Source organism: Balaenoptera physalus (genome assembly GCF_965194825.1).
Source record: "Balaenoptera physalus genome assembly, chromosome: 4".
NCBI lineage: Eukaryota > Metazoa > Chordata > Mammalia > Artiodactyla > Balaenopteridae > Balaenoptera > Balaenoptera physalus.
Genome location: NC_138891.1, coordinates 56918327 through 57967977, shown reverse-complemented (window position 1 = coordinate 57967977; position 1049651 = coordinate 56918327). Strand labels below are relative to the sequence as shown.

The 1049651-nt window shown below is 38.5% G+C and overlaps 5 protein-coding genes and 2 long non-coding RNA genes across 16 annotated transcripts; 4 read left to right on the top strand and 3 right to left on the bottom strand.

Moving 5' to 3' along the window:
• Positions 1–181383: 181383 nt before the first annotated feature.
• LOC309659369 (uncharacterized protein) lies at positions 181384–995047 on the bottom strand. Of its 8 annotated transcripts, XR_014262752.1 has the most exons (7): positions 984558–995047; positions 597310–597376; positions 514782–514841; positions 396355–398827; positions 287839–287907; positions 227225–227391; positions 181384–189343 (listed from the first exon to the last, which is right to left on the bottom strand). XR_014262752.1 is itself a non-coding variant. In XM_082459080.1 (6 exons), the coding sequence occupies exons 3-6, from the start codon at positions 398761–398763 to the stop codon at positions 227302–227304; spliced, it is 303 nt and encodes a 100-aa protein (XP_082315206.1). In that variant the 5' UTR covers positions 398764–398827; positions 597310–597376; positions 817908–818370; the 3' UTR covers positions 222304–227301. The 8 variants fall into 8 exon arrangements, 2 of the variants coding, with proteins under 2 accessions (XP_082315206.1, XP_082315207.1); XM_082459080.1 differs by lacking the exons at positions 181384–189343; positions 514782–514841; positions 984558–995047 and adding an exon at positions 817908–818370 and having other exon boundaries at positions 222304–227391; positions 396355–396416; positions 398682–398827; XR_014262753.1 differs by lacking the exons at positions 181384–189343; positions 514782–514841 and having other exon boundaries at positions 222304–227391; positions 396355–396416.
• Positions 724479–771936, top strand: LOC309659380. Its single transcript, XR_014262762.1, has 2 exons — positions 724479–745219; positions 756794–771936. It is a non-coding gene; the product is annotated as an uncharacterized lncRNA (long non-coding RNA).
• On the top strand, positions 780592–811520 carry LOC309659382. Its single transcript, XR_014262764.1, has 2 exons — positions 780592–786735; positions 786877–811520. It is a non-coding gene; the product is annotated as an uncharacterized lncRNA (long non-coding RNA).
• On the bottom strand, positions 804621–835177 carry LOC309659367 (uncharacterized protein). The gene is made up of 4 exons (XM_082459079.1): positions 835063–835177; positions 834570–834633; positions 831655–831713; positions 804621–806822 (listed from the first exon to the last, which is right to left on the bottom strand). The coding sequence occupies exons 1-4, from the start codon at positions 835064–835066 to the stop codon at positions 806581–806583; spliced, it is 369 nt and encodes a 122-aa protein (XP_082315205.1). The 5' UTR covers positions 835067–835177; the 3' UTR covers positions 804621–806580.
• LOC309659361 (uncharacterized protein) lies at positions 844346–853756 on the top strand. 2 transcript variants are annotated; one of them, XM_082459065.1, is made up of 3 exons: positions 844354–844485; positions 845069–845138; positions 849476–853756. In XM_082459065.1, the coding sequence occupies exons 1-3, from the start codon at positions 844422–844424 to the stop codon at positions 849816–849818; spliced, it is 477 nt and encodes a 158-aa protein (XP_082315191.1). In that variant the 5' UTR covers positions 844354–844421; the 3' UTR covers positions 849819–853756. The 2 variants fall into 2 exon arrangements, 1 of the variants encoding a protein (XP_082315191.1); XR_014262749.1 differs by lacking the exon at positions 845069–845138 and having other exon boundaries at positions 844346–844485.
• LOC309659365 (RAD52 motif-containing protein 1-like) lies at positions 941795–946615 on the top strand. The gene is made up of 2 exons (XM_082459077.1): positions 941795–943692; positions 944068–946615. Exons 1-2 carry the CDS (start codon positions 943513–943515, stop codon positions 944260–944262), a joined length of 375 nt encoding a protein of 124 aa, XP_082315203.1. The 5' UTR covers positions 941795–943512; the 3' UTR covers positions 944263–946615.
• Positions 949335–956684, bottom strand: LOC309659624 (leucine-rich repeat-containing protein 37B-like). Of its 2 annotated transcripts, none has more exons than XM_082459475.1 (3): positions 951861–956684; positions 950168–951180; positions 949335–950108 (listed from the first exon to the last, which is right to left on the bottom strand). In XM_082459475.1, the coding sequence occupies exons 1-3, from the start codon at positions 951865–951867 to the stop codon at positions 949350–949352; spliced, it is 1779 nt and encodes a 592-aa protein (XP_082315601.1). In that variant the 5' UTR covers positions 951868–956684; the 3' UTR covers positions 949335–949349. The 2 variants fall into 2 exon arrangements, with proteins under 2 accessions (XP_082315601.1, XP_082315602.1); XM_082459476.1 differs by having other exon boundaries at positions 950168–951175.
• Positions 995048–1049651: the final 54604 nt, after the last annotated feature.

Sequence of the window (1049651 nt, the reverse complement as noted above, 5' to 3'; positions counted from 1 at the left end):
ATTTGTGTGTTATTTGATTTTAAACTCAGTGAGACTAGGAATTGTTTCTGTTTTCACTGCCTATTATGTCAGGTACATAGCATGGTTCCTGGTAAAATGTCGTTGAATTAATATATAAATGAATTGGCAAGAGACTTGGTAAAAAAAAATTTCCAGCAACTATCAGTAATTTCAATTGTATTCACAGGAAATAAAATAACTTCACCTTTAATATCTTATAGCTAGAAGCATAGATTTTGTCTGCAAGAGAAGACCCTTTGATACTTTATTATATATTTAAAAGAAAGGTGTAAGTTGGAGAACACTTCTCCAAACAATTATAATAAGGCTATCCCTTAGTTTAGAAAATATTTTAAAAAAGAGATTCAGAATTACATTGGCTTACTCCTCCTACTTATTATATAAGTGCTTAACTAGCTCTTCAATTTATGTTGGATGAATAAACACTGGCAGGGAGAGGTTTGCATAATAGAAAGTGCTTTGGCACCCAGCCAGCTGTGTCAAGATTCAATTCTATTTAATTATTGTCAATACACACATCAAGTAGGGGCAGTGGAGGGGGAGAGGTTGCCTGGAGAGGAATTTGGGACTGTGTCTTGGGGCATATAAGGTGATTTAACTCACAGAAGCTATTACTAGGGTGAGAGACAAAAGTGATTCCTGCCATTAACCTAAAATCCTTTTTAAGGAAGGTGTCATTTGCTTTCTTTCTTGAATACGTCATTTTCTGACACACACCTTATGCTCCAGCCACACTGAATTCCTTACCTTACCCTAAACAGAGGCCTTGGCACACTCAAGGACTTTGTACATGCCTGTCTCCCAACTTGCTTTTCCTTCTCTTTCTGGATGAAACAAGACATGAATTCAGTCTTTGAAGAGTCAGTGTTGGTCAAACTTCATTAGTGCTTCTCAACAGATTTTTTTATGGGTCCCTTTGGTAGGCACTCTGTTTTATCTATCTTCATATTATATGTACGTTTTTTTCTATCTTCATCATCATTTACATCGGATAGCTGCTCTTGGCTTTTTAAAACAAAGCATAGTTTTTTCTAAGCCCCCGTATGTTTCGTCATTTCTGTGTTCTATGCCCCTTCCCCTCTGAAGCTAACCATATTGTTCATGCTCTTTCTACAGACCCCATCTGTCTCTTTCTCTGATGGACATTCCATTCATACTTTTCTTCCTCTCTTTATAACTACCAATCTTCCTTTGTTGTTTCCTGATCTCATTGTTTATATATTAAAAACCCAATTTTCCATCCAAGTAAAAACAAAGACTCTTTACTACCTCTGCAGTGCTTTGTCGTCATTGACCTGCCTTATATTGTTTTCTCAGCAGCCAAACTGCTAGGATCCAGCTTCTGATCACCTCTCCCTCTGCTTCTGCCTCTGTCATTGAATTAGACCCAGTTTTTTCAGTGGCATTATGATGCCCTCTTAATCAGATGTAAGCGCTTCTCCTCAGTCCTCTTATTCCTTGACATCTCAGTGATATTGTTCTGTTGACAAATGCAGTCCTTCCCACACTTCCCTTTGCCCTTCTCCTCACTTTTTCTTCTGCTTTTCCACTATCTCCAACTCGTCTTTCTCCAGTCCATCGACCATCAGAAGCTCCCAAATTCATTTCTTGGTCCTCTGTTCTAAAACTTTATTTTGTGGAAGCGACTATCCTCTACTTCTGTTTTAAATCTTCATCTATATATAAATCAATTCCTCCTAAGTCCTAATCGTTTGCCAAATCTCTCCATCAAGCTCCAGCCCTTTAGTTCAAACATCCTACAAGAAAGCTTCCCTGGAGGTTTCTTCAAAACTGAAAAATTCAGTGTGACTATAACCAAACTTCTCAGTTTTGTCTTTAAAATGCTCCATTTCTCCTCCTCCTCATTTCAGGTTGTATCACCAGTCCTCCTGTAAGTACGAATGCATGAAGTTAATGACAAAGCTCGGTGCACTTTCAGATAGGTCTCCCCATGATTTTACTGTCTTCCTCTGTCATTACCCTACATGTGTGAATTTAACTTCCTCCTAGCTTCATTTTCTATCTCTCATATCTCCTGTTTTTCCCAGACCAATAGCTTACCTTTCTCTACCTCTTTTTGCACTGAGTAACTGTGCTATATAATTGGGTCCTTCTATTATTAATAGATAGTTATCTGAAAGACTATTCAGGAATCCATTTACTAAATCATAATAACACTGTTAGTACCTCCTCCTACAACTTAACAATATTTTACTGCCTTTTTAAAATTGAGGTATAGTTGACTTACAATATTATAATAGTTTCAGGTGTACAGCATAGCGATTCAAAATTTTCATAGATTATATTATTTTATAGTTATTATAAAATATTGGCTATATTTCCTGTGCTGCACAATATATCTTTGTAGCTTATTTATTGTATACATAGTAGTTACTGTACCTTATAAAAATGTTAATGATGTTTGTAACATACCACCCAAAATAAACACAAATACAGCAGGCATATAGGCCATTAGGTAAATAAACAGAGAGGTGAAAATTATTAGGTACAACTGCATAGACATCTGTCGGTGATGGACATAGTTGCGCTGGTACTCAGATCTGTTTCCATCTAAGGAAATTTATAGGTGGAGAGTCTGTGAATGAAGCTTTGCTACTATTTTATTCTCTAGTGGTACTGCAAGGCTTAGCATTTTGCTTGCCATTATTTTATGACTTTTATTCTCACTAATACCTCCATATGGTTAAAAAATTATAATGTCTACCAGTTTTTCTTAGCATCTCTAGCTTCACAGTAAGAGAAAATAAAAAACTAAAACAAAACAACTATAACTCCACTGACTAATTTTTATTTTAAGCAATGTGAATAACAGGTAACAAGTCAAGATTCCATCATTAGGTGATTGGAAACAAGTCCTTGTTAGTTTTGTCTGTCTTTAAATATGAGCCCTTTGGAGAGAATTCAAGTTGCACACTGGTATTTTTTTAATGAACAATAAGTAGTCTCCTTCAATCTAAAAAATCTGATCTAAAATGTCTTTTGCATGTAATTTAAAAAATTTAATAATTATATTACACCATCAAAAAAGTTTGGTAAGTACTGAAAAGAAAAAAAGGTACATAATCCCACTAATCCAATCAATTTGTTAACAGTTTTCTGTATTTTCTTCCAGTCTTTTTTCACACTTATGTCCTTGCATGCCTGTCATCATAGTGTATATGCTATTTTTTCCTCTGGAATTTTAAAAACAACATTGTATCATAAATATTTCCTCTGCATATGCTACATAACTTCCATGCTTCTCTGATTTTTTTTTTTTTTTTTTTAATAGGATCTAACAAGTGAGCTGGATAAAGTCTAAGAACTCAGGCCAAAGGCTTTCTTCCTTCACTGGTAATAGGCCAGCTGCCCATTAACTCTTCCCAGCAGCCGGTCCCTGTGGCACACACTACTGCATGCTATTTTTTTAATAAAATAATTAATTTACAGGGAATAATTAAGACTCATTGCCTTGAGATTAAGAAAATTAGAATTGGCCCTATATGAGAGATTCTCCCTTGCTTAATGCCAACTGAGAAAAAAGGATTGTATTTATATCTGTGAAATAAATTCTCAGACATCTAAACATGCTCAGGCTGAGAAGGAAACAGTCAGCCATTTCAGTGTTTAGAGATGCAAGAAATTTGAGCTTTTTCCTTTGGCATTTCTGTCATATTCAGCTGTCATCTTGGGCTGTCAGAACAATCCCATTACTTATAAATCCTTTTGATCTGTGTTCATCAATTACTGCATCAGAAGCCCTAACTCTCAGTTAGTTTGGAATTTAAATAGAAAAAAATAGATCTGGGTTAAATACAGAACTTGGTTTCCTTTATTTTGTGTAGTGCCTAACTATTACTTTCCCCTTATATTTAAATCAATTCTTTTCTTTGCCTTATTTATTTGTATTCTTCAATAATGCCCTGTACCATCTGTGTATTCCAAATTATATTTTGGTTCTTATTTAGGGATTATTATGAGAGAAACAGTTTTGTTGTTATTCTTATTCTATATTTAATTTCTAATTTAATTATAGATTTAATTTAATTTCTAATTGAACTTGAAGATGTATTCACCTTCATATATCCATCCATGCATCCATCCATTCTTGCGTTCTTCCATTTACTTATTTATTCATTTATTAAGAGTCCTCCTTTCTGGCAGGCTTACACTAGTTGGTTTTCAATTCAAAGAAAGGGCCAATTTAGGCAAATAACAGTTTGTGACCTATCGATTTTTCCAAAACATCTGTGCATGAAGTCAGTATCTGTTTGTTTCCTTGAAATCAAGTTTTAATGTAGCATCTCCTGTTGATAATATAAAATACATATTTTACCAACTATCATTTAAGATTTTCTTTTCCATATCTTTATTTTAAAAGCTCACAAGTTTTGTTTCCTAAACTCATATATTGGGATTAAAACTTATTTAGAAAATAAGTTTTTTTTTTTCACATGCTAGTTGTCATTACATTTCATTGTCTTTCCCAATGCTGATAATTAGTCTATGAATGTCCTTTGAAATTTTGGCTGTTTGAATGCATTTGGCTTATGCGGGTGTACTAGAACTTATTTTCTTTCTTTCTTTTTTTTCTGGACTTGGTTTCATTAATCTTTTTTTTTTTTTTCCTGCTCTGTGTATAGAGGCAAATAATTATTTTATTTTCTTATGCTCTCAATCCTTTTCTCAAAATACCTTTGACGTTTTCTTTCTTTAAGATTATTCTCTAATAGTCCTCAAATACAGATTCAAGCAATAGTAAACAGTTATTTTGATGTAATAATGACTGACTAATTAACTAGTTCTTTGATGCCTGGTTATTACATTTTAAATGAGACAATGATGAATTGAAGCCAGGTAAATTTTTTTTTTTTTTTTTTTTTTTTTTTTGCTGCTCTGGGTCTTCATTGCTGCACGTGGACTTTCTCTAGTTGCGGCGAGTAGGGTCTACTCTGCATTGCAGTGCACGGGCTTCTCATTGCAGTGGCTTCTCTTGTTGTGGTGGTTTCTCTTGTTGCGGTGGTTTCTCTTGTTGCAGAGCACAGACTCTAGGCACGTGGGCTTCAGTAGTTGTGGCTTGTGGGCTCTAGAGCGCAGGCTCAGTAGTTGTGGCACACGGGGCTTAGTTGCTCTGCAGCACGTGGGATCTTCCTGGACCAGGGTTCGATCTGGTGTCCCCTGCATTGGCAGGCGGATTCTTAACCACTGCGCCACCAGGGAAGCCCCTTGAAACCAAGTAAATATTGTTAGTGATATTACAATTTATTTTCTTCTCTGGATCACTGCTTGTGGCACGTCTCCTAAAGATTTTTTCATGTATTTTACAGGGGAAAATGGGTTTCTTCACAAGAATATTTTGAATCTAATACCAACCATCCTTTGCCACTCTTCCTAGAGACATATCCCCTTTGCCTAGTAAACGTTGGTTGAAGATGCTGCCATTAATAATTGTCTCTGGGACTTCCCTTGTGGTTCAGTGGTTAAGAATCCGCCTGCCAATGCAGGAGACGTGGGTTAGAGCCCTGGTCCGGGAAGATCCCGCATGCCGCGGAGCAACTAAACCTGTGCACCACAACTACTGACCCTGCACTCTAGAGCCCATGAGCCACACTACTGAGCCTGCGTGCTGCAACTACTGAATCCCGCACACCTAGAGCCTGTGCTCCGCAACAAGAGAAGCCACTGCAATGATAAGCCCATGCACCGCATCGAAGAGTAGCCCCCGCTCGCCGCAACTAGAGAGAGCTCGCGGGCAGCAATGAAGACCCAACGCAGCCAATAAATAAATAAATAAATTAATTAATTAAAAAAAAATTGTCTCTTCCTATGTTAATCACTCAAACTCTTTCAAAGTTATTCATGTACAGCCAATCAACTAAGACTAAAACCCTATTTTAGAAATTATTTGGGCATCTTCAGAGCAATGAGTAATTCCTGCTAAAGAGTATTTACTGGGAACATAATCATTCCAAATTTCACTGGATTTGTGTAGCATGAAGTCGGAGGCATTCCATTTCTTAAAAGAACCCTTCCCCACCCTACTCCTTCAAAATGCATTTATGCTATAACTTATATGTATTTACTAATTGTACAAATCTTTTGTTTTACTGACATCAATTTTAATCTTTTATAAATTGATTTTTGTGTCTATAGCAAATGAGTTTGATTTAACACAGCTTGATGTGCAACCATTAACCAGAAAACATTTGGATGATGTCAGGGATCATCGGTACTAACAAATTTCCTTCTCTTATATCAATTTACACTTCCACAATTTATGAAAACACCTCTTTCTCCACACTCTTGCCAATACAGACCTTTCTATTTTTTCTGCTGCAACATCCTGCCATTACCCAGGGACGTCTACATTCTCTTCTTCTCTATCTCTGTTATATACATTATATTTAAATACTTTCTTATCATAAAAAATCTCAAACAATGCTTATGCATGTGAATAAAATGTAAATCTTTTCCTTGCCCTTTCTCAAGGGTAATTATTCTCAATAGTTTGGTTAGCATGTGTTTTATAAATCCATTTTTCAAACATATTTTGTTGATATGTGTGTCTGTGTGATTTTTTTACATACACATGTTAAACTATATGCATTGTTCTGTCTTCATTTTTTCTTCACTTAAAAATATTGAAACAGTATAAGTTTATTTTTACTAGTGGATGTATGTTTTTTATCTTGTTTCTTTTCGGTGAACTTTTAGGTTGTTTCAATTTTTTCTTTATTATAATAGTCAAATGAATACCCATTTGGTAGTTCTGGGTAGGAAACTATGAATACGCTTGATCCTTGGACTACATGGGTTCCAACGCTGTGGGTCCACTTATAATCAGATTTTTTTCAATAGGAAATACTACAGTCCTACATGGTGTTGAATCTGAGAGGGTGGAGGAATCACAGGTGCAGAGGGCTGACTCTAATTTGTAGGTGTACTTTCAGCTGCTCAGAGGGTCAGCACCCCAACCTGCACGTTGTTCAAGGGTCAACTGTACATCTAATTTTATTAGGTATTACCAAATGTATTAAAACTTGCTTATTAATAGTGTTGATCACTTTTCCGATGTCCTTAATTATTTTTAACTTGTTTTATCTGTCAGTTTCAGAAAGAGGGATGTAAAAAATTTGCATTTTGTGGATTTCTCACTTTCTCCATTGTGTTAATTTTCCTTCATACATTTCAAGACCATAGTTTCAGTGATACACATTTGTGATTATTATATCTTCTTTATGGGTTATTCTGTTATCATGATTTTATGTTCCTCTTTATTTCTATTAACAATTTTTCTTAAATTCTATTTTGTCTAACATTGGTATTATTATACCAGCTTTTTGTTTTCTTTTGGTTATTATTTGCTTGGAGTACTTTTCTTTCTTCTCTATGAACTCCTAATGAACTATCATCATTGATAGTCTTTTTATTTGTATTTACATAATTTTATTTAATTTATCTACTTTTAAATAATTAAGAACACTGATGAATATGCTGTATATAGTTGTTTTATATATATATCTCTTTAACGTTTCAAATAGAGTATGTACATTTTAGGGTTAGATTCATCATCCTTCATTATCAAATAGTCTTTTTGATACCTTTGAACATTTTTGACTGACTTCTTATCATATTTGATTAGTTCATCACTGATTTTAACCTAATAGCTTGACAAATGATGAGCTCACTTCAGGAGTACAAGTGCCAGCTCTACCATTTAAGTTTGGGTTACTTGTGTTTTCTTTATTAGTTTTAGCCTCTTGTTTCTTGGCAGAAATATTTAAAGGTCTTTGACCATTTTTGTGGGGATTAGCCTAGCTCAAAAGCATTATAGAATAGGCAAATCCACTTGACGTCATAAATCAAAATATAAAAGAACAAACGAGTAAGGTCACCACTGTCAACCTCTTTGGACTGAGGAAATCTCGTTCTTCCTTTAGTATATTTTACCTATTATGTGTGATAGATAATCATTTGACATGCAGAAATGAGGGTTCTGGTGTCCATTTGTATATTAACTATTTAGTAAAGGTTAATTTCTTTATTTGTTTTAAATACAAATTACATTTAAAAGAATGTATGATATTTTTTCCACCTCACAAACCAATCAGCTAGTGTAGTTATTCTCAGTGTGGTCTGTGGACCTCTGGAGGCACCAGAGACCCTCTTTCTAGAGGTCCATGTGATCAAAATTGTTATCATAATAATACTAAGAAATTATTTACTTTTTTTTTTTTTTTTTACTGTGTTGACATTTATACAGATGATGCAAATGCCATGGCAGGACAAACTGCTAAAGTCTTAACAGGAATCACAGTAGTAGCAATAAGCCATACTGGTAGACATTTCTTCATTGTCATACATGTACAGGAAAGGGGAAAAAAAGCCTTGGATGGAGCAGTAAAAATTATTAATTTTATTCAATCTAAATTTTTTAAAAAATAATTAATTAATTTGGTTGAATCGGGTCTTAGTTGTGGCAGGTGGGGCTGGCCGGCTCCTTAGTTGCGGCACATGGGCTCCTTAGTTGTGGCATGCGAACTCTTAGTTGCGGCATGCGTGTGGGATCTAGTTCCTGGACCAGGGATTGAACCCGGGCCCTCTGCATTGGGAGCGTGCAGTCTTAACCAGTGCACCACCAAGGAAGTCCCCTCAATCTCGATTTTTGAGTACCAGTCTTTTTAATATTGTGTGGGACAAAATATGCACAAAGCACTTCTGCTGTATACAAGGTGATGGCTGTCTCATTGTGCATTTGTTGAGCGCTGAACTCTCCCCTTTTTTTCAAAATGAAATACTGTTTTTGCTTGAAAGAAACTATGGTTATTCAGACTTGAGTGTTCAGCAGACATTTTCTCAAAAAAGAATGAAGTGAGCCTGTCACTTCAAGGCAAACAACTGACAGTATTTGTGGCCAATGATAAAAACTGAGCTTTCAAGTTAAAATCAGAATTTTGAAAACACGTATCCACTACCATAAACTTGACAGCTTCTCAGTACTTAAAGACAGGGCTGGCTACATAATTTGCAGACCTCAATGCAAAGTGAAAATATAAGGCTCCTTGTTCAAAAAGCAGGAAAAAAGTGCCATTGAGGGTACTAAAATAGAAAGCATTTTCTTTTTTTATTTGCTGCTTAATGTTGTTCTAAGTAAAGAAAATTAAAATTTTAAGTTACTAGTATGAATTTCACTGTTTATATTATGCAATGCCAGTTTTATATACAAATATAAGAACATTTGATTTATATGCAACTCACAAAAATTGCACAATATGTATTTCCATCGTTCATACATGCATTTTTTGTTGTTTTTACCAGAAGGGTGAAAATGATGCACAACCCTAAGCAACTGTTTTTATTTCATTTCTTGACATTTGTACATTCTGTCAACACCATCTTCAGTTTATTTATGACTAAGGAAGGACTAAAAAGAAAAGGAACTATGGGTTGCCCTATCTTTTGTTTCTTATGGTCATGATTTTCAGTGAAAATGGTTGGATATTACAGGAAAGGAACACTGATAAGAAAGGATATGACAGAGTTCCTACGTGGTTCGTCTTTCTTAGAACGTACTGCCTTCTTTCTGCATTTGAAGCAAATTCTGATTTGATTGAAAGATGTGGTTTCTCAGGGCTGTTAGCATCCCCACTCACGCAGGCATAAGCTTAGCGGCTTTACCTTTACCTTGAATCTCACAGAGCTCCTACACATTGAGGGTGCATCAAAACTTTGTGCTCATAGGACACTGTGAACACTATGTACAAATGAGGGCCCAAGGAATTTCGGACACGCTACCTTTCGCTCTTATCTCTTTTGCTTGATTGTCCCATTGGACTTCACTTACAAAACACAAGGTCAAAAATGAAGTTATTAAAAATTTGAAGACGGCAACAGCAGAGCATTAAACCAAACACTGTAACATTTTGCGTGTGCGGTCCTCTACAGCTGCACAGTGTCCACTCCCATAAATGAATGGACTTTTCCATTCTATTCTTAGATTATTTTTCATGAAGTATTCTCCCAGTATTGTAGATACTAGAGCAAGATTGGTGAACAATGTAGTATAAATTTACATAATCTTTTTTAAAACAATATGTCCAAAAATATAAAGAGAAAAAAATCCATATTCTTAAACCCAGGATTCTAATTAGTGGAAATGTATCATAAAGAATTATTCAAACAAAATAAAAAAAGCTATATTCACAAATTGTTTATTATTGTATTAAATATCCAATATTAGTGGAATAAGGAATAAATCATTGTCCAACAAAGTGATTAAATATACAATCATAAAAATAGTAAAAAGCATTTGCAAAAACATGGTTACATGTTCAAGTCAAAATGATAATAAAAACAAGCAGACATTGGGATTAAGGCTGCATAAAATTATGAATGCTTTTGGATAAATATCATTGGGGAATACACGCAAAAACATAGAAAAGTTATACCAAAGTAATAGGATTATATTTGATTTGTTTTCATTTTGCTGAACATTTTTTAATATTGCTTTTTCTTGGTAAAAACAAACACATAAACAAAATACCCAAGAGGCTTTCTGAGGCAATTATAGTATTAATGCATTGCACTTGGAATTGAAATTCAAGTTGGAAACTTAGCTCTCTCACTTCTATGTATGTGATTGTAGACAAATAACTTAATTTTGTGAACCTTAATTTCATCAGAAGTTAAATATAAATTCCACTTGTCCTACAGAGTTATAAAATTAACTAAGATTATGTGTGTAAAAGTGTCCCTTAAAGTCCCTAAAACATAGTTGATATTCAGTACATTTTAATTGAATCTGAAATCAGGTACACTTTTCTTTTTTTCATTCTAGTGTTTTTAAAGTGCTAATAAACTCCACCAAAAGGCCTTAACATACTGGCCTAGACAAGGTTATACACTTTGGGAATTTTACTTGATAAGTGAACTTATTACTTTCAACACATTTTGATTGTGTGTGGTTGAATGATTTAAGTAGGAAATCCATTTTTATCTCCAAAGGCCATGTATTGTCCTACCCACAATGATCAAAAGGAGTCAATGAGGTGTGGATATAGTTCAGGCAAAATGCTTGGCTGTATCAAAAAAGCAACTAATCTGTAATGATCTCCTATAAGTAGACTTACAAATTCAAATTCTTTAAATGTTTTTTGTTGTACAAAGAGTTGCAAAGGATTATAAATTCTTTGGTGTTATTTGATTGCAGGATTCTATGGAGACATCTACAGACCACCTACTGGCATAGTGGAAATAGCACAGGAATGGAATTTGGGAAAACTGTGTTCTTGTAAATTCAGCTTCATCCCTCCCCGCTCCATCTGTAAATTTAGGGGTTGCATTACAAATTATTTCAGGTCTTTTTCATTTTCAAATTTTGTGATCTTATGATTTTATCTATCTATCCATCTCTCTCTCTATCTCTCTATCTAGTGGCCATTATGCATTTCTTGACAATAGAGCACACATTTAATAACAGGTGGTTATACATTATTCATGAGCCAACTGTGTGTCCACAAATACCTGAAGTACACCCTGTTAAAAGGGCTGCATAATTCCCTAAATATGGTTGTTTTGCAGCTGAATTCCCTTCTTGTATATTTAATGACAGAGAAAATATCTACCTCATTATTATAGAAAAGCCTATAATATTACAGTGTAGTTGGCAAACCAACTTTTTTTGGGGGAAGCGGGGCTGATACTTATCAAGCATTTATTATATTCCAGGCTCTTTTTAAAGCACTTACCATACATTATTGCATTTAAAACTCAAAGCAATATCATAGGTAAATACCATTTAATATGTAAGGAGTCTGATACTCAGAAAGCATTTAAAACTTCCCCTAAGGCCACACAATTAAATAGCAGAATTGGAGTGAAAACCCAGGTCCTCCTGTGTCAAAGCCTGAGCGCTTTTGTAGTATGCCCTACTGCCTTTTGGGAGCAACTGGCTAATGAACGTTTCCCCAAATACTTCTCTTGTTTACAATCGCACATCTATAGATATTCATAGGTGGCCTTTTACAAATGGAAATAAAAGTGTCTATTCTGGGCTTCAGGATCCTTCCTTTGCCAAGTGAAGAGAATGAAAGCAGAGAGGGAAGGAAGCTTTATGTCAATTTTTCAAAAGGCACCAGAATTGGGAGCAGCTACACTAAAATGAAAAATTGGAGCAAAGCAGAATAAGCAGAGAAAAGACAACAAAGATGTGATTGAGAAAGTACGCTTATTGAATTATTAGACAGGATGAGGCAGGAAGAAAAAAAGATGTTTCCACTAATGATGACTGATAGTTGGCAAAGATATTTTTGAAACAAGATAACCCATTCTCTACAAGTCAAGTGACAGGACCAAATCCAAATTTTAACAGGAAAAATGTGGCTATGATAGAGTGCACTGGTATGAACATCACAGGCATAGCTCCGTCAATTGATGTTGCCTATGACTAAAGCAAGATATTACTAAAGTTGCACGTTCATCACTTTCTAAACTAGATGTCAGAGATCTTAAAACACTCCAGAAGGAAAAAAATCCCATCTTTTATATTGTGAAAGAGATAAAGCACACGGCAGGAAATGTAATTCTCTTGAGGATTCTTCCCAAAGGACTTGATAGAGCATAGCACTTCATGTGTGGTTTTAACTAAATATCCTTCACAGAAATTTTAGCTTTTGGACCCAATTAAAATCATAATTCCTGATAAATACATGTAAGGACAAAACAGATTGGAATACAGAGCACTGCCATGAACCTGAAGCTCAATTGCAGAGCAGATGTCAATCGGCAGTCTGTAAGGAAGCCAGACACTTCCATGATACAGATCACTGAGACATAGGATTGTGAAGGTGAGGCTATGGCCATGGATTTGGTTCCTGTGTAGAGCAGTGTTTTGGGGGCCATAGACTATGCACTTGACTCCATTAATCTCCTCTAGTTCCCAGCATTGGATCTTCTCTTCCCGATCACAGGGACAGGTAGCCAGGGTTCTTATCGCCTCCTCTTAGGAGACCAGTACGTCTGATTTCTCTACTTAAAGACAGTTGAGACTTGACCATAATTTTGTTTTAACCATACTTGGTTTAGTCTTATTCTCTTTTTCCCATACATTGCCTTATCACTTGGGATTTTTTTTTTATTATTATTTGATATTTGTTAAAAAGAAATGGGAGGTGTTCTAGTTATCTATTTCTGAGTAACAAATTACTCTAAAACTGAAGTGGCTTGAAGCAACAAACATTCTTTATGTCATAGATTGTGTGAGTCAGTAAGAGGTTGTAATCAAGGTGTTGGCCAGGTCTGCAGTCATTTCGAAGCTCAAATGCAGGAAGATCCACTTTCGAGCTCACTTTTGTGGCTGTTGGAAGGTCTCAGATCCACTTCTAAGCTCACTTATGACATTGCAACTGGCTTCACCAAGAGCAAGCAATATAAAAGAGCAAAATAAAAATAGCCCTGGAGGGTGAAAGGTTGAAGTAAACATTTTACCCTCTAAACAAAATGATGCATTTACTTCCAAAAGATAATCCCAAATCTCATGCCTATTGTGTGTAGTCATAGGTCAGGAGTGTCAGAATATGAAGAACATGATTTTTAATACCTCATCAAAAATCGCAAGTAACTTGTATGTTTTAGTTGTGCCTGAAAAATGGGAAAAAAAATACCCACTCTAAACTTAACCTAACCTCAGGTTAAAGAGTAAACCAGACACAATTGTAATTGTAGAATATTTAGAAATGAACATATAAACATAAGATATAACATATAACATGATGAATTATATTAGGAATTAACAACATGGATATGATGTGACCATGACAAAGTTGTGGCCTTAAAAACTTTTGTATAAATTTAAAAAGTAAATATATGTGAATCAAGCAGTTAAGATGTAATGTTAGAAAAAATAACCAGTCAAACTTATGGGAAAACAAAAGGATGATAATAATAATGATAAAAGTGTAAATTAACAAGTAAGAATAGAGCAATGGAAATATGCTGACTTTGTTAAGTTATTCCAAGAGCAATTTTTCTACAAGAAGAAAAAATCTATAAAACAAACTATTAGCAAATCTAATAACAATTTATGTATGAGAATATTTATTGTAAAAGTTGGGTACTGGGGGTAAGTTGTGATACATCTACATCAAAAAATTCTCTCTAGTATTTAGAAATAATGCTTTGGAAAATATCCTTTCTTATGAGAATAATAAATAGTATATATGTCAAAATAATAAAAATGTGCTGAAGTACATAATATAATTAATTTGATTGGAATAGGTAATATTTGATTGTTTCTCTGACTTTCTGGAATTAACCATTGAATGATAATACTATAGTTAAATGTTATGTTGTCCTCTTATAAGCTTAACAAATTATGCAACTTTTGATGTCTTCCAGTACGACAGACTAGGTAAATCTTTCCAAACCACTTTTTGAGGTTAAACAAAAAGCTGGGCAAAATATAAACACTTGTTTGAAAACAATAAAGAGACAGCATGATAGTGAAAAATGATTAGGCTAGGATATATTGGAAGACTGAGGCCTGGAAATTAAGACTGGCATTTGAGCTATATTTCACCTGGGAGCAGGTGTAAAATCTATAGGGCAGCCAAAAGCGTGAGAGAATGGACGGCCCATTTGACAGCCTCATAGTGCTGGGTTCCCTTACTCTGAGTCAGTACCTGGAAGAGTTGCATTGAAAAGTAAGAGTGAGCCAGAAGACCTATAAAGAAAAAGCCAGCAGAATTAAAGGAAGAAATACACAATTTGACAATCATTTAAACACTTCTCTCTCAAAAACTGGTGGGAAAGCTGGATAAAAATACCATTAAAACCTTAGATGATTTGAACAACACCATCAACCATCCTGACTTAATTGATACATGTAGTACACAGCACCCAACAAACCCTAGAATATACTTTTTTTCAAGAACACATGGTACAATCACTAAGATAGATCATGTGCTGGGCTATCAAACAAGCCTCAATAAATAGAAATGAATTGAAATCATACAGCATAACTTCTCTGACTACAATGGAATTAAATTAGAAATCCATAGTAAAAACTTTAGGAAACCGCAAATATTTGGAACTAAAACAATATAATATAATAATCTGTGGGTCAAGGAAAAAATCACAAAGGAATATAGAAGATATTTCAAATTGAAATCATAATAACAGATCTTATAGCCATTGTAAGGATAATGTGTAAATACTTTGAGCAGCTTTCTGCTATCAAATTTGAGAACTTAGATGACATGGGACAAATTCCTTGAAAGATATAAACTATCTAAGCTTACTCAGGAAGAAACAGATAACCTGAATAGCTCTTTATCTGTTAAAGAAAACCTTCAATAGAATATTTAAGTGGTTGATCCACAGCCTTTACTATATATTTGCCTTTACTAGTGGAATTTTTTTCCTTTCTTGTAAATCTTATTTCTTGTTGTAGCCTTTTCTTTACCACTTAGATAAGACCCTTTAACATTTCTTACAGGGTCAGTTTAGGACTTTTTGCTTGTCTAGGAAATTCTTTATCTCTCCTTCAATTCTGAATGATAACCTTGCTGGGTAGAGTATCCTAGGTTGCCGGCTTTTCCCTTTTAGCACTTTAAATATATCATGGCCTGCAGAATTTCTGTAGAAAAATCAGTTGATGGCCTCAGGAGGGTTCATTTATGTGTGACTCTTTATTTTTCTCTTGCTGAATTTAAAATTCTCTCTTTAACTTTTGTAATTTTAATTATGTCTTGGTGTGGGTCTCTTTGGGTTCATCTTGTTTCAGACTTTTTTTCTTTTTGCTTCCTCTACCTGGAAATCTGATTCCTTCTTCAGCTTTGTGAAGTTTTCAGCCATAATTTCATCGAATACATTTTCTACCCTTTTCTTTCTCTCTTCTCCTTTTGGGATACCCTGTAGTGTGAATATTAGTATGCTTGATGTTGTCCTAGAGGTCCCTTAAATTATCCTCATTAAAAGAATTGTTTTTCTTTTTGCTGTTCTATTAATAATTGGGTGATTTCCATTATTCTATCTTCCAGATCACTTATGTGTTATTCTGTATCACTTAGTCTGCTGTTAATTTTTCTAGTGTGTTTGTCATTTGTTATTGTATTTTTCAGCTCCGACAGGTTCTTTTTTATAGTTTCTAGTTCCTCATTAAAATTTCCACTCTGTTCATCTATTCTTTTCCCAAGTTCAGTTAGTACTCTTATTAATAATGCTTTTAACTCTTTTTATGGTAAATTATTTACATCTGTTTCATTAGGGGGTTTTTTTTCAGGTTTTTTTTCCTTGTTCTTTCATTTGAAACAAATACCTGTCTTCTCATTTTGTTTAACTTTCTCCGTCTCTATGAAGTTTGGTAAATCATTTACCTATCCTGATCTTGAATGGGTGTCCCTGTGTGGGAATGCTCCTGTACCGTCTGCATGTGCCCAGCGGCTTTGGTGGGAGAGCTGGATCTGAAGTGAGCATGGGCCACCTCTCCCCCCAGGGTGTGCTGGCAACCACCGCCTCGGTGGAGGGTGTGACTGGAGATGAGGGGGCTAGAGCCACAGCCAGGTACGAGTGCTTCTCCTGTGCTCAAGGGCCATCACTGCCCTATTGGGGGCGGGGTCTGGACCCAAGGTGCTGAAACAGAAGCCCTGAGGGTTGGGTCCGAGCTGGTTCCATTTTCTCTAAGCGTGCACTCTCCCGCCTGGAAAGATACCTCCACAGTAGCGGAGAGCAGTGATTTGCCACACTAGAAGGCTAGAGGTGAAATATGACAGAATTTAAACAGGCAGATATAAATGTAGCACCTATGTTTAAAAAAATAGTTGGAAAAACCAAAGCAAGAGAGGCTGGAGCTGGCGACAGGTGAGGGCTGTGGTGCACGCGGGGACAGTCCCAGCGAGCCCGTCAGAGCCCCGGGCTGTTTCTGATCCACTGCCCTCTCCCGGTGCAGAGACTGGATGTCCGAGCTGGCTCTGCTTCCTCCAAGTGCGTGCACCTCCCCTAGCATTGGCACCTTTACCCCTGTAGGGAGCAGGACTGGAGCAGGAGAGGCTGGAGCAGGCACCCGAGGTGCACGCGGCTGTGCACTCAGCCGTCCTGGCACACTGTCCGCTCAGAGCCCCAGGCTGCTCTCCAGCCACCACCTCCACCCACACTGGCAAGGGCTTCCCTGGTCCTATTCAGATGCAGGGCTGGGTCCCAGCCAGCTCCATCCCTCTCAAGCATGCACTTTCCTAGTCAATGGCAGCCTTTGCCCTAATGCAGAGTTGGGCTGGATCAAGAGGGGCTGGAGCAGGCTCCCTTTGGGGGTCGGGGTGTGCACTGGGGCGGTTGCAGGAAACTGGAGCCCCAAGCCATTTTCAATCTGCTTCCTCCTCTTTGTTCCTGGGAGTAAGCGTGTGTGTGTGTGTGTGTGTGTGTGTGTGTGCGTGCACGCACGCGCACGTACGCACATGCTTTTCACAAATGGAGTCTGGGTTTCTTACAGCCCCAGGTAAGTCTCACTGGTTTTCAAACCAGCTAAAGGGACTCATCATCCTGATGTTGGATCCCAGGGATGGGATCCCAACATGCGATTCGAACCCCTCACTTCGTGGGAGAATCTTGGCGCCCTTGTAATCCCTCTCCTCTTGTGTGTCCCCTGCTAGGGGTGCAGGTCCTCGCCTGATATTTCTTTTCCCTTCTTAGCCAACTCCGTGATCTTTCTTTATAGCCTTTGCTGTCGAAGAGCCTTTCTGCCCATTTTCAGTTTGTTTTCTGCAAGCGTTTCTCACATGTAGATATATTTTTGATGTGTTGTCGGGGAGTTGAGCTCTGCCATCTTGATTTTCACAGCTTAGTGGTGGTCTTAAGACTCAGGCCACATTCACAGCGGGGCATCTTGCTTCTGGGTTCTGGAGGAACCAGAGCAGGTCCTATTCTCCGATTAGTGTGAACTTTTTATTAGGGATATACATTTTATTGACTTGAAATTCTTTTAACTTGAAAGTAATATCCAGGGCCCACAGAAATAAGACTTTCTGAATTTGCTTACAGTAAATACTTCTACATCAAAAGTGCTTTCTCTGGCTTTTGATGGTGTAACGATCACTGTGAATGTGCACTTTTACACTGTGATAGTTAAGAGGAGGAGAATTTATCTCATCCTTATTCATTTTAGAAACCCTAAACACCCAAAGAAAATGCCTTTAACCCTTGACCAAAGAGGAGCAGAGTTAAAAATGAAAAAAAAAAAAAAAGAGGATGTAATGGCCATTGCACTCTCTTTCCTTCTCTACTGGGTTTGAAGCCCTTTCTCTGTATTTCCTCTTCCACTTCAGAGATTCATACTCTTTAATTGCCAGGGACTTCTGTCAGATGGCTTGGTTTGAAGTTTAATAAGAATCTATTATCACCAAAGCAATCACTTTGCAAATTGATAAAACTTATATTTATATTTTGAAATATTTTCTTATCTTTGAAGCTTCATTTGTATGGGATAAGGTAGGCAGAAACAGCAATGCTTTCTCTATACTTAAGAAATGAATAATATATAAAGTAAAAGAAATGTTTATGCATTAATTCTAGCTATGAACTGACCTCTAATATTCCTAAAGAAACAGAAAATGCTCTCCTATGGGATCCATGAAAGATCTTAATTACTTTGAACTGAGGAATTTACTATCTAGAAAAATGAGTTAAATATGCATAATATGTCACAGCAAACCCCGCAATCATACCTGTTATGTCTTTTCACATACATTCTCATTCTTTAATTAACAAAAATATAAAATTATGAAATTTGGAAATAAGTTGTATGGAATCCATTTTATAGGTATTTTGAAATTGTGCCATCTATGTAATGAGATGAAAACTCATGTATCTTGACAACTAAGGAACATATAATACTGTTTTAAAATTTCTCTCATTCTCAGCACATCTAGCCTTTAATGCTATGCTCGTGGCATAAAATTTTTATTTTGTGATCACAAAACTCATTGCTTTAATCTCATGTTTCAAAGTATGCTTTTTTGGGGGAAAAAAACCATTCACAAGAGTACCTCTCTTTCCTCTATGTCACTCTCACTTTGACATTTCCTAAAGGTCATTGTTCAGGTTTCAAGATCGTGTTACTGATTTTTCTGCTTTTTTTTTTTTTGCACTATCAGGGAAAGGGAATATTCTGCAAAGGTTTTCTGGGCTCCTCTGTTCCCACTGGAGATTAAATAGAAGAAAACCGATTCCTTCAGCTTCAGAATCTCTAGGCTAGCTTCAGATTCTTATTTAGATATAAACACTCATGGCTTTCAGAGATCCAAAGAATCTTAGACATGAAGCACTAACAGATTATAAAATCTTTTCGGATGCTACAGTCTCTGCTGCAAAAAATCAGAATGAAAAAGTATCACTACCAATGTAAACTCCTCTCCCCTGCCCCCCCATCCCCCTCAGTATGCAGTGTTTAGAGCATTCAGTTTCTGATGGAGGCAAAACTCATCATCATACCAAGGCATTTGGCTGAAATTCAGTGACAATATTCTCAAGTGATGATCCCGAGTATCAAGAAAAATGAAACAAAGAGGGTCCTGGACATTTACTGGGTACCACACATGCTTTCACTTAATCTTCACAACTCCACAAGGTGAATAGACATCAAGACCCTTGTTTTAAAGAAAGGGAATTGGATTTAGAGATGAGAAGCAGTTTGCTCAAATATACAGAAAGATCAATCTGATTGGTTTTTGTTGCACGCCTGGTCATCAGCTGCAGAATCCTCAAACGTTTCTGGACCAATTCTGTTTGGGTTTTATTTTCCAAAGGGCCTCAGTCTTGTTACCAATTTTTAAAAGATTACAGTTGATGTTCTCATTAAAGTCATTTAAAACTCAGCCTAGTGATCTCTTCCTCCTCCTGGAGAACTTTGACAACAGAAGCAGGATCTGACTCCAAGTAACTAAAGCAGGTCAGGGCTATATCCCTTCAGCAGGTGAATGTTGTCAATAACATCAGCGTCGGGGACCAATTTGTCCACTGCTTGTTTCAGCCATTCAGGGGCATTCAGCTTAATCCATAAGCAGTGGACAAAAGGATCATTCAGTTTAATAGGATCTGTAGACTGTGCATTCTTTAAGGAACAGCAAATATTGTTTGGAGTCTAATGTGAAGGGAAACAGAAGAAAGACTGCTGAAAAATGGAAATGCAATAATTTGTCTCCCTTCTGAAATGTTGAGAGAGTAATGAGACTGTGCCCATAACTTAGTTATACTCCTTAGAAGAAAGGGGCTATATATTCCCAAACCTTTTCCTGCTTAGTCACTGCTGTCATTGCTGGAAATAGCACAGATTTAAGCCTAAAGGTCTAGCCCTGAGTCCTGGCTCTGTCTATAATTACTTGTGAGACTTTGGGCAAATTATTTAACCTTTCTCAGTTTTTGTTTCTATATCTTTGAAATTAATATTTAATATTGACCCAGTAGGGTAATTTTGAGAATTAAATGAGCAAAAGCACGTGAAAATGAGTGGTAAGCCCTAAAAGTATACAAAGAGTTGTTATTTTATACTCACATATCACTAGAAATTTAATATCATAGTCACATAACAATATACCAGTGGTTCCCAAAGTGTGCTCCATGGAAACCTAATGCCGCAGATATTCTCTGAAAAGTGGGCTTTAGGTCTTTTGGGGCACATTTATTTATTCCAAAATAGTCACTGAGCCTTGCTAGATGCTCTTCTTGGTCAATAATGGCATACGGCTCATAATTTTCTGTTTTGTGAGGCTCACGGTCCTACAACATGACTTACTATATCTCTTTGTATTCAACTCCAATTGCAAAAGTATATATGTTGCCTTTCCTGAATGTCTCCTGGATTAACTTCCATCTGGTTTATTCTTTTCATTCTTCTCTCTTGAACCTCAGCCTATACCATGGCACCTTTCTCCTCTAGGTGTACACGCACAGTACAAGGAATAATAATGGTTATGAAACAATTTGGTTTTTTCCTAGTCTTGGAAAAAGAAGTAGAAAGAGCAACTAAAGCTGTAGTCTATTGATTTGTTTTTTATCCAAACAGCTCAGTTTATTGCTGGATTCTTTTTTTTTATAGCATTTTCAATAATTTTCTCTAACGTTGCTCATAAGAGACTTTTCTAAATTCCCATATTTTCCCAAATCCCTTCAATCTAAGGTCTTTATTTACATCATGAGTCTGAAACTTATATATCTTCTAGGTAGAGATCTTTTTTCTCTTTTGAAAAATATATGCCTCCCTCTGAAACTAACTTGACAACTTTTCAGAGGTGGAAGACAAAGCTCAAAGGCTAGAAAAGATGATTTTTATTTTTGTACTGAAAACTCAATACTCTGGCTTGAACTTACTGTGGACAAGCCACATGTTTGATGTTCTAAAGGTGAACTACATGGCTCTGCTTCTATGCACAATGCCATGTCCAACATCCCACAAACAGGTTCCATTTGGAGTGACTGATTGAAGTAAAACATGTTCCAATCTTAGAGTCATAGAATTTTAGAACTGCAGATCCACTTGGCCTATTACACTGTATGCTAAGAAAGAGATTGCATCTTTTTAAACACTTTATTGGAGTATAATTGCTTTACAATGGTGTGTTAGTTTCTGGTGTATAACAAAGTGAATCAGCTATACATACACACATCTCCCCATATCTCCTCCCTCTTGCGTCTCCCTCCCACTCTCCCTATCCCACCCCTCTAGGTGGTCACAAAGCACGGAGCTGATCTCGCTGTGCCATGTGGCTGCTTCCCACTAGCTAAGGAGATTGCATTTTAAAAATGCCTTTCCTCTGAGGTCTACTGAAGTTTTAGAGAAAGTGTTTGCTGTGAGCTGTTATTAGGAAGCTGAGAAATAGGCGTCAGGAGAGACTAAGTTCAGCTAATATAGGATCCGTACTAGGCAGGTCTTATAGTGATTCCCTAATTCATTTATCTATTTACTTGATTCAATCATTTATTTATTTTTTCAAAGCACAATTTTGTGCAAAACACTAGGAGAGATAGTCATCACCTAGGTCCAGGAAAGCCTATTTGCTGAACACTTGGTGTTTTCAGCCCTATTCCTGCTCCGAGGGCAGAATCAGGCACATCACTCTTTCCCCAGAGGCCTCCTGTGAATTCTTAGCACGATATTCCTGCAGCCACTCCACTCAGTCAGACTTAGCATGTGAAAAAGCCAACAGATCACCCCTGACCTAGGGGTAATGGTCATGATATCTAAGTTATTGAGCCTCCATGCCAATCATTTCATGTGGTTTATAGCAATTAATCCTCACAACAACCTCATAAAGTGGGTAGAATTATCACTCCTTTCTTACAAAAAATGGGGTCTGAGTCTCAAAGAGGTTAAGTACCTTGCCCAGAGTCATGCCAGTTTAGCTGGGGCTGAACCCAGGAAGTTTGAGTCTAGAACCAATACTCTGGAAGATCGTGCTGAGATTTTTCAGATGCAAGGATATCAACAGAGAAACCCACTAGTTCACTTATAGGTGGCATTAGTGAAAACAGGGTTGACAACCATTTTGAATTTCATTTCCAACTCTGACATTCAAACCCCACATGGTTCTGAAAAATTACAACAAGATAAATTACTTCTATCACAGGATTTGAAAGAAGAGCAAAATGAGATGAATCAGATAGCACATATGGGAGAGTTATTAGTGTGAGTGACCTATAACAGGCACCCAATAAATATTGGGTTTCTCTTTTTTTCCCCCTGAAGTATATAGGGCAAAACTGGGGGATTCTTATCTTTCATTTGTCTTCTAACTCTCAGTTTAGAAAATAAGATCTTTTCTTTTTTGGACATTTTTTGGGATAGAGCTCTTATGTCCCATTGGAATCATTGAGATAATGGGAGAGAGCCTGCCCTGTAGAAGATGACATTAAGGCTTGTCATCTCCATAAAAATGCCACAATCACCATGATTTTTTTTTCCCTTTTGCTTAAAAGAATTGATACCTGTAAGATATAGATTCTTCTGGGTTGAGTAGTAGTTGATGCTGTTGTCTGCCATTTACATTTTAGCATAAATCGAAACTTTGGTGAGAATCAGAATGCATTGGTTTATGAGACCTTGTATGATATCAATATGGAAGAAAAGAAGAGAAAATGTAGGTGGTAGAGGGTCAAGACAAATGTTACCCACTTCAGCTCATGCCCAGGGTTGACCCTGCATCCATAGTTGCCCAGTCTGAGGATGCGGTGAATGATTTCAAGGTATACATGTGTGGGGAAGTAACAGTCCGGGTGCAAGGATATGAACGGTGTGCTATTTGATGGTTGAAGGGAAAGAAAGAGTAAGATCAGTCTGTGGTTTTACTTAAATCAAATACGCTTTAAAATGATGTCTCACTTTGAGACTGACATCATTTTGAAAGACTGGCTTCCTACTGCCAAACTTCTGGAACAGCCTTGGGGTATACCCATGGGAAATTACTTCATACTGATAGTCATCCCTGTATCCCGTCAAGACCAATAAATGACCCAGTGGTTTAGGAGTTCATCTGGTGGGTGATTTCAAACCTAGTAAATATGAAAGATAGTTCAGAAAAGAAACAGAACTCACCACTAAACATATCATCATTAGTCATAAGTCTTGCTTGAGTGTTGAAATACTCTCAACGAGAGATATTCCCTGCTAAAGGTAGAGTGGGTAGATGAGACTTAAAAACAAGATAGCATGGGTTCAATTGCCAGTTTTATCATTTCAAATCAGTGTGAAGCCTATATTATTTAACTCCTTTAAATTTTCATTTGTAAGACAGGGATATCAATACTTAGCTTTTTGATTCTTGAGAAGGCTAAATTAAATGTATGTGAATATGTTTGGTATACTAAGATGGTATGATTTGGCCTTTTTAGCTAAATGGCACTTGAAATTTTCTGGTTTGTTGTAGGGGCATCTGGTATAGGAGTATATAAGCCATTTCTATTATCTCTTCATGGCCCTGGGGCTCCCTGAGAAAAAGGGCTTTGCCGGGCAGCTGAGTTCAGAAAGCATATGGTTGGCCCTAGTTCTATCTTGAAGTGGTATTTTCACAGAGCATCATGAAGCTTAAGCTGGACATATATACACCTTCTCATTGTCATTGGGACTACCTCTTGTCAATGGGAAGCTCAGCAGTTCTTCTCCCAATTCTCTTTCTAGAAGGAGAGGCTACATTATACAAGGAAAACACTGAATTAGGAGTCAGGAGATCTGAGTTTGCAAATCCTAAAGTCTTCTCTGGGCCTCTAATTTCATATTTATAAAATGAGAGATAGAAATGGTGATAGAATCTACTTTTTAGCTCTCTTTTTCTATTATTAAATCTTGATTCTACGTGACTGTCCTAACTCCCTTTTTTCTATCATTCTTCATATCTCTGTAAAATTGGACAATTTTTCTTCCTTTCTTGTTTTGCTTTTTAAGACCTTGAATTCCTTTAGAGAAAAGACACTGTGTAAATGTGAAATAGAATGCTATGCTATTTATTCCTAAGCCAATCTTGTTCTAAAATATTATAGTGTGGCTAAGACTATGTAGAGATTCTCTTGGTATGTTTCCTATGTGACCATGTATGAAAATTCAAGTATTTATTTCAGTTATGTATTTAAGTAAAAAAAATGTTCTCCTAAATGCATCCCTTAATAAGGATTACTAGAGTTTTAAAAATAAGGCTTTCCATGTCGATGCCAATTATCTTGCTGGGTTTTTTTTTCTTTTTTTTTCTGTTAGTGATATTCAAGTTTCGCACTCTAGAGGTCAGTATAATATTAAAAATGGAAGATTTTTTTCATGATAAGATCTTTAAAAACAAGGCCTTTAAATCTGAATCTAGCATAAGACTGAAAAAAAGAACTCTCCAACCACAAAAAGTCACTTGTAAAATGATGATAATCCAAAACAGAATATCCAGGGGGAATTAAGAAATGATTGAGATTGGTGACTGAATTACATGAACAAAATAATTCCCTAAAGTTATATAATCTTGGGAACAGTAACATATGATAAGCAGAAGGTGGAAAATAATGTATGAAAAAAGACAAAACGAAAGAAAGTCATGAAGAAGCATCAGATTAAATAGGAACAAATATTTGAGGTCATGGTGAGAAAGTCACTTTTGAGATTCTAGGATGCTTACATGGTGTTTAAATGATAGTGACAGGAGAATAAAGGAAGGAAATGCTTGACTCCACATTGGGAGTATCTACACTTTACAAAAATCACTGGTCTTCTCAAACCCCCATTCACCCTCTACATCTTATTTTTAGTCTAGAAAACCAAGGCCATAGCTATGATAGACTCTGAGTCACTCTCATATAAAGCCCTACAGGCTAATTTATATCTGCCATCAAAATCACTTCCTCTCTCAAGTATCAGAAGAGAGGATTCCCCACTTTTTGTTCAAATCCAAATTCTGTCAGTGTTTATGGCTCCACCTTCTCCCCCTTCTACTAAGACTTGCTCTATTAGGCTGTACAAAAGTAGGCAGTGGGCAGGTGAGTATTGGAATCAAGTGGTCTGGAATCAAACCTGGACTCTATAATAAATTCCAGGACTCTGAATAAGCCATTTAGCCTTTCTGGGTTTTTTTCCCTTGACTTTAAAGTGGAGCTGATAATATCTATCACACAGTGTATTGGTGAGAATTGAAAGATAACGCTTGAGGATATGTGGACACAAAATATGTTTGTCTTACCTCAAATGGTAATCCCCAGTGGAGAGAATACATGTCCACCTTCTTTTAGCATCAATAACAATGGACCTTTTAAATATAATTAAACCCATTATGTTTTTCTTAATCTTCACTGGGTTTTGCTCTTTTTAGTGTCCCTCAGCATTCACACACAGATGATATTTACCTCTGTTCGTGTGTTTCATCTTGTGGTGTTCTCCTGTTTCTTTGGAAAACACTTATTGAATGGTTTATGGGATGTGACAAAAAAAGTTACTGGGAAACTTTACAACTTCATTTTTGGTTTAAAGTATTAGAATGGTCAACAGTAACTTTTTGTCTACTTTGAGGAGTTTTCTTTCACATTTTAAAAAGGAATTGCAATTTTTATCACTTTTTGAAATGTTTTCTGATATTGTTAAGCTTTAAAAATAAGTTTATAAAAGTATTTTGAACAACCGATTCATTTAGAAACAGTGGAATGGCAACACCTGATCTAATAATATTCACCAATTAACTTCCAGGGTTGGAAATCTGGAAGCTGGAAGGGGCACAGTCTTGTGGAGGAATCTTAAAACTGGGCACCTTTCTGACATGTGGGCACCATCACCATTCAGATTGTTTTCACAGAGGGTAGGCTCTGTTTGGTCTGCCATGGGGAGAAGGAGGAAGCAGCAAAATGTCAATTTCTCCTATCCCCTGTTATTCTTTATGTCATGTTTATAGCAGGAGGGGTGGATGGGACAGAGCAGCATCTCTCCTGATGCCACCTCCCTCCGTGGAGCCCCCCCTGCCAAGATGTACTGGCAGCTCTGTGAGATGAAGATTTTATCCTGGTGTCCTGGCCAGCTTCCATCTGGCTAAAGGCATTTTATCTAAATATTTCCAAGGCGCCTATCTCTGCAGTATTGAAGTGCTCAATTAGATATGGCCTAAGTCTTTGTAGCATATCAGTGTGCACTGCTGAACAGCTGCTGCATTCCAATAGAGGGTGAAGTCATCTCTATATATAGAGCATGGCAAGCTGTTTGGAACAGTGGCAGATTTAAGCAGGCAAATGCACACCTGAGCTATAAGTCAGTCACTGGTCCAGTGTGATAGAGGGTCTGGAAAAACCTTACTTCCTTAAGGGGCAAGTGGCATGGAGGCCACAGGGTCTGTTTTCAGATTTTTTAAAATAGCTTATAGCCTCTCCTAACTATTTTTTTCTGTCAGTTCCACAAATAGTGAAAATCATTGTCCGCAAAGGGGATTATATTTTCTTCTGTGATTTTCTCTTACAACTTGGGGTTTGTTTATTGATAAGAAGTTCATCACATATTGGCCAGTATCCAGGACATTGCTATTTATTAAATATCATTTTTGGAGTTAAGTCATTGTTCACTTATTCATTCAGTGCTTGTCTTCCCTGCTATACCATAAGCTCCTCACTCCTGGCACATAGTACTTGAATAAACAAATAAATATTGAGTGTTATGACAATTCATAATTCCTCATGGAGTATGATGTCTTGGTCCCCACCAAAAGGCCCTAATTGTTGCTCTTTCCAAAGTGATCTGGAAAAGATGTGGAAACACATTTCCTAAATTCTTGGGTTGGTTCTCAGAGGGCTCTAGCTACCAGTGTGGTGATGGATATCTGGCACTGAAACGATCCCAAGAGGTCATTTAGATCTCTCTCTCATTTGATAGAACATAGGTTGCTTTGATTTGGAGAAAAGAACAGGATGAATAGCTAATTGCACAGACATGCCTGGGCATAGAAACAAGGTGGCGTCATTGGAAGTTCTGAAATTCCATCCTGGCTCAACCACTAACTACCTATACAACTCTGGGAAAGTCACAGAATGCTAATGGGCCTTAGTTTCTTCATCTAACAAATGGAGATAATAATCCCTGCCCTGCTCCCCTCACAGGGTTGTAAAGAGGATCTTCTGCAAGAATGTGTCTGAAAGTGCTGTGCAAACTGTGACACTCTTAGACATGGAAGGCATAATCTCATTTTTGCCATCCCTATCTAATCTGTCAGCAAGAGTCATATAACTATATGAGCGTCCCACCTCTGGCCACCTGGAGGCAACAGCTCCATCTTATCCATTTCTCCCTTTAGTGACTGTGAAGGTGTGTCAAGTGAGCAGTCAAGTGAGAGGGATACTCTGAGGAGAGTCAGCTACCTGGCTTCTTATATTATTGCAAATCACCTGAACAGAAAGCCGCTGTGACTTCCTTTCAGGTCCCTTCACTCTGCCCCTCTAGTGATTCCACCTCATGTCACAGAATCAGAAACCACTGAAAGTTAAATAGTGCCCAAAAGAGGAACACCAGAAGAGAACATTTCATTTATGGCTAATGCTCTCCTTATCCCACAGCTCTGTTATCAGCTGTTAAAGCCAGAGCATGTCTGTGGGAAGATAAATTACTTCCTGGGGATATAGGCTGTCCTTGCTATCAGAACTCGTTTCCCTCAATGATGAATTTGTAAAATGAACTTTTGACTTATGTGAGGCAAGGAAGATGCAAACTCTTGTCTAGGGCTGATTTGTAGGACACACCTAGTTTTTCATTGGTTAGTCATTAAACAGTCAGTGACATAAGCACATGCTACCAGGAATGTGAATCCAGGAGCCTAGAGCAAAGAAGACCTCCTGGATGAACAACTTCCTTAAATCGGTTCTAAAATTCTGCCATGGGTCATAAAACACTATTCTCAGTGTACAGAATAACCCAAAGTAGGTAAATGCCTTGCTAGTGCTAATACTTTTTTTAAGTTCCCCAAAGGCACAGATGAGAGCATATATAAGACCTCTCTGTCCCTTAATTTTTCTCTTGCCCCCTCTATCACTATTCAGCCTGTGTTGGTCCCTCAAGTCACCTAAACTGCTGGTCTGACAGCCAGATACTCATGGGCAGGAGGGGGAGGAATTGAGCTGATTACCTATTAACTTCAACCTAAGTGAAATAGATTTCCATATTGCTTTAAAATTCATGGTTCTCTCTTCTGCACCCCCCTCCCGGGTTTCCATGCTTTCTCTATAAAAAGGCAATGTGACAAATTCCTTTGCCAAGGCTTGGATGTTGGGAACTCAGAGTTTTTATTTAATCATGGTGCTGAGTTCCTGTCTGGCCTTGAATATGCTATTTTACATTTCAAATATTCCATCTGTAAAGGCAGAATGATTATTCTTCCCCATCTTGCAGGGAGTTGGGAGATGATCGATTATTTAGTGTTTTAAAGAGCTTTAGAGACAACAAGTGCTAAATGACTAGTGTTATTAAACACTCTCTGAACTGGTTAAGGATACTGGGAAAAGTTTGAAGCTGAAACATTGGCCAGCTGACCTGTTATGGCATCAAATCTCCTCAGGTTTCTCTTTCTATAACACTCACTGAGTGATGAAGTTCTGTGTATCTAGTAATAAAAGGAATCTGGGTCATTAACTCGCATTGTCAAAACCGCACAGTTCTTTATTCCTTGTCCTGTTTTATTTTATGAGAACACAATTCTAAACCTTCATATTAGTAGACATTCCATTATCAAAATAAGCTATTTTATCATGAAATGTGCTATGTTTTATCTTAAAACAATAGCTGGTGATTGGGGTAAGAGGATCCTTGGCCAATGCAATCTTTTGAAAGCGAACTATAGTTATCCTTGAGGTTTACGACTTCTGTGATGCTGACTGAATCTCTGAGATTTGGGGGAATTCCTCCTCAATTTTGGTACATTTTATGTAGATTATTTTATTTGTAAGCTAAATATATATTGCATTTCTATAATGAGTCAGGCCCTAGGTTAGGACACAGATTTAAATATCTCTATTACACATGTTGTCTTAATCACAGAGGGCTTTATAATGTTGGGGAAACATAAATATTTATGATAACTAAAATGCAAAGTGAGATATAAGGTAGTGTATGAATACAAACGAGGGTAACTATTGCCTTAGAGAATCAGAAAAGAGTTCTCAGACATTGGAGACATTTAAATTAGGCTTTAAAAGAAGAATATTTTACTGGGTAAATAAAAAAGGGTTAAGAAATAGAAGAGTATTCTTTGCAGAGGGTGTAGTAAATGTACTGAATATTTTAGGTTTACCATTTTGTAACAGGAAATGAGAGAGTGATGCGTAGATTTACCTACTGAGTTCCACTTAAACTTTCTGGAAGAGGCACTTTTACCTTTATTGATCACAAATTAACATCTCTTGCGAGAAAGAGCTCCTCTTTTGCAAATGCCGCGCAACACACGGTTTACTCGACTTCTCATACAGTTCATATGGGGAAGGGGGGATGAGAATCTGTTGAGAGTCACATTCCTCACAGTGATCCAGAATTGCTCCCCCTTGCCCTTGTGCCTCCCAGTGATGACTAGAATCATAAGAAACTCTCTTCACAGTGAGTGGCTGCTCTTCAGCAAGCACCTACTCCTCCAGCTTAAAGACCATGTATTAATGTGGGTTGCAGGGAGCCATAGAGGTCTTGGGGAACACCCGTACTCAACCCTCTAGAGTGGAGGAAGTGGGGGAGCTGTCAAGGTACCATAACATTATGTGATTCTTTCCAGACTTCATTAGTCTCCAAGGGCCAGATATTACATAGATTGTTTGGGCAGTCTTCTGCTACTTACAGAGGGCCATAACATCATAAATATTATCAATAATCAAAAGGTAATAAGGGTTGGTGTGGATGTGGAGAAACTGGAACCCTTGTACACTGTTGGTGGGAACATAATATGGGGCAATTGCTATGGAAAACAGTACGGAGTTTCCTCAAAAAATTAAAAATAGAGCTCAAATATGATCCAGCAATCCTACTTCTGGATATATATCCAAAATAATTGAAATCAGGATCTGGAAGAGATAACAAAGACCTTTTTACTAGAAGTACATTGTAGCTGCTGCTCTAGATTCTTTAAAAGTTTGTATTTATATTCCTTAGACAACTAGGCAAACTTTTTCTACTCTTTGTACAGAACTTATTGGTACTAATTTGGATACCAGAGCCAAAGGCTGGGATGACTCTGAGAGAAATATGGAAATAATTATTTTCTCTGTTCTTCTGCTTTTGCACCCCAACAAAGGAGGAGTGAATGCAGAAAACTTCCAACCGCTCCCCCACTACCTTGCTGACATTTGGCACCCTGAAGTTCTTTTCATCCTATTGATAAATATTGATTTTTGGGTACCTGTATGCTGGCCCCTAACTTTGATGATCTCATTTAGTTTCCATATTATTTGGTAAGGTGGATTCTACTATTTGAGTCTCATTTAGGACTTTAGGAAATGCCAAATCCAGAGAAGACAAGATAAATTGCAAGGAGACAGCCCAAGAGTCAAGGACCAAAAGTGAAACATAGGAGACAAAGGATGACTGAATCAAAGGAGCTTCAGATATGGGAAGAAAGGTTTTAGGATTCAGGACCTGAGAAAGGAGGCAAGCTCCAGGCTCCAGCAGAGAAGTGAGGAAAAGGGCTCAGTGATCGTCTGGGATATTCACAGTTATATGTGACTCGCTTTGCTTTTATGTCCCAACTAGGGGACAGTACGGGGGCAGAGTGAGGTGTGAGCAGGCTTAATTTAAAAAAAAATGTAATGGATACATTTAAATCACAGGTGAAGGTGAAGGTTTTAAATTTTTTACTGATACACAGTCTTCATTTTAGGAAGGGAAATTGAAACCAGAAGTACGAAGCTCTAATTATTAAAATATATGGATCTGTGATCATTAGTTTGAAGAGGCTTGAGGAGATTGGAGGGAGGTACAGCATATTTTGGGAGTCACTAAATCACACCTTACATGGACAAATGTCTTTGTCTATCACAGAGTTCCACAGACTAGGCAGCGGGCCAAATTCTACCCTAAAAGACAGTTTCAGACCTATGACCTGGCTCTGTTCTTCTGCTTATCTAGTAGCTTCCAGACAGCTACTGTATTACATGGTTTGTGTTAGGCTCATCCAGTATGTCATTAAAAAATGCACAGAAGATATTCTTACCTGTCCCTCTATTTGGTTGTTTGGTAGAATATTGATTTGTTCTGGTTAGTATTGTAGTGGATTTACATATGGAGCTAACTCTCATGACCTGTTTCTATAGGACTTCTGGCTAAGAATGGTTCTTATATTTTGAAAGGGCTGTAAAAAACACACACATACACAGCAGGGGTGGGGGGTGGAGAGAGAGAGAGAGAGAATGAATATGGGACAGAGGCTATATGTTGCCTATAAAGCCTAAACTCATTACCATCTGGCCCTTCACAGAAAAAGCTTGCCACCCCCTGGTCTGTAAGACAGGCCCCCCCCAGAGATGACCTTGTTTATTCCTCAGCCCCAGGCAGCCTGACTTGGCAGAAGTCCTTCCATTCCAGGGCTTACTCTGTCTCACTGTTGCTATGCAGCCTTGTCCCGCAGCCTATAAAGCACATTGGCAGACTCCATTTCAACTCTTAATGGGTTGTGACGTGAAAACCACTGGTGCAAATGAGGCCCTTTCTAGGCATCCCTGCAGAATTAAACAGCCCGTGGAGACCAGACCACCGTCTTTCTGTTGTGAGGCGGTGCTTCACCAAGGCCTTTAGAAGTTTTAATTGCTGATGTCTTTTCCTGAAGATAAACAGTTACTGGCACTGTCAATCTCTCTCCTTTCATGAGCACTAAAATCATACAGAATTTATAGGAAGCTGCTCGAAATCTCATAGATTTTTGAAAGAAAGCTTTTTAATCCATTAAAAAAATGTATACAAATCAAAACTCATAATATTTGCATAATATCTTCCCTCATCGATATCAAGAACACTATTATTGATGCTCAATTACTTCAGTTTTAAAGTGCTAGAGTCTACAATGATAAATATCTGTAGTTCAGAAACCAAAGATAATTTGGAAACTTAAGTTTCTCATTTTACACTTAATAATGATAATAATAATAATGACAATAACAGTATTATCATCTTACATGTCTATGAAAATTTACAGCTTTTCATGCACTTTCATATTTACATTTCACCTAATCCACATAGTTACTATATGAGTTGTGAATGGCACAGCCAGTTTATATTTATTTTTTTTACTACACGAAACTATTAGCAAGATTAAGTAAATAATCCAAGGGGATCAAGCCAGAAAATGGCAGAATGACAAGAAAAAGATTATTTGGACTTCTGGTCTGTGATACTTCTACCATATCAACATAACATTTACTTAATACCATGAAGAATTTTAATGTTTAAAAATTATAATTATAGAATTATCATTCTATGATTAATGATTAAAAATAAAATAATGATTAAAAATGCCTAATGGTTAAAAAATATCTTAACCGATAGCTATAACTACTGTTAATGTTCCCATTCCTGACTTTGAGCAAATTCTATATGTCTAAAAGATAAAAAATAGATTCTAAAAATGTTCCATGTGGATCAATTCCAATTATTTATCCCCAGTAAATATTTTTTCTCCTTCCATTCCAATCCTTCGAAAGATGGAAAAACAACCCTTTTATTACTTCCCTCTCTAGATTCCTCATAGTCTAGTCATCTTTCTCACAATCACCTAAGGCCGTGATCCTGGATTAAGAGATTCCTTTCCAATAAACTTCAAAAACAGTTTTCAAATCCTGTCAGATTCCTTTGGAATTTGTTTTTGAGTTGACTGCTCTGTTCCTTGTTTAATGAGAAAAGCAAATGTATCATGATCAAAATGTATCAAAATCAACCCTAAAGCTAAACCTGAAAAAAAGTATTATTATTTGAAGAACTGCCCACAGTTAATTAAAAATAAAGTTATTTTCTATGAAATATTCTAGTAATCAATTGGTATTTAACAAAAGATACATTTTAAAGATGAAAAAAAGCTGTACTTTATTGTATCTCAACTTAGCAGTGAAACTTTTAAATGAAAGGTTAACATGCTGGTTGCAAAATAAAACATCACATTTCAATTGTACATTAAAAACAAAAGAAAAAAGAACAGCTTGGGAACATATAAGAGAAATGGCAAAGGAATTATTAATGAGGCATTTTATGTAGTACTGATTTTAGACAAAAGAATAACCTCCATCATTAAAAGAATATAATAGATTTTTTGATGATGGCCATTCTGATCAGTGTGAGGTGATACCTCATTGTAGTTTTGATTTGCATTTCTCTAATAATTAGTGATGCTGAGCATCTTTTCATGTGTCTGTTGGCCATCTGTATGTCTTCTTTGGAGAAATGTCTATTTAGATCTTCTGCCCATTTTTTGATTGGGTTGTTTGTTTTTTTGATATTGAGCTGCATGAGCTGTTTGTATATTTTGGAGGTTAATCCTTTGTCAGTTGCTTCGTTTGCATTTGCAAATATTTTCTCCCATTCTGAAGATTGTCTTTTTGTCATGTTTATGGTTTCCTTTTGTTATGACCTAGATGGGTGGGATGGGGAGGTCCAAGAGAGAAGGGACATATGTGTACATATAGCTGATTCACTTCATTGTACAGCAGGAACTAACACAACATTGTAAAGCAATTATGCTCCAATAATAAAAAAAAGAATATAATAAATATGGGTTTCCACATTCAGGAATATGCTTGATTGGTGAGTTTTAGGGAAAGCAAGGAATAAACACAACTCCTACCTAAGCCTGCCTTGCTCTGTTCCATGAACCATTCTTTTAAAATAAATTAATGTTACTTTTCTGAAAACAAAATAATACTCAATGTACGAAACTTGGAAACAGAAAAAATAAGGAAGAAAACAAGTATTATCACATTAATTCCTTTATTTTCTTGGGGGGTGGTGGTGGTGGTTTCCAGTTGTTTCATAAAACAAAACAAAACAAAACTTTGTTCATAATACACTGGATTGATAGAACTGCCAGTGAAGTTTCTCTAGCCAAGTGAAAGATGCTTGACTCAGACTGCACCAATCTGACTCTTTCCTCACACTTTGAATACAGCGATTCAAAGACAAAAAAAAATGATTTGAGCCATGTAGTGGTAAACAGATGCAGCTGACAATTAGCTTTCACTCCCTGGTTTCCAAAACTGCTTCTTCTGAGTCTGATTCTTTAGCTCCCCTTTGCCTATCCCTCCTCCTCCACCTCCTCCTCCTCCTCCTCCTCCTTCTTGCTCTCCAACTCTCCCCACCCCCTTGCTCTCTTTTCTGCATCATAATCTTTGGCTTAAATTAGCTAACATTTGTTTCTGTTGCTTGCAAGCAAAGAAACATAACTCATGCATATGCTATTTTATATCCTGTTTTTGTTATTATTATATCATTTTATTACATAGTATAAAAATGTTTAATGCTTTAATAATATCCCATCACATGGATGTATCAGAATTTTTTAAAACCAAACCTCTAGTGTTAGTTATTAAATAACACATCAGTGAATATCTTTTTATATAGATCCATGTCTGCATGTCTTATTATTTTCTAAGGTTACAACCTGAGGTAAAATTACTGGATTGAACATTATAGACTTAAGAAAATTGCTCTTCCAAAAAAAGTGTTAATTACACTTTAACCAGGATTGTATTTGTGTATATTTCTCATGTTCTTACATTATTATGATTTAAAATATTTTGCTAATTCAATAGGAAAAATGATATCTTTATATATGATTTTAAATATTTCTTTTATTCAAATAAATGCTCCCTTTTTATCCTTTACATTGAGTCTGAGCTACAACAGGAAAAGGCATGAAATATTTTATCTCCAATTGGCAATGTGATCCAGTGATTTATAAATCAATTAGTTTATAAAAAGTTAAAAATGCAGTTGAGTGTTACATTTTGAATTGGTTTAGCCTCATGCATTTTTCTAGATTTGGAATTGTTACTATATAAATACCTTGTATGTTTCATCTTTTTATTCATATAGTGGGAATGCTTATATTCATTTCCTACATCTCTTGAAAAAGACTTAGTTAAGTTGAGTGAAAAAAAATTGCCTTGAATTCTTTGGAGAAATATCTTAATATTACTTTGTGTGACCAACTTGCTCTAGAAATTACTTCTACAAGTTAGTACCCTTGACCTAACATACACATTTAAAATTATAATGTAGTCATATTAAAGTATGACTCAGGAACTCAGAAACATGTTTTTCTATTTCCTATGTGTTGTAGTTTATTTGTTTCTGATTGTCATGTTAAGAAAAAGATACTACAATTTATCTACTTAAAGCCATATGTCACTGAGGTATTTGTTAGACTGTGGTCAGTAAATATTACACAGCAGAGAGTAATTTTAAACATAGTCATCCTGAATTCAGTCATTTTTTTTATATCAACACAGTTACCAAATTTAATTCACCAAATAACTAGTGGGGGTAAAGAAAATTCCTTTCACAGAATGAAGTACAGGATAGCTTTAGAACCAATTTTCAAACTGGTGTTTATAGATGGTGACTATGGTCAGCTATAAGACAGAAAGGGGACCTATAAAACTCTAAAGAAAAATATAAAGAAATTGAGGTTAAGGGAAAGGTAATCCTAGGTGCAAATGTATACACAGACACATATCCACATGACTTGTGTATAAGATAGAGATAGATTTATGAATGGGTGCCATTCTTTGGCACAATGATTTAGACACAAAGCTGTGACGGTAGAGCAAGCTAAATCCCACCTATCTGAGCGTATACTTTGTCCTGGGGCTTGTCTCAGGCAGTTCTATTGCCAGGAACCCTCCTCTTTTCTTAAACCTCAGCTCACCTCCCCCTTCTTATTGTTGTACTGCAGTTCTAGTTCCTGGACTTTTGTCTCATAACTCTTCATTTAAGACCTTGTTCTATACCTTTCTGATGCCCAGTCCTTACGAGATGTGCAGCAAAAGCCTCTGTCTCAGACCTGCATTCTGCCCTCCGTCAGCCTGATGACTGGCCTACGGCTGCATGCTTGTCACAAGTGCAGTGCTCTGCCCTCCTGTCTGAAAGGTCTTCTAAGAATAGTGTTGCCAGCTAAAGTCTCCATCAATATTTCCTGTCCACATGCAAGGCATTCTGCTACTTTATCTTGAGTTTTTGTTGTTGTTGTTGTTGTTCACTTTAGCATGTCAACTTTCAGAATGGCTTTTGTCTAACAGCAATTACAAACAATTTACATGTCCATACTTTGGACAGATCCAGTGTCTTCCTTTTCCTGCATTGAAGAATGCTACTTCCACTTATTCCATGCTACTTCCACTTATTCCATGCAACAATAAAGATGGGCCAAATAACCTGCTGAAATGTTGTATGGCCAAAAACAAGAACCAAAACACAAAAATTATGATCCTCTGGCTTTCATGATAGCCATCAAAAGACATGATTTAACTACTCAGTTTAGAAAATTACAATAACTATTTTTCTACACATGGCAATACAATAATTTCATTTCCTTGCAAACTGCTCATTATAGCATGCAGGCAGACAGATAGATGGACAGATAGAGAGGTAGATAGATATAGAGTACTCAAGAACATTGATATCTCTGACTTCCCGTCAGTTTTGTCCATTTCCTATTCGTCAATGATGGGACATAAGATATCTTTGCAATGACTCTCAAACATTTTTGTAACTATACTCGTATCAACAAAGGTCAAAACCAATGATCAACATGATTTGAGTTTTCTTTAGTTGTGCTTTGTTATCTTTTCTGCTGTTATATACAAACTATACAAACAGACATGCATTCAAAATGGTGGAAGAATCATTTAAAAGTCTGCTTGGAAATATTTTTAACTTTATGTGAAACATAAAGCTGGTAGTATTGTGACTCCCAACAACTAGATATTGAGTCAAGATATGTGAGTTGTCTCAACATTACTGTTAACCAGTACTGTGAGCTTAGTTATGTCATTCATTTCTGAACCTCAGTCATCTCATTTATAAAATGAGAGAGTTGACCTTAAAAAATGTTACATCCAACTTTGACATTCTATAATTTTTACAAATTTGTTAATATTCTGAAGGGTCATTCTAGGATTTTAAAGTCAAATATTTTGAACAATATTAATAATTTGAGGTATATGTTAAAAATATAATTCCCTTTGTACATATCATTTTGTGATTTGTGTTAACTGTACTCTCTTTCCCTGACTGTAATCCTTGGTGTTGAGCTGGGATTGTCCATTATTCAGAAAAGAAATTTTAAATTTAGATTTGACTTTTTAAAATTAATCAGTTAGATTTGCACTATGCTACATAATATTTCCAACAGATGTTATGTAAAATATAGTACTATAACTACTGAATATTCAGACATATAGTGCAAACTTGCAAAAATTCTTAGTGACACTTTGAAAAAAATTAGAATGTTTATAAGAAGCAATACAAATTAACATGAATTCTTTGTTTCAAACACTGCAGAAAGAAATATAAGACTCTGTGTTTTTATGGTATGTATATAAACTGTATAATAAGCTGATGTCTTTAAGGTAAACAGAAAAGTATATGATGTAACTAGCATCTGTACTTCAAACACATTTTTTCCCCCCAGCATTGGCAATGAAAATTTTCCCTTCCATCCACATTCTCTTAGGCCATCTTTCTTACGACAGAGTTATGATCACAGATTGCATACTTGGGACAGGGGAAAACATCATCACTTAAGAATGCAATCAAATTTCTGACTTTGAAAGTGCATCATATTCTAACCAATCTAGTTAAGTAGGTAGAGGAGAGCTCAGGTTAGAATCTAGACATTCACAATGGTACATCCTGAGACCATCACAAATTCCTAAATTTATAAACACTATTATTATACTATGTTCTTTCCCCAATAAAGCAGTAAAGCAAAACCAAAAATGAAACATATTATTTTGCCCTCCTCTCTTTAAACTGCCCAACTTCTGTTTATTCTTCATGTCTCAGCTTTCCCAAGGGAGAAATTTCCTGGTCAATACCTAGGTTAGATCTCACAGAACCCTGAAAATCACCTCTTATAATTCTTATTATGCTTTGTTACTAATTTCTTACCTAATGGCTGGTCCTTAGCTGCAGGCTCCTTCAATTCAGAGACTGAGTCAGCCTTGCTCACTACTGCATCTCCCACATCTAGCACAGCCTTGGTACAGAGTCTACTTTTGGAGAATGAATGACCCAAAGTATGTATTTGATTTATTCGGAGCCTTATGAAATTAGCAGCAAATAACAGAAAATAAAATATTAAATTGAGATGCAGCTTCTGGGCAGTAACTCGGTCCAATGACTAGTAACCAACTTACACCTGTCTTAGCACACACAGTGTTTTCAAAGTTTTAACCAAGAAATTTATAAATTTGTACAAATTGTGTCTTTTCTTGAGGACCTGTGAATAGTTAAAACAGTGATTGTTATATGCCAGTGTCCACAACCTATTATAAAATAAGTAGATTCATTTCATTTGCTAGTTTTATGGTCAGGAACAAGTTGTTCATCATTTATAAAGCTCAGTTTCTTCATCTGCAAAATGGATATTATAATGCCTTTCATATTTAAGTCACATGTATTGTTCTTGAGAGTTGGGTGAATTAATTAGAGCATGATGCTATAGTTATTTCAAAGAGAGTTATAAGCTACAATGGTGTCTGCTTGAAGAAAGATAAAACAAGTATCTGTTATTTCATAGCTATTTCATTCCAGTTTTTAGTAGACTCTTGATGGTTGCAATCAATAGATCTACAAAGACGTTTGCCTTAGAACATGTGATGCAGCTTTACCTGGCTGAGAGCCACCATGAGAAGCAGAATTTTTCACAGGCTTGTATATCCAAAGGTTTTGAAGCGAGGAAAATCTCTTTAGAAATACAATAATACTGTTCATATTAAAAACTGTGATGTCTCCCATGGCATCAATTTTAACTGAGCACAATTCTTTTAAAAATTCTTTTAACATTTATGCAGTTAATTCAAATGCAAAAACCAATTAACCGTATATCCCATAATCAAATCAGTTTCAAGCCAGTGCCCCAAAATTCAAGAGGACTTTGAAAGTACGACCAAAGTGAAATGGAAAAAAATGAAGTACTTAGTGCTAGCATAGGCAGTGTTTTCATTATTTTTTTTCAGGCCCAAATACAGCTTCACAATATTATGTAACTTACTAAATATGTCAGGGTCACTCTAATTATGCTATTTTAATACACCAGGATGATTGTATCTTGGTATGTATCAAAGGTAAGGGACTTTGGAGAAAGACATCAAGAAGCCTTGGTTCCCATAGGTATTAAAGTCAGATAGACAAGGTTTTTAAATGCCTCTTAAAATTAGCTGTGGGTTCTTAGGTAAATTAATTAAACCTATCAGGTTTAGGGTTGTTTTGAGGAAAATGCCAGATGTGGGGTCTGCACTGACCAGCAGGGGCTCTTAATTGTGTGTACTCTGGGTCAGGAGTCATCTTTGCTCACACTCCTGTGTCCTGTCTTCATACATCCACTTGTGGGCTGGACAGAGGCAACTCCCCTGTCAGAGGCAAACACATGGGCAATGAAACTGCTTATTGTCATAATGATCTTTTAATAATAGATGTCATCTTTAATTATAACATTAGTTCCCTATTGTGGGGTGTGACACAGTAACGCTGAGGTGTTAGCCAACTGAATGTGTAGGTCAAGGATTGTAGGTTAAGCATGTGATTTCAGAAGCCCTGGAAATGTCCCTTTCCCATGGATAATCATGGATGCTCTTCCCTACCTCATCTGTTAGTATTTAAAACTACACTGATTATATCCAAGCACTTTTTCTTTTTCTTGATAATGCAAATACCTTGAGAGGGGTTCTTGTAGAAATTTATCAGTACAGATAGAGAATCTTTGAGGAGGTTTTGGAAGGAGTATGAGACATAAGGCTGGGGGTCATATGGGCAGGAAGAAGAGATCTTACCCAAGGGACTACTAGTGTACAACACAAGAGGCTAGACTGGCAATGAAAATTTATTCCTTTTTTAAAATGAACATTATTAATATTTGTTTATTAATAGCTATTAATTAACAGCTCCATGATTTCTTAGCCATGGGACTTCACGCAGGAAGTGATCCTCTTTGTTTGTCAGTTTCCAAATCTTAAAATGGAAATAATAATACCTATATTCCATAGGTGGTTGTAAGCATTAAATGAATTAATAGGTGTAAGATAATTAGAATAGTGCCTGGCACATAGTAAGCATGGGGACAATTACTCATTTTTAAAGTGGCACAACCAATTTTTTTTAGAAGGGTTAATTTTCACAGTTGTTAAGTCCTCAAGTTACCCTCATTAAGAACTATTTTCACATCCACATTGTTGGGTAAACAGGTAAAGTTTTGCTTATACTTAATCTTTGGTCCCCAAGCCTCATTACTTTTGTAGCTACATTTAACACATGTTAGTTGATAATAGTCCTCATCAGTTCATTAAAATAAGTGACATCTTGGAGATAAAACTTTTAACAGAACCGTTTACTAATTTACTGATCTTTGTCAGGCAATATTTAGTTACCAGACTTTAGCTAGCTATGCACGATTTGGTGTTTTTAAAAGTGAATTTATTTTGGTATTTGATATTGAGTCACCTAAAATTAAGCAGTTGTCACCTTCCTGTCTAAATATATTGAAACAATTCCTTCTGTTGTTGGGAAATATTTTGTAATTTATACTGATGAGAAGTCATTAACAAGGGATTTTAAGTGGTATGATATGCAAAACACTTTCTTAAATGGAAAGATCAATGCTCATTATTGCAAAAACCTAAAAATTAAATTATCTAAAGAAAGATAGCAAAATTAGTCTGTAGTTAGATAGTTATCACTTCGAAAGAACCCGCAGACAATACAGTAGAATGCCTATTTCTTTCATTATCTCACAGCTTCCAAACAATGAAATGGGAAAATCACAACTTAAACTACTTTGAACATAATAATTTCCACCCTTCAGGGTGGGAGATTGGTTCAAGATGGTGGAGTAGAAGGACATGTGCTCACTCCCTCTTGTGAGAGCATCAGAATCATAACTAACTGCTGAACAATCATCAAAAGGAAGACTCTGGAATTGAACAAAAAAGATATCCCACATCAAAAGACAAAGGGGAAGCCTCAATGAGATGGTAGGAGGTACGCAATCACAATAAAATCAAATCCCATAACTGCTTGGTGTGTGACTCACAAACTGGAGAACAATTATACTACAGAAGTCCACCCACTGGAGTGAAGGTTCTGAGCCTCACATCAGGCTTCCCAACCCGGGGGTCCGGCAACAGGAGGAGGAATTCCCAGAGAATCAGACTTTGAAGGCTAGCGGGATTTGATTGCAGGACTTCGACAGGACTGGGGGAAACAGAGACTCCACTATTGGAGGGCACACACAAAGTAGTGTGCACATCAGGATCCAGGGGGAAAGAGCAGTGACCCCATAGGAGACTGAACCAGACCTACCAGCTAGTGTTGGAGGGTCTCCTGCAGAGGTGGGTGGTGGCTATGGCTCACCCAGGAGAGAAGGACACTGGCAGCAGAAGTTTTCGGAAGTACTCCTTGGCATGAGGCCTCCCAGAGTCCACCACTAGCCCCACCAAAGAGCCTGTAGCCTCCAGTGCTGGGTGGCCTCAGGACAAACAACCAACAGGGAGGGAACTCAGCCCCACCTATCAGCAGACAAGTGGATTAAAGTTTTACTGAGCTCTGCCCACCAGAGCAACACCCAGCTCTACCCACCACCAGTCCCTCCCATCAGGAAGCTTGCACAAGCCTCTTAGATAGCCTCATCCACCAGAGGGCAGAGAGCAGAAGCAAGGAGAACTACTATCCTGCAGCCTGTGGACCGAAAACCACATTCACAGAAAGATAGACAAAATGAAAAGTCGGAGGACTATGTACCAGATGAAGGAACAAGATAAAACCCCAGAAAAACAACTAAATGAAGTGGAGATAGGCAACCTTCCAGAAAAAGAATTCAGAATAATGACAGTGAAGATGATCCAGGACCTTGGAAAAAGAATGGATGCAAAGATCGAGAAGATGCAAGAAATGTTTAACAAAGACCTAGAAGGATTAAATAACAAACACCTAGCAGAATTGAAGAACAAACAAACAGAGATGAACAATACAATAACTGAAATGAAAAATACACTAGAAGGAATCAATAGCAGAATAACTGAGGCAGAAGAACAGATAAGTGATCAGGAAGACAGAATGGTGGAATTCACTACTGCAGAACAGAATTAAAAAAAGAAGAATGAAAAGAAATGAAGACAGCCTAAGAAACCTCTGGGACAACATTAAATGCAACAACATTCACATTATAGGCGTCCCAGAAGGAGAAGAGAGAGAGAAGGGACCCAAGAAAATATTTGAAGAGATTATAGTCAAAAACTTCCCTAACATGGGAAAGGAAATAGCCACCCAAGTCCAGGAAGCACAGAGAGTCCCAGGCAGGATAAACCCAAGGAGAAACATGCAGAGACACATAGTAATCAAACTGACAAAAATTAAAGACAAAGAAAAATAATTAAAAACAACAAGGGAAAAACAACAAATAACATACAAGGGAACTCCCATAAGGTTAACAGCTGAATTCTCAGCAGAAAGTCTACAAGCCAGAAAGGAGTGGCACAATATATTTAAAGTGATGAAAAGGAAGAACCTACAACCAAGATTACTGTACCTGGCAATGATCTCATTCAGATTTGACGGAGAAATCAAAACCTTTACAGACAAGCAAAAGCTAAGAGAATTCAGCACCACCAAACCAGCTCTACAAGAAATGCTAAGGAACTTGTCTAAGTGGGAAACACAAGAGAAGAAAAGGACCTACAAGAACAAACCAAAAACAATTAAGAAAATGGTAATAGGAACATACATACAGATAATTACCTTAAACGTGAATGGATTAAATGCTCCAACCAAAAGACACAGGCTTGCTGAATGGATACAAAAATAAGACCCATATATATGCTGTCTACAGGAGACCCACTTTAGACCTAGTGACACATACAGACTGAAAGTGAGGGGATGGAAAAAGATATTCCATGCCAATGGAAATCAAAAGAAAGCTGGAGTAGCAATACTCATATCAGATAAAATAGACTTTAAAATAAAGAATGTTACAAGAGACAAGGAAGGACACTACATAATGATCAAGGGATCAACCCAAGAAGAAGATATAACAATTATAAATATATATGCACCCAACATAGGAGCACCTCAATACATAAGGCAAATTCTAACAGCTATAGAAGAAGAAATTGACAGTGACACAGTAATAGTGGGGAACTTTAACACCTCACTTACACCAATGGACAGATCATCCAGACAGAAAATTAATAAGGAAACACAAGCTTTAAATGACACAATGAACCAGATAGATTTAATTGATATTTATAGGACATTCCATCCAAAAACAGCAGATTACACTTTCTCCTCAAGTAGACATGGACCATTCTCCAGGATAGGTCACATCTTGGGTCACAAATCAAGCCTCAGTAAATTTAAGAAAATTGAAATCATATCAAGCATCTTCTCAAATCACAATGCTATGAGATTAGAAATCAGTTACAGGGAAAAAAACGTAAAAAACACAAACACATGGAGGCTAAACAATACGTTACTAAATAACCAAGAGATCATTGAAGGAATCAAAGAGGAAATTAAAAAATACCTAGAAACAAATGACAATGAAACCACGATGATCCAAAACCTATGGGATGCAGCAAAAACAGTTCTAAGAAGGAAGTTTATAGCAATACAATCCTACCTCAAGAAACAAGAAACATCTCAAATAAATAATCTAAACTTACACTTAAAGGAACTAGAGGAAGAAGGACAAACAAAACCTAAAGTTAGTGGAAGGAAAGAAATCATAAATCAGAGCAGAAATAAATGAAATAGAAATAAAGAAAACAGTAGCAAAGATCAATAAAACTAAAAGCTAGTTCTTTGAGAAGATAAACAAAACTGATAAACCTTTAGCCAGACTCACCAAGAAAAAGAGGGAGAGGACTCAAATCAGTAAAATTAGAAATGAAAAAGGAGAAGTTACAATGGACACTGCAGAACTATAAAGCATCCTAAGAGACTACTACAAGCAACTATATGCCAATCAAATGGACAACTTGGAAGAAATGAACAAATTCTTAGAAAGGTATAAACTTCCAAGACTGAACCAGAAAGAAATAGAAAATATGAACAGACCAATCACAAGTAATGAAATTGAAACTGTGATTAAAAATCTTCCAACAAACAAAAGCCCAGGGCCAGATGGCTTCACAGGTGAATTCTATCAAACATTTAGAGAAGAGCTAACACCCATCCCTCTGAAACTCTTCCAAAAAATTGCAGAGGAAGGAACACTCCCAAACTCATTCTACAAGGCCACCATCACCCTGATACCAAAACCAGACAAAGATACTACAAAAAAATAAAATTACAGACCAATATCACTGATGAATATAGATGTAAAAATCCTCAACAAAATACTAGCAAACAGAATTCAACAGCACATTAAAAGGATCATACACCATGATCAAGTGGGATTTATCCCAGGGATGCAAGGATTCTTCAATATACACAAATCAATCAATGTGATACACCATATTAACAAATTGAAGAATAAAAACCATATGATCATCTCAATAGATGCAAAGATCTTTTGACAAAATTCAATACCCATTTATGAGAAAAACTCTCCAGGGGCTTCCCTGGTGGTGCAGTGGTTGAGAGTCTGCCTGCCAATGCAGGGGACACGGGTTCAAGCCCTGGTCTGGGAAGATCCCACGTGTCGCGGAGCAACTAGGCCCGTGAGCCACAGTTTACTGAGCCTGCGCGTCTGGAGCCTGTGCTCCGCAACAAGAGAGGCCACGACGGTGAGAGGCTCGTGCACCGCGATGAAGAGTGGCCCCCACTTGCCACAACTGGAGGAAGCCCTCGCACAGAAACGAAGACCCAACACAGCCATAAATAAATAAACCCCCCCCCAAAAAAAAGTAAAAAAAAAAAAAAAAAACTCTCCAGAAAGTGGGCATAGAGGGAACCTACCTCAACATAATAAAGGCCATATACGACAAACCCACAGCAAACATCGTTCTCAATGGTGAAAAACAGAAAGCATATCCGCTAAGATCAGGAACAAGACAAAGATGTTCACCCTTGCCACTATTATTCAACATAGTTTTTGAAGTCCTAGCCATGGCAATCAGAAGAAAAAGAAATAAAAGGAATACAAATTGGAAAAGAGGAAGTAAAACTGTCACTGTTTGCAGATGACATGACACTATCCATAGATCATCCTAAAGATGCCACCAGAAAACTACTAGAGCTAATCAATGAATTTGGTAAATTTGCAGGATACAAAATTAATGCACAGAAATCTCTTGCATTCCTATACACTAACAATGAAAGATCAGAAAGAGAAATTAAGGAAACAATCCCATTCACCACTGCAACAAAAAGAATAAAATACCTAGGAATAAACCTACTTAAGGTGGTAAAAGACCTATACTCAGAAAACTATAAAGAAATTTCTGATTAAAGAAATTAAAGATGATACAAACAGATGGAGAGATATACCATGTTCTTGGATTGGTAGAATCAACATTGTGTAAATGACTATACTACCCAATGCAACCTACACATTCAATGCAATCCCTATCAAATTACCAATGGCATTTTTTACAGAACTAGAAGAAAAAATCTTAAAATTTGTATGGAGACACAAAAGACCCCGAATAACCAAAGCAATCTTGAGGGAAGAAAACGGAGCTAGAGGAATCAGACTCCCTGACTTCAGACTATACTACAAAGCTATAGTAATCAAGACAATATGGTACTGGCACAAAAACAGAAATATAGATCAATGGAACAGGATAGAAAGCCCAGAGATAAACTCACATACCTATGGTCAACTAATCTATGACAAAGGAGGCAAGGATATACAATGGAGAAAAGACTGTCTCTTCAATAAGTGGTGCTGGGAAAACTGGACAGCTACATGTAAAAGAATGAAATTAGAACACTCCCTAACAGCATACACAAAAATAAACTCAAAATGGATTATGGAACTAAATGTAAGATTGGACACTATAAAACTCTTGGAGGAAAACATAGGAAGAACATTCTATGACATAAATCACAGCAAGATCTTTTTGACCCACCTCCTAGAGTAATGGAAATAAAAACAAAAATAAACAAATGGGACCTAATGAAACTTAAAACTTTTGCACAGCAAAGGAAACTATAAACAAGATGGAAAGACAACCCTCAAAATGGGAGAAAATATTTTGCCAGCAAATCAACGGACAAAGGATTAATCTCCAAAATATATAAACAGCTCATGCAGCTCAATACTGAAAAAAACAAACCACCCAATAAAAAATGGGCAGAAAACCTAAATAGACATTTCTCCACAGGAGACATACAGATGGCCAAGAGGCACATGAAAAGCTGCTCAACATCACTAATTATTAGAGAAATGCAAATCAAAACTACAATGAGGTATCACCTCACACCAGTTAGAATGGGCATCATCAGAAAATCTACAAACAACCAATTCTGGAGAGGGTGTGGAGAAAAGGGAACCCTCTTGCACTGTTGGTGGGAATGTAAATTGATACAGCCACTATGGAGACATTATGGAAGTTCCTTAAAAAACTAAGAATAGAATTACCATATGACCCAGCAATCCCACTACTGGGCATATACCCAGAGAAATCCATAACTCAAAAAGACACATGCACCCCAATGTTCATTGCAGCACTATTTACAATAGTCAGGACATGGAAGCAACCTTAATGCCGATCAACAGACGAATGGGTAAAGAAGATGTGGTACATATATACAATGGAATATTGCTCAGCCATAAAAAGGAACGAAATTGGGTCATTTGTTGAGATGTGGGTGGACCTAGAGACTGTCATACAGAGTGAAGTAAGTCAGAAAGAGAAAAACAAATATCATGTATTAACGCATATATGTGGAATCTAGAAAAATGATACAGATGAACCGGTTTGCAAGACAGAAATAGAGACAGATATAGAGAACAAACGTATGGACACCACGGGGAGAAAGTGGGGGTGGGGTCGTGGTGGTGTGATGAACTGGGAGATTGAGATTGACATATAAACCTTAATATGTATTATGTATAAAATATGTAACTAATAAGAACCTGCTGTATAAAAATAATAATAATAAAATAAAATTTTTTAAAAAAAGTTAAAAAGAAAATTTCCACCATTCAAACAGAACAAAAGGGTACATACTGGGGAATGAAACAACCAGGTAAATGTTGTTAGTATTATATATATATTTAAATTCTGTTTTCTTTTGGCTCTATTCTAATAATTTTTTGGTATTTATACATTCATTTTTATTCATTCATTTATTCATTCATTCTTCTGTAATAAAACTTTTTTTAAACCAGGAGCTCTATATGGTAATGAAAATAACAATACCTCTTCACATCAAGATCAGTCATACAGTTCCTGCTCTGAAAGAGTAATTTAGTAGAAAGACATAATTTAGCAGACAGACACATAAATAAACAAAATAACACACGAAAAGAGGTATAATCTCTAATCACGATACATCATAAGAGAGATACAGGGAACTCTATAAAGAGGTCAGAGAAAGGATATGAATTTAGTATGGGATTGTGGGAAGGGTGATATTTCTACTGGTATTGTAGAAGTTTGTATGGTTCAAACATGTGGATATGGCATGATAATGGGAAAGGAGATTCTGGAAAAGTTAAACACAATTATCACATCGACAGAGGTGTTAAATTAAGATGTGTATAAAGTGAGAAGCTCATTTTGAGTGACATTGGTGTATATGAACGATTTGTGAGGAATAGAGGTAGGAAGCCCAATGGGACAAATTTATGGGCAGACTTGAATGTCCCGGTAAGAATTTGGACAAATTTTTCCATATGCAATGGAGAGTCCTATAGCCATTTAAACCAGAGGAGTAGAGTGATCCAAGTTGAGCTTTATTTTCTTCCAAAAATTAAGTCATTCACCTAAAATTTTATTTCTTTAAAGCCTGTTTCCTTGAATCTGTTTTTTAAAGGTCTTTTGATTTACTCAATCAATGTTCATTTAATAATGAGCAAAATAGGGACTTCCCTGGTAGCACAGTGGTTAAGAATCTGCCTGCTAGTGCAGGGGACATGGGTTCGAGCCCTAGTCTGGGAAGGTCCCACATGCCGCGGAGCAAGTAAGCCCGTGCGCCACAACTACTGAGCCCACGCGCCTAGAGCCCGTGCTCCGTAACGCGAGAAGCCCCCACAATGAGAAGCCCGCTCACCGCAACAGAGAGTAACCCCTGCTCACCACAACTAGAGAAAGCCTGCACACAGCAACGAAGACTCAACGCAGCCAAAAATAAATAAATAAAAATAAATTTATTAAAAAAAAATAATGAGCAAAATACCTTTTTATCTAATTTTGAATTTAGGTTTCAAGCTATTGGTCTCAGAAAGATTCAGGTTGTATTTATAGCACACAAAGAGCTAGTGAATCAGCAAATATGTTACATTATTAACTTAAGAATCGTAATTTGGTCAACATTATTTCACCTCAAGTTGACAATTTTTTTTATGATAGAAAAAATAGAAATCACAAATTGATCCACTTAATAAATTGTAATGTTTTTTCCAAGCTGTACAAGGTAGGCAGAACGAAAAACAAGTATATGGTTCTTTATAGATGATAATACATAATAGGAAGCATTTATCAAGTGCATTCAATAATCTAGTCCTGTGAGAAAAGCCTCACTTACGTTGTTGCTGAGTTTCATGGTGATCCTATAAGGTGATATTATTACTGCTGTTCCAGATGAAGAAATGAAATCCCAGGAGGCAAAGTGATTCACCCAGTTCTCATTGTTGATGAATGGCAGAACTGGGATCAACACCCCTGTGCATCTGATTTCAAAGATAACGCTTTAGTCCCTTTTTCACCCAGCCTCATGTTTATTATTTGAAATATTTTCTACTTCATATTTTCTGTGTAACGCATACAGCCATGTTGACAGACAAAGACTATCTTATAAAGGCTAAATTCTAACAACCAAATTCTCACCATTTTTAAGATGTCTGAATTCCATGTTTCAATGTAAGAAAAAATTCATCTTAGTGTATAGCCATAGTCTGATTTTATTTTGACTATTGTCACCTTGAATTTCTAATAAAACAGAAGGCAGAAGTAACCACAAATTTATAATCTTTGAGAGATGTCAGTATGTATTTTAAAACCACCTTACTTGATGTTACAAGGAACTTTAGATTAGGTATGAAAAATATATATTGTTATGCCCTGTGGCGTTTTCTGACCTGTCATGATGCCACTCAGCTTCAGAGTAACTATTCACAGATGTTGAGAATATATTTGAAAATAAAGAGGCCATTTTGGAAGTGCGTGGAGGTTAATATTATGCACATGAAGCTGTGTGTTTCAGCTTTCTCACATCCTGTCAAATCTGAGCAATTATTCTACCAACTCACTGCCTGTCCCCGCCCCCAGAAGCTTTCCTTAAATTGCTATGGAAATTAAATCGTGAGAGACACTCTTCTTGCAAAGATGCCTCCTTCAGAATCCTCCCTGCTTTGCTCTAGCCAATTTGGAATGAAAAATCAGCCCACATTTCCATGGAACTTAGAAAGTCCTGGGCCAGATCTAAAGGCATAATTTGCCTGACATCTGTGTTCCAGCGTCATGTTGCAGCAAAACAATCCGTGATGCTCAGATGAAAGTAAGCATCCTGTTGTATTAACCAAAGCATTTAACAAGATAATGGCAGTCACCTTCTATTCTCAAATTCATGGAATCACATCTCATAAGGACAATTATACTCGTAAAAGTATCCAACTCCCATTACATTATTTCATGATCACATTGATATGTTGGATATATTTTTCTACATTTTTTTTTCATCTTTTTCCCAATGGGTGTGGTGTGTAACACAGCTGAGGAGGCCAGAATTTTTTTGGTTTTTGTTTTTAGTCTTTATTAAAAGAGAAAGATGTCTAATTAATGGAGGCAAGAGCTTACTGATAACTTGCAGGTGCTTTCCCTTTGCCATTCCTACTCGCTGTCAGAATCAGGTGATTAGTCAGGCCTGCTCTGTGGCTATGTAGTTAGCCAACAATGACTTAACACAAAGTGTTGAAATGGCCATTGGGAGCCAAACATCTGGGTAGACCACTTTTTATTGCTCTGTTTATAGGCAAGACATTGTTTCTGAAGTTTTGGGAACCCTTACATCTGCTCCTTTTATAGTCACTGGCAGTGTACTCAGATTTCTAAATGCCCTAATGGTCTTGAAGTTTCAAATCTCCTCCCTTTCTTAAAAAAATCTACTATATGTGAGTTAGACGGAAGTAATTTATAACTTGAATATTAGAGGAGGGATGTCTGTGAAAGTAGAGATTGGGACCCTCAGACTCTGTAGCTCCTTAAGATAAACAGCTGTATTAAGAAGATATTAAAAGTGTTGCATGGTAGAGATATAGAGTAGCAGAAGAGCCTACCTTAGGAAAGTACCTGAATCCAGGAAACTAAAAATGAGAGAATGCGATAACGCAAGTTTTCCTGATTGACTCTTCCAGAGCAGTAACTACTGAACATTCTGCGGTGCCCTGTTTCTACCCAAAATCTTTGTCCTTTTGGGAAGGTGGTGCAGCTAAGTGCTCTCTGAGTTCCAAGTTGGAAGTTTCTAGCTTCAGCTATGACTGAAAAATAACTTTCTTCTTCATAAATACAGTACAACGAAAAGTAAAGTTAGATAATGGATCCTCACGTTTTGCAGCACAGATCACAACCAAATTTGACCCTGGTATTTTGGCTATGTTTTCCCCTACAAATTATCAAATTACAGCCTTATAAAGTTAGAGCTTGGTTTCATTGAGGATTCTGCGTCCCGGTTTAATTGGACTCTTCATAGCCTTAATTATATCCGCTCTTATACCTTTTTGTACTTAGTTTCTCTATTTCTTAAACAAAACACACCAAAAACAGTGCCTTTCAACATGCGCTTTTAGGTCCACCAAACTCAGTGAGCTGAAAAGAAAGATATGCCTAATTGTGATAGGCAATTTTATAGTTCAGTCCCCTTTTTGTCTTGAAATCTTTCTCATCTCTCCTATTCCAATTTTCCATGCCCAATCACAGAACTCTTGTGGTTGCCTGTTTCTTTGTTATCTGTCAGACTTTCAATAATAGGATGAAATAACTGCTTATTTTCAGTCTGGAAGACCAATACGTGCATTTATTATATCCTTGGTGTTTTAGCAGTGGCGTTTTCAGAAGCCTCTGGAAAGCCTCTTTTCCCATCAAATACCCACTGTTGGGTAACCATGTGAATCCCAAGCAGCCGAAGCTTTGGGCTAATTGAGCACTCCAGGACTCGTCCCGCTGGTGCGCATCCAGCAAGATGGTTACGGAGACTCATGATTTATGACTTCACATCCTGGTTCCTTAAATTGAAATTGGAAACAAATGTTGCACATAGATTCTACCACTTTTTTTTGGTAATTGCACAATGAGCAAGAGTCTTGTGGGAGGTTTCGTTCTTTCCAACACAGTGTGTTTTGATGATACTTCATGGGAATTGTGTGAGGAAAAAGAAAAAAATAATGAGGCTCATACTTCTAGTAGATAGAACAAAGTCTTCTTTTAGTAGCTTTGAAAATTCTTTAAGCACAACAGAATCATGAACGTAATAGAGATAGTGTCATTTAATGTTAGTAATGGAACTAGTTTAATACTAAACATTTATTAGTAAATATTAATGCCAATTTTACATAATTTTTCTCATACTTTCTTTGATTACTATGGCTTCCTCTTTATCATGAAGAATATCTAAATTGACAAGCACTGCCCTATTATTTCTCCCAATTTCTATAATTTCTTGATTTTGACTTTAGTGTATTTATGTTATCAAAAAAGTTCTAAAATTAGTATTTTATTTTTCACTTGAGACCGTAAAGTGGAAAAAAGGGCAGATATTATTTGTGATATAGTTTCAGATTTGTTAATAATTAGTTTTATACATTTGGAAAAATTATTTCAAATCTCTAAGCTTCAGTTTCCTTATCTGTAAAATAAGAAGTTTATAAGAACCATAAACTTTTTCCTATTGCCTACAATTTATGATTCTGTGTTGAAGAGCTTTGTTTTTACTCTACCACATTTATGCATTCTGAAAACTTAATGGCAAAAAGTAACGGATTCAAATGAGTGGAAGATATCCAAATATAGAAAACAGAAGACACAAGATAAACAAACAGAGAAAGTATATATATACAACTCCTCCCGTCCTAGACGAGTGAACAACGGCAAAATGTTTGTAATGAAGTAAAGGATAAACTCTAAATAGAATGAGAATTGGTTCCTTGCATTAGCTGACGTATGAGTTGAGCATTATTTTAATAAATATTGCTCACTTCTATATTATGGTATAGCGAAAAGAATAGTGGATCTACTTTCCCAAATGTGTTACTTATAGACCTATGTGACCTTAGCTAAATCACTTACCACAGTTTTCTTTTATAAAGTTAGCAAGTTTGGACTTATTTACCTCTAAAGTGCATTACACTTGTGAAACGTTTATGTTACGACTTACAGGGACATATGGGGTGGATTGGTAGTGTCTCGATTTTGGAGCTAGGCAAATCTGGGTCAAAATCCTAGTCCCCTCCCCCGCTTTTCTTTTCCTCGATGTGTGCACGTGGTCAAGTTATTGGAGTCACGGAGGTCACTGGTTTTATAATCGGTAAAACTTCAGGAGCTTAACTAAGTCCTCACATTCCAAGGCAAGTTCCTGTTAAAGAGGCTGCTTTTCACTCCGTGTGATTTGGGAACTTTGCTTCTTCCACCTTGCAGCTATACTATCTTAGGGTCTTGGAATCCCCTGCACTCTGGTCTAGGGAAAAGAAGACAGCAGAGAAGCCTTATCTTCTTTTTAGAAGTCTTGGACTGGAGGTAGCACGTATCACTTTTGTTCACATTCTTCTGCTGAGAATCAACATCTGCTTATTCTTGGATACAAGGAGGGCTACCAAATACAGCCCTTGTCTCACCAACAGAGGCCATTCCAGAAAACAAAACCTTTTTGTGGACTAACAACAGACCCTGCCACAGTAGGCATTCAACATTTTTTCATTACCACTTCCCCCCTTTCCTGATTAGAACTCCATCTTTCAGATCCTAGCAGCGGAATGAGAAAAAACATCAAAAACACTCTGCTAGGCAAAGTTGCTTCTTTCTTAGACATCATATTCTGAAAGGCATGTATAAGACATTGGTACATGGGTATATATTAATATCTAGGAAGTGCTTGAAAAATACTGTTCTAGTATGGAGTGGAGTAGAAGTATTTAAGTATGATACCAATAATAATATTTTTCCTTGAAAATGTTTCTGACAATCCATTCATTTCATTGTTATAGCAAAATAATTTCTTGATTTATTATAATATCACAAATCATTCTGTATTTATCATCTTTATACCTTTTTATGAAGTTTGCTATTCATCCAAGTGCTCTTGGAAGTGAATTGACAAAAGAATACTTCAGTCCTATAGGAATGAATTCAGAAGCATGGTACATGACTATTTTAGGATGCTTCTGAGCCAAAGCTATGTTCTTGTGTGTGTGTGTGTGTGTGTGTGTGTGTATTTGGGTGTGTGTTTAATATGTCGCTAGAGCAATAATATGCTTCAAGAATTTCATTACATTTCTTGGGAATTACTGCATACAAATAAAACAGCCTTTAGCATACAGCTTCACGCTGTTTTTAAGGAAATGAATACCCTTTGTTATTCCCTGGAAGTTGTGTTTTACTTTCTGATTAGTGTCCACATTATGGTTGTCTGTAGTATCTATTAGCAAAAGTCTAGATGACTGAAATAAAATTGATAAAAACAACTTGAAACTTTTATCTCATATGCAAGTTTTTGCTCTGCAGTATATGTCTAAATATTAGGCAGAGTAGACTGCCAGCCCGTATCTGTCTTCAGTGGGAACATACCATGCTGCTTTTCCCCACTGTGACTGTCATTCTTCTCTGTACTCATACTGTCACTGGCCAACTGATCCCCTAAAAAACGAAGAGAAGGGGAGAGAGAGGCTTCCATGCTGGCTTCTACACTGATAGAATTGCCAGCAGAAACATGTTTGATTCAATTAAATTAAACCAGCATCTATTGAACACAGTCACTGGGCTGAATGCTATGAAAAAATAAAGAACAATGCAACATGGCTCCTGTCTATAAGGAGTTTATGCTAGGTGAGGAGACAAATTTATAGACTAACAATTGCAATCTTCTGTTAAAAGTGCTATAATATTGTTTTATGAGTGTTATGAAAGGTTACCTTCTGATACCAAAAAATAAACACCCACCCCCCAAATTGTCAGCACAATGGGATACTACTATACACCCAGCTGAATAGCAAGACCAAAAATGTCAAATAAGGGAGAGGATTTGGAGAAAGTGGATTTATTTTAATCAATAACATTCATGATACAGCTTTTAGGGGAAAGCACTTTACTTTGAAATGTATCAAAAATAAATGGAAGAATTGAGGGGGTAGAAGGATGGACAGCCGTGTAAACAACAGGGTAAAATGTTAGTTGTAGAAACAGTGGTGAGTATACAGATATACACTGAAAAAATTCTTTCATTTTCACTATATGTTTAAAAAGTTCATAATAAGATAGTTGGTATCCATAGAATAGAGCAGAAATGATCCTGTTCTTTCCACCCATGTCATTGAAACTCCTGTGAGAACTAGTTCCATCATAAACTCCCTTATTTTTTACCTCTCAATCTTTCTATTGTTTTTGTTTTCCTCAATTTAAAAATTTGCTTAGTTTTCCACCACCTTAAAAACATTCATCCTTAAATCTGGTGTTTCTTCGAATTACTCTTTTTTTCTCTTTCTCTTAGCAAATTTTCTTTACAGTGAAAGAGTGTCTAAATTTGCCATCCTGCTAGCTTCCCTTTCTCACCCCATAGCAGTTTGGTGTTCATCCTTATTACTCAATTAAAACTGCTCTCTCCATGGTCACCAGTAACTGCCTAATTGCCAAATCTAATGTTCCTTTCTCAGTCCTCATCTGTTGCATTCGAGGTCACAGCAACAGGCCGAGGCAGCTGGTTTGTCTCAGAACATTATTATGGCTATAAAATGACATAATCCACCAAACTGCTTCCTGTGACAGACAAATAAACCGACAGCTACAGAAATGCCTAGAAGTCACATTGCAACATCTCATAGAACACATTTTTTCCTGCTTCTCCTCTCTGAATATTTACTGCTGCTGACCATCTGCAAGTGGAAAACCTTTCTTCTTCCAGTTTCTATGATTTAGATTTGAGTTAGTATTTTTCCTTCTCTGTTTCTCCATTTGCTGACCATTATCATGCTTTTATTAGCTCCCCTTTTCTTCCTTTTTTAATTTCTACTTTTAAATGAATCTGTTTCATTAATTTTAATAGCACCTACATATATTTTAAAATTAGTGTAAGATATTAAGCATCAAGACTCCAGACAAAACAGGTGTAGATATATTTGGATCTATCCACCAGGAGCTCCAGGCTGCAGGTTGGGAAACACTCCAGGGTGAATTTGGACTCACCATGGTTCTGATTGCCACGCTGAGTGATGGTTTTCATATTTTCTCTAAGCAAGAGATAACCTTTTAAAAGTTTAACATAAAACATCAACACTTAAAACAATCAGACCAAAGCTAAACTGTTCTGGTGTTGAGTTAGACAATCCATCCCTGCCTGGGGTCTTCCATAGGCCTTCACTGTCCCCAAGGTAGGCCCTGAGGTTGCTCTTCAGTACTCTGCAATAAAGCTCCTTAAAAATATGTGTGCGTTCTAATCACTTGGGAATTTTATAAAGATGAAGATCCTGATTCAGTAGGTCTCGGATGGGATCTGGGAGTCAGTAGTTCTAACAAGCTCCCAGGTGATACCAGTGCTACTAGCCCACAGATCACACTTAGGGAGCAAAGCCAGGGAGATTTCCTCTGTGCCAAGTCTGAATGCAAGGTTTAAGCTGACTATATTCTAGAGAACATTCTGATTGTTTTGTCTCTCAGGAGGTGAATATCTGTTTCTTTGGCGATCAAGACAGCAGATATTTTATTCTCTGTAATGTGTAATTATTCCTCTAATGTGTCTTCAATTTTGAATATTCCATTTGGAGTTGGACACTGGCCAGGTAGGATGATCAAGGAGATTGTACCATAAATCCTCTTTCAGGAATCAAAGTGAATAGGGGATGTAGAGACAACAAGGTTTAAGAATAAAAACAAAATGAAAACTCTTCAAGGAAACTCAAACCGTATTTGGGACTGGTAACCTGCAAATTCAGTCACAGGAAGACTCAGTAGAGGCACTAAGATTATAATGGGTGGTTAACAGCGCCACTTGGATTCAGATGTTTCTTCCCTGTCTTACCATGGCAGCCAAGAAAATCTGTTCAGTGGAGAATGACTCAATGCAAATAGTTTCCATGAATCAGAGGTTAGAGCAAGAGCCAGCCTGATGGTCAAATCAGCAGAACTGGTGGATTCTGTACGGGCAATGCCGAACACGGAGTCTTTCCCTTCCCCAACCTGAAGGCCCCCTTCCTCATCCCAGGGTGGCCTTTTCCTCTTTATCTGCAACTCATTTTAAATTCTAGGTAGATGACCTCCATATCTGTATCTTCAGCTTTGATCTTTCTTGAGTCTCTGTTTCTGTTCCAGAGGTTATTTATTCCTCTCATTCATTCATTCATTTATTCATGATATATCAATACAGAGACATAAGGAGAGAGCAAGGATAAACAGTCCTTAGGGTTCCAGTGAGGAAGATAGAAAAACCAGTATTTTCAATTCGCTGTGTAATTGTCAGTCCCTAATTCCCCTAGAACTTTGGAGCCTCACTCACACTTTCCTTTAATCTCTAGACAATATGGCTTCAGCCCTCATCCTACATACTGTGGGATGTTTGGTAACCCCCACTCAGGCCCCAGTTTTGAGAGGTCCTAGGGCTCTTTCATATACCTGGTAAGTACTTGCTCCAAATTCCCTCCTAGTGTTAATGACCTCATGTTCCCTCCTGAAGCTGCTGTCCTGTTTCCACACAGCTTTGTCCTAGGGATCATTACTGCCTCTCCTCTCCTATTTTATTTCCCTAAGGCCTACAAACACAGGCTCTTGCCAGTAACAGACTTTTACACAAGTGTTAGGTATAAATGGGGCAGAAGTGAAGAAGGCTAGAAGGGGAAACAGTGAGCTATGGTGCTTTGCAGATGTTTTCTCCTTGGTATCTTTCTCCACAGGTCTCAGCCTGCAGCTTAGTGCTGGGGACTTCCTCTCTTCTACGGTGCTATCCCTCTCCAGCCTCGGTCCACAGCCCCTACCTTCCCATCCCAGCACAAGCAAAGCAATGTAGCGCCTTTGTCTCAGTCTCCCCTTTCCTGATCTTGCACAGAGGTCTCTCTTTTCATAATTAACAAAGGTCAGTCAGAGTATCCTCCTACAGAAAAGTAAGTTTTTTTCTCCCTAAGAAGAATTCCTATCTTTCTAGGGCAATCACCTTAAGCTTAATTATAACTTGTTTCTCTTCTGTCATGTGTGAAAAATGCTATGGAAACAACAGTAAAAATGAAAGTACTATAGCTATCTACAACTCAGGTAAGTCTTGGCAACATCACATTCAGTATAAAAGGGAGGAAAAGCATGTGATTCCCTTTTCTACAGGCTGAAATGAACTTAAAAAACATTATAGAGGCAGACATACATATATGATAAAGTTATTTTAAATTTTATTTAAAAAGTAGCTCTGAATGACAAGATAGGACATTGTTATCACTAGGAGCTGGGAAAAGCAGCAGGCTGAGATGGGACAGGAGCCTGCCTCAGGCACGCTGACTGCTAATGGTGATGTTCCAATTCAGAACTTGGGTAAGAGTAATAAAGTTTTATTTTATTTTTATGCCTCATATATGTTACCAAGCCACATAGATTCTTTGTAAAATGATATGATGAGGTATGCACAGGGTTCTCTGTTTCCACAGATACTAAACTCAGATTTGGAGTAGGGGATTAGAGGAAGCTCCATCATTCTTGAGATAACTTTGAAAGGCAAATAACCATTTCTATCTGTAAGTTCCACCTGGAACTCAAATTCAGTATCTCTGAAATAAACTCATGTTTTCTTCTGGTTTAACCTAAGTCAACTTCCCCTGTCTGTCAAAATCTAGCTGCCCAAAATATCAACAAAATAACCTGCTGATAAGACAGAATTGTTTATTGCTTACCATGGTAAGGGAGAATACCACCTCAACAATTTTAGTAGCATCTCAGAGGGGAGAAGAACAACATTGGGATATTTACTGAGATTCTGAAGTCTGGTGCATTATTCTGAAATCATATTGAAAGACTTGTCTTTCCATGTGGAAAGAGGTGTGGAGGAGGCATATTTTGTTAGGATTCAGTTAAGATCATGATTAATAGCTTAGAATTGGTAGACACAGGAAGAAGAGGATTTTGCATTGCAGTGACTCAGATTCAGAGTACAAACTGTTGTTTGATGCTTTCTATTGAAAACTCGAAGTTCTTGGAATGAACAATAAAGGTATGTACAACTTTTATCTTCCTGAGTAAGAGTTTGCTAGAATACTAAAGTTTCCTTGATGAGGACAATGAAATAGTAAAGTCATGTTAACGTAGACAGTAGGCTGTGTAGATGGTTTTGATTCTCAATTATCCTTTCTGTGTTATTCAAAGACAGGATTAGTTATCCAGTGGGGAGGGTGTGATTACATTTAGAATAAGAAATACTGCATCTGCTTCCTGTTTCTGCCTTTGGCAACTTGGATGAGTCACTGCACCTCTTTAAATCTCACTTCTGATGCCTCTAGAAAGGGAAACCATGTTTCTCTTTAAGGATTGGCACTGGAATTAAATGAGACAGGGTTTTAGCATTTCAGTATTAGTTTATCCTAGATCATATAGGGGAGAAAACTATCTTTTTCTTCTACTTTTCTAAGTTCTCGGCTTAGAAAGGGGCCCCGTAACAAAAGACAAATTAATAAGAGAAAGCATACAAATTTATTTAATATAAATTTTGTGTGACATGGGAGCCTTCATAAGGAAATGAAGAACCAAAGAATTGGTTAAGCCTGAGTGTTTTTATGCTAGGTTTGATAAAGAGTGGAAATTTGTGGGAAAATGTGATAGGACAAATAAAAGGGTATGAGTTAAGTGCAGTAAACTGGGGAAAACAGCAAGGCCTGTTTGTTCAGATTCCTCTTGGCATCTTGGAGATGAGGCTGCTCCCTTCTTCTAGGCATAAGAAGGGCACCTCTTACAGGAGGGTTTTATGATCTGCTTCAGGGGAAGTTCAGAAAGTCCCTCCTTTACATGCCATTTCTCAAATTCCTTCAGCTTAAAATATTCAGTATGCCAAAATGCCGTATTTTGGGGTAGTGTATCCTGAACCCCATCAAGCCCATTCACCTACCACCTCTAAACTGGTCAGAAATTCAACCTTTAGTGTAGACACCTTTCCCAGCATGGTGTAATGTAGGCAAGTTTCATGCTACAGTGTTCAAAGCTTTTTACATAGTGATGAAAATTGTGTGAAAAAAATTAGTCTACTTACAACAGAATTAAAAGCAAAATATATTGATCTTAGATTTAAGTTCTGCCTGGAATTTGGCATTTCTGCCAATGCACTCAGCTACCTCAATATTTTAATTGACTGAGATTCTGTGTATTGCTCTTCTTGCTTCTGTGTGTGTGTGTGTGTGTGTGTGTGTGTGTGTAGTTTTAGCATTCAGAATGAGCTAATTCTGCTTCAGTCATGCTTGATGGGAACTGGTGATTCAACTGTTGCAAAACTTTGAAAGTGTTCATTAATTCATGCTTAATTAATGCAGAACGACAAACTTTTATGGAGTATATGTCATCAACATGAATACCATGCATTTATTATACTCCTGAATATTGAGATGAATACAAATGAATTCCAATGACCAAAGAACTTTAAAAGTTACCCCAACTGGATAGCTGTGGATATATATGCAATGTACCTAAAGTTACTGAAAGAGATTTGAAACTACATTTTATAATCTATGATGTAAATGCAGAGAAGCATTATATTTTTATTAATGTGGTGATGACTTTTCTTATAAAATCAGCTTCTGGAAAAGAGGCATAGATAATTTCCTTAAATTCTTGCTCAATAATTTATATGCCCTAAAATGCTAGATTCATGACATTAAAAATTAAGTCTGTGATTTCAAGAATATTTAGTGTTTCTTAAACTCAAATGTCTGTTCTTTTGTGTGAAATGGAATAGCTGTACATTCTAGAATCTAAACCAACATAAGGTGAATGACTGTAAAATATGCCTGTTTGTTTCAAAATTACATAGTTTCATCAAATCCTAGGCTTATACATCAGCTTCCAGTATTCAACAGAGCCAGAATTTTGCCATGGCAACTGCTGTATCCTTTTTTTATATATAAAGCTACAGACTGACAGGAAAGAACCATCATGTCAGCTCTTTCAATTCATATATAGATAGATTTTTATCAATGTTCATTTCTTAAAGACAATTTAGGTTGACTCTCCAAAATCTTTGTTTTTGATCAGAGTTTATAATCATAAACTGATACTATCCTAGGTTAAGAATGTAGTACATAACTTTTTAAATAACTGTGGAATATTGTGTTCTGTGTAGCTTAATATTTCATTTAATTGGTGACCAATACACTTTTTATAGGAAAACAAAGGGTCTGGAATCTCTACCTTAGTTTCCTCCTAAAACATTCAAGTGCCTACAAACACCTTGATCTCTTTGTTACTTTTTTGCATCAATATCAGTCACACATATACCATCTAGTAACAGGATCATAAATCATTTTATCAACAGACTTTTAAAGAGACTTGGGCAAAATTAATAGTTGTTATAGAAAAATTCATCACAGCAGAATAGACTTGTAAAAGAAACTAAAGCATTTTCCTGAAAATTCACACAGGTAGAAAACCATTTCACAAAAGAAAATATAAATCATTTCAGAAATAAATTTTTATTAGAAATATATGAAATAAGATATGTTGAATGATTGCCAAGAGTAATGCCCATATTAAAACAATTGTTTAAAATAACATCTTTCAAAATTCAACTCTGAAGATAATACTGGATCTCCAGTTACAAATGGTAAAAATCACTATTTTGTCCCAGCTTACCCTTCCCCCTCCCCATGCCCTCAAGTCCATTCTATAGTAGGTCTGTGTCTTTATTCCCGTCCTGCCCCTAGGTTATTCATGACCAATTTTTTTTTTTTTTTTTTTTTTTTAGATTCCATATATATATGACAAAGTGAGAGAGTGGCATGGACATATATACACTACCAAATGTAAAACTGATAGCTAGTGGGAAGCAGCCTCATAGCACAGGGAGATCAGCTCGGTGCTTTGTGACCACCTAGAGGGCTGGGATAAGGAGGGTAGGAGGGAGATGCAAGAGGGAGGAAATATGGGGATACATGTATATGTATAGCTGATTCACTTTGTTATAAAGCAGAAATTAACACAACATTCTAAAGCAATTATACTCCAATAAAGTTGTTAAAAAAAAAAAGAAAAAAAAATCACTATTTTGAGTCCCCTCTCAACGTTCCTGTTCAACATCACATTATAAGTTCTAGCTAGCACAATGGACAAAAATAGAAAGTAAAAGGTATATATATTAGAAAGAAATAACATTGTCTTTGTTCACAGATGGCAGATTGTCTATACAGAAAATCTGAAAGAACTGACAAAAAAACTCCTGCAACTAAGTGATTATAGCAAGGTTGTAGGATATAAGGTTAATATACAAAAGTTAATTGTTTTTCTATATGCCAGAAATGAACAATTGGAATTTGAAATAAAAAATGCCTTATGATTTACAATAGCACCCAAAAAAATTAACTACTCAGGTATAAACCTAATAAAATATGTACAGAATCTATATGTTAATAAATATAAAACTCTGATGAAAGAAACCAAAGGTCTAAATAAGTGGAGAGATTTTCTGTATTCATGATTAGGAAGATTCAATATTTTCAAGATGTCAGTTTTTTTCCAACTTGATGTATTGATTCAATGCAATTCCAATCAAAATTCCAGAAAGCTAGTTTGTGGATATTGACACACTTATCCTAAAGTTTATATGGAGAGGCAAAAGATCTTGAATAGACAGCACAATACTGAAGAAAAACAAAGATGGAGGGCAGATACTATCTGACTTCAAGACTTATTATAAAGCAGCAGTGATTAAGAGAGCATGCTATTGGCAAAAGAGTAGATAAATTAGATTAGTAGATTAAATTAAATTAGTAGACTAATGGAAGAAATATACACACAAATATATTCAAATGATCTTTGGCAAAGCAGCAAAGGCAATTCAATGGAGAAACAAAATAAATGATGCTGGAATAACTGGAATGTCCATACCAAACAAAGAAACAAACAAAAGACCAGAACAAAGAATCTTGACACAGACTTTACACCTTTCCAAAAATTAACTCAAAGTGTACTGTAGGCGTCAATATAAAAATCAGTACTACAAAACTTCTAGAAGGAAAAAAAAGAAGAAAATTTGTAACTTAGGGTTTGACAGTGATTTTAGATACAACACTTACAGTATAACCCATGAGAGATAAGATGGATACATTAGACTTTATTAAAATAAAAAATTCTGTTCTATAAAAGATACTGTTAGGAGAATAAAGACAAGACACAGTCTGGGAGAAAATGTGTGCACGCCAAACTTCTGATAAAGAATTTTTACACAAAATATACAAAGAAGACTTAAAACTCAACAATAAAAAACCAAACAACTCAATTTAGAAACAGGCAAAAGATCTTGACATTGCACCAAAGATATATAGATGCAAATAAGCATATAAAAAGATGATCAATATCATGTCATGCATCAATTGCAATCTTAAAGCAATAAGATAACACCACTTACCTATCAGAATGGCTAAAATTTAAAAAAAAACCCCTACAATACTAAATGTTAACAAGGATGAAGGGTAACAAGAACATTCATTCATTTCTGAAGCAAATGCAAAGTGGTGCAGCCACTTTGGAAGATGGTTTGGCAGTTTCTTGTAAAATTAAACATAGTCTTTCCATATGATCCAGCAATTATTCTCCTTGGTATTTACCCAAGTGAAATGAAAATTTATGTCTACACAAAAACCTACACACAAATGTGTAAAGAAGCTTTATTAATAATTGCCAAAACTTGGAAGCAATCAAGATGTCTTTCAGTAGGTGAATGGATAAACGAACTGTGATATATCCAGACAATGAAATATTATTCAATAATAAGAAGAAATGAGCTATTGAGCCATGAAAAAACATGGAGAAATCTTAAATGCGTACTGTTATTGAAAGAAGCTAGTTTGAAAAGGCTACATATTGTGTGATTCCAATTATGTGACATTCTGTAAAAGACAAAATTATGGAGACAGTAAAATAATGAGTAGTTCCCATGGTTCAAGGGGAGTCAGAAGAGAGATTTGTAAATAACACACAGGGGATTTTTTAGGGTGGTGAAAGTATTCTGTATGATACTGCCACAGTGGATGAATGACATGCATTTGTCAAAACCTATACAACTTTACAGCACAAACAGTGAACCTTAATGTATGCAATTTAAGAAAAAATCATGTAGGAAGTCAGAGGATCTCAGGAAGGAGTGCAGCGTGTAACAAGACAATCTAACTGTATTACAAATGTATAAAACAATCTGTCTTTCTCCCAAAAACCAATAACTCCAGTCTTATCATGAGAAAAAACATCAAACAAATTCCAATAGTGGGGGCATCCTACAGAATACCTTACCAGTATGCCTCAAAACTGGTAAGCTTATCAGATGCAAGGAAAGTCTGAGAAACTTTTACAGCCAAGAGGAGCTAAGGAGACGCAAAAACTAAATGTAATGTAGAAACCTAGATGGGATGCTGAACAAAATAAGAACATTAGATTAAAACTAAGGAAATTTGGATAAATAATGGATTTAACAATAATGTTTCATATTGGTTTATTAATTATAACAAATGTACCATAGTAATCTAAGATGTTAATTGTTGGGGGAATCTCAGTGTGGAATATATGGAAATTCTCTGAAATATGTTCTCAATTTTTCTGTAAATCTAAAACTATTCTAAAATATAAAACCTATTTAAAGAGAAAACTATTTTGATGCAGTAAAGCCTTTGCAAGTCACAAAGTGCTTTGCATGTATCAAAAAATTATTATTTTTATAATAATTCTCCAAAGTAATTTTTAAAATTTTCATAGAATAATTATTGGGTTTTTTTTTAACATCTTTATTGGAGTATAATTGCTTGACAATGGTGTGTTAGTTTCATTTTATAACAGAGTGAATCAGCTATACATATACATATATCCCCGTATCTCCTCCCTCTTGCATCTCCCTCCCACCCTTCCTATCCTACCCCTCTAGGTGGTCACAAAGCACCGAAATGATCTCCCTGTGCTATGCGGCTGCTTCCCACTAGCTATTTTATATTTGGTAGTGTATATATGTCCATGCCACTCTCTCACTTCGTCCCAGCTTACCCTTCCCCCTCCCCATGTCTTCAAGTCCATTCTCTATGTCTGCGTCTTTATTCCTGTCCTGCCCCTAGGTTCTTCAGAACCTTTTTTTTTTTTTTTTTTTAGATTCCATATATATGTGTTAGCATACAGTATTTCTTTTTCTATTTCTGACTTACTTCACTCTGTATGACAGACTCTAGGTCCATCCACCTCACTACAAATAACTCAATTTCTTTTTTTTTATGGCTGAGTAATATTCCATTGTATATATGTGCCACATCTTCTTTATCCATTCATCTGTTGATGGACACTTAGGTTGCTTCCATGTCCTGGCTATTGTAAATAGAGCTGCAATGAACATTGTGGTACATGACACTTTTTGAATTACGGTTTACTCAGGGTATACGCCCAGTAATGGGATTGCTGGGTCATGTGTTAGTTCTATTTTTAGTTTTATAAGGAACCTCCATACTGTTGTCAATAGTGGCTGTATCAATTTACATTCCCACCAACAGTGCAAGAGGGTTCCCAATTCTCCACACCCTCTCCAGGATTTATTGTTTGTAAATTTTTTGATGATTGCCATTCTGACTGGTGTGAGGTGATACCTCATTGTAGTGTCTTTTCATCTTGTTTATGGTTTCCTTTGCTGTGCAAAAGCTTTTAAGTTTCATTAGGTCCCATTTGTTTATTTTTGTTTTTATTTCCATTTCTCTAGGAGTTGGGTCAAAAAGGATCTTGCTGTGATTTATGTCATAGAGTGTTCTGCCTAGGTTTTCCTCTAAGAATTTTATAGTGTCTGACCTTACATTTAGGTCTTTAATCCATTTTGAGTTAATTTTTGTGTATGGTGTTAGGGAGTGCTCTAATTTCATTCTTTTACATGTAGTTGTCCAGTTTTCCCAGTACAACTTATTGAAGAGACTGTCTTTCTCCATTGTATATTCTTGCCTCCTTTATCAAAAATATGGTGACCATATGTATGTGGGTTTATCTGTGGGCTTTCTATCCTGTTCCATTGATCTATATTTCTGTTTTTGTGCCAGTACCGTACTGTCTTGATTAGCTTTGTAGTATAGTCTGAAATCTGGGAGCCTGATTCCTCCAGCTCCGTTTTTCTTTCTCAAGATTGCTTGGCTATTTGGGGTCTTTTGTGTTTCCATACAAGTGTTGAAATTTTTTGTTCTAGTTCTGTGAAAAATGCCATTGGTAGTTTGATAGGGATTGCATTGAATCTGTAGATTGCTTTGGATAGTATAGTCATTTTCACAATGTTGATTCATCCAATCCAGGAACGTGGTATATCTCTCCATCTATTGGTATCTTTAATTTTTTTCATCAGTGTCTTATAGTTTTCTGAGTACAGGTCTTTTGTCTCCTTAGGTAGGTTTATTCCTAGGTATTTTATTCGCTTTGTTGCAATGGTAAATGGGAGTGTTTCCTCTATTTCTCTTTCAGATTTTTCATCGTTAGTGTATAGGAATGCAAGAGATTTCTGTGCATTAATTTTGTATCCTGCTAGTTTACTAAATTCATTGATTAGCTCTAGTAGTTTTCTGGTGGCATCTTTCAGATTCTCTATGTATATTATCATGTAATCTGCAAACAGTGACAGCTTTACTTCTTCTTTCCGATTTGGATTCCTTTCTTTTCTTTTTTCTTCTCTGATTGCTGTGGCTAAAACTTCCAAAACTATGTTGAATAATAGTGGTGAGAGTGGACAACCTTGTCTTTCTCCTGATCTTAGAGGAAACGCTTTCAGTTTTTCACCATTGACAACGATGTTGGCTGTGGGTTTGTTATATATGGCCTTTATTATGTTGAGGTAAGTTCCCTCTATGCCTACTTTCTGGAGGGTTTTTATCAGAAATCGGTGTTGAATTTTGTGGAAAGCTTTTTCTGCATCTATTGAGATGATCATATGGTTTTTCTTCTTCAGTTTGTTTATATGGTTTATCACATTGATTAATTTGTGTATATTGAAGAATCCTTGCATTCCTGGGATAAACCCCACTTGATCATGGTGTATGATCCTTTTAACGTGCTGTTGGATTCTGTTTGCTAGTATTTTGTTGAGGATTTTTGCATCTATGTTCATCAGTGATATTGGCCTGTAGTTTTCTTTCTTTGTGACATCTTTGTCTGGTTTTGGTATCAGGGTGATGGTGGCCTCGTAGAATGAGTTTGAGAGTGTTCCTCCGTCTGCTATATTTCGGAAGAGTTTGAGAAGGATAGGTGTTAGCTCTTCTCTAAATGTTTGGTAGAATTCGCCTGTGAAGCCATCTGGTCCTGGGCTTTTGTTTGTTGGAAGATTTTTAATCACAGTCTCAATTTCAGTGCTTGTGATTGGTCTGTTTATATTTTCTATTTCTTCCTGGTTCAGTCTCAGAAGGTTGTGCTTTTCTCAGAATTTGTCCATTTCTTCCAGGTTGTCCATTTTATTGGCATATAGTTGCTTGTAGTAATGTCTCCTGATCCTTTGTATTTCTGCAGTGTCAGTTGTTACTTCTCCCTTTTTATTTCTAATTCTATTGATTTGAGTCTTCTCCCTTTTTTTCTTGATTAGTCTGGCTAATGGTTTATCAATTTTGTTTATCTTCTCAAAGAATCAGCTTTTAGTTTTATTGATCTTTGCTGCTGTTTCCTTCATTTCTTTTTCATTTATTTCTTATCTGATCTTCATGATTTCTTTCCTTCTGCTAACTTTGGGTTTTTTTGGTTCTTCTTTCTCTAATTGCTTTAGGTGTAAGGTTAGGTTGTTTACTTGAGATGTTTGTTGTTTCTTGAGGTAGGGTTGTATTGCTATAAACTTCCCTCTTAGAACTGCTTTTGCTGCATCCCATAGGTTTTGGGTCGTCATGTTTTCATTGTCATTTTTTTCTATGTATTTTTTAATTTCCTCTTTGATTTCTTCAGTGATCTCTTGGTTATTGAGTAGTGTATTGTTAAGCCTCCATGTGTTTGTATTTTTTACAGATTTTTTCCTATAATTGATATCCAGTCTCATAGTGTTGTGGCAGATAAGATACTTGATACAATTTCAATTTTCTTAAATTTACCGAGGCTTGATTTGTGACCCAAGATATGATCTATCCTGGAGTGTTCCATGAGCACTTGAGAAGAAAGTATATTCTGTTGTTTTTGGATGAAATATTCTATAAATATCAATTAAGTCCATCTTGTTTAATGTATCATTTAAAGCTTGTGTTTCCTTATTTATTTTCATTTTGGATGATCTGTCCATTGGTTAAAGTCGGGTGTTAAAGTCCCCTACTATGATTGTGTTACTGTCACTTTCCCCTTTTATGGCTGTTAGCTTTTGCCTTATTTATGGAGGCGCTTCTATGTTGGGTGCATAAATATTTACAATTTTTATATCTTCTTCTTGGATTGATCCGTTGATCATTATGTCGTGTTCTTCCTTGTCTCTTGTAACATTCTTTATTTTAAAGCCTATTTTATCTGTTATGAGAATTGCTACTCCAGCTTTCTTTTGATTTCCATTTCCATAGAATATCATTTTCCATCTCCTCACTTTCAGTTTGTTTGTATCCCTAAGTCTGAAATGGGTCTCTTGTAGACAACATATATATGGGTCTTATTTTTGTATCCATTCAACCAGTCTTTGTCTTTTGGTTGGAGCATTTAATCCATTTACATTTAAGGTAGTTATCGATATGTATGTTCCTATTACCATTTTCTTAATTGTTTTGGGTTTGTTATTGTAGGCCTTTTCCTTCTCCTGTGTTTCTTGCCTAGAGAAGTTCCTTTAGCATTTGTTGTAAAGCTGGTTTTGTGGTGCTGAATTCTCTTAGGTGTTGCTTGTCTGTAAAGGTTTTAATTTCTCCATTGAATCTGAGTGAGATCCTTGCTGGGTAGAATAATCTTGGTTGTAGGTTTTTCCCTTTCTTCACTTTAAATATGTCCTGCCACTCCCTTCTGGCTTGTACAGTTTGTGCTGAAATATCAGCTGTTAACCTCATGGGGATTCCCTTGTATGTTATTTGTTGTTTTTCCTTTGGTGCTTTTAATATTTTTTCTTTGTATTTAATTTTTGATAGTTTGATTAATATGTGTCTTGGCATGTTTCTCCTCAGATTTATCCCGTATGGGACTCTCTGCACTTCCTGGACTTGACTGACTATTTCCTTTCCCATAATAGGGAAATTTTCAACTATTATCTCTTCAAATATTTTTTCAGTCCCTTTCTTTTTCTCTTCTTCTTCTGGTACCCCTATAATTCCAATGTTGGTGCATTTAATGTTGTCCCAGAGGTCTCTGAGACTGTCCTCAATTCTTTTCATTCTTTTTTCTTTATTCCACTCTGTGGTAGTTATTTCCATTCTTTTATCTTCCAGGTCACTTATCCGTTCTTCTGACTTAGTTATTCTGCTATTGATTCGTTCTAGAGAATTTTTAATTTCATTTATTGTGTTGTTCATCATTGTTTGTTTGCTCTTTAGTTCTTCTAGGTCCTTGTTAAATGTTTCTTGTATTTTCTCCATTCTATTTCCTAGATTTTTGATCATGTTTACTATCATTACTCTGAATTCTTTTTCAGGTAGACTGCCTATTTCCTCTTCATTTGTTTGATCTGATGGGTTTTTACCTTGCTCCTTCACCTGCTGTGTGTTTCTCTGTCTTCTCATTTTGCTTAACTTACTGTGTTTGGGGTCTCCTTTTCGCAAACTGTAGGTTTGTAGTTCCTGTTGTTTTTGGTGTCTGCCCCTGGTGGCTAACGTTTGTTCAGTGGGTTGTGTAGGCTTACTGGTGGAGGGGACTGGTGCCTGTGTTCTGGTGGATGACGCTGGATCTTGTCTTTCTGGTGGGCAGGACCGCGTCCAGTGGTGTTTTTGGTGTGCCTGTGATCTTATCATGATTTTAGGCAGCCTCTCTGCTAATGGGTGGGGTTGTGTTCCTATCTTGCTAGTTGTTTGGCATAAGGTATCCAGCACTGTAGCTTGCTGGTCGTTGAGTGGAGCTGGATCTTAGCATTGAGTTGGAGATCTCTGGGAGAGCTTTCACTGTTTGTTATTATGTGGAGCTGGGAGGTCTCTGGTGGACCAATGTCCTGAACTCGGCTCTCCCTCCTCAGAGGCACAGGCCTGACACCTGGCTGGAGCACCAAGACCCTGTCAGCCACACAGCTCAGAAGAAAAGGGAGAAAAAAAGAAAGAAAGAAAGAAAAAAAAAAAATCAAGTTATTAAAATAAAAAATAAAAGAAAAATTTTAAAAATTGAAAAGTAATAAAGAAAGAAAGAAGAGAGCAACCAAACCAAAAAACAAATCCACCAATGATAACAAGTGCTAAAAACTATACTAAAAAAAAAAAAAAAACCAACAAAAAAAACCGGATAGACAGAACCCTAGGAGAAATGGTAAAAACAAAGCTATACAGGCAAAATCACACAAGAATCATACACATACACACTCACAAAAAGAGAAAAAGGAAAAAAATATATATATCTTTTGGGAAGTCTGAAGTCTTCTACCAGCGTTCAGCAGGTGTTCTGTAGGAGTTGTTCCACATGTAGATGTATTTCTGATGTATTTGTGGGGAAGAAGGTGATCTCCACATCTTACTCCTCTGCCATCTTGAAGGTCTCCTTCACAATAAGTATTGATTAAAACCCAGATCAATTTCTTTTTTCACAGTTACCCTTTCTGTAGTTTAGAGGCCTAGCGGTAGAAATAACCTCAAACACTTTTCAGAAATAAGTAAAACTGTGTTCAGTTCTGGAATTTTGTGGTTGCCCTATGTGCTTCTCTTCCCTCATCTCCTCCTTCAGTGTTTTTAACAGATCTCTTTTCCCCATCACCAGGGCTGCTGAAATAATGTCCCTTTGGGGTAGCCAGACTTGATAGCTCACCATCTCAAGGACTTAGATGTAACAACACTCTATCATGGTTTCCTATTAATTGTCTGTATCACGCACCACACTGTCAGTGCCTTGAAGACAGGGACGCTCTTTATGGTGATGGCAATTGAGTCCCCATGGACTCACATGAGCATATCACATAGTACTCATTCAATATACATTTGAGGAAAGTACCACAAACCATACCTCTAACTGCAACCTGCTGGGGGAATTGTGAACTAGTACAATTAGAGAGGCTTTCCTGTACCTGTTAAATGCCACATACAAGTGGGTGGCACACAGGAATGTCGATTCTCATTCTTTGCAATAGTTTTGTTCTGTAAAGTCACTGCAAACACTGAATTAGTGGATACTGAAATATTGGTCTTGGAAAAAATACAGGTTTAGATTCCTGAGAGACTCTGGTCACAGTGTTTTCATTTCATTTCAACCAATTAATATATAACCTTGTTTTATGTGTTTCTGTTTCAGTACACCTTATTTAATAAAAGTTGTGATTCATTAACATTGAACTCATAATACACAGCACTATAATTGATGTCTGAACAATAGTTATTTAACAAGGATATTTTCTCTGTTAGGCACATCAAAGCCTTGTGCTTAGAAACAATAGACAGCAGTTCCGAACTGTGCATGGGGGCCACTTTAAACAGCAAAGTAACCAACAAAAAGCATGAAGATGTGAAAAACATGGCACTAAATAGACAATGTAAGAGCTGAAACAAGAAGGCAGATCATCGTCCTGTCCTAGGTCACCTGGGAATGTACCAGTTAGGTGACTTAAGTTTTTCACCAGTGTACGCACTTCTGCAAAGGACCTCAATATCTCACGCATATTGATTTTGAGGTCACAATACATTTTAGTGAGTAGATAAATTTGCAAATACAGAATCTGTTAATGATGAAGATTGACTGTATTTCACAGGTCCTAGAGCCTGACTGCCCAGAAAGTAATTTCCTGGTTGCTATTTAATGGACCTTTGGAAGACAACCATGCTGTGGATAGTAGAAAGCACCAGGACTAGGCACCGGGGTGGCTGGGATCTGATCCTTTGCCACATATTTCCTAAGTAGATTAGACAGCTCTAAGATATTCTATCTCCTATATCCCAGTTTGTGTATGCCCTCCTCATGTCCTAGAGATTTATGGAGGAGAGAAAATATGGTGCAGCACTATTCACACAGTATATTGTTAAGCCATAGAATCTTATAACTGGACAGGATCTCAGAGTTCTTCTGGTTTATTCCCAATATATTCCAAATGTGGAAACTGAGACTCAGACATTTTAAGTGACTTGCCCCAAATTAGTAGCAATGCCAGGATGATAGCCCATCTCACTGGTTTCAATTTACCATTACACTGTTGTGTATTGATTTCTTAGTTAGCTTGTTTGATTATATTTACTGAGAGTTTACCATATGCAAGGAAACATGCAGGGAATTATATGGCTGCCTGTCCTCAAAAAGCCTACAGTCTAGAGATTCTATGCATAAACTCTTCTTAGATTCAGATTTTGACTTTTTATACTCTGCCAGATTGTTGGCTTTAGAGTTCTAGTTAACTGGTTTAATTCATATGTCTTGGGTAATATGCATCAGGTAGCTAAAGTGTTTTAAATGTTAGCAGGTAGCTACTTTTACCCATGTATTGATTATAGGCCTTCTTCCATTTTCACTTCATTACCCCTCCCCACTTAGGGTAACAACTTGAAAATTTATATTCCAATTCAGATTTCTCTTTTGAGCTCCAAACTCATCTATCCAACTGTCTACTTGGCTCTCCACTTAGATTTCTTAAGAGCATCTCAAATTTAACATATATCAAACTAAAATTGTACTTTCCACCCCTCACCCACTTCCAATGCACTCCAGAAACCTTGGGCTCCTTAACTCTTATGTTTCCCTTACCACCCACATTCAATCACCAAGAGCTATTGAGCATACCTCCAAAACATATTTTAAGTTCATCTAGATCTCTCCATCTCTACGTCAAACACCCTAATTCAAATTCAAGCCACTAATAATATTGCCTACGATACTACATAGCTTCTTAATTGCTCTTCCCTCTCCATTATTGTTTTTTCTCCAAAATAGTCTCTAGCCAGTGGCCAGAGTGAATTTTTTTAACTGTTAACTATATAATATTACTTTCCAGCTTTAAAAACCTTCAACAGTGCCTGTTAAGTTAGAAAAAGTCCTTAAACTCCTTATGATAATGATCTTCAAACATTTGTAGGTGCTGGTCCCCTGCCTACCTCTTCAACATCAGCTCTGGCCATTCTCTCCTTACTCACTGTACTTTACATATCATGGCCTTCTTATGTGTGCACAAATGCCCCACACCTTCTCCCAACTCAGCACCCGCAAAAATGTCACTCCTTTTGCTGGAAAAATTATTTCCTAGACTATTCATCAAGATAATTCCTGTTTATATCTTAGATCTCATTTTAAATGTCATTTCTTCAGTGAGACCTTTTCTGACTCTCTCAATCTAAATTAGAACTTCTTGTTACACGCTGTATATATGTTCTTTCCTTTCATAGCACTTATTCCAATTATAATTATAAACTTGTTTTATAATATTTTGTGTGTTACCTTTCTCCCTTTCCTGACAATATATTCCATGAGGAAAGGCCTCCTCTTTCTCCATATCTCTCTCTTTCTCCCCCTCCCTCCCTCTCTTTCTTTAGCGCTTAAACCTCAGTGTCTAGCACAAGACTCTTTCAGCATACACACTCTGAAAAGAATTGTTTAGTTAATAAATATGCTGACAGATCTATTATTTTGATTTATATACATACATGATAAAGTCATAAAGTGACACACATATATATATATATATAACCACTACCAAGATCAAGATATAAAATCTTATAAATTTTTATTATAATATCCATTCCTTAACTTGGCATTTTTAGCTAAGAATCCCAGTTGTGTAGTATAGTGGTTTAGAACAGTGTTTCTCAAATTTTAGTGAGCAAGTGAAATCACCTGGGGATCTTGTTAAAATATAGATTCCGATTCATTACATTTGAGGTTTGGTTTAAGACACTGAATCTCTAACAAGCTTTCTGGTGTTGCCAGTCTATGAACCACATCATGAAGAGCACCCCTTTAGATAAGGAACATATGAATCAGAGAAAGACTGGGTTCAAGTCTTGGTTCTGCTATTTAGTAGCTCTGTGAACCTAGATCAATTACTTAACTTCTCCATGTCCCACTTATTTGCCAGGATTGTTGTAGTGTAAAATGAGATGATGTAGCACATAGTATTTGGTGCACAATATGATTAAGTGTCACTACTGTTGTATCTGGCCATGGAACTTTGATGAGTGCTCAACACCACTGGATGAAATTTCTCATCTTCAAATTTAGATTGGCCTTCAATCACTAAACCTCTGTAATTCTCTTCTAGAACCCACCCCCCTCTTCTTTTATTTCACTTGCCTTTTATACTTAAAAAGAAATTGTGGAGAAAATCAAGAGCACTGCTGAGTAGAGGGAGGTGTGGATAGAGATGATGAATAATCTTAAAACAATAGTGAAAGAAGTAGAGCATTCAATCAATAACTGTTTAATGAATGCCTTCTCTGAGTCAGGCCTGGGCCCAACTTTGAAAGAGGTCACAGCCTAATGGGGGGATAAATGAAAAATATTTGAGCTAGTAGTAGTTTGCTGAGGGAACTCAAAACTTCAGGAAATCATTCCTGTTGACTTTGATTTGAAAAGCTTTTTATAACGCAGGCTCAGCAGAACCAGTAATATCCCGAGACCTGTGTAGAGCCAATTTACTTTTGGCTTTTTGCCTATTTGTGTCAGTTAAATACAAGGTCTTAAATTCTTTTTTATCTTACTAATTAGGTTAGTAGAGACAGCACTCTGTGGTCTTTGGGGTAAAGTACATATTCCTCAGGCTGGCACAGATGGACTACTGCCCTCCTTGGTTGATTAACCCTACTGCTCAATCTACAGGTCTTTGCTTCAGCTTTATCATCCAGATTCATTCCCACAACAGGATCATTCTCTCTAATATTCCTGGGCCTTTGGGCTTAAAGTTCCCTTTGCTTGGAAGTCCCTTTACCCTAAATCCTATTTATTCTTCAGGAGTCATATTAAGCATCTTCTGCTCAGGAAATGTTCCCATATTCCCAATTTGAGTTAATTGTGCACCTTCCTTTTGCTTTTGTGTATATTTATATCATGGCACTTATATTCCCTTCTAACCGATGGTTTATTGGCTGACTCTCCACTAACTATAACCTTTCAAGAATAGGCTTGAGTCTTATATTTCCATGACACCTGTACAGGTGGCAGTGGATCTCACACACGGGGGTCCCATAATGTCTGTAGAAAGCGTGAATAAAAACTTACTGCTCAGTCAGCATGGAAAGACTTGGAACTTAATAATTTTTTTACATTCAATTAAATTCTACAAAAATTTGTTTTGGCAGGTTACTATGTTATGAAGAGCCAAGACAAATGGAATGGTAAAATTTAAGAAGACTGGCATTTAAAAAATTAAAAAGTGGAGGAAAATATACAAGGGGAGTTATGAGATAAAATAGCAAAGTTGGAAGAATTCTATAACTAAGTGTACTGAAAGAGCTGGAGATCTGTAAATTGGGCTGATGAGCAAGTGAAAGTAAAGGATACAGTTGTATTAGAAGGTATATTGAACAGTCTTCTGTGGGCATGGGCCCAGGATTTTTTTGAAAGCTTTTGGTTTAAAGGTATTTGTTGTAGAGAGCTGAGTCCCAGAGGAGCTATCCAGGTGGAGTCCAGTGGAGAGCTAACTAATGAGCAGAACGTGAGACAACATTGTGTTCCCTTCCAGGTTGTTGAGACTAGACATCCAGAGAAACACAGTCTAATATTAAGTAAAGTAATTCTCTGAGTTTCATTTTGCTGGGTCATTCATCACCCTGAGATTCATATATGAGGAGTCCCATATTTTATTGCAGAGATTGTCAACTATGACTTGCTGGCTTAATGCTGCCTGTAGCATCTTCTCATAAGTAGAATTTTATCGGAACACAGCCACCCCCATTTGTTTACATGCTGTCTGTGGCTACTTCACTTTTACAGGACAACGGTAGAGTTGGGTAGGAATGAGAAAGATCGTGTTGCCTCTGAAACCTAAAATATCGATTTGGCCCCTTGCAGAAAAGTTTGCTGACCCCTGTTCTAATCTCACACACTATCTTTTCTGTCACAACACAGACAAGATGCCGCAATCCCATAAAAGTGCTAAAATACAAATCGAGTTGCTGTCCATATACTGTCTGGTGTGTTTTTGTCTCTCAGATTATTGAAAAATATTCATTAATTCATTAAAACTGTGTTACATGTAAATTGCCACTAAAAACAAATGCTACGCTGTTTCATTTTACCAGTATGGGGAATGTAGATAAAATGAAGATGGGTACAGGTGATTCTTACATACCAGTGTAAGGAGAATTCATGGCTTGGGTATTTTGAGAAGATAATTTCCAACAGATAACAGAACCTTAATGTGCACATATACTCAGACCTAGTAAAGTTGAATCTACCTATTTATCCTAAGGAAACAAATATGGCTATGCAAGAAGATTTAGCCATCAGAACATTTTTATATAATAAAAAAGATTTGAAATAATCTAAGTATCTAACAACAGAGTCAATCAGTAAATTAGAGTTCACCCACATACTGAAATTGAAATGCTATGCGTGCATTAAAATATTTTTAAATGATTATTTATGAACATGAAAAGATTACTTATCAACTTGCCATCTACTATTAAGGAAGGTATAAAACTGGAGGGAATATAGCAAAAGACTAATAAGTGTTATTAGCAGATGGAAAATTACAAATGAATTATCTTTCTTTTTTCTAATGTGTACTCCCATAATTAATATGTATGATATATTTGAAAAATAATGGAATATTACCCCGCTCCCACCACACACTTCTATGCCACGACATTTTTTTTCATAAACATAATGGATAGCCTTGAGCAGAGACAATGTCCAAAAAAGGTACTCTGAAGTTTGTACCAATCCCACCAACTCCCAAGGTTTACACTCTTTAATAATATGAACGTTGAATACACACAAACACACACAGACACACACGGGAGGCAGTACCACTTCTTTTTTTGCTCTCCCTTTCTCTAGAGTTCTGACCCTTGGATTCTTTTGTTACCTATCTTTCCTATTACACGACCTACCCCTGACTAAAAAAATAAAAAGACTAAATATGATTTAGTCACATTTTTGTCTATAAATAGTCATGAGTAAAGCCAGATTTCCTATTTCCATACTTTCTAAAACCTATATGAGTTATTATTTACTTTCCACCATTGATGAGATAAATCTCATGAGTTATTATCTCATTTCCATATAAAAAACATCTGATATATAACTAAAGATTTAAAATATCAGGGGAAAAGGAAGCAGTTTGGGGTGAAACTTTTCCACTTTTTTCCACTTTTTTTCTCATGAATCAGCATCATGAGATAGTTATTAAACTTTTCATGACATTCTGTGCTTTCAAAAATTTCTTTGACATCAAGCAAGGCATAGTATAATTTCCTCATCCCAACTGTCTTGACATTTTAGTGATAAAACAATGTTCTCTTTATGTTTAGTTTCATAGAAGCCTCTCTATAAAATATTTGTTCCAAGTAAAAGTTTAAAGGGCCTTCTTAAAAGTTCAGCAAATTTTCATGAGATAGCATTATATCTCTACTGCACCACATTCTGAAACTTCGTTGTCATTTATGCTGTAAAGTTATTCTGAGGATTAAGTTAAATAATGTATTTAAGATGCCAAGGTTGTTGCCTGGCAAGCTAGGTCACTCAACATACAGTTGCTAATCTTGCTGCTCCTTATTTTTGAACAAACACTGGCAAAATAAAAACAAAGCAGTTAGTATGTTGACCAACATTTTCATTTTCAGCTGATTATTGTGGGCAGCATAGAAAACAACTTTAATCTAAGGTATTTAGTTGGCTTCTAGGGAACAATTTCTAGGTGGCAATTTTAAAGCTAAGACTCAGCTTAGTTTCCTCTTCATCTTTTTCTATTTCTCTCCAAGGTAAACATGAAAAGTCACCCATCTCTTACAATAGGCCAGGAAGATTGAAATAAGAAGCAGGACATGATTCTAAGTAATACAATATTATTAGTTTCTGAGGGAGTGTGATTTATGTATGACTTTGAAGGTCTGTGCGTTTTCAGACATCTGCAGCAGAATTCCTGCAAGGCACTGTCACCAGTGTCTATTTAATGCAGGAGCAAACTTGTTTACCAAATTCTGAAATGAAAAACAAGATGTTCTTGTGCAGGATTGCAGAGAATTGCAGTTCCTGTTCAGCCTGAACCTCTGCTTTTTCCACCCACATGGAGTTTAGAGAGAGTCTTACAACACCAAGTTCAAAACAGGAACACTAATTACCTCCACACTTTTCAATGCCTTGTTTTTCTCTACCACAAAAATGTTGACCTGAAGTACTTTTTCTCCTGAAGCTCAGACTTGGTATTTGCTTCCTAAATCTCTGTGTTAAATGATTTCTTACGATCCTTGGATGAATATGAGCATGGTTGCATAATACAAAGGTCATTTAAAGGTTAAGCAGAAAGTTTTATGTGGCTCTACATAAAAGGCTTATTTCCTTTAAGGCTCATCTCTTGGTATATAGAATCAGATGAATCAAGTACCCTGATTATTCTAAAATTTTTTGTAGCTTTGAAGCATTTATCAAGTTTCACTTTTATCTGTACATTTAGACTGATCTTTCCATTAAATGAATTAAGGGACTGAATAATATGCCACCTACATACTACATACAAGTATTGTCACTATGGCTTACAAGGTACCTAAGAGTCAAGCAGGGCACTGTAAGTGGCTCATAGAATACTATCTAGAAGGGTAATATATATTCATTCAATAAATACTCACCCAAGTAGATACATTTTGAAAGAAAAGAGGACTCAAGAACAAAAGGTCCTGAACTGGAAAAGAGGTACCAGTAAACGTATTAAGGAAGAGATACCAGATATGAAGATTTTACATTGTCTGAAGAGGGAATGTCTGATTGCAAAAGAAAAATGTGAAATACAAAGACTGTCTTTTTATTAAATAATTTTGCTACAAATGAATAAATCTACTTACCATTCATTTTTTTTAAATGTAGAAATTGGACATAATGATTCATGATTCTCTGAGAGCTGTTAACCAAGGTGGAGTAAAGGGAGCTCAGTTTGGGGCATGTGAAGTTTGAGATGCCTGTGAAACTTCCAAGCAGTAATGAATGCCAAGTTAAGTAGCTGTGATGGGAGCTCAAAGGCAATATTTGGGCTGCAGGTAGCCATTTTCAAGTCATTGGCATAGAGAAAGTTTTTAAAGCCAACAAAATGGATAGAAAGCATAGAATACAGGCTCAGACTCTCCGTCATTGAGAGGAGAGTAGTAAAATCTCTCAGGTGCATGCCTGGAAGAGTGAGTGCCTGATCTGGAGACTGATGCAAAAACGTGTTTGAGGTCCAAGGATTCAAAATAATACCAGGAATTTGTGAATTAGGATAACAGGGGAAAGCTTTTCTGATTCTTTCTCTAAGAAGCAATGGATTTGTCAAGACTCTATTATTATCTGTGTGACACTAAAAAATGGAATATTTCCAGGAATCAATAGTCAAGTGAATTCAGTATTCAAGCCTCAGTATTCTGCAAAATGAGAAGTCTGGACTAAAAGGTCCTAATGTTCTCTGCTCCCCTCTCTTCGACCTTAAAATGTGTAAAATTTAGATGTCTCATACACTTCCTCAATTTACTAGACAGAACATTCTGTTCCCATTGTGCATAGAGCCTGCAGAGGAGAACCAGACTAACTGCAAAACAATCTACTAAGCTAATTTTTAATAAACATATTTTACTTGAGGAAGAGTCTCTTGCCTTATTTGCTTCCCCCTGGTCACATGAATCAGGATTAGCCCACCTGCCTCAAAACTATTCTATTTTCTGGATGACTTTATTCTCTTTGCCTGCTCAGAACATTATGTACTCATGAGATGCACACAGTATTATATAACTAATTTAGACTGTAATTACTGTTAATTTCCTCCTCCTATTACAGCAGAAGCAATGCTGAAGTTCAGAAGACACGAATTCAGCCTGTGTCTATGCCATGGTTCTGTAAATTTCCAGCCCTGTAATATGGTGACGGATTTTGCTGAAATTAGAAGACCTCAGGAACTGTCAGATAGCAGAAATTTGTTACCAGTTTCACTGAAAACAGCACAGAGGGATTGAAAAAGAGAGAAAGATGAATATTATAGACAGTTTGTTACCTAGCAGGATAGATAGATAATAAACTTGGCTTCTTTTCTAGCTGCACTGTAAAAATCATAATCTCTCCCTTGACAGAGATTCACCAAATCAGTCTGGCAGTCTTTGGATAGCCTTGAACCCAGGGTTACTGGCAAGGATAAATGAAAATTGCATGTGGCTGGGATTGATCTATTGACCCTCTTTCCAAATCCTCATTCTGAGGAGGAAGATGCTTTTACTTTTATCAAGAAAAAAAATGCAGCCTTTCAAGAACCATCTTCATGCAGAAAGACCCTGATGTTGATCAAGTCAGAAGCCCCATATGCCTTATGCAGAGGAGATACTTGTAATAAAACTTATATTCTAAAGTATAATTGAGATTGAACTTTGAAAGGAATGAGATGAATATTAATACTTTGTTTTGGTGTATAACCTATTAAATTACTTTGTATCCATTCTGAGTGTATCAGTAGTATCTCAGTAGCATCATTTGCATTGTGATACTGGGCATATAGTTGGGAATGGATGTGAGGACTCTCTTTGAATGCTTAACCTAAGTTCACAGATAACTAATATGCAGGCTGCTATGAGACAGACTTTTAAGGTTGTGCAAAAGCATACATATGGTGATTTCTGAATGTAGTTGTAATTTAATGTGCATATGCACTTGAACTGTTTTAGGCACCAACTCCTTCTGTCAATGTTTCATGACTTCTGCTTTCATAAAAGCTCTAGCCCAGATCACCTTTTGCTTCATATTAAATATCAACAGGCATGGGCACTACTGCGTAAGTTTCATCATGTAAAGAAGTGGTTGCCGCTTAAATTTTTTTTTTTTGAAAATAAAAAGAAAGCTGTCTTTATTTGCATACAATATAATCTTCTAGATAGAAAATTCTAAGAAATCTATTTTTAAAAACCCTATTAGAACTAATAAGTAAGTTTATAGTAATGTTGCAAGATAAAAATCAATACACAGATTTCAGTTGTATTGGTTGTCCCTTAAATCTTAATGAATGCACACAAAAGAGAAACCTTACACTGCACATGGGCTACTGCCTATAGCTAATGTTTATAGGAGGGGTGCTGTTACCGTGCAGCATATCAGTCAGATTAAGGAATCTGACTACTCTTTATAGCCAGTAAGTAGTGGAGCCATTACCTGGGGGAGCCTGGCAGCTGGTCTCTCTGGAACTCGTGCCCTTAACCAGTATGTTACAATGTTTCTCATACAATATGCAGATCAGATCCCTACCTCAGGATAAATGAAACACTCTCTTAATTTTCCTCCTACTTCAATTCCAAGAACATCTTTATTTAATGCATACTTTATGGGCCATAAATGTAGAAAGAATTCTCTTAAAGCCCTCCAATGAGGCTTTCTTCCTTTGCTCCATCAAATCTGCTCTCAAAAATGACATCATTACCTCCATGATGCTAAAGACAAAGGTCATTTCTTAGCTTTCATCTTACTTTAATTCAAAAGCAGCCTTTAACATAGTTAATTTCTCCTTTCTCCATGGAGTGCTTGTGACTCAGTACTCAGCCCTCTTCTCTTCTCTGCCCTCACCTGATAGGTGTATACACACAAGTCATATGAGAAATAGTTACAAATTTTTGTTTCTAACCCAGCCCTCTTTCTTGAACTCTAGACTTGAATATTCACCAGCCTGCTTGATACCTCCACTTGGGTGTATAGTAGGCAGCTCAAACTTAAGTCCAAAACTGACTCTGATTTTTATCTAAAACTTGTAGCCTTCACCATCTAATCAACAGAAACTCCTCCCTTTAGTTGCTCAGGCCTTGAAGTCATCTTGTAGTTTCCTATCTTGCATCCACCAGGAAATCATGTTGGTTCCACTTTCAAATATAACCAGGATCCAAACATGTCTCCTGCTATCATCCTGGTCCTAGAAGTCATCACCTCTCACCTCATATAAAACTTAAGATGGTTCATGTTAATGTGTCTGCTCAAAACCCTGCAAGTTCTCCATTTACCGCAGAGTAAAAGCAAAACCCTTACTTATGAAGGCTTACACAGCCCTGTGTCATCTTCCCTCCCCTCCCACTGTCCTCCTTTCCTACTACCTGCCTTGCTCACGGATATCTTGCGCCAGCCACTCTCGCCTCCTAGTTCTCTTCCAACACACTAGGTATGTCCTGTCTTAGGACATTTGCCCTAGCTCTTCCTTCTGCCTGGCACACAATTCTCCCAGATGTCCTCTCGGCTTCTTCCCTCACTTCTTTCACGTTCTAGTCAAATCTTCCTTCTTACTCCTGATCATCCTTACCCTGTTCTACAATGATTTTTTTTCCCATAGCACTACTACCTCTGACATACTACATAATGTACTTAAGTTTATGATTTATTACCTAAGATCCACAAGAGCAGGGGCTTTTGATTATCTTTTCTGCTCATTAATGTAGTGTAGGTACCTAGAACAGGTGAACTACAGGAATGAATGCCTACTCATTTATAAGATAATTCATGTAAAGTATTTTCCCTGGCATTAAGTAAGTACTCAATGAAAGCTATTTATTATGACTTAGCTTTTATAAGTGGGATTTTTTTTGTTTTTTCCCCCTGAGAATTCTGTGAGACTTAGTTTATAGAAAAAGCAATATATTCCAAGGAAATGAATTTTAAAGCACATTACTGTTACTGTTTGTTTATAAGAAGATTGGCTGCTAGTAGGATTGTAAAATAGTAGAAGTTTATCAAAGCCCTCCTCCTACATTTTCACCCCTTCTTTCCTCCCCTCTGCAGAGTATGTTCATCTCATCTCGTTTTGCTGGGAATTTGATGCGATTGTATGGTCTTCATACTTTTATCATCAAGAGTAGTTCTCATAAAATTGTGTGAAAGAGTAATGCCTAAAGAAAGTATAAAACACTGATAAGGCTTAATTTGTCCCCTCTTCCAGAGCCATTCACTTTTTAAAGGGGAATTGAGTGTGAACTATGAATGTAGTGCAAAGAGACTGGAGAGAAAAGGTGTCTTCCCTTCTATGCAGAATTCACTCTACTTAGATAACCACATCACCTTCTCTTAAGACCTGCCCTGAAAACCAGCATTTAAGAGAGAAAATAGACAGATATTTGGGGGCATTTCTGGTTATAACTTCATCTGTGTTTCACTCAGTATTTCTCCTTTATATGTAGGTTCACATTGCTATGTCTATTTAAGAGAATCAGCTTTATGAAAAAAAATGGTCAGCAACCCATTCTAAGCAGGATGGAAATGATGCTTGTTGGCAATAGGGAGTTATCTAATGACATGGAAAATGGCCATGTCTTCTTAAAGATGCTTCATATCTTCGTTGAATCCATCACCCTTTGGCAAGCGAACTCTTCTTTCTGTTAACTGCCAGTCACCCAGGAAAGACTGAAACATCACTTGAGATTTAAATTTTAGAAGCTGTTCATATTCAGAGGAGCACAAAAGCAGTTGCCACCTGTCTAGTAATGCAAAAAGAACTTAACCCAAAGTTAATAGATGCAAATACATCTTAGCCCATGTCCTGGCTGATTTAGAAGAATATTTTTCACGTGAATCTTATCACTATAGTAACCACAATATAGAGAGATTGTTCCATTTTCTCATTAGAGTCAAGATTTAAGAGCAAAACCAAAGTTCTATTATTTATGTAGCAAAAATGAACATCAGCAACACAGGGAAGCATGTGTTAATTATGGGTAAGTTGTTTTCTAGTGACTACTAAAACATTTTACCTTTCTTCCAAGCTTCATGTAATAAATTTTAGTGAAGCATCCACTACATACAATGCACAGAGCTGGGTGTGTGTTTTACACAAAGATACTCATTTCAATTCAGTAGACACGTGTGAGTACCTACCATATTCCAGGAATTTTGCCCAGTACTAGCAATGCAGTAGTGAATGAAATGGTCCCTTTACCCCAGAAACTGACAGCTTAGTGGGACATTGACATATAATTAAATAATTAACATAAAATATGATATTCCACCAATTGATGCATATCCAAGATATAGCTGTGGTACACGGGGAAGGGATGTTAACTTAGGTTCTAGAGATGGCTTTACAGAGGAGGACAAATGTGATTATATTTTGAAGGATCTGTAAGAGTTTGCCAGGCAAGAATGGGAAGGAAGAGAATTCTATTTTGTTTTGGGACAGTTGCCTTTCAGTCTTGAAAAAGATCATGTACAAAAGGAAAAGTACAAGGAAGGAAAGGCATAGATGTCCAAATCAAAAGTTATAGTGATACAATATTTACAGAGGTGCAGAACAATGTTTATGGCACACCAATTGTATGAAACACACTGAACCAAGTACCTCGACATATCCAAAGTTGAGTGAGACATAGACCCTTTCTTATTCTTGCACTTTAGTGCAAGAGATATGGAAAGAATCATTTTTAAAACACAGACAGAATAATGTAGTGCTATAATAGTCAGAAATGTAAATTGCAATGGGACTAGGTTGTCTGTTGTAACTTGGAAATTGATCAGGGACAACAGGCTTAGATGTGACTGGTACATTAGAAGTGGGATGTTAGTGTTTGATCAAGTCTAGGATCCTTATCCTTTGGAGTACCCCTATAGAGCCCTTCTGCCTGCCTTGCACACACACACCTCATTGTGTTCGTGGGCTCTCCCAAGCACAGGAATTCCTTCCCAGCTCCTACACTGCTCCCTTCTCTCCATCAACTAGCTGACATTCTGGACCTTCTTGCTCTTACAACTTAGTTTCCCTTCTTTTCTTATAGCATTTGTATTTAGTACTTGATATATTTCATGACTAACCACAGAAATCTATAAGACGACAGCTAACTGTGATCCATGTTCCATGTTCCATGACTAACTCCACGAGATACTGCACTCTACAAGGGAATCTGGAAGCTATTCATAGTCTGGGAGTCATTGCTGGGCCACAGAATAACATAATATAGAAAGGTGGCTGGTACTATTTTGTAATCTCTTGCAAGGATTGGTATAGTCTTGTCCTTTCCACCCCTCTTTCCTTTCTTTAAAAATAACTTTTATTAACAACTTAAAAAAATCTTGATTTCTTACAAAATGTAATAAATTGTAAACTCTAGAGGTGCGTCCAGGCATGCAGCTGAATGTGCTAAATGCTCAACAGACAATTCTAATGTCTGTAGAGTGTATGAACCTTACCTTAACCACCATGATATACTACTGTGAAAAGGTCTTTCCAAACACCAAGACTGGAATCTAAACCAAGATTAGTGTGGTCACATAGACTAATCAATTTATCTTAATCTTGGCTTCACATTTGAATCAGTGAAAGTTTTTTTTTTTTTTTAAAGTATCAATGTCTGTGCTTTATTCCATACCTAGCTATTAAACCGGACTTTGCAGGATGGGTCCTGGATTTATGTTTTAAAGAACTCTAATAAGAAGCCAGAGCTGAGAACCACTCATCATCTGAACCTCCTGCTTGTAGAACAGTCTGGAGATTAGCTAGATAACTAACCTGAGCAGACTTTTCAGGTGAATCACATACAAATGTAGGAAGTTGTTAGGGTCAGTATGAATATTTTTATGGAGAAATGACCAAGAAATGCACCCATGGACAAATGGTGTTGGATAATTGGATGGATAGATGGATGGATAGATGAATGATTGGATGGATGGATGGAATTTCAATAAGTCGAAGTCAAGATAGAGGGCATTCAAGTTGGAGGTCATGGAAAACCCTTGTGGAAGGTAAGAAGTCAGAGCCTGGCATGTAGAAAAATTATAGGTAAGTTGTAAGGCTTTGCTATTCAGAGTACTGTCCTCACCTCTGCAGCATCAGTTTCTTGTTAGAAATGCAGAATCTCAGATCCCATAGAGTAATTCTGCATGCTAGCCCATTACAATTTAAGTTTTCCTATTTCATCAGCCAGATTGTAATTTAAATTTGGTGCTAAATAGGAATTAATTTAAATTCAATAAGACATTTATTACATAGTGTGCTAGCCAAATGTTATCCAGTTATTTAAAACATATTTAGGGCTTCCCTGGTGACGCAGTGGTTGAGAGTCTGCCTGCCAATGCAGGGGACACGGGTTCGAGCCCTGGTCTGGGGGGATCCCACATGCCGCGGAGCAACTAGGCCCGTGAGCCACAACTACTGAGCCTGCGCGTCTGGAGCCTGTGCTCCGCAACAGGAGAGGCCGCGACAGTGAGAGGCCCGCGCACCGCGATGAAGAGTGGCCCCCGCTTGCCGCAACTAGAGAAAGCCCTTGCACAGAAACGAAGACCCAACACAGCCAAAAATAAAATATAAATAAATAAATAAATTTATAAAAAAAAAAAAAACATATTTAATGAAGTTTGTCATCCAAGTAATTATTACAGTATATTGCTTAAACTAGAAAATATGCACATGCAAATCATCTTTTAACATGGAATTATGGCAATTAGATGCATCTCCTTAGATTTACTTTAAAATAATTTTATCCATCTAGATATTTATTGATCCAAACATACCTGTTTTAGACCATTAAAACTAGTATTTATATAACTTTGTGACCAAAATCTGGTAGTACTAACACTTCCTCCAAGGAGAGGAAACATGACATTGGACAGAGACTCTGGTTTTTAAATCAGGTCAGAACAACATGGATTCAAGTCCAGATCTGATGTTTACTAGTCAAATGAACTTAAGTGAGAGTCTTAAATCTCTGCATGTCCATTTTCTCAGCCATAAAGTAGGGATGTTACTTCCTACCTAATAGAATTGATAGCTGGAGATTAAATAAAACATATATAAAGTATATAACATACACAACAGACAAAAAAGAAGGGAATATTGTTATCTGTATCATAAATATTGTACAAAATCTAAGCTAAACAAAAATGTTGTTAAGCACAAATAAATTAACTGATTCATGATGTTTAAAATATATTTTTGAGGTGTGTGTGTGTGTATGCATCATTTAATTTAAATATTATTTAATAATTAGAGAAAAACTCAAAAAATATTTGTTGATTTATTTATTCAATCTGACTTCTAATAAATCCTTGTGCTCATGACCCCATCATGGTATCTAAAAGTGACATTTCCCAATGCCAATAAAGATCTCTACTTTTTATCTGTTTTGCAATTTAGATTTTCATATAATAGTTTTACGCAATGTAAAACACAACCAAATACCTAGTATTCCTTTTCTTGTTTCCCTTTAATGTAACGAACTATTTTTACTTCTAATTCTAATTTCAATTTCTAATCCATACCTGCTGAAAATGCCTCAGTGCAACTCACTTGTCCCTAAGCACCTTTCCTGAATTACTTCCTCACTCTCAGTTCATGAATAAGAAGCAAAATCATTTTTTTTTACCAAGTTGCCGCCTTTCCTCTGAAATCAACAATTAATTCCTTTTTGTAGAATAAGAATCACATCGCTCTCCCCCACCACTGCTATGAGACCGTGTTGAGGAGACAAGTAGGAAAAGAGACAATTTGACTTTCAGAACTCAGTCCCTATAAAAATAGGCAGATTAAACTGGTTGAAAAAGGAAACATTTAATCAGTCACCTGCTTGATGAGGAACGTGATGTTAAATGCCCTGTTCTGACCCATTCTGTTCCAGAGGGAAACCAAAGAGTAACCGTTTATAGGTTTTATTCATTTCTGGTATAGTGAATTATAATTTATTCATCCTATTTGTTTATTCATATATCACAAATGTATGGAGCTTTACTTAACTGTTGAACTCTTACTATACCTTAAAATAACTAGTCTAAGCTGGAGGGAGGTTAGATTTTAGAAAGAAGGAGCTAAATATATAGATCTAATCTTTGCCCTTCCAGAGTGTTATGGTAAAGAAAGATATATAACTGGAGAACGACATGTAGAGGGAAATGATACCTATCTCAAATAAACAGTACAATTGGCTAACCATTTGATAGCAGAGGAAAGGCTTGTGGTTTGGTCTAGCTAAGTGTGAATATGTGGAATGGAAGAAGATAAGGCTGGTAAGGAAATGTGAAACCAGGCTGTGTAAACCTTTAAATCACTCACAATTTAAAGGCACAATTTTCAGGAATAGGTTTTAATAATGAGTCATCAAAAGAAGTTACCATCAACATCATTAAGCACAGGAAGAACCATATCCTCCTTCCTAGAGATAAGGCAACTCACTGACCCTCAAGATTCCGCCAAATTGAATGTTTAAGATACACATTAACTGATGAAAACCTTAAACCTTTGTGCCTACAAGTAGCCTGAAAGAATCCTGTGCTTTTTATTGTTTAAATAGTCCAGTTCCATGTCTGTAATATTTACAATCTCATTTTTAAAATTCGGTGTTTAATTTTTTTAAATAGCTCTTCATATTATTTAATGTTCAGTCCATAGACTGGTATTCAGGAAGGACTGCACGCACACATAGACAACACGAATAGGTAATTGCTGAAGATATGAAATTGTATCTAAAATTCCTGTAAGTAAAGAAATTTCTAGAAAAAAAGGCCTATAAAAGATACATCTCCAAGAATTATACATATCAGACTTCAAATACTATAATATCCACTACTTCTTAGGCATATGCAGGCATTTGGCAATCCTATGATTAAATCTTTATCTTTCTCCCCTTTTGGTTGGATCTAAATCAAAATATTGACAGAAACAATTTCAGAAGGGAAAATGGAAAAGTACATAGGATAGTTGGCGTTGCATGCGTGTCAGGGCATTTGCATGATTTATATGCTTTTTGACTTCTGTAGTGCAAAATAAATAAGAATTCCAAACCCCCTTTTACTCTAAACTGTGATTTTGGCAAAGTAGAGAAAAAAATATTTTATCATATAAAGTGATGATGTTTTATTTGGTAACATTTTATGTTATCCTGTAACCATTCACCATATAATTGCAGTGACCTCTACAACAGCATCTTAAGGACAAATAGTAATTACTGAATCAGAGTAAGAGCACCTGATCCTTAAGCATCTGAATAAACACATGAACTACCTGTTATATATTTATATTCATCCATCCATTTGTTTTCTGTTTTTTTTTCTTTCAGCAAACACATATCCAGGGTTTCTGGTGTGCCAGGACAGTTATAGAGACCAAGTCTGTAATGAAAGGAGGAGTGGGGTCATGAGGTCAAAAGGTGACGTGTTGAAAATATTAGATTCAAGCAAACCAAAGAAGTCAGTGGAATAACAGCATAGCTGAGCTGTACCTACAAAGTTTCTAGGTTCCCATCGTAGCCAGGCGACTCCTTATAAAAACAAGGAAACAAAAACCATGCAAACAAACAGAAGACACAGAAGGAGATGTGGGATCTTAGGTAAGTGGCTCGACATCTCTACTCCCTCAGTTTCCTCATCTGTTAAATTAGATAATAGGTCCCAGTTCACAGTTGCAGGGGGGATAAGACAGGATAGTGCACATGAAAGCAGTTTGTAAAGGACCAAGCATTATTCAAATATAGGTTATCATATCCTTAACATTGGTATTTATGGATGACTAAACCTGAGCAGGCCTAGGATATGTGGAAAGAGTTTCCTTTTGTAGGACAGACTGAGGTCAGAAGTCATGATTTGGTTAGAGTAAAATGGAGTGTGGCTTTATCAGGAAGGACATAGGGATGACAATAATTCCTATCATCGTGAAAAATAAGTGTTCCCAAAGCAATGTAGAAACAGAAAGCTGAGAATCTGTTTATCAAACTTGTTTTTTATCAATAGCCATTTCGGAGACCTATCAGTTTGTCAGTGCATTTATTTAACCAACTGCATAAAATTCTCCCTTCAGACCTAACAAAAGCATGAACAGAATCAGTATTCTGGGAGTATTAGTGGCATTCCGCTTGATAAGCTGTGTGGGAAGCTACTTGTCAAGGCCCTGTGATAATGAAAATGTCTCTCTTCACATTACAAAGATATTACTTATCTCTTATAGTTTGAAAGCTATAAAAATTCTTACACTTTTCATATTTACATTCTAGGCTTCCACATACCGGTTAAGTGCATGACATTTTGTTTCTGCTATTCTTGCCAGAATATATGAAAGGATGTGTGGGTTGCTGTTACGTTTTGTTTTAGGAATGTGGTTGCCTGTAACTTTAAAAGACTTTTAAGAACTTCAAACTTAGCTGTTACTGTTGACCATTTTTCCTCAGCCTGGAGACAATGATAATACAGTCCAGGCATTTACTGTGGCACTGATAAAGAGGCTTCCAGATAATAGACTTCTGCGAAAGCCCAGTCTCACCATGAACAGGGGCTGAAAGGGCATCTGCTGGTTTATTTGAAAGTAAGCAACCATAAGAAACAAGGTGTAGTTAATGGTTTTTTAAAGCAACATCAAAGGAATGGACCCATAGAAGAGACTGTCTGTTGGAGAATTTTGTTCTTTTTGAGGAGAGCTTTTTATTTCACATGGTCACCATTTCTCTAACGGTAGAGAAGTATATTATTTGAAATAATATAACTTAACTCAATACAGCCCATGTTATGTTTGCAGAAACTGCTAGTGTCCCAAGCTGTGAAAATCATTGTCAAAAATAAATACATAAGCAAATAAATAAAAAGAACAAAGATCATTAAAAAATACTGTCATATTTGTCTACTTCTTTTCTATATGAAAAGTAAATTAGTGAATGTATTACATATTAAATTACATATTAAATTTCCTTAATAGGGCTATTTAAGTTATCTATTTCAAATTGGGTGAGATATAGTAGTTAGTATTTTTTGAGGAATTGGCTCATTTTGTCTAAGTTGTCAAATTTATTTATGTGGAGTTGTTCATAGCCTTCCTTTTTTGTCTGAAGAATCTGTAGTGTTTCATTCCTGAAATTAACTTGTGTATTCTCTCTTTTTTTCTTTGTCAGTCTTGGTAGAAGTTTGTCAATTTATTGATCTTTTCAAAGTACCATTTGTTTCATGATTTTCTCTGATATTTTTCTGCTATAAATTTTATTGATTTCTGCTCTTATGTTTATTATTTCCTTGCTTTGGCTTTAGTTTGCTCTTCTTTTTCTAGGTTCTTGAGGTGGGAGGTTAGATTATTGATTTGAGCCTTTTCTTCTTGTCTAATGTATGCATTTATTGCTATAAATTTTCCTCTCAGCACTACTTTAGCTGTGTCCTGCACACTGAAATTTTCATTCATTCAAAGTATTTTATTTCCCTTGAGACTTCCTCTTTGAGCTATGGATTACTTAAGAGTGTGTTGTTTTGTTTCCAAGTGTTTGTTTCCTGTTATCTTTACCCTATTGATATCTAGTTTGATTCTATGATAGTTGGAGAACACACTTGTTTGAGATTTGTTTTATGATCCAGCATATAGTCTATCTTGGGATATGTTCCATGGAACTTGAAAAGAATGTGTATTTTGCTGTTGTTGGGTAGAATGTTCTATGTCAATTAGATGTTGTTTGATGGTGTTGTTGAGTTATTCCATATTCTTGCTGATTATCTCTCTATTTGTTCTATCAATTCTTGAGTGAAGGGTATTGAAGTCTCTAACTATAATTGTAAACTTTTATATTTCTCCTTCCAGTTATATCAGTATTTATTTCATATATTTTACAGCTCTATGTTTGGTGCATACAGATTTAAGATTGCTGTGTATTTTCAGTGGATTAACATTTTTATTATATATTCTGCCTCTCTCTGTATTTGGTAATTTTCATACTCTGAAGTCACTTTGTCTGGTTTTAATATAGCCACTCCTACTTTCCTTTGATTAATGTTTGTGTGATATATCTTTTTGCATTCTTTACTTTTAAACCTACCTATATTGTTATATTTGAAGTGAGTTTCTTAGAGGCAACATATAGATGAGCCATGTCACTCTAATCTGCTCTGTCAATCTCTGTCTTTTAATTGGTGTATTTAGGTGATTTACATTGGTAATTATTGGGATGTTAGGGTTTATGCCTGCTTTTTTTATTTTTTTCTACTTTTCATCTCTATTTTCTCTTTTCTGTCTTACCCTGGGTAACTTGAATATTTTTTACAATTACATTTTCATTTATCTATATTGCTTTTGAGTGTGTCTCTATAGTGGGGGTGCTATTGCATTAATGTCAGATGGCAAAAGAAGTGCAGATTCCCTACTCAACCTCCATTAATACCTAAGAAATTCAGTGGGTGGGAGTTTTGGCCTCCTTTGTGGTCTCCACTGACAATGTGGTCAGGGTGGCCTCATTACCACTGAGTGATGGGGAAAGTCCTGACCATTTACCAGGCTTCCTGTGGCACAAACCCACAGTGAGTATCAGATTACTCCTGGGTGATGGTGGAATTCCAGGCTCCCCACATGGTCCCACTAATACTAGAGAAAGGGAATGTTGCCTTGCTACCAGCTGAAAAGGATGAAAGCCCAGGCTTCCTATTTGGTCTTCTCTTATACCAACTTGGCAAGGTATTGGGTGCCTTATTACAGCTTCCTTGAAAGTAGAAGTCTGAACTTCACACTTGGCCTTTGCTGGTAAGGGTGCAGGTAGGTACACAGCTGTTTCAGTGTTGTTTGCTTAAAGTAGAGTGGTTATAATTTTGAAGTTTTCTGTCTTGCTAGGTTATCCATTTCCTGTCCTTTTGTTAGAAGGAACAGCCTCTCATGGAAGCTTTTATTTTTGTTGGTGCTTTTAGATATTTCCAGGTTACTGGCTTCCAAGACTTTTTATGGGTTATAAAGGAAACCCAGGGAACTCCTTACTGTGTTGTTCCTCAGGTCCCGAGGTACCCAGCCTGTCTGCCTTCTTCTCTCCACCTTTCAGAGTCTCTTAAGTTTCTTTTATAAATTATGTCTAGTGTTTTCAGTTATACTTAGCAGAAGGAAAAGGAAAAAGTCCATCTATTCCATTTCCTAGAAGTGAAAGTTCCAATTTCTCATGTGCATATTTGCCATTTGTATATCTTCTTTGGTTCAGTGTCTGATCAAATCTTTTGTCCATTTTTTAATTTGGTTGTTAGTTTTCCATTGTTTGCTTTTGGAGTGTTCTTTACATATTCTGAATAGAAGTCATTTGCTTTATATATGCTAGATAAGATATCTGGCTTATCTTTTCATTCCCTTAAGAAAGTCTTTTGAAGAGCAGAAATTTCGTATTTTGATAAAGTTCAATTTTCAGTTAGTTTTTATGTATTATGATTTTGCTGTTGCATTTAATAAATTGTTGTCTAATTCAAGGTCAGGATGATTTTGTCCTGTTTTATTCTGGAAATTTGGTTTTAGATTTTATATTTAGGTCTGTTATCCAATTTGAGCTAATTTTTGGATATGGTGTGAGGTATAAATTGAGCTTCATTTTTTTTATAGTGCTATATAAATATTATATTTACAGTCAGTTGACTATTCTTCCTCTAGCGATTTGATTTATTATTTTTGTCAAAAATTAATTGTCCAGAAATGTGTCAGCATACTTCTGAACTCTCAATTCTGTGCCATTCATCTTTTTTCTGTCTTTTGCCAAGATCACACTATTTTTTTTTTTTTTTTTTTTTTAAATTATTTATTTATTTATTTATTTATTTATTTATTTATGGCTGTGTTGGGTCTTCGTTGCTGTGCGAGGGCTTTCTCTAGTTGCGGCAAGTGGGGGCCACTCTTCATCGCGGTGCGCGGGCCTCTCACTATCGTGGCCTCTCTTGTTGTGGAGCACAGGCTCCAGATGTGCAGGCTCAGCAACTGTGGCTCACGGGTCTAGTCGCTCCACGGCATGTGGGATCCTCCCAGACCAGGGCTCGAACCCGTGTCCCCCGCATTGGCAGGCAGACTCTCAACCACTGCACCACCAGGGAAGCCCGAGATCACACTATTTTTATTACCATCATTATTTTAAAATAAATTTTGAAATCAGGGCTTCCCTGGTGGCGCAGTGGTTGAGAATCTGCCTGCCAGTGCAGGGGACACGGGTTCGAGCCGTGGTCTGGGAGGATCCCACATGCCGCGGAGCAACTGGGCCCATGAGCCACAACTACTGAGCCTGCGCGTCTGGAGCCTGTGCTCTGCAACAGGAGAGGCTGCGATAGTGAGGGGCCCGTGCACCGCGATGAAGAGTTTCCCACGCTCGCCGCAACTAGAGAAAGCCCTCGCACAGAAACGAAGACCCAACACAGCTAAAAATAAATAATAAATTAATTAATTAATTAAAAAAAAATTTTTGAAATCAGTTGTTAGCCATTCAACATTGTTCTTGTGTTTCAAAATTGTTTTGTCTATTCTTTGTCCTTTATATCAATATATGACTTTTAGAATTAGATTGTTTCCAAATTTAGTTCCAGCCTATTGTCACACACATTGACACACACAGAAAGAGACAGGCAGAGAGAGAGTGAGAGAGAGACTTAACTATACCAACAATATAAAATTGTTTCTCTGTTTACTATTGTAATTTGCATCATAGTCTTCCTTTTTGGCTTTTTTTCCCTCATTATAGATGTAAGTTCTTTAGTAGTTCATACAGTAAGAGTCTATTTTTAATAACATTTTCTAGTTTTTGAATGTTAGAAAATATTTTTATTCATTCTCAAAATATAATTTAGCTTGGCATACAATTTGATGTTGATGGCTAATTTGTTTAAACATCTTTATTGGAGTATAATTGCTTTACAATGATATGTTAGTTTCTGCTGTATAACAAAGTGAATCAGCTATACATTTACATATATCCCCATATCTCCTCCCTCTTGCATCTCCCTCCCACTCTTCCTATCCCACCCCTGTAGATGGTCACAAAGCACCGAGCTGATCTCCCTGTGCTATGTGGCTACTTCCCACTAGCTATCTATTTTACATTTGGTAGTGTATATATGTCCATGCCACTCTCTCACTTTGTCCCAGCTTACCCTTCCCCCTCCCCATGTCCTCAAATCCATTCTCTACGTCTGCATCTTTATTCCTGTCCTGCCCCTAGGTTCTTCAGAACCTTTTTTTTTTTTTTTAGATTCCATATATAGGTGTCAGCATACAGTATTTGTTTTTCTCTTTCTGACTTACTTCATTCTGTATGACAGATTCTAGGTCCATCCACCTCACTACAAATAACTCAATTTCATTTTTTTTATGGCTGAGTAATATTCCATTGTATAGATGTGCCACATCTTCTTTATCCATTCATCTGTCGATGGACACTTAGGTTGCTTCCATGTCCTGGCTATTGTAAATAGCGCTGCAATGAACATTTTGGTACATGACTCTTTTGGAATTGTGGTTTCCTCAGAGTATATGTCCAGTAATGGGATTGCTGGGTCATATGGTAGTTCTGTTTTTAGATTTTTAAGGAACCTCCATACTGTTCTCCATAGTGGCTGTATCAGTTTACATTCCCACCAACAGTGCAAGAGGGTTCCCATTTCTCCACACCCGCTCCAGCATTTATTGTTTGTAGAGTTTTTGAGGATGGCCATTCTGACTGCTGTGAGGGGATACCTCATTGCAGTTTTGATTTGCATTTCTCTAATGATTAGTGATGTTGATCATCCTTTCATGTGTTTGCTGTCAATCTGTATATCTTCTTTGGAGAAATGTCTATTTAGGTCTTCTGCACATTTTTGGATTGGGTTGTTTGTTCATTCGATATTGAGCTGCTGGTAAGTTTTGGAGATTAATCCTTTGTCAGTTGCTTCATTTGCAAATATTTTCTCCCATTCTGAGGGTTGTCTTTTCATCTTGTTTATGGTTTCCTTTGCTGTGCAAAAGCTTTTAAGTTTCATTAGGTCCCATTTGTTTATTTTTGTTTTTATTTCCATTTCTCTAGGAGTTGGGTCAAAAAGGATCGTGCTGTGATATATGTCATAGAGTGTTCTGCCTATGTTTTCCTCTAAGAATTTTATAATGTCTGGCCTTACATTTAGGTCTTTAATCCATTTTGAGTTTATTTTTGTATATGGTATTAGGGAGTGTTCTGATTTCATTCTTTTACATGTAGCTGTCCAGTTTTCCCAGCACCACTTATTGAAGAGACTGTCTTTTCTCCATTGTATATTCTTGCCTCCTTTATCAAAGATAAGGTGACCATATGTGCGTGGGTTTATCTCTGGGCTTCCTATACTGTTCCATTGATCTATATTTCTGTTTTTGTGCCAGTACCATACTTCTTGATTACTGTAGCTTTGTAGTATAGTCTGAAGTCAAGGAGCCTGATTCCTCCAGCTCCGTTTTTCTTTCTCAAGATTGCTTGGCTATTTGGGGTCTTTTGTGTTTCCATACAAATTGTGAAATTTTTTGTTCTAGTTCTATGAAAAATGCCATTGGTAGTTTGATAGGGATTGCATTGAATCTGTAGATTGCTTTGGGTAGTATAGTCATTTTCACAATGTTGATTCTTCAATCCAAGAACATGGTATATCTCTTCATCTGTTTGTATCATCTTTAATTTCTTTCATCAGTGTCTTATAGTTTTCTGCATACAGGTATTTTGTCTCCTTAGGTAGGTTTATTCCTAGGTATTTTATTCTTTTTGTTGCAATGGTAAATGGGAGTGTTTCCTTAATTTCTCATTCAGATTTTTCATCATTAGTGTATAGGAATGCAAGAGATTTCTGTGCCTTAATTTTGTATCCTGCTACTTTAGCAAATTCATTGATTAGCTGTAGTAGTTTTCTGGTAGCATGTTTTGGATTCTTTATGTATATTATCATACCATGTGCAAACAGTGATGGCTTTACTTCTTCTTTCCAATTTGGATTCCTTTTATTTCTTTTTCTTCGCTGATTGCTATGGCTAAAACTTCCAAAATTGTGTTGAATAATAGTGGTGAGAGTGGACAACTTTGTCTTGTTCCTGATCTTAGAGGAAATGGTTTCAGTTTTTCACCATTGAGAACGATTTTGGTTGTGTATTTGTCATATATGGCCTTCATTATGTTGAGGTAAGTTCCCTCTATGCCTACTTTCTGGAGGGTTTTTATCATAAATGGGTATTGAATTTTGTTGAAAGCTTTTCCTGCATCTGTTGAGTTGATCATACGGTTTTTCTCCTTCAGTTTGTTAATATGGTTTATCACATTGATTGATTTGCATATGTTGAAGAATCTTTGCATTCCTTGATGGCTAATTTTAATTTTAATTAGCATTTTGAAAATATTTTCCACTCTCTTCTGGAGGCTTTTATTACAGATATGTAGTCTGTACTTAATCAGTACTTCATATATCCTCAGGATCCAGAACCCACATAGCAATTTAAATAGGGAAAGTTTAATATAAAGAGTCATTAACTTTGACAAGGGATTGGAATATCAAGGGATTGAATAGTGAGAAGAAAAGCAAAGTAAAAAAAAAAAAGAAAAGAAATCCCATAATAGCAAATAAGAAGCAGTTTCTAGTGCTAGGTTGACATTCAGAACTTTGTTGAAATGTGCACACCCATGACTCATTGAATGACAGAGAAGTTCCTTTTTTTTTTTTTTTGGCTGTGCTATGCAGGTTGCAGGTTCTCAGTTCCCCTACCAAGGATTGAACCTGGGCCACCGCAGTGAAAGCCTGGAATCCTAACCCCTATCCCACCAGGGAACTCCTGACAGAGAAGTTTTAACAGTGCCACATGGTGGAACTTTCTGGAAATCTACTTTCTAGAGTGCTGGAGAAAGCTGTTCATAGGAATTATGTCATCAGTGGTACTCTGCTATGAAACAATCAATGTAGTAAAAATTTAACCTTACGAAAGGTCTGGTTTGCTCTTAGTTCTTGGGATATATTCGCTAAGACTTTAGAATGTGCTGCCTGACAAAAGTGTCTTTGTTTACCGTAATGGGTAGTCTAACAATGTGAAGTATGGTGGGGCTTTGGGCCATGTGTTATCAGCTTCAAGCCTAGAAGTTCAGTCACACAGATGATCAACTATGTCTATGTGACCCAGTAAAATCTCTGGTCACCAAGGCTTGAGTAAACTTCCCTGGTTGGCGATACTCACAGCATATATTACACATCATTGCTGAGAAGAGGTAACAGTGACCACGACTTTACTAGGAGAGGACCCTGGAATATCTGTGTTTAGAGCTCTCCTGGAATCTGCCCCATGCATGTCTTCCCTTGGCTGATCTAATCTGTATCCTTTTGTTGCAATAAGCCATAGTTGTGAGTTTAACAGCTTTTAGTGCGTTCTGTGAGTACTTCTTGTGAATGATCATATCTGAAGGTGGTCTTGGAGATCCCCAGACTGACTTCCAGTTGGTATAAGAAGTGAGGGTGGTCTTGGGGGCCCCAAATTCTGCAGTTGCTATCAGAAGTGAGAATAGTCTTGTGAATTGTTCCCTAACTTTGCACCACCAAAGAGGCATACCAAGGGAAGCATCTGGCTGCTGGGTGCTGCTGACAACTGGACACTGTAGAAGCTGGGTGCTGGTGAAGCCATCTGTGATGTAGGAGTGCAACACTGAAGAAGGTACCTACACTGCACTGCAGAATCTGGGATCTGGGGAAGCTGCAGCTGTTGCAGGGGCCAGTTTCTGGGGAAGCCCTCTGCATTGCAGGACTTGGGCTGTACTACAGAAGCCTGACAAGATAGCACAGTGAACCAAGAAGCAAACCTCTATTTCCTGCCATACCTCTCCAGTGCCTTTACTGACAACTTTTAGTATCATGCCAGCTGGCAAAGAAAACTATTTAAAGAGTCCATCTCTATTTTTACATATCAGGTGATGAAGAGTGAGTTTGGAGCTGAGAGAGCATCAATATATATATAACAAGATTTTAACTTCTCTTTAGATTATATGTCTTTTTTCTTTAAGATTTTTCTTAAAATTCTACAGTTTTACTGTAATATGTCTAGGCCCCTCTTTTTTCCTTCCTTCCTTCCTTCCTTTCTTCCTCCCTTCCTTTGTTGTTCAGTCTTGCTTGACACATGATAAGACAGTTCAATTTGAGATACATATTTTGATTTATCTCAAGAAAATTAATATATATTCTCTTTTTACTTCAATCCCATTCTTTCTATTCATATCTTCGGGGACTGCCTCTAGAAGGATCTAAAACTTCTCTTTTTATCTTCAGTGTCTCAAATTTTTCTTTATTTTTCCCTAGTATTTTATCTCTCTGTGATGCATTTTGAAAGATTTTTTCAGTCTTTTGGTCCAAGTATAACTTTTCTTTTTATATGTGCCATTCTCCTATGTATAGTCTACTGAAGTCTTATTTTTATGACTATTTTTTCCACTGGATTTCACATTGATTCTTTTGAAAACGAATTATTTTTGTTTATACATCTAATTTTGTGTTCTTGGTTGTATTCATTAATTAGGGATTTAAAATACATATAATAGCTCCATTCCATTGTTGTGAGTTCTTCAAATTATTGCTGTGAGGTTTTGTTTTTTCGTTTTTTTTTCTTCGGCATTTGTCTTCATTCTGTGCTCTATAATTTTTGTTTTAGGGCTGAGTTTCAAAACATGTTTCCCAATAGTGAAGCTTCCTTTAGGATAATTACCTATTGGCTTCTATCTTGACCCACAAGATGCTATGCTCTTAATAAGCTCTTATGCTTAAAGTTTAAGCAGGAGCTCCAATTGCATGTGCAGAGTAGTGGTTGTTAAACTTTTTTTTTCTCACTGGAAAATCAATTTATTCAAATGCATATAGGAAACCCCAGTAATCAAATATCTGAGCTTTCCTTTATAAAGAGAAAGGAACAAGACTAAGAGCTTTTTTTTTTAACCTCTTTGCTTTTCTATTTTACCTCCAGTAAATTTTGAGGCACTTCTCCCCAAACATAAGTTCTAAGGAAGAAAACTTGTAAACTACTGTCTAAAGAATTTTGAGTATCTTGCAATAAATTTTACTAAATATATATATGTATACATGTTTAGTGTGTTGACATGACTGAAATATTCTGAGATCTTAGGATGACAGGCATCACACTGAAATACATGCAGAGAATAGTTGTTAGGAAATCATATCAAGATAGACAATTTTTCAGATGTAAAGTGTGCTATTTAAAATGAAATGTTGGTAAAAAAGATGTATCCAGATATTGAGTTTACAGATGATATTAATGAAGTCTCACTTCTCAGGGCTATATATTAGAGAAAGAAAAACATGCAGAAAAAGTTTTTTAGTTGCCAAAATTGTGACTCAAATATTCAGCAAAAGTTAAGCTTTCATCAAATCTACTACACTGATATGTTTTCTCATTGCTACTTTGTGTGAACATTACATAAATAACTCTGTGGTTTGTTTAGTTATAAAAACTGATGATAGGTGAGTGCTGTTATATAGGCTTTCAACAAGATGAGGTGATAGGTGCTCCTTTTGTCTGATAATGAGGGAAGTGTAGCCTCAGTCTGAGGATATTCATATAATGAAGAGCGATACATTTGCTCATCAAGTATGAGATCTCTAACACATTAGATTCAACTGGTAAATTTTTTTGAAAAAAAGTAGGATTTAGATCTCAGCTCTATAATTTTCTAGTTCAAGTGATCTTATCTTGCGACGACAGATGTAATAGCCTCCTGACTATTCTCCCTTCTATGATATGACTCCTTCCCTGATTGCATCGGCACCCTTCAAAAAAAATCACTGTGCTGAATTCAGTATTTATTATTACAACTTTATGGATTTGTTGATAATTTTACTATAGATATAAGGACACACGTACAATATACAGTTGACCCTGGAACAACGCAGGGGTTAGGGGTGCTGACTCCTGTACAGTTGAAAGTCCACATATAACTTTTGAGTCCCCCGAGACTTAACCATTAATAGCCTACGATTGACTGGAAACCATAATGATAACATAAACAGTCTATTAACACATATTTTGTATGTTATATGTATTATATACTGTATTCTTATAATAAAGTAAGCTAGAGAAAAGAAAATGTTATTAAGAAAATCATAAAGAAAATACATTTACAATACTGTATTGTATTTATTGATATAAGTTTACATCATGTGTTTATAAGATGAATTGTCTGTCAATACTTACATCAGTATCATCTTACATGGTACAAACATTATAGATGTTACACACATTACTAACACTAGACATCAAAAATGAAAAGATAATGTGAAAAAGAAATTCATGTTTATTTACAAGTATAATGATTCATGCATTGACAGTGAAGAAACAACGTGATTATTTTATGGTAGCCTAGCCTATACATTAATGAATGAGTTGTTATAAAATTTTTATGGAATACAGTATTAGAAACATTGTTACATTAAAAGAAACCCCACTTACCTATAATGATAGGCTGATATGTAGTCTCTCCATTGCAAGAGAGAGAGGCATGCTGTACAGTAATGTAATTCTTTGAAAGCAAAATTACAAAACAGTAAGAAAAATAACACATTACTAATTTATATTAAATATCACTCACCTTACACCTATGGAACGATAGGCTATCCACTTCAATGCAAATCTTGCACACAGTGTTCTACATGATGAATACTTAGGTGATAATGATGACGATGCAAAAATGCCTCATACTGCTCTTGCCATACAGTTATTAGATTTTTACATGAACACACACATATACATGACAGATAATTTTATTAACTGTATGGCATGATAATTTTTTATTATCCATTAAGTGGAAGTGGATCATCATAAAGGCCTTCAACCTCATCATCTTCATTTTGAGTAGGCCGAGGAGGAGGAGGGAGAGGAGGGGTTGGTCTTGCTGTCTCAGGGGTGGCAGAGTGGAAGAGGTGGGAAGGAAGGCAGGAGAGGCAGGCACACTTGGTATAACTTTATGGAAATAGATGGTAATTTCTGTCTGACTTTTTGCTTTTTCAGTTCTCTAAAAATGTCTCTAGATGGTACCAATTCTCCTTCCATTATTTGCTTTAGTTTCAGTGCCCATATCACAGAAGGGTCCATGTCATAAAAAAAAGTCAAAAGCAGTCTTGAATAATTGGAACCCTTCTGCCTGATTGTCTAATGTCAATTTGTTTTCTGGCACTGCTTCTTCTACATCTTCTTCCTCATTGTCTGGCACTGGTTCAGAAGCCCTCATCTCCATCAAGTCATCGTCTATTAATTCCTCTAGAGTGATTTCTATTTGATCTTGAATTTCTCCAAGATGCATATCTTGAAACCCTTCCCTCAAACACACACTTTTTTTTTTTTTTTAATACCATATCCACAATCTCTTTCATGAGCTCCTTGATTGGGTCTGCCATAAATCCTGTGAAGTCATGCACAACATCTGGACACAGTTTTCTCCAGCAGGAATTTATTGTTTTAGGCTTGATGGCTTTCACAGCTTTTTCTATAAAAATGATGGCATCTTCAGTGATGGTGTAATCCTTTCAGAATTTCATATATTCTGTCAGTGTTCTCTTCCATAACGCTGACAATGTTTTCCATAGAGTACCATGTGTAATGAGCCTTAAAGGTCCTTATGACCCCCTGATCTAGAGGCTAAATTAGAGGTCGTTTTGGGGGCAAGTAGACCACTTTGATGGCTTTGGTGTTGAACTCATGGGATTCTGGATGGGCAGGGGCATTGTCCAATGTCAAAAGAACTTTAAAGGGCAGTGCCTTACTGGCAAGATGCTTCCTGACTTCAGGGACAAAGCATTAATGGAACCATTCGAGAAAAAGGGTTCTCATTGGCCAGGCCTTCTTGTTGTACAACCAATAGACTCGCAGCTGTTGTTTAATTTTTTCCTTCAAGGCTCAGGCGTTAGTTAGCAGCTTTATAGATAAGGGTGGTCTGGATCATAAACCCAACTGTACGTTCACAAAACAGCCAAGTTAGCCTATCCCTTCCTGCCTTAAATCCTGGTGTGCACTTCTCTTCCTTACTAACAAATGTCCTTGTGGCAATTTTTTTTCCAGAATAGGGCACTTTCATCTACCTTAGAACTCTGTTCATGCAGATATCCTTTCCCTCAATGATATTTTTATTAGTTATCTATTTTATACATATTAGTGTATATATGTCAATCCCAATCTCCCAATTCATCCCACCACCACCTGCCCCCCCCGCCCCCGCTTTCCCCTCTTGTCCTCAATGATTTTTTTAATGGCGTCTGGGAACTCTTCTGCTGCCTCTTTTTTTTTTTTTTTCCCAGGTTTTTTTAGCTGTTTGCTCTTCCATATACATTTTATTATTATTTTTTAAACATCTTTATTGGAGTATAATTGCTTTACAATGGTGTGTTAGTTTCTGCTTTATAACAAAGTGAATCAGTTATACATATACATATGTTCCCCTATCTCTTCCCTCTTGCATCTCCCTCCCTCCCACCCTCCCTATCCCACCCCTCTAGGTGGTCACAAAGCACCGAGCTGATCTCCCTGTGCTATGTGGCTGCTTCCCACTAGCTATCTATTTTACATTTGGTAGTGTATATATGTCTATGCCACTCTCTCACCCTGTCTCTTCTGCTGCCTCTTATTCGACAGAAGATGCTTCTATTATCTTGACATTTTCTAAGCCAAACCTCTTTCTAAAATGATCAAACCATCCTCTGGTAGCATTAAATTCCCCAGCTTTATATCCCTCTCTTTCCTTTTGCTGTTTGTCATATAATGACTTCACTTTTTCTCAAATTATATTAGAGTCCATAGGTATGTCTTTCTTATAGCAATCCTGCCCCCACATAAATGTTGCACTTTCAGTACAAGATAAAAATGTATTTCACAAAAAATGCAAAGTTTTCACATGTGCTGGAGTAGCTACAGTGATGGCTTCATGAATTTCCTTTTCTTTTTTTACCGTGGTCCTCACACTGGATTTATTTATCTTGAAATGGTGGGCAAACGCAACTGCAGACCTCTATCTATATTACATATCAAGCAACTCAACTTTTTCTTGTAATGTCATGACTTGTCTCTGCTTTTTGGTAACACCGGCATCACTAGTGGCACTTCGTATGGGTTCCATGGTGTTATTCAAGATTTATGGTATTGCACCAAACATAATGAAAAATATGCAAGAACCACGAGAGATCACTTTTTACTGCCATATGCAATTTCCTGGAGAGACAAACTGCTCACATGGAGATTGTTAGAGTCACACCACGCTATAAGCAGTTACTCCCAAAACTTGAGCTCACCACAATAGCAACAGAAGGTGGCTACAAAATTATTACAGTGGTACAGTATGGACTACAGTTACTTTATGCAGCTATGATTTAATACTGCATCTTTACACTTGTTTACACTTCTCTTGAGTGTTAATGGCATCACGTACAGTCTGTGTTTGTGTGCATGTTTTGATAAAGTTTAACTTTTTATAACAGATTTGTGTATATTTTATAGTAGCAAATGATAAAACAGACTAGTATCTACATATATTTTATGCATTCATGACATACCTAACTTTTTCTTAATTTTTTTTTTTATATTTCTAGACTACACCAATTCATCTATGAGGTTTTTTTTTAAGTTGTTGCAAATGTCCAAAAATTTTTCCAATGAATTTATTGAAAAAAATTCACATATAAGTGGACCTATGCAGTTCAAGCCCATGTTGTTCAAGGGCCAACTGTATGGTTTTACTATACGTGTTTTGAAATTTTATATAAATGCAGTTGTGTTTTTGTTTAACATTATGCTTGTGAGATACACCTATGTTGAGCTATAAAAGCACCTGTTTTAATTTTCACTGTCATATAATTTTTTTTGTGAAGATACCATAATAGATTAATCCACTTCAATGATGTTTTTCTATTATCAACAATCTGGTAATAATTATTCTTATGCATATGACTTTATGCATTTGTAAAAGAATTTTTCTAGGTATACGTCTGGAAATAAAATTGCTAAAGAGTAGCATATTATCATCTTTAATATTGCAAAACTGCTATCTGATGTGGTTTTACCAATTTACCTCTCACAGCAATATCTGAGTTCCATTAATCTTCATCCTTACTAAAATATGGTATTGCCAGGTATTTTAATTTTTGCTAATCTGATGGGAATAAAATGTTATCTTACTGTGGTCTAATTTGAATCTCCTTGATTGTTAATAAATAACATATATTTGCCCTTTATTGACCATTTTTTGTTTTCTCTTCTGTGAATATCTGTTCATATCTTTTCCTTTGAACTATTTTTCTTTTACTTGCTGATTTTAAGGAATAGGTTTAGTTTTCTTCTCTTAGTTTGTGAATTACCTTTTATGTATTTTATAATATTTTTTGATGCAAAAACATTCTAATTTAAATGCTTGTTTATCCATTATTTCTTAATTCATTTCATTTTTAGTGCTGTGTCTCATTTTAAAACAAGACATGTTTTCATTTGAAAGGTAGAAAATTTCCATCCCTTCTCATACGCTTTTAATCTGGCTGGTATTGATGTGTGTGTGTGTGTGTGTGTGAGATTTGGGAGAATCCAAATATATATATTTTTCCATTAGTATTTGTAAATTATTAAATTATTTGTAAATGTGTTATCCTTGCCCAAAAGTTAGGAAAATTACCATTGTATCACTAGAATTTTAGGGTATATGCCGATGGAGCACACACAATTTTAAAATGAAATAAAACACAAATGTATTAAATGTGGGTGGAAACTTCTAAAATCATGTTGGTAAATGGATGAATATTTTAGTGAGGAAAACTCTACTTTCACTCAAAATATTTTCTCTAGTTGGAGTTAAAACAAACATGAAAGGTAGAAACTTTGAAATTTAGACCATTTCTTCCCTACCCTTCTGATGTCCATTATAAATTTGCTTTAAATAGTCATGTGTATTTTAAAGAAATTAAGCTAAAGAAATAGCCTGTTATTTACTAAGATATTTACCATTTCTGGTGCTCTTCATTTATTCCTTAAGATCTGAGTTTCTCCTCAGCTTCATATCCTTTCAGCCTGAAGAACTTGCTTTTAAAATTTCTTCCAGTATAGGTTTACTGGTGATTAATTCTCTTAGTTTTCCTTTATATAAAATGTGTTTGTCTTTCATTCTTGGGAGATATTTTTGCTGGATATAGAATTCTGCATTTGTTGTTGTTGTTTTGTTTGTTTTGCTTTGATAAGCTAAAGATATTGTTCAATGTCTTTGTCCTCCAAAGTTTCTGATGAAAATTCTATGGTATTTTTAACCACAATTCCTTCTTTGTATGCATGTTTTCGGTTCTCAAGATTTATTTTCTTATCTGTCATTTGCCACCAGTTTGACTATGATGTACTTGGCAGGTGGGGAGTGGTGGGGTTTTTTTTTTGTACTCATTCTGCTTGGAATTTGCTGAGCTTCTAGAATCTGCCATTCACCAAATTTTTGAACTTTTCGATCATTATTTTTTAGACATTTTTCTGTCCACTTCAGTCTCCTTTTCTTTTGGGACTAAAACTTCACATATATTAGATATTTTGATCTACTACAGGTCTTCGTGTGTCTGTTTATTTTTATTTTTAACCTATTTTCTCTCTTTTCTTTAGATTGAATAACTTCTATTGCCTTATCTTCAAGTTCACTGAATTTTTATTCTCTGTAATCTTCATTCTATTATTAAGTTCAATTAGTGACATTTGAATTTCTAACTTATTTTTTGTCTTTAAGATTTCTATTTAGTTGTTTTTTATGTATTGTATTTCTCTGCTAATATTTCCTATCTTTGCATTTATTACAAGAGTATTTTCTTTTACCTCGTTGAATATATATTTATATCACCTGCTTTAAAGTCATAGTCTGATAATTCCAACTTTGAATCATCTCAGGATTGGGCCCTGTTGATTGTCTTTACCCATGAAAATGGCTCATATTTTCTTGTTTATCTGTACATAACATAATTTGGATTGCATCTTAAACATTGTAAATGTAGGCTCTAGATTCTGCTATATCCCTTAAAGTATATTGGTGTTTTTGTTGTTGCAGGTAATTAAGTTGGTCAGATTCAAAGGGCAAACTCTGGCTCAACCATGGTGGGTGGCATCTCAAATCTAATTTTAATTCTTTTATATTTGGCTGGTCTGCTGGTAGCTTTCCCCATGCATACACAGTTCAGGATCTTCCAGAGACGTGGGCAGAGTTTATTCACACAATTTGAAGATTCCCTTGTCCAGCTCTCTCTTTTCCATGATTCCCTCCTATTCTCCATCATCTCTGGCTTCTGGCTTTATTCCCTGATTTTTCAGGGCATAAAGACAGTGGACTTTCTATCAGAATATTAGAATTTTAGCCACTCCTCACTGAGCCAAATCCATAGGGACAGAAAACATACACAGTATTATTTCCATTTTTCTAGTGACAACTTCTTTTCAGAATCTGCCTGCCTTATTTCTTCTCCAGAGCCCTCAAGATATTGCTTTTAGTATTTTGTCCAGAGTTTATAGTTGTTATTAGCAGAGGGGCATCAACATTTTTTCTATGGAATAATGAAGCATTGGTAGGGTATGACTTTTTTTAAATGAACAAATAAAAATGATTAATTCTTATAACTTATTCTCTCTAGATAAGAATATAGTCATCTTAGGAAGCTATTTATTTAATCTGGCAAATGCTACATTTTTCAACACATGTCTAGAACTTCTTTGGAAATTGCCTTAAGAGCCTGTAATATATTTTTTAATTTACTAAGAACTGACACTTATCTAAATAGTGAGTGGCATCTTTGTCAAGAGGAAATTTGATATTTTTTATACAGGCAAAATAAATTTGGGGAGATTAAGTCAAATAAATAAGATGGCTACTATGAACTGTGGTCTCCTAAAATTCATTTTATAGTCCTAACCCCCCAGTGTAACTATATTTGGTGGTAGGACCTTTAAGGAGGTAATTAATATTAAATGATGTTATAAGAGTGGAGTCCTAATCTGAGTAGAAGAAGAAGAGACACCAGAGTTCACTCTCTCTCTGTGCACACACAGAGGAAAGACCATGTGAGAACACAGTAAGAAGGTGACCATCTGCAAAGCAGGAAGAGAGACCTCACTAGAAACCAACTCTGCTGGAACCTTGATCTCAGACTGCCAGCCTCTAGAACTGTGAGAAAATAGCTTCTGTTGTTTAAGCTACCCAGTCTGTGCTATTTTGTTATGGCAGCATGAGCACACTAGTACAATAACATAACTTGCTTATACCATGTTTTGAGGGTAAAAATGCTGTAAATACATAAAACAATGAAAAAAAGGAATTTGGGGAAGGAGAGAAATAAGTTCAAAAGCATTTTGTACAATGGCAACATGCACAGAGTCAGTAGTATGTCCCAATGTAGTTCCATTTAAGAGGAGCAATCTCCATGATGACCATCTGGGCTCTGGGGAGGAAACAGTTTCATGATTTTAGAGCTATATCTTGTACATTATTTACCCTTTTGATAACACTATGTTAGACTACTCCAAAATTACGCGCCTCAAATTTGTTTTAGACTATAGAATGCTCAAAAAAGCATTTTGCAAGCTTTCAATATGTATGTGTTTCTATTTTAAGCAGATATTTATTACCATGTTTAGGAACCCTTGGACCTTAGAGTGAGAAGATATTATTTATTTGGTTTAAATCTGCAGGACTGTCATGAATCCACAAGAGAAGTTACTTAGAGAGCTTAGGAGAGATAAAAAAATAATCACTCATTACTCTGCCATCTAGCAGCTGTGACCCGGTGGTGAGGGTTTATATGTGTGCATGTGTGTTTAAATTTGCTAAAGGAGTGGAACAGTAAATCACCAACAATAACAGGCAGATCAATACTCTCTCTCACCTCTTTTGTGAGATCTGAAGCATGGCCTGAATCTGTCAGACAGAATTAAAGGGCTCAGGATGTCAGGGAGAATGCCAACAAATAGACCTGCCATGCTGTCCATTAACAAAAGCCCCCAATCACCACCATTGCCATTGTTACCACTTTAAAAGGGTGACATTTTGGGACCGGCCACTTTTAAATGAAAGGTGGTCTGGATATTCACAGCAGAGATTACTTGCATTTCTAACAAATAAAGTATACACTAATTCCGTGATAACACTGAATCAACTCTGCAGAAAAGAAGAATCATTGTGTTTTACCATGATGGGGGAAATGCCATTTGATCAAAAAACAGATAGGGAAGGGTACTGTGAGACTCACAAGCACAGATCATGGCTGGCTTGAAAGTTTCCATCACGTGCACAATCCTTCCTTTGGCAAAGGCTAATGCCTAAGGCTTTCTGGGTTCTTTTGTCTTTATACAACTACAGCACATCATGCATCTGGCCAATTGTGCAGTGGGACACCACAGGGAGGGTTTCCATCCCAGCACCAGCTGGTGATGATTTTATGGCTACCAGCATGAGGACTGATAGCTTCCATAAATTCACATCCAGCTAGTGTACCCACAGATGCCATTCTTATTCTTATCTTGAAAATTTACTAAATTTTAGCCTGAGAAATATCCTGCAGCAGTGAATTCTGAAAGCTGATTATGCACCACATAAAAAGTCTTTTTATCCATTTTCAATCTGCTGCCTTTTGAATTCCATCCAGTTTCTGCTTTTTCTCAAATTAAGGTGAATGGTAGTATGGTATATAATTAGGCCGCGTTGTACTATATATTACTACATTCACCTTAATCTTATTATCTCTGCAGACATGCTAGGTCAATTCCAGCAGCATTTGAACAGAAGATGTGGTTAATTTTAAATGAACTGAATACAACTAATAATATGTTTGATTGAGATAAACTCCAAATTGAAAGAAATTGTCATAGGGACTTTATTCTGTTATTAACATTGGCAGGAGGGAAGTAGGTATTTTACAGGCGCAATACTGGGGCCAGGGTGCCTCTCTGTATTTGTGAAAAGCTGTGAAGACATGGGAAAATATCTATAGATACTTTATTCACTTTGCATTAGTTGTAGGTGAATAATAGATTGTAAATTTTCAGTTGTGTGATTGTGAGCCTTCCAAAGGATGAATTTGTAGCAGACCTTTGTGATAGATCAAGAGTTTGTAGTCAGCAAGTTCTAATACTTGGCACTTCTAAAATAGAATGTTAGCAAGGAAATAATTGGAAGTATTTTAGAGAACTGCAGTCTGAAAAATATAGTAAATGTCTGTACACTCCCATAATGGAAATAGAATATAGATTGTTCTGCTGAAAAATAAAAGGAATGTTTTATAGATAATAAGCATTGTATTTACTACAGATACATATAATCTAGGGTTTAACATATCCTTCTTTCATTTATAATAACATTTTAGATCATAAGCTTGTGAATAAACTACGTTACAGATCTGTAGAGTCCCAGTGCCCTGATTTCTGCACTGGTTTGCTCCTTTATCCAACAATTTTCAGGGACCCTTAAGCTCATTCTCTCTCTTTTTCTTTCTCTCCCCTCCCCCCTTTCTTCTCTGATGTAGGCTATGCAAGAGATTACTGAAATACACACCCCCTCTTTATCCTTTCTTGTTGGGTTTGCTAATCTACCTGCTTTTCTATATGGACTCTGGACTGGCCACATCCTCAGACTGGTTTCTATTCTAACCCAAAGCACATATGAAGTCTTTGTGGAGGAAACTCACCCTCAACATCTCTTTGCCTCTCCTTGCCCCCTCCTTGTGATTTTTATTCTTTTCTTGTTTCTGGCTTTCCCCTTGAATATATGACCACCTATCCTGTTTTATCCATCTGATTTTCCTTTGCTTATATATTTTTGGTCCATGACTGACAGTTTTCTGCTTTCCCTAAATCATGGGTGTCCTGACTCTTACATTACTAGCAGTATATGCCTGCATTTTTGATTCCCTGTCTAGTTGCTGACCCACTGTTGCATCTGACTCCAACTTCCCACTCACACCCCATTACTTCAGTTGCAGCTCACAGATAGACACACTGTTGGTTTTTCTAGGAATCAAGTTTATTTTTTTATACCTTTCTTCTTTTTTTAACATTATAAAATAATACATGGTTCTTGTGAAATATTTGCAAATTACCCATGAAGTAGAAAGAATCAGAACTAAACAAAGCCAAACAATAAATCCACAACCCAGAGACAAGCAGTATGGACATTTTGGCATTTTCTTTCCAGTTTTTTTTTAAACATAATTCAGACAATGTTAACGGGAAGTTTTTAAAAAATTCAACTTTATGTCATAAACATTTTCAGATATCATGAAAAAACTTTGACACACATGATTTTTTAGTGGTAGGTTATTTCACTTTGTAAATCTCCCATAGTCATTTAATCATGCCTGTACTTCTGCCATTAATATTATGCCTAAAAAAATTGTATAGGTAAAGCTCTGATGAATATCCTGTGTGTAAATACTTGGCTGCATTTCATATAATTTTCTTGGACTAAATTAATCAAATTGAAATTATTGTGTTAAAACACATAAATATTTTAGAGGCTTTTGAAATACATAGCTATATTATAAAAATGGAGCAGAACTAGGGTTAGAGAACTACTCCTATTAGATAGATGACAGTGCTTGTACAGTTTGGGAAGCGGAGCAGGTGCAGAAACATGGGCTTTTTAATCGGTACTACACATGGGAGAAACATAGTTTGTGCAAGTTCAAATTCAGATATGACTGTATCATAATATATGCATATTACCCTATGATAATATGTGCCACAATAATATGCATCACTCTCTATTTTATTTTATGACTCATGGTGAAATTTCCTCTCATATCTCATCTTTGTCTGTAATGTTTGATTGCAGCATACAATCTTGAGTGTCCAGTATTTTCTCCATTATCACCTCTATGACTGTTAAATTATTGTATTTTCTTTTATTCTCACTCCCATGTCTGTTTCTGGACCATCTTCTGCACATGTCAGCTATCTTTGGGTCTCAGTTTTTTCTGATAAGAAGCTAGTATTTGATTGAACTTCTGTTTTTCTGTACTCAATGTGTCATTTCTCTCTGGCTGCTTTCAAGGTTTTGTTTTTTCTTTATCTTTGGTCATTAGCAGTATGACTGATGTACTTGGAGGCATTTGTTGGTACTTACTCTGCTTAAATCTTTATAAATATGTCTTTCACCAAATTTGGGAGATCTTTGGCTCTTATATCTTCAAATATTTTATCTGAAAGTCCCTCTAGGACTCCAATAATATGTATTTCATATATTTTGGTATTCTCGCATAGACTCCTGAGACACTATTAACTTACTAATCTTTTTTTCTCTTGCACTTCTTCATATCAGATAATTTCTATTAGCATATCTTTGAATTCAATGACTCTTTCTTTAGAAATTTTTATTCTGCTATTAAGCACATTCATTGAATGTTTTATATTAGATACTGTGTTTCTGTTTTTATTTCAGAAATTCCATTTGGTTCTTTTTTTTAACATCTTTATTGAAATATAATTGCTTTACAATGGTGTGTTAGTTTCTGCTTTATAACAAAGTGAATCAGCTATACGTATACATATATCCCCATATACCCTCCCTCTTGCGTCTCCTTCCCACCCTCCCTGTCTGCCCCTCCAGGTGGACACAAAGCACTGAGCTGATCTCCCAGTATTATGCGGCTGCTTCCCACTAGCTATCTATTTTACATTTGGTAGTGTATATATGTCCATGCCACTTTCTCATTTCGTCCCAGGTTGCCCTTCCCCCTCCCTGTGTCCTCAAGTCCATTCTCTACGTCTACCTCTTTATTGCTGTCCTGCCCCTAGATTCTTCAGAACCATTTTTTTCCCCTTAGATTCCATATATATGTGTTAGCATACGGTATTTGTTTCTCTCTTTCTGACTTACTTTACTCTGTATACGGGCTCTAGGTCCATCCACCTCGCTACAAATAACTCAATTTCGTTTCTTTTTATGGCTGAGTAATAGTCCATTGTATATATGTGCCACATCTTCTTTATCCATTCATCTGTCAATGGACACATAGGTTGCTTCCATGTCCTGGCTATTGTAAATAGAGCTGCAATGAACATTGTGGTACATGACTCTTTTTGGATTACGGTTTTCTCAGGGTATATGCCCAGTAGTGGGATTGCTGGGCCGTATGGTAGTTCTATTTTTAGTTTTTAAAGGAACCTCCATACTGTTTTCCATAGTGGTTGTATCAATTTACATTCCCACCAAGAGTGCAAGAGGGTTCCCTTTTCTCCACACCCTCTCCAGCATTTATAGTTTGTAGACTTCTTGATGATGGCCATTCTGACTGGTGTGAGGTGACAGCTCATTGTAGTTTTGATTTGCATTTCTCTAATGATTAGTGATGTTGAGCATCCTTTCATATGTTTGCTGGCAGTCTGTATATCTCCTTTGGAGAAATGTCTATTTAGGTCTTCTGCCCATTTTTGGATTGGGTTGTTTGTTTATTCGATATTGAGCTACATGAGCTGCTTGTATATTTTGGAGATTAATCCTTTGTCAGTTGCTTCATTTGCAAATATTTTCTCCCATTCTGAGTGTTGTCTTGTCATCTTGTTTATGCTTTCCTTTGCTGTGCAAAAGCTTTTAAGTTTCATTAGGTCCCATTTGTTTATTTTTGTTTTTATTTCCATTTCTCTAGCAGTTGGGTCAAAAGGATCTTGCTGTGATTTATGTCAGAGAGTGTTCTCCCTATGTTTTCCTCTAAGAGTTTTATAGTGTCTGGCCTTACATTTAGGTCTTTAATCCACTTTGAGTTTATTTTTGTGTATGCTGTTAGGGAGTGTTCTGATTTCATTCTTTTACATGTAGCTGTCCACTTTCCCCAGCACCACTTATTGAAGAGGCTGTCTTTTCTCCATTGTATATTCTTGCCTCCTTTATCAAAGATAAGCTGACCATATGTGTGTGGGTTTATCTCTGGGCTTTCTATCCTGTTCCATTGATCTATATTTCTGTTTTTGTGCCAGTACCATACTTCTTGATTACTATAGCTTTGTAGTATAGTCTGGAGTCAGTCCTGATTCCTCCAGCTCTGTTTTTCTTTCTCAAGATTGCTTTGGCTATCCGGGTCTTTTGTGTTTCCAACAAATTGTGAAATTTTTTGTTCTAGTTCTGTGAAAAATGCCATTGGTAGTTTGATAGGGATTGCATTGAATCTATAGATTGCTTTGGGTAGTATAGTCATTTTTACATGTTGATACTTCCAATCTAAGAACATGGTATATCTCTCCATCTGTTTGTATCATCTTTAATTTCTTTCATCAGTGTCTTATGGTTTTCTGCATACAGGTCTTTTGTCTCCTTATGTAAGTTTATTTCTAGGCATTTTATTCGTTTTGTTGCAATGGTAAATGGGATAGTTTCCTTAATTTCTCTTTCAGATATTTCAACATTAGTCTATAGAAATGCAAGAGATTTCTGTGCCTTAATTTTGTATCCTGCTACTTTACCAAATTCATTGATTAGCTCTAGTAGTTTCTTGGTGGAATCTTTAGGATGCTCTATGTATAGCATCATGTCATCTGCAAACAGTGACAGCTTTACTTCTTCTTTTCTGATTTGGATTCCTTTTATTTCTTTTTCTTCTCTGATTGCTGTGGCTAAAACTTCCAATACTATGTTGAATAATAGTGGTGAGAGTGGACAACCTTGTCTTGCTCCTGATCTTAGAGGAAATGGTTTCAGTTTTTCACCATTGAGAATGATGTTGTCTGTGGGTTTGTTATATATGGCCTTTATTATGTTGAGGTAAGTTCCCTCTGTGCTTACTTTCTGGAGGGTTTTTTTCATAAATGGGTGTTGAATTTTGTTGAAAGCTTTTTCTGCATCTATTGAGATGATCATATGATTTTTCTCCTTCAATTTGTTAATATGGTTTATCACATTGATTGATTTGTGTATATTGAAGAATCCTTGCATTTCCGTGATAAACCCCACTTGATCATGGTGTATGATCCTTTTAATGTGCTGTTGGATTCTGTTTGCTAGTATTTTGTTGAGGATTTTTGCATCTATGTACATCAGTGGTATTGGCCTGTAGAGTTCTTTTTTTGTGACATCTTTGTCAGGTTTTGGTATTAGGGTGATGGTGGCCTCATAGAATGAGTTTGGGGGTGTTTCTCCCTCTGCTATATTTTGGAAGAGTTTGAGAAGGATAGCTGTTAGCTCTTCTCTAAATTTTTGATAGAATTCGCCTGTGAAGCCATCTGGTTCTGGGCTTTTGTTTGTTGGAAGATTTTTAATCACAGTCTCAATTTCAGTGCTTGTGATTGGTCTGTTTATATTTTCTATTTCTTCCTGGTTCAGTCTCAGAAGGTGGTGCTTTTCTCAGAATTTGTCCATTTCTTCCAGGTTGTCCATTTTATTGGCATATAGTTGCTTGTAGTAATCTCTCATGATCCTTCATATTTCTACAGTGTCTGTTGTTACTTCTCTTTTATTTCTAATACTATTGATTGGGGTCTTCTCCCTTTTTTCTTGATGAGTCTGGCTAATGGTTTATCAACTTTGTTTATCTTCTCAAAGAACCAGCTTTTAGTTTTTTTGATCTTTGCTATCATTTCCTTCATTTCTTTTTCATTTCTTTCTGATCTGATCTTTATGATTTCTTTCCTTCTGCTAACTTTGGGGTTTTTTGGTTCTTCTTTCTCTAATTGCTTTAGGTGTAAGGTTAGGTTTTTTATTTGAGATGTTTCTTGTTTTTTATGTAGGATTGTATTGCTATAAACTTCCCTCTTAGAACTGCTTTTGCTGCAAACCATAGGTTTTAGGTTGTCGTGTTTGCATTATTTATTTCTAGGTATTTTTTTATTTCCTCTTTGATTCCTTCAGTGATCTCTTGATTATTGAGTAGTGTATTGTTTAGCCTCCATGTGTTTGTATTTTTTACAGATTTTTTTCCTGTAATTGATATCTAGTCTCTTAGCGTTGTGGTCGGAAAAGACACCTGATACAATTTCAATTTTCTTAAATTTACCAAGGCTTGATTTGTGACCCCAGATATGATCTGTCCTGGAGAACGTTCCATCAGCACTTGAGAAGAAAGTGTATTCTGTTGTTTTTGGATAGAATATCCTGTAAATATCAATTAAGTCCATCTTGTTTAATGTGTCATTTAAAGCTTGTGTTTCCTTATTTATTTTCATTTTTGATGATCTGTCCATTGGTCAAAGCGGGGTGTTAAAGTCCCCTACTCTGATTGTGTTACTGTCACTTTCCTCTTTTATGGATGTTAGCATTTGCCTTATTTATTGAGGTGCTCCTATGTTGGGTGCATAAATATTTACAATTGTTATATCTTCTTCTTGGATTGATCCCTTGATCATTATGTAGTGTCCTACTTTGTCTCTTGTAATAGTCTTTACTTTAAAGCCTATTTTGTCTGATATGGGAACTGCTTCCCAGCTTTCTTTTGATTTCCATTTGCATGGAATATCTTTTTCCATCCCCTCACTTTCAATCTGTATGTGTCCCTAGGTCTGAAGTGGGTCTCTTGTAGACAGCATATATATAGGTCTGGTTTTTATATCCATTCAGCCAGTCTATGTCTTTTGCTTAGAGCGTTTAATCCATTTACGTTTAAGGTAGTTATCGGTATGTATGTTCCTATTACCATTTTGTTAATTGTTTTGGGTTTGTTAGTGTAGGTCTTTTCCTTCTCTTGTGTTTCCTGCCTAGAGAAGTTCCTTTAGCATTTGTTGTAAAGCTGGTTTGGTGGTGCTGAATTCTCTTAGGTTTTGCTTGTCTGTAAAGTGTTTAATATCTCCATAGAATCTGAATGAGATCCTTGCTGGGTAGAGTAATCTTGGTTGTAGGTTTTTCCCTTTCACCACTTTAAATATGTCCTGCCACTCCCTTCTGGCTTGTAGAGTTTCTTCTGAAAGATCAGCTGTTAACCTTATGGGGATTCCCTTGTATGTTATTTGTTGTTTTTCCCTTGCTGCTTTTAATAAATTTTTCTTTGTATTTAATTTTTGATAGTTTGATTAATATGTGTCTTGGCATGTTTTTCCTTAGATGTATCCTGTATGGGACTCTCTGTGCTTCCTGGACTTGACTGAGTCTTTCCTTCTCCATATTAGGGAAGTTTTCAACTATAATTTCTTCAAATATTTTCTCAGTCCCTTTTTTTTTCTCTTCTTCTTCTGGGATCACTATAATTCCAATGTTGGTGCATTTAATGTTGTCCCAGAGGTCTGTGAGCCTGTCCTCAATTCTTTTCATTCTTTTTTCTTTATTCTACTCTGCGGTAGCATTTCCACTATTTTATCTTCTAGGTCACTTATCTGTTCTTCTGCCTCAGTTATTCTGCTATTGATTCCTTCTAGAGAATTTTTAATTTCATTTATTGTGTTGTTCATCATTGTTTGTTTGCTCTTTAGTTCTTCTAGATACTTATTGCACGTTTCTTGTATTTTCTCCATTCTATTTCCAAGATTTTGGATCATCTTTACTATCATTACTCTGAATTCTTTTTCAGGTAGACTGCCTATTTCCTCTTCATGTGTTTGGTCTGATGGGTTTTTACCTTGCTCCTTCATCTGCTGTGTGTTTCTCTGTCTTCTCCTTTTGCTTAACTTACTGTGTCTGGGGTCTCCTTTCTACAGGCTGCAGGTTTGAATTTCCTGTTGTTTTTGGTGTCTGCCCCCAGTGGTTAAGGTTGGTTCAGTGGGTGTGTAGGCTTCCTAGTGGAGGGGACTGGTGCCTGTGTTCTGGTGGATGAGGCTGGATCTTGTCTTTCTGGTGGCCATGACTGTGTCTGGTGGTGTGTTTTGGGGTGTCTGTGATCTTATTATGGTTTTAGGCAGCCTCTCTGCTAATGGGTGGGGTTGTATTCCTGTCTTGCTATTTGTTTGGCACGCGGTGTCCAGCCCTGGAGCTTGCTGGTTGTTGAGTGGAGCTGGGTCTTAGCATTGAGATGGAGATCTCTGGGAGAGCTCTCAGCAATTGATATTACAAGGGGCTGGCAGGTCTCTGGTGGACCAATGTCCTGAACTTGGCTCTCCCACCTCAGAGGCTCATGCCTGACACCTGGCCGGAGCACCAAGACCCTGTCAGCCACACGGCTCTATAACTCTGTCCAGTGCAGTTTTTACTTTGACGATTCCTATCCAAATGGAAAATGAATTATGTCCCACTGGATTCCACTGGAGGTGCCACTCACGCAAGTCACAGGTAGAAAGATGGTTCTTTTTTATATGTCTATTTCTCTGCTGAGATTTCCTAGTTTTTCACACAATACAAGCATATTTTTCCTTACTTTGTTGAGCATATTCAAAGTAGCTGCTTAAAAACCCTTGACTGGTAATAACAACATCTGCATTATCTTGAGTTTGGGCTCTGTTGATTGTTCTCCCCTTGAAAATTGGTCATATATTCCTACTTTTAATATATCATGTAGTTTTGGAATATATACTGGATATTATGAATCATGTGTGGTACAGACTTAGGATTCTGTTATATTCCTATAAAGAGAACTCAAACTCAAGCTCTGAATTCATAGTTTAGTTTTTGTTTGTTTGTTTTTGTTTTTAGCCTTAAATGTGCTGCTTAGAAGCTGCCCTTTTGAATGTGTAGTTCAGGGGTGAGCCAGAGTTTTGAGCAGAGTTATTTACAGAATTTGGACCTCTTCTGTCCCTCTCTTCTTCCTAAGATTCTCCACTTCACTGTCCAGTTACTATGGATGCCCCGTATTCTGTATTCTGGTTCCTCAATAAGCTGGTATATCCTTGTGGGCTTTAGCCACTTTGCATGCCAACTGTATCCTACTCTTAGGCTAAAAGCCGTTAAAATGGGAAAGTTACCTCATACTATTTCTTTTTTCTATTGACTATTGACTGCCCTCTGGTATCTGGCAAATGTGGTTTTCTCTCTGGTGCCTTGGGTAGTTGTTTTATATTATTCTGTCCAGAGTTTATAGTTGTTATTTATAGGAGCTTGGTCTGATAGGAGCTACTCAGTCATTACTAAGAGTGGAAGTTTAGCCACGTTTTCTGATAGAAATTCATATTTGTGTATGTCTGACTTTCCCTCATTTGTGACTGACATGTAAAGAAGGTATTTTACAGGTGGAGTAAGTGCCCTGAGACACCAGATTTATGAACTGTCAAGGGAAAAAACTCCAATAGTGGCTGGGCTTTCCTTCCTGCAGCTTTCAGCTGCTGAAGGGTAGTTTGCTCACCTCCATCCAAAGTTTTGCCAGAGACATGTAAAATGGGTCAGGATATTGCTCTCAGAATTTAAAAGTAATTTAAAACCCCTTGTGTCTGAAAATAGAGGTGGATTAGGGAGTACCATGGGTAGAATTGGAATATTACTGTTTTCTAGAAGATAGGATTCTTGATTAACTGTCATGAAGCAGGTAGAATGGTAGATTCAGCTCATATCAGTGTGTCTCAAAGTGTGGCCATTGAGGTCATCTCAAACTGCATCAGGATCATCTGGAGTATTTGTGTTAAAAAAAGATTTCTAGCCCACCCCAGACCTGCTGAATAATAAGCTTTGCAGACATCTGCATTCATATGCAGGTGATGCCTGCATTCATTAAAGTTGGAGAACCACTGCTCTGTGTCAGTGGTTCTTAAACCTGGCTGCACATTAGAGTCACCTGGGAAGCTTTTAAATCTTACAAATTCCCAGACATCCTCAGAGGCTCTCTTAAATGGTGTGGTTTGGGGCACTTTTATTTTTTTAAGTTGCCTGGGTGATTCTCATGTTCTGTCAACGTTGAAAAGCACTGCTTTTTGTGAATAGTAGTTGCTTTCTAGGGTCAATAGAATGACTTCTAAGACTGAGGACAATGGGCCAAAAGATAACACTAACTAGTAACTCTTCCTGGACATTTAGGCAGAAAATATACCTATGAATATGGCACTAATTTCTGGGTGTTCTTTGGCACATCTCAGAGGACAAAAAAAAAGATGCTATGAACTCATTCTACAATGGTATTTCTAATTTGTAAATCCTAAATCAAAATTGAACATGTTTCTTTACTATAGAGGTTTGGAGAACCCAGTTCGTACATATCCCAGAGAGAGATGTGGTATGCCCCATTTCTCAAACTTATTTAATTATGTGACCCTTTTACTTATGCAACACTTATTAACATCTTGCATGAACAATCTGGGAAGTATTTGTTCTAGGAGGCATTCATGTAGAGCAAACATACTGGCTAGTCAGACCTTGGAATTCTATTGTTTATAATATAACTGGTAAGTTTTTAATATCTTCATTTTTAATGCTGGAGGTTTCTGCATCAGAGAAAAGCAAATTATTTTACTCACAAAGCAATCTCAGCATTAGTACTCTTTCCTCCACTTGGGGAAGATGTTACCTGCATGTGCAGAAGGGGATTTTACACTATAGATGAGGAATTCCAAAACTATAGATTTCAGAGCTTCTATAGGAACTTCTCTCCCAGAGACAAGGGGAGAAAATTTTGCTCTCTAATGGAAACAAATTCTGCCTTGGAGGAGATGGGGAAGATCCCCAGGTATTTGTAACAACAACGCTTTAAAATGTAAACAAATGGCTCTAGATTTTATCACTCTATGAATTGTAAATACAAGCGTTCAGGAAAATAAATCTCTATATTTTTCTAGTGGATTTTATCTATTTTTCTATAGGATTGCTATTCAATTCTTTAACACGTGTTGCTGGCAATCTTTGTTCACAAATTCCTGAGCAGGCAAAAACATGAAAATACGAATATTTTCCTCACAATGCCATCTGCTATCAACTGGGAACAACCTCACTCCCTCCAACTATGTTCCTGATTCAACAATAGTTCTAGTATCAATCCTAGCAATGCACTCCCTTTATGAGGTGACTACCCAGAATAACTCCAAGACATGAAGGCAGACTTACAAAGCACCTTGCTATATGAAAAACATAAGTAAAAATTGATTGCCCACTGTCTTAGTCCGTTTGGGCCACTGTAAACAAAATATCATAGACAGGGTGCCTTATAAACAGCAGAAATTTGTCGCTCAAAGTTCTGGAGGCTGGACGTCCAAGGTTAGTGGCCCTTTTCTGAGTTGTGGACTACTGACTTCTCAGTTGTATCCTCACATGGTGGAAGGGGCAAGGGAGCTGTCTTGGTCTTCTTTTAATAAAGGCACTAATTTGGGACCTAATCACCTACCAAAGATCCTACTTCCTAATGCCATCTCATAAGGCATTAGGTTTTCAATATATGAATTTGGGGGGGACACAAGCACTCAAATCATACGAACCATCATGCAAAATGTTTACTTGTTTATGTCCAACTACATTTATTAACGTGCCCTTTCTCTAAGACTGTCCCTCATCCCTAGAAATTAGAATTGCTGCAAGGTATTTATACAATGAGCTACAATAATAATTAGTGATTAATTAATTTAAGGTTACTAATACCCGCCATATAACCTTGTTCTCTTGCTTGATTCAATGCAATGTTTCATTAGTACTTCCCTCATCAGTCAGATATGGTTTTTCACTATATGTAGCACAATAACACTGTCCATTCCTTTGCTATGAACAGGAATCCCAATTATATAACTAAACTATCCAATGGTCATATAATTTCTGTGGACATCTGCCTTGCTTTGAAACTTTGGATGGAATGGAGCTAAACCTACACCTGAAAAATAGACTGCCACTTCAATTTACTCAAAAGTTTGGAAGCTTTCTAGGATTCTACCTGTTGTTAGAGATTCTCTCATTCTATTCAATCTAGATATGAGGGACTACAGACTCATCAGTCTGTTACTCATTGTAGAATCTAATTTCCTAATGAGCACATAGATGGTTTGTTATATTAGTAATCCATAGATGTTCTTGAAAATTATAATTTGTAATGATAATTTACACATTCCTAATAGCAACCATGATTTTTTTTCTTCAAGTTTTTAAATTCTCAAGAAGATATCACACAGAATAATGGTTTAAAAGGTGAGCTCTGACCCCAAACTGCCTGGGATCAAATCCTAGGTCTGCTATTTTCTAGCAGCAGTAAGTGTATTAGTAGGTATATCATTTAACCTCTTTGTTCCTCAGTTTCTTCTTTAGTAAAATGAGGTTGTTGTTACTTAGGTCAAAGAGTTGTTATAGGATTAAATGAGTTAAAGTATGTAAAGTGTTGAAAACAGAGTTTCTCCCTTAGGACTCCATAATTATTTACCATTACAACACAGATTCTGTAAGTCTAGTTTGTTAATTTTATCTGAGTATACTGTGATTTTACTATTGTTGGCCCTGTATCTACAGCAGTTTTTCCAGATAGTGTGGAATGGGCTTTAACAGAGGCATAGTTAAGCAGTTTGAAATATAAATGGAAACCAGAAATGTAAATGACAATTTACATATTGGGTAACAGGTCTAATTCACAGTGTAAGTATTGGATAGGTGGGTGGTAGTAAAGCATGGGAGATGAGGTGGGGATCGAATAAGCTAGGCAGCAAGTCAGCAATAGATTTTTCCATGAAAAGAAATGAATAGGATTTAAACAATTTGAACCATAAATCTCAAGTCAGGGCCAAGAGTTAACCTGGGATGAAAGAGAATCAGTTATGACAGTGGCCGTGAGACAAGAGACTGTGTTGATAAATGCTGACAACTAAGAGTGCTGCTATTTCTGCTGGCTCTTATTGTCCTAATAGTACAGAAGGCACGTTGGCCCCTAAATTTCTGTACAGGCATTTCAAGGATTTAGAACTTGCTGGAAAGATAATTTGGTAGAGAGATCCTTGATAATATTTTCTCCCACGAGGAGAAAAGCGTTCGCATGCCTATCTACTTCCAGCTCACTGGTCCCCAAGGCACTTTGAATGCTCTGATCCTGAGGGTCCTCCCACATCTCTTCTGGAGCTGATATCCTCCCTTGGTTTCATTTAAAAACGCTTTACCCATTTCATTCCGTGAGTTCCTTCTGGGATAATTGTCAATTTTATCATGAGTCTTTGTATGTACATATGTACATGTATATGTATCTCTTGCTGTTTTAAATTTTAGTTTGCCTTTGATCTTGATGAATTTTGAGGTCTTCTTCTTCCTCATGGTAAGCACTCCTTCTGTGCTTTAAAGGCTTTGTCTCCGTGAAAGTCTCACTTGCTTTTATTGATAAGTCGTGCAAAGCTGATCCATTTATTTATATTTAGGTTTATTTATAGATGTCGTTTCAATTTGCATTTTGGTATTTCTAATTCATTAGCCACATATATGCTGGGCCTCCAATACAGAGACCTGGAAATAATCTCCAGTGCACAGTTTTCTGTGCATTTTTCACTTTGTAAATTACCGTCTTTTAGGTAATATAGTGCACCACTTTAAATTGCTGTTCAGTTGAATAATTTAATTGGTCCATTTTTCTCAAGTAAGAAGCTCACTATACACATAATAGGAATTTATTGACTTTACAAAAAGAGTTTACAATGCACCAGTATTCTATTTAATATCTATTGTAAGCTATCTTTAAACTTTATATGTAAACAGTTAATGATATAAATTAGAGTTAAGAAAGTACTTAAAAATTGTACTCTGGGCAGTGATAAGCAGAGTGTTTATTAACCAGATTTAATTCTGATAAGGAGTGAGCCATAGCAGCTATGGAGATGGCCAAAGACATGGCCAGAATATTCGATATCTTTGTGACACAGAAAGCCAGATTTCTGTACATTGATAAAAGCTACATAGGACTGCAGCTGCTACCTTAAAGACAGAGTCCAGAAAGGCTCCTGCTTCTGATGTAAGCCACCGACACATGCTGTGCATATTTCCACAGACCAGCCACAGGTGACCCAGATGGCTCCTAAGTAGTGTTAAATTTAAATTGCAGACCGGTTAGCAACTAGCAGCTATATGTGTAGGAAAATGTGTGCTGTGTGTGTGTGCATGTGTGAGTTTGCCCGTGAGCATGTGTGCGTCTCAGGGGAAAAGGGCATGGAAGAGATTATCGTACAGCTGGCCAAAGAAGTTGTATTTTCCAAGACTGCTTTCATTTGAGGGAAGGAGCTTTCAACCACACCCTCTAATGGATCTGGCTTGGCAATTTGCTGGATACAATTTTTGCATATCAGTTTAAACTCTGTATCCCAAAACATTTGTGCTTGTATCCTCTGGCTCTAAATACATCTCCTATTTTCATACCTCCACCACAGCAGTTGGCCAACTGATACTTGAGAATAGCATTAGATGGCCAAATAAGTAGCACCATCTGCTGCAATTTAGAGTAATCCTCAGTGGTGCTGTGACAGCTGTCTGGTTCTGAGTCCTGAACACCAGAATTCATTTGTCAAAGAGGACACATATCCAGTGTTAGAATGGCTATTTTCTATAAAAGGAATGCTTTTTCTAGTAATGCAATACCCTATTTTTATGGAGGTCAGACTTCTGGAAACCATTGTCTAGTCTTCAAAATACAGCCCCAAAGGTGGATGTTGACAAAATAGTCCTCCTAGGCAATTAGATTTAAAGCCCAAACTCTCAAGCCATGCTTTAATGTATGAAAAGTCATTATGCCCTCCCTAAGTGCCTAATTACATTTTTAATACATAGTCCTTAATAAGCTTGATTATCTGGCTTGTGAGCATAGAGCATCATAGAAGCTGCAAGCTAGAATTAGACGTGGTAGGGTTGTAAGCGACTCAAGTTCAATAATTAGAAGTATAGAATCTGGTGAATTATAGAATATTAACTGCGGACCATGATTTTATACATATTATCATGACATATTTATGTATTTATCATTTAATAAATATCTATTTACTATGACCCAGGTACTTTTCTAAATGCTGGAGTGCGTAGAAGAGTTAGTAAGGCAAGATCCTTACACTTAAAGAGTTTGCGGTCTAGTCAGATGTGCTACCTCATGAATAATGCAAGGTAGGTTAGACAAATACCATTAGAGGAGCAGATAATTTAACATGGGAGCTCAGACTAGGCTAACATTACTTCAAACACAGGAAGGATTCATGGGAGCTGTGGCATTTAAAATTGACTTTGAAAAATGTGTTTGTAATTTGAATATACAGATAGAGGAGCACAGCATTCTTTGTAAATAAAAGAGTGTGGGAAAACTCGAAAGCCCAAAGAATTATGAAACTAGGACCACCAGGGGACTGAAAGCTCTACAGGCAGAGGCTGTACCTGTCCTGTTTGTTGGTGGATCCCCAGTGAAAGAACTGGCATGTGGTAAGCATTTGATATTGTTGGAATGAATGCATGCATGCATGAATGAATGAATAAATGAGTAGCTTAGTTGTATTTTATACAAAATATCTAGCATTAGATTAATAACTAAAATGTATAGGAACAAAAGAAAAGTCTGCAAATGTAACAACCACCATAATCGAGACAGAGAACATATTCTTCTCCCCAAAATATTTCCACATGTCTCTTGATAGTCATTTCTCTCCACCTACCCTCGGCCATACACATCCAGCCACTGATCTATTATCACTATAGATTAGATTCTTTTTTAAAAAATACATTTATACATATATCAAAAACAGGCATATACGTGACCTATTTTTTTGGAGTAAACAGGAATGGACCTTCAAAGAACTCTAATTAATTTGTTCAAGAAAACATTTGACAAGACAAAATATTTCACCAGAGAAGAATTTATTTTAAAAGAGGTTAAGATGAAAGTTCTAGACATAAAAAGTAAATAATCTAAATTAAGAGCTCAAAATGGGTGTTAATAGCAGATTAAAACAGCAGAAGAAAAGATTAGCAAATAGGAAAATTAGTCAGTGGAAGATATCAGATGACTAGAAAGAAAAAAGAAGAGAAAACACAAAAAAGAGCTTAATAATAGGTGAGAAAGAGTAAAAAGTTTGGGTTTGTGATTTAGCCTTAACACATGAGGATTTGTGTGATCTTTCCTTTACTCCACCCTCATTCCCCTCAGAGGACTTCCCCTGGTAAGTGGCCTGCTCCCAAGATTGCCCCAAGCAGGAGTTCTAGTATCTTCTCCAGCATAAACTAAATTGGAGCCAGATGTTGAAGGTAGAGCTGAGGGAAGGATATACATAACCGTTTTTAGAAGATAAGACCAGTAACAGAAAGCTGGTATTGTAGTCATCCCTCAGTATCCACTGGGGAATTGGTTCCAGGACCCCCTGCAAACACCAAAATCTCAGAAGGTTTAAGTCCTTTATATAACATGGCTAGTGCAGTTGACCCTAAGTATTCACAGATTCCGTGGATGTGGAGGCCCAACTGTACCTTAAAAAGATCAAATAAGTAATTTTTTATACTTTTAGTTAATATTGAATCAACTTAGTAAAATTATTTTTTACATACAATAAAAGCACCGATTTTAACATGTAAGTCAACATGTTTCACAAATGTATAGAACATATCCATTATCTCAAAAAGTGATTTCCACATATTTGGGAATCTTTCATGTATCTTTCTTAAAATTTATAATTTATTTCCACCATGGTCAGATTAAATATTGTGTCAATTCAATTGTTTTAAAATTTATTGAGATTTGTTTTATGACTCATTGTCTACCTTAGTAAAGTTTTGTGTACACTTGAAAAGAATGTGTAATCTGCTATTTTTGGGTGAAGTGTTCTGTAATTGTCCATTAGGTCGTGCTTGGAGAGTGCTGTTATAATCATCTATACCCTTGTTGATATACTGGCTGCTTATTTTACTGAGAAAAGAGTGTTGAAGATCCACACTCTGTGTATTTGTTTATTTCTCCTTTCAGCTGTTCAGTATTTGCTTCACAAAGTTTGGAGGCTTTCTGTTAGGATTTTTATTCTTCTTAATTAATTGACCCTTTTATTGTTATTAAACATGTCTCTTTAAGAATGGTCAAATTCCTTGCCCTGGGGTCTACTTTTCTAATATTCAATAGCTACTGCCACTTTCCTATGAATAGTAAGTTGTATTATATATCATTTTTTATCATTTTACTTTAAAAAATGTCTTCTATATTTAAATGCATTTCTTGTAAACAGAACGTATTTGGATATTGCCTTTTTATCAGTCTAACAATCACTGCCTTTTATTTGGAGTACATAAACTGTTTATATTTATTTTTTGATCTGAATGTGTTTGTCTAGAACCATTCTACAGTATTTGTTTTATAGTTTTTGCATCTGTTCTTCATTCACTTTTCTCCTTTTCTTCTTTTTTTAGATTGAGTACTTTTAGTTATTTAGTTTTATGTCTATTCTTGAACTTATAAGCTGTATCTCTGTTTTGCTTTTTAGTGGTTGCTCTAAGATTTACAATATGCAATTTTAATATATCATTGTCTATCTTCAAATATTATTATAGCACTTCATGTATGATGTGTGAATCTTACAACAATATACTTCCATTTCCCCCTCCTATTCTTTGTGCTACTGTTATATATTTTATCATATATCTTATAATTCATTGTTATAAGTCTAATGCTATAGCCTCAAATCTAAAGAATTTTTAAAATGAGAAAAAATATGTTTTCACACTTTTAACATTTCTCACACTCTTTATTCCTTTATGAACATCCAGCTTCCATCTGAAGAACTTTCTCTGATACATCTTATAGTGCAAATCTGCTGACACCAAATTCTCTTAGGTATTGTTTGTATGACAATGTTTTTAGTTTAATTTTGAAGAAAATTTTTGCTGCATGTATAATTCTGAATGATTGTTTTTAGCAATTTAAAGATTGATTTTCCATTGTCTACAGATTTCGGTTTTTTTTTTTTTTCTTTTTGACAAAAAGTCAGAGATAATTCTTATCTTTATTCTCCACTATGTATCGTGACTTCTTTCCCTGGCAGCTTTGAAGTTTTCTGTGTACCGTATCACTGTTTTCCAGCACATTCATTGGTGTGGTTTTCTCTCTGTTTATCTTGCTTTGAGTGCCTCAAGCTTCCTGGATTTTCATCAAATTGAAAATAATTTAGCCATTATTTTTTTACACATTGTTTTGATCTTCTATTTCTTTTTTATCTGCACTTAAATGCCATGTATATTGACCACTTGATATTGCTCTACAAATCACTAAGGCTTTTTTCTTTTCTATTCTTCTTTTTCCTTTCTTTCTTCTCTTGTCTTATCTTTCCTTCCCTTTTCTTTTCATTTTATTTTTCTCTGCCTGTGTTTCAGTTTAGATGGTTTCTATTATGTGTTTAAGTTCACTGATCTGTTCAGTGTCAAATACAAGTGTGCTATTAAGTCCACACAGGTAATTTTTTCATCTTATATATACAACTTTAAAGTCCCTGTCTACTAATTCCCGTTTTTTTTTTTCTGTCATTTCTATGTCTGTTTTCATGTACAGATTTTGTTTTTTTATGTCTTCACATGTCTATTAATTTTGGATCAGATGCTGGCCATTATGATGTTGTATGGAGACAGATAGATAGATAGATAGATAGATGATAGATAGATAGATAGATGATAGATAGATAGATGATAGATAGATAGATAGATAGATAGATAGATAGATAGATAGATAGATAGATAAAAATCCATATAGACATATATGGATTTTGTTGTCTTCTTTTAAAAATTGTTGAAGTTTATTTTGGCAAGCAGGTAAGTTACTTGCCAGTCAACTTGATCATTTTAGATTAGTTTTAATCTTTGTTAGGAAGGTTTTAGAATATCCTTTTTTCCAGGACTAGTTCAGCATTACAATCAAGATCTGATCCTCTGCGGTCTCTAATGAGTACCCTGAGTTTTCACTCTGGCTAGTTGGAAGAGGAATCCCTCTTACCCCTGTGTGAGATCAGGAATTATGTAGCTGACTACCTCCCTGATAGCTGATAGTTTTTGGTTCAGTTGGCGCATTTTTGCTTGGCATCACGGAAGCTTTACTTGATGCACATACAGCTTGGTATTCAGCAACAGACCCAAGTAGACCCCTCCACAGATTTTTGGAGTACTTTCTCTGCATAACTCACTCCTTCCAGTTCCCTGGCCTGAAAATTCTTCCTGCCTCAACATTCTCACACTGGAATCTCTATTTCCTCAATCAACAAAACTACCTTGCTCAGCTTCATTCCATCCTCTCAGCACTGAGTTCTTAGAAGTACCTACTGAAGTAAAGCTGGGGAAATTCTAGGGCTCACTCTCTTTGTTCTTCTTCTGTGAAGGATAAGTACCTTAATTCAGTGCTTGATCATAGTTTCATATACTTTTTATTAAATTTTCCCAGTTTTTTAGTGAAAGAAAGGTAATTATTTTTTGAAATTTCAAGTTAAGTGTAATATATATGGTACCAATAAGAAAAGATACATACATTGCCTATTTGATTCAGAATTTTAAAAAATTATCTGGTTTTAAGAAATTAGTAATACAATATTTTATTCACCCCTATTACAACTTAGATACGTAAAGAAATGAGTCTCCTCTATCTTGCCTAAACCAATCTGGTCTTCCCCACTTTAACTCTTAATCCTATCTTGTTTAAAACTTTGATCTATGCAAGAGGGAGGAGATTAAAAACAGAAATTAGTAATACAATATTCTAATATAATAAAACAATAATTTGTAATAATAAAACAATAATATCGATTACTAATACAATATTTTAATTATAATGTCAAAAATTATGGACAAAAATAAATTGTAAATTTTATGTAATTCTGTTTTTAAAATCCCATTCTTTAACCATTGAATGTAGTGTCAGAACATAATCCCTGATTTTGGCTCTCAAATTTTATAGTGTTCAAGAATCAGATAGAATATTTGTTAAGGAGCAGATTCCTGAGTCCCAGCTCCGGATATTATAATTGATTAAGCTTTAAGTGGGGCCAAGCTATGACCATTTTTTAGCAATATTCCTGTTGATTCTGATAAAGGAGGTCCGTGGCTTCCCTGGTGGCGCAGTGGTTGAGAATCTGCCTGCCAAATGCAGGGGACACGGGTTCGAGCCCTGGTCTGGGAAGATCCCACATGCCACGGAGCAACTAGGCCCGTGAGCCACAACTACTGAGCCTGCGCGTCTGGAGCCTGTTCTCCGCAACGAGAGAGGCCGCGACGGTGAGAGGCCCGTGCACCGCGATGAAGAGTGGCCCCCACTTGCCACAACTAGAGAAAGCCCTCGCACAGAAACGAAGACCCAACACAGCCATAAATAAATAAATAAATAAATAATAAATAAATAAATAAATAAATAAATAAAAGATTAAAAACTTTAAAAAAAAAAAAAAAACGAGGTCCAAGAGAAAATTCAGATGAAATGTCCTTGTGCTGATGATATTTTCCTTTTGAGTGACTGGTTAATGACAAATGACCATACTGACCCTGCAAGATTGAAAGCATGATATATGTGTCGCAATGTCTTGGGGCTTTGTGGGTCTTGTGTTCAATCATTTCAAATAAGGGAACATGGAAACTAAAAGTTTTGGTTTCTTTCTCATTTGAACTTTTTTCCTCTCAATTCAGGAGACTAAAGAAGATGATATTTAAATTTGGCATGAATTACATATTATCACAAAGGTAGCTTGGAAGATGTTTTAAGTGCCTTATAATCACAATGAAGACATATTTGACATGTTTAATGGAGCTTAGCTGGAAGCCCAAACCATCTTACATCTAGAAAAATATGGAAAAAAGAAAATGCCATTTGTCACAAGATTTCATAGCACTTGAGTTCTGGTTTTAATTTTCTCCAAAAGGCAGTTGGCATCAGGCAATGTCATTTACTAGTTATTTACTCTCTGATTAATTACTTGGTAGACAAAATAAAGAACATTTTCTATGAAGTAAGTCTCTGAAGCTTGATGTGTTCAGGGAGGTGTGGGAGACTGAGAATGCTGTCCCCATATTGCAATCTCCTCTATCTTCTATCCAGTCAGACCCCTTGGTTGGAGGGGGTCACGGTGCCCCAGAAAAATCCTAAAGAATAAAAGCTGCAGTTTGATGAATCCACTGATACATTGAATACTGGGACACGCTGGTGTTCTTTTGACTTCTCCAAAGGTTCAGTTTAAAACTGTAACAGGACTAGGAGAAATATTCTGACAAATAGCCTTCTAAGGCAACCATTTCGTGCTTGGCTCATTTCATGGCTTTAGGAAAAATCTGAGAGAGGAATTGCTGATTTTGAGAAAGTTTTAGGGGGAAAAAGAGTTTCTCCTTGCAATATTGAGCTCATTTTTTTTTCTTCAAGCTGGAAATTTGACAGTCTACTCTGTGCTGGAGCAGCCTCTAAGCTTCAACTCAAACCCAAAGATTGGTTTCTGATTCATTAGAGGTGCTCAATATATCCTGGAAATTGCCTTTAGCAAAAGTTACTAAGTCCAAGAGTGTGGACTCTTGCCAAAGTAGGAAAGAGAATGTAAAAATGGGGCTTAGTGCTCCTAGGTTCGTGCTTCCAGAAATCTAGATGTGCTTTAACAAATACGAAGGTAAGAAATGCCAATCTCATATCCCTACTAGTTTTTTTCTTCCTAAAGTCTTTCCTTTATTGATCAGTTACTATATAGCCAGACATAAAACACTCTGCATATTTTTCTCAAGTCTTCACAGCAATCTTATGACATAGATACTATTATTATACCCATTTCACAAGAAAGCCAACTTAGGATAAATATGTTAAGTTAAGAGCTAAGCTAAATGTGGTAGAGTCAATAAGTGGCAGAGTCAACAGTCAAATCCAGGATTATCAGACTCTAAGGTCCATGATCTTAGTGATTATACTATATTTTAGTAACTCAACTTCTCAACCTCTATCCTAACTATTGGCTATATCCATAGGACATGTCTACAAACTCTGTTCATCCCTGATAATCAGCCCTGACAACTGTGATAATATATTATTGACTTTACTGAGTTTTGGAGCTAAGAATCTCTTCTAGGTTTAGAAGTCAGTGTTTCAGTCATGTCTAAAGGATCCCTTGTTTGACTTCCTTTGGATCCCCTCTAAATCCCATTTGTTATCAACCAGGTTAGGAATCCAGTACTGTAGACATAAAGTGCACGTGTTTTCCCAGGACACATTAATTCCTATGACTCTTCCTCTTTAGGTGCTGGCCTGATCTGCGTTCTGCCAGGATGTTTCCTCCTCATTTTATCTACTGCTCTAGCTAGCCCTCATTCTGAAGACTGAAATCCTATTCTTCACCCCAAGTTGTTCACAAGGTTCTGCTTGGCCTTTGTTTTTCTACTTTCTAGGACTAGACTCTGTTCTTATGTTGTCATCTTTTGAACTAAACATCTGCTACATGTAGACAAAATGTCTAATGATGACCACCACCTGAATCCCCTGTTGCTATGGTTGGATCGTATTCCTTGTTGCCACTTGATTGGATACCCTTGAACAAACATTTGTTAAGCATTTTCTGAGTGCAGGCTCTGTGTTGGGGCCTCAAATCTAAGAAGAGTTATATTTTGAAGTTTATAGCAATTTCCTTTGTAAGTACTCACTGGGAATGAAAGTTTTAGAGGAAAAGTGGTTGAAATTTTCTAAGACAAGGATTGGCAAACTATATTGCATAGGCCAAATCCAGCTCATCACTGATTTTTGTAACTAAAATTTTATTGCAACCCATCCACATTCACTTAGGTGTTGTCTAAGGCTCCTTTGTGCTACAATAGCATGAGAAGGTGGGTAGCTGTGAAAGAGAAACAATGGCTCACAAAGTCTAAAGTATTTACTATCTGATAGTTTACAGAACATTTACCCACATTTATTCTAAGACATTCTTAAACTCCTTAGGAAGCACAGTAAATAATACTACATGGTTATCTTAAGTACTCTTAGGGTTAAGAGAGTAAATTTAAATGGCTCTATAATGAAAAGGATACACTCTTATAATCCTTGTTTCTTTGGCCACACTCATAGCCTTAGTAGAAATCAAGAAGGCATTTGACTCAAATGCTTCTTTATATTTCTTAGGTTTCTGGCCACATCGACCCTCGATCCCACGTTGTTCTCATACATCTTCCAAAGGGGATGCCCAACAGTCTCTTCATAGCTTTTTATGAAAAAGTACCAGGTGTTTGGGGTCACAGGGTCTTGGTCAATGTCTTCTTATGTTGCCAAACAACATCTATGCAGCACTTAAACTCAGGTTTTCCAACCTTCTTCAACAACATATTCCACCACTTACCTGGCTCCCCAGTGGAAGAAAACCTCATTCTAAGCTTAGTGTTTTTGTATGTTGATCTTGGCTGATTTGTTTTCTAAGTATAAACAGTTTAGTGGTCCTTGAAAAGGTAGATTTGCTCTTTCAGGTTTGTGGCTCCCTCTTTTAACAAGTTCTCCAGGGACTAAACCACCTTTCTAATAATAATGATATTGATAATAACAATAGCTTTGAATGCTTATTATATATTATAATAATTATAATGATAATAAGCTATAATAGTTTTGAATGATTATTATATGTCATAGGTGGGAATGGTTCCAAGTTCTGCACATAAATTAACTTACTTAATAGTTAAATTTAATTAGTTGAATTTCTTTGAGAGGGGTTCCCTAAAAAAATGGGATACACACACATAGGCACACACGTACATACATACATATATACACATACATACGTATATACATATTTCATATACATATATGTAGTAAGTGGACAATAGACATTTGTTACTAAATGCATAGAAACTTTAATTTATTCATCAAAAATGTTATCAAATAGACATTGTCATAGTTTGGAAGGAATGCTTCAGTTACCAGATATATTCTGGTATTCATATTCTTATTCATATTCTTATTCTTATTCTTATTCATATTAATATTCTTTTAAGAATCATTTGCTGAGAGTAACAAACTCATGTAGACTGGATTAAAACACAGTAGGAAATAAAATAAGTTTTACTAGTATACAAGGGTAATTTGTGGAAGTTAAGTGCAAGAAATGCAAGAAGCCAGCCATTAGGGGCCAACTTAGTCTCCAGCAGTCGGTCTCCCACTCTTGCTCCTCTTCCCCAGCCCCTCCCTGTGCACATCTACCACCCAACCCCTCCCTGGCCTCTTTCTGAGCATCCACCTCTTCTCTGCCTTTCTGCTTCTGAGTGAATGTGGAAGGCAGCACGCTTCAAGCTCCTATGACACTAACTAGAACTTCTGGATCCAAATTACAGATTTCCAGGAAAGGAAATTAGTAAGTCACCTTGAACCAGATGTCCTCTTTCAGGCTCAAACAATTATGCCTGGCAACAGGGTTGGGGTGAGTTCACATGACCTGCTAAGGGAACAGAATCCCTAAGCCTGGGTCTTGAATAAGGCATGAAAACTGACTAAGGGGTTTTGTGTGTACAAAATATGTTGACTTTTTCCTCGCTCTCTCCCTCTCTCTTTGAATGCCTAGAAGCCATAGTAATGCTCCCTAAAACTATAACTATGCTTTTAATTGTCCTCAAAGGTTATGGGAAACATCTTCTCAAGAGATAAAGAATACATTAAATGTTAAAAAGGTACATTGTATTCCTAGACTTTCACTCCTTGGGTGATGCAACTCCCTGGGATATTTCTATATTCCTGTGTTTGCTTGTGATGCCAATAAAAGTTGCCATGGACACAAATGTCAGACTTTCTGATGCTACCTGTAGTCCCATCAATTACAGACTTCATCCTTTCCTCCAAATTGCCAGTGTGTGTATAATCCACAAAGATTAGCCAAAGGGTGTGGAAGGAGTAGAATGGGGTCATTTTGCATGGTGTCCTCCAGACCTGCAGAAATAAAAAAACTGGGCTACCCAAGTGAACTGACTGGCACTGACAGGCCAGGGACCATAAAAATTTTCCACTTCATTGGAAGAATTTCAACTACGAATTTCTTTCCTCATACCTCTCCATAGGTCAAAAGCTGGGTCTGAAAACCCATATAGCTACTAGGAAAGAGGAAGCATTGGAGATGCTCAAAGAGCCAATTGAATAGCTTGAGTCTTTCCAACATCAGCTCTCTTGGTGTAACAAGTCCTTTTTTTAACTAAAAGTTAAAATGATTCTCTTATTCTGATAGTTAAAATTATTCTTTGCTTTTGGCATATCCATATTGGGAAGATTTATTCACACAATGTAGAGATGGAAAATGGGACAGATGCTACAATTGAGCCTTAATTCCTTTCAAAATTAACAGGAATTAGAAGAGAGAGTTTGCCCTTGGGGTAGAGACTTCATAGACGTACCACAGAGACATACCCTTCACTTGCGCATGACCTGCTAGGTACAGAGGGTTCCCACGTAATTACACTGCCTAAATTCTGTTTGTCACAAAATTTTCACCAGGTCCGACAGCTCTCTCCTGCTGAAGTTTAAAGATGGTGTAAAAGAATAGATAGGATGCATATGGACCTCAGGATATCCTCTAGAATGTAATTTTTACATACCACTGTATGAATTTATTCTGTTTCTACTTTCCATTTTATTTTAAGTGTCTGTTACTAACATTTTGCAGAGCTGATTAATTCAAACTGAAAGAGATGTTTTCTCAAGAAACACAAAAATGGCTAATTGTTTCTGTACCAACTACCATGCAGACCAAGTGAAAGTTAGATTTCATGGGAAAGTCATTAATTTAGTACCATCTAAATCAGTGGTTCCCAAGTTTGACTGCACATGCGAATCATCTGGGGGCTTAAAACAATACCAACACCCAGGTTCTACCCCAGAGATTCTGATTTAATTTGTCTGTGGTGTTTCCTGGGCATTAATATTTTTAAAAGAAATGATTTTCTGGAATCTTTCAGATTTATAGAAAAGCTACAAAGATGGTACAGAGGGATCTCACATGCCCCTCACTCAGTTTCCCCTCTTATCTTATATTACCACCATGGTACATTTGTCACAACTATGAAACCAGCATTAGTACATTACTATTAACTCCAGACTTTATTTGATTTCATTATCGTTTCCACTCATGTCCTTGTTTGGTTCCAGAATCCCATCCAGGATACATTATATTTTGTCATCATGTCTCCTTCGTCTTATCAGGTCTTATGATAGTTTCTCAGTCTTTCCTTGTTTTTCATGACCTTGAAGCTTTTGGTGAGTATTGACCAGATATTTTGAACAATGTCCTTCAATTTGGGCTTTTTGATTGTTTTCTCATGGTTAGACTGGGGTCATTCATTTTGGGGAAGAATATCACAGAGGTAAAGTGCCTTCATCATATATCTGGAAGTAAATCCCATAAGCATGACTTCCCACTGAGGACAAGGACTGGATCTCGGATCACCTGCCCAAGGTGGTGTTGGTCAGTTTCTCTATTGTAAAGTTATTCTCGACCCCCTTCACCTTCCTGTATTCTAGTTTTTGAAGATAAGTCACTAAGAGTTGGGGGGGGGAGGAGTTTGGCTTCACTGCCTGCAGGGGGAATATCGAAATAAATTGTTTGCAGTTTTTTCACTAGGAGGATTTGTCTCTTCTCCCACATTCATTTACTTACTTAACCCTTTATTTATATAAATACAGACTCATGGATATGGGTCTTTATACTTTGGATTATAACCCAAAACTGTATTTTGTTACTCAAATTATTCTAGCTTTGGCCATTGGGACCTCTTTTAGGTTAGTTGCATTCGAATTTTAAAAGCCCTCCAGGTAATACTCAAGTGCAACAATAGTAGGGAACTCTGATTTATATGCAGCAGACCCATGTTTCTCAAAGTGTAGTTCCTAGACAAGCAGCATGACCTTCACCTGGAAATTTGTTAGAAATGCAAATTTGGGCTCCCCACCCCAAACCTACTGAATTAGGACGGGGTGGACCCCAGGTGAATCCGATGGACACTAATGTTTGAAAACCACGAAGTAGATAATATCAGGAATACCCTGTAGTCTTCAATAATGTACTTAAAATGTCACTGGGCATAGCTCCATGAAATGCACACACAGTTAAGGATAAGCATTATATTTTAGGTCTAGAGTTGCCAGGCTAGCACTTTAGAAGTGGCCTAATTTCTGCCAGGCAATATGCACTGATTTAGAAAGCCTTGACAGAGGAAATATCCCTACCCTGGCACAGAGATCTGTGTAGTCTTGGACGAATGTGAATAGAATATGCACACGATCGAACGTTTCCCCCCAAACATGCCTCTTTATTGTGATAACATAAATATTGATGTACTACTAATTATTAAAATGTGCAAAATTACTGTGAAGAAAGGGACCTCATCTAACCCCAGGCTTTTCTTATTATTCTCAAAGCAGAGCCATTATCTTTCTCTAACTTATGCTTCAGGTATTGAAAAGCTAATTCACAGCTCCCCAGCTGCTTACTTGTGGGGACAGCTTTCTTCTGCTACAGGCAGTAATTGCTTTACCGTTAGCCTAACTTGCCCTAGAGAAGAAAGCATAGCTTTGCTTGCTTTATCTTGTGGATTTAAAGCAGTGCCTATACTTGCTTTGCATCGAAGAGAATTTCTACAGATATTTTTACTCTAATCCATGTGACTGCTTCCAGTTGGGACATGAAAACAAGATTATGAAGACATGCACTTAAGTACATTTTGTTTTCACTGGTAATGCATTGAAAACAAGTCAGGGATTATCTTGTTGAGGGGAGGGGCCAGAAACTACCTTCACTGGTCCACTGGTCCAGGTTAGTGGAGATAGCTTAATAGGTGCTATAGATAAAAACTCACATTCAATTGAACGGATCAGTCAGAAATATCTGAATAGATAAGAATCAAACGTATGGACACCAAGGGGGGAAAGCGACGGGGGTGGGGTGGGGGGGGTGGGGGAGGGAGGGGTGGTGGTGGTGGTGGTGTGATGAATTGGGAGATTGGGATTGACATGTATACACTAATATGTATAAAATAGATAACTGATAAGAACTGCTGTATAAAAATATTAATTAAATAAATTTCAAAAATTCAAAAAAGAAATCATTTAATTTGGCCAAACAGATTAGATCAGAGAATTTAAGTATAAACTGTTTTTGCCAAAACAAAAATTCTGTAGGTAAAACTAGGCACATAACAAGATTAATGAAAAGTATTTCACTAGTTCTGTTCTGATGTAATGCACAGGATTGGGTTGTTAAACTAGACTCACAAATTTTACCCAATATCAAGCTTTACTATTAATTTCAGGGGTAAAGCTTATCAAGAGGCACAGAGAGGATAGGGAAGGACCTCGGACATCAAGGATGGCCAGCCAGGTCCTTTCTTCCTGCAGCAAACAGGTACCTCTGGCTCAGAAAAAGTGTGGTCTGTAAGTGTGACTGTTATTTCACACAGCAGAGAGCATGAAAACTATGAAAAATTCCCATTTTATACCTCAGGGTGGTAGAGCTTATGTGAAATTCTGTAGAGAGTCATGTCTTATAAATCCAGAGGTTCTGCTTTATTTATCATAGATAAATCTTTAGCTAGGGACATCCTATTAAGGACATTCTGAAGTCAAGTTCTCCTCCTCTTGGCATATATTTTTAGTCTATCTACTTGAATATTTAGTTAACAAGGAGATTAGACTGGTTGACATACCTTCTTTTCCTTCTTCTGAGGGTATGCCCCAGAAAAAAGTGTAAATAAATGTAAGGTAAGTTGCTGTAACTCCCTCCTCCCTATGCCTCAACAGTTTCTGAGGGAACATCAGCTCCATCTGTTAATCTCTACACCCCATACACACACACACACACACACACACACACACACACTCACTCACAATTGACCCTGTCAGTTTTTCAGGTAGACTTAGAAACCCAGAGTAATTTTGGTTCCTCTGTAGGGTTTACAATTTTTCTTTTCTTTTGCTCTGGCCTTTGGCAGTGGCATCAGCTGCTGAACCTTCACAAGGCCAGGGCACTGGTATTTATGTCCATACCAGAGATTTTGTAATTTAGTGCCTGACACTCAAGGGTACTGGTGCCCGTGTGAGGGCTTCCCTCCCACTACTACTCCAAGGCAGCAAGGCACTACCTCACCCTATTGTCTTTCTCAGCCTGGGTTACTGTAGGTTTAGTAACTGGTCTTCCTCCAAGTTCAAGCCCCTAGGTCTGTCTCACTGCAATCTATCTCACATATTGCATTCAAATGTTCCTTCTAAAATGCAAATATGATTGTACCCTTCTCAGAACTAGAAACTTTCAGTGGCTCCCCAGGGTCATCAGTATGAAAACATAAGCTTCTTATTCTATATGCCATATTTCGGAGTCGTATCATTGAATACTTACCCTACTTCACATATTTTCCACTCAACTTATATAACTCAGCTTTAGATCAGCTCTCCCTTGTTTTCAAGATTCTGTGCCATCATAATTTCTGCTCACTCTGCATGATGGTCTTTTCTCCCTTTTTTTAATCCAGATTAGTTCTTCCTTATCCTGCATTGTTTGGTTCAGGTATTATCTTCTCTGGGACAATTTTCTGGTCCCAGCATTCTAGAGTTGAAGAAAAAAAAAAAAAAAAAAAGAGCAAAATGACACATACTATGTATGTTACAGATGTCTGTTCTCTTGCCTGTCTCTCTTACTATCCTCGGAGTAAGCATTTTATAGTTTATTGGGTCGCAACTTCAGTGACTGGCATACAGAAAAATGCAAGGATGGATGTCATGAAGGGCACAGACGGGAGCTTTACTGTGACGAAGGGGTGTGACACCTTTTCCTCAGACTGAAGGGAGAGGTGTGGCTCTAGAGAGAGCTCTGGGAATTGGGAAGGAACCTTGAGGTGGTTCAGGCCTGATCTTGATACGAAGGTGGTTAAGTTATCTGATGAGAATGAGTATGGGGACGAGGACTTGAAGAGAAAGTTTGGATACGCAGAGAATGAGATAGGCTGCTGACTGAAGATAAATTAGAGGGTTTAAAAGAAGCAGGACTCCCCAGGGCAAATTGCAAGTGGTAACTTTGAGTGAATTTCTGCAGTGATGCTCTGTTGACTTTGTGTAGAAGCAGGTAACAGATTCTGAGACTATCTGCAGAGTTTGCATGAGGGGAGGACAAAGGGTTGAGGAGGTTGATGAGAGAACTCATGGCCTAAGGAGGTGAGCCTGGAGAAGGAAGGATGGGAGGTCAAGAAAGGGCTGAGACATTGTAAGGATAGTGTGGCATCACTTTACATCCTTGGCTTTTATTGTGGATAAACAAACTAAACTCTCATTGCCAATGAGAGTCATAAGATCCCCCAATATGGGAACAGTGTCATCCACTTCAATGCTGGAGATTTGAATGTTATGAAATGTTTAAGGCAAAAGGAATAACAAGACTTTTATTCCATGGATGGGAGAACAGGGGGAGCTGGAATTAAATCATTTCTCACTAAGAAAATTGATAACATCTTTAAAATCTAGTTGTTCTTTCTATCTGGGTATCATCTGGAAGAGAGAATTAAGTAAATCATAAAGCTTTCTCCTGTTCAGAATTACTTTCTTTGATTTAAAACATTTTCAGCTCTCTTGTCTCTTGGGCTAATTGTCGTTATAGCCAAGGGCCCTCGCTGCTAAGTTGTCTGCCCAGCACACTGTGTAGAGAAAGATTAAAAGAAAATTGGATCAAAAATTTCACAGGAAAAACACCAAGATGAAACATTTCTCTGTTAGGTCTATCCCCCGGAGGAACAGTGGCATTAAGTGAGCCACAAATAGTACACGATGACCTCACCAAATGCCACATTACCGAGCCTGACTAAGATGGTTGTATAATAATAAGAAGAAGCTGCTTTGCTTGTGATGAAAGAAAAAAAGGACTGTTCACACTCTTCCATCTGACATACCAGACAATCTGAGAGTTCTTTTTACCCTCATAAACAGGGTTGACTTTAATGTGGTCATCAGAGCCTTTTTAGGGCCTTTATAGGCCCAAAGCATTCTTACTGTTGGAGACACGCTCCCATCCCACATTACATAATAAATAAATTAAAATGCACCTTGGTCCCAGATCAATCCAAATTTACATATTTATTTCTGTAGTAATTGTTGTAGTTGTTTAGTTAACATGTTATATTTTATATTTAATTAGAATACTTATTACTTTAATTTTGCAATGTTCTTTTATTATTTTGTAGCTGGTAGTAGTTTTCCAAGTCTCAAACATTTTGTTGGCCTTTAAAAAGTTTATCAATCGTAGGCACTGTGCCTGATGATACCAAGGGATGAGTGGCTCTGAGCACAGGGGGAGAGGTTGGATTCTTTGAGGAGATACTGTAAGATGAAGTCAAGGTGACTGAGAGTTCAAGTCCAAGCTTTGCATCTAACTGGTGTGATGCAGGCAAGACCTTTGCCTCCCTCTCAGTCTCATTAACCAGAACCAACACTAGTTAATGCTGTGTTTCCCAGCTTTTAGTAGAAACAGATAAATAATCGGGCAAATACAATAAAGTGATAACACCTTTTAAAGACATATAACAGGTTGCTATGGGAACAAATAAAAGGGGTAGGAAGTTCAGGGAAGTCATGGTATTTTTCCTTAGTGAAAATATAAGTAATACCCATGTTGCCTTTCTTTTTAAAGGCTTTATACGGGGGATCAAATAAGAGTATGTTACATCAGAAAACTTTTTTTCATACTTTATAGTGCAGTAGAAACAACATAGAATTGGAGTCAGAAGACTTGGTTTTAAATTCCAGTTTGTTCCTCTGAATGATCTGAAAAAATTGCTTAGCCTATCTGGACCTCAGTCTGCACATCTCTAAAAGCAGGGTTTGCTGAGTTGAATAGTGTCCTCCTCAAATTCATATCTATCCAGAACCTGTGGATGTGACCTTATTTAGAAATAGGGTCTTTGCTGGTGTAATCAAGTTAAGATGAGCTCATACTGGATTAGAATGTATGCTCATCCAAGAACCGGTGTCCTTATAAGACAAGGGAAATTTGGACGTAGACATACAGGGGAAAGGGATCTGTGAGGATGGAGGGAGAAGTTGGAATGATGCATTTACAAGCCCAGGAAGCCCAAGGATTGCCAGCAACCACCAGAAGCTAGAAGAGGCAAGGAAGAACTCTTCCCTAGAGCCTTCAGAGGGAGCATGGCCCTGTCAACACCTTGATTTCAGACTGCTAGCCTCCAGAACTGTGAGAGAATACATTTTTGTTGTTTTAGGCCACTCAGTTTGTGGTAATTTATTATGGCAGCCCTAGAAAACTTATATGGGGTAATAACAGGACTTGCCCACCTCGCAGTGATGTAATATAAAGTCTAGAGAGGGCCTGACCAGGGTACAGCCATCAGAATCCAACGACCAGGAGATTCATTTTGGAGCAACCATACCACCTTATGACATGGCTGTCTGCCTTGTTCAGCATATGTCATTCTTCTCACTTCCATTTTTCCTCTACCAACTTCCAATCACCATGCTCTTCATTGACTCATGATTTATAACTTCCTTTTCTAGCTTAATATTTCATAGCCCAAGAAGCAGTGATTTTAGTTTTTGGAATTGGCCTCCAGAGTCTCTGTTTATATCTTCCTGGGTGATGGGAGGCTGTCCATTATTATCACAGGATGCCCTCCTGCAGCTATTCCTTCTCATAATCCCAAGTGGTGGAGAGATGGTGGACTGGATGGATGGGGTGGGGGCAGGGGACGGGGAAAGTAGAACAGGAAGAGTGTCACATGGGCAGAGGGAGCAGCATGCTTATATGTTCTTAATAGCATACATGCTTGTATGTCCTCAAGGTATAAGCATTTTTTAAAATTTGCTCTCTCTGCTATGGAAGGTCAAAAATCCCAGGAAGAAACATCCAGATGAAAGTCCAGTAGAGCAATGAAGACAAGGTGAGACGTAGGATTAAGGCCAGATGCTCCCCGCATGAGTACAAGTTAGGAAGATAGGAAAAGTCACTGACATTCCAGTACTTGTCAGTCCTCATGAGTAAACTTTCCTCCCAGGATCTCTTTTCTGTAGACCTCAGGTGAGACTGCACACCTGAGAGCAAGGGGGGCTGGGCCCCATTGGTTCTACTAACTAAGAGGAGTCCTAGAGAGGCAGCTTCTTGCTCCAATGGTGTGTACTGCTTACATAAAAGGCAGATGTTATCATGAGTTTCACCAAAGCTTTCTTATAATCCTTCCTGTTATGAATATGTAAGGAGAAGCTGGAAAATTATGCTCAAACAATAATGCTCTTCTAAAGAAAATAGCCTAGCTTTCTGATTTTATTTGAGTTAATCTTAGGCATTTTATAAATTATTAATTTAATGTTTTTTCTAAAATCCAGATGATAAGTATAATTCAGACAAGGGGTCAGTGATGAGGTATGGTAGCTACGTATAACATCTTTATATTGTGTTTTCAATCTGCGCAAAATTTAATTTATCTATGTATACACACACACACACACACACACACACTTGACATTCTTATCTAAAGTTTTAATTATTATGTTAGCATTTTTCTTTTTCCACAATCCTTTGTTTTTCCACAAAATTATTAACAAAAACATTTTAAAGAGCACCATTTAGTAGTTGTCCTAATCATGCCAATAGGGAGGTTTGTTTTTTTCCATATTATTTTTCCTTGATTATATTCTGTTTATCTCCATTGCTTTGTATAAATCATCCTGTAGAGACTTTTCAATTTTATTTAAAATTTAAATGTGATATTGTTGGAGGTATTATTACTCATAACTGTCTCTAATAGAGAAGATCTTGAAATCAACTCAGAATACCTTGATTTGAATCTAAATCCTGGCTCCACTATTTACTGATTTACCTTAGGCGTCTATAAAATGGGAATAAAAACATAGGTCCTAGGTACACTTACTTGATACTTGTGAATATCTGAAGGGCTAATGTATATTGAAATGACTTGAAAACTGTAAATAGCTATGTCTGTGAACACAATCAAATGATTTAATTCATGCTCAATTCTGGGGTAATAATAATACTAATAATAAAATAACAATAACACCAGCTCTCATTTGTTATTGAACAGCACTTTATATATATTTATTTACTTGTTCAGTTTTCATTGCCACAAAGTAGCATCCCATCTTACAGATGAAGAAGCTGAGGCACAGAGACTTTTCCAAGGACCCTCAGCAAGATGGAAGATGAACCTGGTGGAAGACGGACCTGGTGGTCAGTTCGGCTCCAGAGTCAGCACTCTTAACCAGGACGCGAATGTTGTAGAATGCAAGTATCTCTTAGCTATAGTTTCATGTGCCAAATATTTTTAAAATGTGTCCTGTTGAGGAAATAAAATAGGGAACCCAGAAGAGATCATTTCAAAATGGGACAGAGAGCCCATGGAACAATATTGCCGCTTAGTCCAAAAGTGTAAATTTTCTTCTCGAAGCAAGTGGGAACCTGAACGGACACATAGAAACCTGCTGTCCGTAAGGAATGTGTCCTCGGGCGTGGGAGTCAAGGAAAGGGCCCTCATGGCCGAAAGGGGTCAGCAGGGCTTAGATCAGAAATCTGCGCCCTGAGATGTTCTGTGTAACATGAAGATAACAGACGTGGTGGTGGTAACCAGTTTGAACTTTTAAAGAAAGTCTGAACTATGTCAAGCTCCTGATTTACCACCCTCCGCTTTCCCATAGGGAAGGCCTTCCAAGCAAAAGGCAGAGGGTGAGGCAAAAGCTGTGAAGTGAGTCTGCGACGGCAAATTACAGTCTAGAATGACTTTTCCCTGTGGTAGTATGTCTGCCTCTCTTTCCTTGCCAACAGCCCTCCTTCCCAGACTTACACGAGCACCAGCATTATTCACCATTGATGATTATTTTATCTGCATAGAGAACTAAACGCGTTGCTGTCATAAAAGGAAAGGAGCAGACTTTTAAAATTGCTTCATGAAGGAGCTCTCCTATATCAGTGCCGTTAAATTAAATTTCTGCTCTGGATGATGAATAAAAATGGCTTGTGATTTTTTTTTTCCTTGGGTGACTCATTTGGTTTGAACTTCAAGGCAATTCCTCAGAAATGGAAAGAGGCTGTTTAAAAATCAACTGCGAGGTTGTCATTTAAAAATCGTTTTTGAAAGTGAGGTGATCTCTGCCCACACTGAATGATAGAAGAGAAATTTGAAAATCCTGAACTCAGTTCTCAAAGACATCATCTTTGAAAAAGAAGCTTAAGAAATTTTAAGTAGCCTCTAAAAAAGAGCAATTTGAAGGGGGTGAAGGAACGAGAATAAAATCTTAATTTTTTACGTGAAAAATTATACCTTTTCTTGTATGAAGAGAAGAGTTTCTGGGTACCTCTGTCTTACATCTCCCTTAGGAAATTATTAGCATTCCTCAGCAAAATCTAAGACCTCTTCTTAAAAAAACAAAACTTAGTATAAGCCTAAAAACAATACTTTGTATATGTCATGGTTGCTATATCTTCAGTGGATGGTATAATAATATTTAAATCTTTTTATTAGGCATTAAGGTCTTTGAGATATTCTGGTGGCAGAATACAATGTTAAAAGTCACCAATAGAATTCATATTATGCAGTTTTTCTTCTTAAAATCTATTCTCTTTTTCTTCTAAAATGTAATTTTAAAAATGTTCCTCTGGGGAATGTCTTGGGCCATTGGGAGGACTTCAGACCGCTGGCGTTATCCCACGGATTCCTCACCTAGTTTACCACCTTCCAGCTCCACCCCCCACACACTCTTCCAAGTTCATCCATGACCCTGGAAAGACTTGCTCATGAAATTATCCCATAAAGCCTTTATCATTTTATTCAATCTGTGTTAAAATAAAAATAACCCTGCAAGAAGTGAGGCTTTAGGTGAATGACTTTCCAAATGTTCAAAACAATTTTTTTTTTTTTTCCAGCTGCACAATTCAAAGTTAAAGGAACTCTCTTTTGGAATTGCCACTAGGAGCAGATCAGGGGAGATGCAGATTGGGAAGATGCAGAAGGGCGGGGTGGGCTGCCAGCTTTCTGCCTCACATCCCACAATCCCAGAGAGAGACCTGATGGCCCAAGTTAAATCCTAAAGTTGTTGAGGTATCCAATCTGTGGCGATTAAAGCACAATGTGCTTAAACTCTTTGCTGTTGGTGGTAAAAAAAACCTTGTGAAAACCTGGTTCTTTCCAACCATTCAGGAAATTCCGGAGGAGGTGAAGTACTTAGTTACATTTTTTCTTAGTCATCTCTAGCTTCATAAGCCCATTTTCTCTGAATTAATTCAATTTACACATCATTTCACCTTCGTTCACCAGCTGTCCAGGTTCTCCTGTTGTGACCTAGACCTGCATCTCAGACCCATTTCTTTCATTTCCACACACAGATAAAAAACACCAAAGGCCTTGGTGCAGGTGGTTCTATAACACAATAATGTGAACAGCTTAAGAACGACTATTAGATATCTACGTTCTTACGGAGTATTTCTGTTATTCTACCAACCTGGATGCTGGCTCCCCTTTTTCTCCAGCCCTGTTTTCCTCTTCTCCTGCCTCCCCAATTCCTTCTTCACCTCACAAGGTCATTTCTTTGAAAAGTAGTTGTCTCCCTCCTACCTATTCTTGCCAGCTTCACCTTTCTTTCTACAATGTTAAACCAGAAATATTCTTTACTCAGAAAGAATTCTGGTGCCAGCTTATAAAATAGCACCCTTTTCGACTTACTACTTTAGCACAAATAAAGCATCGCAGAACAAGTTTTCAGCTCAGGGTGGCAAAGAGAAAGAGAGGAAGTCCTCAGTAGAATGGGGTACATGGAGGTAGAGGGAAGACGCAAAGGGGCAGAGGTCCTAGGAAGGGGTGCAGTGGCAGTGGAAACAAGCCTGCCACCTGCCACCGTATGGCTTAGCTTTTTCCCTGCTCCCTACAAAGGCTCTCCACGGACTATGTCTCCATTAACTCAAGTTCTTGATTCTAAGTTTTTAAACCAGAATTGTGATACTACAGATTTATTTTGTTACTGTCTCCAGATTTCCAAATGTTGCCTCTCAGAAGTAATTTTATCACCCCCTCTCTACCAGCTAATAATATATTCTCTCTACAGATTCTGGCATTAATGACTCAGGATCATAACCTCCTGTGAATTGTATATTATTAAATCTCCTTTCCAGCGGCTGAGATTAGAATAAAGAGAAGTTAATAAGTTGCTTAGAGTCACAAAATGAGTCATTAGAACTAGGGACAGATTTCAGACACTGAAGCCACACATCCTGCTTCTCAGTAGACCCGCTGGCTGCATATTAATTTAACTTCCCTGCAAAAAAGCTGAATCACGCTGTCCTCTTCTGTGTCATGCTCCCTGCCCAGAGAGGGTTCACTGCCTTCGATGCTTCATGCTAATTCTGTCATCTATCTTATCTGAATAATTTTAAAGGAATTTTACAAATATTTCTAGAACCTTCTACCTTACATAGTGATCTAATGTCAGTCTTTTCGAAGAAGTTGAAATGACCGCATTCTAAACAGCGAAGTACCATAACATTCTTCCCTACAAACTGCCCACAATGCATTCATTTAACTTCAGCCCATTATTCAGTGCTTTATACTTTAGATCATTTGAGCTAAAGGGTGTTTTCTTGAAAAAAGAAAAAAGGGTTTGGAAAGAAAAGTTGGAACAACAGTCTTGGGAATCTTCAGTACTTGGGGAAAGGTAGGGAAGAAAGGACTTCTGAATTAGAAAATAAGCATACTCATTGGTGCCAAAGCCAAGGTTTGTCAAGTCCAAAAGTTTGCTTGCAGGCATATTTTTGTTTGTTTGTTTTGCTTTGATTTTTTTGAAGTATAGTTGATTTACAATGTTGTGTTAATTTCTGCTGTATAGCAAAGTGATTCAGTTATACATATATATACATTCTTTTTTTAATATTCTTTTCATTATGGTTTATCATACTGAATATAATTCTCTGTACTATACAGTAAAACCTTGTTGTTTATCCATTCCATATATAATAGCGTACATCCACTAACCCCAACCTCCCACTCCATCCCTCCCCCAACCCCCTCCTCCTTGGCAACCGCCAATCTGTTCTCTATGTCCCTGAGTCTGTTTCTGTTTTGTAGATAGGTTCATTTGTGTCATATTTTAGAACCCACATGTAAGTAATATCATATGGTATTTGCCTTTCTCTTTCTGACTTATTTCACTTAGTATGATAATCTCTAGTTGCATCCATGTTGCTGCAAATGACATTATTTTGTTCTTTTTCATGGCTGAGTAGTATTCCATTGTATATAGGTAATACATCTTCTTTATCCATTTATCTGTCAGTGGACACTTAGGTTGCTTCCATGTCCTGGCTACTGTAAATAGTGCTGCAATGAATATTGTGGTACATGACTCTTTCTGAATTATGGTTTTGTCGGGTTATATACCCAGTAGTGGGATTGCTGGGTCATATGGTAGTTCTATTTTTAGTTTTTTAAGGAACCTCCGTACTGTTCTCCATAGTGGCTGTATCAATTTACATTCCCACTAACAGTGCAAGAGGGTTCCCTTCTCTCCACACCCTCTCCAGCATTTATTGTTTGTAGATATTTTGATGATGGCCATTCTGACTGGTGTGAGCTGATACCTCACTGTAGTTTTGATTTGCATTTCTCTAATGATTAGTGATGTTGAGCATCCTTTCATGTGTTTGTTGGCAATCTGTATATCTTCTTTGGAGAAATGTCTATTTAGATCTTCTGCCCATTTTTGGACTGGGTTGTTTGTTTTTTTGATATTGAGCTGCATGAGCTGCTTGTATATTTTGGAGATTAAGCCTTTGTCAGTTGCTTCATTTGCAAATATTTTCTCCCATTCTGAGGGTTGTCTTTTCATCTTGTTTATGGTTTCCTTTGCTGTGCAAAAGCTTTTAAGTTTCATTAGGTCCCATATAGATCCTCACCAGGTTGGGCTACCAGGCAGAATACAGGATACCCAGTTTAGTTTGAAGTTTAGATAAACAATGAATCATTTTTTCATATAAACATGCTCCAAATTATTTGCTATTTATCTGAAATTCAAATTTAATAGGTACTCTGTATTTTATCTACTGAATCTGGCAACCCTATCAACTAGGGAAATATACTTGTTTCAGAACTGACTGTCAAGATTGCAGCTCAGAAACCTGATGTTGTTGGCACAAACAGTGGGCCAAGTCATTTATTACTTGTTAGAAAAGTAGCTGTCAAGAGAGCCAGACAGCCATACCAGGCTATCTATACATTCTCCCCTGAAGGTAAGTTGAATATGAAACCATTTTAAACACCTAATGCTTTCTTGGTGAGCAAGTTCTCCCCTCCTATAGGGATGCTGAGCCAAGGAAATGGTAGAGTTCAGCTCCCTGGGATGGGCACTGCCAACATTTGCTTCTATAGTTCTCCTTTTTCTCAGTCGTTGTGGATTCTCTTCTGACTGGTACATTACATTTTATATTTAAAATGACCATTTAATTGAGGATAATCCATTCTTGCCTAACTTAGAACAAATCTGTCTGTTCAATTTGACTCTACACATCTTTGATTGATCTGTTATATCTTGATCTTAAAGTTTAACCTTTCACATTAATCTTATTTTGTAATATTTAATCTTCATGGTGGTAACCTTCCTATGGTCCATATTCTGAAAACAAATTCTAGGTATATGAATAAAAGACACACTGGTACAGAAAGGCACTTTTTTAGAGTTTCAAAGAAAATGAAGAAAAAATAAGATATTTTTGAGAATTTAAGATCTTTTTTTTTTTTTTTCTGGCTGACTTCCTTCAGGAAGCTAAGGAAGATGACCTTTAAATAGACTGAACAGACCCAGAAATATAATAAGTAGTCACACACAGTCCTACCTCCTTAATAAACAGTCTGCAGCAGAATCCCTCTGACCCCAATCTCAAACTCAGGAAACAGTTACAGTCATAAGCAAGAAGATGAGTGTTTCTTCAGAAGTCCTGCCAAGGCAAACCTCTGCCACCAAAGTAAGTGGTGGCCTCCTGAACCTCAGAGTTTTCAAGGAAGTTAGGAACAGTGAGTTTATTAGGTAATCTTCCTATTAGAGGGAAAGGCATTTGCTTTTTCTGTATATTCCTGACAGGCAGTAGTACTAATGGACAAATTCACACAATAGTCTGAGTGTGACTCAGGGGTTAGTTCAGACATCTTTGGATTGTTACCTCAAGGTTTGCCCATCCACGTAATAACAGTTAGGTTTCAAAAATTGAGACTGAGCATTTTTAATCCAAGTAATCTCCTTATCATTGAATGCTTTTAGATAACTTTTGGAAATGTAAACACATAGTACAATATCTAGAAAGTAAAGAACTTCTTACTTACAAATTATAATCATATATGGCAATTTTTCTACTTTCACATTCTTTGTGTGTCCCAAATTAATTCTTTATTCAAGAAGAAGAAATAATTTTAAATATTCAAATGATGGTATAAATTATAAAATGTTCTATCTGAAGAACTGAGAAATAGGAACCTCTTAAAGGAAAAGTCTAATTCAAGAGAAAAAAATAATTGCAAACAAAAACTTTGTTTAATTGTAGAGAATCTTAAAATGTATTCTCAGTGGACTGGAGCAGTAGATGTTATTTATATATCGGCCACACTTCTCTTTTACAAGGTTTAGGCAATTCAGAACTTCACACAAAAATCATTTCTTAGTGTTGCAAATGTTTTATTTGATTTCCTATAGGGGGAAAAAAAAACCCAGAAAGAATAATTGATGGAAAAAGAAAAAAAGCCTTCCAACCCTTTTAGAGTATTAAAATATATGGACATTGGAGGGATCATTCACTTTACAAATATTTACAGAGATCATATTATTTGCCAGACACGTGACAGAAGCTGGTAATGCAGAAATGGACTGCATTGTCAGTGTTCCTTTCCTTATGGAACTCACAGTCGAGCACTCTGCTGCCTGTATGGTAGCCATTAGTCACATGTAGATATTAAAATTAAATAAAACTTAAAATTCAGTTCTTAAGTCACATTATTCACATTCTTACGTGTTTTATATTACAAAACAATTCCATTATCACAGAAAATTCTATTAAGTAATGTTGGTAGTAAAAGAACGATATAGTAATCAAATCATCACATATATAAATACACGATTACAAACCGTGATAAATGCTCCGAAATAAAAGATAAAGGTGCTTCAAGAGCATAAAGCAAAGTGATTTGAACTAATCTAGGGCGTGATAGAAGGCTTTCCTAAGGAAATAATGGTTGACCTTATAGTGGAAGGATGAGTAGGAAAAAAAAGTAGCCATGGGTTGAAAGAGTGGTCATGCCAGAGGGAACAATGTGAGCAAAGGTCCTGAAGCAGGAGGGACCCCTAGATTCAGAGGGATCCAAGGAAGGCTGGGAAGCAGGAAAGGGGTGTGTGATGAGGCTGAAAATGTTGGCAAAGGCAAGTTATATGAAACATGAGTCTTTCTCCTGGGAGTAATCCGCAGCCATTGAAGGATTTTTAGCGAGGCAGTGGCTTGATCAGATGCTAATTTTAATGCAGCAGGATGGGGCTCTGACCCTTTCAATCCTTTAGCTCTTCTCATCCTCAGCCTTGCTGGGAGGTTGCTGTTTAACAGCAACATGTCAAACATTGCCTTCCATAGAAGGCAATCTCTAGTAGCAAGACAGCAGTTTGCGGATCTCCTAGATTCTCCATTCTGAAGAATGAGAAGATCCAGGGGAAAAGGAACCAGCCCATCTTCATCAAAAAGATGAAGACCCCACGAAGATGCAGTAGGAAAAGGGAGGAGGGGAGAATACCATGGGGGACTTTCCACCTGACCATTCAAAGTGAACTCAACACTCGCTGAAAGTTGCTTCTAGAGGATAGTAATAATAATAAAAAGTGACATTTATCCAATAAATATTATGTACCTATCACTGTGTTAAGTATTTTCCCTGTTTAAAGTCATTAATCTTTTAAATATATGTGCGTGTGTATGTCCTGTAAAATAACTCTTATTATTCTAATTATCTAAATCGTTGTTCTCTTTGAAGTGTGGTCTCCAGATTAGCAGAATCAGCATTACCTGGAAACCGGCTAGGAGATCAAAATCTTAGGCCCTATGTCAGACCCACTGAATCAGAAACTCTGGGGATGAACACAGCATTCTGAGTTTGAACAAGACCTCCAAGTGATTCTGTTGCACACACTAAAGTTTGAGAACCATTGATCAAGAGCAAAGCTGCCTGGATTAAATTTTAGCTCTGTCCATTTCAGCTGTGTAATCTTGGGAAAATCACTTAACAATTTTAGAGATAAATGACTAAATTGCTTCAATAGCGTAACTCTCATCTCCTTTGTTTTGTTTCATTATTTTTCTATCATTACAAAATGATTCTCATTACAAAATGATTCTCTTTATCTCAGATAATTTTTTTACATAAACTATAGTTTTTATGATAATAGGTTAACCAATGATAGCACATTAAAATGACAGCCTGAATTTATAATCTATAGATTTGTGAACTTCTTAAACAATATTGAGAACCTCAGAAGTGGTAATGGAAAAAAGCAAACATCAAGGGTGATTGATAAATAATATAGATTTATTTTGCCTGTTTTTAACTTTTTAAATGAAATTATACTCAATATTATGTCTTGCTTCTTTAGTTCAAAACTATGCTGTTAAGTACAGTTGAGGTTTGTTCACTGTTATGCTGTATAACATTCCATAGTATTACAATTCAATAGTGCAGCGTTTGACAATTTTTTTTTTTTTTTACTTTTACTAAGAAAACTTCTTTGAATGTACTGGAACATTTATTTTGCTTCAATGTGCAGGCATTTCTTGAGGATAGATATCTTGAAGTAGAATTACAGGGTCATAGGATATGCACACCTTTAGTTTTGCCAGGTAATACCAAACCTTATTGTATCAGATTATATTCTCACCACAAATGTATTTCTCATTATTTCACACCCTTACCAGCATTTTATTTGTTCTTTTCTGTCCATCATCTAAATACACTCCCATATTTCCTTATCTGCCTATTTCCTAAAATCTTCCTCTGGGACTTTAGCATCATGTTAATAATTTTTCTACATATTAATTAGTTCAGAGAGTCTTGACTTCCTCCTACTCAATGACCTTCTTCTCTATCACAGGTCATCTACTCACTGACCATCCATTGAATATCATCACTGCTCACACAATTTCTCCACCTCAAAACTTTTTTCACCATGGCTCTTGGTATTTAGGGAGGTAATAATTACATCCTGTTTTTCCAACCAACTTCAGAATCAGGTGAGAAATTTATAAAGGTATCAGACAGGTGAAGATTTATTTTTGTTGGTGCCAAAGGAGAATGAAGCATGGGCTTAGGCATAATGGGATCCCTCCTGCTTTCCCTCATGAATGAAAACCTTCCCTCCCAGAAATGAAGTCCTTCCAAATGAAAAAAGAATTCTCATTTCTCAAGAGCCCCATGGAAGGAGCTGTGCCAAAAGGCTATTTTCCTGATCTTACCATGAAATAAGTTGCTGTTCTTCCTTTGAGAGAAGAATAAAAAGTATTCCTTCTACAAGTTTTCCTTCTGTGACATGAGTTACCTCTCTTCCTGGGCAATGTGAGGAGAAGCCTACCCTTATAACGATAACTTTTTAATCTTCCACTTCTTCACCCTGTTGTCACTATCACAGAACCTGTTCTTCATCTTCATATAATCACAAGTCTTTGCTTATTCTATTTTTTTCCACATCTCTTCTAGGCTCACGTGTTCTCCAACCCAGGCACCTCACATCTACTCAGCTCAACAATCACCTGACATCACCCAAGAATTTTTTTCCTTGACTTACCTCCATTCCTGCTCTGTCAATTCCCACCTTTGAATCACCAACAATTTCTGCTCGTTCCCGTTTCCCTTCTTGGACTTTTAATTTTTTCCTGGCTTTACTGAGGAATAATTGACAAATAAAAATTGTGTATCTTTAAGGTGTACAATGTGATGTTTTGATGCAAAATGTTTACATTGTGATAATTATCACAATCAAGTTACTTAACATATCCATCCCCTCACATAGTTTCTAAGATACCATTTTTTGTTGTGGTGAGAACATCTGAGATCTACTCTACCAAATTTCAAGTATACAATATAGTACTATTGACTATAGTCCTAGGCTTCTGAATATTTTTTTAGATAGTCATAAGTTTACTAATTATAAATTCAAGCTGTCCTGATTTTAAATGTGCTCTGATAATTTTTAAACAAGTATTTAATCCAATTACTTTTTCACATTCATCACATCAATTGTTTTAAAACTCTATTGTTTTCATGTTCTATTTTTAATCCACCACTATCATCCAACAGAAGTCCTCTCACTCACCTAAATATCGACAGCACTTTAATTGTTCTTTTTTTCCTGTTTTTGCCTTGTATTGTGGCCCTACTTTCTTTCTTCTACTAGATTATATTATATCTGTGCCTTTTCTATATGAATTTTGCTGTCTCCATTTTTATGATGCCCATTGTCTTTTGTGCCTGGCCCATGAAATGCCTTTAGATTTTTTTAGTAAAAGATTGAGTGAAGAAAACAGTCCTTGAGCCCCTGGGGTTTTATAGATTCTATTGAGAAGGGGTTGGTGGTGATACAGAATCTAGCTGTACCCATGATATGTATATATGAAGTTCATACACATATATGAACAGTACTCATCATATATATATATATATGACATAGATCCCTAAATAGCAATTTTACTTCCTATTAATTCAGCTGCAGTTTCTGTATTTTACAAACACTATTATGTCCAACTTAAGATAAATATTAGTTTCTCTGTTCAATATTGCCCTCCTTTCAATCCTGATCCTCTCAACATGTGTATAATAGCAAGTCTATATAATAAAGGCGAGCTTGGCTTGTTGTCTATAGAAACTTACCAATGCTATATTCTGTTTATAGTTCTGTTGTGAAAAATAATCTACTGAAACTTAAGTGATTTCCTTGGCTTTGCTGGGGAAATATATGAAGGTATCAGAGAGACAATAACTGGTCACTACTGGGAGACTTTGAACGACAGATAGAATTCATATACACTTAGTAAAGCACATTTTCTTATTAGCAGGAAGTAATAACTAGCAAACCAAGAAAGACCTTAATTTCAGATAACTGAAATTAGAAAATAAACGAGTCAAATCAGCTTACTAAGAGTTGTTTCTTATTTGCAAACATATAAAAACATCCAAATCTTGACTAAGTTTTAAAAGTGTTATCTAGCTATTATTTGGCATTATGTAGACATTATCTCTGACCACTGTACCTTCAATCATTTTTGTTTCCATTATTTGGTATAAAGCAAAGTGGGTTGCCAATCATTTATGAACACTAATCTTGCCTTTGCTGTAAACTAAGTTTATGGTTTAGTGTAATATATTTTACCCTTTCTGTGCCTTTGATGCCTCAGAAAAAAGGCACAAACAGTTTAAAAATATTCCTCTCAATGTATCCTCATTGAAAAATAATATTAGACAGGCAGAAGACTTGGAAAGTTCAATTGTGACAAATAATATAACAAATCCTACTCTTCTGTCAAGAGAAACTATATAGATGCAAGATAGAAAATCTATTTCTGAGTTTTGGTCTAGAGTTTCGGGTAAATTACAAATCTCCTCACACCCTTCCTGAAGGGTTAGCACTTTCTTCATTGCAACGTTTGACAAATTGGGATCAACAAGATGGACCTGTAGTTACTTTTCAGAGAGCTATTTACTCTGGGTTGTTAAATCTGACAAATGATGTAGGGCGCTACAGAGGCTCAGCTGTTCAGTGAAAAAAAGGAATTAACATTCGAAAGGAGGAATTGCTCTCACTACATATAAATATTAGTCTTGTATTTAAATTCATATAAAATACAGCCTTAATTGCAAATTTACCCCTTATTAGTATCTCATAAACATTAAGAGAATTGTAGATGATTTGTCCTTTGAGAAGCTTCCTTAAATACACTACTTAACCAATTCAGTATTAAAAAAGATATTTATTACCAAATATCAAATTCAAATCAAATGTCATAGTGAAAGATTTCATGAGAAACTAGCTAAAGAGGTCATTTCAATTACAAATTTGAATTCTCGTGGTAGAGAGAGCCTGGACTCTCTCTGTATCTTTCCTTCTCTCTTCTTTCTATATCTCTTATTCAACCACAAATAAATTGTAGATTTTCTGAAAGTCAGCTATTATGTATCCAAAATTAAAATTAAACAGGCCTTTTCAGTTATCGTCTGTCTGCTGTACCTGCTCCAGAGAGAGAGAGAGAATACAGAATGTAGGGAAGGAACCAGGGGGAGCAGGGAATCTGTGAAACTACTGAGAATTCAGAGGTCTCTGAGTATGCCAGGATGCTGTCTGCTGGGGAGAATCTGAATGGGCCTGTTAAGGAGGATGCTGGCTTTCCTCCCCTTTCCTTATGTGCTAAGATTCCATGACTATGTACAGAGCCAAAGAAAAAAACGTGCAAATTTGGGTCCAGGGAAAGTAGTTAGTAACTAGATGGGAGAGGTGATTTCTAATTTGACACAGGAAGGAGACACATGTACTGTATTTTATTCCCATTGAACCTCAGCCGATTTTCTAAGACAGAAAGCTGAATTATATAGTGACTTAAATATGAGGGCTATATTACATGGGACAAGCGCTTTAATAAATGAAGAGTACAGGAAATAAACATATTTTTGAAGAGCACAGCCTTTGGAGTTAGAAGTATCTGAGTTCAAATTACAGCTCTCTCTTGAAGTAGCTGCATAAAAGCGGACAATTTACTTCATCTCTCCAACTCTCAGTTTTCCCTGGTGCTGAAGGAAATAACATGATGAACATGGCATTGTTTTCAGGTATAAATGGACTGTTATATAAAGAGCACTCAGAATTGGACGAAAAAACGGTATCTACTAAATTAATGCAGTAAGGGTAGTAATAATTCACCAGTATAAGGGGGGATATTTCTCCCTTTTATTATTGGTTCATTTGTTCATCATTTATTCATTGATTGAACTGGGCTAAGTGCTGGGAATATGAAGGCAAACTAAGATAGTTGTTATCTGTGACAGACTCATCATCCTATGCTAGAGATTACTGTGTCTCTGTTTAAGCCGACTGGTGTTACACAATCTGTGAAAGAACAATGCATGGTGAACACTGGGGCTAGGAAGGGTGTGGTCAATTTTATGATGTGAGAGAGAGGAGGTCAGGCAAGACTTCATAAAGGAGGTGCATGTTTTTTAATTGAGGTATAGTTGATTTACAATGTTTCAGGTGTACAGAAAACTGATCAGTTATATATATATATATGTACATACACACACACATATATATCTATATAAATATTCTTTTTTAGATTCCTTTCCATTATAGGTTATTACAAGACATTGAGTATAGTTCCCTGTGCTATACAGTAGGTCCTTGTTATTTATCTATTTTATATATAGTAGTGTGTATCTGTTAATCCCAAATTCCTAATTTATCTGCCCCCCCTTCCCATTTGGTAACCATTAGTTTGTTTTCTCTGTCTGTGAGTCTATTTCTGTTTGTAAATAAATTCATTTGTATCACTTTTTTAGATTCCACATATAAATATCTTATGATATTTGTCTTTCTCTGTATGACTTACTTTACTTAGTATGATAATTTCTAGGTCCATCCATGTTGCTGCAAATGGCATTATTTCATTCTTTTTTTATGGCTGAGTAGTATTCCATTGTATATATATACCACATCTTCTTTATCCATTCATCTGTCAATGGATATTTAAGTTGCTTCCATGTCTTGGCTATTGTAAATAGTGCTGCTATGAGCATTGGGGTGCATGTATCTTTTTGAATTAGAGTTTTTGTGTTTTCTGGATATATGCCCAGGGATTGCTGTATCATATGGTAATTCTGTTTTTAGTTTTTAAAGAACCTCCATACTGTTCTCCATAGTGGCTGCACCAATTTACACTCCCACCAACAGTGTAGGAGGGTTCCCATTTCAAGTAGGTGCATATTTGAGCACATCTTGGAAAATAACAAGGTATTTACTCAATGGAAAGTGTGGGAAAGATATTTCAGATGGACCTGGTAGGATCTCAGTGATTAGGACAAGAGCATCTGGAGGTATGGAAGACATTAAAAGGACAAGGAAAGCCTTAGAAAAGGAACTCAGTAAAGCAGAGAAGGAGGACCCTGGAAGGAATAGATCACTATTTATGAGCCACTACAGTCATGCCTTATACAGAAAGCAAAGAAATTGGAATCTAAAGTTCCTGTCATGTTACTGGTAGGTTTCAAACTCCAATGAACTGTGTGACATTAGAAAATATTTAATCACTTTAAGCCTTTACTTCCCTGAATATAAAATTAAGCTAAGATACCTACCCTGCAGAGTGATTGCGGTGACTAATTAGGTACGATATGTAAAGGATTTAGCAAAGGGTAAGTGTTCAAAATGATTGCAAATATGCCATTATAGCCAGAATAACATGCTGTGACTCAGATGGCTGGCAGGCAAGAAGGCAGGAGTGAATCATGAAGGTGCAAGTTTAGGAGGGAAGAGGGATTGGCAGCTCCCAGGGCTGTGAGAGTGGAGGTGTGGAAGAGGGGAAAAGGTACAGAATTGAAATCATAGTGTTCAAAGCAGGGTTGGCTGCATGATTTGCAGGACTCAGAGCAAAATGAAAATGTGGGCCCCTTGTTCAAAAAGCAGGAAAACAGTGCCATTAGAGATACTAGAATACAAAGCTTTTACCTTTAAAATATGTTGTTACTTATGTAACATAAGGGGGTAATAGTGATGCATGAATAACAGCATTAGCATATAAATAGCAAAATATATTTTATTTTATAATTTTATATAATACTATAAATACAGAAGCAACCTAAATGTCCATCAACAGAGGAATGGGTAAAGAAGTTGTGGTACACATATACAATGGAATATTACTCAGCCATAAAAAGGAACGAAACTGGGTCATTTGTAGAGACGTGCATGGACCTAGAGAGTGTCATACAGAGTGAAGTAAGTCAGAAGGAGAAAAACAATATCATATATTAATGCATATATGTGGAATCTAGAAGTATGGTACAGATGACCTTAATTGCCAAGAAGAAATAGAGACACAGACATAGAGAACAAATGTATGGAAACCAAGGGGGAAAGGGGTGGGGTGGGAGGAACTAGGAGATTGGGATTGACACATATATACTGTTGATACAATGCATAAAATAGACAACTGATGGGAATTGTACTGTATAGCACAGGGAATCTACTTAATGCACTGTAGTGTCCTAAATGGAGGGGATATATGTATATGTATGGCTGATTCATTTTGCTGCGCAGTAGAAGCGAACACAACATTGTAAAGCAATTATACTCCAATAAAAATTAATTAAAAAAATAAGACTTTTAAAATGTGTTATCTTCGTTTATCATAAGATTTTTCTGTCTTACATTTCTGCAAATTCTTTTGTAAAGCCATCAAAATATATACTTTTTGTTTCAAAAGTAATTATGAAAATTTTATTTTATTCCTGCATGCATACTAGTAATATTTATTGGATACCTACCATATGCAGAATGTGGTCCCGGAGAATGCCACATCTTGGAAGGAACATAAGATGAAGCCACTCCTAGTCTTGACAATATAACCACATAAATGCAAAAATAAATTTAAAATGATCAAAACCCCTCAGTAATTCTGACCTATTGGAGAGAAGTATTTTCTGAATTCAGAACAATTTTTCTGCTATAGATTATACACATAAACAAATACAATTTTAAGGCTAAGTGCCTTGTGGCTACATTTGGTTAAATGTTGTTTAGTAGACATTCTGCACTCAACAACAGATTTAAATGTGCCCAAATTATCTGCCTGTTAGCTTTAGTTTACATGGAATTCAATCATGTGTATGTAGACTTCCTAAAATGGTGAAACTTCCTAAATGGTGAAAGAGACTTCCTAAAATGGTGAAAAAACAGCTTTCTTAAGTAGGCACATATTTCCTTTTAAAGATTCCTGTAAATTTATTTTTTTTCTGTCTTAAAGCTTTATTTTTTTTTAATAATTTTGTTTTCAAATGACATAATTGAAAACTGTGTCAGTGCTCTTGTCAAATGCAAGATTATAAATAATTTTTAGTAATTTTTTAATTTTGAGAAGATTCTTCTGATGCAACATATTTTATAGATTGTGACAATGTTGGGATAAATTTCTAAGTTATTTTGAAATGTGAATTTTACTACATATAGAACTAATAATTCTTTTGGAGTAATTTTTCTAAAGAGATTTAATTCTTAGTAAAAATCACTTTTATATATAATCCTAACTTAATTTTAAATATAAATTTATACAATGGCATTTTAAAGTTTCCTCTGACATTTCTTATAACTGTCTTGCAAGAAATCTAAAGTGGCTTCATGGGCTTCCCTGGTGGCGCAGTGGTTGAGAGTCTGCCTGCCAATGCAGGGGACACGGGTTCGAGCCCTGGTCTGGGAGGATCCCACATGCCGCGGAGCAACTAGGCCCGTGAGCCACAACTACTGAGCCTGCGCGTCTGGAGCCTGTGCTCCGCAACAAGAGAGACCGCGATGGTGAGAGGCCCGCGCACCGCGATGAAGAGTGGCCTCCACTTGCCACAACTAGAGAAAGCCCTCGCACAGAAACGAAGACCCAACACAGCCAAAAATAAATAAATGAATAAATAAATAAATAAAATTAAAAAATAAAAAGTGGCTTCATGATTTGTGTAGAATTCAAAACACCTGTTTCCATATTCTATTATTGTATCTTCAGTTATAAGGAACACTTAATTATAAAATTATCTTCCGTGTTAAAATTAGTTCATTCAAAGCCTTGTATAACAATGGAGTTCTTTTCTTTCAAATGCAACAATCACACTGAATTTATATTTCTAGGCTTGTGGAAATTTGCTTTGCAATGTTGTGGCTGTTTTCAAAGCCGGAGATTCTAAACTCTTTGAAGAGTTCTAATAATTCCCTGAGTTATTTACTTCCTGAGTAATTGACACACACATGTCCATGTACCTGTTGTTATTCTGCAATAATTTACTGACAAAGTTTACTGCCCAAGCATCTGCCGCTCCTGGCGCTGCACAGTCTGCAGAGTTAATATTGGTACAGGTGCCGCAGAGACAGGCTTTGGGGCCAGCCTCCCACCGTGAGTCCCAGGGCTGCTCCCATGCAGAGCCCTTCCTGTGGCCCATGCCTGTTAGTGCTGCACTGCCTCTGCTTTTGTGGCCACTGCCACTGTTGTCACTCTGGACCCCTCTGTTCCCAGCGCATAAGCACGGCCCCTAGACAAGTGCATATGTGCTGGGCAGCCATGCCAATGCTCAGCGCTTGGTGCTGCCCGCGATGCCCTGGGCCTGAGCCTGCATGTCTGCTACCTGGGGTATGTCCCTGCTCACGTTCATGCCCCATTGCCCTATCAGACCTCATTTACAAAACCCAGGTTCAAAGACAGAATTATTCAAAATTTCAATAGGCTGGCCACACAGCTTTAAAGCAAGTGTGGGGCACTCCTGAGAACAGGGCCCTGTGTGACTGCACTTGTCACAGCCCATGAGGCTGGACTGGTCCAAAGGGAGAATGCTCCATGCATAACAAAGGGACCCAAGGCTACGAGAGAGATTTGCACTAAGTACAGAATCCAAATTTTGATAATTGTGTGAAGGAAAAAAGAGGATGCTACGAGAGAAGATAAGAAGATTCTCTCAGGTTTGGCAAAAATCTCGTTGTTCTGAAGCAGGTATATAGTGGGCGAGTCTCCTGCAAGCTCACTGAGTTGTAGCCCTGTTGCCATGCGACACTAATGTTCATTTAGGAAAAGTACTCCTACTTCTTTGACTTAGGTGGTTGGTTGGTGGCATGAGGGTTGTTAGGATATTTGCCAGATTTACTCAGGAACTTAGCAAGTGGTTCCAAGGTCTGGAGAGGAGGCAGGAGGGCAAACCTAGATAATTAGGTGAGCTTCAGCCTTAGGGGAATAGGGATACAAATCAGGAGTCTGGACCAGAGCACAGCCGTGAGGGATGAGGACATACTGCGCGGATCTTTAACTCTCTTGGAAAGTTTCCTAATTCAAGTGGATCGAGGTCTTTGACCCAGTACCTCACACATCCATTTTTTAATTGTTGTATAAGCAATTATTTTAAAAGAAATTCTTCCTAAACTAAGGAGAGCTATTTTCTTTGAAAATGCATTTGTGAAGCATGAAATTATACCTTTTCCAAAACATAGATATTTCTTTGTTTTAGTTCTGAGAGGACAATTTGGTCTCACAAAACTCTTTCTCTTCCCCATACACAACCCAAGCTTTATTAATCATTTCATTAATCATCTTTGTAAATCATCAAAACTTTTAAATAGGTTCCCTAGGGTATGATATGGGTATGCAAGTTACATATAAATGGTGATGCTAGCTTATTCCCTGAAAACATATGAAAACACAAATACTTTTTCTTTTTAGATTACTAACTAAAACAACTTTAGCAGAGGTAGAAAAAATCTTAATATACTCTTGAATTATTAACTAATCTTTTACCAACTCAGCACATTTTACAAAAATGCCCTTAGATTTTATTAAACTTAAACTTTAATTTAAAATATCAGTTTATTATAGGTTGGGAAAAACTGCTTTAAATGGAACAGTGTAGTTATTTGGTTGCTGTGTATGTAAATGATCCATTAATGTTTACTTGGAAAAAATGTTCCCTTTGAAATGTCACAGGAAAACAGAACTGCTATAATGCTATCATTAGCATTTAAAATATACCACTCTCCAAAAAATTACATCTGAAAAAGGGTCTGAGTCAGGTTTTCTGTAGAAAGTAAAACCAAATTATTCCATATTCAAATTGCTCTTTGAAACTAATAAAAAATAGATTTTCACCCTAATGTCAGATCGTGAGAGACACTGTCGGCAATTCCTATTGGTTTGGGGGAGTAAGAAAACATGGCTATGATACATGTTGCTCGTTGCCTACCCAATATCTGCTCACTCCTTCGTCGTCACCAAAAGAACCTAGTTTTGTTTGGAACAGCACTGAGCCCCAAAAATTAACACCTTTCTTCACTGCCTTACATTTGGGGCTGGGGCAGGAGACCCAGCAGAAGATGGTGAATTTCTGAGAAATTTTTTACTTTACTAATTCAGGAGTTCCCTCCATCCTCCTTCATTCTATATTCTTTTTCCTGCCTAGAACATGGATAAAAGACTGGATACTAAGGATTCAAGCATAAGAATGAAAGCATGTAAAGAGTTGTAATGTAAAAAGCTAGAAGGAAAACAGGACTTTGATAACTTCAGATGAAGCTTCTGCAGCAGCCCTGGACAGTCTTGCTTTGTCTGGACTTCCTGTTATGTGAGAAAAATAATGTCTATTTATTTTAGCCACTGTGGGTGGGTTTCTTTGACAGGATGTTAAAAAAATAATCTTAACTGATTAGAAATTTATATGCAGATAAACTTATTCCTAACATTCACAGTGGGAAAACAAAATCTGTGAACACCTAATGTCTGGTAAATTTATTTACCAATAAATTTAAGACTTCAGACTACATATTTCAACATCTATTAGCATAAATTAAAGCCTAAAGTTCTAAGTTAGTCTGACTAGTCTGCCCTACTTGGAAACTAATGGAAACATTTACCAAGAAGAGTATGAACTTAAATTTCCAATTCTTAAAATAGACCAGGACTTTCAACACGTGAGTTGAGACATCCAATTCATAATGGACTAGTTCCATACATAAGTAGGCAAAACAAATTGGGTATTTTTTTTTTTTAACAATAGGGTCACATGGAGTCTGATTCTTCTATTTTTAATAAACATTTTTATTAACATACGACACGTGCATGTGTGTGCGTACATGCCACAAGTATATAGCTTGATGAATTTTACAAAGCAAACATGGCTGTATAATGATCACCCTGACCAATAAGTACAACACTACTCAGCCATAAAAAAGAATAAAATAATGTTATTTGCAGCAACATGGATGGACCTAGAGATTATCATGCTAAGTGAAGTAAGTTAGAAAGAGAAAGACAAATATCATATGCTATCACTTATGTGGAATCTAAAATATGATACAAATGAACTTATTTACAAAACAGAAACAGATTCACAGATACAGAAGACAAATTTATGGTTACCAAAGGGGAAAAGGGGTGGGGGAGGGATAAACTAGGAGTTTGGGATTACCAGATACAAACTACTGTATATAAAATACATAAACAATAAGATCCTACAGCACAGGGAACTATATTCAATAACCTGTAAGAAACCATAATGGAAAAGAATATGAGAAAGAATATGTGTGTGTATACATATATATATAACTGATTCACTTTGCCGTACTCCAGAAACTAATACAACATTGTAAATCACCTATACTTCAATTAAAAAAAAATACAATACTGGCAGCACCACGGAATCTGCTTGTGTCCTTCCTGCTGTGAGGGGTTCACACTCCCTTCCTCCCCCAAGATAAACCATTATCCTGACTTCTAACTCCATCAGTTATGTGTACCTGTTTGTGAAACTTTTATAAATATAATCATAACAGTATATACTCTTTGAGTCTGGCTTCTTCTGTTCAACATTATTTTTGTGAAATTTATCCACATAGTTGCATACAGGAAATTTTATCTATTTTCATTTCTGTACAGTATTCTGTTGTTTGAGTAGACCATAACTTGTTTTTCCATTCTACTGCTGATTTACATTTGGATTGTTTCCTATTTGGGACAGTTATGATTAGTGCTGCTATGAACATTTTCATTCATGTATTTTGTGTAGAAATGTACACATTTCTTGTGGGCATATATTTTAAATGGAATTAAAGGGTGATAAAGTATGTATATATTTAGCTTTGGTAGATATAGCCAAACGATTTCCAATTTATGATCTCCACAGCATTGGATGAGAATTCTAGTTATGCCACATCCATTCTCACTAACACTTTTTTTTTTTACTTTAAAATAAAAAATTATTTTGGCTAGGGTGTGTATTGGTATCTTCTTTAGCTTTAATTTCCATTTCCCTGATTACTATAGTGGGCATTTTTCATAGGCTTACTGACCATTTGAATATCCTCATTCATAAAGTAGATGTCCAAGACTACTGTCCAGAATTATATTTGGCTGTCTTTTACTTATGAATTTTTATAGATTGTATATATTCTGAGTAGAAGGGCTTTGTTATTTAAACACATTGCATATGTCTTCTCCAAATCTGTGCCTTACCTATTTATTTCATAATTTTGTCTTTTAAAAAAAAGATTTAAATTTTAATGTATTCCAGTTTATTAAAATTTTATATTATGATTACTATTTATATGTCCTATTCAATAAATCTCTACTTACTCCAATGTCGTTCTTCTCTGATACCCACGTTCTTCTATGATAGCTATCATTTTTAATGTTTATTTTTGGATTCAGTGTGAGATACAGATAACTTTTATATAGATATTCAATTGATGCAATTTTATTTATTGATTAAAAAAACACACTAATTGTAACCTCCACTGTTTGAGTTGCCTTTGTCATAAATCAAGTTTTCACATATGCGTGGACATTTTTTCTGGACTTTTTTACTCTTCTCATTACAAAGGCTAGGAATTCACAGGAGGACAATTAATTTCAGCTGAATCTGGAGACTTCTTTTCAAAGGTAGAGAAATATAAGGACAAACTGCCTGCTAAGTAGTCAATAAGGTTAATTATTTAGCTTGAGATTGGTCGAGGCTGCTTAGTATCATGGGAAAACAGCTTGGACTTTAAATTCAGACTTGAGTTCACTCCTTGTCTCCAACACTTTCTAAACATTTGACACTAGGCAAGTTTCTAATCTCTCTTGTATGCAGTTTCCTCGTACATCAACAAGGAAAATAAATAATAGCTAAACCACAAGAATGATGTGAGAATTAGATACAGTTTACAGAAAACAACTAACGGACACCAAAGGGGAAAAGTGACGGGGGGGGGGGGGGTGGTGATGGTGGGATGAATTGGGAGATTGGGATTGACATATATTCACTAATATGTATAAAATAGATAACTAATAAGAACCTGCTGAATAAAAAAATAAATTAAATAAAATTCAAAATTCAAAAAAAAAAAAAAGAAAGAAAAGGAAACACTAACGGGCCCTGCCACAGAGCAGAGGCTGAAGAACAGTCGCTGTCTTTAGAATTATGAGTACACTCCTCTTGGACTTATCCCTCTGGCTGCCAATTAACACCATTTATATGTTATTCATTTATATGAATAAATAATTTTCTTTGTATTTCAAGAAAGTTATTTTATGTCATCCCCATAGAAGTCTGATGCATAGACAAAGTAGAGTGTTTTTATTACCTTACACAAGAGACTTTGATCCAGAGGCAACACTGAATAAAGGTTAGGCATTGCAATTATTGTGATTAGTGTTGCTGGAATTCCTTGAAAGCACTGTCCTTTACCAAATGACAGTGTGGTTAATCAGAGTACACAATCTGTGATGTTATAAAATATGGTTTAGGAAACTACATATTATTCAAACTTTATTTTTACTTTTAAGTCCTTTGCATAACCCCAAATATCCAAGAACTGGTTTTGTTTGTTTTTATTATTTCCTGTCACTGTCTAATTACCATTGCTCTCTGCAACAGTGTACTACACATAAAGGCATAAACCCACGGTTGGGATTAAGAGGTCTGGTGTCTAAACTTCACCCTGCCAATCATTAAAAGTCACAGAAACTGACTTTCTTTGTGTCTGGGTTTATATTCTCTTGTAGATTAAATGAGGGAAGTAAAGTCTTTTTCAGAACTACAATTTCATGATTATATGGACCCAATGGTTGTAATACTAACAATAAATCAATAGGAGAGTTCTGCCATAAATTACTTTTTGATACTATTGGATTTACTGTTAGGTAACTCATATTCAGAATGAATAAACAACAGCCTGCCTTGAGACCTCTGTAAATAACACATCGGACCACTGCAGAGTTCTCCCCAGTCTGCAGAATATTTTCTGCAGGAATGTTCAATAAATATTTACTGATATATCCTTGAGTACAGGAATGTTTTTGAAACCCCGATGCTTCTTTCTATTTCACAGTGGGAACAATTAGGATGGACTCTTGAAATTGCTTTTACAGTTTTATGACTTGTTTGGAACTCTTCATTCCTCTCTAAAAGAAAAACGGGCGTATTCAGGTTCACCTAAGATGAACTCCTGTAAAGATTTCCACTCAAATGATTGAATGATGTTTAGCAGTAACATGCACAAGAAATGTACTTTGGCAAGGTATTTGCATTGATCACCCTTGGAATGTAAAAAAGGTTAAGGCAATGAGCGAATAGAAAAGGAGTTGGGTTACTCGGCCACTGATAATTCCCACCGCATACAGAACAAGGCTGATGCAGCAAAATACAGTAGACAGTATTAAGTAGGTGTGGAACCTAGATAGGAACGGTTTCCTATTTAGCTTTATTTTTAAGTCAGTTTCGCATAGAACAGTAAAACACTGATTTGTGATAAAGTCAATCTGAATAAAGGAGCATATCAGGAATTTTTTTTAAAATTTTTTAATTTTTTGAATTTTTGAATTTTATTTTATTTATTTTTTATACAGCAGGTTCTTATTAGTTATCCATTTTATACACATCAGTGTGTACATGTCAATCCCAATCGCCCAGTTCATCACACCACCACCCCTACCCCCCGCTGCTTTCCCCCCTTGGTGTTTTTTAAAGGTGTAATGTTATTTCTTCAGGCTTTTACACTACCTAGAATAAAATGAAAACATAATAATTCATAATCATACAAATGTGAAAATGTGAAATTTTAAAAACTAAAAAGTCACAAGAGAAGATTTTGAGGATTTTTAACAAATAGGATCTAAGGTCGATATATTTCTGACAGAAAGACACAAAGAATTGAAGACCCAAAAGGTAGTTAAAGACCACCTAGGATTAATATAAAGACATTAATGTGAAAATGACTAGGAAGGAGTTGTAGCTCTGACTAGGTCACTAATTGTATAAACCTAGGATATTCATATAATTTGTGTGGCTCTCAGTTTCCTCATCTAAGAAATGTCAAGAGAATTGGTGTAGAACAATGGATCTCAAACTGTGGTCCATAAATTCCTTGGAGACCATGGAGCTATGATATAGTGACTGTGAATTTATCAATAAACTGAGCATTGTATATAAATACCATGTTTGTACACCTGTGAACTACAATGTGTCAAGATACATATTTACTATTGTAATAAATTAAATACATAATAATTCCTTGCTACTAGGTAACAGTGGGGAAAAGTTATTTAATCTTTCTGTGACTCACTTTCCTCATCTATAAAATGGGGATGATAATAACAATACCATCTTCATAAGTATGTTATGACTATTAAATAGCATAAATCAGGAAAGCTCTTGGAAGAGCACTTTGCAAATAAACAATATTAAACAAAGGTTAGCCATTACAATTGTCACAATTATTATTACTAGAATTTTTAAAAAACATTTCTTCTTTTTATTATGCATATTTTCAGTGAATGAGTGTTAAAAATACAAGGATCACGTAGGTCTGCAAGGTATATTTTGAACTTAGAAAAGTCATTGATCTGTTTTTGTTTTTTGTTTTTTTTCCTGCAAAACAAACCTTTCCAAAATCTACTAGCTTAAAACAACCATCTTATATTGCTCATGATTTTGTGGATCAGGTATTCAAGAAGGGCTCCAAGTGGCACCAGCTGAGGCAGCTGGGCTAGATACTCCACATCCCACTTGTGGGAGAGGACCACATAAGGTTGTAAATTCTAGGAGCCATGTTTTTTGATAAGGAGAGCATCTTTGGAAACTATCTCTCACACTCGTTATTCTCACGAAGGTTGAGAATGACTGCTGAGATTATCTTTATACCTTCTTTCATCTCAGATTCCATGAACCTAATTGGTACTTGCTTAATGGGCAGCAAAATGCTTTTACTAATACCAGGGCTTCCACCCTTCAGGCATTCTCCGTGCTATTTTTGTTGGCACATTTTTATTTCTTTCCCAGGATATGAAAGCAGCATGCTCTGCCCACTTCAGACACATTTGCCATTTATAAGCCTATAAGTGTTATTTCACCACTTATTTCCCTCTGTGTATTAGAGTGTGAACTCTCCTCCTATTTAAAATTTAAATATTGCCCTGGATTGCCCTCCAATATGTCAAATTTTGAAGATAAAATCAATGAAGATTTTTACTTTTTGGGTTTGTGGCAACAGACATCAGAAATAGACTGTGTAAATAGATGAATGTAATTTTTTAAAAACAAGCTTGTAGGGCTATGCTGAGTTGCTCATCATCTAAAAGTATTTTTAGAGCTCAAGTGATTTTTGTTTAAGAGGCTTAAACATCTTTAAAGTGTAACCTAATCTGCATAGAAAGAGAAGATGCCTTTGAGCATGACACAGACCTTCAGACCTTATGTCTCAGCTCGAGTCTATGCACAGTTTAAGATTCATTTTTTTTTCATGCATGGCTCTCAAATGTGAGAACTCAGCTCCCAGTTTTCAGAATAGAGTTTTCAAGTTTTGCTTCAGGGTTCCTTGAAGTCTCTAGGATCCTCCAAGTTCTCAGTGGGTTGTTCAAAGTTCTTGGTCATAAAATGCTTCTCCTTTTGTTTAAGGCTTGCGTTGCATGCTTATGCTGTTTCATATATACCAGGCATCCCTATTTGTGCTTTATCTTATCTATTGATAACCGTCCTATCAATACTGGTTAGATGTCTTTGTGGAATGCAGCTCATATTGCCTCACTGAATATGCCCATCATGACTTTGTTCTATAACCTTGGATGTTTATCACAGCACACAGATTTGTGACAATTGAAACTTATAAGTCAGACACAGGTGGTTGAGAAGATTTCCTGATTTACTGTTGGCTCATGATTATAGGGTTCAAACAAAATAAATGATTAAGCTCTTCTGAAGTCTTTTTTTTTCCCCCCCTGGGATTCTGAATAATTCCAGCCAATGCATTTTCCTGAAATTCAATTTCCATGATAACTTTTAGTATTTTGTCTGTTGCCACTGAAGATAACAACTCTTGTCAGGAACACATGCATCAAGTACACTCTTTTTTGGCATATTTGCACTATTTTAGATTTAATCTTTGCCTTACTATGATTATGAAGGGTAATTAAATCACAAAATGTAACTTCTGTTTGGCCCAATTATTTGGTAAAATGAAATGAGTATTTCTATTTCTCTCTAAAACTTTTAAGAGTTGACAGGGACAGTGTGTGGATCTATTTAAAAGGCATCATAAGTTTTGCTAGTTAGCTTCCTTTTCATTAATAGAAAGAGAGGTTAAATGAGTCATGTCAAGCGATCCGTGAGATTAATATAGACAAAAATGTCATGTCCTCATGAATGCAGCTGTGAATAACATATCTACTTTGCCATCTGTAAACTTAATGGACAAAATGTCCCAGTGACTGCTTCAGGGTTTAAAGTAACTCAGTTATCAGCAGCCACATTTCCTGTTACCTAATACCCAAATTCAATTCTATGAGGAACTTTAGTCTGGCTCTTGGAGTAGGTAGGAAAATCTGCTAACCACATTATGCTCTTTCATAACCAGATTGAATTGGACCATTAGCTAATACTGAGTAAAAGCAAATACTGTTTACTTGGAAAGAGTGCTGTGTTTTATATGGATTGATGTTCATTCTCACTGCATTTGTATCTTAGCTTAGTAGTAAAATTAAACAATGCATGGTAACGTAGCAACTATTATTTCTCTCTGTGTTAAATAGTGTCTGAAAATAAACCATTCTGTAAAGTAAGTATGTAGCATGTTTACTTTAAATGCTATTTATGTAAATTTTATAGTGACTGTTATTCTCTCCACATTGAAAAATATAGAGCATTTTTCTAAGAATAAATTTCACCTCTCATGTTATGTGCCAAATCAAAATCTTAATGTTTATGTTACTTCAGGTATAATTCTCTCCATTTATAGAATGATATTTCCCTACCAATTTTTTTAGTACATTTTATTGAAGAATTGCCGATTTACATAAAAATTAAGCAGATAGTACAGAGTATTCCCGTATACTTCCCCCAAAACACACACACACACACACACACACACACACACACACACACACACACACAGTTTCCCCTATTGTTAACTTCTAGCATTAGTATGGCAACACATTACAATTAATGAATCAATATTGATACATATTTATGAATTAAAGTTCATATTTTGCATTGTACTCTTTTTGCACTCTTTTTGTTGTATAGTTCTATGAGTTTTGACTCATGCATAATGTACTTTATCCACCATTACAATGATTATAGAGAATAGTTTTACTGCCCTAAAAACCCCTGTACTTTATCTCTCCATTTCCTCCCCACTTTACCTCCTCCCTGGACTCTGGGAAACTACTGATCTTATTATCTCTACAGTTTTTCCTTTTCCAGAATGTTGTATAGTTGGAGTCCTACAGTATGTATCCTTTCCACACTGCCTTCTTTCACTTAGCAAAAAGTATTTAAGATTCATGTCTTTTTGTTGCTTCATAGCGCATACCCTTTTATCTCTGAATAATATCCATTGTATGATATACCATAGTTTGTTTACCTGTTGAAGGACATCTTAGTTGCTTCCAAGTTTTGACAATTATGAATAAAATTACTGTAAAATTTTGTGTGCAGGTTTTTGTGTGAGCATAAGTTTTTAACTCATTTGGGTAGATACCAAGGAGAACGATTGCTGGATCATATGATAAACCTATATTTAGTGTTGTGAGAAACTGCCAAACTATCTTCCAAAATGGCTGTACCCTTTTGCATTCCCACCAGCAATAAATAGAAATCCTGTAGCTCCACATCTTCATTGGTGTTTTCAATGTTTTGGGTTTTGGCTATTCTAATAGTTGCGTAGTGGTGTCTGTTTGTTGTTTTATTTTGTAATTCCTTAAGGATGTATAATGTAGAGCATCTTTTCATATACTTATTTGCTATCCATATATCTTCTTTGGCTAGATGTTTGTTCAGGTCTTTTGCAAGTTTTTTTAATCAGGTTGTTCATTTTCCTATTGTTGAGTTTTAACTGTTCTTTTGATATTTTAGATAACAGTCCTTTATCAGATATGTGTTCTACAAGTATTTTCTCCAAATCTGTGGTTTCTCTTTTTATTCTTATAACAGTGTCCTTTACAGAGAAAAAGTTTTTAATTTTAATAAAGTCCAAATTATCATTATTTTCTTGCATGGATTATGCTTTTAGTATTATATCTAAAAACTCATCACCAAACCTGCTTGCTGTCTCTATCATTCCTCTTATGTTATCTTCTAGAAGTTTTATAGTTTTTAAATTTACATATAGGTCTGTAATCCATTTTGAGTTAATTTTTGTGAAAACTGTAGGTTCTTTATGGAGTTTTTTTTTTTTTTTGTATTGATGTCCAAATTGTTCCAGCACCATTTTTTGAAAAGTTCATCCTTTTACACTGAATTGCCTTTGCTTCTTTGTCAAAGATCACTTGATTGTATTTGTGTGGGTCTATTTCTGAGCTCACAATTCTGTTCCATTGACCTATTTGACCATTCTTTCCCCAATATCATGCTGTCTTGATTACTATAACATGGCAGTAAGTCTTGCAGTCAGGTAGTGTCAGTCTTCCCACACTATTCTTCTTCAGTATTACGCTGCGTATTCTGGGTTTTTGGTTTTTCCACATATGACTTAGAATCATTTTTTCCATATCCACAAAATAACTTGCTGGAATTTTGATTGAGTTTGCACTGAATCTATAGACTGGGAAGAATTGATATCTTAGTATGTACCTCTCCAATGTGTCCATATGGAGAATTCATATTTAGTCCATGAACATGGAATATCTCTCCAATTATTTAAATCCTCTTTGATTCCTTTCATTAGTTTGGAATTTTCCTCGTTATAGATTCTGTACATGTTTTGTTAGGTTTGTACCTAGGTATTTGTTTCTTTTTTTGGTGCTAATTTAAATGGTATAGTGCTTTTAATTTCCCAGTTGTTCGTTGCAGGTGTAAAGGAAAGTAACAGATTTTTGTATTTTAATCCTGTATCCTGCAAGGTTGGTATAATCACTTATTAGTAGCAGGGGTTCTTTTGTTGTTGCTAATTCTTTGTTATTTTCTACAATCATGTCATCTGCAAACAAAGACAGTTTTATTTCCTCTTTCCCAATATTTATACTTTTTACTTTATTTTCTTGTCTTACTGAATTTACCAGAACTTCCAGTTCAGTGTTGAATAAAGTGGTGAGAGGGGGATATCCTTGCCTTGTTCTTAATCATAGAGAGAAAGGATCTATTTTCTCATCACTAAGTATGATATAGCTGTAGGCTTTTGACCTTCTTTTTTTTATCAAGCTGAAGAAATTTCTTTCCATTCCTAATTCACTGAGGGTTTTTATCATGAATGGATGTTGGATTTTGTCAAATGCTTTTGCTGAATCTATTGATTATTGATCAAATGATTTTCTTCTTTATCATATGATCAGAAGACTTTTTTCTTTAAACTATTGATGTGATGGATTATGTTATTTGATTTTTGAATGTTGAACTAACCTTGAATACCTGGAATAAATCTCTGTTTGGCAGTAAATCTCTCATTTGGCATATTTTTTTAATATATTGTTGGATTTGATTTGATATTATTTTGTTGAGGAGTATTGCATCTATGTTCATGAGAGATATTGGTCTGCAGTTTTCATTGCTTATAAAGTCTTTATCTGATTTTGGTATTAGTAAAATGTTGACCTCATAGAATGTTAGGAAATGTTTTCCTTGCTTTTGTTTTCTAGAAGAGATTGTAGAGAATTGGTATAAATTCTTAAATGCTTCGTAGAATTCATTCATGAAACCATCTTAGCCTTGTGGATTCTTTTTGCAAAAGTTGTTAATTATCAATTCAATTTTGCTAGTAGATATAAGCCTACTCAGATTGTCTATTTCTCCTTGTGTAAGTTTTGGTGGTGTGTATTTTTTAAGGAATTTGTCTACTTCATCTATGTTATCAAATCAGTGGGCATAGAGTTGTTAATAACATTCTTTTATTATTATTTTAGTGTCCAGGTAATAAGTAGTGATGCTCCTTTTTCATTTCAGGTATTACTAATTTGTGTCTTTTGTTGTTGTTGATTAGCTTAGCTAGAGGTTTATCAATTTAAAAAAAAAATCTTTTTAAAGAAACAGCTTTTGATTTCACTGATTTTCCCCATTGATTTTTTTGTTTAAATTTCACTGGTTTCTTCTCTAATTATCTTTACATGGGGATTTTCCACCTATCTTTCCATTACTGATTTCTACCCATTGTGATCTGTCAGCACACTTTGTATGATTTCTGCTCTTTTAAATTTTTTAAGGTGTGTTTTGTGGCCCAGTATGTGGTCAAATCGTAGTGAATCTTTCCTGTGATTTTGAGATGAACTTACATTTTGTTGTGGTTGGATGTATTTTTTTATAAATGTCAATTATATCTAGTTGATTAATGATGCTGTTCAGTTCAACTATATTCTTACTGATTTTCTGCCTATGAATCAACTAATTATTGATAAATAGGTATTCAGGTGTCCAACTGTGAGTGGATTTGCCTTTCTATCTGCATTTTGTTTTTGCTACACTTATTTTGATGTTCTGTTGTTAGGCACGTACATATTAAAAATCATTGTGCCTTCTTGGAGAGTTGACCCCTTTACCGTTATGTAATGCCCCTATTTATCCCTGATAATTGTCCTCATTCTGAATTCTGCCTTGTCTGAAATTGATAGAGCCATTCTGGCTTTCTTTTAATTAGTGTTAACATGACAATATTTCTCCATTCCTTTATTTTCAATCTATTTCGTTTTTATATTTAAAGTGAATTTCTCATAGACAACCTGTAGGTGGGTTTTTTTTTTTTTTTGATCCACTATGGCAGTTTCAGTTTTTAAACTGATGTATTTAGACCATTCACATTTAAAGCGATTGATGTAGTTGGATTAATATCGACCATGTTGTAACTGTTTTCTATTCATTGCACTGCTAATTGTTTCTCTCTTTTTAATCTACTATCTTTCTAACTTCTCTGATTTTAATTAATCAATTTTTTAAACATCTTTATTGGAGTATAATTGCTTTACAATGTTGTGTTAATTTCTGCTGTATAACAAGGTGAGTCAGCTATATGTATACATATATCCCCATATCTCCTCCCTCTTGCATCACCCTCCCAACCTCCCTATCCCACCCCTCTAGGTGGTTACAAAACACCGAGCTAATCTCCCCATGCAATTCAGCTCCTTCCCACTAGCTATCTATTTTATGTTTGGTAGTGTATATATGTCAATGCTACTCTCTCACTTTGTCCCAGCTTCCCCTTCCCCTTCCCCGTGTCCTCAAGTCCATTCTCTATGTCTGTGTCTTTATTCCTGTCCTACCCCTAGGTTCATCAGAACCTTTTTTTTTTTTTAGATGCCATATATATGTGTTAGCATACGGTATTCGTTTTTCTCTTTCTGACTTACTTCACTCTGTATGACAGACTCTAGGTCCATCCAACTCATTACAAATAACTCAATTTCGTTTCTTTATATGGCTGAGTAATATTCCATTGTATATATGTGCCACATCTTCTTTATCCATTCATCTGTCGATGGACACTTAGGTTGCTTCCATGTCCTAGCTATTATAAATAGTGCTGCAATGAACATTGTGGTACATGACTCTTTTTGAATTATGGTTTTCTCAGAGTATATGCCTAGTAGTGGGATTGCTGGATCATATGGTAATTCTATTTTTAGTGTTCTGAGGAAACTCCATACTGTTCTCCATAGTGGCCATATCAATTTACATTCCCACCAACAGTGCAAGAGGGTTCCCTTTTCTCCACACCCTCTCCAGAGTTGGTTGTTTGTAGATTTTTTATGATGGCCATTCTGACCGGTGTGAGGTGATACCTCATTGTAGTTTTGATTTGCATTTCTCTTAGTTAATCACTTTATGTGATTCTATTTTCTCTCCCATTTTATGCTTTATTTTTGATTTTTAAGTGGTTGCCTTAGAGTTAGCGATACGCATTCACAACCAATCTGTGTTCACTTCCATGGAATACTATACTGTTTCATGGATGGAACAGGTACCTTATAACAAAGTAGTCTCAATTCTTCCTTCCTATCCCTTATATGATTGTGTCATTCCTGTCACTTATCCATATACTATAATCACCTAATACATTATTGCTACTATTACTTTGAACACACAGTTATCAGTCCAATTAAGAATAAAAAAAATAAAACATTGTATTTTACTTTCATTTATTCTAATACTTTTCCTTTTTTAAAAAATAGATCCATATTTCTTTTTTTAATTAATTAATTAATTAATTTATTTATTATTTTTGGCTGCACTGGGTCTTTGTTGCTACACGCAGGCTCTCTCCAACTGCGGTGAGCGGGGGCCACTCCTCGCCGCGGCGCGTGGGCTTCTCACTGCGGTGGCCTCTCTCGTTGTGGAGCATGGGCTCTAGGCGCGGGCCTCAGTAGTTGTGGCATGTGGGCCCAGCAGCCGTGGCTCATGGGCTCCAGAGCACAGGCTCAGCAGCTGTAGCGCACGGGCCTAGTTGCGTCGCGGCATGTGGAGCCCTCCCGGACCAGGGCGCGAACCCGTGTCCCCTGCATTGGCAGGCGGACTCTCAACCACTGCGTCACCAGGGAAGTCCTAGATCCATATTTCTGACATAATTTTCCTTCTCTCTGAAGAACTGTTTTAACATTTCTTGCAAAGCAGGTCTACTGGCAAAAAATGACCTCAGTTTTTGTTTGTTTGAGAAATTATTTATTTCTCATTCTTTTCTGAATTCTAGACTAGTGGCTTTTTTTCAACTCTTTAAATATTTGTCATTAGATATGATATGCCTAGATGTAAGTTTTTTTGGTATTTATCCTGCTTGATGTTCTCTGAGCTTTTGGACCTGTGGTTTGGGGTCTGCCATTAAAGAATTTGGAAAAACCTCCATTGTTATTATTCAAATAATTCTTCAGCTCTTTCCTCTCTTTCTTCTACTTCCAGTATTCCCATTGTGCATATTTTATACCTTTTGTAATTGTCCCACAATTCTTGAACATTCTATTCCTTTGTTTTCAATTTATATTTTTTCTCTTTGCATTTCACTTTGGGAAATTCTGTTGACATATCTTTAAGCTGATTCTTTCCTTGTCTATGTCCAGTTTACTTATGAGCCCATCAAATGTAGTCTTCATTTCGTTAGTTTTTTTTTATTTCTAACATTTTCTTTATATTCTTTCTTAGATCGTCCATCTCTCTGCTTATTTACTCACCTATTCTTGCATGTTGTCTACTTTTCTATTGAGGTCCTGAATATCTTAATCATACTTATTTTAAATCCCTTATCTGATAATTCCAAAATCTGTTTTATATTTGATTCTGGTTCTGATGCTTGCTTTATTTCTACAGATTGTGTTTTTTCTTGCCTTTTATATTATCTCTCAATTTTTTATTGAAAGCTGGACATGATGTATTGGGTAATAGAAACTGAGTTAATTAGACATTTAGTGAGAGGTTTATGCAAATCTGCCTAGGTTATAAGCTGTGTTTAATGTTTGTTATAGTTGTAGATACTAGAAGCTTTACTTTCCTCTAGCATCCTTATTGGGTTATTTTTCCCCTTCTCTATTGTCTTTGAGTTTCCCTAAGATCTCTTTCTTAAATAGTCTGTGTCTTGCAGCTCTCTCAGTTGTAAGCCACTATTATTACACTAATAACAAGCCCTGTTGATGTGGTGGTAAGGTGTTGGAGAATAAAAGCATCCTATAATCTTATAATTAAATCTGTTTTTTAGTGAACATGAGTCCCTGGGCAGTAACCTTCAATAGCATTTCTAAGTTTTTTACTTTTCTTCCCTTTACCTTAAACAGGAAATCTCAAGGGGGCTGGAGTTGACTAGCTGCCCTTCCTCCAGGTCAGAAAAGGCTCTGGTAGTCTCCTCTGAGGGCTGGCCTTTGTTTTGGAAAACACTCTGGGCATATTTTAAATGGCTAATTTTCCCCATCCCCTACCAGAAACAGGACAAAATGTTTTGGTCATTTGGACATTTCATGCTAAGAACAGTTTAAATGAATCCAAAAGCTTTTTGATATATTATTTTTATTATCATCCAATTAAAAAATATTTTTTAATTCATTGTAATTTCTTTGTTGATGATGCATTATTAAGAATTATGCTGCTTATTTTTCAAAGATTTGGGGATTTCAACTGTCAATGCCATCCAGCCAAAGACTCTCAGGTAAATATCTGTGATTGAACAAGTTGAGTTTATTATTCACTACAGCAAGGCAGAACTTACACCATGGGGAACCATGGGGCATCTTAGTAAGAAGGTGTTAAAAAGGACCAATTATAGGATTAGTGTTTGGTTGAGTAATTTTGGAGAAGGCTTAAGGAAGTGAGAGTTTATCCTAGATTAAGTACTATAGAAAAAGGAACAATTTTATGATTGGTTATTTCAATAAATCTCATCTATATGCAGGGCAGTCTGGAGAGGGGCTGCAGCTGTACTTGACAAAGTAGCAGTAATCACTCATATTAGCTGGAAGTGGGGGATGTTGGTGTTTTGTTGGTTGTACACTGACCTTGTTTTTAATCTGTATTTAGACAAAATTATGAAGTAGATTGCCTTGTTTCACTCCATCACAGTCTCATAGTGATCTTGTATGATGTTGGTATTCTGTGAGATTGTTTTTCTCCAATCAGAGAACCACATGGCCTAGCTGGGAGCACCAGGAGCTCTAACCCTGAGGCCTGCTGTGTCAGACCAGTCCTGGCTATCAAGGTCTGCTTTTGATTTTTTTCGTAAGTTATCTTTCAGTTGTGGGTTTCTAGTTTATCCCCACTGTGGTCGGGGAACACAACGTGCTCTGTATGATCTCAGCCCTTTATATTTGCTGAGATGCTTTATGACTTAGCATATGGTCTATTTTGGCAAACATTTCATGTACACTTGAATAGAATGTTTATTCTGTACTTGTTGGGTGTAGTGATCTATACATGTCATTGAGATCAAGTTTGCTAATAATTTTGTTCATATTTTCTATAGTGTTCTAATTATATTTTACCTTCTTATTCTAATAATTAAAGAAAAGAGTGTTTTAAAACCCCCATATGATTGTGGAAATGTATATTTCTCCTTTTGGTTCTGTCAATTATTTTTATATATGTTTTGAAACTATGTTATTAGGTATATATACATAAGAGAATGTTATATCTTCCTATTGAACTTACTATTGTGAAATGTATCTCTTTATTTCTGGTAATATTTTTGTGTCAAAAAATGTTTGTCTAATGTTAATACAGCCACTCCATCTGCCTTTTGGCTAGTTCTTGCAAGGTATATTTTTTCCATCATTATACTTTCAAGCTATGTGTGCTATATTTCAGTTGTGGCTTCCATAACTTCATATAGTGGTATTTTGTTTTTATCCTGCTGACAATCTTTGTTTATTAATTGGAATTTTATTCTGTCATATTTAATGTAGTGACAGTTATATTTGGGTCTAAGCCTTCCATGTTGTTAGTTGTTTTCTGTTTTTCTAATATCTTCTTTGCTTATTAATACTTCTTGCTTTTTCAACTTAACAGGGATTTTTTATTATTCCACTTTTTCTCTACTCTGTCACCATCTAATTTAAATATTCTTTTAGTATTCCCTTAGGAATTACTCTGGGGGTTACAATATTCATCCTTCATTTAATATAGTGTGCTGTAAATAACTACATTTGCTACTTCCTAAACGATAGAAAAACTTTATAACACTTTAACTCCATACCTTTTGCCTTTTAAGCTATTATTTTTGTTATCTAGTTCAAATTAACAAGTCTTCTCTTCTTATTAGTGCCTTGAAACAGTCCGTGCAGATAAATATTTACCTACTTATTTTCCCACTTCTGGTACTCTTCATTCCTTCCTGCAATGCCATGCTTTCATCTGAGATAATCATTCTTCCCAAAGAACTCCACTTAATATTAATTTATTTAACAGTTTTTGAAGTGCAGGTCTATTGTCAACAAATTCTCTGTAAAAATGTCTTTATTTTGCCTTCGTTGGAAAGACTCTTTGGACTTTGAATAAAATTTTAGATTGGCATTCCCCACTCCCCCTCCCACCCCACCCCACCCCAGAATTTGAAAGATATTGTTGCATTGTATTCTAGCTTCCATTGTCTTTGTTGGAAAATTAGCCTTCAGTTTTATTGTTACTTCTCTAAGGTAATATGAGGTTTTTTTCTCTCTCTGTCTATTCTGTTTAGCAGTTTGACTATGACATGCTTGTTTGGTTTTATTCACATTTACTTGTTTTCATAGGGGTTCTTAAATACATAGTTCAATGCCTTTGTTTAGTTTTTGGGTTTTTTTTTTTTTTTTGGCTACTCTATGCGGCATGTGGGATCTTAGTTCCCCGACCAGGATCGAACCTGTGCCCTCTGCAGTGGAAGCGTGGAGTCTTAACCACTGTACCTCCAGGGAAGTCCCTTTGTTTAGTTTTTAAAATTGGATATTCTAAACCAGTATCTCTTTCAATATTGCTTATTTCTCATTCTCTTTCACCTCTCTTTCTGAACTCAGATCTCTTTTTCCACAGCCTAGGAAGACTGCTGCTTTCTGCTTGGGTCCTAATCCTTCATGCTATTTGGAGTAGAAAATATTTTTTTAAATTTATCTCATAAAAAGTAAAGGAACTTATTCCTTCCCTTTACCACCCCAAAAACTTCCTGTGGTCCTACCAAGAGTAATTCTTGGCTCCCTTGGAATTACTGAGGAAAAATGATCTATCCTTCTTTCCATCTCTCTCCGGCTCTTCTTATAGGTGTGGTCATTTTTATCAAACTGGTGATGTAATGATAAATTGACATTTGCTTTTCCATTTGATACAGTTAAGGTGCTAAACATTGTGATAATTTAATAACAATAGACCAGATCATAGAACTTTCTAGGTGAAAGGAGTTTTTAAAAAAATTATCCAGTTAATTTAGGAAGTGAGGAGGGTAATGCCCAGAGAGACTCTGTCATTTATCTTTGGTCATACAGAGATAAAGTATTTGTACTAGATAAAATAGTTCCTTGCATTTTATACTTTTTCTTTTAAAACTAATGGCCATTGTCTGTGTCTTTGTTCTATATATACAAATCAGAGAAAACAGACGAAACCTTTTGTGAACAACCTTGCCTGTCAGTGTATCCAAAACTACCATTAACACTAATGAAACTCATCCATGTGATCCTGGTGTCATCAAACAGAGAATCACTTCTTTAGCTTTTTCAAGACTTCTGAGGGAGTTTTCCCTCTTAGAATATTTAATTTTTTCTCTTTCTGGTGGAAAGTGATTTTTTTCCCCTGATATTTCAGTGATCACGAGGCAGCTGGTCTCACCTAAAAACAACAACAATAAAAAGCAAGTGTCAATGTGACTGGGGGAAAATGCTAGTCTATGTCTGAGAGGGCTGTAGGTTGTCATCATTTTTAAAAAGCTAGCAAAAGCTAAATCAACGGATGTCAGTGATTGTCATCAAAAGATGGCGCTGTACATATTTTAATGTGTCTACCTCCTAATTCAAACGGTTGCTTTGGAAAAAGGATGAAATTCTGACAATACTTAGATGAGCTGAAAATACTTATGTGATCCTCTTGTTATAATAAAATCCACCAGTGTTGAAAAAATAGAAATAATCGATGCATGGCTTTTAAAAATTCAGTCTCACACATTTAGGAAGAGATTCTACTGCATTCCTTAGGCAACAGCCTTGTGGGTTCTGAGAAATAAGGAGAGAATAAGAAATATTATCCAGTTTTAGTAGATAGAATTGCTCATTACAAATAGTACAGGATAACGGGGAAGAAGCATTGATTAGAGAAAATCATTCTTTGGACTGGTCAAAATAGCTGAATGAGAGTTGAAAAATCAGTTAATCGACTACATAATTTAGATAGCTCATGACTAACAAACGACCTAATATTCTATAAAGCATGACAAATGTTAGGAAATTCACTAAAATCGCTGAAGCCAAATTACATATTTTAGTAGAAATATTTCAACCACAGAGTCTAGTGTAATACCTCAACTTTGATCCGCAAAGTTGGATCAGATATGTTCAGAATAAACATCAAGTTAGCTTTAGGCTAGAGACCTCTTTGGCTCTCCTAGAAACAACGGTGGGCAGTGGGGCACTAGATAATAACCTGTGCCCTGAAACATACCAGGTGCTAACTCTGTGCCCCCAAATGACAAAGCCAGACACCTTTTTGGTCCATTGGAATATTCCCTAATTTCTTCTCAAATGCTCCTTGAAAGGCAGGTCACCTTTCTGTTTTCTTTCTGTGTAGCTTTTTTTGGTACTTGGCATTTCTCAGGATCCCAAAAGACATTGACGTAAGACCTAGGAAAGCCTGTCTACTATTGGTTCCCAATTTCCTTCTTAGAAATGTCATAATTCAGTACCCAACATCCTTGTCATCATTGTTCTATGCTTTCCAGGCTCCTAATTTTCCACAGGTCAGAACCAACATTTCTCACCTCCTTTTCCTTTTTAACACAGTCACCCAGTAGATTTGAAGTCTTCGAATTTGCAAGAAACTATTTTGGACACTGTATATTCTGACTGAAATGATTAAGACCTACAAACTTCTTGTTCTTGTGGACTATACATTCTACATGAAAAGACAATAAACAAAAATAAATAAATAAATAGTTTTATGTAAGAAGTAATACAAAAATTAAGTAGGATAATTTGATACCAAGAAAGAACATTTTTATAGAATGGTTTCAGGGTGCCTGTTAGAGGAGCTAAGATTTCAGCTGGTGAGAAAGAGTCATCCAAGCAAAGATCAGGAGATACAGCATTTGGGAAGCTGACCAGCTAGTGCAAAGGCTCCGAGGCAGGAATGAAATTGACAAATTGGAGGAACAAAAAGAAGAATGAGTCTGGATAAGACAGAGAAATGGAGAGAGTAGATAATTCGAGGTAGGAAAGTCAGTAGGAGCCAAATTTTGTAGGTCCTTGTAGACCACAGCACAGAGGCTGTATTTTATCCGAAGGGCAATGCAAAGATGTTAGATAATTTTAGACAGAAAAGTAACACTATCTGATTAATATTTTTAGAGAATCCCCACGGCTTCTATGTGGCGAATAAAATGCAGGTGTGCTCTTGGGGCAATCATAAGGTCTTTTAGGATGCCGGTTACATGCATCCTAGCTGATGCCAGGCAACAGATGAGGGTGACATGACCAAAGCTAGTAATATTAAGATGGAGAATAACAGATAGATTCATGATAGAGTTTGGAGGCATAGTCCACAGGACTTGCTGATAGAAAGAAGGCAATCTTGAGGAAAAGAGAGAAATCAAGATTATTCATTTCCTGAAATGGAAATTCTGAAGGAGAAACATGTTTTTTGTTCATGGTTTGGATTACCCACATTTGTATTAAGATTTCAATTCTGGTGCTTGGCTCCTATTTTGCTAGTATGCAGCTAACTGCAATTCCTCTTGATCCACTCCCAGAATTCTTTATAGTGGAGACCTCCTGGCAGTGCACCCTAGACTGTCCAGAGACAAGTTCTCTCCAAGAAGCGTAATAAAATGTAACCTTTAGAACCTCTCACAGACATTGGCTCCTACTAAGGTCCAAAAAGGAGTCCTGGCAACGTGTTCATATGTTTCTGTAACATTTGAAGTTCTACCATATTGGTTAAAATTGTTTTTTAACTTCCTTAAGCTTTCCTTAAGTGGGTGGCCTTAGAGGGCCCTTGGATCCAGCTATTGTAAGTTGAGTTGGGGCTATATTTAATTTAAGTTTAGTGGGATATAGTGGCTTGTAGTAACTTCCATGAAGAATTCTGTTGGAGAGATATCTACTATGAATATTGCTGCTCACTGTACCACACCACGCAAGTGTAGGTTTGGTGGGTGCATTTCAACATGAAAGAGTTTTACTGGCAGTGGAGGCTCTGGAAGGAGGAGAATCAAGGTATAAAATACATGGAAACAGAAGTTAATCTGTGAAAAATGCTCCCAATTTTTACATAGGTTGAATTGATTCCCATTAATGCTTAGACAAAATAGAAGTTTCCTCCTAGCAGGAATATATTTGATAATGCAGCATACACAATCTAAATGCACCACACAATTGCTTTTTCTTTTTTGACAAGAATTAAGCACAATAGAATTTATCAGAATCTCTTTGTAAGGCACAAATATGCAGCTAATAATACAAACATGAAGGACATCTCTGTTATGTCATATGTTTTATGCATCCCCAAATTATCTACAATCAAACCAAAATTTGATCAGCTCATTAGAGGAAAAAGTGAGTTATCTTTATCTTCTGTCTATAGGAAATATTTCAAAACCATTGTCCTATGATAATTGTTATAATATCTTTTTTCTTCTAAATAAATATTCATTATTGAACATACTTTTGTTTCTGTAACCCTGTAATAAAAAATAGGGCCCTTCAAATTGTTAAACTTTAGGTTTCACAAAATCTTCAAACCCATGTTTCTGTTTGAAGTCAGAGATAATATTGATGAAATTCAAGAACATTACCTCTTTTCAGAGCCACACATGTTTGGATCTATTAAATAAACACCTGTCTGATGCCATAAAAAGGCAACTGCCAGGTAGTCCAAGAGACAAATCTTTCACTTTCCATCTTCTTAACATTGACTTGTGTATACAACTCCTTGAAGTTTGTGGTCTACTTTTCACTTAAGGATTTTCCTTAGCTCTTATATGAATCTCACATGTTCAGATAAGTTACCTTTGTGGTGACCCAGAAAATTAAAATGGCTATCTCAACAATATTTAAAATTTCCTTACTATTTGGAGTGGAGTGTATTTAACATGCATCTTGGGTTTTGTTTTGGTAGGATTGGGTTTTGTTCTTTGTTTTCCGGGGTTTTTTGTTGTTGTTGTTAAGAATATTTAAAAACAGTCTTGGTTTTAAGTTAGCCAAAGCTTTATTCCCTACTTAGAATCTAATAAGTGTACAAACATCTTTGTCTTTCAAATTCTACCCCTAAAGGTGTGAGGATAGTCTGTGGAAAAAATGGCTACAAAATGGTTTTGTATTTTTACTCCAGATGGGCTGGTGAAGCATAGCCTGTTCTCAAAGAAGATCTTAAAGTCAATACTGAAATAGAAAAACAACCGGATGCTATTCTGCCTTATGTTCTATCAAGCAAATTGACAGATTATGATTGTCAAAGCCTTATTACTGGCAGTGCCGAAAAGAACATAATTTAAATTTCAGATCCCTTGATGCAGTTCAGGAAAAGTTCTATAGATATTATAACAATTGGACTCAAAGAATATTAAGCTTAAAATACCTGGGTGTTTTGTTTATTTCACAAGTGTTACTGGGTATCTAAAAATATATTATCTTCATAATTTACTGTGTTGTTTTAAAAGATTTTAATCAATAAGAACAATAAGAACGATTATGAATAGAGAATACTGTCAGGCACCCTGCACACTTAAATACTGAAGAAGTAAAAATCTCCCAGTACACTTCTCCCAGAGAAGTAAAGTTCTTAAAGGATATGAATTTTGTGCTAGGTCTCATGAAACATGATGGGCAAAAGTTGCTCAAAGAACATAAATTCAAAGATTAAATGAATTAGTACAAATAAATAAATTTCATCAATTTAAAAGGATTTAATTTATCATCTGGAAAATGTTTATGATAAAAAAAATGCCAAAAAAAAAATGCAGCGAAATATTCAAGGATAAGTCAATTTGGCCTCCCCATACTTTAATCCATGTTCAAGTCATATCTCCCCAGTGGTGTGCTGGTAAATATTTAACAACCAGCTCTCTGGGGGAAAAAGCCCTGACTTACACTGTTGCAGATTCCCTTGGCATAAATAAAACCACATCACTGATGTGAAGCTACAACTGATGTCACTGAATGCAGAGTCGGGGAGAGACATGCAGCTGCACATTAATATATAGTATTTCTACCATACAAATACAATAAACTTAAATAACCTTAAGAACATAGGTAAGAGTCAAAGTAAAATAATTAGAGAGTGATGAATTCTGACTGTTCATTATCTTTCTTTTTACATGATTTATTTAATTGTAAGGCTATATAATTCTATTTTTAATGATGATGAGTTTAACCATCAGCTTACAAAATTTAACAATAATTTACCAATAATCTTGTAGCCCTGTACAAACCAGTCTCAACACAACACTACTTTAGGCCACATAACATATTAAGCTTTATCCAAGTGCAGTGTGGAAAGGAGGCTTTAAGAAGGGGAGAAAATGTATTATATTTTCACGTTTAAAAACTCATCCGTGCAGCTGTGTGGAGAATAGGTTGGAAGGAGACGAGAGACGAAACGCAGAGCCAGTGAGGAGATTACTGGTGTCTGCTCTCTAGAGGCACTCTGATCTCTGATGTAATATGGGCTTCAAAGGATATAAAGCCATTTTCTTCTGACTTCAGTAAAAGCATATTTAGACATTTACAAGAAAACCATAAGGGAAACACAAACAAAAAAGAAAATGCAGAATAATGGAAACTCGCTGTACTTCCAAGCTATAGATTGTCTCCTACCTCAGAACTAGCCACAGACGATTCAGCTGCTCAGGTTGGGTTCCAGAAAACACATCCCTAATCCTTAAAAAACACCAAAAAACAAACTTAATTCTTTCTTATTTGTTTGCCAGATGCATATTTACTCCCTGCTTCTGTAGTTATTATCCTGAAGTAACATCTTTGCTTGTACCCGTCAGCTGCCAAATGGTTTCCTAGAGCTTTTACCTCATTGCACAGGTCCTCCCGAGCAACCTGTGTTTCTTCTCCTTCATAAAGGAGGCCAATTCTTTCACGTCAGAGCACTTTTATGGTGCTTTGCAATTGACACAGCACTTCCACCCACTTACTTATCTCATACTAACGCTTTATGGTGGGGCAGTAGGTACTACATTCGATAGGGATACCTCCTAAGATTTGTGGGAATTTCATATTGAGAATCTCAAATAGCATCACATTTCAGCCATAAAATGCAAAGAAGCAGTAAAAATTTTTAAGCAATTCTATAAGTACAGAGTGAGTGCCACATATAAAGTTATTACAATATACTCTATTATTATTTAACTGATATTGGAGGTTTTCAAAATGCTGTGTGGAGACTTCCCAAGGAATGTGTGGGTACTTGATAGTTTTAGGAAAACAACTTCCAGACCGTAAACTTCCATAGACACCGTTTCCTAAAATTAATTTCCCTGACAACCGATAACTCAAACAAGTCTTCTCTCCAATTTCGTCTTTTATAATCACTCATTTTTCACTTTATGAAAGAAAAGCATGCCTCTCACTTACTCCTAATGTTATCATGATACATTGTCATAGAATAGAAAAATCTGAGTGTCTAATGTTAGGACAATTTGAAATATCATTGTAGGTATTGGGAAAGTGAATGATCTAAATTAATAGGCAATAATTCTTTTCAAATCCAGTACTTGTGTCTTTCAACAAAATTGAAGGAGATTCTGACTGAGTTGTTGGCTGATATGTTATTAAAATAATTTTTAATGATAAATCATTAGGCACATAACTTGGAAAGTGTTCTAAGACGTGTGTGTCAATACGTATAATAAAACTCTCGCCATTTCCTTCAATATTTTTATGTGGACAACATTTTTTACCACTTCCATCTATGAAAACAAAAATAGGAGTAGAGTTAATGCTGAATCTTGGCTCAGTCTAGTAGAAAGTCATATTCATCCACAGATATAAGCTTTGTATATCTTAAGATACAAATGCCCAATAATTTTTTTCTTTTTTGCTAATAACATATCAAACTATATTATATAGCTATGTTGTTTCTATCTATTGCATACTACTATAAGTTATAATGATAATTAAACTCAAAATATTTTTTAAACAGAACTTTATAGTCCCAGGAAGTTTACAAAAAATTAAGTGCAAACATTTTTGTTGTAAAGAAATATGATAGAGTGATCAGTAATTGACTTTCAAACATAAAATATAATTAAGATAAAATTCTGAGGGTACATGAAATGAAAATATGAGTTTAAGGAGGTAAAATTGATGCAACATCTTCTTACAAAGATCTTGTTCATGTATTTTTATAATGAATAATGGTGGTTATCAAGTCATTATGATATAAGGATTCTTCGGAACCAATTTAAGAATGACAATAATTTTATTTAAAATTGCCAATATTTATAGCTTGCTAAAAATTACAACATTTTTCAAGTATTTAAACTTATGACATAAAATTTTACATGTCAGTTTAAAATGTGTGAGGGGCACGTAATTTTTCAACATTCTTTTAGGGTATACATAGGAAAAAATTGCTGAAGATTTCTGCTTTTCATTGAAAGACATCATTAGATTGAACAGCTTCATGTATTTTTTCATTTCTATCCACCAGCATCAGCAGCTGGTTATGTTTTTTTCCTCCCAGAAAGCCACATACTTCTTTTTTAATTGCTTCAAGAGACTTACTGTGTACACAGGGTCAAGCAGAAAACAACGAACCATGTGGCTAGTTGCCTGCTGAGCAGTTAACGAGGCTCACGCCCCCAGCTAACTGGCTCTCTTCTGCACAACAGCTCCTTAGTACACAAGCCTCAATTTCTCAATTTCATGCCTCGGTAAGATTACAAATCACCACAGGTCATGGTCCGTCATGGTCACTTGCACAGGCTTGATTCCATGAACATTAAATTTGTAAATACTATGGAGCTACTGAAATTCCCCATTTACAGATGAAGAAACTGATATTCTGACAGGCTAAGTGATTGCCCAGATTTACACAATTGGTAAAAGGCGATCCAAGTCTCAAATCTATAACTCTGAATTTATAGTTAGTACACGCATAGCCAAGCACACATACGTACACATATGTGTGTATGTATATACACATATTATGTATATCTAGCACTGTGTTTGAGTATGTGTATAATATAAGCCCAAGCTCATATTACCCCAGTGGAACCGTTGCATCTCAACATGCCCTCGCCTCAGAGACTCTATTGCGTGAAACACAGAGAAGGGGCCCTTTGAGATGGGCTCTTTTGTGCTGCAGGAAGAGATAGAGAAGTGAGGAACTGGAGGACAACAGGCCTCTGCCGACCACAAGCTTTGATTTTCAAATCTCATAGTTAGGAAAAGTGGGTGTGTAGGCGGAGGCTGAGGGGGTGTTTTTTCACATAGGACTTTGTATGACATCAGGACACAGAAACGATGAGTAGGCCTTCCGGAAGCCCAGATTTGAACAAGGGGGGAAGAGGGTCATTTTTCTCATCTCTGCACAGAACACAAACTGGTCTGTGTTGTGGAGAGGCTGGAGGGCTGGCGGCTCTGGGGGTATCAGGAAAGGGCGCCTTGACCAGGATAGTTGTCGTTCTCATGGTGCACAGGAGCAGCAATGGCAAGGTTATCCTCAGAGAGGTCCGTAAGTCCTAGGAGACCAGTAATGAGCTAAGAGCGAAAAAGGAATACAGTATAAAAATGCACACCAGCTGGTGGGCTGGTTCAAGACAACATGTAAGACTCCAGAATGCTTTGGAATGCTTCCAGACAATTTTCACGGCCCTAGTGTTTTACCCAAATAGGTAGAGTTAATGACCAAGAAAAACTGTATTATTAATCTTGTTGTGATCTTATTTATATCCATACTCTAGCAAGGCCTAGGTATTTGGAGATTGCATATGCATTCACACACATGACACAAATCCTCATAAACTCATACATTCCAACAAATGTATATATATATATATATATATATATATATATATATATATATATAAAGTATTTTGATAAACCATAAATTCTTCTAACCTTCCTCCCTTTTTTACCTTATCTTTATCAGCCAGATGTTCATTCATTAAACAAATATTTATTGAGTAATTATTGTACTAGGAATAAAATTATGAGCAATACACAAAGTCCGTGCTAATATCAAACTAATATTCTAGTAGAGGAGATGAATAATAAACAAGTAAAAAAATAATGGTATGATTTCCAATAGTGATCATATTATGAGGTTGGAGTTTCTTTACATGGACATAAGAAAGATCTCTATGGGAAGCCATCTGAACAGAGACCTGAAACCCTTATTTGAAGATCTAGTGCAATGGTTTGCAACCTTGTCTATAGATTAGCATTACCTGGGAGACATTTTCTTCATGTGTAAAATACTTTTATTCTTTTTTTTTTTTCTAATTTTTGAATTTTATTTTATTTATTTTTTTATACAGCAGGTCATTATTAGTCATCAATTTTATACACATCAGTGTATACATGTCAATCCCAATCACCCAGTTCATCCCACCACCACCCCCACCTCCCCACTGCTTTCCCCCCTTGGTGTCCATACGTTTGTTCTCTACATCTGTGTCTCAATTTCTGCCCTGCAAACTGGTTGATCTGTACCATTTTTCTAGGTTCAACATATATATGCGCTAACATACGATATTTGTTTTTCTCTTTCTGACTTACTTCACTCTGTATGACAGTCTCTAGATCCATCCACGTCTCTACAAATGACCCAGTTTTGTTCCTTTTTATGGCTGAGTAATATTCCATTGTATATATGTACCACCTCTTCTTTATCCGTTCATCTGTCAATGGACATGTAGGTTGCTTCCATGACCTGGCTATTGTAGATAGTGCTGCAATGAACATTGGGGTGCATGTGTCTTTTTGAATTATGGTTTTCTCTGGGTATATGCCCAGTACTGGGATTGCTGGATCATATGGTAGTTCTATTTTTAGTTTTTTAAGGAACCTCCATACTGTTCTCCATAGTGGCTGTATCAATTTACATTCCCACCAACAGTGCAAGAGGGTTCCCTTTTCTCCACACCCTCTCCAGCATTTGTTGTTTGTAGATATTCTGATGATGTCCATTCTAACTGGTGTGAGGTGATACCTCACTGTACTTTTGATTTGCATTTCTCTAATAATTAGTGATGTTGAGAAGCTTTTCATGTGCTTCTTGGCCATCTGTATGTCTTCTGTGGAGAAATGTCTATTTAGGTCTTCTGCCCATTTTTGGATTGGGTTGTTTGTTTTTTTAATGTTGAGCTGCATGAGCTGTTTATATATTTTGGAGATTAATCCTTTGTCCGTTGATTCGTTTGCAAATATTTTCTCCCATTCTGAGGGTTGTCTTTTTGTCCTGTTTATGGTTTCCTTTGTTGTGCAAAAGCTTTGAAGTTTCATTAGGTCCCATTTGTTTATTTTTGTTTTTATTTCCATTACTCTAGGAGGTGGATCAAAAATGATCTTGCTGTGATTTATGTCAAAGACTTCTCTGCCTATGTTTTCCTCTAAGAGTTTTATAGTGTCCAGTCTTACATTTAGGTCTCTAACCCATTTTGAGTTTATTTTTGTGTATGGTGTTAGGGAGTGTTCTAATTTCATTCTTTTACATGTAGCTGTCCAGTTTTCCCAGCACCACTTATTGAAGAGACTGTCTTTTCTCCATTGTATATCCTTGCCTCCTTTGTCATAGATTAGTTGACCATAGGTGTGTGGGTTTATCTCTGGGCTTTCTATCTTGTTCCATTGATCTATGTTTCTGTTTTTGTGCCAGTACCATATTGTCTTGATTACTGTAGCTTTGTAGTATTGTCTGAAGTCAGGGAGTCTGATTCCTCCAGCTCCGTTTTTTCCCTCAAGACTGCTTTGGCTATTCGGGGTCTTTTGTGTCTCCAAACGAATTTAAGATTTTTTGCTCTAGTTCCGTAAAAAATGCCATTGGTAATTTGATAGGGATTGCATTGAATCTGTAGATTGCTTTGGGTAGTATAGTCAATTTCACAATAGTGATTCATCCAGTCTAAGAACATGGTATATCTCTCCATCTGTTGGTATCATCTTTAATTTCTTTCATCAGTGTCTTATAGTTTTCTGCATACATGTCTTTTGTCTCCCTAGGTAGGTTTATTCCTAGGTATTTTTTTCTTTTTGTTGCAATGGTAAGTGGGAGTGTTTCCTTAATATCTCTTTCAGATTTTTCACCATTAGTATATAGGAATGCAAGAGATTTCTGTGCATTAATTTTGTATTCTGCAACTTTACCAGATTCATTGGTTAGCTCTAGTAGTTTTCTGATGGCATCTTCAGGATTCTCTATGTATAGTATCATGTCATCTGCAAACAGTGACAGTTTTACTTCTTCTTTTCCAATTTGTATTCCTTTTATTTCTTTTTCTTCTCTGATTGTCGTGGCTAGGACTTCCAAAACTATGTTGAACAATAGTGGTGAGAGTGGATATCCTTGTCTTGTTCCTGATCTTAGAGGAAACGCTTTCAGTTTTTCACCATTGAGAATGATGTTTACTGTGGGTTTGTCATATTTGGCCTTTATTATGTTGAGGTAGGTTCCCTCTATGCCCACTTTCTGGAGAGTTTTTATCATAAATGGGTGTTGAATTGTGTCAAAAGCTTTTTCTGCATCTATTGAGATGATTGTATGGTTTTTATTCTTCAGTTTGTTAATATGGTGTATCACATTGATTGATTTGTGTATATTGAAGAATCCTTGCATCCCTGGGATACATCCCACTTGATCATAGTGTATGACCCTTTTAATGTGTTGTTGGTTTCTGTTTGCTAGTATTTTGTCGAGGATTTTTGCATCTATATTCATCAGTGATATTGGTCTGTAATTTTCTTTTTTTGTAGTATCTTTGTCTGGTTTTGGTATCAGGTTGATGGTGGCCTCATAGAATGAGTTTGGGAGTGTTCATTCCTCTACAATGTTTTGGAAGAGCTTGAGAAGGATGAGCGTTAGCTCTTCTCTAAATGTTTGATAGAAATCACCTGTGAAGCCATCTGGTTCTGGAATTTTGTTTGTTGGAAGATTTTTAATCACAGTTTCAATTTCGTTACTTGTGATTGTTCTGTTCATATTTTCTGTTTCTTCCTGGTTCAGTCTTGGAAGGTTATACCTTTCTGTGAATTTGTCCATTTCTTCCAGGTTGTCCATTTTATTGACATAGAGTTGCTTGTAGCAGTCTCTTAGGATGCTTTGTATTTCTGCGATGTCTGTTGTAACTTCTCCTTTTTCATTTCTAATTTTATTGATTTGAGTCCTCTCCCTCTTTTTCTTGATGAGCCTGGCTAATGGCTTATCAATTTTGTTTATCTTCTCAAAGAACCAGCTTTTAGTTTTATTGATCCTTGCTATTGTTTTCTTTGTTTCTATTTCATTTATTTCTGCTCTGATCTTTATGATTTTTTTCCTTCTGCTAACTTTGGGTTTTGTTTGTTCTTCTTTCTCTAGTTCCTTTACGTGTAAGGTTAGATTGTTTATTTGAGATTTTTCTTGTTTTTTGAGGTAGGCTTGTATAGCTATAAACTTCCTTCTTAGAATTGCTTTTGCTGCATCCCATAGGTTTTGGATTGTCATGTTTTCATTGTCATTTGTCTCTAGGTATTTTTTGATTTCCTCTTTGAATTCTTCAGTGATCTCTTGGTTATTTACTAACGTATTGTTTAGCCTCCGTGTGTTTGTGTTCTTTACGTTTTTTTCCCTGTAATTCATTTCTAATCTCATAACGTTGTGGTCAGAAAAGATGCTTGATATGATTTCAATTTTCTTAAATTTACTGTGGCTTGATTTGTGACCCAAGATGTGGTCTATCCTGGAGAATGTTCCGTGTGCATTTGAGAAGAAAGTGTATTCTGCTGTTTCTGGATGGAATGTCCTATAAATATCAATTAAATCTATCTGATTTATTGTGTCATTTAAAGCTTCTGTTTCCTTATTTATTTTCATTTTGGATGATCTGTCCATTGGTGTAAGTGAGGTGTTAAAGTCTCCCACTATTATTGTGTTACTGTCGATTCCCTCTTTTATAGCTGTTAGCAGTTGCCTTATGCATTGAGGTGCTCCTATGTTGGGTGCATATATATTTATAATTGTTACATCTTCTTCTTGGGTTGATCCCTTGATCATTATGTAGTGTCCTTCCTTGTCTCTTGTAACATTCTTTATTTTAAAGTCCATTTTATCTGATATGAGTATTGCTACTCCAGCTTTCTTTTGATTTCCATTGGCATGGAATATCTTTTTCCATCCCCTCACTTTCAGTCTGTATGTGTCCTTAGGTCTGAAGTGGGTCTCTTGTAGACAGCATATAGATGGGTCTTGCTTTTGTATCCATTCAGCAAGCCTGTGTCTTTTGGTTGAAGCATTTAATCCATTCACGTTTAAGGTAATTATTGATTTGTATGCTCCTCTGACCAATTTCTTAATTGTTTTGGGTTTGTTTTTGTAGGTCCTTTTCTTCTCTTGTGTTTCCCACTTAGAGAAGTTCCTTAAGCATTTGTTGTAGAGCGGGTTTGGTGGTGCTGAATTCTCGTAGCTTTTGCTTGTCTGTAAAGCTTTTGATTTCTCCATCAAATCTGAATGAGATCCTTGCCGGGTAGAGTAATCTTGGTTGTATTTTCTTCCCTTTCATCACTTTAAGTATGTCATGCCACTCCCTTCTGGCTTGTAGAGTTTCTGCTGAGAAATCAGCTGTTAACCTTATGGGAGTTCCCTTGTATGTTATTTGTCATTTTTCCCTTGCTGCTTTCAATAATTTTTCTTTGTCTTTAATTTTTGCCACTTTGATTACTATGTGTCTCGCCGTGTTTCTCCTTGGGTTTATCCTGTATGGGACTCTCTGCGCTTCCTGGACTTGGGTGGCTATTTCCTTTCCCATGTTAGGGAAGTTTTCGACTATAATCTCTTCAAATATTTTCTCAGGTCGTTTCTCTCTCTCTTCTCCTTCTGGGACCCTGATAATGCAAATGTTGTGTTTAATATTGTCCCAGAGGTCTCTTAGGCTGTCTTCAATTCTTTTCATTCTTTTTTCTTTATTCTGTTCTGCAGCAGTGAATTCCACCATTCTGTCTTCCAGGTCACTTATCCGTTCTTCTGCCTCAGTTATTCTGCTATTGTAAAATACTTTTCTTCTTAATATAAACACATAAAATGGTTAGGAAAAATAAGCATAGGGTGAATTACAGAGTGTTTAAAAAATTTTTTAATTGACATATAGTTGATGTACAATATTATGTAAGTTGCAGATGTACCATACAGTGATTCACAATTTTTAAAGTTACAGTTCATTTACAGTCATTATATAATATTGGCTATATTCCCTATGTTGTACATTATATTCTTGTAGCTTATTTTATACATAATAGTTTGTACTTCTTAAGGAGACTTTTAAAAACACTGATGCATAAGCCCCATTCAAAATCATTTAAACCAGAATGTCTGGTGATGGGGCTCAGACATTTGTATTTTGAATAGTTCTCAAGGTGATTCTAATGTGCAGTTACAGTAGACTTCTTACCTAGGGAAAGAGTGGAGCAAGCAAAGTAGATAGTAAGTCCACACATACGTGTCCATGTCCACATGTTTGGCTTGTTCAAGGAACAAGGAAAAGCAAAAAAGTAGATGAGGTCAAAAATATAAGTGGCGCCAGATCATATAGGGCTTTTAGGTCATGGTAGTAGGTTTAAATTTTATTTTAAGTGTAATGTGAAGCTATTATATTATACTTATTAGGTCATGTGATAAAATGGGGGAAATAAGACAGAAACAAAAAAGATTCTGCTTTCTCTAATTTTCTCAATGTAAAACATAAAGATACACTCTTTATGTTTTAATCATAGGGTCATGTTAATTATCCAATCTCTGGCAAAGGACTGAGGTGTTCCCATCAATTAAATCAGGGAGAAATGGAATAGTAATCTATTGGAGAAGATGAGTCAACATCACCCTGGAAAGAAAGAGAAATAGAATGACACTGAGTGCTGTCACACATGTGCATTTCCACACACACACATACCATTATTTATTTCACACCTATATCTTTATAATGAGTTTGTGTGACATATCTAAGCATTGGTTTTAAAATTTATTGTTAAAATACCAAAAAATGCCATCAGCTAATAACTACTAAAAATTTTTGTTACTTGACATGTTTTTTTTTAACTTCCTAACTTTTCCATCTTAGTGTATATCCTTTCCCTGCTGTCATATTCTGATTAATTCTGTCTGTTGGAAAGAGAAAAATAAAGAACTATCTATCCCTAAGATGAAATATTTAGACAATTAATGCCACAATTTCTGAAAATATATAAATTGCAATTTATGCCTTTTTGGAGAGCTTAATTAAGAAATAGCTTTCTTGCTTATCCAACATATATATTAACATATGTGTATATATATGACAATGCAGATATACAGTTTGCTGTGTTTTGTTATTTTATTGCAGTGATTGCAAAATGTTTTGAAGCAAGAAAGATTTTGTTTCCCTTGGAATAAAACAGAACACTCTTAAGGTCCAATCATTCCTGCGAGCTTCATGCAGCACGTTGGAAGATCTGTTAGAATTCCCACTATTATTTGAGTTCATAATTGTGTTTTCCTATAGGAAGAAGAGAAATATTTTCCTGCTTCCCACAAGCAAGTACTCCTGAACTTCCTATGCTATATGAAGCTGCCCAAGTGTGGTTGGAAAGCCTATTCCTTTGGTTATAGTTTGTAGGCTACTAGGGATGATGTTCAGGTGCCACCAACCAGGGCCTTGAGATCTTGCCTCCCAAATGACTCTCAGGGCATTGTTGTCACACTTCCTTTCAACTTCTGCAGAGGCAAACCTGCTCCATGATGTAGAGCATGGTCTTTGAATGAGACAGAATCTGAGTTTGCATCTTGGCTCTGCTACTTGGCAGGTAACTGACTTCTCTGACCCTCTGGGTCCCCTCCATTGCTCAGTATCATGAACAATACTTGCCCTAGGGGGGTCGTTGTGGTGATTAGAAAGAACTACTTTGCTTTAAGCTTCACACCTTGTATATAGCTATCTTTTTCTTTTTAATTTAGCACAATATGCTCAGTCATTTGACATATATATTTGATAAAAATTACAGAAACTGTAAGTGTTTATGACCTCTAAGCAGTACAATGACTTGCTGTTTCAAAGCTATGTTAATGAGTTTATTCTCCCTAAATAAACTCATTAACATAGAATTGAAAGATCTCTACCATCAGGACTTAACTTATCTCAGTATAACAGCATTTCTTACTATATTTTCCACCTTCTATTCTGAACTACTTAAGGTTTTGTTCAGACATACCAACGACATTTTTTATCTCTGTGTCTTTGATCATATTGTTTCTCCCTCCCTGGATTTCTTCCACATAATCCTCAAATCTATGAGAATTCTATTTATCTTTCAAAGTCCAAAGTAAGTACCTATTGGATGAAGTTATCCTTCATTCCTGTAGTGAGAATTAATATTGTCTATTTCCTATCCCTCTAGTATAGAACCACCTCATTACATTATAGGTATTTGTATAATTTTGTCTTGCACATCATATTGTAAATTCTTTGAGGAGAAAGAGTTGGCTTAGGTCATCTTTGCCTCAATATCTTTTGATGGATTGAATTGATATAAAATGTCTTTAAGTTATCAATGTTATTAAACAAAGATGTACATATAAATCAGGTTTTACACTCATGCTAATTCTCTCTTCATTATTTTCTTTCATTAGCACAATAATAGTAATAGTTTACCCAACTCTTTTAGCAAGGGTCTTCATATTTGTGTATCCAAATCAAACTTTGGGTCTGAAGACCAACTATTTGAAATTGAACTACATGTACCCAATGTAGGGTCTCACTGAAATTTCTTCCAGTAGAGCCCCTGTTCAAATCCTGAGTGTTAGCAGCTCTAAGACATCCATCTTGAAAGTCTCAAACCTGGTTTCTCTAATTCTGTATTTATTCCTGTCTTGTGGGAATGACTGAGGGTTTAGGCTCCAACTCTAGTGTTTTCACCAACAAGCATTAACATATCTTCAAACAAACTGTGTTCAAATTTTGGGGGTCCTGTTAAGACACAGTTTATTTTGAATCTACATATTTTGTAGGAAGGGAAAATTTTATCCTAATGTTGTCCCTTTCATAAACGGTTCATCCTGGCTAGGAAGCCAACTGTTAGAAAAAGGAAGAGGACTTTTTGATTAAGACTATTTCATCTCCCTTCTGGGCCAAGAAACATCAACAGACTACATTTTGGGAGTGTGACATGGGGAATATTACCATAAATTTTAAGGAATTATACCAACCAATGGAGCTCAATAGTGTGTTTCCTGCCTCAGCTTCAGCAACTGACAATTCCATTTGTGTCCTTTTCAGGAACACCTATTCAAGATATTTACAACTCATATGCAAGTTGGTTCTGGTATTATATGCTCTATATATTCTTTTCAATCTTTTCTGTCCCATGTAAAAGTGTAAAAATAGATATTTTATTGAGGTTTCAGGGCATCTTTGTTGACACAGTAGCTCAAGAAGAGCTTTTTATTTTTTTAAATAAAATTGTAAATGTCTTCAGACTGTCATGTACAGAAGAATAAGCTCTTACACTATTTAAAAATTTTATGTGATCATAAATCTGTTCCATAGGCAAGTTACTGTTTTACAATGCATTGTAACCTTTTTCTTTCTCACTTCCTCCATTTTTCCAAGGGATATATATGTGAATTCTGTTAGTTTTATTTTGTTTAGAAAAATCATGGTATTTTTAATTCAGAGTATATCTTTGCATTTGCTTCATTCATTAATGATATTTGCATGAATTAAGAGAAGAGCATGTTCATAAACTGGTCAGTCATCAATATTTGAACCAGAATTTAAGAACACAATGAATAAAAGCTTGGATAGAGCAGGGCTGCCAAGTAGTCCTGAGGTGTCCCCACCCATGGCTTACCTTACCATGTGTACACAAGCCCAGCAACACATCGGGACTGATTTCCCCAAGTCTGAGCTTTACTTCAGAGTGATGTGTCTCATGCAGTTCCATACTTCTGGCTTTTATAGAACCCTCTTTCACTTCAGCAAGCAAGTTCTAATATCTTGATGGAAAAATATTTTTAAGTTAAGAACTTTGAAGAAGTTACAAGACAGCATCTGTGCCTCAAAATTATAAAATGAGAAGCACTTTTCATTTGTCTTAGAGCACTTTTCTTTTAATTTGTAGGTGCACAAAATCATTGTGGCCATAAATCCTTCTAACCTCCCTGTTAGGGGGTGACCAGTAATAAAGTGCCTGTTTTCTAACTGAGGATTCACACAAGCTGGAGTGAGGTCATCTGCTCAGTCACATGGTACATTTCAGAATATGTATATATGTATGTGTATCTATGTTGGAAGATGAGGGAGATTAAGTTTCTTGAATTTTAAACTCTAGGTGTTTAACTTCACAAACAAGGAATTTATCAGATGTAAAAATTTGTTCTTTGTGAAAGTCATGGAATTTGTCTGTTTTTACTTTAACTTCCAACGATCTACTGTTTGATTCTTGATGAGGCCCCATCACACTAGAGAAAACAAAGAGGGTAAATTTCCACCCCTGCCCTCTTGGAAGCTAAAAAAGGAATATGTGATTTAGGATCAGACAAGGGGATCTTTCCACCCAGGATTTAGAACCTTGAAGGAGAGCTTTTAGAGGGACTTAGAGATTATTCATGCCACTAATGGTGGAGAACAGAGAACATGGTTGAGGTAGTAATCATCAATGGCTGTGCATCAGGCAGTGCTGTCCACACTACACAGTGCCTGAGGCATGACTCTGGTTTGGTTCTTGATTTGGTGGCTTTTGGTGGTTCCAGGCTATTTCCTGAGTCCAGTTCTTTATCCTTCCCTACTGTCTGTATCCTTCCAATACATTCTTCTTCCATTTAAATTAGAGCTGGTTCAGTTACTTAGAATCTAGACTCCTGACTGGAACTTTGTACAGAGCAGTATTACCAGCCAGGCATGACTATGACACATGCTTCTTGTAGACACCTTTTCAGGGGCTGGTTGGAAAAAGCTTCAGAATTAATGCATCCAAGAAATGGAATGGATTGGATGGTTATTCCTGGTCAACAGATAGAAGAGTGGGGATATGAAAAATAAATCTGAAAGCAGCTTGGTGTGATATGGTACAAAAGCAACTCTGGGCTCAGCCAGGGAACCTTCCTCCACCATGTAGTTATCCTGGTGACCTCAGGTGAAGTACTTTCTATCTCTAAACAATTGTTCCTTCATCTGTAAAAGACAGATAATACCAGCTGCATAGCCTATTTCACAGGGAAGTTAAGAAGAATAGAAAATAAATATATAAGGCACACAAATAAAGGATAGGATTAGAGTAACCTTATGGTTACTGTTACATTTATACTCTAGGATAGATGAGTATTAGGCACCTGAACTACTTTTTATTTTATAATGACTTTCCAGGGTTATTCATAAAAGCCCTACTGCTTTCATACAGGTTATAGGCTTGGCATGGTGGGAAAAGGGCCTGAGTCTGAATCCTGGTTTTACAATTTAAGATGTTTGTGACAGTGGCAAGTTACTCAAACTCTCTGAGAATAAGTATTCTGTATAATAGAACAGTGTGAAATAAAGATATTAATATTAATTTCAGGAATGCCATAAGGGTAACAGCATACATTTTATTACAAATTTATCTATGGATATTTAAATAATTATGCATAAGTGCGTGTATATGTGCTAGTTCTGCCATTTATTAGCTATGTAACATGGTAACGCTTATTAAACTCTCTGAAATTCAGTATTCTCAAATGTAAAATGACTGTAGTGACTGTAAAATTTTAAAAGGATAAAAATAATAAAAATAACCCCCAATCCCATGATCAACAGATAGGCATTTTTAGGGATGCTTTCCTTTGTGTGTGTGTGTGTGTGTGTGTGTGTGTGTGTGTGTGTTTACAAGCACACTTTACAGGATGTGATTTATATGGACTCTTGTGTTCTGGTTTTGTTCATAACATCATGTCATGAATATGGTTTTATGTCATTAAATAGTCTACAAAAATTAAAATTTAATTTGTGATCAATTTTTATAATTAGTTATAAGAAAATTATAATTATGAGACTTCTATGACAGGTTCATTTCAGCATGAGTTATAATAGAAAAATTATATCATCAAAATGGCCAACAGAAGAATGTTTAAAACTAAAATGACATACCATAACCTATTCCATTATTAATCCATTTGTAGTTACCTCGAAGCTTGACAAGAGCCATATTTAAACATTACTTATTTTTGGAGTTTAGAATGAAACTGTACCCCTTGACTACTCTGCAGACAAGGAATTTAATATGTATTTGTTTACCTCCTCTAAGTTTTTAAAGAAATTCAGGTGTGTTTTGTCTTTTCTGAGTTTTTATATATTGTTTGATGAATTTTTCCTGTTGCCTTACCACAAGGATCAAGTTAGTTTAAAATAAATGCTTGACTTGTGACTTTTATTCTTCAAATTCTGATTTTTCAGAATAGCTTCTGAACAGTAATATTTAGACATCTAGTAGCAAAGGAAAAAAACCTAGTCTAGGTGAACTGTTTTTTATTATTTGGTGGTGGTTGTTGTTTCTGTCTTTATTCTGTCTAGATATCTGTAGAATTTTATCTTTAACTTAATTATGCAAAAGTGTCCCGATGTGGTTCTCTTCTCATCAAATTTTCTTGAAAGGTATAACCTTCCAAGACTGAACCAGGAAGAAGCAAAATATGAACACACCAATCACAAGTAATGAAATTGAAACTGTGATTAAAATCTTCCAACAACAAAATTCCAGGACCAGATGGCTTCACAGGAGAATTCTATCAAACATTTACAGAAGAGCTAACACCCATCCTTCTCAAACTCTTCCAAAAAATTGCAGAGGAAGGAACACTCCCAAACTCATTCTGTGAGGCCACCATCACCCTGACACCAAAACCAGGCAAAGATACTACAAAAAAAGAAAATTACAGACCAATATCACTGATGAATATAGATGCAAAAATCCTCGACAAAATACTAGCAAACAGAATCCAACAACACATTAAAAGGATCATACACTATGATCAAGCGGGATGTATCCCAGGGATGCAAGGATTCTTCAATATACACAAATCAATCAATGTGATACACCATATTAACAAATTGAAGAATAAAAACCATATGATCATCTCAGTAGATGCAGAAAAAGCTTTTGACACAATTCAACACCCAGTTATGATAAAAACTCTCCAGAGACTGGGCATAGAGGGAAACTACCTCAACATAATAAAGGCCATATACGACAAACTGACAGCAAACATCATTCTCAATGGTGAAAAACTGAAAGTGTTTCCTCTAAGATCAGGAACAAGACAAGGATGTCCACTCTCACCACTATTTTTCAACATAGTTTGGAAGTCCTAGCCATGGCAATCAGAGAAGAAAAAGAAATAAAAGGAATACAAATTGGAAAAGAAGAAGTAAAACTGTCACTGTTTGCAGATGACATGATACTGTACATAGAGAATCCGGAAGATGCCACCAGAAAACTACTAGAGTTAATCAATGAATTTGGTAAAGTTGCAGGATACAAAATTAATGCACAGAAATCTCTTGCATTCCTATATACTAATAATGAAAAATCTGAAAGAGAAATTAAGGAAACACTCCCATTTACCACTGCAACAAAAAGAAAAAAATACCTAGGAATAAACCTACCTAGGGAGACAAAAGACCTGTATGCTGAAAACTATAAGACACTGATGAAAGAAATTAAAGATGATACCAACAGATGGAGAGATATACCAATTTCTTGGATTGGAAGAATCAGTTTTGTAAAAATTACCATACTACCCAAAGCAATCCATAGAGTCAGTGCAATCCCTATCAAATTACCAATGGCATTTTTTACAGAACTAGAACAAAAAACCTTAAAATTTGTATGGAGATACAAAAGACCCCAAATACCCAAAGCAGTCTTGAGAGAAAAAAGCAGAACTGGAGGAATCAGACTCCCTGACTTCAGACTATACTACAAAGCTACAGTAATCAAGACAATATGGTACTGGCACAGAAACATAAATCAATGGAACAAGATAGAAAGCCCAGAGATAAACCCACACACCTATGGTCAACTAATCTATGACAAAGGAGGCAAGGATATACAATGGAGAAAAGACAGTCCCTTCAATAAGTGGTGCTGGCAAAACTGGACAGCTACATGTAAAAGAATGAAATTAGAACACTCCCTAACACCATACACAAAAATAAACTCAAAATGGATTAGAGACCTAAATGTAAGACCAGACACTATAAAACTCTTAGAGGAAAACATAGGCAGAACAGTCTTTGACATAAATCACAGCAAGATATTTTTGATCCACCTCCTAGAGTAATGGAAATAAAAACAAAAATAAACAAATGGGACCTAATGAAACTTCAAAGCTTTTGCACAACAAAGGAAACCATAAACAGGACAAAAAGACAACCCTCAGAATGGGAGAAAATATTTGCAAACGAATCAACGGACAAAGGATTAATCTCCAAAATATATAAACAGCTCATGCAGCTCAATATTAAAAAAACAAATAACCAATCCAAAAATAGGCAGAAGACCTAAATAGACATTTCTCCAAAGAAGACATACAGGTGGCCAAGAAGCACATGAAAAGCTGCTCAACATCTCTAATTATTAGAGAATTGCAAATCAAAACTACAATGAGGTATCACCTCACACCAGTTAGAATGGACATCATCAGAATATCTACAAACAACAAATGCTGGAGAGGGTGTGGAGAAAAGGGAACCCTCTTGCACTGTTGGTGGGAATGTAAATTGATACAGCCACTATGGAGAACAGTATGGAGGTTCCTTAAAAAACTAAAAATAGAACTACCATATGATCCAGCAATCCCACTACTGGGCATATACCCAGAGAAAACCATAATTCAAAAAACACACGCACCCCAATGTTCATTGCAGCACTATTTACAATAGTCAGGTCATGGAGACAACCTAAATGCCCATCGACAGATGAATGGGTAAAGAAGAGGTGGTACATATATACAATGGAATATTACTCAGCCATCAAAAGGAATGAAATTGGATCATTTGTAGAGATGTGGATGGATCTAAAGACTGTCTTACAGAGTGAAGTAAGTCAGAAAGAGAAAAACAAATATTGTATATTGATGCATATATGTGGAACATAGAAAAATGGTACAGATGAACTGGTTTGCAGGGCAGAAAGTGAGACACAGATGTAGAGAACAAACCTATGGGCACGAAGGGAGGAAAGCAGCAGGGGGTGGGGGTGGGGTGGGATGAATTGGGCGATTGGGATTGACATGTATACACTGATGTGTATAATATGAATGACTAATTAAAAACAATGACATGCTTGAAAAAAAAAGAATATGACTCATGTGTGCAATCCGATTATCTCTTTCTCTCTTCAAAACTTTTAATTATAGTATCCAGTGTTTTAAATTTGTATTGTTATTCTTGGGTTGTGTCTTATTTTATCTGTCTTATATCTGGGGAACATCTACAATGTTTACACCTTAAAATTCTCTCTCCCTTTAATATTCTATTACTATTTTTATTCCTTTCTTCTTTTCTTCATTATTTTGAGATAGCATGCAAGTTATACTTTCACGTAACTCATTTTTTTTTTCTGTTATGCTGACTGGGTAACTTTTGCTTACACAGAGTTTTAGTGTCCTACTGAAAATTTCGTGCCAATATCTCTTAGCTTACCCTTCTCTCTCTTTTTAAGTGTTATTTTGAATCTCAGCATATTTACTTTGCCACTCTTCTTACTGTTTTTTCTCAATATGATTTCTTCTTATAACTGTCTCACTCTATTTTACCTACCATTTTTGCTTATTCTATTGTGAAGACCCAGAAGGGTTTCTTCTGGTTCTTTTAGTTGATCAGTTTCAGAGATCTGCTTTTCTCTTTGATTCTTCAGAATAATGTTTCTTCTTGCTTCATTTGCATTATTTTTCATAACTCTCATTTGCATTTTATCATTCTACTCATCTTAAAAAAGAGAAAGTCTATGCAAAAATGAGGTTGCTGATAGACAGGGGTTGTAGATGTTCCTGGGCTCCATTCACTGTCCCCTTAACCTTAGAACCTTTCTGTTCAGAAGCACAGTGTGGGGGATGACAGATGGCCAAACCCATAGAAATGTGTGTTGTCTCTCCTCAAATCACATTGTAAAACTTCTGCGCTACAGAAGTTTTGGATTTTGGATTCTCTGAAATTATAACATATTAAAAAAAAAAAAAGCCACCATTATGCGTATCTCAGTATTTACCAATTACCACGTTATATATAATATTTTGCTGGCATTTCATAGAATTAAGCATACTATCAACAGTTTCTCTCTCTCTCTCTCTTTCTCATGCACACACACACACCACACTTATACACACCTCTGGCCATTTTTTCTGAGCATTATGATATCCAGAAAACAGCACATACACAATAAAAGGATTGCTAAGTTTTATTGTTGATGTGGAAACCTGTTTAAGTAGATTTTCTTTTTTAATAAATAATATTTAATAGAATAGAAGTATCATAATTCTCAAACAAAAAACTATGCATTCTCAAACATTTTGACAGTTAGGTTTTTTCCAAGGTTTCCTTTAGCCACTTTCCATTCCTGCTAATCCTGTAGTAAATATCTTCATACATAGAGCTGTGGGTCTGGTTTAGATGATTTCCTTTAGATGGCCTCACTAGAGGGAAAGGTAGGGGACACTTTGGGAGTTGGCTTATATTGCCATGTTGCTTTCAAAAGGATTATCCTGGGTTTTAAAGGCATCAGCAGAAAATAAGCTCTCTTATTTTTGCAAAGTTACTACACCTAAAAAGACAATTTCAAACATCTTTCCTCCTCTTTCCTCACGAGAAATTGAGGAGCCATCATTTTGCTTTCTAGCCCTCTTTTAGGGGAAATACTATTAGCGCAAATACACGTGAATGCCTCTACAAATGCTGGTAAAAATCCTTTCTTGCTATTGGTTTCCTGTGGCTTAGACAAATTTCATAGAAATTTCGATGAGCCATTGGGAACAACCATCTTTGTGAGACTAGCATAAAGCTGAAAGGTTTAAAAAACACAGTACAGTATTTGGAGAAATGTCGTTGTTACTTTGGATCTGAGAAAATTAAGAGCATACACACAAGTGTTAGAGTATAAAGGTGAAAACAAGAGGCCTTTTTCTTATTCACTGACTAATCTCATCAGAAACATTATGTGTTCTGGTTTCTCATCTTCCCAAGTTTTGTTTATTTTATGTATCTGGTTGTCAGTAAAACTAGACTAAGGTGTTAATTGAAAATTAATTGATCCAAAAGAATAAAATGCAACAAAAGGCATGAAAGGTATTTTTGAACATGAAGCCTGTTTGCTCTCAGCGTCACTCTCCTGGTCACATAAAACATACTGTGTTGCTTGGAATTTGAATGGGTTTATAATTATTGAAGTTATGTATTTCAGCTGACTACATACTCAGATAACCAGAGGAATCTATTCTATTTTTTTAGATCACATTATTTAGGAAATTGCTTTCTCTGTTCATACTTTGAGTAGTTTCAAAGATAAAGTTGAATCTTTCTTGAAAGAAACAAAGAGATTCTTGAATGGAGGCAAACAAAATTATTCCATTTCATAGATAAAACCCAAGTCCCAGAAAATTGTTAAGTTCCTGAGTTAACACAGTTTGCACCATAAAAATGGCAGATTAGAAATCTACGTCTGTTGAATTGAGCTGATTTTTATTCTCAACATAATATTTTTCCAGGTAACTGTCACAGCCTCCCAGAGAATTACACATCTTCTTGAATACTAGCAGTAAACAAAATAAACTATTAAATAAAGTTTTGTGTACTCTGTTTTAAATTAAAATTCAAGTGATGGCAATGTGTTCAACTTCTCTCTCAGAAAAGAAACCTAAAATGATAAAAGCCCTCATTTGATCCTTTTTAATGGATCTTGGCTTGGTGTAAATATCTGGGCCTTTGCTTCCTTTGGGGAAAAGGCAATGTGTCTTTGTCTTGTCAACCCCTGCTGTTTGGGCAATTTCAAACATAGGAAGTAATTTCCTTCACAGTAGAGTTTGTAGTTTGTCCAGTCTCTGGAACAGAAAGTAACAAATTCCTTAATAGGGAGACTGGGCCCCAGATCAGACACAGTGATAGCACTTGTGTAAATTTAAGCTGCTGGTGGAACAGAGATCTTTCTTGCATGATTTTTCTTCCAATTTGTCCTCTAATTACAGACCAAACTGAATAATTTTACATCGGATATTAACGAGTTTCAAGCTGTGATTCTTTCTGTAGACAAAGAAGAAATACTTTAAATTCAGGTAAGGATATAAAGAAAAACTACTCTGACATAACACAAGAACATCTGATTCATAAATTGTGACATCCTATGAAGTCTAATGTGGTAACTTTAATAACAAGGGCATTTTATATTTTAACTTTTCACTCTGAGTTCAAAGGTTCAGAGCTAGTTCATGGATGAAAAAATGTGAGTGTTCTTTGCCATCACCTCATCCACCTCTTCAGGATTCTGGCTCTTCATGTATTTACTGCTCAAAACCCCCTCACAAGTTCTCTGTTCCTATAGAAAAGGTCTAAAACCCTTAGCACCATAGACATTGTCCTCTATAATTCACCTTTTCCCAGCACCATGGCTTCCTGTCTTATCACCTACCTGACAGCTTTATGCATATTAGTCACACCACACAACAGGTTATTTCTTTCCCGAACACCTGTGTTTCTTTATTTCCCATCGACCTTCTGCCCTCTTCCTCTTTCAATTCTAATGTGCAGGGGATTTAGTTATAGTGACTTGCAGGCCTTGTATAAACTATCAGTAGTGCATCATACTTTACTTGCCTTTGAAAAATCAAGTAGAGACTAGGTCAGCTCAACCCAGGCAATGTCAAACCTCACTTCCCAAGACAGGTTATAAGACATACATTAACCTCATTTCATAATTCACCTTGATCTTTTAATGAAAAAAAAAAGACAAAGATTTAGTTGATCAAGGGAAGAGTAAGACAAATATCTCCAGTTACCTCCTCTAATTTTATTCTCTTCTTCTTGCTAATTAACAGTGCCTTAATTCTATTTAGGGTATTCACAGACTCAGCTCTTTAGTCTTTCTTATTTTTTTCTGCTTAGAATGGAGACATAAAGTTTCTGAAGGTACAGCATCCATTTTGCAACCAAGAGGTGACCATCATGGGTCAAAGACCTATACTCTCAGGATGGCTGAGGGGAAAGGCAGAAATACCTTGGATCCCACATGGCATCACTGAACTGTCACCAGCCCTGGTTTGTCCACATTGGAGTTTGTGTTTATAGAGAGAAAGCAATTCCTGTTTGAGAGTTTCAGTTGTTACAACTGAATCCATTACTAACTGATATAAAGGACTAAACAGAAATTTGGATATTATAATTTTATTAAATTGTCAATAACATCCCATTGTGTTTTCTATAGACCACCAGCCATTTGCTTGCTCCTCTACCCCTCATTCTCAGATTTCCTCATTGCCCGCCTCCCCCTCATCCCCAGTTCCCTCAGTCATCAATATTCAGTCCCACCCAGGATCTAGCCCTTCACCTAATCCCAGCTGAAACTTGCTCTCCTTCCTTTGACTTCTCCCAGCTCCAGGAAACAACTTCTGAACCTGCCCTCTGTTCCTTGCCTCGCACCTCAACCTCATGTAAGAAGCACCTGCCCCTGCCTTCCTCTGACACTTGGGTTCTTGGGTCACTTCATCTCACTTAATTTTCTTCTGGCCAGAGAAAGGGAGCAGACAGATTTAGGGGTAAAAAAGCAATTTCCAATCATGCCTGAAACTAGCTGTCAAACCAAAGGACACTTAATGACCAAAATAACTTGTATTTAGAATAGACCAGTTTATCTTCCTTTTCAAAATTGTGGAATCCTACACTGGAGGTCCGTTGTCCTCTAGCTTATGGAAGAATAATGATTCTTTACACCTTGCTGGATGATTCTATCTTCATTTTAAGAGGAGGGGCTACTTCTGGAACTGGTTCAGTGACAAAAGTGATCTTCTGCCAATTTCAAAGATAAACAGCCTCAAGCAGTCAAAATGAATTCATGAGTTTTCATCAAAAGCTATAACTCTGACTTGAAATTTTCAATAGTAATGGCTCCAGTGATTGAATTAATGCTTCTGGAACAAAATACAAAGGGACAGGACTTCAGAAAAATATTTTTGGGGGACTAGCAGCCATGCAAAACTACAGAATAGTGGCTTATAAATTTCTACATTTTGTAGACTGCTTTAGAAGTCTAGCCACTGATGTGCCTACCCACTGGGTTGCTTGTGCATGCACACGCTATTCTGAAGGAGCTACTCATTCTTAAAAGATGCAAATGATTATAGACATTCCCGAGTGCAACGGGGCAACTTGGTACAAACTATAGTCATCTGCATTTTGGGAAAAGGGCAGTTCCTCCAGAAACATCTGATAATGTGGCTCTGCTCTCTAATCAAAAATGACAGGATTAAAGATGGGCACTTGATCCATGCCAGGTATATTAACGTCCTTCCCTAGGAATGTGGAATTATAACTAAGAGATTTGAGTTGCAGTATGGATATTCTTTAATAGAAGAAGTGAAAATTTGAAAGTTGTTGCAGCCAAGATCTGAACTATGGGCTGAGAAGAAAAAAAAAGTCAGTTTTCGGAGAGAGATCAAATAATATCAGACACTCAGAGAGAATCGTAAATGAGAGATGGAGAGAAATGATTTCCCAGCCTCCCCAAGTGTACCAGCCTTTGGTTACAGTTTATCCCTGAGTCCTGCTACTCACAGCCCATACAGTACTTGAAATGTCCTATACCTTCGTAATAAATTCACTCTTTTTGCCTAATTTAGCTCCACTGGGATTCTTTTATAGATGTAATAAATTTCTGTTTCCTGCAGCAAATAACCTTTCAGCAAAGTTTATGAGAAAATGTTTTGTTTTAATAAGACAGACCTATTTTCTTTCATTCATTTTTTGAAGAAATTATTTTCTATAAACCATTGTGCTATGTTTTTAGGCAGTCACAGCTGAATCATATATGGGTTCTGCAATCAAGGAATACATAGGGAGATAATACATCTATCTCAATAGATAGGTGCATGTGGAAAGTTGTAAGGGCCATGAAAGGGGCAGAACCAACATGCTGTGGAAAGAGATTATTTCCAGCAGTGATCCAAGAAAACTTCAGGAAGGGGTGGAATTTAAGCTTATATGTGACAAATGGGTATCATTTGGTCATGCGGAGTTAGGAGAAAAAGGATTCTTGGTAGAGAGGATGTGAACATGACTACAAAGATAGAAAGAAGGAAGGCATATAAGCAACAGTTCAGCTTGACTAAAATAAAAGATTTGCAAGTAGATATAGAGATTAAGATTAGAAAGGTAGATTTGGACCAGATTAATGGAGGCCTTTAAACTCATATAATAAATTTAGAGTTTCTCATGTTAGCCATAAGAAGTCAATAAAGGTCTTGAGCCAGGGAATGACATCAGGAGTGACTCAGGAATGAATCAAGGGCAATACAAATGATGGACTATAGGAAAATGGAGGATGCCAGTGAGAAAGCTAGTTCAGTGGTCCAGTTAAGTAGTAATAAGGACTGAGAAGGAAGAATTTTCTTCAGCAGTATTTTGAGGGTTTCAATGCCATCAAGGAATGGTGATATTCTGAGGGTACCAGTCAAGGTAGGCAGCAAAAATTCTTCAAGAAGAGTCTGAGGAAGTAGGATGGTTTGCCTGCAATAGTGGGGGCCACTGTTTTGGAGCTGGGAGCCTGTTGATGTAGTCGGGATATATATGAGTAGCCTGGATAGGGCATTAATGAGAACTCTTCCTTTATAGCGAGGCAATAAAGGAAGAGTTTTTCATCTAATAGAGCAATTATAAAGTGAAGGGATTAAGAAAACAGAAGGTAGGCGTTAGACTGAAGACAAGATGCAAATCCATATCCAAGTAATATTTATTGATTGCCTATAGAGTTCCAAGTATATTCACAAATGGAACTACATTTGAATGTTATCTACATATTACAGATATAAGGAGGTTGGGAAACTTGCCTAAAATAAGCCTATTTTAAGTGGTAGCAGTGAGATTTCAACTCCAGTTTTTTGGTGGCTTGATTTTTTAATTTTAATCCTTTGCATCATATCACATTATCTCTCATCAAAATTAGGAGAGGTGAGCATGTATTTTCCTGAATAAAATTTTGTCCATAGGAGCTATAGGAGTGGGATTGCTGGATCATATGGTAATTCTATTTTTATTTTTCTGAGGAACCTCCATACTGTGTTCTATAGTGGCTGTACCAGTTTACATTCCCCAATAGCCAAAACATGGAAACAACCTAAATGTCCATCGACAGATGAATGGATAAAGAAGATGTGGTACATATCTACAATGGAATATTACTCAACCATAAAAAAGAATGAAATAATGCCATTTGCAGCAATATGGATGCAACTAGAGATTATCATACTAAGTGAAGTAAATCAGAAAGAGAAAGGCAAATATCATATGATATCACTTATATGTGGAACCTAAAATATGGCACAAATGAACCTATCTACAGAACAGAAACAGACACATAGAGATAGAGAACAGACTTGCAGTTGTCAAGGGGGAAGGGGGAGGGAGAGGGATGGACTGGGAGTTTGGAGTTAACAGACGCAAACTATTACATTTAGAATGGATAAACAACAAGGTCCTAATGTATAGCACAGAGAACTATATTCAATAACCTGTGATAAACCATAATGGAAAAGAATATGAAAAATAATGTACATATGTATATAACTGAGTCACTTTGCTGTACAGCAGAGATAGGCACAACATGGTAAGTCAACTCTACTTCAATAAAAAAACAATTGAAGAGAAAGAAAAAAAATTTAGCAGAGGTGAGGGGCATAAACATGGAGCTAGATTATATGTTAATAGGAACGCTGATTTCACTGAGTACCCAGCCCTCTTAAAACAGCTTCTTCAAGTGTGGAACGTAGATCAAAATAATTTCCAGTTAGGCCATTGGCTGTTAATAAATAATTCATTACATGAAATTACTAAATAAATGCCAGAGGTAAGAAATTATATATTTTGATATTGTGACAAAATCAATAAAATGCAACTACCAGATTGTTTTTCCTGGTTTCATAGTTTGTTAATTTTGTGATTATTCATTTGAGTAACTTCATTTGAAATGTGAGAGTAAAAGGCTAGTGGCCATTAATTCATGTATTATAAATGCTAAATTCCAGAAGTGTGTGACATCTACATGAATATAAACCAAATTTATTGTAATTAAAGTTATTACCATGGATAAGAAATAAATTCATAGCATCCAATATGTAAATACTAAGCAAAGCATGTAATTTGTCTCTTTTTGAAATTAATCTCACATTCACATTAATATGATTTATGTTATTGTAATATACACTATGCCTCTGGAATCAGATTGGGAATGATTAGTTCTTTATGTGACCTTAATAACAAATAATGTGCTAACAGGAGAATAAATATCAACTAAAATTAATTTATTTTTCTAATATTCTTAAAATAGCTTCCTGAATTTGAACTTTGAATAGTAACATAATGAATGAAAACAAGCGTAAGTGCCATGACATATTAAAATGTCAAAGCAGAGGACACCTATGGTCACAGTTCCAGGGATGGATCATAGATCACAGAATGTTAGAAGGAGAAAGGGCCTTGGAGGTCATTCAGTTCAATCACTTCATTTTGTAAATGAGGAAAGGGAAGGCCAGAGACGCTGGGGACTTCTCCAGGGTTCAATGCACAGTTACAAAGTGCCAGTGCCAAGAACACAGTTCAGACCTCCTGACTTCAGTCTATTGTTCTTTTTGCTGCATCATGCTGCCTGAAAGAATCATTTTTCATCATCTTAAAATGCTACCTCATTATTACATAAGCGGGTGAAAAATTAATGGGTATATATTTTTTACTTATGCAACGAAAAGAAAGCCCTTTCGTTAACCACAGCAGAACAGTAGTATTTACCATAACCTAAGCTCGATGATAGGTTTGTTGCCTACACATAGGCTTTCTAGATTTAAGCACGTATTGTTACATTGATGACCTTTTAAAATGAGCTGCCTTTTTATTAAAATAAATTATTTGACTTATGATTATTAATTTTCATGACGCAAAAGAGGAAATCATTACAGAATGTTATTGTAGCAAATTTTTAGAAAGTAACACTTTTTTTCTATTCATGTACAGTTTACAAAAAGCGAGGCATAGATCTTAAGAGTATCATTTGTTGAGTTCTCACAATGGTGTACATGAATATAATCCACACAGATCGAGATGTAGACCATTTTAACACCCCATAAAAAACCTAGTTAATAATAAATTCACCATCCTCCAATGAAGACAACCACAAATATTTTATTCATGTTTTGATTGGACTAGTTGTCTTTATTTTTATTGAATTGTAGGAGTTTTGGGTATATTTTGGATATAAATTCTCTGTCAGATTTATGCACTGCAAATATTTTCTGCCAGGCTGTGGCTTATGTATACACTTACTGAACAGTGTCTCTTGATAAGCAGAAGTGTTTAATTTTGATGATGTGTACTTTAACAATTTTTCTTTTATGATTATTGCTTTTTATGTCCTGAGGAAGAAATATTTTGTCTCTCAAGTTATTGAAAATATTATTCAATTTTTTCCCAGAAGCTTCATAGTTTTAGCCTTTCTATTTAGTTCTGAGATCCATCTCAAGTTAGATTTTAAATATGAAGCGACGTATGAAGCAAAGCTTCTCCCCCATATCACAATCCTCTTATTTCAACGCCGTTTGTTGAAAAGACACTTCTATCCCCATTGGATTGATTTGGAGTCAGTGAAACTTCACAATGAAAGTATGACTTTGTTTCTGGGCTCTCCAATCTATTCCAGTGATCTGTCTATTCTTATATCAACAGCATACTCAACATATATACACTACCAAATGTAAAATAGTTAGCTAGTGGGAAGCAGCTGCATAGCACAGGGAGATCAGCTTGGTGCTTTGAGGCGACATAGAGGGGTCGGATAGGGAGGGTGGGAGGGAGGTCCAAGAGGGAGGGGATATGGGGATATATGTATATGTATAGCTGATTCACTTTGTTGTACAACAGAAACTAACACTGTATTGTGAAGCAATTATACTCCAGTAAAGATCTATTAAAAAAAAAAGCATACTCTCTTTTTAGTTTTTTAATGTCTCAAATCATTTGTAAGTACTCAAACTTTATTGTTGGTTTCTTTCTCAAGATTTAAAAGAATTCTAAGTCTTGCATTGCCATGTAAATTTTAAAAACAATTTGTTGATTTCCGTTTTAAAAAATGGATCGGATTTTGATTAAGATTGTGCTGAAACTATAGTTCAGTTTGGGGAGAAGTGACATCTTAACAGTTCTAAATTTTTCAAAACATATAAGCATAATATATATCTCTAAGTCTTCTTTAGTTTCTCTCAGTAGTGTTTTGCAGTTTTCAGAATAAAGCTATGAACTTACTTTAATGTTAAGTTTATCTTAAGTAGTTTATATTTTCTAATGCTAGTGTAAATAGTATATATTGTTAACCAATTTCCATTGGGTGCTACCATATAGAAATAAACTGACCTTGTATCCCATAATTTTGCTAAATTCACTTATTAGTTCAAGTAGCTGCTTTGTGCATCACTTAGAATTTCTACATATACTATCATATTGTCTAGAAATAAAAACAGTTTTACTTCTTCCTTCCAATCTACATGACTCTTTTTCTTCTAGGCTTATTTCACTGGCTACAACTTAAATTACAATGTAGAGCACAAGTGGTGAAAGCAGTTAGCCTGGCCTTATTCTTGATCTTAAGGGAAAAGTGTTCATCATTAGGTATGATGCAAGCTGTATTTTCTTCTTTTCATCAAAATGAAGTCATTTTTTTTTCATCCTAGTTTAGCGAGAGTTTTGATTCAAATGAGTTTTGGATTTTGTCAAATGTTTTCTATGCTTTTATTGTGTTGCTTATATATTTTCTAGATTGCTCTGAGTTGTTCTGTTTAAGTTGTGAATTACACTGACTTTTGAGTGTTGAACTGCATAAATAGGATAAATCCCACTGGTATGTGTGTGCATGCGTATATTGCTATTGTTTTGTTAAAGAATTTTTCTTATGAGGGATTTCAGTCTGTAGATTTATTTCATTGTAATGTCTTTATCTGTGTTAGGTATTGGGGTAATGCTGACTTTATGAAATAAATTGTTAAGTGTTCCCTTCTATTTTGTGAATGAATTTATATAGGATATGTATTATCCTTGCTTAAATTTTTGTGGACATTTAAGTGACACAAGGTGGGCCTGGAATTTTCTTTTTGGGAATGTTTTTAATTACCAATTATATTTCACTAATAGATACTTAGCTATTCAAATTTTATGTTTTTTTCTTTAATCTTTAATCTTATTTTTCCCCCCAATTTGTCTATTTCATCTAAATTGCTGAGCTTATTGGTTGAAATTGTTCTTAATATTTCTTTTAATCCTTTTAATACTTACAAGATTTACACTAGCATCCTTATTTTCATTCCAGACTTTGATAATTTGTGTATTCTCTTTTTTCTTGGTGAATATGGATAAGGAGTTTATCAATTTTAATAACGTTTTCAAAGAACCCCATTTGATTTCATTGATTTTCTCTATTGTTTGTTATCTATTTAATTAATTTCTGCTCCTCTCTTTATTATTTTCATTATTCTACTTACTTTGATTTGAATTTGCTTGTCTTTTTTTAAGCTTCTTATGTTGAAGTTTAAGTCAACTTAGAATATTTTGTATTTTCTTTCTGATTTCTTCTTTAACCCATATGTTTCTTGGACCTGGTTGCTTAATTTCCAAATATTTGAGGCTTTTCTAGATGCCATTTTTTATTGATTACTACTTTAATTCCAGAGCGGTAAGAAAACACATTTGGTATAATTTCAGTGTTTGGAATTGAGACTTTTAAAACGGCCTAGGATATGTTCTATTTTGATAAGTGTCCTGTGTGTACTTGAAAGAAATTTGTATTCTGCAGGTTGCTAGATGCAGCATTCCATAAATGTCAATTTGATCCAGTTGGTTGATAAGTTTTTCAACTTTTTTATGTTCTTACTGATTACTTCTCAATTAGTTCTATCATTTACTGAGAGTGGAGTTTTGAAATCTTCTACTATAACTGCAGATTAACCTGTTTTTCCATTACCTTCTGTCAATATTTGCTTCAATTATTCTGAAACTGCTATTAGGTACATACATATTTATTATTTTTAGGATTTCTTGATGAATTGTTATTTTTATCATTATGAAATATTCCTCTTTATCTCAAGTAATCCTCTTTTCCCTGGAATCTATTTTCTCTGATATATTAATATTGTTACTCTACCTTTCTTATAATTAGTATTTGCAAGGTGGTTTAAAAAATATATCTGTCCTTATACTTAATGTGTGACTCTTATAAGTGGAAAAATTGTTGTGTATACCTTCTTTATTGCATCTGATAATCTCTGTCCTATAATTAGAGTATTTAACTTACTCACATTTTTGGAAAGTAATTTCGATTTATCTTTTGACTTTTTAATTATACCTCTTTGCATTCACTTTAGTGGGTGTTCTAGGAATAGCAACATATATTTTTGACTTTGCACAGTCTACTCAGAGTGAATATTGTAATAGTTCTTGAAACCTTGCAGTGTATTTTATTGTAGATCTGTTTTCTTCTCCCTAGTCCCTCATACTATAGTTGTCATATGCATTACATCTAAATCCATTAAATACCCCACAGTGTTATATTTTTAATTTAATGAGTCCTAAGTATTTTAAGAAATTAAGCTAAAAAAGAATAGGCTTTTTAATTTACCAAGATATTTATCATTTGTGACAATCTCAATTCCTTCCTGAAGATCTGAGTTTTCATTTGTTTTTTTTTTTTTTAAGTTATACTCCATTTATAGTTATTATAAAATATTAGCTATAATCCCTGTGTTGTGCAATATATCCTTATAACTTATTTTATACATGATAGTTTGTATCTCTTATTACCATACCCCTATGTTGCCCCTTTCATCTTTCTTCTCCCCACTGGTAACCACTAGTGTTTTCTCTACATCTGTGAGTCTGTTTCTTTTTTGTTACATTTGGTATTATTTTATTTCATAATGAAGAACTTCCTTCACCATTTTTTTTGTAGTGCAGGTCTACTGAGGTTAAATTCTGTAAGTTTTTATTTTCCTGTGAAGATGTCTTTTTCTGTTTCTTTCTTGATAGGCATTTTGTTGGATACAGAATTTTGAGTGGACAGTTTCTGTTTTGGGGGTTTTTTTTCATATTTTAGCACTCTAAAGATGCTTCTCTACTGCATGGGTCTTCATTTGTCCAATTATTGTTCACTCTACAAAGTGTCATTTTTCTTTGGCTACTTCAAGATTGTCTCTTTATTTGGGGTTTTTAGATGTTTGTGAAGCTTCTAGGTATGATTTTCTTTGTATTTGTCCTGCTTGGGATTGATGGTTTTCTTGAATTTATAAATTATCCTTTTTACAAAATTTAGGCTTTTTAGCCATTATTTCATTAAATATTTTCTCTGTCCTCTTCTCACTCTCCCCTGCTTCTGGGATTCTACTTCCATATGTTAATCCTTTGATATTGTTCTAAAGGTCTGTGAAGGTCTGTTCTTTACATGTTATTTTTTTTCCTCTAGACTTCAAAATATATAATAATCTATTTCTCTATTTTCAAGTTTAGTGTCTGTTTACTCTGTCATCTTCTTTTTACTGATCATCCCATCAGTGACCTTTTTTTTATTTTAACATATTCTATTTTTCAGTTCTACAACTTCCCTTTATTATTTTACTTCTTTTTTTTTTTTCTGCTGAGAAGTCCTCTTTTCATTCACTTGAACATGCTTTTCTTTACATCCTTGAGGTTAATTATAATAGTCCTTTGACATCCATGTATGTTAATTCCAAGAGCTGAGTCATTTCAAGGTTGGTCTTCATTGATTGCTGTTTTATCTTGCTCATGGGTACGTTTTCCTGCATTCTTTTTTTTTTTTTCCTGCATTCTTTTAAGTCTTAGATATCGTGAATGTCATATTGTGGAAAATCTGGATCCTGGAATTTCCAAGTTTGTCTTAAATTACAAACTCTCTTTCTCGGTAGCACCTCAAATCTTAGTTCAGTTTTTTGTTCTTAACTGGTCTGTTTCACATACATGTTTCAGAGGTAAGTGAGAAGATCTGGGTAGAGTTCACACCAGCAAGTCAGGGCTTCTATATATCTCTCTTGATCAGAATTCACACTTTTTTCTAGGTAGCTGGGATTTCCCCAAACTCTATCTTCAGGTTGTTCAGGTTAGAAAGGCTATGTGTTTTTTAATTAAAGATTTAGTCACCCCATGCAGTGCCAAATTTCACCTACCCTCAAGATAAAAGATGTAAAACCCTGTAACTCACCCTGTACTATTGCCTTTTTCAAGTGTCTACTTGCCTGCAGAATCTGGCTACTTTTGTTGTTAGCTCTTCATTGCCTTCAGGCACTATTTTTTGTTTGTTTTGTATTTTGTCTAGAGCTTATAGAGGTTACCTATGAGGCAGCACCATCCTTTAGGAACTGCTCAGTCATACCAGAAGAGCCCCTAGTCTGTTTACTTTTAATACAATTGTTACTATGATTGGTTTAAGCCTGACAATTTATTTGTTTTCTATTTGTGTATGTGTTCTTTGCTATTTCTCTTCCTTTACAACATTATTTTGCATTGAGTGTTTTTCAATACTCCATTTCACTCCTCAGTTGCTATTTAGTTATACCTCTTTATCTTGCTTTGCCTTTTGTGTGTGTTTGAGTTTTCTCTAGTATTTACAACATGTATCTTTATCATATTTTATCTTCAAATATTATTGCATCACTTCAATTATAAAATACAAACCTTACAACAATATATGCTCTTTTCTTGCCTCACCTTTTTTGTGCATTTGTTGCACACATTCTATTTCTATATATATTTAAAGCCACAATATAGTTTTGTCAGTTTTGTTTTAAAAAAGTTAATTACCTTTTAAAGTAAAAAAAAATTTTTTTAACTATGCTTACTCATATATTTATCATTTCCAGAACTCCATGTTTCTTTTTGCAGATCCAAGTTTCCATCTACTATATCTTTTATTCTGCCTGAAAATTTTCCTTTAACATTTCTTTTAATGTTCACCTGCTATGAAGATTCTCCCAGCTTTTGTTTGTCTGAAAATGACTGTATTTTGCCTTCAGACTTGAGGAATATTTTCACTGGATATAGAATTCTAGGCTAACAGTTCCTCTTTTCATTCAACATTTTAAGATGTCATTCCATTGTATCTTGGCCTCCATTGTTTCACATAAGAATTCAGACCTCATTTGAATCATTGTCCCCTTGTATATAATATGTCTTTTTTTCTACAGGTATTTTAAAGATTTTGTTTTATATAGTTGTATTTCAGAAATTTGATAATGGATACCTTGGCTACTTTGTGTTATCTCAAATTGGGTTTTGTTTAGCCTCTTGGATTCATTTGTTAAAATTTTTCAGCAGATTTGGAAAATTACATCTACAATAGCTAAATCAGTCCTTGAATTCAAAATACAGAGTCCTGAGGGGTGTGGCCAAGACGGCAGAGTAGGAGGACCCTGAGCTCACCTCCTCCTACAGAAGCACCAAAATTATAACTATTTACAGAGAAACTATTGATGAAAAAACAAGAAGACCAGCAGAAAAGATCTTCTACAACTAAAGATATAAAAAAAGGAACCACAACAAGATGGGTAGGAGGGGCGGAGAGGCAGTATAATCAAGACCCATACCCACAGGTGGATGACTCACAAAAGGGAGAATAATTACAATTGCAGAGGTTCTCCCCAAGAAGCGAGTGGTCTGAGCCCCACATCAGGTGCTGGGACCCGTCCTCACCACCAGCCTCTCAGCCACCAGCACAGGGATGCCTCAGGCCAATCAACTAGCCAGGTAGAGACACAGCCCTGCCTATCAGCAGGCTTGCTGCCCTAAGATCCCTTGAACCCACAGCTGTCCCAGACTGGGACCTGGCCCTGTCCACCTGAGGGCCCAGGAACTGGCCCCGCCCACCAGTGGGCTGGCATTAGCTCCAGGACCCCCTGGGCCCTGGCCTGCCCACCATAGGGCCAAAATACCAACTCCGGGATCCCTAAGGCCCTGCAGCCAGAGTCAGACAGAGAAAGACAAATACTGCATGATTTGAATCTAAAGAACAAAACAAACAAATGTAACACACAGAAACAGAGTTCTAGATACAAAGAACAATCAGGTGTTTGCCAGAGGATAGGGAGGAAATAGGTGAGGGAGATTAAGAGGTACAAACTTCTAGTTGCAAAAGAAATGAGTCATGGGTATGAAATGTACAGTATAGGGAATATAGTCAATAACTAAGTCTTATTTTTCTATGGTGACATATAGTAACTAGACTTATGGTGACCATTTTGAAATGTATAGAAAAAAATCACTATGTTGTGTAACAGGAACTAACATGGTATTGTAGGTCAATTATATTTCAAAAGCAAATAAACAAACAAACTCATAGAAAAAGAGATCAGATTTGTGGTTACCAGAGGTGGGGGTGGGGGGAAGGGGAATTGGATGAAGGCAGTCAAAATTTACTACAAACTTCCAGTTATAAGATAAATAAGTACTAGAGATGTGATGTGCAACATGAAAACGTAATTAACATTGAAATGTGTTATATATGAAATTTGTTAAGAGAGTGAGTTCTCATCACACAATTTTTTTCCATTTCTGTGTATATCTATATGAAATGATAGATGTTCACTAAACTTATTGTGATAATCATCTCATGATGTATGTAAGTCAAATCATTATGTTGTACACCTTAAACTTATACAGTGCCATATGTCAGTTGTATCTCAATAAAACTGGAAGGAAAAATAAATAAATAAAAAATATTTTTTAAAAATCCAGAGTCCTTGTAAAAATGAGTTTTTACATATGGCTTAAAGCAGGACCACTGATTTCCTCCTCTTTCTAGCTGAGATGGTTGTGTCTGTAACACAGACCAAAGCTTAACTCACTATTCAGTTGTTAGCATGGAAGAGATAGCATAGAAAAAAGAGACACTTAGCCAAGCCTAACCCAAGACTTAATGCCCTGCCTAAGTATACTTGTCACATGAGACAAGTATGTACAAAAGGGAATACCTCTCAAAATGTCAATCTTTAGGACATAATAACCATGCTCATAATAACTGTGGCTGCAACAATGCCCTAAGCTCTGACCAATCACATCAGCGAATTTTCCCTCAAGTGATGGGCAAAATATCTAGAAGAGATAGAAATAGAGGTGGATGCTTGGTCAGAAAGGGCAGAAGACTCCATCCCAAAAAAACATCAGCAGAGGGACTTTGTACCCTGAGTCATAAAGGGAACACCACCAACAATCACAGGATCATATACAGATTAGAAAATGGTTTGAGAGCAATGTATATGGGAATGTCGGAGGGACTGAGGTTTATATCTAATCTTGGTGGGGAAAACTAATTCCAAAATTTTCTTGACAATCTGAGATAATAATGGTGCCACTTGTGTAATTAAGAAAATTATTATGAAAGGGAGTCTATACTGGAGGGATGGTAGAAAGGAAAGAGGTTGGCTTCATTGTTCAGGCATATATTCACTCACTTAGAAACTAGTTGGTGATGACCTGAACTGAGCTGAGGAGAGCCTCAAAAGAACAAACACAGGGAGAGAAATTGATACTGGAGAAAAGGAAATGCGATTAGCTCTGTATGATTGGAGAAATATCTAAAAAGCTGTTGGCTATTTGGGTGCAGAGTGGTTTGAGACAATGGTTTGAGATACAGAGTTGAGTTTCTGTGAGTAAATGAAGCTCCTGAATGAATGACCATTTGAGTAATGCGCCTAAGTTTTTAGGTAAACTGTAGCTGTTTGTGCATATTCACTAAATGTTTCTATAGGAGTCTTCTTGTGACTCAAAACTGTAATGCTGAAAAGAGAAATTATCCTTTAGAAAATAATAAGGTATCACTCCTTCTTGGCTCTATCCTTTGAAAATAGCATAACTAAGAGAGAATATTAGTACCAAAAAGGATCAGCTTGTCTATACAGCTTCATCTCCCTTGGGAGAATCGGGTAAGAAATTACAACAGCTGTTTCTCTGGTGATGAGCAGGATAGCACTTAGGTTTTCACTATTTTCTCATGAGTATTGACAGGTGTGTGATTACATATTCCATGCTCCTGTGTATATATTTTAGGAATATGCAGATTTTCAGAGAACAAGATTTTGCAAATGAATGCACACCTGGAAATACATCCATTCAACCTTGTGGAGTAGTGGAAAGAGATCTGGATGACACAAAAAACAAACTGTATTCCCTTTCTGGCTCTGCCCCTTCCCAGATTTGTGACTTAAGGCAAGTTACCCCTCTGTGTCTTCATTATCCTTATATGTAAGCTGAAGGATTTAGATTTACAGAACATATAGTTCTTTTTCAGCTTTAGACTGTGTCTCACTTCCATGCAAAATCAAGTATCTCGGTGAACATTATACAGTAATGCACCCATGAGAGTCAATTCACCATATATTTGTTATCTACTATATTTCGATATTGGAAATATAAAAACAAACAAGAAAACAATCTCTTTTTAAGAACCTCAGAATCTAATGAAGAAGACATTACGATAACTACTTACAAACTAATAGTATAATTGAAATAAATTAGGTCCATACCGGGCACAAAGAAACCAGAAATAAGGGAGAAACTCAGTGTGTCTGGGGGATTTGGAGGTTTCCCAGAAGAGGGGGTACATGAGCTGAGTCCAAAAAAGGTGACGAGTTCTTTAGACAAATGCACCAGTAGAAGTTTGGGAGTAGAATTACAGGCAGAGTAAAACTGTAGTAAATAAAAAGCATTCAAGAATCATTTATATTTAGATAACCACAAGCACTTTTGAATGTAAGTGTTCAGCCTGAGTGTGGCGGCATGGTGGCCCATGCGACTAGGGAGTCAGGAAGGGTCAGCCCATAAAGGGCCTTCATACTAAGGAGTTTAGACTTCATCATATAGACCCATAAATAAAATTCTTAAGCATACCATTATACATTTTAAAAAACTAAAAATAAAATTTTTAAGAATTTAGTAAGGTGCTAGACACAAATGAATATATAGAAATCAACAATTTTAAAAAACAGCAATGGATTAGAAGATATGATGGAAGAAAAACCCTATTTAAATATCAAAACAGCAACAAAAATACATAAGAATAGTTTGAACAAGAAATGTGAAAGATCTGTTTGAGGAAATAATTCTAAAATACTACTGGGGACTCAAAAGTTTTCGGCAAATAGAAGGGTGTACCTTCTTCTTGAATAAAAAAATTCAACATAGCCAATTCCCTTAAGTGAACCATTCCCTCAATGAAAATGCCAATAAGCCTTTTAAAAATATATTTTTTATTTTATTGTGGTAGGAACTCTTAGCATGAGATCTACCCTCTTAAAAAACTTTTAAGTATATAATACAGTAGTGCTGACTATAGGTACAGTGCTGTATAGCTGATCTCTAGAACTTATTCATCTTGCTTACCTGAAACTTTATGTCTGTTGATTAGTAATCTTCATTTCCCCCCCTCCCCAATCCTCTGGAAACCACCATTCCACTCTTCAATTCTATGAATATGACTATTTTAGATACGTCACATAAGTGACATCATGAAGCATTAGTCTTTCTGTGACTGGTTTTTTCACTTAGCATAGTGTCTGAAGTTCACACATATTGTTACATATTGAGAATTCCCTTCTTTTTTAAGGCTGAAAAAATATTCTATTGTATGCATATGCCACATTTTATCTATTCATCTGCTGATGGACATTAGGCTGGTTCCACATTTTGGCTATTCACACAAAGTGCTAGTATCTCTTCCAGATCCTGATTTCAATTTTTTTGGCTAAATACCTAGAAGTGGGATTGTTGGATCATATGGTAGTTCTACTTTTAATTTTTTGAGAAACCTCCATAATGTTTTCCATAGTGGCTGCACCATTTTGTATTCCTACCAAAAATGTACAGATTCTAACTTTTCCACATCCTTGCCAACAGTTATTATTTTATTTTATTTTTTTTTAGATAATAGCCATCCTGAAAGGTATGAGGACATATCTCATTGTGATTTTGATTTGCATTTCCATGATGATCAATGACATTAAGCATTTTTTCCTATACCTGTTAACTATATGTATTTGGAGAAATGTCTATTCAAGTTCTTAGCCCAGTTTTTTTCATTGGAGTCTAGTTGATTTACAATGTTGTGTTAGTTTCAGGTGTACAGCAAAGTGAATCAGTTATACATATACATATAGCCACTCTTTTTTAGACTTTTTCCCATATAGCCCATTACAGAGTATTGAGTATAGTTCCCTGTGCTGTGCAGTAGGTCTTTATTAGTTATCTATTTTATATATAGTAGTATGTATCTGTCAATCCCATTATTAGTTATCTTGCTATTGAATTGTAGGATTCCTTATATATTTTAGAGATTAATTTCTTATCAGATATATGGTTTGCAAATATTTTCTCCTATTCCATACGTTGCCTTTTACTCTGCTGATTGTTTTCTTTGCTATGCAGAAACTTTTTAAGTTGATACAGTACCACTTGTTTATTTTTGCTTTTGTTGCCTGTGTTTTTAGTGTCATATCCATGAAATCTTTGCTAAGCTCAATGTTATGTGATACACCATGTAACACTAACAGAATAAAGGATAAAAGTCATATGATAATCCTAGTAGTTGCAGAAAAAGCATTTGACAAAATTTAGCACATCTCATGATAAAACCTCTCAAGATTCCAGGAACAGAGAAGAAAAGTGCTTCAATATAACACAGGCCACATATGAAAAGCCCACAGCTAACATCATACCCAATGATGAAAAGTTGAAAATTTTTCTCTAAGATTAGGAACAAGGGACGAATGCTCACATCTATTCAACACAGTACTGGAAGGCCTAAACAGAACAATTAGACAAGAAATAGGAAAAAAAAAATCCAAATTGGAAAGGAAGAAGTAAAATTTTTCCTATTTGTAGACAGTATAATCTTATATATAAAAGCCCTAAAGACTCTGTAAGAAAACTGTTTAAAACTAATAAACATATTCAATAAATTTGCAAAATACAGAATCAATATATGAAAATCAATTGCACTTCTATACACTAACAACAAAGTACCTGAAAAGGAAATTAGGAAGCAATTGCATTTACACAGCACCAAAAAGAACAAATCATTTAGGAATAAACAACTATGGAGGAAAAGCCTTCTATACCGAAAAGTACAAAACATTGATAAAAGAAATTAAAGAAGACACAAGCAAATGGAAAGACATCCTGTGTTCATGGTTTGGAAGACTTAATATTGTTAAAATGTTCATACTATCCAAAGCAATCTACAAATTCAGTGTGTTCCCCTTCAAAATTCCAATGACATTTTTACAGAAATAGAAAATGAATTTCTAAATCTATACGAAACCAAAAGTACAATGAAAACCTCAAACAAGCCTGAAAAATAAGAACAAAGCTGGAGGCATCACATTTCCTTATTTCAAAATATATTACAAAGCTACAGTAATCAACTTAGTATGACACTGACATAAAGATAGACATAGAAACCAACGGAACAACATAGAGAGCCAGAAATAAATGTGTGCCTGTATGGTTAACTGATCTTTGACAAGAGCATCAGTACTACAAAATGTGGAAAAGATAGTCTCTCCAACAAATGGTGTTGGAAACCTGTAAATTTACATGCAAAAGAGTGAAACTGGACCCTTTCTTATACCATAGAGGAAAACCAATTCAAAATGGATTAATGACTTACACGGAAGACCTGAAACTCTAAAATGCCTAGGGAAAAAAAAAAAAAACATAGGTAAAAAAGCTTCCTAACATTGATTTTGAAAAACTTTTGAGAACATTGTATATATTTTTAAAGTATTGTGGTAGTCAGGGTTCTCCAGAGAGACAGAGCCAAAAGGATAGGTATACATAAGAAAAAGAGAGAGATTTATTTTAAGGAATTGACTCATATGATTGTGGAGACTGGCAAGTCCAAAATTTGCAGGGCAGACTGGCAGGCTAGATACTAGGGAAGATTTGATATTGTAGCAGTCTGCTGGCAGAATTCTCCCTCCTTCGGGAGAGGTCAATTTTTTTCTTAAAGCTTTCGATGGATTGGATGAGGATCACCCACATTATGGAGGGTAATCTGCTTGACTGTCAATCTACTAACTTAGATGTTAATTTTATCTAAAAAATACCTTCACAGTAACATCCAGACATATTTAATTAAATATCTGTGTACTGTGGCCTAGCCAAGGAGACACATAAAATTAACCATTATTCATGTGTACTATATCACATACATTATAAAATATACACTTTATAGACATCTACAAAATAATGTTAGACAGAATAAAATTAAAAAACAAAAAGAAAAACAGTATTTTCTTCTTAGCTCCCAGAAAATACTTTCATGTTCCATAAAATGTGTGCAACCCACAGGAGAATGGAGAGCCATTATAAGAAAGAGTAATAGAATTCGATATGTTGTAATTTTTATCTCTCTCATAGCAGAGTGGACAAAAGAGTGAAGCAAGGTGAGATTTGAGGCAGGAATTCCAGTCAAGAGGAAACAATGGGGCAGAATAGAGAAGCCTGGCATCTGACCTAAGGTTGTAGCAGTGGTGATAAAATAAATGAGTATTAGAAGTTAGAATCAAGCAGATGACTAATCATGGATGGGGGCTGAAGATAGTGAGGAGTTTAGATAACTGCCAGAACTTGGTCCCTTGGATGGATGGACTGTGGGTGTGACTGAATTTACTGGGTTCAGTTCTGGGCATGTTGAATTTGAGTACTTTAATCACCCACGTGGGGCTACCCTCTTGGCATTGAGAGATAATGGCTTTGAATGCAAGTTCCAGATTGGATATGGGAGACACATAGCAAATGCATTGACAATAGAAAAAGGGTGAGATTAGAGTCATAAGAAACACAAATGTTTAAAATTATATTGTTTTAAAAAACTGGCTACTATTTATTCAGGACTTATCATGTGCAAGGCACTGTGCTAAATGCTTTGCATACATTATCTTACTGATCTTTAAAACAACCCTGTGAGACAAGAATTGTAATCCCCTTTTTTAAAGGCCAAGAAACTGAAGCTTAGAAAAATTAAGTAACTCATTCAAGGTCAGAACCAGTAAGAAGAAGAGCTGGAATTCAAACCTAGGTTCAACCAAACTCCAAGCACCATGTCTTTACTCACTATGTGCTATTGTCACCCATTTGAAAGAAAGCTAAAGTGCTACACCTGTCACCAGGCATGCAGAAAGCTTGGGGATGAAGAGATGGAAGGCTTCCATCATTTAGCAGGATATTTTTTTATATTCAAACATTGTGGAGTGGATTATTAGAAGTCCAAGCTTTGGAGCCAGGCAGACTTCCATCAAATCTTTCTTTGAGACTCAGTTTCTCGATCTGTAAAACAGAGATAAAAAGTTGTGTCATATATGTGTTATTAGAATTAAATTAAGTAATGTATATACAGTGCCTGTTAAATAAATTGTAATAATTTTTATTATATTTCTTCATGTTGGTCTAACTGTGAAAAAGAAAGATAACGTCCTTTAAGGTAGAGCAGAGAATTATCAAGACTAGAATGAACACTACATTACCTCAAAGAGATTATTCCAAGCAACTCTATTTATACGTTGAAAATAATCTGTTTATTTAAAGGTGCTTCTTCCAACAAGCCCTTTTGTTTTGTGGTTTTAAAAAATATGTACATTGGCAGTGAACAGCTGAGTAGTCTCTTCAAGATTGCATAAATTCAAAACCAGATTTTCATTCCCCAAACTAACTGAAAACAAATTCTGAAAAATCACAAAGGCAAATGGGACTGAAAAATCTGTAAGTATTTAAACAGGCTCTCAGGACCTCTAAATAACATTTTAAAAGTCCCCCCAGAATGAATCAAAACAATATGATTGTTTGCCATTGCTGTGTACGTAAATATCGAATCGGTCCCGAAGGGCTCGATGGTTAACAAATATTTCTCTTTTATATGTCTGCTGGCTCTGACCCTGGAAATGCTCAGCTGGGAGCTGGTGTGTCTGTTGTGATGTCTGCGGGGACCACAGCTGGGTAACATCCATGCCTGTGCATGAGAAGGAATGATTCTCCCTCCTCCCTCTCACTCCATCTGATTTCGCTAATGAGGGCCAGAGGTTTGATTCTGCAGAGCCCAACCCTCCTGTAGAGGAGGGATATTTGGTGCAATGATAAATTGCCCACACCTAAGCTAAACAGACAAAAAGATATTAAATGTAGGTAGTTAAACAAAAAAAGCATAGAAATTAGAGCTGACATCAAAGTACCTCTTTTCTAGGTTACTCTGATGGAACACCACACCACTCATGAGATTTTTGCTAAGGAAACTTCCACTTGTGTTAATTAACAAAATATTTATCTACAAGAATTAGACGGTTGTCCAATGTATAACTTTTGGTTAAGTAGTGAATTTGTTAAATCTTTTCTTAACTATGGTGAAATTAATGTTCTTTTTAACGTTTGCTAACTCTGTATGTTTTTGTTTAAATACAATGGAACAATTCAGCAAGGTATTATAAGATTTCATCTAGTGAGGATAAAAGCTAATGCTGTCTAAAAAGCATGGCTTAAAATTTCTCTAAGCTGTGTTCACCATCCTGCCTAAATTATGCAGGCAGAGCTTATAAACTATTAGGGCCTTTAGATCTTTAGATTGGAAACATTTTCATATTTAGAACAGCTTCCTTGTTTGATTTGAACTTTTCAGTTTAAAATAATTAGGGGGGAATGGGAACATAATCATCTCACTAATGTATTTTTTTCCTCAGTGAAGGCTGAGGAATTTAGCATAAAGATGCAATCTGGAAAAAATAAAATAAAAGAAAGAAAAGGAAAGAACTTTCTCGCTTTTTGCTTAATTCCTAATAACAAAATTGCAAGATATAGAACTTAATGTTTAGTGTCATCTTTTATTGGAATATGTCAACTTCCCCAGAGACAATGCATTGCTGCAAGTACCTATTTGAAACAAATCTCTGTAATATTGGAAGACACTCCTCTTCGAGGCTTCATCTTCAGCATTCCCACAGCAGCCATCCTTCACCTTGCCTCCATCCAGGTAAATAAGCAAAACAAACAAAAGAGCTGTTCCTCTTTGGCATTTTACTTTTTGTCTGTTTTGTATCACTGCAATTGTGAAACAAAATAAGCTTTGTGAGAAAGAGTCCATCTTGTCTTTTACATTAAATGTTCATTCCTGAGCTAATCTTAGTTAGCTGTTCCTTTGAAACCACAAGACAGTCTTAAAATCACTTAAAGTGTTATTAATTTAGCTGTTGTACGATGATGGATTTTTCAGCTTGCTTATACATAGATCTCTTAATACTGAAAATGTGCAGATGTCATAGCTTTGCTTCCTCAGCTATCACTACCCTTATCTCCAAGAAGCATATTCTACAGCAAAATTGCTGGTAACCAAATGAACTGCCATTAGATAGTCCATTATTTGGGCTAATGCAAATTTCAGCTGGTCATATTGCTTTGTGAAAAGCTGATGTAAATATTTCCAAATAAAATTCTTTTCAGAATGTAGGTTTTGGTCTATGTATTTTAACCACTACCAAGCAAGCATAAATTCATTACAGATTTATAAAGTCAAATGTGGTTAATATTTCTCCACTAAATGAAAATGAATTTGAAAATGCATGGAGAACCATAATTATGCTTAATTCTGTTAACGTACTTCCCAAGTAAAGCAACCTCAGATTGTTATATATACCTTCACCCTTGGTTTTAAGACAGCAGTTCAGAGTAAAAATGGAGCAAAAAGCCATTTCATTAGTCCACTGCATTCTGAATGCATTTCAGGTCATTATTTTTATGAATAAAAAATGTGAAGCTCATTTCACCTTGTAAGGACAATCAACAACAATTGCTCTAAGTTCAAAGCTATGGGGATATCTGTTAATCTGTTTTGCTCAAGGAAGTTCTGGCTAGGAAAGAGAGGAGATAAAACAAATGGGCCTTCCTCATTTAAATTCCCGACTGAGTAAATACTACCACATTACCAGCTCTGAATAATTAACTTCCATCCACTATGCCAAAAATGATACACTGTATTTGAAATGCATCTTTTCAATAAATACTCCTTGAAAAAAACCACCACAGAAATCATGACAGCTGTCATTGCACTAAACTTTTACTTACTCAAATCATTTTCTGAAAACCATCATTAGAATCAAATTAAAATAAAGCTGAGGTTTTCTGAATAAAACTGTCAAAGAAGATAAAAGTTCTTACGTTGACAGTAAAGCAAATGATTTTTTCCACTCTGTTGAGGTTTCATAATAGTGCAGTATATCTGAATGACTTATGGTCCATTAATGACAGATTAACAGCTGGAGGAGGGGACATCTTTCCAAGAATAGTTTTCAAATGAATGAAACTTCAGGCCCAGAGGCAATGGGAAATGCAAAGTGTGGGAAGCTGGGGGAAGATGTGGGGGGAGGAGTCTTGTAAGATTAAACTTTCATAATTCATTAAAATCACTGAAAATGACAAGAGTGCAATCTGAAATAAATTTTCCATATTCACAGGGGGAAGAGGTCATAGTCAATACTAAGTTCTTGAAGATGACTGCAGGGGATAGAAAGTCAATGAGAGCATATCTGTGCAGCATACGTGAAAGAAAGAAGCTTTACTAAGATAAAACTTAGTGAAGGATTCTACCTATGTAGTTTTGCTCACCAGCCCTCTTGATATAATGAAATACCAAACATTCTATGCAGCTAGACCAAGGTGGGGAGTGGGAGTAGGTGTGCAGGAGGGAGTGTTGATACTAAAAAAGTATTTTATGTGTAAAAATGATTTATTTAGGTCTAATCCCACAATCTGGAATGATAATTACACCATATATATATTTATTTCAGCAAAATTATATAAAATAAATTCTAAAAAAAATAGCACTGAGAACTTTCTTTTCTTTTTTAAGTTGAATATTTTTGTAGCCTAATTTTAATTTTTTATCACAAAAGTAATTCATGCTTTTATAGCTGTTACAGAAAATCGGTAAAACAAATGAAGAAGAAAGTAAAAGTCACTTCCCAGTAACATCCACATTTAAATTTTAGTGCATTTCCTTCCACCATGTAATGTATTTATTCATAATATAAATTTTTTCAATAAAAGGAAATTATGTTGAATGCACATCACATTATGTCATGAGCAGAGGAGCCATTTAGCCTTGATTTTGAAGTCAGTGATCTATTTTGAGGTATATGATGCAGCCTTTGCAATCTATTATGGCTACTAGACCAAAGCATATTTATCTTTGTAGCTGGCGAGCACTGGATTTGTGTGCTCAGTACTCATTAAAGATATTATCAGTAATAGTGAAGGTAGCATATATTTTAAGTGCTTAAGGATGTGACTCTACTTAAAAGCCTAAAGCAAATGTAGAAATTGTATATAACCTCAGGATCTAAAAATCCAACAACTACTGTCTTCATCCAGCTTCTGAGGCTTTCTGGGGTTTCAGCTTGCATCAACAATAAGCTTTACTCTTCAAAAGGTAACAATTTTGACAGAGGTCAAACACATTGGTGGAACATAGCACCACCAACACCACCACCCCAAATGAATAACCTTCTTAAAAGGAATTAAGTCATCCTATAATGAAAAAATATAATGTGTTAGACTAAATATAATGGTAGCAGAAACACTGCAAAAATGATTAAATAGTTTCCATATGAATTATTTTTCCTTAAAATTGATAAATTTTATTATAATAAGTTCTTACACATTCGTATTTCTCTAATTCAGAATAAAGAATAATAGTTATAGAATATGCCTTTTACAGGAAGAAAGGTTGGAAATAATTTCTTAGGAAATTTTAGGCTTTATCATACTGCTTAAGTATAATACTTAGGCAAAATACCTGTCTCATTTAAACCGTCTTCAAAAATAGAGAGGCCTTTATGCTCTTGAGTCTTGGTACATTAATTTAAATGCTCGCTATACTTTATTGTTATAATAAATATTGTGATAATAATTTCTAGTTCCATAGCCCTAACACAACATTTTTTTTAAAAAATTCACTTTCCTGCCCATTTAAAATGCAAAATTTATACAAACTTTTGTTTATAGAGAAACATAAATCTATGGATTCCATTTTTCAAATTTTACATTAGACAGTACAATTTTACCCTGTTTTTACTTAATCTTCAAAATAGTAATTTTAATGGATACATAAAGTAGAAGCATCATTATTTATTTAATCATTCCCCTTTTTTAAAACACTTAGATTGTTTTAGATGTTTAAAATATGTTCATGGTTTATTGATAAACTTCCGCCCAACCTCGGATTTTTGCCTTTTTATTTATTTTTTCCTGGTTGGTTGATGTGTGACTTTAGTAAGCCACATTGTTGCTTTTTATGTTTAATTATTTCTCTTGATATATGAAGAGACTTTTTCCCCAGAAGTCTTCATTTCTTATACCTGAAAGATTACTTTAGTTAAATTTATTATTGTTCCACGTTTTTGTCTTTACCAGTCATTCTTATTTTTCACAAATTGTTTCCAGGTTCCATCTTCCATATTTGTCTTTGTGTCTTGCATTTTCGGGTGCTCTGTTGTTTTCATTGTTTTATGTCGTATTTCTAATAACTACTAAGTGCAACAATGATTTCAGTCGTCCAGTTGCTGTTTTCATTGCAGTTTGATCTCATTCAATGTTTGTCTTATTAGTTAGGATAGACTAGTTTATACTGCAGTAGCAAATACCAAAATTCCAATTTCTTAAAATAAAATTTATTTCTTGCCTACCGTGCATGACTGTCTTAGGTTGTTAGTGGGGTCTTGCTCATTGTAGCTACACAGGGACTCAGCCTGGCGAACCTGCCAACATTGCTAGATCTGTACTAAAGGAAAACGAGAGCTTGACAAGGTCTGTCATTGTCACTTAAATGGTTGAGCCCCCAAATAATGCATCTTCTGAGCAGAATTCATGGGCCCAACCTAGATACATGCCTCCATCCAAGTACAAAGAGTGGTAACTTAGACCTTTGGAGTGCACAGGAAGGTGGAGACCGGAAAATATCTGGCAAACAGTACTGGCAATTGCCACAAAACTCACCTCACTTTCTTCATTGCTGCAAGGTAAGATAACCTCTATTTTCTAAAAAGTTTCCATTTCATATGTAAAAGGTATTTGAGGGTAAAGTTTTGCCTACACTTACCTTGATTCTTTTGGCTTTTGGTTTTGTGTTTAAAAGTGTGTTTTTGTATGTTTGTTTGTTGTGGGTAGCTTTATACTTTCTGTCGCTTCATACTTCCATGTGATTAATTTGCTAATCTTTCCAAAGCAGACCAGATGGAGAATTGCTTTCAAGCATTGTCCTAGCAATCTGACTGTTTTCTGGCTCAGTGAGTTTCTTTGATCTTGAGTTGGAAATTAGGCTTTTTTTTTGTTTTTTTTTCCTGAGGCTCTTCATATCCCAATAGCTTATTTAATAATTTGTTGTCAGAGTGAGTTTTGATGAAGGATAAGGTGTAGAGCGGATTTTTCTCCAACTCAGGAAGCTCGTTTTACTATCTCATGTCCTTCCTGGACTTCGAGTTAAGAAGTAGCTCACATGGAGGGTTTATTTCTGTCAGCCAACATGAGGGCCGGGATGTTGACACAGAGTAGTACTTAACTCAGAGACTGGAGGACAATTCACCCGAGTGTCTCAGATGATGGCAGAGAGAATTATTTGAATTCTGAATGGGAGACAGGTTCATATTGTAACCACTTGCTATCACTGAACTTGGCTGCAGGAATTCCATTTAATATCTATAAAATGTCTATGTGCTCTGATTACTTCCAATAATGACTTTTATTTGGGCAATTCAAATGATTTCTTAGTAGTTAGAGAGAGTTTTCCTCTTACTCAAATCAAATATGTAGCTGAAATTTTAATTACTTTACTTTAAACAGCTTGACTGTTAATCACATCTTGTCATTAGAATGGGACTAAAAAGTAGTGTTAAAAATTGGCTTTCCGGGACTTCCCTGGTGGCACAGTGGTTGGGTGTCTGCCTGCCAATGCAGGGGACACGAGTTCGAGCCCCTGGTCCAGGGAGATCCCACATGCCGCGGAGCTACTAAGCCCGTGCGCCTAGAGCCTGTGCTCTGCAACTAGAGAGGCCACTGCAGAGAGAAGCCCGCGCGCTGCAATGAAGGGTGGCCCCTGCTCGCTGCAACTAGAGAAAGCCCGCGTGCAGCAATGAAGACCCAACACAGCCAAAAATAAATAAATAAAATAAATAAGTTTATAAAAAAAAAAAAAAAATTGGCTTTCCAAGCCATACCAATCTGGGTTTAAATCTTGGCCTGTTACTAACCAGCTGTGTGACCTTGGGTAAGTAACATAAGTGATTCTCAAACTTTGTTTTTTTTCCATCTGGAAGAAGTGGAGGATGACAATAGTACCTAACTCACAGGATTTTTTGGAGGATTAATTGTAAAACACTTACCATAGTTCTATTAGTAGGTCTTGAGAAATTGGCCAGTTTTGAGCTCAGAGGAAGGAAATGACATGAACAAAGATAAGAAGATGGGAAAACACAGCATGTATTCTAAGTTGATTGGCACTTTGGATATATGAGAGTAGGGTAGCTGTACAGAGTTGTGCATGTTGTTCACTGCACAAAAATGCCAGACCAAAGGGGCAAGTGAGGCTGAAAGCCAGGCCATATTCTGCTTGTATAGCCCTCCTCCCTGCAAGAAGAAGTGCATTTTTCTTTACATACTAGGGATGCTAGGGGTGACCCTGAGTACGTTGGAATCAGATAAGAAATTTGACTAAAAGTACATCTGTGACCCTAATCCTGAACGGGGAGGTGTAGAGTTCCAGAGGGCACTCACCATTATACACACCTGGGTCATCATCTCCTGTTCTTAAGTAAAGGGCCTCTGAGCCATTTTCATTTGTAGGTTTTTAAAAACTCACACCAAAATAGCTATTTGTTCCCTTGACATTGCAACCATTTTTCTTTCTTCCACTAAAGTTCCAATCTTTCTTCTGAGCCATCATTACAATAATTTGCAGGAGGTGGGGTACCTACCGACTCTTCACTTTGCTGTCAGTTGTGTTGTATTTGCTTTTCTTGCCAGGACTGTCTCAAAGATTGAAAGGGATTTTACATGGTTTGATCTTGATGGTTTAGCTGAGACTTGTGGGTTGGATGACCAGCTGCCTCAAATCACAGCCTCCTTTCCTGCTGAGTTCATCTCCAAAAAGGAGTGGGGGAAAGGGGAGGGAAACGCCATGAGGGGGAGGGATGGAACTGTGTAGCAAGATGCTGAAATCTGCCTCTATGGCGCTTCCTAGACTCTAGTCTACACACGTTTTCAGAACTTCTTCCACCTGCTGCCTACAGGTTTCTCAAGAGCAAAGACGCTTAAACTTGTGCATGTCCTCTATGATATGCAGCATATAGAGCTGCCAGAGAAGGCTTTGTAGCTTCAGGAAGGACGGAACATCTCTTCTGTCATTGCCTCTTCTAGCCCTCTTCTTTCCAGTTCTCTGATTTCTTTGTTAACTGGGGAGATGGGAAGGAGGAAAGGAGTTTGTATCAGGCAATAAAGGATTCTAATAAGAATTCATTTCATTGATCCATAGAATAAAACCAAGAGTATCTCATCTATCTTCATATAATGATTACAATTTATTAAATTTTGAATATGTTCCAGGTGCTTTACATACATTAATCTTTGCAACAGCACTGTGAGGTGGTTATTTTTATCTCTGTTCTATAGATAAGAAAACTTTAGTGAGAAAAGTCAATTAACTTATTCAAATATACAGAGCTAACAAGGAATAGGGTTAGGATAAATCCCAGTGCTATCTGACTCTGTAGCCCATGTTCTTTTTCTTTCTTTCTTTGTGTGTCTGAAATTATTTTTTTAATGACACAATGTAATGTCCTCACTGGGTACAATTAACACAATGCAAAGCATATATAATAAATGTAGAAATCCCTTTCATATCACTTCCCTCACCCAAATATCCAATCCTAATAGCTTTCCTGGTGGGAACCAGTTTCCAGAATTGTGAATACATTTCCAAATACACCTGACTATGTATTGCTCTATAAGATGTTTTTAAATGTGATACTATATTTTAAAAACATCTTTCAATATCAGTGTACTCATACCTTCATCTTTTTATAGTAGTTGAATAATATTTAAATTTGTATCTGCCATCTCATCCTGATTTCTTTTTACCCAGTTTCTTGCAACGTGGTTATTCTGAATCCCTGTTTTTTGTGTAAGTCAGCTTAGACTAGGAAGAATATATGGAGTAATTTCAAAGATCTGATTTTTTTCACACTATTTCACCCTTATTTTATAGATAAACATAAAATTATTGGAAATTTTCTTCAATTTGCTACATTAATGTAATTACATGGGTGTCAATCTTTCTGTTTGGTTGAATATGGTGCTTTTTTTTTTTTTCTCACAATGTGGATTTTCCTTAAATGTCTACTTTTTCTTGGCTGTTTGACATTTTGGCCCATCCCTCATTTTACCTCTACAGTACAATGCTGCAGTTCATTTTACAGCCGAGGAAACCAAGAACCAGAGAAAATAAATGACAGCCAAAAGCATGGGGCTATTTAGTGCTAGAACCAGTAATAAATCCAATTTATCTGCCGACTGCTGACCCAGCACCCGTTCTATAACACGACATATTATTAACTGGAAGTAGTATGTATATGCTTTAGCTTATTTGTAAATCTGTACTCCTTTCTCTTCACATTTTATATCCTATTTCCAGTCACATTTGTTTAGCTGAAAAAGTTTGACATGCTATGTGTTCTTGGCAGAGAACTCTGAGGAAAGCTCACTTATCCTTGTATTTAATTTGGAATAACATCTTCTGGAAGAATCTGGTACTTGGACATGTTCAAGAAATCCCAGTTAACAAAAAGTTAGAACATTATGGGTCCTTAGAAAAAAATCTAACCCAACTCATTATTCTACAAATTCATTTAACAACACGTATTGTGAATGCACTTAACTCTCATAAATGCTAATATATGTTAAAGCACATTTTCATATAGCATCTAAGAAAGTAAAGCCAAGAATGACAAATTCACTTGAAAAATCTGACCTTAATGGTGACAACAGGACTTTAGCCCAAGTCTCCTGACTCAAAGTTCAGTGCTAAACACCCAAGTGACTTGCCAGGGTACTATTCTGTATAACCAATAAAATACAGGCTAGTCTAACCTACCTACAGTATGTGCTAAGCTGCATCCATTATCTTTGTGGCTCGTAGAAAAAGACAGTACTAGCTGTGAAATGTATAATGCATTTATTCCTTTTAAAGCTTAAGGCTTTTATTTAGTTTGCTTTCAAATTTCTAATCACAGATACATAGCAACCTTTTGAAGTAGCTCCAGTGGCTTTGACTGATTTGCAACTCTCAATCTTTCTCTCTTTTTTTCCCTCTCATGTAAAAATACTTCTTAAGGTCACATTATGTGTTCCTGAAACTAGCATTTGTATTCAAGTTCAGTAAATCACACTTGTCAACATTTTGTGACCGTTCCTACTGAATCCTGTTGAAGGCTGGATGTTGCCTTATAATCCTTAACAGATACATGTGTTCTAACAGGGCTGTTCAAGGATAGTATTGTTCTGGATTAAAAGGGTAGAATATTTTTAGTGCATCACAAGGCACTTTGATCTCCTGATCAGGGGCAGCATTTACTGATCATGCATCTTCATTAGCACAGAGGATAAGTCAATGTAATGGAAAGGGCACTGGATTTGCCATCAGATGCCCTGGGTTTGGAGGCCCTACTATTCTTGGCTTTCTCAGATTCTTGACTTATGAATCTTAAAAATAGGGCAATAATATCCATTTCCTCTGGGTGGTTTTAAGTTTTAATTGAAATAATGCATGTGAGAGTACCCTGGCACATATAAGGAGTTTAATAAAGTTAATTTCCTTTCCAGTTTACTTAATGTTTGCTACCTTTGAAACCATTCTTTCCCAGTAATGTAATAACTGGCTTTGACAGCCGTAACAGAGCCGTACACAGCGCTCATGCTCTTTCCCTGAAGACCAGCTTTCTCCATTAGTATCTGAGCCTGGCAAGTCAAAATCCTTCCTAAAATCTGCTAAGTGACTTCGAAATCCCTGTGTGCATTAGTCTGGATCACTTGCGTGTATCTGGCACATTTAATTAAACCTGTTATTTCTGGAAACAAAAACAAAACATTTAAGGCGGAATGGCTGAGAGAAACCATTGCTTTTCCAGTAGTGTGGTATGTGAATAATATCAGAAATCTTTTAAAGCCATGCTTTATTTTAATTGGTTTCTGAATCCATTCATTTTCAGACTGTGCTTTTATTACCTTCATCTACCATTGTCTTTTGCCACTTCTCTTTGAGGATATCTGTTATCCTTAAAAAAGGGACTAGGTGGGAATTAACTTGCTTCTGACCATATCATTTATCCACTTGAAGATCACTGTGGCGAACTATGAAAAATGTGCTAGTTTTGAAAAATGACAAAGGCCCTGGATCGAAGAGGTGCTCATCCCCTCACAGGAATCTACATGTTCTGTTATTCTTGGTGGCTAGGGATGGATTCTTCAAAGGAAGATGCAGATTCCATTTTCTTTATTCTACCTACTCTGAAAATTATGTCTTCCTTCTGCATTGGAAAGGTTTTGGATGAAAAGTATTTTCCTATTTGCACTGCAAAAAAAAAAAAAAAAAAAAAAAAAACCACAGCCCCATTGTAAATTGTGTTAACTCCCTTTCGACAATCTAAACCTCATGAGGAAAGATATGCTATTATGTGTACATTACATGCACTGTGCACAGGTGTGTTTATAAGGAGGCTATGCAGTTGATCTCCTCTTCCATTCCTTAGTCCTTCCCTAAGCATTACTGGCATGTAGAAAATGGAATCTGTCTAACCTGTTCCAACTGAATTAAATCCATCAAATGGAATTCGCTTTGAATTTTAATTGGACCAAAACCTTTGTCCTAGTAATAGAAAGTTAGTAATTTGTCTTTTCCATCCTCCTGTGTTACTTCCTTCATGATCCAGGATGATGCCTCTGTTTTGCTTTGGAAAAATACGATGCCAAAAGCTGCTGCTCTCCAACACATGGCTTCCCAAACTCCAGGGAACACAGGTCCGTTTCCCCCAAGAATTCCCTCCTAATGTTCCGTTCCCGTGGTGATGTAAGTCTCATGGAACACTCTACATGGTTTGAGAAGAAGAATGGGGAAATGAAGGAGCAATGCTAGAAGATTCGCATTAGACAGTCTACTCTATTATAAAAACGGCCTCTTGTTATGTGAGCAATCTCTCGTATCTGGGCAGGACGTAGATGATGGTGCAAAGGTCACCGTATTGGGTTTTGACCACCTCTAGCAAGTCCTACGTATATCGTCTATCTTCTCTCATTAAAATATGGGGATTTTATCATCCATTGATCTTAACTTTGGGATCTCAAATGAGACTAGAAGTCCCCTTAACATTTTGTAACTCATGTGTAACTTTGATATAATAAAAACTAGATTTTAAATGATAAAATCTATACAGAGTACAAAATGAAGAAAGATTATAGACTTTGGTAGAAATTTCCATTGTGGCACCACTATGAGACTGACTAGAGAGTATTTTATCCTTTTACTTTGATTAAAAGTGCAATTTCACGTGAAATAGTGTGATATTTCATCTCCAGTTTCCAAGTAGGCTCTGCGGAGACCGTCATTAACCAGTGTGGTGGGGCGAACCAGCATCTTCCCTGATTAGTTTCTCCTGCTGGGCAGTATAGACAAAACCTCAATCACAGGACATTCCAGAGAGCTCGAGTGTCCACGCTCCAACTGTGCTGCCTAGAGAACTGTCAGGTGTCTATAAATGTTTTGCAGTTCCTTAGGAAAAAGTGTTGGCCTTCTGAGATACAGCAGCGAGAGCCTGTCCCTGCATCCAGCCCTGCTTCTCCAGTGGATTTGGTTTGTTTATTTTCAGTCATTTCATCTCTCTGATTAGTCCCACATCTGTATTTCCTTCTTATCTCTTTGTGTGGCTTATGCTAAAGAGTATTTTTCTTCTGACTCATGATCTTCCTCCTAGAATGTGCAGAAATATCACTGATTACCCTTGATTGATTCATCCACGACCTTAGATGGGATGAAAAAGCCAAGCCACTGAACAGGAGAAATAAGCCTGACCATGCAGTTGGGGGCCAGGGAGGGATCCCAGCTATTATTCCTCACAATCTTCAGAGTTGCTCGTCCTCATTTTACATCCCCCTCCCACCCCCACCTCCCACTGATAAAGCGAAAAAGAAACTTGGTCATCATTACATGAATCCAAGTTCATTCTGATCACCTTGCCATTTTAACATGCTTTGTCCCATTTTTTTTCTCCCAGATGCTGGGTTTGCATCTTCCGAGAAGCAACTTCAGAGGCTTAAAATGTGCATCCACCAAACAAAGCTATCCGTAAGTACATTGTTTGTTTTGAACAAACCTTCTGTTCTGGTTCTATTTGATTAACAAGAATAATCAAACATCTAAATAAAAATCATTGTCTGTTACCACTGGAGAGTGTCCAATTAGTTGTAGACAGCTTGGAAGGCTGGCAAAAGGCAAGACACATTGTGCTGGGGGACAACCAGGCCAGCATGCCGGGACCTGTATGCCATCTGCCCCCACCCCTCTGCTCAGATCCCAGTCCAATCTGGGATTAAAATGAGATTTTAATCTCATTAGAGCAAGAATCTTGTAAAGCCAAGAGATGCAATTTAGCTGCAGCTCCCAATTTCACCAGCTACAGAAAGGCTCACAATGAGAAGGCCAGCTTCTTGAGACACCTTGAATGACCTCCTGGCTCTTAGGCACAAAGAAGCTTCCCCAAGCTGCATATTCCATAAAAGATTGAGTATCTTTCTCTATGTTTTACTTTTCCACACTATGAGAGAAGTTGAAACCTTTCAAGTTATAATGTGTATGTTCCCCATATACAGTGCTGGAAGATACTACGCACTAATTGTTTGTTGCTTTAGAGCAAAGCAGGCCCCCTGAGAAGCCAGCCCTTTTATGATATTTGTAGAGCTGCGTTTACCAAGAAGCAAAGTTCCGTAGAAAAAAACAATCTGAAACCCTTTCTTCATAAAATAAGATACATTTCTGACACCCTATTTAATGACAACATTCAACTGTTTCTTTTCCATCTTTATTTCTCCTCTAAGGTTTAGCTTTTGTGCCTGGAACATGAAGGATGACAAGGGGATGGAATTCTAGCTCAGCAGATTCAGCCCCCAGCCCGCACCTGCTCAGCTCTCCTCCCTTCCTCCTCTCTTGCCTTCTCTCCTCTTCCCCCAGCTCTCCTGCCTCCTGCTGCAGATCTCTTTCTGCTGCCTGGCAACCGCTCCACAGGCAATGTCACACAGGATTGCTTATTACAGCTTCAGAGAAATAAACAGGAGGGGAAAAATTCTTGCTGTTACATTAGAACTGTTATGTACAAATGCACCAAAGCCAGGTAATTCCAGGACTGATATTATAGTAGAATTTTGCACCATGGTGCCTGGTCTTCCCTTACATGGATAGAGAGAAGGGTGAGGGGAAAAATAAAAGGGGACTCCTTAGATGGCTTTTAGCCAGTAATGTATTAAATCTATCCATTCTTTTGTCATAGACCTCAAATATAACTATTCCTGGGCTTTAAGGACTTCAGCGAGAAATTTTACAGTTGGCATTTGAAAAGTGTAGTGTGCATATGAAGAGCAAAGTTCTATTGCTTATCATTACCATCTTGGCTCATAATGATTGTGTAGATGGTCTTAACAAGACTTAAGGGCATCACATCTACTATTTGAGAACTGAGTCAGGACCTATCTTTTCTTCTATACAGTTTATTTGCTAATTTGTAGGTCTTTTGTTCCTTTAAACGTTCACTTATGCATTGCTTCCAGTAACTGACAATGAAAGAGCATATACTTTATATCCAGCACGGGATACAATGGTGCGGAAGAGACCTGATGCACTCCCAAGGTCACACCATCACATAGAAGGCTGACAATTAAACAAATCACTACAGTAAACTTTGCTAAAGGATAAAGGGGGGGAGGGGATGAAAAAATGGAAAAGACTTGTTCTACTTTCCATTCAGGATTCTATGCTTCTCTGCACCAGACGTAGTTCTATATCAGGATTTCCTTTGATGTCCTACCTATTTAGCCAGGCAATGGAAGGAAGCAGGTTTCTTCCCAACTCAGTTTCCTGAGTATGACATCCGGCTAGCTTTAAGCACTATTTGAAATGTATCTTATCCAGAAATCTGAACTCACCTTTAACTTGATTGTAAAATCCTTTCATGTTCCAGGTCCCTATCCTTGTTGGCCTAAGTCTTTGAAAGGAGTGAGACTGACCTATTTTCTCGGGCAAGTTAGCTATAAACAGTAACTCAAGACCCCATATTTGACCAGTTCTTGTCTACAAATCAGTCTTAAAGGCATAGGTGTCCCTAATGCAAATCACAGTAGTCCAGAAAGTGTAGGGAATCCTGTGCAGAGTGGGATAATGTCATATCTTGATAGAGTAGGATAAGGGTAGTGTCAGAATTTCTAGAAGGGCTAACTATTGGCAACCCATAGATGTCCAAGGTATAGATAAGGAAAGTCATTATGGAGTCATTGGTATTATATTGGAACCAGTGACTATCACCAAGGAAAATAACTATCAAGAACTGGGCAGGAGTGTCAGGTAACCAAAGTTCAACAACTGGAGTTCTGGGCTAGGCTCAGTTTTCAGAGTGGGAATGCGAGGGAATAAAGAGCCTGTCAAAAGTCCAATCAGACAGAGTGGCCAAGCACTGTGGGGCAGATGCAAGGCTTGAGTCTGATGCCCACATCACCAAGTGACCAGAATATTCACCTCCACAACCAAGGGGTACAGTCTCAGCACCTCTGACTATGTATAGCCACTCCTCACTCCTAGAACTCAACAGTTTCGTGACTAGATGGGACTTCTCCTGGGGGGGGTGGTGCTTCTGGCACCCCCAGCTTGCGGTGGAGGGCAAACTGGTAGTCGGCAGAGTGAGGAGGCAAGGCTGACTGCTAGCACTGAGTCCACGCAGCTCGTCCAAGGCACAGATTTTGATCAGACGGACCTAGTTTTGAATCCCAGTTCTGATATTTAATGGTTATACGACCCTGGGAAAATTATTCAAGTTCCCGAGCCTCAGTTTCCTCATCTGCAAGCTTTCAATGAATATCAGCAATAACTTTGATTAAAATTACTATTACACTGCAAAGGACCAAAAACAGATCATCAGGAAATTTTTTGCCATAATATGAAAGCAGAGATAAGAAGTAATTAAATTGTTCCATCTAAATTTATGGAATTGGAAAATGAGGATAAGTGTTATTAACAAAACTAAGATGGCATACTGTCAAGAATTAAAATGGCAGAATATATGTCAAGCTGAAAAATCCCCTTCCTCTGTCCCCCCCTGACTCCCAGTTTGCCTACTGCTTCACAGTATGTGTGCATGCTGCAAAACTCCATGACCTTGTCTAACTGGCTGAAACTCTTAGTCCAATTCTCACTCTGTGGACCTGGGAGTTAGGGTGGGTGGAGGGCTTTCCGACCATAACAGGGGTCTCTACTACATATCATTACAGCATATTTCTTATGCACTAACTGGGAGGTTTAACCTGCGCCTGCACTTTACCTATTAGTCTAAGTGAGGCTGACCCAGGCAATTTCTGAAGAACTCTAGTTCCATTCAGGAAAATCTCTGCTCCCATCCTAAGCTTCTCTTGTCCCCCTCTAATTGTCTTCCTGGTCTTCTGGCTTCTTTGGCTATGTCTCTACTTTCTTGCCTATGCTTTCCACTTGGTCTTGACAACAGAATGTCAAGAAGTTTTCAATATCAATTTACTCATCCCCTGGGCTTCCTCATGGTTGACAGATATCTCACAAGAGTGAGCTGTGATCTCCAGGAACCCAGCAACCGGCACCTAAGTGACAAAATCTGATTCTCTGTTAAAGGTAAGTCAGACAGGTAGGTATCTACTTTTCTCAAAGTTATGAAAGAAATTACAAAACTTGAAGCTCAATATTTCTCAAAGCAGTTCAAGGAGCAGCTGCATCAAGGTCACCTGGGGCTTTTTTTTTTTTTTTTTAACAAATCAGGATTTAGAAGCAAATACTAGGTTTACTATATAGCTGCCCTAGGTGATTGTTATAAACATTAAAGTTTAAGGCTCACTGCCATAATCCCTTGAAGATTTGTACAAAAAATAAAAAATTAAAAAACCTTTCATGTAAGTAAGTGACAATGTAAATCCAATTTTTCAGCGATGGTTTTTTAAAAATCACATCTACACAAACTTTTAATAAGGGTTTCTCTGTAAGAGTATAGATACATCCTTTTTTTAAGTGAGTAAACCACTGATATAAAAACAAAAACAAAAACGATGATTTGTCAAGGGCAACAAAACAAGTCATATGATGGATTAAATAATCCATTTACCCAGGACTCCTGACCGGTTATTCATTTATTCAACAGATACTATTAAGTGATTATTATATGTCAGGCACCATTCCTGGTGTTGGAGACACAGGGTCTTTGTGTGAACAAGACAGGCGAAGTCACTGTCCTCACTAAGCTCCCATTCTAGTGGAGAAGGCAGGCAGTGGACATCTTACAAAAATAAATAATATTTCCAAGCTGCAGTAATGCCATGAAGAAAAGTAAAGCCGCTTGTGGAGTTTGAGATTAACTGGAGAGACAAATTTAAAGGGGGTGGGAGCAGGAAAAACTTCTCAGAGATGGTATTTCAATAGGGTCCTGGATGACATGAAGGAGGAGCCACATGGAGACCAGAAGAAAGAGAGTAGTGAGTGTGAGTCCACGAGGCAGGGACAGCTTGGTGTGTTTGAAGAAAAGCAGGTAGGGCAAAGTGGCTGCAGCAGAGTGAGTGAGGGGAAAGTGGTAGGAGATGAGGGGCAGGGGATCATGCAGGGCTTTGTAGGCTACAATCAGGAGGTTATATTTTCCTTGACTGCTTGCTAATGGGAAGCTATTTTAGAGTTTTGAGCAGGAAAGTTACATCATCGTATGTACATTAATTTTTTAAACCGCTCTGTTGTGTAAAGTATAGATGATTGAGGGCAAAGACTGGGAGCTAGAAACCAGCCTTTGGGCTATTTCAGTAGTCTATGGGAAGAGACAACGGAGCCTGGGTGAAGGTCATATCAGTGGAGAAAGGGGGGGGCAACTTCAGGACACAATTTGGAAGTAGAGATGGCAAGATTTGTACTGTATATGGAAAACAAAGGAAATAGAGAAATCAAGGATGCCTATATGATTTGGCTTGACCACTTGGTTGAATGGTGGTGCATTTTATTAAAATTAGAAGTTTAGAGAAAGAGAACTTTTGGAGAAAATATCCAGAGTTCTCTTTTTGTCATGATAACTTTGTAAAACCTTACAGATAGCCTAGCTAAGATGTTGAATAAGGTGGTAGGTGTGATAATCTGGAGCTCAGAGCTCCAAATGAGATAAAAATTTGAGACCCATCAGCATTAGGATATGAGATGACATAAGAATGAGGAGCTCTCCCAAGGAGTGGATGTCCCTAGAGAAGAGAAGATATAGAATTGAGTGCTAACCCACTCTGACATTTAGAGGACAGAGAGAGAAGGAGAAGTCAGTTAAGGAGGCTGAAAAGGAAAAGCCAATGACGTCGCAGAAAAATGAGAGTGGCTACTTGGAAGCCAAGTGAATGTTTTCGCATAGGACTTACATCATGGTGTGTAGTGACAGAAATGGCTGTTCAGTAGCATGAAAGAACGCTGGATGCCAAGGGTAATAAGTATTTGGACATTAATAACTTGTGTTTATTTTGTATTGTAATAAATGAAAGACATGTGAATGGTACAAGTGAACTTTCCCGAAGGACTTCCAAAATGGGAAAACAACCATTGAAAACACCCTGACAAGCAGTGATATAAAATGCCATTTTCCCTAAGGGACTGACATACTTTCCAAAGCTGGCGGATTTTCTTTTTAAACTTCCTTTAGCAGCAAATCAACACCATCAAACAGCTTATGGAAAAGGGCAAAATCAAATATGCTGATTAGACCTGCTAGAACTTCTTGGCATTTGGGAGAGGAAAGGTTAAGGTTAAATAAGTGGTAACTGAGAGCTAATATTTTTAGATTTTCCGTAGGTTAAACAGCAATTTAGGTCATAAGGTAAAGAGGAGGTGGGAGAGCAAAAGGCTTATTTCAAGTGGTGGTGGGTTGTGTTTTCCTATGAGCTCACCAGCTCAGAGACTTTACAGAAGTAATGACACCCTGACTAGACAGGAAAGGAAATTGCTGCCCCTGCTTAGCACTTATTGAAGGCCCAGAATGAGAGGCATTTAGAGCATTTACAAACTGGTTGACTAGAAAGTCATGGGACTGTTTCCACATTTCATTTGTGGTGAAAGCTTGCTTGATTTCTTCTCCATAAGTTTAGTTTATAAGGCATCTTGAAAAACATGTCTCATACAGAGTTTTTATGTCCATTAGAATAACTCTTTTTCACACATAGTATTGATCACGCTTATGATTAATTTTGACTTTTTATTGACATTTAATTTAGTTCATTCGTTGTTTTTTTTTTTTTTTTAATGTGCTAACAGATTTGAAGTTAATCCCACAAAGGAGACCAACTACAGGCCAGATATTTTTCTGGGGGCTATTTTTTGTTTTTTAATCCATCTACTCATATTTTTAGGAAGGACTTTCTCTGTAAGAGTATGACTATATATATTTTAAATGAGCATACCACAAATTTACAGAATCAATAATAAAACATTCACTTCATGGGAAATGAAGCCATAAAAATAGGAAACAGTCTATACTGGCAAGTTGAAAAAAACAGACCAAACTAAACTCTGCAGCTATGGTAGGACCAGGTGTTTGGTAAAGTTGATCTCTTACTTTTTCTGATTTATCCTCTTTACAATTCAGAGTCCTCTGCAGTAAAATGCCTGGGCTGGATTAAATTGCATTCCCTGAAGTTACAGGAAATATGCGATTATCTTCACTAATAGAAAGGAACAAAAGTACAGGCATTCCAAAATGGTGGCAAACTCCCTGAATCATGCCCAGTTGGCTTTAGGATGTGTTTTGTATTTAAGTTTGGATATGGGTGTGTCTGATTTTCTGGGAATTTACTTCAAAGAGAATAATGAAATGACACAGTGAAAACTTGGCTGTCTTCAAACTGGGAAACTCTCCAGTTTTCCTATCCTAACCCTGTCCATTCAGGAAACAGACATGACCTTACTCAAAGCTCTCTCTGAACAAAAAACTGTGTACTGATCCTTTGTATTTCAAAGAGCTTCCTCACAGAGATATAAGTTCCCTTAAGGCCACAGCAATAATTAAGCAGAATGTTTGATAGTGCTTCTGCTGGGATGTTTGCGTGCATAGACAGATAGCAACATGTCTGCTTGATGGAGCTGAGAAAAAATTGCAGGAGGACAGATGACGCCCCTTCATGCAGCCAACATTGCCTTGCAAAGCACTATAGTATGTGATAAGCCCTCAAGATCATAGAGATTATTTCTTTTATTAACTCTGAAATCTTTAGCAAAATACTTAATTTGCCCAGTCTCTTCATCTATAAAATCGTATCCCATGGGCTTGTTGTGAAGATTAAATGAGCTAATACTCAGTGCTTGGCTCCACACCAGGTGCAAAATAAATGATGAAATCACATTAGCAATTATTAGAGTCTATAGACTGAACTTTAAAATGCCTCTCACACAGTAATATCTTATTGTTTTATAAATATATTCAGTTGCAGTTGTGCTTAGTAAAATGCAATGTCGACTAAAAACATTACTAAATTCATGTATGTAGCAAGGAAATGTTAAACAACTACCATGTACTAGGTATTCTTATTCACTAATTTTTTTTTGCCGTTATGCATTTTCTTAATCAACTGGTTCTGAATGAAAAATTACTGTCATGTTAAAGCCCATGCAATTTATGACACTACAAGTTGCCTTGAGTAATAATTACATGCAATGTGAGGAACATAATTAGATCCTTAGTGGGGGTGGGGGAAGGGAACTATAATATTCAATTTTGAGACAAATAGAGATATTTGAATATGACTTGGATAAGAGAAGCTTTTAGGTAATTATTTTTTAAAGTTGTGTATTATACTTTTTAAAGTTGTATATTACACTTTTAAAGTTGTGTATTATAGTTATGTTGAACAATGCCCTTAGTCTTAGAGGTTTCATGCTGAAATTCTCAAAAGTGTCACTATGTCTGCAAGTTACTTTCAAATGGTTCATAAAAATAAAGTGAGTATGGAATAATATTAATAGTTTTTGAGTCTATGTGAGGAGTATAAAAGTGATCATTGTATTATTCTTTTATCATCTTTACGAAGATTTTCTTAATAACATTTTTGGGGTGGAAGAGACAAAAATATGGTCCATACACAGTCTTTAAAAACATTCTATATGAAAATAGAATAATCTATTCCAAGTTACCCAGTTCAGAGGAGAAGACTGAGGGCTGACTGGTTAAGTGATCTATCCAAATAACTAGATAATATCAGAGCCTTATCACTTCCCAGCAGAGAACATGGCAGTGCTCAGCTATCTACACTGCTCCTTTACCTTGGTCAACATTTCAGAAATGGTGCCTTCAATCAAAAGGGAGGCAAAGTAGGAGAGTGCAAATGGGTCAATGTGAATCCATTCACAGTAATGGAAAAACAATAAGTATCTTCATGTGATGGGAAGGCAATCATGCCATTCTCTTCTAATGTAAAGGCCAGCAGAACTTTCTTCACCAGAGAGAAAGACAGTAGCTGTTGAGTGCTGAATGTAAGTGAATTTCAGCAGGAAGTGTGTTCAAATAGTCCCATAGTGTCAACACCAAAATTAATGGAATATATTCATTTTATGTTATCCTGCAGTAAAATATCCAATTAAAATCTTAGCTAATATCACAGGTCAAGAAATAAATTTGTATGTTTGAAACCTAAATGACTACTGCTATTACAAATTTCTAGAAGATATTCAAGGCATTTCCAAGCAGTGATAAAGGATGTTTATGACCTTTTATAAGTATAATTATAGAAAAGCATCAACTGTCTACAACTCAGCTAGAAAGAACTTTCAATAAGTCACGCTGGGATAATGGACACACTCAATCTGTAGTATGGAACAGCAAATTATAATACTAATAGTTAGTAAAAGCAAGCAAAAATGCCATGAGGTTAGCAAGCATTTTATGTAATCTTCCACAACTTTAAGTCTAGAGACCAATGTTTTTCAGATACCCAGATAATTTTACAATGTTGCACATCTTTTTCATTGCATCCACTCAGCACAACAGTTGTAGCTTGGTCTTTTTCCCAGTTCCTTTCATTTCCCAGGTCTGCTATGTAGTTTGGAAAGGGAAACTTGGATCTAGGCTACTGGATCCAGTTATTACCCTGAATAAATTCAAGTTTCCAAATCGTCAAAGATACAGACATAGGCTCTATATTGTATGCAATAAAGCAGCAGAGAAAACCAATACATTGTGTCTAACCATGTGTAAGGAGAGAGCACACACAACTCCATGAGGCCAATGAAATTCTCACCTACAATCTGGTGACTTACAAATTCAGTTAACCAATATACCCTACCTCCTCCCTGAATTGAAGACTCCATTTAATTGAAACTCTAGCATCTATATCTCTTAGAAATGATACTTACATACATCTACATATATAGGGTTATATATATACATGCACTTATACATATCTATATATATCTCTCCAGCATTTCAAAATACACCTATGGGGCTTCCCTGGTGGCGCAGTGGTTGAGAATCTGCCTGCCAATGCAGGGGACGTGGGTTCGAGCCCTGGTCTGGGAAGATCCCACATGCCGCGGAGCAACTAGGCCCGTGAGCCACAACTACTGAGCCTGCGCGTCTGGAGCCTGTGCTCCGCAGCGAGAGAGGCCGCGATAGTGAGAGGCCCGCACACCGCGATGAAGAGTGGCCCCCACTTGCCGAACTAGAGAAAGCCCTCGCACAGAAACGAAGACGCAACACGGCCAAAAATAAATAAATAAATTACTTAATTAAAAAACAAACAAAACCGCAAATGAGTTTTAAAAAAAAAATTAAAAAAAAAATACACCTATGTTTTTGCCTGTGTGTGGCAACAAGAACAAAATGCCTATTTGTGTTCTGTAATAGACTGTGTCCACCTCGCCACAACACTCATGCAATGGCCTCATGTTATAGACAGACCTCTCCCGGGTTTGTGTTCTTGTGTTGAATGTGGGTGCATTTGAAAATAATCACATATGCAGAATCTTGCTTAAATGGCAAAATAAAAGATGTTCTTTGACTCTCTTCTTTATTGATTAACCAGTGGCATTTTGGTGAGATAGATTTTTTTCCTGGAAGGATTTAATTTTACTTGATGAAAGTTTGCATCCCAAACAGTTCACATAAAAATATAAAAGAACTCTTATTTTTTGTCTCAGATTGGTTACTATTTTGAGATATTTTACATCAAAGAAATAAAAATCAAGATTTCAAACATCATGAAGAAATGTGTCTATGTAGTGATATGATTAAAATTAAACACATCAGATGCCATTTCTTATTCTATTGAACAAAATGAGAAAGGCTTCCATTTTTAATCATCCACTATAGAATATCTTTTATACAGAAATGTGGGAGCAGTGGCATGCTTTCTGCAAAGAGCTCTGAGCTCAACGTGGCTATTTTGGCTAGCAGTACAGTCCTGCATAACACAGCATTCTGCAACGTGTCAGCAGTTCAAAGCAATACTCTATTCTTTGGATCACTTATCCATTATTACTTCAGACAATGAGTATCTGATACAAAATAAAAGTGATGGATGCTGAGTGAACCAGTGAGTGTGTTCTGAGTAAAAACAAATGGGAAAGACACTGTGGTTCATTGCCTGATGAAATTACTTTTGGGTATTTAAATACATCTTATGTAATGTTATGCATGGACTGTTGATGTGAACTCGGGAAATCAGTCCTGGAGAATTAACTATTTCTACCCCATGAAAATATTACTTAAATTTCCTAAATTGCATATCAGAAATAATTATTAAATAAAGTTCCCTATGTTTGTACTGGAGGCATCAATAGTTTAGATTCATTATTTTAAAATCCATCTGGCACTCACTGATATCATTTTTCTTTCTCCTCCCCCCCTTTTTTAAAATAAAAAGGGCAAAGAGAACAAGGGTGGAAAGAGCAGATATGTCTACCAAGATACTGCATAATAAATATTCCTGTTTGAATTTGAAATAGTGAATTTAGGACAGTAAAATGATTCATCATTTCTTGGAAAAACATTTTTTTTGTAGACCTATGCTTTTCTTGGCATTTGGTTACATAGAAATGAATCTGTCTCCTGCAGTGAAAACTGTGTAGCTGACTGACTTGGCATGGCATTCATGTTCATTACCCCATGTTGTCAAGTTTGTGACATCCTCTGTAATCTTCTCCCAACCTGTCCAAAATCCGGTTTGATAATTTCACTTTTCTACTAAAAAATTCTCACATCCCCTACATAAGCCATTCTCGCAGAATGAAGATCCAACTCTGTAGTTTTATATCCTAGGTCTACCGTTATGGAACTCTGTACGAAAAGCGAATTCTCTGAGGAAAAAGTAACTTGCATCTGGCTCAACTCTTGATGTAGAAATTAATTTTTAATCAGAACAATATTCTAGCAGAGTTTGGACTAATTATAAACAAAAAAAAAGGAACGAAAGGAAAGATTTTTGGTGAATAATTGATGGCCTAGAAGCTGGATTTGGGGAGACTATTCTTATTTTACCTAACAAACTATCAGGTCCTTCCCAGGAATCCTCATATTCTTAGACGAATGGGGTGAGGGAGCAGGTTTCCTCTAAAATATGCCCCAAGCTGTAAAACACAAACTAGAATTCCTCTGAACTATACTCAGTTGTTAGAACATACTCTCTCATGAAGGTATTGATCACCTTTGAAACTCACTTCAGCGTCAGACTTCAGGACATTATCCGTAAAATCTACAGACAAACATATTTCAGTAAGCCTCTCGTATTTTGGGTACTAGTCCCTTGAAACTTATTCTGAAAGAACAAATAGATTCTTAAAGCTTTTTTTTTCCAAAATAAAAGGACAAATTTGCATCTTTTATTCACTCAATGAATGTTCTAAAGGGAGAAATTTCCTAAAATTTTCAACAAAAATATTAATTACTGATCATAATGAACCATTTCTAGAATGACTAATTAAAGCACTCTAAGAGGTAACTTAAATTTGGGGATTAACCTGACAAGGGAATCAATATGTGATGAATGTATTTCTATTTGCCAATTCAAAATAAATTTCCTCAAACATTGAAATTCTCTAGTGTCAGATTTATTAAGTACACTCATCTCAAGAGATAAATTATAATTAAACTATTGTTAAATGTCCAGCTTGTCTAGTTTTCTATTTAGAATAAAATATTTTGCTTCTTACAAGGGAAGGCTAGAAAAGTTTTGATAAATTTGTGTTTCAGGGATTTAAATGTGTTGTAGCTGAATTTCAGAGAATTTATCTACTAAGATCCAAGGTTCATACTTCTTGGTTATAGAAAATGAAGACTTGGGTATTATACAGAAAAGCAGACACTTTTTCTGAGCCTGAATCTGTTTTGATGGAGGTGTCCTGAGAGAAAGAGACAGACAACAGTGAAGTGGGGCCCTATAAAGAAAGAGGGAAGGGAGAAGAAATCCCCCCGTGAGTGACCTTAAAGAGGAGAGATTTAGGGGGAAAGTGTCAGGATCTTCTACTCCAAGTGATATGTGTACAGTAATCCTTACCTAACAACTCAGACATTAGTAAAACTCTTATGTTTGGTGTGATTTCATTGGTGGAAGATGGTGAAGATGATATGGGGATATACATAGTCAACTATTGGGAAAAAAGACTTGGCATAACATGATTTATCACTCATTTCTTCTGCTTGACCAAAGGCTGTTTGTGTTCAGGAACTGTGTCTTTTATTTCTATGGCCATAGTCCTTTATATCATGCTTAGTCTATAGAAGATGCTCAATAAATATTAGTTGAATTGAATTAAACATATAAATAAACACATGAGGGTGGCATCCTGTAGGCTGTTTTCATTTTCTGTTTTTCCTGAATGGGAGGTTCCTACTAAAAGACATCAAGGAATGCCTTTATGTCATACATTTGAATGGTGTCAGCTAAAATATGCAGAGACTATATCTTTCCCAGCTCCAATTTCCTGTCAGCTTTTCAAAACAGACAGATTGTCTTTCTCATTCAGGAGAAGTAGGAGGAGGTGGGGAACAGACTTCACCCTGTCTGAACTGTTCACCTTGGATTTGAGACCTACTAGATGGCTCGAGAGATGCCACAAGAATTCAGTGTTGATTCTGCCTGGTTGCTATAAAAGAAAAAAATGTATTTTTTCTGTGCTCTCTTCCCAAGTGTGAGGTCTAACATCTGGTACCAGCTAAACTGCAAAAAGATAATAAAATGTGTTTGGGGACTTAGAGGCCCAGAGATGAGGATAATTTGTAGACCCAATTTCTAATGGTACAGGGCGAAATGCTTTCATCTGAATCACTGATGTGATCAAATAAAAATGAGTGAATACTCGCCAATTGCTACAGCAATTTATCTCTCCAAATGTATTCGAAATGCTAATTTTATCAGGGTGCAAGCTGCTAAAATGCAGCTAGTAGATCATTAAATTTCAATAGGGAATAGACTTCATATTTAACATAAACAGTCAAGTCATTTTGGCTGCCTGCATCTTGTGCCACATTTAGAAAGCCTTCTGTGTAACCATAGGAACGGTTTTGCTTAAGCACTGTTGCTTGTGTAAATCCAATTCATTCTGAATTAGCTGAAAAAAAGGGGAAGCTTGCGTGATTTGTTTCTGTCCATTGCTTCCCAAGTTGCCTCATAGAAAATGTGAAGAGAAAATTAAAAATAAGGGTGTTTTTTTTTTTTCTTTCCTCTTTTTGGAGGATGGGATAGGAATGAGATTGGGAGTCAGAATTCTTTTCTCCTGGCAACATTGGCATGATGGGGAATAAAAATTAATGAAGTAGTCTTCTACAGCTCAGAATCTTTGCTGCTTAATTAAGCATTCTTCTCATTTGAAATATTTCCTATGCTGATTATTTTCTTAGTTTAGAGTAATCTTTTTAATACAAGTGATTTAGCAACACGCTCTTCCTGGATGTAATTTTACACATGGCATAAAATCCCAACAGAAATGTATTTATGTTAAGAAACTCCTCCTTTTGCTCTAGGAGATTTGAGGAGCTCTCAGCCACACGTACCATATAGTGAATTAGAGCAATCACATTATTTTCCTGTCAACACCTAGATTAAAGCAGCTGATTGGGGGGCTATTGAGAGAAGAGAATATTTTCCCATGTGGTGCACCGAAGAAAAAGCAGGATTGGATGGACTGATCCAGGGGGACTATTTAGGGCAGCCAGAGGGAAGCGGAAAGTTACTGATTTTCCAGAGAAAATAGAGAACACTCTCCTCTGTGCCTTCTTCCGTCTGGAAAATTCTTCCGTCATTATTAATCCATGGATATCCTTCTGATCTCAAGGCCCAGTTCATTGGCTTCAAGATAGTTTCTCTACCTCTCAATAACAATGACTAATTCTACAGTGCATTACTGATACTTCTGTGCAAATCATATACCTACTCTCCTTCCTTTATTACAAATGATTGTTTAACTATCCATCTCCCACACCAGAGTGTAAGCTACTTGTAGATAGAAAATGTTTCTTCTTTTTTTTTAATCCCCCAAAGTCAAGGGCACTGCATTTAGTAACTCATAAATAAATGTTTTTGACGAGTAATGGAAGGAAAGACTGAAAGGCAGTAGGGATGCCAGGGGCAGGCATAACCTGTTTCAGTTTTACAGAGCTTGGGGGTGGGAGGTGGTGCTATGGAAGATGGTTATGGAAACTTGGAGAAAGAGAGGGAAAAGGAAAAGGAACAGGAAAGGGAAGATTATGAAATTCATAAAATATGCCAGGCATTATAAAACAATCCTAAGAAGATCCCTGCAGTAGGCTGAAAAGTGGTCCCTCCAAACAGATCCACATCCTAATCCCTAGAACCTGTAAATGTTACCTTGTTTGGAAATAGGGTCTTTGCAGATTTGACTAAATGAAGGATTTTGAGATGATGAGATTATTCTAGATCATCTGAGTGACCCTAAAGGCAATCACATGCTTCTTTATAAGAGAGAAGAGGGAGATTATACAGACAAAAAGAAAGAAGGCAATATGAAGATAGAAGCAGACAATACAGTGAGGTGGCCACAAGCAATGGAATGCCAACAACCACAGGAAGCTGGAAGAGGCAGGAAACAATTCTATCCTAGAGTTCCAGAGACTGCATGGTCTTGTCAACACCTTGATTTCAGACCAGAAATAGTGATTTTGGGCTTCTGGCCTCCAAAACTGTGAGAGAATAAATTTCTTAATTTTGTAAAGCCATCAAGTTTGTAGTAGTTTGTTACAGCAGCCCTAGGTAGAAAAAACAGAAGTTAAGACAGGGCTATCAACTTAGTTACATTCACATAGATAATTACTGGCTGGGAATCAAACCCAATCTGACCAACTTCAAAGCTGCTTAGATAGTTTTTCTCATCTAGCATGTGTAGGGCAAAACTCCCTCCAAACCAAATTCTGATTTATTGAATCACTGTTGGCACTGTTCTGTGGACTGAGACACTGTAACTGTATTGGCTCCTGAAGCAAAATAGAAATAGAAATGTCAATTAGTTGACTTACTAATTTAGGTAGACCTGTAGGCCTCTCTCATAATTACACCCCAAAATAGGAAACTACATGAATATACTTTTTTTGAAATTTTAATTATAGATATTCAACCAGTGATCTTGCCTGTCCTGCTCCCCTCTGTCCATAGTTCCTTATAAATATCAAGTGAGAAATGGTAGGTTGCTTTCAGCTTCTGTTGAAAGAAGACTTGTTCCTCTATTAAGTATTCATCGACAAATGTCTACTGAGACCATACTATGTGCCAGGACCTGTTTTTATGCTTAAAAACATTATCTTACTAACAAGCTAGAAATTTCTACAATTCTTGGATTCATATTTTAGAAAGGAATAGAAAAGATAAAACAACACAAACAACCAAAAACAAGATAAATATATAATATATTTGATGTTAATATTATATTTTGAAAAGTACTAAGGAGGAAAATAAGGTCAAGGGAAATAAGAAATGGGAGGAGTCAGGGTGGAGGGTGGTTGTGTGAAACAGCCAAGGAAGTTGCCCTGAGAAAGGGACAGCTGACCAAGAACCTGAAAAAGATGAGAGAACAAGTCATGGGGACATCTTGGGGGGGTTGCGGGGAACAGCCCAGGCAGATGGATTAGCGAACTTGAAGATGCTAAGGGAGAGAAAAGGAGATCAGTGGGACATGAGATACACACTATATAGGACCTGTAAGGCCATTGAAAGGACTTTGGATTTTGTTCTGTGTGAGACTGAAAGCCATTGGAGGGTTTTAAGTTGACATGATCTGGTTTACATTTTAAAAGGGCCACTCAGGGGTCCTATAAAAGCCTAGACTTTACCAAAGCAAGTAGGCCATTTGGAAGGTCATAACTGTATCAACATTTCATAAAGAAAAACAGGCAAATTATCTGATTTACTCTTTATTGTGAAATTGTCTCACCATTGAGTATCTCAGAGACACTGATGATTCGTGTACTACACTCTACTTCTGCCCTTTTAGATTTTCATAATGAAATTTACAACACAAATGACCTACGCAGTTAAAATGTCTTGCTGCAATATTGAGCCTTTCTACTGGAAGAGAAGGAAAACATAGAGAAAATTAATTTTTAAAAAAGCTGGGACTTCCCTGGTGGCGCAGTGGTTAAGAATCCACCTGCCAATGCAGGGAACATGGGTTCGAGCCCTGGTCCAGGAGGATGCCACATGTCGCAGAGCAGCTAAGCCCGTGTGCCACAACTACCGAGCCTGTGCTCTAGAGCCCGTGAGCCACAACTACTGAGCCCACGTGCCACAGCTACTGAAGCCTGCATTCCTAGAGCCCATGCTCTGCAACAAGAGAAGCCACTGCAATGAAAAGCCCGCTTACCGCAATGAAAAGTAACTCCCACTAGCCGCAAATAGAGAAAGCCCATGCACAGCAAGGAAAACCCAATGCAGCTGAATTAATTAATTAATTAATTAATTATTAAAAAATCCCTTCTATCTGATCTAAAAAAAAAAAAAAAGAAAAAGCTGGCCTTTTCCTAATGCCCTACATTTCCTATAGCCTAAACCAGTAAGAACAGCTTTGACTTTGTTTTCTCTACAGTTCTGGGAATCCTTTAAAAATTATAAAATATAATGTTCACTCTGTCTTTCTGCTTCACCAAGGACCCTTACACTAAATGGATTTGTAATTCAGAATTTCTCTTACATATAAATATAGATAAATCTAAAATGTAATTATTAGTATTATTTTCATATGTGGCATGAATTCTTCACATATGGAAGGTGAGGCAGGGAACAAAAAAGAGTAGGAGAAAGACCAAGAGTGTTGAGAAGTGGGGGGAAGGGAAAAGGAGGGGCAGGAAGTAGATTCAAGATTCCAAAGTGCTATATTTTGTATCATTTATCTGTGACTTCAGAAGAACCTAATTATGTGGTTTATATTCCATAAACCCCATCACCAGTACCTCATAGCAGCTTCATCAATTGTAGACATAGTACCCTGAAATTTCTAAACAATCTCTCAGATATATAACATACACAATCTATCCAATTTTAGTGACAGAAACATCTCAGGTGGTTTGGAAATCTAATTTGGAGACATATTTGAAAATCAAGATGACAACTGTAAAACATCTTGGGACTTTAAGCTCATACCAACTAGTTTTCTTGTTGAGACTTCAAGAACATTCCAACTAGACTTTATCCCATTTTTCCTGTTCTCAATGAGGCAAAATACCACAAGCACCATTCTTAGGGCAGTGCCTCTCACTCAAGAGGAGAACACAAGAAGTTACTTCATAAATAAACAGAATAATAAGGAATTCTTCAAATTCAGTTTAGCAGCTTTTCTGTAACCCACATCAATTTGATTTCACATTTGAGAAGGAGCTGCTGGCCTTCATCTGTGTCAGATTATGCAACTTCAGAAATGTTTTTTGAAATAAAAATTCCAAAGTGCCCTTACAGTACAACAAGGTATTTTGTTTTTTACTAAAAGTACATTTTTTAAAAATAATTTGTCGTTGTTTATATTTTAAAATCCCATTTTCCTTCCTGCGTTTGAAACAAAATGGGGAATTCTGCATCACCATTTTTCTTTCATTTTTCCCTGACAACATTGCTAACATTGTTTCCTTCCACACTGCCTTCATTTTTCATGAATACTGCTGTGTTTATCCTATGAAACCAGGAAACAAACTTGAAAGGACAAATATTAAAAAAAAAAAAAAAAAGTTGATTCTAGTAGCCAGTCCCAAGCTCTGTTACTGGCTAATGACAATAGCATTGGAATTCCCCAGTGGATTCATGTGGTTCTTTTTTTTTTTTTTTTTTTTAAGCCCCTTGGGGAAGAGTTGTTTGGCAGGAAACAGGAAGGTCAAGGTGTCAACACTGAGAGCTTCAGCTTGTGTAACAGACTCCAAATTTAAAAAATAATGGGATGCTTTTTGATTCTTAAGTTGTATTTTCATGGACATGAGGGTTTTAATATGAATAATACATCAGACACATGATACCTAAAAAGAGGGATGTGTGGAAAGAGTCTCATTCCTACACTAGTTGAAATACCTTGGGATAACAGTGAGGAAAATGGGAAAATGTTCAATACTTTGCTAGACTTCGGCACACTGTAAATAACACAGTTCTCACAAAGGTTAATAGCACAACGTCTAGGGGTACATTGTCTGGGTTCAAATCCTAGCTACCAACTTACCAGCTTTGTGATTTTGAGCAAATCATTTAACCTGGCAATGTTTCAGGTTCCTTGTCTGTAAAATGGGAACAATAATACCTACCTCAAGGAGTTACTAAGGTAATTAAATGAGTTATAAGTTATTGAGGCAATGAGTAAAGTTATGTAAAGAGCTGAGATCAATGCCTACACTCAGAATCAGTACTCTCTAAGCATGAACAAGTATTTACCTTAAATATATGAAAATTTAGCTAAGTTTGTGTCTTCTTTGATGTTAAAAGTTATGGCCTTACAAAGTTACAAAAGTAACTCAATGGAGGAAAGATAGTTTTTTCAACAAATGGTTCTAGAAAATTCAATATTCATAGGCAAAAAGTGAACCCTCACCAAAACCTCACACCTTATACAAAAATTAACTCACAACAAATCATGGACTTAAATGTCAAATCTTACACTGTCAAACTTTTAGGAAAAAAATAAGAGAAAATCTTCAGGATCTAGAGCTAGACCAAGTGTTCATGGACATGGACCATAAAAGAAAAAATTGATAACCTGAATCACAGCAAAACTTTAAAACATTTGCACTCCAAAGACTCTATTAAGAGAATGAAAACAGGCCAACCACCTGGAGAAAATACTTTTAAATTACATATCTGACAGAGGATTAGTAGCTAGAATATATAAAGTACTCTAAAAACTCAGCAGTAAAAAACAAACAATCCAATCAGAAAGTAGGAAAAAGACGTGAACAAATATTTCGCCAGAAGATATACACATGGTGTTTCACATAAGCTAAAAATATATTCAACCTCATTAGCCATTAGGGAAGTGAGGACTAAAACCCCAGTGAGATATCACTATACCCCTGTGAGAATGGCTGAAAGAAAAAGTAGTGACAGCAGTAAATGTGGAGAAACAGGATCCCTCATACATTGCTGGTGAAAATTTAAATGGTACAGTCACCCTGGAAAACACTTTGGCAGTTTCTTGTAAAACTAAATGCCCAACTACTATACAACAATTGCTCTCCTGAGCATTTACCCCTGAGAAGTGAAAACTTATATTCATGTAAAAATCTGTAGTTGAATGTTCATAACAACTTTATTCATAATAGCCTAGAATTGTAAACAACCCAGATGTCCTTCGATGGGTGAATGGCTGTAAAAATTGTGGCACATCCACACCGCACAATATTACTCAGCAATAAGAAGGAACAAACAATTGATATACACATCAACTTGGATGAATCTCCAGGAAATCAAGCTGAGTGAAAAACACCAATATCCAAAGGCTACATCACGCATGATTCAATTTATGTAGCACTTTTGAAATCACAAAATTTTAGAAATGGAAAAGAAATTAGTGGTTGTCAGGGGTCAGGGACAGTAAGGGAGGAAAAGACAAATGTGGCTCTAAAAGTGCAACAGAGGGGGTCCTTGTGGTGATGTGACTGTTCTGCACCTTGACTGTATCAATATACGACCCTGGTTGTGATATTGGAGCACGGTTTTGCAAGATGTTACTTAACACTGGGGGACACTGGGTAAAGGGTGGTACCTCTGCATTATTTCTTACAACTGCATGTGAATCCATAATTACCTCAAAACAGAAAGATTAATTTTAAAAAGTGTTATGGGGCTAAAATATTCTTTTAAAAAAGGAGCTTCTTCATCCTTACTTAATTAGAACTGCAATTAGACCCATTCTAACAGAAAACATAGCCTATTTTTCAAAACTATGAGAGAAAATTTTTCCTAGTCATTTAATGTTCTCTCCTCATCAAGAAAGTCTTCCTTATTCTAATCTAAATAGCTCATGTTCTGTCAGCTTATTTTCTCTGAACCTAATGAGAGAGAAAAGGTCACCATCCTCAGAATGTTATTCCTCATATAGGAAATGACGTTTTAAAATGGAAATAATTTAATTATTGCTTTTCAACTGATATTTCATGAGCTGAATGTCTGAAAGCCTTCCTATCTAATCAAATGATAGCATTTTCATAGCCTTTTAGTTTCTTTGGACTTGTAAAGTGGAAACAAACCAATCAAAAACCTGGATACTCACTTTTACCTGTTCCTCTTTTAATGAAAGGTGATGCACCACCTTTCCTTTGTCAATATTTTTACTTCTTTACTAGAACTTGGGTGGTGGGGAATATTTTGGTGCTAATTGTACTGACGGATCATTCCTACTTTGGAGGAGAATATTCATTGTTGAGCAAGCATATGCCTTAACTTTCTGGCTTTCTTCCAAAATTTCTCTTTTTTTCCCAAGGTTGGTGAGTCAATTGCCATTTCACAAGATAAATGATTGGGCCTGGAGCCATCCTTAAATTTTAGACTGCATTATTATTAGGTGGGATACGGTTGCACTGACAGTGCTGTCACTGGAGTGTGTGACCCTCAGGGTACAACTGGTTGCAGAACTCATCTTTACTGTCTCTGTTCAATGAGTTATATCGTGCTTCCTTCTCGGGAGGAGGCTGGCACAGCCAGTCCTAAGAAGGCAAACATTAATCTCCTTTCACCCCTTCAGGCCTTAATAAAATTGACTCAACTGATCCTTGAAGCCATGTGCTGTTGTCTCAAATACAATCAACTTTTATCAATTAGAAGGAAACTGATTTTCGGGTGCCTTTATGATAGGAAAAAAAATGGATGTAAACATGCCATTTATCTGTAAAAGCTTTTTTCTGGTTGTCAAAGTTATTTGTCTTCTGCTTTTTCTTAAAAACAAAACAAAACAACAACCACAGTAAAAAAAAATCTTCTGTCCTGCTTTCTTGACTTTATTGATGACAGTTGGTTACAGTTGTGCAGGAGTGGCCTGAGGTGCAGCCTCTCAATAGGAAAACAGCAGCACAATGATAAGTTGTGACAGAGCATAAAAGGGTTGGTGTAGTTTCAATACTGGTGTTTTTTAAGGTAGGAAATATTTTATTTTTTCCTTTAGACTAAGAGCTAAAAATGGAACAAGGAACTGATTTATTACAATACAGAAGTCTAGCCTAAGACACGCTCCTTTAACGTCTATGACGAAAGCTCAGACTCTTCTCTTTGTCATCAGCATGATCTTAAATTAGCATGACCATCCACCCGTTGCCTCTAATTCCCAGTAACTGGATACAAGAAATAACAAAGTGTGTTCAGTCGTCAACATCAGCAGGATGCTGGTTGGGGGCCTATCTTGAACGTAAAATGAAACAATAAATTAGTGTGATAGTGCTTCATATACTGTCAAGTGTTATAAAAATAAAAAATTGCTTTTGTGATAAGTCAGAACAAAATAAATGCCAAATTTAGGTAGGAGCAAAATTCTGCATGTTTTCTGTAATAGAAAATGAGTCCTTTGAAAACAGGGACTTTTGCCGTTATGTTTGTCTTTGCAATTTACCTTTCCTGAAAACCACCTCAGTCTTCTGATTCCTATGCAACTTTTAGTGTGCAATATACAAATGATGTTTTTTGAATTAACGTCATTAATGCTTGAATTAACTACTTGAATTAACTGCTTGAATTAACTCTGGCAAGTATGAAAGATGAGGTGCTGGTCCATCAACAGCAGCAAGCCTTGTGCCTGTGGTACTTCTCTACACTACTGTGAATTTGAACACAGTTGTCCCTCGCCTGGTACCCATATGACAAATGACTCACCTGGGTAAAGGGACCTGGTCCGAGCTCAAATTATTTTACACAAATTAATCAATTGACTAAACCTTTGTTCTTTCCTTTTCTTAGGTACTTTAATTGTAAATAAAAACATCTAAATATATGAAACAGAAGCAAAATGTTTTAAATGAGATTTAACTCAGTTCTACAATCTCTCCTCACCCTGGAGCTGTCCTTTGGAAATGAAGCTACAAATAAGATATAGACTTTGCCCTCTAGAAATCTTAAAGAAGTACAGAGAAGAGAGGAAATAATATGCATAAAGTGTGGTGGTGAATATGCAGGAAAGAGTGCTTCATACTGAGTTTGGGGGTGAGGCTTCTTCTAGAAAAGTTTGCTCAGGAAGAGGACATTTCACTTGAGCCTGAAAATGTGGGTCAAATGCTGAGAGGCAAGGAATACAATCATGTCCTGCTGAAGAGCTTTCATGCCCAATCTCTTCCTTTCTCTGGAAAAAGAAAGGAGTCTACCAAATGGGTCTTAGCTTGAAGAAGCATGTTATAGTAAACCAGGACATTGAAGTATTGCCCAGAGAGACCTTAGTAACAAATTTTAGGTCTCTTTTGCTCCTTTACATTTTAAAGTAAAGCCAATATACTGTGGTTAAAAACATGGGAGTTGGCATCAGACAAGAATTGGGTTCAAATCTCAGCTCTGCTACTTGAGCAAGTTATTTAACCTTTATAAACCTCACTTTCTTTTTCATTAATATGAGGATTATAATGGTATTTAACTCACTAGAATTTTGTTAGGATTAAATGGCATCCTGCATGAAAGGGGCTTAACCAAATGCCTTGCACTCAGAAAGCATCTAATAAACATAAGCTATTGCCATTACCAGGAGTATCACCCTTCACTACTATATTTCTCATGCCTGCACTCTCCGTTGTGGAAGAAAACACAAATTATCTATGCTAGGGCAAAATGCTTGATTTTAAAACATGGATTTGGCTTACGAATGCTAATAAGAGGAAAAGGTGATTTGCACATACCCCACTTCACCGTGAATGGAATCACGCTGTAAGCCAAGTGGGGCGTACGGTGCCATCTTCAGTGTCACAGAGGAAAACCTACATGGGCTGCTTCTCCTCATTCCCAGCAGCAGCATTTATGGCAAGGGTTGATTTACGACGCCTCCCATGGCACCGACCATCTGGGATGACTAAGGAGATCATCAAGCTTGGGAGGGTCACTGTTTCGACTTGAACAATCTGTATAAGCTTGGACTCTCCACCAGAAACGTAGCTCATTATGCTGCTAAGCTATTAACTATCAATGTTCATTTTGAAATATAAATCCTGCTCTCTTGGCTACCCCACTGATCAAGTTATAATGTGCTGTGTGTAATGGAAAAGTACAAAGGGAAAAGGTGGACATTTAAAGACTTACTAAAACTACAACAGCAGTTGATGACAACCCGATTTCTTCATGCAAATGAATTCCTTTTGCCAAATATCAATGTTCCAATTTAACCCATTGCCCCAATTTTAAGGATCATGTTTAATTAGGTATGTAATGCTCCTGTTATTATTTCTTTGGCTTTTTTTCCTGTCCAGGAACTTATTCTTATTTGGGGTTTGTTTTGCTTTTCCTTTTGCTACTCTAATTTATTTTCCTTTTTTAAATTTAAATATTTCCCGTTTTAGTTTTTTGGGGGAGGAGGAGAAGCACAAAGAATGTTTTGAAGGATATTACACGAAGACTTCAACTTATCATTAACAAGAAACCATTATACTGGTCCGTCCTAGGGCATGCGCACACAAAACTCATTGCCCAACAAAACAAAACAAAACAAAACAAAAACCAAAATCTATGTACCATGCATTGCACTAGGCACCAAGGATAGTAAAGATGAATACAAATATTTATCTTGATAAGGTGGTTCTCACTGATGAGGCTTATGCTTCTTAGTCCCTTCCTATGAAAGCATTCTGGGGCTTTGCCTAGTTCCTTAATTTTAATGGAAGGTACCAACTATTGTTCTCAATGGCTCTGGCTTGCTAAGGACTATGTTAACCATTTACTGCTGATCCTCCCTGCAGAAAACTACCAATTAAATGTGGGGAACAATAGCAGATTTAAATAATGGCATGCAATAATTTTATATTATATAAAATACTCCATGCATTTAATATCATTTGCATACTTTAATAGAGCCGTGTAGCCTTGCAATGCAGCTTACTTTGTAGTAACTTTTTCATTCTCAGTTTCTTTATACGCCATGGGCCATAGCCTTAGTTGCTCATACTGACCTTAGATTGACTTCTCTTTTATCTCTCTCAAAAATGTTTAAACGTCCTCACCTTTAGGTCCCACACCTTAGGGTGAACATTGTGCATTACAACACGTCTCTGTCTTAAAGTATTCCCTATAACACATTGATATCCAACTATAGCTGGATATCCCAGAGCCATCTCACCCCCTGTTAGAAAAGATAAGTGTTACTATTTTCCAGAGGCCCCATTGCAACCATAACCCTAAGCAATTCTCTCTCTTGAAATTCAAAGAGTTCCTTGCTTCTGATTCTGGAACAATGTCAATAACTGTAGGAGAAACTCTACTTTTTTTTGCCAAGCTAATTTCTATATAACAGCTATCAAAATGTTCTAAATTTTTCTATGGATCTCAATCTCACTGCTCTGTTTCTTTTTGGATACTATCCAATCTTATCTTACTTTTATTTTTAAATTCATTCAGTAGGTCAATCTAATTCTAAGAACCTTCTAAACAAACCCAATCTAACTAAAAACCTAACTCTAGCTTCTTTTATCCAGGCTTCATTAAATCTACTCCTTACCCATATATTTCAAAAAAAAAAAAAAAAAAGAGTTTGCTTTATCTTCTGTATTGATCCAACTGATGCAGCAGATGTTCATATCTATAACTGGCGTGACCATGTTCTGTTCAGGAAGATTTCCCATTGCTACAATTTGAATAAAACCAGGTCAGCACAATCTACTGGGGTCCATTACGCATCTCTGATAACTAGGATACAAGGGCAGCTGAGAGGCCCAGAAAGAATTCACTCTTAAGCTCCCCACTGTTAGTCTACCTATAAACATAAACAATTGCTTGGAATGTGTACATCATAATGTTTTTAAAAATCCAAAAGGATAATGTGAGTGATCGTTCTGTGTGGGACCAGATATGGGCAAGGAAAAACATGTACCCTGGAAAATAAAAAGAAAACACTGTCTCTCTGCTTAGCCAAAATAAAACACAATTTCTTTAAAGCTGATCCAAAAATTTTAACAAAGGTACGCCAGAGGAAATGTCAATCTAAGCATTTCCCCAGCACCCCATGTGATTTTTACCAATCACATTACAAGGATTAGGGAAATTTGCTATAGTCCCTTGGATGTACTGTCACTAATCTTACTTTTAATAACCACCTCTTTATAGGAAAGTAAGCATGCTTTCCTGATGAGGACAGATCATGGGAACTGCTTTCTATTAACAACTAATGATGAAACAAATCCTTTCTCAGGGTTTATAGTCGCCTTCCTATATCTGTCCTTCCTTGTGACCCCCAGGTTTTTGACTCTGTCCTACATCGCTTCTTGTGGTGTCATCCGACTTTCATTATTTGCTACATTACCTGTAAGATAGCTTCCAGAATTGCCCGCATAGAATCTTGTGAATCGAATTGGATTTAAATGGAGAAGGGACCTTAAAGGTATTTGCATTTCCTCCAGATATAGAGATAGATAAATACTCAAAATTAATTCTTATATCCATAATTTCTGATTAAGTCTAGTGTTGAAGAAGATCCTATTCTCCAAAAGGAATCTCCAAAGCTAGCGCTAGCATCTCAAGTCAAATTTGCAATATGTGCCCCCAAGAGGTAATTTCAACATGGTTCAAATGCAAACATTCCCACTAGCCATGGTTTTACTTACCTGATGGAGCTTTCCTAGTGAACATAAAAGCCTTTTATATAGTAGTGTATATACAGAGGATTATTTAATCCTTTCATATAATATGTGCTACTAACTTTTGCTACTATATTTCTATTTCAACCTCCAAGTAACAGCCACTGCAAAATACATTTAGTCTTTCTGAAAGACACTTCTGTGTAAGCTGATGATTATTCAGCTTCTGTTTCTCAAGGAAGATGGGGAAGGTTATCTGCTATCTTTAAAATTGTACATTGTACTTCTATTAATGTCTTTTCTTCTTTGTACATCCACTTTTGAAAGACTTCTAATATATTTTACTGGTTACCTTGATTCTGGTGGCAAGAACAAGCAGTATGCTATGGCTATGAATTAACTATTTACTGCCCAACATACATAAAATAGCCTATACTGCTAGGTTAAGAATTACTTTAAAATTCTCCTCCCAGCATCGTGACATATCTAATTTTTTTCTAACTTTACCCTTCTCCTTTCCCTCAAAGTTATAAAAAGTTATAAATATTATAATAAATATTAGTGATCTTTGCCATTCTCATTGACTAGAAAGAGAGTAATTGATGGAAGTCACTCTCCTTCATTAATAAGCACTGCAATATGTTCTCTGCAGCCTCAGTCACTCTCACATGTTCTTTTCCAGAGCAGAGTTACAACATCAAACAGAGAGAGGGAGAAGAATATCAGGATGAGACCAGGAAGTGTTCTACAAAGGCTGACTTGGTGTATGTTTCCCGGCCTTTCTACACACCTGATGTATACCTCTATACCAGTGACCAAATACTCCTATCAATTAGCATGATTAGAGGGATAAGAAAGGGAAAGGGACTTTTTTTGTTGTTAACAAATGTTAGAGTATAATACCATTTTTCATAAACTATGGTCAGTGGACCACTTGCATAAGGAAAATCTTAAGTAATTGTGGAAAATTCAGATCCTTGGACGTCATCTTAGATCTAATGAATCCTTGTCTCTGTGAGTAGTCTCCTGAATTTTTGTCAGGCTTTCCAGGTGAGTCATAAACATACTAAAGTTTATGATTACTCTATGGGTGTGGTCAAAGAATAATATGTTTACTGAAGAAGGCTAGGCTTAGCACTTAGTTAATAGTGCTACTTAGTTAATAGTGTTAATAGGTATGAATATGTAATAACAATATTTGCAAATAGCATTTGTTATGAGTTATTAAAAGGTTAATAATCATTGGATGCAGTTAGAGGAAGAAAAGTGATTATGCAAAATGCTTCTCAAGCTTTACTGTACATACAGATCAGTTGGGAATCTTATTGAAATGAAGATCTTGATTCAGTAGATCTTGGGTATGACTTGAGACTCTCCATTTCTAACAAGCTCCCGGGGGATAGCGGAGCTGCTCGTCTGTGGATCATAGTTTGAGTAGCAAGGATTAAGAAGGTTTAAATGTAAGCTTAAAAGAAAGTTCCCAAGAACCTCTGGTGAAAAGTTACTTCAAATAACTATTTGAAGTATTAAAAAATACTATAAATAGCTATTTGAAGTATAAAAATGAATTTTACTGAGCAGACTCCAAAATTTCTAGTGGAGACCCAAAAAGTTATTGTTCAATTTGAGATCGAGGAAATATGAATACCTTTGGAACTGTTTCCTTAACCTGCCTGTGTTCCATTTGACTTTCTACCTGACATGATTTGGGTTGGGAAAGCTGTAAATATAAGCTGTTTTCCCTTCCAGAAGGGAAAATGAACCTGTTTCAAGGTCTGTATAAGTTGTAGCATTTTATGGAATTGGACATAACAGACAGTGTATGAAATAATCCAGGAAGAAGTGTGATTTCAAGAAGATGGAGGGTAATTGGCATCAATAAATTAATGAGTCGACCAATATAAACTAAAATAATTACTGGGGAATTAAACTTACATGAGAAGCATTGTGCTAAAAATTGCATAGGGATTTTAAAATGTAATCCCCAAACAGTCTTATGAACAAAGTATATTTTCCTACATTTTACTTTTGATGAAATAAAGCTCAGAGAAGTTTTCCTAAGATCACACAGCTGGTAATGGCAAAAGCAGGACTCCCATCTCTCTGACTCTCAAGTCTCTAATCATTCTATTATGTCAAACTGCCTTCCTCCAAAAAAGGAAAGTAAAGAAAAGATACTCAGCATTATCAGAGCTCTCCAGCACTCATGCCATTCTTTTCATAGAGCATGAATTCTACATGGGGATTGATATTGCCTCAATAGTAAAAATCAGTTCCGGAGCGGGGGCGTGAAAAAAACCTTAGTTATTACAGTAGTTGGAGGACCATGGTGCACAAACAGATAAACAGTATATCGGTTGTAATAAAATATCACAGAAGTTGGAGGAAGTAATTAGGAAAAAAAAAAAAAAACTGAACTAAAAAGCTCCTGGTGGTTGGAAGGCTGGAAGGGGAGTGTGATAATGAAAAAAAATTGAGAAACAGATCATAGAGCATGAAGTTCAACCTTAGAAAGAAACACCGACTTCCTTCAACATTATCGCAGACAATAGCGATGACCCACAGATTCTAGCATATGGGAGTTATCCATCACCAGCCAAGGGAAATGCAACTCACAGGGTGGTAGATGACTCCATATTGAGACAACATGTTAACCATTCATATCGCTGACACGGTTAATGTAGAATTCTGCTGCTTTCAACAAATAACTTATTCAGAGAAGAAAAAAGTAAGAAGGAAGGGAGGGAGGGAGGCAAGGAAGAAGGAAAGAAGGAAGGAAGGAAAAAGCTGATAGCATCATCCTTTAGTAGGCACTATTTACCCAGTATAACCAGAATATTGTCTACAGTTGTCATTTAGAGTTCTCTAAGCCAAATATCTACCCAAAACCACACAATAAATCATCTGTTAACTCAGCACTTTACAAGAAAACAAAAGGGATTAATTAGTTGTAGCAACTGATACCACATGATAGAATGTGAATTGCATATATCTTTTAAAACAGTTTAGTTAAATCTGAGGTGGAATGGCTGAGCGTGAATGGAAGGAGGGGCAGGGGGAGTCTTTGGTGCTGAGGAGCTTCTGACAAAGAACTCTTCCTAAGGGAATAGGACTTATGCATGTGGTCCATTCCCAGCACCACACTCTGGAAGAGGAAAATTGTGAGTGTAGGACATCATCTGTCCCTCTGCTTATTCTCCCAACCTGTATCCTCAGGGGGGGAAAAGTGATGGTCCACAGATTCTGAGTAAAGGAGTCTTGTCTGGGAAGAGAAAGATGTAAGTCAGGTGGAAAGAACTGTTTTCTTTAAGAAACTGGGAGTGTAGGATAAACTGTTTTAGGACCCAGATACAGGAGTATAACACATAGGTGAGGAAGAGGAATTCTTCCTACTTGAGCAGAAAATGCAGGCTGATCTTGCTGCATCAGGAGAACTGATGCATTAGTGGCACAGAAATATTTTGTTGACAGAGCAGAAGGGCTTCAGAACTTCATGACGCTGGCACAGCCTTGTTCTGGCCAGCTGTGGTGGAAAATGGTGTGAATAGTAATGATAGCACTTTCAAAGGGATTCAAAGGCAACAGACATCACCTAATGAAGGCAGAGCTAGCACAACAGAAGAGGAGAATAGCATATCCATTAGGACTGGGCCTGTGAACCCAATAAATGAGGTAATTTTGGGGCATTCTACAAGATAAATGGGGAGACATGGAGGGTAGCAGGAGATCCTGTCAAAAAAAGAAGGTAGAAATAAGACAGTCATACTGTAATTGCGATGTTACTTTTTATTCCCCCGCTGGTCAGGTTGGTCTGCCCTGGCCATGGGAAAAATCAATTGTATATAAAAACAAGATACAGATAACACAGAATGTGTTCCAGATGTTACACTACCCATCGTCTCTTTTGGGCTCATTCATTGTAAATGGGGTCATGTCTCTCTGGCTCTGGTCTATATCCTCTTCTTTAGTCATCCAGCTTTTTACCATCTTTTCTCACACTTCTGAGCCCCCGGCTCTCTAAGCTCTATCCCTTTTGAAATGGACTTGTAATTTCTTGTGCAAAAGAGGTGAAAGAAAAACAAAGTAGAAGCATATATAATCCTCCACTTTTCCCATTCCACCTTCCCTGCCTTTTAAAAAAGAAAACATCTTTTCTGGGTTTTGCTCCTACTAATATTTGTTTTGCTGATAGGTATTAGTGAAGAAGAGAAATAAGGTAGAAACTGAGATCAGACAAAGTGCTCTACTTTTCATGTGAACATACAAGAGAGAAAGGAGAACAAAGACATGAGGAAAAGAAGAGAAAATGAGAAAGAAAAAGAGATCATGAGAGAAACTGCTGTAAACATAAAAGCTACAATTGTAAAATTTCAGGAAGAAAACAGTGGAGAAACTTTTTGATACTATGAGTAGGCAAAAATTGTGCGAAGAAGACACAAAAGGAAAAAGTATAAACTGAATTTCATCAAAATTAAAACCTTCTGTTCTTCAAAAGACATTATTAAGAAAATTAAAAACTAAGCAACAGTAAGGGAAAAAATATTTGCAGCACACATACATGACAAAGGACTTATATACAAAATATATAAGGAAGACTTACAGTGCAATAGTTAGAAGACAACTTAATTTTTTAAAGGGAAAATTCTGCAACAGGCTTTTTGCAAAAGAAGATATACAAATAACCAATAAGCACTTTAAAGGGTATTCAACATTATTAGTCGTCAATCAAATGCAAATAAAAGTCCCAATAGGATACAACTAGAATGGCTAAAACAAAAAAAGCCGAAAACGCCAAGTACTGGAGAGGATGTGGAGCAACTAGAACTCTTGTACATTGCTGGAGGTAGTATAAACTGGATCACTTTGGAAGGCAGCTAGGCAGTTTCTGATAAACTTAAACATTAATTTATTGTATCACCTAAAAGAAATAAAAACGTGTTAAAAAGAGTTGTGCATGAAGGTTCATAGTAGCTTTTATCAAAACAGCTAAAATCTAGAAACAATGCAACATCAATAGGAGAATGGATAAACAAATTATTGTATTTTCATAAAATAAAATACTATCCATCAATGTAAAAAATGAACTATTGCTACATCAAGGACAAAACTCAAAAGCATTATGTTGAGCAAAAGGAAACAGACACTCTGGAGTCACGATGCTGTCTGGTCTTCTAGAACAAAGCTATATGAGCCACTAGAAAATTTTAAATTACCAAAGTGGTTCCCATTAAATTTCTATTTGACAGATGTTCTGGAGCAAGAAAACTGGTGAGATCAGTGTCTACAAAACATCAGATCAAAGGCTACCTGGGTGGTCATGCAGGCTTGACTGCCAAGAAGCATTTGTGAGCTTTCTGAGATGAAAATGTTAAACCTCTTAACTGAGGTTGTAGCTATTCAGGTGTATGTGTTTGTCCAAACTCATCAAATTGTGTACATAAAATACGTGTATTTTATTTTATGTAAAGTTCATTTCAGTGATACTGATATAAATAAACAAGATAGTGATTAGTGCTGTGAAGGAATTAAAAGAGAGTCATAAGACAGAGAATGAGAGTTGGGGTGGAGAAATCGACTTCAGATGGCAAGATCATGGTTGGGGAAGGGTTTGAGCTAAGACCTAATGACAACCATCAACCGACTATGTAAGGATCTGAGAAATGAGGGTTCCAGACAAAGTGCACAGGTCCTGAGGCAGGAGACAAGTTCGTCATGCTCCAGGAATAGACTGAAGCCTGGTGGTGTGGCTGAAACTCAGGGCAAGAGGAAGAGAGTGGTAGAAGCTGAAATCAAAGAGGTAGGTCCTGAGGAGCTTTCTAGCGGACTTTAAAAAAATGTAATGAGAAGCCACTGGAGGGCGTTAAACAGAGAAATAACATAATCTAATTCACTGTTTTAAAACATTACTGTGACTCTTTTGTAAGGATTTTTTAACAATGCCTGGTGAATGCTAGGGGATCAAGAGAGAAGTAGCAAGTGGAGTTAGGAAACTACTGACACCGTGGCTTAGTCTAGGCTGGCTGCAGTGGAGACAGTGAATTAATAAGTGAGGGTGTATATTAAGACCTTCAGATGGTTAGAGTTGGGGATAAAGAAATAAGTCAGATAAGACCACCAGATTTAGTTCTTGATCCGATGGGAGTGTGATGGTGCCATTTGTGGAAATAATGAAGATTTGGGGAAGAAAGGTGGGGAGAATGTAAATTAAGTAAGCCTTTGGGAATATGAGTTGAAATCTCAGAGAAGTCAAGGCTGGGGATATAAATGTGGGTGTAGAACTTTTCTTGGCTGTAGTTTGAGAGAGATGTGACTATGAAAGGAGGTTTGGAGAGAGATTTGAGAGATCTCTGAAGATGGGGGGAAAGTAAATGAGCTGGGATGCAGGCAACAAGCTGGAAAATATAAGAAAATGGTTCTCTTTGAGAGCCTTCAGAAAGGAACATGGCCCTGATGACATGTTGATTTTAGTCCGGGGAGACCTGTGTCAGACTTCTGAACAGTAAGATAAGACATTTATGCCGTCTTAAGCCACTAAGTTTGTGGTAATTATTTATAGCAGCAATAAAAATCTAATAGTGAAGGACTCAGTTCTGGGAACTTTCAACATTTAGAGGCCAACCTAAGGAAAAGTCAGCCAAAAAAGCTGTGAATAAGGAACCAACATGAGAATAAGAAGTCCAGGAGAGAATGGCATCATAAAAACCAAAAGGAGAAGAAAGTAAATAACTGCATCAAATGTGCCTAAGAGGTAACGTGTGGTGAGTACGGAAAAGTGACTGTTGGGTTTGCCAATATGGAAGTCGGTGATGCCCACAGGGGCAGTGTCAGTTTGGGTGATGAGGACAGAACCCTACTTGAGCAAAGAACAGTGTGTGAGAAGTGCAAATGGGTGTGGTGATAACCAACAACTATGTTAATATGTTTTCTTGTGAAGATGAGCAGAGAAATAGGACCAATATTTCCAGCTGGGACAACTGGGTAGATGGTAAACTTGGGATAAAAGAAGGAACAGTTAGGGACTTTCCTGGTGGTCCAGTGGTTAGGACTCCGAGGTTCCACTGCAGGGGGCACAGGTTCGATCCCTGGTTGGGTAACTAAGATCCTGCATGCTGTGTGGCCAAAAACAAAAAAAGATGAAAAAAAGTTATGGGGGAAAGATACATTTGAGATCCCTGAAGGTGGAGATGTTCAGGAGTCACTTGCACACACATGTTTGGAGCTTGGGATTCACCATGGACCCTGAGATAAAGAGATACAGATTTTTCAAATCAAGGAAATGGAAATGTTAGTTTAAGTCTTGAGTGAGCTTATGAGATTAGTCAGAGAAACTTAGAAGTAAAGGGAAAGAGAAGTAGCGTTGTATGTAAACACAGTACTAACCGAGATGGAAATTTACAATTTATAAAGTGGAAGTATATAATCTGGCTAAAATGAAAAAAAAAAAAAGATATTGATGCTGTTTTAGAAGCACACTTCAGAGCTTTGAGATTAAAAGTAAATGATCAATAAATAACAAAACTGGTGCTGAGGCAAGATAAAGTAGCTTCAGCTATCAATATAGCTGCTGGAAGCCTTATTCTGCTAAAGGCAGAGCATCAAATAGTTCTTGACATGCCCTGCTGATAGTTTCATTGCTCAAAAGGCAGAGGTGATAAAGGCAGCAGTGAGAGGAAATGCTGTTGTCACCTAATTCTGATCAACAATGGGAACTGATGAAGGTATAGAAGTGATGGGAACCTGGGGTGAGAATGATTATGCCATCTTTGAGTTTATAACAATGTAAGAAGAGAGAGATAATATTGTAGAGTTATTAAGGGTATACCTCTGGAGCCCAGCTTGCAAGATTCAAATTCTACCTCTGACACCAGCTGAATGGATAGCCTTGGACAGGTTACTTAATCACTCTATGCCTCAGTTTCCTCTTCTGTAAATAGGAATGATAAAAGTAATTAATTCATTGGGTTGCTGTGATAACTGAATGAACTACTACTTGTACAGCACTTAGGACAGTGGTTAGCACAATAAAAATATTTTTAAAATATGTTAATAATATAATAATAATATCAACTGTGTACCTTAAATTTCAGGAAAGTTATTTTTTAAAAATGTGTAGAGAAGGTGCATTTTATAATGTACAGGGAGTGGATAAATGAAGTTTTCAGGAGATGATCCCCCTTTACTGGGTGTCAGAGAATGGTCACTTACACTTTTCAGGTCATTCAGCACTGAACCAAGGTTGATGTAGTAACCTGCAGTAGTCAAGAGAAGGAAGCAAAAGGTGACTTAAAGTCTTTTTCTAAGGGAGGACTACACCTTAAAATGAGGGAGCCAAATTCAGTCAACAAGTTTCAGATGAGAAGTCAGGGTAGGGGCCTGGGATAAAGCCAAAATGATGGAGAAATGAGTGGGCTCTAGAGCAGAAGAGGAAGTGACAACAAGGGTGGGAGGGAAGCTGAAGGGCCCAAGACTGAACACCTGTGACCTCATGTTTCCAGAGTCTGTTGTTGTCTTTAGTCATATGGTATGACTGAGGACCATGCGGATTTTGACACCAATAATACTAAATTCTGACTATGTGATCACAAAAGATTCCAGACCAGAGCAGAGGACACTGTTGGGAAACAAGTGAAATATTTTATCTTTTGCTTCACAAATATTTGTAACCACATACACACAGTACACACACACACACACACACACACACACACACACACACACACACACACAGATCCACCACATAAATTGGTGACAGCAAGATTTTGGAGGATTTAGAGCTATGGAAGATAATTTTTAAGGAAGTTGGAATCCAAATGCCAAACATGAGAGGGGATGGTATGGGAAAATAAACTCATGGTATGTGTGATGGTTAATTTATGTGTCAATTTTGATGCCCAGATTAAAGAGTGTTTCTGGATGGGATTAGCATTTGAATTGGTGAACTCAATAAAGTAGATTAAGATCCCCAATGTGGATGGGCATCATCCAGTCTGTTCAGGGTCTGAATCGAACAACAGGAGGAGGAAGGGGGAATTAACCCCTTTCTTTCCTGCCTCACTGCTTAGCTGGGACATCTCATTTCATCTTCTTCAGTCCTCATACTGGGATGTACACCACTGACTGCACTGGTTCTCAGGCCATTGAACTTGGACTGAATTGCACCACTGGCTTTCTTGAATTTTCAGCTTGCAGATGGCAGGTTGTGGGACTTCTCAGCCTCCATAATTGTGTACACACACACACACACAGTGTATTTTCACCATCTTTTAAAACAATCAGAGGATTCTGGGAATTCCCTGGCGGTCCAGTGGTTAAGGACTCTGCATTTTCACTGCAGAGGGCCTGGGTTCAATCCCTGGTCAGGGAACTAAGATCCCACAAGCCGTGTGGTGCAATCAAAAAAATATATATATCAGAGGATTCTACCACAGTGGACCATCAATCCTGCATGGCGGTCAGTTGAAGATGGATGAGTAATGGCTGCTCTTTCTGTAGGTGTACTTTCGGTTCTCTAGTTCTGCACCTTTTACCAGCAGGGCCATTGTAGGATTTGAATTTGTGAACCATGGTCAAGCACCAAGAGTCAGGGAAAAGAGCACAACGCCCAAAGCAGTTGGCAAAAAAAAAAAAAAAAAATATTCGAAGAGAGAAAAGCAGTTAGCAACTGTGACTTTCATGCATGGACCAAAGTGTGTGTGATGGGTAAATGAACTGATCTGGTTTAAAGGGAGACAGATACAAAACCATTTATAGTTGCAAAGGACACTTCTTGATGAGCTCAGATTGTAAAGGAACATTGGAAGGGGATTCAAGGAAGAAGGGACATAAAATTAAAGATTAAATAAGAAGATTGGTTTGGATGTCTAAGAAAGAGGTTGAATACTCAAAATGAGCTTGTTTGCAAAAACTTTTTGAAAGTAAAATAGTGGACTTTTTTCTTTTTGCTAAGTTCATAGCAAGAAGGAGATGAAGGAAGGCGGTCTGCTGGTAAAAGATGGTACAATGCTAACGGATGACAAACAGCAAACAAGACTCAACTAACTCCTATTTAGCTTTCATCTTCTCCAACCAGAGAATGATCTGGAAAGTGGCAAAAGGAGAGCAAACGTGGTTAGGAGGAAATTGAAAAGCAAGATAGGCAAGGAGATAGTGTGAAAATATAAAGCCTTTTTAATCCTCCTCCAGTCTCAGAAAAAAATTACATCTCAGAGGAGTGAAAGAACTAGAGATTTGATTACAAAACTACCACAGTCTTTGAGAACACCTAAAGAATAGAAAAAATTGGAATTAGAATAAAAGAAATATTTTTTCTTTTCAATTATTATTTTGTTTTCTCTATTAAAATAATACATGTTGGAAATAGGAAATTTAGGACATACAGAAAGGTTACAGGAATTAAAAAAGAAATCATCTATAATTTCAGCTTTTAGAGACAAATGTGATTACCACTTTGGCATAGTTTCTTTCTGAAATTGTATATGCATTTTTATGTAGTTGTGATGCCATAGACTACACTATTGTTCATTGAGTTTTCCTGACTTCAGCATTAAATCATAAACATTTTTCAATGCAATGGTAACTCTTCAAAAACATCTCTTTAATAACTATATACATGACATGATATTATATATTAGTTATGAAATTATAGTAATATTTATACATTAATATTAATATTATATAGTTTTAAAATTATATATATATTTTTTCCTCCTAAGTAATATTTGTTTCCAGTATTTCACTGTTACAAATAAAGTGTGATGAACATCACTACATATAAATATTTGTTCCTTTTCCAGATTTTGCCTCAGGATTCATCCTTTATTAAAATTTGAGGTAAAATGACTCTGTAAAAGGTCTCCATGCACATTATTGAACTGATTTTCAGAGTTTGATTCAATGTACATATATGACAATGCTTTCCCATGGAATCCTCAAATGAATTTAGTATCACAATTACTTAAGATTTTGTAACTTAAGAGTAAAAAATGTTATCTTGTTATTTTGATTTGCATTCTTTTGAATCTCGGTGGGGTAAAAGAGTTTTGATATGTTTATTAGCCATTTGTATTTTCCCCTGTTATTATCTCCTTATATCAATTGTCATTTTTTGGTAAATGTCTTTATACAATGCTTGAAATTTTTATTCTGTTTTAGGGTAGAAAAGGTTATCAATGTAAAAAAAACCCAATCTCCATCAATTATTTTTGTTTTGGATATTTTATCTGATATCAGTAATTGAATTTCTTCTTTTTGTTCCTGATTTTCTGGTATATCCTTGGTCTATCTTCTCATAGTCATCCTTTAACATGATGTTATAAGCAGCACAGAGACCATTTTTTTTAACTTTATATTTATAACCATTACTGAAAGGATTGGTATTATACCTCATATTTTGTTTTACATCTTCTATTTTGATGTGTTTCCATACACTTGACTTTGTTTTTACTTTTATTTGTGCGAGTCTATTTTTTGTTTTATTCTGTAGTAGTTTGAGGAGTTATTGTTTTTCTTAATTTTACTAGTGATAACATTTCTCATATATTTCTAAACCTGTATTTCTCTATTTTCCAAGGACAAAAAGCAATTATGAACTTGAATCACTTCTCTACTATAGGAATTTATCACTCTTATGCCATTCTTTTTCCTCCCACTTCTCAGTTTTGTTTATTTTTTTAAATGAGAGTTATGGACCTGGCTTATTATTATATGTTGTTCTAATATATGAAATCCATTTTTAATAATTATTTGTCAATTTTGCATCCTATTGAATAATCACACTACTATAGCTATTTTTTATTCATCCAGTTAGGTTGTTTTAAATCCCAAAAGCATCCTTTTATGTTACCAAATTAATATTCTTAGCTTGTTAAGGGGACTGAAGAATGTGTTTTTTTGAAAGAGTACGTAAGTCTTATGTTTAATGGAGCTTTTAATACCTAAGAAAATTCTTCTGTGGTCTTTACATTTGAATGACATCTTAGATGGGCATATGAATCTTGAGTCCCTACCCCTTAACTTCAACAAAGTTAAATGTCAGACTTTTCTCTACCTTGAGTTATCCACTTAAGTATATCTTCAATTACAAGAAAAGGAAAATAAGGAATATATTTTCAGAGCCCTTAAACACAGCTATTATCTTGCTTTATCATAAAAAGCACAACTCTTAGTCACTATTCTCTGTCTTCTATAATTTTTTAACTTTCTAAAATTTCTTTGTCTTTTTATTCAGCATACTGGGAGAGCTTCTTAGCTTATTATTACCAGATCAATTTTCTCAATTTCATTCCTTTACTGTTTCTAATGTGAATTCTAATTTTTCTCTTTCAGGTAGTTTCCTTCTATAACCTACTACTTTATCCCGTCATTTTCTCTCCCTGTAGTCCTGAAATGGATGTCATAATCTACCCAGATAATTTGTCTAAACCAGTCATAGCTGTTTTATTTCCCATTTCAGTAATTGCCTGAGGATGTGAGGAGAAATTGACTAGGAGATGTTGCACAATGCTTTTCCCCCATAACTAAGAGACTTAGGACGAGTCATCTCTTTATCATGTTCACATTAATGTGTGTGGATGTGACACGTGGAACTGCTGCTTGAGACTATGAGGTAAGCCAGCTTGAAAACAAGGAATCGACACAATTAGGTTGGAAGAACACAGAGGCCCTGATGACAACTTGACCAGTGTAATGAGCCTACAATACTATCCACTTTGCCTCCATACTTCTAGTTATTTGAGAAAATAATGTATTTATTGTGTAAGCCATCCCACATCAAAATTGTTGATTACAGCCAAAGACATAATTAATACTGGCCTCTGTTTCTATTTCATTCTGGACACAGTATTAGACTTTCATTAGGAGAGTAAGAAAATATTGTCAAGCATTTTCCACCTCTTATAGAAAATTATTTCTGAAGTATGTTCTTTTCCTAAATCTTCAGGGTAATTCTTTTTTGCCTTTATACTGAAAAATCTTTCCATAAACCCTATGTCATGCTGTTTAATATTACCCTGCTTATTCATCCTTAATACTTCTATACTGATGCTTTATTTTATAGAATACAGAATACATGTATTACTCCTATCCAGATACTTAGCCTATTGTGTACTGGTGAATTCTTTTTTTAGACCAGACCTGCCTGTAGTAATGTGTTCAGTATGAGATAATGTGTTCAGCCTCTATTGTGTTGAAAGGGGAGGCGGGGAGAAGTGTTATCTGTCCCACTAAGGATATGCCTTTTCCTCTAATTAGTCTATTTAACTATGGTAAACAGTCAGAGGTATTGTAATTCTTTTTTGTGCAAGGGAAGTACATAAAACACTACATCTATCAGTGTGCACTACTTAAATGGTCCACATTATTGCTCACCCAGCACCACATACAAAGCTTTTCCTGAGATAAGTGCATAATACAAGATACAATGCAACACTTTCTCCTTTCTCTACTCTCCATCATGTTTTATTCTGGAAATTATAACTTCTGAATGAAATTAGAAAAAGAGGATTGCTGGAAAAATTGGAGGAAGGTGCATGATACTATTGTGTGGTGGAACATCACTCTCCTGGAATGTCAAGGACTTGACCTATTCCAGACTAATGACATTTCCAATTTTAATTTAATGTTAAAGAAGTAAAAATCATGAAAAAATAGATTGAGCATATAAATATGGGAAATGAGATAAAATATGGTAAGAAGTAAATGAAATTTAAAATCCACTGGACCACAAGGGAATTCCAGAAAGCTTGTTTTAATGGAAAAAAAATTGATCTCCCAAATCAATCATAGATTACATACCTTTTGTTTGTTGTACATGAAAAAGAAAAAATACCCAACAAAATATCAGGTATGTATATTCTGGGCTTATGTGTATCATCACAAATTGTTTATTTAGTCTGCCTATATCCTACCATCATTCATCATTCCAAATTTTTATTCAATTATTACATTGGTGTGATTTTACAAGCAGATATTCATTTAAACAAAAAAGACTCAGTAGATTGTCCCTTTTGTATATTTTGGCATTAGCAACCTGGATGTACTATTTTCTACCAAAGTTCTTGTGCATCAGGGTTTGGTTGGCTGCCAGATTTTCTGTTCAACATAATCCTTAAGTCACAAAGTTAGGAGCAGACATTGGGGATGCAGTTGTCCATGCAATTCTGGTACAGCATGTGGATTGTGTCTATACTAGAATGTATATTCCAAGTCAATGGAAATTCCCCTCACACAGTAGCATATGGTCTTTTCTTATTTTTAGTTTCCTGTGCCGTTGCAATTTTTGTCCTTTAACAGATCTTTTCAAGTATTTTATCTTAGAGTCGTAAGAGGACATAACAGACACCAGGATCTAGCCTTTGCGTTAATTATAACTTCTCTATTATAAAAGGAGAATGTATAAACCAGTAAGCTTGGAAGTATTTCTCTTAGACATTCTATTATCTAATAAAAGTAGTAAACAGGATCTAAGGAGTATTTCAAATAGAAGAGTGGATCCCAAAGCATGAGTATGTGTTCCTTTTGTTTATGCCATACCTACTTAGTCTCTTTTCCTTTATGGTGAAGCTGACTCTACCTATAGATATGATAGGATGCTAAACATCAGTGTCATCAAATGTTTTCCTTGCATCCCTGAGGTTTGTGGGGAGCCATGGTTTAGGAAGGGATTGAGAGGAATGGAGGTGATGAGTGTAGGTGTCCTATCTTCCTACCCTACCCATCTTTCAACCACAGCAGCTCCACATTTTTTATGTTCTATAAATTATGATTCCATATAAAACTACATTTGAAAAAACAAATTATGTTGCTTTTAAAAATAGAATCCAAAAACCTTCCTATTGATGAAGTATTTTTCTCATAGAAGGAAATTTAATAAAGTCTCTTATGATATTCTTGAGACTCACAATAAAGTATGGACTGGACAAGAGTACAGTGGAGCTAGGTTGTAGCTAGTTAAACAACCATGCCTACCATACCAACCTGCTCTTCTCTAGTGATATGGCAATAAGGTCCTGACCAATTAAATATTTTCGTTACCAACTTGAAAGGTTAAATGATATGCCATTTAAATTTGCAGGTAAATAAAAACTGAGTTAACCAGGTAATATGCTGAGTGTCAATCAATATTCAAAATTACTTCAACAGACTAAAAACTAATAAGACTAAGTCAGAGATATAGTTCAGATCCACCCTTGAGCCTTAAACATAATTTTCTCAATTGAAAAACAGATGAAGTATAACTTAAGTACTTCATTCGAAAAACACCAACATGTACTTATGAACAGCAAGCCCACATGAGCCAAAAACTATTCAAGAAAAGAAATGTAATTTTAAACTACATTATGTGTAGAATTTATAACTTTTCCAGCTGGCCTCTACAGTGGCTGGTCTATATCTGGAGACCATATTTGGGTTCGTGAAACTAAAGTATTTATCAAGGAAGGTGAAGAAAATATTGAGAGATGAGCTATGTTACATGAGAAGGGGTTGTAGGGGTTGAGGATGTTGGGACTAGAGATGAGATGGCTAAGGACAACATCAAACTGGCATCAAACACCCAGAGGCCTACTAGATGAAGTAACACTTTTCTATATTCAAAAGGACAAAACCAGGACCAATGGACAGAGAATATGGAAGCAAAGATTTGGTTCAGTACACAGGAAAAAATTATAACTAGGACTATCCTACAAGAAATGGTCAGCCTCACCAAACAGACTTACAGATCTTGGTAAATCTTCAAGCAGAAGCATTAGGTAAAAGATTAAATTACAAAATCCTGAAGCATTTCTTTTAGAATTTAAGCTTCTATGATTCCATATACAATAGAAGTGTGAGGGAAGATCTTAACTTTTCCGTAGCAGTTTACCCACATGGAAACATGGGAGGGCACCATGATTCATGGCTAAGGACATGGGATGGCCACAGGGAGAATAAGCTCATGGTAATTATTTATCACTTTATTTTTTTTTAATGAAAATAGAGCATTCCAAACTATATGACTTTAGAAGAAAAATGAACTCTTGGTTAATGTTTTCTGCATTATAAATTACTTATGACTGAACTTGCTGTTTTTTCATTTTTGTTGTGTTGAAAGATGATACATCAACTCTATGAGACATTTTAAGAGTAAGAAATATTATCTTCATCTCTAACACTATTTTTTCATGTCATCTATTTTGTCCTCATGTATTCATATTTTTAGGTTTGCCATTATCCAATACCAACATTTTCACACATATCATTAAAATTATTACCTTTTTCTACTGTTCTATAGCATTCATAATATGTCTCACTAACTGATTAATATTCTCTTTCCACAGTGTTTCATAATCAATCTTTAAGGTTTGGGTTTTTTGTTGTTGTTGTTGTTGTTGTTACTTTTATACATAATGTTAAAATAAATAGCTTGTTGAATTCTAAATGTTTCTTGGCTCTTATAAATAATTACACTTATAGAAAAAACTTTAGGATTGATTTATAAAGTTTAGAAAAGGCCATATTGTAATTTTTACTGAAGTTGCATTGAGTTTATATGGTAATTTGAGGTAATATCTTTACAATATTGAATCTTTCTCTTAAGAAACAACGCATTTGTCTTTGGTTAGTTAAGATTTTTAAAATATATTTTTGTATAGCGGTACAATTTTGTTCACATAGATCATACATATTTCTTAAGCTATTGTTATAGTTTTGATACTATTGTAAAAGATATCATTTTTAATGTAGTTTTCTAGTGGTTTCTTTGCAAAAGTACAAACCTAAAAGTCTTCGTAATCCAAGAAGGTAACATAAATGACTACCCTTTTTTAATCAATAAATAGAAAAATTATATTAATACACTTCCTACAGTTGAGCTGATCTAGCATTCCTGAAATAAAAATCAAGGTTGATTATGTTGTATTATTAATTTTAATTCCCTCTTAATATGTGTTTTTAATATTTATTTAAAATTTTACTTCTACATTCATAGGTGAGATTGCTCTAAGTTTTTCCTGCCTTGTTTTCGTATCAAGGCCACTCCTTTTCCTGAAAACTTTTAAAAATTTTAATCAAGCTTTCTTTCACCTTTTTGGTTTCTTTGAGTGATAGAGCAGTTCTATCTTATATTTACAGTATTATGTTGACTGTTTTTTTAAATTTATAGAAATGTATTTTAAATGTTTCCTCTTAATTGCAAAAGCAATCATATCATAACCTCTTACCATATTACAAAATAGAGGCTCCAGGAAACATTTTTCCTGCCTATTCTCCCATATTTTGTTAAATTCATGTAGAATTCTAACTTTTCTTTGATTGTAATTTTACTGTCTATTTTGCCTCATATATAAGAGTTACTTCTTAGCTATAATTTTAAATTTCATAGCCATATCATCGTCAACTACTTAAATTTAATTAAAGTTTTACTGGATTCTTCTCTTCCTCACCACTGCTTCTTATATCCTACGTATTCCCCTTGAATTCATTTATTTTTGCTCTTGTTTTGCTGGAATATTACCTTGAATAACTTTTTTTCCAGTAAGTACATATGTAGCATATTGATTTTAGTTTTTACCCATTTTGGCATAAAATTCTATGATCAAATCCTCTTATTAAATTGTAGACATTGCTCCATAATCCTTTAGCATTCAGTTTAACAAATAAGAATTCATTTATTCATTCCTCTTTCTCTTAGATTTTCTCTGCACTTTGGAATTCAAAAATTTTACCAAAATTTATCAGATTTGTGTCTTATTTTCCTCTTTAACAGTGTTATCTTAAAATGTTTGAAGAGCTCTTTCAATTTGAAAAAAGACTTGAATTTCTTCAGTGTAGGCAAATTTTCTTCTAATATACTATTTTTTTCTCACATATTTTCTTCTAGAATGTTTATTAAACTGATATCAGATATTTTAGATCTGTCCTTTGTCTCTTTTTCCATAAATTTAACATGTTTATTATTACACTAGTACTCAATACATTAGCTTCCAGATTAACAGTTTAGCTGTCAGCCATGTCCCTTTTGCCATTCAAACTTTCTATTGACCTCTTTAAATAATAATATGTTTTACATTTCCCAAAAGTTTTTCTATTCTCCATTTCTCCTCCCCACTTTCATACCAGCAGCCTATTCTTGCTCTATGGATGATATAAAAGCTCAATAAAACACTGCAAGAATATCAAATAGACTTACTTTAAGGTTTTCTTTTGTTTCCTGCATTAACTATGTTTTCAGAGATTAGATCTCTTATTTGTTTACATTACTACCTCCTTTTCCTTCAGGTGATTTTTGCTTATCTCTTCATTTTACTTATGAACATCTAGAATTAATCAGTTTAATAGCCTATGTTTCCTTAGCACTTGTGAAGAATCATTTTTCTCTTGTCAGTGAATATGCCTCAAAGTTGCATAAGCACTATGGCAGGAGGGAAAGGGAACATACAGAGATGAGCTTCCTTTCATGCTCAAGACACTTTTCTTGACATGAATTCTAAAAGCCACGAGTTACCAGTCCTGATTAGTTCTCCAGCCCTAATGCCCAGACAGGGAGTCCACTTTTGCAAACTCTATTTTATTTAGAGATCTATATTTTCTAGCTCTAATCTGGAGGCAAAACCTAATCTAGACACTCTGGAAAGAATGGTGAACTAAAAATCTTTCAGTGATTTACCTGCCAATTTTCCTGTGCTTAACAGCAGACTTTACTCTAATCTTAGTTTCTCACTGTTCTTTTAGGAAAAGCAACACTCACTTTTCCAGTAATGTCTTTCAACTATTACAGCTCCCTCCAAAATAAATCCTAACACATCTGTTTTTCTTTTCTAATTTTTTCGGAGTTTGTGATCTACTGATGGCATCCTTCCCAGTTCTTCAGAATTACTGTGGATTTCTTACATCACTTCAATGAGATTTGAGAACAGATTAGTGTTAAAGGTATGCGCTCAGTCCCTCAACTTGAACCTGAAGTCTCCCTTAAATTTAACCTTTAATCTGAAGAAGATTTTGCCAATGGTCCCAGCAACAATTACTTTCTATTTCCTGAATCCTACTAAAACTTTTCATATAACTCTATTCATATTCTGTCACATTGCATTGTAATTATGTACATGTTTTTCTCTTAAATTGACCATGAACTTTATGAGGATAGCAACAACTTATTTGTGTTTCATTTCCAGGGCCTAACACAGTGTCTCATGTAGAGTAGGTACATAACAGTTATTTAACAAACAGATGAAGGAATGCATACTTCAAATAGGGAAAGTGCTAGCATGAGATGCCAAGACACCAGTTTTGGAAGGTTTCTATGAGTGATTTTTGAAGCTTCTGCAGAGAGTAGAATTCAAACTTCATAAACGTGTTTATGTCATGATTCCTTATGATTTTAAATACTTATGAAACACAAGTATCAACTACAGTTGCCAGACTTTTTAAAAGAAACGGTGATTGCCTCAAGCCCTTTCCCTGTTGGTGGCTTGAGGGAAGACTAATGTCCCACCAAAGATTTCTGCAAACTTCTAGGGAGCTTGTTTCTTATGGACACCTCTAACCCTAGCCCTTGCTTCTCCAGAATTACTTTAAGGACTGTCTGGCTTTCCTGTGTGTGTTATACATTTTCTTCATTGTATCAACACATCAGGGCACTTGATCATGGTCATTAGTAAAAAAGGAAGCTAACAAGCAAACAAACATAACTCATAGAAAGCTTTTGTGTGAACATAAGTTGTTATAAAATGATAATGGATCAAAGTGGGATTTACCTACACGAGGCCAAGAACTGAAAATTGAACATTAGATTTTCCTGTTCCAGAAGCCCTTTCATTTAGCCAATAACTGGGAATTTTCTATCAGATAAATGACCCCATGGAGCATACAGGCTTTTGTGATATTGCTGGCTCCCCTCTCTCTTAGTCCTCATTCCTCTCTCCTTTGCCCATTCCTTCCCTCCCAGACTGCTCCTAAATCCAGCTTCTCCTCACTATAATATTCATCTTTCTTTGACACCGTCTTTTGAACTTAGCCCCAGGAACACCTTTGAATATCCAAAACTGATTCAAGTGTTTACATGAAGGAGCTCTATTAGCAGCCCAGTCAGCTATGACATTTAGATTTTATTTAAGGACCCATCTTCCTTAAAAGGAAGTTATGCTTTTAAGTAGTAAAGCTTTTATATTTGTATTAAATATTAAAATAACTAGGCATATTTAATTATCTGCCTTATTTCCAAAAATTCGAATTTTTGCCCAGAACATAAGCCCCTAAAATCAATCACTCACACACCAAAATCTGTGGACATTAATTCACTTAGCAGGCTATGTGACATAAAAAGACTAAGAAATATTGAAATAATCCACACATAAGAAAAGTAGCTATTTTAGAATATTTGTGTGCAATCTTTTCACAAGCTAATCCATCTGCAAATGCCATACATTCAAATAACTGCAGAAGAAAATATAAAAATTACATTGTTATGTCTTTATTTGATGATGATAATTCCAAAATGCCAATCCACAGGAAAAGAATGAGACAGCTATTTTATTATTTAGAACATGAATTCATTGGTGATATTTTTCTAACTAAAAATAAAATATATGACATACTTAGGTTTAGAAACATAAGTATGTTTAGAAACATACTTAGGTTTCTAAAGGAAAATATTCTTATCCACAAAGTGCTACTAGTCACTATAAAACAAAGAGTTCACCAGTGGTATTTACTGCTTAATTTTTTAAAAAACAAATTAACAAAAACAAAACATTACCCAGGTGTGAGCTGTAATAAATATTTTCTGCATCTGTTTACAATGAATACGACAGTGAAAGGAGTGTTTGCTCTCTGTCCATGGACCATTTGCTATCTCTAGAGAAAATAACAAATGGTATATTATTTCATTTCAGCACAGAAGAGAGGAAAGTTCAGCTAGCCTGTGCTTAAAGGTCCATTTTTTCCATTAAGCAGCAATTACTATTTTTATGTCTTAGAAATGCTACTATCTTTATTTTTACTGGTTATAAAGGTAATATTTGTTTCTTGCTGAATTTTCAAATAGTACAGAAGTAGATAAAATAAAAATTGTACCTACTTCTAACTTTATCTTACACTGTCTGTGTACCCTTATAATTCACAATTTGGGGGGAAATACATAGTTAACATACATACATAAAACATAGTTGTGACCACAACAGGAAAATGTTGGTTTATATCTACAAGAAAGGGTCTTCTTTAGTTAAGAGCAACATGCTCTTCTTCTTTTATTTTTTTAAGAAAGGATTAAGTAATCATCTATTACCTGGGACAAGCAGCAATTACTCTTAAGTCTCCTTCCCTCTTCCATCCTGATAAGCCCCTCCAGAAGATTCTAGAACCAATGAAAAACATCATAATAGGGTACCAAAACTATTGTCTCTCCTTGCATACCATCTTTGACTTTGAGATTTCCTTTGCATTTGATAAATCCAGTTTCAACACATGCATCCAAGAATTATTGGTATAATTTTCAACATTACATGCATTATAATAAAATTTCATTCTAATGTATATCTAATGTATACGTCATCCTATAGCACATTATATTGGAATTTGACAATTTTTTCCATTCATAAAATTTCTCCTATAGTTTGAAGAAATTTTTTAAAAAATAATTAATAATAAATAATTGTTACTGATCAATTTTTAAGGTTTAATTTATTATTCAACATTTCTTTTTAAGTCCTGGGCTTTTTTCCCTAATTAAGTCTGTAAGGAAATCCATTCCAAAAAGTTTCTTCTTCAAATGACAAATTAAATTTTAGAATTTAGAAAATAAAACATTTATTGTAATCTCCACTCAACTATATTTGCTGCAAATTTATGTCAGATGGGTAGAAAATGTATCTTTTTGTATTCATACAGCAACATGAGTGTATACACTTTTATACAAAAGGGAAAGTAGGTAATTAGTGGTATAGTTTTTTGGGGAGAATTTATTTAGTCGATCAACTATTATAACTAGGCAATTAAAATGCAGAACTTTGATCCACAATATGCACAAAATTAAATATGAAACAGGAAGACAAATCCATTTTATGAGAGCAAACAGAATTTTGGTATGACAAAGATATATCAAGTGTAACTAGTTTTTCCAGTTTTGTAATGAAGATTATGCTATAAAACTTTAGGGAACTAGTAACTGAGAATAATTCAAATCTATCTTCTTAACAGAAGCATCAAAATATATACTATACAATCCATCACTTAGTATCATCAAGGAAAAATAAAGGCTGTATAAATCTGCGGCTATATACAACGCACTCTGCTAAAAGTTGCATTTTCCTTTAATAAACTGTTATTTTAAACTGTCTTTGTGTGAAGCATAGACACCTCTTTTAAAGCACCCACAATTCTTTCTTTTTGTTTTGTGAATATCTAGGCACACAACCCCAAACAAGGCAATCAATGCATCTTTAAATAGAAAGATGAACAACAAATAACACTGAAAATTGCTGAAGAATATCTAATTGTGATGAAACAAACCAATTATGCTACAGAATTCCATCTTACTAAGCTGAATGTGACCAAGTTACAAACCTTTGATGAAGTCTTTCTATAGGTACACACCAATATTTGATTAGCCTCATGTTAAATTAAGAGACAAACGAGGGCCTGCCAGAGAGCAACCAATCTATCAAGCTGATAAATCATCCAGTGTAGGAAATAGCCCTGACCTATATAAGTAGTAGGTCTTTTACCCACATTTAAAGAGTCAGCCATGCTTTAACATTTTGCAATATTAAAGCATAAATAAAATTTGGGGAGAAAGATACCACTGCATAAAAAAATAGCATTTTTTTTTTCCTTAGAGGATCTCAGCTGTTTTCCAACCTCTAGGTGCATGCTTTGGTTCCAGGTCGATGGGGAGTAGCAACATACCTTTGAAAATCACCCCGGGGAACTGTACTTATTTATCTCATTTTTTCATGGAGAAACCCAGCTTCCACTTGCCGTCACTGGCAGGCCTTTCCAAATCCCTCCTTTGATCTTGACCAGTATAGCTCTTCTTAAAGTGACAGGATGAGTAGATCACACTCTAATAAATTGGCTGATTGCTACTATAGTCATCTTCATTTTACAGAATTGGAAAATGATAATTCACCTTTATCAAAAGGTGAGTTCATTATTGGATAAAGGAGAAAGGGGTTTAGCGAATACAGAATTTGTAAAAGTGAATTCTAGGTTACATGTTAATTTAGTAAGACCTGTTGGAGAGAGTGAGTCCGAATACGGAAGGTTACACCATAGAATGTTTGCAATCATAAAAGTGGGGTAAGTTAAGCACATAAATTTTATCTCTTGAAGCATAAAGTCCAACTGAAGATGAACTGCTCATGTTATCCTCCCAAGATAGTGACAATGGGGATCTTTACCCATTATGATGACAGAATATTTGTGATATTATAATGAGAAAAAAACACATGCAAAGAAATGAACACATAATAAGAGGCAGTAAGATACTTGATCTAGTAAACTTCTTGATAAAAGGTCTAGGGAAAAGTGGAGGAAAGGTTTGTGCCACAAAGAATGACATAATGAAGGATAAGAATTTGACATCTGTATAAAAGGGTTAATATAAACATTCAGCTCTGGGGAGTGCTGACCTCTTGGTTTTTCCATTGATTGTGGTCAAGTCAGTATGGGAACAGAGTTACGCAGTTTTGGGGTTTTTTTTTTCTCCACATCTAGCCTCTTCTACTTATCTGCTTGGGTGTCCAGAAATTCAGGACTGTGGTAAATGAGTGCTCATTAACTCCTCTGGTCCCCTGGGTAAGTTGGCCTGGGATGGTACTTGCCTCTAATATTGCCCTCAATATTGCTCAGAAGGGTTGGATACACCCATAGGGGCAATCAAACATATAGTCAATAGAAAATGACTCTAAAATTTATTATTCCAAAACAATTCAATAGTGAAACATTTACTTACAGTATGAAGTTTGATTTGTACATCATCCAGATTCTCCTGAAGCACAGCTCTGATCACAGAGCTTACAGAGAGTAGGGCACCTATGAGGGACTCAGTCAGGGTGTCCTAAATAAAAACTATCACTACGGGGCTTCCCTGGTGGCACAGTGGTTGAGAATCTGCCTGCCAATGCAGGGGACACGGGTTTGAGCCTTGGTCTGGGAAGATGCCACATGCCGCGGAGCAACTGGGCCCGTGAGCCACAATTACTGAGTCTGCGCGTCTGGAGCCTGTGCTCCGCAACAAGAGAGGCCACGACAGTGAGAGGCCCGCGCACCGCGATGAAGAGTGGCCCCCTCTCGCCACAACTAGAGAAAGCCCTTGCACAGAAACAAAGACCCAACACAGCCAAAAATTAATTAATTAATTAATTTTAAAAAACCAAAAAAAAAAAAACTATCACTACATTTCTCAAACTGTCTTCCGCTCACTCTTGCTTACTGAATACAATTTCTGTCTTTTCCCCAGCATGCTAAATTAAGCACTAAATTACCTTTCTAACATTGTCTCTCTCACCTTTGGTCTTGAAAATTTCTGTTCACAGATCCTCTAGAAGAGTGTTATAAAAACGTGTATCTTCTCATACATTTTTTTTTAACATCTTTATTGGAGTATAATTGCTTTACAATGGTGTGTTAGTTTCTGCTTTATAACAAAGTGAAGCAGTTATACATATACATATATCACCATATCTCTTCCCTCTTGCATCTCTCTCCCTCCCACCCTCCCTATCCCACCCCTCTAGGTGGTCATAAAGCACCGAGCTTATCTACCTGTGCTATGCGGCTGCTTCCCACTATCTATCTATTGTACATTTGGTAGTGTATATATGTCCATGCCACTCTCTCACTTTGTCCCAGCTTACCCTTCCCCCTCCCCGTATCCTCAAGTCCATTCTCTAGTAGGTCTGCGTCTTTATTCCTATCTTGCCACTAGGTTCTTCATGACCTTTTCTTTTTCTTTTTCTTTTTTTTTAGATTCCATATATATGTGTTAGCATACGGTATTTGTTCTTCTCTTTCTGACTTACCTCACTCCATATGACAGACTCTAGGTCCATCCACCTTACTACAAATAACTCAATTTCGTTTTTTTTATAGCTGAGTAATATTCCATTGTATATATGTGCACATCTTCTTTATCCATTCATCAGTTGATGTATACGTAGGTTGCTTCCATGTCCTGGCTACTGTAAATAGAGCTGCAATGAACACTGTGGTACAGGACTCTTTTTGAATTATGGTTTTCTCATGGTATACACCCAGTAGTGGGATTGCTGGGTTATATGGTAGCTCTATTTTTAGTTTTTTAAGGAACTTCCATACTGTTCTCCATAGTGGCTGTATCAATTTACATTCCCACCAACAGTGCAAGAGGATTCCCTTTTCTCCACACCCTCTCCAGCATTTACCGTTTGTAGATTTTTTGATGATGGCCATTCTGACCGGTGTGAGATGATATCTCATTGTAGTTTTGATTTGCATTTCTCTAATGATTAATGATGTTGAGCATTCTTTCATGTGTTTGTTGGCAATCTGTATATCTTCTTCGGAGAAATGTCTATTTAAGTCTTCTGCCCATTTTTGGATTGGTTTGTTTGTTTTTTTGTTATTGAGCTGCATGAGCTGCTTGTAAATCTTGGAGATTAATCCTTTGTCAGTTGCTTCATTTGCAAATATTTTCTCCCATTCTGAGGGTTGTCTTTTGGTCTTGTTTATGGTTTCCTTTGCTGTGCAAAAGCTTTCAAGTTTCATTAGGTCCCATTTGTTTGTTTGTGTTTTTATTTCCATTTCTCTAGGAGGTGGGTCAAAAAGGATCTTGCTGTGATTTATGTCATAGAGTGTTCTGCCTGTTTTCCTCTAAGAGTTTGATAGTGTCTGGCCTTACATTTAGGTCTTTAATCTATTTTGAGTTTATTTTTGTGTATGCTGTTAGGGAGTGTTCCAATTTCATTCTTTTACATGTAGCTGTCCAGTTTTCCCAGCACCACTTATTGAAGAGGCTGTCTTTTCTCCATTGTATATTCTTGCATACTTTATCAAAGATAAGGTGACCATATGTGTGTGGGTTTATCTCTGGGCTTTCTATCCTGTTCCATTGATCTATATTTCTGTTTTGGTGCCAGCACCATACTGTCTTGATTACTGTCGCTTTGTAGTATAGTCTGAAGACAGGGAGCCTGATTCCTCCAGCTCCATTTTTCTTTCTCAAGATTGCTTTGGCTCTTCAGGGTCTTTTGTGTTTCCATACCAATTGTGAAATTTTTTGTTCTAGTTCTGTGAAAAATGGCCTTGGTAGTTTGATAGGGATTGCATTGAATCTGTAGATTGCTTTGGGTAGTAGAGTCATTTTCACAATGTTGATCCTTCCAATCCAAGAACATGGTATATCTCTCCATTTATTTGTATCATCTTTAATTTCTTTCATCAGTGTCTTATAATTTTCTGCATGCAGGTCTTTTGTCTCCTTAGGTAGGTTTATTCCTAGATATTTTATTCTTTTTGTTGCAATGGAAAATGGGAGTGTTTTCTTAATTTCACTTTCAGATTTTTCATCATTAATGTATAGGAATGCAAGAGATTTCTGTGCATTAATTGTGTATCCTGCTACTTTACCAAATTCATTGATTAGCTCTAGTAGTTTTCTGGTAGCATCTTTAAGATTCTCTATGTCTAGTATCATGTCATCTGCAAACAGTGACAGCTTTATTTCTTCTTTTCCATTTTGGATTCTTTTATTTCTTTTTCTTCTCTGATTGTTGTGGCTAAAACTTCCAAAACTACGTTGAATAATAGTGGTGAGAGCGGGCAACCTTGTCTTGTTCCTGATCTTAGTTGAAATGGTTTCAGTTTTTCACCATTGAGGATGATGTTGGTTGTGGGTTTGTCAGATATGGCCTTTATTATGTTGAGGTAAGGCCCCTCTATGCCTACTTTCTGGAGGGTTTTTATCATAAAGAGGTGTTGAATTTTGTTGAAAGCTTTCTTGCATCTATTGAGATGATCATATGGTTTTTCTCCTTCAGTTTGTTAATATGGTGTATTTCATTGATTGATTTGCGTATATTGAAGAATCCTTGCATTCCTGGGATAAACCCCACTTGATCATGGTGTATGATCCTTTTAATGTGCTGTTGGATTCTGTTTGCTAGTATTTTGTTGAGGATTTCTGCATCTATATTCATCAGTGATATTGGCCTATAGTTTTCTTTCTTTGTGACATCTTTGTCTGCTTTTGGTATCAGGGTGATGGTGGCCTCGTAGAATGAGTTTGGGAGTGTTCCTCCCTCTGCTATGTTTTGGAAGAGTTTGAGAAGGATAGGTGTTAGCTCTTCTCTAAATGCTTGACAGAATTTGCCTGTGAAGCCATCTGGTCCTGGGCTTTTGTTTGTTGGAAGATTTTTAATCACGGTTTCAATTTCAGTGCTTGTGATTGGTCTGTTCATATTTTCTATTTCTTCCTGGTTCAGTCTCAGAAAGCTGTGCATTTCTAAGAATTTGTCCATTTCTTCCAGGTTCTCCATTTTATTGGCATAGAGTTGCTTGTAGTAATCTATCATGATCCTTTGTATTTCTGCAGTGTCAGTTGTTACTTATCCTTTTTCATCTCTAATTCTATTGACTTGAGCCTTCTCCCTTTTTTTCTTGATGAGTCTGGCTAACGGTTTATCAATTTTGTTTATCTTCTCAAAGAACCAGCTTTTAGTTTTATTGATCTTTGCTATCATTTCCTTTACTTCTTTTTCATTTATTCCTGATCTGATCTTTATGATTTCTTTCCTTCTGCTAACTTTGGGGTTTTTTTGTTCTTCTTTCTCTAATTGCTTTAGGTGTAAAGTTTGGTTGTTTATTTGAGATGTTTCTTGTTTCTTAAGGTAGGATTGTATTGCTATAAACTTCCCTCTTAGAACTGCTTTTGCTGCATCCCATACGTTTTGGGTCATAGTGTTTTCATTGTCATTTGTTTCTAGGTATTTTTTGATTTCCTCTTTGATTTCTTCAGTGATCTCTTGGTTATTAAGTAGTGTATTGTTTAGCCTCCATGTGTTTGTATTTTTTACAGAATTTTTCCTGTAATTGATATCTAGTCTCATAACGTTTTGGTCGGAAAAGATACTTGATATGATTTCAATTTTCGTAAATTTACCAAGGCTTGATTTGTGACCCAAGATATGATCTATCCTGGAGAATGTCCATGAGCACTTGAGAAGAAAGTGTATTCTGTTGTTTTTGGATGGAATGTCCTATGAACATCAATTAAGTCCATCTTGTTTAGTGTATCATTTAAAGCTTGTGTTTCCTTATTTATTTTAATTTTGGATTATCTGTCCAGTGGTGAAAGTGGGGTGTTAAATTCCGCATTCACCACTGGACAGATCATCTATGATTGTGTTACTGTCGATTTCCCTTTTCATGGCTGTTAGTATTTTCCTTATGTATTGAGGTGCTCCTATGTTGGGTGCATAAATATTTACAATTGTTATATCTTCTTCTTGGATTGATCCCTTGATCATTATGTAGTGTCCTTCTTTGTCTCTTGTAATAGTCTTTGTTTTAAAGTCTATTTTGTCTGAGAATTGCTACTCCAGCTTTCTTTTGATTTCCATTTGCATGGAATATCTTTTTCCATCCCCTCACTTTCAGTCTCTATGTGTCCCTAGGTCTGAAGTGGGTCTCTTGTAGACAGCATATATATGCGTCTTGTTTTTGTATCCATAAAGCCAGTCTATGACTTTTGGTTTTAATCCATTTACATTTAAGGTAGTTATTGATATGTATGTTCCTATTACCATTTTCTTAATTGTTTTGGGGTTGTTATTGTAGGTCTTTTCCATCTCTTGTGTTTCCTGCCTAGAGAAGTTCCTTTAGCATTTGTTGTAAAGCTTGTCTGGTGGTGCTGAATTCTCTTAGCTTTTGCTTGTCTATAAAGGTTTTAATTTCTCCATCAAATCTGAATGAGATCCTTGCTGGGTAGAGTAATCTTGGTTGTAGGTTTTCCCCCTTCATCACTTTAAATATGTCCTGCCACTCCCTTCTGGCTTGCAGAGTTTCTGCTGAAAGATCAGCTGTTAACCTTATGGGGATTGCCTTGTGTGTTATTTGTTGTTTTTCCCTTTCTGCTTTTAATATTTTTTCTTTGTATTTAATTTTTGGTAGTTTGACTAATATGTGTCTGGGAGTGTTTCTCCTTGGATTTACCCTGTATGGGACTCTCTGTGCTTCCTGGACTTGATTAACTATTTCCTTTCCCATATTAGGGAAGTTTTCAACGACAATCTCTTCAAATATTTTCTCAGTCCCCTTCCTTTTCTCTTCTTCTTCTGGGACCCCTATAATTCCAATGTTGGTGCATTTCATGTTGTCCCAGAGGTCTCTGAGCCTGTCCTCAATTCTTTACATTCTTTTTTCTTTATTCTGCTCTGCAGTAGTTATCTCCACTATTTTATATTCCAGGTCACTTATCCGTTCTTCTGCCTCAGTTATTCTGCTATTGATCCCTTCTAGAGAATTTTTAATTTCATTTATTGTGTTGTTCATCACTGTTTGTTTGCTCTTTAGTTCTTCTAGGTCCTTGTTAAACGTTTCTTGTATCTTCTTCTTTCTATTTCCAAGATTTGGATCATCTTTACTCTCATTATTCTGAATTCTTTTTCAGGTAGACTGCCTATATCCTATTCATTTGTTAGGTCTGGTGGGTTTTTACCTTTCTCCTTCATCTGCTGTGTGTTTCTCTGTCTTCTCATTTTGTTTAACTTACTGTGTTTGGGGTGTCCTTTTTACAGGCTGCAGGTTCGTAGTTCCTGTTGTTTTTGGTGTCTGCCCCCAGTGGCTAAGGTTGGTTCAGTGGCTTGTGTAGGCTTCCTGGTGGAGGGGACTAGTGCCTGTGTTCTGGTGGATGAGGCTGGATCTTGTCTTTCTGGTGGGTAGGTCCACGTCTGGTGGTGTGTTTTGGGGTGTCTGTGGCCTTATTATGATTTTAGGCAGCCTCTCTGCTAATGGGTAGGGTTGTGCTCCTGTCTTGCTAGTTGTTTGGCATAGAGTGTTCAGCACTGTAGCTTGCTGGTTGTTGAGTGGAGCCGGGTCTTGGTGTTGAGATTGAGATCTCTGGGAGATTTTTGCCATTTGATATTACATGGAGCTGGGAGGTCTCTTGTGGACCAACATCCTGAACTTGGCTCTCCCACCTCAGAGGCACAGCCCTGATGCCTGGCTGGAGCACCAATAGCCTGTCATTCACAGGGCTCACAATAAAAGGGAGAAAAACAAAGAAAGAAAGAAGAAGATAAAATAAAATAAAATATAGTTATTAAAATAAAAAATATTTATTAAAAAAGGTTTTTTTATGTAATAAAAAAAAAGGAAAGAAAGAAGAGAGCAACCAAACCAAAAAACAGATCCACCAATGATAACAAGCTCTAAAAACTATACTAAAACAAACAAACAAACAAAACGGACAGAGGGAAGCATAGGACAAATGGTAAAAGCAAAGCTATACAGAGAAAATCACACACAGAAGCATACACATACACACTCACAAAAAGAGAAGAAGGGGAAAAAATGTATATATCGTTGCTCCCAAAGCCCACCTCCTCAATTTGGGATGATTCGTTGTCTATTCAGTTATTCCACAGATACAGGGAACATCAAGTTGATTGTGGAGCTTTAATCCGCTGCTCCTGAGGCTGCTGGGAGAGATTTCCCTTTCTCTTCTTTGTTCGCAAAGCTTCTGTGGTTTAGCTTTGGATTTGGCCCTGTCTCTGAGTGTAGGTCGCCTGAGGGCGTCTGTTCTTCGCTTGGACAGGATGGGGTTAAAGGAGCAGCTGCTTCGGGGGCTCTGGCTCACTCAGGCCCGGGGGGAGGGAGGGGTACGGATGCGGGGCGAGCCTGCAGCGGCAGAGGCCAGCGTGACGTTGCAGCAGCCTGAGGCGCTGTGCGTTCTCCCGGGGAAGTTGTCCCTGGATCACGGGAGCCTGGCAGTGGCAGGCTGCACAGGCTCCCGGGAGGGGAGGTGTGGGGAGTGACCTGTGCTCGCACACAGGCTTCTTGGTGGCGGCAGCAGCAGCCTTAGCGTCTCATGCCCATCTCTGGGGTCCGCGCTGATGGCTGCGGCTCGCGCCCAACTCTGGAGCTCGTTTAGGCGGAGCTCTGAATCCCCTCTCCTTGCGCGCACCAGGAAACAAAGAGGGAAGAAAAAGTCTCTTGCCTCTTCGGCAGCTGCAGACTTTTTCCCGGACTCCCTCCCGGCTAGCTGTGGTGCACTAACCCCTTCAGGCTGTGTTCACACCGCCAACCCCAGTCCTCTGCCTGCGATCCGACCGAAGCCCGAGCCTCAGCTCCCAGCCCCGCCCGCCCCGGCGGGTGAGCAGACAAGCCTCTCGGGCTGGTGAGCGCTGCTCGGCGCCGAGCCTCTGTGCGGGAGTTTCTCCGCTTTGCCCTCCGCACCCCTGTGGCTGCGCTCTCCTCCGTGGCTCCGAAGCTTCCCCCCTCTGCCACCCGCAGTCTCTGCCCGCGAAGGGGCTTCCTAGTGTGTGGAAACCTTTCCTCCTTCACAGCTCCCTCCCACTGGTGCAGGTCCCGTCCCTATTCTTTTGTCTCTGTTTTTTCTTTTTTCTTTTGCCCTACCCAAGTACGTGGGGATTTTCTTGCCTTTTGGGAGGTCTGAGGTCTTCTGCCAGCGTTCAGTAGGTGTTCTGTAGGAGTTGTTCCACATGTAGATGTATTTCTGATGTATCTGTGGGGAGGAAGGTGATCTCTACGTCTTACTCTTCCGCCATCTTGATGCTCCTCCTTATACGTTTTTAAGTTGGTATTGAAAAAATTTTGTCACAAGTTTAAATTGTTATAAAAATGTAACCCTAAAATTTATGTCTTTAATAAACATTATAATAATGTTTATTATATAATTATTATACTACTGTATATATATTCAGTGAAATCTAAATAATATAATTTGATAATCACCATAGCCCATTTAAAGTGCACTTAAACATGACCTTCTTTAACAGTCAGAATTTTTACATCACTCACTTTTTTCCTTAAACTCATATCTCCATTATTCTCCCTCAGAATTTTATCCTAATGTAGTTTTATGCTTGAAAGTCTTTTATTGATCATTTCATTATATGTCGCTGCAACAACTACCTGTCTCTTTAGATATATAGTTTTCCTTGTGACCACAAAATATTAAACATTAAATATTAAAGTATTCAATAATCTGCTAATTTTTTGGCCAAGGTAGATGTCAGTACTCTTCTATGATTCTGAATAACTTTTCAATGAAATACAACATACCAATTTGCCTCCCATATGTGTTCCTTTTCTCAAATATTTAATAATCTTTTGGAAGTAAAGTTTCACATTCTCTCTTTCTTTGAAATAATGCAGAATACACCCTTGAAATGCAGACAGAAACACAGGTACATGAAAACGCTTACCAAGCTCTCAAGATTGAGAATGGCACAAGTGCAGCGAAAGCACTCTCAAGAGATTGGTCTTTACCAGCTTGCTTTTTACAAATCTTAATTATTCTAATTCTAAGGTAGAGAGAGATATTGAACACTGGCATGAGTTTATTGGCTGGATGAAGAAAAGATGCCACAACCTTCAGTACTTCTTACTACTAGGACCAATCCTCGGAGAAATGCAGTATTTGACAACGTTTAGGAGATGGAAGAAGCTAGCTTACTGAACAAAATGAGCCATCATCAATTCTGTTGGCCAATTTCTGAATTCCTATCACTTTGACCCAGGCCATAATATTCTGTTTCTTTTGCCAAGCTTTGCCTTAACCCAAATATGTATAAGATGAGAAAAGATGGAGAATCCTACCGCTACTGACCATGGCATAATTACTGGCAGACCGCAGTATTTCAAACATTTGTTTTGTTTTCTTTTTGGCACCTCAGAGTATTTTCACCTCAGGGCAGTTTACAGGAGTAAGACTCAGAATGGGTGAAAACTGAACTTTCTCTGTCGAAATAGAAGAAAAAGGAAGTGAAAAAGGAAAACCAGCACATTAACTCAAAGTCAACTAATTAAGGACCTTAGTTACATTGGCAAAAATCTCTTCATCTTTTCCCATGTCAGTAACCTAATCACAGAATGACAACTACTATATTTGCAGGCTCCTTTCATACTCTAAGGAGGGGATTATATGGGGCATGAATCCAGGAAGCAGGAATCTTGGTGGCCATCTCGGAATCTGCCTACCACACAAAACCAAACAGATCTTCCTAAATTTCAAAAATTGCTAACATTTACTAATGCTATTCATTTACAAATAGGCTCTACACACATTGTCTTTAACTAAATGCCCCTTTTCTATTTGACCCAGCTTTCAAGGCCTAGTTCAAATTCCTTCCTTCCACAGTCCTTGATCTGTATTTCCCTTATGGTAGTCTTATTATTTGTGTAAATATTTTACTCCCTTTATAGACAAGTAACTCCTTGAACCATATCTGATTTATCTCTACAACATTCACAGGATCAAGTCGTGCCTTGAAAGAGAAGGCACCAAAATATTTGATTAATGATTAAATGAAGAAGTAAAAATTTGCACTGTCTAAACCTGAGTATGTTTCTAGCTCCAACTTCTCAAACTCTCTCTATTCTTATCCTCAGTTATGTCTATGACTAGGTTGTAAAGATACAGAAAACAGGGCCGTAAGGTAGGCTCAAGGATGTATTGTACAATACAGAGAATATGGCCAGTATTTTGTAATAACTGTAAATGGAAAGTAACCTTTAATAATAGTATAAAAATAAACATTAAAAAAAATAGAAAACACGGTCAATGTGTTCTCTATCTTTCCTAATATGTTTCATTGTAAAACTTAGATGTAATTTCTACAGATATGTGTATTTATAACCAAGTGGCCTTAGCTCACTGATACAGACTGACTCTAAGAATAATCAAGCATGTGCCAGCTGTAGTTTATGGTAATATGTTTTCTCATTGTTTCCACCTATTTTGAAGTGGGGAAAATTAATATTGTTGAAATATCTGAAGAAGTCAGGGCTGTTCGGGATTCCAGGTTTCCAATATTTAGCAAGTATCTTCCTCCACCAGATTCCCATGGGAAATTTGAATAGAAGACCCACTACTTCAAAATATCTTCCTGTGACTATCACCACAAACCATTCTGTGGAACACCCCAGCTCCGGTAAGATGAACAAAATCACTGGAAAGCCACAGTGAAAATATTTGGCCTTTAGTCTAAAACCCAGGTGACATAAATAAATAAATAAATAGATAAATAAGAGGCTCCTTGGAAGGTCTATGACACACTCACATCTTAATCTTGACCCTGATGATCTTGCCACACAAATGGCCATAGGGAATCCCCCCACGAAAAAAAGCATCAGAGGAAAGGAAGCATTTTTCTCTTGGGCTAAGAGCAGAGTTAAACTAACTCTCACACTGTTGAGACTTTCTAATACAGGAAGGTCCCCTCCTTTGGGAAGTAGCCCAAGACCCATCTACCATACAAAAGATGGAGTAATTCCAAAAGGGAGAACTACAAGGGGAGCAAGTCATGCAGACATGCACACTTTGAAACTCTTTGTCAGGGGAGAAGGGACACCTACTTGCTCTGAATTTACAGAGTAATATTATACTTGATCTTGCCCCACAGCAGTCCTTGCCTTGTCAGGTAGAGAGAAGGTGTATGGGACATCACTGAGAGGGCTCCTACCTGTTTAGTGACCTGACATGATGAGAAATCTTCCTTCCTAGTATTCTGTGGATCATGTTTTATTAGATGCTTACTTGTTCTGGTGATTGGCCCTCTCCATTTCCTCTTTTCCTAAGTACCTGTCAAATACTGAAGAAAAGAAGTGAATAAGCTTGACATTTTAAAAAAAATCCCTGAAGTCCTTTAAGCTAAATAGGCCACTCTGCAATAGAGGAAGTTGCATAACAAGTAAAATTCCTTGAGAAAAAAAGAGAAGCATGCATGCAGGATTTAATTGCCAGAGTCTAATTAGTTTTTGACTAGTGCTATAAAACTTAGAGAGAAGCAAAGATAAATATTTCAGCTAATTTCCCAATGTACTGTGAATAAAAGAATGGAAATAATTCTCAAAATTGAATGTTATGAAGTCATTTGCAAAGTATATTAAGTCAGTTCTTCTTTGTAATGAAGTATCCTTTACAGTTTAAGAGACTTTCCAGAGCTGACATTTCTCTCATAAAGAACATGGATCTTGTGGCTTCATTATGACTTCTTGAAACAATCTGAACTTTAGACCTTTTCATCTGCCAGCTGAGGACACATCTACACACTAACTGGTGTTTAATAGCAGTGCAGGGCACCAAGGCTCAAAATTATTTCAACTCTCATGACCTAAAAATCTGGCCAGGCGACATGTTGAAAGCCTCCTTGCTAACACCTCATTTCTTTTTTCTCCCCACACTCAGTGAGAGAGTTGCACATTGTGCTGCTTTAAAAAAAAAAAAAAAATCAGATTGCATGGTGGAAGGTCACTGAGAAATGAATGTCATTATGAAACAATTCAATGCATCACTTCCTTTCCTTTGATCAATTTGATTCCCTTCACTGGAGGCCTGATAACTTCCCCCAAAGTGGTCTCCTGTGCATGATTACCTTGAGGCAATCTAGATGATGTTACACTAGGGAGGTGAGAAAGAGCAAATATGAAAACAGAAATTACTATGTATAAGTTTGCAAATGAGTCAGTAAGGCTCCCTTTGCCACCTTCACTGAGAAGCAAATACGTTGATCTCATTTTGAGTTATAGATTCTGATGCTCTTACCTTTAGCTTGATGACTGGTAAATCTATCCAACATGCGATTTCATTTTATATAATAGTTACCTTTTTAATGGCTCTTTAAATATCTTATATCAGTTTGTAGGGTTTATCCCTACATGTTTGCACAGCAAAAGAGCACATTTACTCTTCTAATTCAAAAGGCATCCATGGTGTATTTTATTCTGGAATGATGTTTGCTTTATAATGAGAGTGTTTTCTTTCATTATGTATTAATACATTTATAATTTGTTGATACCATATTTTTTCCAGTGCACAATTCATTATTTTCATCTGGAGAAGAAAACATAGGACAGAAGAACTTGCAACTAGGTTGTGAGCTCCTTAAGAGGAGAGAACTTAGTTCCTAGCACAGGAAGCAGCAAAATATGAGTAAATTATTTGTTAAATTAGTAAAAGAATTAGTGTAATAGCAATACTTATAATATATATGAATATATACAAATATATACAAAATTTTCACCAAGTGAATCCACTGTACTTAGGAATTAACTATGTAAATTACCTATTGATAGCAACTGACTCAAGATTAAGTCTCATATATTTGGAAGTATGAGATGCAATTTAGAGGCAATCAAATGCTATTTTTCATAAATATTTTAAGGAAATACAGAAAAAGTTGAATAAAGAAAATATGATATAGTTTCCAGTAATGGAAATGTACATAATCCTGGCATTTACCACCTAAAATATTTATAATTTCACGTCTAAGGCTATTGTAGACAATTATAAAAATTGTCATCAACTAAGTGGAAATATTTCATATTAACATTATTCATTCATTCATGCAACAATATTTGTTTTATAAATTGTATTAAATGGATTAAATTGTATTGAAGAAAATTATATTAAACTGCCTACAACCTTGTCTGTGATTCTTGGGTTCTGTGATTTTTTCCTCCAAAACAGATTCTGTCATTAAACAGGGAACTACTTAAAAGTCTGGAAATACATTTCCTTTATCTTGGTATTCTCTTCACCTTGCACCTAAATTTTTATGGAATGAGAAACAGTGAAATATACGTTAATTTCTGAGAATTGACAAAAATACTCTGGGCTTCTTATAACATGAAATTAGAAGATTTGTTCAACAATTTGTAAATATGAACTCCATATATTATTATTTATCAGAGAAGCATGAGGATTATGACTGCCATCATTCAACTGCCTGTGGAAACCATTTGATAGAATGAAGTTTGTGGGTCAGTGAGGAGAGTACTGGCTAGGAGTTGAGAGACTTTGGCCTTCTCATGATCTTAGCCACTTATCTTCTTTGGGTCCTATTTCCTCAAGTGGAGAATGATGGATTAAGCTAGGTCCATAGTTGTCAATATTTTTAATTCATGATAGCCTTTGTTCAAACAAAAATCTTTCTTGGAATTTACATGTGCAAAAGAGGTAATAGCTGAGATGCTCCCATTGGAATGGAGTGAGGGCTCTTCATCTCTCCTAGTTCACTCTTCATTTACCTGTCTTTCTCCTACCCTACCTTCCAGTGGTAGCTCCTTAGGGAGTGGGGCATCTCAAGGAATTCTCATGAACCAAATACTAGACCAGGTCACTGAATCACTAAAATCCCTTTCTAGTTCTAAAATTGTGACTTTAGCATTCAGTACTAATGGTAGCCTAGGATATATCTCTATAATTATGAGATAGAATATAGCCAAATATGCAACATAGATATTATTCATACTGTTGTTTTCTAAACTAAGTGTAATAATGAAGGCGTAAACAGGAATAAAGTGATAAACTTCAGATCCCTTTTATTAATTCTAGTGACTGGTCAGTAATGACTGAGCAGCTCCTCACTTTTACTTTGCAAACAGTGGCTAAAACTGACCAAGCCAAGCCACCCTTCTGGTTCTGAGATGATCTTCTGCAATCAGAAGTGGTGTCTGAAGTCCTGACCAAGAAAATAAGAGACAGACACAAACACATTAGAAATTAATAAGTAGAAACTGCAATAGTGCCAAGGCCCAAAGTGACAAGAGAAAGGGTCAGAAAGATTTAACTTTGGGAGACCAGAAGTTGAAATGTAACAGTAAATTGTGAAATCAAACTTCAGGGTCATAGAGACAAGAGTAAAGGTAAGTAAACCAGAAATAAAAGAATCAGAAGAAGTATCTAAGTTATTCCAAAGTCATGAGCTAGCATTTGTGAGTTATAAGCAGGCTGGGCATGTGAATAGGCCTGGTCTAAAGAACGAGGAATGAAGGGAACACTTTAATTTTGTGTGTGTGTAGCTAAGATTATTATCAAGGGATTTTAAATGTCTAAATTTCCCCCTTTCCCTGTTACCGCTGATAATTAAGAATTAGAGCTATTCACACCAATTTATAGTTCAGCAAAAACAGAGACAATCATGACTTAAACAGGGCTTACCAGTGGAGAAGGGGACCATGAAAAACGGCTTTATTTTTCTATCAAAGATCTTAAAAAGTAAAAATACACATAATTCTCTTAAAATACTGTCTCTAAGATCCAGAGACTTAGAATAGCTCAGTTCTGACCCTGGGTTATGAAATCTCACTTCTCAATATCCTGAACTTTTGCACTGGATTCAAACCTCACCTTTCCCTCTTTTGCTAATAACTACTCTGCAAAGTGCACACAGGGCTTCACCACCTTCAAACACCCCTATTCTCACAGGAATTTAACAAGCTCTGTCAAAAATGCATATTTTAGACTGGATCACTTATTTTCCCCCCCTCAAGTTAAAATGATGTATTAGAGATTGAAAATAAATAAAAGTAGATTGCACAAAATACAGCTCATTTCCCCAGAAGGTAAATGTTAAAGGCTGATTTTTTAACAGGCCAGATGACTACTTTCATGATATACATGTGCCTTAGCAAAAGCCTTTAATCTCTTCAAGTCCTGATTTTCTTGGTTGAAAAATGGAAAATCAAAATTAAAGTAGTAAAATCTCAGCTTCAATAAGGAGTGGAGATTTATGGCTTAATTTGGTACCAGGCTAGCCTGATAACTGCCTCTCCCCAACTTCCATTAGGCTTACACCCATACACAGATAGTCTGTGATGGTGTCCAAATGCAAACATCTACAAACAACCCCTGGAGACATTCCTTCCAAAAACAAAGCCAATGTCAACTGAGAAAAAAAACAACAACAAAAAACAGAATATATATATATTCTTTTTTTAAACTTCATAAAACAAAGCACTACAACATTCCTGAAAGAAAGGAGGGGAAATACCTACTGCTTATCTTCATAGATCAGAAATCCAAGGTCCGTACCAGTGATTCTCAACCCTGGTTACACATTAGAAGCCCCTGAAGATGGCTTGAGGTAGGTAGAATTCTAAAGATGCCCCCCACCACACACACACACACACACACACACACACACACACACATACATATCCACACAACATTCCCATGACCTGGTTATCTGATCAAACACTACTGTAAGTATGGTTGTAAAAAGATTTTTTAGATGAAATTAAGGCTAGTTACTAATCAACTAATTTTAAAATGAGAGATTATCCTGGATAATCCATGTGTTCCTACGTCATTACATGGGCCCTGAAAAGCAGATAAGGAAGGCAGAAGAGTCAGAGATACACTGCAGAAGAGAAGTCAGGACAGATGAGGCAGAAATGGAGATCGGAAAGAACTTAAGCACCAGAAGGACTCAACCCATCACTACTGGCTGTGAGGACCAAGGCCAAGAACCAAGGAATGCAGGAGGCCCCTAGAAATTGAGTATGATCCCCAGCCACAGCCAGCAGAGAAACAGGGTCCTTAGTTCCACAGCTGCATGGAAATGAGTTCTGCCAACAATGTGAATCAGCCCAGAAGTCATCTCCCCCCAGAGCCTCCAGAAAGGAACACAGCCCTGCCCACAACTTCACACAGACCTTGCAGACTTGGAGCAGAGGAGCCCACTGAGCCTGCTGGGCTTCTGATCTACAGAGCAATGAAATAATAAATCAGTGTTGTTGTAAGCCATTAAGTTTGTGGTAATTTGTTATGGCAGTAATAAAACACTAATACGTGGTTTCTCTCTAAAAAAACTTAGAGGATAAGGCGAGGCACCAATATTTTTCAAAAGTTTCCTAGGTCACTGCTATTCAAACTTTAATGTGTATAGGAATTCTAATCATCTTGTGAAAATTCTAGTCATCTTGTGAAAATTGGTGGAGTAGATGTAGAAGCTGGGTGATATAGACAGTGAAGGCAGAGGGGGGCAGAATACACACTCATGGGTGTGGACCCAACAAGCAAACCACAGCAGGTGAGATTTTTAAAAACTGAGCTGCAGGGTACAAGCAGAAATTCTAATTTTTGAGTCCTTTATTAGTTCATAGCACTACAGAAAGGCAGTGGGAATAATGAGAAAATCTCACCACTGTAGGGCAAAAAAGCAATAGATGAAGAATGGCTAGATTCTGTTGATGATCAGCAATGATGATGAGAAATGGATTTAACCAGCAGGCAGTTTCCTAATATGAAAAGCCATGGGAAATCCAGATACTTTATCTTAGCTAACTGTGAGTTTGGATAGATGTTTCCTCATTTCCTAAAATAAGGAGGGGGGCAATGATAAAACACTAATGAAAAGGAAAGGAAGCGTCACAACAATTGAGTAAAGGAGCACATCTCTGAAGACAACCTACTGCAGGAACCTGGAGAAAATTTTAGAATAATATTTTGCATCCTCCCTGGGATACAAGAAGACATAAAATCTATTAAAAAGAAGGAGAAGAGATGATAAGGAAATAAAAAACATCAAATTAAAAGGCTATATAGGGTGACCTTTGAGGGGAATAGTGACTGAAAAAGAGCATGAAGGGTATTTCTGAAGGCTGGTGATGTTCTGAATCTTGCACTTAGAGCTGGTTTCACAGGTGTGTGTATGGTGTAAAAATTCATCAGGATGTATTTTTTGATACATATACTTTTCTGTATATATATTTTAGTTCAATAACAACATTTAAAGGGACAGAAATCACTAATGAATCAGCAGAGGATAAAAAGCAATAGGAAGAGATAAAAAGAAGGCTCAGTGTGAAATGAAAAATTGCAATGAAACTAAAACTACAATAAGCAGAAATAAAACCTGAATATGAAACATTGAATAGTAAAGTTGGTACTCAGAAATCTAATAAGTTATGTAAAGTAGTTAATTTGTAGAGTCCTTAGAACACAAAAAGCACATGAAGAGTTTATAAAAAATTTTAGAGGAAAGATGACATTAATAGTGGAGAATAAAGATGCAACCAGAAGTCCTAGGTCTTCCCAGGGAGGAAATTTGAAAAGTTGAGGCATAAGTAGAAAGAACAGTCCAGAGTTTGAAAATACATTTGTTTTTGCCATTTTTAGAAAGCTACCTTAGCTTTAGTCCAAGGAAAATTGAAAAGATAGGTCAAAAAAGAGACCTCCAAGAATGGAAAATTAAACAATATTACAATGTTAAATCATGCAAGCATTTAAGAGAAAAAAATGGAGTCCCACAAGAACAGGAATGTTTGTCGACTTTATTCTGCAGCATTTTCTCAGTGACAAGAAAAAGAGCCTGGCATATATGAGTTGCTCAATAAATATTTGTTGAATAAGTGATTAGAAAAAAGAAAAATATACTTTAAAAACTGCTTATCATAAAAAAGAAAGAAAACTTCAAATTTTTCTTCAGTAAAATAAATGTAGAAGAAAATAAAATTATATGCACTCACATTTGAGGCAGAAAAAGACATCTCTTGGCAAGGAATTTCATATGCAGTTAAATTTCTCTTCATAGATTAAGACAATATAGACACATTTTCAGATATAGAAAGATTCAGCAAATAGATCCCCTATCAGCCCTGCTTGAAAGAAAAATGTCTTGAAGGTGTATCCCAGCTTACTGAAAGATGAGCAAGATAAGAGAGTGATGAGCACTCAAACATGTTAAACATAGAGCTAAAACTGATTAATAGTTTAATATGGGCTTCCCTGGTGGCACAGTGGTTGAGAATCTGCCTGCCAATGCAGGGGACACGGGTTCGAGCCCTGGTCTGGGAAGATCCCACGTGCTGCGGAACAACTGGGCCCGTGCGCCACCACTGCTGAGCCTGCGCGTCTGGAGCCTGTGCTCCGCAACAAGAGAGGCCGCGATAGTGAGAGGCCTGCGCACCGCGATGAAGAGTGGCCCCCGCTCGCCGCAACTAGAGAAAGCCCTCGCACAGAAACGAAGACCCAACACAGCCAAAAATAAATTAATTAATTAATTAATTTTTAAAAAAAGTTTAATATATGGTGATAAAGTAAATATCAAGGGATTTCTTAAAATAAAAGATAGGTAATGTAAGAATGATGTTGTACCAATCATCTGAGTTCTATTTATATAAACAGGTACTAAAAAGTGAGGCAAGGAAGTCATGGTAGAAGAATGAGAGAGAGTAAGAAGGAACTAAAGTGAAATCAATTCCTCATTTTCATTATGGAATATTTTTAAATGTATCATTTAATCCTTGAGATTGATTATTACAGAAATGTGGAAATTTGTAATACACAAAGGTGTTCCTTTTTTCAGAATTATAAAACACAGAGCTTGCTGTTGAAGTTACAGAAGAAAGTAAAAGCAAATAAAACATAATCCATACATAAAAAGAAAAAAATAAAGATATAAGGTACATGGCATTTGAAAAGATGAGCAAATTAAGACCAAAATATTAGATATAATAATAATTGCGAGTAGGCTGAGCCACCCCCATAAATGAACTTTTCACAGTGGGTAAAAGCAAAATCAAAACCATATGCCTCTTATAAAATAATGCATAAGAATTAATGTGAGAAAAAAGAAGAAAGGTTAAAATATTTCTCAACTAAACACAGAAAGAGAATGGACAGGGGATATTAATTTATAAAATATACAAATCAAGGCAAAATATCGTTAAATTTGAAAACAGTTATTGATGAAAAGAGGCAACCATGAATATTTTAAAGACATATAAAATACCAGCAAGTTTTTTAATTTAGAAACTCAAGAACATGTTGACAAGAAGCAACGGTACAAAACATTAAGTTAAAAATAAAACATTTCAGTTAACCTTGCACTCTGAAAATTAAACTCTGGCCCATGAAAAATTTAGGGTTCCTTATGACCTGGTTCCTAAAGCAAACCTCCCACTTCTGGCTGATGGATCATCTGGCAATGTTATCACTGTCACACCAGGCTTTGATATTCTATTACCTGGAACCTTCTTCAACGCATATTAATTTGGAAGCAAGGCTAATTTGCTACTCTCTTTTAATCACTGGATACTCATTCCAGGCCTGACTCACCATCTATAGCTATGTCACTTTCCTCAGAAAAGGTTCAGCTCAGCCTTTTCTTCCCCTGTGACCTGTGCGCTGAACTTCCAGCATGTCTCAAGCCTGAGTCTGCCTGTGTTATGATGCAGATACAAGAGGCTGGAGTTGTATATTTCTCAAAAGCAGATTTTGAGAGATGGGAAGAGCCAGCAGAAAGGTAAAGAGGTGCAATAGTCCCAGAAAGTGAGTTTGATTGATAACAAAACACTGGAATTGCCAAAGGTAAAGTTACTTATAACAATAAAGCTACTTTACATTGAATAAGCCATAACTCCTGCCTTTAAGGAACTTCCAGACAGGAAGCAAAAACACTTAACCTTATCACTTAAAGTTTATAATATATTCTTATGTGCATAATCTCATCCTTCACAATAATCCCGCCAGATAGGTCAATAGCTCTTGTAGTTCCCATTTTACAGATGAGGAAACTCAAGCTCATAATGGCTGCGTGATTGACTGTGATCACATGGCTAAGTGGCAGAGTCAGGAACTGGACCAGGTCTTCTATATTCAAATGTATCAATAGTACCCTATTGAGCCTTTCATAACAGTGGGAAAAATTCTTTTTCCTCTGCCACCTTAGGTTCTCCAGCTAGGACTCTGTAAATCAGACTTCAAAAGACAGATTAATAAGAGAAAAACAGTTTATTAACATGTGCATCTTGCATACACATGGGAGCATTTAGTGATGAGTGACTCAAAGGGTGGTTAGAACCTGGGCTGATATAGTATCTTAACAAAAGAACAGATTTTAAGAAAAGTCAAGACAAAGGAAAAACACTTTGGGCATCTTGAGGTGGCAAATTGTGGGAAGACAAATACGCTGGGAAAACAATGGTAGGTAAGGGCTAGTTTTAGCAAGGTCTATTATGTAGATTACTCTGGTGCTGTATCTGGGCTGATAAGAGTCTAGGGTTGTCTTCAGGGATTAACTTCTGTCCCTTCTGGTAGAGAGGGGAGTGGAGACAACTTTACAAATGTATGTCCTGCTTTTAGGTAAATAGAGGGAGTGCAGAGAGCTTTTCGTGTATCTGCTTCTCAATTACTTTCAGCTCAATATAATCCTTATGCCAAAGTGGTATGTTTTAGGATGGCATATTCTGCTACCCTTCACTTTCGTGCTACTTCTGAAATGTACCTCAGGTACACTGGCGCCTCTTTAGTTCCTTCTTGGCTTGCAAATTGGCATTTGGAGGAAATTCAGTGGGTTTATGGCAGACTATTGCTATAGCAGTAATAGGTCACGGACTTTTAGCTTTGTGACAGCTCAAGTCAATGACAGGCACAATACCATGAAATATTCCTCCATTTTCTTAATAAAGGGCCTTGTCCTAAACTTTGGGGACTACAAGGAATCCCACGAAGATTCAGCCCAGATTAGGATCAGTCTGCCAGCCTCTGGAGCAGCTGAACAAATAGCTATGCCCTGACTCTGCTTCTGCTGGGAGGACCGACTCTGCCTGATCTCTGTCTAGTAGCGCAGCAGAAATATTAACTCTAGGTTCCATTGCTGGCTCAATTCCCTGCCCTCAGTGTGTCAGCAGGAGGCTGGTAATGTGACGATGATGTTCTGTACACATTTGGATTCTGAATAATTCTTAACTTTTTCAAATTAGGAACATTATTAGAAATTTAAAATAATTACATGTATTAGTGACTGAGCCCCAGTGAGTTGGCAGTTTCTAAGAATGTGGAAATGACAGATCTCTTGGAGATCTGATTCCCAATTAAGATCAGTCAGTTCTCTTAAGCACTGACTCATTTGTAAATATCACCAAAAGTGGAGACTGTTTAACTAGGAGTTTGAAGTTCTAGAAAGGAAAGACATGAAAGAAATGAGCTCCAGCCAGGTTTTTTAACCTAACCAACAAATTCACTGTGTAAAGCACCTGGGAGAATAATTAACTGGTTTTAATTTTTCTTTTAAGGTTGCTGATACCTGAATACATCTTAAATAGAGAAGGTTTTTTTAATTTTTTAAGTTTTCTCCCTTCAGAGTTCTTTAAAATAATAGTCTTTCAGCTTTTACTTAAAGGGCCAGGGAACTTTTTGAAAGAGATAAAACATCACTAAATTCTTTGTTTTTATCCCTAAGTAAAACAAATTGCCTAATTAATAAACATTTTAGATCAAGAACATGAAAGTAGCTCTGTTGAGCTAATAAAATATACTATAAAATATTTGTTCCAAACTACAGTGTTAATTATCTGAAAAAAAAAGAAACATTGATTATTGAATGTGATTTCTTCCTCTCACATATTCAAAGTAAATGTCCACATATTTTCCAAAAGAATATAATCTAGTGAGAGAAGATGGGCAGGTGAGAACAATCCTGCTGTTCCATTAAAGGCAGCTTCCACAGAAAAGGAAGGAGCAATTCTTCCAGACCTCCTCCTCCTCCTGACAAGTATATGGAGTCAAAATAATTTTGAGAATGTTCTCTTCCCTTTATTCTCCATTACTGGGCTTAGGTCCAGGCAAGAGGCCCTGCTTTGAGCCCTACACTTTAGGGAGGCCCGTGACTGCAATGTACAACAGAAATGTACCAACATATAACGCCATTCTTGCAACTAATGCTGCTCAGACCCCAGGGAAGTGCTCCTCTGCATCTCGTCCCCTTGTCCTCAAAACGAAAAGCTGTTCGACCTGAATTCCATGAGTGAGTGCTGTGCTGCAGGCACAGGGGACAGACCCTGCTTCAGAGAACCAGGAAGAGTTGAGTGGTGGCCGCCCTCAGGTGAAAGAAAAGACAAATTCATCCTTCTTCTCAGAGAGCTTGAATGCTCTACATAATGAAGAATCAGTGTCCAAGTAGTGCCAAATGTCCATTTTTCAGCCTCTCTCGGTGTTCCAAATCATGTTTCTGAAATTACTGACAAATTAACGTGACATTTGCAACAGGCGCACATAGTGGTTGAAAAACATTTTGCAATATTAGACAATTTATGTCGTTATAATTTTGCATATGCATATGGAGATACCGATTCTTTACCTTGGAAAATAGAATTGCCAATAGTTTCATTTTTATAAAAGTATTTTACAAGAGTAAATTTTGTAATTAAACTCTAAAATTCAGATGTTAAAATTGTTTTGACTTAAAATTCTAATACACATTAAATATGAGTTAGTCTTTGACTTTAATAGAGATTTTAAATAGTTTGTGGTAAAGAGCTACTTTGAAAACAAAAAAATTCTTTGAAATTTTCACTTTCTTGCATTTGATTTAATTTACATTTTGAAGAAAAAATATTCATATTCTGTACACTTTTAATGAAACTGTGTTGTTATTTTCTAATCTTTCAGATCAATGTGAATTAATACATCAAATTATGGTTGAAGTAGAAGACACAATGGGGCTGAGAAAAGAAAAAATCTTGTAAAGAAAAATTTAAAACTTCAAAGAAATAATTTGTTGAACGTTTGAATAGCTGAATACAATGAAAATTAAGACCTTGTAAATGAACCACATACATATTTCAGCAGGACATTACACAATCTTTATTTCTTATTTAAAAAATTATGGATCAAAATGAGCAAAAAATTACTCTCATCAAATAAACAACTTGAATAGATCAAGTGATTTCTTCAATAAATATTTTAATTGCTGATCAGAATAGTGGGAAAATAAAAATAATTGCTCATATCAAATTTCCAACTCAGGAGCAACAAATGCAACTCTGGCCTGCCCAATAAAATGAATTACATTTATGAAATTTAAAAAATGGATAAAAATACAAAACTGGGGAGCTTTACTATGATTATTAGAAAATTACCCTAGAAAATTACCATCACGTCTTTGTGACAGTGGAATACTTTCTAGAAAAACACAACTTGCTTCAAATCATTCATTTTGATTTTTCATTTGATGAGCATTGCAGAAAACTTTGCTTGACACCACACGTTTTTTCAAATGGGCAAAGAGAGTATAAACTGCCCTTTCTATTCTAAGTGCAAAGACAAAGTATTTTACTATTACTCTTCCATGTTTCACAACCAATCTTACGAGATCAGTTTTGACCAATGCAATATCTGTGACTGAAAACATTTAGGTTCTTGATAACACATACACACACACACACATACACACACCACAAAACATAAAACATCATTTGTACCCACAAGAGTAAACATGCAATTACTAGAACTGAAACTATTTGAATAAATAGCAAACAAAAAATAGTTTTAAATAAAGACAAGTAAATGGTAATACTACAGAACACTGGAATGGCATTTTGTGGCACATTTATTTTGTGACCCTATTAGTACAACACTGCAAAAACTCTAGATTTGGTAGAAGTCATTTCAAACAGTGATACTAGAATGGCCAAATACGTAAAACAGTTTTAAAAATATTGTAATAAATGTCACTACTTAGGACTGACTACTTAGCAAATACTCTTAATTAAGAATTGTCAGTGCCTATTGATGGAATTGGTTCATTTTTTTTTTTCTTCCCTAGGACTGGCTTTGTGAATCATGAAAGTTAAGATATATACCTTTAAGATGTATCATTCAGTAAGAAAATAACAAGCCATTATCGGTAGTCTAATTATATAATTGCACTATTTATGGTCGCTGTGAAATGTATTTTATGGAGTTAAAAATCAGCATATAGGATTTGATAGTATATTTATCACATTTGGGGAAAAAAACAGAATATTTCAGTCCTCTATTTAAAAAGATGTCTAATCAATTCACAAGAAATCTATAAAAATAACCTTTAAACATATGAATAAAGGCTCACTTTACTCATGAGAAACGAGAAATGCAAATTAAAACTACACTAAGATGCCACCTCTCACCTGTCAGATTGGTAGAAATTAAAAAGAATAGCAACACTCTTTTGCAGGGCTGTGGGGACATAGGCGCTCTCCCATAATGCTGGTGCGAAAGAAGACTGACACAACCCTTTGGGGATGAAATTCAGCAATATCTAAAGCAATTACACATGTGTTTACATATTGACCCAGTGATCCCACTTCCAGGAATTTTTCCTGAAGATATATCTCCAATAATATGAAAATACGTATACACAAGATTGTTTTCACTGGCATTGAAAAATATTGAAAACATCCTAAATGCCATCCATAAGATAGTTGTTGAATAAACTATGGAACATCCACACAATGGACATTCTTTTATTTAAAAGGAATGAGGAAGATGTTTACGAACTAATAGAGAGGGATTTTCAGGATATTGTTAAGCACAGCACTATGTCAGGCAGATGTTTGCGGTTTAAAGCTTTCGTAAAATGTTTTTGTTATGATTACTTTTCCCATTCTTAGTAAATACTCTTTTTTAAAACTAATTTTGTCTTCATAATGATGTTTTCTTTTTCTTAAACAAACAAAAAGTCTCCTGATTTCTATAAACTTCTGGTTATACAAAACCAGCGTTCTCTGCAGACTTGCGGACTATGGTGTGTAAGTAAAACATGTATTGTCTTTTATTTGATTTTTCTGATCGGTTTTTCACCAAAATTACTCCAAAGCATTTTTCTAAAGCAGCAGTTCTCAAACTTACCTGAGCATCACAATCAGCTGTGGACCTTTAGGAAAACTGAGATTCCTGAGCAACACATAAGTCTAGGTTCTGCTCAGGAACCTGTATTGTCCGAAAGCCCTGGAGCGGATCCTGAGACTCACTTGGGTTTGGGAACCTCCACTAACATGTTTACAAAATAAGAAAGAATAAAATTATTTTTGCTCTGTATTTTTCTATCTAGTAGTTTGTGGTAATTATCAATAATTTTTAAATCAGAGCTTAACTAATTGGCCAAAAGTGTCTCATCCTGAAATTGGGCGATTTTAAAAACAAAATAAACGGTAGTGAAGAATTATGCTTGTTTCATGCAGCAGTTTAGTAGAATGATACCTGGACTAAAAGCCAGTCCCCAGGAATTGATTCCTGCCTCTGATACGTCCCTGGCCTGTGAGTTGGCAAGGCGGTTAATGTCAGTATCTGGTTTCTATTTTGTAAAATGTGTACAGTTTGGTCTTTTTCACATAGCGCTGAGGATCAATGAAGATACATGATATAAAGTGTTCTTATACACTAGTAAGTATTATAATTCTGAATATAGCTCTCATTATGTTTGAAAGCCTGTGTATTTATTATATTTTTTAAAAGTTTAATTGTATATTTAGACTGTACTATTTTGATATATTAACATCTATCATCTATCTATCATATATCTATCTCTTTCCATTCATTCATCTATTCCACCACCTTCCCTGTGAATTAAAACAAAACATGAACTTTGGTTACTTGGGAATACCATGTTTGCCTGTATGAATGCCAGTGTCAGCATCAGGCAACTCACAGAGGATCTGAGGTGGAGTCATATACCGAACATCTAAGGCAATATAGAAATAACTCTCCTGGTGATGAACAGGAGTTCCAGACTTCTTTAAAAGACAGATGAATGATTATGTTCCATATGATCTAATATAAACATTTACATCTGTTAAACATATATCTTTCATAAATTCTGGCAGAACCAAATACAATTCACAAACAGTTATTATATAATTGCCTTATTTTCTGATGCATATTGCATACCATTATTTCAGAAAACATACCAAGTAAAATCATATTTATCTTAGATAAATGCATCCTGTATATTTTCAATAAAGTGAGAGAAGTCACCACAATAACTTAAAAACCACATATGGCTGAGAAAAATGCCAAAGGGGGGGGAAAATTAATTTTGATTTTGGTGGTATGTTTCCTGAGCTGGAACAGAACCCTGAATTGCTGGTGGCATTCACACCTCTTCATTACTGCCGTTAGCAATTCTTTATCTACTTCTGCAGCCTATAAAAGCTTAGTGTATCAGAGAGATGCCAAATTCATATATAACTCCTGAGACAGTGTTATGAAAATGATTCATTAATAAGCAATATTCAGACCTCTGTGATGAACTGTGGAGTCCAAATCAATTCACAGAGGACATTTCTCAATCTTTTTTTCTTTTCACATTCTCTTATTTTGAATACATTCAAAGTAAAATCATGGCTACTGTAATTCTATAGCAACTTTCAAGCTGAGAACATTGTGTTAACTTACTTATCATACAATCATACTCTATATTCTGGTCCTTAGACAGGTGGCTTTCACATCTTTTTGATTGAAAGCAACTGTAAGAAATATATTTCATGTCCTGACGTGGCACACTCACCACCCTCCCTTGCAGCAAACACATACAGTTAAGAAACAAAATTTTTGAAATAACACATTTACTTATTATTACCATTTTTACTTGTTCTATTTTCTTCTATTCTGTGTCTTTGTGAAATACTGGTCACTCAATTAAATTGATTTAATGTTCCACCAATGTGCAGCTGAAAAAAACTGCCTTATTGGTACTGTCCAAAACTACGTGGAGTTCTGAGCTTGGCAACAGCATACTAAAATTGGAACAATTGGAGATTAGCATGGCACCTGGGCAAGGATGGCACACACATTTGTAAAGAATTTCATATTTTTAAAAAAGTCACTTGGGGAGTTGTCCAATCATGGATGAATGGACAAGCAAAATGTAATATATACAAACAATGGAATATTATTTAGCCTTTAACGGGAAGGAAATGCTGACACATGCTAAGACATGAAGGAATCTTGGAAACGTTATGCTAAGTGGAATAAGCCAGTCACAAAAGAACAAATACTTTATGATTCCACCTGTATAAGATAACTAGAGTAATCAAATTCATAGAGACAAAAAATAGAATAATAGTTGCCAGGGGCTGGAGGAAGGACGAATGAAGAGGTATTATTTCATGGGTATAGAGTTTCAGTTTTGCAAGATGAATAGAGTTCTGGAGATGGATGGTGGAATGGTTGCATGAAAATGTGAATGTACCTAATGCCACTGAACTTTACACTTAAAAATGGTTCAAATGGTAAGTTTTATGTTATGTATATTTTACCACAATTACAAAAACATCACTGGACAACACAAATTTCATTGATATATTTCAGATTTATTGAATCAGAGGTTGGGATCCTGAATCTGGGAATTTTTAAGAGCTATCCAGGTGAATTTGATGCAAAGTGGTTTGGAAATCACTGCTTTAGAATATAACTATGACTTTCCCTCCTAACACCCACATTCTTTTGCCATTTCTCTGAGAGAAACAAAAAGTGTGTGGTGAGACCCTGCAGATCCTAACTTTACTCTTGATCAGGATTATTTTTTAAAAAGATTAAAATTTACCCTCCCAAAGACCTCACCTCCAAATAGTATTAGAGTTGGTCATTAGGATTTAACATATGAACTTTGGGAAGACACAATCATTCAGAACATAGCAGCTATCTTTTTTTGTGTGTTTTATATACCAAGTCCTGTACATACATTAATTTATCTAACATGGCAGTGTTCCATTTAGGATTTATATTTTTATTTTATTGATGAGGCAATAGAAGCTCAGAGAAGTTAATACCTTGCCCAATGTCTGAAAGCCCATACCTGGTGGAAACTACGTCTATCTGGCCCCCAAACTTTTAGTATTTTCAACACTATCCTCCTTCTCTGCACAATTTTATTCCATTCTTCCACAGCACAGTGGAGGAGACCTCATTATTGTCATTTTAAAAATAAGAAAAGAACCTCAGGGAGATGACTTTATGAAGGTCACCCAGGAAGCCTTCCACGTTTTGATTCGATTTTCACCCATAAAATAGAGCTATTTTACCTCTGAGAAATATATTGAAGAAACCAAATAAAATTGAATGTCATAAAAATAATGCGAGAAGAGTAAAATCTTGATTAATACGAAAGTGCCAGGCAGCTACGGTTAATTGAAGGTTAACTAGAGGCTTCTTTTTGTTTTAACCTTTAATGTTGAAAATCCTTTCAGAATAGATTTAGCCACGTCCTGGTTTATGTAAGTTTAGTGTAATGAACACAGTTAAATCTTTCTTTGAGTGTTTTCTCTTTTTTTTTAACTTCTGTATATCCTTGTAGATGTGGATCATACAGGAAATTGATTTGAATTTTTATGGAGGCCAGGAAAAAAATGTAAAAGTGGCTCTTTAGACCAAGTCTTTCAAAGGACCTCATATGGTCTCTTGCTTTAAAATAAAGCACCAAAACAGTTCCAGGTCTAGTTCATTTTTTTGTTTTTGCTGTTTGTCTGTTTTGTTTTGTTTTTTCCTTTGGAAGGTGTTTTTTGTTTTTTTGGGTTTTTTTGTTTGTTTTTTCTTTTTTGTGAGACTGATTCAAGGAGGTTGGTCTGTGGAAGACAATTATACAATTGAATAGTACTTTAAGCTCCTCTCCCTCCAAATGGAATTTTAGGCTGAAGAACTATTACCATTTTTTCTGCTTATACAGGATATTCCCTTATATCGAGGAAAAAATGTATTTACAATTCTACAGATTGTTCAGAGATAATAAAAATCTGAACTTTTTCATTTATTAGGAAAAATATAAAGGTGTGGTTTTCTCACAGAAGCCAGTAAAGTCCCACTCTGAACAGTTGACCTCAATCTCCCTTTGCCTAGACTGACACCCATCATCCTTCCCTGTATGCATTATCCAGCGCCTTTACTATTTTCATTGAAATACATTTATTGAAACAGAGGGATGAATAATTTGACCTGGGAAAGAGTGAAGACAGAATCAAAGAGACACACACCAGAAATGGCTACTACAAGTGCTTTGGGTGTCTTTATTGGCTGGTCAACACTATAGAATTTAAAGATTAGCAAAATAAATTTAGAAATAGATTTTATTGTGTAAATTAGTGATTTTCAAAATAGAGACTAAAATATTTTTTAAAAATTAATAGAAAATTGGGGCCTTTTTAGGAGTTAATCTGTGGCAAGTATTTCTGGTTACAAAAAAACATTTAATTTATACACTTTTATTCTTATAAAAGATGCTAGTAGAGGAAAATAAAATACCAAACATCAATAAATGTTATATTAGCAAATATAAAAAAATAAAATTAAAAATATAAAATATTTTAGAAACATTTACTCTGTCATAAGACTATAGTTTAAAAGTCTAACCAAACATTTCCCTTTAAGAAGGGCCCCCTACGTTTGATTACTACAGAGGCCTCTGTCTAAACACTAGTTTGGAAGACTACTGTTGACCCAAGTCTGACAAGGTAGTCAGCTGAATCCTACTGCTATAATATTGCGTCGTCCAGTGAATCTTTCATGCTAGGTATAGTCTTAGCACCCTAAAGGAAAAACATAAAGCCGAGGAGTGGTAGAGTTTATAGGACGGTTTTGTGTATGCTGGCTACTAAATGACTATATTTGCAGAAGAATTTCATTTTTAATTACTTAGAAAGTTTGCTTTCTTGACTTAGAAAGATGCCACGAAAGCAGTATATAATCTTCTCCTGCTTACAACTATTGGCTATTGATTTCTACCCTAAGAAGCGTAAATATTTGTATATCCAGATTGGTTTAGGTCAGTTTATAACAAGATATATCAAAATAAAGCTTGAGTGAGATTCCTAAGGATATTCAGCCAGTGCATAGACTAAAGGATCAATAACATCCTTTCCACTTTAAAGACACAGAACTCTTCCTATGAGCCTACATTCGGAACATTCCTAGAAAAGGAATCAGTTCTCTGGAACATTTTGGTGATTAGAAATGACTTTGCCAAGAAGAATTTGCTCACACCTGTGTTCTTGGATTGATGGTTCTTTTATAGAAGTTGTTTTGCTATAACACAAGTAGACCTTAAATGAGAATATAGAAAGCGTGATGATAACATAGTCCCAGCATTTTATATGGAAGGGGTTGTAAGTAGGGAGTACACCTGAAGGGGCAGTGATTGAGTCTGGTTACCAGAAAAGAAGCTGAAAGCTGTCCCAGTCAGTGTGAAAAGTAACCTGAAGTTCTCATGCATATGATCTTCTTAAAGAAGAAGTAGAACCACCCTCTTTTCCCCTCTACATAGCCCTCTCAGCCTTCCTGCTGCAATTCAGAATCTCTGCTTTCAGGCTGAGCTTAATGTTTACCTGAGTCTTGCATTACAAGATTTAAAAATTGTGGGGGAAATGCCAAATGATCTAGCAGAGAGATCCACAACAAGACACATAATTCAAACAGGTTTGACAGACATAGGATTCATATTTCTAGTATATTGCCTGGAAAGTCAATTGCCTTTCATGTCTAGTTGCAAAGAGTTAACAAATCTATGTAAAACCCAAAACTTACATTTTCAGCAGAAAATCTGGCTCCATGTTTGTGAGAGTTATTTATGTTATTAAGAGGGCTAAATGTCACTTATACATATCACCACATTTGTGGAGATGGATACCAGCTATCTTAATCTTCAAAGCTGTTATATATTGTGGTTGGAGACATATTCTATCAAACTATCCCTTTTTCTAACACTTGCCAAGGTGATGACAGAGAGAGAGTTGCCTAACCTGATGAGATTTCATTTCCCAAATTCTTCTATCTCATCTAAGTTAGTTTGAGTCAGCATTTACCTTTCCTGCTTTCTTCCATCTGTTCTCTTTTCACACTTGTCTAATTTATCATTTGATTGATACTCTAGCTATCTACCATATTGTTCAAAAGACAAAGAAAACATTATATCTTTAGAATTTTAATAAAATAAATTTAAGTGATTTTAAACTTAGTGCCTTTCCAAGCCCACAGCCTTACTCTACCTTTACCATGATCCAGTTGCTCCATAGCTATTGTAAAGACAGTAAAATAAAAGGGTAGTACAAGCTTGAGGAGGGGGCTAGGGAAATAGTGAAAGTTTGTTATGCACCTCCCACTGTAATGGCATTAGCTGAAAGCTTACTTTTCCTTGAAGATGTTGAAAGATCCAAACAGCATTCCTTCCTTAACCCTGAGAAAAGCCATATAATATACAAAACAATCATTTTTCTTGAGCTCATTAGAGAGCTGAAGTCACAAGACAATCAAGTAAACTGAATTCTAAATAAGGACAAGCCTCATCCAAAAGAAGCCAAGACATACAAACTTATTCACCTTAGGCAGAGTATGGGACATACACCAAACAAGTGGGTAAAAAGAAATCAGCTAAATTTAACAAATTCTTAATACCAAGTGTGACTCTGCATTTCAGTTAAGAATAGCTGGTAGAATGAGACACAAGGGGAGTTCACACTCACTCATACCCTCTTTTCAACAGACCTCCATCAGGGGCTTACGAAAAAAATGGAGGCAGCGCAAGTGATGAGGTAGAGCCCCGCCAGTGGCACAGGTGTGAAGGCGGTGAACAGCAGCTGCTAATGACCAGGCTAAGGCTGTGCCTACTTCCCTGAAGTGTTCTTTCCTACAAAACAAAAGCCTTAACCTGCTATTGTGGGGAAATAAACTCTCTCCTCCCAGGGCATGAGTAGAGATTCATTGCTTCTGAGGTAGGAATAGACGTAAAACCTGTCTGCCTCTGGGAAAGGGGTAGGGGAGCCTATCATCCTGAGGACACAACCAGAGATCCATTCTTGCTGAGTTAGAAGTAGAAGCAAAACTCCTTCTCCTTGAACCTAGCATCCTACACTCTTCAAAAAAGAGATCTGCTATTACTGAAGGAAAGGCAGAAAACCTCTGCCTGAGAATACTGAAAAAAGGAGCAGGAATGGAGAAAAAGCCAAACCACAGAGACCCAGGCACACAAACCTGCCTAAAACTGACCAGGAAAGTAAAATGCCCTACTCCCCATGAGAAATCTAGTGGCAGGGACTACCAAAACCTGAGACTAGCATTAGAACACTGAGAAAGATCTTCCAACTTCCCAGGTAATACACTAAATACAAGCTAATGGAAGCCAGACACTGGAAGACCTGAAGCCTGTGCTATACCAGGAACAGCTTTACCAAGCCCAGCTCAGCTATGGAAATCCACTCCCCACACCAAGAGCTTTACTGAAGAAGAGGCAAGTAAAGAGGGGTGGGGGAAGGGGGGCTTTACCATTTACTGGCATATATGCTATTTATCTCAGATTCTATACTTCTTTTTAACAACGTTAATCATTTAGTTAAAAACTATAAGACACACACTGAAAGAAGAAAAAATCCATTTCAATAGTTAAAAGCAATTAATAGAACCAGAGGAATGACTCAGATAGTTGAACAATCAGATGGGTCTTTAAAATAGTCATGATTAATATGTTAAAGTATATAGTGGGAAAGATAGATCACATACAGGAACAGATAAAAATTATAGCAGAGAGAAAGAATTATTTTTTAAAAGTTGAGTACATGCTAGTAAAAAAAAAGAACCATCAAAGATGAAGAGTTCCTTCACTGAACTTATCAGAAGACCAGATACTACTGAAAAATATCCAGTGAATGAGAAGATAGGAAAATAAAAATATCCAAAATGAAAGGTAAATAGAAGGAACAGAAAGAGAGGGAAAGAAAGAAAGAGAGAGAGAGAGAGAAAGAAAGAAAGAAAGAAAGAAAGAAGGAAAGAAGAAAGGTGAAGGAAAAACAGGAGGGAGGAAGAAAGAGGAAGGGAAGGAAAGAAGAACAGAAAAAAAGAGAGAAAGAAAAGAGTATCCAACAGCTGTGGTACAATATCAGTTGGCCTAATATGCATGTGTCATGCACCTTCTCCCAAAAGAAGAAGAGAGACAGAGTGTGGTAGAAGACATATTTAAAGAGGTAATGAGAATTTTTCAAGATTAAAGGAAGAAAACAAACCACAGATCTAAGAATCAAAGGACACATACACACACACACACACATGCACACGCGTATATATATAACAGTCAAACTGCTTAAAACCAAAGAAAAAGAAAATATCTTGAAGGCAGAGGAAAGAGAAACATTACATGCAAAGAAACAAAGATAAGAATATAGCAAAGCAGAAGGCAATGGAGTGACATCTTAAAAGTGTTTAAAGATATAGAAATTGTCAACCCAGAATTGTACACCCAATAAAACTACCTTTCAAAAGTAAAGACAGAACAAGTTTTTTTCTTTTCATACCAACGACTGGAGAGATAATTCTTTGCCAGCAGAACTGTGCTAGAAGAAGCATTAAAGGAAGTTCTTCAGGAAGAAGTTTTGGTTCTACAAAAAACTAGATTTATACAAAGTAAAGAGGAGTACTAAAAATGGTAAAAATGAGCATAAATATAAAACATTTTTATTTTATTCAATTTAGAAGATAGTTGAAGATAATATTTGACAAGGGCCAGGAATACTCAATGGAAAAAGGATAGTCTCTTCAATAAATGGTGTTGAGAAAACTATATATTCACAAGCAGAATAATGAAATTGGACCCCTATCTTAAACCACTCACAAAAATTAGCTTGAAATAGGTTGAAGACTTAAACATGAGACCTGAAACCATAAAACTCCTAGAAGGAAGCACAGGGAAAATGCTTCTCAAGATGCATCTTGGCAAAAATTTTTGATATGACAAAAAAGCACAAGACACAATAGCAAAAATAAACAAGTGGGACTACATCAGACTAGAAAGCTTCTGCACAGCAAAAGAAACAATCAACAAAATAAAAAGGCAAATTAAGAAATGGGAGAAAATATCTGCTAACCATGTACCTGATAAGGGGTTAATATCAAAAGTATATAAGAAACTCATACAACTAAATAGCAAACAGACAAGCGAATAAACAAAACAACAACAATAATCCAATTACAAAACAGGCAGAAGAACTAAATAGACATTTTTCCAAAGAAGATATACAAATGACCAACAGTTACATGAAGAGATGCTCAACATCACTAATCATCAGGGAAATGCAAATTAAAACCACAATGAGATGGGCTTCTCTGGTGGCACAGTGGTTAAGGATCTGCCAGCCAATGCGGGGTACATGGGTTTGAGCCCTGGTCTGGGAAGATCCCACATGCCATGGAGCAACTGAGCCCGAGAGTCACAACTACTGAGTCTGCACTCTAGAGCCCGAGAGCCACAACTACTTAGCCCGCATGCTACAACTACTGAAGCCCACGCGCCTAGAGCCCGTGCCTCTCAACAAGAGAAGCCACCACAATGAGAAGCCCGCACACTGCAATAAGGAGTAGCCCCCACTCACCACAACTAGAGAAAGCCCACATGGAATAATGAAGACCCAATGCAGCCAAAAATAAAAATAAATAAATAAATAAAATTAAAACAAACAAAAAAAAACCCACAATGAGGTATCACCTCATATCTCTTAGAATGGCTATTATCAAAAAAAAAAGAGAGAGTGAAAGAGATAACAAGTGTTGCTGAGGATGTGGAGAAAAGGGAACTCCTGTGCACTGTTGGTGGGAATGGAACTATGGAAAACAGTATGAAGGTTCTTCAAAAAATTAAACATAGAACTACCACATGATCCAGCAGTCCCACTTCTGGGTAAATATCCAGTAGAAATAAAATGAGGATCTTGAAGAGCTGTCTGCACTCCCATGTTCACTGAAGCTTTATTCACAACAGCCAAGACACTAAAACAACTTAAGTGTCCATCACTGGAAGAATGGATAAAGAAGATGTAGTGTATAATATATATACTATATATATAATGGAATATTATTCAGCCATGAGAAAGAAGGAAATCCTGCCATTTGTGATACGGATGCATGGATGGACCTTGAGGGCATTATGCTAAGTGAATTAAGTCAGACAGAGAAAGACAAATACTGTATGCTATTACTTACATGTGGAATCTAAAAAAAGCTGAGCTCCTAGAAACAGAGAGTAGAATGGTGGTAGCCAGGGGCTGGGGGGTAGGGGTGGAGAATAGGGAGATGTCAGTCAAAGGGTACAAACTTCCAGTTATAAGATGAATAAGTTGTTTTACAGCATAGTGATTATAGTTAATATTATTTTACTATATACTTGAAAGTTGCTAAGAGTAGATCTTAAATGTTCTCACTATAAAAAAGTAATTATGTGAGGTAATAGAGGTGTTAACTAACCCTACTCTGGTAATCATTTCTCAATATAAAAGTGTATTAGGGCTTCCCTGGTGGCGCAGTGGTTGAGAATCTGCCTGCCAATGCAGGGGACATGGGTTCGAGCCCTGGTCTGGGAAGATCCCACATGCCGCGGAGCAACTGGGCCCGTGAGCGACAACTACTGAGCCTGCGCGTCTGGAGCCTGTGCTCCGCAACAAGAGAGGCCGCGATAGTGAGAGGCCCACGCACCGCGATGAAGAGTGGCCCCTGCTTGCCGCAACTAGAGAAAGTCCTCGCACAGAAAGGAAGACCCAACACAGCCAAAAATATAAATTAATTAATTAATTAATTTTTTAAAAAAGTGTATCAAATCATCACAATGTACACCTTCAACTTATACAATGTTTTATGTCAATTATATCTCAATAAAGCTGGAAAAAAATCAACTACAAAACCGTATGTGTTAACAAACAGTAAATGATATATGAGGTACTGGAAAGAGTGTGTAACGTACTCTTTCGAGAATCTTGGCTGTAAAATAAAGGAGAAAGTTAGGTGAACTAGAATGAGAAAATGAATCAATTGTCTTTTTTGGCTTTAGTTAAGGAGAAATTTGAATATGTTGAAGACAGTTGATGAAAATTTTAGTAAGAAGAAATAAAGATGGGAGAGAAAATGTGCTGGGGCTAGTTTTAGTGGGAAGAAATGTGATTCAGACCCATATGGAGGAATTAGTCTAACACTGATGGACAGACACCTCTTCTGTAGAAACAGCAAAAGCAGTAAGCGTGGGTATGAACTCAGATGACTGTAACTGTTTATTGTAAACTTTTATAGGGCTGAGTATTTAGATAGTATCCTGCTGCCTCCTTAAAGTTTTGGTTTTAAATGTTCCATAGCTTTTATAAAGTAAGTTCTGAAGAGCTGAAAGCAAAATGGAGGAGTTGCTGAGTAACAATTGCATAATAATATAATAATAAAAATAATGGCAGGCATTCCATTCTCAGAAGGCAAAGAGGAGGATGAGTACCCTTTATATCATCTGACACCCACTGGAACCAGAAATATAATATTTATCTGATGAATACATTTTTGTAATTAAAAAAATTCTTGAAAAAAATTAATGGACTTATGTACCTTAAGGGTCAACATCATAATGGAAAAAAAAATCTACATTTTATTCTGTTTCAAAGTCTGTCTTCCCAATCGAATAAGATGCTTGTGGCTAAGGTGTGTTAATAAAAATATCCCAGAACTCTACTCTGTAATGCGTATTTTTAATCACTTTCTCCAGATAACTTGATTTCTTTCTCAGATTTTTAAAATGAAGAATGACACATCATTGTTATGACACAATGAGGTAAGATTTCAAAGTGTGAGTGGATTTTAGGCAGAAGAATACTGCTAACAAATAAAAAAAATGTAGGTTGGAGTCCCACATACCATTTTAAAAAACAGTCATGTCTATGGCTCTCAATCACTTACTGCTAAAAATAAAATATCACAGGATATAAAGTGTCAAAGAGGCAGTCAAGAGACTTCCTTCAGATTTTTCATTGCATAAAATTAATTGGTTCAATTGAAGTTGGAGGATTGTCTGGGGGTTTCTGATAAATGCTCTTTAAAAACCTTGTAGCAGTAGGTTTTGAAGTGAGGGGAAATCTATTTATTAGTACAAGCTGTTCCATTGGAGGCATTTATAATTTGGTCAAACTAATTCTAGAAATAAATGTTCCCATCAGAAGTTGCATGCATTGCCAATAAAATAAATGTGAGATAGAACTAGTGCACAGAGAGAATGTTGCTCTTAGCAGAAATATAAATTTTTTTTTTTTTTTTTTAGGTGAGATCAAAAACTCTAAGTAAATCTATTTTCCTTGTTATGGTGCAGAGTACATATAAGGCTCTCATCCTGGTCTCAGAGTCTCCATTAAGGGGCACAGTCCTTAGTGTCATATTGTTCTCCTTGTGAATAGAGTTTGATAGAGACATGTTGTTTGTTTTCAACTGTTATACGAATGCTGGCCTGTGAAAACTCCAAGACAGATCACAGGGTAAGAAAGAGTTGGGTGAGTCATGCTTCCACCCTCTCACCAATAGTTTAGAGTATATTATACTACAGTATCTAAAATTGAAAACTTTAGAGTTTACTACCACTACAACAGCGTGAGTTGCTTGGGTTCAGTGGTGATGCAACGGAAAGGGCCTCAGTGCAGGGCTCACCTGGCCCAAGTTTGCACCTTGGCACTAAAACTTTTGAGTCAAGTTGGCCAAGTTACCTTCCTGGGGCTTAAGATATACTTGCATAAATGGAAATAATGAAAACTGCTTTCATCAAAAATTTGTTGAGTGAATTACCCAAGAAAATGTATGTTAGCGCAATCTGTAAATTTCAAAGAGCTATATAACTTTAAGGAATTTTTATTATTGCTAAGAGTAGCCAATGTCAAAGCTGCTACAGAAAGCAGGGCCAACAGTGAGTATTTGAAACTCCCTCTTGGTCCTGATTTGGGAAATCTTTTCATCAGTCACAACAGTTATTTATTTAACGGCTTTAGTTCTGTGTCTTTTTAAAAAGTGCTTGACCAATAATATCAAACCTTTTAAAGAGCAGATTTCCTATTTTAATGACTTGCTAGGACTTAATGAACCACAATGACTAAATGTGACTGATCACTGTCATGTTCATATGTTGCTGTGCATGTTCATATGTTGCTATGGGTGAGTGTCTAAAAAAAGCTTATTCATGAAGACAAAGAGAATTGCATGTGTTGCTTACAGAGCCTCACACCATGGTGGGAATGGAGCAGGAAGCACAAACAGCCAGGCTCACTAACTCAGAATGAGAGCTAGGAAATAATAAGGGTGCAGTTGTATTTTGTTTCCTAATAGAAATTGGGCATCTGTAGCCAAATATCGATAATTTTTAAAAACACTTTAAAATTCTTCCCCCACACTTTTCATTTTTCTACTTTTCTAAAGTTACATTCTTTTATATATGACTACTTTTCAAAATGCTTGTCAATGGATGTCACAGGATATAACAGGAAAAAATAAAACAGTGTTTCAGTATCTTTATGTATAAAAACACAGAGACATATTCTCCCATTTCGCCCACCTCCACACACACCCACTGTGGAAAGGATATGTGTTGGCTTATGAATGCGTTCTCACTCAAAGATTTCGTTACAACGAAACAGTTAACTGACTTCAGAGGTATGTTTCAGACTCCCTCTGAGGAAAAATTGTGCTGGTACATCAAATAAGCATTTGGCATTACCGAAGAGCACTGGAAAAGACCCAATGTCATAGTCAGAGTTTGGAGCATGCCCAGATACTACAGATGAGGGCTCAGAAAAAAGGAGTTCAATTCTGAGCATTCTGTGTTGGAAGAATTGGTTCCATTTCAGAAGCTTTCATTGCGTGGTGACCATGTGTCCACACTACTCTAGGCACTGGGACCTCACTGGAGAATAGGCACAAGTCCCTCCCTCAAAGAAATCACAGAGTCCCTGAGCAGGGATTTCTAATGTCCTGTGGTGTGACGGAGGGACAGAAGACGGATTCATTCTCAGCCTAACCTGAGCTGACTCAACTGAGTTGCCCATTAAATGATGACTAGAGATTGTCCCCGATTACAATGGCTCAACTTAACGATTTTTTGACTTCACTATGGTGTGAAAGCTCTATGCATTCAGTAGAAACTGTAATTCCGATTTTGAATTTTGCTCTTTTGCCTGGCAAGTAATATGCAGTAGATACTCTCTTGTGATGCTGGGCAGGGCAGCAAGTGGCAGCTCCTAGTCAGGAGGGGAAACAACCCTTACACATTTACAGCCATTCTGTACCCAGACAACCAACTGTTTTTCACTTTCAGTACAGTATTCAATTAATTGCATGAGATATTCAACACTTTATTATAAAACAGGTTTTGTGTTAGATGACGTTACCCAACTGTGGGCTAATGTGAATATTTTGAGCACATTTAAGGTAGGCTAAGCTAAGTTATGATGTTGGGTAGGTTAGGTGTTTTAAATGAATTTTCGACTAAGGATAGTTTCAACTTGTGATGGGTTTTTCTGAACATAACCCCATCATAAGAGGAGGAAGATCTGTAGATATCAGCCATATCTTGGGAGCACTGATAAAGCGAAAGCATTTAGACTGAGAGACAGCATACACCAAGGCAGTTCAGCATTGCAGGAACACAAAACATGGGATAGAAGGGCAAGCAATGAAGCTTGGAGAAATAAGCAAAAGTCTTTATGAAGGGATTGTTCTCTTTTTAAGGGTCAAGGAGCTTGGACTTCATTCTGCAGATATAGTTTCATAACCTCTCTTATCATCAACTTGACCTGGAAAGGTTCTCTTTCTTAACATAGATTCCTGCTCCACCTCTTAGCCTTTAAACAGCTATCAATTCAGTAGGCCCAGGATGGGTTCTGGAATATATCATTTACAAAGAAAAAAAAAATCCTTTTAAAGGAAAATAGAAAAACATAGTATAGAAATAAGTCTGTCAGGAATCACAAAAAAATATAATTAAATTTTGTTTTACTATGTTGATTTAATATTTGATATCATTTAATATTTTTTCATGATAAACCAACAAACTCTTAACAAGTAATAGATGAGAACTTTCCTAATCTATTAAAGGGTATCAATCAAATATATAGTAAAGAGCATGCCTTATATTGAAACGTTAGAAACTTTCCTACTAATGTCAAGGACAAACTGCGGCTCTTGCTGTCACTATTAAGCAACATCTTACTAGAATATTTGACAGAAGGAGGGGGAGGAGCAGGAGGTAGACGAAAGAAATAAGAAAAGGAGAGGTACAGAAAATGTGAATATTCATGAAAACAAGATTATCAACTTAGAAAATCAATAGGCATCTAGAATGAATTATTAGAACTAATTAGAACATTTTCCAGTATTGTTGAATACAGGATGAACGTAAAAATTAATAATGTTTCTATACACTGTTAATAATCATTTAGAAAATGAAACCTTAAAAAGGATTTGGCTGACATTAAAGAAACAAACAAACAACAAAAACACTGCAAGATATCTAGAAATAGATCTACCAAAATGTGTAAGACCTTTGGGGAGAGTATTCTGAAACTTTTAAAGGTCATAAAACAGACCTGAATAAATGGAAAATATATAAAATTCATGGATAGAAAAACTCATTATCATAGTGATATTAATTCCCACACACTATTAATTAAATAGAATTAATTGAATTAAAAGTCAATTATTTTTTCCAACTATGCCTAAGTTGCATGGAAAAAATCATGCATTTCTGTCCCATTTCAGGAAAAGTTTCCAATCAACACTAACTATCTGGTGACAAGTATCTGTAATTGTGACATCTTTGCGTTAAGACTAACAGAAATTCCTAGAGGACATTTTTATGGTACATGACAAAATGGTTTTAAAATTAGAGAAAAGTAAAGAATCTAGAAGAATCAAAAAAGTTTTGAAGAAAAAAATATGAGATGGGGGCTTGCCCTACAATATCAAAACATTATAAAGCTATGATAACAGAAACAGTGTTTTATTGGCATGATAAAATTGAGAAAAGTGTCTAGAAACAGACACATATGGGAACTTGGTATAGGACAGAAAAATTTAGTTGGAGAAAATTTGGGTAATTGCTGGAACAATCGAACATCCATATGCCAAAAAGGAACAAGAACAACAAAAAGAACCTGGACCCAATTTTCACACCTTTTATAAAAGTTAAGTAAAAATGAATCATAGACCTAAATATAAAAGAAAAAATATAAAATTTTTATAAGAAAACACAGTAGAAAATCTTTGCAGCATTTGGGTTAGGCAAAGAGTTCTTGGATACAGCACCAAAAGCATGGTCCATAGAATAAAAAAAGAGAGAGGGAGAGAGAAAGAGAGAGAGGGAAAGGAAGGAAGGAAGGAAGAAAGGAAGGAAGGAAGGAAGGAAAGAAGGAAGGAAGGAAGGAAGAAAGAACGAAAGACCTTATCAAAATGAAAAACTATTGCTCTACAAAAGAACGTGTTAAGCGAATGAGAAGATGAGCCACAGATGGAGGGAAAAAAAAAAAGACCATTTCTGCCCAACTTGGGACTCCTCTAATGGGATTTGTTTGCTCTGGAGCGCCATACTGAGTTGGCCAAGACTTTGTCAGATGCATCACAGTCTGAGGCTTTCCCTGCTCAATAATGTTTCCTTCCTTCTTTCCTTTCACAAGTTTCAGATCCATATCATGATCTGAATACTTTCCCTGCCCAATTCTGCTTCCTTCTATCTTCAGAGGTTTACCTACCAATAAACCCCTTGCTCTCTTCACTCTGTCTCATCATCTGCTTTCCAGAGGATATAAACTAACATTGTTCTAAATGCTAGAAGATAAGGGATTAAGGCCATGAGGTTTGGGACCCAAGAATTTCATAAACAATAAATTTGTCAAGTATAAAAGTAATAGAAGCACATTTTATAATATACAAGATCTAGAAAAATATACCCCAATATACATTTTTTCTAGATTTCTATTGTTTAATCTGCTCAACCTTTTCCTATGTATACTTGCAATAACTAGAGAAATTTAATCCATTATTGGGAAATACTACAACCACCCACACCACCACTACATCTTCCTGTCAAACCACATGGCTGATGGAATAAGTGAATGAATTAATGAAAGCCTGATGCATTTAGTACTATTTTTGTTGGTGTTATTGAGAATAGTCAAGAATATATTGAAAGAGAAGATTGATAAATGAGGACTATATATTAAAACATAATATAAAATAAAACTTAAAAGTATTGACATGCCAAAATAAATTATACAGATAAATTAATATGGGAAAAAATGTTTTTAATTTAATTACTTTATTTTTAAATTTTTATTTTTTTATTGAATGATTCTTTAAATTCCATAGTGCTTTACAATTTTAAAAAGAGAAAATATTTTTAAACTCATGATATTGGCAAAATATATAAAAATATAATACTCAGTGTGTTAATATTATAGAAATAAAGGCACTTTTTAAGCATCAGTAGTGAAGGGAACATTTTTACAATATTTATTGAGGGCAATTGGAAATATGAAATAAACTCCTTTTTTTATTGAAGTACAGTTGATATACAATTCTGTGCCAATCTCTGCTAGATAGCAAAATGACTCAGTTATACACTATCCATTTTTTAAATATTCTTTTCCATTATGGTTTATCCCAGGAGACTGGATATAGTTCCCTGTGCTCTACAGTAGGACCTTGTTGTGTATCCTTTCTAAATGTAATAGTTTGCATCTACCAACCCCAAACTCCCAGTCCATCTCTCTACCTCCCCCATTCCCCCTTGGCAACCACAAGTCAGATCTCTATGTCTGTGAATCTGTTTCTATTTTGTAGATAGGTTCATTTGTGCCATATTTTAGATTACACATATAAATGATAATATATGGTATTTGTCTTTCTCTTTCTGACTTACTTTGCTTGGTATGATCATCTCTAGTTGCATCCATGTTGCTGCAAATGGCATTATTTTGTTCTTTTCTATGGCTGAGTAGTATTCCATTGTATATATGTACCAAATCTACTTTATCCATTCCTCTGTCAGTGGACAGTTAGGTTGTTTCCATGTTTTGGCTGTTGTGAATAGTGCTGCTATGAACATTGGGGTGCATCTTTTTTGCATTGGGGTGTATCTTTTTGAATTATAGTTTTGTCCAGGTATATGCCCAGGGGTGGGGTTGCTGGATCATATAGTGATTCTATTTTTAGTTTACTGAGGAACTTCCATACTGTTTTCTATAGTGGCTGCACCACCTTACATTCCCAACAACAGTGTAGGAGGGTTCCCTTTTCTCCACACCCTCTCCAGCATTTGTTATTTGTAGACTTTTTAATATGGCCATTCTGACCAATGTGAGGTGATAGCGCATTGTAGTTTTTGTTTTGTTTTGTTTTGTTGGCCACGCAGCTTGTGGGATCCTAGTTCCCCCACCAGGGACTGAACCCGGGCCCTCAGCAGTGAAAGTGCAGAGTCCTAACCACTGGACCACCAGGGAATTCCCCGAAATAAACTCCTTAATAATGCACATATTATATGGTCTATGAATTCCGGTTCTAATGCTTAGTCCTGAAGTAATATTCCTAAGATATAAACCAAATTTATTTTTCAGAAAGTTTTTTATGACATTTTTTATAATTGCAAAAAAAATAATGGAAACTATGTCACTAAACTTAAGAGTATTGAATGAACAAATTCCGAATTGTATATAATGGGTTATTCCTTTGACACTTAAAAACAATGTCAAAAATTGTGTTTATTGGGCTTCCCTGGTGGCGCAGTGGTTGGGAGTCTGCCTGCCAATGCAGGGGACGCGGGTTCGGGCCCTGGTCTGGGAGGATCCCACATGCCGCGGGGCGGCTGGGCCCGTGAGCCGCAATTGCTGAGCCTGCGTGTCTGGAGCCTGTGCTCCGCAGCGGGAGAGGCCGCGATGGTGAGAGGCCCGCGCATCGCGATGAGGAGTGGCCCCCGCTTGCCGCAGCTGGAGAAAGCCCTCGCGCAGAGGCGAGGACCCAACACAGCCATAAATAAATAAATAAATAAATAAAATTTAAAAAAAAATTGTGTTTGTTGACAAAGAAATAATTTATACAATATTGTTAAGTAAAAAAAGATTATAAAATACATGAGGTATACTAACAGGTTCTGAATACTTATTTCAAATAACCTTTATAAGAACAACATTCTGCTCAGAAGTTTAAGTAACATAGTAAATGTCACCAATTAATAAGTGGTAGAGCAGGATTTGGACCCAGAGCTACCTGTTTCAAAGGCATGCACACTTTCAGCTATACCATGATTATGTGATTTTTAAATAATTTTAATAAAAACTTCAACGTTATAAAATGAACAAAGTCAAAAGAGCTTTTAATGAAAGCACAGTATTACATTCCACCTTCCCCCCACTCCAGTCTTCCACCCTAAAGTCAACTTTAAATTCTTTGGTTTTACTTCTAAGACTAATGATAAGTTCCGTTAGTCTCAATGGTCTTACTTATTTAATTAAATACAATATCTGTTGACTCTCTAATTTGATACAATGATTCACCTCACTCTACACCCATCTCTCTCCCATACTTTCCAATTTTTCATAGTTATGTTACTTTTTGATATCTCTATTGGAAAAATTGTGCCCAAACCTTTACTTTTTACTCCATCAATTTTTAGAAAGTATTTGACTTCACTAAGTCTTGTTGAGGATTTCCAGTGTGATGTTGCATAAAGTGGTGATAGCAGGGATCCTTATCTTCTCCACAACATCCAGAAGAAAACTAAACATTTCACAATTAAGTATGAAGTTCATCATGTGTTTGTTTTTGGTAGATTCTCTGTATCATACTATGGAAGTGAACTTTTATTTCTAGTTTTGTAATGTTTTATATCATAAAATATTTATTGAATTTTATCAAATTTTTTTCATTCTATTTAGCTAATTAAATTATTTTCTTCTTCATTCCATTAATGTGTTTAAATTGGTTAATTTCAAATGTGAAACCAAACATATTCTTGAAACAAATCCAACTTGTTCATAGTGTCTTATCTTCTTATATATTGCTGGATTTGGTCTGCTAATATTTCATTTGGATTTTAACATTTCTGTTCTTGAGAGATTAATTCATAATTTTCCTTTATTGGGACATCCTTATCAGGTTTAATATCAAGATTGTGCTTGCCTCATAAAAGAAATTGGAAAGTGTTCCTCTTTTCCTAATCTTTCAAAGATTTGTCTGTATAAGATCTGTGATGTTTGATGAATTTAACAGGTCAATCCATACGTGACTGAAATTTTCTTTGTGGGGTGATTTTTAATTACAAATTTCGTTTCTTTAATAGGTATAAGACTATCCAGGTTTTCTATTTCTTATTCTGTCAATTTTGGTGATCTGTATTTTTCTAAAAAGTTGTCTATATTATCCAAAATTTTTCACTGAGGTTGAACAAGTATTTATTTCTTCCCATAATTCTGTCCTTTTGTATTACGTATTTTGCTTCCATTTGAAAACATACACACGTTCATAATGTTTATGATGAATTGACCCTTTTATATTATGAAATGGAACAAATCCTTGGGTATTGACATCTATTTTATATGACATTATTATAATCACTCTAACCTTCTTACATTTACTGTTTGCATGATATATCTTTTCCATCCATATCCTTTTAATCTCTCTGTGTCACTACATTCAAAGTGCATCTCTTGTAGCATATAGTTGGTTCTTGCTATTTTACTGACTCTGATAATCTTTGTCTTTTAATTAGAGTGTTTACTCCATTAATATTTAACATAAGCATTGATATGGTTGGAATTAAATGTACCATTTTATTATTGGTTTTCTGATTGTAATATTTTCTTCATTCCTCTGTTTTCCTTTTCCTGATACTTTTGTATTGTTTATTTTTTAAACTTACATTGCAATATATCTACTAACTTTTTGCTCATATCTCTGCACATATTAACTTTTAATTATGTGTTTTTAGTATTCTGTTAGTTGTTTTCCTGGAAATGCTCACATATATTCTTGACTTATTAAAGTCTATATGGAAATTAGTACTGCTAAAACTTCAAAGACTTTAGATTATTGTAATTGCTTTATATCCTTTTCTCTAATTTTTTTTTGTTTCATTCTTGGATGTTATATATGTATATCCAACCTTATATGTAGTGCACTTATTATATATAACATATTATATATACTATATATCCCCATAAAATTATTTTTGTTTTTAAAAATCAACATTTATATTTACCCCCATATTTTCTATTGCTCTTGTTTTCTTTCGGAATCTCAATTACTTCTCTGTAGGGAGAATACCCCTTAGTATTTTCTTTAATGTGATTCTACTGCTACTGTATCATATCAGTATTTCTTTTGCTATTATCTAAGGCTTTATTTTCTCTCATTTTTGAACAATATTTTCAATGATTACAGAATTCCAGGTCAGAGGGCTTTTATTCTCTCCCATCAATACTTTGAAGATATCATTTCATTGTATTGTATTTTTATACAATACATTTTATCATGTTTGTTCAAAGTCATTTCCCATTTTTACTGTTCTTTAAATGTAATGTATCATTTTCCTCTGGCTGATTTAAGGTTTTCTTTATATTTGTTTTTCAACACTATGACTTTATAAGCTTAAGTGTTTTGTTTAGTCTTTTAATTTTGTTTAGGGTCACGGAAATGTTTGAATCTGTGATTTGATGTCCTTGAGCAGTTTTTGGAAAATTCTCAGCCATTACCTTTTCAAGTACTTCTTTTACTCTATTCTCTCTGTCTCTTCTCCTTGGACTCTATTTACACATATGTTTTAGACTTAAATCATACCCACTGTGCCTTGTGCTCCATCCTTTGATTTCCCTATGCTTTAGTCTGGGTAGTTTCTTCTGATATATCAGGATTACTAATTCTGTCACTAGTTTTCTTTTTTGCTATTTCTATTCTGGTGTTAAACAGATCCATTCAATTCTTAACTTCAGTCATGTTTTCCATTTCAGAATTTCCACTAGATTCTTTTTTATAATTTCTGCTTATCTGCCCAAAATTCTCCACCTCTTCATTTAAATTCTTTTAATCACATTTATTTTATGATACCTGAATTTTTTTCTCCAGATCTGTTTCAAAGCTCTCATTTTAGTATCATGATTGTTTCCTTCCAAGGCCAGTCCCTTTATTTCATAACATTTCTTTCTTGGCTTTATTCCGTTTTTCTGATATAGATTCTCAAATAACTTTCTCAGAAATGGTGGATAAAAAGTAAAATTTATGAATTCTTACATGTCTAAAATATCTCTTTTGCTCTTACCCTAGGTCAATACTTCAGCTGAGCCTCAAAAATTGTGTTTAAAAATGGTTTCCACATGAATGACTTTATCAACATCCAGTGAAGCTAATAGTAGGTATGATACTAGTCTTTTTTTTTTTTCATTTATAGGTGAATTAAGGATATGTGTGTGAGGCCAGCTGTAGCAGATGTTCAAAAAGACATAATCAATTAGTCCTATGTTTTCAAGCTTTTAGTTTCTCTGGCCTTTACTCAGGAAGCTAGACTTCTGACTCTATTGAAGTTTCATTGTGCATATTATGAAATATGGCTCTTTTTCCTTTGTTTTACCTTTCAACATGTCATCATGTCTTCAACTGACTTTAGTCTTCCAGAAATTTGTCTCTCTCCTTAACTCTGTCTCATGATTCACTTCATTATTTAGGGTTTATACGTTTTTTTAAACTTAATTTAATTTAATTTTTTTATACAGCAGGCTCCTGTTAGTTTTCTATTTTATACATATTAGTGGATATATGTCAATCTCAATCTCCCAATTCATACCACCACCACCCGCCCCCCAGTTTTCCCCCTTGGTGTCCATATGTTTGTTCTCTACATCTGTGTCTCTCTGCCTTGCAAACCGGTTCATCTGTACCATTTTTCTAGATTCCACATATATGTCTTAATATATGATATTTGTTTTTCTCTTTCTGACTTACTTCACTCTGTATGACAGTCTCTAGATACATCCACTTCTCTACAAATGACCCAATTTCGTTCCTTTTTATGGCTGAGTAATATTCCATTGTATATATGTACCACCTCTTCTTTATCCATTCATCTAACAATGGGCATTTAGGTTGTTTCCATGTCCTAGCTATTATAAACAGTGCTGCAATGAACATTGGGGTGCATGTGTCTTTTTGAATTATGGTTTTCTCTGGGTATAAGCCCAGTAGTGAGATTGCTGGGTTATATGGTGATTCTATTTTTAGTTTTTTAAGGAACTTCCATACTGTTCTCCATAGTGGCTGTATCAATTTACATTCCCACCAACAGTGCAAGAGGGTTCCTTTTTCTCCATACCCTTTCCAGCATCTGTTGTTTGTAGATTTTCTGATGATGCCCATTCTAACTGGTGTGAGGTGATACCTCATTGTAGTTTTGATTTGCATTTCTCTAATAATTAGTGATGTTGAGCAGCTTTTCATGTGCTTCTTGACCATCTGTATGTCTTTTCTGGAGAAAAGTCTATTTAGGTCTTCTGCCCATTTTTGGATTGGGTTGTTTGTTTTTTTAATATTGAGCTGTTTATATATTTTGGAGATTAATCCTTTGTCCGTTGATTCATTTGCAAATATTTTCTCCCATTCTGAGGGTTGTCTTTTCGTCTTGTTTGGGTTTGTACGTTTTTTTTAAAGTTTTTATTTCTATACATTGTCAGAGGGATGAAAAGTGAATTGAGTATTCTATATTTATTCTCTTGAGTCAGAACTCCACATCACTTTTAAAATGAATAAATGAGCAGGTAAATGAAGGGACATTTTATTTCAGCAATTTACTTATTTCACAAATTAATTGTAATATCATGACATATGTCAACTTTAGCCTTCAGGATTTCTCATTCTTTTTATTATGCTACTTTGTTTTCCATTTTTGGATATATACTTAATGCAGGTTAAATAAAATGATTGTGACCTGACACTTTCTAGGCCTACATTTTTTCATAATTCAGACCAGGAGCTTGTGTTTTCTAAAGAAGTTGGGATAAAAAGCATTGACCAGAGATTCACCAGCATAATTATAATTTTTTGAATCTCTATAAATTCTTCAATAGAGATGAATTTCAATGCCTTTAGTGATTGGCACCACAGAATTGAAAGAACTTCAAAAACCACTCTCATCAATCATGCATGGCAGTTCTTTACCCAGACACATGTTAAGGGATTTAATGGGTTCTTATGATGTGTGCACCTTGAAATTTCTGAGTTTGATTTAAGAGAGCTCACTAGGATATAATTAACTCAGAACTTAGAGCCTTGTGCATAATTTAGAGGCAATTACAGTTCAAGGAAATAATAAGCCAACTTTTCAAATTCAAACAAAAAACAATCTGGAAAAATAGAATTAATCACTGGCAATTACTGAGTTAAAATTTCTAACTTATTACCTGAAATACTCCTACGTAATCATGTATTCAACTTTAACTGAGCCAATAATTGTAATCATAATTAGGGATGTGCAGGCATTAAAAACTCAAAAGACCATAAAACACATGAAGCTCCTATTTTTAAAAAAATAACTGCTTAAACTTTCCACCCTCAAAGTTAGTAATGTAGTTTAAATCCTAGTAGTTGTACCTTACAAATCTGAAACTTGTGACAATTTTAAATGGTTTTTAGGCAAAATATAATTTGTACAATTTTGGAAAATAGGTTTGAAAAATCAATAGTAGAAATCCTGTTTGTTCTTTTAAGTAATTTTAACATGTCTTCTAGAATCTTATTTGATATTAATTGTATTTTAAAGCAACCAATACGCTAACTACAAACCCTCTTCTATGTCTCATTAATAGAGCCTGGAGTTAGACTGTTTTACTTACTGTTACACTTGAAAACAATAAAAATAATTTCAGACTTTTCATTACATTTAAAGTAGCTTAGCTTATTCTACCTGATTAGTCCAAATAAATGGAAATTTTACTATACCTATCAGTAGTTTTAAAGCCATCTCTCACATAAATACTCATTAAGACTATAACATCACATTTCTTCCTATAGCCCAATGATAAGGAAAATTAAAAGGTTTAAAGATAATTTGTGAAGATTTATTCATAAAGAGAGAACATTTATTTCATTTTAAATAAAAGTCAATTCCATGACTGCCACAAATTGAAGAAAGCAGCATCCTTGCTTACTTCTCATTTTCTGTGCAAGTAAATCGCCAGTGCAGGTGTATCCAAAATGCTGCCAACCAAGTCTGCACATTTTTCCTTCCTTTTCTCAGTCATTCTACAAACCTCCCTAAGTTGAATTTTGGAAGGTTACTTTTTGATTATCATAACAAGTAAGCATTAAAAACAACAACTATAACAATGAAATTGTCCTTCGTATATTAAAAAAATAGCCCAAACATAAAATGAAAAAACAGTGAAAAAACTCAGATATTTAATATTATGATAGTATTTGGCATATGGTAGACATCAGCAAATTTCTCCAGAATGAGAGTAGTAAAACCTTAACACAAGGAATGAGGTTAACTCTTAGTTAAAAGGCCAAATAATAGTAATAGTAATAACAACAATAAAAATACTATAAAATCAATCTGCAGAATTATGACTGAGAAGATTTAGAAAATGCCTAAGTCTAATAAGGAAAGATCAAGTTGTTTTCTTAGGACTTAATAGTCATAGCAATTTCAATCCAAGCAATAATCTGAAAAAAGAAAATAATAAACACAAACAAGTGGTCTGTATATTGTCTAGCAAAACATACACTATCACCATAAGGATGACTGGGTCAGAACAATCCACAGGGAGGTAATTCATCTACTATTGTATCCATAAAGGGAAGATGGCTGGATCACAATTTCCACAATTAGCCTACTGTCACTAATTACAAACTTCATCCAACTATTCCCTTTACTCTGATTTCATGACTAACAAATACATTTTCTATACTATTTTGGCTTTCATATAGACTTTCCTAGAAAAGAGAGGTGCTAATCAAAATATAAATTGTCATATATTATATAGTTAAATTTCTCTTTCTAAATCAATAAATTAGTATTCTTGTTTTTATAGCCATGTCTTGTGAGTCTAGTTATGGAAAACCAATATCCCTAAATGAGCTAATTCCAAATACTGCCAAAATTTGTGTTTCTTGGCCTGTAAGGCTGAGTTACACCTAAATCATCATCTTTTAAGACGCAAATACAGAAATCAGCTGAACTCCTTGTCAACATTTCAGATATTTACATTATCCTTTTAATTCCATGAGTATGAAATGGTATTCCATTGTGTAACTGAGTGTTCACTTTTGTACTTATACTATTTATTATTTGTTTACATAAAAATATTTATTGAGGAATTATACAATTGTGTCAGGCATCATGCAAGTCGCTGAAATGAGGAAACAGATTTTGATACATGCAATGATAGAATGTACATTCTATATCTAGCAGGTCTTATCTATTGAGCATGTTCTATGGATCAGGCATTGTTCTGAGAACTCTTGTGACTATTATTCCATTTAATCTGTTCAACCACTCAATTAGATTTTTTTTTTTTAAGATGAAGAAACTGAGATGGATAAAGTTCAAAGTTTAAAAGGTTAAATAATGTCTCAGAATCACAAAAGTAAGACACAAAGTCAGAGGCAGTGTCTAAATATTGATAGTACATGGATTCTCCTGGTAAGAAAGAGAAAAATTAATTACACAAAATATAAAAATGTAAATGACAATTAGTCTGATGAAAGACAATTTATAATGATATATGAAAATGGTGTGAAATAAGACCAGATATGTAGGCAGGGAACACATCATAAAGGATTTTTGTACTATGTTAAGGAGAAACCACTTAAGAGTTTTAGCAAAGAAGATTGGCTCTTTTAAAAGATCACTTTGGTTGCAAAATGGAGAACAGAATTAAGAGTCTGAATGGATGTAGAGAAACCATTTAGAAGTAATTTTAAGAATCCAGTGTGAAAAAGACTAGAGGTGGTGGGGATGTGGAGAAGTGGACTGCTTCCCAGCACTAGAACATAATGTCGACAGAACTCATGACATGCCAAGGACAGTTTCTAGGAATCTGACTTGCCCAGGTTAATGGATAGTACAGCCATTCCCTGAGACAAAGATAGAAAATAATCATGTCTTCTAAATTATGTTCACAAATCTTTACTAATATCACACTTCTTAAATGTGTCAAGCCATAGCCAATTGTTTCTTCACTTTCTGACAGTCACAATGTGTATTTCAATTACGTCTTCTTTACAGTCTCACTCTAGGTTTATGTTCGTACTAAAAGGATGCAGGGAAATGATCTCTCTGTCTAGAACTGTTCCCATTTGTCCCTTCCTGAATACTCTGAATACTCTCCCTTGTCTTTTCTTTGCCACTAGATTTTTCTTATTAAAAAAAACAAAAACAAAAAGCAACTAAAAAAAAGAAACTTTATTTTTTAGAGCAGTTTTAGGTTCACAGTAAAATTGAGAGGCAAGTACAGAGATTTCCCGTATATTCCCCAATGGTACACATGTACAGCCTCCCCCATTATCAGCATTTCCCAGCAGAGTGATACATTTGTTACAATTGATGAATTTACATTGACAAGTCATAATCACCTAAAGTCTGTAGTGTACATTATGGTTTACTCTTGGTGTTGTACAGTCTATGGGTTTGGACAAATGTATAATGTATCCAACATAATAGCATCATAAAGAATATTTTCACTGCCCTAAAAACCGTCTGTGCTACACCTATTCATCCCTCCCCTCACCCCTGGCAACCACTGATCTTTCCACTGTCTGTATAGTTTTACCTTTTCCTCAATGTCATATAGTTGGAATCATACAGTATGATACAGCTTTTTCAGATTTGTTTCTTTCACTTAGTACTATGCATTTAAGTTTCCCCCATGTATTTTCATGGCTTGATAGCTCATTTCTTTTCAGTGTTGAATAAGATTCCATTTTTGGATGTACCACCATTTATTTATCTATTCACCTAGTATAGGACATCTTGGTTGCTTCCAAGTTTTGGCAATTATGAATAAAGCTGCTATAAACATTCATGTACAGATTTTTGTGTAGACATAAGTTATCAACTCTTTGGGTAATGGCCAAGCAGTGCAATTGCTGGATTGTGTGGCAAGAGTATATTTCGTTATGTAAGAAACTGCCAAACTGTCTCCCAAAGTGGCTGTACCACCCACTAGATTTTTAACCATGTTCATATAGCCAAAATTTCACAAATATTTCTACAATATTTGCAGATATTGTACACTTGAAATCCAGATCATTATTCCAGATCCTACTTAATGGTACCTCCTCCAGGAAATTCCATCTCTCTTAACTCTACCTTCTTTGCAGCCCCTCGGACCTTTCCTTCAACCTATTTTATAAGAATCACTTCATTTGTTTCGAATTCTAACTACTTGTTGTTATAACTGCTCCCTGACCCCATGTTTAAAGATGTGCTGTATTTGTGTCTCTATTTCCCTCATGCCAAGCATAGTTTATTTTGCATATAATAGGGGCTATGTTAGTTGGCAGTGCAATGATTAGAGAACCATAGTAAATACAATAATGCCTGTGTAAGTATATAGATTACTAATAAAAAATATTCAGTTGGCTATGAGTTCAAATATATTAGAAATCATTACAAAGAAATCAAAAGGATAAAAATTATAATTATAGAAATTAAATATGTACTTTTTTTCTAAGTGCTGATGCCTCTTGTAACATGTTTTGTTTTTGAATGTTCCAAATATTTCCAAAACACGATTAAGTGGCTCCATTTTGCAGTGACTCGGGGAAGCATTCAACCAATGCAGAAAACCTTACTTCAATAAGGGAGAAAAGAGCTTAATCTTGATTTCAGATCTATGTGCTAATGACTATCTTCATGGCAGCTGTTTTCTATGGTTTCACCAGTTGATCTTAAGGAGTACAGTTCCTTGGAAATACACAAACTAAAATACATTTCCTGAAAACTATGAAAACATGATGAAACATTAATCAAAACTAAATCATCTATAAGAGTTGTACCATGTGCCTGGCACTAGAACTATTACTGGTCACTGAAAGGAATGAACAATCATATTAGTAATTCATCATTAGCCCTGAGGAATCCTACTAAAGTGTTCTCATAGCTGATTGAAGTGGAGTGGAAGCAAATCAGAGAAGGCTGTGAAGGACACAGTTTCTGCAATTTTACATTATTTGACTATGTCCTGATTCTGTTGTGAATGAAGCTGTGGCATTTTGAAAAATCAGCCCACTAATGGACAGTAATCCTGAAACTAAAATGAGGGGGAAAAATTGCAGTAGGAGCGGTACAAAGATAATAGAAAACATGACATTTACATAAATGCCACTTTCTAATTTAATGAACTTGGGCAAGTTCCCTAATCTCACTGTGCCTCACTTAATTCCTCTGTAAAGTGGGAAGAGTAATAGTTCCTACCCCTGAGTGTGGCTGCGGGGATTAATGTGTTAATACAGGCAAATTGCTTTGGACACATGGAAACTATCAGTAAGTGCTGTTATATTATAGTGGTTGTCATTTCCCCAAGATGCCTCCAATTCAAATTAGTTTTCTACAATCTCCAATCCGGATCAGCCCTACAGTGCTGTGGAGGCCAGAATGGCCCCTCCACTCTTCCAACGCATCCTCTTCGATGGCTCCTCAGTAAGTTGGAGTCCTTCTGTGTCTATTTTTCATGTCTGTTCTGGGGGCACGTCCCTCCCATTCATTACAAAACAACCCCCCATGGATGCCTTCTCTTTCCTTTAACCTCTGTTCTTCCAGCCCCCAGTCTCATCTTTTTCTCCTCATTTCCTGATTGCATATGCAGTGATGTTCACTTGATTCCATTGGGTTCCAATCTACCTAGATAGGCCTGGGGGATGGAAGTGGAGAGGGCAGGTGAAGATCAATTAGAAGACTGCCTCCATTGTCAAGTTGGCCTTTCTCTTACTGTTCCTAAAAGTATCTCTGTCTCTTCCTCATCTTGACTTTATTATCCTAGCTTCAGGGTCTGCCAGGACTCAAAAAATGGCCCTAGGAAAAGGAAGATGTTAAAGAGTGAAAAACTCACCTTCCACAAATTGCAAATGATCTTGTAAAATCCAAATCAAATCAGACCACTTCCTCTTTAAAACATACTCAGAACTTCTCATTGTATTTAGGATAGAAGCCAAACTCCACACTATGGCCAACCAGACCCTGCATGATCTGGCCTCTGCCTACTGTTTCTACCTCATCTCTCACCACTCTCCTCTCCTCTGCACATCACCAGCCTTCCTTAGTTTCTGCACAGTTTAATCTCTTTGCTGCTTCCATGCATCTTCTTGAAACCATCTTCTCTCACCTCTTTCCCTGAATAACTCCTTTGTCTCCATTAGGTTTCAGCTTGATTGTCACTTTCGTTGCAAGGCCTTTCCTTTCTGACTTTTCCACCTAAATTAACATTTTATGCATTTTCATAACACCATGCATTTCCCTCTGGAGCACTAGTCATCATTTATGATTGTATATTTATTACTTCGAAAGAGTTCTAATGTCAACTTTCTCCAGTAGGCTCTTCATGGACCATGTCTGTCTTGCTCACAGCTGATCCACATGGATTCAGGTGCGTATTTATTAAATAAATGTTTCTATGAATTCACAGTGTGGAAAACACCTAAATGCATGGTGTTTAGAGTTCTATAGACCTTACCAGCTGTGGGACAGGGGGCTTCACTTCTCTAAGCCTCAGGTTCCTCAGCAGTAAAATGGAGTCACATACCTCAAAGTCTTATGCAAATTTCACAGCGTTGGGACAGGTGCTTAGCAAACACTGAGGGACTTTCATCCAGTCTCCCTGCCACTATGCTTGCCTCCCACTGGCTGTTTTTACAGCCAGTGTGTTAAAAGAGAAGTTGGATCACACTGTTCCTCTGCTTGAAACTCCCAATATCTCCCCCATCCCATCCAAATTCCTTGGAAATACACAGCCCCATGAGCTGCCCCCTTTCCTCCTCCTCCCCTCCTTCCCTTTCCCAATCTCCTCTCCTATCACCCTCTCCCTCTCTCTCCTCCAGCCACATTGATCTCCTTTCTTATCTTTGAGCACACCAGGCATACTTCTGCCTCAGGTCTTTTTCATTGGCTGTTCTTTCCATTGGGAGAAGTTCCTTTCAGGAATCTGAATGGCTGCTTCCTCACTCTCTCCAGAGACTATTCTATTTTAATTACAATCACTCCTTGCCCTCAACAGTCCCCACCCACCTTAGCCTACTTTATTTTTTTGTCATCTCACTTATCAGCCTTCAAAACATTCTAAAAGTGACTTATTTTTTATGTTTATTGTCTGCCTTGCAGTACTAGAATGTAATGTAAAGTTTTTGAGAGAAGACATTTTTGTCTGTCATATTAATTGCGTATCCCTAATACCTAGAACAGGACTTGGCCTATAGAAGGCATTTAATAAATATTTTAAATTAATAAATGTAGCTATCTTATTAGGATTATTATTATCATTATATAAAGATGAAATCTATTTTCCTTAAGGCACCCTTCTATGGATTCTATCCCCATTTACATAATAAAAAAATAATCTAGTTACTTGTCCCCATGACACCTTCAAAACAATTTGACCCTTCAGAGAATTAATTAAGGACAAAGTCAAAAATTGCCTTGCATTGAGAGGCAACTTGGGATTTTTGCCATTTGGTCATTCTTGTTTGAAATGTCCTGTTTTGCAAAGTATTTTTCATATAATTTGGCATTTTGGCCTTTTCTCACCAATTTCTGTTTCTGATCAAAGCTGAATATCTGCATTAAGCCACAAATGGAGAAAGGATCAAGACCTTGTCATTTTCCCCTGTCCATCATTCCCTATCCTCAGGCTCCATTAGGTGATTACAAGGCCTGTCTCCCGTATTTGTGTGTCTGGTCCACTGTGCCCCTCTAGATCTTGATTTCTTGATTTTGCCTTACATAATCCTGCTGCTTCTCAGTTGCTCACACTGATTTAGCTACTTGGCCTGGTTAAGGCTTTGATTGACATCAGTATTTGTCTTTTAGAACTCTATTTGATCTAGCTTTTCCAATTTGGTCCTATTACATCTTGTTATAATTTCTAATTTCCCTTTGGGGTGTCTTGGTGCTTGAGATTGGGGGCAGGAACCAAGAAGGGACCATAATTGCAATGATGTGGGTGGTGGGAAAATGATATATACTTTCAATGGTTAATTTAGTAGGTAAAGCACCTCAAACCCTTTCCTGATGGGATTGTCACATGGGAGACACAGGAGAAAAAGACCCCCTTGGGATACAAAATTATGGAAGAGAATAAAAGCTAGTGAGAAATAAAGATTATCTGTTTGTTTAGTTCCTCCAGGGCAAGGAGACCATGTATTACCTTACTTTCGTATCCTGAGCACCTAGCATGCAGTCCAGTTCATACCAGGCATGAATAAATGTTTCTCATTGAATATGTTGGTAAAGATACACATAGGGCAGCAGCACTAACATAAATTGGCAATGGATTATTGTCATTATGTGGTTATTTTCCATCAGAAGTATATCATGACTAAGCAGTTAGCATAATCTAAGTATATGAGAAAAACATACAAACAATATTCAGAAGGTCGTTTTACCATGCTTTCTATGGCAGAAAAAGAAGTGGATATGGGTGAGATAGAGCAAACTAGCTCACCAGTGGCTAGATTCTTAGAAAAATCTCCCAGGGTTGCAGGGAGGATTAATTATGTGAATCCACTTATAGCACTTAGAAAAGGACTGCCATAAGTGCTCAACTTACTAGAAATGTTAGTTACTATTTTTACTACTTGTAGAACTTTTTAAGAATATATATTCCTGATTCTGGTACACAGGACCCATTAAGTCCAGGCTCAAGGAGCGATAGTTTTAAAGCTCCTCTGCTGATTCTAAAGCGAGTCGTTGACCTACCACCTCTATGTCCCAGGGAACCTGTGTGCTAGCAGAGTGAGAAAGACATGGCTGGAGAACTCCGTTCTCTCTTACACCAGTCCTGGAACCAGAGGGAGACAGGAGCCATATTCCTTTTCATGTTCTGTGTCACTAGTCGTAAAACCCTGGCCCTTAATGTATTTCAGAGGTGGACAATCATAATGTTTAAGGGCATTGTCATTCCTCTCACTTCAGACACCAGGTTTAGACCTTGGGAAAAAAAAATCAACATTTTCATGATTCTGGATAGTGTGAGCCTGAAAGTCAGTAAGCTTAAAGAAAGACATCCAAACGCTAACTGTCCTTAGTTCTTCATAAGAATTTCCAACTCAACTGTACAAAATGAATTTCATTATCTCTTCTTTTTATCTTGATTCTCCTATAGTATTTTCTCTCTTGGTTAAATGGTCTATAATTCAACCAGTCTCCCAACTTAGAAATCACGGTTTATCCCCATCTACTCTAGCTTATTCACCACCAAACAGTAGATATGAATATAGATATATAGATCTAGATGAATATAGACGAATATGATGTATATAGAAATGTATACATATGAATATATAATAATATATATAAATATAGATATATAGATACAGATAGCTCATGAAACAGTCCCCTGTCCCTTTGACTGCCACACTGTCCTCTATACCACATCACTTTCCTGCTTGAAGCCCTCCATTGATTTTTCCATGCCTGAAGGATAATATGCAAATAGCTTGGTACAGACCAGAAGGATCTCCACAGCATACTGGAAGCAATATACTAAGCAGTTAAGGAAATGGGCTTTGGAATCCCACAGAGCTGGGCTGAATTATGACTTCATCACTTACTAGCTGTGTGATCTTGGGGAAGTAATTTTTCTATGGCTCAGCTTCCTCACTCATCAAATGGAGATGTTAATAACGCCCTCACGAAGTGCTTAAGAATATTAAATTATATATGATGCTTATCATACCTAGTAGAATAAGTGCTAAATAAATAGTGGTAGTTGTCACTGATGTTGTTATGATTAGTTGCAGTAACATAATCTATCTCCAATTTATCCTTTTAGGCCTATCTTTCCACCCCCCACCTTCCCGTGTCTCTCCACTTCCATCTGTCCTCTGTAGCCCAATCACATCCGACTTCTCACCACTCTCTGAACATGCCCTTCTCTATCATAGCTCTGTGACTCTGCACATGTCCTTATTTCTTCCTGTATTTTGCCTTTTCAGATTCTCTGAGTATTATTCATCTTAAAGACCTGCTTCAAATCGCACCTCTTCTCTGAAGCCCTTTTAAGCTTTTCCTCTTTATAACAGCACTCAGTTCACATTTCCATTATAGGTATCCTTATACAAAAAAAAAAAAGTATGGTATTGTCAGGGATGCTCTATTTAATCAAAGATTAAATAAACTGTAAGTGGAAAAGAAATGTAATCATTTTCAAAAATAAAATACTCTGTAGAACTGCAAGAATTTCTGTTGCAATTCAGGAGAGTAAAGACCACTAAGAAAAATAATGAGCAGGCATGAAGTATTTTCATTATTTTTACTGAAGCTCCAAAATAGATTCTCCTCACTGCACTTTCTTTTGGTGGTCTGTGTGTAACAGTGCAGGGGCAGGTGCAACCTCTAGCAGTCCTGCTCAGCCATTGCTTGGTGTCACAGTGGGCCCCTCCCCCAAGCGAGCAACTGTCAACGAGGGACAATTAGTGGTCCTGCTAAGCCATTGGTCAGCACTGCACTGGGCCCCGCCCCCTCCCCTCCTCTGTATAAAAGGAGCCCAAATTCTGACTGGGAAAAGATGGGTTTTTCTGAGATAATAGTCTGCCATCCTCTCTGTCTGCTAGCTTTCTGATTAATGTCATTCTTCCTTGACCCAACAACTCATCTCCCAATTTATTGGCCTGTCGTGAGATGAGCACAGCGAGGTGCGGCCTGGTAACAAATTCGGCGAAGCCAGCCAGGAGCCTTGCTATTTGTGACCAGCAGGCTCTGCTTGGGGAATTTTTGGGTAAGGCCCTAGCACCTGCAGGGACCACTTGCCCTGATGATCTTCCCTTCAAAATTCCCTGAAGCAGCACCGGCTGCCCCAGCGCTTGGCAGTTGGAGCAAGGAATTGACATTTGGGAACGAACAGGATCCATATAGTAGGATAAGTCACTACGGTGTGTATAACCAGGAACATTTTCCCCTCTCAATTCGGGCTTTTTCCTTTAAGGGAAAAGACAATTTGTTCATTTGATTGGGGTACCCTGTTGAAGAGGGGACTTGCTGTTGGAGTCTACCTGATTTGTCAACCAGTTCATTGGCTTTTGTTTTGCATTCATTCATTCATGATAGAATCTGTTTGTGCTTTTGGCATTGGAATTTGCTTGTGCTTTTTGTGTTTTGTTGTTCTTGAACTTATAAACATGGGAAATACCCCATCTGTCCCTAAGGAAAGCCCTTTGGGGCGTATCTTAAATAAATGGGCAATATATAGCTGTAGTCTTATGACTAAGGAAGAGACGACATTCTATTGTAATAGTGTGTGGTCCCAATATATGTTAGGATCAGGAAAGCGATGGCCCTTGAATGGCTCACTAATTAATTATTATACGATCTTGCAATTAGAATTGTTTTGTGGAAGAGCAGGTAAAAATAATGCGATTCTGTATGTAGAAGCATTTATGCTATTGTATCAGGAGGAAAAGAAGTCAGACAGCTGTGGCCTATGGTACATCAGTATAAAGGGAAAACCTGTTCTACAAGAGGGAAGCAGAGAAAGTGAGAGCGAGGACATGTTATTTCAAAACTTAAACCCCCCTCCGGCCAACCTGGCTCCCCCACTGGCTGAGCAGGCTGCACCAGCAGTTGTTCTGACCACCCCCATGCCACCAACATATTCACCACCTCCTGTTTCCCCTACTTATGGGAATCAATTAGAAGTTTCTACATTAACCCCTGGGGCATATGGGCCTGGTTTGGTGTCACCATCTAAGACTCGACAGGGCACCCAATTTGGACAAGGAGCCACTTCAGGAGGAGGGCAATTTCCCATGCGCTGATATCCTGTAGGAGGCCTTAATGCAGATGGCCAACCAGCTGGGTTTCTATGGATGCACAAGCCATTCTCAACTTCATGTTTGTTTAATTAGAAAAACCATAACCCTACATACTGAGAGGACCCCCTCCACATGACTGAATTTTTCACTTTTTTCTTTGCCACTCACTATTCCTCTTGGGCAGACATTCACACTCTATGAATATGATACTTACTGGGGATGAAAGAACGATGGTCATTGACAAGGCTAGAGAGGAAGCACACCAGCTTCATCTTGCAGATCCAGATGGAACTCCAGAAGCAAATCTGGCAGTTCCTATTGCTGAGCCTGACTGGGATCCTAATAATGGAGATATGCCACTCCTAAAGCATTATAGGAAGTATATCTTAGCGGGTCTTTGAAAGGGAGTACCTAGGCAAAATAGCTTAAATAAAATTCAGGAGATACACCAAAAACCCAGTGAGGATCCATCAGAGTTTCTAGAAAGAATTTATCAAGCTTATAGGCACTACATTGATGCAGACCCTGAGGCCCCCGAAAATGTGAGAATGGTAAATATGACCTTCATTGGGCAAAGCATCCCAGATATAAGAAGAAAATTACAAAAGTTAGATGGTGCATTTGGAATGAATCATTCTCAGTTGGTAGATGTTGCTTTTAAAGTGTTCACCAACAGGGAACAATGACAGAAACAACAGGATGCAAGACAGAATGCCACTTTCCTGGCAGCAGCGTAGGATTCCCTGAAGGCAAGTAACTGAAGAGAGGTAAGTCACCATCAGGGAGGGAACAATGTGCTTACTGTAAGGAGAAAGGGCATTGGAAAAAAGATTGCCCTAGGCTAAAGAATAAGAAAGAAAACAACAAAAGAAAGATGGGAGCCTCTCATATGGTAGAAAGAGAAGAACACTCTAATGATGAATGGAGATGCCTGGGGGCACCCTTGGGCTTGAGGCATCCAATTCCAATTTCTCCACAGGAGCCCCGGGTAACTTTGACAGTGGGGGACAAGTTGATTGACTTTCTGATAGATACGGGTGCAACATACTCTGTGGTAAACACCAAGGTGGCACAGAAAACATCTCAATCCATCACGGTCACGGGAGTTTCAGGAGAAGTACAAAATCATTCTTTCTTACGACCTCTAGACTCCTGTAGATTGACTTGTCAAAATACCAGCCAGTGTATTCAGAAAAGAACAAGGAAAGGGGCCAAAGAGTGGGGATTCACTCTCTATCACACCTTGCCTGCCTGGAAATGTAGTGCACAAGGAATTGTTTTGATTCTTGAGGCCCTCTTGGACACTGTGCTACAGCACTTTCATAATAGTATCCATTACGGGAGAGATGCCACCTTATAATGGATTCAAAAATATATAATGGGGCCTAACCTACAAAGGACCATCCAGTGAGTCTCTCAAAATTGCATGATTTGTGCTAAAAATAACCCAAAGACTGCTGTCACACCTCCCCAGGTGGGCACTCAACACAGAGGAGCCTGTCCCACCAAGGACGGGCAAATAGACTTTACTCAAATACCTCGAGCTACAGGAAATTTCAGATACCTGCTAGTACTTGTGGACACTTTTTCAGGATGGGTGGATGCATATCCAACCAGGACAGAAAAAGCCTCCAAAGCGGTTAAAGTCCTCCTTAAGGAAATTATCCCCTGATTTGGACTGCCTAACTTCCTTCAAAGTGATAATGGGCCTGCTTTTGTCTGTAGCATAATCCAACAAATGTCTAAAGCACTGCAAATTAATTGGAAGCTACATTCATTCTGGAGACCACAATCAACAGGAAAAACTGAGAAAATGAATTAGACACTGAAAAAGAGCATTGCTAAAATATGTCAACAGACTAATTTAACTTGGGAAAAGGCCTTACCAGTTGCCCTGCTACGGATCAGAGTGACTCCCAGAAACAGGATTAAATTAAGCCTCTTTGAAATAGTATATGGTAGGCCATTACAGGTGTCTGCCACACGGGAGAATCTATAAATGCTCTGAAAGATCTTGCTGTTGCCAGTTATGTTAAAACTCTGGGCACTATACTAACCTCTGTTCATGAGTTTGCTTCCAGCAGGTCTGTCTATCCAACTGAGGTAGCCTTATACCCTTTCCAGCCTGGAGACTGAGTCCTCCTTAAAACCTGGAGAGAACAAGGGCCTGAGCAACAGCTGACTACAAGGTGGACAGGACCACATATGGTATTACTTACCACGCACTTATCTGTCAAGTTAGCTGGAGTAAAGCCATGGATACATCACACTTGGGTTAAAGTAGCCCCAGTGTCATCAGAAAATGACCCAACTCCTGAGAGGCTTAGAGAGCAATGGGTTTGTGAACACTTAGAAGGGTTAAGGTTGCTCTTCAAAAAGAATAAGTACTGAGATTAAAAGTTCATTGTAGAAGGAGTTTCATCTGGTTCAAATAGTTGTAGATAAAGAAAGAGAACTGTATTGCTAAAAATTACTACAGATGTTAAGGAATATTCCCGACCCAAAGCTGATCAATTCCATTTCACAATCACCCCCTCATTGTCCCTGTTCAGCAGGAAGTCGCCAGAAAGATCATCACCCCTTTTTCCCCACAAGACTGTGGAATGGACACTGACAGTGGGGAGTTGTAATAGGGGCGGGGGAGACACAACCTATAACAGCCCTGCTCAGCCATTTTCAGTGCCACAGTGGGCCTCTCCCCCCTCCCTCCTCTGTATAAAAGGAGCCTGAATTCAGACTGGGATTAGATGGTTTTTTTGACACACTAGTCTTCCATCTTCTCAGTCTGCTAGCTTTCCAATTAAAGTTGTTCTTCCTTGTCCCAACAGCTCATCATCTCCCGATTTATTGGCCTGTCGTGCGGCGAGCAGAGTGAGCTTGGGCTGGGTAACATGTACACGGTATTGGAATCTGATTCATCAGTAATAGTTACTCTACAAATATTATCTGCAAGACAAGTTTCCAAGTCCTAATCAGATCATTAAAGGCGCTATGCCTAATAAAACTGCATCCTGTCATATGACACTGACAGATGGTTTTCCCATAGGAAATGAGAACTATCAATAACATTCTTCATAGACACAGATTTTGGATAATGATATGGTGTCAACAGACCCATTAATATATTTTTTCATTTTGGTGGCATGATAATAAAATTTAGCATTAATGACACAGTTTGAGCTCAATAAGCTATTCCATAAAATCCTTACTTACAAGTAATTGACAACAATTGTGAAAAAACATTCTGTTTGGTTGTTGGCCATCTGTAGCAGTGTATGGAACAAACTCAGAGATACATGGTGCTGTTTCTCCCTCCACCTGTATTGGTGGACAGGTTACTGCCTACAGGTATTTGCCTTCTGGAAACCGTCAAAGATGGGCACTAATCAGGACTATTCCCCATGACAGAAAAGACCTTCTCAGTCATCCAGCAGGAGGATATTGTAGAGCAGTTCCAATGTAGCCACTTTTCCCCTCAAATATCATCTTAATATAACTGTTTTCCTTCCTTCCCTCCCTCCTTCCAGAATTAATAAATATTTATGTATGGTGATAATAATAATGTTTTAATGAGATGACACCAGAAAGGACATTTACTGAATACATTATTTTAAAATGTCTTGGTATATATATACTATCTCTTTTAGTATTGTAACAATTCTAACAGCAAGGCACTGCCATTTGATTCTTACATATAAGAAAACTAACTCGGGCTTCCCTGGTGGCGCAGTGGTTGAGAATCTGCCTGCCAATGCGGGGGACACAGGTTCGAGCCCTGGTCTGGGAAGATCCCCCATGCCGCAGAGCAACTAGGCCTGTGAGCCACACCTACTGAGCCTGCGCGTCTGGAGCTTGTGCTCCGCAACAAAAGAGGCCGCGATAGTGAGAGGCCCGCACACCACGATGAAGAGTGGGCCCCGCTTGCCGCAACTAGAGAAAGCCCTTGCACAGAAACGAAGACCCAACACAGCCAAAAATAAATTTAAAAAAAAATAAATAAATAAAAAGTAAATAAAAATAAAAGGAATTCCTTTAAAAAAAAGAAAGAAAGAAAGAAAGAAAACTAACTCATCAGTAAAATAACTTGTCCAGGATCACATGGTTAATAAGAGGCAGAATTGGAACTTGAATCAAGGTGTGTCTGACGCCAAAGATTCTCTTTCTGTAATATTAAATGGCCTGTCCAAAGAAAAGGAAAAATTAGTAAATTGGTTTAGCAGTGCCTTCAGTTATAGGTAACAGAAACTCAACCATGATAACTCAGCCAAATAGTGATTGTTGTTTGCATAGACCAAGAAATCCAGCACTGGCATGGCTGCTCAAGGATATCATGGAGGAATGAGGCTTCCAATAACTTCTGATCTACTCTCTTTAGAATGTGCTTAATTCCCTTGATTGCAGATGTGACTCCCTTCTACTGGTCATCAATCCTTTACTCCAAACAAGAAGAAGTGGTAAAATGTGAAGGACAAAAGGCTCATGTGAGCTGAATCTATCCTGTCTTATCAAGAAAATAATAACTGGCCAGCAGTGTTTCCTGGTGACTTCCACTTAGTCATTAGGACAGTGTTGTATGAGCGCCCTTTATTATAAGGTAACCTGGGGAATTAATGTGGATTTTAGCTGCATACATTGACAGAATGAACAAAGTGGGGTTCTATGAAAAAGCAAGGATAGATTTCTGCCAGGCAGCAGTATCTGGCAACAAAACTATAGCTGGGAAAATGAGAATGGGAGCTCAGTAAAATATTGAAAGAAATCTATGAAGCCAGAAAGAGATGATTCATTATTTCTCACCAAAAAATATATTGGACAACTAGATAAAAAGGATTGTGAGGGAGTCGTTTACCCAAACACTTAAGTACATTCTCTGTTAACCTCCCTATTGGTCTAATGACTTAGGTACCAAAGAGCAGTATCCTCTGATAGCTAGACAATCCCATTAACACTGCAAGAAAAGGGCCACTTAGGACACTCAAATGTAGCATAAAGATTCAATTGGAGAAGTGGTCTCTTAGCCTTTAGGGTTATTTCAGAAGGAATCTATGGCCCTATCCATACCCAACTCTTCAATAAATAAACAAATCAAGGCTGTAGACCCCAGACATTTTAAGATAGAAATCACTGTCACCGTGCTTTGGGAATCAAACATTTGTACCTCTGAGCTTGACGAAAAATAGAAAGAAAAGAAAAGAAACTTTCAGATGACAGAGTTCATTTAATCAACTCTTGCTAAGTTAGGCCTGGTTACACTGATAAGCTGCTGAGTCTTCAAACTTGAGACATGTTGAATATTGCCTGTTGATGAAAATAAGCCCCTTTCTTTTCCTCTCCAGCACAGACCTAAAAATTCATTATAATTATTCTTTGTAACATGCATGGATATATATGCATCTATACACGTAAGGAATTTTATAAAGAGAAGTTGATGAGAGGAAATTAGTGCCTCTTCCCACCACAGCATCAAGCTTAACGACATAGAAAAAACAGGTGTTAAAGCCCATGTGCTAAAATTGGGAGGTTTACACCTCCCTTTGCATGGAGTACTTGCAAATTCATAAAGCTTTCCACATTTCCCCAAGATTCCCTTGTGATACTTTGTCTGACCCTTTGCTCTCAGAGCAGTTGCTACATCCCTGTATTAACATGTGCCTCACTGTATTTAATTATGAGTGTACATATTTGTCTTCTCCACAAGGCTGTGAGTTTCTTGAAGGCAAAAGCACTATATAGGAAATTGAACTTGAAAACAATATACAGGGACGTCCTGAATTCTCCATCTCTAGAATCTTTAAAACTAGTTGTTTGGTCATAGAAATGTGTAGGTGCAAGATGCTAAATCTAATGACCCTTTCAAGACTCCCAATCCAAAAATCTGTTTTAAAAAGAATCCTTTAAAAATAGACTCAGAAAGCATCTATTTGGTTATCTGGAATAAAACGTAATTTCATGTTCTCTGTACTACTTAATTGGCTCTTGCTAAAAGTACACTTAAATTCTGAGTCTCAATAAAGCTACAATGGTAATTATAAAAGATTTAAGAATAGTATTCATGTCTCATTTCATCACCATAAAACTACTGCCTAAATCCTACTTATTTCTATAGGCCAAAAACAGCTACCACAGGAGAAATATCTACTCTACTAATCATCACTAATAGCTTTTAACAGGACCGAGAGTTGAAACACCATCATTGCTATGTAGCTGGATACACAGAGAAATACTAGAAGTAATGTGTTAAATCATACATTTCAGGGACATTTTCTTAAAGAGATTAATGCCAAAGCCTGCTCTTATAAAGGAATAGAAAAAGAGCTCAAACTCTGATCGTTGTGAATACAGAGGGCTATAGAATGATGCCCCCAAGAACTTGGAAATGAGACAATAAGACTGGCTCTGAGAGTTAAACCAAGAGATCAAAGCAGAGCAGAAGTATGCAACGTTGCCTCAAAGAGACAGAATGACTCATAGGCCTCCAGGGCTTGAAGAAGTCCAGATTAACTGTATGAACATTTCTAAAGACAGAATATTTTATTCACAGAGTGTTTGTCAGTTATAGAAGCACAGAAAAAGTTAGAACCTGAAGGTCCCTGGGGTAACGTGGGCATCACTTCTTAGCTAGATTGTCCTTAGCTTCTCTTGTAAATTTAGTAGGTTGAGGAAATGTACTCACCATCCTCATCTTGATTCATCACTAAGTGTTGCTCTGCTGTACATTTCGGCCCTGTGCACTTAAGTCAAAATGAGTTCATCTGATGCAGGTCTATCTTGTTCACTGTGCTATCTCCAGTGCCCAGAATGGTGCCAAACGCAGTGCATCCTCAGTACTTTTTTCAATTGAGTTAATAGTCCTGAGACTTGACAAGGGAGAACGAATGGGCCTTTGAGTCCAAGATTCTGGAATGCAGAGCTAGAATTGACATATCGATTATTAAGATTATCAACTGGGGAGGATCTTCAGCAACCCCATTTTATTGGATCAAACAATTAAATTTCTGGCTTCACAAAAACTGTCTAAGCGAAATAGGAGCAGCTTAAAGAGAAAACTTTTTTACAAATTGAAGGTTTGTGGCAACCCTGCATTGTCAGCTGATGGTTTCTTTCAGCAATAAAGTATTTTTTAATTAAGGTATGTACATTTTTTTTTAGACATAATGTTATTGCTAACTTAATAGACTACAGTATAATGTGAACATAGTTTAATTTGCACTGGGAAACCAAAAATTTCATGTGACTTGCTTTATTGTGATATCCACTTTACTGTGGTGGTCTGGAACCAAAGCTGCAATATCTCCAAAGTATGCCTGTAGTTGACTCATGTTTTATTTATTTATTTTTAATCCAATATGGTGATCTATGCCTTTTACTTGGATATTTAGACCATTTATAAGATATGTGGTAAGGGTTTAAGTCTATCTTGCTATTTGTTTTCTATTTATCTATTCTGCTCTTTGTTCACTTTTCTTTTACTACTTATGGATTAAGTAATTTTTATAATTTTATTTTATACCTTTGCTTACTTATAACAATAACTGTTGTTATTTTACTCATTGCCTTAGGGTTCATAGAATGTATCTTTAACTTGTCACAATTTATCCTCAAGTGATATTATACTCCCTCACATATATTATAAGAACCTTACATCAATATCCTCGATTTCTCTCCTCCCAGCATTTGTATTATTGTTGTCATACATATAACTTCTACATATGTTATAAACTCCATAGTACTTTGTTACTACTTTTGCTTAAAATTCAATTATATTTTACTATTTTTGATGCTATTCATTCTTTGCGTATATCCAGATCCCCATCTGGCGTGATTTTCTTTTGCTTGATGAACTTCCTTTAACATTTCTTGTAGTGTGAGTCTGCTAGATGAATTCTTTTACCTTTTGTATGTCTGAGAAAGTATATTGCCTTCATTTTTGAAAAATATTTTTGCTTGGTTAGGAGTTCTATGTTGTCAGTTTTTATTTTCTGTACTTTAAAGATGTTGCTTGACTATCTTCTAGCTTGTACTGTTTTTGATGAGAGATTTGCTGTCTCCATTATATTTGTTCTTCTAAGTGTTATGTGTCTTCTCCAGCTGCTTTCATTTTTTTAATTGCTATTTTTAATCAATTTGATTACTATGATTTTTTTCTTCAAGTTTCTTGTTCTTGGGTTTGGTTGAGCTTCTTGAATCTGTGTTTATAATTTTATCAACTTTGTAAATACTTCAGCCATTATTTCTTCAAATATATTTTCTGTTTCACTCCCGTCCTTCAGAGACTACAATTACATGTATGGAGGGCTGTTTTAATTTCCCCTGCACTTCGCTGATTTGTAGGATGCTCTGTTCACTTTTGTATGTTTGTTTTCCCTACCTGTTTTGTTTGAATGGTTTCTATCCTTATGCATTCATGGTCAGTAATTTTTTTTTTTCTGCAATGTATAATCTGCCACTAATTCCATTCAGTGTATTTTTCATCTCAAATATTGTCATTTGCATCTCCAGAAGTTTGATGTGTATCTATTTTTTATATCTTTTATTTCTCTACTTAGCCTATTGAATTTTTTCTCTAGCTCCTTGAATGTCTAGTATTCAATTATATAATGATTTTAATGTCTTTGTCTACTATTTCCGCCATCTGTGTCCTGTGGGGTCAATGTCTCCTCTCTGCATTATGGACTCTAACCACCTTTACCTCCTCAAACCTCCAACTCAGGCCCCTCAACAAGGAGAGATTGTCATGCTCCTCTTGGGTCCCCGACCCTGTGCAGTGTCCTGGAAATTTTCTTAAAACAGTAAGCTAAGGCAATCAGAGGGCTCATCTAGTTTTCTTACTGTCTCTTAGGGAACAGTGTGCCTCATTGTCTATTGTCCAATGTTTCAAGAATCATTGTTTTATATATTTTGCCCACTTAAGTTGTGTTTCTGTTTTAGTAATTTCAGGTGGGAGGGTAAATCCTCTCCCTGTAATTCCATGTTGGCAGAAAGCAGAAATCCGAATTGATTTTTATTTTTTGTCTTTTAACTTTCATTTTAACTTTTAAATATACATAAGTCAAGTAATTTCTAGTGACACCAATTATTTGCCAGGCACTCTTCTAGGTACTGGAGATACAGCAGTGAATAAAGCAGCCAAATAGCCCTGTTTTTCATGGAGAAATGGCTGTCTCTTTTAGAGAAATGACTGATTCCTGAAACATTGTTAAAAATTCTGTACCCCATTCCAATATGTGTGTATCGGAGGGTTACCCACATTACCACACAATTCTCCCACACCAGCTGGGTATCCTATAATTCAACTCAATTCTGACGCCATCTACCTGAAGATAGAATCAGATTTCAAGAGTTAAAATCTCAGTCCTATAAGACTGCCCCCCTCCCCAACTTCAGACACCAATTACAAGTCCAGTTTGTCACCTGTGCTTCTGACCAACCTACTATCAGAGGTTCCAATGACCCCCCCTCCTGGTTAATCTGCTAGAGTGGCTCATAGAATTCAGAGAAACATTTTACTTACTAGATTACTGATTTATTTTAAAAGGATATAACTCAGGAACAGCCAGGCGAAAGAGATGCATAAGGCAAGGTTTGGGGAAAGGGTGTGGAAATTCCATGCCCTCTCCAAGTGGGCCACTCCCCCAGCACCTCCACGTATTCACAAACCCAGATGTTCTCTGAACACCCTCCTTTTGGGTTTTTATGGAGGCTCCATTACACAGGCATGATTGATTAAACCATTGACCATTGGTAATTGAACTCTATCTCCAGCCCCTTTACCCTCTCTGGAGGCCAGGGGGTGAGACTGAAAGTTTCAACCCCCTAATCATATTGTTGTTTCCTCTGGTGACCAGCCCCTATCCTTAGGTGACCTGTGACCAAGGAGCATTCCAAAAATAACCTCATTAACATAACAAAAGACATCTTAATAGCTCTCATCACTTAGGAAATTTCAAGGGTTTTAGGAGCTCTGTGACAGAAATAGGACGAAGACCAAATATATATTTCTTATTATAAATCACAGCATCACAATTGTGTTATAAGAGAAAGCAAGACGTCTACTGTAATCATGTCAAAAATATTCAGGAGCCAACTGAAGAAGTTTCCACTTGCCAAAGAGAGGACATTTGAGTATTAGTAAAATAATAACTGTGATGCATTGATGCATATCCAATATGCTTAAATCTATGAATTTATAATGACACTAAGAAAAGAATTAATTGGTTATCTTTGAAAAATGCTATGGGATTAAATTGTTATTTTGATAACTAAGAAATATAGAGAAAAACTTAAATATCTTTCCTGCCTTTCCTAGAACCAAATAGTAAATATAGGAAGTTTTTCTTTAGATAATTATTTCAACTAATAATAGAATTATACTATTAATATTTTGCAAACTCTAATGAAATATTTGCTCTAGTTTATGAACATCAGTGACTACTAACATCACACACTAAAAATAAAAGCCATACATTATGTGTCCCTGCTGGAATACCACCTAAGAACTATTCTTGCTAAAATCTCAAATACAACTCTAGTCAAGCTTCTAGAGTTAACTACCTAATTTACAGAAAGTATAGGAAACAAAAACATATTAAACAATACCATAGAGACACAGTCAGAAAATCCAGATTGTGGGAAACTCTACAGGACAAACATCCTGGTTTAGTCAACAAATAAATAGCATGGAGGAAACAATGAAGCAGGAGGAACCTATGCATTTAAGAGACATTTTGGGGTGGCAAATTTTGTTCCTCTATACCTTCAAGTTTTTCCCATCATGACTACAGACTTCATAATTTATTTGATGTCTTTCCTTTCCCAGAGGTGTTAGTATCTTGAACATAAAAGGCATTCAGTAACTATTATTGCTTAATTTGTTGCAAAACTCTGTAGTTAAGAGCTATAGAACTCCTTGAATGTGCTGAGGCATTTTATTGATAGCTAATGGTAATGAAATCAGTCATTCAATTAAATTTTTCAGGGAGCACCTACTACAAGCAAATCCTATGGTGGCAAATTTAATAGAGAGATAAATAACTACAGTCTCTGCCCTGAAGGATCCCACTAGATAAGGGAAAATATGGAAACATTGTGGTGAATGCCAAAAGAGAAGGAGATGTTATCTCCTTCTCTTTTGGCATTCTGTCCAAAAACGGAGATGGGGAGATGGAGAGAAAAGAGAAAGAGAGCATTCCAAAGGGTAAATCCAGGAAGACATCAATTTGGTGGGCAATGGGTCTATAGTGTCATTGCTCATGGCCTTGAAAGATGAGCAGGACTTCAATATTTGGGCAAAGATCTGCAGGCCAGGAGTGAATGAGGATGATTTCAGAGGAATGACTCTTTTCCTATGATTCTGTAATTAACTGTGAAGCTTTACTCCATCTCATTTCTACTTTATTTAAAATACGAAGAGCAAGGATAATATATCTCTTCTTTTGTAATTTGTTGCAGTAATATTTTTACTTTCATGGTAATATAATAATATTTTAGACTGTCACTAATTTCTTTTTTGCAAATATCACAATACTTGAGTCAAGGGTGACATTTGGTCTTTTGACATTTTGTATTCAGCCACCTAGAAAAAGACAGTTTGCATCATTAAATGTTGCCTTTTGAAGCACTCAGTAGGGAGTGGGGGCAGAAATCCTATGTTAATATGAAAAATGAACCATCAGATACATCCTAATTTTTGAAATAACATTTTTTTACAATTTAAATATATGTTTTGTGTTTTATTTTTATTTCTCTGTGGTATTATAAAATCCTTTAGAATGTACTGTAATTCACTTAATCGCTAGTATATTCTAAGAGGCCCTTCTGGGAATTCTTAACAGAAACAGCATGAAGTGGGCGCTAAGAACACTGCAGCTTGCTTTATAATTTACAGTGTAGGTGTAAATCCTTTCTCTTAAGAACAGCACAAAATTGCCATTAAATTCACTTCAGGAACATTTAAATTAAGTACAGTTATATTTTAAAATAACATTTTGTATTGTCCTCATTATACTCAAGTGAACTGTTCACCCGAAGAACAGCACATGTAGAATGTATAATCAGTATAACACCGCATAATGACGATTGTATAATAAATAAGAACAATGCTGTTAATTAAGATCTTGATTGAGCCCAGAATTACAGCTAGTGAAATATCTCATGTTGTCTCCAGGCCATTTGGTTCAAATTGTCAATATTAACCTCCTAAGCTTTCTTTCAAAAGATGGGTCCACACTGGCAAAGCCTGGGAAGTCAGATAGGAGATAAAGAAAAATGTTTCTGCTAATGTGCCCCTACTTCCAGATCATAGAGAGATGCTAAGAGAATGCATGTTTATATAGAGCCATGAAGGATGATGAAGAAAAAGAGTAACATTTGCGGAAAGTAGAAAATTGTGAGTGTAGCAAGGGTGACAAGTAAATTACGAACATCTGTGTGGCAGGAAATACATAGGAGGGGGTTTGTGGTAAAACCAGAAGCAGCAAAACGTATAGGCAGGTGTACTTCGAGTTAAGAGGTGTGGCCTCAGAAATGGGAGAAATGGTTTTGTGAATATTTCCTTAGTTAAGTTTTTTCTATGAAGGAATAAAATTGGAGCTAATCAAATATTTAATATTCAGGATTTGAACTGTGACATTTTCAATAATGTGACGATAAGGTATTCAAATAAAATTGAAAAATCTTATCCAGCCTAAGTATAAAACACAGACACTCAAATACAACATTAAAAAGTAGAAAGTCTGGTTTGATGTATTATTTGTTTATCCATTCCAAATATTTATTGTGACCCTTCTAATTATCAGGCACTGCTCTAAATACTAAGGATACAGCAGAGATTGAGACAAAGTCCCCACTTTTTTGGATCTGGTATTCTACTGAGGTAGGGAAGAGACTATACATATGCCCAAATAAATAATCTCATATAGTCATACTTTAATAAAGCTAGGAAACAAGTTAATGTGATGGAGAGTATGTGTAGGGGTGAGTCAGGGCAGACACTCTATGAGTTGGAATGATGAGTAAAGGCCCTTTGGGAAGGAGGCCGCTAAGGTAGAATCTAAAGGGAAAGGATTCCAGGCAGAAGGAAGAGCTGGCACACAGATATTGAGACTGAAGGGACCAGGCATTTCCAAGCGATGGAAGAACAGGAGTGGTTCTAAAGTCTCACTGCCAAGGTGAGAGTGATAAGAAATGATATCAGAGGCCTGACCAGTGGCTAGATCTTGTGTGTCTTCCTAGGCCACGGTGAAGAGCTCAGCTATGGGACACTATTGAGGGGTTTTAACAGGAGAGACAGAGAATTTGATATACATTTTAAAAGGATCAAGCTGCTTTAGGAAGACTGTAAGGGAATAGAGTGGAAACAGAACAGTTAGGAGACTGCTGCATTAGCTCAGAAATGTCTTACATTAAGGTAGTGGAAGTAGATATGGTGGAAGTGATGCATTCATTTTATAATTTGAAGGCCTATCTAAGAATATTTGCGGATAAATGGCGCTGTTTTTCATTCTAAACAACTGGGTGAATGGTAGAAATTAGTTTGGGGGTGAAATGAAATACTAGTTTGCATAGGTAAATATGTAGAATAGACAGTTGGATATTGTAGTCCAAGTTTAGAGGAGAGAACAAAGTTGAAGATAAATGATTGAGCGCCAATAACATGTAGATGATACTTAAAGGCATGGGACAAGATGAGCTCATATAAGGAAAGAGAATAATTAAAGAACAGGGCCAAGCACTAAGCCATGGGTGTAAGTCAATACTTCAGGGTCTGGAGGAGAAAGAGGAACCCAGCACAAAGGAGTGACGGTGAGGCAGGAGGGTTGAACATGATGAAGTCAAAGAATCAACTACAGGGGTTTGGTAGGATGGCGGTTATTGCTCCTGATGTTAATGAAAGTTGTTTGGGGGCAGCTCTGGGGATGCAAGCCTGGGTAAAGTGGGCAGAGAGGACTTGGGAATAAAGAAGTAGAAAGAGGAGGTGTAGATCATTGTTTCCAGGACAGTGGCTATAAAAGCAGAGAAAAAAACAGGTTAGTAGATGAAAGGAGCAAGACATAATGTCAAGGGACTGTTTTTTATTTCTTTGTTTTATTGTTTCTTTTAAAATAGCTAATATTAAGGCATGTGCACATGCCAAAGAGAATAACCCAGTAGTGAGGAAGAAATTAATGCTGCAGGAGAGAGAGGGAATAATTGCAGAAGCAAAGACCTTGAGGTACTGAGAAAGGATGACCCTAATTTCCTCAGTGATGCACTAAGTATTTGTTTACTGTAACTCTTAGCTAAGCCATTGAATAGAGTGATTCTAATTTAATTGTTCTGGGCTGGGTCCTGGGCATCAATATATTTTTTAAAAGCTCCCCAATTACATCTAATGTGCAGCCAGGGTGGAAAAGCAGTAATCTAAACAAAACTGTTTTGTGTTTAGCATTTTGGGGGCTTTTCTTTATAGTTTGATGACATCTATATCTGTCTCCAGCAGTTTACTGTTTACTTGTGCGTGAACTTTATATAAATATAATCATACTGTCTGTATCCTGTGTGTCTTACTTTCTTTTGGTTTCCATTGTGTTTATGGGATTCACACATGGTGATGCGTGCAGTTCCAGCTCATTCATTGTCACTACTCTAGATGGTCCCAGCAGATGAAAATGTATGATTTCTCCATTCCCCTGTTTAATGGTTATGGGAAACACTTTTTCTTCAGTTTTTGACTATTGCAAATCACATTGCCATGAGCATTCTTAAATATGTAATTGATTCACTATCACAATTGTTTCCTGGGAAAGGAAAATATAAACTGGTATAACTAATTTAGAAAATAATTTGACATTATGTATTTGTCTTTAAAAAAATGGTAATTATATTTTATGTTCAGTTCCATAATTGCATATCACAAACTATATTTTGAAATTGTTTTGAAAAGTAAATGGTTTACATTTGGTTGCAATTCAATTTGATCTTCCTCTTCATTATTTCTTTTATTATGTTTATACTTAAAAATAAATTAGCCACCATTAAATAGTAGTTCAAAATTCACCTAGAGTTTTCTTAGTTCCATTTATTCTACATTTAGCTTTTTAATATACCTGAAATTTTCTATTAAATTAAATTGAAAGACAAATTATAAATTGGCAAAAAAATTACAAAAAGAAATTGATAGCCAAAGACTCAATGGGAGGAAAATCTACTAATAAAAGTGACTTGAGACATGAACAGATAATTTACAAAAGAGACATAATTGCTAATTAAACACAAGGACAGTGTTCAATCTTAGTAATTAAAGAAACAAAATGTAAAACTATTATATAATGGTTTTCACATTTGTCAATATTTTGAAATAAAAATATCTAAGTCAAGTCATTCTTAAACACTGCTTGTAGTATTTATCAGTACCAAATTCTTGGAAAACAATTTTATAACATATATCAAGAGCTGTGAAGAAAAACAAGCTATAATTCTATGCCTAGGATTTTATTATAAGGAAGTAGTTTGAAATGTGGATGAGGATACATATTCAAGGATGTCCACTGAAGTGTGATTTATAATAGAAAAGGGAGAAAAAGGCTTGAAATAATGTAAATGCCCTCAAATAGGGCAAGCATTAAATTAGTTGTTTGCTCATACAATGGAATAGTATTAGTTTATTAAAAACATGTTTCCTAAGGATGATGACATGGGAAAATGCTAATAACTGAGAAAAAAAGATAATTGTGTATAACTATGAGCTCTATTTCATGAAATGTTTCCATTTCCATCTATCTTGCTACTTGGCTTGCCTGCTCTCCCTCCCTCCCTCACACTTCCTCTGTCAAAACATACACCAAAACATTGATGGAAAGAGAGGAAGTAAATTTTTTTTCTTTATAGTTTGTTTTTACATATGTTTAAAATGCTATTAAGATGCTTCTCTGTGTTTGATTTAGTTGAAAAGAGTGTTTGACCTCTTAAAATACAGCAGGTTAAGTGCTGAGAATAAAACCATCCTGGCTTGATTTGCTCAATTTTACTCTGTAAACACACATCCTTTTCTGGGTGCTCAGATCTGTCAAATCAACCTTTGTCCCTCATTGTCTATTTTGGTCTTTTCTTATTTTAAATAAGAAAAGAAAGACCTGTATACACCTTTCCAACAACCACCAAAACCAGCCATGATGATCAAGTCTAGGGGAGCTGATGGCCCAGCTTCCGACATTGTCAGCTCACGTTGCACAAAGGAGAGAAGGATAAGAAAAAACCAGCAGAGCTGCAGTCACATTGAGCACATACCTTGAGAAGCCTGTGTAAATGAGTGAACCACAGGGACTCTGGGGGTGGAGGAGGGGTGCACTGGGCAAATGCAGAGACCCCAGGGAACATCTTCTGATTAGTGTTGACTTTGACTACTGGTTCTCTTTGAGGTCTTTTCAACTGTAAAATGGGGGTGTTATGATTTCCCTTCCAGAGATGTTATGGAGTTAAATGAGAGTGACTTAAGCAGAATACTTGTACCACAGCAGTAGGTAATAAATGAATGTTGCTATCATTACTTACACCACTTCAAATCCTCAAGCAGAGAACTCAAGACATCTCTCCTCATTGAGACAGTTTAGACCTTTTAGCTAATACATTATAAATGATGAGATGAAGTCACAGTGTTGATTTCCCAAACAGGACATATCGATCCTCTCTTGTAACAATATCCTTTTTTGTAATAACTTCAGTTTTTTTTATGCCACATTATTGACACACAGATTTTGTGAGATGAATATTGATGCTGCAAATCTTGCTCCATTCTTTAAAATGTAACTAACCATTTTATTTTAATCTGATGCTCTAAAGGTGTCAGTAAGTGTTAGTAAAATGCTAGCATTTTTCTTTGGGGACTGGGAAGAATAACCTATGCCAAGCAACTTACTTGAGGTTGAAGGAGAAGCATGTGGCTGGAGTTGCAAGCTTTTTTCTCCTTTTTGCACACAGAAGAAAATGTCAGATCTGTGATGGAACTGGCAAAAGATTGGAGCTGATTTTGGGGCATAGAGGAGGAGACGTTTCCTCAGGCAAGTGAAGCAGAATTAGGGAAGGGGGGCAGCCTAGGTCAGATTTTCATACAGACGCCAGGAGGAAGGCAAAGCAGGGCTGCAATGGATGCAGCAAGATTGAATACAGAGATATCTGCAAAATACCTTTGTCCTAATGGGAGCATGGACAAGAGACATGAGTGAGGAGGACGCATCTCTACTCTAGGTTGGCAGGGATGACTGGAAAGGCCAGGCATGGCGAGAAGGCACACACTCTAGCTCTCTGACCCGTGTCCAGTAATGGCACAGCCTCTGCTGACGGTGTGAGGCCATACTTCTTCAGGACAATGTCCTTTGTGCAGCATCTGAGAGTCTCCCCCAAGGAAGATAACCCAGTAGGCAAAATCTGTCCTCAGCAACCTGAGACTTCCTGTCTGTGCCCCTTTGTCCCTTTTGAGGTGCTTTCTTCTTGTCTTCCTTCAGGATCACAGTATCAACCCCAGCTGTATAAAACATGGGCTCAGAAAGGGGATGGTCATGTATACCCTGATGCCCATTTTTACTTCCTCAAGAAGGAGGGATATCAAAGGCTTCATCACCCAATTAGAAAGATCAGTAAATAATTTTGGAAAACAGAAGATCAACACCTGGTAGGAGATCCACTGTAGCCAAGTCCCCAATTTACAGGCTTTCACAAAAACTTCTCTTCTCAAAACTCTGCCCAAAGCCTTTCAGTTGTAGGCGGGACTCTGGCTCCCTCTCAGTTGAAGACATCAAACCTCCCATAAAAGAACACATCAAGCCACCGTCACTCAGCCTCACCTTAGCATGATATACCATCCCTTTAGCAAACTCATAGCCAGCAGAGGAAGTTGTGCCAGTAAAAGAGTAGAAAGAAAGGTACAGAACCACAGTTTTTACCTTGGTCATATAGACAAGTTACCTGGGGAAGGGTAAAGAAAATGAAGTCTGACTCCATTCCAGACTTACTGAATCACAATTTTTTTATGGTTGGCCTTTAGCATCTTCATTTGTAAAAAGATTTCTGGATAATTTAATGCATAGTTCAGTTTTGGGAAGTCAACATGGGGTAAAAGACCTTGAGTAAAGCTCGTAGCAGCTAGAAAATCACAAGCTTATTGCTCGCTAATTCAACTTAAGCCCTGCTATTTTCAGCATTTGCGAGGTGTGGCAGGGCAACCTGATGGTTGATACCAGCACAAGGTAGTGTTGACCATCTCAGGACATCTTATCTGGAGGCTCTACTCCTTTTTGCATGGACATGGGCAAGAGAGAGAAACCACAGACACTGAATCTTATATTTGATTCCAAATCTGCAAAGTGCTTGAATAAAATGAGCACTGTTAGAAATAGCAAAAAATCAAGCAAAATCAAATCAAACAAAACCACCTAAATATTCTTCAGTTAGGAGGGGTTGATTAAGTTGTGGTATTTCCATCCAATGGAAATAATTTCAAGTGATACTGAATAAGTACATTTATAAACCTAAAAAAGATGTCATACTATCTTATAGACAGAAAAATAAACATTACATATAACATGTCTAATATCTGCTCAAAATTACACATTATCACATACATACAGATTCAGATTATGAACAAATCTTTAAAAAATGTAACAAAATGTTCATTATGGCTATCCCTGAGTAAGGAGGTTATGAGTAATTATTGTTGCTTCTGTTCCATAATTTTCTGATAGACTTGCAAGGAACACGCATTATTTGTTCGTTTTAAAAAAGTGAAAGAAAGTACCACAATGACACAATATTCTCAGCGTCTCTCCCCGTAGCTATCACAATAGCTTCTCCTCAAACCTGTCTGCTTCTGATCTCACAATGTTTGAATATAACTTTGATAATACCTTAAAATGCAGATCAAATTGTTTCCATCCTCTCCAACTTCAGTGGTTTCTCATTAGCTACCAAACGAGGTCCAGCTCCTACTTGGGTCATTTGAGTTTGCTCGTGATCTTTCTTCAGGTGTGTTTCTCACTTTAACTGCTCGGTCCATCCCTCCATGCTCCTTGTACTCTCATCCCATCAGAGCACTCCTGGTGCTACCAGCACACAGAATACTTTTAATGCTGGATGGCTTTCCTACTTTTTTTTTTTTCTCAACTTTTTCAATCATACTCACTCTTTGATGACTGCTCAGAAATTACTACCTACATCAGGCCTCCCATCGACACTCCCAGAATTAATGGTCCCTTCCACTACACCTACACTGCACATTGGCTGAACCTCCTTGTATCACCTATTTTTATTCTTTCGTGTTCATCACTTATAGGTTTGCTTCCACTGGCAAATGAAGGCTCCTGGAGCAAAGTCATATTCCTGTTCATCTTTGAATCTTTCATAGTTCCCAGCTCAGTGTACTGCAGATCGTGCTCACCAATAAAAAACACATTATAGTGACTTACATAAAAGCCTGAAATGTTAAAAACCCGTTTAACAATACACTTCTTGAAACCTACAGGTTTGGAGAAACTGAATCACCCCTACCTAGCTGGCGGTAATGTAAAATTGTTCAGCCTCTCTGGAAGTAGTTTGGCAGTTTCTCACAAACCTAAACATGCAAGTACTGTATGATCCAGCAATTGCAGTCCTGGGCATTCAGTGAAGAGAAATGAGAACTTAAGTTTACACAAAAACTTTGTATTAACCATGTTTTCTACTTTCTGTGTTTGATGGGGTGTTTTATGTTTTTTAAAAATTTTATTTATTTTGTATACAGCACGTTCTTATTAGTTATCTATTTTATACTCGTTAGTGTATACATGTCAATCCCAGTCTCCCAATTCATCACACACAACCCCCCAACCCCCCCACACCCACTCTCCCCCCCAAACCCACTCTCCCCCACACCCACTCTCCCCGCTTGGTGTCCAGACGTTTGTTCTCTACATCTGTGTCTCTATTTCTGCTCTGCAAACCGGTTCACCTGTACCATTTTTCTAGATTCCTCATATATGCATTAATATACAATATTGGTTTTTCTCTTTCTGACTTACTTCATTCTGTATGACAGTCTCTATGGAGAACAGTATGGAGGTTCCTTAAAAAACTAAAAATAGAATTACCATATGGCCCAGCAATCCCACTACTGGGCATATACTCAGAGAAAACCATAATTCAAAAAGACACATGCACCCCAGTGTTCATTGTGTCTGATGTTTTGACATCTGGGGCCTTGCTGACTAGTGATGGACTGCACCTCCAGTGGTTGGTTAATGGTTTGTAGCTTTCTCCAGAGACCAAAGCACTCTCCCTGGAGCCTGCCTTTCATATGCAAAGGAATTAATCCAAAAGCCAAATCCCCAATTTGGCTGCCTCCTTCATGGCAGCTCTTACATTTCTGAGACAATATTCCCCTGCCCTAATCACCCCAGGGCCAGGCATCAGGCAGCTTTTGTACCCTAGAGCTCACTGAAATTATTCAAATTACCCAATCCTAACTTGGTTCTCTTGCTTAAGATACCCTTCCCTTGAAAACTACCATAAAGGCCTTCCTGCAGTTTCCCTGCACTTTCTCTCTGCCTTCCACTGACCTTAGTGTTCTCTTGTGTGACCCTGCATGGCATGGGATGCTCTCTTCCTCCTGGGAACAGTGAGTAATAAACTATCATTTCAATGGCAATGTCTCCTGACCTGTTGGCCTCATCATACATGAATAAAATAAAACTCGGGTATGTTGTAGTGCAAATCTGTACATTAATGTTCATAGCAGCTTTATTCATAATAACTCAAAACTGGAAATAACCCAGATACCATTCAAAGAGTGAAAGGGTAAACAATCTGTACTATATCCACACCACAGAATATTACTCACCAATAAAAGGGAACAAACTATTGATACATGCAACAACTTGACAGAATTTTCAGAGAATTATGTTGAGTAAAAAATGCCAATCCCAAAAGGTTACTTCAAGATTCCATTTGTAATAGAATTTTGAAATGACTAAATTATAAAAAGTAGAACAGATTGGTGGTTGCCAGGGGTCAGGGTATGGAAGATGGGCAGGAAGTATTAGTATATTTTAGTAAATTAGGTTGTCTATCCAAAGTCACCCTCCTGCCAGGTAAATTCTGCTCCTTGTTACAACACCCATTTCTAGACCAGATGATAGTTATGCAATTAAAACACACACATGCACACACACTATAAAATATTGCTTGTCATAGCTTTCACAGGGCAGGAAAAAGAAATATAATGGAAATTATACACAGATCATCTGATGTTGAGGAAAGCTTAAGAAGAACAACAATATACAGAAGTGACTAATAGTATCAAAGTGATTATTTATTATACATTTACTTTAGAAGGAATCATTGGTGATGAGATTAATATATCGAACCAAAGATTTTAATTATGAAAGGATGTAATCACCATATCTGTAAATCAAGAGACCAAGTAAGGCCATGATACATAGGGAGTTACAAATAATGATCAAGGGCGAAATTATGTACAAGGAGACTATGCTTACACATCCAACACTCCATCAAAGTCATGTTCAAGGCGAAATGTGTGGTTGTAGGTATCAATCAAAACACATCCAAATGAACACCAGATGACTAAAATATGAAAGAACCACAGGAGGTAGCTGCAGGAAGTGGAGATAAGGCCACCAAACCATCCTATAAAACAGGAGCCTGAAGTGTGTGGAAGGCACAAGGATGAGGGGCTGCTGACAAGACTTGTCTTCCAAAATAGAAAGGATGAAGGCCTTGTGGGCCAATTAATGGGATATGAGGAAAGTTCATGGAAATCAGTAGAATACTGAATAAAAGGTATGGACAGGTGGGCAATAAATGGCCCCCCACTTTATTCCCTGCTAATTGCAGAAATGGGGAAGTGGGTGCAGGAGGAGTAACGGAAAGTAAGTTCAGTGACAGCTGTCCCGGTTGTTGTTTCCCCTCCTCTGGGAGGGGGACTTCTCTGCTAACTCTGACACATACCATTATAAGAAGTTTCCACCTCCTTCAGATAACAACTACAGAGACATACATCTACACGGCGTATAAAAGGAGGGAAATCTGTGACCATTTGGGGCAGAAACCAGGTGACTAGTTGGGAATTTGACTGGTTCAAGTGGGTGATGAGAGGGTGGGGATGGTAATGCTGATTAAGAAAGACTATCTCTTAAGGCTCACTTCCCTTCCACAGTCTATTATGCCAAGCTTGTATCTATTCAGAGAAAAGTAAAAATTCTTAAGAGTTATTTTACAGTGGATTTGGGCTACTATAAGGGATATTTGGCCCTCTTGAGGAGATTTTCTGGAGAAAGTCAAGTTCTCATGGTGTATTAGTCAGTGAGGGCTACTGTAACAAAGTACCAGAAACTGGGTGACTTAAACAATAGAAATGTATTGTCTTATGGTTGTGGAGGCCAAAAGAAGTCCAAAATTAAGGTATTGACAGGGTTGCTCCTTCTGAGGACTATGAGGGAAGGATCTCTTCCAGGTCTCTCTCCTTGGCTTGTAGATGTTCGTCTTCTCCCTGTGTCTCTTCATATCATCTTCCCTCTATGTGTGTCTCTATGTCCAAATTTTCTCTTTTTCTAAGGACACCAGTCATATTGGATTAAGCTCTATCCAAATAACCTCACTTTAACTTTGAATATACTTGTAAAGGCCCTACATACAAATAAGGTCACATTCTGAGGTATTAGGGGTTAGGACCTCAGCATATGAATTTCATGGGCATAACACATGTGAAACCATAGATGAGGTATTGACGGACAATTATTTAGGCACTCTATGTCCTAGATTGGGTTTACAATGTTGATGAAGATGACCTACTAGATAATAAAAAAAAACGGCTCCAAGATTGGAGAGAGAAGAGATTCAAACTATTTTAACTCTACTGGAGACAGGCAACTAAGTTACTGTCCTATTAGAGACCCTTGGAAGCTAAAGACACCCAGATTGGGCAGGGTGTACAGTGGGAAAGGGAAGATAGAGTAGTCTTGTGAGTGGGGCCTTTGAAATATTTTAATACACAGATGTTTTTGCTTCTACATATGAATGTAGAAAAACAATGTGTTATTTACTTTCCTACCTCATAAATGCCAGGTGGGAGCCTCCATTTCAGGAAGAGTGGCATGTACAGAAGTAGTAGTAGGGCATATACATTGCACCCTAACCACCTTTAGTATCAAGGTACTCCTCCAGAGGTATGTAAACGCTCCTGTCTTTTGCCACCAATAGGTGGACCAGGATTTAGTACAAGTGACCCTACCCAAAGGTTTCATTTGGATTATGCCCCACTGGCTAGAGAACCAAAAGCCTCAGTCACAATAGCCCTGACTTCCACCAGCAGGTAGGGGGAGAGGGATAATATTAACAAAACAATATTCAGGAGCATGCTTACCAAATAAAGTTTCTTGAGATTATGTGAGCAGATTTACAATGCTCAAATCTCTCTGGGAGTCAAGGAAAAGTTGTCTTTCTTCAAGCCTCACCATCCGAAGATAAGTTTAGCACCTTACTGCACTCTTTGGGTATTGAGACATCACATGCCTCATCTGGGCATTCTCCTGGGTCTTTTATGTCATCCAACCTCCAAATCAACATTTTTTGAAAGGAGCCCCAGGCAAGAGGCTATGTAGGAAGCGGTCCAGCAAGCTGTGGCTCAGTTTCCACCTTTGGGGCCCCATAGTCCTATTACCTCTTTGAGAAAAAAGTCTCTGTGACTGATGATTTCACCAACTGAAGCCATAGACAAGGGGAGGCAGTCTCCATGTGGAGGTTTCTCTGGGGGCCACCTTCCTGACAGAGCCACCAGATACTCCTTTGGAAGCTAACTATTAGTTTGCTTCTGGGCTTTCCTGGAGAGTTGACATCTGAATATCTGACAAATGGAAATCCATGCCTCCAGCCTGATAGTCTCATTTTGGAGTGGTTGAACTCAGACGCAATAGCAAACAAGGTGGGAAGGGCCCAACAAGCTTCCTGGCCAAATGGAAATGGTACTAGTGATATCTTGGCTTTACATGAAAAAGTGGCAGCAATCTCTTTGAGGGAAATTTTTTCTAAAAACTTGGGCTTAGTTCACTAATAGTTCAGCTAAGATCAAACGTGATGGTACCCACTGGCCTACTCTGACTGTTCCACCTCAGCACCAGCTATGGAACTCTGGGCTATTCTCAGAACTCTAGACAATCATCTCCTGGAGGAAACTTGTTATATTTTACTGACTCTTGTTTTGTTACCAGTAACCTATTTCATCTGCCACTGGGCAAACTAAGACTGGCAAGTTAAAAACACTCCTCTTTGGGGCCAGGCACTGTGGAAACGAATTACAGGGGCTGATTAAGTGTGTGGGTCACTCGGGTAGATGGCCACAGTAAACTCCTGCTCTTTGATGAGACTGACTGTCAGTACCACCCCAATTGCTACAACTTGACCATCATCAGACCTGGAAAGACATCCATCACTACAGACTGAGCACAAACTAAAGGAATCTATGTTTCTGGTGCAGAAGCTGCACTGTATGCCTGACTTTGGACTCCTTTCAAAATTGACCTGTTTGCCTTGGGATGAGGAAGCCCACATTACATGGGATATTGCCCCTGCCTGCTCCTGGTAGGTTGACCATATGGGACTTTTGACTCTCTTTCAAGGTTTTCAGTGCTGCTTCACTACTTTTGACAGTTTTTCTCCATCTGTTTCATACTCATAATGGCATTTTTTGATGAGTAGTGTGTTTACATTTGATGAAGTCCAGTTTATGAATGTTTCATGGTTAGCACTTTTGGTGTATTGCTTATTCAATAGTTTTTGACCACAAAAACATCAATTTTGTATGGTTCACCAAAACTAATAAGGTTCAACTGTATTAATATATGTCCCATATATTAATTCATTTAATTTTCACAATAAACTATCAGGATAGACATCCCCATTTTACAGATGATGAAACTGAAGAAAGAGAGATCAAGTAGCTTCCCTCTAAGGTCACACGGTTAACTAATGACTGAGATTCAAACACAGGCAGTCTGGCTCTGAAGGCTGTGCTCAATCATGATGCTGTATCTATTGCACATTCCACCTGGCACTGGAGTATCAATATATATGTCTCTCCCTCTAGTCTATGTGCTCCTTGAAGGAAAAACTGCTTACTTGTCTTTTTAACCCTTGCACCCAGCACCTTGCACATGGTGATGTCAATAATATTTGAGGAATGAATAGATAAATGAATGGAGAGGTCTACACCAGTGCCACCACCAGGGACTGCTGGTTGGACATTGCAGGGGCAATGGTCATGTTCTTTCAGCCTTGATGCGTTTGCATACTGTATCTGCTGACCTTTGAACATACATTTGGTTTCATGGAGCTCTCCCCTTTGAGATCTTCCCTCTTTAATTAAAGTATTTAATATCATAATATAGATACTCATAAGTAATATGGTAATTGCAAGTGGGGGTCTCTGACCTATATGGCTAAAGAAAATCCTATTGTACAAAATCTTAGGTATTAAAACACTGTCTCAAGGACAGAAAAATGGTGCATATAAAGGATTACAAAAATTAGATGTTATTCTCCCAATTCCACTGGAGAACCATTTCTACTCCTTCAAAAAAATTCTGCATATCTACTATTATATCCTCATATAACTATTATAACCACATATGACTATATACATAGTTCTATATATCTATATAATATAGTTATGTCTATAAATAGAATGCAATCCAGCCACAAAGAGACTAGTTTGTGGCATATTTGAAATATTATTATTATCATATTCATCAATAAATTTGGAAGAATCTCACTATCTCCCTTTATAATTTAACAACATCATTGTTTGAAAAAAATTAGTTAGTCACTCTTGGTATTGTTGCATGCTACACTAGCATACTTAGGTGAGAAAATTTATGAGAGTTTCTCTAGGCAGTTCAGTGACAATGCAGATGAGTTATGTTATAATTTTTGGTAATTAGCATTCATAAAAACAGAAACATCCTTTACATATAGTCAAGGTATAAAACTCCTTCCCAGATTTAAAACCTCTAAATAAATCACTTCTAATTTGTGCCTTAGAGTTGAATGCCCATTTTGATTTAACAATTCTAACTCATGTCAGCCCTGGTGCAAAGGATATTTTGCAGAAATTTTAGCTTTGCTGTATAACTTTAATATCACTGTAAGTGAGAATTGCTGAAGCCAGATCTGAGTGTTCTGCAATAACATAATTTTATTTGTTCTTAGTACTACCTATGAAGGTATTTTACAACTATTTGATCTGATGTAAAATAAAACCCTTATCCTAACTTTCTAATTTGTATTCAGCTTTGAGAGAACAATTTCTTCACCACATAGGTAGCATGTAGATAAATATATGTTTCTATAAATAAGCAACTGGAAGAACACACAGGAAATGTTTTTTCAAAACCTAACTCATTATTTTTCATCCTATTTTGGCCCTTTAAATAAAGTTGCCTTGAAAATTCCAGATGTTCTTCTTATTATTATAGTCATTTAAATTATAAGTAGTAATATATCATATTAATTGCTCTTAATGAGGATAATAAATAACTACAATAGTAATAATAAAAATTAATTGCCTTTCATAGAATGAGTTGCATTTTGTAATGTTTCTGGATGGGTATGGTTAGCAACACTATTAATTTTTCCCAGAATGTAATACAAAACATAATTTTGATTAGGGTATTAGAAGATCCTACAGCCCAAAATTTTATATGCATAATGTACCACCAGCCAAATTCAGGGGTGATATGTTATGAATGTCTCTGCTAAAAGAGGAATGTACAAATATTGTCCTATACTACACTCTCACCCAAAAGTCAAAATGATGATGACAATGAAAATGACCAGATATATAAGCTACAGAGAGATGTATAGAATTCCAGGATTTCTAGATTAAAGAATTTGTGAGACTCTTGACTGACCTCTTATTTTAAAATGCACTTATTGGAAATAGAATCTGTAAAACAAAACAAAACAAAACAAACAAACAAACAAAAAACCAACTACCTGAAAACAAAAGTCCAGGACCAGAAGTCTTCACTGGAGAATTCTACCAAACATACAAAGGAGAACTTATACTGATCCTTCTCAAACTCTTCCAAAATACTGAAAAAGAGGGAACACTCCCAAAGTCATTCTATGAAGCTACAATCACCCGTATACCAAAATCAGATAAAGACACGACCAAAGAAGAAAATTACAGGCCAATGTCTTTGATGAATATAGATACAAAAATTCTCAACAGAGTATTAGCAAACCAAATCCAACAACACATAAAAAAAGATCATACACCACAATCAAATTAGATTCATCCCAGGGTCACAAAGATGGTTAAATATATGCAAATCAATCAATGTGGTACACCACATTAACAAAAGAAAAGACAAAAATGACACGATCATCTCGATAGATGCAGAAAAAGCATTTGATAAAATTCAACATCTATTTAGGATAAAAACTCTTACCAAAGTGGGTATAGAGGGAACATATCTCAACATAGTAAAAGCTATTTATGACAAACCCACAGCCAATATAATACTCAATGGTGAAAAGCTGAAAGCCTTCCTGCTAAAATCTGGAACAAAACAAGGATGCCCACTCTAACCATTTCTATTCAAGATAGTATTGGAGGTCCTAGCCACTGCAATCAGACAAGAAAAAGAAATAAAAAGTATCCAAATTGGGAGGGAAGAGGCAAAAGTGTCATTAGGCAGATGACACGATACTATATATAGAAAACCCTAAAGACTCACACAAAAACTACTAGAACTGATAAATGAATTCAGCAAGGCAGTAGGATACAAGATTAACATGCAGAAATCTGTTCATTTCTTTACATTAACAATGAACTGTCAGAAAGGGAAAGTAAAAAAAGATCCCTTTTAAAATCACATCAAAAAAAATAAAATACTTATGAATAAACCTGACCAAGGTGGTGAAAGACTTATATGCTAAGAACTATAAAACATTGATAAAGGAAACTGAAGATGATTTAAAGAAATGGAAAGATATCCCATGCTCTTGGGTTGGAAGAATTAATATTGTTAAAATTGCCATACTACCCAAAGCAATTTACAGATTTAATGTGATCCTTATCAAATTACCCATGACAATTTTCAAAGAACTAGAACAAATAATCCTAAAATGTATACGGAACCATAAAAGACCCAGAATGGCCAAAGCAGTCTTGAGGAAAAAGAACAAAGTTGGGGCACAACCCTCCCAGACTTCAGACAATACTACAAATCTACAGTAGTCAAAACAGTGTGATATTGGCACAAAAAAAGACATATGGATCAATGGAACAGAATAGAGAGCCTAGAAATAAACCCACACACCTACAATCAATTAATGTTCAACAAAGGAGGCAATAATAAACAATGGAGAAAAGACAGTCTCTTCAGCAAGTGGTGTTGGGAAAGCTGAACAGCCACGTGTAAATCAGTGAAGTTAGAACACTCCCTCACACCATATACAAAAATAAACTCAAGATGGCATAAAGACTTAAATATAAGACATGACAGCATAAGATTCCTAGAAGAGAACATAGGCAAAACATTCGCTGACATAAATCATAGTAATGTTTTCTTAGGTCAGTTTTCCGAGGCAATAGAAATGAAAGCAAAAATAAACAAATGAGACCTAATCAAACTTAGAAGCTTTTGCATAGCAAAGAAAACCATAAATAAAATGAAAAGACAACCTACGGACTGGGAGAAAATATTTGCAAACAATGCGACTGACAAGGGCTTAATTTCGGAAATATACAAATAGCTCATATGACCCAATAACACATTGTGTGTGTGTGTGTGTGTATGTGTGTGTGTGTGTGTATACACACATACACACATAATGAAATACTACTTAGCCACAAAATAAGAATGAAATAATGCCATTTGCAGCAACATGGATGAACCTAGAGATTATCAAACTAAGTGAAGTAAGCCAGGAAGAAAAATACCATAGGATATCACTTATATGTGGAATCTAAAATATGATACAAGTGAACTTATTTACAAAACTGAAACAGACTCACAGACATAGAAAACTTACAGTTAGCAAAGGGGAAAAGGGGTGGGGGAGGGATAAATTAGGAGTTTGGGATTAGCAGATACAAACTACTATATATAAAATAGATAAACAGTAAGGTCCTACTATATAGCACAGGGAACTATATTCAATATCCTCTGATAAACCATAATGAAAAAGAATATATATATAAAACTGAATCACTTTGTTATACACCAGAAACACACCATTATAAATCAACTATACTTCAATTTTTTAAAAATGCATTTACTGAATTCCAGCCCTAGAGATTCTGACTCAATGGACCTAGACACAGGCCCATAATCTATATATATATTTTTAACATCTTTATTGGAGTATAATTGCTTTACAATGGTGTGTTAGTTTCTGCTTTATAACAAAGTGAATCAGATATACACATACATATATCCCCAAATCTCCTCCCCCTTGCATCTCCCTCCCACCTTCCCTATCCCACCCCTCTAGGTGGTCACAAATCACCGAGCTGATCTCCCTGTGCTATGCGGCTGCTTCCCACTAGCTATCTATTTTACATTTGGTAGTATATATATGTCCATGCCACTCTCTCACTTTGTCCCAGCTTACCTTTCCCTCTCCCTGTGTCCTCAAGTCCATTCTCTACATCTGCATCTTTATTCCTGTCCTGCCCCTATGTTCTTCAGAACCATTCTCTCTTTTTTTTTTTTTTTTAGATTCCATATATATGTCTTAGCATACGGTATTTATTTTTTTCCTTCTGACTTACTTCTCTCTGTATGACAGTCTCTAGGTCCATCCACCTCACTACAAATAACTCAATTTCATTTCTTTTTCTGGCTGAGTAATATTCCATTGTATATATGTGCCACATCTTCTTTATCCAATCATCTGTTGATGGACACTTAGGTTGCTTCCATGTCCTGGCTATTGTAAATAGAGCTGCAATGAACATTGTGGTACATGACTCTTCAACCCTCAGAATGGGAGAAAATATTTGCAAATGAAGCAACTGACAAAGGATTAATCTCCAAAATTTTCAAGCAGCTCATGTGGCTCAATATCAAAAAAACAAACAACCCAATCCAAAAATGGGCAGAAGACCTAAATAGATATTTCTCCAAAGAAGATATACAGATTGCCAGCGAACACATGAAAGGATGCTCAACATCACTAATCATTAGAGAAATGCAAATCAAAACTACAATGAGGTATCACCTCACACCAGTCAGACTGGCCATCATCAAAATATCTACAAACAATAAATGTTGGAGAGGGTGTGGAGAAAAGGGAACCCTCTTGCATTGTTGATGGGAATGTAAATTGATACAGCCACTATGGAGAACAGTATGGAGGTTCCTTAAAAAACTAAAAATAGAACTACCATATATGTATTTTTGATAGGTATCTCAGCAGACTTTGGTGAAGGATTTCCCATACCACACTTTTTGAAAAATGTGATCTGGAAACACTGAAGTATCAAGCAGGTTGCCAAGATAGACTCAGACATGTAGAGTGAGGCTGAAACCTGGTTATCAGAGTCAGATGACGTCAGGGCCAGGCTGGAAGTGATGTCCTAGAGGTTGGGTTAAATCTCCATCCTTGTTCATGTCCAAGATCAGATTGGTCTTATGAAGTGAGGTGGGGCTGAAGCTACAGGCAGGGATGCAAGTGGTCCTGGCTGAAGACAGGAAAAAGTCCCAGAGACTAGGAGACAGGCAGCCCCTGCCACTCGGCGCTCCTCTCAGTCTTACCCCATGGATACTCTGCAGCCAAGTGGAGTATAGTATGGCTCTCCTCTCTCAAGTCAGCCCAGACTCTGGGTGTGAAAAGGAGCCAGTCTCTCTCTTCTCAACCTTGCTGGAGTAGTCCCTGATATAAGAAGATTTTCTGAAAAGTTGTCAAGTGGAAACAAAGAAGAATGAGGAAGGCAGAACAAGCTGGGGCTGGGATTATGAGGATACACTGATGGGTAACTCTCTCTGGACTTACCAGTGAAGTTGACTTCTGCTTTGCCAATGCCACATCTATGAGTAAAATGACTTCCTGGAATTCACTTAAAGGCAGGAGTAGAGCTGCTATAGAAATCAGTGATTTCTAGTTTACCTGACCATCAAGATCTAGGGAGCATTAAAATCCCTCCCCCAAAGATTCTCATTCAATAGGTGTTGAGTAGAGTTTAAGAATCTGTTTTTTAAATAGTGTTCCAGTTAATTCTTAAATGCAGCCAGAATTGGGAACCACTGTACTAAAACATATCGGAAAGTTAACTTATGCCTGAATACTGTCTTAGTTTTAATGAGTTTATAGCTTGAAAATTCTAATAATTAATTCTGTGCTTATTAATTACTACAGCCAACTGTACAATTTTCCATGTGTGTTTGAAATATTGCTGAGTGTTTTCATGACTCTAATTATAATTCAAGTTAAGATATTTTAACTAGAGTTCATCAACAATTATTAAATTAGTATTTTGTGAGTATGTTGCTAGTTCTCTTTCACCTAATGATCCATGGAAGAAACAAGAGTGTGACTAAAATTTTAGCATCAGACAATAGTTTTCAGAAAATGAAAGGGCAAAGCCTAAAGAAGAAAAGGAAAAAAAAAAACAAAAACAAAAACTGATATCCTCAAAGCCCAGTGAAAGTGTAATCTTTAGCAAATTATAAAGTCTAGATTTCATATAATATACTTTCTTTGTGAGCAAGATTGACAACAGTAATGACTACAAGGTTTATTTAGAATTTTTCCTCAATTAAGAGGAGATGCTAAAGCAGAGGGAGAGAGAGACAAGACAGAAAACTGAGTTTTGTTTTACTGTCTAAAAGATAAAGAAATGTTAGCTGTGGAAGGTATCATTCTTGAGCTAGTCATAAAAGCTGAAGACACAAAAAATAATATTTCACTTTCAAAAGATAAGATAGATGTTAAAAATCCTACCTAGAAGACATTTAAAGCAAAGTAGCATCAAACTACTCAATTTTTGGTCACTTTTAGTATAGACTAGAAAGCTCTATGATTCTTGGAAAAATGATGTAGCAATTGAGAAAAAAGTGTCATAGAGAGCTGTTGTATAGGACACAGGATCTCCCCTGGAAACTGTCTCAATTTTTTCTGCAAACTACCAATTACCCCTCATCCTGCCAAAGCCATCTATATCCATATGGTTACTATAGGGCTTTCCCTCATAGTATAATGTAACCCCATCCCCTGGTTACATTTGATTGGTCTTGAGGTAGGCATCTGACCCAAGCTGAGCAAATCACTCTTCTCTGGGAATTTGGTATGGGTTTTAATAGATTCCTCCTCATTTTAGCTGCTTGCTTGAAAAAAATTGATGAATTCTTGGGAAATTACTACAGAAACTACTTCCTGTCACAACAACTAGAAAACAGAGAAGTCAAGTCTGCGATAAGAAAAAAGAAAGAAGTAAATGTGAAAAGAGAAGCAGAGACAAGAGGAAAAAGTGTCTGTGGCAATTTACATCCTGGTGCTGATTGTTCTTCAGGCTTGGATACACTCAGTTCTACTTCATGCTAGTCTAAATCAGGCTTTCATTATTGCAATCAAAAGATTTCTAAATAAGGTAGAGGGAGAATGCAATAGTATTGGCCAAAAGAGACAAAAGTCAAATGCCCAGAAAAGGAAGAGGACTCTGAAATTACCAGAGATTGCAGACTGGGGAGGGCTGAAATCAAATTGTTAGTAATGTTGTTACTGGAAAGGAAAAAGAAATAATCAGACTCAATCCAGGAACCCAGATAGAGGTAGTTGATACCTAAGAAGTTTGGTTACCAGGGGATTGGTCAGGTTGGAAAGGCTTTAAGTAGATAAATTTGGTGGAGGTAGACAAAGTTAGCGTCCACATCTGAAAATCAACCTCCAACTTCTGACTGGAGAAGAGGAAGAAGTGCTATGTTCACTTTCTAGAAGATCTTCATTCCAGTAAAACAGAAAGAAGAGGCTCCCATATTGGGGTTATATCCTGTTTTTGTTGTGGCTGATATCTTTTGGTTTATCTAGCTCTTTTAGATACTGTGAGGTTTTTCTACATACAAGTGAAAGATGTTTGTATCATATGTATTAATCTCTTAATGATCTTCATTTTTTAAGATTGAGTTAAATCTATCACTGAACATGGTAATACCTAAATTATAAGGATAATGAAAATACAGGCGTTATTAACAGCCTTCTAAGGATGGGCCTTGAAAATTCAAGCTAGTCATTGATGACATGTGTCTCTGAAGGCAAATGTCACAGATTATCCAGTTTAACTCATGTCATATAAGTTTATCTGCTACTAAGCATACCAAAATGGTTCTGTGAATTACAGCAAAATTAAAAATGGACATATATTTAATCTGCACTCCTACAGATTGCTATTATTTTAATCACTACGTTGATGTGCTAAGAATACTTAAGGAGCTCAGTTGCACTGACAAATCAATTAAATTTAAAAACTATTTAAAATTTAGATAAATGGACCTTAGTCTGTTGATAGATATGAAAATCTCTTAGATTTTAAGTGCAATAGGATCAGCGTGATAGTTACTGAACCAGTTCATTCCATAGTGTCTAATACTGGATACTTGACCTCAAAGTTTACTGAGAAAATATTCTAAGATGATAACATGCTATGTGAGGTTTTTATAGAATGAAAAAGTACTGAGTTGGGGGAATGAAGAGTAGGGATCAAAATTCTGGTGTTTTTTAGTCTTAATGAATTCAAGCAACTGAGTCTCTGAACTTCAATTTTTTAAAATGAAATAATGTAAATAGTACTTTTCCTGCCACCTTAAAAGGGTGGAAGTGAAGAAGCCAAATAGCACTGGAGAAAGCTCTTCGCAAAAAAAGAGAAAGAAATACAAATAAAATAAAGGAAGACCCATTCCACTCCTACTCCCAAAAGGTCTCTACTTTACCAGCTAATAACCAGGACTGAAACTGCTGGAAAGTGAGAGTGGAAACAAAAAATCGGGAATCCATGGATGGCTTTAGAAGTAGCAGAAGAGGAAGATGCATTTATGATGTGACTTTGGATGTGGCAAAATGGTTCCTCTGATTAAAACCAAAATAAGAAAAGAAGACCTTGTCTTCTTACTTACTAAGGCCCCAAGCCCCCAAGATGAAATCTATATCCACTTGTCAAAACGTATTACCAATTAAAAAAACGATCTTTGTTAGTAAGCTCATAGTCTAATGGCAGAATTAAATTCATATGTGAAAATTTGCAATATGTAATGTGATTAACTCCATAACAGAAGTGCAAACTTCAGTGAGAACAAGCAGAAGGGAGGTAGAATGGGGAAAAGCTTTTCTCAGAACAGGCTTTCTGGTTGAAGGTATGAGAAAAGAATTGGCATGAGAAAATTAGATACCTCAGAAAGGAATCCATAAAACGTAGGATTATTACAGAAAGAGAAAACAAAGGGTGTGAAAAAATAGATTGCTTTGCCAGTAGTATTATGATTGGTAATTTGGGGACAAATTCTGGACTATTTGGGTCATAATCTATTTGAGTTCTTTTTTTAGGTTCTACTGCTACCTAATCAACTGCAGAAGAAAATAGTGGCGAAAGAAGTTTCCAAAAGAAGAGTGGAGAAATTGTGGGTGACTATATTCCTGAAAGCTGAAAATTTTAGTTGGAATGAAGAAAGCCAATACCATTCTAATGGTAATACCATTCTAACACCATTCTGATTCTCTATGACATGAAGGGGATCTATGTACTTTGAGTGGTTTCATATGCCCAGATCTTCTTTTGTTTGAAATTCTCCCAGGTACATATTGTCAGAGCAGGAAAATAATATTCACAAATATAAAAATAATATGCTAATAAGCACCTCTGCTTACTTTTTCTTGAACATCTTAGAAGAATAACTACTATTTTTTTCCAGAATTACTTACAGTTAATTTTCACACTAGGTAGAAGCAACTCACATCATCTCAGTTTCACAGCTGGTCATATGCAAACCTGTTGCTATCAAAAACTAGCTGAGAATTCATGGAATTTCTCCTTAGTGGCCCAAATGCAAGTGTTCCAATTTCTATTCTTCTATAATAATTTCTTTGCTGAGTTGCCTTTCAATTTCACATGTAATTTTTCTTGGATAAAGAAGAAAGCCCTAGAGGATTTTCCTTGTTCTCTACTGCTTCAAGAAAATAGAATTTTAAAATAGCTATAGTTTGCCCAATGGAGAGAGAGAGAGATGAGTAACTTTCAGACAGTTACAGCTCTTCTAAATATCCTAGCAGCGTACTCATTATTTGCATTAAAGTTAAAAAAAAAAATCACACAGCAAACAGAACTTACATCCATCTGAGGTAACACATTTCATTATATTTTATTATCCCCAAATCAATTCCTAAAGCAGTGTGTGAATTAAAATGTTTTATCCAGCATTTTCAAGAAACAATTTAAAATTACACAGCTTATAACAAATTGCCAGAAATATTGCAAGCAGCCATTAATTCACTCTAAACCAATTAAACTCTACATTAATACACGCAGTAATATACATGTACTTGTTTCTAATTTCCTTTTTTAATGAAGCATGGGTACAAGGCATAGCCTCACTTGACAAAAAAATTTTAATCCTCTTATTTGATCTTTCCGTGTCCTCTCTGGCCCCTACTACCAAGTGGCAAAAGTCACTTTGTCCAGTATCACCTTCATTTTTCATGTATAAAAGAAATTTCTTTTAAACAGTCATCTATACTCTGTAGTGGGTTTCTAGGTATCCTGAAATTGCCTTATATTTCAGAGACATTTTATCCTCAAATCCATGGGGAGGGACTCCCAGAAGGTTAACGAAAAGTACCTAATAAGTGTTCCAGAATTTAAGGTCAACAGTATGGGAGAAACGAATGCAAATTTCACTAATTTATAGTCAAGATCAGTTATGTATTAGGCTTCTCCAGAGAAACAGAAACAATAGATTGAATTATTCCCATCTACACTTTTACAGATACACCCAGAAATAATATTTAATCTGGGCACTCCATGAGCAGTCAAGTTGACAAATAAAATTGGCCATCACAATTTCACCCCTTGCCAACTTGGCACCCATACACATCTTTTAAAACCATACTTAATCTCCAAATAAAGACAATAACAAGGTCATATTTGTGCCTAACATGCTATAACTATCCTTCATACAATCGAAAATTCACTCATCCCTTGCCCAGAAGAGGAGGTAAATTTCTTGAGTGATGTTTCCTGCTCTCCTTGATATCCCATAACTTAAATATTATGATGTAAAATTAGCAGTACTTAAATGTTATGATATAAAGCCAATGTTACATGATAAGTGAATAAAAGAGAAAACAATATTTCTACACACATATACACAAATGTACATGTGTACAAATGCATATGTGTGTAGAAATATAAGCAAAATAAGAAGGAATTACTCATGACAATTCTAGTTCTCATTTCTGTAACTGGTCGTGTGGTCATAGCTGGTATTTATAAGTACCTTCTTCCACTACTCATACATTCCCTTTACGTTCACCAACCATCTCAGCTGGTCATAGTTCTTTATCTTCTGGGGTGACCCAAACCTTTATTCCTAAAGGGTCTGGGCCATTGTAGTCCTGCTTGGACTGAGTTGTAGTTTCCATTGACCTTAATTCCAAGGCATGGTAATCCTTAGAGATGCCCTAAGGCATTGCCTGTATTTCAGACATACTCTTCCTTACCTTCAGAGTAGAGTAATAGTCCAAATTCCCCTTAGCTGGAATCAATCACCAGAGCCAACAGGTTGATTCCCCTCTTTGCCTTTGAATTTCCTTGTCTTTGCTTCCTTTTTTTGAATGCCTTCCTCTACATTAAACTGAGGCATATTATTTTCCCTGCTGATTCAGAGGCATGAGGAGCTTAAAATGGCCAAGTGGTAGTCTTAACTCCATTTCAAGGGAATCATTATTGTGTCTCCTGGTGGAAGGATTCCTCCCTCTGGAACTAAGACCCTTAAGCTACCAGGGCATAAAGTTGCTTGAATAGGATTTTGTTTGTGGGTCACTTAGGGTTAATAGTGAGTGGTGCCACTCCCATTTCCACCCCTTGAGTCATAGATTCCTGAATCCTGGCCATCAGAGAAATAGCCCCATATATTCGACACTGATTCAGAACAAATGCAGCCTTCTAGAAAACCTTGCCCCAGCCCTGCAAGGTATTGCCACATAGCTGGTACTGTAACTTAGTCTTCAAAAGAACATTTCACTGCTCTATTAAGCCAGCTGCTTCACAATGGTGAGGAACATGGCAAGACCAGGGAATCCCAGGAGCATGGGCCAATTACTGCACTTCTTTGGCTGTGACGTTTCTTTATCAGAGGAAATGCTGTGTGGAATTCCATTATGGTGGATAAGGCATTTTATAACTCCATGGATGGCAGTTTAGGCAGAGAAGGATTGTGTGCAGGGAAGACAAATCTGCAACCAGAATAAGCGTCTATTCTAGTAAGAACAAAATGCTGCCCCTTCCATAATGAAAGCTATCCAATGTAATCAACCTGCCACTAGGCAGCCAGCTGATCACCCTGGGAATGGTGCCATATCGGGTTACCAGTGTTGGTCTCTCTGCTACTGGGGAACTGGGCACTCTGGTGGCAGTAGCCAGGTCAGCCTTAATGAGTGGAAGTCCATGTTGCTGAGTCCATGCGTAACCTCCATCCTGCCACCATGTCCACTTTGTTCATAAGCCCATTGGATGATGACAAGAGTAGCTGGGGAAAGAGACTGACTGGTATCCACAAAACAGGTCATGCTACCCATTTGATTATTAAAGTTCTCCTGTGCTGATATTACCCCTTTGATGAGCATTCACATGGGAGACAAATATTTTCACGTTTCTTGCCCATTCAGAGAGGTCTATCCACATACATTTCCCAAATTTCTTTGTCACTAGTACTCTAATCATGGTGTTTCCAAGTCCCTGACTATCCAGCCAAATCACTGGCCACAGCGCATAAGCAGTATATAAACAAATTTCAAGCCATTTCTCTTTCCAAACAAAGTGAACAACCCAGTGCTCTGTTCTGTGTTCTAGAAGGAACTTCCACTGGAAGGATTTCCATTCAACCACTATCATTCAGGGATGTCCCAGAGAGGGACAATACTACAGCTGTCCATTTTCAGGTGGTACCTGCAGATTGTGCAGAACCATCTGTAAACCACGCCTAAGTCTTCTCTTCTTCTGTCAACTGATCTTAGAGAACTCCCCATGAAGTCACAGATGCAAGCTAGGTGAGAGAAGGCAGTGTAGCAGGAGTGGGGACCATGGGCATTTGGGCCACTTTTTCATGTCACTACTTTTTTGTGTCTTCAGGGTCTGCTTGGGCCCAATCACATATACACTACTTCCATTTGATGACAGATATTGCCATATGTGCCCAACTTTGTGGCTTGGAGGTCAAATAACATCCAGTTCATGATGGACAGCTTAAGTTGTGTAGTAATTTGGTGGTCCATGGTAAAGTATTCAGTCTCTACTAAGGTCCAGTAGCAGGCCAAGGGCTGTTTCTCCAAAAAAGAGTCATTATCTGCAGATAATGGTAGGGCCTTGCTCCAAAATCCTAAAGACCTGTATTACAATTCACCTCTAGGTATATGAGACCTCTCGCATCATGACTTGACCTCTAAAAGCCCTTTGTATCTATCATCTAGAGGAAAATATGATGCTGTAACTGATCTAATCAGTGACTGGAAATTGCAAGAACAGAAGATCCCAAAGTTTTAGTTACTTAAGTTGTGCACACTTTTAAATCTTGTATTGGCCTCAGCAAACCATTTGGAGAAGCAGCAACATGTATTAAGGAAATGCAAGAAGAATTCTAAAGCACAAGAAATACTGAGGTTGTAATTAATTATTTTTAGTGTAACATTTTAGCTTTTGTCCATTTAAAGCATAGTTATTAATTAAGTTAATTCTTTCCAGTATTCCATTTAAGTATTTCTTACTTAAATACTGCTCTAGTTTTATTTAGTACTCTGTGGTGTGAATCTTATTTGCTACTGGTTGGCATTGTTACCCATAGGAATTCCAGAAAATTATCAATCTGTGTTTCTTGTTGGTGATTCAGATGATCCAAGTTAACCATACTAGTGTTCTCATTTAGTATTAATTCTGGATTAGCATGCCCTTGTTCTTCCTAACTTGTCAAACTCCACATAAATATATTTCCAATTGTGAGATAATTGTATATAAATTATAATGATACATCTCTATCTTCATACCTTGAACGGCAAACAGCACCCCTGTCTGCCACTGATAATTCAAGCACCATTGGATCTTCTGGATCATATGGCATAAGTGGTAGAGCAGCTTGGGTGTGTTGCAGACTCTTCTCTTGTTCTGGATTCTATGCAAAACTAGTAGGTTTTTGGGTCACCTGGTAAATGGGCTGGAGTAGCACATCCAAATAAGAAATATGTTACCTCCAAAATTCAAAGATGCCTAATAGGTACTATGCCTCTTTGCGGGTTGCAGGAGTGGTCAGATGCAACAACTTATCCTTTACCTTAGAAAGGATATCTTTACATGCCCCACATCAATGGATCATTAGAAATTTCACTGAAGTAGATAGAAGGCCCATGAATTTTAGTCAGATTTATTTCCCACCCTCTGACATACAAATATCTTACCAATTAAGTGTAGATTGGTTGCTACTTCTTGCTCACTAGGTCCAACAGCATAATGTCGTCGGTGTAATTGACCAGTGTGATATCTTGTGGAAGGGAAAAATCAAGATTCCTACAAACTAAATTATGACATTGGTCTGGAGAGTTGATATACCCCAAGGTAGAGAAGTGAGTAAAGGTGTATTGCTTGCCTTGCTAGGTGGAAGCAAACTAGGATGGAGAAAAAGGCATTTGTCGTATCAATAGCAGCATACCAGGTACCAGGGAATGTGTTAATTTGCTTAAGCAATGAAACCACATCTGGTACGGCAGCTGCAATTTGGAGTCACACATCGTTAAACTTTTGATAATCCACTGTCATTCTCCAAAATCCATCTGCTTTCTGCACAGGTCAAATGGGAGAGTTGAATGGAGATGTGGTGGGAATCATTATCCCTGCATCCTTCAAGTCCTTGATAGTGGCACTAATTTTTGCAATCTCTACAGGAATGTAGTATTGCTTTTGATTTACTATTTTGCTCGATAGGGGAAGTTCTAAAGACTTCCACTTGGCCTTTCCCACCATAATAGCCCTTATTCCATAGGTCAGGGAACCAATGTGGAGATTCTATCAGCTACTCAGTATGTCTATTTTAATTATGCATCTTGGAACTGGGGAAATAACCACAGGATGGGTTCTGGGACCCAATGGACCCACTGAAAGGTGGACCTGAGCTAAAACCCCATTGATCATCTGAGCTCTATAAACTCCCCACTCAACTGATGAGGCACAGTGATGTTTTGAATCTCCTGGAATTAGTGTCAGTTTAGAGCCTGAGTCCAATAGTCCCCAAAAGGTCTGATTATTTCCTTTCCCCAATATAGAGCTGCCCTGGTGAAAGGTCATAGGTCCCTTTAGAAAAGCCTGGGAGAATGATTAGCAGTATAACTTTCTGGTAGTGTACCAGGGGTCTTACCTCAAGGTGACCCACCTTCCCCTTCACTCAAGGGGTTCTGAGTCTGTAAACTAGCTCACGTCTGTCGACTGACTGAGGGTCCATAACTCTCTGATTTTATAATTCAGGTTAGATTTGTTCACTTGACCAAGAACTTTTCTGATTCTACAGATCACGTAAGAATTTAGTAGGCTTTCTATCTATTTCGTACCTAGGAACACTATGATCAATTAGCCAACACTATAGACCTGAGTGAGTCAGATTATTCTGACTGCTGCTTTGACTCTGTTGTCCATTATGGTAATGGTACCCGCTTGCCTTTGGCAGTTGGAGCCACCACTTGGCCCCTGACACCCTGAGATCCAATTACTCCCGTTGCATTTAGGTTTCCCAGTTCAGTGATTGCAGTTACCCCGTGAGATCTGGTCTACAGAGAAGTGTGATCACAGACATTTTCAAGGATTCTGGGACTCCCTTCACAAATTTATTCCTCACAGTTTTGGTGAAAAGTGTGTCTCCTGGACCCTTCCAGTGTGCACAAGCAGGTCTTAAACCACAAATCCACTCTAACATTTCAATCTCCTTAAGCCTTTGAATCCCTTCCTCTCCATTCATTAAACCCAGGCATGTCCCGCATTTTCAGTTCACTTACAGTGGGTCATCTTTTGGTCCATATTTCAGTCAGCCAACCAAAGAAACTGTTAGAGCTCTTCTAACTCCCCAGGCTACAGCATCAAGGGCAGAATATTTACCTAGTGAGCCCATGTCAATGAATTCAGCCTGATCCAACTTTATGTTCTTTCTTCCATTATCCCATACCTTTAGTGTCCATTCCTATACATTTCCCCTATATTTCTGTCTTTATAAATTAGAAAACTCAAGTAGTTCTCTTGGAGTGTAATGCACCTTCTTATTGGTCACACATTGTACTTCACCTTTAGGGACCTACCAGGACTTGAGTCTAGTTATAAGTCTAGAAGCAAAAAGGGGTCATAGAAGTGGCTCCTAAAGAGAATCTGGTGAAGAGTCACTAGAATTTAGTGGTTCAATGTCCCCAGCTTCAGTAGAGTTTTCACACATGTCCCCATCCCAACTAATAATCCCATTACTTCCTAATAAATGCCCTCACTCCAACAGGAGACACCCTGTGAGTCTTGGAGTTCAACTTGCATTGTAATTCAGTAAGTTGCAGAATGAGGTTCTGCATTTGATTTTCAGCAATTTCAGCTCTGTAGGTACAAGAGGTAAATGTCCTTCAGGGCACACAGAAGTTCTTAGGTTATTTATGTATTGCTTGAGCTGGGAATTTGAATCCCTGTGCTCATCCTTTTCTTTTGCCACTTTGTCAGCAATATTAGGAGCCAACGTCATTATATTCATTAATTTTCCAAAAATGTTCAAAAGTAGCATATAAAGTGACACCTAGCTCCTTGCTTCTTATAAGTGATTGATTAGGAATATCCAATGCAGGTATTTTGCATATCTCTATAAACAGTTCACACTGTGGACCATCAGTGCTGTCTTTACTACTTAAAATAAAGTCATTAGCATCTTTAAATCTAATTAGATTAAAGAGATAATTCCTGACTCTCTACACCAAAACTTGTATTAGTCAGTGTTCTCCAGAGCAACAGACACTGTAGGAGGTATATATATATAAGTTGATTGATTATGAAAAATTGGCTCATACAATTATAGAGGCTGAGAAGTCCTATAATCTGTTATTTGCAAACTGGAGACCCAAGAAAGCTATGGTGTCATTCAGTCTAAGTCCAAATGCCTGAGAACCAGGGTAGCCTACGGTGAAAATTCCAGTCTGAGGGCCAGAGGAGATGAGAGGAGAGGAGAGGAGATATCCTAGTTTAAACAGTGAGGCAGATAAAAGAATTAAAAGAGATGAGTTCCTCCTTCCTCCATCTTTTGCTCTATTCAGGTCTTCAATGCACTGGATGATGGCCACCCACATTGAGGAGGGCAACCGACTTTACTGAGTTCACTGTTTCAAAAGCTAACCTCATCTAGATATACCCTCACAGATACACCCAGAAATACTATTTAATCTGGGCACCCCGTGGCCAGTGAAGCTGACACATAAAATTAACCATCACAATTAATATACCATTCTTACCTTTACATTTTCAATTGTATATAGAAACTGACCTCCAATCCAGAATATTAATATCTTTCTGAAATCCATTCAAAGATAAAGAATATTGGCTAATTGTATAAGAGTTACCACATTAATCATTAATTTCTAATAGCCTACTAAAAATTCTTATTTGTGTCCAAAACAAGGATATTAAAATTTCTATAAAAATCAATCAATTTGAATAAAATTTCTCATCCCTAGAAAGTTTCAAGTATTTAGTATAGGGAAAGGGAACTAATCTGACCCTTCTCCTGCCCTCCCATCATCACCTCAGGGAAAGGGAAATAATGGTACTGAGCTTCTATTACGTCCTAGACTTTTTAAGTGGATTTGATTATGAAATTTTTACCAAAAAACTTAGCTAATAAGGAAATGGATATTCAGAGTTTCCATAATTTGCCAGTGTCACACAGTTTGTGGCAGAGTTGAAATTCAAACCTACCTCTAATCCCAAGTCTGTGTTCTTCAGATAATATAAACCTTCTACTGAATGAGTCAACTCTTCCTATTTGAGAAATGTTACTGTCCATACATATATAAACATCGCATGCACTTGAGAATATTGCGTTCTGCTTTTTTTCCCTTGACTTTATGGCAAAAGTATTTTTCCGTGTGTATGTATAGGCTCTAAAATGCTAAATGTTAACATCTCTCTAATGTGTTTTACTGCTAGTACATTATAATTTCTTTAACCATTTCCCTGATATTAGGCATCTAAATTGTTTCCAAGTTCTTTTTATTATAGATAGGTCCAAGTAAGGTAGTCATTCCCTTAGATTTTTGTTTCTATTAAGCTATTTCTTTAAGACACAGTTTTAGTTGTGAAATTCATGAGAGTAAAGGAGAGAAACAGCCATATAGCTCTTACTATACACTGCTCCTTTTTTTCTCAAACAGATGCACTAATTTAAAATGAAATATTGCTACTTTTAAAAGGAGCCATTGTCAACACTCACATTCTACAACAGGGAGAAAAACATCAAGCTTCAGGAAGTTACCACTCAAAAGTGTTGTGAATTGCCCTTGAAAAAGATAGTGATAGACCTCCTCCCCTCCCCTGAATTATATTACATCCCAGAGGACTGAAATGGTCATTAATTTTTAATATTATCTCTTTTCAGTGAAAAGTATAATGAATTTTCCTTATATACTCTTATAGGATTGAAGTCCTAGAAATTCTGAGATTTCAGGGCATCTATAGTGAGGCCAGAAAATGTTAACCAGCTGCTGAGTTCCTGGAGAAGAGTATATAGTAAAAATAAGAGTAATTGTTAAATTACCTACAACATCAGTTCTTACCGTAATAAGAACGATAGATATCTGTACAATGTTTTCCTGTTTAGACAATATTTTCCCATTTGTTTGATCTTGGGGATGGGGTGGGGAGTAGATTACACTAGGCTGGGGTTTATGAGATACAGAGAACTGTGTGCCAGGAATAAAGGTAGTGCCTCTGTCCTTATTGAAGTTAACAGTTTCGTTGGATTAAAAAGATATCATCACATTAAAAGTTAGCTATATGCCAAAGAAGGTGATAATAAATACTTTACAAGCAAAATATATAATGTGTCAGAATATAAAAGAAAAAAGTTTATTCTTGATTTGAGCGATCAAGGTAGTTATTATTGCTGAGGTATGGAAATTCCTTTTCAGAAAAGTCATATATGATGAGTGTCCCAGTTACATTCTGGCCCTTCTCCTGCCCTCCCATCATCACCTCAGTGCACCAGATCCAGGCCTTTGGGAGCATCCCAAGGGGTTTCCTTTAGGAAGGTCAGCCAAGCTCTGGATCTCACACTTCCTTGCCATCTCTGGAATAGATCCTTTTAGCAACTTGAGAACAGAGGGCCGTGCCCAGTGATCCTCTACCACTCTGTAGCAAACGATTTCTCCTGCTTCAAACCCATCCATGTCTAGAAACTTTGGTCAAGTCTGAGTGTGAAAAATATCAAACTACAAGAATGGGCAGTGAAAGGAGCTGTTGACTGCAGGAGACAACTTACGTGCATCCATTCATTCAACAAATTCGTATGGAATACCTACAAGATATCTGGCTCTGGGTGCTTATACACATCATTAAAATATGAAGGAAGGGACTTCCCTGGTGGTCTAGTGGGTAAGACTCCATACTCCCAATGCAGGGGGTCCGGGTTCGATCCCTGGTCAGGGAACTAGATCCTGCATGCATGCCGCAACTAAGAAGCCCTCATGCTGCAACTAAAAAGTCCCGCATGCCACAACGAAGATCCCGCGTGCTGCAACTGAGACCCAGCACAGCCAAAATAAATAAATAAATAAATAAAATATGAAGGAAAAAAGTAGTATTTAATTCTGAATATAGGACAGAAAATATTCACATAATTTATCTACAGTAAGAACAAAGAAAATAATTTACTCCAGCCCCCTTATTAAGAATATCAAATAGCTAAGACCACCAGAAGTGACCTACTCCAAGTCAATAGGTGGTTAGGGTCAAAGCCAGATCTTAGAACTCAAATCATCTTATTCTTTGCTAATCCATCTTACCCAAAGGTTCCATGAAGACATTTTCATCACTTTTGCCTTGTTGAAATTTTCAATCCTCTTCCCTGAAAGAAATTGTGAAAAATGTTTCTCAGTGCAGAAGTAGTTTTTATCTTTCTTCTTATTATTATAACCCATGATTGTTAGTTCTTCACTATCTAATATTTATTCTTCAATGAAGTGACCTTGAGTAATTAGGTAAACATCTACAATGCTTCACAAACTATTACAGTGACTCAAATAATGGTATAAATATTAAAGCTGTGCTGTTCATCAAGATAGCCACTGGCCACATCTGGCTAATTGATTTAAATTTTGAATTTAAATTACCTAAAATTAATTATTCCTCAGTTGCATTAACTGCATTTCACATGTTCAATAGCCACAGATAGCCAGTGGCTACCATTTTGAACAGTGAAGATATACAACATTTCCATCATTGCAAAAGTTCTATTGTAATGTATTGTATTAAAGCAATGAACCCACTTTTCACCCTGCATTGTAAAGAATGAATTAACTTACAAAAATGCATTTTTTTCCAACACATTCTGCCTTGAGTAATAAGATATTTGCATAAGGATATGCAGGAAGAGGGATTTTACTGAGAAGCAGTACAAGCGAAACACAATCATCTCATGTTTTCCTGCTTCCCTACTTGCAAAACTGAATGCTTAAATGGTGTTCTTTGAATGCCACAGATGCTCAAAATCTTTCTCTTCATATAACCAGAGTTTGAAAGCTTTTCCATAAGTCCTGTGAAATGATTTATGGAGAAACAGCATTACCGTTCACTATGGTACTCACTCTCTTGCACATATATTAAATATAAAACAAATAAATAATATATACTAAAGAAAACACATATGATTATTTAGGAAGAAAAGTTGTTTCCAAATGGATATTCAAATGAAAAACCATAAGAGAAAAGATAATATTTTTGACTACGAATATTAAATTGGGCACATCCTTTTTCCAAAAGCAGAGAATTTTGAAGAAAATCATGGAAGCATAAAAATATTTTTATGTAATAACATTTATAGTAGTAAAAATTTTAGAAAACCTAAATGGCCATCAATACAATATTAACAAAACAAAATTGTCACTTCCATACAAAGTCATATTATATAGACATAAAAGAGAATGACCAGAACAACTGAAAATGCAGTCTTCTCCCAGGAAGGAGCAGTGTGATTTCACATAAAGGCAATAAAAAGTGTGCATATACAAAAAAAAAAAAAAAAAGGAAAGATAAACCTAAAGTACTAATGTTGGTTACTCTGGTCAATAGTATTTAATATTTTGGGTGTTTGCTATTCTCTATTTCTCTCTCTCTTTGTCTCTGTCTCTGTCTCATTCTCTCTCCTTACCTGTCTTTGCTAATTGTTTTTTTGATATTGAATATGTACTATTATTATAATGTAAAATGTATATTTTTAAATAAAAAACTATTTCTCTAACTGGATATCATTTTAGTACAGAGTTCAAATAACAAACACATGAATGTATAAACAAACAAATACAAAAATAAATATAGCTAACTTCCCCAACACACTTAAAATATAGTTTTGGGACATCTCTAGAAAATGAAACAGAGTTTACTTTTGAGTATACTGTAAGAAACAAATCTATAAGGAATCAAGTTTTACTTAGTTACTAGCCTTGATTAATAGTATAAAAGCGACAATGAAAAGAGCAAGGGGAGTTTAGAAATAAAAAATAGAACTGAGGATATATATATATATTTATACTGTGGCACTGTGTCCTGATAGTTATAGGACTATTCCCAAAGTTTGAGTTTTAATTGGATTTTTAAAACCTTGAAAGGCGAAACAAACAAACCAATAATGCTAAACAAAGCAGTCTACACGTTTATTAGTCTGTTTACCAGCTTTATGTATCTTTATTTTTTTCGAATATTTACTGTGCAAGTTGCAGGCAATAAGTGAATTTTCTAAAAGAACACCTTTTAAAAGAAACTCAAATATTGTAAGTTTTTCTTTCCTTTTCCTCTGAACCTTAATGAGATCAGGTTCACATAGTTATTACAAACTGGGGAGGGAAGAAAGAAGAATAGATGAAGGGGGTGGTGACGGGGGGGAAAAGTTCTAAACCATTTCAGTAAAGATCAATTTCATTTTAATATAATTTTTAATGGTTGTTCAAACTCCTATAATGCACCCACACACAAAAGGCTTCAGTTAATGTGTGTGTATTTTGAGCAGTTCCCCTCTTCGACCCTCCAGTTTAATTTCCGTCCTTCAAATGAGATGAATGGAGCGTGAAGCAGGTCATATCTCAATGCTGACACATGCGTTGCAGATAGAACTCACAGCCTGGAGAAGCAGCCAGTGTGGAGATTAAATCAAAGCAGCTCTGAATAGATGGGAGGTCAGCCAGGGCCAGCTTTGACATTTGATAGGACCTTGTGATCAATCAGACCTTTCTTCACTCTCCCAGTCTTCCTTATGACAGTGGCCTTAAAAAACAGATGGGATATGTTACAAAGTGCAGGAGAAGCACTAGATTGTGAAAGGAGATAGGTGTCAATACTATCAAAGGGACAACTGTTATTTGAAGCAGCCAGCAAATCAGAAGGCCCTGCTTTGCTGAAATTGCTATGTTAAAGTATGCCTTTCATGATGTGAAATCCGAGCCTTGAGAATGATGAGATAATTTTTAAACTGCTTTTTAAAATTTCTTACCTCCTATGCATTACACTGTAAACTCTGAACTTTCCTGATATCCTAAGATTAAATTTTAGCCAGTCTTTACTCTGTGAATAAGCTGTGTTTCCAGCAAAGCCAAGCTTAGTCTTTGCTCTATTTGTTTGTTTCTTTGTCTTCTGGGAAACACACACACACACACACACACAAATAAAACCAACACACGATAACCTTTGGAAGAAAGGAATCAGAGGGTATTAATGTGGAGCACTCACTGGGTGGGGACCTGAGCATAGTTGCAGGAAATCCCAGTCACGTCGCCAAGAGGGTCATGAAATATGAATGGCCCTGGGGCAGCACTGTGACAGACTGTTTTAGTGAGTGGTAATAGGCCATCTCTAGGATGAAAGGCCATGTTTTACAATTGTACGGGCTCCCGGCTATCACACCATTCATTATGCCTGCCAGATTTAAGGGAGATGCCTTTTATGGGGGTGACATGGGAGCAAATTATTTTCAGGAATACCACAGCTCCCTCTTCTCCCCCTCCAGCTACCTCTCCATCAGGCCCACCGTCATCCCAGCCACATAAATACGCTCTCATATTTACACAAGTACATCCTCTGAATTTCTCCTGTCATAGAGCATTTCATACTCATAGCTAACCTCTCCAAAATGTGTCACCTCAGGGTATATTGGGATGGGAAAGCTGTAATGTGGGAGCGTGGCCTAAGGAGGGTTGAGTTACGGAGGAATAGCACAGATTCACTTCGCTACCTCTCCTTATGAGATGTCTTGTTGGGAGACTGTGAGCCAAGGTCATTTGGCCTTAGAGACAACTATTGAACTAATTTGCAAAGTGAGTTTCCAAAGTCAGATTTTTACTTGACATGTATTCCAACTTCACAGAAAAGATAGCATTTGGGTCCCGTTTTGTTTCTTGGTTGCAGTGGTTTGTCATTAGCTAAATATGCAAAATTACTCAAACTCTGGACAGTTTCTGATGAGAAACCAATTGCACAAAATTTTCTCTAAGTTACTTTCCAACACTAATACTTTGTGATTGAAATTCTAAGATAGAAGCATAATACAACCAAAAATTTCTATCAGCAGATTAGATATACTGGTAAAAATAACTTCATAGAACTTGTTGATGAGCTAACTCACTTAATAGCAATATGCAAAATTCCATTTTGAAAAAAAAGGATATTTAAATCTATTCAGAAGAGTTATCATTAATTTGTTTATGATATATGATTTAGGTCCCTTAAGGTGTTAAGTGAAAAAAAAAAAAAACTATATTTCACACTAGACTATTGAGGAAAAGATACATATAACATACTTAGATTTTAACAAAGTTAATTCAGCTGCTTTCTTTTTTTTTTTTTTTTTGACATGGAGCTCAGCTGCTTTCTTAATACAGCTGCAGTACAATCAGTAGTTAAAATATGGTATCTACAACAGTGCTTTCACTGTCTGTGTCACAGGGTTTTCTGAAGAGATGGTATAGTTACTCTGATAAAATTTTCCAGAGAGAATCATAACACAACCGAGAGACCTTTGGATTATGAAATGCACTTGTGTTTATGTGTATATTTAATCTATGCAAATTGTGCCCTGATTCTGGCCCCCAAGAGCTCAGATGTTTGTGAGAATTTAGAGATTATTTACAGAGAGTATTTTTGGGGAATAATTTTATCACTGAAATGTGACACAAATCTTCCAAAATGGTAATTCTCTCTAGCAAGGTAATCCTTCAAGAGGTTTTTATGTCTCAGAGAAAACTGTGTGTAATCAGAAGACTCCATAAAATGCATGTTGGTTTGAATCATTCTCTATAATTCCATTTAAATATTGCCAGCTCCAGACACAGTCAAAATTGCCCTGTATCTTATGCACATCTGATAAAGAAGTCAGAAAGAGTTGGCAATTGGCAGTTGAGTAGCCAAAAGAGGAAGGAACAAAAGCTTTGTTGTTGTTTTCCAATTAACTTTCTTTTCAAGTGAAATTTTGAAAAGAAAAAAATAAGAAAACTGGAAATGACCTAAAAATTCTGGTGTGATAAGATAAACTTTGGCCTGACCATCACCCTGTTACTGAATACATAGTCTGAGTGTGAGAAAGTGGACCAAAAAACACAGACTGTATTTTCCAACAATTATTTTTAAAACTTAGGCTAAAACTTAAAAGTGAGTGATATAAGGGATTCAACTGTAAAGACATTAAGTTTGTTGGAAAATTACAGGAAAAAGCAAATAAAAAATAAATATTTAGTTAAGAATCTTAACCAAAATTCCATTTTTAAAAATGGAACTAATGCCAAGTTCTTAAAAAAGATCTACTTTCTCAAATAGAACAAAGACAGTTGTTAATATTGAGTCCATTGTATTTTATATTTCAATTGGCTTTAAAACATAACAAACATGTAAGCCAATGGCATTTGTGAGAAAGACCCTAGATGCATAAGGCATGTCATAAATGCTCTAGCACATAACAGTTTAAATTACATGCCAGCTCCCTTTTCCCTTGTGAGAAACAGAGAGGTGATAGTCTTGGTTACAGGCATGACATGGGGTTTTTGTTCTATTAAACCAAATGTCGCTGTAAACCCTGAGATGGAGCCCTTGGGATCATGTGCTCCTGATACTAAAAATCAATAAAATTGTCCAGTTCAAATATCTCCCACATTCTGGGCATTTAAGATCAGCCAAAGTTTTCTTAGGGGTAGAGGCTATAACCTGGTGACAGAGTTTATTTCAGCTTGGGTAATCACCCCTCCCTTCAAAAACATCATGGGCTCAGATTTGGCAAAGGGGCCTATTTAGATTCAAAACCCATCTCAGGGGCTTCCCTAGTGGCGCAGTGGTTGAGAATCTGCCTGCCAATGCAGGGGACACAGGTTCGAGCCCTGGTCTGGGAAGATCCCACATGCCGCGGAGCAACTGGGCCCGTGAGCCACGACTACTGAGCCTGCGCGTCTGGAGCCTGTGCTCCGCAACAAGAGAGGCCACGACAGTGAGAGGCCCGCGCACCGCGATGAAGAGTGGCCCCGCTTGCCGCAACTAGAGAAAGCCCTCGCACAGAAACAAAGACCCCCTCGCACAGAAACAAAGACCCAACACAGACAAAAATAAAATAAATAAATAAATAAATAATTAAAAAAAAAAAAAAACCATCTCAGGCTGCATCCATATAGACACTGAAAGGGCTAACCCTCGTTCTGTTTCATCAGCATTGTGCCATTAAGAGAATCCACCCTATTTATCTACGCTGTTTATTAGCCTGTTTATGCAAAGAGGCACAGGAGATCTTCTTTGCCTGGAGTGATTAAGAGTTCAGGCCTTGCAGACAAGGCAAGCCTGAGCTCAAATTTCAGATCCACCTCTTACCAATGTGTGACATTGGGCAAATCTCCCTAAAGTAGGAGTAATAATGATATCTACTCCAAAGGGTAGTTATGACAATTATCTAAAATGATTATATAAAGCAATTTTCACAGTTTTTGGTACAGATGAAGTATAACGTAAAGGTTAGCTATTGTTAAATATTAATCCAACCTATTTTACCTTTGAGCATTCTAACCTGGAAGAATTCCAAGGACACAAGGGAACATCATGCCCTAACGCCCTTTTTAGCTATCATTTTATAATTAAAGGAATTAATTAATCGAAATATAAAGTAAGATAGTGGAGAGGTAGGAGACCAGACTTGAAGTTGGTATACTTCAAATGGTGACTAAAGCTTTTTCATTAACAATGACATCTTATTAAATGGATTGGAATTGCCTCTTCATAAAATATTGCATAAGAGCAATTAGAACATTTTAGTACAGTTTGTCTTTTTGAACACAAATGTATTTTAATCCATTTCTGCATAATAAATTATCCTAACATTTACAGGCTAAAAACTGTGAAACATTTATTATCCAACAGGTTTGACAGATCAGGAATCCAGGATCAGATTACCTGGCTAGATTTGACTTAGATTTTCTTATGAAGTACATTCAGTTTTGGCTGGGGCTGCAGTCATCTCAAGGATTGACTGGGAGGATCCAGGCTTATTCACAAGGCTGTTGGCAGGCCTCAGAAGGTCTACTTTCAAGCTCACTCCCATGGAACTCCCCTCAGGGCTGCCTCCTGAATTGGCAGCTGGCTTCCCCCAGAGTGAGCCATTCGAAGACTGAGACAGCCTCGCAGATGGAAATCACGGTCTTTTTTTTTTTTTTTTTTAACATCTTTATTGCAGTATAATTGCTTTACAATGGTGTGTTAGTTTCTGCTTTATAACAAAGTGAATCAGTTATACATATACATATGTTCCCATATCTCTTCCCTCTAGTGTCTCCCTCCCTGCCACCCTCCCTATCCCACCCGTCTAGGTGGTCACAAAGCACCAAGCTGATCTCCCTGTGCTATGCGGCTGCTTCCCACTAGCTATTTTACATTTGGTAGTGTATATATACCCATGCCACTCTCTCACCCTGTCACATCTTACCCTTTCCCCTCCCCATATCCTCAAGTCCATTCTCTAGTAGGTCTGTGTCTTTATTCCCGTCTTGCCACTAGGTTCTTCATGACCTTTTTTTTTTTTTTCCCTTAGATTCCATATATATGTGTTAGCATACTGTATTTGTTTTTCTCTTTCTGACTTACTTCACTCTGTATGACAGACTCTAACTCCATCCACCTCACTACAAATACCTCCATTTCGTTTCTTTTTATGGCTGAGTAATATTCCATTGTATATATGTGCCACATCTTCTTTATCCATTCATCTGATGATGGACACTTAGGTTGCTTCCATGTTCTGGCTATTGTAAATAGAGCAGCAGTGAACATTTTGGTACATGACTCTTTTTGAATTATGGTTTTCTCAGGGTATATGCCCAGTAGTGGGATTGCTGGGTTGTATGGTAGTTCTCTTTATAGTTTTTTAAGGAACCTCCATACTGTTCTCCATAGTGGCTGTATCAATTTACATTCCCACCAACAGTGCAAGAGTGTTCCCTTTTCTCCACACCCTCTCCAGCATTTATTGTTTCTACGTCTTTTGTAACCTCACCTCAGAACTGAGATCCTATCACTTCTGCTGTATTCTACCTGTTAGAAGTGAGTCAAAAAGCCCAGACCACATTTAATAGGTAGAGATTACATAAGAAAGTGAATCCCAGGAGGCGGGGATCACTGGGGGGGCCACCTTAGAAACTACCTATAGTCTCTCCTCTGGCTCCCAATGGTTTATATCCCTCTGAGATGCAAAATATACTCACTGTCCCCAAAGACCTCAAAATTCTTATCCCACCTCAACATCAGCTCAAAGCCCTGAATCTCATCATCTAAATGAAGTCCAAGTATGGATGAGCTTCCTCAAGTGTAATCCCTTGGTATAGTTCCTTGAGACTTGTAGACCTGTGAAACAAAAGAAACAATCTGCCCTCCAACCCCCCCACACACACTCACCCAGCATGCAATGGTGGGACAGGCATGGAATAACCACTATAGACAGTCCTGTTCAAAGCAGTGGGTGGGAGACACAGAGGAATTAACTAGTCCATGGCAATTCTGAAATTCAGCCAGGCAAATGTTGGGAGATCCTTGATTAGGTCTCATATCTGAAATAATTCTTCATTTTCTCCACTCTGTCCTCTGGGCTCCTGGTTCCACCCTCTTCTGAGTCATCTCTCCACTCTCATAAAAGGTAGCACATGTTAAAATTCTAGTGATTCAAAGGACAGTCTCTCCTCTTTGCATGCTGTCTCTTCCCCCTCAGTCCAAGCTGGTGATGTTTCTGCCTATATTTCTTTTGAGAACATTGTGAGTCTCTTGTGTAACTTCTTGCTGTCAAATCCAATAGACAAAAACCATACCCACAAACCTCTTCTGGATAAATCCCTCCCTTTCTAGGCCTTCTGCTGAGTTAACTGAAGGGCAATGTCCTGAAACTTCCTAGAAGTCCTATTGTTTGAGAGACTCCTTGGCACACTCTTAATCTCTTTAAAGGGTCTTTAGTCTGATGGAAGGTTCTCTGAGGCACTACCTTAGATCTTTTCAAGATCTTAATAGAAGATTCTGTGGCTACACCCTGGACTTTATCTCTTACTTCATACAATGTTCTCCTAGTGTTGCCCTAGATTTGATATTTGTTCAGAGAAACGTTTTTTTTTTTTTTTTTTCAATTTTAGCATCCTGGACCTTTTGAAGAGTCTGAGAGCTTTCAAACCGTCATGTCGTGGCTTCTCTTTCTTTAACAGTCCTTCCCTGAGTTTCTCTCCCTCTCTTTCATCTCATACTTTACTTCAAGAAGCAAGAAGAAACCAGGCGTTATCTAAACACTTTGCTTGGAAATATCCTTAGATAGATCCCCAGTTCATTCAGTATATTTCCTACTTTTCATATTACCACAGGCAAAAGTATTGCTAAATGTCTGCCCTTTACTACAGCTTCCAATAAGATTTTTCTCCCATTCTTTTAAGTCTTCACTACCAGCCTCTACAAAATTCAAAATTCTACGAATAGTACATTCAAAGCATTTGAAGTTTTCATCAACACTCTCCTCAAAATTCTTACAGTGTTTCCAACTTCTACACACTGCCTGGTTCCGAAGCCACTGCCACATTTTAACTTTTGTTGTGCCAGGACCACTTGCAGATGCCAAAATCTGTATCAGTCGGGGTTAGAGTTCACGCAGCATTTAGACAAAGAGAACCATTAGAATAGATAGATCGATAGGTTAGATAGCTGACAGATCAACAGATCAATGATAGATAGATACATAGATAGATAGATAGTTTTTTTTTTAAAATAAGATTTGACATCATACAATTCTGGGAGATGGTTAATAAGCCTCCATAAGGCTGTTGTCTTTAGTCTGACGCTGAAGCTTGAAGTCCAATGTAAGCAGTTGGAAAGGGAAGAGTGATGTAAAGTGGATCAGATAAAAGAGAAGTTGAAATTCACAAGCATGACTTGAGCCCATGAAAACAAACTATTAGAAACTGTGTGTGTGGTTTTTTTTTGTTTGTTTGTTTTTTAACATCTTTATTGAAGTATAATTGCCTTACAATGGTGTGTTAGCTTCTGCTTTATAACAAAGTGAATCAGTTATACATATACAATATGTTCCCATTTCTCTTCCCTCTTGCATCTCCCTCCCTCCCACTCTCCCCATCCCATCCCTCTAGATGGTCACAAAGCACCGAGCTGATCTCCCTGTGCTATGCGGCTGCTTCCCACTAGTTATCTATTTTACATTTGGTAGTGTATATATGTCCATGACACTCTCTTACCCTGTCACATCTCACCCCACCCCCTCCCCATATCCTCAAGTCCATTCTCTAGTAGGTCTGTGTCTTTATTCCCGTCTTGCCACTAGGTTCTTCATGGCCTTTTTTTTTTTTTTTTTTTTTTTTTCCCCTTAGATTCCGTATATATGTGTTAGCATACTGTATTTGTTTTTCTCTTTCTGACTTACTTCACTCTGTATGACAGACTCTAACTCCATCCACCTCATTACAAATACCTCCATTTCATTTCTTTTTATGGCTGAGTAATATTCCATTGTATATATGTGCCACATCTTCTTTATCCATTCATCTGTCGATGGACATTTAGATTGCTTCCATGTCCTGGCTATTGTAAATAGAGCTGCAATGAACATTTTGGTACATGACTCTTTTTGACCTATGGTTTTCTCAGGGTATATGCCCAGTAGTGGGATTGCTGGGTCGTATGGTAGTTCTATTTGTAGTTTTTTAAGGAACCTCCATACTGTTCTCCATAGTGGCTGTATCAATTTACATTCCCACCAACAGTGCAAGAGTGTTCCCTTTCCTCCACACCCTCTCCAGCATTTATTGTTTCTAGATTTTTTGATGATGGCCATTCTGACCGGTGTGAGATGATATCTCATTGTAGTTTTGATTTGCATTTCTCTAATGATTAATGATGTTGAGCATTCTTTCATGTGTCTGTAGGCCATCTGTATATCTTCTTTGGAGAAATGTCTATTTAGGTCTTCGGCCCATTTTTGGATTGGGTTGTTCGTTTTTTTGTTATTGAGCTGCATGAGCTGCTTGTAAATCTTGGAGATTAATCCTTTGTCAGTTGCTTCATTTGCAAATATTTTCTCCCATTCTGATGGTTGTCTTTTGGTCTTGTTTATGGTTTCCTTTGCTGTGCAAAAGCTTTTAAGTTTCATTAGGTCCCATTTGTTTATTTGTGTTCTTATTTCCATTTCTCTGGGAGCTGGGTCAAAAAGAATCTTGCTGTGATGTATGTCATAGAGTGTTCTGCCTATGTTTTCCTCTAAGAGTTTGATAGTGTCTGCCCTTACACTTAGGTCTTTAATCCATTTTGAGTTTATTTTTGTGCATGGTGTCAGGGAGTGTTCTATTTTCATACTTTTACATGTACCTGTCCAATTTTCCCAGCACCACTTATTGAAGAGGCTGTCTTTTCTCCACTGTATATGCTTGCCTCCTTTATCAAAAATAAGGTTCCCATATGTGTGTGGGTTTATCTCTGGGCTTTCTATCCTGTTCCATTGATCTATATTTCTGTTTTTGTGCCAGTACCAAACTGTCTTGATTACTGAAGCTTTGTAATATAGTCTGAAGTCAGGGAGCCTGATTCCCCCAGCTCCATTTTTCGTTCTCAAGATTGCTTTGGCTATTCGGGGTCTTTTGTGTTTCCATACAAATTGTGAAATTTTTTGTTCTAGTTCTGTGAAAAGTGCCAGTGGTAGTTTGATAGGGATTGCATTGAATCTGTAGATTGCTTTGGGTAGTAGAGTCATTTTCACAATGTTGATTCTTCCAATCCAGGAACATGGTATATCTCTCCATCTATTTGTATCATCTTTAATTTCTTTAATCAGTGTCTTATAATTTTCTGCATACAGGTCTTTTGTCTCCTTAGGTAGGTTTATTCCTAGATATTTTATTCTTTTTGTTGCAATGGTAAATGGGAGTGTTTTCTTAATTTCACTTTCAGATTTTTCGTCATTAGTGTATAGAAATGCAAGAGATTTCTGTGCATTAATTTTGTATCCTGCTACTTTACCAAATTCATTGATTAGCTCTAGGAGTTTTCTGGTAGCATCTTTAGGATTCTCTATGTATAGTATCATGTCATCTGCAAATAGTGACAGCTTTACTTCTTCTTTTCCGATTTGGATTCCTTTTATTTCTTTGTCTTCTCTGATTGCTGTGGCTAACACTTCCAAAACTATGTTGAATAATAGTGGTGAGAGTGGGCAACCTTGTCTTGTTCCTGATCTTAGTGGAAATGGTTTCAGTTTTTCACCATTGAGGACAATGTTGGCTGTGGGTTTGTCATATATGGCCTTTATTATGTTGAGGAAAGTTCCCTCTATGCCTACTTTCTGCAGGGCTTTTATCATAAATGGGTGTTGAATTTTGTCGAAAGCTTTCTCTGCATCTATTGAGATGATCATATGGTTTTTCTCCTTCAGTTTGTTAATATGATGTATCACATTGATTGATTTGCGTATATTGAAGAATCCTTGCATTCCTGGGATAAACCCCACTTGATCATGGTGTATGATCCTTTTAATGTGCTGTTGGATTCTGTTTGCTAGTATTTTGTTGAGGATTTTTGCATCTATGTTCATCAGTGATATTGGCCTGTAGTTTTCTTTCTTTGTGACATCTTTGTCTGGTTTTGGTATCAGGGTGATGGTGGCCTCGTAGAATGAGTTTGGGAGTGTTCCTCCCTCTGCAATATTTTGGAAGAGTTTGAGAAGGATAGGTGTTAGCTCTTCTCTAAATGTTTGATAGAATTCACCTGTGAAGCCATCTGGTCCTGGGCTTTTGTTTGTTGGAAGGTTTTTAATCACAGTTTCAATTTCAGTGCTTGTGATTGGTCTGTTCATATTTTCTATTTCTTCCTGGTTCAGTCTCGGCAGTTTGTGCCTTTCTAAGAATCTGTCCATTTCTTCCAGGTTGTCCATTTTATTGGCATAGAGTTGCTTGTAGTAATCTCTCATGATCTTTTGTATTTCTGCAGTGTCAGTGGTTACTTCTCCTTTTTCATTTCTAATTCTATTGATCTGAGTCTTCTCCCTTTTTCTCTTGATGAGTCTGGCTAATGGTTTATCAATTTTGTTTATCTTCTCAAAGAACCAGCTTTTAGTTTCATTGATTTTTGCTATTGTTTCCTTCATTTCTTTTTCATTTATTTCTGACCTGATCTTTATAATTTCTTTCCTTCTGCTGGCTTTGGGGTTTTTTTGTTCTTCTTTCTCTAATTGCTTTAGGTGCAAGGTTAGGTTGTTTATTCGAGATGTTTCCTGTTTCTTGAGGTAGGCTTGTATTGCTATAAACTTCCCTCTTAGCACTGCTTTTGCTGCGTCCCATAGGTTTTGGGTCGTCGTATCTCCATTGTCATTTGTTTCTAGGTATTTTTTGATTTCCCCTTTGATTTCTTCAGTGATCACTTCGTTATTAAGTAATGTATTGTGTAGCCTCCATGTGTTTGTATTTTTTACAGGTCTTTTCCTGTAATTGATATCTAGTCTCATAGCGTTGTGGTCGGAAAAGATACTTGATACTATTTCAATTTTCTTAAATTTACCAAGGCTTGATTTGTGACCCAAGATATGATCTATCCTGGAGAATGTTCCATGAGCACTTGAGAAAAATGTGTATTCTGTTGTTTTTGGATGGAATGTCCTATAAATATCAATTAAGTCTATCTTGTTTAATGTATCATTTAAAGCTTGTGTTTCCTTATTTATTTTCATTTTGGATGATCTGTCCATTGGTGAGAGTGGGGTGTTAAAGTCCCCTACTATGATTGTGTTGCTGTCGATGTCCCCTTTTATGGCTGTTAGTATTTGCCTTATGTATTGAGGTGCTCCTATGTTGGGTGCATAAATATTTACAATTGTTATACCTTCCTCTTGTATCGATCCCTTGATCATTATATAGTGTCCTTCTTTGTCTCTTGTAATAGTCTTTATTTTAAAGTCTATTTTGTCTGATATGAGAATTGCTACTCCAGCTTTCTTTTGATTTCCATTTGCATGGAATATCTTTTTCCATCCCCTCACTTTCAGTCTATATGTGTCTCTAGGTCTGAAGTGGGTCTCTTGTAGACAGCATATATATGGGTCTTGTTTTTGTATCCATTCAGCCAGCCTGTGTCTTTTGGTGGGAGCATTTAATCCATTTACATTCAAGGTAATTATCGATATGTATGTTCCTATTCCCATTTTCTTAAATGTTTTGGGTTTGTTATTGTAGGTGTTTTCCTTCTCTTGTGTTTCTTGCCTAGAGAAGTTCCTTTAGCATTTGTTGTAAAGCTGGTTTGGTGGTGCTGAACTCTCTCAGCTTTTGCTTGTCTGTAAAGGTTTTAATTTCTCCATCGAATCTGAATGAGATCCTTGCTGGGTAGTGTAATCTTGGTTGCAGGTTTTTCTCCTTCATCACTTTAAGTATATCCTGCCACTCCCTTCTGGCTTGCAGAGTTTCTGCTGAAAGATCAGATGTTAACCTTATGGGGATTCCCTTGTGTGTTATTTGTTTTTTTTCCCTTGCTGCCTTTAATATGTTTTCCTTATATTTAATTTTTGATAGTTTGATTAATATGTGTCTTGGTGTGTTTCTCCTTGGGTTTATCCTGTATGGGACTCTCTGTGCTTCCAGGACTTGATTAACTATTTCCTTTCCCATATTAGGGAAGTTTTCAACTATAATCTCTTCAAATATCTTCTCAGTCCCTTTCTTTTTCTCTTCTTCTTCTGGGACCCCTATAATTCGAATGTTGGCGCGTTTAATGTTGTCCCAGAGGTCTCTGAGACTGTCCTCAGTTCTTTTCATTCTTTTTTCTTTATCCTGCTCTGCAGTAGTTATTTCCACCATTTTATCTTCCAGGTCACTTATCCTTTCTTCTGCCTCAGTTATTCTGCTATTGATCCCATCTAGAGTATTTTTAATTTCATTTATTGTGGTTTTCATCATTGCTTGGTTCCTCTTTAGTTCTTCTACGTCCTTGTTAAATGTTTCTTGCATTTTGTCTATTCTATTTCCAAGATTTTGGATCATCCTTACTATCATTATTCTGAATTCTTTTTCAGGTAGACTACCTATTTCCTCTTCATTTGTTAAGTCTGGTATGTTCTGACCCTGCTCCTTCATCTGCTGTGTGTTTTTCTGTCTTCTCATTTTGCTTATCTTACTGTGTTTGGGGTCTCCTTTTCACAGGCTGCAGGTTCGTAGTTCCTGTTGTTTTTGGTATCTGTCCCCAGTGGCTAAGGTTGGTTCAGTGGGTTGTGTAGGCTTCCTGGTGGAGGGAACTAGTGCCTGAGCTCTGGTGGATGAGGTTGGCTCTTGTCTTTCTGGTGGGCACGTCCACGTCTGATGGTGTATTTTGGGGTGTCTGTGGCCTTATTATGATTTTAGGTAGCCTCTCTGCTAATGGATGGGGCTGTGTTCCTGTCTTGCTAGTTGTTTGGCATAGGGTGTCCAGCACTGTAGCTTGTTGGTCGTTGAGTGAAGCTGGGTCTTGATGTTGAGATGGAGATCTCTGAGAGATTTTTGCCGTTTGGTATTACGTGAAGCTGGGAGGTCTCTTGTGGACCAGTGTCCTGAAGTTGGCTCTCCCACCTCAGAGGCACGGCCCTGATGCCTGGCTGGAGCACCAAGAGCCTTTCGTCCACACGGCTCAGAGTAGAAGGGAGAAAAAATAGAAAGAAAGAAAGAAAGAAAGAAAGAGGCTATAATATAGTGAAGTAAAATAAAGCTATTGTAAAGCAAAGCTATACAGACAAAATCGCACCCAGAAGCATATACATATACACTCACAAATAAAGGAAAAGGGGAAAAATTAATATATCCTGCTCCCAAAGTCCACCTCCTGAATTTGGGATGATTCGTTGTCTATTCAGGTATTCACCAGATGCAGGCACATCAAGTTGTTTGTGGAGTTTTAATCCGCTGCTTCTAAGGTTGCTGGGAGAGATTTCCCCTTATCTTCCCTGTTCGCACAGTTCCTGGGGTTCAGCTTTGGATTTGGACCCGCCTCTGCGTGTAGGTCGCCTGAGGGCGTCTATTCCCCGCACAGACAGGACGGGGTTAAAGGAGCAGCTGCTTCGGGGGCTCTGGCTCACTCAGGCCGCGGGGAGGGAGGTGTACAGAGGAGGCGGGGTGAGCCTGCGGCGGCCGAGGCCGGCGTGACGTTGCACCAGCCTGAGGCGGGCAGTGCGTTCTCCCGGGGAACTTGTCCCCGGATCACGGGACCCTGGCAGTGGCGGGCTGCACAGGCTCCCGGGAGGGGCGATGTGGAGAGTGACTTGTGCTCACACACAGGCTTTTTGGAGGCGGCAGCAGCAGCCCCAGCGTCTCACGCCCGTCTCTGGGGTCCGTGCTGATCGCCGCGGCTCACGCCTTTCTCTGGAGTTCGTTTAGGTGGCACTCTGAATCCCCTCTCCTTGCGCGCCGCGAAACAAAGAGGCAAGAAAAAGTCTCTTGCCTCTTCGGCAGCTGCAGACTTTTTCCCGGACTCCCTACCAGCCAGCTGTGGTGCGCTAACCCCTTCAGGCTGTGTTCACGCCGCCAGCCCCAGTCCTCTCCCTGCGATCCAACCGAAACCGAAACCCGAGCCTCAGCTCCCAGCCCCGCCCGCCCTGGCAGGTGAGCAGACAAGCCTCTCCGGCTGGTGAGTGCTGCTCGGCGCCGAGCCTCTGTGCGGGAATCTCTCCGTTTTTCCCTCTGCGCCCCTGTTGCTGTGGGATCCGCGTTGGTAGCTGCGGCTCGCGCCCGTCTCTGAAGTTCGTTTAGGCAGCGCTCTGAATCCCCTCTCCTCGCGCACCAGGAAACAAAGAGGGAAGAAAAAGTCTCTTGCCTCTTCGGCAGCTGCAGACTTTTTCCCGGACTCCCTCTTGGCTAGCTGTGGTGCACTAACGCCTTCAGGCTGTGTTCACGCCGCCAACCCCAGTCCTCTCCCTGCGATCCGACCGAAGCCCGAGCCTCAGCTCCCAGCCCCGCCCGCCCCGGCGGGTGAGCAGACAAGCCTCTCAGGCTGGAGAGTGCTGCTCGGCGCCGAGCCTCCGTGCGGGAACCTCTCCGCTTTGCCCTCCGCACCCCTGTGGCTGCGCTCTCCTCCGTGGCTCCGAAGCTTCCCCCCTCTGCCCCCCGCAGTCTCCGCCCGCGAAGGGGCTTCCTAGTGCGTGGAAATCTTTCCTCCTTCACAGCTCCCTCCCACTGGTGCAGGTGCCGTCCCTATTCTTTTGTCTCTGTTATTTCTTTTTTCTTTTGCCCTACCCAAGTACGGGGGGAGTTTCTTGCCTTTTTGGAGGTCGGACGTTTTCTGCCAGCGTTCAGTGGGTGTTCTGTGGGAGCAGTTCCACGTGTAGATGTATTTCTACTGTATCTGTGGGAAGGAAGGTGATCTCCGCGTCTTACTCTTCCGCCATCTTCCCGAGGACCCCCCTGTTTTTTTAGAAACTGTGTGTTCTTATTGCCTGTGACCTTGGTGGTGTGAGTGTCTTGAAGCAGCCGGGGGTCCCTGGTCATGAATCTAAAAATATGCACCTGGCCCAGGAGTCAGCAAAGCTAAAGGAAGATCCATTAGAAGGTAGAGCAGTTGCAGACATGGTTACTGTGCTTCTTCATACCAATGAAGAAGCCAGCAGAGAAGCAACACAGGTACTAGATATGAAAGAGGTGCTGCTACAGTTCCATCCCCCAAATCTCCCAAAGATTCCATCTCATGGCCCATCCTCATCAAAAACATACAGAAAAGGAAATTTTGAGGAATGTGGTTCAAGAGAGTCAAACTGATACATTAAAAAGCCACCACAATAAGCTCTTTTAATAATGTATGTATGTACTTTTAAAGAAACTTTAATCTATTTTATCTATTCGACAAATGCCAAGAACTATTCTGCATGCTAGGAATACAAAAATGAACAAAGCAGACAAAAATTCTTGTTTTCTTGGAGTTGATTCCCTATTTCAGGAAGATTGACAACAATCAAAACATAGTGAATAAGTAAATTATATAGTACCTGAGAAGGTGAAAAGTGCTATAAAAAAATCCAGGTAAGGAGATTGGGACTGTAGACTAAGGAAGGATGCCATAGGCCTCATTGAGAAGGCAAATTTATACAAAGACTTAAGGGAGATGAGAAAGTTGCATGCATTAACCATGCAGATATCTGAAGAGAATTTCCTTAGTACTTAGAAAATGGTATATAGTCCACAAATGAAGGGATCAAAGAGTATATAACTGAATAAATGAATGAATAAAACAGCCAAATATAATGGGAAGAAATAAGCCAGTGTAGGAGCATTGTCTCCCCACAAGCTTTTCAGATGAGTCGCACTGAGGAAATATTTCTGTTTCCTGTAGTTAGGATTTTTGCTGGCAAACATCCTGGACAATTTAAAAATCAAATTCATTGCAATAGTGTGAGGTAGCTGATGGAATCAAAGAAACTGATTAGCCAGGCCTTGGAAAGAAGAAATCAGGACAACTCACATAGTGCAGGTAAGAGGATTAATGGATCAGTGAGGATTCTCTTCAGAGTACCATTAACAAAATGAATCAAGGACCATGTTTCATTTTTGTGTCATTCCACTCAAGACTCAAATTCATGGGGGATTATCTCACTGTTCAAGCTTGGTCACATGTCTATAGACCAGTGGGAAGAAAGGCAGGACAGCGGGACTAACAGTGCCACCAAGATCACTTGGAACAAGGGTCATTAATTCTTCAAAGGAAAAGCATGTGTTACTAAATGAAGCAGGAAGGGATATTGGGCAGGTAAAAGCAACAGATAACCACCACCATCAAAACTCTTTGCAACTGGCTGGTGATCTACTATATGTACATAATAGGTAAAGAGACTCCAAAGAAGGTATGGATCCCAAAGGCGTCGGTGATTTAAATTTAAAGACAAAGCCAAGTGTGAGATTTTTCTACTCTGTCCCCAGCCCTAGGGCCATCTTCTTTATCAAGGGTGGCTCATGCTTTGCCTACTTGGCAATGGTGCATAGAAACAAGTAGTGGAAGGAATGGAAGGGAAGAAATGTCTTGAACTAAATAGGATGATTCGAAACACCTATCGCCTATAGATATGACCTTAGGTGAGGAATTATCATTCTGAGACCACACAAAAAGCCAGGAGCATTGCAAACAGGATAAACAGATAAACATTCAGACTTTGGGGCTGTCTTGACTGTAGAAAAGATTACTTGTTTCTTCTCAGTCTATTTGTCAATGTCTTCTTATTCTATTGCTAACATTTCACTGACTGGTATATTTAAAAAATATTAATTCAGAACATGAATCTTTCCTTTCTTCTCTAAAATGTCTTTGGCTATGTAATACTTTCACACAAAGGAGCTTATTTTTGGCATTCAAAAAATTCCTTTTCTTCCTGCTGGCAAGAAGAATTCACCCACTACCTGCTAGTGCAAAATACTTATTTTGCTTAAGAAAAGGAAAAAAAAGGAGGCTCCTCCAAATGACACAGGAAAAAAAAAAAGATATTAAATTTTAAAAAGGACAAAATGACTCCTCCTCTTTGAACATTTTCCAGAACAACACACTGCTGCCTGTCTATTGTTCCAGAGGCTAATAGTTATATAAATGCTTCTTGAACAGCATCTATTTCATAGCATCATTGCCTTTCCCACAAAAGGAGTAGGCAATGGATAATGACTCACTTTTTAACACACCCTTATTGATATCCAGAGCTCATCAAAGGAGAGATTACTGCATTATTTTTTCAATTTTCTTTCCTCGTTTTTGTCTTATTTTTCCTTTTTTTGTCTTTATTATGTTCTTCTTTGATGTGTGCATAGGACCCCTATGTTCACACTGGTGTTGTAAGGAGAAATTAGACTAAGAATCAAAAGGTTAGAAATCCCTTTGGTCTAGTAGTTTACTAGGTACTCTGAGGCTGATATTTTCTTGAAAGTGAGGGAGAAAAGTGGAGACTTTGTAAACAAGACTTGCGGAATTTGATGCTCAAATGGATATTATGGGGATTAGACTAAAAGGTCATTTTTTTAACTTCATTTAAATTCTTGGTTGCTTGGTAATTTAGAGCATATCACTCTTTGTTAGGAAACTATAAACTTAATTATATGATAAAAAATAAACTTGATTATCAAAAAATCAACATGGTGGAGTAGGAGACATGGTACTCACCACCCACCATGAATACATCAAAAATACATCTACATGTGGAAAAATCCTCACTAAAAAACTAACTGGAAACTGGCAGAAAGACTTCTGTACAACCAAGACTGTAAGAAAGATCCACATGGAATCAGGTGGGAAGGTAAGAGAAGCAATCAGGTTGAGACCTGTGCTCCTGGAAGATGACAGAGTAAAAGGGAGATTACATGGGTGGAGATCTACTCTGGGGCATGAGCTATTCCAGCCACATATTAGGCACCACAGGCTTGGGGTCTGACAAAGGGAAGTCACTTGGCTGGTTGGTGGGACAGTGGGACTAACAGGAGGGCTGTGTGAAGCATGGACTGTGCTTAGGAGGAGCACATGAACACTTGCTTATTCCAGAAGCAGGGTGAAAAGGGTGGATTGAGAATGCACAGGTGGCTACTGGTTTACTGCGATGGCCCTGGTGCACACCCCAGCCTGAGCCAAGCAAAAGCTCCAGCCCCTCTTACTTCACACTGCAGCTCCACACTGGAGCAAGGGCTGCCAGGGCCAAAGAAGGAGCTCAGCAGTGAAACACAGAGGGGACTCAGATAAGAAGTGACATCAGAGCACGGCAGGGGCAGCCATTACTAGCACTTACACAGGCAGTGCATCAGTAGCAGTCCTGATCTCTGACGACAGCTGGACCACCACACCCCACGTGCTGACACATGCAAAGAGCCCATAGGGGACCCACCTGCCTTGAAACATGGCTCCACAACAGGGCAGGAGTGGCAGAGGCTGAGGGGAGTGATTGGCAGTGAGAGACAAAAGACTCAGGCCCAAAACTGCCACTGAGCAAGGCAGAGACAACCATTACTGGTGTTTGCAAAGTAAGCACATCAACAGCAGCCCAGACCTCTGTCTGTGCCAGGCTTCCACAGCCTGCACCCCCTTACAAGTTGAGGGCATGCATATGCCACTCTTGCTCCAGCACTGCTTCCCTCTGGGGCAAGGGCGCCAGTGCTGAAAGAGGGGAGAGCACACACTTAAAGCAAACAGAGCCAACTTGGACCCAACCCTCAGGGTTTCAGCTCCAGCAACTTTGGATCAGATCCCAACTCCCAGAGGGCAGTGACAGCCACTGAGCAGAGGGGAAGCCCCACCTCAAACTGGGTTTGGACCTAGTTCCTCCATCTCAACCCCACCTCCTACCAAGGTGAGAGCTACCAGCACACCTTAAAGAAAGAAATGAATTGTGTTCATGTCAAATCCAACTCTCCCACCAAAGGTATTAGGCACATGCAGACTGAATAGGGACACTCCCACATAAGGACACCCCTTCAAAACAGCAATAGGTAACTGTTTCACCTAAGTTCATAGAGATAAAGTTAAGCAAAATGAGAAGACAGAGGAACTGGTCTCAGTTGAAAGAGCAATAAAAAAAAAACCCTGAATAATAAATAATGAAACAGAAATAAACAATTTACTAAATAAAGAATTTAAAGTATTAGTAATAAGAATTAACTGAACTTAGGAAAAGAAAGATGATGAACACAATGAGAATTTTAACAAGGAACTAGAAAATATAAAAAAGAACCAGTCAGAATGAAGAATACACTAACTCAAATGAAAAACATGCTAGCAGGAATTAACAGCAGACTAGGTGATGCAGAAGAACACATAAGTGATCTGGAAGATAGAATAACGGAAATCATCCAGTCAGAACAGCAAAAAGCAAAACAAATTTTAAAAAATGAGGACAGCTTAAGAGATCTCTGGGATAACATCAAGCATACCAACATTCACATTATAGGGGTCCCAGATGAAGGAAGAGGATCAAAAATGTATTTAATGAAATTATAGCTGAAACTTCCCAAACATGAAGAAGGCAACAGATATCCAGGTACAGGAATCACAGAGGATCCCTAATAAGATGAACCAAAACAGATCCAGACCAAAACATATCCTAACTAAAATGGCAAAAGTTAAAGATAAAGAGAGAATTCTACAGGCAGCAAGGGAAAAACAAAGAGTCATATCCAAGGAACCCCCATAAGGCTATCAGCTGACTTTTCTGCAGAAACTTCACAGGCCAGAAGGAAGTACAAAATATATTCAACAAGATGAAAGGGAAAACCCTGCAAACTAGGATACCCTACCCAGTGAGACCATCATTAGAACTGAAGGAGAGATAAAGAACTTCTCACACAAGCAAAGCTAAAAGAGTTCATCAATACTAAACCTACCTTAAAAGATATGTTAAAGTATCTTCTCTAAGTGGAAAAGAAAGAGCTATAGAAGAAGTAAGAATTTATAGGAAAGGAAAAATTCGACTAGGAAAGACGAATATATAGTAAGGACTGAGGATCAACCAGTTAAATAAACTAGTATGAAAATTAAAAGACAAAAAATTGTAAAAGCAACTATAACTACAATAAACAGTGAAAGGATAAACAGGAAGATGTAAAATATGATATCAAAAACACAAAATGTGGGGGAGGCAGTGAACACATAGGTCTTTTAGAATGTGTTTGAAATTAAACAACTACCAGCTTAAAACAAGTAGTTATAGTTGTAGGTCAACATATAGGAGCTCCATGGTAACCACAAATCTAAAACCTACAATAGATATACAAAAACTAGAAAGAAAGGAACACAAGCATATTACCAAAGAATATCATCAAACCACAAGGAAAGAAACAAACAGAAGAAGAAACAAACAGAGAAGAGCTACATAAATAACTAGAAAACAAGTAATAAAATGGCAATAAGTACATATCTATCAATATTATTTAAATGTCAAAGGACTAAATGATCAAATCAAAAGACAAACAGTGGCTGAATGGATTGAAAAAAAGAGAGAGAGACCCATCTATATGCTGCTTACAAGAGACTCACTTCATAGCTAAGAAAGATACAGACTGATAGTGAGGAGATGGAAAAGATATTATACGCAAATGTAAATGACAAGGAAGCAGGGTTAGTAATACTCATATCAAACAACGTAGACTTTAAAAGAAGTCTACAAAAAAAGACAAAGAAAGGCATTATATAATGATAAAGGGATCAATACAAAGAGAGGATATTACATTCATTAACACATATGCACCCAATACAGGAGCACCTATATATATAAAGCAAATATTATCAGACGTGAAGGGAGAAATTGACAACAGTGTATTAATAGTTGGTGACTTTAACATCCCACTCACATCAATGGACAGATCATCCACACAGAAAATCAATTAGGCAACAATGGTCTTAAATGACACAATAGATGATTGGACTTAATAGATATCTACTGGACCTTCCATCCCAAAACAGCAAAATACAAATTCTTTTCAAGTACACATGGAAGGTTCTCCAGGATAGATCACATGCTAGGCCACAGAATAAGTCTTAACAAATTTAAGAGGACAGAAATTATATCAAGCATTTTTTCTGACCAACAGTATGAAATTAGAACAGTATGAAACTAGAAATCAATTACAGAAAGAAAAATGGGAAACATGTGAAGACTAAACATGTGAAGACTAAACAACATGCTACTAAAAATACCAATGGGTCAATGAAGAAATCAAAGAGGAATTCAGAAAACACCTCAAGACAAATTAAAATGGAAACACAACTTTCCAAAATCTGTGGGATACAGCAAAAGCAGTTCTAAGAGGGAAGTTTACAGCAATACAGGCCTTCCTCAAGAAAGAAGAAAAATCTCAACCTAACCTACCATGTAAAGAAATTAGAAAAGAAGAACAAACAAAGCCCACGTTCATCAGAAGAAAGGTAATAATAAAGATCAGAGTGGAAATAAATGAAATAGAGACCAAAAAATGGAAAAGATCAATGAAACCAACAGCTTTTTTTTATTAAAGATAAACAAAATTGACAAACTTTTGGCCAGGTTCAAGAAGAGAGCAGACCCAAATAAACAAAATAAAAAAATGAAAGAGGAGAAATAACAACCAATACTGTAACGAAACAAAAAAATCATGAGAGAATACTATGAACAGTTACATGCCAACAAATTGGACAACCAAGAAGAAATGGAAAAATTTCTAGAAACATACAATTTTTAAGACTGAATCAGAAAGAAACAAACAATCTGAACAGACCAATCACTAGTAGTGAAATTGAATTTGTAATTTAAAAACTCTCAGGAAACAAAATCCAGGACTGGATAGCTTCACAGGGGAATTCTACTAAACATATAAAGAAAAGCTAATACCTATCCTTCTCAAACAATTCCAAAAAATTGAAGAGGAGGGAGCACTCCCAAATTTGTTCTATGAGGCCTCCATTACCCTGGTACCAAAAACAGACAAAGATACGATAAAAAAAAAAGAAAAAAGAAAAAAAGAAAATTATAAGCCTATACCTTTGATGAATATAGATGCAAAAATCCTTAACAAAACATTAGCAAACCAAATCCATCAATATATAAAAAGGATCATACACCGTGACCAGTGAGATTGAGTCTAGGGATGCAAGTTTGGTTCAATATTCTCAAATCAATCAGTGTGATACACCATATTAACAAACTGAAAAATAAAACCCTATGATCATCTCAATAGATGCAGAAAAAGCATTTGACAAAATTCAACAACATTCATGATAAGAACTCTCACCAGAGTGGGCATAAAAGGACCATATCTCAACATAATAAAGGACTTTTATGACAAACCCACAGCTAACATCATACTCAATGGTGAAAAGCTGAAATCCATTCCTCTAAAATCAGGAACAAGGATGCCCACTCTTGCCACTTCTATTTAATATAGTACTGGAAGTCCTAGCCACAGCAACAAGACAAGAAAAAGAAAATGCATCCAGATTGGAAAAGAAGAAGTAAAACTGTCACTGTTTGCAGATGACGTGACACTATACATAGAAAATCCTTGTCTCCACAAAAAAATTATTAGAACTAATAAATGAATTCAGCGAAGTTGCAGGATACAAGATTAATATACAGACATCTGTTGTTTTTCTATATACTAAAATTGCACTATCAAAAAGAAAAAGCAAAAAACCAATCCTGTTTAAAATGGCATCAAAAAGAATAAAATACCTAGGAATAAGCTTACCCAAGGACGTAAAAGACCTATAATTTGAAAACTATACAACATTGATGAAGGAAACTGAAGATGGTACAAAAAATGGAAAGATAGCCTATGCTCTTGGATTGGAAGAATTAATCCCCAAAATACCCATGACATTTTCCTCACAACTAGAACAAAGAATCCTAAAATTTATATGGAACCACAGAAGACTCTAAATAGCCAAATGATTCTTGAGAAAAAAGAACAAAGCTGGAGTTATCATGACCCCTGACTTCAGACTATACTACAAAACTGCAGTAATCTAAACAGTATGATACTGGCACAAAAACAGACACATAAATCAATGGAACAGAATAGAGAAACCAGAAATAAACTCAAACTCCTATGGTCAATTAATCTACAACAAAGGAGGCAAGAATATACAATGGAGAAGGAGAGTCTCTTCAATAAGTGGTACTGAGAAAACTGGACAGCTACATGTAAAAGAATGAGATTAAAACATTTCCTCACACCATATACAAAAATAAACTCAAAATGAATTAAATACTATTTTGTAAGACCTGAAACCATAAAACTCCTGAAAGAGAACATAGGTAGAACATTCTTTGATATAAACTGTAGCAATATCTTTGGATCTGTCTCCAAAGCAATAGAAATAAAAGCAAAAAAAACACAAATGGGACCTAATTAAATTTAAAGCTTTTTGCACAGCATAGGGAGCCACCAACAAAACAACCTACAAAATGGGAGAAAATATTTGAAAATGATATGACCTACAAGGGGTTAATACCCAAAAAATAAAAACAGCTCATACAACTCAATATCAGAAAGAAAAAAAAAAAAACAAATTATAAAATGGGCAGAAGATCAGAATAAACATTTTTCCAAAGAAGACATACAGATGGCTAACAGTCACATGAAAAGATGCTAAACATCACTAATTATTAGAGAAATGCAAATCGAAACCATAATGTCACCTGTCAAAATGGTTATAATCAAAAAGTATACAAATAACAAATGTTGGTGAGGATGTGGAGAAAAGGAAACCCTGGTGGGAATGTAAACTGGTGCTGTCACTTGGAAAACAATATGGAGGTTGCTCAAAAAAACTAAAAATAAAACTACCATATGATCCAACAATTTCACTGCTGAGTATATATCCAAAAGACAAAAAAAGAAAAGAAAAGAAAGGAAGGAAAGGAGAAGAAAAAACTAATTTGAAATGATGCATTCACTCCAGTGTTTACAGCAGCATTCTTTACAATAGCCAAGATATGGAAGCAATCCAAGTGTCCATCAACAGATGAATGGATAAAGGAGATGTGGTGTATATATATACACATATATATATTATATATTATATATAATATATTATTATTTCAATATTATAGTTTAATATAACAATTAATTTATTATCTTATATAATCAATATAATATATTAATTGTATAATATAATAAATATATTATATAATAATTATATTATATTATATATTAATACTCAATATTTATTGTGTATTAATATTATATATTATATGTAAATATTATATATATATTATTCAGCCATAAAAAAAAGAATCAAATTCTGTCATTGCAACAACATCTATGGACCTAGAGAGTATTATGCTTAGTGAAATAAGTCAGAGAAAGACAAATACTGTATGTTATCACTTATAGGTGGAATAAAATGAATGAATATAACAAAACAGAAACAGACTCATGGATATAGAAAACAAGCTAGTGGAAACCAGTGAAGAAAGGGAGGGGAATGGCGGGAAGATAGGGGTATGGGATTAAGAGACACAAACAACTATGTATAAAATAGATAAGCAATAAGGATATATTGCACAGCACAGAGAAATATATAAATTATTTTGTAATAGTTTTATCTGGAATAAAATCTATAAAAATATTGAATCACCATGCCATACATTTGAAACTAATATAATATTGCAAATCAACTATACTTCAATACAAAAATAAACAAAATATAAATAAAAATAAACTTGTTTAAATGTTTCTCACTGAAATTAGTCATAGAATGACATACAGTTTTGCTGGATTTTGGGGGGGACCTAAATTAGAAAATTCTGCAAGCTATCCTAGCTTTTAAAAATTAGCAAGATGCCATATAGAACACTTAACTCTTGGGATATTGATTAGTGAAAAACTGGTCTGGAAAATTAAAGATGCTTTCCAGAGAGTGTTATTAGAATAAGGATTGAAGAAAAGCCTTCATATAGAGAGAACTAGACACAACTATCAATAAAAAGCAGTTGAAAGGATAAATTATTATTCTAGGAGATTATGTTTATAATAGGGAATAAAAGGTATGCAACTATAGATGGCATCACAATACAATGAAAAAAATCCTGTAGGGAATAGGTAGTCACTAGTTTCCTGATGCCTTCCACTAACAAAATGAGGTCATCTGGAATTATACCAAAATCTTGGGAAGTCATTGAGAAGATCTAGTCCCCAGGGGACCATGACTCGCCCTATATCCCTGCAGGACCTCAGTTTTCTCTTATGGTAGATAAAGAATTGAGAGCAATATGGTTTTCCAAAGCTACAGGTTTATAACTTTGGTGGGTCACACCTTCATACTGACACTTCCAAATCACCTTGGTATTTCTACTTCAAATTCCACTTTACTTCTTTCACCCACCAGTTACTTATTACTTGTCCCAAACCCTTTTTCTCAGCTCCATTCTTGATCCCTCAACATGGCCTCTTATTTTAGACACTTGACCACCATGTTTTAGGCCAAAAACCATGTCTCACTCTACCCCATATCTCTAGCACTGACACCTAGCCAAATGCTTAGTAAGTGAGTGATGAATGAATGATGTATAAATATATAGAGAAAGATGTGGATGAATGTTAAAGGAATAAATGATAAATGTCTGGGTAAAAGATTCATCCTTCATATCACTGAAAATGTGGAAGATACATTTTTGATGACAATTTCAATTTTCTATGAAAACATAGAAACATAGAACTATAGAGAGCCACAATATTACAAAATAACTTAGTGCTCTACTTCATTAACATAATAGATAAAATAGGCTTTCTGTAGGCCTGTTTGCTCCTCCAGCGAGAACTAGACTCTTCTGTAAATTCTGAGTTGTGCTCTCAGCTCCAATCTGACTAATGCATGACTTGTATGTTCTTTAAGTTGGAGAACATCAGAAAAAGTAGAAATTAACTCTCAATACTCCAAATTTAACATGACTTGCAATGTTTTATGGAGGTTTTAAATGCTGACAGTCATGAGCTGACACACAGAATATAGCTCTCCATCCTTATCCAGGCATCAAGCACATTGCTTAGAGAAGTGTGACCGCATATCAAAGGGAGAACAAGTGCTCTGTGACTCTGAAGACAGGATCAGGATCCAAGACAGCAGTCACCAGTAACAACCTGAAGAAGACTAAGACTTCTAGTAATGGAATGGGGCTCCCCCTGAAGTAGGCAGCTCACACACCTTTGGGCATTTTTAAGAAACAGAAATACCTGGCATTTGTGCAAAAGTTTAAAACTGACAAAAAACTTTACACATTAAGCCTAAAGAATTCTGGGCCACCCTAAGGATTCCTTTGCCCATTGAGCAGCCACCCCAAGCTAGATCTTGACTAATGGCTTTCTTTAAAAGTTGGTGCAAAAGGCTTCCCTGGTGGTGCAGTGGTTGGGAGTCTGCCTGCCAACGCAGGGGACACATGTTCGAGCCCTGGTCTGGGAAGATCCCACATACCGAGGAGCAACTGGGCCCGTGAGCCACAACTACTGAGCCTGCACGTCTGGAGCCTGTGCTCCGCAACAAGAGAGGCCGCGATAGTGAGAGGCCCGCGCACCGCGATGAAGAGTGGCCCCCGCTCACCGCAACTAGAAAGAGCCCTCGCACAGAGGCGAAGACCCAACACAGCCATAAATAAATAAATAAATAAATAAATTAATTAATTAATTAATTAATTTAAAAAAAGTTGGTGCAAGGACTTACCTAATCTGTCTATCCATCTGCTGATCCTTCCATCCATCCATCCACCAACCATCCATCCATCCATTCATTTTACTCATAAAAATCCTCTAAACCTGTCTTTCCCAGGAGTGCTTATGCTCATGGCACCCGGGACATTCCCTTTCCCCCGTGTCCTCCCTTCCCTGGTATTCTTTGCTCTCCTTCCCTCCTGCTGCTCAGATATGATTGTCCCAATCCAGGACCCTCCCCTGCACACACTGTAGGATGTATATATTCTGCAGCCTAACCACTCACTATGACTTATTTCCTCTCCATGAGACAAACTCCTTAGAATTCTGGGGAATAAAATTTCTCCTCTTGTCACTCACATTGATTATTTTATTTTTATGACACCATGTGAAGAAGGCAACATTAGTATTAATGTTTCCAATTTGGAGCTAAAGAAACAGAGGCCCAGAGAAATTCTGTTACTGGCCTAAACTTACATAGGTAAAGTGATAGGACCATTACCCGAATCTGGATCCTCTGGCTCCAAGCTTGGTGGTCTTTCCACCACCATAAGTGGGACAAGTAGGAAATAATGATTTAAATGGGTAATTCTTTCTTAAGGCTCGAAGACTCTATGTATATATGATTCAATTTTTAAGTGTTATTTGTTGATAAACAAATATGGTGATCTATAAATGTTCCTAATACCAACCTCTTTTTTTTTTTTTTTAATTTTTATTTATTTATTTATTTATTATTTATGGCTGTGCTGGGTCTTCGTTTCTGTGCGAGGGCTTTCTCTAGTTGTGGCAAGTGGGGGCCACTCTTCATCGCGGTGCGCGGGCCTCTCATTATCGTGGCCTCTTTTGTTGCGGAGCACAGACTCCAGACGCGCAGGCTCAGTAGTTGTGGCTCACGGGCCTAGTTGCTCCGCGGCATGTGGGATCCTCCTAGACCAGGGCTCGAACCCGTGTCCCCTGCATTGGCAGGCAGATTCTCAACCACTGCGCCACCAAGGAAGCCCCCCAACCTCTTTTTATAGAGTACATTGCAGCAGTTATAAATTCAGGGTACTATTATTTAAGTTGGTTAAGATACTTTAAGCTTATACAAAAAGGCCAATTTTATCTCATTATTATTGCTATTGTGTCATTTTAACTCAGACAAGTTAATTTAAGGAAAAAAAGTATTTCAAAGGCAGTAAGCCACAATGGTACTTGGCCAGCTGGCTATAAAACTCTGAAAATTAATGATCACCCCTTAAAATTTTCTCTAGAGCTGCACTGTCAGAAACTTATTCTTTCTAAATTTAGCCGTTGGCAAACAGTCACCCTTAAATCTAATAAAATTTAGTAAGACTTTCCATACATATTAGGGTGTGTCTTCTTAGTAAAATTATTATCTAAACAACTGTTATTTTGTAGCATAAATGAATCAAGATGAGTTGTGCTGGGGAACTAGAAAAGAAACTCCAAGGAATGAGCCTCCAAATGTTTGTGGTAAACAGTTTAGCCTGGGTTGGAGGAAAATCAGTCTTATTTCAGCCCTATATTCACGTACTGTAAGTCTTCAAGTATCCAAGTAGGATGATGATAAATGTCACAAAAATCCAGGCAGAAGGAGGCTGCATAGATCCTCAGTCCTCAGTAAGATCTTGCTGAAGACCAACTTTTAGTGAATAAAATAGTTACAATTGCCATAAGTTTGGGGGTATAAAATGTGTTAAATTTGCATAAAATTTACATAAACCTACCTAAATGATTGCAGCTGCCAAAGAAAAATATATGGGCATCTTCTTACATTATCTTAAACTTCATATACCTTAAAAATGAGAGAAGGGTTTCGGAGAACTTGGTTGTAAGATTTTCTGAAGAATTCTATTACAAAATTTGATAGCTTGATTAAATAAAATAACTGGGTTAGGGGAAATCTGTTTGGCTAATTTTAATTCAAGTGAACCCATTTTTTAAAACCCTCATTGTTGAAAATGTGCCTAAAATATGTCCTTTTTTCCTCTCCTTAATTAGTTCAGTATATGTATCGAATATTATTAGAGGAGACAGGGTCATTTAGGCGAAAACTCAAATGGGTTCTACTCCTAGGCCTGACATCTGTGGCCCTGAGATATGAGGCAAATACTCGAAATTCTTGCATTTTCTATTTTCTCAGCTGTAGAACACAAGACAGGGTTCTCTAACCTGACTCTACAGAAGATCACCTGAGGGCTTTGATTAAAAATTACAGCCCCAGGACCTGCCCTGAGTTCCTGATTTGAAGGAGCCAGAAATCCATGTTAATAAGCAGCACTGTAGATGACACCAGCACAGTTTTGGTCAGAGCACCAGAGTCAGGAATTGCCTGACTAGAAAAAATCTAAAGGTCTCCAACAAATCTAACAGTTTATGTTTGCTTAATGCTTTGATGTTTAAGTACCTTGAAATTTCATAATCCCTGTGAAGGTCACGTACTTGAAGAATTTGAGGTCTTGAAATTAGCACTGGATCAGGAGTGAAGGGTTAGAATTCTGATGTCTTTCACTCACTGGATGCATTACATTTGCCATTCGTTGTAAGCTTTCCACATACCTATAAAGTGAAGACTAATTCATTTTAAAGGTCTCTCGAGTTTAAAACTCTACTAAGAACTTGATACGAATCTAAGTTATGTGACAGATACATTCCACAGAAACAGTCTCTGTGTAATTGACATGAATCTCATGAATGGAAGCTTCAGCACATTTGAAACCTGATTCAAACCAAGCTCTAGCCCTTCTCTACAGAGCATTTCCCCAAAATGTCTCATATTTCTATTTTAAGATAGAAATATGGAGCAAAGAAGGGAGAAAGTGTCTTTAGATGCTTTTGCTCAAAAAGCTAATTATTATGTAACATCTCCATTCAAGCTCTCAGTCTAATATTGTGCAAAATATTTGCAATAAAGCACAAATCTGGACTAACTTTCTCTACTTCGGGGCTTGCGGAAAGAATTGTGCAGTATATATGAAACATAAAACTGTTTGCAGTGGTCAATATTCTAGAGGCAGTAGAAAAATAGGTTTTCTGATAAGGCACCAGTTTTGCAGTGAACATAGTGAAATATGTTACTTTCAAGTTGAGTTCATTTTTGAAATTCCAGGCAAAGCCATCACAGCCCCTGTCATGGAGGCTGGATAATTGGGATTCGTTGCACAACCTATATTCTCTAAAAGATGATTGACATCACTGCAGTTTGTGCTGTGTAAAACTGGCCACACTGTCAAAACCTGGGCAAACACAATTATCGCAAAAGATTAATTGAAATTCATTTAAATACAAAGATAGAAGGAGGTTTTTTTTCATACCTTTTTAGCACATAATTTTTAAAGTCATGATTAGAATAAAATAAGTTATCTAGACTTACACTTTCCAATATGGTAGCCACTAGCCACATGTGAGTCTAATACAAGAGAAATGCAAATAAAAACTACAATGAGATATCACCTCACACCAGTCAGAATGGCCATCATCAAAAAATCTACAAACAATAAGTGCTGGAGAGGGTGTGGAGAAAAGGGAACCCTCTTGCACTGTTGGTGGAAATGTAAATTGATACAGCCACTATGAAGAACAGTATGGAGGTTCCTTAAAAAACTAAAAATAGAACTACCGTACAAACCAGCAATCCCACTACTGGGCATATACCCTGAGAAAACCATAATCCAAAAAGAGTTATGTACCACAATGTTCATTGCAGCTCTATTTACAATAGCCAGGACATGGAAGCAACCTAAGCGTCCATCAACAGATGAATGGATAAAGAAGGTGTGGCACATATATACAATGGAATATTACTCAGCCATAAAAAGAAATGAAATTGAGTTATTTGTAGTGAGGTAGATGGACCTAGAGTCTGTCATACAGAGTGAAGTAAGTCAGAAAGAGAAAAACAAATACCACATGCTAACACATATATATGGAATCTAAAAACAAATGGTTCTGAAGATCCTAGAGGAAGGACAGGAATAAAGACACAGACATAGAGAATGGATTTGACACGGGGAGGGGGAAGGGTAAGCTGGGACGAAGTGAGAGAGTGGCATGGACATATATACACTACCAAATGTAAAATAGCTAGCTAGTGGGAAGCAGCCGCATAGCACAGGGAGATCAGCTCAGTGCTTTGTGACCACCTAGAGGGGTGGGTTAGGGAGGATGGGAGGGAGACACAAGAGGGAGGAGATATGCGGATATATGCATCTGTATAGCTGATTCACTTTGTTATAAAGCAGAAACTAACACACCATTATAAAGCAATTATACTCCAATAAAGATGTTAAAAATAAATAAATTTTAAAAAAGAAAAAAAAATGAGTCTAATACTGATTTAGGTATGCTGTAAGTATATAGTATGCACCAGACTTCTAAGACTCAGTTTTTTTCCTTTATAAATGCAAAATATCTCATTAAAATTTTTATATTGATTACATGTTCAAGAAATTATATTTTGGATATATCAGGTTAAATAAAATAAATAGCAGAATTAATCTCATTAATTTTTATTTTAATGTGATTACTAAAAACTATAAATTATATACATGGCTCACATTATATTTATTGGATGGTATTGCTTTCAACAAAAGATGAGAGAATGCACCTTCTCAAAACAGCTTCATTGATGCTACTTGAAGCTCATTATAGCATATAATCGTACATACAACATATGAGTTCAAGATAGTAATGTTGCTCCATACCAGTTTATTTAATGCTAGGTGCATACTGATGCCTCTCTAAACTACACAACTGTAGTTTCAGAATATTTTTTATTTATGTTGAAAGGACTTTGATATATAACAGAGTGCCTTAGAGAGTCTTAGAACTGCTAGATATCCTAAAAAATCATTTAGTTCAGTCCCACCTTCTTGGGAAGGAAACTAAGAAATAGAGAGTTAAAGTGATCACCTTACTATCACTTAGGAGTAAAATTAGAACTGGAGCCTAGATCTCTGAATTCCAAACCACTTCTGTCATAGCAGTGTTACTTAAATTTGACTGTGTTTCAAAGTGAGAATAAAAATATTCCTTGCTTTTTCCCCACAGTAAATAGTTTTATTTTTACAAAAGAATTTCAATTCAAAAGCATTTTTTTCTGGTTTGTACCTTTTGGCTACCTCATCTAACTCCCTGCCCCTTCCCCACCTCTGGTAACCACAAATCTGATCTCTTTTTGTATAAGTTTGTTTGTTTGTTTGTTTGTTTTGGAAGTATAATTGACCTACAGCACTATGTTGGTTCCTGTTACCTGACATAGTGATTTTGTATTTCTATACATTTCAAAATGATCATCATGGTAAGTCTAGTTATACTATGGTACCATAGTTATTGACAATATTCCCCACATTGTACATTTCATACCTGTGACTCATTTATTTTGACTGGAAATTTGTACCTTTTAATCTTCCTCCTATTTCTTTCCTCCCCTCCACCCTCCTCTCCTCTGGTAACCACCTGTTTGTTCTCTGCACCTTTAACTGCTTCCGTTTTATTATGTTTGTTCATTTTTTTGTTTTTTGGATTTTACATATCTATATATGTGGAAGAAGATATAACAATTATAAATATATATGCAACCAACATAGAATCACTTAAATACATAAAGGAAATATTAACAATTATAAAGGGAGAAATTGACAGTAACACAATAATAGTAGGGGATTTTAACACTTTAACATCAATGAACAGATCAACCAGACAGAAAATCAATAAAGAAACACTGGCCTTAAATGACATTACACCAAATGGACTTAATAAATCTACATAGGACATTCCATCCAAAAGTGGCAGAATACACATTCTTTTCAAGTGCACATAGAACATTCTCCAGGATAGATGACATGCTAGGCCACAAAGAAAGTCTCAGTAAATTTAAGAAAACTCAAATCATATCAAGCATCTTTTCTGACCACAATGCCATGAAATTAGAAATCAACTGCAAGCAAAAAACTGCAGAAAACATAAACATGTGGAGGATAAACAATATGCTACTAAACAACCAATGGATCACTGAAAAAAATCAAAGATGAAATTTTAAAATACCTTAAGACAAATAAAAACAAAAACACAATGATCCAAAATCTATAAGATGCAACAAAAGCAGTTCTAAGAGGGAAGTTTATAGTGATACAAGCCTACCTCAGGAATCAAAGGAACAAATCTCAAATAAAGAACCTATTCTTGCACGTAAAGGTACTAGAAAAAGAAGAACATACAAAACTCAAAGTTAGTAGCAGGAAAGAAATAATAAAAATTAGAGCCAAAATAAATGAAAAGAAGACTAAAATAAAAATAGAAAAGATCAATGAAACTAAGAGCTGATTCTTTGAAAAGATAAACAAAATTGATGAACTTTTAGCCAGATTCATCAAGAAAACAGAGAGAGGGCCCAAATTAATAAAATCAGAAATGAAAAAGGAGAAGTTAAAACTGACACCACAGAAATACAAAAGATCATGAGAGATTACTATGAACAACTCTACACCAATAAAATGGACAACCTAGAAGAAATGGACAAATTCCTAGAAATATTCACTCTTCCGAGACTGAACTAGGAAGAAATAGAAAATATGAACAGACCAATTACCAGTAATGAAATTGAATCAGTAATAAAAAAATAAATAAATAAAACTCCCAACAAACAAAGGTCCAGGGGCAGATATCTTCACAGATTGATTGTACCAAACATTTAGAGGAGAGTTAACACCTACCCTTCTCAAATTGTTCCAAAAAATTGGAAGGAATGCTTCTAAACTCATTCTATGAGGCCAGAATCACCCTGATACCAAAACCAGACAAAGATACCACAAAAAAAGAAAATTACAGGCCAATATCACTGATGAACATAGATGCAAAAATCTGCAACAAAATATTAGCAAACTGAATTCAACAATATATTAAAAGGACTATACACCATGATCAAGTGGGATCTATCCCAGGGATGCAAGGCTGGTTCAGTATCTGCAAATCAATCAATGTAATAAGGCACATTAACAAACTGAAGAATAAAAATCATATGATCATTTCAGTAGATGCAGAAAAAGTTTTTGACAAAATTCTACATCCAGTCATGATAAAAACCCTAAACAAAGTGAGTATAGAAGGAACATACCTCAAGATAATAAAAGCCATATATCATAAACCCACAGCTAACATCATACTCAACAGTGAAAAGCTGAAAGGTTTTCCTCTAAGATCAGGAAAAAGATAAGGATGCCCACTCTTGCTACTTCTGTTTAACATAGTACTGGAAGTACTAGCCACAGCAACGAGACAAGAAAAACAAATAAAAGGAATCCAAATTGGAGAGGAAGGAGTAAAACTGTCACTGTTTGCAGATGACAGATACTATACGTAGAAAATCCTAAACATGCTAACAAAAAACTACTAGAGCTCATCAATGAATTCAGTAAGTTTGCAGGATACAAAATAAATATACAGAAATCTGTTGCATTTCTATACAGTAACAATGAACTAATAGAAAGTGAAATTAAGAAAACAATCTCAGTTGCAACCACATCAAAAATAATAAAATACCTAGTAATAAATCTAACTAAGGAGGTAAAAGACCTATACTCAGAACACTGATGAAAGAAATTGAAGATGACACAAACAGATGGAAAGATATACCATGTTCATGGCTTGGGAGAATTAATATTGTTAAAATGACCATAATACCCAAGGCAATCTACAGATTCAAAAGCTATGTTTTAAAAAATTGTCATAATTGAGACCATACTCATTAAGACAATTAGTCTGATTAAAGTCATTTAATAATGTCCTATTATTTGTCTCCTTCCCCAATAAATATAATTTGACCTAAAAGGATTTTGTGATACAAAATAATGAAAACATAAAACTCACAAATTACCAAGAAGGCAATCAGTATCTAAAATAGGATATGTCTAAATAGAAGAAGTAGGGTGGGAGGAAGAAACCAGCTTGGCTCAAAGAGAACCATAATGCCTGGAGCAAAGATGGACCTCCAGACAAACTGGCTGGACAGGCAGACTGCCTGCTATGAAACAAAGAACAACAGTACCCCTGGAAGGATCAAGTCACCTAAACAGAGGGAAGGAGGACACTGACCAAACTTGCAGGAGATATTTTTAAAACCTCATTAACTTAATAATTTGACACAGAAGAAGGGTAAATGAAAACTGTTACTTCTTTATTAGAAAGAGAGACAAAACTGTTCCTGCCTGAGGCTCTCGAGGTATTGACTTGGGCTCTTTAGTGAGTACTTAACCCCTTCGAGGGCTGTGTCAATTGAGGTGCTGCATCAGTCAATCCCTTGGAAAGTGAAGGATCCAGTCAGACATTTTACCGTTTTCCCATTGAAAAAAATAAAATAAGGTATTGCTATTCCATTTTGTGGGCATTAGGAAAGGAGAACTAAATTAATTAGTTCTTTTGAGGTCCATTTAAAAGATAGTCTCGGGGCTTCCCTGGTGGCACAGTTGTTGAGAATCTGCCTGCTAATGCAGGGGACACGGGTTCGAGCCCTGTCTGGGAAGATCCCACATGCCACGGAGCAACTAGGCCCGTGAGCCACAATTACTGAGCCTGCGCGTCTGGAGCCTGTGCTCCGCAACAAGAGAGGCCACGATAGTGAGAGGCCCGCGCACCGCGATGAAGAGTGGCCCCCGCTTGCCGCAACTACAGAAAGCCCTCGCACAGAAATGAAGACCCAACACAGCCAAAAATAAATAAATTAAAAAAAAAAAAAAACAGTGCCAGGATTTAAAAAAAAAAAAAAAAAAAAAAAGATAGTCTCAAGATTAAAGGACAATAGTCCTTCTAAATACTGCTTTGGCTAAACTGACCAGTTGTTTTGATCAAATTCTATGAAACGTAGTGTATAACATGCCAGTCATGGTACCTGTGCATGCTAGGTATCCAGTAAAAGTTAATTATATCTGAATCACTCAGGAGATGTCAGTGTAAATAGAAGGTTAGGATGATTAAGGACATGAAAGAATCAAGCAACAATATTCTATTTATTTCAGCATTCTGATTTTATTTAAATTTTGACATTCCAATTGCAATGTATTTTCATTACATGTAACCCAGAAAATATAAAAATATAATGTTGAAAGTATAAAGAATATAAAGTATAATAAAAATTCTTTTCTTCTTTTATTTTATCCAATGTTTTTTTGTCTCACAATGTCTTTTCCCTTAGCATTTGGTTTTTCTCAAACATAGTTTTATGTTACTTCAGTCTCTCTCTAAATCTGTTTTCTTCACTGCGAAACCACTTTACTGAGCTTGACAATACTTGATGCTCAGTGAAAGACTAAATAACACTAATATCAGGAAAGCCTCCTGGCCACCTAGGGAAGATCAAAGAGTGTTGGTATCTCTATGGGGTCACCAGCACTTTAACTGTAAAACTCAATGTTGTCATTGCACCTAGAAGTGATCTGGCTCAGGGGAACCAACTCCCACTAATCAAACCATTAACAGCTAGCAAGTTAACTGCCAACCTACGAAGACAAAAAGACCTAATGAAAAAAGACAACAAAGTTCACATCAGTCAGTGAGACATTCTTATCTATAAGAAAATATGCATGGGAAGCTAAATAATAATTAGTAACTTGATTGAGGTAGTTGGTCTTAATGTGTGCCAACAGACTATAAAGGTCAGATGCATTTATCCACACACTTGTATTTGCCTGCCAAAAGGTCTGGGGTATTTGAAGGACTAGCAAGAGCATTCTTTTCCCCTAGAGTACAGGAGATACTCTGACAAATGTTACTTCTTGACACTTCTTTTAAATTATTCCAGGATAACCATCTCTCTTCTTTTAATATTGTCTTTCTACAAAAGCGTATCATAAAATTGGTTAAATTTAAGATTACTACATCACAATCACATTCCAATTCTGCTTTTCTAAGAAGTCTCCTTGATTAGAGTTTTAGGTGTTATCAAGACTTTTCAGTGCTACATTTACAGGTGTCTTTTAGTTTACCCAGAGGGAGTGCTAATCAAATCTACTATGTGCAGATTTTATCAGGCCAACTCATTGAAGGTGATGCTATTTCCAACTTCTTGGTAGACATGTTACTATTGCACTCAGTATTGACTATATAAGGTCTCCTATATACCTTTCTTTAGTAATAGAAGTATTGAGCTTCTTTCTAAATAACTCAGGATATGTCTAAATCCATTTTCCATGGGGAATTTAGATTTACGTGACTCAGTCTCTTCAGAGAATACAGTATCATCATCTAAAAATTCCAGATCTAGACAACCAGATAATTTCCTTTGGAAGGGCGAATGCTTCTCAATTTTAATTCCTTCCCAGCCTTCCAAGGTAAATGGGTCTCTTATACTATTTTCCTAAGCCAAGTAAACATCATGAAGTGGGCCTTTGGCAAACTTGGCTTCATTAAGTGATGTTTCCATTTGAAATTACAAATATAAAAGCAATCCTTATGTTCCATTTGCCTCCACCATAAGGATAGACCTATTTACTTCAGATTTTAGTGTAGACTCAGGATTGTATATTCTGCTTTACTCTGCAGGAACATCCTGACTCAGATACCTATGTAATTTCTGTGAACTACTCAGAACAAATTTTCTAAAACAAAGTCACTATATAATATCTAAGAATGTTTAGTTCTTGCATTAACTATAGCTTTTAGGAAGAGTACAGATTATAATTTTTATAAATATTCCATTTGTTAGATCCCTGGGGATCTCTATTACATCAAACCAGGTGCCATCTTTTCCCCCTCACAGTCCATATTTTGACAATCATTCCTAGTACAGTTGTATTACAATGTTTATGAAAGGTAATAATACATAAAAATCCTAACTAAGAAGGAGGCAAAAGAAGATGAAAAGTACTCCTTCCTCATACTACCAAAGTCCCAATTTGGGGAATATTTTTTAATTTTTGCCCATGATGGCTAAATTTCTAAGGAAGCTTCTGGAACTGGATATGCCACCTCTCATTTTCCATCAGGTTATAAACCAAAAGTAGAGTGATGTACAAAGGGCAGGTGTGGTAGGAGAGGTAGGGCTGTGGGAGTTGGTGACAGGTCAGTACATAGACTCTCCCTTCCTTTGAACTTTCTAGAAGTCCAAAGTAAGTTGTAGTTGCAAACATGAGAGAAATTTCAAAAGCACATGAAATCAACTAAATAAACTGTGAAAGGTAAGTTATAATTGTTAATCTTGATTATTTTAAAATGCACCAGTTTTTTTTAATTGATATAGAAAAAGAAACAAGAAAAACTATGAGCACATTGACACACAGCATAGGTGATAATGCAGTGATGCTTACTACCATCACAGCTGTGATTGTATATGTTCATACTTTCTTATCTTTATATTACTTGGATAGGAAATCTCATAATTTTTGTCATAATTGTGATCATGATAAGTGATCATTAAATTTTTGTCTCCGTAACTGTGATTCCTTGAAAATGTCAAAAACTAAGATATTTTTCCCCTATTCCAACAGTCTCCAACCATTTTCCATTTCTCTCCCACTTCCTTCCTTCTCCCCTTCCTTCTCTCATGCTTCTGCATTTTCCTTCAGCAAGTTCAGAATTTCTATAAGAAGTTGGCCGCGGGGCTTCCCTGGTGGCGCAGCGGTTGAGAATCTGCCTGTCAATGCAGGGTACATGGGTTCGAGCCCTGGTCTGGGAAGATCCCACATGCCGCAGAGCAACTAGGCCCGTAAGCCACAACTACTGAGCCTGCGTGTCTGGCGCCTGTGCTCCACAACAAGACAGGCCGCGATAGTGAGAGGCCCGCACACCGCGATGAAGAGTGGCCCCTGCTCGCCGCAACTAGAGAAAGCCCTCGCACAGAAACGAAGACCCAACACAGCCAAAAATAAAAATAAATTAATTAATTTTAAAAAATAAATAATAATAATTCTTAAAAAAAAAAAAAAGTTGGCCGTGATTATCTCCGTCCAGCATAAGAAACAACTCTGCCATGATGAAGGGCAGATCCAAACTATGGTGCCTGATAAATTGGCTTGCTTCAGCCCCACCCAATTTAACAGACTTTAATCTCTGTGCAACTTTTTATGCCTTACTACGTTACTCGTTACTCCCACTAGTAATGCTCTCTCACTTAGTCTCCAACTTGGCCATGTGCCTTAGTGGAGGCACTGCAGCCCTGTTACAACACAGTTCTCCAGCTGGAGAGTGGTAGCTTGAGTTGTAGCAGTTATGTTAAGCAAACTAGCATGAGCTTTTAAGACCCCAAAACGTACCCTGGAAATCCACAAATATCTCTAGGATACAGGAGGCAAAATTAGGAGAAAACATGGAATTTGGAAAAGAACATAAGAGGAAAGCATGAGCAAAATAATTAAAATAATAACAATTTTGGGTAACAGCCAAAAACATAAGTGAAAGAGGGGAGGTATTTTTGACCCCCTAACTAATATATTAAAATGTGTCATTTCACATACTCACACTGCATGCATGGTTTGGCTTTCTTTTTCTCAGCCACAGCAACAGCTAGGAATACTTTGTTGACAGTTTTTACCTCATAAATTTGGTTCCCTGATCCAAATTTTCTTTACAAGGGGAAAAAAAAAGGGGGGGAAACTTAAAGATCTTTTCTCAAATGAGATTCTCTTTCCCCTGGAGTTTTCATTGATTTATAACTGCATCGATATTTCACATTTCTTTTAAAACACCGCGTTCTAATGTTCAGTCTGGCAGAGGCTTTCCTTTGTATTTGACATGATGTCCACCAAATCTTCCTATTACGGAGAGAGCTTGGGGTCCTGGGAAAATCAATAGACACTTAGCTACCAGGGAGACAGGGAGATGAAGCAACATACATGGTGGCCACTAGCAACTGCTGGGATAGGAATGTCTCAAAAGGCTGAAATGAAGCCACAAGTCTGCAAGTTGTGGAATGTAAGCAGTTACATAACCACTTTTTGGGTTAACTATTCAGTCTCTCTGCTCATATTTCCCTTTAGATGAGTTGCCCCTGGAAGCGAAGCATTGTCATTTCACTGTGACAATTACCTCTTCACTGGCCATCGTTTTGTCAGAAAAGGAATGGCCTTTCAGAGAAGCCATATTTGTTTAAGTTTCTAAATAACAAATCTTTGGTCTCTATGATTCACATTGCTTTGCCATCGGTTTTAGACAGTGTTCAATTATACATCGAGTGAAAGACAAGTCTTCCCTTTCAGGTCCGCCCTTGTCAAAAGCCTGCCTCCCCATGATTTGTGGTGGGTGTTCCATTGTAATGATTCTGCTAGCTGCCTCTTCCCTCATCTCTGCCCCAAAATCAAATCATCTGCTCAAAAGTCAGTGAAAGGTCCCAAGCTGCTAAGGCAGCTAAACAAATCTGCTAATAATAGTAGCCTTACTGAGGAGAAATGTAGAAGAAATTAGCTGTGGTCCTCAGAAGGCATTCTGGGAAACAGCATTTGACATCAAAGCCCAGCTCTGAAATGCGACCTATCGTGGGCTGGACAGATCATGCTTTGTGAGTCAATGGCTAACATGTAAACAGATGGCATTCTCCCCACCAACACTCCACCACACAGCTCCTGAGGGTGAGATCCTGCAATTAACTGTTTCACAGTGGTTGAGGCTATTGTTTAACAAGTTTCCATTCATCATGAAGGCAAGGACCTGAGTCTTACTTGGGAAATGTTTTGTATTAAAGCTTTCAAGCACAAACTTACCATCAAGGAGAAAGAACAGTCTCCTGTGGGAAATAGCCCAACTTAAAATAAAATTGACCAAGCAGAAAGTTATAAATAATATTATTTTAACAGGGTTTTGAGGTGCAGCCAAATATTTTGGAATGTTCTCAGTCCAAACAAAGCCAGCATACTTCTCATTTTTTCCAACCTCATGACTGAGACGAGAGATAAATGGAAAGGAAAAAAAGCCCACAGTTGCGAAATGTAAATTTAAAAGAAAAATCAATCTGGACAGTCATAAAAACCAGGTGGCAGGCAAAAATTGGACTCATTTATGAAGAAATGCACAACATTCTCTAAAACAGGCAATAATTAAGGTACAGTGAAAAGAGCAAAGAATTTGGAGGCAGAAAAAAGTTTAGATCCTAAGTCCATCACTCATAAAATGTGTGCATCTGGCTTCATTTCTTAGCTTCTCTGGGCCTCACATTCCTCATCTAGAAAATGGCGATGACTTTTATCTGACTTTCTCAGAGTTGTTACAAGGATTTCAAGTTCAGGAACGGAAGCACCTAGCACAGCATTCAATACAAACAGGATCACCAAATTTCCACTGCTTCCCCAGTCTCTCCTTCCCTCCCTACCCCCACCCAAGCACACAGGAAGCACTGAAGATGCCTTGGATTTAAATGTATTAAACAGCTTGTTTGTTATTAAGAGTGGTTGTGTAGTACTAAAAAAATGCAATTGGACTAGAAATCTAGTGAAATCAGTCTGTTACTGATTTTGTGACTAGTATTAGATTTGAGAAGTGGCCTCCCTTCTCTAGGCTCTCTTGTCTTTAAAGTGAGGCCACCGGAGTAGAAAATCTACAAGGACTCTTCCAATTTTCGCATTCAGGGAATTGCAGGGATCTATGCCTATATGAACCAAAAGTTTTGTTTTGTCTTGTTTTGTTTTTACCCTTTCTTGATATGTTATTTCAAAACAAGTTTTAATACAGCTAGAATTGGGATTTTTCTTTGGTATGTGGAAATCTTAGTGACAGCAAAGTGAGCCTTGTTTTCAGAAGTTCAATACGTGTTTGTGGGATGAATACGTTACACTAACTAGGATGAAACAGAATGCTGCTATTAATATAAAACCTTGGTTCAATCCTAGTGCATGGCTCCTCCTTAATTATAGCTCTCTTGCCCACTACTCCAATTTTATGGAAACATCAAAAGTGCTGCCCCTCAATGTTGTCAAATGAAGGAGCAAGTGGTTAAAAATCTTCTGCTTCTGAACCATGTTTATCCATAGTTCATGAATCCTTTATTGTTTTTATGAAGCTCAGGAAGTTCAAAAAAATAAAATAATTATCTCTCCCAAAATACATAAAATAATTATAAGCTATCCTTTCCCGATAATTCCTAAGGAAAAAAATAAAGGACCTAAACTTATGGACTCTGAGTGGTACATATGTATTTCCACCTCTACACCTTTATCCATGTCTGGAATTCCCTACTCCCATCTCTTTCTAGGCTTGGTAATTATCTACCTTTTCAAGATATAAGTGTAAGTCTTATACTTCTTTATATCCTCAAGACCTAGACCAGTCCAACACATAGAGGATATTCACTAAACATACATGGGTGGCATTTAGAGTACTTTCTTTTTTCTAGTGTGTCACTATGTAGCAGCCCTATTACATTTTTCTTTATTCGTTTTTTAAAGTTTCAATAGATTATATTTAGTCTATCATGCATACTATTTTGGAATATATACTAAACTTTAAGATTAGGATCTAAATGGCATGCTAAAAGACTTAGTGAACATTCCAAACGGTCTGATTTCTACACAGAAGTGGTTAATGTAGGTAGGATTTGGCATATATTATTGAAGATACAAAAAACTTTAAATATCGATGGCACTTTGAAATTCACTGTGCTTTCATTACATTCTATCAAAGTGAATCTGGGTATACCACAGATAGAAGCCCTGAATTCAGTATTTCTGACATCAAATCCAGGACTTTCTTGACTACACCACAGCTATTAAAGGCCCCATGATGTGATGGACAGACTCTGAGTGGGAGGGAAAAAAAAACCCTAAAGGAATATCAGAAACACCACTACCAAATAAATGAAATGGAACCACAGCGAATCACTCGACCATAAGAACTAGGAGAAAGAAAGACTACACTTAATTTTAGAAAAACGCTGCACATACCTAAAGCCATCTATAGCGATGCCACATATTAATATTTTCTAACTCAAAAAGGCAAAGTGAAAGGTTTTATATTCACACCTGGGATGATTTGAACACCCTTCAATGGTTCTTCTATCATAGACACCCCAGGGTAACACGATTACTGTCACTTCCCACCTGACACAGCCTTGTTCACCACTGTGGCTTCAGCCACAACAGAAAGAATGGCATCTGTACTATGAATACTTCATTGATTTTTTTCTACTATTAAAGCAATTTAACATTTATTACCTCATTTAATCCTAAAGCACCTGTAAGGGAGAGAGGATTGCCTTCTTTTCTATCTTTTTCAATTTACATATGAAGGAAAGAAACTCAAAGGAGTTAAGCATCAAGTTCCAAATCAGAGACAAGATTGTGACAAATAAAAAGTATTTACAAGAGTTTGATTTCCCAAGCATGGACATTCCCAGTTAAGTTCCCTGCTCCAAACTTTCTTATGCTTAGGATCCTTTCTTCCTGATGAACTAAGACCCAGGGGGAAGAGAAACCAGACAACAATTTAAAATATTGGTCAACCATTCAATTAAAAGCAAAATAAAAGAAAAACAAAAAATAAAATGTCTCACTGCAAGGACCAGGACTTGGCTGCTTTTGGGAGGAATCAGGCAATGGCCTTAATATAACAAGCAGATCGTCCATGGATTTTGATAATCCATATCAAGTTCCCCAGGAAAGTAACAAGGACAAAAATCTTATGATAAAATATTTGGGGGAAATCGGTTAAACATAGTTAAATAGGTTTCTTTATTTCAAGACTTTAATGTACTAATAAATAATGTAAATTTGCAAGAAAGAAGACAGTATGCAATTTTCCTCAAGTAATTTAAATTATTTGACTGTGGAACCCTTTCCCTCACACTTTTTTTCATGGAACATCTTAAGAGGTTAAAGTTTAATGGATACAGCTTTGGGGAGAAAGTGCTCTATCTACATCTCAGCAATTTAGCGATCCCCTGTATGAAAGCTGAGGTATGTAACCAAGTGGTTGAATGTTTTCAAATCCATATGTTTACAGTGTTAGCAATGTCTAGATTTATTTTAATGCCTTTCACGTATGCTGATTGCACAGAAAGTCATGGGCATATATTTGTAGAAACATAAAGGTCGAATCCAATCCTTGAGCTTACTAATTTGTGATTATTTCATACTGTTTTGATTTCTGTTATATAATATAATCTGTTATGTTTGAAGTAGAAGAAATAATTTTCATTTGGCCTTGATTATGTGAGAAGTCAAATTTCTAAATATGACAGGCCACATAGACAAGGAAGTAAGACAGTATCATATACCATAAAAAGTGACTCCACTACAGGAAGTGATAATAACTTATTGAGCACTTGCATGAGGCAGGCTTTGTTTCAAGATTTTTCTTAAATGGATTAATTCAATTAATGCCAATGAAGACCCTAAAAAGTAATTATTATTTTCTCTTTTTACAAGCTGAGAAATGCAGCAGAATTATGTAATTCGTCCAAAGTCATCCAACTAATTAATACATTGGTGTGGCAAAATTTGAGCTCACACAGTCATTTGCAGAGTTTGTGCATCTAACTATCACATTAAACTACTTTGCAAGCATTCACAATAGAAACGCAACCTTTTTGGAATTTCTATTCTTGCTCCTTAAAAATAGATATCACTCAAGTAATATGTCTCTTCCATAACTGCAGATTGAAAGAAACACATTTGTTCTCACATTGGAAATAGGGAAACAGTCCAACACTAAAGTTTAAATTACTTTTCTCCTTATATTTAAATCAGCTCCTTTGATATCTAGCCCTGGTTGAACCAATGAAAAATCACACAGGAAATACCAACAGGAGGCACCAGCTTGATTTTATAACAGACTTAATAGAAATGAAAATATAACTTTAAGGAAAATATATGTGGCTGACTTTTCTCCCTTTGTTCAATATTACCGATACACTTTCCTAAAGGAAAGTTTTCACTAAGCACATTGATATGTGGTTTAAGTATAACAGTTCTACGAACTAAAAAAGGTTAAAAGATCTTAGATAAAACTGTGGCAGTCAACCTGAAAATTATTGGTCTCTAAGATGTACCTTTTAATCATTTCTGAGAAGGAAACTTAAAGTGAGGAACATTTATTAGTAAATTGTTTTTAGCTTTGAACTGATCCCTAATGGCTCTGAGAGAAGTCCTGGTTTAACCTTGGGATATATTTCATTATCATGTCTACGGTCAGAGCTCTTTACCATGTAGACTGAAACTACAATTCTGAAAGAGATGTGCTCTATTTAATAAGATCAATCTCCTATATATGTTTAATTTCAAATTTTGGTGATGCTTTATGAAGCCTTGGCAATAAGAATAATACTAAGAGTACACAATCCAAGTTTAATAATACCCAATACTTACAAGGTTTTTCCCAACTATATGCAAAGACATTGTCTAATATTCTTCTTGACAATATCCTTGAAACCCAGGCGAGTGACAAGTCTTATTCTCCATATTTTATAGGAAAAACCTCTGAGTCAGAACAAAATGAAATGACTTATTTAAGGTCAGACTGAAGGTTCATGTTGATATCCTATATAGTAAAGTGATTTTTTTTAACTCTATTTCTTTGAACGACAAGTGAGGAGATAAATGTGATTGTGTCGTTTTCTTTTCCATAATTTAATGATGATCTATCTATATGTCCACCTACTTGTTTGCTTATGCTCCTCAGCCTTAAATAAAGAAACTGAGGATGTTACTGAAACAATAATGTTTCTCCTGTAGTCATATAATGAGGTTATAAAAATACTAAGTGCTGTGGTTTCTCTAAAGAAAATCATTTGCATTACGTTGCTTACTTCAACCATCATAACAAAGCCTGATTCTTCTAAAGCAGGTCTAAAAAATAGCTAGAATTTATCTAAAGAAAATAGCTAAAGGTCGTCATTTCTTTGATACCTTGATTTGTTTTAGAGTGTATTTAATAATCTGATATAACTTTCAGTCACCCCAGTAGAGGAAACCAAAACACTCCAAGTATTTTAAGCAAGAAGTTATCCAGTACAGGGAATAGGGTGTTTATAAAATTGTGGATTCTAGACTAGGTCTCCAGAAGTTGCTCCCAGAATACCACAGAACTCACCTACCAGGGACTCCAATCCTACCACTAGAACTATTGAGCACACTGCAGAGTAATGACAAGGAAGCTGGAATCAGGAACCCACCGAAGCTACGGCTCCTGCTTCCACAGATGTCTCCAGTCCCAGGGAGCTGAGAAAAAGCCATTGGAAGTGCTCTTGCAAAGGAGCATGTTGTCTTCAACACCCTTTTTGCCAGAAACACACACCCAAAGGGAACAGGAAGTCACCCTTTGTCTCATTTTCACCTGCCAAGTTTTGTGTGCTCATCTATTTTGCAAAACCCAATTTTCAGCCAGAACTCCAGCTACATGGAAGTCTGGAAAATTTTTAAGCATTGAAGCTTATGCAGTACAGAGAAGCACAGCAAAAGGCAAATGGAATGAGATTGAACAAGATATTACACAATATCTACCAAATATGAATTAAAAATATTAGCTTTGATTAGCTTTAAATCACTTTTCATCAATTATAAAGCACCATTAGTTGCATGATATACCATTTTCCTAAGAAAGAAAAAATACTATCCATTACTAAGATGCCTTCAGTTGTAAGATGCAGGTAATTTCAAAGAAAGTAACATGTAAAAAGATGTGCATGTTAGAATCGATGAAATACAAGTCATGATAGATTGTAATGGTATGATCTTTTCATGATGTTATGCATGGCCATATAGAGCAGTTTATAGTTTTTAGAGAAAAATTGAAAGTTTCAAACATATTAACATTTCCATTTTAACTGACATGCTAATGTGTAAAGAGAAAAGTACCAAAGGATAATAGAATGGTAAAAGACTGGAAGAGATATTTTATAATTTACCAATACATGGATGTTACCAAATTAAATAACTGAAAACTATTTATACCTCTCTATGTCAAGAATAGATTACATTGTAAATTTCCCTATTAAGAAGTTCTGACCTTGTTGAGAAGTGGAAAAAGATATTTTATGAGTGATGTTAAAATACATGAAATCAAGACACCCAGAGTGACTGTATTCCATCAATTCCAACGAACCACAATTGCTACCCAAAGCATCACCCTGGATAAAGTGCTTCCCGGGGAGGGTAGAGAGAGTCAGAGAGCCAGGAATATGTGCAAAACTATAACTTGTGAGCCAACTGGAAGCCTAGGAGACAACCAGGACCCTTGGCTAAGGCTCAGTGTAGATGGATACACAGCAGGGTCTTCACATGGTTCAGTACCCTGGAAGTCAAGTGCAGTTGCAAAAGGAGAAGCAATCAGTCAACAGCGCTGAGTTGGCTTATGATTGGAGCCTGAGGTAGATATTTGTTGTGTACTTACTACGTGCCAGGCACTATTCCAGGTGCTGTTAACAGAAGAAGCAACCAGGGTCCCATAAGATCTGTAAAGTAGTATTCAGAGACCGTAGTTCTCAGAACAAAGTGTGTTAGTTGGTCCTGACAAAATTATCTCAATGAAGGCTCAATTATTCCACTTCTGTTTTCACTTGTCAAATGGGCCTGGTGGCCTGAGGTCAGAACTTAAAGAGCTGTCCCCTGAGCTGCTGAGAGGGCTGGGCACGTTCTGCCATCACCAGAAAGCACAAGTGTTCTTCCATAGTAACAATCTGTTCCTGGGTACCAGCACCAAAATGTCTAGAAAATAAAAGTGGGCTTGTGATATTTATGGTACACAATATATTTTGCTGTCAGCTCAAAGGTTGCAGATGTCATTTGCCAACAAGTTGCTTATTTGATTTATGGAATAATTAATTATATGTAAGATAAGCCGTGCACTGAGGAATGGAAGCTATAATTAATCAACTCTCACAGCAAAGAAATCTTTATGCAATTGTGAGTGCAAATTTATGGACCCCAAAACCAGTGTCTCTCAAACTGCTTTACTTTTTCTTGATATCCCATTCTTCAGGTGTGGGCCAAGGAATGTATGTCTAATAATAACCCTTTATATTCTTTTGATGCTTTGTAATTTACTAGTGATTTCTGATGTGTGCTATTTGGTTGGGCCATCAGCGCACCCCTAGAGGGAACACAGAGGAGGCATTGTAACCTGTTCTGAGGGCTGAGGAAACAAACCCTGAGAGGTTAAGTGACTTGCCCAGTGCTACCTAGTCAATGTCAGAGCTGAAGGAAACCCTGGTACAGGGACCCCCAAGTCTGCTGTGGAAAATGCCACATGTTGTAGGAGGTAAGGAAGAGTACAGCTTCGAGTACCTGGATTTAAGCCCTGCCTTTGCCAAGCAAGTCCTGTGTGAACAAATCTCTCAACCTCCAGGAGCCTCTGTTTCTTCACGTATAAAAGGGAACAACACAATTTCTATTGCAAGCTTCTGGTGAGGATTACATAAAATGAAAGAAACCATGGGAAAGCCCCTCTCTCCTGGAGCCTGGGACATGAGAGGTACTTAAAACATCACCTTCTGGCTGCTTCCCATCTCTGTGCCCAGCCCTGACCGGCCATTCTTCTCCACCTCCACAGCTGCTGGGTGTTCAGTTCATCAAAGACTCCCCATAATTCTGCCACATCAGGGGAAGATCAGACAGCCTTAAAATGAATCCTTTTCGATACTTCAATAAAACCCTTTTTAAATAGATCCACTCCAAAACATGACTGTGCCTCAAACAAAACAATATTTGAGCCAGGTTCACACTTTTTTTACGATAACAAATGTCTCAGTCTAGACAAAGCCACTTACATGGGGAACAGAATTTTGACCAGTGCTGCACAGTAGCTATAGATACTTTCATGTCTGTCTTCAAGGAACCTAGACCCTAACGGGAAAGGACTTACCAAGAGAGATGACATATATAATAGCAAACATAAATCCTTAGTTATCTTTTTCTTAACTGAATGTGAGAGCTAGCTTCTTCATCGGTCAACCTTAACTCACTGCTAAGAATTACAGTTTTATTTCCTGACAAATGAGGCAACTGTTAATTATAATAATATCTTGTGTTCAAAATACCAACAGTGGTTTTCTTATTAATTAATGGTCAACTCAATCAAAAAAGCAACAGTTGCTTTCCCTAGTGTCACTTCTGACTGCAAGTTTCAGGGCTTTTATTAAAATAAAATCTCTGTTCTCACCATAGCCATCTCTCCTGGCTGGATTATTTCCTACTGAAATCTTGCTGGAGTGTGTCTGTGTGCGTGTACCTGTGCATATGAGTGTCCTGGAGAATGGGAGACGATGGCGAACACACGGAGGACTATTTACTGTAGAAACCTAACATGGAGTGCAGCTCATGAAGTGGGTCAAATAGCCCCTGATTTGTTGCTCTCTCTGAGAACATTTTCATCACCATCAGTAATACTTCTCGGAGCGCAGTCTCTAAGTACGCGATTTCCTCTCCAGGCTGTGGACTACGACGGCAGACTCAGCCACAGAACAATTTTCCGAGACATTCTTAAGGTAACTTGAGATTATATACTGAAGAGGTTAGACTACTTTTCATCAGAGACACACACGCACCAATTTTTCTGATCACCCCTCCATGGAGTGTAGTCTGTGCTGATCAATTTGATCGAAAGTAACAACTGAAATGAATTGATCAGAACGGTTCTGCTACTGAGCTCAGCGATATTTGCTGTGTATGAGAAAATGAAAAAAGTCACCTAAACGGTGAGTTGTTTATGGTCTTGTGCCCCATATAAACATGTTGAATATATTCCTCCTGGATGGTTAAAAAAAAAAAAACTCTTTTATTTGTTTTGAATTGGGTACAGAAGAGGGGTGGTTTAAAAGAGGAATGGTGGGGGAAGGGAGGATATTGTATAAAATGTACGAATTACTTTTAAGCAATTTAGAATGGAGCTTATGTTAACAAACACATATCAACCCGATTTTATGATGGTGCGAAAGCAATACACATTCAGTAGAAACAGTAATTTGAATTTTGAATTTTGATCTTTTTCCCAGGCTAGTGATATATGTATGGAAATGTCGTCTTTTGTGATGCTGGGCAGGGTAGCGAGCTGCAGCTCCCAGTCAGTGAACGATCATGAGGGGAAACAACTGATACACTTACAACCATTCTGTACCCATACAACTAGTTTGTTTATCACATTCAGTACAGTATTCAATAAATTACATGACACTTTACTGTAAAATAGGCTTTGTGATAGATGATTTTGCCCAACTGTAAGCTAATGTAAGTGTTCTAAGTATGTTTAAGGTAGACTAGCCTAAGCTGTGATGTTCAGCAGTTTAGGTATATTAAATGCTTTTTTGTCTTTAGATAGTTTCTCCTTACAATGGGTTTATCAGGATGTAACCCCATCGTAAGTCGAGGAAGATCTGTATAGCCTAATGTGCTGGTGATTAAAAAAGTAAAATCACCTTATAAATTCAATCTTGGTTTATTCTTCGCTCTCTCCTGGTCTCATTAGGCAGCTTAATACCTGGTCCCGGCATCAAGAACTTTTAGTTTTTATAGTGAATTCAGTATTTAGTTTGTTTTTGTTTTTATCAATAACAAAAATCTGCAAAGGCGAATCACTGACATACCTGGGATAACTGAAAGGAAGCCGCTTTAGCTCTTTCACTATTTCGTGCAGAAGATGTTAGAAATAGCATTTTCAGTTGTTAGCATTACACATCAAACACACTTGACATTTACTAGAACTAACATTAAAAGCAACACAAACAGCAGCAGCAATGGTAGTCGTCAAGGGGAAGTTTCCAGATGAGCCACGTCACTCAACCAGTGGAGTATTGCTGAGAGTTAAGTACCAGTAATTACAGGGGATGTAGTTACTGAGTTGCAGCTCTGCAAAAGGAGGAATAAAATACTCTGTCCAACATAAAACACTCATTTGCTATTTTGTCCCTAAAAGTTGCTCCTTGGATCCATCTCAAAAATGTGTCACAAAAGATGGATTGTTTTTCCAGCTTACTCTTTTTGTCCAGATGTCACTAAATGTTCAAATGTTCATAGTTTTGCCTTGTACAGAACAGAAGCTGTTCAGGCTTTTTTTCATCTTTTTTTGTTTTCAGTATGTCCAGATTACTTTTTATTTCACGTTCTACCAGGTATAACTGGAACACACTTTTTTTTCTTCTTAAATACACAATCATATATTTAAAATTTTTTTCAGCACACAGTTTTGTAGCACAGTAAAGGAATTATAACTGTTTGCTACACAGAAATGTTAATGATTTTTTTCTTCCTCACTAAATGCTATTTGCATGTAAATGATGTTAGATATATTTTTTTTGCCCACCTCAGAATAATCATAGTGAATTTAATCCTGCTTATCTTTCATGCTGAACAAAAGTCCCATCTATACACATGTGTGTGTGTAGTGAGTGTGTATATAGAGGTGTGAAGGTGACAACTGGTGCACGGGCAAAATAGAGAGTTTAGAGATCAAAATTATAAAGATAAAAGCCCTCTAAATATTATGTAGATAATTCCTGTGTCTCCCCATCAGTCCTCTTTTTTTAATACTTCAGATATATGAGAATGCATCTCATTCCTCTCAGCCTTAATCTTTTACTATACTTTAATGAAACATCTTAAATACTTGTGACACATCCACTGTGCTCAATTCACAGTGCTAGAGCCTCAAGGTATTTACCATTCAGGAAACACTGTAGGATAATTATAGATATTTATAAAATAAGCCAGATTGAGGGACCTGAGAGAAATACAAAGAAAATTCAATGAAGAGATTAGAGAAAGGGAGGAATCATGCTCATCTGTAGGAATTAGGGAAAGCTTCATGAAAGAGGTGATTTTGAACCCTTAAGGCTGGGTAAATGTTCTTGATGGGAATGCAGATGGTTCATAAGAAAGAAGTGGCAAGGACAAACCCAGGATGGAGTGTGCTATACAAAAAGTACACCAAGTAGGCACCTATAGGTGAGCGTTATGTAGTAGAAGTCAGTGAGATAAGGGTCTGGAAGGAAAATAGACTCAGATATGAGGTTCCTATAAATACCCAAGTCAGACAGACATATTTGGGTTATAAATAGAGAGCCACTGAAACATTTTGAGTAAGAAAATGACTATCATAACTATGTTTAAGAAAAATTTATCTGGCAGTTACATATTTTAAGAAGAGGGAAGACATGGTACATTAGGAAGTAGGGAAATTAGGAAGCGATCTCTTTAGAACAGTGGTATTGAGTAGGACCTGAAGAGAAATAGTGAGAATAGAAAAGAGAAGCTAGATGCAAGCTCATTCTTTCTGTGTCATGGCCAATGTATCATTTTACTGTGATTGGCAAAGCCACCGCTTTATGTGTGGAAGTAGGATGGTCCTTTTGAGTGATGTTCCATCATAGACTGTTTCAGAGGTAGATCAACTGGTCGATGCTGATATATTTCCTACAAGGGGTGACTCACTCATTAGAACTCAGGTATTTACTATAGAAAAAAATATATATACACTAAATTTTTCTTTTATTTTGGGAACCAGAATGAAGTAGGAGGATACTATGTTGGAAAGGCAGAAAGCTAATGAAAATTAAGTGTTCAAAAGGTTCGATCTTTCAATCAAATGCCACAAGTCTATGGAAACAGGATCCTGGGGTCCAGATGTCAAAGTGTTACTCAGAAGTCACATGTTGAAAAGACAGGCATAAAAGGGAAACAAAATAGGAACTATGTGCTGGGAAGTATGTAGGGTAATTTTCAATCAACGTTTAATAAATACATATCCAGCACTGTGCTAGGTGCCATCCAGACCTCACAAAGTCCACAGTCGAGTGTGATGAATTGTAACTAGGGCAGGGAATGGGGAGCACATGGTATGAATAAATGGATTTGAAGCATGGTTGAGTGTTAGAACAGTTTAAAAAGTTAAGATATACTGGCTTGGAAGTATTTATCTTTTGAGAGAAAAAGATTCCCCTGTGGGCACTTTTATTTATCCAATTTTTGGAGGAGGAGTTTTCATTTTGTTTCTTCTGACAGAATGTGGGATCTATTGTGAGGCAGAATTGATAGGACTTGCATGGTGAGGAGGCAGGACCCATTCAAGACTCCAGGAAGTCTTGATCCTGGAGAGTGATGGGGTGAGAGGGATATCACAGTGGCTTAGTCCTTCCCCACCATGCACTCTGAAAAAAGACCACCCACCAAGGCGATTCACTGTTTTTCTGTGTACTTATCCCATGTACACATTTGGTAGTTGATGGAAAGAAGGGGTAAAAGGAGTAGTTTTAGGTGAAATTTCCATACATTCACAATTCAAGCCAAAGACAGCCATTAGAAAAACCAAAGAACTGACTTCTCATTTCATTAACATTCCTTTGCTTCTTTAATCAAATTTCTCTCTCCTTACCTCAAACCCTGTCCTTTCTCATGGTGAGTTCTAGGGACTTGTCCTGTTACTGTAGTCACAAGTCTCCTTTGACTATCCCATTTTTTCATTTGTAAATGTAAATTTGATCCGTGACCCTTAACTTCTTGCACACGGGCTTAATAAGCATATTCTTTTAAATTCTCTGTGCTCCTTTGTAAGAATTACAGTACAGGATATTTCAGCCCAAGAAAATACAATTTATTTTCTTTTTTTTTTCTGCCTCATAGCCCCATCCTAAATATATTACCCTACAGAAGAGGTTCTCAACCTTGGCTGCATATTAGAATAATTTGAGGACCTTTTAAAAATCTCAGTGCATACGCCATAGCAACGACCAGTTAAATCAGGACCTCTTGGGGGTGAAACTCAGGCACCAGCATTCTTAAGACTCCCCAGGTGAGTCCATTGTGCAGCCAGGATTAAGAAGCACTGATCAACAGCAACACTTATTTATTGATACTTCTCAGTTCCATGAACTGGCATTTATTTTCATGATTCTTGTGCCCATGTTATTTTCCTAGCATCGACTTCCTTTCCCTACGTTACCTTCTAAAACAAAACAAGACAAAACCAAACCTGCACAGTCATCAAAGCCCAACTCAAATGCCCTCTTCTTTACAGAGTCCTCTTTTCTTCCCCATCACCAGTCTAAACTTAATTGTTTACCCCCCTCTCTCCCATCCAAACTGCTTGAAACCACATGAAACATTGAGCTTTGAACTCTGGGTGGCTGTGGACATGTATTTTTCCCAAACGGATTTTAAGCTATTTGAAATTAGGGACTTGGGCACATAGTGAACACTCAATAAATATTTTAAAATCAAATTAATATTGCCAAAAAAAAATATAAATCAATCTATACCCTTCCTATTAATAACGTGAGGGTGATGACTTGTGCCTTCTATTAAAACTGAGTTCTTTGAAAAGCCATAATACCATTTCTTTTAAAATCGTGGGATGTGATTTACTATTCCTGGCAACAGCTGCTGCTCATCAATGATAACTTCAAAGTCAGTGATAACATAATTCAGCAGACATGGTGATTCTCAACCTACGCATGATGCCATATGGGCTTCAATACAGCAATACTTCCTGCTCATACAAATACACTCCAGGTTTTGTTTTGTAAAACTGAACTTAGATTAAATGAGCACTGGCCAAAGCATCTAAAGTCCTCCCAGGATAATGGCTATAGACTAAATGGGGGTGGCAGGGAGGGAGAGAGAAAGAGAGAATTAGTTTTGAGTGTAACAGAGCACAAAACCCACTTCTTCTGGAAGAGACAACTTAGGCATGACCAAGGCATCTTTCCTGCATTCCAGGTGTCCCTGCCTTTCCTCCCTGCTCCCACTTAAACCCTGGATTTAATTTTATCTTTTTTTTTTTTTTAATTTATTTATTTATTTATTTTTGGCTGTGTTGGGTCTTCGTTTCTGTGCGAGGGCTTTCTCTAGTTGTGGCAAGTGGGGGCCACTCTTCATCGCGGTGCGCGGGCCTTTCACTGTCTTGGCCTCTCGTTGCGGGGCACAGGCTCCAGACGCGCAGGCTCAGTAGTTGTGGCTCACGGGCCTAGTTGCTCCGTGGCATGTGGGATCTTCCCAGACCAGGGCTCGAACCCGTGTCCCCTGCATTGGCAGGCAGATTCTCAACCACTGCGCCACCAGGGAAGCCCCTAATTTTATCTTAAGGTGACTGGCTCCACTATCAAATGGGGAGCAACTTGAAGGTAAATATTACTTATGTTATGTTTTACTCTTCTTTTCATACATAACACATACCTATCACAGTTCTTATCACACACAACAGGAGTTAAAACATTTCATAAGTCTGTAATTGAACAAAAGGAAGAACACTGAATTGATAAAGGTAAGTATGAATAGCTCTGTCTCAAAAATGGCCCCTTTTCTTGCCTATAGAAAGCAAGCACCAATTCCAGCCAACCCCACAAGTACAGTGATTTGAACAGGTGCCCGATTAGATAGGAACACCTAGAATAAAAATAATTAGATAGACAAGTGATAAATCAAGCAAATATTGAGTGAGTGATATTACTTAAAAGTGTACAAATTTTAAGTTATAAATTTCACTTACCCACCTAAAATCTTAAGAAGTTACAGTTAACCTATAGGACCAGAACTAGGGGGAGGGAAAAGAGGCACTCACTTTGGGTATACAATTTAAGGGGGTGCATAAAACCTTGATAATCAAGGTAAATAATATTTAATGCAATATTCTTAAAAATCAAAAAATGCAAAAAAATCCATGATAAACAATTATAAGGACACAATCCATATGGGATAGATTTGCAAAATATTATATGAGCATTTTTATATCATGAGAAATATTATATCAAAATATTATATGAGTGTTACTACATAATGCTGTTAATAAAGCTCTCAGTAAGATAATAGCCCACAGGTTTTGGTGCACACAGCTTTGAAACTATAACCAGATATGCACAGACATGGGCTGCTTTATAAAAGGAAATCATTTAACACCAAAGGCTGCTGTGGGTGATTTTCCATAAAAAGCAGCAAATAATTTCTCATGTTTGGGTTTTAATATGTGTTGGGTTTTAATATCAAAGTATCTATTGTGTTAGAAAAGAAATTGATACTGCCCCCATTATAGTGCTCTAACAAGTATTTATATATTGAAAGACATATGCTTTCATTTGACTGTTCACTCTTCTATCATTTCTTGAATGTCTAGCCTGGTGCTTGGCACTGAGGCTAATGCGTTGGCCAGCTAGGGGCAGACACACTTGTCAGAAAACACCAGTAATAGAATACTGAGAAAGATACAAGAGAAAGTGATGGGGTTACCATGGAGACGGGAATGACTGCTCCCTAGGGAAAGGATAAGGGGACAAGCTGAAAAATATTTCAGGTCAGGGTAATATAACTCAATAGTTAACACTCACTTTTCAAAACTACTTTTTTCCCCCCCTAACAGCTAGCTGGCAATATGTATGAAATGCCTTAAAATTCAGAATAATTTTCATGAAGCACTTCCATTTTAAGGAAATAACCTGAAAGAAATCTCAGTGGAGTTGTGTTAAGATTTCTCTTTATGAATGTTGCTCATAGTTCCTTCTATAATATAATAAAAATAAAGGAATAAACCTAACTAGACAATATGGCTTGTTGAGTTACATGTATGGTATAATGGAATACTTGCAGCAATTAAAAATCTGTTGGGGGCTTCCCTGGTGGCGCAGTGGTTGAGAGTCTGCCTGCTAGTGCAGGGGACACGGGTTCGAGCCCTGGTCTGGGAGGATCCCACATGCCGCGGAGCAACTGGGCCCGTGAGCCACAATTACTGAGCCTGCGCGTCTGGAGCCCGTGCTCCGCAGCAGGAGAGGCCGCGGCGGTGAGAGGCCCGCGCACCGCGATGAAGAGTGGCCCCTGCTTGCCACAACTAGAGAAAGCCCTCGCACAGAAACGAAGACCCATCACAGCCAAAAATACATAAATAAATAATTTTTAAAACAAATCTGTAGGTAGGGAATCAGTAATGCCACAGAGTGGTGTACACACCTGCTGCTTTCAAAGGGTGCTTCCTGGTCTGGCAGCACGGGCATTCCCTGGAGCTTGTTAGATAGGCCATATGCAGAGTTCCAGGCCCCAGCCCAGACCTGCTGAATCAGAATCTGCATTTTAACAAAGTCCCCAGATGATTCCTATGCACATTAAAGTTTGAGAAGTACTGGTGTATGCTATAATTTTTAAGCAAAATAAAAGTATGTGCGTTATGATTCCATTTCTGGCTCCTCCAGGTTTACTCAATGAGTTGATAGATACACACATCAAAGCGTACACAGTGATGATCTCTTGGGACTTTTTATTTTCTCTGTGCTTTTCATTTTCTCCTTTTCTTCATGTTTTCTAAATATCCAACTACAAATGTGTATTAGTTTTGTTACAAGAAAAAAGTAATTTCTATAAGCGTACTTTCTCTTGGCTATTTTTCTTTTAACATGATTGTTCATGACGAGTGAATTATCTTCTGTAAGATAAAAATTCAGGTCAATTGCACATTGAGGTTTGCAAAATTGAAAATATAATTTCACATCAATTGGTTCTAGGACCATATATCTAGTACACTTTTGATTTTAAATATTTCTTTACCTTGTTCCCATAAGAATATTTGTCTCTTTCTATTTATGTATCTTGGCTTTCTGCCTGTTAAAGACGACTATGTTTGTAGCATGTCAGCAGGTTATGTAATCTCTCAGTTCTTGGTTTCCTTTGAAGCTCACCCTCTCCCCTGTTGCCATCCTAAAACTACTAAGATACACAAGTTTTCTATTTTTCTCTTTCATTTTGTTTTAGGACTTGAAAAACCTCCTTTAAAAAAACAAGTGTAATTAGCATACCCAGCTGTTACTAGTATGAACCCCCTTTGGGGGCTATGTTAAATCCCATACTCTTCTTAGACAAGGACTCTGAGGTTAGAGGACACAGGAGGTGCCAGACTGGAAGCCAAGGCAAGAGGGAGGAAAGACCTCCACCTGGAGAGTTGCACAGGTGGGCCCTGGTAGCATAGAGTAAACATGGCAGAGAAAAGGGAGGTATCAGAGGAAAAAGAGAGCAGCCTACCTCTGAAGCTTGACTCCAGCAGTCCCAGCTCATTCCAAGACACTTAGGGAATACAAGAAAAATCCCATTCCAGTGCAAACTTTTTTTTTTTTTTTTTTTAATTTATTTATTTATTTATGACTGTGTTGAGTCTTCGTTTCTGTGCGAGGGCTTTCTCCAGTTGCGGCAAGTGGGGACCACTCTTCATCGCGGTGCGCAGGCCTCTCACCATCGCGGCCTCTCTTGTTGCGGAGCACAGGCTCCAGACGCGCAGGCTCAGTAATTGTGGCTCACGGGCCCAGTTGCTCCGTGGCATGTGGGATCTTCCCAGACCAGGGCTCGAACCCGTGTCCCCTGCATTGGCAGGCAGATTCTCAACCACTGCGCCACCAGGGAAGCCCCCAGTGCAAACTTTTTTAATGTAACACTTTGTTAATGAATCAGTGCACATGTCCTCTGAGAAGGGACACAGTAATTGTGCTTTGCTTATCCCATTCCAGGGATCTTATAAAACAAGTTGAGTAACAAGGCCCATCAATGGAGCAGCCTGATTAAGGCAAGCCTCGCCCTGTTGGGTATCTGTGCTCTTTTCTGTAGCAGGGACCTTAAGCAATAGCAATGGGAAGATAAGGAATTCAGAGAAGTCACAGGTAGAGGAGATGGGGAAGATTATTGAAAAAAATACTAGAAGAAATGTAGAGGAAGTAACAGTTATGGAGGATCTGAAGGGCAGGCTTTTTCTATATGATCTCATTTAATCCTCACAACAGATTGTGCTGTACGGGAGCTGGCTGAGATTCAGTGAGTTCATCACTTTCCCCAGTTGATTCAGCTAACAATGGTGCAATAGGAATCAATGTAGGTTTAGCTAGTTCCTTCCACATTAACACACTACCTCAAGAAACAATTCTGATTATGAGTCATTCACTGTATCCCAAAAAGCTTAAAACTTTAAAAAGTTCCCCAAAGCATCCCTTCCCTGATTCATAGACTATCTTCCATCAGAATATCCTAGGTATCTTGTCAAAATGCAGATTCCTGATTTCGTTCCCTGACTGGGGCATAGGAATTTGTATTTTAAACATTTCCCAGGTAGTTTTGATGCACAGATCACCCACAGGCGTACCTAGGAAGGGCATACGCTACACATTAGAAGGAGACCCTTTGTCATTCTTAGAGCAAATACTTAGACCCTTTTTCACCAACATGCCTTTGATAACACTACTCCCTCCTCTTGGTCTGCGCTCCATATTTTTCTGCCTGGTTCTAAGGCTCCCTAAGGTGGAGGAGAAGAATCTGAAGTGAGAAAAGTGGAGGTTGAGTCTTAAACCGCATCATTAACTAGTGATGCTAGGTAAGAAAGTAACAACCCCTCTGAAACTTAGTTTACTTTTCTGTGAAATGGAGAACATGATTCCTGCCTCAACCACCTCACATGAGGATTGTGAGGAACTAATAGGATTTCGCTAAAATGGACTCATAGACTGTTACTGATGTTTCATACACGTTAGTAATTGGGTGAGGAGTAGGGGCTGTGGAAAATGGAAACAGCCCTGGCCTTGACATCAGACACGAATCAGAGTTCTGGCTCTGCCTCTCACTAGCTCTCACCCTGAACACTTAACCTCTTGGAACCTGTTTCCTTTTGTATAAAAAGAGAATAACAAACATGTACGCCCAAGAGCAGGAATGGAAGTAACCGAAACATCCATCAGTAGGGGACTAGCTCAATTAAGGATATTTTGTTCATACTGTCAGAGAGGAGTGCCTTCTCCCCACTCCTGAGTTCCATGGAAAGGGATTTTTTTAAGCACCCCAATGGCCTCTCACCTGCCCTTCAGTCCCTCCACCCCTGGGAAAGTGGCATAACATATCTAAGTGGTAGGTCTTGGATCAGCTTTACTCTTCATTTGGAGAACTGTGCTAGGCTACACAGATGGGTTCTACATAGGCAGGTTAAGTATTAACAAGCCTACTTGACTAGTCACATAAAACCCCAGCCTCTGGTTCGGGCCTCTATCTGAAATAAAATTAAATCTGTGGCCTCAATGTGCCATCCATTTGTTTTGTTCTCAAATTATTCAGAATGTGGGAGCAGGGGGCAGGGGAAGAGGGGTGCTATTTATTGGATCCCCTCTAAGTTCCAACACATATATTGTAAACTGTGTAATGATTAAAATAAAAGAGGTGAAGCCATATGTACTTATTGTCATGAAAATTACCTTGGGATATATTGTTAAGTGAAAAATGTCAGATCCAGAACAGGGTATTTTAGTGTATTCCCCTTTGTATTAAAATAAAGGATGTATTCACAGAGAAATGCACATATATTTAATTAGGAAGTTACCAGAAAAATATAGAAGAAACCATTTACTCTGGTTGCTCTTGGGGATGGAAACTGGAGGTGTGCAGTGAGATGTATATGCTCTAACATGATTTTAACTTTTAGTTATACTTGTATTGTTTTTTTAATTAAAAAAAATTTAAAATGCCCATCTGTCACATTGTTGTGTTGAGGAGTAAACAGAAGTGCAATGGCAAATGAAGCCTGCATAACAGAGTCAATAAGTCCAGCTTCTTTTCTTCATTTTTCTACCAGGAAGTCAGCTCCCCTTTGCCAATAATATTCCTTTGGAGCTGTTGCAGGTCACTTTCTTATAGGACTGCCCTCTGACTTCTCTTAGCTTCAGCTGTGCCCTTAGTCATCAGAGGGTCTCCCCCCCCACCAGAAAGAAAGCTACAGGACAGCAAGGGACCAAGAACCTTAGCTCTCCCAGCACCTAACCCAGTATCTTAACACAGTAGAGAGCCAAAACATGTTTGTAACACTGCACAGAACACAAGGCTCGTAGAGCCCAAGCCAACCACCTACTCTAATTGTCAAGGAGATGGAGTTGGCATAAAGAAAGCCTTTGCATGACTCTGCTAAGCAGGAAGCACAGCTTCAAAGAGCAGCTGAGGCTCCCCAGCAGAACACAGACTCAGCATGTGACGTTATGTGCAAAATCACCACATGTGTGCTGCTCCCAACCAGCCTCATCATCTCACACGGGAATTTTAAATGGAAACACGTGGCTAACACAAAACAAATCTGACTTTTTTCTCCCTCTGTGTGTTTGGTAATTATTTATTGGAGTTTAAGAAAGTATAAATTAAAAATTACCGAAGCAAGGGAAAATGAGCTGAAAGCTCCTTTGAAGTTTTTTACCTTGGGCATGGTTTATAAAGTTCTGCATTGGTGTTATGGGCTGAGAAGTTTGGCTAAAGTCCATCTTGGATAATAGTGGACTCTCTTTGAAAGATCACAGACTAGGAAGTCACACAGAATATGTCCAAATCCTGACTCCACCCTTGCCGGGTCTGTGGCATATGCTCTCTAAGCCTTGGTTTCCACTGCTGTGGAATGAGAATACTTACCCTGAGGGTGTAAATGGTAAAATACCTATAAAGTACCAGATCCCTATTCATGGTAATAATTATTAATATAGAAATTAATTGATGGAAAATAATAGAACTAACTTTGACTAATCATCTGTTCAATCATTCATCTTGATTTTTTCCACTGGTCTGTGATCTCATAGAGTGTGGAACCCTCCTTTGTTCATTTTTATGACCCTTAGCACTGAGCACCTTGCTTATATTGGGTTGGCCAAAATGTTCGTTCGGTATTTTCTGTAAGGTGGGTTACTAAGTAAGTAGTACTTAGTTGTCTTTAACTTCATTCGAAACAATTTTGTTACATTGTATGTGACAGCTGTCATATCAGAGTGCATTTTTAAAAAAAGACATCAAAATTGGTGAATTTTTGTGTAGCCATTTTAATATTGAAGATGGAAGAAAAAAAGCAACATTTTCAGCATATTATGCTTAATTATTTCAAGAAAGGTAAAAACGCAGCTGAAAAGCCAAAGAAGATTTGTTCAGTGTATGGAGAAGGTGCTGTGACTGATCTGATGTGTCAAAAGTGGTTTGCGAAGTTTTGTGCTGGAGATTTCTTGCTGGACGATGCTCCACAGTCAGGTAGACCAATTGAAGTCGATGGCGATCAAATCCAAACAATAATTGAGAACAATCAACGTTATACCACGCAGGAGACAGCCGACATACTCAAAATATCCAAATCAAGCACTGAAAGTCACTTGCACCAGATTGGTTATGCGAATTACTTTGATGTTTGGGTTCCACATAAGTTAAGCACAAAAAACCTCGACCACATTTCCACATACGATTCTCTACTGAAACGTAATGCAAACGTTCCGTTTTTAAAACAAATTGTGACGGGCGATGAAAAGTGGATACTGTACAATAATGTGGAACAGAAGAGATCGTGGGGCAAACGAAATGAACCACCACCAACCACACTAAAGGTCAGTCTTCATCCAAAGAAGGTGATGTTGTGTATATGGTGGGATTGGAAGGGAGTCCTCTATTATGAGCTCCTTCCAAAAAACCAAACGATTAATTCCAAGTACTGCTCCCAGTTAGACCAACTGAAAGTGGCACTCGACAAAAAGCATCCAGAATTGGTCAACAGAAAACGCATAATCTTCCATCAGGATAATGCAAGATGGCACGTTTCTTTGATGACCAGGCAAAAACCGTTACAGCTTGGCTGGGAAGTTCTGATTCATCTGCAGTATCCATCAGACATTGCACCTTTGGATTTCCATTTATTTCGGTCTTTACAAAATTCTCTTAATGGAAAAAATTTCAATTCCCTTGAAGACTGTAAAAGGCACCTGGAACAGTTCTTTCCTCAAAAAGATAAAAAGTTTTGGGAAGATGGAATTATGAAGCTGCCTGAAAAATGGCAGAAGGTAGTGGAACAATACGTTGTTCAATAAAGTTCTTGGTGAAAATGAAAAATATGTCTTTTATTTTTACTTAAAAAACCAAAGGCACTTTTTGACCCACCCAATATACAGCTCACTCCTTAATAAACATGTATTGAATAAAGAGACAGAGAATTCGAAATAACTTCAAACCAGGCTAGCCAATGTCATTTCTACCCATATTCAACATGAACTTCTGTATCAGTGCACTTGGTCTCTTCCCACTTCCTTTTCACATACCATACTCAATTCTAAGAAAGGGAAAAACAGCAGGCCAATTGCGTGGAAACTGGTCCTAACTCATTTAAGATTTCCAAGAAAGAGGATAAGCTAAAGGCATGCTCCTTGATTTGAGAAACCAAATTATCAGACAGTGTTTCTTAGCAACATGCAATTTGAATTTCCCTACCTCAAACCTGGCCCTGTTGTTTTGGGGCTCAATTTATGTTTTAAGTAACTTGCTCTGGGACACAGAAAAGAAACTTTGCAAAAATAATTACAGTGTAAAATTTGGTCTTTATAAAACCATAGGGTTGCCATGGAAAGTTGGTTATTTCATATTCCCCCAAATATACACTAAACTTCTACTGTGTGCCAGGCAATATTAGATTCAGAAAAACCTCAACATGATTAAGACATGACCCTATTCCAAAATATTATGCTTGCCATCTAATAAAATAACTCTACATTTCCCTTCTCTCTCTCTTTTTCTTATATATATATTAAACATTTTCTTTATACATTCAGTCATCAATGGACATTTAGCTTGCTTCCATGTCTAAGTTTTGGGAATAATGTTGCAATGAACATGGGAGTTCAGAGATGTCTTTGACATCATGATTTCAATTTCTTTGCATATATATACAAAGTGGGATTGCTGAATCATATGGTAGTTCTATATTTAATTTTTTAAGGAACCTCCATACTATTTTCCATAGTGGCTACACCAATTTGCATTCCCACCAATAGTATACGAGGGTTTCCTATTTTCCACATCCTCCTCAACACTTATCTTTTTTTAAAAAAAAAAAATTCTTTTTAGGTAATAGCCATCCGAGCAGACATGAGGTGATATCTCATTGTGGTTTTGATTTGCATTTCTCTGATGAATAGAGATGTTGAGCATCTTTTCATACACCTATTGGCCACTTGTAGGTCTTCTTTAGAGAAACGTCTATTCAAGTTCTTTGCCCAATTTTTTTTTTTAAACAAGACCTCTAAAATGAAAACCATAAAAGATTGCTGAGAGATTGTTTTTCTGTGTGTGAGGTATCATTTTTTTTTCTTCTTTTATTTATTTTTTTATATAGCAGGTTCTTATTAGTCATCCATTTTATACACATCAGTGTATACATGTCAATCCCAATCTCCCAATTCATCACACCACCAGCACACCCCCCACTGCTTTCCCCCCTTGGTGTCCATATGTTTGTTCTCTACATCTGTGGCTCAATGTCTGCCCTGCAAACAGGTTCATCTGTACCAATTTTCTAGGTTCCACATATACGCATTAATATATGATATTTGTTTTTCTCTTTCTGACTTACTTCACTCTGTATGACAGTCTCTAGATACATCCACTTCTCTACAAATGACCCAATTTCGTTCCTTTTTATGGCTGAGTAATATTCCATTGTATATATGTACCACCTCTTCTTTTTTTTTTTTTTTTTTTTTTTATTTATGGCTGTGCTGGGTCTTCGTTTCTGTGCGAGGGCTTTCTCTAGTTGTGGCAAGTGGGGGCCCCTCTTCATCGCGGTGCGCGGGCCTCTCATTATCGCGGCCTCTCTTGTTGCGGAGCACAGGCTCCAGACGCGCAGGCTCAGTAATTGTGGCTCACGGGCCTAGTTGCTCCGTGGCATGTGGGATCCTCCCAGACCAGGGCTCGAACCCGTGTCCCCTGCATTGGCAGGCAGACTCTCAACCACTGCGTCACCAGTGAAGCCCCCACCTCTTCTTTATCCGTTCATCTGTCAATGGACATGTAGGTTGCTTCCATGACCTGGCTATTGTAGATAGTGCTGCAATGAACATTGGGGTGCATGTGTCTTTTTGAATTATGGTTTTCTCTGGGTATATGCCCAGTACTGGGAGTGCTGGGTCATATGGTAATTCTATTTTTAGTTTTCTAAGGAACCTCCATACTGTTCTCCATAGTGGCTGTATCAATTTACATTCCGACCAAGAGTGCAAGAGGGTTCCCTTTTCTCCACACCCTCTCCAGAATTTGTTGTTTGTAGATTTTCTGATGATGCCCATTCTGACTGGTGTGAGGTGATACCTCACTGTAGTTTTGATTTGCATCTCTCTAATGATTAGTGACGTTGAGCAGCTTTTCATGTGCTTCTTGGCCATCTGTATGTCTTCTCTGGAGAAAAGTCTAATTAGGTCTTCTGCCCATTTTTGGATTGGGTTTTTGTTTTTTTAATATTGAGCTGCATGAGCTGTTTATATATTTTGGAGACTAATCCTTTGTCTGTTGATTCACTTCCAAATATTTCCTCCCATTCTGAGGGTTGTCTCTTTGTCTTGTTTATGGTTTCCTTTGCTGTGCAAAACCTTTTAAGTTTCATTAGGTCCCATTTGTATATTTTTGTTTTTATTTCCATTACTCTAGGAGGTGGATCAAAAAAAGATCTTGCTGTGATTTATGTTAAAGAGTGTTCTTCCTATGTTTTCCTCTAAGAGTTTTATAATGTCCGGTCTTACATTTAGGTCTCTAATCCATTTTGAGTTTATTTTTGTATATGGTGTTAGAGAATGTTCTAATTTTATTCTTTTACATGTAGCTGTCCAGTTTTCCCAGCACCACTTACTGAAGAGACTGTCTTTTCTCCATTGTATATCCTTGCCTCCTTTGTCATAGATTAGTTGACCATACATGCATGGGTTTATCTCTGGGCTTTCTGTCTTGTTCCATTGATCTATATTTGTTTTTGTGCCATTACCGTATGGTCTTGATTACTATAGCTTCATAGTATAGTCTGAAGTCAGGGAGTGTGATTCCTCCAGCTCTGTTTATTTCCCTCAAGACTGCTTTGGCTATTCAGGGTCTTTTGTGGCTCCATACAAATTTTAAGATTTTTTGTTCTAGTTCTGTAAAAAATGCCATTGGTAATTTGATAGGGATTGCATTGAATCTGTAGATTGCTTTGGGTCGTATAGTCATTTTCACAATATTGATGCTTCCAATCCAAGAACATAGTATATCTCTCCATCTGTTTGTATCATCTTTAATTTCTTTCATCAGTGTCTTATAGTTTTCTGCATACAGGTCTTTTGTCTCCCTAGGTAGGTTTATTCCTAGGTATTTTATTCTTTTTGTTGCAATGGTAAATGGGAGTGTTTCCTTAATTTCTCTTTCAGATTTTTCATCATTAGTGTATAGGAATGCAAGAGATTTCTGTGCATTAATTTTGTATCCTACAACTTTACCAAATTCATTGATTAGCTCTAGTAGTTTTCTGGTGGCATCTTTAGGATTCTCTATGTATAGTATCACGTCATCTGCAAACAGTGACAGTTTTACTTCTTCTTTTCCAATTTGTATTCCTTTTATTTTTTTTTCTTCTCTGATTTCCAAGGCTAGGACTTCCAAAACTATGTTGAATAACAGTGGTGAGAGTGGACATCCTTGTCTTGTTCCTGATCTTAGAGGAAATGCTTTCAGTTTTTCACCATTGAGAATGATGTTTGCTGTGGGTTTGTCATATTGGCCTATATTATGTTGACGTAGGTTCCCTCTATGCCCACTTTCTGGAGAGTTTTTATCATAAATGGGTGTTGAATTTTGTCAAAAGCTTTTTCTGCATCTATTGAGATGATCATATGGTTTTTATTCTTCAATTTGTTAATATGGTGTATCATATTGATTGATTTGTGTTTATTGATGAATCCTTCCATCCCTGGGATAAATTCCACTGGATCATGGTGTATGATTCTTTTAATGTGTTTTTGGATTCTGTTTGCTAGCATTTTGTTGAGGATCTTTGTATCTATATTCATCAGTGATGCTGGTCTGTAATTTTCTTTTTTTGTAGTATCTTTGTCTGGTTTTGGTATCAGGGTGATGGTGGCCCCATAGAATGAGTTTGGGAGTGTTCCTTCCTCTGTAATTTTTTGGAAGAGTTTGAGAAGGATGGATGTTAGCTCTTCTCTAAATGTTTGATAGAATTCACCTGTGAACCCATAGGGTCCTGCACTTTGTTTGTTGGAAGATTTTTAATCACAATTTCTATTTCATTACTTGTGATTGGTCTGTTCATATTTTCTATTTCTTCCTGGTTCAGTCTTGGAAGGTTATACCTTTCTACGAATTGGTCCATTTCTTCCAGGTTGTCCATTTTATTGGCATAGAGTTGTTTGTAGTAGTCTTTTAGGATGTTTTGTATTTCTGCGGTGTCTGTTGTAACTTCTCCTTTTTCATTTCTAATTTTATTGATTTGAGTCCTCTCCCTCTTTTTCTTGATGAGTCTGGCTAATGGTTTATCAATTTTGTTTATCTTCTCAAAAAACCAACTTTTAGTTTTATTTATCTTTGCTATTGTTTGCTTTGTTTCTATTTCATTTATTTCTGCTCTGATCTTTATGATTTCTCTCCTTCTACTAACTTTGCATTTTGTTTGTTCTTCTTTCTCTAGTTCCTTTAAGTGTAAGGTTAGATTATTTGAGATTTTTCTTGTTTCTTGAGGTAGGCTTGTGTAGCTATAAACTTCCCTCTTAGAACTGCTTTTGCTTCATCCCATAGGTTTTGGATCATTGTGTTTTCATTATCATTTGTCTCTAGGTAATTTTTTTTTAACTTTTTTTAAAATTAATTAATTAATTAATTTTTTAATTTTATTTTATGGCTGTGTTGGGTCTTCATTTCTGTGTGAGGGCTTTCTCTAGTTGCGGCAAGTGGGGGCCACTCTTCATCACGGTGCGTGGGCCTCTCGTTATCGCGGCCCCTCTTGTTGCGGAGCACAGACTCCAGGCACACAGGCTCAGTAATTGTGGCTCACGGGCCTAGTTGCTCCGCGGCATGTGGGATCTTCCCAGACCAGGGCTTGAACCCGTGTCCCCTGCATTGGCAGGCGGATTCTCAACCACTGCGCCACCAGTGAAGCCCTATTTACTTTATTTTTGGCTGAATTGGGTCTTTGTTGCTGTTTGCAGGCTTTCTCTAGTTGTGGCAAGAGGAGGCTACTCCTCGCTGCGGTGCACGGGCTTCTCATTGTGGTGGCCTCTCCCGATGCGGAGCACTGGCTCCAGGCGCGCATTGTCTCTAGGTATTTTTTGATTTCCTCTTTGATTTCTTCAGTGATCTCTTGGTTATTTAGTAACATATTGTTTAGCCTCCATGTGTTTCTGGTTTTTACTTTTTTTTCCCTGCAATTGATTTCTAATCTCATAGCGTTGTGATCAGAAAAGATGCTTGATATGATTTCAATATTATCCTCATTTAGCTAAAATTCTCTCCTCATTTAGCTAAAATTTTATCTACAAAGTCTTCCTTTCAGCTCATGACCTTCTCATCTACAAGACTCACAATCTATTTAGAACTACTATTTGAGCAGTGTCTCTGCTAGAGGTAGGGCCACAGACCTGCCTTCCCCATCCTAACTTGTGAAGAGGATTCCCACTCTTTACCTGTACAGAATTGCTTTCTTTGTGTGGAAACTAACTTTAAAGGTAACTATTTGTTTGGTGTTAAAGATCTGAGATTTCTTTAAAGATTTACAGGATAGCTTTGATTTTGCTAAATGTTATTTACAATTTGACAGCTTTAGTACCGTTCTACTCAGTGTTTAATTTTGTTAATACTACCAATGTCAGCTAACACAGCCCGAGCACTTTCACGCAGCAAGAACTGTGATGTCTATAAGAATTATCTCATTGGATCTCTACAACAGCCCTATGAGGTAGGTTCTGTCATAATCATCCCCATTTCACAGATGAAGAAACTGAAGTTTCGAACACTTGAGTAACTTGTTCAAGAGCACACAGCAATAAATTGCTGTATAAAGAGCTGAACTCAGAAGTTCAAACACTTAAAGAAGACAAAACCCAATCTCCAAGTACACATAAAAGAGGTAAAAGTAATTTCTGTGAGGACTTCACATATGTCAAAGATCTTTAGAATCAGACATACATAAACTCGTATTATGGCTCTCCCTTTCTCTAGTTAGGGGACACTGGGAAAATTACTTATTCCTCGTTACCCGTGTTTCTTTATCTTTACAACTCCTTGAGATTAACACCTCTTGATGAGTTCATAATGATTAAATAAGATAGTATCTGTAAAGCACTTGGTACATAAAGGAGGGAATAATAATAGCACTATTATTATTCTAATGGGCTTCGCATATTGCATCAGATTTAAGATTCAGATTTCTCTGAAACGCAGTTCCACCATTTACTAGTTCCATGCACCTGGGTATTTTAGTTAAATTTTCTAGGCCTCAGTTTCCTCATCTGAAAAGGTGGGGATAATAATAGTTACCTACTCATAAAATTCCTATATAGCAGTCCCTGACACACCCTAAGTGTTCAGTGTGTTATCTGTCTAATGATTATGACAATGGCTAGACATAATGGTATAGTGGACTTGTTCAAAGTTCAGTACATATGAGGACCAGTGTGCATGAGAACTTGATTTGGAAAAAAAGAGACATAGTATTTGAACAAATCTGTTACTTGGAATTGTCTGCTGGCCCTGCCCGATCAGACTTGTGTCTGCATCCCATTAGAGCCATAAAGACCCATGGAAGAGCTGTGCCATATCAAGCCCACTGTGAACCCCCACTTACAGAGAGCAATCCAATTGGGAAAGAGCAATCCCTTGGGCACAGTGTTGGCACAATTCCTCAGAACAGTGGAACCACCCACAGTACTCAGGAGGATAGCAGCACACAGGACAGTGAAAGAGACGATGATTCTTAAGGAATCATCAATAGTAGAACAGCAGAAGGATACAGGATTTAGCAAGGGCAAGCTTGGAGGTGAGCACATCTAGGGAAATAACTGAGGAAGACTTTTCAGAGAGTTCTATTATACAGATGGAGGCAATGAGCCAGAGTAATTTGAATAATGACTAATAAGGTAACTTCATTTACATTCACAGGCTGATGAGGTCTGAAAAAATTCAGGTTACATTATAATAAAAACATGTAATTATTATTATTGTGGTGTAATTGCATTTGAAGCACAGACTTTGCTCAGAGCTGCTTGCTTGACACTTTGGATTGCACCAATTTTCTAATGGCACAGACCCAATTTTCTGGTGGTTTGAATTTTGACTTTCTCTTGACATTGCTTAGTGGGTCAACATGAGTAAGCTTTTAAGAAATTGTGTATTTGTTCCTTAAGTACATTTCCTTTTTTAAATGTTAACGTGTTTTTCCATGTGCCTAATTAAAGTTTACATAAACCTTCATGTTTGTGCTTTCCCTTGCATCCTATGAGAATATGTTTTAAATTGACTTAATTAACATAGGAACAATTAGAAATAGGAGGTCCTGCATTAGTAAATGTTTCATTATTCATTAAAACCTAAAACATATTCCTCTTAAGAATGCCCATTCAAGAGGCTACTATCTCAAATATACGTGTAACATGCTTATCCAGTCTGATTCACACTACAAATGCATCAGAAAGATTAGGGAATAGAATAAAATTTGTTTTTTACATTTTTTGTTCAGTTTAGTTTTCTTAATGTTTAATAAGAGAGCCACAAAGCTATAGTCATCTTGTTCAAGGTCTCGTAAATATTCAACATAACTAGGGACAAGAGATTAGTTTTCTTCAAAAGGCCAATTTATAAATTCAGTACTGCTGAAATTGAATTTTTTGCTTTAGTTAATTTCTCTGAAAAATAAACCCCTCCCGCCAACAAAAACTCTTTAAAAAGGTAAATAATCTGTGAACTGATAGTGAGGTAGCTCAAGGAAATGAAGCATATGTTTTCAGTAGAGGATAACAAAATATGAATGTCTTTTCAAATTTGCCCTCAAAAAAGTGATGTTTATTTGGCAAACTGTCTAAAGATTTAAGCTGCCTCATAGAGGTCTCTTTACTATGAAGCTGATCTTCATCCAATCCTATATTATAGGCATTAGTGAGAATGCTATCAGTTGCCTGGCTGGTTAAGAATGGACTTCCTTAAATATTTCTTATGTGACAACTAATCCTTCCAATACTTACATATGGAAAGTATGCCAACAAAAATATCTAACCAAAAGATAACTTCTGATTATTTCAAATGCACATTCAACATAAAGGAGCATAAAGCCTTTGAAGAAAGATAAATTTTTCAACACATCAGTAAGTATTTCTAAGCAGAATCAATACCATTATTACTTAACAATAACTTTTTATCAAACACTTAGAGTCACTATGCTAAACACTTTACACAGATTATATTACTTTTCTAATTATAACTATGGATTATTACATAATTATGAGGAGGTGCTATTATTATCCCTATTTTAGAGACGAAAAGTGAGGCTTGGAGAAGTGAAATAACTGAAGGTCAGATAATCAAATTACAGAGGCACAAGTCTAGCCCATAAAATTTACATTTTACAAGCTTTCTTTTATCCACCATATTAGGCACAAGATATTGTGATGAGAGCTAAGAGGGAGAGGGAAGATCTGTAAGCCTGAGTTTCTGCCTCAAGTTGTTTATAATCTCATATCTAATGTAAGGAGATAACACGACAGGGCATAACCATCCCAGGCGCACTGTGTTCATCTCAAGGCTCCCTCTCTCCAGCATTTTACTCATTCCAAGGAGAGATGCTTGGACACTTGAGGAAGGGAAGCATGAAAGCATTCAACTCCCTTGCCCTCAAAATAGGGCAAAAAATTTAAATTTGGCATCATGATCACAATACCTAGAAACTACCTAGTACTAAATCTTGAGATTCAGGAAAATACAGTGGGGTTTTGGAGGAAGAAGGTAGAGACCCCTGTCATAAGGGAGATCAACTGGCAACACAGAATTAGCTTAATGTGGGAAAGTTAGAATGTATCTTCTTTACGACACCAAATTCTTACGGTTCTGGTAGGGTCCAGGTGGCTGCAGTACCTGCTTAGAGAAAAGCTAGCAACTGAAATATCTATTTTCCATTTAACATTAGTGAGACTTGGCATTGACAAAATCATTTTCATAAAGCAGAAAACCAACTTGTTTCACAGGTCTTCCTATCCGCATGCTATTTTCTCATGGTGAGTAGTAGATTAATTCTCTAGCTTCTGAAGAAAATTTTTTCTTAGTTTATTTTGACTACCCTTGTGTAGAAGTGACCTGAATTAAAATTACCTAGTCTATTTTTAGTAGACTATTTTAGATTTTTCCCTCTAAAATTACAGTTGTGCTATAATGTGCAAATTTTCATTGCTTTTCAACATGAAATTAAAATTACATAGTTATAAAAAGAAGAACCTCAATTTACAATTTTTGAAAAGAAGTCTTGGACTTCAAAGTATAATTACCTAGAGCTCATTAAAATGCAGGATTATTAACCCAAGAGCTGAAGTTTCTAGTAATAGCAGATCTTTTATAAGAGTAATTATAAGAGTCATAAATATTAAGCATGACAGAAACACTCTACATTTAAAGGGAAAGTGTGTACTCACATCTTTACCAAATTTAATGTGAAAAAGAAGACAGTAAAGGAGCCATCAGATTGCTAAAGAGTCGAGCATAGCCCTATGTTTGGACTCCTTGTTAATGTAAAGCATTATAATAAAATGTTCCAAAATGTTCTATGTATGAAAAAAATATCAGTGGATAATATATATTAATTAGTAGGAAAGGTATCTAGTAGCACCTTAAAGTATCTTTTTCCTAAACTGTTCTGGGAAAAATAGTAGGTAGACATAATATACTCAGTATGCTATTTTGTAAATATGTGAAGAGAAAATGACTAGAAAGAAATTTGCTTAAACATTAACAGCAGTAATCTTTGAATGGTAAATTTATGGGTGATCTTTCCAGCTTTTTAATAACTTTCAGTAATTTCTCAGCTTTCTATAATAAGCACATATTTCTTGTAGCTCACCTACAACAACTTTCAACAATTACAGTTTTTATTTCCAAGATTTCTAGTTCTTTTTCATAACGATTTGTTCTTGTTTTATATTTAAAATGGTATCCTTTACATGTCTCTGGATATTAATTAAATTTATTGTGTTTTGTGGCTGCCTATCCCTTTTAAATTCTATTCTGAATCTATTTGCCCAGCTTGTCTGCAGGGAGGGGTTGAGACTTGCTGCAAACTTGCATAGCAGTGTTTTCCATATATGTTAGTGGGGTCACGGGAAAGGTGGATGTGCCACTGGGCTAAGTACCTCCATGGTTGGTCTTCTGGGAATGAAGTTTCTTTTCACTTCTAGTTCACCACCAGTCTCCAGGAGCACTGCCTTGTCTCTATACCCAAAGTCCCATACTCCTTGCTCCTACCTGGAGGTAGACAGTGTCATTGCTGTCCCTAGATTGCCTCCTGCCTGTTGCTCCCGCAAACTCTGCTATGAAGCATCCTGTTCTGTTTCCTCTTTGTTTATTACTTCCCTCCATAGATTATGATGTTTCCCTTCTCCTGGGATTGTTTTAAGTGTGTGCTATATATTTAATCACTAACACAAACAAACAAAAATCTCTCCTATTTTTCCTAAATATTTGGACTGAAGAGGCAGATCACAAATTGTATTTAGTCTGCCATCTTGAAACAGAAAAAGTAAACAAAAAACATTTTTTATATGTTACTGTAAAACTGTCATTTTAGTAAAGTTAGATTTCTGCTAATTAAAAAACTTTTAAAGTGCTGCAATGAACACTGGGGTGTTGATATCTCTTCGAGATCCTGATTTCCATTCTTTTGGATAAACACCCAGGAATGGGATTGCTGGATCATATGGTAGTTCTATTTTTAATTTTTTGAGGGACCTCCACAGTTTTTCCATAGCAGCTGCACCATTTTACATTCACACTAACTGTGTACAAGGATTCCAATTTCTCCACATCCTCACCAACATTTGTCTTTTGTTCTTTTGACAATAGCCATCCTAGCAGGTGTGAGTAGTATCTCATTGTGGTTTTGATTTGCATTTCCCTGAAAATCAGTGACATTGAACATCATATACTTGTTGTTCACCTGTTCATATACTTGTTGGCCACTTGTATGTCTTCTTTGGAGAAGTGACTATACAAGTCTTTAGCCGTAAATGTTGATAAATAGATGAATGGATAAAGAAAATGTGATTATATATATATAATATTATGTAGTGTGTATACGTATTACAATATAATGTGTGTGTGTGTGTATATATAATGTAGAATGGTGGTTATCAGGGGCTGAAGGGAAGGGGAGATGGGAAATTGCTAATCAATGGGTATAAAGTTTCAACTATACAAGATGAATAAGTTCTAGGGGTCGGCTGTACACCATTATGCCTATAGCTAACAATACTGTACTATACACTTTAAAAATTAAGAGAGTAGATCTCATATTAAGTATTCTTACCACAATAAAATAAATTTTTTTAAAAAGTAAAAAATACAGAAAGGATGGAAAATTCACTAAGTCATATTCACTAAGTTAATTGGTGCCTAAGGTATCCAGTTCCGAAGATGTGATAAAAGTACCAGCACCACCTGGTCCTGAGTTTTGCCTTTTAATATTGTTAATTGTAAGATTTTTTTTTTTTTTTTTTTTTTGCTTTTGAGGATTTCCTTTTATTTCTTTTGGTAAGTACATGAAGATTCATAGATTTCCACTTAAAGATTGACTCTTTAAGCATAAGTTTATTAAGAAACAGCAATATCATAGTCAAATAATCAAGTAATTAAACTAAGAAATATTAAAATATTAAGAATTCTAAGTGTATATCAGGGTTGCAAATGACTTGAAGTGCTATAACTAATGGAAATTTATTTATTCATCAAGTCTATTTGGGGACATGTCACAAAGCCTAAATCATTCAAATATCATCAGAATGTAACAAATGAAAATGTCAGCCAGTGTTTTGGAACAGGCCCCTTGAAAATGCTATTAATGATATAATTTCACTTCAGTTCTCTCAGAAGCCTCTTGAAAAATCAGAAGGTTCAGACTTTTAATTCTGACCTAATCTTTACGAATGGAATATAGTTCATCAATATGTTTCCTATAAAACTTTACTTTCTTCTTTTTTTAAATAAAAGCTGAGAATCAAATGAAAATAATAACTAGAAAAAGGAAAATGCCAAAATGGTTATTCTCTTAACTCATGAGTTTGAAATTTTCAAATTGAATTTTATCCTTTTGAGGTTCAAGTTCTATTTACAGCCAACAAAATGAGATTTCCTGGTTCTGTATAAAGGAGAAAGCCCTAAATTCTTTTCAGCACCAAGCCTGTCTTAATAAAATGCATTTGACAATTTAAGGGTAAAGGAATCAGATTCAGGCAGCTTAGATTTCTTTTTAAATACACAGCAGTTGGAATTTGAAGAGGGAGAGGCTCGGCGCAGAATACCTTTGGCTTTGCCTGAAACATTTAGGAAAAGAGATATAGTTGAAATAATTTGCCAAGTTCCAAATGTGGTTTGTTTCTCCAATATATAAAAATTATGGTATTAACTTTTCCTAAAATTACCTCCAGCAGTTAACTATAGGACAATCACAAGAGAGAATTTCTTAAATGGGCAAAAAAGGAGAAGTATAAGAATTGCAGTATATTCCTGCTGACTAATCTTTGGCTGTGTCTAACTTAAAGAGCCTGTCTTCCTAAACTTCTGAACTTAGATTTGGGCAGAACATTAGCAGAGAATTCACCTCACTCTTTTACATACTGTTTAGGTGGTGGGGTTGGTAAACAGCAAACTTGAAAGGAGAGGCCTTGCCAAGGCCAGTCATATTCACTGGAGATACAAAGGTGAAGACAGTTAGTGCATCTGATCCTGGTATTTACAGAATCGAGAGCCACCCTTAAGCTGAGCTGCACTGATGGAGGAAGGGAGAGGCAGAAAGCACTCTGTGGTCATCTTCACATATTACGACTGGGTCGCAGCTGAGAACCAAAAGAAATCATCTCTACGAATGGCCAATAAGCATGAAAAGATACTCAACTGCATTGCAAATCATAAAAAATAATAAACTGAAATAATAAAATTGTATATTTATCAATCATTTTCACCTCTCAGATTGGCAGAGATTACAAAGATTCATAGAAACTAATTCGGGGAAGGTGTAGAGAAATTGCATTTTCTTGTAATAATTTCTTGTTATAACTGTTCTGGAGAGAGAAATTTGATAAAATTCAACAAAAGATCTAACAATTCCACTTCTAGAAATGTATCCTAAAGAAATGAAGACATATTCTAATATGTATGTATAGGAATATTCATTTAACATACAAAAAACATGTTGTAATTTGGAAAAATTATAAGCAACTCAAAAGCCTGACAAAAGGAGATTGGTTGCACATGCTATGATGTATTCATAAGAGCCATTAAAAGTGATACTGTATCAACTCTCTGTTAAGAAAATTTTTAAAAAAAGAAAAGAAACTAATTTGTATTTTTTTAAAAGTAATATTGTAGAATATATACTAAAATGGGATAATGTTCATGATATAATTGCTAAGTGAAATAGAGCAACCTAAAACACCACATTAGAAGATGATTACATTAAAATAGGTATAAAGAAGTTGCTCTCACACCTTTGATCTCTCTCTCTTAGAGTGTTCAAGGACTCAGTACTTTCACCACACCCCTGTACCAGCTCATGGTGATGTCAACCAGACTCATGGGTTTAAATACTATATTTGGTTTCCTGGTCGATTTAAACTGGGAGTGCTGCTTGTGTGAGGCGCAGGCGGGAGCCGGTGTGCGTGTAGGCCCCTGCTTGTCTGGCAGCCTCCAACTGCCCAGTGGCCATGATAGCCGTGTGGCTGACAGGGTCTTGGTGCTCCATCTAGGTGTCAGACTTGTGTCTCTGAGGTGGGAGAGCTGAGTTCATGACGTTGGTCCACGAGAGACCTCCCGGCTCCACGTAATATCAAACAGCGAAAGCTCTCCCAGAGATCTCCATCTCAATGCTAAGACCCAGCTCCACTAAATGACCAGCAAGCTACAGGGTGGACACCCTATGCCAAACAACTAGTAAGACAGGAACACAACCCCACCCACTGGCAGAGAGGCTGCCTAAAATCATAATAAGTTCACAGACGCCCCAAAACACACCGAAAGATGAAGTTCTGCCCACCAGAAAGACAAGATCCAGCCTCATCCACAAGAACACAGGCACCAGTCCCCTTCACCAGGAAGCCTACACAACACACTGAGCCAACCCTACCCACTGGGAGCAGGCACCAAAAACAATGGGAACTACGAACCTGCAGCCTGTAGAAAGGAGACCCCAGACACAGTAAGTTAAGCAAAATGAGAAGACAGAGAAACAGACAGCGGATGAAAGAGCAAAGTAAAAACCCACCAGACGAAACAAATGAAGAGTAAATAGGCACACTACCTGAAAAAGAATTCAGAGTAATGGTAGTAAGGATGATCCAAAATTTTGTAAATAGAATGGAGAAAATACAAGAAAGTTTTAACAAGGACCTAGAAGAACTAAAGAGCAAACAAACAGTCATGAACAACACAATAAATGAAATTAAAAATTCTCTAGAAGGAATCAATAGCAGAATAACTGAGGCAGAAAAACGGAGAAGTGACCTGGAAGATAAAATAGTGGAAATAACTACCGCAAGGCAGAATAAAGAAAAAAGAATGAAAAGAATTGAAGATACTCTCAGAGACCTCTGGGATAACATTAAACACACCACCACTTGAATTAAGAGGTCCCAGAAGAAGAGAAAAAGAAAGAATCTGAGAAAATATTTGAAGAGATTAGAGTTGAAAGCATCCTTACTATGGGAAAGGAAATACACAATCAAATCCGGGAAGCAAAGAGAGTCCCATACAGGATAAATCCAATGACAAACATGCCAAAACACATATTAATAAACTATCAAAAATTAAATACAAACAAAAAATATTAAAAGCAGCAAGGGAAAAGCAACAAATAACATACAAGGGAATCCCCATAAGGTTAACAGCTGATCTTTCAGCAGAAACTCTGCAAGCCAGAAGGGAGTGGCAGGACATATTTAAAGTGATGAAAGGGAAAAACCTACAACCAAGATTACTCTACCCAGCAAGGATCTCATTCAGATTGGATGGAGAAATTAAAACCTTTACACACAAGCAAAAGCTAAGAGAATTCAGCACCACCTAACCAGCTTTACAACAAATGCTAAAGGAACTTCTCTAGGCAGGAAACACAACAGAAGGAAAAGACCTACAATAACAAACCCAAAACAATTAAGAAAATGGTAATAGGAACATATATATCAATAATTACCCTAAATGTAAATTGATTAAATGCTCCAACCAAAGACATAGACTGCCTGAACGGATACAAAAACAAGACCCATATACATGCTGTCTACAAGAGACCCACTTCAGACCTCTGGACACATACAGACTGAAAGCGAGGGGATGGAAAAAGATATTCCATGCAACTGGAAATCAAATGAAAGCTAGAGCAGCAATTCTCATATCAGACAAAATAGACTTTAAAATAAAGGCTATTACAAAAGAGAAAGAAGGACACTACACACTGATCAATGCAAGAGAAGATATAACAATTGTAAATATTTATGCACCCAACATAGGAGCACCTCAATACATAAGGCAAATGCTAACAGCCATAAAAGGGGAAATCGACAGTAACACAATCACAGTAGGGGACTTTAACACCCCACTTTCACCAATGGACAGATCATCCAAAATGTAAATAAATATGGAAACCAAGCTTTAAATGACACATTAAACAACATGGACTTAATTGATATTTACAGGACATTCCATCCAAAAACAACAGAATACACTTTCTTCTCAAGTGCTCATAGAACATTCTCGAGGATAGATCATATCTTGGGTCACAAATCAAGCTTTGGTAAATTTAAGAAAATTGAAATCGTAGCAAGTATCTTTTCCAACCACAAGGCTATGAGACTAGATATCAGTTATAGGAAAAAATCTGTAAGAAATCTGTAAGAGATTATAGTTGAAAGCTTCCCTACTATGGGAAAGGAAATAGGAGGCTAAACAATATACTAAATGGAGGCTAAACAACAGACTAAATGACCAAGAGATCACTGAAGAAATCAAAGAGAAAATCAAAAAATACCTAGAAATAAATGAGAATGAAAACACGATGACCCAAAACCTATGGATTGCTGCAAAAGCAGTTCTAAGAGGGAAGCTTATAGCAATACAATCCTATGTCAAAAACAAGAAACATCTCAAATAAACAACCTAACCTTACACCTAAAGCAATTAGAGAAAGAAGAACAAAAAAACCCCAAAGTTAGCAGAAGGAAAGAAATCATAAAGATCAGATCAGATAAAAATGAAAAAGAAATGAAGGAAACAATAGCAAAGATCAACAAAACTAAAAGCTGGTTCTTTGAGAAGATAAACAAAATTGATAATCCATTAGCTGGACTGATCAAGAAAAAAAAGGAAGAAGACTCAAATCAATAGAATTAGAAATGAAAAAGAAGTAACAACTGACACCACAGAAATACAAAGGATCATGAGAGAGTACTACAAGCAAATATATGCCAATAAAATGGACAACCTGGAAGAAATGGACAAATTCTTTGAAAAGCACAACCTTCCGAGACTGAAACAGGAAGAAACAGAAAATATAAACACACCAATCACAAGCACTGAAATTGAGACTGTGATGAAAAATCTTCCAACAAACAAAAGCTCAGGACCAGATGGCTTCACAGGTGAATTCTATCAAACATTTAGAGAAGAGCTAACACCTATCCTTCTCAAACTCTTCCAAAATATCACAGAGGGAGGAACACTCCCAAACTCAATGTACGAGGCCACCATCACCCCGACACCACTATTACTCAACATTGTTTTGGAAGTTTTAGCCATAGCAATCAGAGAAGAAAAAGAAATAAAAGGAATCCAAATCAGAAAAGAAGAAGTAAAGCAGTCACTCTTTGCAGATGACAGGATACTATACATAGCGAATCCTAAAGATGCTACCAGAAAACTACTAGAGCTAATCAATGAATTTTGTAAAGTTGTAGGATACAAAATTAATGTACAGAAATCTCTTGCATTCCTATACACTAATGAAGAAACATCTGAAAGAGAAATTAAGGAAACACTCCCATTTACCACTGCAACAAAAAGAATAAAATACTTAGGAATAAACCTACCTAGGGAGACAAAAGACCTGTATGCAGAAAACTATAAGACACTGTCGAAAGAAATTAAAGATGATACAAACAGATGGAGAGATATACCATATTCTTGGATTGGAAGAATCCACACTGTGAAAATGACTATACTACCCAAAGCAATCTACAGATTCAATGCAATCCCTATCAAAGCACCAAGGGCATTTTTCACAGAACTAGAACAAAAAATTTCACAATTTGTATGGAAACACAAAAGACCCCGAATAGCCAAAGCAATCTTGAGAAAGAAACACGGAGCTGGAGGAATCAGACTCCCGAACTTCAGACTCTACTACAAAGCTGCAGTAATCAAGACAGTTTGGTACTGGCACAAAAACAGAAATATAGATCAATAGAACAGGATAGAAAGCCCAGAGATAAACCCACAAACATATGGTCAACTTATCTTTGATAAAGGAGGCAAGAATATACAATGGAGAAAAGACAGCCTCTTCAATAAGTGGTGCTGGGAAAACCAGACAGCTACATGTAAAAGAATGAAATTAGAACACTCCCTAACACCATATATAAAAATAAATTCAAAATGGATTAAAGACCTAAATATAAGGCCAGACACTATAAAACTCTTAGAGGAAAACATAGCCAGAACACTCCATGACATAAATCACAGCAAGATTCTTTTTGACTCATCTCCTAGAGAAATGGAAATAAAAATAAACAAATGGGACCTAATGAAACTTAAAAGCTTTTGCATAGCAAAGGAAAACATAAACAAGACAAAAAGACACCCCTCAGAATGGGACAAAATATTTGCAAATGGAGCAAATGACAAAGGATTAATCTCCAAAATTTTCAAGCAGCTCATGCAGCTCAATATCAAAAAAACAAACAACCTAATCCAAATATGGGCAGAAGACCTAAATAGACATTTCTCCAAAGAAGATATACAGACACATGAAACAAACACATGAAAGGATGCTCAACATCACTAATCATTAGAGAAATGCAAATCAAAACTACAGTGAGGTATCACCTCGCACCAGTCAGAATGGACATCATCAAAATATCCACAAACAATAAATGCTGGAGAGGGTGTGGAGAAAAGGGAACCCTCTTGCACTGTTGGTAGGAATGTAAATTGATACAGCCACTATGGAGAACATGGAGGTTCCTTAAAAAACTAAAAATAGAACTACCATATGACTCAGCAATCCCACTAGTGGGCATATACCCGGATGAAGCCATAATTCAAAAAGAGTCATGTACCACAATGTTCATTGCAGCTCTATTTACGATAGCCAGGACATGGAAGCAACCTAAGTGTCCATCGACAGATGATTGGATAAAGAAGATGTGGCACATATATATAATGGAATATTACTCAGCCATAAAAGGAAATGAAATTGAGTTATTTGTAGTGAGGTGGATGGACCTAGAGACTGTCATACAGAGTGAAGTAAGTCAGAAAGAGATAAACAAATACCGTATGCTAACACATATATATGGAATCGAAAAAAGAAAAAAAAAAAAAGGTTCTAAAGAACCTAGGGGCAGGACAGGAATAAAGACCCAGACGTAGAGAATGGAGTTGAGGGCACGGAAGGGGGAATGGTAAGCTGTGACAAAGTGAGAGAGTGGCATGGACATATATACACTACCAAATGTAAAATAGATAGCTAGTGGGAAGCAGCCACATAGCACAGGGAGATCAGCTCGGTGCTTTGTGACCACCTAGAGGTATGGGATAGGGAGGGTGGGAGAGAGACACAAGAGGGAGGAGATATGGGGATATATGTATATGTATAGCTGACTCACTTTGTTATAAAGCAGAAACTAACACACCATTGTAAAGCAATTATACTCCAAAAAAGATGTTAAAAAATAAATAAATATTTTATTTACACTAACAACTACTAAATAAATATCTCTAGTCCAGATTTCTTCCTGTACTCCAAACCCATCTATCCAAATCTCCACCTGCATAGAAAATGTCTCAAACTTAACATTTCTAAAACCAAGCTCCTGAGTTCTTGGTTCCCATAAAACCTGATTCTTCCAGAGTCTACCTCATCTCAATTAATGCCAACTCCATTCTTTAAGATACTCACCCAAAAAACTTGGAATCATCCTGACTCCACACTGACTTTTATATCCCACGTTCAATCCACTAGCAAATCCCATCCGCCTTCCTTTCACAGTATAGACAGGATCTAATCACTGCTCCCTACCTCCACTGCTGTCATTCAAGTCCGAGCAAACATTGTGGCTCATCTGGGTTATTAAAATAGCTAAATCTCCCTGTTTAAACTCTCTGCCCTTATTGCCTCTTCTTCATGTTTTATTCCTCTCCACTTATTGTCTATTCTCTAAACAGCAACAGAGTGATCATATTAAAACATAAGTCAAAACATGTGACTCTTTTGCTCAAAACTCTCCAAAGACTTCCTACATCACTCCAAAGAAAAACCAAGTCATCCTAACGGCACACAAGGCCCTACCTGATCTAGCCAACTCATCATTATGACCAGCTTCCACCATCTCCCCCCTGTTCACTCTACTCCAACTATGCTTGCCTCCTTGTTGTTTCTTAAACCTCATAACCAACACTTGCTGTTCCATCTGCCCCAAATACCCTGCTCTGAAATATGTACGTGGCTCATTTTCTCACCTCCTTCAGGTTTGTCCATAAGTGTCAACAATGGGGCTTTCCTAAATGCCCTCTTTAAAATAGGAATACATCTTATCCCCCTCTCTTATTCCTTTCTCCTCACCTATGTCCTCCCTATTCCCCTTTCCTTGCATTTATTAATGCCTAAGATACTATATAATATACTTATTTACTTATTTTCTGAGTTTCTTCCCACCCCAGCTGGAACATAAGCTCCAAGGGGTAAGGATTTTAGGTTTGTTTGAGTCACTACTGTATCCTCAGTGCCTGAAACAATGTCTGAAACAAAGCAGGGGCTCCATGAATAATTGTTGAATGAATGATAAAGACATATACTAAAGTGTGCAGTACTTACCTTAACATTAGTTTAGACTAATGTATAATGACACGTATCCACCATTGTACCATCATACAGAATAGCTTCACTGCCCTAAAAATCTTCTGTGCTATACCAGTTCATACCTTCTTCCCCACCAACCCCTGGTAGCCACTGATCTTTTTACTCTCTCCATAGTGTAACCTTTTCCAGAAAGTCATATAGTCAAAATCATACAGTATGTAGCCTTTTCAGGTTGGCTTCTTTCACTTACTAATATGCATATAAGGTTCCTCCATGCCTTTTCATGGCTTGATGGCTCATATCTTTTTGTGCTAAATAATATTCCATTGTCTAGGTGTACCACAGTTTATTTATCTGTTCACTTACTAAAGGACAACTTCCAAGTTTTGGCAGTTGTTAATAAAGCCACTATAAACATTTGTGTGCAGGCTTTTTTTTTTTTTTTTGACCATGCCGCATGGCTTGCAGGATCTTAGTTCCCCGACCAGGGATTGAACCCGGACCCTGGCTGTGAAAGCGCAGAGTCCTAACCACTGTACTGCCAGGGAATTCCCCGTGTGCAGGTTTTCATATGGACATCAGTTTCTAACTCATTTGGGTAAATATCAAGGAGCACAACTGCTGAATCTTGTAGTAAGAATATGTTTCGTTTTGTAAGAAACTGCCAAACTGTCTTTCAAAGTGGCTGTAACACTGTGCATTTATGTCAGCAATAAATGAAAGTTCCTGTTGCTCCACATTCTAAACGGCATTTGGTGTCAATGTTCTCGATTTTGGCAATTCTAATAGGTAAGCAGTAGTATTTCATTGTTGTTTTAATTTGCATTTCTCTGATGACTTATGATGTGGAGCACCTTTGCATATGCTTATTGGCCATCTTTATATTTTGGTGAGGTGCGGGTTTACATCCTTTTCCTACTTTTTATTCAGATTATTTTCTTATTATTGAGTTTTAATAGTTCTTTGTATATTTTGGTAATAGTCCTTGACCAGATATGTCTTTCGCAAATATTTTCTCCTAGTCTGTGGCTTGTTTTCTCATTCTCTTCAGATTAATTTTATAATTGAATAGTTCACATTTTAAAATATATATATTATAGATCACATGCCAAATGAGTATTAAATTATTTCAACTTCGTCTGTGTACATAACAACTATTTTATGTTAGTTATACCACAGAGAATGCACATGAATCAATATAGCCTGAATCTATACAACTGAATATCCTTCTGTGTATCTTTCCTTTTTTTTAATATACACTTTAAAATAAACATAGCCATTGCTGGGATGCCTCATTCCACCGAGTCCAAGCCACATCTCACTTTTTATAGGCAGAGCAAAAGCAAATGCTTTATTTCTAGACAAAGCATCTGTCTTGAGTCCCAGATTTCCTACCTGGTGAATCAAGCAGCACTCTCTCTCTCTTTACCTTGTACAGGAATTGCCCCAAGCAGATGCTCCAGCCTGCCTTGTCTTTATACCTGTTCTGCTCTGCAGAACCAAGCAGGACTGCCTTGCCAGAAGTTTCCCTAGCCCCAAAGAAATCAGTCACCTAGGACCCACCTCAGCTGAAAAGTGTTCAAGGAGTTCACACTCCCAGAAGCCACAAAGCTTCCAATCCAACAATCTGTGATCAAAACCCTAAAAGGCCAAAGATCCCCAACAGCCAAAATTCTATCCTCCCTCTCAAATTTTCCAACCTCTTCAAATTTTTCACTTTCATTATCTTTTCCTTATCTCTACTAAGGCCTGCCATAGGGTAAGAGGGAGATAGATGGCATCTACCCCACTCTCTAGCCAAGAGTCTCCCCCTACCAATCCATGTCTGCTTCTAATAGAAAAAAAGGGCCCTCTTGATTACTACTAAGGGTGCTTAAGCACATTTCTTAACCTGCCTGAACCTCAGCTTCCATATCTGTCAAATAGAGATAAAATTGTCTTACTTTCAGGGCTATTACAAAGACTAGAAATGGTATGTAAAATGCATTACATATCTTAACTACTCAACAAAGCTGCTCTGGTTCCCACTGTTCATTCTATGCACATGTCTCAGTTAGTTCCCTGTCTGTCTGTTCATACCTTCCCAAACTCTCAAATCCATGTTGCATCCCAAGGCTCTTCCTTGAGAATGTACATGTGAGAAGACAGGATGTTCATTCCTGGTTTATGTAAGTAATATCTCTTGTGAGATGAACTTTTCCAATTTCTAATTCCTGGCTAAGTAAATAGGAAAAATAAGGCTTAGATCTGATGTTACACATTGAGCATATTCAGCAGTATCAATCTGAGGACTGGCTTCTGACTTTATAATCAGTAGGAAACATTTTACTGTTACATCATGGACTGTTAGAGATGAAAGGGAACTGAGGCTCAGAGAGGTCTCCTACCTCCCGGCCATAGCAACTTTCCCCGTGCCACTCAGTTACCCTTGTTGCCCTGTACTCACTACATTGCTCCAATGTACCATACTAGAATAATTACATGTCTACTTTTCCAGCCGCTTAACCCAGAGGTGGAGTTAGGCTGTACAGATCCAGCCCTGGAGTGACTGGGCAGGAACAGGCTGGAAGGGGGGGCCTGCAGGGTCTGAAGGTGGTAAGAAGGCCATACACTTTCACTACCTTCTCTTAATGCCCCTGGTGTTGCTGCCAGTTCAGCCTCTGAAATATCCTCATCATAATTTTGACAATTGTTGTGTTAACCATTTTTTAAAATTGTTGAGAGGTACCATTTTTAGAGATTATTCTTTCCTTGATTGCCTCCTAGCTATGTTTCTGATATATCCCCACTTCTACTTTTCTGATATGTTCATTTATAATCAAGGGAGATATTTAGAGATTGGTTAGCAATTTTCCCCTCAACCCATGTAGCACGAATGACCCTGAATCTCTCCAACAAAGAACCACACGGTATGGTTGAGTGGGCAGTCTCTAGAACCAAGACAAGGCTTAGAGACTCAGCTCTGAAATTACTTATTCCTGTTTATCTGCATTTATAAGTTATAAACTGAGGCTTAGTTTTTCATCTGTAAATGGGGACAATAATATCAGACTTATAGGATTATTGATATAACACTTTGCAAATGATAACCCCCATAAATCACACATGTCATCTGTGATTTTAGTTTATTTAATTCCAACTGAATAAATGAAGATAACAGGCACACTATTTGGTAGAAAAGGCTGGACACCACCAACAGAAAACCAGCATGGCCTTAAGAATAGGTTTTGACACCTTCTAAAATACACTGCCCAATTGAATGTTGCACCATGAGGATGGAGAAACGACTGAACTCTTAGCAAATGTGCAATGATACTGTAAAGATTGTGGTCATTACTAATGAAATGTTTGCAGAGGGTAAACATCTTCCAACTGTTAGCAAATCAAATTAAATACCAGAATGGCAGGAGGTCACCTGGTATTTGAAAGACAAACTAAGTGGTAATTATAAGGAAACCAATTAGAAGATTAACAAAACTGAAATGGCTTAATGTTATATAAGTTACTATTTAAAACTCACAGTTTTTAATTCAGAAAATATGAATCTTAGAAATTCTCTAGCCGTATCTTCCTTGTGGCCTAGAGTTGTGAAGTGATTTGCTCAAGGTCACACAAAAACTTTGAATGAGAATCTCTAGATAGTTCCAGGTGATATTTAAGCTCTTACATTAAAAAAAAAAAAAATTTAAACAAGATGGCTGTTATATATATGATAAGCGAATGAATTCTTTTTTCTGTTGTATATGAAAAACTCCTAATTATTCAGTGTTTATTAAGAGCCAAGCATTATAGATAGGATTTTATATACATCATCTCATGTTTTTCTCTCAACACCCAGTGAGGTGGGAACTACTATGTTTCCCATTTAAGCAGTGAGGAAACTGAAGCTCTGAGAGGTCAGTAAACTGGTTCAAAGTCACAGAACCGGTAAGTAGCAAGAGTCAGGCTTCAAATCCAGGTCTGCCTGACTCTACAGTTGGTGCTTTTTGCATTGTCTTTCTTTTTATTCTCAATCTTTGCAAAGATCAGTTATTAAAGATACCAGAGTAACGAATCATCTTGGTGTTTCACAAGAAAATTTAAGGCAGCCCAGGGTGGAGCCTTTCTGATGCATTATCGCTAAGCCTAAAATATAATCCCCAGCAAGGTCAATGGGCACTTTTCCCATTTTGACTCCTGTTTTGAGCTTCAGCAAGGCTATTCAAAAACACATCAAGACTACAGAACAAGACACAGCCCTCCCCAGACCACAGGAATATCCATTATGTTCCTACAAATATTGTTAGAAAGAAAATTGAGAACAAAGAGCCCCTCTGGTGGAGTGAAAGATGTCCCAGGATTAAAGTCGGGAAGTCTGACCCAGTGCGACCACTTCATACCTCTGTGACCTTAGAGCAAGACTCTTAACCTCACCTGTAAAATGAGACAAGGCTTTGAAAGAGTAAAATGGAATAATTTTAATATCCCTTGAAAAGTTATGAAAATAAATTATGAACAAATATTTATAGAATCTATCATTTTTTCAAATAATAATAGAAGGTAGAGGAACCTACTTGGTGCCAAGTTTACAAAAGAGTCCCTGCCTTTAAGGAGTTGATAAGCTAAGTGGTAAAAAGCTAGATATGCAAAAACAAAACAAAATAAAACAAAAATTAGACATCTGATTTTCTTTCCCCATTATTTTCAGGCTACAAATAATGTTGGCATATGTGGAATAAAGCATTTCTTTTGCCTTTCGAAATGTTTTCTTAGGATAACCTCTAATTTAAAATTATGTCTACATTTTACTGGTTTAAGGTATCTGTTGCTGTAATAATTAATCATCCCAAAACTAAGTGGCTTAAAACAATAATCACTTTTTCATTATTCTTTACAGTTGACTCGCCTCAGCCAGACAGTTCTTTCTGTGGGTCTCTTAGGTGGTTGCAGTCAGCCCATAGCTGGTGCTGGAATTATTTCCAAGACTTCCTCACTCACAAGTCTAGTGAGTCCACAGTTGATGCTGGCTGTGGACTGAGACCTCAGCTAGGGCTCTCGCCCATAACACCTATACATGGCCTCTCCGCATGGCTTCTCCATGTGTGCTCTGCTTCCTCATGACATGGTACCTGTATTCCAAAGGCAAACACCTGAGAAATCCATGCAAAAGCCATATTACTTTTCATGACCTCACATCAGAAGTCACATAGCATAACTTTGGCTATAGTCACGGACCCACCCAGATTCAAGGGGAGTGAACATTATCACTTCTCAATAGAAGGAGTGTAAATGTCATATTGGAAGAAGAGCATGACAAATAGAAGATCATGTTGCAGTTATCTTGCAAAATACAATCTACCACAAGGCATAATAAGCAGAATTCAAAGGTCTATTACACCTAATGAAAATTTATTAGGTATATGTGCATATGAGCAAAAGGAATACAGAGGAAGTTACTATCAGACTAGGGTATTAGGGTAAAAGAATTGTCATTCTCCCAAATGTATGTTTTTGCTACCCTGTGTTTTCTTTCAAAATGCTCACCATGATACCAGATTGTCTATGTTCTCCAGTGTGGACAGTAGGAAGAACTCAGGTGGGGAATAAGGATGTAAGCTCGCATGGTGGTTTAGGGCCTCGGTGGAAGATTAAGAGGTTGAGCCTTTGTTGTTTAGGTTACAGGAGGCCAAAGATATCCATTGAGAGGGTCAGCCTGTGTGAAAAAGTGTTTTAGGAAGGTGCATCTTAAACTGGGTGGGGAATGGAGGCCCCTACGGGCAAAGACAATAGTTCAGACTCCATTGTGATAGACCAATTGTAGAGGTGCAAAGTCCTCAAGAAGGATGGGAGAAAGAAGAAAGGAAAGGAAGTGGAAGAAGTCAAACACATTCCACAGGAAGAGGGACTGGCATTTGGAGACTGGAGAGTTGTGCAGTGAGCTAGAGAAGGGAGAGCCAAGGACACCTCTGAGTTTGCTGGCCCAGATAACTGAAAGAATCTGTGAATCACTCACTGACCTAAATGGGAAGGTTGAGTAAGGGGCAGGGCACAAGTTTCAGGGGAAACAATGGGAAAAATTCATACAGTTCCTCTTTTTTCCCACCCAGTTCTTTACAGATGAGTTTTAAAGATACAGGCATAGAGATGTGTTTGTGAATCTATGTTAATCTCGCTCAAGACATCAACTCTTCATTTTCAAACTTATAGGCTCGCCACATCCATGCCTTCATCTCTCATTTAATATTTTCTTGTGTACTCTTCACTGAATAATTTCTACTTGTATTTCAGGTCTCAGCTTAAAAATCCTTTCCTTGGGGAAAGCCTTCCTCTGCTCTGAGATGAAATTAGATTCTCCTGTTAGACGCACGCACAGCACGCTGCAGGGCTCCTTCACAGCACTTAGCACACTTGTCATTCTTTAAGTATTTGTGAAAAGATGTCAGTACCAGTGTTCCTCACTAGAACATGAGCTCCACTGTGGAGGAGCTGCATCCTAAGTGTCTTCCCTGCTATCCCCAGTGCCACCCACTGCGCCTGGCACATGGCCGGCGCTCAGTAACTTTTGCCTGACTGACCAGTTCCTGGGGCTGGATACTACCAATTTAAAACCTCCAGGGGAGACAGATCAAGTAAAGGAGGCCAAGTGGTGAGGACTCTGGTAAATTAGAGTATGAGCCAATAAAGCATTCAATTCCCACCAAAAGCAAAACAATAACAAATCAAAACAAAACAAAACAAAATAATACTGTGTACTAAATAAAACATATCTTCAGTTGTCTCCAGCTCACAGGCAACCTTGTAACTGTGATTCAACTTGTATTTTCTCAGGTAGAATTGCCCCATACTAGGTAAGAGTCAATCAACTGACATTCACAACCAATGCGGATCTTCCACAGCGTGCTCTGACTTAATACAATCACCTTCATTAACGCTGTTCTAATATGAATTCTGAACATCAGCAAAGGACGCTATTTAAATCCTGTTCCCACATGTCATCTACCACCCCTTTCTATAATCCTCTTCCATTCACTGAATGTAGCACCTGGAGAGAAACGTAAGCATCACCCATTCCAATCCACTCATTTTACAAATAAAGAAATTGGGACAAATGACTTACTTGGCAGGTCACACAATTGGTTATTAGAGACATGGAGATACACGATAAGAACCCAAACTCACCTGAGTGCCATCCAGTGCTTTTCCCATATCACCACATCATCTGAAATGAAGCTCAAGGTGACTTTTTTTTTTTTTTTTTAATTTATGGTTGTGTTGGGTCTTTGTGTCTGTGCGAGGGCGAGTGGCACAAGCGGGGGCCACTCTTCATCGCGGTGCGCGGGCCTCTCACTATCGTGGCCTCTCTTGCTGCGGAGCACAGGCTCCAGACGCGCAGGCTCAGTACAGTAATTATGGCTCACGGGCCTAGTTGCTCCGCGGCATGTGGGATCTTCCCAGACCAGGGCTCGAACCCGTGTCCCCTGCATTGGCAGGCAGACTCTCAACCACTGCGCCACCAGGGAAGCCCCTCAAGGTGACTTTTAAAACTGCAACACTATGAAAATGTTAGACACAAAACAATTTTCATCATGTACCTATTTTAATATAAAACATAAATATGCATATGGATAAACATTCTCACACATTGCTTTTCTTTAATTTTGGGCATGACCCAGACTGGGATCTGAAATTGATCCCTTGCTAATGAGGGACAACTAAAAGGCAAAGATTTAATGATAAAAATTGTTTATATTTGGCTATAAATAATGCAGTAATGGAATATTTATTGATCCCAGGTTCAATAGCTCAAATGAGTGATGGACTAGGAAAGGCCTGCCATTTTCTGAAGTCTTACACACAAGCGCAATCCACCCTATTAACACAATGTGCTAAAGCACAGAGCCAAAATTCGACTGAGCTATCTGGACACTCTAGGCTGACTCATTTGCAAGATGGTTCTTTTCTTAGATTCTCAGGATAGAAAAGACATAATATTAGTTTTTGTACATTGAAAAAAAAAATAGTGTGACCTTGCTTCCTGTTACTGCTGTAAAACTGAAGAAAACAGAGAGGTGTTAAAATGGCCTAAAATTTAAGTTGATTCTGTGACCCATCTGTCTCACCAACTACCAACACTCCTCCTCTGAAGACCTTCAGAATCCCTGTGCCACTGTGCTTTGTTCGCATTTTAATTTCCTCAGAACTCTAGAAAAGATCCAAACTTACAACCTTGATGCCTTCTTCCCTTCCCCATGCCTCCCTGGCACAAGTGCCAAAGAGAAACCACCTTGCTGCATCCGTTTACTCACAGAATGATAATATTTCAGCATAACAGAGGGGCTGTTTGTGCTTTATCTTTTACTGCATTTTTATGGGGAACAATATATTTTCTTCTTTTCCTCCCCCGATACCATAACAATCTTTCCTAAATTAAACATGTAACAAATTTCTCATACAACTTTATTCCCAGGTTCTTTATAAACCATCATTAAATATCTTCATGCTGTTTGACAGTTATTCCTCATCAGTGTGTTACCTTAGAGACTGTAGGCTGTAAACAGAGGTTTACAGTGTGCAGACTGAGAGGAAGAGCTTTGAGGACACGAGGGGGTGGTGACTGGACACCCCCCCCTCAACTGTAGGCAGGGATAGGCACCAGGGGACCAGAGAGGTGCACACTTGAGAAGCAGAGTTCATCCTATTTATCTTTGTATGCCCAGGACCTTTGTATATTCCAGGCACAGCAAGGTTATGTGGAGATATTTGGAGGAAGGAAAAGGGGGAGAGAGAGGAGGGGGATATAGGAGAAAAGGTAGAAGAGGGAAATGGGAAGTAGGGAAGAGGCTAAAGGTTGGGGAGATATTCAGTGGAGAATAAAGACAGGTGGAAAGTACCATACCAGAGAGAAATCTGGAGAAGTCTTCCACTTATTCACTGATTTGATCCAGGACAAAATGTACGTAGATGGCAAAGTGTTTCCTCAAGGGCCATAGGTCCTGAAGAAAATGACAATCTGCAAAGCAGACTGAGGCCTCCCCCAAGGTCTGAGACCACACTCTGCAGTGGACATAGGCAGCTGTGATCTAAGGGGCATTGTGACAGCCAGGAAGGTGGGCTCAGGGGGAGGGTACAGAGTTGAACCACACTGGCAAAGGTGGCAGTCACTGGATTGGGAGAAATGTGTATCATAGTAAAACTGAACTAACAGCCATGATATCTGAGAGGAAATTATATGGGCCAGAAAGAAACACATTTAACTTATCCAATAGTTGTAATTATCTGGATTTATGGATCATATCACTGAGCTTATCTGAAAGACAAGAAAACAGACTAGAATTAGATGTTGGCTCTAGTCAAGCAGCTGTGTGTCAGCTTTAATTTGCAACCATTCTCTTTGACACACTGTCTTTGTGGTGTTGAGCAAGAATTGGTAAGGTTTCTAAGTGCCTAATTCATATCACTTTTGCTGATGTGTGGACCTCATCTAAAGTACCATTAAAACAAACAAACAAACAAACAAAAAATCCCTGAACACTTGAGCTATATTTAAGTCCCTTAGGTAACAAACTTGTGTAGGATAGTGCTACTTTGGCACTTGTTATTTCTGGAGTCAATCCATACATGTAGATGGATATAAAATCAATCATAGAAGAGGGAAGGAATATTTTGATCAATTTTTAGTGAACAATCTAATTCAGCCAATATTTCTTGGCAGTCACATATATTGCTGACCACAGGGTTAATTTTTGTGTTAGACTTCCCAACAGGTTCTGATATTGTATATTGCAAATGGTGATGGTCTGCTTATAATAGAATGAACTGTCACCTGTGGAGACTTCTCAGCTATTTGAAGGGTCTAGGAAGTAGCTTGGAATAAAAAATATACCTCACTAGAAGTCAAAAGAGCTGGTTCTACCTCAGGCTTTCCCATTAACTGGGAATGTGATCTTGGACAAATCCCTTCATCTGGCCAGGCCTCAGTTTCCTCATCTGTGACATGAAAGAGCTGGACCAGATGATACTTAAGAGCTCTTCCAACATCAGCAGCCTGAGATCCAGACACAAAATAAGGAGCAACATCGAAATCCATAACCAAAATCCCAGGAAGTGTAGGAAAGGGATCATCTCCGTAAGGTCTCTACTCCTCTGCCTTGGAATTCATGGAATTGACCAAGACTACAATAGTAATCACTGGTTCTGATAATTATGTAACAGGTGCTCAGGAAGGTGGCTTTTGACATCTGAAAACATACAGTAGAATGGTAATGCACGCAAGCGGAAGTCTAACAACACTGCCTCAACCAGTAATATTCATAGGGATGAGGAAACAGAAGATTAAAGATGATATTAAAAAAAAAAAACAAAAAACACAGAAAACAGAAGGCAGAGTACAGCCAAGGCCAAATGTTTTGGGTTTGTTTAGCTTCATTTTTCAAAATAATTTTAGGCTGATAGAAGAGTTGCAAAAGAGTATAGAGTTTCCTTAGGCCCTTCACCCAGCTTCCCCAATGTTACCATCTTGCATAAACATAGTAAAATATCCAAACTAAGAAATTAACATTGCTACAATAATATACACTAAATTACAAATTTTATTCAGTTTTTATTAAATTACAAATTCCAGTTTTTCCACTAATGTCCTTTTTTATTCTGAGACCCAAACCCAAAGGCCTGATTTTAATTGGGACAATTTAAGATTTTCTTTGCAAGACCCAGAATTGCCAAAGGAATTCTGAGGAAAAAGAACAAAGCTGGAGGCACAACTCTCCAAGACTTTGGACAATACTACAAAACTACAAACAAATCAACACAATGTGGTATTGGCACAAAAACAGACATACAGATTAACAGAATAGAACACAGAGCCCAGAAATAAACCCACACACCTACAGTAAATTAATCTTCGACAAAGGAGGCAAGAAATATACAATGGAGAAAAGACAGTCTCTTCAGTAAGTGGTGTTAGGAAAGCTGGATAGTTACATGTAAATCAATGAAATTAGAACACTCCCTCATACCATATACAACAATACACTCGAAATGGTTCAAAGACCTAATTATAAGACATCACACCATAAAACTCCTAGAAGAGAACATAGGAAAAACATTCTCAGATATAAATTGTAGCAATATTTTCTTAGATCAGTCTCCCAAGGCAAAAGAATCAAAAGAAAAAATAAACAAATGGGACCTAATCAAACTTAAATGCTTTTGCACAGCAAATGAGACCATCAACAAATGAAAAGACAATCCACAGAGTGGGAAAAAATATTTGCAAACCATGCAACTGACAAGGGGTTAATATTCAAAATATACAAACAGCTCATATAACTCAATATAAAAAAACACAGGGAATACGGCCAATATTTTGTAATAACTGTAAATGGAGTGTAATCTTTAAAAATTGTGTAAAAATAAAAAATAAACAAAAAAATTAGAAGAAACACCCCAAGCAACTCAATCAAAAAATGGGCAGAAGATCTAAATTGACATTTCTCCAAAGAGGACACACAGATGGCCAACAGGCACATGAAAAGATGCTCAACATTGCTACTTATTAGAGAAATGCAAATCAAAACCACAATGAGGTATCACCTCACACCAGTCAGAATGGCCATCATCAAAAAGTCTACAAATAATAAATTCTGGAGGGTGTGGAGAAAAGGGAACCCTCTTGCACTGTTGGTGGGAATGTAAATTGATACAGCCACTATAGAGAACAGTATGGAGCTTCCTTAAAAACTAAAAAAAGAGCTACCATATGATCCAGCAATCCCACTCCTGGGCATATATCTAGGAAAAATGAAAACTCTAATTTGAAAAGAAACATGCACACCAATGTTCATAGCAGCACTGTTTACAATAGCCAAGACATGGAAGCAACCTAAATGTCCATTAACAGATGAATGGATAAAGAAGATGGATGACTAAGAGACCAATTTGATTATCTTACCTTTATTTTTACAGAACAAAAGCCAACATGATCAGTTTCAAGGGATTCTTCTAAATTTTCCATTAATTCCTGAATTCTCTTGGTTACTCCAAGATTTTCATATGGTATAATTTTACTAGAATTAGATTTGGACTATTAAGAATTCTGGAGACACAATTACTATGCCACTACTAACTACCTCTTGCTCCAACCCACAAAATTAGGCTAAATAGCCTCATCTGTGTTCCTTTAAGCATATTTCATAATTATACTTATTACACTATCTTATAATTGTGCAATCTACAATGAACTTCTGAGTGAGTTTTTTCATCCAATTATATCAAGTACCTGACAGATGTTAGGTACTTGGTAAACACTTGTTGAATAAATTCATGATAACTTTTCTTCAGTACACCAACATTATCTATACACCAATATTAAACACATAAAATTCTTTAAGTTAGCATTGTTGATGCTAGTCATTAACAAGCAAAATTGTTCGGTGGCATATATTGTCAAATTTCCTTATGAGAACACCAAATTTTAGGCCTACATTCTCCAACAAACCCTTAAGAGAAAATTTATTCTATAACCAACTAACAGATCTCTGACCTCCCTATTCCCTTCAAGGCATATTTCTGACTCACAACAAGTATATTTTTGTTCTTTCCATGTTTGGGAGATTTGTCCACTAACCAGAGCAAGAGCTGCTTTATTTTAACTGCGGCCTTAAAGTACTTAAAACACTGCCACTCGCTATATGCTACTCAATAAAAAACTGTCCTTAGTGTAATTAAAAAAGAGCAGAGACGATGAAAGCCATTCACTGCCATGCTTCCAATGCTTTATGACTACTTCTTCAAACCACCATTCACTCTCATACACGATGACTCATGCAAACCCATGTCCTTCTCAATGACAGGTCCCAACACCCTTCTGGCTTGACCTACTGGGAGGTAGGGCTTCATGATGAGAATAAAGGTTTTAAAAAGTTTTTGATCAGCCAGCTGGTGGGTAGGACAGAGCTCTGAGTAATTAAAGATAATTTACTCATTCATACATATGTATTCACACTGTAAGCCAATCTGCCTACAAACCACATCATTGTAGAGGAACAGAGCTCAGGAGGCCCTTGTAGAGGATCATGCAGTGTGCTAAGGAGGTAAAGTGGCTCACTAAGACCTCACTATTAAAATCCCAGTTTGCAGTCTACATATTTCACAATATAAATTGTTGGATTGATTCTTCTAAAAGCACTGCTTCAAAACCAGATGCCAAAAGTAGCAGCAGCAGGCATCGCAAATCAGACCATGTTTTTCCCTTGCTTGAAACCTTTTAATGGATTCTGATTGGGCTGGGGGTCCAGATTGTGGGCATGATTTACAAGTGTTGTAGTGTTGTGGGCCCTGCATACACTCCAGCCTCATCTCTCATCATCCCCTCTCTCACTGCACAGGCTCCCATCCCGCTGTCCTACTTGTGGTTGTTTTGAGCTGCTGGTCCACATTCCCATCGCTAGACCCCTGTTAGACCCCATCTTCTATGCTCCCGTCTCCTGCTATGACTCCCTACATTGGACTGTTTAGCCCAACATTAAAATTTGCCTGTTTTCTTTCCTGTTTTCTCTACAATATAATAAATAACTTGAGAGCAGCAATCATGTCTATATGATTCATTGCTTTATTCCCAGGACCTTGTACAGTGCCTGGTGCATTATAAGTAGTAAACGAATATTTTTTTCAATGAATTAATACATTTAAAGAAGGAAATAAACATTCCTGTTAGTTATCTTCAAATAATATCTAAATATCTCATTAATATCATTCCCCCCTAGAAAAATAACATTATATAAGTCTAAACCCAAACCATATGATATTTTATAAGGGTTAGTTTGCTATAAATAGAAAATCAATTATTACCATTATAATTATTACCAAAGCACCATACTATATCTATGCCCTTTAATCAATTAGATTACAAAATATAAAATTATATGTACCCACACTATTCCCTGCAAAATGATACCCAGTTTCAACATGCTGGGTCCCTAGAGCTCTGATCGACTAATTTTGGATTTACAGTCATTTCTATTATACCTAAAGGAGAGTGCTTTCAATGACTATTCCCTGAGTGCTGGTACCCAGGCACTGTGCCATTGGAACCCATAATCCTTGATAACCCTCAGAGTATGCAGCCTGCACCCCTCTGTATATGCATTCTGCTGGCTATAAAGATCTCCCATAAAAAATGCTTTATAGCACAGTGGCTGTTTTTTTTTTATAGTTTTATGGTTTTATATTCAGATCTATGATCCATTTTGAGTGGTTTTTTTGCATATGAATGGCCAATTGTTGCAACATTCTTATTTTTTGTGTTTCATTTTTTAAAAGATTTAATTTTATTTATTTTTGGCTGCGTTGGGTTTTCGTTGCTGCATGCAGGCTTACTCTAGTTGTGCAGGCTTCTCACTGCGGTGGTTTTCTTGTTGCAGAGCATGGGCTCTAGGTGTGCAGGCTTCAGTAGTTGTGGAGCACAGGCTTAGTTACTCTGCGGTATGTGGGATCTACCCAGACCAGGGCTCAAACCCATGTCCCCTGCACTGGCAGGCAGCTTCTTAACGACTGCGCCACCAGGGAAGTCCCTGGCATTTTATACATATAAAAGAGTTAAACTTATATTCTTGTAATATTCCAGAGTTTTTCAGAGGGGATCACATGACAATAAAGCGGTCTTTCCCACAAGTATTTAGTTTCCCGTCTTCTTCTGCATGTGAATAAAGGATTGCATTTGTATACCTGCTGAAATAAGCCTTAATTGATTTTTTTCAGGTGTCTCCCACTGCCATAGCAACCTTAATCAAATCTTTTCATGAATAGCTTTGTCAATTGCAATATAATATTCTCACTGAATAAGGTCTCCAGTTCTCTTTCTGCCAAGCCCTCTGGAGCTTTCTCTTTCTTTACCTAAACTTTCCTTGAGGTTCCTAAGCCCCATGGAAATAATATACTTAAATAGCATGCATGATTTTTAAAAATCAGAACCTCCTATGAGCTCCATAAGTAATGACACATACACAAAAGACAAAAATAGATCATGCTTTCGAGGGTAATAGATATTTTTAAATTAATTTTTATTAGAGTATAGTTGCTTTACAATGTTGTGTTAGTTTTTACTGTACAGCAAAGTGAATCAGCTATACGTGTACATATATCCCCTCTTTTTTGGATTTCCTTCCCATTTAGGTCGCTGGCATGATTTGTCAAATATCTGTAATCCTTCTCAAATCACCTTTGAAGGAATTGTTTTGTTTTTTCTTTTTTTCTCCCAAGAAAAGTCATCATTCATCTTAAGAGAGAACATCTTGTCGAGTGTTGCAGTTCAACAAAATAAGGAAAACATCTCTGCCAAAATGCAGCAAATATGATTACACAAGGCCAAGGAGAAGCCCATAATTAGATCATTACCATGGAAACAACCTAATTACATGTGTAAAGTAGTGAGGGCTGAGTCGCAGATCTGAATATGTTAATGCCATTGTCTATGTTATAATATTTCTGCTACTTAGCCTTCCTCAAATGTAATCATATAAGCCATATATTTAAATCCCAACTCAGTTTAAATGAATGAAAAAATACTGTGCAGTTATGTGAACGGAGTTTAGGAATATTCACTATCTTTGTTATAAACACACACCTATACACTTAAATGAGAAAAAAAATGTGTGTATTAATAATAAATGTACATTTAAAAATGTATATTAGCACATAGATAGCCTTAAGTATGCATTCTGTAATTTCACACTGTGCAAAAATTATAAGGACAACCAAAGTTAGGGCAAGGTAATTACATTTTTTAAATTTATACTAAGGAATAATTTTTTGTGGTCCTCTATTGGTTATTTAGAGTCCAGTTGCTTTTTAAGGTCTCATTTGATCCCTGAAGGCTAAAATGTGAGTGTCCAATTATTTATTGTTCAAGTCACAGTCAAAGGTATAAGCCACATCCCCAGGGGCAGTGGAGAGGCTACCCAGAACAATTTTATTAATATAAGAGCCAGTTAACTTTTCAAAATTATCAAATCTAAATACCTGTTCCTAACTTCCTTTTAACACTATTTACAAATATACTTGTGTTTGAATTTGTTAAACATCTTCCATTTTCTATCCTTGCTTGTCCCAACAGGACCCTCTTCTGTCAGTCATCTCGGACACTGGCTGTCACTTGCACTACAGGCAGGTATTTTTCCTTCCCTGCTGAAGTTATAAGCTGGGTTTTGGTGAAGTTGCTTTCGTCCTCCTGTGTGGTGCCATTTAGAAAAGTATCTTCCCCAGTAGCCCCAGATATTAGCTAGACCCTGACCTCCCCACCTCTCTTGGAAACAGCATGGCTTCAGAAGTGGAGAAGACAAGACAGGAGATAATGCTGATGGTCCTCACACCCTGACACACACACACACACATGATCAGACTCAGAGGAGTGGGTAAGGGCGTGAAGGGCCTTTTTATTTTCTCACTGGTCTATATTTCTCATGTCATCTGTGCCTCTGATTCTAGCAATGCTCCTCTCCTTCTGTCATTCCCTACTCTTCCCTACAGACATAAGGAACCGGTCTCCTGCTGGGGAGGAGGAAAGGAGAGCTGAATGGAGGAAATTGTGGCTCTTTTGGGATGGGGACGCAAACTCATTCTGGAGCTATCTTCTGTGTGCCTTCTGTAGCTTTCTTCTCCCAGTGCCCCATACACACATGCACACACAAACACACACACAGACACACACATCTGGGAACTGAGTGGGAGAAGTAGCCAGTTTATCAGCAGTTCAAGGATCCTGGTCCCCAATAACAACATCTTTTGTGTACTATAGATTCTACTGAAACATAATTTTCGCCATAAAATTATCCTCATTTCTACCAAAGATAGCCAAATTAAGACTAATTTGTTTCCAAAATAAGTCTATATTCAATCAACTTGGCCTGGTTATTTACATAAGTACAGTAAGAATAGTGATTGGCCATATAGGCTCTTTTAAATTTGCTTTGCTGGAACTTTTTACAAGCACTCTCCAGACTGAATTTTTAATAGCCTCTCAAGGCTAAGAAGCCAAGCCAAATATTTGCCATCAGACTTCACCTGCAGTACCTATAGATTTGAGTGAATTCTTCTCTTCTTGGGGGTCTCTCAAAAATCCTGAGGTTTTCCTGGGCCTGCAAGGAAGTGACCTTCCTTTTTCCCTGGCAGGTTGCTGGGAACCCTGTAAGCAAAGTAGCAGGCTACTTTTCCAAGGGACTTTGTTGTCTCCATAAAGCCAACCTTAGTTCCTTAAAGCTGTCTGGTCATATCTGAGTCTATTTATGTCTCTCTCATACATGACTTTCCAGTCAAAGTTTTGGTAATATAATCAATGTTTCTAATTGTGTCTTCTTATAGGAGAACAGATTCTTTTTGAACTTATACAAGTAACGTTCTCACCAAAAAAATAAGAATATTCATTGAGAGTTTCTGAATCCTGGAGGGATCGGTAAGGAGAAAAAGATAAATGTTTCAATTCTACTTACAAAGGTATAATTTACCAAATTGGTCTAAGTCACAGTTAGCTTAAAAAAAAAGAGAAAAAGGTTTTCTTAAATTTGGAGATGCAAAACATTTTAAAATGTTTCAAATTTTAAAAATCATAAAAATTATAATCATCTTCCTCAGTTCATTTAGTCCCATGTAATTAATTCTTTCTTTGCTTGACCTTTTGTTAGAAATTTTATGAAGCTATCAGTTTCTCCATTAGGGTTCTATAAATTCTTACCTAGTTCAGTGGTATGATTTGAAAGTCATCAGAACTCATATTCTAGAGCACTTATTCGGTTCTTTTCCATGAATTTCTCTGAAGATGATACATATTTGCAGGAAGATTTGTAAAGCATATGAGTAAAACAGTAACTGTAAAATGATAAAAGGCTTAAAATGTCCATTACTAAATGTCTGATTCATCATAATGGAACTGACAAGGAAATTTGGTTATCTCTGTGATGCACAACATTTTAAGATAATAACTAGAATTATGACTGATAACATTATATTAAGACATATCCAAATTTTAGAAATTCTATACAATTTTTAGAACATTTATAATAATAATATTTACCCATACAATATAAACTAATAAAGTTTATAATCATTTATTTGACAATGCTTCCCATGTAATTTTTTCCCATGTAATTTAATATATCAAATAACCCTAATTAGGTTAGTATCTCTTTTTTTTAAAGAACAAAAACAAATATTTTGAGATGTTCCAGGAGCCCTCTGGAAAACCCCTAAGTTATTTCTACGTCAATAAGACATCATCTAGAATTCAATTTTTTGGAAGTTTGTCAAAGATATCAAAACACTTGGTCAAAAAAATTCATAGGTCACTGTGAAATAATACTTAGTTATCCATTTAACCAAAGTGACACAGACTTCACAGGAAAATACAGAAAGTTAAATAGTTGTAAAAAGCTTTAGCTCTTTTAATATTGAGAAAACTCAGTTGTTTTTGTTTTCCTAAGTAATCAAAGATCTGATAAAGACAAAATATATAATCTTTGTTTTTATAGATAGATTACATTAAAAGTAAAGAAGACCTTTGTTTTCAATTTCTCATTAAGAGCAGACCAATAGTCTAAGAAAACTTCATCCCTTTAACAGAGAAAAAACAAATTTTAATTTTGTACCAGCTTACTTTTGATATTAAAACTCATTTACTTAATAAAATTTATTCCAGTCTCTGTCAGTTCTAACCACACATAAAATTCCTTTCTAAATATCACTTTAAAAAAAAAAAAAAAAAAAGATCACTTTTTCTACAAACCTTCTACAACTCTCTATGTTTATTTTAGTGTGTACTTTGTTCTCTTTCCCATTTAGAAATAACCAGCATTGCTTTAGGACAAAATCACTTTCCTTCCTCTCAAAATGTATTCCCATACCTCATGTCATTTTTCCCCAAAAAACACATATCTTATTTTTCCTTCTATAGATGTTTTCCTTATTATTTTTAGTAGCTTTAACTGCATACATTAATTAGAATTCTTAACCCTTAGAAATCTTAATTTATAATGAAAACTAAGAAGTAAGCCACTGTGAACTGTTACTGCATTCTTTAAATTGACAAATTCCATAATTTTTAGAACCATACATTTTCTCATAGCAGAATTTTTTAATGTGGCATAAAACGTGTTTGTTAACAGAACAAAACATCTTTAGTTCCTCTGTAATAAGAGGTCAAGGTAGGTAAAATTAAACTTGTTTAGCATTTAATATTCCAGTATTTTATCTTATTTGGAAATAATCTGGACATTCAATAAATCTTCGTCATTTAATTTAATTCTAAGGGTGTAAGTTACCAAAGAGATTTGAGAAAATATTTCAGTAGACATACCATAAAACAATCATTGCTAAAAAGCTCATCTAAAAACTTTTTTCACATTTACATCTATTTAACTCATTTGTTCTTAACAATCATACTTAAGATTACTCATGAAAATTTCATGAGACATTAAAACAATTAGTCATCATCTTAAGTTTCGTTGTTCTTGTTTCTGACAAACTTTGCAACAGAGACATGAGCCCATTTGACTAGTTAACCCAGGTAGAACAAAAGTTGTTTATCTGCATTATATTTGATGCTTATAACTCTGAAGATATTTCTGTATTAATTAAAGCAACAAGTTTAAAATTTGCTTTTATTTACCAAAAATTATCCTACATCATGTGAACTTGAAAAAAATTGGGGTTAGTTTTTATTATATCTCCAAGGTTTAGAAATACAGTTAACCCTTGAACAACGTGGAGGTTAGGGGTGCTGATGCCCCTTGAAATCAAAAATCCATGTAAAACTTTACTATAGGCCCTCCATATCCTTGGTTCCACATCTGTGGATTCAACGAACCATAGATCATGTAGTACTGTAGTATATACTTATTGAAAGAAATCTTCATATAAGGGGACCTGTACCGTTCAAATCTGTGTTGTTCAAGGATCAACTGTACTTAATTTATAGATGCTTATCTTTAAGCTAATTAAATACAACCTTTTACAAATTAATTTTGGCACTACCATTCAGAGGTAGAAAAATACCGTATCTACAATGTACATCCATAAATATACACAAATACAGGTAGACACAGACAGCGATGTCATAGTTTTCATTTTAAAACTTTAGTCATCAATCAGTAAAAACTCACTAGTTTATAAATAATGGTTGGAATAAATTAAGTTTACTCACTCAAATGACTAAAATCTTTTATTATTTGTGGAAGACTTCTAGGATCTATATTTGCCTTTGATAAATAATCTTAAGAAGTCTGTGATTTAGAGTTTGGGCAAGTGAGCTCTTTTAGCAGTTTGTGTTTAACAAGACCTCTTTCCCTCTTTTTTCTTTTTTTTTTTTCAGTTTCAGGTTCTACCAATTGAGTTAATCTGGGCTCAATCTCAGGTGATTGTGGTCTATGTTTACATTTCAAAGACGTGATAAAATTTATAACTTTAAGTGACAGAGAAAAAAAATTGTAAGTTTTCTCCTAGGAATTTTGGAATATATTTGTCTATTATCATAAGTCTTTGGGTAATTACTATAAAATTTTTTTCTTAACTACAGGCCAATTTTACTCCAATATCTTAATCTTTTAAAATATCTACAAGCAGTTTGAGAGGAATAGACAAGTTTTGGGTATTGGTAAAGATAGGTGGAACTTGACTTGTTTCTAGAGTTGCATTTGTGGTTCTGTAGAAATCTACAAGACAAAGACAGTTGTTTCTATTAGCCCTTGAATGTTGGCTTCCTGCTGATCTATCTCTTGATTATTTTTAGAAGAGCCTGGGGAATTGCTGAGAGGATGGAGAATTTTTTTCAAGAAGGGAAATTTACATTGGATCTTTGTTTTAAGTTTAATTTCTGTTCTTTCATCTTAATAAGGTATTCCCTAAAACTTGCTGTTATGCCTGTGTGTTTTCCTTTCAATTTGATCCTCCTATGAGTACCAATATGGCAGCTGTCTATTATGAGAGCTCTCAATTTTTTTTCCTTTCAAATATAGCTAATTTCAAGGATCTATCATTTGGCCATTGATGAGGAGGATCTTATATTAATTTCAAATAGCACTCAAACCAATAAGCTTTTTTTATGGCTTAACCAAAGATGCAAAAGACATCTCACAAGAGTGTATCTTTCCCTCATAAGATCTAGAAAGTTCACTCCCAAGTTAGTTTAAAAAAGTAAAAGCTCTTCATTGCTACAGGTGGTAAGAATGGTGTAGTGAAAATGGTGTCTCTAGTTGCCCATGAGAATGTGGTATGCCTCCAGTCGTAGACCTGCTAATCTGTGACACCAGGCAGGTGCTACTGGAATGGGACTTTTGCATCACTAACAAGCAACAAAGTTTGAGATGACAAAGGCTCCTTATGGACTAGGACCCCTTATGACAAATTCCCCTGAGAGCTAGAATAGCCAAAAAGAGAGAGTGCTGCTTATGACACTGTGTCATGAAACTCCAGTCTATTCAACTGGCTACTAGATGCATCCCAGTAAATATACCTTCTGGATGGCAAAGATCAGACAGAATATTCTCAATCATCACAAAGCCAAGCTCTCAGGACATAGAACAAGATGGAAGGAAAAACCTCATATAGTTTTTACATAGCGGACCCACAGCAAAGTTTGTCTAAACAGACGCACGTCCAGTGGAAACTGTTAACTCGCTAGTCTGTGAGGCCAGCTTGAACAGCAGATGTATAAAGGGCCTATGCCTGATGTTCTGCTCTATGGTTCTTCCTTCTTATGACAAACGACACATCAGACAGAGACAAACAGTGACCATCTCCAGGAAGAAAGGATCAATACAAATTGAGAGTACTCATTTACCAAATACCAGAGTTGCTAGGTCCCAAGGAACCAGTTCCACAAATATTGATATTTTCTCCTGCTAATCTAAATTTAGAAAGAGAGAAAAAGAACTCTGATGACTTTTCCCTTCCTTCAGACCCAGCAGGCAGAGAATGGGAAGCTGAGTGGTAAGAATTTGTACTTTCTACTGGCTTTTGTTAGTGGTCCCAGGATCTCTCAGCTGTAGCAGCCTGGGCTTGGGAAGGGGGGAGCAGGGTCCAGCCAATATCCTGCCAACTATGCCAACTACTGGGGAGGGAGAAATCCCCCCCATCCCTCTTGAGTTCCTTTAGCTGGTCTAATAATTAAATTGACATGAGACAGATTAGCAGGAGGAAAAAAATTTAATTTGTATGCAAGGAGATCTCATAGCAATGGGATCCCCGAAGTGGCCAAAGCAGGCTGTTTATATATCATTTTTAGACAAAGAAACAATTATTTGTGAAGATTTAACAAAACAAAGGGGCTTGTGCTTGGGGTAGCAGACTAATGAAGAACACAGTTTGTTTATACAGCTTTGTTAGCCTTGAATACCCTAACTCTGGTGATAAAGATGCTTTTTATCCTCCTGGTAGAAGGAAGACACCTTCACATGGAAGATTTAGTTCCCAATTTCAGTGTGAAACGGGGGGGTGGGGGAGTTGTTGTCAGATGAGGCTTTTGTTAAATATCGTTTTTTTCCATCAGCTGTTTCTCAAGTAACTAATTCAAAATAATCAATATGCCATTAAGGCACATTGGGGGCGGCTTGCCCTAGGCCCCAACAGCTGTAGCATAGGCTGAGTCTAGCCTTCACTCCCACATTCAGCCTGTGTGGTCCCAAACCAGGATGCTAGGTTCACTCAGGCTCCTCCTCCCTTTATCGTCCTGCCATCCAGCCTATAGCACACACACACTGCTGGGACAGAGAGAGGGAGCCTGAAACGGAGACAAGATGACTATATTTGGGCTTAAACACATCATATAACCTCTTTAGGCTTTAATTACTTTTTTCTTTTCATGGTGGCCGTGGGAAGGGAAACTGGAGGGGGTGGTGAGTGAAGGAATCTCTACAATCCCTTCCAGCTATTACATTCCATTAGGAAAATTAATTTTCTTTATGAACTTCTTTCATTAGCTTCCTCCCAGACTGAAACACCTTCAGTGACTCCCCATTTTCATAAATTACAAATGTGAAAGCCACTGCCTTTCATAATACACTTTAATCCAGCTACAGTTGCTTTGCCCAAACTTGTTTCTCTCTGTATTCTTTTCCTACAATTTCTCACCCCCAACTCACTGGCCTAGCAAGGTTTGCTCACAGATCCACACATCCTCAATCCCAGTTTTTTCTTGACCCCGACGCTGTTCCTTATTCATGAACCTGACACATGGTAGCCACTCGGTAGATGTTTGTGGCTGGACTGTTGAACCATGCTCTCCTCTACCATCCAAATCCCATCCCAGTTTTCAAGGAACAGATCAGGCCCTATCCTATCTGGGAAGCTTGCCCTGGTTCCTCTGAATTACATAATCATGCTCTCCTATAATCCACAGAATTAATGTTGTAACACACCATTTAGGACCTACAGTCATGACCTCTTAATCACTGTTAAAAGTCTGTGGAAAATTTAATCTACTCATTAAAAGTAGACACTCTGAAGACTAATAGCAAGTCTTCTATTTCTTCATAATTACCACACCACCTAACCCCACACTGAATCCTTGATAGGTACTCAGGAAATATTGAATTGATGGGCCGGGAGGCAGTCTGAGAACATTTCCTCTCCTGGGGATGAATATAATCCCTATCATACAATCTTCACTTGGTAAAATACTCATCTTTCAAAAAGAAACTCAAATGCCAGGTGAATGTAGCCTTTTCTCTTCTTGTATACGTCTATTGGCACTCATCATGTTGCCATAATTATTTGTTTATACATCTATCTTCCCATGTGAACAATGAATTCTTTCCCTTCAGAAAAGAACCAAATTTCACTTTTGTTGTAATTCTATGCCCAGTACTACCCCCACAACATAATAAATATCCAATAATGTTGAATAAATGTATAGAATGAATGCACATACCATGTACAAAAAGAGTGGATTTTTGCTTTGCTCTCTCTGAAAACTGTAGAAGCAATTTTTGACAATTTGTGATAAAGAATTAGTGTGACGCTTGAGACCCAGTTTATAAGTTCATGATCTAAGTCATATACAGGGTCAGGGGATAGAATTATCCATAGGTTTCTAGTATCTATACTAAATCTTGCCCCCAATTACCTTTAATAGTTCTGAGTTGACTGTGCATTATACTGCATTCTGTGGCTTTTGAAATCCCAATTGGAGAATCATTATTTAAAAACCACCTTTAAGAAATTAGCATAGTTAATACATTAGAAAGTACAAAGAATGTGCCTGTTCTTTTCCTGGGGTCATCCATAGATTGCTATGAGACTTAAATTGCTCCTTTTAACACCACATGTGTACCGCTCATCAGTACTATCTACCTTAAACTTAGTTTATTAATGTATTACATATACTCTACTGGATGCATATTCTCTGAGACCAGGGACAGTTTTAGACATCTCTCTGTTCCCCCTAGCACCTAACACAATAATTTCTATGGGTAGGGGCTAAGTAAACAGTTACTCTATGAACCTATTAATGACTATATTCCAAGATTCGGTTGAATTTTAAAACTCAGCAATTGGGGGGGGGACCTTCAAGATGGCAGAAGAGTAAGATGTGGAGATCAACTTCCTCCCCACAAATACATCAAAAATACATCTACATGTGGAACAACTCCTAAAGAACACCTACTGAATGCTGGCAGAAGACCTCAGACTTCCCAAAAGGCAAAAAACTCCCCACATACCTGGGTAGGGCAAAAGAAAAAACAGAGACAAAAGAATAAGGATGGGACCTGCATCTCTGGGAGGGAGCTATGAAGGAGGAAAAGTTTCCACACACTAGGAAGCCCCTTCGCTGGTGGAGACAGGGGGTGGAGGAGGAAGCTTCAGAGCCATGGAGGAGATTGCAGCAACAGGGGTGCAGAGGGCAAAGCGGAGAGATTACCGCACAGAGTATCAGGGCCGACCAGCACTCACCAGCCTGAGAGGCTTGTCTGCTCACCCACCCTGGCGGGTGAGGGCTGGGAGCTGAAGCTCGGGCTTTGGAGGTCAGATCCCAGGGAGAGAACTGGGGTTGGCTGTGTGAACACAGCCTGAAGGGGGCTAGTACATGACAGCTAGCCGGGAGGAAGTCCGGGGAAAAGTCTGGAACTGCCTAAGAGGCAAGAGACATTTGTTTTGGGGTGTGCGAGGAGAGGGGATTCAGAGCACCACCTAAATGAGCTCCACAGATGGGCATGAGCTGCAGCTATCAGCTTGGAAACCAGAGACGGGCATGAAACAGTAAGGCTGCTTCTGCAGCCACCAAAAAGCCTGTGTGCAAGCACAGATCACTATCCACGCCTCCCATTCCCAGGAGCCTGGGTAACCTACCACTGCCAGGGTCCTGAGATCCAGGGACAACTGCTCCGGGAGAACACACAGTGCACTTCAGGCTGTTGCAACATCATGCCGGCCTCTGCCACCAAAGGCTCATGCCGCATTCGGTACCACTCTCTCCCCACGGACTGAGTGAACCAGAGCCCCCTAGTCAGATGCTCGTTTAACCCCCTCCTGTCTGGGAAAAGAACAGATGCCAGAGGGTGACCTACATGCAGAGGCAGGGCCAAATCCAAAGCTGAACCCCAGAAGCTGTGCGAACAAAGAAGAGAAAGGGAAATCTCTCCCAGCAGCCACAGGAGCAGCAGATTAAATCTCCACAATCAATTTGATGTACCCTGCATCTGTGGAATACCTGAATAGACAACGAATCATCCCAAAATTGAGGCGGTGGACTTTGGGAGCAACTGCAGACTTGGGGTTTGCTTTCTGCATCTAATTTGTTTCTGGTTTTATGTTTATCTTAGTTTAGTATTTAGAGCTTATTATCATTGGTAGATTTGTTTATTGATTTGGTTGCTCTCTTCCTTTTTTATATATATATATATATATTTTTCCTTTTTCTCTTTTTGTGAGTGTGTATGTGTATGCTTCTTTGTGTGATTTTGTCTGTATAGATTTGTTTTCACCATTTGTCCTAGGGTTCTGTCTGTCCGATTTTTTTTTTTTTTAGTATAGTTTTTAGCACTTGTTATAATGTGTGGATTTGTTTGTTGGCTTGGTTGCTCTCTTCTTTCTTTCTTTTTTTAAATTACTTTTTAATATTTTTATTTTAATAATTTTTTTATTTTTTATTTTAATAACTTTATTTATTTATTTCTCCTTTCTTTCTTTTTTTCTCCCTTTTCTTCTGAGCCGAGTGGCTGACAGGGTCATGGTGCTCCCACCGGGTGTCAAGCCTGAGTCTCTGGGTTGGGAGAGCCAAGTTCACGAAATTGGTCCACCAGAAACCTCCCGGCCCCACATAATATCAATCAGCAAGAGCTCTCCCAGAGATCTCCATCTCAATGCTAAGAACGAGCTCCACTCACTGACCAGAAAGCTACAGTGCTGGACACCCCATGCCAAACAACAAGCAAGACAGGAACACAACCCCCCCCCCCTCCGATTAGAAGAGAGGCTGCATAAAATCATAAGTTCACAGACAGCCAAAAACATACCACCAGACATGGTCCTGCCCACCAGAAAGACAAGATCCAGCCTCATCCACCAGAACACAGGCACCAGTCCCCTCCAACAGGAAGCCTACACAACCAACTGAACAAAACCTACCCACTGGGGGCACACACCAAAACCAATGGGAACCACGAATGTGCAGCCTGAGAAAAGGAGACCCCAAACACAGTAAGTTAAGCAAAATGAGAAGACAGAGAAATATTCAGCAGATGAAGGAGCAAGGTAAAAACTAACCAGACCAAACAAATGAAGAGGAAATAGGCAGTCTAACTGAAAAAGAATTCAGAGTAATGATAGTAAAGATGATCCAAAATCTTGAAAATAGAATGGAGAAAACACAAGAAAGGATTAACAAGGATCTAGAAGAATTAAAGAGCAAACAAACAATGATGAACAGCACAATAAATGAAATTAAAAATTCCCAAGAAGGAATCAATAGCAGAATAACTGAGGCAGAAGAACGGATAAGTGACCTGGAAGATAAAAATAGTGGAAATAACTACCGCAGAGTAGAATAAAGAAAAAAGAATGAAAAGAATTGAGGAGAGTCTCAGAGACCTCTGGGACAACATTAAACGAACAAACCTTCAAATTATAGGGGTACCAGCAGAAGAAGAGAAAAAGAAAGGCTCTGAGAAAATATTTGAAGAGATTGTAGTAGAAAGCTTCCCTACTATGGGAAAGGAAATAGTCAATAAAGTCCAGGAAGCGCAGAGTCCCATACAGGATAAATCCAAGGAGAAACATGCCAAGACACATATTAATCAACTTATCAAAAACTAAATACAAAGGAAAAATATTAAAAGCAGCAAGGGAAAAGCAACAAATAACATAAAAGGGAATCCCCATAACGTTAACAGTTATCTTTCAGCAGAAATTCTGCAAGCCAGCAGGGAGTGGAAGGACATATTTAAAGTGATGAAAGGGAAAAATCTACAACAAAGATTACTCCACCCAGCAAGGAATTCATTCAGATTCAACAGAGAAATTAAAACCTTTACAGACAAGCAAAAGCTAAGAGAATTCAGCACCACCAAACCAGCTTAACAACAAATGCTAAAGGAACTTCTCTAGGCAGGAAACACAAGAGAAGGAAAAGACCTACAATAACAATCCCAAAACAATTAACAAAATAGTAATAGGAACATACATATCGATAATTACCTTAAATGTAAGTGGATTAAATGCTCCAACCAAAAGACACAGACTGGCTGAATGGATACAAAAACAACACCCATATATATGCTGTCCACAAGGACCCACTTCAGACCTAGGGACACATACACACTGAAAGTGAGGGGATGGAAAAATATATTCCATGCAAATGGAAATCAAATGAAAGCTGGAGTAGCAATTCTCATATCAGACAAAATAGACGTTAAAATAAAGACTATTACAAGAGAGAAAGAAGGACACTACATAATGATCAAGGGATCAATCCAAGAAATAGATATAACAATTGTAAATATTTATGCACCCAACATAGGAGCACCTCAATATATGAGGCAAATGCTAACAGCTATAAAAGGGGAAATCGACACTAACACAATCATAGTACAGGACTTTAACACCCCACTTTCACCAAAGGACAGATCATCAAAAATGAAAATAAATATGGGAACAAAAGCTTCAAATGACACATTAAATAAGATGGACTTAATTGATATTTATAGGACAATCCATCCAAAAAGAAGAGAATACACTTTCTTCTCAAGTGATCATGGAACATTCTCCAGGATACATCATATCGTGGGTCACAAATCAAGCCTTGGTAAATTTAAGAAAATTGAAATCATATCAAGTATCTTTTCTGACCACAACACTATGAAACTAGATATCAATTACAGGAAAAAATCTGTAAAAAATACAAACGTATGGAAGTTAAACAATACACTACTTAATGACCAAGAGATCACTGAAGAAATCAAAGAGGAAATCAAAGAATACCTAGAAACAAGTGACAATGAAAACACGATGACCCAGAAGCTATGGGATGCAGCAAAAGCAGTTCTAAGAGGGAAGTTTATAGCAATACATTCCTACCACAAGAAACAAGAAAAATCTCAAATAAACAACCTAATCTTACACCTAAAGCAATTGGAGAAAAAAGAACAAAAAAAACCCAAAGTTAGCAGAAGGAAAGAAATCATAAAGATCAGATCAAAAATAAATGAAAAAGAACTGAAGGAAACGATAGCAAAGATCAATAAAATTAAAAGCTGGTTCTTTGAGAGGATACACAAAATTGATAAACCATTAGCCAGACTCAACAAGAAAAATGGGAGAAGACTCAGATCAACAGAATTAGAAATGACAAAGGAAAAGTAACAACTGATAATGCAGAAATAAAAATGATCATAAGAGATTACTACAAGTAACTATATGCCAATAAAATGGACAACCTGGAAGAAATGGACAAAGTCTTAGGAAAGCACAACCTTCCAAGACTGAACCTGCAAGAAATAGAAAATATAAACAGACCAATCACAAGCACTGAAATTGAGACTGTGATTAAAAATCTTCCAACAAACAAAAGCCCAGGACCAGATGGCTTCACAGGCGAATTCTATCAAACATTTAGAGAAGAGCTAACACCTATCCTTCTCAAACTCTTCCAAAATATAGCAGAGGGAGGAACACTCCAAAACTCATTCTACGAGGTCACCATCACCCTGATACCAAAACAAGACAAAGATGTCACAAAAAAAGAAAACTACAGGCGAATATCACTGATGAACATAGATGCAAAAATTCTCAACAAAATACTAGCAAACAAAATCCAACAGCACATTAAAAGGATCATACATAATGATCAACTGGTGTTTATTGCAGGAAGGCAAGGATTCTTCAATATACAGAAGTCAATCAATGTGATAAACCATATTAACATATTGAAGGAGAAAAACCATATGATTATCTCAATAGATGCAGAAAAATCTTTTGATAAAATTCAACACCCATTTATGATAAAAACCCTCCAGACAGCAGGCATAGAGGGAACTTACCTCAACATAATAAAGGCCATATATGACAAACCTACAGCCAACATCGTTCTCAATGGTGAAAAACTGAAATCATTTCCACTAATATCAGGAACAAGACAATGTTACCAACTCTCACCACTATTACTCAACATAGTTTTGGAAGTTTTAGCCACAGCAATCAGAGAAGAAAAAGAAATAAAAGGAAGCCAAATCGGAAAAGAAGTTAAACTGTCAGTGTTTGCAGATGACATGATATTATACATAGAGAATCTTAAACATGTTACTAGAAAACTACTAGAGGTAATCAGTGAATTTGGTAAAGTAGCAGGATACAAAATTAATGCACGGAAACCTCTTGCATTACTATACACTAACGAAGAGAAATCTGAAACAGAAATTAAGGAAAGACTCCCATTTAACACTTCAACAAAAAGAATAAAATACCTAGGAATAAACCTACCTAAGGAGACAAAAGACCTGTATGCAGAAAGCTATAAGACACTGATAAAGTAAATTAAAGATGTTACAAACAGATGGAGAGATATATCATGTTCTTGTATTGGAAGAATCAACATTGTGAAAATGACCATATTACCCAAAACAATCTACAGATTCAATGCAATCCCTATCAAACTACCAAGGGCATTTTTCACAGAACTAGAACAGAAATTTCACAATTTGTATGGAAACACAAAAGAACACGAATAGCCAAAGCAATCTTGGGAAGGAAAAAGGAGCTGGAGGGAACAGGCTCCTGGACTTCAGACTCTACTACAAAGCTACAGTAATCAAGACAGTATGGTACTGGCACAAAAACAGAAATATAGATCAATGGAACAGGATAGAAAGCCCAGAGATAAACTCACACACATACGGTCACCTTATCTTTGATAAAGGAGGCAACAATATACAATGGAGAAAAGACTGCCTCTTTAATACGTGGTGCTGGGAAAACTGGACAGCTACATGTAAAAGAATGAAATTAGAACACTTCCTAACACCATACACAAAAATTAACTCAAAATGGATTAAAGACCTAAATGTAAGGCCAGATATTATAAAACTCTTAGAGGAAAACATAGGCTGAACACTCTATGACATAAATCACAGCAAGATCCTTTTTGACCCACCTCCTAGAGTAACAGAAATAAAAACAAAAATAAACAAATGGGACCTAATGAAGCTTAAAAGCTTTTGCACAGCAAAGGAAACCATAAACTAGAGAAAAAGACAACCCTCAGAATGGGAGAAAATATTTGCCAATGAAGCAACTGACAAAGGATTAATCTCCAAAATTTTCAAGCAGCTCATGCAGCTCAATATCAAAGAAACCAAACAACCCAATCCAAAAATGGTCAGAAGACCTAACTAGACATTTCTCCAAAGAAGATATACAGACTGCCAACAAACACATGAAATGATGCTCAACATCACTAATCATTAGAGAAATGCAAATCAAAACTACAATGAGGTATCACCTCACACCAGTCAGAATGGCCATCATCAAAAAACCTACAAACAATAAATGCTGGAGAGGGTGTGGAGAAAAGGGAACCCTCTTGCACTGTTGGTGGGAATGTAAATTGATACAGCCACTATGGAGAACAGTATGGAGGTTCCTTAAAAAACAAAAATAGAACTACCATATGACCCAGCAATCCAACTACTGGGCATATACCCTGAGAAAACCATAATTCAAAAAGAGTCTTGTACCAAAATGTTCATTGCAGATCATTTAGAATAGCCAGTGCATGGAAGCAACCTAAGCATCCATTGACAGATGAATGGATAAAGAAGATGTGGCACATATATACAATGGAATATTACTAAGCCATAAAAAGAAACGAAATTGAGTTATTTGTAGTGAGGTGGATGGACCTAGAGTCTGTCATACAGAGTGAAGTAAGTCAGAAAGAGAAAAACAAATACTGTATGTTAACACATATATATGGAATCTGAAAAAAAAAAAAGATGGTCATGACGAACCTTGGGGCAAGATGGGAATAAAGACACAGACTTATAGAGAATGGACTTGAGGATACGGGGAGGGGGAAGGGTAAGCTGGGACAAAGTGAGAGAGTGGCATGGACATATATACACTACCAAACATAAAATAGATAATTGTGGGAAGCAGCTGCATAGCACAGGGAGATCAGCTCGCTGCTTTGTGACCACCTAGAGGGGTGGGATAGGGAGGGTGGGAGGGAGGGAGACGCAAGAGGGAAGAGATATGGGGACATATGTATATGTATAACTGATTCACTTTGTTATAAAGCAGAAACTAACACACCATTGTAAAGCAATTATACTCCAATAAAGATGTTAAAAAAAAAAAGAGTCATGAACCACAATGTTCATTGCAGCTCTACTTACAATAGGCAGGACATGGAAGCAACCTATGTGTCCACTGACAGGTGAATAGATAAAGAAGATGTGGCACATATACACGATAGAATATTACTCAGCCAGAAAGAGAAATGAAATTGAGTTATTTGTAGTGAGGTGGATGGACCTAGAGTCTGTCATACAGAGTGAAGTAAGTCAGAAAGAGAAGAACAAATACCGTATGCCACCACATATATATGGAACCTAAAAAAAAAAAAAGTTCTGAAGAACCTAGGGGCAGGACAGCAATAAAGACGCAGACGTAGAGAATGGACTTGAGGACTTGGGGAGGGGGAACGGTAAGCTGAGACAAAGTGAGAGAGTGGCATGGACATACATACACTACCAAATGTAAAATAGATAGCTAGTGGGAAGCAGCTGCATCGCACAGGGAGATCAGCTCTGTGCTTTGTGTTCACCTAGAGCGGTGGTTTAGGGAGGGTGGGAGGGAGGTGCAAGAGGGAGGGGATATGGGGATATATGTATACATATAGCTGATTCACTTTGTTATACAGCAGAAATTAACACACCATTGTAAAGCAATTATACTCCAATAAAGTTGTTAAAAAATAACAAATTAATAAAATAAAATAAATGCACAAATTCTAAGAAAGGATTATGGGAAAATGAAGAGTAACCAAAAAATAGAAAAAAAACATTACAGTATATGACTATCAGAATAAATTTGAATTCAGGAAATGGGAGTTTCTAGGAAGGCAAGAAAAAAGAATAGTTTTCCAGAATCACTTGTTTTCTTAGTAAAAAATTTCTATGTGAACATGTAGATAAGATTGAAGGAACCCACTTGGACCCTCAGAGTTAATATGAAGAATATTTGAAACTAAAGACATTTGAGATTCAAAAGATGCAGAAAAAAGCCTTCTTGGAGCTTCCCTTATCTCACTAAATGCAGAAACTTATGGAAATGAAACGGTCATAGATTTCCATCCCGAGGAGAGTTTTATGGCCATGAAAATATGGAAAATACCACTTGTACCTGCATAAACAATGATTATCACAAGCTTTCTTATCTCCAATTTGGTCCACGAGAAACCCATTTATTCTTCCCATGCAAGCTTCTTATCCCCTCTCCCTTTCCTTTCTTAAGTTAGATATATAAGCATCTAATTTTAGCCATTTACCAACTACTTATTTTGTGAGTTTCCATATGCATATAAATAAATTCTGGTTTACTTTTAAAAAATAAATAAATAAAAATAAAACTGAGCCACATGGGAGAAACACTCTTATCACAGTTTCAATAATGATCATCTTTTGCCTGAGCAACTTACTTGTTTTACATGCTGATCTTAATGAATCGTATTATCACTTTGATTTCTTTTCTTAAATTTGTCCACTAGACATCTTAGAACCAACTTGATGGACCACAAATAGCAAGTGCATGGTGCTTCAAAGTACAATTTAGCATACAAAAGGCTGTCTCCTTATTTCCTAACTTTATTTTCCCTTTACCTAATTTTTCCTACTAATTTCAATTTAAGATTATCTTGTTACATAATATGCATCTTTGTAAGCTGTCTTAAATTATTTTCAGCCCAAACAGGTATTCATGAACATAAATAAACAGATATATGATATAATAAATATAAATAAATAAATATCAAATCTAAGATTTTCTTGATTAAATATCATTCCCAACTGTGTTAAACTGATAAATTTCCTTAAATTGTTATTACTAAATCACAATTTTAATTACCCTATAGATTATTCATAATTCTGCTCATGCTTGAGAAATACCTTTTATTTTCCATGTAATCATCTGGCCTCTTTATTACGTACTTCCAACTTAGGTAGTGGCTTTATGGGGAAAAGAAGAGAATGAGAAGGTGAATGATAACTGTCTTCAAGATTATCTTTGTACTTTAAGAGCTAAGATACAATAATAACTAACACTTATAGCACTTACCATAGGCTGGCATTGTACTAAGAATTTAACATCATCATTTAATCCTCACAACAACCCTAAAAGATAATACTATTATTATTATCCCATATTTATAATGAGAAAACTAGGCACTCAGAAGTTTGGTAAGTTGCCCAAGATCACACCTTGAGTACATGACACAACTGGGATTGGAGCCCAGGCCAACTGTCCCCAGAGTTGGGGTCCTAAAAATTTTGCCACACTGCGTCAACTATTCTGAGTCTCCAAGTCCTTAAAAGCCTTGAAATGTTAGCTTCCAGTATTGTCCAGAAACTATGACAAATAAAGGAGAAATGGCAAACCGGATGATCAGTTTTTCCACTGCAAGGAAAAGACGATTGTCCCCTCAAACCCACTCTGTTCCGCAAGATAACATTTCCCAGATCTGGCCCTTCTAAGCCAAATAAAGCATTAATGGATAGTGCTTTAATATAAACTTCGTGGATTTTTAAGAAATCCAAATGCTATTTAAGTGAAAGGGATTGAGAGAGAAAGGGGAATTTTCTTTCACTCTTGGTAGCAAAATTATTCATTGCCTCTTGCTATTAGAAGTCATTTGTTGCTTCAGTCAATACTGCCCAGGGCAGGCCTGGGCTTTATTTGCTATCTCTGTGTTTGAGCCCTGAAATGAGGTTATCGATTTATGATCAGTGTAACTCCTGGCTGACTCCTGAATGTTATGATACACTAATATAGGGTCTTGAGGAAATCACCTGCTATCCCTCAAGGCAGGATCTACATCTTGTTCATTTTCTGTCACTCCAGCATCTAGCACATAATAAACACTCAATAAATGTATGCTGAGTGATCTGATTCATAAATTATTCTTTGGGTATAGATTTTAAGTTTCTAATGAATAGACCCTGTTTAACACCTTATATGGTGCTGCTAACATTGAATAATATAGATATGATCAAGTGAATGAACTATTTACAGTTTCAAGTTCAATGGTAAAAATGGTTTATGTGTGACTGAAGTCATATGCTAGAAGACACGTGAAAATAAAATCTTTGCCAATAACAAAAATTTATTTTAAACACCATGAATACTATTTCACAAGGAACCAGCTTCTTCATAATTCATTATGAGTGATTCGGCTTTTTTTACTTCTTTGGCAACATAAAAGATTATTAAGCTTTCACATCCTCCCCATTTTATAACTTTTTAAAAAATTTTTATTTATTTATTTATGGCTGTGTTGGGTCTTCGTTTCTATGCGAGGGCTTTCTCTAGTTGCGGCAAGTGGGGGTCACTCTTCACTGCGGTGCGCGGGCCTCTCACTATCGCGGCCTCTCTTGTTGCGGAGCACAGGCTCCAGACGCACAGGCTCAGTAGTTGTGGCTCACAGGCCTAGTTGCTCCGCAGCATGTGGGATCTTCCCAGACCAGGGCTCGAACCCGTGTCCCCTGCATTGGCAGGCAGATTCTCAACCACTGCGCCACCAGGGAAGCCCACATCCTCCCCATTTTAAACCTTCATCGTGTTATACATAAACCCCTAGGGATATGGGTCTTAGAAAAATAAAAGACTTTATATATTTCTCTGGGACACTAATTAAAAGATTTCTGTTAATTTGTTTAACTGTAAAGAGCTCATTATGACGCCATTCAGAGGAGGTTTCACCACAATAAGTATGAATGGGGTGAGAGAAGACAGTCCCAGTTAACCTGGAACTTAGGTACAGATATATCTGGCATTTAGCTTTAGAAGAAATCGGTCCATTAAGCTGTTTGTATTAATCTGGTGACTTATGTGGTGGATGAAGAATCTCTTAAAAAACTTCACACTATATTCCCAGTTGAGGATCAAATGCATACAGAAGTGCATAGAGGACTAAGGGTGTAGGGAGGCGAAGGAAGCTATAATGCCGGAAGGATTTTGCAGAATTTCTGAGGGAAAGTGTTCCAGAGAGGAATGTGACATGACAAGCCTGCCTCAGCCATGGAACGGAGAGTGAGAGGTACAATGGCCAGTCCTAGTGCTACTGCAACAGCCCCACCCCCAGTGCTAGATGTGTGAACGACACCATGCTCCCCTGCACTACAGAGGGGCCCACTTAGCTAGGTGTAACAGCAAAACCAGGAAGCTCTTCCCTACTCACTTTCCAGAAGTCTGCCAACCTGTGGGCCTCAAGCATGGAGGGCTTTGGGGCCAGACTGCTGGGCAAGGCTCTACTCTTCAGATGGGTACAGGCTGGTGGGGAAGAGCAGCAGAAGCCCAAGACTGGATCTGTGAAGGCACATAAGGTATCAACTGCAGGGCACAGAAATGCCTGGGGTAAACTTTGTAGGGAATGACATGCCAGCAAAATATGTCTATCCACTACAGAATTCAAGTTTAACTCTACATTCAGTTTGTAAATTCCTCTGTAAGATAAAATAGAAATAAAATTATAAATCTATATATCCTTTACTGACATCATGTTTTATGGTTTCACAAACCTTGTCTCATTTCTTTCTTAAAACAACTTTGTGAGGAAAAGAGTGGGCATCATCCCTATCTAATAGATGTGGAAACTGAGGCTCAGAGAGACCAAGAGATCTGACATTGATCATACAGTTCATGGAACTCCAGTGGCCATAATGTTCCACAAATCAGGGATCTCTGTGTGGTGCTCATTCACTGAACCACAATGCACTAATCACTTGTTCTAGGAGTTCATGGGTATTGATAAGCCATGATGTTAAAGTTGGTGGACTAATTGGAGTAAAGACAAGACTGTCGTTCCAATAGCTATGTGCAGGGATTTACTCATTTCAAAGCTATTTGTTATGGCGTCTCTCCCTATCCTTTGCTTCCCCTGTCCTCTAGCTCTACTTCTCCTCCTCCTTCTCTCTTCAGATAGGCACCAAGGATGTCCTGCAGTGGTGGTGCTGGGAGCATAGTGGTTACTTGGGAAAGAAGGATGGGAAAAAGAGAGAGAACGAGGGAAAAGTATATGAGAAAAGGCAGAGAGCACGATGGAACTGGCAGAAGTCCTGCCCATCTCTACTCACTGTACGCTCTTTAAAAATATTCCCAGAGTCCTTCCCTTTTTAAAATCTCATTTAGCCAAAATGTGTAAATACAATGAACCAAATGCAGTAATGTACTTACTGGACAAAAAAAGCCATAGCAGCATTTTCTTTTTTTAAGTCAGCAAACAACACAACGTATCCCTAAGGCCAGCTGAAACGAAGAGCAGGGGGTGTAAGACACCCAAAACTTTTCAGTATTAAGTGGGTTTTTAGCACTTTCTTTTCTTTTTTCCCCATTTTCAGAGCCAGTTGCCTTTTGCCACATCTTCTCTATGTTCCTGTAGAAGCCTGTCCTCCAAGACAGCATACACAGGCCAGGCAGGGAACCGTGCAGGCAGTAAGGGCCACCCCGCGTGCCCCCAGTGCTCTCTCCAGGACTGGAAGACACCATGGAGGGGAAATACTTTCCAGCTGATTTTTCTGTCTTAGAGAGAAAAGCGGGTAAAATGAAGGTTGCCAGGGGCAGGTAGATTGGCAGAGACAGTTTGGTTTCTAAATACTTCAGTGAGAGTTCACACCAGGGTCAAGCAGAGCACTCCTAGTTTCTGAACAAAAGAAAAGTTGTCTCCATCCTGGCAGTCCATGACCAGGTGGAGGCCGCCTGTCTCTGTTCCCATAGAGCAGGTGATTGCACCCCCCATGTAATAAAGGTCAGAGGGGTTGGTTGCATATGCCTGATTAAAGAGTCCAAGCAAGCACGATGAGCTTTGGGGAGTGAATCAGAGCCAGCCCTGACCACAGCTCTTCGATGAATTCCGTTCCTCAGAGATTTATGAAGTGCCTGCCATTTGCAAGGCACTGTACTGTGAATTAAAATTTTAAAGAAATTCCCACAACCTCTATTACTTTTGAATAATAACCCTTGGGCAAGTAAAGTTACTATTGTTATCAAATGACGAGCTGAGGCCCAAAGAGGTTCTGTGACAGTGAAGAGGTACTGGAGTCACTGTGCCTGGCTGCAGGTGGCCCACTGTAGGAGCTAGGGTCAAGTCTCTCACTTGGGCTTCAGTTCTTCAGCTACAAAGGGGAGGGTTGACCAGTTGGTCTCTGTCAAATACTCCTGATAGTTTGTTTTTTTATCCATTGTGGCTAACATTTGTTGAGTACCTGTTGACATGAAGTGGGTACCCATGTTACACAAAAGGATATTTCTAACATGCTATGATTTGTTTAGGTCTCATTGTCTCAAAATAATACCACCCAAAGTTTGTACTTAATTATATTTATATTAATTTATTAGTGTAGAAGAAATAAGGGAAAAGTAAGCCGTATTTTCTTTCCTTCCTCATTGGCATTTTTTAAGGCAAAAACTGTGTCTCGTCTCACTCCTTGCTTTTAGTTTTACAAGGAATGTGGAGTCTGAGCCAGAGCATCAAGACTTGCAGAGTAATTTTTTGTGTTGTTGTTTTTGGTTTTAGCATGAAACATAGTTACAGAGAGAAGAGACTTTTTAGTTCATCCTAGGGGTGACTCAGAAGGTTATGGAAAGTAGGAATCTAAAATTCACCCTTTTGAAAATCCATTGTCAACAGGTTTTATGATATATATATTGTTCTCAGCTGTTACTATACATTTCTGTTGTGGTTTGCATTTTTTAAAGGATTTTATAATTATTTAGCTGACTCTGGTGATAACCTTCTAAATTAAAACTCAGCCTCAGTAATGGATGTTTTGACTCCACTTGCCAAGTCCACTAGCAGGAAATGAGTGAAGACCTCTGGTTGGGAAAGAACCTTTCTGTGTTTCTAGCAAGTAAACTGTCATCACATTTAATTGAGATTTGAGAAATGGGTAGCAAAACAGCAGTGAATGATGGTATTTGCAAATTAGTTGAAGCCAAGTGAATTTTTGCCTGGAGTGTTCAGACTGAAAAAATAAATATAAGGAAAATCAATGTTAGTGGAGAGAATCTTTCTTGTTTCCCTGCTGATTTTCCATGAATTAAGATGCACATATTTGATTAAGCTTGGAAGACCCTGTCTTTTTTGACCCTTTAAGGGAGACTGTCAAATTTGAAATAAGATGTAGATGTAAGATTACGATGTAGTGGAAACAATCTTTGAACTTACTATACTGATCAAAGTAATGGCTTAACTTGTACCTTCCCCTACTCAGCCCATAATATAGATTTCTATTTTTTCCAGGGAATTATTTCAAATGCTTCCTAAGGGGGGAAAAATGCTTTTCAATCTTCCTCACTTTCAACTGTGATATGGGCAAAGTCATCAATACCCATTTCTGCCAGTAACTGACATTCATGGTTATCAATGAGCCTACCTAGTGCTCTGTTCTCAGTGCATTCTTGTTGTACATTTATAAAATTTAGTATGTGAGGTTAGTGCAAAAGTAACAAGCTTTGAAAGAATGTTAGATAACAAAGACTTTACTTTAGACATAATCATCTCTAACATGTATGTCTAATAGTCTGAGTTATCGAACAATTCTCTCTATCCCAATTATAATACACATTTAATTTATATTTTTAGAGAAGTTGCCATATATTTAATGTTAATCTCTTTTTGAGAAAATGTTTTACATTTTCCAGATAATACAATAGAGTCTGTTTGGGCTTAATAATTAACTTAAAATCAGACAAACTCTATTTTTATATAGTAATATGACTAAAAACCAGTTTGGTTTTTTATGTTTGCATCTATGTAGATGATATCTATATCTATATCTATATCTATATATCTATATATCTATATATATATATATACACATATATGAAGGTTAAAATTTTCTTTGATCACTCTAAAATTTTCTCTGATCATCCTCTACTTCAGTAAGTTTTAGCAAATATTAAGCTTCAACAAATAGTGGGATTTTTTTCCTATGTCTAATTTGTGTTTGAATCCAATGGTAAATAAAGAGGAAAAAGAGAAGTTAATCCTTGTCATAAATGACAATTGATCTAACATTTTGTTTTCTTTCTTTCCAAGGTCTGTAGCTGGATTCTAGAAAGGGCTACATGGATAGTTTTCTGATCAAAAATTTCACTGTGATTCTATTCAACCCATTTTGTTTTTACATGGGGTATAAATATTTATAAAATCAAAATATGTTCTCATTCAAAATTAGGTTTATTTCCAATGCTGATATAAAAGGCCTCAAAATTTTTTCAGTGTAATTTTCAGCCATGAAGCATCAGGAAACACTCCTAAACTTGTGTGCCATGTCAGGTCTATGGACTGATTGTTTCCCCTTTATCGGGGAAGGAAAAAAGGAGTTTCGGGGAGGGGCGGGGAATGAAACAGAACTCTCATTTTTTACATGTCAAAAGTAATTTTTAGCCCCTACAAATGCTTTGAAAATGGTCTAGGCTTTAAATTACCATAATTCTAACCCACTCCCATGTAAGAAAATCTCAGTGTAGTATATTCAAGTACTTAAAGTATTACCTCAGTTGTTTCTAATTCCTGCATGACTTCCCAGACCTTTGGCATTACTCTTACCTTTATTCTTCTCTAATATGTTTTACATTGATTTTTTTCTAGTCTCTGCTGACTGCACAGTCTGAAAATGCTTTACCCTTAAAGTCAAGGTTAAGTTTGCATTACTGGAGTAAACAAGAAGGAAAGATGGAGAAGAGGAGAACTTAAAACAAAGCCATGAAACCAAGAAACATTATGGAGCAAAAATATGTCTTCTAAAAAATACAAAGAAAGAAAGAAAACAATGTCTCTCTTTTGGAATTTCTCTTTCTTCTATATTTGTCATTCAAGGTAAAGAATATTAATATAAGCTGCCAGTGAAAGGAGTGACATTTTTCCCCAAGCATTATTTGTGAAGAAACTAGTCTGGCATTAAATATTCCTATCACTGTGTAGAATAATAGATCTGATGGAATGAAATTTCCAACCATACTATTATGCTCAGGTACTATACTGGAAAAACAAGAACTACACATTATGGCTCCAAGAAAAGTTTAAATAAATTAGTGCTGGAAAAATATGCTAAGAAAACCCCGTAAGTTTGAATAATCTTGTAGAGTTGCTGCAGGTTTTATAAAGATTTCCTCTCTATCTCAGGGCATAACTATAGTAATTTGACAGTTAACCACTTAAAAAGATAGTATTTCTTGAAATGTTCATAACTTTCCATTTATAACAAAGACAGAAAAACAACAAACTCATAAAAACCTATTTCTTCTTTTCCTAGCCTAGTTCAAAGCAAAGGTTTCACACAACTAAAAGAAGGCATTTAAAAACTTCAGTGTGACACATCTAATGTGGACACGGTTATCCAATGCAAAGTTAATGCAATTAGGTATCTGAGACATCAACTTTTTCATAAAGACCCTCCACTGAAATAGTGTGTCTCCTTAGAGAGAGGCCTTTTAATTTAAAATCAGTCTAGGTATGACCCTTTTCATAATCTGTGCCCATTTTATGATGTGGTGTGATGTCATGTCATCCAGAAAGCAGTTTCAGTAACTGGTTTGCATTCACATAGACTGCCTAGTTCACCTTAGACATACATAAACCATCATACAGTGTGTCATAGATCTCTATCCACTGAAAGCACATTTTCACTAAGATTAGAAACCTACATATGGGCTTTGGTGAAAAATATCAGTACCTACCCAGCACCCATTCCCTCTTCTTTCTTTTCTTAGCAGAACCTAATTTTGTCTAAGTACCCACCTTTCTTCCCTATGAACCACAACTCCAGGGTCAGACTCAGTGGAATGTGGCTAATTCTATCTTCTTTGCCAAAAATTGATTTGGGAATGGGAATGTGATCCAATTCTGGACAAGAAGATGTGAGAAAAGGCTAATAGGGGGATTCTAGAAAAAAAGAGAAGCATGAGAAGAGACTCTTTCTTCCACATCTGGGTATTATTGCCCATAAATGGGCTACTCAGAACTGATTCAGCCTCCTTTCTGTCAGTCTTAAGATGAAACAAACTCAAAGGATAGGAGAGTAAAGATTATTTTTTTAAAAAGATACTTGATATCATTTTGATAACACTGAGGCATGGTATCAACCAGCCCTGAGGCCACCCTACTTAAGACTTAGCTATGTGAGACATTATTATTATGGTCATTTAAGACTTTTGGCACCTGGGTTTCTATTATTTGCAGCCAGAAGCATGCTAACCAATTTCTCTTGGCTTCCTTCACCAGTCTCTACCTTCTGAGCTCATGCCTTTCAGAAGAAGAGAGATTCCAAAGCTAATGGCTTACCCTCTTACTTAACTTGAAATTTTCTGCCATAAACAGGTAAACTTACAGAAAATTTTAAAAAGATAATTTAATGATACGGAAACATTAACTTCTGAAATGTATCTTGGAGGAGTTGCTTGGCATTTCCTAGCAATGTTTCTAGCCAGTGTCAGGCTGCTGAGTAAAGCTGTGACTGACAGAGCATTCAAGTGACCATCGTTTATGCAACATGAGCCAGTTTATTAAAACAGATCGGCATGACGGGGACAAACAAAATTCCAATTTGTCTTCACAACCTTTCTCAAACCTGCTGTCACGTTTATCTTCTCCACCACTCAGTGAATCTTGGGCATATTCCACAAATTTGCTTACTTTCAGGGACTATAGAACTTTTCAGGAACTAAAAAACCCCATCCAATCAAATACCAAAACTTCATCTCTCTTCCAATTCAAAGATTCTCTCCTTTCTCCCAGCTCGGATCTGTTTGTGGACCTTTCTTTGTAGTCAAATGCCCTGTGTAGGACAGATATTCTGAATATCAAGGACTCACACAGAGAGCTTTCCTCATGCTTGGAAAACATTATCTGGTTAATCTCTTGAAGACTCTTAACTCCTGCTGCCTGGAAAGTCCTTGGGATCCCTTGATTCCAGCAAGCATCCCTCTTGTGTGAGGTCTCTTCAAGATAACTTATGCTATCTTGCACAGCATCCACTCATTCCACAAGAAAAAGAACACATCTTTCTCTGCCATGTTTTCAAAGAGCTGCCCAAATTCTAGAGCTGCTGGCCAAACACTATAGCCATTAACCACATGTGGCTTTGAGCACTCGAAATGTGGCTATTGAGATCTCGAAGACTTAGTATAAAAAATTAAATTATAATGTGGCTCACATGATATTTCCATTGGTTGGTACTGCTGTTGAGTCTTGCAGCTCAAAATGTGCTCCAGACAACAGCACGGGCATCACCCAGCCACCTCTTAGAAATAAAGATGCTTGGCCTTATTGTAGAGCTCAGAATGGGCATTTTAACTGGATCTCCAGGTGAACCTCTGAACTACAGCAGTGCCACTTAATCTGAGGTCTGGGCACTCCATGCTGATCCTTGAACAGTCTGTTACCAATTCATGACAAAATAAATAGAAAAATTAAGAGTACTTTACTGTTTAGAAATTTTTATAACGATTTGACATGACTACACAGGGTGTGTGATCAGTGAAGTTTTATATTTCATTTTTTTAGAAATTCAGTTTTATTAAATTTTATCCAAGTAACGTAACAGTCCATTGTGAAACATTGCCCTAGAGGACACATTTCAAACTCTCCCAAGAAATTTCTCACACTCTGTATGACAGCAACTTCCCGGCTAGCAAGCATCTCTCTCCTCACTGTCATTTCTTGAAAGAGGTTTCCTGCAGTCTCCTCCCTTGACTTAAGACAAGGCCACATAGCTGCTTACCCTCCCACACTGCAGTGCTCTCTCTATTCCTACAAATTTCCTGTAAGAAATTATCCTCTAATGAATCTCCAGGCTGTTAAATGTGTTCTTTGAAGTGACAGTAGTTGACAACTAGAACAAATCTTAGCACATCCTATGAGAAACATATCTAGTGTCTCTCTTTAGAATGTGGAAAAACTGTCACTAGTTGCCCTCAGTTTTGGATTTAGCCCAAATTCCTAAGTAATGGGAAAATTCCCATTCTATATCCTATCAAGGCCAAGACTCCCAAATTCTCTGGGGAACTTATTTTGGGCTTTGGCAGTTTCTGCTTTTTTCCTGTTGAAACACTCTTCCAATTTCCCCATATTGGTTGAAGTAGTCATGGCAATCAATCCCACTTTGAAGGTTTTAGTTGGAATAATATATAATCTTTCTGAAATATTATATCCTATGTTTCTTCTAAAGTTTAAGGAAATTCTTGCAGGCATGACCAACACATTCTATTAAGATACAGATATACTTAACTTTGTGCATATCACATGTTCCTGGCAAATAGGCATTTTAAACTTCTTTTTGGTCGAGTTAATGTCCACAAGCAGTTCACCATTTAAAGCAATCTTATGCCTTATTTTGAAAAACAAAGACTCCTTTATTAAATGAAGAATCACTTCCAAATTTTCCATTTTAACCACATAAATACAAGATTTCCATATACCAAGTTTATTTAAAGAAAAATGTATCTGAGTTTTCACTTATATCTATTTTAATATTTTATTAATAATTTTAATATTTAGTGGAAACTACATTTTAAAAAAACTCTGAAATTCCGTAATTTCTTTATGGCTTTTTAAAAGTTTTGCTTCTTGCTACTGTACTTTCAACAGATTCATAAATATAAGCAATTCAACTCAATTTTTTAAAATTCAGTGGGTATTTATTGAGTCTTTAATATGCACTAGGTGCTCTACTACACCCTAAGGGTACAAAAAATGAATAAAATATGGTCCTTCCCTTGTGGAACTCAGAGTCTGCTAGATGGGACAGATTCTTACATAGACAATACAACACAATGTCAGGGACTATAAGACAGCATTCCATGCAGGATTCTGTGGGAGTAGAGGGGGGTGGGGAAGTTAGCTCTTGAGGAGATTCCGGAAAGGCTTCCTGAGGAAGAGGATGCCTGAACTAGAAATAGATGGAGTCACAATAGGTTTTCCAGATAAAACATTATGAAAAACATTCAGGGCACAGGGTACTGTATGATCACATACTCAAAAGGCATGAAACAGAGCCCAAAAGTTTTAGAGGTAAGTGGAGTAAATTGAAACTGGAGAACAGAAAGAGACCAGGTGATGGAGAGCCTGACTTACACTTAGGATCGTGAATAGGACTTAACAGTTTTCACAGGCCATGAAAGTGGCTCAGGTTCCTAACATTGTAGTAGCCAGTTAGTTTCTTTTCTGGTCTAATTTTGCAGTGATTTCCATAGGGGATCTTCATAGAACCTTTACTGAGTTCAAGATCATGTTTAAAAATCAGAGAGAATGACAGCGTCCATGAAACGAACAGTAAATAAAAAACAGAGGCAGGAATATTTTCTAGCTCCATTCATTGATGATCATAATTGCCATAACTTTTTTTGGCATTCAACATTTTAAACTCAGGTCGTGTTTCATTTAATAGAGCAACATTTTGGCATACATAAACCAGATATATTTTTCCTTTATGGATGATGAAATTGAAACCAAAAGAGAGAGTCATACCACTAGTGAGTGGCAGAGGGAAAAGGTGGAAGCAGGTCTTGAAGCAGCAAATACTTTGCTCTCTTCACCAGGAGATGGAATCTATGCTAATGAAATTTCTTGTCAAGTTTAAGAATGATCATTGATAATGAATACTACAAGTAACATTAACCTACTGTACAGGTACAATCTTGTGGAAATTTTTCTAAACTATGTTTGACAAACTTCCTATATAGACGATGCCATTAATAATGATTAAAAACTAATTTATTGAGCACCAGGAAGTAACTGATTTTTAATTTTTCTTTCTTGCTTTTGCTAGCATTTTTTTAACATATTTATTGGAGTATAATTGCTTTACAATGGTGTGTTAGTTTCTGCTGTATAACAAAGTGAATCAGCTATATGTATACCTATATCCCCATATCCCCTCCCTCTTGCATCTCCCTCCCTCCCACCCTCCCTATCCCACCCCTCTATGTGGTCACAAAGCACCAAGCTGATATCTCTGCGCTATGCAGCTGCTTCCCACTAGCTACCTATTTTACATTTGGTAGTGTATATATGTCCACGTCACTCTCTCACTTCAGCCCAGCTTACCCTTTGTTTTTGTCTTTCTCACTTATTTCACTATGTATGACAGACTCTAGGTCCATCCACCTCACTACAAATAACTCAATTTCATTTTTTTTATGGCTGAGTAATATTTCATTGTATATATGTGCCACATCTTCTTTATCCATTCATCTGTCAATGGACATTTAGGTTGCTTCCATATCCTGGCTATTGTAAATAGTGCTGTAATGAACACTGTGGTACACGACTCTTTTTGAATTATGGTTTTCTCAGGGTATATGCTCAGTAGTGGGATTCCTGGGTCGTATGGTAGTTCTATTTTTAGATTTTTAAGGAACTTCCATACTGTTCTCTATAGTGGCTGTATCATTTTACATTCCCACCAACAGTGCAAGAGGGTTCCCTTTTCTCCACACCCTCTCTAGCATTTATTGTTTGTAGATTTTTTGATGATGGCCATTCTGACTGGTGTGAGGTGATACTTCATTGTAGTTTTGATTTGCATTTCTCTAATGATTAGTGATGTTGAGCATCCTTTCATGTGTTTGCTGGCAATCTGTATATCTTCTTTGGAGAAATGTCTAGTTAGGTCTTCTGACCATTTTTGGATTGGGTTGTTTGTTTTTTTGATATTGAGCTGCATGAGCTGCTTGTATATTTTGGAGATTAATCCTTTGTCAGTTGCTTCATTGCCAATATTTTCTCCCATTCTGAGGATTGTCTTTTTGTCTTGTTTATGGTTTCCTTTGCTGTGCAAAAGCTTTTAAGTTTCATTAGGTCCCATTTGTTTATTTTTGTTTTTATTTCCATTTCTCTAGGAGGTGGGTCAAAAAGGATCTTGCTGTGATTTATGTCATAGAGTGTTCTGCCTATGTTCTCCTCTAAGAGTTTTAGAGTGTCTGGCCTTTCATTTAGGTCTTTAATCCATTTTGAGTTTATTTTTGTATATGCTGTTAGGGAGCATCCTAATTTCATTCTTTTACATGTAGCTGTCCCATTTTCCCAGTGCCACTTATTGAAGAGGCTGTCTTTTCTCCATTGTATATTCTTGCCTCCTTTATCAAAGATAAGTTGACCATATGTTTGTGGGTTTAACTCTGGGTTTTCTATCCTGTTCCATTGATCTATATTTCTGTTTTCATGCCAGTACCATACTGTCTTGATTACTGCAGCTTTGTAGTAAAGTCTGAAGTCCGGAAGCCTGATTCCTCCAGCTCCGTTTTTCTTTCTCAAGATTGTTTTGGCTATTTGGGGTCTTTTGTGTTTCCATACAAATTGTGAAATTTTTTGTTCTAGTTCTGTGAAAAATGCCCTTGGTGCTTTGATAGGGATTGCACTGAATCTGTAGATTGCTTTGGGTAGTATAGTCATTTTCACAATGTTGATTCTTCCAATCCAAGAACATGGTATATCTCTCCATCTGTTTACATCATCTTTAATTTCTTTCATCAGTGTCTTATAGTTTTCTGCATAAAGGTCTTCTATCTCCATAGGCAGGTTTATTCCGAGGTATTTTATTATTTTTGTTGCAATGGTAAATGGGAGTGTTTCCTTAATTTCTCTTTCAGATTTTTCATCATTAGTGTATAGGAATGCAAGAGATTTCTGTGCATTAATTTTGTATCCTGCTACTTTACCAAATTGATTGATTAGCTCTAGTAGTTTTCTGGTAGCATCTTTAGGGTTAGCACCTGTAGGATTCTCTATGTATAGTGTCATGTCATCTGCAAACAGTGACAGTTTTACTTCTTCTTTTCCGATTAGCATTCCTTTTATTTCTTTTTCTTCTGTTACTGCTGTGGCTAAAACTTCCAAAAGTATGTTGAATGATAGTGGTGAGAGTGGGCAACCTTGTCTTGTTCCTGATCTCGGTGGAAATGGTTTCAGTTTTTCACCATTGAGAATGATGTTGGCTGTGGGTTTGTCACATATGGCCTTTATTTTGTTGAGGTAAGTTCCCTCTATGCCTCATTCTGGAGGGGTTTTGTCATAAATGGGTGTTGAATTTTGTCGAAAGCTTTTTCGGCATCTTTGAAATGATCATATGGTTTTTCTCCTTTGAATTGTTAATATAGTTTATCACATTGATTGATTTGTGTATATTGAAGAATCCTTGCATTCCTGGGATAAACCCCACTTGATCATGGTGTATGATCCTTTTAATGTGCTGTTGGATTCTGTTTGCTAGTATTTTGTTGATGATTTTTGCATCTATGTTCATCAATGATACTGGGCTGTAATTTTCTTTCTTTGTGACATCTTTGTCCGGTTTTGGTATCAGGGTGATGGTGGCCTTGTAGAATCAGTTTGGGAGTGTTTCTCCCTCTGCTCTATTTTGGAAGAGTTTGAGAACGTTAGGTGTTAGCTCTTCTCTAAATATTTGATAGAATTCGCCTGTGAAGCCATCTGGTCCTGGGCTTTTGTTTGTTGGAAGATTTTTAATCACAGTCTCAATTTCAGTGCTTGTGATTGGTCTGTATATATTTTCTATTTCTTCCTGGTTCAGTCTCAGGAAGTTGTGCTTTTCTAAGAATTTTTCCATTTCTTCCAGGTTGTCCATTTTATTGGCATAGAGTTGCTTGTAGTAATCTCTCATGATCCTTTGTATTTCTTCATTGTCTGTTGTTACTTCTCCTTTTTCATTTCTAATTCTGTTGATTTGAGTCTTCTCCCTTTTTTTCTTGATGAGTCTGGCTAATGGTTTATCAATTAGTTTATCTTTTTAAAGAACCAGCTTTTAATTCTATTCATCTTTGCTATTCTTTCCTTCATTTCTTTTTCATTTATTTCTGATCTGATATTTGTGATTTCTTTCCTTCTGCTAACTTTGGGGGTTTTTTTTGTTCTTCTTTCTCTAATTGCTTTAGGTGTAAGGTTAGCTTGTTTATTTGATATATTTCTTGTTTCTTGAGGTAGGACTGTATTGCTATAAACTTCCCTCTTACAACTGCTTTTGCTGCATCCCATAGGTTTTGGGTTGTCATGTTTTCATTGTCATTTGTTTCTAGATATTTTTTGATTTCCTCTTTGATTTCTTCAGTGATCTCTTGGTTATTTAGTAGTGTATTGTTTAACCTTCATGTGTTTGTATCTTTTACAGATTTTTTCTTGTAATTGATATCTAGTCTCAAAGCGTTGTGGTTGGAAAAGATACTTAACACGATTTCAGTTTTCTTAAATTTACCAAGGCTTGAATTGTGACTCAAGATATGATCTGTCCTGGAGAATGTTCCATGAACACTTGAGAAGAAAGTGTATTCTGTTGTTTTTGGACGGAATGTCTTATAAATATCAATTAAGTCCATCTTGTTTAATGTGTCATTTAAAGCTTGCATTTCCTTATTTATTTTCATTTTGGATGATCGGTCCATTGGTGAAAGTGGGGTGTTAAAGTCCCCTACTATGATTGTGTTACTGTCGACTTCCCCTTTTATGGCTGTTAGCATTTGCCTTATGTATTGAGGGGCTCCTATGTTGGGTGCATAAATATTTACAATTGTTTTATCTATCTCTTGGATTGATCCCTTGATCATTATGTAGTGTACTTGTCTCTTGTAACAGTCTTTATTTTAACATCTATTTTGTCTGATATGAGAATTGTTACTCCATCTTTCTTTGATTTCCAGTTGCATGGAATATCTTTTTCCATCCACTCACTTTCAGTCTGTATGTGTCCAGAGGTCTGAAGTGGGTCTCTTGTAGACAGCATATATATATAGGTCTTGTTTTTGTATCCATTCATCCAGTCTATGTCTTTTGGTTGGAGCATTTAATCCACTTACATTTAAGGTAGTTATCGATATGTATGTTCCTATTACCTTTTTCTTATCTGTTTTGGGATTGTTATTGTAGGTCTTTTCCTTCTCTTTTTTTTCCTCCCTAGAGAAGTTCCTTTAGCATTTGTTGTAAAGCTGGTTTGGTGGTGCTGAATTCTCTTAGATTTTGCTTGTCTGTAAAGGTGTTAATTTCTCCGTTGAATCTGAATGAGATCCTTGCCTGGTAGAGTAATCTTGGTTGTAGGTTTTTCCCTTTCATCACTTTAAATATGTCCTGCCACTCCCTTCTGGCTTGCAGAGTTTCTGCTGATAGATCAGCTGTTAACCTTATGGGGATTCTCTTGTATGTTATTTGTTGTTTTCCCTTGCTGCTTTTAATATTTTTTCTTAGTATTTAATTTTTGATAGTTTGATTAATATGTGTCTTGGCATGTTTCTCCTTGGATTTATCCTGTATGGGATTCTCTGCACTTCCTGGACTTTATTGACTATTTCCTTTCCCGTATTAGGGAAGCTTTCAACTATAATTTCTTCAAGTATTTTCAGTCCCTTTCTTTTCTCTTCTTCTTCTGGGACCCTTATATTTGAATGTTGGTGCATTTAATGTTGTCCCAGTGGTCTCTGAGTCTGCCCTGAAGTTTATTCTTTCTTTATTCTGCTCTGCGGTAGTTATTTCCACTATTTTATCTTCCAGGTCCCTTATCCGTTCTTCTACCTCAGTTATTCTGCTACTGATTTCTTCTAGAGAATTTTTAATTTCATTTACTGTGGTGTCCATCATTGTTTGTTTTCTCTTTAGTTCTTCTAGGTCCTTGTTAAACCTTTCTTGAGTTTTCTCCATTCTATTTCCAAGATTTTGGATCATCTTTCTATCATTACTCTGAATTCTTTTTCAGGTAGACTGCCTATTTCCTCTTCATTTGTTTGCTCTGGTGGGTTTTTACCTTCCTCCTTCATCTGCTGAATATTTCTCTGTCTTCTCATTTTGCTTAACTTACTGTGTTTGGAGTCTCCTTTTTGCAGCCTGCAGGTTTGTAGTTCCCATTGTTTTTGGTGTCTGCCTCCAGTGGGTAGAGTTGGTTCAGTGTGTTGTGAAGGCTTCCTGGTGGAGCGGACTGGTGCCTGCGTTCTGGTGCATGCGGCTGGATCTTGTCTTTCTGGTGGGCAGGACCACGTCTGGTGGTGTGTTTTGGGGTGTCTGTGAACTTATTAAGATTTTAGGCAGCCTCTCTGTTAATGGGTGGGTTTGTGTTCCTGTCTTGCTAGATGTTTGGCATAGGGTGTCCAGCACTGTAGCTTGCTGGTTGTTGAGTGGAGCTGGGTCTTAGCATTGAGATGGAGATTGCTGTGAGAGCTTTTGCCGTTTGATATTATGTGGGGCCGGCAGGTCTCTGGTGGTCCAATGTCCGGGACTTGGCTCTCCTACTTCTGAGGCTCAGGCCTGACAAGAGGCCAGAGCACCAAGACCCTGTCAGCCACACGGCTCAGAAGAAAAGGGAGAAAAAAAGAAAGAAAGAAAGAAAAATTTAAAAATGATAAATAAAATAAAATAATTTTTTAAAATTAAAAAATAAAAAGGAAAAAAAGAAAAGAGAGCAACCAAACCAGTACACAAATCCACCAATGATTACAAGGACTAAAAACTAAACTAAGATAAACATAAAAATCAGAAATAAGTCAGTCGCAGACAGCAAACCCTAAGTCTACAGTTGCTCCCAAAGTTCACCGCCTCAATTTTGGGTTGATTCGTTGTCTATTCAGGTATTCCACGGATGCAGGGTACCTCAAGTTGATTTGGGGGATTTAATCCATTGCTCCTGAGTCTGCACCTAGAAATTTCCCTTTCTCTTCTTTGTTTGCACAGCTCCTGGGGTTCAGCTTTGGATTTGGCCCCACTTCTGCATGTAGGTTACCTGAGGGTGTCTGTTCCCCACCCAGACAGGAGGGGGTTAACATAGCAGCTGATTAGGGGGCTCTGGCTCACTCAGGCTGGGGGGAAAGATGGTACGGAATGTGGTGCAAGCCTGCAGCGGCACAGGACAGCATGATGTTGCAACAGCCTGAGGTGTGCCGTGTGTTCTCCTGGGGAAGTTGTCCCTGGATCACGGGACCCTGGCAGTGGCGGGCTGCACAGTCTCCCGGGAGGGCAGGTGTGGATAGTGACCTGTGCTTGCACACAGGCTTCTTGGTGCCTGCATCTTAGCGTTTCATGCCGGTCTCTGGTGTCCGTGTTGATAGCCATGGCTCGCACCCGTCTCTGGAGCTCATTTAGGCAGTGCTCTGAATCCCCTCTCCTCGTGCACCCCAAAACAATGGTCTCTTGCCTCTTAGACAGTTCCAGACGTTTTCCCGGGCTCTGTCCCGGGTAGCTGTGGTGCACTAGCCTCCTTCAGGATGTGTTCACGTAGCCAACCCCAGTCCTCTCCCTGGGATCTGACCTCTGAAGCCCGAGACTCAGCTCCCAGCCCCCACTCGCCCTGGTGGGTGAGCAGACAAGCCTCTCAGGTTGGTGAGTGATGGTCGGCACCAATCTCTGTGCAAGAATCTCTCTGCTTTGTTCTCTCCACCCCTGTTGCTGCGCTCTGCTCCGTGGCTCCGAAGCTTCCCCCCCACCCCGCCCACACCCCGTCTCCGCCAGTGAAGGGGCTTCCTAGTGTGTGGAAACTTTTCCTCCTTCACAGCTCCCTCCCAGAGATGCAGGTCCCATCCTTATTGTTTTGTATCTGTTTTTTCTTTTTTCTTTTGCCCTACCCAGGTATGTGGGGAGTTTCTTGCCTTTTGGGAGGTCTGAGGTCTTCTGCCAGCATTCAGTAGGTGTTCTTTAGGAGTTGTTCCACATGTAGATGTATTTTTGATGTATTTGTGGGGAGGGAGCTGATCTCCACATCTTACTCCTTCACCATCTTGAAGGTCCACCAGAAGTGTTTTGTTTAATTTCCAAATACATGAAAGTTTCCTTGATATAATGTTGTTACGGAGTTCTAATTTAGTTAAAACTGGTTAGGGAAACATACTCTGTAAACTTTGTATCCATTTAAATTGATTGAGATTTCTATTAAGGTCCAGCATGTAATCTAGGTGACTATTCCATGAGTACTTGAAAGGAGTGTGTATCCTACAATTATTGAGTGTAGGGGTCTATGAATAGTGATTAGGTTCAGGTGGTTGGTGATGTTGTCCAGATCTTCTGTAACTATACTCTTATTGAATTTTTCTGTCAGTCACTGAGAGAGGCTTCTAAAATATCTAACTGATATTATAGATTTGTCCATTTTCCCCTGTTACAGTTCTGCTAGATTTTTGCTTCATGTATTTTTAAGTTCTCTGATTAGGTGCCTACACATTAAAGGTTTTTATGCCTTACTGACAAAGTGGCCCCTTTGTCATTTAAAAGTACTCTCTTTACCTCTGGTCTTGCTCCTGATCTGAAAGTCCCCTTTGTGATGTTATTGTAGCCACACCAGCTTTCTTATGCTTTTGGCATGGATTCTCTTTTACCATCTTTTTACTTTCAATCTGTGCTATTGCATTTAAGGGGCATCTGTTGACTTCTAGATTCTACTCAGGATATAGAATTGGAAGAGTGTTACTCCCATCCTTACTACAGCGACAATAATAACAGCAACAAAGGACATATTTATGCTTTCCATGTTATTCATTCAATCCCATAGATTTTGTTTCTTTCCCCTTCACCAGGAAGAACTTCCTTTAGCCTGTCTTGTAGCTTATTTCTGCTGGTGACTAATTCTCTCACCTCTTGCTTTGTGAAAATGTCTTATAATGCAAGTGCTAAATATGTATTCTCTTCAATAGTTGATGGGTATTATATCAGTTTTCTGTTGCTACCATAACAAATTACCACAAACTGAATGGCTTAATGCAACAAAAATTATTTTACAGTTCAGAAGTCCCACATGAACCTCACTGGGCTAAAATCAAGCTGTCAGCAGGGCTGTGTTCTTTCTGGAGGCTCTAGGAGAGAATCCACTTCCTTGCCTTTTCAAGCTTCTGGAGGCTGCCAGCATTCCCTAGGCTCATGACCATCTTCAAAGCCAGCAACGTTCATTTCTCTGATCCTTTTTCCATAGTCATATCTCCCCATAGCTGGGAAAGTTTCTGCTTTTAAGGACGATGATCATATTTGATTATATGTGATTATATTTGGCTACCCAGATAGTTCAGGATAATCTCTCCCCATCACTAAGTCTGCAACCTTAATCACATCTGTAAAGTCCCTTTTGTCATGTAAAGTAACATATTCACAGGTTCTGGGGATTAGGGTTTGGGCATTTTGGGGAGGGGGTACATTATTCTGCTTCCCACAAATTTTAATCTAATTATAGAATTTTAGCTTCACAGATTTTTCCCTTTTTCAACACTTTGAAAATCGTATTTCATTGTATTCAGGCCTCCACAGTTTTGATGAAAAAGATTTATATCATTGTTCCCCAGTACTAATATTTTTTTCTCTTTAATTTTGGTTTTCAGCCGTTTGAATATGATAGGCGATGGTATGGTTTTACTTGTAGCTATTCTTTAGGATTTGTTCAGCTTCTTGGAGTTATAAATTGATAGGACCTTTGAAATTTGGGAATTTTTTGGCCATTACGTCTTCAAATATGTTTTCTACTCCATTCTCTATCTCTTCTCTCTCTCAGATTCCAATTCCACATATGTTAGGACCAGTCACTATGGAGACCAGTCACTGAGACTGCCACTCTACTTGGCTCCACCTCCCTGCTCAGTGGCAAGAAAGAAACACAGAGGAAAGCTGGGCCCACGATGAGGTCAACTTCTCAGGGCTTGCAGTCCTTCACTGACTATTTTTTAGTGACTGGAAAAAGTTGTCTTGTACATTTTGTTCAGTTTTATAGTTGTTTTTGGCAGGAGGGTTAAATTGGTACAAGTTACTCTGTCATGGATGGAAACAGAAGTTGCCAAGATTAGTTTTTAAAGAAAAAATGTACACCCTGATTTTAGGGGCAGAATAGGAAATCTTTTCTCTTTCATTGTTATCTTTGGTTCAATTAACCTAAGCAATCTCTCCATTTTGTAATACTGACAGGAAATTCTGTAGATAAGTGTAGGTTGAGTATTAGTCTAAATATAGTTATTTCATGGCAATAATACATTAAAATTTTGCATATATTTTATCCAACTCCAACATCAAAATTATTGCTGTTCTTTGTATTCCAAGACAAAAGATATTTTTACTAAAAATCTCTCATAAATTTAGAGACATTCGAATTGTTGGCTCATCTCATCTATAATTTGTATTTTATGCTGCCAACCTGGCAAACTACATTTTACTTCTTACTTTAACCAAAAGACAAATAAATAAAATGCAATGCCCACCTTCCAGATAGCTTGTGGAGGCAGTACAAAGATTTTATGAAGAGAAATTAATAACACAAAGTGGATCCATCTAATTTACCAACACTATGCTATCCTCCCCAGCTAAATGCTGTGACATTTGACTCAACATGCAATAGGGGAGCACCTATTTTTCCCAAAGCATTATTTTAGGGGTTGCAGTACAAACATGACTGAGTTTCTGCCTCAGCCAAAGAACAGTCTTTGAAAACAAATCTTAGTTTGGATACTGTTTCCATTATCCAATATAACCTAGGAATGTAACCTCCTTGAGCTTCCACTTTCACATCTGTTATATTGGCCTAAACAAAATGATCTTGCATGTATATCATACAGTTTAAACCTAATGACCTCTGTACCATGTCTGATGCACAACAGATGCTCTTTTAAGTCAGCTCATTCTCTCATTCTCTACCCTGCCCTCTTCATACCTCTACCCCCTTCCTAGCCTCAATCTCCTGGTAGACATGGTTAGGGTAGTGAATCTCAGTCTGTTCTCTGTTGAGTCCTCACATTCCTCTGCCAGTTCTTGGGTCACTGGCACTGAGGAATGGCAGAGGGTAACAGTGCTGTTTAAACCTTTTATCTCCTTTATATATTATGGGTTAACGTAAAATTTCCTCTGAAAACTAGGGTCTCGTCTTTTCTTTTTTTTTCTCTTTTTTGTAAAACAGATTTAGAGAAATAGTAAGTCCTACATCCTTTCCTCGTTATTATCCACTTCTCTTTAGAAGCAAATACTTGCAGGAAATTTAGAGATAAGGGAAAATAGCTCTCCTCCTCTTTTCCTCTGTTATAATCTTTCTAACCTCTGCTTCCTACATGGATAAGTTGGCTTCCAGAATCCTCCTGCCATCATAGGTGATTTACAGAGACGCTACTTGGATCCATTTGGAGTAAATGAGAGAGTAAAAGTTACTACAAGAAGAGTAAGGTAAACTATAGTATCATATTACTCAGCACTAACAATAAGTCCAATATAATTATATAGCGTGTCATGACTTTTAAGGTATCCATAGACATCATTTTGGGTGAGCCCTACAGCCAACATGACTGTGAAAAAATATAGAAAGCTTTATTATTGCCCTTGAAAAAACGGGGAAAATGAGGTTTAGTGGGATCAACTGCATAAAGAAAAGAGAAAATAGAGGAAGAAAGTCAGCCTTGTTCTCTAACAAATGATATACTATTTTTGTCATATCCACCAAAACATATGCCAATCCACTGAAGCATTATCAATGCATTATCAATACCAGGTAAATGCAAGAAATAAGTATGTCTAAGAAGTATTTCTCATCATATTTTAAGTATTTATCATTAAGCTGTAGTAAGTACAGATTCTTCACTCAGTTTCTCCAGAATGAGAATTATTCACAACAAATTTTTCCTCTAAAGTATTATTTAAAACAACTGAGTAACTTTCAACAGTATTTGTTGATACTCTTTTTGAGCTACTTTCCTTTGACTTCTCCATGTTAATCATAGCCTTTTAAGAAAAACAAATTTAAACCAAAATCCTTAATTTACCAAAGCATGAAAAGAATAAAAAGTATATTGTTCAAAATGACAACAACCAACCAAGAAACCACATTTAATGTTTAGAAGATGTTTACAGACTAAGAGGAAATGTTGTCTTTGGCATGAAGAGAGGTTAATGAAATGACCTAATTTCAGACAAGGTACATAACTAAAGTTTTGGGGCAAGTTTATTGTAGTTTGGTATCTTTTTAATTAAGTAATTTTAAGTTTATAGTTTTGAATCATCAGTAAAAAAAAAATTGCAACATAATCTGTTTAGAGCAAAGGCATGTTGCTGACACATTCAAAAAGTCCTGAACCTTTATTTCTGAAATAAACACGGGCAGTGTTTATTGAGAACAAGGGAAACATCTGAGAACAAGGGAAATACAATGACTCTCTGAATGTTTCAATTTGGAACTGTTTGTGCTGATTCATCATTATCTGTGGATCCCTTCTGAAATACAATGGAGTGTGTTCAGTACCTGCCAAATACACTACCCAGATATGAATAATTCTGGAAGGAGAATCACATTATAAAACTTATTTTTTCCTACCTAAAACACTGCCCAAAAATCTGGAAAAATAATTTTCTCTATAACTGACTATAGTGGCTTTTACTTTCAGTGCTCATGTAAATAACTTTTTCAAAGAGAAAAGTTATTTAAATTAAATCTGGAACCTGGTTTCATTTCTTTTGTATTTAAAGAGAAGAGATTTTTTTAGAACTTTCCAAGAATTTATAAATTAGGTTCATAAGACTATTTCACTCTGCCTTCATAGAAACTGATTTAGTGGTTTTCATCAAATAAATGAGGGTGATGATTTTGACATCACAGGACAATGGCAGAACATAACCTAGACTGGATAAGAGGGAAGATAGCAAACATTTTTCTGTTAATTATTTGCTGTTCCATAGGAAGGATTATTAAAGTTGCAAAGTTCGTCAATCTATAATTAGTAATTTAAAGTATTTTGACATTTAAGCATTTGCGTACAGTCTCATGAGTATTTTTAGTGTGATTGCTCGGTGTTTTTTCAGCTATTATGTCTCTGTCCAGGATTAAGCAGAAAATAACTCTCCAGACACCCTGAATTTTCACCTCTTAACTAAGCTCTGCAAAGGTAACATGCATTCCTCTTGGGGCTTCAGACTTGAAAGCAGTGTGTATGACTCTCTCATTTTCTTCATTCAATCCAGTCTTTTCACAAACATTTATTATCAGTTAATATGTGATAGATACCATACTAGGCCCCGGGGATGGAGAATGGGATATAATCACTGTCATCAAGATTGTCATTAACTTGCACATGGAGACAGACACATAAAGAAACAAGTTAAACATGCGTGATAAATATACAAGACACAACAGGGACCCAAAGGCGAGTCATTTTTATTAGTACAACCATTGATTCTAACTATAGTAGGCAGGGTCTTTTTTCCCCCCTCAATTAGTTTTAAAAAATCATTCTTTTTTTCACATCCTCAAAAAGATCATTTGAGTTAAAAATATTTGTAAATATGACAAACTATAACAAACTTAGATTAAAATTTTAGTGCTAATTCATAACATAAAATCAGATCATGTATTATCTCTATGCAAAAATAACACACCTCTTAGAAAATGTAAATTTATTTCATTTTTTTTAGTACAGGATGGCATTGTTTAGGGCCAGTCTTACAATTAGAGTCAGGAAATTTGCCCATAAGAAATAATACATGAGCTATGTCTAGGAGTTTGGAGAAGAGAGATCCTGGAACAGCAGGATCCAGCAGAGAGAACAGAGTGAGGAAAATCAAAGAATCAAAAAAAAGAATAATTAGTTAAAGTAAGTACAAATTGGCTTTTCTTTTTTCTAGCTAATGTTCTTCACACTAGATACTAACTTTTTGTGAAAAGTCCTAGATTGTCCTTTAATTTTCTTACTTTGTCTCAGTTCATGGCTAAAGGGAAAAATACAAGTTATGGTATGATTTTCAGATGTTAATTAAAGTCTTCAAATGTGAAACTTTTCTGTCCCAAACACAGTATTTTTTTCCTTTGACTCCTTCTTTGATGCTTAGCTCTTCCTTCTTTGATTTCAGTAACAGGTATGTAGTCTCAAGTACCTCAAAACATAAACATTCTTCCAACTAGAATAGCTACAATTAAAACTGACAATAGCAAGTGTTGGCAAGTATGAAAAGCATCTAGAACATTCTTCCATTGTGATAGAAGTATAAAACAGTACAACCACTTTGGAAAATGATTTGACAGTTTCCTAAAATGTTAAACACACCCTATGATCCAACAATTCCATTCTTAGGTATACAACCAAGGGAAATTAACGTTTATGTGCATTTATCTTTTACTAAGAATGTCTATAGCAGCTTATTTCATTGCCTAAAACTGGAAAAATCCAAATCTGGTTCATGAACTAGAGAATGGATAAATATCATGTATATCCACACAATGGAATACTATCAGCATAATTGTTAAACAAATGGAAAAGAGCAAATTACTAATGCACCAGTATAGATAAACCTCAAAAATGCTAAATTGGATGAAAGAAGTCAGAAAAATATATATATACTGTATTACTTTATTTAGTTCAAGAGGAGGTAAAACTAATCCATGGGGATGAAACTCAGAATGGTAGTTTCCTCTAAGATGGTGCATTGCCTGGAAAGGAGCATCATGGGACTTTCTGGGACAATGGAAATGATTTATATCTTCTATAAGTGGTTATAAGAAGATATAGATATGTTAGAACTCATCAACTTGTAATTTAAGATGTGAGCATTTTACTGTAGTATATTATATTTTAATAAAGTACTATTAAATATAAAATAATATCTTCTGTTAACTTCTTGTTAAAGTATCTTGTGACTGCAAAATTCCTAAATATTTTTAGAATATTTGAGATTATCTTAAACCTAACAACAAAATGTGACTAAAATTTTAATCAAAGAACATACAATTTCTTCATGTCAAGTAAATCCAATTGACCCAACTATAAAGGCTCCACTCTGGCTACTTCCTCTTTGAAATTAGATGGTTGAAAACTGGGAGAAAAAAAAATCAGTGTAAACAAAGGTAAATATTGGGTTAAATGTTCAATTTAAACCTTGACTGAATTTACAGTTAAACTGGTCTTGTTTCCAATCACAGAAATCAGCTAATTTCAAGTATGTTAAGAAAAGTGGCCCAAGATATCCAAGAAGAAAAAGTATCTGAGCTTTGTACAATAATCTGAAGAGGCCAGTGGTGGTACTCAGATGTGGCCATAAATTTTAGGACTCAAAAGAAGAGAAAGATAACCAGTACACAGAATTTCAAAATCATCAGTGTCCATTTTGCCTGAAATGAGATTTGGTTGAGATAAAGAGCCATACTTACATATTAGCAGAAGCTAATGGTTTGGAAAGGTCACTGTTAGTGACTTTAAAGAAGCAAGATTGAAGGGCTGGTGACAAAGAGGTTTTATCTCCCCATTAGATAAAATTTACCACTGGATATGGTAGTCTGTGTAACATCCCAGAGCAATTCCTCCATTTCATTTATGCTGCCCAATACAATTCTATCATTCCCTGAAAATTCAGGCCTATTGTCCCAAGCAAGAATGGAAACATTTTCCTTCCCCTTTTTTTTTTTTTTCTATTTGGACTAGTGACATGAAAACCAGACGGCCAGGAGGGAATCTCAACTCTCCTGTGAACTGAGCCTTAATTCTAACTCCTGGTGACAGCATTCTTCTACTAGGTAGAAAGATCATTAAAATAGAGAACCCTGGTGCCACAGGAATGGAAAAAATAATTGGAAGTAGGTTATTAGGTGTTATGAGTAAACACATCACCCACTGCTCCATCTCTTATTCCCAGATCTATCCTTTCTAGCTATGAGGAAAGCAGCCATACTACTACCACCTCGAGTTTAGGATGAGAGCAAAGTTAGGCAGTTCAGTCAAAGGAATGATAGGAAGTGACTGAGACTTGGGCAATGGAACATGCAGGCAAGACCCCCACTTCTGTATCTTTCCTGTGCCCTGCATTCCCATGCCACCATGTTTTTCCATTACAATCACACTGCAGTGCAACAGTCTGCTCCCTCTGCTGTTACAGCAAAAATAAACTGATGGAGATAGGGAGGAAGCAGAGAACCCTCAGCCTCTCTTGCAAGAGGGATATGGGAGGAAAGTCAGGAAGAAAAGAACCGTGGGGCTTCCCTGGTGGCGCAGTGGTTGAGAATCTGCCTGCTAATGCAGAGCACACGGGTTCGAACCCTGGTCCGGGAAGATCCACATGCCATGGAGCAACTGGGCCCGTGAGCCACAACTACTGAGCCTGCGCGTCTGGAGCCTGTGCTCCACAACAAGAGAGGCCGCGACAGTGAGAGGCCCGCGCACCGCGATGAGGAGTGGCCCCCGCTTGCCACAACTAAAGAAAGCCCTCGCACAGAAACGAAGACCCAACACAGTCAAAAATAAATAAATAAAAATTAAAAAAAAAAAAGAAAAGAAAAGAACCGTGGAGGTAGAAGCCCACGTGGCATGTGAAGAGCCACCACCTGCCTTTTCAGAGGGAGAGAGGACTAGGGGGTTCACTATTAAGCCCCTAAACTGGGGAGGAAAAAATGGACAGCAGCTAGAGTAAGAGACTGACAGAAAACCCTGCAGAAATACGTCCTGCTCCAGAACCCCAAAGTGGAGTACACAATTCAAAGTATCCAGGGGCTAGAGCACCAGCATGAGTGCAATGGAAAAAAAAAAGAAAAAAACAAAACAAAACATGGTTCACAAAGAAAGCCTGACCTCACTCTGTGATAACTGTCCAAGGAACTCCATCAGGACCATTTCACACGATCCTTCCTCAGATAACAATCCACCTACACCGGCAACAAGCAGAGAAATTGACTCTAGCCTCTGCCACTGACTCTACAGTGATCAACCCTCTGTTCTGATATGCATCACTCTCTGCTTTGCTCTAGCTTTTCATGTTCCCTCTGCTGAAATCCTCCTCCCCCAAATATCCATGTGGCTCATTCCTTCATTTCCTTGAGTCTCTGCTCAAATGTCATATTTCCAGGAAATTCTGCCCTGACTACCCTACTTAAAACTGCAAAGCCCACACAAAAACACACACTGAGCCCTCTTGATCCCTCTTCCCCTGCCCCACTATGTTCAAATAGCCCTTATCACATTCTAACATACTATAGAATTTACTTAATTATCTTGTTTATTGTCTGTCTCTCTCTACTAGAATGTAACCCCCATCTGATTTTTTCACTGACATACTCCTAGTCTCTATAACTCAGCCTAGGACACAGTTGAGGCTCAATACATATTTGTTGAACTATTTGATGAATAAATAAATGAAAACCATAGTTTGTTTGCTCTGAAGGTACAGGGATTAACATGCATTCATCTTTGTATTCCTTTCAGTCAGGACTGTGCTTGGCACATGCTAGACTCTTAATAAATGTTGTTAAATGAATTAATGGATGAAAAATATAATCTCAAGTTGACATAGCTGAATTTGTATCCTAGATTGGAGTGGAGATAAGTGGGGAATCAAAGGACAGAGGATATGATATAATAATAATGGTAGTAGTAATGATTATAATAATAATAATAATAATAGCCAGTTAGTGGTCATGTCAATTTGCCAAGTATGTTGTTTGGTATTTATTATATCTGGTCCTCACAATCATCCTGCAAGGGAAGCATTATTATCTTTGTCTTATAGATGAAGGTGTTAGGGCACAGAATATTTTAACAACTGTCTCACATCACAGAGATGGTAAAGATTGCTGGGACTTAAACCTAGGACCAACTGGACTGACCCTAAAACCAAGGTGCCATTCTGCTTATTCACATTTTGCTCCTCAACTATGGAAACCAAACAGTGGTTTTCTTCCCACCATGGGTTGTGCTGATATGGGAGAAATAACAACGCAAGCTGCTCTTACCACCCGGTTCTAAAGCGTATCAGGGCAGGGCCCTTGGAACATCAGGTAGCCTCATATGAAAGTGTTGCTATTCTCAACGACTAAGCAACATAAACAATAAACTGAGAATTGAGGGGGTTTGAACTCTATGTGGTAATTCAAGAAAAGCTTCCTAGAGGGAAGAGGTATCTAGGAAGTATTCAAAAGTACGTAAGACATATGGGAGGGAAAAGGCAGCAGCGTATCACCAGAAACAAACAAAAAAAAATAGACTAAGTAGAGAACAACAGTATTTAAGTAACAGAAATGCAATCTCTGCACTATATATTAATTTATTCAGTTACCTAACATATATAGTGCAATTTTTTTTATCTGTAAGGCATTTCTCTGGGCTCTGAACATACAGAAAGATGGTCAGAAAATCTCTTCCCTCATGGTGCTTCCATTCAACTTGGGGTGAAACAAAATAAAATTTATGTGAAATACATGGCATATTAGGTTGGGTTAATACTAAGTAGAAAAATAAAGCAGAGAAAAGAGGATGAGGGAGTTATAATTTAACAGTGGGCTATTTTAATACTATTTGAAGCTGTCAAAGAAGTCGACACGTGTGGGGCAAAATTGCCAGATTTTTGTAAAACAATTTAACCTTGAGCTCTTTTTGGCTATACTGTATAAGATTTTCTTGTTCTTCAATCAAAGATGGCAGTTCAAGAGGGCGATGTGTTCTGTCTCTCTATTGGAGGCTCTCTGACGATTGCTCTGACCCAAGAATAATAGCAGAGCTCCAGCCAATTTCCAGACTGGTGAGAATCTTGGAAAAAGGGATTTTAAAAAATATTATGCTCCATGGAGTCCCTACAGTTGGTGAAGAATAACAGTGCCTCATTTGGTGGCCAAAATTCTAGCCTGACCACTAAGTGTCATTGTGGTTGCAGAGCACAGATCTGGGGCAGCAAAAGAAGAAAAGAGGTGGAATAAAATGCAAATCATGAGCAAAAAGCTTTATCATACTTGATAGGTCATTTCTAGAGAATTACATGATTAAGGAACGTGAGAGAGCAGAGCATCAGGTGTATAAGGACTTCAGAAAAGCATCTTGTGTAGGGCTTTAAAATTACTTAGGAGCCTAATAAAAATTGACATCTATATGGACACTATCTCATGGTTGAAAAGCCGGCTGAAAGATTGAAAAGCCTGTGAACAAATGAAAATAAATGGCTTGCAATTCATACTGGGAGGAGTTCTCAGGGTTGGCATTTGAAGAGCACTTATTTAGCCTGAGAGCTGGATGACTAAGCTATTACATTGGGATAAACAGATTGGGAATGAAATGTGCAAATGAACTAACCTGGCAGGAGTCATTGGAAAGGTAGGGAACCTTATACCACCACGGAGTTGTTTATGTTCAGATTTAGAAAAGGGCTGCATTTGAACATCCGTTTTTCAGAATGCAAAAGTGGTATGCAGTCTGGAAATCCTGGAAGAGGCCACACTCATGATTGGTTCAAGAAGAGTGGCTGGTACAGGAGGGAAGATGAAAGGCTGTAAGTCAGATCAGGCAAACTGGTGATTAAGAATGAGACAATCCACAAATGCTTTAAGGATGTAAACACCAAGCAGATTTAAAATTATTTGTCCTGATACCCTAGGGAATACTAATAGGAGAGAATTAAGAAAGGGTAATCACAGCCAAATTCTTTCTTTCAAAAATCATGAACTGGATCAGTCATTTAGACTTAGAAATGATTCTTTTATACTTCATATTCTTATTTCAAGACCTTGCTCAAATGTCACATTTTTGGCTTTCTTTGACACCTCTCCTACACCTCCAAGGCAGAATTAATCACTTCCTGAAGTATTTTTCCATGGCATTTAAGAAATGCTTCTTTTATAGCACTAACCACACTGTATTTTAGTTATGTTTTGATCTCTACTAGTAGGATGTGAGTTTCTTAAGGACTGGGTTTATGTCTTCACATATTTTGTACCTCCAGCACCTAGAATATTGACTGTTATATTAAAAGTTTAGTGAATTGAATGGCACCTTACACATTCACTTGGGATTTAATTACTAATGTTATCATGTGTTACTTTGATGAGGCCACACTGTGTTAAAGAGAGAGAGAGAAGAAGTATTTTATGTATTGATATAAAAAGATTGCCAGTATATCCATTTTAAGTAAAAAAGGCAAGGTGCCAAGCAATATGTATATCTTGCTTCCTTATGTGTAGAATGAGAGAAAAATAAGGATATCCTCATATTTGCTATTATTTTCATAAATAAAATCTGGACAGCTACTTTAAAAGCTAATTACTGGTTACCTCTGGAGGAGATAGTATGATGGGGACAGTGATAAAAGCAAAAATTTTCACTGAGTACATTTTTATATGGTTTTGACTTTTTAAACATTTGCTCATAATCTACCACCCATTAAAAACATTTTAAAATATTTTTAAAAAACTAATCACATGGAGAATAAAAGCAACAGCAACAACAATGATGAAAAGGCTACAGAGGACTCATTCTATGGTTAATTGTTTAAGGAGAAAGGTACTGCTATATATTGGTTTGTTTGTTTGTTTTAACAAATGAACTCACTTCCACTTATGGACCAAGTAGTTGTTGAAGAAATTAAAGGAACTTTTATTTTCTCACTCAAGCCATGGTAATCAAAATTTTTTCAAAAATCTCACTGGATAAAGATGACTGCTTCACTCTGTTTCTGCTAATTGCACTACTAAGTGTAGCATGCCTTAAGGATCCTCCATCTGTCCCACTGAACCCAAGACAATTCCTTAACATACTGTTAGAAAATCAATATTTTAAATAATGAGATTTGGTCTGTCCTTGAAGTAGTACTGGGTACTAAAATAGATTTATATAAGGTTTTCATTTGTCTAAACTAATTAGTGATTGCTTCCCTTGACTGATTACTTTCAAGCAAAAACTATCACATTTTAAAAGTATATATTTATATGTATGCATCTTGAATGGCACATGTCAAAGTATAATTTTCAAGAAGTTATAAAACATAACTCATACAAATATAAAATAAGTTTGTATCAAAGAGTTATTCAACTCATTAACGAGAGAACCAGTCGGACAGTAAAGATGGTTCAAAGGAGAAATGAAGAACAAGGGTTATTCAGTCATGGAAGGAAAAATGGATGAATGGGGTTAGCTATAGAACCGGTTAATATCCTACAGAGCAATAAAGCCATCACCTTTGGGGTTATCTTTTCTACCTGGCAGAAATCGTTTGCATCTCTATCAGATAAAAATCTACAAATAAACATGCAACTTCACAGAAAATGGGTTTTTAAACAATAATTAGGTATAATCAAACAAAGGTAAATTTTCCTGAATGATCAAATAATCTTTGGGTTAGCCTGTTAAACAAGGCTCTGATACGACGTCAAAAGGGCATGCTGTGCTCTCTGCTTTACTTCCAAGTTAGGTGATGTTTCTTAGCATATGTTAGTGAAAGTAAAAATTAGTGAAAGAGTGGTGTAAGCTAAACTTCCTATCTTTGCCATCAGGCCTAAAGTGAAGAAGCAATTCAGAGATAGGGAACAATGGTGTATCAAATATTTTAAGATGTAGGCCTGTTCTAATAGGGTTCTCTTGACATAATGAGCAAAAAGAATTGTTAATTAATGTATTTTGCAACTTATATGATGATGCTGAGGATAAGGACAAGGTTAATACTACTAATAAAGATGATAGTAAATTTGACTTTATTCAATAGTAAAATGCATCAATAATCTTACATTTATTCCTTGAGAGGAGGAAACAACCTAACTCTCAAAACTGCCATGAATAGTAGAAGAGCATTTAATATTTATGCAAACTGAGGATGCAGCTGTAACACATGGAAATATCTCCACAAACCAACCTTGTCTTTCCTTGTCAGTTGGGAAGCTGAACAGCAAAACTTAAATCTGTGCTGCACCAGAGTAAATCACAGGGTTGGTCACCAGAAGACATATTTGTGATGCATTCAACCCAGCCAGTTAGTTCTCTAAACTGTAAGCAAAACAGTCTTGCAGTAAGTAGGAAAGGCTCATCCAGAGTTCTTCAGAAAAAATTAAAAATCATAGAGAAACCAGGAATATGAAGCTCATGTTGACAAAAAGATAATTTTTCAAGGAAAAATGCAATCTATATTTTTCCAGAAACTAATACAAGACATAATCTCAAGTATCACTAAGTGAGACTGTTCGGCTAATTTTTGTAATAATGAATTAGTCTAGGAAAATTCTTAGAAATTTTTAGAATTTTAAGAATTCTTAGAAGTCAAATGGGCAGTTCATAAGCAAACTTTTCACCCTGGAAACCCAGGGGCTAAGCCCAGAATGAGAACAATCCTATTTATCTTTGTCCAAAACACTGCCATTTTTTCTATATCCACTTCTTTCTGCTTTGTATAATATTCTAAGGAATTTTAACTTGGAAGGTTTACAGTTGGCATAAACATTTTTGTATTTCCCCATAGGAATATCAGAGATGCTGTGTTTATATAGGAAACTTGCCCTTTAAAAAAGAAGAACAGCTGGTTATCCAAATATTTTTCTTATAATGGCCAGATGATTTGGAAAGGGGAAAATGTTGTAAAGAGAAGCACATGCAATTTGAATTATTTAAAAGCCCTACAGCTACTATAGAAAAAAAATCTGGCCCAAATAGAAGTGTCTTCAATACTACCTACTATTTTCTTACTTACTCGTTAAAAGCTAATGTACTATTTGGGAAAAATAGGAACTGGAAAAAAGACCACTTAAGGGCTTCAAAGTAATGTCATCATCCTTTATATTTCTCTGTGCCTGAGGCAGACTTTTTCTTTGTTCTTTTCTCAACTGGTCTCTTAATAAAGCCTGAGGAGGACAGACTTAACTCCCATGAAGATAAGACTATTAATTAACTAGATTTGCTAACTATGACTGGAAAAGTAAAGTATTCAGTAGGGGTCAAACTCAAATGCTGAAAAGTCATAACTGTGACAGCAATGCAGAGAACTTTCAGTGTTAGAACTGTCTTTAGTGCTTAAACTTATATGTGGGAAAGTTCCAAGATTATTTTAACATCTGTTTGCTAGCAGTCAAAATGCAGGCTTTGGAATCTCCTTACGATGTACGGTAGAAAACCACATTTTTATTTATTGACTGATTGATTCTTGAAAAAGTCTCAGTATCTATTCTTGACTTAAAAACAAAAAACAAATTAACAAGAAAAAAAAGAAACTTTTTTGGAGAGACACTACAAAGGACCTAGGAAAACTACATAATAATTCTGGAGAAGAGCAATTTCCCCTCTTGCACGGATCTGACTGGATGGAAAAAGCCTTGGAAGAGGTAAACACTGGTTTGGGATAAAGCAGAAATAGAAAAGGAGAACTCTCCAAGAGAACCTTTATAGAAGCAGGTGGGACTAAGAGCTGCCTCTGGCAGATCCCCATTCTCAAAAAGGCTTCCAGGAACTCAAAAGCTATCAAGGAAGTCCACAAAAGAGGCAGAAAAGGCACGTCTTCATGGGGAACCAGGGAGGGGAAAATGTAGAGGCTCATCAGAAAGGAAAGTATGAAAACATAGCAAAGTTTTCACCTATAGTAGAGAATTCTTACATGCAAATGAGTACATTCAAACTAAGAGGTGGTACGCAAGGGACAAGCCACATGTAGAGGAAAGTAGTTCTCCTGGTCATACAAATGAAGTTCGAAAATTTGGCTTGTGACCCTGAAGATGAGAAATTGAAAGTATCCTAGACCATTAGAACTTTAAAATAACATATATGTCATGGGAGAGCAAAGGTTCCCAAATATATAAGGGATTTGATGTATTCTTTGAACTCCTAGTCAGAGTAATTTTATCATTCTTAGCTTAGTCTTCACCTATAAAATTTCATTCCTTTATCCTATTTGGTGGTCCAGCACACTATAGTGTTCAGTTAGAGGCAATGTCATTTGGTTGTCAAGTTAAAGAAACACAGACAGGGGTCAGATTCTTGCTCTGACTCTATCTTTCAAAGTAACCTCAGAAAACCAAATCTTAAGCACTTAACCTCTTTTCCAAATGCTAATCCTCTCTTATTTCCATAAATGGTCCACATTTTAAACAAGTATTTTGAATTCTCAAATTGAAAGATTTTCAGCAAAGAGAAAAGACAGACTAGAAATTGTTTTCAGAATCACTAAGGTTTACTAAAGGGAAAAACTATGACAAATGCATGGCAAAAGCTTCTAAAACAATATCAGATTAAGGTCTTTTGCCTTATTGAATCACTAATCTTGGAAAAACTGATGTCATAGTTGTTCTTTAAATGGAAAGAATGATCTTGGATCCTCTGTACAAATTCTGTTCTCACTTTTTTAAGGAGGAAAAGGAATTTATTCCATCATATTGGCTTTTCATATTTAAGTCTTCTTAAATCTGAAAGAAGCCTTTGAGAGAAGTGCTATTGTGTACCAGGAGACTGGAATTTGCCTGCTGTGAGGAACTGCATGGGTGTGGACATGATTTGTGAATGAAGGAAACTATATAACTAAATACACTAAAAAATCAATTGAGGTTTTCAGCTTTCTTTGGTTTTTGAACAGAGGAGAATTTTTCTTATAGGTTGTAGTTATAAATTAAATAATTTCCCTAAATTTTTATCTAAATATAAAGATTGACTTTGAAACAATAGAAGAAGAATGAAGAGGATGAGGAGAGAAGAAGGAAAGAAGAGGAGAGAAGAGGAAGAGGAGGAGAGAACAAAGGGGAAGAGAAGGAAACAAGAGGAGGGATCTGAAGCTTTTTATTTTCAAAAGACTGTGTGATTGAATTCCAATTTTCCTTTTCTAAACTGGCTTTTGTTGACATTGACATAACCAGAGGGTGAGAATGTGTAGTTTAAACATTGTTAATGAAGTATATCAATATCGACCTCTCATAAATCGGCATGGTTGACCAGGAAAAGTGTGGTTTGCAGTTATACCTGAAATGCCCACATATTTGGTGCATGCATAGAGCACTTACTTGGGACAAGGTCCTTTACACAGGTGACAGCATTTACCCCTACACTAACCTGATGAGGTTGTGATCTTTGTCCTTGTTTTGAAGAGAAGGATACGGAGGCTCAGAGATGGTGATTCTCCAACGTTTCATGGCCAGGGAGAGGAATAGTCACAGTGTAAGCCCGGCTCAGCTTGATGCCAGAGCTTCCTCTCTTTTGCTGACCATCAGCTGCCTCCAGGGGACTGACTGGCTCTGGTGGGCATTTGATGTTACCCAATTTTTGATAAGATCAGACCTTCTCCACTGGCCTCATAATAAAAAAAAAAAAATTGTATAGAATACCAAGAATTCTTATAAAATTCTCATAAAATACAGAAGTCTTTCATGTGAAGGACGCACACAAGGGTTTGTGGTTCCCACCAGCAGCATGTGCTAATAGAAATGCCCTCCACAAGGACACGGCTGCTCATTCTGACACATATAAAGCCTTCATCACATTGAAGGTAAACTTTCAAGTCAAAGACAGAACCAGTCCTGGGAACCATACAGCCATATATAGTTTAGTGTTTTTCACACAAAGGATAGCATCCAAACATTCTAAGTAATACGTAGTTTACAATCCTTAGCACTCTCTGTCAAACTGCTAATCAAATGGCTTGGTAACACCCAAGAGAATGGTCTTTCCTGTCCTGCCCATTTTATCACTCATCCTTTTTTATTCCAAATTGATTCAATCCGCTTACACTTCTTAGAAGTTTGGAAGAGTGTAGGTCACTCTTTTACCGTAACTCAAAAATCAAACTAAAGGCCAATGTATCTCATCAGGAATGGCCTAATGTGAAAGACCAAAGAGAATCTGGATTAAATGTGAATAATTCTGAAGAGCAATTTAAAAAAATATTGATTCCACCTTGGTATACAGGACTCACAGAGAAAAAAAGAAAGCATTTGCCCACCCTCACAAAAGAAGTTTTTAAAAAGCTATGGCTTCTTTAATTTCAAAACCAGAACGATGGCTGCTTCATAGATGTGATTGCTTTCAGTCTCTCTCACTTAACATCCCCACCCATCTGAGCGCCCAGACCAGCAGTATCAGCATCACTGTGGAACTGATGAGAAGTGCAGAATCTCATCCTGCCCCCTCCACAGACCTGATGAATCAGAATCAGCATATTAAGAAGTACTCTCCTCCCAAGTGATTCAGATACACATTTATAATCATTGATCTACTGAACCTCAGCACAGAGAAGAAGTATTCCTTTTCTTGGAGATTATACTAGAAATAATAGTTCCACTAAAAATAACAATAACGTAGTAGTAGAAATAATGATAGACTAATAATATAAACAATAATATCTCTAGAATAATAATTCCACTGGAGTTATATCTGAAAACAAAGACTGATCTTTTATAAAAAAATGGAGATGATTTTAAACGTATTATTTTCAAGATAAGCTGTATGATTACATTCAAATTTTTTTTCCTAAACTGTTTTGTTGACATTGATATAGCCAAAGGTTGAGTGAATGCATTTCTTCAAGTGTATGTAGGGATAACATTGCCTACGCCACAGAACTGTGATGAGAATTAAATAAGAAAATGTGTGAACAGTGCCTGGCATATGGCAGACAGTCAAAAGTAGTAGGCACTATTTGTAACCATCATTACTAATTTTTGTACCAGAGCCCAAGTAGATTAACTGGCCAATTTAACTGGCCTCCTAATCAATTTTGTTTTCTCCTCTGCCCTTTATCATAGGATGTGTGGATTTACAATCATAGCAAAGCTTGATTTTACCTTCCTTAAATTTCTAGATATGTAAACGGTGAGTCTAGAAAAAGGAAATTCTCCAAATATGCAAGACATTAAAATACTGATTCTACATTCTCCTGTGACTCAAAAATAAACAGTACAATATTCACCAGCACAATTATAATTAGAATAGGAAAGGCTTCAGTTAGACTCCTTCTCATGACAAAGATTATCAAGTTACCATTCCCTTAGCATTCTCTCTCATGAGACAAGCCCACCACAATCTATATCTGTCAACATTGTTGCCATTTCTAATCCTAGCCTCAGAACTGTGAGTCGTGTAATTATCACTATGCCATATTAGCATTTGTGGGTTCCCTCGATACTAATAGGATGCAAAAGGTGACATGTATATGGATTGTGTCAAGTTGTCACACTGCACAAAAACATGGTCCTAATCCCATAGGCTGTAATATTCACCTAATGATACACTTATGTCACAGAAGTACATAAACAGCATTCTGCTGCCCGTTAAGTCTTCCTTGCAGAAGGATGAGCTCAGTGAGATGTATGTGAATGAGTGATCTCATGTCATACGAGATGATTGAAAATGAGTGGGTCCCTTTTAGAGATTAGTGGTGGTTAAATTATTTCAGTCACTTGCTATTCATGATGAATAATAAATCACTCTCAGCAACTGCTGTTCTATTCCTTTATTACATGAGGATGTTTAGAAGCTAATTACTCTGAGGTAGCTTCCCCAACAAAAAAGGAGTGAGGGGATGAGGAATCCCAGTTCTGACTGCATTTTTATGCTGGGCCTGACATTTAGCCAGTTTTTTTTAGGGTTACTCATAGTTATATCTGGTTCCTAGTTTTCTTTCTGACTTCTGCTTAGAATTTCCTAGTGTTTTCAAGGCTGTTGGGGAGTGTTTGAAGATCAAAAAGCTATTAATCTAAACTGGTACTTCCTAGAACTGTGTAATATCAGCCTCTATTTGGTAGGTGTCTGGAGGACTCATTTCCTTACTGAGCATTTGTTAAACTCTTCACGGAACATACAACAGAATCAGCCACTTCCTTCTAAGTGTGCAATTAATCAATTCCTTCAGCCAGTGTTATTGAGTGCCTACTACATACTCAACACTCTGAGATGGTGGAAAAGGAGAATATAACTCATGTTTGTTGGCTCTGAAAGAACTTAAAATCAAATCAGGGAGATAATTAATATACATTAAAAAAATGATAAAAGATTCAATAAATATCTATTGTACCTGAACCTTGGGCCATGCATTGTGCTAGGCAATTTTGCAAACATTATGTCATCTAATTTAATCATAACAATACTTGGAAAGAATCTTCACAATTTTACAGATAAAGAAATTGAAGCTCAGAGAGGAGACTTGTTTATGTTCAAACAGCTGGTCAGTAGCAAAACTGAGACTCAAACCCCTCTGAACTCCAAGCCCAGTACACTTTCAAAACTCGTTATGCTCCTAACTGAATGAGGCTGTTCCTTTTTTTTTTTTTTTTTAAGTAACCCTTACTGAATAATTAGAGGGAAAAAAAGGAATAAAGGTCATAATTCTGGAAAAAAAACACAAAAAACAAAATTCCATATGTTCCAAACACAATATGTAAGATAATTAAGTGCTAATTTGTGTGGTGAGAAGACTAAGTTTTGTAGTTCATTAAAAAGAGCCTACAGATATCAAATAAGCCTCTGAAGATATAGGGCCTTCACTGAGTGAGTCTTTGAAGGGTGAAAACGATGCAAGGGGCAGGGGAGAAAGGGAACAACAGAAGTAAAAGCCCAGAGATAAAAATGGGAACAGGACATGGGAGGAGCTATTCCAAGTTGAACTTGAGTGACTGTACAAATTGTGTGGGAGATTAATTGATTAGGTTTCCCAGGCAGATAGGACCAGATTTTGAAGGATCTAGAAAATTAAGCAATGTGCCATTAGATGTCATACAGTAGGAAAGAGAGCTACAGAAGAGTACTCTTTCCTTGACCAAATTTTATTCAGGTTCTTCTGACCTGCCTCCTCAACTGGGCCTCAATCTTGGCCTGTGGGAACTGCAAACTCTCAGCACAAACAATTTTGTCCACCTCACACACTAAGAGACTTAAACTCTAGTATGGCTTCTATAAGCCTGAGGACATGTCCCTAGGATGACCCCAGTCCCCTTAAAATGCCTGGCTGAGAAGGCTCAACACTGTAACAAGAATTCACTGTTTCAGCCAAAATCTGACTACACACCCCTCACCTTCCTTTTCTTAGAGCATTTTCTTTAGAAAACATGGAATTATAAATCCTTTCTCTGTCCCTTTGAGATGTATCTTCCACAGCCCAGGGATATCTTTTTCAAGGAGCCATCCCTTTGAAATGAAATCATCAGGAAAGGCAGGGCCCCTGTTGCCTAGTCTCCGTGGAAGGGTAGGAGCCTAACTTTGATAAGCAACAGTTAGGGAGCACAGATGGCCTAATCACATCAACTAACACCACCCCCAACCCACATCCCCACCCCTACAATGTCTTTCAGTACTTTTCCTTTAGCACTCTCCAGCATTTAAAAAAGCCTCTCACCTTTAGTTTCAGTGGCACTGAGTTCAGTTTATAATTGAGTCTCTCCCCACTACTGCAGTAGCCTGAAAAAAAATCTGTCTTGCCATCTTTAACAAACATCCAGCTCTATTTCTCTTTGACAGTATTGGGCAGGAAAATGACAATAAAAGCAATGTTTAACTTAGCAGCAAGAGTAATTTTCTCCTTTAAAATACTTCAGTGGAACCCTTTCGCCTCCAGGTTAAAACCTAAAGAATTGAGCATGGCACATAGGGTCCTTCAGGTCCTGGCTCCTGCCTACCATTCCAGCCTCATATTTCACCACTGTGCAACCAATACCCAGTGTTATACCCAGCTATAATGTAAGCCTGCCCTTCCCAAAACAGATCATACTTGTTTCTCATCCCCATAATTTTTCAAAGGCTATACTCTTTGCCTGGAATAGTAGGAAGAATAGCTAGCATTTCTTGAGCATTTAAAGTGCAATAGGCGGTGGACCTTCAGGATGGCAGAAGAGTAAGATGTGGAGATCACCTTCCTCCCCACAAATACATCAAAATTACATCTACATGTGGAACAACTCCTACATAACACCTACTGAACGCTGGCAGAAGACCTCAGACTTCCCAAAAGGCAAGAAAATCCTCATGTACCTGGGTAGGGCAAAAGAAAAAAGAAAAAACAGAAACAAATGAATAGGGACAGGACCTGCACCTCTGGGAGGGAGCTGTGAAGGAGGAAAAGTTTCCATACACTAGGAAGCCCCTTCACTAGCGGAGATGGCGGGTGGGCAGGGGGGAAGCTTTGGAGCCATGGAGGAGAGCACAGCAACAGGGGTGCAGAGCGCAAAGCGGAGAGATTCCCGCACAGAGGAGCGGTGCCGAGCAGCACTCACCAGCCCGAGAGGCTTGTCTGCTCACCCACCGGGGTGGGTGGGGTCTGGGAGCTGAGGATCAGGCTTTGGAGGTCAGATCCCAGGGAAGGGACTGGGGTTGGCCGCGTGAACACAGCCTGAAGGGGGTTAGTGAGCCACAGCTAGCCGGAAAGGAGTCCGGGAAAAAGTCTGGAACTGCCTAAAAGGCAAGAGACCATTGTTCCAGGGTGCATGAGGAGAGAGGAGTCCTTCCCTGTCTGCCCACAGAAGGCAGAGCACCACCTAAATGAGCTCCAGATACGGGCGCAACCTGCGGTTATCAGCTTAGACACCAGAGATGGGCAAGAAACGTTAAGGCTGCTGATACAGCCACCAAGAATCCTGTGTGCAAGCACAGGTCACTATCTAATGCCCCGCAAAAACCCCCCCGGGAGCCTGTGCAGCCCGCCACTGCCAGGGTCCCGTGATCCAGGGACAACTGCTCCGGAAGAACACACGGCGTGCCTCAAGCTTTTGCAATGTCACATCAACCTCTGCCGCTGCAGGCTCGCCCCGTATTCCAATTATAACTACCGTACCTCTCCCTCCCCCCAGCATGATTAAACCAGAGCTCCCTAATCTGCCGCTGCTTTAACTCCGTCCTGTCTGGGCAGAAACAGAAGCCTGAGGGCAACCTACACACAGAGGTGGGGCCAAACCCAAAGCTGAACCCCAGGATCTGTGCGAACAAAGAAGAGAAAGGGAAATCTCTCCCAGCAGCCTCAGGAGCAGAAGATTAATTCCCCACAATCAACTTGAGACACGCTGCATCTGTGGAATACCTGAATACACAACGAATCAACCCAAAATTGAGTCAGTGGATTTTGGGAGCAACTGTAGACTTGGGGTTTGCTATCTGTGACTGACTTGATTCTGACTTTTATATTTATCTTAGTTTAGTTTTTGGCACTTGTTATAATTGGTGGATTTCTGCATTGGTTTGGTTGCTCTCCTTCCTTTTTTTTTTAAATTTTTTTAAAAATAGTTTATTTTTTAAATTATTTTATCTTATTTTATTTTATTAAAAAATTTTTTTTCATTCTTTCTTTTTTTCTCCCTTTTCTTCTGAGCCGTGTGGCTGAAAGGGTCTTGGTGCTCCAGCCTGCTGTCAGGCCTGAGCCTCTGAGGTGGGAGAGCCAAGTTTAGGACATTGGACCACCAGAGAACTCCTGGCGCCACGTAATATCAATCAGCAAGAGCTCTCCCAGAGATCTCCGTCTCAACGCTAATACCCAGGTTCACTCAACAGCCAGCAAGCTCCAGTGCTGGACGCCCCATGCCAAACAACTAGCAAGACAGGAGCACAGGCACACCCATTAGACGAGAGGCTGCCTAAAATCATACTAGGTTCACAGACACTCCAAAACACACTGCCAGACGCAGCCCTGCCGACCAGAAAGATAAGATCCAGCCTCATCCACCAGAACACAGGTACCAATCCCCTCCACCAGGAAGCTTACACAACCCACTGAACCAACCTTACCCACTGGGGGCAGACACCAAAAACAATAGGAACTATGAACCTGCAGCCTGCGAAAGGAGACCACAAAAAAAGTTAAGCAAAATGCAAAGACAGAAAAATATGCAGCACATGAAGGAGCAAGGTAAAAACCCACCAGACCAAACAAATGAAGAGGCAATAGGCAGTCTACCTGAAAAAGAATTCAGAGTAATGATAGTAAAGATGATCCAAAACCTTGGAAATAGAATGGAGAAAATATAAGGAACGTTTAACAAGGGCCTGGAAGAACTAAAGAGCAAACAAACAATGATGAACAACACAATAAATGAAATTTAAAATTCTATAGAAGGAATCAAAAGCAGAATAACTGAGGCAGAAGAACGGATAAGTGACCTGGAAGATAAAATAGTGGAAATAACTACAGTAGAGCAGAATGAAGAAAAAAGAATGAAAAGAATTGAAGACACTCTCAGAGACCTATGGGACAACATTAAATGCACCAATATTTAAATTAAGGGGTCCCAGAAGAAGAAGAGAAAAAGGAAGGGTCTGAGAAAATATTTGAAGAGATTATAGTTGAAAACTTCCCTACTATGGGAAAGGAAATAGTCAATCAAATCCAGGAAGCAAAGAGAGTCCCATACAGGATAAATCCAAGGAGAAACATGCCAAGACACATATTAATCAAACTATCAAAAATTAAACATAAAGAAAAAATATTAAAAGAAGCAAGGGGAAAGTAACAAATAACATACAAGGGAATCCCCATAAGGTTAACAGCTGATCTTTCAGCAGAAACTATGCAAGCCAGAAGGGAGTGAAAGGACATATTTAAAATGATGAAAGGGAAAATCCTACAACCAAGATTACTCAACCTGGCAAGGATCTCATTCAGATTCGATGGACAAATTAAAACCTTTACACACAAGCAAAAGCTAAGAGAATTCAGCACTACCAAACCAGCTTTACAACAAATGCTAAAGGATCTTCTCTAGGCAGGAAACAGAAGAGAAGGAAAAGACCTACAAAAACAAACCCAAAACAGATAAGAAAATGGTAATAGGAACATACATATCAATAATTACCTTAAATGTAACTGGATTAACTGCTCCAACCAAAGACATAGACTGGCTGAACAGATACAAAAACAAGACCTGCATATATGCTGTCTACAAGAGACAAACTTCAGACCTAGGGACACATACAGAATGAAAGTGAGGGGATGGAAAAACGATATTCCTGCAACTGGAAATCAAAAGAGAGCTGGAGGGCTTCCCTGGTGGCGCAGTGGTTGGGAGTCCGCCTGCCAGTGCAGGGAACACGGGTTCGTGCCCCGGTCCGGGAGGATCCCACATGCCGCGGAGCGGCTGGGCCCGTGAGCCACAACTGCTGAGCCTGCGCGTCTGGAGCCTGTGCTCCGCAACGGGGGAGGCTGCGGCGGTGGGAGGCCCGCGCACCGCGATGAGGAGTGGCCCCCGCTTGCCACAGCTGGAGAGGGCCCTCGCACAGAAACGAAGACCCAACACAGCCAAAAATAAATAAATTTATAAAAAAAAAAAAAAAAAAAAAAAAAAAGAGAGCTGGAGTAACAATTCTCATATCAGACAAAATAGACATTAAAATAAAGACTATTACAAGAGACAAAGAAGGACACTACATAACGATCAAGGGATCAATCCAAGAAGAAGATATAACAATTGTAACTATTTATGCACCCAACAAGGAGCACCTCAATACATAAGGCAAATAGTAACAGCCATAAAAGGGGAAATCAACAGTAACACAATCATACTAGGGGACTTCAGCACCACTCTTTCACCAATGGACAGATCATCCAAAATGAAAATAAATAAAGAAACACAAGCTTTAAATGACACATTAAACAAGATGGACTTAATTGATATTTATAGGACATTCCATCCAAAAACAACAGAATACAATTTCTTCTCAAGTGCTCATAGAACATTCTCCAGTATAGATCATATCTCGGGTGACAAACCAAGCCTTGGCAAATTTAAGAAAATTGAAATCATATCAAGTATTTTTTCCAACCACAACACTATGAGACTAGATATCAAATACAGGAAAAAAACTGTGAAAATAACCAAACACATGGAGGCTAAACAATGCACTACTAAATAACCAAGAGATCACTGAAGAAATCAACGAGGAAATCAAAAAATACCTAGAAACAAATGACAATGAAAACACGATGACCCCAAACCTATGGGAAGCAGCAAAAGCAGTTCTAAGAGGGAAATTTATAGCAATACAGTCCTACCTCAGGAAACAAGAAACATCTCAAATAAACAACCTAACCTTACACCTAAAGCAATTAGAGAAAGAAGAACAAAAAAACCCCAAAGTTAGCAAAAGGAAAGTAATCATGAAAATCAGATCAGAAATAAATGAAAAAGAAATGAAGGAAACAAAAGCAAAGATCAATAAAACCAAAAGCTGGTTCTTTGAGAAGATAAACACAATTGATAAACCACTAGCCAGACTCATCAAGAAAAAAAGGGAGAAGACTCAAATCAACAGAATTAGAAATGAAAAGGACATAACAACTGACAATGCAGAAATACAAAGGATCATGAGCGATTACTACAAGCAACTATATGCCAATAAAATGGACAACCTGGAAGAAATGGACAAATTCTTAGAAAAGCACAACCTTCGAGACTGAACTAGGAAGAAATAGAAAATGTAAACACACCTATCACAAGCACTGAAATTGAGACTGTGATGAAAAATCTTCCAACAAACAAAGGCCCAGGACCAGATGGCTTCACAGTCAAATTCTATCAAACATTTAGCATAGAGAAGAGTAAAACACCTATCCTTCTCAAACTCTCTGAAAATATTGCAGAGGGAGGAACACTCCCAAACTCATTCTATGAGGCCATCATCACCCTGATACCAGAACCAGACAAAGATGTCACAAAAAAAGAAAACTACAGACCAATAACACTGATGAACATAGATGCAAAACTCCTCAACAAAATACTAGCAAACAGAATCTAACAGCACATTAAAAGGATCATACACCATGATCAAGTGGGATTTATCCCAGGAATGCAAGGATTCTTCAATATATGCAAATAAATGTGATATACCATATTAACAAATTGAAGGAGAAAAACCATATGATCATCTCAATAGATGCAGAAAAACTTTCAGCAAAATTTAACACCCATTTATGATAAAAACTCTCCAGAAAGAGATATAGAGGGAACTTACCTCAACATAATAAAGGCCATATATAACAAACCCACAGCCAACATCATTCTCAATGGTGAAAAACAGAAACCATTTCCTCTAAGATCAGGAAAAAGACAAGGATGCCCATTTTCAACATTATTATTCAACATAGTTTGGGAAGTCTTAGCCACAGCAATCAGAGAAGAACAAGAAATAAAAGGAATCCAAATCGGAAAAGAAGAAGTAAAATTGTCACTGTTTGCAGATGACATGATACTATACATAGAGAATCCTAAAGATGCTACCAGAAAACTACTAGAGAGAACGAAATTGGTAAAGTAGCAGGATACAATATTAATGCACAGAAATCTCTTTCATTCCTATATACTAATGATGAAAAATCTGAAAGAGAAATTAAGGAAACACTCCCATTTGCCATTGCAACAAAAAGAATAAAATACCTCGGAATAAACCTACCTGTGGAGACAGAAGACCTTTATGCAGAAAACTATAAGACACTGAAATTAAAGATGATGTAAACAGATGGAGAGATATACCATGTTCTTGGTTTGGAAGAATAAACACTCTGAAAATGACTATACTACCCAAAATAATCTTCAGATTCAATGCAATCCCTATCAAACTACCAATGTCAGTTTTCACAGAACTAGAACAAAATATTTCACCATTTGTATGGAAACACAAAAGACCCTGAATAGCCAAAGCAATCTTGAGAAAGAAAAACTGCTGGAGGACTCAGGCTACCAGATGTCAGACTATACTACAAAGCTACAGTAATCAAGACAGTATGGTACTGGCACAGAAACAGAAATATAGATCAATGGAACAGGATAGAAAGCCCAGAGATAAACCCACGTACATATGGTCACCTTATCTTTGATAAAGGAGGCAAGAATATTCAATGGAGAAAAGACAGTCTCTTCAATAAGTGCTGCTGGGAAAACTGGACAGCTACATGTAAAAAATGAAATTAGAACATTTCCTAACACCATACACAAAAATTAACTCAAAATGGATTAAAGACCTAAATGTAAGGCCAGACACTATCAAACTCTTAGAGGAAAACATAGGCAGAATGCTCTTTGACATAAGTCACAGCAAGATCTTTTTTGACCCACCTCCTAGAGAAATGGGAATTAAAACAAAAATAAATAAATGGGACCTAATGAAACATAAAAGCTTTTGCACAGCAAAGGAAACCATAAACTAGACAAAAAGACAACCCTAAGAATGGGAGAAAATATTTGCAAACAAAGCAACTGACAAAGGATTAATCTCCAAAATATACAAGCAGCTCATGCAGCTCAATATCAAAAAAACAAACAACCCAATCCAAAAATGGGCAGAAGATCTAAATAGACATTTCTCCAAAGAAGATATGCAGATTGCCAGCAAACACACGAAAGGATGCTCAACATCATTAAACATTAGAGAAATGCAAATCAAAACTACAATGAGGTATTATCTCACAGGGGTCATAATGGCCATTATCAAAAAATCTACAAACAATAAATGCTAGAGAGGGTGTGGAGAAAAGGAAACCCTCTTGCACTGTTGGTGGGAATGTAAATTGATACACCTACTATGGAGAACAGTACGGAGATCCTTAAAAAAACTAAAAATAGAACTACTATAGGACCCAGGAATCCCACTACTGGGCATATATCCTGAGAAAACTATAATTCAAAAAGAGTCATGTACCACAAAGTTCACTGAAGCTCTATTTACAATAGCCAGGACATGGAAGCAACCGAAGTGTCCAATGACAGATGAATGGATAAAGAAGATGTGGCACATATATACAATGGAATATTACTCAGCCATAAGAAGGAACGAAATTGAGTTATTTGTAGTGAGGTGGATGGACTTAGAATCTGTCACAGAGAGCGAAGAAGTCAGAGAGAGAAAAACAAATACCGTACGCTAACACATATATATGGAATCTAAAAAAAAAGGTTCTGATGAACATAGGGGCAGGACAGGAATAAAGACATAGACATAGAGAATGGACTTCAGGACATGGGGAGGGGGAAAGGTAAGCTGGGATGACGTGAGAGAACAGCATTGACATATATACACTACCGAATGTAAAATAGATAGCTAGTCGGAAGCAGCCACATAGCACACTGAGATCAGCTTGGTGCTTTGCGACCACCTAGAGGGGTGGGATAGGGAGGGTGGGAGGGAGATGCAAGAGGGAGGCGATATGGGGATATATGTATACATATAGTTGATTCACTTTGCTATACAGCAGAAACTAACATACCATTGTAAAGCAATTATACTCCAATAAAGATGTTTTAAAAAAGGATTCATTCCTGGAAATAGTATTGTGGAGCCAAAGAAGAATGAAAAAATAATTTCTATTTCTTCATAGTTATTTCTAAAACACTTTTATTAATTACTTCTAACTCTTACTTTATGTACACTATATTCTTTTCTGATCTGTTGGGGGATCCCCCCTCATAATAAGGAAATGCAGTGAGGCTGCTGCCCTTTGTTTCCACACAAGTATAAAATTTTCATCTTAGATAAGTAAAAATTAAAGCTCTTTATTCTTTTATCTTTAAAGAAAATAAAGTGCGGTAGGCTCTATCATAAGAAATTGGTATTCATTAGCACCATTGATCCTCACAATTTTATAAGGTAGATGGTCCCCTTTTGCACATGAGGCAACTAAGGTGCAATGAGTTTAGGTAATTTGCTTGAGATCACTCAAAGAATGGCAAAGCAGAATTTAACTCAGAGAATCTGAATCTCCCTCCTGAGTGAGCTTTTACTCAAGACCAAATATACCATAATAGTTCCCCTTTTCTCAGGCTATTTTTTTTTCCTGTCTTGTTCTCACAGCAAAATTCAAGGCATACTATAAAACTCAGCTCAAGTCTCCCCACCACTTGAAATAATCCCAATCCCTCTCGCCTCTGTTTTTATAGTGTTCTATGTTTACCCTGGGTATAGCCCTTGTCATATTGCAGAGACAGTGTTTTTCATCTATTTTTGTCTCTCCCACCTTGAAGGTAAAATGTCTGGTTCATTTTCATCCCAAGCCCAGTACTTGCCACAAAACACACACTCAGTTAAAGCCTGTTGAATAAAAGCTTGGAAGTGGAAAGAGACAAGCATGAGACAAGTAGCTGGAAAAGCTCAATTAGTGTTGGCAGTGAAGGACAAGGGAACATTTGACAGAAAAATCTGCAGACTTGCTGATTTGTTGCATGGGATTATAAAGAAGAAGGAATTTTTAAAAATTGATCTGTTCAACATCTATTTACTGAACCTCTTTTGTGGGTCTAGCACAGTAGTGAGCACTTGGATGACACTGAAGTTTCCAGTGTGGTTACTAGGGAAACAGACCATTGTCAGGAATAGGGAAATCCTTCTTGAGAGCTGATTTGGTTGGGGATATGTACTGAAGAAAAAGAACTGGACATCTAAATTGGTGATTTACAAAATCTTTGAAATGAACACATCTGCATTTTTCTGTTCTTATTTGATTTTTGGTTTATTTTTTCCAACAAGAAAAAAAGATACATATTTGTCAATCATAGGAGTAAAGCTCATTTTAGCCCCATAGATTTTCTGTAGGTGGCAATGTAGGAAAGTGGTTTTGAATGAGCATTGGTTTGGTGGCTGCTAAATCAAGATTGCAGTGTTATTAGTGTTCCAAGGTTCTTACCATAAAACCCGAATTATTTGCTATTTTGCATAAATTTACATCCCAAATTAAGGGAATTTTAACCCACGTATGTGGGAGGAGAGGGAATGAAATTAATACAGTCTGTATAATTATATTCAAACCCAAATTAACAGGCTATTATGCATATCATATGCAGAATAATTTAGTAAATCCATCAACTTAATCAAGCCCAGGTGAAGGACAATGATCTACAGTCAGTGGTGTGCTGGTAAATGTTTAACAACTGGCTCTCTGGGAGAAAAACGGTTATGATGTGTAGGGTTTGCCAATTTCCGTGGTGAAAATACTCCCACCATGGACAACTTCCAGCTACCAGTCTGGTATCTCTGAACACTGAATTGGGAACAGATGTGTGTATTTGGCCCTCAGGAGCCAGTATACATGGGTTCTGGCATACGACTGACCTCATCTGACGATTAAAACTTCCCCCATCTTGCTTATTGAGTTTCTAAACTGAAGAGCTACTTCTAAGAGATGGACCCTCTAACTGGTGAAAGGAACGTCAGTACCTATGAGAAGTGGCATTGCTAAACAGTGAGCCACATCTCTTAAGTTTTGGAAACTTGTGGTTTTTTGGAAAAGAACTAAAGAGCAAAAGTACAGAAAAGCAATTATTTTCCCTCATGGAATGGTGTGTGAATAAAGAGATATTTGCTCCACTCTTGGAAAAATTTTGTCTGGTCTACCACTTCTGTGTGGTTCTAGATATGCGCCAGGTGTGGAGTAGACGCACAGGTCACTATGGTGAAAGAAAGCAAGTACCTGACAGCACTGTAATTATCTGCTTACATGTTTCCCTCGTCTAGATTCTGAGCCCCCAAAACGTCAACCATGTCTCATTCAGAATCATATCCCCAGTGAGACCATGACACATAGGGGGCTCTGGATTAATGTGTACACTGAATGAGGAAATGAGTGAACTTGCAGGGAAAACATTACTTTTATGGCACGTGCACTGCTTACTTAACAGGTACAATGACAGATGGAAAGCCTTTTGAAAAATGAAAGAATTAAACAAATGCTGGGTATTATTATTATTACATCTCAAAAGAATATGCTGTAAACTAATTAGAGCAGTATGTGCTTTTCCAGTCAAGGATATTGACAATAATCTCTTGTAGATATAGAAGCCTCCAGGTTGTTGTGTGGTAAATGCCTTGAAGTAACCACCTTCTAAATTATTGTCAAAATATGATAGATTACTAGCTCATATGTGTAAAGTACCTCAGCCCCTGGGAAAATAAGAAACTTTGTGATGGTGTTTCTAAGATCCATATTCTGACAGCAACTCTACCAGAATGGGTTACTTGTTACATTTTTCTGCTTAGCTTATTTTTCAGCTGTTTCTTTGAAGCTTCTACTGAACATTTAGTTAAGTTCTACTGTATTCATTTTATCAAAGAGCAGAATATCCACTGTGTGGACCATAATTTGTTGATCTGTCAATATGCATCACCTCAAAAATTTTCAAAAGTGGATGTCAAGCAGGTCAGAATCATCTAGGAAATCTCTTCACAGTACATGTTTACCCAGAAATTCTGATAGGTCCATAATGTGATGTGTCCCTTTCCTCCCTACAGGCTGCAAAATCACTGTTTCAGAGGAATGTGTGTTATATCCCTCAGATCCAATGGATAGAAAAACCAAAAGATTGAGAACCAGTGATCTGAAATAATTTGAGGTAAGTGTTTATTGAATACTAGTCTATATAAAGTTGAATATTAGAGCTGAAAGGGATCTTTAAGAAGATGAAATTGCCTTTCACCTTACCAGTGAGTAACTGAGGCCTAGAGAGGTCAGGTGGTGGTCAGTGGGAAGGCAGGGCTGACACCTAACTGGTCAGTGTTTTTACATCTGTTTACAGCTTCTCTCCTCACTGACAATTTTACCACAATAGGCATCTCAGTGCTAATTGTCAGGGTAAAATATTCAAAATGCCATTTTACCTGTTGGCACCATCTTAGTTGGTGCACAGTCCGTTTACAAATTTGTTGGATTAATAATTCTTTTATAATTTGGTATAAATTTCTTTGCCTTTCTCTGTGGTACTCATCTCCTTGACCTCATTTCCCACTTCTACATCAATGTCTGTGCCACATATTTTATAGAGCCCAACCTTCTATCATTATTCAGTGAGTGTTAACATATTTTATGTACCAAGTTCAGGGTTACTTGCTAAAGATATAGTAGCACACAAGACAGACAATGTCCCCATCTTCACAGAATATACAACCCAGCAAAGTGGTCAAAGAAATAACCAGATAATTACAACACTGAATGATAAGTGCTATGATGGAGGAACAATAGATTGCTATGGGAACACAGAGAAGGATATTTATTACCCATGCTGCAGAACAAATTCATTACCTATGCTGTATAACAAATTATCCCAAAACTTAGCAGCTCAAAACAGCAAAGATTTACTATCTCACAAATTATTTGTATCAAGAATCCAGGCATGGCTTAATTGGGTACCCCTGACTCAAGATCTCTCATAAGATTGTAGCCACGCAAAGGCTATAGTCTCATCTGAAGGCTCAACTGGGGATAACACGTCATGTGTTTCCAAGCTCATTTATATGATTTTTTACAGGCCTCAAAAGATTTGTTTCCAAGGTCACTGACATGGTTGCTGGCAGGCCTCAGTTCCTTACCATGTAGGCCTCTCTAGGGATCTTTGAGGGACTCCTGGCAATTGATGGTCCAAGAGAGAGTCAGAGGGTGAGAAAGGGTGCTGGAGGCAAGAGTCACCTTCTTTTCTGTAACCTTATCTTGGAAGTGACATCGTAAGTAAGGAATGCACATCTTTTGCTGTATCTCATTCATTACAAGTGAGTCACAGGTCCAGCTCACATTAAAGGAAAAAGATTGCACAAGGGCATGAATACCAGGAAGTGGGGATTCCCTGGGGCCAACTTAGAGACTTCCTACCTCCAGTACCCTAAATAAGCAGGGGTTGTGCGTGTTTGTCAAAGGAGCTCCTCACTCCCCCATCTCGAGGAAGTGGCATCTGAATGAACTTGGAAGAATAAAGGCTGAGCAGAAGAGGCCAGGATGGAGGGGTGTGTGTGTGTGTGTGTGTGTGTGTGTATGCACACTCACTCAAGGGGGTGGAGAGCTGTTCTGGGAAAAGGATAGTCTGTGCAAAAGAATGATGGCAAGAGAAAGCAAGTTTAATATTGCTGAAGCACAAAAGTATAGTAGGAGGTGGAGAACAGAAAAAGGTGAGGCTAATTGAAGAAGCAAGCCAAAGGATGGGTCATGACCTCACCCACTTGCTTTTCTTTGTTCCTCTATAATGGCTTCCATTGTTTTATCATTGGGTAATGATAATCATTGAAAGATGTATCAGTAAAACAATCCCCAACCCAAACTGACTTAAACAGTAAGAACATATATTAGCTTGCATAGGACTAGAAGATTTCCAAGGCTGACTCATTCAGTAGCTTAAGAAGAGTTTTCTTCATCTACTCTGCCATCTACTATTGACTTCATCCTCGTGCTCTCACATCACAATCAACAGTGTCCCACGAAAGGAGAGGCAGGCTGTCTTTCAGCATTTCCTACTTGAGATGGAGAAAGCCTTTCCCAGAAGTTCTCTAGATTTTCTCCTCTTGCTTCTCAGTGCCCACAATTAGGTCACAGCCCGAGTGAGGAGGAGTCATTGGCAAGCGGAGAGGAATTACCTTGATTGGCTTACACTAATCAACTGGAATGGAATGACACTAGCACACCAGCCACAAACTTCCACCACAGACAGCTTCAAACTCAGACTAGATTAGTTTAGTCCCTCAAAGAGTTCTTCTCAGGTTTGTGCATTAGCTTTCATGCCCACTTTGATCAAGGGCAGTTCTAGGAACAGCCACATAAAATCTGTTTCTACATTGACTGTAAAACTATTTTTGAAGGCATTTTTTTCTTATGTCCCTTGAGGTCTTTTGTGGGAAGATTTGCCTAAGACACTCCTTCCAGTGCTAAGTTTGGGAAAAAAATTTATTGAGGATAGTATGATCATTTTTTCTCAAAACAAGAGCTATGGAACTGATAATGCTTCCCTTTCTACCATGGCTGTTAAGAACTCTAAGCCAGAGTTGGAAGTAAATCACAGACATCTCTAAACAATTGTAAATTATTGGGGAATTTATTTCCTGCCTTTTCTTGGACTTCATTTTCTGTTTTGATATCTCTGTAGCCCAGATATCAGCTGATGCCGCCAAGCATCTCTGGCTCAGCACCCTCCTTTTCACCCTCTGTCACCCAGGTCCTCTTCCATCACTGGTTGCCACCATGGACCCCAACCCACAGTGTTAAGCATTTGGAAAAGTTTATTATCACAGATGGCTAGAAGATGATGGAGTCAGAGGGAAAGCCCAGGTCAGACAACACACATCACTGAAGACTTTCACTCACCTGTGTCATGAACTCTTGCCCTGTTTCCCCTCTCACATTCCTCCTGTCTCTTCAGGAGCAACACAAATTTTCTTCCTTGGCCTGTGCATGGCAGTTTAGGGGTCATCTTGGTTATTTATGTATGCTTTTTGGGATTTTTCTTTCTAATTTAGGCAGGTCATCAATGTCTTCCAAACAGTTCTCCCCCAAGAGAAAGGCTGGCAGATAAGATTTCTTCATTCTCTTATACACATATATTTTATTAACCTATTATGTGTGTCTTTTTAAACCACCCTAAATCCTTTTTGGAAAAGGCAAACTATAAATAAGTTTAGTGAAGCTTTCTAAACAATGTTATAAAGGACATCATTGGCTACAAAAATAAAATGCTTGAAATTAGAAAATCTGTAACTGACTAAAACATTTACAGTTGATCTGGTGCGTGGCTGTGTCACATATGGATCTTATTTTCCTGCTCTTCTCCTAATGCTTACAACCAAGATGAGAAATCAATTAAATAAAATACTAGACATTTCTGAATCCAAAACACACTTTTCAAGTGTTTAGAGATCATAACTGTAATTAATATTTTTATGTAATGAATATATTGTAATCTATTTGAAACATTCACCTACTTCACTCTGCTATCGTACAGCACTACAGTCAAGAAAGAATCCTTGACGTCATATTGAATAGCTATGTGATCCCACCATGGTAGAAAGAGAGGTTTTTAAAGATGCTGAAAAGGATACCTGATCCAAAACAATATTCTTGAATTATTCATTTTGCCATAACGTAATTGGAATCTGATCCCCACAGGTCTCCTTTCCACTGTGCTCCAACCCCCTTCATTGTTCCTTTGGAGAGTTCAGCTCAAGTCTTCACTATTCACAAACCTTTTCTGGACCCAGCATGAGTATGCAAAGCCATCAATAATTTATTTTTTTCCACTTTGGGTGGTGATGATGTTACTGTATCAGCATAAAAAATGATCCAGGTGAATAATAATAAGAGTGCTACCTTAGATGTCCTGAACACATTTCCCCCCTGGAGTGCAAAGTGTTCTCCTAACTATTGGCTCTTTTGTCTTTCAAAAGAGGCAGATGCTGTTATGTTAATAAATTAGTAGAGAAGCATAAAGGTTTAAGCCACAGTCAGCAGCTAAGAAGGTAGGACTAAATAAGAAAATGTATAGGGTCTAACTTTAAAATTGCCATATGTTAAAGACAAATCATATTTTCTCTCTCTTCCGAAAATCCTCAGTTGCACAGTGGAAAAATCAATAAATACAATAAATTAAACTAACATTGGCGTGCACTTTACAGTTTACCAGTATTCCCTCTATAGTACCACTTCTAATCCTCAACACTACCCTGGTCAAGGATATTTTTTAGCTCCATTTTCTAGATGAAATTGAGGCTCAGAGAAGAGAATTTACTTGCCTGAGATTGTGGAACTAGTAAGTGGTGAAGCCAAGATACAAATCAAGATCTTCTAACTCTAAAACACATTTTTTTGTTGTAATACTTCTGACTGGCAGCCGATGAGGGAATTTTATCTACATTTCAAATCAGACATGAACTCACTGTGCTTCATATTGTTGTAGAGGCTAAGAAGAAGATGGGAAATAATTCATACATACCATTAAGACTTTAGGCTCAACCGGAAACATGAAAACAATTACCACAAGGTCCGGTTTTATTGAAAATAACATATATATATTTTACATTATATATATCTTAATATATATATTTAAGTATATATAGACATATATATGTGTGTGTGTGTATATATATATATGTGTATATATATGAATGATAACATGAGACTTAATGAACCCTGAAAACATCTCTGAGTTTCTTATCTACTGAGGAGTGGTCAGTCTGACTCCTAGAAAAAGAAGTGAGGCTATTTCGAAGGCTAGAAAGAAATGTAAATCAGGTATGAGTATGATTTACCTAGATAACACTTTAAGCAGAGACATACTGAAGAAATGCCAAATATTAATTATGTCAGGAATGAGCAGGTTCGGCTGTGTTTGCTATTTCAGAGGGTTAGGACCATTAAAGCCACAAAGAAAAGGAGTTAGTACAAGTCATCCAGCTGATGGACCTCTGAGGATGAATTTATAGTCGCAGACCATGCTGGGACCTGGGAGGTGACCACAAGGCACTGAGTTATAAAGGGCAGGCTGTGTCCCTTCTCAGGTGGTAGAAGAAGGATGCTGACAATGATTCACTGGGCACCTAGGCTTGGTTCTTGACAATTCATGCTCCTCACCCCCTCTCATCCTCACAACAACCCTGGAGGAATTACCCCATTTGCAGCTGAGAAAACTGAGGTGCTGAGAGGCTAACCAATTCTCCCCAGGTCCCAAGCCAGTAAGCAGCTGAGCTGGGCACTTTCAGTTTAAGGCTGGGCCTCTTGCTCACCACACTGCTCTACCCAGGGGAGGGAGGGTTGTTCTACTGTATAACCTAATGCACCGGCTGAAAAGCTCAGGGGTGAAGTGAGGTGGCCGAAAGGAGGAGAAAGGCCCCATGGAGCAGTCTCGAATCCCTCATCCCCACACCCTCAGCCACAGACCAATGCCTTCCTCGTACTTCTGCCCTCTTCCACCAGCCCAAAGGACGGTGAGCACAGAGAACAGGAGTAAACAAGGGTTGTCAAGCCCCTGCCCCGGCCCCCACTAAGAGGCATTATTCACGGCTGGCCAGGGAAGCTGTGACTTGATCCAGGGTCACAGCAAGGTGGCTTTCCAGGGGGCCACCTTGGCAGTCATCACTAAAAACCCTGAAATTTGGCCTCTCAGGCTTCCAGGCACATGTGGAATGCATTATGTTTCTAATCATAACACTGCCAAAGCTGTCTTCAAATAAGGAGCTTGTGAGAGAAACTACCCAAATTAGGAAACCAACGTGGGCACAACAGAATCGGCCTTCAACCTCTCAAGCACACTGCCAACATTTTTCTCCTCTTGCCTGATACTGTCATTTAAGCATCCCATTAACTGACAGATTTTTTTTTACAAAGCAACCTCTGTCTTGGGAGAACTTGTACCAAGTTTATTTATAATTGTCCTTTTTCCAAGCACCAAATTTATTTTCACTGCTGCTTCTGTTATGGGGAAATATTCACCCTCTAAAGACTCTGGTCCTTTTGGACTAAATCTAGAAAAATCATAAGGCTCCTGAATCTCAGAATTTCTGACTAACTGATTACCACTTCTGCTGGGTTCAAAGTGAGTATTTACATACACTGACTCTTTATTTGTACCTCTAGCTGTAGCTCTAAATCTTTGAATTTGGGATGTAGATGTTCGGAATGAGCCTTTTCTCAGGGGTATCTCAAGCATCTTCAGCTTAAGTCCCAGGCTAGGGACCTCCCTCAATATCTTGCTTTGTGCCTCTCACCCCAAGCCTCACATACTTCCTAATATATCTCCCAAGGCTAAGACAACTCTTTAATGAAAAGACATCCAAATTAATAATAATAAATATTTTCATTACCCTTTTTATTTCCCACAAAAAAAACCAAGGGGAAGTGCTATTACTTTAACTTACCAGTTGAGGAAACTGAGGCACAGAGAGATTACATAACTTGCTTAAGATCACATAGCTAGTAAATAGCCAAATTTGGAGCTGCAATAATCAATGCTGGATATCTCTCTCTCCCTCTCTCTCCCTCCCCCACTTTCAATTTCTCTTCCAATTTTTGATTTGTAAATAATTTTAAACTTATAAAAATTATCAAGTATAGGAATAATACAAAAACACTTGCACATTCTTTACTCAAATTCACCTATTGTTAACAGTTACCCTATTTGCTTTTTTTGCATACCTTCTCTTTTTCATCTCTATCTACATATAAATATTTTATATTATATGTTATGCACAACAGATATTATATATAATATTTTTCTTGAACCATTTGGGAGAAAGTTGAGTACATCATGCCCCTTTGCCTTTAAATAATTCACTGCATCTTTCCTTAGAGAAATATTCTCTTATATAACAATATCACAGCTATCTAATTCAGTAAATTTAACATTAATACAAAATTTTAATCTAATCTATATTAATAATCCAATTTTTTCAGTTGACCCAAAAATGTCTTTCATAGCAAATTTTTTTTCTCTAGAGCAGAAGTTAGTCTAGGATTGGGTGCATTTAGTTGTCATGTTTCTTTAGCTTCCTTTAATCAGGAACATTTCCACAGCCTTTCTTTTTCTTTTATGACACTGACATTTTGAAAAGTATAGTTCCTTCCTCCTTTTTTTTTCTAGTAGAATATACCTGATTTGAGTGTTGTCAGATGTTTTCTCATAATTACATTTAGGTGATGCATTTCTGGACAGAATATCCATAAGTGATATTGTGATCTCCTGGTATCACATTCTGGAAGCTCACAATGTTTATTTGCTCTTCATTGGGGATTGCACTTTATTTGCCTATTACTGTCTGATTTCTACAATATATAGTTACAACTATTCCCTTTGAAACTAATAAGCAGTCAGTGGGGAGTCAGTTTAAGCACATGAAACTATCCTCCTCCTCCTTATCAGAACTCCCCTCTGAATTTAGTATCCGTTGATGATTTTTGCCTGAACCATTCTTGAAGATGATTATAAAATGATGATTTTCTAAGTCTTATGGTCCCTTCATTTACTGATCAGCTCTTGGCATTCTGCAGTAATACCTCTCCTTTTTCCTCCATTAATTACTTATCTATTTATTTATTATCAATACAGTTTCATGGATTTCTATTTTGTTCAGTGGCTTATATTCATACCCTCCTTATTTATTTTCAGATTGTTCCAGCTTTGGCCAGTGGGAGCTATTTCAAGCTTTCTCTTATCCTTATGATATATCCTCATCATTTTCTAAAACATTTCCTTATTTTCTGGAACATAACAAGATGTTCCAGGATCCTGTAGAACATTACCTGCCTCAGCCATAGATTCTTCCATTGCTCTGAGGAGTCCTTGGTCTTTTAGTGGAAAATGGTATTAGAAGCCAAGATCTGAGCACTGGGTGTATTCATTGCTACTGGGGTTTTTCTGCATCTAGTTCCTTTCAACAGACAGAGCTAGGAAATATATACATGTATATATACAAATACACGTGTATACTCATTTACATACATACACATATCTGCATAGATACATATACACATGGATGTGGGCACATATGCATGCATACACACATATAAATAGTTTGGAAATCATGAGCTCACACTGATACTTCCAGTTTGGAGCACACGCTCTTTATCACTACACAGTCTTTGTCCTGTGCTTCTGCACTAGCTAAAAAAAAAGATGCAAGCTAGAACCCAAAGTGACTTAGAGAATATTGCCTCTGCTCTACTTGTGATAGCTTTACATCTTTTGCTTAAAATTTCACCCCCAATTCTGGGGGCAACATTATGTGTCCTTGACTCAATTTTATCTTGGATTCTTATCCGAGCTCCTCTTCTTACAAGACTGTAGTGGGGGCTTGTGAGGGACAGGGCCTTGATTTTCTCCTGGAATTTAGAATTTGTGACTACCATCTGTCTTAGATACTTGGAAGTCATTCACATAAAATACATCAAATCCTAAGATAGCAGCTAGTATGTCCACCACAGGCAACTCCTGTTCTGAGAGGCTGACAAAGAAAAGTGAAGGTATGTGGGCAAAGCCTCTTCTGGGTGGGGATACAAGAATGGTGATGGCAAAGGAGGATGAGGTCCCCCAAATCTTTAGATATTGAGATGTGGGGGGAACATACAGTCCCCAGAGATGGTCACAAGGTGGCTCAGTGACCCTGTTCCCTGATGCTCCAGATGCTACGAGGAAGGAAGGAAGTATGTTCAAGAGTAGGCAGTCACTGAACATTACGGCAGCCCCCAGCCCATCTATGCAAGCCCACAACAGAACGTAGAACTAAATGCAATGAACCAGCCTCTAGAGTGATGACCTGGCCCCATGGACTCGACCCAGGTGCAACATAGGCCTTTAGAGGAGTCCTGCTTGCTAGTACTCATTGGCTTTGACTTTCCTTTATGGCAGTTGTGCTCAAGCAGAAGTATATGATGGCTCTGGAACCAGACAGAACCGAGTTCTAGTCCTAGCTCTGCTATTATTAGTGTGTAGCCTTGGATTGTAATAACTTCCCTGGGCCTCAGGTTCTTCACTTATAGAATAAAAAGAGTGTAAGACTGTTATGTGAATTTGAGGTAATAAAATTCTACACGGCATGTAGTTAGGTCTTAGATAAATATAGACTTTCTTAAGAACAATAAAGAGGTAATAATACCTTATGTAGATCCTTAGGTATGTCCCTAAGCAAAATAGTCTGAGGTGCCTTGCAGAAGGGCCTGATATCACAAGAGAACAGAAAGTGGCCAAATACATGCCATTTTTTTAAGGTTATCTCCAAGTGTGGATTGGCTAATAAGACTGCTTTCTATGTGCATCAGCCAGAATTTTACAGCAACGTAATGGTTTGGATTAATGTCCTTTGTTATTGAATTTTTAGCTGCTTTCATAACTGAAAACATACCAGCTCTTGGGCCATTGTTATCTTGAGAACACCTGCAATATTGCATTTCCTTTGGAAATTAAATGGTCAGATATGGTGCGGCCAAGGGCTGAAACTAAACACAAGTAGTCCCTTGCCAAGATATTCTCTACCTGGGCCTGCTGTCCTCACAGGCAGCATTGTCCCTCAAAGAGTATGCATTCCTCTAGTTTCCCCTGCCCAGGACTGCATGTTCACATACCACTCAGCATGGCTGAATTCCACCACTACCTGAGGATGATTGGCAGGTAAAATGTGACTTTTGTTCTTTCCCTACCCAGTAACACAAAGACCAGAGCCACTGATGGATGTTGCTATGACACATTCACATATCTCCTAGCACTGCTATGCAGGAAGACCATGTCTTGAGCGTGCAGCCTCAAAGCCTCTCTGCTCTCCAAGCACTGTTGCCCTGACCCAGATGTCTTTTCAAGCCATGCAGAACAAGTACCTCTGTCACCCAAGTGTAAGGAGATGGGGGTGGAAGGGACCATCTGAACAGCAGAAAGCATGCCCCACCTAAAAGTCTTGACATTGAGTTATTTTTTAAACACTGTGCTGGCCAAAACAAATCAATCAGCTTGTTTGTGACCCCTGCCTTTACCTGATGATGATGATGATAAGGAGGAGGAGGAGGGGGAGGGGGGAAGGGGAGGAGAAGGAGGAGAAGGCGAAGGAGAAGAAGACGTGACAGAGAAGCAAGAGTTGGGGTCCTGCTCTTGGATCTGCCACCAACAGACTCTGAGAACTTTGGAAGTCACTTGCCTTCTCTGGGCCAAGTTTCCTCTTCAATAAGAAGAGGATGTGAATATGAAGGTTTTCCAGCATTTCTTGAAGCTCAGATTCCAAACTGGTCCCAGTCTACCCCTCCCGTCTCTGCTCTTACCTAGAGGCTGACCCAGGTTTGGGGGGACCTGAAGCTTATACAATTTGAGGGGCCTTCTTTAAGAATAATAATACAAAATTATAACACAGAAATAGGGCAACTTGAATATTTAAAATGAGAAAAAAATCACAAAAATACCAATTTTCAAAACCGACACATACCAGAAATCCCACACACACAAAAAAACAAAACAGGAAAAAACAATGTAAGATTTGTTTTCATTATCTGTTTGACAAACCTCTATACATGCTTATATTCTACATTTTTGGCTGCCTAATCTTTGACTGTCTCTTCTTATGACAAAATTCTGTAATAGCCTTTTATATAGAGAGACTAGAAAGATAATTCAGTTTTCTCTATAACATAGTTGATCAAAATTTATTTATTGATAATAAATTTATTTATTATTAATGTGACTTGGAAAATTTCTTTCACCTTCACAACTTATTATTAGCAATATCATTTCATTTTTAGGACTTTTGTCAAATTCAGAGAAATCCTCTATCAAGTGTCTTTCATATGTGAGCTGTATGATTTCAAGCATTTATGTTTCCTTGGGCAGAGACTACTCTGAAATGCTCTTTAAATTGATGTCTCTCATTACCCAAGGCTGTGGGAGGGCCTCTGCTCTTATCACTTCACACCAGGTAGCCTATAGCTCCACCCTCACACACATGGAACTTCTCACGGGTCCCTGGCACAGGACAACCTTCCACAAGTCTGTGGCTTTGCAAATGCTGATCCCTCACTTTGAATTGCCCTTCCTCTCCTCTCCCTTATCACCCTTCTTCAAGGTGCAGGCAGACTCAGCCACCCCTCCTGTGTGTTTTCCTTGCCTTTGGCTCACACCACAAGAAGAGAATCCTTCCTGTGGTGCTTTAGTCCTCTGCTCATTTGTCTGCCTTCCCACTAGACTCAGATTCCCTTGAGGGAAGGCAGTGGATCTCTCCGTCTGCCTAACATAAGGCTTAGCTCAAAAAAGATGCTCAGTAAGTGTGTCACAAATAGAAATTGCTACACAACACAGATTCCAAGAAGTGTGACAATTCTTAACCTTTCTAAAACAAACCTTGTTCTGCTGTGATTTCTCAATTGTCAATTGATGATAAAAACAGCATAGTCACTTATTGCGGCATCTTCCTCCTTCCTTGGGCTCCAGGCTGTCCATGAAAATGGGGGGGCTCACTCTTGGCCATTCGTCAGCATTGCTTACCCTGGACACAGCTTCTTCTGCTCCTCTAGGAGGGTGAGGGAGCTGTCATCCTGTCTACTTGCCTTTGGCTCGCCCTCAGGGATCCCTTTCCCCTTGCTTTCAAGGTTGCAGCATTTGGGGGTAACCCCCTAAATCACCTAGGTGGCCATCCTCCTTCTGAGGTGTTATCACCTCTGGAAGGTGCAAATGTGAGCAGGGGACAGGCCTACGCCAAAGGCAGAATATTTCAGACTCATTTCCTTCAACTGCCTAGAAATATACCCAAAAGGATTAAGTAAAGAAGTCATCAAATATGTGTATTCCCACCAGCCTCAGAGGAAAAAGGAAATAAGAAAAGAAAGAAGGAGGAGGGGAGGCAAGGGGAGGGGAAAGGACAGGAGAAGAAAAGACTTTCCTGGGCAAAGAAGTCGGAACTCGAGAACACAGGAATCTGGTTGTCTTTCTTCTATGGGTGACGGATACAATTACTTCTTCATCCTCTTTCTAATGAGTCTGCTCAAGCAAGAAAATAATAATAATAATAAAGTAAGGCACAGGTTAATTTCTACATTAACTTATTAATACATTAGCCTGCCACAAACGTTTATTGAATGAATCAATCAGTGAATGAGTTCTCACGGTTACTTCATTATCATGAATCTGTTTTTTTTAAAAACTACATAAATATCAGCCAGGGAAATATAAACAGTGTCCTTTCTCTGTACACCTATGTAATTATATAGGTAAGAACAATGATTAGAAGCGATTCCCTTACTACACTGGGAAAATAGGCAAGACTTGTTCATTTCAGGCACAATGATGGAGTTTCCTCCCCTGCTTCAGAAAACGGCTTTAGGTTTCTTCCGTATTTTATAGAAAGTGGTTATGGCAAGTGAGACCTTGCATTTGGCTTCTGCTGGCAAACTTCACACTGCAGCTGTATTAGACTGGGAAAAAAAAAAATAAAGCAAAGCCATTTTTCCCTTAATCAGAACTTCTTTAAGAGAGGCTGGATTACAATGCCTTAACATCCTGTATCAAAAGGCAATAACAGATTTCCAGAGCAAAGTGCACTGCTGATCTAATGTATTTCTTCCAAGTAAAACTGATATTTGTAGTCTAAGAAGAAATGGAGACTTCACTTCCTCACATCATCTGGTCATTAACTTATGTAGTAAAATGGCCCACCAAGCTCTTTTCTAGTGCGGGACTCCTTTCCTTCCCTCCCCCCATCCTCCTTTCTATAACCAGTGGCAAATTACCAGTATTGATAAACCATAAGAAAATAAAATGAGACAATTTTATTGACAGCTAAACGAAGTAATGCCTGGGTTGTGTTGGTTTTCAGCAATTGATCTTTTTGTATTCATTAAAACTCTGCAAGCAGCATGTGTTAAATTTTTGATATATGCAGTGTGCACTGAAATCTTTATCTACATTAACCGAGACACCAATTTCCACCCCTGTTGCACCCTAATAGGCTGATTTATTGTGGTTTCCGAAGGCTTATTAATGAAAGAGCTTGGAGTTTTTTAGTGGCCTGAATCAATTTCATTTTTGGATGCGGCAGAACTTGTCAAGGTCCATGCCTCTCGCTTCCTCTTTTGTCAGCGTGGATGGAGAGTGTGAGCTCTCGTGTTGCATGCAGCAGCCAGGTGCTTGACAGACTGACGGGTAAGCTGGGGACTACTTGGACATCCGCACAAACTCAGAGTAGAATGACAAAGAAATGCCACGGGATTCCCCAACTGTCTCCAAGGGGAAGAAATGCCGATTAAAAGTTTTTACCAAAATCAATAAATACAAATTTAAAAAACCCCACAAAGCTGACAGTAAGCACCAATCTAGTGGCAATGTTCATTCTCCACCATTATTAGCAAGTTTTTGGCCCACTTTGATGGTTTCTAATTATCTTACTCCCCTGTTTGAATTTAAGCTTCTGGTGAGTCGGGGGTTAGAGGGACAGCAATCTAGTTTGTTCGCTGATGTATCCTAAGCACTTAGAATAGAGTCTGAGCTCATTAATATTATCAATGGATAGGCTTCCACACAACATGAGGAAAAGAGAAGTATTCATTAAATGAGTATTTTTTTAAACCAATGTTTGTTCCATTAGTGTCATGGGATCTTTGAGAATCTAGTGAAAGCTATGATCTCTCTCTCTCTCCAGAAATATGCTTAGCTGTTCATGAATGCTTAATTTTCCATACACTTTCAGACTTCCCTAAAATCCCATAGGCAGACCTCAGAGTAAGACACCCTCTGGTCCACACAGTGCCAAGAAGCAAGAGTGTTTAATTACTGGAGTTGGGGGCAACCGGCAGGGGATACACAGAGGCTGGGAGAGAAGGAACTGATCCAATTGGATTAGATGAGCCTTTGCTTACTGCTCCTAGAGATCCAAACTCAGTCAGCCAAGCAAACCATCCAAGAATTAATTTGATATACTAATCATTCTTAACAGCCCAGAAAATATTAAAGGGATAATGAGCAAATTTGTTAAAAGCCACATAAAAATTGTCCTCCTTTCTCTTCCAGATTTGTTAGTTGATGTGTTTCCTAGGGTGACCGAGTTACAGAGTTCTTCTTTAGTGTACCTTCCTCCTTATGGAGGGAGTTCAGAATATTCAAGAGCAGATCTTCCTATTCTGAAGCTGAGTGATCCCAGAATTAAATTATCCCATAATTTTGCCATCTTGGAATAGAATCCCAAAGACCTCTGAACACTCAGCTGAGTCTGAGGAATCACAGGAGGAATCAGCAGCTGTCCTGCCTGTCGGATGAAGACACTGCTGCAGAATTTGACAAATTTGGCCTATTTACATTGCTCTTGTTATTTTCAAGGCATTTCTCAGCGACTCCATCAATTGATCAGACCTATTGATTCCTGTACAAACATTGATGTTAGCATTTCCATATCACATACTGTATTAAGTTAGGTTTATTTTTGGTATATAGTTTCAGGTCCAAGAAGCCTGAAAGATGGCATACTACCCCACACAGCACTCTTAGGTGACTATTGTCATGTTTCATCTTGTACCAGGAAAATCTGATAGAGAGCCAAAAGTTTTCATCAGGATTATAAGACAGTCTATAATGAAATCCTGATACTATGGCAGAATTCCAACAAGAAATATACTGATCACAAATTTAGGAGAAAAGTTAATTTAGAAATTAACACAAAAAAACTGGTGTTAATATCTCAGATGTGGTAAAATTTGAAGTAAAATATGCCAAAATATCACAGATCAAATATGTGGAGAATTAAGCTCAAGGATATGGTCATTCTTGTGTTTCTGTGTCTGGAATATAAGGAAAGTGAAGTGGACTAGAAATGCCCCCTCCCCCCAAAATTAACACATTCTTTAGGAGGCTCTGAATATTACTTTCATAACAAGAGAGAGTTTTTCATAGTCAGGCAAATGAGGTTGTAAGCTTTAGCTTTACCACTAATTGGCTGGGTAACCTCAGGCTAGTTGTCTAATTACTTTGGTGTTTGGTTTCCTTACCTTTACAAGGATAATAATAGTTACCTTTAAGGCAGTTGGAAGGATTAAGTAGTATTATGTCTATAAGGCATTTAGGGCAGGGCCCAGGAGCGCCAAATATGTATTCAAGAAACAGAAGTTGCCCTCTTGCAATCATCAAGGGACCAAGGAAGAAATCAATAGGAGAAGCTAAAGGAGACCATAGGCCAGGTCAGAGGGACGGACAGGACACTGGTGGACTGTCCAGTCCTTAAAATCAATCAACTGTTAGCAAAAAATACAGAGATTTGTCTTTTAAGGCTGTCTCTTTTGAGGTACTGAGGAGAGGAGCAAATGTGGCTTCTAGATAGAGATGAGGGTGGCAGCAGGGAATACGGCAGCCTGAATTTATGACAGAAGAGGCTAAACAATTGACAGAAACTTCAAAATTAAAATAAAAACAAGGTCCTACTTGTTTGGCAATAATAAAATTTAGATAAGTCATTTTAGAAGGAAAGACAAATACTATCAAAGCCAACAAAGCCAACAATATGTGTTCTCAGAAGGACAAACACTGCAGGAAATGCTTACAGTGAATGAAAATACATCCAATTCACAACAAAAGAAACAACGTGGGCTCAAAGCCAGAAACTATTCTTGGACTGAATTTTTTTATGACACTAAATTTAACCAACTGGAATTCTTTTTTAAAATAGCATTCTATTCAACCTTTTCAAATGAAGAATTTGCATTTAATGGGAAATGTGCACTTTATCACAGGGATGGAGTTCCCAGTCCCCGGCTTAGTTACTCTTGAAGAAGTAAGACCCACGTTGCAGTGAATATTTCCCAGGCATGAGTGACTGGGGCATGCACAGGTTGAAAAGCAGGAATATTGCTTCTTCCAACAAGTAATGCCCCATGGTGAAGCTTCTTTGAAGGGAGGCAACTAATCTTGTCTATGAGGATGAAACACGTCAAAAGAAAAGGCATAGTGTAGAATAAATGAGTGGTACAATTAACACTATTGTTAAAGAAGGACCTAGTTATTAAGGGATAACAGAGTCAGCAGCAAGTTTAAGCAATGAAATAATGTGCCATGGGCGTTTTCTCAAATTCTTGCTTACTTCAGGAAATTATGATGGGCTAATCAAAGAGCACCATGATCCTATAATAGTCAGAGAGCATAAAGGGGGTACTGTGGGACAAAAGAACCCAAATAATTCATTTCTAACACAATAGCTAACTCAGTTGCTAAGAGTATCGGCAGGTTAATTAAGAAATCTGTTAGCAACGATGCTGGCACATTTTCATTTCCAGAAGATACTGCTCGTTAACACATGAGCACAACTTCTGGCTGTTGAATAGTGACAAGTCTTTGCAGAAGGGAGGATGTAGGGATGTCTTCTTAGCTCACAGAGAGACAAGTCTCCCCTTGCTCTCCCTACCCATCATATTCTTATACTAACAAGACAGTAGACCTGTCACTACTTATATCTATTGTCTATCTATGAAGAGACCAGATGGAGAACTCAGATTCCCACACTTCATGGATATTAATTTATTCTACTCCTTTTCCTTTAGGGAGCTAAAAAAGAAAGCTACTGCCTGTAAAATATTCATAAAATGTATGCTATTATCATTGTGGAAGCTTTTGACTGCGAGAAAGAGAAAGCTGCAACTTAAACAACAAAGAATTTACTGATTTTGTCAAATGTAAGACACCGATTGTAACACACACCATCATTTTATGAACCACTAAGAAAGAAAGAAAGAAGGAAAAAAAAAACACTGCTAGTTAGCATTGACACAATCCTTTCTAATGACTTAAAATTTTTATTTTATACCTATTGAAAGAGAATTGTAAAACTTATATAACATATATTTTATCATATCTCACACAGACAATATATGTTATACATCAGAAATATATGTATATATACAACCATAAATCATATAGTTCACATTCTTAAAACATTTTCACATTCAGAGTTTGAATCTTCTGAATTGCTTTTTAAAGTCAGAGCCATCAATATCCATATCTTTTCTACCCAATATTATCCTCTGTTACATCAAAAGTGTTGTTGATGCAGCACTTTTTAAAAGACTATTCCACTATTGCCTCTTGAAATTTCTTCCAAGCACTGATACTCATTAAGGAAGTTTCAGTGGTGATGCTTACTTTTATATTTCCAGAAGATGTCAATGGAAGGCGTTCAGACAGAGAACAAGATCCCTAACTTGAACATCCTTCAATGGTTTGTTGACTGAACTGTCAAGGGGCTGCAGCTGTCAGTCATGTCACTGGGAATAATGATCAAATTGACACATGCACAGGCAATGACAACTATGTCAGGACCACCCCTGGCCAGCAGTGATTGTAAGATATTATCATGGCAAAATACATTCTGATTTCAGAGATGTTGAACTATGAAAAGAAAGTGTAACGTAGAATCAACAAAATACGTTATCTTACTTAACGAGAACTCTGAAGATATGATGGCTCTAGGGCGGGTTAATTCGGTGGCTCAATGATGTCATCAGGGACCCAAGTTCTTTTCACCTTTCCACTCAACCATCCTCAGCATAGTATCTTGTGCTCAGTTCACTGCCTTCATGGACCCAGGTGATGTTAGAGTTTCAGAAGTCATGCAAACCTCACATCCAGAGGAGGAAGAAGAGGTGTTTGCTCGTAAGTGTCTCTGTGTATCAGTAAGCAAACAATCCCTTTGGAGAATAGTCCAGTCACGCAGGAAGAAGGAAATGAATGAACACCATTGTTTAGCTCTATCCTATAGTTACTTTGCAGGAATCGGGCCTAATGTTAACAGATTTTCTAGTTTGTCAAACAGTATCAGAAAGCTGGATTTTTTTCTGTGGAATACTCTGATTTTTAAAATATATCTCCAATCCATCAGTTTCTATACCATACCACCTTTCTCACATATAGCATGGAAGCTAAAAGAAATTCAGTCTGATGGTGTTCTACGGAAACCTAGGTTCAGGGGAAAAACTGAACTACAGCTTGTGCAGCAATTCTGGAAAAGTAGTCTACATCTAGTTAATGCATCTGAAGGATCATGTACTGCCAGCAGAGATGGCACAAATGAGACATGGGTGGCCTCCACCAGGAGAAACAGCACTCATATGGCTGGATCTGAACCTTTACCAACAGGCAGGGTGCTCTGAGGTGGTTCACCTAATGAAGGTCCCTTGAGGCTTCCCTTAGAAGTTCTAACTTGGCAAGGAGCCTCTGATGGCACCACAAGAAACACTAGGTGTCATTCCAGCAGATGATTCAGACCCCAAGGCTTACTTCAACTTGGCGGCCACTCTCCCACCCACTCCCTTCAATCCCATGGCATCCAGCCAGCCTTCCCTGAGCAATGCTCATACCCAGGCCTCTGTACTAGGCCCCATCCTCATCTACTTGTCACTTCCTGGCTCCAATCCCTTTCACTTGGACTTTCACTTGCTTTTAATTTATTTGGGACAACAGTTGCAAACTCAGCCTCCCGTTTGCTTTAACCGTTCCATCATTCTAACTTCTCCTATAGTACTCAGGTTAGATATCTTAAGCTCTGCCACATCTGGGAAAAACTTGACAACTTGCATATGCAAAAATGAGCAGCTGCGGGTTTATGGCCTAAACAGCCAGGGTTCTCAGAAGTGTGAGTGGCAGAAAGAAAAATATCCTTCCTCAAGCATGATTTATTTCCTTCCTTCCTCCCTCACCCCTCCCTTCCTCCCTCACTCCTCCCTGCCTTCCTTCCTCCTTCCCATCTTCACTAACTTTATTTCTGTCTTCCTCTCCTTCTTCCAAGGAATTTTTATATTTTAAAGTATACAGGAAATGTAGGCTTATTCTAAAATATAAATAAGAGTGAAAACCAAAATCACTCATGTTTCCACCACCATAAAAACATCACTGTGAACATTTTAGTGTACTCCCTCCCAGTTTTTTTGTATTTCCAGTTTTATTTATTTATTGAGTTTTTTTAAGTTTTGGTGGCTCTGTTTATTTTTGTAAGGTTAAAATCATCAAGTAGTTTTCTTACATACATACCTATGAAAATTTAGCTGTAAAAATTATACCATTAATAATTAGATATAGCATTCAATTAAAGCAGCAATATATATTCTGCCCTTCTAGACTATAATAAAAGGCAGAAACACTTTTAATCATTTTTTTATACCCTCCCAGTTCTTTTAACATAGTAGACACTCAACAGAAATATACTGAAGGTGAATATTCCGAAGTCTAAAAAACCTAATATAATTAAGCAAATTCCTTTTTCACTAATTTTGAATACTGCATAGTGTTGCTTAACCTAAATTAGATCTCTCATCTGCTCAGGTTTGAGTAGAAGACTCCATTTCACCCTAAAAGTATTTTATTTTTCTGTAAATTAGAACACCATCTGGGGGCATTGACAGAGCTCCAAGATTCCAGCCCCTTTACAAGTGTCAAAGCAGAACCTGGCATATAGTAGGTGCTTAAAACATGTTTGTCTTGGCAGCTGTCTGTTGCTACAGACTGTTACTTCCCTAGACAAGAATATCTTGATTTTGAAGTGTCTTTAGGAATCTGTGTTCTTGCTACTTAATTACTCAGATTCTCCCTAACTCCCAGTGTGAAAAAGAAAGGTGACTTTTGAATCCATGTTTGCAGTATTTTCTAGCAACAGAATAAACTCCCAAAGCAAGAGCGAATAAATTTATCTTCTCGAAAAAAAAAAAGGGGAAGACATCCTCCCAACACACACGCACATACACATACTCGCTCCTTGCGAGAGATATTGTCATATCCTGAGTGTTTACATTCCATTTCTCATGTTGAAATAGCCACCGAAAATAAATTGTTTCAAACACTGCTTAGTGTTGCAAAACCAAGTTTTCTAGAACTAATTTTTTAAAAATTCATCTAAATGGAAATTAATTCTATTTTTAAAAGAAATTAAAATCATTTTTACCCCAGCTTCCTTGTTTGGATTTTCTTGAGAGTTCTTAGTTTCGGAACTAGACACCTTTATAGATTTTTCCCTATATCTCTTATTTTACATATAACTAAATTCCCTCATATAGATAATGCCAATCAGTAATCAAGAGATTAGTAGATTGGGCTTGGAATGCCACCCCCCTTCCCTGTTCTCATCTTCATGGACTGTTTGCTAGTTTGTTTAGCTACTGGGTACTCTCTCCATTAAATTGTACTGGCAGACGAAAACAACTTTGCTACATCTGACAAGGCAGTAACGTGCATTTATTTGATCTGCGAATCCCAAAGCTAATACTTGAGGGTAGTGGGTTTTTAATCAAATCTTCAGTATGCGAAGTAGCCAGCCCAGTGCCTGCAATCCTTTCTGAGTCATAGAGGGCAGCTTTGGTTTGCAGCTACTGTCGTATTTCATGGAACCATAGAATTTTAGAGCTGGAAGGGACCTTAGATTATTTGTGACTTGACCTCCTAGCCACTTTAAAACCATTGCTTGAAAAACATTGCTCTCTGTAACTTTTCTGTTGTTAAACTCTTATGCTCTTTAAAAGAAATAATACATCTGTTCTAGATACTTTTATGGGACTGCTTGTTAAAGGGTTGTTTGGTGGAGTCCTTTTACCCTCATGAAGTTTGGGTGACTTTTAGAGCCTTTTGAAAAACACTGATAAAAAAATTATTTTCAAGTAAGGACACTTAGAAGAAAGAAAGAAGGACAGGAAACCAACCTTTGTTGCAAGACCAATGGGTGCCAGGTGACCCACTTACATCATCTCTTTTGGTACTTGTCTTCAAAGATAGCTATTGTCTCCATTTTACAGATGAAAAAACTGAGATCCAATGAGTTTAAAAGTAACTTGCTCAATGTCTCAGAGTTACTGAGTGACAAAGCTAGGATTTAAACATGTCTATCAGGCTCCATTTAGGGCCAATGTTCTGTTTATTATACCCAACTGTTTCCCTTGACTTTTATTCAAATATCTAAATAGAAAAGCGCTCCTGAGCCTCCACATGGCTACATGGTCATAGTAGACACTTACCCTCAGGTGAATCTTCAAAGTAGTTTGCTCAAAAATCTCTAGGAAAGGGGCTCATTTTCTTCTGTTTGGCTGTGTGATAATTATAAGTGAATGTGCTTTGTACAAAGGTTCCTTTATATCAGATAGCAACATTTACTCCTTTCAAAGCTGTCTAATGATCTTGCTGTTGAAGACTCTACCTGCAAATTCTAGGAGTACAAGGAACAAGGTTGACTGAGGGTAGGATGCTGAGTTGGCAAAGAGATTCCCTGCTGGTAGGCAGGTTGATGGCTGGAGGGCTTTCGGGCCACCCAAAACTCAGAAACAGGTTTTTCCTTAAGGTTCAAGATGACTCTGAAATCAGCTCTGCCAATGCAGTCTGGACATTCCTCAGCTCCAATTTACATAGAGGACAAAACGAAAGAGTGACACTCTCCCCTCCAGCCCCTGGAATTCCCCCAGAATCCAGAAACAAATAATAAGTAGCCCTCAAACTGACACAACCAAAACTCAAGGTTAGGTGCAGAAGGCTGCTCGGGAAATGTAAAGAGAAATCAGCCCAGATGTTGAAAATAACATAGCTGGTCTCCAAGGTGATACTGAAAATCAAAAGTTAGTAGTAGGGCTTCCCTGGTGGCGCAGTGGTTGAGAGTCTGCCTGCCAATGCAGGGGACACAGGTTCGAGCCCTGGTCTGGGAAGATCCCACATGCCGCGGAGCAACTAGGCCCGTGAGCCACAACTACTGAGCCTGCGCGTCTGGAGCCTGTGCTCCGCAACAAGAGAGGCCGCGACAGTGAGAGGCCCGCGCACCGCGATGAGGAGTGGCCCCCACTTCCCACAACTAAAGAAAGCCCTCGCACAGAAACGAAGACCCAACACAGCCATAAATTAAATAAATAAATAAATAAATAAAATTAAAAAAAAAAAAAAAGTTAGTAGTAAAGTTGATGTCAATGAGTATGGATTCTGTCCCAGTATTCTTTGTCAGATAGGCACTTCATCTCAATATTTCTTTAAGCTTCCTGCTCTACTGAGACAAAATCACACCTCATGGTGGCTCTTAACAGCATGGTTCTTAACAGCAAGGGCTCTGCAATACTCACAACTGATTGTGCTCTATCAGTGAAAAATGATTGTAGCTACCAAGAAAGGGGCCTCTTGTTTAATTATCTTTTTATTCCTAGGCACCTCCCTTCTCTGCCCTACTCAACAGCTCGGCTCTCCTCAAGCTGCCTCTTCCTGGGCTAAGTGCCTGACTATGTGACCATGCCAAAGCCTCATCTATTTCTTTCTTGCTATCTCGGGTCCCCAGTTCTTTGCCCACACGCCAGTTTAGTTCTGCTCGTCTCCTAGGAAGAGGAATCTCTGATGTTCTCACCCTGTAAGAGGGTTCAGTAAACACACGATTTCTACTTCTGGGATTCAGCGCTCACTGTCTCTGCAAGGGTTATCCTCTTTTACTTAGATGGGTAACTTAGTTTCCTTAGGATTACTTACTTTATTTTTCTTTCATCCTTTTAATTGCTTTTTCAATACATCCAGCCCAAGTCAGATCATGTTATTAAAGAACGTGGGGGGCTTCCCTGGTGGCGCAGTGGTTGAGAGTCTGCCTGCCAATTCAGGGCACACGGGTTCGAGCCCTTGTCTGGGAAGAGCCCACGTGCCGCGGAGCAGCTGGGCCTGTGAGCCACAATTACTGAGCCTGCGCGTCTGGAGCCTGTGCTCCGCAACGAGAGAGGCCGCGACAGTGAGAGGCCCGCGCACCGCGATGAAGAGTGGCCCCCGCTTGCCGCAACTAGAGAAAGCCCTCGCAAAGAAACGAAGACCCAACACAGCCATAAATAAATAAATAAATAAATAAATAAATAAATAAATAAATAAATAACAAATACTTTAAAAAAAAAAAAAAGAACGTGGGATATGGAGCAGATAAGCAGCAACTTATTTTTCTCACCCTTTGTAAATGTGTCTTTTTTTTTTTTAACATCTTTATTGGAGTATAATTGTTTTACAATGGTGTGTTACTTTCTGCTGTATAAGAAACTGAATAAGCTATACATATACATACATCCCCATATCTCCTCCCTCTTGCGTCTGCCTCCCACCCTCCCTATCCCATCCCTATAGGTGGACACAAAGCACCGAGCTGATCTCCCTGTGCTATGCGGCTGCTTCCGACTAGCTATTATATTTGGTAGTGTATATATGTCAGTGCTACTCTCTCACTTCGTCCCAGCTTACCCTTCCCCCTCCCCGTGTCCTCAAGTCCATTCTCTATGTGTCTGCATCTTTATTCCTGTCCTGCCCCTAGGTTCTTCAGAACTTTTTTTTTTTTTAAGATTCCATATATATGTGTTAGCATACAGTATTTGTTTTTCTCTTTCTGACTTACTTCACTCGGTATGATAGTCTCTAGGTCCATCCATCTCACTACAAATAACTCAATTTCGTTTCTTTTTCTGGCTGAGTAATATTCCATTGTATATATGTACCACATCTTCTTTATCCATTCATCTGTCAATGTACACTTAGGTTGCTTCCATATCCTGGCTATTGTAAATAGAGCTGCAATGAACATTGCGGTACATGTCTCTTTTTGAATTATGGTTTTCTCAGGGTATATGCCCAGTAGTGGTATTCCTGGGTCATATGGTAATTCTCTTTTTAGTTTTTTAAGGAACCTCCATACTGTTCTCCATAGTGGCTGTATCAATTTACATTCCCACCAACAGTGCAAGAGGGTTCCCTTTTCTCCACACCCTGTCCAGCATTTATTGTTTGTAGATTTTTTGATGATGGCCATTCTTGTAAATGTGTCTTGTTGATGGTTTTCGCCCAGTGACCCAAATAATAAGTGTTCCTGTTACGTGGTGGCTGAAACAAGCAGAGAAGGTTCTTGTCTAGGTAAACCATGGAGCCCACACAGAAGCAGTCACGGTCTTCATCAGGCAGAGTCAGCTTATGTTTTTATTTGACTACAGATGATAAAGTAAAGAAAATCAAGTAAAACTATAAAGGATGCCAGACAAGAAAAACCACTAATTAGGGAAAGGGAGAGAATTTCTTTCTAAACGTGCTCATTAAACTATTTTGACTTTGAAATGGAAACAGAATACTAAAATATGGAAATATTCACATTTGTGGTTTTATTAGGGCATATTTAGATTTTTCAAACACTAGGCTCTTTTTTGAAAGTTCTTGACTCAGCAAAATACGGATGCATTTGACCAACCACTTTTTCTTCCTCCAATTTAAACCCATTTGTATTCCAAGAGAAATTTAATCTGTACATTTATGATTCATTTGTGCTTAACTTGTCAAAATGTTAAGAGCTTGAAATAAAAGAAGCCTTTAGATTCTGATGCTTATATAGTTTTTATCCTTAGAATCAGAAAGCCACGCCTTTGCAGAGAATCAACAGTCTGATCCCCTATAGGCAAAGGCATCAGATATGAGAAATTGCAGGGCTCAAGCAGATAACAGATATGATGCTGTTACTTTGAATTTTAATATACAGACATACATATATAAGTAACAAAGTAAGCCTTAAGCTTAACTTTCTTTAAGCAAATCATATAATTTAAATGGTGATTTATTTTAAATTAAGTTTCTAATTATTCCTCTCCTTGCAGGGTCACTATGCAATGTTGTTTATGTTGTGTACTGCACAAGCCTGGGAAGCTCCATTCTCAAAAACAGCACAAACCTTCACAGTGAATCTGTTTCCTTGTATTCTTAAATTTTGTTTTTCTTTTCTCAACTCAAAATTCAGGCAAGAGCATCACCTAGAAATATCACCAAGCTGCAATATCTTTATTGACTAGACCAAAAATTCTATCTTGACTTGCCAAATTTGCAAGGACTTACAAGTGCTTCACGCATATTAACCTAAGATAGTTAGTGTCTGGTGAATTTATAATCAGGCTTTGGGTTTAACTCCATATTCAGTTAATTACGTCTAGATATATGTCTTTGGAAAAGATCTTTTACTTCTTGGAACCTCTGTGTCTTCAGATGAGAAACTGGGATAACTCTATCTACCTCAGAGAATGCCCGCTGTGTGGAACTAACAAATATACCATGATAGGGCACCTTGAAAGCTCAGTGTGAATGGCCCACAGAGTAAGTCAACATGGGTGGGGTCTCCTGTGCTTGGAGCCATCAGGCAGAAGGGGAGAGTAGGCTGGAAGCTCTGGGAGATGGCCAATTGGTACAACCAAACTGGACTGGTAAGTGGTGGAACAGACACTGGGGGAGGTCAGAAGAAAGAGATCAAGAGCAGTGTGTGAAATGGGAGCTGTGAATGCTTAGGAAGTAAGGGCTCTCCTTTTACATGAGGCCTAGTCCAGCCTGTTGGGCGATGTATGACTCCTAAGAGGGCTGAATCCAGTAAGAGCTAAGGATATGATGCATTTAATGTACTCAGCACAGGGCCTGAACTTAGTAAGAGATGTTAGCCCTTTAGCCCTTTCTAGGGCATGGATTCACTTTACCATGGCAAAGAAAGCGCTACAAAGGACCTAACTCATAAATTCCCACTTGCCAAACAGTGGGCATTGGTTGGGTTTTTTGCTCTTTGCTCCATTGCTTCATTTTGGAATCTGCCTTTTCCTCACTTCACGTGACTCTAGAGAGGTTCACAATCATAGGGTCCTGCACTGACAACTATAGAGGGAGACACATGATCCAAGCTGATCAGAGTCTATCTGTAGATACAACCCAAACAGTGGCAATCAGAGTACTTTTTTGGAATTAACAGGATGCTGAGATAAAAAGGGCCTCTCTGCCTCTGAGATTGCAAGATGAAAGGAGCACCCAAACCAGACATTGTTAGGGGCCAAAACAAAGGAAAACACAGTCAATAGATTTTTAAAAAAGAGTCAGATATCACCTGGATCCCACTGTGCCTGAAGCCCCAGACTTCGCAATTACATAGACAATTAGTTCTCTTCTTTTGCTGAAATTAATTTGAACTGAATTTCTATCCATTACAGCCAATAGACCTGACGGCTTTGTGGGGATTAACCCTGAGCATTAAACTTTGCCATAGAATATATAGGAAAGCGTACCGTTTCCTCCTTTTCACTATAGATATTAATCTAAACTGTTTTCTAATTAAAATAATTAAAATCAAATTGGACTTCTGTTCTTGAATGAATGGATAGTTACTGGGATTTATTCTGATGTCCCCAGTGTAATAATCCTTCTGTCCTGTGGGAAGATAAGGACACTGGTGAAGACAACCACAGGCTGATGAGGGCATAGGCACTGACTGTGCCCAGAGTCTCCCAAGACAATCAAGGGAACATGCAGAGTTGAGAGTCAATCCTCTGACAGGGCAGCAGGTCCTCCCAAAGTCAATGAGAAAAGTAAGGGTCTAAATGACATGTCTTAATAAAGGAGGAAGCCGAGGCCTATATCTAGAGCCTGGGCATGGAGTCAGAAAATTAGGAAATCAACAGTCAGGGAGGTGGGGGGACCAGTAGATTCTGTAGCTAGAGCAGGAGAAGCCTGCGATAGAGCCGCATCATTGCTGGATCTATATGCTCACCAGGGTATTGTATAGATTAGGGACAGTGGAGTTAAAAGGTCAGGGCAAGAGTAGATGTCTATGGGCTATACTATATTTTTAACTAGGGTATAATCACAGTCTAAACACAGAAATAGAACAAATGGTTATAGGGAGTAAACATTCATCCATTTACTAATTTATTTATTAACATATCATTTCTATTCTAATCAATCATATATTGAGCATTTGGCATGTACATAGTGTGGTACTAGTGAAAGAGATGGAGAAAAACATAAGAAATGGTCTTTGCCTTCTAAAAGCCACAGCCTAATTAGGGCTATCTTGACATGTGCACAGATAACTAGCATATAAAGCGGTGTGTGATGGTTAAATGTCATCCCAAAGGTTTGACCACAGCAAAGGCTGTGAAATTCCTAGGGAGGTAGACATTATTCTCAGGTGATAAGAAGAGGCTTCTTAGAAGTGGGAGGATAAAGCTGGGCAGGTAGTCACTATAATGAAGGGAGCCACATGGGTCTGGAAAACAGACTGTGCTCTACTAATATGGGCAAGGTCTTAGTTACTCTGAATCTCATTTTCCCTGCTTCATAATGGAAAACAATATTTCAAATACCCAGGGTTAGAGTCAAGATAAAATAAGTAGTTCTGGACTCCTACAGCATCACAGGGTCCCCACGCCCCAGAGTGGCTCAAAAGGAGCAAAATGACCAGGAGCAACAAAAAGAGACCTTGTGAATGGGAATAAGGGACAACCCAGCAGCTGGTTGGGTAGGTGGGTCACTTCGCTTTTCAGTCTGGTAGGACTTATATGGTGCTGAGGACCGAACACCAAACCCCTCTCCAACATCCAAGAGCCCCATGCTGGAAATATATCCACAATTGTTCCTCAAGAGCTTAGATATCACTCCAAGGAAAACGGGGTCAGAAACTCTGAATTAACTGAGACTAAGTTCTTGGCACTAGACAGGGGCCCAAAATAGGAATTAATCTATATTAGAATATGTGGAAAGTTATATCGCTTGGACAACGGGGTTCAGGAATTATAATTCACACCAACTAATTCTGTAAAGCACTCACAGACCATCAACATATATTTGTTCTCTTTTCCCATTCCCCAACATTTCAAGGAATGATATAATCCCGAATAGAATCAATAAAAGCAGAGCTATCAGGTACAGACAGCATTTTACAGATCTGCCTTTATGGTTATAAAAATAATTCAGAGCATACGTTTCTCCTGATGGTAGGAAAGTCATTTTACTGCCACATAGAAAGGACATCACATTAAAGAAATCATTTCTGTATCCTTCCATCTATGGCTTCTCATATCAGAGAAGCTGACAAAATTGTGACTCATCGGTGACCAATTTTTGGAAAGTGTGAAAATGGGATCAAGTGTCCACTTATCCATGAGTAGAGCATGTGTACTCCAGGGAAGAGAAAATGTCTTCCTCTGGTGACATTTAAGAAAACGGCAGGGACAGCTGTCATTCAGTGTGGGCTGGCTGCAGAGCAGCTCCAAGGCGGTGTCACTGTTGCCGAGATCAGGGAAAGGGACGGCGCCCGGGGATGAAGGAAACAGGTTAGAGCTGACAGCAGCCTCTGGTTAGCTTCCCTTCCCCACACCCCCCTTCCCCACCATGCCCTTCCAGTTCCCCAATCTCTGCTCTCCCCATCGCCGCCCCACCCCCCAGGACAGTGACCATTGGCTCCTTTTCCTTCCTTTGACTTTCTTCTTCAATCCCTCGCTCAAGTTGACAGGTACACAAATCTAAAATGCCTCCCCCAAATAAAAAAACTAGGAAGAGCTTTCCAGGTTGATAGATGATGGGAACACTGAAAGCCTTACTCCTGACTTCCCAGAAGTTCTTTAACCCTAGATGCTGATATTTTGTATTAGACTATAGGCAATGTGGAGTCTGCATTAGTTTCTTGAGCTTGACTTAATGCAGGCGGATAAGAAATGCTATTGCAATTCTGAAAATGTCTTAATTCCTTATTTATCTAGCAGCATCACAAATGAAATGTATATCTATTAGTTTTATGGACAAGTGATCATTACCCTTTAAGCATGAACACTTCTTTTTCATCTGAAATGTATTCTATAATTCCTTCACTTAATAAATACACCCTATTAAGAATTATTACCATGCTCCTTGTTCAGCCAGGCCCACTGAGCTGGACTTCAGTGGCTGAATTTTGCTGAACTGATTTTGTGCTGTCGAGGAGGGCTAGGATGTAGGTCCCCAAACAATGTCTTCAGACCCTTGTGCAACTCTAATCTGTGAGGCATCTTTCTGTCACATCCCATGCAATAGCATCTCACAGGCAGCGTCACCGCTGGGCAAAGCCAATATCAGGGTTTCTCTCTGATAGTAACAAACTATGAACAATTCCAGAGGAATAGTAGGAGAGCAAAGTCTGGAGCAAAAACAGTCTAACCAGGTAAGGAATGGAGGAAGCTATTGGGAAGAGGTGAGAGCAACATGCCTGGTGAAGTTTGGAAATCTGCTGAATTCAGTCTGCTAGATTAACTGTTTTTATTGGCCCTTCCACATGCAAGCTCACTTTTGCTCTAAAGGCTTCTTAGAGAGTGTCACGATTTTTGACACTAGCATTGACACCACCTTTATCCTCATCACAGGCTGTTGATTCGAGATGTTTGGTTCTCTATAGTCTCCCTCAGTCCTCACTGCTTCCAACCTGATGTCACTGTGATGGAGAAAGAATGAAGGGTGCCGGAAAAGCCACACACTACACACACCCACCAACAGCACAGATACCCCAGCTTGTTCCCTGTTGCCCTGATTCACCTGTCCTTCTGATTCAGTACGTCAGATGCTGGCTGGGGTGTTCTGTCCTCTCACATACTGAGGTGTATGGCATTGGAGAGAACTATCTCCCCTCACCACACCAAGGAATATTTCACTTGTTTATCAAGTCACAGCTGTAATCCAGGCAGTGTTTCCAGAAGTTCAAAACAACAGAAAACAAAATTTAAACATCTATTCTCGGGGCTTCCCTGGTGGCGCAATGGTTGAGAATCTGCCTGCCAATGCAGGGGACATGGGTTCGAGCCCTGGTCTGGGAAGATCGCACATGCTGCGGAGCAGCTGGGCCCGTGAGCCACAATTACTGAGCCTGCGCGTCTGAAGCCTGTTCTCCGCAGCAGGAGAGGCCGCGATAGTGAGAGGCCCGCGCACTGCGATGAAGAGTGGCTCCCGCTCGCCGCAACTAGAGAAAGCCCTCGCACAGAAACGAAGACCCAACACAGCCATAAATAAATAAATAAATAAATAAATAAATAAATAAATAAATAAATAAATAAATAGAAATCTGTAAATAAATAAATAAATAAATAAATAAAAATCTGTTCTCCACCCTACAACCAGAGTGTTTTCTTAGCATGCAAATCTGATCATGTAACTCCCTTTCAGCAGCTTCTCACCGTCCTTAGAATAAAGTTCAAAATGCTTAACAGGCCCTACAGGGTCCCGGGGAAACTGCTCACTCTTCTATTCAGCTTGCTCACCCATCACTCTCCTCTCACTCTCTATGCCCACCAGCCATGGGGTACCCAGTACAGGCCTCAAACCAGCCCTGCCCCCTCCTGGCCCAGGGCCTTGTCACCCACAGTCCTCCCCACCTGTTAATGAAGCTCCTTCCTTGACACACAAACAAAACCAAACATTCATCCTTCAGATCTCAGCTTAAATGGTCACCTGCCAAAAGACTAAATCCCCTTGCAGCAGCTACCCAGCCCTCCCCCAACCCTGAGATCCATCAGTCTTGCAACTACTCATCCATCAAATGTCAACCCTTCCTCACTAAGCTCCATGAGGATAGCGATGGGGCAGATGCAGGCCCCTGAGCTTCTACCCTTGGGGGAAGGGACTGGCTCTTTAAGAAAAACAATACAAAAGTACCTTACTGTGCACATTTTACAAAAAACTTACAATCGATTGTGTGAACACTTTCCTCAGGCCTCTCCCGGGACCTCAAAAGGGGCTGAGCTAGTGGGGACACAAAGCTTAATCTTCTTTAGCTTCATGCTGACTCTGCCTCTGGGCAAGGACTACATTTGTTTTGTTCACTGCTGTGCTTCTGGCACCTGATACAATTTTATTTGGGTGACTATTATCTATTAATTTTCTAATTACTAAATGAGGAAAAGTAGGAATTAGAAGATCTATATTTTTTGAATATTAATATATTGAATATAAAGTATAGTATATACATTTACTGGTAGAACTATGCAATCCCAACAGGAATGAAAGAAGCACATTAGCTCTCTGAGGGCTGAGCAGATCTTGTATGAAAAGAAGATAAATGATCCTTTCTCCTCCATGAGGGAAGGCTCGTGGACAGGCTGTCAGAGAACTGGGCTGTGGCCACACCACTTTCAGGCTGATTCCAATCTTCAGCCCTGACTCCATGGGAAGAAATCTGAACCCTAATCATGATGGATGCTTGATGAACCCACAGTGCTTGTAAATTGGGAATATTTCTTTCTACGTTCATGTTTCTGGGAGAGGAATCTTGCTTTCATCAAATTCTCAAAGTGATATGAGACCTCCCAAAACATGAACAATGACTTCAGATTAGTCCAGGAAGTCTGCATGGAATCAGTGGAATCAATTTCAGCTCAGACAGATGAGGGTTCATATCCCAGCCCTACTTCTTATTAGAAGAGGATCTTCACAATCCACTCGACCTCTGTGTCTATGCAAATGTATAATGGCACTACTAATGTTACTCACAAGGTGACTGCAATAGTATATATATACATATATATCTACATACATGTGTGTATATGTACGTAGACATATAATATATATTGTCTGGCCCAGTTCCTGTCTCATAGTGTGCAGTCAATCATATGTGTTCTCTTCCCTTCTAAATAAATAGTTTTTCAATCCTTAGTATAATCTCTATACTGGAGGTTAAATTATTTAAGAATAATATATACATTAAACCATGTATTCATTTAAAAAGTTTATTCAGCATCTACTCTGTGCCAAGCACTGTGCTTGGCACTGGGTAGGGGGTAGGATAGGAACCAAAGATTAATAAAATAATTAGGAGGCATAAAGACAAATCAAAAAGACTGAAAAAAGTCAAGAAGTAGTTTTGAAAATTTCCTACCTCATGATGATTATGTGTTCTCTCTTGGAGATGAGCCCCTTTGGCTGTCTACATTATTCCAAAATATCTGGGTAAAAATGGAAAAATATAGTCAGTCATGTGGCTTTTTATGCAAAGGATAGCAATCATCCAGATGTTTCCAAATATTCATGTGTCACTGTAATCGAGACGACCGTTTTGGAGGATTGAAATTTTCATTCTCAATGAGATGGCATTGCTTTGGGTATACACAGCTTTGCCAGTTTCATGTTACAAACCAACAAATATCCTGTCTCTGACGCAGGCCAAGTGCAACTTTGTGCTTGCAAAGCAAAACAAACCCCTCCCCCCCAAAAAGTAATGAGAAATTATGGAAATAAGTGGGTCTTAAAGCCAACATATAATTATTCAGGATTAGTCTCTTAGTCCCTCTTTCTTTCTCTCTCTGTCACACACATAGACACATGTTAGCCCTGCTCCATCTCACTCTCCCCACCACCAGCCTCCCTCCAGCCAGCCCCACCATCATTCCCAGATAAGTGAGGCTTCCTCAAGCACACAAGTGCTGACCAGTGTCCCCTCTACACACCTAGGGCTGCCAGATAAAATACAGGATGCCCAGGTAAATTTGAATTTCAGATAAGCAATAAATAAATTTTTAGTATGAGTAAGCCCAGATAGTGCATGGGACATACTGATTCTAAAAGTACTCTTCGTTTATCTGAAATTTGGATTTAACTCGATGTCCTGTATCTTTATTTGTTAAATCTGGCAACCCCACCCCACCCCTTCCTGGAGTTGTAGACTGGGACCAAGTTACTGCCACTCTTACTCCTTTGGGCCTTCGTGCCATTTCCACCCTGGCATGTCCCAGTTCCCAGGATGGTGCTTTTTCTCTGGACCCCATTTCAAATCCCTACGCTACCAAGCCCTACCTTTGGAACACCACCATTGTAATTACCCACCACTGTGCTTGGCAGGGCTGTCGCAACTCCCAGCTTTTCTTTCTCAGGTAGCCAAATCTTGGTCACTGGCCCCTTCTCTACTGGTGACCTCTGCTATCACTGGATCCCTTCTCCACCTGGGTCCCCTCCTACTTGGTGGGACTGTGACAGAACTCTGACCCCTGAGCAGCCTGCCCTGTGGCTGCCCTGACCCATTGCAAATAAATTTCCAGACTCCCTGATAGATCCCCAATAGGACACTACACCTAATTCATATTAGCCATGTTAAGGATTAGTTGCATTCACAAGCTAAAATGAACAAAAGAAGAAGGTCAAACAATGCAGTCAAGAAGAGATTGCTTATTTCCTAAGAAGAAATGTAACCAAATGGGAAAATATTTAATAAAGCAATAAATGAGTTAATAGTTGCACAAAATATAATTTATCTCAGAGCCTGCAGTTCAATCACATAAGCACTCATAATATCAAAGCTTTTTTTATTTCCTCTAAATTTATCAAGGTCTCATTTAATTGCTATAAACACCTAAAGACATGAGCAAATTAACACATAAAATTGCAGGATTTTAGCTGATACATATTCATGAACGCATGTTGTTGTGATCAGACAAATAATGACCTGAGACATTGATAAATTTGGTAGAAGCAAAAGAAAACCATAGCACACTGTTAGAATTCTCTGCAGATCACAGAATGGAATATTTGATAAGCCCTACTCTAAGAGATCATTCATAATAGTTATTGTATATCTCTAATTCTTCCAGGAGAGAGATCAGCAAATGTTTAATCAGTAAGCTTCATAAAAATACTGTCCCCAAAGCACTTGAAAGCCAGATCAGTGCTAAAGAATGCTGGCTTCTTGGAAGGCTAATCCAGGCCCTGTTTCTCAGAATCAGTCTTACATTCTTACTGGTATTCTTGCTTCTATAACTACTGCCACTCAGAAAGGACTGACAGTTTTCCAAGCATTTGTGGGAATCTCAAGTTACAGCTGTTCCAGAGTCTTCAAAATAAATGTCTTTTATTTGAATGGAAATATATAGCATGTGTTGCTCACCCAGAGTTGCTGCAGTGTAGTTATTTTCGAATCCCCAGCCTGCTAACCCCTCTTGTCAGAACCCATCCATACATAGCTCCTGTTCATTAAACTCTTTGCTCTCACCCAAGCAGGCAGTGCCCCTGTGAGCTGGAAACTGCACTTAGTCTGAACATAGCTGGACTGGTCCTGACAAAAAAAGTCTGAGCAAATGCCTAAGGCAGACAATCAGGCTGAGAAGCAAAGGCACAGACTGACAGATGCTGCAAATGAGTCTCAAGAAAGGGCGAAATTACACAGCACACATATAGGAACACTAATTAATTTCAGCTGATCTCAGAGTAAACATCAGAATCCTTCTCAACACAATATTCTAGTCAGCGATTTCCAATCAACATGGAGCAAAAAAGCACTTCAAAGTTATTTGCCTCCCCTGTTCAAATTGAGGTCAACATGAAAGTTGGGCTCTGGAATAAAACTACAAAAACACTGCCACCCAATAATACTTTTAAAGGATTTACTATGTTTCAGAAACTATGGCATATATGTGTTTGTGTGTATATCTATATGTATATGTACACATATATATTAATTCACTTATTCATTACAAAGCCCTATGATGTTTGTCCGTTTTTGTACTGTCCCAGTTTGTAATAATTTGCTCAAGGTCACATACAGGAGGTTAAAGATCAGTATTCAAATACAGCACTATCTCCCTTTACATCCTGTACTCTAAGCCATTGTGCTGACAGCTGGACTACCATTAAGTGGAGAGAACTGACAGCTGCTTATGTCGTGTGACTTCAAGGGATAATGGGAAAATCCTCTCCTCACATTTTCAAGCTCCCCCTCCCAACACAGATCTGTTTGCCTTATTCAGAGGGAACAACTGGTAGAGAGGTGAGAGCATGAAATGCAGAGTCCCAGCTCGTCCGCTACATAGTGGTCTGACTTTGGGTAAGTAGCTTAGCCCCCCTGGGGATGATTATAATGATAATACCCCACAAAGTTGTATGAGCATTAAATGAAACACTTAGAGAAGCACATTTTGAAAGTGGAGTTGAGTGTGCAAGGGTTAGTCACTATTATTAAGACCCAGAATTAGATAAAGTACATGAGTTCCCCCAAAAGTATTTGTATTTAGACAATGGTATTTACCCTGAGATTCTGAGCGGAGTCTAGAGCGGGGGTGTTAGTGGCATTTTGGGAGATGGAACACGTAGGGGTCATGAGGAAGGGGCATAAGGCTGCCTGACATGGCTGGAGGTGCAGAGAGGAAGCTGGGGCTCCTGCTTTCCACTTGTAACCTTGGGCAGTGATGTGGCTAGAACCAGCATCCCCAGATGCTCAATACATAGACTACCTTTGTCAGAAAATTCCCAGCTATCAGACACTTTTCAATTAGCTGTTGTAAAATACAGATGGGATCATTAGAGATTAGTTACTATCCATGGAAGTGAGGACACGAGCACAGGATCCCTCAGGAAGCACCTAGCAGCCTGAGAGGGAATCAGCACTAAGAACAAGTGTACATGCTCCAATCGCCAGGGCTTGGTCAGTGTAGAGCAACAAAGGGAAGTTGGAGGTTCTTCCATGTTCATCTCACCCCTTGCCCAATAACCTCAAAGGCACCCTATAGAGTCTTATCTCCATTTTTAGAAAAAGTCAGTCCAATCCTCTTGGAAGTCAGTCAAGCCTTCTGTAGGGGGCACTAACTGCTGTAGTCTGGCGACATTTCATCTCTTCTCTGTAGGCACTTTGCACTTTGTGTGGGGAGCTTCGGTTACGTGGGCAGCCACTGGTTGTGTGGCCAGTACAAGAGATGACCATGCAACCACCTTGAAAGCCACTCATACTTGTCTGGATCACTCACGGAGCCTTATTTCGTAGTTGCTCCACAAGATGAATCTAACTGAACTGGATAGGATGGAATGGCTCTGAGTTGAACCGAATTTGAATCAGTTGAACTGGCTGCCTTTTCTAACCCTGAACCAGGTAAGGTGAGAAGATCTCTGTTTCCTTTCAGCCAGTGTCTCAGACCAGCCCTATGGATGCACCCCTTTAGTGAATGGAACACTCATCTGCCGAGTTGCTGGAGTCGTCTTTGATAACACGTCCTCTCTTCCACCTTTACCTCCCATCTAATCCATCACCAAATCCTGCTCATTCTTTTCTCACACTCACTTTTAGGAAAGCTTCACTTCTCTCCATCTTTGCCACCACAATCCTTGCCCAAATCACTGCCATCTCTCACCCTGAGTACTCATGCAGCCTACAGAATGGTCTCCCTATGTCTATGCTTGCCCCACTCCCCAATCTAAACCCTGCGCTAAGGCTAAAATGATTTCATACACACACACACACACACACACACACACAAAACAGCAAAACACCAATATGATCGATTTCTCCCCTGGTAAAACCAAAGGGCTTCCCTCACCATTAGGAGGAATATAAAAGTCCTCTAGCACAGCCTGGAACCTCCCTCCTGGACTCATGCCACTCTGGCCATGCAATTCCTCAAATGCTCCCTCATGTTTCTGAGCCTTTGCTCACATCATCCCCTCAGCCTGAAACACCTTCCCTCTGAACTCCCATCCCTGCCCCACACTTTCCTATACCTGACGATACACAAAAACATGTTCTTCCTTCACACTATAGCAGGTATTACAGCTATCCACTCTCCTAGAGTACTTTTCTCTTTCTTCACAATGCCTATCAGACTTTATAAGTATATAGAGGTGATTATTTTTACTAATGTCATTTTCCCACTAAGCAACAATCACTGTAGAACCTGGAACTATGTCTTTTTGGCATATTATTTCTCCCCAGGGTCTAGCATTGGACTTGACAGATGATAGGAAACAAGAGCCATTGTTGTTGAATGTTGTGTGGAGGGATACCACTAGCTCTGCAAACTGCCAACGACGACTCAGAGAGTAGGAGAATGATGAAGCTGATATAACCCAGGAACCTCTCACTCCACCCCTCCTCCCATTTGGAGCTTACTCGTTTCTGCTTCGGAAATTCTGGGATTACAATTTACAGTGGCATTCAAAGGTGGGCAACAATACTGCAGGTCATACAAATACTCAGTATGACTGTTGACAAGTTTTTATTACTGTGTAGAGTATTTTAGAATAGTTCATTACTTATAGTGCATTGTTTAGAACAGTTCCTTTCATACAATCATTACATGCTGACCTTAAGTGCATGTCAGGGGCCAGTCTACCCACTGCATAAGCTGGATCTCATAGCAGGCCAAAAAGGAGCTACCTAGCTCTGTTTAAATGCGTCTTGTGATGGAGGAAGAGCCCGTGACCTCCATTCCACTGTGAAGCAGCTGCACTTGTTAGAAAGTTTTGCCTTATGTTGTGCTGATATGTGCCTCACTGTATCTCTTCCTCCCAATCTTGAACCAAATAACCCTAAACGTGCATCCACATGGCAACATTTCAGTTACTTGAAGACCCCTGACAAGCCACATCTGAAGTCTTCTCTTCTATATTTTATGCTTTTGCCAGCCTTGATTTTTTATTTATGGACCACATCTTGCTATTTTGCTGCATGCATTCTTGTAAGCTGCCTTATATCCTGTGTGGAATAAGGCCATATATAAATAAATCCTGTGTCTTTCCTCTAGGCAACAACTCAAGTTCCCCACCTGACCGTCTCCTTACCAACCTTGCGTTATTACCTCAGATTTATTCTCTGATCAGTCTGACACTAGAATAGGGAAAAGTATAGGGCTATCCCCAAACTCTGTCTTCGCCTTAGACAGACACTGTCAAGACCATGGGATGGTCTCTGGGTGCAGTGTCTTGGGACTAATAGGCAGACTTTGGATGAGAGCAGGTCCATCACTGCTGTTTCACAGTTTCATTTTGCAAAACAGTTCTTAGTGACATGCTCAGGCTTTGGAAACCCCTAAAACCACCCTCCCTTGGTACTTGAGGTGATAAGCTGGCCTCCTTCATGAACTAGAAGATTCAGGTCACGGGACTAAACTCCCCCAACGCCCCTCCACACTAATTCAGAGTCCACTCCCTCTCTTTCCTTCTTCACTGCTGTCTGTACCTTCCTTTGAAAGCTGTTCTCTCTCTCTACTCTGTCTAATCTATTCCTTTCCACAAAACGAGATCTGCTCCAACAAGTGTCCCTGTTATAGTGGTATTTCCATCTTTCCCTTACAGCTAGCTCCTTCCCTTCTGCATACAAAATGCTCGTCATCCCTAGCTAAAAATTACTAATAATGAAATATTTAATACCTACTTTAGCCAAAAGCTGACATCCTAGATATTTCTGTTCAAGCATGAGTAAACCTTCAGAAAAAAGCCCTGCAGTTATACGAGGGGGGATCCAGGTTTTGTGGGGCCTGCAGGTTATACAATTTGGGGGCAGGAGGGCTCTTTAAAATAAAGAATTCAAACTTATAAATAAAAAGTTAAGTACAAAAGTGAATATTTATTTAGAATGAGAAAAAACACAACAAATTATAATTTTTAAAAAACAAATACTACAAATATATTAAAAAATAATGTAATATTTTAATTTATTAACTGTCTGGCCTCTAAAACATTTCCTCCCTCGTTTTTTACCTGCATTCTCTTTGATTGCTTCTTTATTTGGCAAGGATTCAATCTGTTTTTCAGCATTGTTAATTTTTTAAAAATGCGTTCATTTTTATAGTTTAGAAAAGTTTTAGCTTCCCACACCATTATTGGTAATATGTAAATCTGTAGAATTTTTTTCCTCAAATTTATAAAAATCTCATCAAATTTCTTTCATTTCTGAGCTAAAAAATTTAGAACATTTTAAATTGTGTGTGTGTGTGTGTGTGCTATGATTAATCTTAAATCTTCTTTGAACTGACAACACCCATTAACCAGCTTGCCTTTGATGTCTCATCGCAGTGGTATATTATGAATTTTAGGTTGTCTTATCTGATAGGAAAGAATTTGCATTTTGACTGGGCCTTGACGAGAACCAGATCCTCTCCTTGCAATTTTACATATCTCATAATTAAAAGGACGTTTCACACACTAGCTTCTGGCTCTGTACATTTCAAACCTTTTCTCCTCCACATTTTTCCTAATGCCAGGTGTCAAAAGACACATTCACACTTGGTGTCATTGCTGGATGAGTCAGCCCCAGTGGCGGAGGGAGAACTCCCAAGACTATTAGTAGTAGCTTAACTATGTATTAACTCTATGTGAACCACACAGTATATCCCCCTTAAACCCTAACTCCAGTTCCCTAAGCAGATACTCAAATGCCATTCACAACCACAGGGGAACTGTGAGTAAAGGAGGGCCTGAATAGAAAGATACAGTAGTCTTAACTGACTGCACTTAAATATTGCTATGGACTGAATGTTTGTCTTCCTCCAAAATTCATATGTTGAAAGCCTAATCCTCAATATGATGGTATTTGGAGACTGGTCCTTTGGGAGTAATTAGGGCTAGATTAGGTCATGAGGGTGGGGACCTCCTGATGAAACTAATGCTTTTATACAAGAGGATCTCTCTTTCTCCCTTTCTCCTTCAACTCCCCCTGCCCTCCACCTTGTGAGGACATAGGGAGAGAAGACACTGTCTGCAAACCAGGAAGAGGGCTCTACCTGACCATGTTGGCACTCTGACATCAGACTTCCCAGCCTTCAGAACTGTGATAAATACATTTCTGTTATTTAAGCCACCCAGTCTGTGGAACTTTGTTAAAGCAGCCTGAACAGACTAAGTCAAACATCTTACATGTGTAAGTTTTACAGATTACATAACCATAGGAAGGCACTGCTAGTACATCCTAGGGCCTGGGAAAGGTCTGGGCAAGTGAGGGGCTTGAAACTGGCAGCTAATCTGCTTCTTGGTATGTCTGCCTTGGCATTAGAATTTCCTCAAGAAGTTTCCTCAAAGTCCTGCCCCTTTACCCGGATATGCCCTCCTTGCCACTTAATCCCTTGGAGTCTGGCTTCTACTCTACATTCTTGTAACTCAGCAACGACCTAAAACTAATACAGTACCTTGTTCTTTGGTTTTTTTAAATAAATTTATTTATTTTTGGCTGTGTTGGGTCTTCGCTGCTGCTCACGGGCTTTCTCTAGTTGTGGCGAGCGGGGGCTACTCTTCGTTGCGGTGCGCAGGCTTCTCATTGCGGTGGTTTCTCTTGTTGCAGAGCACAGGCTCTAGGCGCGCGGGCTTCAGTAGTTGTGGCACGCAGGCTTCCATAGTTGTGGCTCGTGGGCTCTAGAGCGCAGGCTCAGTAGTTGTGGCTCACGGGCTTAGTTGCTCCACGGCATGTGGGATCCTCGCGGACCAGGACTCGAACCCGTGTCGTCTGAATTGGCAGGCGGATTCTTAACCACTGAGCCACCAGGGAAGTCCACTAATACAATTTCTTTTTCCCAGTCTTTATTCTTTTCAACCCTCTGCCTTCTTTCTCTGAAGCAAGCTACTCCCTTGTCTCTTACCTAGCATCTTCCTGACTCTTTCACCATCTCTCTCTCTTCCCCACCCTCACACCTCCCCAACCCTCCCATCTTCCCCTCTCCCTCCCTAAGTGAAGGCACTTTCCTTGTTTCTGTCCCTGGCTCCTCCTTCCTTCTCTCTATGGAGCACACGTACTTGGAAACCTCATTCATTCATAGACGTCCTTCATCAGCTCAGCCTCTATGCTCGCTCAGTCCAGTCTCCTTTTCTCTAGAGAAGAAATTTCTCTCTAGAGCCAATTTCATTGCCTGCCAGCATCCCCTCAACACTTTAATCCAATGTCTTTTCCCCACACTGGCTCTTCTTTCTTGGCTACATGTTGTCTATTAATGCTGAGAGATCACTGTTGACTCCTGTTTTTCCCTTGACCACCATATTCCTTTTTACCCTTTCCTATTTCTAGCCTTAGCATCTCTTAACTAGAGTAAAAACTTCTCAGTTGTTCCAGAGAATTCTACAACCTGGCGTTTTTCTCCTCCTTCCACCAGATGGTTTTTCCTTCTCCTCAGAACTGTCACATGCTTTTTATTTATCTGATAGAATTTATTATATTTCATCTTGTATTTATGTGGCAATAACTCACATTTATAAAGTGATTATAATGTGCTAAGCATTTTGCATTATCTTATGTAATTCTCATACCTACTCTGTTACTGGCTTTTATTAACATGTTAATTATTTCTGTTTTCAATGGAGAACCTCAGCCTTAGAAAAATGAGTAACTTGCTCAAGGTCACATAGAAAGTGGCAGAGCCAGAATTTAGATGCAGCTCTCTAACTAAAAATAACCATGAGCTTAATCACCAATAACTAATCATAATAATATAATTGCTACCATTTATTATGCACTTGTCCTGTGCTCTATAAACTTCATATTACCTATAAGGTTATATACTGTTATCATTCCCCTTTCATAGAGGAGAAACCTGAGTCCCCCAAACTTTATGCCATCCCCCTAAGGCCTCCTGGCTGGTAATGGCAGGGCTACTATTGAAGACGAGCCACTTGGCTCCAAAGCCCATGGGGTAACCATGTCACCAGACTGCCTCCCTCTGCACTCTGCTGACTTCATCTTTGTTGTCCTGGCCCTTCAACTATACAGTAGCCTCCCTGAAGGCAGAGGGCTCTTCTTATTCATTTTTTTCATTCTAAAGGTAATTTTTATTTTGAAATTATTTCAGAATTACAAAAATGTTGCAAACACAGTACAGAAATTGTTTTTTCCTAAACCATTTTAAAGTTACCAACATGCTACCATATAACCCCTCAACAATTTTGCATAAATTTCCTCCAGACATAGATATTCTTCTACATAACTACAATAAAACCATCAAAATGAGGAAATAGACACTGATACATCATTATCATCTAATATCAGACCCTATTCAATTTTCACCGGTTGTTCCAATAATGTTCTTCATAGCAAAAGGATCCAGTGCAGACTTAAACATTTAGTTCTCTGTGTCTCTAGTCTCCTTCAACATGGAATAGTTCCCCAGGCTTTCTGCAACATCCAAGCCCTTGACACTTTTAAAAATTGCATCCCAGTTATTTGTAGAACATCCCTCAATTTGAGTCTGCCTGATGTTATTTGTAGAATGTCCCTCAATTTGAGTCTGCCTGATATATAACTCAGGTTATATATCTTTGGCAGTAATGTCTGAGAAGTGATATTTGGTTCTTCCATGCCTTCCTGTAAAGTGGTCACAATTTCTTTTGTCTCTTTTCTGGTAAGGTTAACTTTGATAATTGGATTAAGATGTTATCTCCCAGGTTTCTTCAAGTTACCCTTTTTTCTTAGTACGTAAATACTTTGTAGTAGGTACTTCTTTGAGACTATATTTTCTCCTCATCAAACTTTCACCCATTTAGTTTCAATATTCATAGATGTTTCTTGGCTTAGTTACCACTGTAATTTGTTGCCAAATGGTGATTTTCTAATGTAAATATTCTTTCTACCTTCATTAGTCAGCATCCACTTCTCTCAATTTATTTATCCATTGATGTGTTAATATGGACTCAAGGATCCTATTTTATTCAATGGGTTATAATACTTTACTAACATCATCTATTTTGAAGTTCAGATTGTCCCATGTTCATGTTCATCCCTTCAAAGAGGCTTCTATGTCATCATGTTCCCACCATCCTTTGAGCACTTCCTACATCCTAGGACAATAAGATATTCCAGGCTTCTCTTATACTTTCCCTGGCCCAGTCCTGGAATCAGTCATTTCTCCAAACCATCACGGTTCCTTTTAGTAGAGAATAGTACTTAGAAACTAAGATCTGGCCACTTGGTGTGCTTGCTGTGACTGGGATGTCAGTGCTCTGGGGCTCTCTCGGTGGCCAGAGCTAGGAAGCTAGAAGATGCGTGTGTGTGTGTGTGTGTGCGTGTGTGAAACAATGAGTTCACATCAATACCTCCAGTTCCATTCTAATATCATATGGTTCATTCCATTTTTCTCCTTTTCTACATTTCTAACTTTCTTCTTAAATAGTATAAAACCATTATTAATTTATGTACTTATTGGGTCATTCTCCTCATACGTACCCAACCTCTTGATGCTGCCACAGTTCCCCCATCCTCACACGGATGCCCCACCCTACTCAGACTCTGACTTCCCATGCCAGCCTGCCCCACTTCAACTCCGCTACCTCGCCTTCCTCTTCAGTCCTGCTCACCCCCGCCTAACAGCTGTTAGACTGAACTGTTCCAGAAGCTCACTAATTCTATGACGAATCTCTGGACTAGCACAATGCTCTTTGCTGAGTGGTTACTCAATTCACATTTTTTAAATAGAATAAAATAAATATTGGCCCACTTGAGGCTTTATACATAAAAATTGGTCTTTATTAAGAAAATAATAGAGTTTATACTTACTTATCATAAAAAAATAATACCTGAGTAAGAACAAAAATTAAACAAAACGTAAGTTCTTATTAAAAAAGGCTAAATTCAACTTACAGGAAGCATAAACAAAGTATCAACCAAAAGGTGCTGGTTTTCCCTCTACACCTGGCCTGCCTCAGTGTCCATGAGTGTTCCTGACCTTCATTTTTTCTAGTCTGCTATTAAGGAAAAAAGGTTTAATTTTTTTTTCCGGAAATGTTTTTGTCACTTCATGAATTTAAACTGATAACTCTTAGTTTCCCTTGGCTGGGGTTGTCTAACATCTACTGCCTGAAGTTTAAAATCCTATTGTGGGGTTGTTGTGACACATAGTTGCCAACTGCTTTCTCCAAAAGCAGAGTCCACTTTCCTCTGAGGGTCTCTCTCTGCAAGCCCATCCACTAGCTCCTCAGTCTGGTAACACGGTTTCTCCACTACACACCTGGATCCAGAATAGTTTTCCTTTCTAACTTTTCAAAATTATAAGAGAACATATACAACTTTCTTCACAAATATTACATTTCAGTTGGTTGATTTATTTTTAAATTAAGGTGCACACAGACATGATGTGGCTATAAAATAAACAGATGTGTGGCCTATTTCATTTCTTTTATAGTGTACTGTAATATATAAAAAATAAGTATATTTTCAAGCATATTTGATCTTCAGGACTTTCAGAGCAATTAAACAGTATGGCTACCAGCAAACAAAGGTATGGCTTAAATTAAAACTTCTAGGGACCTTTGTAAAGCCTGGGTTGAAAGTTTCAGTGACTATTCAATAACTTCTACCAAGAAACTTCAGGTACAACTCAACAATATTAAGGTAAGACAAGAGCCTAATTTCTAGTACCATCATCCATAGATTGTATGATAACAATAACAATTCACACATATTATTACATGTATTCCTCACATGAACCCTTTGAGGTGACAAGAGCTATAACATGATGAAACAAACTCACACATCTTTAAGGTGGCAGAACTAAAATGCAACCCTAGGTTTCTTTTCTTTTTTTAAAGATTAACTTTTTTAAATTAATTAATTTATTTATTTTTGGCTGCATTGGGTCTTTGTTGCTGCGCACAGGCTTTCTTCAGTTGCAGTGAGCGGGGGCTACTCTTCGTTGCGGTGCGTGGGCTTCTCGTTGCAGTGGCTTCTCCTGTTGTGGAGCACGGGCTCTAGGCCTGCAGGCTCAGCAGTTGTGGCTCGCAGGCTCTAGAGCACAGGCTCAGTAGTTGTGGTGCACGGGCTTAGTTGCTTCGTGGCATGTGGGATCTTCCTGGACCAGAGCTCTAGCCCGTGTCCCCTGCATTGACAGACGGATTCTTAACCACTGCACCACCAGGGAAGTCTGCAACCCTAGGTTTTAATTCACCCCACACCCACACGTCATGCTGCCTCTCCAGACAAGATTATGTTTGTAATAGGTTTCCAATTCCTCAACCATATCTTCTTATGCTGTGCATCCAAACTCCCTTCTACCTAATGAGGTAGATAAATCAAGCCAATGAAGTCTAAACTCATAGGAAAAATGCCTCTGTAAAGATGTTTTCGTTAAGATAACTGGCTTATTCAAAAAACTATTTTCCCTTTAAGCTAAAGAGCAAGGTACCTAAAGAAATTCCCAACTAAATTATATTCAGAAGTCAGAAAACTCTTCTGACATGAAATGTGGGAGTTTTTACTTTTCTGACAAAGTAGGATGAATGCTTTTTATTCTAGATTATCATTTTTATATGAAGACAAAATAGTAAGCTTCATTCATAGACATTTTCAAAGATGGCTATGCTACTGCCATGAAAATATAAGAAAGAAAAAAAGAGTCAGTTAGTTAATGGTCATCACAAGGCCCAAAAACCACTATTTCAGTTTTTGATGAATGTATTACTTCTACCACTTTAACTTATTGGAAATTCAAAGAATTCTATCACTATAAGGAATATTTATTGTGTTTTATGATTATAAAATTAACACATGCTCAATATTTTAAAAGGTGAAAAATTATAAAGAATAAAAATAAGATCATATACACTCTCATCACCCATTGATAACAACTGATTTCTCTTAAATATATCTTTTCATGCATTTGTGTGTCTGGTTTTATTTTTGCAGAGTTGGAATCATAGAGTTTAATTTTCTGTTTTTTCTCATTTATACAATAGCATTTCCTCATGACATTAAATGCTATAGAGTGACATTAGTGAATGAATAATAGCCTATGCAATGTACCCTAACTTATTTAACCATAATTTAATTCTATTATTAGAAATGTTAGCTTTTTTATTTTCAATATTAAAAATAACAATTTTGCATATAAATCTTTGCCCACAACTTTGGATAGATTCCTAGAAGTAAAATTATTGCATGAAAGGACATGAACTCTTTTAAGAATGTTATTCATATTGTTAAATGCATTTCTAGGAAAATTATACCAGTTTGCAAATCAACCAGCAGATTATTTTTTATAAAACTCTTGGTAGCATTTAATGTTTTAACATTGTTTTGCAAATTTGCTAGTTTAAAAATTATACCTCGTTTTAATTTGCATGCATTTGACTATTAATAAAACCAAATTTTTTGCATATGTTAATTTCCCATTTGTGTGTGTGTGTGTGTGTGTGTGTGTGTGTGTGTGTGTGTGTTTACATGTGTTTCCTTCAGTCTTGTATTTTGTATTCATTTTTCAAGTGGGATATTTACATTACTATTTTCAAATATACTTTTTCATTTGTTAAATATAATAGCCCTTGGTTGCCAATATTATTTACCAGTTAGTCATTTGGTTTTAATTTATATGTAGTCAAATCCTTAATGTTCCACTATGTATGCAGAGCGCATAATGTTTAAAACATGTTGTTACACATTTTGGTAAATAAAATAGTTTGTCTATCAATCTGTTCATTTTTGGCTGGACAACAGACATTAAACCAAGCTATTTGAGGAGTCCAGTAACCCCTTATCCAGCAATCTCTGCTGGCTGTTTCAGAGAGCAGTGAATCGTACAAAAGAACACTTCTAAACTCAGCCTTCCATAACCCATTTTGAATGGAGCTTTGAACTGACCCAGAGCCCTTTGGGAACTTTGTTTTTCTCCAGACATAATACTTTTTCCTGATTATAAGGGCTAAATCTTATCAAAAGCACCTCAAAAATCTTCTAGGAGACATCAAATGCCAATTGCCAAATAGCACTTTGATGAGTTAAGTATAAGTGAATGTGAAACATATAAATAAACAAGAATATAAAGTGGAAAGGTGCCTGATCAATTAGGTTTGGGACAGGTTGGAAGGAAAAATGAGTTTAATTCAAGCCTAAAGTATAATTCGTTTACCAACTATATATCTGATCACAAAATAAGTTGAGTCCGTGCTGGCCACAAGTATCAATAATCCCTGAGAGAAGACAGGAATTTCAAATATATTTCTCTTCAACCTACATTCCGAGTCCCTTTGTGGCAATGTTTTTAAGAAGAGGAAATAACATACAAAGTATATTACTTTTCCTTTCATTTCAGTTCTGACATTGTGAAATATTAAGATTCAGGCCAGCCAGATGAATCCTCCCCATCCCACTCCATGCTGAGCGAGCCCAAAGGAGTGTAGAAGAGACCAACACTGGTAGCACAGAATCACCTTCGAGGAATCGAGCTGATCCTAGCCAAAACTGCCATCTGTCCACAGTTGAAATCTGTCAATTGTGGCTATTTATGAAATCTCTAGTTGAGCCTATAATGGCTCAATCTTACCTTGCCTACTCAATGTTACCCTCTTAACCAAAACCTTACAGTCTCACACTCATTCTTCTAAAAGAAGGAGGCAAGTATAGAATAGTCACTAAAAATGTTCATGAAATGTAGAGTGCTGTGGTAAAAAGTGAAAAGAGGCTGGACTTTGGAATCAAGCAATCTTAGAGTCAAATCCTGGTGACACTTGCTATTCACATATATTGAATATGTTATTAACATCTCTGTGAACTTTTCTGTGAAATGGGAGCAGTGATATCTCTCCTACCTCACTCACTGGTGATGGGAAAGAGTCACTGAGAAAATAAACATAAGTGTCTGGCCATCTGCAGCAGTTATTTGGTACATGACACCTCCACAGTTCTTCCTAGTGATTTCCCAAGTCAACGACAAACATTGCAAATGGGATTTGGGAGAGGAAGGGGGACTGAGTTGCATTTGAGATTAAAGATCTTGTGGAAATGTTTAACCTTCATTTTACTTTTCAGGAGTGATCTACATTCTTTTCTCATAATACTATCTATATTTGCATAAAACTAGTATACTCAGAGGGTTTGTTGCCTGATTTTTTTACTTACCATTGCTATCTGGAATTACTCAGAAATAAACAAAAAACCACAAATGGAGAAAACGCCAGTCTAACCAAAAGGAGCTCTGTCATTTCCAAAAATGTTAACAAATATTTCCTAAGCAAGATTGGCCTCAGACTCTCTCTTTAAGCCAGCAGACAATGCAAGGGATTACTAGGGATTCCTAAAGTCATCTAGTTTTGCTCTTCAAAATGCTACGTTTTTGCCAAACACCACCTCCTAAGATTCAAATACTCCAAGTCAATTCTGTCATCATTTTCACCTTAATATGTTTACAAGGTCACTGATAACAGAAAGTGAGCGAACTCCAATTGTCTTTCAAAACCAGAGCAGAAAGGAGGAGGTAAAAGCTTAAGGTAGGAATCATATCTCAAGTCTTTCCATGGAATTCTTTGTATTTAAAGAAATATCACTGAAATGTGAAGTCCTCCATAAAATTATGGAGCATTTGAAAATATTATCGTGTCATTAATCCATGGCTAATTTATCTCAGAATTTTAATACATTTTAAACATTTTTATACCTCAATATTAAAGGAGAGACTTTTCTAAGTATTAGCTATATTTCATGAGCTTTACCAAGTCTCAGAACAAATGAAACCCAAACGATCATCAGTTTTCAGCTTATTCTCTATAGATAGCTTAACAATTATGTAAAAACATGAAACCACAGGCAACATATTTTGTAAGACACTGTCAAATTCAAGTATTTCTATATTCATAAGTACACCGAGTATACTGTACATAGCAGGTTAAGAGCACAAGCTTTAAAGTTAGACAGGAATGATCTCCTGGATTTGCCATGAATTATCTGTGTGACCTTGGGGAAATGATCTACCATCTCTAGCCTCAGTTTCCACATTTGTAAATTGGGTTGAATAGCATGACCTTTGGCTAAGGAAGTAAAATCATAATAATTAAGCTCTACCCAAAAATATGCAAGCTGAGTTCCACATAGCTGTGGTAAAAGTCTACAATGCACAGAATACACGGAAATTTTATTGCTCTCCTTAAATTCTCACACATACACACACACACACACACACATGCATGCACACACACCATTCTCAAAGACTCTGGAGTTAGTCATTCTTCATTCTGCTTCCAATACTCAAGCCATTTCACTGCCTTGTAGCACCACACCTAGAGGATCACAGAGTGGAGAAAACACGGGTACCTCAAATAAATGCTCCTTATAAAATATATGTTTCCTTTGTAGGTCAGAGATTTCCATACACATGATGTTAGAGAAATCACAACCCCTCTTTTTCTTTTAGTTAGGTGAGTTTGATGGAATGATGGCTGACGTCCTTCTCTGAGTCTAATTTTAAGGATTTATTTTAATGATTGTAGCATTACATAATAAGTAAGTTCATTATGCTGAAGTGAATACCCACAATGAGAAAATGAGATCTTGAAATTATTTGCATGATTTCATTATTCTGGCCATCTTTGACCATTGAAACAAATAATATCTCTTGATTTTAATAAGCAAGCCTCACTATGTTTCTCAAAAAATGAAGTTTGGGATGAACACTTCCCAGAGAATGGAGGTTCCATTTCACTAATAAGCTTGGTCGGTCTTGGCTGTAGGCTTTTTGGAAATGATTAAATAGTACAAAAGTAATCCACATATAAGAGTAGTGCACGAAATGGTTGAATCGCAAAACTTCACTGAAATGAGAGAGAAAACTTTTTAGCTCAAGATTAAGGGCCAATATGGGCTGGGGGAAGGCCTGGGGTGAAAGCATAGGGAGTAATTGAGACACTGCAGGACAGGAAAGAACCTGATGAAAGGGTTTCTAAGTAATGGGGGAGATTCTTCTGGGATCCCCTAGACCTGGATTCTTTTTTCTTGGTATCCTTTAAGGTAGGAAGTTTTCTAAAATCTTTCCAACCTTAGTTGCAGCAGGCATTTTCTAAGAGGCTTTTTTTGCTGGAAAAAAAATCAGTAGAGATCATCCTTAGTGGAAGAAAGCTACAGCTGCATCATTATACGGATTTGTGAAATGGCAAATAAAAGAGAAGAATTAAAGCAATAGAGAGACAGTCAATGTCACTCCACAACTGAGGCAAGAATGCTTTGCATTTCCCAGAATGAAGTGTGACAAATGCACGTCAGAACTGTGAGAAGTCTGTTCAATCAAGGTTTCTGGATTAAGGATGTGTGCAGGCTGGGGCAGGAAAAGCAGATCGGACCACAGAACCAATAGGAGGCAAGAGAGAGAAAACGTAAACTGGTCAGCTACCATCGATGACTTTCTTTAGAAGCCAAGCAGTATGTGGGAAATGCAAGGGTTTGGAGGACAGACTGCCTTTCTTCCAGGCTCCTCTGTTTGCTATCCATGTGCGCTTGCTCAGGTTAAACTTTCACAGCCTATTTCCTCATCTGAGCAAACAGAATAACATCTGACCTTTATCCTCACAGTGTGTTTTGATGAGTACACTGCACACCAAAAAGTGTGAACTGATTGTCAAACATGTAAACTCTTTCCTCCAGTAATATAAACCCTGTCTCTTAAGCCAGTGTTCTGTGGATGTGGTGAGCCGACATCCATCCTCCTCCCTATAAAAATGTTTCCATTTTTCTTGAAGAAAATTATTAAGTCACCTCTCAGAACTCAGGGACCCTTAGGAAAAAAAAACAGTAAGAGTTTTCACAAATGCAAACTATGTTATTCCTCTTCCTCTCTCCCAAAGATTCAATTAACAAGAGGGAAAAGGTGGCATGTTTTTAACAAGTTCTTCATGATGAATTGCTTACAGAGGTACATTAGGCCTCCTTTTAGTAATAGGAAAAAATTATCTCGTCATGACTCGACTCTCTTTCCCACCTCCAGCAGAGGACTGCAATCAATCAGCCGGACAGCAAGATTGATTTTCTAATTGAGCCGGCATTTGTATCTTCTCTCAGAGCCACACAAGGTTTCCCTACTGTATCTTCCCAACACATTCCTATTTGTATTCATTTACCCTCACATTTAAAGCACTTTCAAAGTTGTGGGGGGAAAGGTTACATAGCCACTCTCTTCATGCACATATCCAATAGGCTCACTGGCTGCTTCAGGGAAGAATTACACCAAGTTACAGAGCAAAAGAGAGAAAATGTTGAGCTCTATTTCTCTATTTGAGAGAAAATTTGGGCTCTATTTGGCTCAGATGTGAATGAAATTGGCCACCATGGCCCTGTCCCCCACCCCTGCCATGGACGCAGCTGGACCAGCCAAACGCAGATGGCGGGAGGGGGCAGGCTTTTAGTATTTCGAAAAGCTCCATTTCAAGCACTGCTTGCCAAAAAGGTATAGCAGGCTTTTGTGTGGGTCTCTGTGATGAGATGAGCTCCTGATTTAATTTACTTAGGGGAAGAATATGAAACCCTGGACAGCTCAGCCGGATTCGTGTCCTCAGGGACTCCGCTGGAAGAGAAAACCTACTTTAGCAATTCTGGATGCTGTGCGCTGGTGCCTTGTTGCTCATGACCTTCCTTCAGTGAGAGACACCAGGGAATAAAGCTGAAATCATTAAGAAAAGCTTGCATCTTTTTTAGTTCATTCCTGGTACATCCATTACCTAATATCTTATTAAAAACCTCAGTCTTTCACTAATTCAAAATGCTGATTTCGATTTGGGGAGCATTCTGACCTGAACGGGGATGAAGGTTACTTATGTTCAATGTTAAGAAAGAAAGTAAGAAGAAAGAAAGAAAGTATGTGAAAGGAAGAAAGAAAGAGAAAAAAGAAAGGAAGGAAGGAAGAAAGGAAGGAAGGAAGGAAGAGAGAAAAAAGAGAAAAGATGAGGAGGCTGGCTGAGGCAAAGTGACTAGACGGTGGCTGGGTGTGATGGGCTTAGTTAAGAAACAATTTGTTTTAAAGAGCTTTAAAAAAATACCTTTTCAAGTAGCATCATTCATATTCATTAAGTAGCTGCTGGTCTTTGGTGGCACCACTCCAGTCACTCAACGTCCCCCTGGGCTGCACAAACACAACAGGCTCCAAACTGAACTCATCATCTTGCTCTAAAACCCAGTCCTCTTTCTGCCCTCCCTATTTCTGTATATGGCACCTCTGTGCTCCTAGCCATCAGGTTCGAAACCTGGGAACCACTGTTGACTCAATTCTCCCTTATCCCCCACATCCAAATGGTTGCCTCCCCTAATGAAGAAGACCTCTATGTATCCAACATAATTTGTTATCTTCCCTCATTTGGATTATTCAACAGCTTCCGACTCTCCCCTCTTCCCACCCCCCAATCCAGGCTCTCCTGTTTGTTGTCCTCTATTTCACTGCCAGAGTAATATTTTAATTCTTTCCAAAGAGTATCTTAGAGCCTGTCATCCATGTTGAAAGACTTTTAGTAGCTTCTCACTCAATCCTACTTAGGCATAAACTCCTCAGTTCAGCAGATCTTTCTGGATTTTCCCGTATGATATCCATGGTTCAGTGGTTTGCACAGGAGGATGGTACAATCCCCAAGGCATTTAGAAATTGTGTCAGAGTTGTGTTTGTTAGCCTCAGTGACTGGAAGTCACAACGTCATTTACCGAGTAGGACATTTAGCATCCCAGGCACCAGACAGTCACAGAAGTAGTGATTTCTGTGAAATAGTAATATTTTCCTGTTAAGAAATACTACTACAAGTCTAGCCAAACTTAACTTCAATCTTTGTCCAAACGTGTATCTCCTTGGTTATGACCCTATCCATGTTCAAATCAGTACTACATGCCACCTCTTCCAAGCAAACTCTCCTGATCACCACCACCCTGTACCCAACACACACACACACACACACACACACAGAACTTCATCTTTCACTTTCCTGAATATCACTTAGGGAATTTATCACAGTCTGCCTTGTACAAATAAATTGGCCTTACTTTAGATTGTAAACTCCTTGAGAGTAATACAAGTATTTGTATTACTCATTTTCATATCTCTGACGCAAGCTACACAACGCATGGTATACAAGAAGTGCTCAATATGCAGTCATTAAGTTGATCTGAGATGAGCACCTGTACTGGCAATGGGAGTCAGAAGCCCAGGGAGTCAGGCAGGACCTGAAGGACTAGGTGGACATAAAGGCAAGAGCAAACCATATTCTTAGAAAGGGGAAGATGAACCAGGCAGAGGGAATCTGTAGCCCAGGCAAGCAGTCTGAGAATGAGAGGCAGCGGTCCAGAGGAGAGAGGAAACAGGAAGAGCTCAAGGCCCCAGTGCAGGCAGAAAGAAGGGCAAACAAGATGGCAATGAGCAACTCAAAGAGGCATCAGGAAACAAAAGGACAATTCAGAATCAAAAATGATCTCATTAAGTGGTTAAGAACCTGGGTGGGCAGTGGTCTTGGCAGGTTGTACCCAGGGACGCACAGCAGATGAAGGGGAGCAGCTGCATGGCAGTGGAACTCAGACACAGCTGAACTCATGTTTGGCCCAGGCTCTAAGCTCTTGTGCGGCTCCTCTGAGGGTGGCCGTCAATCCTAACTCCATTAGAATGAGGCCTGCGGGAGGGGACAGGCCACTGGGAGCATGCAGCCTGTGTACTCACCAGAGGCAGCAGAAGCTTTTAGAAGGCAAGGCCGGGTCTAGGAAGACTAACTGCCTCGCAGTTTGCAGGTGGGAGAGGGAGAAAGGCACTGTCTCAGAAGCACACTCAACTAGGGTAAGTTGGATACATGATCGACAGTAGGGAGAGAAAAAAAAGTGATTTAAGGAAGAGGGACAACACTTGAAGGTGAACTATGCAGAAGGAATGGGAGGGGAGAAATGTTGAAAAGAGGACTTTACAGTAGAAGTAAAAGTAACTGTGCTATGTGCTAGGATTGAAACCATGGAAATAGAGAGTAAGAGGAAAATGAGAGAATGTGTTAGAAAGAAGATTTCAAAGGCAAAGGCATTGAAATCTCAAAACACAGTCTTGGAGTGAACAGTCAAGTAGTCAAAGAGAAAAATTATGGAAAGTAGAGAGAGATTCATTGACTGGAAAGATCACACTCATGTGGTATAATCCATAAACAGGAAGAAAGAGTTGGAATGAGAGTTAGAATAGACTGAAATTAAATGGAAAGTCCATCTATTTTGGAAAAGTGAAAACCATTAACTACGGCAAGAATAACCAAGAAAATTTATCAGTGACTATTCACTGAAGGAGTATTTTGTATAAAGCTCCATATGAGAGGAGGTGATATTTGAAATATGCCTCAAAGGAGAGGAAGGATTTCAGCAGGTAAAGAGGAAAGAACTGAGCATTGCTGGATGATGCAGACACCATGAAGAGCAGCCTAGAACCTGAAAAGTCTATTCCAGGAGCACGGGGAAGATAAGTCTACTGGACAAAAAAGAATGGAGAAGAGAGGAAAGAAACAGGAAGAGTTGATTGGCACATTGGGAAGTTTAACCATCATCTATCCAGCAGTAAACTATTAAATGTCATGGAAAGGAAGGCACAGATGTCATGGGGATGGATACTGAGAAAATGTATTCACTAATATATGAAAAAGTTATTTGGTTCTGTGGAGAAAGATAACATCCATCCAGTTTGTGTTTTAAAAAATCACCACTTCTCCCCTTCCCTCTCATGCCACCCATTTTCCTGGGATGATTTTTGCTTCAACATCTTGAGAGGGGGAAGAATTCTGTGAGCTTTTTGGACTTGGGTTGCTGCCATCCTCAGCACTTCCCTTTATCTTTGAGAGTCTCAGTTGCATTTACAAGGGATGGTGACAGTTAATTAGAGGAAAAGTTAATTAGAATCTAGATCTCCTAAAATTTCTCCCTACCTTCAGCAATTCCTCAAGTTCTTAAAAGTGCTGCTTAGAGGAAAAGATTTGCACTGAGGCAGAACTTTGTGTCTGGGAAAGTAATTCCAAGATGATTACACAGAGAAGGATGTGACTTGCAAGTATTTTCATTTACACTGGTTTGCCATTTGGAGGTGACTCTAGATGTTAGGGACAGAAGGTCCTCAGAGCTGTCTCAAAATTGACGATTCATCTGCCTTAGTAAAAGAGACCCAAAATGGGGTAAGAGAACAAGGCTGAGTAAATCTCCCTTCTGCACACAAGGACCAATTTCAGTAGCCAAGGCGCCATTAATTTAACCCAGTTTTAACCCAAGTTTGTCTTTCATGTAATCTCTTCTAGGAGTAAATTGACATTTGGTGCACAAAGGCAAGTGAGATGAATGATATGCAAGAACAGTTGTGGGGTTTTTTGTTTTTTGCTTTTGCTTCTTAGTTTTCTTTCTAAATATGTGTAGGAGAATATGGTCACGTGTACCATCCCCTGAAGGGCTCTTTCTTTGGCACTTGGACAATAAATGCTACCACTTATAAAAGAATAGAAGATTCATCCCTAGGCAGCCATTTCGTCACAGCCTGGAACCAAAATTCGTATCGGGGATAGACAGGAGGAAAAAGAATTGCTATAGCATAAGCCCATGCACGGGGGGGACAGGGATCTGGTTAATAGGGCTCTTTCTTGAAATAAAATAAGAGTAACGTCTGGACTCAGACAAACCTTGGGTCTAACCTTCATTTCACACTTAGAGTTGGAGGTCTCCAAAGTGCAGTCTCCTCATCTCTAAAATGAGAGTAGTAATACCTGCTTCTTATGGTCATCGTGAGGACAAAAAGAGATCGTGTCCAGAAAGCTCAGCCCAGTGCTTTGCACACAGTAGGCATTCCATGAAAAAGAATTGTGCTGGCAGGGACTTAGAAGGCTCTTCACTGAACAAGGTTCACTCTGGGGTGTGAGGGGTGGAAGTAATACTGGTTGCCACAGAACCAGCTGCCATGTAGCAAGACTTACTTGCCTGTCTCTCCCTACAGTGAATTTTTGTTCTGGCACCCAACAAAATGAGTAGCTGTACACCGAGATGAGTGAAAATCCAGCATCTATTATTGGTATCTTTCTTATGTTTTCAACACCATCAAAAAAGCAGACCAACCAGCCAGTTGGAAACCATTCAACACTAAATAAACATTTGGAATGGGGCCGTGCCTTTTGCAAAATTAGGATCTGCTTAAAATAGACGGCCTCAGAGGTCAGTTTCAAATATACTCCATTGGATGTCCACGTTTGTTTACGTCTATCCAAAGGCAATTTGGGGGTGAGCAACTCAGACAGCTGCTTTGGGCATTAGGCACTATGTTCCTTAGACACTGCTGTTCCTTGAACAAGATGTGCTGCATCACTGATTCTATTTTCAAAAGGACTCCATTTACCATTGTCAGAGAAGGCAAAGGCCACCAAACAAGAGTGCAAGCCTTACAAATGGCATTTGGGAGGGAAGTGGAAATGGGGGTAAGAGGAGGGCTCTGCTTACATTTCTGATCTGATCTTTTGGGTCTCTAACTGCTTCTACTCCTGAAAAAAGATTTCTTGGTCTTAAGACAGATGATAGGTAGGTAGATAGATAGATAGATAGATAGACCTAAAAGCTCTTTGAAAGCTAAACATGTTTAAAAAATTGAATAGTTTTCACAAAACACTATTTAGGTCAAATAAATCAGAAAAATGTGGACTAAATATTTCCTTTTAATAAAGGCACATGTTGAAAATTAGGAGATGTGTTTATGGCAAAACTTTCTTGGGTTTCTAAAAAATAAAACACTTAAAAATTAGTTGTAGGTATTAGATATCCCTCCCTTTTCATCTCAAATAAAATATATCATACTAATAATGGTATCATATACACTTATTTTAGGGGAAAAAACATTTTTTAACTGCCAACAATAGAATTTCCAGACATTGAAGAGACAAGTAAATTGACTACTGAAACACTTTTTAGGAAATCATTAACATCAACTGTACTATGTAAACTAGTTCTCACATTTTCCGTTGATCCATCTTAAAATGAGGAAGAAAAGATCTGTCCCTAGCAAGTAAGAATTTCCATTTTTTTAGTACTTTCAGAATATTTTATTTGAAGAAAAATACCAATTCTTTTGAGAAAGCCTGCCTTGACTACTTCAGACTGCACTGATTTACTGCTTTACTGAATTTTTATAGATAAGAGTCAGTCCACTCCATTCAGGAGTTAATTATCCACAGCTTGTGTTTTTACTCAATTGTTTCACATGTATTTGTTTTGTTTCCCCAACTAGATGGTAAGCATTTTGAGAACAGTGACCATACCTTATATTTATTCTGTACCCATTGGGTGCCTGTTCAGTGCTGAATACAGAGAAAGCCTTTAGTAAACACTTACTGAATGAAAAAAATTTTTTTTGTGATTGCCACAGTTAAAGTGGAGTGTTTCTTATAAGAAATGTTACTTGTTATTCAATATGCAGGTATATTAAAATCACCTGGCTGCATATTAGAATTACATGAGGAGTTTTTAAAATATTCTTATGCCCATGCTAGATGCTAGATTGAAAGAGAGAGGAAAAAGAATCATGCGTTTGCCATCAAGGAGGTTACAAATCTAGGGCCAAAGGCAGAGATTTCAAATAATAGTAAATAAATATGATTAATAAATTCTTCAGAGAGACAGGCTATACCTTAATTGATTGTTTTGTAGCTTCTTCAGTTACCATTAATTTCTGAGACTATACTATGGTGATCTTGATTGGACCTGCATACTCCCCAAGCCTTCTCCAATAACTTACTTCCCAACCATTCTCTAAGATAGGGTTATTTTTACAGATGGCTAAGTTCATCTCTTATGTGCTTGATGCTGATTATTTTTGCTTACAGAAGAGAGCTCTATTTGCAAGTTCTAGGGAAAAATAACACATGAGACGTAGCTTCATGTATCATGAACACTATACATTATTACTATATATTCTGGCAAAGATAAAATAACAGGGACCAGATTTACCCTTCCACATAAAATGCTGGAAGGACCAGCTCCCAGGATGTTGGACATCAAGCAAAGAAGGATAGCAATACCTGAGACCTGGGAAGCAAAGAAGGTGAGAATTATGAGTGCCCCAACTTACCCTCTGGAAAAAGATTACAGACTATGGTGCAGGGAGGGAGAACCCAGGCAGAGCAGGGCAGACTGTCGGAGTTGAGGAAATAGAGGAGACAGTTCAGAGAAGCCAGAGTGCCAACAGTTCACAGAGCAGAGTACTGGGGAAAGAGAGCACTGCACAGAGAGAAAAATTCCAAGATTTGCAGAGAGTGGGTTCCCCTCAAACATTTTGCCAAGCGCTGGTGAGCAAATGAGAGTGAGGAAACTACCCAAAAGGATTCAAGGGAACAGTGCCCGGAATTCACACAGGGCCAGGAATAGTGCCTGTTCCCCACAGCCAGAGGAGAAAAGCTCATAAATTATGGTAGACTGATTAAAGCAGGGGTAGGCAAACCATGGCTCCCAAGCCAAATCTAGCCTGCCACCTATTTTTGTAAATAAAGTTTTATTGGAATACAGCCACACCCATTTCTTTGCTATAATATTTTCTGTTTGCTTTCATGCTACAATGACAGAGCTGAGTAGTTGGGACTGAAACTAGATGGCCCACAAAGCCTAAAATATTTACCATCTGGCCCTTCACAGAAACATTTGCCGACTGACTCCTAGGTTAAAGTACTAAGAAGGGCCTTGCCTCAGCTGTGGGAAAAATTCACTCTAGACCAAATGCAGCTCTGATTCCACTTTTTAAAGCAAGATCCAAAAAGATCAAATTGTTTCCAAGTAACTCAACTATGTCCCAGAAGAAAGCTCAATAATACCTACGAAAATACAAAAGCCTCCAGCACTCAACAAGGTTAAATTCACAATGTCTGGCATCCAATCAAAAGTTACCTGGCACACAAAGAAGGAAAATACAATCCATAACTAGAGGGAAAAATCAATCAATTAAAACTGACCCAGAAATGACGCATGATAAAATTAATAGACAAGGACAAGGATTAAAACAGTTATGATGACTATATTCCACGTGTGGGTGCTTGAGGAAAGATTGAACATGTTGAATAAAAGATGAAAGATGTAAAAAAAGAAAGGCCTGAATCAAGCTGTTGACCATTTAAAACAAATTAATAACAATGATCTGAAGGTTTTAACATATTTAAAAGTAAAATGTATGATAACATGAGCAAAAAGAATGAGGGGTATAAATAGAATTATATGGTTGTAAGGTTTTTACATTGCTTGTGAAGTAGTTTAATATGATCTGAAGGTAGATTGTGATAACATATAAACATATATTGTAACTTCTAGAGAAACTACTTTAAAAAAATAACACAAGGGCTTCCTGGTGGCGCAGTGGTTGAGAGTCTGCCTGCCAATGCAGGGGACACAGGTTCGAGCCCTGGTCTGGGAAGATCCCACATGCCGCGGAGCAACTGGGCCCGTGAGCCACAACTACTGAGCCTGCGCGTCTGGAGCCTGTGCTCCGCAACAAGAGAGGCCGCGATAGTGAGAGGCCCGCGCACCACGATGAGGAGTGGCCCCCGCTCGCTGCAACTGGAGAAAGCCCTCGCACAGAAACGAAGACCCAACACAGCCAAAAATAAATAAATAGATAAATTAAAAAATAATAATAATAATAAAAAAATTTTTTTTAAATAACAACAAATCACCATGGTGTGTTAAGCCTATCAAATAAATTCTTTATTCATTTTTTCCATTTATAACATTTCTATTTGTTTTTGTTGCTGTTATTTCTCTGCTAAGATTCCCTGTATGTATTCAGTTTCTTGTCCACCTTTTCCATTAATACTTTAATATATTTACATGGCTATTTTTTTTTAATTGGGGTATAGTTGCTTTACAATGTTGTGTTAGTTTCTGCTGTACAATGAAGTGAATCAGCTATATGTATACATATAATCCCTCCTTCTTGTACCTCCCTCCCACCCCCTCACCCACCCATCTAGGTCGTCACAGAGCACCGAGCTGAGCTCCCTGTGCTATACAGCAGGTTCCCACTAGCTATTTGTTTTACACACAGTAGGGTATATATGTCAATTGCAACCCCCCAGTTCATCCTACCCCTCCTTCCCCTCACCCCCTTCCACACGTCTGTTCTCTACATCTGCGTCTCTATTCCTGCCCTGCAAATAGGTTCATCTGTACCATTTTTCTAGATTCCACATATATGTGAGGCATGGCTATTTTTTTACAGACTATTTTTTGAGCAGTTTTAGGTTCACAGCAAAACTGAGGGAAAAGTACAGAGATTTCCAATATAGTGTTCTGCCCCCAACCATGTATAGCCTCCCTCATTACCAACATCCTCACCAGAGCGGTACATTTGTTATAATTGGTGAACCTACACTGACACATCATAATCACCCTAAGTCCATAGCGTACATTACAGTTCACTCTTGGTGTTGTATATTCTATTGATTTAGACTAAGGTATAATAGCATGTATCCATCATTAAGTATCATACAGAGTCTTTTCACTGCCTTAAAAATCCTCTGTGCTCTGCCCATTTATCCCTCCCACCCCCAACCCCTGGCAATCACTGATCTTTTCACTGTCTCCATAGTTTTGCCTTTTCCAGAATGTTATATAGTTAGAATCATACCATATGTAACCTTTTCAAATTGGCTTCTTTCACTCAGCAACATGTATCTAAGATTCCTTCATGTCTTTTTATGGCTTAATAACTCATTTCTTTTTAACACTAAATAATATTCCATTGTCTGTATGTACCACAGTTTATCCATTCACCTACTGAAGGATGTCTTGGTTGCTTCCAAGTTTTGGCAATTATGAATAAACCTGCTATAAATATTTACGTGCAGGTTTTTGTGTGGACATAAGTTTTCAGTTCGTTTGGGTAAATACCAAGGAGTGCAATTGCTCGATCGTTTGGTAAGAGTCTATTAGTTTTGTGAGAAACCACCAAAGTGTCTTCCAAAGTGGCTGTACCATTTGCATTTCCAAAGCAATGAATGAGAGTTCCTGTTATTCCACTTCCTTGCCAGCACTGGTGTTGTCAGTGTTCAAGATTTAGGACATTCTAATAGGTGTGAAGTGGTATCTCATTGTTTTAATTTGCATTTCCCTGATGACAGATGATGTGGAGCATCTTTTCATATGCTTATTCCCCATCTGTTTATCTTCTTTGGTGAGGTGCCTATTTAGGTCTTTGGCCCATTTTTTAATTGGGTTGTTTTCTTGTTAAGTTTTAAGAGCTTGCTGTATATTTTGGTTATCAGTCCTTTATCTGATGTGCTTTTTGCAAATATTTTCTCCCAGTCTATGATTCATCTTCTCATTCTCTTGGCATTGTCTTTCACAGGAAAGAGGTTTTAATTTTAATGAAGTCCAGCTTATCAATTTTTTTCTTTCATGGCTTGTGTCTTTTGTATCGTATCTAAAAAGGCATCACCATATACAAGGTAATCTAGGTTTTCTCCTATCTTATCTTCAAGGATAAGTTTCATAGTTTTCCATTTTACATTAAGGTCTATGACTCATTTTTAGTTAATTTTTGTGAAGGGTATAAGGTCTGTGACTATATACTTTTTTTTTTTTTTTTTTTGCACATGGATGTCCAGTTATTCCAGTACCATTTGTTGAAAAAAACTATCTTTGATTCTACATGGTTAAAGTCACTTTTTTTAAGAATTGTAGCATCTGGGACATGTGTTGATTTGTTTCTACTGCCTTTTTTCTCTTTTTTTTTTTAAATTTATTTTAATTTATTTATTTTTGGCTGTGTTGGGTCTTCGTTTCTGTGCTAGGGCTTTCTCTAGTTGCGGCAAGCGGGGGCCACTCTTCATCGCGGTGCGCGGGCCTCTCACTATCGTGGCCTGTCTTGTTGCGGAGCACAGGCTCCAGACGCGCAGGCTCAGTAATTGTGGCTCACGGGCCCAGCTGCTCCGCGGCATGTGGGATCCTCCCAGACCAGGGCTCGAACCCGCGTCCCCTGCATTGGCAGGCAGATTCTCAACCACTGTGCCACCAGGGAAGCCCTGCTTTTTTTCTCTTGATTATGGTTAACATTTTCCAGTTTCTTCAAATGTTTTGTAATTTTTTAATTAAATTCTGGACATTATATGTAAAATAATAGTGGAGACTAAAGTAAATAATATTTGTACCCCACCACTCTGAAGTAAAAATTATTTGAATCCCACCCCTCCCCAGAAAGGATGTCTCTCTTCTTCTGTCAAGCTGTTAGTATTCTGTGCTCATTCAGTCTCTGAATTGGGTCTTGCCTTTTTTACAGTTATGTTCATTTCACCATTGGCTTCATATGTTTTGAGGGCAGGATGGAGACTTTCCTTTCAGCTGGTCTTGAAATCTGAGGACCTGTGAGACTCTGGAGATCTCTTTCTATTTTACAGCCCATTCTCTAATCTTAAGGTGCTGGGGAATTTGATTTGCTCTTCAGTCCCACCTCCAGTTTTCTGTGCCTGGGAGATCTCCCTCTGCCCTGCTGCCCTAGCCCCAACCTTCAGCAGCCTTCTACTTTCCACTTTGTGCGGGACTCCTATGCTCAGAGAGATCCCTCTCTCCTCTCCTTCTCTGTCTCCAATCTACTTGTACCCCATGTAGTTGGTGAAAGCTCACGGGAGAGACCTGATGGCTAGATACAGACTTGCTCTATGCCTGGAGTCCTCAGGATCCTAATCCATTATGCCACCCCAAAAGCAACTGTTAAAAGTTCATTAAAAGTTTGCCTGGTTTTTCCTTACCCCAGTCGGTGTCAGGTTCACTCCACCTCACACTCCTCCACCAGTATCAAGGCATCTCTGGTTGTCTCTACTCTCCTAGGAAGAACTTGTGTTTCCTGGAATTTGATTCATATTCCTCAAGTCCCTAATGGGTCAAAAACAAATCTATGATTTTGTAGATGATCCAACTTATTCTCATTATCCAGATGAGAGCAATGTCTGTTGGGACTTTCTCCATCCTAACTAAAAGCAGACTCTCTAAGGAGCTTACAGTTTTAAATGAACACAATTTGGCCATTTGTTACATGAATAATATAGGTGGTAGGAATAAAACACAAAGGGTATTTGTATTCATTTATTTTAAATTAGTAAAAACTATAGGACCTTAAACCACAGACTCTTGAGACTTGAAACCAACTACTTTAATAAATTATTTGACAAATTATTTGCATAATTTGCAAAATAATTAATAAATTAAAAATTAATAAATTATTTGCCTAAGTCCAACATTTTATCTGTGCAGGTGAATTTGTCACAGACTCAAATAAAATTAGAGTTGGTGAGACCTTACAGATCATGTAATCACACATAGAATGGAGAACTCTAGGTATCTACGAAAGTCTGTTTGGAGTTGCCAAAGGATATGGGTAGATGTCCAGTCTGCTCTGGGTCCCTCTCCCCAAACATAAATTCTGCTTTTATCAGTTTTCTATATTGAGCTCTGAATTAGATAACAATTGAAACAGAGGTTCTGATCCTTTTGAAACTATGAAAATTACAACTAGTCAACCTCCCACACACACACTTCCAAAAACACATGCATATACACAAAGATATACATACATTCTCTTGTTAAGGAAACTGAGGTCCAGAGATATACAGTGACTCCCCTAAGATCACATAGCTAGCTAATAGCAGAAATGGTGCAGAACCCCTCCAAATCTAGTCCATTTTCTTCTCCACATGTTCCTCTCCTTGCTAATTAACCTGCCTGCACTAGACTATTATAAGTCTCTACCGCCGCGGTCGATGCAGTGTGGAAGCATGGATGAGCAGGCTTAGTCAGGTTGACGAATGATTCCTAGGGCTTTGGAGACTCTTGTGTGACATCAGTTGGACCCAGGTGAAATTGTAATCACCAGTGTATAAATGATTTGGACACTGTAATTTCCCCCTGTGATTTAGTTTGCTTTCTTCCATTGATTTATTTAGAAGGTGCTCTGCTACATCTCCCAATCTTGCTACACATTGAGCACCAATAAATGTCAAACAGATCAGACAGGCCCATTACTCAATGGGCACATTTCTAAAAATGGTACAAAGGTGAAATCCCAGCAGTTTGAGATGATTGGAGTATTTACAGGATGTTAGGAAAACATCTGCTTCAAAGATTCAGAGGTTTGAGAATTGATGTAATGTTTTATTAGGAGCCTATACCACCATAGTCAATGTACAGAAAATATTAAGCCATTATAGAGTGAATGAGTTTTGAGTACCTATTATATAGAATGGGCTGTACAGAGATCAGCCCTCTAATAGCCACTTAAGAGTGAATACATTTTGCTTTTACCAAAAGAGAAGAGAATGGAACTCATTTTTATGGCTTTACTCAAAGATAAATGTGGGCAAAAAGAGATATATTTTTCTTCTACACTGACCACTTGGGTTTTGGGCACATAGCATCCTTGCTCTGGTATAATGTCATAAGCCTTAAGAAGCAGGCAAAAGGTGGAAACAATTCACTAGAACTAAACTAACTTATTTATCTTCATCATCACTGTAGTGACCATTAATAGATCACCAATTACAGACCCAAGCAGTATATCTCATTTACCTTTATAAGAATCCTAAGATATAAGAACAACTGTTCTCATTTTACATATAAGAAAATTGGGGATTAGAGAGGTTAAGTAACTTCCCGTGGTCACACATTTATTAAGTGGTAAAACTGGATACTAACCCAATCAGGTGAATTCCAAAGTCTTTGCCTTTGCCATTACTGTCATCAGTTGTGCAGAAAACAATCAGCTTAAGGTTGAAATAACAACAACCACAAGAATGGGTTGTTCTGGTTATTTTATAACCACAAGAAGTTTACAATCTCCTTCAAGAAATTGTCCAGACTAATGTCTGTTGGTGGGGACACACAGTTACTAATGGATTAGTTTTAGAATCACACTTCTGCAATCTTCCTTTCACCAAGATTTAGTTACATCTCCAGTATTTTCTTTGTGATGTTGTTCCCTTTCCACAGCTAATGGGATAGCTGGTGGTGTTTGCAGATGAAGCAGTATGCCTAAAGAGGAGGAAAGACAGAATATAAGCTGGGCTTGGCAGGAGCCAACCAGTATTTCCAGTCTATGGTGCTAAATTCGCCATCTAGTTTTATATGCATACACATATGTACATATGTGCATATGTGCACATGCACATACCAAAAAAATAAATGGGGAGAAGAGAGAGATATGGCTTTCTTCTTTTTGCTTTGCTTTTCTGAGGAAATAGTAATTGGATTTATCATTTATTAATAACAAATTGTGTTGCTATGTCTTCAGAATAGAAAAACATCACTTGATTTTTAATGCATATTCTGCTAATTGGTAGGTTTTGCCTCGCAACGAAACTGTAAAGGGGAAGGGTGCATACTAAACCGATTGCCCTACTTAGGCAGCTCCTGGCAGGAATGCTGAGATGGATTAACATGCATAACAGAAGGCTATGTGACCCTGGGAGACAGCAGAACCTGAAATAACCTTAATATCCTGTCAACTTTCATTACCAGACCCCAATGAACAAGTAAAGCCTATTTCACAATCTGTCTGGGAAGGAAAAAATCCATATCTTGTTTTTTTAACCAGGATTTTTCATCCTGTTCTTTTTATCCTGGGGATATTTTCTTCCACCTCACTTCTCAGAGCAACACCACTGTGCTAGACCCAGTTATATGGTACCCTGATTTCATCAAATTTCTCAGCGCGAATGCCACTCCACAGCGCCTTGCTGCCACGGCCCTTGCTTTACAAACATGCCCTCAATTATCTGAAACACAGAGCCTGTGTTGAACAGCTAGCAGTCCGGAGCCTAGCAGTGTGTTTGGGCAGAAATAGCTCTATCTTGACAGTTGGCCAGGTTCTGTGCCAGGAAGTTGTTTGAACTCAAGAAAGAGGGGAAGAATTAGTCAAACTGAACAGTCAGAAAGCAAGAATATCTTGAATAAGCACCTGGGCTTTCTCAGAAACACACGAATCCAGATGTCTTGTCAAGTTGTCAACTGCATTTGCCAAAGGCATCCTGAGGTACCGTGGCATGCCAAGTGCGGTATATTCCTCAAGGGAGGTGTTTATGGGGAAATTCTAAAAATACCAGAGCACTAAAACAAATCCAAAATAATTGCATTCCTGTAGCTTTTTAACAACACTCTCAAGAAATAGACAATTCTCTCAGGCTCAGTAAATGCTTTCCCAAATTTCCAATTTAGATGTCATATCTTGAGATTCCAAACTCCCTCTATTCACAAGACATGGCTTAGCTATGGATTCAAGTCTGTCTAATTAGAGGAATCAAAATTATGTCTTTAAAAAAAGTCACCAGGCAGTATACAGAGACCTGGATTCTGCAAATTAGCAGCTGTGTGACCTTGAGCAAGTCACTTCTCTCATCTGAAACATTAAAAGGAGGAGGAAAGTACTAAAATTTGTTGAGTTATTGGGCACTTTGCCACCACTGTCTTCTGTAAAGTTTACACTAAATGGTTCCCAATACTTCTTCTAGTTTTAATCTTCTGTTCTATTTACTAAGTGCTTAAAGCGATTTAGCAAATGTTTGTGAGAGAGTCTATGGGCCAGGTATAGTACTACGTACTGCAAGAGTCATTAACACCAATGTGAGGATGAAATATTAACGGATTTTTACAGACTTTTTTTTCCCGTGGCAAACCAGGCCTCCAGGTTTCTTTTTACAAAAAATTCAGAAGACTAGTTTCTTATGGTATTAAGGCGCCCGTGCATTACCCACCCTATCACATAATCCTGTCAGAAATGTGTCATTTTATTCCTTGAGGAATTTATCAATTCCTCCCAGTGAGTTGTACTGTGACTTCATTTATCTGAGCTCCAATAGCTTTGTTTATAAATTGTAATTCATAAATTAGTTGTTTAATTGAAAAGAACAATGAAGTGAGTCAGAAAAACTGAGTTTGAGTTCTGGCTGTGGCACTCACCAGTTGGACAATAATGTTGGACAATTTGCTATCTGTTTGGGTCTCACTTTCCTGATATGAAGAATTTGGAATTGGTGATTTAGCTTATTCCTAAAATTCTCAGACAGCTTTAAGAGAGGTAGGGGTGGGGCAGAAAGGGGGGGAGGATTAGACTTAAACCTGCCCTATGCAATTCAGTAGCCACTAGACACATGTGGCTATTGAGTACTTGAAGTGTGGGTAGTCCAAATTGAAATATAAAAAAAAGGATGCAAAATATGTCATTAATAATTTTATAATATTAATTATATAATGAAATATAAATATTTTGGATATGTTGGGTTAAATATATTATTAAAACTAATCTCACCTGTCTCTTTTTACTTTTTATTTTCATGTGGTTAGTAGAAAATTTAAAATCACACATGTGGTTCTCATCTGTGGCTCGCATTCTGTTTCTATTGGACAGTTCTGGCCTAAACCCTCTCAGTCACCCTCTTACTAAAAAGCCATCAGCTTGTGAAGAGTTAAGAAGGTCGTCATGTTCTGGTCTGATTTAAAAAGAGAAAAAAAGGAAGATAGGAAAATGAGGCAGCAAGTTGTGTCCATGCAGAGGACTGCCCTGTCCCCCTACCAGGAAGCCACTGAGGGGTCCTACTTCTCCTCATGGCCTTTGTTATACAGATTTGAGGAAGAGCAAGCCCCACTGACTTTATATTAGAAAAGGCAGACAGCTACTGACAGGAGAAGAAGGTGAGCCACTGAAAGGGAAAGGGCCTGGGAAAAAGGGTTTTAGGGAAGCTTGGAGCTGGGAAGAAGAGACTCTTTCCCTTCACTTCTCCGTCCTTCATCCTTTCACTTCCTATTTCATGCCTTCCTTTATATCTTGCAATTCTATTCTTGCTAGGCACCTCCACATATGTATCTCATTACATCACAGTGAGTCTATGAGGTTGGTATGATTACCTCATTTTACAGCTGAGAAAACTGAAACTCAGAGAAGTTCTATAACTCTCAAAAGGGTTGAACCGCTAGCACTGTAGTGAAGCCAGGATCTGAATCCATATCTCTTGGTTTCAGTGGTTATGTTTTTTCCACAAAACCATATCACATGCGTGTGTTTCAACTGTTCTTTCATAATTGACTTATGATATATTTTAAGTTGAGCTAATTCTTTAGTTGTTCTATGAAAACGGTTTAGAGGTTATCCTACTTCACATTTTTTAACTGCTTCCTAAAATATGACAGGGCTAAGTTTCAAAATTCTTTTTCACACTGCTAACTAAATACTGTCCAAATATTAATCAGGTTTGAATACTTGGACTAATAAAATAAGTCGGCCTACAGCTCATTTAAATAGCTCAGCCAAACCAGTGAAAAAACACAATTAGCTGATACCCTGTTTGGTTTTCAGTGAATAATAGATCGTAGCAAAAAACACATTAAAACATTTTAGCTCAAAGAATTAAAATTAACTTAGTTGATTATGAGAAATCTGTTATGTAAATGTGTGAACCTAAATCTTTAAAGTCATGGTCATATAATTTCTGTAATTTAATTTCAACAGAGGCAGAAAAATATTTTTTCCTTTTCACCTTCATGAACCACTGAAAAGAAGACAAATGAAATATATGCTTTGTGTTTATTTGAAATAAAGTTCCATGGTGTTCCATCTGTACTACCCCAAATGCCAGCGTTAATCCATCTCTAAATCCATGAGGCTTTCAGTTCAGACTCCAAGAAGGCATAAGTAATGCATACAGAATCTGTGCCAGTTCAACAACCACAACAGAAGCCAGAGCATCCTGAGACTGGCCTGGGAATTAGACTTCAAACAAATCCCCAAGTTGAGGATTTAAACATATACAGAACCTTTTTTTTTTTTTTTGTAAGTCTATGTAATAGAGAACACAACCCTCAACCCTTTATTCGTTGTTCCATCTCAACCTACATTTTTCATCTGTGTTGTAAAATCCTACAAGGAAAGAGGAGCTAGGTATGATCTGCCTTCAGAAAACAAGATGGTGCAAGAAAATTTAAATATAACCAAACATCAATAGATGCAGGAGGTGAAAATTGTTCTCATTGCCTAATAATTTTTTATTTACAAAATAACTCTGAGTTGTTTTACATAGTATTTCCTCTATTGCATATAAGTATAAATATATAATTTTTACAGATTTGATTGGGATAGAGGATAGTAATTAGAAATTACATACAGTAGAAAATCAGTCAGAAAGTAAGATAAAGTATCTATAAAACAATATAAATCATAATATAATTTGATTTAGAAAATTTCAGTGCTCAAGAAACTTTCTTAAACACCTGTATGACATAAAAGAAGGTATTTCTATGTGTAAATAAGTTATGGGGAGATAGATAGATAGATGGAAGGAAGGAAGACAGGAAGGCAGGAAAGAAGGAAGGAAAAAGATACAAATGGATGTATTTTTTTTTCCTTTTTAAATCAGGAAAAGTGTAAGTATACATTTCAAATGAATAGAAGTCAGAATTCAACTTACTACAAAATAATTTCCGATGCACTTCACGTTATATCACAGACTCTTTAAAATTTTCATATGAATTATATTTTTGTGTATAAAGTATGTTAAATGACCCAAAATGTGGCTATCATTAAAAACAAACAAACAAACAAAAAACCTTCTGGTGAGTTCTTTATTAAAAACAACTAACTGCTTCCTCATTTATCTGTGCTGTAAATTTTCCATTCAACAAATAATTACTGGTCACCAACTATGCCCCAGGCACCAAGTATATAGTACAGTAGTCCCCTCCTTATCCACAGGGGATACATTCCAAAACCCTCAGTGGAGGCCTGAAACCACAGAGAGTAAAGAACTCTATATATACTGTTTTTTCCTATACATACATACCTACAATAAAGTTTAATTTATAAATTAGGCACACTAAGAGTTTAACAATTCATAATAAAATAGAAAAATTATAACAATAAACTGTAACAAAAGTTATGTGGTCTCTCTCTCTCAAAATATCTTATTGGTCAAATTTAATGCTTTTTTCATCTTAACTAAGCATTTACACACCGTGGCCATAACTTTTGCACTTTGAGTTGCAGCAGCAAAACTAGCACGAATTTCTTTTTCCTTCTTCACAATTTCACAGATAGAAGATTCATTCATACCGTAGATCTTAGCACCTCAGCATACGGTTGTTTTTCTTACCTTAGTAAGTCAAGAACTTTCACCTTTTCACTTAAAGAAAGGCTTTAGCTTCTTTTCAGCATATCTGAATTGCCAGCATCACTACTCTTGCACTTTGGAGCCATTCTTAAGTAAAATAAGGGTGACTTGAACATAAGCACCATGATACAATGACAATCAATCTGATAACCAATGGCTACAAAGTGACTAACAGGTGGGATACATTGAGTAAAGCAATAATTCACATCCCATTCACATCCCAGGCAGGACAGAGCAGGAACAGCATACAATTTAAAACTTATAAAGCAGAAACTAACATACCATTATAAAGCAATTACACTCCAATAAAGATGTTAAAAAAAAAAACAAACTTATGCATTGCTTATTTCTGAAATTTTCCATCTAACATTTTCAAACCTCAGTTGACCGTGGGTAACTGAAACCATGGAAAGTGAAACCACAGATAAGACTATTGTACCAAACAAGGCAGCAGCAGGGTCTTGTATCAAGGAATTAAGAGTATACATACACAGACAGGCAAACAAGTGAATAAACAATTTCATTTAATAAGTACAAAGTGTGCTGAATGCTACCAAGGAAATAAACATGGCATGTGATAGAGAAGCCACGTGTTAGGAGACTATTGCATAATTAGAAAGATAATGGTAACTGGACTAAGTAGTTACAGTGGAAATAGAGACAGGTCAGTGGACTTAAGGACAGAAGCAACAGGGCTTGCTGATAGACTGGATGTGGGGCTTGATGAGGAGGTTTCCATCCAAGATTCTCATATGCATATATACACACACACACACAATCCATATCTTTATATAAACTCTTCTCAATTTAATGTAAGGATTACATTCTAAAAGTATGCCCTAGTCTATTCCACGTGAAAGTGTACTTTGGTTTAACAAAAATTTATTTAAGTTTCTCAAATTTAGATCCTCGATACCATTTATAATTAAATTTTTATGAAAAAAATGTATTGTGCCAAACATGGAAATCTACGAGTCTCTCTTCCTTTCATAATACATTTAAAGTGAGCATTTCTTTCTTTTTTTATCCCTCTTCAAAACTTTTAGTAGTTTCCATCTGTGTTATTGTTGTTGTTGTTTTATAAAGCTGACTTAAATCCTCACTGGTTAACCTAGAAAATGATTAAAGAAAGTCATTTAACTAGATCACTGCTTCGAGTGAGACATTCACAGAGACGGAAAGATGTAAATGACCCACTACGATGACCCCAGACAACAGCACAAGCAGAGGCAAACTACAGTTGACCCCTGAACAATGGCGAGGGTTACAGGAGTGGACCCTCCTCCCAGTCAAAAATCCGCATATGACTTATAGTCAGCCCTCGGTGTATGTGGTACCTCTGTATCCGCAGTTCTGCATCTGGGAATTCAAACAACTAAGGGCATATAGTACTGTAGCATTTACTTTTGAAAAAAATACACGTATAAGTGGACCCACATAGTTCAAACCTGTGTTGTTCAAGGGTCAACTGTACTAGGAAAGGAGTGGCTATGAAAACTTTGCTTACAGCTCTCACCGGAGGCCTGGTTCAGACTTGGCATTGTGTTGACCAATGTGCAAATTGGATGATGTTTCCAAATCTGCTCCAGTTGCTCTCTCATGTACTGAATTTTTACTGAACTTTTATACCTCACACACAAAGTAAGACTGTTCTTTGGCTTGCAGGATCATTGTGAATTTTATCTGTATAAATCTAGGTTAGCCTCATGAAATTCTGAATCTTCCGTATGGGAAAAGACAGATGCCTAGGCAAAAGAGATTCATACCTGGTTTCCACTTGAAATTATTTCTACTCATTCCTTTTAATTTCTAAATTTTAATTCCTAAATGTATAAAAATTTAATTTTAAGTGCTTTGAGGAGTATTTAAAATAACTAAAACTAAGGTAGGGGTGCCTGTCAAGACCCAGCCTCATGAATCTTGTTGCATATGGAGGAGACTCACTCTCCCTCTATCCCTTGTGCATTAGTCAGGGTTCTCCAGAGAAAGAGAATCAATAGGCTGTGCATATTTATATATAAAGAGATTATGATAAAGTATTGGTTCATATGATTATAGAAACTGGCAAGTCCAAATCTGCAGTGTGAGGCAGCAGGCTGGAGACCCAGAGAACTGATGTTTCAGATGAGGTGTGAAGGCAGTCTGCCAGAGAATTCCCTCTTGCTCAGGAAGGCCATTCATTTTGTTCTATTCAGGTCTTCAACTGATCAGACAAAGCCCACCACATTATGGAGAACAATCTGCTTTACTAATTAAAATGTTTATCTCATCCAAAAACACTCTGGCAGAAACACCTAGAATAGTGTCTGACCAAATATCTGGGCACCCCATGATTCAATCAAATTAACATATAAAATTAAACATCATATCTTGCCACTCACAATCCCTCCTTTTTGCAAGGACAGAATCCTACAATGGGAAGAGCTAGGCCTCAAACTTTAAGGACTAACTATTAGGTCCGAGTGACAATGTAGTTTAGTAGCAGAAATGCTACTGTCATTCTCACACAGAATGAGACTGTCAGACAAGCTTGGCCTGAGAAGAGAAGGTCTTAGTTATCTGGGGAAAGGCTGGCTTTGATTCTCCGGTGCTACATCCCTCCCCAACTGCAGCCCTTTCAGATGTACTCATATCAGAGTCCTGGCGAGAAAGGAGACTCTGAACAAAAAGAAAGAGAGCTATTTTCTCTAAAAACATCTGGCTCACCCTCTTGTATTTCTTCCACTTTTCTCTCCCCCCACTCATCATCACTGGGGAGAATTCTGGCTGGTCCAGCTGCCCTGGGATTCTTTCTTCCTTCAGGTTTTGGTTGGTTTGGCTGACTAATCCCAACTCAGTCTCAGAACCTAGATTCTCTGGGTTGCTTGGATGAAGCAAGCACCTGCCTTCTTTCCTGTTCCTCCCAAGTCTGCATTCTTTGGATAGATTAGTACTTACATGGACCTCCAGAGGGACTTAGCTTTTCTAATCAAAATATGAAAGTCCAGTTGGTTCCTGGTTAGTAACTTAACAGGGCAAGCTGCCTGTTACATTCACAGGCACATTTCCCAGTGGGCCACCATGTCAATTTACCCCCCTACATCACCCCTTTCAAATAAGGAAGCAGATACTCAATAGAATCAGAACAGCATCAGGAATTCACCTTGGGAACTGGCCCAGATACAAACTGGAATGACACTGCATAGATGCTTAGGTTTTCCAGGCTGAAAGTAGCCAAATCTGGTTCACCCAGAATTAGACTTTATCCTTTCAACACTGAGGCTACCTTTGTTTTCCTGGTCCACATTCCCCACCCTGTACTAGCCAGTGTCTTTCAGCAGATAAAAACATTCCTGCTTACCATCCCCACCAAAGTTAGCTCTTTTATTTAATTTAATTAATTAATTTATTTATTTATTTACTTTTGGCTGCATTGGGTCTTCCTTGCTGCACGCAGGCTTTCCCTAGTTGTGGCGAGTGGGGGCTACTCTTCATTGTGGTGCGCCGGCTTCTCATTGCATTGGTTTCTCTTGTTGTGGAGCACAGGCTCTAGGCACGCGGGCTTCAGTAGTTGTAGCATGCAGGCTCAGTAGTTGTGGCGTATGGGCTTAGTTGCTCCGCAGCATGTGGGATCTTCCCAGACCAGGGCTCGAACCCGTGTGCCCTGCATTGGCAGGCGGATTCTTAACCACTGCGCCACGAGGGAAGTCCCAGAGCTAGTTCTTTTAAATTAGTACTGTCCAACAGAATTTTCTGCAATGATGGAAATGTTCTGTATCTGCACTACCCAATGTGATAGCCACACATGGCTACTGAGCACTTGAAATGTGCTACTGTGACTTAATGAACTGAAATTTCATTATTGCTTAATTTTAATAAGTTTAAACTGCTACTACTAGATAGTAACCACCATATTGCACCACGCCTATCTAGATAATCATTCCTCAGCCACACAAAACTACTTTCTGTCATCCAGGGGATCCATAACCCTGTTTCCGGACACTGGATCCCAGCTATGTGGTTCTATTCTCTTTCCAAGTCCCCAATTCTAATGAATTTGAATTCCTCAATGAGCAAATCCATAGACAATAATTTCTGGTGGAAGTAGCTCCACACAGCCCTCAAACAATCCTGAGGCGGCTAGTTATAAACTTAACCCTAGGCAAGTCGTTTTAGGGTTCATCACTTGCAAGACCTAACAAATAAAAACCCAGAGGATGAATACTAGTTTGGGTGTCTTTCTGATTCCTAAAGACCTCCTGAGCCTCTTCGGCTACCCAGGATGATCCCAGATCTTCTATCATCCACCCTGCCTACCTGTCTGTTTATGTCCTCTCCATGGTAGACTTAGACTTATTCTAATCCGTGAAGGCCAAAAGTATATTCATAGAGTAAAAGTGTTTCCCCGTACCCCAAAATGTTTTAAAACTTTGTCATTGGCTTCTTTTTCTAAACAGAACCCATTCTACATGTTATATATACAAGGTCCTCAGAAGCTTGCCCTGATGGAAAAAAATTAAATGGTCCTCAAAAACTATTCTCAAATTTCAGAGTACATAGGATCAGGACAGATTCACAGATACCACCCTTCATATTCTCACTCAGTAGGTCTCAGGTGGGGCACAACAATCTGCATTTCTACAAGCACCCAGGGGATACTGATGCAGGTAATTCTTAGAATTCACTTTCAGAAAATCTATACTAGAAACAATAACTTCACTTTCTTAACTCCATCTGTTGGGGCATTGTACAATAATTTGATGGCAAAGTTAAGTGCAAAATAAAAAAAAAAATACAGTCTAAAACACCTCCCAATAATTAAATGCATATTCTCTGACCTTTAGTGTCCACCTGAAACTTCCAAATCGCTTATATCCTGCTTGCGTCTTTCCCAGCAACCTAAATCACCGCACCTCCTGAACCTACCTCAGACATTATTCCAGTCAGAACAGTGCCACAATCCAGTTGAATGATCATCCTCCTTCCCTGTGTCATCTGCAGGGACCATTATACACAGGCACAAGTCATTGTGTCTCAGACCACCTCTCTACCCATTCAGACAGGGGCTTTTTAGACAGCCTATGACACTTTATGCTCTACCTCTTTCTCACATCCAAGGGGCCTGTGCTTAATTTATCTGTTTGGACTATGGCTCTACCCCTGCTGCTAACCTTGAGTTGTTAAGGCTCTGACACATAATAACAACAAAGCTTTTGATGGCAGCAGTTCTATGACAGGTAAGAAAATCTTGTACATTAAAAATAAGATTAGAAAGCTCATGGGGTTCTGAAAGCTTCATTCCTGCCTAAGGCTCCCAAAGGTTTCTTTGCTTCTAGAACATATTATTTTCTGCCTTCTGGGGACAAATCCATTTGACACATATTTGTCACCTACAAATCAATGGACAAACCAAGCACACTAATGGGGTTTTAGAACCTTTGGAATTTAAGCTAACTTGGGCAGGATTCATGATGGATGTTTAGGAATATGGGAGGAGGGAAGCTAGGAGGAACTGGCGGAGACATCTAATTACTTGGAGCAGGGATTAGGGTAACTGACCCAACTGCAGCAACAAGCTCTGGAGGTAGATAAGAAGATCCAAAGGGACGAGACTTAGTAGTTGACTATCGGGTTGTTTGAAGGGCACAATGGGGAGAGACCCAGGCAGCAGCCATCATCCTGGCGGGTGTATATATGTTAGGACCCCAGTAAATATCTGGGGCTAATGGCATGCTGTAGAATACAATACGGTTCCGGCTTGGTTTGAAGTAAACCAGTAAATTAGGATTCAGCAACGCAAACTTGGGCAGATAGACAACAGGGTCAGCCAGACGAACATAATGTGGAGGAGGGTATGGTAAGAAGTGATGTGACTCATGGGCTGCACTTCACAGGCTGTACTTCAGAGCCTGGTGCAGGGGGTGAACAGTTGAGAGGTTGTGCAGCAGGCAACAAAAATGACCAGTGTCATAGCTCAGTCACAGCTAGGTCAGCAGACCTCAATTATGGAAATCACTTCATCTGAACCCACAATCTGGGCTGGAGGTAGCCACGGGGGAGGTGGCTATAACAAAATATCTTTTGCTCTGTCAGAATTAGCTCAGGAACTAGCAGGGCACAAATAAGACTAGTAGTTGCCATTTGTGAACTTACTCATCAAGATAATTGAGCCACACTTCTTGATCCTTGGACTCTGTTATAATAATACAGGCTACATCATACAACACACCATCTGCATCAGGTATAGGCTCCACACCCAGATTTGCCACCATCCATCCTTCACATCCCCATCCCAGTCCAAGAGACGCCTACTCAGGAATCAAGAGGGCCCAGGCTGATGTGCATGATTGTAACAGTGCCCAGCATTCAACTCAGCTGGTTGGGTAATGTCCTCCAAGTTAACCCTCCAAAGGTACCTTCCTCCTCCTTCTTCCCTGCCACTCTCACCTCTATTAGTTTTAAGAGTACCATCAAAAGAGGAATACGCAAGCCTAGCACAGCTGGCCAACACTTTGGAAGTGAAAACAAAAGTGCTAATGAAAGGCATATCAATGCCAACCAACTGGTAGATAAAATAAAATCAAAGGTATAAGATCTGTAAGGAAAAAAATACTTCTGCATTATAATTTGCAGATGCAAATTTTTCAAGCTTTTAATAAAAAAAAGCTAATGTAAAAAAAGTGGAACAAATTATATGAATGGTATATGAGCCAAAAATCTGTTCAATCCAAAGAATTTTCTGTTCAATATAAACAGGCATTAATTTGCATGTGTTTATTATTCATAATTTTCAAGCACATTGGAGGTCAATTAACAAATTGATGAGCTTATCTCCTGAAAAGATTAAAGGAGAAATATATTAACACACCATTAATATACTCACCAGAAAAGAGAACTTGGTAATCATTGCTAAAGGTAAATGTCCATGTTAACGTGACCAGATGAAAGGCTAATGAAAAAGGCCTTCTTTTCACACCTCAAATAGTGGATGAAATGGAATTGTCATCAGCAATATAACAACAGACATATATTAAAATGTTTCACACTTCAAAAGAAAAGTAACACCTATCAAGCTCAGGAAAAAAGGCTTTCTACTGTTTATTCATGCAAGTTCACAACTTACACTGGATTTAATAAATTAATAGTATTAATAGCATATTCATTAAATACCCTAAAAAGTCAAGTTATTTGAGGGAGATATATATGTATATATACACATATATATTCTACAAAAGATGGCCAACCAATACCTATAAATTATAAACTGATTAAAGAATATTAGAAAAGATTTAGAGGAAAAAAAAAATCCCTAAACAAAACCTCCATTTTGATCACATTATATGTCAAGAATTCTGGGGAAAGTAAATCATGCCCCTTGCCATCAGTAAGTCAAGATACTGCAACTCTGGCTTTGAACTAAAGGAACCCATCTTTCAATCACGCATTTATTCAGCAAAACTTTGCTGAGTGTCTACCAAATATTTGGCACAATGCTAGCTAATAGAGATTGAAGTGAATTTGAGGAATGCATCTTCAAGTTGAAAGAGATGTTCCCTGTCCTGCTAAGAGCTGCTCTCCCATTATCATCTGACCCATTGAGAACTGTAAAACAGAAAACAGCATATAGACATAGAGGAAGAGAACAAGAACAGGATGTGTAAGTGCTGAGGGGAAATCCATAGGCAGAGGATCTAAAGGAGTTTTCTGCCATGCATGGATAACATGCACTCTGGGATTTACTGAAAGTTTTAAACTGAGCAGTAATGTGATCTTATTTTTGTTTTAGAATATCTGGAAATAGAGTGGGAGTCAGGGTCAAACCTGGTATCAAGTGTGTCAATAATGAGCTGTCCTGTGATCAAGAGGAAAATGTAAGGCAGTTTGCTCAATATCAGGGGTGGTGGAAATACACAAACATGAAAAGATTCAAGCGATATTTAAGAGTTAATCTCCACTGGATTAAATGATTGAATGGACATAACGGATGAAAAGAGGGAGAAGGCAAGGATGATGTTTCGCTTCATCTCCCTAAACCCCAGTTTTCTCATCTCTAAGGGGAATTTATTATCATAACAGTGCACACGTCCCTCTGTGTCTGGGGGAAATAGTTCCAGAACCCAGTTAGATACCAAAATCAGTGAATGCTCAAGTCCCTTAATAAAATGGCGGAGTACAGTTGTCCCTCGGTATCTGCGGCTTCCACATCTGCAGATTCAATCAGTCGTGGAATCCATGGGTGCAGTGGGACTACTGTACAGGGTAGGGTTCTTAGAGAGATCAAACGAAAACGATGACAACAGAATCAACTTTATAAACTGAAAAGTTCTATATAGATGTTTGTAAAAACAACAACGAAAATGGTGTTAAGGGAAAAATTTTTTTCTTCGAATCTCGATTTCTTCATCTACAAAAATGGAATAGTGAGGGTGCCTTCCAGCTCTCACAGATCTTGACTCAATGACACTTTACTTAACAAGGTGGAATAATTCATCCAATTCCTTGAGATGAGGTGGAAAGACGAGCCAGTAACCACCATTACTATTTCAAAGATGGGCCTTTAATTCTGCTCTATGCCCTAATATGTGGTAGGCATTCATCTATGCAAAGAATCTTCGCTGTGTTTTTCATCTCTATGCAAGGTCTGGACATGCAAATGTGATTAAGAAATGGTTCCTAGAATGAGCTGCTCATAGTCTAAGACGTCTTTGTATTACTCAGATGTAATAGATGTTCTTTCCTCCCTCTGCCTTGCAAAATGAAGACTGGCCAGCCTTCCTTACAATCCCTCAGATAAACGCCCCAGAGAAAGCAAATAGTCTCCTTCTCAGATATCTTTCCTGGCATCAAAAGCACATGCACAAAAAACGGCAGTATAGTATAGAACATCAAAATTGATACAGGAGCAACAGTGTCCGTAATGTTGAAGAGGAGGAGGCTAGCTGTGACGAGAATTATTATTATGATTATGATTATAAAGGTTGAGATGTAGACATTTGGAAGTGAATATGGAAAGTGATTCTGTTAGCAAATAGTGGAGATTATCCCAGGAAAATGTCATTTAACTTTGACCTCAAGCTCAATAGCTTTGTAGGAAAAATATTTGTGTGATCAAGTGATGCTTATGTCATCATTTCAAGGAGGAACAATTCCTCAAAATATATCCCACTCTTTAAAATTATATAATTAACTTGATGGATTTATTACTTAATCAAAATACATAAAACCATGAGTGACACAGAAAAAAAAAATAGTCTCCTTCTCTAGACCTATTCATATCTGCCTTAGTTCCCAATAATGGTACCAGGATCTAGTCCTAAATTAACAAACGTCAACAAAATGTATGGAAAACCAAATTCATTTATTGTATGCTTAAACATCCATAGACATTATAGTCGTATTTCAATTCTGACCAATTAATCTCTCATTGATTTACCCAGAAAGAGTAAACAAAAAAAAAAGTTCACCACTCTTGACCGTGGCCTTAACATAGAAATCATTCTACAGCAATTCAGGAACCAAGAACATTCCAGTTGTTTCCCCTCTTCCCTTTTCAACTTTAGGCTGGCCTCAAACCTTGTAGGATCCCTCATCTTCCTTGGCTTACCTTCTTCTCAAGTGTTTAAGAAAATATGATACACAAAATACTACATTTGTTTAGCATTTCATCACAGGGTCAGCTACTTGATGCCACTGTGACCAGGATGAAATACAAGTCTCTGGGCATTTTTTCCGGCTGAAAATCATAATTGTCTGCATTCAGATCACTCTTCAAAGCATTAGCTTCACACTTTGATTTCAGCTGAAGTTTAAAAGCTATCAACTATTCTTTTCTTTGCAACTACTTCTTGGTTACCAACTGTAGTGAAAAAGGTACAATCTATAAGGGATAAGTAAAAACTTCTTAACTTACTTCTATTTAGAAAAACATGAGAGCAAAAAGTATTAAAGAAAACTAATTGGTAATGCAGCCAACCAGGATAATTCAGAGATAGATGTTTAAAGATATATACAAAGCAGAACTGAGGGAAATGACTATTCTAATCTTGTCCTAGCTTTTTGTTGTTGTTGTTTTTTGTTTGTTTGTTTTTTTAAGGATAACATCCGTTCCAATTTTTTTGCAAGTAGAGTTCCTTATTGCTTCTAGCTCATTAACTTTCCACTATCTCTCCCAGAACAACCCATCTCACCACTGTTTTGCATATGGGAGGAGTAAACAAAACCATGACATTTTAAGGCATGATCCCATGGGGCCTTCAAGAAGTTTATATTTCACTGGAAACTCTGAGAATCTTTTGCCCAGCTAAAAGGAACATCTGCTTCCCCTTAGCAACTTTAAATACACTTTGATCCTGACGTCTTTCAATATCACCACACGATATATTTGAGGTTTTCCTGAGTAAAATGGGAGAGAAGAGTGACATTTGAGTTGGGGGCAAAGTGCCACTTTCCAGGAGACATTTAACTAAAGCTTTTGCTTAGGAATTAAAAAAAAAAAAAAAAAAAAAAAAAACGGGTTTAGTGTTGCTTATTCTTGGTTCTTCCTTAGAAACCTTGTTCTGCAATAACACTCAGGATCTATGTAGCATTTTTAAAACATTAAACAAATTACTCCTCAACCAACCTTTTGTCAGGAGTCAATTAGGTAGAATATAATTTGTAGATGGAAAACCAAGAAATGAGCAGGCTGAATTAGAATTCAGATGTATACTCCATGCTTCCCATTATCCCTCTCCCCAGACCACCAAGAGTTTCCATATGTCAGCGTAATTTTAGTCAAGATCATCTAGTAGCATTACTTTGTGATCAATGTCTAGTTCAAACATAAAATGTTCTACCAATTATATTACTTTGGGTTCCTTTATTTATTAGTTCATTCCAAAAGCAACTACTGAGTACAGAGTAACCTTTTATACTTTTAGTTCATTTTTATTAAATTAAATAATAATCTAGCTCAGGGATCAGAAAACTATAGCCCCCGGACCAGATTTTTGTAAATAAAGTTGTACTGGAGCACAGCCATACCCATTTGTTTAAATATCATCTATGATTGCTTTTGTACTGTAACAGCTGCAATGAGATTGAAGTTTGATTCAATAGTCGTAAGAGAGATTGCATGGCTCATCAGCCCCAAATATTTACCACGTGACCCTTTACAGAACAAATGTCCCAACCCCTGTTCTAGTTCAGTGATTTCTAAACACCTTGTCTAGCTGCATGTGGATCTCCTAAGAACCTGGCTAAAGGCATATCCTTCACCCAAGAGATTCTGATTCAGTAGGTCAATGGGAGGGGCACATAGGAATCTATACTTTTAAAAACCTCTTTCAGGTGACGGGGTTGTATAACTCCATTTGAGGAATGCTGCTCTAGGCGATACATTTAAGGGTATTCAAGAGACAGAATTTTTTTTTTCAAATGGGAGGAGTGCCCATGGGATGAGATTAAGGAAAAGCTTCTTGGAGACAGTAATTATCTGCAAGTTTAGACCAATTTGGATTGGTAGAGAGAAAAACCAGAATTTATTCCAGGCAGTGGAACAAATAGTATGAGCCAAGAAATGGAGATGGAAAGGAACAAGGACGAGTAAAGTGTACAGTAAGGAAATAGGTCTAACCAAAGACAGGGTATCACCAAGGAGTCAGGAAAGAAAGGATTTCATTTGTATAGAGCTGGGAATCAGAGCAATAGATGCCTTTTAAGCCTACTGAAAAACACTTTCAATCTAAATTAATAGTTCAAGATCTGCAAGTTGCAATGGAGCTGAGCCAGCTAGGCATTTTATCCAATCTCTCTGATAAACAATGGAGGACATTTGTAATAATGTGGGTGAGGGTCAGGGTACAGAATTAACACTTCAGAATTTGAACCTGCACCTTTAACCTCATGTCTTCAAACTTTAACATGCATCAGCAACACTTAGAGGGCTTGCTAAAACTCAGAAAGCTGGGTTTCACCTCCAGAGTTTCCGATTCAGTAGGTCTGGGACAGGGCCTGAGAATCTGAATTTCTACCAAGTCCCTGGATGATGTTAATAGCGCTGGGCCAGGGACCACGTTTTGAGAACAACCACTGTAAACAAATGGGAGCAATGACTGGAAAAGAGGAATCATAGAGCGTGCCTGTAAATACGCTTTGTCATGTTGAAGCCCACTCAGCTGTATGGCTGATGAACCAAGGCAAATGCACTACCTCCTTTCAGGTTTGAACTTTAGAGGTCATCACCAGTTAGGATGGAAACTAACTGAAATCACAGGATCATAAATAATAACAGAACTAATAATTGAATAGGCCTCAGATATCATTTAGTTCAACCTTTCATTTTATAGACTAGATGGAAAAACTGAAAATCAGAGAGGTTACATGGCTTAACTGCCCCCAGTTCCTAATGGCAACTCAAGGGTTTTGTTCTTCAGCAGAAACCTACATAATAAAAATGGGTGATATTCAATATTAAGAAAATAAACTAAGATTTAGTCCATGCCCCCTGAGTTTACTAAACAGCTTACATATGGCAACAATACACAAACTCTGATTTTAGTAATTGTACCAAAAATGAAATCTTCATTGAAGGAAAACCCATATTTGCAGAAAACAGACAAATAATAATACTGCTACTCAAGATTAGAAATCGTTTTGGGTCCTGAATAATTATTCTAAAACTTATTGCTATATTACCGAGTACCTTTAAAAGGCAAACCATCACATTACAGTTTCTGACTATATTTAGTTTTTGACTGTTTTGCTGAATTTCAAGTGCAAGGAAATGGAAGCTTGATTCAGGTTCAAGTCCTAGTCCCTGATAATGGGTAAATGACAACTCAGGTAACAGCTGCAATTGATTGAAAGTGACATATGAGCAGAGATGCTTTTAGCTGCCTCTGGGCTCCCAGGACACTCAGAAATAATTCAGATATGGTTTCTTATCAGCTGGGTATTAGCAGCCTGTAAATATGTATCCCCATTCAGCATAATGGGTTCTGACAGAATAAAAGCCACCTGGAAAACATTTAAATGTCCTTCTTCAAGAGGCTGTTTAGCTACTCTTTCTCTCAAGGGACAACCAATCAACAATACATTATTTCAGTTTGTTAACATGGAGGATGTGTCAGGTTTTTGTTTGGTTTGGTTTGGTTTTCTGCTTGCTTTCATTTGTTTGCTCTGTGCTCTTCATCTGTCTTTTAAATGTAGAGTAAAAAGGATCTGTTTCCTTGTCCAGCCTCACGTCATATGTAGATAAAAATGAGAGTTAATCTTTAATGAAACAGAAAGTAAGTTATATAAAGGCAATTTCCTTCCAGGTTTTACATGATGGCTCTTGTTCATTTTATTGTGCTCATCAACCAGACGGTTATTTATTCATATATCCGTCTAGCATATATTGAACACTGCTATGTGGAAGGCATTTTGACAGATTTAGGTGCCCCCCAACTCCGCCACCTTGTAATGATTGGAAAAGGAGGAGGAGCAAGTAAATACTGCTCCCACACCAGGCACAGTTTGAGTCCTAATTTCCCTTTTGTTTTGTCCTGGTATAATTCCTGTGCTCTGGGTTGGTTAATCATTTTACAAATAAGATTACTCTTCCACCATTTTCAAAGTGGTGAAATAAAGGATTTAATAATTTCTTTGCTTGAAAACTCTAGGCATTATGAAATATTCTATTCTTTATAAGTTAAACACAATTTTCCTCAGCCTGGTATTTTGAGGTATTCTTTTCTCTGATGTTCTTTCCAAACTTATTCTAACCTTGAATGAACCAGCCTTCAAGTCAGGCCCATCTATGCACCTAAGCCTGTGTCAGGAGTACCTTCGTTATTGCCGGCTCTCCTTCAACCTGGAATATGCTCCACTGCCACAAAGACTGAGTCCTTCGAAGACCAACTTAAAGTTCAGCCTCCTCTGTTGGGCTCCTTTGGGAAACATGGCAACCCACAATGAGATCTTTCTCCATACTCCCAGGACACTGATTTTTCTACACCATTCATCTGACACATCAATTTCTGTCTTATATTATGAATTATTGTTTTGAAATATGTGTACTATAAGCTCTTTGAGGACAAATAATAAAGCATACATTTCCTCGCATACCTTATAGGGCTTAACAAATTATTAAGTAGTCAGATTTCCTTGAATGGGAGGAGGGTGGTCTCAGGGATGCTTATAGTAATGATCATTGTTAAAGAATATCTACTGGGAATTTTCTCCAGCAGAAAGTGTCCATGGAATCAACTAAAAACCAAAAAAACAAAACCTTGAGTTACTGAAGTTAGGTATTAAAAAGGTTAACAAAATTTCTGCAGTCACTGTAGTTAAATTTTAAAGGTTTTATTTTATTTTTTGTTTTTTGGTTTTTGTAAGAAGCTTAGAGAATTAACTGATCTCCTAATGTTACATAATGCAGGTTCACAGTAAGTAGTATTTTCATTCTTCAAAGAACTTTAGAAATCTTTACTGATTAATTAACTCATTAATCACTAGCTAAACTAGCAAGCTGGAAAAAAGATTGCAAGAAGAAAAGCAAATGGTTGTAGCAGTAGCAATCTAAAAACCTAACCAGGGCTTCCCTGGTGGCGCAGTAGTCAAGAATCCGCCTGCCAATGCAGGGGACACGGGTTCGAGCCCTGGTCCGGGAAGATCCCACATGCCGCAAAGCAACTAAGCCCGTGCGCCACAACTACTGAGCCTTCGCTCTAGAGCCCGTGCTCCGCAACAAGAGAAGCCACAGCAATGAGAAGCCCGCGCACCGCAACAAAGAGCAGCCCCGACTCACCACAACTAGAGAAATCCTACACGCAGCAACGAAGACCCAACGCAGCCAAAAATAAAATAAATAAAATAAATTTAAAAACCTAACCATATTCTAGAGAGTTGAAGGAGGGGTTGTTATGCATTTGGTGATGCATCAGCGTTGGGATTTTCATTGTCTGTTCGTTTTCTGGTATGGAGAGAGTTTATCTGGCTTTGATATTAGACAGTGTCTTGCTAAATATTGCCTGTTCTTACAAATAGTGCACAATGCCAGTTTTTCACACACTGGATGCTAGGGTTTTTCATTTCATATAGCAGAATGGGATAAAAAGAAAACATTATATAGTGCCCTTCATGCTGAAGCACCAAAATGTACTTTAAGAACCATGTAGGAGGGAAATGGGAAGAGGGAGGGGCAGAAGAGATGATTCCCAGTTTTAGTAAATAAACCAAATCCTAGAATTAAAAAGAAAATACTCAAATTGGAAGCTAAATATGTCTGACAATTTTAAACCTAGGATAATGGCAACTTATAAAATTGAGGCTTAAGACAAAACCAACATTCCCAGATCCCTCAACCTATATTTTGAAAGGCATCTATTCAGGTGGTTTCTAATAATTCTGGTGTTGAGATAAACAGGGAGGTGTGAGTGGGTGTAGGGCAGCCTCAGGGTAATGCACGGTCCCACCAATTTACTCACCCTGAAAGCAATTTTAAAATCAATTCAATATTTCCTGGATAGGTTGACGTCACCCTGCTCATATCAGAGTGAAGGACTGAAGAGCTGGCTTTGTGCTCATTAAAATTCTGTATACCACACTATGCGGGAGCCGGTGGCCTATTTTCTGGACAACCATAAAACAAAGTAATAAGTGTTCTTGTCTCTGGGGCCAAGGTGGGGAAAGCAGAGAGGAGTCGTGTGGGGTGAGGAGAAAGGGAGAAGGGAAGCATGTAATCTGTTAATGTTTACCAAATTCTAGCAATAAAATTAAGTGTCAGCCATATACAGTTAATAAAGCATCCAAAACACAGAAATGAATTCAAGAGTACTCCAAGAAATCTAATCTGAGGGAAACCAGCCAGGAAGGTTGTGACAGACAATTTAATCTGGGGAAAATGACTTTACACCAAGGAAATTGAAAACACCATTCTCAGTTCTTCTTTTGTGATTTTCATTAAGTAGTTTTCCTTCTCACAACCCATTCATAAAGGAAAATGTCTGTCACCCATTCTGGTACTATTTGCATAAACATAGAACCTAGTTCTTCCAGATATATGTTTTATATATGTATGTATATACGTATATACTGTGTGTATGCATACATACACTTTTATATACACAAATATATGCATAAATATATATCTAACAGGATCCCCGGGTCACGACTGCCATGGTAGAGGGACATTCTGAGGTATGGCTTTGCCGTGACCCTGGGTCTGAGGGTTGCCTTTGTTCTGAAGGAGCAGGGTGGCTTACTAGAGCATTAGAGTTTTATAGACCTGAGGGAGAAAAGTTGCTATCTTTTCCCAATGTTAAGATGCAGCTTTTGTACAATTGTGTCATTCAGCTAGGCCTGCAGAAACCCTGTGGCTCGTCCTCCAGTGAAGGGAGTAAACTTTGCAAAAGGGAAGCTCCCCCATGGACAGACAGATAGACGCTACTCTCAGAGAAATTCACGCCCTGTGCTTTCTTCAGTCCCACCTGATGGGTAAAAGCAGCTGCCCACTGACTAAGAAAAAATGACCTCAAATTCAGAACACGAGTGTCATTCTGTTTTTGACCATTCCATATCAAGTATTCTTTCAACAGGCAAACCCAACTCTAAATATTATTAAAAACTCTAATGAGGTTCCTGGCGTTTCTTCTTCTTTCAGCCACTCTTCACATACACACGCACACAAGGCCAGTGGGACCACGCATGTGGTAAAAAGCAAGATTTTTGTTCTAAAAAAGGGCAGGCTGACCTTTCAGAGTTCACCCCAACATAAATGTGCAGGCTCTCATCTCTCTAGAACAGGACTCAGTGTTCAAAGGCAGTGAAAAGTTGCCTAAAGACCCAGCTTCCTTGTCCTGCTGGGTCAAGGAGAAAGGAAGATGGGAGAGTCCTTCCAGGAGGGGTTGGCACTGCGCTCACTTGGCACGGAAAGGAACCAGCCACCTCTCTGCCCACGTCCTCTCTTTTCAGAGACAAGCCGGTCTCAGTTCTCTGCTGGAGGCTGTGGCCTGGCTCGGGGCAGCCAGGAGGAGGGCACCTCCTGTGCTGTTGGAGTGTTTGGGGAGGGGAAGTGCACCATGAGAATTCACGCCACAGAGTCACGTGAAGGGGGCACCCCCAGTCCTTTGTCTTCCTGGCCCAGCTCACATCTCCCTTTGAAATGGCATGAGGGCCACAGCGCAGTGGGTCGGGCACAGCATAGTTCCCTAGGACCCAGGGAACAAAGGAGGCTCTCTCTCTTACACCAACTGGGATCAAATCGCAGCGCTGCCACTTTCCCAGCTCTGTGACCTGGGGCAAGTCACTGAACCTCTCTGTGCTTCAAGTGCCTCCTCTACAGAGTGCGTCAGTAACCGTCCCTCCCTCATCGGATAGCTAGAAAGATTGGATGAGGCGAATTTTGAAGGGCTGAGGAAAAGTGTCTAGAACATCACAGACGTGTGTAAGTGTTAGGGATGATTATCAGACATCTATCCCACCTGACTTCCCATCGACCTGCTCTTGGACGTGGAGGGAAGAGCAAAAGAGAACCTGGCTACCGCACTCATTATCCTACCCTTGGGCCCTGGCAGTTGCAGATCAGGTGGGGCCGGCACTGCCTTCAGATCTCCTGCCCCACCTGCCCCTGGGTTTGTTTCTCTGGAGTGAACGGAAGCAGAGTTGTTGGCTGCCTCTGCTGAAAGGCACAGACGTCCTCATTACCCTGAAATAACCTAATGAAGAGAGTCTATAATAGAAGGCACTGGCACTAAGGAAGAACCTGGTCCACTTACTGAATACATGAGTTCAAATTCTGGAAACACTGTTTTGAATGGGCTTTATTATTAACAACATGAGGGAGAAAATGCAACCACTGAGACTTCATTCTTCATCGTGGACCCCTACTGCCCATAAATAAAGTGCCCACTCCCCAGGGAAATACGTCAGTGACCTGCAACCCGCTTGCCAGGCACCAGGACTGCAGGAGAACTGACCAGGGCGCCAGAGATGTCTGGATCTGAAACTGAAACTGCAATGAAACAGATGTTCCTATAACTCAGACTAAAGAGTCAAGTCTAGAGAAGAACATATGAAGGCTGTTTCTCTACCCTAAGCATATATTTCCCAAACCAAAAATCAAAACCTTGTATATCACAGAAGATTTTTGTATGGCTTCTGGGACTGCCCTTAGTCAATCTTTAAGATAACAGTTTGAATGCCAAAATATTGACCTTTGGGGACTATGAGGGAAAATAAGACAGAATATTGGGCTAACCTGAAAAATTCAGGCACTCTACCATACACATTCACTTGGCAGGAAATAGGAAAATATTTTTAAAGTGGAAACACATATTTATCATTTATAAGGGCGATCCTTTTGTGCTTATCTAGATCTGAGTAGCAAAGAGGAATTAGAGCCTGACCCTGAGTTTCCATGGTGACTCCCAGAGCAACAGTGGACATGGGTAGAATTGTCAAAGGAAGTCACAACTCAAAAGGGACAACAGTCTACATACCTGTTCTCCTTCTTATCCCAGGTCACCCAGAAGGACAGAGCATTCCTTGAGCACCTGTGCTCTATTCAGTGTGCTCTTCGGTTAGAAACAAGGATGATATTCCCCTCACCCCAACAGAGCTTTGCCTAAAAAGTCTCTATAGCATAATAGTAGGTGGCCTTGGAGTCAGACTGTCCAGATTCGAACCTTGTAAACTGGGTAACCTCTTTGAGCCTCAGTTTCAGCATCTGTAAAATGGAAATAATAACCAGCACCTCACTCACTGGAATAACTGTGGTGACATAAGCAAACGGCTTGGCTCATTCTTGACTAAGAATTCAATGAATGTTAGCTGTTGTTGCTGGAAAAGAAAAACAAGATGTGGTGGTACTCATCATCATATCAGCATCACCTCTGTGCAATTAACAGTCTTCTAGTCCCCTCCTGGAAACTCTGAGAAGCATAAATCCTAAAATTAAATAGCTTTCATATCTTGAAATAGAAAACATAGAAATACAATTTTTTAAATAAATTAAAACAGGCTGGTGTTCAATGAGACAGAAAACCAGAGAGAGGATGGTGTGGCCGGCCATTCCTCCCCTGATCTGGGCCAGTCCCTTAACATACGAAAACCACACCCCACATGGAGTCTGAACTCACCGTCCCTAAAACTGTGGCGATTTCAATTGCTTGTTTTTTGACTAACAAACAAAGTAAACTAAAACATAGGACAATACCATGCATGTATCCGGGGCACTATTTTTACCTGTTGGATTTGTCATACTAATTTTAAACTGAATTTCAAATTTAAGGTATATGCTTTAATTGTAAAATTGTGGTTATTAGTTTTGAACTCTGCTTTCTCATTTTTTTTTTGCCCTTTTTCTACATGGATTTGGAGTTTTTTAAATTTTTAAAATAGGGGACGTGAACAAGATAGACTCTAAAGTCATTTCTTTTTTAACCTTTTATTAGTCTATGAATTCCTTAAATATCAAACTCCATGTTAAATTTTTAGCAATTAATGAAAATAGTTTTTGAGAAGAAGTTGAGAGGAGCTATGTCTCTATAGCCAAGAGTTGTTTATTTCAACTGCAGGCAGAGCCTTTTCATAATTTTGTGAAAAAGCCACAAAATAAGAAACAGTCTCTAATCTCTGTGTCATTTGCAAATAAGGGACAATCATGATTGAAAAGAAGCCAATGAGGGCAGCAGGGAGATTCCAGAAAGCACAAGACATTGGGCAGAATCCTGGAAGCAGATGGCGTGTGGTGCAGCTGAGGGTTAGGAAACAGTGAGGTGAAACTGTTTTCAAATATTGAAAGCCTCCACCCTGCTCTACCCCCATTCAGAGTCGAGGTATTTTCTAATCTTCACATACTTCATTCTGTCAGAAACGGTGGTAGCTTTCCATCTTCCGCAGCCCAGCTTTTTCTCACCTCCTTTCACACATCCTATGCTTTTCATACATATCACATTCAGATTACCATGTGTACCATCCACCACTACACAGGGCAGTGTAGGAAAAGTAATCTAATTAATGATTACCATTTACAATTCTATAGAAACTGCTTCTCTGCACAGTCAATAAGCAGCCTGACCGGTTTCTCTCTGTGCAACAGGTTTCATTATCCCTAAGGTTGTATCTTAAAAAAAAAAAAAAAATTCTGATATATTCCACTCAACCATTTGGCAGATCCCTTTAACTTAAAAATGAAAGGAAAAAATATTCACTTAAGAAAGCACTGTATTCATATGAATATTTGGAGATTCTTAGCTATGCCATATATGGGGTAACTGTCTTGAAACTGAAAATAAAGATTAATTAAATCTGTTTGCAAAGACTTATCAGGAGACTACCATTTAAGCTATTTCATCAAGCACTACAGAGGGCATGATAGATTGTTCCTGTTCTTCAAAGAATTTACAATCTAGTTGGAGAAGAAAATTAAAATTGAAATAATATTTTTAACTGTTTAAAATATGATTAATTGTTTAAAAAAATGTAACACTGTAAAACTGCACAAGGACAATGTAACATGTTTACTTAATAGATGGTACACAGTGATGAATTCAGAGGAGGCAATACCTCTGCGCCATGTGATGGGCTGCTAAGTCTTCACAGCAGGGGTGGTATTTGCCCTGGGCTTGATCAGGCATGAATGGTGGACTTTGGACTGGTTGGGAGGAGGAGGCTAGGTTCCCTAGGGAAGCAAGAGTAGGGAAAACATGGGGGAAATAACAGAGGCAGATACTTGCCTGGGCAGGGCATGTTCAGAAACCACAGCTGGCTGGAGTTGAAGCTTCATGTAGAGGAGCACGATTTGATGATAAAAAGAGAGTGTCTGCATTAAGACAATCTAAAGGGATCCAAGTTCATCATATTTCTCTAATTACATTTTCTCAGCCAATAAAATAATATTTGTTAAGCTCTTATTATATACAAGGCACTGCTGGGGATGGAGGAAGGCAGGGGAACAAAAAGGAAAGATCTAATTCAAGCTCAGGAGCTAGTCATAAAAACAGGAAATGTTAACAATGCAAAATATACTAAACAAAACCAAAAAAAAAGAAAGGTGAATTTGCAAATAATTACTCCTTTGGTAGAGGAAACCAATTATTTTGTTTGCTAAATACCTTTTCCTTTCTTCTGAGAATAAAAGAGCCTTTCTTTACTTCTGAGTATTGTTCTCCCAGCCCCCAACTAGTCCTGTTGTATCCACAGGAGCTACCATTTCTTCCACAACCCTGCTCCCCTGGCCATAACTGATTGTAAGGAATGAGTCTTAGCAGTATGTAATTCCCTGGTCCCAGTTTCTTCCAGGAAACAATTACATCCTTGCTTTGTTTTTCAATCTTTTTATCAATAATATGGGCATTCTGCTAATAAAATTCCCCCTTTGATAAAGCTAATTCAAATTGGATGCCTGTCATGTGCAATTCAAAGAGGTCTTATTAAAATTCTAAGTGATTAAAATCTGCTTTGTCTTATAATTGTTTGCATTTCTTCCTTCAAACTTCTAGGTTTGCATTCTTTCCTTCAAACTTCTGGATGTTTCTCACTCATCTTTGCGTCACCTTAAAGTGCCAGGTCTGTCTGTGATTTGTACTAAGCAGACATAATTAGGTGCAAAATACTAACTTCAGTAACAGATACTCCCAACTCTTAGATGCTTGACACCTTACAAGTTTATTTCTCAATCCCATAATTGGGTGTTCTTCAAGGAGAGGTGGCTATCCTCTAGGTGGCATTTCTGGAACTGGCTCCTCTCATCTTGTGACTCCATCACCCATGACCATTGTTTCCTGTGCTGGATTCTTTATAAACAGGAGCAGAAAGTATGTAGAAGCCTCGTACTTCTTAACCATCTGGGCCTAGAAGTGATCACATCTCTTCTGCTGTCATTCCACTGGGAGAAGAAGCCACATAGATATGAAGGCTGAGATATTTGATCCCTAGCTGGGCAGCCAGCTCCTGGCAGCAGCTCTACCCCACTGAAAGGAGTCAGTCATTTATAGTGAAAAACTACCCATCTCTCTCTACAATGAAAACTACAAGACTGCTGAAAAGAATCAAAGAAGACATGAACAAATGGAAAGGCATCCTCTGTTCATGGATCAGAAGAACTAATATTGTTAAAATAACCAAACTATCCAAAGCCATCTACAGATTCAACACAATCCCCATGAAAATACCAAAGGCATTCTTCACAAAAATGGAAGAAACAATCCTAACATTTGTGTAGAACCACAAAAGACCCTGAATAGCAAAGTAATTCTGAGAAAAAAGAACAAAATTAGAGATATTATGCTTCCAGATTTCAAACTATACTACAAAGCCATAGTAATAAAAACAGTATGGCACTGGCACCAAAACAGACACATAGACAAATGGAACAGAATAGAGAGCCCAGAATTAAATCCCAGCATATGCAGTCAACTAGTATTTGTCAAGGGTGCCAAGAACACCCAATAGGGAAAAGATAGTCTCTTCAACAAATGGTGCTAGAAAAACTGGAGAAACATATGCGGAACAATGAAATTGGACCCCTATCTCACACCACTCACAAAAATTAACTTAAAATAGATCAAAGACTTAAACATAAGAGCTGATATCATAAAAATCCTAGAAGAAAACATAGAAAAGAAACTTCTTGACATTAGTCTTGGCAATGACTCTTTTGATATGATGCCAAAAGCACAAAAAACAAAAGCAAAAATCAACACATAGAACTACATCAAATTCAAAAGCTTCTGCACAGCAAAAGAAACAATTAAAATGAAAAGGCAACCTACAGAATGGGAGAAAAATTTTGCAAACTGTATATTGTAAAAGGGGTTAATATCTAAAATTTATAAAGAACTCATACAACTTAACAACAAAAGAAAAATCTGATTTAAAAATGGGTGGAAGAACTAAATAGATATTTTTCCAAGGAGCACATCAAAGTGTCCAATAGGTAAATGAAAAGATGCTCAACATCACTAATCATCAGGGAAATGCAAATCAAAACCACAATTAGATATCACCTCACTCTTGCTGGAATGGCTATTTATCAAGAAGACTGGTGAGGATGTGGTGAAAAGGGAACTCTTGATACACTGGTGGTGAAAATGTAAATTGGTCCAACCACTATAGAAAACAATATGGAGGATCCTTAAAAAAAATAAAAATAGATCTACCATATGATCCAGGAATTCCACTTCTGGGCATATGAAAACAGGATTTCAAAGAGATATATGTACTTCATGTTTATTTCAGCATTATTCACAATAGCCAAGATATGGAAACAATGCCCATTAGCGGATGAATGGATAAAAAAGATGTGGTATATATATATATATATATATATATATATGTAATGGAATATTATTCAGGCATGAGAAAGGAGGATACCCTGCCATTTGCAGTAACATAGATAGACCTTGAGCATATTATGCTAAGTGAGATAAGTCAGGCAGAGAAAGATAAGTACTGTATGATCTCACTTATACATAGAATCCAAGTCAAACTCATAAAAACAGAGAGTAAAATGGTGGTTACCAAGGGATGGGAGGTGGGAGGATAAAATTAATTCTGTTTAAGGGTACAAACTTGCAACAACTAGTAAGTTAAGCCATAGAGACCTAGTACACAGTGTAATGAATATAGACAACAATATTACACTACAATCATCAAACTTGCTAAAAGACTAGAACTTAATTATCCCAACCACTAAAAAGAAAGGGTAATAATGTAATGTGATAGAGGTGCTAAATAGTGCCACAATGGCAATCATATTATAATATATAAATGTATCAGGTTAAAACATTGTACATCTTTAATTTACTCAATGTTATATGTCAAATATAGTTGATTAAAAAAGAAAGAACTAGCCATCTCTCCCATGAAGACATTCAAGTAATGACTGAAAAGAAAGAAAGAAAGAAAGAAAGAAAGAAAAAGAAAGAAAGAAAGGGAGAAAGGGAGAAAGAGAGAAAGAGAGAGACAGAGACAGAGGGAGGGAGGGAAGGAGGGAGGAAGGAAGGAGAAGAAAGAAACCCTCTAGAGCAAAGTGAAGAAAAGTTTCATTATAAGTTAGAGATGGGGAAAGATTGCTTCTCAAAGACCAGGGATTGAGCATTTTTCTTGCATTTTCTTAACTATACAAAGCCCACTGGAAAATAAATTTAAAATGTAGAGGATCACAAATAAAAATGTAGAGGAACTCTCACTGACTACCTTAATGAAAAGGCAATGCCTCTAACATACATTTAGAAAAATTCTTCCAAATTATTAACCTTGGAGTCTAAACTGCATGTGTCAAAGTTCATGTCTCTAATAGCTTTCTTTGTCAAAATTCTCTTCACAGAAACCACATAAAAGCACGGAGCAATCTGCTGAAGGCTTAAATGGCTGGAATTTCAAGGATGCAGATATCTTCTTAAAATGGCTGTTTCTTCTATTGAATCGAATCCACCCACCTTTCTCTGTGACGGCAATGAGGGAAAATGTACAACCCTTAGAACAAACAGGAAACAATTCAAAGCCTTTCTGGAGAGCCTCCAAATACATTTAAATTAATTTTTTTCTCCTGAAAACATTCTCAGCACAAACTCCTATGGTATAAAAGTTGGATTCAATCAACAAGTGAGGTTCTGGAGCAGATCTCCATCCTCAGGGGAAGGGAAGAGAGTGGAGGAGATAGAAGCTTCCTAACACAAGGCTGGACTCCTGTCGTGAAGGGCCCTGGGAGCCCCCCTGAGTATAAAGGCAAGTTCTCTGGCACTAAAGGTAACTTCTGAAGGACATGGCCATGTTTCATTTGTTTTTGTGTTTCTTGCTCTGAGCACAGCATCTGACACCTAGCAAGTATCCGATAAATATTTGGTGAATGAATAAATGAATTGAACTGGGATTTAGTTATTATATCTTGGAAGCAAGGTGATCATTTGACCTCAATAACAAAGAAAAAAAATCTAAAACTGGGGCACAAGATTGGAGCAAAACAAAGAAAAGACATTCAGTGCTAAGTTTCTTTAAATGTTTTTAGTTGTAAACCAGTGTGGTCTCAGAATCAGGAGCAAAGATGAGTCACCAAGTATAGGTCAAAAGGATTTAGCTAATTAGGTGGGATGTTGAGTCAGGAAGCTGAGGAAGTTATTACTTTTAAATTATTGTACAACCTAATTGGAAAAGGTCAAGAGCAGTCAGACATGATTTCTTTACTCCTAGCTCATTTATGTTTCTCCAGAAAGTAGAACCAGCCTGGAGCACAAGAGTATGGTAGTCCTCACCCCCTCATCTCCCCTTCTGTCATCTTCCTGCAGTCAGCAAGTGCACCTCCAGGTGTCTAATGGCTTTGTATTTTCTCCACCCAGCCACCCCTTACTTCCCACGTCTCCCTAGGACCTCTTGCTCCAGATGTTCCCAACCTAAATGTTCTCATCTTGCATCTCAGTCATTCACACTCTGCTCTAGGCTGGTGAAAGCTGCCTACATTTGTTAATCTGTTCATGTATTCAGAAAGGGCATTAATGGTATATTCAGGTAAAATATAGTCTTGTTTATTGGTGCCTTCCGGAGGCAAGGCCTTTATCCAATGGAGTATCTCTAACCATGAAAATTTTCAAGTGAAGTAAGGCCACTGGGGAGGAGATCATGGGGCAGACTGAACTTTTACTGCCCTTTAAATCACACGAGGAAAGGCAGCTACTCTTTCTGTCAGATCTGGAGACCTAGCTATCAAACTCTTCTAAAATGGCAACTGTCCAATGTTGAATCAACATTGCAAGACCTCTCATGGCAAAACCTCAGCACCAGCCCAGTAAGAAAGATAACGGTTGCATTAGTTGATATGTTTTCAGAAGAGTGCCTGAGTCATTTCCCTTTAGACCCCCTGACCCTTTCTTTCTGGTTATCTCAAATGCTTCTTATAAATTAATAGTCGAAAACACACAACAGTGGCCTGTGACGTCCTTTACACACTCCTTCAAAAAAAATTCACCTAGATAGTTTAAAGAACAAAACTGAACTTCCCCAAGATTGTAACTGTGGCCAAGCCACACCAGCCTCCAAGTTTACTTATAACTGAGGGACATCCTGCCACAGTCTCACGAACAGTTTGAAGGTAGTTATGTCCAAAGAGAACTACAGAGTACCAGGCTGCCAAGTTAATAAAAAGTGTTAGCAACTGTTATGTAGGCCCATGAACTTTACCCATTTTTCCTTTCCTATTGTCACTACTGTTACTTTAAATCTTTTCAGAAACAATATAGAATATAAGTGAATTCACAGAAATATATATATACATATATCTCTATATATACACGCATATATTCATACATATGTCAAGTCACTATTCCTAGAAACATTCCCAAAGGAAGCTGCCTTTTAAAAGTCTCCTCTTCAAAATAGCAACAAATTAGGTTATTGTCTTTGTTGCAAATTGTGAGTCTCACATATTCAGCAGACAGCTCTATAGAAACTCAACCAAATACACTTTCTTTCTTGAAGACTGAACAATGATAACAACAGAAAAAAGACTCTAGCACTGATAAGGAATGTACTTAAACCAAGCTCATGCGTTTTACAGAGGAAGATAAATGAGTTCACCCTGAAGCCTATAGGCCAGAGCTAATTGAAGTATTCAGGGGTTCACCTTACAGTAGCTGATTAAACTTACTGACTTATCTCGTACCCCCATGAAACCCACAGATCAGCCTCAGCAAACAGAAGACATGGAATTAGACATACAATGGACTGTATTTATGAAGAAGACCAGGGAAACCAGTGCAAATGATCAGAGATGACAGAGGGGAAATAAAAAGAAATCAAGCAGACAGGAACCGTCCTTTATAAGCTCTGACACCTGAGGATATCACTCTGCAACCCCACAGTTTACAAATAATAGAGTGATGGTGTTCAGTCATAAAGGACAGCTTAGGTCACATCTGATAGAGTCTGTTTATTAAGACAGGGAGGTGAATAAAGCACCCTAGATAATTACCCACTAAAAATGGTTTTCAGAGAGCTTTGATACGTAAAATCTATCTTTAAAAAATTGAACATTGAAAGAACTTGATTCCTCAATGTTAATCAACACATGAAGTGTTAGTGTGTCAGCCAAGCGAGTTCAAGAATTGAAAATAATAGTGGAAGAAACTGTCTTGAAAGGCTACTCTATTATTTTTTAATCCACTTTTGTTACTTTAAAGTACTTAGACAATTTTTAATTTCAGAGGACCTGTTTTAATAAATATGAATTAGATAAGCATGTTTTTATATTAATATATTAAAAGTTGAAGAATAATGCTTCTAAAAAGCTTCAAGATATTTATCTGAGTCATTTATTCAAGTGTACTAGGCATACTCCTTGGTTTAGTGGATAGAGCAGTGAAAAGTTTTCATTTATTCAAACAACATCCCCCTGGCTCCATAACAATTTTGCTTTTGCTGAGGGTTTATGTAAAAAATCTTTGGCTTGTCATTCAAACTCTGGTAGATTTTAAATCAACTCTGTTTATACAAAGTAGCCATTGTGCCAAGCAGAGTCCTAGCCTCAGGAAATATCCAGATCAACCTAAACCCATCCTTGATCACCATGGCTCAGAGCCCAGCCCTGAGGAAACAGATAAACACACAGTCACTGAAGTAGAATAAGTGCTATGTTAGAGCTAAAAATACACTGCTTGTTATGAGAGCAAAATGAGGGAGCAGGGTTTAGTGTGTATATATATATGTACATGAATATATGTATGTATGAATGGAGATAGATGATGTGTTTTGACTTCAGAGACAGTTAAACAATATTGACGCTCTTCTTCATGATAATAAAAACATGGCATAGTAATTTGGGATTGTAGCATCTATACCACCAGGTAAACCAGAACTGAAAACCAGGTTCTGCCACTTATAAAATTCGGCAGCCTTAAAGAGGTTACTTGACCTCTCTGAGCTTCTGTTTTCACCTATAAAACAAGGGTTACTATAGTACTTAATTTACAGTGTTTTCAAAGCTCTTCATATAGGAGAATCAAAAATCATTATTTTTCTTTATTATTGATATATAAACGTTCTTTAAAATAGTCTATTGCTCACCACACATTCAGAATATTCTGTTTTTCATCTTAAAATTTGGTCTAAAATATTGTGTTCAAGAACGTAAACAAGGGAGGGGTTGTGCCCTTCAAACACACAGGAATGCATGCCCGAAAGAAGAACAACAACCAACCAGGCAGGGGTAAGAGCTTTAGCTTTTTTGGAAGCTCTCCTGAGTGCCCAGATATTTTTAGATTATTTTTTAAATGGAAAACAGACACGCACACCAAAAGGCATAAAACAAACACCCAGAAATATTTTGCTTCAGTTTTACATGGGTTATTTTTAAAGATCTGTCTTGCTGTGTGGATTCCATTGAGAATGAAATGAATCTGTGCTATTGCTTCCATGGAAACCTGTTTCTTTGTGGTTGGCTGAGCAGTATCCAAGCGCTTCAACAATATCCCAGAAAGTACAAGTACTGTTAATATTTAACAGACGAAGTAAAACCTACCAACCCCATGGCATTTATTATGCAACTCACTATTAATAAAGAGATTCAGATCCATCCTAACGTTTTCTCACCCTCTAAATATCCTTGTGAGGGTTTTTTCCTTGTTAACCTGACCTACACAGAAAAAGGAATGGGTAGGGGGGAGGAGAGGACAGGACCTAGATAGAAGGGGCATGAAACCTTGAAGGTGCGATAGATAAAGCCTTATCGTACTTGTAATTGCAACTGCCTCTATTTCATTTGTTTTATTTCAAGATAGAACTGGTTTAAAAAGAGAAAAATGATACATCCAAAAGGAATGTTTTGCCAAGTTATATTTGATCAAGGTTGAAAAAGAGAGTATCATGTCACCGAAGACAATTTTTATAACATTATATAATCTTGGTGTGATTAACCAAGATGAGGCAAATGATGATACAAATCAAATGGCCCAAAGGAGACAATGTATATTTACCAGTGTCCGTGGGAAACTGAGGTTTTTTTTAAGCGTATATGATTTGAAACTCCCAGTGTGCCTTGCATTAAGAAAAGCATTCATATCCCTATCCCCGCCCCCCCCCACACACAAAAAGTCCCATTTTGCAAAAGAATTAAGCATCCAGGTAATTATTTTTTCTAAAATCTTTACACTGCCTGGATACTTGGGAACTCCTCCAGTGCTTTAAAAGTTTTATTTATACCACAGTGTGAGGAAATTCACCACTTAAGAGGGGGCAACAATACTGAAAAGCGGCCAGGGTTTTTAGTGTTTCCGTATATTATCATTCCATTTAGAATATTCTTGACTGTCTTGAGATTGAGTTTCTCAATTCTCAGGAGAGGATACAATTTGAAAGCCTGAACATATATGTTTAGGTTAAAAACCTTAAAAATGATAAGGGGAAAAAATACTATATTTTGAGCTTATATACAAATGACTCTATAGAGGTGTGTCAATTTTGTGTATAAATTCAATAAAAATCGTGTTAGGAAGTGCCACTGGGCAAAATCACTGAACTATTTATATCTAAAGCTGATATTTGCTGATAGCCCAGAAAGATAGCTGCCCATGTGCTTCCTGTGAATCTTTAAACTGATACAAAGTTGAAAAATAGGGTAAGTTTAAAATCATATATAATAGTATCTCAGCTTTGATAAATTAATGTAAATTTGTAAAAGATTAAAAAAAAATCAAACATCAAAATACTAACCATGATTATCATTGGGAGCTTATAGTTAATTTTTGTGAGATTTTTTCTTTTACTTTATACCTTAGTCTCTCCACATTGTTCACACTAAATATATGTCACATAAAAAGGAAAAATTATATTTTTTGTAAGAAACTATCAGCAGTCTTTTCATCTTTCTTTGCAAGGACAATTAAACCTTAAATATATAATGAGCTTTATAAGTTTTAAAGTATCATGCATCCATTATTTCATTCCAGGTACACAATAGCCTGGGAGGAAGATATTACAGAGCATGGAGTCTCACCTACAGATAAGGGAAATGAAGGCCAGAGGTCATTCGACTTTTCAGGATGGCAGGGGACATAAGAGTCAAAACTTGAAGAACATATCTGGTGTTATGGGGTCCCTGTCTCCCAACACTTAGATTATATACGAGATATAAAACATTGATGGTTTTCACATCTCTTTAAGTTATAAGTCCATTTTCACATCTTAATTTTTTTGTATTCTGTTCCTGTATGTAACACACTGCTAAGAATCAAGCAGATGTTTAATAAACATTTTTTAATTAACTTACAACAATCCTTTTCTCTTTGTATATTTTACAACTCATTTATCTATGCAACTAAACATATTTGCTAAAGAACTGACAGCACTTCAATCAATTTTTTTCTTTGAACTATTTTCCAAAGTTTGAAACTCTGGGGTTTTAAATTTTATATATATATACATATATACATACATACATATATATACACATATATATATACATACATACATATATATATACACATATATATACATATATACATACATATATACACATATATATACACATATATACATACATACATATATACACACATATATACATATATACATACATACATATATATACATATATACATACATATATATACACACATATATATACATATATACATACATACATATATACACATATATATACATATATACATACATACATATATATACACATATATATATACATATATACATACATACATATATATATACACATATATATATATGTGTGTGTGTATATATATACTTTCCTGACCATCCATGCAGTTTTAGGGGAAAGGATATAAGGAAAGAATAACATGAATATTCACTAAGCAGTTTACAAAGAGTAATGCCTAGCAAGGGTAAACAGGCATTGCATAAGTGCCAGCTCTCCAGGCCCAGTGGGAAGTGGGAAGAGGGAGAGAGGAAGGCAGGTACTCTCCCTCTAGCCGTTTTCCCAGGCTAGTCCCAGAGTGAGATCAGTAGTCAGGACAAATGGAGTTCTAAGGGACAGTCCCAAGATGCATGATAGAGAAGGGGGAAATGAAGAAACCAACACCCCAAGATGCCAGGATGAACAGGATATTACCTAGAGTTTCAAAGTTCCTTTCCAGGGTTGCTCATTGGTTGTAAGTGATCTGCATCAGCAGAGTCACTGCAAACATAGATGAGTAAACTAGAAAGAGGTACCCCTTCCTCCCAGCAGACACAATCCTGACCAAAGCACGCAGCGTGGTGAGTGGCCTGGGGTTTGGATTACACCCACTTGCTCCCTGACCAGGGACTCACGCACTAAGCCATGTGCACGACTGTATGCCACAGTTCCCTGCGTGACGTGGAAACACAATCAAGTCGGGTCAGCCTTTAACTGGAAGATATTTTTGACTCCTTGCCAACAAAGTACCCTTTTGTTTAATGGATACACATACACACACATCTGATACATAACAGAGACAAAGAGATGATTTGCAGAATCCAGAGGTAAATGAATTCCCAGTTAAAAGGAAAATGGATGCCCACCTCACAGAGTATAGTACTGACGAATAAGATAATACACATCAAACACAGAGCACAATACCTAGTGTGAATCATTCAGTAAAATATTGGTTCTCTGCCATTTTCCCCTGAAACTATTTTGATAAAGCTGCTGTTACAGTGGTAATTTTTTAAAATCCAACTCTTTCTTGCCGTAAGTCACAAAGCCTTCATATTTCCCCACTTAGGAATAAACTTTTTCCCTCCCTCACCATCATCCTCTATACCAAGTACATTTTAGAGTAGCAGGCAGTATGCCATAGACACTGAACCCATCTGGAAGAACTGTAAATTAGTTTTGTATGATATATTAGTACAAAACACAAAGCCAGCTCTGACTTTACATTTTATAATAAAGCTAAAATCTGGCCCATGTTTGCAAAACTTCTGCCAGCATTTGCTATGGGTCTGTGATTGTCATTAACCCATAGATATGAACCCATCCCAAAGACAAAAGATTCCAGATCGACTGAGAGCCGAGCAGAAATCAGGCATATATCCCAAATGTCACTGACCCTGAAAAAAATGAGAAGTTGATGCATAAAATTGTGTAGGAAAAATGTTCAGAGTCATATCTTTCAATGAACTTGGGTCACAGCCCTTTCTATCTCTATCTCTTCCAAATGAACCTCAGAGACAGGTTGTTTCTGAATGTTTACCATGGCTTCTGGGGCAGCCATGAACTCTCTCCTTCCCTATAGCTTTCTAGTTAAAAAATTGTAAATGTGTAGAGAATTCACTTGCCATATCTTGACCAAATTAAAAGGCAGTGGTAAAAAGACAGCATGCTCTGTTAGTAGTCTCAATCCTGGCCTTGATTTCCACATTGGCATAGAGTGACGTTGTTTTTAAGATAGTCATTAGCCTCTCTCTAAGGCTGCAGCCCTCTCAGAACTTCTGAACCCTGGAATCTCACAAGTAGACAATGACCCCCAAGGTGTTCATTTATATTTTATTAAAATGTCATGTAGCCAGATTTTTCTGACCTGGTATAGCCTTAACCAGGGACAATTTCTAGAGGATGAAATTCAAGGCAATGATCTAACACACGGTATCTTAATAAATGGGAAATTGTACAAATCAGGGAACTTCTATCATAGCAGCAAGTTTGAAAATAATAGAGGCCATTATACAGAATACGGGTCAAATACCAGAATTAGGCAACCCAAATCAGAATGAAAATGTATACAAAACAACAGAGTACAAATATTTTAAAGCCAGGGAAACAAAAATAGGTTCTTTTAAGAACAAGGTAGTGGAGGGAAAGATAACAGAAAACAAGTTAAGAGCTTAAGTTCCCTTTGGGTTCCTCTGAGTTGTAACAGCTCCCCAGCTGAGCATACCAGGTGAGACCTGATCTTACAAGGTGTCAAACAGAGAAGAAAACAGGACCCAGGCTTTGCTTCCATCCTTTGATTCTCACCCAACATTGTACACTCCCACCATCTGGTTGACTTTTAGTACTCATGAAGGACACAAGTGCCTCTTTTCAAACAACTCCAAATCTTGAATCTCATTTTCACTCACACCCATAGGTAAAGCAGTGGCCACTATTGTGATGCTTAAAAAAAAAAAAATCCCCAAAATAAATATACGAATCATCTCAACTAAATTTCATTGTTTGTATGTGACTTATCTGCCCTCCCAAACACATTAAACACCAAGCCTAGGTCAATTCACTGCTTTGTAATCCACAGGTCCTAGCCCAACATCTTGAATAAAGGAAATGTTTAGACATTTATTCATCTATTTACACCATATCCATATATTTTCCTAAGTTCAAAGTTATTATTGATATTTAATTAAGAACAAATTGATAGCCATTTAAAATGCAGAAGAGAACAGTTTTAGCACCATTCTGTTTCCCCCTGCATGATTTTTGCATTCATTCGGTCCACAAGGGTAAGAGTGAGGTACCTTGTTAGATGTCCCCAGGATACCAGAGTAAAGATAACAAGACGTCTGCCCACCAGAATCTAGTTAGGGAGACAACAAAGTGAGCAAATGACTGAAACAATATAGTTTTTCATTGTTAGTAGTTTTGCCTCTAAAATTATCTAGAAAGAGGGTGATACTGGGATTCCAGATTAGGAATTATCAGTTGGCCTCCTCCTGCAGATCCAGGACCCTGGGGTTCCCAGGAGAGATACAATCACAGATGTGCTAGATGTGCACGTGGTCTTCATGACTCAGGGATTCTATCAAGTTCAAGACTGACTCCCATGCACATGGCAGATGCTCTATACTTGCTGCTCAAAACAAAGGTGGGCTGGGACAGACAACTTTTGAGCTATAAGCTCTTCGAGTAGGCTATAGGAGCATAAATGTGGATAACACCTACTTTTCTTGATAAACAATCCAGCTTCCCAGTTAGCCTTATCAGGGCAAGGGAACCCCTCCCAAGAGTCAGGCAGGCCCAAGGCAATCTCACTGTAGCATCTGAATTCCAGGAGAGACAGTCCACTGAAAGCTAGAAGGATAGAATATTGGCTGAATTATCTCTGCACTATTCCCAGGGCCTAGACAATGTCTGATCCTTAGTAAGCCTTCAAGAAAAGTTTGTTAAATGAATAAGTAAATTAATGAATCAGGATAGGACCTAAAGCAACGACTCTAAAGAGAAGACACCAAACATAGACCAGAGGTCACACGAGGTAAAAAGAGTCTTCTATCTTCTCTCATCGAATTGAAATTTATACCACCACCCGCTTAAAAAGGACCTTGGTCCAGTACAGTCCTTGGTCTTGACGTTTCTTCTTGGAATGAATGAGAAGAGAAATCATAGCTCTCCCTAGAGATGAAAGGGTGAGCAATAAGTTTATTTTAAAAGTATGCTCAAAGTATTGCTGGGAATACAGTAGAAAAAAGGAGAATGCACTAACTTCATTCAGCCTTAAGGTTAAAGAAGGCTTATTAGAGCGGAGACCTTCAAGATGGCGGAGGAGTAAGACATGGAGATCACCTTCCTCCCCATAAATACATCAGAAATACACCTACACGTGCAACAACTCCTACAGAACACTTACTGAATGCTGGCAGAAGACCTCAGACTTCCCAAAAGGCAAGAAACTCCCCACGTACCTGGGTAGGACAAAGGAAAAAAGAAAAAACAGAGACAAAAGAATAGGGATGGGACCTGCACCTTTGGGAGGGAGCTGTGAAGGAGGAAAGGTTTCCACACATCAGGAAGCCCCTTCACGGGTGGAATCAGTGGGTGGCAGGGGGAAGCTTCAGAGCCACAGAGGAGAGCGCAGCAACAGGGGTACAGAGGGCAAAGCGGAGAGATTCCCGCACAGAGGATCGGTGCCGACCAGCACTCACCAGCCTGAGAGGCTTGTCTGTTCACCCGCAGGGGCGGGCGGGGGCTGGGAGCTGAGGCTCGGGCTTCGGTCGGAATGCAGGGAGAGGACTGGGGTTGGCTGCATGAACACAGCCTGAAGGGGGCTAGTGCGCCACAGCGAGCTGGGAGGGAGTCCGGGAAAAAGTCTGGAACTGCCTAAGAGGCAAGAGAACATTGTTTTGGGGTACACGAGAAGAGGGGATTCAGAGCACCGCCTAAACCTGCTCCAGAGACAGGCACGAGCCGCAGCTATCAGCACGGACACCAGAGACAGGCATGAGACGCTAAGACTGCTGCTGCAGCCACCAAGAAGCCTGTGTGCAAGCACAGGTCACTACCCACACCTCCCCTCCTGGGAGCCTGTGCAGCCCGCCACTGCCAGGGTCTCATGATCCAGGGACAACTTCCCCGGGAGAACACACGGTGCACCTCAGGCTGTTGCAATGTCTCCTTGGCCTCTGCAGCCGCAGGCTCACCCCGCATCCGTACCCCTCCCTCCCCCCAGCCTGAGTGAGCCAGAGCCCGCGAATCACCTGCTCCTTTAACCCCGTCCTGTCTGAGCAAAGAACAGATGCCCTCAGGCGACCTACACGCAGAGGCGGGGCCAAATCCAAAGCTGAACCCCAGGAGCTGTGTGAACAAAGAAGAGAAAGGGAAATCTCTCCCAGCAGCCTCAGGAGCAGCTGATTAAATCTCCACAATCAACTTAATGTAGGCTGCATCTCTGGAATACCTGAATAGACAGCGAATCATCCCAAAACTGAGGTGGTGTTCTTTGGGAGCAACTGTAGACTTGGGGTTTGCTTTCTGCATCTAATTTGTTTCTGGTCTTATGTTTATCTTAGTTTAGTATTTAGAGTTTATTATCATTGGTAGATTTGTTTATTGATTTGGTTGCTATCTTCCTTTTTTTTATATATAGATTTTTTTTTTCCCTTTTTCTCTTTTTGTGACTGTGTATGTGTATGCTTCTTTGTGTGATTTTGTCGGCATAGCTTTGCTTTTACCATTTGTCCTAGGGTTCTGTTTGTCCTTTTTTTTTTTTTTTTTTTAGTATAGTTTTTAGCACTTGTTATCATTGTTGGATTTGTTTTTTGGTTTGGTTGCTCTCTTTTTTCTTTCTTTCTTTTTTTAATAATTTTTTTAATTTTTAATATTTTTTTTATTTTTTATTTTAATAACTTTATTTCATTTCTTTATTTTTTCTTTCTTTCTTTCTTTTTTTCTACCTCTTCTTCTGAGCTGTGTGGTTGACAGTGTCTTGGTGCTCCAGCTGGGTGTCAGGCCTGTGCCTCTGAGGTGGGAGAGCCAAGGTAAGGAAATTGGTCCACCAGAGACCTCCCGGCTCCATGTATTATCAAATGGTGAAAGCTCTCCCAGAGATCTCCATCTCAATGCTAAGACGCAGCTCCACTCAACGACCAGCAAGCTACACTGCTGGACACCCTATGACAAACAACAAGCAAGACAAGAACTAACCCCACCCATTAGCAGAGAGGATGCCTAAAATCATAATAAGTTCACAGACACCCCAAAACACACCACAATACGCAGTCCTGCACACCAGAAAGACAAGATCCAGCCTCATCCAACAGAACCCAAGCACCAGTACCCTCCAATAGGAAGCTTACACAACCCAAGAACAAACCTTAGCCACTAAGGGCAGACACCAAAAACAATGGGACTACGAACCTGCAGCCTGCAAAAAGGAGACCCCAGACACAGTAAGTTAAGCAAAAAGAGAAGACAGAGAAACACACAGCAGATGAAGGAGCAAAGCATAAACCCACCAGACCAAACAAATGAAGAGGAAATAGGCAGTCCACCTGAAAAAGAATTCAGAGTAATGATAGTAAAGATGATCCAAAATCTTGGAAATAGAATGGAGAAAATACAAGGAACGATTAACAAGGACCTAGAAGAACTAAAGAGCAAACAAACAATGATGAACAACACAATAAATGAAATTTAAAATTCTCTAGAAGGAATCAATAGCAGAATAACTGAAGCAGAAGAACAGATAAGTGACCTGGAAGATAAAATAGTGGAAATAACTACCACAGAGCAGAATAAAGAAAAAAGAATGAAAAGAATTGAGGACAGTCTCAGAGACCTCTGGGGCAACATTAAATGCAACAACATTCGAATTATAGGGGACCCAGAAGAAGAAGAGAAAAAGTAGGAGACTTACAAAATATTTGAAGAGATTATAGGTGAAAACTTCCCTAATATGGGAAAGGAAATAGTCAATCAAGTCCAGGAAGTGCAGAGAGTCCCATACAGGATAAATCTAAGGAGAAACACACAAATACACATATTAATCAAGCTACCAAAATTAAATACGAAGAAAATATATTGAAAGCAGCAAGGGAAAAACAACAAATAACATACAAGGGAATCCCCATAAGGTTAACAGCTGATCTTTCAGCAGAAACTCTGCAAACCACAAGGGAGTGACAGGACATATTTAAAGTGATGAAAGGGAAAAACCTATAACCAAGATTACTCTACCCAGCAAGTATCTCATTCTGATTCAATGGAGAAGTCAAAAGCTTTACAGACAAGCAAAAGCTAAGAGAATTCAGCACCACCAAACCAGATTTACAACAAATGCTAAAGGAACTTCTCTAGGCAGAAAACACAAGAGAAGGAAAAGACCTACAATAACAAACCCAAACAATTAAGAAAATGGTAATAGGAACATACATATTGATGATTACCTTAAATGTAAATGGATTAAATGCCCCAACCAAAAGACACAGACTGGCTGAATGGATACAAAAACAAGACCTGTATATATGCTGTCTACAGGAGACCCACTTCAGACCTAGAGACACATACAGACTGAAAGTGAGGGGATGGAAAAAGATATTCCATGCAAATGGAAATGAAAAGAAAGCTGGAGTGGCAATTCTCATATCAGACAAAATAGACTTTAAAACAAAGACTATTACAAGAGACAAAGAAGGACACTACATAATGATCAAGGGATCAATCCAAGAATAAGATATAACAATTGTAAATATTTATGCACCCAACATAGGAGCACCTCTTTACATAAGGCAAATACTAACAGCCATAAATGGGGAAATCGACAGTAACACAATCAGAGTAGGAGACTTTAACACCCCACTTTCACCAATGGACAGATCATCCAAAATGAAAATAAATAAGGAAACACAAGCTTTAAATGATACATTAAACAAGATGGACTTAATTGATATTTATAGGACATTCCATCCAAAAACTACAGAATACACTTTCTTCTCACATGCTCACGGAACATTCTCCAGAGTAGAACATATCTTGGGTCACAAATTAATCCTTTGTAAATTAAAAAAAATTGAAATCTTATCAAGTATCTTTTGCGAACACAACGTTATGAGACCAGATATCAATTACAAGAAAAAATCTGTAAAAAAATACAAACACATGGAGGCTAAATAATACACTACTAAATGACCAAGAGATCACTGATGAAATCAAAGAGGAAATTAAAAAAATACAAATACCTAGAAACAAATGACAATGAAAACACGACGACCCGAAACCTATGGGATGCAGCAAAAGCAGTTCTAAGAGGGAAGTTTATAGCAATACAATCCTACCTTAAGAAGCAAGAAACATCTCAAATAAACAACCTAACCCTACACCTAAGGCAATTAGAGAAAGAAGAACAAAACAACCCCAAAGTTAGCAGAAGGAAAGAAATCATAAATTTCAGATCAAAAATAAATGAAAAAGAAATGAAGGAAACAATAGCAAAGATCAATAAAACTAAAAGCTGGTTCTTTGAGAAGATAAACAAAATTGATAAACCATTAGCCTGACTCATCAAGAAAAAAAGGGAGAAGATTCAAACAATAGAATTAGAAATGAAAAAGAAGTAACAACTGACACTGCAGAAATACAAAGGATCATGAGAGATTACTACAAGCAACTATATGCCAATAAAATGGACAACCTGGAAGAAATGGGCAAATTCTTAGAAAAGCACAACCTTCCGAGACTGAACCTGGAAGAAATAGAAAGTATAAACAAACCAATCACAAGCACTGAAATTGAAAGTGTGATTAAAAATCTTCCAACAAATAAAAGCCCAAGACCAGATGGCTTCACAGGCGAATTCGATCAAACATTTAGAGAAGAGCTAACACCTATCCTTCTCAAACTCTTCCAAAATATAGCAGAGGGAGGAACACTTCCAAACTCATTCTATGAGGCCACCATCACCCAGATACCAAAACCAGACAAAGATGTCACAAAGAAAGAAAACTACAGGTCAATATCACTGATGAACGTAGATGCAAAATCCTCAACAAAATACTAGCAAACAGAATCCAACAGCACATTAAAAGGATCATACACTATGATCAAATGGGGTTTATCCCAGGAATGCAAGGATTCTTCAACATATGCAAATCAATCAATGTGGTACACCATATTAACAAATTGTAGGAGAAAAACCATATGATTATCTCAATAGATGCAGAAACAGCTTTTGACAAAATTCAACACCCATTTATGATAAAAAAAAAAAACCCTCCAGAAAGTAGGCATAGAGGGAATTTACTTCAAAATAATAAAGGCCGTATATGACAAACCCACAGCCAACGTTGTTCTCAATGGTGAAAAACTGAAACCATTTCCTCTAAGATCAGGAACAAGACAAGGTTGTCCACTCTCACCACTATTACTCAACATAGTTTTGGACGTTTTAGCCACAGCAATCAGAGAAGAAAAAGGAATCCAAATCGGAAAAGAAGAAGTAAAGTGGTCACTGTTTGCAGATGACATGACGCTATACATAGAGAATCCTAAACCTGCTACCAGAAAACTACTAGAGCTAATCAATGAATTTGGTAAAGTAGCAGGATACAAAATTAATGCACACAAATCTCTTGCATTCTTATACACTAATGATGAAAAATCTGAAAGAGAAATTAAGGAAACACTCCTATTTACCATTGCAACAAAAAGAACAAAATACCTGGGTATAAACCTACCTAAGGAGACAAAAGACCTGTATGCAGAAAACTATAAGACACTGATGAAAGAAATTAAAGATGAAACAAACAGATGGAGAGATATACCATGTTCTTGGATTGGAAGAATCAACATTGTGAAAATGACTCTGCTACCCAAAGCAATCTACAGATTCAATGCAATCCCTATCAAACTACCAATGGCATTTTTTACAGAACTAGAACAAAAACATTCACAATTTGTATGGAAACACAAAAGACCTCGAATAGCCAAAGCAATCTTGAGAAAGAAAAATGGAGCTGGAGGAATCAGGCTCCCAGACTTCAGACTATACTACAAAGTTACAGTAATCAAGACAGTATGGTACTGGCACAAAAACAGAAATACAGATCCATGGAACAGGATCGAAAGCCCAGAGATAAATCCACGCACCTATGGTCACCTTATTTTTGATAAAGGACGCAAGAAAAGACAGTCTCTTCAATAAGTGATGCTGGGGAAACTGGACAGCTACATGTAAAAGAATGAAATTAGAACACTCCCTAACACCATACACAAAAAATAAACTCAAAATGGATTAAAGACCTAAATGTAAGGCCAGACACTGTAAAATTCTTAGAGGAAAACATTGGCAGAACACTCTATGACATAAATCACAGCAAGATCCTTTTTGACCCACCTCCTAGAGAAATGGAAATAAAAACACAAATAAACAAATGGGACCTAATGAAACTTAAAAGCTTTTGCACAGCAAAGGAAACCATAAACAAAAGACGAAAAGACAACCCTCAGAATGGGAGAAAATATTTGCCAGTGAAGCAACTGACAAAGGATTAATCTCCAAAATATACAGGCAGCTCATGCAGCTCAATATCAAAAGACAAACAACCCAATCCAAAAATGGGCAGAAGACCTAAATAGACATTTCTCCAAAGAAGATATACAGATTGCCAGCAAACACATGAAAGGATGCTAAACATCACTAATCATTAGAGAAATGCAAATCAAAACTACAATGAGGTATCACCTCACACCAGTCAGAATGGCCATCATCAAAAAGTCTACAAACAATAAATGCTGGAGAGGGTGTGGAGAAAAGGGAACCCTCTTGCACTGTTGGTGGAAATGCAAATTGATACCCCCACTATAGAGAACAGTATGCCAGTTCCTTAAAAATCTAAAAATAGAACTACCATACGACCCAGCACTCCCACTACTGGGCATATACCCTGAGAAAATCATAATTCAAAAAGAGTCATGGGGGCTTCCCTGGTGGCGCAGTGGTTGAGAATCTGCCTGCTAATGCAGGGGACACGGGTTCGAGCCCTGGTCTGGGAAGATCCCACATGCCGCGGAGCGACTAGGCCCGTGAGCCACAATTACTGAGCCTGCGCGTCTGGAGCCTGTGCTCCGCTACAAGAAAGGCCGCGATAGTGAGAGGCCCGCGCACCGCGATGAAGAGTGGCCCCCGCTCACCGCAACTAGAGAAAGCCCTCGCACAGAAACGAAGACCCAACACAGCCATAAATAAATAAATAAAATAAAAATACGTTTAAAAAAAAAGAGTCATGTACCACAATGTTCACTGCAGCTTTATTTACAATAGCCAGGACATTGAAGCAACCTAAGTGTCCATCGACAGATGAATGGATAAAGAAGAAGTGGTACATATATACAATGGAATATTACTCAGCCATAAAAAAGAAAGGAAATTGAGGTATTTGTACTGAGGTGGATGGACCTAGAGTCTGTCATACAGAGTGAAGTAAGTCAGAAAGAAAAAGACAAATACCGTATGCTAACCCATATATATGGAGTCTAAAAAAAAAAAAAAGGTTCTGAAGAACCTAAGGGCAGGACAGGAATAAAGATGCAGATGTAGAGAATGGACTTGAGGACACGGGGAGGGGGAAGGGTAAGCTGGGGCGAAGTGAGACAGTGGCATGGATATATATATATATATACACTACCAAACGTAAAATAGATAGCTAGTGGGAAGTAGCTGCATAGCACAGGGAGATCACCTCGGTGCTTTGCGACCACCTAAAGGGGTGGGATGGGGTGGGTTAGGGAGGGTGGTAGGGAGACGCAAGAGGGAGGAGATATGGGGATATATGTATATGTATAGCTGATTCACTTTGTTATAAAGCAGAAAGTAACACACCATTGTAAAGCAATTATACTCCAATAAAGATGTTACCAAAAAAAACAAAAAAAAGAAGGCTTCTTAGAAGTGGGGCCATTTGAGCTATTTACATTCCATGTGAACCACAAAGACTGCCCTTTTGAAGTACTTTGCTCTTGGACTTAAAGAGGATAGCAATGAGAAAGATGACTTCATAATTTCCCCTATGAAAAAAGGAAAGGAAAAAGAAATGACAACAACAAAATTATCACAGACATCAAAGATTATTTCCTGGTGACCTAACCCTTAACTATGTATGCTGGTAGCTTACTCAACAGTTGAAGAATTTAAAAAAAAAAAAAATAATAAGAAGAAATCAAATATGGCAAGGAATACAGACTAAGAATTTAACTTTGTGAGTTTATTGTGAAAGAATGAAAGTTACTTTTCCTTACCTACATCTCAAGGGGAGAGCAAGGATTTATAACCTGGATGTCACTCCAAGGAAGAGAGTTTCAGAAGGTTAGGCTCCCAAAGTAAATAGCTGGATCGTTCAAGATGGAAAAAGCTCAGAAGTTTCTGAAAGACATGACTCTATCCTGGTGGACCTGATGCGCATGCAATGTGGAACTGCTAATGAGGTAACATGATGTCTAGGTCTAAACCCTGGGCCCCGTGGCTCAGGAGGGATCACAGATACAGTGGCCAAGTTGGACATGCAGACTGTGCCACCAAATCCAAACGCTTCTCAGTGAGCCACTTCAGCAGCCAGACCATAGGCCCTTCCTCAAATTTTCTGGAATGTATAAGACCCTCAGTTTCCTTGAATGACCAAAAGAATTTGCAGGGCAAAAACAGATGAGATTAAATTCTCAACAACCTTGCAGGGTCAGGAGGAAACAGAGCCAGATTTATTTGAACATGAAGAAATATAACACTTCCTGCTCCCAGAGTGGAGGAGCCAATTTATACTCATTCTATAAGTTTGCCTGAAGTTCTAAAACAAAATCAACCTTTTAAAAAACAAAAGCAAGCCCCTAGATCTTTGTAAATGAAGAGCAGAACTCCACATGCTGCAGAGTACCCATATTTACCTCAGACACAGCAAGTCAACTGGAAAACCAGCCAAGCTTGATAAGTTTACCCAATTTCTAACCTTCCCAGAGCTGGAAGAATGTCTGTCTCAAGCCGTTTCAGTTACTGGCCTGAGATGACCGAAGGACTTCCTCCCACTTAACAGCCATTCAAAAAGAGGGAGGTAAAAATCCACTCACTGAAATTCCCTCCTTGGCCAATCACCCATTTAACCAGACAAACAGGAACAGAGTAGCTAATGTTTAAAGGGAACTAATGTTACATGTCAAAGTTAAAACTCATGTTTTCTCTTGCATTTTTTTGTTTTTCACAGAACATATTAACAATGTCTAAGGGTAACAAGAATTCAATAGGGACATTTCACTTTTCTAGATAGCAGGCATTCATTGGTTCTTGAATGTTTCATACAAGGCAGAATTTCTGGCTTATTGTGTTTGATAGAAAGAAAAGCATTTTGAATCAAAACAGAGGGGGAATTGCAAAATGAATTCCAATGAAACAGGAGCAAGCAAGAACATCAAAGTAGGTTTTGTTATGACTTAGCATTCAAGGGATGGGGAAAAAAATAAAAAGCAAGTATCCAATTGTTAAATCAAGACTTCGCAGCTCCCCTGTCCTGTAGTCAATTTGCCAAATGCCCTTTTTCTTCTCTAATTCCATTTTTCAATATCTCATAACTCAAACCTGATTGATCACTTAGTCACATCAGCCTAAATTAATTAGGCCAATTAAATTAGAATGCATGTGGTAGAGAATCAGGCTTTCACAGAGCCATTGGCTGCTGGGCTTCTAAACATTCGACTACAGAGTCTCGTTTCAAGCGCTGTGATCCTGCAGGGGTGGTTTGATTTTTCAAAGGGGACACGTTGCTACTCAGAAGGACTTCTCAGGACACTGTGGGGGAAAAAAGTAGTAAAAACCAGAGCAATCTGACAAAAATAGGAAGCATTGTCACCCAAACCCTGAGGCAACTCACACATATGGTGCCGTATTTTAAACATGAAGAAATAGACGCTGTCTTAACAGCCTGGTGCTGTTAGGATAGCAACTCCCAGAGAGCACATCTTTCCTGGTAAATGTGTGGAGAGAAGCATTGTTCTGAGGAAGCCTCTTATGGATTTGCTGGCAAGGTTGCCCATAGGCAGTGGTGCAGGTTCTGTGGGGCATCCTCTGAGGGGCAGGACGGGGGGCTGAGATCATGCCATGTGCTCAAGGCACCACATACCCTGATGAGGGGCTGGAGCCTGTAGGAAGGGGGCCTTTCCCTAATTGGTCCACAGAGGAGCCACATTTACGCAATTTGTCTAGAGAGGATACATATCCTTATCTGCAAAAAGGCACTATATATGCTAACAGCTTGGGAACTAGATAATAAATAGGTTGGATAATGATTTACAGTCCAAAAACCTGACAATGCTGAGACTAGAGGAACTTTCACTTTTAGGCAATCTCTTGAATTCACTTTAGCTCCTAAAGAGTCTCAGCCCCACCCATCTGCAACCTTGGGATATTGGAGCTTTTGGAAAAAGCCAACCAGAGATTTGATGACACCCCTAGGTTTCCTTCAGGTTAGGGTAGGAGTGTAGAGAAGAGGGGGAAGAACTGACATGTTTCATGTCTAAACTTTAGCACACTTGAGGGCAGGGACTGTGTCTTATGCACGATTGTATCCTTAGTACAATGCACTCAACAAATCTGTGTGGAAGGGATGTATTCAAATCCATTTTATTCTTTCATCTTGCTGTGTTTTCAATAAAAGAGAGATGGTTAAACCTATCTTTATTTTTTTTATATGCACGAAATTCAATCCTATGTTAACCTGGCAAATAAGGCACTTTTGTGAACATTTTTCACAATCTGTTAAAGGATCACAGGACCTTAGAGTTGAAAGTGTCTTAGTCTAATCTGCTTAGTTGCAAACAAGGCAGCAGCAATCTAGAGAGTTTAAATGACTTGTGGTTGATTTCACAACCAGTTGGAGGCAAAGCCAGAAGTGGAGCTCAAAACAACAGATCCCAAACCCAAAGTCTTTCTCCAGTGCTCTGAGAATAAGAGAGCAGGCATTATATACCTCTAACATAAGAGTTGTCCGCTATGTTAGGTGCTGTCAGCCGCCCGTGCTGAGGTCTTACACCATGCCTGTGGCCCCTTTGCAAGCACCATCCTCATTTTCCTAGTGCTAACTCTGACACCACCCAATCAGCTGTATGTTTGTGTACTCTACACACACTGCTAGGCTCAAAAGTGGGTAAACAGAGAGCAATCTCAGAACATTTACATAAATGGGCCCCAAAGAAAATACCAACTAGAAGCCTGTTACTTTCAATTCCTTTGTTAAATGAGCCATGGAATTTTAAAAATGATAACTTCAACACTACAGAGCAGGTAAATGTGTCATACACCATCCTTTAGCATTGAAAGGGCTAGGCCAGAGCAGTAATAAACTGGGAAGCCCCCACTGAGAAGAGTGATCTGGCTTTGCAAACATCATGCATCAGAGACACTGAGGAGACCCACCATAAGGCAGCCAGGGTGAAACAAGAGTCATTCCACTCTTACAGAAAGCATTCCAGTGACTGCCACAGAACAAAGTGGTAATCATTCTTAAAGAACGCTGGATTCACGTCAACCAGGGAACAACATTTAAAAGGGCATTTTTTTCTGTGGAGTAAGTACAGATTTTCTGACCTCCATTTCCAATAACTGGAATGGCACATGTGTCTGGTAACTCAAAAGAGAAGACTATGTGAAGACCATTATAATAGAATATTTTAGTCAAATAATAACAAGCCATCCCTTCCTCAGGCAAAGGAACCAACTGCTTGAACGTGGTAGGAAAGTGAAAATTCAGAATCTCAATCACATGGGGTCACACAGGCATTTCTGGCTTAAGATGAGCTTGAAAAATATAACAAAGAAAAATCTACAATGAGCAACAGATTTATGAGCTCAAAATGTCCATTTGCCCTCAAAAAGGCTTCTGGAAATAGATTTTCATTATATTTTGGACAATATAATGTTGTATCTTTTGTATCTAGAAAGTTCAAACTGGATGAACCAGCTATGAAAGGAAATTAATTTTATTATACCTTGATAACTTTTGTTTCTATTCAATAATTTCTCAACTGAGAATATTTCATGCCTGGTATTGATTACCATTTCATACTTATTGAGTGCCAGTGTTCAAGATGCTGCATAGAAGACATGATGAAAACTAACTAAACTGGCAAAGTGGAGTCGAGGGTGGGCAGTTATTCAGTGAGTTTGGGCAGCTTTCTAAAACTGGAAGCATTTTCATCAGCAGGGTTCTATGCATAAATTATTTTTGTAAATGTCTTAAGATTATGGAAAAGAAAAGAAGGGAAGGATCTGGAAGAAAACCTTTGTAAACAGTTGTCTAGAATTGAGTTGATATGGTTTAAACTCTGAACCATACTATTCTGCTTATAATAATCAAGAATGTTAAGGGAAGGGTAGTAACAAGTGATTATTTAAAAATTTAAGTTGGTTCCCAATTTGAGCAACAAAATAAAGAAGCATTGGATTACAACCAAAAATACAAAACACATAACCATGTGTACATACCAATATTAAAGTTTTAAAGATTAAATAATGAATGAATGAATGGAAGAGAATAGACAAATCCCCCTTGCAGAAGAATTTCAAATAATTTACGTAGGTACTTCACCCTCAAGGAGGTTGAACATAATTCCTCACTCACTCTTTAAGTATGAGCTGTGTACAGTAACTTCCTTCCAAAGAGTATAGTGTGAAAGCAGGGGGAAAGAATAACTTTACAGTGGAGAAATCTGGCAAACACTACCTCAATCAGGTTATTAAGGCAAACACTAGTGATAAGTCACATTTATAGCATTAAGATGTGATGAGTATGGTGTATTATTGCTGTGTGTGTTTTTTTGGTTGTTTTGTTTTGCTTTTGTTTTTGTTTTTCACAAAACTCATAACCCCAGTCTACTCATGAGGAAAACAAATACATCCTTATTGAGGGATAGTCTACAGAATAGCTGAGTAGGACTTTCCAAAACTGTCAAGATCTTCAAAAACCAGAAGAGTTTTTTAAAAACTGTCACAGTCAAGGGAAGCCTAAAGAGATATGACTTCTGAATGTAATGTGGTGTCCTGGATGGGATTCTGGAAGAGGAAAAGGACATTAAGAAAAATCTAAGGACATAGTACGGACTTTAGTTAAAAGTAATGCATCAGTATCAGTTCAAGTATGCCATACTAATGTCAGATTCTAACAATAGGGGAAACTGGGCCATGGATTTTGGGGAATTCCCTGGACTATAGTTTTGCTTTTTCTGTATTTTTCTAAAACTACTCTAAAATAAAAATTGATTCAATAAAATAAAAAGGAAGTTGGCTGTGGCAAAAAAAAAAAAAAAAGGCAGCGTTAGAGGTGAAGAAATAGAAGTTAACAGTCAAAAGTAGGAGCTCTTAACCCAGCAGAGCCTGGAGTGTCAGCACTGGGGAAAAAGAAAGTCAAAATTCATCTCTAAATGCCAAGCAGAACTGTTTGAAACAATGTGTTAAGAATAGCTGGGAGGTATTCATAAGCACAATTAGCACCTTGAGTGACTGGGAGCCAAAACTAAGCAGCTGTGGGAGAGCGAGCAGGCCAGGGTCATAAACAGGTCCTGTGATGGCATCTTAAATGAGATAAGGTGCCCGAAGAGAGGAAAGTGTTCAGCGAACAGGGCCCAGGTTTGTAGCAAGAACTCCTATGTTATGTGTTCTCCCTAGTGTTTCTAACTAAGAGGAAGAGTTAAAACTGTTTTTCTACAAAATTTTCATGTTGACATTTTTTGTCACTTTTATAAAGGTTTTTATGTCTCAATACAGGCAGCCCCTGCTTCTCACTACTTTGAAATTTACCTAGTAGGAAAGAACCTAAAAACAACGCCTCGCAACGCTGGATCTGACCAGCCTTCCGTTTCAGCAGCAGATTCTTAATTTGGAGGGACTGAATCATCCATTTCTCACCTTTCTCACCAGCCAAGTATTTTTAACTTACTGTCAGCTATGGAGTAAACATAGAGTCTATAAGGGAAAAGTCCATTTTTCCCTTTTCTGCTTTTGGCTGCTGAATCCAGGATGCATTACAGCAAAAAAGAGGGTCTTCTATGTAAAAATAATATTGGTTTGTTTAACATTTTTCTCCATTTTGTTAAATATCCAAAATGAGTCCCTGCTACTTCAACAGGGTCCACTTCTTACCTAGAGGCGGCTTTTCTGCACTATCCCAAGTATAGAAACTGTGGGCAGCAGCCTTGAGCTCCCAGTGGCTCCAGGGATAGAAATGTCATAGGGGTGCATCCAGTTTCCTGTACCAGGAGGGCCCGATCTGGAAGGTAAGCCTCTGTGGACCTATTCTGTTAGACCTCAAAGATCTGGGATGGGAGAGAGACAAAGCTTGAACTGCTGCTCAAGATCCACTGGACACACTGATACTCAAGAACCTCAACTTTATGAAAACAGTTTGTTCCAACATCTAAAAGAAACAGTCAGGGTTCCATTAGGTTCTTAGGTCTAAACTGAGAAAATGAAAGTAGGGAGGCCAAAGAAAGCAACTGATTGAATAAGAAGAGAGTGGCATTTTCTCATCATCAGTGTAAGTGGGTAAAATGTCAATTAAAAACATTTAAGCAAAGCTTCTGTTTCTCCTTTTGTTTGTTTGCATGATAGATACAGAATACACTTCATGGTCAGGACAGAAAAGCATATGGCAAAGACTGGGTGTTGCAGAATGATGAAATTCAGATAACAGTTCTGTGTGGTTCAGTGAAGAACAGAAGGAATAGATTATACCTTGGAATAGAAACACCAGGGGAAATATCAAAGCTGATGAAGATAATGATGAACAGAGAGGCTGCCTGAGCACATACTCCATGTCCAGAAGTGTGGGTACAAAGGAAGATGAGGGAAGTTAAGGTGAGAAAAGGTCACCTATAAAAGGTGACCAGAGTGAGGTGCTAAAGGTGGGGAGGCTTAAAGGCAAGTACTTGGGCAAAGCCTGCATAGTCCACACAGAAGGAAATAGTGAAACTGTGTTTGAAGAAAAGCCCAAAGTAACTGGTCTGTCCTCATAGTCCTTGAAGACATAGTGGATAGGAGAGCCAAACTCAAGTCCATAAAAGAAAAGTAAATAATCCTAGTAAACACTTACACAGCAATTGCTATATGCCAAACACATGTAAACATATTAACTCAATAATCCTATGAGGTAGGGACTTTACTGTCCTATTTTATAGGTGCAGAAACTGAGACACAAAGGGATCAGGTGACTTGCCCAAGGTTACACAGGTGATCACAACAGCTATCCAATGCTGACTCACATCACACAAAAGCTGCCTGCCACAGGGAAAGAACATGAATACTCAGCTTAGAACTGTATTGCCATCTAAAATAATTGTTTTAAAGTGAACTGTTTGGAACCATTGTGTTTCTCTACATTTGTTCTTTCAGTCAACTGTGCTATAAATATCTACTGAATACACATGAGGCACCAAGCACTGTTACAGGATTTGGTGGTAGGAAACATTACAAAAGCCATGCCTTCCTGAGCATATGCTCTAGTGAGGGGCAACAGATAAACAAAACAGATGAGAGTGATATAGTATATTATATGGTAATAAGTATGGTGAAGACAAAGCAGGGAAGAGGAACCAGAGTGACAGCTAAAATTTTCAGTAGTGTGTCATAGGCTTTAGACATAAAGGACGTGAGGGAACCAGCCATGCAGATATTTGGGGGAAAGCATTCCAGGCAGAGGGATCAGCAAGCATAAATACCCTCAGGTCAGAATGGGACAAGATGTCCCAGGGGATTTTTGTGGCTAGAATGGATTTATCTTTGGTTAAGTTCCTAGGCCAAGCCTGAAAGTGTCTTTTACTCCATAAAAAAGTGAAATACAAGTGGTCTCTAAATTACATATACTTCACACACTGTTCTCCAGAAGAATTCCCTTCACATATCATCCTTCCAGAAATAACTCCAAGGCCACCAGCTCCTCGCAGATTCTTCTTTTATCTCTTGCTAAAAGTGGTACATGCCTTTTCCAGATTCCTTAGGGTATTGGCCATTTCCACCTTGCTTCTCATTAGAGTTGCTTTTCTGCCTTATCTTCCCTCTGAATTGTACATTCACTGAGGACAGGATGTGGATCTGGTTAATTGTTTTATTCTCTAGAGTTTAACCTTGCTCATAGTTAGGGTTTAACAAACACTTGAGAAGGTTTGAGTGTATGCTTTCTATCAAATTAAGCTCCAAATTAGAATATCATTAATTTCATATCTATATTTTATTATAAGGAGGAAACATATTGTTAACCATATTTCTTGAATTTTTAATATTCACAAAAGTTTTTGCAAACTACTGCAACTCATCAACATGTTAAGTTGCAAGCTAATATTTTAAGCTCCAATGATCTTAAAGAGTAACACATTTTTCCCACACAAGCATAAAAAGAAAGAAAAAGATTAGTTTCGACAACTTTGTTGTAAATAAGTAAAAACGACAGATTGCAAAATATCTTTGCTTATGCAATCAAAAAATAAACAAGAATAACATATTTAAATATCTCAAGTAGATAAAACATTTAAAAACTAGGCCAAACTTCCATTTTTTGCCCAATTTGGCATTGACCAGTGTCTTATGCCCTATTATTTCCAGACTGAAAAATTAATTACACAAGATGTCTTTTTGTAAGGAAACACAAAATCTGACATGGGGTTGTTAAGACAGCCAATAAGTCACTACCAAATTGCTTTCAAAAACCAAGAAGTAGAGAGACAACGTAAGAGGAGTACTACAGAATTCAAAATAATTTGCACTGAATTTCTCTTTATTTCTCTGTTGTAGAAAGTAGCCTAAAATCTCATATAACTGATTTGAAATTGACCAAGCAGACATTTCAGCTCTATGGTTATTATTACTTTTAAGAGAGTAGAAAATAATGAGAAAATCAATTAGAGAAAAAAATTCTTTATTTTGGGAAAACAATCTCCTCATTTGGAATTGTTTCCTCCTTCTGTGCCTCTCTCTGTAGAGTGACTTTAGGTGACTTCAGGCTGGGGTGTGTGGCCTCTGTGAAGCAGACTCCTTTGGGGAAGCTGGCCCCCGGCTTGAGGAAGGCCATTCTACAGACCCTGATCTAATCTCCAGTTTGACGGTAGATGATCACAGCTGATACTAGGGCTGAATAGCTCAGAAAGCTTCTGCTCAGTGCCCATACATTCACCAGGACTTTGTATCTTATCGCAGGAGGACTGAGAGGGGCAGGAAGCGGCAAAGTTCTAGTCATTAGAACCTAGAAACTGCCCAGTCCCAAGGAAACATAATTTAATACTCTGGGCCATCCTGGGTTCCAAAATATAAGCCTCTCTAAGTAGAAACTATTTCTCCCTTTCCCCTTCCCTTTTGCTAACCCCAAATTGTCCTTCCTTCAAAATCATAATAGCTCACTTCCTTAATTGTCTTGGATATAATTTTTTTCCCAGAGCCCAAGCTAGCTGTCATTCTCACCATCCACAATAAGTATTTCCAGAGTACCTGCCATGTGACTCACTGTGCTAAGTTTGGAAGACTTATGCTGAGTGAGACAGATATGGTCCTTGTACTCATTAAGGATAGGAGGAAAAAATAAGTGCCCTGAAGTATAGGGAACAATGACCTTTGATCAACTTCTTGATACAAGATGGCATATTTAAGAATGTATCACACAATAAAAGACAATGGTAAGCACTGACAGAAAGTGAGGTCCTCAGGGAGAGGCAAGTCTGTGTTAGAATCACATGGGGAGGTTTGTCAAGCTCCACTGCCCAACAGTCACGCCCATCCCTCCCACCTCCACCCCAGTTCCAGTGCGAACCTTACCAGGTCCTCTCCCACCCAAGATAATGGCAATCTTTGTACATTTCTTCTCAGCAATCCTTCCCAACATCCCCCCCCACCCCCCCACACACACATAGTCCATAGTAGCTAAGCAGGGATGCACTGGGAAAATGGAGTACTTTTTTCCAAAGTTCATTCATGACATGAGCACAGGCAGGCACATAAGGCAAACAAACAAAACTTTTGGAGTTTCTGAAGCTTTGGCTTTGAATATCAAAAGCCAAATCCTGGAAGACTCAGAACAAGCATTTATGGAATGGGAAACATTTAAGAGGGAACTGGACAGCCAAAGAGCAGTTTTCCTACCACTTGGATTAGAGATAAGTCTGAGGGGCTCACGTGCTCTGAGGACCTGAAGAGTGGCCTGGCACACTGCCCCCCTCTGGATTGAAACTGGGGGGGGCCACAGTTGTGTCCACATCAGAAGTCACAGGTGAGAGTGGGGATCTCAGAGCAGAAGAGGCTCTAAGATTTCCTGGCTTCCCACAATGTGCTTCAGACACTTCACAGCTCACAGAAAAGCCCTGTGTCCAACATGATGCCAAACTGTAGGTTTCAAAGGGCTGAAGGAAGAAAATAGGCTGCAGAGCCCCAGGACAGTCCCCAAAGTCATGGCTTCCACAGTGTAGCACATGGAAAACAGCCAAGAGTTTCAGAGGATGCACACTCCCCACTTCCTACCTAAAAAGTAAAAAATAAAAAATAGTTATAAAAGTGACTGAGAAGGGAGGTGATGGATGACTCATGGTTCTGGGGCAGAGCATACAGATTGTATTAAACCCTGCACTTGTTACAAATGAATAATCCATAACAATTTCCAATAGAGTCACTAAGAGAAGAGTTAGAAAATAAATAGTAGTTGTATCCACACCAGAAGAGACAACATCACATGTCTACTCACTGCATTTGCCACAGGGAGTTTGTAGAGAGCAGTTCTTTGGGAGACCAATGAGCAAATGGAAGGAGACCCCACTGAGGGAACCAGAGAGATCAGAGGAGGACAGAAAACCTGATGCCCTTTCCTTACGCCACACTAATCTACCAGAGATTAAGGGAAAATAGAAGGAAAGGGAGGGAAATTCTGATTAGACTGAATTTTAAACCAAAAGAGACAAAGATTTAACTAGAAGTGAATGTTGTTGAAGTGACAACATAAAGTTTTCCTTTAAAAGCAGAGGTAGAGACCAGAGAGTAAAGTTCAGATATAAAGAAGAGTTTCAGCTTTGCACATCCAAGCCTGTGGACTATGACGAACTTATAACACTCACACCTATTTTAACCAGCACTAAAGGACAGATGCTCCCCAACAAACTTCTTAACAGCACGTGGCAGGATCAGAGACACACCGTAAATCCAAATTATCTTCTTTTACAACACTTTGGAAAAATCATGGTAAGCTCATATACAAAGTTAGTAACGGGCAACCGACTCAACTTCATAATAAGAAACTACAGCAGTTAATTAGTTCAGTCAAAGCCCACTGCATGGTTTTTCTCATTGTAACTTTTTGTTACAAATGAATAATCCACAGCAATTTCTAACAGAGATACTAAAAGGAGTGTTAGAAACTAAGTTATAGTTGTGTCCACACCAGAAGAGGCAATATCACATGTCTACTCACTGGACTTGCCCCAGGGGGAGTTTGTAGACACAGTGGTTAGAGCTTGGGTTCTGGAGTCATGGAGCTTGAGTTCTAATTCCAACTCTGCACTGATACACACAACATGTGTGAACCCCAGATGCATCAATTACAATAAGTGAAAGAAGTCAAACTCAAAAGATTATATACTGTATGATTCCATTTAAATGACATTTTGGAAAAGGTAAGTTTATACGAGCAAAAACAGATCAGCGGTTTGCTAGAGCTGGAGACAAGTGTAAGGGTTGACTAGAAAGGGCCTGAAGAATTTGCAGGGGACAGGTGATGGAACTATTCTATATCCACACGTCGCTTGTCATTTGTCAAAATTCATGTAAATGTATGCCAAAGACAGTGAATTTTACTGGATGTGAATTTAGAAATAAGTGCTTTTAAAAAAAAATCCCCATCATGCCATTTAATGGCTGAATGATCTTGCCCCGGCTACTAAATCTTTTTGTGCTTCAGTTTCTTTACTTCAAAAGATAAATAGAAGCACCCTCTGCACAGGAATACTATAAGGATTAAATGAGTTAGTGTGAATAAAGTACTTAGAATAGAGTCTGCCACATCAGAAAGCTTTGGTCATCATCATCATCATCACCATCACCATCATCACTGTCATCATGCCTGGTCTATGCCAGGTATAGTGGATTCCGTGTGCTCTGCCTGGATCCCTCTTCACCCATGCACCAATCCCCCAGATTCTGGGAAGATTGGCTGTTATACTCTCCCAGCTGATTTCCTCACTAGAAATTGCCCTCCAGTACAGGCCTGTCAGCCAGTCATTGGCTATTGGTGGTCCCCAGGTGTAACCCTGGGTTGATGTAGGGATACAAAGGCCAACCCCCTTCTCAAAATTTGGGACAATTCTGAAGGGCCATCTCAGCTCCAGAACTTTCAGTAGGATTGATTTTGGCCTCAATTGCAACTGCACTGTGGGTCAAACACTGCTCATCTGTGACGTCTTCTTCATAGGCAGTAAAGAAAATAAGTGTACAGACTCTGGAGCCAGACCGCCTGGGTTCATTTCCTGACTTGGCTATGGCCATGGGACCTTGGAAATCACATACCTCCTCTGTGGCTAGGTTTCCTCATGTGTTTCTGGCAAGGATAAAATTAGCTAATGCATGTAGCAGCACTTTGAACAGTACCTGGCACATAGCAAACACTAAATTAACTGCTGTTATTATTACCCAACTCCCAGTGAACCAGCCTTCATCTGAATCTCTGTGACCCTCACTGTCTGATCATTCATTTTCTCTTAGCTAATTTCAAAACATTATTTATATTTTTAATCCATATTCATGTTGTTCCATTGTTTTATCTCAACTAGAAGTATTAGTCCTATTTTTTTTTTTTCAGTTTACAAAATAGGAATTCAGAGAAATTACATGATTTGCCTAAGATCACACAGCTAGACAGGGTTATGACAATTTGTCCTCAGAACGTGGGCTTTTCCCATTATACCACGCTAGTTATATAAGGAGCTGTGGTAAAAGCTCCTCCTTATATATATTTATTTATTTAAGTGTATGTGCTATGTAAAATACAGGTCTTAATAAGGAGACAGTAATTATATAAAAGTTGAAAGATACTAAAGCATGATAGTTCAACAGCCTCTCCCTAATACTGGAAAGCCTACTACATTTCCAACAAATCATTGGTTGTCTGGCCTCTGAATATTTTCAGTGACAAGGAACTCATAGCTTCCTGAGACAGCTTGGTTTTATGATGCTCTCTCCATCAGAAAGGAGCTATCTATATTAAGGCACTTTTCCTAACTACTGCTTTGCTTCATTGGTCTTAGCTCTGCCTCAGGAGCCACACCAAATAAAATAAATCCTTCATCCATGCACTGCCCCTCCAAATATTTGAAAAGAGTTATTATATTCCCATTCTTGTTTCCAAGCTAAATAAAGCAGATGTATTCCCCCAACCCTCCCATCACAAAGCTTTTAGTCACCTCTCCATCCCAAGTGCATTTCTCTGCACACACTCCAGTTTTCCAGCATCCTGAAATATAATGCCTGAATCCAAACATAGATTCCCATCTCTGAACTGAGCAAGTCGGGGAGAAAAATGACACTAAAACCCACATTGATATAAATACTATGCTTTCATTAATTCAGCCGAGAAACCCTACTATTTTTTGGAAGTCATGTCACCCTGAGAACTCGTGTGGAATTTACTCTCAACTAGACTCACCAATATTTGTTCCAAATCTCTTTCCCATTCCCACCGTATCTTATCACTGTGCTGTTTCATTGTGATTATCCACTTAAAATTTGTCTGATTAGATATAACTCATTATTTCAATATGTCAGGAACATTTTGTCAACTAATCTTCATCTAAAATATTAACTTCTTCCAACTTGAGTCCATTTGAAAACTTCAGCAGCCTGCCATTGAGGTTCACCTCCAAAACATTATGAAAATAATGGCCTGCAAAGGGCAATGACAGAGACCTCCCTCAAGCATGCTATTGACAACTCATGCCCCCCTTGAGGTTCTGTGTTCTACCAGTTACAGATCTCACTCAGCACTATGATCCAACCTGGATCCTTCCATGTTGTTCTCAAAGACGGCCATGAACGACTTCATCAGATGCAGGCCCAAATCTCAGTGTGCTACATTTCTGTCATTTCTGTAATTTCCTGATCTACCAACTCGATTCTGCTGTCTCACAAATAGTTCCAGCTCGGGAAAAAATGTATTGAATATTATGCTAAGGAGCAAACAATGACCTTTGGGTCAAATTCACAAGATCTTCTTCAGGCTGGCCCTGAAGACTATGAACTACCCAAAGAAAAGACACAGCCTGTGCACAGAGGTTAATGAGAACAGGACACATTTTAAAAACTAAAGCAAATTCATATACTAGAAGGAAAAAGGTGCAAGAGGAGAAGAGTGAAGAGGTTTGAGGATGGAGGGAGAGAAGAGGGGCCAGACCTTGTAAGTCATGTTAGGAATTTGGACTGTATCCTGAGGGCAAAGGGGAGCCACTGGTTGATGTTAACAGGAGAGTGACATGATTGAATTTGCATTTTACAAAGATCACAGGCGAAGGCTGTTCTGGGGACTCCTACTTTGACAGGGAAGTGGGAGTAGTTAACCTCTTAGGTCCTGCCCAATGCAAGGAGTCTGTAGTTCAATTGCTTAGCTAATCAGGAAACCCAAAGGAGGATTAGCTTCTTCTTGGAGGATTTGTGCTTTCCCTGTCCTCATAAAATTGTCTAAGACTCCTCACTCCTATTGGGTGAGGCTGTGTGTGTGAGTGTGTGTGTGTGTGTAAGTAATGGGGGGAAGGGGGAGGCATACATCACAATATCCTAGCACCCTCGCATGTCACTGCAGAATAAGTTCTCACTGTCACTGACGGTTCTTTCCAGCTCAGCAAGCCAGGCTGCTAAGAGCTGCAAACATCAGTGAGACTAATTCATAAGCTGCAAAGTACACAAGCACCAAATACCAATATTGAAAGAATCAAGGAAGTGACAAAAGGTTGACAGATACTTGATTAAAATTTCATTCTTACCAAGCAACATGCTGTCAAAAAAAATGTAACAGATGATTACCTGGTAAATTCAGAATTCCTTAGGTCACTTGTTAAGAAAAGTCATCCATAACTTGTAAACAGACAAGAGGATGAGTGCGAATTGTTTCAAAGTCACACTGAAACAGTGTTGAACAGACCCATTTGGTCAAGGATTACTTAATTTTCTGAAATAATCTACCATCGCTAGATTTTTATATTTAAAATATAAATTAAAGGCTCAGGTTCTGTGAAGTTACATGTTATCTTGTAAACCTGTATCTGGTACAGAAGCAATATTTCCTGTCTGAGAGAAAAATAACCTCAAACGTCAGTTTCTTGTACTGTTGATGGTTAACAGTTTAATTCTAATGCAGCAATCTAACTTAATATTCCTTTATTACATCGTCTATAAACAACCAGCTCCTCAAATGATCTTTGAACCCACTTTACGATTTTACTGTTTTTCTCATTAATTAATGAGTTGGATAGTATCTTTGGCATGTGTTCATTCTATATTTGCATCAACGTTGTTTTAACTTTTTGAAAATTATACTTCGACATTGAGCACTAAAAATTTTAGTGCAATACTTCACTGTAGTCTTGCTGCTGGATTTTAAATTTGATTGTTGGAGGTGATCTTTTTTTCATAATGGGTCTCTCCTCTGTTTTCTTCATCTTGCAGTGGTAATATCAAGTAAACTAGCATTGGTCAGACTTGTACATCCTCACTTCTGGTGTCTAAGAAAAAGACAACACATACGAGAAAATGTTTATACCTGGGGGCAGAAGGAAAGCAAATACATATCCTTTCCTTTTGGCCACTTCCTTTCTTCATTTTTACGGCTAAAAATTCTCCCGAGGCAAAAAATATATATATTTTATAGAAATATCTTCCAAGTTGTGAGAAAATTCTTGTCTACTTGAACAAATGGAATGTATGTTTAAAACCAAATGAAAATGCCCCTTTCTGCTTTGTCAGTGTGGTGGGGTCTGGAGTCGTCCTTATTACTCAGTCCTACAGAGTTCTTACACTTAGGAGTTTCCACCTTACACAATAAATGTGCATGAAAGTGGTGCTGGTACAAGACAATTCGTTTAGTGCTGGTTTCTTATAGATACATGAAAACCAGTAAGAAAAATAAAAGATTGAATTACGGAAAATTTTCTCAAAATCTACTAGCTGAAAGAATCCAAACCTTTTGCTTCATTTCCTGCGGAGCTTATGCTTTCAAATTAAAGTAAATTGTGGTATATGTATTTATGACCACCACCTGAATTTTCCATATACTCTGAGCCTGCTGTTTTTTCCCCCATGTAAAAAAGCATTTATTCCCCAACCACCATATAAAAAATACAGAGAGAAAATGAGCAACCCTGGTTCAGTACCATCATGCTAATTTACAGTTAAACTTCTCTTTTTTGTCTAATGTCCTTTAGAATCACTTGATCTTCTTAAAGTCTGTGATCTGGGTTCGTGTGGCTTTTAAAAAATACAATATTGGTTTTAATAACCCAGATTTGCAATGATTTTGATCGTTAGCATAAATTTCATCTCCTTTTATGCCAGAAGCATTTCTTGTTTCAAAACCATTCAGCCCGTAAATATTATGCTGTTCTTTTTCTGGCTTTTACTGGATCTGACAACTTGAGCCGCTGCCATCAATGTACATTATGGTACCAAGTACAGTTCTCAAACATGGGATGTACAGAGGTCGCCTGTTACTATTACAGCAGGAATCTTTTTTATTAAGATGGTTTCTGGAAAGACCTCTGATGGATGCTGCTGAGCCAGAGGCTCCCACAACTGCAGCTGTAGACAAATCCAGGGTGGATGTTTGTCAGCGGTTGTCTGAGTCGCTGTGACAGCGCCCAAGGATAGGCTGCCAGGCTGGAGCAGTGCGCTCAGTGGGAGGCAATGGAGAGGGCTGGGCTCCGCAAATTCCTGAGCCGGAATCACCCCTGTGGAGAGCCTGGTACCCAGCGCCCCACATCCCGCGGCCCAGGGGCTAAGCTGGTAATGGAGGAAGGAGGCTGAAAAGGAACTGGTCACCTGGCATTTAATAAATGAGCTGTCTGAAAATCATTTGTATTGTGAGGAGAAACAGTTTTCTCTCCTCTCGATTTTCTGTGATTTCATTTATTTACTTAATTACTTCAGCCCCATCTTGTTCCAGAAATGACTGGGGGAAGCTTGGAGTGATTTAAGCAGTGCTCCACTGAACATGCACCCAGGAAACAATTTGCTTCTCACTGTTCCATGTCTGTTTTTAGCTTCCAAACAATTAAGCAGGAGCACATAAGCTCTCTCAGGCTGAGCCTGCACCCTGAGCAACCATCGCTTTACAGTGAGGGGGAGGGAGGTCGAAGAGAAAGCCAGTTAACATTTTCCATGTCCCAGACAACAGCTTCATTTCAGCTAAGATCCAGGGAGGGCTAAAAGAAGTAGAGGCTCCACAGTCCCTCCAAATTCACCCTCCTGCCTTGTTACTCCTGCCCTCTCAGCCCATTTGGAAAGAAAGGCTGTGGACCCTGCTTCTTCCTAGAGGAGCTCATCATTCTAAGTCAGTCAGTGAGGAGAGGAACAGGAGGTTTGGTCAAAGTAAGCAGCCAATCCAGCTGCACATGTTTAAGACACTGGCTGGTAAAGGTTAACTATTTCTTGTGGATGAGCCTAAAGGGAGCAAATTGCCTGCTCAGAGAGCACAAGGGCACAGTGCACAAATAGAAGGTAATTTGGGTCAATAACGAAGGTGGGTGAAGGGAGAGCTGTTCTGAAGCTGTACAAGAGATGATCTCATTAATCCAGACAGTGTTAATTAAGACTTCTAAGTGCTAGGAGCACAAAAATGGCCAGTAACAAGGCCTGGTCCCTGCCTTTGAAGCGCTCACCATCTAATAGATGCCAATGGAATTGCATTTAATTTGGGGTTGTTTTCTAGAGTCAGCTCTTACAACAAAAACTGAAATAAAAATCCTATGCAAAATTTCATTTGAAAAAATCCTTTAAGAAAGAGCTGGGTTTTCCTCCAGTGTTAGAAGTGATGATTCTTTGATTGCGTCCCTGGTGAAGCAGTTTGTTGTCCTGCATTCAGGTTCATAGTGTGAGAAAAAGTAAACATTTAAACACTAGGCTCTTTTCCAGCACAGGGAGACACCCACCAACAGAAGCCCAAGAAGCCGAGATCAGCTAGCACAGGGTGAGATTCATGTATCCCAACTTAAACCCACTCCCCATTTCAATAGATACACGCTTTTCCAATAGAGTTGTCACCTTTTTCTTGCTTTCCCTCTTTCTTGGCCTTTTGGTCTGCTTTCTCCCCTCGCCTTCTTCCCATCACCTCCTCAAAATGCATAAGTTAAACACGTATAAGACGCAACTATTCTGGACCTCACTTTAAACAATGTGAGAAGTACTATGGCAGAATAAAAGTTGAACCAAAATATTGTAGAAGATGGTTTTAATAGCATATCTAGGAGTTAACCTGCTCTGGCTTAATGAGGTTAGATATCTTAATTCCAAAGGAGCACTGTGATGGAGAATGACCAAGAATCCTCCTACCTCACACATCACCTGGAAGACTGCCAAGACCTTGCTGAGGGTTCCACGGCACCCTCTCCATCACCAAGCGGTTGTGGCAGCCCACAGGATTAACCCATTGTGTGCTGGGAATTCTAGCATAATGAGTATTCAGTTATTGTAATGCCATATTTGGGGGAGAAAATCATGTTAATTTTTAAAATCCTTTTGGCATAATTCCAAGATTTGGATGCTTTTGATCTTCTTTATTTAAAATCTACAGTGCTGTTAAAACCACCAAGGAGAGAGTAGAAAATTCTGCCTGGAAGGTAAGAGAAGCCTTCCCAGAATAGGCAATCTTTGAACTCAGCCTTGAACGAATGGGTTGGACAGGATTCCAGGTGGGCGGTGGAGGAAATCATTATTGGTGGCAGAAAAACTGGAACAAAAGCACAGAGATATTCTTCTTTATTAAAGAAGTAAAATCACAAAGTCAAAGAAATCTGCCTTGACCATTCCCTTATCTCCTCTTTTTCCCACTGTGCTTGTCCCGAATCCCTCTTATCACCTGCCAGAGGCATATGTCTTCATTCCATGGCCTCCTCCAGCCAGGAGAAGCCCAGAGTTCACAGTCCATACTACTTCATCTTCCTGGTTCACCCAGCAAACAGTAAAACCATGTACTTGGCTATTTAACTACGTTGTTAAAATTAATGCCTTCACCTCTTCCATCAAAATTTCCTCAATTTGCTGCCAAGTTAATCTTTTCCCTGTCCATATCCCGTAGCACTCTGAAGCTCTAATACAACGCTTAAGCACATAATATACCTATTCATAATGTATTGACCCTTGTTTGTCTCTCCTACCAGGTACAACTTCCCTTTGGCAATAAGGATGTACAGAGCTGAATCAACCTTTTCACAAATGGACTCTTTCTGTGGGAAAGTAGAGAAGAATGAGATGTACTGTTTTTATTAATGGGATGACATAATGAAAATATGGGCTTCAGAAACAGACTCTTTCACTAACTTTGTGCTGTCCATGTTTTGAAAATCCTCTATTTGGATTTTCATTTTCAGAGATGTGTCCTGGTAAAAAGATGGAAGGGTTTACAACTTCAAATGTAGAACCTGTTCAAACAACTTGGCTCTAATCTGTAAAGCCTTCTGGTTCTCTAATTCATTTTATTCTTGGCAAAAACTGACAAAAATGATTGTTTAAAAAAATCCAGAAGCTTCTTTTGACATCAGGCAGTCTTTACAATGCCACATTGTAATGACTTAAGGGCAAATCAATTTAGAACATATGGGTTAATTTTTCCTATAGAAAACATAAAGGTTTAAAATGATATGGTCCTATATTATTGTACTGTGACTTTCCCATTGAAAACAAAGCAGCCAGACATAAGATGTTAATGTATTCTATACAAAACAAGATTTACTTGGTCTTACCTATTTTTACCTAAAATGAATAAATAAATACTTTTGAAAGTATGATCTTTAATAACATAAATTAGTTGATTAATAAAGTCATTAGGGACTTCCCTGGTGGCACAGTGGTTAAGAACCCTCCTGCCAATGCAGGGGACACGGGTTCAATCCCTGGTCCGGGAAGATCCCACATGCGGTAGAGCAACTAAACCCATGCGCCACAACTACTGAGCCTGCGCTCTAGAGCTCGCGAGCCACAACTACTGCAGCCCGCACACCTAGAGCCTGTGCTCCGCAACAAAAGAAGCCACTGCGATGAGAAGCCCATGCACTGCAACGAAGAGTAGCCCCCACTCGCAGCAACTTGAGAAACCCCCCCACGCAGCAACGAAGACCCAACGCAGCCATAAATTTATTTATTTATTTAAAAAATAAAAGTAGATTAATTCATCCAATAAACCAGTATGAAATGCCTTACATAAAGCTTTATCATACGTTATCCCTCAGCCTTCTTCTCTCTTAACTGGAAAGGATTAGCTTTTCTTAGCTCTCTTCTTAGCATGCATTTTCATCTCTTTAAATGTTGTTCTTATTTCTTAATTAGGATCCCTATGTTTAAATTCTATAACTAAAGACTGATTCCAGAAGAGTGAACCGATTCCTTTTTCCCAGCAAAATCATGTTCTGAAACCAAGAACTTTTTCAGAATCTATGAAGTCTCCCAGAAATTCATGGTCCCTAATTTGAGAAACCAATCTTAGAAATAACTGGGATGTACTGTTAATGCAGAGAACAGTAAAGTTATAAATCCCAGTTTTGGCAAAGATGCGATGATTCTGGCCACCTCATTCATTGTTGGTGGCAGTTATAATTTATTAAGTTCTTTAGAATGAGACATTGGATATCAAGAACAATAAAAATGTCCAATATAGCTATATGTTCTGTTTCTCAGATATAAAAGTAACCTGCAAAATTTTTATAAGGATCACTGAAGTCAGATTTTACCATGGTGGGTCCTGGGTCTGCCTGGACAACAAAACCTTTCATTGAATTTTTACAGTATAATTATTTGGAGATAAGTAAAGACAATAGATTACTTCATTCAATAGATAAGAATGAAGCTGTTAAAATATTACTTATTAATAGCATTGATTATTTGCATTCAGCCTCACTCCCAAAGGGATTTGAGGTTACTTTCAGAGATGTGTAAAGTATAAAAGCGTTTTTTAATTTAAAAAATCAGGATTAATGAAAACTAAGAATGGGAAAGTAAGACAAAGCCAGAACCAAGTTGAGGACAAAATGGTAGAGACTTAAACTTGGAACTAAGCTTCTTAGCAGCCAAGCAAAAGGAGAAAATATTCACAATGTCTTTGAGAGTAGCAATCTACCTACTGGAAGAACCACAGCCTTGCCTGATACTGAGTCCAGAAAGAAATTTACCCACGCTCCTACTAGGAACAGAGACTGGACTAACCACCATGGGCACCTCTTCTGGCGATATCTGTCCCAATTCCTAGGGGAGCAACAACCACTCTGGGGCCCAGGAGCCTTGAGAATGCCCACCTTCATGCAAAGATTGAGAGATCATGAGTAATGTCAGAACTTCGTGTTCTTTGGGAATAAAAAAGAGCCTTGTCTTCTCTCTGTCCCCTTGGTATCCTAAAATTTCCATCTTGTTGAGATGAAAAGAACGAATGTACTCTGCAGCCCAGATAACCTAGGCAGCCCCAGGTCCAACCTTTGCATATTAAAGTTAAGAAGTTACATTTATAACTGATGAGGAATATTATTCAAGGATTTGTTTATTTTATGACTTTAAACAGTAACTGGAAACATAAGCCTGGCTTGAGAATAAGTTGATCAAGGGATGGTGGAAGTTTCAAAAAGTAGAGGTACTTTCAAAAAAGTAGATACTTCACTTGCACAGCCTCTGTTATCTACATATGATTTCCATCAGAAAGCATTGGCATTGTCTAATCCTTAATGTTAGGTCTGTACCCATTCTCATAAACCCTTCTACATTAGCCAAACCATGATTTAGAAACTTCATCCAGTTTGTGGTTCTGCTAATGGTTAAGAGGTAGGAGAGCAGTTTGCTGGTAAGTAACAAACGTTACAAGAATAGGGCTATGAGGAAAAGGATTGAGATCTGAAAGGACCCGGCACAGAGGTGATTCTTATCAGTGGAGGGCTGTGAGATGAGATGACAACACCCTACGGATTTATACAAACCCAAGTGAAAGTCCCAGTTCAGCCACTCTGTCCTATGGGGAAGCTCGTTTAGCTTATATTCTCACCTCAGTCTCCTCACATGCAAATCATGGGTAATAACACTTACTCTACAGGTGTGCTGTAAGAATAAAGCAATGAAATACAGAAAACACCTAGGAATAAGTGCTTAACTGAGCATAAATGCTCAGTAAGTGGGAAAATTAAGGTTTTCTAGAAAAGAATAAGACACACATAGGCTTCAATTGCAGTGGAAAAAACGTTGGTATGACTAAATGATAACTTCATAACTAAGTGAGGAGAGGAGGGAATAATGGATTCTGCCTGCTTAATCACCACTGTGTACCAAGTGCCTCACACCGTTCCTGGCAAATGGGGGGAGTTCAATACATTTTTTTCTTTTTAACTTTTTATTCCCTCCATCTATCTTCCCCTAATGCTAACATCTTACATGAACGTAACACAACTATCAAAATCAGAAATCAAACATATTTTAATGAATATCAAATATACATTTTTAAATGATTAAAATAAGGATATTATCCATATATCTGGGATATCATTCAGGAAACAGAGGAATAAAAAGTCCCTTTGAGTCTTACACTACAAAGTATCAGAATTCCAAAATTATTTTTGAGAGGAAAAAATAATTCATTTAACTAAAGTGGTCATTTTAAAACAGACTCACTGAGGTGGACCTGTATAACTATTATATATAAAGTATAGGAGCTTTGCTCCTATTTGATCCTTTTGATTCATCAACGTTGGGTTCAAGATTCATGGTGAAGAAATGAACTTAAGCTTACTGAGCAAACCAGGATTTATAACAACAAAATATATAGGTACAAATTATGTAGAACATGAGTTATTCTTTCTATTGTGAGAAAAGGACATTTTTCATACCATAACTCTTTGTTATGAATATCTTTATATACCGCATAGACATTTATCACACCCCCACCAATTTTGTGAAGAGACAGTACATCAGGGAGTTACCTAATTTCTGTCACAAACAAGGAAAAAATGTGTCAACAACAGCATTTTTTCCATCCAAATGACAGGTTAGCACTCCAACTGCTGCTTATCCATTGGAATTTCCTGCTTCCCCTTTCACTGAAATGTTTTCTCTTTTCAGCTGAAGTAATAAATTGGAATCAATGGGGCAGGGTAGGGCATGACAGTTCATAACAACAGATGGCATCTGAAATAACTATCCTTGGTACACTGGATATAGTAAAATCAATCTACCCAGAATCAATAGGGCCAGATTTTCTTAAAGATTCACAGTAATAATTAGAATCTAAAATAAGACTTTGTAGGGAGACCTTCAAGATGGCGAAGGGTAAGACGTGGAGATCACCTTCCTCCCCACAAATACATCAGAAATACATCTACATGTGAAACAACTCCTATAGAACACCTACTGAACGCTGGGAGAAGACCTCAGACCTCCCAAAAGGCAAGAAACTCCCCACGTACCTGGGTAGGGCAAAAGAAAAAAGTAAAAACAGAGACAAAAGAATAGAAAAAGGACCTGCACCTCTGGGAGGGAGCTGTGAAGGAGGAAAAGTATCCACACACAAGGAAGCCCCTTCACTGGAGGAGATGGGGGTGGGTGGGGGGGAAGCTTCAGAGCCACAGAGGAGAGCGCATCAACAGGGGTGCAGAGAGCAAAGCAGAGAGATTCCCACACAGAGGATCAGTGCCGACCAGCACTGACCAGCCTGAGAGGCTTGTCTGCTCCCCGCCTGCCAGGGCAGGTGGGGGCTGGGAGCTGAGGCTCGGGCTTCAGAGGTCAGATGCCAGGGAGAGGACTGGGGTTGGCTGCGTGAACACAGCCTGAGGGGGACTAGTGTGCCACAGCTAGCCAGGAGGGAGTCCGGGAAAAAGTCTGGACCTGCCTAAGAGGCAAGAGACCATTGTTTCAGGGTGTGTGAGGAGAGGGGATTCAGAGCATTGCCTAAACGAGCTCCAGAGACCGCAGCTATCAGCGTGGACACCAGAGACAGGCATGAAACGCTAAGACTGGTGCTGCAGCCATCAAGAATCCTGTGTGCAAGCACAGGTCACTATCCGCACCTCCCCTCCTGGGAGCCTGTGCAGCCCGCCACTGCCAGGGTCCTGTGATCCAGGGACAACTTCCCTGGGAGAACACAGTGCGCATCAGGCTGGTGCAACGTCACGCTGGCCTCTGCCACCAAAGGCTCACCCCGCATTCCGTACCCCTCCCACTCCCAGGCTGAGTGAGCCAGAGCCCCCTTATCAGCTGCTACTTAACCCCATCCTGTCTGGGCAGGGAACAGACGTCCGCAGGTGACCTACACGCAGAGGTGGGACCAAAACCAAAGCTGAACCCCAGGAGCTGTGCGAACAAAGAAGAGAAAGGGAAATTTCTCCCAGCAGCCTCAGAAGCAGCTGATTAAATCTCCACATTCAACTTGATGTACCCTGCATCTGTGGAATACCTGAATAGACAGCGAATCACCCCAAAAATTGAGGCAGTGGACTCGGAGCAACTGTAGACTTGGGGTTTGCTTTCTGCATCTAATTTGTTTCTGGTTTTATGTTTATCTTAGTTCAGTATTTAGAGTTTATTATCATTGGTAGATTTGTTTACTGATTCGGTTGATCTCTTCCTTTTTTCCTTTTTTATATATAGATATATATATTTTTTTCCCTTATCTCTTTTTGTGAGTGTGTATGTGTATGCTTCTTTGTGTGATTTTGTCTGTATAGCTTTGCTTTTACCATTTGTCCTATGGTTTTGTTCTTTTTTATTTTTGTATACGTTTTAGCACTAGTTATCACTGGTGGATTTGTTTTTTGGTTTAGTTGCTCTTTTCTTTCTTTCTTTTATTACTTTTTAAATTTTTTCATAGATTTTTTTTATTTTAATAACTTTATTTTATTTTATTGTTTCTTTCTTTCATTTTTTCTCCCTTTTCTTCTGAGCTGTGTGACTGACAGGGTCTTGTGCTCCGGCCAGGTGTCAGGCCTGTGCCTCTGAGGTGGGAGAGCCAAGTTCAGGACACTGGTCCACCAGAATCCTCCCAGCTCCATGTAATATCAAATGGTGAAACCTCTCCCAGAGACCTCCATCTCAATGCTAAGACTCAGCTCCACTCAATGACCAGCAAGCTACAGTGCTGGACACGCTATGCCAAACAACTAACAAGACAGGAACACACACAACCCATTAGCAGAGAGGCTGCCTAAGATCATAACAAGGTCACAGACACCCCAAAACACACGACCGGACAGGGCCCTGCCCACCAGAAAGACAAGATCCAGCCTCATCCATGAAAACACAGGCACCAGTCCCCTCCAACAGGAAGCCTACACAACCACTGAACCAACCTTAGCCAGTGGGGCAAGACACCAAAAACAACGGGAACTATGAACCTGCAGCCTGTGAAAAGGAGGCCCCAAACACAGTAAGTTAAGCAAAATTAGAAGACAGAGAAACACACAGCAGATGAAGGAGCAAGGCAAAAACCCACCAGACCAAACAAATGAAGAGGAAATAGGCAGTCTACCTGGAAAAGAATTCATGGTAATGATAGTAAAGATGAACCAAAATCTTGGAAATAGGATGGAGAAAATACAAGAAATGTTGAACAAAGAACTAGAAGAACTAAAGAGCAAACAAAAATGAGGAACAACACAATAAAAGAAATTGAAAACTCTCTAGAAGCAATCAGTAGCAAAATAACTGAGGCAGAAGAACGGATAAGTGACCTGAAAGATAAAATAGTGGAAAAAACTACCACAGAGCAGAATAAAGAAAAAAGAATGAAAAGAATTGAAGACAGTCTCAGAGACTTCTGAGACAACATTAAACGCACCAACATTCGAATTATAGGGCTCCCTGCAGAAGAAGAGAAAAAGAAAGGGTCTGAGAAAATACTTGAAGAGATTATAGTTGAAACTTCCCTAACATAGGAAAGGAAATAGTCAATCAAGTACAGGAAGCACAGAGAGTCCCACACAGGATAAAGCCAAAGAGAAACATGCAAAGACACATACTAATCAAACTAACAAAAATTAAATACAAAGAAAAAATATTAAAAGCAGCAAGGGAAAAGCAACAAATAACATACAAGGGAATCCGAATAAGGTTAAGAGCTGATCTTTAAGCAGAAACTTGGCAAACCACAGTGGAGTGGCAGGACATATTTAAAGTGATGAAAGGGAAAAACCTACAACCAAGATTACTCTACCCAGCAAGGATCTCATTCAGATTCAACAGAGAAATTAAAACCTTTACAAACAAGCAAAAGCTAAGAGAATTCAGCACCACCAAATCAGCTTTACAACAAATGCTAAAGGAACTTCTCTAGGCAGGAAACACAGGAGAAGGGAAAGACCTACAATAACAAACCCAAAACAATTAAGAAAATGGCAATAGGAACATACGTATCGATAACTACCTTAAATGTAAACGGATTAAATGCTCCAACAAAAAGACATAGACTGGATGAATGGATAAAAAACCAAGACCTGTATATACGCTATGTACAAGAGACCCACTTCAGACCTAGGAAAACATACAGATTGAAAGTGAGGGGATAGATAAAGATATTCCATGCAAATGGAAATCAAAAGAAAGCTGGAGTAGCAATTCTCATAGCAGACAAAATAGATTTTAAAATAAAGACTATTACAAGAGACAAATAAGGACACTGCATAATGATCAAGGGATCAATCCAAGAAGAAGATATAAAAATTGAAAATATTTATGCACCCAACATAGGAGCACCTCTTTACATAAGGCAAATGCTAACAGCCATAAAAAGGGAAATCGACAGTAACACAGTCATAGTAGGGGACTTCAACACCCCACTTTCACCAATGGACAGATCATCCAAAATGAAAATAAATAAGGAAACACAAGCTTTAAATGATACATTAAACAAGATGGACTTAATTGATATTCATAGGACATTCCATCCAAAACAACAGAATACACTTTCTTCTCAAGTGATCATGGAACATTCTCCAGGATAGATCATATCTTGGGTCACAAATCAAGACTTGGTAAATTTAGGAAAATTGAAAACATATCAAGTATCTTTTCTGATCACAACGCTATGAGACTAGATATCAATTACAGGAAAAAATCTGTAAAAAACACAAACACATGGAGGCTAAACAATACGTTACTAAATGACCAAGAGATCACTGAAGAAATCAAAGAGGAAATCAAAAAATACCTAGAAACAAATGACAATGAAAACATGACGACCCAAAACCTATGGGATGCAGCAAAAGCAGTTCTAAGAGGGAAGTTTATAGCAATACAATTGTACCTCAAGAAACAAGAAATATCTCAAATAAACAACCTAACCTTACACCTAAAGCAATTAGAGAAAGAGGAACAAAAAAAACTCCCAAAGTTAGCAGAAGGAAGGAAATCATAAAGATCAGATCAGAAATAAATGAAAAAGAAATGAAGGAAGCAATAGCAAAGATCAATAAAACTAAAACCTGGTTCTTTGAGAAGATAAACAAAATTGACAAACCATTAGCCAGATTCATCAAGAAAAAAAGGGAGAAGAGTCAAATCAACAGAATTAGAAATGAAAAAGGAGAAGTAACAACTGACACTGCAGAAATACAAAGGTCATAAGAGATTACTACAAGCAACTATATGCCAAGAAAATGGACAACCTGGAAGAAATGGACAAATTCTTAGAAAAGCACAGCCTTCCATGACTGAACCAGGAAGAAATAGAAAATATACACAGACCAATCACAAGCACTGAAATTGTGACTGTGATTAAAAATCTTCCAAAAAATAAAAGCCCAGGCCAGATGGCGTCACAGGCGAATTCTATCAAACATTTAGAGAAGAGCTAACACCTATCCTTCTCAAACTCTTCCAAAATATAGCAGAGGGAGGAACACTCCAAAACTCATTCTACAAGGCCACCATCACCCAGATACCAAAACCAGAAAAAGATGTCACAAAGACAGAAAACTATAGGCCAATATCACTGATGAACATAGATGCAAAAATCCTCAACAAAATACTAGCAAACATAATCCAACAGCACATTAAAGGGATCATGACCATGATCAAGTGGGGTTTATCCCAGGAATGCAAGTATTCTTCAATATACACAAATCAATCAGTGTGATACACCATATTAACAAACTGAAGGAGAAAAACCATATGATCATCTCAATAGATGCAGAAAAAGCTTTCGACAAAATTCAACACCTTTTTATGATAAAAACCCTCCAGAAAGTAGGCATATAGGGAACTTACCTCAACATAATAAAGGCCATATATGACAAACCCACAGCAAACATCATTCTCAATGGTGAAAAACTGAAAGCATTTCCTCTATCAGGAACAAGACAAGGATGTCCACTCTCACCACTATTATTCAACATAGTTTTCTAAGTTTTAGTCATAGCAATCAGAGAAGAAAAAGAAATAAAAGGAATCCAAATCAGAAAAGAAGAAGTAAAACTGTCACTGTTTGCAGATGTCATGATACTATACATAGAGAATCCTAAACATGCTACCAGAAAACTACTAGAGCTAATCAATGAATTTGGTAAAGTAGCAGGACACAAAATTAATGCACACGAATCTCTTGCATTCCTATACACTAATGATGAAAAATCTGAAAGAGAAATTAAGGATACACTCCCATTTACCATTGCAACAAAAAGAATAAAATACCTTGGAATAAACCTACCTAAGGAGACAAAAGACCTCTATGCAGAAAACTATAAGACACTGATGAAAGAAATTAAAGATGATACAAACAGATGGAGAGATATAGCATGTTCTTGGATTGGAAGAATCAACATTGTGAAAATGACTATACTACCCAAAGCAATCTACAACTTCAATGCAATCCTTATCCAACTACCAATGGCATTTTTCACAGAACTAGAACAAAAAATTTCACAATTTGTATGGAAACACAAAAGACCTGGAATAACCAAAGCAGTCTTGAGAAAGAAAAATGAAACTGGAGGAATCAGGCTCCCATACTTCAGGCTATACTACAAAGCTACAGTAATCAAGACAGTATGGTACTGGCACAAAAACAGAAATATAGATGAATGGAACAGGATAGAAAGCCCAGAGATAAACCCACACACATATGGTCACCTTATTTTTTTTTTTTTTAAATATATACAGGTATTTTATTTTATTTTATTTTATTTTTTAAATTTTATTTATTTATTTATTTATTTATTTATGGCTGTGTTGGGTCTTCGTTTCTGTGCGAGGGCTTTCTCTAGTTGTGGCAAGTGGGGGCCACTCTTCACCGCGGTGCGCGGGCCTCTCACTATCGCAGCCTCTCGTTGCGGAGCACAGGCTCCAGACGCGCAGGCTCAGTAGTTGTGGCTCACGGGCTTAGTTGCTCCGCGGCATGTGGAATCTTCCCAGACCAGGGCTCAAACCCATGTCCCCTGCATTGGCAGGCAGATTCTCAACCACTGCGCCACCAGGGAAGCCCATGGTCACCTTATTTTTGATAAAGGAGGCAAGAATATACAATGGAGAAAAGACAACCTCTTCAATAAGTGGTGCTGGGAAAACTGGACAGCTACATGTAAAAGAGTGAAATTAGAACACTCCCTAACACCATACACAAAAATAAACTCAAAATGGATTAAAGACCTAAATGTAAGGCCAGACACTATAAATCTCTTAGAGGAAAACATAGGCAGAACACTCTATGACATAAATCACAGCAAGATCCTTTTTGACCCACCTCCTAGAGAAATGGAAATAAAAACAAAAATAAACAAATGGGATCTAATGAAACTTAAAAGCTTTTGCACAGCAAAGGAAACCATAAACAAGATGAAAAGACAACCCTCAGAATGGGAGAAAATATTTGCCAATGAAGCAACTGACAAAGGATTAATCTCCAAAATATATAAACAGCTCATGCAGCTCAATTTCAAAAAACAAACAACCCAATCCAAAAATGGGTAGAAGACCTTAATATACATTTCTCCAAAGAATTTATACAGATTGCCAACAAACACATGAAAGGATGTTCAACATCACTAATTATTAGAGAAATGCAAATCCAAACTACAATGAGGTATCATCTCACACCAGTCAGAATGGCCATCATCAAAATAGCTACAAACAATAAATGGTGGAGAAGATGTGGAGAAAAGGGAACCCTCTTGCACTGTTGGTGGGAATGTAAATTGATACAGCCACCATGGAGAACAGTATGGAGGTTCCTTAAAAGACTAAAAATGGAACTACCATATGACCCAGCAATCCCACTACTGGGCATATACCCTGAGGAAACCATAATTCAAAAAGAGTCATGTACCACAATGTTCACTGCAGCTCATTTACAATACCCAGGATATGGAAGTAACCTAAGTGCCCATCGACAGATGAATGGATAAAGAAGATGTGGTACATATATACAATGGAATATTACTCGACCATAAAAAAACGAAATTGAGTTTTTTGTAATGAGTTGGATGGACCTAGAGTCCATCATACAGAGTGAAGTCAGAGAGAGAAAAACAAATACCGTATGCTAACACATATATATGGATTCCATATATATATATAGAATCTAAAAAAAAAGTTTCTGAAGTACCTAGGGGCAGGACAGGAATAAAGATGCAGATGTAGATAATGGACTTGAGGACATGGGGAGGGAGAAGGGTAAGCTGGGATGAAGTGAGAGCGTAGCATGGACATATATACACTACCAAACATAAAACAGATAGCTAGTGGGAAGGAGCCACATAGCACAGGGAGATTAGCTCGGTGCTTTGTGACTTCCTAGAGGGATAGGGTAGGGAGGGTGGGAAGGAGACGCAAGAGGGAGGAGATATGCGGATATATGTATATGTATAGCTGATTCACTTTGTTATAAAGCAGAAACTAACACACCATTGTAAAGCAATTATACTCCAATAAAGATGTTTTAAAAAATTCTCAAAAAAAATAAGACTTTGACTATCATATAAAATAAATTATGGTCAGTTTAGTTTTAGTGTTACATGATGTTTTTAAGAATTTTTTGACCATGAATGAGATAAAGTGTAGCTGTTAGCCAAAATAAACATTTCCAACCATTCTAGATAAATAGATGTTTCATCTGTGTATCTTTTTTCTTCCCCGTCTTTGTTTTTCCTGATCTTCCACTGGCTTTTCTTTTCCCTGTATGAGGTGATTTTCATCTCTCCTACTGCCCCAGGCCCTCTGCAGAGACACCTTGATTATTGAAAACCCTGAAAAAACCTGGTTCATGGGGAATGTGCTCAGGAGAATTGAGGCATTGGAGTTATTCTCCATTGAGTCTAGAACAGGAGAACAAACACTGCCCTGGGAAAAAGATGAGCTGAATCTAGCCTCCATCCTTACTCACCTGTTATGAAATTATGGGCAAGTGTTTAAAAGTCTTGGAGTATTAGTTGCCTTTTCTGAAAAATAGGGATAATGATGATACCGAGTCCAAGCTCATTCTGCTCACCAAACGACAGGCCAGTAAATTGGGAGAGGAGTTGCTGGGACAAGGAATAACGACTTTACTCGGAACGCCAGCAGACCGAGAAGATGGCACACTAGTGTCTCAAAGAACCATCTTCTCCCGGTCAGAATCAGGGCTTCTTTTATACAGAGGAAGGGGAGGGAGGGAAGATCCACTGCGATGCCACCCGTTGGTGGAGCAGAACCCCTAACAGCCACTTGCTAAACAGCCCCGCACTGACAGCTGGCGCCCGCCCCACCCCATTACAACTATATTTCCTCTGCCCAAAGCTCATCTCTTGACATCTTTACGGTTATAACTAGAAAGTACTCCCCCTACCCTGTTGTTTGCACTGATCTTGGCCTCCTACATCTGCCCCGTGAAGCCAACAACCACTGAGCCTGTGATCAATCACCTTAGTTATCATCCAGCTAACCAGGTGTTTCCAGAAACATACTTGTCATTCAAAGACTTATTTAAAGAGTATCGAACGGTGAACCAGGTACGTGGAATTCATTTTCTTAGAATGACTCTTCAGTACTTCCCCTTCACAAAGAAACAGAGAAAACAAAACAAAATCACATTCAGGCAAGTCCTGTGACGGCTGTGGAACTGTGACTCCTGAATTACAAACTGACACAAGAAGACGTGAGGGTGAAGGGTTTTCGTTTTGTTTTTGTTTTTCTCAGATATGGCTGGCTATCAATACATGATAAAATTAGAAACATTTTTTTTCTGATGGATATTTTCTCCTTTACATAAATCCTGCCCCTCAATCAAATCTGAGTGCTTTAACATTCTGAAAGAAAACATTTTTTTAACGTACTTTGCCTAGGTGCTGCCCAATTATTAATTCAACAGAAAATCTTCAGGACAAACAGCAATTGAGCTTCTAACACCCACCAAATATTTAGTGAGTTGCTAATGCTGCTCTGTGAAGATACTCCACAAATATGAAACACAGTTCCCAATTTCAAAAAAAATACAACTCATCGTGGAAATAATATTTATTGTATTTTAGAATGAAAAAGTTCACCATTTTACAGATGGAAACAGGAAATAATTCACTGTCCAGAGAATAAAACAAAGAAAAGGATGGTTTGACCACCAGGAAAATAAAGTCAGTCCCTTCGCTACCTTCTAGAATTGGCAAAGACAGACTGCCTTATGTTTGGAAAAATCCAGGTAAGTATCCAACAATGACATTATACATAAAAGATTATCAGTAGATGACAATTGTAGAGTATCTCAGCACAAGCCTTAGCCAGCTGGCTGGAGGTATCTTAAAAAAACAAAAACAAAAACAAAACCAGAGTTCCTCCACTAAAGAGGCTTTTAATTATGTAGTATTATCCATAAGTAAAAAGACTTTCCCAGTCACGTCACTTAAGAGATCATTTTATCCACTGCTCTGTTTGGCTGCCAGTCTCTTGTCTCTCTCCTCAGCAATGGTAAGGCAGATACCCTTTCCATGAGGAAGAGAGATCCATGGTTTGTTGCCTTTGCCAATAACGAAAATGTTGGAGAGCCGGGTGGCAAAGCTATTGCCGTTGGCATCTTTCACATGAACTACATCAGAAGAACCAGGATGTCTCTCCCGGTTAGTGACCACACCAATTCTTCCCAGGTTAGCACCTCCAGTCACCATGCACAGGTTACCAGTGTCAAATTTGATGAAATCAGTCATCTTGCCAGTCTCCAAATCAATCTGAATGGTGTCATTCACCTTGATAAGGGGATCAGGGTAGCGGATGGTGCGAGCATCATGGGTCACCAGATGAGGGATTCCTTTTGTCCCCACAAAGATCTTTCTCACTTTGCGTAACTTATACTTGGCCTCCTCAGGTGTAATATGATGAACAGCAAAGCGACCCTTGGTGTCATAGATCAGACGAAAATTCTCTGGAAATTTTTGTTCCAAAAACAAAACAAAACCAGGGTGTCTGCTGCATGCCTTCCAGTATTTGATGCATATGATACAAGGAGGAAGGGGTGGAGCAGACACTCTGATACAGAGGTGCCAAAGGGGGTCTCAGATCAACATATTCAGGCAAGTCCTATGACGGCTGTGACTCCTGAACCACAAAATGACACAAAAAGACATGAGAGTGAAGTTTTTTTGTTTTGTTTTTGTTTTTCTCAGATATGGTTGGCTATCAATAGATGATACGGCCAATTCATGATGAATTTATGTGTTATATGGTATTTTTTGTTAATTAAACTTTTTATTATAACGTCACTAAAATATGCTTGTGGTGTATTTTTTTATATTCACAGTAGTGCAAAAAACTATGCCAACATGTGACAATTTCCCATGGGAGAAATTATCTGTAGGTTGCATAAGGATGGAAGTTCCACAAGGGGTATGACTGCTAGAGGAGTGAAAAACAGCAGAAAAGACTCACAGATGAAAGAATACTGGAATGGGACATGACATAATAAGACTCATTTGGATTATTAAAAAAGAGAGAAGTACATTCCAAGTGAACTACATGAAGATGAGAGGCCAAAAACTATGGAGAAAAATTAAGCATTAAACAAGTGGCAGCAGCTTTGAGTTCAATAGGTTTCGAAGTGTTCGGGGACAGGAAGGAAGGCAGAGCAGCTACTGGTGAAGAGACATTCAGTGCAGGTACAACAGGCAAGCCTCCACAGCCCAAGATATTTATCGTTCACCTGCTGGATGATGCTTGAAATGTCTTTGACTTTAATGTTTAGAGTTTTGCTTCAATGCTTAATCAAGCACACATTTGTGGGTTTAAAGGATGCAGCCATTCTTTTTCTTTCTAACAGACAGATAGAATGGGGTCATCCCATTCAGAAAAAGTACCACCAATCCAATAACCAGAACATGTTCATTAGGCTCTAACTAGATTTGGATATTTTGTTTGTAATTAATACCCTATGATGGTTAATTTTGTGTGTTACCTTAGCTAGGCCACAGTACCCAGATATCTGGTCAAATGTCAGTCTGGATGTTTCTGTGAAGGTTTCGTTAAGATGAGATTAACATTTCGATCAGTAGACTTTGAATAAAGCAGATTACTTTCCATAATGTGGGTGGGCCTCATCTAATCAGTTAAAGGTCTTAAGAGAAAAAGACCAAGGTTCTACAGGGAAAAGGGAATTCTGCCTCCAGACTGCCTTTATGCTCAAGCAACATCAGCTTTTTGCTGGGTCTCCAGCCTGCCAGTTTGCCCTGAAGATTTCAGACTTGCCAGCCACACAGTCACATGAGCCAATTCCTTAAAATAAATACTCTTGATAGATAGACAGATAATCTGCTATTGGTTCTATTTCTCTGGAAAACCCTGAGTAATATGTACACCTTTAAGGGTTTAGATCCATTAACTTGAAATAAAAAGGAATTTGAGTACACAACCTCAGACATTCTGGATAAAGAATGACTTTTTATTAAACAATTTAAGTGAAACCTAATAACTGATTATAGAAACGTTAAAAACTTCTGGACTAGATTTTGAACCTTGGATCCTAGGAACCCAGTCTTGTGGTCTGGATTCATGATTATCCTCTTACCTTTTTTTTCCATCTTTCTGTTTTATGATCTGACATAGAGTTTCTGAAGTATGACCTGGTACCCAGTTATATTTTTTTCTAGGTTTTGCTACCTCTCCAGAAAGTCTTATATACTTATTCTGTGTACACTCTCTTTCTTGACTGCTGTTTTCTTAAAAGGAGCACTTTACAGTGAAAATAACAAGACCTTTGTGGTTTGAGTTTTAATCCTGGATCCAAAGCAAACAGTAGCTGTGTGATCTTGTCGATGTTGTAATACTTAACCTCTTTGAACCTCAGTTTCCTTATCTCTCAAGATCTTCACAGAGTCAGTGTACAGAATAAATGAGGTAATGAATGCCTTGATCATATTGTTTATAGAGAAAGGGACTGACTGTCAAAAAAAACTTGTATCTTTATGTAGCTTCTCAGTTTCTTTATTCTATTTTTATAAATTTATTTATTTTATTTATTTATTTTTGTCTGCATTGGGTCTTCGTTGCTGTGCACAGGCTTTCTCTAGTTGCGTCGAGTGGGGGCTGATCTTAGTTGCGGTGTGTGGGCTTCTCACTGCAGTGGCTTCTCTTGCTGCAGAGCATGGGCTCTAGGCACACAGGCTTCAGTAGTTGTGGCTTGCGGGCTCTAGAGCGCAGGCTCAGTAGTTGTGGCGCAGGGGCTTAGTTGCTCCACGGCATGTGGGATCTTCCCGGACCAGGGCTCGAACCCATGTCCCCTGCATTGGCAGGCGGATTCTTAACCACTGTGCCACCAGGGAAGCCCAGTTTCCTTACTTTAAAAGTTGCTGATAATACTAAAAAAATTCAACAAGTATGTGATTTAGGAAATAATGTCTCTGCCAAACTTAGCAGCTAAATAGTGTCAAAATGACTATATTATTCAAGGTAGCCTAACTTCTATAACTCCCAAATTATAGCAGCTAAACATAATAAAATTGTATTCCTTGCTCACATCACAGGCCTGTGTGGATTAATTGGTGGGGGTGGTTATTCTGCTCCACAGAGTCATTCATGAACCCAGGCACCTTCAACTTGAGGTTCCACCCTCACACTGGCCCTTAAGGTTCTCTCTTTCAAGCCAGCTGATGAGAAAGAAAGACAGAGAAAGGAAGATGATCACCCATGACTGCTTTTATGGGCCATTCCTAGAACAGCACACATCATTCCAGTTGACCAGAACCCTACTACATGGACTTACCTAGAAGATGTAGTGCCTCTATGTGTCCAAGGAGATGAAAACAGAGATATGGACGAACTTGGACACATATTTCTGTCTCAGAAGTCATAAAAACTTAATAGATTAGTTTTTTGGGGTTTTTTTGGGTTTGTTTTTTTTTTTTCTTTTCAAGTTTGTTTGCCCTTAACTGTTTACTTCCCATTGCTGGGGCATATGCTTTGATCTGTTTCCAGGCCTTCACATCTTATATAAATTCCTAGGAACACGTTTCCCTATCAGTAGAATTTAATAATGGAGAAAGAGGTAGTTCGTAAGTCCCTTGGTATCTAAAGCAGGAAGAAAAGATAGCTGCTTAGAGGAAAGAGTAAAAAAAGGGAAGCTCAGAAAATTATAAATGTATTACACTAATGAGATCATCAAAAGTCTATTCAACCATAAGAATTAAGTATTGGAAATGCTATCTTCTGTGGTGATGTTACCTTGTAAGTTCCGGCAGTCCCCAAATCCTCTCAGCTTTTTAAGTCCCACACTGAGAAACAGTAGTGCTGGCCAGAGCCTCACAGAACATCTAGAGAAATTAGTCTGGCAGCTGCAAATGCCTATGGCAAATGATGGCTGTGATGAAAAGTGCTTTCAGTTTCATAGACGATTTCAAACTCCTAAGACAGGTTGAGGTAGAAACAAACATGAGCCAGACTTCCCAGTTCACTAATTTCTTTTCTTTCTTCTGGATCCTTCCCACATTCTATGTTCATGTGAAAATCCAGATCTGCACCTGCCCTATGTACTCCATCCCACCCTGTCCAAGCCGAGATCCTTACCTGATGCAAGGCCCCCACATGCACACGGTGGGCAGCACCAATGTGACACGATGTTTGTCTCAAGGTGAGTGGAGACCCAAAGGCCTTCCCCACACCCCTCCTTGCTAAGCTGTCAGCTTTCCACCTGTATAGCTAAGTGACAGAACGTTCCAGTATAAGCCATGCATTGGGGTAAGGAAGTAGAGGCCTCTGAAAAAGTCCAGCACTAATAATCTGACAGCACTAATAGCCAAACCACTATCTATTAAGTGGTTACTATGCGCTAGCAACTTTATATGCATTATGTGATTAATCCTACCACAATCCTAGCAGTATTAGAACCTCTGTTTTAAAAAGGAAAACTGAGTTTTAGCGAGGTTAAGCAAACAGCTCAGGGCAGCATAGCTGATAAAAGACAGAGCCAGGGTCCAAACCTAATTCTGTCTGACTCCTCCTACATGAGGCAATTACAGCTAACATTTGTTGAGAGCTTACTACATGCCAGTCATTGTTCTAAGCACTTCACTTGACTTAACTTATTTTATCCCCACAACAATCCTATGAAGCTGACACTGTTCTTATCATCATTTTGCTGATGAAGATACTGAAGCACAGAGTGTCCTCAGGACGTACTGTATTCTGAGATGTCAAAAAGAATGCTGTGAAAGCAGAGCTGAGTGGCTGCTTCAGAACCTGTCAGAGTGGAGACATCAGGGCCATTTCCAGGCACCAGGTCGCTTACCTACCTATCCTACCACACCATGCCCAGTTTGGGTGTATGGCTGAGGGACTAAGCTGCCTGGTTCCCATGCGCCTGTAAGGAGAGCTCAGGGGAGGAGACAGGCTCAATGCCACCTCAGAAGAACAAAGATCATATGAAACACTAAAAACATGCATTTTCCTATCAAAACCTCCTACACGGACTGAAAAGTTTTCTTAAGTAAAAAAAATATATATATAATTCAAAATTTTATTAAAGTGAGAAAGGCTTTTTTTTTTTTAAACATCTTTATTGAAGTATAATTGCCTTACAATGGTGTGTTAGCCTCTGCTTTACAACAAAGTGAATCAGTTATACATATACAATATGTTCCCATTTCTCTTCCCTCTTGCATCTCCCTCCCTCCCACCCTCCCCATCCCACCCCTCTAGGTGGCCACAAAGCACCGAGCTGATCTCCCTGCGCTATGCGGCTGCTTCCCACTAGCTATTTTACATTTGGTAGTGTATATATGTCCATGACACTCTCTTACCCTGTCACATCTCACCCCACCCCCTCCCCATATCCTCAAGTCCAGAGAAAGGCTTTTTTAATCTAGCATCTTTGAATTGTACTCTGAGAAGTATTGGTCTTCCCAAACCAAAATGAAGGAAAAAAAAAAAAGAAAACCTCACTTAATCTGAAACTTTGGAGGAAATTTTTGAAGTTTATATTGTTTTCCTTCAACGACACAATGAACATTTTATTGTGGGGTTATATTTTTATTACAAATGCATAAAAATAATCAAAGAAAAAAGTCAGTAGAAGGCTTGGTAAGAGGGATTTCTTAAAATTAAAAGCCGTTGTGCCTTCTCCACCTTGCCCCTACTTTTCAGAATGCTTGCTAGGTTAACCCAGCAGCCCCAGACACGGACAATGTGTCGTAGCCAAGGACTCATACAGAGACCACGTGCACTACTGAGCATGTGCATGTGTGTGGAGTGTCTGTGTGTGTGGTATGTGTAGAGCGGGTGGGAGAGGATGCTTTGTTTGTCTTTTCCTTAATTAAAAAAAAAAAAAATTGTGTTTCCCTCAGAACTCAACCAGTAACTGGCGCTGAGGTTTAGGGAGATGACCCAATTTATATCACTCACGCAAATTATCCTGCCTCTTCATTCAGGGTGGTACACATGGCACCCAAAACTCCCAGTCATGCCTCTTTTCAATGTGTGAACTTTGCTTTAGAATCACATTCAGTGACTAGCATGCCTCAGTAGAATGTTGAGTGACTTAAAAAATACTTGGCTCCCAGATAAGAAAAGTCAAACAAAGCTAAGTGTGTAATGTTTAAACAAAGGAACATTCAGAATCTTTCTTCTGGCAGAATCAAGGCGGCAAAGAACACCCTTGTCCTTCTCTCCCAGATACAAATAGGAGAAAACATCCTGGAAAATAAATGCCAAGAGCCAATAGTCAGTTACTATTAAGAAACATGAAGTTTTAAGCCATTCATTCTCATGTTGTTCTTCTTCTAAACCAAGGCCATTAATAACCTCTGAAAATGTTGACTGATTATCTTCCTTCTGCTTGGTTGGTATTTCTGTACCAAAATGTTCACATGGGAGGGAAATAAAGGCCTGGCAGCTTAGATTCAAAAAAAGTTTGAACTGGAACTCATTTATTTGTATTTCAAAATCCTGAGGCAGATTAACTGGAAGGCATCCAAAACCTCAGAAGCCAAAAGTTCTGCCAAACATTTTTCAGCTTGGCAATCAGTAATACAATACGGCCAGATCATTAAAGAAATCCTGTTCTGAATTCCCTTGAAGTTTCTAAGACAAAGTTTAAACAAAAATTATTTCCTTCAGAGGCTTGTATGCATGATAAGGTTCCATCTGTGCATAAGGAATAAGTGTGGTAGATTAGACGCCTTGACTAAGAAAAAAACAAACACAACAAAAATAAACCTACATTCATTTCTATCTCTAGACCTGCATGACTGCATGTTCATGAAGCAAAAATCTGTCTCTCATAACTTAGGAAGGAGTTGTTTATTACTCCATTGCTTTGTCATGGCTGTATCATTCATTTGTTTTCAGCAATCATGTATTGAAAACCCAGTATCAAGAAGGTCCAGCGTCAGACACTGTGTGAAGGAAGAAACAAAGATGAAGATATATAGATTTCTCCTCTCAGGGCGTGGTGATAGGTAGGGAGAGAAGAGACACATAAAAATGAGTGTTAACAAGGTATGGTGTTACATACCTTAGGAAGATAAGATAAGGTGCTCTGGGTATTCAGAGAAGGGGCATGTTAATTACAATCAAGAGGTGAGGACAGATTTCAGGAAGGAGACAGAATGAGAGCTGAGTCTTGAAGGGTATGTGGAATTTGGATAAAGTAGAAAAGGTCATTGAGTATCATGGTGTTTCATTTAGTGTTTTATTGTTTAAAATGTTCTATCAGCTCATTTCTACTCTGGATCATATTTAAGTCCACTCAAACACTTAAACCAAAACTGATTACGTGAGAACACATGTTTCTTGCCCACATGTTAAAATCAAGCTGGATGTAGTCTCACATTTCTGTATAATCACAGTTTACTTTATATGCTGAAATTTATTTTTTTTATCTGAATTGTCTCAAGGCAACGTCTCCTTAAATTAATTTTACCAGGGACAGGTTAAATGCATGAAACCTAGTGGCGTAGCCACTAATCAAAACCAGCATGAGAACAGGAATCTGAATTATTTAGCCTCATAAGCATATTACCACTTTGCCTACGAAGGGTGCTTACAGAGAAGAATCATCTTTTTGCCACTGTTGTACCAATCCCATTGTATCCATCTATGGGAAGATCAAAATCCACTTATTTAATTCAACTCATTTAAATAAGCATTTACCAAGAAATTACTGCAAAGACACTGTGCCAGTTTCTGAGGATACTAGATGATTACCTACAAGGATCTCACATCCTAGATGAGAATACATAGCACCTCTAATGCAAAGTAAAATAATAGACACAAGGGACAAGTATGTCTGATACTCACATTCCACTTCAGAAATAAAGCTATACCATTTGACCACCTTCATTCAATTCCCCCTCCCTCAACTCCCCTGCCCCCACCTCTGGGAACCACAAATCTGATCTCTTTTTCTATGAGTTTATTTGTTCTTTGAAGAATAATTGACCTACAACACTGTTAGTTCCTGATGCAAAATAGTGATCTGGTATTTCTATACATTACAAAATGATCACTGTGATAAGTCTAGCTACCATCTGTCAACATACAATGATATTACATTGTTATTGACTGTATTTCTCATGCTGTACATTTCATCCCTGTGACTCATTTATTTTGTAACTCTTAATTTCCCTCACCCATTTCACTCAAAAGCTTCAAAATTCCAGTTGTAAGAATAATAAGTACTAAGGATGTAATGTGTAACACGATTAGTATAATGAACACTGATGAATGTTATATATGAAAGCTGTAAAGAGAGTAAACCCTAAGAGTTCTCATCACAAGGGAAACTTGTTTTTCTTTTGTATCCATATGAGATGATAGATGATTGCTAAACTTATTGTGCTAATCACTTCATGATGTATGTAAGTCAAATCATTATGCTGTACAACTTAACCTTACACAGTGCTGTATGTCAATTATATCTCAATAAAACTGGAAGAAAATTAAAACTTAATTTAAAAATTTAAATGAAAAAGAAAGGTGAGTTCCATTTGCATATGTAGATTCATATTCTTACTATTTACGATTCTAATTGTAAAGTAGGCTCAAAATATTCTTTAAACTTCTTTGGAATTAGCCTTAGAGTCTATTTATATACAAATCACACACACACAAACACTAGTAGTATTTTTTAAGTCATTTGCCAATATTGACAAAATAACTGGTTTCATTTACCAAACTTGAATCTGAATGATTTTTCATATTTTCCAATGTTCAGATATACCTTAAAATTCAAAGATTTGCCACAACTGAGACTATTAAAAGATATGCCGCATATTTTGAAGTCAATTTTCTAGTATACATGTATTAAAAAATTCTCCAGAAAAGTTTTTAGCGATGGCACCATCATTTCAATGTACTTTCCTATCTCCTCTGTCTGGAAAACTCCTACTCGACTTTCACAAGCTAATTCAGATATTGCTTCTTCAGTGAAGTTCTAGATTCCCTTCTGTACTTTCACACAACTTTGTTAAACATATAACTTCATTGCTACAACCAAGTCTAAGATACCAATAGCCTGTGCCTTAGTTTCTTCATCTGTAAAATGGGATTATTACAGATAGTATTCATAAAGGTAAAATGAATTCGTAACATTTAAGAACAGCATGTGAAGCATGGTATCATAAAGTACATTTTCAGTTACACTATCATTATTGGCCCAAGTAATTGTCATATGGTAAGTCATCAATATTGGACCATTGGATAAAACATATACCCTGTTTAATAGATATACCAGAATTAATACATTCCAGGGTGTGTTAGCCTCTTTCATAAAATGATTTACAATCACACTTCATAAGTTAAAAATAAACATTCACTGAGTCTAAAACATAGCTTTACACAATGAAAATAATGCAAATAACTTATTTACATAGTACACAGTTTTACAAAGCAAAGTGAAGAAATTAATATTATTTTCTTTCACACTATGTAATTCCACTAATGCCAATCATAGATGAAAAGCATGTAATGTATTTGCCCATTTGGCTCCCCCTTCAAATATATCTAAGCAACTAAGTAAGTTGTCACTGAAATCTGCAGTGGCTTTTTCATCAACGAGCTTCTAATGGTCTTTTGATGCTTATCAAATGCCTATGCATACATTTCTTCCTCTGAACCACACTCCTCCCAGGCTTTCAGTCTCCCAAAAGGGACAGCTGCATATTGCTCTTCTCTTTCTACACCAGTTCCAGTAGCTCAGTGGGGAAGGAAGGAGAAAATAAACACACACATTTCTACCTTTCTACCCTAGTGACTAGTCTACCATTCCCCTAGCCAACATCCTCAAAAATATATAATGAAGTGTTTTGTGTGACTGAAAGAGTAGGTTCATTTTCCTAGCTTAACATCTTCTAAGACTGGTCCAGCTTCCATTGAGCTCTCTATTTTCTATTTATCTATACCAGTTGCATAAGATGTATCACAAACTTCAGCACTTATTTATTGTGTATTATTCACCATGACTCTATGCAGATTAGTTCTCTCTTCATATTATCATAAGCTACTTGAAAGCTAAATAATTTGAATCCTCTCACCCCACCTCCTGGCAACAGTGCTGAAAATTCACCATTTACTGAGACCTTTCCCTTACAAATAGGCCCAGAGGGACCAAAATGAGTGGGACAGGTTCAACAGAGCTCTGGTCCTCCTGCAGTTTAAAATGCAATAGGCAGAGAGAGTAAAAAAGCTCTAATACTGTCTGCTGCGGTGGAGGTGTAGACACAGTTCTTTGTGATGCAGATAACAAGGAGATTAGTTTACCTGAGAGCATCTGATTAAAGCTATTCAAAGTGTGGTCCAAGGACAGGTGCTGGTTACATATGAAATAAATTCAGAAATTGAGAATAAGCGTTTAGAATTGTTTACAGCCATTGACAAAGTAAAATTATGTCTGCTGAGCCTAACAATAAAAAAATTATGACTTGTGCTTTGTATGTCTGTAAGCAGATTGGAAATTTTAAAAAGAAAGGAAAAGAAGGAAGAAAGAGAAAGAGAAGGAAACCGGCCTTTCCTCGCAGAGAATTTGAGCATCACTGTCTTAGATGAACCAGGATTGACCTGGACCCTGCAGAGGGGAAGGACTTCCACAGCCAACTACGTGGAAGAAGGTGGGACAAGGACGGCCAGCGGCACCAAAACTCAGAGAAGAGGGTGCAAGGAACGAATGAGGAGTATCAAACCAGTGAACTGAGAAGACGGGATTCTCCTGTATGTGAGACAAGAACCCAGAATTACTGAATGATACCAAAGGTTAGGAGATTTCATTCCAAGCTGAAGAGTTTGGACTTTACTGTATTGGCAACAGAGAACTATGGAAAGTTTTTGACTGGAAAATACCGTAACAGAATCTGCACACGGGTAGACGATGCTCAATAGCTCCTTGCTAATTGAACTAATTTGCTCCAGTGGCTGTAAACTCAAATGCCGACCTAGGCAGGCAGACCCCACAGATAGGAAGGCGAGGCTTGTCGAGCTACCTACCACTTGCCTCATCTGATGGACCTAATATGTAGATCCAGCAAGCATTTTCATCTGGAAGTATATACCCCACGTGCCAGATATCCAATCTTTCAAGAGAAGCTGAAAAGCAGGATTTATATGGGAACTCCTAAACTTCAAATGTTAGCACTAATCAAAAACTTGTTAAAGGATAGTATTAAGGCCCAACCAAACAGGTCTGAAAATTGGATTTGATGCTCAGGCCCCCAATATGCATCTCTGCTTTCACACATAAAAGAAGAGGTTTATGATATCTGCTAGAGTGGTAACCCTGCTCCTCATGTACTGCTTGGTCCCCAAAGCCTACAAAGATTATTTTTAATACTCATAATGTAACGTCTATACTATCCTGTGGTCCTCTGTCTTCAGAAATGATTGCTGGCATTAGTGATTACTGCAAATGTGTGCTGATATACCCAAATCTGATACATCCCTCAAGTTCCTTCTCTCTTGGTTCAGCAGTAGAAACTATGTGCAATTACAGCCACACGTTATAGCCCCTGCAAGTACTTCCATCACTAAGGGGTACAGTTGTGTGTGATTTTTAGTATCTTTATCTCTTAAAACCAGAGCATTCTTAATCCTGGACTGAAACTGGGCTGCCCCATCCAGCCCCCAAAGAAATAGCCCCACATTCTGCCCAGACCATTTTACTTTCCCTTTGCCCTGGGGAATCTTTGCTTAGCTAAGGTTGCCTGGGCCTGGTTTCAGCCGAGGTAAAAGCAGTATCAGGGTGCAGCTTGTAGCCCTATTAGGATGCTTCCAAGTTACGAGGCTTTTGGAAAGAGAAAAGTTTTTATTCCAACAAGTTTCAGAAAATTAAAAAAAAAAACAAAACCTCTCTGCCAGTAAACTTTAAATGTGTTTGTTAGAAAGGGTGGGAGAAGGGGTGAAGAGGAGACTTTTTTTTTCAATAAAAAGTCTCTTCCCAGCTGTTCTTTCCACAGCCTGCATAAAGAAGTACATCCTTTTGATTAAAGTGCAGCTTTCAGGCCCTGCTCTGGCAGGCTGCCAAAAGCTGCCTGAAGGTGAGAGCGGCTATTTTAAGGCGGAATTGTTTGCATTTGACTTGAAAAGACTTGTTATTCCACAGTTAAGTTTTCATACTGCTCAGAAGGGAAGCAGCAATCTGAACCTGGAGAAACAAGATGGAGGAAATGACCCCTGGCCCTTCAGGGAAAAAAATTTTTTTTAATCTAAATGACCATAATTTCAACAGCTTTCATCATTCTCTGTGGTACAGTTTACTGTTCCAAGAAAGCTGAATTAGACTTGATGGGTTACATCATAAACTTCCACAGTAAAAGATTAATATTCAATTATAAAAATCACTCAAGTCTCAGATTTACTTAGTTTAGGAGGACATGTTTTCACTCATTTATCTTATAAATGTATCCATTCAGAAATCCATATAACTGCTCACAATTTGAATTGCTTCCAAAGAAAGATAAACATTCTGGACTGTTGGCTGAGATGTTGTTGTCATTGTCATTAGCCTGGTCATTTTTCTATTTCTCCAGGAAAGTGTGTTGGTCTTTCAGGCTGGAAAGCCGTTGGGCTTATGCTTGAAAAACAAATCACTGTGCACATACACACGTGGAAGCGCTGTGCAGCCTAAATATGACTCTCTCTCCTCTGCTCTTCTAGAACATTTGCTGCTTTCCCTGCTACAGTGTGTCAGCTAAACTCCTCAGTCAACATGTGCTCAGCACACTAGAATTGCCTGAACTCATTACTAGTGTTTCTTAACCAACCCACTTTATAATTTCCGTCAGTCTCAAGTTTTTAAGAAATTAGTATTAATTACTTCTGTCTTTGTGGGCCCAGAATTGATGAGGCATTTAATATGATTCTTGACTACTTTCTAACAAAACTGTTTTTCACATGTATGAAACAAGAATTTTAAGTTTCGTTTTTCCTTCCCTTCTGAATCTCACTGTTCTTTTGTTATTAGCACTCAGAACTTATATTTTAGGATTTCCTCATTGTGCTATAATAATGGGAAAATATCTGTATATACCTTGTACAGAATGATTTTCCTAAAAGAGAGGAGATGAGCTTGTCTTGTGATGTGAAGAAAATAAAGTCATAAATTGAAACGCCTATGTTATGGTTAACCCCTTAAAGCTAGAGAGTAAAGTAATACCTCACAGAGCAGATGTGAAATGAAACAGAGAGCGTTTCCCTACCCAGATTAGATAAGTTTTCTTTTCCCATTCTCTCCAGCCTCTTTCCATCTCTTCTCTCAAGTTCTGGAGTTTCTTTTAATTTTTTTTAACTAAACAGTCTGCATTTAATGTAAGCAGGGAGAGCCTGCTCATAGCACACTAGTGGAAATCACTGAGTTTGTGGGGACAGTTCTGTAAAACGTGCTCCAGGGCAATGGAATAATTTACTTCCTTTAAAAGACTAAATCAAGCCCTTTGGACTCCCAGAAGGGAACAATCTACCTCATCTAAAAGATGTGATGAGATGGGACGAGAGAGTCACTGATAGCTTTAGGCAGAAACTTTCCTGTGTCAGTTTCTGGAAAGGGTCATTCCAGGCCCAGGTGTGGTCTCAGCTTCTATATAATGTGAGTGGATCTTCAACTTTCTGTCTCAGCTCCCCTCTGAGAATTAAAAAAAAAGCCATAGATTTCTTCCTATGTACATACACGTATGTCTGTCCCCCCTACACACACACACACACACACACACACACACACACACACATATACACACACAGTCCTTTCCTGGATCCCACTGACCAATTTTAAGCTTTTCCAGAGATGACACATCTCTGGTGTCAGATTCATGCGAAGGAAACCCAGAGTCTGATTTACTAAACAGGATGCCAATTTATTAATTTAAATGTGGAGACATGGCTTGGTCTAGGAGCTAGGCCAACTGTCTGCACACTCCCTTCTGGTAGGTAGAGCTATACAAGAAATCAAATTACAGATCAGAAGTCTTCCTGGTGATTTTAGAAATAGAACAAAAGCAGTGGACGTCATTAAACCACAGCAGCCTGATCAATGTCTATTCTCCATTCCAAGGATATGTGTGTCCACTCACCAACCTTAGAGTCCTCTCTCCTCTAGTCGCTGTTTCATTAAATTCATTAAATTCCAATATACAAAGGGGAGAGGGCTCAGAAAATTAGTCTGTCACCCGTACACCATTACTTACGCCAAAAAGTTAAATACAACTTAACTGAAATACGGATTTCAGTTACACTTCAATTATTTCTTCTTCAGGATGTATTCTTGTTAGGATCCTTGAGAATTACTTTATTAGCAACAATAGTACAAACCATTTCTTCTTCAGGTAGCTATAAGTAGAATGTTTCTTTTATGTGTCAAAGAGAATTTAACATGACTTTGTTTCCAAATCCTATGAACACATCATGGGGAGAATTATCAGCTACCACACATCAACTATGGAGTCAACTCCATTGTTTATCTGTAGTAATGCAGGGCAACCATGGCAGAGATCATCTAAAGCAGTTGTTTGAATGCACGTGTAATACTTTCCAAGGATGTTTGCCTCCTTGGGTTTTTCTTAGATTATTATTTCTTTGTGTTTGTCTTTGATGAGCCAGACAATGGAGCCCAGAAACACCCTGAGCTAGAAAGAGTACAGTATTCTCTCCTTGGTGCTTCACCAACAGGTAATATTCCTCTCTCTCTCTCCCTCTCTCTCTCTCCTACCTCCAATTCCTCCTCCCTCCTTCCTTCTCTCCCTTTCTCAGTAAATCCTATTCAAAGCTAAGAATCTAGAAAATTTTTTTCAGCATATCACCTACCACAGCAGAATTCTCAATCTCTGTTGGTAAAACTCAAAATTTTCTCCTAAATTAAGCTAATGAAGCAGTTTGTACAGTGATTTTTTTGAAAGGCTAGTCTTTTGCTCTTTTCCTAGTAAGGGACCAGGTGAAACAAGTCGTGGAAGCTTTTCTCAGTGTGTAATACAGAATGGCAAACATGAGAACTGTGTCCAAGGTAAAGGCCAAAGCTGAACCAGAGAAGTAGGCAACAAGCAGCCTATCAGAACACCAAGGAGCAGACTGTGAGATAGAGACAAAACAACTCAGAGAATAGGCTAAGGTCACAGCAGATAAAGAGATGATAGAAAGATCTCAAGGCAGGGAGAAGACTCCCCCAGCTGATGAGGTCCATCCTTGTTAAGAGGGCTAAGATGATATGAAAAAAGTTAAACTGTGGTTCACAACTGCAAACAAGAAGCATTGAATGAAAGCCACATGAGGACAGTGACAGGTGAAGCAAAGCATTCCAACACGACCCGGGGTTCACAGGAACCAGTAGAAGCTTTCCTTTCATAGGGTTAAGTGTAAAGTTGCTGCCTGGCTCCTTTCTCAACCAGTTGCTTCAGTTGAGATACCTTGAAAATCAGCAAAAGATATTACCAGGGATAGCCATTATCTTCAAGCCTCCTGACAAGTTAGATTTCCTTGCAACAAGTGAACAGGAAATAAGATGTAAGAGCCCAGATTCACAAAAGCTTCACCTTGGCTTGGCAGGACTCCTGGGTGGTATAATCTTCTAGGATTCTGATCTGTTCTGCTTTCCTTTGAAACTAAATGGAAGCCTCCAGCAGACCCTTCTCTCTGTTTCCAAAACATGTTGAAGTTTGCCAAGAGTTTAATTTATATTTTGGACAAAATGGCATCACTTAATATTCTTCAGTAAATACTGATTAAGTATATGCTCAGGAGAAGATTTGCACTTATATAATACCAGTGAAAAACTTCTTGTGAAGATGAACACAAATTCTACAAGAAATATTTCCCATTAAATGATGCCATGGTCCTTATTTTGTGGACAAATAGAGAAGTTAAATGCTTTCCCATCAAAACCCCACAGTAAGTCAAGGGCCATGCTCAACACCATTATAACATTAAGACACTATCAGCTAAACAACACTAAAAGATCTAAGTCGTATTTTCCCACCCAATGTTATATAGAAAGTGTTTTCAGCTTTTCATTTAATTGCATTAAAAAGAGAGCTATTACAACAATTGCATTAACAAGGATTTAATGATTTGTGAGGAACCTGAGTGATCCTAACACTGGTGGCACAAAGGCTACATTGAAACTACAAGTTGTTAGGTATCTCTGAAACCCTGAGTCGGCAGCACAGTTTTGGAGAAAAGCCATCCTCTCACCTTTTTCCTTTTTCCAAGTCTGATGATTCCAAACGAACTTTGAACTCACAGCTGGGAGCTCCCATTCATTTAAAGAATTGGGCATTTGCTATTGCTGACCCACAGTTTTCAATAAAAGCAATTACCTGTCTATAAATTGTTAATAGTTCAAGCAACACACAACAAATCAATCATTCCCTTTGAGCAAGACAATATGCCAAGTGCTGGAGTGGACACAGAAGCATAAGGTGGTTTTCTCTGGTTATTGTCTATTTGCCCCTTATGCCCCCAAATCCATTCTCCACCTTTCTCTGTCATGCTTTGCTCTCAGGGAGGTTGACCTTCTATAGACTGCATCCGTGAGTCCCTCACCCTCTGGTTTACAGTTGGGTGTGGCCAGCGGAAGGCACCAGCAAGAGATCCAAGGGCAGAAGTCAGGGTCTTTACCTCCAAGCTCCCTCCCTGATTGGCTCAGGTTCAGACCGTGGTTGTGATCCTTTAGGCTACAGTCGCTGTCAGGGGTTCATTTCCCTTCTGCGAGGCTCAAGCTCTCACCAGGGCTTCACAACAAGTAAAAGTCCCCTTCTCCTTCAGACCTAATGCTAGTAATCATTTCCAACTATTACTAGTCTCTGGGTGCCTCATGATTCCTTGTTGACTCCCAAACTCCTGTAGACAGGTCCTTTGTTATTTCAGTCAAACCTCTTTGAGTATGCCATCTGTCTTCTGCCCTGATCCTGAGATACGTGATCTCTGCCCTGGCAGCTTTTACAATTCATACTGGAGAACAAACATGAAAATAGAGCCAGTAGCTTTAATAGGGGATGGAAATGTTTCATATCTTGATCCAGCTGACAGCCACTGACACTTAAGATTTGTGCACATTACTATAACATAGGTAATCAGTTAAATAATATTATGTCATAAAAGCCAAGTGCCAGGTGAATTCTAAGGATAATAGGGCTGTAAGTGTTTAGAGGAGGAAAACAATCACATTTAGGGACACAGTAGGAGAAAGTTTTAGAGAAGGAGAGATTTGAGCTGGCATTAAGGAATGGGTAGCACTTGCACTAGCAGAAAGAGAGAAGACCATTTCTGAGAAGAGGCATTCAGAGTGTCCAGAGGTGTGGAACTGGGAAATGGCATAGGAGACAATAAATAAATGGTCAGCATGTGACCCTTTCAAGTCAATTATTCTCAAGAAATATCTTTAATCATACAACCTATCCTTTTCCGTAAGATATCAAACGAAACAATTAAAAAATCTCTAACATGCAGAGCATCCCCTCAGAATTTCCAGGCATGACATCATCTCAGATAATCTCCCAGAATAGAGTCTTTGCAGCACTCCTTTTCCAATGAGCTTTAGACAATCATTTATTTTTCACTTAATCAGTTTAGTCCTTGGAGCCCACACTTCACTAGGAAACCATTTGGGAGGAGAAGAGGTATTCATTCAGAATATGTTAGTTCATTGAGCCAATGAAGAATCAAAAAATATAGGCGCCCTCGTTCTTGCTGATGTTTTACAATGCTTGTTCTGGGCAAGTCAAATTTGAAGAGGGTCTCTGGCATGTGAGTGTGTCATCACTGTCTCTGCTCACTTCAAACATTGTTTAGAGTACTCCTGCATACCAAAATAACCTTCTCCAGCTCTACACAGGGCCAACAGAGTTCTTCATGTCCTTCATGGAGAACGTTCTTTTTAGTCATGAAATGGTGAGATAATGACAGGAAGACTGAGCACCTGAGATGTAGTAGTTGATGAATGGAACTACACTGGAAGTTTAGGTTAGTCAGTTGAACTAAGTTAAAATTATAGAAGAGAAAAGTTGCTGACAGTCAGGGGAAAAAAAAATCTATGTAAAATCAGGCACTTTCCTCATGCATTTTGAAATGTAAATACATTTAGCACCCACAGAGGTGCAAGGGAATCAAGCTATTTTGGGCCATTCTGAACAAGGATAGCTGTATGTTCTGAAACATATGGCTTAACATTTATAAAGTGGAGTTGGAGGTGGGGGCGGGTAACAGGAAACCACTGAATGGCATATTTGAGTTGGCTATTTTAGGATTCCTTAAAAGTTTTGACAGGCAAACATGACTCCCTAATAACTAACATATCAAGTATCAGACATTAGGAAACATTCTGTTAACTGATGTTTGCATTGGAATATGTGGAGGTGGAGTTCTTTCTAGACAACAGGCCAGTTCAGTTCACCCCATCTCATTTCATCTATTCCCGTGCGTATGTTTGGAGGAAGGGGTTATGGCAAGGGGTGGCTCTCTCTCAATGTATAATGTGGGTTCTACCAAGCTAGCTAAGAGCCTATGGACTTACTTTTCTGGTTTTCTCATTGTTTCCAGTGGCAAAAAGCCTCTCTGCAACCTCTAAACAATAACTTGTGCTAATTTCAAAGGGCAAATTTGATGTTTCCCTTTTCCATTAATAAGTATTAATTGCTAAATCTGTTAGCAAGAATTTAATGAACGCCTACCATGATCTCAGCACTGTGCTAGGGACTTTGGAAGAAAATAAAACATGATCCCTGACCTCAAAAAGCTTACAGGATAGTTTGCTGGAACAAGACCAAAGCACATGAAATAAATCTAGCAAAGATACAGGAATCTATAGAACTATAGTTCAGCTCTCTTATATAGGACCAGCTTTCCAGACCCTCCAACACCATGCCTATATGTATTAAGGATTTCCCCTACTTACCTAAAAGCAGTGAGGTTTTGGAGCTTTGTGGAAATATTTCCCCTTACATTCCTACCATCCCAGCATACAATTTTTGGATGCTAGCCTACTTCATATCCTCCTTCCTCCCTCTTTTATCTCTCCCTGATGCATGATTTACCCTCCCCTGGAGCTCCCGCCATCTGGATCAGACTTTCTGCCTCCCTGGACCTAATTATTTCCCTGATTCTCTAGAGTGATCTCTTCCCTTTTTGCCAATGACTCAACCTTTTATTAGTGAACAGTTAATTCTTTGCTCTTCCAATGTTCTCTGCTCTATTTTCCTTTCCTGTATTCTTCTAAGTGTGCACTGATAGATAAATACAAAAGTGTGTTATGTTGCTACTCACCCCCAATGCACACACATACACACACAGAGTAATTTTCTTAAATTCACTGGAGTCACTGTGCAAGTAACACCAGCACAGAGATTGAAGCTTGAAATGCCCAGTTCAATGAAAGTGAAATATGGTTAAATTTCACAAGGCAAATGAGAAGGAAAGAAACATAATAAATAACAAGACAATTTGACAATGAAGGAAGCCAAAGTAGAACAGAGATCTGAATATAGAATGCCAGATACTAAAGAACCAGAGAAAATAATGATGAGATAAGAAGGAAGAGAAATGTAGTATCTTAAAATAGGTGGAGGTTAGGATGCATTTTCATGATTTCTAGATGGTAGACCTGGGACCAAAAAGAGAAGAAGGTATCAAGAATTCTTCATTTTGAGTCAGCTATCACCTGCTATATCCTGTGGCAAGTCACTTATTCTAGTATCTCAGTTTCAATATCTATAAAACTATATGTAACAAATCTAAACTATGGCCCATGTACAGTCTAAGAAATACCTAATTTTAAATTATCCAGAGTGATACTAATGATCCAGGTTATTTCTGCAATGGTTGATATTGTCAGAAAAGCCCAGAAAAAATGTTTAAAAGGATTCAGTTACCATGGGTGTGGAGGGGTTATGTGGGGACATGGGGGAGTCTTTGCTTCTTTGACTCAGAGACTTCAGAGAAATACTCCCAAAGGGATGTCATCAGGGGATTATACCTGAAAGGATGCATTCTAGAGACTGTGATGGATTTCCCCATTACCTGGGAGTGGTTAGGTTTTGGTGCTGTTTGGAAGTGTTTCCTCTTACATTCCTACCATCAGGGCAGATTCATACTGAAAAGCAGCTTGCTGGCAGGGGTGTGTGCTGGCTGTGACAGAAGAACAATGCTTGTTAATTAAGAAGAGGACCAAGTAACAAGAAATCACAAGTCTCTTGGTACCACAAACATACTCAGCTACTTGCCTTGGCAATCCCTTTAAACCCTTGAGCCAGTTCCGCCTGTTAGACTTCAGAGAGTTATTTTAATTAGGACAGAAACGTTTGAGAAATTCTGAAACAAAATGGCTACTATTTCCTAGAGAGTGTTGCAACATGGGGAAGCATCACTCAAAAACTGATCAAATGTTTTTGAGCAATTCATCTAAAACATCTCCAAAGAAAAATGTGTCCACATTTTCATAGGTGGAGATAACAAGAAGAATTCTTTCCATCAGTACAGTACTTTTCCGTTTGCATTTGTGACCCACATATGTTCTCTCACTTGCCCCTGCTCTGACCCCTTTCCTACCACAGAAAGCCGTTAAAGTGAGCATTATCATCCCCAGTTTACAGATGAGAAATCTGCAGCCCAGATTAATTTGCTCATTTGGCTGCCTGTCATAAAACTCTTAAGAAACCTAACCAGGACTTAATCTCAGATTCTCTGACTCCAAGTTCACTGTAACTTCTCTTATCTTACTATTGCTTCAAGAGATAAAAATGTATCAATTCAGAGAAAAATGTAAGAGTTGAGGAAAAAAATTAAAAGCCAGGCAATGAGTATTTGGTGCTTGCATAGAGTCCCTGATTTGTGATATTAAGATTAAGCTGCCTGAGATAGCACCAAAACGGTAGCAAACTGAATTCAACAGCACATTTAAAGGATCATACAACATGGTCAAATAGGATTTATCCCTGATATGTAAGGATATTTCAACATATACAAATCAATAAATGCGATACACTACATTAACAGAATGAAAGATAAAAATCATATAATAATCTCAATAGATGAAGAAAAAAGCATTTGACAAAATTCAAAATTCTTTTATGTTAACAAATCTCAACAAACTGGGTATAGAAGGAACACACCTTAACATATGACAAGCCTACAGCCAACATCACACTCAACAGTGAAAGGTTGAATGCTTTCCCTCTAAGATCAGAAACAAAACAAGGGTACCCACTATCACCACTGCTATTCAACATAGTACTGGAAGTCCTAGCCAAAGAAATTAGGGGGAAAAAAGAAATAAAAGACATCCAAATCAAGACAGAAAAAGTAAAATTGTCTCTGTTGGCTGATGACATGATCTTGTATATAGAAAATCCTAAAGACTCCATCCAAAAACTATTAGAATAAACAAATTCAGTAGTTTCAGGATACATAATCAATATACAAAAAGCAGTTGCATTTCCATACACTAACAATGAACTATCTGAAAAGAAATTTTTTAAAGATCCCATTTCTAATAACATCATAAAGAATAAAACACTTAGGAATAAATTTAACCAAGGATGTGAAAAATCTATAAACCAAAAAGTGTAAGATATTGATGAAAGTAATTGAAGATGACAGAAATAAATGGAAATACATCCCACGTTCATGGATCAGAAGAATTAATATTGTTAGAATGTCTATATGACCCAAAGCCATCTATGGACTTAATGCAATCTCTATCAAAATTTCAATGGCATTTTTCACAGAAATATAAAAAACAATCCTATATTTGTGTAGAACCACAAAATACCCCAAATAGCTAAAGCAAGCTTGAGAAAGAGCAAAGCTGTGAGCATTACACTTCCTGATTTCAAAGTACAGACATACCTCATTATATTGCCCTTTACTTTATTGTGCTTCACAAATATTGCATTTTTTTTGCAAATTGAAGGTTTGTAGCAACCCTATGTGGAGTAAGTCTATCGGCACTATCTTTCCAACAGCATTTGCTCACTTCATGTCTCTGTGTCACATTTTGGTAATTCTTGCAATATTTCAAACTTTTTTATTATGATTATATTTGTTATGGTGATCTGTGATCGATCAGTGGTCTTTGATGTTACTATTGCCAAAAGATTACAACTCAATGAAGGCTCATTATGGTCAGCATTGTTAGCAATAAAGTATTTTTTAATTAAGAAATGTACATTTTTAGACACAATGCTGTTCACACTTAGCAGCCTACAGTGTAACATAAATATAACTTTTATATGCACTGGAAAACCAAAAAAATTATGTGACTCACTTTATTGTGATACTTACTTTATTGTGGTGGTCCAGAACCAAACCTTCAGTATCTCTAAGGTATGCTGCCTGTACATTACAAAGCTATAGTAATCGAAACAGTTTGGTACTGGCATAAAAACAGACACATAGATCAATGGAACAGAAATCAGAGCCCAGAAAGAAACACACACATGTAAGTTCAATTAATATTTGACAAGGGAGTCAAGAATACTCAATGGGGAAAGGATAGTCTCTTCAATAAAGTGTTGGGAAAACAGGATAGCTACCTGCAAAAGAATGAAATTGGATCCCTATCTTACACTACTCACAAAAATTAACTCAAAACGGATTAGGGCTTACCATAAGACCTGTAACTCTAAAATTCCTGGAAGAAAACATAGAGAAAAAGCTCCTTGACATGGTCTTTGGCAGTGATTTTTTGGATATGACACCAAAAGCACAAGCAATAAAAGATTTTTTAAAGATTTATTTTTATTTAAAAATAAAATCAACAAGTAAGACTACACCACACTAAAAGCTCCTGCACAGCAAAAGAAACAATCAATAAAATGAAAAGGCAATCTATGGAATGGGAGCAAATATTTGCAAATCCTATATCCAATAAAGTGTTAATATCCAAAATATATAAAGAGCTCATATAACTCAATAGCAAACAAACAAGAACAAATAATCTGATTTTTTAAATGGGCAAAGGATCTGAATAGACATTTTTCCAAAGAAGACATACAGATGGCCAACAGATACATGAAAAGGTGCTCAACATCATTAATCATCAGGGAAATGCAAATTAAAACCACAATGAAATACCACCACACACCTGTTAGAATGGCCATTATCAAAACAGACAAGGATAACAAGTATTGGCAAGGATATGGAGAAAAGGGAATCCTTGTGCACTATTGGTAGAAATGTAAATTGGTACAGCCACTATGAAAAATAGTATGGAGGTTCCTCAAAAAATTAAAACTAGAACTACCATAACATCCAGAAATTCTACTTCTGGGTATATAGCCAAAGGAAATGAAATCACTATATTAAAGAAATATATGTACTCCTATGTTAATTGCAGCATTATTCATAATAGCCAAGACATTGAAACAACCTAAGTGTCCATGGGCAGTTGAATGGATAAAGAAAATGTGGTGTATACATACAATGGACTATTATTCGGCCAAATTTTAAAAAAAAAAGGAAGAAGAAAATCCTGCCATTTGCGACTACATGGATGGCCTTTGAGGACACTATGCTAAGTGAAATAAGTCAGACAGGAAAAAACAAATACCATATGATACCATATGATCTCACTTATATGGGGACTGAAAAAAAGCCAAACTCATAGAAGCAAAGAGTAGAAAGGTGGTTGCCAGGAGCTGGGGGTGGAGCGAGTGAGAAGATTGTGGTCAATGGGTACAAACTTCCAGATATAAGAGGAATAAATTCCACTGATCTAATTTACAGCATGGTGACTATCATTAATAATTCTGTATACAACTTGAAAGTTGCTATGACAATAGATTTAAATTTTTCTCACCATAATAATAACAGCAACTAAGTGGGAATTATGTGAGGTGAAGAATGTGTTAACTAACCTTATTGTGGTAAACATTTCACAATATATACATGTATCAAATCATCGCATTGTACACCCTAAACTTACACAATGTTATATATCAAGTATATGTCAATAAAGTTGGGGGAAAAGGAATAAGCTGACTGATTTCCCCAAAGAATGATGACTGCAGGTATCTAGAAATATGCTTGGTCCTAAAAGGATTGGCTAATTCCACTAAAAATCTCCTGAGCAAGCAATTTATAAACTTTTTTAGTCACTTGGAGCTCACTGGTTGAGCTAAAGTCATTTTATCCATTTTAGCCAAAGGATAAAAATATCATCAAAATGAAGTGGGTAAGAGGAAAAAAATATAACCATAGGTTGGCAAGATAAACACAAAATCCTAACAGTGAATATCTCTAGAAGGTGGAATTGTGGGTTATTTTACTTCTTAGTTGGACTTTTCTGAATTTTTCAAATGTCGTACAACAAGCAAGCATTACTTCTGTATTTAGGAAGAAAGTTATATGTTTTAATATACTTAAAGAATGATGCCATGTTAGATGATGAATAAAATATAAAATTATCATTCAGATCAAGAAGCCATCGTATAAGTTAGTAATAAAAGAAACCAGCCTAAGATACCTTTCCCCAAGTCTCTCACAAATCATTAGGGGCCCTCATCCTCCACATCATTCTAGAGATAATTGTTCTAGAGGATTCTGAGGGAATAACAGCATATACTTACTCCCTTTCCCACCTCAGTGCAAACCACAGTCAAAGTTTAATAGATTTTTAATCTTCTTTTGTTGTGATATTTATTTAAACTCAGTATTTTAGAGACTTATTCATTTGAGACATTACAGGTACATATGTCAGGAGTTATGGAAATCTTCTTAAAGCTAGAGTAGACACAGGGAGGTACGGTGGGCTTGTGCAGAAAGTAAACAATGATTGTTATGGGCTTTACCCAAATGTTGTGTGATATTTCTCAAACCATCCTAAAGTCCACCCCTCAGGACAGACCCACACATGGCATCTCCCCATTTTTCATCTCCCACCCTATCTTCTCCTTTCTCCATTCTTTCCCACCAACTTTTCCTCTTCTGCCCTTTGCTTCTAATCACAGGATCACTTGTCAAGGATCCTAAATGAGGATTTATTGCATCAATTTAAAGACTTGTAAGGGCTTCAGTATTAAAACATAAAATGAACAAGAGCTGACTTGTGTGCATAAAATATGTCTCTTCCCTCAGAAGAGGGAGTGGTTTAAAAAACTTAATCAGCAGAATAGTTTCCAACATAACTGCATTCTGAAAGTCAGGCTAGAGGAAACAAGTTGGATGCAGACTTAACAGCTCTAACCAACAATGGTTTCTGAGACCAAAAAGAATAGAGCTTTTTGTTTTGTTTCCAGTCTACTTTGTAATGACTACTTGAAGTGGGTTTTTCAGTACATTCTCTGCTCTACATACAGTCCTTACCTCATTTCTTCCCTCATCTTTACTTCCAACAGCTGGAGAATTGGAGAGTCTCTCACATTTGATTACTAGCAAGTATTTCTATTCCTATTCCTATTTATTAATTGAATCCTATTTCCCATAATACCCATAATACGAATTATTTTACATTTCTGATTGTAGAACAGACAGGCTTGAATCTGTTTTAAAACACTCATGTAATACAACTGAACTATTCTGGATGGAAGGAAATGCAGTTTTAGCACTACATGATGCCATCTTATTTTGTCAGGGCCAAGTTTATAAATACGAAAAACTTAAGCTCAGCTCTAAGCTCCATGAGAGTAGGGACCATGCTTTTTTCTCCCCATTGCCAGTGCCTAACACAAGCCTGGCACCTGGAAGGCAAGAATATTTAAGTTGCAATGTAACTGAATTGAAATGGAATCAATGATATCTCCAGGTGTCACAAGGCTATAGCATCATTAAAACCTGGGTCTCAAATAGGCTAGCCGGTTCAGAAAACCCTGTCTGATGGGTAAACAGACAACTGCATTGACAGAGAAAGAGCAATGAGTGATGGAGTCGCCTATGCAAAGCTGACAGAACTGGCACTCTCCACAACTGGGTGTGAAACCTGGTGATATCTGGCAGTCAGTCCTAGCCAAGGGCAAAAGAAGCCATTCTATCTTTGAGGACAGCCTTTCTGGAGAGGTCTGCTCTCAAAAATCTCAAAGCCGTGACAAGTCACCACAAATCTGTCCTTCACTAAACAGACTCCAAAGTGAAGCCAGGAATAAAATGAAAGACGCCCCAACTTACATGTGGAAATATTGCCACAGGATATTATTGCAGGAGCCAGAGTTTGCACCTCGTGACTGAAGAGGTCCAGTCTCACCCTTGGTTCACCAAAACCTGCTACAGGGTAGAATGAGGCTGTGCTGCTACCATCTGGGATGGTAGCAGACTAAGAACCTATTTAAAAATATGTGTAAGGTTGGAGTTATTCTTCCATGATCTAAATTTTCAACTGAGAGCATTTTAAATGACCCCTGCCTCCTAAGACAGAGGCAAAGGACTATACACCAGAAGAGCACAGGGTCAAGAGAGCTACTGGGGAGAAAATTAATGCCTTTTAAAGTCAGAGACAGAGTGGCCAAAAAAAGAGCCTTCCCTGAGGCTCAGTTACCCCAGCAGGGTCCCACCCTGCTGTGTTCTAAAAACTTTTACATATTCAAGAGTCTTTTTCATACAGTAGTTTCAGAAAGACCTATTTGTTTTTTCTTTTCTTTTTTTTTTTCTTTTTTTGCATTTTACAGATCTTTTGCTTAGACTGGCAAATAAAGTCATCCTTCATCGTTTTAATGTGTAAAACATTTCCAGCCAAAAAGTGATTGAACTACGTCAGAGCAAAGGTTCCAACACAATTTTTCCAAGTCAGTAGGAAAGTAGAGTGTTAAACGTGAGAAACCTATTCTGAAAGAGCAGAAGTTGAAGGTAGGTCCCCCTCCACTGGGTTACAGGGAAGGGAAGACCAGGAAACCTAGAAAAAATGATCCAGGAAAAAAACAAAAATGAAAACATTCAAAGCCCAGGAAAGAACTGTGACAGGCTGGAGAGGGGCTACAAAAACCTAGGAGAGCATCATATTAATGAGGAGTGGGACTGAGGAGAAAACCTTTAAGGAAGTAGAGGATGCTAGAAGTCAACAGGAAATGAACTGTGGTTTTTGAAGGTCTGAGAGTTAAAAGTGCCCTAAATGTGACCCCTGGTAAAGGAGGCCAGGTTTCTACGGGAGGCATTAAGAGAATGCCTGGCTGGATGCATTGGAGTGAGTCCCAGAGTTTGTCAATATTTGATCTGAGAATCACCTTAGAGGGTCACCTCCTCCACGAAGCCAGTCCCATATACCAAAGATGCACGTTGTGCTGCCTGTGTTTGAGAGACCTGTAGGTATACACATCCTATCCTACTCCTGCCTGCGTTTTTAATGGACTTTGCAAAGGCCTAAGATGGCAAGGCTCCAGCCATGAGGCATGAGGCTAGAGAGCATCTTTTTTGTCTTCAGCAACCAAACACACATTTCCTGTGAAGCCAGATAGATAATTAAGGGGAAATCAAAACCGCATTTTGGGGTCATCAGTCCAGCCTTGCAGCTTCTCAGCAGAAATCAATGTAGTGAGTCAAAAAGGCTTGTCTGGATGTGCCTCAGTCTAAGTGGTGAGACTGTACCTGGAGCATTCAGCAACATCTGAAGCATTTCTAGAAGCCATCCACAGGAAAGGTGAAGCCACCACCCAGATTCAGGCATGGATTTTCACAAGAGTCCATTCTCCCTAGGCTGCCAAGTTTAAAAGGGGCTGGTGAGCCAGAGCACAAATTCAAATGGGCTTAGGCAATACCGAATCCTGTTAGATTGCAACCCTCTACTGCCAAACTTTGGGAAAACCGCTCAAATTATGGCCTTAATGTCTTTTGTCAGAACACAAATGGACAAAGTCTTCTCCCACTTCCTGGGAAGAAATCAGTAGCTGGGATAGCTAGGAGCACACTGGAATATGCAAGCCACAAATGTCTAAATGACCCAGCCAAGGGAGTCCCTCCATTTCTCATCGGAAAGGTGCCCTGAAGCAACACACACATGCAGAGCAGGTTCTCACTGACAGACCTAGCAGGGCAGAAAGCCCAGGAAGCCTGTGTGGTTAAAACCAATGAATGTGCATGAGAGTTGTGTATGTGGGCAGAAGGTCTGGCTTTTCATATGATCTTGCTCCACTGGTATGGAACATTTACACCTCTGGTTCTCTTTTGCAAAAAGAAAAAAAAAAACTGAAAGAATAAACAGAAAACATGCCTTTGGTTCCTTCTGCCAACATCTGCGTAAACCTTTAAGGAGCTTTCAGGCAATAGAACTTGGCACTGTGCTTCACAAGTTGGTACAAAATTCCTGGTGCCAAATGTTCAGGGAGAACATGCCTATGACTCTGCAGGAAAACTCTAGCCAAGTCCACGCCCTTGTAAAGGGGTCTTCCGTGATGCCTTTGCTGTGGAAATAGGATGCAATTCCATGGCACTGGGGGCCTGCACCTTGTCCTGGCATGGACCCATGCCTAGTGCCTACATGTATAGCCGGGTACTTATGTTAATGAGTGCGCACTCAAATTCTATCTGACTCTCCCAGTTAATAAGGCTTGGACAGTTGGGAATGTGTTGGGCAATCACAGCATGACTTGGAGACATGGAGAGTGTTCTCTTCCCAAAAACACCCAGCAGATGACACACCGGACAAAGCCACCCTGATAGGGCCAAGGCCTGAGCCAGAGCCTGTGGTCTGTACAACTGATCAGGCCCCTAGATTATCAGGAGGGCTTCAGTGCAGTCGCCCTCAGCAAGTGAGTTGCCCCCACTTCCATCTCAAGCACAGCACTGACCCAGGACAGCAAGCCTGCCCTACATCCAGCAGACAATGAATGTCGGCTTAAAAGCCAAGAGGAGGGACAAGAGGCGGGAAACTCTGAGACAACGCTAACATCAGGGGCTTACATAAGGAAACATGTGCAGTTGAGGAAAAACTCCAAAATGGGGCTCAGGTCGTAACTGGTCTTCATCCTTAGAGACAGGGACAAAGTCATCACTCATCCGACTATACACTGACACAATACAGGGGTCAGTCACTAAGGTTCCATAGGAGAAACCATACTCTCATTCCACTGACCTCAAGAAGCTTACAACAATCATTATAATAAGTAATACTTGCAGAGGTATTTTACATCTTACAAAATGCTGTTGCACATATCAATAAGAAAATAAATAAGAGAAGCATAAATTAAGTGAGAATAAAAAAGAGAGCACAGATTGGTATATAATAACATGTTGAATAAATACGACCAGCAGTAACCACTGAGATATCAGAGGAGAGAAGAGCCGCTTAAGGCCCAGATAGGTGTGGTTTAATGGGGCAGAGGAGGTTTGAAAAAAGGAAAAAGTGGGAGAATCAGATTATATTCTCTTACCAGAAAATGTAAGCATCATTTTGTGAGTCAGATAACAAACTTTATTTTGAAACATCTATGTTCCAAGCAATGTGCCAGGTGCTAGTTTTATAGCAATAAAAAAAGACAGAATCTCTGCATTTCCAGTGGACAAGATATACAATGTGTAAGGAAACAAGTAAACAAGATAATTAGATAATGCAATAAGTGCTGTGAAGGAAATAACTGGTAATGTGACAGGATTTTTTTTTTTTTTAAGCTTTCCACTGGGCAACTCTCTGCACGTAGCAAGTGCTCAGTTAGTTGATTTAATTAAACACATGGAACACAACACTACTTCAGAATAAAAGATCCAATGCCAAGTTCACCAACTCGTTTGCAGTTGGGATCCACCAAATGTAAATCGACTTTAGCTGGCTGGTTACCCTCCAAATAGCAATGGCAATGGCCTCCTCACTTAGTGTTCCCCATCAGCCTGAGCCAACATACAATCAAGTTACAACAACGAGGGCAGAAGAGTCAAGTGACGTACAAAAAAATGAGAAAAAACATTATTATACTATTGTTGAGGCAAAATTATGATTTAAATGGAAAATTCCTAGTATATTCTCTAGTCATGACTTTGAAAAGGCAGAAAATAATGCTGGAAAGACAAGCAGAGACTGTCTCCCTGAGGTCAGGATGCAACTTCCTGAAAAATGAGATGATCCAAATGCAATAATAGTCACATAACTGGATATATAGTGCCAAAATACCAATTTGATAGATTCCTTGTCACCTAATTGGTTAAATAAGATAATTTTATTTTCATTATATGGTCACAGTCTTAGTCTTAGGCACATTGTGCCGCAGTCAGATATTTAGGTCTTATTCCCACAGTATTAACCCTTAAGAAGAGAATAGCTAGAGAGAGGTGACTCCTGTGAAAGAAGCAGGGATCAGTGAAAAGAGGCAAAATGTGTTAACAGGGTAACAGTATGAAAAATGTTAATGTGCTTTTCCCTTCTGCATTTCCTGTAGATGATCCTCTCCTCCAGCTGAGTAAGGCTGCCTTTCATGGCAGTGGCAGGGAAATCATTACATAAGGAAAGGAAAGAGAAAAATCAAGATAATATTCAGCTTCTCATATTCAAAATAGGATTTTTCATCAAGGCAATAGGCTTGAGAGCAGGATATATCAAGAAAAAGAGAGAGCATATTCTTTAATTTTGTAGAATATAAAAATGCAAGCCTAAAGAGCTCAGATTATATGGTAACTTATATGTTCAGAAAATAGAATCTTTTCATCTACTGATAAATAGGTCCTAAGCTTAGTATGACATAGTGGAGGAAAAATCCTGAAACCTTTTCCTTCTGTCTTGCAATATTCTAGGAGGGCTTTCTTCTCCTTTGCTGGCTAAATGGAAGCAATACAGTGGAGAATTCCAAGGAACCCTACAACAGCACTTTCCAATATGGTAACCACTAGTTATATTTGGTTCCTGAGCACTTGCGATCTGGTTAGTGTAACTCAATTTTAATATTTTATTTTAATTAATTTAAATTTAAATAGCCAAGTGTGGCTAATGGGCTACCATATTGGACGGCATAACCCTAGCAGATGATGAAAGTCTCATAATGGAAGATGTCTAGATCCAATCACTTCTTGGAAGGGAGCAACCCAGGAGAACCTCGTGATTCCTGTCAGGCTGTGATGTGAGCACGAAAATAAACATTTACTGCTCTAAGATTTGGGAGGCTGTTGCAACAGGTAGTGTTAATTACCCTAAATAATACTGTCAGGTACTCTTACTCAACCTTTTTATAGATGAGAAAACTGGGGCAAAGAGGAATTAATTAATTTGTCCAAGGTCACATGGCTACTAAGTGGTGGAACCAGGAGAGAGCTAGGTAGGCTGACTAGAGAGTGCTCACCCACACTCTTAGAACCTTTGCTACACTGCAGCCCCTTGGTGTATATGTGAGTAAAAAAAAGGGGATAGTTCATGGTCCAGACATCACTGCTTTACACCAAAAAAAGAAAAAAAAAAAAAAGAAAAAAAATTTGTAACTTTGCTAAATTATATCATCTCTTTGTCATGCAAATCACAAGTAATCAAATCCCTAGACAGCCTTACCAATTAGAAAGAGTGGGCACACACATTTCACACACACACAAAACCTGCTGTCTGGTTTCTTCAGAAATGACAGGACACTCTGTCATAGGAACACAGTGAAAAGTAAGTTGTGCCCAGACCAAAGGAACAAGGAGTTCTGTACATATAAAACAGATGGGATTTCCGGAGCCATTCTCATGCATTTTCGCAGTTTTCAAATGAGCTAGGTTTTAAAAATCCATTTAATTTTTCACCAGGATCTGAGTTGATTTGAACTAATAACAGTTGTCCAGGCCTCTGAAATTGTCTTCAGCATTGCTCATCCACACTATCGTTCAGACAATGGATGTACTCATCTCCCCTTAGAGGAGCTATAGTGTCTGATACTCTCAGCTGGGGCATGACTGATAAATTGGGCTTGAGAAAGAATCTTCTCAACATTCCCCTTTCCTGGGGTCTCTTAAGATGTTCAGTACTCAGTTTGTGATACAGTAATAAGGTCTCATACAGACCATGTTTGTAAACATTCTCATGTAGCCTGCTCATAATAAAGATATACTGTTTATTGAACATCAACTTCATAAAAGGTAATTTATCTACCTCATCTTATATGCACAAATCTTAACAAAAGATGGAAACATAATATCATTATCCATTGTTTAATGTTAACAGCAAGTGCTATATGGTCTTTACAATGAACAAGGTACCTTTCCAAGGAAATTAATGTAATAACTCAGTCTTCACAAAAAAATGAGAAAAGTGCTCGAATCATCATCCTGTTTTACAGGTTGGAAATTGAGGTGAAAGGAAGTTAAACAGCTTGCCTAACGTCACAGGCCTAATAAGAACAGAGCCAAGATCTCAAACCCAGGCACTCTGGCTCCAGAGGCTACACCCTTGACCTCTTCATGGTACAGCCTCTCAGTTACAGCTCAGAAAACACTTGCTCAAGATTATAAAGCAAATACAGGGTTCAAAACCCCAGTTCATCCAATTCCAAAGCCTGGCTCCTTCCTTCCTTGTCAGTGCTCCCGCAAACATGCCTCGTTCTCAGAATCACTTTAATAACTTGCTCAAGGAGACACCCAAGCCCCATCAGCCTCCCCTGGGACCTGGGAAACGGCAGAAACTGCACGTTGAACAAGAGGCACAGGTGATTCCCATGTTGGGAGGCTTGGGAACCCCGCCAGGCCACCCGGGGCTCCCTCCTCTAGACTCTGAGCTCTTCTGCAGCAGGGTCGTGCACCTCCAAGGCAGTGGAACGCATGGCAGTAACACGGCTTTGTGGGCTCTCCCCTCCTCCTACTGCTGCATGTGTGAGTGTACTGATGAGAGTGTGCGACATGTCAGGACATGCATCATCTGAGTGTGTGTCTCTGCATCTTCCTGCTGGAGCCACTGCTCATGCCGTTTCACTTCCCAGCCACAGCGCTATTCTGTTCCCTACTTAGCCTCCTACCCTCTGTTCCTACCCATTACCAGACATCAGGAACTTGAAGCTGACTAGCTGGCTCCAGCAATTACAAGTCAGTTCCTGGCAGTCTGAAAGGCCTGAGGGGAGGTGCTGGTGGTGCCTTTCGACTGACAAACCCTCCCCCTCCAGGTGCCAGTATGTGAGAAGCAAAGGAGACGGGCAGCCGGGACATGACACTTGGCACCCCAAGGGAGGACTTAAAACACATGGCTGTCTTGCCTTAGCCACTGACTCTGCACCTGCGCCAGTGTGAATTCTGTCACCTTCAGCATCCTACCCTCTGGTCCCTTTTATTCCTCTGCCCTTCCCCTCCTTCCCAGGGTTTGTTTTTTGTGTTTTGTTTGCTTGTTTTGCCACACCCTGAGCACTTTTAGGTCCCTGTATGTGGATCATGTCCCAGGATGTGTACGTTGGGAACAATAGTGCTTATTTAGAACAAACAGATGGATGAAGCCAACTGAGAACATCAAGGGTGTCCAAGGACAAACCACACCAATAGGAAGCAGCATGGAAAAGTGATTTTGAATCAAGCAGTCAACCTGGAATCAGGAACTGGGCCCTTTAGACCTGACTCTTCCACTTAGCAGCTCTGTGGCCCTGAGCAAGTCAAGGAAGTTTTCTCCATGTGTCTTCCCTCATCTCTAAAGAGTAGGTTGGATTATTTAACCTCTTGGTTCTCTTCCCATACTAATATTCTATTTTTTAAAGGCAAATTCCATTAAATATGAGGTACTAAAAATTGAAAAAATTCAAGTGTGACATAAATCTAAATCATGAACAAGAAAACTTGAGCTAAGAGCTCAGTAGGTCCTTCCCCAAAGTACAAATAACTACTGCAGAATATTGCAGCCAGCCAGGCATGATCTCATCATCTGCCCTCAAGCATAGCAACCTCAGTTTCGGCCTCTCTGCCTTCCCACCCACTCCCAGGACGGCATCTGACCTGAATTACAGGGGAGACTTGGAATTTGCAACCTTATTACCTAGTAATGTGGCTAACCATTTCCAGAAATATAAATATCAGGCACAGCATGACAGGTCAGGGTTGAGTCAGCTGGGAAAGCAGCACACAATAGCTGGTCAGGCCACAGGAAACTTTGATTGAGAAACCTGAAACCTTTTGTCTGCATCTCTCATTTTCTGGACCATTCATGGATTTGGACCAGAATCATTTGAGCCTGGCCTTGAAGCAGCTGTACTCAGTTAAAATGAGTCTGGCCAGCCTGGCAAAGAAGACACACACCCCTCCAAATAAATTGCCTAATAAAAAGCCCTGGCTCCTGACAGCATAGGTTTGAAGGGTTGGAAGGAACATTAACAATAATTGAGGACAAATTCTTATTTCATAGTTGAGAAAGAGCCTCAAACATCCAGAAATATACATCTCACTAAGACTTGAAATATGGACTATTTTAAACTAAATCTGGACTCTTTCCTAGTTGTAGTTTGGGTGCATTGTTGGTGCTATCTTTGTCACATACAGAGAACTAGAACTCCTGAATAACAACTAATTTCTCTCCTTATGAAACACTCCCATAGAAAAATCTCTTTTGAGCCTCACCAAAGACAAACAAACCAACCCTGGAAAGTAGATATTATAATTCTGCTTTAGAAATGAGAAAACTGAGGCCAAAATTATACAGCTAGGAAATGACAGAGCCAGGATTTGAATAGAAGTCTTGTTTTCAAATCCCAGATTCTTTCCACCACCCCACAGCTGCTACCACAAAGGTGCATAGCCCAAGTAACAGAGCGAAGAACTCAAGGGTCTGTAAAATGATTTACCAAGGTCAACATACATCCAGTACAGACAGTCTGGCCAAACCATTTGTTTTCTGTCAACATCCAGGCTGATGAGGAAGAACCAGTTGGTTAAATATTTTGAATATCAACCTTGTTATTACTGGCTATCATAGTAGACTCATGCATGGTAAGCAAGGTAAATGAATCCCCACCGACCGGGGGTAAATCTCACCCAGCCCAATGATAAACATCTGAAATTCCACTTAGAACTCCACCCACTACCTGTTCTTTAAGCACCTAATAATTACTGACATATGTAGCATTGAAGGAAGAATCTGAAGGCTGGACTTTTAACAGGAAAGACAGAGAACACAAGATCCCTGGGGATCAGAGGAAAAAGAGAAAACAACTGACAAAGCAAGGAGGAGAGAAAAGAAAAATTCAGAGCAGGAAGGTAGGGATGGGACAGTACTATTTGCTGACATCTTTTTAGATTTTAGTCTCAGTGGTTGATTCTTTCTCATTCATTATCTAATGTTTGTCCTCATTACGCTCCTATGATATTGATATTAACACCATATTACAGATGGGAAAGTTGAGTCTCAAAATCAGTCTCTCCTATTTTGCAATTTTGTCTCAGGCCAATCCTTAAATTTTTACCTCCTAAGTTATTGTCTCAAGTATTTATTAATCCCACACACCATCCCTGTGTAATGTTCTGGTAAATTTAGAGTGTCTTGCTTTCTAGGTGGAAATGGAGTGAGACTACGAGATATAGCCAAGTCTGAGAAAGAAGGACTAGCTGGCATTCTGAAAACCATACCTCATCTCACTAATATTTTAAGTATATCTAAAGCTACACTGAGGCATAACTGTACGATAAAATCCTGTACTGTCATTAAAAATGATACTGTGTGTGTTTTTGTTGATAATGAAACTTTTCCTAATATGGGATGAAGAGTACAATTCTACTGCAGTTTAAAACAATAAGGCACATATTATATATGAGTGTGTGTGAGTGTGTGTGTCTGTAAGAGAGCGAGAAAGAAAAAGATAAGGGAAAGAAAAGCAGGAGGAATTGGTGAAGAAAAGGAAATAATAGGATGTTATTAACTTACCAATAGGCTAACAACAGACATCCCTGGGCAGGGAAATGAAGAGTGATTTCTTTTTTCTTTTTTTAGTTCATTTCTTCACATTTATACAGTGACAAAAGTATTACTTGTATAATACAAAAAAAAAAAGATGAGTTAAGGGGGGAAAAAGGTATTTATTAATCACAGCTAGATTCTCACTGAAGAGAGAGAGATGGAAAAGTAAGGTATTCTAATAATACCAAAGAGTCTTGGGTGAGGTAAGGGTCAGTTTTTGGGTTTTTTTTAACATCTTTATTGGAGCATAATTGCTTTACAATGTTGTGTTAGTTTCTGCTGTATAACAAAGTGAAACAGCTATATGTATACATATATCCCCCATCACCTCCCTCTTACATTTCTCTCCCACCCTCCCTATCCCACCGCTCTAGGTGGTCACAAAGCACCGAGCTCATCTCCCTGTGGGATGCAGCTGCTTCCCACTAGCTATCTATTTTACATTTGGTAGTGTATATATGTCAAGGCTACTCTCTCACTTCATCCCAGCTTACCATTCCCTTCCGCTTGTCCTCAAGTCCATTCTCTATGTCTGCGTCTTTATTCCTGTCCTGCCCCTAGGTTCATCGGAAACATTTTTTTTTTTTTAGATTCCATATATATGTGTTAGCATAAAGTATTTGTTTTTCTCTTTCTGACTTACTTCACTCTGTGTGATAGACTCTAGGTCCATCCACCTCACTACAAATACCTCAATTTCATGTCTTTTATGGCGGAGTAATATTCCATTGTATATATGTTCCACATCTTCTTTATCCATTCATCTGTCAATGGACACTTAGGTGGCTTCAATGTCCTGGCTATTGTAAATAGTGCTGCAATGAACATTGTGGTACATGACTCTTTGAATTATGGTTTTCTCTGGGTATATGCCCAGTAGTGGGACTGCTGGGTCATATGGTAGTTCTATTTTTAGATTTTTAAGGAACCTTCATACTGTTCTCCATAGTGGCTGTATCAATTTACATTCCCACCAACAGCGCAACAACGTTCCCTTTTCTCCACACCCTCTCCAGCATTTATTGTTTGTAGATTTTTTGATGCTGGCAATTCTGACTGGTGTGAGGTGATATCTCATTGTAGTTTTCATTAGCATTTCTCTAATGATTAGTGATGTTGAGCATCCTTTCACATGTTTGTTGGCAATCTGTATGTCTTCTTTGGAGAAATGTCTATTTAGGTCTTCTGCTCATTTTTGGATTGGGTTGTTTGTTTTTTTGATATTGAGCTGCATGAGCTGCTTGTATATTTTGCAGATTAATCCTTTGTCAGTTGCTTCATTTGCAAATATTTTCTCCCATTCTCAGGGTTGTCTTTTGGTCTTGTTTATGGTTTCCTTTGCTGTGCAAAAGCTTTTAAGTTTCATTAGGTCCCATTTGTTTATTTTTGTTTTTATTTCCATTTCTCTAGGAGTTGGGTCAAAAAGGATCTTGCTGTGATTTATGTCATAGAGTGTTCTGCCTGTGTGTTCTTCTAAGAGTTTTATAGTGTCTGGCTTAACACTTAGGTCGTTAATCCATTTTGAGTTTATTTTTGTGTCTGGTGTTAGGGAGTGTTCTGATTTCATTCTTTTCCATGTAGCTGTCCAGTTTTCCCAGCACCACTTATTGAAGACGCTGTCTTTTCTCCATTGTACATTCTTGCCTTTATCAAAGATAAAGTGACCATATGTGCGTGGGTTTATCGCTGGGCTTTCTATCCTGTTCCCTTGATCTATATTTCTGATTTTGAGCCAGTACCATACTGTCTAGATTACTGTAGCTTTATAGTATCATCTGAAGTCTGGTAGCCTGATTCCTCCAGCTCTGTTTTTCATTCTCAAGATTGCTTTGGCTATTTGGGGTCTTTTGTGTCTCCACACAAATTGTGAAATTTTTTGTTCTAGTTCTGTGAAAAATGCCATTGGTAGTTGGATAGGGATTGCATTGAATCTGTAGATTGCTTTGGGTAGTATAGTCATTTTCACAATGTTGATTCTTCCATCCAAGAACATGGTATATCTCTCCATCTATTTGTATCATCTTTAATTTCTTTCATCAGTGTCTTATAGTTTTCTGCATACAGGTCTTTTGTCTCATTAGGTAGGTTTATTCCTAGGTATTTTATTCTTTTTGTTGCAGTGGTAAATGGGAGTGTTTCCTTAAATTCTCTTTCAGATTTTTCATCATTAGTATATAGGAATGCAAGAGATTTGTGTGCATTAATTTTGTATCCTGCTACTTTACCAAATTCATTGATTAGCTCTAGTAGTTTTCTGGTAGCATCTTTAGGATTCTCTATGTATAGTATCATGTCATCTGCAAACAGTGACAGTTTTACTTCTTTTCCAATTTATATTCCTTTTCTTTTTCTTCTCTGATTGCCGTGGCTAAAACTTCCAAAACTATGTTGAATAATAGCAGTGAGAGTGGGCAACCTTGTCTTGTTCCTGATCTTAGAGGAAATGGTTTCAGTTTTTCACCACTGAGAATGAGGTTGGCTGTGAGTTTGTCATATATGCCCTTTATTATGTTGAGGTAGGTTCACTCTATGCCTACTTTCTGGAGGATTTTTTATCATAAATGGGTGTTGAATTTTGTTGAAAGATTTTTCTGCATCTGTTGAGATTATCATATGGTTTTTCTCCTTCAATTTGTTAATATGGTGTACCACATTGATAGATTTGTGTATATTGAAGAATCCTTGCATTCCTGGGATAAACCCCACTTGATCATGGTGTATGATCCTTTTAATGTGCTGTTGGATTCTGTTTTTCCCTTTCATCACTTTAAATATGTCCTGCCACTCCATTGTGGTTTGCCAAGTTTCTGCTTAAAGATCAGCTCTTAACCTTATGGGGATTCCCTTGTATATTATTTGTCGCTTTTCCCTTGCTGCTTTTAATATTTTTTCTTTGTATTTAATTTGTTAGTTTGATTAGTATGTGTCTTTGCATGTTTCTCCTTGGATTTATCCTGTGTGGGACTCTCTGTGCTTCCTGGACTTGACTATTTCCTTTCCCATGTTAGGGAAGTTTCAACTATAATCTCTTCAAGTATTTTCTCAGACCCTTTCTTTTTCTCTTTCTTCTGCAGGGAGCCCTATAATTCAAATGTTGGTGTGTTTAATGTTGTCCCAGAAGTCTCTGAGACTATCTGCAATTCTTTTCATTCTTTTTTCTTTATTCTGCTCTGTGGTAGTTTTTTCCACTATTTTATCTTTCAGGTCACTTATCCATTCTTCTGCCTCAGTTATTTTGCTACTGATTCCTTCTAGAGAGTTTTCAATTTCATTTATTGTGTTGTTCCTCATTTTTGTTTGCTCTTTAGTTCTTCTAGGTCCTTGTTAAACGTTCCTTGTATTTTCTTCATTCTATTTCCAAGATTTTGGATCATCTTTACTATCATTACTCAGAATTCTTTTTCAGGTAGACTGCCTATTTCCTCTTCATTTGTTGGTCTGGTGGGGTTTTACCTTGCTCATCCTTCATCTGCTGCATATTTCTCTGCCTCCTATTTTGTTTAACTTATTGTGTTTGGGGTCTCCTTCTTGCACGCTGCAGGTTCGTAGTTCCCATTGTTTTTGGTGTCTGACCCCAGTAGTTGTGGTTGGTTCCGTGGCCTGCCTAGGCTTCCTGGTTGAGGGGACTGGTGCTTGTGCTCTGTTGGGTGGGGCTGGATTTTGTCTTTCTGGTGGGCATGGCTGCGTCCAGTGGTGTGTTTTGGGGTGTCTGTGGACTTAGTATAATTTTAGGCAGCCTCTCTGCTAATGGGTGGGGTTGTGTTCCTATCTTGCTAGTTGTTTGGCATGGGGGGTCCAGCACTGGAGCTTGCTGGAGGTCGGGTGGAGATGGGTCTTAGATTTGAGACTGAGATCTCTGGCCGATTGATATTACATGGGGCCGGGAGGTCTCTGGTGGTCCAATGTCCTGAACTCTGCTCTCCTGCCTCAGAAGCTCAGGCCTGACACCAGGCCGGAGCACCAAGAGCCTGTCAGCCACATGGCTCAGTAGAAAAGGGAGAAAAAAGGAAAGAAAAACATTTTTTTTAAATAATAATAAATTTTTAAAAATTATTAAAATAAAAAAATAATAAGAAAAAAGAAGAGAGCAACCAAATAAACAAATCCACCAATGATAACAAGCGCTAAAAACTAAACTAAGATAAACATAAAATTCAGAAACAAATCAGTCGTAGACAGCAAAGCCGAAGTCTACAGTTGCTCCCAAAGTCAACCACCTCAATTTTGGGTTGATTTGTTGTCTATTCAGGTATTCCATAGATGCAGGGTACTTCAAGTTGATTGTGGGGATTTAATCCACTGCTCCTGAGGCTGCATGGAGTAATTTCCCTTTCTCTTCTTTGTTTGCACAGCTCCTGGGGTTCAGTTTTGGATTTGGCCCCACCTCTGCGTGTAGACCTCCCTCAGGCATCTGCTCCCCACCCAGATAGGACAGGGTGAAGCAGGGGCTGATTAGGGGGCTCTTGTTCATTCAGGCCGGGGGGAGGGAGGGGTACAGTAGTTATAAGTGGAATGCAGGGCGAGCCTGCAGCAGCAGAGGCCAGCATGACATTGCACCAGCCTGAGGTGCGCCATGTGTTCTTCCAGGGAAGTTGTCCCTGGATCACGGGACCCTGGCAGTGGCGGGCTGCACAGGCTCCCCGGAGGGGAGGTGTGGATAGTGACCTGTGCTTGCACACAGGATTCTTGGTGGCTGCAGCAGCAGCCTTAGCGTTTCATGCCCATCTCTGGTGTCTGTGCTGATAGCCGTGGCTTGCGCCCATCTCTGGAGCTCATTTAGGCGGTGCTCTGAATCCCCTCTCCTCGCACACCCCGAAACAATTGCCTCTCAGGCAGGTCCAAGGTTTTTCCTGGACTCCCTCCCGGCTAGTTGTGGTGCACTAGCCTCCTTCAGGCTGTGTTCACGCAGCCAGCCCCAGTCCTCTCCCTGGGATCTGACCTCTGAAGCCCGAGCCTCAGCTCCCAGCCCCCACCCGTCCTGGTGGGTGAGCTGACAAGCCTCTCAGGCTGGTGAGTGCTGGTCGGCACTGATCCTCTGTGCAGGAATCTCTCTGCTTTGCCCTCTGCACCCCTGTTGCTGTGCTCTCCTCTGTGGCTCCAAAGCTTCCCCCCCACCCACCCCCTCTCTCTGCCAGTGAAGGGGCTTCCTAGTGTGTGGAAACTTTTCCTCCTTCACAGCTCCCTCCCACTGGTGCAGGTCCCATCCCTATTGTTTGTCTCTGTTTTCTCTTTTTTCTTTTGCCCTACCCATGTATGTGGGGATTTTCTTGCCTTTTGGGAAGTCTGAGGTCTTCTGCCAGCATTCAGTAGGTGTTCTGTAGGAGTTGTTCCACATGTAGATGTACATTTTTTTTTTTTTATAAATTTATTTATTTATTTATTTTTGCTGTGTTGGGTCTTCGTTTCTGTGCAAGGGCTTTCTCTAGTTGTGGCAAACGGGGGCCACTCTTCATCACGGTGCGCGGACCTCTCATTATCGCGGCCTCTCTTGTTGCAGAGAACAGGCTCCAGACGCACAGGCTCAGTAGTTGTGGCTCACGGGCCCAGTTACTCCGCGGCATGTGGGATCTTCCCAGACCAGGGCTCGAACCCGTGTCCCCTGCATTGGCAGGCAGATTCTCAACCACTGTGTCACCAGGGAAGCCTTAGATGTATTTTTGATGTATTTGTGGGGAGGAAGGTGATCTCCATGTCTTACTCCTCTGCCATCATGAAGGTCCCCCCAAGGGTCACAGTTTGGTAAATATGAGAAATGTTACAAACATGATACTCTGGTATAGAAAATGCTGGGCTCTTCTCCTGGACTGATGAGCTACAAGAGTTCTTGTCAGGCACTATTATTCAGGCAAAGGTGGAGACACAAATTTGTGTTTACTTCAAAAAAGGAAAAACAACAACAACAACAAAAAAAAAACTTGAAACTTTTCCAGTAGCATATACTTTTTTATTATGTTATTAATGTTTAAAGACTATCTTAAGAAGTTTAGAGACAGAAGTAGCTTCATATGTGAATATTAGTTACAGATTTTCTGAATACTTCACTTAATAGACATTTATTAGCTGCCTATTATTTGTTCAGCACTCTACTATGTCATGATCTAATCATTCCTAAGACATTTTCCTCAGGACTATTCAACCTGTATGAAGGGTAAGAGGGTACTTGGCACTTGACTCTTAAGAAGCACCACCACACTGTAGAAAAAGGGCCCTCCAGTAACAGCGAAGACCTATTTTTACTCCTTAAACTACTCAGAAAAATAAGCCATCAACTGCAATGTGCAACACAAAAGGCAAATTAAAAACAAAACAAATAAACAAAACAAAAACACTGTAAGGAAGAGCTATAACACGTGCTCAGTTTCTTTACCTCTCACTGGTTTGCACCAATAGAGGGAAATAGATGACTGAATTCAAAGTATTTTGTTAAATTAAAATTCCTCAGAACCAAAAAAGCATTCTCTTGATTATGGTGTACATTACCATAAAAGATAAAGTCTAGGAGCCAGTTTCTAGTCCACAGTTGATTTAGAATCCAAAGGATTCTAAGAAGATAAAAGTTATCATTTAATGTTTTTCATTTCCCTGTGGTCGCATAATTCTAATGAGTTCAATTTGGGGCTCCATCTATTTTTTTCAGCAATGTACACGTGGGAGTTTTGCCACAAAATTATTTACAGTGGGGAGCCTCAAATTTACTTAGCTGTTCAAAACTTGAGTGGCTGGTTAAATGCACTCTTGATAAGAAAGTCTTTCAGCATGAAATACAATGCCTTGGGCTTAGTAGGTATTTCATATACATGTTAAAGGAAAGCTGTTGATTTGGTAAGACCTACACCAATTATTGACTTAGGGCTATGCCAAGATCTCAGGCACTGAAAGAAAGAGAAATTAGAAACAGACTTCTTAAATACATAGTAAACTGTTAATAGTATTTAGTATGACAGAAGCCTAACTTAAAGTAACTTGATAAATGAGGAAATTATTAGCACACAAAGTATAAGGAAAATGGAAAAAAGAAATACAGGGAAAGGTCAGGCTTATCGTTGGTTCTCAGGAACAACTGGAACCAGAAACAGAACCTCAAGCAATTCTCTCCCTAGCTCTCATTTCTGCTTTTCTAGGTGGTGACTTCACTCTCCCCCACTGACTTCCTCTATATGGAAGGAAACATGGATACCACAACTGAAAACCCCTCATCCTACAGCTTTTCTCTCTAAAAAGAGTTAACTCATCCCAGTTTTAGTAAGAAAAACCCCAGTGAGTGACCTAACTAGATTCAAGTGCCCACCCATCAACTGTGTCTAGAGGAGCAGGTATTCTTCCTGCATCCCCAAAATTAGAGCAAGGAAAGAAATAACTACCAGAAGAATGGAGGTGCTTTCTCCAGAAGGAAGGAGAAGGGGGTGCAGCACAAAGTAGCAGGCGCTCACAACAGATAAAAACTAAAACAGTGATGGTACATGCAAACAAGTCATTTTGTTAGTAGGTATCATTAGTATTATTATTATAGTAAAATGGCAATGTGAATTTAAGCCTGCCACAGGTTATAAATGGAGCTATGACCTGTTTATAGCTTTTTATAAAAAACAAAAAAATTACTAAGGTACAGTGGAAATGCAATGAACTATACATATTAAAATGTATAATGTGAAACATTTTGACACATATGTATAACCATGAAACCACTACAATAAGAAAATGAACCCGTCCATAACCTCCAAAAGTTTCCTCCTGTACCCTGTAGTCCCTCTCTCTTACTTCTCTCCAAATCCCCCTGACATCTCAACACAATAATCTCCTTTCTGTCACTATAGTTTGCAGTTCCTAGAATTTTGTATAAATGGAGTCGCACAGTATGTACTCTTTCTTGTCTGATTTACTTCATTCAGCATAATTATTTGAGATTAACCCATATTGTGCCATGTATCCATAGTTTGTTTCTTTTCATTGCTAAGTAGGGTTCTATTGCATACAGACTTATTGTGCCCCATCCCCTCCCTGCCCAATTCACATGTTGAAGCCTAACCTCTATTACTTCATTGCTCTAAGAATGCATTTGGAAATAGGCCTTTTAAAGAGGTAGTTAACTTAAAATGGGGTCCTTAGGTTGGTTCCTGATCCGATATGATTCGTGTCCTTATAAGAAAAGGAAATTAGAATATACAGAGGGATGCGCACACACAGAGGAAAGACCATGTTAGGACAAGGCAAGAAGACAGCCACCTATAAGCCAAGGAGAGAAACCAAATCTGCCAACACCTTGCTCTTGGACTTCTAGCTTCCAGAACTGTCAGAAAATACATTTCTGTTGTTTTAGCCACCAGGTCTGTGGTATTGTTATGGCAGCCCTAGTAAACTAATACATATAGATTTACTATAATTTTTTTGTTATCCTGTTGATGGGTTGTTTCTAGTTTGGAGTTATTACAAGTAAAGCTACTATGAAAATTCATGTACAAATCTTTGTACAGATATAAGCTATTACTTCTCTTGAGTAAATACCTAGGTATTTAGGCCTAGGTCATATGGAAAGTTCTGTTGTATTGGTTTGGCCAGAAAGTTCGTTCTGGTTTTCGGTAAGATGGTACAGAAAAACCCGAACGAATTTTTTGGCCACCCTAGTAATAAACCACCAGTTTTCAAAAGTGGTAGTACTATTTTACATTCAGTACTTTATATTATTTTATATGTGAGAGTTCCAATTATTCTATATCCTTCCCAAAACTTAGTATAGGCAATCCTTTTACACGTAGACATTTTCATAGGTATACAGCAGCACATTGTTGTGGTTTTAACTTGCATTTCCCTAATGACTAATGCATTGGAACATCTTTCACACAGTTACTCACCATCCCTATATCTTCTCTGATGAAGTGTCAAAGTTCTCAACTCATTTTTTTAAATTGACATGGTAATTTTTTTATTGAATGCCTGATATTGTAAATTTTACCTCTTTAGAATTGATTACTTTTGTATTCCTACAAGTATTTTGAGTTTTGTTCTGGGATGCAGGTAAATTACATGTTAAAAGTTTAATCCTTTTGGATCTTGCTTTAAACTCTGTGAGGTAGAACCAGAGCGGTATTCTAGGACTATTTTGCCCTACTCTTAAGGCAAACCCCTTCTGAGTACTCTAAAGGTCCCAGGTATTATGAGGTTTTCTACTCTGTTGGGAATAGAAACTATCTCCAGCTCTGCCTGCACTAGCTTCAGGAATTATTTCCCTTAATTCTTTTGAGTGGTTCTTTTCTCTGACTCACGTGATTTCCTCACATGCATGTGTGAATCAGCGCTCAACCACATACTTGAGGGGACTCTGCTCCTCTCCAGCGTTCTATCCAATCTGGTTCTCTTATGAAGGCAAGCCACCTTGGCCTCTCAGGTGCCCAGTTCAGTCTCCTCTGTTCAAAGAGGCTGTCAGGCATCTCCTGGGTTCTCCCTCTCTGTAACAAGGTGTGGCAATTCTCTCCAGGCAGTAAAATGAGGGCCATCACAGAACTCACCTCATTTGCTTCCCATCTTTCAGGGATCACTGTTCTTCATTGCCTGATTATTTGTTGTCTTGAAAACCATTTATACATTTGGAGGCTTTTTTTTTTCTTTTAATTGTTTCAGTTCAGAAGGTAAAATTAGCCCCTGTTATTCCATTTTTTTTCTGGAAGTGGAAGTCTATAGTTCTTTTTTCAATATATTATACATATTTATATATGAAAAGTTATTTGTAATTAGAAGACTTTTTACCTGCCTGGAATCCAAGGTCTCTGCCATATGAAATTTCTGTATTGGTTAAACAGGGATTGGTAAATTTTTTCTATAAAAAGCCAGATAGTAAATATTTTAGACTTTGTGGGCCACATATGGTCCCTGTTGCGTATTCTTTTTTAAAAAAACAACAGTTTAAAAATAGAGACTCACAGAGAAAACAAACTATGGTTACCAAAGGGGAGAGAGAGGAAGAGAGGAACAAATTAGGAGAATGGGATTAACAGATACAAAATACTATACATAACATAGATAAGCAACAAGGATTTACCATATAGCACAGGGAACTATATTCAATATCTTGTAATAACATATAATGGAATATAATCTGAAAAAAATAACTGAATCACTTTGAGGTACACCTGAAACTAACACACTATTGTAAATTAATTATACTTCAATATTTTTAAAAATGTAAAAAATAATTTTAAACTATTCTCATGGGCTGTGCAAAAATAAGCCATGAGCTAGATTTGACCTGTGGGCCATAGCTTGTTGACCTCTGAATTAGGATAATTAGCCTCTGCAAAAACAAACTTAAAATCTTAGTTATTAACGAAACAGACATTTCTTTCTCACACATGTCCCAAACAGGTATTCTTTTTTTTTTTTTTTTTTTTTTCAAACAGGTATTCTTGATTAGTGGACATCGATTTTTACTTTCCAAGTCATGATTCAAGGATACAGATGCCTTCTACCTCCTAGCTCCTTCATTTTCTCACAAAGCTTTTAAGATTGCCATTGTAGCAAAAAGATTATGGAGCATTGCATGGGGAGGTTCTTATGAGCAAGTCCTTCTGGGTACAACTTCCATTGTTCAGAACTCATTCACATCAGCACATTTAACTGCAAGACAGGGTGGGAAACCTCATTTTGCCCTGTGCTCAAGAGGAAGAGGAAATAGACTTGGGTAACAGCTAGCTAATCTCCATTATAATGTCGACTGAATTTAAGTAGCCAAGCCCCAATTATCCAAAGTATACATATCCTTTGCCAGCATGTTATTTGACCTGTTGGTACCACGTATATGGTAACATGCCAGATGATGAGTTTCAATAGCTCCTATGATAATTACAGTCTATTAATTGTTCATCTTCCTCTGTCTTCTACACAAGATGCACATTCCTGCAGGAGTGATCATGACACATCCTCCCTTTCTCACTTCTCTGTCACTCCATGAAAGAAGCCACTGCAAATGGGACTTTGCCAAGTTCAAACCACTAGTTAATGGTAAGATTTCTAAAAGAATTTTGGATCTCCTTACCACAGTGATTTTTCCATCCTATCCTGCTGCCTTGCCCCAAAACACTGAGATAGCCACTAACTGGTCTGTCTTCTCTTTGAGGGAAGAAGTTTTGTCTTGTTCATTTTTTTTTTTTTTTTTTTAAATTGCTAGTGTCTAGAACACAGCTAAGTGCTCAAGAAGATTTTCTGTATAACTTAATTTGGCACCTAACAATGATCAGTCCATTAAATTCCTACCCATAAAAGTTATTACCATTCTTCACTTTGAGAATCAGTCCCCATTCCCGTTAGTTCAAATTCCCGAATAATTTTCTCACCTCCACTGGGGACTTTCCTACAATGCATCTTGTTATCAGTCTGAATTGTTCAGGTGTATAATTATATTAGGGCACATTATTAAAACAATGAGTATTCGAATTTAATTGGAGCATAGAAGGCATGAAAATAAATAGTATTTCATCTGTTAATTTATTCAAAAAAGAACTGATGATAGCAAGGGGTCTCTTGAGAGCTGTAGATACTGTTGACTCAACCCCGCCCCACCTCCGGCACACACACGCCCAATTCAACTTTGTAAGGAGGTCCAAAGCCCTCTCCAAATTTCTGCTAATGCATGAGAGTTGTGTTCTCATGCCAACTCCTCTCCCCACCTCCTGGTTCCTATATTCAGTAGCTGCACATGGTCTCTGCTTTGCCCCACCTAAACCCAGATATTCTGCTCCGTCCTTCACTATTGCACCCATACGCTTAAATACACCAGATCCTCTCATAGGTAGATTTACCTTAAAGTTGACGAGCTGATGATGATTAAGCTTCAGAACCTCTCACTTATGCAGCCCCTTTTAAGAATCTGCTCCTATTTGCTTCATTTGTAACTTTAGGCTCTTTCTCAGAAAGAAGGCCTCTGGAATTATATAACCTTCAGGCTTCTCAGAACCTGGCTCTTCTCACACCAAGTGCTCCTGGATACCTCAGCAAACATCACTGGAAACTTCAGGAGTTAAAAATCATGGAACTGACCTAGAGTCTGCCCTGAGCCTCCTTGCTGACTCCCCTTCCTCTCCCCTCTATTTCCCTTTATGTCTTCTTTTTCATCGTTTTTTTTTTTTCTTCTCAGAAGGACGGGAGGGGGAAGCCTTTCCTAACTAATTATTAGAATATTTTATTGTTTGAATATGTCCCTGAGGTCTCCATTTCCACTCCTCAGCAGCTTATAAACATTTCTTCCAAACAAATTCTCCACCATTCATTACACAAACATCTACTGAGAAGCTGTAGTCTGTACAACTCAATTCTGCATTATAAAGAGGTCACGACCCTCAAAGTCAGACTAGGTTCAGTCCTGGCTCTGACCTTACTAGCTGGCTGACCAAGGACAAGACACTTAAACTCTTGGGGCTTCAGTGTCTTTACATATAAAATGAGGCAGTTGGGCTGTGTATTGAATGTAAGCTCCTTAAGGGCAGGACTCTGTCTTACTCTCTGGCATACAGCAGGAGTGCAATTAATGTCTGTTGACTGATTGACTTTAAAATAAATAACATCACAAACATGTTGTACTGATTAAATGTAAAATGGGACACATACAAAAAGCCCAAAAACTACCCAATGAAAGAACCCAGTGCCCGGCCTCAAATATCTCATACTCTAGCTAAAGAGAAACTGAATAAAGGAACCACTAAAAAGAGATGCGAAGGCAATAGAAATGAAGTCTGAATTTTACCTTCAAATCTCTTTTATGAGAAAATGATGTCTATCTCCTAAGAAACTCTGAGATAATTTAGCGTAATCACCTGAAATATAAATTTGGAGGCCTAAACTTAACTGAAACTAGGCAATGAGATAAAAAGAATAAGATGATTGTTTTGAAACAATACCCCCCATAAAACCTGGTATGCGATTAATTGTATTGTTTTCTGAATTTGTAAAAAAAAAAAAAAATAGATTTACAGGTTTTTTCTACTTAAAGTGTAGCAAGATATATACACACACACATATATACATATATACTCATTTAAATCTTCCTGTAGCTGTTTCCACCTTTCAGTATGGTATATGATTTAACCTTGGAGGAAGTCTGCTGTTTTGCTTGGGAAAATGCTGGGATGGGATTTTTGGCTATGCCTGTGAAAAGGCGGCCGAGGCCTAGAGGGAGAAGTTGAACCAGGAGAGCTGAAGTGCCCAGGAGAATGGACTGGGGACAAAGGTGGTTATGATGTTAACTTGGGGCCTACTCTGAGGGTACCAGAGGCAGGAGACTTAGAGCCCTGAGGTTTCAAAGGGAAAATATATGAAAAAGGTGACTTTAATCTGAGCTGCAAGTAGGCCCTAAAAATGTAGCATTAACTAATAAGAACCTGCTGTATAGCACAAGGAACTCTACTTCACCTCACTGTACAATAGAAACTAACATAACATTGTAAAACAACTATATCTCAATTTAAAAAAACAATGTAGCATTAGACATTAGACAGCCACTACAGGACCCTATAAAATGCCTGGACAAGCTTGGGAGTAGAGATGTCCTAAATCCACTCTTTGGTTTTCCTCCTTAGTCCCTGGAAGCCCTTAGTTCCGTGTCGCATGAACAGGGACAAGGAAGCCCCTGGTCCATGCTTGGGACAAAGAAGGACAAGGAAAAAACATCTTTATGAGATGCCAAAAGGTGACCCAGAACATAGCTTCTCAAACTTTAATGTAGGTGCAAATCCCTGGGGAACTCGCTGAAATTCAGATTCTGATTCAGCAGGCTGAGGTGGGACCAGGAAATCCCTGCCTACTGGTGAGGGTGGGGCATATTCTGAGTAACAAGAATCTACAGAACTGAGACTGGAGCAGCTGTTCAGAGTATGGCTGGGGGTGGTTAGGGAGACCATGACAAGAGATGATCAGGACATGAAAGCACTCTCCAGTAATCCTCAGGTATCCAAGAAGGAATGGAATTTCCTACAATAGGGAATGTTGAAAACCTGGCCCTCAGATTACTCAGTCTTTTTCGTAATTTTTTAAAACTTCAGTGCCTGCTACTGCTTGTCTTTGGGCAAGTTAGTAGACATCAAAAAACAAAAGGCAGCAAACACATATTAATAGGAAAAAAAACAGTTTTGTAGCTTGGGTTATATTCATACTTGCGGTCATGGTTTTATAATATATGCATACTTCCTGACTTTGAAATTGTTTGTAGCTTATCTAATGGAATCAAGTACATCACCATATCATTGTGTTCCATAAATAGCAGCAAAACTCCCAAATGCTCTGCCCCCTGAAGGTGTTGTAGCGTTTTAGGTCATGGCGGGTGTTTACGTTCCTGGGGACTAGAGAGTTTTAATGTTTTCACAATTTCTTCTCCGAGAATTTGGACAGCATATGTAATTAAAATCACTGTAAATATATGTAATGTGAGTTTAGTTAAGTAATATAGCTAAGAGATTTGAAATTTCACCTTCTAACCTAGACCTATCCTCTCAGAAATTTGTCACTACCTGCACAGAACAAAAGCACCCACCTTGACACACCAACACAACAGAAAATCATCCCCTTAGCCCATCAGCACTGCTCCTAATCCCAGGCCCCTAAGTCAGTGACAACCACCCCACCGCCCATGAAGTGAAACACACACTAAGAAAAAACGTCCATCTCTGGAAGGAAATGTGGACTTTCGCATCGATATACTGTAGTATGTACAGCCAAAAATTAGGGTTTTTTTTTTTTTAAATCAGCATGTAATTTGTTGTTTGCTATACAATTGGCCATTTTTATATTTATAGAGACAAATATAAACTGGTGGATCAACTGTTCATCATTAAATGGATATATTTTGAATAGGATTAACCAGTTTAAATAAAAACATAATCTTAGTTGGCAAAACCCTTAAGGGTTATCTAATTCAAGCACTCAGCTTTTTTCACCAAGTAGCCATGGAGCCTACAGTCATTCACTTCCAATAACACATGGTCTAGTCCATTTTTCGGCAGTTCTATTAGGAAGTCTTCCTAAGTAGAACCAAAATCTATCTCCCTGTGTCATCCGAGCATTGGTTCTATTTCTACCCTTTATGGATCTTTGACACAATCTGGTCTCTCACATGACAGCATTTCAGATATTTCAAAATATTATCATATTTTTTCTGCCCCTTAATTTTCTTTTCTATATTGTAATAGTTTCTCTTAAAGTCATTAACTGAGCCTCAAATGGTACTGTGTTAAGTACTGTATAAGCCTAGGTATATCCATGGTCCCTACTATGGGATGGGTAAAGTAATTCCAAACTGGTTCCCTAGGGAGTTAATAGATGTACCCTTAAAAAAAAAAAAAAAAAAAAAAAAAACCCCTCTTTGATCAAATAAGTTCTATATGCAAACTCTGAGCTTAAAAAAATTCAAATAGACTTCTTTGTTGCAGGAATTTTCACTCTTTAATATGCTGGTGGACACTGCGAAACTCTAAGAGGAAATAAAGTATTTTCCCAAACATACAACTACATAACTTCTTTTTAAACAATAATATTTGGAAAGCACATTGACTCTCAAGTTGGACAATCCCGAGTCCCATACTCAACATTTCTACTTCCTATGTGATCATAGGGAAATTCCTTAACCCCTCAGATACTCATGTTTTCTATTTTGTGAAACTAGGATAATAAAGCCTATTTCCATGGCTGTTGGAGAACAAGAGGTATACTAGGTAACACACCTTACACGGTGTCTAGCCCATAGTTAGTGCTCAATAAATGGTAGTAATTATTATATTCCCATGTGTTCCAATAAATTGCAAGTTCTTTCCAAATTAATCTTATCAAAAACAACTATCTGTAAATGTGTAACATAAAGGAAATTCCTCTGAGTATTTGCATTATATTCTTCCTTCATTCTTCCTTAAAAACTATACACACTCAAGTATCTCCACCTTTTCAAAGCAATAAAATAAACACACACAAGTTGCAAAGCATGTTGGCATAAATAGAAAATGAAGAGAGGGAAATTTAGGAAGGCTCTGGAGACTATGTATGTTGGATCAGTACCAGTTAAATAGGTTGCCTCCCCAGTTGCAGTATCGTCCCACTGCTTGGAAACAAGAGGCAAAAAGAGTTGTCAGGTGTAACAAGCACAAATATGGGTTTACCAAACTCTCTGAAAATTTAACTTATTTTAAGATGGGTTCTGTTGTTCTTGAGGTATTCTTGGGGAGAGTAAAAATTGGAGTTAGCAGCATGAAAACCTAGTGGATCAACCTTAGCAACAAATAGCTACCTTACTGGTTATTTTAATTATTAAATAAAATACTATGTGTAAAATGCTTAGGACTGAAGAAATCAACTGTTGTCATAATCATTATCATCATCGCCATCAGAGAAGGGGAGAGAGTTGTGGAAGGAAACAGAGGGGTAGAACTTTGATCCCACAGTGTGGTAAAGCAAAATCACACAAGGCAGAAAAAATCCTGGCTGAGCATCAGTTCCCGTGCCAGTCCTGCCCCTTTCTAGCTGTGTGACTTTGAACAAGTAATTTGGGTTTTTTTGTCTATGAGGTCCTCAGTTTCCCCGCTTGCGAAATAACCTCCAGGAGTCTTACCAGATCTAAATTCTGACTCCAGCCTCATGTGTGCCCAGGTACTGAATGTGAAGGCAGTGATGGGTATGTTTAGGATCAGGGAGGGAAGTACAGATGAGAGAGAAGGAGGAGAAGAACCAAGTGTGGTTCGCATTGTGTGGCTCTTCAGCCAGGCAGCTCCAAGTGGGAGAGAAGAGGTGCTGGGAAAGACCAGCCCAAGGCAAAATCCTCACATTGCTATCCTCCCAGGCACTGCTCTGGATCACAATGTGCATGTTGGCAGCAGCTGTGTGTGTGTGTGTGTGTGTGTGTGTGATTTTTTTTTTTTCTGGTCTTACCCAGAGTAGTAGGGCTCAGTATTAGGCAGGATAGTGAAGAATAAGCACATGCTTTGCCGTGACAGAACCTAGTCCCTGTAGCGTTGTCTGATAAAATGCAGGACACACGGTAAAATTTGAATTTCAGATAAACAATGAATTTTTAAATATAATTATATCCCAAATATTGCAAAGGATATACTTACACTAAGCATTTTTTGTTGTTTATCTGAAGTTTAAATATTCACCTTGTCATTTTATTTGCTAAATCCAGCAGCCCTGAGTCCCAGGGTTGCTGCTCATAAACAAACAGCTGTTTTATACAATAAGAGATGAATCTCACCACTAGGAATTTTATGTAGGATCAGGCTCATTTATACACACTTGACTTGTACCTCTGGAAGCATAAGCTTTATTTGATAACTTGTCAAGGTCAGAGTGTCCCTGGACATGGCATTTGAAGGCACGTGCTTAAGTAGGTGAATTATTTCTCTCCCCTGCTCATGCAGACAGCATAGTAACTGAGTAAATATCTTTGGCATTCAACTGATCTGGATCCAAATCCCAGATCTTTGGTGACTCAGTGTGTGATATTAACCGAGGTACATACATTTTCAAGCTTCAATTCCCTCATTTGTAAAATGGGGGCAAATGCATCTACTTCCTAGGGTATTCTTAATGAGACTGTCAAAGTACATCGAGTATGACAGGTAGTAAGCACCCAACAAGGGTCACTGAGATGATTTTGCATTTTTATGTATCAATTCACTCATTTTGCCTAAATGATTAATTTGATAGAATAGAATAAATGCATTTATTCTTACCCCCATTCATTCCCAGAAAGGATGATGTAGATAAGAAGTATATGCCATGTTCAGGATGGAGAAACTGTCTAGGGCAGGTGATAATGAGGTTAAGGAAGCAAAGGCAGTCATAGATGTAGCACTGAGAATTTCCAATTGAGCAACTTGTTTCTGCATTTGGAAAAGGTGAGGAAAATATGTGGATTTCCAAACCAGCTTACAGGAATAAGGTTAGTATCCAGCTCATTTCTCCTTTGATTCTTTTAGGGAAAGTCCACCTTTTTACTGCTTGACCCTCATAGTAAAAACAGGTTTTTTTTAAAAATTTGGTGGTGTTGCTTCACTGTCCTCCATTACTTTTGACAACTGTAATACGAATCTCTGTCCATAAACTCAGAATTCAAAACATGTAACTTTGTTTTTCCTTATATCTACCTACTTCTGCTCCTGAGCCTCATTCTACTGAATGCTAGAAACGTAATCTTGGTCACCTCAGAGTTTTGTCCCTGTCCCCTCCATTCCCAACAGCTGCATCTAAATTGCATCCAGGGGTCTTGAAATATGCCAAGGGAAGGTGGGGAATGAAGAAGATGCCTTCAGGTTCTGAGTCTTTATCTGTACACTTTGGCAGATAATGTCCTCTGAGACATTCCTCATCCAGCTCCTTGCAGTCCTTGGTCCACTTCAGCTATTTGTTCAGAAGGTTATAAAACTACAGAGCATAGCAAAGAAGCGATTTAACGTTAATTGAATATTGATAAAAGAGGAGGGGAAAAGTTAATTGAGTTAATTAGTTGCTTAGTTGCTAAGGTAACTTTCCTCCCAGTTGGAAAGAATTGTCTCAGGATTAGAGCCAGCCTTTAGAGAAAGAGATATATTATCAGCTTTTCTCTTTCAGTCTTGGAAAAAGTCTGAATAATCAAAGGAAGGTGGGGTGCGAGAAAGAGGCTCTAGGAATAAAAGATGGTGCAGAGCTTCCCGGCACAGAGTGACATCACCCCCAAGAAAAAGCAATGAGCTCTCTTCCAGGAGAGAGCTAGCTAATTACTGAGATCCGAGCACAACAGCTGAGTAAGGAAGCCATTGGCCCATGAGCCTGGATGAATTCAAGCAGCAAGAAAAAGGGCAACAAACATTTTTTAATACTCAAATTACAAGGGCCTCCCAGGCTGAGGGAAAATGCTGAGAAATTTTATAGGTGAGAGATAGTAGATGTTTTCAAGAGGCAGAAAGAGAAGTAAAGTTATATTAGGTTGAGAGGATGCTTGTAAGGTTAAAAGAAGTGGCACTTCACTTGCCTTTTCCAAAAGTATTTTACTCTTGATCTCTGATACAAAAAAAAACCAAAAACAAACAAAAAAACAGTAATTAGAGATCACTAATTACTTATCCTGTTATTTTAGTAATATATTTCATAGAAAAATTGAAATTTGCTGAATTGTGTGCCATTTCTGTCCCCTCAGTTAACGATGTCTAAAACACTCCACTCATTGGGCCTTTTTACCAATTCGCAGACTCTCCCAAACATTGTCCAATGGTAGCTACCAAAGTTAGAGTTATTATGGCTAGAAGGGAATGATCTGCCTTGTGTTTTTAAAACCTGTTTTGGAAGCCCTGAAGCCCCAGAATTCTCCCCTTGGCATGAGCAGGGGAGACCAGACTCCCACCCAATATATTTGTTCAGGGCTGAACAAAGTGTTAGCTGCCTCAAACAGGGCCCTGTATATCCAACTGCCTGTTTGATGCCTCTTGTTGGATGTCTTAATGTCACTTCAGAGGAAGCTCCTCTCATAATCTTCCCTCCCCAAATCGGGTCATCTTCCAGGGCTCCCTCTCTCAGTGGAGCCATCACCAGTCTTCCCAGGCCAGGAACCTTCATGCCATCCTTAACTAGCTTCTCACCATGTCCAATCAACCCCCAATTTCTATTTTGTTTCGTCCTCCAAATATTTTTTTCAAAATTTTCCCTCTTCTGCATATCTCCAGCTCTACCTCTCCAGTGTAAGCTACACAATCTCTCACCTGCCAGAGCTTCCTGTGTGACTGAATGTGCCCTCATCCAGTCTGCATTGCCCCCAACTGTTCTCCATGCTTCAGCTGGAGTGATGGTTATGACATGCAGATCAGATGAGGTCACCCTTAAGGCATCATTGTCTTCCCAACCTCCAGCACAGCTTAAACCCTTCAATAGTTTCCTGCTTGTTTTAGGATGAGTATACAAATGCCCAATGTTAATCTCCAGGCCCTGCATGGTCTGATAATAGCTAACCTCTTGAGCACTGATCATCCTCATCTTAGCACTTTGCTCTCCCCACTCCAGCCCCTCTAGTCTCTGGTACTTACATCCTTCTCTCCAGGTATTTTTGCATGTGCTGATTGCTCTGCCTTCCCCTCTGCACCTAGATAACACTTACTCAGCCCAAGCATGCTTGTCCCAGAATCCAGACCAGGTCTAATCCTCACCGAGTGAGATGCTGGAGCATCCTGTCTCTCTCCCCTTCTCTCTTGCTTATTTTGTATCTGTTTCTCTGATGATTTGAGTAAATGTCTGTCTGCCCCACTGGAGTAAAACCTTAGACTCTGTTATGGGTTTCACTGTGTCCCCTCAAAAAAGATAGGTTGAAGTTCTACCCACCCAGTACCTATGAATGTGATCTTATTTGTGACTAGGGACTTTGCAAATGTAAGCAAGTTAACACGGGGTCATTAGAGTTGGCCTTAATCCAGTATGACCAGTGTCCTTGTAAGAGGGAACTTTGCTCACAGAACACAGGGAGAGCACCTGTGACGACAGACACAAAGGGAAGATGTTCATGTGAAGATGGAGACAGACTGGAGTTATGCTACCACAATCCAAGGGACACCTGGGGCTTCCAGACACTAGGAGAGACAAGGACGTGTCCTCTCCCAAAGGCCTTAGAGGGAGCATGGCTCTGATAACACTTTGATTTTGGACTGTTTTTCACCTCCAGAAATGTGAGAGGATAAAATTCTGTTGTTAGATGTAAAAAAACAGAAACAGACTCATAGATACAGAGAACAAACGCTTGGTTACCAGAGGAGAATGAGGTGGGAAGAGGGCCAAAATAGGGGAGGAATATTAAGAGGTACAAACCACTAGGTATAAAATAAGTAAGTTACAATGATGTAATGTACAGCACAGGAAATATCCTCAATATTTTATAACAACTTTGTATGGAGTGTAATCTATAAAAATACTGAATTACTATGTTGTACACCTGAAATTAATATAATATTGTAACTCTACAATACTATAACCTAATTTAAATAAAGAAATAGACATCTGTTGTTTTCAGCTACCCAGTTTGTGGTATTTTGTTACAGCAACTCTAGGAAACTAACATAGGCTGTAAAGCCATATGAGGACAGAGACCTTACGTATTTTTACTCATCGTTGCCTTCCCAACCTCCAGCACAATGCCAGGTTACATAACCACTTTCTGTAACAATAATCTTCAAATAGAGAAGGTGACTCTCACAATTACCTGGGAAGCCTTTACAAAGAATTCTTGCTCATCCACAAAACTCACTCCACCCCCAAGAGGGTTCGTCCCCATGGCTCTGAAACATCTTAAAGGAAAGGATTCCCTTCCTTCTATTCAAGGTACAGTAGCCAGGATCACCTGAGTCATTCAGGCAGACTCCCTTCTTTCCCTGAATTATCTGAGTAATTGCATAATTATCTGCTTCACTTTGGTTGCACAGATATTTAGCTCTGCACATAGGTGTGATAATTGGTTCACAGCCAGAGAACACAAAACGCATGGCTCCAAAGCATGTGCCCACAAAAAGGAATCTATTTAAACTGAAATTCAGCCCTAAGAGTTGGTTAAAAACAGCTCTAAACGATCAGTTACTGAGTGGTGAGCACTAAGAGAAAAATGATGCCATCTTTGTATTTAAACGTAGTTGGAGAGAGAAAACAGAAGTACATGAAATAGTGAACACAGGACCATACCAGGGTCCACAGATGCCAGATTCATGGCACAGAGCAGATGTCCTATAACAGAATTCAGAAGAGAGAATGACCAGAGAAATTCATGACATATTAAGTTAATAAATAAATAGATAAATAATTAAACAAATAAAAAAGCAAGTTACAGTATAGTATGTTTACTATAAGTCTCTTACACAAATATTTTTAAATAGAAAGAAAACAAAGATCCCATACATGTGCCTATAATCACAACAAAATAAAAATTAGAAAAGTATATGGTGGCATATGAGTGGGCGAGGAGGCAACTTGAGAAGACTTTTAATTGTTACCTTATATATATCTGCAGTATTTGAATTATTAAAATGAGAGATGATTAGTTTTCTAATTCAAATGACTGAAATTTAAAAATCACCACCATCCCAAAAAAAGTAAAATAAAAGTATTTATCTTTACATCTACCTCAAAATGATACTAGTTTGAGGGTGACAGTCTTGGCTCCGTCAATCCTTCTATTACTTTCTCAGGTACGAACAATTAAGTCGAGGATCTAACACTCACTTTCCCTGTATGAGAGGCCCACCAGCCATTCTGCAGCCAGGAGTGCCTCTTGGCAAATGGGCACACTCCAGCACATGGGCTGCAGAGAAACCAGGGATTTGGGTTCCACCCCAGAAAATAAACACATAAATAATACATTTGGTGCCAAAAGAAAATCCTATCACCCCGCTTCAGAGGCTTACATTTAGCGGAAGGCTGCCAGGGTGTGCAATATTTAGGTGGTTGGTAAGGGTGACTAAAGTCTTAATGTATCTGATAATGCCAAGTGTGAGGGATTAGTCAGAACTGGGCTTGCGAGCAGCAGCATTTTAATGATTTATTGAATTCCTCTTAAGGTCAGTAGTTTGTGATTTGCCATTTTTTAAATGCACTGTGAAAAGATAGATGTGTATTTTGCTTTACAGGAACTGAATCATTTTCTAAATGCATTTTTTAAGAGGAGAAATCAGTACAAATAACCACTGCCAGCATACCCCGTGTCTAACCTAATCACATGAACTCCAGCCCAGATAAGCAGCTTTCTGAATGTTATTGGTGGAAATACGGTTTCCAGAAGGAAAAGAGACAATCCTGAGGTCAGAAAGTTGATGTTATCAGCTTGCAACATTATTCCTGTTGTATAATTTTACCTTTGGGACTGTTATTTCAATTCAAGTGTACTGGAAATTCAGAGTTAGCCTAATCAGTCATCTCACTCAGGGGCCTTCAAATACATTTTTTTTCATATTCTGAGGTGCCTGTGTGGCATTCACATTTTCCCTTAGTAGCTAGAGCCACAGGTAGAAAATGTGAGAGTTAATCAAAAAGAGTTGCTGAGTGCTGCCTCCAGAAGCCCAGCTCTCTGCCAGGAGCCCCTGACTAAGGACCACATTCTATCCCAACAGGGCATGATCCCTCCTCTAGGTGGAAAATTAATGTAGCATCTTACGTAAAAATCATACAGTGAGTGAAAAAACGTGGCAAAGTTTACACCTCCTGACTGTCAGTGAAAGCTCTCTCCCCTGGCCCATGCTGCCTTCCAAGATGTATTAATGTATTCGCTACAATAAATATGTAATGGGCGCCCATCATGTACCACGTTCTGTTCTAACCTCTGGGAGCCTGACAGTGTATGGGCAGACATGGCGGTGTCTTCATGAAGCTTGCTGTCTTCTTGACAGGAAAGGCACTTTAAAGAGCAGTGGTGCATAGGGTGACATGGTAGAGAATATACGGGATCCATGGTAGGGGCATCTCAACCAGGCCGGGGGATGTCGACAATCTGAACTTAGGTAGAAACACACATAACACGGAGGACAGGGAACTGGGGGGCGAAGATGCCAGAGAGTGGGAACTACACAGCAATGGGTCCGGAAGTCAGAGAGCCTGGAGCCCCACATAAGAGTGAGGACTTGGTATAAGCAGAACAATGATTGTGATAAAGGAAATAGTGAGAGGCAGGCTGGAGAGATGAGAAAGATGCCGGACTGTTTCTCGAATCCTGCCTAAAGACGATGGGAGGCCACCTGTAAATTGTACATAGGGGAATCACATGATCACATTTGCATTTTAGTGAAAGCCCAGGCTGCAATATGGACACTAGGTCAGAAGGACCTGTTGTAGAAATCCAGAGGAGAGATTAAGAAAGAGGATGGAAGGGATAGAATCAATTGATATTTAGGAAGTAGAAATGACAACACTTGCTAATTGCTTGAATGGAGTAGGGAAGGAAAAGAAAAGAAAAGGAAAGGAAAGAAAGGAAAAAAAAAAAAAAGAAAAGAAAAAAAAAGGAAAAAGAGCCAAACCTGACTTTCAGCTTTCTGCCTTGGTCAACTGGGTAGAAAGAGATGCCATTCATTCATAAACAGGGAACATATCGGGAGGGGCAAACTTGAGGCAGAAATCCAGGTTTACATTTGTGCTAAGAGAATTCCCAGGGAGGGAGACTTTTTAATAATTATGCCAGCCTTTTACCATCTGGAAAGAGAAAGTCTCCTTGGGGAAGATTTTGTTGTTGTTCTTGGAAGAGTAGTCTGGCTGCTCTGTAAAAATTTAAGTTAAAAAGTACCCCACTGCCCTGAGAAAAAAATTTCGCCCTCCCAAAGACTTGGAAGGAAAAGCAGTTCCTCTCTTTAGTATATGAGAAGATAAACCAATTTGCTTAAGGAGCCCATACGGCTTCTGAGAGAAAATTACTCAGGTTCCTACCAAGACTCAAAGGTATAGACACTACTGGGCAAGAACTGCAGGGCATGGCCAAGGTCTAGTGTCAAGATAGGACCCCAAGATTCCCAGAGGAAAACTTACCAGAAACAGGGGCTTATGGTCTTGCAATCTATCCTGTTGGCCAAAAAACCCATGCGAAATGGCCAGCTCCTGCACAGCATTAAACTGGAGTTGGAAATCAGTCCTTTCCGTCCTAAGTGTTGGTAAATAGTATTTGTGCATGTGAGCTGGAGCCCTGGAGTCCAAGACACAGCCCACTGAAGCTCCAGCAGGAGTGAAGCAGCAGATCCAACACAAGGAAGAGACAAACATCATTAGGACACGCAGGACTGGTTTTCCACAGTAACACTATATGGCAATAAGGGCAAAAGCAAGAAAGAATACCTAAGGACATCAGGGATTGACTCTCTTTGGATAGAATCAATTTGGGAACATTCTGGACAAATCAGGGGTAATAGGAAGTCCAAGAGAGATGTTTTGGGATTTCTGTTGTTAAAAGCAGGTGGGCATTTGAGCTACTAAATAGAAAAGTAAGAGATGTGACTCTACAACACATTAAAAACTGGTAAAGTACAACACAATGCTAACATGTATGCTACATTTAACATAATTGCTCGATTTTTTTAGCATTATTTTAAATATATAGCAGAACAAAAGGAGGAAATCAATGCTATACATTTGTATATTGTTACATGATTTTTCAAAGTACTTTTGTAAATGTGGGTAAACATACACTTTTTTTGCCAGCTCATCATCCCATCTCCTTTATTCTGGTTAAAAAACTGCTCTTTTTTGTCAGGGGCCCATTCTATGTGGTTTAGATGGGGCTGATCCATCAGAGAGCTGGACCTGATGTTTGAGGAATGAATGGATATGTGACACAAATTAATACGAATCGTTCCCATAGCTTTCCTGAGTATGGGGAGGAGGAAGCTCTTTCTCTAGGATCATGACTTCAAAGGATGATAAAAACTTGAAACCTGCTATCATATAGGAGTTCACGAACATTTTTAGGTTGAAAAGTGCTATCATTCATATCTCAAAAGATTGGAAACTACTGGCTTAAGATAAGAGGATCAAATTTTGACAGGAAGAGCCCTGGGCTGCAAGACTTGCCAAGTTCCCTCTGAGGGGATGTGGCCATTCAATGTAAAAGGAAAGGGTAGGTAATAGCAACCTCCCCTTTTTGTCCTGACCCTCTCCCCAGGGGTAGCCCCTCCTCCCCTGAGATTCTGGCCAACTGGGAAGCTTTCAGAACTCCTGCTGGAAGTAGAGCTTCTCTTCAAGTTTGAAAAAGAAACGTAGAACCCAGTGTGAAGGACACCAGCAAAAAATGGCATCTTTCTTGGCAGAAGACTCACCACCACGAAGTGTGTCAGAGAAGGACAATGCAGCAAATGAGTTCACCCAGTTTCTGATTTTATTTTATTAAGAAGATTTTTTTGGTTAAGGTCCCCAATGTATATTAATGCATTAATACTCATTAAATAAATGAAAAACTGCTTTCCACAAGTATGTTTTATTGTGCAAACCACACATTTCACAGAAGGCTCACAGACTCATAGTGTTGACCCTGCATCCAAGTGTACAGCTTCAAACAAACAATAGCTCTTTACTGTGGAAATGCAGACTGAAACCTGATTACTGTATTTGCTTTTTCTCTTGCTTTAGCTGTAACAGACCATAGCCATTATGCGACACACAACCCTAAGCATGTGCAGGATATGTACCGTATATTCTTAACATCCATATATTTGTATATATACATATATTGTGTGTATAGCAAATGAATACATACATTATTTATTTGTCAATAAGCATCAAACAAACAAAAATTGCTTAGTCTATAACTCTTAACTGGCACATTCTCTTGCTCCAAACTACCCAGTTTTCCAGGTTTGCTAACAAGCAGGAAATGAGCTTTTGTGTTTTGTTTCCATTTATTTTTTCATCTTTCTCCCTGAAGAGGTAGATTTGAATTGTGAAGTAGAGGAAAAGGATCAGTAAAGAGCCTGGATAATCCACATACTGGATAATCCCTTTCTTTGTAATTACTTTAATTCCTAATATTTATATAGCAAACAATAAACGAATAAAATGACATACAGTAGATTATATATTCCCTACTCTTACTCATCTACAGTCCCTAACAGAATGCCCTGCACATGGTAGGCTTTTAATAATAAGTATTTAATTAAATCCAGTAAATGATATAACCAATCTTATAATTTCATAAGTAACTTGAGTATGTCAGTTGATACTACAGCTAACTAGGTCTTCCCCTCCCCCTCCCTCATCTTCCAACATCCCCACAGTCAGCATGAATTACATCTGAGATGGTCCTACTCACTTGTGACCTGAGGCCTAGAGTCTCAATGATGCTTAAAATAGCATGGGTAATGGAGCAAGTGTGCCTATGACTGGTCATTGACGGAGACATTTTTGCCTGCTCAATAAGCATCGAATGGAGGCAACCCCTTGGAATTTACATTCATTGTTATAGTGGCTAAGTTTTGTTAAAATCCAGCAAAATTGGAGTTAATTTTATTTAGTAGAAATAGGCTTAAAAATAGCCTCCCAAGTGAGCATAGTTCTGCAATTTTACCATCCCATAGTGATAATGAAAAAATTCTGTTCGTTAGTTTTCCTCTTTCATTTGGTTAAAACCCCCTCCTCCATATAAAATTAGATTCTATACTGATAGTATAATTACTGTATAATAGAGTTTGCTCAACTACTCAACACAAAATGCTTTGCTTTCATAGCATTTTAATACGAGCAGCATAATGGGCACCAGCTTGAAAATCAGCATGCCGGAAAGGAATCTAGGACCCCAAACGAGCTCAAGTTTGTAAAATTTGGTTCAGCTGCTCAGCAAACTAGTTAATTCTAACCGACTTGACATGTGGATATCAAAAATTTTCTGTTCCCAATCGTGTGTTTTGGTTAAAGAGAAATGGTCTGGCTCCAGACACATCATAACATGGACGCTGCCCTGTGGGTCTTTGAGGGCTCACGGTATGAGTGGGCCTCATTGCCTCACATGCAGCAGGGGAACCTTATCTGCTCCACGTCATGGCTCTGAAGCATGATACTGAAAAGCCAGACGCTCCCCATGATGCATCAGTTTTAAATTAAATTAGACTTTTCTATTTCTCCCAGTAAATACTGCTTTTATGGACTTAATGGCTCTGTGTTGTACACCATACACTAAAACCATTTACCCCTTTGGGGATAAGAGATTAACACAAGTAATATAGTGAAACCCCTTATTTACATAATTGCAATTTTCCTTTTGCCATAATAGAGGCTTTTTTGACCTTTTAAATGTCCAATACTGCCAGAGTTAGCATGGTTCGTACTGCATGTCCAATTTATTCACTCATTTCTCTGAAATAACTCGTAAATCTCCCTATTGTTTGCTAAGAAGCTACTAAAAGGCAACCAGTTTCTTTTACATACTTCCAACGAGTGCTAGAGAAAGAGCCCCACAGAGGGGCTTTCTTCAACCATTTCCACAGGGGTAAACAAGTCCAGGAGTCCCATCAGATAACAACATTAGGAAATGAACTGGAGTATACAATAGGGAGTCACTGGGCCTATGCCATCCTGCAGGAAGCACGACCCACCTACACACATTCAATTTTATACACACACACACACATACACACATATATAATATATATACACATATACCGTTGACCGTTGAACAACACAGGTTTGAACTGCATGGGTCCACTTATATGTGAATTTTTTTAAATAGAAAATAATACAGTACTACATGATCTGGGGATGGTTGAATCTTCGGGTGCACAGGAACTGGGGTGTGAAAGGCTGACTGTAAATTATACAGGGGATTTTTACTGCGTGGAGGGTCGGTGCCCCAACCCCTGCATTGTTCAAGGTCAACTGTATATACATATATACATACATATATACACATACATGTGTATATATATATATCAATCTGGCCAAAAGCACCACTATTGCTAGTCTATTGCAGCTCCAGGTACAGTTCATAACCCGTCCCTATAGCACTTCCCCAAAACGGGGATACTCTAAAAAGAATATTCCTAAATTGTCCCCTTTCAAAATGTTTTTGGAACTAAAGTCCAAAGGACACTAACTCCTGGAAAAAGGAAATCTCAATCTCCATTATTTGAGAATTTTTGTGCCTGGAGTAAGGAAAGTCCATGTAACTATTTTGCTTGATGCTTTAAATATGTTCTAATAATTGTGCTGAATTGAAACTACAAGAAACATCCCAAGCAATTTAAGAGTTTCCCTGTATTTGTACTCCATATTTGCAATACTTCTCCTGCCCTTGCTCCTAAAAGAAATGGAAAGCATATACATATAAGTGTAAATGTAGAACACACAGCAATCCTCATTAGGTATCCTCCTATCACATACTCTTTCCAGCCCCAGGGTCTAAAATTAGATGGGACCATGTGACTGGTTCTGGCCAATGGGCTGTGAGAGGAAGTGGCAGTGTCCCTTCTGGGTGAGACAATGCAAAGCCTTTGCACAGCTCTCTAGTCTCTTTCCCTGCCCTGGTAAGCAAAGGGGGCAGATGGTTTCAGAAAATCCAATCATAAGATTGTAGGGAGTTCCCTGGCAGTGCAGTGGTTAGGACTCGGCACTTTCACTGCTGTGGCCCAGGTTCAATCCCTGGTCTGGGAACTAAGATCCCGTAAGCCTCACGGTGTGGCCAAAAAAAAAAAAATTTTTTTCAATTAAAAAAAAAAAAAAGATTGTATCAGCTAGGTTCTTTGAGTGATTGTATAAACAAACTTTTCCCTTTCCCGCCCACATACAAAGGTCAGCAAGAAAGAAATTTTGGTTTTTTTTAACCACAGTATACCTAACCTAGCCCAGTTAAAGCAATAATCAGACATCTTTGCAGTGACAAAACTCTGTCCTTGACTAAACTTTAATCAGGCTCCAAGACCTCTGGGCCTTGGCCTTAGTATACCTCTTTCTTGGGCCTCTATCACCCAGTTTTAGCAGGAATCCTGCTGAGTCAACTTAGAGAGAATCCCTCATCCTCATATCTGATCACCCTCCATATCTGATCAAATTTTCATCCCACACCATTCCCCAGGTGATACCTGATCACCCTGGCCTGCCTTCAAGAATCCTGTTAGGTCTGTTTAACCAATATCCTTCCCCATCCCATGCTTTCTCTTAGTAATTTTCCATCCACTGACCCCATCCTGCTCCTTGGCTATAAATCCCCACTTGTCCATGGTGTATTTAGAATTGAGTCCGGTTCTATACTGAGGTCTCTTTACCCTTATTGCAATAGTTCCTGAATAAAATCTGTTTTGGCCATTTTACTGTCAAGCTGTGCTTTTTCTTTAACAGCAGTAATTCTTTATACTGTCTCTCTTTGTCCATCCACTCGTGCCACCTGGTTTCACTTACAACTTCTAAGCTAGATCAATACATAACCACAATTACCCTGGCAATTCTGTAAAGCACAATTTTTTGTGAACCTCTGTTCTCCCAAATTTGTTTATCAACATGAAATCAAATATAGAATCCCAAAATTAAGTTTACAGAAAAATGTTGCTTGAAAGTGTCTTATGGGAAGGAGAGCTACTAGCTTTTATCCTTAACGTTCTGTGGATTGTTCTGAACTACCCTGGCTTAATATGTAATACTGCATCTGCAAGGTAATGATTAATTATTACTTTATTAGGAGCATACATAGGTTCATCATTGACATACTACTAAGTGTGGAGGTTTGATTGATTTAGGAGATTAAGGGATGATTTTGTTTTCAAGACAATTTCTGCAATCCTCCAGAGGTAGTATCTATGTGTGGTGCTTCCTACTTAGGTGCTTCCTGTCACCGTACTGTGATGGATGAACACTCTATTCAAAACTCAGACTGCCTCCCATTTGTTCATAAAAGCTGGCAATGCAGACAAAATTGCTGAAAGAGCCACAGAAGAGTGAATTCCAGAGAAATGTAAAACAACATGACAGAGAAGCATTGGGGCCAAAAATAAAGCAACCAAATTCCACGAATCTGAAAGAGTGATTTTGTATTTTATTTTATTTTTTTGGCCAATAGTACATTCAGATGCAGATTCAAACAGCAAGCCTGCTGGTTCTCTGTCAGCAAAAATGCTAAATAGGGGCGAACTTGTCTTCCTGGAGAGAGAGGAGCATAGTCAAACTGAAAAACCACCTGAAGTTTGAACCAAACGCCAATTTAGATCAAGCTGAGCAAACAGACAGGTCCACTGGCCAATTCAAAACCAAGTTATTAAAAAAAGAAAAAGAAAAATGTATATAAGTACAAAAAAGAACTGTACAGTCCAAGGCAAACCCAGAGAGCACTTTCAGGGACTAATAGCCCACTTCCCATCCAGATCCGGGCCTAGGGTGCAGCCTGGGGCAGTTCCCACCATTCCTCCCAGTGCCCTTTCTTTGTTTTGTGTTGATAAAATCAGAAAGTCAAGGGTAGCCAGAGGACTGCGGGGGCTGTGAGGGAGGGCGGTTCCTCCCACTGGGCCCAGGTTAAAGTGATGGAGGCCGTTACTTGCTGAGAGCAGATCTGCACTCCCTTTTTTTTTTTAAGGCACCAGCTGAGCTTCTCTGTCAATTGCCCTCCACACTGAGTCACTAACCAGCCACTGGGCGTGGGGTTCTAGCAGCAGTAGCTCTTATCTCTGACACTCCCCACCCCTGCCTGCTCCTCTTCCTCTCACATGGCTTTCTTTGGCAGAGGAGAAAAAAACCTTTGAAATCCTTTTAGCAGTTCTGAAAATTGTTTACAAGTGATTCTTTTTGAAGGGCCTCCTGGTGTTTGCAAAGCACAGTCGGGTTATGTGAGACTTTAAAAGGTTATTGAACATATTTGCTCATGTGCATAATGCATGTATAATTTCACTGAAGAATTTTGGGGAGGGGTCATTTTCTATACTTTCATTACATATTTATTGGCAGTGATAAGCAATACTGCTTGCGTGAACACAACTATTTTTCAAAACTTACCTTTTTCAGAGTATATATTACTATATATTCACTTCTAATTTTCTAATGAAAATGCAATATACTATACTTATATAAACAAAATAATGTATTTTCTCTTTTGATGACATAACTGCTCTAAAGCAAATTCAATATTTACAACTTCCTTTAGTCAGCGACCATGACTCATAAGATGCAAGTAAGTTTTTGATACATTGGGGAAGGATGTCTCTTATACACCTGCAAATGCGGTGATGTGTCTGGGTCTGAATGTCCTTATCTACAAAAAGAACTAAACTCCAAGGCCCCTTAGCTCTGAAAGTCTACAATTAGCAAGGGCTGTGCCGCAAAGACAAAACAAGGTGTTTCAATAGGGTTTAAAAAAAAATAAGGCACTGAAATTGGATTAACTTGGCAAGCAAAAGCAACCCTTCCACTGACCACCCAAAAGTCATTCTGCAAATATTAATTTCTTAAGTAACTAAAGAATAATGATGTACGTCTTTTTTCCTTAAGTTAGATTGGAAGTTCCTTGAGGCTAGGACCAATGTTTTTCATTAAAAATGACATTTCCCATAATAAAATCAGGAGACATCTCTCATCCTACCAGACCAATGGCTTAACAGTGAAAAAATATATTAAATCCATCAAAAAGAATGCAAGTCTCAGAGCTCTCAGCCCAAAGATTTTTTCTTTCCATTACAATGTGCTGCCATCAAGAGGGTCGATGTAAGAGGCTTCTAGGGAGAGACAATGAATGGCAATTAAGAGGAAGAGATCCAAGACCACTGTAATAGACATGAACTATATAAGGATCCTAAAATCTTGGCACGGGCTCTTTTGTGCCAACAATATTTCTGCAAGTAAATGCTCCCTCCCTAGGAATCTTTATAGAACACTTGGGTTGAGCACTTGGGGATGGAGCCTGGGTTGGTGGGCTGTGTTGCCTGACATTTGTATTGAGACCCTTCCCTGGCAGAGCCCGGTAGCACCCAGGTGACCACTGATCTTGAGCAGACAGGGCTAGCTCAGTGCTACAAGGCAGCTCTGAGGGCCTGGGGACTAGAGCAGTAATGCTCTCTGAGGTGGCATGCACATTCTCAGTTTGCAATTCTATTTTGTCAGAACTAAAGGGAAACAGCGGGAAGTAGCTTGGCTGCTTTTCCAGATGCTTTTGACCAAGCAGGGCACTTAAAAAAAAAATCTGACTTGACAAATGTTACAAAGAGAGAAATAGGTTCTATTTGCCCATTAATTTTAGCTGGGATGTGGTCTATTGATTATTAAAAACAAACAAACAAACAAAACTACTAACATAGCTTTTGTTTCCCTGTTGTACACTAGCAGCTTCATCCAGTCCAAGGGTCTAAGGTTGGCTGTTAGAAGTCGGGTTTTTGTCCCCCATCACCACCATCTCCTGATCTTCATCCTTGATTTCCTCCTGCTTCACTGTGTCTCTCTAAAATGTCATTTTTAATCCCTGTCCTTCCCTACCTCAAATGAATGCTGTGAGGACAAATGAGATGGCTCAATGTTACCTCCTTCCCTATCCATATGGCACTTCGATTTGCAAAGACCACATCGGGTTCTGGACTGGAAAACAACAGCACTGTGCCAGAAATGAAAGGAGGCAGAATGGATCCAGGCGGAAGCCCAACAGGACGCAGAGGCAGAGATCCAGGCCAGGGTTGGAACACTGGACTGGCCACAGTCTCACATATCAAGGTTATGGCCAGGCCCCCAGAGTACACATTTGTGTGGTTACAGGAACATCTTTGAGTCGTTCAGGTCTCAATTGCATCACTGTTTGAACTCTCAGGTGCAAAATCATAGGGATTATACTACAGAGCTTTTCTTCCTTTTACCACAGAGTATTTTTCCTTGTGTGGCCTTGAGTGCCTCTTTTGTTGTCAGAAGTCCTGATAATGACTGAACTAGTCATTTTAATTCACTTGGGTCCAACTAAGGTATTTTTGCGGCACCTTCTGGCTTTGGCACATCCAGCAGACCTTGGGCAGCTAGGCAACAGGAATGAAGTCCTCAAAGGGGGCTCAACCACAGGCCCTCCTCCCTTCACACCCAGCCCCTCCTTTCCAGTCACACTAATCCCCTCCAAAGACCCAGAGGCTTCTCCACATGGACACCCATGGGAAAACCAATAGAGAGGGGAGGACGGGAGCAATGCTGCTCTTTGTCACTGTTAATTGTGAGCCGGTTATCTGATCTGCTTTGACTTACTCTTTCTGGAAAGGTCTGCATAATTTGGCAATAGAATTCCAAGATTCTCATTTATTATAAATTGCGCCTTTGCCAATTGCTTTTGTCAAGACTCCCCATTTCACCTCATGTCTCTGCTCTCTACTTTTGCAAATGCACTGATCTGTGAAAATGAATTAAACAGATTAAAAAGCAGCTTTCCTTATTTGTTGGAATAAAAATGGACAAATGCGGACATGGCACATCCCAGTACACGATCTGTGAAAAAAAATTACCTCAGGCAAGAGGGTGGCCTGACTCTCTGGGGAAAACAAACCCAGAAAATGCTCCGTGGATCATGTTAAGCCACTCCTGTAACCTACAGTGATGGTCTATTAACGACAGCCCACAGTGATAATCCAGTTATTAGGCTTTCAACAAACCCATACCATAGTGACATCATAGATTCTTATAATTAAATTTGATCTTTATATAAGGCGGTTCCTCTTCACAGAGAAAGAAATATTTGTGATGTTAAATAACTCATCTCACAGACATCTCCCAGTTCACAAATTAGAGTAGAAACACTCAAAAGGAGTGTTTACAGATACATGTTATCTTTAACATATGAAAATTCTAGGTGCCGTTTTGACCCCACCTGCCAGACCAGGACCAAGCAAAAAGCAACCTCCGCAGTACGGCTGGGAGTGTCCCAAAGCATCATCGTGGCGCATCAAAGGGGGCGGTGGGAGTTGGAGGCCATATACATTTCAGACAAGTGATGCGGTCGAGGAGTCTCGGGAATGCCACACTGCACTGCTCCTGGGAGCGTCAATCACACCTAGGCCTTACGTGCTGGGTGATCTCCAGGGGTGGGAAGAACACTATGTGTGCAAACTAAACTGGTAGCCCTGAATGCTTTTATTGAAGAGTTCACACTTTGTTCTTCTCGTTTATTTGCTTACTATTGTTTGGAAGGGCTAGGGGTAGCAAAAAGAGAGGAAGCACACTTCGTTACCCAAGCAATGAGCCACCCTCTCCTCCCCTTGAAGATCTGGTTCTTAATTCAAAATCAAGTATGAAAAAAAAAAAAAAAATCAAGTATGCAGGGTTTGGTAGCCAAAACTTCCTTATCTCTGTGCTAGATAATCTTATCATCTGCTCCAAGGTTTGTCCTGAAGAATAAATGGGTTAAAGCATGAAAATTTCATGGTTCTGTACCTAGAGAATGGTAAGTGCTCATTTAAGAATAGTTATTCTTATCATGGTGATTACTAGCCGTATTATTTTCTTAAATGGGCTTAGATGAATAGAAAATGAACCCACTCGTCTCACGACAAGCAGCAAGAAAGAGTTTCCCTCTTGAAGATGGGTAAGAGCATAGCTGAAGCCAGTCTCATCACAAGGCATCAGTACTCAGGAATACTGGCACAGTGACATGAGCTATGGACTCCTCTGCATTCATATGCAATTTTAGACTTCTCACAGAATGTTCATAGCTGTTTGCAATGTTGCTCATTTTGTACCAAGTTATTATGTGAACTGTGTCCTGTGCACTGCAGGATATTTAGCATCTCTGGCCCCCTCCCACTAATCCCAGGAGCTACCCAGTCCTTGTAGCACCCAAACAACATCCCACACATTTCTAATTGCCATGTAGGAGACAGAACTACCCCACTTTTTGGTAGAGCAAGTATCCCTATGTCCACTTTACAATGGTATAAAGGTATAAAGAGTGACTGACCAAGTTAATCAGAGAAGAGAGACAGTAGAAACAAACAGGAATTGATTTATGTATGTCACAAACAGTGATCACATGGGGTGGGGGAAGGGAAGTTACTTTTTTCTAACTACACAGGAACTCCCTGTAGACATTCACCCAGTGAAAAGTCAGTCACCGTGGGTTATTGATAATGACAGGAATGTGTTATATTCCTCAAGGTTTGAAGATAGAAAAAAGGTCAAAAGTGCTGAAAAGAATCAAATTTTCTCTCAATGTACCTGGCTAGAACAATAGGAGGTAAAGGGGAGAGGAAGGCAGCATGGGGAGGGAAAAATCACAACTCTGAAACACCTCAATAGAAGGAAGGCAAATCCCTGAGCTGACCCCACCCCAATTTCATCCTTGGGATTTTAATATGTGTCAGCAATACATCACAAAATAACTTCTGTGGTTCAGCATCCAGGTAAAGCCTTTATAATCTGTAATTCTCTTCAAGTGCAATTAACTTCCTATTTCCTCTCAGTCTCTCATTCTGTCGTGTGGTATTACAGCATTTAGAGGCCACATGTTTTTGGAAAGTCTTTTCCACTGTTTTATTGAAGTCAGTGAAAAAGTACAATTCTACGTGATGAAATTTATGACACAGCCAACTCTTTTTTTTTTTTTTTTAATACTTTGGAAGGTTTTATTTAGGCCAACTTCTTAGTACACAGCAACAATTAATTCCAAATAAGATTTCAAAATTTCAGAGTGAATGTTGACACAGCCGACTCTTCAGGAACATGTCTGCTTTAAATAGGGAGAGACACCTGTGTTTGGCTGCGTTCCTTAAACTTTGTGTAAAGACGAGTAAACACTGGTACCCTGTGCCTATACAGGGAGCACAGCTGGCTTCACTTTGAGCCTCTGAATAAATTTTCTAGCTTGAAAGGAAACTGTGGCTTCTGCTGTGCAACGAGCTCAGACTTTTTTGTTGGAAGTCTTCAGAGCAGAAAGCCAGGTTTGACCAGAGGTGCTCTGTGACTCTTTCCTGGGTACTTTGAACCCTAAGTATAAAAGAACACCACCTGAGTGTTTGGTAAGGGAAATAGGGGCTTCTGAATTCCTTTGTGTGCCAGAGAAGGCTCGGCTTCCATGCAGGATCATCTAATATTAGGCTAACTTTTCATGTACTTTTTTTTCCCACATCTAGCTCTTCTTTTCATTGCTTAGTAAAAAAAAAAATTCAAACGTATCCAAAATTGGAAATGTAATGCTAGGATCATAGCAAACATTTAGAATGATTTCATCAAATCCACTACACACATACATACACACACACACTGACTATGGGGACAGAGGGTGGGGGAAGGGAGGGTGGCAATAATGTCTGCATTTAATTCTGAAATATACAAAAGTTTAAAAATCACATGCCTCATTTTCAAGTCAAGAAATATTTTTGGAACACCAGCCAGCCATGTGCCAACCACTTGGGGGGGTGAGAGGTGCTGAGGAAGAGAGCTGGAGGGGACAAGAGAGATCAAAGACAATTAACACCAGTCCCTGGAATACGCAGGGTACTATGTCTTCCTGGTATGGGAAGGGCCGAGGACAGCTCTCATACTTCTCCTGTCTTCCAGGAGCCTGCTGTCTAGCTGGAGGATGAGAAACGCTGAGGGAAAAAAACCTCACAGACAAGGGGTAATCGTAGGTCAGAGTAAGGAAAGATTTCCTAACAGCCATTTAGGACATCTGATCTATAGCAGCCCTCAGGAGGCTCCTAATATCGAATAATAAAGGGGCCAGGTGACTTTTTAAAAAATGGGCACATGCACCACTTTATTATAGAAAATGCTATTTTAGAGGTATTCATTCATTTGTCAAACAGTTATGGGGCACCTAATATGCAAGCACTGGAGAAAGACAGATACATTTGTTTGGATCTGGACACAAATTACTTACTGACTTCATAGACTGAAAGTTGTTCCTACTCCTCACTCCCTCCTTATAGAAGGAATATCCATCCATGAACTTTGCCACATGACCTTCAGGAATATGGCGTTAGAGAAAGTGTGGAGTATATTTCTCTACCCCACTGATACTGGGCTTGGCCACATGACTTTGCTTAAGCCAATGGAACCTTAGTGCATTTGACACAAGCCAAGGCTTTAAGTGTATTTGCACAATTTGCCTTGGCCTCTTGTCTTCTCCATTTCTATAAGAAGAAATTGCTCTGAAAACCACAGGTTCAAAGAGAATGACAATCACACAGGGGAGACTTGTAGTCCACCTGAGCCCAGGCTTGATTAGCCAAACCACAGCAGATCTACAAAGCCACAAAAGAGAAATGTTTGTGGTTGTAAGCCACTAAGAATTGGGGGGTGTTTGTTGTGTAGCATTATTGCAGCAATAGCTTAATAATACACTGACCAATGGTTCACCCTGAACTATGACATATGCAAAATTTTTCTTAGTGCCTTCTAAGGTGACCAATCCTCCTAGTCTGCCCAGGACTACCTCTGTTCTAAAACTGGGACAATTGGTCATTCTAGTGCTTTCCCACCTCCAGTTTCTGAATCCTTTCTGCTGGTTGGTGCTAGCCATAGCTCTGCTATAGACGTCAAAGGCCCTCATTCCGCCCTGACAGTTCTTGCTGGCCCAGACTCCCACCCACCACTTCTGCAGCTCCCCAACTGAGCCTGCCCTCTATGAGCAACCCCAAGTGCCAGATCCATAGGTCTTGTTTTTCTTCAATCTCACCTATCTCCAGTAGTTACTAATTGCTGGTAAGATATATTTACCACAAGTTGTTAACATTGATGTATTATTCTAAAAGATGTTTCTTAAAAAAAAAAAAAACTCCCAGAGTGGCAATGCCTTAACCCAGGGTTGGCAGATACAGGTGTTGCCATTATCCCCAACCTATACCCATGGCAGACATCAGAAATCAATTATGACACCCTTTCCCATTAAGCCCAGATGTTCATTCGAAATCCTGCTCAACATAGTGCTTTTGGTAACCATTTCTAATATATTCAAGTTGGAACATAAAATGAATCCCATATGTCAACCCTGCCTTAGGCCAGAAAAAAATGTAACTCTAATGGTGGGACTTTCACCTGACACTCTGCTTCTAAGAGGAGGGGTGGAGGCATAGAGCAGGCAGTAAATCAAGAATCAGTCAGTCAGGAAGCCATTTCCGTGACTCTGATCAAGTTATGGAAATTTTCCTGGCTTCAGCTTCTTCATTTGTTTTTTTAAAAAAAAGAATTTTATTAATTCCATGGCCTTCAGGCTAAGATGTTTCTCTCTAAAATGTTATGACATTAAAGAAAATGAATTTCTCTGGTGTCTTCCAGTTATACAGGACCCATATCAGAGGGTTTCCTTTAGAAAGATCAATACAAACTCTGCTGAGAGGATAAAATGAGACCACAAATTTTTGAATACCTTGTTTGTTGTAGTATGTTCTAGAAAGGAGACAGGAAATGACTTTATGTTTATTATTTATCATCATTAACATATCATCCTCCATCTTTTTCCTCATCATAGGCCCAGGGCAGCTTGACCTCTGTTGAAGGTGAGGATGGGGGGAGTTCATGAAGATGATTTTCATGACACCTCTTAAAATAAACAGTGAGAAAATTTGGGAAGTCCAATCTGCACATTAGGTTGTTAGTATCAGAAAATAAGTTTGAATGTAAAAAGGATGTAAGAGTTTGGCAAATACCTTAAGCACTTTAAATTTCCATTTATGTATCTCCAAAATTGGAGAAACACATACATACAGAGTTAGAGAGAAACATTTGAATAAGTCCTAGCTGAACGAGAAAGAATTGTACTATCATGGGGATTCATTAAAACTTACCTAAAAGCATTTAAACTGCTGTCATATTATGAGTGATCTGCAAATGGCAACGGCCGTTAGTATTATTTAAGATATAGTTTCATCAGTCACCTTGCAAACTATCTGAAGAAAAGCCTTGTATAAGGAGGATGACATTCCTGGCCTCTAGGAAAGGGGCAGCCAACGAGGATCATCCGGCTCTCAGGACACTGGAAATGTGAGAAGGGCTGCCCATTAGGCTTTTCTTGCCTCTACCAGAATCAGCTAATCCACCTCACCCAGCAACCTGTCATCACCCTTTCTTTCTAGGAGGGATGCCCTGCACTGGGTAACCCAGGAGGGGGGCACATGGTTGACACAGTTGCTCCTGGTGAGAGTGTGTGTGTGTCCAGCTCAGCAATCCAACCCACTCTGAGAACACTGACAGGGCTGGGATCTGGACCTACCATCTCCATGTGAGTGGTCCTGCACTAGGGAGATCCCTACACCAGGATGATGTCACCACTTCCATGTGGCAAGCAAGTATCCCTCAGGACAGCTCTGGAGATTTCATTTACATGACATTCTGGAAAAGGCAAACTATAGGGACGGGAAATATCAATGTTGCCAAGAGCTGGGGTCAGGGAAGGGGACTGACTAGAAAGGGGCACAAGGGAACTTTCTGGGGTGATGGAAATACCATGAGCTGAATTGTCCCCCCACAAATATGTTGAAGCCCTAACCTTTCAGTACCTCAGAATGTGACTGTATTTGAAGATAGAGCCTTTAAAGAGATGATTAAGCTAAAAAGAGGCAAGTAGGGCAGGCCCTAATCCGATATGATTGGTGTCCTCATAAGAGGAGGAAACTTGGTCACTGGAGACACCAGGGATATACCTACACAGAGGAAAGACCATGTGAGGACACAGCAAGAAGGTGCCACCTGTAAGCCAAGGAGCAAGGCCTCAGAAGAACCAAACCTGCTGACGTCTTGGATCTTGGACCTCCAGCCTCCAGAACAGAGAAAACAAATTTTTGCTGTTTAAGTCACCTAATCTGCGGTACTTTGTAGTGGCAGCCTTAGGAAACTAATACAGATATAGTCTACATTGTTATTGTGATGGTGATTACATGAATATTTTACATTTGTCAAAATTCATCTAATTATATACTTACAGAGGGTGGCTTTCACTGTACATAGATCATACCTTAATAAGCCTGACTTTAAAAATGCTACTAATCAGATTTTTAAAGTCTGGCAGGAATAATGATATCTCTTTGAAGAATTTCCTAAGTAGGACTATTTTTGAAAAATGCACATTTAAATAGAATTAAATAACTAAAAATCAAATATAATTCTTAAAGTTTTATTTTGTTTAGTTTTTCCAATGCAAACAGTTCTACGAAGAAGATAACCATGATATAATGCAATCTCTATTCTTATGGGGTTTTTTTGAATTATTTTTTGTGTATAAACATTTGCTGGTTCAAATAGGATATGAATCCTTAAAGCCAGGGAGATAATCTACTATCTATTAATATTAACTGTCAACTCATATCCCTATTTATTTGAAGGTTCTTAATTGTTTTGTTCATGAAATTATCAATATTTATCATCAATAATTGAAATACTCTACTTTTGTGATAATAAATATGTTTGTATTTTAAATGGAGATTTCAATATATAAAGCACATTACATGTAGAATATTTACCTGTATCTTAATGAGATTATTCAGAGAGACATGCTTTGTACCTATTACTGATTTTATTATGCTGATTAAACATGATGATGACTAACATAATCACTCAATCATTGATCATCCCAAGTTCAGAGATGTCATCAACAACATTGAAGTAGGATTGTGGTTACTCAGCCTTAAAGGTCATGGGGTCAAGGCCAAAGCTAAAGCCAAATAGACAATTTGGCCAAACACTGTACTAAGGTTGAAGCAAAGATTTACTATATTCCTATAGGAACTGAACTGAATTACAGACTGAAAACAAAAAGTGAATCTATAAACACAAAAAGACATACTCTTATCATTTCATCAGACAAGAAAAAGAACCTGACACTGTAAACACTTAGTTCTCATTCATATAAACAAACAAGTCTATAAAAATCCATGCTCAGGGCACCATCACTGCAATAATCCTAAATATCTAGTCTTCCAATCCCCCAAATTCAGCCTCCCACATGTAACTGAGCCTTTCCTTGACAGGTTTCTGAAGCTACAGTTCAGAAACTATTGAAGTAGAGTTGCAAGAGAGTCACTCTGCCCTTTCCTTTTTCCTGCCTAGAGATTTCTTTTGGGAACTCTTGAAAATTTACAAGAAATTTTCGGCCAGACAGCCTTGCCAGCAGGACTGGCACCCTTCCTAGGCCCGCCTGTAACTTCATGATGAATGCTTTAATAATCTGCCTCTTTGCTGCCTCTCACCCTTCAGTGCTTTGCTCTAAAGACATTTGTTTTTTAAATCCAGTTGAGGAAAAAGGCCTGAACAAAGCTACTTTTTTCCTGTGGTCTTTCCACGGCCTGCTCATGGGTCAGCATTTAGCTATGCCAACGCCTCTAAGCGTAATTATTAGATGAGATATCTCCTCCTGAGGCAGCACAAGCTGTTTCCTTCTTTCATAAGGTACAATGTGTGCACTATTCCATAATCAAACAAGTAGGGAAAATCGCTACTTAGCATATGCACAGCTCAGAACACAAATTCGAACACCAATTAGTAACAATATGAATTTAAGTCAGAATAGCCAATTTGCTAGTATGAGAATCCCAGCCAGGAAAACGTTTCTTCCTTTTCTACCATAACAGCCCTCACGCACAAATAATTGAGAGTCTGAGAGTTAGAGATCTTCTATTAATGTTTTTAATTGCTTCTACGTATAGCCATTGCCTTCATAGCAGCACTACCTAGGGTAGGGAAATGTGCAAAATTATTCCAGCAGGTCATCTAACATGGGTCATCATGACCTGGAGGCTAGTTAGAGTAACCCTAAAGCTAAGAGAGTGCTCAGAGAAAGAGCACTGGAGTTGATCAAATACCAGTCTATGTCTTCTTTGACCTGGCTGTGAGGCATTGAGCAAGTTACTCACCCTCTCTGAGCCTCAGTTTTCCCACTATAAAATAAGAAATGCACCATGTGGAAGTCCTTTGGGAACTAACGTGCCATTCAAGTGTAGGAGACTATCAGTAACAGAGTCAGGGCATACTTTCCCATCAAGCCTAAATAGAAGTGCGAGCAACAGAATCCCTAGTCTGGTGCTACGGTGTGGGTGTGGCTAAGAATCCCATAGAAATAGACCCTTTACTGTGTTTCACCCTTTGTCCTCACAAGAGCAGTTTTCCTTTCCCTACACCTTATGCCTTTGGAAATAAACTCTTCCAAATATTATTTGAAGTCACAGAAAGAAGTCCCAGCCAGAGTATGTATCTGCTTCTTTGTATAAGTGTTTCTTCTCTTACAAGCGTTGAACTTAAGATCTGAAGGCTTGAAGACAAGTGGACATTCTCCTTATATTCTGTGGGGAATATGTAGTGGCACCCTTCATGGAAAATGGATTCTCTTAACTGACTCCAGTAATATAATGTTCCGATTTACAAATTTATATTTTATCCCCTCTGATGAATGCATAGCAATATATAGTAGAGATATAATCAATTAAAGATACTTTCAGACCTTGAGAGACCGAGTCGTAAGGAATAAGAGTCAAATATAGAAACTTAGATGATGTATGTGAAATATAGAGAATGCAGAAGCATTGTTCAACAAAGAAAAAATATTTAATATAGGTAAAGGAAAAAAATGAGCTGAATGAAGTAAAACAAAGAAAAACAAGGACTTAGTGTATATAGCACAGGAAACTCTGCTCAATGTTATGTGGCAGCCTGGATGGGAGAGGAGTTTGGGGGAGAATGGATACATGTATATGTATGGATGAGTTGCTTTGCTGTGTACCTGAAACTATCACAACATTGTTAATCAGCTATAGTCCAATATAAAATTAAAAGTTTAAAAAAAAAAGAAAAAGAAAGACAAATGACAAAAAAAAATGTGTTGAGTAAATGATTATCTTAGGGATATTGTCAGGGGTGTACTAGAGCTTATCTATTAAAACCTTTAAGAATCCATGGAATTCATCTAAGAAGCCCTTGTTGAACCCTATTATGGGTAGGACACTGTGCTCACTGTGGAAGTAATGCAGGAGAAAAGGCAGATGATCTGGGTTCGAGTTCCAGTGCTGCCACCTAGCCATTGGACTTTCATCATGGCACTCACTTCTCTGGGTCTGGTTTCCACATCTATAAGATATGTGGTTAGACTAGATGAAAAGTAGCAAGCTAGAGATCAGTAGGCGATCACTGAATGAGCCAAATCTTAAATATTTTGGAAACATTACATAAAATCTAGAATTCCAGATTTTCTTGAAAAGTTGGAGCAGCCCCTAATGTTGGGTCAGCTTCCTGCACGGCAGCAATAGGCTAGAGCTGATTATTTGCACCAGGATACTCTCACCTCTCCCTAGAGATGCCTAGAGCTGCCCAGTGTGTGCTTATGTGCCTACTCTCTGCCCTGCTTCATTCCCATGAATTACCTGCATGGGCTCTTGAGCATTTACACTTGTGACCCTGGATAGCTGTTCTCTACCATCCCATTCAGTTCTCAGACTCCATAATTCTTTAAAACTCTGCACCTAGAATGAAAAATCCAGCACATTGATTCTCTTCTTGCCCTATAATTTCAATCATCCCATTAGTTGGAGAAAAGCACTTAAAGATTTGAATCTAGAAATCAAAACTATCATACTGATGGTCTAAAAACTCTTTAAACCTTCCACCTCTTGCATGTTGCTGTGGTGTTTATTTTAGCTTCCCGCTCATCCACTTTGCTTCGTGTCCAACTTGATTTCTGTTTTACAGTACATTTACGTAGACTTTCCACAGTAATTAATTTCAAAGCATGACATTGAACTGGTTCCTTCGAACCGGACACATCAGAAACTGAAAATGCTTATTTAATGAGAATAGCTGGATGCCAAAGATGGAATTCTTGGAGCTCAGGCAAACCTGAAGGACCTGCAAACACTAAATCTTTGTCTTTTAGCCCCTTTTTTAAACTACTTCCATAAAAGAAAATCTATTCTATTTTGACCAGACTGCACACAAACAGGAGGTTAAAAATGTTTGCCTGACACTTTTCAATACCCCTGCTTTGAATGCAGCAGTTTGTTTTGCTGCCATATTTCTTTCAAACGATGTGCTTTGTAAGAATTTTAGATTCATCAAAATACCTATGAGCAAATTTTTTTAGTAGAAAGTGTTAGCTTGCTGCTTGCATGCCTTTGAATGTGAGAGATTTTACCATATGTTGCCATATCATTTAGATTATGTCTAAATGATGCCAAAAATCTGGAGGAAAAAAGGGAGATTCCATTATCTAGATGCTTTATTTGCAAGTCACCAAACAGCTAGCTGTTTTAGATCACCCAGCTGTGTGGCACCATAGCTAACACATCTGGGTGATTAGCTGAATTACTCATTTTCATCAAGATATTTTGTTCTCCTATGGACAATATCTGAGCTTTACACGTGGATGTGCATAGTATATGCACGTGTTTCCATAAGCACATGTGTTTCTAAAATGACAGATTTAAGCAACTGTTTCAAATAAAAAATGCAGGGTCAGACTCTTCCTTCACCTCCTGCTGGACATCTGTAACAATCTACAGCTCTTTTCCATCTGTGCCCATGCAACCCTCAGAGTCAGGCTAGGGAGCAAAACTGAGAGGTTAGCCCGGTAAAGCCAAGGAATGGGACTGGCAGTCCCATTGCCTGCAATCCAGTCAAGAGTTCTGACCCTGAGCAAATGCTGGTAGATAGGCACATCTAGGAGAATGCAGCCTGGGCTGGAAGAATCGTGAAATACAACGTTACTATTTAAGGAGCACTTATTATGCACCAGGCTTAGTGTTTTTACCTGCATCATCTCATTTGAACCTCAAAATAACTCCATGAGGCAAAAACTATTATTTCCTAATCCCTCTTTTTGTTTTCTGGGTTTTTTTTTAATTTACATAAATAAGGGGACTCAGAAAAGTTAAGTAACTGGTAAGTGGTAATGTTTGTATTTGAAGACAAGTCTGGCTTCAAAACATGCCTCATAATAAAGCCACTACCCTGTCTTGTCTGGGTCGCATCTGGCCGTCCTCCTCCAAACGGCACTGGAGCACTCGCAGTGCATGTCACTCAGGCTGGTGTGACAGTGGCAGCCATCCCTGTGCTGATCCAAACCTACACTGCTAGAACCTTAGTTAATTCCCTAGCATCTCTGGGCAGGGTTAGAGAAGGAGAAGGAGCCGATGTTACCCTGCTTTCACAACCATCAGCACATGTCACTTGAATGGCTAGGGTGGGCTGAGCACAACCTGTGTTATTGTGTTTCAAGCTGCCATATTTCCTGAGTTTTTTAACAAGTCTAATCTCAAATCCTATCTCTCATTGTCAGTCTATCTATTTGATTTGAGGTTTATAAAATTAGACTGCTAAACTCCATGGAAGACTGTGACATCATCTACCATCTTGGTATGTTTAAATTATTTGAGTCATGGATGGCTGCAATTATTTTTAATGTTCGCTGTAGTACTTTTAATATATCTCCATTAAAGTCTGTTTAAGGAGGTACTTCTCCTGGGGTGGGGGGAAAGCATGATTTTTTGTTCTTGGAAACTAGGCAGGCATGATATATCACACCATGGTACCATGAGGCAGACAATAGAAGGAACTGAACACAGAAAACTTTTGAAACCAAACAAGCAAATAATTGTCATCCCAATTATTTCATTATGGCTGACAATAGAATAACACAAAGGACTGAGTGGCTCCCAGAATGGCACGACAATCATAAAAGACTGAAGACACAAAGAGTATTTCTAAGAGACAGCAGAATTTGTACAATATGTGATGTACAGTAAAACCTTGTTATTCTGATCACAGCTCTTTTTTCTCCAAATAGTATGTAATTCAAAACAATTCCCACTCCCCAGCTGCCTAGACTGTCTTACTGTTATTTTATTAAAATAGAAGCTCATTTTAACCTGGCTAATTCAAAGTCAAATTTTGCCAGACCCTTACATGGTATCTAAGGAGCTCTTACTTCCTCTCTGTTTCATCTCCCGGGCTCTCCCGACCCCCAAATTGGTTTCACAAATGCAAGCGTGCAGAGTAAAAGAAAATTACCACACTGGATGGCAATAACATATGCAGAAAAATGCATGTTAAATATCTGTTCTTTTGTGACATTCCAAACTCTCTTTCTTTTTTAAGATTCCCTTATGTTTAGATATTAAACAATAATCTGAACACATTCAGAGTATATGATTTATAGGAAGGAGAGGGAGGGAAGGAGAGAGAGAGATTCAATTTTTCACTAGTAACAAAATCCATTAACATCTAATAATAATAAGATCTCATATAATGAAACAATTTATCGGCACTGGCTACATGCAATGAACTTTAAATATATTAGCTTATAGAGTCCTCACAGTAACCACGAGTTAAGTATTTTCGACCTCATTTTGGTGGTGGAGAAAGAGAGGCACAGAAAGGTTAAGCAACTTGCCCCAGGCCATGCCGTTGTTAAGTGGCCAGGACTTGGACTCAGCCAGGACAGGAACTTAGGCCTCTGTTTAGGAGGACAACGATGAAGCTTCTTAAGTCCAGAAGTGGAACTCCATCTTCTTTCCTCCCCCTTCCACTCTACCCTCACAGCACCAGCACCATCACTACCCCGAGGCCACCATCACAGCCCCATGGAAAAACTGAACCCCCTTCAGTCCTCAACTTCCCTTCCCACAAAACATTAGAGAATTCCCAAATCCTAAAACAATAATGATCCCTTTAGCAGCCAGTAAACTCCAAGACGGTTTTCTAGCCAGCACTTGAACAGGACAGAAGTGGGCAACCCCTGAATCTGGAGTCCTACGTGGCCCTCAGGCCACTCACTGCCAACACCCAGGTAACTCGAATCTCATCAGGGGCTAGTAGACTCCAGCTGCTGCATTCTGTTCTGAAACTTGTCTGTTCCACTACTTAGGATTTCTAGTGGGGCCCTCATAACCCTTTTCCCCAACACGATTTTGATGGGACACAAATTCCCAATACCACACATCCGTGTATGCTTTGCTGCTTACCTATTCCTTTCACCAGGCTGATGTACCCAGCCCCAGTTGTAGTGGCTCAAAAAAAAAAAACAAAAAAAACCCAGAGTTGTAGTTGGCTGCAAAAGATGCACAGCTATGCCCATCTCAGAGAACTGCCCTAGGCCAAAGGGAGCTGCCTCACCTTGGAAGTTATGGAAGTTACGCCAGTGACCAGTGACTGACTACCTGGGGCACAAAAGGTTGGCCCTTTGCTTTGAGGGGAAGCCATCTCTGGGGTGCAATTTGTTACCCATAGCTCACGATAGGTCCCTGTGAAGCTAGACTCCAGCTGAAAACATCCTTCCTAGCTTTCTTCCCCTTCTCCTGAGAGCATCACCTCAATAAATCATGTACACAAGAATCCCTGTCTCAGGCTCTGCTTCTAGCTCTGCTTCTAGAAACTAAGACAATGATATTAGCTGCTCTCCCAGAGCCAGGACTCTTTTCATTCACCTCATCCCACCCTCTGCCTCTAGACTTACCCTGCATAAGACTCCTCAGCCTGGCCCACTCCAAACTTCTATGCAAGGTGCCAGGTGGTATTTTCAATAACCATATAACATTTTACCTACCTATAAAAATAGAAAATATTCATAACTTATTTTCCTGAGCAAGTTATACCAAAAGTTTACTGGATTTTGTTCTGCCAACTTAGCTGCAGATTGTGCACTAGGAAGAATAAATATGGAGTAGTGAGTGTCAAGATGTCGGTGTGGGAAGACGCGGACTTAGCGTCTCCCCACAGCTAGGGCACCTGCCGGCCGCTGGTGGGGGACTCTGATGCCCAAGGAGATGGGAGGAACCCCAAAGTGAACTGGTAGGTCAGAGGGGGACTGAGGGGGGAGGAGAAGTGGAGACCAGACAGCATCCACACCCCTGAGGCCGGGGAGATCAGGAGAGGCAGGCGGGAGGGGCCCTTCCAGACCAGAAGAGCAGGAGAGAAGAGGAGGGTGTTTGCCCCACCCACTCGAGCCCAGGAAGCCTGCTGGGCTCCCAGGTGAGGTCCCCCACCCTCTGAGACCAGGGGTGGGGGGCACACCTCGGCCCCTTCTGTTCCTTGAGCCTAAGCCCCCCCCCCCACAGCCCCCAGGGCCTTTTCCAGCCCTGTGGGTCCTGAGCATTGGCCCCCCCCCCACCCAAACCTTGCCCTTGCTGAGGCCCTGCCCTCCACAGCCAAGGACTTCCCCTCCTTTTTTCTTTTTTATTTCTTTTCCCTCCTCTTTTTTACTATTGTGGTACTACTTTCCAGTTGTTGATTAATCTATATTTTTATTTTTATATTCTTCCTAAGATATCTATTACTTTCCTAGTCAAATTTTATTTTTTCCTTTTCTTTTTTTTTTGCCACCCCAGGAGGCTTGTGGTATCTTGGTTCACAAGCCCGGGGTCGGGCCGAAGCTCCTGCGGTGGGAGCTCTGAGTCTGGACTAACAGAGAATCTCAGAACCTAGGGAATATTCATCGGAGTGAGGTCTCACAGAGTTCCTCATCTCAGCACCAAGACTCAGCTCTATCCAATAGCCTACAAACCCCAGTGTTGGAAGCCTCAGGCCAAACAAGCAGTAAGACAGGAACACAATCCCACTCATAAAAAAAATAAAATAAAAAAAAAATGAGATGGCAAAAAAATATGTCACAGATGAAGGACCAAGGTAAAAACCTGCAAGACCAAATAAATGAAGAGGAAATAAGTAATTTACCTGAAAAAGAATTCAGAGTAATGATAGTAAAGATGATCCAGAATCTCAGAAATAGAATGGAGGCACAGATTGAAAAAATACAAGAAATGTTTAACGAAGATCTAGAAGAACGAAAGAACAAACAGAGAAGAACAACACAACAACTGAAATGAAAAATACACTAGAAAGAGTCAATACAGAATAACTGAGGCAGAAGAACGAATAAATGAACTGGAAGACAAAATGGGAGAAATAAATGCCAAGGAGCAGAATAAAGAAAAAAGAATTAAAAGAATTGAAGACAATCTCAGAGACCTCTGGGACAACACTAAACACACCAACATTCAAATTATAGGGGTCCCAGAAGAAGAAGAGAAAAAGAAAGGGTCTGAGAAAATATTTGAAGAGATTATAGTTGAAAACGTCCCTAACATGGGAAAGGAAAGAGTCAACCAAGTCCAGGAAGCACAGAGAGTCCCAAACCGGATAAACCCTAGGAAAAACCCACCGAGACACATATTAATGAGACTAACAAAAACTAAATTCAAAGAAAACATATTAAAAGCAGCAAGGCAAAAGCAACAAATAGCATACAAGGGAATCCCCATAAGGTTAACAGCTGATCTTTCAGCAGAAACTCTGCAAGCCAGAAGGGAGTGGCAGGACATATATAAAGTGATGAAAGGGAAAAACCTACAACCAAGATTACTCTACCCAGCAAGGATCTCATTCAGATTCAACGGAGAAATTAAAACCTTTACAGACAAGCAAAAGCTAAGAGAATATAGCACCACCAAACCAGCTTTACAACAAATGCTAAAGGAACTTCTCTAGGCAAGAAACACAAGAGAAGGAAAAGACCTACAAAAACAAACCCAAAACAATTAAGAAAATGGTAATAGCAACATACATATTGATGATTACCTTAAATGTAAATGGATTAAATGCTCCAACCAAAAGACATAGACTGGCTGAATGGATACAAAAACAAGATCTGTATATATGCTGTCTACAAGAGACCCACTTCAGACCTAGAGACACATACAGACTGAAAGTGAGGGGATGGAAAAAGATATTCCATGCAAATGGAAATGAAAAGAAAGCTGGAGTAGCAATTCTCCTAGCAGACAAAATAGACTTTAAAATAAAGACTATTACAAGAGACAAAGAAGGACACTACATAATGATCAAGGGATCAATCCAAGAAGAAGATATGACAATTGTAAATATTTACGCACCCAACATAGGAGCACCTCAATACATAAGGCAAATGCTAACAGCCATGAAAGGAGAAATCGACAGTAACACAATAACAGTAGGGGACTTTAACACCCCACTTTCACCAACGGACACATCATCCAAAATGAAAATAAATAAGGAAACACAAGCTTTAAATGATACATGAAACAAGATGGACTTAATTGATATTTATAGGACATTCCATCCAAAAACAACAGAATACACTTTCTTCTCAAGTGCTTATGGACCATTCTCCAGGATAGATCACATCTTGGGTCACAAATCAAGCCTTGGTAAAATTAAGAAAACTGAAATCGTATCAAGTATCTTTTCCGACCACAAGGCTATGAGACTAGATATCAATTACAGGAAAAAATCTGTAAAAAATACAAACACATGGAGGCTAAACAATACACTACTAAATGACCAAGAGATCACTGAAGGAATCAAAGAGGAAATTTAAAAATTACCTAGAAACAAATGACAATGAAAACATGACAACCCAAAACCTATGGGATGCAGCAAAAGCAGTTCTAAGAGGAAAGTCTATAGCAATACAATCCTACCTCAAGAAACAAGAAAAAGCTCAAATAAACAACCTAACCATACACCTAAAGCAATTAGAGAAAGAAGAACAAAAAAACCCCAAAGTTAGCAGAAGGAAGGAAATCATAAAGATCAGATCAGAAATAAATGAAAAAGAAATGAAGGAAACAGTAGCAAAGATCAATAAAATTAAAAGCTGGTTCTTCGAGAAGATAAACAAAATTGATAAACCATTAGCCAGACTCATCAAGAAAAAAAGGGAGAATACTCAGATCGACAGTATTAGAAATGAAAAAGGAGAAGTAACAACTGATAATGCAGAAATACAAAGGATCATGAGAGATTACTACAAGCAACTACATGCCAATAAAATGGACAACCTGGAAGAAATGGACAAAGTCTTAGAAAAACACAACCTGCTGAGACTGAACCAGGAAGAAATAGAAAATATAAACAGACCAATCACAAGCACTGAAATTGAAACTGTGATTTAAAAACTTCCAACAAACAAAAGCCCAGGACCAGATGGCTTCACAGGTGATTTCTACCAAACATTTAGAGAAGAGCTAACACCTATCCTTCTCAAACTGTTCCAAAATAGAGCAGAGGGAGGAACACTCCCAAACTCATTCTACAAGGCCACCATCACCCTGATACCAAAACCAGACAAAGATATCTCAAAAAAAGAAAATTATAGACCAATATTGCTGATGAACATAAATGCAAAAATCGTGAACAAAATACTACCAAACAGAATCCAACAGCACATTAAAAGGATCATACACCATGACCAAGTGGGATTTATCCCAGCGATGCAAGGATTCTTCAATATACGCAAATCAATCAACATGATACACCACATAAACAAATTAAGGAATAAAAACCATGTGATCATCTCAATAGATGCAGAAAAAGCTTTTGACAAAATTCAACAACTATTTATGATAAAAACTCTCCAGAAAATGGGTGTAGAGGGAACCTACTTCAGCATAATAAAGGCCATATATGACAAACCCACAGCAAGCATCATACTCAATGGTGAAAAACTGAAAGCATTTCCACTAAGATCAGGAACAAGACAAGGATGTCCACTCTCACCACTCTTATTCAAAATAGTTTTGTAAGTCCTAGCCACAGCAATCAGAGAAGAAAAAGAAATAAAAGGAATCCAAATCGGAAAAGCAGAAGTAAAACTGTCACTGTTTGCCGATGACATGATACTACACATAGAAAATCCTAAAGATGCCATCAGAAAACTACTAGGACTAATCAATGAATTTTGTAAGGTTGCAGGATACAAAATTAATGCACAGAAATCTCTGGCATTCCTACACCAACAACAAAAAGTCAGAAGGAGAAATTAAGGGAACACTCCCATTTACCATTGCAACAAAAAGAATAAAATACCTAAGAATAAACCTGCCTAAGGAGGTGAAAGACTTGTACTCAGAAAACTATAAAACACTGAAGAAAGAAATCAAAGATGACATAAATAGATGGAGATATATACCATGTTCTTGGATTGGAAGAATCAACATTGTGAAAATGACTCTACTACCCAAAGCACTCTACAGATTCAATGCAATCCCTATCAAACTACCAGTGGCATTCTTCACAGAGTTAGAACAAAAAGTCTTAAAATTTGTATGGAGACACAAAAGACTCCAAATAGCCAAAGCAATCTTGAGAAAGAAAAACGGAGTTGGAGGAATCAGGCGCCCTGACTTCAAACTATACCACAAAGCTACAGTAATCAAGACAGTATGGTACTGGCACAAAAACAGAAATATAGATCAATAGTACAAGACAGAATGCCCAGAGATAAACCCACGCACATATGGGCACCTAATTTATGACAAAGGAGGCAAGAATATACAATGGAGAAAAGACAGCCTCTTCAATAAGTGGTGCTGGGAAAACTGGACAGCTACATGTAAAAGAATGAAATTAGAACACTCCCTAACACCATACACAAAAATAAACTCCAAATGGATTAAAGACTTAAACGTAAGACCAGACACTATAAAATTCTTAGAGGAAAACATAGGAAGAACACCCTTTGACATAAACCACAGCGAGATCTTTTTTGCCCCACCTCCTAGAGTAATGGAAATAAAAACAAAAATAAACAAATGGGACCTAATGAAACTTCAAAGCTTTTGCACAGCAAAGGAAACCATAAACAAGACAAAAATACAACCCTCAGCATGGGAGAAAATGTTTGCAAATGAAACAGATGAAGGATTAATCTCCAAAATATACAAACAGCTCATGGAGCTCAATATCAAAAATAAGAAACAATCCAGTTAAAAAATGGGCAGAAGACCGAAATAGACATTTAACCATGGAAGACATACAGATGGCCAAGAGGCACATGAAAAGATGCTCAACATCACTAATTATTAGAGAAATGCAAATCAAAACTACAAATGAGGTATCACCTCATACCAGTCAGAATGACCCTCATCAAAAAAATCTAGAAACAATAAATGCTGGAAAGGGTGTGGTGAAAAGGGAACCCTCCTGCACTGTTGGTGGGACTGTAAATTGATACAACCACTATGGAAAAGAGTATGGAGGTTCCTTAAAAAACTAAAATATGACCCAGCAATCCCACTACTGGGCATATACCCTGCAGAAACTATAACTCAAAAAGAGACATGTACCACAATGTTCATTGCAGCTCTATCTACAATAGCCAGGACATGGGACCAACCTAAGTGTCCATCAACAGATGAATGGATGAAGAAGATGTGGCACATATATACAATGGAATAATACTCAGCCATAAAAGGAAATGAAATTGAGTTATTTGTAGTGAGGTGGATGGACCTAGAGTCTGTCATACAGAGTAAAGTAAGTCAGAAAGAGAAAAACAAATATCATATGCTAATGCATATATATGGAATCTAAAAAAAAAAAAAAATGGTACTGATGAACCTCGTTGCAGGGCAGGAATAAAGAGGTAGACATAGAGAATGGACTTGATGACATGGGGTGGGAGAGTGAAGCTGGGGCAAACTGAGATTAGCATCGACATATATACACTACCAAATGTAAAATAATTGGCTGGTGGGAAGCAGCAGCATAGCACAGGGAGATCGGCTAGGTGCTTTGCGATGACCTAGAGGGGTGGGATAGGGAGGATGGGAGGGAGGCTCCAGAGGGAGGAGATATGGGGACATGTGTATGCATATGGCTGATTCGCTTTGTTGTGCAACAGAAACTAACACAGTATCGTGAAGTAATTATACTCCAATAAAGATCTATTTAAAAAAAAAAGAATGAATATGCCTTAGTTTAGGAAGCCTCCTGCATCACTCTCTTCCCTTAGGGCACTGAAGAGCAGGCCTACCCATGGTTTAACATCTAATAAGATGACCTGGGCCAGGACAATTGCCTAGTGAAGATTACTCTGCTTTCTTGGCCCTGAAAACAGGCCACCCATCCAGATATGGGAACATGGAGACTGGACACTGCTTTCAGAGGTTAACTGTAGGGGCACATGTATGCCTGCATGCATGCATGTGCACATATGAACACACACACACACACACACACACACCCCCAGGCCCAACATAAACAAGCAGCTCCAGCTTAGGAAGGATCAAGGGCTGGCAGGGGAGGATGCTTGGACACTGAGAAGTTTTCCCCCTTCAAGCAGAAGGGCTGAAAAGCATTGCATTTTCCTTTCTGCATAAGGTTTGAGTATTTCCACTGATTCCACTGAAAGGTCTTTAAAAGTTTCTATGAAGCCCTTTGACCAGCTTCCGACTCTTGCTGCAATGACAACCCCATCTCATTGGAGCTATTAAAAGGCTCATTGTCTAGCCCAGGGAAGGGAAATTAATCCTCAGATGAAACAGACCCCAAAACACCAGACATTTTTTTTTAATAAATTTATTTATTTTATTTATTTTATTTTTGGCTGTATTGGGTCTCCATTGCTGTGCAGTGCGCTTCTTCTAGTTGCGGTGAATGGGGGCTACTCTTCGTTGCAGTGCACGGGCTTCTCATTGTGGTGGCTTCTCTTACTGCGGAGCACAGGCTCTAGGTGCACAGGCTTCAGTAGTTGTAGCTGGCGGGTTCTAGAGCACAGGCTCAGTAGTTGTGGCGCACGGGCTTAGTTGCTCCGCGGCATGTGGGATCTTCCTGGACCAGGGCTCGAACCCGTGTCCCCTGCATTGGCAGGCAGATTTTTTTTTTTTTAACATCTTTATTGGAGTATAATTGCTTTACAATGGTGTGTTAGTTTCTGCTGTATAACAAAGTGAATCAGCTATACATATACATATATCCCCATATCTCCTCCCTCTTGCGTCTCCCTCCCACCCTCCCTATCCCACCCCTCTAGGTGGTCACAAAGCACCGAGCTGATCTCCCTGTGCTATGCGGTTGCTTCCCACTAGCTACCTATTTTACGTTTGGTAGTGTATATATGTCCATGCCACTCTCTCACTTCATCCCAGCTGACCCTTCCCACTCCCCGTGTCCTCAAGTCCGTTCTCTACGAACACCAGACATTTTTTCACATATTCCTTATTTTTCAGATCCCCTTCCAGTGTGCATGTTTTTCCCACTTATATTTGAGTGTAGGCATTGTCTTGCTATCTCCTTTTTAAACAAAAAGCAGGCTTAACTGGAATCAGGAAACACAAAAGCTTGTATGTGACCCTGGATAAGTCTGTCTGTCTCTCCCCCCTCATCTGTAAACACAGCGCCCTGGACCAGGTTGATCTAAGGTCCTGTCCTTTTCTAATGTCCTATGAGACTTTACTAGAAGCACAAGAGTATAGTCTTAAGAGCATGGGGTCCAGAGCCAAATTATCAGGGTTCGTATCCCAGATTTACCACTTACTATTTACATCTTTGAGTAAGTTCCGTGATGAACCTCAGTTTCATCATTTGTGAAATGGGGACAAAATGAGTTAGCTCTCTCACTGGGTTGGGGTGGGGATTTAATGATATGATATTTAGAATGTACTTAGAATTGTGCCTGGCACATAGCAAATGTTCAATAAATATTTAACTGTCGTGATTCATCCTCATTTACCAAAAAAGAACTTGCCAGGTTGATTTCCCCACTAGAAGACATAAAATATTGGTGGCCCCAAATACAATCACACTAACACTTATTAAGAACCATGTGCTAGATATTAAGGAATTATACAAATTATGTCATTTAAACCACATCAAAATTGTACCAGGTTGAAATACTATTTTCTTCCATTTCAGAGATGAAGAAACAAAGGACCAAAGAGGCTTAGCAACTTGCTCATGGTCACACAGAATACATTTTTTTTAATATTTCACCATTAGCTCTTCAGGAACAAAAGCCCAATTCATAGCATGATGCCATTTTCCTTGGCGTAAATCCTTCCACCACAGCCAGTTACAAGCTCCCAATGTGGCATCACTGAACGCAGAGCTGGGAAGAGATGAGCACAGCTGGCTCTCCTGCGCTGCAGTTAGAATGTTGTGAAGTGAGCGGCCCACTCCAGACCCACAGCTGACCTCTTCACAGCATGTTCATGTCATTCGACTCCTGAAGCTCAGCACTGCTTTAGAATGCAAACCAAATGATACACATACTCCTTATAAAACATCTAACTCAGATTATAAAACTCAAACTCAGATTTTGCTTGTGTTTCAGTGTGTAAGTCTGAATAGGGGTCTGAGCTATGTTTTTAACTATGCATTCATGTTCTTTTTATTCGTGGAAGGAACAATTGTTTCACTTCAAAAGGACTCAGAACTGATTTATTTCTGTTATCTGATTCTGTACCACAGTTAATATGGTAATTTATTTGCAAGCTATAATAAACATAATGTTTAAAAAAAACAGATTTTTCTCTTCATTTATAAATCTAATCTAGTTTTCAACAATGTATAAATTTCCTGGTTGGTTGGTATGTTTTTAAATGTTTGGATTGCACAATTATTGTATATGATGAAAAATGTATATTATGCATTCTTTCTAATTGAGTGTTTTATGCAAATTAATGTTTCTCAGTTGAAACTGTTGATTCATTTCTGCTAACTTATTAATAACACATTACCAGATGTTTCTAAATCTCTGTATACAATTTCAATTCTTGATCAAGCCTGACATACAGAATTTCACCCAAAGAGCCTTTTCTTTCTAGTCTTAATTTAGAATATGCATTGACTTAGCAATTTTAAATGTACTGTAAGAATAAATAAGAAGATTCTGTTTCTAATCTTTTGTGGCAGCTAAAATACCATTTTGTGCACCATAAAGCAGCTACATGAATTTATTCACAGATAAATATAGTGGTAGCAAGCAAGTTGTAAGAGCAGAACTATACATTCCCCCGCCCCCCAGATTCTAGGAGGTTTCTTTTACCACCAAGAATCTCGGGTGCTCCAGGCTTTAGCAGCCATCATCATGGCCTCAGCTGCACGGTGGCGGCCAGGGCTTGAGTCTGGGGAGCCCGCTCTAAGCTGTCTCTGTCAGCATTATGAAAGGCCAAGCCCCGGGCCCAGGAGGCCTGTCATGCCCTACCCTCGCCCTTCCCAGCCCTGCAAGTTCTGGAAAACAAAATTGAGATGGAGGTAAATGTTGACTTTGGCACCTCCTTTTTTGTATTCTTCTAGCATCCAGCGCCTCCCTCAGAGGTCTCAAAATTTGAAAGCCTTGAATAAACTAGTTCAAGCTTTGGGCTAATATGTTAATAACTTGAGGTCATCCTTAACCCCATTGCCAAATGTCTTCATTATAAATGACAACTGACAAGAAGAGGTCATGATAGGCCCAAAGAAATTGTTCAAAGGTGGGATTTCAGGGACTGTTACACCAGAAAGTTTTTAATGGGAGAACTTCTCCCCCAGTCTTCAAAAACACACCGTGTGCATAGCTCCTACCCTTTTAAAGGACCACCTCCAGCCCATCCCTCCCACCCCCACCCTACCTTGGCCCCTCACTGCCATACAGTCCCCAAACCGCAATTCTCTGTGCACCAGTGATAACCTGTCTCCTCCCTTCAGAGGGGAATAATGCCAGGCTCTTTCCCCTCTTCCACCACTAACGGCTAATATATACTGAATAATCACCATGGATCAGCCTAAGTTCTAAATGCTTTGCACACATCAAGTGATTTCATCCTCATTCCACACTTGTGAAGTAAGTACTATTACCTCTGTTTTACATGGAAGGGAACCAAGACACAAAGAGGGTAAGTCACTACCCAGGGGTCCACAGCTGACAGGTGGCAGGGCTCGCCTGTCCCAAGAGCCTGGCTTCTAGCTGTGTGCCCTCGACAGCCACACTGCCACATTGTACTGCCCTTTGCTGGCAGCATGTGACATTGATCCCTTAACCTCTCCTCATTTTAAACTGAGGAACTGGATTACATCATCATCCAACCTGTTCCCACTCTGACACCTCATCCAGGTTTTAGGCACATCGTCATCACTATTAACTTAATGCAGAAACTCCCATTGTCATCATTTCAACACCGCAGCCTTCTCCTGTGTTCACAGAACACAGAAACAGACTTTTTTCCCCATTGGTGAAAATGGCTGAATATTTGTAACACGGCCCTCTTGCCTTTCAAAACAAAACAAATTAGAAGAAGGTGTTTTTGCTCTGCTTCATGGTGGAACTAGGTTGCACCAGAAGACCTGTGTCTATTTCTGCCTGAGCTGTTATGTCTCTGGGGCTTCAGAGAAGAGCCTTGTCCTTCCTCAGGCTGAGTTCTCTTCCCAGGGGAAATGTAGGCAAAAGCACTGCTATCGGATGATCTTTTTAAAAATTCTATGGAGATGCTGGCTGCTTATATTCATTTTGTAGTCACCACTTAGCACTGGTTTCACTATTAATATCCAAACACAAAGGGAACATGTGAGAAGGGATATAGTCAGACAGTCTATTTACAGAAGGTAAAAATGAAGAAACAAGATTTCATATAATTCAACTTTCCAAACAACACTTTATAAACAAAGATGAGTACAGAAAAGATTCATTTGAGTATACAACGGGTACTGATTCTGAGCTACCTAAGAGATCAATTGGTAATTCAGTCATTTAGCAAATATACACTGAGGGCCAATGATGCAAAGTTTACCAAGACTTTAGTGTCAGGAACAATGTTCATCACTGTACATAGATCATCTTATTTAATTCTTATAAGAAAATCTCTGAGCAACTATTATTCCCATTTTACAGATGGGGAAACAGGTGAGTGAGTAACTTACCTACGATCATGCAGCATATAAGCTGGTAGAGCTAAGATTTAGGACAATAAAGACCGAACATCCCCATTTTGGACTGGGTTTTTTGTTGTTTGTTTGTTTGCTTGCTTTTTGCTCAGGGTTTTTGGGTTGGATAGATAAAGCCAAGATCTCCGCCTTCAAATTAACACCAAACTAACATTTCATAGATCCATGATCATCTATTCCAACTTTCTGCCCTGGCCACAGATCCACCTACCCTTGTTTAAGTCTAAGAGTGTTGATAACATTCTCTGAATTCTGTAGAAAAAAGAAAAACAAACTATAGAGCACTGAGATCTAACTTAGATGAGCATTGATCCATAGGAATTATGTCCACAGTGTATTATTAAATGAAGAATGTTACAAAGCAATCTTGGAGCAGGGAACTATACATCCACCCCAAAGTGTTAACAGTGCTTAACTCTTCTGAGTGGGATTACAGGTGTTTTTAGCCTTCTTTTTCTTTTTCTGTACTTTCACATTTATAATTCAAAGAATAAAATAAAACTGTTCTTGCAACAGGAAAAATTTTTAATTTTAAAAACTGTAAAACGAACTATAAAAAAATATATTGACACAGCTGAGGATTCTCAAGGTTTTACGGCATAATGCTTTTGTGGCGATGCAATGGTTTACCAAAAGGCAATGCTGACACACAGCCGATACTGTCTGGAGCACTTCCCCTGGCTCAAGGCTCCCCACTCCTAATGCCACCCATTCCTCTCTACCACCATCTTTGCACACAAATATGACACATGGGCTCCCCAACAGACACCCAATTTCTGTTAGCAGGAAAGGCAGGAAAAACAGAAAGACTGCCTTCACCCTCTTTTCTCCCAATACATTTGCCCTCTTCTGTCCAGGATTTCTGGAAGCCAGACAACATTCACCACGTTCACCCATCAAAATTATGCCCATGCTGGTAACCAGAGAGGCTACTTCCTCATCTCCAAGATGTCTGAAGTCCTACTGGACCTTTTCTTTGGCCAAGTTACAAAGATTTTTAGAAGCAAACTTTCCTAAGGACATGCTGATCTGTCTCCCAATGATCAGTCTAAATATTACCTTCCTCATATAATTTATAAATGCCACGTGTAAGAACAAGGCAGTGAAAAGGACATGGTCAAACCACACCTGAACTGTCTTTCTCCTCCTTGTGCTCACCCCTCTGGTTCAACTGCAAAGAAATGAACCAAAAAACAGAATTTCTTTTAAGGCTCTAGGGTCCCTTGTGAGCAAATCAGTCATAAATAGAATGCATCTCAAACTTAATTTACTGATGGCATGTATAAGAATGAGGTCAGAATGTGATTTTGCAAAGAGTTAAATCATTTTGTCCATTTTCATTGCTAAAGCACCTCTTTAACCTGTATGCCCATTTAAAACTGTTTTTTTTAACTATTCTCCTTAATTACCGAGAGTAATTATTACAACTTAAATAAAAAGTAGAATATCGAACCATAATTTTTTTCTCATAATAGGCCATTCCTAAAAGAGAACAAAATGATTTGTATATCACACAGACAGAAAGCATACCTTTTAGGATTGCAATGAGATTTTAAAAAGAAAAAGAAAACCAGCATATATGCCCCTCCTAATTCTCCTCTGTATCTTCTATGTTGGAGAAGGGGGTGAAAAGGAGCTGCTAGGCATCAACTCAAGATGCTCTCTGGCTCAGGAACAGGGCTGGGGGAATTAAAGCCACCAAAAGAAGGTCCAGGGTGCCACTGACACGATTTCTCCAGCCATCCTCCCCAAACACTGTGTGAAGTTCCATCTTCTCCCAACCTGTTGTGTTTATTTCTATCTGCAGTTCTGGCTTCACCCAACATTGTGCGGAAACCGCATAATCTTCACGTACAGTTGCCAACTGTAGCTTCATCTTTATCTTAACCATTCCTTCAATAAAAGAAAAACATTAAAAGAATATACTTTTCCTGTGAAGCTCAACTATGAACATAACAGTTGATTATCTCACTTTCAGTATGACCATTTGGGGTCTAAATATTATTTTATGAATGGCAGCAACCATAATATGGAAAGCATGACTGTCCTAAAGAACAGATTTACAAGTCAGAGATACAACGCACAGAGTGCTAACCCAAATGTCTGTAGGAGCCCAACAAGTAGTTTAAAGAGTGAGGCAAACCGAGGGGAAAACGACAGGAAGACACAGCACTGGGAGGAACTGGAGTGTGCACTCCCACCCCCAGGTGACAGGTGACAGTGGCCAAGCGTGAACAAGGGACCTTCCTTCTTAGAAGTCTAAAGTTAGGATCAGATGAACAGAGAGCCTCCAAGGTCAGATGGGTGCTTTCAGATCAGTGACTCAATCTTCTGCCAGAAAGGGCCATACCCAGAAACCAGAGCCAAGCAAGTGCTGGGGAACCAACTCCGAAGACCAGTAAAAAATATCCAAAAACTTGCTATTTCTATCCTCAGAGAGGAGCATGTCATCACAAAGGGATGAGTTCCAGGAAATATTTTGGGACAAGAGTATTCTGATATTTCTCAGATTGTTTACCACAATACTGACTGCCTACACAGCTTGTGCTGAGGCCCAACTTGAAAGAGGGTCCAGCTTACCTTTTCTCAGGGAAGACACCAACTACAACTGCTTCGAAAAAAGGTAGCTGAAACAATTGGGGAAACAGAGGGATTTCCAGTAAAAAAAAAAAATTAATTTTACACAAATCTTTTTGATCCTGGAAAGGCTCAAATGGAAAAGGCTTCACATATCTGTACTGTGTAAATTCCTTGGTTTGCATTATTTATAAAACACTAAGTTAATGACAAATCTCTACTCCATTTCTGCTGTGTACACACAGCCATCCTGCCACTAAACCATTTAGGGAGTCAATGGGAGGGAATGATCCAATTAGATCTTTCCCTTCTCATGTTACTAAGAACTGTGTCATCATTGCATAAGACCTGAAGTTGCAAAAACGGTTATTTCAGAAATGATGTTTGAGTTCTTTCCATGCACCAGGTCTTAGATGCTGGAAAAACAAGGATGGGTAAAGCAAAGTCCTTGTTCTTCATGGATTCCAGTCTGAGTGGATGTCAATCATATACAAAACTAGCCAAATGACTATGCGAGAAAAAACATTATGAACAAAATTCTATGATATTATGGGCACAGACGTCCCTAATTCTGCCTTGGAGATGAGAAAGGGACATTTGAGCTAGACTTTAAATGACTGTGAAATATAGGAAGGGTTGTTCCAGAACATGATACCTTGTCTAGAATTTCATACTCATAAAACCCAGTAACTGGTACTAAGTGATTACCAAGTAAAATTTTTATTTGGTTTGTTTTCATCTTAGGTTTCCTTTTTGTATTCTTGTATTTTGGCTTTATTTTTTATGAAGAGCACCTGAGAAATTTATAAACTCTCTTTACTAAGTCCCATATTGCCCTTGAGTTTAGTTGGGGTCAAATTATAAATGTTTCTCATCTCTTTCCCTAGCTACTAACTTTCTTTAAATAGGATCCCATAAAGTGGCACAATGTTGTTTAATAACAAACTCAATGCATAAGATTGCTGAAGTGTTTGAAAAATATAAAAGCTTTATGACAATACATATCAAATGATACAGAATATGGACAGTCCTGGAACATTAGCGGTATTGGCTAGAAATAAACCCATCGTAAATTAACCTCAGTTTTATACAAGTGGAAATGACGATTATATTGAAAGAGAGGAAGATTTTCAAAACCAACAGTTTTTATGTTATTAGATTGATGTCCCAACACCATGAATGGCTCATTGTCATTTGATGATTGTGTCAGCCTATTTAATTCTTGAGACCTTAATTATGGTGCTTCTCAGGAGATAAACTATGGGTGAAAAAAATCATATCTTTTTATAATACAACAAACTAGCCAAAAAAAAAGATTCTGTAAAAAAATGAGAAAACACGTCATGTTTTTTCAAATTTATCATGCCACATGCTTTCAAGATAATTATCATTTGTCATTTTGGTTTACACATGAAAAAAGTCTGATAAAAGATAGGCAGAATTAAATCAAATGCTTTTAACAGACACTTAATGAATTCCCCCTACTATTGTTTACATTGCTAGGCTATCTATTTGTACATCATCTGTCATTTGTTTCCAAAGGGTTCTATTTTCCCATATGATACAGTGCATTATGAATCAGCTAATTATACAATAACCTTTACCAGAAGCAAAGCCAGAATTACATGGATTTCAGGGCAGCTATTTCTAATCCTCATTTTAAGTTACATTTGTCTCTTAAGTCACAAGAAGAAAGAGGCAGTTGGTAAACAAGCCACCTACAGCTAAAACCAATTGATTTGTTTTGTTGGACAATAATAGTTAATAAAAGCTGTAAAGCAAAAGATTTATAATTTCATAAACTAAATGCCTTGTATAAACATTATTTCTTCCCTAGTTAATGATACAAGTTGGCCCAGACTTACTGTCTTTACCTGGTGAATTTCCTATGATACAGAGAAATAATCTCTAATGGGCTCCAAAATGCTCTTCATGGAAAGGAACAGATAGGTGGATGTGAATAAATAATTCACCATTTCAATATTTATCCTTGTGCAAATGTGTTCAAAATCTTAATTTTTTTTTCTATTTTGTATTTAATGTAAGGTGTCCAATAATTGTCTCTGTGATAGAAAATGTTTTGCTTTGACTTACTCTGTGATCTTTGGCAAAATACGTTGAATAATGAAATGTCTCCCCACTCCTTTCCTCTTCCTAGCCCCTCTGTCCCTATTCTCTACCTGCTACTATTTCAGTACATATTTAGCACATTTATGATTACCAGAACATCAATGAATGTTGGGCAACTGATGTCTAAAAGGCAGGGGGTGGGGTAGGTGGAATGACTCCCTTCTCCCCATCACTTGTTAGCGTATGGGGAAAAAAAATATTCTCTGTAATTTTTGGCCATGTGGGTTAGCCCACACATTGGTTTGTGAACTGATTGTTCCCATCAGATGAGTCAGAGAGGGGAATGTTAATGTATTTGAGGGGATATCTGTCAATGTAGTTCCAAAAAAAAAAAAGGTGTAACATTCTTTACCACCAAGCTCCATGACAAGGAAAGCTCATCCAGTGATCTTCCTCAGGTGATTGATTCTCTAGGGCCAATCGGCCTCTCTCTATCATCCAGCTGTATCATACAACACAATCTGTATGTGAGTACTAATAATTGAAAGTGTGCTGAGCCAAATACAAATGTGTACATGTTCTGATACAGTTTCAAGACCTTCCTAGCTATGGACGTGGTGAGATCTACTTTCAGGCACTTGCTGATTTTTCTTTACCTATGTTTTCATCCCATATCCTTCACCAACTCACCCCTTTAAGCAAAGAGCATGAATTGACAATGAACCACTCACAGACTTCATAAACTCCAAAGTCATGGAAAAGAAACCCCTTTTTCTAAGTCCCTCCTAGATCCTTCATTTCAGTTTTTTTTCTGATTCAAGGAGGAAAAAAAACCATGTATTTTCTACATACTAAGCAACCAGATTGTCACCTATTTTATCTAATAAATGCTGATGTATTCTTCAGTGATGAAGAAAAGCGTTAGGCAGAAAGAAGCAAAGGCCAAATCTCTGGGCTTTCAAGGATTTGAAAATAGCCTGAGAAAACATAGTCCCTTTCCCCCTTCATTGGGTAAACCACCAGAGGTCACTCCCCAAGAAGGGGTTACAAACACCCCCACCTCCCTGCTCAGCCTTCTCATTGAAATTCCTTCATTCTTATCTCTCCACAACACCCTCCCCAACTCCTAACAAGTCCTTTGGGTCCCTATTTAGAATCTGCCTTTTTCTGAGATGCCTTCACCAATCCCCCCACCAAGTTAAGCACTCTGACTTCTTATGGCACTTATGAAAATCTTACTGACCTCCAAAGTTTGTTCTATTTCTATACACTGACCAACAACCATTCAAATTAATAACGTTTTTTAAAAAAATTTTAAAGTAGAGAACCAGGTTGCAAAGTCAAGTCTTGGACCTGCTCTCCTCTAGTCCCTTCTTTATTGAACTGTCAGGTTGCCTTAATTTACCCATTTCCAAATTCTGGGCATTAACCCACACTGCCTCCTACACTGACGAGCCTGGAATCCCCTGCTGACTTAATCCTTAGACCAGAATTTTTTAATGGTCTGAAGGAAATGAAAGAATCTTAGGCTGACGGATTCTAGATTCCATATCAAGTCAGTCTTACTGTTGATGCAGGTAGGCCTCGATGCTCGTTTTACCTCTCATAACTAAGCCCTGATGTCACCAACCACTTTAGGATCTGGGCCTCATTCCCCATTGCTGAGTCCCTGTCTTGGGCACAGTTCCTTTTGAACTGGAGTCTTGCTGGTTGTCTTCGCAACAGATCCCTGCTCCCTGCTGCCTCTGTCAGACCTCTTGGGCATCAGCACCTGCCCTCATCCCCCTTCACTTACTGTTACCTGCCTCTTTCCCAATTGTAAGCCTATGCCAGCCCCTAACTTGTTCTGACTGGTCATCTAATCTCCAGATCCAGGCCCTTCTCCTTCCCCATCCCTGGTCTAGCCGATCTTATCTCTGTTCTCATACCTGACAGACATGAAAACACAGATGAGATTAAGTTTCTTTTGCCAACTGCCCATGTGGACATTAGGTAGTCACACAAGTAAAAATGAAGATATCACTTGGAAATTCATCTCTTCTCACTGGAAATACACTGAAATAACACGAACTTAGTCCACATTAGCAGGCATTCCCAAATTCCACGATGGGAAAGAATACTGTTTTAGGAATTAGAAAATACGACCTATTTACTAAATGTCCATCGTTAATAGAATGCGTGCCTTTGCTTCTCATCCTGAAGCTATAATGACAGGGCTTAACCTGGTGATTTCTACAGTCTTTTCCAATTCTAAAATGCTAGGACCCCCAAAGGGATCAATTTTATAGTCGCTAGTGTGTACATGCATATGTGTGTATTTGTTTATATGCTTATATCTCTCTGTATTTTCCCTGACAAGAAAAACAACCATTTATTAATGATGTGGCTTGCTAACGAACCAGAGACAGTTCACCAGAAGCTTTTAGTTTGAGAAATTCCTGTAACTGGTGGCCAAAACCAATGCTATGTACAAAACAAAAGAAATGAGGATAGTGCCTCTCGCTGCAGCCCACTGACCTATGGCCTGGCTCAGGCCTGGACCTCTAGAAAGGGGAACAGCTTGGGGCCTGCTGGGACAGCACAAGCTGCACCACACCAGCTTGTGGTGCAGCTGATCCAAGCCTACCCAGCAGCAGTTTGGCTGCCCCCCAACCAGATTATAAATTCCTCAAGGGCAATATAAATATCCTTTATATTTTTCCTGTATCCATATGGTGCAGGAGAAAAAAAAAAAAAGATTTTTGGGCTAGCAGCCCAGCCAGAAGCTGAAGAGTGTTATCCGCCTCCATCCCCAGCCAGCCTCCTCCCTTCTAATCACAAGAGGAAGACATTCAGGAATAGTTTTTAAGAAGTGCCTCCCTCCTTCCTGCTGAAGAAGCTATGTAAGTAGTTCATGTGCTCCCACACTTGAAGAGGAGACTCAAGTCCACTGATGTATCAATGAGATATTCCTGCATCAAAAGGATACGAGGCCAGCCACAGCGTTCCATTGTGTTCACGTCCCATTTCAGTGATCTGCTGAGCTGGTAGCACCCCCTCTTCCCCATATAGTACTGACTTAACTGGAGAGCCAGACCAGAGACAGACCCTGTTCAGGCACAAGCTGTGTGGCTGGAATCTATGTGACTAGAAACACCCCAGCCAGAATCAACGAGGCCCTATCTGGACACAGGCATTGATGCAGCGAGGCTGTCCAGGGTCAACTCTGCCAAAGTATTTCCCCTGGTGGCATCTGAGGTCCAGTCAGGACTTCGGGAAAAAGAAAAAAAATTTACTGACAGATGAAAACACTGAATATGACTTCCAAGTACCCTCAAAACATAATTTAGTCTACTCTCTAGCACTTTCTAATGAGTAACACCCAGCTAGATGAATTACTTGTCACTAAGCGATTGTTGAATTCTTCTAGCTTCCTTTGACTAGACTAGAAACAATTTCAACTTACGTTCTATATAGTTGTCTTTCTTTGTAATTTATTGTTGCCATTATCATCACCATTAATATTGTTATCACTACTAAAGTAATACATGCTAATGGTAAAAAAAAAATGCAAACAATATAAGGAGATAAAGTTAAAAGCAACATTTTCTTATTCTTTCCTATCCTTTCCCCAGCCCCAGCTTGACCTTCCCTGACCTGCTTCCTAGAGGAAATCACTATCAGTAGGTTTGTGGAAACTTCAAAAATGTTCCCTATATCACTTAAAAATATATATGCATAGAAAAATATTACACACAGAAATGCATACAATCACACATGTATTCATACACACATTACACAAACTTATATACATATTTTCACACATTGATCACAGTATACCGTCTGCAACATGTTTTCAATTGAGATATGTCTGACATTTATATGAAAACAAACATTTTTTTTTGCTGTTATCTTGTTTTTTTTAATTGAAGTATAGTTGATTTACAAGTTTTGTTAGTTTCAGATGTACAGCAAAGTGATTCAGTTATACATATATACATATATATGTATATGTATATATATACACATATATATACACATTATATATATTTCTTTTTCAGATTATTTTCCATTATAGGTTATTACAAGATATTGAATATAGTTCCCTGTGCTATACAGTAGGTCCTTGTTTTTATCTATTTTATATATAGTAGTGTGTATCTGCTAATCCCAAACTCCTAATTTATTCCTCCTCTGCCCCCCACCTTTCCCTTTTGGTAACCATAAATTTGTTTTCTGTATCTGTGAGTTTGTTACTGTTTTGTAAATAAGTTCATTTGTATCATTTTTTAAGATTCCACATATAAGTGATATCATATATTTGTCTTTGACTTACTTCACTTAGTATGATAATCTCTAGGTCCATCTATGTTGCTGCAAATGGTATTATTTCATTCTTTTTTATGCCTGAGTAATATTTCATTGTGTGTGTGTGTGTGTGTGTGTGTGTGTGTGTGTGTGTGTGTATTATATATATATGTGTATATATATATAATATATATATACACACATACATATATATATATAGCACATCTTCTTTATTCATCTGTCAGTAGATATTTAGTTTGCTTCCATGTATTGGCTATTGTAAACAGTGCTGCTATGAACACTGGGGTGCATGTATCTTTTCAAGTTACAGTTCTCTCTGGATATATGCCCAGGAGTGGGATTGCTCAGTCATATGGTAGCTCTATTTTTAGTTTTTTGAGGAACCTCCACGCTGTTCTCCATAGTGGCCGTACCAATTACATTCCCACCAACAGTGTAAGAGGGTTCCCATTTCTTACACCCTCTCCAGCATTGATTATTTATAGACTTTTTGATGATGGCCTTCTGACTGGTATGAGATGATACCTCATTGTAGTCTTGATTTGCATTTCTCTAATAATTAGTGATGCTGAGCATCTTTTCATGTGTCTGTGGGCCATCTGTATGTCTTCTTTGGAGAAATGTCTATTTAGGTCTTCTGTCCATTTTTTGATTGGGTTTTTTTTTTCATATATATATATTGAGTTTTATGTGCTGCTTGTATATTTTGGAAACTAAGCCCATGTGGGTCACATTGTTTACAAATATTTTCTCTCAGTTCACAGGTTATCTTTTCATTTTGTTTATCATATATATCTTCTTTTAAATGACTGCATGGTATTCTCTATACAACTGTATCATACTCTATTCTGTGTTTCTCTCTTTGCATCATCTTTTCTTTGGAGTCCAAGTTTATCATGGTTTACTCCTTCTGAATTTATTTAAGCTCAGTTTCCAATGCATAGATCTGACTGCTCTAGTTGTTCCTACCACTACCATTGCTCTTTACTGGTTATACTTTCGTATATTCAGTCTATCTTTGTCTTTCTGACTTTGCACTTCATGCATTGCTTTACACAGCTAAAAGGGCCCTCCTTACTGTCCTCCCAGGGAAACTCATGTCTCCTCTGACTGTCTCCTGTACTTCATGCATTCATCACCCTGTGCCAGGCTCTGCTTCCAGAGACATGCGCCATCACTTGGCTTTGCTGACCATGCTCCCTTCCCATGATGCTCTTGGTTTGGATTCTCCAGGCTGCATTTCATCTTTGACCATCTATCCCTAAAGGATAGGCAGTAGGCCTTGGGCATTCTCTAGGGACTGCACCCTAGCTGCACTGCTACAAAGTCAGAGACCTAACTGGTTATAATATTCTAGTTCAATTGACCATAACTGCTGGACCCAGAATGGCCTCATACTATTTCTCTCAAAGTCTCTGCCTCCCAGGTGTCATCATGTTCCAGAGGAACTTTATTCATTTTGTCCTAAGTTTCCAAGAAGGAAGAATTTCTGAGGAGGTTCTCACCCTACCCCACCCCTCCTTGTGTAGAAATCTAGGTCTGTGAAACACAGTATTCTTATGCCACATTCTTGGGACAAAGAACAACATAAATTACACTAACACAGAAAGTATAATTCCCCTTTGAACTGCTGCTATCCCACCAGAAAAGTCTCCTTAGGATCTTAAATTTTGTTAACACCTTCCCACAGCATCATATTTGGATGATACCAGCCCCAAACACATTAACATTATTTAAACAGCAGATAGCAATATGAATAGGCTTCCTTGTTTCCTAGGCAGTTGGTGGTAGAAGAATTGAGTGCAAAATGCCTCTTCTAAACATACATAGTAGCTCTGCAGCATATCATAATGACTTCACAAAAAAAGCATGCAAAATTTCCAAAAAGATGTCAATCACGTGGGGGGGAAAAAAACACTTATTAAAGCTCCCAACTAGCCAAGCAATTCTTTCCCTCTTCTTTAAAGGCCCAAGACTTTTTTCCCTGAGTGGGGGGTGCCCCTCATATAGACATAGCTTGATGGCTGCAAGGTTCCAGCTGTTTAAGTGGAGCCAGCCAATATCTATCAGGATGTTAGATGATTGCCAGGAACACCCTGCGACAAGCAGCTCATTTTTCATCTAAGAATTCGATTGAAATTCTATCTCCCTCACCCATGCAGTTTAATTTAATCGATAGAACATTACACTATGTCACATTTAGTATTAAAAATAAATGATACAGACCAGATATTTGAAAACTGGGCATTTGTTTTTGCAGGCATTTTTAACTTTCCAGTGGCAAACATCCCAACTTGCAGTGCTGGAAAAGCCAAACACGGAAAAGCATCACTTCAAATTAAGCAGTTGTCGCTTTACATTTGCTGGGGTTTTGGTCCCATACTTTCCTCAGATTTCCAGTCCCTTTCAACTCAAAGTTCTCATTAGTGACAGAGAAATGAAAACGCTTAACAGCACAGCTTTCTACATTTATGGATTACTGTTAGGAGTCGAACATGACAGATGTCTTGGGTAGAAAAGAAATATTTGCAGCTGATTATATCACCACTGTTCATTCAAGTAAACTGAAGTGGCATCACAGTTTAGAATTTCAAAACAGAGTAGTTATTTCAACATATTAGTGGACTTCTGGGCGATGATTTGTTGTCAGAAGTAATAACCCCAAAGCATAAATCTAAATATAAGCTAAATCCATGGTTACACAATGTTCTCACCACCACACCCCACCCCTCTGCCCCGGCAATATTTTCATTTGAGATAGAGGCAGAGAATTTCTGGGCTGGAAGGACTCTTAGAGATCATTTTAACCATACTGTTAAGTCCTCCTTTTTTTAAACAGAGGGGAAACTTGAGACCCCTGAGCCTCAATGCCATGCTCAAAGTCACCCAGTGGGCGGCAAAGCCAAAACTCTAAGCCAGCCCTGACTGATTCTGAAAGGTCATCTCTCCCTTGCCTCCACAACAACATCAACATTCCACCTGCTCATGAATCCTGATCCAACTTATACTTTCAGCTCAAGTGTGGGTTTCTAAAACCTTCTCTCCCAGACTTAAAATCCTTTCATATATTTCCAGTCTTCCTCCTGACTTCTCAATATTTGGTATAACATGTCATTTCTTTGGTTCCTCAGTTCTGGCCCAGATTGTTCTCTGAACTGACTCAGCATCTCTTCCTTGGGCTCCAAGATGGCCATTACAATGGTCACCACCTGGCCCATTTAGGTTCTAGACTTCCCAGAGGTGTCCCCTGTCTTCTCCTTCTCCCCCAAACCTCTCTTCCCCTGTTACATCAGCCCTTGACTAGAAAACCCTTCTTCTTTGTTGCCAGTAGCTATACCAGCAGCAGGTTTTAAGCTGACCCTTGTTACCCCCAGATACACTCATGGGTCCCAGCAATGCTAAGCCTTTGTGGGTGATTTCAGTGATACAGCATTTTGTCATCTTGATTTTTATGTGGTTTTTAGACCTTTAAATTGACAATTTTTTACATGTATATATAACAACACCTGGTGATAGCAAGCATTCAGAGAAAGGGAAATTGTCATATGCTACTGATAAGAACGTAAGTTATTACAATTTTGTAATGTAATCCAAATACCTTTAAAATGCATGTACCCCCCAGCATTACCCTGATAACAAAACCAGACAAGGATGTCACAGGAAAAGAAAATTACAGGCCAATATCCTTGTTGAACAAAGATGTAAAAATCCTCAACAAAATATTCAATATTAGCAAACTGAATTCAACAATACATGAAAAGGATCATACTTCATGACCAAGTGTGACTTATCCCAGGGATCCAAGGATGGTTCAATACCCACAAATCAGTCAACATGATGTACCACACACTGACAAAATGTAGGATAAAAATCATATGATCATCTCAATAGATGCAGGAAAAGCATATGACAAAATTCATCATACATTTATGATAAAAACTCTCAACAAAGTGGGATAGAGGGAATGTATTTCAACATAATAAAGGCCACATATGGCAAGCCCAATGCTAACATCATACTCACCAGTAAAAAGCTGAAGCCTTTCCTCTAAGATCAGGAACAAGACAAGGATGCCCACTCTTGCAACTTCCATTCAACATAGTAAGTCCTAGCCAGAATATTCAGACAAAAGGAAGGAAGGAAGGAAGGAAGGAAGGGAGGGAGGAAGAAATGGCATTGAAATTGGAAAGGAAGTAGTAAAACTATCACGATTTGCAGATGACATGATATTATATATATAGAAAACCCGAAAGACTCCATCAAAAAACTTTTAGAATAAATAAATTCAGTAAAGTTGCAGGATACAAATCAATACACAAAAATCTGTTGCATTTCTATAAACTAATAACAGGGCTTCCCTGGTGGCGCAGTGGTTAAGAGTCTGCCTGCCAATGCAGGGGACACGGGTTCGAGCCCTGGTCTGGGAGGATCCCACATGCCGCGGAGCAACTAGGCCCGTGAGCCACAACTACTGAGCCTGCGCGTCTGGAGTTGGGCTCCGCAACAAGAGAGGCCGCGACAGTGAGAGGCCCGCGCACTGCGATGAAGAGTGGCCCCCACTCACTGCAACTAGAGAAAGCCCTCACGCAGAAACGAAGACCCAACACAGCCAAAAATAAATAAAGAAGCTTTCATTAAAAAAAACAAAACAAAACAAAAACCTAATAACAAACTCTCAGAAAGAGAAATAAAGAAAACAGTCCCATGTACAATTGCATCAAAAAGAATAAAATACCTAGGAATAAATTTAACCAAGGAGGTGAAAGATCTGTATACTGAAAACTATAAGACATTAACAAAAGAAATTGAAGAGGCCACAAATAAATGGAAAGATATTCTGTCCTCATAGATTGGAAGAATCAATATTGTTAAAATGATCCATACTACCTAAAGTACTCTACAGATTCAATTTGATCCCTAACAAAATTCCAATGGCATTTTTCAAAGGAATAGAACAAGTAATTCTAAAATTTGTATGGAACCACAAAAAAACCCCAAATAACCAAAGCAATCTTAAGAAGAAAACATCTGGAGACATTATGCACCCTGATTTCAAACTATATTACAAAGCTATAGTATGGTACCATTACAAAACATTATGGTGCTGGCATAAAAACAACAAAGGAGGCAAGAACGTACTATGGGGAAAGGACAGTCTCTTCAATAAATGGTGCTGGAAAAACTGGACAGCCACATGTAAAAGAATGAAACTCAACCACTATCTTATACATTTTATTATAAACAAAAAATAACTCAAAATAAATAAAAGACTTGAATGTACGACCTGAAATCATAAGTCTCCTAGAAGAAAACAAACAGTAAGTTCCTGATGTTGGACTTGGCAATGATTTTTTTAAATGTGACACCAAAAGCAAAAGCAAAAATAAATAAGTAGGACTATATCAAAATAAAAAGCTTCTGCACAGCAAAGGAAACATCAACGAAATGAAAAGGCAACCTACTGAATAGGATAATATATTTGCAAATCATATATCTGATAAGAGGTTAATCTCCAAAATATATAAAGAACTCATAAAACTCAATAGCTAAGAAAACAAACAATCCAATTTAAAAATGGGCAAAAGATCTGAATAGACATTTTCCCAAAGAAGACACACAGATGGCCAACAGGGTCATAAAAAGATGCTCAACATTATTAACCATCAGCAATGGAAACCAAAACCACAATGGGACAGCGCCTGACATGCATAGTGTTAGAATAGCTATTACCAAAAAGACAAGAAATAGCAAGCATTGGCAAGGAGGTGGAGAAAAGGGAATGTTTATGCGCTGTTGATGGGAATGTTAATGGGAATGCAGCCATTACAGAAAACAGTATGGAGGTTCCTCAAAAAATTAGTAATAGAACTATCATATGTATTCCAGCAATCCCACTTTGGGGTATTTATCTGCAATTTGGGTATTTTTGTCTGCAATTCCACTACCAAGAATTTATCCTAAGGAAGTCACTACAGACGCACATACAGTGCTCACTGTAGCAGTCTTTATCCATGGGAAATATTGGAACCCACATAAATTTCCAAAAACAGAAGAATGGTCACATAAGTTATGGTACATTCATACAAAGGAACTCAGTAATCATTAAGAACACTGTAAGTAGAAGAATATGTGATATGGAAAAATATTCACAATATAATGGCATTTTAAGCAGCTTATAAGAGAGTATGTATTATATAATGCCATTTTTTCTTTTTCTTTTTCTTTTTCTTTTTAATTTACAGTCACAAACCTGGAATAAAGCTTGGCAGGATACATATCAATGTTTACAGTGCTACCCTGAGTCATAGGATAGTAAGTTATTTTATTTTATTCTTTTTATCTACATTTTCCAAATTTTCTATGGTAAGCCCTTTCCTTTATAAGTAAATTATAACCTATATCAAAAGGTTACTCTGGAACATTCACTTATTGATACCAACTATGTGTTAAGCACTGCTAGGCACTCCCACATATTTATAATTTATACAAATATAAACAAAAGTCTCTGATCTCAAGCAGCTCACAATCCAATAGGAGAAAGATAAAAAACAGAGTTAATGTTCAACATGGTAAGTGCTTCTGGAGCACAGAGGAGGGCATAACTAACTCCAAAGGACAAGGTGGGTGTTAGGAAAAGCTGAACAGAGATGAGTCAGTGAGCAGAGGCTTACAGGGTTAGTCAGGCAATAGCATGCAGGCAGAACATTCCACCCTGACTTCAGGACTTCCTGAAATATTTTTATCAGCATGTTTAAGATGACCACTTCATGAAAATAAAGGGGGAAAATACTGTTTTCTGTGATGACTAGAGATATTCCTAGCATCACACTCATAGATTACAACCCTCAGCCCCTTGAGTGAATGAAAGAACCATCAGAGAAACCCCAACTCCAATCCACAAGGCTCAGTGGAGATGATCAGCCTCTCAACTAACTTCACGTCTCTGGGACTATTTGGAGAAGACCTCAAAGCAATCCCCATGTCACCGTCTGATTCCCCGTCCCTCTCACCTCTGCCTTGTTAGGACCACAGCACACTATCACAGCACACAATTGCCTTGAACCTTCCAACAGCCTACAATTACCTATCTAGCTGTTTTCTCTGCTTTTTGTGAGGGGAGGCAGTAAAGAAGACAGGCAAGAAAGCCCCCCTATTAGAACTCTTCATGCTCATTTTGTAACTGTTTGAACAGACCTATGTGTATCATGTCACAAGAGAAGAAAAGGCAGAGAACAGAAATTGCTGCTTCCCCTCAACTTCACAGAAAAAAACACTCAAACTGGGACTTTCCTTCCCAAGCCAGCACTCTTTCAAAGCACCATCCTCCCCCGACCCCCAAGATGGTCCCAGATGCCATCATGTTGTTTTAGAATGAGGGCTGAGACTATCCCTGACCATGCCACTAGAGTCCCCTTGGCTTCATCAGGGCCAAGGGTCAAGGCACTCCAGCCACATTTGGGGCACAGCCAAGTAACCAGACACACCTCCAGAAGGCCCTCATTGAGTGACAAAGAGCATCATCACAGTCCTGTGCGTGCACACCCTCTGCTCTAAGAGAAGCAGGTGCCCCATAGATGCTCAAAGACTTGGAGGTTTCCACAGAACACAAGTAAGCCTTGAATATCTGTGATATTTCCAATAAAGTTACTGACTGGGTCCAACTAGAAAGTGACCAATTCCATATCTCTATTATAAGTTCAGGGTTTTTCTTCTCTGGGAATTAGCTTCCTCAAACCACTTCATGTACAAGTTTTCGTCTCTGAGGATCATTTAAATATTTTGCTCTAAAATTTAAAAATAGCCTATTTCGGATTGTTGTCATTCATTGCTATCATTGGAAAATGTCAGCAAAGGGCTAGCAGTAACTTCCTCGGCCAACAGCAGTGAAACATTACGTTCTCAGAGTTGTTTGTAACAGAAGGAAAACTTAGAATTAGGTAATGGTGGTGACTTAGCAGTCCCCTGTGTTGCAAATACTAACAGACGTTAAAGCTCACAATGTAACCTTTGAGCATACATCAAAAATACATGATAAAATTTCAAGTCCTGGCACTGTATTTCCCCACAGGCCACCATCAGCATTCGGAGGCATCAAACCTTTATGCCTTTTGATCACAGGAAAATAGAAGTGATTTTTCTTAATGTTAGAAAAGCATCTGATAAGAAAAGAGCTTGCTAATAATTAACTATAGCCACTGGACTTCTCTGGAGGAGCTTTTAACTCTTTCAAAACTACCTTACAGCATGGACATGTGATGGTTTTATAAAGCATAGGGGACATATTCAGCATGATATATTTCAAAAGAGAAATAATGGTACAACCCACTTAAACATTCTTTCCAACATGTTGAAAATTTTGTTACAATACATAACGATTAACATAGTAAATATAAACATATAACATATTAAACATAATTTTAAGATCGATAATACAACATAGTTATTTGGCAAGGTTAGAAACTTTTTATTTTCCCTTCTCTCCTTCAATTCTCAGTGGGTTTGCATGATCTGCTGGCATGGTTAAGCACTGATAGAATCCTAGAAGATCGATTCATGACCTGCCATCCCAAGAGTCTCTGGGCTGATTAATTGAGTAAAATGAGTATTTTCTAGGCCACTGATTGTTGAGTTTACACAGTTACCACATTTTGAAACTGCATGTTGAGGGGACCTTGAAGAAACCGTGGAATATTCCATAAAGTACTGAGAAGACTAACATTAGATCTCTTCTTGTCCCTTTCCACCCTTTGGCTTCCAGAACATTAAAAACATGTATTATCTTAGAGTTGACGAGAACGTTGCCTCTAAACAAACCTTTCGGTTTGAACTTACAGATTCTTCAAAGTAAATTTTACTGGCAATGAAAATAACTGCCTTCATGTTGTAGAGAATTAGCTCCATAATTCAATCAAACTGGTTTAAAAATGATATGTAAATATAAACCAGAGCATATTTTCAGGTTACTGGAGCCTATAAAAGAGATCACTAAAATTTCTTCCAACCAATAATGTATTGGATTTTTAGATCCTCCAGCCTACCATTAGATTAACATGTATTAGCACAGCTGAGGTTTGATGTTGGTACAGATAGATGATTCATATCCCCTCAACCATTTTTAATCTCTCAAGGTAGAAAATTAATGTTACTGCTACTCTAACAGGTACATATTAATAAAAGATCACCTAAAAACAAAACTCTCCAAGATACATGAAGTTTATCACTCTCAAGAATTTTAAATTATAAGATACCCACTTGCCTACATTGACCTGACAGGATGCTCTGCTTTAGGATTTCAAAGGACTGAAATAAGTCATGACAATACCAACAAAGACATTTTTATTCAGTATTTATTAAGCAGTTAAGACATTAACTATATCACTTTTTAACTTTTATATATTTGATATGTTGCCCCTCTTTTACGCTAGTCCTAGATAAAATTAATATTTCATGGTCTCCCCCCCTTACAAATCTCCTCTCTTTCTTATCAGTGTTGTGTCAACTCCACACTTAACAAGGCAACTGAATTTGAAGTAAGTGGCCTCCAGTTACATATTGGACCTATTCCTATCTAGCTATGTGACCCTAAGCAAATTATCATGTATGAACATCAGTTTCCTCTCTCTGGTAAGAGGAGGTTCACCTGCCCTACTTGCCTAAAAGTTTTATAAAGATCAAATTTAAAAAGTCATATAATACCTTTCTTAAGTGAACATTATATTATGTGATCTCCTTGTGCCAGTTAGAATTAAGTTCAGCAGATGTAAAGGACAGCCCAAAATGATAATGGCTTAAACACTACCTATGACACAGTCAGAATTTCATTTCCTTCTCATGTGAAACAAATTCGGGAGGAAGCTTTCCAGGGTCACCATGATGGCCACAGAATGCAAGGACCCAAATTCTTTTGATGTTTTTCTCTTGATGCTCTGCCATTCTTAGCACCCAACTTCCCCTACTCACCATCCAGCTTGGCTACCTGAGCTCTGCGATCATCTCTGCATCCCAGTGAGAAAGAGGATGGGAGGGGGCATTTACCCTTCCTTTCAAAATACTTCCAGGAATTGTACTGCACTCCTGGTGACATGTATTAGCCAGAGGTTAGATATATGACATTACCTAGTTGCAAGAGAGGTTGAGAAGACACATTGCAGCTGAAAACCAGGAATTCTATTACAGAGGAAGGGGATGGTGGTTATTGGGGATCAACTAGCAATCTCTGACAGAGATTTTTTTTTTCTGACTTCTGTAAGACTGCTGCATACTCTAGTGCCACCTCACCTTGAATCCCTGTTAAAACTTTCCTGTCTAGGTTACACTTCTGTTGAATCCTATTCGCTAGTTTCTAGGTGACACTGACCACACAATAAACTATAGTAAAGTATTTAGAAGCAGATAATTGTTTACTATTGCCAAAAATCTCTGAAATTATATTTTATAAATTCTTTCTACCATAATTATACTGCTCATTGCCTGAATTCCAAATTTATCCTATAAAGCACAAATCTAATTATAGAATTTCCTTGCTTAAGGGAGTAGCAGTACTCTCTGGCAAGAGAAACTATGTTTCCATTGGCCGAAGACAGTCTTGATTTCTGCCTCTTGCTTAGTGTCCCATCATGTTTAGCACTTGTCTTGGATTTTAACTTTTTGCCAAAATGATCTCAATATTTGTATTAAAATAAGCCATAATGTGTTTAATGGACCTCTACTTTATACTTCTAGAGACTCTTACGGTACTATGTGAGAAGCATGTGCAATGAATAGATTTACTTTGACATTTGGTTAAATCTGAAAGATAACCAGTGACAATCCAACTTGCCCTTCCCAATCCCGTCAAGATCCAACTTAAGTTATATCTCCCTTCCAAGGACAACATATGGGGCTATTCATTCATAATTCATTCATAAATTGAACTGCACTTTGATATATTTGGGAGTCAGTTAACTCCTTCTAGTTCAGGGACACTGCCTTCAAGGTATAGGAAGTCACCAGGCTAACAGCTGGCTAGTCAAGTGGGAAACATGAAAATAAGTTAAATAAAAATGAAAATATGTGCAAGAAATAGAGACTGAGCAACTAGAGAGTAGTCTGAATATTCTTACTACAAAAGTTTGTCATTTATTGTATAATATAGAACTATATATTTTATCATTTGTTAATGTATTTTTATTTTGCAATAAACCTTTTCGGTGGCAATAGCTAAAAAAAGAAAATTCAAGCTTAATGAAAAATTAAGACTAAATTTCCATTTCTTAAGAAAGTTGATGATTAAAAAGTAACTCACACCAAATATCTGTTGAGAATTACCATCCATGGGTAAGCTACTGGTATCACTGGCCACATATAAACCAGAAGACACAAAACTTCTGAGTAAACATTAGCAACTCTTCCCAAAGTTAATAAAAGATTTTGCCCAAACATGGTGATTTAATACATGCAGCCATAGAAGGTGAGTTTCCATAACACACTGTAAAGCATCACTTTTCATTTAGATCACAATGGCTCTTCTAAATTAATATTGTTCACTTTTTATTCCAAGTTTCCTTGTGCAAGTATAAAAATAAAGTGATAGTTGTCAATGTGCTATCTCCATTAGAAGAAAAACCTCAAATAGTTCAATAGTACAAGTTTTGCATTCAGCTTCAAATAGAAAAATCAGTTAATTCAAAAGTGGTTCAACTGTTTTCATTGACTTACGAAATAAAGTAGTTCATTCAGGCATAGTTGAAACAACTGATTTTTGCAGATGCTATTGTAAATTGAGTTAAAATTTTCAATATTAAAAGTAATTATTTGTTTTTGTTGTGGTAAAACAATTAGAAACTGATGGAACCCAGTATCATGTTAAAAACAAAGATCTAAAGAAACATATTAAAAAGACTGGAACTACGCAAAACTCAGAATTGATTGTGGTACACATATAGTTCATAAGTTTGTCAAAATAAGCTATGATATCTTACTCTTTAAAATACGATAGTATTTGAGAACTGTAGTTCTCAAATTTTACACATGTATACTTATATACATAGTTTAAATGATTTAACTGCATAAAAACTTGTAATGACAGGTACTGAAGACAAAAAAATTTTCACATGGCAATACATACTTTCTTGTTTTGCTGCCTACATTCAGTTGGATGGTAGAAATGTTTGAGCCTTTGAATAGTTGTGGTTTTTTTTATGTCAACCTAAGTGTACAATGAAATTGAACCTTTTTATAAACATGTGCTCTAATTTTTGTTTGCATTTTGTTCAAGATTAGTTGGAAATAAAGAAAATGTCCAAAGACTTCAGTTTTTGAAGCTTTTAGTGAATTTTGATTACTAAAAACAAAGCTTACAACAAGGAAGTCATTGAAACTTACCCTGCAAAAGTAAAGGAAAAACTGAATTAATTAAATGACAAGGGCTTAAAGAGTACGTAAGTTTCAGTTTTTAAAATTCTATAATTGTCCTTTAAAATATATTACTTGTAGGGAGTGTCATTTGGTAGAGTTACTATTTTTCATTGGATAAATTTTATTCTGTTCTGAAATGGAATGAAATTGAGAAAGCCTATAATTTGCAACATTTATATTTGGCAAAAATTCTAAAACATCATAAACAGAGACAACTTATTTGATGAGTTTTATTTTATAAAAAAAAAATTATTGAAGAAAGGTACACTGAATAGAAGAAGAAAACAGCCAGAGATGTTTACACACTTTAATATTAAAAAAATGGAATTGAGAATATCCTCCATTTAGCATAATTTGTTTGAACATTTCCCAGTGCCTGAAGGGAGAGTATTTTCTCAATTAAGAAAAGATAAGTGTTCACTGGAGTTATCAAACATTCTAATCTACATACCATAAAACAGAGCTTTAAGCAGCTTTTTGCTGTTTTGTTAAAACATTAAAAATAAGATTATATTGAAAAATATATTCTAAGAAAAATACTAACAGCATGGTGTTAGAGATAGTTATAAACAAGCAGATTAAAATATATGGCTATAGCAAGAATAATTTTCGCTCATGTTATTTTTTATTGTTCATATAGAGATTTTTAATTTTTGCTTTAATATACAAGATAAATTTTTTTATATTTTTAGAATTTTCTCTTCAGAAAGTTTAATAGAATCAATTTGATGATCAATGAATATTCAAAAAATTTTAATTCCAATGATCTTTAGCATCTCCCTTTTACTCTCAAAAAAGTCCCAGTTTAAACAATAAATTTCACCATCACCCTGACTGTAGCCAACAGGACAAAACCACATTCCTTGCGATGTGGCCTTTGACCCTTTCCAGCCTCTGCTTCCTCATTTCTACCCCATCCTCTCCAAACCCTCCCAAGCTCAAGCCACACACTCCTTCCCACTGGCCAGGAGCAAAGTTCACTGGCACTGCTCTGCCCTCACACTTCCCTATGCAGTGCTCTGTGCTCTCGTAACCCTGATGAATTCTAACTCAACCATGAAATCCAACTCTAATATCTTCCTACAGCTTTCCATGGCTTTCTCCTCCCACCTCACGCCACAGCATTAAGTATGTGCTGACCTGGGTCCTTGTGCAGCCTACAACCCTGATGGTTACAGCTCTATTATTTTGTTTCTGGTCCTTCTTTGTGACTGGATGGGGAGAGCCGAGAAGTCATGGACTTTGATTTCTTCATCTTTGTTGCACCCAGAGCCTGATGCATTGCCTAACACACAGGGCTCGTTAGATAAATATTTGTCCAATAGAATGTGTTGTATTATAAAGATGGCCTTTTAGTATCTCCTGAAACACACCTTTTAGGCATCTCCCTTTTCTGTGTTTGTGCATAAGGCACAAACACAGGACTGATCCACCAGCTGCTGAGCTCAGCAGGACCTGGTGTTCTCTGAAGGACATAGGTTTATGATCACCTATTGGCTTGTCCTTACTTGGGCTCTAGGGTAAATAGATAATTAACCTCAGCTGTCTAGTGACTTATTTAACTTCATAGAACCTGAGACAGTGATAGTGTATTTGTGTGTGTGTATGCACACACATGTGTAAAATGAACTTCGATGAATAAGCTAACAATAGGACCACACACAAAGCCTGACTAACAGATAGGGTAATGAATGGAACCTAACCCTATTCCTTAAAGCTGACCACAGACCCCTTCACTAGATAAGCTAGCCTTAAGTATAAAGATGCTCCTTCAAAGTGAATCTATGACATATACAATGGTGGGACTCCACATTGCATTATGTTTCATTCAAATAAGAATGTTTTTCATTATGGATATAATTCAAGGGTTCCTATAGGTGTGCATATATGTATATATTATCAACACCTGAACAGAAAACAAATGTTAGCTATTAAGATGTCCATTGACATCAATAATGCTGAGAATTATACAGGTTGTAACAGAAAGGCCTTGGAGCCAGACAGATCTGTCACAGAATTTTGTATTCTATCATTTACAGTTGAGTATATATATATATATTTTTATATATATAAATTTTTTTTTTTTTTTTTTTTTTGGTTGCATTGGGTCTTCGTTGCTGTGCACGAGTTTTCTCTAGCTGCGGTGCGCGGGGACTACTCTTCGTTGCGGTGTGCGTGCTTCTCATTGCGGTGGCTTCTCTTGCTGTGGAGCACGGGCTCTAGGTGCGCGGGCTTCAGTAGTTGTGGCACACGGGTTCAGTAGTTGTGGTTTGCAGGCTCCAGAGTGCAGGCTCAGTAGTTGCGGCGCATGGGCTTAGTTGCTCCGCGGCATGTGGGATCTTCCCAGACCAGGCTCAAACCCGTGTGCCCTGCATTGGCAGGCAGATTCTTAACCACTGCACCACCAGGGAAGTTCTGTCACAGAATTTTGACTTCATCTTTCCCTGAACCTCAGTTTCCTCATCAGTGAAATGTTGATGATATTGCCTGCCATTCAGGGTTGTTGAGAGGATTAAAGAGAAGAACAGTGCTTGGCTAGATAAATGGTAAATTTGTTATATTTCTTATTACAAGGTTTGCTCTTGTTTGACTACCATGTAACCTGCTAACACTGGACAACCTTAATTCTTATTCTCTAAAAGTCACCAAGTATCTCACCACTGACAAATTTTGTTTCCAGTGCATTTTAAGCTCAGCCTCCCTCTCTAGATCCACAGGGAGCTGTCCTGCCCAGGGGCTCCTCTGCTCTTCCTAGCAGGCAGCTCCCTCAAAGCAAGAGGTGAGCGCATTTTCTGTGATCCCACCGAGATTTGGCTGGGCTCCACATTCTGCCTGGTGACTCATGTCTTTTTGAGTTGCTGAATGAACTTAAAGTGTTGCCAAGGAATTTTGCAATTCACAGCAGGTAGATGCAGAAATTACAGAATCAGTTTCATCGAATTAGTAACAATGGATATTTGTGCCCACCAAAATGAGGACACCTTGGATAAAACACCATAGTCAAGTTTTCTTCATACTTCAGAGCAGACCCCAAAACACCAATGTCATTTTATCACCTTCTAGTGTACACAAATATACAAGTGCATAAAAAGAAAAATCCTATCCCAAGCAGATGGTCCAAATTCATAAGCATTAACAAATATTTTATAATCTTTTTAAAAATATGAACAGTGAACTGATGAAACTGAATAGACTGATGAATGATTACATTATTCAATTACTTCACTTTAGATATAATTTTAAACCTTTCAAAAGACATTTGCCTCTCCTTATCTATAAAACTGATTGTTTTATCTCTCTATGCTGTATCTTGGACAATTTTCTTATATCTAGTTTTCAATTTATTATTTTTTTTTCTTTGGTTGTCTTTAACCAGATGATTAAACCATGTTCTGAGTTTCTATTTCAATGACTATTTTACAATTCTACAAAACTTACTTGGTTATTTTTTAATTTTTTTAGTATTCCAGTTAAACTTGTATTGGTGTTTGGACTATAGCCCTTTGCATAATTTTTCACGGCTGCCCTACAAACAAAATGGCATATCTAATTTTTAGTCTATTTTGATTTACTATTTTAGCACTGCAAGTAAAATATAGAAACCTTACAACCATATAGGTCTGTTTGCCTTCTCCCTTTTATAGTATAGCTGTCATAATGCTTTACATCTACATGTATTGAAAACTCCATCAGTTATAATTTTTGCTGTCAACTGTCATAATTTAAAGAACTTGAGGATAGCCTTAAATTTACCCAGATATTTACTATTTTTATTGTTCTTCTTTCATTCCTGGAGTTCCAAGTTTCCCTTCAGTATCATTTCCTCTCAGCCTAATTAACTTCCTTTCGTATTTCTTTTAAAGCAGATCTGCTGGTAACAAACTCTTGGTTTTCCTTCCTGATACATTTTTACTGAATATAGAATTCTGGATTGACAGTATTTTTTTAAATTAATTTATTTATTTATTATTTATTTTTGGTTGCATTGGGTCTTCGTTGCAGTGCGTGGGCTTCTCATTGCGGTGGCTTCTCTTGTTGTGGAGCACGGGCTCTAGGCACGCAGGCTTCAGTAGTTGTGGCACACGGGCTTCAGTAGTTGTGGCTCACGGACTCCAGAGCACAGGCTCAGCAGCTGTGGCGCCCAGGCCCAGCTGCTCCGTGGCATGTGGGATCTTCCCAGACCAGGGCTCGAACCCGTGTACGCTGCACTGGCAGGCAGGTTCTTAACCACTGCACCACCAGGGAAGCCCTGACAGTACTTTTTTCTTCAGCACTTTAAACATACAGTTCCACTGTCTTCTGACTTCCATCACCTAAGAGAAATCTTTGGTTATTCGAATTCTTGTCTCCCTCTATGTAATGTGTTATTTCAAGGGGTTTTTTTCCTATTTTTGGTTTTCAGCAATTTGATTGTGATGTATCTGGGCTCATTTTTCTTTGAGTTTACCCTGCTTGGGTTTTGCTGAGCTTCTTAAATCTGTAAATTTGTGTCTCTCAAATTTGGGAAGGTTTCAGTCATTATATCTTCAGTATTTTTTTTGCACCAGTCTCTTTCCTTTCCTTCTGGAACTCAGATGATAAAAATGTTACACATATTGCCATTGTCTCCAATATCCCTAAGCCTCTATTCACTTTTTAGGTGATTTTTTTTTTGCTCTGTTGTTAAGATTGGATAATTATTATTGATCTATCTTTAAGTTCACTGATTCTTTGGTCATCTGCATCCTGCTACTGAGCCCATCCATAGATTTTTTTTTTTTTTTTTAATTTCTGATATTGTACTTCAGTTCTAAAATTTGTTTGGTTCTATTTTATATTTTCCTATTTATCTGCATAGAACTTCTATATTTCCATTCACTGAGTATTTCTATCTTGATATGGAGCATAGTAATAGCTGATTTAGAGTCTTTGATCTCTAAACTCTGGGTCATCTTGGGGTTTTATCTTTATTGTCTTTTTCCCTTGAGAATTCATCACATTTTCCTGGGGCCTTTTTTTATTTGTTTTTGGTATGTTGTGTAATTTTTAATTGTATGTGGGACATAATGAGCTATGTTGTAAGACATTAGGTCCTGCTAAACTCCTGGAGTATTTGTTTGTTTTGCAGGCAATCAACCCAGTTAGGTTTAGAATGCAAGTCTGTCTCACTGTCCCTGGACAATGGCTCCACTATCAGCTCAGTTTTCAAAGCTGTTGCCATACTGCTTTGGGTCTGCCTCATATTTGCGCAGGTCCAGCATGAGCCTGGAATTTGTTCCGGTTCAAACACATATTTGGGGGTCCCTTTCTTCAGCTCTCTCCTTTGACATTCCCTACACACTCTCTGGTGTCCCTTTTTCTGAACTGCTGGCCAGAAATATGTGGTTTATCTTACCGTTTAAGAAGCAGCTACAGATCTTCAACTGGGGCCCCATCTCAACGCAAGATGGAGAGCTTAAGAGGAAAAAATCGGAAATTTACATCTGCATAGGTCACTTCTTCAAATTTTGACTCCCTTCCCCAATCTGTCTGCTTTTGCTAAGTTTTCAGGTTTTCGGGTACTTGTTTTTTGTGCTTTGTATAGAGCGTTAGCTGTAATCACTAAGAAATAGGCTATACCATCTTGGCCAGCAGCAGAATTCAACTATTTGATTGTTTTTTCAACTTTTCCTATATATTTTTCATTTTATCTTATTCTTTTCTTATAGGTTCTATTTCTTTTTATCTAATTATTTGAAGCAAAATCGTTTTATTTTCTCTATCACAATGTTCTATGATCTCAAGTTACTGCTTATGGTGAATTCGTCTTACCCTGCCTGTTTCATAACTTTGTATTGTGAGCTCATCTTGAGTCAAAAATCTTTTGGAATCCTTTGCAAACTGGGCTGTGAAAGTAGTCCTTCAGAGGGGCTTTGTATTTGCTTCTCCAGAGGTCCCTGGTAACTCACTAGCCGGAGATCAATTTATATGAAATTTCTCAGTATCATGATTTCTAGACCACAAAGATGGTATATTTTGGATGTTAATTTGTCAAGGAGATTTTGTTTTTGTTTCCAGCAAGAGCTCAGGCAAAAAGCAATGTTTCTTGACATCTCCCTGGGCCAATAAGCAGTTTGTCTAGTTTCTTTTTCACAAAGATGCAGCCAATTAGCAGACCATAGCAGTGAAAAGGTGGAGAACAGATTTGAAAGCAGTGAGTGATTAACATCCTCTCTAGCCCAAAGCAGCTGAGCCCCAGTAAGGCCCCTTGATTCTTTTAGGCAAGTCTCAGAAACTCAGCTTTTCTTACTATCTTTCTGCATTTGCCACTACCAACCTGTCACTCTGTGTTCTCTTCCCTCATACCAGCCATGGACTAATTTCCTCTTTCATCAGCTGGAGAGAATAAACACCTACTCTGTTTATTTCACAGTGTCATTGTGAATTATGATGCTCAGAGTGTCAATAGCCACCTAGTCCCCAAACCAGTATGAAAAGACAGACTTGAACTGAAGGGAAACTGAATTTTTTAAGGTTATCTTTGCTATCCCAGTGATGCAGACCACCGTGAAGTACAGTCCAGAGGGAAAAAAATAAGCAAATCCAAATTATGGTGCACATTTATCTCTACTTTCCCTGATGCATATAGATGTCATTGACCTTTAATCACTGGTCAAACCATAAGTTGTTTTGCAATTTTTTTGGATCTTTCAAGACTGGGGGTTATTATTGGGAGACAGTTTTCCTTGAATCTCAATATTTCTGCAGCTCTTGTTTGCAGAGATATTGACTTCCCTTTGTTCTGAACTACTTTTTCAAGGATATTCATATAGCAAACAGCCTTGAAATGTACATGTATCTTCCTCTAGAGCAAAGATGAGGTTTGCTTACTACCTTGGAAGACAGAGGTAGTGTTTCCCATGAAGCAAAAGGCAGGCATGCTTACTGTCCAGTTAGTATAATAAAGAAAATGTCTCTCCCTGAAGCAAAGGTCAAGCATGCTGACTGCATATTATACAAGATTCAAGTTCCCTAACAAACCCTGTTCTTCTGTAACAAACCCACTGCGTTCACAGGTATTGTCTGCCCTCTTCAAGACATCCCATGAGAACTTGGGCTTGGGAACTGGTGCAAAAATGCCGATTCTCTGGCATCTGCTACTGCTGTGAGTAACCTACTGTCCTTTGCCTCTGGCTCGGTCTCAACTCTACTAGCATCCTTGAAACCACAGCAGGCTAACCTGTTAGCTTGCAAGTAGAGTAAAATCTTAGACCTTCAGAGTCCTCGGCAGTTATATAATGTCTTTCTATGCCTGCCCAATGCTTCCATGGCATTTATTTCTCCAAGGGTGAGATGGTTGCCATGTATCCACGTAGCAACTGGGCAAGGGCCAATTTACAGATCCTCTCCGGGTTCTATCCCAGAACTGTGTTTCTTAATACAAGTACATAGGTGCCAAAAGTGGTCATTGGTTTCTTTGTTTCATCCTCAGTTACACATATTTCTCTTTGATATGCATACACTCATATATCTCAACAGCTGCGAGCAGAAGCAAACACAAACAGATTATATTCTATGGCTACTATACGCATCTATGCTAAGCCTATACAAATGCATTAATAAACCCCACTTGACATTAAGGATGTAAAAACCCCATGTAAGACCATCTACAAAGTTTTATTATTATTACAAGAGCTAAGGTTAGCCACCCCTGAGCTACTTATTAGAATTTCCTCATTCCTGAATAGAGCTTCAGTTAAGAGTAAGTCAGTGACCACTCAGCTAAAACATTTGTTAGAGATCAGTAAACAGAAGTTTGTTTCCTCTGTCAAAGGCTAAAAGGGACCAGGGACCATGTTTAATCGGTAGATAGAAAGTATCACTGTGCCTCTCTGTTTTGGTTGTATTTCCCTGACAATTTGGTTACTAAGTTGTAAGATTCCAGAATTGACTCTTGATTGAGTCCACTTGGTCTAGCAATGCATATTAAATTAATGAACAGGAAATGAGTTAACTTAAATTCCCTGGCTATCTTATTTTTCTTTTGTATTATTTACATGGTATCAAAATCTGTTCCAGTAACTACGGATGCATAACAAATTACCCCCAAATTCAGTGGCACAGAGCAGTAACGAGTCATGCTCACTGATACTGTGGGTCAGGAATTTGGATGGAGGCACAATAGGCCCAGCTGGTCTCTGCTCTGACATCTGGAGCTGCCGATGGAAAACTCAAAGGCTAGGAGCTGAAACTGTCTGAAAGCTTCGTCACTGACGTCTGGTGCTTGGTTGTGGCTGTCTACTGGGGGCCGTGTTTGTGCTCCACACTGACCTCTCCGTGTGAGTCAGTCTGTGCTTCCTCACAGCATGGTAGCTGAGTTCTAAGGGCAAGTGTCCTAAGAAAGGGAACAGATGGAAGCTATATCATTTTCATGACTGAGCCTTGGAAGTCACATAGCATCTCTCCTGCCACATCTATTGATCAGAGAACTCAAGTCTGCCCAGATTCAAACAGAGAATATACACCTCAACTTTTAGTGAGGGGATGTCAGTCACATTTAAGAAATTCATGTGGGATTGCGATATGTATATTGGTGTAGTCATCTTTGGAAAATACAATCTGCCACAGTATTTATTTGTGGTGAATTCTCACAATAATCTTACAAAACAGATGCTTTAATATTCTTCACCTTATAGACGGAAAATGGATCTTAGGCAAGTGAAGCAACTTGACCAAGATAACAACCATTGGTGAACCAGTGCCCACCCTTAACACACATAATGCCTAAACACTTGATCATAAGAACAACCATTAGTAAACTTACCCATATTTGAGTTTTGCTTAGACAAAGAATTCCTCCTCCCATAACCAGAGATGATTTTGGTCTGTACCCAGAGCCACTGCTTTCAGGATTCTGTTGACCTTTCTAGTTGATCTGGCCATTATCCCAAGTTTCAATGTGTAACATCTGGCCCATGACCTGCCCTTTTAAAGTTCTTATTTTAACAGCTTCTGGGACTGTATTGGCTTGGTAGAGGAGCCTAGAGGGTCTCCTACAGCGTGGTGGCAACATGAGTAAGCTCTGGAAGCAGATAAATGGGGTTTAAATCCTGACTTTAACACTTCTTGTTTTAATACAGTAAATGCATTACTTAACTGCAAAGCCTCAGTTTCTTAACTACTGAAATGGAGACAATAGTATGCTTCTAGAACCTGGTACAGAAGGGGCATATTAATAGAAATACACAAAGTACCACTGATACCTGACTCCATATTTTTAAGCAGCATCCTAGGAACTTTCTAATTATAACTAGATGTTTTCAAGTGGTGCCACATGAGCTCTTACAGATACATCACCATGGATGCCCCCGTTAGCTTCCTCTTCTGATCCAGATGTCCCCCCCCTTGGCAGATGCCTCCAGAGGTCACCTGAGGGCCGTGCCTCATCACTACTTCAGTTATAGGTGCTCCCCCAGGAGAAGGCTGTCTTCTAATGAGACAGTTGCAGCAATCCTTCAGGATGCCTGAGAGGAACAATATTCAAGTCCTCCACCATTCCACTTGGGTCACATAGGAAAACAGTTTCTTCTGCTTTTGCTAGTAATTTCTCTCTCCAGGGGGCTTGTACCATCAGTCTTTGGAGCCAGGATAGAACACTGCCCACTACCATAACCATCCCTCCTCCCTCACCCAAACATTCCTTCCTCTTTCTTCAACCAAAAGCAAAAATACATACAACTTATGCAAGTTCCTTCTTCTCAGATCCATCCATGGCTTTACAGACTCTCCTGACTTGCAATAGTCACGCTACCCTTTACATGCTCACTCTTTTCTGCACTTCCTACTCTGATTTTATATGCTGGTCAGTCTCTCTCATCTCTTGCCTTTCCCTTTGTCCTCTGCATTTGTAAAGCATGGTATATCCAGGTGGGGGTTAGCTTCCGTTAGCTGCTTTCTGTAAGGGGAGGTGTTGGGCCTGGTTGGCCCATACTGTGTACCCAAATTTTATTATTTAGATCCTCCCCGTGAAGCAATCAGATGTAACATTATCAGGAGGGGTCTTTAACTGCAGATTTCATTTAAAAATTAAATAAAAAAGAATGCATTGAGAATGACTCAAACCCCATTGTGGAAAAAGAACTATAAACAATTCACACTTGAATAACTTGAGCTGAATGTTATTTGCAGTTTAGTGTGTATTTAATTCAATGTAGGGCTGATGATAACTTACAATCCCTCATCACTAAGAAATTTTTCATAACCCTTGGCCAGTTGTGGCAGAGGGGAGTATCTCTGCCATGGTCCTATTTACATGTCCTTCTTCTTTCAGATCCATTGCCCCATGCTGAGCCCCTTTCTGTATGTGTCTGTGTCTCACTCTGTCTGGGTTTAAGTGGCCACTCTCCCATGTCAAGACTTAATGCCAATTATTTAATGTCATCTCTCTATCTGTAACTACTCAAAGCTCACTTTTAATTCAAATTCCTCATCAACTCTATTTTTCAGAGGTTGCTTTCTCCAAGTATGTTCTACAAACTGCTATCTCTGGCTGCCTGCTGCCATAAATAGCACTCAGTCTCTACATCCTGTGCCACAGCAAAGAGAAGTGTTGTATAGCCCCAGGCATTTTGGTGGGAAGAGAGCTACTTCCAGTTTGGATAGTAAAAGAAAAGCTTCCCTTGTTGCCCAGATCTCTGATACTTCCTGTGTTTCCATGGCAAACTTCCCTCCCCTGGATGCAGCTGCTTGGGAGGGTTGGGAAGAGAAGAATGATTAACCATTTTGTTCCCACAACATACGTTTTATGCTTTCTCTTTTCCCTGCACACTACATTTCACATTCTGTCCTTGTTCCCTTTTTAAGCACCCCCATCTCCATACACATACGCTTTTTTTCAGCTCTCTCAATGTGTGGGGTTACTCACTTAACCCCAGAAAACCTATCTTTTTGGCAGTAAAATACTGGATTCTTAGCAGTGTGACTAGAAAAACATTTTTTTTAAATAAGTCCTCTGTTTTTAGAATGAGTAGGCCCTTGAACCCCTAAGCCAGGGCTGTTGGTCACTCCAGGAAGTCACCTGCAGCTGTAAAAACCAATGCATATAATGAGGATAGTATTTTTGGTATTTTGAATATGTATTCCCCCTTAAATTATGCTCCTCTGCAGCTCTGGCATCCCAGCTTAGCCAAAAAGCTTACTGCTCCTAGGAAAAACAGGCCATTGATCATCTTTGAGTCATAAATCCGACGTTTACAAATCCACATCAAGACAACAGTTATGAAAGCCAAGCTCTGGGTAGAGAGAAAAAAAAGAAAGAAAAGAGAACCACTCCACGTTGCCCTGACCTCATTTAACACAGTAAGAGCCAGACCGGGCCCACCAGGGAGGTCTCACCATGGGCCTAGGGTAGAGAGAACGCAGGACAGAACACAGGAGGCTGCAAATGTGCCTGAGCATCATAGCCTCCTCCCTACCCCATGCGTACCCCTCCCCCCAAAACTGGGATGTGAGCCTAGAATGGGATTTACATAGACAGAGAGGTGCTTCTGCCTCCTTTCCCATTTGGGACTCAGAGCAACTTGCCACAGAATGGCTGCAGCAGAGGAATGCTGGTTGTACAACTTGATTGTGTGGGGAACGCAGGGGGAGGAGGCTCAGTTTAACCCTTCAGAGACTCCCTTAGCCCTCATATGACATCAAAAGTGTCTAGAAGTTGCCAGATGCCCTGAGAAATGAAGCAGGCAATATCCGATGATACTGGGTGGAGAGCTTACCAGAGGGTCACTGTAAGGGGCCACAGGGGAGTCTGCTAGGCTAGAGGGTCAGATGGAAGGGACAAGCATGGAAGTGGTACCAAATCGGCAGAGAGGACAGTCAAGCCCGCAGTGAACCACAAGACTACAGAGCGTGTGTCCACCAGCTGCTAACTTCAGCTGCTGAGCGGCAGCTACCAGGCATAAAAAGGACATCACTGCAGAGAACAGAGGAGCCAGGAGAGTACGGATGGGTCTGAGGTGTCTCTTTCCCACTGCCATCAGGTCAGAAGGCTTTATTCTTGCCATATACTGAGAAACCATCTCAGAAAAGAAAGAGAAAAAATTTTTAAATTCTGAATGACTACCCGAAAGTTACTGTTACCCACATTTGCCAAACCGGGCTAAATTTTACATTTTTCCCTTTGTAGTAGGCAGCTTCTAAAGATTTCTCCCAGTGATCCCCACTTCCTAGCATTCATGGCCTTGTAGTTGTGCTTGAGTATGGTTTGGACCTAATGACTTGCTTCTCACAAACAATACAGCAAAACTGTTGGGTTGTGACTTTGAAGATTTGGTTTGAAAGAGGATTTGGTTTCCAATTTGCTCACCTCTCTTCCTCTCTCCTCTGCTTGTTCTGATTAAACAAGATACCATGTTGTAAGCTACACAGTGGACAGGCCCATGTGGCAAGGAACTCGGGAAGCTTCTGAACAATAGCCAGAAAAGAACTGAGGCCCTCAGTCCTACAATTCACAAGGAACTAAATCCTGCCACCTGACATGGACGAGCTTGACAGATTGTCCCTCAGTCTAGACTTCAGATGGAACCCAACTAAAGTAACCAATTCATTTCAGTTTTCCCAAGACTTTCCTAGTGTGAGCACTGAAAGTTCCACATCCCAAGAAACCACTCAGTCTTGAGCAATCCCACACAGTTAGTCACCCTAGATCCAGCCCTAGATGACACCTTGAATGTAGCCTTCTGAAAGACCCTGAACCAGATGACCAAGCAAAGCCACACCTAGATTTGTGACCTAGAAATCATGAGATAATAAAAGTGTGTTGTTTTAAACTGCTGCACTTTAGGGTAATTAGTTATGCAGCAATTGATAACTACTACATTCTTCATTACCAAACAAATTAAAAGTTCAAGAGAAAGATCCGGTCAGCTATAGAAAAATAAAGAAGCTGCATTTTTCCTTGTGCATCTGCAGGTACTGTGAGTTAAATTAGCAACTCACTATAAATGTACTATACTTCTAAACAGTTGATTCCAGGAGCACAGTTTTCAGAAAGAATGAAGAACTAGGTATGCCCCTGATCTTCAAGTTTAAAAGCAGATTAAGAAATCCAGGCACAATCACCTGACAGATCAAAAATTGCTATCACAAACTTAGTTTCTTTTCTAGACACTCTATAAGTAGATTAAATAAATTTTGTAAGTCAGGCAATGAATCTGTCTTGTAGATAGGACCAGAACCAAAATATCTCCCTATCTCAGGAAGCAAGTATATCATAAAGCCAATATTGAATACGAGTGGGAACTCTTCAAATTTTCTCCTGTCACAGGAAAATTGGCTTCATTTAGCCAATCTACTACACAGAGATCAGCTCTATACCATGCAGACTGGCATTTAACAAATGCAACTTCATGATTATGAGGCATACAATGTAGTACATTAAGACCCTGAGTATTTTCAGTGATAAGGCTCGATCAGAGGCAGTGGCTGAATGATTAGTTTCGGGCATGGAAAAATAATGCCATGGAGGCCAATACAAATGCTTCAGTTTCAATTGAGATAACAACAATAGCCATAGCCATAAATATTTGTACAGTGTTTCACAGCTCAGAAGGATTTGCACACACTTTAAATCAAAGATTCTGACACTTCAACTCTGAAAGACACCTAGGGCAGAAAGAATTCTTTTCATTCTCATTTGATAAGAAAAATTGAAGTTATAAACATTTAAATGATTTTTCCAAAGTCACAGATCTGGGATTCAAACCCAGACATCTCCGAATGGCAAGTGCTACTTACTCTCTTTCCTCCCCAGCAGCAGAGAGAAAGTGGAAATATTCATGAACTATCCAGTTTCCTACTTTCACTGGGAAATGATCTAGGAAGCACTGTGGAAGGCAGAGAGGATCTATAAAGTATATTTATGGAAACAGCAGAACTGTTATGCATCATTGTGGGGATTCTTCTTTCCCTAAGCCCTGGGGTCTCTGAAACACTGCTCTAGTAATAATGACGGTTTAGGTCCAGATGTAGAATAAGTTTTTAGTTGAAGTGTCATATGAATAGAAAATCTAGAATTACTGAGAATAAATTATGTTAGAAATTTGAAAAACACATGGCAAGTGCCCTGAAGTATGGTAAGTTCAATTCAATTTAACAGACAATGATTGAGTCTGCCTCCCATAAGCCAGGCAGTAGTATTCCAGACCTGTGCTGTACAGCATGGTAGCCAATATTCACATATGGCTATTTAATTAAAATTTAAAAAACTAAAAATCCAGTTCCTAGTCACACTAGCCACATTTCAAGGCACCCAGTAGCCATATGAGGCTAGTGGCTAATTATAGAACATTTCCATTATAACAAAAAGTTCTACTGAACAATGCTATTAGACTCTTAAGAAGAAATAACCAAGTCTCCCAGAGTAACTCACATTCTCATGGAGAAAACACTCTACTTTATAGGTACTCTAAAAATGCAGGAGTATAACTCTGGCCAGGCTCTCTAACAATGTCTTATGAGAGGTAACAAATGACTTCTGGATTCACTCCAAATAGGTGCTAGCTAATTAGAGGCTTTTCTCATCCTTTAAAGATATTATGATATGTATTAAAATGTCATGCCTTCTATTTTCCTCATCTTACCAATATTCCATAGGAACCACACACCACAGTCAACATAAAATACTAGATAGTCTCTATTGTAGAAGTGTATTTCCTGTGCACCACCATCCTAGTGAACACGCCAGGCACCACAGTAGCCACAGAATGGGCTGCCCTTTAATCCCTGAAAAAGGTCTGCCAGATTTATAGACCTCAACTGTTGACCCAGTCATTCGTTGGGCATGCCTCAGAACAGGAGGATTGGATGTGGAGCAGCAAGTGGCAACATGACTCAAGGAACCAGTGACCTGGCTGGCTATGTGTCACAGCAGTGAGCTCTCAGGACCCACCCTTCCTAAGTCAGGGTCCTGGCCTTGAGCAGAGCTGTTTGGCCTCAGCTAGATGTCAGCAGAGCAACCTGGCACGCAGCTCAGAGAGTTTTCTAGCCAATCTCACTGCCCCACACAGCCCCATCCTGCTTGTCCATTACAGGCAAGCTTCTCTCTAGTATACTAGAAGCATCTCTAGTATACTGGACAAAAACTGTCCCAATAGACAGTACGGATCAAAGTGAAAAGGAAGGACACTTGGAAATCATACTTCCCATACCCTGAATCCCATAGAAGCACAGAGAGAAGTGAGAGACATGAGGTCACCAGAACCAGGGTAATCCTGTTTCTGCATCTGTGAAATAGAGAGATGTTTCCACACAGAGATGTCATGTCTCACCAGCACAACTACAGTCACCAGCATCATGCTCCTGTGCTGTCCCAGCTCTCAGTTCCTCACACCACCCTGCAGTGAGTAGTACCAGCTTTTAACTCTTCTCCTGTGGACAGACTTGTTTCTTCTGTACTGCTCATGTTTTAATCAATGAACAACTCCAAATCAATGACCAACTAGTTGACTCTTGGTCATTCTTCATGGGAAACATACCAACAGAAGTCTATAGTAAGTATAGATCCCAACAAGACAAATTCAATTTGGGAAATAAGGATCTAGGCCTGTTGCCCCAAATACTATAACTGATAAAATTGCTACTATCATAAAACCTGATTCACCCAGCTCACCCTGTCATTATAATTTTATTCTTGGGGGGGAGGTGTCTTAAAATATTTACAAATTTCAGTCACACAAGCTTCAGGTGCAAATAGTCAACTCATAATGAACTATTAATGCCTTAATAAGGATTAGGATACAGCTACCCAGATTAAGAATGGGACACCAGATGAATCTTGCAGATTTAGCTCGCTAGGGGTGGAAACAGCCCCACAAGAGGAAGTTTAGAGCCAAAGACAAAACCTAACTTACATTGAGATTGTGTACAGGGCAGGCCTCATTTCCAATGGTGAAAAAAGATGAAGCTTTTTCAATAGGTCACGGGCTCTTTAAGTTACAGTCTTGAAAAATCAGCCACTGAAATAGTTTATGAATCTGTGGGTACAGCACAGCGAAACATTTAATCAGGAAACAGAAAACTTTCTGGAACAAATAAGCCAAATGAATGCCTAGAAGTGGAAATGTTAACTAGTGATGTAAGTTCAGAGTACAGCTGTGTCAAAATGAGTCAGGCTTCTGGCCCAACAAGCAAAGTCTATGAAAGATATAGAAGAATTATATTGTTTTTCCTAAACTCAAAACAGTGGACTTTTGCCATGCTAATTCTGAGTTTCTGAGATGAGATACAAGAAATTAAGAAAGCAAAATGGAATGGTTATAAAACAAATACTTCCTACGTTATTGTCTTGAAGAGACAGGGTTGTATTTTTTTTCTTCTGGCAGAGGAGTGATTAGACATCTTTCAGGAGATATGCCTCAGATTTAGTTCAATGACCTTATAGTCTGGGTATGATGGCACCAAAAATATACTCAGTTTATTAGTTAATGTCTAATGAATCACATTTTGAGTGTTTTAGGACAATTCATAAGCTCTTGCGGTTCATTTGGTCCACAAGACATCACTGAACAAACCACAGTGTCAGTGCCTGCATTGGCTGTTCTGCACTCCTTGTGGAAGAATGGTTCCAAGAACCATGCAGGGTGGGACTTTTTGCCAAACTAATCATCATAATTGTCCAGCAACATGATAAAGACTTCAAAGTATCAGTCATTACTTATGTAGGCTTTGGGAAGAAGATAAATCAGTTTCAACAGGTTCTGATTAAAACTGTTCTTAATAATAGTAACTATCGCATATGGAGACATTTGTCAGGCACAATAATAGGCACTATTATTTTTTCCATTTTATATTTGAAGTTTAGGCAGTTTTTAAAACTTGCCCATGGTTACATATCTGGTATGGCAGAGCCAGGGCCTCCAGGAGAGACACTGGAATGCCTCTGCTGGCAACAACTTCAAGCTACACTAAAGTAGTTCTCAGTTGAATTGAGCAGAAAAAAACTTACCAAGTCAAATAACTAGCAAACAGTGCAGAACTGTATGTAATAAAATGCTGAATAGTGGAAAAGAGATTCTAAAGTCCTAGAGAGGTTCAGCAAAAGAGAAAATCCAGACTGGAAGACACAAGCAAGGTTGGCAGTAGAAGGTGCATTGTGAGCTGGCCTTTGGAATGGCTGTGACAGTACAGATACAAGAGCAAAGGTGAGAATAACAGGAGGAAGAGGTTAGAAGGTATGGGAGTTATGAAGAGGCCAGACTGAGCAAACGGTACAGGAGAGAAATAGTTGTCCACTTTTAGGCTTATTCCCAATTTTTAAGCTCACAAAGAACTCAAGGGGCATACAGATCAACCCATGTAATACGTAACGGCAGACCTGATAAGGAATTGCGCTGGAATCTCCGTTACCCAATCTACAGTGCTTCCCGTGAGCTACCATGCAGAAAGGCTGTGCTCCATAATCCTAATTCAATCTAATGTTGATTGAGCCCCTACCTTGGACAGATACAGTGCTAATTATTGGGAAGATAAGAGTGAAAAAGATGTCCCAGGGAACTCATGTTAAAACCACGTAAGTACACAAATATTTGTGGAATGAGTTGGCCTGGGGAGGAGTGTGACAATAGATACACTAAGTGTTAAAGGAAGAAGGAAGGAGTATCCCATCTCTCTTGAGACAGGAAAGACTTCTGAGCAGGAACATTTGATATGGGCCTTGCAAGAGGAGTGAACTATGATCACTCAAGAAAAAGAGAAAGGCAGAACAAACAGCAGGAGCAACTGGCTGTAAACATGGAAGGATCCTACATATGCTATTAGAAGGAAGGGCAACCCAGCAGAGCTACAGCTGAGAAGAGCAGATACGTGAGTCGGGAGGCAGAGCTGCCAGAGCAGCCTTAGATGACGGGGGTGAGGGATAACATAAGGAATCGGAACGTAATTGAGGAGCCACAGAAAAACTTAGCATCCCAATGAGATTTGATCTCTAGTTTAAGACGAAAATCTGGCAGCAAAGTGAAGAACAGATGTGTGTGGGGCAGGGGGGAGAATGAGCTAAAAGGCTCCTGAGCTATTCAAGAAGAAGCCCGAAGTCAGGTGATGGTAACAGACAAGACGAAGGATTCATGAGGCACAGAGGTAGATTAACAAGGCTTACCAACTAAAAGATAACGACGATTTCTGATTCTAATGACTTGGTGGATGGTGGTGTCACTAAATAGGATGGGGACATCAAGACCAAAAGCAATCAAAAGTAAGTACCACTTGAACTAGAAAAATACTGAAAATTCTGAAAACACGTTGATGGATTCTCAAAACTGGGTGATGCCATTTTCTATAATGACGGTGTAGTCTGCCAGAGCAGATGGCTCAGGGGAGTGATAATAAGGACAAAGGACCTCCAGGTCACTAGTTCAAAGTCACAGTTCTCAAATGTCCAAAATTTGTTCACATATCTGACAGCTGTTCAATGACTTATGTAAAAGGAATTAGAGGTCTTAGTTTAGGTTCTAGCAAGACAGGTGTTCCTCTTTATAAATGATACTCGTGTTGATTTTTTATGAAATTAAACCAGTTCTCACCGTTGAGTTGCCTGCTGAGGTGGTTTTGGACTAATCAGAGTCATTTTCTTCCAAAAGCATTCAACCATGGCATAGTTGATTTGTTTAAAAATTTTAAAAGTCAAGGATAGGAATTGGCAAAAAGTGATAAAGCAATCATTTAATATAGCTCTTTCTGCTTCCATCCATCCTTCTTTATTCTCATAACGTCACTTCCAAAAAGGTATCTGCCACATTTCGTGTCTCTGTTTCTTTCATTTCTTTGTCAAAATTTAGATCCAGATAAAGCATTCAGCCTGCAGAGTGGATCTCTCTGCCTTTGGAAGATAACACAGTGTCACCACAGGTTTTTGAATTTTATATGTATGTGTGTGTGTGTATATATATATATATATATATATATATATATATATAAAACATGTGTCCTTCCTTTCAAACCCAAAGTTCCAAGTGGAAGGATATGTGTCCTGGGCATTACGTGAGATATACAGATTGTTCCCAGAGGCCTCCACAGCAAGAGACTCTTTGAGGTGCAGGGGAACCTCAGACCTCCATGGTTCCATATTTGCTTACCCTGTACCCATGTGTGGACTGGCCCATGGCAAACCACCGTAAAAAAATGAAGTCTCATAAGAAATGTGCTTGAATTTGTACATTCCTTGGTGTCGGCTAAAGCCACAGGAACTTTGGCTGTATTTTAAAGTTACACCCATTCCTCATTGCAGTGCAGGTCTGTGAAATAATGCCTTAGCTCTGCCAAAAACCACAATGATTATCAACAGTGTAAGTAATCAAGTAAAAGCACTTTTCCACAGCCCACTGACCAGACTGTCAAGAAAACAAGAAGTAGTAGCAAAAATTGATTGCCGTTTGCAAAGATAATTTCTGTCTGAATTATATTACTGTATAGCAACAGTGATGCACGTGTGCCTGGCATCTTTACAGTAAGCATTTTAGGTTTAATTTAGAAATCTGAGTCATTAGAAAACTTCTCTCTCATTATGATGAAGGGGCCACCGTGGACTCAGCACTATTACAATCTGAAGAGGGAAAGGGAATAAACAAGCAAGCTACACGCACTAAAAGCAGAGAGAATTACCACTGGGCTGAAATAGTGGGAAGAAATTCAAATTATAGACAGCTGCTTACTACTGAATAGTTAATACAAGCATGGTTATTTTACATTATTAAGCAGCTTATTTTTAATGTTCTAATATAAAGTGATATGGTCACTGTTTTGTTGTTTTAAACCCTTCATTTCTATGAGGGAAATAAGGCTTCAAATTGTAGGAAACAGGCCAAATAGATCAACCAAATTAGACTTCCCCACCCCTCACAGATACCCCTATGCTTCTTTTTCAATAATTGCTAGCATCGGTATTCAATAACTCAGGCTGGCAAGATGTTCAACCCTATGCTGCTGGAAAATCTTATTTAAATTGAATTTTTCCCTATTCAACTCTTAATGTCAGAACCTGGAAGATGTCTGGTGAAAAGCATCAAGACTTACTGGAAATTAATGTAGCGGAAACATAATAAACTTGGGCCGGAGGCCTCCTCACAAGATTAGTAGGTGTGAATCAGTGGTTCAAAACCTGGTTGCATACTAGCACGGCCGGGAAGCCTTTTTTAAAATACTGATGTTTGAGCAGCCCCCTCCAGGGGCCATTTAATAAAACATCTGGTGAGAATGGGGCCCAGGCACGATTGGGTTTTTGAGCCCTTCCTCCGTAGGTGCTTCTAGTGTACAACCTGGTTTGAGAATCACTGTTTCATGTTCTGGCATGCCTGTGGAGAGAGAATTTTGTGCGTATTTGCCTAGAAATACTTGCGACTGATTACACTAAGAGCCCTTGGCATTCAAACTTACATGTCCATTGGAGACACCTGGGGAATTTTAAGAATGCTGACACCTGCGTCTCACCTTCCAGGATCCTGATATTCTGGGAGTGGCCAATCACTTCCAAATGACTCCAATGTGTAGCCAAGTTTGAGAGCCACTGCTCTCCATCTATGAAATTGATGAGGGCTGAGCTGGAGGTGGTCCAGTATGAGTATTAACAAGACAGGGCTCAGGGTAACCTACAGACATCACACCGAAAGAATAGGAATCCTTCCTCCTGTTGCCAGAACTGTGATGCTGACGTTTAGACTGTACAGAAATAAGCACATCAACAATTGTCTATTCTGAGTAATAAGAGTTGTTTCCATAGAAACAACTGACTAATAATCATAATGGCTAATTAGATAAGTGATTTCCAAAACCTATTTGGATGACAACTAATGTAATAAACTTCAAACTCCTTTTTCAGTGACATGTTTCTTCCTACTTCTCTTAATGGTCTGTCAAGGCTTGGCACTCGGGTCAGTAAAAACCAGTTTTTTAAACCTTAACACCTCCAGAAGAATTACTGAGCATACAGAAAAGTAGCATACAACAAGCTTGAGTGTGGCGTCAAACAGACCAAAATCTGCATCCTGGCTGTGCCATGTATTAAGCAGCCAGCCTCAAGAATGGGGCTGAACCTCCCCCCCTTGTCTTCTCGTCAGTAAAATGGCAGTGATTACCCACCCACAGCATGGTAATGAGGATTTGAGAGAACGAATTTCTCTGTTACAGTGCTTTGCACATAGCTATTCCTAGAAAAAGCATAGTAACTATTATTAAAATCATGGCCTAAATCAGGGGGCTGTTCAGGGTTAACATGATACCAAAGTTAAATTTCTCCAGACAGGATGACCACAAATAAAGTTCAAATGACTCCTTACTGCCATCTCATCAGAATACAGAGTCTTGCAATGATTGAGTCTCACCACCATTTTTCAGCACATTTTGGGTTTTTTTGGACCAGTGACCAAGATATTTGGTGGTTCTCCCTGGTGCTATTACCCTTCCTGGCCACACTGGTTTCCTTCCATTTTCCTCAGGGTAAAGATGACTGGCCTATTCTTGATGTTCCTTCATTCCTCTCCTATTTCTGCCTCAGTGCGGCTACCAAATCCATATCTCGCAAACAAGGTTCTGAAACAGAAGATGCCGCCATCAGTCTTATCTACTCAGCTAACCAAACAAGCCCAGGTGATGTGCTCAGAACCCTCTGTCCCTTTCCCTCCTTCCCAGAGTCGGCATCCTAGGCCTGGGAAAAGTATAAAATTCATGGCTCTGACACCCTTGTTTTATAGATGAGTCACAGTAACTACCTCAGCAGAAAGATTCTAAATGACTGTTCGCTTTCACACCTTCAAGATACACCTCAGCAGCCCTATGGGGAGGTATTGTTACAGAGGAGTAAACAGAAGCCTAGAAAAGATGGAACTCTGCTGAAGTCACACAGCTGGCAGAAGTGGGATGAGAACTAAGGCCTGCTGATTCCTAGTTCAGTGCTCTGCATAGGAAGCACGTTTGCAGCTTTCCAGGTTTTTCTCAGGCTGTCTGCATATAGCACCACCATAGCGAAAGTGTCATCCGTTTACGGCGCAGAGGTGAAGTGATATTCATTTTTCCCTGAGAGACTTTCTCGCAGATAAATGTTTTATGGCTGAGTGCAAGACTGACAGCATTCAGCAATCTAGTCAGGTTCCACACTGTAAAGTAACATAAAGTGGTCTTGGGAGGTTCCCAGTCTCCTCCCCAACACTGACACTGCAAATTCCAGTATTAAAAGGAATTCTGTGAACCGCCTGCGAACAAGCCAAACCCACTGTTATTGTCCCTAAAAGCCCGACACGCTTGGTACACAGGCTGGGCAGCGCCATGCGATGATGCAGCACATGTTGGATACCCCGGCTCCGAAAGGAAGACCAGAGGAGACGGCGGCGTTCCTTTGAGCCACCATTTGCCTTGGGATAAATACACCAAGAAGCAATTAGTGCCAGTCAGATTCTACCAAAGGCAGGAAGATAAGACCACTAGTGAATAGCAACTGGTTAGTGGCCTATTAACACTTTTGGTCCAGTCTAAGGAAAGCAGCACGAATGTATCTTCCCAAAATGGTACATGTCCTCTGATGTTGAAAGTTATTTTAAAAGGTTCAGGGATAAACCTCTGTTTAAATTATGTGGGTTTTTTTTTTTTTTCAAGCGTATGCATTTGAAACACACATACACACAGCACATTAAACTCATGATTCCCTGCCTATTATTGCTTAAGATGAGGCTAAATTTAATTGGAAAAAAGTAAACTGACTTAAAGAAAAATTGATGGTTCATGGCTTTGGTAAAAATAGCAACACATTTAAAATGACTCCAGTTTGGGAAACATCAGTGCACTGGTTACAAGCATGATGGGCTGTGGAGCTGAAAGGACTTGACCTTGAATCCTGAATCTACTGTCTTGTAATTGAGTAAGACTTAAGTCTGTTTCCTCACCTATGAGGTGAGGATAATGTCACTGACCTCAAAGAAGCAAAGTTTCAATTAAATGAAATACTATAGGTAAAGGGCCTGGCCTATCTGCTGACTATCATTATTATTATAACTGCCTGGACAGATTCAATAGACTGAATAAAACCAGTCCTATCAAGCAAACTTGGCTGATGCCATTTGGAGAGGAGTCACACTCAGACTCCAGACTAGCTGTCACCAGCAAAGTCCATTAACAATTCCCAGAGAATAAAAATAGAATGTGAGTAACAAAATAAAGTCTAACCTTTTTTTTTTTTTTTTCCTTTGGACTTCGTCTAGTTTTGCTGGCTCACAGGGTACCTCAGGCACCAGTTACTTCAGACCAGAGCTCCTCGGTGCGTGGTTCACCTCAGCTCAGGCGCCTCGTGCAGGAGCGCTGCGAACAAGACACTGGAATTCAAGATGGCCACGGCGGGCCATGCGCATGCGCCCGGCTCGGCGATCCGGAGCGGTGAGCAGCACGGCTGGGCCAGCCCCGCGAGATCTCCGCCCCTCCCCCAACGGAGACCCCATAAAGCAGCCCCGCCCCCCGCCTACAGGGAGAGCGTGTGCTCTAGAGCCGGAGTGCGAGCTTCGGCGTTATCTGATCAAAGAAGGAAGCTTTCCTTTGCTTCGGAACTGAACTTGGTCTCCTTCTACTGGCTTGAAGGACACCAGGCGGGAGGACCCATGTTGGGGACTGACTTGGGAGGGTTCGGTAACATAGGGAAGTCAGTGCTGCCCATGCTAGGCCTGCTACCCTGTCACAGCTCCAGGGCGGTCGTGACCTCCCTGGTAGCACCATCTGCTCCGAGCGAGCCGCAGTTCACCAGCTGGTGGGAGGCAGAGCTCTTCCCGGGCGTAGCTGTCACACCGTCGTGCTAACGCCCTCCTCCAGGTGTGCGTGCTAACGCTCTGCAAAGCTATCTTCTCCAGCAGCTCGAGGCCTCCCAGCACGTTTGTATCCCGAGCACACTGCACACAGCTCTGCTCCATTGCGAGGCCAGACCAGCAACAGCCGGCATCCTGACCGCAGTGAGAAACAGGAGAGGTCTCAGTAATGGCTGCCATAGGATGTCTTGCCTTGCCTTTGAAACAGGCGATCCTGGGAGGATTTCTTCAAGAACCCTGTGTTGGCAGATGAATGGAAGCAGCCATTGCCTCCCCAGCAGAAAGCTCTGAACAGGCACCTTCAAGCCCAGATTGTCATCTGCCTACGAGGCTTGGCAGCAAGGCTGATGCCTCAGAGAAAACTAAGAGCACCCGGTCTCACCTGGCAGACTCAGGGCCCGTGCTTGTTATTCTTCTTTTCTATCATAAACATCACATGTACTCAATGTAGAAAATTTAGAAAATATATAAAACAAAATTTCCCAAATGCCACAACTCAGTAAGAACTATTAACATTTTGATATTTCCTTCCAGAATTAGGATTTTTTTTGTACAGTTGTAATGGAACTATTTATATATTTAACATTGCATCAGAAATTCCCCATTCTAATGTTTTTCATAATGGCCAGATCATTGCATCATATAAGTATACTGTGATGTGCTTAACCAATCCCCTATTAGTGGGTATTTGCATTTTCATTTTTATTATAATTAATTCTGTAATAAATATCTTTGTGCATGCATCTTTATCCACATTTCAAATTATTTCCTTAGGAGAATTTCTATTTCTAGATATGGAATTACTGGGTTAAATTGTGTGTTTTTCGGTTCTTGTTATGTACTATTCGATTGCTCCTGGAAAGATAAAGACACTTTGCAGTCCTACAACAAGCATATGAGACCCCAGTCTTACCAAATTCTTGCCAGAGGATTTCTCCTTTTTAATTCTTTGCTAATTTAACAGACAAAAAGAAACTAATGGCTTCTTGTTTACTGTGCATCTCTCTATTGCTTAATTTTTTACATGCCTTTAGCCATTTGTTTTGCTCTTTTGTGAACATTCTGATCATGTCCTTTGCTCTTTTATCTTTTGATTTCTTTTGCTAAGATCTATAATTAAAATATTCTCACTTCACTTCCATTCAAGATCATTAGAACTAATTTTTCTCCCACTGAAAGAACAATACATTACATTACCGTAGGTGTCGGGATAAAAAATGGTTCATCTGTCATTTTATTCCTGTGTAATTAGAATATAAAAACTTTTCTTTATGGAATGCAACCTGACACTTTAACTTGTTTAGGAAAGTATATATAATAGGTTATGCTTATATTACATTGCCTTGTGTTTATTACTGTTTTGGAATGTTTTACTTCATGGATTTTAGTTTGGTAGATTAGACATCATTTTGGTTTAAAGTACAAGATTATGGGGTTTTTTGGAGATATTAAAATAAAAACAGAAAACATGGTCAGTTGATTTATTTTCAAAGATTGTGTCTCTGTGTGAATTTCCATATATAAACTATACCTGAGATGACCTTGGACACGATGTTAAAGTTAACCAAGGTTTAAAAAAACAAAAACCACAATTTTCATAAAAGAAACATCTACAAACAGGCGGTCCAAATAAAATCTCTCCTCCTCCAGGGAGCCTCCTCAGAATCCCCTAGGCAGAATTCCTCTCTCCCTCCCCAGCAGATCCACAACTTACTGCATATGCCCCAGTGCCATTAGTCATTAAGATGTACTTTGAATTGGTGATATGTGTACATCTCACTCCATCAAGGTGATTAATTTCTGGAAAGCAGGAACAATGTTTTGTTTATCTGTGTGTCTATCTGTGATCCCAATATAGTGCTTTGAGTATAGTACATGCTCAGTAAACAGACTGAATTGAACTAAACTTTAAAATTTTGAGAAGGGGACTATGTGGAATAGTGGAATCCATGCAGGGTTTTGAGTCAGATTAAGTCAGCTCAGAATCCGGCTGTGACACCAGCTATGAGACCCCACACAAGTTAACTTAGCCTCCTGAGCTACTTTGTCATCTATATGGGGATAACAATGCCTACCGTGGCAGGCCCTCTAAGTTGGCTAACCCAGTTTCACTCTTGCCTTCCTCAAATGTAATGACTAGAAAGCTAAATCCTCAATTTCCCAGCCTCCTCCCTGCTGAAAAGGTCATGGGCCACACTTCTTGCCAGTGAGACAAAGACATAAACAGCTGAAAAGTTTCTAGGAACTCTTTGTGTTCTAGATAAAGCAGCTCGTACACCCTAGACAAAGCAAATGTCAACATGATGCCTACAGATACACTGCCCACTTTGCAACCATGAGGCCAAAACATGAAGGCAGTTGCCAAAGACTGAGGAAGATGGACTGGGAAGCTAGAAAGAGTCTGGAGACTTTAGTGGCCTCACTGAGACCCAATTCAACAACTGCCATTCTCTGGACTTTGTATATGGAAGAAATGATCCATATATGTTTAAGCCACTGTTATCGGGTGTTCTATTATTTACCACCAAATACATTTCAAAGTGACTCTACCTTATAGGATTACTGTAAATAATAAAGATAAATCACATATGTCACAGGACTTAATACATTGTAAGCATTCAATAAGTGATTGCAGATAGCCTCATCCAACAGAGGGCAGACAGCAGAAGCAAGAAGAACTACAATCTTGCAGCCTGTGGAACAAATACCACATTCACAGAAAGATAGAAAAGATGAAAAGGCAGAGGGCTATGTACCAGATGAAGGAACAAGATAAAACCCCAGAAAAACAACTAAATGAAGTGGAGATAGGCAACCTTCCAGAAAAAGAATTCACAATAATGATAGTGAAGATGATCCAGGACCTTGGAAAAAGAATGGAGGCAAAGATTGAGAAGATGCAAGAAATGTTTAACAAAGACCTAGAAGAATTAAAGAACAAACAAACAGAGATGTACAATACAATAACTGAAATGAAAAATACATTAGAAGGACTCAATAGCAGAATAACTGAGGCAGAAGAACGGATAAGTGACCTGGAAGACAGAATGGTGTAATTCACTGCTGCGGAACAGAATAAATAAAAAAGAATGAAAAGAAATGAAGACAGCCTAAGAGACCTCTGGGACAACATTAAATGCAACAACATTCGCATTATAGGGGTCCCAGAAGGAGAAGAGAGAGTGAAAGGACCCGAGAAAATATTTGAAGAGATTATAGTCAAAAACTTCCCTAACATGGGAAAGGAAATAGCCACCCAAGTCCAGGAAGCACAGAGAGTCCCATACAGGATAAACCCAAGGAGAAACACGCCGAGACACATAGTAAACAAATTGGCAAAAGTTAAAGACAGAGAAAAATTATTGAAAGCAGCAAGGGAAAAATGACACATAACATACAAGGGAACTCCCATGAGGTTAAAGCTGATTTCTCAGCATAAACTCTACAGGCCAGAAAGGAGTGGCATGACATATTTAAAGTGATGAAAGGGAAGAACCTACAACCAAGATTACTCTACCTGGCAAGGATCTCATTCAGATCTGATGGAGAAATCAAAAGCTTTACAGACAAGCAAAAGCTAAGAGAATTCAGCCCCACCAAACCACCTCTACAACAAATGCTAAAGGAACTTCTCTAAGTCGGAAACACAAGAGAAGCAAAGGACCTAAAAAAACAAACACAAAACAATTAAGAGAATGGTAAAACGTGAATGGATTAAATGCTCCTACCAAAAGACACAGGCTTGCTGAATGGATACAAAAACAAGACCCATATATATGCTGTCTACAAAAGACCCACTTCAGACCTAGGGATACATACAGACTGAAAGTGAGGGGATGGAAAAAGATATTCCATGCAAATGGAAATCAAAAGAAAGCTGGAGTAGCAATGCTCATATCAGATAAAATAGACTTTAAAATAAAGAATGTTACAAGACACAAGGAAGGACGCTACATAATGATCCAGGGATCAATCCAAGAAGAAGATATAACAATTATAAACATATATGCACCCAATATAGGAGCACCTCAATACATAAGGCAACTCCTAACAGCTATAAAAGAGGAAATCAACAGTAACACAATAATAGTGGGGGACTTTAACACCTCACTTACACCAATAGACAGATCATCCAAAATGAAAATAAATAAGGAAACAGAAGCTTTAAATGACACAATAGACCAGATAGATTTAATTGATATTTATAGGATATTCCATCCAAAAACAGCAGATTACACTTTCTTCTCAAGTGCACATGGAACATTCTCCAGGATAGATCACATCTTGGGTCACAAATCAAGCCTCAGTAAATTAAAAAAAATTGAAATCATATCAAGCATCTTTTCTGACCACAACACTATGAGATTAGAAATGAATCACAGGGGAAAAAACCGTAAAAAAAACAAACACATGGAGGCTAAACAATACATTACTAAAAAACCAAGAGATCACTGAAGAAATCAAAGAGGAAATCAAAAAATACCTAGAGACAAATGATAATGAAAACACGACGATCCAAAACCTATGGGATGCAGCAAAAACAGTTCTAAGAGGGAAGTTTATAGCTATACAAGCTGACCTCAAGAAACAAGAAAAATCTCAAATAAACAATCTAACCTTACACCTAAAGAAACTAGAGAAAGAAGAACAAACTAAACCCAAAGTTAGCAGAAGGAAAGAAATCATAAAGATCAGATCAGAAATAAATGAAATAGAAACAAAGAAAACAATAGCAAAGATCAATAAAACTAAAAGCTGGTTCCTTCAGACGATAAACAAAATTGATAAACCATTAGCCAGACTCATCAAGAAAGAGGGAGAGGACTCAAATCAATAAAATTAGAAATGAAACAGGAGAAGTTACAACAGACACCGCAGAAATACAAAACATCCTAAGAGACTACTACAAGCAACCCTTTGCCAATAAAATGGACAATCTGGAAGAAATGGACAAATTCTTAGAAAGGTATAACCTTCCAAGACTGAACCAGGAAGAAATAGAAAATATGAACAGACCAATCACAAGTAATGAAATTGAAACTGTGATAAAAAATCTTCCAACAGGGGCTTCCCTGGTGGCGCAGTGGTTAAGAATCTGCCTGCCAATGCAGGGGACACGGGTTCGAGCCCTGGTCTGGGAAGATCCCACATGCCGCGGAGCAACTAAGCCCGTGAGCCACAACTACTGAGCCTGCGCGTCTGGAGCCTGTGCTCCGCAAGGGGAGAGGCCGCGACAGTGAGAGGCCCGCGCACCGCGATGAAGAATGGCCCCCACTCGCTGCAACTGGAGAAAGCCCTCACGCAGAAAAGAAGACCCAACACAGCCAAAAATAAATAAATAAATAAAAATCTTTTTAAAAAATAAAAATAAAAAAATAAAAAGCACTGAATTGATAACTAGAAAAATTGTTTAAAAAAAAAAAATCTTCCAACAAACAAAAGTCCAGGACCAGATGGCTTCACAGGTGAATTCTATCAAACATTTAGAGAAGAGCTAACACCCATCCTTCTCAAACTCTTACAAAAAATTGCAGAGGAAGGAACAATCCCAAACTCATTCTATGAGGCCACCATCACCCTGATACCAAAATCAGACATACATACTACAAAAAAAGAAAATTACAGGCCAATATCACTGATGAATATAGATGCAAAAATCCTCAACAAAATACTAGCAAACAGAATCCAACAACACATTAAAAGGATTGTACACCATGATCAAGTGGGATTTATCCCAGGGATGCAAAGATTCTTCAATATACACATACCAATCAATGTGATACACCATATTAACAAACTGAAGAATAAAAACCATATGATCATCTCAATAGATGCAGAAAAGGCTTTTGACAAAATTCAACACCCATTTACGATAAAAACTCTCCAGAAAGTGGGCAAAGAGGGAACCTACCTCAACATAATAAAGGCCATATATGACAAACCCACAGCAAACATCCTTCTCAATGCTGAAAAACTGAAAGGATTTCCTCTAAGATCAGGAACCAGACAAGGATGTCCATTCTCACCACTGTTATTCAACATAGTTTTGGAAGTCCTAGACACGGCAATCAGAGAAGAAAAAGAAATAAAAGGGATACAAATTGGAAAAGAAGAAGTAAAACTGTCACTGTTTGCAGATGACATGATACTATACATAGAGAATCCTAAAGATGCCACCAGAAAACTACTAGAGCTAATCAAGAATTTGGTAAAGTTGCAGGATACAAAATTAATGCACAGAAATCTCTTGCATTCCTATACACTAATGATGAAAAATCTGAAAGAGAAATTAAGGAAACACTCCCATTTACCAGTGCAACAAAAAGAATAAAATACCTAGGAATAAACCTACCTAGGGAGACAAAAGACCTGTATGCAGAAAACTATAAGACACTGATGAAAGAAATTAAATATGATACAAACAGATGGAGAGATATACCATGTTCTTGGATTGGAAGAATCAATATTGTGAAAATGACTACACTGCCCAAAGCAATCTACAGATTCAATGCAATCCCTATCAAATTACCAGTGGCATCTTTTACAGAACTAGAACAAAAAATCTTAAAATTTGTATGGAGACACAAAAGACCCCGAATAGCCAAAGCGGTCTTGAGGGAAAAAAAAAACGGAACTGGAGGAATCACACTCCCTGACTTGAGACTATAATACAAAGCTACAGTAATCAAGACAATATGGTACTGGCACAAAAACAGAAATATAGATCAATGGAACAGGATAGAAAGCCCAGAGATAAACCCACGCACCTATGGTCAACTAATCTATGACAAAGGAGGCAAGGATATACAATGGAGAAAAGACAGTCTCTTCAATAAGTGGTGCTCGGAAAACTGGACAGCTACACGTAAAAGAATGAAATTAGAACACTCCCTAACAGCATACACAAAAATAAACTCAAAGTGGATTAGAGACCTAAATGTAAGACTGGACACTATAAAACTCTTAGAGGAAAACATAGGAAGAACACACTTTGACATAAATCACAGCAAGATCTTTTTTGATCCACCTCCTAGAGTAATGGAAATAAAAACAAAAATAAACAAATGGGACCTAATGAAACTTAAAAGCTTTTACACAGCAAAGGAAACTACAAACAAGACAAAAAGACAGGGGCTTCCCTGGTGGCGCGGTGGTTGAGAGTCTGCCTGCCAATGCAGGGGACACGGGTTCGAGCCCTGGTCTGGGAGGATCCCACATGCCGCGGAGCAACAGGGCCCGTGAGCCACGGCTGCTGAGCCTGCGCGTCTGGAGCCTGCGCTCCGCAGCAAGAGGGGCCGCGATGGTGAGAGACCCGCGCACCGCGATGAAGAGTGGCCCCCACTTGCTACAACACACGAGAGAAAGTCCTCACACAGAAACGAAGACCCAACACAGCCATAAATAAATAAATAAATACATTAAAAAAAAAAAAGAAATCAATGAAATAGAAAGCAAAGTTAAGAATTAAGCTCAATAAAATCAAAAAAAAAGCACATGTTTAAAAAAAAAAAAAAGACAAAAAGACAACCCTCACAATGGGAGAAAAAATTTGCAAACGAATCAACGGACAAAGGATTACTCTCCAAAATATATAAACAGCTCATGCAGCTCAACATCAAAAAAACAAACAACCCAATCCAAAAATGGGTAGAAGACCTAAATAGACATTTCTCCAAAGAAGACATACAGATGGCCAAGAAGCACATGAAAAGTTGCTCCACATCACTAATTATTAGAGAAATGCAAATCAAAACTACAATGAGGTATCACCTCACACCAGTTAGAATGGGCATCATCAGAAAATCTACAAACAACAAATGCTGGAGAGGGTGTGGAGAAAAGGGAACTCTCTTGCACTGTTGGTGGGAACATAAATTGATACAGCCACTATGGAGAACAGTATGGAGGTTCCTTAAAAAACTAAAAATAGAACTACCATATGATCCAGCAATCCCACTACTGGGCACATACCCAGAGAAAACCATAATTCAAAAAGACACATGCACCCCAATGTTCATTGCAGCACTATTTACAATACCCAGGTCATGGAAGCAACCTAAATGTCCATCGACAGACGAATGGATAAAGAAGATGTGGTACATATATACAATGGAATATTGCTCAGCCATAAAAAGGAACAAAATTGGGTCATTTGTAGAGATGTGGATGGATCTAGAGATTGTCATATAGAGTGAAGTAAATCAGAAAGAGAAAAAGAAATATCGTGTATTAACACATATATGTGGAACCTAGAAAAATGGTACCGATGAACTGATTTGCAGGGCAGAAACTGAGACACAGATATAGAGAACAAACATATGGACACCAAGAGGGGAAAGCGGCAGGGGGTGGTGGTGGTGGTGGGATGAATTGGGAGATTGGGATTGACATATATACACGAATATGTATAAAATAGATAACTAATAAGAACCTGGTTTATAAAAAAATAAATAAAATAAAATTCAAAAAATAAAAAAAGTGATCGCTTTTAATAGCACTAGAGAGGGTGTGACGTGCTGGTGAGTGACAAGGAGTTTTGGAGCATCGGGTGAGAATCTGGAACTAGGCACTGAAGGAGAAAGTAGGGAACAGAATAGGAGGGACCTTGTAGGCCAAGGACAGAAATCCATCGTGAGAGCAATGGACATGGAGAAAAGAGAATGAGACTGGATGGTGCTTAATGTTCTCCTGGTTCTCTGGGCTCCTGGAGATCAAATCCCCTTGTCCATCAACACCCCCGCCCTACCCCTACTCCTCAGGGCCAGATGTGCTTCAGAATCTGTGCTTTATAAGAACACAAGAAGTCTCATGTAAAGTGTTCCCAGCTCTTACTTAGATATATCAATGTCCAACATCACTGTCTTGTGCAGTAGTGGCCAGTGCCTCCCCCTTAAAGTCACTTCCCCTCTGGCCAGGTCCTCCATATTGCTCCTAAGTGCTAAAGCCAATCTCTTACTTCTCCTGGGTACCTACCTTGGGCACCCTCATTAATCATCAGCCCAGAGCTTCATAGAAAGTGGTCTTTGGGGTCCTTGGGTAACAGATCTGACTGGTCTGTCTTCTCCCCATTCCAGACCTACTTTCAGAGTTTACATATTTGTAGAATAGCATTTCCCACATGTGTAATACGGAAATTACTCAAGATACTATTAATAACTCATTAAACAATATTATCATGGTCAAAGAAATCAGAAGAATCTTAGGTTTAACAGAGTTAAACAGGTTTCTTTCCTATATGACTTGTCAGAGCTTCTATAATAGTGTTATACACACACACAGAGTACAGTATTTTGTAGTGTTTTGCACACTTGTTCATTTGTTTGTCTGCAAATTAGTCCATGAATATCTCAAGGGCTGGTGCTTTATGGGATATACTTTGGGAAATTCTGTCTTAGAAAAACAGACTTCTGACTTCCCTCCCATAGTTGGACATCTTCTCCCCACATTGTTAAACATTCTCTTCACCCTATAGATTTTCCCATATTCCCAGCCCCACACTGACCCTTACTCAACTTTTCTTCTCACACCCCATGAGCCTCAAACCTTCTAGCCCCACCAGCCTGTTACCACTCCCTAACCGAGCCAGGCTTCTCCCACCTCCGGGACTTTGCACAAATTATGCTGCCTCCCGAGAGAGTTCTTCCACCTCTTCTCCACCAGGGAAACTCTTATTCACATTTCAAGACCTAACTTGAATAGTATATCCACTGAGAAATGTTCCCCAGTTATTCAGAGCACATTAGTTACTCCTACCTGTATGTTCCAGGAGAACTTTGCAGTTGCTTCTGTTGTAGCATGTTTTACGTTGGTTACAGTTGTGAGCTGACCTTCCTTTCTCTCCAAGCAGACTATTAATTCCTCAAATAGGGTTTGTCCATAAGTCTGCTCCAAGTAATCAGCAGATCTTGAGTAAATGTAGGTTTTATCAATGAATGAATGAATGAATGGACTACCTTGAAGTCCACAGGGACTTGCCTCTATATCTTTAACAAGGGTGTTATGAATTAGTATCAGATCGATTACCATGGCAGCTACCAAGGTCCTACTACAAGACCAGGGATCAAAATCAGGATGCCAAGGAAACTCCTACAGCCTCCAATTATATTTTGCTTAAAGGGAGAAAAATAAATTTTATATTTAATGACTAACAAAATGGAAGCAAGCAATTCCAGTTTTAATATAAGATTGTAACACCAATAGTCTGTCAGTATTTTATGTGTGTGAGAGTGGTAGCGGTTACCTTGTCTGTGGTTACCTGCAAGCTGGCCTCTTGGAAGAGGAGCAGGCCACCAGCATGTAGCCATGGAAACCAGTCGCTGCTGAGCACTTAAAGCAATCAATTTCAGTCACCTACAAGGCTTGGACCCCACCCTCACCAATTGCACCAGAGGAGGGGCAAAATCTTTCCCAACCATCAACACTGGTGAGTTAGAGTTTAAGCCCACCATGTCATACCAGCCACGACCCTCCAGGATTGGACCCCAGCCCCAGTTCTGCCAAGGGAGGAGCTATTGCTTCTCCAGTTATAACCCCTGGGCTGGCAGGATAAAGATGGAGTCAAGGTCCTGCCTGGCCATTTTGCTATTGAATCCCAAGCCTTGAACATGCCAAGAGAGGGGCTGGTGCTTCCTATTCATGTAGCTGAAAAGCCCTACAGTCCCAGAACCTGGTTCCCCTCCGAGAGAAGAGAGACGGATTCCCAGCCCTGCTAAATGGAAGTATGCTCTCCTGGAATGTCATGGGCCATGGGGGACCAAGCACCTGCTACAGCATCTTGTTTGCCCAACAAAATGTTTTAACGATTTATTGTTTATTTAGTGAGGAGGAAGATTGAGTTTGGTTGGTTGGTTGTTCTCTCCGCTTTGGTGAGAGAAGTGCCAGGAACACTGGGGAATTGGTAGCCACCCCTTCCCCATGGAAGTACTGCAGCTGCTGCAGGGTAATGCTTCCCACACAGCTGCTGCCACCTGACCAGCTGACGACCTCACAGGCCTCCTCCACTTCACATTCAACTTACTGGTGCTAGCTTTAACCAACATCCACAATCACCAGGCAAGCATATCACAACAGGGCAAAGCTGGACCAGGTGGTCCCCGAGACACTGATAAATCCAGAAAATATCGGGATATATAACTGGGAAGGAGTTGAGTCACTGGAGAGGGCAGACTGGACTTCTAGACTTTCTGCTCTTACTGACCAACAGAGCAATTGAGCTTTTCACCCTGGTGACTAATTTGTACTTCAGACTATGAAGTAGGACACTCTGGAGGTCATGTATTTATGCCCTAAGCAATATGATACTGTTGAGGGAATCAGAGTAGCAAATAATAAATTCATTTAGCACCTATTATGTTTCAAGTACTGTACTTAGCATTACTAAACGTTATTTCATTTAATCCCGAAGTAGACTTAGGTATTCCTCTCCCATTCTATGAATAGGGAAACTGAAGTTTAGAGAAGTTACAAGTTCAAAGTTAAAACAGCAGTGAGTTAAAACTGATTAAAATTCACATCTATGTGAACCCCAAAATCCATGAGCCTCCCTAAAATTGTAGCTGCCAATATTAAAATAGCCATAGTCAACTTATTATGGAATATGAGCCTTGGGACGTGGGCAAGCCACAAAATACAAATAACTAAATGCCAGAGGCAAGACCTAAACCTAAGCATTTTCCGGTTGACTTTTCACATTGGAGACTGTGGTACATCATTTCCATGCATTAGATTTACACGAATCTGAAATAAACTGCCTCCTTAAGTCTTTTTCAGCACGAAATGTTAATCAGTGTTGTCTTTATTTTTTTTTTCCTGGTTGTAATACTATCTTCCCTACTGATGAAAACTGATGAGGCACATTTAATATGAATAGAAGAAATGAAAGGGCAACAGCAAAGGCAACCAGATCGAAGAAATAGGAAAAAATGGTTTTCATGAACATATAAAATATATGACTAGAAGTGAATGAAAACTTCTCCAAAAATAAACACCTCTGCTGTTAATTTGGTTGATGATTCATGTTAAAATAGCATCTGTTTACATCCGTCTCAATGTTCTTGTCCGTGCAACATTCTTTCTACCTTCCTTTACCCAAATAACTCTTACACATTCTTCAAGACATAACTCAGTTACCTCCCAGATTTCCACGTTGGGCTATTTTCACCACCTCCACCCTTCTCTAGCTCCCTGTGCATAACCGTGTCACTGCTGTGACCACTGAAGTTTCTGACCCTTTCTCTGAATCGTGAGCTCCTTGAGGACAGGGCCTAGGTCTTTGATGTATCTTTATTCCCTGGCACACATCTAACACATAATGACACCCAGTAAAAGCTTGATTACCCACATTGAATGTTTTCATCTTTATAAATAAATGCTCAGATAAATGATATGTAAATTGGGGCATAAGATCATATTATGTCATGTTAAGTTAATGTTTTAATCTGAAGAAAACTACACATTTGCAGATAACAATACCCAGCTAAAAACCACCAGAGGAGCCCAACCCTGAATTGTGTAAATTAAGGCCATTAGTATTGAACAAACTATAATTCCTGCCCAAGAGAAAGTTGATTCTGTTGCCTTTCTGTATGTCAAACCAAAACTCTTAAGTCCTAGAAGATTCTCAAGTGATTTCAGTGGTTGGCGTCATTCAGCACATACTGAGCAAGAGACATGTGGACTCTTTCCTGAGTTTTAAATGACCCTAAGTAATTCTAAGCTCACCATTTTTCAGCTGGTCTCCCTTTTTCCAGTTTCTCCTGAAATGTGTTTTTTAAATCTGGGGCTCCTAGAGCTGTTATGACCTCAGGCGATCATTTAACATCACTGAACCTCAGTTTTCTCTGTTTCACCATCTATAAACTCTGCCTTGGTGGTTTCACGTGAGAAGGCACAGAACTCTAGAGCGTGCCAAGACAGGCTGGCCGGACTCATGTGCAATGATCCAGGCAACAGTAGCCCAGCTCTGGAGACTCTAAAGAGTCCTCACGGGATGGTTGAAATTATCGCGTCAAATGGAGCCAGCTGTAAAAGAACCAGTTTACTATTAAGAAAAATTAGTAGAATTGTAAATATAAGATAGATCAGAACCTACTGTCAATAGTACCTTCAGTTGTGGAGTGTACGCCAGTAAACACTTGAAGCAGAAGGGAGACAGAGCACAAGGAAACAAAAGGAGAGGATCTGTTGGTTCAGAATTCCTGGCACTTAACTCAGGAAGAAAGAGCTCCCTCCTTCATATTCCCAGAGCCTGGGGGGAGCGAGGTAAAATTCTAGGATCCTTTCTGAAGCCGTGTTTTGCTGAATCAGTACCACTTCTGAGAAGTTCCCAGAAGAGTTTCTTTCCCATTAGTTTCATTTGTTTCCCCAAAGCTACAGAAAAACGTCAAAACACTGGCGATTACCTTCAAGGCCTGAAAATCTCAAATAACGGATCTTGCTGCCACATCCATTCTTCTGAAACATGAATTTTACCATGTCATCCTCTGCTCAAGGACATACAGCATCTCTCTCCTGCTCTCAGATCAGTCAATCAGCTAGTCTTACTGAACATCCCATTTGGTACACAGCCCTCCACTACACATAGGAATAACTGAGTATTTCTTATTGATTTAAAAAATGTTTGCATACCGACTAAGTGGCAGAAGCCATGTTGGACACCGGAGGATGCAGAGATGAATAAGGTGCAGTCCCCACCCTAGAGAAGCAACTTGCCAGAGTTGCCAAATGAGTAAACGTAATTGCAACACACTGTGGTAAGTCAACACTAAAGATACATGCACGGAATTCGGTGAATCCTAAGCAAAGGCATCACAGAGAAGACAACACATCAGCCGGGCTTTCAGGGATGAGTAGACATTTACCAGATGACAAGCAGGGAAAGGGTACCCAGGCTGAGGGAACACCATATGCTGTGGTGACCTAAGTAAAACAGAAAACAACGAGAAATGCAGATTACTATGTATCATTTGGTATTTTATTAAGTGCTAGAGATTACATATTTTAGTACAGCAGAGATCAAGAAGGCAGGACCTGGGGTAATCAGACTTTGCTCATGTTATTCCACTGCTCTCCCCAGATAGAATGGGGGAGGGGAGTGACACACACACACACACACACACACACACACACACACACATCTTGGAAAGAGATCCTAGTCAGAATCACAGCTCCACTAAAAAGTGTCTTGTAGCCAAATTAGAAATGCAGAAATTTTCACAGCCTTTCCCCAGCTCACCCATTAAAACAGATTCTAGCTTGTCTTCCCATACGTCCAAGGAAAGTCTTACTCTTCAAGACTAGTTATTTGGGGCTTTAGAATGCAGACTCAGCATGGGAGCAGGGAAGAGAAAGACTAGAGGCCCACAAACTAGGTCAGGAGCACTGAGATAAACGAGGCTCAAAACTAGTGCATGATGAAATCACAGAAAGTTGTAGGGATTCATCTTCATGGCATTCTAGAAACCCAAGAAGATTCAGTTATTGTGAAACTTTTTTTTTTCACTTATACATTAGTTTATTGTTGTTTGCTTGTTTTGTTTTCCCTTGATTTTTTTTTTTAAGATTTATTTATTTTATTGATTGATTGATTGCTATGTTGGGTCTTCGTTTCTGTGCTAGGGCTTTCTCTAGTTACGGCAAGCGGGGGCCACTCTTCATCACGGTGCGCGGGCCTCTCACTATCGTGGCCTCTCTTGCTGCGGAGCACAGGCTCCAGACGCACAGGCTCAGTAGCTGTGGCTCACGGGCCTAGATGCTCTGCGGCATGTGGGATCTTCCCAGATCAGGGCTCGAGCCCGTGTCCCCTGCATTAGCAGGCAGATTCTCAACCACTGCGCCACCAGGGAAGCCCCTTTCCCTTGATTTTTAACCTAACTCTGCCTAAGACAGTGCACATGGGTCATGGCTTTAGAAGAATCTTATCAGCTATGTTAGAATCATACTAGCTATTAATGAAGTGCTTGGATTTAACCTCTTTACTTTCCTTATCTGCAAAATGTGAACATACATCTGAAATATTTTATGAAGATGAAATGAATAATTAATGTAAAATTCTGCTAATCAAAGAGGAAACTTTCTCTTGTACTCCTATGCATGCCCTTTCATTCAACTGTTTATTCATTCAATTCATATATTTTGGTCACTTGCTACTGACATGGTCTATTAAACATTTTGTCCATATAAAGCCTGCCCATCTTAAAATGCTGTTCATGTTTTAGTCTGCCCAGTACTGTTTTCCCTCTTTTCCCCCCAGCTTTATTGACATATAATTGACACAATATTGTATATGTTTAAGGTCTATAATATGATTTGATACATGTATACACTGCAAAGTGTTTACACAATAAGGTTAACACATCCTTCACCTCACATAACTACCATTTTGATTATTGCTATGGTGAGAACATTTAAGATCTACTCTCAGCAACTTTCAAGTATATAGTACAGTATTGTTAACTATAGCCACCATGCTGTACATTAGATCCCTAGAGGACGTATTCCTCTTATAACTGGAAGTTTGTACACCATTTGTCCCCATCTCCCCAACCCCCAGCCCCTGTAACTATCATAGAAACATCTGCTTCTATGAATTCGGCTTTTTCAGATTCTACACACGTGAGCTTCTTCCCTCTTCTTAAGGTGATAGCGCAAACCCCTGTGGACATTTGACACAAGTTGGTCAATCATGATTTCTCCTCTTGGCCCAATGCTGCTCCACGTACAGGCCTATCACCCCAGCTAAGCCAATCAGAGTGCTGCTTAAGATTTTTCAAACTAGAGCTCGGAAATATGCTTTTTTTCCCTCTGAATTTAAGAGTTTACAGATGTAAGCATAAGAATGTAGCAGCCCTAATTCCAGCCACTAACTTAGAGAATTCTGAGAATGAAGCCAACCCACAGAGGGAAGAAAACAAAAGAAAGAAAGAGAAAGAATCCCTGGTCTTCCTGGGAGCTGATTATAGTAGTCAGTAAATGTAACCCTATGTGCTACGCTAACTTGAGGTGGTTCTCCTCTCCCAGGTGCTATCAGAGAGTTCTGGTTAACACGGCATCTTTGGCGACATCACTCAATTCCCTTTCTCCCTGCTCTACGGGACATCCTGACTTCTCTCAGTGCCTACAGCATAGCTGCCAATCCTACACCACTCGCCGCTGACACCGTGTGTCTGCCATTGTTGCGTGATTCTCTTTTTCCAAACTTTGTGCTTCTTAATGCCAAAGGCTTCATGACTAAGCACATCGTAGGTGCTCAATAAATGTGTTAAGATAAACTGAGTACTCTCAAACTATTAGAGCAAGAAAGGGTCTTAGAGAATCAGTTGGTGGGGGGAGGGAGGCTCAAGAGGAAGGGGATATGGGGATATATGTATGCATATGGGTGATTTACTTTGTTGTACTACAGAAACTAACACAGCATTGTGAAGCAATTATACTCCAATAAAGATCTATTAAATAAAAAGAGAGAGAATCAGTTGGAAAGTCTCTGGAAACTCAAAAATGTATAGTGACTTTTTTTCTTTCTATAATAACCCCTGGGAGGAAGCAAGAAGATGGTCATATAAATGTACACTGCAATTCTTCCCAAGTAATCACGAAATGGAATAATATCAAAACTGCCCACATGTAAGTATGTATACGTATAAGTGCACCCAGACATGCCTTATTATAAAGGAGTATCCATGCTCAGAGGATGCCTGAGTCCAGCTGTAACTCATTGTCTCCAAAGACAAAGCACACCATATAATTAAAACTTTACATGAATTCAGCAATATATTCAACACCTCAGAAACGTGTACCTTTTGAGCCACCACTTCTGTTTTGGGCAACTTACCCTAAGACAAGAAGTATTTACAGAGATTTAGCCATGAAGATTTTCATCATAACATTGTGAAAAATTGCAAGGGATTGAAAATACTGACTTATCTATTCGTAGGGGATTGGTAAAGAACTTAATGACTTATTCATACATTGGGATTCCATCTTAAAAAATCATGAAAGAAAGATGTTCACATTGTTAAATGAAAAAGAGTAGGTATCAAAATGGTATGTATGTAGAATGGTTCCATTTTTGTGTGTATATTTAAATGTACACAAGTATATGTATATGTGTATATATGTATGTGTGAACATATAAAGGCTGGAAGAATATACATTGAAATACTAACTGTATGTATCTCTGGATTGTAGCATTATATGTGAGTTTGACTTTCTCTTTTTTTGCTTATCTTTATTTTGGGAGTTCACCATGAAGACATATATATTTTTATGTAATTAGAAGAAAACAAGAACAATTTTTTAAATATACAGGAAAATGTTCTTAGAGAACATCCAGTCCAAAATCCTTACGTTGCAGGGGAGGGAACGCAGGCCCAGAAAAGTTAAGTGGCTTGCCCAAGGTCCAACAGTTAGAAAAATTAGTACCCCATGCCCAGACAGAGTTCTTTCCACCAGACCAGGCAACCACATTATGGGTATGGTGTTTGAAAATTCCAGCTGACTTCATTTAACTCTGCATTTGGAAACAACTGTCCTAACACAAGTGCACTTAAGTATGGGAGCAGCAGCAAACAAACACACCTTGAATTTCATCTCATGCATTGGCTTTAGCGCTTTAAAAAAATAGTGCTGACATTCCCTTCTGGCGTTGTATTACAGGATGGGATTTATTATGGAACTGAGACCAAATTCTTTAATTAACAGGCAGAACATAGGTTTAATATTAGTGAAGTCATATTTTTGCAGCTGCCCTAGTTCTCAATTCTTCCACAGCTTAATTTGCTACCTTTGTGACTTTAACAAATGGAAGGATTATTTGTGTTCATTTATAATAATTGGCTATATGCTTCCACTAACTTACAAAAATTCAATGATTTTCAGGAATCATAACAGACCATGACCTATAAATTCAATTTCCAACGGCAAAAATCCCCTGACCAAAGTGGATGTTGATGACGAACTAATGCGCTCTGTAACAATCTATTTTGAGCATTGAATTGACCTGTAAGTGTTCCAGATACTGCCTGACGAAAATGGGTTTTATTATATTCCATTAGCAGCTGCTCCAGCAAAATGAACGGCCAGTTCACAGGGGAAATAAAAGTGCTTCCCTCTTCAGAGTCGCCTCTGCTGCAAATGTAAACAAAGCCAGCTCTTCCTCCTCCTCCCCCTCCCTCCCCTTGTCCCACCCTGTGCCACACTGAAATTTCCACACTCAAGGCCATGGCTGGCAAAACCTGCCCGAGTCCATGGCATCAAATTAAAGCTTAATGGAATTTAATTATTTACAGAGCACCTACTATGCCCTCAGCAGTGTGCTGATGGCTGGCACACGAGGAAAATGCGAAGACAGTACGGGGGGAGTAAAACATTGGAAAGAGTGCTCCCTGCCCTGAAAACCGTAACTGAGCCTTCCAATTGGTTCTTTTTCATTAAACAAGTGTCTATGCTGTTCATGCTTTATATACATAACCTCTAATTCTCACAACAGCCTTACAAAATAGATAGCATTATCTCTATTTGACACACATGGAAAAATGAAACCTGGAGAGGTCAAGTGATGCACACAGCTGATAAGTGAGAGAGTTGGGCTTCCAAACAGCTCTCACTGGCACTGAAGTCTGCACCTTAGCAATACCCTGAATGGATGCTCAAGTCCAAGGGCCATCGCTAATGAATCTCAGTGAGGTGTGGTGGGAAGGACCTGAGATTTGTTATCAGGAGACCTGTGTCCTAAACCTAGCCCAGCCACTTACGAGCTCCGTGTGACTTTAGGCAGGTGTCCAAACTTCAGTTTCTTTACCTGTAAAAATGAGTGGTGACACCTATCTCACATGGGTGATGCGACATTTAACCAAATTAAAGAGACTAGTGTAGGTATCAATAAAAACAATCCAGATACACAGTACCAAAAAATGTAACATTTGAACAATTTAGAGTGTTCTAAAGTTAAGCCCCTTCACCAAAAAAAGAGGGGGTAGTTTTGGAATGGCAAAAAAAAAATATGTGTCCTCCAACTGGACTTAAATGCCTGATAATGTTCCATGGCTAACTCTGCTTGCCAACTACACATAGATCTTGTAGGAAGTCTCTTGTGCCATTATAGTGGTCTGCTTTACCTTTGGCTGTTTCTTGCATTTCTGAAAAATCATTCAGCACTATCTTTGTTTCTGCAAGTTAACCACAAGGCCTCTCCCAATCTCTCCACTTTTCACATTTGCATCCTGCAAAACGGTCTTTTTGGAAAATGCATACATGCATGTGTATAAGTGAGGTACACAAGCATTTACAGAAATCATTTCTCCAAGGATTTATTGTTTCCTTCCAGAGAGACAGTGAAAAATCTCTCCGAGGTGTTATACAAAAACCACTTTCTCTCCTGGCTTCTATTTTCCTTCTTGCTGGCTAAATAAAACCTTCACCCAAAGTTCTTTTCTCTGACCTCTCTTCTCTCACTACTCTCTCCCTAGATGATCTCATCTAATTCCACAGCTTCAACACTCACCTAATACATGCGATTCCTAAGTCTGTCTAACCATGACCTCTTCCCCAGCTCCTAATCTGCATTCTTAGCTGTCTGCCAACCAGCAACACCCACACACTTCCCTGAACCCCAAGCTGAGAACTGCAAATCCAGAACCTGTGTGCCCGCTTGTGTTCCTTATTTCTGCTCAAGGTACCACCGTCTTCCCTGTCTAGATCTAAACTAGCAGACCTCTTTCCCTCTTTCTTCCTTCATGCCCCTTACTCAAACCTATCAATTCTCCTGCTACTTCATTGATGTCTCTTTCTTTCCATCATTTCTACCACTCCAGGCACACTTGGGGTTGTCACAGTGGGGGAGTAGCACAAATAGACTCTCTCACATTCTATCCCCACCTTTTAATCAGTTTGACAAGTTTCAAACCAATTTAAAACTACTAAAAACCCTTCTCTCCTAGATCTCATCTGATGCTGTCACTCTGTGAATCTAAATAAAAAGGACCGTGGTGGGCACTTTAAGGAACACAAAGACACAGGCTCCCGTGATCTTAGTAGGAAGACAAGGCATAAATGCAAAGAAAGGTAAGCAGCAGGAAAAGAGAGCCAGTGGGATAATACAAATCACAGCTCCTCTAGGGCTTCAGAACAGGGATGAGGGATTTTACAGATGAGGAATTTGAGACTAAAAAAAAAGCTGAGTAACTTGCTTAAAAGTTAACATGCAGTGAGTGTCAAAATTAAGATTCTAGCCGAATTCCATTGGTTGCCAGAGCCCACATAACATAGTGTCCCCAAACTCCTACGTTTCTACTGTAGTTGGGACAATTCCGGATGGTGTCAACTTCCAGACCTTCCATATACTTATGAATGACAGCTGTGCAGACAGCACAGTTTACTGACCTATATTGATGCTCTGTGGAGTTGTAGAACTTTTGGTTTTGAGGTTTTGGTTATGACAGTGGTGTAGTGGTGGTACTTTCTCAGTGTTCTTGATGTCTGAGTTTAGCTGTAAACCTCTGGCTGTGTAATAATGATATTTCTGGCTAGAGCATATACATTTGGAAGGACTCCTTTCTCATCCCAGTTATTTAATAATATTTCTTTAAAAAATGACATCACCCCAAGGCTGCCAGGCTCTTCTGAGTCAGAAATGGAGGTCTGAGTACTAGGAGTGAGAAGAACATATTTCACTGGAAAGCCAATGCAGTGGCTCTTCATTCAGACTAAGTGGATAAGATCCACACACCAGTTTTGCTATATAGTTTGCTGAGGATTTCAAAGCAAAAGTCACAGTGTGTTAGAAGAAAGAAAGAGAGAGAGAGAGAGAAAGAAAGAAAGAGAGAGAGAGAGGGAGGGAGGGAAGGAGGGAGGGAAAGAAAGAAAAGAAAGAAAGGGAGAGAGAGAGGGAGGGAGGGAGGAAAAGAAGGGGGAAGGAAATAAGAAAAGAAGAAAGGAAGGAAGAGAAAAAGAGAGAGAGAGCAAAAAAATATTGTTATTCAAGGTTTCAGAGTAAAAGGGAAAATCCCTAGGATCACAGCCAATTGTCACGGGAGAAATTTTTCTTCCTGATCTATTTTTGGCAGTCACTTCAACTTCATGCATCATTGTTTTACTTATGGCATGTACAGTAGCCAGAGAGAAACCCATAATATCTTTTCTGTCTGGTGGGAATCTTATATTCCTATGCACAGTAACAAATGGCCTGATCACAACAATTTTCTTCTCCAGGCATCATAGTGTTTTAAATATCTCTGAATCTGTGGAACACACTTAAAGAGAGTAGGAGCAGGACTCAACATACCACAAACCCAGAGACCATGGTACACATTAGCAGACAGCATGGACCAGTTGGAGGAACAATGAACACAAAGCCATGGTGTATGATGAATGTGAAAGAACAAAGGATGTGCAAGCTACAGAAGCATCCATTTTGAGGAATATTTTTTTCCTTTTCAAGTAAGAAGAGTACTCAAATATTTAAGCAAGGGCAGAAAAATAGATTTAATCGTGGGAAAAATAATTACAAATGGCTTAAGTCAGCTTACGGCTTTCACCACTTCTTTATCCTTTATTTTCATTTTAACCTTCTGGAAAAGGCCATGTTTTGTGGTAAAGCTTTTGAATCATGCTAATTCACTGCTTCAGTTGTTTTTATCCTTTAGTGGAGCATTTTCAAAAACATGAACTCTTCACAGGAAAATATTTGCGACATTAGAAACTGACTCACGTTTCCTAGTTTTTCATGAAACAATGACATTTTTTCCCTTTGATGCTCTCATCTAACTCCACAGGAAATTCTACTACCTAGCTGCTTTCATCTCTTTCCTGGTTTGAAGATAAATGATCCTTGGTCCCCTTTAGACCTGCATAAGCCACAAAGCAATCTACTAAGAGCTGCCGGTGGCAGGCAGTCTCAACCAGAATCCAGAGGACGGTCAAAATACCCATACTGCTCACCAAAGGGGTAACTGGCCAAAGTGACCCAACACTGCATGTCCTTCTCTTATATATATGAAGCTTGGCACACAGGGGTTGTTGATAAACGTGAATGAGTTCCTCTCTGACATGAGCGCCATGCTGTGTGTTACAGGTAACTCTAACTTCTCTGCTCTTCCTTAGCAACAGGAAACCCAGTTTGTACAAAGAGTATAATGATCAAGAACTCCATGGGGCTTCCCTGGTGGCGCAGTGGTTGGGAGTCTGCCTGCCAATGCAGGGCACACGGGTTCGAGCCCTGGTCTGAGAGGATCCCACATGCCGTGGAGCAACTAGGCCCATGAGCCACAACTACTGAGCCTGCGCGTCTGGAGCCTGTGCTCCGCAACGAGAGAGGCCGCGATGGTGAGAGGCCCGCGCACCGCGATGAGGAGTGGCCCCCGCTTGCCGCAACTGGAGAAAGCCCTCGCACAAAAACGAGGTCCCAACACAGCCATAGATAAATGAATGAAGAAATAAAATTAAGAGAAGAACTCCATTTCTTTCATTTTTAAAAAAATCATTATTTACTTTTTACCTTAGTACATGAACATTAATGGGCTACCAAGTGGAAGAGAAAAGGGTCATCAACCATAATCCTGCCATCCAATGAATTAAAATATTTCCATTTGCCTGTGCCCATGCATTATTTTTCCACAGGACCTGTTGGGGCTGAGATACACTTTCTTGTCGCTGTTTTTTTTTTCACTTAACAAAGGCATTTTCTCTGTTGCACACATCATCTTCCTATTTGCCAAGGGATGGAATTGCATCAGGTGATTTGTGCCTACATTTATTTCACTTCCATCTGGTTGGACCATGAAACTTTAAAAGGCAGCATAAAGAAGTGGTTACTAGCCCAGGCTCGGAAAATAAACTGGGTTTCAACCTGAGTTCTGCCATTACTGGTCCAGGGAACTCTGGTTGATTACTCTGTCTCTAAGCTTTCTCTGTCTATAAAAATGGGGACAAGCTAGCATCTCCTTTAAAGTATTATTGTGAGAACTAAATGAGACGGAGCACATAAAATCCATAGCATCTCTCCTAGCTCGCGGTAACCACTCAAGAGATGTTGACTTTTTATTATTAATAATAAAGAACTGGGCTTCCCTGGTGGCGCAGTGGTTGAGAATCTGCCTGCCAATGCAGGGGACACGGGTTCGAGCCCTGGTCTGGGAAGATCCCACATGCCGCGGAGCAACTGGGCCCGTGAGCCACAATTACTGAGCCTGCCCGTCTGGAGCCTGTGCTCCGCAACGAGAGAGGCCGCGATAGTGAGAGGCCCGCGCACCGCGATGAAGAGTGGCCCCCGCTTGCCGCAACTAGAGAAAGCCCTCGCACAGAAACGAAGACCCAACACAGCCTAAATAAATAAATAAACAAATACTTTAAAGAAAAAAAAATTATTAAAAATAATAATAATAATAAAGAACTTAATTTTTTTAGCTGATACAAGGAGATAAAATAAAAATTCTCCAATTTACTGAAGAGGGGTGAGGTCTAATCTTCAATTTTCCTCATTGCTATGCAATTTTCCCACCATATCCTCTCTTTTCAGACAGGGTTAACAGCCAAAGGGGCTGCCCCAGCAGGCAGTGGTGCAAGGCCCTCAGCTTTGATCTTGCATAATAGCGATGGGGTCACTATTGGCCTAGCCACCCAGAGCATAACATTGAGAGGGAAAACTTAGACATCGTTAAGTCCAACTGCCACATTGTGTCAGAAGGAAATTGAGGCCTTGAGAAGTAAAATGATTTGTCCAAAGTTGCAATGAACAGGACACAACCACAGTCTCCCATTTGCCTTTGTTCATTGCTTCCATTCTGTTGCAAGTCTGGCCCTGTTTACAAAGTATTGAGGATATCTACAGGAATTCATGCCATGAACTTAGTGTCCCAGCCCTGAAGTCTTTCTCAGTCTCCTTGCTTCTGTGGTGAGGTCACCTTTCCTGGAAATCCCTATGATTTCCTTCTGCAAACTCTTAGCCATGCATGTGGCAATAACATCAGCAGAACCAAAACTAATGATTACATGTTAAGTAGAATAAATGAACTCTTTGATTGAGCTCAGGCAAAACCACATTAAATCTAAAACATCATTCTCTTATACTTCAAAAACGGAGGACCATCGGGTTCTTCTTTATTTGCTCTTTTTTTCCTTTTTTCCAAGTTGCCTTCTACATCTGTGTATATGTTTAATTTATTCAGTCCTTTCCCCTGGCACTAGAAGAACCCCAATTTTTCTAGTAGATCATTTCAAGGTAGTTATAATTTAACCTAAAACAGGAAGTGCTCAGTATGTCATAGTGAGGAAATCTATTCTCAAGACAGTCATAACATTTCAAGAGGCTGTACTAAAGTATGAGTAAGCACCTGAATTACAGTTTATCTACAAACCTATCACTACTGTTAATCAGAAAAAAACATGTTTCTGATAAAGTTTGTCACCTGAAGAAATCTTTACAAAAACTTGAAAAATCCACTGGCCTCTACCCAATCAGTTGGCTTTCCCCTATAGGTGTTTGTAGCTTTGTTTTTACCCATTGGTGTGTTTTTTAAAAAAAAGAAAAGAAAGAAAGAAAGAAATATTTTAGGCTCTATTCATTTTTGACAATGAAACTGTAAGCTATGTGAACCTAAAATTTTTAGGATTTTAAAGAAACCTAGCTTTAGAAGTTTTTAACATCCTGCATCCACTAACTCAAATTAGCTTACTTGAGTGTTGCCAAGTAGAGAGAAATGAATAAAAATCATGTGCAATTAGCCCAGCTTTATTATGAAAATAACTGCTTTAGAAATGCTTGGTTCTGTTGAAGAGGCTAAATGTTACCAAAGTACAATATAGTTCAACTCATCAAATTTCCACAAGTTTCAAATTCATGTTAGTTGAGTTAATAAGATGTTTACTGGTTTTACTTTTTTATTTTTATAACAGCATTAGGTTTATAGGAAAATCTTATTTCACAAGCTTGCTGTTGGGAAGATTCATTCCTTTTTCCCTTTCCATATGCCCAGTATTCTCTACCATGCAGACTCAACTACCTATTACCATCCCCAACCCATAGCCAGGAAAGAGAAACTCTGCCTTGTATTATAGCTAAATAAAATCAGTACATATTTACCATGCAACCATGGTGTGCTCGATATAACACAAGTTGATTTGAAAATGAAAAGATCTGTGCCCAAATCATGGGACTTATAATCTACATCATATTTCTTTGCACCCCTGGTAAGTGCAGCCCAAGCAATGAGCTCTATGGACAATGTGGGAGGGGAACAGACTAAGAACAATCACGGGCTCTTGTCCAGGCTCTTCTGCCTTTCAGATGCTGGAGCCTCCCTCACTTTCAGGAGGCAGTTTCCAAATCTTTTACATAAGCACCTCCCAGTAGTAACTACCATTTACTGAGCCCTTGCTTTAGGACAAGCTGAGCACATTCAGTCTTTGCAACAGCCTGATAAAGTAGTAATTATGATTTCCATTTTACAGATGTGGAAACTTTGGCACAGACAGTTCAAACTGTTCTAGGTTAAACAGCTCTAAAAAGTGGCAAAGCAAGAATTTGAACCCAGGACTAACACCAACGCCAAACTTCTCAATCAGATTCTAATCACCTACTTTACCAGTATCTTTACCTCCCACCTCCACCTTTGACCGTGCCTCAAAAATCCCTCCACCCAGGAAGATCAGGCTCATTATTAAGAAACAGAAAGAAAAAGCTTTGAGCTAGAATGTAAACCTTAGTTATAGCTATCAACAACCTCTCTTTTACTATTATTATTGCACTAAGCTATATAACATGAAACGTTGCCCAGTATTGTACTAAAGATATATTGACTAAATATAAAACTAGCCCATTAACTTTTAAGAATTTTCTTCTCCAAATTCCATACGGAATGTGCAAATTAATTAAGCTCTAGAGCTATAAACCGGAGATAATCAGTCTGAACCAGCTGAAGAGCTACTACGTCATCCAGTAGTCAGAAAGCCACCAAATAACTAAGCACATTTCTGACATAAAAAAGCACATAAACTTTTTAATATAAAATAACAGTACATTCATCCAAATGGCTAAATAGAGATTGCTGCCTGAGTCTCAATATTGTTCAGTTCAGAAAGAGGTATGGAATTAATATCAGGTTTCCAGGGCCCATCAATTCCGCTGCTGCTGACTAGGCTGGTGATCTAATGTCAGTGAAAACACTAACTCCGTTTTAAAGTTAATTATTTCTAAAAGGTAATAATAATAAAAGCAAAAATGCTACTTTTCATTTGTTGTGTAGTTAAAAGGATGATTATGTTTTTCAACACACCTGGGTTTGTATGTCAGCTCTATAACACTGTAGCAAATTACTTAACCTCTCCAAGCCTCATCTGTAAAACTGGGGTAATAAAGACTCTCTCAGAGGCTCACTTACACTACAAGTAGCACAATGCCTGGTACACAGTGAAGCCTATTCAGTAAAGGGTAGCTATTAATTCCGAGGCATTTACGAAAGAGAGAAAAGTCAATGGGGGTTTAAGGTTTGAGTTTCTTGGGAGGACAGGATTGGCTTGGTATTTTCATCTTTAATTTCTTTCAGAGGTACTTGCATTCAGTATCTCATCCATCATAACCCCATGTGCAAGTTGTAGGCCATTAACACATGTGGTTCTGGATCTGGTACACGAATAGGGATGGATTGCTCAATAGGAAGTGCTGTGTTTTTATGTTTTAAGTGCTATTTTTCCCTGAGGCTTTCAGCATGTCACTCTATTTCAAAAACAAGTGGCTCACATGTCTAGAAAACCATGTGCTGAGGCTCACTGTCAGAGATTCTGTTTACTCACGAAAAGGTCATCAACTTGGAGAGAACATTATTTTTCCTCCAGGTTGGTGTGCATAACTACAAAGAGTTGGGGTGTTTAATGGTGCTTGTTGTCAAGCCATCCTGAGGTCAGTGATCCTTTCACCATTAACTCATGGGATTAGCAGGCATTCTTGTGATGTGTTGCACAGGAAACTCCTCTTGGTTCCCAAAATATATTGTATTTATGTAGTGCCACAGGACATGTAAACTGAAACACTGGAGAAAATATTTTTGCGTGATTCCATCAGGAAGGACTTGTGATTTTGCCTTTTGGTCTCTTGATTGCTATTATCAAAGCCCCTTTGTGCTTTATGGTCCAGAGTCTGCCGAAGCTAACTGGTTGAATAACAGCTCCCTGCGGCACTCACCAGCCTGGACATGAGGACACGCTGGCCCTCCCATCTTCCCGCTGCCTCACTGTGTGAGCTGTGTGAATTACCAGAGCTCTCTCAGCCTCCACCTCCTTGTCACAAAACAACAAAAACTAGGTTACCTTTAAGATAATCTGTCCCAGCTCTAAAGGCCTAAAATTCTACCACTATCTTTTTCAAATTTACTGCTTTGCCAAGTATTTCATTTTTCTAATGATGAATAGTATGGAACAGAATAAACAACTGCTACCTAGAAGATATAATTAAGTTTGTATATTATTTTCTATAACTAATATGCAATGGATTTTAATTTTATTCATAATTACTAACTTCAGGCTTAAAATATCTGTATATTAAGCAGGAATATTACACCATTTTATAGTCTCTTCTTCTCATATTAATAAAGTAACATAATAAAACACCACCCACACAAATGATAAGCCTCTTTCTATCAAGGGGAAGCATAATTAGCAAATTAAAGAGTTGAACTTATATTCCCAAGGTCTTTCATTTAAGTAAAACCCATGGCCTAAATCACAGTGATTATAATATGGCACTAAGTAAATAAAAGTATGTCTGCCTTTCATAATTTATGTTTTTATCTCCCATTTTTCATTTTCAATATAAAAGCTCAGTTTTGTTTACACTTTAATTTACAAAAAAAATTCTTCTTAAATAATATCTTCTGAAAATTGAAGTGCAAACGTATCATGCATGGATTTTTGCCGCCCATAAACATTAGCTTGTATCCAGTCTTTGCTGGTGGCATGCAAATAGAAAGGTGGATGCTTTCGATGTAGAAAATTCTGTACTTTCCCTATTATCTTCAAAAAGCATTCTTTGAAAGAAAGGTTACTATCTTTAGTCTGGTTTCTCTGCATGTCTCTGGAATAACAGGATATCTAAATCAGTTTCAGAAGCAGTAGTCCAGAAAACACAGGAAATTCTGAAATGAGAGGGAGACACAACCTCCTAGGGAAAGCACTCCCTCAGATCGAAAGGTCATCTGGCCCGTTCCTTAAGACAAACGTATTGTGGTTGAGTAGACACATCGGATCATACAGACTGAAGTTCACATCCTTGCTCTGCCACTTACTAGTTTATTCTTTACACACCTCCATGTCTTTGTAAAACAGAGGAAATACTGCCTAATTCATAGAATTTGTGCAAAAATTAAATTAGATTATGTACACAACATACTGTATATCATAATCACCCAAGAAATCATGGAAGTGATTGTTATTTTTATTATCATTGCTCTTTCTATTATAATTATTACATCACAAAGAATGTGACCCTGGGGGTGAGCGCACACCATGGTTTCAGCCATGACATTCAGGCAGCAGCATTAGTTTCCCTTAGAGAGTCTTGCTGTGCCCAGAGTGATGGAATTGGAGCTCAAAGACACGCAGAAAGCTGACAGCCTTGAAGACCTCTAAGGATGCTCAAAACATTCTTCCTATGCCTGCCTGAGGCTGCATTACTGCCTACCAAGCTTGTTTCTGCCCTCAGGCACTCACTTCATTTCTCTGCTTCCAAACCAGCCTTCCTAACTTTCTTTGTGTCCCTCCTGCATCAGCCGTCATAACACCCCAGTTCAGTGACAGATAAGCTGGATAACTCCCATCAGGTCACTGCTCCTACAATTGGTGGAAGGGAGGGATTGGAGACAGGACTCAAGCAGAAGATAAGGGTTGAACTCAGCAAGTCACACACACACACACCCCATTATCAATTGTAAAATCAATTTAGCGTGTTAGTGACCAGTAATATTTTTCATGAAATAGAATAGAAAATATCAGTAAGCAAAATATTATTTCATTAAACTTTATTTCAGCTATGTGTATGTGTGTATATCTATCTCTGTCTGTGTACATATGTGTGTAAACTGGGTTGCAATATAAAATGTATTTCTTTTTGTTCTCATTGGGAATAGAAGATTTTTAAGGTCCCTTTTAACTAGAAAGCCTATAGTTCAATAAGTCTCCAAAGTCTGTAGAACTGGGATTTAAAATGCCAGTAGTGGGCTTCCCTGGTGGCGCAGTGGTTGAGAATCTGCCTGCCAATGCAGGGGACACGGGTTCAAGCCCTGGTCTGGGAAGATCCCACATGCCACGGAGCAACTAGGCCTGTGAGCCACAATTACTGAGTCTGCGCGTCTGGAGCCTGTGCTCCGCAACAAGAGAGGCCACGACAGTGAGAGGCCCGCGCACCGCGATGAAGAGTGGCCCCCGCTTGCCACAACTAGAGAAAGCCCTAGCAGAGAAACGAAGACCCAACACAGCCAAAAATAAATAAATAAACAAAGTAAACAATGCCTTAAAAAAAAAATTCTTTAAAAAAAAAAATGCCAGTAGTTATTAGTTTGGATTAAGCTACAGAAATTTATTTACTTTAGTGAATAGGTAAAGTAAGCATAGAAAAATGTTTTTTTTTGGTTTTTTTTGTTTTTTGTTTTTTTTTAAACATCTTTATTGGAGTATAATTGCTTTACAATGGTGTGTTAGTTTCTGCTTTATAACAAAGTGAATCAGTTATACACATACAATATGTTCCCATATCTCTTCCCTCTTGCATCTCCCTCCCTCCCACCCTCCCTATCCCACCCCTCTAGGTGGTCACAAAGCACCGAGCTGATCTCCCTGTGCTATGCGGCTGCTTCCCACTAGCTATCTATTTTACATTTGGTAGTGTATATATGTACATGACACTCTCTCACCCTGTCACATCTCACCCCTGCCCCTCCCCATATCCTCAAGTCCATTCTCTAGTAGGTCTGTGTCTTTATTCCCGTCTTGCCACTAGGTTCTTCATGACCTTTTTTTTTTTTCCTTAGATTCCATATATATGTGTTAGCATACTGTATTTGTTTTTCTCTTTCTGACTTACTTCACTCTGTATGACAGACTCTAACTCCATCCACCTCATTACAAATACCTCCATTTCATTTCTTTTTATGGCTGAGTAATATTCCATTGTATATATGTACCACAACTTCTTTATCCATTCATCCGATGATGGACACTTAGGTTGCTTCCATGTCCTGGCTATTTTAAATAGAGCTGCAGTGAACATTTTGGTACATGACTCTTTTTGAATTATGGTTTTCTCAGGGTATATGTCCAGTAGTGGTATTCCTGGGTCATATGGTAATTCTATTTTTAGTTTTTTAAGGAACCTCCTTACTGTTCTCCATAGTGGCTGTATCAATTTACATTCCCACCAACAGTGCAAGAGGGTTCCCTTTTCTCCACACCCTCTCCAGCATTTATTGTTTCTAGATTTTCTGTTGATGCCCATTCTAACTGGTGTGAGGTGATACCTCATTGTAGTTTTGATTTGCATTTCTCTAATAATTAGTGATGTGGAGCAGCTTTTCATGTGCTTCTTGGCCATCTGTATGTCTTCTTTGGAGAAATGTCTATTTAGGTCTTCTGCCCATTTTTGGATTGGGTTGTTTCTTTAATATTGAGCTGCATGAGCTGTTTATATATTTTGGAGATTAATCCTTTGTCCGTTGATTCGTTTGCGAATATTTTCTCCCATTCTGAGGGTTGTCTTTTTGTCTTGTTTATGGTTTCCTTTGCTGTGCAAAAGCTTTGAAGTTTCATTAGGTCCCATTTGTTTATTTTTGTTTTTATTTCCATTACTCTAGGAGGTGGATCAAAAAAGATCTTGCTGTGATTTATGTCAAAGAGTGTTCTTCCTATATTTTTCTCTAAGTGTTTTATAGTGTCCAGTCTTACATTTAGGTCTCTAATCCATTTTGAGTTTATTTTTGTGTATGGTGTTAGGGAGTGTTCTAATTTCATTCTTTTACATGTAGCTGTACAGTTTTCCCAGCATGTGGTACATGACTCTTTTTGAATTATGGTTTTCTCAGGGTATATGCCCAGTAGTGGCATTGCTGGGTCGTATGGTGGCTCTATTTTTAGTTTTTAAAGGAACCTCCATACTGTTCTCCATAGTGGTTGTATCAATTTACATTCCCACCAACAGTGCAAGAGGGTTCCCTTTTCTCCACACCCTCTCCAGCATTTACTGTTTGTAGATTTTTTGATGATGGCCATTCTGACTGGTGCGAGGTGACACCTCATTGTAGTTTTGATTTGCATTTCTCTAATGATTAGTGATGTTGAGCATCCTTTCATGTGTTTGTTGGCAATCTGTATATCTTCTTTGGAGAAATGTCTATTTAGGTCTTCTGCCCATTTTTGGATTGGGTTTTTCTTTAAATATTGAGCTGCATGAGCTGCTTGTATATTTTGGCAATTAATCCTTTAGAAAAATGTTTTTAAATGGTGATTCTAAAATTATTGGAGAAGATATATCCTCTAAATATTTTGATCAAAGGCTCTTTGAAGTCCTTTAAAAAAATAAATAAAAATCAATTTAAAAATAAAATGGCAGTAGTTTGGAGGCTTTGGTTTTATTGGGTTAGTCTATTTATTTTCCAACAAGAAAATAAATTGTCTCCTCACCAGTAAATAAATGTGTTAAAAGAATATAAACAGGATCTGCAATCAATCCCCCAGGAAGATGGGACATCTTTTGGGAGTTAGATTATGGTATAAAGTAAACACAGTGACTGGTGTTTGAAGCATGCTTTGGACTCCATGATCCACTCCCTCAACTCAGCAGCTCACTTTTGTACACAGTATTCCATCCATGGGAACTTGGGCCTGCCTATGAAGACCTGAAGAGAGGAGAAAAACTGCTGGGGTAGAGGGGAAGGGGGATCCTCTCCCAGCATGTTCACATGCACGAGCTCACACACTCACACAGTGCACACCAAGAAGCCAGAAGATGTACGACGTATCAGTGCATCTGTCAAGCTTCTAGAGGCCAATGGAAGTATGTTATGGGTCAGTCGTAGAGCAGGCCTGGGATTCCAAATCCTCTGAAGCCTGTTTTTCACTCTGCTTCTCCTTGGCATGAATAAGTCACTTCATTCTCCCCTTCACCCAGGCCGGTAATTAATTTACATTGAGAACACTAACTGCCCGGATGATCAGACACTCCAAACATGGGTCGCTACAGATTCCCCTGTTTGAAAACTTAAATTGGAAACTTTTTATATAATCAGTAGTGCTCAACAAACTTGAAATTAGAGTAAGGGGAACTAGTGGGAGGATATTACCTATTGGTTCTCCAAGCAATCACAGTCTGATGGTACAAAACAGCCCCAAATGCTCAGATTGCAGCCCAGGCCCTCTCTCCCTCTTCTCGTCTCCTTAGCTCACCACACTCCTATTAACATCTAGTTCTTCAGATGATGAAACGTGGTCAGCTTGGGTTAAGCTACCAGATTCCATTGTCTTACACTGAACCCACACTCAAACCACTTTGGCTGTCCTCGCAGGTTTCCAAATCGCAGCCATCTACATATAGACCAGCCAGCCCCTTCCATTACTACTGAAGATGGTTAGTCTCAATCATTATTAGTGAAATTTCTATCTCAACCCCCAGAGGGGTGCTATAGTGCAAAGCTCTGAGGATACCTTACTTTATCACCATGTGTGAACACAATGCCAAGAAGGAAATCCTCAAGTTCAACATCTTCTTATTCTAGTTGGTCTTGTACAGGGGGTTGGTATGAAGGTAACTATCTGCTGTTAGTATTATTTAGTTGCTATTCTAGGTTACTTTCCATATAAATGATGTATTAACGATTTGAACATTTGCCCTGGGAGAGTTTTGCAATTAGAACAATTTTTAAATCAAAGAAATAAACACTCTCAACAAAGCACAGCTTTTTAAGTGGCTTTCTAAGGCTTGTTGCAATTAGTCACTGGCTTAAGAAGGCAACTCCATTATCATTCTATTGAACATGAGTCACACATGCTTTGTGGCCATCAGCGCAGGAATAAATACATTGCCCCTTTCTTTGTATATCTTCAGTATTGACAGTCTTCTGCCTCAGGAATTTTGATTATCAATATGTTAACCACAATTTTCAAAACAAAACTCTAGACATAGTTTCTGAGATTAAATTTGGCCTGATTTTATGATTTCTTATAAAATGTCTTATCCAATCAAATTGTGGTCATCGCTTCACATTTTGATGTTAAAATTAAATATAAATTTAAAAGACAATAGTTCTGACCCTCTGAAACAATTCTGAACTGACTTTAAATTTCCTAACTACATTCAATAGCACCTGGGAAGAGTCACTGTCTCCTACCCCCACTGCAGTCCATCACCTGGCCCCCAGTTTGACAGGATTTTATAAGTACAGTATTCTCCAACTTTACGACTAAAACACCAGTACATGTATACTCATAACTGTATTAAATGTGGGCTAGCATGCACATGTATCTTCATTAATCCCTGAGTTCCTTCAGCCTATGACTCAAGTTTTATGACACATATGTCATTATTATATTACTTGCCCTGAGTCATTCAGTTACTATTTATCAAGTACTGGGATTTCTCAGTATTTTATTGATTTGTGGAGACAATGGGTCAGAATATTTGAAACTGAGGCTGTCTCAGAAAAAGAGACATATGGTCCAGGAATGAAGCAGGCATTCCTCTGCAGGAGCGAAGGCATGACAGAAGGCTTGCCCAGAGCATCAGGGCAGGCCCAGTGTAGCTGTCAATTAAAGGAGGGGAATTCCAGTGATCATCACCACCATAGCTACATTTCTAGAGTACTCACTATGTTCAGGTATCATGCCAAGTACTTTCCGTGCACAACCGCATTTAACACTCATAAAAGCCTCGACAGAAGCCTTTGTTAGCCCTGTTTTACAGATGAGGAAATGGGCATGGAGAGAGATCACTTAGAACTATTAGAACCTGGACCAGAACCCAAGTTTTCCCAATTCCAGAGACAGTGCTCTGGGATTTGAATCTGCTCCTGGACCAAACATAATGCCCATTAGACCTTTAGGAAGCTTCACACCCCTGACTGTAGTTCCAGCCTAAACCCTCCAGTCATCTTTACAATCCCCACCTGTCTCAGAATGAAGCGTGTCCTCTGGGCTCTAAAACTAGGAAAATGTCTGCAGCGGGACGGGCAGTCAGGAGGTATTTTTTCATTTTTTTCCTTGAAATAATTCTCATAACTAATGCAATTTACCATTCCTGACTCCTCACACTTTCTCTCTCAACATGCTCTTTTTTGATTATTTATTATTGTCATAATTAACATTTATTGGACACATTACTGTGCAAAATATTGAGGAAGACAGACTCCGCCACCCATTTGGCTTATGATCCAAATATTTAGATTGTAAACACAATGTTTTTGGCAGGTTAATTCTGTATGAAGAAATAGAGCATTTGCAGGAAATGTCAGATGCTTACTTTACGATCAGTGTAAGGAGGAATTCACCCCACACAAAGATTTTGACTTGGCAAGCAAGCCCTGTCTACCTACCCACATGTGAAGAAGGCAGAGACAATGCTTCTTCCTCGCCACAATTTTTAGGAAATGGGCATTTTTAACTCTCAATAAAATGTAGTGGCAGGAAGGGGCAAGGTAGGTGCTTGTTGGTCGCCTGCACAGCAGCTAGGCCAGAGGCATTAACAACAGAAGTCTTTGCTTCCCCCTCCTTATAGTAATGGATAAACATGGTGTTTTTAAGAGACACATGAAACATTACAGAATTAGTCTACTTATTCCTCTTTCGCAATCTGCAGAATAAGACTGGCAGCACATAAAGAGATAACTAACTCCAGCACACTGGCTTCAAACCTTTCTGCCCATGTGGCATTTCTTCTTTAGAGATATAGTCTGAACCCCAGACATGCAATGTTTTGCATTTAAGAAACTGTGTCAATTTCATGTAACATGATATTGAAGCCTATAAGATGTAAGAGAATACTAAATGCCTGACCTGACAACATTTTTTACTTAATAGTACTCAATAACCAACACTATGAATCTCATGAAGGTGGAGTGACTTGCATAGCAAACTCAAATTTCCACTGAAAGGAGACTGTGCACTTTCACAATTCAGAAAGCTGGAAGGTTTTATTAATCACCTATGAGCAGGCATGAGTGTTAAGTTGAAATGAATCATGGAACAGAAAGGAAATTTAGTCCAGTACCTTCATTCTATAGTTAAGTGGGAGACCATGGGTATCATCCACGGTCATGCAGCTGGTAAGCAGCAGAGTTGGGACATGAATTCAGAATCTTTTGGTCATTCAATCCAGAGCTCTTGCCAACATGTCATGCTGTCCCTGTTTTGTTTTTTTGTTGTTGTTGTTGTTCTCTAAATTATTTATTTATTTATTTGGCTGCACTGGGTCTTAGTTGCAGCATGCAGGATCTTTAGTTGCGGCATGTGAATTTGTAGTTGCGGCACGTGGGATCTAGTTCCCTGACCAGGGATCGAACCTGGGCCCCCTACATTGGGAGCTCAGAGTCTTAGCCACTGGACCACCAGGGAAGCCCCTGTCCCTTTTTTTTTTTTTAATCACAACACAAGACTATACAGGAGTGAATATGCAACTCTTGGGTAATCCCCAGATTCTGAATCATCTGAGCATCTTTATAAAGTTGGTGGACCCAGAGAGGAGGACTCCAAGCCATTAGTCGTGGATAGTTGCCCCATGAATTCCAAGATACCTCAACAGAGAACACTTCCAACAGGGCTTCTGTTTAGTCGCCAGGTAAAGCATCCCAGCCGGGGTCCCAATGAATTGGTCAGAACCTATATCCTATTAGTTAGACATTTTGACTATCACCCCTGCTTTCGGGGAGCTCCTGCAGGTATCAGAGCATCACTGTGCTTATCCACAGCACCACTTCAGTTATACCTGCAGAAGGCAACATTTGCAGCTGTTAAGTGCAAATTATTCATGTAATATGGGGAAAATGTTAAAATTACTCTGAAAAAAGCAACGGAGACACCTACTTTTAGCTGCCGTAATTTTCTTTTCCCATTGCAATAAATTCTGGCCACATAAGAACAAGAAATCTGACAAGGGTAGCCTTTTCAATGTTTGCTTTATAGTCTCAAGTAACTTGGTAAACCACTGTTGGAAGCCATTAAAAGGGCAGGCTCTTTCCATCCCATTCATCACATAAGCTTGACACCTTGTTTACTGAACTAACTGGAATTATAAAAAGAGAGGGGTCCACTGGGTTGCTCCATACCTGATATTGAATTCCATTATTGTAAACCAGTTGTTCAATTAAAAAAAAATCTTCCAGTCTTTCAGCCTATTGATGAAATAATGAACTCCCACTGCTCTGTAATAAATATTGCATGTGTCAACTGGATTATAAGAGAGCTTGGAATTTTGCCCCTTTAATTAGCCGTTAAGAACACACCCACAATATTGGCAAGTGCCTCTAATAGTAGTTACCCCAATAAAGGGGCCTTAGATAATGTCACATTTTGCACAGGGAAAGATTAGTTTCTGCTGTGATATAGTGTTTCTGCTGTGACATTTAGATGAGTTTAAAAAATGGCTACTACATAAATTTAGCAATCTCTTACTTATACCATATTTTATGCTTTGACCATAAAGTTCTCTTTTTCTTTACATCTTTGGGGTTTCATTCATTAGGTTTTTTAATGGCATGCTATTAGTGATTTTTTTTTTTTGGTTGATTAATAAATGTAATGTCTTCCTGGCACATTTTATAAATAAGTTGAGGATGACCTGTTCCTTCTCAATGGCCTGTTCCTACGTGGCCATCGGGGAGGATGGATGGCCCTGCTCATCCACGTATTTACATAACTTCTCTAAAAGGCAGCCAGCCTAGTCCTTTATACCATAGCATGCTTGACACAAAGGCCATAAGTGTTTCTTATCCATTCAGTTAGTTAATTCTATTTGCAAATGTACTCTACTTGTGAATTGCCTACTAAGAGATATGGTGATGCTTCCGATTTTTAATCCAGCTTTTATTTAAAATCAGTAACATTGTACCTTTTCTTTTTCCATGTAACTATAAAAGTAATCCTTGAGAGAATGGCCCAGGGAAAGACTGTCTAAAATTCATTTTGGGAAAAACTATCTAAAATTCATTTCAGAAAGGCCAAATGTTGGATCTCAGTGTTTCTGTCTAGGTCTGGGAGTTTGGGTCATCATTGCCAACTATCTGAGCAGAGCATTGCACAATATGCTTTGGTTATTTTCTAGCCAAATGTTAGTCTAACTTCACCAAACAATTCAGTCTATAGACCCAGTTCAGACCCAAAGAGCAACCTAAATACATTTCTTAAGTAAGGGAAAAGAAGAGAAAAGAAAGAAGAAAAACCTAGCTAGTCTTAGGTTTCTTAAAGGAAATGTTAAGGTTCTCTAGTAAAAGAGAGTTTATAATGTGTTAAAGAAAATGAAAGAGTTGAGTGATGTGAATGCAAAGTGGCAGGGATGTGGCCCATTGCAGGAGTGTCAAATTCAGAGTCCAGAGGTCTGATCCCAGCCCCTCCACTAACTAGCTCCACCATGTTAGGCAAATTACTTCTTTTTCTGAGGCTCAGATTTCTCATCTGTAAAATGATGGAGCTGGTCTTTGTTCCCTAAGGTCCCATACAACTCAAACATGTTGAAGTTATGAGCCTATATAAGATTTGTGATGGCTAAAATAGGAGAAGGAGGCAGATGGTATACTGGGCTCAAGAGCTCTGACTAGGAAGAGTAATAGGAGTCAAGAAGTGGAAAAAGAGAAGCAGACACAATTCTATTTAAAACAAGTAAAAAATTTGAACACACCTGGCAAAGTAACTAAAGAAGGTAATAGCTGATAGCAAAGTCCATTTCCAAAGGTATGGGAAGAAAAATTGGCAAACAAGACAAAGATGTATGAGGAAAAGAGCACACGGCAAAAATTAAAATGTTGCTCATTAGGATGAGCAGAAAAAGAAAAAAAATGTCTAGTGAGAATTCAGGTCATCATATATTCATACTGCCAAACTCTTAAAAAGGAAATCTATACCTAGTGGTAAACATGCATTTTTTTAAAAAATGTAAATGTGTATCATCCTTCATGTGTCTATTTGTCTATGGTTTGAGCCAGGCTGGGGAGCATGGTCTTATATGACATGTAACAGGGAATCCCCATTACATAGTGAAGTGACAAGATGAAACACTGCCTATTGCTATAGACTGAGTGTTTGTGTCCCTCCAAAATTTATATGTTGAAATCCTAACCCCCAATGTGATGGCATTAGGAGGTGAGGCTTTTGGGAGGTGTTTAGGTCATAGGGTGGACCCCTCATGAATGGGATTAGTGCCCTTATAAAAGAGGCCCCAGAGTGCTGTCTTGCTGTTTCCACCATGGGAGGACACAGCAAGAGGAGGGCCCAGAAGAGCACCTCTACCAGAACCACCCCCATGCTGTCATTCTGTTCCTGCACTTGCAGCCTCCAGAACTATAAGAAATAAATGTTTGCTGTTTATAAGCCACCCAGTCTGTGGGATTTGCTCTAGCAGCCCAAATGGACTAAGGCAGAGACACAGAAAAGTTAAATAAATTGTCCAATGTCACAAAGCAAGTAAGAGACAGAGCCAAGCTTCCAACACGAGCCATATGATTCTGGAGCCTCTTTGCTGCTTCTTTGACACCCGTAAGTCTTTAATATTAATTAAGATAAATGCTGCAGAGGGAAGTAACCTGGCCCAGGGGGTCGGGGAAGGCCTCCCTGAGAAGCGGACATTAGAGCTGAGACCTGAAGATGAGCAGGAGTTAAGCAGGCACAGAGGGGAAAGCTGCTCCAAGTGATTATCAAATAATTACACTTCACTTTTATTCACAAAGGCCGTTGTACCATTAGCACATAGAGATGCCTAAAATAGCTTTAAGTACACTTTTTAAAAATTATTTTAGTAATCCCAACGGCATACAGAATTATCTTTTTATGTAAATTCAGGATTAGGCAACCATTTCTCTCTAGGCTGTGCTATAGAAATAGTCTCTAAGAATCATTCCTGGATCACAGTGCCAGGAACCTGAAGATTCTGGTAATGAAGCCCTCACTTCCAAATGATGAGAGCGGGGAAGTTGAGGAGATAGGGTTTTCAAGGTGCTTGGCTGTTCTGTATAGAGAGGATCCAAGTTCTATAAATGAAGAATAACTGGAACCCACCCACCTCTGACCTTCTCTCCATCCACTAGCTGAGTGCTCACTGAGGGAGGGCAGGCAGGATTCTCAGTCCTAGGGTTAAGAAGAGCTTCTGTGGTTCAGGATGGAGCTGTTCCTGGTCACAATGCAGCAAAGGGAGCAGATAAGACGGTCGGCTTTGGCCACTGCTGCTGCGGGGAACAGCCCGCAGCAGGCCACAGATGGCGGGAATCGTGGGTGCCCGTGGATGCACGCGGCTGTGCTGTGTCTGGGAGGTATGAAGTGAAGGGACAAAGGCGGCACTCCTTTTGTGTCAGCTAGATCTAGACCAGTTCTAAAGTATATTTTACAGTTCTGGGTCTAGGAGAGTTTTTATGCTTTGTGCTGCTTCTTCCAGAAACTATGCTCCTATTGCTCAGAAAGGAAAAAGGCCATACCCATAATTCTAGCCTTAGGTTTCTTTTTTTTTTTTAAATTAATTAATTTATTTATTTATTTATTTTTGGCTGTGTTGGGTCTTCGTTTCTGTGCGAGGGCTTTCTCCAGTTGCGGTGAGTGGGGGCCACTCTTCATCACGGTGCGTGGGCCTCTCACTGTCGCGGCCTCTCCCGTTGCGGAGCACAGACTCCAGACGCGCAGGCTCAGTAGTTGTGGTGTATGGGCCCAGTAGCTCCGCGGCATGTGGGATCTTCCCAGACCAGGGCTCGAACCCGTGTCCCCTGCATTGGCAGGCAGACTCTTAACCACTGCGCCACCAGGGAAGCCCCAGGTTTCTTTTTAAAAAGGATAAAATGGCCATCATAGCCCAAGCATTCCTAGAAAACTGTTCCTACCACCACTTGTTTTTTAATCATGACTTCCATTTCCAGTGATGCGTCTAGCAGGGACCTCATGGAATAGGCGTCGTGTAACAACAGTCATACATAAAGACTCTACACATACTCTCCACTGGCCTACCTTAGAGAAATGATCCGGGGTTGGAATATTTACCTGGGGGAGGAAGGGCAGCAAACTCGTATTTATTGACCACAGCTCTGTAACTGGCACTTTCGCAAATACACTGAGCCTTCGCATCCACCCAGCAAAAGGAACCCAATGTTCGGATGAGGACACCAAGGCTCAGGGCCTCCACCTTCACATGACACCCTCTTGCAAAGTGATTTTACTATGTGTGCCTTGAGCAAGGCAGGCAGAGAGCATCAGGAATGTGATCGGCGCTTTCGTGTGCTCGGCACAGATTTTAGGTGCATCTGATAACGTTATCAGAAGCAGTGCAGACGCGACCTGCAGACTCTGCCCCTCTGGGGTAGCCCGGCTATGGACTACACGGTGAAGTGTCTGTGTACACAGAGAGGCCGCGGGCTGACTTTCAAAGCAGCAACACCCGTGTCTCAGGGTACCACCCACCGCTGAGCAGCCAGCTGTGGAAATCCCTTGGAGGAAGAGTGAAAGGCGACATGACCTCCATTGAGACAGAGTGTCTGCACGAAGTTGGTGAAGGGCAGTGGGTGAAGGGGTATCCAGGGCACCGGGCAAAGGTTGGGGAACCTGGCCCCAAATGGGACTGAGGTCACCCAGGTCCCTTATGCCAATGAGGCGAGTTTGGGGAAAAGGTTGATGGAGCAGAGTTTTCCAAAGGAAAACTGCCAAGAGCATTTTAATTTTTCTCTCACTAAAACATGAAGAATAGCCATTTATTTGCTTCACCTCCCACAGAAAAATAAATAACTGACCCATCAAAGCCTATGGAGCTGAACTTGGCCTCATTTCCCTTTGCCTCAAGATCCAGTCTTTTATTCCTTTTTTACTAACATTAAATTGTGGGTTATTAAAATGTAATGCAAAAAAACCTAGCTTGTGAAAACTAAAACTACTAACAAGCAGTGGATGTTAGGATTATTTTTTTAAGGGTATTCATAAGCAACATTTGTCTTGCTTCAACATTTTATTTCCAGTTAAGAACACAATGCTTTTTCTTTTCTTTTAAGAAAAAATACACACACATTCTGAAAGGTTGTACTATTTCTTCTCTCTTTGGCCGTGGGTGGCAGTGCCAACAATAGAAATCAGCATTAGGAACACATGACTTCCCTCTTCAATGAGGACATAAACATGTTACAAGTAAATGCTGAAATAATGACTTTCTTTGGACATTTTTTTAATTAGAGCTGAAAGAGTTTAGAAAAAATAATAACCACCTGGCAAGCCAGCTCCTCTTTGAAAGCTGAATTAAAATCAAATGAGAGAAATAATTAGGACAGCTGGAAATAATAAAAACAATAGATACCAGACACATCTTTGACAAAACACAACAAACCAAAGAGACATTGCAATGTAAAATCTTAGTTGTGTCACAGCTCGCTAAATCTCTCTCCTTCCACCCCCCCAACCCAGTTCTTGATCACAGTGAAAAACACTGTATATCAATATGCAAGCCAAAAAGCAACAACATTGTTATAGCCTGAATGGGCATGACAATAAACAGAGGTAGCTGCTATAGGATAGTGTATCTAAACAGACACAATACTGCAATTTGAATGAATTACGCTTCTCCTTTTTTGTCCCTTGTATGCAGTGCGAATTTTTACTTCTTGCAAGTTGTTTGTAGACTTAATACCAACTTTTTCATGTATGTATCAAGTCTTAAATATGGGACTGATTTGGATTCTAATGTCCAGAATCAGAATGAAAACAAACAAAAAAGAACCCTCACCTGAGATGAATTATGCCACTCCTATAGAGTGCAGAAGCTTCTGTAGTCACTGCTATTCTAAATAGCATTTTTTTTCTTTCCATTTTGCAGGGGGGTAGGGAGAGGGCCATATGCCAAAATGCTAACAGTGGTTTTCTTTGGGAAATGGAATTTCTGGTAATTTTAATTTGTATTTATGTTCTTTTCTGTATTTACCAAATTTTTCATAATTTAAAGCCAAACATAATTTCATGTAAATCCTTCAATCCTATAAATGCTTCTAAGAAGGAGAAGTGACCCAGAGACACATTAACAACATTAAATATAAGCTATAGGCAATGGGAATGGAACGCAGAGGAATGAAGTTCACAGACTTTGCAACTCCATTAAAGTGCAAATCACTGGCACTGTAAGTTACCTGTAATGTAGGGAAGGGTGGATCTGGAAATCAGGTTATCTAGATATTCAGTGACTGACATCCTACATGGTGGTGTGAAAGCCACTTAATCTCCCCAGTCTTTTTGCCATCGGAATATCTTCTTTTCCACAGGCAAAGCTTCTGCTTCAAGTTAATGGAAACTGAGAGAATTGGGACACCTCTCCCTTTACTTTTTCTCTCTGTCAAACCAAGATAAAGGTTTTATTCAAACTTTTTTATTTGAAGAGGAGCAGCACCTGAATGAAATTTGGTCATGATCAGAAATCCTAAGAATTAGAAATTTCCCAAACACCCACAGAAATGATATAATGCCTTGAAGAATGAGGGGGAAGTTGTTATGAACAAAAATATAGCTATCTAAGCAGTCTTCCTTGAAATAAAAATGTTTTCCATATATGTCCATTTATAAAAGTAATATCTATCAACAAGAAAATAAATGAAAGAAATTTTAAATTAAAGATTTAATTTAATGAAAATGATTCAGGTTTTTACATTTTAGTACACTGGCAAAAGCAATTTTTTTTTTTAATTTGAATAGCAATAGCTAGTTTAACCTTTTTTTTTTTTCCTAGAGGTTTAATTTGGCCATGACTCCTTCTTTGAAAAATTCAAAGTCTTGCTTCTACATGTTTAATAATTCTATTTAATCTCCCACAATCTGTCCAACTGAAAGTCAAAAGGGTATATGTAGAAAGATTACTGATTGTTTACCCAATTCTGCAATTAACTAACTAAAATTAATGAGTAATCTTGAACAAGTTCTTTGATATCTATGAATCGCACAGTCCTGCTCACCAAATATTTGTTCAATGAATGAATGAATGAATGAATGATCAAATAATGCTGATTTCTCACCCTGTCACTTGATGACTCGCTCTAACCTTCTACGACCTATGTGTTTCTGTTAAACTATAGCAACAGTTCCCAAACACAAGTCAGCTGATGAATACCAACCCATCAACTAGTGTCAGCCTGTGATGAAACTTTCAAGACCTTGCATACAGTGAGAGGAAATAAGGAAGGACAATATAGCTGGTTTCTCATAAAGCTAAATGTACCTAATTTAAAGGACTCTCCTGTAGTCTGAGAGTATGTCCTCTGTATTTCATTGAGGTGGTAATATCTTTTCTTTCATGAAATGATTTTAAAAAGTACTAATTGTTGGAGCTTTTTAGGGTCTTTACTTGGCAAAATATAAAGTCCACAATCTTATGTCAGTCCTCACTCTTGTCTAGTTTTATTGCTCTGTAAACGCTCTAAGTCTGGAAACTTCTGACTTACAGAATGTGCATTACTTCAGGTGCAAGAAAAAAGGAGCTTTCTCTTTTCCCATCCCCAGGTTTGTCGCTCCTGGGAGGACAGAGAGTCTATTAGCTGCTTCTCTACTTCAAACTTTTCTTTTCAAACTCTTCCATCCCCCACAATCCCCTAAATGCAAAGGGGTAGCCAGGTAACCACTTTCTGCATCACAATGGAATAGTAGACCATCTATTCCAGGGAGAAATGATGTAATAGATGCAATTTCATTGACTCTCTCATAGTCCCTTCTAGAAAACTGCAATGCAGCCAGTTCTAAGATTGACATCTACCCCAAGGCCAGCCAACTCATTTCCTAACCAATTACCAACAGGATCCCCTCTCTTTAAATCTGTGCGAACAGGACATAAAGCTGGTCTGTGGTGGGTACTGGGCCCAAGAGAGCAGGATACAAAGTTGGGGCTATTGAAGTCATATAGAGCCACATGTAAGGTGAGTGAGGAGGGCAAGCTGCTCAAGACAAACATCAGGGTGGATGTACAGAGAGAAACAGACTCCTGAGAAACCATGACAGTGGCTTCATTTTTCATTTCCAACTCCCAACTCCAAATGGATTCTATGAGCTCCTTATTTAACCCCTTCTTCCGCCATCTCCCTTTTTGTACTTGAGCTGGTGGATATCTGTTTCATGTCTGAAAGAACACTGTCAAGAATTGAAAACATGGACTAACATTCAGGCATTCTCACAAGAGTGACTTACCATTCCTTTTTGCCCAAGTTTTTGTGCTTGTTTGTTTGGTTGGTTTTTATTTGCTAGACATTTTTTCTTCCTTATTTCTGCAGCACCAACAATATACAAACCATCAGTCATACTTCCTCCTCTATGTTCCCTTTAAGCACTGGGCAAAAATATTTTGCATGCATGAGAAAAAGCACAGCTCTCAGCCCTTCCCCTCACCCTGCATCCATCCACCCCCATCTTCACCATGATGTAGGCTTGATCATGTGTCCCACCCCAGCCTGGTGCCCTGCTCAGACTCACAACCAGGTAAGGCACAGCTCAGAACCACAGAGAGCACATCAGTGACTCCACTGGGTAAAATTCTTCCTCTCTGCCATTTTCCCGTTGAGAAAAAATCCAGAGGGGTGAAGTGAGAACTTAATGTCATACAAGGAAAGGGCAAGGAAAATAGCATTTTATTTAATCTTTTCAACTACCCTAAAAGGTAAAACGTCATCCCCATTTCCTATAAAAGGAAACTAAGCCTCACAAGGCTTGCCTATGGTTTACCAAAGATCCCATTACCAATGAGAGCTGAGTCCTGGCTTTGAGTGAAACTTATTAAACTCCAAAGTCTATACTTGTTTAAAAATATATCTTACTGCCTCCAAATTTTTAGTAGTCAAGCCACATTTAAACCCAAATCACATGACACCTAACTCCTAAACAAGTGCTCTCTCCACCAATTATGCAGGAACAGCTCAGAGAAAAAGCTGTAGAGATGTGGCACTGGGTAGATAATGAGAAGGGAGGGCAGCTGAGTGCACTTTTATTACCTCAATCCTTTCCCATCTTCTTCTCTGCCTTCATCAACCAAGCACATGATTCAGAGCCATCTTCAGGTTGTGGTCCTGAGTCACTGCCCCTACCAAGTCCGGTACTAGGGTAGGCAGTGGCTAAGGTGGCAGCCAATGATCCCCACCTGCTACTATTCATACTCTTGTACTCTCTCCCGTTGTACCTGCATTGGTCTAGGTAGGTTATTTTAAAAATGCAATTTCTGGGCTTCCCTGGTGGTTCAGTGGTTGAGAATCTGCCTGCCAACACAGGGGACACGGGTTCGAGCCCTGGTCTGGGAAGATCCCACATGCCGCGGAGCAACTAAGCCCGTGAGCCACCATTACTGAGCCTGCGCGTCTGGAGCCTGTGCTCCGCAACAAGAGAGGCCGCGACAGTGAGAGGCCCACGCACCGCGATGAAGAGTGGCCCCCGCTCGCTGCAACTAGAGAAAGCCCTAGCACAGAGACGAAGACCCAACACAGCCAAAAGTAAATAAATAAATAAATTAATTAATTAATTAATTTTTTAAAAAAATGCAATTTCTGTCTTGAGTGCGCTCCCCCCACACACACCCACTCTTTCTCTCTCTCTCTCTCTGTCTTGGATCACACACTCCAGGGGAAGCCAGCTGCCATGTCACGAAAACACTTGGGTAGCCTACAGAGATGCTCTGTAGATGCCTACAGAAGCTTTAGATGCACTAAAGTCTCCAGCCAACAGCCAACAAGGAAACAGTCCATCAACAACCATGCAGGTGAGCTTAGAAAAGACTCCTTCCCCCAAGCAAGTGTTCAGATGAGACTGCAGCCCTAGCAAACACTTGCATGCAACCTCATGAGAAACCCAGGACCAGAACCACCTAGCTAAACTGCTCCCAGATTCCTCATCCACAGGAAAAAAAAAATTGTTATTTTAAGCTGATATGTTTGGGTGTAATTTGTTGTGCAGCAACAGATAACAAATTCAAGCCCTGAGAATTCTCTCCAAGTACTAAACATTTCTTCTACCTTGGCCCACTCAGGTGTTCCCACCAGGGGAAGAACAATTCTTCTTTGCCTTCCATAAACATTTGTATAAATACACTAACTCCCCGTCTCTGGCTGGGGAGTGAGAGCTAAGGCTAATTCACAAATACGTTCACTAGAAATATGTATGTGGTTCTAGATAGTGGAATCTTCAGAAAGTCACTACTGTCTCTTTCCCTTGCTCCATCATTTTTATACTCACTTTGGTTTGTGGAATCTTTTTCTCACCAGTCAATAGAAGCCAGAGAATTTTAAGGAAGAGTTTGACTCCTCTCCTGAGCAGAATATTTAAGTCATACATTATTGTTTGTTTTCAAGCAAACCAGTACAATTATGCAACAGAAATTCTTTTTAAAGCATCTGGGACTTCAGTTCAATTTAAAATCCTGTGGGGTTTATTACCAGAATGAATGATTATAAAATATATGCATGCAAACGAAGAGATAAGAAAATTAAAGAGCATGTGGAATTTAATGCACGCTACTTGTAATTCCATGCCAAATTGTTACAAAAGACAGTGGCTATGCAATACCATGTAAAAATGTGGTTTATAATATTTATGACTTTGGAATGTGGATTTAATATTCTATTGTCATGAATAGATATTATAAAACAGAGTAGAGAATTCGTTTCTGGGTGCTAATAGGAAGGGGAGGGGAAGAAAAGTTTACAGCTGTCATCAGTTTTACGGCCAAAATAAAGAGCCCTGCTTTCACCCCAATAGTACACCACAGTGAAAATCTTGTGAAAATGGAGATTCTCTGTTTTTTAGTGTTCTTATTCTAAGAGCTCATTTGGGGCCAATCTAATTTAATCAATATGTATTAAGTGTCAAAAATGTGAAAACTAATATATTTGAGAATTTGAGGGTTGAGGGAGGAGGGAATAAAAATTGAACCTTACAATCCCTATTTTTGAGGAGATCACAATCTAGAGAGATAAGCAGGTATGTGCCTAAAGAACCTGAAACAGGACTGTGTAAATTGTTGCAGCCGCCAACAACAGGCTCCCACCTCCAGACTCCTCTTCTAATCCATCCTCCTCATGGCTGCCTGAGTTAGTTACCCAATATAAAAGTCTACTTGTTTCGCTCTCCTGCACAAAGCTCTCCATTGCTTAGAAAAATATAGTCCAGACTCCTTAGTACAAGGCCCTTCAACATTTGGTCTGAAACTACCTTTTCATATCCAAATAACGGTCTGGAGAACAATGGGTAAGAAAAAAAAAATAGATTCTACTTGAAAAGACTAAGGATTCCAATATAGTTCTTCAAATAGTGTATGGACATCCACTGTTTCTGCAGGACTCATCCCTTCCTAATTTTTGTCTTCAGCAAGAGAACTAGTTTCTAAAGAAGGATGGAGTCATGTCAACCAGGAAGCAGCTGGGGCATTTCCTTGCAAGGACTGGTACAGAAGGAAACAAATGGGTGTGTTACTATGAAAGAAATTCACTGATATTTGCATCTCCTTTTCCTAGCCCCTCCCACCTCAGTTCTAGTCCATCAGAGAGGAAAGCGTTGTACTTCTAAATGTCTCAGATCTCTTACACTTCATTCAGGAAGAGAAACTGCTCTGAGATCTCCCCTGAATATAGAGGGGCTGGTGAGATTTGGAGACAGAGAAAATTGGTTAATATTTATTAGGCTGAGGCAGCAAGATCCAGCATTGTGGAGGTGAGAGTTGAGGAGTCTTAGAATGGGAAGGCTTTTTTCTTTGGATCTGAGTTTTTTAGTGGGTGGGGAATTCATGCATGGTGTAGAGACAGGTCCTTCTTTATGCATCACTCCTACATCACAGTATGCCTTTAGAAGGGAGACACTGTGAGAACACAGCAGGTGGTGGAACCCCTGAGCAGTCGCTAGGGAGCAAAATGTCTGCCTGAACTCCCAGTATAGTCAGGAGGTCAGCCCCAACACGGGGAGGAGTAATAAGGGCAGCACCACGGACCAATGCTGGCCATCCTCATTGTGCCCCACGAGCCCCTAATAAACTCAGTTTCTGTGCAATCTCAAAGAAAAGGCAATCAGAGTTTGAGTCTTCCACCAGTCAAAGTAGAGTGAGTTCAGAGAAATTTATATTCGATTTAGAGATTTAAGGAATGCATCTTATATCATGTTTTAAAATCCTTGTATACCAGACATAGTTCAGGGGCTGCTTCCAGGTAAGAATGCTCGGGCCACTGTTTCCAGATTCTTGAAGACCCTTTGCCATGCCGAACCCCATACACACAGGTCTATAGAGGACACCAAAGTACACTTTATGGAAAAACGCATAGGCAGAGCATTGGGTCCTGCCTTGGAGTTTCCCTTTCGGGCTGAGGAGAGGCTGGTGTGCCTTTTAGCAAGTGTCCCAGGTTATTCTGACTGGGGGCACTCTTCCAACCAGACTTTGAAAAACACTGACTTAGACCACTGGCTCAGAAACCCCCTCTCTCCGGGGTGCACCGCTATCTGTGGGGGAAGTTCATTTTGTTTGTGTTATCCTGGCTCGGCTTCTCACTTTGCACAGCCCAAGTATCTCAGCAGATTTACATTTAAGATCCACACATACCCATATGGTTTCTACCCAGTATTAAATATTTGTTATCTTTAATCATATTTTATATCTCTCCTACTGAACCGCAAATCTCTCTGGGGCTGAGACTTCATTTTATTCATTTGGTTTACTCCCACTTATACTTGCCACAGTGCCTTGCAACTAATAAGTGCTTAATAAATGTTTGTAGAATGAAAGGACTGCAAAAATAATTAGGTGTTGTTCTGAACCAGCAGCTTGCCTAATTCAGTTTAAAACAAAAGACAGTCAAGAGAGGAGTACGAAAAGATGACATTAGTGAGAATTCATATCCATTTCTAATATTTTCATTTAAAAGGAGAAACTTAAAATATGGTTTGGAACAGTTCCTTAAGGCATATATTTTAGTTGCCAAAACGTTTTTGTTCTCCCCCCATGTATTTAAAATAGCTGCTCTCTGGGCTTCCCTGGTGGCGCAGTGGTTGAGAATCTGCCTGCCAATGCAGGGGACACGGGTTGGAGCCCTGGGAAGATTCCACGTGCCATGGAGCAATTAGGCCCGTGAGCCACAACTACTGAGCCTGCGCGTCTGGAGCCTGTGCTCCGCAACTAGAGAGGCCGCGATAGTGAGAGGCCCGCGCACCACGATGAAGAGTGGCCCCCGCTTGCCGCAACTAGAGAAAGCCCTCGCACAGAAACGAAGACCCAACAAAGCCAAAAATAAATAAATAAATAAATAAATAATTTTTTTTTAAAATAGCTGCTCTCTCAGTAGAATATAATCACTGGAACATGAACAAACCCAGGCCACTCAGCTCCACTCTACAGGCACGTTCCATTAGAACTCTTCTCAGCTGTCTTGGTTCAGGTCTGGAAAGCACTCCACGGACACCTGGGACAAGGCGGCTCTCCCTGCCCTTATCCTCCCCAGTTTTTCAGTCAAGATGTTTCTAAGCCAAGGTGGGCTTTCTAATCCCCAGAGACTCCGATAGACTGAAACTCGAGTACCTGTATTTTTAAACAACCTCCTCCTGGGATTCTAGGAGCCAGGGCTAAGAGTCACAGGTGGAGTCCCGGTAAACAGAAAGCTGGCCTTGGCCACTAGCTACCCAGAATTTCCTGGTTGGCCGGGGCTGGAGTCTGCAGGCTGTCCCCACAACCACCAGCCCCCACCCCCGCCGCGACCTGTTCACCTTCTCAGCTCAGGCTTGTGGGCACTTTATTGGCTTCAGAAGGGAGAAGCTCAGGCTGCAGGGTTCCCAGGTTGACCACTCACCTTGCAGAGAGAGTTGAGTGATGTCTGGCCCCTCCCAGGTGCTCAGGCGGCCACTCCTGCATTCCTACATTCCTGGATTCCTGGGAGCATTTCTACAAGCACACCCTCATTCCTGGCAGGAGGGGACCTGTGTTGGCCGTGGGGGGCAAACTCTGTAGTGCAGCAGCCCTTGTAGATGTATCGCCTAGGAGTACATGTGAGTACTTGTCAAACACCTAGATCCATGAATTCTACCATCGCACATAATAGAATTTTTCCCATTAAATTCAGTGAAAGGAACTAGAACATTGTAATGAGTTGCTTAATGAAAATAATGGACTATGTAAGGAGGAAGGGAAAGCGTGAACCTGCAAGAGAGGGATGTTGGGCAGTCAGCTAAGTTTACACACCAGCTAAGTGACTCCTGGGCCACTGTGGTCAGACAGCATGTGATTCAAATCTGTGCTTGAGCAGAAGAACAAATTGCTATACGTCATAAATCTTCCGGGTCATCTGCAAATAGCTGAAACTGGGAATGTTAAATCCATGAATGCCAAGGATGCATTCATATATCAAAATGAACATTTGTGCCGACAACATGAGTCCAAGTGAGAGAAACATGCAGTTGCATTTATGTGTAAACGTGATAGATAAAAATCTATCCATTGACTCTTTGAAACAATATCTCTACAGGCCCCTATATTTCAAAGTCAGCAATAGGTATAATAAACAGATTTTTCTGAGTCAAAATCAGAGCATGTGATTTGAGAAAATATTTTTTCTGCGTTGTAAAGGTATTTATAAAGAAGGTTGCCTTGGGCTCCTAGGATGACAAAAAAGCTACAAAAACAGGGATGCTGACAGGAAGTGCTAAGGCTGGAAGGAGGGAAGTTCATCTGAAGAAGGCGGCAGGTCTGGATCACACAGCACTTAGGCACATGTGAGACTGCACCTGAGCAACAGCCCAGGAGCCCAGGGGACCCTACAGACAGCCCGGGGGCATCCAAGGGTGTGCCCGGAGAGGAAGGGCCCCAAAAGTTCAAGAGAAGTCGAAATGAAGAGGCAGAAGTGTCCTTCTCCAAGATCACCGAGGCAGTTGCATCAACATCTAAGAGATTAGAATCCACCCCAGGGAGTAGGGGGAGGAAGAAGAAGAAAATCTGAGAGGTAATTTTAACTTGAAAGTGACTGAATTCTAAACCTGAACTTGCTGAGAAGTGTCTGAATTAGATTGAGTTTACTCAGAAATGACTAAATTCAAAACGTTCTGCTGCGTCAGAAATTACATTTATTATAAGAAGATAAGACAGTTTTGCACATCTGAGTGGGTGACTGGGAAAGAAAAAGCCATCTCTTAGGTTTTGTTTATTCTCTCCTCCTCCAGTGGGCAAGGTCCCTTCTTTCACTGAGGCCAGGGCAAGAGCGATGGCCACTCCCCGAGGTCTCCTTCCAAAGCCACTGTAGTGGGAAGTGGCCAAGCTGAGGCCACCAGCAGAGGCAGGTGTATCTATGCATTCCGCCATTCAGTTACTCAACAACTGTCTTCTTTGTGCTCCACACCCCCGAGCCCTGGAATTCTGAATCAGGGAGCCAAGGGGAAGTCTGGGAAGCCAAGAACAACCACACCAGACTTTCCTCTAGACAGACAGCCCCTTTTTAAAAAACTTCCTTAACAACGAGACTTTTTTTTTTTTTTTTTAAACTATAAAAGCCAGTATTGCCATTGTGGCAGGGAAATGAGCACACCCACCCACCACTGCACTGGGAGTGGCTTTTCTGGAAGGCAATTATATACTCTGTATCAAAAGCCTTTAAAATGTGCATACCTTCTTAACCAGAAATTCTAGGTCTAGAAATTTGCTTAAGGCAGTAATTAAATAGACCAATATAGTGTAGTGGTTAAGAGCCAATCCTTGATGTCAATAGAATCTGGATTCAGGTCCTGATTCCACTGATGAGCTGAATGAAATTTTGGACAAATTACTGAAGGTGAACTTCAACACCCTGTGTGAAATGGGGGTAACAGGAATAGCCGTCGCACAAGGCTGTTATGAAGATAAAATGGAAGTATGGAAATGCTCCACACCAGTACACCTGGCAAGGTACATAAAGATGATGGCACAAGGATGGTCATCACACCATTGTTTGTACAAGGGAAGAGCTAAAAATGCAATGAAACTAATAATAAGTGAAGCATTAAACAAGTTATGATGCACCCATATAATGAATATTAAGCTGTCCTTTAAAAATGTTATGGAAATATATCTATTTTGCTATAGAAAGATATCTACAATGTATCATCAAGTGAAAAAAGCAGGCTTACAAACTAGTATGCACAGCATAATCTACTCTTGTTTATACATGCACATATATGCATAGCAAAATATATGAAAAGATGGACTCGATATTAAGATCATTGTCTGTGAGTGAGATTTTTTTAACCTGTATTTCTTTGGCTTTTTGTATTGAATATGTATTGTGTTTGGAATAAGCAAAAAAAAATTTTTTCACGATGTCACTTTTAGTGCAAATGCTCCTTGGGAAGTCATAGGTAAATTTTATCAGGTAGTTATCAAAAATCAAGATGATCCCTCACAGAAGAATCCCAAGTAATTATGTAGAAGGGGGTGAGGGGAATAGAAAATCACGATCAAAAAAAACACAGTAATAATTGCTGCAGGCAAGATCCACCACTGGATGCTCAAATTTGTGGGTGAAAGTTCAAGGAGTAGAATAGTTACATTGTCTCAAAGGATCTCCCTCAAGATAGCTATTAATTACCAAGGGGAAAACAGTAGCTTTACCATGGAAACGACTGGCAGACAGCAGCTTAACAACATAACCACGTGACCAAGGTTAACATGACCAGCAATGAGACACATCAACACCATGAATGAACCCCCTAATGTGATGTCCTGCATGAGAAGCACATGTGACTTCTGTAGTACTCTTGCTAAAAAAGGCACAACTTCCATCTCACCATGGGAACACATCAGACAAACTCAAATTGAAAGATAGTCTGTAGACTACCTGACCAGTTCTCATTAAGAGTATCAAGGTCATGAAAGATAAGGAAAGACCAAGGAACTTTCATAGATTGAAAGAGACAAAGGAGACACGACAACTAAGTGTAATGTGAGATCCTAGTTTGGCTCTTAGAGGAACTAAAGGACACTAGTGGAGGAACTGGGGAAATCCAAGTAAAGTCAGTAGTTGAACTAAGAGCATTATCCTAATATTAATGTCTTAGTTTTGATCATCATTACATGGTTATATAAGATAGTAACATTAGAAGAACCTGGGTAAAAGGTATATGGAACTCTCTACTATTTTTGCAATTTACTTATACATCTAAAATCATTTAAAAATAAAAAGTTTAAATATAAAGCAAGACTGGACAAGCCTAGGTACTTGGGGTTAGGCATTATTGGGAAGTCCCCAAGACAGCCTAGGCAGTAAAGGTCTCAGTCCTATATTTCCTTCTCCTATTTGAATAGAAAATATTGCTTTTACAACTTGTTAGGCTAAAATTAGATTAAAGCAAACATAGGGGAACGTAGCATACCAGTTTTCAGCGCACAGCCACAGAACATTCACAGATATTACCAACATTCAACATTTCTCTTTTGAATTGTCACTCTTCAAAAACCATAATTTCCCCATTCCAGTTCATTGGTTCAATTCCTTTTTTTATCTCAACAATCTTCTTTTTTTCAAGTCATATCTGTAAGTCAACAAAAATTAAAGATCAAAGTCCTTTGTATTTTAAATATCCCTAAAAGTGTCTTTATTATTGCCCATTTCTTTTCTTTGCCCTTTCAGAATCAGATATAAAATGTTTGTTTCCTCAGTGCCCACTGAACTGGTATCTAAAATCACCAATCTACACAAGCTAGTAGACCTCATGCTTCCTATGGGAACATGTTTTAATCTCCCATTCCATGCCTCTTGGTAATGAAAACAAGTAGCAAACAAAAACACAACTAAAGTTATTGGAGTTTGCTTATATTATTTCATTAATCCTCACAACAACCCTCCAAGTGGGTGTTGTACCATCTCCATTTTACAGTTGACAAAACTGAGGCTTAAGGAATGAATTAATTTTTTCAAGGTCACAGAATAAGTGGCAGAATCAGGTGCCAGGTGCCAGGTACTCTGTGATTTATTGTTTGCTGTTTTCAAAACTTGTGTGAATGTTCATTGATGAATACCACTGATATTGGAGGTCAATCTAGAAACCTCTGGAAATCCAAAACTGCTGGTTGAGGAAAGAATGCCTATTGCAGGTAGGAGCCTGCTGACATAGACTGCTCTTTCTTTCTTGTATAGGGTAACTAAGAATACACAGATATGATTAGAACAAGGTAAACCACAACTACACCATGCAAATCAATGCAAGAACTAAATGGAAGTTTGATAATCTAGGGTTTCTCTTTAGCTATACAGAGATTCATTTTACATTTTAATGTGCAAAATTTCACTTGATGTAAAATGAAGACTAGATTCTCTAATCACTATAATTCCACATGTAGAGACTTTTACTGGAGGGAGGGCACCACCTCCTCATGGATATTCTCTTCCCTCCTCTAAACCATCCTATGTACATCTGCCAGATTAACCTTCTTAAAGTTTTAATTACCTCATTCCTCAGCTGAAAAAGCTTAAATGGCTCCACATTGCCTTTGAAATATTGTCTAAATTCCTCAACAGTCTGGCTTCAATCTCTCTTTCCAATAAAATTTTATCATCAGTTTGGATAATTTCTGTAACAACTAACAGAAATCCCAACTCAAACTGGTCTAAACAGAAGGAAACATTTTCTCATATAACTGGGTGAACAGAAGTTGGATGGGCTTTGTGGTGACTTAATCAAGTGGTTCTGGTCCCAGGTCCCTAGGATTGATTAATTTCTCTCTGTCTCTCTGTCTCTCTCTCTCTTTCTGTGTCTCTCTCTGTCTCTCTGTCTCTCTGTCTCTCTGTCTCTTCCCTCTGGTCAATCATACTGTACTCAAGTCAAATGAAAACACACATTCTTGCTTTCCCACTTTGTCATGGAACTTCCTGCACACCATTTCTATTCATCCTTCAAGGGCCGCATCTTCCATGGCTCATCCCTGTTTTTCCCAGCAGACAGCCTTGCCTGCTTTCTCTGTAATTCCATGGTACGTTATACTTGTGTCTTTGGCCCTTACTATGACCTGTCTTGTAAAAAAAGTCACCTATATCTATGCCTCACCTGCTGTACTAAACAATAAGGTCCTTGAGGGCTGAGTCCACATCCAGCCCCTCTCTGTATCCCCATTTCCTGACTAGTGCTTTGTACAAAGGCTCTCAATAAATGAGCCAATCAATCAACAAACAAGTCAACCTTATGAGAAAATCTGCATGGTTACTTGTCCCAAGGCACCATTTTCTCCCTCTCATCTGGTGGTCTTCAAGGCCTAACACAAATAAGACAAGTTTTTGATTTTTAGTTAAACATGCCACTCTCATTAAATAATAAAGAAGACTTCCTTTTTAAAAAAAATAATAAATTTCACAAAAACTCCTAAACGTTGTGTTGAAAACAACTAGAGGACACTCAGGTTTAGAGGAGGAATTTTCTGCAGAAAATAGAACTCCGAGCAGAAGAACTGTTCCAAAGTCTAAAATGATCATGGGGTCCAGGCTAAGCCTGCCTCGTGTCAGTGATGTTCCCTCTGTGTCCCTACTGGCCTGCACATTATCCTTGTCTAAGTGAGACACCAGGCAAAACCCAGCATCTCTTGGCATCAATTGCTCTCTAAACCCATTCAGAGGCCCAAAGTAGTCTGCTCTAAGACCTGCCTGTCCAGAGTGGAGTCCAAGAGAAACCCTAGGGGAAATTACATGGTAAAGTCAGGATCCCCCGACCACCTCCCTACCCAGAATCATGACCCACATAAAGCACATTGGAATCTGTATTATATCAGAGCAAATTGGACACCAGTTTCCTTTAGTTAATAAAAGCCAAGAAGTCAGCAAAAGCATCATGATGCCTGAGTGCTCTGTGGAGAGAATGGGTTTGCTTTGGTGTAGGATGAAGTCAATGGTCCGGCACTGGGGTTCATTTACTCACTCATCCTAAAATATTTAGTAAGTGTCTGTTAGGTGTTAGGTACTATGTTAGTTATGAACTTTAAACTTCTTCGGGGCCAGCTGGAAAAGCCGACCCTTTCTTCTCCCAAAGACACCTCCCTCATCCATGACCCAACAGCTCAAGGTGTCCTTGGGATGTGGAGCTCAGGGTCAGCATCTTCCAAGTCACAGTGCAGATGTGGCTGTGATAAGCCAGCTGGCCATGCCCCATGGACTGCTAAATGAGCGGGGAAATGCACCCACTCATCCCTTGTGAAAAAAGCTGTAAGAACATATTGCTTATGATTTGCAACTAAAGCCTCACTGTAGATCATGGCACAGGGCAGTCCTTTGACTATGCTGAACTGAGGTGATCAGCCTAACACCAAATTTTGAGGGGTCTCCATTGTGATAGACAGTGGCTCAGAAAGGGAGCTGCTGATAAGGAGATAGCTCACTCTTCCATCATTCATTCATTCATTCATTCATGTATTGATTCATTCATCCAACGTTGAGAACCTCCATCTGCCAGGTTCTTTGCCCCTGAAGAGCTAATAGGGAGACAGACACGTTAAACAAGTAATTACCACGTGCTACGATCAGTGCCATGATAGAAATAGGCACAGAGTGAGGGAGCACAGAGAGGAAACGACGAACTCTGCCTGGAAAGTCAGAGAAGGCTCAGAGAGAGGGTAACACGGGTTCAAGGAAAGATGTAAACACTGGAGATGTTCCAACCCACAAGTTATTCCCGAGCCTTCAAAGTAAGTATAAGTGAAGATATGAGTAGATTTACTTTAAATATAGGAAGAGTTGGACAACAGCAGGTTAGGACTTTTCAGCAAAATATGGGGATAAAATCATTTCATGAAGACAACCCAAGTCGCTGATCATTTTCTTATTGACAATAACAACTTCTTTCCTGAGGCCCTTCTCTGTCTCCTCAGTTCCCTGTTGCTTTTGGGTAAATATCCACCTGCTATTTTACAGTATTCCTGCTTAATTGGCAAACAGCTGCCTCTAGGAAATAAAATATTATGTTCAAGTGTGACTATTTTTTCCACCCCCATCTTATCACCAGGAAAAAAGACTAAGTCAAGAAAATACATTCTTAAAATAGACAGCTTATTTCAAAAAAAAAACAAAGAGATATAAAGTTAGTGCTGAGAATTCTATCTTTTCTACGGTGTCAGCTTAAGATAGACAAAGACTATACAATTATGATCTGGTGAGTTTTACTGCATTCACAAAGCAACAGGAGCAGACCTAGTCAAATGTTAGTGATCTCTTCTATATCAAGTTAAAGAATTAGCTACCCCCTGAACTGCCTCTCTTGAGAGTGTTTTTATTTGAAACTTTTATGGCCCTTGGAACTTTTGAGACTCTTCAGTAGAAAATTTCCATGGTCTGGGAGCTGGATTTCTGGGTGAGCGGAACGCGGCCTCTCTGCTCAGTATAGCAATCGGTAGGACATGCAGAGAACAGGAGCCCTTTGGAAGAGAGCCATGCACGTGTGATGGATACATGCGTGACTAAGACCACCTTGACTGGCAAAGGGAGAAAAACAAAAACATCAAGGCATCACTGGTTAAAGGGCAGCCCAGAGAGAGGGGAAATTCCTAAAGCACAGAATAAATAGTGCAGTTCTAGATGCTTAGGTCCATGGAATGGAAGAGATTTCCCTGGGGAGGTACTGGGGCTAGTACTGTTGTGTACAGCTTGCTAAGGGAACCGTACTTCACAGCGTCCCTATCTCTATTTATTGGTTAACGTTGATGTTAACATATAAAACAAAGAGTTAATTTTTTCACCCAGAAGACATCAAGATTGTGATGCAGGAATAAGAACACAGTGTCTTATAGATGTAGCAGATCGAGACCCAGAGAAATTTCTGAAGACCCAGAGAAATTCAACAGCCTTCTTATAATCCCAAATAACTTAATAATATAAGAAATTGCACAGCAAATATTTCCAAACAGAAGATGGAAATTTCTCTGCTGGCAGCTCTGATCCAGGGCATTTTTCTGAAGTTGAAAGGGGGCAAAAAGAAATGCTTTATAGGAATGTGTATATGTTCCCTCCAGGTCATCATAAAAATCACAACAAATCATAACATTTTGGAATTCAAGAAAATCTAATAAAATTCAACTCCTCCTTTTTATAGATGAAGAAGACGAGGCCTCAGGGAATACTGTGACCTGCTTAAAGTAATACAGCTACCAAAGTATATGAAAAAGCCAAAACTTATGCTCGAGTCATCTGATCCCAACTTCAAACTATGTCCAATGCCCCCCCCCACAAAAAAAAGATAATGAGCAACAGTAAGAAAAATAAAATCTCTACTTTTTCAAAGAGGGAGATCATTCTGACAAACATCTGCAACTTCATGTAAATACCAGCCTTAGTACTAATTTGCATTCTCAGGCTATCACTCTCCTTGGTGAGTACCGTTTGTCTGATACCTGCTATGTTAAGTTAGGCTTCTTTTAATGACTATAATGAGAGACTGTGGCTCTAGCTTTCCAGGAATTGTTCCATATTCATCCTGATCCTTCTTGGTTTTACAACTTCATTAGATAAACTAGAAAATATCTTTCTTCTCCTAAGAAAATCTCTCCAAGGTTGCAGCTAGGTGCATTTAAATCTCTCTGAGGAGAGAGCAGGAATAAGAGCCAGTTGGAAAACAACTGGTCCTCTAACAGAATTCTCTTAAGAATTCACATGCACACGGCTCCCCTCTACCACTGCAGCTCAACATTTGCTCTTGGTTTTGACCTGTTTCCGTGTCCTGGCAGCTGCCTCTGGGCCTCTGCATCCATGAGAGCCTGTCCTGGTTGAACACATAGGAGGGTATCACCCATCCACATCCATTATCCCTAGCCCGTGCCTAGTTTCCTCTTGGTCACCATCCTCACCTCCCACCCCTGCCAAGGACTTCCAGTCACCACTCCTTTGGTCCATACTCCTAATCTGTCCTAGGGTGGGCGGGACAACCAAGCTCCCAGAGCAGAGGTTCACACACGTGTAGAATTTCCTGGAGCAATTAATTATTTAAAAATTTTTTAATCACCACATTTTTATTTCGCCCAGTAAGTACATGTTTAAAAAGCTACTGTCATCTATTAGCATCATTATTTAATAAATAATATTTCTGCAGGTTCTGTTTTTTTTTTTTTAATAAACTGTATTTTAACTCAAAGAGAGTAAGAGCGGCATTATCTTATGTAAAATTAGCTTGTCAAAAAACTTAATCCATTGTCCTCCATTTTCTTATTTCTCCTCAGTTGGGTGAAAATTTATCACAAGCCTACATTTGGGAACAACTGCCCTAGGATCTAGAGGTCAAATATCTCTAAGAGTCAGGACAGCAACAAATTACTGAATTTGCACATAGGGCCAGGACTTGGGTGAGGAGAATGAGGCATTGGCCTTGGATGCAAAATTTAGAGGGATGCTGAAAACTCAGTAATCAAGATAAATGTTTTAATAAAGCAAAATTAATGCAAAAATCCATCCATTTTGAACAAAATATTAAAATCTTCAGTAAGGACAGGATCCGTATTATATCGGTTTTTCCTTTTGCCACAACTCCAATATGGCTCTGACAGCTCCAAATGCATGAATGCAACCCATGTTGGGACCAATGGAAATTAGAGAGTGTTCCTTATATGACGCTGGGCTGCCTGAACGGGGGGCCGCCTCTGGGCCTAGAGTGGTCTGTGCACTACCAGTTCATGATTATCAAGTGTCTCAGAAGAAGGTTTACACTCAGGAATATAGGTAGGTCAAGGCACACTAGCCAGAGTTTTCTTTACAAAAGGAACTGATAAACTTCAAGCAGAATGAAGGGAAATGTTCACCATAAAACTCAGGTCTGAAAATTCTACAAGAAGGAGAAAAGGGCTGTCCCTTAAACACCTGCCCTGTGTGCCAAACGGAGAGGGGATAAAGGATCCAGGCCGTGAGCTCAGTCTGGGGACCCTGTCTGTATGCCAACAAGAGGAGTCAAGGCCATATGGCGGCATTCTGCTTCCCTTCCTACACCGGAGGGGACAAAAGAGAGGTAAATAAAAAAAGTGAACTATGTCCCCCTGAGAGGCACTGAGACTGTAAAGCCTCTCTGTTTGTGGTCTACTCGTAAAGGCTCATATTTATTGAGCACTCCCAGTGCTTAGCACTTTCATACACTACCTCATTTCATACTGATAACATCTCTCAGAGGAATACATTAGCCTTTTTTCATAATAAAGAAACTGGGGTCATAGTAGTATAGCTGAGACTTGAACCCAGGGAGTCTGATTCCAGAGCCTGCATGCTTAACCACTCACTATACTGCCCCTTAGGAGTTAAGACAGGACGGAGGCACTTTCTCAAAATAATATCGATGGAAGGGTGTCTGGAGAATATACAGTCTGTCAATTCCCCCAGATATTTCAAATTGCAGCCTTGGATCAAGGAAGAACTCTAGCAAGCTGTACAGCCATCAGCTTGACATTGAAGGACATTATAATCTAACGCTGAAGGGCAAAACAAATCTAACACAAAGATGCTGTTGAAGGCATCATCCACTACCTTGACACAGTATCCTCCTTACCAAGACCCATGGGGAAACATTTCCTGTTACTCTCAGTATCAGGAAAAGCTGTATTCTTCTAAATAGTCACTTTGTTTACAAATGTGAACACAGTAAATTCTGTTCCTGTTTGGTTTCCATCTTTGTTATGGCTGCTAGGAATTATTAAGCCAAATTTATGTCCCACATCTAGAAACTCTCCAGGACCACATACCCATAATAAGTCTTTTTGTATACTATGCTCACTCCTTGCTTTATTAGTTTCCTACCTATATTCTCCTTTGGTTCTGATTTCCAAAGCTATTTATTTTATTCTTTCCTTAATTTATTATACTGTCTCTAATCTCTTACAAAATGAGGTGCTGAATGAATTAATGAATGAATGAATACATGCATGCATGAATGAATAACAGCCAAACAATCAGTTTGTTTTTTTTTTTTAATGGATTGGAAGAGATGTGTGACACCTATAAAATTCCTGAATCCCAAATTGGAAGCCCAGAGTTGATCAACAAGGCAGTGCCTGGGGCCCTATGATCAGTAGGGTTCAATAGAGGCAGTAAGAACATCTTAACTAGCAAAGCCATGGTATAAGTGGACAGGATGAATGATGACCTCATGTTAACAAAGAGAGGAATATTAATGCTACCCTGAAAAGCATTTCAACCATCCTGGGGTCCCTGCCAATGACAGAGAACTTTGAGGACTGGGTTTCCATTCATGATGCTGATGAAGGCTTGAACCTGAGACTTCTTATTAGACATTCTTGAGTCCGTCATTCCAGGCCGCAGTGTTCGACAAGATACGACTATATACATGCAAGATTGAGCTGTGTGTTTGCATTGGCTTGCCTCTGTGGTTTGCAATTTGTAACTACACACCATAATTATGCTTTCTGGTACCAAGTTTATCCCAGGTCTACAAATCATTAAGTGATTTCACTTTTGAGGGACCCCGAAATGCTCCCAAAGCTATCCCTATTCAAGTCATTTAAATCTTTAATTGTTGATTCAATAATACAGCCCCAGCAAAGCCAGGTTGATTGGTCTATTCCAAATGGTCAGCAGAGGAAAGGGATGTCCAAGAGGAAGGTAAATTTGCCTGAAGAGGAATCACATGAGAGGAGCTCTGACTAGGGCCTTGCTCAAGGTGTGGAAGCAAATACACTCTAAATTCTGTGTTCAAGATTCCCCTGGTTGGATCCTGACTGACAGACTGATTAAGCACATCATCCCATGTCTGGGCAGTAATCTGGAACTTAATGATGCATGATCATTCCAACACTTTTTCTACATGATCATACCTGCCGTAAGAAAATGTCCTGTGCTAGACTGGAAATATGTGGAGAAGGCCTTCATGTTTTTGAATCAATCAATTAAGTAACAAGTATGTTTTTAGTCATCACCTATGAGTTCATCATTATGACAAGTTTATTGGTGAAACCACAAAAGAAACCAAGACCTGTTTGCTGCTCTCAAAGAACCTACTCTTTAGTTGGAAGGATAAGACACTCATTAAAAATGAAAGAATCCTTCTAATCAAATCATTTGGCAGGACTAATAGAAGTTCAAAAAGGAAGAGAACACTGAGAGTGGGGTTTGTTAAAGCAGAGGTAGAATCTGAGCTGACCTTGAAGAGCAGGTAAAATTTAATGAAGAGCAAAAACTGAGAGAGCTCATTCCAGGTTGAGGAGAAGAGAAGGAAGATGGTAGACAGAACGAGCCATAGTCGTTTTGAGCTAATATTAGAGTTCTCTCGTCACTCTGGTTGGCTTAAGAGACGCTGACAGATACTCCAGGAAAGGAAGCACAATTCTTCCAAGACCACACAACTTAAATAGTTTTGCAGAAGCAGCTCCAAAGTTTTGCTTTCCTTATTTACCAATCGGACTTCATTTGATTCTTTCCCCTTCCACATGGGTCTTACTTTCCCAGTTATATTTTGATCTATAATTTTGAAAGCACATTTATTGGCGTTTGTAAAGAATGTTCAAAATACAGTTACATATATTTTTCAGTGGGAAGTCTTACCCTTCCAAAAGGCTCTGCCACAAGAACCACTGTTTCTCACTCTCTGCATTGGGATGAGGGCGCACTTTCCAATTATAAAATTAATGTAACATAGCTCCAATTTCCTGTCTGCTTCTAGCCATGTGGGAGATCTTCATTTTTCTTGGAGATGATGATGGAAGTGTCTGAATAATAAGGGAATACACTTATCCTTGGGGATGGGGGCAAGGAGCTAATTGATTCATAGCCAGTAGACATTTAGTCTCAAAGCAACCAGTGACGTTCCCGAAGTGACTAGTGTTAACTGGAGCCTACATTCTCTTGTCAGGCTAAGGGCTTTAGATGAACCAGGGAGAGGAAAACAGCACATTCTATTTCTTCATAATAAATCTCCCATCTTATTGTCTGAGACATTTTGCTCTCCTGAGGACATAGGGCCTGCTTCTCAGGCTTTTCCAACTGGCTCTTTCTTGCCTCTCGCCCATTTATATTAAAATGGTTTACTGGGATCCAAAAGAAGCAAGCTGCCACATCAAGCTTTTTATTTTCTTCCCCCCCCTTCCCCTGCTCCCCTCCAGTCTCATTTAGACCCTTTTTCTTTTCTCCCCCTTCCCCACCTCCCCACCCTGGTCCTCCTCAGCCATCCATCGTTACCCAGGGGGTCTATTTCTACGGGTCTTCAGAGAGAAACAATTCCTAGATTGGATTGTGAATCAAAGCATTATGAGACTCTCTAACTCAATCTCAATTACTCTTTGGCGCTCCGTTTTATGAGTGAGAACTGCAATAAAATAGAAATTTCTAAATTTAACTAGCATTATACAATGCAATTATTTATTACAGAAAGCTGTTGTTTATATATTGCCTGAGCTATTGATTAGTGTGAAAAGGGCGGTGTACAGGAAGCCATATAAATCGATCATTATTTAAAGTGGTTAATCAAGCATCTAATTTGTTTCCATGAGTTTTCCTCCAGTAATCATGCTGCGTATCACACAATGTTCCAATGGGCTGTAATCCACAGCCACATACCAACCCTAGAATAGAATCAGCAAGAGATGCAAAGAGATGACTTCCTCATTCTATTGTTCGAAATGCGGGAAAAAGCAATTCAAACATAGCAAACCATATTTCTCTTCCACATACCCATCCTCGCTTTGCTCCCGCCCCTAATAACCATAAGCTGAAACCACTTAAGAATTACAATTATCCGTCATCATTATCACCCATATTATGATGAGGTTGCTACCCACTGCAGACGACGCTTCTGAAAATGAAAGATGCTCTTCTGAGAGATTTTTGTTTGTTTGTTTTTTGCTTTATAGGTTCCTTCGGGCAGAATGGGGGCAGGGGGGAGAAAAAGAGATGGAAATTCAGTCAGGAAAACAGTTAACTAGCACAGCTTCACTGCACAGTAACATCAAATCATACAGCAATTAAAGCTCTGCGAAACCCCGGTTTGGTTTCATGTGCATTTAAGGATGAACACTGATATGTACACTGAGCTGATGCTGGACTGCCAATGAAAAAAACCAAAGAGGTAAATATTGTAAAATTTCCTTCTCTGCCTAATCACATCTCTAGAATGGTGATTTGGGCTAAGTATTTTTACTCTGTACATAAGAAAATTCACCTTCTCCCTCTTTGAGCCTTGGTAGATCGCCAGAGAATTGTCTACCATACTTTTTTTTATTTCCAAGTTAAATATAAAAAAGTCAATGTTTGGGACTTTCCTGGTGGCGCAGTGGTTAAGAATCTGCCTGCCAATGCAGGGGACATGGGTTCGAGCCCTGGTCTGGGAAGATCCCACATGCCGCGGGGCAACTAAGCCCGTGCGCCACAACTACTGAGCCCGCTGCGCCTAGAGCCCCTGCTCCGCAACAAGAGAAGCCACCGCAATGAGAAGCCCACGCACCGCACCGCAACGAAGAGTAGTCCCCGCTGGCCGCAACTAGAAAAACCCTGCGCACAGCAACAAAGACCCAACGCTGACAAAAATAAATAAATAAATGAATAATTTTTTTTTTTAAAGTCAATGTTTGCCAAAAAATATATTGCACTTGTTGACGAATAAAGGCGTTATTTAACCCATTGTCCTCACAGATTACCAAAGCCTTAATTGTTAAATCCAGGAAAGTAACTAAAGTATCCCCCAAAGCAAGGCAATGGTGCTTTTAAAAGAGGGAAAGATCTACCAAGCCTTGTGTGGCTAAGCTTTACTGCACAAAAGAAATTCACCTTTATCTTGTAAAAATCCCAGTATAGATTACATAACCTGCAAAATACGTATATTTCCTTTCCATTTTTTTCCTAATTTAGTGATTTTTCCCTTGGGAAGTTTTTGGTACAATAGGAGTTAATTTATAATTCAGCAGGAATTTCCCTATACAAAGCTATTCACAAAGTCTCATCTTCCCCGCTCTTCCTCTGAAGGTGTTTATACCATTTGACAATGGCTTTAAAAAAGAAAGTGACTAAGGCATCTGCTTCCCTTATTTTTAAATAAATTATTTTGGAATAATTTTAGATACACAGAAAAGTTGTAAAGGAAGTTCCCATATACCCCTTACCCAGTTTCCCCATTTTTTACATCTTACATTAGTATGGGAACTTCATCAAAACTAAGAAACTGACATTGATAGATTGCTATTAATTAAACTCTAGGCTTTATCTAGATGTCACCAGCTTTTGCATTACTGTCATCTCTCTGTTCCACCACCCACCCTCTGGTACCATGCTGCACTGAGTTACATATCTCTCCACTCTTCCCCGATCTATGACAGTTTCTCAGTCTTTCCTTGTTTTTATCACCTTGGCTGTTTTGCATACCGATCAGATATCCTGTCACATGTTCCACAATCTGAATTTCTCATTATTTTTTTTTCTTGAGATTAGACTGGGGTGATGGGGTTTTAGAAAAAAAATAACACAGAGGTGAAGTGCCCTTCTCATCACTTCATACCAAGGGTACCTGATATCCATATGATGTCACCGATGCCATTAGCCTTCATCCTTGGTTAAGGTAGTGTTTGCCAAGTTTCCCCACTCTCGGTTTTACTATCTTTCCCTTTCCTTTATTTATTGTTTGCAGGAGAGTCACTAAGCCCAGCCCACACTCACAAGAGGTGGCGGGCGAGAATCTCCTGGAGAGGGGAGTGTCCACACACATTACTTGTGGAGGGGAGTATCTAGGAATTACACTGTAAGAAAGACTTGTCTCTTCTTCCCAGTATATTTATTTATTCAATCAGTTGCTTCCCTTAACTTTAAAATAAGACAGATCGTTGAGGTGACGAATATCTTAACTGTAGAAGACACAAAGAAAACACATTAGGGGTTTCAGTTTTCAAAGAAATATTGTTGTTTCCAAGGCTTTTTCAATAAACCAAGTTTAATATTCATTTAATATACCTAGGGGAAAATATACGCATAAGATTATACACCCACTCTCTGACCCCCACCAGAGCTCAGTGTATATTATACAAATTAGGTTTATTTATCCCAAGCTGTTTATGAAGACAAACAGCCATTTGAAATTTTGGCTGAAGCATTTTAGTTCAGCGATATTCTAGCCCCTTCTCAACCCTACTGAGCCACATGATTTGTTTGGCAGCTGTCTGGCTGCAGTGGAGGCAGATACAACAGTAACAATACAGGCACATGCAAGAGAAAACACAAATTGAGATGATTCCCAAAATCAGTAACAATTTTTTCCACCAAGAGCCCCACGATCAGAACCACTGATTTATTAAGTCCCCTAGGCTGGGGGTTGGATCACTCAGGGCTTTTACCTGTGTCCACATGTGATTTAATAAAGACGATACCTTAGCCGACTCATCAGGCATGAACACACAACATTCTGCTTGAATAATGGCACAGGTGCCTCCTTGCAAGGCAGTGATAATGTCCAAGGCCATTCTATTCTGGAGGACAGCTTTTCTCACTAGAGACATTTCGGCATTCAGTAAGGACAAGCTTTGCTGGCTACCATTTAAGTCTTGCTGGGTGAATTTAGTAAGGGCTTCTATGTGTGCTACAATGTCCTCCAGGCCAGTGGAGGGGAGAAAGATGGCGGCCAAATGATCACACCAGTAGAAAACAGAGCATGCCCATCTGGCCTTGAGGAGAGGGAGGTCGGCAATTGTTATTACCGTGGGGCAGATTCTCCCCTGTGCCCAGGGAAAACCCAGGGTACAGAGGTCCAACCATCCAGGTGGAAGCCATGCCCAAAGATTTGTGCCACACAACCACTGGGGCCCCTTCACAGCTACCTAATAAATACTTGGACAGCACAACTAGTCAGTGCCAAACAGCCACTATCCTTTAATGTGACAGAATGACTGCACAGTTCCAGTGACATCCATCCCATATCCCTCATGCCATTGAATTGGTTTTTCTGTTCCCAACACAGGGGTGCATGAGTGCTCATATGTCCATAAACTGGGGTAAGCCACATGAACCCATCCCAAATCTGAGTGTAGCCACTCATGGCTCTGATGGTGGTGTTCTTAGGACCCTTCTGGGCAGCAGTATAGTTTGATTGACAGAAAAAGCATATCCATGCCCAGTGTCACTGAAAGTACGTGCCACAGGCCAGGTTTCTGAATCAGTATTGGTAACGACAGGTGAATTGAGTACTAGTCCTAGATTGTTCTTCCTTAATGTACTGCCTTAGTGCCTTCCATCCCCTCCCTGGAGTGGTGATACCCACCATGGTAATCCCAACGAGCTAGAGAGGGCAGCTGTCCACACACCCAATAGCTGGATCCCATGCAAGAGATCTATGACATCTATAAAGCCATCACAGTACCTGAGCAGAACTGGGCATATTTGTCATGTTTATATCCTACAAGGCAAGCGTACACAAGCTGCTGCCACCCGGCACACAAAGCAATGGGTGATGGCATTTAGGGGAAAAAAATCAATGTGAAGTTAATAGGACCTTAGGAAATAGAAATCTGGAACTTTGAGACTAAGTCTGAACAGAGTCACTATACTTTGGCTCAAATCTGAGTCAAACACCTAAGATCTAAGGGATATCGATGCAGGAAAGGAGGAGCAGAAACATGAATTTCAAAGAACAGAGTCAATGGGAATAAGAGACAGTGGCCACGTCAAAACAGGCTGAGGGTCAAACACTTCAAGAATCAAGATTAAAAATTCTGTCTGATATCAGGCCAAGGTAAATAGGAGCTGGACTCAGACCTCAGAAAATAAGGCTGGTAGGAACAAGAGAAGAAGAGTCCCCACTCCAGGTACTGGGGCTAACAGGATCTGCTTCCTTTTACCTGGATGGCAGTGCCTTACTTAGAAACAGAGAAATCCAACAGCAATATCAGCTACTCTGAAACGAAAAGTTACGAGTAAAAAAAGAGCCAAAGAAGAACTAGAAGAAACCATGTGTGAATATTTATATCATTTTTAAAGTAAAAAGAACGTTTTAAGTGAAGAGGGCTACTACAAAAACACTCCTTATCTCCCTACTTTAGTTTGTAACCAACTGAGAGGTAGAACCTGGAGTCAGAGAGATGATGAACATTTTCACTGATAAAGCAGATGTCAGGGAACATAGTTTAAGTCAGTAATGACAATGGACCTGCTCATACTGTACACCAGAAGTTGACTTTCCCAGTTACAGGCAGTGCTGACCACCTGCAGGCCTGCACCTTTGGGCAGACACCCTATAAAACCAGGATCAAAGGATGTGTGCTGTTTGCAGAAAGGGGACAGACTCAAGGCCAAGGGTGAAGGTAGCTGTCTCTTCTCCCAAATTCACCACTCAGGTAAGTGTCAGCCCAAAGAGGAGCCAGGTGTGTTACTCTGGTAGAGGTCCTCCCACATGAAAAATATGAAGAGTAGAGAATAAATGTTCTCCCAGTAATAAGCACAACACCAAGTCCACAAAGAACAGATTGAAATATTTGAGTAGAGAAAAACTATAAACGTCTACATGTGAAGAAGAAGAAAAAAAATATATATATATATATATATTCAATTATTGCTATATCCTGTAGTTAACGTTCTATAATGTCACCATGAACACTGAATTAGCAAATACCGAAGCATTGCTCCTGGGGGAAATATATGCCTAGGTTCCTGCAAGCCTCTGACCCCAACATTTTTGTCAACCAATTAATACATAATCTTATACATACTTCTGTTTAAAGAGACCTTATTTAATATACACTGTTGATTCATTAACACTGAAACCATGGCCAACAGCTACTATAACTCATGCCTGAACAAAGCTAATCTAACACGTATTTTCTCTGCAAGGCACATCACAGCCTTCTTGCACTGAGGAACACTAGACAGCACTTCAGCACTACCTTTTGGGGACCATTTTAAACAGTGAAATCACCAACAAAAAGCATCAAAATGTGAAAAACATGGCACTAAATAGACTGTGAAAAGGACACTCATTTACAGTATGAGATGTGAAATAAGAAGGTTGAAGGTTGCCCTATTGGACCTCAGCTGGGAATTATCGAGTCATGCGATTCAAATTTTTCACTGCTCTGCACATGTCCACAAATGATCACAAAAAACACCACAAATATTGATTTGGGGTTACAAGGAAATTTTAGTGAGTAGGTAAATTTGCAAATGCAGAATCTATCAATAATGAGGTTGACTGTATATACACACACACATTTCAAAAGCAAATGACAAAATGAGAATTCCTTCATATATGTCAGGTGAAAGAGGTATTAATCACTACACAAAGAGATTTTGTAAATTAAAAATAAAATGCAAATACCCCAATAGAAAAAAACAAAATCAAAGGATATGAATCATGCAATTCACGCTTGAAGAAATACACATAATTTCTGGAGAAAAAAACTCTTCGAAACTTTTATACAAAACCCCAACCCCTCCTTCATACACGCTCATGCACTGTGGGTGGGAGTACAGCTGGGCATAGCCACTCTGGAAGCAATGAGGAAAGGCTTCAGAAAGCTCATCTCACGTAACCCAGTAATGCCAATTATAGTAAGTAATCCTAAGGAAATAAATTAGAGATAAATAAATAAATTAGTGTAAAGATATATGTCCATTGATAATTCTTTTGCCCATTGTTTATAACAGTAGGAGAAAATGTGGGGAAATTTTGTACTTCTTTTTTTTTTCTTTTACTTTTATTTGCATTTATTTTTTTGCAGCATTTATTCCCGGGCCATAAGTTTTTGTTTCTTCAGTTTCTTCTGGGATATCTTTTCCTTCTGTGCAACCTCCTCTTCTGATTTAGGAACAATCTGTTCTTTTTCAGTAAGGATCATCTCAATGTGGCAGGGAGAGCTCGTGTATGGGTTGATCCGACCATGAACTCTGTAAGTCCCACGTTGTACCTTGGGGGCATTGTTCTCTTGGATGTGCTCAATCTAAGCCCTTAAGTTCAGCATTACTCTCTGCATTTTTGAGCATGTGCAGTAAAAATTCAGCACTCTCTTTGGGCCACCGACCCTGCATCTAGCCCCACTGTTTGGCCTGCACACACCTGTCAACTCCAACACTGTAGCGACAGAATGGCACACATTGCTTCTGTAAAGTGACATCCTTCATACACTTGGTGGCTTTTCAGATATGCATACCCTTAATGGCATGGGCAGTTTCACGAGTGTTTTTAAAGTGAACACGAAGATTTGAAGCTCTTGATTTGCATGATTTTGTGCAGTTATCTGGGTCAAATGAATAGCAAACCATTTTTAGAGGTCACCTCAGGCTGCTTACCAGAAAAGCGAAATCTTGTATTTCTAAAAACAAAACACTAGTTACATACATTATGACATATCCATAGAATGGAATACTATACAGACATTAAAAATGACGTTAAGGGCTTCCCTGGTGGCGCAGTGGTTGAGAATCTGCATGACAATGCAGGGGACACGGGTTTGAGCCCTGGTCTGGGAAGCTCCCACATGCTGCGGAGCGACTAGGCCCGTGAGCCACAATTACTGAGCCTGCGCGTCTGGAGCCTGTGCTCCGCAACAAGAGAGGCCGCGATAGTGAGAGGCCCGCGCACCACCATGAAGAGTGGCCCCCACTTGCCGCAGCTAGAGGAAGCCCTCGCACAGAAATGAAGACCCAACACAGCCAAAAGTAAATAAATAAATAAGTAAATAAAAATAAAAATAAAGGAATTCCTTTTAAAAAAGAAAATGACATTAAAATACATGCCTTGATATGATACAATATGTGTGCTTGTCTTATGTCATCTTAATTAATTAAAAAACATATATTGTCATGGAGATTTGTTCCCAATATATTTATAAGTAAAAAAATATTATAAAACAATATTCACAGCATAAGCCCATTTTCATGGGTCCACAATTATATTCATCAAATTTTTAAGAGTAATTATCTATTAGGGGTGGGAATATCAGTATTTCTTAAAACTTCTTGTCTTTTCAAATTATTTCTATAAATCACTATGCATAGCTTTTGAAACAAAAATAATATTTAATGTTAATGTCGTATATCTGCAATGATCTTAGCATTCTTGATTTAAAAAAGAAAGCTGATCCTTTCCTTGGTGCTTCCAAGATTCTTAAACATTTTTATCGTTTCAAAGAATCAAATGGATTAATTCAAAGAGCTAAATAGATTAATAGGTTTGGTAAGAAGAAGGACCTTTTATGGCTGGTTTATGAGAAATTGTGGTTCTCCTTGTATTTCCTTTCCTGCCTTCAGACATATGCCCAGTTCCCTTTGATTTCAGCTGTAGAATCTCAGGCGGTAGGCTGAACTTCACACACACGGGACAACACGTGGATGTGATTACATTATAAATGGGATTTCCCTGCTCTCTGCAGAGCAAGAATACAATCTAGCAGTTCAGTGTGCTGTGGGGCTTTTGTCATTTTGTAGTGTGCCTTTGGTAGCTCTTCACTACAAGGCTATCAGTTTAGCTGTTGGGGAATGTGTGGTAATAAAAGATGTCTTCCCTCTCACCATATGGAGCTATTCTACAGAGTGTATGCCCTGCCATTTCACTAACTATTAATAGAGTCATGCCGATTTCTCCTCCAAGCTGTTACAATCTCTTTAAAAGATGATGTCTAAATTTGTATGCAGATATTCTGATTCCCACAGCATCTCCTCTCCCTTAAGCTTCCTGAGCATAATCTATACCTTATTTTCAAATCTGGAGTAGTCAATTTTTTTTCATGACAATATCCTTTTGGGATAGGGCTCTAGCTGACGTATAGGACAACGGATAGTGCTTCGTCAGCAAAAAAATTACGGAGCAGGTGTGATGAGCACCTCACACTGTGAGCCAGGAATTATGGGGAGACATGTCATCCCTGCCCTGGGGGAACCTTTTATCCAAATGAGAGCTCACAATTTCCCTGAGTTAATATCCTCCATCCGAAGGAAGTCTCCCGCAAGGGCATCTGTCTTCCACGTTTATCTTCCAGGCTGAGTATCTCTCCCTATTGAGGAACTGAGAACTTGCCTCAGATTTTTCTGGGATAAGGTTTATCAGAATAAACACACTCAAATCTACCTGTCATATCCACGAGGCACTTGGGCATTTTCCTGGAATCTCTTGAGCCTAAAATCTGAAGCTCTAAGGACATTTCAGACACTGTGTGTGCTCTCCTCTTTAGCATGCTTGAAAGCTTGGTGGACGCTGAGCATATTATTATACTGGAAGGATACTGAGATATTCTCTCTCCAATGACATACTAATAGGTGGCATGTTCCCAGCGCTGGGAAAGTCAGTGTTTGTACAATACGCTATTATATGTTGTTGAAAAAATGTAAAGAAACAAATAGATCATAACCTTGTTAAGATGTCAGTCATCCTTTTTTTATGAGACTCAGTGTAACTTAGTGGAATAAGCATGGCTTCAGAGTCAGGCAGACTAGGTTCCTTTCCTGTTCCACTACTTACTAGCTCAGTGATGTTGGCCTTACTGCTTAGTATCTGTGAGCACAGCCTTGTAGAAGGAGCCAATGAAATAATAGCAACCTAATAGAGTTGCAGTAAGATTCAATTAGATAATGTAGGTAAAGTATGGGGCAGCAAGGGCTCCGTTAGTCATACCTCTTCTAACTGTGAGTGACTTTGAAGGAGAATAACTTTCTGCTTCACTGGTATACAGTCATTCATGCATTGAGCAAGTTTTATTGAACTGCTATGTTGCTACTAAGAGCCAGGCCGACATAACCACTGGGGAATTAGTGTGTGTGTTGGGAGGGGGTGGGGAAGGAACTAGTCCCTGTGGCACAGAATTCACAATCCAGCAGGAAGGGACAGGAATGTTAACAAATAAACATGGTCAGCGGGATAAGTTACAAAAAAGGTGTACTATAGACAAAAATTTACAGCGGAGGGGTTGACTAATGCCTGGTTGGTGCATTCACGCAGGGCTTCAAAGAGGAGACGAAGGGTGAGCTGCTTCTTAAAGCATGAATAGGAGTTCCCAGACACACAGGTGGGAAGAGAAAGGCCCTCCAAATAATTTGACCATGAACAACTAATGAAAGCCCTTACTTTAAATGCCATGAACATTGTAGATACTCAATAAGTATTTAATGAGCTTACCACTTAGTCATGGTAAAGATCCACATAAAGGTACATATGTTGTGGACACTAATTTCACAAATCTCAACCACTGGTGTGCAAAACATAAAATCTTTTTTTCCCCCTAAAGGCCACCTTTGTTTCTTTGTCAAGCACCATACTTTCTGATGCAGGAAATGTGATCTAGTCACTTCTGGCTCATCACTTCCAGTTAATTCAGTAAATTTTTTTTACAGCCATATCAAGAGATGACTTGCACATTCAGGATTCTGTCCCTCCACCACTCTTTTCCAGGGACCATCCTCCTGACCTATATGATGGTGCTGATTATACCTACATTGGTGTAAGTCTTAGAGGTAATGTTTGTAAATCTCAAATTACTAGGCACAGAGTATGTGCCCCGGATGTGAGAACAGCAGCTATTACCCACCCTCAGCCTGATCTAGATCAAGGATGCTCTTGCCACCCTGTAGCCCAATTTTAAAAATGTTACCCTTTTATTCAAGGAAAATAAGTTTTAATGGTTCATGGAATAGCATAGAGAAAGTACAGGTTTCCTCCCACCCTTGATAATTGGATGCCTAAACCCCGTAACGCTATGCCTGCGATTGTACACACTACCTCAGCCAAGCAGAGCCCCATTTCAGCAGTCAAGCCACAGTCGACTTAGGTAAGTCTCTTTGTTAAAGGGCCACACAGTGAAACACAAATTTGCTTAGTACTTCTCTGGATAATTATGAGCTATATATCAACAAAATTTCAACCACAAGAATTTTATCTAATCAAGTTTACTTGAACAATTTAAGATTTTTAAGGAATACCTCAAGAAGTTTTTGAGATTCTCTAATGAGTTACTTAAACTGTCTGGACTCAGGAAGTCTAGTGTTGGCAAAAATAAATCAGTATAAGGCCATGGCTAGTAGTTTGGCCAAAGCATCAAGATGATAATATGGGATTAAGCTTAAAATTTGGCAGAACAGTACCACTCATGGATAACCCTACACTATTAACAAACACCTAAGCAAACTAGCTGCTTACACAGTAAGGTGAGGTTAAAGATAGTACGATTCATATAATTACTTTCAAGCTTCACAGTCTTCAAGTAACCTGCCTACAAGATACTTTTTGTGTGACTAGGGAGTAGAAGACTTAAGAGTCGATTAGACAATAATGATGACGGTCACAGCTGACAAACCTGGAAAACCCTCCAACATTCATGTTTTATGCAGTCACGTTATGGTAAAGAGATGACTGTGGGGACTTACCAAAATAACGTTAGAACTTTAGGATTTTTTTCTAGGTTGCATAGAACTAGGAACTGACAGACCCCAGGCACAAGAAATCTCAGGTTACATAAATCTTTTGTGGTTTCACTGAGGTTATGTTGAAACCAAATTAAGTTGTAGGATGAGATCTTCCTTTCTTTGCGTGATCCGTCCTGCCTGGCTCTTCCTTGCCCAGACTTTTTTTTTTTTTCTAAGACTCACAACTAAAAGGGAGAAAAATATGAGACCAACGCCTAACTCAGGAGCTGTGCCTGCTGAATACCTGGTCCTTGCAGCCACTTCAACCCAGGACCCTAACAATAGGGTCATTTGACATTTGACACAGTTCCTTCAACCCTTCTCTCCTTTCCATCTGTTTAATGGAGAGCAAACACTAAGTGCTCCAAAAACCAAACTTTCTCAAGATTTCTAGTAACTTAAGTCCTTAGGAAAACATACAATAGCTTTTACAACTTCCCATGTTTCTTAAAAGGATGTACACACTAAGAAACAACTAGTTCTCTTTTTTCCTCTTTCTCCCAGACTTATGAACAAGAAGAATTTTAAAAGAGAAAAAGTTAAAAAGCAAGGTTCAATCTACGACCCATTTACATACAACACTCTTCACCATGGGGGTAATTGTACCCACCTTCATTTGTTCCTGTCTGTTACACCTGTTACCAGATTACCTGGTAAAAGTATTTCTGGATTGGATGTGGAATCTGGTTTAGAATTATGTCACCTGCAAATACATACACACACTCCAACATAACTACCTCTGTGGTAACAACCTGAGAAAAAAGCAAAATAGCTAAAATCTCCACCTAAAGAAAAACCATTTAAGCACTGCAATTACTTGCAAGCTACTCTGAATGTGTAATATCCAGATATTCCTGTAATTAAAATGTGATTCTGGGAAAGTCACTGGTACCATACATAACTGTTATTTGATACTCCAAGTATTAAATTCTTTATCGTGTTGAAATATTAATATTATCACTTCATAAATCTCCATACCTGCCTCCTACTGATTTAAGAGAGTCATTTGCTATGATAATTCAGACCCAAGGCAACCTGGAAACAAAAAGAAATGCCAGTTAATGTCAAAATGAAGCCAATTCTTGGGTGTCACACTTTGAAACAGACTCAGAATCTAATCTCAAAACATTTTACTGTTTTGGAGAAATTGCAAGGAATAAAATGAATGTTCTTCAAGAAAACATTCTTTAACATTCTCATAAATATGTGTGTCTTTTAAATACCAAGAATATGAATTTTGGCTATACTGTAATATCTTCAAACCCAAGATATCATTTGTATGACAGAAAGACAAATTACTTCAGATATTTCTACATTATGCTCCAAAAATTAACTTAGATGTATGGAAGTTGGAAATAAATTTTCTCATTGAAATAAGATTTTAAAATAGCAGTTAGTCCCCCTAAACTAGCCTTCAGAACTCAATTTATCTTATAATGTTGCTGAACTATTAGATATTTGGAAAGTGTTAACTAATGCTACTATAATTATCATTGCTACAGTATAGTAGCTATTGCAATATTATCCAATCTCATGACATAACTGGGCACAGAACGTTTCATTGTAAACAGGACAAGATAGACTAAAATAATACAGAGAATCATTTTTACTTCTAGAAAGCATACGTGGGACTTTCCTGGTGGCACAGTGGTTAAGAATCCATCTGCCAATGCAGGGGACACAGGTTCGAGCCCTGGTCCGGGAAGATCCCACATGCCGCAGAGCAACTATGCCCCGTGCACCACAACTACTGAACCTGTGCTCTAGAGCCCACGAGCCACAACTACTGAAGCTCATGCACCCTAGAGCCCGTGCTCTGCAACAAGAGAAGCCACCACAATGAGAAGCCCGCACACCGCAACAAAGAGTAGCCCCCGCGCACCATAACTAGAGAAAACCTACGCACAGCAACAAAGACCCAATGCAGCCAAAAATAAATAAATAAATAAATAAATAAATAAAAAGCATATGTGGGTGATATTCTTTTTTAAGCTCTTGCACTTCTATTTCTCTCACCTACAAATGACGATTTAGCTGGGTATTAAAATTTTGACTAACTACTATACCCCCTCAAATCCCACAGACATTGTTCTATTGTTTTTTATTTTCTACCACTCACAGATTGGAAATCCAAGGCACCATGCTTTTTAATCTATTGTAGGTAAAACATTGTTACTGTTGTGTTTGTTTGATGGAAGCAGAGGTGAGGGCAAAATGAAGGTTAGGACATCTGTAGGAAATTTTATAAGAAGTTATATGTTAGTGTTGTGATTTTTAAATCTGAAAACTTAGGTCTTTCTTCAGTAGAGAAATTATATAATTACACCGTATCTTTATTATTTTCCATTTATTTCATCAAAAGGATTTAAGCAGAGAAGTAGCATGGTTGGAGTTTATTTTGTGAACATTTCTGTGGCAGTGCAGAGAATGGCTTTTGAGCAGGACAAAAATTGATGCTGGAAAATATACGAGGAGTCTTCTGCAAAACATCAAGAGATACAGAGAGCATTACAAAGGGATAGAGAAAAGGAAGTAGATGGAAGAAATACCTAAGAGGTAAAATCTGAAACTACATGACTTAGTGATTCATTGAATATGAGGAAAGAAGGAATAGGAAAATTTTAGAATGAATGCTCATATAATGTAAGGGTGACAGTGTCACTGATACCGTCACTAATTATGATTGGGCATATAGGGGAAGGAGTAAGTTGATGTAGCTGTGTGTTCTACCTATCTAGTGCTGTGTAACAAACCATCCCTAAACTCAAAGTTTTGAAATCACAATCTTTTTTTTTATCTCACCAATCTGCAGTTTGGGCAGAGCTCAGGGGGGATCTCTTCTGTGCTCCACGTGGTGTCAACTAGGGCAGCTTGAATGGGAGCTGGAGGATTCACTTCCAAGATCGCTCACTCATTTGCCTGGCAAGTCTGTGCTGGTTGCCTACCAGGACCTCGGTGGGCTCTCATGTGGCTACCTGACTTTTTCACAAAAGGGTGCCTGGGTTCCAAAAGCAAACATTCCAAAACATGAGAAGTGGAAGCTGTCAGCTTCTTAAGGCCTGGGCCCAGAACGTGGCACCATGCCGCTTCCGCTACATCCTATTGGTCAGGCAGTCGCAAAGCCCAGACTCAAAGAGAGGGACATAAACCCCAATTCTCAATGGGAGACATGTCGAATAATTCGGGGGCCATGTTTTAAAACCTCCACACTGTGGGACACCTTAAGTCCCACTGTGGGAGTAAGTCCAATAAGGAATTTAACTTACAAACCTTAAGTTTAGGAATGAGGTCAAAGAAGGTATGTCAACTTGGGAGTCATCTATCTATAGACGTAGACAAAGATACACTTACTGTAATTTTAATAAAGCTTAAGTTTCAGGCAATTTACTTTCTGGATGAGGCCCTGTGCTTAATTTTGCATTCTTTTCCTTAAAGAGAGACCCCAAAGTTGTATAAGCTTCAGACCCCACAAAACCTGGGCCTACCCTGGGTAATATTTAAATCATTAGAGTAGATAAGATGATCTGAGGAGATTGTATAGAATGAAAAGAGCAGTGAACTTAGAATGAAAATCTGAGAGTGTCAATATTCACAAGGTAGGAGAGTAAGAGGAAGGAGTTTATGAATGGGATTTTTAGAATAGGATCAGAGACAGGCAGAGATCAGAAAAGAATTTTGTCACAGAAGCCAAGGAGTAGAAAGTTTCTGGAAGCAATGACCGGTAAACAGTCTCAAAGCATAAAGGTCAAAAGAAAAAAAGAACTAAAAAGAATCCTTTGGAGTTGGCTTCCTGGAGTTCCATTAGCAACCTTGAAAGCAGCTTCAGCGGAAGTAGAACCACCTTTCAGTGTGTTGAGAGTCAATGTTAATTGAAAGAAATGAAGATAGCAGGAAATCTGGTTGAAAGGTATTTGAAATAGATGCAGGAATAAGGAAGGTTGAGAGCCAGAAAAACACAACTTCCTGAGATTGTTTTAAGCAAAAATGCAAAGCCTGAATAGTGTTACAACTCTTAAAGAAATCGACACAACATTTTAAAATATCCCTACAATGAAAACACTAGGCTCAGATGGCTTTACACAAAAATTCTCCCAAACTTTGAAGGAAGAAATCATTTGTCTTTTCCAATTTCTTCCAGGAAATATAAAAAAAAGAAACATGCCCCCAAGTCATTTTACAGAACAAGAATAGTCCTGACCCCAAAACCACGCTGGCATTAGGAGAAGGGTAACTTTCTGGTTTCTAATTCATGAATAAAGATGCAAAAATGTTAAATAAAACAATAGCAAAGTCAAATGGAACAGTGGAAATAAAAGATAATATACCATGATAAAGTTGCTTGTAACCAAGGAACACAGGGCTAGTTTAACATTAGAAAATTTGCCATGTAATTCAGCACATTAACAGATTTTAAAAAGAAAACCATGCGACTATTTTAATAGATGTGGGAAAAGCATCTGATAAAATTCAACGTAACACAAACTCATAGTAAAAGGAGAAGAGAAGGGAGCCTCCCTAGACAGTCTCTATTATCCGGAAGTGTTGGAAGCATCCTCTTTAAAATCAGGGATGAGACACTATCATCACTTCTTGTCAACCTTGTGGTGAAGGCGCCACTGATACCACAGGCCTAATGAAGCCAAGTCTTCCTTGGTTCTGTGCTGAGCCTACCACTCGGTCGTCTTTGCTAACTCAGTGTCTTCCTGACACCCACATGTGCTCCTTTCTTGGCATCTTCTTCTCAGTGTGGGCTGCACAATGGAATCACCCAGTCTTTAAATTTACTGATGCCTGAGTTCCACCCCCAGAAATTCCTATTGTGATTGATCTGGGCTATCACACAGGCATCTGGATTTTCAAAATCTCCCCAGGTGACTCTAATGCACATCTCAGGTTGAGAAGCACTGAAGTGGTAGAAGAGGAGAGATGGGAAGGAAGGGAAGAGTAGAGCTATGATTCTCAAACCTGGCTGCACATTAAAATCACCTAAAGAGCTTTAAAAAAATCCTGATGCCCTGATTGTATCCTACACCTATTTTTGAGTCAGAATCTACGGAGGTAGGATCCCCAAAGTTTTCTTATATGTAGCCAAGATTGAGAACCGCAGCTCTCTCCTTCCTTCCTAGGCGATGTCATCAGCTCCCCTGGATTCAGTTACTAAACACATGGCAACGCTTCAAAATCTGTATATCGTGCCTGGAGTTACCTTCTAAATAGGAACACTTTAAACCCAACAGCCAACTCTGCATCTCCTCCTGGAAGTTCCAAGCCTGCTGAAGGCCCAGAGCTTCTCCTGAATCACAGCTGTGTCCACTTACTCAGTTCTTCCCATCAGGCAGCAAGCTCCACAAGGAGAAGAGTGTTACTACTGCATGTGCTGTGTGTGAGGATTGAGGGTAAGTTTCTTAAATCTCCCTTATCTAAAAAACAGGATTGTTTCCACGTCGTTGGCATATCCTGCAAGTGGAGCTTAAGACCCATAACTCCTGAGAAGAGGAGAGGTACAGGAGCAAGAAGCCAGCACAGCGTTGATGTTACTGATATTTAAAGATTTCTGGGGAGACAGTACAGAAGGAATGGGAACCAGGATTTAGTAAAGCATGCGTTAGAAACAGAGCAGCGCTCCCACCTGCAGAAGCACAGAACTGATGTCAAGAAGACAGTCTGTTTCCAGTCCCATGAACCTCTGAACCACGTCGCCCAGAAGTACCTTTCCACATGTTTTCTTTCCCCCCTTTTCCACCCGTATTAAAGGGGCGAAAAGGGACTCCCGTAACCCTCACTGTCACAGCAGTGAGAGGAGAAATCTTCCCACACCCTTGCAACCCACATAATAAGAAGGGACTTTCCTGCCTAAGTGACAAGATGGGAATCCCCTGCCACAGAGGCATCTAGAAAGTAAGGGATGTCCACTGTAAATGGAGTAAGCACCTCTCAGCCAAGGAAACTGATCTTTCCTTGATCTTTTTCAACTCGATCTGCACTTTTCATAAACTATCTTACTGAATCTGCATTATTATCTCTAGGGTACAGATGAGGAAACAGGGCTTGCCCATGGTCCCCAAACCAGTGACCAGTGGTAGAACCCAGTGGTCAGCCCACCTAGGCAGAAAACAGGTATCCCCCAGTTTTGGAAAGTTTGCTTTATGCCGCTCGCTTTTACAAAGACCTACATTAGTACCTGTTTTTGCTAACCGAAAGAAATCTGAAGGGGATTTTCGCTGTTAGCGTCCAGCATTTGTTTTGCAGCGAGCTGTTAGAGAGGCAGCATGCAACCCAAGTGGTGAGAGCAGTTCTGCCAGGCTCCTTCCCGGAGAACCACACTCGGCATCCAGCCGCCATAGCTTTGAACTCTGTCTCTGAGCATCTGTGCTTTTATCTCAATTTATTTTGTGTATCCGTTAGCAAGGTGTGTCCTAAGGTGTTTGCCTCTTCTCTTTATGCCATTTCGGCTTACGAAAGTTTTCATAGGCAGGCTCTAATTTCATATGGAGAGGGGGAAAACCTGTTACTCCAAAATCCTTATTTTTTCCACATTAAAATGCACTAGCCTATCGTTGTGGTCAACTGACTTTATTTTTTTTCTTTTATTCCTATAACAAGGGCAGGAAGCAAAAAAGGTAGTTTTAAAGGGAAAACTCAAATGAAATGGTAAAGGCTGAAAAACTGTTCTCGAAACGTTTCCAAAGTAGCCCTCACTCTCTTGAGATGGAATGCAGGTTATCTTTGATCTCGTGTCAAAACAACACAGAATAACACCATGAACTTTTTCCATCTATCATTATCAAGATCAAGGAACCTGGCATTCGTCTTCATAAACAGTCTGTTACCCCAGACTCTAGGCCAGCTGGGGAAACCCACCGCCCTGGGGACGCCACTCAACATCCTCTGGTTGCTAAAAGCCACAGGTTTCTCCAGGGAAAAGGTGACCCTCTACAGGAGGTCCAGTCACCTTTGGGAGACTGCCAGGCAAAGCCGCCACCTCAGGCCTCCTCAGCCAGGGCCAGAGTGCAAACAGCGCGTCGCTTGCAGGGAAGCCGAAAGGCTCTGCTTGTCCCGGCGAGGCGGCACCGGCTCTGCAGTTGCTTCAGTGGAATGACTCCCTGAGTCGCTGCTGTGCCAATTTATTTTGTGGCTTATATTCATTAGATTAAAATGACTTAATTAGTGGGGAAGTGTGGGCTTGTCTGGTGTGCAGCGTCACTCCGGCATTTTTTGGTTGTGTCCGTGTGTTTAAACCTCAGGGGAAAAGAAGGATATCTTTATTCTCACGGCACCCTTCTAAAGCGAATTAAATATTGTTTGCTCCTGCTGCCTACCTCACGACCTCACTGCTTTTCGGCGGCATAATGGGAAAGAAAACATTTCAGTAATTGCCATACTGTGAAGAGCTGTGAGGAGTGTTATAGTATGTCATAGTACTTAAGTTTTAGCTTAAAAGAATAAAACTAGTAATGGAGGAGAGGCCGCAAATGCATTGTTTTCACCAGGCTGGCTCGGTCTTGGACTGTCTGTGCCCCCTTGACAAAAATGGCCAAAGACATGCAGAGATAGTCTAACTCTTCTTTTTTCACCCACGTTCATTTCGGGAGAAGCAATTGTGAACATAAGGGGAAAATACAGAATGTTCCGGTGCCTTACACACAACTGGTGCTCCAAAACATACTTGTTGGTTAGATCTTTGATATGATTTAAGATCCAAGCCTTTTCCAATCCCCTCAACATTAAAGACTAATGCCTCTTAACAAAAATAAGTTCTCTCATTGCCCAGCAGTTGCCTCTGTACCTTCCAAGGCCCCATTCATTCAATCCTTCCACAACCCCTCAGATCCAACCCTGTAACTAAGGCACCATCTTCTTTCTGATTTAGCAGCTCCTAAAATCCTATGTCCACCTAAGAAATGCCTTTTAATCTCTCTCCCCTACACATACACCCTACCATGTAATTCCTATGATTCCTCTTCGCACAACACCCCACAAAATTCATGTATTTCTTTGCCTACGGATAACAAAGATTTTATTTTATGTTTGTTCCTCTTTCAATTGTTTTTCCCCCATAACTATACAGCAAGAAATACAGTAAGAAAATAGGAGCCCATCTGCTGTGTTAGAGAGAATCTCCATTGCTGCTTTAGCTTCCTGTCTACAGTGTTACTTGGCATGACATTTAAGAGAGTCTAGGGAGAAAAACCAGACTGAAAACTTGCTATTTCAGCGACCACAAGCAAGGACAAAGTGTCCTGCCTGCGTGCCCGTCCTCACTGGTGTTGTAGGCATAGGTTACACTCATCTATGCTCACAAGAAAATATCAGAGACTGACTGGAGAAAATCAGGATCACTTTTTTGAAATGTAATTCATACATCATACTCATTATGTCAAGAGCACAGTTAAGGGTCTCCTTGCCCATGACAGCCAGGTCCTAGGGCTTTCACTTTGTTGTCATTGTTATTGTTCTGATGCATTACCTTGAGTTTTTATAAAACCAACTCAAGTCTTTCCCAAGTGAGTCAGCCTCTTCTGTTCCACTTATGAATTTTGCAGTTTACTGGGCTCTAGCTCCATGCCAAATGGCAACCAGATGAACAGTCTCCTACATATGTTCTTTACATGCACAGGAGAGGACCTGCCTGGTGCAACCTGCCTGGCATCCATCCATCCATCCATCCATCCATCCATCCATCCATTCAAACTATTTTTATTACTAGCCTACATCGCATTGTCCTGGGCATTGAGGATACCACCCTAAGCAAGGCAGACATGCACTCCATTTTATGAAAACTACCCTGTAGGACATAAGCCACTCTCCTGACCTCTAGACAAAGTTTCAGATGCAGCACAGCTGTGCCCTTTTATAGACGTTTTACAGTTGTAAACAACTTAGTTGGGGCCACATTCTGCTCTATCATTAGCTCTCTGTTCCCCCCTGCAGCATGGAAGAACTGGGCAGAGTAATATCACTGGTTTGTACAAAGTGCCCACTTCTAGACTTTATTTTATAAATCTATACCCAGCTCACATTTGGTAACAAAATATTCTTAGACATTGTGACCACAAACCAGTCAGCCAAGAGATATGTCCCTAATTCAAATGGATGATATTTTAATATGTGTAGAAATTGTGGATTTTCTAGATAAGAAATATATTAGAAGAATGCATGATTCTCTCCAGTTCAAAGGTCTTTAGAGTTAGATGCAAAGATATTTACATATCCTAAGGGCTGAAGAAATGAAAAGTCCAATCAAGCAAGGTTGCTACCTGAGCCCTTGCCTTAGCTTGGTACAATTAGATATTACAGAATTACATCTACAAAAGTCAAACTACAGACTTCCCATATAGACAAAGCTAGAAAAATTTTTAGTTGAATCCAGTGGACATCGGCTATGAGATCACTCCAAATGGAGGCCATTCACCCAGTTAAGTATGAAAAGGGGCTCCACCAGACAGACCATTTTAGTCCCAGATGAGGATTTCTTTATGTCCAAGCCAACATCTCTAGGCGTTAAGTACCTTCAACAAGCTGAGAAGGCAAGTCCCAAAATCAAGAAGCAAGTCAAACCCCAAAACTCATCTGAGTAACACATTTTTTCCCACAATGGATAAGCATCTTTTAATCTTCAGGAATTTTAAAATTTAATTTAATAAATGTTTAATAAAATCAAACCTGTAATATTTATAATTTTATATTAAGTGATATATGCAAATTTGAAATTTTAAATATTCATGTGACAATTTGGCCTCTTCAAATAAAGTTCAACCTTGTAGTTCCAATTTAAAATATGTAATTGAGTTATTGATTTAGAGTTGTGATTGTGAAAATACTATAATATTGGAAGATTTAAGAGATTTTAGTGTTCCCATATCTGTGAATTTGATTTGTGAGATTAATAATAGTTATTTAAGTACTTAGGAAGAGTTTTGTTAGTTAAAAAAAAAATCGTAGTCTATACAAAGAAAATCAAGCATATTTAAATTATAAATGAAATTTAAAATATTTCAGGCTATTTAAATATGTAAATGGGACCAAGCATTAGTCAAAGGCCCCCTTAAAAGTGATTAAAATTTGCTGGACTTATAAACAGAAAAGTAAGATTTTTAAACTGAACTTAAAAGGTTGGGGCTTCCCTGGTGGCACAGTGGTTGAGAATCTGCCTGCCGATGCAGGGGACACGGGTTCGAGCCCTGGTCTGGGAAGATCCCACATGCTGCGGAGCAACCAAGCCCGTGAGCCACAATTGCTGAGCCTGCGCGTCTGGAGCCTGTGCTCCGCAACAAGAGAGGCCGCGATAATGAGAGGCCAGCGCACCGCCATGAAGAGTGGCCCCCGCTTGCCGCAACTAGAGAAAAGCCCTCGCACAGAAACGAAGACCCAACACAGCCCTAAATAAATAAATAAATAAACCCAAAGTTAAAAAAAAAAAAAAATGACCTTCAGTTTAAGAAACAAAAAGGTAAAAAATAAGAGTTACATTTGTGGATTCATAACAATTAATGGGTTATTAATTTTTTTAAAAAAACCTCTGAGTAATCTTTTCTGCACACAAAAATTGCCTTAAAGGATATTTTTTAAAGCCACATTTAGAGGCATGCTTGGCAGTTAATTAATGAAAATACTTTGTTATTTTCAAATTTTGCATTATTTGTAATATTTTTCAACTTTTAATATTTATAATATTGTGATTTCTTTTCTCAGTCTAAATAAGTACTCACTTTTGTACCTAAAAAAAAAAAAAAAAGCCACATTTAACAACATCCTTGGGAGCTTAGAGAGTGATTGGAGAGAAAGAATTATGCTCCCAAAGAAAAGGCAGGAAAATTATATACTTTATATAGCCCAGAATTAGCATTAAACAGGACATTTTCTCCTACCCGCTACTATCCTCCACTAAATGCAGGAGAAATGCTACGAGATAATGTGGGTGAAGCAACAGAGCAGAATTACTCACTATGTATTGTTGAGTGCCTACTCTGTGTTTAAAACTATGGGAAAATACAAAAGCATATGAAGTTTTTAATCTAGTAAGACAGGTAAGATGCAAAAACCTGAAACAATTAGAGAACAGAATGATTCAGTTCAATGAACAGTTATTGAGAGCCAACCTTGCAGGAGATACAGTGATTGGCTCCAGGGAGCAGGAGAGAGCTAGGCTCAAAAACAAACAATAAGCTTTATAATTAAGCGCTAAATTGTGTGTTGCAGAAGACAATTGAGAAGCATTCAGAGAGAGATACCAAAGTATATTGCAACAGCTGAGATTTATGGATGAGGTAACAATTGATCTGGGCTTTGAAGGATGGCAAGGACTGAAATACACAAAGGGGGGCAGGGCTGGAAGGGAGAGGTACTATGACCCTATTGTACAAAGGAAACAACAAAGAAGCCAGCAGAGAAGAGATGCATCACACTGAGTGGTAGTGGACTGAGTTTACAGAGCGATTTCTAAATTACATGAGACTAAAACAAAAGTTAGTCACTAGTGTAAGTTACTAAAGACTAGAACTAAAAACAATACTATCACTACCAAATATTGGGCTTAAGTGGCATAAAATAAGATAAATCCTCATCTGTCACAGCAAGGAGCCAATAGATACTATGTAAACTTGCTTAATCAGAGAAAAAATATAAGCATGTATTATTAGACCTTTGAGGGTAAATAGCGAAGGAAAGATAAAGTTAAAATAGCTTGTCTCTGGGAATGAAACTAAAGATAAAGAGGGCTGGAGATCAGAGAATGCTGTTTCTCATCCTAAGCTCTTCTGCACTATTTGAGTTGATAACATGTGAATGCATTACTTAGGTCCAAATATGAACATTCAAGAGAAATAAACTTAGTTATTAGGCCACATTTGTTTGACTCAGAAACACATTTACTATGAAGGTAATAAAGCTTCAGCTTTGAGGCCCCTCACTTTACTGATCCCTTCCAAGGCCTATATCTAATTTTGTAATTAGATATTTTCTATTCTGTTTTCTTAGAGTCCCCCAAGTCATATAAGCTTCAGGCCCTGGATGACCCTAACTTGAACCGTGATCTTTTTCATTTCTTACAGTTCCTTAATGTCTAGAGGGAAACCAGTGTTCCTACTTTTGATGTCACTTTTAATCAAGGCACACGATCTTGGTTATGCTAATAAATAATTTTTACTCAAAATAAAAATTCCTACTTGATTCAGGAAGCAATATCAAAGCACCTAGATTTTTAAACATGGAAATGACATGAGAGAAGTAGTGATTGATAAAATATTCCCTTGACATAGCCGGATTGAAGTTGGGAGATACTAGAGGCAGAGGGACCAGCTGAGAGCTATGGCGGTAACTGGCAGGTAAGATATGAATGCGCAGACCCGGTGGTAAAAGAAGGGATGGAGAAAATGAGTGGATGAAAGTGGTAGTTTAAAATAGAATTGAACAGGCCTGCTTACCAGCTGAAGAGCTGCCCCACAAACAATAATAATCAGTTAGGATACTTCCAAATTACACGTTGGGATGGCACCTGATTCTTTACCCTTCATTGGGTGGATTTCTCACGGATTTCAACTGAAAATTTGACCAGTAAAACCAATTTGAATGAACACATCCTGCCAGTCAGTCTGTAACTCTAGCCAAAACTTTATGGGGCTTCCCTGGTGGCGCAGTGGTTGAGAATCTGCCTGCCAATGCAGGGGACACGGGTTCGAGCCCTGGTCTGGGAATATCCCACATGCCGCGGAGCAACTAGGCCCGTGAACCACAACTACTGAGCCTGCGCGTCTGGAGCCTGTGCTCCGCAACAAGAGACGCCGCGACAGTGAGTGGCCCCCGCTTGCCGCAACTGGAGAAAGCCCATGCACAGCAACGAAGACTCAACACAGCCATAAAATAAATAAATAAATAAAATTTTTAAAAAAAGAAAAAAAACTTTATGGATGGAATTCTATCATCGAAGTTTAAAACAGTAAACTTTCTTTTAATCGACACAATCATGAACTTTCTAGCCCTGGATATATACTCATATTCTTGCACATAATTTCAGGAGCATGTGCTGACAGGAGAGGCTAATAAATGGATTCAGTTAAACCCCTGACAGCCCTATGGTTCAGGGTGTTCTCACTTAGACAGTTTATACAGTTTACACAGTTGCCCATATTCCTAATGCGGCAGATTGGTAACTAGTCCACATTCTGCAGGAACAGGCACATAACAAAATGGTTCTATGAGGGTCAAGCCATTTGGCAAAAAACAACAAGCTAAAGAATTTTGTGGGACTTCCCTGGTGGCACAGTGGTTAGGAATCCACATGTCAGTACAGGGGACATGGGTTCGAGCCCTGGTCCGGAAGATCCCACATGCCTCGGAGCAACGAATCCCATGCGCCGCAACTACTGAGCCTGCGCTCTAGAGCCCGTGAGCCACAACTACTGAAGCCCACGCACCTAGAGCCCGTGCTCCACAAGAGAAGCCACTGCAATGAGAAGCCCGTGCACCACAACGAAGATTAGCCCCCGCTTGCTGCAACTAGAGAAAGCCCACGCACAGCAACAAAACCCAATGCAGCTGAAAATAAATAAATAAATTTATTAAAAAAAAAAAAAAGAATTTTGTGAAGAACATCTAAATATGTCTTATTGTTCTTGCGAGCCAGTATAATTTAATATCTCCACAGTGTATTTGGGGTTGTGTGTATGTAATGCGGGGATTCTGAATACATCAACTGTCAGTCTTTGAATTTCTCTGTGGAAATAAGAAATTTAAAATCATGGCTGTATGCAGCCAAACCAGCACAGCTGACCTGGAAAGTGAAGTCAGTTAATGATGCACCTAGGTTGTTTCCTGATCGATTGATTCGACTGCTATACGTCTGGATAGACTAAATACAGCCAGGCCTGAAACTTGGTAGGAACCACTCTCTTCCATCCTCCATTCCCTGGCTTGGGGATTTTTTTCTCTTACAAATGCAGCCTGATGCTCTGCCTTTTTGTCTAAAAAAATGTATTAACTTTTTTGATGGGATAAGTAAGGACTAAAATTTCACTTAGTAATCAGAATGCCTACTGAGTATAGAAAGTGAGTTAAGAAGTGGAAATACAGAGCTAACTATGTATAGTGCCTTCCTGCAACAGCTCCAAAACTAGTGAGTAAGTTAGACAGACCACCAACCTGTGACAGCATCGTACAAGATGCCACATTCAGTTCTTTCACAGTATGTAAAACGAGCGGAGTCCTCCGGTGCTTCCTCTCTGACATTTTCTCCCACCTCAATCTATTACATGTCCCGGCTCTCTTTATATCTTTCAGCTCATCCTCTCTGCTGGCTCTTTGCCATCATTACATTGTAAGAATGCTAATGTAGTCTCCTTCAAAAAAATAAAATAAAATAAATTTCTCTTGTAACCACTGCCCTTCACAACTCAAACTTCATTAAAAGCTATGTCCGACACAAGTAACAAATGTTGGCGAGATGTGGAGAAAAGGGAATCCTCCTACACTGTTGGTGGGAATGTAAATTTGTGTAGCCAGTGTGGAAAACAGTATGAAGGTTTCTCAAAAAACTAAAAATAGAACTACCATATGATCCAGCAATTCCACTCCTAGGTATGTATCCAAAAAAACCCAAAAAACACTAATTCAAAAAGATATATGCACCCAAATGTTCATAGCAGCATTATTTACAATTGCCAAGATATGGAAGCAAGCTAAGTGTCCATCAACAGATGAATGGATAAAGAAGATGTGGTATGTATATACAATGGAATACTCCTTAGCCATAAAGAACAAAATTTTGCCATTTGCAGCAACATGGATGGACTTAGAGGGCATTATGCTAAGTGAAATAAGTCAGACAGAGAAAGACAAAAACTGTATGATATCATTTATATGTGGAATCTAAAAAATACAATCTAGCGAATATAACAAAACAAGAAGCAGACTCACAGATATAGAGAACAAACTAGTGGTTACCAGTGGGTGGGGGGCAGTATAGGGGTGGGAGAGTGGGAGGTACAAACTATCAGGTGTAAGATAGGCTCAAAGATGTATTGTACCACATGGGGAATGTAGCCAATATTTTGTAATAACTGTAAAGTAACCTTTAAAAATTGTATAAAAATTTTTTTTTAAAAAAGCTATGTCCAATCACTGCTTCCTCAGCCTCACCATCTACTCCCTTCTCAGCCACGGCAGTTTCACACCTGCCCCTACTTCTCCCAAGGAACCACTCCTGCCCAGATGGCTAGTGATCTCCCTAGGCCAAATTGAGTGGTTTTTGTTTCCGTGATCTCTTAGCTGCTTTCAATACTGTTCAACTCTCCCACTACTCTTCCTTGCAAAAAAAAAAACAAAAGGAAAAAGATATTTTTTTTGTTTTTTACTCTTCTCTGGCTACTTCTTCTCAATGTCTTTTGCTGGCTTTTTTTTTTTTTTTTTTTTTTTTTAAGTATTAGTTTAATATGATCCCTGGGTTTGTTTTCTGGCTCTCTTCTCTTCTCCTTATACACACTCTCCCAGGGATGTCATCCTCTCCAATAGATTCAATAACCATTTATGTGTGAATGACTCTCATAGTCTAGCTCTCCTGCTAAGTTTTAGAACCTTAGATCCAATAAGCATCACCATCTGGCTCTTCCAGAAGCTACCTAAGCTCAACATGTCTAAAACCAGACTCATCTCTCTGCTCAAACTTGTTCTCTCTCCTGGGTTTACCATCTTGTTGGATAAAGCCAAAGTCTACTTAGCTTTGTTATTCTGAAGGACACCAGCACCAGTGTAGGCAAAGTGTTCAATATCTTAAGAGTTGTACACTTATTTATCCCTTTTCTGATCTAATTAGTTCAGATTCACTCTTTTCACCCTACTGTTCATGTGACTTTAAATGTCAATCATGTTAAATACATAAAATGTCTCATTAACTACTTTGGAAGATACATAACAAACCTAAATGGTATATAAAACGTTCAACAAACTACTTCAGGAGATATTAGTAACATTCAATCCCTTGCTGAAGTGCCACTAAAAATCCAAATCAATATCTTTTAGGGACCAGAAGGATTAGATGGACCCCAGTTTGGGATACCCTGACATTACCCGAGAAAGATTTACTCACATGTAATCACATACACTGTATTTTATAAAGTAGATCTATGCCCAACTTCTGTTCTCCCTTATATATTGGGCAATTAAGGTTGAGTAATAAGTATTGCCAGGGTCAATCAGGCAAACACAGAGCAAAGGATGGCACAAGTGTTGAGCTTCCCTGCTTTCTGAGACTTTCTTCACCTGCAACATGGGGTAGTAATACCTACCTCACATGAATGTTGGAAGAATTTAATGAGACAATGTGCACAAAATGCCTGGCATAGGCTGGATGCTCAAAAATTTCAACAAAAAACAATATTTGGGCTTCCCTGGTGGCGCAGTGGTTGAGAATCTGCCTGCCAATGCAGGGGACACGGGTTCGAGTCCCGGTCTGGGAAGATCCCATGTGCCGCGGAGCAGCTGGGCCCGTGAGCCACAATTACTGAGCCTGCGCATCTGGAGCCTGTGCTCCGCAACAAGAGAGGCCGCGATAGTGAGAGGCCCGCGCACCGCGATTAAGAGTGGCCCCCGCTTGCCACAACTAGAGAAAGCCCTCGCACAGAAATGAAGATCCAACACAGCCATAAATAAATAAATTAATTTAAAAAAAAAAAAAAAACAAAAAACAATATTTATTTTTAAAAATTTCCCACCATTCTCTTTCTTTTCCCCGCAATTTTGAGGCAACTGAAGCCTTCTGGTACAGAATGAAATATCTAGAAAAATCCAATATGATTCCAGATGAGAAATGTTCCAGTAGACCTGTAAGAGATTAAATTTGGCTTAAAATTATTTCACACGTTTCAAGTGTCCTAGACTGAAGTTCTCAGGTGTATGGACCCAAACCCCTAGGGTACCACCTCAAGAGTGGCCCTGACTGCTTAAGGCCCTCAAAATTCTCATTGGTGAGATTAAATTAAATGGCCAGAAGCAGTGAGGACTGGCTTACCCTCCAGAGGTAACGGTAGCTCATATATGAAATTCTCACAAAGCCCCAGAACAAAGGAGAAGAAAAAGCAAGTGGAGAATATTATCAGCTATCTCCTCTAAAAACTCCTGGCTTTCTTTCAAAACAACAACAAACTGGAAAGAAAGTTTGTGCAATGGGGGATGGGGAAGGGGGTGGGGATGGGGGAAGCAGTTGTCTACTCCTAGGAAGAAAGGGGCATTGTTCTTTAAATCGGGGACTGGGGGCGAGGGTGAGGTGGAGGGGAGCAACCCTCACTAGACTCCCCATGAAAGAGGAAGAACCAAGCTGAGCGTAACTTATGAAACCCCACGTTGCAGGTGCTAGTCCAGCTACCAGCCACCAGCAGCCCTCACAAGGAGCCGGAGACTCTCAGAAAAGATGCCCTTCACAATTCCTTTAGTGGAGCCCTGACAGGGCGCTCCCATAGAATAGGCTGCAAGATATAATTGGGCCTACAATCCCAACATAATGAATATGTTTTTAGTACAGTCACTGGCAGCGTAGACCTCCCAGTATCTCCCCTTCACTGCAAGAACCCAGGCCTGACTTTTTTCCAGGGCAACCACTTTCAAGCTGGGGTACACGTATACCCCTGTAGGTACATAGAGACTTTTCCAAGAGGTGCATAGAAAAGTTTTAAGATCGTCAATTTCGTCAACTTCTATCAGTACTATCCGGCTGAGAAAGAGCTTGATATCAAGATGACATCTTCATCTCCCTGTCTTCTACTTTACTAAAGAAATGCACACCCCCAAAAAAGAAGGAATTATTCAGCCATAAAAAAAGAAGGAAATCTTGCCATTTGCAACAACATGGACAGACCTTGAGGGCATTATGCTAAGTGAATAAGTCAGACAAAGAAAGACAAATACCATATGATCTCACTTATATGTGCAAACTAAAAATATACAAAACAAAAAACCAAACTCATAGTTACAGAGAACAGATTGGTGGTTGCCAGAGGTGGGAGTGAGGGTGGAGAAAATGAGTGAGGGTGGTCAAAGGGTACAAACTTCCAATTATAAGATAAATAACTCCTGGGGATGTACAGCATGGTGACTGTAGTTAATAATACTATACTGTATATTTGAAAGTTGCTAAGAGAGTAGATCTTAAAAGTTCTCATCACAAGAAAAACAAGTGTAACTATATGTGATCGTGGATGTTAACCAGACTTACTTGGTGGTCAGCTCATAATACATACAAACATCACATTATTATATTTGCACCTGAAACTAACATAATGCTATATGTCAATTATATCTCAATTTTAAAAATTAGACAATATAGACAAGCAGAAATATAATAAATAAGTAAATAAGTAAAATTTCCACTACCCAGAAAAAAAAGCAGAAAGAAATGCATACCTTATACCTGTTCCCAATCCTGCAGTACACTGACCTGAGGCACGAACATATGCAGAGCAAAGACTTAAGTCTTAGAACAGGTATAGAGGAAGCAAATAATTTTAATGACTTGAAATAAATACCTTTGCTAGTCAGGTGGTGTCTTAGTTCAGTCTGCTGTAATATCATATCATAGATTAGGTGCTTTATAAACAACAGAATTCATTTCTTACAGTTCTGGAGGCTGGCAGTCCAAGATCAAGGCACCAGCAAACACAGTGTCTGGTGTGAGCCTGCTTTGGTTCACAGATGGCCATCTTTTCACAACGTCCTAACATGGCAGGAGGAGTGAGGGTTTTCTTTGGGGTCTCTCTTATAAGGACTCTAATATCATTCCTGAAGCTTCCAGCCTCATGACCTAATCACCTCCCAAAGGCACCACTTCAAAATACGATTACACTGGAGATAAGGTTTCAACGTATGAATTGCAGGGGGCAGTGGGGGAGACACACAGACATTCAGGCTACAGAACATGGTTTCTTATTTCTTACTCCCCAAAGGATCAAAGTAGTATCTAATCACAGATGCTTTTTGGCAAGCCCAAGATGAGATCTTTGGCAAATGATTCGTAAGGAGATAAAGAATGAAAAGCAGCAAACGAGAAATGTGAAGATGATATTCCTATTAAAAACACTGCTTCCGAGGCTGGTGGCGTTGGTACCTTTTGTGGTTCCCATCGTGGGTGACAAAACCTTGCTGGTGTGGGAGCTGAGCTCTGGACCCACGGCCGAGGCCTTGCAAGTGAGCCAAGCCGGGGCGGAGGGAGGGGTGGAGGAAGCCACCCCGCGCCCCAGTAACTGGGCGCCCCGCAATACTGCTTCAGCACCTCATCTGTCTGTGGTCTCCGCTGAGAGGAATCTTAGCTCTAGAGCCGACCTGAGCAGTCAGCTCGCCCCCACAGATTTTTGAGAGGTAGTTCCCAACAGACGGCATTGCCTCCTAATGCTTCTCGAAGCTTAAGATTTCAGAGGGAAACTTGTTCCTGAAATGAGACGTGTTTGGAGTTGCAGGCTCACCACAGTTGCCTGCGGCGAAGGGCTGGGGGAATATAAGGGAACGGGCGGTTTGGTTTCCTGGGCGTGAAATTTCCTACACCTACTTAGCATGGGACCACAGCATTCTCTGTTCACAGTCTTCTCCCAGTTTGGCCTTCTGTATTCGGTCCGAGTCTTCCCAAACGCAGCAGTGGCCGGTCCTGGGTTCTATGCCATCATCAAGTTTTATTCAGCAAGGGATGCCCACAGAGCCCAAAAGGCATGCGACCAGAAGCAGCTTTTTCAGACATCTCCAGTGAAGAATTCTCAATCGTAATCCTTTGACAAGAGTTGAAGATTCTTATCTTTTTAAATTGCCAGCATTAAAATATTTAGACATGGGAACAACACAAGTGTCACTTACAACAATTGAAAGCATCCTCATGATGACCCTTGAATTGGAATAACTCCCCTCAGGTGTGAATATTTCCAAATACAGAAGAATTGCCGCTTCATCAATCGGCCATGTAATGGCGAAAAATCAACCATTTTGAGGATCAACTGTGCACCCAGCACTAGACTGATATTATACTTAGTCATATGACTACTCTGTAAGGAGGTGGGTCAAAAAGGATCTTGCTGTGATTCATGTCATAGAGTATTCTGCATACAAATTGAAGGAGAAAAACCATATGATCATCTCAATAGATGCAGACAAAGCGTTCGACAAAATTCAACTCCCATTTATGATAAAAACCCTGCAGAAAGTAGGCATAGAGGGAACTTTCCTCAACATAATAAACGCCATATATGACAAAACCACAGCCAACATCGTCCTCAATGGTGAAAAACTGAAACCATTTCCACTAAGATCAGGAACAAGACAAGGTTGCCCACTCTCACCACTATTATTCAACATAGTTTTGGAAGTTTTAGCCACAGCAATCAGAGAAGAAAAAGAAAAGGAATCCAAATCGGAAAAGAAGAATTAAAGCTGTCATTGTTTGCAGATGACATGATACTCTCCATAGAGAATCCTAAAGATGCTACCAGAAAACTACTAGAGCTAATCAATGAATTTGGTAAAGTAGCAGGATACAAAATTAATGCACAGAAATCTCTGGCATTCCTATACACTAATGATGAAAAATCTGAAAGTGAAATTAAGAAAACACTCCCATTTACCATTGCAACAAAAAGAATAAAATATCTAGGAATAAACCTACCTAAGGAGACAAAAGACCTGCATGCAGAAAATTATAAGACACTGATGAAAGAAATTAAAGATGATACAAATAGATGGAGAGATATACCATGTTCTTGGATTAGAAGAATGAACATTGTGAAAATGACTCTACTACCCAAAGCAATCTACAGATTCAATGCAATCCCTATCAAACTACCACTGGCATTTTTCACAGAACTAGAACAAAAAATTTCACAATTTGTATGGAAACACAAAAGACCCCGAATAGCCAAAGCAATCTTGAGAACGAAAAATGGAGCTGGAGGAATCGGGCTCCCTGATTTTACTTGCAGTGTTTTAATGGAACCTATCTACACAATTCTTAATACACTGGAGAAGAAAGCTGCTAAGTAAACCTAAGGAATTGACGAGATCACACTTTTGTCTTTTAGGCATGTCCTTTTAGCCCTCCCAGGGTGACTGATAGCTCCATGAGTATGGAGATCGTATATCTCTCATCACTTCAGCCAACAAGGAAAGAAATCAACAGTAGCATGAGAGTGACTGGAGGTGGGGCAAAAAGGATCTTGCTGTGATTTATGTCATAGAGTGTTCTGCCTACAAATTGAAGGAGAAAAACCATATCATCATCTCAATAGATGCAGAGAAAGCTTTCGACAAAATTTAACACCCATTTATGATAAAAGCCCTGCAGAAAGTAGGCATAGAGGGAACTTTCCTCAACATAATAAAGGCCATATATGACAAACACACAGCCAACATCATCCTCAATTGTGAAAAACTGAAACCATGTCCACTAAGATCAGGAAAAAGACAAGGTTGCCCACTCTCACCACTATTATTCAACATAGTTTTGGAAGTTTTAGCCACAGCAATCAGAGAAGAAAAAGAAATAAAAGGAATCCAAATCAGAAAAGAAGAAGTAAAGCTGTCATTGTTTGCAGATGACATAATACTCTACATAGAGAATCCTTGAGATTGGAGTCATTGGGAGATTTAGGAGTCATAGGAGTCATCCTATGAGATGATGACTACCATAATCCCCATTTTACAGATGAGGAAATTGAATCATAAAGCTAATAAATGACAGACCTGGGTTCAAACCCAGGTAGTCTAGCTCCAGAATCTCTACTCTTAACCACTTTGTTGTATTACCACCAATGAGATGGGGAGAGGGACATGTTGCTGTAAAGAAGATGGAATAAAGATGGGAGAAGAGTAGATGTTAAGGAATTAAATAATGGGGTAAAAAATGGAGAAGGAAAAAATAAGGGCAATTAAAAGTAAAAGACTGGAGGAGAGGGAAAAATAGTAAGAAGGAGAATGAAGATAAGGAATCATGGACAAACAAAAGGTGGAAACAGAAAGTCAGTCTATGTGGATTGGGGAGATAAGGAGGACCCAGGAAGACCTGAAGAAAGGCTGCCATGTCAGGCAGGATGCAGAGAACAAATGAGGAAAGGCGATTCTTACATGATGGTGAAGGCGCCGTTGTAGGTGTTAGGTTCTGGCTCAGGCACTCTGTGGAGCTTCTTCTTTGGGCTGAGAACAACACACGACAGTGTCTCATTTTTGCAGCTACAGAGCTCACATATGCTGATGTTTGTGGTGGCATTCTGTTCTGGCTGCTTCTTTTCTGGGGTATATTTTACACCAGGAATAACTGTGGATACTGAATACTGAGTCGAGGGAAAAAGAACTGTCTCAGATGGCCTTGGTTGCTGAGATATGTTAACTCCTAGGTCCACAGGTGGAACTGTGACTTGAGTCAGGTGTGGTTGTGCAAGTGTCACCTCAGGGTGTTTTGGAGGGGGAGCTGTAGTCTGCCGTAGGGATGTAGAATGTCCAACCTCCATAGTGGGTTCTGGAGTTGTGGTTTGCTCTAGGTCCACATGATGAACTGTGACACTGGATGATGTTGAATGCTGACCTTGATCCTTACTTGGGGTTGGAACTGTCACCTCCTGCAGGAAGGGAGATTAAACTACAACCTCCTGAGGTGCCTCTGGAGGCTGAGTTGGAGTCTCCTGCATGATTGGAGAAGGTACAGTCTCCATATTGGATCCTGCAGTAACGGTAAGGTCCACATCCATAGGCTGAATTGTGACTTGAGTCAGGTTTGGCTGTGCAAGTGTCATCTCAGGGTGTTTTGGAGGGGGAGCTGTAGTCTGCTGCCGGGCTGTAGAATGTTCACACTCTGTAGTAGGTTCTGGAGTTGTGGTAAGCTCCAGGTCCAAAGGTTTAACTGTGATACTGGGTGATGTTGGATGCTCAGCATGATCCTGATCTGGTGCTGGAACTGTCACCTCGGGATACAATGGAGACTGAGCTACAACTTCCTTCATGAGCTCTGGAGGCTGAGCTTGGGTCTGCCGCATGGTTGGAGAAGGTTCAACCTCCATACTGGATTCCAGAGTTAACATAAGTAAGAGGTTCAAAGGTTGAACTGTGACCTCAGCCAAGGTTGGATGCTGAGCCTGAACTTGCTCTGGATTTGGAAGTGTCACCTCGGGGTATGTTGGAGGAACTATAGTCTCCTGCAGGGGTGTGGAATGTTCAGCCTCCATAGGAGGTTCTGGAGCTGTGGGAAGCCCCTGGTCCAAAGGTTTAACTGTGACACTGGGCAAGTTTGAATGCTGAGCTTGATCCTGTCGCAGTGTTGGAACTGTCATCTCATAATGCACTGGAGTTCGTGCTACAACGTCCTTAGGCGGCGCTGGAGGCTGAGATGGGGCCTCCTGCTGAGCTGGAGAAGGTTCTGTCTCTTTAAGGGGTTCCAGAGGTAGGTCTGGGAACTCCTGTTGGACTGGAGAAGATTCCATATTCTCAGGGGGCTGTAGAAGCTGAGGAAGGGTCCCTTGAGGGACTGGAAATAGTTCCACCTTTGCAGGGAGCTCTGATGACTGAGCCTGAAGCTCCTGCTGTGTGGGAGAAGGTACCACCTCCTTAGGGGGCTCAGGAGATATAGCTGAGCCCCCCTGGGGAACTGGAGACTGAGCTGGGCCTCCACCTGGACTAAAGAAAGCTCTATCCCTCCAGGGGGATCTGCAGTCTGAGTAGGGTCCTCCTGCTGCAATGGAGGATGTTCAACCTCTTTAGTGGGCTCTAGAGTTAAGGCAACCACCAGATCCACGGGTTTAACTGTGATATTAGGCAACACTGGATGTTCAACTTCACCTGGACCTAGAGGTGAGAATGTCACTTCATTATGTACTGAAGGTTGAGCTGCATCACCTGTAGAGGCCCCTGGAGGCTGAGTTGGGTGCTGATGCTGGACTGGAGAAGGTCCAACCCACTCAGTGGGCTTCGGATGCTGAGCTGAGCTCTCCTGCTGGCTTGGAGAAGGTTCAGTTTCCTCAGGAAGCTCTTCAGGTTGAGTTGGGGCTCCCTGCTGAACTGGAGAAGGTTCAACATTTTCAGAGGGGGGTGGATGCTGATTTGAAAACTCTTGCTGGACTGACAAAGGTTCCAACTGCTCAGGGGACACTGTAGACTGAGCCGAGGTTTCTTGTTGGGGTGGAGAAGTTTCAGCCTCATTAGTGAACGCTGGAGTTACGATAAGTGCAAGATCCACAGGTTTAACAGTGACATCAGGCCGCTGCAGAAGCTGAGCTTGATCCTGACCTAGAGGAGAAACTGTTGTCACGTGATGCTCTGGAGAGAAAACTACAGTCACATTAGAGAGCTCTGGAGACTGAGTTGGAGAGGAGTCAGCCTCACCAGGAGACTGTGGATGCTGAGCTGTGGCTTCCTGCTGAGGTGGAGAAGGTACAACCTCAGGAGCCTGGGGATGCTGATCTGGAGTCTCCTGCTGGGCTGTGGCAGGTGTAACTTCTTCTCCAGGATGCTCTGGATACTGAGCTGGGGTCTCCTCTTGTACTGAAGGTTTGTTATGTGCACCGGCTTCTGGAGATTGGGCTGGAGCCTCCTGTTGAACCGGCAAAGGTTCAACCTCCTCAGGTGGCTGTGAAGGCAGCGTGGGGGCCTCATGCTGGGTTGTAGAAAATTCTACATTAGTAAGGGGCACTGAGGGCTGAGCTGAAGGCTTGTGCTGATTTGGAGAAGGTCCCACCTCTGGAGTGGGTTCTTTTGTTATGGTAAGGCTCCACATCTGTAGGTTTGACAGCGACACTGGATAAGTTTGAATGCTCAGCATGATGGTGACTTGGAGGTGAAACTGTCATTTCATGAAGCTCTGGAGGTTGAGCTGGCTGTTCCTATTGAGTTGCAGAAGGTTCCACCTCCCCTGAAGAAGGCTCTGGAGGCTGAGCTCGTTGCTCCTGCAGGGTTGCAGAAGGTTCTGTCTCCGCTGGAGACAGAGCTGGGATCTCCTGCTGGGTTGGAGAAGATGCTGCCTCATTAGGGGGCTCTGGAGACTGAGCTGAGGCTTCCTCCTGGGTTGCAGACGTTTCAGCTTCTCCAAAAGACTCTGAAAGCTGAGCTGGGGTCTCCTGCTGGGTTGCTGGCTTCACCTCCTCAGGAGGCTCTGTCGGCTCAGAAGGCGGAGTCGGTTGTTCCTGTTCACTTGGAGAAGGCTCAGCTTCCACAAGAGGCTCTGGAGGCTGACCTGTGGTCTCCTGCTGGGTTGCAGAAGGTTCAACTTCTCCAGGAGGCTCAGAAGGCGGAGCTGGTTGCTCCCGCTCACGTGAAGGCTCAACCTCTCCAGGAGGCTCCGGAGGCTTAGCTGAGGTCTCTTGTTGGGTTGGAGAAGATTCTGTCTCCTCAGGATGCTCAAGAGGTGGAGCCAGGGCCTCCTGCTGAGCTGTAGGAAATTCAGCTTCTGTTGTGGGCTCTGGAGTGATGGTAAGTTCCAAATCCAGAGGCTGAAGTGTCACACTGGGCAAGTTTGAATGAGCATGATGCTGAACGCCAGGTACAGATGCTACCTCATCACTCACTGGAATTTGAAGTACATACTCAGTAGGGAACCCTGGAGCCTGAGTTGGGGCCTCTTGATGGAGTAGAGAAGGTTCAACCTCCTCAGGGTGCTCTGGAGGCTGAGTGGGGCCCGCTGCTGGGCTGGAGAAGGTTCAACCTCCTCAGGGCTCTCTGGAGGCTGAGATGGGGCCTGCTGCTGGACTGGAGAAGGTTCAACCTCTTTAGTGACCTGTGGAGTTATGGAAAGTGCCAGATCCAGAGGTTTAACAGTGACATTGTACAAGTTTGACTGCTGAGCTTCATTTACCCCATGATGTGCTACTGGTTGAACTACAACCTCCTTAAGTGTCTCCAAAGGCTTGGCTAGGGCCTCCTGAGGACTTGAAGTTTCTAGTTCCCCAGGGGCCTCTGAAGGCTGAGATGGAGTCTCCTGCTGAACTGGAGGTGGTTCTACCTCTTCAGTGGGCTCTGGATGCTGAGCCTGGGCCTCTGCCTGGGGTGAAAAAGATTCAACCTCCTCAGGGGTCTGTGGATGCTCAGCAGGGGCCTCTTGCTGGGGTAAAGATTCAGCCTCCTCAGTGAGCTCTGGATGACGAGTTTGGGCCTCCTGCTGGGATGGAGAAATTTCAGCTTCCACAGGGGGCTCTGGAGGTTCATCTGGGCTCCCCAGAAAATCCGTAGGTAGGCTGTCCTCAGGATAAAAGGCATCCATACTGGGGTCTAAATAATCACCCTGCAACTGTAGTTCTAGACCCTGAGGTTTTTTTTCAAATTGGCCTGTAGTTTCAACAACTTTGGCAAGCCGTCCATGCTGAACTAGATCTTTCTTCAGGTTTGGGGGTGAAACAATAAACTTCATTGGTTTTGAGCTCTTACTACCTAGAGGTGGAACAAGTATTTCAAATGATTGGTGACCTTTAGCCTGATCTAGACCTATGTTTTTAGTCTTACTTTTGTGTTGAGAAGGCAGAACCAAGGCCTGATTCTGATTCCAATCCAGCACTGGAACTTCCTCTGGGAGCTTTTGATGTTGGGTTTGCTTGTTATTCAGATCCTGATGTGGAACAGCAAACTGATCTGGCCCTGTAGGCGGCTCTCCAACCGACTCCGTGTTCGGGTATGGAACCTCAGTCTCAGTCAACTCCTGATGAGGCGGGGCCGACATCTGGACTGGAGACGAGGACGTCAAGTAATTAAAGCTCCCGGCTGCTGCCAGGGGTGTAAGGGCATGGGGCAATTTGGGAGGGGGGTCTGGGGCGTGTGAAGACCAAGCCTCGGTCAGCCGCACGCGGTTGGGGGTCACCTGGACGGGGTCCAGGGCCCACTCCGGAGGCTGAACTGCCAGGACTAGAAGCCACAGTTGTTGTCACGTGAGGAAGAGCCGTGGCAACCAAAGGCGCAGCCGGGACATAACACGCGGCGGCTCCCAGGCGCAGTGACCCAGGCCACTGAGGAGCTGGAGCCACATCCTGCGTCCGAGCTGAACCGCTATGCCAGCACCGACACCAGGGCTCACGTTAGCAACTGCGCGCCCCTCCCCCACCTAACGTCCCACCCGTTATTTATGACGTGTTTAGTTCCGCCACCGTTATTAGGTTCATGCGGAGATCCAATCCGTGCCACCAGAGTGGGCCTTTTTCCCAGAGTCCCCAGGTCACAAGCCATCCTTCCCCTTGCAAAGGCGACAATTACCTCCTGCCGGGCCCTCTTCCCAAGCACTCCCTGCCCTCCCTGGCCCCAAACAATGTGGCAGGATTTGGGCTGCAGACCCAAGTGGCCCCAAACTCCAGTGGCCCAGGGGTGGAGGGGGGTTGGGAAGGATGCAGAGCTTCCCAAGGAAACCACAAGACCTGGCATTCTGGGAAATTCAAAAGTGCTAGTCCAGTTCTGGCAATCTGAACTCTTCCTCCTCAAAGCTGAAGTCTGAGAGATATTCTTCCTCCCTTTGGCCACACAGCTGACAAGAAAAGTAGCTGACCTGCAAAATGAGCACCAGTTATGGTGGCAGGAGGGGAACACACCTTACAATTATTCTAAAATGTTGCGTATATATGTCCATGCCACTCTCTCACTTTGTCATAGCAGCTCGGTGGTTTGTGACCACCTAGAGGGGTGGGATAGGGAGGGTGGGAGGGAGGGAGACGCAAGAGGGAAGACATATGGGAACATATGTATATGTATAACTGATTTACTTTGTTATAAAGCAGAAACTAACACACCAGTGTAAAGCAATTATACTCCAATAAAGATGTTAAAAAATAAAAAAATAAAATAAAATAAAATAAAATGTTGCCATTTCCTCCAAAAAAAAAACCCACTGTTTCCATTTCCATCTACCTGGTCATATGATAACCGTTCTTGTGCGCACACAAGTGTATGAACAAAAACTAGAAGAGAATCAATGCTCACTCTAGTAATAGGAAGCAGTAGTCATCCATGGATAAGCTAATTGGAAGAAAAGCCATAGTCACCTTATTAGAATATATAATCAATAAAAATTTAATACTAAAAGCCATGTAATCACATAGAATTTTTTTAAATTAAAACTTATATTTATTTTGTTAGCCCTATAAGGATGGCCATATAAAGTCAATGAAAAATATACGTAAAGCCTGCCGGTGTTTAAGAAAAGCTTGTTCATGTATTTTTTAAGTAAATGATGATAGGTATCTGATTGCTATGGTATTTGGATACCACTGGATATATTTTTTAAAGTGATGTAACAGCTTTATTCTAAATTTTTGTAGTACACTGGATATTATACCCTTTGCAACAACTTCAACTTATGTTGCAAAACTGTAGCTGTCATTTTTAGGGGGTACATGAACAAGAGTCTGAAGATGACAACAATTTATTTTTTTTGGCTTCGTTGTATCTTCGTTGCTGCGCACGGGCTTTTTCTCTAGTTGCAGTGAGTGAGGGCTACTCTTCCTTGCGGTACGCGGGCTTCTCATTGCAGTGGCTTCTCTTGCTGCAGAGCATGGCCTCTAGGCGTGAGGGCTTCAGTAGTTGTGGCACACGGGCTCAGTAGTTGTGGCGCACGGGCTTCGTTGCTCTGCAGCATGTGGGATCTTCCCAGACCAGGGATCAAACCCATGTTCCCTGCATTGGCAGGCGGATTCTTAACCACTGCGCCACCAGGGAAGTCCATGAAGATGACAACTATTATAGAACAGCAGTCCCCTAACTTTTTCATGAGGGAGCATCCCCTCTTGAACTTTTTTTTTTTTAATTTATTTTTGTCAGTGTTGGGTGTTCGTTTCTGTGCGAGGGCTTTCTCCAGTTGCGGCGAGCGGGGGCCACTCTTCATCGCGGTGCGCAGGCCTCTCACTATCGCGGCCTCTCTTGTTGCGGAGCACGGGCTTCAGACGCGCAGGCTCAGTAGCTGTGGCTCACGGGCGTAGTTGCTCCACGGCATGTGGGATCCTCCCAGACCAGGGCTTGAACCCGTGTCCCCTGCACTGGCAGGCAGACTCTCAACCACTGCGCCACCAGGGAAGCCCCTTGAACATTTTTTTAAAGGCAGTAAGGCATTAGTAGTTTTACTTTCTATGTCTATTAACCAAGAAAAATTAAATCACAAAAAACTAGTAGTAACACTTATCAGTAACATTTATAAATTATTAAATGAATTTTATATTCATCAAAATAGCACCTGCATGCATCTGAAGACTTTAACCCATATAGATTTGAGGTGTATTATCCACTAATCCAGAGAGAATGTTTGAGGCACACAAGGATTCATAGAAACTCTATACTAACACCACAGCCTCTAGTCTTAGAACCACATTGCCCTGGTTGGGGTCCTATGACCTTTGCAGTGTGGTCTTTCCCTAGGAGAAGGCTAGGAAATACCCATGAGGCCTATTTCAAGGGGAAACCTTTAGAAGGAGTACACAGATTCAAATGCTTTTTGCAGCCAAGCCAAGCCTGTAGTTCAAATCAGTAACCCTGCCTAGGGGTAGGTTGGAACTGTGGCCAATAGCAGGCTGTGTCCTGGGCTTAAAGGGACAGCTCTACCCAATTGTTGACATGGCTTGAGGAAAAAAGCTTTTCAGGAAAAGCTGGATTTTTCTGTGAAAATCTCTGGATTTTTAATCCATTTTTAAAAAACTGTTTGGGCCAACCTACACACAAACGTGAGCTGAATTTAGCCCTTAGACCTCCAGTATGCAATCTCTGTTCCATGCTACTCAAAGCGCATCCCAGATCCAAGAACTGTTTGTTACATTCCAGATGAGATGTGCATAGCAACTGAGAATAACATTTAGAAACATCTACAGTAGTTTGACAGAGTGATTTTGTGAATATAATTTTCTCTCTCTAGTAATAAAAAATTGGTCTTGCATTTGTATACATTTTGTAATTTATTTCTCTAATGTTTTTAAGCAAAAATATCAAGTGAGCAATGGATTAGAAATCTTGCCCACAGGTAGTTTCACCATTGTTGTCATCTTTATCAAAGTAAAGGGTCTATTTAAAGATGCTGTACTTTCTAAACCAAATCAGGGCTTGATAACTGAATTTAGTCTCTGGAATCTTCATATTACTACAAAAGCCTATGAGTTAAAATGTACCCAGTTCTAAGCAGCTGACAGATGTCTGGCAGTAAAGGCCTAGAAGCTGACCTCTTTTCCCTAGAGGAATAGGGAAATATCACGTCACTCCAGCAGGACTGCTCCTGAACCCATCAGGACACCAAATTTCCTCCAGGGTCAGTTGTGGGAGGAGTGGCCAGCTGCCACAGGTCACAGGTCCTCCCCCCACCGGTACACAAGGACCGACCCAGGAAAGGCCCTCACCTTGGTGCACTGGGCGTGCTCTCTGGCTGTTGTTTGTGTGTCTGCCTCTTGGAACATACTAAGCTCCTCTAGGACCAAGAATCCTGCTTCCCGGTCTCCCTGGCTTAGTTCCATTGCACTGAATTCGCTCCTCTTCCTAGCCAGTGTAGGCTCCTTGCTCAGCAAAAGTGTCAGCCACCTAGTTCTGGAGCTTTGATAGCTGACAACCAGCTTCCTGTCCTGGAGCTTCTGCCCAAGTGGTCCCCGAGTGGTTCTCTGACCTTTGCACTCCCCTGCTTAGGCAGAAGCTCCAGGATAGGAAGTTGGTTGCCAGCTATCAGAGCTCAACACCTAGAATGAGATGGTTGATTTCCTTGTCTAGTAAGGACCCCTATTTGGGTCAGTCATGCCTAGAAGGGGCTTAGGCAAAGGCCAGAGGGCCGGTGGGCAAGAAAACAGAAGTGCTTTGAGAGCCTCTTCATCTTGACAACCAAAGGGACAAACTCTGGGGTCTGCACACTCCTCTCTCAAGAGCTGAGGGAAAGCTCCTAAGTAAACATTGCACTGGTAGGGGGAGAACTCCGGCCCGAACCCTCTTCAGCAGCCCAAGCTCCACAGAATGAACACCTACTGAACCATCTTGGAGGGCTGGTGCGCTGGACCTCGCCAGCTGCCAGCACCTCGGAAATTTCCGGGGCAAAATTTGAGGTCGGGGTGGGAGAGCTGTAGGGCAGACTTGTGGAGGTGATTTTAGAAGTGCAAACCTGGTGGGGGAATTTTTCCTCAAACCTTCTAGAGGGAAGTGGTCATAATCCACTACAAATTCTCCTGAAACGATCAAGTACACAGAGGGAAAGTGTTACATTGCTGAGAAACATGGCTGCCTTGCTTCCTCCCCAGGAGTTCCAAAGACTTTTATATCAATAGGTGATCTGTCCCTGCCTGGGCTACAGATGGATGAGATCAGGCCAGTGAAGAACTGCATTTTCCTTGTAATTCTCCAGGTAGCCAGTTCCCAGCCAGCTGTCATTTTTTGCAATTTAAAATACTAAGAAAATTTAAATGAGATCAGCCCTGTGTGTGTAAAAAAAAGAAATAATCTGTTTGGCCAAACAGAAAAGGTACCATGTTGTGGAAGCTATTGAATTTTACATATTTTAACTGAGAGGTATGTGTATCAACAGAACAAAAGTGCAGTAATCTACACAATTAGTTATTTAATCCATTACGAGTACCACTGCAGCAGGAGGGAGGGAAGAGAACATCTAAAATGATTTTTAAAAACACATTCTAGGAAAAGGAAATGCCAGAGTAGTAAGATAAGGAGTCTTAATTAACAATAAATTCATCTACTTCCCTCCTTCAAAATGAGACACTCTTCTAAGGCAGTTTGCTTGGAGAGCAGTTTTGCACTGTAAATCTGGGACATGTTTTTTTATGTGTGTTTACTCTGCATGAGGCTTAAGAAAAACACAGCAACCAAACCACCCAGGCCAACCCTGCAGGGAAAGAGAAGACCTAATCACCCGTGATGGCGATTACATAATAGAGATTCACACACACACAAACCCCAAGAGTCTCAAAAGAATCAGCCTTTGGCTTCCTGTCATAAAATACGCCTTCCCCCCCCACCCCGCCCCCCCTTTGTAAGGATCACGAAAAATGCTTCTTAAAGACCAAGTGGATGTCTTTGGTAGACACAGAGGTCACTTAGGAATGATTTATAAGTGCGCCCCCAGCCAAAACGAAGCGTGTATCGATAGCTAAAGTGCATCTGCATTTAGTGCAGCAAAAGCTCACAATCTGTTTCTAATCGGTGCCCTGAAAATGCTCCCCGGGAGGAAAAGGCCTGGCTTGGGCAGCCGCTCCTCCCCAGGCCCGCGTCCCAGGTCCTTCCTTGGGCAGCCGGAGTGCTCCTCTCTTAGATAATGCCAGGTACTCTGGAAAGTAGCCGTGTAATAATACACAAACCCCTGATGATGTCAGCGTGTTATTGACTTTCCAAGTCTGAATGACTGAGCAGAGGAGCGGGGGTGGGGCGCGATCCATCCGGCAGCGCGGGGACCGGCCAAGCGAAAATGGGCTCGCGGGCCGGGCGGGGGAGGGGCGGCAGCTGCTCAGCGCTCAGGCTCCGCCGAGGCGGTGTCGGGGTCGCTGCTCGCTGCATCCCAGCCTCGCCGTGGCTCCCGCTCCTCCGCTGTTTGGTCAAACACCGCTCCGGCAGAAACCACTCAGGCCGCCCCCCTGCCCCCCGGAAGCTTTCACCACGTGGCCGAGCCGGATTACAAAGCGGGGAGCGGAGCGCAAGAAAGGGGGGCCCCTTGCCCCTCCCCCACCAGAGCCTTCCTCCCCGGCTGCGGTGATTTCGCAGATCCGGGGGTCGCCGGCCGTGGTGTATTTCCCTCTGCGGGAGACCCCCTTGGAAATTGCACCTCAGCGGTGGTGATATTTTTATGGGACGTGATTGGCTTCTTTTATGGCGCTGGAAGTGCAGGTGCAGGGTTGTAGGTTCCCGTTCTCACCCTGCAAATTGACCACAGAGCGATGTAGTCTTCAAGGCTAGGTGCGAACCGGGCAAGGTTGCCCTTACATGGAATTGCATTCAGAGGCCGGTATGGGAAGAGGAGCGCTCCAAGCTGGGGCGTGGCCTTCCCCACTGGGCCTGGGCCTTCCTTTCAGGACTTGCAGCTCCTGCCCGCCCTCCTCCCTCAGGCCCACCCGGCTTCGCTGTTCCCACTGTTGGGACTGGGCACCCAGACCTCTGCCCGCTGGCGTAGCTCCCTTACTCCCCGTCCCAGACCTTCTGAAACCCTCCCAGGAAGTCCAGGTCCGGCGCATAACTTCAGCCCCAAGCCCCAGGGCTGGACTGCTTCTCCATGGAACTCGCACCTCCCTCTCCCCCATCGCCCACCCCACGGAGTTGTGCTTGTGGAAGCCCGGTGCGGGGCAAACCTCACACAGGCTGTGCAGCCGCCCGGCTCCGCATCCTGTTCTGCCCCTTATTAGCTGTGTGAGTGTGGGCAGAGTGCTTCACCTCTCTGTATCCCTCTTCCGTGAAAAGGGGGTAGCAGTAATCCCCGCACTGTTGGGAGGATTAAATGAAAGCCGGATTTCGTTAAGAGACGCCTGCTCTAGAATATTCTAGTCTTTTGTCCTCAGTAGTAGTGTCACTTCTCAGGCCAGAGGCCCTGTGGTGGTTCTGAAAACACGGTCAGCTGAAGTGCTGGGCCCACTGTTTCCCCTACTCTCTGGGCTTTGTGGAGCCCGCTGCCTCTGTCTACCCGCCCTGACCCGACCCGACCCACCCCGATGGGGACCCTGAGAAGAGCCATTTTACTGCCAGGGCGGGGTGGGGAAATGTGCCTCTGACCGCAGGTGGACCATTCACAGCCTTTTCCCAAATCCTCTCCTCCCCCACCTTGCCCCATGGGATTGGTCCAGAAGTGAAAAGCTGACACTTTCAGTCCAATCAGAAGTCTTCTTGGAGAATTTTGAGACAGGAAGTTAATAAGTCAGTTTCTCCCCAGGGGTAAAATGGCAAGATGTTATAAAGGTGGGAGCCTTCTCTACGACCATGTTTCCCATGAAGTGGAGGAAAGGCCCATCTGAAGACAGAGGTAGAGGTAGAGAGCCAGAGATAGAGACGGGCTGGGAGAGCGCAGCTGAGCGGCCCAAAGAGGTCTGATGTTGGCCGTGCTACTTCCTATGCCCCTAATACAGTCTCTTCTGCCCCAGGTTCTTGGTGACAACCCAGGAGTTTTTACAAGATTCCTCTTGTTGTTTAATTCAGTTTGCATGTTTAGTCTTTGCAACCAAGAAAGCCCTAATAATACACTAACGTGGCATTTATTAGCCTAACTTGTACCATTTCTTAGTTGAGTTCAAGACTAGCTCCCCACCTCTACCACAAACCCCTGGAGGGCAGAACTGTGTCTTTTACCTCCCCCACCCCTAGCCCCGCAGTTAGTGCCTCATAAAGAGGAGCTCCATTAACTCTCTTCGTATTGAATTGAGCAAGGTGTGAGTGGACAGGAAGTGGCTGTCGGAAGGGGAGGCTTCCTGTGGTTCATTTAAAGGGGAAACATCACCTATTGTTGCAGTCTCCTGGAAGCCCAGTTATTCTGCCCTGGTGGTAATTAGTGTTTATTCGAGTGAACAGAAAGAAAGAAAAGAAGAAACTTTATCCCCTCTAAATTGCATTTAATAAAAATCTTGGAGAAAATGAGTGAATTGTCAGGCTTAATAATCCCCCCGGGGTTTTTGTTGGAGAGAGGCTGAAGAAATGTACAGTATTCAACATTTATGGGACAGCAGATCCACATTTTATCAGAGAATAAAATGCTGTAGTGACTTAACCTCCTTTTTTTTCCCCCTCATTTGTTTCCAAAAGGTTTTTTTCCAGCCCATGAGTCACTTCCAGGCAGATCCAAAGACAAAAGCCGGCTAATTGTGTGTCAGTGAGTCAGGTCCCCACCCTGCCTTTTCATGAACAACCCTTTCTAGCTCCAAGAAGACAGGACACTTTTCAGCCTATGAGGCACTGAGTGGAACCTGTTACACACCAGGGAGTAGTGCTGGGCCCTCCCAACTCCCTCTGGCATCTGGCAGCTGATCTCTCAACCAATAGCATCTTGGGGTGTTTCCCTCCCAGGGTTACTTTCAATCTGGAACTCTCCATGCAGTCTACTCTGTTTTCAAGGCACCCTGTTGAGCCCAGGGATACAAAGGTGAATTTATATTTATAAAAGGAGGTCCAAAACCTCTAACGATCTGTCAAATAATGAAGGAGAAGGGCTGGAAAGAATCACTGTCAGACATGCTTTGGGAGCTACAGAGGAGTTCATGTGAAGACTAATGATCTTTCAGTCACCATCCCTCACCATCTCTCAGCAGCACTTTACCTGGTTGACTGTTTCCAACTTCTTGACACACTCACTCTCAAGAGGCTTCCTGGATGTCACCCTCTGAACATTTTCCAACCAGTTCTCTGCTCCCTGCCCCCACATCATCTCCCTGTCTCCCTCTTCCAGGTATCTTTCTCTTCTAGGTAATGGTACCACATCCACCTGGTGCTCACACCAAAGAAGCAATCCTTACTCTGTTCTTTTCTCCATTCACCACATTCAGTCCATTAGCTTGTTTACCTGCAAAAGCTATCTCCACCCATGGGCTTCTCCCCATCTACACTGCCACAGCTTACCTCTCACTCATGCCCCTGCTCAGGCCTCCTAGACCTTCTGTAATCTGGTCCCTTTTCCCATTCACGCCACCTTCCCCAGCTCACACCACTCCAGCCACATGAGACCTCTTTTTCTTCTTCTACCACCTCACCCCTTCCTATCTTAAGGTGTCTGCTCTTGGACTTGATTCCATCTGACTGGAAGACTCTTCCGGCACTTCCTGGGACTGGCCCCTCTGTATCTGTCTTAGTCCATTCTGGCTGCTATAACAAACTACCATAGATTGGGTGACTTACACACCAGAAATTTATTTCTCACAGTTCAGGAGGCTGGGAAGTCCAAGTCAAGATGCCAGCAGATTCGGTGTCTGGTGAGGGCCCACTTCATTGTTTGCAGACAGAAGCCTTCTTGTTGTGTCCTCACATAGAGGAGAGAGACAGCATCTCTCTCATGTCTCTTCTTATAAGGGCACTAATACCACTCCTGAGGGCTCCACACTCATGACCTAATTACGTCCCAAAGGCCCCACCTCCAAATACCATCATTTTGGGGATTAGGGCTTTAGCACATGAATTTGGGGGGGACACAAACATTCGGTCCATAGCAGTATCCTTCAGGTTTCAGTGTAGCTGTCACCTCCCTAGAGAGGCCTTCATGACCACCACATCTCACATCACCCAGTTTGTGACCTACACAACACTTACCATAATCAGTGGTGATCAATTACCTTACGTCTTTATTTGTATGCCTCTGTATTCTCTGTTTCCTCATTGGAATATAACCTCTGGGAAGGCAGAACTCTTATCAGGCTTATTCATTGTTCACTGATGAGTTCAGTGAACCTTATCTATTTCATAGCAGGCACAGAGTAAGTCTTTTTTGATGAATGATGAACATTAGAGAAAGCTCAGTGTAGACATAGCCAAATTAGCTCCTCAAGGAAAAGAGGAAGTTCTCCAGGTAGACTCCAGAAGAAGGGCATCTCAGAAAGGCAGGAAGGCATCCAACTACCCAGTGTTCACAGAACCCTCTCTTGACCTCACTTACTCCTCCAGCTATGCCTCAATACTCTGCTCCCTTTATTGCTAAACAGTGCTCAAGGGTCACTGTGACTCACTATCTTCAATTCCTCTTCTCCCATTCTCTCCTATTTACCGCCAATTATGCTTCTGCCCCAAACCACTCCACCACAACTGCTTTTCCCAAGGTTACCAATGATCTCCGTATTGCTAAAGTCAACTGTCAGTTTTCAGGCTCATCTTAGTGAACTTATCAGTAGCATCTGATAGAAGTGATCACTGGCTCCTTCTGGAAATACTTTCTTCACTTGGCAACTGAGATGCTACCCTCTGCTGTTTTTTCTCCCCCCTTACGGACTGCACCATCCCAATCTTCCATGCTGATTCCTCCACTCTACCCATCTTCTGTTCCCTGAATGTTGAAGCACTCCACATCCAAATCCACTTTTAAAATAGATCCCACTTGGGGCTTCCCTGGTGGCGCAGTGGTTGAGAATCTGCCTGCCAATGCAGGGGACATGGGTTCGTGCCCTGGTCTGGGAAGATCCCACATGCCGCGGAGCAACTGGGCCCGTGAGCCACAACTACTGAGCCTGTGCATCTGGAGCCTGTGCTCCGCAACAAGAGAAGTCACGATAGTGAGAGGCCCGCGCACCGCGATGAAGAGTGGCCCCCGCTTGCCGCAACTAGAGAAAGCCCTAGCACAGAAACGAAGACCCAACATAGCAATCAATCAATAAATAAATCTTTAAAAAAAAAAAAAATAGATCCCACTTACCACTTCCACTGCTGTTACCTTGGTCTAAACCATAATCCTCTCTCACCTGATTATTGCAACAGCTTCCCAGCTGGTCTCCCCACTCCTGCACTTCAGTCTGTTCACAGCACAGCAGCCAGAGGGGTCCCTTGAAAATATGTCAGGTCACGTCACTCTCCTGCACAAAACCCTCCCATGGCTTTCCGTTTCACTCAGAGTCAAAACCGAAGTCCTTACAGTGTCATTCAAGACCCTACTTCACCTGGTCCCACCACCCACCCTCTGCCACTTTCCTTCTAGTCTCTTGCTTTTTCATTGCCATTCCAGCACACCAGCCTCCTCACTGTTTCTCCAACGCAATAGCCATTCCCTGTGTCGAGACCTTTGAGATGGCCACTGCCTCTGCCTGGAAGGCTACTTTCCAGGATGTCTGCATGGTTTGCTCCTATATCAACTGGCTACTGTTACAATCATGCTCATAACTGAAACATCCCCTTACCTTCTCAGAGAGGCCTAACCCATTTCCCTACATAAAATGTAGCCCCCATTCCCATTCCCAGCACAACTAAAGCTCCCTCTCTTGCTCCAGTTTTCCCAAATGTCTCATCACTCTCTAACTTGCTATATAGTGTTTATCATCTGTCTTCCCCTACAATGTAGGTTCAGTTTATTTACCGATATATCCCCAGCACTGAGAACAGACCTGACACTCATTAGTAGGCATGCATTAAATATTTGCTGAATAAATATGGAATTTGAGAACAAAAGTTTATACACTGGAGCCTAGAACTGTGCTGTAGAAGACTGGGCAATAATCACAGCAGAGATAGGACTGGAGAAATAAGTGGAAGCCATATTTTTCAAAGGCCTCTTATGCTGTGCTAAGTTGTTTGGATTTTATTTTACATGCAGTGGAGTAGCATTAAACATTTTTAAGCAGTGAACTCTCATGACAGTGAATGTGCCTAAAGTGGCTCTGGATGCATCATGGAGTAGAGTAGGGTAGAGCCTGGTGGCCCAGAGCCTGGGTGGCAGGCTGTGGGCAGTTGGACTGATGAGCAAGAAGCCTTGTCTGAGCCTCTCAATTCAAGCTGTGTGAGCAGTTGCTAACTTTGCTCATTGCTTACCTGACGAGGGCTCCCCACGTGTGCCAGAAAGAATACATGGAACGCAAATGTTGGGAAGGAGGCCCTCTTAGCCAGATTCCTTTCACCTGAGCCTCGAACTACGGGTATCACTTGGAGTACATATTGTGAGAATAATAATCGCTTACCCTTACATAGCACCGCAGAGCTTACAAAGGATTTTTCCAACTATTTCATCTAAAGACTCAAAGACCTAAAGTACTCTAGCCAGTATGTTTAAGTATCTAGCCACTTCACTGGTTAAGAAAGGAAATAACACTTATGTCCTGAAATTCACTAGGGAACTTTTCTGGCGAATTGCTAAGAACATAGTTAAAACACAATCTGGGGCACTTCTTTTCTTCTTCTAACAAACACCATATTGCTGGTGTGATCTCTGAAAATTTCAGAGATCACAGGTGAGTGATGTTGTTCAACCTGATTCCATACATTCTTCAGAATCCATCAAATGACTCTCCTCTCTGCAGTTGAGTCCCTTGAGTATGTTCACAGAGACTCACATAAAGGCACTAACAGGTAAAATAGGTACTTTCCCCAGTTACTTCTGCATGGGGTAAGAGATCACACTTAGCTTCCCCCAACCACCGAGAAAGCATTCAGGCTTGTAAGAATATTTATAGGGCTACCAGGAGTTCCCCATTAGTCCCCCAAACCCTTTGCACACCCCTGAAAGGGTTCGTTTTTACATAAATAGCCTTTGTACACCCCACATGCCTTTCTTCCTTGGCAGAAACCCAGTTTGGCCATGACTGTATTTGAATGTCATGGCCCAAGCAAGGACTTTCATACAGATACATAGACTTTCATAGCTGGAAGCAGCTTTAGACATTATCTAGTGAGCCTAACTTCTTCATTTTCCAGATGAGAAAACTGAGGCTCAACAGCAAAGGGAAAGAAAAAGGAAAGAAAAGGGATGCTTTCAAAGCTGATGCCACGATCTAGACCTGTGGCAGACAGTGTTCCATACGTGACTTCCTTTATTCCTCTCTCCATAGCAAAAAAAAAAAAAAAAAATCTTTAAGGTCAATGTCTTAGAGTTCTCCAAGGAACAGAACCAATAGGATATGTATATATGAAGAGAGAGACTTAGTTTAAAGAATTGGCTCACGAGATTATGGAGGCCTCTGCAGGATGGGATGTGAGACTGGAGACTCAGGGAAGAGTTGATGTTGCTGTTCAAGTGCAAAGGTCATCTGCTAGCCCAATCCCTTCTCACTTGGGGGGAGTCTATCTTTTTTCCTGTTCAGGGCCCACCTACATTTAGGGGGGGCCACCTGCTTTACTCAGAGTCCGTCCAATTTAAATGTTAATCTCATCTAGAAACATCCAGAATAATGCTTGACCAAATAACTGGGCACCATGACCCAGCCAAGCTGACACATAAAATTAACTGCCACAGTAGATAATATCATCATTTTACAAAGATAATTTGAAGACTGCTCTCGAGAAAGTTTGAATGACTTGGCCAAGGTCACCTAGCTGATAAGCTGGGACTAGCACTTGGGACTTTTACGTTCCTAAAGGGTCTTCTTTCTGCAAAAGAAGAACAGAACAAAAACTATGTTTTGTTCTCCAATGAAAAGAAGGAAAACAACAACTTTTGAGTGCCTAACATTTAAATATTTGTCAGGCTCTATACTAAATGACTAACATAAGTGCCCATTTAATAGACCACCATCATATAGACCAGCAAACAGAATCTTGGGAAAGTTAAATAACATAGCCCAAAGTAGCAAACAATTTCTAGCAAAGCAAAGTTTGAGTCTAGGTCTGTATGGTACCAGTACTTCCCACCATCTGGCTCTTTTTCAGGATGTTTTCCCTGCTCCTCATCTTTCTTTCAATTCGGCAGCATGTAATTTCTCCCCCGAATTTTAAGAAATGGCCCCGAGTCTTCATCCACTAAGACCATATTCTTAGTTCAAAGTGAGTTTTCAAATATCAGATGTGACTATAAAACGAGGAGACTGATTTCAGAGGAATATATGAACTCTACCACATCAAAATGAGTGTTGTCCCAATTATAAAAGCTACCCCAGGCATCAATACACTCCTTCCATTACTCAAAACTCATCTGTGGCTCTTCTTTTGAAATTACCTTCAGGACCTGTATTGCTTGCTTTTCCCAAATAGTTTTAATGTTAGAAAATGTTCATTGTTTGGTTTGATTTTTGGGAAACAGCCCAAATCATCTGGTGCCAGATCTGTTGAATGAGGTACATGATCAAGCTAATATAGTTTAGACTAAGAGTAAAGAAAACCTGAGGCTTGACTACAAAAGGATGAGTGATGTTCCTTATATCGCTGGAAAAGTGGCTTCAAAGGCAACCCAGTCTCATTTCTTGAGCAATGACAGCAAAGTTGGAATAAACATTTGAGTTGGAGAAAGTAGTCTCCCAAGTGACTACACAGGACAGACTCTGTCTGGTTTATCCTATTACATCATGGTCACTCCACATGTTAAGGTTTTTTTTAAAAACATAATCAATATTTTTAGAAATATTTTGGAATGAGATACTTTTACACACTCAATGGTTGCTTTTTTGCTAGATGAAGATCTAGCAATGTCAGGAGCTATATCTTAGCAGTTATAGTTCAGAGAAAATGACTGAGAATTTTCCATTATTTTTTTTTTTTTGAATCCCAATAATGTAAAGAGCTAATCAGAAAAACTGCTTTTCTTGGAAATATTCTCTCCTTTTTCAATAAGCACAAATGAAACATATGAGTGAAAAGATCTTTCCGCCAAAAGCAAATTAGAGAATCGTAGGTCTTTGAAAGTTGAGGAAAAAATATCTTCCTGCCACACAGCTGTCTTGGTAAATGTCCTCTCATAATACCCCACATAATCCATATGTGGAAGTCCCCTTAGATTCCACACATAATTAACACTTGGCAGAAATAAGGAGAGTGAGCCTGAGGCTCTCTTAAATTTCATTTAAGAAATTCAGATTTCCATGAGGGTGGCTGGGGGAGGGGGAATTTAGGCCCCATTTCTCCAACAGTATTTCCAGTTGCTGAATTCTACATGAATTTATAAAGATGTCCTTAGCCAGTCAAAAGGCATTTATTGAGTGTCTGCTATGTGTAGGGCACCATGTAAGTGCTGAGGGAGCCACAACACGGCATAAAACAAAATTCCCATTCTCATTTAATTTACTGAGGTCACTACAGGTCCTAAATAATGTCCAGGTGTTAAGAGGAAAAGAAATGGTTGAGGAATTGGAAAGGATAGAAAAGGTTTAACTGAGAGGTGAGAAAGGAGCTGTATTAGAGAATGTGGTTAGGGGAATTCCCTGGCAGTCCAGTAGTTAGGACTCAGCGCTTCCACTGCTGGGGCCCGGGGTTTGGTCCCTCCTGCAAGCTACGTGGCACGGCCGAAAAAAAAAAAAAAATGTGGTTAGGATGAGGATGGCTGGAATAGGGCGAGGGTGTCTCTGTCTGTAGAAATGGAAAACGTGCTCAGGACAGCACGTGGAGACTGTTCAGGAAAGACTTACAAGACAGGCTCCGGGAGAACCCTGGGAGGCTGCAGAAAGCCTGTTGTCACTCAGCATACATGTAGGGAGTTGGCTACAGCATTTCAGGCACCGTTTTAGGCATTGGTTGACTATGGGACTCTGAGGAAAGTCTTTTGATTGTTCAGTTTTCTCCCTGAAGTAAAAGACAAGGTCATCAACTGAGAATATGGATTGGAGAATAAGTGTTGGGGCTATTTAATTTGGTTTTAAATAGGTAATACTTGTATACGATATTAAATACAAACAGTGTGAAGGGACAGAGAGAAGAGTCTCTCTTCTACCTGTGGCCACCAGCTATCCAGTCCCCCTCCGTGGGGACAACCAGGCCCCGGGTCAGGATGGCCTCTGAGCAAAAGACTGGCATAAAGGAACCATTAAGTTAATTAAAAAGAATCAGAAGAATTGTTGGGGTACCTAATTTTTTGATCCTAGGTAATCAGCTGACTTTTTGCCCAAAGCAGCAAATAGGAGAAGGTTTAAACCTGTTCCTGTCTTGATCTTCACAGGATTTTACTTTTCCACAGATGGCTGCCATATCTTTATTCTGCTTCTTTATCATATTAAAAATATTTTGCAGGACCACTTCACCCAACACCTGTTACTACCTTGATGGTTACCCTGGGTCAGTCCCTCCTAGGATGCTTAGAGCCTGGTCATCTCTGGGGATATCCCCTTCTGAGCTGTGTACAGGGAGCCCCAGAGTCCTGGAAGCATGTGGGTATGGACTGGTCTCCTCAGGCTGGGCCCCAGCCCCTTCTCACCAAGGAGGGCCCAGAGAGGAAAGAGGAGTCCTCAAGGAGTTTGTTAGGATGGTTCAAGCATAAATTTCCCCCTGTGGTCCCAAGAACATTCTGTGAAACCAGAAAAAAATCAGGAATCCCCAAACATATATTCGTATCTTACACTTTTATCTTGTTCTTATTAAAGAAGTTATTGGGGTGTCCCTAAAAACATAGGAGGAAACTGTCAGTTCAAATAAAATGCCATGTACCTCTTTCTGCAACTAACAACTTTAAAAAAAAAGAGAAAATCTGTACACCTTTATGCTGCCTGATGGGCAGTGGAACAGATGTTCTACCAATAAAAAAAGACCCCTCTGGATAGTTTTAAAAGGAAGGGATTAAGAAGATTACTGAAAATGCTGGAGGTAAGGCTCTAGGCCAGATGTTCTTGAACTTCTGTGACTAAAACACATAGCTAGAAATACATTTTACATTGTGACTCAGAATACACATACATAAATGTATGTACACACACGTATGAAACTGAACTACTAGTTGCATAAAACAAATTAACCTTTACTAGGGACAATGTACTCAGATATTTTTTCTATTCTATTTTATTTTATTTTATTCTATTTTTTTTTCTTTCTTTCTTTCTGTTTTAATGCTTGTCCCATAGCACTAAATAGATTCTATTACCTATAGTTTGAAAAACATTGCTCTAGTCGGGCTGCGCTCTCAGGCACAACTCCCAGACCCTAGATCCAACTGCCTCTGCCCCATGGGAAGAAGTCTGTTTCCACTGGTGCAGAAGGTGCTGAAGCAGGAGACTTCCTGCCAGATCAGGAGGCCACAGCTCAGCTAGTGGCTCCAGAACCAGGCCATCCCCACCACAAACCTGCATCTCTTACCTTTAAATTAAATTCTGAGTTTATCTGATTGATGGAACCCTAGCTGCAAGGGACTCTGAGAAATGTAGTTCTTAGCTTTCTAGTCTCCAGAAGCAGGGAGGGATGAGAATGAGAATGAGAATGGATGAGTGGTTTTGAGCCCACCCTGCTGCGAGGTTGAGGGTACCCATGCCAAACTTCAGACATTGCTAGACCTCCAGGCCACCTTGCTCCCTGGTCTTTACACTGCAAAATCTTAAGCCCAGGGTATTCCTGGGGTCCCTGCACACCTGGGAATCCAAGAACTCTATGACTATATTTTACCTGGGATGCACTGAGCATCCCTACAATTTCTTAGAGAATTTCAACCAGTTTGACAGTGTAGACATGGTCACTAATAAAACTGCATGCTCATCTGCAATCACTCGTGCATATGCGTGTGTGTAACAAAAATGTTTAGGACTGAATTTTAGGTTTAACTGGAAAATAGTAGCATCACATCAACTTGGCCTCTCAAAGAATTGCATTCTACATTCATAAATCATTTGGGAAGCATTTATCAACCACCATTCTGTGTCAAGTATTGTTATAGCTGCTGTTATTCACGGTTAATTAACTTGTGATCTCTGCCCTCAAGGAACTTACAGTCTGATGGAATGATAAACGCATGAATCACACTAATAATGTGTGACAAAGCTTAGGATGGGCTCAATCACAGGCTGCCAAGGGAACACGGAGGACAAAGACTTGAAAGAGACTGTGGAATTACAGAAATTTTGGAGGCGGTGACCTTTGAACTGAGTTTTGAAGGATGAGCAGTGAAGAAGCAGAAGGACATGCTGGGGAGAAGAAAGAACCAGCCCAGCCGCCCCGGTGCATAAAACAGGTGATGTGCATTAGGAATTCTGGACCATTCCATGTGACTGAATAAAAGTATGAGGGAACATGATGGCATTTGAAGCTATAGAAATAGGCAGGTAGATCCCAGACATGCCTACTCTGCTAAATAAATAGCCAAAAAATAACAGTAGTAATTTATTTGAACACTGTAGGTTTATTGCCTCTCTTTGCCATAGTTTCATGAGATTTCCAGGGTAGAACACATGGATTCAGCATTTCTTCCTCATTTATCAAACATCCTATACTCAGCATTGTTAATTATATGTGTGGGGGGGGGTGGGATGAAGCATGGTCATATATATATATTTTTTTTAAATAAATTTATTTATTTATTTTTGGCTGACTTGGGTCTTCGTTGCTGTGCGTGGGCTTTCTCTAGTTGCGGTGAGCGGGAGCTACTCTTCGTTGTGGTGTGCGGGCTTCTCACTGTAGTGGCTTCTCTTGTTGCGGAGCACGGGCTCTAGGCACACAGGCTTCAGTAGTTGTGGCGCACGGGCTTAGTTGCTCCACGGCATGTGGGATCTTCCCGGACCAGGGCTCGAACTCATGTCCCCTGCATTAGCAGGTGGACTCTTAACCACTGCGCCACCAGAGAAGCCCCTTGGTCATATATTATGATGCAAATACCACGCTGAATGAACATCTGGAAATGGATCATTTATAACAGCGCTATTAGAGTGCAAATATTTTTTAGGATATTCCAGGGAATACATACCTACATAAGTTTATAAAAATACTCTTAAAAGCACAAATAAATGACCCATTTGTCATTGTGTTCTCGTTATCAGTAAGAAGATTTCTTCGTATGCATTCACAGCTGTCACAAAGAAATGCTCTGAGGCTGAACTCTTTTATATTAGCATTATAATTTTAGACTGACTCCTGAGCTCCAAACCACTTGGAAACTTTTTGCCAGCTCTGGAATAGATAGCAAGCAGAGTAATACTCATTTAATTCTTTTGCACAGTAATCTGATGGCTGAATATGCTTCAGAGATTCTTTTAGGACTAGCTGGGGAATGAAATCAATCAGAGTGCATAAATTACAAGAAAAGTGCTGTTGGTGTCAGTTACCAAAGCTCTGTGAATGTAAGTCTTCTAATTTCCTGTTAAATCAGTAATGTTACCAATCTCACTCTATTATTTTAAATAGGACTGTAACCGCAGTTGCTAGGAGTTGAATGAGGGCAGACAAATGTGAATAGTTAATGAGTGTCACCAACTACTAGCAAGTGGAAGGTGTCAATAACAGTGATATTATAACAGGCTCGCAAAGCTCCACCCTAATGTCTGCAAAAGAAGCTTTGTTTCTTTTTTCGTGTGTGCCCCTGTACTCTCGCTAAATCCATTTTGTACACAGCAAATGCCAGGTGAATATGGGTGTTCCTATTGCCAGAGTGAGTCCCTATCTTTCCCCAAAGATAATGACCCTGAGTTGGTACAGGAAGTTTTGGCTGCACTTTCCCTGGTAATCTACCCACCCCCACTGCTCATGGCTATGCTTCACTGACTCATAATTTCCAACTATGATCAGTATGCTAACAGGAAAGATACAGTCACTGGGCAAAGCAGCAGCCCTAGAGAGCTGGCCAAGGCCTATCCAATAACCTCTGCCACCACTGACGGCAAAACAGAAAGAACAACAGTAACAGTAACAACAACAGAACCAAAACCTAGAGAGCACAGGGACCTTCAGACCTTTGCACACCAAGCACCTCCACTATACATGGGACTGAATGGGGGAGTGCAGCTGTAATTAGCTCTTGGCTCTCGGTTCACTTCCTATCCTCCAAAATAATGAAACTAGCAAATGGCACATCACACTGAGCACTACGAGAGAAATCCAACAGGCTGGGAGCCAAGTTACAACTGAGGTTTGCACGGACCTGGGTTCAAGTCAGGGTGTCACATACTGTCTGGTCAGGCTGGGTCTTGCCTGCAACGCAGGGCTCCTCCTGTTATGAAACATTCTCTCAGATGGCACGTAGACGACACGACTCAGCCAGTTCTTAAACAGGAAACACAACTCCACCCTTCCACTTTCCTTGGTAAAGCCTCATCTTCTTTGAGTCAAAGAACTTCAGCTTTCTAAATCACCCCATTCTTTTTCAATTCGCATTTTTCTGTTTGTCAGCATCTTGCAAATGTAAAGGTACCTCCAGTTCTCTAAATCCATCCTCAAGTGCCCCTTTGTTTCCAATTACACTCACAGTACACTTGATGAGTGAAGGGGAATCCTATGACAAAGAATAACTATTAATGAGTCAATTATCAACCAGTCAGATGAAGGAAATGGCTAGAGTCTAAATAGATTTAAGGAACTGGTGAAGGGCTCAAACAAAGTCAGGTCCTAAAGTCATATTTAGTCATTGGATCAGTTTACTACTTGCCTAATAGATATTCTCAGAAGAGAAGTTTCATTTAGTGCCATGGGAATTAAATGTAAAAATGAATGAATGAATGAATGAATGAAGACAGAGAGAGAGAGAGAAAGGGAGGAATGGAGGGGGAAGAAGGGAGGAAGAAACAGGAGTTAAGTAGCCCAGGTCAACTCCTGTATAACTTGTTGCTCCGGGAACATTTGGAAGAATTGAAGATTAAGAATAAGGAAACTGGCAGATCTCCCTGTTTGTATTTCCTAGGTTCAGAAAAAGCCACAGCAATCCCATATGTGACCCTAGTCTGTTTTGCATCATGAATGAAGACACTATTATAAATTAGGCTGAAGTACTTATAACTATGATACTCATCCTACCGCCTGAGGATTGGAGAGATACTGAGAGAAACAAACTCAATTTCTCTGGATCACAGAGAAATCCGGGAGCCATGGAAAGTCACAGGACTCATTAACAGCTGACTAGTCCCCAGTCCAGACCTCCCGCCATGCTCCACGTTGCTTCCAGTCTTGCCATATCTGGTCTACTTTACAGATTGTAAGGTACTTGAATGCTGATTAATTATCTACTTTCCACCTCTGTGACTGTAAATGAGATTAGAACGTCTGTGTGATGGGAAATTCAATGGTGCATCATGTGATAGCAAGAGAAAAAATGTACTTATGATAAAATCCTTTCTGACACAAATAACTCAGCAAGCTGTTGAGGAAGGCCAGGTCTGTACACATTGCAATGTTATTATTAGCCAAGACTCTAGCTATGTTTGTATTTCCAGTCAGGGACAAGGCAAAAAGACACTAAATACCTCAAGAAAGATTTACGTAGTACAGAAATTGAGTTATTTTCTGTTTCAATACAAAAATGTCTATTTTTGTGAAATGATCTTTCCAGAAGATCCAGAAATGATCTTTCCATGCCTTATCAAGGAATATTGTAAGACTTTTCCAACATCAAAAAATTCTCTGATAGAATCATCATAGGCTTTTTAAATGAAAAAAAAAAAAAAGAAAGAATATACACTCAAAAGCCTATACTTATTATCAGGAATTATTATTGCTGTTATTTCATCCTCTTTTTCCAGAAGGATCATATGAAAGTTGTTCAAAAATTTTAGATGGATTGAGCAGCTCTCAGATTGTGACAGCCTGCTTCAGAGTCTGAACGTTGAATGGGCTATTTCTTGGCTTGACAAAGCAGGGGCAGGCGACAAAGAAGGTGGGGTGGGAAGGAGAGCCTAGATGCTCTGAACTGCTTTTCTGCTAGAAACTTAGGCAGCTTTGCACAGATTCATCTTGTCCTGCCTTGGGCCTTTCTCCTGTAAGCCAACAAATGGGTATACATTTTTAAAGAACAGCAATATTACGAACTAACATCAATCATGGGCTTGCTAGATGCTAAGTCCCGGCTGAGCACTTTCTCCCTCCAACAACTCTGAGAGCAGGTCAGTTATTATCCCCATTTTGTAGATGGGGGATCTGAGGTCTGGGGAAGTTAGCTACCTTCCATCTTGTAGCTCTGGCCTCCCTGAGATCCTTGGAGTCCTCTGGATTCAAAGGGTATATGGGAAAAGAGAAAGAGTGGAGCAAGTGTGGGCCAGGCCAGTTCAGTCACACGGTTACACCTATTGCAAATGTGACTGAGAAAGGTAGTCAATCTAGCTGCAGTCCAAAAAGCAGCAGGGAAAACGGATACTGGGGACCGTTGGGCCGCACCCCGCAGGCCTGCAAGCCTTGTAGCTGCCCAGCCTTGTGACCAAAGAAAGAGCCCGGATACAGCGACAGAGACATCAGTGGTGTGTTGGACAGGGGATCTTATGCATCTGAAGCAAAAGGTCCTGGAGCGACACCCCCATGGTGTACAGCCTACGGCAGGCAGGACATGGCAGCAGTCTTCACTACTCAGGGGAGAAGGCTACCATTTGTAAGGGTAATTGATGTCAGGTGGGCTTACCGGTTACCAGGGACACCAGCAGCTGGGGCAGGGGGCAAGCACACAGGCAATTACTGATGAAGCCCTGTAATTAAGAGGATTGGATAGTCATGTGAGTGAAGCAGGGCCTGGTCAAGCAGGGGATGGACAGAGAGCAAGAGCACAGCCATCTTGTATGGCCTGACCATACAGAGATCATGAGCAGCCTTTGCCTCAGGAACCAATATTTTCACTGGGCTCACTATTCAATTCTTTATCTCCCTGCTGCCCAATAATTATTCTAAAAACGTTTTAAGGAATAGTAGCTACAGAAGATTTCTTGAAGGACATATAATCTACTGATTTCTAAACATCTAGGTGTGTACTTAGATCCACTGATCTGCACCCACATTCAATATCCTGGAAACATGTTTTCTAATTTGCATGAGTTGTGCCTTTGGCTTGCATTGAGGAATATAATGAGACACAGCTGTATGAAATTCACTGTTATATCTACTGAGAGGATGGTATTAAGGGAAGAACTTTTCCCCACACTCTGAGTAAAAGCTATGCTTCTCTTGGATTGATTTTTTTAATCTTATGAATATTCTGAATCTTACAATAAATCATCTGTCCCACTTTGCTAAGGCCACTAAGCAACTCAGAGCCAAAGTTGATACCCTTCGCCAGACACTGAACAGGGACTCTGTAATATTTATCTCCGTGTACAAATTCGACCTATCTTTATTATTTTCCTATCAAAAACAAAACAATTTTCCCTTCACTCTAATTGTTCCTAGAGTTTATTTTACATTTTTGAATTTTATATATACAGAGAAAACCTTGTGGTGCAAGATGGGTAAAGCACATGAATTTGGTCGCATTTGTGATTTGGAATCTATGCTAAATTCCAGCTTAGTTATGGGGGTTTTTCAGAAAGACAAATGTGATAGCTACTGCCCAGCTGTCACGCTGCCTCAGTGCAGAGGAAACTCTGTGAGCAGCTGACCCTCCGAGCTGATCTCAGGCCAGTGGCATTCTTGGTGGGTCCCCCACCAGGTCTCAGAGGTGAAAAGTGCTGGGTGTAGCATGAGTGACAAAACTGCTCTCTTAGTTAGGGCCTTTGCTTAATGAGGAGCTGTGGAAACGTGGAACCTATGGCAATAGTTTAGGAATTCACCTTGTGTTCACACAGCAAATTTACTGGGGCTAACTAGCTGAGTGACCTTGAGCAAGGCACTAACCTTCTCTGGGCTTCCCATGTATTTATCTTTAAAATAAAAGGCACTGGACCATGGGACTAGGTGATCTCCAAAGCCTCTTCTAGCACAATAAATCTGTTAGGAGTTCTTTATACAAATTAATTATAATTTCAAAAACTCCACCAAGCATTTTTGAAAAATAAATGACTATGTCGAGAAGAAAAGAGCCAGTGGACAACCCACAAATGGTGAAGCAGGCTGATGGCTAGTGGTAAAGGTATTTTGAAACCACCATGGTCAAATGCAGCTGCTTATCTTGCCTCTGTGAGCAACAGAAGGTCACAGTTCCACTATACAGAGGTGAAAGGTTGTATCGACAGGATGTATTAATTTGGGTGGGAATTTGGCTGGAGCAGCTGGACAGTTAATCCATCTCTGGGCTTCAGGAATCCGATATACTCTGAGAAGGCTGTTGCAGAATTCACAAGGCATCCTGGACAGGGGACTCAGCTTGCTCCACTGGTGGGCTATGCAAAGGCTCAGGTCCACCTAGCACACCCCCGGGAACCATCCCAAGTTCCTGACTGCCCAGGTCTGCATGTACAGTGTGAAGCACCTTTCAACTGTAATCCAGGAGGGCTGTGAGCCTGCCACACCCAGCCTTTACTTGCAGTTCAGGACCCTGTGCTGAAAATGCATTTTATGGTGAAACAAGGGATTAGCTAATCTTTTGGGTTAACAGAGGGCCAGCTACAAATGTTTCCTGCGTATATTGTGAAACCCTGAGATGACAGAGAAGTTCCTCATTGCTCTCTGAATTTCCCTTCCCCCAAGACTTCCAGTGGTCACACAAGCCATGATGTGAGGCAAGCTGGCCAGAGCACGATGTTGTAATTCTTCTTGGTTCGTACTTCTACATTAAATCTGCTTGGAGAGAGAAAAAACTAAAAAAATATTTAAGTCGTGTCTTAAATCATGGAGAGATTTTCTATTTTTTCTTCATGTATTGGCTAGTCTTATTTTTTGTTAAGAAATCATTCTTTGGATACTCAAGGGCCAAAAACAAGAAAAAAAAAAAAAAAACAGAAACAAAACACTCTAGAAACTAGGCACTTAAGCAATAAGAACTCAGACACCTGTGGTTTGATACAAATGCACTGACACAGAGCCCAGGCTGCCACTCTTAAATTTCACATATGCAGCCAAGATCAACGATCCACTTTGATAAATAAATGTGAATACGATTTTCTTTGACTCATACTGTATGCATTTAATATTCTCTTTGGCCTTACTTATAAGAGAGTTTCTTTTTCTTTTTTTTTTCTAGGGTAAAGGTGTGGGAATTTCCCAACCACATTGTTCCACTTCATATCTTCTTCTTTCTCTTCTGATTTTATTTTCACTGCAGAGCAGGGTGAAGGCAAATGTGTATTATTTGGTAGCCTCTGGGAACCAAGGGAAAACTGATTAGCAGCTACTACAGCAAGGCATGTATCTGTAACCACTAGGACCCTCACATTCAGAAGTTATAACCAGCAAAAGTCCAGGCCTAAAACATCTACCCTCTTATAGCTGTTTATTATTATTATTTAAACAGGGCTATAAACTTTCTGGCATAAAAAGACTGGATGACTTACCTTTTGAGAAGTGGGAGGAAGGGGAGATATGAATATGTATTTGTATTTGCTGATATGTGTATAAAAATATTGGAAAGATACACAAGAAACTACTAAATTGTAATCTGTAAAGAAAAAAAAAGTAAATGGCCATCTTCCAAGGATCAATTGCTAATTTTGACCGACCTCTTTCTTTATTTCTTCAATAATAAATCTATTGTCATGCATTTAATTAGAGAAGACTGAACCGCCCCCAAAACTCGGGCTGAAAATACACTCACCCTCCCTCCCCAACAGCGTAAGTTGTTTCTCATCCATGTCATTAATGCAATGAAAATTACAAAATGATACTGAATGAGAATAATATTTTAAATTTTATCACGCTACCAGCTGAGGAATCTCAATGTACGTTCTTAATTCACTGACATTTACCACACAGGAAAGCAAACATGGTGTTTCAAAACTGAGAAAGCTAAAGCTCCTAGGAGAAGTCTGCAGCCACAGCTTCCTGAGTCCTGTTTACATATATCATTTGTTAACTCAGATTCCTCCCAGAACTCCTCTCTCACCAAAGTTCGTGTTTGATTCCACTCCGGTTTGTGTCTTTGTGAAAGCGCGTTGATGGCCAAGGCGCAAGAAGGGCTGAGCTGGTTAAAACACAAATCAAATCAGGAATTCCTGCCCTGCAGCTGGCTGGGGATGGAACCATTAACAAAGAGCCAGAGCTCTTTGTAGACCCTCAAGACTAAAGGTTAAGAGGCAAGGTTTGAGTAGAACGGTTCAGAAGCTGCGTACCACACAGCTGGAAACGAAGGCTGAGCTATTTTCTGGGGAATTTGAATTATGTGTACAGCCAATCAGAAACAATAAATGGATTTGAGTCCAGTGATAATAATTCCTCCTAGTTATAGACAGATTTACAGTTTACACAGCATTTCCTATACGTTCTCTGTCAGTGAGCTTCAAAAACAGCTCTGTGTAGCAAAAAGGGCTGTTACTTTCAATGCTGTTTTAGAGATAAGAGCTCCAAGGCTTGGGGGATGAAAGAGTGGGTGCCTTTGAACCAGATATGAGTGGCAGGTGGCGATCTGGGACTCACACTTAGGTCTTCTGAGGATACGTTCCACTGAGCTGGCTGCCTTGGGTCCTCCATCCAGTCACTCAGTTAAGGAATTCACCCACTTCGCCAACTTTCCATCTGACAAACGAGAGAGTCCTATTAATCTACCTTTGAACTTCTATTAGGCTCTTTGCCTTGTACTGAAACACAAAATCAAATTCCCATCGTTAAGTAAGCTGTAACAATGATGAAATTGTACGGCTCTTTCCCCCTCCTGCCTGTGTCCTCTTTTCATTTCTTTTTCATTGCTTTTGTAACTCAGGCTGTATTAGAAATTAGAAGAAGATGGAAACTAGGTATATATGGTGACCAAGGGGAGGAGGGTGGAATCCGGCCCCTTATTTCTAGGCTTTTCAGTGGAAGGTCTGACAACAGGAGCAGTTGTGTCACAGTGATCTATGCAGTGTCGTTTTATTTTCCTGAAAACATTTGTCCTTGCTGCAAGTGGATTAGAGGTTAAGAATGCAGGATTGGCAGGCAGGATTTGCGGTTTCTATTATTAGGGCCGCCACAGTTTTATCACACAAGGGTGAGCCCTAAGCAGAGTGGTTTATTGGAGAGAGAACTTGATTGGAAGACAGCACCCGCCTTCCTGGGAATGAGAGAGGCTGAGTGTCACAGCTGAGCATCAGCCCAGGGTGAGGGGACAGAGGACAACGTGAGAGCCCTTAGTCACTGAATGTAACGCTTGATCTGACTGATGTACGATTCACCTCTGTACAGGGGTAACTGTAGAAGAATCCCATTAGGCCTCCCTCCACAACTTTCTACAGGAGGAACAGAAACGACTCTTTGATGAAGACCTGCTCAAGGAAGGGGGAAGGACCCTGAGTATTGCTTTCCCCGATGTGCTTTCTGTGCACAAACCTATAGGTTTCCACACAGTGAGGGGGGGGGAGGGCAGGCCAAAAGAACACTAATGTTGTTTGGAGAAGTAGGGATGGGAGTGGTGTTGATAACGTTTTCAGATGATTGCTGGTGTTTCCTTGACTTCAGATATCATAATACAGGCTAGACCAAAGAATTTAGGTAGCGAAGGGGAGAAAAACAATCTTGCATACACTCAATTCTGAGAGAGATCTATATTAGCCTTCTGAGCTTAGTGATGAATTGAACCAAATATGTTCAAAACACACTATGTCAGCCCTCTGTTGCTTCCAGGCAACGTAGCCCCAAGACCCTTCCACGCTACTGAGAACACCTTTGGACACCTCTGCTCAGCCCTAATCCAAAAGCCCCAAGACCCAATGTTACCTTAGGCAGGAGAGACAAAGATTCTGAGTCTCAGCATCTGTGGCTTCCTTTTCTGGCCCCAACCCATCTTCATTTGATAACTATGCTTTTGCCTTCTTCCCCATAGATGAAGCCCTGTGTGATTACTCTACCTGCTAACTCAGTCCACTGGGAATGAATGCAATGAACTCGAATGAATTCATTTATCCAGTCAAGAAATATATACATGCGCATATTATGCGCCAAACACTGTGCTAAGCTTGAGGATAGAGTAGCAATGACAAAACAAGACAAAAATGCATGGTGTTTGCCTACGTGGAGACAGGAATAAAAAATAAAATAAAATCACACAAAGAGGTGTATAATTACAACCAGTGGTAAGAGCTGGGGAGGAGAAAGACAGGATGCTTTAAGAGCCCTTGAAGCCCCAGTCAGGTGGTAGAGGACCTGGCATCAGAAGATAAATACTCCAGATGCCAACCACCCAAATGTGAATGTGTCCCTCTCAAATTCATATGTTGAAGCACTAACCTCCAATGTGATGGTATTTGGATGGAACCTTAGGAGGCAATTAGGTTTAGATGAGGTCATGAGGGTGGAGTCCCCACGATGGAGTTCTCTGTCTCTCTCTCCCTCTCTCTGTCTCTCTCTGATACAGTGAAAAGGTGTCTGTCTGCAATTCAGGAAGGAGACGCTCACCAGACACCGATCCTGCTAGCACCATGATCTTGGACTTCTCAGCCTCCAGAACTGTCAAAACCATGAGTAATAAATGCCTGTTGTTTAAGTCACTTAGTCTATGGTCACGTGTTGTGGCAGCTGGAACTGATTAAGACAATGGAGCACTCAGAAGGCACTGCTGTAGGGGTCAGGAAACTTGGGCCCTAGCTCAACCACTAACCTTGTTGCCTGTGTCACTCTCTAAGGTCACTGAGGAAGTTTGATTTGCTTAGGTTTGGGGTGAGGCTCAGCTGTGGGATGACAATGTCTGTTGAGCACATTCACTGATTCTTTTTGAAAGCTGAAAGTTTAGTGTTTTATTTTTTAATATCAAAAAGTTGCTTCACTTGAGGACACGGGGAGGGGGAAGGGTAAGCTGGGACAAAATGAGAGAGTGGCATGGACATATACACACTACCAAATGTAAAATAGATAGCTAGTGGGAAGCAGCTGCATAGCACAGGGAGATCAGCTCTGTGCTCTGTGACCACCTAGAGGGGTGGGATAGGGAGGGTGGGAGGGAGACACAAGAGGGAGGAGATATGGGGATATATGTATATGTATAGCTGATTCACTTTGTTATACAGCAGAAACTAACACACCACTGTAAAGCAATTATACTCCAATAAAGATGTTAAAAAAAAAAAAGTTGCTTCTCCATCAAAACTACTACATCTAAATGCCATGTATATTTTGTACCTTATCTGTGACAGCCCAGCATCTTGCCACTCTTAAGTCATTCACTCTGGTGCTTGGATAACAAGCGAGGAAACCAACTAGGAAAGAGTCAGGGCTAAATGTTGAAGGGGGTGGGTAGAGAAAGGAGAAAGCCTGAGAGTAGGTGACTGTGTTTGAAGCTGTGAATACATTTATTTTTGATTTTCCTTTTTTGTATATGAACAACATTCTATTTGACTGAAATTAGTATTTAGTAAATCATAATCATGGGCCAGATACTTGGCTAGGATCTGGAAATTAAATGATAAATAATATTGCCATGGTCCCAGCTGTCAAAGAGCTAGGATCTCTCAGAGGAAATACAATGAAGCATATGCATACAATAGGCCATATTCAGTCTCAAAGGTAGAATGCAGAAGAGGCATGGAACCCAGATATGGGAAACAGAGAAAGACACAGCCTAGAAGAAGAGATGTCTCAGTTGAGACTGTTGCCATCTAGTTATAATTTTTCAGTGGTAGTTGAATGACATGAGGTTGATGGGCCATAATTTACTCAAATGTTCTTTAATTGTGAAAAATTTAGTTCCCTCTCTCTCTCCTCTCTATTGTAAATAATAACATTATTAACCATCGCTAGAAAGTCATTTGTCACTATAGTAGGCCTCATTTTTACCTATCAGATGAGCTGGTCTCATGCTGATGTGGTTTATCTAAGAGGAGAACTCTTCTGTCTCTAAAGTAATATGAAATACAACCTTATGTAGGTGATTTCACTTTGCAGACTGTAGACAGGCAAAAACACACATCTCTGGACCACTTCTGACCAATAGCCTGACACATAGACATTTCTTCCTTCCAGTAATCAGCATATATACAAGGAGACTGAATTCACTGTAGACTTCATTTAATTAAAGCATAACTATGATAGTATATTTTCATATGATTTCATTTAAAAAATCATGTAACTCATTCTAAGATCAAAAAGAAAGGATTTTGGACTAGCTGCATTTTTAAAAATATCTGTGCCATTGTTCATTGAGTAGAAGTGTTTCGGGTATTATCTGTGGTTTGTATTAACTGTGCTTTTTCTCCACTGGGACATACAGTAATTGAAAGCTGAGTACAGACTTTATGACTGTTTTTGAATTGATCAAATCATCTTAGAGTTGCTTTCTAAAGCTTAATTAATGCTTCTTAAATGCTTTAAGATCATATTAAAAGCACTGAAAGAAAGTTTTATTCTAAATTCTGAAATATTAGACTTCCACGTTATATCTACATAGAATATAAGATTTCTTTTATGTCAAAATCTGCGAAAGCAAAGTAGGAAAAGAAAGAATTGAGGGGATGATCTTCTCCAAAATAAAACATAAATGATGACACTTCCACTCTGCTCCTTGTGCAATGAATTACCTAGGAGAATCATTCCTATCTTCAAAGCTCCTGTAATTTACATCCTAGAATTCATAATGCCTAGAATCATTTTGTGCCATGCTTACTAAAAGATGACCTACAACATTCAATCAGAGAAGTTTCCTATGCAATTTACTCAAAGCCTGTAAGCATAAAGGAAAAAAAAAAATAATGCTAAAATACTCTTCCTGAATCCTTATGCACAGTTTCCTGTATAATAAATGAAATAAAGAGATTCTACTTTCTTTGTTAATATTCTCTTTAAACCAATGGGATGCATACACCTCAACAATAAATTACATTAGCTGGATTTCATCATCAATTATGAGGAAGATACCATTTAATTTTTTAAATTATTTGAAAAATAGATCATTCTTCTACCTGAAATGGCTAAAAATGATAATAATAACAATTCCCTTTATTCATTCTGTTCAGGATAAAAACCTTTGTTGAAATGTTAGGCAACTATTTTGTTTTTGTCATATTCTTTTGTGTTCAAGACATTCAACAGAATAATTGTTCAAAGAAATGACAAGAACATAATCTTAAGTAAGAAAAAAATCTTGGCTCGGGACCATTTTGCTATGTAGATGTGTATGTAGTAAGGGCTTTTAAAAAAGTTAATTAAAAACTGAATTGCTGGGCTTCCCTGGTGGCGCAGTGGTTGAGAATCTGCCTGCCAATGCAGGGGACACGGATTCGAGCCCGGGACCGCGAGGATCCCACATGCCGCGGAGCAACTGGGGCCCGTGAGCCACAACTACTGAGCCTGCGCGTCTGGAGCCTGTGCTCTGCAACAAGAGAGGCCGCGATAGTGAGAGGCCCGCGCACCGCGATGAAGAGTGGCCCCCACTCGCCGCAGCTAGAGAAAAAGCCCTCGCACAGAAACGAAGACCCAACACAGCCAAAAACAAATAAATTAATTAATTAATTAAAAAAAAAAACTGAATTGCTAAAAGGGATTCAAAATCATGATGGTGATTCAGGAAATTAAATGGGACCATTTTCCAAGAGAGAAAAAAATTAGTACCCAAAGGACCACCGTTTCTTATTGTTTGGAATACCATCCCTCACCACCCTCTACCACCAAGATCTCCTCTCCAAGGCCCATCTCAAATGTCCCTTTTCCTGATTAATTTTTTTTGGCAAACCTAAACAGAGTTAGTCACTCCCTTCTGAGTGCCAGGCCATGGACTGAGTGCTAGAGATACCAAGACTAATAGGAAACAGTCTCTGTTCTGCCCTGAAATGGGGGAGAAAGCCATGAATAGACAAATTACAGTCCAACAGAGAAAGTGTTAATAGAGCAATATGATCAAATGCGCTCAGGTAAAAACAAGAACATATATTTATGATCTTGATATTTCCACAGTACTCTCTCCATACTTCTACTATACCAGTTTATTTGTATTCCGGTCAATCTCCACACTAAACTGGGAGTTCCTTCATTCATTCAAAAACACACATTTAGTTTCCATTACGTGCTTGACATTGTGCTAGGCACACCAAGCATTATTGTCTGGGTTCTGATCCAAACGTAACCCTTGCTGTAATGAATGCAGAGCCCAGCACAAGCCCAACAAATATATAATAAGAGTCTGACACACTTTGGTTGAATAAACAAACAAACGGACTGAATGAATTCATGTTGACAAATAGGAGAGGCTTTGGAAAGCAGAATGGAAAAAAATACATGTTTGATTTAACTAGGCAGGAAGTTGAAGTTGATGCCCACCTGGGTGCAGGGAACCTGCTTTTTTGTTTTGTCCTTCTCGGTACTATACCTATAACTTATGCGTCACTTGGGAGAACTTAGTTTTTTTAAACTCCTGGATCTTGATAAAAATTAAAGAAAATCAAAGCAAAGTGAAGGAACTAGAAAAGAGTTTGTAGCAGTTACTATAAAGAACTTTCTCTGTTCTCAGAGATTTAGCATGAAAAATGGGAATTTAAACATGAATTTTAATAATTTTGGAAAAATGTTTATAGCAGCCTTAGTCCTAATAGTTGAAAACAAGAAACAACCCAAATATTCATCAACAGGTTGATGGACAAATTCTAATAACTTTATACTAAAATAAAAAGAAATAAACTTCTGATACAACGTAACGACATGCATGAACCTCAAAAACATTATGTTGAGTGAAAAATGCCAGACGCAAAAAAGTTCATACTGATTGATTACATCTATACGAAGTTCAAGAAAAGGCAAAAATAATATATGTGACAGAACAGTGGTCACCTTGGAAAGTAGAAGAGGAACTGACTGGGAAAGAGCAGAAAGGAACTTTCTGGGATGATGAAATGTTCTAATATCTTGTTTTCAGTGGTGATTACACGGATATATACAATTGTCAAAATTCACTGCACTAAGCCCTTAAGATTACTGCATTGTACGTAAATTATACCACAATAATAGAAAAAAAGCCTTATGAATACTGCATATCTTCTAATCATGGATTCCGTCACAGAATTTTTATTTAAAATGGAATCTTAAGATCCTCATCTTCATATTACAGAATTTTTAACATGTTTCTTAAAATCTCTATTATTTTTGTAAATTACACCACAATATGTATACAAGTAAAATGTTTAGTGCAGATCAGATATGGCACTAAACCAACTAATGATAGAGCCTTTGCCCTATCAGACTCTATTCAGAAACCAGAGGAACTTGGTTTGATATATTCCTTTTTTGTGAATTAGTTCAGGTGGCTCCTTCATAAGCACTCACACAGATTTCAGGGATATGTAAAAGACATCTGTTTTGAGTTATTGCCCTTGGAGGTGGTGAGGCTTTATGCTGACTCATTCACACCCTCTCACCTGACCTCCCATAACCCAGCACGTATATCTGTAAAGCAGTTGGTGCAGGTTAGGGATTTAATCTGTGGTGACTGGAGCTGAGGCTCTCTTTCACTAAGTGTATTTGCCTGTATGGAAATGAGAACCCTGACCTTGGCCTCATTAGCACTCTCTTCCAAACAGCTAAGTGAATCAGCCGCTGGCACATACAAATAATAAACCGAAAACACGTTGGGTTGAGAGTGATATTAAGGTGCACAGAAGGCCATTCTTTTCCGTTTAATCCCTTGGTGATATGAAGCAAATTTTCAAGCTCTCTAATACCCAGAATCACAGTTCCATCCTTACTGCTGCCCTGCTTTTGCCTTCTGTGCCCCCAAAACAAATATACAAGTAGGAGGTATGACTTTCAGTCCATACCGAAGGGTTTATGTGAAATGTCACAATACTTCATTTTGTTCCTAAATCAAAATAGATCTGAAGATAAGTCCTCATCTCACTGGGCCTCTCGGTGTCGTGAGAAAGCCCCTGAGAACTTACCTAGGTCACGTCAGTTGGATGAAGCCCTCCTGTCTTCAGTCCACACCAATCACCATCCGTGTGCTCAGTGTCCGAGCTCTCGCACTCCCTTAAGTTCAGGCAGCTCTGCTGATTCCTGCCAAGCTTGCACAGAACTCTTTGCCAGGGCTGAAAGGCCCAGAGTCTAAAGTCCAGTCTGTCTAGGGGCACCACACAGTCTTTCCTCTCCAAGTTCTTCCCCAGGGTGCTTCAAGGGAGCTGGGCATGGGTCTCTGCTACGTGAAGAACAAACCAAAGACCACCATTCTTTTGCAGTCTTAAAGAGTTTCTCTTTCTCTCTGCTTCTATCACTCCTAGGATAGGGTTTGGGGAGGAGGAAAGGAGAAGAGAAAATAAAACAAGAATATGTAAATTGACATTTCAATTATGCAAACATATGCACATATCCTAACAATATCACCTATATCAACACATCAAGCCATAGAGCTGGTTTTGATTTGAAACTCTATTGCTGATCAGCTGTGAGTACTCAGATAAGCTACCTTAAAACAGAAAGCCTCAGCTTCCTTATCTACACAATGGGAATACACTGTAGGCTGACAATTTTATGTACAAGCCCATTATGAGGACTAAAGTAAACATCAATGACTTTGCATTATTTATAGAGTCTGTATTGCATTAGCATTTCATATATCTTCTATGTCATCCTCAAACACTGTCAAAGATGTGATGGTGTTTTACAATGAGCAAAGAATGGCACAAAAGTTATATAATGTTGTCCTTTTTAAATGAAAACCCAGTAATCATATCTTGATATATTTTTTAAATTTTCTTCCATGCCTGCCCCCAACTACTACATTGCATATCACATATTCCTACATTCTACTAATTGTGAAGAACTTTATCCAATTATTTTCCCATTATCTCTCATGATCAAATCCAAACTTCTATATGATGGCCCTATATTTGGGCAGCTGTTAATCTAACAAGTGCTTTTTACTTTATATCAATTTAAAAATGAAAGCGCTACCAAAGAACGCCTTCACCATCTTGTCTTAGGGCTATGTTAAGTCTCTGGGCATAATCTCATCTGCAGGGACCTTGATCCCACAAGAGATCAAACTGGTTCACTGCATAGCGAACATCATGATGTTTGAAACTGATGACTAATAGTAGCACGTACTACATTAGATGCCTAAGACACACACTTACCAAAGGGGAGAAGTAACAACCCTTGAAAGCTAGGAGTCCGCCACCTAGATGAGGTTTCTAGGAGTCCAGTATTCTGGATCATACTAGGATATTCCCTCCAAAGTGAAAGAAAAGTTGTTGCACCTTGCACCAACTATAACCAAGAATAATTTTGATCATGTGATGGCCCTCTGTATTTTGGAGACAACATACGGCACATTTGAGTGTGGTCCTCTGACCAATCTGGTGTATAAACCACAATGCAGCCAGATGTGCGTGGTGACCAAGTAAAAGAAGGCTTTGCAACTAGTCCAGGATGTAGACTGTAGACCAATCCTGCACAAGCTATACTGCTACATGGGCCTTATGACCCAGCAGATCCAGTAGCACTTGATGTTTCCATGGTAAATAGGGATCCTGTACGGAGCCCACGGCAGACCCCCAAAGGATAACCATGGCGCACACCCTGAGGGTTTGAAGTAAAGAGGTGCCCTCTCTTCCAGATAATTGTTCTTTTGAGAAACTTCTCTGCCCTGCTATTGGACCTGATAGAGAATGAACCCCCGGCCCTGTGACTTGAGCTGCCCATAACTGACTGGGTATTATCTGATTCATTAGGTCACAAAATTAAGCATGTACAGCGACACTTCATCCCCCAGTGGAAACGGTATGTGTGAAATCAGGCTCAAACAGATCCCAGAGGAACAATAAAGTCACAAGTGCGGATAGCTCAGGCTTTTATGGCACTTTCTTCTGCTGCACTGCTGTCCTTCTTTCATCCACTGCTAGGTTTTTATGGAGATCTGCCTGTGAAAAAATGACCAAGGAAGGGTCTGGTTTACAGACTTTTTTCTCATTATACTGGCAAACCAGGAATAGAGCACTATAGCCACAATTGGGAGTGTGCTTGAAAAAACAAAACAAACAAACAAAAACACTGGAGAAGGGAAATGCTCTCAGTAGGAAAATCTTTAAGCAATATATCGCAATGCCCACTTAGACTGGACTGAGACATGGCCCAAAATATGGACAGACCTACACTGCTTCATGGGTAATGACTAATGGTTTGGCTGGATCATCGTGGATTTGGAAACAAAGGATGGAAAGATTGTCTGCAAGGCAGTATGTAGATGGACCTCTTAAACTGGCACAGAGCATGAGGATATTTATGTGAATGTTCAGTGTTATGTGACTGCTCACAAAGTCATACGCTATAGACGAAGCTCTCGATAATCAGGTAGAAAAGAAAGCCTATTCAATGGATGTCTGTCAGTTTCTTTCTCCAAACACCCAGGTACTTAGTCGACAGGTTCACGTACACAAGACATAGCATCAGGAACGGGGGTTGCATACGGGCCCAACAACACGGAGGTCCCATCACCAATTGTGATCTGGTTATCAGTGATCTGATGAGGTCTAGAACTGAGAAGACTCTCTAAGGCATCTCTTAGATGCCTCACACTGAAAACTAATTTAGACCATTGAAGAATGAGGGTATGGGTCACCTCACCAGGTAAAGAACACTGACCAGCTGGCTGAAGGCAAAGGAAATATAGAATGGGTGATAGAAAAAGGAATTTATAAATATCATCTGTGGCTTTGTGACCAGTTCCAGAAATAAAGTAGCATATGTGAATTGTTTCTTCCTCACTTGTTTCCATTCGTTTTCTTTCTCCTAACTCCCTATTATTTTATATAAAAAGTGTTGGTGACAATTCAATTTATAATAGTCTTTAATGAAAAAAAAAAGATAATGAACATCACTTGAAGATGGATATGAAGAGCATTAGAGATTTGTGTCTCCGTTTTGGGGGGTAAGAAGGTGAAAGTATGTATTTACAAAGGGAAGTTTTAACTTACTAGGCAGAAGCATGACGTTGTTATTGTTGTATAGAAGTTTTAAAATGGGTAGAAGAGAGTGTGTGGGGAATTGGTAGCCAAAGGGTGGGGGGATCTGTGATCCTTTATTCATGTACTGTCTCTCACCTTTCTACATTGTGCCCTGTGACTCTGGGGCTGGTGATATAAGGACCACATTTCTAAGAATCTTTTTGTGGCATGTTCCAGTTAGATTCTGCCAGTGAGAGGCATTATGTGGGGAGACTGAACGGGAGGAGAAGACAGGAGATTTTTCCCACCTCCAGCAGCTGTCAGCATCTCTCCAGCACAAATAGGCAGCAAAGACTCTCGCATCTTTTGGCACCCCAGGACAGCCGTGCAGAACCCCCGCAGGGGCTAGACACAGCCATGCTGCCCTCTCAGAAGTCCCAGGAGCCCCAGCACTAGCTGTGAGGCACCCCCTCAGAGGTCTGAGCACAGCTGCATGGCCCCCTATCAGCCAATTCAGCACCGCTAAGCCGTGGCCTCTCCCACCACACTCCGAGCTGAGGCAGCTGCTCCTCACCTCTGCTCCCCACTTCTGCTGTCTCCACCTTTGTTTTTTTTGTTCTCCTAGCCCTAGGGGTGGTAGCTACTTCTGATTTACTGATCTCTGGGTTAGCTTACCATCCTTTTCCTCTCTTTCAGGCTATTAATCCCTTGTATTGAATCCCCTCTGTTTAAAATACCTACTGTGGTTTCTGTTTTCCTAACTAGACCCTGACAGACCCTACAATATAAATTAAAAGTTGATAATAAAAAATGTTTAAACAGAAGCCAAAATGAAGATATTTAATATTTATAAACATCTTTTATTATTCTGAGTTTTAAAGAATTAAACTTCCTCCAGAATTTGACCTCTTTCTATCCCTGGATAGTGTGAACCCTCAATTTCCCTTGGGATCACATAACTGTATGTCAGTCTACCAAGTGGCATTTTACCCAGCTTCTAGTCTTCTTCCCCAAACACAGAAACAGGATACATATACCCTCCTAGAGTGCTGAGAACAGAGACTAAAACCACTGTTTAAATGTGATTGTCAGGAAGTCAAAACGACTTTTGTCAAAAATTGCAGTCTCAGCATGTGCCCATTACACAGAATGCTTTCCACTTCTCAGATCATGTGCTATAAAAACACAGTGAGCCACTTCCTGTCTTTTGGTGGAGGGGTCATGTGGGTCAACCTTTAGACTGAAATGTGAACGTCCTAGTTCTATCAAATGTCATGATGAGAACAGCGATTTGGGCAGACATGTGTGCTAATGCTACTTGGAAGAAAATTTTTAAAGGACTGGCTCCTGAGAAAAAAACACTCTTCCTTGGGAATGTGACAACATTTACAGACTTCCTAAAAGTTCTGTACAACAGAGGTATTTTCAAAATCGAACAGTGAGCAGAGCAATAAGGTGTTCCTCCTTTGCTTTCCATTTTATTTCTGTGACCCACCCCCAATCAGCACCTGTACATAAGGACATGACATAGTTTCCACGTGGAAGCTCCTTTGAAAAGCAAGGTGAAAGGGAGCCTCTAGGATAAAGTGAGGGCTCCCACGACCATGGATATTGGAATTCCTATTGTGGATACACAAGCAATGGAAAACTTCTCAGTAATACGCTTTCTTTTCCATTACTTATTAAGTTCATCCCACAGAGGTGGAGATGGCAACTTCCCATTGTACTGGGAGAGCGGGACTTGAGTTTAGTGTCATCCTTGATTCTGCAGATGGGTAACAAGCAAGATAATAAGATGGGCAAGATCAAGATAATATGATCGTTCACACTGCCATCATGGGCCTCCTCTTAGCATATTTCCAATGGGCTCTTATTTTAAAGGAGGCTCTGACCCTTCTCTAACTTGTCATGTTACTAGTCACACAGCTTTAGTAATTGTCAGGCTACAGAAAAAAGAGCGAAGAGGAGAAAAAAAATCTAGCCGTTTTCAAATATTTAAAAAAGGGACGAGGCCACCATTTTGAATGTGAACTGTTGCTTATTATAAGAACAGCTGTTTTGGCCATTGGCCTACAGATGAGGTCTCAGAGGGAAGATTTTTTTTAATGAGGAAAGAGCACAGGAATATTGAGAAAGGATACTGCTTTTCCTAGGTGGCTAGTCTTTCTAGAGGTACTTTACCTAGATCTTCTTCCTGCTCCAAACCAGAGGAACAGATTAGGTTGCCCCACTGAGAGTGGAGATTTGAGGTTTGGGAAGACCAGAAAAATCACTGGAACCTAAGAGAAATATCACCTCCTCCAGAGATAATTAGTTTCTCCTTCTCCATACTTCCACTTCCACATCTGTTGTTATTATTTGCTTAGATCTGTCTCTTTGCTGGAAGGCAGGAAACACATCTATTCATCTTGGTGTATGCCCAGCATTAGCCAGTGCCTGGCACAAGAGGGTTCAATGAATGATGATCAAGTAATATTGAACAAAGGAGGCATGCTTGGAAACTAGGTCTTAACCTCAGTAATGAACCTGCCTGGATATTCAGAATGAAATTGTTGGCAGAGGTTGGTTCAGAACATTGTTAAAGCACATTAGCTAAAGTTTCAAGATTTTAGCAATAGGAAAAGGAATGCTAAAGAAGCCAGGGGCCCCAGGCCAAGAACAAGAGGAAGGAAGGGGAACATAGAGGAAAGGGCTTCCTGCTGACTTGATGTGTCCTGTAGCCCCGAAGACCTTGCCTCTGAAAGCCATCTCTCATCTCCCTTCCTTTAAGCCTTAGGATATCAACTGCTAAGATCACCTCAAGTACATGATTATATGCGCACACACATGTGTGTGTGCAAAATATAATGTCTTTCCTATCAAGAAGTCAGCCTTCAGGCTTCCCTCATGGCGCAGTGGTTAAGAATCCACCTGCCGGGGGCTTCCTTGGTGGCGCAGTGGTTGAGAATCTGCCTACCAATGCAGGGAACACGGGTTCGAGCCCTGGTCTGGGAAGATCCCACATGCCACGGAGCAATGAGGCCCGTGAGCCACAATTGCTGAGCCTGCGCGTATGGAGCCTGTGCTCCGCAACAAGACAGGCCACGATGGTGAGAGGCCCGCGCACTGTGATGAAGAGTGGCCCCCACTTGCTGCAACTGGAGAAAGCCCTCGCACAGAAACGAAGACCCAACGCAGCCAACAAAAAATAAATAAATAAAATTAAAAAAAAAAAAAAAGAGTCAATTTGTATTTGTAACCTAAAAAATATTTATAAAAAAAAAAAGAATCCACCTGCCGGGGCTTCCCTGGTGGCGCAGTGGTTGAGAATCTGCCTGCTAATGCAGGGGACATGGGTTCGTGCCCTGGTCTGGGAAGATCCCACATGCCGCGGAGCAACTAGGCCCGTGAGCCACAACTACTGAGCCTGCGCGTCTGGAGCCTGTGCTCCACAACAAGAGAGGCCACGATGGTGAGAGGCCCGCGCACTGCGATGAAGAGTGGCCCCCGCTTGCCGCAACTAGAGAAAGACCTTGCACAGAAACGAAGACCCAACACAGCCAAAAATAAACAAATAAATTAATTAATTTAAAAAAAAAAAAAGAATCCACCTGCCAATGCAGGGGACACGGGTTCGAGCCCTGGTCCGGGAAGATCCCACATGCCGTGGAGGAACTAAGCCCGTGCGCCACAACTACTGAGCCTGCGCTCTAGAGCCTGCATGCCACAACTACTGAAGCCCGCGTGCCTAGAGCCCGTGCTCCGCAACAAGAGAAGCCACCGCAATGAGAAGCCCACGCACCACAATGAAGAGTAGTCCCCGCTCGCCACAACTAGAAAAAGCCCACGGGCAGCAACGAAGACCCAACGCAGCCAAAAATTAATTAATTAATTTTTAAAAAAGGAAATATTTCTCATTGCCAGAAGGCTGACTTATTTTTTTTTTAATTTATTTATTTTTATTTATTTTAGTTTTGGCTGTGTTGGGTCTTCGTTGCTGTGTGCAGGCTTTCTCCAGTTGCGGCGAGCAGGGGCTACTCTTTGTGGCGGTGCGCAGGCTTCTCACTGCAGTGGCTTCTCTTGCTGCAGAGCACGGGCTCTAGGCACTTCAGTAGTTGTGGCTCACGGGCTCAGAAGTTGTGGCTTGTGCTCAGCAGTTGTGGCTCGTGGGCTGTAGAGTGCAGGCTCAGTAGTTGTGGCGCACAGGCTTAGCTGCCATGCAGCATGTGGGATCTTCCCAGACCAGGACTTGAACCCGTGTCCCCAGCATTAGCAGGTGGATTCTTAACCGCTGCGCCACCAGGGAAGCCCAATGAGAAATATTTCTTAAAGTGTTACCAGCAAAGGAAAAAAAAAAAAAAACCTCAAACAAAAAACGGAGAGAATAAAATGGTGAATAGTTGAAGTCCTGAAATAACACCCATTCAAAATGATCGTTTGTTATTTAGAAAGAATGAAATGCCCTTTTATATTTATGTATATGAGGAGGGCTATCCTAGCCAGGCTGGAGTTGGCTCCCCTGCATGGTTCCCCTCAGAGTCTCTCAACACTAACTAGATCTGGAAATCAAGACCCCAGGGACTCGCAGGAGACTGAAATGCTGCCTGAACATTGGAGATCACTCTAAATTATGTTCCCTTTTCTTGGGACAGGCTTCCAATTTGGTTCTGATCATATTCTAGCCAGTTTCTCCCTCAGGCTTTGGAGTTCTGGTCCTATCTCACACAGGTGATTAGAGCCTTCTGAGATGGAAACCAGGGTGCCTGACTTCAAAGCACCATCCTCTTTGAATTACCTACTTTGATCCATGGCCTGTACCTGTCAAAGATAATGCACAGAAAGAAATCAAGAGAACTAGCTCACTTATGAACTGTCAATAAAAAAGCCTAAATAAAATAGTGGTCAGTCAAATCTAGCACTGGACTGAAAGGATCCACAAATGATGGGGACCTTTATAATAGAGGGAACAGACTGCAACACCTGAAACCATTGATCAATCACTAAACATACGACAACCGAGTTGCACGTGCCTCCTAATGTGGTACAAAATCAAGGGTACAGCATCACCTCTGACATATTCTTGCTTGAAATTTGAACTTGAGTCTAATCAAGCCTGTAGGTCTAACTACCGGTTGTAGGAAATTCGAGGGAAAGGAGACTGTTTACAACCACAGGATGCAGTCAATTGAATCTTCAACGAAGGAGGTCAACAAATGACCCCATTTCTTTAACAAAGCATGAAAAACATAAAAAGAAAGGGAGAGATCTTGTTGATTAAGAGACTTCTTAAACCAATGATTAGAAAAAGCTCAATATTTGTGGCAATTGGAGAAAACTGAACTTGGACAGGTTATTAGATGTCTCTAAGAAAACAGTATTAATTGGTACTTTTGTTAGATATCATAATGACATTGAACTTGCATTTTTTTAAAAGTCCTTATCTGTTAGAGAGGCACATTATAGTATTTACGGGTAAAATGATAGATTGTCCTAGAGTTTGCTTTAAAACATTCCACCAAAAAGGGAAGGAGAGAATAGTTGAGTCAAGAATGTTGATAATTATGGAATTTGGGTATAGATTATATGAGGATTCGTTATGTTATTCTCTACACTTTGAAGTTTCTTTGAAAATTTTCATAACTAAAATGAAATAAAAATAAACACCACGACCAAATAAGGGAGTTTCCAGAAATGCAAAAATGATTTGAAATTTAAAATACTTCACCACGACAAAAAGTTAACAGAGAAAAATCATTTAATCAACTTAATAGACCCTAAAAAGGTCTTTGAAAAGTTCAATATGTTGTCCTGACTTTAACAACAAAAATACTGGAAACAACAGAGGATCTGGTAAATGTATTTAAGTATCTCCACCTGATAAAATACCATGCATTTGTTTAAAATGATGTTAAGAGAGAATAGTGACATGGAAACATGCTCAAGATGTACTAAGTAGAAAAAAATTTTCCCAGAAGATTACGGCATGATTTCATGTTATATTAACATATATACCAAAGTGTGGAGAGTGGCTAAATGTGCATTTGGATTTGGTGTTGTTTGTGGTTTTCATTTTCTTCCTTGTACTCGGTTGTATTTTCCAAAATGTCTACAGATAACACATATTACTTTTTTAATAAGGGAACAGCACACAATGTTATTTTAATTTTTTTGAAACTCCTGTGGTCATTTCTTCAGTCACAAATACACCTAAATTAACCCTGGTCTTACTAACATTTCTCCATTTTGCCCAAAAGGATATCTTAAGAGACTTGTCAAATGCCTTGTTGGAATTAAAATCCAATGTTTGCAGTGTTTCCTGTGTAATAATGTTATTGAAATAAAAATCAGAAGCCTTATTGAAACACGGTGTTCATATTAAACATCTTGAACTACCCTGAGATTATTAGGTTATATCAAATGTATTTTAAATAATTCCTATTGTACAACTCTGCATGAAAATGGCACAAAGTTTGAGAAAATGAAAAAATGGAATCAGTTTTTATGCACCAGGAGATTGGGAATTTATCCTTTTTCATTTTCCTTGCCATGTTCCAAAGGACAAGAAACTATGTAGTACATTTTAGAATGATTTGTATCCAAAGTGAATTAAATTGTTAAAATTTCAGTAAGAGGCTTCAGTTATCTCTCTTTTTCTTTCTCCCTCTCTCTCTCTCACTCACACACATACACACACACATACACACACACACAATGTAGTACTTCATGAGATGCTTGTTTGCTGCAAGAGTATGAGACAAACCCATGATTTTCTTAATCAAATAATAAATGAATTATTAGGAAATAGAATTAAGCTTTATTATGAACTTGCTTTAAAAAAGGGCATTCCCTAAGAAAAGTATAATTAACCTTTAAAAATAACCTCTGGAGATATCACTGAGCTGAAGGAACAATATGCAGGCTACTATCTTCATTCAAATAACTAAACTTGCCTAATTAGCACCCAGACTATTGTGACTTGAGAGGGAGCATGGCCTAATGAAGGTCAGCTGGACTGCATGCTAAATAAAATGCAAGAATATTAGGTAGCATTGACTACTGACCTTCCTCCTATATTTAGTTTTTCGCATCCCTGAAAATACAAAACTATCTTTAAAATGCTCATTTTCCAAATGACCTGGGTGGACTTGACATGTGATAATCCTTGACTGGTGAGGCCTGACAGCTGTATGATACTATGTCCTGAACTTTTCTTCTAATAAAAGAAACACACTGGGGCTTCCCTGGTGGCGCAGTGGTTGAGAATCTGCCTGCCAATGCAGGGAACACGGGTTCGAGACCTGGTCTGGGAAGATCCCACATGCCGCGGAGCAACTAGGCCAGTGAGGCACAATGACTGACCCTGCGCAGACGTCTGGAGCCTGTGCTCCGCAACAAGAGAGGCCGCGATACTGAGAGGCCCGCGCACCGCGATGAAGAGTGGCCCCCGCTTGCCGCAACTAGAGAAAGCCCTCGCACAGAAACGAAGACCCAACACAGCCAAAAATAAATAAATTAATAAATAAATTAATTAATTTAATTAAATTTAAAAAAAGAAATACACTGATCCAAGTTCTCATATAATCTAAATTAAATATATCTAATTTCTATATAAATTGTTGAACTGCTTTTTTTTTATTAATTAATTAATTAATTTATTTATTTATGGCTGTGTTGTGTCTTCGTTTCTGTGCGAGGGCTTTCTCTAGTTGCGGCAAGCGGGGGCCACTCTTCATCGCGGTGCGCGGGCCTCTCAGTATCGCGGCCTCTCTTGTTGCGGAGCACAGGCTCCAGATGTCTGTGCAGGGTCAGTAATTGTGGTTCATGGGCCCAGTTGCTCCGCGGCATGTGGGATCCTCCCAGACCAGGTCTCGAACCCATGTCCCCTGCATTGGCAGGTGGATTCTCAACCACTGCGCCACCAGGGAAGCCCCTGAACTGCTATTTTAAATGAATAGGTTTTACCCTATTTTTTCTCATCCTTTTGACACAGGTTCCAAACCACTGACTGGAGAAATATATAATATTGAAAGTAAAAATTTATAATACTGAAAGTTTCAACTTGAGCCAAGTTTTGAAATACCATGAGACTTATATTAATAATAGTATCGTTTATTCATTTAATTCCAGTGAATTCAAGAGCTACATGATATATCAAAGTACCTAACAATCTTTTTTTTCAGTATTCTTATAAAATTTTTGATATATGTTATATTGGCCTACAAACATGGAATTTTAGAAACTGGGAGAAAAGCAGATCATTTAGCCTACTCTTTTTACTTATTGTTACAAATTCTAAAGTAGACTTGGAGATGCTAGTCTATATGATAGGATGTTACAAAACATTATTCTTTAGGGTTGAAGTTTCTGTTTCCCGCCAACCTAATAGGGAAAAAGAAAATGCACACACACACACACACACACACACACACACACACACTGCAGTGAATAGAACCCAGTGTTGATATAAATAAATCATTTTACAGTGGAATGATTTTATCCAGTACCAAGTTATTCACATTTAATTTCTATTCACAAAACTTGAAATAGTTCTTTTCTGTTGGGCACTAGTCTTTCTGAGGATTTCTCCAGAATCTATAGTTCTAGCCATGCTCTCTCTTTCCTAAGCTCCAGATCCATATTTCTACCAGCCTCCTGCTCATCTCCATCTGGATGACTCACAGGAACTCATTTTCCCCACCCTACATCCAACCCACTTCTTCCTTCAGGGCTCCTAAACTCAGAAAATGCAACTGCCACACACATAGTCATATTATCATGAGGGTTGGAAATTTTCCCTTACTGCCCGTGCTTCATTAGATACCAAGTTCCAGACAGCCTATGAAACATTCCTCAAATGTATATATTCTATTATATTACCAATGGCTTTGTCCTATTAAGGTCATCTTTTCCTTTCAAGAATAATATTTTAAAGGACTCTGAATAGACTTCTGTTTCTGGCCAACACAAAATAACAGTATAGTTGGTGCCCTGTAACTGTGAGTCCCACATTCAAAGATTTAACCAACTGCAGATTGAAAATATTCAGCAAGGACTTCCCTGGTGGCACAGTGGTTAAGATCCGCCTGCCAATGCAGGGGACGTGGGTTCGATCTCTAGTCCGGGAAGATCCTACATGCCGTGGAGCAACTAAGCCCATATGCCACAACTACTGAGCCCGCGTCCCACAACTACTAAAGCCCGCACGCCCTAGAGCCCATGCTCCGCAACAAGAGAAGCCACCGCAATGAGAAGCCCACTCACTGCAACAAAGAGTAACCCCCGCTTGACGCAACTAGAGAAAGCCTGTGCACGGGAACAAAGACCCAAAGCAACCAAAAATAAATAAATAAATAAACAAATAAATGAAAGGGTGTTTTAAAAAAAAGAAAATATTCAGCAAAAAAATTCCAGAAAGTTCCAAATCAAAACTTGAAATTGCCGCACACAGGTAACTATTTACATAGCATTTACACTGTATTTACAGCTATTTACCTAGCATTTACATTGTATTAGGTATTAGAAGTAATCTAGAGATGATTTAAAGTATACGGAAGGATGTACCATTTTATATAGGAGACTTGAGAATCCACAGATTGTGGTATCCACAGGAAGGGGGGATGGGGTGTGGAATCAATCCCAACGCCCACCCCCATTCCTGGGGATGACTGTAACTGAATTTATCCTGAAACAAATAAACATTTCTTCATATGAAACAACGGTTCACAAAACTTTGGTCATCAGGCAACAGAGGACAGGGATCCTTGACAGACAGGAAACAAATAAGACTGGCACTATGATTGCCTTAGCTTTGCACTTAGAAAAAATTTTCATGCTTGGCACAGGAAGGGGAATCCAAGTGGAGGCTGACTGTCTCCCTGAGTTGAGGAGACAGAAATGTGAGTGTGAGGAAGCCAAAGCATCTAGAATTCACAGCGCAGATTACCAGAGGGAAAAGAGCTGGACATCTGCAGAGTGTAAGCTCAGCCGAGTACTGATCACTGCATGCGGGTGAGGCCAAGCTAAAACACAAAATGAAACTGAAAATATTAAAGGGAATAATACCCTATTCTCAGGTGGACTGAAAAAATTGCCTGCTCCCGTCAGCCAAATTAGAAAGCTTCATAATTCATGGGAGCATCAATGAGAATAGTTAAATGGGGCTTTGCCCAAGTAACAGGGAAAAACTAGTCCTAGATTAAACATTGTTTTGGTCCTGCTTAACAAAGTTTTAAAGCCAGCCACAAAAGTAGCTACTGTTTCAAAGGATTTAGGCACAACCCAGAATAAAGCTCACGAATATTTACAGGAATATTAAAATATCCAACAAGGTAAAAATCACATGCCTGACACCAAACCAAAAGTTACAAAGCAAGAAAAGAAGCAGGAAATATGGCCCATGAAGACTAGAAAACTCAGTCAATCAAAACTGACCAACAATTCACGTAGATGACATATTTAGTGGATAAGGATATTAAAACAGTTATTATAGCTGTATTATATGTGTTCAAGAACCTAGAGGAATGATTAAACATGTTAACTAGAGACATGGAATATATAAAGAGTCAAATTGAATTTCTAGAGATGAAAATCACAGTATCTGAGATGAAAAATATACTAGATGGAATTAATGGCAGATTAGACATTGCAGAAGAAAACATTACTGAATTTGAATACCTAACAATAGAAACTCTCCAAAATGAAACACAGTGAGATTAAAAAGTCTGAAAAATGAAATAAAAAGAGCTACAGTGAGCTGTGGGACAACTTTAACAGGACTAATATACTAATTCCCAAAGGAAAGGGGGAAGGGAAAAAAATGGCTAAAATTTTTCCAAATTTGATGAAAACTATTAACTCACAGATTCAGAAACTGAAAAAAAATACTCAAGTACAAGATGCATGAATAAAACTGCATCAAAGCACATCATAATCAAATTACTTAAAACCAGTGATTATTAGAAAATCATAAAAACAGTCAGAGACAAAAGATACATTACATGCAGAAGAACAAATATATATTTTCATATATATATATACACATATACATAGATATATGAAAGATTTCTCATTGGAAACAACACAATCTAAAAGATACTGGGGCATCATCATTAAAGTACTGAAAGAAAAAATGGTCAACCTAGAATACTTTACCAGTGAAAATATCTTTCAAAAAAGAAGGCAAAATAAAAACTTTTTCAAACACAAAACAGCTTTATCATCAGCAGACATGCACTACAATAAATGTTAAAAAAGGTATTTTAATGAGAAGGAAAATGATACTATATTATGTCTACACAAAGGAATGAAGAGCACCAGAAATGGAAAATACATTGGTAAATATGAATCATTTTTGTCACTTTTTAAAGTATCATTAAAAGACAATTGACTGTTTAAAACATAAATAATAACCATGTATTGTGGGTATACAGTATATGGAGACTTTAAATATATGACATTTAAAAAAGCCTGGGGAGGGATTTCCCTGGTGGCGCAGTGGTTGAGAGTCTGCCTGCCAATGCAGGGGACATGGGTTCGAGCCCTGGTCTGGGAAGATCCCACAAGCCGCGGAGCGACTAGGCCCGTGAGCCACAATTGCTGAGCCTGCGCGTCTGGAGCCTGTGCTCCGCAACGAGAGGCCGCGATAGTGAGAGGCCCGCGCACCGCGATGAAGACTGGCCCCCACTTGCCGCAACTAGAGAAAGACCTTGCACAGAAACGAAGACCCAACACAGCCATAAATAAATAAATAAAATTTAAAAAAAAAAAAAAAAGCCCGGGGAGAAAGAAATGAAAGTATAGCATGGTAAGGTTGGTATACTATATGTGAAGTAGAATCATATCACCTGAAGGTAGATGGTAATAATTTAAAGATGTATACTACAATACTACAAACCATAAAGAAACCACTTAAATACCATAACATAGAGATACAGCTAATAAGGTAATAAAGGGGATGAAACTGTCATAAAAATACTCAATTAATTCAAAAAAGGTAGTAAAAAAGCAAACCAAAAACAGATAACAATGGGTTTCAAGTTTTGTTAATTTGTTTTCTCAGCAAAACCTCTTTTATACAGAGAACCTTACAGTTAAGCTGAATATAATGAATAGATAAAAGTAACAGTGCTCTGGTTAAAGTGGAAGTGGTAGAGCCTCAATTCCTCCCTGCCTGTCCCCGAGTAGGTCCTGCAGCAAGAGCGGCTCATGGCACCTCTGTGTGACCCACTCCCAGCCCAGAATTCCTCCTTCCCAGATGGAGAACTGAGGATAAAAAGACCAAGTGACGCACACAAGTTACTGACCTGTGACTGAACCCTAGATTGTTTTACTCAGTATTAACTCCACCATGCTGCTGAGAACAGAAAAATATGGGAAGCATACGAAAACTATCAATTGTTATATCAGAAAAAGAGAGTGAAGAAATTCAAAAAAGAATAATGAGCGTATCTTGACAAACCTAACCACAAATCTATTTTTTTACCCAAGATAAAAGTAAATATTAGGTATTTGAGCTGATATTTCCACTAATGTTCATTAGTATTTGTTTTCTTCGATCTGTATTGGCCATTTGGGGGTTTCTGATACATGAAGACAACCCAGGGAATGAACTTCAGATATGCTGAATTTGAAATAAAAACAACTTATTAGTTTCAGTGAATTAAAAACACCACACCCTGCATATCCTGCCAAATCAGCTGAAGGCTGAAGAAATATCTTATTCTTCTGGAAAGGCCTCTTTCTCCCCTTTTTCTTTTCATTTTAATGGTGGAAAGATGGTATAATGAATTCTGTGATAATGGCCTTCATTACTGTAAACTGAAATCAAATGCTCCAATTTCAATCTGTTTCAGATTTGAAATGATTATGCTGATAAGTAGTAAAGAAAACAGACACATAAGGGATATTTCCAAATAACGTGATATATTTATTTCAATATAACATGACCCCTAAAAACAAACACCAACAAAATATAATGCAGAACTTGGCTATAAATTTCAGTGTATGGTTCCCTGAACTATATCAGTAGGAATACTATTTCTATGGTAAACATTTAAGTGTTTAGTTGAGAGGACCATTTCATTAACACAGGTGTGACTTCGGATGGCAGCAGAGCCAAACCTGTGTACAGTGAAGCTGCCATTCTTCAAGTACAAGAACAGTCTTAGGCTCTGACCAGCTTCAACATTTCATATCAAGCCAGTACTTACAAATGTTCGGTCCCCTACTTGGTATCTCACTACTCCATTTCTGTGGCTGCCATTGAGTTCAAAGTTACGTAGCAAAAAAATATTTTATAGGTTTTTTTCGTTAGAGTAGGCTAAATGAGTGTAAAAGCAGTATTATCAACTTTTTACACTAAAACTTGTGATCACTATATATTGATAAATAGTTTCTTTTAAAACTCTTCAATCCAATACTGCTTCTACCCAAACCAAGATTATTTTGAAAGCATGAATAAAGTGGAATGCAAAATCAATGATGTCAATGAGCTTATTTTACCTTACAGCACGTGTGAGGATATGAAACCTAGCCCTGTGTATGAGCTGCTTTTTTTAAACATGCATTTTCAAAAGGGAAAATTTTTTTAAATCAGTAATGCTGAGATTGAATAAATAAAATTTTAGTTTTCAAAATTAAACTCATAAGCAAATAAACCATTTGGTTTGCATGATTCAGGTTTAGCTTTATTATAAACAAGGTTTATTACTCAGTCTGACTTTTGATCAAAGCTTTCACAGTTCTCCTTCAAGTCAGTAGAGAACATAATTTTCATGCCTGTGTTTTGAAAAGAATCTTAATCAAAATTAAAAACAACAGTGCAAATCTCTTGAAATCCAAAATGAACCATAAAAATTTATTAAAGTAGGATTAATACTATTAATTGTTTAATGCAAGGATTGCTTGGACATTTTATCAATATTTACAAAAACAGAGAGCTATAAGAGAGATTTAGTTACCTGTCTTCAGGTGGATGAATGTCTAAAACTCTTACTTCTCAATGGAGACGAGAGATGGAATATGGAATAATCTGAAAACATCCTTCAAACTATGCACATTCCCTCTCCCTATCAGGGGAAATGTGAATGGTTGGGAAAATACCCAAGCTTAATCAGAAGTTCACCCCCCCACCTCCCCTTCCTAAGAACTCTCATCTAACCATCTTCATGATAATCTCTACGAATAAAGATTCAATAATAATAATGATAATGATAATAAAATAATGACAAATTCTTATATTGTGTCACTTTGCTATTTACAAAGCCCTTTTATTTAATTGTCTTCTTTTTTAATATTTATTTATTTATTTATTTGGCTGTGCCGGGTCTTAGTTGCGGAATGCAGGACCTTCATTGTCACGTGTGGGATCTTCATTGCCGCATGTGGGATCTTTAGTTGCAGCACGTGGGCTCTTAGTTGAGGCATGCGGGATCTAGTTCCCTGATCAGGGATCAAACCCAGGCCCCTGCGTTGGGAGCATGGATTCTTAACCACTGGACTGCCAGGGAAGTCCCTTAATTGTCTCTTTTGAGCCTCACAGCAATTCTATGAAGTAGGCATCCCATTTTATAGGGTCAAAGAAATCAAGGGTTTTCCCCAGTTTATGCTGCATATACTATTCTAGCTGTATATGCTAGAGCTGAGGGCTAGAATTTAAGGTTACCTGATGCTCAGTTCGGTTCTCCTTCTCCTGTATAATACAGTCTCCAATGTCATAATGAGACGGTGCTTCCTCAATTTAATTAAAAAAAAAAAGTTGCTCTGACTTATATGCAAGTCAGTTTTTTCATTTAGTTCCCTCTCATGTTATCCCAACTTCTGGGTTAAGACTTCTAAAAAGATATGAAAGGAAACAAAAGAAAGAATTTCCCTCCCCCAACACATTAAATTTCAGTAAAATACAGATTCAAAAACATTCTTAGGCATAGGTTCACCAAAGTCAGCCAAGAAAAGAAAGAGGTGTAACCTGATGCCATATATCAAAAATTAATGGCCAGGGAAAGAAAGAGAAGATTCTGAGAGAAACAAGAGAGAGCTGGTCTAACTCAGCTACAGACTCTAAGATCAGACCCTCAAAGTCATATTAGCTTCATAAAATAAACAGAAGAAAAGGTACTCAGCTTAGAACCCTTGCTCAGAGAAGAAGTCATGTAGGAATTGAGTCAAGAAGTCTCCCATGCTGTAACAGAGGCAAGCCTGGACAGAACCGATCCAGGCAAGAACAGACTGAAAATAAATGTAAAACTCTGAAAACAAAATACAGGGAAAGAAGGAAGGAAGGGAGGAAGAAAGGACAGAAAAGATCTAGAAGGAAATCATTAACATTTGCTTCATGCCATAACATAACTTAAGGAGAATATGCATTCAATAAAGTATGAGCTCAAAGATAAACTGACAACAACACAAGAGTAAAAGGAAGATTTAACTGAAATGATATTATCATAAAACTAATTGATAAACCAGAGATGACAAGGAAGAATAGACACCACTGAATATGAAATTTTAAAAGACAAATAAAAATTCAATTAGAACAACACTAACAAATATAGAGAAAATAAAAGGTTAAAATCCCAAATAATGGTAACTGGTGTTTCTGTGCTACAGAAACTACAGATAAAGCAGAAGCTGTGGTGAAAGGTATAGTAGCAAAAAATTCCCCCATACCATCACCCCAAGTGAAGGAAAAAACTGGATATGCAAATCAGTTCCAAGAAAATTTGATATAGACACTACCTGGGTTAGCTACTGAACGTCAGGAACAAAGAAAGAATTCTTTAGATGTCCCGGAAAGCATACTACTACTGTGATGGTTAATTTTACGTATCAACTTGACTGCCCAGACATTTGGCTAAACGTTATTCTGGGTAGTCTGTGAGGGTGTTTCTGGATGAGATTAACATTTGAATCCGTAGACTAACTAAAGCAGATTGCCCTCCGCAATGTGGGTGCCTCTCATCCAATCAACTGAAGACCTGAATAGAACAAAAAGGCTAAGGAAGAGGGAACTTCTACCTGACTGCTTGGGTCTTGAGCCTGCCGGCTTTCAGACTTGACCTTACACCATCAGCTCTCCTACTTCTCAGACCTTTGGACACAGAATGGAACCATACATCAGCTCTCCTGGGTCTCCCACTTGGGACTTCCCAGACTCCATAACCACATGAGTCAATTCCTTATAATAAATCTCTATAACTATCTTATATATAGGATATCTCTCTCTCTCTCTCTCTCTTCAGTTCTGTTTCTCTGGAGACCTCTCATACACCTACAAAGAACAAACAGATCAGACTGGCCTCATCTCATATGTCTTCCAATAACATACAACAGCCAAAGACTAGAGAAATAGCCATAAAATTCTAGTGAAAAGAAACTGACCAGTATCATTCATTCGGTCATACCTTTCTAGTATAAAAACAACAGATATTTTCAAACATGAAAGAACCAGGAATATGGTACCAATGTGTCCCTTTTGAAAAAATTATCTGACAATGAAATCCAAACAAATAAGAGATGAATTAAAGATCAAAGAAATTATAGTACAAAGACTGGTGAGAAACAACACTTCATTTTTAAATAAAGAAGTTACACTAAAACAATGAAATTATAATTGCAGAAAGTAAACATTATCAATCTGGATAATTTGAAAATAATAATACAACAGCATTTGAGAGATGGGCAAAGGGGAGATGGAAGAGTGATTATGTTAATGTTTTCATTTTATACCACCTAAAATTGGGGGAAAATACATTTAAATGTTCTTCACAACTTCTTTTGTAAAATTAGAGAAATGGAGAAGAAGAAAAACACTTACTTGAAGTTTAACAATTCCTCCAGTTGTGTTTCATTTGATTTTTCTTCTATTAAATTCAAAGGTTTGGGGCTTCCCTTGTGGCACGGTGGTTAAGAATCCGCCTGCCAATGCAGGGGACACGAGTTCGAGCCCTAGTCGGGAAGATCCCACATGCCGCGGAGCAACTAAGCCCGTGCGCCACAACTACTGAACGTGTGCTCTAGAACCCACATGCCACAACTACTGAAGCCCGTGCACCTAGAGCCCGTGCTCCGCAACACGAGAAGCCACTGCAATGAGAAGCCTGCTCACCGCAACAAAGAGTAGCCCCCACTCGCCGCAACTAGAGAAAGCCCTCGCACAGCAACAAAGACCCAGTGCAGCCAAAAATAAATTTTTTTAAATAAATAAATTTTTTTTTTAATTCAAAGGCTTTTTTTTAAATTGAGAAATAGCACTTATATCACAATGCCATTTTTATAAAGTATATCTATTTGACTGTATGCATAGAAAAATCCAGGTCCATCCAGCACTAACTGTGGCAATTTCTGGATGGTGGCATTCCAGTTGATTCACTCGTACTGTTCATTTTTACTTTCCTAAATAGTTTGAATTATTTTTAAAACACTAACGCAGTTTTTCTTTTTAAAAAAGTACTAGAAGCTAATATGCAAAGATCTTAACAGGAATGGGAATATATCCAATGATTCTTCACTTGTTTTTCATACAAATTTTCAATTTCTAAAAATATCAAGTTGCTCCATAGCTACTGTCTTGCTATTAAAAATTTGACACAGTATTTTAAAAGGATGACTCAAAATTCTTTCACATAACTTCCCCTGCACTCTCTCTCAATGGAGAGAGCTAGAGAAGCTTTAGAAGGAAGAAAATTAGACCTCTTACCTCCTTCCACTGAACGTAAATGACTGCAGTACCTGCATTTTACCTCCACAGTAAATAAATTAAAATGACCCAGATACTGTCTTAAATAAGATTGAATTCATAAAAGTGTGGGCAGTGGCAGTAGATAGATCTAGGTTTGTATCAATATACAAACTCCCTCATTTTCTAGCTATATGACCTTGACAAGATCTTCTATCAGATTCTTAGGGGATAATAATACTGAACATGATATGTGATGGAAGGAATTAAACAGACAACACGTGTAAATAAATTGGCACATATCAGGTCCTCAGTAAATGATATCTATTAATACTTTCAAAACAATTAATTATTTCATTTCATTGAAAGGAGGAACTGGAGGAAGAACCCAGTTGGGGGACACTCTAGAAACCTCTCAAAAGGCAGTTTTTGCCACTCCCATGACATCTATTCAGTTATTTGTGTCTATGGTGGCAGAATGGGCCCTTCTCAGGGGGAGTTAGACATGCCAGTTGTAACCAGGCAAAGCAGCAGAAGAAGCCTCTTTCCTCCTTGGCACTCTGTGGCCCCTCATGCAGTGTCACCTATCCTGGACTCAAGCAGAAAAAAGGCCTCTGCTCATTCTTTCATTTCATGGTGTCAGCTTTGTAGCATGTGTCTAGATTAATTTTTATGAGCCCTTAGACTATATCATTGACCAAGCTGTAAAGTGCAATCAGGTTGCCTGACTTCTCAGAAAACAGGTTTGTGAGATTGTGCTGAATCTTTCCGGGTGAATGAATGACCAAAATGAAAACCCCTCCCAGCCCTTCACTGAACCCTGGCACCACAGGGTGTGACTCTGCTTTTATCACTGGGCCGCAGAAACACTCTGCAGGCCAGCTTCCCAGAGCATGAGCCCTGCTCTGCATTCCTGGTCCTTCAGAGGAGGGCATTTACAGGTCACACAGCTGTGCAAAAGGAATCATTCCGTAATAAAATAGGCAGCACACCTTAGGCTGGGCTTTTGTGAGAGAAGAATAACACATGCTTTGTGGAGATGAAAGATAAGAAAATCCTGTGTTCTGGCTGCAGGTCCAAGTCCAATCTCTTATGTTCATGGAGCCCATCATCTGAGTCAGGAGCACCAAGTTTACCAGATATATATATATATATCTCAGGTCCATTATTACTGGGATTATTTTCCCTCCTTCAATTTAGACCTTTGTCTTCTCTTATTATGAGACCATGTATAAACAAGATACAAAAGTACTATGTACTACTTAATGAGGCACCCTACAAAACTCTGAACTCTCAGCTCTTTGTCAAAATCTGATGTGGGTCAGGCCTCAGGCCTAAATACTAGAGGCTGGGAAATATTTCCACAAGCATTGCTTACACTTCTTCCACAACTCATATGTCCCTCCAGAAGGGTAGAGTTTTCAGAGGCACGGTCGCCACTTACTTCTCTGCAAGCTGCACAATGTCTGGCACTAACAGGGGCTCCATAAATATTCGGTGAATAAAAGAATAAAGGAATTAATACAGAGATAATTACAATAACTTTCCAAATGGATTTCTTATCCCAATCTTTTCCTTCCAAGTCACTCAATGTCACATCATTGCCAGTTTCCTCCCCTCCAAATATTTCACTCCCTCATTCAAAAATCCTCATTGGCTTCTATTTGCCTGTACAGAAAAAGGCCTCTTTAGCCCGGCAATCAAGGCCATACAGATCTTTTCCAATATAATATTTCTATAATCCCTTCATATTTCCTGGGTACCTACCAAACGCATCCACTCCCCCCTCACATCCCTACATGCTCCCCATACAAGTTGTTCTATTAATCTGGAGTCCCTTTCAATCTCATCCCTACACAGCTAAATTCTACCTTGCTGGATTTTAAGACCCAGCAGAAGGAGGCCCTTAATAAATGATAAACAGTCACTGATATCTGGATAATTAATTTCTTCTCTCTTGTTATGTTTTTCAAGAATAGGGCTATGTACAGCCTCCACAATTGTTTTTTAAAGTTGATTTACAACATTATATTAGTTTCAGGTGTACAACATAGTGATTCAATATGTTTATAGATTATACTCCATTTAAAGTTATTACAAAACCATGGCTATATTTCCCTGTGCTGTACAATATATCCTTGTTGCTTATTTATTTTATACATAGTAGTTTGTGTCTCTTAATCCCCCACCCCTATCTTGCCCCTCTCCCCTTCCTTCTCCCCACCAATAACCACTAGTTTGTTCTCTATATCTGTGAGTCTGTTTTGGTATATACATTCGTTTTATTTTTTAGATTCCACATGTAAGTGATAACATAGAGTATTTGTCTTTCTCTGACTTACTCCATTAAGCATAATACTCTCTAGGTCCATTCACGTTTTTCAGAATTAGCCTCCGTGATTTAAGAAGAGCTCTGACTGGGCAATCTCTGTGTAAAGTCTGGCTGTAGGAAAAACTTCTATCCACAGAAACAGATCCAACAGGATGTGTGTGTGTGTGTGTGTATTCATGTAATTGGAGAGGCCTGGTAAGTCCAAAATCTATAGGGCAGTCCAAAGACCCAGGAAAGAGTACAAAGGCAGTCTGCTGGTAGAATTCCTTCTTGTTCAGGGAGATCAGTCTTTGTTCTACTCAAGCCTTCAACTGTTTGGATGAGGTCCACCCACATTATGGAGGGCAATCTGCTTTACTCAAAGTCTACCAATTTAAATGCTAATCTCATCCAAACCAAAAAAAAAAAAAATCACAAAAAATATCCAGAATAATGTTTGACCAACTATCTGAGCACCACAGCCTAGCCAAGTTGACACATAAAATTAACCATCACACCTTCGAATATAGCCTCCTCCTCCTGCCACCACTACCAACCACAAAAGGGGGAGTTTCTCTTGGCCCTTGGCCTCTTTATTCTAGAGCCATCACCAAAACCGGCTCCAGGGCTATTAGGCTCCTCCCAGAAAATTTGGGCACAGAACAGCAGAGGGTTTAGGGGAGGGGTGGGGAGGGTGGAAGTTCCCCTTAGCACAGCTGAAATTTGCAGTCACTTTCAAGAACAATACCAAGAGAAATAAAAGGAAATGATTACAGATAATTCAAACAAGTTGTTACGTTCCTAAAAAACAGATTTCTGGGGCTTCCCTGGTGGCGCAGTGGTTAGGAATCCACCTGCCAGTGCAGGGGTCACAGGTTCGAGCCCTGGTCTGGGAGGATCCCACATGCCGCGGAGCAGCTGGGCCCGTGCACCACAACTACTGAACCTGCGCTCTAGAGCTCGCGAGCCACAGCTGCTGAGCCCACGTGCCACAACTACTGAAGCCCGTGCGCACCTAGAGCCCACGCTCCGCAACAAGAGAAGCCACCACAATGAGAAGCCCGTGCACCGCAATGAAGAGGGGCCCCCGCTCGCCACAACTAGAGAGAGCCTGTACGCAGCGGCGAAGACTCAACACGGCCAAAAATAAATAAATAAAATAAATATATTTTTTTAAAAAAAAGAAAACAGATTTCTGGTTTTGCAATTGCATACTTGCTTATAGTTGTATATATCTGACAGCTGCCTGAGAACCAAACAATTCCTCTTTTTAATTCCTAGAATTGTTGCTTTTCTTCCCACACCTTTTTTCACTCCTCCTCCCTCCTGGAAGAGGGGCTGAGGTATCTGGGGACAGACAGACCTCCCCGGGAAGGTAACAGGTTAGGTAATTGCAGTTTAAAGTCCAGCCAAAACCCTCATCCTTATCTCACTGTCAACTGTCATATAAGGTAATAGTTCAGGCACAGAGATGCCCTCACTTCCTCAGATCATTAGTTATTTTCTCACAGTTCTTTCCTAACCAGTTTTACCCCTAAAATGGGAGCTCAAGAACAAATCTCTGCCATGTTTACCCCAGGCCTGAACAGAACATGGTTTAATTTCTTTTGGTGTGAAATGGGGAAGATTTGGCCTCCTTGAAGGTAATGACCCATGCAGTTTCTATTATTATATGATCCTTCCCTGATGTAGCTGAGCATAAATTCAGCTAATGTGGACTTAGGGGTTTCGCTGACAGGCCACTAGTTCATGACATGAAGTACACACCTCCGGAATTATCTGCCTAGCACATCTTTTCTAAGACACAACTCCTTCTCACCTATATTTTTTTGCTACATGAGCCACTGTATGTGTACATTAGGCCCCAGCTCCCTGGCTACTGTTCATTCCTTTACAGCTAAGCACTGGGCTTAAGCTAAGCCACAGTCCTTTTTGTGGCCTGTGGCCTTGGAATTAGGTACAAGTTGAACTAATCTCTCCCCAGTGGCTCCATACTTCGATATAAAAGTCAGATGCTTCTGGTAAGCAAGTCTTCCAACAAGCAGAGAAAGGCAGTCTGAAATGAGAGAGAGTAAAGCCAATATCCAGAGAGGCATGTGAGACTGAGAAAAATCTTGACAACCTTCTAGTCCCTGGCTCAAAGTGTTTATAACCCAGCTGCATCTCTGCTCTTCCTGTGTTTTGATATTCAATGCTTCCTAGAAGTAGATGAGAAAAAAACCCATCAGTAACCTTCCAACAAATTCTTTCTTGCATGAGGTAGTTTATTTTGGGTTTCTAACATTTGCAACCAAAAGTTTCTAAAAATTATATAATGTGGCCAGTGCCACATGGTGTGCTGATAAAAACATCACCTGAGTACTGGGAGAATTAAGTGAGATGATTAATGTAGAAGTGCCTTGTCATCTGTAAAATACAATGCATAAATGTGGTTCTTCTAAAGTTTTTACATTCAATTAACTTGGAATAAAAATTTCTGCTTAAAGACCAAAGGGTTTTTCATGTTTCACAATCTTCTTACTTTTCATATGTTTTGTAATATGTTATCACTTTTTGCGATCTTGAGATTTATCTATATAATATGAAGTCATCTTTACATTAACAGAACTTTGAATACAAAAGTAACATATGTCAGAGAAGTGCAATAATAACATTTGTGAAATGGCCTATTGTACATCTAAATCTGTAATACCTGGATGCTTAGGGATCTGTGAAGTTAGCAAGACATCCTGGGGCTATTTTAAATATTTTTCAACTTCTAAAGACAACTGTATATGCACCATACATTTATTTACACAAGTTAACTATAACACCTTTGTTTTGGGCTAGAATTATATCAGTTCAGTCTGGCAACTGTCTAGCTCAAGTTGCTCGAAAGTTCTGATTGGCTGTTGATGATACCATAGGAATTTCTCTGATGAAACTGAGGGCTCAGACTGTTATCAGGTTATAATATCCAAATTGAATACCCACAGCAGAATGGACCTAGGAACAGGTACAGGTTGGTAGCCAAAACTAAGGAATCTGCAGCAGGGAATATTGCTTATACATTCCTATGCTTACATAACTTCATTTGAGTGAGATAAGTATGGTTTTATTTACTAGGAAAATGTTCAAAACATGAGATAAAAGGGGAAAACCAAAAAATGAATCCTGGGTGAGGAAAAGATTGGTAACTTCTAGCCTGTAATATAACCTATAAGGTGTTTCCCTAGGCATGTTCCCCCAAATACTAATTCTGAGGTATTACAATGGAGTTATAAAAAAGAGTTACGTAGGAAAACATATCTATATTTGGGAAACGCTGGTTCACACAAACTTGTTTTGCTACATACTTTCTCATAGCCTTTAACATCTTTGCACTTGGTGAATTTCCAAGATGGTGTCTCCCAAACTTATCTGAGTACCATGGAACTCTTCTTTTTTGAGGCATTTTACCAGACTAGAGTACCATGAAACATACCTTGGGGAAAGCCAATCTAATAAACTCTCATTAAATCCTTCCTATTTGTATTACCTAGCCCACATAGAGATTTATAAACAGAGCTGGCCCCATCAGTTGGCAGAATATGTGAAATTAGAGTTGCTTCACACACCCACCAAAAGATCTCTTCCACCTCCCATCAAACCACATTCATTTCTATCAGTTAAGTGCCATTTCTTTGGTTCTTGAATACTTTTTGCTATTCCCAACACAGATGCTCCTACGAAGAGAAACAAATGAGGCCAGATTTCCTCAAGCGCCTGTAGGAAAACACCTCTAGCAGCAGAGCAGGGTGAACTGAGAACCCTGAGGGTCTGAGTGAACCGACCTTGAAGCAGCTGAAAGCTCAGCACTGATAAATCAAGTCTCCTGTTGGATTTGACATTCATATACATTTTACATTCTACACCATAATACACCCAAGTTTGCTTTAATATAAAACTGTCTTAGGCCGAGGGCCCGGCGGTAGCTGATCTCTTTCTTCAACAGTGCTTGGACTGCACAGACCCAGGGATGCCGCTTCCTCCAGCTTCCCACCACCCTCCAACCTCTTTTCCAGTCCCAACCTTCAGAACCAAGCAGTTAAGCCATGCTTGGCCTCTGGGACCAGCCAACACCTTTTTTTTTTTTTTTTTTTTTCTTTTTTTGAGCTTAGCTCCTTAGTGTGGATCAACCACGAGCTCCCAGGTTTGTCAGAATTATTCCACCTAGCGGAAGGCCACTGATAACCGCCTGGTCAACCTGCATCTGCGGGCCTCCTACACCTACCTCTCCCCGCGCTTCTACTTCAGGCTCTGTTGGCCGTGGGCACCTCGACCAGTGGGCAGAGGAGAAGCGCCAGGGCGCCCAGCATCCCTTGAAGATGCAAAACCAGCGCGGCGCAGGACGATGCGAAACCCTCTTCCGGGACGTGCAGACGCCGTCCCAAGATGAGTGGGGCGAAACCCCGGGTGCTGTGAAAGCCTCCACGGCCCTGGAGAAGAACCGGAGCCAAGCCCTTCTGGGCCTGCGCGCCCCGGCCGCTGCCGCGCAGACGCCCAGTTCTGACTTCCGGCAGAGCCGCCCTCAGGTGAACAGGTGAAACTCATCAGGAAGATGGCGACCACCTGGCGGACCTCGCGGGCTGCCGGCCCCAAGGCGGGGCGGGGCAAGTAGTTCTTTGAAAGGTTCACCCTCAAGCATGACTAGAGCCGCAGGAGCCCAGAGGCCCTTGAGGGGCCCCTGTGCGTCCCCCTGGTGTCAGGGCTTCGGCCTGAGCCTCTCCCTGCAGCCACTGGGCAGCTTTTGAACCACCCTGGAACCCTCTCCCAAGCCGTGGACCAAATGGAAACAATAAAGCATTTTTGCAGAAAAAGAAAGGAAATTTTTATTGCTTGGCAGCAAATACAACTGATACTCTTAAGAAGATGCACTACGTTATAGTGGCTGTAGGGGACCTTGTGGCTGTAGGGGACCCTGTGTCACGTTGTCCAGCTGGATGAGGACCAAGCCTTGGGGAAGGACTTTGGTTAAGACCCCAAGCAGGAAGTCAGACAGAGGAAGGACACTGAAAGAGGAGGTAGGTGAGAACCAAAGCAATTATACGGAGGCCAAGGATGTGTTTTTAACTGTGGGCAGGCTGTCAAGTGGGGTGTTCACCCCACCCCCAGCAAGCGGGAGAAAGGGAGCAGAGCTGAGGAAGCAGTGCTGTGGGACCCGGTCAGGGAAGAGGCAGTCCCGGTGCTTCCTCGGAGGCTCTAATTCCCTTTCCTTTCTGAGCAGGAAGGCTGCTCTGTGGCCACAGTAACCTTTCCCTCCACTTCCTCTTCCACTCTCCCCCCCTAATTTAGACGTAAAGTTTATTATTGTCTATGTGCTGGGAGGTGGGGGGAGCTGGGAGGGACCAGGATCAAAAGTGTGTCAGCTCTTCATAGAGAAGGAAACAATTTCAGCTCCTTTCATTTCATGCCAGAAGATCTACATGGATGTGAACACAGTGGGGAAGGGAAAAATAAAGAATGTTGCACCACTTTCTTCCCACTCTGTACTAACTGACATTGATGCCAGTGTTGGAAGTGGCTTTCGATATCACTGAGTTTTTGCGATTTTCAAGCTTTGAAATTGAGAGCTCTTTTTCAAATCAATTTATCGGGAACAAAGAACAATAGCATTATTTTTAGTGTATGGATGTTACCATTGTGTTCAGTATTCAGGACCCAGGAAAGGTAACAGAAAATAACTTTATTCCTTTCTCCTCACTGCCCCTGCATGCCCGTTCTTTGGGGCTGGTGTTCCCTGTCCTTTGGATGCAATTCAGTGCCAGCCTTTTCTGGTCATTCTCAGACTTAACCAAGAAAATAAGAAAGTCCTTTGCTCACTGTATTCCTCCAGACAATTTCGGTTCAGTTATTAATCTGATGACTCCAGTGTAACCAAAACTCTGAGCTCCTTTCCAAGTTTATGCTTCTCCGCTCCCCAGTGAAGACGGCTTTAAGCTGGGTCTGGCGAAGGGGCCGGGGTTGGGGGGGGGGGGGGAGGGGCTTTGGGCTGGCTGATTCTTTAGCTTCCCACCTTCTTGTTCCACCTGCTTTGCCACAGCTAATTAATGGAGTTTCTGACACCTCCAGAATTAAAGGGTCAGGAGAAAGAGGGGGGCAAAGAAGCAAGGAAATTCTTGCTCATGTCATGGGTGACGCAGATGTTCACTGGGCCTATTAACTGTTTAAAGTTGACTCTTTCCTGGGGTGTTGTTACAGTTCTTGGAAGATTCTCTGTCTATGATGGACTTACACCTGCTGTTCCTGTGACAAAGGTAAGTGAATGTCTTCAAACTGGTTTCTAATGAGTCTTTCATCAGTCCCTACCTCCAGCCTTTTCTACTGAGGTCTCCTTGCCACCCTAGGGAGCTCTCTTAGGTGGAATCTAAGGCAACCCCAAGCTAGTTCTTTCTCTTTCCGAGCCTGCATCTGGTCCACAAGAAGCATGCACCTTTGGCCTTTCACTCAAGGGGAGTGCAGCTGCTTCCTAAACCACAGTCTGCCATTCCAGGTGGAAGCCAGCCACTGGCTCTAGATCTCTCAAAGTGAAGTCAGATGCAGGTCCACAGGGTCTCTTCAAACTGCAGGGGGCACAAATCAAGTAGTCCAGGTGGTCTCCCTGAAGCCCTGCTCACGGGTCATGGCGTGAGTGAAAAGCACCTCCTTTCCCCTCTCCATGGGTAAAGGGTACTAACAGCATACTGACAACTCTCGCTAAAGAAATCTTCCATTTCCCATCCATTCCTGATCTCTTCAAATTTAATCCTTTTTTATTCCAAAGTGGGTGAGGGGTTAAAGTTGCAAAACTAGTTTCAACATCTCTTTGTTGGTTCCACATAGTGATCGGGTTTCTCCTACGATACAGTTTAAGTTCACATTTATAACATTTGAACTAAGATGCTATTTAAATGAACTCAGAAATTTGAAAACAAGAGTTAAGAATGGTCAAAGGTCAGCCTCCACCTCCATGAAGTCAAGTAAACATTTGCAGAACCTTAGAAATGCATGCATGAAGCCATCCCCGCTGATAAACACTGGTCTGTCCCAGCTCTTCCTATTAGAAAGGAGGAAACTAAGGCCTACACGCGATAAGAGATTTGCTCAGGATCTCAAAAGTACAGGCGGCAAAATGATAACCAAATCACAGTCCCTCCACCGACTCCAGTAAGTTTATCACCATGCAGTCTTGGCTGACTTCTCTGACTCTCGAGAAACATAGGAAACTTGCATGAGTTGGGCAGCCTCTGTGGCTGTACAGTCAGAAGCCTGGCCTCAAATCCGGGTCATGCACCCCCCTGAGTGAACCTGAGCAAATCTCTTGTCCTCTCTGAGCCTCAGGTTTCTGTCTGTAAAATGACATTGATAACAGTAGGAGGAAAATAATGGGTAATTTATAGGAAAGTGCTTTCCAAACTGCTATACTTTGGGCAAATGTTAGTTGCCATTATTATTATGATATGGGGGGAGGGGTGATGACAGTTTGTTCAGGATAACCTTCGTCTTAGGATTATTATGAGATTTATTAAGATCAGTTAATGTGTAATGGTGTTTGGTCATAAGAAATGCATGACCTAAACAAGTTCCAAAAGTTTTCATATAACTTTTCTGCAACTATAAGGCTATTACCCAGCCTATTAGAAATAAACATATTTTAAAGAGAGTGGTACACATGTTATACTAATGGTACAGTGTTAAAGAGCAGAAAAGGACACATACATTTTGTCTATATCCAAGAGCTATAAAAACAGCTAGATAAACAAACGGAGACTACAAAGTACCATGGAACTAAGGCACAGGCGTTACCATAGACCTGGCAAAACCATGTCCAGAGCAAAAGGACTTTCACCCCCAAAGACTGTGGAAGAGGAAATGGCCTTTCTCCAAGGAAGCATTCGATAACGGACCACGAGGCACCCACTTCAACACCACGTGGTGCCTGAGAGCCTTTCTAACACGCAGAGGACAAATACACACCAGGTGGTTTCCCCCAACAGGAGTCACTGGATCTAATTAAAGTCAAAGACACAGAGAATGTCAGGGGATGTCAAGGAGCATCTTACAGAGACTCACAGAAAAGGTTGCCAGCATTGGAGGGTTCCTGCTGTAGGAAACTCTGCCCTTTATCCTTGCTTGACCTCCTTGGATTGCAAAATATATGCCATGCTCTTCTCTGACCTATGAGCCCTTAAGAAAGAGGGAAATGGGGCGGGAGAGGAGTACTTAATAGGGGGAAAACTTTAATCTTTATTGCCATCGTTTTCTGAGAGAAGTGAGAGAGATCAAAGGAAAGGGTTTCACTTAGACTGGAAAACTCTAGTAGTTACCATCCAAATTCAGCCTTCCTGTAAGACATTATATGGCCAAGCTTACATTTGTTTTTATTTGCATTTATTAAAAGCAAGAAAAGCAAGTTTGGAATTAACCGTGTGTAAGTAAAAGCACTGAGCTCAGTAATCAGTATGTGGGTGACTAATGCCTGGGTGGGCTTGGTGCAATGTGACACAGGTAAACCAAGTGTCAGTTAACTTGCCAACAGGCTGCCCGGATCCATTTATTTCTGCTATTTCATTTTGCATATTTTCTCAGCATGATCATACATGTACGTAATAAATCACTTAAGTATTTTCTTCTACAGTTTAAAAGAATGTGTTCAATGGGAGGCACACTGACTTTTATTTTTTATTAAAAAGTCGTTTTCGGGCTCCCCTCGTGGCACAATGGTTAGGAATCCGCCTGCCAGTGCAGGGGACACGGGTTCGAGCCCTGGTCCAGGAAGGTCCCACATGCCGTGGAGCAGCTAAGCCCATGCGCCACAACTACTGAGCCTGCACTCTAGAGCCCGTGTCCCACAACTACTGAAGCCTGCACGCCTAGAGCCCATGCTCCGCAACAAGAGAAGCCACCGCAATGAGAAGCCTGCGCACCACAACGAAGAGTAGCCCCCGCTCACCACAACTAGAGAAAGCCCACGCGCAGCAACGGAGACCCAATGCAGCCAAAAATAATAATTAATTAATTAATTATTTTTTTAAAAGGTCATTTTCCCTTTAGCACTAGGTTAAAGAGGCTCTGAGGACCGTCACTCTACTAGTCTATGAGTCTAATCATTCTACTCTGAAAGGCCAATCTGGGCTCAGCCCTGAAGAGATACTGTGCAATTTATTCAAGGCATTTGGGAGACTCTTGGGCATCCAGGCAAGATATGACTGAGTGTGGTTAAATGGGGATTGGGGAGAGCAATGAACGTTCTGGAATGTGACCCTAAGATTAAAATCTCTTAAGATAAAATCTGTGTTCAGTCAGCATTCATTTGCCAAGCTGGGGGCCAGCTCCGGATGCCCTCTGGTTTTTTCAGACTTACTGAGCCACTGTCTCCCTTCTGTGACTATGAGCCTCTCCACTGGGGAAATAGGGCCTTAGCAATTTAGGTTCCCACAGGGAGAAGCCTGATTTCTGGAACGTAATAGTGGTTCAACACACATTGAACTGTCATCAAACATCAAGTAAATCATCAAACCCTAAACGTATTTTTCATCTAACCATTTTCCTTCAGTTGCTTCTTGTTTCCCACAGGGACTGGTGCTATACAGGCAGGAACTAGTGAGTGAATGAATGAACAAATGGATGTGTTAATAGATGCATATTGTCTGATTATATATAAAAGCATTTGTAGAGCTTATGAATGTAATAGTGTTTTTTTCCTAATGTTGTTTTCTCGAATATGGTGCCATTATTCATTATGATAAATGCACCTTTATATAAGACTTTGTGCTATTTGCAAAATGCTTTCACACGCATCATCTTATTTAATTCTCACAGCAGTGCTGCAAAGTAGATATTATTATCCTCCACGTTAGATAAGAGGTGATTTATCCAAAGTACACAGTAAGTACAGAGCTTGACTTGAACCCAAGTTTTGCCACATATACTTAGCAGTCTTTCCTGGGTTGAAGGGTGAGTAGGAAGGCAAAGGTTATAAGCATTTTAAACAGATGCTTGTTTCTGAAGATTTACTGGTGTGTAGTGTCCAGAAAGGGCAAGTGGCATCTCTAAACTGCTGACGAGCTCTCCCACCAGTCACCTGGCTTGCCGCTGGCTACATCTGCTTCTAAATGTACAGCTGGTCTTATGCCAGCTCACTCAGTAGGACTTACATTTGATTATAGCTACTTGATACTAAAATAACTAGTGAAAAGAGGGAAAATTCAGACAACTAACCAGTTATTATTTTGTCTACACAATGACAACCTCTGGGGTAGATTTTTGTCTTTGAGTTGAGTTGCTAAATTCATGGAGATACCACAATTATTTCCTCTCCAGTTAAATGTCAGCCCACAACAAGGAAGCCAGCAGGCTTGAACAGCAGGAGTCAATATTAAAAAAAAAAACAAACTAGGCCTCGAAATGTGGCCTGCTTCCTAAGGCCCCTGGTGCCCTTTTCTGTGCGAATGATCTGTGTTGTTGATATTGCGGCTGCAGACACGCTTTATATCCTAGTGCTGAAAGGACCTTAGAAATCATTTAGTGCAGCAGTTTTCAAACTTTGGAAAAAATGGTACTGAACAATTTATTTAAATGAACTCTAATATAGAAGCCCAATGAGCAAAGCAAATCCATGCAGATTTGCTTTGGTTGAAAAGGAGATTGTGATTAAGCCTGAGGGGGCCTTCCCAACAGGGCTCTAAAAGTGGGGTAACCTATCGTTTTGCATGTGAGGAAATGAGGCCCGGAAAGCAAAATGACTAAGGTCAAGAACCAGGAAATCCACTTATGGGGTTCTGCTACTTTTAGAATGTCTACGTTCCTCATCTCAGTTTAACTTTCATTTCTGCCTGGATTCCAGCCTCCTTTCATATCCCATCCTAAGTCCATAGACTTACACCTGCTTACTTCACCCAGAACCACACTAGCATTCTAACCACTGCTTGGAGAACATCCTATTTCCCAAATGTAGCTGGTCAAGAATTCACAGAAGCCCTTGTTAAAAATGCAGATCCTTAGATTCCCTTCTTTGCAGATTCTGATTCAGTTGGTTTGGGATGAAACCCAGGTGATTAGTGAAGTTTGGGAAACCCTTGCTGGATAGAATGGGCCAAGGATGTCCTCTCACAGGGGCAGTAAAGAGTAAACCTAGGGACTTCCCTGGTGGTCCAGTGGCTAAGTCTCTGCACTCCCAATGCAGGGGGCCTGGGTTTGATCCCTGGTCAGGGAACTAGATCCCACATGCTGCAACTAAACTTCCCTCATGCCGCAACGAAGATCCTGCGTGCCACAACTAAGACCCAGCACAGCCAAATAAATAAATATTTAAAAAAAAAAAAAAAAAGTAAACCTATGTGGGCCATTCATCACCTATGCCAGAGAAGATCCCAATATTGTCAGGAAAGTTTTCTCTTTTCATCATAATCAAGGAATGTCAGTTCTCTGGCATAAAGGAAAAACTTCAACCAAAAATTAAATTTCCATTCACTTTTGAGACCACGATGTTTTGAAGGTGCATTGCTCTGTAACGTCATGTTTGACTAGGTGGGTAGGAAAGCACAACACACGGCGTGATCTCTGCTCCCTCGGAGACTGTCAGCTTTTGCTCAGGCACTCCCACGCAACTTGCTCTTTGCCCACAGGGCCTCCTTCTGGTCCTTGTTTCCTTCCCTAACCATGGGTATGCTTCATGCAATGTGCTGTTCCTCTCCATATGGCCTGGACTCCAGGATCAGCTAGACCCACTTACTTATCCACTCTAGACTTGCCAGCATGTCCGTGTAACTATATGTGGAACGCACGGGTCTGCTCCCTGGAAGTATCCCAGCCCTCTACTCTGCTGGTACCACCCTTTCTTTTAACATTTACACTTATCCTCCCCACTTGTATATGAGATTTACTCCCCTTCCATTTTGTCTCAAAAAAAGATTTAAATATTTACCTTTCAAAATCTGGAGATTGTCTCTAGACAATCTCATGGTTTGTCTCATGACTTCCTTTCCAGAAACCATGTAGCTGTAACCTGTCTCTCCACTGACTTGACTCCAAAGCCCTCTGCCTTGGTCTCTGATTTCTTTTCTGCTGATCTTAGAACTAGAGGATCACTTTTTTCCTTTGGAATAATGCTGCTGTTGGTGACGCTGGCCTCAAAGGAAGGGGTCACCCAGAACACTGGGCTTCTCAGCACCTCATGATCCCTTAATTCCCTACATCACTATTAACACAGGCTGCTATGTAAAGAGACTGTATGAAGATCAGGGGATAATTAGAGGAAATAGATTTACACCTGGATGCCAAATATAAAAGTTGAAGGAAAGGGGATTTCAAACACAGGACAGGGGTTTCCTCATGGACAGACTCCGGTTCCTAGCCTTGGTTCTATCTCTTGAGGTCTTCAAAGAGAGTCCCTCCATGATCCTTCACTGTATGAATAAGAACCCTCCATGCCACAGATTAATTATGTTTACCCTAGAGTGTGTCTCAACCACACCCACGTTGCTCCCCAACACACACACATACACACATGCATGCATGTACACAGCCTACATGCATGTACCTCAGGACAGTCCATAGAATACATGGTCTGTAACAGCACTCTGAGAGTATCACCCACACTGGAGAGCAGGGGATATGAAGACAGTTTGGGGCAGACTCCAGACTTCCATATCCTATCTATTTCAGGGTCACTCTGCAAGTATAAGGTGAAGCTATGCCTCTTTATTCTCTATCTCCTGTTTGTCTCTGGACCACTTTATTTATGTATTTATTTTTATTGAGGTATATAGTTGATGTGCAATATTATATAAGTTTCAGGTGTACAACATAGTGATTCATAATTTTTTAAATCTCTGGGTCCCTTTTAAGATATGCACACATGCACATACATGCACACACTCTCAAGAAGAAACAAAAAGTCACTTTCCTAAAGCCATCCTAACCTGCAAAATTTTCCCAACCCAAGAGAAAAATTCCCTTTTATACAATTATACAGAGGAATTATAGATCCCTTTAGCCCAATGTCCTTGTTGCAGCCCATGCCTTCTTACCCACAACAATCAGGCTGAGTGGATTGCTCACATAGCATATTGGTGGCACCACAAAAATGGGATAAAGCCAGTCCTGTGCTTTGTCTGTCTGGTTATGATTTTATCCTCTCCCAAACACTGTGAGGTAGGTGGAGCAGATAAGGCATATTGCTAGTTATCTTTCGATGTCCATCCTCTCCTTCCATAGTAATAGAGTTTTACCTGTACACATGGCTACTTAGCTAAAGACCACTACCTTACCAAACCATTCCTGAAGCTAGAAGCAGTCATGTGACCACTGGTTCTGGCCAATGGAATGTGAGAAAGTGCTTTGTGTCATTTTTCTCAGTTTGCCCTAAAAAAGACTGATGTATGTTTCTGACCCTGTACTTCCTTCCTGATGGCTATAGCATGGCTAGAACAAAAGCAGGCACCTTAAACCCAAAGGTGGACTACCTATCTCTGGGCTTCTGCAGAGAAAGAGATAAGCATCTACTTTGTGTAAGCCAATGTATGTTGGGTACTGTTTGTTACAGAAGCTTAGGTGGAGCCCTGTCGAGTACAGTGGCCAGCCTCATAGATGCCAAGTTCCTTGAAGGAAACATAATCAGTAAGAAGCAGAGCTGAGCCTTGCATCTAGTGTTCTAACCGTACAGCTCTCCTCATCCATCCTAAAGATGTCTTTGTCAGAACTTGAATACTTTATAAGAGAGTAGAGATATTACAGTATGAAATGTGACATTTTATTTCATGTCCTTTTGTAGTTTCCTTCTTTAGAATAGTTACTAATTTCGCTTCTGTTAAGAGAATGCTGTCTGTCCAATGATCATCAGCATCTACCACAACAGCAGCCTTCACTTAGCCTGGGAGCTTAAGAGCATAGCACATTTTCTGGAAGCAATGATTTCTTTCTCTTTAGTAGGTTCAGAAGGGAATTTGTAGTCCTGAAACTTAAAGGCAGAAATCTTTTAGAACCAACAAGGATAAAAGGGGCTTTACAAATAAGTAGAGGAAATGAGGGTCCAGATAATGAGAGCTCATTCTTATTGACTCAGTGAATGTAACTCCCTCTCTCAATCCTTCTCCAACAGTCCTGCTAAGCCCCACAAGTGAATAAAAGCGAAATGACCTTATCATTGCCAACAAAAAAAACACTGGGTGGCAGAAATTTAATTTTAAATCACCATTCCTCATCCTTACCAGGAAGAATAAATCACCATTTGACAACCTACGCTAACTCCATCCAAAGAATGGATGTTATTAACCCTATTTTTAGATTTACTTTAATAACGAATAATAGCAAACTCATATAGCATTTACTGTGTTCCAACACCATTCTGTGTGATTTTTACATATTAACTCTTCTAAAATTCTTACAACTATATGAAGTAGGTACAATTGTTTTTTCCATGTTACAGGCAAGGAAACCAAAGGCATAAATATATTTTACATGCTTGTTAGTAGACTAAATATATTTTAGTACGTATGAAAAATGCCACCATCTAGAGATCATTTTGCTGGTGGTATGCTGAATGATAATTAATGAAGTGTGAGCATTCACATTTCACTCATCATTTCCCTCCCACCTGAAACTATACTCCACTGAAACTAACCTGCTTCCTCAGCAGGTAAAAATAAATTATCCAACTCTACTGGGCTTGTACCTAAAAGTCACATTATTTTCAGTTGGATCAAGTATTCTGTTCAGGAAAATGGTGTCTTCATGTTTTATGAAGCCCATCTCTGTGTTGAAATTTTTCGTCATATTGTTCATCTGTTTATTATCACCCCACAGTTTTTTTTTCCTTAAAACATCTGGTTTATTGACATATAAATTTCCATAAGAACTGGAATACTAAGATTGATCCTTGTTTTAGAAAAAAGTGAACACTTATCTTTCAAAATATGTACTTAATGAGAATTAATAGTTAACAAAGAACCCACAAAACTTGCATTGGATTTTGATCATTTTAGTTATGAGCCAGCTCTTCAAGTGGAATTTATTTATAACTCCCTGTTTTCTTAGAATAATTCCAAAGATTTTACAACTTTTTAGTGTCAAGACAATATTATCATGTTGTATTATCACATTGTTTACAGTATCCAATTCTGCCATGCAAATGTTGAAATAGTGTTGTTGCTTGACAATTCAAAGTTGGACAGTCCAAATTGCTTTTCTTCTTTAAATAATACTAATTTTCCTCTATGCTATATGTGGCAAAAATTCATAATTTTCTCCATTCTCACCTTTTTCTATTTGGGACAACAAAGTGATTGACTAATAAAAGCAAAAACTAACAAAATTTCTTAACACATAGAAGTGGCCATGTGTTCTGAGCAATGAGGTATAAGTGGATGTCACTGGGTGAGACTTTTAAGAATCCTCTTTAAAAGCAGTCCAGACTCAGCTAAAAATATTTTCCCTTGCCCTTTCGTTCTTCCTTCCTGGACAGTAGCTGTGATGCCAGGAGTTATGCCGTAAGTTTGGGCTCATGAGGTAACAAGCATCCATTAAGGACAGCTGAATGGAAGCCCAGAAGGAACCTAGATTGTACTGGTAGCAGGGAACCACCATACCGGCCCTGTACTGTCTAGCTCCAGACATCACGTAATGTGAAGAAAATAAAAGCCTTCATTTGTTTAAGCTTCTGTTTTTCTGGTTTCCATTACTCACAGCCAAGTACAGTTTCTGACTTCTAAGTGATCAGAAGAGAGCAGCAGAGGATATAAAGGTTTTCAACATCTTGAAGCTTAAAAATTGGGATAGGTCTACAAAGCATGGTTAAACATTCTGTTATACAGCCATTAGGTATTTTCAAATAACATTTGAAATCATGTCATCTGTTGGTGATTCAGATCAATCATTTGAAAATATGAGCCAGTTATTAAGACGAAAATACTAATGCAACCATCCAGTCTCCATTTATTTCAGTAAAATAAGTTTGGACATAAAAAAGAAAACATGCACTATGATTTTCTTTTTCCTGTGGAAATGGACAAGAGGTACAAAAAGTTTGGGGATTTTTAGCATGAAGAATTCTTGTGCTCAGGAATATCTGTAGTATTGTCACACAAGTAAATGGACTTTTAGCTTTAACAATGGAAGCAATAGGAACCTCTAAATTACAGAATTGAAAAAAGTATGAAAAGTACTAATAATAATGAGTTTTTCCTATATGTATGTACATGGGACGATAGTGATAATCGCTACAATTTTTTTTTTTCAAGAGTACAACAACATTTAATGGTCAGAAACAGTTGTACAGTGTTACAATCAGTCACAGAAGCTGTGCTGGAGGACAGGAACTGCCATATGGCTGGGCCCATGTCGTCATCCCTGTGGCCTGAGGGGAGACCACCATCGAACATCCCCCAGGTTCCACTACTCTTCAGAGGAGGGGTGTAAGCCCCACATGCAAGAAGAACCCCTTGCCCCCAGTGTCAAATGGGATGTGAGAGTTATGATTAAGGGGAAACCCTGTGTAAGGTGTTAATGGGGTTCAAAGGGGTAGGGATTACCCCTGTTCTCCATTTCCCAAAGGTGCTCACTTTTCCAGTTTCTTCATCCGTTCATCAATGTTGGCAAAGTTCCCCTCAACTGTGGACAGGTTTTCACACATTGTTATCTGCACCTGGGTCAAGAGGGTAGCATTGTCCTTGAGGGAACAAGCGATCATCTGCTGTGTGGTATCCAAGTGTGTCAGAAGCTGACCAAACTGCATGGTTTGTTCATGCAATATAGCTACTATTTGGGCTTCCCTGGTGGCGCAGTAGTTAAGAATCCACTTGCCAATGCAGGGGACACGGGTTCGAGCCCTGGTCCGGGAAGATCCCACATGCCACGGAGCAACTAAACCCGTGCGCCACAACTACTGAGCCTGCGCTCTAAAGTCCACGAGCCACAACTGCTGAGCCTACGAGTCACAACTACTGAAGCCTGTGTGCCTAGAGCCCGTGCTCCGCAACAAGAGAAGCCACCTCAATGAGAGGCCTGCGCACCGCAACAAAGAGTAGCCCCCACTCACCGCAACTAGAGAAAGCCCACACGCAGCAACGAACACCCAACACAGCCAAAAATAAATAAATTAAATAAATTTAAAAAAATATATATATAGCTACTATTTTTAATGGGCCAAGTTCTGTAGTAGATCTTGGGACTTAGAGGCAGGCCTTTTGACTAACCTCAAAATCTAGGTTTTATTTCTCTAAATCATTAGAGCAGCAGGATCCTACGCCTGAAGAAGAGAGGTGTTCAGTGGATTTATTGATGGATTGCCAAGTTTATTCTTCTTTCGTAGAAAAGAATAAAGTAGAGATTTGGAAAGGCATTTTATGTGATTAAAAATTCTCTCAGTGGTTGCTCCTAACCACAACTGTATTCCTTTTCTATTGCTGTACAATAAATTATCACACACTAGTGACTTACACAATACCCATTGTCACCTCACACGTTCAGTAGGTCAGAAGTCCAGTAAGCCATACTGGGTTATCAGCTCAGGCTCTCACAAGGTTGAAATCAAAGTGTCCATCAAGCCACAGTCTCATCTGGAGCTTGGGACCCTCTTCCAAGCTCACTTGGACTGTCGGTAAAATCCAGCTCTTTGCAGTGTAGGTCCCTATGACTTGCTGGCTGTCAGCCAGGGTCTTCAGGTTCTAGCCATGTGCCTCCTTCTCTGACAACTTGGCAGTTTGCTTGTCCTCAAACCGGCAGGAAAACATTTTACTAATGCTTTACCTTCTTGTAAGGAGCTCATTTAAGTCAGGGCCACCCAGTATAATCTCCCTTGTGAATAACTCAATGTCAGTTAGTAACCTAATCATAGGAGTGATATCCCATCATATTCACTGCTCCTATCCACACTCTGAGGGAGGGAATTTTAGAAGGTATGTGCACCAGGGGACAGAATCTTGGGGTCATCTCAGAATCCTTTCTGTCACAACAACCTAGAGCATTTTGTTGCTTAGAGAAGTGGTTATAATGCTTTGGTTTTTTTAAAATTTATTATTTTGTTTATTTATTTTTGGCTGCATTGGGTTTCTGTTGCTGAGCGTGGGTTTTCTCTACTTGCGGCGAGCGGGGGCTACTCTTTGTGGCGGTGCATGAGCTTCTCATTGCGGTGGCTTCTCGTTGCAGAGCACGGGCTCTAGGCGCGCGGGCTACAGTAGTTGTGACACGGGAGCTCAGTAGCTGTGGATCGTGAGCTCTAGAGCGCAGGCTCAGTAGTCGTGGTGCACGGGCTTAGTTGCTCCACGGCATGCGGGATCTTCCTGGGCCAGGATTCTTAACCACTGCACCACCAGGGAAGGCCTATAATACTTACTTTAATTCAGAGGAATTCCTTCCTATGAAGAGAAAGGTAATGCCTATATTCTTACCTAATTATCTGGAACTATCATTGTCAGCACTGCACTGTTTTGAAATTATGTGTTCAACACTTTAGGATGATTGTTCCATCAAACTAGAATAAAAGGAGATTAAGCATTCCTTCCTAGTCTGTTCTTTTGTATACATGCCATAAGCATTGTACTTTCAGACCTCCATCCATGGGGTTGGCACCCAGGAGTTTTCTCCTCAGGCCAATTCTGCTGCATGGTTCTGGAGCTGGCAGCAATAAGGGCAAGTCCCTCATTAGGCTGGTTCTTCAGTTTGGCTCTAGACTTCACTTATGGAAACTTAGCAGTTTTCTTCTGCCTTCCCAGTTACTTCCTAAGCTACCTAATATCCTTTATTAGATCCATTTCAGTAAAAACTAGCTTGAGTGAATTCTTTTATTTGCAAATAAGAACACTGACCAATTCAGTAAATAATGGCAGATGTGATGGTGGACAAGAAGCCTTTCGGGAAATGCGCATGTGTGGCTGCTTATTCGATGTGGTCAGGTTAAAAGGCAACGAGAATCCACGGCAGCAGTGGACAGAGTTACTTATATTATCACTTGGTCACATGGAATGAGGAGCCTATCAATGCAAAACTTCCAGGGACCAAATAGTTGCAGTTTTGTTAGGGTAGGAAGGCATGTGGAAGAAAAGACTGAAGATAAGTCTAGATGCTTCTAATTATCATGGGAACAAAAAGGAAGTGTGATGGTTAATTTTATGTGTCAGGTAGGCTAGGTCATGGTACCCAGATATTTGGTCAATGTATGCATACATAACCACACACACACACACACACACACACACACACACACACACAATCCTATTGCTTCTGTTTCTCTGGAGAACTCTGACTAATACAAATAGACTTAAAGTTTACCATGACCTGGATCAAGTTATGATGATAAAACCACATATGCCCTAAAAAAATGCCTTATGTGGCCACAGTGCTTTTACAACTGAAAACATAACACACAGTGTTAGCCTATGGATTGTTGGATTACATCAGCTGATTTCATAGTCTCATTGCTTCTCTTTTATGAAAATGAAGCTATTGTTTAGGGAAGAGTAATACCACCCCACAGACCCCTAACAATTAGAATGAGACATACGGGAGGAGTCTGGTGATTCACTGTACTCTAAGTTGCCTAGTTTCACTGAGCATTCCTGTGCCAGCTGAAGCAGCCCTTCCTGAACTGTCTGATGAGGATGGCCCTGTCTTTCATGAATTCCATGCATGTAATGGCCTAGACAGAGGCAGTTCCTTTGTAAGGGAAATCTACTTCTCCTCATTCTCCTCCTCTGAAAATCCTCATTGCCTACAGACTTATAATTAGAAATTTCCAGGGGCCAATTACAAAGTCAAACCAGGAAGGAAAAGGTGTACATGCATGAGTGTATACATGCATGCACACACACAAGTAAGCAAGATTTTGCTAATATAGAACAGCAAAAATCTGGGGAATCTATGTGGGAATGGGTTTTCAGCATGCTTGACATAGATAGATTTTTCCAGTGATGGCAGAACTATATCTTCCATTTCACATGCTCCTCTTTGACTCTTCTCCCATCAAGAGTTTAGGTCTCTTTTCCTTCCTCTTGAATTTGAGTGGGCTTGTGGCAGAAGTGAAATTTTGTAAAGTTGTGTGACTTCGAGGCTGCATAGCTTGTTATACAGCATTAGTAGCTTAGGCAGTACTTAGGCCAGTGAATGTAAATTTAGATTGGTCTGAGTTATTGAAATGAATGCACGTACTACAGATTCTGGAGTCAATATGCTAAGTCAAATATTTAGAGTTTAAAGTTTTGCTCAATTAGCTCACCGAAACCTGGATTCAGTGATGGTCTTCCATAAATGAAGATGTAAAAGAAGTTGTCTGATATTATGAACAGGAAGAAATACAAAGATTTGGGATAGATAAGAATGTTGGTGAATATTTATAATTTGTAAACCACTCACACACATATGAATACACACACACACACTGTGGCCCTCAAAAGAACCCAGAAGAAACTCCTTTTACCATACCATTGAAAAATAGTTTGGCAAGTAGAAGGCCAGCATCTTTGAAAAGTGCTATTCTCTGTGGGCAAGGGACTCTGCCATGGAAATGGGCTCTCTGATGAGCAGATCTTTGGTTGACAGAAGTCTAACAGCAGTTTTTCACTTTAAGAGAAAAGCTGGACATGGTTATGGTAATAGACAATTAGGCCATCACAAGAGTCATATGATACATAAGTGCTAACTTGTTACAAGATTCCCGGTACAAAAATACAGGGGCAAACCATTAAGATCTTTTTTTTTTTTTTATAAGGGAGCTTTTTTTTTTTAAATTTATTTATTTATGGCTGTGTTGGGTCTTCGTTTCTGTGCGAGGGCTTTCTCTAGTTGTGGCAAGTGGGGGCCACTCTTCATCATGGTGCGCGGGCCTCTCACTATCGCAGTGCGTGGGCCTCTCACTATCGCGGCCTCTCTTGTTGCGGAGCACAGGCTCCAGATGCGCAGGCTCAGTAATTGTGGCTCACGGGCCCAGTTGCTCCGCAGCATGTGGGATCTTCCCAGACCAGGGCTTGAACCCGTGTCCCCTACATTGGCAGGCAGATTCTCAACTACTGCGCCACCAGGGAAGCCCAACATCTTTTTTGATATAAAACACAAAACAAAAATAAATAACAACAAAACAACAAAGGCTTCTTATTCTGGAGAACAAAGGCATAAAAATGAGCTGCCACAAGACAGTCAAAACCCAATAACCAATGCCCAGACCTGAGTCAGTTCACAGACCTGGAAGTCCATTTATGAAGGAAGGAGCCCAGAAAACCCCTAAGAAAAGACCCTAAACGACTGTCTTTTCTCCATTGTACATTCTTGCCTTCTTTGTTTTATATTAATTGACCATAAGTATATGGGTTTATTCGTGGGCTCTCTATCCTGTTCCATTGATTTATGTGTCTGTTTTTGTGCCAGTACCCTGCTGTATTGATTACTGTAGCTTTGTAGTATAATCAGAAGTCAGGGAGCATGATCCCTCCAGCTCTGTTCTTCTTTCTTAAGCCTTTTTTAGCTATTCAGGGTCTTTTGTACTTCCAAACAAATTTTACAATTATTTGTTCTAGTCCTGTGAAAAATGTCATGGGTGTTTTGATAGGGATTGCATTAAATCTGTAGATTGCCTTGGATATAATGGTCATTTTCCATAACATCTTATGGAAAAACCCAAACAAACTTTTTGGCCAACCCAATACAATGGAGGAAAAAAAGTCTCTTCAATAAGTGGTGCTGGGAAAACTGGACAGCTACGTGTAAAAGAATGAAATTAGATTAGAACATTCTCTAACACCCGAAACAAAATAAACTCAAAATGAATTAAAGACCTAAGTATAAGACCATATACCATAAAACTCCTAGAGGAAAACATAGGCAGAACACTCTTTGACATAAATCACAGCAATATTTTTTTAGATCTGTCTTCTAAAGAAAAGGAAATAAAAGCAAACATAAACAAATGGGACCTAATTAAACTTAAAAGCTTTTGCACAGCAAAGAAAACCATCAACAAGACAAAAAGACAACCTACTGAATGGGAGAAAATATTTGGAAATGATATGACTGAGAAGGGATTAATATCCCACATATATAAACAGCTCATACAACTAAACATCAAAAAAAGAAACAACCCAATTTAAAAATGGGCAGAAGAACTGAACAGACAATTTTCCAAAGAGAAAATGCAGATGGCCAACAGGCACATGAAAAGATACTCAACATAGGTAAACATCAGGGAAATGCAAATCAAAACCACAATGAGATATCACCTCCCCCCTGTCAGAATGGCTATCATCAAAAAGAACACAAAGGGCTTCCCTGGTGGTGCAATGGTTATGAATCCACTTGCCAATGCAGGGGACATGGGTTCGAGCCCTGGTCTGGGAAGATCCCACATGCCGTGGAGCAACTAAGCCCGTGTGCCACAACTACTGATCCTGCGCTCTAGAGCTCACAAGCCACAACTACTGAAGCCCTAGAGCTTGCACCTAGAACCCGTGCTCCACAACAAAAGAAGCCACCGCAATGAGAAGCCCGCGCACTGCAACAAAGACCCAATGCAGCCAAAAATAAATAAATAAAAATAAATACATTTATTAAAAAAATAATTACCCTCATTTATGTGAGGCACTTCAAATAGTAAATGCATTAAATCCCTATCACCCCACAAAATATGAGCTATTTAAAAAAAAAAGAACACAAATAACAAATGTTGGCAAGGATGTGGAGAAAAGGGAACACTCATACGTTGCTGGTGGAAATGTAAATTGGTACAGCTACTGTGGAAAACAGTATGGAAGTTTTTCAAAAAACTAAAAATGGAACTACCATATGACCCAATTCCACTCCTGTGTATATATCCAAAAAAAACCGAAACAAAACGAACAAAAAAAAAACAAAAATGCTAATTCGAAAAATACATGCACCCTAATGTGTTCATAGCAACATTATTTACAATTGCCAAGATATGGAAGCAACCCAAGTGTCCATCAACATATAAGTAAAGAAAACGTGGTATATATATACCACTCAGCTATGAAAAAGAATAAAATTTTGCCATTTGCAACAACATGGATGGACTTGGAGGGCATCATGCTAAGTGAAATAAGTCAGAGAAAGACAAATAATGTATGATATCACTTATATGTGGAGCCTAAAAAATACAACAGAAGAGTAAGTATAACAAAAAAGAAGCAGATTCACAGATATAGAGAACAAACTAGTGGTTATCAGTGGGGAGGGTGAGGATGGGCAATATAGGGTTTGCAGAGTGGGAGACACAAACAATTAGGTGTAAGACAGGCTCAAAGATGTATTGTACAACACAGGGAATATAGCCAATATTTTGTAAAAACTGTAAATCAAAAGCAACCATTAAAAATTGTATAACAGAGGAGCTTCAAGATGGCGGAAGAGTAAGAAGTGGAGATCACCTTCCTCCCCAAAAATACATCAGAAATACAGCTACATGTGGAACAACTCCTATAGAACACCTACTGAATGCTGGCAGAAGAACTCAGACCTCCCAAAAGGCAAGAAACTCCCCACGTACCTGGGTAGGGCAAAAGAAAAAAGGAAAAGCAGAGACAAAATAGGGACGGGACCTGCACCAGTGGGAGGGAGCTGTGAAGGAGGAAAGGTTTCCACACACTAGGAAGGCCCTTCGTGGGCGGAGACTGCGGGTGGCGGAGGGGGGAAGCTTCATAGCCACGGAGGAGAGCGCAGCAACAGGGGTGCGGAGGGCAAAGCAGAGAGATTCCCGCACAGAGGATCGGTGCCGACCAGCACTCACCAGCCCGAGAGGCTTGTATGCTCACCCGCCGGGGCGGGCGGGGGCTGGGAGCTGAGGCTCGGGCTCCAGAGATCAGACCCCAGGGAGAGGACTGGGGTTGGCTGCGTGAACACAGCCTGAAGGGGACTAGTGCGCCACAGCTAGCCGGGAGGGAGTCTGGGAAAAAGTCTGGAACTGTCTAAGAGGCAAGAAGCTTTTTTTGCCTCTGTGTTTCTGGGTGCGTGAGGAGAGGGGATTAAGAGCGCCGCTTAAAGGAGCTCCAGAGACAGGCGCGAGCCGCGGCTATCAGCACGGACCCCAGAGACGGGCATGAGACGCTAAGGCTGCTACTGCAGCCACCAAGAAGCCTGTGTGCAAGCACACGTCACTATCCACACCTCCCCTCCTGGGAGCCTGTGCAGCCCACCACTGCCAGGGTCCCGTGATCAGGGACAACTTCCCTGGGAGAACGCATGGCGTGCCTCAGGCTGGTGCAACGTCACGCCGGCCTCTGCCACTGCAGGCTCACCCTGCATCCGTACCCCTCCCTCCCCCTGGCCTGAGTGAGCCAGAGCCCCCGAAGCAGCTGCTCCTTTAACCTCGTCCTGTCTGAGCGAAGAACAGACGCCCTCAGGCGACCTACATGCAGAGGCGGGTCCAAATCCAAAGCTGAACCCCAGGAGCTGTGCGAACAAAGAAGAGAAAGGGAAATCTCTCCCAGCAGCCTCAGAAGCAGCGGATTAAATCTCCACAATCAACTTGTACCCTGCATCTGTGGAATACCTGAATAGACAATGAATCGTCCCAAATTGAGACGGTGGACTTTGGGACCAATGATATATATTTTTTTCTCCTTTTTCTACTTTTGTGAGTGTGTATGTGTATGCTTCTATGTGTGATTTTGTCTGTATAGCTTTGCTTTTACCATTTGTCCTAGGGTTATGTCTGTCCGTTTTTTTGTTTTTTTGTTTTTTTAGTATAGTTTTTAGAGCTTGTTATCATTGGTGGATTTCTTTTTTGGTTTGGTTGCTCTCTTCTTTCTTTCTTTCTTTTTTTTATTACTTTTTTAATTTTTAAACTTATTTTTAATCATTATTTATTATTTTTTATTTTAATAACTTTATTTTATTTTATTTTTTCTTTCTTTCTTTCTGTTTATCTCCCTTTTATTCTGAGCCGTGTGGCTGACAGGGTCTTAGTGCTCTGGCTGGGCATCAGGCCTGTGCCTCTGAGGTGGGAGAGCCAAGTTCAGGACATTGGTTCACCAGAGACCTCCCAGCTCCACGTAATATCAAACGGCGAATATCTCCCAGAGACATCGATCTCAGCGCCAAGACCCAGTTCCACTCAATGACCAGAAAGCTACAGTGCTGGACACCCTATGCCAAACAACTAGCAAGACAGGAACACAACCCCACCCATTAGCAGAGAGGCTGCCTAAAATCATAATAAGGTCACAGACACCCCAGAACACACGACCAGACGCGGACCTGCCCACCAGAAAGACAAGATCCAGCCTCATCCACCAGAACACAGGCACTAGTCCCCTCCGCCAGGAAGCCTACACAACCCACTGAACCAACCTTAGCCACTGGGGGCAGACACCAAAAACAACGGGAACTACGAACCTGCAGCCTGCGAAAAGGAAACCCCAAACACAATTGGTTAAGCAAAATGAGAAGACAGAGAAACACAGCAGATGAAGGAGCAAGGTAAAAACCCACCAGACCTAACAAATGAAGAAGAAATAGACAGTCTACACGAAAAAGAATTCGGAGTAATTATAGTAAAGATGATCCAAAATCTTGGAAATAGAATGGAGAAAATACAAGGAATGTTTAACAAGGACCTAGAAGAACTAAACAGCAAACAAACAATGATGAACAACACAATAATTGAAATTAAAAATTCTCTAGAAGGAATCAATGGCAGAATAACTGAGGGAGAAGAATGGATAAGTGACCTGGAAGATAAAATAGTGAAAATAACTACTGCAGAGCATAATAAAGAAAAAAGAATGAAAAGAATTGAGGACAGTCTCAGAGACCTCTGGGACAACATTAAATGCACAAACATTCGAATTATAGGGGTCCCAGAAGAAGAAGAGAAAAAGAAAGGGACTGAGAAAATATTTGAAGAGATTGTAGTTGAAAACTTCCCTAATATGGGAAAGGAAATAGTCAATCAACTCCAGGACCTCAGAGAGTCCCATACAGGATAAATCCAAGGAGAAACACACCAAGACACATATTAATCAAACTATCAAAAATTAAATACAAAGAACAAATATTAAAAGCAGCAAGGGAAAAACAACAAATAACATACAAGGGAATCCCCATAAGGTTAACAGCTGATCTTTCAGCAGAAATTCTGCAAGCCAGAAAAGAGTGCCAGGACATATTTAAAGTGATGAAAGGGAAAAAACTTCAACCAAGATTACTCCACCCAGCAAGGATCTCATTCAGATTCAATGGAGAAATTAAAACCTTTACAGACAAGCAAAACCTAAGAGCATTCAGCACCACCAAGCCAGGTTTACAACAAATGCTGAAGGAACTTCTCCAGGCACAAAACACAAGAGAAGGAAATGACCTACAATAACAAACCCAAAACAATTAAGAAGATGGTAATAGGAACATACATATCAATAACTACCTTAAACGTAAATGGATTAAATGCTCCAACCAAAAGACATAGACTGGCTGAATGGATACAAAAACAAGACCCGTATATATGCTGTCTACAGGAGACCCACTTCAGACCTAGGGACACATATGGACTGAAAGTGAGGGGATGGAAAAAGATATTCCATGCAAATGGAAATCAAAAGAAAGCTGGAGTACCAAGTCTCCTATCACACAAAATAGACTTTAAAATAAAGACTACTACAACAGACAAAGAAGGACACTACAACAGACAAAGAAGGACACTACATAATGATCAAGGGATCAATCCAAAAAGAAGATACAGCAATTGTAAATATTTATGCACCCAACAGAGGAGCACCTCAATACATAAGGCAAATGCTAACAGCCATAAAAGGGGAAATCGACAGTAACACAATCATAGTAGAGGACTTTAACACCCCACTTTCACCAATGGACAGATCATCGAAAATGAAAATAAATAAGGAAACACAAGCTTTAAATGATACATTAAACAAGATGGACTTAATTGATATTTATAGGACATTCCATCCAAAAACAACAAGATACACTTTCTTCTCAAATTCTCATGGACCATTCTCCAGGATAGATCATATCTGGGGTGACAAATCAAGCCTTGGTAAATTTAAGAAAATTGAAATCGTATCAAGTATCTTTTCCAACCACAACGCAATGAGACTAGATATCAATTACAGGAAAATATCTGTAGAAAATACAAACACATGAAGGCTAAACAATACACTACTAAATAACCAAGAGATCACTGAAGAAATCAAAGAGGAAATAAAAAAAATACATAGAAATAAATGACAACGAAAACACGACGACACAAAACCTATGGGATGCCGCAAAAGCAGTTCTAAGAGGGAAATTTATAGCAATACAATCCTACCTTAAGAAACAAGAAACAACTCAAATAAACAACCTAACCTTACACCTAAAGCAATTAGAGAAAGAAGAACAAAAAAACCCCAAAGTTAGCAGAAGGAAAGAAATCATAAAGACCAGATAAGAAATAAATGAAAAAGAAATGAAGGAAATGATAGCAAAGATCAATAAAACTAAAAGCTGGTTCTTTGAGAAGATAAACAAAATTGATAAACCGTTAGCCAGACTCATCAAGAAAAAAAGGGAGAAGACTCAAATCAACAGAATTAGAAATGAAAAAGGAGAAGTAACAACTGACACTGCAGAAATACAAAGGATCATGAGAGATTACTACAAACAACTATATGCCAATAAAATGGACAACCTGGAAGAAATGTGCTTAGAAAAGCACAACCTTCTGAGACTGAACCAGGAAGAAATAGGAAATGTAACAGACAAATCACAAGCCCTGAAATTGAAACTGTGATTAAAAACCTTCCAACAAACAAAAGCCCCAGGACCAGATGGCTTCACAGGCGAATTCTATCAAACATTTAGAGAAGAGCTAACACCTATGTTTCTCAAACTCTTCCAAAATATAGGAGAGGGAGGAACACTCCCAAACTCATTCTACGAGTCCACCATCACCCTGATACCACAAGCAGAGAAAGATGTCACAAAGAAAGAAAACTAGAGGCCAATATCACTGATGAACATAGATGCAAAAATACTCAACCAAATACTAGCAAACAGAATCTAACAGCACATTAAAAGGATCATACACCATGATCAAGTGGGATTTATACCAGGAATGCAAGGATTTTTCAATATATGCAAATCAATCAATGTGATAAACCACATTAACATATTGAAGGAGAAAAACCATATGATCATCTCAATAGATGCAGAAAAATCTTTTGACAAAATTCAACACCCATTTATGATAAAAACCCTCCAGTAAGTAGGCATAGAGGGAACTTACCTCAACATAATGACAGCCATATATGACAAACCCAAAGCCAACATCGTCCTCAATGGTGAAAAACTGAAACCATTTCCACTAAGATCAGGAACAGGACAAGGTTGCCCACTCTCACCCCTATTATTCAGCATTGTTTTGCAAGTTTTAGCCACAGCAATCAGAGAAGAAAAAGAAATAAAAGAAATCCAAATCGGAAAAGAAGAAGTAAAGCTGGCACTGTTTGCAGATGACATGATACTATACATAGAGAATCCTAAAGATGTTACCAGAAAACTACTAGAGCTAATCAGTGAATTTGGTAAAGTAGCAGGATACAAAATTAATGCACAGAAATCTCTTGCATTCCTATACACAAAAAACGAAAAATCTGAAGGAGAAATTAAGGAAACACTCCCATTTACCACTGCAACAAAAAGAATAAAATACCTAGGAATAAACCTACCTAAGGAGACAAAAGACCTGTATGCAGAAAACTATAAGAGACTGATAAAATAAATTAAAGATGATACAAACAGATGGAGAGATATACTATGTTCTTAGATTGGAAGAATCAACATTGTGAAAATGACTATACTACCCAAAGCAATCTACAGATTCAATGCAATCCCTATCAAACTACCACTGGCATTTTTCACAGAACTAGAACAAAAAACTTCACAATTTGTATGGAAACACAAAAGACCCCGAAGAGCCAAAGCAATCTTGAGAAAGAAAAACGGAGCTGGAGGAATCAGGCTCCCTGACTTGAGACTGTACTACAAAGCTACGGTAATCAAGACAGTATGGTACTGGCACAAAAACAGAAATATAGATCAAGGGAACAGGATAGAAAGCCCAGAGATAAACCCACGCACATATCGTCACCTTATTTTTCATAAAGGAGGCAAGGATATACAATGGAGAAAAGGCAGCCTCTTCAATAAGTGGTGCTGGGAAAACTGGACAGCTACATATAAAGGAATGAAATTAGAACACTACCTAACACCATACAGAAAAATAAGCTCAAAATGGATTAAAGACCTAAATGTAAGGCCAGACACTATAAAACTCTTAGAGGAAAACATAGGCAGAACACTCTTGGACATAAATCACAGCAAGATCCTTTTTGACCCATCTCCTAGAGAAATGGAAATAAAAACAAAAATAAACAAATGGGACCTAATGAAACTTAAAAGCTTTTGCACAGCAAAGGAAACCATAAACAAGACGAAAAGGCAACCCTCAGAATGGGAGAAAATATTTGCAAATGAAGCAACTGACAAAGGAGTAATCTCTAAATTTTGCAAGCAGCTCATGCAGCTCAATATCAAAAAAAATCCCAATCCAAAAATGGGCAGAAGACCTAAATAGACATTTCTCCAAAGAAGATATACAGATTGCCAACAAACACATGAAAGAATGCTCAACATCATTAATCATTAGAGAAATGCAAAGCAAAACTACAATGAGATATCACCTCACACCAGTCAGAATGGCCATCATCAAAATATCTACAAACAATAAATGCTGGAGAGGGTGTGGAGAAAAGGGAACCCTCTTGCACTGTTGGTGGGAATATAAATTGATACAGCCAGTATGGAGAACAGTATGGAGGTTCCTTAAAAAACTAAAAATAGAACTACAGTATGACCCAGTAATCCCACCACTGGGCATATACCCTGAGAAAACCATAATTCAAAAAGAGTCAGGTACCACAATGTTCATTGCAGCTCTACTTACAATAGCCAGGACATGGAAGCAACCTAAGTGTCCATTGACAGATGAATGGATAAAGAAGATGTGGCACATATATACAATGGAATATTACTCAGCCATAAAAAGAAACGAAATTGAGTTATTTGTAGTGAGGTGGATGGACCTAGAGTCTATCATACAGAGTGAAGTAAGTCAGAAAGAGAAAAACAAATATCGTATGCTATCGCATACATATGGAATCTAAAAAAAAAAAAAAAAAAGGTCATGAAGAACCTATGGGCAGGACGGGAGTAAAGACACGGACCTACTAGAGAATGGACTTGAGGACACGGGGAGGGAGAAGGGTATGCTGGGACAAAGTGAGAGAGGGCATGGACATATATACACTACCAAATGTAAAACCGATAACTAGTGGGAAGCAGCTGCATAGCACAGGGAGATCAGCTCGGTGCTTTGTGGCCACCTAGAGGGGTGGGATGGGGAGGGTGGGAGGGAGGGAGACGCAAGAGAGAAGAGATATGGGGATATATGTATATGTATAGCTGATTCACTTTGTTATAAAGCAGAAACTAACACACCATTGTAAAGCAATTATACTCCAATAAAGATGTTTAAAAAAAATTGTATAACAATGTTTTTAAATTTTTTTAAAAGAAAAAAAGGAAAAGACCCTAGATGACGTCATGTGTAAGTGATGTATAAATCTTTCTTCTGGCCTTTCCCAATGGGATTTGCAACCATTTTGCGAGGATGACTGTGTACTACTAGAGAAAGGAAAACACTTTAGGGAATTATTGCATTGACTCTGAGTTACAATTAATCCATGGGAACCTAGGCTTTAACTATTACCCACTGGTCAGAATGTGAGCTAATGGGGCCAGGTGATATGTGAATTGTGTGGGCCTACTCAGTCTTAAAGTGAACCCAGTGCTTCCACAAAATCATCTTGTTGATATTTTCCCAGTTCTCAAAATAGAGTTTGAATAGAAATACTCAGTAACTGGCAAAATCCCCATATTGGCTATTGACCCCTAGAATAAATATTTAAATTATTGTAGAAATGACGAAATGTAAGTCCCTAGAGCTACCTGCCCTCCCAAAATGTTAAATCAAATGCAGAACCATATTCCTGTAGTGATCATGGAGACTTAAAAGACTTAAAAGATGCACAGCTGGTGATTATTATCATATTCTCATCTAATTTACCTATCTGACCATTGCAGAAGAGAGATCTTGCAGAATGACAAAGGATTATTTTACACTTAATTGGATTGGCACGTCATAAGGATGCTTAGTAGGGAAAATGAATCCAGCCCCTGCATTGTAGCTAGACTGTACCTTTTGGTCTGGACAATGCCTTTTTCTCTGTCCCAATAAACGAGAACACTGGATGCAGTTTGTTTCCACCTGGCAGGGACATATGCACACCTTCACTGGTTTCACTGCCAAAGAACAATAGGAACTCACTGACTGTGCTATAATTTAGTCCAGAGGACATCATAGTGGTCTATAAACCAACGACTTTATGCTAGTGCAACCCGGTGCACAGGAAGAGTATGTACCCAGATATGTTCATAAACATATACATATCAAAAGATAAAAGATGTGAAAAATACAGAGACCTGTCAGTTGAGTGAAATTTCTGGAGACCATTGTTCTCAGACTTCTCAAAATGTCTCCTCCAGCATGAAAAAAAAGTATTACACTATACATCCCCTGTCATAAGAGAGGCAAACGATGCTTGCTCCATTTTCGTATTTTGTAGAAAATATATGTGACATTTGGCTATGCTTCTCCAAATAATTAACAGGTCACAGAAAGTCTTCTAGCTTTCAGTGTGCACAAAGCAATAGAAGACTCTCTAGAAGATCTAGATGACAGTGCATAACTTCAAATTTCAAAGTACAGTATCTTTTTCAGTAATTAACGATGGCATTCTCCTTTCAAGAATGTCTTGCCTTGCTGTTGGATCCTAGCAGAGACTGAATGTTTGAGAGCAGTACACCATGTGGCTATGGAAATTAAGCATCCCACCACGAAGTGTATTTTATCTCATCTACTGAACTATAAAGTCAGATATTCCTTGCAGCATCCATCATCCCTGGGAAATCATTTATATTTGAATTGGTTCAAGTAGGTCCTAAAAACACAAGTTGCAAAAGCAGATGACTCATACTCTGAATGCATCTACTCCTGCCATGCTGCCATTGTTCTCTCAAACCACACCTCTAGCCTCATAAGAGATCTCTAGGACCAGGTGACTGAGAAAAAAATATTCCAGTTTACTGTTACTTCCACTGGAAATGACAATACTAAGAAGCACCCTATAAGAACCTCTATGTTAAAGAAGAATTCTTTTGGTCCATGTCACATAGCAGTATTTCTTTGTCCCTTTTAATGCAGCTCAATCACCCCACCTCTAGAAGTGGACTGCGACATCATGTAAATCCCACTCAGGGGTGACCTGACAGTTTGTGTAGAAAAATAAATATTCCCAACGGGCAGAACTTCAAACAGGACATCTCATGGTCCATTTACCTGGAAAGCAAGATAAGCTACAGGTCTCTGTTAATTTATAGGCAATAGCTAATAATTTCATTGGATAGTCAGGGATGTGGGAGGAATAAGATTGGAGGATTGGTGGTAAGGAAGATTAGAGCAAAGACCAATCTAGACTTTTAAACTCTTCTAGAGTTGTTTGGGTTTTTTTTAAATAAATTTATTTATTTATTTATGGCTGCGTTGGGTCTTTGTTGCTGCGCGCAGGCTTTCTCTAGTTGCGGCGAGCAGGGGCTACTCTTCGTTGCAGTGCATGGGCTTCTCATCGTGGTGGCTTCTCTTGTTGCAGAGCACCAGCTCTAGGGTGAGTGGGCTTCAGTAGTTGTGGTGCGTGGGCTCAGTAGTTGTGACTCGCAGGCTCTAGAGCTCAGGCTCAGTAGTTGTGACACATGGGCTTAGTTGCTCTGTGGCATGTGGGATCTTCCCAGACCAGGGATCGAACCCGTGTCCCCTGTATTGGCAGGCAGATTCTTAACCACTGCGCCACCAGGGAAGTCCCCTTTTCTAGAGTTTGAGAACATTTGTGTCCCATGGGAATATGGAAAAAGACTATATAGACACTATATAGAGTTTCAATAGATGATTGGACAAGGTGACCTGCCATGTGGATTTGTTAACCTCTTTCCACAGTCACCCAGTAATTCTTAAATGGTCTCATGAAAAAAAAAAGTGATCATGTTTTCAGACAGAGTATGCATGGGCTTAACAACCTAGACTTCTTCTCCCCTAGATGTCCGGATAATACTTCTGCTGAGTGCCCAGTTTGAAAGCAACAGTGAACAAACATGAGTCCTGCCATATGGTACCATACCGCAAAAGGAATAACCAGCCAACTGATGGCAGGTTAATTACATAGGGCTTCTTCCAACATGATGAGTGTTGGAATCTGTGCTCTATGAAATTGATATGTTCTAGACGTGGATTTATCTACCTTGCCTACCAAGTTTCTGCAAGCAACATCATCTGTGGACTTACCAAATGCCTCACTCGCTGTCACTGTAATTCACGTAACATTGGTTCTGACTAGAGATCTTATTTTACAGCAAAATGATTAGGACAACAGATTGATGCATTTAGGAGGCATTAAGATTTCTAACTAGAAGCTGTTGGCTGTATAAAGAAGTGAAATGACTTATTGAAGATTTAGTTTTGGTACCTACTGGAAGATATCTTACAAAATTAGGATGACAACTTGTAGAATACAGCCTATGCTATAAAATAGCATCCAATACATAGCGTTTTTTCAGCCATGCCAGAACATATGAGCTTTGGAGCCAAGAAATGAAATGGGAGTGGCACTTCTCACTATTCCCTTAATGGCCCACTAATGTAAATTTTACTTCACATCCTTGCCACTTTCAACTGCTTTGGTTTAAGGATCTTGGTACTCAAAGGAGGAATACTTCCACCACGAGCACAACAGTGTCTCAAAGCACTTGACAGAGCAGACAAGGGGATTACTATGTTGGCTGTGGGATTGAGCATGATTAAAAAGGAATAATTACTGTTACGCAATGTAAATATAGAAGAATATTTCTTTAACACAAGAATTCAAATAGGGTATTCCTTAGTATTTCCATGTCTATTAGTGAATACTAATGGAAAACTAGAGCAACCTCATACAGTCTGAACCACCAGGGGCTCAACTCCCAAAAAATGGAAGCTTGGGAGTTGATAAATAATAGATAAAGAAATCCAGTTAACTGAGTCACTACTGACCTAAAGATAAAAGTAATATGGAATGGTTAGTTGTTGATGAAGAAAGTTATCCACATCAACTAAAGACCATTTGCAGAAAATGTAACCAATTTTCTGTTTTACCCTTGCTTTATTTAGTATGTTTTGATACTATTTACTTTATAATTTAGTCTACATATTAAAAAAACAAGGTAGGATAGAGGAAACATAATCATCACTACATACGTTAGACCTAGAAAAGATTGTATTAAAAGATTGTACTAAATAAAAAAAGATTATACTAAATAGTCTCCGCATCTGGGGAGAGATTGAGTTTATTTGTATCAGAGATAGTCACCTTATTAGGTGGGAATATAGTTTTTGTTGCTATTGTTGTTTTATGTTTGGAAAACGGATGTATGTCCAGATAAGGGGTGACGTCTCTCTCTTGTGGCTGCTCAAAATATTTTAAATACTCTTCTTGCTTTTGTTTCCTGTTTTGTAAATCGTGTTTTCCCCAGGTGGAATCCCCCAAACTACATCTTAAAGACTCTCTTACAAATAGTGCAAACAGTTTTCTGATTTCAGCCATGAGGGAAAATAGGATCTGCATGAGTAATTCATTTTTTGGTGGTGTGAATGGCACCAGAGGTAGAGGGACTGATGGAGGCGTCCTCTCTAACCCATGACATATGGTTTTGGAGTTAGTGCCAGTGGCAGATCTGTGGAGTGGTTCTAGAGTCTGTGGTGGTGACGAATGACAGCTCCCTGCTTAGTGCAGTTCTGTGTGTGCCTCAAGGTATCGTTCCTGAAAGCTTTATCTGTTCTCCAGCTCTCCTGATGATCCTGTATAGGGGATCATATAGTGTGCCATTTGAACTAAGACACATTTGGGAATAAAAGGGGATGCTATTGATAATGTCAAGGATAAACTAGAACCGTACTGAACAGATGGGACACATAGTAACTCTAATACTGTGATCTACTTAATACATTTTGCTGCTTAAATTAGAAGAGACTTACTTGTTTTTTACTAAGAACGCTAACCAAAATACCATTAAATTTTTAGGATTATAAAATTAGTTAACAATATAAGTAGACCCTTTGTACTATATTGTGCCTGTAACACAGGGGAGAATATTCTATTCTACAATTCTATTATAAAGCAAATTCAGATTAATTCAAATTTATAGAATCTATTATATCAATATTAGTTGACTTAACGTAGCCATATGCTTGTTGCCTAAAGAACCATGACTGACACTGATGTTATATGTGGTTAATGAAGCCTAAGGAATGGAAACAAAATACAGTCGTCCTTCGGTGTCCGCAAGGGATTGTTTCCAGGGACCCCCACAGATACCAAATCCACAGATGCTCACGACCCTTACATAAAGTGGCTTAGGGTTTGCATATCACCTATGACACATCCTCCCATATACTTTAAATCATGGCTGGATTACTTACTATAATACTTAATACAATGTAAGTACTATGTAAACAGTTGCGTGCACATGGCTAATTCAACTTTTGCTTTTTGGAACTTCCCGGAAATTCTTTCCAAATATTTTCAATCCGCAGTTGGTTGAATCCCCAGATGCCGAAGCCAAGGATACGAAGAAATACAAAGGGCCAACTATATCTTGTCATGATGTTTTTATTATAAACAGTGATTCACTGACATACAGGAGAGTCAAGGTTGTTAAATGCACTATTACTAGGACGGAACATATACTTTAAAAACTTTTTAAGAAATTTAAGATTATATTTTAAGAAATCTTTAATGCATATAGCTATATGCATTTTGTTTCATGCTATAAATGTTTGCACTAAATGCTACTAAGGCCAGAAACCCAGGAAGAAACAAATACAGTCTCATTCATCATTCCAGTGTCTTCATTCAAACAGTTGGATCACTAAGTGACCAGTTACTGGCACTTTACTTATTCACTCAGCAATTCATATAGACACTGGGCTGGTAGCTAAGAATACAGTGATGAGCAAAAAAGACATGATCTGGGGGGCAGGCGTCTAGTAGTCTCAAAAAGGAAATGCAGTCATCAAACTGTAATACAAATAAATATATGGTTACAAACCGCAGTGAGCACTATGCAGGAAATGTATATAGTATTCTGGGCCATAAGTTATGCAGAGAGTCAGGGGAGGTCTGTTGGAGCAGGTGGAATTTGAATGGGCACCTGAAAATGACAAAACAATAACTAAGGGTGGGAGTTAGTGTAGGAGAAGAGGCTGCTCTAGACATAGAGAAAAGCGTGTAAAGGTCTATGAAGCAAAACTGGGCATGAATTTCAGTTCAAAGCACTGGAAGGAGACCTGTACAACTGGAGCTGACAGCAAGGAGAGTGAGACCACCGTGAACTCTTGGAGGTAGCTGGCACCACCCCAGGGCCCTGCAGACATGCACAGGAAGGAGGCCTTACCGAGTCCTCTCCCCAACTCTGGAGAGCTGGGCAGGTCAGTAACAACTTGCAACAGAATACCAAGAACAGAAATTGGGTTCTGAGAGGATAGCTAGTGCAGAAAATCTACCTGAAACTGTAAAAAGCAAGGATATCAAGAGAGAAACCCAAGCCAAAGTCCTTGTGGGAAAGCCAAAAATTAGGAGTCCAGACACCAAATCATCAGCACCAAGGACAAGGGGGACATTTAAAGAAAGAGGTCAGGTTGAACACATACATTCACCTATCCTTTCTCTCCCAAATTCCATAGCCTACCAAAAATGTTTTTCAATTTTTACTTATAAAGAATAATTGTGCTGAAAAACAAACAAACAAAAAATGTACCATCACCTGACCAGAAATTTGAGAAAGAAACAAAGTGGATGGGAAATTGAAGGGAAATAAGAGCCAATAAAATAAGAACAAATAAAAACCCCCACCCAGCCTAAAACACAAACAGGTGAAAAGTACTTGAGTAAATTCATATTTTATAAGCAAAAATTGTTTATAATCAAAATTACCATTGAAAGGGACTATATTTTCACTGCACCCTTTTACATATTTATAATATAGTGCATTATGCGTGTATTAGTTGAATAGTTTCAGGAGGCCAGCGTCTGCTAGCAGGGTAGGACACCTGGGAAAACAGCCCTGGGCAATTGATCTCCAATTCATCCATTCTTACAGTAAGCGCTCAGGAATGTGCCAGGGTGGTCATGAGTTAGTTTGCATCTGGTGAACATTAGAAACATAACCAAAATCTCCAGAACAGTTAAGAGTGATCAAGAGTGAGTAAAAACCTCTGAGCAATAGCAAGAAAGACTTCTTAAAAACACTTGAGTTCTCTCTGTCAACAGATGATGCTACCAGGCAAGACACCTTGTGGGAGATGACAGCCAGGTAAGTTTCCCCTCCAACAGGGAGACTGCGATTGTGCCTTCTGCCCCGCAGAGCTGTCTGGATGTAGCAGCTTACATCTTTTCTATTTCCATTTAAGGAAGTTGTATTATATACCTGAAACTTTACTCTCTTCCAGTCAACACAAGCATCCTTATAAAAACTGTACAGCAACCTATTTCTTAAAAAATGAATAAATAAAAATTATCCTTGAAAAGCCCTTGAGAAAAGGCCACATTGCAGACAATCAAAGTATCTCTTAAGCATCCAGCACAAGTGATTTTCCTAAACATTGGAAAAGACTAATATTTCTTTGGTTAAACACCTGAAAAAATGCTTGGCTTACATTTAGAAACCATGCTATAAGGTACAAAGCTATATCTTTAATCATCATTGTCATACTAAATGTGGTGAATGCTCTTACTACAAGAGGCACACGGATGCTAAATGTGATGGAAAGAACAGCAGATTTACATCTCCCACCTGAGATTTGCTCCTTCTGGGACAAAACTGATTGAACAGAATGACAGGCAAAATCATCTGCCATATTTAAACTTTCATTTTTCCTTATGTTTCCCCTATAATGTAATTGAATTATGGAAAATTAAGTGTGAATATAACATAACTCTACCATAAAAATAAGAGCCATTTCAGATATACTCTAAGGTTAAAGGCAACAAAAATGAAAAGTAGAGTAGCCTTGGCACAGTTGTCAGAGCAATCCATTAAACTGTGATCTTTGGATAAGCTACATAAGTCAGAGCTTTTTCTCTTCCCCTGAAAGTAGTAAAGGGTAGCTACTGCTGTTTCCCCCCAAAAGCAAATAATCTGCTTGGAGTGTGAGTATGATGAGTTTTTGAACTGGAGAAAGAAGAGCAGTGAGGTAACTACAAACCTCCATATTGACAGGAGAGAAAAGAAAAAAGCAAAGAAAAGAGATAAATCAGGCACTTGTCTCCAGGGCAATTTTTAAGATATTGTTCTCTAAGGTGGGTTTTCTGACATAAGAAAATCTAATTGGGACCAGAAAAGCAGTGAAGAATGCCAGATAATTTAAGATCCAAAAGAATGATAAGGGGCTTCCCTGGTGGTGCAGTGGTTGAGAATCTGCCTGCCAATGCGGGGACACGGGTTCGAGCCCTGGTCTGGGAAGATCCCACATGCCGCGGAGCAACTAGGCCCGTGAGCCACAACTACTGAGCCTGCGCGTCTGGAGCCTATGCTCCGCAGCGAGAGGCCGCAATAGTGAGAGGCCGGCGCAACGCGATGAAGAGTGGCCCCCGCTTGCCGCAACTAGAGAAAGCCCTCGCACAGAAACGAAGACCCAACACAGCCAAAAATAAATTAATTAATTAATTAATTGTTTTAGAAAAATGGAGGTTAAATTCACATCACATAAAATTAAAAAAAAAAAAATGATAGGGAACCCTGCCACCACATCCAAAATCAAGCTGTTCACAGACTTTTACCTAGTTACATGTCCTATTCAATCCCTAAAGAGCATTGAGAATCACTAAACATTTCTGAAAACAATTAGCAAAAATCAACCTAAGGAAAATTACTAATCAAACAAATAAGCAATCTTGTAAGTTAAAATAAGTCTCTAGCAATGTTCCAGATATCTATTGCTGCATAGCAAATCACCAACCTTGTAGCTAAACAGAACTATTTTACCATATTTCACCATTTTGGAGTCAAGGAATTGGATAGGTCTCAGTTGGGTGATTTTTTCTATTTTATGCCATTGACTGTGGTCTCTTGGTTATACACAGCTGACACATAAACTCATCTAGAGTTTGCAAGACTGATTCACCTGCTTGCTGCCTTGGTGAGGAAGCCTACAAGAATGGACTTAGTTGGAACTGCCAACCAGAGCACCTGTAAGTTGCCTCTAAACATGACAGTCTCAGGGTAGTCAAACTTCTTACCTGGTGGCTGGCTTCCCCAGAGCAAAGATTCCAAGAAACCCGAGTCGAAGCTGCAAGGAGTCTTAGGACCTAGTCTTGGAAATTCAAGAATATCACTTCTGCCCACATTCTAATGATGAAGAAAAACTAGGGCAAAGCCTGACTCAAAGGTAGAGAATTAGGGCTTCCCTGGTGGCGCAGTGGTTGAGAATCTGCCTGCTAATGCAAGGGACACGGGTTCGAGCCCTGGTCTGGGAAGATCCCACATGCCGCGGAGCAACTGGGCCCGTGAGCCACAATTACTGAGCCTGCGCGTCTGGAGCCTGTGCTCCGCAATGAGAGGCCGCGACAGTGAGAGGCCCGTGCACCGCGATGAAGAGTGGCCCCTGCTTGCCGCAACTAGAGAAAGCCCTTGCTCGAAACGAAGACCCAACACAGCCAAAAATAAATAAATAAATAAATAAAGTAGCTATTAAAAAAAAAAAAAAGGTAGAGAATTAGATTCTATCTCTCACTGGGAGGAATAGCAAAAATATTGTGATCACGTTGAATCTACCACAGATGGACAGTTCCACTTATGACCATGATGGAATAACTAGTACCAGTAAACAACTAGAAAACTCCTGCAGTAAACAACTAGAAAACTGGGGAAATGTATGAAACAGCTGTTTTCAGATATTGGACAAAAAGTATGAAAGAGTATGATCTCTGAGAAAAGAGAAATAAATGAAGTGACCTCAACAGTCACCTGGCTTGCTGCCTAGAGGCACTTCCCAGAAATCAGTTTGAGGAGAGAAAACCTTAGCAGAGCACAGTGATGTTGATGAGCTGAGTAGACAGAGATTGAATTGCGGGAAGGCCAAAGTGACTGAAAATTGCAGAGCAAAGTACAAAAGAAAGGAGGAAACAATGCAGACAAATAGTCCCAGAAATATGCCTAAGGGCCCGTTGAAACATTGGCTGAATCCTAACTTCAGAGGATAGGAATCCACCATAATGGACAAACTAAAATTATGAGAAAAGTACAACAACAGTAAGATAAACAACTACTGAACAAGTACAAAGCAGAAAGGTCTTTGACCAGTTGCAAAAGAAAAATTTTAAGTACCCAAAGCATTTGGTAGAGGTCCCTGGGAGGCCATGCCTTATGAGTAGGGCTAAATTAGCCATAGAGCAGTGGTTCTCAACTGGGGGTGATTTTGCCTGCCAGGGGACATTTAGTAATATATAGAGATAGTTTTGATTGTTAAACCATTGGGAGAGTTTGCATCCAGTGGATAGAGGCCAAGGGTGCTACTAAAAATGCTACAATGCACAGGACAATCCTATTAAAAAAGAAAAAAAAAAAAAAGAATTATCTGTTTCCAAATGCCAATAGTCGATACTGAGAAACCCTGATTAGAGTAAGACTATTTTAGACCTGAACTAACAAAGTTTTAAAACAAGCTTCAAATTGGTGAGGCTGATATGGCATTAAATACCAACTGCAATATCAATTCTACCAATCAGAAAAAAGATCTCTAGAGTCTTTAAATGAAACAACAAAATTAAAGGAAAACAAGAAAATTCAACCTATTTTTAAATGTAATCACAATGTCCAAATTCAATTTAAAATTTTCTAAACATGCAAGAAGCAAGAAAATGTAACCCATACAAATAGGAGGGGAATAGAGTCACTAGAAATGACAGACCCAGAAATTACAGAAGTGATGGACAGAGAATTTAACGCAGATATTATAAATATCATAAATATTTTCAAGGACTTTAAGGAAAATATTAACATAATGAAGAGAGAAATGGAAACTATGAAAGAGAACTGAACTGATCTGAGCAAAAATATATGTGACGGCCGGTAATGACCCTGAGCACCGAGGAGGGACACCCAACGCAACGCCGCACGGGCTGAAAGAGCGTTCCCGGGGGAGAGTGGTTGAGGGGACAACCTAGCACCCGCAGAGGACAGCTTCCTGCTGGGAGGGTGGCAGAGAACCATCTACCTGGAGAAGAGTGATCCACCAGGCAGGGAATGATGTGACCTCCATTTTCTTCAATAAATGATTTGGCAACTGTGGTCTGTGATGTAGTTAAGAGGTAAAACAGTTCAGACTTATCACCAGTTCCTTTGTCACCTTGAAATCAATGGTGGGGCCGAGGGGGAATGGCAATTTCAAGTTGCCCAAGGGATGAATAATATGCACACTTCAGGACTTCCCTGGTGGCGCAGTGGTTGAGAATCCGCCTGCCAATGCAGGGGATATGGGTTCGAGCCCTGGTCTGGGAAGATCCCACATGCCGCAGAGCAACTAAGCCTCTGTGCCACAACTACTGAGCCCACGTGCCACAACTACTGAAGCCCACGTGCCACAACTACTGAGCCCACGTGCCGCAACTACTGAAGCCCCCGCGCCTAGAGCCCGTGCTCCATGATAAGAGAAGCCACCGCAATGAGAAGCCTGTGCACCGCAACGAAGAGTAGCTCGCCGCAACTAGAGAAAGCCCGCGCACAGCAACGAAGACCCAATGCAGCCAAAAATTAATTAATTAATTAATTAATTTTTAAAATGCACACTTCACACACACACACAAAAAAAGTGAAAGTGCCACTGGATGAGCTTTTAAGATTAGAAACTGCAGAAGAAATTATACCTAAAAACTACAAAACATTCTTGAGACAAATTAAAGAGGACTTAAGTAAATGGAGAGATATAATGTGTTCATGGATT

Coding starts and splice junctions, on each gene's coding strand:
- LOC309659367 (XM_082459079.1), bottom strand. Junction 831,714..834,569: donor AGACTGACTCACACGGAGAG/GTCAGTGTGGAG, acceptor TTTCCTCTTAAG/CTCTCCATCTTGCGTTGAGA. Junction 806,823..831,654: donor CTGTAGCTGCTTCTTAAACG/GTAAGATAAACC, acceptor CTTTTATTGAAG/GAATGGTTAAGATAAAGATG.
- LOC309659624 (XM_082459475.1), bottom strand. Junction 950,109..950,167: donor CTCCAGAGAGCCCTGAGGAG/GTTGAACCTTCT, acceptor CACCCTGAGGAG/GTTGAACCTTCTCTACTCCA.
- LOC309659361 (XM_082459065.1), top strand. CDS start 844,422: ATGACTTGGTGGATGGTGGTGTCACTAAATAGGATGGGGACATCAAGA. Junction 844,486..845,068: donor AAGACCAAAAGCAATCAAAA/GTAAGTACCACT, acceptor GTCAAAATTTAG/ATCCAGATAAAGCATTCAGC. Junction 845,139..849,475: donor ATAACACAGTGTCACCACAG/GTTTTTGAATTT, acceptor GACTTCGTCTAG/TTTTGCTGGCTCACAGGGTA.
- LOC309659369 (XM_082459080.1), bottom strand. CDS start 398,763: ATGTCAAAGCTGGCCCTGGCTGACCTCCCATCTATTCAGAGCTGCTTT. Junction 287,908..396,354: donor TGTCTTCATGGAACCTTTGG/GTAAGATGGATT, acceptor CATTGGTTCTAG/AATCTTCTGGAGGGGCTTAT. Junction 227,392..287,838: donor GTAATTGCTGCTTGTCCCAG/GTAATAGATGAT, acceptor TCTGTTTTACAG/ATCGAGAAACTGAGTCTCAA.
- LOC309659365 (XM_082459077.1), top strand. CDS start 943,513: ATGATTCGTAAGGAGATAAAGAATGAAAAGCAGCAAACGAGAAATGTG. Junction 943,693..944,067: donor CCACGGCCGAGGCCTTGCAA/GTGAGCCAAGCC, acceptor ATGGGACCACAG/CATTCTCTGTTCACAGTCTT.